The sequence below is a fragment of the Pezoporus flaviventris genome, unplaced genomic scaffold (genome assembly GCF_033815535.1).
Source record: "Pezoporus flaviventris isolate CSIRO_AGI_PZ_B2104156 unplaced genomic scaffold, CSIRO_AGI_Pfla_v1 ptg000082l, whole genome shotgun sequence".
NCBI classification, from domain to species: Eukaryota; Metazoa; Chordata; class Aves; order Psittaciformes; family Psittacidae; genus Pezoporus; species Pezoporus flaviventris.
In genome coordinates this window covers 544344-1651001 of record NW_026892630.1, presented here as the reverse complement: position 1 = coordinate 1651001, position 1106658 = coordinate 544344, and the positions used below count along the sequence as shown (strand labels likewise).

The following is a 1106658-nucleotide window of genomic DNA, read 5'->3' as shown; positions in this document are numbered from 1 at the left end:
AGCCAGAAGGGCAAGTTGTTCTGCAGTTAAGTGGGAGATGCTGTAGTTGTGTCACAATCTGCCATCTGTCATGAAAATACAGCTGAAAAGGCAGGAAGGGTGGAATTTACAGCATGATTACATCCTTGCAGTGCCTTGGTGTCCTTTTTGTCCTGCAGGAATACCACTCGGCTTCAATGAGGTAAAATTGTGGTTGGACAAAAGTGATGGATGTCTGTGAAGGTAACCGTATGGTGGTCAGTGATGGATGGTTGGCCATCTGTGTGCTAATGAATGATGCTCTTCTTGGAGTTACTCCCCAGAGGGTAGAGGGAGGGGCTCAGCCCTTCTGTGTCTGTCTGTACATGATCCTGTCATGGATCGAATGGGCAGGGTGTGAAGGGAAGGGGAAACTAAAAACCTTTATTTTTCTAAAACTAAAGTTTTCTAAAACTAAAGTTTTTTAGTTTTCCCTTCCCAAGGTAATCCTGTCAGACACAGTAATTCCTGCAAAGCCAGCCTAGCCACCAATCTGAGGAAGTGCCAAGTGTCTTGGACTTCAGAGCAGCGTAATCATAGAATCATAGACTGGTTTGGGTTGGAAAGGACCTTAAGATCATCCAGTTCCAGCCACTCTGCCATGGGCAGGGACACCTCACACTAAACCATGTCATCCACTTGAACACTGACAGGCATTTACCACTTCTTTGAGCAACCTATGCCAGCTCCTCACCACCCTCACAGTACAGAACTTCTACCTTATATCAAACCCAAACTTGCCCTGTTTCAGTTTGAGCCCATCACCGCTTGTCCTGTTGCTACAGTCCCTGATAGAGTCCTTCTCCAGCATCCCTATAGGCCCCCTTCAGATACTGGGAGGCTGCTATGAGGTCTCCACGCAGCCTTCTCTTCTCCAGGCTGAACAGCCCCAACTTCCTCAGCCTCTCTTCATACGGGAGGTGCTCCAGTCCCCTGATCATCCTCATGGCCTCCTCTGGACTTGTTCCAACAGTTCCATGTCCTTTTTATGTTGAGGACACCAGAACTCTACACAGTGCTCTTTGTTTTATCTCATACAGAGACCCTCAGATGGATCGGATCAGGAGAGTGAATTAGGTGTAAATTTTAGATACCAATAGTTATTGCTTAGAAAACCCAGAAATAGCAAACCTCTTAGAAGCCGTGTCAGAGCTAAGCTATGTCCCCTATCCTGGCAGTGAGATTCACAAAAGTGAAGAGCAGCTCCAGCATTTCCCCTGCACTGTGCCAAGACTGGGACCTGTTTTCTTTCTGGGACTTTGGGCAGTGGAAGGGATGCTCTGACCATGCCACAGACATTGAAGTTATGTGGTGTGCGCTGTTTGCACTGGGGCACACTGTGCTCTTTCTACCTGACCTTCTAAATCACCTAATACTTAAAGGTCTGTGCATGCCAACATTTTGAAGTACATTAATGTGACATACAATCACAGAATAGTTTGGGTTGGAAAGGACCTTAAGATCATCCAGTTCCAACCCCGCTGCCATAGGCAGGGACACCTCACCCTGGACCACATTGCCCAAGGCTCTGTTCTGCCTCAGTTCCTTCCCATGAGTCCCATGGAGTGCTGATCTGCATCATCAGACTCATGACTCCTTCCAAAAGTGTTGTGTGCTAATGTGTCTACCACCAGAGTGTTCTCATTTCCAGCACAGCAATAACGTTGTTTTAGCAGTTGGGCTTGCCTGCATCTTCAAGCATGAAGTCAGAAGGAACCTGGATAATGCAGTCATTTTAAATGGGCTGGTTCACTTAGGAAACCTTCTGCTAATTCCTGCTGTTTTCCAAGATGCTAAAAGAATTTAAAAGACAATAATGTATGCTGTTGTAGACAAAATAGCACAATTAATTGCATTTTTTTTAACCTCTTTCATCTTGCAAAATTGCAAGAAGGTTTAAAACCAGATGAAAGGATGTGAAAGAGAATAATTAAGAATAATAAGATGTAGGATTTGCCTCATAACAGGTTTATTACTTTAGTGAGATATATCAGACATCTCTATGTAGAAACATACATACCATTTTCTTTTTTTGCTTAGAATCATAGAATCATAGAATAGTTAGGGCTGGAAAGGAGCTTAAGATCATTCAGTTCCAACCCCCTGCCATGGGCAGGGACACCTCACACTAAACCATGTCACCAAAGACTCTGTCCAACCCAGCCTTGAACACCACCAGGGATGGAGCATTCACAACTTGCCTGGGGAACCCATTCCAGTGCCTCACCACCCTCACAGCAGAGATTTTCCTTCTTATATCCAATCTAAACTTCCCCTGTTTAAGTTTTAACCCATTACCCCTTGTCCTGTCACTACAGTCCCTAATAAAGAGTCCCTCCCCAGCATCCCTATAGGCCCCCTTCAGACAATGGAAGGCTGCTATGAGGTCTCCACGCAGCCTTCTCTTCTCCAGGCTGGACAGCCCCAACTTCCTCAGCCTGTCTTCATACAGGAGGTGCTCCAGTCCCTGATCATCCTCATGGCCTCATCTGGACTTGCTCCAACAGTTCCATGTCCTTCTTAAGGGACAGCCAGTGGGCAAAGAGGGGGTAAGAAAACAAAGTTATTCTCAACTGTACAATTTATTCTGCTTAGGACTGTTATAACATTTTCCAGGAGGGAACTGAATTTAGCATCCCAAAAAGGGATAAGGAGTTCCTCCTGCCCTTGCAAAGCATGACATGAGCTCCAGGAAATGAGATGGCACCTTCTCAAAGGAGCGTGCTCACCACCCTCATCCCTTCAATAAGCTGTTGCTAGGATGAACACCCTTGCCTGTTTTTGGCCATGTGGGCTGCAGCTCCAGCAGAACACAGCTGGAGATGGCTGTAACCAGTTTCCTGCCTGTGCACTCCTCCTCACCTCCAGCTGCACAGCTGCTTGTACGGAGTGCAGATTGTCCTGACTCTGCACGATATGGATGCTTATAGAGAGTGAACCAGCCTTGCACAAATGCATTTTGCTTCTTGGCTCAGGACCCCTGCAAGGCAGTGAAGCTGCTGATGGTCTGTGGGACTGGATATGCACAGTAGTCATTCAGCTGAGTACCTTTCAGGCACTCTCCAGTGCTGCATTTATACCAGAAGTGAATGAGTCAAATTCTAACACTTTTTGTGATTTTCTATAAATCTATAGGCACTTGGATTGCTACAGATCACTAAATAGTTTAATGTGTCCTGCTGGCAGCAGCATTCATCAGTTCCTTTTTGTTGAGCCAAACGATTTGTGCTTGACAAAAACATATTCACCTCTTCTGATGTGAAGATGTCCAGAGATGGATCCTACTCTGCTGCAAGCTGCAGTCCAAGCTGTCCCCATCCTGTGTCACCTCCTGAGCCTTCTCCTCCGGGTACAGCAGTGAGGCTGTGTTTTATACAAGTGAGCTCCAGCCATGATGTGAAGGGAAAAGCAGAATGTTGTTTCAGTTGGCCATGGCTGCCCCAGTAAATCTGTCTACAGAATGCTACCAGAAATATGCTGATGAACTTCAATTATTCAGCTAATTGGGAGATGAGTTAATTTTTGGGTCAAGTAGTGCAAACTGGTCAATGGGTTTAGAGTTACCCAATCTGATAGCGTTTTCATTTTCATTTTTTCCTCTACTCTAACAGTTAATATTATTTACTCTTTCCAGAGAGAGAAAAAACAATCTCAAGTGTTCTAAAAGCTGTGACCTGAAGCCTTTCATTTTGTTGTGAAGTCAAGGGCAAGGCTTGTATTCAGAATTGCAGAGAGGTAAACAACAATGTGGATCAACATAATGAAAATTATTCAGCTGAAAGAAAAAGCTGAAAAAGCTCCACCACAAACCTGGAGACCAAATGTTTGCTGGTAAGTGTGGTGGAACATCTATAAAGAGATGGATGTGTTCAGAGTGGCAAAGACCAAATTACCCTCCCAGCAAAGGGGCCACTAAGTGAGGTTTCTATCCCAACAGCAGCTGCTTCTTGCTGATGTTGGTGGCTTTTCTGTGAAATAATGGGGCAATTATGCCTTGTTGACCTCGGGAGTGTTTGTAGGGAACAAAAGGAGAAGTGCCACAGCAGCAGAGCATCACCCGCTGGCAGGAGCTCCAGGGTGTCTCTAGGACAGGAAACTTGAGTTGTACTTTTATATAGTTCCTTGCAAATAACATCCCTGGATGCTGGAACGTCCTTAGCCCCACACAACAGCTTTGACCCCTACAAACTGTGTGAGGATGAACTGGGGCTGATGGAGGTGGTTGTTGTCCTCTCCCTGTGCTGTGGGTGCTGTCAAATTTCCCTTTCACAGCCACAAAGGGCAGTGTGATGCGGGAGCACTGCAGTAGTGTGGATGGGCTGAGTTGTGCAAGGTAACAGAGCACTCCCCCAAATTTCCTCTCTAGTGCCTTAGCTTCTGAGGCTAATGAAGCTTTGAGGGGTAATGTGAATTGCTGCGTAAATTGATATCCTTTGCTAATTGCATCAGCATTTTGCTTTGATGAAAGCGTAGGGTAAGGTGCCAGGAAACTAATAACATGCAACATCAATAGCTACTTTACAAAAAACCAAAAGTCGATGATTGATTGAATGTCTGACGATTCATGGAGCCATGAGTCAGGTCACCAGGAGTTGTTTCTGAAGGGTTCAGTGGATGATTATTTCAACATGGTGAAGAAAAAAAATCAAAGCACAAACCTTGTCTGAACATCTTTCACGTTACTGAAAGGAAGGTCACTGTGTTCTGCTCACTCACATGGGACTCATCATCGCTCACATGGGACTCATCATCACTCACAAGTTGCTTCTATCCTCTTCTAGTTTTTTCCCTTCCTTGATGGCCAGACACTTGTCTCACTCCAATTGCAGAAAATCAGGTGGCCAGAAATGCTACTGAAGGTCTTCAGGGCCAGATCACTCACAGGCCAGGGCTGCTGTGAATTGCCTCACAAGCATTTTGGTGGCCAAACTGGGATGAGGCAGATTGCCTCTCTTTAGCTTGGGGTCTGATAGAAGGAAAAGTCCTGGTATTCTTGTATGGCACTGCCAAGCACCTCTGTGTCAGATGGTTGGTAGCAAACAGATTGTTATTACCTGGCAGTTGGCTGGAAATTGAAGCTCTTCCACTCAAATTTTCCAAGGACATTAAAAAGCCTGTTGAAGCCATGCCATTCACAGAGAGTTGGGGCCTCATTCTGCAAGGCTGTGACCATTCCTGCTGGATGCAGCAGTCTCCCTTGCTCCTCACTGCAGATTGTTACACAGATTTTGGACACTTTCATCTTGGCCTTGTGATGAGCTCCTGTTACTGCTGTGGTGCTGACAAATGCATTTGATACCTACAACTTCTTTGCTCCAGCCAGACTCCTCTCCATCACCACTATGTGAACCAGAAATGTTTGCATGGGCAGCAAGATCACGCCACGGTCTCAATGGAGACATGTAAGCCAAGGGCTGATTTCGCTTCCCCACTGAGGGGAAGCCTGATGTGTATTCAGCACCCTTATTTTCTTAGGCATAATTTGTTATACAAGCGCTTTGTGGTGGGCCATGAGAAAGCACTTGGTTCTCTGCTGGTGCCAGAGGCAGTGTGGGTGATCGCTCAGCCGGCAGCACAGGAACAAAAACAAACACCCTAACAGATGCTGCAAACACGTAACTCCCTGTTAACCACAGCCAAAATCACTGCTGCCTCTTGTAAATATTTAGCGATGCCAATGGAGCGTGAGAAAGTCTGAACGAGCAGAGTAGGAATGAGCCCAGAGGTGGAGGGATGCAGGATGGTGTCTTGGGGATGCACACGCACCCACCTGGTCGGAGCCAGTGGTTAGAACACGTCAGTGCTCCTGAAGGTCATGACTGAGGTGTATAAAAGCACTGCTCGTGTCTGAATGAAGCAAGAAGAATGCCATTGAATACACATAGGGAACCATGGAGGGTTGTCCACTATGGTTTCCCCACCCTTCAGCTCCTAGTTTCACCTGCATGACTTTTATTCCCATCTAGTCCTTCTTTCTGTCTTACAGGTACCAAGCATGTTACTGGAAAGCCTTACTGAACAAGATATAAATGTCTACACAAAAATACATTGCTAAACAGGTTTCTGAGGACAAATACTTTCAAGCCAATCTAATTTATTTCTAAGATGGAGCTGCAGCATGCATTGATCTGTCTTTATCTTCACAGCACTTTCGACACTGCGCCTGTGACATCCCTTTAAACCAGTAAAGGAAACACAAGCTAAAAAAAGAATTGCAATGAGGTGAATGTATTAAAACTGAAAGAGCATTTACAAAAAACAGTGAGTAATGGTGCAATCGCTGCAGTGATTTAGAGGCAAAGATGTGCCCAGTTCTTTTGCACATCACGAAGGAGGTGAATGGGGAGAAAGGGTTCTGGAAGAGAAACAGCAAAAATGATTCAAACTTTCTTAAAAAAACTAAAAATCCTTTATCAGAAGCTGTGGCTAGAACAGGGTTTGCTTAGTCCACAAGAGAGACAGGCGAGGAGGGATAACAAACTTTTTGTCTGAGATGTCTGGAGGTGAGAATGAGCTGACAAGGGGAGCAGAAGGGAGCAGGGGCTAATGGGGTGAGAGGTACAGGGGAAAGGCAGCTCACGGGGTCCTTGTGCCAAACCTGGTATTTGGCTTTGTAATATGAAGGATTCCTTTAATTCTTCACCTGTATGGTGCAGGTATGGTCTGCTTGAATCTGCCCTAGTGCAGGGGGTGGGAGCCCCACTGCTCTTGCTGCTCCTTCACATCCTGCATCCTTGGGACTCATAATCTCAGATCTCAATCTCTGAAAACCATCCAAGTCAAACTTCTGGGTATTCTGTGCAGCTGCTCAGGCTGTGATTGTACTGCAAGAAGTCAGTATTCTCTTGCAGAAAGTATAAGCTGGTTAAACTAAGTGTATTTGAAGTTACAATGATCTGGGCAGTAGCGTCTAAATCACACTGAGAATCACCATTAAGTTCTGGCAGCACAAAGGATCTGCACTTGCTTAACCTGACTCCACTTTTCACATTAATTCAGTTAAATGAATGCAACTCTGAATGTACCGAGAGGGTGTCTGATTTTAATGAATCTTAAACTGGTTTCACATCGAATGTAATAAGTCGGAGCAAGTCACAAAATGGATACAAGCGTGTCTGTACAGGGATTTCCTATTTAACTAAATGAGGTATAAGTCATGTTTTTATTTAAAACAATGCAACATTTATGTGAAAAGGCTTGACTGATTTAAGCAGTCTTAAAAATTTACTCTAGAATCTTGCAAATAATAATGAAAAAATAATCATAGAATAAAATAAGCAGAAGAAGCATAGCAGAGAAACCAAGGATGTTATTTCCATCATTCAGCTGGTTTATCCATTGAGTTTCTCTGTCCCTGCCAGCCCTGCAAGCTGCAGCACTGCAGAGTTGCACAACGTAGATGTGAAGGAGCTGAAACGTGGTCTTCAGCTCCTCATTTCCTCCACATGTCTGAAGCATAACGGGTTTCTTCTTGCTCTTTAGAACAGCGTGAGGAAACTACGACGTTGCATGTACTTGTATGGCCTGAATTTGGTCCAACTGTAGGGGTGACTTGGATGTAAGTGCATAACATTGATGCACCATCTGCTGGTACAGTGCCGGTGCTTTGTGCTCTAAGGGTGCAATTCCCAAGTGGGTGAATCCCAGCCCTTGTTCCCCCACAGCTAGTAATACAACTCATACTGATATTACATGTTTTGTGGATTTTTGTTAAATTGGAATCAAAGGGGGTGTGTATATATGGATGAAAATTGATAACAGCATCATTCATAACTCTTTTATGGCTTTATTCATCTTCCCATTTATGCCTCAACACTTGAGGTTACCCGTTATGCAGAGATCAATGTCAAAATGAGGTAGATTTACAATGAAGACAATGCTGTCTCTGATACTGGGGAAAAAAAAGTGAGATACTTTCACTGAGTTAATCAAAGGAATTCAAAGGGAGTTTAAATCTTTCAATTTTCTTTGGCTCATGAAGAAGATGAAAAGTGTTTGACCTCCAGTAAACCAACTGAATTCATATGGTGACTCTGTAAATAAATAACATGTCCACACAAACAGAATATTGATTACTTAGGTGCTAGTTGCTGAATTACAAATAAGACCATCAAAAGCAAGAAAGTACCAAAAAATACATCAGGGCATCCAAAGCACTGGGCTTAATGCAAATAGACAAGTTAAATAAGTGGTATTAAACTAACAAGGCTGAGAAGTAGCAAGATGCCATTGCTCTATTGGATTATTCATGGCAGCAGTAGGTCCTTTACATCAGCTGCTGCCCCAGCATCCATCAGTCACTTTGGCACTCGCTTTAGGGGCAGACTGTTAAAGGGACTGGGGCTGTCACGGAAAGTTTGGCCCCCAAATGCTTTTATTGTCTACCTGGCACGAGATACCAGGCTTTTTGCTGGGTGATTTACTAGAGAAAGAATTCCGCTTCTGTGGCCATTGCAGTTCATAGCAGACTGCTGAGGCAACCATCTCCTGGGGCTTCCGGTGATGCTGGCAACATCATAGCTTGAGGCAGAAGTTACCACAGTGGTGGCCGCTATCACTTCGTGGTGTTAACAGCATGTAGAGGGGATCCGTCACCTCTTGTTAGAGATAAGGAATAAAATGGTTTCCTTCCCCACCTCTTTCGAAGCCCTAGCCCTGGGAGAACGTATCTACCTAGTCAAAAAAAGAGACAAATCAGGGCATTTTGGGCAATGTCTGATTTCTAAGCAAAAACCTTGTGATTGTTTCTGTGAGGGGTTATCTGAGGTAGGAGCTGTGTCTCTGGGTGGGCAGGAAGAGCATATAGGATCAGTTTCCCTGCCTGGCAGGGGAATCTTTTATATGTTGAGCAGGGTGATGTGGGAAGCAAGAAAAGAGAAGAGGGGATCACAGGAAATGAGGCATGAAAGGCAGATATGCTCTTCTTTTGGGCTTCCTTAGGGAAGCAAGATCTGGCCAATCCCGCTGGGTATTATACATGTTTTAGTATCAGAGTGAACTGAAAATCTTTTGACAAAAAAGGTAATTTGAAATTTAAATGAATTTCTTAATCCTAACAGAGGAATACTTCCTAAGGAAAACTGTGAAATGAAAGATAACCTACATCAACTTCGTAACAAGTAGCAGGCTACAAAGGGACAAAGTTACAGACATATTTGCATGAAAAACATTAAAATAAGCAACCTTTGCTCTTTTTATATTTGTGCAAGAAGTAGTGACAAAATGCATGCTCTGTTTCACTTCACAAGCTGCAATTAATTCCAAGTGTAACAGCGCTGCTGGAAGAGGTTATCATAAACAAAATCCTAAGACTAGTAACCTGGAGAGTAGTATTTCTAAGTTGAGACAGTTTTGGACTTGTCATTATTGGCTAAAGTTCTGAGCCAGGCAGATTTTCTTTTGTATTAAATGAAAATAACCCTGGACTTCATTTAAAAAGCTGACTTCAGACAAGTCTGTAAAATCTGTTTTGTTTTGTTTGACTTCTCTTGGAAGACAGCAGGCTTCAAACTGAAAGAATATGTGCTGTAGGAGACCAAGAATGATGCTTTAAGCAGGCATGGGCACCTCCAGTAGTTATCACTGAGCTATGAGCACAGACATGGGATGTAACCGGGGCTGAAGGGAGGACAGACTAAGGGTTGACTATGGAAGGAATTTTGTTCAGAAAGTGACCCCTATTTACAGTAATTTGTGCCATTCAGGGCTTACGAAAGGCAAATGGTTTCACAGGGATCTGCTGAATTACTGCATGATTTAGGAAATGAGGTAATGACCTCAGTTCCTTTTGAAGGGTTTTTATGTTGCTGGGCTTTTGTGTAAGTAAGTGTTTTGGGGAGGTGAGCTTGCACAAACATCGTCTTGGTTGCAAAGGAGGGGAACAACAGGACAAGGATGAGCTGATTAAAGAAATGAGCTCAGTGGGGAATTTACCGGCCAAAAAACAACAGGCAGGCATTAGGGCTTGTGCCAGCATGAGGCCAGTGAGACTATCAAATATATCTATTTAAAAAAACCCAATAATTAGAGACCACGGATTTTAAGAAAAGGCAAAGAATTCTGCTCAATTCAATATCTAAAGATCTTAAAAGCAAGACCTCAAGTTCAACGTCTTATGGACAGACATGAGCTAGCACTCGCTCTTTAGTGTTAGAGAAGAAGGGAATCACTCAAAGCAAAGAGTGGTTTTGGCTTTGTCATGGCTATGGCATGGGGTGTGCTGCCACCATGGGAGGCTTCAGCATGTACCTGATAGGGTTTGAACATACAACTTGCTTTGTGCATCATGTCTAGCACATATCTGAGGAGGTTTTCTGCCTTTTACGCTGGCACCGGCGTAGAAGATGGGACACTGCAGTTGATCTGCAATGCTCACCAAGGCTGCAGTGGGTTCCCAAGGTCCACCGCTGCCTGCGGCTGTCTTTATGTGACTTTGTACCTGTGAGGTGAGAGATAAAGTAGAGCCTCTAGTGTAGGAGCACAATTCCTAATCTTTATCATCCGGATATGTATTGTATGGTTACAGGTTAATAATTCACCAGTGAAAGTTATTGGAAATGAATGTGTCAGCTGCACTGACCACTGGAGCCTTTTGTTTTCCTATGGCTTCACATGCTTTGGAAACAGGTATTCCCAGAAATGGCTTTGTTTGCATATGGAGCCATTTAGATCATCTCATCCCCAATCTTTCATTGTCCACTTTACTGCCCAGGTGATGCTGCTCTCCATTAGCTGCTTCTCTCTGGGCAGGATTACAAAGGAAAGGATATAACTTTAAAGCTAGCAGTGTTAGAGAATTAAATAGGGGCCTGATAAATGCGTTAACAACAGTAAGCTTTAGCCTGATGTCTAGGTGGAAAAACTTGGTCATTATGGTATTAAACTATCCTGCTATCAACAGACAAATTTAAAGTCATATCCATGTGTACAGCTGCTTGGGCTAAATACTTTCAGAGATGGCACACAGAAAAGCAGGAGTCTGGGTCACTTCCCCCCCCGCCCCCTTCTGAGCTCTGTATTCATTACAATAGGTAAATAATTGTTTATTATTAATGATTAATAATTTTCAAGTGTTCTTAATGGTCCCCGGCTGGGTACAAACCAGAAACCAAGTAAAATCGTGGTGACATCTAGTGGCTGATGGGAATTCGCAGTGATGCTAGAAGCCAGAGTACCTTTGCTCAGGAGATTTAAAAGACCATAGAATCATAGAATCGTAGAGTGGAATCCTAGAATGCTGTGTTAAAAACGGTGGTGGAAATATCAAAGCTTTCCAGACTTACACAACCTGGATTTAGAGACCTCCCCACCTTGCTCAAGGACAACATTGCTGGGATTTCTTTGAACAGCGCAGTCCCTGCCATCCCCATGCTCCTGATCATACCCAGCACAAGGGCTGCTTTGGAGAGACCAAAATTAGGTCTCTCCAAGGTGGTCTCTTGTGCCCCAGATCCTGCTTTCCTTTAGGGCAGCCTCCTGCGTCCCACCATCTCACTCTCTGTGGGTAATGTACTCATCAGCATCCACAGACTGGCTGTTTGCTGAAACACGACACAGGAAGATTGCTTTGCAGATGTCCAGTGAGAGAAATTTAGGCCAATCACAGAAATGTTTTGAAAAGCCAATTGCAAGGAAAGTGATATGGTATTAATGTGTTAATTAGCAAATGCACAAGGAGATATTCTGCAAAGCCAGAAGTTTTGGGGCAAGGTGCTAGAATAGAGGCTGATTTCACACCAAGTAGAACTGGTACTTAGACAAGAAACTTTGATGTGTTTTGAGTTTAAATGCAGCCTGCAAGAACAGGTTACTGACAATACGTATCAGAGGAATGTTGGTAAGCGTGGCTGAGGAAATGTTTGAAATGCACAAATGCAGAAAGGAAGCAACATCTGTGTATTGCAGGGCTCTTGGCAGCTGTTTCCCCCAGGGCAGGCCCAGGGAAGGGTTACCCACACCATGGCTGAGCACAGGTGCCAAGTTGGTCTTTTCCCATTGTTCTCCACTCTGTGCTTTGAATGGGTGAAAACAGTCTTTGATTTTTGTGGTGATGAACAAGTGAGACTCTATTTGGGTTCTGCTCAAGCAAATTCCAGAGTGGTGACTGATCTGGGGACAAGGCTGGCACGCATGGCAGCGCTGAGTTACTGATGATGTGCTCTCTATCCTTCAGTGTGCAACACTAACTAAAAGGTGTTTGACCTTTTTTAACTGGGTGCTGCCTCACACAGTCAGCGTTTCTCTGTATAAAACATAGAGTAAGCACACACAAGAGCTAGCATCAGTTCAATGCAATGAAATAAACAGCTGTCAGAGGTGTCTCTGCAGCCAGGTCATTCCTCCCCATGCACCATCTGCCTCTGCAGTCACACACCTCCATGTGCTCCGTGGCCATCCAGCCGGCTTGGCTGCAGGTGGCTGGCAGCAGGTCAGCAGCCCATGTGCATCCTGCACTCACAGTTTGCTGGGGCAGTTTGGAAGTGAGAACATTTGGGAAATTCTAAGGGAAAACGAAGGTTGCGATGATGCCGTTGGGGGGCTTCAGCATGGCCAGTCAGTGCAACTTGTTGTGGCCCATTGTGCATAATTCATAAGGAAATGAGAGTTGCATTTACTATGTGTTTGCACAGCAATATGACTGTAATTGCTGGGTATATTTACAACCACTACCACTCAGTGGAGAGAGAAGTGAACCCCTTCCTCCTTTCTGTCTGGGACACAGCGCTTAGAGCCACCACACACATCCTCTGGTACATCAGGACTCAGACCACCAGCATGTTCCCAGGGGGAGAAAGCAAATCACGTTCTTTTAACAAGAACCCAGGTTAAAAGTGATGATTTAGTTGTCATCAAGCATGGGAATACAGGAAGCCCATAAATCAAGAGGATGAAAGGAAATCCCTAAAAGGAGGCGGGCTGCAGAGGTGGGAATGCAGCACACCCAAGGCAGCAGCAGAAGATGTGGCTGGAAAAGGCTGTTGCCTGCCTTCCCCCATCTCTGCACTGCATGTCAAGGATAGCATCTCCCAACAGGAATTTGTCCCCTTCCTCTGCTGCAAAGCATGTGAAAATTGAAACTGCTGGAGGTGAGGGATATCCCCTCCCGTGCCCAGCATTAGTCTAGTTGGTGCAAAACACTTTGATAAGTGAGATCCTGTTTATGGGCAGCATCATTTCATTCAGGGCCACTTGCATAAACTGCTAGCCAGAATGAATTATGGAGGAAAGATCTAATCATGAATAAAGGTTTTAAGACTTGGGTTTCACTTTCATTTATAAGCACCTATGTTATTTTTGCATTTAAGTCCAATTTTCAAAATAGAGTTGAGAGCAGCTCCCTGAAAGCCCTAACCTCAGGGCTTGTCTGCATGAGGAACTTTACCAGCATTTGTCCTGTAGGCAAAGTATAAGCGAATTAAAATAAATCCAATTATGGCCACATTTTGTCTGATGGAGCACATCCACACAGGCTCACCATCTGCTTTAACTTATCTGTGCTAAGAATTCATAGCCCTGTGTTGTTCAAGTTAGTCGTTATGGGGTATTTCTGGGTAAACAAAGATTAAATCTGTTTAAAAATATGATTTGCAATAATGCTTATGGAAGGGTTTTCCACATAACTTATATCTCATTTTTAACTTTTTTAGCATGTAATAATAATCTGGTTTTTGACTGATTAAATTAAACGTACCCTAACTCTAAAGATGCAATCCCTTACTTTGGATTCACCTGTTTATGCTGGGTTTGGTTTAAAGGGTTCCTGTTTGAGTTATGTTGAAATAAGTCAATGACCTGGAGAGAGATTCTATATGTAGGGAAATGCCTATATTTAAACAGGGCTTAAAGTTGTCACACCTGTAACTGAACTGTTTCAACACTTCTTATGTATGTGCAATCAAGCTCATGGGTAATTTATAACCCTTTAAAACAAATACGAAAATTCAAGCAGTTCCTTAAGAAGAGTTTGCTGTATATACACAAACAGATCCAGGATGTCATTTTCATTTGTTAGTCACTTTAGTCTTTTGGTTTCCCTCTCTCTATTTACCTTTTTTACCAGTTATCTTGATGAAAGACCTGTTCAATGCTTGTCCCCAGCAGAGGAAGACAACGAGAGAGCTGATGTGATTGCAAATGTCCATCATGGACACTGCCCCTAAGGGCTGCGAGCTTGACAAATGAGTACCTGCAAAGTTGGGGTGCTGCACCCAACACACCCCAAAAGCCCTCCTCCTGCCCTATATTAGCTTGAACCCAGGACTAAGGGGTCTCCAATTAAGTAGGAGATCTTTCTGTCTGCTGGGCACTAATCTAACATAGATGTGATCGTACTAACAAGGTTCCCAGTAATCTTTTAGGATTAGCAGCGTAGCCCTAAAATTTGTCTAAGAAGTTCAGAGACAAAACCTTTAAGTCTCTTTATCTTCTGATTTGTTTGTTGCTGTTACTCATTAGGGAAAAGGTGGTGTGTATTGTTAGGTGAGATGTGGAGGAGAGTTTCTATGCAGAGGACTGTGTCTCTTCAACTAATCAACAGAACTCAAAGGAAATTCAGGACTTACTTTTTAGGCCATGGCTGGCTCAGAAGATGAAAGGCTTTTGACCTCATGGGAACCAACAAAGCTCCTTTGGTGGCTCCACAGAAAACTGAAATGCTTGTCCAGAAGCGTTATTGCTTATTTAGGCCCTCTTTAATGAACCCTGGATAAAAAGGCTCATCAAAAGCGAGGTGGTGTCAATACTGGAATGCAGTGTATTAGAGCAGGGGAGATGTTGGGATTAATAGAGGTGGACAGGTTATATAATTTTGATGAATGTAGCAAATCAGAAGCTGCCTTTCCTTTGGGGCATTACCCCCTCCCCAGACATCCCACCTCTTGCTGCTCCTTGCAGGAGCAGATCTCATTTCCCTACTGCAAAGCTCTCATAGATATGCCCAGGCTCTGGCATCCATCCTTTGCCATTGTCAGGACAGCTGTGGCCCTTGGTCTTTTCTTCTTGCTCACCAAAAGATGCCAGCAAAGAGCTTTAGTTCCTCAGGCTCAGCTGCCAGTGCTGCATTAGGAACCCCTGTGCTGCACACCCAATAACTGATTTGTCTTGAAAGACCTGCTTTTGGCATTTTGGCAGCAGGTCCCAGAGTTCAGAGTGAAGGCATTCTGCTGATCTCGATAATGCTGTCAGATGGAGACAAATGATTTTTAAGCATTGACCACTAATTTCAGTGTTCAATTTTTTTCCAATTAGTGAAAAAAAAAAATCCCATGTGTGGCATTGCAGGAGCGTGTTCTGTAATATTTAAATTTTCATATCCCAAAGGCTGAGTACAATGGAGAAATCAACAATTCAGGAAACAGGGGATGTGGATTTGAGTTGGCCTTGAAGAAATATATTCTGTAAAACCATTTAAGGCCAGTGAAAGAGGCAGGATACTTCTATAGAGATTTTGGGGTCCTAAAATCTCTGTGATTAACTGAAGTTATGGGATGATTGAATGAAAAAGAAGGAGTGCTCAGATTCCCATGAAGGAATTTGGGCTATGTGTTTGGGAGAGAAGTGGGATTGTTATTAAAGGACAATAATTTCCTACCACAGGAAACTCTCCATCAGGGTAGCAGCTCAGTATTCCTCTCATCACTGATAAATTCTTCAAAAGGATTTTAAAGAATCACCTTGGTTTAGCAGGGCTGGAGAGAGAGTAAAATTACAGTGACATCTAGTGATCATAAACATATCACAGTGCTGCTACCAGTGAAAAAATAAAACATTTATTGTTAGACGGTGTTTTAAATCCGAACACACAAAATTAGATCATTAACTGAGGCCAGGCAATGAGGTGGGTTACAAATGAGGGTGGATGATGTGAATTAGAGTGCTGCGGGGATGGGAGCAAAGCGCCAGCTCTAGGGAAGGGCTGTGGGTGGGTTTCTGCAGGGATCTTTGCTAGCTCTGTATTTCTCACTACTTCAGCAGAGTTTGCTGCTGGTACTAAATTGCAGCATATTCATATAAAAGAAGCTTCAACGTTTTGGGGACTGGGAATAGAACTAATAAAAAGATGTGCCGCTTCGAAAAGTACGTGCTAGTCCCCAGGGGAAAGAAAGGAAAATGAACCCTATTCCGTGGTAGGAGTATGCGGTGCTGCAGCAGCTCTGCATGAGCACAGATCAACACAGAAGGAAAAACCAAATAAAGAGGGAATACCAACTGGCCAGCAAAGCTACAAGTCAGGTTCGCATCTTGAATGAAAGTTGGATTTGGTTTTGCATTTGGCAGCAGTAGGAGCTCACAGGTTTTGTGATGTTTAGATTGAGTGTTTTCCACTACAGATTACTGGTTTTTAGCTAAAAAAAAAAAAAAAAGAAAAGAAAAAGAAAGAAAAAAGGTATTTTTCTTCTGGTTTTCAATATCAGATGGGCAGTCTGACCACAGTCATGACCACTTGGTCAAGCTGGGTTTAAATTCAGCTGTCCAGATCCTGCTGTTGCCTATTCATGTCTTCATCACTCAAAGTGATGGAAACTGAATCAGCCAGGTTAGCTGGTGTAACAACAAAGGCAGGTAGCTGATGCAGATGGTGAACTGATTTTGTGGTTTTAAAGCAGGTATCTTTGTGGTCATATAAATATGCAGTCAAATTTTCTTATGATGAAACATTCAGGAGCTGCTTCAATAAAAGTTGAGAAGGAAGCTCCCAGGCAATTTCTGAGCCCTTCCCTTGAGTCCCTAGCAGCCAGGCAGGTTTAGTCTCTCAATTATTAGCTGAAAGCAGAATATACATTCCCACTGTCTGGTTTCAGATGCCGCTAGAGAATATGCCTCAGATACATGCATAAGGGAGAGACAGATTCAGGCACATCAGATGCTCTGGCTGCCTCTGACTGTTGTGAGCAATAACAGCAGAATGGAAGTTTACTAAAAATGGGATCTCAAAATAACTATTGGGTTTCTATGATTAGGTAAGCGATTTTCTAGAAGGAAGGAATGTGTAGTGGGATTTCAGGTGCTGCATTTCAGGAAAGCTTTTGGTACAGCACTATTTGGAAAATCATTAGCTATGCCGGTCTAGGCAGGAATGGGAAGAATAATTGCAAACTGGGTAAGGACCTGGTGCAAGACAGAGGACCAGCTTTTGGTGAGGTTGCTCAGTGTTTCTACAGGTGATGAAGGGGATGGGGTTTGCTTGCTGAAGGGTTCAGAGACCTGCTCATGCCATCTTCCCTGCAGGGTTGGGGCACACCTCATGCCTTTTGTGGAAGCTGGAGATTGGAGAAAAAAGGCATTGCAGCCATTATACTGCAACGACTCCTGCTATGTCTCAGGAATTTCCCCAAGGGTTTGCATTATTTTAACAGAAAGCTATCCTGAGTCGAAGGCACTTACCTCCACTGCCTGCTGGGTCCTGTTCTGGTCCTGTTCTCCAGCTCCAGCGACACTAGATTTGTCAATATTATATGTGTCTTCATTTGCTCTGGCCAGGGGGGATCACGAGCTGCGATGAGACATGAGGTGCAGCACCCAATGCTAGGGGAGGCTTGGAGCACAACTGCCAAGAAAGCAATTAAAAATAACATTAGTGTGAATCGACAAATTTAATGTTGGGTTTCATCTCAGCGGGACTTCACAGTGTGTGGTCAAACCACAGGCTTGTTTCCATGACAGGTCTATTTATTTAACTAGGGGAGCAGTGGAGATGTCTCTCCGGCTGCTTAAAAAGCAGGTGGCTACTTTTCAAGGACTCTTTCACCAGGATTTCATACTACAGCTCCCATTAAATAAAGGCAGATCTTCCAGCATGACGGCATCCTCAGCACCTGCCTGAGAGGAGACACTGGCTGGGAAGTGACATCAATTTGTAACAGCGTCATGAGGAAAAGGAAGTACTATTGTTGTCACATGGAATTAGTTCCCTTTTACCGTATGGGGTGAAAATGGATTTGGTCTGTGTCACTTCAGTCAGGTTCATCACCCCACGGCAAAGGCCGTTCACCAGTTCAGATGGTCAAGGATCAAACTGGTCCTTGCTAGAAAAAGGATTATTACGGGTATCAGCCCTGGGGCCGCACGGCATGCATGGAACTGGATTTTGGGAAAGGGCTGCCTCTTGGCAGAGCTTGATTCTGGAAGACGATTTGATTCAGTAACTTGAAATTACTTTTAAAAGATTCACTCAGCTCCCAGATGAGTAATGCAGAAGTGGATGTGATTTTAGATCCCACCAGCTATGACAATTTACCTTGTCAGTGGAGAGTTTCTTTCCCCTCTCTGCTCTCCAGAATACAACCCACTGCACAGACTGTATCTAAAAGCTGCTTCCCAGCTTTCAGTTCATCCCTTAGCCCCGGAGGGCTGCATTCCTCCTTCCATCCCTCCTTGGGTGCAGCAGAGCACAGGGTGCCAGCTAGCAAAATCATGGGCAGTTTCTCCCAGCTCTGTTTGCTCCCCTCCTTCTCCAGATGTAAATACTTTGCTTTTCTTCTTTCCATAGACCTGTATGTGGTGTGCAGTACTTCGTGCTGTATGTACTCACTGTGGGGGCATGGAGAGGCAGAAAAATCATGTGAAAAAGGTTTCTACCTGTCCATGAATCCCTGCAGCGCCACTTAGAAGCCACAGCAATGTCCCTGTGTGTAGCAGGGAGGAAAACCAAGAGCTCCAGAGTCCGGGTTGCCACAGTAACCTTTGCTCTACCGCCTTTGGCTTTTACACTGGGAAAAGCCTTTCATTCTGTAAACACCAGCTCCATGGACATGCCTGACATTGGTAATGTTTGGGGGTGGTGGGCTATTTATTGCCAAGATTCAGTGAAGAGCCCCACACATCCATCTTCTTGCTTCTGAATCTTCCCATAACTCTCCTTGACACAGCCATAAACACCCCAATAAAGGTAAGTCTGGGGGAGCATTTTGAACCCAGTGCATTTCTCCTTTCTTTTTCTGGGATGTGTGTTAGTGCATTGTAATTAATATGTGTTTTCTGAAGATGCAGTTGCTCTTTTTTTTCCCTTTGCTGTCACTGTAACTCTTTTCTACTCTTTCACTGAGATACAAGGTTTTCCCTCAAAAAAAAAAAAAAAAAAAGAAGTAAAAAATCTAACTAACGGGAATGACAGAACTTGTGTAATTGTTCTTCTTTTTGCCTGTTTCCGGGCTGATTGCCTGAATTAGGGCTGATACAAATTCCCACAGGAATCTATGAGAGTCTTTTCACTGAAGCAACAGTTTGGTTTTGTAGGAGCAGCCTCAAAGCTAGGTGAATGGAAGCAGCATTGCTTCAAGGGTACGGTGGAATTAGGACAAGTTAACCCTGCTAAGGATGGGGCTTGGTAATTTCACTGCTCAGAAGCAGTCAGAAATGGTGTCTGCTGCTGCATTTAGGCACATGCACAAAGATATTTATAATTCAGAGCTAATATATCTGTGTATATATAAAAATATATGTTCACTAATATGAATTAGATCTCCATATGGAAAACATATGAATTATAAAGCCAAGATCTCTTCCATTTAGGAAAATAAAGGAATATTTCCTTTTGCAGTGTTCTTTCTGTTGTTTCATAACCCAGATGCAGGAAAACATCATTCACAACTGTTTCATCACTACCTCTCTGCTACCCCAAATGTGAGCTCACCTAAGGAATTCTGGAGGGCTGAGTGAATGCTCTTCTGTCCCCCATGTATTCCTACACATACATACTCCTTCAGTCAGATCACCTGCTCATTAACTGGGAATTATTTTCCTCTTCAAATATATTGCAACAATATTTTTTCTGCTATAGTATAGGTTTGGATAACCAGCCATTTATGTGCCTGATAATGACCGACAGAGATTGTTGACTTGTGGATCCTCTTCGAGCAAGCAGGTCGTACCTAAGCGGGTGGAATTACATTACCTGTGCCCAGGTCACAGGCTGCTTTATGTATTTGTTTAGCAACTGTACAGAGTTTTTGCAGATGATCAGCTAATTAAATTTAATAGGATGTCATATGCTGACTTCTGGACTAGACTAACATAACATTTTCAAATAAGGCCTTTCTGTCCCTGCACAGGAAAATTCATTGCCCTGCAATTACCAAGCAATGGTGAAAACATGGTGAAATTAAAGAGAATGATGAACTAGTCTTTAGCAACTGAGTATTTCCCCATAGACCATCTGCTTCACTTGCAGGCCCTGACGTGGATGCCCATTTTGCCTGGCTGAATCTCTGTAACAGCACTTCCCCAAATTCTTCCTGATTTCGCCATTTAGGAAACGTCCAAAGAAGGCCTTTGACAGTGTGATGGACATCTCTCATTAGAAAGCATGAAATGAAGCTGTCTCAGGGTTCAGCCAGCAATGCTGATGCCCCATTACATATTACACTGTCGTGCTTCCCTTCGGCAATGACAGCGTAACATGATGACAATTATTAACTAGTTAATCATGGGAGCATTTATCTGTACAAAAAATCAGTAAAACAGAATAGATCAAATTCCTAGATAGGGCACTGAAATGAAGAGAGAAAGATTAAAACCCTGGGTCTCCAAAGGTGCCCTGGGGGCACGCTACATACTGATTTGGGAAGCACTGGCATGTTTTTGCAGCAGTGTGTGCAATGGTCGGCCTCAGAGTGCGAGGGAGGTCATGCTGTTATTGCAGAGTTAGGCTGCAAAAGTAGAACCTCAGCCACAGGCAAATGCTGGGTGTCCGAGCTTCTTTGGGAGGCTGCTGAGAGGCAATCCCTCCCTCCCCAGTGATTACAGGAGGGAGCCAAAGCCCTGTGCCCCACGGCAGGGTGGATCCGCTCTGCCAAGCAGTGCAGGAAGCAGTGGTGCTGTGTGATAACACGGTGGTGGTTTGACCCTTCAGGAAGGGTGAAAAAGCCCCACCATTTGCTGACATCCATGCTGAGGACCAATTACACATCAACCTCCTGCTCACGGGGATGCTGCCCGTAGCTGGGGCAGCACCATGGCTGCAGGCAGAGGTACCCTGGGATGGGAATGGAGCTGCTGGCTCTGCCATTGGCCCCCAGGAAGGAGAGCTGGTTTCAGATGCTGCTGCTGCCGAGATGCATTTCATGTTTGAAACCACTTTACATGTGATGCTGCTGGGGCTGCCTTGGCTCTGGTTTGTTAAGGAGCATTTTTGGCAGCACTTGTGGGAGCTGAGAAGCGGGGAAATCAGTGCAAAAAAGAAATGCAAACTGCAGCTGTGTCTTACAGATGTGCTCCGAGCCAAACATTCAGCATGGAAAGGGTTGGGCTCTGCTGACCCTGTGCATGAGATCTCTTCTCTGCCCAGGATGGGGGCCCCCTCCATGCCCAACCATACACGTTGCAATCCCAGTGCTGCCTTATTGGTGCATCCGAGTGCTGCATGAATGAGTTTTGGGTTATTTTGCTTCCAGGACCGGTACCTGCACACCCCAGAACCCAGAGGAGACCACTGATCATTCTGTCTTGAACCGGATCTTTCTGAAGGAAAAACCGGAGGAGTCTGTCTGTGGTTATGAGGATTGTGGATGTAGCAGGTTGGCAACAGGAAGAGTAGGTGAACCCAGGTAGGACAGCATTTCTCTCATGAAGGAGCTAATGGGGATGGGGCAAAGCTGGCCAAAGAGCTGTTGAGAAAGCCTCAGTTACCCCAAATATTTGGTAGGGTTTACTGGCTGCATTAGTGAGTGGGCAAGGTGGGCAAGCAGATACAGAAAGCTGTTAAACAAGCTGCTGGCTTCTCTAGCTCCTCCTCCAGTTACCAGGATAGCTACCTTTATCTCCTTGTCTTCTTCATCCTCCTCCTCAGTGCTCTACATCACTCCTCCTCTCCAGATGCCAGCAAAGCCAAAACTATGGCTTGAAGCCTCCCCAGCCACAGACCCAGCCCTTGCAGACCTCAGCTACTGGCACGTTCAGAGAAGCCAGCACAGCTCTCTGCTTTCCAACCTGAAGGACTTTCTCCTCAGTGTTTTCATAGTTTGACAACACTGCTGGCACCTCCAGGGGAAGTGGCCCACAAGATGGAGACAGTGACAGCACAGTAAGGATGTGATTATCACTTGTGAAATGGAAGACAACTTCTCCTTCCCAATATGCACCATGAACGCTCTCAGTGGAGTGGCAGATGCGGCTATAGTGTGCCTCCATGCACTGTGACCATGCTTCAGTGAGGACCCCACTCTGACATGTCCCATCACAACTGTCACGATTCATGGGAAAGCAGCAGCCACATATATAGTCATATTTTTCAGTGAAGCAGTTATCTCATTTTTTTCTTTTCTTCAAACCCTCTATGAGATAAAGGCATTCATGTAGAAAAGCCGATTGCTCCCCTCGCAGAATCAATGATGGAATCATAGAATATTTTTTCATGTAATTAACTAACTGAATTATGACCATTTACATGTAAGAGATTTACACTGAAACCCTCAGGTCTGGAAAGCCCTACAGACCAATGTGTTCTCTCAGTCTGCATCAACCCTTGGTGTTGGCTTGTGTAAGAAACCTCATATTGGCAAGGTGAAGATAAGCAGAGGGGATTATTTTTGACACTCACCAGCCCTCAGAAAGATGCATCAGATATAGATCTGGTGTGCTCTTCACCAAAAAACCAAAAGCGACGCAACGCCCAGCACTGCTACTCCCTTCTCATGAGCAAAAGTTGCTGTAGTTGCAGGCTCCTCCTTTGGCTGGTGGAGTGGACTCCACCAAGTTGCACATGATAGATGCCACAGATACAAATCCAGGAAGATATGTAGCCACAGGTATTTGATATCTAGAATTACATAAGGTAATTAGTATAAAGCATGAGGGAGTTCTGCAGTTATGAATATGTTTATAGATCGTGAATATCTTTTACCAGTCCTGTATTGGAACAGCCTACACCTATTAAATCCCCTTTTAAATGAAAGGCTAAAGCTAGTCACTTGGCTCAGGGTGTGCATGTTTCCTTTTCCAGCAACTCTTTGCTCAGCAGGATGGGGGAATCTGACCTTGTGTAAGAATTCAAGATTTTACACTAATTCTGTTTAAAACACTAGATTGTTTAATTACTTTAAGTCTTTCTCCTCTCTAGTTATGTAGAATACCATGCAGTTTGTATGTTAAGCATCCAGCCAATATAATTAATAATATAACATGGTATAACACAATATGATAATACGATATTATATAATATAATATGATAGGATATATACTATGCTGTGCCATGCTATGCTATGGATGCTATGCTACAATATAATGTAATGTTATATAATGTAATGTAATGTAACAATGATATAATGAAATAAGAATATAATAATATATAACGTAATGTAACATAATTATATCCTTGGTTTGTTTTACAGCCCATCACAGAGGTCATTATAGAGGGGACCCTATGCTTTTATTTCCTCAGGCAAATATTTCAGCATATAATAATCTATTAATACAGGGAGGAAGGGATATTTGACACAGCTTCTTGGGAAAGTTAGGATGAGAGAATAATTTCAGTAATAAATCAAATGCTGTCCACAGTTTAAATTCATAAATACATAAAGGTGAGTGTGATTACATTGAGGATCTTCTGGATAAAGCTCAGTGAGCTTCAGTTCCTGCCAAGGTTGGGAAACTGCAGTACAACATCTGGATAGACAGCCATAGCCTTTCTAAGGACATTCCCATTTCTGCCTTCACCCTGCAGTCACGCTCCCCAAAACCCATCCTGCCCAAGCTGGACTTTGCACTTTGCTCCTTCTGGGGACAGGCACATGAGTGTCACAGCTGCATTACCCAGCAGTTGTGATTGCAGTTTATTGCCCACCAAGCCTGAGATTAGCCGCAGTGATCTGGCACAGAGCTGAAATGCTATCAGACCCCAGCAAGGCTCCTGGGTCAAGATCAGCCTTTTCTTACCTTTCGTGCTCACTGAGTGAACTTTTCCCTCTGATGGCCTTTGGCATATGTGGGTGGGGATGAGAATTTGTGGATTTAATGGCTTAAGGAGCAAAATGTGCAGGGTGGGAAAAAAATGGAAAGTGAGGAAGGAATGACATCATAGGATGGTGAGTTGGGATGACAATTTGAAAGACAGAGGAAGAAAATACTTAATATCAGAGCTGTGTTTTAGAGAGAGGAGTTGAGAAAAGCTGAATATTGAAGTATCAGGAGGAGCATGTTTTGGTTAGGAAACACTTGTGGTTTAATGAGGCCCTAAAATTAGTTAGAACAGATCTCCAACCACTTCTTATGTTTGTCCAAGGAAGAGCAGCAAGTGTCCACTTCTGGCATCATCTGTGGTCCCAAATGTCTCTGGGCAAGGAGTATGGCTAGGTCTGCTCTCACACCACACAGTGATGTGTCCATGGGCTACTTTTCAGTATGGTTTCTTTTCAGTCTTCGTTCCCACCAGGACTGCAGGTTTGCCATCTTTTGGCTTCTCTTTCTCAAAATGAAGGGCTTTAGACTGTGGGAAGAGAAGGGTTTATTCCATGTACAGAAATATCCATCCAGGAATATGAACTTTGTACTGAATTGTATTTGCCCAGAGGAATTTGATGAGGCCAGGTAATCCATTCCCTTCAGCACCTCTTGGCTTGGGCATCAGCTCTCACTTGTGGGGTCAAGCACCAGCCACTGATGGGATGACAAAGAGATAGATTTTGATATGGGAGTGGAGCTGTGTAATAGGTTACCACAGACATCTCTGTTCAGTTTGATTTATTACCTCTGCTAATTACTCTGATAAATCAGTGTTTGAATAAAAATTGCATTATTACTGTGAAAAACTGGAACTACCATTACAGAGCTAACAGGAAAGAAACTATCTGTGTGTGAGAGAGAATTAGTAAGACTTAGCTTGGCAAGATACAAGCAAAATTGGTAGATAAAAAAGCCGTATGAAGCACACCAAAAGGATGGAGCCCCCTATGTATTAGCACTCCATAGTCATTACTTTGCCAATAGCATCCTCACCACCACGATATGCTCAGGAGTTACCTGTGGGCAAAAAAAAAAACCAAATAAGACACGCTGCTGTCCCCACATATAACGAATTCTATGTGAAATTCACCATAATAAAAAATGCATGTAAATCACAGAGAGCAAATTAAGCAAAGGCAGTGCTGAAGTTCTTGCATGTGCTGGTTGAGGCAAGGGGGCTTCACGTGCAAATTGCTGTGCTGAATCTCACAGGTTTTTAGAAACAGTGCAAAAACCTCCTGCAATTGAACACGTGCAAGATTTCTTCCCCAGGTTTTAAAACAAATAGCAACCTAATACCTGGGGGAAAATACACATATATTACCTGGGTGCATTCCGCTAGCTACTGAAACAAAGAAATACAGTTTTCCTCACACCCTGAGCTAGCCCCTGCAGAAAGCATGAAATGAATGGCAATGCGAAGCGGCTTCTGCTGTAATAACAACCAGGTTTTGCATGTGTGGAGCCAGTGCTGTTGGTTTTGCTTGCTCTTTACAGCTCTCATGCTCCACCCTTCTGCTTTTCTTCTGTTTTTTTTTCCCCCAGCTTTTGCAGTCTGACAGAGGCAAGTGAAAGGGACTTGAAGGAAAAGACATTTCCCTGAAAAGGAGTTGGAGAAGAGTCCTCAAGCCCTGTCTGCACTAGGTAAAGGACAGCCGGCCACGCCACTGTAGCTTAAAACCATAGCCCTCAAGCCCCGGGAAGTACACTGGTGATTGAACCGATTCTCCAGGTAAGTCTGCTTTTTGAAACTCTGAATCTTGGTAGCTGAGTGCTCCCTAACCAGGAAGTTAAATCTGTTTGAAGACAAAGCACGGCAGAAAATGATGTAACATCAGAGTGGGGAATGCTCAGCTGCTCGGTGTAATAGATATGCTGGTTTATTTACTCAGTTATCAGCCCCAGGCAGATTGGGCATTTTTGCCATCTGACTTATTTCAGATACCACTGTTGAAAGGGCCTTATAAATACCCGCAAGAGATGGACAGACAGATAAAAACCCCACACCAACATTTTCCCTTTAAGGAAAAGTATCTGTATGTGTTTTGCCTGAAATGGCAAAGTGAAAGGATGGAAGAAAGAAAGGGAAAACCAACTCATTTGCTGGGGAAGCTGGTTTAAAGTTCACATGGCAAGAACTAGGTTTCTGCTGAGTTTTCAAAAATGAATAGAGTTGTGGAGATGTGGGGGAAAGCTTGGGAATGAGCCAAAAGCTGAAGAAATACAATCCCCTGAATAATCATCTGATAATGGATCATTTAGGCCTTCTTGTTGGGTGTCAGAGACATGGAGGTGGCCATAATGCAATAGTTACAGATTTCTGTAATGCTTCTATCCAAAAGGTTACAATCATAGATGAATTGAATGGTTTGGGTTGGAAGGGACTTAAAAGCTCATCCCTTCCAATCCCCTGCCATGAACAGGGACACCTTCCGCTAGACCAGGATGCTCCAAGCCCTGTTCAACCTGGCCTTGAACACTGCCAGGGAAGAAAAAGCCACAGGTTCCCTGTACAATAAGGACACAAGTAGCCAACCCAGGGCACCCTCTGCTTCTGCCAGGATTTTCACTGCTTTCTTTATATGTTGAAAATATCTGTCCAAAATCTCCATACAATTTGGGGTGTGTGATTTTCCATCAGATTAAGAATTTAATCCTGTTGGAGCAGTTGGGCTTTTTCATACAATTTTACCTTAAGAATCATATACAGGAACATGAGAACATTTTGGGACCTCTCAGGTCAATAACCTGAACAACATCGCTCCATATTGAGAGACGTCTGAAGATTAGCAGTGCTTGGGGAGGAATACCGAAAGTACTTGGCTATATCAGTATCCCTTTCTTGTTTCCCTATCATCACGGGGTGGGAGGGTTCGAGCTGCTTTCCACCTCCTGTGCTCATGACACACAGCCTCCCACTGAGCCCTTCTCTTGTGCTGGGAAGGGTGATGCCTGGCCCCTTACCCATGTGCAGCCACCTCTGCAGGGAAGACTATGAGTTGAAGGAGCAAATGCATCCCCAAAACATGACGTTAGAAAATGTAAAGCTCCCTGAAACTTGTAGTTTTGGCTCAGACCTTGGTTTCCTCCTGCTGCTGGTGTAGGGTTGTGATTAGCGGAGCTAGGGAGCTAAGCTGTGCTGTGGGGAGACAGCTCACAACAGATGAAGCAAAACACCTCCCTCTGTGCTGCGTTTCTGCCCTAAAAATCACCCCAACTCTGTGCTCCAGGGCACATCTGCTACTACCAGCATGGAGAGCAGGAGCAAGTGAGACCAGCTCGTGCCAGGCTGCCTAAATAATGAAGGAAATACCACTTCAGGACAGATTTATTTCAGATCTGGCTGCAGAGGAGGCTCTGGATTGCTCTGCAAGAGTGGGAGGGTTTGTTTTCTGCTTCTGCTTTGCTGAGTCAAACAGAGAGTAAGGCAGTTCAGATCTGGAGAGGCTCAGTTCCTGTCATTTCTAGTGTGGAAACAGTGCTGCTACTGTTTTTGTTCCTTCCTACAGAGATTTGTAGCTTTGCTGGGCAGGAACTGTACTGAAATGTGCTTAGCACAGCTGGAGCCTTTCATCACAGCTGTAAAAGAAACAATTAAAAATAACAGTTGTGCTCATCAGCAGTGTCCCATTGGCTTCCCTCACTGCTAATACTCACTCAGCTGCCTTTGATGGGGCCATTAGTCAAATCCCGCTCATCTTCTGAGCAGGTCACCCACAATAATGACTGCCCCATTACAAGAGATGGGGAAGATCCTTCCATCACTTCTGACACAACCTATTATTTTTTTTCCACCATTCTCTCAGCAGCAGCATGGACATCAAGGAATATTTCACCAGGATTTCTTACCAGGGCTCTTATGATAAGCCAGACCTGGCTACCTTGACTGATATATTCCAGCATCACATCCGAGCGGTCCCTTTTGAGAACCTCAGCATCCACTGCGGGGAAAGCATTGAGCTGGACCTGGAAGCGACTTACAACAAGATAGTGAGGAAAAACCGTGGGGGCTGGTGCATGGAAAACAACCACCTTTTATCTTGGGTCCTGAAAACCCTTGGCTACAATGTCACCCTCCTGGGATCAAAAGTTTATGTCCCAGAGTACGATGCATATGCAGATGAAATCGATCATCTGCTGCTAAAAGTGGTGCTTGATGAGAAACCTTTCATCGTGGATGGTGGGTTTGGGATGGCTTACCAGATGTGGCAGCCAATGGAGCTGATTTCAGGGACAGACCAGCCACAGACTCCTGGTGTCTTTCGCTTCCTGGAGGAGACTGGGGTCTGGTACCTTGAGAAGGTGAAGAGGAAGCAGTGGGTTCCCAACCAAAGCACCTCCGCTTCCCATAACATAGAAAAGGAAGTTTGCCGTCGGGTTTATCTCTTCACCCTTCAGCCGCGGGACATTGAAGAGTTCCGAGCCTGTAATGCCCACCTGCAGACAGCGCCTGACTCGCTGTTTGTGAAAAAGTCTATCTGCAGCCTGCAGACCTCGAACGGCATCAGGGCTCTGGTGGGATGGAAATTCACTGAGATAAAGTACAATTATAGGGATAATATGGATCTGGTGGAAATCAGAATCCTCACAGATGAAGAAATGGAGAAAACACTGAAAGATAAATTCAATGTAACACTAGACAAGAAATTTGTACCCATCAATACAAGCAGGTTGTCTCTATTTTAACTCACTGTCTGAATTATAATTCAACTCAATGGCATTACATGCAATCCCCCCCTGTTTCTGAGAAGCATTTAAATGTTAAGCTTTCTCTTTCCATCTACACCAGTGTAAGGCAGAACATGTTAGCACGAATCTGGAAATATATTTTTACAACTGCCCCTGCCTCTGTTTTTGGTTTGGGCACAAATAATTTCTTCCCAGCTCAATCAAATCACTCCCTTTCTGTTTGTGCTTATCTGCAAGCAGACTCTGCTCACCCCCCTATTCCTTTCATCTCGTAAAAGCTTTTCTAAATACATGCAGAGTAGCAGGGCAGAGCAATGGAGCTGTTATGTCTCTTTTTTTATTACTTTGTGCTGCCACCTGGGGAAACCATACCCACCTCTTTAAATGAATACCATATTACTTTTGGAATTTAATAGCCAGGAAAACAAAGACATCCAGTGCCAAGTCTGCTACACTTAAGCCATAAGCCAGTCCTTTTTGCTCTTGCATTCACAACACCCTCTCACACACCAGTTGGACAGTCCCATGCCTCTGCCACACTGTGTGAATACCTACGGACAGGCTGTTTATGTCCTAAAACTGATGAGAACCATGAGCAGACAATTGTCTGGTGTCAGACTTTACATGACTCCTGCTCCCTCAGCGTCATAACTGAAAAGCAGTATTTCTTTGAACTGAAAGCCACTCCCATGCGTTCTGTTTGCTGTCACCCAGCAGCAGCCTGCCGGGAGTAGATGCTCCTCTCAAAAGACTCCACTCTGAGTGTCATTGCACATTAATTATCATAGCTCAACATATTTTTCTGAATTATTTTTCCTGAATTATTTTCCTGAAACTCATCTGTTCTACTGAGGATGTGTTTGCAGTGATACCAATTATATTGATATGAGGAGAAATGATGAATCTTAATCAGATACCCAACAGCTAAGATTTTTAGCATGAGAAATCGCTCAGATGTGATCAGTGATCACTTTGACCTTTGAGAAGATGCTTGAAGTTCCTTTTAGTACAAATTGTGGAAGCGTTACAACTATGCAGTCATGATTAAGAAAATTATATAAGTAAATTACAATTAAATAAAAAAAATCAAGAATTATGTAGTAGAACTATTAAGTTGTTTTTTCCCCAAAATACAACATGTATTCCATAAAGTAAAAAATGTCATTAATCACCACAGTTGTCCTGATTATTTGTATGTGCTAATATTTTGAAGCTATGACTTTTAAAATACAGTAACTCACTGCTTCTTTTTACTTCTTATGCAATGTGTGATGCTTTCTATAACCAGCAGTTTATAGTTAATAAAAGCTGCTGCTATTCTGCATGTGCCTTGGGTGGCATGGTTTAGTGGGAGGTGTCCCTGCCCATGGCAGAGGGTTTGACCTAGATGATCTTAAGGTCCTTTCCAACCCTAATTATTCTGTGATTCTATGTCCAAAACCTACTTCATAGAGTCATGGTGAGCTCCCAAATCTCTGCCTTCCCAGAGGCAAACACATCCATGTGTGCAATAGTCCCCTATAGCAAGTGAGACTCCCCTATCCTATAGGGAAATGAAATGTTAGCTACTGACCCTGTAGTAGACTGCAGAAGAAAAGGGACTTCTTATAGTGTAGACCAGCAACTTGCAACAGATTGTTAGAGGAAACCAGGATCTGTCTTGTTTGCAATCCCCATATTAGTCAAAGAGGTAAAGGAGTTAAACTCAGTGGGTTTATCCTTGCATTAGCTTGGGGAAGAGCATCAGGAAGGAAGTAAAAGCCCAGCAGGGTCTCACAGAGGTGCAGGGCAGGAAAAAGCCTGTGCAGAACCAAAAATGTCCGTTGTTTGTGGGAACAGACATGGGAAACACCTAGAAAGGGCTGCACCCGTTCTTCTCCCTGTGCCTGGGTGTTTCTCATGCTTTGGGTTGTTTCATGGGCTCAGGGAAACGGTATAGAATCACAGAATTGTTTAGGTTGGAAAAGACCTTTAAGATCAGAGTAGGGTGTTATGTCCATCGCCCCAGATACTCAGCATGTGAAGGGCAAACAACAATGGGAAAACCCACTTTCCTTTCAGCTGGCTTATCTGGAGCCTCTGTGCCTGCTCTGGTTGCTCTGGCTGTTGCCTGCTTCATGGCACAGCTAAATGCCTCTGGCCCTCCTGCTCAGCACACCCACGGAAGCAGATTTTATTGCTGAGTAATTGAATGAAGCTCTCTGTTGGACATTAAAAACAAGAGGCTTTTCATCTCAGAGTGCAGTGGTTTGCTTTTTCCCTATCACTAACTTTGGAGACAAACACTTAAAGGCATAGGAGGCTCAGGGAGCACAGGGTTCTCCAGGAGCAGCATCCCTGCTGCCAAAGGACAGGGCCTCTCTGAACCCAAAGGAACATAGCTAAATGACTTGGCAAATCTGACCTTGTTGTTTTGGGGGTCTGGTGTCATTCACAAAGAATAGCTCAGTGCAGTGTGATTAACTCAACGGTTGCCATCTCCCACCAGTAAATCAGTGACATCCTGGCTTGGATGACTGTCTTCCTATCTAAGTCACTTCCTACAGGTTTCCAGGCCACACGAGTGTCAACAATGTAAAATCTGCATCAAAATTCGCACTATTGTTTTGCTGCTTCAGCGTGGGGTCAACCATTGAGGTGCCCCAGAGATTGACGCACCTGGTTGACCTGTGGGGTTGAGGATGGGGTTATAATTGCTTACAGAAGTTGCTGGATAGACCCATACTGTATTTCTCCTTTGCACTCCTGAAGGGCTTCAATTCTTAATCAGTAACATGGGAGGTTAAAATTTGCTCAATACTGTAAGCAATTTGGGGACTGGGTAATTTTTAGGATCTGTGTACAGCACCTAACTCAATGAATTGCATGACAGGGCTTTCTAGGCATATGCCAAAACAAATAAATCAATTAAATCATCACAATATAAACTATTAGGAAAGAAGAAACCCTTCCTCCTATTTTCCTGCTCTGCTAGAGGATAGGGCTGTCCTTGCAGGCAATAAAGGCAGCCTGGACCTTTAAAAGCAGCAGCTCCAGGAACAACTCTTCCTGGGAACTTTGGAGCAAACCAGGGCAGCAAGGCTGAGCTCGCTGGCAGAGAGGTAAGTGCTCGGGTGTCTGATCTTTAACTTTATCCTCCAGCTGCAGGTCAGCCTGTTTGGAAAAGCCCACCCCTGTGGGTCTGCATACCATGTGCTTAGCACTGGAGGCATATTAGCAAAGTATAAATTACAGCAACTCTAGGGCTGACAAGCATGCGTTGCATTATAAGGACGGTGTCCAAGTGCAAAGATCAGTTCCTGGAGACTTAAACTAACCCCTTTATGCTGAGCCACAGTGTATGAAAAACCCAGCTGCGGGCTCACAGAGTAGCTTAAAATCAGATGAATGGTATAGGCATGTGCAAGAGGATCCAACCTTGGAAGGCTCTCATGAATTTTAGCAGGGAACTGTTCCTGATATTCAGCCTAATTCTGAAAGGAAAGTACTCCCCAGCTATGCTTGCAGACAGGCAGAACCCACGCCTGAATGTTACTACCCACCAACCTGCACGAATGCTGAGTGAAGCTTGGCTGTTGCAGGAGCAAAAGCAAACAAGGCTGAGAGCCGGAATGAGGCTTAAGATATTTGGCAGCTTGGTTTTGGAATACAAACTGTCCTGAGTGAGGGCTTGCTCGCTGCTGCAGCCCTATCACTACCAAGACAGGAATGATTGTGCAGAGAGGAAAAGCTGCCTGTGGCAAGGCAAGGGAGTAAAGAGATTTATGTGAATGCTCCCCAACACCAATAGTTTTGTACTGCAGGCTTATTATACTTCAACCTCTGTTAGTATTCATTGAAATCAGAGCCCATTTTGTCAGCCACCACGAGGCTGTCTCTGCTATACAGGCTTTAAATAGATGAGGCCAGATAAGGGACAGATGGGGAAACTGAGGCATGGGCTGAGCATTTCCCAAAGTATGTTTTCCCAAAGCCTCATTGACAGTGCCCTGTGGAAGCTCTTGATGGGGAGGTTGTGATGGCTGGAAGTGGGGAGCTGGTTATTCACTGCTGGGGCGATGGGGACACTCAACCCCAGGAGACATGTTGCAGGGAAGGCATCAGGTCTTCTGCTGCTGGCCCAGAGCAGGGACAGCGTATCAGACCCACCAGGCTAACGGACTCACTTGAGCTCCTCCTGGTCAGAGGCTCAGCTTGACACTATCTCAGGGAACAGATGTTTCTATCAGGCTATTCAAAATGGCTAGAAGTGGGAATAGAAAAGAAAATGGGGACCACATGATGAGCTTGCTACTGTACATGTTTGCTGTCTGTTGGGGAGGGAATGGCTTTGTACAACCAATGTTTCCAAGGAGAGCCTGCCCTTGTAAAAAAAGTATGGAAAAAAAACATAAACTGCACTATCAAAGACATATTGTTGTTTTTCTGTGTAAACTGTTTGCGTTCTTTTGAAGAGATGATGTTTATTTCTTATTGTTTTATCAGGATTGTCTTCTATTCTGTTACTTTTTCCCATGATTTTGCATCAGCCAGTCTGAGTTCTGTACCAGTGCAGGTCTGGAGCAATACAACTAAGTCAAGTGAGTTGTGCTGATGGCATTAAAACTGGGGTTAAAGTCTAGAGGTTAGGTCATTTGATGTGCTTATCTGCTGGGTTGGAGGTATTTCCACCTATGTATTTGAGATAGGATTTTTAAGAGCTCCTGGAACTTGCTTGAGTGCTGGCATGGACATCAGGTCAAACTGCTGGTCACTCCTAGGGGAGCAGTTGGACCAAAGCTGAGAACAGTTTCTGGAAATCTCCCATCTTATCTACATCAAATGATTTTTGGAAAATCCTCCCAGGGAACGTATCACAAATTTCAAGGAGCGAGAAATCATAGAATCATAGAATGGTTTGGGTTGGAAAGCACTTTTAGTTCCACCTCCCTTGCCGTAGGCAGGGACACCTCACACTAAACCATATCACCCAAGGATCTGTCCAACCTGGCCTTGAACACTGCCAGGGATGGAGCATTCACAACTTCCTTGGGCAACCCATTCCAGCGTCTCACCACCCTTACAGTAAAGAACTTCTTCCTTATGACTAACCTAAATCTCCCCTGTTTAAGTTTAAGCCCATCACCGCTTGTCCTATCGCTACAGTCGCTGATGGAGAGTCCCTCTCTGGCACCCTTGTAGGAAGCCTGCTATGAGGTCTCAGACTTTCTGGAAATTAATACAGTCCTTAGCAAATTATGAATGATTCTGGAAAACAAATATGCTTGCATGGAAAAAAAGCAATATTAAATCTAAATTAAAGGCAAAAGAAATCCTTGCACATACCGGGTGAGTCAGAGGATTAGAAGTGTTACAGGGAACCTTTTGCATCTTGGCCTTGGAGCCTGTATGTAGCCAATGACAATCTCTTTTGGCTAATAAAAGAAAAGGGGTTCAGAGACATGAAGACATAAAACATATCTAATAAATTGAACTGAAACTAGGGGGTTTGGTTTGTAAAACATGGCAAAAGAAACCAAAAGCTGATGAATATACCTTGAATGTGTTCTTAGTAATTATCAATTCATCTGACCCCTAGGTTAGGAAAATTAACAATTCCTTCCTTTCAACAGCCAGGGTCAAAGCTCTGTCTGAACTCCACAGGGTAACTAAAGAGATTAAGAAAACAACAGTCTGCTTCACATAGAAGCCTGTCTAAAATGGTGACACACTGAGATGTTAATCCCAGCTAGCTGAAGCCATGAACGTAAAACTTCCAAACTAAATTACCTGTGGGATAAACAAAGAATTGCTTACCTATTACAGTAAAAGAAACAGCAAGAAATTGCTGTGACTTTCGTGCTGTTATGGTCCAGCAGTTTTTCTGCAAAGCTGTTTTTTATCCTTTTTATATTTTTTTTTGTCATGTGGGACCCCCATCCAGGGCCAGAGATTCTATTGTGCCATGTGCCATGTCTTCCCATAGGAAAGACATCCACCTGTGTTGAAGACAACATCTGAGAGAGAGAAAGCATTATTGTCACCTGCTCCTATGCTCATCTCTTTTTTAATACAGATGACACAGGCAGATCCAGCCTGCTTTCATCTATCAAGGGCACAGGTTTCTTTCAAATCCTCAATGAAACAGCCTAGACTGCATTTGCAGACTGGTTAACCTATGCTACGGTAATAGGAGTGAGCCCCTTGACAGCCACACAACAGTAATTGCCTATTTTTCTACTCACACAGGCAAAATGAACATTCAAGAGTATTTTGCAAGGATTTCTTACAATGAGTCCCATAAGGATGCAGACTTGCAAACCTTAACAGTCATTTTCCAGCATCACATCCGGGCAATTCCTTTCGAAAACCTCAGCATGCATTGTGGGGAGACCGTCGAACTGGATTTACAAGCTATTTACAATAAGATTGTGAGAAAGAAACGTGGTGGATGGTGCCTGGAAACCAATTACCTTTTATTCTGGGCCTTGGAAGAACTAGGGTTTGATGTCTGTATTCTCGGAGGAAATAGTTACGAACCAGCAGAGAGAGCATATACTGCTGAGATAAATCATATCCTACTGAAGGTGGTGATCAAGGGAAACTCCTACATAGTAGATGCTGGTTTTGGTGGTGCCTACCAGTCATGGCAGCCCTTGATACTGATTTCCGGGAAAGATCAGCCCCAGACCCCTGGCATCTTCCGCTTCACTGAAGACAATGGCACCTGGTACTTTGAGAAAGTCAAAAGGAAGCATTATATTCCTGAGCAAAGTGAGCCTGCCACTGGTACTCCAGAACCAGGAAATATCAGAAAAATGTATACATTCACGCTTCAGCCACGAGATATAAATGACTTTCAGGAGCTAAACACTAATCTACAAGTGTCTCTAGATAACATACTTCGGAAGAAGTCAATCTGCAGTCTCCAGACCCCTGAAGGGGTTTATGCCTTAGTTGGATGGACCTTCACTGAGGTGAAGTATAACTACATGGAGGATATGGACCTGGTGCAGATCACAACTCATACAGATGAAGAGGTTGACAAGATACTGAAAGACAAATTCAGTATAGTGCTGGAGAACAAACTCGCACCAGTAAATGTTCGTGGCTTGCCACCTAATTTAGTGGATACAATTTAATCCTAATGCTGTTCTAGATGGATCTTTATGTAGCCAATATAAAAAGTTCCAAATTAACATTAATGGCGTTTAATCTGATTCTAAAGTTGAGCTAGTCAGGTGGACACAAAGCTTGGTAAATTCAAGTATATTGCTAATTAACTGCATACACAAATCGCATGTTTTATCTTAAGCTACTCCTTTAGAAACTGAGATACCTTACTACCTCTAATTTTCCCATATGGAAATAGACTTTTGACTCCGTAACATTTTGTTCCACCTCTCTGGATTTGCTTTTATTTCAGACGTGTTTTGTGGCAAAGAAAACCGAAACGATACAGAAGGAACAGCTGTGTTACCATTTTACACAAAAGACCTCTAATCTTTTCTTGGTATTATTTCCAATCTTCTTCTCAGCAGAGTTTTAAGAATTGTTCACTTCCTTTAATAGGCTGAAATGAAACTTGAGCTGAATTTGGCTTTCAGAGACTTCATAAAAAAAAAAAAAGAAGGATTAAGACCTTCTCAAAACAAGCCACTATTAGGTGCTGATTAGCTTGTGATGAAATAAGTTGAAAGACTTGAGTCCTATTCCCTTACCAGAAATTGACTTAAAGTGAGCTGTTTATGTGAGTGCACTTAAAAAATCCCAAAAGCTCTCTAATTTTTCTGATTCTGATTTTTCTGTGTCTCTGAAACAAAATCAATAGAAGATGAGATGATTCAACAGTTCTTAAAAAACAGGCTTTTGGTAGCCAAAATGGAAATAATCAAAGTTAGATCAACCTTTGTAAACTATAATCTAAACTTCTGGGGCCTAACCTTCCTATTATGTCAAGCAGAGATGACAGCACTACAGATAAAACTCTTCATATTTATTCTAAACATCATTCTGCACAAAAGCTACCTGAATTAAGTAATACTGCAGATGAAAAACAAAACAATGGTAAGTCAGAACATGCCACTGGTGTGGTTTCACAAAAAACTTTTTACCTTTACGAGACTTGTGGCAGGTACCGTATGGGATGTATTATTGAAGAGGGTGACAGGAGAGCATCAGTCCTTGGCCAAGAAAAAGACTTTGACGCTTGTATTAGTCAACCACACAGACTCATGGGGCACCTGATGTGCCTAGATTGCTCGTGCTTTCCCAGATAAAGTCTGATGCGCTCTCTGACTTTCCGAAAGGGACCTCTGACTTCCCACCACCATCAGATGGAGAGCAGACATGTTCGACAGGAAGAGAACTAAATAAACAGCTCTGCAGCACTTTGAAGATGCAGAAGACCAAGTTTCAGAGAGGAAAGGCATTACTTTGTGCAAATTAGTATTTGCCATGGAATTTGTTACACGTGGCAGCTCCAAAATAACTCCCTGCTGCAGCTGAAGCTTTGAGCAGATAGCAAAAATTCCTTTGTGGGCAAAGAAGGGTCATTTTGTGCATCTGTGGAGCATGGGAACATGCAGCCTGCAACACCATGGCAGTGTACTTGCAAGGAAGCAGATGATTGTCCTCCACCACAATGTGCTGGCTTCTGAAACAACAATAATTTAATTTAAAAAAGTTACAGACCCATTTGCAACTATCTATTGCAGTTAGTTTACATGGAAAACAAGTTCATTCTGGTCTTCACTGGGGGAAACATAAACATCTATTAAGAGGAAAGAAACAAAGTTTAATTTGCTCATGGATCAGTGAAGTCCAAAAATGCACTTTCTCAGCATTTACGATTCAGGAGTAAGGGCCAGCGGAGCTTAGAAGAAGACAACCCTCTCAATTTGTACCCACTCCTGGCTTTACTGACTGCTGCTTCAGCAATAAACAACACAGAAGCTGAAGACCTTGATAAATAAATAAGGCTATCTTAAGAGGTAAGTTTATTTTCTTAAAGAAACCTCCAATAAAAAGAAAACCTAGTTTCTTTATGATAGTAAAGGTTGTGGGCAATAAGATAAGTAATATTCTCTTTAGGAAAAATACATAGAAATGTGTGCATATAGAGTGAAAATATTATCTGCTAAGCATGGGCTCTTAAAGAGGGTAAATCAGTTATAACGCAGTTTCAATTCCTTCATTTCTCGCTCTTCAGGAGGAGATTCATTTGACTGAGATTCTTTTGTTTAGATACAATAGTAGATACAAATTTAGAAATAGAACCTTTTGTTGGAAGTTATTATTTTAGATTTCTAACTTTTTCTAATTATTGCGCATGCAAAGGAAGCAAAAGAGCAATCTAATAGTAGATACTTTATTTGGAATAAAATCACAGTCCTCTAAAAACAACTTAAAAACAATTACAAACTGGTTGCTGTACCCCAGAAAATCCATGTGCTGATGTATTAGGATAAAGGTAGACAGATAATGTATTTTAACAGTGGAGTTGCTGATAGTGTGCATAGTACTGGTAAGGAATATTTTTACAAGAGTACCTTCATTTGCACATTTAGAAATAGTTCTTTAAAGTTCTTCTGCTGATGTTTTTCTCTGCATAAATCACAGCCACATTTGTGGGATTACCTTTTCAGTATCTAGTTTTTCATCTGCTCAAAATTCAAAAGAATAGTAGCTCTTATTTCGTACCGTCAAGATCTACAGCTGATCAATCCTATTACGGAACCACAGAGAGAAATTATAAATAAGATAAACTTGAAAACCAGCCTTATGTTGGTGTGATTTATTCAGCATTCACAATTTGAGCAGGCAGAATTGGATAGACTTGGATTCTGCAAATCAAAAGAAAAAAGTGCCATGAGTCTTACATTATGCTTAAGAAATATTACACTGAGAATATCCTCCAACAATACACTTAAGTTTCAGTGTAAGCTCAATTCCTCTCTGTAGAAAGGTTTTTGATGGGGCTTTCTATCACCTTTGTACAGCTGCTTCTATACCGTGCATATGCATATCATGAATCTGACCCTGAAAATCATCTTGAGAAATTCAAGCTTGCAGTAAACGTTCAGCAGCTCACTACTGAATTTATCCAAATACAAGTCTTCCTGAGTTGCTAATATTAAGTGTCTAAATCTCAGCTTACTTTATGCACAAAAGATTTCCAAGTAGCTTTGTGGGTTGTCTAGAAGTTAAGTATTTGTAGTAACTCTAGACTGTTGAAACACTTAGTGCCATCTTTGTGAAGGTTCAAGCCTTCAAAACTTTTTTGTGCCCAGCTCCATATCCAAGCAGACAACCCACAGTGTGTTGTACAAAGAGCATCAGGTACCTACAAAGCATCCTGCTCATAACTTTGGCCAGCAGTGATGGGCCATTGCGAAAGCCAGATGACTATATGTGACTTGCTAGGGTATTAGAAGGCAAAAAGTACTTTCTCATGCAGCGATCTTGCTCATGAGGAGTCCTATCGAGACAGTGCATTGCTGGAGGCAGGACAGACGGGATGCACTGTATGAGGCTCCGGCAATTCTCACGCCTGAAAAGGAAGGAGTTTTGAGAAAGGCCAGGGCTAGAGAGATGTAAAGCAGCTCCTGTTCATTTTCAGGACACCCTGCGAGACGCAGGGCACAGCGGAGAATAGAGATGTGCTCTTTGTCTTTTAGGTCAGTCACCTCCTTTCAGATTAATTATTCCAACACCAAAATGAGTTTGTGCAACACTCAGAGCAGAAAAGAGACTCGGTGGTCTGTGGCTTTTGTGAAGGCCAGAGGTTTTTTTCAGTTATAATTATCTGAATAAAACTCGACACTTTACAAAATGTGCAGGGAGTATCATTCTCGCTTCTTGTAATTGGAGAAAGAGTGACATGTACCGAATGAGCAATTCATTTACCATCAGTGAATCAGTGGCAGACTCATGAAAAGAACATGTGAATCCTGGCTCAAATTATCCTCCCTCCGACTGGCAGGTAACACTGCTTCCCCCATTGACACTCCTTTCACTGAACAATGGATTTAGACTGATTTTCATGAACCTTCCTGAACACTCCCTAGTGTGATCTTACCTTTCTTCTCAACCCCTCTGTTACAATGCAAATGCAGCAAATCCCCATTTTGTAGCATATCAAGCTGAAACTGCATTGGCTCCTTGCCATAGGAATGACTCAAAGACAAACAGAAAACCCTCATATGTGCTGCTTTTCTTGCTGGGGGAACCTTTTGATATGAATACTTGTTACCCTTAAAAACCGCTCCATTGAGGTTCAGTACATTAAAGCATCTTTGCTGGCAGCAGCTTGGGCAGTTTTTCACAGCATCATACGTCACTGATGTAAAGAAACAAACCCAAAAAAACAATTCCTTCTTTTACAGGTGACATGAACCTTGAAGAGTATTTTGCAAGAACTGGCTATAAAGGTTCTCTTGAAAAACAAGATTTGGAAACCTTAACCGATATATTCCAGCATCACATCCGTGCTGTTCCCTTTGAAAACCTCAGCATCCACTGTGGGGAGAAAATTACTTTGGAGTTGGAGCATGTGTATAACAAACTTGTGCGGAGGAAGAGGGGTGGCTGGTGCATGGAAAACAACCAGCTATTGGGCTGGGTCCTGAAACATCTGGGGTATGACACCAGCTTTCTGGGAGCATATGTGTTCAATCCACACCAAAACGCGTATGCCACCCTCATGACCCATCTCCTTGTAAAAGTAGTTATTGATGGCAAAGCCTATATTGTTGATGGAGGCTTCGGTGTATCCTATCAGATGTGGCAGCCGATGGAGCTGGTTTCGGGAAAAGACCAGCCCCAGGCTCCCGGCGTCTTTCGCTTCACAGAGAAAAATGCCATCTGGTACCTCGAGAAAATGAGACGGAAACAATATATCCCAAATCAAAGCTTCTCTAACTCCGATCTTCTGGAGAAAAAAGACTGTCGGAAAGTTTACATGTTCAGCCTCGAGCCACGGACAGTGGAAGATTTCCGTTTCCAGTGCACGTACCTTCAGACCTCTCCAGACTCCCTCTTTACGAAGAAGTCCATCTGCACCCTCCAGACCACTGATGGCTTTCGAGCGCTAATTGGGTGGACACTCACTGAGACCACATACAACTACAAGGAAAACATGGATCTGGTGGAATTTGTAACTCTTGAAGGTGAAGAAGTGGAAAAAACCCTCAAGGAGAAATTCAACATAACCCTCGATAGGAAACTTGTCCCAGTTAATGTCAAAGGATTTTACACAATCTAGGTGACCAGGAAAACCTACGCTAATGCTATGTATATACAATACCTCCCACTGTCTGCGCAATCACTACTGAAAATCATGGGATTCTTTGCAGGCAATTGAAGGAAAAATACATTAATATGAGATTAAAGTGAATTTTGCTCTGGGAAAAATCAGTCAGGTAGATAAAAAAATAATCTTAAATCAGGTAGATAGAATTATCTGTTGTGAGATGACTGCATTCAATTTTAGGCACAAACGTAGGATCTCATTTGAATTTGCTTATAAACTTGAGTGAGAAATATGTCTGGGGAATTTTGGAGTGCCTATAGCACATAAATAGAACTATGGATTATTAATTGTGATATGCTGCCAACACATTTTCTATGGTTATTATAGGGAGAAAAGTAATCTGTGACCATTTAGACAATGAAGTACACATTTAGAACTTCATTTTTCACAGGATGTAACCACTTGCAGTTCATCTCACTTCTCTACCTTTAATATAAGTAAAACAATGTCATCCTTGAAAGGAGCATTAGGAGCCATAATTCTTTCACCATCACCCTTAGACAAAACATAGTACAAAATGAAAATTACCATCATGTGCATTCCTTTTGCCATTACTGCAGTAAACTGCTCAAAGTAATTTTTGGTATGTATGTATTTTTCTGGTGATGAAAACTGAATATACTGCAGCATTATTGTGGCTGATGGGCTCTGAGGAGATGCCTATAAGCTCTGCTTCTGACAAGTAATCATCCTTTAAAAGGTGAACAAGGCTTAAATGTCACAACTGGCTTAGATTTACTTCTGCCTTGAAGGGTTGGAAAATTGGTATTTTTAGCATTGCAAATTATTTGTACAGTGAAAGTAGAACAATGAAGCTAACTCCACTATACTGTTAATTCTGCCCCTCTTGTGTATAAAAAACAGGGGAGTTCATACAGGTATCCTGAATGAGTACCACTTGGCACAGATGTATTCATGTCACAAGTGAGTTAATTCAGCTGTATCAAAGTGAAAAAAAAAGTCAAGACAACCAAATCTAAAGGAACTTCCTTCTTTAGAATCATTTCACAATCACGTTTCCCCATTTATAAAAACCTGTTGTTCCCCCTACCCTGCTGCTCTGCAAAAAGCCTAATCAAGGGAAACATTCTCAAATGCATCAAAAATTAGCAGAAAACCTGAAAAACACTCTTTCTCCCTAATCTACAATAATCCTTCGTATTGGTCAAATGTTAATTTGTCCTACTGATATGTTTATGCTCAAAGACATCATGTGATCATGAATCTCACAAATGCTGTAATTTCATACCTGAAAACAAATAAAGAGAAGTAAAAACATAAAGGAGTTGCTTTAAGTACAGAGTCCCTAACTGCTTGACTGCTGCACACACCTTTTGCCAAGTAAATGAGGTCTGTTCAATCATGCTATCGATCTACTGGCCAACACTTCCCACCACAAACTTCTTGAGCCAAACAGGCCAATATTGAACAAATCTGACAGTAGTGTTGGAGAAGGTAAGTTCCTACAGGTTCCTGGATAAAGAGCTCATAGGCTGAGGAAGAAGATGATCACCAAAGAGGAGGCCCAGTGGTGGGCTTGGAAACCAGCAGCTCTGGGCTTGTCATAGTGAGTGTCAGCTCTTTCCTGTTACCGGCTGTGGTGGCAGCTAATGGCCTGAGTGCTCATGTACTTGCACAGTGACAAGGATCCAAGGGCTAAGCAAGAGGTAACAGGGGACAATGAAAGCTCTCAGGTGTGAGCATAGCTTTCGTATGGAGCTAAGGACTTCAATCTATAATTTATGTTCATATTATCGTCGTACTCATACTAAGGTCCAGTTTTACCCCCTTCTAAATGATTGATCAAAACAAGGTGGCCCCTGAGATCCCAAGGAACATTACAAGCTTCAAAACACTCGCCACCTCTGTTCTAGCTGATGGCAATTCACCCAGGTAACCAAACCATACAAAATCATAGAACAGAATCATAGAGAATGGTCAGGGTTGGAAAGGACCTTAAGACCATCAAGTTGCAACCCCCCTGCCATGGGCAGGGACACCTCACACTAAACCATATCACCCAAGGCTCTGTCAAACCTGGCCTTGAACACCACCAGGGATGGAGCATTCACAGCTTCCCTGGGCAACCCATTTCAGTGCCTCACCACCCAAACAGGAAAGAATTTCTTCCTTATATCCTATCTAAACTTCCCCTGTTTAAGTTTTAACCCATTACCCCTTGTCCTGTCACTACAGTCCCTAATGAAGAGTCCCTCCCCAGCATCCCTATAACCTCCCTTCAGACATGGAAGGCTGCTCTGAGGTCTCCACGCAGCCTTCTCTTCTCCAGGCTGAACAGCCCCAACTTCCTCAGCTTGTCTTCATACGGGAGGTGCTCCAGTCCCCTGATCATCCTAGTGGCCTCCTCTGGACTTGTTCCAACAGTTCCATGTCGGATCACCTCCTTCGACCTGCTGGTCACGCTCCTTTTGATGCAGCCCAGGATACGGTTGCTTTCTGGGCTGCGAGCGGACACCGAAGCCGGCTCATGTTCATTTTCTCATCCACCCAACACCCCCAAGTCCTTCTCCGCAGGGCTGCTCTGAATCTCTTCTCTGCCCAACCTGTAGCTGTGCCTGGGATTGCTCCGACCCAGGTGTAGGACCTTGCACTTGGCATGGTTAAACTTCATGAGGTTGGCATCAGCCCACCTCACAAGTGTGTCAAGGTCCCTCTGGATGGCATTCCTTCCCTCCAGGGTATCAACCGAACCACACAGCTTGGTGTCATCGGCAAACTTGCTGAGGGCGCACTCAATCCCATGTCCATGTCACCGACAAAGATGTTGAACAAGACCGGTCCCAACCCCGATCCCTGAGGGACACCACTCGTTACTGGTCTCCAGCCGGACATTGAGCCATTGACCACAACTCTTTGTGCGCGGCCATCCAGCCAGTTCTTTATCCACCGAGTGGTCCATCCATCAAATTGATGTCTCTCCAATTTAGAGACAATATTTGTCTATGCAACAAACTGCAGTTTTCTCATGCTCCTGCCTCTTTTCATGAGGACAGCCGTGAACAGGCTGGTTATTTTGCCTCCCAACTTGCCTAAAGATGTTCCTGCTGTTGCTCCTGGGTAACTGATCAGGTTATGGTATGCAAGGGTTTCTTGGGCAGAGGTCTGTGGACTCGTATCAGCATTTTTAACTGTGCCTGCAATAATGGAGCGACTCAAGCCAGATTCCCCTCTTCTGCTATTCAGCTCTTAACTAAAGATCTACAGGGCTTCAAACCTCTCCCTGTCTCCATCTGTTTACAACTACTCTCTTGACTGGGATTTTTCCTCTTGAGATTACAATTATAAACAGGTCCTCACTGTGCAATATCAAATCTCACAAAGAAATGTCAACACATACAGCTGAGGAGTAGTTTCACAGTTTAACTAGAGCTCCCCAAAAGCTGACAAAAGCAGGTTATCTAGGTGTGAACGCCAGACCTCAAAATGCCTCAAAGGTTCATGTTGAGAAAGGCGTAAAAACAAAACCAAACAAACCCTGACGCCTCATGCTGGGGTTCCAATAGCAAGGCATTACTGTTGGAGGCAGATGCCTTCCCACCCAGAAAGAAAAGTCATGACCAAGTCCTCAAAGCATCAGCTGAGAGAAATCTGCACTTGAATGAAAAGGGGAAACATGGGATATTTGACGTCCTTCACCACCACTATGCTTTATTAACACTGAGAAAGGTTTAACAAAAGCCTAATAGATTGTGCAGTTTTAGTTGCTGTTGTTGGAATGAATGAGAACAAACGCTTAAGAGCCCCACAACCAGGACTTGTCTAATTCCAAATACAATTTAAACTTACAATATTTCAATTAACAGAAAGACAACTTCTTTTTAAGTCTGAATGCTGGATTAAATCCCAGCCCAGCTGCCCATTAGACACACATGCAATGCCCAATAGCAATGACAGCCACCCTCGACTGTAGAATTGCATAATAAGAATGTCTTACTAGAAAGCAGGACACAGAACAGAAGAAAGATAGTTCAAATTCCATGGCACCACTGAACATCTTCCCCCCTATCCAAAGAATCAAAGTTTAATCAGCTCATGCATTACTAAAGGGAGGACACAGGACGGCTCACTTCAGTTGGACTCTGGTCCTGGACTTCTCAAGATCTAATACTAAGCAAAATAAAAGCAACAAAACCAGAAACATGAGCAAGGAAGATGAAGTTGTATGATACTTCATGTTCCAAAATGAATATTTATTACAACAAACACTGTCAGCCTGTCAAAGAGAGGGACAAAATTTTACCTGAGAAGACACACACTTAAACTCAACACTGTGTGAGCTGTCACTGAGCACAAACTACAATGCACGCTTTGCTTTGTTTGCTTTAACAGGTGCCTTGGTGTAACAGGCACAAACTCTCCTGGTGTCTGGTAACTTTTTCCACTGAATTTTGCATGTAGCCATTTTAACAAAAAATGCTTACTACTTACCCAACTTGCTTTTGTTCTCAAAGAAGAAATGCTTTTAGAAACAAGTAGGAAAATTCTACAGCACAGGAAGCTGCACATGAAAATGCATCTGAGACTTTCACAGCCAAAAAAGCTTGAATTAATGTAGGTTCATGAGGAGTATTTCACTGCTAAACTTACGTCTCTGTCAAGAGTAGCTCAAGCACAGATTCTATACAGCCAAATGTTTCTACCCTGGCTAGGAAGCTACAGCCAGGCTTAAAATACATACATATACATATTTATAACATTGGAAATACAGATGGGTATTTCAGAAGATCCCATCATAAAATGAATGCTTGTAACTTTGCACACTGAAAACACATTTAAAAGTCAGGTAGAGATATTTTTAGTTTTGTCTTGCTTATAATAATGCACGATGAATGGTGCTTTTAAAGGTGCATTGAATAACTCCCTATGAATAAGATTATGCTCAGAATTAGTAGTTGTCTCACTGCAGCACTTCAAAAGCTCACCTAGCCACCAGCTAAACGTCAATGCTGAGCACCCAGATTTGAAGACAATAAACCAAAATCTGTAATTTCTTCACAGTCAGTGTTGGGCATGTTTAGGAAACAGAAGAACCACCATTTTCCCCCCAACCAAATTCAAAATCATAGATTTTCTAGGAAGCTATTTTAGAGTTCACTCACACTCTTACCATGCCATGGCACTCACACTTCCAACTCCTTTACATGACACCACTGGAACCTTCTCCAATCCACTGTCTCTCAGCCTGTGCAATTACAGTGACATGTCCTGGTTGCTGGTGGTTCACTGGAACACACTTTTACCCCCCTCAACTATAAGCTACACAGAAATTCTCTCTCCATTGAAGGCATGTGTCCAGACAGAGAGCAGTAATTTTCCTACTAACAAGCAGGAAAGAATAATAGGATACATTTTGAGTTTTTCTTGGGATGACCAACAATAAATCATTTCCGAGCTCAAGTCACATCTTCCATGGGAAGAAAAACGTTTTGCCATCATTAACTTCTTTTCAGCTAGCAATAATATTTGATGAGGTTTTAAGTAATCCAACCACTAGAGTTTAATTAGCTCTGAAATGCATCTCAGATCATGAATCACACCCTTTCCACCTGCACAAGGTCCCCTGGCTAAGTTAAACGCGTATTTCACCTTCCATGCATGATCCATCTTCAATACCTAGTAAGATGCCCTTGCTATACAGATAGTTCATGTATCACAGGCATAGAACAGCAGACACACAGTCTCCCTCTTCAGATAACTGAGTTTCATGTCTTGCTTCACAGAACTGTTAAGAAAAACACCCAAAAAGCCTCTTGTGCCCATAACAGAATGGCCACTCCTTGCTTCATCTTAAAGGATTTCTCTTTGTCCAGAGAATCAGCATTAAGTAATTCAAGGCATCTTGCTGGGGAAATGAAGTAGCAGAAGTATTTCCTGTTGAAAGGCAGGGTACAGAGAATTGCTACAATTTTAGGCAAGACCACACTGACATTTTTCAGAGCACTGACTGATCAAAGAGCAGAATGTTTCTGTACTAACATTACATCAGATGGCTTCATCACACGCTGAGCAGGAAGAGTTATGCAGTCAACTAACATTTAGGGACATCCGTGACCAGCGTAAACCAGGATCTCTTCGAATTTATTAAGCATCATTTTTTTACATCAAATTACCTAAACCACAAGCATTAAACATACACAAAAAAAACCAGTTATTATTCAGCTGTCAAATATTTCTAAGTCATTATTATGCTTTTATCACAAGATCTCAATAATTATGATTGCATATTTTTCTTTTGCTGAAAAAGAGACAAGATTAGCAAACTCTTTGCTGAAGACAGAAATTCAGACACACAATCTACTAACGTGTCAAACTGTCAATGTTGCCTAATATTTGGCTTGCTCTATATATTTATTATTAAAAAAAGTTTTAGTACAAGCCCCTCTGTTTTTAAATAAGCTTTATAAAAAATAAACAAAACTGATTTTATTTCTCTTCTTCTCCCATCTTATTTATAGCATAGTAAAAAAAAAAAAAGGAAGACACATGTTCACGTGTTTCTGAGGTCTTCTTTCAATTTGAAGACAGCAAAGGTTTCATTTTCATAATAAATAAAGCAGTGAAAACTGAACTGCCCTACTGGATTGGACATCGCTTTACTCCAAATACTTCTTTTGGATGTTACCATAAATTGTAAATAATGTTGCTCTCAATTCAATGTGACACTTATCTAGTTATGCACATTTAAAAAGAATGGTGGGACTAGTGCACAGTAGAAGCTGCTGAGTGGTAAGTATGTACGGCATCTATTAAATACACATCCACTCTGAAAAATGTTTATTCATGCAGATGGTAAAAGTTTCAGTGAGAACTGACTCAGATTCACAAATCTATCCTTTACACTAAACAGCAAGTACTTCAAACAATCTCAGTTTGTGGTACTGTATTTGGTAGAAAACGTTTTTATTGGCTCCAGTTGTGCAGCTGGTATCAGTCACGAGGTTTTAAGAACTTTTTCTTAGCTTTTTTGCTAGGCCTTATCTCAATATTCTCACAATTTTCTTCATCCATTAATACACGCTGGTCTCTTCTTCTCATGAATTTCTTCCCTATTGTCCCCACTAATGTTTCGTATCTGTGAAGTTAATAAAAAAATTACAGCTTTTACTACAAACAGACAAAATTTCAATGGAGCAAATAATAAATCTAATCACCAGCTTAAGTGGTGTAAAAAAGCTGGTCATCAGAATTTTAAGAAGCACAAGTACTACATGATCACTTACTATACTATTAATTTTGGTAACATGGTTTTGTTAGTAATTTGGAACAAGCAGGAAACTAGCACAAAATACCTGGATAACAAAGGGCAGAAAACCCCTTTTAAGATATTTTACCCCCAAATATCTTGTATGGGGTTGGAGATTCTGTGGGTGGAGATTCCACTGAATACACACCAAAATTCCTTGAAAATCAGTCCTGTAAAGTACCATATCTGCTGGTAGTTTTTCTGTTTTACTTGTTTGCTCGCTTTTTGGGTTTGTTTTCCCCACATGTAATGCAGTAATATATCATATTCCTAGCTAATATTGATTATGTCCTAAAATATAACTTACCTTCTGGCCATTTCTGCATCTGACACATCAGCCTCCATTTTATCATCCACTTCAATTTCTTCTTTCTTATTCTTACAGTTCATTTGGATCATTAACTTCTGAGAATGAAGAAAGAAATAGCTTAACCACACAAGAAATAACTTGACACAATGGCAACTATGCTGAAATTCACTGGTAGGAGAAATGAGAAATGCATTAAAGATAAGAATCAAATTTAATAACTCTTTTGTTCCCAGTCAGGCTAGAGCATACTGCTAGGAAAACTCAAGAAGAAAAGGCAGCATGTCTGCCTGTTATTCTGCTTAGCTTAGAGTCTGCCTTTGGGAAAAGGGGCAACATAGAGACAGGGTATTAAGTATACTGCACTATTCAAACGTCCTAAAGGGGATGCCAGGCATCTTTGGGAGACCAGAGAATTAGATCATAATTAATTTTTCATTGTTATGTTAGCATACAGTCCTTGGTTTTGTTAGAGAAGGAAAAATATCTGCAAGCATACACAGTAAAAACCATGCAGCAATAATATGCCAAGTTACAGTGAGAGCAAGTTCAAAGTAACTAAAAACCTCCCAGTAATTCACTTTACATAGCCTTTTGCCCATCTCAGTCTTTACACCTCCATTCTCCTGCTTCAGTCCTGTGTTAATATTTTTGTTACTACCTCAGTGTAGTTCTACCAGCATGAATTATGAGAGAAAATCTCTTGCTCAGAACTTTTACTTTGGAACTTTAAGCCCTTACTTACACAAGTAAGTGCTGAATGTTTTTAGATTAGACTCTAATTAAATAGCAGAGGGAAAAGTGATCTATTGTTATGGTGAGCAGCATGTGGGACAGCTTCCTCACTTCGGGGAAGGAAAATCTGCAGGAGCCATGCAATTACTGGCCATCAATGCAAGGAGATAAAAAGCTTTTATTTACCAGATGCTGCACTGATCAACATTTTGGTTTCAATCACGGAGTTTCTGTACACGGGATGATTTATGGAAGGGGCTAAAATGGCCAAACAGCATGCAGTCTGAAAACTCAAATCCTCATCCCCAAGAGCTTCAATCCTAATGCAAGATCACCTCAAAACATTTAAATGGTACCTCAATTTCTGGATTGAATCCGTTGAAGGACATCCTGCCATAAAGTAGTTCCTCGCATACTACAAAGCTTCGCTCTTCTACGATAAAGCTCCTGCATGAAACCCCAAACCCAGCATTTTGTCAAACAGTGCGCCTCAAAATGATCAATTTAAATAAATGTAAAAAGGCAAAAATAAAAAGCTTCCCCCAATAAACAAAAAGCTTCCCCCAATAAACAAAAAGCTTCCCCCAATAAACAAACAAACAAAAAGCTTCCCCCCAGTAAACAAAACCACAGTGTATTTTAAACCATCAGCTACTTTCTGAAGCTTAATTGCTCTGATATATCTTCCAATGCAACGATCTTGGAGTGCAAAGGAAGAGTTCTTGCCAGTAAAGCTGTGCCAGTTCCACAAGCAAAATTAACTCTCTTGACAAAAAGCACTCTTTGCTGGTATGATTCCACCTACATGAATGTTTTTGCCAGAATAAAAATACCACATAAATATCACTCTCCAGGTGGCATTACTATACCGGCAAACGCTTCTAATTAATTTTTCATTGTGATGTTAGACTTGGCATTACTGAGTCTGTCAGGATATAAAACATCAATTCTCTGTTCAGCAGAGAAAGATTTCCCCTTTCTCCATCCTTTTTTCTTCTTTTGATGAGCACAGAGTGAGAAAAGAAACATAACCCTGAGGTGTTCATAAAACACATTAGGTAAAAGTACTTCTGTGAATTTTCCTTCCTTCTTTTCCTCACACATATATGCTTCTCTTTCTTCATCCTCTTCATCTTCCATGTAAAACAAAATCCTACAGGCACAGGAAGTGAGGCTAAAGTAATCAAGCTCATTCTCCCACCTCAGGTAGGATCAGTTCAACATGTACCATGAACAGCAGAGATCCATCTAAGCTGTCCAGTGATGAAGACTCCAGTGTCTCCTATGGCAATCTACTGCAATGCCTCAACAGCCTTACTGTTAGAAAAATTCTCCCAATGTACAGCTTGAACCTTCCTTACTGCAACTGAAGCTCAAATACCTATTTTATCAATGCCCTTGTTCAACCGCAGACCCTTGGATCTGAGCTTTTTAAAAATGATGTATGCTCTCCCTCAGTGGCATTTTTGTCCTCTTCTGAATGGACAAAAATTGAGCAATTTTAAAAGTAGTTCTCTTGCTATTTAAAGCACCTTTCATAAATAGCAGGAATGGACATTTTCTTCCTTATTAGTTAAGCCTTCCTTTATTTTTTGCCATGCTCTCTTCTATTTCAAAGCAGGATTTAAAGTGAGTTGGACTAAAGAAAACAGAACTGTCCTGAATGAACCCAACCGTGGGACTAGAGCTGAATTTACTAACACAGGGGTTTCAAACTTCCTTTTGCAAATCAAGGGAAAAAGCAGCAATAAATGAGTTGCTCCTTGCCTGAAAGAAACTAATTACATGCATCTAGAAGAATGTGCAAGTGAAAAAACACAACACACACAAGAAATGAAAGTAGGTCAAACTTCCCTAGACAACCTTGAGAACGTCCCTGAAAACAGGTAATAAAAAAAGCTGTAATGCCAGTCTGCCACTATTTTTACTTCAATTAATTGGTTATTAATAATACTACTATTATAGAAAAAATACGTATATTCTATTCCTACTCCACAACAATCTAATGATAAGAACTACAAAAGGGTACAAGCTTACTCTTTTGCCTTTTTAACTGGCACATCAAGATACCAGTGCTCGTCACTAATGACCTTCTTTTCTTCTTCTTCTAGTTCTTTTTTAGTTTGTGCATCCAAACCCTTTTGCATGAACTACAAAGACAGACACAAAAACACAGTTTCAATTTTTTGCATTATGAATATGTTCAAACATCCAACAATTCCATGACAACCATTATCCACTATATTATATTTAGCAGCTGATAAAAAGTAAAGGTTTTTTGTGATTTTTCCCTGGGTTTTGTCTAAGTTTGGGCAAAGAGGTAATGGAAAAGTAAGTAACAACTAATCACAGCTATCGGCTGGAAGTCAACAGTCATCTACAGACCTTTCCTGGTTAGTTTTGATTCTACAAGCTACTGAAATTCTCTAACTTTGCTAAGAGAGAACATACTGATGTTAGTTATTGCTGCATATCAGACACCAACATCACTCATACAAACGGCACTGGAGCTCAGAGTCAGAGGTAGGTTATCCCAGCTTGCCCATTTTTGGAATCATCTGCATTTTCAACCATCCTCTTATTTTCTACAATTTAATTTAATAAACTCGCTTGTGTTTGTAGCTCTGAAGGCTGGAATGTGCCTTTGGAAGTAGAAAAAGAAACAGAGGCTATGAAATGAAGTCTTCTGCATTGAGTTGTACTAAAGGAAGATGTAACCAGCTCTTAACTTCTCACTGATGACCTACCAAAGTATGAGTCAAGCAGTTATGTGTAAGCACCTTAACTCACTGCAGAAACAGTGCCAAATTAGCTGAGACTAGTAATTTAGTTGAGTGTAAGACTGCTATTTTTGCCTAATACAAGGATATTCCTGTAAATTGCTTCCTCAGTGACAACCACTGGCAGAGGATGGAAACAGGCAGATAGCAACAGCAATCTCTCTCACAGCTGCAAGTAAAAGAGGACATCTGTCACAACCTATGTAAAATCGCTGAGTGCAAAACGACTGACCTATGTGAAACATCCCTTTTACTTCCAGTTGTCTCAAGTCAGGTGCCTGAACTGAGTGACAATTAGGTATTACCAGTGTTAACCAAATAGGATAAAAAGCGCAGAAATCTCCAGAATCGTATGGTAATAACTCCCATATTCTCACATCCCTAGGAGGCAGGGCCTCCCTTAGGGTCTATAGAAAGTGTCTAAATAACTGCATCTGTCAGAGGTGTACCTTTATACCAATGTAATTCCCAGCTAGAGGCAAATCTACCAGTACAGTTTATATGCACTCCTGCAGAAAAATTGCTTTGCGGGTATCAAAACATACCTGTATGTTCAACACTGCAGAGGAATTCTACACCAGCTAATTTCACCCCTCTCATTTAGAGCAGCACCATTTTTTGTGTTTAGATAAGCCTGAAGGCTGATACGTAATGTGCCAGTGGGGAACACAAGGCTTGGCCACAGTTTAGGTCCCAACTAAAACAGGCTTGGCTGGGGATAGATCCCAAGAAGGTGTCACAGAACACTTCCCTCCCACAAAAAAAAAAACTAATGTATTGCTGACCTTGTTTGAAATATAATGGCAATACAGATCTGTAATATATGTATTACGTATACCCCACACATCTTTTCAGTCTTTGCAAAATGCCCCAGTAAACCAAATCAAACTCAAAGGTAAAAGCCAATACAAAGCTCCTGTGATTGTGAAACAGAAAATAAATATTTTCCATTTCTATTTGCATCCAGTGTACAAGATCTTTAATGAAATAAAAATTGACTTTCGTTTTCTGAGTCAATTCAAATCCATCAAAGCTTTCCAATTAAAATTACACTATCTTCTCGGGGAAAATAAGTGAATCTATCATGTGGAAAACCACACTGCTCAAGGAAATTGGTTAGCCAGTCAGAAAACTCAACAGAAGAAATTCTGTTACAAGCACCCAATTAAATAATCGTTTCACATTACGTTTTAAAGATTATGTTCCTAAAGATTAGTACATGAATAACTAGATAAAAAATATGTGATCACATTTATCTAAAATGTAAACACACACGGATGGATTAAAAATTAGACCCATTGTGGTCTACAGAGTATGTATATCAGCAACAGAGTGGTTATTTGGATTAAGTTTCCCCAAGCAATGGCACCTGAATCAAATGGTGCAAGACCTAAAGGCAGGATCCATCTTTTCATATCAAGCAGTGAGCACACATAGCCTAGCACTTAGTGCAAATGGTCTTCACAAGGCTACCACTGACCACATATCACCTTTGGATTCCACTTCACCAGCCTGCTGAATTGTGATAATACATCTTATCAGCACCTGTGGAGGCAGCTGCTAAAGGATTAATTAAAGCATTTGTAAACAAGAAGATCTGCAGAAGGGAAGTGCTAAATACAAGATCTGTGTATGACCTTTTTCGAACCTTTTCATCTCTTCAAAGCTGGTTACTACTGCCTGGACTGTAAACCTCCAAATGTCACGGCAGCACATCCACAAGCTGATTCTCCACAGGCTTTTATAGAAGAAAATCTAAGATCTGGGCTGTGAAATCTCCAGGGGGGTTAATTAACTGGCAAACAGCAGAGGAGTGGAAATTTAATTTTAAAACAGTGTTACAAAAAAAAAAAAAAGAAAGAAAAAATAATGATGCTGCAATCCAGAACTCTTATTCTATCATACACTGATGGCTAATTAAGCTCTACATCTACTCCCTTTTGACAGTTAGGCAAGCTGTGTTCCATTCCCTCTGTGCACAAGTTTTAGCCTTTCATTAGCAGCATCTGTTAACTGGGGTAAACATTCCACCATCTTACTGTGGCAGAGTATATTTTATGTGAAATATTGAACTGAAGTCAGCTGAACTCTTTCCAGACAGTGTCTGAAACACAGTCCAGTATAAATATGTGGAGGGAAAAATGGGTGAATAAAACATCACAAGCAAGAAGCCACAAAAGCCCTGTCATACTCAGCTATAAAAAAAATTAATGGATATTAACGTTTTAAAAGAACTTAATGGCAACTCAATTTTTACTGGTTGTTTTCCAGCAATAAAGAACCACCAATCACAGCAGCATGTACTCTACTGAATTAAGGTGTTGTGGTGCACAGTGTGAAGCAGAATCCATTAGCCAGTAAGTGTGGACTGATTTCACACTGGTTTTGACACCACAGTCACAATTCCAAGGGTAACAGGCACATCACAATGTTACTAACAGCCCTCGCATTTACAGCTTGGGAAAGGCGGTTAACACTGCCATTCAGGCTGGGTATTTTATTAGCCAGCAACATACACAGTCAAAAAATGGACACTGTAAGAAAAAATAAACCTTTTATTTCCCCTCAAGATTAAAACCCCTCCCAAGCAAGGTAAACAACATTAATATTTTAATTTCAACGTGTGTGCACGGTATGGGAAGAATTCTCACAACTTCTGTATTCACAGTAAGCTCTAAATAAGCTGGGTGAAATGAAAAGTTTCTCAAATGGTGCCCTGGAGCTGGCTCTTGCAGGGCAAGAGCTTTTACGGATATCTCGAAGTTGCTTTCCTGTCTTGAGACCCTCCAGCACCATACAGTTTATAACCGAGACCTCTGCCCAGCGTTTAAGCAGCCCGGAATTACGCGACAGCCCTCTGAAACTGGCCAAGTTGGAAGGGAGCAGCCTGCACTGCAGGCCTGAGTGAGCGGGCAAGCGAAAATACCCGGGGATGTACTTTAAAGCGTGGCGATGGGAGGCACGAAACAGGCCAGGACACAGGCTCAAGATGGCTGTCGCCAGGGCCGGGGCTGGGTCCGGGCCTCCCCTCGCCGCTCACAGCACGGCTCGGGCCTGCTGCACGCACCGGGCACCGCCGCGGCCTAGGCAGACGGTGCTGCCGCCAGCCCTATCCCTGTGTCCCTGCGGCCGCCTCACGGAGCCGGGCAGCTCCCCGCAGCAGCGACCGCACACCGGGCCCGGCAGCCCTCTCCGCACTCTACACCGCGGACCAGACGCCGGAGCCCCGCCGCCGCCGCCGCCCTCCACCTCACCTTCATGCGCAGCAGGTTCCTGGATAGCTTCGTCTTCGTCTCTCCGGTCATTGCGACAGGCATTGTCACCAGGCCGCGCTGGATCCCCAAGCTCGCGTAATGCGGAGGCCTCACACACCGGAAAAGGAGCGGGAGGAGGAGGCGGTGGCGGCGGCTCGGCTCCACCCTCCGTGCCCGGCCGCAGTGACAGGCCTCTGCGCACGCCGCGGAGGAGTGGCGGGGCGGGAGGCGTGTGTGGCAACAACGTCAAAGCACCCCGAATTCCGTTTGTCGAGCCGGTTATGTGAGGAGCGGGCCCTCGAGTTTGTGAGCAGATAATTCTGACTCGGTATGAAATGGTAAATCAGTAGAGGAACCTGAGATTTATCAATGCTTGTGCGTTCTGTAGTGCTGCAGGCTTATGGTTTCATCCATAATATTATGATATTTCAAAGACAGAAGAAAAGGGAGTGTGAAATCTACCTCATATTGGTATTTGGAGGCTGCTTTACTTATTTAGCTTTCGTTTTCAAACTGGGTATTTGCAAAATAATCACAAAACGGTCAAATGTAATTATAAAGTGTATAAATTCAAATAGACTGCAAAAAGCCTCAAAGCTTTGTTAGTCCTGAACCATGATCTTTGAATCACATCTTGGCAGTGCTGTCTTTAGGCTTCCAGGCTGGGCTCTGGTAGCTGAGGAGGCAATGCTGCTACAAAATTGCCAGCTGACTCCCAGTCACAAACGGGGACCATAATTTCTGTATATATCCTCATAAATCCGATTTCTGATGCCTGTTTTGACATTCAGCACATAAACCAGGTGATAGAGCAATAAGAGTGAGGGTTCAGTGTGCAAAACTTTAATGAACTGGTGTGCTCCAAAAGACAATACAGGCATAAGAGTTCTCGCATTTGCAAGATGTAGATCAAAGCTTGAAGAACTCTGTAAAGATTTATGCTTCAATAGAGTCCACAAAAACGTACAATGAAGGGCAAAACCTGGTTATAGTGGGAAAGGACAAATTAATCCACATCCAGGCATCCTTATTACGCAGTTAAGCTCAGCGGGTTAAAATCACCACATCACAGATGTGAATGAAACATGGAGCCACAATCACTTCAAGGCGAAGTCATAACATTGCATGGGAATATTTGATTTTCATATAGGCAAGGTCCCTTCATTTCCAGGCTCCATAAATGAATTGAAGATGCTCTGAAATTCAGGGTCACAGTGAGAAAGTCTTTGTGTGAGTGCAGGAGCTCTCCTGCTTCATTTGGCTCCATCGTGTTAGCTCCTTCTCTGTTCTCTTTCTCATTAACAGCTATCAAGCCTTCCGAGCAAAAGAAGGCTGGGAAGAAATTTGCAGTTTTGGGAATACAAATGTTCATTAAAGAATGAACATGTTTGAGTCTTAGTGAAAAAACCAATAGGGGAAAGCTGTTAATTAATCGAATGGCACAGTACAGTCATAATCTGGACACTTTTTTGTGTTATTTTCTATTTATCATGCATTCTAATAATGTATTTGCTTTTTGTTGATCACTGCAGATCAGAGCCCTGTGTTTAATTGCATGGTCTTTAATGTCACTCAGGGCTTTTTCTGAGCAGTTGCAGTTCATTTACAGTCCAGGAGTGTACTTTAAATGATTCCTTCGAAATACGTTTCTGCACAGTCATCAGCACTTCTTCAGCCATTGAGTGCCTGGCTGTGCTTGGTGGCCTCTGCCAGAGCTGTTCCTGTTGCCCTGTCCTGCCTGCAGGGCAGCCCAGCTCAACACTTCTTCAGCAGGCTGCTTAGAGCCTTGTTTTGGATGCATGTATCAGCTGCCCAATACTTTTGATGTGCAGGAGTGCAATACCACCAACTCTTTAATCTTTGGGAGCTGAGTAATAATGTACAATGCCATGCAGTGTCTAACTGGGAGGGGGACAGTGCAAAGGGCTTTCAACTCGCCGTAAGGATTATTCCTGGTGCTCCCTGACGAGAAAGGGCTCTGGATCCATAGCTTGAGCCCCATTGCACCCCATGTCTTGGTACCACGCTACAGACTCACATGGAGATGCTGCCACTGTCTTGTGTGTTAGCACATCAGCTAGCAACCCACCACAATACAGGCAGGGTGAAGTGTTTTGCAGTAAAGGCAGTACAGGCTGTGTGATGTTTATTTAGAAAAGTGGAAATTGTAAAAAGGCTGCCATAGAATTTGATGTATTTTGGCAGTAAAAAAGGTCTGAAGGAGATTTTTGGATTACTTCTCCCATCACTTGAATTGGATGGGGTGGTTACAGATAGCAATCAGCTGTCTCCTGGACCAGATTATACTGTCTGGTAAATCTGAAGACACTCCACTGATTACAGGAGAAATTTTGTGTGATTTACTGGTGATAGTGGAGGTAACTCAGAGAACAATCCGGCTCTATAAATATGCCCGCTTCTAAGGCAGAGCAAGGTGGGAGAGGTGCTCTGCTTAGGAAAGAGTCGAGGGTCATTGTAAATGACAATTAGACACCTCTCCCACAGTTCTGACAGCTGTACAGCAGCTTTGCCTTCGACCTGGAAATCCATTTCTTTTTCAAAACAAAAGTGCTCAGGGAAATAACTCAGGGGAAAGGAGCTCCATTTCATCAAAGACTGTACATAAAACAGGCAGATAAAAGATTTTTTGTTCCTAGGAAATGCAGCCCCTTCTTCCTTTAGTAATTACAGAAGTCAAATCAAAGTTGTCATTAACATTATTTAAGAAATAATCTGTCTTGGAGCCACTGAAGTGACAGCTGTGAACTGATTTCATGCCAATGGGATCTAATTTGAGGGAACTTGTGGGTTACTTTTTCTGTAACTGTTTATTTATTCATATTCTTGCAGTATTGTGATTTTAGTGAAAAATGTCTCAAACCTTACACCAGCCTATCTGGTGATGTGATTTTTAATGAGCTGTCTTTGAGTTCTGAAGCAGCTTTTTACAGCTCTCAGAATACCTGAAGCCTCCTCCCCCCCTTCAAACATAAAAATTCTTATAGTGTGACAGTGAATCATTAATTTGTGTCAAAATCCGTCACTGTGTTTTAAGTGAGGGTATTATGTGTTTTTCTCTATGGATGAGGAAAAGAAAATGAGAAGTAGAGCTGCCAGAGGTCTGTTTGCAAACCTGAAAGGAAGGTGTGAAGTGCTATGTATGACTGAGTGGAATCAGAAAGGCACTTTTATACCCCGTGCTCCCTACGGAAACAGCGTGGAACTCTCAGAGTGGTAGAGATGGCACAGGTTTCAAGTGGAAGTCTTGGTTTCTATCTCTCTTGCTCCCACCAAGCTCTGAGCTGCTAATACATGCAGTGTATGGACAACTGCTATGGTTCTTGGTGACTGGGGATTTGTTGGAATATTCATTACCCTTTGATGCATGCATGTATAACCTGCTGGCCCATGTGTGCTGCTCATCCTGCTTTGTACCTAATCCATGGAGGATATGCCACAGCTCTCAGCTTCAGCGTGTGGCGTGTCAGCTCAGGCTGCACTGACTCATCCTCTTAGCTTTTGAAGTCCCCTTTCAGTTTTGGCACCGGTTTAGGTGGCAGCAGACGCATGCAGAGTGTTTTAAATCCCTGCCCCATGTTCCTTTGCTGACCCCAAGGTTTCCTGTGGATGGGGACAATATGGAAAGAATGAAGCAGAAGGCCAACTCCTGTAATTTGGGTAACACAGATCCATATGCACACTTCACCACTTCATGGCTGATACTTTCCTTTTAATAGCCTTATGTGGTTCACAATTTGTGCAATGTGAAAAGGTGTACCTCAATAAAGTGCTTGTAGCAAAACAGAATTACAAAATGTCCAGGACAACCAAGATGTGTAGTTAGAGAAAATGCCTATTGTCAGTCTAGGAGAAGACAATTTATCATCAATGCTTTTGGCTGTCTGGGTGGCAGGGTACCTTTATGGGAATAAATACAGTAAGTCCTTTTTGATTACAGAAAAAAATAGCTTCATAATGGTAGCTCCCTATCTTCTACCACCACCTCAAGTGGTGGGGGGAGCACACACCTGTCTGTCATTTTGCTGGCATACAGAGATGCCTAAAAATTTGATCCTGTGTTGCAATTATTTAATATATCCCAGTGCTAGGAGTCAGAGCAAAGAGAAGGACTGAAGAACAGTGTGGACTGTCCTTCTCTTTGCTTTCCTTTAAAAATTGAGAGGCTTTTAACTTTTGGGATTTGACGGAATCACAATTAAAAGAGAAAAAGAAAATATCACCTTCCGTTTGTTAAGTACAAAAATGCAATCCAGCAGTGCTTCTGGTGCTTTGCTATTTCCCAGGTCAATAAATGGCTCCCCTGACTTTAATAAACATTGATGCTGCAGGCTTGTTCTACAATGATTGAACCTTTTTATAGTTTCAACCACTCACATGGCATCAAAGCTTGACGATTTTTTTTTCCCCTTTCTTTTTCAGAAGGGTTTCTTCTGATTGATTAAATTGTCATTTTCTGAGTTAGTTGCTGAATTATAACTTGGTGTTTTAACTGTGGGATTTGTTTAAAGAGACAGGGTTTTGATATAGCAAACCAGCTGAGAATTTTTAAGCAGTAAAAGGGAATTTTACTGACTTTGTTCTCAGCCTTTCATCACTGCCTGACAAAAGTGCTCCTGAAAACAATGTAGAGGCAATGATATGAGAAGGTACTTAGATTCACACTCACTTCTTTATTCCATCATGGAGCTGATCTGTGTGGTATTATATTGCTTTCAATTAGTAGTGAGACACCCCGTTGTTGTTTATCTTTCCAAGAAGAAGGGAAGGAAGGGGGAATCAAAGACATAAATGTGAGTGCTACCCAAGGAGATCCTAAGAGTAACTGACAGAACTGTTCTTTGGACCAACTTATTTACCCCTTAATAGGCACAATGGATTTCTTTGCACCAAAATGATGGGCACTGAACACACCGAAGTAAAATAACTGCAATGTTTTCATCTAAATCCACACTGGGGCTGGTTCAAATGGATAAGCACCTTGTAATTCTTTAGACATGAAGAAAATCACATTGATGTGATGATGCATTAATTGTTTTGTTTAACCAGCTGCCACATTCCTTTCCTGTGGATAGCTGCTTGGTTTCAAGGTCTGACTTATTTTTTTTTTCCTTTTCTCTGTCCCCCCAATTTAAATCTGTATTTGAGACAGTAAAGCTGAAGTGAATGAGACTCATATAAAAAACATGTGTGTTCAAAATGTGTTTGGGAAGAAAGGCCAACAAAACTGTCTTGTAGCACATAACAGGGTGTCTTTTGGTTTTGATTTACAGTGCCTGTAAGGGAAACTGCATAATCTAATGGTCTGAATATGGGAGCTCTTATTTCTGTTCACTGCAGCATTACCCTGGGCAGCCTCTGAAACAGTGCTTAGCAATGGAAGTCTCCAGGTATCAGTATGAAATACTGAAGTCCAATTATACTTCTGCTTGTACACTTTCCCCTCTCTGGCCATTTCAGCTTCTGCTCTGAAATAATAACTTATGACAGCGCAAAGCTGAATTTCAGCAGTGAATTATAACCCTGGCCTCTACATTTGATTGCGTGAGACTTCAACTAACCCACTATCCATCTTGGTACCTTGAACTCTTTTTGCCTCTTTTCCTGTGTTTCTATACCATTCATTTAAGACCTTTTAAAAAAGTGCTAAATAGGTGCCCTGGAAGAAGGCGAATAGTGAAGTGAACATTTAAACTTCTTACCTGCTGTCAATTTCTGAAGGTCTTTCACTAAAGCGAGGGGAGTGGAGTTCACCAACATTGGGGTCAGGATGAAGTGCTGTAGGCTCTGGCTGTTTTTCTTGCAGTGCTGCTGGTCCTGGTTACCTGAAAAAGGGTTCAGGAGGACCCTTTGCAAGCACCGGTTTGGGTGCGATCCCATCAGCCAGGGGCTTTACAGGATGTCCATTTTCCCCCTACAGTGCCAAATGAAAGGTGACTGCTGGAAATGGAGGCGGGGTAGATGTCAGATTAATGCTCTAATTTAGCGTGGCAAATCTGGTGTTCCTAACATCTCTGTTTTAATCATCTGAAGATTTCATGGCAAGATGTTGATACATGTGCAGACTTTTAGTGGTAAAAGCAAAGAGTAAGGTGTTCTTCTGCAATGATCATAAATACAGTATGATTAACATTTTTAGGAGAGCTGCTCATGCTGATTTCAAAATCATCTTGAAGACATTTTGTAGGGTAGGAAATTAGCTATAACATGAAAAAGAGTAAAATATTCATTAAAGCTGTAATGATTTATAGCATTATGAGGTAGCACACTTTACCTCAGTACAGTTCCTCAGTGAATGTTTTTCTAATTTCCATAACTAATTGACCTCTCATTAGCAGCTCATTAGAAAAATTGAGGTCATGTGAGGAACACAGACCCACTGCAACAGAAACTCTGCATGAGAATAAATTACTGAAAACTCTAATGAATTCACAGTAAAGGACCACAAGAACCTTCCTTTCTCTGACTGAAAAAGTATTTTGTTTACATCTGTAAAGTGAAACACTTTTCTCTGTATATATACAGCTGTAGACTCAGTGGTCCTGAAATCTGTGCTTTGACTCATGGCTGATTTTCAAACACTGTGAATATTCACTACTTCTTCTTGCAAGTAGCTTAATAGGAAAAAGAACTATCCAAATAATTCCAACACATATGTAAGAACCTGTAACAACTGTAGGCACCAAAGCTGGAAAAAGTAAATACACTTTGGAATGCTAAGTACATGGCTTAATTTTTGAAGGAACTAAATATCAACTGATGCTTCTCAGTGACTCCAGTGTAGATGCACATATTTCCCAGAAAAGGTGTTTACTGCTGAATTTGTGTCCATGAGCAGTTGTTTCAGGAGGGAGTCAGCTGCCTTGTCCTTTGTATAGCCACTGTTAGCCAACACATGAATGTTAACAAGCTCACATAATAGATTTTGCACATATTGAAGTGTTAACTTGAATAACCTTATATATCTGTCTTTTTAGGGATCAATAAATCAATTTCAAGCTAGTTTTTTGTCACTGCAATGTTGTGAAAAGCGAGGTTAATATTCAGTGTAAAGTTTTGTGAGTCCTGGATGCTCCTGGATAAACCCAGAAAGAAAACCCAACTCATTTCTTTTTTAATATGTCCCTTAAAGTCCAGATGCCTATCTGAAACTTACTTGAAAGTGATAGGATTTATGGGTTCCAAGTTAGTGTTTCATTACAAAGCTACATGAGGATGAGAAAGGAAGAAAAATCCCTGTCTGAAAGTCTTGTACAGCAGAGAAGAGATGAACTGATGAACCTCCTTGACCTTTGGCAATATTGGCTAAGAAACTGCAGGGTCTAAAAGGAGGATAAAAACAATGGAGTAATAATGTAGAGCAGTGGGAAAAGCAACTGGCTTTGGGCTGCCCTGGGAAAAAGTCCAGTGAGAATCTCACTTTTCTTCATTTGGGAAGTGTACCTGTTGCCTGGTTACCCTTGTGACAAGTTGTTTTTTCAGTTTTCTTAATGAATTCTCCTTCAATGGGCCATTGCATAACACTATTTCAATATAGGTGAATATCTGTTTTGTTTTGCCAATTAAACTGTAGAAGAAAGGAAGCACGCACGTGATCATGAGGAATTTCCTGTTATGGAAGAAAAATGTAGTTTTAAAAGCTCCCTGAGGAAAATCAGGCTATTTAGCCTTTCATGACATTTGAAGATGAAAGACATTTAAAAAAGAAAAGAGGCGGTATATAAACAATGAGGTTTCATGGCATATCGATTGCATCATGCCATGGGACTATAGCAAGTGATTAGTTTTGTGACATTGCTACTGTGTCTTCTTTTCTGCATGGTTGCAGGAACCATGGTTGCATGGTTAAGCCTTGATGTTTTCAGTCCAAATGTAGAGTAAAATATACTCTCTAATTGCTTTTAGCACCAAGGAGCACCTCCTCCTAGAGCCGTGACTGAAGTGAGTTGCAAGGCCAGTTAAGAAACCAAGCATGGTACAGTCCCGGAAAGGTGAGACTATATTACCCAAGCATCTGTTCAACATCTCCTCTAGGATTTTCAGAACTGCTATAGAAACAGAGCTTATAAAGACCCCCACAACTAAGAGATCGGTGTAAACCATCAGAATCAAGTTTATTAATGAGTCTCTCTGCATAGCACTCTGCTCTTCATTAGAGCCCACCCTTTCCCACACAGTTTCACACTCCTACACTGCACTGCCAGGATGACTCATGGGCAGAATTTCTTTAGAATTTAGGAGTACATTTGGATTTCAGCGAGTTGTGGAAAATATACATACTTCCTCTTATGCCCACGCACATACTCTATATATTTCATTACATATGGGATCTGAATCAGTAATACTAAAAGCCTGAAGTTGAATGAAGAGCAAAATGCATTTATAAGCATATTCTTTGGTAAGTTTTTGTTGGATTTATTTTGCTTTTCCCTGCTTTTTTTTTTTTTTTTTTAAATTATTCAATAGTTTTGTGAAATACCTGATACATTGCAAGGTGGAAATAACACACCCCAAAAGAGGTAATTCTCCTTATACAGGTTGACCTTAAAGAAGTCATAGCACTAGGCGTAAAATTAATAATTTAACTGAATAAATTAAAAACAATTCCCCTTCTTCCCTCAAAGTAGAAGGAAAAAGCTCACTTGTTATAAATGTGTGTTTTTACAAGACTTTGGGGTTTCACCTAGTTAATGGGCGCTAGGGTTGCACTAAGACTAGCTGTGTCTTGCTTCTTTATGCCAAAAGCTGCTAATGAGAAAAATAGAGTGTTATGGTTATGGATTCAAAAACTATTTCCAAACCTGCAATATTGTACTAGTATCTAATGGGGCTAGCGAAACTGGAACCCACCAAAATAGCTAGGAAGGGGACCTTTAATGACACCATCAGAAGAAAACAGCTACTGTTTAGTTGCAGCATGCTTTTGGTTGTTGTATGCAAAATGGTTTAATATCCCCTTAATACCAACTTGCCATGTGAAAAATGACCCTGTCAACTTGATGCAGAAGTAGGATATTGAGAACTGGAACATTTTGTCTAATAGGGAAGAGGTGACATAGACAGACTGAATAATATTTAATTGGATAAAACTGACTTGATTGTAAATTCCAAACAAAATTACAAATATTGCACTAAGATTTATAGGATTTGTTTTCAGCCTTTTTTTTTTGTCTGTCAGCTGGGCTTTGGCTGTGTCATCAATATTTCAGTTTAGCAACAGCTTTATAGTCTTTATTGATAAAAGCCAAAGTCTAAATATTGCAAGACATTTAGCAATGCCAATATAAATGGGAACTCTCAGTTGTGCAAGGTGCAGTTATTGATGTTTTTATTAGCAATTCTTATATAAGAGCACAGAATGTCTTCCTTCTCACTGCCATGACATGGAAATGAGGAAAATGCCTGTTGCACTTAACTAACAGTTCTGAATGAACACATCTCTGTCCTGTGAGTAGCCACAAGCATAACGTAAATATGTTTAAGCACAGTGTCTCAGCAATGTGGCTTTTTGCATCTTTGCCTATCAATGATTCTTCTCCTGTCCTGGCTGTGGAAATGGAGCAGAACAAAATCTGATGTAAGGAAGTTATTTCTCCAGCTGCTTAAAAGAGCTCTCCAGTTCACGTACATGAACTCTGACCCTGCTGAGTTCCTTCAATATATATTATTGTATCTATTCAGGGAAAGGCTCATGAGGACACTATAGGGACATTCTTTGAGAAAATTGTTTTCTTAGAATTTTGAGTAGCCACTATAAAAAGCCTGAACTTTTATCTGTGTTATTTTTCCTCCTGCTCTGCTTTATAAACAAACATGACACTTTATTCTGCAAAGTGATTTCTTTCTGAGTTATAGAACCACACAAAAAGCATACAAAACCCACAAACCGTATTATTTTTGGATTCTTGAAACTCAAAATTGATTTAAACCAAGTTCAGACAACAATATTTCCTCTGTGTCTGAGAAACAGGTTTCTGGGTTTCAGACTAAAGTAAATTTTTATAGGCATGTTGTAATTATAAACCCTTGAGTAACGGATTTTGTAACAGGGACACTGGCACAAAACTTCACTGTAGTTACTCGCCGAGTGCTGATGCGAAGAGGCTGAAAATCCATTCTCCCAAGAAGGAGCTTATTAAAAGACTGCAGTAGTTTTAATGACATTTCTTGTGACATCAAAATTATTTTGTTTGGAGTCACAGAGCATCTCTGCTTCTACATTTTTGACGGTCCAAGGAGAAAACACTGCTGCAGCCTTAGAGCTATGAGCAGTGACTGAGGGAAGCAATCCAGAGATATAAATCTCTGCTGGTGCACATATCCTCTCATGACAGGAGATGTAAATTAATCTGTTTAATTAGAGCAGCATGTAATAATCATCACCAGGAAGGCAGGAGATGTGTTTGGAAATACCATACAGGCTTTACAAATTATCTGGGTTCAGCTTTTCCTCCTAAATTGATGAATAATAGCTGAAACGTCAGTAATAGCTGAACTCAAGATGAGGACTTTTGCCTCACATCAAGATGTATTTGGTGACTTATGTTTTTATCCAGTTCTGTAAAGGTCTGGGATTGATTTTCTTGCACTATTTCAATCCAAATGGGTATTTTCAAGCAATATCCATTTCTGATTGGACTGATCTTTGTAGTAGTTATCTCATGTAATTTGTACACATAAATTTAAATTAAATGATGGTAAAGTGCTTGGCCCAGATATATTGTACTGTCCTGTTCAGTTGATCAACCTTAAATTACACTTCTCAGCTAAACATGCATACAGATACTTTACAAAGATGGATAAATAGCTTTATCATAATTTTAGAGGTGTTCAAAGGCAAGAGTTAGCCCCAAAGCAAGTACGAGCTCAGAGGCAGAGGTCTAAACTGCAGCCTTCTCCACTGTAACACATAGTCCTCTCCTACATCCTATATCCACTGAAGCAAAATTTTCACCTACTTCAAAGCAGGATATCCAGCCTCTGTCAGCAAGTTCAACTGGTTTTCTTCTGATCCTCCTGGGTTTACTCACAGGAGGAATGGGCTAAAATCTTACATCGTCTCAAATGAGATGTATGAGACAAGTGCTGGAAACAACATACAGGGAAGGGAAGAGTGATTGGTAAAGCAGTCAGACTGTTGCAGGCTGCGGCATGTGAAATGGCACAGTTTGTATTACAGTCCTTGCTTTTTTAGGGATTGTTGGCATTTTTTATTTAATCAGACAGACAATGAAGTGGGAAATGGAAAACCACAGAAAACTCAACTTCCCCCACTGGGCCTAAGGGTAGCCAACAATAGCTGCATGAATTGAATAATGGGGCTGGACAAGTTTTCCAAAGTTTTTCAGAATCTCCAAGGAATTTTTGGCACATACTCTGAGAGAAGAACCATGTTAGCCTGCCTTGCTCTGTGCCAGTTTCCTCATACATGCACAGCTAATGCAGGTACCTTGGGACTGCACCCAGCTCCTTCTGAAATCAACAGTAAAGCTCCTACCGGCTTCAGTGGAGGCAGGATTTGTCCCTTTGTGAGATGATCATATTTAAATTCAATACCCTGCAACTCAAAAGTGGGGATTAGCAGAATTAAACTCTCCTAATTTGTATATCACAGGCTGCCAAACTGCAATTAACTTTTGTGCATTTGAATTAACAGGGAAAATTATTAAACACCCTTTCCTCATGTAATTATCATTTTACACTTCTGGAAAATTTCTTCTAAATATGAAAAGTAGCCCGCACCCCTGTGAACCTATCCCTCTTAATATCCTTTAGTTATTAGAGCAGGAAACAATTTTTCACCCCGTTGCTTTCATATGCAAGAGATGCTTGCCCAACACCACTGCTGTGCTGCACTGGTTCTCTTTGCTTTGTATTGGCCTAAGGCTGGCCACTTTTCACAGGGGAACAGGACTCAAAGCTTTAAATTCACCCAAGGATAACACCTGTGTGCACAGCCCTTGGCAAATATTACAACGAGCTTCTATTTTGTGTTGGTTTTAACCATGCAATGTGCGGGCTCAAAATTTCCCCCCCTTCTTATCCTGCACATCTAAGGAGGACACCTCTAAAAACCCAAGGTTTTCCCTGGGCACAGAGCTACAGGTTGGCATGGCAGAATAAAACCAGCATAAGGCAAACAACTTTCTGCCTTATTTTCTGCTCTTCTCTTGCATGTGCTGGCCAGACTATGCTCTTGCATAGGGCTAATGAGGGTCCAGTCAGTGCCAAAAGTTTGCAGAGCATCTGTTTTCCCATGTAAATTTTCCTTGAGCTCTAGCACACCCTCTTCACTGTATGAAGAGTGATGGCCATTTTTCCTTAAAATTTTAGTTTACTGGGAAAAATACCATCTTAAACTTCTTTTTATTTTATTGGGGGTGGGGAAAGTATGCAGGAATGGGTAGATTTTGATTTATGTATCACCCTTTTATAATAAATATGTCTATAACAACATAATGAAATTGTTGAACAAAAGTTCTTTTCCAGAAGAATAATCTTCAACTGGTGCGGAATGCCTCACTGGGATTTTGTCAGGTTTTAATTTCAGTTTGAATAAATAGTGTGAGACACCAGGCTGGGGAAGATAAAGGTGAATTTCATCTGCTTCCAGCTTGTCATAATGGAAATAATAACTACATTAGCTGAAAACAAGTTTCCAATTAGTTTCCCTAAAATAATATTATCCTCTTTTTTTTTATAGATACTGCAGCTCATTTTGGAACCTAATTTTGCTAATATATAAACATCACTAAAACAGCTATTCCCACTGAAAGAATGACAAGTACAGACTTTGGCAGCGCATTTTGGGAGCCTGCCTGTACTGAAAAGCAGTCTTTGCTTTTCTTGAATTGAATCTTAAACAATGAAAAATTAAAAATCAATTTAAAATCTTCTTTAGGGTGAAGACCTCTTTTCTGATACACTTTATTTTAAATGGCTAGATAGTGATAATAAGAAAAGACATTCTGGAATTACAAAATACATCTTTTCTGGAAAACACTTTTTTTTTTTTTTTTAAAGAAAAATTAGTGTGCTTTATGGGGAGTTCCTCAAGTCATGTGAAAGGTGAAGCAATGCTGGCTTTTAAATGAAGCTGAAATTGGCTGATCTATAGATCACATTAAATTCAGAGACCAACACTAGTATGGTGCACAAAAAAATAATCACAAGACTAGGTTAATATGCTTGAAATGATCCTTTGAAGGGATGTAACAGATCTATATTCTGTTCAATCACACCCAGTGATCTCTTCTATGGGAACTGTCATCTCACATGCCTGTACAGTGTAAAAAAAAAATAGACTGTTACTATTTAGGAAGTTGGTTTTTTACACAAGAAGAAAAAGCCAAGCTCTGGTATCCTATGCAATGCACTATACTCAGTGAAATAGTGTTCATGCAATGGCACTGCATGATCTGGCACTCTCTTCAAGCCTCTGTGGAGCCTCCAGCTGGTAAGCTAGCTGGTAAACACATCCCTGCAAAGGTCACGTTAATGCTGAACAATGCTCCATGGTTTACCCTAGATTTTGCGTGGCTGCATATGTTTCACAAAAATCCCATGCCTCTGCCCTCTGCACTGCAACTGCATTCTGTCAAAACACAGCAGAACACTGAGATGAGTTTTAAAAAGCCCCCAAAAGAAGGGCAGTTTGGTCAAATGCACAGCTGCTGTAGGGCACACCAAGGGCTTTCAGCTGCTTAAAGCCATGGGGCTTGAGGCGCATGCCGTGGCAATAGCTATTTAATTGAGCATAGCATCACAGCACAGCATTATTTTGTTAGCTGTTCTGACTAATGCAACGTCAGTGTGATTGTTTCTGTCCCCACAGTGGTTAATAACAGCAGCAGCACTTAGGGTATCATGCGCATGGCTTGAGTTCTGATCCTATGTCAAGGAAGCCAATATGTGTGGCTCCGTTGCTTTATCCCTCCCTGCTGAAGCAAACTAAAAGGGATACTATTGCGCAGAATTTCAAAGACGATGCAACAAGGCAGCGTGAAGTAAACCAGATGTTTTAAACCCCACATGTTTAATTTAAAAGCTATATTCTATAGTGTATAAACCTGTTATTATTGCACATACATATATGTGCAAAACTTTAGGCGGAAAATATCTTCTGTGAGGCACTGGTAGTTCCAGTGATGTTTTTCTAAATTTTGATGTTTTACAGCTGTAATTATGGAGCTACATGTGGAGAATAATGGGAAATTATTTCATGATGAAAGACTGGACAAATAGCTGGTATCTGCGTTTTGTGAATGTGGATCATGCTGGCTCATACTGACTCGGGTGTGAGATTCTTCTAATTCAGTATGTTGTCTCTGCCAACAGCCAACATGAAATACTGTGGATGAAAGTATAAAGATCATAAAGGAAGCAGTTGTAAAATAATTCACTCTTCACACTAGGTCTCAGCCTTCCTTTGCTTTGTAAAGTTTTGCTATCCAAATTTTATAGGAGGGAATGATTACAGCAAGTAAATCTCAGCCTTCTGGTGTGACATGGTGTTAACAAGAGACTCTTTCAACTCTTGTGATGGTACAAAAAAGTCTGTCATAAGCTGCCACATAAACTGCCTTGTCAACAACCAGGCTGGCATTTGCCTGTAGAGGCGTTCAAACAAATCTGAAGTAAAACATTTACAACTATCACGTTCTGTTTGTAGATGTAGATCTCTGAAAAAAGCCTCACCACCACACGAGTTGCAATAAATAATTATACCAGCACAGGTAGCTTTTCATGAAGAGAAAATAAGGAAACAATAGCAAAGCAGGAAGCTGTAAGTATCAGTTGCTTTTTGTATAACATGCAAAGTCTACCAGTTAACCTACAGCAAAAGCAACATTTGCATTTGCTTCATCTTGTGTTGTAAAAGATACTGTATGTGTGCTTTACAGAAGTATGGTGTGCACAAATGAAAATATGGCACTAACTTGGCAAACCTGAGCAAGGTATTTTTGCAATTAAGAAGAAAAGGTGAAGAAGACCATACTTACAGTGCATAAGATTGTGTGAAAGCTTCTCTGCAGGGCCCAGCCATTCATAGTTAAGCCAGATGTTGACCTATTTTGATTTTTACTACCTAAGTAAATGGGGATTACAGGGGAATTCTATAATGCAGTTAGCAGAAGCTGATGTGGTGTTGACAGGAGCATGCAGGGGGACTGTACTGAGGCTTTTGACACCTAATCAGCTCTTTAATCACAGTCCTGAACTTCTTCCCTGGAGATACAGTGGTACTAAACTCAGCAAGAGCAGCAGCATTCTTCAAATGGGATTAGCTCATAGACGTGCTATGTTGAAATCCCACCTTGCCCAGCAGAAAAATGAAGGTATTTTTTTACAGACCTGTGTATTACTCAGTGGAAGGTAAAAGGAGTCCTTTACTTGGGAGCTTAAATGGAATATGAAGTTTATATTCCATGAAAACTGTCTTATGAAAATGTGCATTAAATGGGTTCTTAGAAATGTGCAGCCCAATAAATAAAACTGGTAATTTTACCCATACAATAAGAGAACGAGTCAGGGATGGTGTGGAAAAATAAAGGAATGACAGGGAAGCTTCATCACCAGTATGCTGAGGGTCTTCTGTACTTTGGGCAGGGAAGGGGACCTGACATTTTGTCAAGCTTGTGAGTAGAAATCATTGGCTGGAAACCCAGTAAAACTTATGCTTGATGAAATGGAAACTTAAACCCAGCATAAACAGAGCCACTCAAGAATAATGGAATGAAGTTTTAAAAGGCTTTGGTGCATTCCAGGTTCAGCACCAGTAGCTGAATTTACATACTGCAGAAAGGCAGCTGCAGAGGTGGGAACTAAGAAAATGCTCTTAGAAATTGGAGTGCAAAGCTAAAAGGATCCCAGGAGAGTGATAGCAAATTCAGAGCTGCTGAATGTCTCCAGATAATCCTTGAGGATTTTGAGTTTCTCTCAGTACCTTCCATGCAGAAAGAAAAGAGTTAATAAATATTGTTCAGTGCCTGGGGAATTGTTCACAAGGCATCTTTTGGAAGAGTAACCTTCATATTTAGAAGTATTTTCTCATTATGGGTAATAGGATGATGAACTGAGAAATGATCTCAGCCACTTATGATTCTAAAAGCCCCTAGCCTGAATAATCTATGCTGATTTAGAGATAATAGCATCAAAGACATAACTCATTTAGCACAATATCCATTTACTTACTCTGAACACTTTTTTTACTATCCTGCACCTATTTGACGGGCACTTATAAAAAGTTGATAATGATATAAAAAGAATAATGTAATAAAAAAAATGACAAGTGTGCAATGAGAAATACTCTGTCCAGGACTGTTCTAAAGACATACCAAACCTGCTCCTAATGATGTGTGATACAGATGTTGAGAGACAAAAAAAGAGAGCATTTCCCATTGTGGTGCGTCCACCCTGCCTGGAGGCCTGGTGCCCACCAAAGGCATTCTATCACTCTCCTCCTCAGCTGGACAGGGGAGAGAAAATATAACCAAGGCTGGTGGGTCAAGATAAGGACAGGGAGACATCACTCACCGGTTACCTTCATGAGCAAAACAGACTCCATTTGAGGAAATTAGTTTAATTTATTACCAAACAAATCAGAGCAGGATAATAACAAATAAAACCAAATCTTAAAAATACCTTCCCCCTACCCCTCCTTTCTTCCTGGGAGTATCTTCACTCCCAAATTCTTGACCTCCTTCCCACCCAGTGGCAGAGGGGGACAGGGAGTGGGGGTTATGGTCACTTCATCACACGTTGTCTCTGCTGCTCCTTCCTCCTCAGGGAAGACTCCTCATACTCTTCCTCTGCTCCAGAGTGGGGTCGCTCTCATGGGCTGCAGTCCTTCAGGAACAGACTGCTCCAGTGTGGTATCACATCTCCTGCAGCATGGACTCCTCTCTTCACAGGGCCACAGGTCCTGCCAAGACCCTGCTGTAGCATGGGCTCCTCATGGAGTCACAGCTTCCTTTGGGCATCCCCCTGCTCTAGTGTGAGGTCCTGCACAGGCTGCAGGTGGATATGTGCTGCACCATGGACCTCCATGGGCTGCAGGTGGAGATTTGCTCCACTGTGGACCTCCATGGGCTGAGTGGCACAGCCTGCCTCACCATGGGCTGCACCATGGGCTGCAGGGAAACATCTAATACAGTGCCTGGAGCATCTCCTCCCTCCTTCCTCACTGACCCTGGTGTCTGCAGCGTTGTTCCTCTGACATAATCTCACTCCTCCCTACAGCTACAATTGCTCCTGTGCAGTAATAATTTTCCCTTCTTAAATATGTTATTGGAGAGGCACTGCCACTATCATTGATGGGATCGACCTTAGCCAGTGGCAGGTCCATCTTGGAGCTGGCTGACATTGGCTCTGCCAGATGCAGGGGAAGCTTCGAGCAGCTTCTCACAAAAGCCACCCCTGTATCCCCCCTGCTACCCAAACCTTCCCATGCAAACCCAGTTCCGCATTCCGCAGTCATTAAAGTAAAACAGACTAAGAGGATGGTTTTGTGTGCAAGACACTGCAGCAGCACTTAAAAGATGAGAGTTGCATACTCCCTGTGCCAATGAGAGCGCTTGCTGCTTCACTGCTGGGTTTCTCTTTGGTAAGGAAGTGATGCTAAGCCTTGATTTCACTGCTGCACCTGCTTAGACTAAGCTTTTGGAGGCAGAAGTCATCTTTTATCATGTCTCTGTTCAGGGTCTAGAAGAACTATCTCTCTACTGTGGGCTCTATGTTCTCCTATGACACATGCGGTAGCACACTAGCAGAGGCAGCTGTTCCTAATTGCTCAGGATCACAGCCAACAGTTTCCCTATTTTACTTCCAAGTTCTTATGATTGTAACATCTTATTTTCAGCTAAAGTGTTTTCCCACACAGGCTGACCTGAGGAACTCTCTTCCTGCATTTCCATTGGGCTTTTTCAAATGCCAATTAGATAATCATAAATCATCTTTCAAGTCTTTCTTTTTTTATCCACATCATAGAGATTGTGCTTCCTTGTGTCCCATTGTTTTTAGGCAGGTTTTGTATCTCCTGAGATGATCACTGCAGAGATTACTCATAAACTGCGTCATCCTGAGTGACTTGGGTTCAGGCATACGGACAATGGAATCAACACTTGCAGCACTGCAGTGACAAAGAACAAATGTTTGAATTAAGACAGGAGGGATATTAAGAAAGGAGACTGTGATTTATGTTTCTGCGTTTTTAGGACAGAGCTGATGATACAGCTGAGCCAATAGAATGCTGGTTGCCCCAAAAGGGGCAATCCTTATCCCTTCTCTTCTCCACTCCCAAATGCCCACTCCCAGTGGAATACTAAATTTTGACATCATGCTTGAAAAAATGTCTGTCTACATTCAAACTGATCCTTCCAGTGTGGAGTTTTGGCATGTTTCTTTCTTCTAACCAACTCTTCTGTGTTATGGACACAGCCTTACACACAGAGACCAAAGTTGAAGAGCAGCCTGGTGGTGCAATGCGTGTACAAGCAGCTGTCCATCTCCACCTCACTTAGTACCCTGAGGTTTTGTATTCCTCCAATTCGTTTTCTCCTGTGCAGAGGCCTTCTGCAGTGAGATCCCTGTTTGATTATGTAATAAATCCATGAATTATTAACAGTGTATAAAATATTGACAAACTGTTCTCTAAGATAGAACAGCTTTAAAGTATCGATTATGAATCCAGAGAATTATAATTAGCTTCTGCATAAGAGATAATTATTACTGTTTCTCTTTCTTCTAATATGGTGATGGATAAAAGGTATTTATACTGAACTCTATGAAATCTTATTAAAATTAAGGCAATAGGTTTATGAGCACTCAAGATAATGAGAAAATAAAGCATGATGGGGAAGCGTTTGTATTTTCAAAGAGCTCAGCTGGCAACGTCCCCTTGTGGAAATAAATCACTTCAGGTTTGCTCTGAGGAAAGTCCTGGGCACAGAGATGTGATCGACTTCATCAGAGTCAGAATCTTGTTTCAGTTTGGTTTTACCAGAAATTAAGCTAAAGCTACCGTGCTTTGTGTATTTGTTCACACTTTGAACGCAGGGGCTGACTTCAGTCAAATTTAGCTGGGGGGACAGTCTTACAGATACTTAGCTTCTACAGGTTTTATGCAAGCTTGCTGGCAAAACCATTGTACTGTTAGTTTAGCTCTCATTAGGCATTGGAAAATTCATGCCGGGGCTCAATTTCAAGCCAGCATGACACTGGTAACTAGTTTTTGTGGATTCTGCTGGTTCAAAGTGATTTGTTCATCCTTCAAGTTACATGGTTTTGCCACTAGACTGTGCCTTATGGAAATGTAATTTTATTCAGTGGGACTTCCAGCATGGACAGAGAGTTCCCAGGCAGAACCAAGCAAAAGGGACTCATCCTCCCTGATGTCTTCCAGTGTTCTGTCACAGAGCCCTTGGTTGTACTGCCCCATAGTGAACAGGGAGAACGGTTTTCTTCTCAGGTATAATTCAGCTGAGCAAGTCTGGGAAGAGACAAATCACTGTAGGCATTTAAACTTAGGGAAGGTGAATGCCATCCATGGCAAGTGATGTTGCAGTGGAGCCAGTATGAATGTCAGGTATGAGAAGCAGAGGGCTCTGCTGGAGAAGTGTCTGCCTCTCAGTTGATCCAGTTCTGCTCACCTGCCTGCTTCTACTCTCTTTGCCTTTTCTATGCTGTTTGTAAGGAAAGAACAAGATCCAGTCATGTGCAGGTTAAATCCAAGAACTGGATGAGAACAAGTATAACAGTTCCTGGAACATATTCTCGTTATTGAGAATTTTCTGGTGCTCTTTAAATACATATTACCTCCTCCTGGGAAGTCCCTTCTCAGGCTGGTGCAAGAGAAAATAGGGTAGAAAGAGAATTCAAGAAGATGACTCCTTTACTGCTGTGCACCAAGGCAGGATCACTGATGACAAAACCCTTCCTCATTAGACTGTTTGTTCCTGAGGCCCTCAGAGATCGAGTCCCCAGCCTCCCATAAATCATGAATTTCATAAGTTGTCCTTATGATTACATTTCCTAATGCAATCATTTTACAGTCAGGAACCTGAAGCAAAGAGAAATTAAGGACAAGTTAAATTCACAGGTGAATTAGTGCTACAATTTATCTTGAGAGGGTTGTATGACATACTGGGGTACCTGACACTTCACTTCGGACAAGACTTGCAAATTCTGGACCTTTTTGTACATTTTCAGATGCTTTTAATCATTTGTATTTATGAGCTACTTGGCATTTCTATATTCTTGCATAACACAGTTAGATCATACCCATCACCCAAGAAAGCCTAAAGGCAGATCTGAAGTGACTTACTTCAAGGCACAGCTTTTTCTCCAGAAACAGAAATCTCAGCAATGGGCAGACACGTGCCCTCCCCCAGGCACAGTGCTGGGTGCAGAGACTGGAACTAAAGCTTGGCTTTGGCTTCTCTGAACGGCCACTTTCCAGTGCTTCTCACCACACCAGTCTTTCCAGCTCCCTGCAGCAGCTGCCTGACCTTCCCTCCTGCTGGGCTGGAGCTCTGAACTGTGCTCAGAAAGCTGCTTTTAACAGCTCCTCGTTTCCAAGCCTTTCCCTGTGGAATCTGGTGCGGGTAAATTGCCTTGTTAGGCTTCTGTGATCCGGAAACAGATGCGCTGCTGAAGCGATGTGAGTGACAAAGGCCGTAGTAAATCCCAACAAACTGTTCAGCCACAGTGTCCATGCACATCCCATGGTGGAAATTTAATCCAAAGAAATACTGTATTAAAGAAGCTGTGAGTAGAGGCACATAAGGAATATGTTTGCAGACCTCAACAACTGTCTTCAACACCTCAGAAAATACATGAACTCTATAAGGGAATATGCCATTAGGATTTTCACTGAGTTTGTAATAACAAAATTCTTAATCCCACCCTCTAGGCCAAATCCACTCTAATTCTCTGAAAACTACCTGATAATGACAAACAAGCCTTAGACACGGGTTTTACTAATATAAGAGGAGTCTGGAGAAAGGGCTGAGCCATGCATGTGATAAACATCTCTGTTACTGTGAAATAAAGTTGAAAGTGCAGCTATCTGTCAGGAAAGGGGATGTGGTGGCGTTCCATCAGCCATTTAATAGGCATGTGCGGCTGCTTTCATTGTTTAGCATTTGTTTGAAAGTACCTCAATTTTTTCCTTTCGTGTGGAGATATGAGCATGTTCATAGAGGACACTGGTCCTGCGCAATCACTGTCTGCCTAGAGAATAGTTTAGATTTAAATGTCTCCCCACCCCTGCAGACAATATAGGGTGCCTGATTGAAAGCCATGCCATGAGTGCTTTTCCATCCCCCTACCTCCCCATCACTACATCTTCATCACATCTTTTGTCAGCTCTACATCAAATGGGCCTTTTTTTTTTCTTGCTCTGAATAAAAACAATCCCTGGCTCCCCACAGTGAGCATGAAAACCTCTTCACAGAGCATGAGCACTAAATGAGAGCTGTGCTCGTTCTGTGTACTTTGGAAGGCAGGAATATTTCAAGGGACTAAATTAATGCCTCACATTTTCAAAGTGCATGACGTGGATTTGAACTTCAGCTTCTACAGCAGTTAAAGCAAGGGAGAGGAGATGGGGTCCCTTGGGTTTAATTCCTACCAAGCCCTGGTGTGATGTGTGGCACAGGTTGGCTCTGCTGTGCTCAATACCATAGACATGGGGTGTCAGACAGCTATCCTGTAGGATCAATCCTCCTGCTACCACTTCAGGAAAAGCTTTTTCCTAATCCCCCAACTGGAAACATCTGGGCTGTTGGGAGAAAGGGTTACTAGGGGGGGAGAAAATTGTGCAATATGATGACATTTTGGGAGTGCACACTGCCTCTCGCTCCAAAATGTGCCGTGTAGGCAAAGAGTGCAGCTGTGCTGCATTGAAAACTGCCTCTTGATGCTTGCCTTTGAGCCAGAGGCATTTATGGGCTCAAAGGACTGAAGAGGCAGGGTCTGCTGTGGCTCGGGGAGAGCAGCAGCCAAGAGATAGAGACATGACCACAAAAAGCAGCTGTGTCACGGCTTTGCCAGGCAGTAGCTGCCTTTGTGGAGGATAGGAGCAAGCTGGAAAGACACTGATTCAGCAGAACAGGGCTTGCCAGGCTGCCTCTTATGCAGGTGTGCCAGCCTGGCTTCCACCCTCCTGGCCACAGGCAGAGCCAGCAGCCCTTGCCCATGGTTTGGTGCCATCTGGGTCTGTGTAGTGACTGATGGCAGTGTCCAGCTCAAACACGCAGCCCCAAGGACAATCTGTGTTGAGAGTTTCCCCCTGGCTTTGCTTTCTCTGGCAACTTTTTCTTACGTGATATTCCCTGCCCCTTCTTTCACAGCAGAGAAATGTCAAACCTCTAGCCGTGTAATTAGAGTGAGAAATTCCAGCTCCCTACTCCCAAACAGGTTGAGGGCAGCGAATCCATTGAAAATCAATGCCCTTTATCAGCAGCAAAATTGTTGTTGCAGGAAGAAAGTCACTCACATCTACTGGGTTTGATGAGTCCCTCTTTCCTGGCTGTTCACCTGCGGGGGCTCAGCTGCTCACTAAGGGGGAATGGTTTTATCTGACATGGAGGTGTGAGCACAAAGTGAGGGTTCAGAGAAGGTTACCTTGAAAAACAGAGGGAGAAACTTCTTCCTCAAAGAAAAAGAGGGAGCTTTTGATGCAATGCAAGCTTCTTACTGGGTTGTCACAACAAGCTGCTTCTAATCGAGGTTGCCCTCACAGAGTGCAGTGTCTCTCGACAGCAAAAAGGTAGAGGGATGTGCTGCTTCAGAGCAGCCGTTACTTGAAGACAACAAGTAACTACATGTTTTGATGCATTTTTCCCAGTTTGGATAGAAGTACAGTACCTTCTGCCTCTGTAGGGAGAGCAGAAAACCTTGCATCCCACAGTGCTGCACTATATATTTTACCTCATTATTAGATCCCCTACCTCTCATACTAATTACAATTGTCTAGGTGTTAATCATGAAGATGGGATCAGTAAAGATATTGATCAGTTGTGTTTTCAAATGGTTACAATGTGCAAAGGGGGGGGGGGGGTACACACACTCACTTTAATTTCAAAATTGAAATTCCGATATATCACTCACCCCTTGCACTAGAAAATAAATTGTCCCTATTGTGGAGGGGATGGACTTTGCTACATGGGAATAAACAAGGTTGTAGCCACGGTTCTTTCAGGCATTTCTTCCTATCTTCCCCTTCCTTCTCAAAGATACACAGATGCATTTGTCTTGATGCCGTAAAGCCAAAGCTCAGTTAATCATTGTGCCTAATGTATCATGTATTTTTGATGGGCTGATTCTTATTAGATTACTCACCCTGTAGAGCTTCACTGTGTCTGAATTCTTAAGAAGTGCCTCCTGTGCTCTTCCTTAAAGCAACACTTGCCACCTGCTTTTTACCACGTGGACTTTTTTCCTCTCTTCAAATGCTTGACACAACTGGGCAGAGTCGACTTTCCATTTTCTCCATGTGTGACATTGCTCAGTGGCAGCTGCTAAAAGAAAAACCCCATCGTAATCAGTGTGTTTTGCCTGTAGCATAAGGCATTTCAGAAACATTGAAAAGCTGAAAGGAAATAGAAGATAACTTGGAAATCACGAGCTGAAATGTGCACTTCCATTTTAGAGATTGAATTAGAAAAATATATTATTGTGAATTTAGAAGAGTATCATCAGCCAGCCTGACAGCTCATCTGGGCTCATGCTGGGCTGTTATTGAAGCAACTTGGGCTAGTGTCCAGCCTTTGGATCCTCATATCTCTGGTGTTCAAAGGCTGGATCAAGCTTTGGGGCAGTGCTTGGTGGGGAGCAGGAGAGGTTTCTGCTGGAGCAACCGGCTGACCGCAGCACTTTATAAACTTGGTGACAGGCCAGCATTACAATTTTAAAGTGCTGCTGATCCACCAAGAGCGAGGAGGAAAAGGAACATAATAGTGGGAAATTTGCACAGATGGAATAACTGAGATTGAATAAAACAGCCCCATGGAGCATGTAGCAGACAGGTAGTAGTAAATGAGCAATCATTTCCTGGTCATCAGGAGTACTTCATTCCCACTGCATTGGTGACACAGCTGCAGTTTCATGGGTTTAGATGACATTCAGACAATCCCCAAGTGGCAGCATATGGGAAGAAAACCAGAGGGTATCTTATCTTAGATATCTCAGCCTATGTATCCTCAAAATTAAACTAGGGATCAACCACAGATCTCCCTAGGGAACAAATGCAGCACTGCAGCAGGTTTGGACACTTCCGATCTGTGGTTCCTAGCTTTGTACCTTCCTATGGAAGACAGGGACTCTCAAAACAGCTTTGCAGAAAAGATAATGAAATTTGGGAAGCTGTGTTCCCTCACAGTGGTAGAGGTAAGGACTGAATCTGCTTCTTGCTGTCACTGCTGGCCTGTGACAGAGCAGGAATTCCTCCATGGATTATCTTTTCTACATTTTCCCTCTTTTGACCATTTTCTCCATCCATGAGACAATGGAATAGGTGAATACATTGCTGTATGATACTAAGCTCAATCCTCTTTCTGGTAAAAGCTGGAGAAAATGGAAATAGAACATTACTTGTAAGAGCCACATTAGGGAGATGTCTTCATTTCATCATCTCTAAAATATGGAAAAGGGCCTAGCCTTGACTGGTATGGTGTCTCTCCTATGGATAGCTGTTTCATTGGACCTTTGAAGGTGCCCAGTGTTCATGTGGAGAGTGAGCTGAAAGTCCTCAGGAAAAGTTCACTTATACATTGATGAAACAATCAAACTGCAAGGCTGTGCAAAGAAGGAAGACTGACCTTCAAAGGCAGTTGTAGCACCAGATCGAGAGTTCAGAAACAGTTAATTTACCACGGCTCAACAGGTTGCTGCTGTTTACCAGCACAAAGAGCTGGGCCAACCATAATCTTTGGCTACTCTATGTGCAAGGTAAAATGTGTAAGCTTAAACCTCTACATTTCTTAGTCTTTTCCTCCAAGTAGAGAATTAGCACACAGATGATATGAAAATAATTTCCAGAAGGCAAGCCAGGCCACAGAAGTGATACACAGGAAGGAGCCTGCTTCACAGCTTGCTTTGAATGAGACAGATGCTGTTCAAGATGGGTTAACAAAGAGAAGAAAAGAGAGGAGGTGTCAGCAGGCTGTGCATATGGAATAGGGTTAGCTGTCTTGAGAAAAAATAAAAATAGGTAGCTTATTGTGACAAATTTTCCTGGCCTCTGTCATAAATGGTCTCAATATCTAGCTAGGAAACCACTGGGAAGATAAACAGACTGGAGGAGCAAAGCAGCACAGATTGTGCAAACAGGATTGCTGAGTGAAGACTTTATTGAGGTTCTGAACCTATGGTACGGGTAGTGACCAGAGCCTGGTCAGAGAACAGCCAGGTCTCAGACTTGATTATTTTTTCCTTCAAATATAGTTGAAGGATGCCTTTTCTCCTCTGGTAGTATGACTTTTGGCACCGGCTCTATGGTAGAAAACTGTAAGAGAGATTTTGTTCCCATCCCAGCAGGACTATAGGTCAGCATTCTGTGGGATGGTGACATACCTCAGCAGGAGCTTAGCATCTGCAAGTTGCACAACGCTGAAAGAAGTACCAGTGCTGCAATGAGGTGTCTGCATGCAGAATGCAGGCTCACATACCAGCTCCTGGATAATAAATTGAGGTTCAGGTGTCATAGAAGAAGCAAGTGAGAATGTGAGATTCGTGTGTCATGTGAAGAAAAAGAGGCCTGCGCCTGAACGGCAATCTGCAATGTCTAAGGTCATTGCTATAGCCAGAGAAGGAAATGCATTCGTACAGACTAACCTTTCAAGAGTTCATTCTATTTTTATTTTTATTGAGGGCACAGAAACCAGTGTGAAGTCTTTCTATGATGACAGCTGCGGAAGAAGTTAGATGCTGTATTAGCAAACAGATGAATTTTGGCTTTTCACAATTAGTAGGAAAAGTCACCGAAGGTCTTTCTTTATGAAAAAAACAGGGAAGTCCAGAGAACATTCAATCAGCAGCAAGACTCCACAGAAATAACCCCTAAGAGAAGACCCTGAGTTGCCAGTTTTCAGTTGAGAGTCTGTGTTGAATGACTCCACCACTAAACATAGACTCTTCAAATCACGGAATGGTTTAGGTTGGAAAGGACCTTAAGATTGTGTAGTTCCAACCCCCTGCCATGGGCAGGGATGCCTCGAATTAGGCCATGTCACCCAAGGCTCTGTCCAAAGAGAGCTTGAAAGTTAATGGTAGACTGCTGGGACTGTGAGTTTACATCTGGAAAGTATCACTGGGTCTTGCCCATTTGCACTCTGGGACTCATACTTTTGGGCACAGTTAGTCAAGATGATGGGGGAGGTGCAGCTTAGATAAATTTTCCTCCAATGCCAAAATAAAGGCACAGTTTGCAATAATATATGCTGATGTCTGCATGTTTCCATTACATGGTTGTATACATCTGTAATTATTTCCTATGTAAATGAATGAGGGGACATTTATTTCAGAATCACAGATTGCTTGCCATCAAGACGAGTTGGCTGGAACCACCCACAGAGCCCAGAAATGAAGCATTTTCTCCTGTCAGCTGTCTCCTAAGAAAAAACAAAACAACATCTTTGGCTGAACTGATCCAAGTTGGGGGTCTGTCACTCAAAAGGGAGAAAATTAAAGCAAGTGATTGGCTATGGGCTTGATTTCACTAGTTCTATTCCTCTAGAACAAGGAAGCCTGTCTCTCTGATGGGCTGCCGAGCGAGGCAGCACGATGAGCGTGAGCAGCGCTGACACCAGCTCAGTACTGTATATACCGAGCATACAGCTCAGTCTTTCTTGCAAGGAGCTCATGTGGCATAATTACAGCTTTCATCTGATTGATTTTTGCTTTGTCCATTTTACATTTTTCCAGTAGTGCTTTTAATATTATAAAGCCCCATGGCTCTTTGACTTTCCTATTTCAGATGCATCCTGGGCTCCATTCAAGATTATGATATAATCCCCAAACCTTGAATGTAAGCCAGGCTCTCTCTTTCCCAAACTGGCAGGCTGCATGGGAAGCAATGAACACATTTTTCACAGTTATGCATCTTGCATCTGACTCAGGTTGTTGTTATTATGCAGTAAGTGTTTCCATCTCAACATTAAAGAAAAGAAAAAATGCTCAAGTCCTAAGGGGGGAATAAAATCCACTAATCCAACACAGGTTTTATTTGCTCGTTGACTAGCGACTGGTGTTGAGAACAGTGGGACTCCCAGAGCTTCAAACAAGATTAGAGAGTAGGAAATAGGACATTTATTTCAACTCAGATTCTTATTTAAGTCTTCATTCTAACTACACAGCTAGGTGTTTGGACATCTGGCAGAAACTCTTGGCCGCACACAAGCTCTGAAATTGTTGTTAATCTTTAAAATCAATATTGCATTTAGGAAATTGCTCACCTACCTGTCTGTTTGTGACTGCTAATTCATCCATATGCCATTTCATTAGTCATTAACTGCACAGGAAAAGGCATTACTTTCTCTTCATCACTCTTGGACAACTTCAACCACCCCTATATTCATTAATGTATAAAATATATTGTTACTGTTTACTCATATCAATTGGAAGACGTCAGAAAAGTGATTTCCATAGCTGTGAACCAAGTGCTGGTTAAAAAGTACTTGAATACACCTAACTGATTATATGAGAGCATGCTGGGCATCAACAGGTTGTGGTGTAGTCCCTCTGACCTCAAAAGACCAGTTGTCCCACCCTAACTGATGCTCTGAATCCCTTACTGTTAAAGTACTAAGCTGAGTCTTGCTTTGCTTGAAATAAAGGAAATAAAGCTTGAAATAGAGATTGTGGAAGGCTTGAAATAGAGACTATGGAAGTCAGACAATGGGGCAGTTGCTGTAACTTACTAAAGCTGCTGTATTTGATTTGCCTTTAACTCCGTGAAGCATCTTGGCAAACCTTTAGTTTGAAATCTGTAGAGGCTGAGCATTGCGCCCTGCTAGGCCTGCCAACAGATGGAAGAATTACTAGAGGCAAAATGTATATCTTTTGCTACTTTTTTTTTTTTCATCATTATACTAATCATGCATTGAAATTATTAGCAACCTCAGAGACTGACAGATTTATTTGCAGAAGAGGGTGCCCCTAGAAAAGCGTGGGACTAAAAGACACAGGTGGCAGGGGTTTTCCCAGCATGGGCTGATTTTTGCTGTAGGAAACTTAAAAGCTGATGGTAAACAAGAAAATCAGGTTTGTATCCCAGAGACCATAGAGTTTGGAAAATGACACAGAACATTTCATAGAATCATAGAACTGTTTGGGTTGGAAGGGACCTTAAAGATCATCTAGTTTCAATCCCCTGCTACGAGCAGGGACACGTTCCACTAGACCAGGGCTGTTCAAAGCCCTGTCCAGCCTGGCCTTGAACACTGCCAGGGGTGGGGTAACCCAAATTGGGTTGGATGAAATTGGATTTCATCCAAATACGAAAGTGTTTGGATTGCACACAGTTGTGTGCACAGCATGAGATCTGACCTGAGCTCTGTCTCTTGAGTTCACACCAGAGTGGTCAGCCCCATGTGCTGGCTGGAGAGGGCTAGGCATGGCATTTACAGGGACATCATGTACAGTCCATGCTCTTTCTGGAGGAAATCAAATGCTGTTGTCCTCATGATGATCTGACACTGAGCCCTCCAAACCTGGACCACTGTGGCAGCCCTCCTCATTCACATTATTGCACTTAGCTCCTGAAGGAGATCCTCTTGTGTGGAGACCTCATAGCAGCCTTCCAGTATCTGAAGGGGGCCTATAGGGGTGCTGGGGAGGGACTCTTCATTAGGGACTGTAGTGACAGGACAAGGGGTAATGGGTTAAAACTTAAACAGGGGAAGTTTAAATTGGTTATAAGGAGGAAGTTCTTTACTGTGAGGGTGGTGAGGCACTGGAATGGGTTGCCCAGGGAGGTTGTGAATGCTCCATCCCTGGCAGTGTTCAAGACCGGGTTGGACGAGGCCTTGGGTGATATGGTTTAGCGTGAGGTGTCCCTGCCCATGGCAGGGGGGTTGGAACTAGATGATCTTAAGGTCCTTTCTAACCCTAACGATTCTATGATTCTATGAATACACCAGGTTCAGCATAAAACCCTGATAAAACACCCTTAAATTCATTCTCCTTGCCTCCAGTGTACATGTACTGCTCAAATGAACTGCAAGGAAGTTAAATAAATAGGTCTTAGCTTGCTAACCTCTTCATTAATCTTGGAGCTAAGTGAATTACTGTGGGAGTGAGGTTGTATTATTCCTCCCCCCCTCCCAGTAATGCTGTTCATTGTTGGAGTATCCAGTGATGGCACCAGCTGAGGTTCGCTCCTGCGCTCTCAGTAAGATGTCAGGATTGCAGACCACTGACACCCCACAACAAACTTCTCTGGCTTCCCTCTTGCATAGCACCTTCCATGCATCCTCCCCAAAAGGACAATTCTCTTTACAAGCAAAGGTCTTCAACAGGAGGCACACCCTGGAGAACTCTTTTCTCCACTAGCCCTCTGTGCTGATCCTGTTTTATTTAAAAAACAAAACCAAACCAAACTGTCCAAAATAGTCTGACTAAAAAAAATTAAAAAATAAAGTGGAGGTGAACCTTAATATACAACATGGATGTGAAATGAAATCCAGCCATGCAGAAAGCATCAATGGCTTATTACGGATGAATGGGATGGGAAGTACATTTTGTCTAATCCCAAGGCATTTCAAAATATCTGTTCAGCATCTTCTTACTTGAAATGTATCATCATATTCATTTTGAGCTGACTTTTGCAGATTGACTCCGTCTGCCTATTTGGCTTTCATGCTTTCTAGTCCTCAACTGCCCAGAAAATGGTGCCACTGCCATTTTCAAAGATGTTTTCAGTGTAAGTGTTTTAAGGTGAACTAGAACAATAGCCCAGAATGAGAACAACCAAATAATAATGCCAGCCAGCTGGGAATAATGAGCACACAGCTACAGCTGAGCTCTTCTGCTATGGGATGGAAAATCTGGGTCTGTTTAAGGATTAACCACCTACACAAGCAGGAGGAAATACTTTCAATTGAAACAGGATTTTGTCAATTTTCACAGTGCAACATGGTCTGACACAAAAGAATTGTTAGGTCACTTATTACAACGATTTATCTGCCAGCTAAATTGTTCCTCCTCAGGCCTTCTGGCAACACTCAAGACTTCCTAAGATATCTTTCAGACTGCCCCCAGATTTTCTTTTATCGAGTGTATAATTCTTTGCAATGAAGAACAAGCCCCATCAGGACAAAATGCCAGGGCAGAAAAAGGGAAAAAAAAAAAAAAAAAAAGTAAAAATAGTAAAACTCTGCAGATATGGGAGTAAAATGAGAGCATATCTCACTTTCAGGACTGGAATTGCATTTCAGGGTTGGTTCACTGAATCATGAATTTGGGCTGAAAGAGTTTCTTGTCTGTGCATTTAGCAAGTCCATTTGACTGAGCATGGGGGATGGCAGGCTGGCTGTGATTTCCCTCTGCAAGTTTATGTTTAATGTAATCTTCAGTCCTGATGCATTTATGTAAGTGAGAACATTTCAGACACAGCAAAAGCGAATGCTACCTAAATACCTCACTGTATGAGAAACAGCATGGACACAGTTCAAATATACCTTGGAGAAACATAAAAGTTTGAGCATCACAGACACCTGAACTTGTACGGTGGGTACCTGGTTCATGCCTGCACTGGTGTGGGAAGCTTCTGTGACTGCATAGAGCGTCCAAGTACCATGAAAATGTGGTTGAAGAGCAGGATGCAGAAGCCCATGCTCCTTCCAGCAACCCCCTTTGCTGAGGCACTTAACTGTGTGCCTGAGGGACAATGCTCCCAGCAAAAGGCCAGATTTCCCTTTCAGTCTGAAGGGTGCAAACTGACCCCAAATGTTTGATGATCTGGAAATATCCAGAAGGGGATTTAACCCTCATAAAGCTAGGTTAGAGCAAGGTTTCCACAAAATTTAATGTGTCTGGGATTATAATTGATATTCCAGTTTTATTGTCCAATTGTATATTAGATATGCAAGGGGTTTAGATTTGTGGCTCGAATAGGCTGCAAATGCTTGGGCATAAAGACACGAGAAGTGGCAGTTCATATGCTGACAGCCACTCTGTTTCATTTGTGAGTTTTTTTTTCCTAATTAGGCAGAAAAACATTCAAAATGTCCAAATTTCTGAGTTTTCAGGAGGGCATTGTAAACTGCAAGTATGTGGGCTGGAAAGAAGACACTTCTCAGCGTAGCTGATTGTAAGGGTTTCAAAGCTGAATGAAGGACTCAACATCCAGCTACTTTGGGGTGGTATTAGTTATTTCTTTTACTCTTATTCTAGAAGTCATTATACCAGTGGAAATCTCCCCATTCATCGCACAGACGCCTTCCTCATAATGGTGTGCTATTGCACTCATATATTTCTGTGGCATCTACTCGTGACCCACACATGGTGTGCAGATGGAGCCCCTCACTCTGAGCACAGAGCTGTGTCAGCCTTCAACCCCCACTTCTGCTCTATGGATTGATGGGTAGAGGAAAACAACAGAGGTTCAGCAGCCTGGCGGGAGAGGTCAGGGGTTGGAGTGACTGTGTGGGTAAACTGATTTGGCTGACCTGGCCATCCCCTCTCATCTGTAAGCTCTCAGCAAATACCTTCAAAACAGAGGATGAGGCAGAAATGATCCTGGTGCCTGGCAAGACGAAGCAGGTGACTCTGAAAGCTTCAGCAGCAAAATCTCAAACTCAGATTCCCCTGTTCTGTCTAGCCTGAGACTTCCTTTCATCTCCGTTGGAGAGGATCCAGTGCTACCCAATAGCTCCTGTAGCTCAGCAAAACGAGCAGAACAGCATGCCAGTAATTCTGACATAACAAGAATGACACATTAATCTCACAGCTGGGCATAACTGGCAATGGCCAAAACTCTGCACAGACAGAAATCAAAGGAACACTGCACCGTTTATAGGTCGTGCTGTTCAAGGGAACCAGCGAACCAGTCCCTCAAAGGGGACTCATGGCTTTGAACTCAGTGTGGTTCGTGTGATGCAGAGATGAAAAACGGAGCATTTCTTTGGTCTAAATTGTAGCTTTGGTTTTTGAAAATTAATCATAGCAGGTTGGAGGGCCCAACACATTTTTAGAAAGATACAAAAGCATGATAATCTTTCTAAAAAAAAAAAATAAATAGTGTGTTGTAACAGTAACACTACCAGCATTACCTCTAATGTGGAACAACGGAGGCTCTGCTAAGCAGACATCACTTCACCTGAAGTATTAAGCTAATTTCCCCCCTACCATCAGAAGACAGCTTTCCTGTCATCATTTCTGTGTGCATGACAGCTTATGGCTTAACTGCTCCTATCTTGTATCATTTAACCAGATAATATCTGTTTTGACATTCATGACTGAGATACTTGGCTTGTAATTGGGAATGAGTACAACAGAGCGGAACAGAGTGATTTTCTTTCCCCAAGGGTGGTTGTTAGGGTGACGTGGCACTCTGGTGCTTTACTCACTGCACGATAGAAACCCTCCTAGTAAAGCTGCAGAGTAGGTCAAGTGAAGACTCATGCGTGATTGAAAACTCCTTGGAAGAAAGGGACATGCCCTTGAAGTGCACAAGTGGGTGCCAGTGGCCTCATCCATACTTGTGACTGGGCTCTGCATTGGCAGGATCTAGAAATTTGCATGGACCTTGCACAAAGGACATGGACCTAAGCATCAGTGAGCAGGAGCTGCATTCTCTTCTTGAACAGTGTATTACTTTGATTTTCATAATATTTAGTAGAATTTCTGGATTATAAACATATGTCATCTCCTGCCTTGGTTGTTATTTGAAGTCCTTCATTTACTTAGTGAAGTGTAATGTGCAGATATCATGATGAAATCTGCTACGGTGGTTTCTGCTTTCATCTGAAGAAGACAAGTGGCTGATGTCTGAACAAGGTGAGCCAACACTGCCCTGTTTCACACCCCCCAGACCCCAGATTTTCCCATAATTCAAATAAGACAACACAAAAAGTGATGCTGAATACTTACCATTTAGATCAGAACCAAGATGGAGAAAGAAAGGATTTTACACTTGCATGTCAAAACAGCACTATCATTCTTCCTGAAAATGTATGATGTAAGAAAACTGATAAAGCTATTGACAATACAAACCAGAAAAAAATATGAAACCAGAGGAGGAGATTGAGTTACTTGAGCTGTTTGATGTAACCATTACTGTCAGGTGAAAATCCTAATTAATGCAGGTATCTCGTTCTAATTGCATGGATCAGGCTGCTTTGTCTTTTCAATAATCTATAGAGCTGTACCTGGCATTAATCTTATTAATGGAACTATTACGCTGCTTACAAATTCATTTCCAGCATAAGATTATCTACTGGATGTACCTGTGTGCAGAGGGATTTCTTTCCGCTGAACTATAAGAATGGGAGTCCCCTTTAAATTCTCCAGAGTTGGAGGTTTACGCTTTCAAAGTTGATCCCTGATATTGAAGCTTTGAACAAAGGTTTTGAATGTCCAGATACAGGAATTGTAGTCTTGAATTTTTTCTCTTTAAAACAATGCTGCTGCTTGTATCACACAGCATGTTGTACGGGGAGCACTTGCATTGATTACAGTGCGACTATTTCAGATTAAATGAAATAATACTGCTGGGCAGGAAGGTTTTGTAGCCTGGTGCCTTCAGAGAGAAACAGCCTGTTGGGAGCACTCATTGAAGCAAAAAAAAAAAAAAAAAGGTTTTCAGTAACAAAACCCAAGAAAAGTCCAAATGGGAGTGAAAAGTTGTCATTCAACCCTGATTGATTTAGTCACTTCCATAAACAGGCTGCTTTGTACGTCTCCATGAAGTCCCCAGTTGCCAAAATTATAGAATCATAGAATCATAGAATAGTTAGGGTTGGAAAGGACCTTAAGATCATCCAGTTCCAACCCCCTGCCATGGGCAGGGACACCTCACACTAAACCGTGTCACGCAAGACTCTGCCCAACCTGGCCTTGAACACCGCAGGGATGGAGCATTCACAACCTCCCTGGGCAACCCATTCCAGTGCCTCACCACCCTAACAGGAAAGAACTTCTTCCTTATATCCAGTCTAAACTTCCCATTTAAGTTTTTTTTGTCCTATCACTACAATCCCTAATGAAGAGTCCCTCCCCAGCATCCCTATAGGCCCCCTTCAGATCCTGGAAGGCTGCTATGAGGTCTCCACGCAGCCTTCTCTTCTCCAGGCTGAACAGCCCCAACTTTCTCAGCCTGTCTTCATACAGGAGGTGCTCCAGTCCCCTGATCACCCTCGTGGCCTCCTCTGGACTTGTTCCAGCAGTTCCATGTCCTTTTTGTGTTGAGGACACCAGAACTGCACACAATGCTCCAAGTGAGGTCTCACAAGAGCAGAGTAGAGGGGCAGGATCACCTCCTTCGACCTGCTGGTCATGCAATTGTTGCCCGGGGTAAAGTTTCCCCCCTTCTCAAAAGGAGATTCTTGCAGCATAAGAGGTAAGTGACTCTACCAAGGTGCCAGGAAGCAGAAGGAGAAATCTGGAGCTGAATGTTGCAACTAGGTAGAAAAGGACACAAGAGAGTGAAATTAAGACTCTGAAGGAAAATTCAGTGAATGACTGATGATGCCTCCTTAGCATTTTGGATGCATGCACTCGGTTAATCTTTTAAAAAATGAACAAGAAAGAGTAAATTGAGTTTTACTATGTATTTATCATTGAAAAATTAAAACTGTCCTGCAGCTGTAATGTACATCCCTGTATTTTTGCAATTATGTGTTTAGATTGGCCATATCTTTTGTCAGGATTTATTAAAAAAATTTCCATATGAATGTCATATGGAAGAAATTATCTTTCTGGAGGTGATTATACTTCAGATGCTGGTTTTCTCCATATATACATTGTGCTTTGCACACTTGGTGGCATCCTGTTCTCACAGGAGTGAAGCAACCCAGACAGCAACAAAGTTCTCATCTCTCTCTCACCAGTTCCTGGAAATAAAGACTGCAATTGGCTTTCCTCGTGTAACTTGGGGAGTTAAGTTTAAGAAGACCCTTTTATTATGGATTCTGTACTCATCAGCCTGGAAGATGAATAACAAGCAGGCATTAGAATGTGTACTCCCTCAGAGGCATGCTTACTAGCTTAGCCTTGCTGACAGCAGTGGTCTTGGCTGGGATGCGCAAGGGCACACAGCTACAGTGCTGCCACAAGCTGAGTATTCACCCCTGAACAAAGTAATAATCCATCCTTCCCTCTCTGGAAATAATCTGCCCAGTGCATGGGAGGCCCTTCTCACCCAGAGAGGGACAAATGAAGTCATATAATCCAACAGCTGAGAGAAAATCCCTTCATGAAAAACAAGATTTCCAGACCTTAATATAGGCAGCTGTATTTTTTTCTGTCTCACATTGGTGGAGCATGAAAGTTAAACACCTAATCATTTAGATTTCTATTAGAAACACAAGCTAAAATTGAAGTGACAATAATATAATAGTACTATGTTTCAGCCACCATTGCCACTGATGTCTGAAGCTCGGAGCTGTCAGGAAGTCTAATAAAATAAAATTGAAGTGACAAAAAGAAACAATTCCTTGTTTAAAGCTTTAATTTCTGCATACCTCCTTGGCTGTAGCTGCTGTATGTCAAAATGAGCAGAAATGGGAAACACACCGTCCCAGCTGTGCTGAAACCCTCATGATTAGAACAACTCATGCCTCTACTTGACCAAAAGATGTTGAGCCTGGCTGCAACATAACTCCCAGAGCAAACACATACATCTCCATGCCACAAAGCAGAGGTGGACACAACCTATGTAAGTGAAAGCACTTAATTTCAGCCTGAAAGTCGCTGTGCACTGAAGACATTGATTTCCTTACTGTGCTAGTACTTTATGAGTGATTTCTTATGTAAGTGTCAGGTAAGAGACATGAATGGAGACCTAATTAAAGTGTATACAAAGTACATGCAGTAAATCTCTTTGGCAATGTCAGCCTGCTTTATAGCAGCCTGGGAGAGCAAACAAAATGGCATAAATGAAAGATAAAGAAATACTAATGATCTGCAACATTCCCAGAACAACAGCCTAGCTTGTGAGACACTAATGTGAAACAGCTCGGGATACCGATGGAGAAAAAGTGCTCAGCCCTAAAACACAAAACAATGGGATTTTTTCCTCTTATCTTAAATAACAGCCCAGTGTTCTTCCCCTGTGTCACAGCCATTATTCCATCACTGTTTTAAATTAATACTGTCTCTCCATCTGTGATCTGTCCCAGTAGATTTTTTACCCACAAGAACATTGCAGAGACAAAGAGAGTGCAGAAAATATTAGGGATGTGAAGAAAATAATTATTATTTTTGCATCAGAGATCCGTCACTGTTAGGACAATGAGCTATTGTTTGTTTTATGACAGTCCCCAGCAAAGCCAGTGCTACCATCCTTTGAGGAGGAGCGGACCCTGCTCACAATGAGCTGGGTGAGATACCAGGATCCTCACATTCAGCTTTTGGATGGGTTGAAAGGCTCATGGCTACAATGAATTAGCAGCTTTAGGGCAACATTTTCAATGGCAAAATGATTTTGGATGTGTCTATCAGGACGAATGAAAACAGATGCAAGTTTTCTCTGCCTACAGTCCTGGCTAGTTGGAAATTCTGGTGTGGAAGTTATACACAGCTGCTTTCTGCTCTTGGGAAATACCACAGCCAAGATAATAAATACTAGTGGAAATAAATACCATGGTATATTGGCTTGGGCATACCACTGCACTAACTTATCCCTACAGCTTTTTGGACTGGAGCCGGCTTGTGCTTCTACACAAAGAAGCTAAAGTCCAGGTCAAGGTATTAAACACCTGACTCTCCCAAAAGACTATCCAGAGATGAATTACAGCAGGTTTGAGATGGCTGTTTTTTCCTTAGCTTCTCCTGAAGCTAGGACTTGGGAGCCTTTCACAATGGCATTGCTTTTCTCGTATAAAAGACTTGTCCAGAATCTGCATCATATTCCCTCTAAACTCCTGCAGTGGTCCTTGGACAAGGAGAAAGCTATTCCCAACCTTTTATCTTGGCTGTGTGGCCTGGGACCTGTTTAAATTTTACTCATCCATTGTCTTCATTGAGTCTGCATTGGAGTGAAAATCTTCTCTTTTAACCTCTGGGTTTTCTTACACTGTGCCAGTGCCCCTCGTGGATGACGTGATGGAGTGCTGCACACTAAAAAAGCCTGCTCATTTGTAAAGCCAGTCATTAATAAGAAGCAAGATGGCTTTACCACAGGGATGCCAGCATTACTTGGCTGACAATGTCCCTTATGATCCTGGAGAGATTTTAATGGGTTGAACAGGTTGATGTTGTCATTTTCAATTTGCCGAACCATCTGACAGTGTTCCCAACAATTAGCACATACAAAATGTGGAAATATGTTACCTTTTACGTTAAAAAAATAATATGGGAAGCTGCTTGGTCTCTGGAGTTGTGTAACAACTTGTTATTCTGAAGTACTTGCTTTGACTTTAAATAGATTTCACTATAGCAGAGTCACCCTAACCTTGGGATAAATTTAGCTGTCGCCTGAGTCAGTAGAGGGGTTTGGGATCATTAAAAGCTGATCAGGAATTAGCATGTGCCTCCTGCGGCTGGGGCTGTGGGATGCTGTGCTTGTGCAGCTCAGCATGGGCAGCACTGGCAGGAGTGACAGGGGGATATAGGGCAATTGCTGCTGAGACCCCCATGTATAATGCCCATCGCCTCATCTCCTCCACCTCTGCAAATCCCACCCTGCTGTCACAGCAAAGCATGGCATGGAGCAAAGTGACTTACCCAGGGTCATGCAGAAGGATGGATCCAAGATCCGGTCACCTTGTCCTCTGACTCCTGTAGTGTAGCTGAGAGAGAAAACCAGAACAAATTAACACTCATGAATCAGGAGGTGCTACAAGAGAGGTTGTTCACCCTGGCTTGCTGAGATTGAAAGGTTGCTTTTGTTTCTAGACCAGACATGAGACGATGAAATGCAGCTGTCAGCTAAGGAGAAACTGAAAGCAACATCTAATGTCAAAAACATGAAGGCAGCAGACATACTTTTTAATGCAATGGCAGCTGCAGTCATTTTAGATCCTCCACATCTTACATTACAAAGAAGTCTCCTGGCTCCTGACAGTGAGGCTTGTGCTTTCATTGCCTGTGACATGGGATGACCTTCTCTGAGAGGGCAGATTGAAAGGGCATCCAAGATCTGCCACAAACCAAGGGTTTCACGTTGAATTTCTAGTGCAAAGTGACAGGAGGCTCTACTTATGAGAAGCAGGGTTCAGCCCCAGGTTTTTCCTTCCTGATCCTCAGTGGCCATCTTGCACAGCCATGTGTTGGGATGCAGTTGTGATTTCAGGCATATCCTCTCTTTCCACCCTGCTTCTTCCTTTGCCACACCAGCTGAGAAGGAGAAGGGATTTGGGGAGCAACAGGAGACTCATTCAGTTCCCACAAAAGTATTATGCAGAATGAAATCTTCCTTTATATGAAGCAGCCAGGGCAGGCTCTGTGATGGATCCCCACGTAGGACAAAGGCAGGAGTAAGACCTCTCGCAAACCCCTGTCGGCAGTGAAGTGACCCTTATTTTTCACTGTGTAACAACAGATGATGAATAATGACTTAGGTTTTGCTACCTGTGGTAAGGCAGGTCCTATAACCTGGAAGGTTGAAGCTGTGCTTGGCAGGCTGCATCTGTCTCAGCACTGAGAGCAGCATGCAGAAGCTATCACTGCTCCTAGATACACATAGCTCGCAACCAGGAGAGGGGGACTGAAAAGGCACAGGGGAGCCCCCAGACTGGTACCTGACCGCCACGGGTAGATTTAGCCATGCTCTGGCAGCATCAGCTTTCCATGCTTCAGGTTGCTTTTAACCTCTGGGGACTCATCCAAGGACTTTGGTGCAACCACCTATCACTGCTGTAGGAAAAAAGCAGCACAGCCGGAAGGGCTGTGTTGCCACAGCCAAACACTCGAGCCTTTGAGCGTCAGCCTTATGTGCATATAGGAAATAAAAATCTCCTCCTCAAGCACCTAAACCCTGAGCCAGAAGTGTAGGAAGCTTTTTGTTTCCTTGCAGGTTTTTATGCTGTTTTTCCTAGAGACAGTTTTGAGAAAGACTGTCAGAATATCTTCAACAAAATACTAGAGAAACACACTGGGAACTGTGAAAGCTCAGATTTGAATATAAATATGAACTGACAAGCTGCTTCATGTGGTATCATTAAACTTCACAGTTAGACCTTTTTTTTAAAAAAAAACCCCAACAAATTATAGTGTAAAAATATGCCTGTAATGTTAAAATTGAGATGAAAACTGCTTATTTTTGTGTTTGGTGTAATAACTAGTAGAAGGAAGAGTTCCTGTGATCTAATGTTTAAAAGGGTTTTAATTTATTTTTATATTTATAGCAGCTTAATTATGAATAATACTCACAATGCTGACAACACTTAGGGGCTATAAAACTGAGGAGAGCCAGGAGGAATTTAAGATTGTTCTATACTCTGGGGTTTAACACAAAAGCTGAGGGCACAAACTAATGTAGCTGTTAAGAGGCAGCTGAGCTTGCTTTAGGGCATCCCGAGAGAGAGGGAACAGCTCGAACCCAGTTAATCTGACCCCGATGGACAAATATCCCTACTTCTACAGAAGAAAAGGGACTTCGTTCCCGGGCAGGGCGATGTCGGAGGGACCCCACTGACCGCTGGATGTCACTGTTAAGTCGCACAAAGGCCCCAGGGCTCAGCATCAGCAAGGACTGCTCCTGGTTTAGGGGCGAGAACACTGCTCTTTTCTTGTTTCCCTTTTCTCATTATTTTTGAGTTATGCAAAGTTCTAAGTGCTGCGGCAAAGCTATTCACAGGCGGGGTGAAATTTCGGACAGCAGGAAAGCAAAGTGAGATTTGGCTTTATCCTTTCTTTTCCAATCAAATCTCCCTACCCGAATCGCTGTTGTGGAGCAATGCCTAGGATGTGGGTTTGTTTGGATATACAAGGTGTGAGGATTTGTAGGCGACTTGATTTTGCTGCTATTAATGCTGCAGGAGTGAAACAGAAAGGTGCCTTTATTCTCTGGAAGAAACAAATTGTCTTAATACTAAATCAGAGCGATGAATCCTGCTGCGACCTGGTGTAGTCCTCAGGACTTCTCTTCCCAAGTGCATGGACATGTGGGTGAGTTCCTTTCATATCTTAAACAGACACTTGATATTAAGCAGATATGTTCTTCTAAAGGAGGATAGAAATGCCTTTCTCCAGGTGTCTCCAATTTCTCTTCATTCACAGGTTTGACATGTCTGTACAAACTCTGGACAGAGTGCACTTCTCTGTATTTTTAATGCCAAACCCATGGAAAACAGGCTCGTTTTATCAGAGCCTCACTCAGGAACAGACCTGCTTGCTGGCCATTTTTACTAGAATGTGGCCTGTTTTTTCTTAATATACCATCACAGAAATCTCCTTTGAAGGAAGGCCTCTTCTTGAATTCACAATGGGCTGAGACAAACTCTGAATTTCAAACAGTTCCACATTTTGTTGCCAAAAATTTCTTGCCTTTTTTCACATGAGAAAGTCAGTGTAGATGTTTGCTCCAGCCCTGTTATAACTCCCCATTGGTTCCTGTGCTGGTCCCACAGATGCCAGCATAGGGGAGCTCCCCTGGTTCAGGGGCTTCAGCACCATACAAACAAGTTCAGCCTCCAGTCCAACACATCTTGCTTTAAAATGCCTGGTGATATCTAGGTGGCTGAGGACTGGTGTGTCATCACTGTTCTGGCTATCCATCAAGGTTAACCACTGTTGCCTTGCAGTGTTTTCCTCTTACTTAGTGCCGGATGACGATATTTAGATGTAATTTAGAGCACTAAGGGCTGGGATTGGAGCTGCTGGAAGGACAGGGGTTGCTCTTACCTTTGGACAGCACCTTTGTGACAGCTCTCTGTCCTTGTGTACTACTTAATAAAGGGGGGTAATGACTCTCTGTGAACCACAGTTGCCACTTCAGGACAAACATACAATAATTTAATCCTTTTGGGACCGAACTCATAAGTGCTCAATCTTTTGTGATGGACAAGGTTATGGTCTCTTTTTCTTTTTTTTCTCCCTAACACCGGTTTCCCATGACCCTGCCTGCATCACAAAATTACAGCTACCCAGAGGGTACCAAGCACTCCTCATGTTACAACAGCTTTGCAAAGGCTGCGGAATCCCTTGCAAAACAAGCCATTCCTCCCAAGCATCCAGAGGGACCTTGACACTCTTGTGAGGTGGCCTGATGCCAACCTCATGAAGTTTAACCATGGCAAGTGCAAGGTCTTACACCTGGGTCGGAGCAATCCCAGGCACAGCTACAGGTTGGGTAGAGAAGAGATTCAGAGCAGCCCTGCGGAGAAGGACTTGGGGGTGTTGGTTGATGAGAAAATGAACATGAGCCGGCTTCAGTGTGCGCTTGCAGCCCAGAAAGCAACCGTATCCTGGGCTGCATCAAAAGGAGCGTGACCAGCAGGTCGAAGGAGGTGATCCTGCCCCTCTGCTCTGCTTTCGTGAGACCTCACCTGGAGCATTGTGTGCAGTTCTGGTGTCCTCAACATAAAAAGGACATGGAACTGTTGGAACAAGTGCAGAGGAGGCCACGAGGATGATCAGGGGACTGGAGCACCTCCCATATGAAGACAGGCTGAGAAAGTTGGTGCTGTTCAGCCTGGAGAAGAGAAGGCTGCATGGAGACCTCATGGCAGCCTTCCAGTGTCTGAAGGGGGCCTACAGGGATGCTGGAGACGGACTCATCATTAGAGACTGTAGTGCCAGGACAAGGGGTAACGGGTTCAAACTTAAACAGGGGAAGTTTAGATTGGATATAAGGAAGAAGTTCTTTACTGTGAGGGTGGTGAGGCACTGGAATGGGTTGCCCAGGGAAGCTGTGAATGCTTCATCCCTGGTGGTGTTCAAGGCCAGGTTGGACAGAGCCTTGGGTGAGATGGTTTAGTGTGAGGTGTCCCTGCCCATGGCACGGGGGTTGGAACTGGATGATCTTAAGCTCCTTTCCAACACTAACTATTCTATGATTCTATGATTCTATGTTGATAAGATATGCCTTTTCCTGGGGCTGACTTATCCCTTCCCTTTAACTGTGAGTCCAGATTTGCTTCACTTACTTCTTTTTTTTCCATAGGTCCCAAATCAAACTTCTCACTTTTGTTATTTGCCTTCATTGGTGTCAGCTGTAATAAAACATCCTTGTGCTTCAAACTAAGGAGACTTAGCAAGGTGTCTGGGGCTAACCAAGGTGTTTTATTCTCCCCAGTGGCTGTCAGCTGAAGTAATGACAAAATAGATCTCCAGAAAGGAGAAAATACTCTGAAGCCCTGAAATATATTATGAGTGTATGTATACAAACACAAGGAATGAGGAGGGTTTATATTGCAGCTCATCTCGCTGTCATCTCACCAATTTCTTTTATTGCCAAGACTCCTTCCCACACTCCTGGCTCTGCTTCCCTGTTTGTTCCTTATTCTTCTCCCTCCCATCCCTGACATTGCCATGAATAGTTCAGCCCATTATGCTCAGGAAAAAGAAAGAAAAATTATCTTGTGCTGTTCGGGCTTTGAAAGCAGCAGAATTATGTACTTGAGAAATGGCTCATTTTTAAGTGTAGGGTATGAGTACTGGATGCAATATGTTTTCCAGATCCACGTTAGAAACTGGGGAGGCATCAGCTGCAGTAATTGTTTCTGTCTTCAGATGAATTTCACTCAATTAAACTGCACTGTATGTGAGATGAACTGGGGGGTAAGCTGAGCTAATTGCATGGTCTGGGCTGCCTTGAAAGCTGGGATGAGGTGGGAAAGCAGGGTGGTTTTCTTGGGAGACACCAGGCAGTGAGGAGGCAAAGCCCTGTGCTCCATGGTGTCAGAGGAGCAGGTAGTCACAACAGGAGAGCCAAGTGGAGGAAGCAGTTTCCTGGTAAAGAGCAGGCATACGTGGTAAGCAAGGGTGTTAAAGCTTCCCAGCAGATGAAGAGGAGATGGAAAACAGATATAGAACTGTGTTTCTAAATGGCTGGAAGCTGCATTGTGGTGAGAAAGGAGAAGACATAGGTAGTCATGGTTTAGCAGGAGATATTCAAGAGGAAGGCCAGGCTTCCTCATAGAGAGGAAATAATAGAACAGAAAAACACCACCAATGGGAACCAGGCACAGAACAAAAAATAGTCAGAATAGCCTAGTGATGGTGAAACATCAAAGAATCAAACTGAGAAAGGGCAGAAACACAAGAGCAGAAGACGTGAGAACAGCCACCCAGTCCAGCTTGCCAGAGCAATAGTTCAGTCCAAATTGCCATCACTGCAGATGATTGTGAGATCAATGTTAGGTTCAGAGGAGTCCATGCAACATAAACCCTGTACCTCCAGCTGTGAATTCCCCTTTGTAACAAATGCAGACCTGCAGTGAAAGATGAAATGACACAACTGTGAAGTACTGCAGACAGGGCAGGAAAGATCACTTGTCTGGATGCTAAAACCATGCACCATGAGAAAGAGATCGCACTGTTTTTTAAGGAGTAGGCAAGAAAATCAAACCAAATCCTGACACCCTGGTCTTTCTCTTGGTGGCAACTTTTGTCTTGGCTCTAAATCTAGAACTCAGCTTGCGTCCTGAATGCCCAAAGACACACCAGCGAGGGACCAGCTTGCCCACCACCTATACTAAAAGCAAACAGTAAGAAAGATATTCTTCAAGGCAGGATTTTGTAGATTGGTATAATTCAAAGTAAAGAGGCTACAGAGCTGACTCTGGGGTGCCAAGATGCTGTGTTAGGAACATTCAGCATGGGAAAAACATAGTAGAAAGGCAACCTAATAGTAATAATTTTTATGAAGATCACAGATTAACAGTGGAGAGGAAATCAGATGCAGGAGTCTGCATAGATGGAGACTACTCAGAGGTGATGCTGATGCTGTAAAGGTTCGGGGAGGGACTTGGTGTAGGTTTTTGCTTATTGCTCCTGAGGAGAGAAGCTGTGGCTCTTCTAAGCACTCAAATGCTTTCAGCCATGTTATGTTTGGATTAGGATCCACTTGAAGGAGCAGGGTGCGCACTTGCTGAGGTCAAACATGGCAGAGATTTGCTAGTGCTTATTATAGGGCAAAAAGGAAAGAGGAAGAGTTCTTATTGCTCAGTTATTCACAAGTAGAAGAGGAGATTCTGAATGGGGAAATGAAAAGTGTTGTTGTCTGGACAAAGGCATTCCTCCCAGAATGATAGCAATGGGGATAAGATATATAGGGTTGCAATTAGGATGTGTCAGGGGAGCAGCATATGGAAAACATGACACCCCGAGGTCAGGTGTTCCTGATGGGATGATCTAGGAGGCTCCTAGAGGTATGTGGTCCTGCTTGTTAGCAGCACATGGACTGGAGGGAGCTCCCAGCAGAGTTGCTGCATAGCTCTGATTAAGGGGCAGGAAAGATTGATTTATGATGAGTGAATGAATTAAGGAGCAAGATTAAAGGATGGCTAAATGGCAAGGAAGGGGGAAGAGCTTGTAAATATTTGGAGGGTGTTAACAGAGAGAAGGGATAAATTAAGGTGGAACAAGGGGTTTTAGCTATGAGCAACAGGATGAAATTAAAAAGGAATAGTCAGGTTTTATATCTGTGGCCTTACATAAATAAGGGGCAGCCTAGAATAGCTGCTCCTTACTTGCTCCCTGGAGGATACCTTGTGCTGCACAAAGGCTGCTTTTAGCAGTCTGGATGTAATGCTAGCCACGTGAAATATAAGGCATTTCTACAGAATTGACAGTGCCCTTCACACTCACTTCAGTTTGTTCCTCACTAGCCTCCCCGTGTAGACAACAAGTATTTATCAGTGTAGCATTCTTTTTTTAGCAGTGAGATTTAAGCCTGTGAAATAATCCCCTCATTGGACATGCAGAAGGAGCTGCAATACTTGGCAGATGTGAAAACAAGTTGGATGTTAGAGAAATGGATTTAAGTACAAGAACCTAAGGAAGGTTGGCTCCCAGATTTACCACCCTGGAGGAGGCCATACACCAAAGCAGCTTCATGGCTGGGCATGCGGCTGGGAACATGTCTGGGCACTGCCCACACAGCTGCCCATCAGGCTGGGGAGTCCCCCAGTAAAGTTTGTGGCATTTACCCCAGCATTTTTGCACCCTGGTGAGGTCTTCCCTTGAGAGGCAAATATGTTTTTGCAGAAGTCACAGAGAACATTCTTATTATGAATACACGGACTTAACTCCAACTCATCCATCTTAATAGGACTTAGATCATTTTCCTTGATGGTTCTGATTTCCTATCCCATTAATAATAAAGAAGCTTCTCTGCTTATATATATTGCAATTCAACAATAAGTCTCAAAGGAGGATCAAGATCACTTTGGCTTTCCATCAATTTGATACTGATGCCTTTCTAGTTAAATAGCTTGTGTGTGAGACAGTGAAAGAGACTGGGGATCCATCCCCAGCACACACAGCTTTGAATCTGAATTGCTCTGAAGACAACATGAACCTTACAACCAATGTCAATGGACTTTGCATCACCTCCTAAAGTGCCCATCAGGGAGATTGAGGCCTCTGTTTTCCACCCGATGCAAATCAGAATTTGGAGCAGTGAGGCTGATCTCTACTACCTGAGAACTGGGCCCAGAAGATACCACTGGAAGGGTCTGCAGTCGTTTTTCTGGTGCACATGATTCAAATTGGTGTCTGGAAAAGGGCTTGTTAGTCAGTGTTTGCTGAACAGAATACTTCATGACAGCGCTAATTAAAATAAATGAAACTTGACTTTTCAAGATGATGGATTTTTATAGCAAAGTACAGTAGTTTGAAAACATCTTTAATTTAATTGCAAAATACCTTCTCTGGTTATTTACTTAAAATTGTCTCCCGTTGCAGAGCTGCACCAGTATTTCTGGATGTACACTCTTGATTTCGACATTTTACATTATCAAGTTAATCTACCCAAATCATTAACCCCCAGCAGGAAAGATTTTTAATTATGTAGATTCACCAAGTGTTTTTCAAGAACTGTTTTGTTTCTATGAGTTCAATCGTAATGAACTCATCTCTTGGGGAGAGCAAGGGCACTGTCCTACACTTGATTTCATGAACGCTCTTGAAAGAGGCCTCTGAACATCAGCACATTTCAGCAAATATATCTTATCCACAACAGAAAACAGTCTAACACCCTTGAGAACCCCTGGCCTCCTGGAAAGGAGTACTGATGGGCGCTTCAGCAAGCAGGAATTTAATTTAGACCAAACTGAGACTGTTTTTTTCTTTATAAAATAAGCCAGTTTTATTCCAGTGTATCTCTGTTCTGATTTACATCTCAGGATGCAGTATCTGAATCAGGCTGAAGCTAAGAAAAAAGTGGTCATGACCTTATTAGAGTCATGATTAGTCCTGCTCTTACATAGGTTAGAAAACACATCAAAATTTAAAACAACATCAAAACCCATTTCTTTTGGGAAACCAAAGCTTTGGGAAGAAGATGGAGGGATGACACTGCATTAGATTTTAATAATCAGCACTATTGATAAGTGTTGATTTGAGCCTTTATCCAGTGTCTTACCTCTCCCATATGGCCTCCCATGGTGGGCAGGGCAGTGTGGGAAGCCTTGCTCAGAGTGTCAGCAGGGACTCAGCTGCTCGTTCTGGGGTTGGAGTGATTGATGCTGGTTGGAGCTTCTTCCTGGGGGACAAAAACATTGGTATCGCAAGTGCTGGAAAAATCAGTGAGTCACCACTGGCAGAGCCCTGTAGAATTGTGCTGATTTACTCATCTGAATCACCATCAAAAGCTGAGCAGCAGTTGAGAGGAAACAATTGCACAGAAGTGTGGTGTTCTGTCTGTTACTGTCATTGGTAGGGTGAGGAGCAAGGATTCATACCATTGCATGTACTGCATATACAGGATGATAAATGACACCAATAATCTGATAGGAATGGAGACATTTGAAGTGTCAGTACTCGCCCTCCAAAAAAGATGATACCAAATTCTTCTGCCTTGTGCAGCCAAGCCCCAAACGCAAAACAGAAGTGAAGCACTTCAGAAAGCTGAGTGCATTTTAATTGAATTTGGGGGACATGTCCTGTTCCTGGAGGCTCAGAACAATGAAGACATCAAAGCACAGGTGGGAGGAGCAGAGCATTTTGTGGGCAATCGACTTTGCAGCTTTGAGAGTGCCAGAGCACCGAAGTGATTCCCACTATGGGAGATCATTATGTGGAAGTCCCAGAAGTGGATTGGGAGGCATCTTAGTATTTATACAGTGAAATGTGTCATGGAAGCTTACACAAACACTTCTCAAGTTTTCTGGTACCTGCCTTATCATGTCTTATCCTGCCTTATCCTCCTTTTGTCCTTGCAGAGAGGTGCTCCTTGGGAAGGGACATGAGGAGGAGGGACAGAACAACTGATAGTTCAGAACTGAATTAAGAAGTTTAACTCTTTTTGCAGGTATGTATGGCCGGTATGGAACAGCATAGATTACAAGTCATGTCTCTGAATGCAGTGAGTACAAACCAAATCAGCCATTTTCCCTCTGAAGAGGCTTTCATGCTCTGTATTCTATAGTGTTCCAGATCCATAAACCCCCAAGTTTATTAAAAATTTATGGAAGAACTACAGCTCAGTTACTACAGTTTGTATTTCTACATTGAAGTACTGAGTGCAGTCACTGGTAGGAAACACAGAGTGTTTTTACAGGTGTTTGGAAGTTTCTTTCTTGACTATTTTTATCAAAGAAATTTAACTTCAATTTTTATTTTCTTTATTCTTTCTTGTAAAGTCAATGAAATCTGAAATCTCTAATCTGTTAACCTGCATGATGTTTTACCCAGTGTTTCTCATTGCTGTATCAAATTTAGTAGCAGCATCTCTATCTAGTGCTACAGACATGATTATTTATTTGCCCTACACTGCACTTAGAAGTCCCATGTGCAGAATTATCAGTGAGTCTGTACCTAATTTAAATGTCAGTCTAATATCAGACAAGAAACAGTACTGCCCTTATAAATATGTGCTCTCTGATCATGGGAGTGGACTTGCAACCAGCAGCCCTTCCACACATTTCTGTTTTGGTTCATATGTTTCTTGCCTTACAAATTGGCCAGGATCTTACCAAAGGCAAATTTGACACCACCAAGAAGAAACATGTTTTCCTCTTCACTTTTACCTGCCTGTTACTATCCCCAAAGCTGTGGATGTTGGTACTACCAGTGGACATACGACTATTGAAGACAGGAATGAAAGAAGGGAGACAGAAGAACAAAACACAGCTACTTCATTGCAGAACCCACTAGTGCAATGGCTGAGGACGTGTTGTCTCTGTTGGGCTGTGGCAGAGATGTGCTGCAGCATTCATAATCTTTCCTTCTGGGAGATCTCTGGAGACAGCATAGTCTAGCCATGGCGATACATCTTCATATGTCTGCATATGGGAAGACAACATCTAATTTAGAGAATACAGAAAAATGCAGTGTATATAGTGGTACAAGGGAACTTTGCATGATAGTTTGCCATGATCCTCCTGAGGCCCTTTAGGGAGATCAGTGGATGTTCTCAGGAGCTGCTGGGTGTGTGAGCTTTATAACAAGAATGGAAAGGGATCAAGACCTTAGGAAAAAAGCAGTCAAACAGTTGCTCAGCTGTGTATTGTTTGACATAAATGAGGTGAAGGGTGTGGATTTAATAGCAAAAAAAAAAAAAAGAAGAAAGAAAAATGCTTGAACCCATTATCCTTTTGCACTGGCATAAATCAGGAAAATCTTGGAAAACAGCATCCCAAAACTTCAGCTATTACCAGTCTTCCTGGGATTTAAATGAAGTTGAAAGAGCTCTGCCAGTTTACAGGGGCTGAGGAGTCGGCCTGATGGAATTACACAAGCATGAATATCTTGTAAGCCGAAAGAGAATTAGACCCATTATTTTAAAAAAAAGCAAAGCTTGATTAAGGATGTTCAGTGTAGGTTTAGAAAAAAGAACACTGTCATGCCTCACTAAACGTTGCTGTTCTGTTGAAACATGACTACTAGGGAGATATTACACTGCACTGGGATTTTCTAAAGCACCAATCAAGGAAGTGTGGTTTCAGAGAGTGAGGGGAACAGCACTTTTGTCAGTGCTAATTGCAGGCGTTAATAGGAGCCCTAGCGCAGCTCACTGCCTGGTACTCTGAGGGAGTTGGAAGCAGGAGTGTGCTTCACTTTAAAGGTGCAGACATACAGAGGTGGAGAGGCAGGATGGAGAACGGAGGGCCAGGATCTGAGCAGGATAGGAGACGCGCTGATGAGTCAGAGGGTGAAGAGCTGTGATGAATTGAGGGGGGAGTTCACAAGGCATTTCTTAAGACTTAAATGCAACTGATGTGGATGCCCACAAGGCTTGGTTCTAATATTTGTTAAATTCAGAGCCAAGGATTCATAGTTTTTAAATGTGTTGGATAAAACAGAAAGTTCTCAGCAGTGGTGCATAAGCAGGTATATAACAGTAAAACGCAATGTTGGCATTGCAAATTAGGCATGTTTTGGGTGCAGCCCTGTAAAATAACCCATTAAAACCTAAGGGCAATGTCAGCCTGCTGAGTCTCGGGTCCAGACCTGACAGCAGCCACCGCTACTACATACAGACAGGGACTCTTACTGGGATGGGCTGCATCAGATAAATTCAGTTTACTGTTAAGGTTCACTGTTAGCTCTTCGGCCACTATCAGAGAGGAGGTACCAAACATGTCTTACACCAGCCCTTTACTTTAAAAGTCTTTGAGTTATTTTCATAGTCATATCCTGCATCAGAGAGAGTCACAGAGCCACTTCACACCAACCAAAGTACCATTGTGTTATCAGAGACATTTAAGCAGTTGAAGTTGATTGCTCTTTTAGTTTCTTTGGTGTTTTGTGGTTTTTTTTTTTGTTGTTGTTGTTGTTTTGGTTTGTTTTTGGTTTTTTTTTTTTGTTTTTGTTTTTCTTTTTGTTTGAGTGAAAGTTCCAATATAAAATACTGGGCAAATGAGGCCAATATAGAATTTCACCACTAAGACTATCAAGACCTCTATTTCAATTCCCTGGTTTCAGCAGCAAAATGCAAACATGATCAAATAGTCTTTTAGATGTGGTATTTTACGTTACTTACCACATCTCCTCTTATTCTGGTTTCTATCAATTCATCTTTAATATTGAAAGATTCCCTTACAATGGAAAGTTTATTAAAGGCCAATGCCTCCTTGCATCCTTGCATCCACCTTCCCCTCTGCTGACGCAGCTCCTGCGGGTACTACGTGCTCTGTCTCCCTTCATCATTTCTAGAGATAGAAAACGCAGTCAGAATATCACAGGTCCCCATCTCTGGGAATTGAAGCAGCTGCCAGGGATTTCAGCTAACACCACAGAGCTCCTGAAAAGTCAAGTTTCTTCAGAAGACGTCTTCTGCCATTCCTACCGCAACTCACCCATGTTTTTTCTCTCTCTTCAGATTAACTGCTTCTGTCCCTCTGCATGACTTGTTCATTGAGAGGAAGCCAGGACTTAAAGGTGTTTTTACTTTCCCACTTTTTCAAAGGGAAAAAAAGAAAAGAGGCTTAATATAGACTGAGAAACAGAGACAACAGCATGGATAAGTAAGACAGCACAGGTGTAATTTCTGGACACAGTAAGAAGTCTTTTAAAAGCTCTTAAAAGAGTAGTGTGTACATGTTTACCACTACTGCAGCTGACGTATAACCACAGGAGCACTGCACTATACGGATAAAATGAGAACCTGTGGAGGGCTATTGAGCACCGGAAATTTTCACAGTGAGGCAGAACAAAATTATTTGGCACTAGGGGGGTTCTCTAATTTTGGTACCCTGTGAAAACAAAATGGTGCCTTTGTCCAGGCTAATATTTGGTCACCAATGGACAAACCCATCTGCTGCCTTTCTCAGATGTGACCCAGGATATGAAGGCTAGCATTTGTCATTTGGGTTGGTCAAAGAAATATGCAGAGATACCTATGTCTCACTAAAGGCCTGTTTGATTCTAATTTGTTTCCTTTACCTGCGTAACTTCTCTTAATTGTCCCAGGGGTTACACTTTGCCATGTATTTAAAAATGTAAACAGATTTTCAAGGCTAGCTTTGAACCTCAGTGAGTCTCCAGTATTATAAACAATTGAGTTGGTGAAACCCTTGGAATGCTTGCTGGGAAAGCAGATGAAAATGCTCCAGAGATGTGAACAGCTTCAACAGTTATTGCAAGGCCATCAAGCCTTGCAGCCCTGTTCCATTGCACTTGCTTATTTCAAAGGTGATTGTGCACCAACTTTGTAGCCAAGTACAGATTTTGTGGAGGACAAAGCCCCAGTCACTCATCCAATTGGTCCATCAGGCTAAAAGCTATGGACCTACTACATGCATTTTGCAGTGGGTTACAACTTGTGCCCGACACCTGGTAGGGTTTCACCCTACTACTGCTGAGGCTGTTGCCAGTGATACCATTGATTTGAATGGCTGCAGCAAGGTGCCTCGAAAGATGATCCCATTTTTATAGCTGAAATTAGAGTATCTACAGTTATTAAATGACTTTTTCTTCTCATTAAATTTTGATAATTTTCTCTGATAAAATACGGCTTTGGAAGATCCCCGTTCCAGGTTCCAGCTTTTGCCTTGCTCCTGACGCAAAGGTTTTAAAGGTGTGATCCTGCAAATTACTCCCTGAGTAAGGATTTTTATGCAAATGGTCCTGTTAACTTTACACAAGAAAGAGTTTGCCGGATCATGCCATTATCCCTAGGCTTACAATGGAAACACAACTGACCTTTAGCTGTAATGAGCACCAGTAAAAAAAATTAAGTGTGACAAAATTGCCTGGATCTTTGCAAGTTGATACAAGCTATGCCATGTTCTGGTAGGGGGCAGATCTCCAAACAGGCTGAAGGAGTTAAGTCGTTTCACGGTGTTAAATAACAGCTAATTGACAGCAGATATAGTACATGTTGATAATCGAGTGTGATTCGGCAGCTAAGAAAAAGCCCAAATATCCAAACCAAGCTGTATGGGAGTTATTATAGGAATGCTCCCAAAGCTTTTACAGCTGCACCCAAAAAACCCCAAAAATAAATAAACCATGATGCTGGAATGTAATACAAAAGAAAGAGGAATCAAAACAGATGGTGCAGTTGGTATGTAAGGCGCCAGTGCGATTGCACCTAAAGTGTGGCATGTTGAGTGCTGCAATCACTGTGCAATGTAAATATGCAGCAAGCTATGAGAAATGCAGCTGAGCACAAGCGCTATGACGCTGCGTTTATGAGACTACGGCAGGATGAACTAGCTGGGTGAACTTGTGTGTGTGAAAACAGAGCAGAAAAATCTCCAATATGTTATCAAATTAAATTCAGCTATCTGGTGGTGAAGGGCAGTGAGCCAAATGTCCTCCATCAGGTGAGCAGGTTACCAGCACTGAAGGTAAAAGTGCAATTTATAGGTGGGTTCTCAGACCAATGGTTCTTAGCCCAGACCTTGCCATCTCTTACCTCTTAGTGCTTTCCCACCCCTTTTAGTCCAAGTGATAAAGGCTCCGCATGGCTCAACCTGTAACACTGACCAAAGGCGTCCCTGACATCAGCTAGCCCTGGCTCCCTCTCCCCTGGTAGCCAAGCATTAGCCTTGCTAATTCAAACACTTGCCATCACTCTGCAGCTACAAGAAAAACAGGTCAGCAGCGTCACTGCCACTCCACAATTCCCTTTGTTTCATTTCCACTCCATTTCTCCTCCCTGTTTGTGCCTGCCCGTGACTCTGCTCCATCATTCACTGAGTGCTTCTTCATTTTTTTTGCACTGCTCTCATTCTGCCTTCCCTTCATCTCTTCTTTGTCCTTTGCTACCCCTTTATACAAGTGCCTTTTTTTCTTCATTTACTCCCTTTTACCTTTTCTCCCTGTCTTCTTTCTTTCCTCCCATCTGTGACAGTATTTTTTGATGCCTTCCCTTTGCCTCTCTCTTTATCGCCTGGCTACATTGTCTATTGTATTACCTACCATTATCCCCAAATATATTTTGAAATATTTTCCCCCTTTTTCCAGTCCACCTTTTTGTTCCCTTTAAGGCACCAGAAAGCAGTAAAGGTTAGAGAGGGAAACTGAAAAGCATTCCGGTAGTTTTCCATCAGCCTGTGTATAAAGCACTTCTTTTCCACTTGATGAGAAAGCAGTAATCAGTTTCCCCCTGCATCAAGCTCTTTTACACAAAGAGGTGGCTGCAAAAAGAAGCCAAATAGATTTCTAACTGGCCTCTCCCTTATCTCTGCCTCAGAGCCCCAGTGAACCCGCAGCCTTTTCGTCTGCTGCGGCTGCTGCTGCCATGTGAAGCAGACACAAGGTTGAGGGGGATGAGCAGCATCACGGCTCGTCAGTGCTGGTGCTGGCTGATCTTGGGAGGGACTCTGGCTTAGGCACTGCGATTTATTTCCCACCTGGAAAACTTCGTGTGCTATCAGGGAAAGGAGAGCTCTAACTTTGCAACATCTGAACTGGTGGGAAAAATGGAAGATAAAGGAGGAATTGCTTCAGTATAAAATTCAGCTTTGATCTTCAGAGTAAATGTGTCCCTTAGATACCCTACCTGTAGCAATGGGAATCCAAAAATGACAATATATATGGAGAAAATGGGTCCACTATAATGCAGTATGGACTGAAATGCAGTTTTCAACCTGTTAAATACAACGTCTTCCCTATTCAGCATTGCTGAAGAAATCAAAGCACCATCTGGAGACCAATTGGTGCTCCTAACATACATCCTATCAGCTCCCTTACTCTTCTGCACCAGCAGCCACAGACCCAGCTGGGGCAAATTGCCCTCAGCAGAGCTGTTCCCTGCACCCCAGAGCCACTGATTTGGAGGGGTTGAGGCTGCCAGAGCCCACCAGATTTGCTCCAGACCAGTGTATCCTACAGGTAAGAGGCCAGGGCCAGGTACCTGTCTTCCTTGAACCTGTAATAACTAGGTCAGAGCCCCAGGGCTGGCCAGCTACATGTTTCCCCTTCTCCACAAGCCATTCCATGTAGCAAGGAGGTGTGTGTCTGCTGTGGCCCCCAGCGAGCCAGGCACTGCATCGGTGCTGTAAGCGTTTCTACCAGTTTAGGTAGAGATGAAACAAAATGTAATCCAGAAATTATGCCTAATAAGGGGAAGGGAAAATGAGAACATGCAGCCAGAAGGCGAAAGACCCATTATGAAAAATTTGGTCTCCTGTTTTTCTTTAAAATATAATTTCAGTCAAATGGGTCTTATTTGCACAGTTGCAACTGTCATTTTGTCTCTTTTCTGCAGCCACACAATACTTTTATCTCTGATGAGGAAATAGTGTAACTGTCTTTGTTTCATTCTCTACCTCTGCTATGGTTCTGTGCTTTCTTCCCCAGCACCAGGAAAAAAAACCTACCAAAGCAATAAATATGAGTCCCTCATCTAAGGCCCAGTACCAGAGGTTTAGTGTTGACAGTGTGCTTTGTCACTTTGGCTCTGGAAAAGGCTTACAAAAGCTTTATTAACAGGCTCATTAGCACGGCCTGATTTACTTCTGCAGACTTTACTCTTTTACTAGTTTCCAGGAGCATCAGCATCAGTTGCAAGGCTAATGAATTCACTCAGATTTGCATGCTAATGAAACTCCCATGACTCTCTGTGCTCTCTACTTCAAATCGATCTTTGCTGTTGCTTCAGGAATATTAATAGAAATAAAAGTAAAGGGGAGCACCAGGCGTTTCAGTTGGTCTTGATGTAATCCAAGGCTGCTGTGTAATTCATATTTCATACATTACACTGTTTCAGATCTTATTTCTTTCATGCCTTATTGACTCTACTGTACAGGAGACATCACCTTTAGGAAATTCCTAGTATAGCAGCTGGCCAGAGACTCAAGGGACTACTTACCTAAATCGTACTTGAGCTCTCAATAAATAGGTCAGTCACCTAAAAGTGCTTCCTTGTACCAGTGCAGTTCCAGGTATTTTTCTCCAAACACATGAATTTCCTTTGCCTTCAGCAGAACCAGACACCTTTCGACTTCGTTTGCCTAGGCTGCCTGGCTGTACCGAGCATCATGTAAAAGTGGGGTGAGGAAGCTCCCCTAAATGAGACCTTAAACTCAGCTGGGGTAAGAGAACTGATCCAGGGGTACTCCGTCTTCAGACAGGGGCTCCCCAGCCAGGCAAGGAGCAGAGACATTTCTGGCAATGTGACAACAGGCTTCCCAGCTTGAAGCAGCAAGGGTGCCAGTGCCAAGCTTATTCCTCAGCTTCTGGAAACCATTGGAAATCATCTTCCCTAAGCTATCAATTCATTACACTGCAGCTGCCAATATATAAATCAATATATCATCCTGGATCATAATGATTGCCATTTCATAAACTGAAAAGTCAGCTTGTGCCTGAATGCGTTTTTAACAGGGGCTGCTTTGTTGTGAAAGAAAAGCAAAAAGAATTTTGAAGTGCAAGGAAAGATCCAGAGCCCCAGATCCTCTGTTCTGGTAGGTCTGTAGGATGCCTACCCCACAGGATCCAGCTAACAGGCCCAACCAAAATAAACAGATGTGATGCTCCTCTCTTAGTTGGAGGTGTTTCTCTTTCACCCCGCTTTAATTTTAGCAGTAATGACTGAAGCCCTAGAAAGAAATCCCATTGTGCGATTGTGTTTTTGCAAGAATATTTTTGGCTTCTGAAAGTGCACTTAACACATCCAAATTCATGGAAAAGAGGATTCTTCACTGAGCAGCCTCCCCTGCCTGCTTTTCTTAATTTGATACAATAGCAGGCCTACATTGAGATTAAAATGCTCTTTTGGATGCTCAATTGTAAGAAATCATTCAGCAAAAAAAAAAACAGGGCACCATTTTCACGTTATCTCTTGTGAGTGAGAATAATCAGAAAGCTCCATTTTGCTTGCTGCAAAAATAACACAATTCCTACACACTTTTTGTTCCCTCTGCCTCCTTTCTTCCTTATTATTTTATTTTTTTTTTCAAACAGAAGTAAAGAAAATTAAATAAAATGGAAAGCAAGCCATGGACTAATTATCCTTTTCTAAATGACTTCATATTGTAAAACAGCCTATTGAATGCATAATGAGCATCATTACCACCAACTGCTTGCAAGTGGAGGAAAGCAGAGCGGTCATCCTGTCATTATCAGCACTTGTTTTGTGAGTGATGCAGAGTGCCAAGATGAAGCAAAGAGCAAGCCAAGCTCAGAGCCTAAACTTTTGTTTACATTCAGTAGCACCTCAACCTTGCCTCCAACTCCAGACCCTTACTGTCCTCTAATGAGCTCAGAGGGCCTCAGATGCCGTTTGCAGCACGGACACGTGTTTTGGGGATTGGCAGCTCTTGCAGCTGGGAGCAAAGGGCTGGGCTTTATCTTCTGCTGTGGGAGGTTTGTAGGGGAAGTGTGTGTTAGGGCACTCACCAGGGTGGAGGTGAGGATTCCTACCCATGACCCTGTGAGCATTTTTTACTGTTTATAGCAGCACTCCCTGCAAAGTGGAATGATTTCCTGGGAGAGGCTGGAGGAGCATTTCTCCTCCCAGGCCCCAGCCAGGCATCTCCCACAGGCTGATACACCCCCTCCTCTGCCCCACCTCACTGCAGACCTGGAGGGTGCTGCGGACAAAATTCCCATTTCCCCTCCCTTCCCACTTTTCCAGCCAAATGGAAGCGAATGCCGAGCACAAAGTGCGCAGAATACGCTTTCGCAGAGACGAAAATATTCAGGGAGATTAAAATACCCCTCCTAAGTTAGGAATGTTCCTAAATCATATGTGCTGGATAGTTTCTCTGCTTTCAAGCATTGTAAGTCTTGTTGCGCTGCCTCGTGCGTGCTGTGCAACAGAGGTGCAATGAGAGGCCGTGAGAGATGGATGCTCCCGTTGTCTTCCCTGCAGCCTCAATTTGGCAAATATATTTCATACTTGAAGGCTAAGAGGTCATTTGGAACAGTTTGGCCTGGATCATCCTGAATGAAAACATCCAATCAAGCCCTAATTGTGACAAATGATATTAGTCTGTATTTGTGCAACTTGCATTGCAGCAACTTAATTCAGGCTGTGCTTAGGTTGTGGAAACCAGATGAGTCTAAAGAGGTCCCTTCCACAAGCAGGGAGATGTGTGTAGGAGATCTGAGCTTCCCAGCCGGCTCCATCCTGCTCCACCTCCCTGGCGTGGTCATAAGCATGCTGTTGTCCCAAAGCACTTGCATACTGTTATGTAGACACTGCCTAACAGTTCCAAAATATTACCCAGGTTAGTCCCACTTCATGTCCAACACTGACTGGAAGTCCTGAGAAGAAAGATTATCTGGCCTGTGATACAGAAAAACATTAAAATGAGGTGCAAGGAAGAGGAACGTAACGGGATTGCGTATCGTTGACCCACTGTTCCCTGTGCCTATGAGGAAGGTTCACTGGACCTTCAAATGCTTTTCCCTAGCCCAAAATGTGTCAGTGAATCTAAAAAAAAACACCCTAAAAGAGGAAAGAAATCCTAAAATTAATTTTCTTACATGGCATATTTTAAAGGGCACTGTCAATTTGCTTTATAATTACATTTCTAAATCACTGGAAGATTACACTGAAGGGTGAACTTTACAAAACTTGAATTTTTTTTTTTTTTTAAATTGAAAACCTTTTTGGGGATTTAAATACAATCCTTTGGTACTGTAAGCGCATGTAACAGCAAGAGCAAGGAAATGGCTGGAATATGCTACCCTTGTTCCTGCTCATTTGTACTTCTGATTTCCCATTGAGGCCACTTGAACCTCATGGGATTGAGTGGTTCCTTCTCTAGGAATGATGACAATGGTTAATCACAAGTGCTCAAGTCTCCCCAAAACTATGACACTGCCCTCATTCCTCAGGATAGTGAGAACAGGCTGGAAGTGTTAAAGTTTGAGGCAAGAGGTTTAATTTGCTATCTGGTTTTTGAGCCTCCCAGGTATCCCCACTTCATGCCTTCAGGCTTTTCTCTGCAAGGAGGAAAACTAGAAGTATCTTAACTGAGAGCTGAGCTTCTCACCTTATCAAATTGCTCCAGGTCTGAGAGAGAAACTGGGTGTCAAGAGACTCAGCCGAGATATCTCCAGGACTGCCTTCAGGGAAAAATTTGTTCTGGAAACTCTGAAATGAGCCAAAGGGATGAGATCCTGCATGCATGGGCACCCTCCTTGTGCCCCAAGCCTGAATTCCACCTTGTTTCCACATCCTCCGAAAACGCAGCAAATGTTGGCTAAATTTATGCCCTAGCCATTGAGGGGCCACTCAAGGACAGGTATCTGGGTTAAACAAAGGTGTGATTTAAATGCACCCTGGCTAAAACATATAAAATTTTAACATCACTTCTCTACATTGAAATCGGACTGCTTTCACTTGAGCTCCCTTTGCTGCAAGATGAAATCCAGTTTAACTAGTTAACTTTTCCATGTGAGCAAACTCACCAACTGGTCTTAACAAGGCAAAAGAGTAACAGCACAACGCAGCTTGAATTTGTAGTTGTAGGGCTTGCCAAATGCACGTAGGAAATGATGGAGCTCTCTGTGCTCATCCACTACAGGAGTCTATATTAGGTTCTTCAAAGTCTTACAAGCACAATAAGTAATGCAGTCTCTCAGTGCAGGTAAGATTTATTTCTCTCTGTCTGTAATATATATGGACCCCGATTCTCTGCTTGTATAATCCATTGGCTTACGTGGATTTACAACAGATATTGGCATTTGATCTATGACTGGTCTTGGTCTTTTTGCTCTATTTTGGGTGAAAGAATAAAGTTCAGAGGACAATTAATAGAGAAAAACCAGTTTTATGTGTATTGAAGACAAGAAAATTGCAGTCTGGTCTCAAATAGACATCTAAATACATAACCCTGAGAAAACCAATTACTTACATAGGAGGAAGCTATTGGCAGAGATGTAAGTACACTCATGCCCCATCAGACTAAAAAGCCAATATTCGTGTATAAAAAGGGTATCCAGTTACTGAAACGGTGTTTCGATTCACTGATTGCAATTAAAAAAGAACAATCATAATTTAAAATAATCCTTCAGGTGATCAAAAGCTGCCTCAATAGCACATGCTAGGAGCCAGTTGTGCTTTTGCTGCCAAAGCTACCAGGTAACACAAAGCTCTGGCTGCTGAAGATTGGAGGTGACAGTGTGATAACTGACAGGGTAGCTGTAGCCTACTGGAGCATGAGGTAATAACCTGGAGAATTTGGGGAGACAAGAAGCATCCTTCCACCTGCAACAGAGCACCTCACATAAACTATGCAAATATATATGTATAAACTATGTACGTATATATAGCACATTTAAATTAATTTATAGGCTACACTGAAAATTCAGGTTTCATGGCTCCGAACAGACAAAGAGCTTCAAATGGTTTTGCTCCTAATATGAGCGTGTTGGTGATTTTAACAGCATTTGGTCTACTGAAACAAGATGTGGCCTGTAATAATAAGCAGCAGTTCAAAGATTTATCTAAATATGTTTGGCAGTTTCCCCGCCCTTTGCCTCTCAATATGTACACAACACAATTGAGACTATACCCTGCAAATTACCACCCTCCATGGGGTTCTCATGTTAAATTATTTCAAATAAGCAAGGCCAAATGCTCTCAACTTAGCCAGAGATAATCAACTAATGTAAAGCAATTTTCAACAGTTATATTTTACTGCTTCAGGCTCTTAAAAAAAAAACCAACAAACCAACAATCAAACACACAGAAAATGGGAGTGGGAAGAAATAAGAAATGCCATCTATTGCTTGCCTGTACTGGACCAGCTATCATGTGCATTACTATGTATTAAAGTTAGCAGCGCTTGATACCAAGCCCAAGTCACCCTTTTTGATTCAACAGCAGCAAGATGGGGCTCAAAGCCCCCTTGTACTTGACATTGCTATGGAGACTACGTGGTTGAGATCTTTCTCATTAGTTGGTCAATCCATCTCCTAGTATAAAGCTGCAAGAATTAGTTTCGCTTCCAGGGATTTGTAATTATGCTCAAATACAAGTGCACCAGTCAGAGAAAGAAGTTGCATTACCTCCAAAATTTCAGTTCATGGCACTCTCTCCTTAAGGCACTGTGTTTGCTGTTTGAATTGACTTTCCATTTTCAGTAGCCATTTCCTGCTGCAGCATAACACAACAAATTTCAGTACATTCAGATACTTAGTGCAATAGAGATGAAATTTCATATTTTACATAGTCATGTTCTGAGCTGAAAGTCCTGATATTAAACATATCCCTGAAATATAATGGGGGTTTCTTTTTCCCAGTGTTTTGTAAGGTATGAGCCATCATTTTTTAAATAATAGTGTAATTCTGCTTTGCTATTACCCGTATGCCCTATTATCAGTCAAACTAATAGGGCTGGAGAGCGAAGCCCCCAAAAGAAATCCTCCAGATTAGAGAAATAAATACAGTTAATGGTTATAATTAAGTCACTGGGGATAATAGAGAGATTATCCAATTACTATCTGTAATACTTTGGCTTGCAGATAAGATAAGAATATGTAGAGCTAATCCATTCTAATAATAATAATTGAAAAAAGGAGGGGAAAAAAAAGCGCAAAAGGGCCCCAACCCAGGAATTATTAGATTTCTTCACAATTGAAGGTATTTTGCCAGATTAATTGCTTAATTTGAGTTTTTTTTAGGTCTAGAATAATTTTATAGGCAGCTGTTGCAACACGTGGCTCTGAGGAATTGGAGATACTCTGGGTCAGGACTGAATTCCCTGCTTCAGGTCCTGAGGAAACCCTATTGTCCCCTGTGCCCAAATTAAGAAGGGTGCATGTACTCGTAGCACAGGACTTAGAGTAACAACAAGTGAACTAAAACCTAAGAAGAGATGGGTTCAATCTAGAGTTGTGTTCTGAATTCTGACAAATTTAGGACAGAAGCATTACGCTAGCAGGCTGTGCTGTGCAAATAGAACCTCAAATCCCCCATGGACTGCAGTGGTATTCTTTTGTGGTGGATTGTGTAAACATTCACCACCGTGGAGCCAAGCTGTCACTGTGCCAACAAGAGGTGGCTGACCTCCTGTGACCAGACCAGGTACTAAGGGGAGGTTTTGGTCTCAAATATTTATCAGTCTGAGACAGCCTATGTCATAGTAGCTAGAGTCTCTAATTTAGCAAATGGACTAGGGACATGACCCAAACCCCAGAAGGCATTGGTTAAGTTTATGCGTCCAGGATAAGGGTAAGGCTCCTCCATTGTTGAGGAGGCCACTACAGTTTTGTTCTTACTTTTGTTATAAGTCAAACTTAGGGTCAAGTTTGACTTTTGTTATAAAGTTAAACTTAAATTTTATGGTCCTGTTTGGCACAGGTGATTTAAGGAGAGCTAAATATGGCACCCGGCAAGTCAATTAAGGATGTGTTTAATTTTAACATGTGCATAGTTCCGTTGGATCTCATCCATGGAAATCAATGGTGAGGCTGCTGGTGATTTGATTGGCTTCGGATCAGAGCCAGCAATTTTGATTGTAGAGATCGAATGCTTAAAATTAATTATATGACTAATGCTTCACTGCATTAAGGAATCAATTAATGGAAGTGGGGTGCTTGTTATAAGGTTTCCATTAACTTTCATGCAGATTTTCTTCCAAAACACAAACTGCATATTCATTGCTCTTGAATGCAACAAGGTAACTTGGAAAAAAAACGTGACAGAGTTGATACAACCAGAATCTTCTAATGAAGCCATTGTAAAGAGTATGTGATTCTGTACAGGAAATTGAATCTTTGCTTTGAAAGATCTCATGCCAAGACCTCATACCAAAAAAGAAGTACCGGAAAGCTGTTTCAATCCTATTTATGCCAAAAGCTCTTCAGAGCAATCTGGGATAGACAGAGCTGGAAGGCAATCATCTTCACAAGCAAATCAAAGGATCAGAAATGATGTGGCAAAGTGCAACCTGTTCTCCACACATCTTTTCTCATCTCTGAGTAGCTCCTGGAGAAAAAACATCCTTCAATACCTCAATTGCTCCTTAACATGGGTCTCTACAGGAGCATCCTTGCTTCCACCACTGTTTAGTCCTACCAGCCCAGTAAAACTCCAATTCATGTTCAAGGCTCCCCATGCATTCAGAAAAAAAAGCCCCAGATCAGGTGCTGGCCATCTGCTGAGGTCCAGAGGCTGCTGTAGGAAGGGATGGTTCCTAGGGCAGGTCTCAGTCTACCCAGCTACCATAGGCTTTAATGGGCTGCACTTTATAGCAGTATGGTTTTATTCCTTGACCACAAAAGCAGCTCTGGAGGAATTCCACTCTTAATGGCCCCACAACACCAGCCTTTAGCTGTGGAAGGGGAGCTGCCTTTGGCCAGCAGAGCTGGTGTGCGCGTCCATACGTGTGCAGACAACTGTAGCATCAGAGCAGCGTGTTAAGCCACAAAATGTTTCTGTAAATATTGTTTCACACTTGGGTGAGCAAAGCATGTTTTTATCCAAGAGACAGAGCAGGGTGTAAATTACATTTTAATTGAGAAATTGCAAATGCCAGCTTTGGCTTCTTTTATTTTTATTTTTTTTTCTTGGTTTTATTTTGCAACTAAAAAGGCCTGATTGTTAATGGGGATAACTCCCTGCAATGAGCCCACTCTCATTTTTGCAGACTTTCTCTCCTTCCATCTGGCTTTGCTTGCCAGGATTCACCTCCTCCTTCCTAATAAAGATGTCTCCAGGCCTGCATCATTCCGGAGCCTTGCTCACTTGCAGCTTGGCAATCTTCCCCTGCAACAGTTGCCGGATGAGAGCGGGTGGTCTGGCTCTCCCTTTGCCCTGCTGCCACTTCCCTCCATGCTGTTAGGCAAAAGACAATCTGCTGAGACCCAGCCTTGTCACCTGGGAGTGGAAATCAATAAAAGAGGCTCCATTGGGAGCCTTGGCATGAAATGTTTTATTGCTGTACAATCTCTGAGCATGATTCCCCCCTCTCCAGAGCATCTGGCAGCATTGCATCCATTATGGAGCTCACTGGAGCATCTCTCAGATTCGACACCCAACTGGTGCCATCCGTTTGGGCCATGGTGTGGTGCAGATTCTCCCCCATCCTAAAATACCATTCTTCCCAACATTCCTCCCAGCATTCCACCCAAACCTGGGAGCACAAGGAACATCTTAACATTGTGTATCTTCACAGGTCTTTGCATTATCCTAATTTCATACATGTCGCTGCTGCACCTGAAAGGACCACAATTCATCTAAGACTTGACAGGACTGTGAGGTCCTGTAAGATCTCTTTTTTTTCCCTGCCAATAGTTTGTAGCCCAAGAAGAGAGCATCCTGATTTCTGGAGTCTCAGATGTCCCCAGTTGCTGAGAAGCTTCCCTTTAGGAAGGGAGCTGAGAACAACCTCATTCCTCAGTTCATTTGATGAGCTGTCAAGCACAGGAGTTGGATGTGGCCAGACAGGAGGTAAGGGCAGGAAAAGGAGAGGACGACACAGTCAGCTGTACTGAATCACTGCTTATGGTGGGCAGGTTTTGCTGGCAGGGCTAGGCTGGAGGCGCAGAACTGTGCACCCCTGCTGGGAGGTGCAATGGGAGTATGAAGCACTTCCAGCTGGGAACTCAAAACCGCAACTGCAGATTGCACCCTTGGTGCTCAGGGGGGTGAGTCAAACCCATTAGCCAGCTAATCCTCACAACACGCTTTTGTAAGGCTACTATTCTGTTCTGGAGAGATGTATGATCTACTGATTACACAGTATCCTAACATGCCAAATGTATGCTTGAAATCAGTAAACAATAAATATTTAATTAGCCGGTCATTTTGACAATAACAACAGGCAACAATTATACTGGCTTTTGATTTCCCGTTCATTTAGTTGTCAGTCTTATACAGTTACAGTTAAAAGGCAGATCCTGCCTTAACCACAACCTTTTTCAAGATTGTGAAGAGGATATTTAGGTTTGATATGAGCTTTTGATCTATGTCTCCGATTTCTCCTGCCATTGAGCAGATTGTAAGCATGACTCAAATAGCCATTAATATAATGTGGGTTGAATTTGAAAATTAGAAGTTTATTCTTTTTAGTCTAACAGTGTCAACCAAGATTTCAGAGAGCAGTCACACTTGGTAATAGGTATGATTCAACCTGAAACTGTTGATCTACTCCATTCCCATCAGGACATTTCTCACCTCACCTGTCCAGGTATGCTCTGCTTTTCCACATTGAGCCTTCTTCCATCTTCACCTCTCTGAGTCCTCCTCTTTACTTCTCTGTTCCTGTTTGAATGCAGTCTTTCTGCTGAATCCAAAAGATGCTTGCCAATGGGGTGTCAAATTTCTAAATGGAAAATGGAAGAATTAAGCCATCTATATTATCATAGAATCTCAGACTAGTTTGAGTTGGAAAGGACCTCAAGATCATCCAGTTCCTAGCCCCCTGCCATGGGCAGGGACACCTCACACTAAAGCATGTCACCCAAGACTCTGTCCAGCCTAGCCTTGAACACTGGCAGGGATGGAGCATTCACAACTTCTTTGGGCAACCCATTCCAGTGCCTCACCACCCTCACAGTGAAGAACTTCTACCTTACAACCTTCCTTATAACCTGAACTTCCCCTGTATAAGTTTTAACCCGTTACCCCTTGTCTATCACTACATTCCCTAATGAAGAGTCCCTCTCCAGCATCGTTGTAGGCCCCATTCAGATACTGGAATTCTGCCCTGTAGATGCTGTAAGGCACCAAACTGAATTTCCATGACATCTATGTTTGCATCTACAGACTCTGTGTCCCAATTAATCTCCATTCTTTGTCTTTACGTGAATCACCAAATTTTTCAGGTGGAATGCCTTCTTGGCATGTTTACTGGAGAAGCCTAGGGCTGGAAACCAAACTATTCTTACATATCAAACCTACCCCATCCCACATTATACCCCTTAACAGAGCTGACATGTAGCGGTGTGGGGGCAGGATTAGGTGGACCTTCTCCAACTGCAGATGAAGCTCTTCCTGCCACTGACAATGATGCATCTACTCTTACAAATTAAACAGGGCTTCTCTTACACAGCTGTCTGCCAGGGAGCACAGGTATGATAAGGAAAAGAATGTGGATTTTGGCTGGTTGAATTCAGAGCACCAGACTATAAATGAGGAGACTTGGTTGTAACCACAGTTCTTCTGCTGAATGGCTGTCTGACTGCAGACAAGTTGTTTCACATCTGTTTCCCTTTCCATCATTTTCTGTGTTGCCTAAATGAAAGTGAGATCTTCACAGCACATTAATGTCTCCCTAATGTACCCCAGTGGCATTCAGCACTGTTCAGCTATCACACTGTTTGAGACACATAAGCACTATTATAAAGGATGGCATACGTACTAGACTTATAAATATTACCCCTTTTTACATATTTTCCTTTCACTACCACAATGTCACATCCTGCCTAAAGCCTTCATATAATGGTAAAGTTTTAATTCCCTTTTTACCATGTCTTTTTAGATTTTAGCAAATGTCAAAGTTTGTTCCAATTTAATTTTGCCTTTGACAAGAAATGAAAAGGGAGCCCGGAGTCCGCCCATGCAACGGAGGTAACATCCTGCGAAGTGAATGGATTGAATTGTAAGAATCAGCTTTGAATCAAATCTGTCGTTTAGACCTACTAATCAAAAAGCATTTACAGCCACGAGGAACTGATAAAACGTGTACACAGTTTTAAATATCCCATTGTAATGTATTGTAAACTTTAATTTTAAACAAGACAGCTTAAAAGCTTTATGGATTTGATTGATGATATACACTTTATATTGATGGCTGAAACCAACATACTGTTATTTCTGCTTTGTCTTGCTAACAACAAAGTTCAGAATGATAATATATCTCATAAAAAGCTTTACTATTGTGCTAGTGCAAAAGTGACATTAAATAATGATAATAGGCCTGAGCCACAACTTCACTTCGAAACAGTTCTGGAGACAACATATTTACATACCCCAGGCACAGAGGCTGCTGGCAGCACACAGAGAATGCTCCAGCTCTCTAAAATAGTAGCATGAGAACATCCCACAGAGGAAAGGATGGAATAATTTTGGAAGCTGAACTATGCAAATCCTCCTTTGCCATCAGTGCTGTGGGGCTGGTGGGGAACTTTGAGATTCAGGGGCTCCAGCTGGGCTGGTTGAGGTGAAACCCCAAGAGAGTGAACAGCCCATGGGGCACCTTTGAAAACCCTGCTAGAAATGGTGAGCCTTGTTCCCATGCAGAATTCCACTCCTACAGGGGGAAGAGCAAACCCAGCAGTTTTCTTTAATAGAGCAGCATTAGTACTTCATTTTCCCTGCTGATCCCAGCTTTGTATTGCGGATGTAACAGAGCCAGCACCCGGTAGAACGGAGCAGCAGCTTATCCACATGAGCTGCAGGATGTGCTGCATTGCCTGTCCATGAAAAGAGAGCAGGGGCTTGATAAGCACCCTTAGAGCCTTTGTTCCTTCTCTCAGTCTCATACTGGTGGCATCAGATGAGTGTGATTTGGCTGAAGTTGGAGCTGGCACTAAGTCTGAGCAGCGTGACAGCAGTGCCTGCAAGGGGATGGGAAACTGCACTTTGACACTGTGGTGTGTTAATTCCTGCACACTTGAGGCCACCTAAGCTGCTTTGAGATCATCTGAAGAAAGGTTGTCAAAACCAGGAAATCATTAGTTTCTAGCAACAAACTCTGTCCAACTCCCACAAATACATGAAACATGCACAAAGAGAAAGAGGAGAAGGGAACTTGTAGCTTCAAAGGGCAACAGCTTTCCACACTTAAGGGTCTGGCAAAGAGGTGATCATCTTCACACGTCTGATCAAGGCAGCATTTGTGTTGCCACAGTTTGGGAGCCTGATGCCTTTGTTGCACTGATAAATCAAATGCAGCCTCCTCATACAGATCATCAGTGAAAAACTTAGAATTCATAGTTACGAGCAGTCACTCCTGTGCAAAACAAAGTGGCAGTTAATCACATTCAATTAGAAATAATTATAGCAGGAGAAAAACTCACCCTGAGAAATAACCAGGTCAAACAAGAAGTTGGAACACTGACAGTAAAAAGCATTTTTACATTTAAAAAGCTGTATTATTTGTTAAAGCAGAGCTGAATGGTGAATTGCAGATTTGGATATGACACAGGTTTGCCGTTGTATAAATTCATATTATGATTCCACAAGGCAACATAGTTAAAAAGTAGACAATGATTCTTGAAACATTGTTCAAATACTTAAATTAAACAAACAAACAAAAAAATGCATCTACATTCAACAAGACTTGCTCTAAGCTTTATGTGAAATACTGTCCAACAATAAAATATTGTGTGCAGCCTCCTGAACAGCCAACAATTTTAAATTCCATTTTCAGCCTTACAGGTACAGTGGATCAAGTCCCTGACTATTATGTTATCACTGGAAAAATATGTCGCAAAAAGTACATTAAGCTCAAATTGTTAGGCAGACTTAAAAGTGGCACTTTCTAAATCTACATCTTGAGTTTGTAAGTGAAGAAAGTAATTGGTTATCTCTAAAGAGTATGTAATTAACATTTACATGTCTTTACATTTAAATTTTAAACAAGCATTTATATTCAGATTTACCTTACAAAAACCATACTTATAATACTTGGGGGTGTGAAGGAAGTAGTTGGTAGTTTTTCTGTCTGGCACATTTTCAGAAGTCAGATTTTATGATCTTATGAACTTGCACATCGTAGCCCAGATTCCCTGCTTGAAATAAAGTCAAAATGCTTCAGCACTATAAAATTACAGTTTTATCTATGCTGTTAAGGGTACGTTTTGTTGAACTTCATAATAAGATTGAGGTTGAAAGGAATCTACATTTCCTATTTCATGTACACACAGATATAAAGAAATGCAGATTTTCTTCAATATAGATTCAATATATATGCATGTATAAACAGCTGGAAGACTACCAATACAAAAAATGTATTTGTGTGCAAGGATGTAGAAGGCTTTCATTGCATGGAAACAGGTTGCTGGAGATCTCTCTCTTCCCTGTAAGAGTGAAGATGTGGGATTCAGGCAGAGGAGAGCTAAAATCTTACCTCTTTCATACAGGTGAGGGGCTGTATTACAGAAAAGCAGGTACAAATGCAGTGAAGGGAAGCAATAACAGGTGCTGAGGTGTGTTTGGACCCAGAAGAGGAGGCTCTGAGGACATTTATTGTCTCAGCAGAGAAATGATGGATTTCTGCCTCCTGTTGTGGATTTGGTGTTGGATACCTATTGGGTATTTCCAGCATCAGTAAGGTTAAAAACTGCCACCAGGGCTTCTTGTAAGGTCTTCAAGAACTGCGGATTGACGCAGATAAGACCTACTTTAGGCACAAATGTTTTTATGTCTGGAGAACATATTTCAGAAGTGTGATTATTATCATTACTGTGCTAAAAACGTGCTAGGCAGTTCATGGAACAGAAAACATGCCTCCTGTCCTGACAAGCTTGCAATCAAAGGTGCCAATCTTGCAGTTTTGTGTACACAGGCAGACTGCAGTGGGAACACAGCAGTGCCATCAGAAGGCGAGATGGGCTGCGAGACCCCAGACAAATATACAATTCAAGTGTGGGAAGAAAACTGTAGGGGTGGGAAAGACATGGCAGGACCCTTGTATGGAAATAAGCTCCCTTCAAAAACTGCTCCAAGTCAGAATAAATGATCACAATAGTCTCTTCTTGAATTAAAATCTATGAACTTGGGAGAGAGGAAAGATGAGGGAGATAAGAATTTACGATTCAGGTTTTTGATTTTACATATGCATGCAGGCTCCAGGAAAGCTGTACTGCTGCTTTTTAATTCTTCCTCAAATGGACACTAAATATTTCAGTCCCTGTAGTTCGTCATTATTTTCCATCTTAAGAGAAATGCTATTACCACTTTTTGCATAAATGTTCCTTACTGAGCCATGCAATTTGGGGAATATTTTACTTGCTCTGGTTCTTTTACTTATGAATCCTGACAGTTTTAGTTTCTGCTCCATTCCCCCAGTGTCCCTTTGGCTCCTGTGCATCTGTTGTCCCAGGACACACCACATTTAGAAAACTGATCACCAGCAAGTGTTGTTTTCCCCCTCCTTTCCTTGTGGAGAATAGAAAGTCATTTTTCAGGTAGCAGCTGACAGATCTGTAGGCACCTCTGGATCACTCCATTTTGCTAGATTCAATGAACCACTTGACAAAAGTTAATTAGAGTATTACTGTCTGGGATGGGAAGGTGCACTGAGAGATGGTGGAAGCGTCCCGTTTCTCACAGCAGTTCAGCCAGAAAGCTGCCCACCATGGCTTTTATTATTAATAAACACACCATACAATGATTATACCCTTTGAAAACAGCATGGATTTGAATCCCATGTTATTAAGCCTCTTTCATCACTCTGAAAACAAGTTGCACTGTGCCCCAAATGCTCAGGTAGTGGTATTGTATGCGTAAAATTACTACTGGTATCAATAATAACACCAGCAATAGATAGAGATGTGAATCTACTGCAAAAACTCCCTCATGCTGGGACAACCTGGTGCACTTCTACATGCACAGCTTCATAAAGCTTTAGTTGCTTAATTTGGTAAGCAAAGAGGACTGAGAGCAGAAGCAGGACTGGTTCCCCCTCTCACACATTTGGTGAATTTTCTTGTATTTACTCCTATCTTACCTACTGTTCAAATTGACCTATGAGCCAGTTGATCAGAAGAACAGAGAAATAGACTTCAGCCTATAAATCTTAACAAAACCAGTATATGAACAACTGAGAAAGGCCCAAATAAATAAACCCCTAACTCTGACATATGCTGGGTGGTCATTTTCTCTGGGGTGTTGTTTTCAGGTAATGGGAGACAGCTCCATCTCCCAGGCTGGCCTGGCATGTCATTAAACAAAGCAGAAGCAATCCTGACACCAAGTTTCTGACAAACAGTTTGTATTTGTCACTAAATAGATGCACCTTATTCTGTATGCTTTAGTCATTCATCTAGGTGAGGAGCTGCAGGTTGGATTACAGTATCTCCTGATGACAAGTGTAAGTACCACTCTGACTTTACTAATGCTTCAAAACCCTATTTGCAGCTCCCATGTGCTACCAAAGGCTTGATTAGGATTTGAAGTCTCAAGGCTTTGCCTTGCATGGGAGAAGGACAAGGTGGAGCTGCACAGTTAAAATGTCCTTTGTGCAAATGACCTACACCCTTACTCTGCCCTGGTTCCAGTTCTCTGCTTCTTTGTCATGCAAGAGGTATTCATGTTTCCATGTGAACTTCTAAACAACACGGAGAAATCCTGTCTTATTGCCATCTTGCGCAGGTAAAATCAGGGCTCTTCACTGATCCATTTCTGTCAGAGGAACAGTATTTAGCTCTGCAAGCCAGCACTCTGCTTAGCTGTAGAGTTCAAAAGGAACAGAAATAGGGCTTCAGTCCAGAGGAGAATATTTTGCAGAGGCAGCTAAAATTAGGAGCTGGCCCTGGGAGTGCGCTTGCAGACATCTGGATATGGTGCGCAGCAGCAATGCTTCTGTGGTTCAGCAGCATAATTGCAATAAATTATTCAAGAAACACCAAATGATGCTAAAAGTGAGCCCTCCAGCTATGTGACACAGCTGATCGCCTGCAGAGGGGATGCCTGCCAGGGCAGGCATCAGGCACTGGGCTGGGAGCACAGCAGGTCACCATGGGACTGACAGCGATCAAATGGGGCTGCAGATGGAGAGTCAGTCCCTCTGACAGCCTGGCTATAGCCCATAAATACGTGACTGCAGTCTTTGGGTCCCAAACGATCTCTTCCACTCCCTTAAAACCCACATTTTTCCCCAAACTGAGGAGCATCTAGAAATGCAGAGTGCTTCCTGCACCACTTCTGCTTCCAGCACCTTCTCATAAGTCCCCTGATATGTGGTCCCTAAAACATCACCAGTTATAACTCCTAGCAGTGCCTGATGCCGGTGAGGGTAAGTTGTGACATCAGAAAACGTTAAACAACTCAGCAGGATGGAATGATGTTGGTCCCTTTTTGTTTGCTTTTGTGTTTCCTCACAGCCATTTTGGATTCTGCTTTACAGCAAACACAACCTTAAAAGTGCCTATAACCAGCTCTCGTCTACCTTCTCACGTTTTACACTAGTGGGCATTTGAAATCACATGATATTATGTGAAAGTGCAGAACACTATTATGTAAACCAGCAGTGAGTGTGCTGCACTGGTTCACAGCCCGTTTAAAGTTTTGCCACAGCTGAGTTGTGCTGCCTTGGTGAACCACCTCTCCTTTCCCTTCATGCTAGATCTGTCTCATTTACAGAAGTCTACAGGGCATGAGTGGTCAATGACTGGTATCTGTGGTATGGAGCCCACAACCTCAGGAGGGACTGTTAGGTCTGATGGTGACACAAGTGACATCAGTGGTAATTACACTGGGGAGAGGGTTGTAAAGAATAAGGTGGCTTCATGACCCTACAGAATTGCACCATACTGTTAAGAACTGACTTTATGTAGCAAATTAAGCCCTATGTTCAGCTTTCTTGTGCATAGTCTGGATGGATGATTTGAAATAGCCACCTTCCAGATTCCAGGGTGAAGCCAGGTAGGAATTTTTCCTTATGCCCATTACTCTTTTCTCGGGCAATGAAGACCTTGGTCAGGATAATATGCAATAACTCACAGATGCAAGGTATAAATACAGAGGGAGTGGAGAGGAGAATTTCTCTCTGTACAGGTGACACTTCACCATACATCACAAACCCCTACACTTCAGCACCTCTAGTCTAGTAGAGGAACTCAGCTTCACTTCTACTTATAAAATAAATCTAAACACAGAGCTGTGAGTAAAAGACTCCTTTCTCTGGCAGTGCAAGACCTTCTGTCATGTAAGTGCAGCAGCCCCCAACAATTCTTCCTTGCTTAGAATTCAAACAAGTAGACATTTCTTGATTTATTTAATCAACTAAGGAAAAAAAAAAAATATATATATATATAAAAGCAGGTCAGGTGGCACTACCTTCAACCATAGCAGGAGGGGATGGGACTACCAGAATAACCATGTCCAACAAAACTCATCTGACCTTCCCACACCCAATGCAGCCACTCTCCATCTGGGAGGGCTTAAAAAATATGGTGTCTTGGAGACCCCCCTCCCCTTTTCCATCTGCTGCCCTGTGGCAGAGTAGAGCACTCATTTGTAATGAATTGAGCTGAATATACCACCCTAAACTCTGGCCTTTCTAAATGACTAGCAGATTAACATGAAGTCATTTTGTCCCACTGATGCATTACAATCTTACTTTCATAAAGTCTGTAATTGTGGCTCGTTCCTTGGAGCACTCACAGTTCTGAGTCATATTTGAATTACAGTTTCACAAAGACTCCTGACACATATAATGGGAAAAACCAAATCTGTCTCCTTCCTCCCCTGCCTCACAACCTACATGATTAAAAATCTATATACAATATGTAGCAGGTGAAGTACATTTGTGGTGAAGTGTAAATGCATTCAGAACAATGAACATGTGCAAAAGATACTTTTTTGATCCAGTACCTAAGTTTTGTGAATCTGAGTCACGCTGGCCTCACTTTCTTCACAGCTTTTTCTTCCTTTTTTATTATTACTATTAAGCAACATAACTGTGAAGAGAAGGATCTCAGTTTTACTTTGCATCCCCAGTTATCACCACAACATCATCAGCTAGCTCTTCATAATGACCTACTTCAGGAAGCAGAAAGAACGCTTGGTGTTCTCAGATCCTGAGTTGAATTTATTATGCTTCATTATGAAATATCATATTTGCCTTACGAAAGGGTATAATTCCACCCACAAACCATCGAGAGACACCAGAAACGAGAGCTCATAGTTTATAGAATGCCTTCTTCGTGCCTCAAAGAGAAAGGCAGCAGAGACATCTTGAAGGACCAGAAATTAGGATGAAATGTATTTTTTTTCCCTTATCTAGAAAAGATACTGCAGTACAAACATGTAAAACATCCAATAAACTTACTGTTAGTGGTCCTAACTTTTCTCCTCAAACTCTTTGCTCATTCCAACAGCTCTGATCTTCTCCTGATGCACTACTATGACGCTTGCTCCATGAAAACATAGAGGAGATGTAATGGCAATTTCAGCAAAGGAATCACAGAGAAGCAGCAGACAGGAATATTACCGATCAATGGCAAAAAAGATTAAAGGTAATAATATCTTTGTGGCACTCTGCCGAGCAATGAGTGAAGAAGATCAAAGGGATTATCAAGCACAAAGAGAGAGCTTGTGGCTATTAAGCTGACAAACATACAAAAAACTCCCAAACCCCACACCTATGGGAAATAGGAACAAAACTCTTAGCAAAAGATAATAATCAGGTTTTCTTGTTTCACAAAAGTGAAGATGTTGGAGGGAAAGATATCAGGAACTGAAGTCTTCTAACAGTGCCTTAAGGGCTGGTCCTTAAGGAGGAAAGAGAAGGAGATGTAAACCACAGATGAGACATCACAGGCAAGGGACAGAAAATCTTCTGCAGACACTGGACTGCAAAGGCCTCCATAAAGGACACAGATCAGGTCTGGCAAAGGAGGAGGAGAACAGCTAAGGTGCAGACAGCGTTAAGGCTGAAATCATATTTTATTCATTTGGACCTGACCTGGCTAAGAACGGGCACAATCGCCTCTACCTAAGTTTAAGCTCTTTTTGCTGTAGAGGATTTAGCAGGCTTAAAGTTCAACATATTTTAAGTTTTTTGTGGATAACTTGAAGCAGGAAGAAAGGGTGAGCTGGATTATGAATCTACTTACACCCGCATTTATAATTAACTTCACGTTTTCTTTGCTACTGGAAAGCAGTCTTGCTGTAATCTTCTAATTTATAAATGGCTTGATAAATCATGAGATCCTTTGTCCATGGAGAAACTTATACATACTGTCAGAAATATTATACTCTAAAACTAGTAGGAGACAACCCCATTATTTTTTCCTCTGTCTTCAATTATTTTTTTTTAATTTTATTTATTTATTCTTCATTTGAAAATGTTAAATGACTAAACCAGTCAAAGTATTTATGCAGCAAGTGCTGGATATAGTGCTGGTTAAAATCTGTGTGAAAAGAGGAAAAGCTCATTGACACCAAATGAAAAGCTCATTGACACCAAAGAGCTTTGGTGATCCCAAACCCTAAGTGTGATTCATCATCCAGGATGATGCAGGAGCACAGCCATATCAATGGCAGACACCCCCCTGGTGGCTGGGGAATCAGAAGGCTGCTGGAGGGCATTCCCACAGCAGGCACTATGCAGGTGCTGCTTGGGCTATATTCTATCAGAAATACAAGAAAAAGAAATCCTTATATAAAAATGTAAGCCTTGTGGTAGGGTTTTGCAATACCATGTTGCATGTAGCATCACTCTTGTCGTGGTTTAAGCTGAACTCAGAACAACTCTCAATGCAAGGGACATCCCACATCACCTGTCTGGCTGTCCCTTCATTCACATATGTTTCTGGTGAAAAGCCTGGTCCAACACGCAGAGAAGAGGGGAAAAGTGAAGGTGATGAGGGAGGGCTTTGCCCCTCATCTTGTGCTACAGGCATCCTGCTCCACCTGGGCTCGCCTCTGCCTTCTTTTTCTCCTTGGCTTTTTGATCCCTTGCTCAGTTAAACTGAAAGCTCTCTCAGATAATGGCTCTCTCCTCTCTGCTTGCAATGCTGAGGTTACTGGGACATGAAATAAAAGAGCAAGAAGTCTTGGCATGGAGCAGCAGTGACTGACAGGGACCTGGACTTTGTCATTCATTAGCCAGCTTTTCCTCTAGTCACCACCTCAAGTCCACTCTCTTCCTCCACAGCAATGTTAAAATAGACATTTGCTGCCCTGTGTTTCCTGCTACTCAACACACATAGACAAATACCTTTCACTGTTCTCTCAGGAGGGAATTGAGAATCCTTATCTTCATTCTCTGAGTGGGGATGTGAAAGCAAAGACAGACAGGGCAAGACTTCTCTGTTAAAACATGCATCCCTTATTTATTTAGGCAATGGCTGTGATGTGACAGCCCAGGGGTGCACCAGTGCATGTAAAGTAGTCCAGCACTTAGTAGCTGACATGGAAGCTAACCTGCTTGCAGTCCTTTCTCCTGCATTTCTGCTTTTGTGGCACAAGACACAGGAACCACAGCATGATGCAAAGCTCTGTGGTTTAGACCAGCTCAGAAGGATCGTAACTGCAGTAAGACCCTCAGAATGACAGCAAAGAGCAACTTCTTAGAGATGTGCTACAGGACCTCACATCTGGAGGGCTCTTAATTTCATTTAGTGATGGCCTCTGTCAGAGCAGATTTGATTGACTCTGGGCTATATTCCCATGTAGGGTTTCCTTATGTCTTACCATGCACAAAAAGAGAAGACTTTATTAATGAACTGTGCAGACTGAGCATCATATCTGTGTCTGAAAGCTGCAGCCACTGCATCTGGCTGTGACTCCTGGGGGAAGGTGGTTGCAGTGCCTGTGGGCATGGCAGGGCAGACAACACAAAGCAAAAAAACAGCCCTGTTTCTGCTATGTAAAATACAAAGTCTTTCTGAAAAGTTGTGATATTGAGAAAATGATAGCACTGCATTCAAGACAGCCCCTGAATGTCAGGGGAACATCAATCATTCTGTTTGTTTACACCAGTAAAACACATAGCTTCCTATACAAGTGTTGATAGAAAAACAGGGGGTGATGTGCAACTGCTTCTGTTTGAAATCTTAATTATTCCAGAAATCTTTCAAATACAGCTCATCAACTGGATAGAAACACTATCCTAGCTGCAAGCATGAGTGTGAAGAGGGAAGAATTCCCATTATCAAAGTAATCTGCAGTTCTGAAGACTACCATTTCCTGTACCAGCAAATTTCTAAATGTTCCTCATGACTGGTGCTGACAATAGTATAGGAAAGTGAATGAGCTCCTCATGCAGGATGTAAGGTATTCATTAAAGACCAGGTAGAACATTAATTTACCTTTTAAAACATATCAGGAGACAAATAAGGCAACGGATTCATTAGTATGCATACATTGCCTCTGCCGGATCAAGGCAGACTAGCTCAGTTGTGCCTCCTAATGCTTGCACTGCAAAACCAACTGCAAAATGCTTGGTAGTCTTAACATTTTAATAATAACTGCTATTATTTACTGTTATTAAAATGTTAAGACTATCAAGCATCAAGGCAGGACGTGATTTACTGTAAGCAGAAGTCTTGGCTTTTCTATCTAGCTGGCACACAGGTTCACACTTAACTCCTTTTGCATACTTTGGCCAGCAGCAAAACAGGTACACCAACAACAGCCTGTTGAAAGCAGCCCAGGGAGTCTTAACAAGTCGCTATTGGAAATATCCTGCACTAACCTAGAAAGCAACAAAACAGAGGTGAATAGAAAAAAAAAGGGACAAACTCTTTTGTTTGGTATAGACAATAAATAAATAAACTCTATTCTGCCCCAAATAAAAATGAGTACACTTGCTATCACTTTTATATTTTGCTGAAATCTTCTGTTCTAAGCTTTGGTCCCTCCTTCCGAGATTCCCTTTGGAGACCCTTCCCTTGGCCCCATAGTCACCCGTGGGCAGTGATAAATCACTGCTTCAAACGCTGAATTATGCTCTTTTCTGGGGTCTCCAAACAGGAGATGAGATCCTCCCTCATGTATTGGCCTGATGCAGCAGGTGCATTGACTAATGCAAGAGATGAAACAACACTTGAGCACTCTTTGATGTGGGTATTGTCATGCGGAAAGCTGTGTCCTGTGTCAGGAAAACTGCTGTGGGAAGGGCTGGGTAGCAATTACCTGAAGACACTTTAAAGTGAAGTTGCCTGCTGAGATTAAGCAAGGAAATGCAACAATATCTGCATATATTTATTCTGAAAAGAATAACCAGGAGATGCAAGGATTTTAAGAAGTGTGATCCTAGTTCACTGAGCCTGAGCGCTCAGAATATGGGTTTTCAAAGAAGCCACTTCAAAGGTAGAATTCTGGGGAACAGAAGGTAGAGGCATGAGTGTGAACTAGACACTGATGTAGGCTTGTAGAGCTAATTAATTAAGTGCACTTCTTCACCATATTTCCAATACAGCAGCTCACAATGACACAGGGCAACCCACTGCAAGACAGAGGATGGCTGCTCTCTATGGCTGGCTGCTCTTAAGCCTCTCCCCAGTCCAGCAGCCACTCTTACACATCATTAGGAGACAAGCTCCCCACAGGGAACGACACCAGTCTCATCAACATGAATAGCAGCCCCCTTGCTTTGCATCACTGAAGTCTTGAATATTCCCACATAACCTCTGTCTGAAACACCACAGCTTTTTAAGGCAGCTCTGGGATTTTCATGACTAAAATAATACATCCAGAGAGGGTCAAATCAAGGAGATCCCCGATGTTCAGGGCAGCATGGAAGCCAGGTGAAAATACAGTCTGGTCCAACAGTGCTGGTTTATCAAGGGTCTGTCATAAATGGTTGTGGGGTGCTCAGAGGGAGCCCTATAGATATGAGTTGTAATTGAAAAGGGATTGCAGGGGATATAAACCAACATAAATGTCAGGATACTGTTACTTTCCCTAAAGGTCAGAACAAGCATACTGAAACTGTGCCTGAAAATGATACCTCTGACAGTGCTGTTCCAGCCATCAGTGGTTACATAGCAATGCTCATCTATTCCAGCCTGGAAACTGGCAGGGAAGGATGGGAAAACAGTCTCATAGAGGTCTGGGGCCTGGGAAGATCTTTGCGGATGCAACTTCAGTAAAGGAGTGTTCCGATGCCTTCCAAAAGCACAGCCCAAGTTATTACAACAGCATTTGTTTGCCATTAGAGCTTGCTGGAATCAGAGGAGAAGATTTTGATTTCTACAAACAGAGTTGAAGAAAGACATAAGTGAAAAAAAAAATACATTCCATCCTTTTAAAGTCTGACCTAAAAAACCTTGCCATGTAAAATATGCACTAAAATATTTATGTCAGGTTTCCATGGTTATATGTGTGTACGTATATGATATAGAGCAGACTGAACTTTGCTCCTACTGGCCTTATGCACCATGAAAGAGTTCTTCCCAGTGGAAGGGTAAAGCCTGACTGTGGTCAAAAGAGACAGCTGCATTAGCTGTGTGGATGAGCCAAGTGGGATAGTACAGCTACCAGATCATTGCTCCCTCAGGAAGAGTTTGTTAGCATGGAAAAGAGAGCTCAGGTCACCTTTTCTGCTCCCCAGTACAACCTGGGGATGTTGGGAAGCTCTACCACAGGTTGCCTGAGCATCTGAGCTGCAGAAGCATCGGACACCAGCATCTCTTGGGACAAGGTGGTTCAGTGCATTCTCTTTCCCTACAATGACCTGTGTTTTAGAGGCCTGTGCTAACCTTATGATCTTGGTGGTAAAGGCTTAACTTGAAAATGGATGTAGGGGTTACTGGATCAGTGTTAACTCATCTCCCCAAGTCCTAATGAAAGTAGTCCCATGGACTTCCATGAGCAGCCTGTTATTCCTGCGTGCAGAGGGCCCCATGCACAGTGTGTCAAATCAGAACAGTGTTAGTGTGAAAAGGATGGATCTATTTGGTGAAACTTTAACAGAGGCGAGAAATTTTCTTTGCTTTATACCAGAAAAAAATTATCAGTCCCCTCCATCCCAGAGAAAGGATTCAAGTCTCCATAAAAACAACAAATGCTTAGTTTTGCATGGAAACAAAGGGCCAGATTCAGACCTCATCCATGGAAAAGGGAAAAAAAAAAGAAGCCAGAGTAAAGCCTCAATGTTAATGAGTTGATTCACATTTCAAGCAGCGTAACGGAGCTAAGCCTCTATATGAGTGTGCCTCTTGGTTTCTAAGGAGCCAGCTGTTATTTATGCAGTCTATTTACACGTTCTCTTGGCTTTTTACGCAGAGGAAACATTTTATAGTGTGAGCTCCCTCTCTTTTTTTGCCCCTTATATATACACAAAAGCACACACTACAAACAGAGAAGGTAGGACAAAGATGTTTAAAAGAACCACATGTAGGAATGTTTTAAAGAAAGAAGATATTTCCGGTTGTCAGTATGAAATTGTCATAGAATGTAAATTATAGTTGTCTGTGCATTTTCCCCTCCTAAGAGGATTGTGCTAATTAAATAAGAAGAGATTATCAAACTTTGTCTACAGCTGATAAAATCCAACTACAAATTAAAATGCATGTTAAAGCTAATCCATCACAAAGGGAAAATTAAGCTAGTGCATTTGTAATGTTTCTAAGCATCCTTTGTCCTTCAGACAGTGACCAAATACTAGATTTTGCTTGAGTTTAAAGTTTTGCACTTTTGTAGAGATTTAAATTGTACATTCGATACAGTTTCTAAAAGCTCATCTTTTTTCCATGTTTAAGACTATGTCAGTAATTTGCATGCTCTTTTACAAATGAAACTGTAAAAGAGGGGAAAATGTAAGCAAGCTGGATTAAAATAAACATTTACCTCCTTTCAGTGCCAATAAGTTTTGAAAAGTTTCCTCCTGTTGTTAGATACCTCTTTATGATTCACAGCAGCAGAAGTGCCAAAATGCCACCAAAGAAAGACTTTTCCTTCTTTGTTATTGGAACGAGAAGTTCTAGAATTTCAGAGGGAGACACATACTCCTTGGGTCCCAGCCCTGTTTGCACGTATGTGCCTGACTCATTTTAGCTGTGATTAACTGAATCAGAATGATGCGGGAGTTGGTCCAAAGTGGCACACCCAAAGGCAAGCACTGCTGAAATGAAACTGTAAAGCTCAGGGGTGCTAAACCAAAGCACCCAATTTTCAGATATCCATCTGGCAACTGATAACTAAAGGGCACTTTCCTCCTGGCACAAGTCCACTGCAGTCCAACATGGCGTTGGGTTTGAGTGTGACAATAGCTAAAAGGTGCAAAAACAGATCTGAAGAGAGACAATAACCAAGAGGCCGTGTAATCTGGAAGAAAAAAGCACAGCTCTCAGCCATGGGGCCCAGTGTATGTTCCTTGGTCTGCTGCTTGCTTATGGCATAACTCTGGTGCAAGTCACGTCACCATTTTCCTTCTTTTCGTGTTCTTATTGCTTGACCCTTTTAAATCCTTTTTAAGCAGGGGCTGATTCACTGGAGTTTGGTCATATTGAATACTAATCTTAGTAGAGACCTTTAGGATCTATAATGACTCAAATAGTAATAGTACTGTGAAAAAAACTTAAAAAATGTGGCTCTTTCAACATAATGATCTCGTACCTTTTGAAGTAGCTGTTAAAATGGTTTACTCATTGCTGAAGTTTTTATTATGTTAGGTTTTTTTCTGGCTTTGAAGGATATCATGACTCTGATGGAGTCAAAATTATGAAAAGCACCAGCTCCCCCTCAAAACCAGAGGACACACAGTGCAAACTCTTTGCAAAATCCACGTTTAAGAGAACAAGGAGGACATGGGTAAAATATTTTTGCCCACATTATCACCCCCTTAATTTGCCTTTTGAAATTTCAGCAATGCTTTTATATTTGCCCACCTCTCATCTTGGCTGATCTTCCCTCCTGGTGAGAAACCAGCCTGAGGTGCCTCCATTCTGCAGGTTACCTCCTGGAGACTCCTCACCTCTACTCCAAGACCTTGGACACTCCTGCGGCTTCCCAAATGCACCAGTAAATCCATGCCATCTAATAAACCTACCTATACCATGGGATCTCAGGCTGGGTTTAAGCTACTCTTACATAGAAACCATTATACACCATCACTGTTCACCTCATGTCATGGGGAATTAGGCAGTTAGGCACACAAAGGGTGCCCAACTCCCCATGCTGGCTGTGCGCCCACGTGGACTCCACGGTGACTCAGCACAGACAAGGTACAGGTTCGCACTAGCCATTAGAAGTTTTCTTTCAAAAAGTCACATCTTCAGGCCTGTTATTTGTTAAGACCTGCTCCAGCATCTTGTGTCATGTCCCCCCAGGCAGAAATCAAAATCCTCTTAATATTCGTGGAAAAGAGTAATTGCAGGTTTCTGCATTTTCTCCAGTTTAAAGTGGAGTTAATTCGTCATAGTTCCAGGAATCAGAATAACAAATTCTACGTACCTCCAAAATTGCTTTGACCTTGTACTATGATTTGTGCTGGAGCAAGGTCCATTTAGACAACAAAACACAAGGGTAGTATTTATTTAACTGATTATGCTGCATTCTTTTCTTATGAATCACTCTCTACAGATGGTACTTATGCCATGTCCTACTTTCTCACTTGACAAACAACTGCTCTAAGACTCTCTTACATTTGTTCTTGCACGAATGTAACTGCACTGAACGCAACGGATTTAGTTTTTATTGATATTGGTGTCGACAAAGTCGGACACAGGGCTTGTAAAAGTAAAGAAATGCCCCAGATACCTGTAGAATTCAATATGGCATATTCATTATTTATAAAATGATTGTTTCTGTTGCAGAACATAATTGATATTGTTATTCTGTGAGTTTTCCACATGTACAACTGGTACGTACAACTGTACATAGTCAATACCGTTTGAGATTAATAAGACTGGTAGAAGGTTTTTCAATCAATATATTCTTTCCAAAGAATATGCAACAGTGTGTATGAGGGAATTGATTCTGTTTTCACAGAGGTGTAAATAAGAAACAATTCTTAGAAGCGAAAGCAATTGTAAAAGCAGGAAACTAGAAGGCCATATGTGTAAACATTAACATGCATTTTAAATACAACTTTGCAGCACTTTAGAGACCATTTGGAGATTACAGTAATTTTATGTTCAGGAAAAAGCAGTTTTCAATTACAGAGCTGTGAGTTACTTCTAGTGAGGAAAAAAAAAATCCAGAAAAAAATTTTGTTTTATTTTGTTTTTCCTGAAAAAGGGTTCATCAACTTACTCTTGCAAATGCCTACTAAAGAGAGTCTGGTTGCATGAATAGCACCACGAGAAGAAGAAAGCAGTGAAAATGAGCTGTCTAAAGACTACATGCATGAAAACCAGCCTGCAAAGTTCAAGGAGTAATTTATTATTGCAAAAGCCCTTCCATTCTCTAAGGGAGAGGAGGTGCAACCACCCCATGACCCAGGGAAGAGATTAGAAGGGCTTTGGATCTACAGTAGGTTACTCCTGCAGGCTCTGTATGATGAAAGAAATGTGCAATGGCTGTAAAAACCTGACATTTACTGCCTTCCTTTACTTTTTTTCTTCCCCCTTTGTTGATTTCCATTACTCATCCTGTGCTGATTGCAGTTCATGGCTTCAGGACTGGTTCTTTGACTAAAGCAAGATCTCCTAACTAACCCCCAAACAGATGAGTTCCTCTGTCCCAGCATGGCCATGGGGGAAAGGAAAGCTTAGGCATCACCCATGAGACACTTCTTAAAAGTAATTAATGCATGCACAACACTACCACTTGCCTCTTTTGCCTAATCCACCCAGAGAGCATGTCTCCACTCCATGGAGCAAGTATGGATTTAAACCTCATAAGTGTTACTTGAATGTAAGGATGTCATACATCCCTCAGCCACACTTTTAAGGGCAGCTTTTGTAAGCTAATAGGTTTGGGTTTAGGCAGCTTTGGTAAAGGAGCCTGTTGAGCAAAACAGAAAGTATTGCATAAAATGGGCTGAGCAATTGCGTTGGCTATACTTGTCCTTCGATGTAGAATTAGCTGCACTGAGGGAGGTGCTGTCTCTGGAGGAGCTGTTAGATATGTGTCCTGGACACTGAAAGGAATTGACAACCTGGTGGCATTTTATACCAGATTATTTTAGGTGTCCTGGCCAAACTACAATTTGAGTAATTACATCCTGCCCACCTCTGCTGCTGTTATACTCTCAATCAGATTTAATGTTATTCACATCCTGTCCAAAACAACTGTATGCTGTAAAAATAGCTATTTCATTTTTTTTCCACAGAGTTTTCTGCTGCAGCTTAGGGCCCTTTGCAGATGCAAAAAATAAATAAATAGGACTTCCAAATAGAAACATTCTGTGCAGGCTGTATTCTCTTTTCACATCAACTGTAATACCCGAACTTCATGCATTAACCCCCAGACCTTATTATTTTCTACTAAGTGCCCAGAAATGCAGAATTACTCAGGACCTTTTCTGCTTGGCACTGTGTGAATCCATAGTGACAGTCCCAGCTGGGAAGATTTTGCAGCTTGAATACCTAAGACAGCCCAGACAAAACATAAGCCCAGGAAAACCAAAAAGGCTTGGACAAGGTCATCCATGTCTCTTTGTCTCTGTGGCAGCATGGGGACCTCGCCTGCTGTTTAGGTTCCTGCAACTTTTGAGCAAGGTTTCTGTTCAGTTACCTTTCCTCCTTGCCTGGTTTGTATGTGTATAAATTGAATTTGGTTTTGCCTTATAATGATTTTTATTTCCCTCTCGCCTTCCTCCAAGAAAACATGAAGTCACTGAAGTCTATTTTTTCACCTATTGTTGCATTTTTAAAGTGCACATTACTTGAGTCTGCTTCAGTGGCATTGCTGTTTAAAGCTGGATGCTCCAAGTCTTCTCCTGGCACCTGTCTGGAGTGAGTCCCTTTGCTAGGGGTTAAGGCTGCAGCTTGCTTAGCAGCAAACCAAAAACACTGGAAATCCCATATGAAATTTGTATCACCCCTTGCTGCAAGTGTGCCCACTGGGATGGAGCAGGGAGGGTCTCTGCTGAAAGCCCCTTCAGTGTAAGGAGACAAACATCACAAACTAGAGGCAAAATGCCCCAGGGCTCCCAAAGATGATGTGGTATATAGCTCTACCTTGTCTCCTTTCTTTTTCCTCTCCCTTTTCCTCCTCAGTCTGAAGGGGTGAATTAAAGCTGATTAGCTTTCTGGCAGCAGCATGATCCAAGAAGGGATAGATAGATAGATAGATAGATAGATAGATAGATAGATAGATAGATAGATAGATAGATAGATAGATGGATGGATGGATGGATGGATGGATGGATGGATGGATGGATGGATGGATGGATGGATGGATGGATGGATGGATGGACGGATACATAGATTGATAGATAGATAGATAGATAGATAGATAGATAGATGGATGGATGGATGGATGGATGGATGGATGGATGGATGGATGGATGGACGGATACATAGATTGATAGATAGATAGATAGATAGATAGATAGATAGATAGATAGATAGATAGATAGATAGATAGATGATAGAAGACAGAGTGGATGGTGAGCACGGCAAGATGGTGTGTTACAGTGACAGATGAGGGGGGAAAACAAAAATCCTTATGAGCAAGATCAGGAAGTTTTGACAAAGCTCCAGTGGAGCTCAGGGAGAGCTTTGCCTGACTTGAGATCTGACTCATTAAGAGTGCTAAACAGTTCACATTAAGCTTATGGCTCCATTAAAGCCTCAGACACCATCATTCAGGTTGGGATCAGATATGAGAATAAAGCATAAGCTTTATTTTTAGGCCTGAATGTAGGTTTTAAAATTTTATCCTTAATATTATTATTTTGTTTTAGTAGAAATAGTCACATGGTTATATTCAAATATATGTTACTATTTTGCAGAATCTCCTGTAAAAACAGAGGAGAGAAACCTAAAGGACCGTCAGAATCAGCAATTTAACACTGAACTGTTAACGGGAGAGCACAGTTTGTATAGCCCACAGCTCTAGAAGAGAACACTACGGGGTTGGAGGGAGGGTATTATTACAGGATTAAGGACTTGTCCCATGACCATTTTTTTATAGAGGTGCATTTCAAAGCCCTACAGATGATCTCTAGGCCATCAGAGAGGCAATATTCCCTCTGTAAAACCTGCTGGCTGCAGCACAGCCATCAACCAGTCCTAGCTCTGCTATAACCATGCTGCAATAACTGGTGTTCAAAATAAATTGTCACCTCCTTTCCCCAGCCACTATTACCATTTCTGTGCATGAAAAGTAAAAGGATGTTTCATTTCATTTGCTTCTTGTGGGATTGAAGTGCTCTTGTATGTGCCATACTCTCTGTCGGAGGAGTAATGGTAAAATACAACTTGAATTCTTAAGCTCGGTCTGTACTTTATTTTTTGCTAGCCCAGCTCTGACACAAAAGCGTGAAAAAAAAGAAAAAATCACAGCCTCTAGCTGATATAACAGCGATGTACAAAAATTGTTATATAACTTCTGCCAAATTACTTGGAAATCTAGTTTAATTTATCAGCAAAGAACTTTCTTTTTTCTTCTTTCTTGTTCAAGAAAGATTCCTTAGCTATCTTTGCTAGGGAAGATTGCTAGGGCAGCACGGGCTTGGTCAGTATGGCTGTGGAGACAAACTTAAATTCTGAAGTAGTCAGCAGCTCTTAGAGTTTCTGGACCCACATTTGCTAAATGCCAGACTGGTTTTCACCTGCATTCAGCCTGCAAAAGACCGATGTCACACAACAGCGGCTGCCGCTGAAGCGGGATGAGGACACAGCATTTCAGTGCAGCTAACAGCCATGTTTTCTTGCTAGAGAGACAAAGGCAGGAGCACAGGAGTCAGCTTCTATTAGACCAGCTGCTACAGTAAGAAGAAATGGATTCTGTACAGACACACACTCTTTGATGTTTCTTTTTTTACCTCCCAAGCCATTTATCAGTTTGCTTACTGTTGTACTGATGGCATTACAGAAACCCATGAGCCATACTCCCAGCTGTGCTACCTCCTTCTTCTATTGCTTTCCCCCAAATCCCACCTTGTCTTCCCTACATACATGCCAGCTGCAGAACCCAAAACAACGGTTTATACCATTTATATATGGATTTCTGACTACAGCTTGAGCCAAACACCCATGAAGGTGCTGTGGCCTGGGTTCCCCTGCACTGCTGCTGGGGCTTGATGGGATGTCCATGCCTTTGGGATAAAATTCAAGTTGCTCCATCTGGGCTGTGCTGAGGCAAGCATCATGTCACCCTCTGTGTCACAGTCCCTGGGACAGCCCTGTGTCAGTGCCTGGCACCACTGCTTGGGGAATGCTGGTGAGGGTTGGGTCAAAAAACTATGAAAATGGAAAAACTAGCATGATCACTGGGCAGGATAACATCTCCATATGCTTTCTTCAGAAAGTCCACATATTTTTAACACCAGCCAGGATCTATAAACAGAACAGAGCTGTTCACTGCTGCCTGAGTCCAGCTGCAGAGGCTTTGGCCGAGCACAGACGTTTAGCAAGGACCCATTGATCTGCAGTTACCACAGAAAGAGCTTTCCAAAGTACACATCAGCTCACCAGTGCACCACTGTGCTGGTACAGCTTCACTTTATGTAAAACTCCTAAAAATAACCTCTTACTATTAAGCTCAGAACATGGATATTGCTTCTGCCAACTTGTTTGCTGTGTATAAGAATCCGACCAAGAAAATGTTTCCTGCAGTCTGTGTTCTTCTGACTCGTTTTATACATAACGGTAACAACATAACACTCTAAAACAAGTGACTGGGAAACATCTGTAGCTCTTTCTTTAACTGGTCCTGCAGTGATTAGATATTATCCTTACACAGTCATATCCAGCAGAACTCATCAGTGATGGATGCACCTCTGTACGTGAATGTGGATGGGCTACTGTTATCCTTCCTTATGAGATGTGACATAAACAGTCATTTATTGCTGCTGTAATCAACTGAAACAGCATGGACCATGGATCAGGTCTGCCCTTGTAGTTTAACCATCCCCAGTGTCCATCCACTTCCACCCAGTGAGGATACTGACTTCATCCCAGAGGTGTACACTGCAGTGCGTCAGTTGGATTGCACAAGGAAGGGTGACACATGCAGCAGCAATGCTGGAAGGAGAAAGAATTGATGCCCACCTGCAGCTCACACAGAAGAAGAAACAGAAAGAAGCCTGTTTCTTTCCGTAATTTCATTTAAGTTTAACTAAATGTCAATTGTCTAGAGGGGAAATCTCCTGCTTTTAGTTTCACTGGACCAATTAACTTAATAAATAACTTCTCTCTCACAGATTCACAAAAATAGGTAAAACAGTTTGTTTGGTGAGTAGATAAAATCACAGTAAGGAAACACCAACAGCAGAGCCACACAAGAGCAACACAAACATTATCAGGGAGAAAATGATCAGACAAGGTTCCCAAAGGACTTTAAATGCTAGGCACTGCTTTGAATGCACACGTTTCACCAATAAAATGCTAACACACTCCTTCTTCACAGCATGAAGAAGCCAAAGGTCTAGTTAAATCTCTACTCAAATAGGAAGTTTAAAGATAAAGACCTACCTCTATTAAACACCCACATAAATACATATACATGCATGCCATGCACACACTGAATACTCTCCAGCCTTCCAGAGTTCTCTATTATGTTTAGGATAGCAAAACGCTAATTGAAGAGTTGATTTATAACTAGACTCTCATAAATTTTTGTCCCCTCACCATCAAAAATGTGACTTCAAGTCAGAAAAATATGTCTCTGCAGATAGTTTCTAGCTTTTTATATGTAAAAAGAGTTGAGCTTATTTGAACTTCTGCCTTTCACGTTGCATTTTATTTAAAGATGCTTTTAAGATCCTGAGAAATTTTCCTTGTGGATAGAAGAATTCTTCTGTGGGCTTTTTGAGCTGTTTTTTTTTAACCTTTCTGTTCACAAAACAAATCATAAGTTTTGCGTGCCTATTTAAGAATGGACAACTGATGGAAAATTGTCAATAAATGTTTTTTTTATTTTATTAATGACATGTATCACTAGGTATTCCTCCCTGCCAAGTTTCCTTTCTACCCTTTCCCTCTAGCCCATAAATAAAGGAACAAGATTTTCCCACTGATCTGGTGAATTATTCCTCTGTACTATGCAATCTGTGATCACATACAAGCTGGTACCAGTAAGGACATTAATTCAAGGTTTCAGATTTGTTATTATTAGTGGTGTTTGCTGGTGGACTGTGATGCTCAACATAAAATTATTTTCAAGAGGAAAAACACAAAGGCAAAACTCAAACTCTATAGCATCCAGCTTTCAGTGTAGTCAACAATAAAATTTAATTTTCCACTTTGGCAAACCATCCTGGTCCTGCCTCATTTACGGGAAGTGCTCTGAGTGATGGTGTCACGAGCCTCAAAAGTATCACAGACATCTAGGCCATCACCTCACCAAGGGAGGTGTTTCGGGATGTCACCCATGAAGCAGGAAGGATGAGGACTAGGAAAAGAGAATAGAAAGGCAGTATAAACTCCAAATAGATAGAATTTATTTTCTGTACTAAGTACTTTCAAACCCAAGGTATCATACACAAAATTTGCCCTGGGCTGATTTTCTACACCTTGCTGAATACAGAACAGACCAAAGCTTTGACCATTTCTGAACCATCTTCTGCTACCCTGGTTCTGGCCAGCCGCTAAACCCAGAAACACTGTTCCTTGTAACTTCCTTCTGCTGAGTGCAATGTAACATACAGCTTCAGATACCAGCAGACATTGATGTGTCTGCATTTTGCTTATATTAAGGGTATAACCAATCCTTCACGCAGCCACTCTAGATTCCTTCCAGTTTCCAATGCATTAAACACTTGTGTTGCCTTTAAGTATGCTTTAAAAGGCACACATTGCATGGACATTGATGGCACAGTATTATGTGTGTTTTAAAGGTAAAGTAAGTTCATGGAACATTTTTTTCCCCACAATAAAACACTTGTCAGTTGATGATCCATGTGTGTGCAGAGGTAGTAATTGTTCAAAACTAATAAAACCAAAACCCAACACTACCTAAAAACCAAAAAAAAACACTTCAAGTCTTTTCAATGTTATTTTTAAAAAACAAAATAATGCTGCTTCTTATATATGCCTTTATACAAACTTTTTTGAAGGTCAGAAGTAACAAAACCAGCCAAAGCCTAAACAAATAGATCAAATTTTGGTTTCAGATGGGTGAAAAACTATATTCTCCAAAATGATTTTTAATCAGTCTTTCTGGTGGAAGAACGTATGCTCTTTGCCTGTATAGCATGACCCTCCTCCACATTTTCAGTCTTTTCTATTTTCCAGGTAAACCTGGAAATCAAAATAAGAAAAAAAGGAATCAATTATCCAGTTTTTCCCAGTTCTGTAGCAAGGACTAGCCTTTCCTGATGAAGTACCTACAAAGCATAACCGTAAATTTTATCATGTACTACACACGCTTGGTTGATTGAGTAACAGCTACGAGCTCTTAAAAAAATCAATCCATATTTATCGCATAACCTAACCATTCTGAACAAAAAGCAGGACACATTTTCTGAACGTGTTATGAGCTGCGATGTGTGTGTGTCAGTTTGTGTACGTCGGAGAAGGTTCTGACCACAAATGTAGCTGATTATCGATATAATTATGCTGCAATCACACTAGAGGACGGTATCCAGTAAATCAAATCCAACTGTCCTCCCACTTGCAGTGAAAAGACTAAAACCTGTCAAATCAAGGAAGGAGGAACAGGTGGCCTCATTTGCAAAAAAAGGCTGCTCCTCGCACCACTGAGTGCCATACATCAGTACTCACACACACACACGTTTATTAAATAAAGAATACCACCTCTTTGTGTGCTGCACAGTAAACGTGCTTCTGGTGCAAGCACGGATATAAAATCTGACACACAGGTCTCTTCATACGCCGAGCAAATAACCTGGGACTAGCTAAGCACTGCCATAAGTTTTCACCTTTTTAATTCTGTTTTAATCACTGTTGACAGCAGCGGGCAGCCTTCTGTGGCAGAGCTGCCTGGCCTGCGTCTCTTCAACTGCAGCAGGTCCATCAGCAGGTTGGAGGAGTCTCCTGCTATGCTCATGTGGGACATTTTCTCTTCCCACCCTGGGGAATGCCTACCATGTTTGGAAACTGCTGCCAAGCTGGGGCTCCTGCATGCTGGATCTCCTGTGTTCCACTTGAGTGATAATTGCTGTTTCACCTGATTTTAGGAATTCTGAACATTGACAGCAGAAGTTTTCTTCATCTTCTCTGATGTTCTGACATGGTGGGCATCAGAAGCCGGGGCGTGAGCAGGAAGAAATGTTACACTTCTTTGAGTAGCGTGTTAAAGGGAAAAGTTAAAGGCTAAATGTAAGGAAGAAGTTCTTTACTGTGAGGGTGGTGAGATACTGGAACAAGTTGCCCAGAGAAGTGTTAGATGCTCCATCCCTGGCAGTGTTCAAGGCCAGGTTGGATATAGTCTTGAGGGACATGCTGTGGTGTAAGGCATCCTCGCCCATGGCAAGGGGGGTGCAATTAGGTGATTTTGGGAACTAGTAACAAAAAAAACCAAAACAAAATAATGATAACAATAACAACAACAAAAAAAAAAAAACAAAAAAGGAGGAAGAGGACAATTAAAAGCAAGGGGCTTCCTCCTAAATCTGATGTCCCCACCCAGAACAGCTTTGCAGTTCTACAGGGGGCTAATGAGGAAACACACACATGAACAACTGACTGATGCACTGGTAAAGATCACTACTGGTGCTGACAGGAAAAAGCAGCATGTTCTGGTAGTAGGGGACTCTACTTTGAAAGGAGCAAAGGCACCCATGTGCCAGCCTGACCCAATCTCAAGGGAGGTGTGTTGCCTAACAGGGCCACAGATCAGGGATGTTGCAAAGAGGTTGTCTGCTCTAGTAAGTCCCACTATTACCTGCTTCTAGTGATACATGCGGGTGCCAGTGATACAGACAACGGTAGCCTGAAGAACACAAAGAAGAACTACAGAGCCCTGGGAGAGGTGGCTAGGGGCTCTGGAGCTCAGGTAGTCTTTTATTCAATTCTCCAGGATAGAGAGGAGGACCTTAAAAAGGCTAGGAGGATTGGCCAGGTTAATAACTGGTTAAAAGGGTGGTGTCATAGTCAGGGGTTTGGGTATTTAGAACATGGGACTCGATTTGGGAAGCCAGGTCTACTGGAGGCTGGTGGAGCTGGTCTGAAAGGGAAGAGCTTTTTTGGTAGGAGGCTTGCCAGGCTGGTCAAGGAGGCTTTAAACTAGATGTGTTGGGGGAGAGGGGCATCATTCCATCCCAGCACACCCAGTCAGCTGCTAGCACCTATAATAAATGCTCGGAGCAATGTAGAGATATACCAGCCGCTCCAGTCTTGAGCTGGCTTCATTTGGAGCTCAGCTCAGATGCCTCAATACAAATGCCCATAGCATGGAGAACAAACGAGAGCATTTAGAGATGCTTGCATGTCTACAGGGATATGATATAATGGGTATCACAGAAACATGGTGGGATGGCTTCTATGACTGGAGCGTTGGAATGGAAGGTTACAGACTCTTTAGAAAAGACAAGCCTGGCAGATAGGGAGGGGAAATTGCTATTTATGTTAGGGATAGGCTGGAGAGTATGGAACTCCTTCCAGGGACAGGTGATTAGTTAAGAGAGAGTTTGTGGGTCAGGGTTAAAGGGAGAACAGCGATGGGGGACATTATTGTGGGGATATGTTACAGACCACCTGACCAAGAGGACTCTGGATGAAGCACTCTACAGACAGATAGGAACAGCCTCACACTTGCAGGTCCTTGTTCTCATGGGGCACTTCAACCACCCTGACATCTGTTGGAAGGATGATACCGCCCGGCACAAGCAATCCAGGAGGTTCCTCAGTTGTGTGGAAGACAACTTCCTTCTGCAAGTAATGGAGCCGACAAGGAGAGGTGCTGTGCTTGACCTCGTACTCACCAACAGGGAAGGGCTCATTGGAAATGTGACGCTCCAGGGCAGCCTTGGTTGCAGTGATCACGAGATGGTTGAATTTGAGATCCTCAGGACAGTGAGAAGAGCGTGCAGCAAGCTCATTGCCCTGGACCTCAAGAGAGCAGACTTTGGCCTCTTCAGGAACCTGCTTAGTAAGGTTCCATGGGATATAGCCCTAGAGGGAAGGGGGGGCCCAAGACTATTGGTTGAGATTCAAGGATCACCTGCTACAAGCTCAGGAATGTTGCGTCCCAACTAGAAGGAGGTGCAGCAGGAGGGCCAGGAGACCTCCTTGGATGGATAAGGAGCTCCTGAGGAAAATTCAAATGAAAAAAGAGGCTTATAAAAGGTGGAAGCAAGGAGAGGCAGCCTGGGAAGAGTACAGGGATGTTGTCTGGGAAGCTAGGGACAAGGATAGGAAAGCTGAGGCCCAGTTAGAATTAAACTTGGCTAGGGATGTTAGGGATAACAGGAAGGGATTCTATAGGTATGCAGCAAATAAAAAACAGACTAGGGACAACGTGGGTCCTCTCAGGAAGCTATCAGAAGAACTGGCTGCCCAGCATTTGGAGAAGGCTGAGGTTTTTAATGACTTATTTGCCTCAGTGGCAAAGTTTCTGACCACACCACCCAAGTCTTAGAAGGCAGACGCAGGGACTGTGAGAATGAAGATCTTGGGCCCACTGCAGGAGAGGATCTGGTTCGAGACCATCTTAAGACCCTGCACGTGCACAAGTCCATGGGACCTGATGAAATCCATCCGCGGGTCCTGAAGGAGCTGGAGAATGAAGTTGCGAAGCCACTGGCCATCATACTTGAAAAGTCATGGCAGTCAGGTGAAGTTCCTGATGACTGGAAAAAGAGTAATATAACCCCCATTTTCAAGAAGGAGAAAATGGATGACCCGGGGAATTACAGACCAGTCAGTCTCACCTCTGTGCATAGTAGGATCACGGAGCAGATTCTCCTGGAAGGCATGCTAAGGCACATGAAAAACAACAAGGTGCTTGGTGACAGCCAGCATGGCTTCACTAAGGGGAAATCCTGCCTGACCAATTTGGTGGCCTTCTATGATGGGGCTACAGAACTGATGGACAGGGGCAGAGCAGTTGATGTCATCTACCTGGACTTGTGCAAAGCGTTCGACGCTGTCCCACACGACATCCTTGTCTCTAAATTGGAGAGACATCAATTTGATGGATGGACTACTCGGTGGATAAAGAAATGGCTGGATGGCCGCACACAAAGAGTTGTGGTCAATGGCTCAATGTCCGGCTGAAGACCAGTAACGAGTGGTGTCCCTCAGGGATCGGGGTTGGGACCGGTCTTGTTCAACATCTTTGTCACTGACATGGACAGTGGGATTGAGTGCGCCCTCAGCAAGTTTGCTGATGACACCAAGCTGTGTGGTTCGGTTGATATGCTGGAGGGAAGGAATGCCATCCAGAGGGACCTCGACACACTTGTGAGGTGGGCTGATGCCAACCTCATGAAGTTTAACCATGCCAAGTGCAAGGTCCTACACTTGGGTCAGAGCAATCCCAGACACAGCTACAGGTTGGGCAGAGAAGAGATTCAGAGCAGCCCTGTGGAGAAGGACTTGGGGGTGTTGGTTGATGAGAAAATGGACATGAAGTGACTTCAGTGTGCGCTTGCAGCCCAGAAAGAAACCGTATCCTGGGCTGCATCAAAAGGAGCGTGACCAGCAGGTCAAAGGAGGTGATCCTGCCCCTCTACTCTGCTCTCGTGAGACCTCACTTGGAGTATTGTGTGCAGTTCTGGTGTTCTCAACATAAAAAGGACATGGAACTGTTGGAACAAGTGCAGAGGAGGCCACGAGGATGATGAGGGGACTGGAGCACCTCCTGTACGAAGATAGGCTGAGAAAGTTGGGGCTGTTCAGCCTGGAGAAGAGAAGGCTGCGTGGAGACCTCATAGCAGCCTTCCAGTATCTGAAGGGGGCCTACAGGGATGCTGGGAAGGGACTCTTCATTAGGGACTGTAGTGATAGGACAAGGGGTAATGAGTTAAAACTTAGAGAAAGTTTAGATTGGATATAAAGAGGAATTCTTTTACTGTAGTTGTGAGGCACTGGAATAGGTTGCCCAGGGAAGCTGTGAATGCTCCATCCCTGGCAGTGTTCAAGGCCAGGTTGAACAGAGCCTTGGGTGACATGGTTTTTAGTGTGAGGTGTCCCTGCCCCTGGCAGGGGGGTTGGAACTGGATGATCTTAAGCTCCTTTCCAACCCTAAGTATTCTATGATTCTATGGTTCTATGACGTGTGTTTGTACAGTGCTGTGGATCAGTCTATGAACAGATCTCGAAGAGTGCTTTGTGGTCTAACTATGGTTAACTATTTCCATGGTTATTGTGCAACCAACATCCAGTGAAAGAAATAAAAAACAGCCAGTGTCATAAAACAGAGGGCAATAAGAAAACACAAATTTCATAAAAGTTACCCTCAATTCAGTCCTTACATTGTAAGGAAAAGGCATGCAAGGCACAGGTCAACCAATCTATTTTGGCAGGCAGTGGCAACAGGAAAACACTGCCACGAATTGGGATGCAGGCAGCTGCATGTGAATGCCTGTTCATACAAGACTGATCTCTAAGCTGTGGATATTGTAATGACCAGACTATGAATCTTCAAACTCAAGGTTAATTCCCATTTTCAGTAATGGATGGGAAAAGCTGAAAATCCATCAAAACTACAAATAGCAGCAAAATGCCTCTGAAAGCAAATGTCTTGAGAAAGTACTAGGTATTAAAGGAACTGCAGGTATGACATATGCTGTGGGCTCTAAAGATTCAAGTATGCTCTCTTTCCACAGTTACCCAAAGGAAAAGATGAAAATAGCTGAGATGTGTTGGAAGTGAGGTTATGGCAGCTGCCCTCTAATAGGAGCTTCTAAAAGGCTTCCAGTTTTAGGGACACCTTATTGTGTATTATCTAAAGGGAGAAGATTAAAAGGATTGGATAGTACAGAATGAACAAGACTGGGATATACAGGAATTTCAGTTATGAGTATTAAATAAAACAGAATGGTGATCTGAGGAGTCATTAAGTGCTTATTTTGCTAGTTGCAGATCTTGTCTTTTCCTTTTACAAGCATAAACCAGCTGTTTTTAAGTCCTGGTACTGAGGTTGTAACCCCAGAGATCTATAGAAACTTTGCAAATCTGGTATATATGTATGTCCCTTATGCCCAGGGTTAAAAGAATACTTTCTTTCTGGTGGTGGAAGACTCTAGGAGAAAAAGCTCTATAAAGAGGTTTAAATGCCCATCTGCAGGGAAAAGAAGGCATTCACCTCAACAATGATTCATTTTTAATTGTTTTGTGCTATTTCAATGAACATAAATGGTTTAGGAGAGAGACAATTTGCCAAGTACTCTTGGTTAGTAGAAGTGTGTGCTTACAATTTAACCTGTAAACTGCTTTTCATAATATCCTGTCATGGCTTTCTGCTCTCAGTAGCATAGCGAGCAGTTGCCCATGTAAATCCCACACAGAGAGAGGTGACCCCTTTATGATCCAGCACATACAGTAGATGAGAGAGATCCTGCTTCGCTCATAAAAACAATCATTCTCCCCTAATAGTCTACAATTTGCAGCTGTCATAAAAAACACCCTAATCATATTTATCAGGCAGGGGTGCAGTTCTGAGCTTGAAGGTTAAAAACCTGCACATGTCCATCCCCATGGCTGGCCTGCTAACAGAAGTCAGTATTTCACAGCAAAATACTAGCAAAGGGCATTGAAAAATAAGAGGCCCTAATATAAGAGCAAAGACCTCCTAGAAGTTGTAAAGTTATGTGCCACTGGCCTATACAGCATTGAAGGATGTTGATAAACTTTGCAGCCAACACACTCAAGAGTAACAGTGGGAACATTTTCTTTCCACAATAGCCACTGAAGTCTTTAACGCAGAATATAACATTTTCAACAAACTCAGTATCTTGACACCTTCCTCTCCAAGGCAAACCATACTGATGACATCTTCCTTATCATCAGTAAAAATGATGTACAGCAGACTGTGGAGTTATTCAACAAGCAATTTCCAAAGATCACCTTTACTACAGCTTATAAAACAGATCTAGGACTCCCTTTCCAGGATGTCAGAATTTTATGAAGCATCAACTCTACACTTGCAGCTACCTGGTATGAAAAGAATGGTGCTTCAGATAGATATACACTGTTTTGCTTTCCTCAGCACATTCCCATGACCGTGCAAAAAGGTTGCTTGTGATGAGGCTCGTTATTAAAAGCACCATGGAGGTGATGCAAGAGATGGGAGACCATTTGAAAACACACCTAGAAAGAGCTGAAAGGATGCTGCTGTCTACCTCCTTATCTTGCCTGAGCCTAAAGACCACTCTCTATGCAAATGGCCCCACTAAGCACCATAAACAGAGATAAGCTCTGCTACTGATGAGCTTTTTCCTAATTAATGTTGTTAGAACGGCAAAAATGGCCCTAAGAATTGATTATGCAAATCCTTCAAATAGGTAGAAGGTTTTTTTTCCAATAAAATTGAGCATCTCAGAGTGATTATTTCTGCCATCAGTGAAAACATTTAAGAAGGTTACTTGTCATGATCCCAGCAGCAGTGAGGACAAGCTTGTAGCTAAGCACATGCTTAGATCTAAGCACAGATTGCTAATTTTCTGAATCAAAGACTGAAACTCTCCTAGAAGATGCAGTGTTTATTCCTCATTGTAGAAATCAGTCATGAAGAGTCAAAACACAAACTAGAAATACATTTGTTACTCTGCTGGTGTAAAGCAGAAATATTTCTGCCACCTCAGTATTTCACACCCATCTTTGCTTTTTCCTATCAGCACCTCCTCTCCTGTAGCTGTGTTTTCAGATCCAGGGACATCACCATTATTCAGGAATAGGCCATCTAGCAAAGACGAATTGAAAGCAATATTACCAGCAGAGCACTGCCCAAGTCTGTTAAATCCTACTTTACCTGAATCAAACAACCACCTTTCAGTTCTGCATCCTCCGATTTGCATCTTATTTAGAAACAGTAAAAATAAAAAGTTAGCAGAAAAAGTCAACACTCTCTTAAAAATAGGTTACCATAATAATTGTCTTCCTCATTTCAGAACTCAGGTAGTAGAATATACTGCATGGAAGAAAAGGTAAATGGGTTTGCATTTAAGTTTCATCACTTTTAAGTTCCCCAGTATCCAAGCCTCCCTGTAAAAGAGCCCAAGTGGACAATAAACTGCTAGAAAATATACAGCAAAGCAGCAGTGCCTGATAAACAGACATAAAATTAGACTGCTGTAATGTTTCAGCTGTTCAGTTCCTTTGATACAGGCAGCTGGCAACAAGATGTGTGAAAAGACAGAAGAACAAGTAACTTCTAATGGATAAATACATTTTTTTCCATACCATATATATTTTAAACATACATAAATGCACACATTCACAGACATGTACTAATAAGATAAATTTACAGGGCAAACAGAAGTGAACAGTTACCAATATAGACACAGAGCTACCATTAAGCATTTAAAATAATTACAGCTTTTAAACCACGGAAACAATTTTTAAAGAATATTTTGGTATATTTTCTTCTACAGTGAAAATTTCTCAGCCATCTCCTGCTATGTGAAATCAGAATTCACCAGTGCCATTATTTTAGAAAAGCAAAGTTTTCTGCTGAAGATCTGTGGCAAAGCTGTCCCCAAATTATGCCCCAAAATGGCCCAAGAAAACAATTTCTGCTAACACCTCTGGACACAATTAGGCTTTTTATTTTTTATTAATAATGCTTTTCCACATATTGCTTTTATGGGAAGCCATAGCAAAGCATTCTACCTTATGTAACCATGATATTAACTCACAGATATACGCTTCCAGGTCTAAGTCCCCATAAAACTTCACTCACTTCAAAAGGAAACAATTGGATGTACAGCTCTTTACAATGAATTTCTCAGTAAGATACTTGTGCAGGAATCAAAGGATATTCATTTTCCAGGAAAGCCAATTTCCCATTGTAAGTATTTCATTCAGCAGACTAAACTGACCTGTCTTTATGCAATAGTGCTCAAACAGGGAACTGCTAAGAAGTAATAAAAAAAAAAAAAAAACCACCAAAAAAATACCCTACAAAAAAAATAAATTGAAAAAGAAATCGAGTGACTTGAGTTAAATAAAAAAAAGTATTCACCATAAGCAGCCAGGAACCCATTATACTTCGTGCAAGAGATCTTTGGCCTTGCTTTGCTGTTCCCTACAGCGCTGGTGTATTACTTGGGAGCCCTGGGAGGTCCACGCAGCCTGGACCACTCCAGCTTGCACCACCATCATGACCAGGCACTGCTGGACACAAAGTTTTTGTCTGGTTCCCAGGATCCCATTTCTTCCCCAAAGGAGCAAGAAAAGGTTGGTTTTTTTTTCAGTTTGTTACTCAGCTTTGATGTGCCCTATTCTCCTTCTGTATTATGCATCTATTGTCATGAGAGTTTGCAGTACCTGCCTGCTGTGGGGCAACCTGTGCTGCATGCCAGGCAGAAATATCAGTGTTATCAGGTACCACGTGTGCCATTCCTTAACCTATACCTGGGTGCAAGCTCATCCTGAATCAACCAAAAGAGATTATCTTTTCTAGAAGAAAAAACTCATTATGTGTATTTGGCTTGAAGGCACAGTCAAATGATTTCATGAGGTTTTTTAGCATCTGGACATAAATAATACGAAAACCCTGCTTTCTCATGGATATTGTTTCTTACCCCCTCTGAAACACTGACTGTATTTTTTATGAGATGCATGCCATAAAGGTACAAACCCTTGAGTTCTTTCCTCAATTACAGCCTTTTTTATTATTTGTGCAATGAAAATGAAAATAAACAGAAAAAAATGTACATTTGCACCTTTAATATGAGCAGGTACATATTCAGAAAGATTGGAAGGCACTAATCAACACATGCTGCTGTCCCTCTGCAACAATGTGAGGCAGGAGGAGCTTATTCTGCTGTTTCATTAGCAAGCCCTGCCCTGGCACCTCCCATTTCACAGAGGCTGGAAAGGACCTCGGAGGCTTCGAGCAATGGTGATTATTGAAGTAACTGATCCTTATTAGCAGGGGTATAATATGATACTGAAATTCTAAAATGAATTTCCTCATTCCAAGATATTATGTGCCGCTTTAATGGTAGGGTGAACCTGTATCATGAGCTGAGTACACAAAAGCACACAAAATATCTACCCGTGTGTGACCCACAGTACCATGAAGAGGAGACTTTAGGACATGTAAGGTAGCCCTGGGAGCTAGCCAAGACACCAAGTGCCCTTCCACATGTTTTGATAAGGCACAGGGCAGAATTGCTGCTTCCTACAAGGAATCTGCAATACTTTATGCATTCCTCAGATGCTCTTGTAATTATTACTGCTCTCTTAATCATGTTATGCAAATAGGCTGAGGGGGAAGGAGGGGAAGGAGGCAGATACAAGAACTGAGGAGTAAAGTGTAATGTTTTTTGATGGTTACAACCGCTCTCCCTGATTGAAATTCCTGGAATTCGCAATTGTTTCTGATCAAAAGGCTTGAAAAGGAAGATTTTTTTCCCTTTAATAAAAATAAATGAAGAAAAATGGATCTCTCATTTCCAAGGGATACAATGGAGATCACCTTGTAGTCTGGCAGGAGAATTGATATGATTTGCATTACCAAGGATGACTAAATGGAGTGTTAAATTATCTCAAAAAAAAAAAAAAAAAAAGGCAATAAATTGATATTCATGACATCAACAAGGTTAGAAGGGGGAAAAAAGATAGCAAGTCTTTACATGTATTCTCGTACTATACAAGCATTAATCTTATATTCCACGGGCACTACACTACTCCAAAAGGCATCTTCTGCTTTTGCATGACACCTCTAGGAAACAACTTGCAATTATATACACTAGTGATGAAATATGAAGCTGCAGCAATCAGTGTCAGCTATAAAAACATTGATTATTTCTGATAAATTCATTCTCTGGGTGCATTCTGAACACACAAAATAAGTTTAGCAAGCTGTAAATTCGATTTTGGAATAAACACATTGCATTCTAAAGGTTTCTGATGGGAAAGGGGTAAAGGAGGAGGTGGGGGAACTGCCTGTAGTACATCAGCACTGGAATCTTTAAAAAACATTTTTAAGCAATATTTAAACTGTTTTATCATTTTAAAAATGTTTCACTGACTGTTCAGATAGATTCCATCATCATTTATGTATATGGTTGCATATTTACTTGGAATCACATTTTTAGAAAGGTAGTTCAAGTTTAATGGAAAAAGAAAGATTATTACCTCTAACTAGTGTTACTGAACCTCTTCACTCAGCTTTTGGGACTTGAGTTTGAGGCCTGTGATCATTGAAGCTTTTTTATCAAGTCTTTGCTCTGAGTGATGGGATTATAAATGATGTTGCCAATTTCTGATTTTATGACTTCACAGAAATGTGTGATTTTAATAGTTCAAACTATCTAGATGTGTATTAATTTTAAACATCATAGTTTTAAAATCTACTCTATATTATATTTAACTAGTTACAAATGCTTACGACTTACCATAAAGCATAAATTTTGCATACACAAGTCAGTGTTTCTTTTTACCGAAAGAAGCATGTATTGCTGTAGTGCTTTGCTGAAATGCTTGCAAAATCATTGAGCATTTGCTGTCCACCTTCTAGACCAATGTGTGCTTGTGACTCAGAGTTGGCAACTCTAGTCCTTGGTGGCCAAGATGCAGTGGGGATTTCACCTGGAGCACAAATCCGAGCCCACCCAAACAGCACAAACCAGTCTGAGGGTCAGGTACCTCCATGGCCTGTGTCCTGCCCCTGCTCTGTCTTTCATGGTTTGTGAGCAATTTTTCCCTCGTTGCAATCTTCCTTTTCTTATCAGTCTTCCATTCTGTCAACAGCAGACATCTGACGATATTTGAGCTTTTTTCATCTCCACTGTGCATTAATGAGAAAAATTAGGGAAGAGTGTAAGAATTAGGAAAGGGTATAAACCTGAAGTGTCAAAAACAATTAGGCAAGTAATTAGGTAAATAAAATTGCCTATTTCTTATTCTTTTTAAAAAAGATAAGTTACATTTTTTATTAATTTTTAAAAGTGAAATAAAAATTTTTGAGTGCTTGAGGATGGCAATGTTGAATCTGTCAGATGCTTCCTTCCTCATAACCAGACTTGCTGCATCTTCATTCAAATACATTAAGCCCATTAAATCTGTTGCTTACCTCTCTGCCAAGTATAAGAGGTGATTGAAAAACTTTTTTTTAATTCAGGATATCAGTGAAAAGATTTATTTCACCTTTTTATCCTCCAATATTTCTGTATAGTTGGTTATTATTATATTTTATGTAGATGCTACCTTTAGATTTGTAGATACACATTTATGAATAAAATATTTTGCAGATGAGATCATAGATTAAGGATAACAAATGCAGTAGCAATTTTTTCATTTGTAGTAACACAGTGACCTTTTTTGCATTGCAAATTTCACTATATCTGGGTTAGGGTGAGGATATGAAATATGTAACATCAAATAAGGATATATAATAAGCCAAAAGAGGTATCTGAGAAACAAGTCATCCGAAATTCCCCTTGACTTGGACTTAACAGTGTTCAGTGTTTCAGTATCACACTATCCTAATTCGGTTCTTGATCAAACCCAGGAATTTACCTTCTGACGTCCTCAGATAACCTCTACATGATGGGTTTGATGGATGCAATCTATGACATAGTTTTATACCATTCATCTCATGCTAAAAAGAACATAATTTTCTGCAAAGCCCTTTCATACTTGTGGTCATTAATGACAATCAGCCCTGAAAAGTTTTCAGCAGCATGGTGCAGTTTGCAGTGAAATGTAAAATGCCACATTTAAGAACGTGTCCATTAGCGGACCCCAGATGAAAGCTAAATTAAACACCTGCATTCAGATTCTACTAAACAGTGTTTCCAGCTTTACTGACAAATCATACCTGGTTATTTTCCCTGAAGGATATTATCTCTTTAGAGGAAATCTGTCAGAGAAAGCAGTCTGATATTCTCCCATAATGGTAAATTCGAGCTAAAGACCAAGTGCTCTTTGCAGATTTCTGAGTGTCTTTGCACATTCCTGTCCTCAAATATCACTGCTTCATGAAAGACACTGAGCCTCTAATGTCTTCTTAAACCTCAGTCATGGCAGGATACAGCAGAGATTTAGAGAAATGTAAACACTCCAAAAGATATCAGAAAAAAACAAAATTAATGCTTTGCGTCTGGGATGAGAAACGTTTGCTGTCAGTCAACCAAAATACATTCTAACTCCTGTTCGCAAATACACATCTGTATCATTTCTATGGAATAACAGATCAAAAGAGTCCACTTAGACACTGCTATATAATAACCTTATGTGCTTGTTCACTGTATTTTAAAACCTAGTACTTCTTTTTGAAGAATAGTCCTCAGCTGACCTTCATCTTAGGAAAGGACTTGAATTTCAACCTTTATTTTGTTTGGTGCTCCAAATGTTCTCCCGTTAGATCTTTCTGGTCCATGTTTAGCACTGCAGTTTTTGGAGATACCCACAGGTAACTGATGTTTAGGCAATTACCTAACCAAACATCCATACAGCCAACGTGTAGTCAATTATTTTAATATTGTCTTTTAAATGAATCATTCTAATCATTCTGGCTGCTTACCTCAGAGGCCAAATCAACTTGTCAGCTTCTTTTGTATTTTAAGGGTCAATTTTAGAATGGTCTCAGCAATGGCCCAAATCTACTCCCATTGAAATCAATGGCAAAGCTCCCGGGATCCTCACTGAAAGCAGGCTTTGGCAAGCATTATGAAAATTCCAGCTTTCAGGACAAAATGGCCTCAATATTTTAATGTCTGCCCTCCTCCATGGCATTAAAGAGACACCTACCTGTGACACACAGACCACTGAACCGCGGTGCCTTTTCTGTGCTCCTGCTATGCATGGCAACATTAATTCTCATTTTGCTTTCCACAATTGCCTGAAGTCATTACTGCTTCCCAAATCCTTTTTCCTCCTCCAAATGATTATCTACCTCTTAGATTATTTCTTTTGCAGTTGTATTAACTGCATATTATGACAACTTGAATTTTACCATGTTGACCAGCCTTCTTTCTCTCTCCCTTTTTTCCCTCTATTTATTCTTCCCCCCTTGACAAAGTGATGCAACCCTTCACAATTCAGAAGAACCCTTGCATTAACCTGCTGTTTACCCCATCTTTCAGTTCATTAAATAAAACGAGGCTTTACACCAATTCCCAAAGTACCCTAATGATTATTTCTCTCCAAATTGATACACCACTGTTTGTCCTTCAGCCAGTACAGACTCCATGTGATCACGCTTACAGCCAGCTTCCTTTGCACTTTTCCAAGCAGGATTTTGTGAGGCTCTGGAGCCAGCTTGTTATAAAACGTAGACAGATTATAAGGGCTGCCTTTTCTCTAATGACCAGTTTTGTAATTTTAATAAAGAGGCAATCAAGCTAACAATGGTTTGGCAAACCTCTTCTCTGAGGATCCAAATTTCAACCTTGGGTGCACAAGGCTGGAAGAACAGATCTACATGCAGAAATCAAAGTGTTCATTTTAGCCACCTATTACCTATTATATCTTTTGTAGCAGCAGTTAGTATCCCCAAATTGGAATATTGTGCTATGCGCCAAGACCAAGAAGGGAGATTTTCCCAATGGTAATTTTAATAAATTACTTAAAAGTCTAAATTAAATACAGGTCTAAGCAAACTAAAGGCAAGATCAGGGTTTACTCATAAAGGAAAAAGAACTTGGAATACTTACCACACAATATTACTTAGTGTGTAACCCCTTGTTGAGAAGCAGTGTTTGTTTACATAGGACAGTAAATTCAGATTATGGATGGATGCAAAGTCAAAGCAGAAAAACTGTGTGACAAGTCCTCAGCTGTGGATATTCCAAGTTTAGACTATTTTTCTTTTCTGAATCAGCTCCTGACTTTTAATTCACTGTAGAAACTTTCCATTTAAATGAAAAGGTGCTTAACACAGAAGAACTGTCCATATAGAAAGTTACTGCAGAATGAAAGCTGGTACCTTTGGAGTTGGTATCATGAGCTATTTTGCAGTCACCCTACCAAATAGTCAAGCCAAAACGTGGCAAACAGCAGAAATTCAGGCTCTGAATACAAGACTTGTAAAAACTATCCTAAGTATGACAGTTTAGGTCTTCTACTCTTTATGTGGGTTTCAATGTACTTACAAATTTTATCATCTCAGTATTTCTTATGTTACTATATCAGGGACTGAAGGCTCAGGATTGCTGGTTACTGTTACCCACTTGTTTAAAACATTATTACCTCATTTGTTCTCATACTTAACCATTCTTCATAAACTGAAATAATAGCATGAGGTGGGCAAGTCAGCCTTCAGGGAGCCTTTAGGGCAGCTTCCATCTTGAGCTGCACAAGCTGCTCTGCAGGTATGGGATCAGCAGTGTCCAGAAGCATCTTCACTACCTGCCATCGTTTCTGATGGGGTCATCCAAGGTGGCAAACGCTGCCTAAGGCAGCCCCATGACCTATGCCTTTGCCATCCCTGTTAGAGAAGGCAAAGGGAGCGGCTGCCTCTTCCCTGGCCTTGCCTCTGGAGTGAGGAGCTGCACCTTGTGGTTGTCCACCAGCTGTTTACTATGGTTAAAACTCTGGAAGATCTGGTTCTCATCCACATTAGCACCTTCAGAATGGCTTCTAGTTTTTCCTGATGAGAAACTACCAGTCATAGGTGGGGAATTACACTCATCACTTGGCAGATACCTGAGCTGGGAAATCCCCCCCTCCTACCCTCTAGAACACGGAGTCCCTTGGTTTCCAGTTTCTCTGTAGAGGTTCCATGAACATCTTGCCTTTGCACTGCTGTAAATACTAGGAAACCTACGGGGCTGTGCTGCAAAACACAGCTGACAACATTTAAATCAATGTGTCAAGCAAGCCAGAAGCATTTTGCTTTGACCAAAGAACTGGAACAACCAGGAAGAAAAGAGTAGAAATATCACATTGATTAAAAATGGATAAAGTTTCTTATAATTTTTCATTTTCATTATATTTAGTCCAGGTACGGTAATCATCCATTTAATTTCTTATTCTTTACAAAAAAAGACCACCCCCTAATACCGCACACAGAGAGAAAAGGCAGGCAATTTATTCTTTAACATATTTTTCTTGAACTGACCATGACCTCACTGGGTGTATATTTCTCTCCACTTGACATTATCACAGAGTGAAAGAGTAGTTTTACCTTGCACATAAGGCTTGAAAAGAGTAAGTCATTGATCTCGGTTTTCATTTCTGCCACAAAGGAATGCACAGGCATTTTTTCTTCCACAAATGCGGATTTGGGTGAAAGCCAGCTTTACTTCCCTGGTAATATATACCACCAGTTTGTGTGTGACTGGCAAGCGATGCTCTTCCCCATGAAACAGGAGAGCAGTGGCATTTGTCCTGGCATGCCTTTGACATTTTCCACAGCAAGGGGCAGATAATATCAAACTCTTGCTCATCCATTCAACTTCCTGGGGAGAAACAGACTTCAAAAAGTAAACCCAAGTTAAAACAGACTGTTAGACAGTTGTCCTAAATGCTGCAAGAGAAGTAAAAAACTGTATAAACCTATCAAAGCGCAGTGACAGACTTTATCTTTGATTTGCCCTTGTCAGTCCTTGTCTGTGCAATTACAGACCACCCTCTGCTAGGGCAAGGCTTGCTCCCAGAGTCCTGGTGAGGTAATAGATTTGGGTTTGGTCCTCCAACAGACACCCCCAACAAAATCTCTACACTGAAGAAATACAATATTTGAAAGCTTTAATGTATCACCTATTGGCAATAGAAACAAGCATCAGCAAAAGCAAGGCTGAGCATCCCATGGGGTCCATCTATTACTAACTCCCCATGTACCAAATCCTCTGGAAAACTCAAACAACCAGGGGGTTCACAATAACTTCAAGTGTCCCCATATCCATGGGGCAGCCTGATGATTACAAGCTGTGTAGCCCCTGTTGAGGGAAGTCTCTTGAAATAGTACTGAAGTTGAATTCCTAAAAATGCATTGATTCCGCACAAGACTGACCTTTCAGTCTGTGCTGAACTCAGGATGCTCAGATGGACAAGCGGAATTTTGTGCTAAACATTTGCAACGTTGGCCCATTTAACTAAGCAGGGGCTGCATTGCAAATCCATCCTGGAGCTACAGGTCCTGCTGCTGAGGGAAGCAAGCCAAAGGCTGGAGATGCCAGCAGCAGTGCTTGGCATGCCTTGGGTTGGGTCCGCTGATAAGGCAGGATCTGCCCGCTTCCCTCCTGATCGTTCAAATGGTATTTCATTCCTTTCTAAAACCATGACACTTCAAACCAATTATTTAGTACCAACAAGCAACAGAGATGTCTTTTATAGCTAAGGCACCATTATTTATATTAAATCTCCTACAGTTCCTTTTCTAATAAAGTATATTTTACTCTGGGTTGTTTCAGTGAATTTGTGTGCTTGCTTGACAATTCACAACAGTTGCAACATGAAGCCATAATTCAGCCATATAAACTCATATTAAAATGATAAATTTGGAGAATCTTAATCTTTGCCCTAACCTCTGTGAGTTCAGGATATATATTTTTTCATTCTCTCATTATGATCAACTCCTCCTTTCATTTACTGTATTTAGTCTCCAGGCTGCAGATCCATATGGGTTTATACCCATGCAATACTGCAAGGTTTCACTGAACTCCACAGTGTGCAATGCTAAACATGTACCTAGCATCAGTTTGTCAACTCTTTGCAACAGAATTTAATTTTCTATGTATTTGGACGCTGCTTTGTACATGTGGCTGTTGTTATCTATGGGCAAGTAAAATCGCTAAGATGTAAAAATTGCTGATAATAATCCCACATAATCATAGAATCATAGAATAGTTAGTGTTGGAAAGGAGCTTAAGATCATCCAGTTCCAACCCCCCTGCCATGGGCAGGGACACCTCACACTAAACCATGTCACCCAAGGCCTCATCCAACCTGGTCTTGAACACTGCCAGGGATGGAGCATTTACAACCTCCCTGGGCAACCCATTCCAGTGCCTCACCACCCTAACAGGAAAGAATTTCCTCCTTAGATCAAATCTAAACTTCCCCTGTTTAAGTTTGAACCTGTTACCCCTTGTCCTATCACTACAGTGTGGTTCGGTTGATACCCTGGAGGGAAGGAATGCCATCCAGAGGGACCTTGACACGCTTGTGAGGTGGGCTGATGCCAACCTCATGAAGTTTAACCATGCCAAGTGCAAGGTCCTACACCTGGGTCGGAGCAATCCCAGGCACAGCTACAGGTTGGGCAGAGAGGAGATTCAGAGCAGCCCTGCGGAGAAGGACTTGGGGGTGTTGGTTGATGAGAAAATGAACATGAGCCGGCTTCAGTGTGCGCTCGCAGCCCAGAAAGCAACCACATCCTGGGCTGCATCAAAAGGAGCGTGACCAGCAGGTCAAAGGAGGTGATCCTGCCCCTCTACTCTGCTCTCGTGAGACCTCACCTGGAGCATTGTGTGCAGTTCTGGTGTCCTCAACATAAAAAGGACATGGAACTGTTGGAACAAGTCCAGAGAAGGGCCTTATGTGGTGCATGTTCAAACACAGAATATACATGCATAATCTAGTTGCAGTTTGTAAAGTAGAGAATCCAAGATATAAACAGGATCTAGCATAAGATTACTGTCAAGAAAAGGGTGAAGCAAAAAATGACCCAGAGCTGAACCTCAATGACCTCTCATCTGTCAATAGAAGTATGAGAAGACACAATGCCAGAATTTCTGCATAACAAACACAATAAATTTGACAAGAACAGGAAAATAATCAGCTGCTAACCTGGGGTAAATCAAATTAAACCTTCACCACCTGAATGTTTTTCAATGAATGTGTTTTGCAGGTAGTTACTTTACTTAGCATTACAAATTTAAGCTAGAATATGTTGCATATAAGCACATCCATATTTCATGCACCTCTGTGTATGTTCATAGCATTATCATATAAGTGCTACAGATTTCTTACCTGTCTGTAATGTCAGTGTTTTCATTTTAATGTTCCTTAATGCTATGCAGACTACAGGAACTCACAAGATCATCACAACTTGTACCTAACAAATATCCTTACTATATTTTTTTTCCTCACTGGATGTTCTTAGTGGTTTTGCCTTGATTTTTCACATCGAGCCATGTCCCCCCAGCTAAACTATAACTCTAATATGGGCTAACTTTGTAGCATCTTTGCACAACTGAAAGATCATAAATTGCAGGTAGGTTGGATGCAGTGGGGCAGAGCACTGGGTTTCAGCTAGCCTATGCCTGGTGGCCTTCAGATAGTCAGTATCATGTGATTTACTCCTATCTGATTTTCAGATGTCTGAGTTTTCTGAGAGAGAATAGAAGGAAACTTGATTGAATGTAAATGATGTTTTCATATGATAATGTATTACTTGGCTTGGACTGAGAATACAGTGGCACTAGGTGCATTTGAGATGCAAAAGAAAACAAAAATCCTTACACTGAAGAATTTATAGCCTGAAAGAATGAGTCTTGGAGTCTCTCCAAGAAAAAAAAGAAAAAAACTCCTCTTGGGAATAAATTGCAAGATATATTTATGAGAAAGATTTTCAGGATATTATGTCTCATAACAGTAACTTTTAGGAAACTTTGGGCTCCCACCACATAATGGGAGTGCAGGGCAATGCCACTCCTGATGCTAACCTTGTGAGAGCCCTGTAGCACAGACTGTGCAGGTCAGACCGTATCAGGGGAAAACATACAGCTAACTTTAAACCACTGCTGAAACTTAGGGAATGTTGTACGTGGAAGTCAGTGCTGAAGTTTTTGGGGCTTTCTTCTCTTTAACTTCTCAGTTGGAGATGGGTCTGAGAAGAGGGCTCTGAAACACACCACACATTGGGTCGTACTCATTATTCAGTACGGATGCTTAAAGTGTTCCTAAAAGGGGAAAAAAATTTAAACCAAAAAACCTCACTCTCCTTTGTTTGCAGGTCCTCTAAATCAATGTAGTATTTGGCCTTTGTACTGCAGTCTCTTGGGTACAAACCTGTCTGCATCCATGTTCCTGAAGTAATTTGCTTCATGCTGGGCATTTGTTTTGCTCAAATGTGAAAAACAGTTGTGCTTGGAGCCTTTGCCATGCTGCTATTTGCTATGCTACTAAACGTGTGGCACTGCTGGGGCAAGCTGCCTATAGCAGAGTGGCTGCTGCAGGGTTCACACATCTGGAACTGCTGTGTCTTCATGCCTCACTCCTTCATACGGGATCCAGCAGAGTCCACCTTTGTGTTAAAATGGTAAGACCAGGAAAGAATTTGGCCACAATATCTGTAGTACTATATATAACCCATGTGGAAAACTAATCCAGCTCAGTGGAGCATGCATTATTAGTTAATGGGATATTACATCCCATCTATTTGCTTTTAGCATCTTTTAAAACAACATAATTATGCCAAATGCATAGTTAGGGTGGGATTTACAGGAATGTTCACCCTAATGTCTCCCTGCAAGCAAAATACACTGCAAGATTTAAGTAGAAACAGCAATACACAAAAATAAGGATTCCTGAAGAGGACAAGCTGTCGAAAGGATGCCCTTTTTATTGCCAACATGTTGAGCATGTGCTGTCAATGTCTTGTATGTGACTACATCGGTTTAAACAAGCAGGAGTCTGGTGGAGAGCAGAAAAGCCAGCAGAAAGAATGATTTAAAATGAACCGTCCTTCAGCAACTGCATAAGGGCTGGTTGGAGCCATAGCCTGAGTAATTGGATCACAGACTCCACCTCGAGCCCTTGCTGAGAAGAACTAGCTCTGGCCAAGCTCACAGCCAGGGAACTCAAAGACAGAAAAATATCAGCAAGGCTTAACTGGAGATACGTGGCCCTGGTAGTAGATGAGCTGGATCTGAACACAAGTGACTTATCTGAGACAGAGAGAAGGTTTTAGGTGAGACGGATGTGTATAGACTGTGTATTGCTTTGAAAGCACTTTCTAAGCTTTGCTCCTGCTGCAAAACAGAGAGTGTCTCTCTGTATTGTTTTATTGCAGATCAGCAGTGAGCTGTTGAACTACACCTTTCCATCATCCCCACTGATTTGGTTCACATTACAGTGTGGTCCCTGGGGAAGTAAACACTGGGATGAAATAGTCCTGGACGACATGCTCAGAAGTATGCAGTGTACTCCTAGCGGTAATGGAAATCAGTTAATAGGCCACATTAGAGCTATGCCGGAGCAAAATCCCTTGAAATCAGTATTGTCCCCAGCAGCAACTGTTTGCTCTGTAAATCTGCTCCAATTGGACTGCACTGTTTCCTAATGTAATCAAGCCATACTGATACTGCAAGAGTCTGCCTGGTAGTCACAGATGCCCCCACAATGGATTTGTGAAGGGAAGCAGCTCTTGTGCCCAGTCCCAGTTAGACACAGACATAAGACTGGGGCATTCGTAGTGATATAGCCCCCTCTCTAGTCTTAAGCAGAAGTGAATAACAGAGAGAGGAAACAAATGTCACCTCTTTAATCCTCTTAGTCATAATTCACCCACCAACAGGATTAACACCCCTGCTTAACTTCTTCGGAAGAAATGCACTCCCATAAAACTCAGCTCTATTCAACAGAAGATCAAGAGTGATGAAAAACATGGGGTAGGTTCTACTGTAGCTTTCTACAGTAGAAGCACTCTTGAGAGGTCACAAAAACCCAATTCTTTTCAGCAATTTAAAGTTATAGATCTCCATGATGATAATTACTTGGATTTCACAATAAACATACCCTTCTGATAGAAGCAAACATATTATTTGGTCAACAGTGAAATTGTTTAGTGGAAAACAACCAACTCCTGTAAAAGAATGCTGCCAACTCTGCCTGCCCTGTAGCACAGAAGCCAAAAAAAATTATCTAGTGCAAAGAAAGAACTCTAAGGGTGAAAATTATAAAATATAATGATATATCTCTCGTGAGCATAAAGATTATAAAAAGGGGGTACTCATAAATAACAAAAAAATGTTCTCATGCACTTTATAGTGTATGGTGTTCCACTACTTCTCACTTATACAGTTTAATTAATAATAATGCCACCTTCACTGATCCTACTATCCGATATACAGACTCAGGGTGTACCTCTAGAACAGAAGTAAAAATTCTGTTAATCAAACTGCAGGAATAATGCTACCTTGATTAGGTGTCTGCCCTTTAATAATCAACCAGAGCCAAACATGTGGCTTTACAGATGTGAACATCGTTAAGTAGGTCCAAAACGCTACTCTGGATCCAAGGAGACTCTGAGCAACATCAATAATGTTCCGATTTAAACAAACAAAAAGCTCCCCAAACCCCCCCAAAAAACCCAGCGCACTCTGCCGCAAAAGAGAGCACTGTTAATTTTTATCTTCCCTTTGTTTTCCTAATAGCAGAATTAAAGAAGGAATCACTGAACTTCGCAAGTGCCATGAGCTGACTCCATCTCTCCTTGGTCCAAGGGCAGGAGCCCAGTGCCCACCTCCGGGGATACTTTTCCAGCCTGTTATGGCCACCTCAACCCAAAGCATCAATGCACATACAGTCCAATCTGCTGTAAATCTCACCCCAAAGCCATCAGAGATCATAAAGAGGAATAAATATCAAATAATAAAACCACTCATAACACATATACATGCTACCAAGTTTGACCATGGCAGCAGGAAGGTAATATTTGAAGTTTACAGAAAGAAATTCAAGTAAGCTTTAAGTCAATCACAAGTGACTGAAAACCACCTTGGTCCAAATACATGTTCAGAAAGGTCACAGCTGGTGTAATTATCCTTTCTAGACCTAGCATGCTTTCAGCTGTGTGCTTAAGACTGCCAAGAGCTGACACTCAGAATGCCTAAGTAACTGCCACCTTATTAAAAAAAAAATAAAATTAACGTATGGGTCGTTAAAAAAATTATGATTTAATGATACTTCAGGTTAGCAAAGAGGAAATAATTTCCTTCAGAAAGCAGCTGGAAGATTTTTTCAAAACAAAACTCTCTCTTTCCTCGGCAGAAGTTCCTGCCTGCAGAGACAGCCCTGGTCAGAAATACAAACAAGATTTCACATTGAAAGGGATCATGTGTGAATGACATTCTGATGGAAAGAGAATAGAAAAACAAAGCCTTTAAAATGTTAATTATATCTCAAAGGAAGAGTAAAATCAATAAATATTATTTCTGAAAAAAACCCACAGTATCCAGCAGAACAGATATCTGATATAAAATAAATGATCCAAAGTCCTGTGTTATAAGAATGGTAATTTCAGAAGTTTGCTACTGTTGTGGGGATGGGTTCCTTTTATTTATTGTTATCGCCATGGCGGTCTTTAGCTACCTCTTTGCAGATAGCGCTTGTTACAATTGGCTCCCTTGGTTCCACCCTGTGCTAAAGACAGGCAGCCCCAGCAAACTGCAATGATGTGACCGAGCATGAGCCTAAAGCCAAAATCATAAGATTTTAATGGTGACCTACAGTACTCCTAAAGCAGGAGGTAATGAACTCAGAATCTATAGGGGTAGAGATTACTTTGGACAGAGTAAAAGGCAAGGGGAGAGGTTAGTCAGAAATGTCAGAAGTATTAGCTGCAGAGAAATATAGTAAGTGAATCAATGAGAATAGAGCTACTGGGTAAAAAGATAAAATGGCTAATAAAAGGGATATGCTACTGACCTCCAACATAGGAAGGAGCTGATAATGAGATAAGTAAAGCTTATGAAGATAATAAGGGTGTAATTATGGTTGAGTTCAAACTATTAATTGTATATTAGGAAACCCCCAAGATATATATAGATATAAAATTCTGGATAGCCAGTGGTAAATGATTACCTTTTAGTCCAAAGTGTAAGAGGCTCAAATGATACCAAAAAAATATGGCTGGATTTGAGTTTAACTTATAACCCAACAGTGGGACTGCATAAACCATTTTATTCGTAATTCTTAAGAAGCACACAAGAAGGCACAGAGAATATGCAGTGATTTATCCACTGCAATTTCTGTTGCCACCAGGCTGCACCGAGATGGGGACCATAAGTGTAGAGGTGTAATGGGATACAGCCTTTGCCTGATGAACACATACTCCAGAGACCCAAACATACTAAGGAAAAAAAGGGGAATGGGACAGGGTGAGTTTCTTGTCCAGTTCTTTCCTCAGGACCCGTAAACTAACTCACAGTGGGTATTTACTACAGGTCAACAGCATATACAGGGCTGAATGCTACAAGATCACCCGTTGGCTTCCTGCAAGCAAGTTCTGTACATCCTTAGAGTGTTACATTTTGTTTCCTCATTTTTTAATTTAATTTTTTAAAACATGAAGCAAAGGATACTGTCCACTACTGAAGATGTCAAATCAGACAGATTAGCCAGCAGTGCATGACAAATCCTGTGTTTCTTGGAGAAGTACAAGTAAGCCTCAGGGCCATATTTTTAGAGGAGCTTCATCTCAGGCTCCCACATCAATCCTGCAATCAACTGACACTGAGAATAGTAGGATTTGATTTCTTATCATCTAATCTGTGGGTGCAAACAACAGCCTTGCACTGAGAACCTCTGAGCACTTACAGTTCCCATCGATTTCACTTATACTTGCTATTTGTGCTTACAAATCAGGGAGATGCTTGATCTTTAAGTTCTATAATTTCCTCCTGCAATTGGTTGTACTCACAAAATTGCACCTGCTGTTGATTGCCAGAGCAGATTTAAGGGCTGGTTCTGAAGATGCAGGCTATGATTTCAGACTAACTTTCAAGGGATGTTGGAAGAAAAAGAAAAAACACATAGAAATGGGAGTCATGCTTTAGCAAAAACAACAGATACATTATTGAATAAAATGAAGATGACAGACAACATGCAGTCTTAATAGATGCAGTATGCAGTTCTACCTGGAAAATAAAAACAAACATAGCCCAGAGAAACACTTTTCTGAATAACCATCAATCAGAGAGTGGCAATAAAAGGAAAAGAAATAAATGCAGATCTCAAATATTAACATCTAAACTCTATTTTGTCCTAGACAGAGCATAAATAACTGTGTATTACATAGCACATGTAGCACTGTGTATGCAAGAGAGGAACTTGTATGGACAAATGCCGACTGAATTGCATAAACTGTAATTGTTTCTCCAACATTCTGTGATCAAATTAGGTATATAACCAAGTGCATGATTCTGCATTTATACTGCTAAAAAATTCCATCCTTCCATTGTTTGGTGTGGTTATAAAACACTGGGACATGTGTAACTAAAGGATTAAACAAGATTTTTTTTTTTTTTCCTCCTAAAAGCACTTCTTAGGTAACAAAAAATACAGAAATAGTGGAAAAGAGGTCGTGGTAAAACGACTTAACAAACATGAGTCATTTATTAATAGAGTACAAGTGCATGCTCTGAAAGGGACAGGCAGGAACTTACTGGGGACACAGGGCAGTGAATTATTTAAGTGAAATGCATTTTAGGACCATGAAAGCTGCAGCTGGAAAAAGGCTGTTAGACCACTTTGTCTGTACTCTGCCTCTAACCCAACAAAAAACTCTTCGTGCTGATCCAAATCATTCATTTTTAATGCTTTATTCACTGGTTTTAAATGTTCCAAATGATGATGGACTTCTTCCCACTTTAGGAGACAAGTCTACTCTCCAGGTGAAAAAAACATAATATATATATATATATTAATATAAAAATACAAATCCCCCACAGAAGTAACTGAAATCAAATCTCTTCTCCTGCCAGCATCCCATGGCTGCTCTTCTATTCCTTCTGAAATGTCACACTGCAGAGAAACCTTCAAAGGGGCATGGTGAAGAACTACAACAAACTAAGAAAGCCTTATGCCTAAGAAAACCCCTTCAGTTTATCTTCCAGTTAACTTATTTTTCCAGGTAGTGGCAAGTAGACAAGAAATGAAAGCTTGAAGGGAAAAAAGTCTTCAGAGAAGGTGAGCTAAAACTTTGCATAAAACATGAAGATAGAAGCAACACATAGGACACCAGCATTAATATGCTCAAACCTCAGTATCAGATGTGCCTTGTTTTCAACTCAAAACCAGATCTTCAGGGTCCATTTTCGATCTGAAGCTCATGTTGATTTCTTCTCCCATTTTCTCTCTTTTCACACTTACAAATAGCAAAGAAATTTTAAGTCAAATTGGGCTCACAAATCATCAATTCACCATTTTTATCAGACTCCTGCAAATTTAACTTGTTTGAGCTTGTGTGAATGAAAGTGAGCCAGTGCGTGCCTAAAGCTAAGGTCCAACAGTTACCCTGTACTCCTGCCTGGTTTCCATCGCATATCGAATGATCAGGGAACATACATTTTGTTGCTGACATGGACAAACAGAGCTCTGAGCACAAACAGAGGCTGACCTTTTGCCATGAGTTTGTCTTTCCAGAGGAAGACTGTGCCTTAAATAAGAATATCAATAATAAAAATATTTCACCATGCAATGTACTTTTGGGTAGGTAATCAATAAGTGGTTAAACTTCTAAAGGCTGTGCCATATGGGAGGTCAGACAAGTTGACCCAGTGGTCCATTTAGTTTTAGGTATCTAACGAATCCTCAAATGTTGTCCCTGTGCGTCATGCACCACGCACCACCTTGTTTCCTCAGCAAGGCCTTCTGCTACAGGGAACTTGTTGCCTCCCTGTTCAGATGTGTGTGAGACAAATTTTGCAAGCTAACTAGGTGTGGTGAAGAAACTGAGGGTTGAAAAAAATGCATGAAGAAAAGACTAAACAAACACCATAATTATCCCAGAACATTTTAATGCTTGTGATTTGAAGAAATTAATAATTAAAAGTGGCCATAAGAACTCAGATAAAAACTGTGGGTTTATTTTTTAAATCAACTCCAACGCTGAAGTAGCTCATCCAACAAAACCAGGGAAAAGGACATGGCCAAGGCTTTTCTGGGCCTTCACACCATTTACACAGGTTAGCTTGTTTATTCCAAAAGGGAAATGAGCCAGTGAGCAAAGCTCTTAACCCTGTAAGCGCTTTGCCCCAAGGTTGAGAGCAAGAAGAGTTCTCAATCACCTGATTACAAGCAGCTCATTCAAAGTCTGAACTTACATAGTCAAGCTTAGAAGCTCCTGATTTTATTGTATCAATTAAAAAAATCTGAAACCCAACAAAACCAGAGATGTGGATTTTCAATGAGACTTAAAAATGCTGTTCTTAACATCTCTTTATAGTCGCGAAAGGAGAATAACAAGCTTCTTAGTATTTATTTGTCTCCATATTTGCCTTGCACTTTTGAACACTGCACAGTAAACCCCCAGGGTTGAATTTTCTTTTGCCTGCATGATGGATCATCAGACATACAATTCCCATTATTGTTAATGGCAGCTGTGTGTCAAATTACTACACATGGCATTTAGATGCTAGTCCTCTGAGCTACCCACTTCCCTCTTGCAGTACAAGCACATAGAAAAATACACCCAGATATTGTTCCTTTTGAGGGTTGTTAGTTGGGAAGATTTGTGAGATAAAAAATTTGCTGAAAGATGTTATTACCTTAATACCAAAAAACTACACGTAATTTTCACTTTTTACTGCAGAGCCATCAATACTCTATATTGTGAAGAGGTCCAGAAAATGCCAGGAAACAAAACTTAAAGTTGATCCATAGGCCACCACCAGTGATAATTCGGGGGAACTCTGCTAGAAGTTAACACCAGTATATGAGACATAAAATGCTATTGAGACTGGGGTATTTTTCTTCCTTATTCTAGTACTATCTTCCAAAGAAATAGCCTGGCCTTGAAACTGCTGAATAGATGAATCAGGAAGTCACAGAAAGGGCAGTCATTATTAGAGACATATATGTTACTTTTGCCTTTGACATGGAATCAAAGCTGCTTGTTTGTGTATCAGAAACAACACAAGAAGACAGCTCTCCTCCTCCAGCATCACGCAGCACAAGTGGGTCCTGCAGTGCAATGCCACAGGACCAGTCCCACTGCTACAGTGGGCACACCCCAGGTGCAAGTCAGACGTAGCGGATGAGGGTTGTTATCAGCTTTTTGATTATATGCTTTTCTGCCTTTAGAGGTGAGTACAAGAAAATTGCTGTTAAACCCTTCAGGTGTCTTTTCCTCTCTTCTTCCTCTACACTACCACGTTTTCACACTCTGGCAGTCCAATTTTAGTCAACCTACTGGTGTTCAAAGGAAAATTGAAACAAACATGCATCTGCTTATAGCTGCAGCCTGTTTTGTTTAAAATATAAGTAGCCATCTGTAAGGGGAATAGACAGGTTACCGCTCTAAGCTATGAAGTATTCATAAAAAAGCCAATGCAAAGCCTCACCTTTGCCCCTTAAAATAGACAATGCTTTGATTGTGTCCCCAGAGACAAGTTCCAGTGTTAGAGAGGATAGTAAGTAGCTTACTCTGTCGTTAATATGTGATTATGTCATCTCTCTTAGCTCTCTTCTATTAAAGAGACTGAAGCCTACATATCTGAAAATTCCTATTTGAAAGGAAGTTGGGGGATTTTTTTGCCCCAGTTTGTGAAGTAGCTCAGTTGTAAGATGAACTGAATGGAGATTTTCAGGGACAAGTTTCTACGGCTCTTTTGCAGGAATCCTATTTAATAAGCTTCAGAACAGGAATTCTTCATCACATAATTTATCTTTATAGAGAACGAGGGAAGAGACCCCACTGCCACTGGTGCTTTCCTTTTGATCTGCAGAAGGACAGTTGTTTAGGAAATACTTGTTTCTAAACTCATTACATCCTTCACTGGAGCTGCACTGTCAATTGCACCTGAATAAGTCTGGAAATTTACCCTGCTGCAGCCTCAAAGCCGCAAGCCTCTTCCCTCTTGAAATGGAAGAGAAACAGATCATTTTCTTCTACAACACACTAATAAAACCTTGGCAGCATCTGTCTGCTGAGCTCAAGTCGATCCCTGTTACTACCAAGCTGAATTCCTGTTTGCAAGGATTATGTCAGATGTAAATCCCTTCTAACCTGGTTGCACAGCTAGAAATCCAGGCCAAGCCTCAGTTAGCATTTGAGACCTCTACCTTGTCAAACACAGAGGTCTTGAAAGATCTCACTGCAACAATAGTGAGATACAAAGCCTCTAAATGCTGTAGATCATGCCAACATCTCAAGAGGACTGTTGAACTCATTGTTCACTGTCCAAAAGTCCTTGGGAGTTTACGGTCTTACGCTATAATCTAAATCTTTTCATTTGAAGAGATGCTTCATGATGGATAGTGTAAATTACTTTAAAGTAACTTTTAGGCAGCCAGAATTCATGGTCTAGATAAATTTAACCAATGCCTTTTTAAGTGCCTTTATGAATTAACATTTTCATAGTTCCCTCCTGGAACCTGCAAGAAATAAAGGTCTACTGGTGATTATTTTCCTACTTTCCAATGTCCCAAGTGGACTTTTTTATTATTATTATTAAGATCCAGGGTAGAAGATATCCTGTTTATCTAGCTGGCATGTTAATTGCCACTAACTTGAGACCATTTTTCTTATTTTACAAAATAGATGTTCTGAAACCCGTCAATTCTTGTTTTAGGAAGAGAGTGAAAAAAAAAAATAATCCTTCCAAAAGGTTTTTCAGACTTAAGGAACTGTGGATTTGAGGAAGAAATGAGCAGAGGCACTTCTGTTTCAAAGTTTTGGCCTAAAAACGGCTCTCACATGAAATCATCAAGTCTGTGGCTCTGGGGTGCTTCACATAGATTTTCTTGGTCGTATTTTTCATAAGAATATTAAACATTAGCAAACCAGCACTCAAATTATTGGCCACTGTTAATCTTCTGTTTCAGATGAGTCACTTTTGACTTTTATTAGGAGGTGGGAAAATCTCTTTCATCTAATTCCCAGCATCTTCATTCATGCATGACAACTTGTCTCCATTCTCCGCCTCTGCAGTATGTGTGAAACAAGATGTCTCAGAAGTCTAATTCTAGAATCCAAGTACTGAGCCTAAAAAATTGCTGAAGTTTCTCATATATTTCTGTATCAGAGGCTAGAATTATTAATAGTGATAAAACACAGAGCCCTTTGCCCACTGCTTCTCTTTAGGTAGAGATACAGTGACTTTTACAAGAAATTGGCTTCCAAATATTCTATTTGAAGGGCTAGAGAAGAATAAGGGGTCTAATCTTTCAAGGACATACATAACTTAAGCCTTGTGCCTGCCAGCAGACTTCAGTAGGACGAGTGAAGAGGATACATTCAATTGTATGTCTGGGATGTTGCAGAATCAAGGCCTAAACTCTGGTGGTTGAAAGATGATCTAAATTGTGAGACTTCATGGAAGTGGCTAAATAGCTCTTCCCAAATGCAGCTTGACTTCTGCCTTGTAAGACGATAATGGCAGTGTCAGTTAACATTCATGTGTCTGCAAAAGAGAACTGGAAAGTAAAAGGAATGCCAGGCTGAGCAGAAAAGTCACTGTATTCTAAAGAGGCTGGTGATATGTTTCCCTACGAGGACTGCCTGCCTTGATATTTCTGACTGCCCAGGTCAACCCAAGACATCTGCCTGGGCCAGTCCTTGCAGTCCCCAAGAATAAAGGGCACTACTTAAGGACAGACCTTAAACTTCCAGAGCACAGAGGTGTACAAGTAGATCTGTTCCATTAAGGGCTGACTAAAGTTGGCTGAAGACTTTTGATGGAGTATCTTTCTGTTCAGAAACTTCAGTATGCCAAAAAGTAAACCAGCTTTTACAGCAAATTCATCAAAGTATCTGTGGGGGAAAGTTTCTAACGTCCAAGATGAAGTATTTTGAGAGAAAGAGGTAAACAGCTATTTGGGCCACTTACTTAAGAAGTGGGAAATGATCTTGGAAACATAAAGCTGTTCTACATCCTACAGGCATTTCCCTGCCACTGCCCTGGAGCAGAACTCCAGTCTCTCTTTTGGGGCTGCTCCATGTGGAGAGGCAGCTGCATGAGCACACGATAGCTCAGCCCAAGTCTGGCTTCAACTCTCATCTCCCACACCCTGGATGAGTGCCTACCATCACAGAAATGCTCCTTTACAGTCATATTCTTTCAGCTCTTATTTTGGGGAAAAATTCAAGAATACGCTTCTGTAATTCCACTAATGAAGAAAATCCATAAACTCTCGATGGACCAGAGAAACAATTTCTCACCACATCCACTGCACATACAGCTATTATCCAAACACGTGCCTTTGAACTTCTGTTCAACAACTCCTGCAGAGACCAGTTTTCCTCTGCAGAGGTCTGCCCTATGTATTCAAATTATGATCTTTTCAAACGGGTTTCCTCTTACTGGCTGTACGGGGTGTCACCGAACTCTGAATGCACTACACTCTCACCCGTCACTGCTGGTGACCTACTGTGCAGTTCCACCTACACCTGCGCTCAAACCATATTTTTGGCAAGTAATTATTTCTTCTCCTATTTCAGAGGAAGTAAACTGGTGCATGGTGAGAAATATTTCATCCTAATTTTTGCTTTCATGTATTTTTGTTTGGAGGAAGAGGGACATGCTAAAATACTGGCTTAGTTGCACACCTGAAAAATTAACAAGCTAAAATTCTTTTTTTGGTAGGCTTGATTTCAGTGAAGCCATATATCAGAAATCATTCTGACTTCACTTTCTCATTCTCCCTCACACACATGGTCTTACTTAGAAAATTTGCTTAAGTTCTAGAAAACCTCCACAGTTTTGGTAAACCCCCAGTGGATCTCCTGAGGGAAGTTTCTGTTAAATGATGTATCTTTATTCACCTCACTTAGAGTTTCTAAGAATAGGATTAATTAGTTTTAGACATCCCACTACCAAAAGGTTAAGTTCTTCTTCATTAGGAATGACCTCATCTTGTCTTCAGTCTCACACTGCTATCACCTGTAACGACACACCAGAGAGGCATCAGTCGTACCATGACTGAAAAGGCTGTTGGATGACTTGTTTATAACCAAAGCTTTAATTCATTAAATAATGGAGAAAACAACTTTTTAATGCAAGATGTGTTACGCCTTTGCAGACTGACTGCTTGTCTCATTGCTGCTATCACATTGGGGGCTAATTTAATGAATAATTAAATAATTTAGCTTTTAACTAAATTAATCATTTAGTTAATTCATTAATAATAATCCATTGCACTTCTATGGTGCCTTCCAGGCTAAAATATCAAAGTATTTCGCAAGCATTATGGGGAAGTTCACCCTTCCTCCTCCCGCACATAGCCTGGGCAAATGGATTTTGTATGATAAACTATATTAGTCAGCTTCAAAGACAGAAGGACACCAGTTTTGATTATGTGGTTGAAGGCAAGGAATGGTTCAAACAACCAGCTTGCCATTTTCAGCTGAAGTAGCCTTTCCTCTCAAAAGCCCTTTTCTCTTGCTAAAACAGCACGTGTGATGGGAAGCAGAATGGTACAGCACTGGGATATGTAGTGCAGGTTTGGGTTCTTGCTCTGCTAGAGACTTTCTGGGCAATCCATAGTCCCCAAATGCCTCAGCTGTCCACTGACACAACAGGATGGGTGCAAACAGCTCCTCAATTCAGGAAAAACACACTTAAGGCTGTGAGGATTTTGCACACTATAGTGAAGAAACCAAGCTGCAAATTTGCAAGTGCCAGCTCAAATTGATTAAGCATCATCCCCATGAATTCATGGCTCTGCATCTCATATCCTTGCATGGGGGAAAAATCGAGACAAAGGTCTGCTAAATTCAGACAGCAGGCTGGTGGCAGAACCTGGCACAAACCGAATATTTCTAGTCCTTTGTGTGCCCAGTTGATCCACACTCAACTCACATCTCAGCCAAATACCAACCCTTCCCCCTAGCTGAAGCCAAGATCTACCTGGGGGCCATTAAATTTTCAAGTCATTAGTAATATTTTCCTCATCAACACCCCATTGTTCCTCTTATTTTTCTCTCCTGGATACCTGAATAACCTGTGAAGGTAGTTTCCGTATATTTAATGCCATTTTTCAGTTTGTAATAATTTTAGTGTCTCAATCTGTTTCAACAAGGTGCTATTTTTAATACAGAACAGAAATTAATTTTTTTTCATATGCATTGAAAGAAGCTGATTACAAGGAACACTGTGGCCTGTTGTGCAGGGGCACAATTGTGAATAACTTTGCTCTTCTTTTTTTTTACTTTTTAGGCTTAAGAAATGCAAAAATTCTTAATGACCCTCCATAGTGACTATCTATCTATCTAAAGGAAAAAGAAAACATAAAATAAATCAGTATTGAGGGAGAATAAACTGACAAGAAGCCTAAGGGATCCAACTGTGTAATCCTGAAGGAGGGAGAAATAGAACAGCTTAAAAGAGCTATTGTGTTCTGAAGTGAAGACGTGGTGGTGCAGTATTTAACAAGGGAAGAATGGAGGCTGAACTGATGTGAAAATGGGGGGTAACATGGTGGCCCAGAAGGCCCTGGGAGAGATGCACAGCATAAGCCTGTTCCCACCTTCCCAAACAATGTGATGGTCGAGTACACAATTCAAGATCTCTAAGGGGATGACGGTGCAGAACAAGCACGATGAAACGCTTTTGACACCTACTTGGGAAGACAGCAGAGGAGGAGAACATCTCTGAGAAGTGGACAGTGGCAGTGCTTATTAACAGCCATAATGCTTATGAAGATACGAGTAGCATAAAAACTTCTGACACTGCAAATGCCAACTTCGAAAGTGTTGAAAACACCCTGATTTTTTCAGAGATTGAAATTTTTATATGTGTACCAAAACCTTAATCTAGGGATGCTTGAGGGTGGACAGAAGTGTTGTACAGAGCACTAGAGAAACAAGAAAAGTACCCCTAAGTTTCCTGAGCATCAGCTTGATTGAGGACAAAACAGCTCGGAGGTAGATAATGCTCATTCAGTGCGAAACATTACGTACATCTTTAGGACTGGTAAAACTGCAAATCCTAAACACACGCAGGAAACAGAAGCCTTCAGCTTCATATCTTTGCAATCTTCATGCTCCACTCTAGACTTACCTGGCGAACCACCTCTAGACTACTATTTCAAGGAAAAATAATGGGAAGGACAGGAATGGTATAAATCTTCAATGATATAGCAAAAGTTTGAAACAGAACCAATCCTGCTTTCAAGAGAAGTGTAGGAGGAGTTGGGTGATCTACAACTGGTAGCTAAGGAAATACTGACAAAGAATAATACTGGCTTGTCTCTTTTAAGGCAGGTATGTACTTAATGCAAAGCTGCTGTTACCCTGAAATTTAAGCATTTGCTTATGTGCTTTGCTGGACAGGAATGTCATTATCCTCAGGTTGAGTATATGTTGAAGTGCTTTTTCTGAAGAGAAGCAGAGCTTGCAAAAAGCTTCAACCATAGCAAACGTCTAGTCTACTTACAGAGGAGCTACAGTATATCAGCTGAGGTGTTTCCTTAAACAAAAACTGTGAATCCTATAAAATAGCTAGGTTTTACAAAAGAGTGATGCAGGAGCACTCAGAGCAAATGAAGATCTATTTCTTAGACATTCAATTGGGATTCTCACCATGCTGTTGTATTTTTGACTGCTGCATATGCAGATAATATTTAGTAATTTAACAGTAAATGTTATCCACCTAGCTGCCGTCACTTGCTCCTTCCCTGGTAATTATTATAAAGAAGGAGAAACACAGCGAAAAGAGAAAGTTAAAATTACCTTTCTGAAGACATGCCACTGTACTGCCTTGCTCAAAAGATGAGTTTGCTAATTATTTGTTACTCTGAGTGCAGTGATAAAGGCTTGCTAATATGCCATAGAAGAGCTTTTTTTTCCCATGGTCTAATTAAAGACAAAGTGAAACTCATAGAAGTCTGGCTGGTCCTATGAAACATCCCTTGTTAGTTGTATCCAACAATTGCTATGAGGACCTATGAAATTTTTGCTAATGTACACATTAATGGATTTTTAGTAGCACCATTTGCTGCTCCAAAGGTCATGTATGTTGTCTATTTAACCTTGAAAAGCCCATTGGCTAAAAGTATTTAGGAATATGAGGTGCTTTTCTGCCTAATTTGTTCTGTAAGTATCAGATGGAAGATGTGTCATTTGGAAATGCAATATAGCATAACAGCTAGACAGTCCAGCATAGGATTTTTCAAACAGCTCTGCGTATTAGCCATCTTATTTATTGACCATCCAGACCAGAAGGTAAAAAGAAAGCAAACGCAATTCTTCATTTTGAAATACTGTAAGGTTACTATTGCAATAACTTTTAAAACTACAAGTTTGAAAGGTAAGTGAATACAAAAGATCTTAACTGCTGAATTTTACACCAACATTATTTGGAACAGAATCCTTAGTCAAACCCAAATAAAAATATAAAGTGAGGCTTGCATTTGCACTATTTGGTCTTAATATACATCACTTCTTAAATTATTAATTGACTAATGTTTGCTAAACTCTTTGAAGATAAAAAGTACTCAGAGTGTTAAACACTATACTTCTCACCATTATGTATGCTAATTTTTAGCGGTTCAGCACATAGAATACTGTTTGTTCATATCTAGAGGATGCTTAAAATTGTCTCATTTATACATTTTCAGGATGCATTTAATTTAAGCAGGTTAATGATTCCTGTAGCATATTGAGGACGCTGCCTGGCAAATAAATGAGCTTGGAAGCTGACTCACGTCAAGTAAATTGAGACTTCAGGATACTGTCAATTCCCAGTGACAGTAAAAATCTCAGATTAAATCCTGCTCCTGGGATAAACTACAGCAAACCTCCCTTGGTTGCACGAACATCAGAATTCCACCCCTTTTCAGACTGGGCACCTGTGTGTTTCTTAAAGGAGCCAGCATTGCCAAAGCTGAGCTCTCTGGCATTGGAAGCCCTCTCACAGTGAGGGAGAACAAGACCTCCTGACTTCCACATCTCCTGTCCCATTCTAACAGCATTAATCACACCTGATGTTTGTGTCCTGAAGCTGATCCAGAGAATGCTTTCACGCACTCCAATCTCAATTGGATTACTTGGATTTTACTTGGATTACTCAATTACTTGGACGAGATTATACGAAGAGGGTAGATGCACAGGACCTTATTTGCTGATTTCTGTGGAGAAGGGGAAAAAGCCACATTAAAGGTGATTAAAGAGATTACCCTCCTCCCCAGAGGTTAAGAACAAGCTTGAAAAAGTGCTAAAAAGACACTTGTAAGGACAAAGAATTGCTGCAATTCCCTTTGATGGAGAAGAATCAATGCTTAAGTAGATTTACCACGATCAACACAGACATTTGCATTTGTTCATGCACAAAGCTGAGATAACATACTGGAGTTTACAACATGTAAATAAACCTGATTATATTACAGCCTGGCAAAAATGTGACCTTGTTTGGGTCAAGAATGACAAATTGGGGCTCAGCAGCTGCCCTTCACCCAGGCTAGCTCAGAGCCTGCTGTACTGGGAGCTTTCTTTGGAGATGTGGACTGGGAATTCTCAAAGGCTGAGGAAAGATACAAAAGTGGGCTTTTTCATTTCCTTCCTAGTAATCAAATATTTAGGTTACTACTAGCTGGGGCAAATCCATGATGTTGGTTAAATTTAAAAGTTTGTTAGTAGATTTGCAGCTATGCTTGTGTTAAATATGTAATACATTCCCTCCATTGAGAAAGCTTGGTTATACTACAGCAGCCTCCCACCCAATTCAGATGCAAATGGATAGTAGTGAGGAAAGGTTGGTCTCTTTATTTAGACCATTATTTTGATAACTCAGATTCACTGCAGAGTGGTGAGTGGTTGATCTTTCACAGGTACAGTGTTCTCCTCAAGAACATCCCAGGTAAAATACCACTTTCTCTAGCCCTACGTTTTCATGCTTCCACAACATTTCCTTAAGCTTCAGCCATGCATAACATGCTGACAAACTTAAACATACAATTAATTTGCAGTATACACTCTACACTGTTTAAAATTAAGTTTTGTTTCTCTTTTATTTTTTGTAACAACTGGAATCTCTGATTTTCTCACTTTTTCCCTACCTTAGCTAACTGAAAGATAAGCTTTTGCTAACACAAGTTCATGCACATCTGTGTTTCTATATCTTTAAAAGGCGTGTTTGTGGCAGCAGTGAAAACATTACCAGGCTGTATGAGGGATGTATATAGCATTTAGAAAAGTTTTAACCAGCGTAATAAAAAAAAAAAGAATGGAGAAATAATCCTTTGAAAGCCATGTTTGTGAATACAATTAACCTCTGAAATTCTATGCTTTTCGGCTTGCCTAGTTCAGCACTTCCAAGGGACCATTTATCTCAACAGGAAAGCATAAATACTCTGTAGTACTGACTCTATCAGTGTAACTTTAACTGAACATCGTCCCTAGAGTCACTTAAGGGTTAATCCTTTGCATCTCATGAAAGGTAATGGATTTTGATTAAACAGAGCACATTAGCAGCTTGCAAGTCTAAAGCAGATGCATACATTCAAGCTGTATATTTAATTTAAAACCAGCACCCTCAAAGAGGAATATAAGCCATTTACACCACCAGCAACTAATCCTAGAAATGTAAAGCAACTGACCTCAGTGAAATGGAAATTACAACCACGGCTTAGCTGTAATAATGATTTGCATAAGGTTTTAGTGGCAAGTACATTTAGAGAATAGTGAATGGATTCTTAATGAAAACAAGCCAACATTTGGGGTAAGAACCCAATGCTCTTTTCCCAGGTGTGTTTTGAGACATATATGTTCCCCAATAACCAGAAGTTTGCCTGCTTGTCTGAACTGAGGGGCAGGAATCCAACACAGCTTTCCATGGTAGCAAAGCAAGTAGTGGAGCCACAACCATTTTACTATCAACTTTGCCTACTGCCTTGATCTGGCCTTGGATCTAAGGCCAGTTCAAACTAACCGGATTAGTCTTTACTCACTTGCTGGTTGGAGGGAATGGAATTCTTCACCTTCAGCTTCTCTGCTCAGTGACTGTCCACATCACAGGAAATAAAATCAGGTTATTTCCATGTGATAGCCAGCTCCAAGCACAACAGAGACCTCCTGCACAAACTCATGGTCACTCATAGCTACTGGAGATCAAACAAAGAGGAGTGAGATAAATGCGTTGGGACAACATTGCTGGAACATGTCTGGTTTAGACAGTGACAAGCAAGTTCACACAGCTTTTCACACCAGGGTACTCCTGGGGGAATTCCTGCATGTAAAAAGCTCAACTACATGTGACATCAGCTTGTGTTGCACTGGCCTGAAAAACAACAATGGGTTGTGTCCATGTAGACAGAAAGGATTCTCATCCACAGCTCATCTGGTCCTTTCACTGAAGTTCTTCAAAAGTTCAGACAAATTATTGATAATGGCTTGGGGAGGAAAACACCCCAACCCAAACAAACAAAAGAAACATGATAAAAAGCCAACCCTAACCCCAGACTATGTCCAGAACAAAAGTCAACCACAAGAGAAGGAAATAAAATAGATGTGAATTATATGGTCTGCAAGCAAAAGGCCACCCTTGCTTTAAATTTTAATTATTAAAATTTTTCTCTTCTGACAACTGAAATGAATTTAGTCACTCATGCATGGTGTGAAAGTAGAATTGTCTGAAAATTAAATCAAAATAAAAAATGAAAACTACAAAGAGGGCTTTCACTGCTACCAACAAGGGAGCCATTCTTTAGAGGTGACATTTCACAGCAGTCCCTGAGAAATGCGATTGTTCATAGCATTAAGTAAATTATGGTCCCCGAACAGTGTGGAAATAATTGAAAATGTTTGCTGTTTTTAAGTAAATGCTATAAATCCCTGAAGGCTGTTAGAGTCTTGAAGTAGAAGAGAATAAAATGTTTCAAGCAGGAAAACATATGGGTAGAACGCCTGATGGTTTGGCTGACAATCATAAAACTTCACCCTAAATATCAGCTGGTAGTAGTTTTCCCTTTTCTGCTAACAGGCTCACTTTTAGAAAGTTTTCCTTTTCTCCCTCCTCCCCAGCAAACACTCACATGTGAAATGGCAATACTTAACTAGATGTGCCTTTTGCAGAAACAAAAATGTCATTGCATAAGCTCAAATGTAACATAAATAAAGGCCATGAACCATGTAATGCCACTTGTGTCAGAGAGGCAGAAAATATGATTCCCTGATTGCTGCCCCGTGGCCTCCAGAGCTTCTCTTTGTCACTCCAGGAGCAAGGTCTGCATTAGGGTTCCTGGTGCTTTGTTTGTAAAGAGCTTACATCTTTGGCAGCAGGATTCTGTGCAGTCCTGAGCCAGCTTTTTCTGTTTGTACATAACCTGCCGCATCTCATGGCTAATCAGTAGCTTCTGATATTCTTCTTGGAACGCTTTTCTCATCTTTATTACACTATATCTGCCATTTCTTCTAACTCCCTGATTAATGTGAATAAGGAAGCTTCTACATTTTTGTTGAAAGCATGAAAGATTGTTGCTTTGAGTACACTTGTCATTTTGTCTTATCACAACAGTGTAAGACTCCAGCCCCAACACAGATATATTTAATACATCCAGACTGTGACACATTCTTTCAGAATGAAGTCTCTAACACATCCACCCCACACCCTTCCTGACACAGCCCCGTGTTAACCAAGCTGGCTAGAAAACAACCACCACGCTCTAGTCATGTATGTAATGAACCATTCCTAGAAACCCAGGTTACCATTCCCTAGTGTCAAGCACAGGCGTGCTTCAGCAAACCCACTTGTTCCCTCTGTACATGCAACACACTTTCAGATCATGTCCAAGCAACAGCAACAGAAGAAGGAGAATTCAGCTACTTGGCTCACCAGCCATGACCCCACCTGTACAGAGCAGCTGCAAGACGTGGCATTAGCTCCTGACAAGTGGATTACTCACAGCAAGAAGACAATTCTATTACTCAGAGGAAGGAACAAAATGTGTCACCAAAAGGTTTAAGGACCATAGAGCGAATATATAAACATTGTTTAGGCATCTATTTATGCATATATGAGCCTCGTGGGATTCACAAAAGCACCTGCATAAGTTAGTCACCTAATTTGTACCAGTCATAAAGGTATTCAGAGGCTAATTGCTTAAGTGTTTTTGAAACTCCCAGTAGACGTCAAAAGACCTTTTTAAATCTGCTCTCCTGCGCAACCAGCTTTTTATGGACACTGTAAACACCAATGTATAAATATCTGTTCATGCAGTCACACAATTCTGATCTTATTTTTAAGGACTATTTGTGTTGTTAGAGGTTTATGTAGTCCTTGTATGCGGATTCAGATGAGTTCCGTCACAAATTTGTTACTAATCCACATGTAAAACTTGGCTGTGTGTTGAATCATTGCATCAACTGTTATGGTTTAAATAGAACTCTGCGAGAAAAGAAATATTATTCCATCCTTCAACTACAAATGTGGAGGCTTACCCTGAGACAGCATGACTGCTCCTGTGTACTTATATTTGAGTTTTGATTTAAAAAGCAAGCTTTCCTCTTCACTGGTTACAGCTTTTTATCCCTTACTTGAACTAAATTCCTTTACAAAAAACGTACATCTTGTATACAACTCACTGAAACAAAAAAAGAAAGAATCTCTCCTTTTTCCATTGCAAAGATTTGTGTGGATAGCCTGACTCCATTAATTTCAACTGGATAGACTCTGCACCATCTGTTTTCTGTGCAGCTGCTTTATTGTGGGGAGAGAAGACAAAAAAGCGCCCTTCTAAGCTCTACCGATGACATCCAGAAATAAGACTATAATTGGTGGGAAACCTTCTGAAGTCTGCTGTAATCATAATAGTCAAAGGGATTAGGGTGTGATCTAAAAGAAGAGATGCAGATTAGGGTTTTTTTCCAAAAGGTTTTGAAACCTACATATCAGACCCTTTCCAGACCCTCATCCCTAAGAAGCAAAATGAAATAAGCCCACCAGCATGAGAAGCAATTAAACTCAAATTTATATAAACCTGTGTTTCTCACTGTTTTACAGAACATACCAGACAGGTAATAATCCATCAAACAGTGATTACAGTGCATGTAACAAGAAGGCGGTATACTAACATAAGCCCACTGCATACAGTCATTAGAAAGAAGGGCAGTACATTAATTTTGGAACACAATCCTGGTTTGGAGTAATCTTAATCTCTGTCTATACCAGTGAACTTAATGATACATCTGCACAGAAGCAGAACAGACTGAGTTCAGCCCAACTATCTCCAGAATAGAATACAAACTCCGAATTTCAAGAGGGTGACTCATTTCCAAACAGGAGCTGGGAAACCTATCCCTCAAAACACTGCACAACTGTAGCTCAGAAGATGTGTTCAATTTATTACATGTAATATGTCACTAGCAAGACACATACGTTTTATTCTGGTTTTTATTCACGCCATTGTGCTAAATCTGTGGCAAACTACCTCTATTAAGCATACCTAGCACTAATAATAATAGTGTCTGTTTCAGGACTATACTCAGTATCAGTCATTTCATGATCTGAAACCCACTGCATCTTCATCTTAATACTTCCAGTAGCTTCAGTCACATTTGTAAATGTTTTCTTGGTCCCAGAAACAATTTATTTGTTTTATTTATTTGTGCTTTAACTTTCTATGATAAGAGCACTGCCTTTGCAGAATTAACCGATGTTACCCATCTATTTATGATTTAGGTAACCTGTTTTTCCCAGCTTTAATAAATAATGAAGTCCGGATGGTTTTGCAATTGGGTTCTCGCCCTCCTGGAGCCATGACATGAGCCGGAACAGAGTACTGATGCCAGTCAGAGGAAGAAGCTCATTCCTCTGCCAAAGTAATTCTCAGCAGAACACAACAACCACATAATGCAGACTGCTGCTATAAATATAGCAGCAGCCTGGTAAGGAGTGGTATGGGAAATGCGGGCTGCGGTTCAGCATCTCCCACATACTGAGTGTCTCTTCAGAGGCTGCTGCCTCCTCTGAGAGGCTGAGCACCCTCTGTTCCTGCCTAAAAATCAAACTGGGACCCTTAAATGAAACAAAGCTTGGTGTATAGATAACACCTCAGTAAACCAGACAGCAACAACTAAGGACGCACACTTCCCATAGAAGACACTCCGATTTGCTGCATGCCATGAAGCTGAGGATGGGTTTTGATGTTGTTAGGGAGCAATGATTACACTCTTTATCTAATACATGTTCTGAGGGAAGCAATCCTTCTGAGCAGGACAGTCATTGTGACTTATATACACAGATCAATAGAGAGGTGGAAAACATCCTCTGAGAACCTACATGTTCACAAAGACATTTTCCAAAGGGTTTTCCAGTTCCACTCTTACATTTTCTGTGCTTATTGTCTACACAACCTTGTGGTCAATAAGCTTACACTGGTGATGGTCTAACAACCGTTGCGCTCCCTCAGGACAGTCACCTGTATGGCACTGCTGGAGCTCTTTAAACGATTTTGTTTGAATTTCAGCTGCAGACACTGTTGATAAAAACCCTGAAACTTTTTTCTGAAACTTTGTCCCAGAGGTGTGTGAAGTCCTGCGCGACCCTGTCACGCTCATTCAGCGTAAAGCCTCCCTCCTCTCTGCAGACTTCAGCAGCAAACGATTAGCAGAGCAGAATACACCTCTGCCAGCACAGCCCTGTTACCTCCTATTTCAGGCTTTCACAGTTTTCAGTGTGTTTATCTCAACTTTCATCAGGAATGGTGAAGTCCTTCTGGCTGAACGGAGGCACACAGAGAATTAAAGCAGATTTTAGCAGAGCAAAGAATTCAATCTGAGTCTCCTGAGCCTCTTGCTCACACCACATCCAGCAAATACCCACCATAGCCAAGCAGCACAGCACCTGAACACAGCCCACCTGGGCATTAAGTCTCTGCAGACTTAAGCTTCTGCTTCGGGAGAAGGGAATTTTTACTTCCCCATGTTCATTTACACAGCCATTTTGTAACTGATCTCAATTCACCTGTGTTGAAAACAGCACATGTTGTGGGAGTGGGATTTAAGCTCCAAGGACTTTAGAATGCTTAAACCATAGAAATTTACATGTTATACATGGCAGAGTAATACTATATTTACCTCAAACATTAAAAACCTGAAGTGTTTCAGACACTTAAATACTTGCCTTAAAGCAAACACTATAAACACCTTGTAAAAGTAAAATTCCCAAGTGCTGGTACATAAACAAGCTGCAGGGAGAAAACAAAGAAAAGATAAAAAAAAAGAATCATTGCAGGATAACAGCAAGTAAATAAAACACAGCTGAAATTGCAGAGTAGAAATTCAGGGCTTCTTTTAATGGGTCGTGTCTTTCTAGCTTGCTTACTACAGCGGGCCATGAGCTATTCTTAATTACATCAGTATAAATCCAGAGAAACACTATTGAAAGCCTGAGCTCACAAAACCACATTTGAGAGCCAGCATAACTGCTTTTCCCATCCATCTCCTCCTTCTTCTGGTTACATATAGCATAGATATTGATAGCTCAGGCTCAAACTTTCAAAACCTTTGGGACTGCATTATTCCAGAATAAATATAAAATTAAAGTAGCAGCATAAAGAATAAAAAGGCTATGTATTTATTACAGAAAATAGACCAAAGCAGTCATTGCCATCAAAAAAAAGGAGAAAAGCCAGACCCTTGTACTACTTCCCATCCCAACACCTCTGTGGCGCCATTGTTACCTTCGAACTGCTTCACCAACATCAGCAGGGCATTGCAAGATTTTGCTCCAATAGATGGATGGGACTAGTTAGAGAGATGAAGGCTGTATGTCCTGCCTTGGTCAGAGGGAGAAAACTCACTTTTCTGTGGACTATGTGCTGGGGCAGGGGATGCCGTGGTGTGGGAAGTGGTCAGAGCCACTGTAAACATACATAAATGCATCATGTCCCTGTGTAGGCTAATAGTTTCTTATAATTGCCCTAAAGCCTTGATTCAACAGAGCTGCCAAGAAGAGGGAAAAAAATCCCGTAGCCCTGTATTGTGTATGTACACATCCTAAACAGGGGTCTGCAAACCACTATTTGAAGTTAGAGAAAAATACTTGTTGCAGTGTAGATAGGAACACCACCACAGAAGTGTTTTCCTAGTGTCACAAGGCTCCTCTGCGTCATGCAATATGGCAGCATTTACATCTAATTTCCTAACTTCTGGGAGTTCCTGAAGGAGAAAGGTTTCTGTTTGGAGCTGTCAGTGTCTGTTTTCTAACAAACTGACTTGGCCAAAACATTTGCTTAGTATGTAATAAGTAAACCACCAGCTTTGGTGGTCCTACTGTGCATATAAAAAGTTGTCTTTATTACTACAGTGGCAACAAAAACAGTGAAGAGACTTTACAAGCAAGAAGGAACACATAAAGACTGGGTGCATCTGGACTTTGAATAATGTATGAAATGCAAATTTTAAGGCTAGCTTGTAAGGCGAATGCAGTCGCCAAGAGAAACTGGAATTGTCTGATCACTCTGGCTCATTGATCTTCAAGGGATTAAGTGCAAATACTCTGGTCCAAGGTGCTTTTCTCCATCAAACCTTCTCTGATTCAATATTTAGATGAATTTCAAGCTACAGTGAGAATATCACAGGCTCCTCAGGCAGCTGTAAGTCTTTCTACACAGCTTTCAGAGAGTGAAACAAGCAAAAGTGTGAAGCCACTTCTTGGTCATGCAGCTAAGAACCAAACCTACAGTGCTCTCCCCCTCCTCCAGGCTGCCAGACTCCTGCTCCTGACTCATTGGTAGCTTACAGTTTCAGCTGATTTCACGTGGAATGCAGAAATACTCTTGGAACTGCGACATCTCACCCTTCTACCCGCCTTGGATCCTGAATGCTGAGCAAGGAGGAAGGCAGATCACTGGTTTCCAGGAGGGTTCTCCAGCTCAAGGCTATTGCACAGCAACAGTGATGCTGTCTTTATCACCTGGGTGCATTTCTGGGGGAAGGAGGGGTCTCTTCTTCCACAACTTCTCTGTGGGTACCTCTGGTGATCCTGGAGCAGATCAAGGCAGAGCTGCACCTTGGAGCTGGGATTCCACAACAGCTTTACCCTCTTTACAGGTACACTGTTGTGACCACTGTGCTGGGGTTTTAAACCAAATCCTCTTCCAAAGTTGATAAATGGATGCATCTCTACATGAGTGGTAAAAGGCTAAAAGAAAACGTGAGTATAGCAAGAGGCAAACAGCTAAAATTCAATGCTTGGAGTCTTTCCTGCAGCTCTTGTTCCACTTTGCATGTGGTGTATGATCTGTACTGTGAGCACTGGCAAACCTTTCAAATGCTGAGACTTTTCATAGTGCTGAAGCATCTGTGTCAGCGTTTTGGATTTGTGACTGTACAATTTGCTCACCACCATGCCCAGAGCGTACAACAGTGCATTTTTCTGGCACAGGTACTAAAAGGCTGCCTAGCTTACATTTGCTGATACAACTCCTATGCTGTGAATTGCATGTTCACCAGGGTTGGTCATCCTTTCTTATTCATCCTTTGGGCTTTCATAAGTGGTATTCTAAATGCTTAGATCCACACCTAAATATGAAAAATAGTAATTAATAGAAAAAAAAATCTGTGCAATTTTACTTGCAGTGGCAAAAGAATGAAGATTATAAATGTACTTTAGAATCAAGTGTTTAATATGGAGAAACTTCACAATCAGTAAATGTTAAAAGGAATCTCTTCATCCTGTAATCTGTGATGCTTATTGAATGCAAAGTACTAAATGATTACCTCAGTAATGGGCAATCAAGCCATGGTCAGGAACTAAAAACAAAACAGCAATGGACTTTGAACAGTTTGCCATAAATATAAAAATCAGAGCCCCATGGATCACCGGGGATGTGAATGGCATTGATGCATCAGAGGGTTTTAAATCCCAGAAGATTTTGCTTCTAGTGAGGGAGTAAAGTTAGTATAGTAAAGAGGGGCACATGATGGACAATACTGCTTCATTCACTTTTCCCACATCACCTGGATGAAAACAGTCATCAATTATCTTGTCTTTGCTACGACCAGCTTGTTACCAGCTGGACACTGCACATCTGAGACGGCATCTGATCCCTTTCTGGCAGATACAGTGGTTAATCTGTGTGCTCTGTGAACCTGTTATCGAGTTCCTCTCAGACATCAGGAGAAGCATCTGTGGAAAGGTTTGTCTGCAAGTCCATCCTTCTGAGCAAAGAGCTGCCATCATGCTCCAGCTGGTGATGGGATGTGACAGTTGAGAGGTGAAAGGTAGCGGGAGGGCAGCCCATGGCCAGTCTGCTGGTGGGATAAAAAGAGACATTAGTGGTGTGTGTAGGGGACCAGCTCAGCAGGATCTAGTTTCTAGGGGTTTCCTGGATGCTACATGTGCTTACATGGTGTCCTCACAGCATTTCTAATCATGCACATGGTTCTCTGAGTGGGGACAGGACCCAAGGTGCTGCTCACTGCAATGCCAGCTTCTGGACTTCAGGGGAGAAAGAGGTGGTGAGGTACAGAAGTGATGAGATTGCTTTATAAATTATTGCCTCTCTTCAGTTGACACATTTTGAGCTTCAAAAGAGGCATAGGCACTGCTCATTTAGGGTTTAGACTGTAAATCCTTTAAAAAAAATCCTTGAAAAGCAAAGGCAGACAATGGCAAAAACAAAACTTTCCTCTCTTCATTTATATTTTAAAATACTTGGGCTTGTCAGTAGGATATAATTTGTGATCCCTGCTCAGAAGATGCTCAGAACTGCCACAAAACTGCCAAATGACACCAACTTTTGCTTTATTTTGCCCTTGCTGCTCTATATTTTTAGAATGGGCCAACAATAAGCTATATTTAACATAAAGTGTTAAAGATAAAGTTCTTTCGAGGCTTAAACCCTGTACATGGACTTTCAGGTCTTCATGTTCAGGTTATAAATCAACTGTAAATTAAAACTCTGTCAAAACATAGGATAAAATGGCTCTTCTAGATGTGCTATTGTTATATATGGTATAATATACCGTGACTAGTTTCAGAATTGAATTTCCTGCAATGCTAACAAGTGTGTTTCCTATTTGTGAGTGATGCCCATTAACAGAGATACTTTTATATAACAGCTCAGGCAGACAGCTGCCCACTGCTGAGGTTTCTGTTAATCACAGTTTCATAGATCTACAGATTTTAGACCATTGTAGCTAATTTCCTCTGTACTACTCATCTTAAGAGTCATTTTACAGAATAGCTTCCTGTAGTTGTGCATTATATTTAACCCTTCCCCCCTGACTGGCTAGAAGTGCAAATGAAAATGCCAGGGAAACATCATAGTTTATCTGCTGCCAAGTGTTAAGACCCCAGTACAGTAGGAACACTAGATGTGTGATAAGTTGCCGTGTGTCTGCACATACATATTCAAGAGACGTGTTCCCTCTAGCCACTTGTTGCTTATGCTTTTGCCAAAAATATCTGGGGCCAGATTTCCATTAAAAAAATACCAAAATTCCAAGAGAAAACTTTGAGGAAAATGACATTATTTAGAAATAGTGATAGCAGATAACTACTGCTATCTCCTTTACACATCAGCGGTTACATTTTGCAAGATGGATACTTAAATTCTACCTGAAAAATATGCCTATGCAGATACGTGCAAATAGGTGTAATTACCCAGCTGCAAATATTCTCTATTCAGAAGCCAAAATGCTGAGCAAAATGCAGGTGGCCAGATTTGGCTCAGGAATTGCATATGAAAATGGCAGTCCAGAGTATTGCTGTCTACCTGGGTTCTGGGCTTCTCCCTTTGCTGTTTCTTGACATGCTGTGATGTCCTTCAGGAGACAGGGCATCCAGGACATCAAAATTAAACTCTTGGGAAGGAAAACAGCCTTTTTCTGTTTCATCTCTATAAGGCTGAGTGCATAACCTCAGCTCATATTGGTGAGTACTCAGCCAGTGAGTACTTCCACCAGTATCAGTACAAAACCATCAAAGCTGCTCATAGCGTGGACACGATAAACTGAATTACAGATGTAATTTGTTCATTTTTTGGAGAAATTTACACAGATTTTGTGCATGTGAATAGCTGCCACTTGCATATAGATATCAAAGACCATGCGCAGACATTTCCTCATACAGGTAGAGAGGCAAATTAAGCTCCCATCTTTGACGTCTGCTCCTTAAATATAATAAAATTCTTATGGACTACAGGTGCATACCGCTTACTAGAGTTAGGTAGGGAGGACTGAGATGTCCAAGCCCTGGGTTTAGAATAAACTAATTCTCTACTACCTGAAATTTTGAGCTCAAAAATTCATCAAATTTATCTCATTATCTTTCATGGCATAAGGAAATGCAGTTAAATAGCTGTCATGGTCTGGAGAAAGCACAGAGCAGCATCCCTTATCACCCCATCCTTTCTCACACTCCTCTTTTGTGCTGCAGCAGGGCACTGTTCAGAATAAATAAAATAGGGCAAGGGAAGATTTTGGTGTTTGATTTTTTTTTTTTCCCCCATTGGAAAATGTCCAAAACCTAAAAGGTTTCATTTCTCTCTGCTAGATTTTGGCTGGCTGCTGAGGTGCTGTTATGCCCAGTTTGACAGCATGGGAGCTGCTCTGTATTTGTCCAGGTATCCTGGCTCATTCACCAGCCCAGAGGCCTCATCTCCAGAAACATACCTGTAGGAAAGGCCTAAAGGAGCCTGAAATTTCAAACCCAGCCCAAATCCTGGGTGCCTTGATTCACTTCAGTGTTGTCAGACCCTGCCAGACCAGATTGCTTCCGACAGCCATGCAGCTGGCTGTTCCCAGTTGTGGTGGATCATCGAGATAACAGTTTGATTTACCAGGATTTTCTTTCTGATAGGAATTCTCATGTGTTCATTGGTTTTATTCCAACTTTGAACAAAACATTTTTGAACTGCCAGAATGGCCAAAGGAGCTGCTTTTTCAACGGCATCACACCATTTCTGACTTTGATTTTTAAAAGAACTTGTTCATGTCTCCTCACATTTATCCCAGTCAGTCTTTTGTCTTGTTGTATTCTCATTGTCTCCTTTTCCCCATTGTATCCTGTGTCTGATTATCATTTAAGTTCAGCTCAAAATTCTACTGCAAACAAAGACTTTTCTTGCCCTCTACCCTGTTCTCGTCTTCCTCCACCCCAGCTTTTCTTTTGTTTCTTCAGCTGCAAAATAGGAGCCTCGGAAATCAGCCTGAAGCTGAACTACATTTCCTTTGGATGTTTCTCCTTTTCTGATCTGGGTGCTCTTGGATTTCATAATTCCCTCTTGCTCCCAGTGTCAGATCTCCAAACTTTCTTATAAGTGTTTATTTCTTATGGTGGGAAAGAGACGAAAGTCAAGCAAAGAAGCATGCTCTGAAATAGGTCATTCTGTTAGCAGAAACTGATCGCAAGAATAAAAATAAATCACATAGCTCTGACAGTTACTCATTTTAAAAGGACTGATGGGAGACAAGCATAAGAACAAAAGCCCAAAAGCAGATTTGAACAAGAGGGCGAGCAGCATAGATCTGAAAACCTAATAAAGCCTCAGCCAAAACAATTTTAAAGAGGAGAGAGTTCCAGCAGGAGGTAGCATATGCTGGATTCAGCCTGATTAGATGAAACAAATAGAGGCACAGTCATCATTGTGAGAGAAAAACTTCCTGAGTCAGCATACACAGACCAGCCAGGAGTAAGACCATGAAAAAGAAGTACAAGACTCTCAGTAACCTTGTGTATGCCATATGCTAAATATAAGCAATCTTGTTCCAAAAAAAAAGATTCTGCCAAAACAGACAGAATCCAGAGAAATTACTTTTATTTTCCAATGGAAAAGGAAAAAGATTAAAATAATAGGTAACTTTAATAAGAGGAGGCATTCAAGATTTACTCATTTTTATAACAGGGAAATAAAAACAAGAGGAGGTTTTCTTATCGAATAAAAGAGACTACAGTGTAGCCAAGTTAAATGATCCTATTCATCATTTCCCATAACAAGATGATACTGAAAATAATGAAAAATAGTAGGACCCTTTGTATAATGTGTAATTAATCTATGTAACATAGTCTAACTGGATTTAAGGGGAAATGCGTGTGGGTATGATTCAGCACCATTACCAGGAGCTACATTCATACATTGATTTCAGTTTTACAAAAAGAGCATTCTTGTAAGTTTTCAGGCCTTTCCTTTTCTTTCTTTGTTTGCAAACAAGATCTGGATGACCATTAAGATGTTAATGAATTGCAAAATAAAACAATTAATTAGCCCAGAGAGGTAACTAAAGTACAACCCCTTCCAGTGCATGCTCAATAGGCTAACAAACCCAGAGTTTATAAAACAGGCACATCTCCCAGAACTGAAACAATGTACATTGAAGCTGGAAGAAAGGTTTCCATTGACTTAATGGATATTGGATCAGGCCTTCAGGAGGAAACATAATGATCACATTTAATGCCAAGCACCAATCGTCCAACAAGTACCAAGTGTGGGAGAGCACTCCATTCAGGTAAGCCTGCCAAATTCAATGTGCCTCGGTGTTCCCACCTCTCTGGAATCCCAAAGTGCTTACCAGAGCTGTACTTTTTCACTGCATTTAAGTCCATCAGAAGCTGTCAAATCCTAAGACAAACTGATATTATTTAACTGTAAAAAGAAATAGAAGACAAATGAGTAGTTTTGCAGGGAGCTTTTTGGACTTGAGGACATCCAGTAATGGCTCCATACAGAATAAAACTACTTGTTTTTTTGGACTTCCCAGCTGTATGCTCACAACATTCCTAATTTCTGACTTAAATCCATGTAAAACAGAATTGATTGAAGCGAGCATCAGTTTACACTGATGATATAAGCAGAAGGGCAGATTATTCTTAATTGGATGGGAGCAGCAGAGAATGGTGAATTCAACACTAGTTCTGTCTCAAGTTTGATGGACCTGGCCTGCATGGTTAAGACGTGTCTCTAGATGAGCAGTTATAAATCAGACACATTTATATGTCTTTCTAGTGTGTTGCAATTTCTCCTGGACTTTTGCTGTGGTTTAGTTAAAAAATGTTTTTGGTAGCATATAAATTTTTACATGTATTTATGTATATGATATTTAAACAATGAATGAAAAGTCATTTAAAATAAAAATTACCCTAAAAGGAATCTATAAAGAGTATAACCTATGTATACAACCAGATAAACAACATATCTAAAACTGTAGGAATCTCATCTGCAGCTAAAACACCACCTAAAGATGCAATTCTCTATTCTTTTTAAAGTCAACTTCAGCTAGCCCTTAAAGTTTCTATAAAGCACAATTCACAATTCAGGGTTTTGCTGAGATGTTAAATTATACTTTCAAAATATTTAAGATTCATTTCCTACTAAGTGCCAAACTATATTTCAGGAAAAGAGATGTAAATTCATAGTGAGAATTTAAGTAATGTATTCTGTGAGAGAACAGCAGAGTGCCACATTTCTTTTATAGTGACACATTAACCTCCTCGTATTAGTATGTTGAAAGGAAAAAAAATCCGTTCACTCAGGAAGACCAAAAGGCTTTATTTTCCCCCATTACTGTTTGTTTGCATTTTTAAGATTCCTTCAAAGAAAAAAGCTTGATGCATCCATGGGAAGGGAACTAGATAATTTCCATGCTAGCCTTGTGAGGCTACTGACAAAACAAACTGCAAGATCTGGCAATAAACAGCTCAAACCCGTACAAGACCTGTGTGACTGGAGAAAAGCAAGTAAAATATCAACAGTAGGTGTTTTTATGTAACACAGGATGGGAAATCATTGGTCATTCAGTTAAATTTGCCACTCAGAGTGATTTGGGATGCTACCAGGGAGAAAGAATTACTATGCTTAGAAAATATGTGTATTTGTATTTTTCACAGCATATCAAACTGTTCCCCATTACTGGTACAGCCTCTGCATGACGTTCAAAGTTAATCATGGTGGAAAAAAAAACAAAACATTTTGGTGAGTGAAAAACAGAAAATGTATATAAGATTTACTAAAAATATTTCATACCAAACAATGCTGATATTTTGTTTGAAAAACAAAGCTCCAAAAGCAATAGTTTAAGTAAGGAGAGGACATGCAACTGATTTTGTTTACCTCCGTGTCTATAAAGCAGCCAGTGTAAGGTGTTCTGGATGCTGGAGAAAGTATGGAGCTTTGAAGTAGCGCTGATTTGCCTGATTAAAGGTAGCCATGAGAGGGGATGGGAGATTAAAAATAATGCCTGACATGGGTCCTGCTGAACTTTCCCATGAATGATACAGACACAAGGAAGAGACGTGTGGATTTTATTCCCTAAAGACCCATGTTGGGAAGCTCTGCCAGTACAGTATATAGGGAGAGGGCTGGAGGACACGGGGCTGGAGGAGATTGAAAGAAATTCAGCCTTCTGCAAGGGCACATACATGGAAATTAATAAAAACTACAGCTAATAGCCAGGAGCTGCTGTTTTAAGTGTTTCATCCAAAGGCTTTTCTAGTGCAAGATGAGAACTTGGTAACAAGAACATGTACAGGGTGCCTGCAGCAGCTCCTCCCCACCACCTTCTTCCTCTCACCCCATCGACTTTACTCAAATGTGGCCTGAAATAAATTTTCTTCATGATCAAAGCACAGTTTCCTCTTACCTTTATACCTGCTGCATCCCTCTTTACATGACAGAGGTGAGTGAAGCATAAGGCTACATGTGCTTACAAGCAGCTAAGGCTCTTCACTCTTCACTTTGCAGGTCACTGAAGTTATCACGATGCTCATTCCTATTTCCTGCCCTTTGCCTGGTTTTTCTTCTCTGTCTCTGGCCCCATAAATCTTTGCTGTACTGTTACTCCCAAAATAGAAAGGGAAAGTGGCCCTTAAGATTCTTATGCACCCTCCTGAAAAAGGAAAAATATTCTTCTGCTTCTTCAAACCTGAGGAGGAACTCTGACACAGGCATGTGTTTTAGCTACTAAGCTGCTGTAAAAGGTGGCTGTGGTTACTGCCTCCACTTCCTGCTCCACCTGGCTTCACCTGACCTTGGCATCAACAGCAAACAGAAGTCTTGTACTCAAAGTTGACAAATTAATTCTGGAAAGGGGTAATGGGCTCTGAATCCCATTTTCACAGCATCTGCTATCTCATGGATGTGGGTCAATGCTAAACCCAGGATATATGGAGGATTTCAGTGGCAGCCCTCTCCTTAGTATTTCCTAAGGCAAGCTTAAATATTCCCTGTTTTACTGGCTGCCTGCTTTGAAACTCATTCTGAGGTACATAATCCTCTTCATTCAACCCAGAGGGAATTCTGGCATCTCATTCTCGCTCTGTGAACTCTGCCCCTGGAACAAGGCCTGCAACCACCAGGCATTGCTCCATTCCAAAATACCTACTTCCATTTATGAGGCTGAGTTTTGGGTTCTAATGGCAGTAACCATCTGAGAGGGGATGTACTAACCACTTGCATGACAGAGCTCAACCGTTGCCTTGGAACCTTGTATTCAGCTCTTAGTGCAAAACCGTGGGATAAGTACTTTTCTTTGTCATAAGTTCCTCATCAAGAAATGTAACCCAAGAGAGGTTCCTGAAAGAAGCAACATCCTTAGAGGCAGAGAAGGAACAGAAGAGCTTGTCAGGTTTTGCACTCCTGAAATGATGTGGGTTTTTTACCCCCTGAGGAGAATTTCAAGTCTAAATACTGTGTAAACAAGGGATCTCTTGTAAATAAATTTAAGGAAGGGGTAGATATTCTGCAAATGTCTGAGAGAGAATTGTCCTTCAGCAGGAAAAGGAAGTTATTCCCCTTCAGATCATTTGGATCCAGGCATGGTTTCTGAATTCAGACTGTCAAACCACAGCAACATGTAATGCAGTCAGACAAGACAGCAGTCTTGTCAATACTTAAACCAGTTCCTTCCCCAGAGGAAGGCAAATGTGTATTTTCCAAAGAGGATAAAATTTAAAGTGGAAACCCATCATCAGCTTTGGAGTGAGTCTCAGGTGACCCCATTCATTATCCAGTTGAAATATTGTTCTATATACATGGATTGCTACAGCCTGAACTTCCACGTAATCTGTTTTTTGAGACCTCGTAGCAAGTCTACCAACTGCCTTTGCCTACTCTCCAATCTTCTTCACAGCAGGTCTCAGGGCAAAGCAGGGAACTCTGAATGACAGCCAAGTCAAGCAGATAAAAACTATTGAAAAAATATAAATGGTCATGTAATAAAAGTAATCATCAGTAACATCACTGTTCTTTAAAAGTCAGCATAAAGAGTCCAGGCACAATAAACAGTTATTGCTTTTGCCCCTTCTCTGCTTCAGTTATTCTCACACTATTGCTTGTTGCATCTCGTGGACATTTGCCATCCTCACCTACCGAAGGGAATGATGTGTAAACTGAACAGCTTCAGACTCGGGAATGTTTCAGAAGAGAAAAGACACAAATCTTGAAATGCTTTAGCTGTTCATCATAACAAAGTCTACAGACTAAATTAGACCTGCTGAGCAGCATGGTTGTGACCATACAAAGTCAAATTTAGGTGGCTGGGGGGTTCTTCAGTTCTCAGCATTTTCACTCCTGATAAGGAAGCCTTCCTCTTCACATCCCTTTCAATGGGGTTTTTAAAAAATTGTTGTTGTTTGTTTTTTTTTTTTAATTACTATTTTCTCTTCTGGTATCTTCCATCTGCCATGAAGGTTTAACTGCTTAAACTTTTCCAGAGCTGCTGCTCAATAAGTACCAGGATTCACGGGACACTGGAGCTCTACCAAGTGAGAAATGGGAGCTCCCTTCTCATTGCACTGGCTTTGAGTCACAGCTGCACACCGGTGGTTTTCTGGCAGTGCCTTTGATTGTGTCTGTCATCTCATGAGCCCTAAGAACCATCCCATTTTCACAGCTTCTGAATGCTTTTATAATTAGTTCTCCACCTTCCATAACATCTCCTTGTCCCTTAGTTAAATGGGCTAAGTGTAAGTGCCAAGAGCCCAGCTGTGTGAATAGAGCAGGACTGAGACTGAACGGAGAAAATCCTGGGAGCTATTGATCCAGTTGATTTCCCAACATATTTCACCATGCAGCCCAGCCTTTTAACAACACCTAGGAACACAAGACCTGACTCTGACGGCCACTGAAATTTAGCATTTAAATTTTGAAAGAGTTTATATAAATGAATATTTCTTGGCATTTTCTTTATGTGTTATAAAAAGCCTCTCTCTTGCTTCAGTAGTTATAATGCATATATACTCTTGAACCTACAAACTCATTTTTTTCTTGTTTGGATGCCAAACAAATTTATCTCCAGCTTTCATCTATTTTGAAAAAGGCTTTTTTGTTTGCTACTGTTATGTCTGCTGTATATACCAAGACTGTAAAGGTTTATCAAGTGTTAACAGTGTTTGTCTCTAGGTTTTGCAATTGTTTTCAGATACATTTGATGTGTTTTTCTTATGTGCAGCTATATTTCATTAGGAGAATGTTATGGTTTTTATAATCTTTGAGTGCTAGTTTTAAGATAGATGTATGTGACTATCTTGTCACATTTAATTATCTCCTCCATCAAATTCAGTAAGTGGTCTATTAAGACTGAAATGACTGGTTCAAATACTCATTAGAAAAGGGAGATTCCATGGTACAACAAAGAGGAAACTGATTTTTTATTTCTGATTCTACAAGAAAGAAAGAAGAAATCACAATGCTTAAAGGATGTTTAATCTCTTGTAGGAGATAAAACAATCCAGAACATTTGCTGTATGTTACTGGCTATATGTTATGAGTTATAAATCCTGTGATCATTGGTTCAAATCCAGCTATGTAAATGGAGAATGAAAGTTATCATAATAAAACAGCTAATTGGTGGCCTGTATAAATGGGTTGTTTTCAGTTAGTTTCCCATGGATAGGTCACAAGAATCCGCTTGGGCTCACTATGCAAAGCCGGCATGATTTTACACTTACTGGAAATGGCTGAACACTATAACAAAGCACCAAAGTAACTTTTCCTTTTGCAGTAGAGTCAAGGGCAACGTTACATCGCTATCTGGACTTGACCTTGAGCCACTGAGAAAGCTATCTGGCTTTCTGCCCACTAAGAAGTTATTCTATGACTGGTATCTTTGCCCCATGAGCATAGCTCACTCTTGCCACACAGGCACAGTGTCACTGGTCATGTTGCCATTGATCCTAGCATCCTTCAGTTCACAGATGCTGAACTTTCCTGTCCAGGCTGAGCTACCCAGCCGCGGCTGTCCCTGAAGCTGATGCTGGTGGCTGTACGGACCCCCCCACCTCCTTTCATCCATCTCTCCTTGCCATACCTCTAGTTGCACATTGTCTACCTCCTCTGTAGTTAAGGTTACATAGTGTATCATAGTGATACATAAGGATACATGGTGATACATAGTGTAAGGATACAGAATAGTATAGCTCAGTGTGCGGGTCTTTTTTCTTTCTTGCACTTGCTTTGCCTCACCTCAGAATCTGTATATGTAACATGAAAACAAAGTAGGTAATGTCCTTGTGCATTTCGTAGAGGCCATAACTGAAGTTATTACTATTTGCCACTTCATGTAATCTCATCTTCAGGCCACAGTTTCTCATGACCCCAAAGAAGAATGGTGGCTTTGTCCCTCAATTATTTTTACAATTGGATACTTTTCCAGGATGCTAAGTTGCTCTGTTGTTTTCCTATACTACACTTCCTCTTATGTTTTAATTCCCTCTGGTATATTTCTGGGTATATATGGGGTTCCCCTAAAGTCCTCTCTTGCCCCTGTAAAATGGGATTCACTTGAAGGACAGACCAGGGACCAGTGGGCTGTGGAGATGGCTTTAGAATTTGTTCCAATGATGTGCCTCCCTCCTACTTCTTTCTTTACTTTTCAGACCTCTGAAATTTTAGATATAAAACTTCCATTACTGTTTGTCTGGTACCCAAAACCCCCAAATATTCCTTTCTTGTGGGAATGGGCTTTTGCAGTACATGGTGACACCTTCCCATCATTTATCCCCATGTCAGCTGTCAGAAAAAATACAACTAAAGTTGTCTTTTTTCACCCATATCCTTCTTTTACACTCTAATTTCCTTCTCTTCCTCCTGATCTCCAAGGCCTAGTTGTCTCCATCTGCCCTTCTGTTCAGTCTCTTAGCATTATACGGCAGGTATTTCCACAGGCAAATAAACTCACTTCACAATTTAGGCATCTAGGTAAAGCGGATCAAGTAGCAGTTCAGCTGCTGCAACTAGTGAATACTATTTCTCATCATCATCATCAACAGTAAAGTGCATTTTCAAGTACTAGATTTGCTTCTGTGCTTTGGAGTATTGGATTTATAACCTTAGAAAATCAGGATCTGAGGATGTACATATATTATCTACAAAGAGCATAGCTATCTGTAGTAATAAGGAGATTTTTCTACAGATGGCTTGTAGTGTGACACTAATAAAACTTTCATATAACAAAGCTATGTAAGGCTTTAAAGCCAGATTTCAATACAAGTCCTAATTTATATTTCACATTTAAATAAATGGCCAGATTTTCAGAAGTGCTAACGAAAAAGTTTGCATCTTTTGGGCTCATGAGTCAGATTCATAAGTGAGAATACAGAAGATATGCTCATTGCCTGGAATGGAGACCTTGCTTGCAGGAATAGCCCCAGAGTGTCTGCAACAGGCAAGAACAACCCAAATCCTTCCCATTTCCCTTTGCTGGTCCTTCACATTCGAAACTCCCAGTGCTTGGTTGGTGCACAAAAGGTGGAAAGGTTTAAGAAATCTGTTCCACTGTTTGCCTTATAATATTTATGAAAAAAAAATTAAAATTAAGAAAAAAAAAATCAAGCTGTCTGACATCTTTATTTTTCCTAAATAAAATTTTGTTTAAAAGAAATTAGACATAATGGCTTATAGAAAACCTACCTGCTGCTTACCCTGATAAAACAATACCTATGTGCTTGCAGGTGTTACATAATCTGCTTGGAAAATCTGTAAAACAAGCATCATGTTCTAATAAGAGAGGGAGAAGCTGCTACTTTCTTTTATTTCTTTATTGTTTGATCATTTGATTGTTTTGCAAGCCTTACACCATATGTTGCTAATTGACATACAAAGGATGTGTGCTCTGTTGTCCTCATTAATTTGCAGAAACTAAATATTTTTTCTTCCACTTAAACTCACTAAGATCCAGCCTGAAAAAATATCTATAATTAGGCTCATACTGTTTGTGAAGTGCAACAAGGGTGTCCTGGCTCTGTCAGCTGGAGAGGAGGAGGAGAAGGAAGAGAAGAATGAAATCAGATGAATGAAATCTGCAGGCAAAAGGGATACTAACATGAGCAAATTACATTTTGCAGTGTCCTTCAGACAAGTGTGTGAGGAAAAGGGAAAATCAAATAAACTGTTAATATACCTTTCCTGTAATGAATTTGTTGCTGAAAACTAATCAGCCCAGCCCACAGGAATGCAAAAGAATGGAGTTCTGGGGAGTGTTGGGACCTTCAGTTTGTGACGACTCCTTGCCTTTAGGCACTGATTTTGTACTAGGAGGACCTCACACAGCCTCACCCAACCAGAACAGCATTTGCTTCTTGGATGCGTCAGTTCTGGTAACTGTCAAAGATGGTGCTGACAGCTCCTGATGTATCATGGAGCACAGACCCTAAAACAGGAACAGTCCTATCTTCAGAGTCCCTTAGATTAATTAGAGTGAGGTTGAACAGACGTGGTTCCTTCTGCATTCTGGCTGACTATGCACAATCCCCATTGTAGTGGGGAGGTTGGCAAGTACAGCAATGTGATAGAGCCTCCAGAAGCTGCTCTTTATCTTCCCTTTATCAAGATGATTTAATAGCTAGTTTAAAAGACCACAACTCTGGACTGTCAAACTCTTACCCAAGCTCCGCTTTTGCCCTCACCACCATGACTTTATGGCACACATCTCTGGAAAGCCTGAATTCATCCTCCATAAGAAATTCAATATCACTGTTATGTTACAAAGCCCCATTAACATGAGTAAAATGCTCTCATGAAAGGCACCATAAAATGACAGAATTTTATCTTTTCCCTTTCTTACAGTGATTACTTTTCCATTCTTGTCATTCAGTGGAATGAACTTCAAATTTATTTAGAACCTGAAAATTCAGATTTACTATGCAGAAAACTCTGCAGAGTTGGTCGCTTGCTTTTCTTGTAGGTGAGCTCCAATGGATGCATGAAGGCAGTCCACCATCTTCTCCAACACAAATTTTGGGTAGTGTCCAATGCCTTTGTAAATTATTAACTTTTTTTTTGTGCCTTAAGAGCAGGAAGTAATCAGTGGTCTAAAAAAAAAAGGGAAAAATTGACAACTTATCTCACTGACTATATATCCATGAAAAGAACTGAACACAGCAAAGCAATGGCAGAAATTGATCAATCTTATGTGCTGTGGCACCCACAGATGTATCCTCCCAAAGATGAATTTTCTGTCACAAGTCCAAACCGCTAAAGCATGTGGAATAGCAGTAGCAGACACCTCTGATTATAAGAAGCAGGAGTCTCTGATAGTTATCTAAATATCTCATAAAGAATGATTATTTTCTGTCTCTAGGCTTGCCTTCCAGGTAGAAATGGAACATTGCCTCTAAACTTTATTAAGGAACAGATGGGTCTCTACTCCAGATCAGCTTTCCTTCCAACAGCAGCAATGCTCTTCATCATTGGAACATTGAGCATTTGCCTGAAACTCATGAATTACTAACCAGTGTTCTCTCAGGAAAGGGCATTGTCAGTAGATTTCCAAGAAATAAACAAAAAGCACCAAACAATGGCCCTGAAAAGACACCCAGCCAAATATTTTGACAGTAGCATGAAACTGCAGTTAGAAAGCTTACTTATTTCTCTATAGGAAAGCCAAATCAGCTCAAGTTTGTGGCAGCTAAAGGACACAGACTTAGTCAGCAGCAATAACATACAAACGAGAGCAGCAGCAACTGTTGTTGCTGGCACTTTTGCAGAAGTTTCAGCTGTGGCTCTGCAGCATGACTGGCACGTCTCTCGTATGTGCTTGCCCTGGCAGAGAAAGCAAAGGCTGGTTTTGCTTTGCATTGCCTGCAGATGGTTACATGTGGCATGCTGAAGGAGGAAATCGTGTGGGCAGGTATCCTAGACCTGGCTTGTTGTGCTGATGCAGCATAACTTGAAATGGTGCTGAGACTACTGGGTTGCATCATCGTTAACCAACACTAAAATCACAGAAAAGGTGCAGGTTCTCCGAGTTGTCCTAGATGCTGGCTATCCAAAAAAATTGTTTGGCTTCAGAAATGACTAGAGTCTTTACAGAGAAATATGGCAAATTATATCCTTCGTGATAGATGCTTTTATCCCTTCTTCAGAGAGGACTATGCAGAAGCATATTTAGCTCCGGTTCCAAAGCTTTTGGAGTTTGATGGAGAGACTCCAACTGGAATAACTAGGTGTCAGTGAGGAACACATTTTCCTCATTTTATGATCTTTCCATTAGCCCATTCTGAGACTGTAAAATGCTGAATCAGGTTTTTGTCAATTCACATAATGACTGTGATCCCTCTGTTATTAGACATATCAAGTCATTTCTCAGACACTTCTCTCAGATGATGAAGAAAAACCAGAATTTAGTCTGTAGAAACAATGTGCTGCATCTTTGGGTGTTGCTCCCACCTGCATTCTAACATTGCAGTCTTTTGTCATGGTGGCTTCTCTGACTTTCTTTCCCATTCTCTATATAAACATCAGTTTACTTTCTTTGGAGTAGAATACAGTAGAACATTTAAAATTTACTGTTTGTTTCCTGGACAGAAAAAGAAGCTTGCTTCTCAGTACTAGTGGTGCACCCTTGTTGAAAAGGAAACCTTACTCCATGGGTCATTGGGTGGGCAGGTTTTGGTCTCTCAAGGTGCCTATTCATTTAAAAGCTGTGCATTTAAAAAAAAAAAAAAAATATATATATATAATTCCTCCCCCCACGTCCCTTTATAAACATCTCTGAAATCAAAGGGTTACATTATCCCCATGCTTTGAGATTCAATTTTGAAATGAATGGGACAATTGATTTAAAGTTCAAATCAAAAGCAAAGTCTTGAAACAACTCAAAAGCCTGGCAATATTTCAGCCCAAGCCATGATGTTTTAAGGGCCTCATTCGTCCCATGGACATTTTGTGCTGGACAAACCATTATGATTTTTGCTGTTCTGTTCTTCTCATAAAAACATCAGGGTCCCTCCTTCTGTCTCTCTTTAAAAAAAGAAAAAAATCCAATTCTTCCAGTTAAGTCATTCTTTGGCACTGGGAACACATGAAGTAATTTCTCATTGCCATCTCAGAAACCATAAAGTTTGACTAGGTCAAGCCTTTAATCCTTCTTCAGCATCACCGATCACATTACCCCCATTATAGCAGCACTATATATAGGAAGAGGACAGGAAAGAAGGTGCTAACATAGTCTTTCTCTCCTGACAAGTGGCCATTGACAACTTTGCTTTCAGCTCTTCGAGCTGAATGCAACAATACACCTTTTTGTCCCTACACAGTTAAGAAATGCCTGAGAAGAAGAGTTTGGGAGAAAAAAATACAGTTTTGAAGTCCTGAGAGCAAATATTCACTGAAGGACTGTATCAGGTAAATAAATGAGCTGTAGTCTGCAGCACAGATAATTAATGCTGAAAAGTTGCAGATAATTAACATTTTGACTTTTAAGGTACATTTCAGATCAAGTAATTTCTGTAGCTCCTTCTCCAGTAACTTGGATCCCACCAGCTGAGCCTGACAGTCAGTGTTTTACACACCACAGATTTTAAATATCAAAATGACAGTTTCTCACATGTTGTTGTCCATCAGTAGGAGCCATGATTGCTGTTTGGAGAAGATGTGATTGCCAACCTGTGGCTGGCGTGATTGCTCTTTTCAATCTGCTGTTCCTGAATGCTTTTTTTGGGGAAGTGTGGGGGAAGTAAGTGGCTGGGCTGGATTGCACTTGTTTCTGTCCTGGTGTCTCACTGTAATGCTTGTGCAATTACACTCTGTGTGCATTCTGATCTATTGGTTTCTTTTAAATATTTGTGTATCCTTTTCATACCCATTGGTTAGTCTGATTGATAGGTGTTCAGGTTCTCTAAGTTTTCTATAGGCAAACAGAGAGAATAGAGGCACTCTATTAACATTCTCATTAAGATAAGGGAGACTATTAATATCCCTATTGAGGTAAGGATTACCATGTATGACTAAAGCCCAGGAATATTTTTCCTGGGATGTGAAGCTTTCTGGAGAAACAGAAGGAAAAAATCCTTTTGTACTTCATGAGAACAGTGGTAGTAAAAGAGATTTCATACAGCAGCTTTGATTTAAGACAGTTGCAAGAAGCTTCATTGATTCCACTGTGCACAGAGAGATTTGTTTCCAGACATTGTCTTGTATATTGAGTATATATGCAAACTTTTTCCACCCTCCAACATAACTATATACCTACAGTGAAAAGCACAGCCGTAATTGCTGGAAGAACACAGGATTTATTGGCTTTTTAATCTGCCTAGTCCAGAGGAAAATGATCCTAGAGAACACTCTTCTAAACCTTATTAGTAGCAGTTGACTTATGACCTATACATAGTAATTTTTACTTGATACGAATAAAATCAATTGCGTTTCTCTGTAATGTAACTATCCACTGTCACATTATTTGCATATCTAATCTGGTTTCAGATTGAATTTTGGTTTTAGTCCTCACTGATATTTCACTGTGGCTAGTGCCGCTATGGATCATGCTGTGTCTTACTTTTTTATCATTTGTGGCTTTCAGATCAACTGATTGCAATTTAATAAAGTGAGAGGGTAAATATTAGTAGTAAATGCATTTTTCGTTATCCCACTAAATTGACTTGTCTCCCTCTGTCCCTTCTATGGGTTTCTCTTGCCTTCATGTTGAAAAGTCTATTGTTTTTCTGTCTCCCCTTAAATGGAAGCTGGTCCAAACTGCTAATCACTTTTATTGCCTATATCTGCACATTGTGTCTGCTCTAAGATAGGGTGGTCAAGTTCATAAAATTTTGCAGAGGAGAGCAGGAAAGGATGTTGTTGAACTGATGTTAATGAAGAATCTCATAGGCCAGTGGTTCCAATTCAAGCTACAGTGTCTCAGCTGAAACAATGTCAGGACCTGTTTCACAACCTATTACAAAAGGAAAACCTCACAACAACAGAAGCTCATAACCCTTTGGATGTTTCCCTGAGACCCATGCTTACAGACAGGTTCTGCAGGATATTGGATGTTCCTATCTCACTGAGCAAAAATAATCTGGTGTTTTGCAGGGAGGGTTGGGCTTCTTGAGAGTTTAAGCCCCTCTCTGCTGCTGTAGAAACAATTTGAAGAGAAGGTCCAGGGCCTTGGGTAAATGCCAGGTAAATAGAATAGAAAAAGCAGAAAGAAATACAGAACTTACTGCTTCCAAGAAGTGGATTTGAGCTCATGCCAGGAAAAGAATGTCTATAGACATGTATAGAAAGGAATGTGTGCAATGTTTTATAGCAATTTAGAGCAATCATTTATGAGATGTTTTGTTTTACCACTGAAAAACTATAGATAGGCAAACAGCAAAGACCTTCGTCTTTCAAGAGAGTGAAAAAGATTCTTAATTACATTGAATTTAGGACACCTTTTGTCCATCTCGTGGAGGATCACTTGTCCAAGAAGCTGACAGGCAGGGCTGCAGTGCCACTAGCTGCTTTTCTGTGCACATTCATGTATTGATTAATGTCCAGCTTGATTTCAGAGGGCATAGGCAATGTCCTGTAACACACACTTGTACTAAGTAACTGTTGATTCATGTTGGACATATGATCAAAACCATTCAGAAGCTTCAAAGAATTTTCCTTTACATTTGTAATCTTTTTTTCCCCTCATTTTGTCCTTGGGGAAAAAAAGAAAGAGGCAACAAAGGCTTGCAAATGCAATCACACTAGCCGCAGATGATGAATATTTAAATTTCAATAGGTTGCAGCTTTTTTTCTGCTTTATGTTGACGTATATTTGTTGCCATGGGTATACTTGGGCAATGTGTAGGTGGCTTTTTTACTGCTTTGCAGCTCATCAGAAAGTCTATCTGTTTTCAGCCAACAATGATTATTGTGCTTGTCCATGTGATATTTACTCTTATGTCTTACTTTGTACACTAATTAAACCTATGTAAGAGTGAATAGGTCGACATTGTAAAAGTTAATGGCCCACTACTTCAGAACTCGACATTTTTAGGGTCATATTTATAGCATTAATTTTGAATGTCAGGCTGTTTGAACTCTGCTGAGTGCACTACTCAGGAATATGTCAAAGCAGCATCTTAACCTTGAATTTAGTACTTGAATATTTTCCTTTTGTCTAAGGAGAAAATCAACCATATAAAGCAGGGTAAGTTAGGACAGAGTTAATTCTGACTACCTATGATGCTGATGTTCTGAATTGAAATCAGTAACTGTACAATGTTAATGCTGTAATTAAATTTCATTAGATTTAAAGCTCAACCTTTTCATGGTGATTTTAAGAACACTCCTATATTGTTTTACTGATAATTGCAGTAAATTGCTTGAGAAACTAAGGCTTGAAGGCCAGGATACTCAGAAGGATATTTAAGAGCTAAAAGGGACTCTGGCAGGATTCAAGTGTTTGGGTTCAAGATTGAAGCTCCCTATCTTCTTACCTCTCTCCTCAGGTACATTGATATAGATGTGTAGGAGAGGCCAGAGAACTGCATCTCCCCACCAGCATTAACCCATGAGTGTGACCTGGAGTTACTCTGTCTTTGCAAGCCTCCTCCTCATAAAGAGTTTTGTGTGGCTGGGTTTATAGCAGGGCTTCTTGAGGACTTGAAGTGCATCTCAGGACCCCGCCAGCCCCTCTAGGATGATAGGAAATACTGTTGCATTAGTACAGAGTTGCACACAGGCTAATCTGCTCTAATTACTGGCAGCCTCTGATCTAATACATGGCTGTGTGGATTCCTGAGGGTTTCCAAAATCCAGGTTTTGTGTTAGTATTGCAATGTCTATGTCCTTTTGTCTCTTGTGCTTAGTTAACTGATATTTAGACCCTTTCTGAAGAAGCTTTCTGTTGACACCGATTGTCTCACTGACTATTAGCCTGTCTCTAACCTTTGTGCTTATTGGAAAACGACTGAGACAAAGGTAGCAAGGCAATTTGGGCATCATATAACAGGCTCTGGTCTCCATCAGCTCTTCTGGACAGAGCCAGTGTAATCCAAGTGGCGAGCAGAGGTGAGGAGTCCATACTAATCCAATTATTACGACTATCTGTACTGCCCTCAAAGGTTTGAGGTAACTTGTAGATCAGAAAGAAAGATGAGGTTGTAATCAGCCAGGTCCAAAGGCTTCTGAGGTCAAGAGAAATCTTTTCATTGAATTCAGTGAGCTGTACAACAGGGCCATTAGGGGAGCTTTGACAACTGGTCATACAGAAACTTTAGAGACTCCTCCCCGACCTTTAAATAGAGGTGGAAGGGGGAAGCTGAACACAAAATCATCATACCAGTATAGCACACGCTGTATTTACACCTGAAGAAAACAGGTATATATTCTGTATTTATTCTGAATTCATAAGCTAAATCCATGGCTCTTTCCCTTTCACTAATACCCTGCTGTACTTTGTGGGTGAATTCTCAGAAAGAAAATATTGTACTTGCAATTAATCAATCACACTGTGTTGTAATTAAATGACTATATCAAAGAGGAAGAGATTAAACCTCGATCCCTTAAAACAACTATTCAGTGATATAATTACAGCATGCCCTATGAGCAAATTAGCTTCTTCCTATGTGAGATCTGACAAACTAATAAACAGCTTGCTGTGTAAATTGAGACCAGGTATATTTTCAGACTCTTAATCACTGAAGCTTACAAAAGAGTGAAATAGCAAATAATTTTTTTTTCTCCTTTCTGACTGAAGCACTCATTCAGTGTTAGTCTTATTTTTCCACCTATCTTTGGCTAGGTCTTTCCATATGCCTTCATAATATTAACCATCCTTTCTTTTTATCATCAGGATATTTGTCCCTAGAAGGAAATGTCTAGTCTGCTTATTCACTGCTTCTTGGCAAGCAGAATATATCAATATAAAAAATAGCATTTGGCAACAGTAAGGGTTATGAACCTCTTGGCCTGTATAATCCCCTGATCAGTGCTGTTTAGAAAAGAAATACATTAAAATTTCTGTGAATGCATCAGAAATCATATTAATGATTAACAATATGCAAAAAGCAAAGAATGTTCAACAGGTAACCTGTTCTCAATATAATTGCAAATATCTCAATATATACGAATAGTCCTACTACAGAACAAATGAATTCAATAAAATGTTGGAAGTAATTATGTTAGGAAGCAAATGTGAAAAGAGAAAATCAGAGTTCAACAGATCATTTTAGTTTAGTGTCACAAGAGACATAAAGCTAACAAATGAGAAAATACCATATTTGTGTTTAAATGTGCAGTAAACATGACAGTGCATCATAAGAAATGTTCTGATATAATTCACTTAAAGCTTCCTCAAATTAATATACTAGTTGTCGAAAATGTGTAGGAGCTGTTAAGTTTATTTTAAGGAAATAGATTGGCTTAAAGGAAAGAACAGTCACTATGACAGACACTAAAACACTTCAGTGAATTAAGGAACATTACACTGAATGTATAGCAAATGAAGGCATGATATCTCTAGAAGGGTTTTACAGTTTGAGAAATCTTTAATGAGGCATTTGAACTGCATGGGATAACAGCTCTCATAGCCTTTGGAATGCGACTACAAAGAAGATATTGATCTGTAGATGTTATCCGATTGTATTCCAGATTAAAAGATGACAAAATCTTCAGGAGGTAACTGAGAAGATTAACCTGTCAAGGAGATACCCCATAATGAGATTATCCTGAAGTGAGACTTCTCACAACAAGAGAGATTATTAAGAGGGAGAACCAGTATTAAAAGGGATTTTTAGTGTGAGCTGTTTTTTGTGTATGTGCACATGGGTGCATGTGTACGTGCTTCAGTTCGACAGCTAGGGTTGAAATGCATAGAGGGAAAACACTGATCTCTGTGTCAGGGCATACTGAGATGAACCTCTGAGAATGCTTTTTTTTTTTTAAGGCTTATTACAAAGCCCACTAGTCACTCTCCCCATGACCCCAACCAAACTCCACCATCGCTGTATTAAGCAAATTACATTTTACAACTCCAGAGAGCATTTCTGACAAATAATCACCTCTGTGCATTTGTGACTAGCTGCTGCAGCTACAGGTCAGTAAACTACAACTACCACTCATACTTGACTACTCTTCCAGATTTATAGAAACTAAATAGTACACTTAATGCATTCTTATATATATATATATATATATATATATATATATATATATATACACAACTATATGTATACACTTATCAGTTTTTATGCAGGGGGGATTGGTAAGCCTGTCTCCTTGTCTATTAAACTATCAGATTATTTACATCATTTGTGATTTGCATTTACTGCACATACAGATTTTGCTCTGATTTTGCAAACCTCTGTGTAGGTATTTGGCTTGTATTAGCTTTTAGATATTTTCATACTACTACTAGATACAACAGCTCCTATCCTGCCTCTCCTGTTGTTCTTGCATGGAACAAGTACACCTGTCTAGTTACATTTTAATGTTTGCCATTAAAAATTTATCAATCACTAAATTCAGACCAAATGTTGCCTTCTGTGTTATGGTCTAGCTCTATGTCCATTTATTAATAAAGGGCAGTGAACTGATTAGGTAAGTGTGTTTTCCTAGTGTGTCAGGACATTTTGTCATCTTGACTCATTGCTTTCTAAGGATGAGGTTATAATATAGATCATTCGGCTTTCCTCATGTCTGTGTGCTGTGGTAGCTGTTCAAATGTTTATTATTGAAACAGCATGAAGGTGCTCGAGAAAGACAATGTATTCTAGCTACCAGGGCATGTCAAGGAAGTTACAACAAGGATTAATCAGATCTCTTTGCTGATTTGCTGCACTATAATGAAGCAATATAGTACTGAGTTAACTTTGAAGTTGGAATGATTTCCACTCTGTATTTGCCCTCTTGTTCCTGGCCATCATTTATACTCTCAAGGCTGAAGTCTATAATTCACATGCTAAACGATCTTGTGCTGTCTGGGGAGTCCTGACTGCTCGTAGATGGCAGTGTTTCCAAAGACACTACCGCAAAGCTAGACCTGGAGCAAATCCAGGAGAGTTTATTAATTGATTCTCTCTTTCATAAAGATTGCCACCTATCTTTGTTACAGTTTCCCCCTGTGAAAACTCAGTATGTCTTCTGGAAGTAGCTCAGAGGGCCAGATCTGATACCACCAAAGAACGAAGATGCTCCAGCTTAATTATATGGATGCAAAATACTCTGTCAGTCTCAAGAGCTACCCAAGATACCTGCCATTCTCATGTGATATCAGGCTCTTCTGGTTCAGACCTGTCAGGCAGCATGGGAAGATCATTCTTCTGTGGCATCTTGACGAATGTACAGCTAGTGCAATGATAGAATTCCTCTCAAAGTATCTTGAAAATACTCTATTTGAAAGTCTGTTTCACTTTGGAACATGTCATGTGTCATGTCTTGCTTTTTTCCATTTAATCCATCGCAGCACTGCTAAACCTCCCTTTTCCCCCTTCTCTGAATGCACAGAAAAGCAAACCCTTCCCTAAATATTTGATATTTTATTCTGGATTTTGTTTTGCTTTATTTAGTAATGAGGTGCAGTGAAGTTCTTACCATTTGCTCTCTCCAGGTGGAATTAAGGTACTGCTCCACAGGACAATCATGCTGAACACCACACATATGGCAATTCTTCCCTCAGTTCCTGTGGGGGATGTGGGTAACATTGCTGAGTACGTTGCAGAATTAGTAGACAGAGGTGAAGCAGATGATACAAGTTATGCAAATTCAAAAGCCATACCCCACAAAAGGTTAATCTACAAAATCAGTGCACATGGTAAGCAAGGAGAACTCTTCATTTGGCTCCAAAAAAGGTTTCTGGGAGACAGTGAATAAGTCATAGCAATGTTTCAAAAGGGCGAGTGAGGCCATAGTACAGGTCCCATCAAGGATGATTTAGGAACTACTATTCATATTAAATATGTAACCTTGGCAGCAGGTGTATTTTGAAAAGACCATGAATTTATTTGTATCAGGGAGGAAAGGCAACAAACTTGATGGAACAAAGCCAACAAATTAAAAATAATTTGATTACATTAATTAGGCTTATGTGCAAGCAAATGTGTGATATACTTTTCAGTTGGGAAGTGTAATGTAAGAGAGCAGGGGACAGAAGATAATTATATGGCTATTCTTTTAGGAAACGTAGATCATGGTGGGGGCATAAAGCTGATTGTTGATGATATACTAAAATACTGTGTTATTTATAAGAGTAGAGAAAGTCCAGCAATGATTTCAAAATCATATTGACTGCAATGTGAAATGTAAAAGGTGAAAAGGAAAGTAGGTTGATGCTCATTTATTAATATTGATTTGCATTATAGTAGCAACTTTATATACCAGCCAAGTTCAGGATCCCATTCTGCTAGGCACTGTATCAACACACAGTAAGAGGCATTTTATAATATAAATAGATGGGAGAAACAAAAAGATAGAAAAGAATTATAATCCCAAATGACAGACAGAGAACTGAGGCAGAGAGATGGTAAAGCTTGAGCTGCTTGGAAAATATGACCTTTTAATTAAAAATAGAGCTGAAAATTAAAAATATTTAAATTTTGTCACAATTCTCATGGGAAATCTTGAGTTGCAGCTAAAACCCTCAGTGTTTTGAGAAACAACAGAAAACAATGCAAATATTCCTGCATTTCTTTTCATTTGCTGTCCTTGTAAAAGGGCTTTTTCAAAGGAAGCAGAAGAATTAATTCATTAATATGCACATTAGTTTTCTGCAAAACAAGCTTCCAATTTAAAGAAATACTAATTTGAAAGAAAGTTTTCAACCCTCTTATGTTGATTTATTTGGTGCCTACCCAACAGGAGGTGTACGGAGTACTTAGTCACAACTCCATTCCACACTACCATAACCACAAGAAAATCTTTCTTAGAGACAAGGAAGAAGCTTCTTAAGAATATAAGACTTCTCTGCTACAGCAGGTAGAGAGCTGTTATGGGTTTTCTCTGCCCTAGTTACTACTTTCTAAAGCCCCATGCACATTTAAGTTCATGGTGCCTTACTCCACATTTAATAGTGTAAGAAGTCATCTGCTACTCAGTGTGCCCTTAAAATGTCTATGTGAGAAGAGAGGAACTATAAATTCAGATCTCACTTTACTGTGTGCTAGTTTTTTGGGGTAGACAAGCCCACAGATATTACAGTTATTTTAGCATTATGGGGAAATAAGATAGACACCATTAACATTTTATGAGCAATTTTGGTCTTTGAAGTATAGGACACTCAGCAGAGATTGAATTGGTAGAGCTGCAGCAACAACAAAAACATAAGGGTTCAAAGGTTTGTGAGATTTAAGTCAAAAGGAAAGATTAGTTAGTCATAGGGGATTATCATAGAAAAGAGGTAGATAAACTCTTGACAAAGGGGACAGATTCATGCCAATAAGTTATCTGCACTACTAAATAATTCAAGGGAAAGAGAACAGTCATTGAAGCTAAGGGAAATGATCCCACAAAAGTAGTTTCAGAACAGTCTCACACAAAACTTCAGCTGCCCAAAGTCATCAGCAGAACTGAGAGTTAGAAAATGATGCCACATAAATGGAAAAGAGACCAGATTTTTTTGTTTAACAGCTTTTCATGAGTAAGAAGCAATTTAAAAAACAGATAGGGATTTCCTCAATAATCAACTCACAACTCTTCCTGTTTATATGAAGAAAGTAACCCGTGTCATGGCACTGGATATTTCAGGCAAAGGCCATCCATTTTTTCCGTCCTATTATGTCTCAGGTATTAATTATTTCATTGCACCCCAGTGCAGTGACTTTTTCCTTCATGAAAGCTCTTCATCAATGAGAAAATACTGCAGGAAATATTTTGCTTCTTGTTTTCAGTTACAGCACTCTATTCAGGAAAAAATCCATCAAAAGCATATTATTTTTTATGAAGGGATATATCAGAAAGCAAAATCAGTGAAACTGTTGGCTGAATTATGCCTTTGCCTTTCAGAGATGTTTTAGTGGCATCTATCAGTGTCCATCAAATGCTAATAATCCTTTAAAGGAAACAACTTTAAATTGCAGCTACCCTTCAATAAACTTTTGACTTTTAGTGAATAGCTTATGAGCCTGAGAAACTCAGTACGTGATATGTTTCTATCTCTGGCTACACTGAAACCCTCATTTTTAAGGTTTTAGGACATGACAAGAAAACTATACCAAGAATAAATTGATTTCTGGTTCTTCACCTTTCTTCCTCAAATTGAAAATTCTGTTCTTTAAAAAAAAAAAACTAGTAAAAATGGTTTACAATTTGAAAACTGCAAAACTAAAATAAGCTGGAACATATATTAATTGAGGGCTCTATTTTCAATTGTAACAGGCTGAATTCTGACACAGTCCTCTCCCCATGCAAATATCAATTTCCTTAGCTCCCAACCTAGTTATTAGGTGCAGAAAGTGGGGTATAAAGAAAGAACATCTGAGAAGCAGATCTGAATTGATGAGAAGAATTATACTGAAACATTAAGAACTGCTCCAGAGTTAAATGAATATAGAAATATAAAGGCTTACATTAGCACTCATTGCGAGACACAGTAGATGTCAACACCTTCCATGAATCATCGGAACAAGGCATTGTCATGCCTGTGCATATCAAGTGCTCCCTATGAGAGCCTTACCAAGCACAGCTTTCTGTCCTGATATTCAAAGCAGTAATACCTGCAAGGCTGCTTGCTCTTCCAATTGTAAGCATGGTTAGGATTCCCAAAAACATCAATATACTGCCTAAAAGTGACAGAAAACACTATGAGGTTCACAAGTAGAGGGAACAAAGCTCTTTTGGGAATGTTATCTTGTATCTGTTTAAATATTTAAGTATCTAAAGGTGGAAGCTGATTCAGGAGGGGATTTTGAAAAGACTTCTAACAGAAAAAAAGATAAAAATGGCAGCAGAAAGAACCACTGCAGCACTGCCAGGCCTGTCTTGTACTCTGTATGTGAGGAGCAATAATTTGATGCCTGTGAATCTCTATTCCAAAATCCAAACGCTCTGGGTGCTAATATGACACTGTGAATGTGTCTTGAGGGAGGTAGGCAATATGAGGTACGGGTGCGCTGTATTCACAAGTACTCACTGTACTTTCTTCTAAAATATTACCATTTGTTAAAGACAACTAAATAATGCTCATTCTCTCATTGCAGTTGTGTAAAAAACTGCAAATCTGTGTTTCAGACCTCACTCTTAGCTTGCCAAATAAATAATACATATTTACACCTGCGTACCTATTCTCCTGTGTACTTAGCATAGGAACATGAAGGATAGGAGCACACATGGGACCAGAAAGAAGTGGTAGCCAGAATATATTCCTCCACTTGTGCCTATTGTTTTGATGCAATAAATCATCCTGAAATGGCCCTCTGTATTCAAAATGATGTTTCATGGGTCCCAGAAAAGAAGTCAAGAGCTCACCAGAGGATGGCATTACAGAACACAACCAAAGTTCTGTCTCCTTAAAAAATATTCTCCATCTGAGCAAACATTTTCTGTCTGCCTTTCTCTGCAAAAGAGGGAACAAGCACAGCCCAAAAGATTTGTGTAGCTCAGATCCTCAGAGGATGTGAGGATGTGCAAAGCTTCATTCAAACACATACACTTCTAAAGTGGTACAGAGTGTACTAAGCCACAGTCAGTTTCTGGAATTTGTATTTCAGATGGCAATCAACATGGGAGAAGCTCTGTTGCCCAAGAAATGGAAAAATCAGCAGGAAAGGCCAATCACAAGTGAAGCATTGTAAGTTTCATAGTGTGTTACAGCCAATTTGAGAAGCAGCCTGCTTATTTTTATCATCATATCGTTTACTTGGTTACAGATGGAAAGCACAACAAGGATTATTACTTCTTCTTTATTTTGATTTGGAAAGATGTTTGACATCCAGTCAATAGTTTCCTATCCCATTCTCTGTACATTTCCAATTTATATCCTCACTAAATATATAAATATACACATAGAGTAGAAGAGCAGATTGTTCACTCTTCATGAATAAATAAAAGCAGTGTATGCTATGTTATAGTAAAAGTCTTAGCTCCTGCAGGCTGCAAGTCATTGCACTACTAGGTACATATATAATAAATCAAAAGGACAAAAATTTATTCTTAACCACGGAAGACAGCTCAAAATGGTTTCTTTACAGTTTTGAGACATAGCTAAATACAAAAACTTCTGCAGCAAGATTGTCCCTTCATATGCATCCTTCAATATGACTGAATACAGAATGGAGCACCTGAAGAGACCGTTTCTAGCCAATGTAAATTCATGTGGTGCTGTCAGTGAAGAATTCATGGCACAGCACAAAATTCACGTCCAAGATGACTTGGAAGGAGAAATAGAATTCTTTTGGGATCCATGTACAGCGGAAAAATGCATTAAAGGTATCATTTGGACCCATGAGACATAAAATGACCCTGTAGCTAGTGGCTTCAGTCTCCAGTGACTTCTCAGCAGCTCCAGGACTTGCTACTTAAATTCCCACGCCTTCTCCTCTAGCTTTAGCTCTGCAGAAATTTTTGTGTTCAACCATTCCAGAGTTTTGTTAGCAAAATATAAACACAGCTGCAGTCACAGCAAGTTCAACCTTTTTCTTCAGTGCTTTTCCTGCAACTCTTTCTTGAAGTGATAACCAACTACATAGCTATGAAAGAAGCTCCTTGACTTTTTTAGTGCTTCTCCAGTGCTGTACAGAAAACCTTTCAGCCTTTCCTGTTTCAGAAGATAGACTGTCATCCAAGCATCAGCATATGGCCTAGGTGTTGTCTCTAATCACATGTACCCTCTGTGCATCATATAAAGCCTGGGTTTGAGTGTCTACAAAATTCAGCTCATAAGTTTTGCTAGGACAGCAAGAACACAAATGAAACTAAAGAATTTGGAAAATCTATTAAGCCCATTAAAGATATTTTTCCTGGTGACTGTCAGAAGAAAATATTTCTTAATTTCAGCAGTATTTATGACTGCGATATTGTCTCCCAGACACCCCACAAAACAGTGCTCTCAGATCTGCCCCTTCCAGTCAGAGGCTGCGGATTCATCTACAGGAAATGATCTTCAGCACAAACAAGTTAAAAAGAAAGCATGACATGATCCAATTGATTTGAATTGCATAGGTGCAGAATACTTGGTTGTTAAACACCAGCCAAGCGTGTTTTTCTTGGGGCTTGGGTCAATTTTGAATATTTTGTAAATGTACGAATATGCTAAGATAGGGATGGAAAATCATACAGTATTTAACTAAAACCAGATTCCCCAAGTCCTTTATGAACCACCTCTTTTCTTGTTACCACTTCATGCATTACGAAAACTGCATGCATATGGAGGTGACTGGCTTTTTAACTTAAAATAATTTCTTACTGAATCCTGTTCCTTTTTATGAAAATGTATATTCTTACTTTTCTTCCTTTTAGTAATGGATCCTGCCTTTGCAAACTGGGGGCAACAGTAAGGTTATTGGGAGTCACCAGATGGTGCTATTGTACATTGTCTGTCTGGTTCTGTTCATCTGGATATCAAGGAATCTCCTGAAATGCAAAGCATCAGCTCTGGCGCAGTTCTTGCCAAAATCACCAGTAAACTTTCACTATCTTGCCCGAACTTCTCTGATGAAGAATTATGTTCATGGGCATGAAATCCATGAGCCTTTTTAGTTTCTGTGTTAAAAGAAAAAAAGGATTCTCTGAAAACAGGTTGTCTGCATTACTCACATGCGTAATGGTCAATGCTATGAATTGACTATTTATGCTGAAGTTATAAATTGATTAAAGCAAACTCAGAAAGTAAGAATGCCTGTAGAATATGTAACTATAAATAAATAGCACCCATTCTAGTTCTCTGGTGGGGAACAAAACTATTTTTGGCTGCTAGTCCCGAATGGAGATAAAGATGCGGTGTTTAGATGCTTTATAATACTTGGATAGGTCTGTCAACTGAAGCAGCTGTGTACATATTGTAAAAGAACTGAAAAATGTATCGGCTTAAATGTGTTTTCCTGATGCTTGTTTCATAGCAAAGAGTACGGAACGAGACAACACATTGTCTCTGACAGCATCTTACTTGCTGACTGCTAAGGTCAATGTACTTCTTGGTATGGAAGAAATAGTTTGGGATAAATTCCTTACAAGCTGAATAGAGCAAGGATGTAAACTTGACTGAATGCACTGCTGCTAAAATCCATGAAACCACATGAACTCAGGCAAAAATCATGTTCAGCAGTGAGTGTTGAAAGAAGCAATATCTCATCAGGCTTCTGTGTAACCACAAAACCATAAAATAAGAGGTATGCCAAGACACAAAATCTGGCATAAATATGTGTCAGCATTGATTTCTTTAATCAATGTCCTCAGGATGTATTAGGGCTCTACCTCCTTACTCCTTTGTGGTTAATCAATAGAAACACAGTTTCCAGTTAGGCCAAGTGTCACCAGCAGGCACAGTTAGACCTCCAGGGCTTTTTCCTCAGTGTACAAGTCAGCTTCGCCTACTCTTGTTGTGTGGTTTACAGTCTGCAAGTGTTTTGCATAAAAGCAGCAGCAGGCAGGCTGAAACCAGCTTGCTTTCTGCTGCAGGTTTGGACTCTGCTGGGGAGGGATGGCCGAAGGAGATGGTGATTCTGAACACTGTCACATCAGCTTATACAGATTTGGCAGCTTATTCCTTTACTCCATCAGAAAATTGACTTCCCAAATCCCAGTATTTTAAATCTGTCCAATACACCAGCAACATTAGGTCAGAATGAAGGGTCTGGTTGAAAGAGAACGACAGTACACATTTTCCTGTTTCTGTTTTGCATCATCATCCAAGTAATGACACTGTGCAAAAGCTACAGGTTGGGCAGAGAAGAGATTCAGAGCAGCCCTGCGGAGAAGGACTTGGGGGTGTTGGTTGATGAGAAAATGAACATGAGCCGGCTTCAGTGTGCGCTCGCAGCCCAGAAAGCAACCGTATCCTGGGCTGCATCAAAAGGAGCGTGATCAGCAGGTCGAAGGAGGTGATCCTGCCCCTCTGCTCTGCTCTCGTGAGACCTCACCTGGAGCATTGTGTGCAGTTCTGGTGTCCTCAACATAAAAAGGACATGGAACTGTTGGAACAAGTCCAGAGGAGGCCACGAGGATGATCAGGGGATGGAGCACCTCCCGTATGAAGATAGGCTGAGGATGCTGGGGCTGTTAGCCTGGAGAAGAGAAGGCTGCGTGGAGACCTCATAGCAGCCTTCCAGTATCTGAAGGGGGTCTATAATGGTGCTGGGGAGGGACTCTTCATTAGGGACTGTAGTGACAGGACAAGGGGTAATGAGTTAAAACTTAAACAGAGGAAGTTTAGATTGGATATAAGGAAGAAATTCTTTCCTGTGAGGGTGGTGAGGCACTGGAATGGGTTGCCCAGGGAAGCTGTGAATGCTCCATCCCTGGCAGTGCTCAAGACCAAGTTGGACGAGGCCTTGGGTGATATGGTTTAGTGTGAGGTGTCCTTGCCTATGGTAGGGTGGTTGGAACTGGATGATCTTAAGCTCCTTTCCAACCCTAACTATTCTATGATTCTATGAATTCAGAAAGAGGTAGAGTTTTTAGAGAGCATTTACACACATATATATATATAACATTATATATATATATGTATATATATTACATATATATATAACCAATTGGAAAAACAGGCTCTAAGGAGCCTGGGTCCAGTTCTACTTTTGCTACTGCTTGGTCAGTGCATAGCTTTCTATCTTCAGCTCAAAGCTACAAAACCCTGGAGCAGCTCCCATGTTAGGTGGCTGTACATCTGCACAAAGACATCACCTATCTGAAGCTGCTTGAAAGTTACTGATCAACAAATGTCCTCCTATTCACTCCTGTTTACTAAGCAGAAAATATTGCTAGTATTTAGTTTTCCTGTATTTACGATCCAGAACAACAGGGCTCCTAGTTCAGGGTCTGACATCTTTTGAATGATGTGCAAAGCTGTAACACTGTAGCTATTCTTTGCAACTGTTTTTAAATGTTGAAACATCATTCGTCTACAGTGTTTCATTATGTTTTGTTACTTTCTCCCTGCTTTACTTGATTAACCCTATCTCTCCTTGGCTTTCCAGGCTTAAAAGCTTTTTTTAAGTTCTTCAACATCTCCTGTTTTCTACTTGAAGCCTGATGGCACCCTGTTAACATTACAACATGCTTTGAAATGGTGTTAGATATAGATATGTAACAACTTTCCCAAAGAGCATGCAATCTGAATGCTTACTTCAGAGACCAGTTTTTGTCACTTTTTACTCAACATATTGATTAAGTAAACTCCAATAGATCTTGACGTAAGTAGATAACCTGAAGATTTTTCCGCTGAGTTTACTAGTTCTTTTTGTGTCTGTTTTGACTGTTTTGACTTGGATTTAATCGTAAGTAATTTTTATTTCTTATTATTAGAGCTTGATTGCATATGATTATCCTTTAAGACACTTGGCATGTTTAATAACATTTGATTGCTGTTACATTATATCTCTGGCTTTTTGGGTTCAGTAGACTGAAAGAGTTAATTACATTTATTGCTTCCATTGAACTGCCTTTCTTATCTGAAATGCACCTCTGACCCACTGGCGATCAAACTCATCTGCACCCTTTCATTTTAGTGTATCTCACTTAACTACTAAAAGTCTGCTCTCAGACAGAGGGAAATAAGGGGAGTGCTGATTCTTGTAGCTGAGTCAGCATTTCTACAACCTCTCTTCCAAAAATAAAGCACTATTTTAGTTTGTACATTCTGGTCTGGAGTTTTATTTTAATCCCTCTTTACTTAAAGCAAAGAAATAGAAATAAGATATAAAAAGATGCAAAAAGCTTGAAAAAACTGGTTCTCCTTTGCCATGGCACAAAAACTTAGCATCTCTCTTGAGAGGGCTGCATTTCAGGCACGGAGCCAATACTTTGAGCTAAATGTTTAATATGAAATGCCCTTCTTGCAGTGCCCTGCATGTTTGGTCTTTCAGTAAGGGTGAGACTGACTTGAGAGACAGCTCACCCCCTTTACTCTCACAATAGTTTAGACCTCAGGAAGAGACTCATGGACTGTCCCCATGCTGGACCACCCAGGCCATTCCAGGACAGTTACTCAAGACACTAATGAGAGCTCTTGTTGTTTTGATGAATTCAAAGTTTCTGGGACCTGCTAAGAAGTGGAAAACTGGCACCTCTCAGCATCTTAATACCTTTGTTGTAATCCCAAAATGCGATGCAGAGGGGGTGCTTTCCCTCAAGCTGAAGCTGGGCAGCCCTGCTAAGCAGAATGTGGTGTTAGGGGGTTTAGGAGCTCATCTACGAGCTCATCATGGCCAGTTTTTAGAACCAGACATTGATTGCCATGAGGAACCTCTCAGAAAATGGTTTTGATTTCACCAGATTTAAACTGCTGTCAGAAAAAATTAAATGTTTCTTTTATTCTCTAAATGAGTAAAAACAAATGTTTCTTAGGAAACACATCTTATTGTGTAGAATACTTCCAGTATTGCAGAACAATCCTTATTTCTTGGGGAGATATTTCTTTATGAAGAAACTTTATGAAGTTCCACACTTAACACAAGAACAGCTGGACTGGCTCCGTTCATCTCACCTGCATTGCTTAGGCTAATGTCATCCTAACAAGGAGCATGGCTTTCCAGTTTGCAAGGCACAGTCCCTGCCCTGCAGCTGCACAGACCCTTTCATTTCCCCTCTGTGCAGCAATCCGCCTGTGTTGGCTGCATTGACAGGACAGGACAAAAGGACCCTTCCCCCTGATTAATATAAAAGAAAAAGAAGAAAGTGCTGACCACCAACCAGAGCAAGAAGGGTCGGCCTACCTTCCTCCTGCTCTTCTACAGGGAGGGACTATGACCTGCAAGAGCTGATCCTGCCTTCTCATCTGAGATGACAACCTCTGCCACCACCATCACAGCTATACAGGTGCCACTACATCAATTCTTTTACAGTTCTTTAGGAATGTATTTGCACTTGTGTCTCAGAGGACACCAACAGCAACAGTGGCTACAAACAGATGCCTGAGAAAGAGCAGGAACAAGCACCTCTCATATGATCTTTCCCCTGAGTGTTTTTCCAACTTCCAACTATTTGCAGCTCAGGGATTTCCTGATCTAGTGTTGTTAACTATAGCATAAGGAAAAAAGGTATTGTGGAGCTGACTGTGTCTCCTTTGATCTACTGCCTTGTCTGTGCTGGGTTCAGCTTCAAGTTGAACATGCCCAAAGTGGCTCTAATATATGCCAGTTGATTGCAGCTCCCGGGAGACCGATGACCTGCTGATACCAGCTATATGGCATGCACAACAACATGCAGCGCTAGTTTTTATCAAGCATGGCCAGTAGGGTTTCTTAGATTAGCAAAGTCCTATTTTGAATTAGAACATAGGAAAAAATAGGGTATTAAATACCCGGATGTAGGTTATTGTCACAGCATTCCATGCCTCCAAGTTAAGTGCTTTCTTCCTGCACCAACAAAAGCAAATTTCCAACCCATGCTCTTATCACATGAGTGGCTGACGAGGGACCTCAGTATAAGAGCTTTGTGATGCCCCAGAATGACCCACTGCAATCTGGTTTTACCTCCTCCAAGAGGCCCATTCAGCAAAATGCAGCTAATTTTACGGTCACAACGGCAAGATAATATGTGAATACTTTGTTCTAGCGCTAGAGGATCCAAAACCAGCACACACTTTGAGGCCAGGCCTAATAAAACACCCTAGGCTGCCTCTTCCTTGTAGTACTGCATACATTTAAAACCAAGCCTAAGAGAGATATTATAGCCAAACATGAGGCAAAGTAACCTTCTAGAATCCCAAGGGGAAAGCAGAAAGAACAGGTTTTTTTTAACTTGTGTTTACAAAGGCTTAATGAATTTTACATAAGAAAGTTACAAAATTAAAAACAAACAATGAAATACAAAGAGATCTCAAGATACATGATAAAGCAAGAATTCATGCATAATATACAATATTTCAAAGGCATGTAAAGAAGCAGTGTACAAATCTGACTCTGGTGTATACAGAGTAGTTTGAGTGGTATTCCTCTTGAAGGAGCTGAAACTTGAAGATGCAGCAGGCACAATGCACCTTCTGGATGCAGGAGGGCAGAAAGGATGCTGTAATTTAGGTTGAGTACTGTATGGATGTAGATTTTTGAGGGTAATTTCAATATGCTCACTAATAACTGCCTTTACAAATACTTACATATATTGTTACAATGGAATGTTCAGCTAATTTAGAGGTAATTAATGACCTATTGAAACTGAGCCTAGCTTCTTTTAGCAGCTCTTTGAGATGCCGCTAGCTTAGTTCTAAAGTAATTGCGTAGTAGTATTGTGCTACTTTTTATCCAATCTGATCATCAGGCCTATTTAGGTTGATTAAAGCACCAGGTTATTTTCAGACTTATAAAAACAAAACAGCTTTCTGGTTATTCAAAGAACATCCAACTTTCAAACATTATTTCTTTTTATCCCTGCATCACAGGGACTCTTTTTCTCAAGTTATGTCTAGATATGCAGAGGCAATTTTCCTCTAATGCCGCATAGTACTGACAGCTTTGTCAGAGATGGTTTGATATGTACAAAAATTCCATGAGAAAGGGAAATCCAGAACATTTCCCAGTGTAATTCCTACATTTCAAGACTGACAAAACTTGTTTTTGAAGAGGATATCATTATTTGAGTTGGCAAATCTGCCAGTGATAAGGAGATGTATCCCAAAATCATTTTTTGAAGCAGAACATGTAAGACTAATCACTTTATTTCCATGCTTAACAGGTGCTGATACCAGAGGGGAAACACTAAATAGCATATGACACCCTTGAGAAGCATGTAAGATATTTATCTGCCTAAAAGCCATGGCAGTTGAATAGAGAAAAGTTTGTGAATATGAACGGAGAAGAAAGAGTTTAGGGACTGAGAGTGAAATCTTGATGCTGCTGAATTCTATGGCATTTTGAGTTCACCCTGAGCTTGACTCCATTACAGAGCTCAGCCTGCCCAGCCTGTTCTTCCAGGTCAGGTTTTAAATGTGCTTTTTGATTTTATAAGGGACGTTTTGCTTGGGTCTCTTTTGTGACAGCTGTGTCTTCCTGCTGAAGCAGCAGTTAGGACACAACACCTGAGCATCTGACCCTGTATTTAACCCGACACAGTGTGATTGCTGCCATGGCCAGCACAGATGATACAGTCATGATTCTGGTGGAGGGGCTTTGCAACCATTTCTTCATGAAAACAGTATCTGGAATACAGAGCTGTACTGGGCAGGGCAATCACAGTAGCTGAAAATAGCATGAAACAGAGCGATGCACCACTCCCTTAACACATACAGTGCAAGTGGCTATGCCCGAAGTCGGGAGGTTTAGCAGCTCTGGGACTATGTGTCAGCTGAAGTCCTGTGAACAGAGATATTCCGAGACTGGCACATTCTCCCTCTCTCTCTCAACCATTTTATTCTCCCTAAAATATACTTATGCATCTGCTGTTTCTCTGCAAAAAGATGAAAGATTAAGCTGGCTTCTGGCTTTGTAAAAATGGTGAAATTTGCTACCCCTAAGTAAGCTGTATATTCATGATGGAATATTTTAAAAGACCCTTTTATCATAAGAAGGGATTTTTAAAAAAAATCCATAACTGTGGGAATTAAGAGTATATCTCCTACATTTGAATTCCCCAGCTGATATTTGGTTGGGCTTTAGAAACTGTCACACAATAAAGCCATTAAAATTCTGTGGTTAATTTATTCCTACAGTATTAACTTTCCCATAACTCATGATGAATATCTTGAATTTGGGTATGTCTTAGAAGAACCTCTGACAGTGATAACTTGACTTTTCTTCTATTTCTTGCAAAATGTTATTTATTTATTTTTTAATGATGTATAAAAGAGTAACTTTTCTAATAAAATTGCACAGTGAGTTTTTAAATGACTTTGACTTTGTATAGTTGCTACCAAAATAGGGAATGATAAGGTCTTTTGTGCATTTATTTGGTTAATTACTTTGATATGTATTTCTGGTCAGAATTCAGTATAACAGAGCCTTGGAAAGTACAGATCCCATTGCCAAAACAAATTTTCTCATTTCCTAGACAATAGGTGAGGTCAGAAGGGAAACAAGGAGTCATTCCTTTAATACGAGCAAACCACTAATGAGCTGCCATGCATCATATTCTGCTCCAAGGGAGCTGTAATTGCTTCCAGAACACCTGCATTTAGGCCAGAGACAATCATACATACAGGGGGAGGGCAAAGGAGTAGTGGTGTTAAAACCAGAAGGGAGAGGAACATGTGGGGAATGGAAACAGATAGCCCAGCCAATGAAGGCTTCTTACATTAAACTGCATTCAGCTTTGGTTTTGTACAATAACAGAGGAAACTCCCAGGTCCCCCAGGGAAGCTGATGGGTTCTTTCAATAGACGGAAGGACCAATGCCTAAGGTATTCAGCAAGCAGTCCAATTTTTAGCTGTGTTTGACCACCTTTATGATCTTAATCAGGTCCCTTTGCATCCTGTGCCTCAGTTTTCCTTCTGTGACACTGTAGGTATATTTCCCTCTATCCCTGTACTGTTATATATATGCTAAATTGTGTGTGGTAACTTTGTATTACTGAAAAGTGGGTAAATTGAGGGCCAATATCAAACTACCTGTGCATGGGTATGGATGTAGGATTGCAAGTGATTTAATTACTGTGGACTACCAAAAAAGTGCGTGGGAGCTTCACAGCTGGGCGAGCTCTCAGGGCAAGCTCCATTGCTATGATTCAGCTGAAAGGCAGAAGTCCATAACAGATATAGGAAAATACCTGTCACCATTCTAGAAAACAGAGGTAGATGCTGGAGGTCAGCTGAAGAGCAGGAGCTCCTTCTACACAGGGGCTCACTGGGAGAAGAGATAGAAACAAACTCAATTTCATGAAGCAGATGCTGTGGAGCATCCCACATACCATATAGCTAGGGTTTATCTCAATCTTTCCCCCACTCAGTTCAAGCAAAGGTTGAATTAAGTAGCAGCTTGCTTCTGGTCCAAGTAATGATTAGAATATTAGATATACAGCACTGTAAATGATCACTCTAGACTGCTTTACAATAGCTCAATTTTAAAAGTTGAACATGTGTTTTGTTTATGCTCAAAGGGCTCAGGGATGCCAAACCAAAAAGTGATAGGGTTTTCTGCTATAAGAATCGAAGTAATGGCTCCTGTAGTCATGGTAAACAGGGAAAGACTTGGAGACAAATGGGTGTGATGGTCTCTCAAGGGTTTTTCTAAAATATAAGACTCCTGTTTGACTCACCAACTGTTTTTAGTTCTCTTTTGACAATGAAACACACCCTATTCCTTTTCACTGAAGTATCAGCTTGTTTTCGTTGCTTGTGACTTGCCTACTAGCAAGTAAGAAAACAAACCCCATATACTACACTAGAGCTTGGGCTGGGATGTAGGGAAGAATTAGGCAAAGCATCCAGCAGTCCCACAGGTTTTAAAGAAAGCTGCACTAATGCCAAACTCTCTGCTGCCAATAAGCCCCTACTGTTAGAAATACTGGTAAGAGTTTGAAATATTATGGATGTACTAGGTTGGGTGCATAATGAAAAGCTGTGGGCTTACTTTCAAACTGCAAAACTCTTCTTTCAGTGTTTTTGTGAATCTTTCTTAAAGAAATTTCATCTGCACTAAGACTGAGAATCCCTACCCAAACCTATTTTGGCAGATACCAAGTAGAAAGCCACCGTGTCTGGAAACATTACTTAACTCTTCACCACATCAACTCTATTGCAGTCTTCTGAATCTCTGTCTTCCAGAATAAAACATTACTGCAGGCAGCTGCCTCATTTTCTCCTGCTAGAGAACCTCAGGCAGTAAGAAGGGATTTCACTCCTGCTCCACAGAGGTACACTTACTAAAAGTTCTTATCCTCAGGAAGTGGTGGTGGCTCTGCAGGCACAGCAGGAGGGTGATGGGCCAAACCTAATGGACACAGCAGGTCAGGCTTGCTTTCTTCTATTCTCTAGCTTTCTTTGGTTCTTGGGGTGAACCCAGTAGGATTTCAGGTGCATGTTTTTTTAACTAACAGGAAGGGCAATGTCAAATGCACTGCAGCTAAACTTATTCTTTGGACTGGTTTACTTGACTGCATTTCTGTTCCATTATATACTTGGCCTACCTGTCCTAGAAGAAATTCAACTATACCTGTTCTTTAGGAGCAGACGCTGATCTGATGAGGATTGAGTTGTCTTGGACTGCATTATGCTCCTAGATTGGGAGTGTGCTCTTTTTGTCCCTTAAGCTTACACATCCCCAGCTGTTGGCAGGTGCTAAAAACTCAAAGGAATCATAAACTGCAGTGTGGTGTAGCAGCCAATAGTACATAGATTACCAGTACCGTGGCAGTGGAAATTAGTCTCCCCCTCCTTCATCCAGGTTTCTTATATGACTCACTTTAATGTGAGATTAAACTTGCCTTGTTCTGATAGATTCATAGCAGCTCATCTTCAGCTTTTACAAAACAGATAGGGCAAATCTTCTAAAGGTCAAGAGGCATTTCTGGCAGCATATAGTCACTCCCTCATCTGCTAATGGGTCTATCTTTGACAATACTTTATGCGTTGCAGGCAATTAATACTCTTCCCATTAGCCTCAGCTCAGCACTGGCCTCAGTTTCCAGAGTATGTCATGGAGAGTGAGCTGAGGTGTCAAGTTGTTCAAGATATTTTAGGTGAAAATTATGGCATCTTGATTCTGAAAAGTAAAGAGCATGTTACATCCATCAGTTAACGTGAGCTAGGAAAGGTATCAGCAGGAGTTTTCTTTACTCATGAACCAAAACCCTTTGATGAAAATTACGATGTATTTTACATCAGCCTGAAACAGGCACAACTTGCCTTGAAACAAGCACAGCCTGCCCTAAAAGCAAAGGCATACAGCCTCTTCTCTAACCAGAGCATAAACCCAAGGCTGTTATTTCTGTCACTGTTGCTCCATGACCTCACAACTTCGTGTTTCATTTAGGCAGCAAAAATCTCTTCAAAGGGAGAATTAGAGAGCAGCCATTCTCCATCCCCTGGAGCCTTGCCTCCCAGCCTGCTCCTCTTTTAGAGAGTTTGAACCCTTTCCTATCACCTAACACTGAGATGGACTGCAGTGTCAACTCTTTATTTCTAATTAATAACCTACCTGCCTTTCATTAACAATCTAATTAGCAGAGAAGACTCTGCTCCTCACCACTGAAGATACCTGCAAGCTCCTCCTGAGGCTCAGCATCCCTAACTTGCAGCTGAGAACTGGAAGGCCTCAGGTCACACCACACACTACTTACCACCCCAGGGGTTGTTAATTACTCCTGCATGGAATAAATAAGAGGTGAAGAGGGACAGGTTGCGGTATGAGGATATACTGTGTGGGACTGGAGGAAAGAGGTTTGGGACTGAGGTATTTTTATAAACAATGTTCTTTTAATCATTATTAAAGGGTCATTGTGTTCTTGGAGGTAAAGGGTTGCAGTGCGTTGCTCTCTTTGGCTGTGAGGAGCTGGAGGCCTGGGGAAGCAGGTCCTACTCTTGACTTTGCTGTACTGTCTGATCCCTGTATAGTGAGGAAGGAGCCCATGGCAGCAGACATGGCCTTGCAGCTGTGAGAGCAGGGGGAAGAGCTCACACTCCTTGTTCCCCTCCTTGGTGGTGAGCTAGCTGTATGGTATGTTATGTCTTTTGCAGAAATTAACTGCTCATATTGGCTCAGTTCTCTTGCTGCAAGCATTATCTTGGAGTGAATGACTTGAATCTTTTTTTAATTTGTTCTTTGTCTTTTCCCCCCTTATTCCCCCCCTCAATGAGTCTCCTTCCTGTGAAAGAGGATGCAGATGCCTTTGTTTATTTCAGCCACCAGCTATTTCTTTTTGGTCTGGTAACTTAGCTGTTTGGCCCCAGTTTGTGGGGTTTAAAGGACTGCCCAAATCTCGGTGCTCCCATACAAAGGTGATGCATACTGTGGCACAGCTAGGGCTGCTGTTTACAGTCTATGCCCTAATGGAAACCCCATAGCCTTGCTTAGAAACTTCTGAGGTGCTTTTCTTGAGGCTGGCAGTTACACTTAGTAGACAGCTGGGACCCTGAGGAAGTGATGGTGAGATGGTTACTCACTTATTTTTAATCAAAGACAGCTCTTAAGGTTTTCTTTTTGTTGTGTGGGTTTTTTTTTTTTTATTTGTTTGTTTTTTTTTTGGTTTGGGCTTGTTTTTTTTTTTTAACCCTGTTAAGCTGGCTTTCTGCTGAAAAAAAAAATAGAAAGCAACCTACTTGCTTCTTTAATGCATCATGGTGAACCTTTTGCAGTTATATAAAGCATTATAATTGATACTAGTAATTCCTGCTGGGTTTGGTTTGAATTCTGATCCATCTCCATTTATAAATTTATACTTGCGTGATGAAGGTACTGGTGCAGAGCTGTTGCTGCATGTGAGGGCTTAGACTTGGAAGGACAGTGCTCTCCCTCACTTTTGGTCTGCGTGTAAGTAAAAGATGTGAGTTGTGAGCAGTAGACTAACAGCGGAAGCTATCAAACAACATCATTCACAGCAGGAAGCTCCTGCTGAGGAGCAAAAAGTGGTTGCCAGCTCTTTTGAATGTGTATCCCTTCGTATATCCCTTGGCAGCTGGCTGGCAGCTCCCTTGAATGCATATCAGTTTGAATGCCTATCTTTTTTTCCCCAGGTTTCTGCTTATGTCCACTGGTGCAACAGCCACCCATGGTGGGGCATAGCAAAATGTGGCAGCAGCTGGCCCTGCTGGATAAGCAAGCAAGGGAGAATCATCAGTCGTGATACCTGAGGAGACTACTGAAAATGAGGGAAGGGTACTGCTCAGTAACCCCACTGACTGCAAGAAGACAAGTCAAAAGGAGGACTGGTCTGTTGTGATAATGGAGAACAGCAAGAGGACCTGGAAATGAAGATGGGGGAATTAATTTGTGAACTTCAGTCCATCTGCCTGGGTTGCAACATCACCAATCCAGGCTCTTGAAACACCAGGTCCCCTCTTCCAAATGGAAAGTTTTTGTAATTGAAGGACATGCATCTTTGAAACTTTGTCCTACATTCAAGTTAATTGAATCAAAAGCCAGTTCTGCCATTACCTGAGCAGTTAATAAAATCTATTGCCTTATGATGGATTTTGTTTTCTGCAGGCTAGAATGGATCTGTCTTTGTTGTGATTTGTGAGATTGAGGGGAAAACACAAAACATAATCTGTGTTACTGCTGTACTGAAAAAAATTCACTGTGCTCTCCTAGGGCTTGGAAGTAACTAAAACTGCAGTGATCCTTTCTCCCTTTATTTGATTTATTGAAAATAAAGCATACCTCATTAACATTTTAATAAAGAGAATCTCTCTGCAGCGGTGCTCAGAGTTGTTCTTATTTCTCTCTGTGCAATTCCATGCTCTGAAAGGGAAAATACTATTGAGATCTGTAAGGCATGATCTGTTAGACTGAAACTAAGCACACAAATATACCAAAGCAAAATGCTCTGTAAAGGTGCTGTGTTTGAGAGAGGTGCTTGCCCAATATGTGTGATGCAAAATGGGGTTGGTTTGTGAAGAAATCATCCTTGTAAAGCCATTGGTTCTGGTCATCAGACTCTATCCAATGCTTTAGTGATGATGCTGCTGATCTATTTGGGAAGTTGGCTGGCTCTCAAGGCAGAGTCTCTCCTCAAAGGCTGTTTCACAGTGAAAATATGCTCAGTGCTGCTGAGTGCATGAATGAATAAGCCTCTGGTACCTTCTAGTCTGGCAAAATGCAGCACAAAACTCAACTTGCTCTGCCCTTTCTCCTGTCCCAGGTAAGAAATATGTGTTTGTCCTTGCTTTCTTTTATCTTGCTGCTTTTGTGCATTTGGATTTTAAAGTATTTGTAATTCAGGTCTGATTTCTGAGTAATTATACGCTGCTTGAATTACTGTTTAAAGATGCAAGATCTCTGCTACAAGCCAGTTGCTAGGAATGTAGAATCTCATAGTTCCTTGATTCATAATTACAACAAATTTGCTCTGTGATATATAACATTTCTTTTTGTTTGCCTTCAGCAAAGGTGGTAGGGGAATCTTTAAAGTATCTCGGTTGCAGCTGCAGCAGCAATATTTTCTGTCATATCAAATGCTGCAACTTTGATTTGCTTCTTTCCTCTGTGGCTTTTGCTGGGTCGTAGGTTTATAGGCAGTTATAGGCAGCTCACATTATTTATTGCTTCTTTAAAAGAAAAAGAAAAGGGGTGAATATGGAGGAAAAATAAAACCAGACCTTGCAAAAGCTTTGCTTCCCCGTACTCTCCTGATAGATGTATAATACTCTGTTAGTGACTTGCTATGTAGCCTTTCTCTTATTAAATGTAATAGATCCCCCTCTGCCAGAAAGCAGGGGAAAAAACACCCAGCTTTAAAAACACAGAGTTGCTAAAGCCCTGCTGCTGCTGCTGCTGTCTGTCAAAGCAAAAGGACTTGCCGGGCTTTGACTTCTCAATACCTTCTGGTTGCTCTTTTCCTCTTGCTGCTGTTACAGGGCTCACTTTTTGGAAGCTGTGGAGAGGTCTGAAAATCCTTTGTTGGTGTCCAGCTTAAATGCATCTTTCTCCTTTTATGTTAGGAGCTCTATAAACTCCTACATCTAGCGACAGCGGCACTGGCATCCTGTGCACCGAGAGAAAAGTTAATTCCTTTTTGACTTGCGGTTGAGAGTGTTTGTTAACCCTTAGGGAATTGGTAGAGTGTCAAACTAATGCTTGAGACACGGAGTCTGTGCACTCCTGTTTGTGTAACTGCAATCTCCAGCAGGGTTTTAATCTGTTGTTTTTTTTTTTTTTTTTAAATAGGGTGATAAAGAGAGAAATGATGGGGGGGGGGGGGGTCACTGTTGGGAGAGCTTTATTGCGAAGAAGTAAGTAGGAAACAGTAGGGTGAACTGAACGTATATATGCTGTGGATTAAGCCTGGGATATTTGGGTCCTGGCTTCACCAGATAAGGAGTAGAAGCATGAATGTGGGTGGCTGAAGTTTATAGGACAACGGGAGACTCGGTGCCTGGGGATGTGTGTGAGCAAGCACATAGGCATTTGGGTGGGTGCTTCAGGGAGTGTAACAAATGAAAGCAACTGCTTTGAGCCATAGGTATGGTGCCTGAATGCACTGGTAAAGGATGAGTTTTGAGGAGCCAGAGCGGTGTGTGTTGGTGTTATACAGTTCCTTGCCTACCAGCTTGGGCTGGTAGCAGTTTCCTCTCCCTGCTAGCCCGTGCTGAGGCTCTGTGGGCTGGATATGAAGGCTGGGCAGCTCTCCCCCTCTGCTGAGCCTGTCTGGAGCCAGTGGGCAAGCTGCCCTTAATGTGGCTCCCTGAAGGGCTGAGGATCCCGGGAAGGCTCCTGGGGAGCAGGAGTTGTCAAAGTGGGCTGAGATCCAGGCTGGGCTGACAAAGCTGGCTCCTGGGGGCACTGCCTTGGAGAGCCAAGGAGGGGGTACTGACAGTGTAAGGGTAACCTGTAGATATACTGGGCTAGTGCTCCCTGAGCATGGGCTTGAGACCTGCCATATGGACTGTAGTTTGCTTGGCTTTCTCTGTGTTTCAGTCCCTTTTTTGTCCACGTTCCCTAGCACGCCTCTGAGTTAAGCAGCTTGAGTTTGGGTTTTCTTTTTCTGTCCCTTGTAGGAAAAGCACTAAGTATATGATAGATGAGGACAGATTTCTAAGGCTTATTTAACTACATAAATGGCATTTTTTTTTTTAACCTCGGCATCTACATGAGAAACTGGCAAGGTGCAGAACACCTGATTCCAAAAATAACTGTGCACGTTATTGATAACTCTCAGCAAAACTTCAGAGTTTCTTCTCACTGGGCTGAGCTGAGTTCTAGTATACTGCAGGGCTGAGCTCGTGGTGCCTTAGCATTGTTTGGTATTCAAGTGCTCAAACTGCACATCACCTTCTTTATTAGCATATGTAGCTTTAGCTGGCAATGTCTCTACCTGGTGATTTAACACATCTCCAAGTTTACTTTGTAGGTCATGTCTAAGAGCTAATGAATTAGGGGACAAATTAGACTATAATAAGGATGTGCACATAATTCTGTCTTCAGGTATAGGTGGTTGAGTATTGCCAGGTTAAGTAAGAAAAGAAAATGATTGCGCTAAAGAAAGGAAAAGGAATTACTGAAATGCTGTTTGGCTTTTCTCGTTGACACACCACACGAACAACTTTCATGTGACAGGAAAAGTAAACAGAAGAATGTGAGAAAATGCAGCCATCTGGCTGTGTAGTAGTTGTATCATATTTTGGGATTTTTTCCATAAGTTTTCTTTTCTCTCCCTCAGCGGTAGCAATAATGCCTCATACAATGCAATATGATGCTTAGTGGAACCAGTGAAGCTCAATTTTGATAAACTGATTTCTAAGCAATGGCTATCTAATAATGCAGTACTTCTAGTGGAAGTAGGAGACAGGAATAACTTCATATCAAAGTAATGATAGCAAAGTTTACAGCATAGAAATATTTGAGGAAATTATCATGTTTGTGGAACATGAACTGAAAAAAGGCTTATTTTCTTATTCAAGATAGCTTCTAAAATTATTAACTTTGTTATTTTGTTTTCTTGGTCTGCATATAATTCAGTTGCATTTCTTAAACTTTAAAGAAAATGCCATTTTAGGTGTTAAAATGATGAGGATGGGGAATCAGTTTTTCATCTCAACAAAGCAGCCCATTAAGTATGTTGTAAAAATTGTGATTAACAGGTGGGTGATGAAGGTTTTTTTTCCTTTGAAAAGGTTTACTTTATGCTATTACCAGCCGTTTGTCCCATTTTTTACCTAGAGGGAAACTAAACATTAGCCGGAGTAGCAGAGGAAGATGTTTTGTGTAATCCTTTAATTCAGGCTTACCTTTAAAACTACAAAGCATATCTGAAATATACAGCTTTATTGATCCCAAGATGACAATAAAAACTAAGTGTACTTTAGTAGCTTGTGAAGTTCACTATACAGAGTATTGTAAGCAGTAAATGCATATGGATTTTTAAGTCTATCAGGTCAGTGTTTTGTCTTTTACTCAAAGGATATTTTCTAAGGCATATACCCAAATATTTCTTTACAACAGAAGTCGTTCAGAGACTTGCTTTTGTATGTTATGGAGTCCATGCAGACAGAGGAATGAACATAATATTTGCAAGTAAAGTTTACAAGATGAGAAATATTTTTTTTTGATAGCTTCAACTGTCATGTTCCACTGGATTGCAACTAAGTCAACTGGAGAAATTTATTGATTTTTCAATCATTAAATCATTACAATTGCCGTTATAGTGAATAGCAAAACTTAGTCCTAAAACTCCCAAAACGCATAGAACCTCACGGCTGTGTTCTTAAGCTTTTATTTTTCCAGATTTCTCCAGAAGAGGGCTCCATGCACACCTTGAAAGTCAGCACCCACGTATTAAAAGCAAAAGAAATTCATCAGCTTCAAGAAAAAAGAGAAGTCTTGTTCATGCAAAGTCTGATATAACATTAAGGATTATGCTCAAATTCCGACCAAGCATTTCCCTGTTGTATTGTGCTGCTGTAGGTCTTATTTTGTGTAAGACTGTTCATTATCTGAGAGTTCTAAAGTCCTTATCTTTTGTGTTATATCTGAGTTGTAAATATGTCAGAGAAACTCAATTGCCAGTTATTACATATAATTGCTTGTACTGATGAGCATTTTGTGAGCAGTCTACACTCCTGATTTTTTCAGGCCATCGGTTTTGGTTATATAGTCAAAAAGAGCTGCTATTTGTCAGATAGTGCACTGGAGGGAAGACTGGCCCCTGGTGAACTATTTTAAAGGTATTCTTGTATAGGATCTGGCAACACTCCCTACTGCTAAGCATGGGAGATTTATTACAATAAATGTGGAAACTGGTTGTGAAAATGCTCCTAGAGCTACAGCATTACAATTAAACCCACTTTGCTGTGTACCACTTGAGACATTTCATTTTAGATGTATCTCAGGCAATATATTGGCAGCTGGTTTCTGTTTCTGATGATAAAAAATAGAAAAAGATTATTCTAGCACATGTAACAACTTTGTGCTGTGATCCATTGAGAGTTATTGACTTGACTTTTAGTGGCTTGTCAGCTAGGAAATGACCATTGTTAAAGAAATTTCTTCACCCAAGGTATCTCATAAGCAACGTCTAGAGCTAAAGTCCAGTCAGGTAATTTGAGCTCTACAGAGACAGAAAAAGCTTGAGCTGGGTGCCTCTGAGGAAGGTGGCACTCAGAACAAAGAAATCCCTGGACCTTTATACTTCGTACAGTCTATGCACCCGTTCTTCGTACTCTCTTTGTGTGCTTTGAACATGACTCTCAATCCAATGGTGATTTTTGGTCCAGAGTTGTCTTGCTTCTGATTGTATTCTTTGTTTCCAGACAGGTCGTTAGCTGATTTTAATTTTGACGGGTTGTATCTTCTGCTCATAGTCCTGGCTTCCTTGTCTTCCAGTTTGCACTGGCCTTGGAGCCTCCTTTCAAAATCAAACTGTTTGCCAAAGCAACAGTTCAACATAAGATTGGTCGTTCACAGCTTTTGGCAGAAGGTTCCAGAAACTTTAGTTACTCATGCTGAAAGAAGCTATTCAAACACACAGTTAAAATGATTCAGCTAACAATTTCCAACAGTATTTCTGAAAGGTATCACAATAGACCAGTGCAACAGGAACTATTAGAACTATGTTGATGGCAACAGTGGTGCCTGTTCAAGAAGAACATGAAGTTCTGCCTTTCATTTTCTTCCTGTTCTATTTTGTCAGATAAATAGGCTCTTCCCATTCTATTAATATGTAAGGACATGCTAGATAACAGAGCTGTTAGTGTTATACTCTTCCTGCAACACTGCTGTAGTCACATCTCTAATCTTCAGCTGCTGGCTTGTACTGACGTGCTGTGTGTCAGAATTTTGGCCTCAGGTTTCAGAGTTCCTGTGCCAGCATAAGCCTTTTTTGGGGGGAAGAAGGGGGACAGAGGATGACTAACTCATTTGGGACATTTGAGGCAGAAATGTGAGGTTATAGGGTTTTTAATTGTTTCATTGAAATATCTTTGCTCTGTCTTTGACACATGCAAGCACTAAATTAACTTTTTTTTTGGTGTATCACTAGTATTTTAACCAACAAAGGCTCATCTGTGCAGGAAAAAAAGACAAATCTACGATGTTCAATGGGGAGGAGAGACAGAATGAGAGAGATTTATCATCCGTAGGAGATTAAGTGGGCTATAGCTCTTCCCAGTTAACTCTGGATGATATTAGTGGGTTCTTGATCATGGCTATATGGCCACGGCCATCACTGTGCCCTGCCCTAATCAGCAGATGGATGGGACCAGCCCAGATGGGAAACTGTGTTTTTCTACCACTTCATGTGTCCTGCAGCTAACACAATGTTAGTATATACAAATCAGTAGGATATTAAATGCCAAAAAGGAGTGAAAAATAAGACTTGCTTTATTAACCACAGTTTCATTATTCAAAGGGCTTGGAAATTTGCCCACTGTGTTTTTTTTTTAGTGTTGTGGACTGTGTTCTCTGTCAAATGGAAGAATCTATTCCTTTGAAAGCCTTACTGTTTTGTATTAAAGGAACTAATTCCACTACTAACTTATCCAATATTCTACTGTTTTGCACCATTAATTTTCTTGGCTATAGAAAAAAAAAAGGAATTTAAGGTTTGGTGTGATAGAGCTGGTTAAAGCTGTTCTAAGAACAGACTAAAATAAATATGAGCTATTAAAAGTCGGATTGGGTGGATCTTTTCAGCACACAGCAGTTATCAGTATCTCCAACCACTTGGAAAAGCTGATTAATGTGTTTAAATAACTTCTGATACCAATTAATATCCATGTATGGATGTCTAATTTGGTACTCTTTTGGTCCTTGTTTTTACGTATACGAACATCCACCTTCAAGCTTTTGAAGTGTTTCAAAATTGGGCACCCATATGCAGCTCAAGCAAATATGTTTTTATTGCCTCAGATTTCTCAGACTCCATTTGACAAAGGTTCTACTCCCCAAGTTTGAAAAAATTCCTAATATTAGTTTTTTATTTCAGTCTAACTCTTTTATCCTACTGTTGTGAACAGTTGATGTTTTTTTGGTAATGCAATGCATATATTTATAAAAGCTAATATTTAATTCCCAAGGACTTTGCAGTCTGATATGTAATGAAGAGCAAATAATTCTTGTGTGTATGAAGGCTGTGTTAATAGGAGTACAGAAAGAAAGTGGGTTTTTAAAAGTTTGTAGATGGTTTTGGCAAATGAGGAATCACAGCAGCTGGACCTTGTATTACTTGAGTGTAACAAGGACTCAGAATACTGAAAACCACGGGTTCTAGGCCATTAAGCTGTCATGTGTCACATGACACTATTAAAATGACTGTTAAAATGACTGCCTGCAAAGAGGTATGTACACATAAACTTGAATTTAGTATACGAGATGCCCATTTGCAAATAGATATTTGCAAATATCTATTGCTACTTCTGTGTAGAAGACAAATGCTGAAAGTTACCCCCTCTTCCTCCCCTGAACTATGTTAACTGTGAGTGCTCCTTACTTGCTTTAGGGCAAAGTTGGCAAGCTTGGCTGGAAACACAGCTATGGCTGTGTTTCTGTATTGATTCTGTGCGTTAATGGCTGTCTGCCACTAGGACAGTAACACATCTGTGGCAGAGTTAGAAAGAGGATGAATACCTTCTCATATTGCTTCAAATCAATCCATAAAACAGTTAACACATTTAGATTTGTTTGAATTACGATGGAGCAAAAAAGCATGTTACAGCATATCACACTGATAATCGGCTCATCTATTTTACAGACACTTAAACTATCTCTTTTCATTGTCTTGGGATAACTTGAAATTGCAAGAAGGACTTCTGTGCAAACTGTTTTTAAATAAGAGCCTTCGAGTCAAAGACAGAGGATTTCTAACCCATAAGAGTAAAATAAAAGCTGGCAAGTGTCCACGGAGTCACTGTATAGAGGCAGACATTCTAAGCTGCTGTAAATTCATCTGGATCCACTAGGGAGCCATACCAGCATGTGTGAATCAGGAGTATGATCCATAGCTTGTACAGGCAGCATACAAGGATGGAGGTTGGGCGGAATCATGTAAAGTTGCCCCCTTCCCTAGCCTTTTCTAGTTTTCTTCATGTAAGATGGTCTTTGAAGTGTCTGTCACATTTTAACTTTGAGCCAACTGCTGGTAACTGCTTAGGAATGGAAAAAAACCCTGGGAACAGTATTCCGAAGATCTTGTGTTTTCCCATCATCAAACTTGCTGGCTTTGAGTTCCCCTACTGCCGAATAAGGTGTGTTTATACATTCCTCTAGAGACAACCCGCTGGTTTCCCTGAGGAACACGTTTTACCCAACAACAAACAGCTATATCAAAATGTGAAAGCTGAACATAGCTTTGCACTATAGTTGACAAAGCAGGAAATCCAGAGCATCTGGCACCTTGCTCCCTAAATGAAAGGATATGGAATTATCCATTAGAATTGGATGGGCATTTCCTTCCCCATTAACCCATTGTCTCAGAGCCTTGTCAGAGAAAGCTGAGCAACTCCATTGTGATATGCAGCAGGAATGGTCATCTCAACTGCAGGTTTAAGCTGTTCAGTACCATTAGATAACTGGCCAAATTAGAAGGTGTTCATTTTGACCTTTTGCCAAGATATTTGTTGGATTTACACAGATTAGTTACCAATGCAGAAGTGCAGCATTCTGTGCAGTGAGGATATTGATTATTGCAATCTGACCTAAGTTCAGTTCTGCTCTTTAGATTATAACTTTGGACACAATGTGTTACCAGGAAAAGAGATAAGAATGCTAGGAATAAATCTTGAAACTTTTGTATCTTGTGGAAATGACTCCTGGTGTTGCACATCTCTCCACTTTAGTTTTCTGATTTGCAATACCAAAACTCTGTTGCTTGCACTAATATGGGAGCAGGTCTCCAGTGGACATGGATTGATTGCACTGTCGTGCTTTGTGTTATCTAGGTGAAGGATGTTTAGTATCGATGCTGTACGCATTTATACTGTGTGCATACTGGGAGGCTTACATGGCCTTTATTAGTATTATATCTGAGCACCCTGCAAACGGTAATGAATTTATCCTTGCTTCCCTAAAGTGACTGCTGAGTTACGACAGGAACATTATTCTGAAATGGGAGACAGCCTCCGACATCTGTCCATTTCAATGACTTTAGCTCTGTTATCTTTGTTGAGTAATGATATAGGCTGCTGTCACTTGTGCTGCTGGTGTTGATTCAGTAGTCACACTTCATTGTTCTATACAAAAATTAATTCTGATTGGAGGGAGCCCAGAATAAATTCGGTCTTAGGCCAATCAGAAGCATGTGTATGTAATACTATTTTAATAATATTGCTCAACTTTCAAGAATATAATTAGGTATAATTAGCCAGAGAACCATCTATATACAGCCAGCTTTTTGTGTATATAGGAAATCAAGGAGAAAAATATTTTAGTGAATAACTGCAGAGAGTTCTTAAGCATAGAGAAAATAGAGTGTACTTGCTCATAACTGGTGTTTAAGTGATGGCTGCTGGTAAAATGATCAGCTGAAGTAAAGGAGGAGGATGAGGCTGGCAGCACTATATATACTCACAGCATTTGAGACCAAAACAGTGTTGGATAGGACACAAGGGCATATAATATACAACCAAGTATGCTTCCAGTTCTTGGGTTGGAGGTGCTGGATATTTCCACTGCAATGTGAAACGTAAACTCAGTGGCTGAACATTTCTCCCACTGTCTGTTCACTGGTAAAAGTTCCAGTCTTCTTTCCTTTCCTCAGATTGGGGGAAGTAGGGATTCTGAACATTTGGCCTTCTCCGGTATGAAGTAAGCTGCTCTTCCACTCCCGTGTCTAGCTTTTGGAAGTGCGATGTTGCCCTCCTAAAGTGTCATTGTTAGTGAGATGCACTGAAGCATTTGAATTCCTTGTGTGTGTGTATGTGTGTGTGTGGGGGGGAATCATGTCACATGGATGGACCATTTGTTAAAAGCTCAAAATAAGAGAATCTGTGGACTTGTATAGGCTATTGAAAGCTAATCTCTGACTTTGTGGAACGGCTATCTCTTCCTATATGGTTATGTCCCTCTGAAATGAGAATTCAGTCTTACACTTGCTTCCCAAGTATACAGTTTTCAAAGTGTTTGCTCCTTCTTAAGTTAGGCGTTCAAACACAGAACCTGTTTCTTGCTGTGCATGGGAGCTAAACATGGATTGCAAGTGGCTGAAGGAGTTTCGCTAAAATAGAAACTGACTTGATTGTCTACTGTAACTTATGTTGAACCCAAACAGAATTATTTTCCCAACTTGTTCTTGGCTTCTGTTTTCTGTGTGCTCTGTGTTCGTGGGGTCTAGCTGGGATATGAAGGAAGAAAAAGCAATCATGCAGAGCATAAGTGGTTCTCCCTGCCTTACCTCCGGGCTGACTGGAAGCATCAGCATCCTTGTTATTTCCTTGTTTAAATTACTTTTTCTCTGTTCCACTTCATCTGCTCAAGAAGAGTCAGATAGTCTGAGTGCTTTTAGTTTTTCTACTAACTCTCTTCTGGAACTTATAATGTTGGGGGAAAGGGTGAATACTTTTTACTACTGTGGTTTAATTTAAGATTTGACAGGCACTTTTGGAAAGTCCATCCCTGTTCCCGGTGCTTAGATGTTTTTCTTTTGGTGACAGATGTGAAAATGATTTACCTGCAGCAAGGGGAATACCAGACGGACCTAAGGAGTCACTTTCTTTTAGCATTTTGTGTAGGTCCTGGTTATTTTCTCTGGGTAATCTGCAGATTGCTTAAAGTTAGTGCAGTGTTAAATTGTGACCTTTAGCTAATGTGGTTAGGCAACTATAAGTCTTGTACTGTTAGTACTGGTAGACCAATACTAACAGAGTACCAGATCCAAATCTTGTGTGTTTCTTCCAATGTTCATATTACCCTACTCCTTTCTCCCACAGTCCCCTAAGGCAGTCTATTTTCCTGCACATATGGGAAAGAGGATTTAATTTAGCTGCCCCATTAAAAGCTTTATGTTGGTGATCTCTTAGAGCCAGAAGTGCTGGGATAGTTAGTAATAGGCATGCTGACATAGCTGCTGAATTTCTTGTCTCCTTCCTTGGCCGACTGAGGAATACAAGAAAGATAATTACACCTTAACACACAAAAAAAGAAGGGAAAACAAAACCAATGGAGAAAACCAAAATGTTATTAACTGTCCTGCAACTTTTTGCAGTTGTTAAGATTTGAAAAGCAGCCTTTTATATTTAATAATTTATATCTATACTTATACATTAATAATTTATATTATTTATATTTATATTAGTCAACAGGTGTATACAGGAATGGAGCACAGCATCTAGTTTGATTCTTCTTGATTTCCACTTCTTCGTTTTCATTCAGTCTTACCTGCTATTTCATGCTGACACTCACATCCAGAGCTCTTGCTTGTGTCTGGATCTGAAGTTGTTAGCATCAGGAAACAGCAGTACTTTGTTTTATACACATTTGTGCGTGTATAAACAAGGTAGGTAACAAAAGGCAGGAAACTTCATCTGTATCTGTTTCCAGCATTCATTAGCTGTCTCTTCACAGAACTCTCCTCTCCCGTACGCTTTACTTTGGTGGGAGGTGTTTATTATCACTTGCTGTACACCTTAATGGACAATGTTTATCTCTGTCTGCTGCTTTGACATTGTTGTGTTCATCATCATTAAATCCATGTTACTGAAACTTTGCAAAACTGGTTACTGCGCAGATAAAATAAAACTGAGCGACATCTTTGACTAATTGACTACTGAGGTTGCAGAGGGAATGGGAAAGGGCAGAAAAGAGGGCAAACCATGCATAAGGCGTGAGGCCAAACCAGCCTTCATTGCAGGAGACCATATTGTAGTTTGTTTTGGAACTTTCTGTGCCACTTTTTAACAGCCTGAAATTATTTGATGTGTATCAGAAAGGTTGCTCCCCACGTGTCCTCTGTGTAACACAAGCATACTTTCAGACTGCATACTCATGAAAGTATGTCCCAGAGGAAATTAAAAGGCAGGAGAAGGCCAGAGAACCTGGGAGGGGAAGGACAACAGTTATGGCTTTCTAGTAATAAGCCAGGGAAATCTGTGCAATGCCTGTCTGAAATAAATATTATGGGGCAGCCGTTATGAGAGATAAATGCTCCAAAGTTTTGTCAGATATTATGTGATTTTCCCTTCCCCAGCCACGTTTTCTAACATATAACTTCACAGACTTGTCCTCTTTCTTTTATTATCTGACATCTCTTAGAGGTCAGATGAAGAACAAAGATTAAAGGAAACAGAACCTGGCTTCAGTCACATTTGCAAACTGTTACCTTTCTGCAGATTCTCCCATGCTTAAAACAGAAACAACCCTCCCCTGACAACTGAGCATACACTTCACCTACAATGGATCTGCTTCTGACACTGCATTTCTGGGGTGTTTGCACGACTCACCATTCATCTGGCAATGCTTGACTTTAAGTACTGATAAAGAGAACGCAACACAGTCCAAATACACTTGACCTTTGGAAACAAAAATAAAACAAGTTACTTTGCAGTTTTTCCTTGCACATGTCTAATGACTGAAAGCAAACCAGCATTCTTAATTGTCCTTCCATAGCATAGAGGCTTCCAGGCCTGAGATCCACTGTCTTATACCTTCTGTTGCCAGGACAGTGTGCGTGAGTTGGCTTTGATTGCTCCAATTCAGGAATGGGTCTGTAGTTCAGGTCTGCTGGATCCTCAGATCTTTTATTGTTTCATAAACTATACTTGTATGGTTGGAATGCTGGTTTTGGTTCACTTGCCTGGTGAGCAGGAGTCTGTATTTCAAGTATAAAGCATCACTGCAACTGCTACTTTAAATCAGTAATACCGATATAAAAGTAAGGCTTGTGTACCAGTGGAAAGTCTCTGCCTAAATCCTCAGCTAGCCACAACTGCAGTTAATTTGGTTGCAGCCACCTCTTAATACCATGGTGAGCAACTTGAAAAAGTGAGTAAACCCCCTTGTTTAGTTAGCACCGCAGTGGGCTTGCTGCAGGGGTCATTCTCACCCTTAGTGAACCTCTCTGTAAGGGCTGGGCTTTTAAATAGCAGCCTGGCTGAGTCAGGGACATGCCAGTCCTGTTACACTGCCACTCCCCATTTTGGGACTGCTCCTGAGGAATATGTGTAGTTCTGAATATGGCCCCAAACATCATGGGAACTGAAGATCTCCTTCCTTTCCCTCATAAAACTGTTGTTGATTTGTGAGTGCATTCCTTCAGTTTAAAACAGAGGAAGTACATGCAGTACATCTCTCCCAGCCTGCGAGCTAGATGTACATGGTGTGCAGAGCGCTGGGGATAGGGGTAGGCTTTGAATGATCAGGGCACACTTTCCTTTTAAGCCTCTTTGAAGAAAAGGAAGCCTACATAGCCCCTGATAAACTACTTTGCAGCTGGTGCACTGGAATTTGGCTGTTGTTTGGGTCTGAATCTGCTTGACTCTACACGGTAGTCCCTCCTTGATATATTTGTACTACCCTGCTGCCTGTCATAGGTTGGTCAAATCTAGTGCAGCAGGGAGGTACATTTTTCCCTTCTCATCCCACCTTCTTATTTCCTGGTTCACTGTGTAGTTGCCTCCTGTGGCAGTGGTTACGTGGATTTCATTAATAGCAGATCTTGAACAATCTGCTTAAATAATAATCAGCGTGTCTTTTAATTTGCCCTTCTTCCATACGTTTGTTGTGAATCAGTGAGCTATCTGATCAGCTAACTACCTTAGCATCTGTAAACAAATCTCTCCGGTTTTGTTCAGTGCTATTGGCAGGGCTTCTTTCTGAAGCAAGGCTCCTGGACTGGAAGGTGTCTAGTACTTGTGGAGCCTGAATAGAGAGGAAGAGGAGTAAGTGTGCAGTTTAATGGATAAAGAGCATCCTTCATGGATGGGATTCCTTGGTATTCTGTCTTGTTTAGTAGCCCTCTGCTGTAAAGTAATTAGTCCCAGGAGAAGCAGCACTAGTACCTTGAACTTGCCATGTCTCCCAGACAAGGCTTTAGCTGTTCCCTTCAAAAAAACCTGCTTTTTGCTTAGTCTCCTGGCCAAGGCATTTTATTTGTGTAACAGACTAGCTTTGGCTGGACAAAAGTAGGGCAGGTTGCTTTCTTAAGCAATAATTGTGGATCCTTGGGCTGAGGAGGCTTTTGAGCTTCATTGAGAATCTGAACAGTAAAGCAGTGCTTTTTCCCACCAGCCACATGTTTAAGGCTGACTTTTGGCATGAATACAAAGTTTGGTGTCAACCATGTTTCATTACCAAATATAGTGTAAATCTTACTGACAAGGTTTCCAGGCAGCTGTGCCTGAGGAGGATGTAGGCAGTGAATGTGTCTGAACAACAGAAGTAATTTCTGATCTCTGTACTTAGCACTGAAGCACACACACCAACAGGATCAGGAGAAAAGGGTTCCTTCTGTCTCCCTCCCTTGCCCTGTTTCCATGTGGATACCCTCCCTTGAGTTGTGGCATGCCTTACTGTGCTTGGCTAGTGCTCCTGGGGGCAAAGCCCACCTTAGCACTAGGGAATAGCTGCTGGATAACTGCACTCAGAACATTTAGAGCCTCACTTCTCTCTTAACAGCCTCATCCTTCTCGAGAGTCTTGATTTCAAGTGTCTGTTGAAGCACTGTAAACAGATTTCCTTTGGTTGTGTGGCACTGCATGCTGTGTTGCAATACATTTTGTCTACTTTAAATCTGTTAGTGATTCATTAGTTTACTGTTCCAAAAACCAATTCCAAAGGGATCGCTCATCTCCCTAGAGCAGTGAAGATATTTTCAAGTTGGCTACACAGTGTTATGGCAGTGTGTTTGAGGCTTGCCGCGAGTCTCAAATCATGTGGCAATGATACTGCCAAAGGCTGCCAATTCAATGGGGGATTGCACACAGATTCCATGGGTGGGAACTTGCAATATTATTAGGCACAGCTAATAATAGTTCCTCTTGACTTCTGAAATGTCAGAATGGACTCATGAGTAGCTGCACTTTGGAAAGTATTAACCTTCTGTTTGCCATCAGTAGTCCATAACTTGTTCAGTGCTGCCTTATGCAGTATATTGGAAACCAGGATTCTTAATACATCTGTCTGTGAATTGACTAGTGTCAAGGCCTGAGTTGCAGCATCTCTCTGGGGACTGATGACAGTCCTGCACATGTAGTATCACTAGAAAAATGTACTTTTGCTATCCAGAGAGTCCTAAGAGCTATTGAGCATGTGTTTGCCTCCTTTTCCCCATCTACAAAGGGCTTTGAAACCTAATAGTGAGAAACCTCAAGTGTACTACAAAAAAAAAAAAAAGAACAACCCAAATAAATTGCACATAAACAAGTAACTCTTTTCTTTGAGAGGGGCCAGTCACTGTCTAAGATACCAGTCCCTGAGTTTGGTCTCCAGGGTTTTTGGAGTTTCTGGGTATACCTGCCAGACCAGTTGCTCTAGAGCTTGGCCTTTAGGCAGGGAAAAATAACTGCTTTGCACAGAATGTCAAGTTTTCAATTGCTTTATGAACCAAGTGAAACAGAAAGTAAAATATTTCTGAATGCTCTGTGTTGCTAAGTTTTTTACTCTTTCCTACACTAGCCATTTATTTCTTTTTGCTGTCTAGTGCATCCAGCACGGTACGAGCCATATGTCTCTAGCTGCAGGATTTACTGGACCGCTGGAAATGAATCAGTAAGGGATTTTGACATGTTTGCTCCAGAGCTGCAGAAACTGATAAATGAAAAAAACTACAAAAACCAAGTTCTTTTAGTCCAAAGATGTTAGCATTTAGAAGACTGAGAAATTAAGCCCTGAGCTTTTGTGTCCTTTTGAGGGTATAACTAAAAGCATAGCTCCAAGGCAGAGGAGCTGAGTTTCAAGAGACACTGGACACTTGTCTCTCCATGTGATTGGACTAAAGTTGGGGCACTTGCCTCTTGCCAATACAACACTGCCTGGGAATTTCATGAAGCTAAGCCCTTAGTTGGAAAGCAACGCCTATACAAGGGAAAGACAGATAACCTGTATTCAGAGTGCCTCTTCTCAATTGCCTTTTACAGCTATTTAGTTAAGAACACCTGGTGGGTTTATCTTTCAAAGCAGAGTTTTACCACTGTCGGCTATGAGTAACCTTACAAAACGGAGGGGCCTCACTTTCTGTATGCTACTGTACCTCTTACTCTTTTTTTTTTTTCTTGATTTCTGTGAGAAGTTAGATGATAATATCACTTAAGAGCAGGAAAAAGTACAAAGCAAGAAAGTAGGTGGTGCAAAGTGCTATAGGAAGTCTTTACCAAGTAGGGTCACAGTTCAGGAGCCCCAGATTGTGCATCAGTACACATTTTCCCTGGTATTAAGCACAGAGAGGAACATGTTTTGTTGGGAGGGATCTTGGAAACAGTCTTATACTCTATTTATTGGAAACAAAACTATAATTAAAGTAACTAGTTTGTATCTTAATGGAAAAATCCATATCTCTATTTCTGCAGAGCATCTATCTGCCAGTATTTAATCCTTGCCTTAATGATACATTGCAGTCATCTTGTGACAAAGAAGATGTATTTTTAGTGTACTTGGGTAGTGCAGTGAATGGAATGACTTCACCTGAAATGGAAGCTTGACTGTTGTCATTATTGTCATTGTTCAACAATCTGAAAAACACCATTGACATCAATGCTTTTCTAAAAGTAAAATAAGATTAAGATCAATGAATATTTTCTTTTTCCCTTTCTGAGTTTCTATTTTTTTTTCCTTCAGGAAAACAAAAATGACAGAATTCTATCATTTTCTTTGGTTGGCACCTTCTGAATGTTTAAAGCAAGTTGTGTGCCTACAAATCTGAAAAGGAAAACAGGAAATATTTCTCTTGTAATAAGTTCTCTTATTCCTCCTTTATTTGCTATATCTTATCCCCTCTGCTCTCTAAGTCATGATAACCAGGTACTAGAAAACATATTTTATATGAGGATTTATGTGAGTTCTAGCAGAGGGACAATGGATTCCTTTCAGCGCCTCTTCTCCACTGCTGGATAAACCCTATCTTCACAGACTCACAGAAATCTTCACACTGTCCTTCAATTCAAGATCATCTTCCTGCATCATCCTGACAGGTATTAATGTGCAAAGACATTAATGGAGCTATGAAACTAAGTTGTAGGTATTCTTAGAGATGCAATGTCAAACAAGTCAGTAGCACATATGACAATTGCTGGATCTACGTTTCTATTGCTCTTTAGACTTGTTGAAAGAACTAGGTTCTTGTTCTGTCCTCATGATGTCTGCAGTTAGCTGTGATCAAATAAGTGGGGGTGGTCTATGAGGAATGCTTCTCAGTCTCTACGAAAGAATAGATCACTACAGTTTTCTCCTTCCCTGGAATAATGTGAAGACTGAGCTTCGAAGTAGGTAGGCAAACAACTCTTAGCAAAGTATTGGTGCAGACACCATATTCTCAAATGGCTCAAACTGCCATGTAAGTCACTGTTTCCCCTTGTGTGCAGTGTTACTATGAGATGATCTGAGGGCAACTGTGAGAAGTGTTACCTGCCCAAACCTTCCCACATAACTGAGTTAGCATATGTGTAGTATCCTGTGCAGCCCAGAAATACCATATAATATTTAGTGTCCTCAGTGAAATATTAGCTAGAAGTCTTGCATCTTACATCCAATAACTTGCAGCTGGCTACTGCAAATTAATTTTTTTCTTTTTATAGCACAATACAAACTAATGTTTAAGACTGATAACTAAGAATTATTTAAGTAGTATTTCATCAGACTCCTGTATGTGAAACACTTGGTAAGAAACACAGTAATATTGCTCAGTATGAGTAATAAAATTCAAATATGAATTTACATTTATGGTAACCATATGTTTATATTTCTTCTATGCTAGCACTTTTTTTTAGATGTCTATTTTAGCAGGCATACAGCATTTGGAATTAAAGGCTTGATTATTTTGGCTTTATGCTCGAGAGCAATGATTGTAATTGTTTCTAAAAATCCACTTTATATATCAAAGTGTCAGTAACAGTTAAATATTTTGTCTATTTTCTTGGTTTAATATTTAGGTTAGTAACAGAAAATAAAAAATCAATTTTCATTCTCTGCGGAGTCTTTAAAATTCAATTAGGCTTGGATTTTGTAAGCAAAACTATGATACAAAAGAGGATAAACTTTCCTGAGCTTCTAGTGAACGTGCATATGTCTGAATGTCCTTGCCATTCTTATATCTTTAATTGTAAGCTGTAAGCCTCTTCAAAATATTATCTAAGCACTGACAACATTTTCAGTATTAGTACAATGCATTAAAAAGTCTTTTGTGTAGTCTCTGCCTATTAAGGACAAACCACTGAACTACCTGACCTGCCTGTAACGCTGCTGTACTTCTGTTCGTTAACACACAATGGATTTCAGAGTTCAAATTTGGGATTTTGGAATCTGAACCAGAGCGAAGCATTTCATGGTAGAGAGAGGAGATGGAATGTGGAGGCATTAGTTACTGCAATCAAGAGAATGCTATTTGAAGGCATATGCTTTGTGGGGGTGTGTGTATACACAATGTGAAAGTATGGGGGAATATATACACAATGCAGATCAGGCAAAAGCAAAGGTAAGCTTTGCAGATTTTCTCATACTACAGTGTCTTTTTTACTGGAGGGTTAATACTTGGTTTGTAACTTGTAATTCTCTTAACTTGCATTCACACCTTAAGATTGAAGCTTCTGAAATTAAAAAAATATGTGACTCAATTTGGGTTTCATTTCAAATTCCTCTGAACTGAATCTGAGGATATAAAATCCAGTCAGAACAGTCCTAACTCTTGCTCTTATGTTTTGAACCTATCTGTATTTAACACACTAGAATGTGCATTACTGCTATGAAAGGAAGTGCTCACATAAGCTGTTTTGAAAAGCAAGGATGAGTGTCTTTATCTCCAAAATAACCTATCCCAGCTGTAGAGTGGACTTGAGGGTTTATGCTTGTTAAATTCTTACAATGACAGCATTGGTAAATAAACAGCAACCGTGGACCAGAAATGTGCACAGAAGTTTGAAGGACTGGTCTATTAGAAGTACAAATAAAGACTCTCCAGGTTTGACAGCTTTTCAAATGTCTGTTATCCTAAAGAGCATCGTTCAGGACCATGAGGATTCATTCCTTCCTTCCTGTACAGTTTTAGGAGGCTGGATCTGATAATTTTTAAATACAAGTGTTCCTTGCCTAAACATGCAGCCTCACAGAGGGATTTCTTATTTAGACAAGCATTAAACCACGTGAATTATGGCCAAAAAGATTTGGGGCTGTATAAGCCATAGAAGTTGTCACTTTGAGATTCTGGAAATACTTGTTCACAAGAGAATACTGATGTGATGTTCAGAAAGAGCCCGAAAGCGAAATGTCAAAATATGTGCAGACCTTAGAGATGCATTAGGTGTAACTATATGCAGAATTACTTAGAGCAGACTACAGAATGGTGTTTTTATTCTCCCTTGTGGTGCCATGTTGTAGTAGAAAATCGTGTGTAAAGGAGGCAATGGAATGTGTTTGCGTTTTCTGCTGCTTTTAAGTACAGTGACATGTTCTAATTTAGACCTAATTTTCGTTCCTGTAACATTACTTGTAATAATGTCTAACGTCCTCAGAATTAATTTGACTGGAAAAATTCCAGAAGGACTTTCAATTTTTCTCATTAAAAACATTATCGATGTCTTAATTAGGCACTGTTATTAATGGTAATATTACTCAATTTAGAACTGCACACTTAAGATGTGGTTACCTCTAGCGTGATTAGTCAGAGAAGCTCTGCTACGCAAGGATGCACACCAGAATTTTGAACAGTTAAATATTTAGAGCCAGATGCTCAGCTGTGTAAATTGTGTGTCTACTATGACCTCAGTGGAGCTAGGCTAGTATATGTTAACTGAGGGCTTGATATCTAAAGCTGTAAACAATTGTTTCTGGCTGATCTCCCTCACAGTGTCTCCTTTTCCTTTCTGTCGTTTGAGTTTTTTATCTCTAAATCATGTACTTATGATAAAGTAAGTTTATGAAATAATACTTATATATTCTTGTCTCCAGTATAAGCTGTTTAACTGCTGAAATTAAGCTGGAGTCACTCTGTACTTTCATTTCTTCTTCTCCATGTTATCCCAGGGGGGATTTCACTGACTTATGTGAACTCGCTCTTCATTTAGAACACAGTTCAAGGACCTTTTCTCAGTTCCTTCAACGCTAATGGGCTCCGCTACAAGCTTCAAGTTGTGGTAATTCACTTTACTTGATGAGGGCCTTCTGCTGCTATATATAAAGGTAGAATTAGGTGGAATATGTTATTTGCTTGCCTAGACACAGATTTATACAAACTTTTTAAGTATTCTGTGGACCGGTTAATGTGTGTGTTTTCTTGTTAGAAGACTGAAAGGAGCTATTTAGATTTACTATATTTGTGCCTGGCTTCGTTAGGAAAAAAGAACCCATGAGAGTGTTCAGAGTGTTCAGTTCTGTAATTACTGGCTGTCACTCCTGTTTGTTACTTATATTTGTTGTGATTGTGAGTGGGAAAGGCTGTTGGCCACGCTGGCTGTCGCATGCTGCTCTGTAATTTTAATTGGGGGAGCTTTTACAAAATGAAGCCTGTATTTGATTATCATAAGGGTATAAGACTTCACTTATCTTCCTCCCAGGCCCCCACAACAAATGTTTCAGCTTTTTAAATTATCTGAAATGTGAGGTATCTAAATCAAATGGAATATAACATAGCAATTTTTTTTTTTTGCATTCTGCTACTCAATCCTAAGTGTTTTCAATGTGTAAAATGTCACCTTAGCTATGTAGAAGCTCATTTGCCTGGCAGAAAAAGATAATTCTTATGTAAACTGTGTGAAACCCAGACTTGCGTCATCTTGCAGGTAGTTTAACCATGAAATGAACAGTTATCATGTGTTGAGGTTAAGGTGGACAGATGTGCATGGGGCTGTTAAAGCAAAAGGCACCTGGATATATAATTGGTATATGGGATAGTATCGAAGTCTCAAAATGGTACAGACATTTGCATCTGTTCACTGGTGTATATAATGATGAGTTATTTGGGGTAGTAGGGTGTGAAGCTTAAAAGGAGCTTAATGGCTTTTCCTCCTATAAATCATTTCACTACAGCAGTGTCATATTTTATTAGCTTGTAATTTTGTAAAAGTTAAAATTGAGCATAATGTTGCATATAATTCTAGAACATCTGGTAGCAATATCTAGTAGCAGCTGTTTAGTACCTGAAATATAAACAAAACATGATTTTATCCATAGTTGTCATAGTTAATTTTCCTGGAAGTACTAGTTTTTGAGAAGGCGCAATAGGAAATAGGTCTTGTCAGAAGGAAGAATAGGTGAAAAATGAGTTATCGCTTAAAACTTGAGCAGACAGAGCAGAGAATTGCATAAAATTTGGACTAGGAATAGTGGTATGCTTATTTTTTTTTTCTACTGAAATAAAAAAAAAGCTTTAGAAGAAATCCTAAAATGAATTATAGTTCTTAAGTACAATGTGCTATGGCACTGAAGAACATAATATTAATACAATTTTAACAGATCACAATTTTTTTACATTGTTTTTTTCAGTCCATACCCCGATGGGGGAAATTATCCAGTGCTTTGACTGTGTTGATGTACATATAATTGGATTACTGTTGCTCGAAAAATGAAAAAAACAAGCAAAAAGCAACTCCACAAACAAAAAAAACAAAGTAAAGATTATGTGATGGCAGTGTTTTTTTCCCTCCTGCAGTTCACTTATTACTTTTGCTGTCTTGTTCTAACTTGGGAGTCAAAGGAAATGTGCGGATTGCATTGTCGCATGACAGGAGAGCAAAGAGAAAATGTGCCTTTAGGCTGCTGCAACTTGTATTGCAACCTGTAATACCAGCCAGATGCCACTCTGAAGTTTCATGTTTCAGGCTCTCTCTTTCTGTCCTAGGGCGTCAAATAAATTTAATCATTGAGGGTGAGATGATGTAGCATCATCTGCGGCTCCCCTGGACATAGGGAGTTTAACTTTTTTAACACAAATCTTTGTTGTCCAGTGTATTTCACATACTGCTAGCGATAAGAATGTGGTGTGTGGTAGAACTGAATGTGCACAATCAAGCAGCTGCTCATGTGGCATGTCTCTATAAACTGTTTCTTTTAAATCGTGCCATTGTAAGAATCAGGGACATTAGACAAATAATTTGACTTCAGTGTTACTTGTAGAAGATTCTGGCCATTCTGGAGTCAGAGATGGGATTTATACAGAAGCAGATTAAGATCTCGGACTATTGCAGAGCGCCAAAAAATTGTGCATGTGGTACCAGCATCTTTTCCTTCTCCTTTGATGCCCCTTTCTTGATTCCTCTGGGGTATGAATTCTATTTGGGGCACAAATATTCTAGTAATCCATTTATCCAGTCATGTTTAAACTGCCTGTACAGAACAATATCACTTCAAGGGTAGACTAATGTTGATATGACACACAAATAGGTTTTCTCACTCTGTATTTCTGATGAGGATCCCTGTTGAGAGCAAAGAGTTAACTGTGATACCAACTGTATGTTTTTCCTTTTCACTCCCTAGTAAGGACGCAAGAGGACTTTTTAAGAACATGAGCATAATGCAGTTTATTTCTGTCTGGGGCATTGGTATTCTTTTGATGTTTGTTTATTTCCAGAAGTGATTAACAGTCACCTATCTAGCATCCTGATATGTGTCTGCTATGAGTCTGAATGTATGCGTTGCAGAACAAGTAGATCTCTGTGGCTGTGAAGGAACAATTTTTGTTTCATTCTCAGCACATTTAACTAGAAAGATTCCTTATTTTCTGTTACAGTGAAGTGACACTTCAATGAATGATTCAGGTGCTATACCTGTAAGTTTCTATTTAAAAACATTATACAGTATGGATATGCAAGTGTAAATAAATTATAATCATAGTCTTATGATGAAAGATGCTAAAGATCAGTAATTTTATATTATAATTCATTATGGATGACATTCTGGCTCCCAGTGGGCTGATTGTAAGACTCCTTTGGCCTCGGTAATGTTAGGATTTCACCATAAGCGTTACTAAAAAATAAAATGATGACATTTCATTTCTTAATCTAATTAATCTTAATTACTTGCATAATAATTGTGTGTGTCATCTTATTCTAAAGACTTGGAAGTGAACCGCAAACTGTGACCTAAATCCTGCAGGTTTTGACTCTATGAAATATGAATTCTTATATCTGCATACATATTGTATTTGTACTCATTCCTCAGTGCTTACAAGATCTTTGCTTGATTGTATGTACAGTGCAACCAGACCTTAGCTGTTGCTGTCCAGAAAGTGATGCTCTTTCAAACAGCAAATGCAGTAAATGATCACCAGCTACAGCTACTGCAGTTTGAGCAGCAGTACTAACGAATTATAATCACGGAATTGCTTAGGCTGTAAAAGACAATTAAGATCATCCCAACCATTAATGTTGCACTACCTAACCCACTGCAAGCCATTTCCCCAAGTGCCGTACATCTACACATCTTTTAACTACCTCTGGTGATGGTGACTCCACCACTTCTTGTGCAGCGTGTTCCAATGCTTGACAACACTTGCAGTGAAGAAATTTTTTCTAATGCCCAATCTAAACCTCCCCTGGTGTAACTTGAGGCCATTTTCTTTTGCCCTATCATTTTTACGTGGGAGAAGACTGACCCCACCTTTACATCCCTGTTAGAGGGAGGAAAACTTTAGGAGACTTCAAAACTCAACTGAGAAATGTAGTCTTACTTTGAAGCTTTGAGCAGGAGGTTGCACTAGCTGACCTCCAGAAGACTCTTCCCATGCGAGTAGCCTGTGACTGCGGTGATCTTGTTATTTGTAGCATCCTTCTTGCAAAATTCTCTTCTTTCAGACATATTTATCTTGAGCTGAAATTGGTTTGTTGTCTTACTGTAGCTTTAAAGATGGGAAGAATAAAACCTATATATAACCTATATATTGAAAGGGAAATGATTTCCTGGTCTTACCACAAATGAAAGTAGGCTTTAAATATCTGATAAACAAGAGGAAAAATTTCTAATGCTGTCAGTATTTCTGCTCATGACTTTCATTCTCTATAATTCACTCTGCCTTTTAAATGACGAAATGTATCAAATGCAACTTAAGTAAATTCCCAAGCGGTGTTGGTAGCTTGTATCATGATGTGACAACAAATGGCAACTTACAGTTGATAGGCTTTGAATTTGACTTTGTTCCCAGCAAGCTAATATATGCTTTCTATTTTGTTGGATCTCTGCTCCAGTAAGTGGGTTGGTATTGTGGAGAGCATTCTACTGAGTTGATATGTCAGATTTCTTTTCTGAAAGAAAACAGAGAAAGGGATCTGTTTGATCTCATTAAACAAATGTTAAACTTCTTGAAATTGGCCACATCAGGTGAATTGGACTTGGATTGTGTATGTATTCTGAAGAGGTTCAATAGCTTTGTTAAATAAAAGTTTTAATATCACTAAGGTGTGGAGATTTATAATTCCGATATTTGGTAATATTTTTGCTTGCATTGCAGTAGAATCTAGATATTCTGTATTAGAGACCAAGCATATTTCCTTTTCAAAGATGAACAAAACCAGAAAAAAAAACAAAAGGGCAAAAAAAATATAATCCCCAAACAACCCAAAACACCAGTTCTTGTATTTCTCATTGAGAGGAAAAGACAAGTTATCAATGGTGAGGGCATGTACAGTGCAAGTACTGTTAACACAGCCTTTGTAGCTTCTCAGTAGCCCTTGATAGTTCCCTGCTGCAACAAGCATAAGTGAATTATGAAGAGATTTTGATTGAACAACACTGACTTTGTACAATTTTTATATTTCAGATTTTTTAGGATGGGCATCATCAGTCTTCACTGAATACGAATATGGGCACTTTAATGGCCTTTTATAATCTCTGCCCCTGTTTATTGAAATGTCAGCAATCTCTTCTACCAGTGATGGGAGCAGTGATGCAAATATTTTTTCCCATGCTTCTACTCTGACCTAGGAGGAGCTATCTGCAAACATTTGCAAAGCTGCTTTATTGTCCCCATTCAACTGTTCTTTAAAATTCCCCTCTCTTTTAATGAATGAGTAACTGCTCTGTAGTCATTGGCAAATAACATTTATCAGTACTATCTTATGCTCCTCTCTGAATTATTTGTTGTATTATAAGATGGATGCCTGGGGCATGTGATTTTTACTTCTGAATTTGTGTGTGGACAAGCCTTGACACAGGCAACCTACCACTAATTGTATAAATAACAAACATGAATGCAAATCCCAGAACCCTTGTTGAGATATTAGATCAGTCTAAGCAAGCTTAGTATGAAACATTGATACTGACTCTGAATCTGAGTCTCTTGAACATGTTCATGATACTTCTCATGTATTAATTCACAGGCAGAGTTGCTAATGGTGTTTCCTGTTTTGTTCCCTCCTGGCACTTACCAATTAGTGACTAAAAGACAGCTTTGAGAGCAAGACAGGAAAAGGAGATGTATTCATACTATCCAGATTTAAGAACCTAAGCTAGATACCTCAGCTTTCTGATGGCAATTGAACCTTTAGTAGGCAAATGAAAGCATCTAAATTAGGAACCAGCTTCTTTCTTCTGACAGTCTCATGTAGCTGTATGCCTAATTTTGACAGGTTCTGTAGCTTGAATGATCTAAGCTACAGTCTCATTTAATTTTTAAAGCCCTGTGAGCCTTTGAAAAAAGGAGAGATTGAGCTATGACAGACCTGTGAACTCCTTCACTGGGGGGTTTAGGGTGCCCTTGTCTGCATGCAAGTTGTAAAAGGGGGGGATTCCTCTCTAGTGAAAGACCCAAGAGACTGGCTATGGCGGATGAGAATGTTGCTGGAAGCCCTCTACACTCTTTTTATTCCCTTTTTTTGTGAGAACTAGGCAAATACCTACCTGGAAAGATATAGTTAATGAACAGAAAAGAAATAAGAGTCTAGCTAATTGCTTTACAGTGCTTTGTAGGCATCTTAACTAAGAGACTAAGTATAATTACACTTTCTTCTCCTTGTAAGCATTACAAAAATAATGATTTCATTACATATACCTTTCCAATGTTTTCTTGGACCTCGTGCCATCACTTATGGCTCAGATAAACAAGCTTTTGGTATAACACTTAATCTGGTGCAAAAATGGGGGTTTTATGCCATTTGCATGTTATGCTGTGGTACTTACAAGCTTGACCCTTTATTCTGTTGTATGACATGGGATGCATCTATGGCTGATACACTGGAGGTCAGCCTGCTTTAGTGCTGTCAGCCTCCATTAACTTGTAATTTAAATGAATATAGGTCAAATGGAGATCTCATATAAATAACACTCTCAAGTGGCAAAATGACAGAATTCCACAGCTTGTCTGCTACAAGCTGCAGTTATTAACAATTAGATACAAATACGTTATTCAGAAGCAGCAATATACTTTGCAAAAAAGGAAAGTGGAGACAATTGCTTCATTGTTTGCTGGAGAGTTTTTCTTAGAAAGCAGAAGTTTGTGTCTTTGTAGGGACAATTCTGTGGGACTTCTATGAAATCTTTGAGAATATTTGGATGGTTCTCACTGGGAAACCTGTTGAAATACGTAAGTAAAATACATAAGCAAGCTATTGGTGAGCTTGTAAATGTCAGAATTTGTGGCAGCAGCTTTATTGCATGTTTGACTTGGGTCATCAGCTTCAATGTTTATCATCAGCACCATGATTGGGCTCCTTTTAGCTCTTTGCTGAGTTGCTGTACCTAAGCAGGACGCTGTTAAGCAAAATCTGTCATAGCTCTGTTTCCCACAAGCTTTAGCTCACTTGACTCTTCAAGTTCAATCTCTGGACCATCTTCTCTTGACTGCTTGGTTAGAAGAGGTTCTTGAGGAAAGCTACTTCTCAAAACTTGTCTCACTAGAAAGTACATCCTCTTTTCCCCTATAATTTCTAGTGTGAAAGAGATGAGAACATAGGAAAGAGGAATAGCAGCAAGAGGGCAGGTATGCAGTAAAAATAAGATTGATATTTGTGAAAAATGAAAAACATATAGCAAAAATGAGCTAATGTTAAAATGAATAATGATTCAGAGACAGCTCTCTGTCAAGGGTTTCTTTCAGTTCTTCCTTACAATATACAGATTAGAACCATGCAGCAGGTCTCATCCATATCTATGTGGCTTGCTACCTGGCATGCTGCACATGGAGGAAAAAGCCCTCTCTGCTTTATTTCACGCACTTACTCAAGCAGAATCGGGGCTGCTGTTCCACAGGACAAGCTCTGCGCATTGGAGGTACACCTGAATTCTTATACCAAATGCAGGATGCAATCCCATTGCAGCATAGCTGCGAGTGTGTGCCTCTGTGTGTAGTTTGCTTAGCTCTAGTGGTAACAGTATGCCATCTATTAAGAAATGTTGACAAACCACAAGCTTTGCAAATCCTGTTGCAGCTCACTTCTGATGCTCACACTAGGAGTATTTGGCTCTGCTGTGCTCTCACCAGCAAGAACTTTAATAGGCTTTTTCCCCCTGTCTAACTGCTCATTTGACAGTTTATTTCAATGGTTTCTTGGCATGTTTTGCATAGCTTACATGCCAAATCAACTAATACCTGCTCAAACTTGGCTTTTGACCTTGCTGCCATAAATTCACTACCAATGAATGGCTAATTGAATGCTGGATACCAGGTGTGAATGTCAGTGTATGCTACAGTGAGTATATGGCAGTCAAGCTGGTATAGCTTTGCTTCTCAGGGATGAATAAATAAGGAGGCCTGGCAGCTAGGGGAGGTAGGATGCTGTTTTCTGTTCTCAGGTTCTTTGGCTGAGGTGGAGCAAGATGTTGCTGATATAAGCATCAACTGGTTTAAAAACTGAAGTCTGAATGGAAAAAAAAAAAAAAGGCAGACACTATTCCCTGTTAGAGTTTTGAGATGTTTTCTTTAAAAGCTAAAGGAAAATAACATTCTTGAACTTGCTTTTAATTAGCAGTCTCATTAACCTGTCTTTAGAAGCTGATATAACCTGGTATAGGGCTTGCTCTAGGAGTTAGGGATGACTGCTTCTGGTGTTTGCAGGATCTCTTACCTTGTATTCCACATATCAAGATGTGGAAAATGGTACTAAGTTCTCTTTTAAATCACCTTAAGCTCTAGTGAGGCACTATTGAAGCTCTATATAAGAGCTAGCTATTACTGTCTTATAACCATAACTATAAAAACAAAACATCTGGGATGTTGCTGATATGAGGTTGGGTGGCAGGTAACAGTTGCTTTCAAATTAGTTGACTATTTACAGTGTTTTATAGTAAAAGGTTTCTACAAAGGGAGCTACCTGGAAACATTCAGCTATGACAACACTAAATAATGAAACAAGTCCATTAGCTTGAGGGCTTGGATCTGGTACAGAAGTAGCAATTATTCTAGCCTTCCACATGGTTCCAGAATGCTTCCACTTTTAGGATGGGTACATCCATAGGAAAATTTTTTCTGAGGGAATTTGAATATCTCTTTTTTTTTTTTTTTCTGGGTTTTACATGCAGTGCTACACATGAATGACTGATTTTGATACAGGTTCTAACATATGTGAACAGCTGGAATGAGCATAGTGCAAGATTAGTCCTTACTTTTGTCATTTAATTTTGTAAAATCTGTCACTCTAACAAGCTTACCTTCTGTTTCTTCATTGTCTCTGCGCATGACACTGATCACTTGCTGCAGTTTTCTGCACTTTTACCCTCTGTTTCTTTGTATCTAGGAGCTCTTATAATGAGAGAAAAGGAATCTGGAAAGTAGAGGAACATCAGCAGTCAGACTAACATGACTGTTGAAAAGGTTGACAGAAATGTTCTTTGATCTACTTATCTGAGAAGTTTTCTTCAGTGCTGAGCATGTTAGTCTGACACATCTGTTCCTGATTCAAGCAGTTTGTAGTCCATCCCATTATCTGACATTACTCCTTTAATAACTTCATGCTTTATAGAAGCCATAATTTATTCTTAAAATTATATATATGTATTGTCAAAGTTTCCTACAGCTTCGTAAGACATCTGTCAGGTTTTATTAACTTTCTAGTCTTAAATCTGTGCAATTCATCTGAAGTCACTCTTAGATTTCTTCTTGCTGTAATTATCTGAAATTTTAAATTGTAAACCTTTCTCCAGGAAGAGCTCCTCTACTACTGTAGTGAGCTCTAGGAGCCAGCTCCCAGTGGTAACATGAAGAACATTGTCTTTTCATCAAGCTGCCTGCATTGGGAAGGTCAAGACTTTCCTATTTGTTGACTCCTCATATCCTCATAATGAAATGTTGGTCAAACTGATCCCTCCCCACCATGGGCATACTTGTGCTGGTAAGGGAGAGCAGGGAGTAAAAATGGGAGACTGTCTTCCTTGCTGCTTGCAGTATCCCTGATGCTAGTTCCAGCAGTTTATGGTGGTTTATATTAACCATGACCAGGAAAGTTTTTGCTGCCAGTTTTCATGATACGGAATACACACATGACAAGATGAAGAAACTGATCTGGATCTAATGTTTCATGTAGGAAATATGTAAAACCAGAGATGAACATACATGACTTACCCTAAATCCTGATTCTTTTGTATTGGCAGCTTCAGGTGATGATGCTCAAGAACTGGTGAAAATGGGGAAATACACATACGCAGTATCATTCCTTTGGTCTTGAGAATGACACAGCTGCTGTTAAAAAAAAACAACTCCCAGAAAACCAACCAAACAAATATAAAAGCCACCAAAAACACCCTGATGCAGAGTTATCCAGGAAGTGTTTGTATTTTGCATTCCTAACAGGTGCCCTGTTTTAATCTTTCTTTAAGTAGCTGGTAGGAAACAAACTGCGTATTCATAAAATGGGTATTCCAGAATTCAGTATGTTTCACAAACGTCTTACTTGCAGTAGGTTAATATTCTTTTGGCTTGGCATATTGAAAGGAGATGGTCAGAATGTGCATGGATAAACTGAGCAAATAATGAAGATATATGGAACAAACAAAAGGATTATTTGACAAGTAATTCAGAAGCTAAACGTGAACAAAGTAAAGAAACTCTCTTGAAGTGAATTTCTAACCAAACAGTCCATAAGAGATCTTATGAACAGAAAAATCAAATTCCCTTGCTCTGTGCAAGCAGATGGGAGTGGCAGCTTGGGAGTTCTGAAATAGCAACTCTAGGGGAAGAACCCTAGGATTTTAGATCTGTCCTAATTAGATAAGTGAAGTGTTTAGGGAATGCTGGACCACATTTGTTCTTTGTGTAAGTCACTAGTTCCACTGATGCTGGTGGGACTTGCTGATATTTAGTGAGCTGAGGTAAAATGGTATCTGGTATTGGTAAATGGAGTTTACAGTATTTGGAACCCTTGTGATTAAGGCTGCCCAATTTTAGTTGCTTTAAGAATTTAGCAAGACCTGTGAAGATCAAAGGAGTTGAGCCTGATCATTTGAGAGACATGGAGAAATCTGGACAAAGAAACTGGGAAAAACTGGGAAACCTATAACATTCTCTTGTTGAAAGACTATCAAAAGTTGAAATCTGCCTCTGCTCCTTTTTTCTTCCTGTTATATTTTCTGTTTTACTTTCAGGGAGGACAGAGGACAAGTTGGTTTTATTTTTTTTTCTTTTCTCTGCTTATTCTCTTGTCTACGTCTATAGCTATTCTGCTATACGTAGACCATTTGGTTGTATACAGAATAAAGGCTTTCTCTCTGTCATGAAAGTAAACTTTCAACTTCTGTAAAACTACTCCAAGTACTGTTCCTGCATGTGAATTCAATACCAGTGTAACTGAAGTGAAAAAGCACCATTGATATGAAGTGACTAGGAATTTTCTCAGTGCAATTTACCCAGGCTATGGAATAGAATTAAAATAATAGTTTCCTCTTTACTCCTAAAAAAAAAAAAAAAAAGCTTGTGTCAGCTATGCAGTGTTTCTGTATCTCTTACGGAACTGAAGCATGATGAGATAGTCATATAGCAATTAAAAAATAAGGCACTTCAAACATGTTATTGCTGAGCAATACTATGAAAAGTAGTTTTTCAGAATTAGTGGGGAAACATTCAGCCTCTTCCACAGCAGGGACTGACAAACCACATCAAACCTTGCTCTGTGATAGCATTTGACTCTAAGCAATGGAATTATACAGGATACCCACAGTGTGAGTCAATTTGGTATAGAGTTTATAAAAAGACTGAATTGCTTATAGTCTTTTTTGTTGTCTTGAGTGTGGTGCATAATATTCTGTGCATAGCACTATATGGTTATGAAAGAGTTGAGGTTACACTGGACTAAACCAACTGTGAAATTTTAATTTAGCTGCACTCCCACGAATCATCAACCATGGTAAACTAACATCTATCTTTGTTATTAAAAAAAATCAAAAGGGAAACTTGTCCTGTAGTAACTTTGAAATAATTGAAAGTACGAGAGATGATTTGGAAAGGCTTTTCTGTTCATTTAATTAAAGCCCACCTTCCTCATGGAAGAAGAGTTTATTAAAGCAAGCTTGATTTAGCCAAGAATAACTTCTGGATAATACTGCTTACAATTTCTGAAGTGGTCTGACTTGTATCTTTTAATAGGTTGGGTAATGCATTGGTTTGTATATACATAAAAACTATCAGGATTAGTCTCTTTAATACTTGCTTACAACTGAAGTAGTTATCTGGTTCCTCTACTGCTGTATAGGATGATTATTGCACTAGAAAAGTTTTGTCTGCATGGTTATAAAACATGACAGATTTCACAATACACAAGTTAGGAGCAGCAGTGTTTCAGCTACAGGTGAGTCTTATGAATCCCATTCTGAAGCTCCAGGAAAATGAAATAGGAATAAATGAATGCTGAGTGAGCTACAAGATGAGTGAAAATACAGGATTTTCAGGATACTAGAGTAAAATCATACAGCCATACGTCATGCTCTATTGTAGTCTGTGTAAGGAAATGTTTTTTGAGAGATTTATTATGCAAACAAAATATCATGAGTGTTGGCACTTCAAAGGGCTGTGCGTGCTTTTGCCATATAATTGCCTGAAGATGTAGGCTGTTTTGGATGTTGAGCCTTTATTTGCATTTGGAGGATTAGCATACTGTTTATTTTACTACCCTTAAACTTTAAGTGCACTTAAGCTGTTTTTCCAACAGAGCTGAATTTATTCAGTGCAAACTTCTTGAGTGACATAGCAAGAAGAGCACGCCAACAAAATGTACAGGACCTTGCAGCAGAAAGTTCATTTGTTTGTGACCTTGTAATGTGTAATGGAACTAGTGTGTTTGAATAAATAAAAATACAGATAGTTACTGATATTAGAGATTTCCCAAAGAAAAAGACGTATATGTATGAAGATAAAGATCAGAACAGAAACAATAACATTTTTTTTCACCTGCTGGAAGTTAATTTTATCATATCTTAAAAATTTTCAACGCAAATGTTTTTCATTTTCATTATCCCTTCAGCTTAGGTGGCAGGCCCAGCTTCCATAGAAGTTAATAGAAATATGAATATTGACTTTACAAGACTTTAGATCAGGTTCTAAATGGCAAGGAATGAGCCCTAATTATTTATGTATATTTATGAACTAAATAAAAATTTGTTAATGAAATGTTCATACATGATTCATTCCAGGCTGGCTGTGCATTCATCTAAAAAAGCTTACAAGTGCCTTTCTCTAGTATTCTCTTAAATGCTGACCAAAAGTCAATAGGATTTTGCTGGAGTGAGGCATTAGGGATTTGGTCAGTATTCATGTACATAAACTTTAATATTTATTGCTAAATACTGATGCTTATGAGTTGACCAGGCATTTCATGTGTGGGATTAAAGTATGTGATTTATAGCCTGATCAAGACCATGCTCTCTGTTTCCAATCTCCCAAACTCTGACTTTGGGCCTCAACAAGAACTCAAAGATGCCATTACTGTTTCCAACATACTTATGTTTCCTATGAAACTTAAGTAAAAAAGAAGCACTTGACACTGTCAGTTTAACAACATATTGGCTTATTTACACTGATTCAAAGCTCTAGCATATGACAGTGAAGCATTTGGCAGCTGGTAGGAAAGTTAAATCCTTGCACTTTAAGAGGATGGATCTTCCAGGTTAAGCAGCTGCTGTCAGGATATATCAATCTTTGTGCCAAAATACCCTAACCTCTTGACTGTCTTTTTCAGAAAAAAAAAAAGGCTTAGGTGCGAAAAAAAGGTCTTTTCTGTGGAAAAACTAGTGTGCTTTAGCCCAAGAAAACACAGTTCCTTTGTATGATCTTAACCTGATGACAACGGAATATGAATTTTCCCCCTTCATCTCATGTGTAAACAAATGAGGTTTTTCCCTTTCTTGTCCTTCTATAGTTATTCACTGAGCATTTAATCAAATTATTTATATTGGTCTTTCCATTTTTCTGACTTTGAGGCTCTGTTTTGAATTATCCCTTGGTATAAGGATTTGATTCCACCCTTCTGTCTGGTTTTATAGTAAACACTGCAAAACTGAATGCATCCTTATTTCAGCAGATGAGAAGGCATCTTCTCACAATACCTAATTAGGGCTGGCTTGGAAGGAGGAGGTCACTGCTCAGCCTTCCTTTTGCCTGAGGTAGATTATGTACAGATTATCAGTACCTAGCTGTGGAATTCACTATAACTTCAGCAAATTACATTTAAAAATAGAGATAAGCAATTGCTCTCATACACTGCAGTTTAGTTCTCTCTGTGTGCATATTTCATCATACCTGGACCACAGTCTGATGCTATACTAATCTGAGCCCTGTTTAAAAGCCAGAAAACATGATCAATGCAATTTTGCTGAGGATTAGACTGCTGTGGTAAGGTTAAGAGTTAGAGCCATTTTGCCTTCATAGCATGGCACTCACCCAAGAGATAGTAACCATTAATTTTTCTCTTTTCAGTGTGAATTTTTATTACATTAACTTAGTTGGTTGTATATGAGTCTTTATCCTAGAGACTTCTCTCTGCCAATCTTCAATTAAATACATATTTGCTAAAAATTACAGTATTCCTTACCCTGAAGAAAAACCTCTGGGATTCAGCTTGTGAGACAGAACAGCTCTGTTTGAACAGCCATTACTGATATATGACCAAAATTGTTCTGTTTACGTTTCTTGATTGGAGTGTGAATGCTGGTGGTACTATCAGCTTGTACTTGCAGCTTTGTGCTTTCAGCATAAGGATTGGTGGGGCAGACGACCTTTCTGATAACTATAATTTAATGGATTCCCCATAGATGAAGCATCTGCTTGTTTATGTATCCAATCTGTACTTTTACCAGTCATTAAGTGTACAATTAGGACCTTGCTTTTGGGAAGACTGGTGATGTAGTTGCTTGTGCCTTTGGCAAACAACGAAAACCCCACAGCAGATGCCTATTGCCTAACGGGAGTGGATGTTTTGTTTAAATTTAAACTGAAGGTGTTGCAAGTGAAACAGACTTGAGAAATTAAACAAGTATCCTTAGCTCTCAAGCAAGCCTTTTATTACCCTGTGGTCAAGAAGGAGGGGTCTTGTGAGAGGACGACAGGTTTTATAACCTGGTATTTCCTTGTGTTATTTTGCACGAGACAGAAAGCAAGCTGTTTCTTTAGGCCCTGCACCTATTTGCCTTCAGGAGTTGTGTTTTAAGCAAGCAGAATACTGGCCCTTTGCCAGCTAGCAGATAGAGTCTTCTGGAAATCCCACTGCAATCCTGCATAAAGATGTCATGCAAAGCCAGAGGGAATGTGCCAAAAGGAGTAACACTGAAGCTATGTTTGTTATGGTTAGAGTATAGCCAGTGCATAGGAAGCTTTTCTTTATCAGCATTAGGAAATGAACATTAAGTAGGTTTCTCTTCAAAGCATGAGTATCTCACTTGGACTGAAATACCAGAATCCACTACTAACTGCAACAGCCATATCATCAGACTGTAAACGGGATCCACCTCTCTGGAAGATAATGCAGCATCCTGATTCCCATTCCAAAGGGCTGAATGCAGAAATTACTTTCATGTTTTCAACAAGTTAGGAATTGCTTTTGATCAGTCCATTATTTTCTGTGCTCTGGGCACATTATTAAAAGGTCTATTCAGCAGTTATCATATCATGACCAACAGTATATAAAGCAAAATATTTGTTGCTTTGGCAGTCTACCGAATCCCTTAAAAACAGCTTCATAGCTATCCTCAGAAAGTTATCCCTGACATTACAGCATAGAAAGCAGGACTCTGGGGCATGTTCTGTGAAATGATTAATAGATTAGTGAATAGCACCATGTGATTTATTGTGACATCTACATTATCTTGCTTGAAAATTGCCTTTTGCTGATGTAGAAGGGCAATGTTTTCCCTATGTAATTTATAGCTATTATAAACAACTTCTACCGTCATCAAATCCTGTCTCTCACCTTCTCTTCATCCCTGTTTTTAATAGATAATGTGCCACTCTTTCTGTAAACCCTAGTATGGGCTAACTTGCAAAATCCCAGGGTTCTGCAGTGAAAGCATACATCTTCTGCTGACTCATCAGTAATGACAGATACTGGAGTTTTACAGACACACAGAGTCACTTCTGCTGACTTATTCCAGTTTTAATTTAGCTGAGTTTTATTTGCTCTGGTCACTGTTATTCAGTGTGCTAATATATCTTAGGTGTGAGAGGAAATAGAGCAAGAGCAGCTTTCCAGGCTTAGCCTTATTAAAAATAACAAAGGTGAACTTCAGAGAAATGTATAGCTTTGCCTTGCCTGTACTCGGTTTAGAGCAATCGGGAATTCTTTATGCTTATGTTACCCAGTTATTTAAATTGTAATGCAGTTTGTGTTCATATCAGAGGTGTTTTTGAAAATCAAAACATACATCCACAGTCCCCTCATTTTTTTTCCTTTTGAGTATGAATGGTTTGGAAATGTTTAGAAGTCTCTTGAAAAAGATAACATAGTTGTGCTTTTTCTTTCGGTTACATTTTCACTTATTCTCATGTTTGTAGTTACCCAGCCTATTTCAAAGCTTGTCAAACAGCTGAGAAGAAAAAAGTAGTTGAGATGATACATGATGACATAAAATGTGTTTGCATCCCCTTTTGTTGTCATCATCTGCTTTTGTTCAGCAGATGCATTTGCAGTTGAGACAGGATTTGAGTTTTCTCACTGTCAACTCTCTCAAGTTTTATTCCTGCTCTCCACTTCCTAGGGTCTGCTTGCCTTTCAGAGTGAGGGGATGACTTGTGCTAATGGTAATGGGAGTTGGAATGTGCAAATTCAATTAGTGCTAATAAGAGTTAGTCCTATGAGCTTCCTGTTCATCAATACACTTTTTATACCCCTGTGCATTATAGCTTCCCCTCAGCTAAATTTCCTGGTTTCCCTTTTCATGGTGTGTTGCCTGGTTCTCTACTCTTTGTACTCCTCCAGCAGTTAAGCAAATACCTCAAGTTTACTATGAGTGGAAGAGCAAACTCTGACAATAGAACAGCTTTTGTTAAATTTATTTGATTGCTTGAAGCTAGCAATATGTGCCTTGATCACACCTAGTATACGACTAAGCTTTTGGGTGAAGGACAGGAACAAAGTAGGTTAGTTTTATATTATGGTAAATTTATCTGGGATTGCAACTGACTAAAAACTAGAAATGTGTTCTTTCTCTTTAATTGGAGAAAATTTTATACCAGTTTCATTCTTTTTAGTCAGAAATGGTTAAACTATTTTAAAAATTCGTATCCTATTTTTTAGGTCATCTGTTCTCAGCATAGATGCTATTTTGTCAACTCTCATTTTGGTAACATTTTCTACTGTATATGTGAATTCCAATTCAAGGCTTATTTTTGAGGTGCCTTTTACCATATGAGAAACCATGTTCATTCTGAAGAATTTTTTATATACTGTTGTACAAAATAATCTGTGAGGGACAGACTAATCTTGTTTTATAGAACTGCAGAAATTGATGATCATTGCTGCTGGAAGTTAAAAGATACATCACTAAGTACAAAACAGCTTTGCTTATCCTTTTCATTAAAGGTTTTTCTGACTCTTCAAAAATATCTTTTCCCAAACACTGGTTTGGATAGTTTCTTTGCAGTGCTTCCTGCGCAAGGTGTGACTCCCCCCTAGGACCAGAATTGGAGGTACCCCTGAGGATAAGTAGGCAATTGCCTGTGAAGAAGACTGTTGGTGACAAAATGACTATGGGAAGACATGATTCTGGCTGTGCTCCTGCACTGTCTGAGCTAGGGCAGATAAGAACAGGGTTCCTGAGCAATCTGAAGAGCCCAATCTGCTTTCTGTGGAGCTGCTAATGGCAGTGCCACCTCATGTTGCAGAGACTGGTTTCTTCTTTCTCCTCTTGCCCCTCTTTTCCCCTGCTTGGAGCAAGTTTTACAACTGCAGCACCACAGAGCTCTTCTCCAGGCTTTTTATTCCAGTTAGGATGACTATCCATCTTTGGGATGCCAAGATTCAGATCAACCTACACTGCTCAGAAGCTTTAAAGCAGCTCTGTGCTAAATACAGGAAAAAGATATTTGGAACACTTGCTTTCCTTTCCAGTTTGCCCCTAAGTCTCCTAAATGGCATTCTGTATGCAACTGGACTTCTGTTATGTTGCCTGAATTTGTCTTCTTTAATTTCTGTAGGTGTTCATTCTATACAATATTAATGCACCATCTATACTTGATATAGCCATAAACAGAGCTGACAACACAACATTTTTGTAAAACCAGAAATATATATTCTCTGCAGAGAATGGGAACATAGTTATAACTATTATGGCAGTGAATATTATAGTTACCAAACAGAAGTGATGGCAGGTTTAAATGGAATCCTAATCTTCAATTTCTGTGTTCATATTGTATGTTTAACCCCAAGGTCTAAATGAAACAAGCATATTTTTAAGATCTTCTCATAATGGATAGCAGTTGAAAGTGTAACTTCTCACAAGGTTCAGCAAAGAGCACTTAATCATAAATTGTAAAGCTCAGGTCAAAGTATTCTTAACATGGACTTTCATGGGAAATAATTTTCTCATGAAAATGTGTGAGATTTTAAAGGTTTTACTTTGGTATACTGTTATGGCCCCAAGTCCTTCTAAAGCTTTTTGGATTTGTTTCTTAAACAATCAATGTAGGCACTCTTAAATAGCCAAGAGGAAAAGAAAACTAGCAGAGCTTTAACTGAACTGCTCTAACCATTGATTTGTTGTCTGCCTGGGAGAGTACTTACCTGCACCTTCCAAAGATATACAGTTAAGGAATGTTTTTTTTTGACAAAACCTTAATCAAATCAGCATATTCCCACAGAAAGGTTGAGTTTTAACAGCTGTAAATCATTCAAAAGGAAATGAAAACCTTCTAGCAATTCTAATTGCATGTTATATGATAGGTGTGAATGGTTGCTTATATGAGTGCAACACAGATGTAGCATCCCTGTGACCTTTCCTGTGTCTTCACTCAACAAAAATTTTACTCAAAAATATTTCTTTCCTGAATTTATACACCCTAGAAAAATGCTAATGTTGCTTATCTCACTGAGAAATCAAAATCCACTTGAGCCAAACTTAGTCCATCATTTTTCATGTTGTAAGCCAGTCATTATGTGTCAGTAGAAACACTAATATACTTTGATTCCAGAAACATAGCTCATTAACTCATGTGCAAAGATTTAAATGCAAAAAAGAGAAGTTTAATGCTGGTACCCCAATTATGTACTTTAATTCTTGGATTGTCAGTGTTCTCTTAGATTTCAGTGTTTTACTGAATGTGAATACATACAGCTACTATGCTGGCAAATGACAGGTTGAAGTATTAAAATGTCTAATGGGAGTGGATTAAAACCTAACATAAAATGTATTCCTAGACTCAGCGTCCAGTTAATATCAATGTGATGGTATTAGCACTTAATACCTGTTATTAATTCAATTTTGGTTTTATCCCACTGCTCTTCCTTGGACAGAGACAGAGTGACTGCCTGTAGTAAAAAGCAAGTAGAGAATGTGTTTGAATCTGTCTTTTGTTAGCATCAGCTTCAAATGGAGACAATAGCTCCAGGATTCATTCAACCATTGCAAAATCTAAGTCTATGTTTAAAGGACATTGAATTTAATATTAGTGTTGAAAATGGTTTTGCTGAAGCTATTATGTTAGTCAATAGGAAAATAGTGAATGCAATGTGAGTCCAGGTGATGTCTAACATCTCACTGTCAGAAAATATCAGGTCAAGGCTAAGACTGCACAACATGAATTCTTGCATTTCTAAACAATAAGTTTCTTGGTCACATGGTTGCTTAATCTGTTTCATGGTCATGGCTGTTATGTGGGAGAAAAATCTGTGTCTCATTCTTCCCTGTAAACCTAACTGCAGCAGTACAGTGCCCAGAAGAGCAAGGGGAAGTTTGTTAAAATTTCAAGACTCCCTTTTCATATGTGTTGTTTTGAAGTTAGAGGTATTTTGGCATAGATTGCATCTAACTTAAAACAACATGAGCAAAAATAAATAAATAATGTAGCATCAGTGGGTGATGAATCTTAGACAAACTAAAGTATTTTTCTATGCTTCCTGACTTACACTGTATGAAACTTCAATATGTCAATGTAACATTTAGGCAAATTCTCTGTATTTCACAGAAGGGCAAGAGTGGCTGTGGAAACCTAAGCAATTAGTTTTCTTCTACAAGAGTTAATTTACTTTGCCCTTCAAACCTGTTCTATCAAAATGCACTATGCCCCTCACAAATCTTAGAAGAATCTCCTTGCTTTGTAGTGAGGAAATCCCGACAGTGAGTGGTGCATGTGATTTGAATGAATTAGGATGATAGTGTCTTATGCATGTCTCATGAAAGGCTGACCTTCATCTACTGCTTCCTATGGATCTATGGAGGGATCATACTCCTAGCACTTCCTTTGATCTCCTGACTGTGCTTGTCGGAATAGAACAGCTGATCGCTGCTGTGTGATATAATCTGTTCTATGTGCTAGCTTTTTCAAAGGCTTTTTATTGTCATCTCTCTTGTAATAAGATGGCTATGAATGTTTCAGAACATGAGTGAGGAGGTAGTAAAAGGGGAGAGAAAGGAATATTAGGCTCCATACAGTTTATAATTATAATCAGAGAGAGTAGTAGCTGTGAAGTAAGTAAAAAAAATACAACAAAAGCAAGCAAACAAAAAACTCCACTTGATCCTAGAAAGCACAAAAGCAGGCTGCTTCATTTGCAAGGCTATTTCACCTTATCATTTAGATGGCTTTCAATTTAAAATGACAAACAAAAATACCAAAGGAGTTCTTTCCCTGTTCTCAGGGAGAGACAAACCTTTGGTGACGATGCTCGGCACATTTGAGCTCTGTTCCATACTAAGCAGTTGTAGTTTTATACCTCACTGATATTTTATGATACTTCCAAGGGATTAACTTGGCAGGGTGAAAGCCAGCAAGATGTATATTTGAATAGATATTAAAAATACAACACAGAGTATTCCATTCTCCTGTCAACAGCTTCAAGGTGAAAAGCCCAACAACATATCAAGTCAAACACTTCTCAGCGGTTAGCATAGTGTAACTGAAAAAAGGAGGTAATGAGGAAGAGTGAAACATCCTTGGTATGCATTAGAGCACTTAGTCATGGTCTGAAAATCTATAAGGCAGAGTATTATTTTCATTATATATTAATACTGTGTGAGCAGAACACATGGTAACTACTAGGATCATGTGACTGTCACATATACACATTTTTCCACTCTGTCAAGATAAGTACAGTTAGAGTTTCACTTCCTCAGCTTGCACACAGTTAAATCCTTCAGGTCAATGATGAGATTTATACTTTTTCATAGCAGTCGAAGAGACTAAAGAAGGGCTTGTTACATCTTTCTGTTCTCCAAGCAACCTGCTGAAGCACTTTCTAATGTGGGAGACTGCTGATGAGGTGTTAGATGTGTACGTAAAGAAGTTTCTGATAACAACTGGATGGAGACAAACTTAGGAAGTTAAATGACCCTGGGAGCTCCATATTTTCATCTTGGTGTCAAGTTGCTGTCTTCTTTAGATTTTTTTTATAAAGACTTGAACCTTTATTTAAAGACCACAAGGGATGAGGTAAAATCTATCCCATCTGCCCATAGTCACCAGCCAACTGAGGGTGCTTGAAAACTCATTGGGATTTGTTGTCCTTCAGTTTTATATTATGCTGAAGCTCAAAGTAGACTAGAGTATGCTACTGAATTTGTGTTCTTTTCTTCTTTCAAGAGGTGCCTTTGCTGCTTGTAAGTGAAGATTTGTGCCTCCTACTTTTCATTGTCAAGATACATATTTTCAATAGGAATGAGAAACTTGACCTTTAAGAGAAAGACATATATTTCATGCTTTAGCACAGATATTCAGAAGTAGTTTAGTAATAATACACCAACAAAAATATTATCTGCGGGGTTATTGAAAGCCAATATTGCAGATACTACTTTTTTTTTAAAGTTCTCTTAACAGCGTTAACATTGCTATGCTGGCCAAGTTGATTTCTTCTGTAATTAAATTGTGCAGTTTCCTAACACTAATTATGGTTGCTTGAATTACATTTCAAGACCTTATCTACAGCTGCCTGCAGCACTGCTTCTGTTACAAAAGCTCTTAAAACAAGCGCTAAATCATTATCATACTCTTTTGTGAGTACATACTAGGAAGATTCTGTTTATGAAAAAAGTTTATCGACTTGACAGGTGCATTAAAGTAAAATTTGTTTGCTAAGATTGCTCATCAAAAAATGACATTATTGCTAGTCAATATGTTGACTAGCTAGAACTATGAAACTAAGAATTCATCAAATAATTTAGTAGACCACTTGCTCTACTGAAATTAGTTTAAAGTTATACTGTTTGTTGTATAAGTATTTTGAAACAATGATAAAACTAGTGACCAGAGAATGAGAATTCCTATATAGCATTTTATGAAGAATTCAGCAGAATTAGGCTGATAACAAATACAAGATGTAGGTTAATGCAGAATGACCTCTTACTTACATGCTTTAATATGCTGCTCCTTAATTTCTTGTAGGCTACCACAAAGCTTACATTCAAATGTGGGATAATAAAATATTACATTAGGTACTTAAGACTTCTACAGCACTCACAGTCATAACTCTTTTATCTTGTTTCCCCTGTCTGTAAGACAAAGTCATATTTTTGCGCTCACGGATGTAAGAACTGATTAATTCATGTTTGCAATCCACTTGAAGATTATCAAAGGGAAAGTGCTGCAGAAGAAACAATTTCATTTTTAATCTAGTCTGTTAGTGTAGCTTCTAAGCTAGCACTGTGGTGGAGGTCTGGTGCTGTTTGCTTTAAGCATAACATTTCAGAAGTCATACTGCATCAAGTTCTTCCCCTTGCAAGAGAGAGATTCATTTGTGCCCTCTTACAGGAACAGTGACAACACTAAACATTTAATGACAACACTGATTTGATTTTTTTATTCCATTGCAAACAGCTAAGAATTACAAGGGTTACAATCAACATTTTTATTTTAGTTGTGGTTTCAAGGGTTTTCAGAATAAAATGAACTATTGCAGTTGGGGCCCTCTGTGATGTGTCTGTAGATCTAAACGGCAATTTCTGTCCCAAATCTTGTGACTAAAATACAGCTTATCTAGAAAGACATTGAATATTGATTTTAAAAGACTGTGCTGAGGGTCTAGCCACTGTATGTCTTGGAAAACAGGAGAGCAACTCACTTAAACTGTGATCCCATTTCCAATCAGACATTTCTAGCTTGAAATTCTAGCACGTAGATCTTGTTAAGATTACAGATTAAGGGCTTGCACCTAAACATAGAGGAGTTTGGGGGTGTATTTCTATTGAGTCTGACAGGCATAAAATAAGACCTGTTCAGAACATGACAAATCACAGTTGTAAATCTTTGCAGATCAGTATCCATCATTCCTTATCTCTCGTGAATGTCTCCTCATTATTTCCATTGTCAAAACTTGAAGTTTTTCAATTTCAACCCTCTTGAGTTGTGTCTTGATAAAACATATGTAAATTCATTAAATCAATGTCATCTTCTGATTTCAGATAGCAAAAATAAAGATGGAGGGAAGTGAATGTTGTGCTACACAGTATGTAGTGTCAGGATGAAAAATCCCTGTAAACTCTTGTTTTTTGTACACTGTACTTTTATTTCAAGTAGAGTAAATTCTCACTATAATAGCTCTCAACATTTTATACTTGTAGGATAAAAGATGTATGCATGGTTCAGTGTGAAGTGTCCCTGCCCATGGCATGGGGTTGGAACTGGATGATCTTAAGGTCCTTTCCAACGCTAACTATTCTATGATTCTGTGATTCTGAAGAATGATTTATCTTAAAGACCAAAAGCTGTAGATGATCTGGCAGTACACTAATGCATTTGAAAGCCACTACTGTTCTGATTATACCTAAAGAAATTTTTTGTTACTCTCCAGTGACATGTTACCTGTTTGAAGCTGTCATGTGGAAGTACACAAGTATACTGACAGACTTAGGGCAGGTTCTGCTTGTTAGGTGCAAGTGAATGTAAGAAATTTCTATATGGTAATGCGTCAACTAAGAACTCCTACGGTGATGAGCTAAGCACATACACATCTCAGACTTGGAATGCACAGCCCAAAGTGTTGTTCCTGCATGTTTGTGATTACTCTGAGTGTGTTAAGCCAAAATTCTTGTCTAAAATTAACAGCCCTCCTGTATTTTATGGACTTATATCCTCATTTATCAACCCTCTTCACCTCTTTTGAAATCAGACCTGTTTCATGACTAAATAATTTTCTACTCCCTCCCTATCTCTTGAAAGATAACAGATCTAGCCTGGTAGCAAAATGTGAGCAGAAACCTGGCCTCTGGGAGGGCTCATTCTCATTTTGCCCCTCATCAATTTCTTTAGATTTCTGGATGCTTCCTAACCAATTATTTTTGTAATCTCCAAAGTTCCCTGTTCTAACAGATCATGAAGTAAAACAATGAATAAAGTTGACTAAATACATGCTAATGTCACTGGTGGTTATGTGGCAAACTATGTTGTTGGTTTAGTCTATGATAGCTGCATTCCACTAATGGTACTTTCCAGTCAACCTGTATAGACAAGAACAATGTTGAAGTCTTCCAAGTCAGAACAAAAATGCATGTGTGTCTTCTTGCTGCCTGCTAGAGTTCATCTGTTGTATAGTTTTAATAAGTACTTCTTAATTCTGTTGATCTTAACATTTGTATTTTACCCCATAAAAATAGCAAGTGTGTTCAGTGTAAATGGCCAGAAGTCCTGCAGAGACAGCTCACACTGAAATAAAATGCTTGCTTTGCTAGAGTGGCACTTAAACATTGTAGTAGGAGAGTACTGGCAACCTTCACACTGGTTACAAGTATTTTGAATAGTGTTATACATTGCTTCCGTGATGTTATCCTGTTATGTAGAACTTTCTAAGGGAAGAAAAACAATCGCTCCTCTCACTTCCAAAGTAATAAGAATGGAGCTGGGTAAAATCTTGGAATTTTTTTTCTGTTGTGTGAAATATTTTAGATGATTTTCAGCCTGGTTTGAAATTAAAATAAATCCATCTATTAATATGTATCTTAAACAATTTACATGAAACATGGAGCGTTCATGAAATGCTTCTACTGGTGTTATAGTTTGCTTCTTTTTTTTTTTTTTCACCCATCAATTCATTTCTATCCATTCAATTTCCATCCAATTAACACACTGAGACAGCGAAATAATGGAGGCCCTCATGAATTGATGCAGCAATGAAAAAAAGAAGCAAAAAGGAGCATTCCCTGCCAACTGCTTTTTGTTGATGTTCTTTCTTACACAATTTTTTTGTGTAAATTTTCTTAGTGATGCTTTCAGTAAACAGTGTAAATATGTGGATTTTCTTCTTAAAATCAGGATGTCCATAACAATAGAGATGAAACTGGTGAGACTTCAATCCCTGTTTGGCTCACAGTAGAAGATACCCAAGGTCTTGCATGCAAATAGCTAACCTTTCATAGCTGCCACATTTCTGGCTAAATGAAGGGAAAAAGTTAGTTTAGTCTAACAAAATGTCTTTCAAAAGATGAAGCACTGTCAGGCCTGAACTGTAGCTGCTTGTAATTTGTGATGTATTAGAGGGATAAGCAGCTGTTGTATGGAATGTGTGCAGCCTGGCAGGATATAGGATGACTTCCAATCCTTGTACTAATAAACATTGCCAGGGATTTGACTGTGGCTCTCCTGATGCACTGGAGTGCCAAAAAGACTAATCTATCGGACTTGCTGGTTAGTCTCTAAGTGCTGCTACAAGGGGGTTGCTATGTGGTTCTGCTGTTGTTGGGTTATATTATCACTGGATGAAGCTCTGCTATAGTTTCTGATGTTGCCATGGGCTGAGCAGTAGATATCAATTGTGAGAATTTAGGATATGCAAAAAATCCCAAGACCTGTGTTGCTGTGGCTTGTTTCATCATTTACTAAGCTAAGCAGTTTCTACAGATCTATTGTCGCAAACTGAGCCAAATAGATTATTTGAAATCTTATCTTTATGCTTTAGGTCACTTTTAATAAGGCAAGTATAGAATTAACCATGCTTTCTTTAGCTGTGTGTTAATAACCCTAGATACCTGTCTTAAGCTTAATTCCCTCATTTCAAATACGCAACCCTACTTAACCTCAATATCTTTACAAGTATATATGTCAGGTTTGCAGCTGCTGTTAAGCTGATATAGCTGTCCTACTGGTACTGTAGGACATGTACCATGTTTATTTGCAACAGTGTTTTATTCTGTCTCGCAACTCAGAGCTGAAAAAGGAAAAAAATCAGCTTTATTAGGCATCCTCTTTAATAACTATGTTAAGTAAACTTTTAAGAACTTAAAACATCTGACGGAGAAGTGTGGAAGGCTCTTGGTTTTAAGAATAAATACAGGAGGATGGAGTGGGGTTTGGTGGTTTGTTTTGGGGGGAAAAGGAAGGCAGCTACTTAAACTTCTATTGTTCAACACATAAAAATATGTCTAGCACATAGTCTCTACCTCTTCAGAAATTCAAAACTAATTACATCTTAATTTGCATCTCAAAGCAAATTACAACCTAATGAAACATTTGCCTGCCAAACACTTCTTTATCTTAATGAACAGAAAAAGAATACCTATTATATCCTGATTAAAATGTCTTTGTACTTGTCCAACAGGTTACGTTCTGTACATATAAAAATATTGTTCCACTATCTTACTGGCAATGGGAACAAAACAGTTTCTAGTTTCTAATGCATAACTTTTTACTGTTTGTGTCCATAGATACATTAACTGATGGTGAGTGAGGAGGAATATTTTGGATTTATATTAGGAGCAGATGAGAGAAACAGTTTAATTCTGAACAGATATTAATCACACTATTTGGAATCCTGCATAATAAGTGTCTAGAATCTGAGAAAATTTGTACTCTTAGTCCATATATTACTATATGCATGACTTTCCCCCCACAGAATTCAGTGAAACTTGAGAGAATGCCACATAAATCAACTAATAGTAAAAGCCAAGCCTTTAGGGAAAAAATTGCTTTAACATATGTTACAATTAAATTAGGTAATAGATGAAAGTTGATATAACTGCTTTGATTGTATTTCTATTGGGGGGAAATATGTTTTATTTACTTAAGAAGTCTACATACTGTGGATGTTTTGGGTTATTCTCACTATTCTTTAGTAATTAACCTAAACGTATATTTGTTGAGCAGGACTGTTCATAATACAAATGTTAAATGATTTTCCCCCAGTGTAATTGTACCTGAATGGATGCAACAGTAACATGAGCTATAAAAGGAGATAAAGCAGCAACATAATGTACAATTTCCCTCTGCATAATGGTAACTCTGAATAACACATGTTTCAGAAAGAAAAGTAATTTAAACTGTATTACAACAAATGTCATATTTTAAAATGGAAACTATACATCATATGTTGAAAGTGTTGGTGAACTACAGTAAGTCTAAGGAATGTACTTAAAAATTCTTTTAGGGGTCCATTAAAAATGAATTGATCGACTTAATTTCAGGACATTGTAATAAATTGTGACAATAACTTGGTGGGGAGGGAACATGCATGTGTAAAGTTAATAATCTCAAACTTAGTAGGCAGCTGTACAGAATATCAAAACTGGAAACTATTCTATACAGGATAAAGCCTTCCTTTTAGGAAATGATTAGTGCATTTATAAATCATGTTGGTAAAAATGCCTAATATTTAATTTAGATTTTCATTCCTGTGTGTGTTAAATTTATAGCTGCAAAAGAATTTTTAGGAGTGAAAGCCAAAATGTGGAAAATGGTTGTAGGAAACATACCTATCTTGGCTTTGTAGTGGTTTTCTAAAAATAGAAATCAGGAAATACACTTATTAAATCCTTTTTCACTCATAGATAATTCAAAAATATATATGTATATTTTATTGCCTTAAATGAAGACCTCTTGAAGAGTGAAAAAAACATTTTTTGTAGTCCTTTTTTCTTTAATATTGTGAGATATCACAGAGCAAGTGTTAGCTCACATCCTGCTGACATGAACTTATTGATGTACATCACCGGAGAAGGTAAGTATTTGAGATCTGCAGCGTGCACTGGGGGATATCTTACTGTGGAAGCACTGAAACTCAAGGAAATCAAAGGTATGTCCCCCCCTAAACATTGTTCCTCAGCTGAAGAAATGAGGTGGCTCCTGTCAGCACTGTGCTCCTACCATCACAGTTGTATTGTTTTTCTGGAAGGTATTTCCTATTTTGTCACGTTGCTTGAGATATTTTTAAAGTTTTAAAAATATTTAAAAATAAAAAAAATATTTAAAATAAATAAATAAATAAATAAAAATATGTAAAGTATTTTTTATTTTTAATGTTGCTTAAGAAACATACTATTTATACAACCTACTGCAACATAAGCCCATTCAAATATTTGGAAGAAAGAAGGCAAAAAATTGAGAACTGTGCTAATAATGAAGCATCTTTTTACTTCTAGAGCTTGCTAAGTGAGTATATGGTTAAATGTGTTGTGGTTTGGTTTTCTTCTTTTGGGTGGTGGTGGTGGTGATCAGCTTTCGCCTTTCCTAAGGCAGGATGTTGTTTTGTCAGTGCAAAATAGACAAATAGGCAGTGTCAAGGTTGGTTGAGGGCCTAACACTAGAAGGCTTAGGATGATGACTGCTTCTATATAGTAGATGAACAAGGGATGTTTGGAGTAACTGGCATTCATGAAACTGAGAAATTATGGAATTATGATGAAGAAGGGAGCCAGGGTTGTGTGAAGGAAGGTAAAAACTGTAGTGATTCCTGCTCTTGTATTCTCATTAGCAAAGAGCATTTGTAAAAGCAGTGTGAAGTACTGCAGAACTGCATATTTTGATCTGGAGAAGACTATAAGGAGAAATTATGTGATTTCTAAACCGTCCACAATATTTTGGCTGAAAGAAGGCCAATGTTTAATATTAATGTAATATTTCAGTGGGGTGTGAAATACTTCTGTATATTCTGTATCCTGGGAAAGCAGGAAATTGAAACCAACTGTCCCCCAAATTTTGTGGCTTAAAAACAAAATTCCAGGGCCATACCTCATGTAAAAGCAAGCTTCTCGTTCTTGAAAGTTGGAAGGAAATGGAAGCAGGTTGTTTTTTTCCTATGGGTTTTTACCTGTGTCACAAGGAATTTACTAAGCTTCCTGGAACTGCAGCTGACTTAAGTATTCATATTCAAAAAGCTGGAGGTTGTAGCTAAAACCTTCAGAGATACACCAACTCTATCCTGGACTAAAACTTGCTGTATCCCTACTGGGCCTAAGCTTTACCAAACAGTAAAGAAGCTTATTTGTTCAGATGGTTATTAGTAATGCTAATGAAAAGTATCAATGTACTATGACCCAGTAGGAAAAACCTTGCTTTTAAAACAAGGCTAAACAAAACCTGTGAAATGCAAGAGACAGGAAGAAACCACAGTTTGGATGAGATGATTTCAAGCGTATGGAATTTTGGTTTAATTTCTTTTTCCTGTGGTGAGTTTTGAGTAAGGAATATTTTTTGTTTAGAATTGAATATTGTGTCTTTGAGTATCCCATATTTTCTTGGCAGTGCCAGAGCCTCAGACTTTGCTCTTCAACTACCTGTGTGTAATACATAAGGAATAAAGATAGAATTGTCTCACATGAAAATTAAACTATATGGCTCTAAAATTATTATTTTAAAATTCATATACTGTGTAATATCTTTATACTTAAATCTGTCAGTGTCTATTAATTGCTTATAGAGTGTAGAAAAGCAGTGGAAAGTGTAGTTTATGTACAATATTACTGAGAAATCAAAGTTTCATCCTTTGTTGTTTAATGTGTTGACAGTTTGCATTGCTAGGTGTGAATTAGCAATTAAAGCATTCATACATCTGACCTCACTAGCTTATTAATTAACATCCATTATCTTCCTCTCATGTTCTCCTGGAAAGTGCATGCAGACGGGAGTGCAGTTTTGCTGTTATAATTACAGTGATAAGCAGCATTAATGTAGTGTGAATGATTTAGGAGACATGTAACCAAGTGGGAGATAGGACTAGTTCTGCGAAGACAATCTTAGTATCATTGCTACAGATTGAAGAGCTTTTTAAGGAACAGTCTACTTTGAGGTTATTGACTTGACAGCCTGAGTTTATTCAGATTGTTACTTCTGACAGAAGAAACGTATCATACCTGAAACAGACTTCGTCTGTCAGTCTGAGCAGGCTGTGAATATCTTTTTCCTTTTTCTTTTCTCTTTTAAACAAAGCATTGAACTTGCTTCCCAGACGCAATGAAGTATTATGAGAATAAATTAAAATAAGAAGACTTCCAGATTCCACAGTGGTTTAGCCTATGTAGAAAAGAAAGATCTGAATAAAAACTAAATGACACTCATAATTTCAGGCATTGTTAACAATGTTCTATCAGACAGATGATCTGGTTGGAACTAACTTTATAATGTGACTCTTGTTTCCAGCATTATTACTTTCCCTACTCATACTGATACTTAAAATACATTTTTCTAAACAAATTCGGTCCTGTTTATTGGAAAGTCTTTTTTTTTTTTTTTTTCTCCAGAGGATTACAAAATAAAGAAACTCGATCCCAAATGTAGGGATGGAAGTGAAAAATAGATATTAAAAATTCAGACCTTGAATTTTGGGAGACAAGGATAAGTGTTCATCTTGGCAAATCAAAGGAAACAGGAATGAGACTATTTACATGGAGGACTACACAGTCCAAGAAATTTGGTGCTCATGTTTCCAATACAGGGGAAATCAACATTTATTGCTTCATCAGGCAGTATTTTTCTAAGTGATTGGAAAAAAAGGTAGAACTCTTTGTAAACAGGGTTTTGTGAATCTCAAAAAAACAGAGGTGTAGCATGTGGAGATGGTGTAGCATGTGGAGATGGTGTAACACGTAGAAATGGACAAGAGCATTCGCTCCCTACATCTGATACGAAGCTACCTTTGCAAAATATGGCTCTATTGCCGTAATCCCTCTGCTTTGACAAGGTGGCGAACATCATCTTCACTCTGTGCTCCTAAGCTGAGCATCTTCCTGTTTTGATAGATTTTCTCTATATTTGTCTTTCCATAAATCAAAAACAGAAAGATTTACTTTCAAAGTTTGGGAGATAACTGTTTCATGAAAAAGAAAGTGTGACTTTATTGAAGATAGGATGGTGTGATCTCCAGGGCACTTTTGTCATACTTATGTATTTGAAGAAAAAGGTTTCATGAGCCTCATCACATAGTATAGATGAGCACAGGATGAACTGTGAGAATGAGAATTGGGGCATGTTTAAAGAACTGTTGAGCTGTCTGACAGGTAGTGCTGTTAAACAAGCCTCATCAAATAAACCATTGTATATTTCTCATAAAAGCATTCAAAATACTCCAAATGTGACTACTTCAGTGTTTGAACAATTCATATTGAGTATATTAATGGAAAAAAGGAGTATTTCATAGCACATAATGGAAGAAGACTTCTTTGCCTCAGTCTTCATTGGCAAGTGCTCTAGCCATGCCTCTCAAGCCCTGGAAGGCAGATGCAGGGACTGTGACAATGAAGACCTTAAGCCCACTGAGGAGAGGATCAGGTTCGAGATCATCTTAGGAACCTGGATAAGCACAAGTCCGTGGGACCTGATGAAATCCATCAGCAGGTCCTGAAGGAGATGGCGAATGAAGTTGTTAAACCACTGTCCATCATATCTGAAAAATTATGTCAATCAGGTGAACAGCCTGATGACTGGAAAAAAAGGAAGTATAACCCCCATTTTCAAGAAGGGGAAAATGGAAGACCCGCAAAGCTACAGACCAGTCAGTCTCACCTTTGTACATGGCAGGATTTTGGAGCAGATCCTCCTCGAAACCATGCTAAAGAGGTTTGTGACAGCCAACATGGCTTCACTAAGAGGAAATCCTGCCTGACCAAATTGGTGGCCTTCTATAATGGGGCTACGGAACTGATGGACAGGGGTAGAGCAGTTGATGTCATCTACCTGGACTTGTGTAAAGCGTTCGACACTGTCCCACACACCATCCTTGTCTCTAAATTGGAGAGACATCAATTTGATGGATGGACCACTCGGTGGATAAAGAACTGGCTGGATGGCCACACACAGAGTTGTGGTCAATGGCTCAATGTCCGGCTGGAGACCAGTAACGAGTGGTGTCCCTCAGGGATCGGTGTTGGGACCGGTCTTGTTCAACATCTTCATTGCTGACATGGAGAGTGGGATTGAGTGCGCCCTCAGCAAGTTTGCCGACGACACCAAGCTGTGTGGTTCGGTTGATACCCTGGAGGGAAGGAATGCCATCCACAGGGACCTTGACACACTTGTGAGGTGGGCTGATGTCAACCTCATGGAGTTTAACCATGATAAGTGCAAGGTCCTACAGCTGGGTCAGAGCAATCCCAGGCACAGCTACAGGTTGGGCAGAGAAGAGATTCAGAGCAGCCCTGTGCAGAAGGACTTGGGGCTGTTGGTCAATGAGAAAAGGAACATGAGCCGGCTGCAGTGTGCTTGCAGCCCAGAAACTAACCATGCCCTGGGCTGTGTGGAGACCTCATAACAGCCTTCCAATATCTGAAGGGCGCCTACAAGGATGCTGGAGGGGGATTCTTTGTCAGTGACTGTAGTGATAGGACAAGCGTTTAAGCATAATTAGAAACCATAGTAGTTTCTTGACCTTTTAATTTTTTAGGCAATAAGATATTTCCTCTTACAAAGACTGGGTCACATGTCTGTTTTTTTATTTATTTATTTATTTTTAATCCCTTCTGACCTTTCTGTTCATTTGTGCAGGAAACCTTTTTGAATTTCAATATTTCCTATTCCAGGTGCAGTATATCTTAGAGCTAATTTTGGTAGATGAAGTGATCCTGATATTATGCCTCTTTAACAGGTGGTCTTAAGGGTACTTTAGTTTATTGAGTCTGCATGTTATTAGCACAACTTCAAAGTGCTAAGCTTAAGAGGCTTCATATCTTTCTCTTGAGTTGCAAACTTCTTTGCTGAAGTGTGATATACAGCTTTACCTATTAGTCTTCAGCATAACCATGATCCTCTGAACCAGTTACTTTTAGCAAACTGGAGTAACTTCACTTCTGTGGTATTCCTGAGTGATGCTTTGTTGCTTTGACCTAGTATTTGTTTTACTTGGGGACCGGTGGATAAAATTTCATGGACCTACAGAGGAATAAACATACTTATTTTCATCATCAGTGAAAATTCAAGCATCCTGGGTGGCTGCAAGTGGTACCTGTTAAAGGTCTACGTCTACCCACTGTGACAAGTGACTAGCTTTGGAGTCCTAGATGTATTGCATTACTCTGTTTTCTAATACTTAACAGTGCTTACATAAGGTTGGGAGAAGCTGCTTCAGTACCAAAATCAGGATACATCTACTGTTTCAAGTGTCAGCAGAAATGGCCTCAAGTACTCCGACTGATTATGAAGGGCTGAAAACCGGCACAAAGTGCTTTGTTTATCAGAGGAGTCTTTTTCCGCTCATATTTACATGCACATAACCGTAAAATGTCATAATTCAAGTGGCAATTAAGGCAACTTGCAAATTGGGTGATTCTGCATGCAGCTGGCCAGTTGTGCATGCACAATTACCCAAATTATAAGTGCAATCACAGTTATTCCATGCACAAATAAGGCATATAAATGTGCCTCAGCAGTGTAAAAATCGCTTCTATTTTTCATCACAGGGTAGTTTCTGAATAAAGCTGTAATAAAGCTGAGGTTGTGTTTCTTTTGTCATCATTGGGAAGTTACTTGGTAGCGAAAGTGTCATTTAAAGTTGTAAACTACTGGTTTGTCTTGTGGTTTTTTGAACTAGAGGAGTTATGGTTATACATCAGAACTTTTCTTCTACAGGGCAGTGTATTTTGTTATCTTCATATGCAGAAATCCACTTTATTTGAATATTGGTCGTAAAGGTGGGATATGTAGTACACAAGTGAGTTATCTACTGAATTAATCTTTATCCTATTCCTTACTGATTCTCACTAGCTAGGCATGTCATTTCTGTTGCCTTCTCCTATTAATCTGGAAAGGGCCATACTCTAAATGTGGGCATCTGGTGTGATTGAATTACTACTTCAAAGTATACGAACATTAAGCTTGAGATGAGGACTGAAGCTGAATAAAGCTCCGGAACAGGGCTTTTACAACAGCCATAATATTAAAGAAATTTATATATTTGGTATTTTTTACATATTTGAGACAAGACAGATTGTTGTAATCATTTTGACTACCATTTCCTAAGTCAATATAGCATATACGTTTTTCTATATCAGCTTTGAAAGTAAAAAATTAATGTATCCCCACATGTTTCAAGTAAGTACCAAATATCAGAAAGCTAGGAAAGGGCTTTTGGGAGGTGAGATGCTTTATATAGCAGCATGCAAAGAAATCCTATGAAATCGGAGGTTCTCTAAGGCAAAAAGGTAGCCAGTGAGAGCCTTCTAGAACCAGTGTTTGACATAAGAAGTGTAACTTACAGCTAAACAGCACTGTCAAAGTAGTTGCTATAGAAGCAGTTGCTTCGCTTGCTTTTTGCAACAGAGAATAACTGAGTTGAGCTTTGTAGAATTAGAAGTTATATTTCTTTCTGGTAGTTGAATTGGCCACAATACAGCAATTTCCAGTTATGTAGAAATGAGATTTATATTCAACTTTAATGTTACAAACTATTTCTATCCCTAGTTCCCGTATAAGAACAATGGAAAAGTACATAGAACAGTAACATACAATTCTGCCTGAATAAGAACCATCTCTTTGTCTTCCAGAAAAACTCAATTTACTGACTGAAATGTTTCACATGGCTAAATAAAACACAAAATAATGAATGAGTTTTTAAATTATCCTGTCTAAGCAGCCTGATCTTGAGCTAAAAATTTATCCTTGTTGATGCAGAATGGCTGCAAGTGTTTGCTGCTGGTAGGTTAGGAGTAGCAAGGGACTAACCATAGGACAACTGTTGGTCTAGGGATGGGTGATATGATACCTTAATACTCCAAGACTCATACTAGTGCTAGTGGAGAGTAGGGGGATTGTGTGTGTGTGTGTGCAAACTAATGGAGGTTTACTCCTTGGAGCAAGCCTTTTCAGAACAAATGAATCTCTGCAGGGGAAGCACAACACAACTCACAGATGCACAACTTGAGGAATTGTCAGCTTGAGCATCTCAGCTAAAATTAATTAGCTGAAATGATCACTGCTGTGTGCACTAGTGTAGTCCCCTCTGACTATCTGGAGAGGATCACGTTGTTAATGAAGAGAGAACGCCTTGCACTTTGTAGTCAGTAGTGCATGCCTTCATGAGCTATGCTGGAGTGCCAAATGTAATCTTACAGATCTGGGATGGAGGCAAGATGTCCCTCAAGGATACAACACCCATTTTGCTGGATACATTTATATATAGGTCATCCTAACATTCAGGAAAAAGAAATCAAGCTGACTAAAGAATTATTGCTTCTTGCAGTTTTTATAATTGATTTGCATTTAGAGAAATTCTCATTTAGTTCTACCTGAGATGTCAGTCTTAATTCTCCTTGTGCCTGGGCACAGTCTAACACAGAATTTCTGCTTCAAAGCATTTCTAATCCAAATAGTCCTGATTGACTTGAAGAGTAGATTTATGTTTAAAATAATGAATAAAATATTCTATGTCAAAGACTAAGGGGGAGGAAACTAAGATATCTTTGCCTTAGGCTACGTAAGTAACTGTAGAAACATTGGCCATCAGCTCTCCTGCCTTTCAAATTTCTCTTTAGCACTCCAGCTGCACACATCAGCTTTTTCCAATAATTAAACTCTTGGTTACGTAAAGACTCCTTTCTATAGTATTCTGACATTAAAGGACTGTGGGCAAAGCCAGGGTTACTGGTGTAAACAAAGTCAGGATAACAAATAGCTTTTGGAGAAACAATCCTCACGAGAAAGTCAGGAAGTGGACCCTGATTAAGTCCAAAGTGTGGGGAAAAAAAAAACCCTGGAATGAACATAAATAAATCTGGTATCTGAAAAGATTAACTTACTCAGCAAAAGGCTGATTTGAACCCATCAGCTTGATGTGCAGAGGGACATTTCCTATCTCAGCCACAGGTATCTGAGCAAGATTTCGAGGGCTCAGTAGAGTTAAATTGATTGCCTTTAAATGTTATCTGCTGTTCGTAAAAGGAAAATTGCTCTTTCTCCTTTTTGACAGTAGATTTAACCTTGTTTCACCTAAAATATGGTCCCTTAATGCATGCCATTTTTAAGTAGTTTGGCTTAACTATGAATGTGTACCAGTGGTAAATGGGATTGTAAAAGGTTTCTGAATAGACTCCAAGTGATATTTTGTAATGGCCCGAAAATTATTCCAGCCCAAAAATCAGGAGCTGGGACTGTGCAGCTCTTGCTCCTGATACCATGCCCTGATTTGTAAGCCCTTCCTCTACCTCTGCTGTCTTTGAATGTTACAGAACCTCCCCATGCTTATTCCATCCACCCAGTTAATCCCTCTCGGTTTATTGAAATGACGGTAGTGCAGACACTGGCCTGGATCCTAGACAAACAGTTTACCTGTCTCTAGCCCTTTCACAATTGGAGATAGCTTGTATAAGAGAGGGGTGTAGTGTTGCAGATAAAGCAAACAGGCTTATACATACTGGTATGTTCATTACAGACATTCTCAATTAATTTGTCAGGTTAAAGAGCAAGCAGTTGTTGTCTCTTAATGGTTTATCAGTCTAACACAGGTGGTGTTTTAACTGACAGCAGGTTCTTTCAAGACAGCATACTGTTCTTTCTTCTTTAGTAGGTTATTCACTTTACAGCAATTTAAACATAATCTAAAAAGTAATATGACTTTGTGCCTTAAACTAGAACGTCTTCAGCAATTTTACTGAGCTGAGCAATTCTCAGTAGAATAGCTATTTTACAAAGTCTCTTGTACCACATGGGCACACAAAATTATCACATTTCTGGCAAAACATTTGCTGTTGGCCAATACTAACCCTGCTACATGCACATCATTCTGTCAGTGTTCCACATTAAATGTTAATAGTTCCTAAGTAGCTGTGAACTTGCCCATGCTCTGCCATGCTTCCAGTTCTATGCTATGGCTGATACTTCTGTCTGGGTGTGTGTCCCCTAGCAGGTTGTTATGATAGTAAAATGTTAATTGATTTACCCATCTCTGCTTAATATCCTTATGCTAAAATGATGTTGGATGATCATCAATGCCCTGAAGCCATCCCCAAAAGGAGTCTAGTTGTAGGAAATATGAAAGGAATATTTGGTCTATGAAAGTGATAAGTAAAAAAGAAAATATTTATGAATAACTAATAACGGATAAGGTTTGAGATTGGTTTTAGACTCTCATCATGGAATCACTGCAGCATCAGCTGTGAGTCTCAGCTCTGTTCTGTGAGATGTTTTTCCTCTTCTTGACAGTAAGCAGTTGCGCTGCAGAAGCCCTTTGCTAGGCCGACAACATGTCATGGGCTGCATGTATTCTGGAATGGGCTAAAATCATAGCACTCAAATGGGGTGAGATTATCTCTTCTCAAAGCAGGTTTCAGTGTATACCTGTAAGGTGAGGAATGCAGAGATGGAAAATAGAAAGGCATTAAACAACAGGCAATAGCTCCTGTACAGTGGTGATTTCTGCTTTTGTGTGTGTGTGGTGGTTTCTGTTTGCGTGTTTTAGCATCATGGCAGTGTCATGGGGGCTATAAAGAGAGAATTGAAGTTAAACGATGAGGCTAGTTTTTAGCCTTGTTGGACTAAACACTTCATTGATGTTTGAAAGCTAACCTATGACTGGCCTATTTAATACTCGAAGGAGATGACTACCTGTTTACTGCAGATGAAAGTCTGCAAATGCCAAATATAAATGTCTGAACAAACTGAATGATGGTTGAGCCTACACCCTATAGCATAATTCAACATAACTATAATGGAAAAGCTACAGTATAGACTTACAGGAGTTGCTTTCTAGCGTATGAAGCAGCATGTTCAACAACAATGGGTGAGAACCTGATGCTCTGAATTAATCAGAGGTTAGCATCAATCATCTCCTGTGTGAGTGCATAAAGGTTCTCTCTAGATGTCAAAAAAAAAATATTAGTGAAACTATGTTTCTGTAATTTTAAGTAACTGTTACAAACACAATTTCAAAGATAATTTCAGATGGCTTATTGGATTTGCTTCTGAAGCAAAGTGTGTCATTACAGAAAGAAAACAAAAATCACAGCATTATAGCTACCCTAATTGCCTATTAATGTGTGGTGATACCAAAAGCAGAAACATGATGAGAACGAAACAGGTTTTTAGAATCACAGAATAAAGTAGTATTCTTCTTAAGTAGGATTTCTTTTTTCATTAGTGTTATAATGGTTCCTTGAATTATTTGATTCTTGAATTCAGACAAAAATGTAACCCATTGAAATAATGCTTTTAGGTCTCAAGTGACCTATCATGGCACAACAAACACATCTGTTTAGAGGGGTTTTTGCCTCCCCTGATTTAGTTGGCTTCTGAAGTGACCTCTTATTCACTCATGTTTGAAATTATCTTGCAGTCTAGAAATTGGGAGTACTGCTACCTCGAAAATTGGAAATACTGTGGGATAAATGCCTATATAGTATTAATACCATTAATGACATGCAAATGAGATTATGCTAAAAAGACACAGAGAGATGATTTCTTTTTACCTGTGCCATCGAGTTTGGAAATGTGATATGAAAGAAAGATTTAAAATGCTCTTTAGAATGCACCAGCTCTGAAAATAACGTAGACAGCTTCTGGACTGTCACAGGTGTTTGAACACTGACAGAGCTAATGTCCAAAATGGATCCACGAAGAAGCTGCCGATGCAATATAGCTGTGTCCTGGTTTTATTATTACCTTATTTAAATTGCAGCTCTTTACATTTTCCTTAATACAAAATTACTGCAGCCTTCTGAAGTTTTTGTAGACTTGCAAAGTCATTTGTGGAGCAGGATCACCGCTGCTCTCGGTTGTGATCCTGTCATTATTCTGTCCCTTGTTTCTTTTGTCTCTCCAGACTTCAAACTCTTGAGGGCAGGGAGCATGTCTCCTTCGTGCTTGCTCTGCTTAAACCAGAGGAGCACAGGTGTCTATTGGTGGCATACAGATGTTAATGCCAACCTGATTTCCTTCCTTGAAGGAAGACTCTTGACTATCTATGAGTATTAATTTTTATGGTGTTTAATTAACCAGAGTGATACCAAAGGGTTTATGCTGTTTCTTATTCCAGATATAGCTTCAAAAGTGTTCCAATAACCCTTTTTAATATCTCATAATTTGATTAAGAATGTAATTAGACTTTCATGTAGTTGAATCTCATTTTTTACTACTGATAATTATTGAAATGCAACATGTGTATATTCCACACTAAATATCAGGAACCCCTTGTATTTCTATATGTCTATGTTGCTTTGATTTCTTTCATCACTTTTACAGTACAGGAACTAATAAGTAATTTTTCATCAAAGCTAATCCCTGAGATCACACAAAATTACACACACTGTGTGTCCTGCCTTGTTGGTTAGGAGTTTATTTTTGCCTTACAGAAACCAATTAAGTTTTCTTACCAGCAATTTTGTGCTTTCAATCTTATCAAATCAATACTTAACAGCTGTAGAATGATCTATTTGGCATTATTTCAGAATCTAAGGAAAGAATTTATTTTTCATAGCAACAGGAAAAAAAAACTTAATTATTTTTTAGCCCTTTATTAAAGAATTTAGCAACAGGAATTTTGCAAAACTATTGTGGTGACATGGGACAAGCCAGTAAATAAACTTCTACCAAATCCCATCTTATTAAACAGCTCTTTCATGTGCCATGCTGACCATCCAATAGGAACTTGAAGAGAGCTTTTGTGCTTCTCACTTCTACCTACAGATCTACAAGAAGATTCTATTTTAATCTATTTTTTTCTCATTAGCTCTGTGTTATGTGACATGATTGAGTCTTTTGCTTCCCCTTTTGTACTGGGGATTTGTTTTGGTAGAAGGTGGTCTTTTACTGAAGTAAGAGGAAGGAAAGCTCTTGAGCTTTTAAAATAAATATTTAATTGCACTGTGATTGTGCCTTAATCTTTCCTGAGACCCCATCATTCTAAATGTGATGCTGAGCAACGAGAACACCTCCTTATTTTTCCAAGTTAATTGCTCACAGACAGCTGTACTGGGAATTTCCTCATGGTGTCCTTGCAGAGGCATTTCAGAGGATTTCCTCTGATTTTGTGACTATGGTATGAATTTGAGGTATTTTGGAGCTTGTGGTCACTGCTCACATGTTAAAGGGTTCTCTTTGGATTTCTTTAAGAGGAAACACTGTGATCTTCCATAGGTGTTTTCCTAATAAAAATGAACCACTTTCTACGTCTCCCCTAAAAAAGATCTTTCTTCTGTTCCTCAAAAGATAGAGCTATGCTGCAAGCTCCCTGTGGCAGAGACACTCTTGCATGTTTTTATTTTAGAGTTACTGTGAATGCAAAAGTATAAATAACTTGGATAATTTATGTAAAAGCTTAAGTAATTGGATCCCCACAGAAGACAGAGCACTTGAGCAAAGTACTGAGAATGTCTTGATGAAAATATTGTCTTCTCCTTTGAAACCAGGCTGCAGCAAGGAGGAATGGATTCAACTACTAATGTTGAGTGTTGGCTTTGTTGTCTCCTATTGCAACTTCAACGCATTTAAATTTGGTGGGGTAAAGTTTTAATTTACTATTTCTGAGTGCCAAAACACAAATCAAGTGGTTTGACAATTCTGGAGTAAAGTGTGTATAATTCTAGAGACAAATAGGGATGCTACAAATGCTGAACAGCTGTGTAGGTACTTTGTTCTGATGTCTTCTGACATCACTCCTGTGTGGCCACTTCATGGCAGGCTGTACATTAAGGCATGTAAAAAAAGTTTTTCGTATGAAAGCTGCTTGGCTCAGTCCTTCAGTGATGTTAACAGTGAAACGTTTGGTTTTCAATTAGGTGGAATTATGCCCAGCTAGAGAATTATTTGAAACTGTGGCTTTTTTTAAATGAACTGTTTAGCAATCAGCAGTGCAAGATAAATATCCCCGGCTCCTTATGCTCTGGAGAAGCAGAAAGCCCCTTCTTCCCAAACATGGATTAATTCTGTTTTTTCTAACATCTTTCCTTTGTCCATCATCTATTAACATCGCTTGTTTTAGGCTGGATGTTTGTGATGGGAAAAATCTCAGACAGCTATGAGGCAGATGTCCATAAATATTGTCCTGTTATCCCTGGGACTGAACATCTTGCAGTCCTTTGGACTTCTCTTTTGCCTTCTACCTCTTCAACATCCTCTCATGCTTTTGCCTCTTCTCAACACAGGGGGAACAAACAGAGGGAGCTGAGCCTCTTCTGCTGGTGGCTCTGCTGCCTGCTGCTGTGGCGGTAATGAGATAAATGCACAAAGATGTTTCCAGGGACAAAAGCCTGTCATTTGCCATTGTGTTAGTGCTGGTGCCTTGCTGTGTGTGCTGAGCTGCTGCCCATGTCTGCCCTGAATGTACCTGTATCTGGAGCAGTGCTAAAAATGTAGTCTAGCTCTCCCCATCTGCTCTGCTGCTTTCCTTCCCTTCTCCTCCCAGTTCAGATGTTTACTTTGGATTTATCAGGGCTATTTTTTCCCCATGTCAAATGGAACATCCCCAGATCAAAACCTCTCAGTGAGATCTGAACCTGAACAGCAACAATTCATTTGTGTACACTGTGAAGGAATAAATAAAAACCTGCCTTGAGTCAACCTTTTACCAAGTCAGATCAATTCTTATTTCAGATGACACTAACCAAGTGCAATTCTAATTCTGTTTTTACATGTATGACAGTTATTTCCATAGTTCCTGCTATTGTGTGGCTCAAAGTTACTTCTCCTATTTTGCCTTCAACACATGGGATTTTGATTTGATAATCAGAGCAACAAAACTCTGTATACTTGCAGCACACGATTTGGGAACAGTAATGTTTAAAGTCACAGGTCACAGTGTAACTGGGTACAGATCTCTATCATTAGTGCTTCCAGAGGAATGGTGGCTTTTAGCCTCTGAATATACTGCAAGCATGCACTGTTTATTTTAGGCAAGACTCTATCTTTCTGAAATGAATCACTGGCATTTCTGCCCAGCCCCAGTATACTGGCAGAATTAGTTGCATTGTCTTGAATGGTAGGGGGGAAATTTTCACATTTTAAGTGATAAATGGTTATGTGTAGCAGTAATCAGTTGCTGCAAACATTATTCTAAATCAGACTGATTAATGAATACATTATGATGGGTTCTATTTGGACACAAATTTGGATGGTATCGTTTTGGCAGCTGAGCAAAGACCATGTGTTTTGACTGCTTGGTTTGGTTCAGAAATCAATGTTCTTATGATTAGTTCCTGTCAAGATCTGACTTTGCTTCTGAACTCCCTGTCATGAGTCAGAACGACGCATGTTTATAAATCCAACAGAATGAAGTGTAGGCGTTCTGGGTCAACTGGGCTGATTTCTTTTATTTTTTTAAACATTTTTGTGTTGTTCTGTTCCAGAGCTAGTGTCAGAGGAAAAGGTTAGGTTTTATTTATTTTCTTGTGTTATTTTAATTATTTATTTTTTCTTTTTTTTTTTCTTTTTTACCTTTTCAATTGTATCTTCTTCACTGCAGCTTACTGCCTTTAACTGCCAGGTGTTTGTCAAAATTTCATGCTACTCTTTAATATCTTTTCCCCTTTTATTGACCAGATGAATGACAACATAGGAGCATCCAAACAAGAAACTACAGCTTATTGTTGGCATAGCAGGGAGAGATAAAATCAGACTAAGTGATCCTTCGAAGCCATAAAATCAATGACTTCTGCAGAGCCTTTCCAACTGAGAGACTCCACTTCTGCATGTTAGAAACGCTAACACTTGCACTGCTTGAGCCTAGTTTTGCCCTGAGGCATAATGATCCTTGCTGTGACTGTTGTAGTACCCCCTAGCTAGGCAAGCCTAAGCTTAGACAGCTGGGTAATATCTGTGAGAAACACAATCTCTGAACATTCATGTTTGGTGGCATCACACAACCTCGTTGTGCGACTTCGTGATCTCAGGAGATTCTGCAAAAGTAGATGTATGTAGCTCACCCAGACTAATTTGAACCACTGCATATTCCACACTGGTGTAGAATGACCCTTCTCTGTCACTGAGGGAAACAAAGTGCTGCAGGGAATAAAAAAGAAAACCTTTCCCCTGCCTCTTTCATTGGCATTTGAGATTCCTTATCTTTTTTAAGCTCTGGTGGTGTAGGGAAGGGCCACTGGCACATGGCTGAGAGGACAGTGGAACACCAGCTCTGCACACGTGTTTGAATTGCTGTAACAGTTACCGTCTTTGTGTGGCAAATGATATGTCCTTTATTTCACATTCAGGCCTAGACTTGGGCTGATAAGAAAACCTCCCATTAAGTGTGGATTGACTTAAAAAAAAAAAAGACATTTTAATCTTATTAGAGAACGTTTGATTATAGACTAATCGGCTCTGCCATCTAAAGTATTTGGATCCATTCTGAAGAATGTGGGCTACTGTAAATTACCTCTTTCTTAAACAAAATGTTGACTTGCATCTCCCATGCACTTATGCAGTAGTTATCAATGAACACTCATTCCATCAGCTTTCCAGCAGTGAATTTATCTTGGCTATGTTGCTGTTAGAAATAAAGCATTTGAGAAATTAGTTGAGTTTCAGTATGAGTGTTTTTAGTAAATAAGGACAGATAAAAATACATATCTTTAAAAGCAGTTGAAGATAGCTTTCTGGCTCTAATAGGAACGGAGGAATTGTATTTCTCTGCAATAAAAGATGTGTTTTTATCAATTACAGGAGCAGTTGGATTAGACCAAGTGTATTTGTGCATGTAGAAAGACAAGCAGATTCTCAAAAAAGACCCTTCTTTTTGAGCTCCATCACAGACATCTTATCTTACTTAGGACTTTGTGTATGTCTGTGCTTGATTTAGTTCTCCTGGCTATTTGAATAGTCAGTGGAGATGACCAGGTATATTCTGTACCTGAGGTACAGTCCTAAAACAGGTCTGAACATCTCTCTTCCTGTGGATCAGAATTCTAACAATGGGTGACTGATATTTTTGAATGTGAGTTTGTGGACAACTCAAGGGTAATAGAGCATCAGACTGATGCTTGACATTAGTTCAGTACTGAGCTTCAGCACACAGAAAGATTAAATACTGGAAAACATGGTGCTTTACTAGAAATGCCCACACCATTTCCCACTGAATCTCTAACAAAAGAAAACAAAAATCACGTGTGCTTCATTTGTTCCAACAGGTGACTGCCAACTGTGATTATCTCATTGCAGTTCTCTAATATATTTTATTCTTCAGACATATTTCAGTTAGGTCAAATTCTCTAACGACCTATTCAGCTCTGCATGAGAGCACAGCTGTTAATCCAGAAATTTTCAGTAATTAATCAGGACAATTTCTGTATACATAAATGTGACTGTAACGTGTATCCAGCTGAATGAATCAAAGTGACCAGGATAAACTTACTTTTCAGCATTTGGTACTATGGGCAAATATATAAATATAACTTCCACTCACCTTGTATACGTGGGTAATTTCACCTTCAAAAGCAATCTCTAAATGGGCTTTTAAACATTTCTCTCAGAAAATTAGATGGTATGTGTTTGAAACAATTTAGCCCTCAACAGAAGTTATGCCTACCTGCATTAGCAAATGTATTTTTTTCACCTCTCTTTTTTAAAAAACATACACCATTATCTACTACACCAGGGAGTAAGAATAAGTTAAGTTAAGTAAAAGAAAATCATGGTTAAAATCAGAACTTAACAATTAGCTTTCACTTTGGGGGGGGAAATTTTTGAGCACAATGCAAAATACACTTTAGTGAGCAAAATAATGAGAAAAACACTTGGAAAAAATACAGTCATTTTAGAAAACCTTATATACAGTGAGTAGTAATCAGTCCTCTATAATATTAGCCAGAAGGAGCACTTAAATTTTTTGACGTCCCTAATCATGGAGCCTGGGGAGCACTACAGATCATTTGCATTAAATTACTCCTAATTTTCCAAGCCCTGTCTGCCCCTTCCCATAGGTTTTGCAGCCAGTATTTGTGAATTGGCAGAAGCCTACAGATTTCATAGCTAATGTTGTTGTCTCCTGCCTGGAATATCAGAGTAAGGTGCATTATATGCTGCATGACAATTAAGGGTTGAGGGAAATCATGCTGATTTTTCAGATGTGGCCCCCAGGTGTCATCATTTGTATGAAGTTAGAGAAATGGTGTCAAAGAAGTTACACAGGACAGCAAAGATGATGAACGTGAGTGTTTCTGCTAAGAGTTCAGGGGAGCTTTTGGGGGAAGGAGGTGAGCCTACAGATTCCACAGCTGCAGTGGCAGGCGGGATGGAGAACTTCTGCTATTGTAAGATGTGTGCAATTGCATGTGCACTGTGCTTCTTTTCATTTGATTATACGTGTGCTGCCACTTGCTACTGTCACCTTGTATTAACTTTCCAAGCGCTATTGTTTGGGCTTCCACCTTCGGAGTGATAAGTGATCTTTTTCAGAACCATTCATTCTTGGCCTGATTCCACTTTCATTTAATGTGTTGCAGATACAACAAAAGATGTGCCAGTTTAGCTATATCAGCAGAACATCTCTCTCCTGGGGCAGATACAGCCCTGTAGGATTGGACTATAACTGTGCATGCCCTTTATTGCTGATTAAAAACAACCTGATCTGCATCTAGCTTTTTTTTTAACCCATGTAACCGCGTTGAGTAGCAACCAATATAGTCAGTGTCGGAAACCCTAGTTAATTTTTGGGAATAAGCTTTAGTTGTATGAGTGGGTTTAAAGGATGGGAGCGTTTATTGGCCTACCTCATCTACAGTTGACCATAAGCGTTTCAGTGTCTTTGGAGAAATGGGGGACTGCTTTTGAAAATTGGAACTAAATATGCCTGAGAACTGTGTAGTGAAGATGATAAGTAATTCAGGTAGTGCAGGTGTGTATATTTAGAGCATCTGCGAGGCTTGTAACTTGTTTATTTTGCTGGCCACGATACTACAAGTTAAGGAACCTTCCTCTGCCTTTTGAATTAACAGAGGTATGTGTGTTTCTTCTCAGGGTTACAATTAGAGATGACACCCCTAGGAGGTAGTTGAGGTTAGAGCATCTGGGTTGGAATTTCTGAGACTGAGTGAAACAAATTTTCAGTTAAGTGGATTGGATTAGCAGTGGCTGGAAAGTGGGACTGCTTTTCTGAGGGAAAGGAAAACACTTCAGGAAAATGGCATTCTGAATTTTTCCTACTAAAAATTACTACGGAACATAAGTGCTGAAACAAATCCTCTGGAAAGATCTAAATGATGCATTTTTCTCATTATGGAATCACTGTATTTTGATTTTAAATATTAGATACTTTGGCATTATATAATTCAATATTATGATGGTCAATACATCGTTAATTTCTTTTGGCATCACCAAAATCAGGTTTGAACAGGAATACATGCCCTTGAAATGTTTTATTCTTTGCAAAACTCCCTTTCATAATAAAAAGCTATTACATTGAAAACTAACTGGTCAGCTCTGTATTTTGGCAAGGATTGTCTCATTGGTTTATTACCAGATTTCTTGCAAGCATATTCTACTACCAGACCGCTGATCTCTATTTTCTGGGTAAAAGTTATTTATTTGTTGGCATGCACGTGTTCACGCATGCTAGGTAAGAAGAAATAATAATAATAAATATTATCCACTATAGGCTCTGTTTGTTGCTTCCTCTGTTGGTATAAAGATATCAGCAACCTAATGTGGTATAGCTTTATTGTGAAAATATGCTATGTGATAAAATTTTCATATAGACTAGTTTGAATTATTGTGGGCTTTGAAGCCATGTGCCATGAGAAGCCCCTCTGGGCTGAGGCAGACAATTCTCACCTTCCAGTGACTGGGAAGAAGGTGTTAAGTCCTTAAGTAGACTATTTCAATGAGAAAACATCTTCTCATCCTTAGCATGCAGATAAGGTCATTGAACTAGAAAGAGGAATTACTGAGGGAAAACATTTGGCATTTGTTATGTAGTAGTTTGGACCTGGATAATCATTGTGTTCCTTTTTGACTTTAAAAGTCCATGTCCCCTTAAGAACTGAAGAAGATTTATAATTGCTTCTTTGGAAATATTCCCAGTGTTAGTATGGCTATTAAAAGGGATCCAAAGTAGTCTTGGAAGCCGCAAGTCATCCTATGTCATGTAGGATTTCAGTCTATTGAAGAGCCCTCTAGGTAGTAATTTTGGGGGAGGGAAATTAAAACTGCAATCTGAAACTTGGGGTTTTGGCTGTAATACTCCAGTGATTTGCCACAGTTTGCAAAACCACCAGCACTTCTAAGTGTACCACCTTTTGCAATATCTTTTTCATTATCACAGCCCTTCAAGGAGTTCCTCTTTAGTGATACCCAATTCCTACCTAACTATTATGTCTCCTTATTGTGATCATGAATCCAAAATACAGAAGAAGCACTGCTGGATGGAATTCTCTTTTGAAAGGTGGGGAAGCTGCCTCAGGAGTAAAGTTACCTGTTTGATAATTTTTTTCATCCATTTGTCTTTCTGAAGACAGAGGTAGTGCAATGGTATGCCTGCAGTGCCCAGTACGGGGCACTGAAATCTCTGCTGGCAAAGTCAATCCTTTCTTTTGAAGGATGGCTTTTGTTTGCATGTAGGTAGATTTTATATTGAAATTGGCTTCTGAAAGCGAGCTAGGAAAAGGAAGCTCTCCTGCTGTATAGCAGGGTGGCAAGGGGAGCGCCATGGATTAGTGAATAAACCTGACTAATGTATCTGGGTAACAAGACTAGTAGCGTAAAAAGGAGTGGATCAATTTGATTGCTTTTTAATGCTCACTCCATATATGTGCAGTAGATCATCGTCTCTGGTAGTGGATACAAGGGTAGGTAAGTGAAAAAAAAAACCAAAACTTTGGACTACTGGATATCTTCCTGATGTGATTCCCATGTCTACTCTGGGAGTATATTTAAGGGAGTGAGGAAATTAAGGAAGTTATCACCAAATTACATTGACACAGAACATCTTCATAATAAGGAACATTGAAAGGAATTAGAAGAAAGGAGGGATGGGTGAGAAAAAAATGTTTAGAGACTAGGTCAAGAAGATATCTGCTGGCTTTTTCTGTTTTAAGACCTCTAAATGAAAAAGTCCTATAACTTTGTTCTTTATAGCAGTGAAAAATACTGCCTGAGGAGCTGCTGGGGTTTCATTACTCACTTGAGTACAGGACCTTGCTTCAAAGACTCTTCTTGCAAATGATTATTCTCTACTTCTGACAGCCTGTCCTTGCACTTGGGGGACCCTTAATGAGCATTGCCACTTAAAAGTCAAAACCCCAGTAACTGCTGTTTTTTTGTTTGTTAGGTTGGGGTTGTTTGTTTTCTTTTTGTTGTTGTCTAAAAATACTGAATATAATAACACACATTGCTGCATCATTGCTTTATTCCCTAAATGCTGTGGTGATTTTTTCATGTAGATTACTAGCATGCTGCTAACACAAGTCAAAAAGCAGAGATTTTCACTCAAATCCTGTTTTTAAGGTTATGAAAAGAAACTGAGAATTCTGGGACAGAAGACAGCTTAAAGAACTCTTAAGAAGGAAATGGGTGGATGTGAGTGTGCTGGCAATAGGAAGAATACCCAGGGTTCTTATCTGTGCCCTGGGAACAAATGATCTGATCCAAGGAGAGATTTCCATTAATGTTACCAGACCTTGGATAAAGTCAGATACAGTCAGTGTTGTTTTAGCATAAGTGCTCTGAAAAAGAAGATAATTTTAAGGACTAATATGCCCTGGATAATCAGTGTGCCTATGCATCACCTGTGTGCAAATATACTCTAGATGTAAAAAGATCAGTAGGTCATCTACTTCTCATATTCTGCACCTGTCCTTTCTCTTGTAAAAATGTACCAACAATATTAAAACCTGTTCCAAGATGATGTAGGCATTTTGAAGCACTTACTGTTGATTTAGGGAGTAGGTAAGTAAAACATCAAAGAGGAAAAGGAAGGGCACAAACCAATGTCACTTATTCAGTGAAGTTTTCAAAGTCTCAGAAAAAGAAGACAGTAATAGTTTTATTTGGCTTTTTCCTGGAATGAAACATAAGATGGCAAAAAATATTTTCTATGCGAAATGAATGTTCATATGAGTATAAAAAATTAATGACTCTATTTAACAGTCTTTACAGGATTTAACCTATGTCTCATTTTAAGATCCTCTGCTTTTATCTGTTTATATTATTTTTCTATTTTCAGATCCTACATCATTTTCTATCAATTTATTCTTTTTTTCTTCTCCACGTAGAAGGTATCATGAATCCCTTCACTTTGTGCATAGGTGTAAAAATCAAGTAGCCAATGTTATGTATGTACTGCTGTCCCCTGGCAAACACTATGACAGACATTAGAACACTTATTACTCTCACTTCATGATCTTATAAATGTCATCTTTTTATATTATGAGGGAAAATTTTGTTGTTTGTCTGATCCAAGAGCCATTATAGTTTCTGGGCAGATTCCCACCAATTTACTGAAGTTTTGGAACAGTTCTTAAGATATTCAGTTCAAAAACACCTGGTGGTGGTGTAGAAAAAAGACTATGGGGACCTTAGCAGCTTTCTCCCCATATTCCCTCAGTGTGTCTCTCACTTTGTAGAGTCAAGTCACAGCAACCTTTGCTGCTTCTGCCATCCAGAAGTGCTTTCTATAGCTCTCTGCCTCATTGATTCTCCATCTGTTTTAGTCTGAACAGCTTTCTGGTGACCTATGTTCATATCTGGTGTAAATATGTTACTATTCAAAGAGGTTTTACTCTGTCAGTTACCATTTCAGGGAATGATTTATAGCACGATTTGTGCACTCTGCGCTGTAGAAAAGGGAGAAAATTTAGACATGGCCTCAAGGATTTCTTATGTCTTGCTTGAATGAGATTGAGAAGCATAAGGCTATGTGCTGCCAAGAGAAGTAACTGATAATCTGTCCTCTCAAATTACCGGGTAAATAAAGGAGATGTGGATCAAGCAGGCAGAGAAGGCAGCTGTTATCCACACTTCCTCGAAGTTGTGAAGGACCTGAGCCAAACCTCATCGATGTCAGTCAGAAGTCTGTCAGCCACTCTGAAAAGCATTCTGTGCCAAATGCTGGAGACTTGACCCACATTTCTAAGAGTATGTTGCCTTAATTGCAAGGAAGTCTTCCTATCCTTCTGCAGTTAAAAAAACATATAACTCATAGAGATGGAGCAGCATGCTACCTTATAAAAACAACTTATAGTCGAAGGTTGTACAGATTTTTCTTATCAATGACAAATTAACAGGGGAAGAAATTGCAAGAGAATTCATACTTGAAAAGGAATTTAAATATAGGCCAGGTGGTTAATTTGCTCACGTTAGTATGTTTAACAAAGGAGGGTACAGTCTGCAACCAAGTTTCTGGAAGAACATCTCTATTACTGTTTAGCATCTCTGCACAGTTTTGCATTTTTACCCATTTTCCTTTGAGTTATAGTCTCTTTTTTTCCAAAACACTAGTCAAAGAAATTAGGAGAAGTAGCATATCTGATCAACTACGTATATCTATTATATGAACTAGTACAGAAGAAAAGGGATGCATCATTGTGCTTTGATAAGAAGCAAATCTGTAGCAATTGCTTTTTTTCTTTCAGAGAAAAAGAAATCACTTACAGTGCTTCAAAATAAGATTTTTTTTTTTTTTCCAGTGGCCTAGAGAATAATAATCATTTTGTATGTAAGTTGAGACACTACCATTTCTTTCCATCTTCCTGAATGTGAGCCATTTGTGGTGTATGAATGCATCTCTGCAGTTAGGAAATAGATTGCTGATTTTGAATTAGATAAGCTGTGGTGTTGCCACTTCCTAAATATCATTGACTCCTTCTCCAGTTGGATCAAGTTTTGATTCTTATAACACATCCTCTATTCTTAAGGAGAAAATGAGTAGAATGGATTGTTTTCTGTAAGACTTTGGCAACTTGAAAATACACTTGTGCAGCTGTTACATAGTGACTGCTCATAGCTGAGTAATTGTATGCGGAATGAAGTTCTGGATTGTCACACTTGGTGACTGCATTACCCATATAGCAAGTGTTTTACTCACAGTTGCTCTGGGCAAAGCACAATGTGCTTGGCATGGGTGGCAGACTTGTTCTACAGCAGTGCTTATTCTCAGCCAATGTCTGAACTTACGTGAGTCCTAGACACGGAAAACAACTGAGCACCAACAGCCTGCACTGACTTTAGAGACAACTGCAAGTGCTCAGCAGTCTCGTGGAGCAGCTTAGTAGTTACATTACTTTTTTTATTTAAGAAAGAAAGCTCTTTATTTCCTAATAGAAGCTCATGTTAAAAGACCCACCCTAATATCTAGATACATCCTGCTTATACATCGCAAATCAAAGGTAGTAGGAACTAAACATGTTGCTATTGGACAATAAACAGCATGGCACGATGGAAATTTATTTTAAGAAGAAAAGACAAATCTAAATCTCAATCTGGTAAAAGCATTTCTGCATATGAACACTCTTATTCTTTCACTATTCTTTCTGTATGGGTTTATTCTCATTTATTTCCCATTTTCCAATGAGAGAAAAACTTACCCAGTTTCATGGCAAGGCTTGCTTCTTTAATACTTGTAGAGGCTGGATGAAGACAACACATTGTGTTGACTGTAAATGCTAATACATTATTAACGAAATAAACCCAGCTTATTGGTTAGCAAATATTAATACATGCACTAGGAAGAGGTAATTAATGCCTTGTTGTTAGTAGAGGTTTTCTGTGCATTTCCTTTCACTTAGCCTTACTGTATCCCATCAGGCAACAGATATGTCTGTATAAGTTGTTAGGCTGCTGCCAAAAATTAGTAGAGCCTCTTTCCAGGGCTTTTCTTTGGTTGGCTGTAGTATTCATACTGGCTTAGCTACTCTAGCTCCTTGTCTTTCTTGGTGCGCTGTTGTCCCACTGCAGAAATGTTTCTGCTGTATCTTCAGTCAGTGTAAGTACAGTTAATCTGTAACGCTGAGATTTGAGGTTTGTGCCCTGGAAGTATCAAGAGTCTGCAACTTTCTTGAAACCTTCATTCATTGATTGAATCAACCTTTTTTCATCTTTTAATATCTCAGGAGGAACTAAAGTTTACCACCTTGTTCAGTACAATTGCCCTCTTTCTGTTGCTATTATCACTGACATACAGAAGGATAGCATTACAGCGGTTTTTACTATGCCTATCAGAATTACAGGAATGAAGGAAGCTGTAAACCCTGTGCTAAGAGGAAGCTAATGATGGAAAAAGTAGTCATAATACCTGTCTTTTGGTGTCAGTCCTATAGCAGTTGTGTGCCAGACACAATAGAACACCTGGAAGCAGAGCCCTTCTATTCGGATACCTGAAATCGCATTAGCTGTTCTCATGTAAAGAACAGGATTAGAATGACTGACCTCCTCACTGAAATACTTGCTTTTGAATGATCTTGTCGAATGAAACAAGGAGTGTCATGGCAAAACTTTTCTGCTTCTGCTGTGAGGAGAGCGCCTGTTTATATTATGACAAGAGGGCTGTGTTTAATTGAGTTGAATTTTGGTGCCGTCTGCTGTAGGTAGATACAATGAAAGGGGACAAAAGGCAAGTTCAATTCATTGCTATTAGGCTGCTTCTTTCCTTTTTTTGTGGTTTCTTTTTTTTTTTTTTATTTCCCCAAAAAATAATTACTGCATCTTTAAAACAGGTGTGTTGTAGAAAGAATTCAGAGGGGAAGCAAGAAACTGCTGCAATAGCTTCACATTAATTTATGCTCAAGATAGATTCGCCACTCTTTATGGCACCATGGGGGACCCTAAATATAATGGGGAATATAAACTAAGGAGGATAATGGAGAAGTAACGCAGGCTGCAATACCCTGAGAGTTCATGTGTTATTACTATTTGCCAGAACCAGCTTTGGTGAGCTTTCACTTAAGCATAATGAAAGTGTAGCTTACAATATATATATTTAGAAACTAGGTCAGGTAAATTGAAATAGCTATTGTAGCTTTACTCACTCTTCATCTGTAGATATAAAGTTCAAATCAACAATTTTTAAGAGGATAGCTTTCATTATTGGCCATTGCCATGTGATTCAGAACGCTGAAACTCAGCACAAGTGACAATTCTGATCCTAAAGTTGCATGTAGGCAGCTTGGCTGATACTTAAGCAATAGAAATGTGGTCCTGATTGGGAAATGCCAGTCTTTACTCTTTAATTGCTGTTTTGCCTCCTAACGTTTATTACTTTGTTTTAAATAATGCTGCACGAAAATATATTACCACTCTCACAACCTTAGCTGGGGGTTGGAAAATTGTCTCCACAGCTAGGCAGTTCTTGACTGCCTTACTCAGAATGGTGTAGTTTATTCACCAGATACAAATCTGTTAGTTATGCAATTTTCCTTGTGAGCTAGTTTCATCCTCCTTCCTAAGAGAATTGTTCAGCTTGTGTTGGGATGCCTTGCTGATGTCTCTTATTGTTGCTTGGGCTGGCTTGGCATGTCTATAGAATGCTGCGCTGAACTAATATTGGTGTTAATTGCCACTATAATGATGAATCGATGAACTAAAGTGATTTTAAACAATGACAAAGGTAACTAGGAACTAGTGGTTAATGAGCCAGTGAAGTTGAGCCATACATCCAGCTCAAAACACTTTATCTGTAAATTCTTCCTGATATTTTCTAAAGAATTCTACCTTTTTTCATCCTCAATTTGAGAATAGGTAATGGGAATGTTTTAGATTGTGTCATCTCTAGTTGATGCATTTCAGTTTTAACAGATGAGGAAGCAAGAACTTTTTATTTTGTGCCAGTTTAATAATGATTTTTGTTTCCTTGGTTAGGTGTGTGACCACTAAGGCTACAGTTTAGGTGCCGTATTTGTAGACCCAATTCTTTTTTGTGTCTGAATGGCAAAAACATATCCAGAGTTGTCATTCAGATGGAGACCCTTTCACACAGGGCAATATAAGCAGAATTACTGGCTTCCAGATCATACAACAGCAATTGAAGTATAATGCTGAGCTAAAGTAAATGAAATCATCCAGTTTGGCTCTTGAACCAAAACTGAAACACTCTGATTTGGGAGTGTTTTAACTGCTCAGTTTGTTTAAAAAATGATAAACCAAAATGATAAAATTTTAAATTTGAAAAAAAAAAAAAAAATATTGTTTTTTCAGCTGTTCCAGCGTAAACAGTAATATTGCCCAGGTGAGGAGAAAAAATTTTCTGCATTTCAATTATTTGTATAGAATATTTTATTTACATTATGCATAATAAATGGCATCAACCATCATTAATATTAACAGATTTGGATAGTTTTATTTAATTTCCACTTTGTGAAGTCTTATTCATATCTTGGCTTGGATCTGGCAGTAAAATCAGTTTAATACAATTTCTGGTACTAATTTACTCTTTCCTGGTGTCAGATGGTCTCCCCCCGTCTTGTTGTAGTGCTTTAATAGTGACCCACCTCAAAGATACTGACTTTACTGTTTGCTCCCAGGGCTTTTCACAGACAGAAAGGGAGGTATCAATTATTCAGTAGAAATTTTCTCCCTGACAAAATTTTCCCTTGATATCTTAACTGAAAACAGACTTTTTAGCATTCTGATTTCTTGCTTCATTTATCCTTCACCTTAGATAATGGATGCCTACTAATGAGTTAACTAGCCTAATCATTTCTAGCTCTTCAAATCTTAATGTTACTGCACCAAGATTTAGATTGGGTTAACACTGTTGTGGAGGTAAAGGTTATAAATTGCGAACTATAATAGTCTTGTAGTCAGCTGTTCTGCAATTTTCAGTGGAAACTTAAATACAGCTATATTTAAATATGATTATGTGTGTATTTGTATGAAATCCTCTCAAGCTGCTTAACTGTAAGTGCACAGACCACCTGTGTTTCTATAGCTGGCAACTGAACACTGCTTAAAGTGAAATGGATGCTCTTGTCTTTGTCATAGCTGTGAGGGGAATTCATGCACATGTGCCCCTTTCAAATGCCCAATAATCCTGGCAGCCTCTGGGATGTAGGATAAGGGAGCAGAAAATAATGCCAAAGAAAAAAAAAAAAAGAGAAACCAAATATTAGGACATAGAAATTAGCTAATGACAGAAGAATTTTCCAAGTGAAAAGGCATGGAGTTTAAATAAAAATAAATGGGATGGGATTCTTGGTCTGGCACAGATGAGACTTCCAAGAGGGGGTAGGTTTTTCCCTTGCAGGTTGGCAGAATTCTCTATGGTCTGAGCTGACTAGAGCAAGCTATGAAAAAAGTACAATTATTTCTTCTCCTTTACCCTCTTTTGACAATCTCTGGCGAGCATGGAAACTATCTGAACTATATTAGTGAAACAAATTACATGCCAAGAAATACTGATGTGTTTATATTGGATACAGAAGCATGTAGTCTACAACTTTGCCTATGAGTGCTTTGGGGGAGCTGAATATAAAACCATCACACACAAAACACTACTAAAGCTCTACTGTGAGCTTTCAGAGCAAGCATGACATTTTTTGTGTTGTTCTGTCTATGCTGTCTGTGTCTACCCCACACCACCATTTCTCCCTCAGGTTGTCTCCATTGTGATCTGCTTCCCCTTTGAGCTTATTGATTTTTACTGAGTTATTCCCTTAGTTCTTTATCAGTTGATTTAAAAAAACACCAAAACCTAAACCCAGCAAGTGCTTTCTGATCTCACTACATGGGGAATAAATCGTAGCGCTAACTTCTTGCTTTGTAGGAACTTTTCTACTAGTAGATATCCTGTGCTGAATATACTGTGCCTATTGTTTTTTTCTGGATTTCAGTGGGATTTTTTTTATAATAAAAGTAGTAAAATGGATAGTTTCCCTGACATCTGATCAAGCACTTTCTCATTCTCCATCTGCTCCATACAGCGTTTGTTCCTGTTGCTACTTGGCATTTATTTGTGGCCAGTGGATACAATAAGGGATTGTGATGTTGTTGTTGGCAGAAGATAACATAGCTTTCTCATTTGCATTATGGATTTGTTTTTCAAAATTTCATGTCTCTTACAGTGTAGATCAGTACTCTAAATTGGAATTTTAAAATTGTCCAGTGTGGGCTTGCAACTGAGTATCACATCGAGCATAAACCTGTCGCGAGAGTTTTATTCTTCAATTTCGTATATTAACATTGATTTAATGTTAGTTACTAATGAAGCCTTTACTGTTTTCAAGGCAGTAATGAGTGCAAAAGGGAAAAGGTAACAATGAATACATGAACTTACTGGAATGACTCTTCTAATCGATGAGTTTCATTTCATCATGTATAAAAGGCAATTCTGGCAGCTGTGGATAGTATGCTCAGTTTTCTTGTTATTTCGTCAGTAATAAATAACCTCTCAGTGCTGGAAACTGCAGAACTAGAAGTTGGGCTTTGTTATAATTTCAATGGTGCTGAAAAGATTGTAATGCCTAGATATTTGTCTTGAATATCTCTACATAAATACAGCTGTTTAGCCTGACTAGAAAACAACATATAATTTGGAGTTTCAAATTTTTAAATCCTGTGTTTTGTAGATATTTCTTCCATCCTATGAAGACAGGGATGAATCTTTAGTGGTAATGAATACATAAAAGAGCAATATATACACAACCTCCTAGTGTATTATATATATAACTTTTTTTTTAAACAAGAATTCATCTAAGCTGTATCTATTTCATAACAGCTCGGGTAACAATCTGTAATTTAATGCGCTGTGTAAAAAAGTAGTTCTTCTGGATAGGACTAGTTCTACTGGAAAAGTTTACTGCTTATCAGAATCTATGTAAAATAACTTGGAAGCAGAGAGAACAGTTAGTTGGTTGATAACTTGTTTTCTTATAAGTCATTGCATTACAGATACTGCCACCAAGTAAATTTGTGGTCTTGCACAGTATTGTTGCATATCTGTATTAACTAGGGTAACTTGGAAATAATTTTTTACTGAAAAATAGCAGGATCTTACATGAAATCACGGACACTTCTTCCTGGTAGATTCTAGTCTGCTGTCTCTCAGCATTTTCCCACTGTAGAGAAATACACTTAAAGGAGAAAAAATCTAAACTGATCTTTGCAAAGGAGACTCATTGTGCAATTGGTATTGTTATTTTTGAACTGATGTGCAGACAGAGGGTATAACTAAAAAAAAGAAAAAAAGACACTAAACCAGGTTTTGATGTATTTGACATGATCCTATTTCTTGTGTGCTCAGAATGGTTACTGGTGGTGCCTCAAATAACCAGTATTTGTCATCATTTGTACTGCTTACTCAAGATTTCAGATCTTTTAAACACTTGAGTAAATCACAGAGCCTCCCTGCTATGTGTGTTAATTGTATTATTTTCATTTACAGATGGAGGAACATAGGGAGGTTAAGTGGCTTGCCCATGGTGTGTGGTCCGAGATTGTCTCTTGGATTAGAATTGTGGAAAGAAAATCCTTATCTCAGGGACTGCAAACACTGGGACTGATCAACAGATCTATGATTGCAGCCTAGAGCTTGCTTACACATTCTCTGTTAAAATGCAACAAAAAATAAGTAAAATACAGGTGAAAACACTAAAAAATTAAAACGAGGCACCTAATGACCTAATTTGGTGTGCCTTCTGGTTTGCTTTTGGCTCAGTTCCTAATCTTGTTTCTTGCAAGAGAAACTCCTACTGTGAGTAACTGCTGCTTAATAATAGAATATTACTTTACTGATTAATATTTGTTGGACACTTAGTCTAATTACGGTTTCTCACAGCTTCTTTAATTGCTATAATATGAGGCTTTACTTAAGCAAAATATTTCAGATTAGTTTAGTGGTGCTTTGCAACTTAATTCTGCACATGGAGCATAGCAGCAGACTATTGGGAGAGAGGAAAAGACAGTTCCTCATGAACCCAGCACATATGTTTTTTATTTATAAGATATGTTAGCCTTTTTGTTTCTCAATCAAAAGGTACAATACAGAGGATTTACACTAGCTAGGAACTCTGAAACCTCAGCATAGGGAATAGTTGCAGTGAACATGATTAACTGGATAAAGGGGAGCTCGATGCAGTGCAATTGAGTATGTCAGTGTTTATTTACTAATTGAAATTGGATAGGCAGAATTAAAAGCCTATGATTAGTAAGGTGTTCTGATATCTTTAAGGACTAACTACTATCTTTTCAAATGAATATGCAGAAGAACACTGGGTTGTTTATCTTGATGAGAAATTATCCTATTACTTCTACGTCATTTCTGCTAAGAAGCAGGAGATGAAATATAAAGACTAGATATTTGAAGAAATTAGTCACTAGGTTTTTTTCTTTCCAGGTTGTCACATTTTAAAATAGAGGTTCAATTGCTTTCACAGTTGTTGAATATCTCAATGGAAAGTACAAAAACAGTTACAGTTTTTGTACAGTTGGATTTTTGTTTGGTAGTAAATGTAAGCATATGGGTAGAGTATTAATGAAGGATACTAGGGAAGAATAAAGTGGAGGGTCATTAATAATGTAACTTGTCAACTGTATTTCTCAGTTCTCTGTATATCTCCGGTGCTATTTTCAGGTGTCACACCTGAATTTTCTCTACATTCATAAAGAAGTGCTTAAGAGCTTTCACCCTTGTAATCTGATTCTTATTTAGGAAATGAAAGAGTATGTAAAAAGTAAAATTCTTGTATAATTTCAAACTGTATTATAATGCACTATAGCCTCCCGGGATTCAGTCCCAAACATGAAGCATTTAAATAATTGAAAATTTTTGAATGCTGAGCATGATCAGAACCCCAATCATTTTTTTCAAATGAAAGTACTTATAAAAAATTGAAGAGGTTAAATAATTTTGAATTGCTTTATACCGTGTAAGCACAGAACCCCAATCGCTTCCACGCTGAATCACTTATTTAAAAAAAAAAAAATCTTTTAGATTTCTTATTCTTTCTGTACAACTCAAAGAGCTTTAATTTGTCAAAATGAACAAAAAAAATCTGATTATGTAAACTTCCAATATATTAAATTAACCCCTGTAGCAAATGGTAATGCGTATATCCTGGTGTAGGAATTCTTAGTACCGTCATTATTATATGTAGTTCAGACAAAATAAAATAGAACCCTGCAAATAAAATAGCATAGGCACTAAAATTATTTAGCCTGTGTCTCTGATTAAAAAAAAAAAAAAGGCATTTTCAGATTCCCCAAATTTGAATTATGTTAGGCCTTATTACCTGCTCAGTCTAGACAGATGTAAAATCATGTCCTTGTATGATTTCTGTCCAGAAATTTTAAACCTCTCTCAACCACTCTAGTGATGATATTAATATTTAGGTATAGGTTGCAAAAGCAAGATGTAAGACAGATTTAGATTATTCACAACCTTTCATGCATTTTTTGCTTGTTACTTCTGTCTGCTGCCTGTCAAATCTCATGTGGAACAGATTATAGATTTGGTAAATACAGATAATTGTAGAACTAATAAACGTACTGAAAGTGCTGCCTACAATGCTAGGGAAGCTACATAACATATTGTTTCCTAACCACCACAGAAACCTAACTTGATTTAAAATAGGGATTTCAAAAGCAAATGTTAGTATATTGTAGAGATTTCTCAATGGAGTTTGCAGGACACAACCATATTATGTCTCAAAACTGACTGAACTGTCCCTTCATGTAAGAAAAATAAGTCATGTTCTCATGGGTACAGATAACTTTGTGATGATTGTTTCTACAACCAATCAAAAATATTTAACAACCATCTTGCAGTATATTTCCCAGCATCATCATTCCTTGATGACTGAAAGAAGTAAATGAACAGTAGGTATTCAATAAGGTGTTACTAAGGCATTCTCAGTACTCATGAGATCTCATCCTCAACATGTCCTGACTTTCTTTAACTTCCAAATACATATGGGTCAATAGCTGTATCTTTTACATGAAAGATTTCACTCAGTTTTTAAATGGCAAGCAATTATGAAAAAAGAGGGCTACAGACCAAGGTCTTGCTTTCATAGTATTTATGTTCTAATTAATTTAGCAGACTGATTTCCATGCCCTCTGCCTTCCCCGCTTTGGCTGCTAAGTGTTGCTCTTTAATAGTTATCATGTTCCTAGCATTAATGGATTTTATTTCTTTGGAAAGGTCATCCTTGTAGTAATGTCAGTGTTAGCACACAGGAGCCTATAAGCTTTAGAGATTTTGCCTTATTGTGCTATGCTCAAAAATGTACAACTACATGCTGTTTTTCCCCGGGTCATGCTTTTTCTAAACTTGGGAGAGTTAGTACAGGTTCTTTTAAGCTTTTGACTCTGTTCTTGCAATTCACTGGAAATACTCCTCAAGCAGCAGCTGACACTGCCAGAAAGACCTGGGTCCTTTATTTATTTATTTTTTAATCCTTTTCTATTTATTTTTGATTGACCATAGGAGCTTGAAAATTACTTCCTGTTGTAAGTAAATGCACAAGCCTTTGGTAAAATGAGCAGTGATATAACTTGGGTCATATCAGTTAAATGAATTAAAAATATGTATGGTAACTAGCTTGCTAATAATAAAGTGCAGTCAATACTCTTCTTTAGTAAAAGGAAATAAAATCACTTGAAAACCAGCACTGAACAAGAAAACACAAAAGTGCAAATTTTAATAATTACCTTTGGAATTGAATTCTAGGCTGAAATAAGATTAAATTATGCTATAAATCCTCTGAATTTATCAAACAATCCTTGTTAAAACAGTTTAAAGATATACATATATTTAAATATGTATGTGCAATATAGAAATACATGTATGTATTCATATATCTTCATTTCATTCAAGTATATTTCTTCCCCTGTTGTAGTTATTTCAAAGTTGATCAGTTATGGTCTTTCTATTTTATTAGAACTTTGATAACTTCTTGCAGCAGCTGATCAGCCATCAAGGTTAACGAGGAATTGCGGTGCTTTATTCTGACAGGCATAAATGGGGAGGGGTGGGGAGGAGCAAAAAAGGACTTCAATGAGATTATAGAGTAATTGTATAGCTCAATGTAACATGCTGATCTATAGAATCGTACTCCTTAAGCAGGCTGACCAGGCAAGTAACAGCTGATTACTTCCATATTCCTTCCTGGAACTTGTGTTGTATGCGTTGTAAAGAAAAGGTAAAATAGGTAATATGTATAAGTGTGGTGTACTTGACCACAAAGGGTAACTGACTGCAGTGACAATTACTTCAGCCTGTACATCTAATAAAGGCTTAAATTGTGGACTATTTATTCACTATGTTTTAAGGTTTCATCCTGAAGGAAAATTTAGCATGTAGGTGAGCAGTTTCTAGTTTGTATTGTTTCATACTTTGCTGGTTTCTAAGCTCAGTTCGCCCTCCTATAGGCATGTAGTCTGTACATGATGAAACAATATTTCATCCTCTTAGCTAAAAAGAAATTTCTTTTGCATTTAGTTTACATTCTGAAATTATTTATGTCCATAAACTTTACCAACCAAAACAACAACTGGAATACACCTCTTTTTTTCCTGGAACTAGTAAATAGGACAAAGCAGAAGTACCATATATCGCAAAGAGCCACTTACATGGGGTTTGGTCTGATTTTCTGAGACTCTGTAAGCCTTATCTCTTATTGCTTGATTATGTCTTTCATAATTCCCTCTTGCAACACTTGAAACCACTGGGTAATTTTAGTTATAGTTGCTAGGCTGAGTTGTAAGTGGTAAGTTCTTTCAACGTTTCATGAAAATGGAAAGTTGATCAGAAGATAATGTGTTGAGATACCTACTGGAAGAAAGATCAAGATAATTAATGAGCCCTGTCCTTACTGAAAGAGAATCCACTTATGAGTTTGTTTTTTTTTAAGCAGAAATCTATAGGAAGCAGGACTTCAGAATTATTTATTTTAACACTGTCATACTACTATTGTTCAATATGATTTGTAGTAAAGAAAAAATAACTGTGTAATGGACAGATAACTTTGGGCAAAAAACAGTCTATAGCTTGCTCCACAGAATATCTTGTCCTGTTCTTGTTGAAGTCAAATAAAATTGGTAGACATGTCTGCAATGGGATTCTTGCCTTGTAGCAATTTCCTAGTTTTTAAGAGTCTTTGGGTGTTAGGATTGTGTTTCTCCCAATACCCTTGAGGGAACTGAGGGACTTACTTGAAAGCATTCATTTTGGAAGAAAAAAACCTTGCATTTATGACAGTGTAGGGGAAGGTCAAAAAATGTTCAACAAACGTTTTGAAGCTGAAAACCAGACATTTTCACTTGTCCTTTTATTTTTGAATACTGGGAGTTGGTTCCAGATTTTTTAATGCTTCAAGGTGATAGCACTGTGCATGTGTTTCATACTGAAACTCAAGCTATTCTGTGAAAAATTGTTTTCAGCAAGCTCATTTTCAGTTTTAGCTTACCAGTGCAGAAGACAGATGTTCAGTGTTACACTAAGTTCAGTTCTGTGGTGCAGTAATAATTGCTTTGTACTTTGTGAAATATAAAAAAAGATAGGTGGAAGGTTGCACTTTCTTTGATAATGTTCACACTTTTGGGAAATTAAACATGTATTCTATTCCTTACTGTTTCCAGCCATCCCACTATCTGTTGTAAGAAATATGATTTTAATTTTTTTCTCTAGTGTCTTTTGCCACATCAGTGTTTTCCTGTGTTAAAAAATGACTCTGCCCCATGCAACTGCATGTGAAAGGTTATAAATGTGTTTAAATAATTCTTAAATTTTTCCTTTTTTAAAAGAGAGATCCATACTTTCAGCCATTTAAATGCTTCATGAAGTCATTACAACTGGTAAATAGGATAAACCTATTTATTTCATTAGCTAATAAATAACTAAAACATTTGGTGTAAGCAGGTCTTTGAAGAGGCTATTGTTTTAATGCAGCTTATGTTTCAGAAATTCCATACCTTGCAGTATAACCAGCTCAGGACTCTGACTTCCAATGTTTCTTTTTTATGCCTCTTTCACCAGTGTGGGAGTGCTTTTGAATGGCTCATTTGCATTACTCTGTGCCCTGTAAAATGAATTTATTATGCAGCTTCTCTAAATAGGCTAACCAGTTGTAATCTCATTCCAGTGGTGAATGGGTTTCAGCAAAATATGATTACTTTTTTCATAATGTCTAAAATAAACAAAAAGCAAACTTGGAGCCCAATCTGCTCTTCTGATTGAGGAGTTGTATTTGTTAAATGGGTTACTAATCACAAATGGTAGGTATTTACTTGCTAAGTAACTGAGTAATTTAAAATATTACTTTGAGCACAAGTAACACATTTTGGTTTCTGTTATTAATCATTCAAATACTTAATGAATCAAGTTGATAGTTACTGCCTGGATTACAAAAATCTGGACAGTATTCATATATGTCTATGTAGATGAAGCAATAAGTTTCTTTTGCACTCTGAGCCATATGGGTGCAAGCCATCTTAAGCCTGGAAGCTCTCCTCTGTCGGTATACCCAGTCTCAGCTAATAAGCTCTACTGAGAGGGGAGGTTAAACTTGAGGTCCATGCTGGAAGGTGGGGTCCAGTCACTTATGAGCAGGGTTAGTTCCCATCTGGTCAGAAAGGGCATAGATTTGACAATGCATGAAGGTTTGCATCTGTGTCTGTATTTCATACAGATTAATCCTGACACTGTTTGCTAAAGCAGCTTAACATTGTTGTAGCTAAGTGGAAGTAATACCTCCATTGAAGTCAAATTTTTCAGCTCATGTTGTATGTTAGTTAATTTTGGAATGATTGTGACCCATCAGTATGACAAGACTTTAAAAAGGAAAAGTGGATTTTTAGGAAGCATTAGGCAACATATTTTGGGCTTAGGGAAATATTATTATCATTACCACACCCTGGAGAATGTTTATCTGGATTTTTTTTCTGCATTTTGCACATGTGCTAACTTAAGCAGGCACAATGAAAGGTTACTGAGATGATCAAAGAAATGTATCCTTACAGAAGGAGATTGAAAGAGCTCAGATTGTCTAGCGTAATAAGTTGAAGATTTAGAGAGGAGAAAGGTTAATTAAGTTATGAGACAAGACTTGTACTAGAATAAATGGCTGTAAATTGACCATGAACAAATTTATTCTGGAAGTTACAAAATGACCATCAGATTAAGGATCCAGAGTTGTGGAATGCAGGAAGAATTACTCATGATCAGGACCGAATGACCCAGCTGGGAGACATTAAGTTGTGCCTGCTTATGACACTAGGGGTGGGGTTTACTTTCAGGTCTGTATAAGGCTTTTATGGGTTCCCAAGTCTAGAACTCTAAGCTAGCTCAAGTTTGAATGGGTGGACGATGTATTAGATGCATTAATTAATGAACTTAATTTTATGGTAACCAGATTGCAGTGCAGACTGTGCTGGTCTTGCACCCAACCATACTTTTTGTACTATTCTGTGGGCACTGGCTTTCACACGGTGACCCAGTGACTTCATTCAGGGAGCAGACGTGGCTGGAAGAACAGGAAAAGTGATTGGTTTCCAGGGAGGTGTGTGCCTGGGGAGAGATGAATCTTCACAACTCTGGCTTCAAACAGCGGTGACAGGGAAAGGCTCCCATATTTTCCAGTACAATTATCATATTATCCTTCACCCTCAGCAGTGTGAGCTCCAGAGTCACTCTAGGCTCTGAACAGACCCTCAAGTCATTATCTTAGCAACCTGATAGTGCCTCTTCCAGAGGTCTTGAATTTCAGAAGGAAAGTAGCTGTCTGTCCAGATACTAGTGCTGGCAAATTGCTTCTTGAATAGCTTAACAGGATTTCCAGTGTCATTTTTACAGAATATGTGACAAAATTCTTATAGTAAACATACATTCACAAGGAAAGTGCTCAAAAAAAGAAAGCTCCTGTTCTAGCCTCACAAAAGATTTTGTCATATTTTGTTTCCGCTTAATGGATGCCTACCACAGTCACACCACTTAGTGACAGGAGAACTGAATTCATCTGAACCAATAAAGTTATTCTAATCTGCATTTTCATAGCCCACTCTTCAGTACTCCAAGCATGACTTTCACTTTTAGGACAAAGCTATGTGGTAAATGGATAGGTAGGCTCTTTAAAAGAATATTTATCATCCTTGAAGAATCTTAGTGCCAAATCTTAATAGCATTTCTTACAAAAATGACTGGAATTCACTATCAGATGTTGAGGAAGAGCTGTAGAGATTGTGAATACTTTTTTTCTGAGCCTCTTTCCTGATAAAAAGGAGAGAGGTTAAAACCTAAAACAGTCAAAACTTTCCATCAAATATGAAAATAATTGAATAAAAAGTCCTCAAATTGTAGTACCCTGGAAATCAAATTAATGCATTTTGTGTTTCATTTAATTTAGACATTTTGATAGATAAATAATTCAATATAACTTCATGCAATGTTAGAATACCTTAGGTGGTTATGCCAGTCAGAGGATAAGTTATTCAAGATTTGAGTTTTTTTCTGTTCCAATTGATGTTAAAGAATACAGAAGACAAGGAGAACTTCAAGTCCAGTCTGTACGTGATTTGATGAAACAATTGTCTTAGGACCTGCTGACACTGTAATTGGAGTTTGCATAATACAAAATCAGAACCTTATTTAAAGCAGTGTTCTTTTTATTCTGTTAAGTGTCCATTTGTTAATTTCATTTAAATAACTCATTTAAATCTTTAGTAAAAACCTAAAATCAGCAAATAGCTCTCACTGACTTCAGTGAAAGCAAGATTTCATCTCGTCTCTGTAAATACTTGTGATTGTGTGCTGCTTATTTCTTGTTTTTCTTCTCTGGTGGCTCCCTCCCTATATGTTTTTGTGGGTCTAGTGCTGCAACACCTGAAGATAGAAAAGTTTTAAGATTCAAAGATCTTGATCTCTGTGATAAAAATATTTTGTCATGTGCAATTAAATTGAGTGTTGGCAGTTCTCATTATTTTGATTACTTTTTTTCCTCTCAGTTCTCAGTGTTTTTTACTCACTTCCAAGTAAATGAGTTGAATAAAAAAGAAACCCCCAAACAAAAAAAAACCTACAAAACCAAACACTCTGAACAAAAAACCCCACAAAACCAAATAAACCCTTAATTTCTCAAAAAGTGACTCCCAAGTTTTGAAATTTTGAGATTATTGCTGTTACTAAAAATGAGTGTGATTTCTATTTTGACTCTTCTTTTGTGGGGTTTATGTTGGCTTGTTTACCTTTCAGATTGTTCTCCTGAAGTCACAGGTACAATGTGGTCCTACAGAATATTACCTTATGGAATGAGATCTGTTTGCACTCATTGTGTGTAAAATTCATGTCTGGGCAGCTGAATTTCGCAGGTGTTGGCACCATTTACATCTCTAATTAAATAAAGCCTTGCACAAGGATGAATTTCACACCATAAGAATGTGTGCGGAATGCAGTTAATATCCTGAAGCTTGCACTTTTGTGACAGTTGATCTCATACAGCTAGGACTAATGAAGATGTGAGGGGTTTTTACAATAAAAGGTGGGGAAATTCATTTCCAAAGTGAGGATGTGGCCAACCAAACAACCTGAATGGCATTGCTTCATGTGCAGTGACAGGACAAGTCAAAAAGGACATAGAGATTCTGGAATCGTTTGGAAAGTAACTTCAGAGGCTAACTTTCAGTCACCAGCAGAGGAGCTAGAAGAACCCTGGCTTTTGAGATGAGATAATACTCAAAGGTAGTTAAACATCATGGGATTTATGAATTTCCTCTGCAGTATGGTATAAAATGGCCAGCCTCATTTGCTTTCCAATCCATGTTCAATGTGAGCAGCTTTCAGTGTAAATGTTGAGGTCAGTCAGGGTCACCAGCATGTGTGTGCTGTTTTATTAACTAAGAAAACCCAACGGTGTTCCATAGGATTCATAATTCATCAGAAGCATAGTTCTAGCCCAGTGACCAAACTTGCAGAGACGTTAACTGAACTTGTGACATTTCCTTATAGTGACTGGCAATAAATTCTGAAAGACGAGTGGTCAGGATATTAAAAATGAGACTTTGCTCTGTACATATCTGAAAAGCAGTAGCTTATGCAAGATTTGATTCTGCTTGTCAGTGAATGTAGGATCTACAGGTCTGGGTAGTGAGGACTCCCTGCTTTTCTTTCAGACTTCCACTCATTTAGATTTTCATGAGTGAGCTAATGATTGCTGCACAATTGTCATTCTTTCAGGAACGTTTCTTTTACTAGTTGGTGAAGGATCATTTTGTACTACTTGCCGAGTACTTACCTGACCGGTGAACAATATTTATATATTCTGGATTCTACATACATGATGTTTAAACATTATTTTCAGCATATTTAGCTGATGTCTTTCTTTAGAAAGCTATTGCCCATAAACCCTTTCCTAATAGCCAAAATTATGAAATCTACATACTGCTTAAATTCAGAATGTATTCTGCTTTGAACAATGTTCTCTTTGCTTTCAACATGTATCTGCTTTTTTTTTTTTTTCAAGGTATATTAAAAGACTTTTTTTTCTCCCAAGGTGAAGAAATGAAACAAATTATTTTAATGAGATACATTTACTTCAACAGAAGTAGTTTCTTCATAAGAAAAATAAATTAAAAGAATAATTGTGCTTTTAAAAGATAATTAATTAAAAACTCTGTGTGATGACAAATTTAACATCTTGCCTGACACATTGAGAAAAAAGAAAGTGCCTGGAATTGCACAAGTAGAATAAAACGTTCCATTTCACAGCAAGGCCAAGCCTGAGTCTTGTAATTATTTCAAAGGGAGTAAAGGTCATTTTCTTTTTGCTACATCTGTATTATGTGAGGCTTCTGTATCAGGCTTACAGAAGCTAACTCATGACCTATTTAGATTGCCCAGATTTCAAAGTCAACTTGTACTGTCACAAATCTGACAAAGTAGACATATTCCCTCTTTAAGTACTCACATACATGATGTCCAAAGCAGGCTTTTTATTTATAGCTCCATAAGACTAGAGTTTGAACTTTAAGATGCCAGTAGCTGGGAGATCAGAACATGATTTGTCTCTTACTTGCTGTGTTAATCCTTTAGGGGAAGAGTTGTTTGTAATTAGATTTCAGCATCTATTTCTTGGGCTATTTTTCTGGTGGGATCTTGTTATATAACTTTGCAGCAGTTTTTGCTTGCATTTTGAGATCAGAAGAATTTTCCTTCTGCTGTGATTGTATTTTAATGCATATACATTCAGCAACACCATGAGTGAGACAGTACCTTAAAAATGCACCTGTGCACAGAAAGTGTGTGCAGAAAATGCATGTATAGCCATCTTGCTGGGCATGTGACAATTTAAATGAATATAAGGCCATATAGGCTTTTAGGCTTTTTTATGACCAGTAATCAAGCTTTATGAACAATTTTGAGGCTGGGTTCTGAATATTCACATTTGCAGATGGTTTATATTTGAAGACCAAAGGTGACATGTCCATTTTCCATCCCTTATAGAGCTCAGAACTTCCAATAAATTCAATAATTCCAATCAATAATAATTCCAATAAAGTCAATAATTCAACAAGGGATTAGGCAGTGTGCTTTTAAGCGTTTGTAAGAAAGGCAGCAGTTATGTGGCTATATTGAAGTGAATAGTAGTCAAATGTATTGTACTTCGCTTGATGTATTACTTCAAGTCTTTGTCTTCTTTCTTGCTGATCCTTCAAGGGGGCAAGCATAGAGCAGGTCAGGATGGGAGGCAGAGGTGTCTGTATGCTGAATTTAGCTACCACCGGCTTAATGAACATGAAATACTCTGCCTGTTTCTCACAGTTTGCTAGCACTTCTAGGCGAGCTCTTACGGCAAAAGTCATTGACATGAAACAAATGATCCAGCAGTTGGTTTCAATAAGAACAACTAATGCAGACCAGGTGGGGTATTGCTGGTTTTGGTTTTTATAAATGGGATCACATAAGACTCATAGTGAGTGAAGTGCATAAAAGGACAGAGCAGACAATGAATTGCTCTGATTTAGCAAATGGACTGTGAGTAGTGGTTAAGAGGAAAACATACAAATGTTAACATTTTGCAGGGTGTCTCTGTAGGATTGGGATGAGCATACCCAAATGATAATGTGGTGGAAATAGATGTGTGGGATGCTGCTATTGGGCTGGGAGAAGTGAGAGTGCGGTTTGTGAGTTGGGAAATGAGAAAGGAGCCTTCAGCGTTCACCTGTGTGGTATAGGGAAGAAACTGTCCTCACATTACAGCTGGAGAGCTTTATTTTTAAAACTGTAATTGTGTTGAGGATGTCTTGAGTAAACAGACCCATCTGTGCAGGGCCACTTGAATTTTAGAGCAAAAGTAATTTGGAACCCCTGTGTTTGACCATTTTTTTCTTGGTTGCTGTGTGTGCTTTCTCTACTTGATTTTTCTTCAGCTGTCCGACAAGAAGGGGTTCGCTATAAAGACTTTGAAATCAGAGTGTTCTGTACACCACATGAATGTCAGGATTTGGAAAACATCTTTGGAGGTTCTGAAACAAAAAGTACTTTTGGAAATGCGGTTGCACATATATAGGTTGAAAAACACAGATTTAGCTTTTCCTGCTCTTGAACTTGCCTCTTTATGCCTCTCTCTTTAACCTTTTAAACTTTGTGATTTTTTTTTCTTGCTGCTTCTTTCTTGGACGTTCTTACCCCCATGTTCTCACTTAAAAGCTGCCGAGAAAAAAAACCTTTCAGGTTGTTGTCTCTATTCAGGGACAGAGCACAAACTTTCAGAGACCGAGATTAGCATTGTACCTGTTTCCAACCAATTTTATTTTGCTTTGAATCTTCCTCCTTTGCTGCAGTGTTCCTGTGGTGGTAGGGAACTTTGATCATGTACTAACATTAACACAAACTGCATTCAACTTTAACCTTCAGATCCACCCGTACTATGATTTTTTTCCCCCACACATCTCATTTTCAGTCTTCCCTGGGTGTAAACAAGCTCATGATTCCAGGTAAAATGGGCAAACTGTGGCTCAGATAGTTAACCCAACAGTTTACATTTGTTATCAAAAAAGTTGTTTTATAGAGGAAACTACTGTGATGTGAATGAATAATTCCTTCTCTAACTTGGTGATTAACTTTCTGAAACTGTTTGCCCATTCTTACCTGTTTAAACTCAAAAGTGCTTAATTTAACATTATTAGCAACATTACATCCTATGTTTTCACTAAGATAAATAATATTCTTTATTGGTAATCTGAACTGAACCTTAAAAGATACTATTTTGCAATTTCTGTGCCAGCCCACATACATAAAAGCAAAAACCTCACAAAAATAAATGGTAAGCAAGATCTGAAGGGGAAGTTTTGTAAGGATGGAGACCAATGTTTTCTTTCATAAGCACAAAGCCTAAACCCAGTATCATTCCCAGAAGCCAACATGATGGATGAATGAGTGGATGCTGAACTCCATTTCCTTTTTCTTTTCCCCTTAGGTTCTGCTGCTTGTGTGTGCAGATTTAGAATGTGTCCCTGGATTCCAGCAAAAGGCTTTTTATATCGAAGAACCATTTCAATTCACAGAGGACCAACCAGTTCTGAAATGTAAGTTATTTTCATATGTTATTATTGTGCAGAAATAATAATTTCTTATTTATTGATATCACTCCTGCCATTTATCAGAAAGCTGGTTCTGTACATAAGATTTTGAATATTGCCACGATTCTTTCAGGGTTCACCTGCATTAATCCTATATCTCTACAGAGTTTTGTCCATGTATTAGTGGTGGCAAAATACTATATATAATGCACTAGGATAATATGAATATTGTAACAACTTAGGATCATCTACTTAAAGTAAATTTACACTGAATTTTTTTATAGTCTTTCTTTTAATGTGGAAGTCGGAGCTTTCCTATAAATATTTCACTATTAATTAATCTCTGAAACTCAGATTTAGAAACTTGTATCTTAAAAGTTTAATTCAAATCAATTGGTGCAAAACAAAGATTTTACATGAAGTTCAGAGGCTGGATGAAGCTTGTGATCATCAATGACAGCAAATTGTTACTAAATGCGTTGTACAACTATTCAGTAATATTTCCAATGACCAGGTGTCACATTATAAAATCCAATCTGGTGCTGTAAACTCAAACCATAAAACTGAAGGAGGTTTAAGATAACACCAGGACTTTTCTTTCAGTCCTGGTCTTAGCTCATTTGAATACTTTGGTGCTACAACTTGTTCTTTCAGTTCTCTTGTGTTGGGACTTGTGTTGGGACTTGTGTCAGAATAAGCTAGTACCTTATCCAATGGTCAATGACTTTGAAGACTTCGATACCAAATACTCTCATTTTTGTAACTTTCAAACACACCAGTATTTTTACACGTGATACCTGTTACTAATAGTTTCTTATGCTTGGTTACTTGGTGTTGAAGCAGAAATTCTTTAGGTATGCAGCATGAGGCAGTAATGCCTGGCTACATACAATCTGCATACAGTATTCACATTCTACCATGTGGTATCATAGCAATATCACTCAAATGCGCACATTTTCCAGTTTCAGTTCCCTCTAGGTATTACTGCTATATGTTGGTATATTCTCCCTATTACACATGTTTGGATGAAAGTATAATTTGTAACAGACTTAACTGGTCAAAACGTCAAAATTAGTTGCCAGGGTCTATTGAAATGGCTTTGTTAAAGTTGCTCAGATGCTAAAATAAACCCTGAGGATAATATTTTTAGTCTAAGCATTTTGATAAATTACTTAGTCTGAGTTGCATTTTCAGAGGAAATTTAGATCATAAGTATTCACAGAGATACAAGATTTGTTGTTCAGTTTGGAAGAGAGATTTCAAATTTCTGATCTCTTTAAGCAATTTTGTTTACTTTGAAATGTTGATTTCAAAGAGTTGATGAGCACATTTTGGCTACTTTGGAACTTTGAGGCTGTAGTGTAGACAGATCTGCTACTGATTTTTGCCTGTCCTCCCAGACACCTAAAGGATGACTTGGCTAAGCCAAAGTTGACTGGACTGCTCTCTGGTGACCCAGCAAATGGCACTGACATGAAAGTAGTGCAATAATTAAGATACCATCATTAATGTGAGGAGGAGGGAAGAGCAGATTTAGAAATGCCTGGAAACAATCTTCAGAATCAAATTATTTTAATAAGCAAACACTAGATCGTTCTAATATGTAATGTTTGACAAAGGCAGGCTGTCGATGCATGATCCTGGTTAATTCAATCACTTGTAAACAGTATGTCTTTCATGCAGCAGCATTAAATGTCTTCACAGTTTCTTCATTTTATCTGTCAACAGAATTGATATTTTTAATTGTCTGTTTGAATACACTTTGCATGCTCCTGCATCTTTTTATACCCATTACCTAAGACTGATGTAATTTAGCAGTTGCATTGCAATGTGAGACTTACCAGGGCTGTGTAAATTAACAGAGCGAATATGCAGAGCAGTCCTATAGCAGGGATTATTTTAGTAGTCTTCAATAAGCCAAGGAGCTCCTTAAGTCTGTTTTGAAGTGCAATAAAATGGTCTTTCTTCTTCAAATCTTCAATTAAATATAGTAGATTCTGTATATTTAATTGCTAGTATCTCCCTTGTAATTAAATATAGGTTATGGCTGATTCTTACGTATTTATTACTTTTACATATGCAATGTTAATTATATTTTACATTTAGTGATGGAAAGAAGAAAAGCCCAAAATGAGGTTACAAAATCTTGTTCTCATTTGTTTCACTTCTTATCAAAACCTACTTCTAAGTTTGTTACTACAATTACCTCAGTACCCAGCCTATTTTCCTATTTTTTCATTTAGTTTTTCTAAATTTGAATTTATTTTTGTTTTTTCCATCATACTCCTTTATCTCCTTATAACTTGTGTTCTCTATGACCACAAGCAAAATCAGACATTGCTTTCCTGCTTCTGGTCTCACCATGTCTTTTCCTTCGGAGCAAATTTTTTACACCAGATGTTCTCTTGATGTACTGGGAGAGAATTCAGAGTCATTCTCTGAAAATGCATGGTGATTGTTTTAACAGTGAATCATGGTACTGGATTTTTCTTCCTTATAACATTTTTGGTTTAGACCTAGGACCATCTTTACAATTAACTAGAAAGGATCATAAAGGCTGCTACATTTTTGATAAAGTGGCAGTTGACAGCATTTAATTACAGCTTTTACACCTTTCTGAAACATTTGTGGCCATGAAATGGTTCCCCATCAGAAATCTTGTCGTTGGCAAGGTGACAGCTCACTGATAGTGACAATGTTCTGTCATGCCAGGCTGATAGAAACTTCCTAATCAGACTCATCAAAAGTGGAAATGTAATTGTGTTACATTAATCATGTTTATACTTAACATACATAAGTCTTGTCTTTTGGGGGTATTTTTAATTGACAATGAATCAAATAGTGCACTTGAAAAATTGAGGCAATTAACATAAAAGCGTTAGGCAACGTGTTGTGCATGCTAAGCTGGGGAATACATTGCTAGTGATTTAAATGTCAAAACAGAGGCAGTTTTGACCCTTACTCAAAGCTTTAATTTGGATGTTAATTAATGGCTGACCTCTTCTGTCTCTTATGTGATAGATTGCATGTTTCAGAGCTCAGGCTGCTTCAAGATCAGGGCTTTGTCTGTCTGCTTTTGGATACTTTTTTATTCTGTGAATTTAACAAAGACTTTTCTATTCAAACACGTTGAAAATCTTTTTTTTTTACCCGTACGATGGGAAATATATTGGTCTGCTTATTGTTAATGTTTAAAAGTAGTTCTTCTGTTGTCTAGCCAAGCTGCAGCCTTCAACAAGCTTTCTTTTGTTCAAACTGAATAAAGCCTGTGGAACAATCAGAGAAGACCATTCCTACTATTACAATACCGTGTGTGTACATGGATCACAGCTCAAATCACACTCAAGTCAAAACATTTCCTATTGATTCTCAGATGATGTCATGGTAGATTTGGGATTTATCACATCCATGCTTTCCACTGATTACCATGCTATTGACTGTGCCAACAGCCTTTTTCTGTGACTGTTTCATGCTCTCAATATCATTGCTGTTACTCTCCTGTTTATTCTGATCCATACACTTGATTCATACACTTTTGATCTCACACACTTGGTATATCTTCCCCCCTTCACTACTTCACCTTGTGTAAAGCCAGTGTGGCAGCCACATTCACCATATTACAATATGCAAAGCCCTCTACAGAATTTTAACATGAGGTTTCACATATAAACACATATTCAGCACTGAGTCTTAGCTCTCAGTGCTGAAGAGTGCAGATTTAGGGTGATTGGAACTACAGTTGGTAGTTGCAGCTTGCAAAAGAACATGTTGAAGTGAGGTGAGGTTTTTGAATTAGTGATTTCTTGCAGGGAAAACTGTTTAAAATGACCGGATAGTAGCTAGATAGCTATGGCTTTTCACCTATTAAGGTGTACATAACTACAGCTCATCCTTGTTGAAACATAATTATGGCTTTTCAAATTAAAGTAGTCTTTAATGCATATTCAATTCTACAAACATCTTAAAATTACTTTCATTTCACATAAATCACTATGCTAAGAAATGTTCTTTGGAAAACGCTGAAAAATTACTTGGTTTCTGTGTTTGGCATGTGGTAGCAGGTTCTACAGAAATGTCTCAACTTCTCTACCCAGATAGCTGAATGCTTTTTATACTCTATATCTTAATGTGCATATACCCATGTAGAGAACTTGAATAGCAGAGCTTCAGTTCTGACACTTATATACATGATTAAGACTAGGCATCTGGGACTCTTATGCCATGTGGACAGAAATATTGGTCAGGATTTGAAGCCAGACCTTAGGGATAACTCTTAATCACATTGCTCTCATTTAAATGGCTGTAGGAAGCCAAACTCATGTTACTAAAATTCCAGGAAATACCTGGAGGCGTGCAAAATGGTTGTAAAATTTTTGAAGTAAATTTTGGAAGTGGCAGATCGGGAACTTTACATGTTCATGGAGGCAGAGTGAGAAGGATCTTCAAAGAGAAGATCCTTCTGCTCTTAAGTATTCAAGGTATTGCTTCTTAGTTGAAGTTTGATATCGAACTCTTACATAGAGGGAGAAAGTTGCTTGCTTACGTATTGCAAATGTGTTGTGACTACGTAATATGGAACATCTTATACGTGTCTCTGAACAGGTGTACGCAGATGGATGTTGCAACATAACAGAATATTATATCATCTGTTAAACTGATTTCACACATGATTAAGGGAAAACAAACCAGGAAAAATTTGTGGTTGAGTGCCAGGTGGTCAGACAGTTGCTTTCCAAACAGTGTGTGTCAGCTTATTAACAGGACCTGAGGGGAAATGAGTTAAAAATAGACTGTTTGATTTTTATGCATATGCATTTAATTAAAGTAGTTTTGGAAAAGGTAGGGCATTACAATGAACAATTGGAAAGAACTGTTTAGTCTCTGAAAAACATCTTCGGGGCTAAGTCAGAATCTCTCAGGGATGTAGTCAGCCCTTGTAGAGTAATGGAGGAAAAGCCATATGAGTTGGTGAAACCTCCTCCTGACACTATAATTCCAAGGTGGAGGAAAGAAAGACCTAAACTCTGGAAGTGCCTTGTCTCTGCTGTTAAGAAAAGCCATGTAACGCTGGTTTAAAAACAAAAAGTAGGTGAGGATATTTGGGGTGACAGTGAACGCTGTGTTAAAGGGTTAGTCTGGATTTAGGAAGACAAAAGTAGCAGAGATCTGATTTGTTTCTGGAGACTTTCCAAGAGCCATAATATTTTGCAGATAATAGGTTTTTGAAATATGTATAGGCTTTGGTTGGCTGAAGCACGCCAGCTGTTCTTCTAATAGTCTAAATCAATGACCAACTGGTCAGTATTAGTAGGATGGGCCTCTTGCTCAGTGCAGTGCAAACCCTGTATTAATGATGTCCTCAGGTGTTTCCGTGGAAAACTCTGTTTCCAGCTGGCAATTCCAAAACAAAAAATCAGATTAAGCTATTACTCCTTAACTGATTAACAACGGAGGTGAAGAAGCAGCCTCTTTCTCTGCAGGTGTATGGATATGTTGGAAGGCTGTAGGAAGATGTGTGTTGTTTAGCTTTGTCACACTCATCAAGCAAATAGTCTGACACGCTTATGGCTGACAAAATTTAATAGGGTCATCTTTCTGAGGAAACTAGGGGTAGGGGCATATGACTTCTGGTTTTAGTTTAGAGCTGGGGTCATGCTGAAGAAGCTTCAACATCAGCCCAGCCTTGTCAGGAGGAAGCTGTTGTTCATATCTGACAAACAGATGCACTACAGATTACTAAATGCTGAGATGTTAATGCATTTCTGTAGTACCTATCTTTGTATTTTCACAGACTGCTTTTCTGACAGAACTTTTAATTTGAGGATTTCAGGAAAACACTATTTGAAAGAATCATGGCTAGCTAAAGTTCTCCATTACATTTCAAAGTGCAGTGCAGACATTTAGCATGAATTAATGGGAGTATGTGAGGTTAAATCTTCCTTTAAACATAGAATCTCATTTAAGTTAATGATATCTTAAAGCATGCAAGTATTCTTGAAAATAAATGTAGATGTAGTTCATAATTAATTCCTAGCTTTTAGGTTTTCTCTCTGCTAATCCAAATCAAATTATAACTTTTCTAATGTAATTATGCTTATGCTTCAACTTGCAGATTTTCTTTCCCTTTGCTTATTTAAAGCAGTCTTCCCTGGGCAGAGCAATCTGTATGCATCAGCTATGGCATGCTTTAATGGACACATATCCTTTTTACATAGCTTTTTTGTGGCGTGTGATCTTTCAGTCTTGCTTTGGGAATAAGTAATGCCAGTAGTAAACTCATGAAGTCATTCAGAAATTTATTAGATTAGTGTTTGTTTTTTTTTCTAGCTGGAGGCTAGTGTTCCTGGTTTTGTCTTATGTCTCTGTTCAGCTCATCCATCCAAATTCTTTCCTCTAGTAAAGCTAAAGAAGAAATTTTTTATGGATTGGTTCTAAAAAGACTGGTCATTTCAGAACAACTGTGCATATTAGTATGCCTTGTACCTCCTGCTTCTTCTTGGTTAGACAAGTGTAACAGTAGATAGTGGAGGAAGTGCATGTCATGTTCTGTGATATGAATACTAACTAAAATGCTCATGTTTTTTTTAGCCCCTGAAAAAAAAAAACCAAACCTGGTGGGTAGTAGGATTTGCTGAAATAAGAAATTGCTAAACAAAGCCTGCCTGGAAGGGATTACCTTTAACAAAAATCTGAAGTTTCTGTACCAAGTAATTATTTTTAAACATCATGAAAATAAAATTGGGAGCCCTGGATAGGCCTAAAACATGATTTCTATAGCAATCTGGGATGTTGTTTTTCAGAAAGAAACTCCACTTTCAGTGCTAGCTTTGATTTGTTTCCTTTCTTTAAAGAAAAAGTTAAAAATGAAAATCAGTGCAACCTTCTCTCTCTTGGCTGTAGAGAGAACTGAAGCAGAACTGAAGGGCTATTAAAGAAGGCAGCAAAGTAGAGGCAGCACTGGAGCAGCTTACAGGTAGCTGATAGTGAAAGAGAAGCTCAGTGCTGAAGCTGTAGCTAGCATTTGAATATCTTTTGACACTTTCAAAACACTTGCTGGCAATTACCAGGACTTAAATGCAGCTTAGACTAAAGGGCAAACTGCAGATCCCTCAGCTGCAGTGTGAATGCTTTGGCTAGACCTAGGTTTATGTGTGAACTGAATCGTCCTGTCTCAGAATTTCTACCAAAATACTGAAGAGCAGGTTGTAGAAAATGGGTGCATTTTTAAGTTTATTTACACTATATAGTATAACTAGAACATATTTATATACTCTACCAGGCATTCTGATGAGAAACATTGTGTAAAATGTGTTCAGGCATGTGGGTTTTGTTTACCACCTTTTGTGTAGCTGTGAACTCATGGCAAGAGAAACTGCTCTGGTTTGCTAGAAAACCAAATTGCCTGATTGCAAATAGGATTCCTGCAGACTTTATTTCATCTGAAATTTTAATTACAGTGCCAGCTCTCAACTCCTACAATAAAACAGTAGGGAGACCAATATAATTTGACCTTTATAAAACATTAACACCAACCTATACAAAAATATAACTTCAGCTTTAAAGAACAAATACACTGGGAGGCAGAATTCAAAGAATTATGAAAATACTGTGTGTAATATTTTTACTTGTGGAGAAAATATAAAAATAGTGTGGACATCAAAGTGATGGTACGTTTGGTTCCCTGTAGCCATCTTCTCATACAAAAATGCTACACAGTGGGCAGAAGAGTCTTTTCATGGTTTTATCATGCATTGGGGAAAGTGGTCCCACTGTGAGACTTAGAATAAAGGATACCATACAAACCATATGGGAAATGTTGATTTACAAAAAATCAAAGCTTTTTTCTTTCCCTCGAAGAGCCAATTCAGGAATCTTCAGGGGTCCACTTGTTCCACCTCAATCTCTTCTTGTCTCTTCTCCCTTGCTATATTCCCTGGAGGGTGAAGTATTCATGGCTGCCAGCTGTTGAGAATTGCACCCTGGGCCAAGCGCTCCTTTCTCCGGGAGAGTCGCATAAGGAGATGGGGCTGAAGAGGAACAAGGAGAGTGTAGGACAGTCCTATGCCTGTGTTGCACAGCAGCGTCAATGCAACAGCACTATTGGAACATGAAACGGTCAATGGTATCAGCTCCCAGCCATAATAAGCACCATAAACAGTCACGAATATGAACACATTTTGGGTTAACTTTGGCTAAAACAATCTTCAAGTTGTGGTGTGGCACCTCAAAGTATTTTGTAGTTCTGTTATCATGGAAAGGTGATTAAAAGTATGCTCCAGGTCTCCATTGTCTTTTAATATTATTCAAAGCATAGTTTAATCAATTTTTCCCTTTCTTTGTAAAACTGAATTGAAGCTGTAAACAAAGGGTACTTTAAATGAATTGGGTTTTATGTCCTGTAATAGAAATCAAATTTGAAGATATTTGAATCCCAAGGTTATAAGCTGCTTTTATGTGACCTATAGCCACTTTAGTTTTCATTGCTTGTTAGACAGGTGAAGCATTAACTGCCCAAATCTGTCATTCTCTAATTGCAAGCCTGATGTCATGTTTCAGTACACATTATATTATGGGTAGCTGCTGTTAGTAAGGTGCACTTATTTCTGTGATGCATAAAGCTAAACACCAGGTATACTGGGGAAGAGAAAGACTAAGAATGTACACCAATTTCTGGAAAGGGAACATTTCAAGACTCAAACTTTCACCAACCTAATGGTTCTTAGGCCCATTTAAGGTTGCAAGTTGTCCTGAAGAGCTGTGGAGTGGTATGTCTGTACTGCTGTTGGGAACAGCATAATTCCAGTAATTGCGCTGTTTGCACTCAAGAGGCTTTCTCTGCTGTCCTTGAGGAAGGAGGGGATGAAACATCTGTGGCAAAATGGCTCCTGCATTTTGGTGTGCAATGCTCAGCCTCATCCCGGTTGACCAAAACATTTCCTTAGATCTGAAGGCCAGACAGAAGCATAAGGGAGCTTTTTGAACTCCTCTGTATGAGTCTGTGTTCAAACATGATGCTGCATGCAAACAAATGATACAAGAGGGTATGAAGGCATCTATTAAGTATCATGGTCAGGGAACTTTCCAGGGTTTCATTGTGACTGAAATAAAGTCCATGAACTTAATTGTCTATGAATCCTAAAAATCTGTGTTTGGTTGTCTAGTTACTACTGCTTTGGGGTTTCTTTCGGTGGTTTTCTTTGGGGTTGTGTGTTTGGTTTTTGGGGTTGTTTGTTTTTTTTTTTTTTTTTGTGTGTGTTTGTTGTTTGTTTGTTTTTTGTTTGTTTGTTTGTGTTTTTAAATCTTATCTCTTCTAGGCAAAAGTGGCATTCAGCTTGGCTTGTATTTGTGAAGAAACAACTCACGCCACACAAAAGAAAATGGGAAATAGTGATTTTACAATATTTTCCTTGAGGAATGAAAGCAGTACTGTGGGAGTTATATACTGTACTTTGCAGCCAGAGACCTGCTAAATTTTTAAAAGTTAGATTTGTGACACAGGAACTGGTCTAAAATTTTCTTTAATAATAGAACCAATCAGGTCATTCTTCTGATTAGTAAGAAAATGCAATGCTCCAAATGTTCTGTAAGATTGGTTGTTTCTTCTGAGAAATGTCAGATACTATGTAGGTAGGCAGAAGTTTTTGGCATAATAGAATAGCAGTTTCTATTGATTGTAAATCAAAATAAAAAACTTTATTAAAAATGACATTATTACTTCTGGCACTTTACTTTTATTCTTTGAGACACTGTCTTTAATAGCTTCTCCAATAAAGTTAGAAGACACTGAAGGATAGAAGCTTTAACACTTAAATAATAAATCTATTAATCTTAATGCTTCTGGAAATACTAGGCACTGACTACTAACTACCGTTTTTATAAGTCAGCATCATTTCCCAGAATTGTATGTTACTAGCTACAGTTAGTGCTGATAATTAATTGATATGAAATTACTAGTTCAATGAACAAGTGCTGGCCATGTTTGACTTAACTCTTTCTGGCATCATAGCTAGGCTTTAGATCCTGATTTAACAAGGTATTTAAGCAGCACCTTAATTTAAGTTCCCTCTACACTCTACATAAATTTGACTCTAATTCAGCATACCATAGGCCTAAATTCAATTAGCTTGAGCACAAGCTTTTCCATATGCAAAATGTTTCCCTTTTGGGAAAAATCTGGCAATGACAGAACTGTAAGGTAACTGTTACCTAGGCAGAAAGAAAAGGCTCACAAGTTTTCTAGCATGTGTTCTCTGTGCTGAAACAAGATGTGGAGTGATCATGCTTAAAACCATAAATACAGTAAGAAGTTCCAGTTTCCACAGATGAGTGTGATTTCTGTTGAAGTTTGTTTTTACTGCATAAATCTGTGCCAAAACTCTCACTCTTCCTAGCTGTAACTGCTACTGGATTTTAGGTAACTGAAAAAAACAAATCTAGTCTAGCTTTTTGTGTGTTCTCTTAATGACCTCTTAAATATGATGAAGCTCTGGAGAGGAATGAGTACTGAAAATAGCTAGAGGAGGCTCATGCTGCGCTCCTGCTGCCTGCAAGGATGTAGGTGAGAGCCTCAGGAAGCCAGGCTGCTGGCAGGGCTCCTGCTGAGGCAGGCTGGGGGGAACAGCCCTTGCTAGAACAGCTGGCACTGCCCCCAAGAGAACTGACAGATTTAAAAGTTTAATAAGGATATGAATATTTGCTAAGTAAGATTAAAGGCCAAGCTTAATGTGATCAGATTGGAAATGATAGGTTACAGGTAAAGGCTGTAAATTTGTTCTCTGTCTAGCTTTACTGCTTATACTGGTCTCTAATGCCAGGTCTATAATACAGTATTCCTGCTGGAGCTGGGGGTTTAGAAAACCCAGGAGCAGTCCCCACTTTCAGCTCATCCTCTGTGAAGGTATCTGCAGTTTAATAGAGCATTGTCAGTTGGGAGGGAGCCAGTTTTGCTCAACATGAAACCTTGAGTGCTTATTTCCATCAAGACAATAGAGATTGATAATGCCCACAAAGATCAGTCAAAGAGCTTACTTAGAACAAAAGAACTTTATAAGGTATCCAGGCACTGCATACTTCGCATGGCCTGCACACAGCAGCCTCCTGGGGTTGGGTAAGTGTGAGGTGCAGTAGGTGTGATGGCACACGCTGAGCCAGCTGCAGCTGAGAGTTGACTCAGTGGTTGGGTTGAGCTCTGCAGAGAATGGCACCCCCTGCCTCCCTGGGCTGTAAAATAACTCCAAACCCAACCAAACAAAGAAAACCCCAAAACAACAAACCTCTCCCAAACCCACCAAAAAACACACAAAAAAAACCCCTACAAAAAAAAATCAACCAATCCCCCATCAAAGCAAGCAAACAGAAAAACAAAAAAAAACTGAATAGAATGCTCAGAGCAAAATTCAGTTCAGGCAAATACAGCACAGTAGAGAGCAAACCTCTGCTTCTCCCTGACCTCTCACCTCTCTGTGATGGGATTTTATGTGCCATGTAGTTTTTCTCATCTAGGCTTTACTGAGGAGCATAGCTTTTACATATGCCGTATAACTAGCAGAGTGAAATCTTCTAACTGCACGCATATATGGTTTCTGCTGAAACTTTTTAACTTTAAATTTAATTACACATGGATTAAATTAGTGACTCCATAGCCTGATATGTGGAAGTTTGCCCACTTCCACATGAGTGACAATTGTTGTTTGGGTGCCCGCTCACTGGAGTGCTTATACTTCTTTAATGCTTAAAATAATAATAATAAGAATAATAATCTGAGATGCTTTAGTGATTTTAAAATCAGTTTTTTAATAGGTATTTTAAAAAGAATTCAGGCAGCTGAAATTGGGACCTGTTTGTGATGTGTGCAAGAGAGGGTTTGAATAAATGATTTCAAACTACATAAATATGTTTTAAACATCCATTTCAGCAGGAAGCAGTGGAAGCAGTGCCTTGCTCTGGATTTTCAAGCCACATGCAAACGTATCATCCCTATGATTTGCTTTTTCATTTTTCCTGCGGTGATTAATCCAATACAACTGAAATGGTTCCAACACATCTTGTAAGCTAGGAGGGTTTTCTAGGCTGTAGCGGGGATAGTAGAGGCTCTACTAGCTTTAAACAAGCAGAGCAGCTGAACTGGAGCCTTCCAGATCCTGGTGGAATACAGGAGCTACTGGGTACATGAAGAACTCATGGCTCTTCCTCCTCCCCCTTACAGCTTTGTAATCCTAGAACCTTACTTATTTTTGCTGCACCTGCTAGAAATCCGCCTTTTTCAAGAGGAATGCTTTCTGTTGCATTGAACTTTATTTTATTCTGGCAAGTAAATGTATTTTCTTTTGGATTTGATTCTGGTGGAACCCTTTCCCTCACCACCTCTGCTTGGCAGCTGAACCCAAAATAAATTATTTGCACAGCTCCAATGGCATCAGTAAATTGATTTCTGTAGAACACAAGACTGTATTTCCTCTCAGGAATGCCTGAAAGTGATCATTATTAATGATAAATGCCAATAGAAATTTTGCAGAGAAATTAATAACTTAGATGTTGTTATGAAATGAGAAAAGCAACATGGATGCCCTTGAAGGATCCTGACCATTTCTCCCTTTGTGCATCATCTGCTCCTTGTTCATGAATAGATTCTAGGAAAGCCATTCTTTGATTTATCTGCTATCTGGCTTACCCTATTAAGAGAAGTGTTATCAAAAGCAAAGGAGATTATGTAGCTGTGTTACATGGGCCTGCTGTCTTGCATGCCTGCAGGAGACATGGATGGTTAAGATTTCACTTTGGGTTTTTTTTGGAACAGAGCCTAAGACCTCAACCCAAAGTGATTATGGTTGATTTCTATGAGATCACTGGATTTAGGAAGCCCATACTTCCTCAGCTGTGCTTATTTCAGAGACTTCAGATGCAAAAACAACGGAGAAATTTTCCCTTGAAATAAGGGAATGAAACAGGGATGAACAAATTATCTTTAAAAAAGAATTTTTGAATAGCAATATCTCATTTGCTTCTAATAAATTAACCTGATCTTAAACCCCCTTTTCTGCATTGCTGAAACTAGCAGTTGTGTTTGCCAGTTGTTCTACTGTCAAAACTGAACTCTGCAGTCAGTCTGATGCTCAGTAATGAATGCAAATAGTGATGTGGGTACTTACCTCCAACTTCTGTGCTTAAAAAAAATCTAATTAGAAGGATTACAGGAATTGAAACAAAACTTGGGAAGTATATATTAACTTTTTTTTTTTCAGCTGAAGAAAGATAGAATTATAATCTACTATTTTGATCTGAAGCTTTCTAGGGTTTATTAGAAAACTCTTGTGTTACACTCAGGAAATCTTACAGGATTATAAAAAGTGCTGAACTCTGATCAGCAAATGCAATTTGTAGCTCACTTCATGCAGTTTTTCTGTTTTACCTTTTGGAAAGTAAAATCAATTTCAGATTAATTTTAACAGGGAAGGGTTGAAATGTAAGTCAGCATTTGCTCATGTTTCTACTGTGTTGCTGGGAAGACAAAGAATTGTGATAGATATTATCAATAGCAGTGCTAGACTCGAAGTAAAATTGGCAAACTCAGTTAAACACTTTCTTGCCTTGCCCTGGCAGACTTAACAAAAAACTAAATTTTAAGTTATCAGTGCACAAACCCAAAATTTATTATGAGATTTAGTAGTTTTCCCCCTACTTGTCACCATGTTGCAAAAAAGCCCAAAAACATAAGCTATTATTGCTTTTGCTGTGTTAGAGGTTCCATTTTGAAATCTGGAACAGGGTTTTTTATAGTTTGAAAATGTGTTTGCTGTAAGTCAGTACAGCATAATTGAAGCAATAAGGGATTTTGTTCTTATGCACAATCTTTGAGATATATTTAATAATCCTTTATAATAATTTTTCTGCTATGCTGAATTATATGTTGATTCTTTTTTACAGTAGCTTCATTGCAGAATTCCAGAAGGAAAACAGGCTTTTAGATGTCAACCCAAAACTCTTTACCATTTTGAATACAGTATTACGTATAATTCTGTGAAGACCTAGTCATACATCACTTGATTTCAATGGAACAGCTCTTACTGACTTTACTGAGAGCTGGCTGAGGCTCAGATTGAACTGTTGCCATGCTATCAAAAGCATAATAAGCATTTTGATTCAGTTTGAAATCTCTTTCATGGTCTTTTATTTTAGCTCAGTAGCACATACAGTCCTGCTCCACCTAGTAATATGTAAGGTACTGCAAACCCAGACTGGAGCTTTCAGGGAGACACTTTAGAATTGATTTTAAAAGTAAAAAGTAGTTAATTTTTTTTTTTTAATTGCAAATTTTGATGATGGAGCTATTGCAGATGCTGTGTTATATAGAGGGGGAGTCTGGAAGATAAGTTTATGGCTCTGGTTGCACACACTCCTTTGGCCAAAGTTGTAGAGGTTAACGGCTGTGCTGCATGCAGAAGTCTCTGATCATTGATTTTTAGTGGCTGCTGTTACAGAAAGTAAGAGTGGCATTTAAGAGTGACAAAGCACCTTATTAAAGTTAATGCCTTTGATTTGCTTCAAATCATCCACAGTCCATGTGGACCTGCCATAATTTATAACTTGCTTGGTCACAGCAATAAGTCTGAAAACTGTCATGTAATCTGCATCAATGCTTGTGCACAAGAGAAATTAGACATATTGCTTACTAAAGTTTGTATCGTGGCATTTATCTCCCTTTGCTCAGAAGGTTGCCTTCAGCTTAATTGGCGTGTCTTATTATTTATATTGCTAGGAAAAAAAAGGATTAAATACAGGAGAGAAATATAACAGAGGTTGTGCTTCATACGATAAATAAAAATCTATTTCTGTTTGTTTTTAAACATGATAGATGTGGCTAGGTTTTTCAGTCTTCCCTGCCTCACCCCCCAAAGTCTTCAGCCTCCTGAGGATAATCTTAATAGGATAAAGTGGCCTTTGAAAAGCAATTAGCAAGATTCCTATGAACTGGTCCATGCCATGTGCCATGCTCAAACCCCTCCTGATTAATGCTCATCTTAATTCCATTTCTTGGGATTTATTTACTCATTTCACATATAATGTGTTTAGTTCCTTTAACTCTGCTCTGTGATTTGAAAGCATATTGCTGTATTTCAGCTTCACGTATAGCTGTGCTTCTGCTTTTTGCTCTTGAGAGCAGATGGCAGTCTGCATGCAGGCTGGTCACTCATACACTTCTGCTGCCCTGCAGCCAGGAAGGTGAGGCCCAACAATCCAGGACTACTTTTCACTAACATGGACTAACTAATGAGCTTGATTGCTTCAAGTTCAGGGTAGTTTGAGATAGGTTTCTTAGGTAGACACAAAATGATTTCCAGCATAGGGGCAAGAGAATTGTATGGCACTCTGAATACTCAGTGTGTCTGAAGGTACTTTGAACTGGGATCCCTAGTAATCAAAACACAAAAATCGCTATTTGTATTAGATTTTTCATAAGAATCTGATGCAGCAGCAACATATAGGTTATCTAGCAATGGAAAGGGGAGCTTAGATCACACTCAATGCAATGTCTGATCAATACCAATTATTAATATTGTAACAATGTTTATGGGAAATGGGACCATTGAGGAAGACACTGGGTTTCTTAGGATGAAACTTAGCTTCTTTAGCAACCTTGTGTTGGCTCTCTTGATTATATTCTAGAGGATCATGTTTCCGAGAAGGCATACAGCTTCCATTGTAACAAGCTCTGTGGGAGGCTGCTCTTTCTTAATATGTACTGTGTGTGCTATACTCATGAAATTTTTTTTTTTAAACTTTCCTATGAAATTACAACATTTGTCTCTCATTATCCAGTCTCCATCCATGGCCAAATTTTGAGAATTCCAGGAAAAGCCAGAATCCTTTTAAGTGTCTTCCGGCAGATACTATTCAGATAGTTAAATAATAATGCTCCATTAATGTACTCATTTCACTGAACTCATTTCGTATGCTTTTGAGAACACCTTTTGTGAGCTGCACTTCTTTGTTTTATGTTTATTTTGTTCCTCAGAAATTAGTGCAATGGGATAAGCAAGGTCCCTACAACCTAACAGCTTCCTCAAATGCTTCAAGAATCAGCCCACCTACAAACCAGAAATAAGCAAACAAACAGATCTGACCAGAAGGTTTCAGCAAGCGGCATGTCTCTCTTGTTCTAAAATTAAATGTGATACAGAAGCTGTCCCAAAACAGCCTGTCTGGGGGGAACAGAGAAGGAACATCCATTACTGAAATTACATCCTATTTACACCACATACAAGCATCCTGTAGCTAGTAAATAATTCTAACTGCTTTAAGTAATATGACCTTTGAGGCAGGGAATATCTTCCTACATCTGTTTTCAGTTAGTAAGAATCTTAGTGTATCACTTCTTTAAATAAATGGGGATTTGTACATCTTCCAGGCTTTACAGTACTTTATAAAATGTTAAAAACATTAAAATAATTCAATATGTTCTTGAAAAATAAATATGGATAGGGCACTTGAGGCTTGGGAGTTTTGAGCTGGGATGTTTCCCAGGGTTGTTTGTGGCACTTTGTCCTGTGCACTGGCTGTTTCTGCCAAGCTGGGAATTTAATGCTGAAGGGACCTTTACACCCAAATGGTCACTTAGAGCCCGTTATACTAAATAGGTATGGGTCACATCTGAACTGTGCTGAGTTGTTGTCAGCATCTGCTGTCTTACTCCTTTATGGGCTCTTTCAAGATCTTTGCAGTGTTTTCTACCTGCACGTGCTTTTCTTTAGGTGGTTTCTCTGTGTATTGATCTTTAGCCATATGCCTTTGTAACCAACTATGGCCTGGGCTGCATTGTCATCAGCGTGACCAGCAGGCCAAGGGAAGGGATTCTGCTCCACTCTACACCTCTACTGCCTGAGGGGTGCTTAATGGCACTAGGGCCAGCTGGCACTGAACTGCCTGTATGCATACCATTAAATACTTACTCTCAAAACCAGGGTGGCTGCATGCAAGCTGCTTACTGTGTGTGATACTTGACTTATGCATGCTCTCAAACTAGCTCTGAGAATGTATGCCAGCAGGATGCAACAGAGAAGCGCAAACAGAAAATAAAAGGAGTGTACTAAATGGTGTTACAAGTTTGGGTGTAGCATTTACCAAATGTAGCATTTCTCTATCGAGGACTAAATAGCGAAGGAAAAATTTAATAGTAAGAACTGAAAAAAATGCATAACATGCATACTGGAAATGCATATGGTTTTATCAAATTAAGACCTTAGAAAAATCAGTGCTTTTCCTTGGCCCTGCTTATTGCACAATGTACATAAGCACTCCCAGTTAAGTCACCAGGCTGCTAGCAAACTTATGCAAGCACTCATGAGGAAAGCATATGTTTATGTGGAGTGCTGACTGGAAGTTTAGCTAATGATCTATGCAGCTCTGGGCTCCATACACAGATCATGAAACATTTATTTCCAATAATTAACTGTTTTGTAGTTTTGGAGGTTTTATTTTTTTTGTTTCTTTTTGGGTTTTTTTTTTTAATCTTGCTCAGGCATATTGACAAATATGGCTTTTTGCTCTACTTCTAGAGAAAGTTGCAGCTGCAAAGGTTCCTTGAGCCACGTCAATCATTTACAGATGTTCTTTGACAAGAAAAATTAAATAGAATTTCTTTATTCCAATAAATTACAGAAAAATGTTAGATACACTCATCTCTAAAAAATGTGTGCTGTGGTCACAATGCATCAAATACTGCTAGTAACATGATGACCTTTTAAAAGAAAACATGTTATGCTGTAGCTGTCTTAATATTATAACTGTGGAATGCTGGTGAACAAAAGTCAAGCTCTTAAACACTGGGAGAAATTGAATGAAAATAATGTGTTTTGCTTTGCCTGATATTGCTGTTCTGATAGGTACATTCTTCTATTTTTTTCCAAATTTAAGTCATGCTTTTCTTGAAATTATTAAACATAGAGATAGATCCAATACAATATAACATTTTGGAAAGTCAAATCCTACTGAGTTTTGATGATTTGGATCAAAATCCCAATGAGCAAAAGCTATTGCTCAATAGCAAAGATGAGCAGAACTGCTGGGGAAGAAATACAGGGTCATTGGACAAGTTCTTCATGGCAAGACCATCAGGAAACGATGAACACATACCAGTCTAGAGACCCAGGCATTTGGTCAGAATCAAGAAAACTTCTGTATATTCCCCAGCAGAGATACACTTCCTGTGGGAGAGTTATTTGTCACAAGATCCTCAAAAGGTGTTAAAGTATTTTTTGATGATCTGCAAGTGAGTGTTCATTATGTCCATCACATAAATGTGGAATCAGAACTTTCTTTGAAAATGTATTATGTGATTGCTTAAACTCACATTTACAAGTGATTTGGGTGCTATGATAGAAACGTTGAAGAAGAATATTAAATATTTGCAGGTGTTTAGTAGATTCCAGTCATTTTCCAGGTATTTGATGGAGAAGTAGGACTTACTTTCTAAGTCCATTGTTCTGATGCCTTTTCTACCACCTTATTCACAAGGAAAATATTTCTTCTTTCTTCTATTATTTTTTCTTTTATTCCTTTTCTTTCCAATTTCTCTTTATTCTCTGCAGAATAGCATAAAAAGCTTCTTTCAATTTGGCTACCTATGCCCTATTAGGATGGGTGCAGAGAAATGGACCTAGTCTGAAACACTTTTGAGCTATACTTAAGAGGAGAAACTACGCTACATGGTGTGGCAATGACATAACTATGGACTATTTTAATTATTTTCATTGGGGGTGGTTGGGAGAATACAGTAGGTGCTTGATGTCACTGCTTCTCTAAACATTGAGGTATGATCCCAGTGAATCTCAGCTCCAGACTGTGAGGTGATGATTATAGTAAGGAGCAGATGCATACAATTTTGTACTTGTGGAGCTGACAGTAATTTCCCATGCCTTGGTGTGTGTCTGGTGGAATGCTCTGTGCAGAGCCAGCAAGAAGGCAGCATTGCTAACAGTAAGCAGCATGTCTTCTGTTGTCACACCATTTGTGAGGGGGCTCTGAGGCAGCGTAGGTAATGCAAGATTGTGTTGTGTTTGAGTTAAATAATCATCTCATGCTGTTATAATTTTCCTGGGTTTCCCACTATATAAACAACTTTTGGGTAGCTTGTTAATCAGCTCCTACTTTGGTGTTGCTAATTACATGAAGAATAATTAAAAACTGACAAAAAATGAAGTTTCAAGGCTGATATCAGATAAGTGGAAAGGTTCTAAAATACTGTGTTTATCTCCTTGCAAGATAAAGCTTTTTTAGAGGACTTTCAAACTGGAGGATTGAAGGGGGCATTTTGTTTGTAATGTGTACCCATCACTGCATATTTGGTTTCACTTTAATTGCCATTCTTGTTGGCTATTAACAAAACCCACCAGACTCTGCAGAGGATTACACTAATTTACGTGTAATGAACAATGTTGTGTGAAACATATTGCTGAATATAATTCATGCAGTGTTTGAAGATTCAGACCAAAGTCATGCTTAGAATATTATTTGTTTCTTTCTCCCAACACAGACTAATTAACAGCAGTGTTTTGCCACTGTAGTCAGTAGGAGATGTTGAATTGTCTCCTCTGAGAACAGGGGCCTTTACTGTTGCTGCTTCCTTGAAAAGGCTCCCAATATCTCATCCAGTTTTGTCTGTCTGGAGGAGACCTAATTTGAAATTAACCTGCTCTCCAGAGCCCTTTTCAAATTAACAGCCCTCAAGCCTCTTAAGTCTCCTGAGTGAACGCTTAATTTTAAGATACAAATGAAGCATCCCAGCATCACTTAGATCTTGTTGCCCTAGTAGTTCTATGGACTTTATGGTAGCTGGTAGAGAGACCAGATTTACGACTTCTATTACCAATATTGTGCATCAAAGCTATTGTTTGTGTGCCTGGCAGTTGATTTGAGCACATATGGCAAAGCCAGCATACCCCAGGCATGTCAGGCAGGTTTCTGCTTGTGCTTTCAGCAGTCAGAAACACTACATGTTCAAGGCAGTTGATCTCTGCCTGTTGAGAATACTTTGCATGTGAGTAGTATGTGAGTAGCCTTACTGATGAACTGGTTAACTTGCCTGGGATACACGGCATGCATGGCAGGTCCTTACCTGTATAATGACTAAATTGAAATGCTCGTAGTATTGTTTTTAAACTGATCTGTATTTGTAAGGTTAAGGTTAGTTAACTGGAAATAGCTGCAGTATAGAATCAATGTAATGAATACATTAAACACTGTAATTCTTGGTCTATCAATAAACTGAATATGTTGACAAAACCCCACTAATTACAAATGGACAAAGTTTAAGTGTCTTTTCTCCTTTCATGGGTCTGTTCTTAAGTTCTCAAAAGTCAGCCTCTTTCTGGAGAATTCTCTATCCTTCCATTGCATAAATTTGGCAGGATTAGTCTCTAAACCAGTATTTAATTTGTAATCCTTGTAAATTAAAGTCATCTTCTGTGGATGACTGCATTGTTTGTATTTGTTCCTTCTTTATTAATTCATGGTGTAAAACTCTTTTACAAAAAGACTTTTAGAAATCTTACTACAAGATAAACTGCTGTTGCTGTTTTGGCTTTTTGATCAAAAAATGTGTTTGTTACCCATCTGCAAATCAACTAGTGAAGTGTTCAGATTTCTTTATTTATTTATTTAATCTCTATTGGAAGTTCAGAAGACGTTTTGGGACGTCCATTTGTTCTATAACTTCTGCCAGATGTTTGCCATCTATGTTAGTGGTGGGCATCTCTCAGTATGAAGATACAGACTCGAGGTAAGCAAAACTGAAGATGAAGATTTTGTAAGACTTTTCTCTCTAAATTGGCACTTTATTTCAAGAGATGTAGGGAAGAACTGCTGGCACTATTAGAAGTCATGGAATATGTTATAAAATTCCAAAGTCTCCAAGACTGTTTTTATCCATTTTTCTTTTATTTTGAAGACAAAGTTGTTATCTGTCAGGCTAAAGCTGAGTTCTGCTCTAAAACCTAATGTTGAGAGTGCTGGCCATTTTAAGTGAGAAAAATTAGAATAAGCAGAAGCTCATAAATGTGCTTTTAGTCCAGAGTTGTGGTATTTTTCCATCAACACTGTCTCTCTTGTCTATCTACTTAATTATGATTTATATTCATTTAAAATACCCAGTTGATTAGAGAAGTTATTACTGTATATCAGGAAATTTTATTTTTATGTATATTGTAAAACTTTCAAAATTGATTTCCTCTCTTGAAAAGTAAATTAATTTCTTCTGTCTTCCTCGTGTAATGGGATGTTGATCACACATATGAGGATTTAGAATTGTACATTTCTAAATTTCAGCTCACAATACCTGCCACCCTCCCCTCTGAGTCTGTGAATAGTAGTGTAAATGGTAGTGATTATAAAAACCTCAACTAAATAACAAACTTAACACCTTCCCTCCTCTGCTCCCAAGTCAAACATCAACATTTACAGTTTTGTTAAGAAACAATTCTATGAAGTATTCCTAAAATATTTATGATTATAGATTGTGATTATTAGCACACCTTACTGGATTTATTATAAAGGGGAAAATAAGCATAGGAACAGTTAAGGTTGCCTAAGCATTTGTGTTCAACTTAACTTAGTAGTTTTCTTAACTTCTCACATCTGAGGCATTTTTCTTCTGTTGTCTGTATTTTTTTTGAGTTTGCATTTTATTTTATCTCAAAAAACAAAGCCCAAACCAAAAGGATCAAAACACTCTTCAACTTAAAAAAGAAAACAGGTATTTTTATATGCAGCAGGAATAAAAATGCCCATTTTTTTCTGTAGAAGCTAATCTTCTATAGCTTACAGTTCAATGAGTGTAGGAGGACAGCTCAAATTCAGTAATGCAGTATTATTGTTAAGAAATGTTTTTATTTGGGTGAAAGCTGCTTTTTATTTGGCAAGGATAGAGAACTTTGTATAAATAAATAAAAATGCATAGAGTGTGTTTGTGACTTGCTTTATTGGGCAGTAAGTTCTTCCAACAAAGGTGCAAAATGCCAAAGGTAAGTTTTAATGAAAACTCAGCTTTTATACCCTGTAAAAATGTTCTGTAATTGTATAGCTGCATCCTATTTGGCAGTGGAGCTTTCTTAGTTATGTTTTCTTTTAAGACCTCAGCGAAATTAGTGGTCATGAAATTAATTTATATTTGAGATGCCTTTTAGTTGTAGGAAAAAAGTTGCCTTCATGTTCCTGTGAAATCACTGTAAATAACTGTACTAAATTGTATTGAAAAGCTCCAGGATAGAGAAGACTGAGCATAAGGACAAAGGTCATATGTAATTTCTCCTCTGCAATTCAAGTGAGGCAATTTGACATTGCACAGTCAAATAAAAGGCATCTTTTGCAACAGAATAGTTGGAAGGTCAAAACCATTGTTTTGACTGCTTATTCCAAGTCTCACTTTGAATGGTGGTTTGTCTAGAGAGTCTATGCCTCCTCTTACTGATTCACCTGGGGAGCAGAGTGAAAGCTAATAAAAGGAAACACTCCAATATGTACAAATTGAGAGGTGTACTATATCTATGAAATTGCTTTTAAAACAGGTGCTGAATGATTTGCTCCTGACTCGACAGGTAAGACATCTACTGCTCTCATACAGCTTTCTTGGTATGCCATTTGTCTATTTGTAGGTTTTCCAGCATGTGCTGAAATTTGTTGTGATGAATGCTTTGGACTTTCACTTGAGAAAGAAGGTGTGTACATACAAGTGGAGCAACCTGCAAGGGACTCCAGAAGGAAAACAGACAATGCAAGTCTATGGAAGCACAGAGAAATCAGGCCAAAATACAGTATCTCTGAGTAATTTTCTTGATAAAACATTCTGTGTCAGAAACATGGAGTCTTCTGTCTGTGCTGCATGTCAAGTGTAATGGCAGAAATCAGCCCAGCTCAACCCACTACCAAGAACGGATGGGTTGAACAACAAATAAAGCAACATGCAGAAGCAAACTAAACAAGCCACATGTTGACTTATGTATCTTTGAGGTTACTGGATAGCAAGACGACGGACAAACTGCAGAAGCAGTGGAACTACTGCTAGATCATGCATTCATCTAGACCTAGAAAAGAAAGGAGGGTGGTGCAAAGAGCATGCTCTTTCCCTTTGTCTCTGAAAGACCAGTCAAAGAATATTGCCTGTAATACCTCTATTGCCTAGAATAGATAACAGTCTGGGGTACTGTCTCAGCAATTTGGGGAACAGATAAAACCAGTGATGGTTAATTGTTCTGGTTAATTGGTTAATTAATTATATTATTATTATTATTATATATTTCACTCTGTAAGGGAGTGAAAGACGTGTGACAGATATGAGAATCCAGCCATCATGGCACAGGAGAAATTGAAATGCCCAGTTCTGGGTGAACTTGTCAGGGGTCAGGGTCTTATTTTGCCTTAGGAGGAAGAAAGACATTTATAACATGTAGTGACTGAAGGACATTTCTAGTGGAGGATATTGATAAATGCTTTGTCAATGTGTCCAAACATTCAAATGACTGTGTATCTCAATAAGGATGCCAAACTTTCAGCTGTTCTATCTGCAACAAGGCCACTGTTTGAAATACCAAACTGCTGCCAGCTGGCCTCTGGCCTGTGGTTGCACAGAGCCCAGCAGCATTTGTCTGCAGAATTATCAGGCTTGAGAAGTATGATCTCTTAAGAATGCGTGACAAAATCTTTCTAAGGACAGTGTACAGATAAAGCATAGTTATCAAAATAGCCCACGTGATTCTTCAGGGTAAGCAAAGTTGGAAAACTTCTGGGACTTACATGGGAAATGTCCTATATTGCACAGTAACAGAGGGGAGTAGTCAGCTTTCTGAAGGAAAGAGTTCAGCCTGCAGTGAATGATACATAAATATGAAGGTTCATTAAACAATAGGAAAGAGTTCAGCCTGCAGTGAATGATACATAAATATGAAGGCTCATTAAACAATATTGTTTACTGTAGTGATAGGACAAGGGGTAACAGGTTAAAACTTAAACAGGGAAAGTTTAGATTGGATATAAGAAGGAAATTCTTTACTGTGAGGGTGGTGAGGCACTGGAATGGGCTGCCCAGGGAGGTTGTAAATGCTCCATCCCTGGTGGAGTTCAAGACCAGGTTGGATGAGGCCTTGGGTGATATGGTTTAGCGTGAGGTGTCCCGGCCCATGGCAGGGGGGTTGGAACTAGATGATCTTAAGGTCCTTTCCAACCCTAACTATTCTATGATTCTATGAATATGTGATGCATACAAACCTTTACAAGAGAGGTATTTATAAAATATTGAAGGGGGGAGCAGTAGAACAGATCTGGAGAAATAATAAAATTGAGAACCAAACTCGTAAGTTTCAGATTGGCGTATCTTTGTTTTAACAGTGATTCTTACCTTGTTTTTTTATACTTAATTGCTGTTTCCAGTGTATACTTAAGACAATTATATTCAGAGATTTACTTTTTTTATCTGCAAAAAGGGTTTAAATAAACACTGTGCATATTAAACAGTCACCACTGCCAGTTTTTGTCAAAACAGATGATTATGAGCATAGTACAACATGTTCTTCAGCTCACTTGCATTGGATTAGGAGCTTACTTTCTTTTCTTTTTATGTTTATTTTAAGATTCATTCTTTAATCCCATTTTCATGGAGTTAAAAGATTTTCTTTCTTGCAGCATTTTCTGGTTTCTCTGTCTGTCACCTTTGCTGGATATCTGAGCCACACTTTTAATATTTCTGCTTAGACTGTCTCTCAATAGTTCAAAGCTAAGCTACATATTTTAAATTGATCAAGGTTTCTGAAGCAATTATAATAACTGCTTTTGGAAGACAGTTGCAGTTTTCATTTTGATACTATATGAAAGTGTAAGTTTCTTCAAAGCTGCAAATGTAAGCCAGTAAAAGGCAGTTGGTAATTATTCTCTAATAAACATAGTAGGGAGTACATGAAAAACCTTAGGGGACATATATATTGCCTGCAGAGTGATTAATAAAATCTCAGAACACTTAAAAGAAGATTCAGCCTGAAAATAAATGTGCATTTATCTATGTATTTGAGTCCACTGAAAATTAACAGGTCTGTTGTGATCGAATTTGCTTTTTGTTTACTAACTCTCCCTTGCTTGCTATCTTTCAACAGACTATTGCACTGCAGGGGGAAATTGTTATTATTTATGAAGTCTTTATTTCACTTATAAAATCCTTTAAGCTTCAAATATCTCGTTTCTTTCAATCCAAAATAATTAAAGTTTTGATATCCTAATTCTTTCTTTTAATTTGTTTTGCTTGTAAACATTTGAGCATAGGTAAAACTTAATGAATTTCCATGCAATAGCCAAACTACTCACAACTGGCAAAACCTCTATGTTTGTGACCAATTTGTACAGCATTAAGTCTCCATTTTTTTCTGCTACATTAGTATCTTTTCTGAACACCTCTTGCTGAATTGAAGGTGTTTATTGAAAGACACAAGTAGAAGAGGTAAAAGCATGACAGCTGGAATCCTTGAGAAAAGAACAGAGAAACTATTGTAGGAGAGTTATATCCATGGTTGCTACAAGCGGTTTGATTTTTCAAGGCTAAGGCCAGGTTCAAAAGAGAAGGTTAACCAAAACTGGACCCTGAGGATGGCAGAAAGGGAGAGGGAATTTACGTGAGCTAAGTAGTTTTGTTCAGGGATGGTAAAATACCTGATAAGCATGCAACGTTACAATGTCAAAGAAACTTGCACACTGCATTTAGCAGTCTTGTAAACCAGAGATGAAGGTAATTGGATTAGGAGAAATGCATTCCAAATGCTAGAAAATACTGAGCGAAAGGAAAAAAGAAATAAATAACCAAACCCCCAAATTCTGTCAGTTTTAGGTTTCTCTATGGATGGAAGAATAACAGTTTTGCTTTGAAGTATTTATTTCTGTGATATTCATAAACATAGGGTGTCGTGACTTTCTGAACACAGAATTGTTAAAAATCCTCAAATCTGGTTGTTACTGTCCAAGGACCAGACTGTGGAGTACTTGCTTAAAAGAGGTGAAAGACTAAAACTGCAGTTTTACCTTCAGCCTCTGATGAAATTGGAAGTTGTGTTTCGACATTTGAAACTGAATCATTGTGGTTTTGTCATTTAAATCCAACTTCTTCGTCTAGCAGTTTGCCATATTTTCATATGAAAGCTCTTTTATGACCTGCCCCATTGTTTGCTGTAGTCTACCTTGCCACTGAGCCTCCATGTTGTACCCTTTCGTAAGATACTACAACACCTACACTAAAATTGTGATAAATTGTGAGAGGTGGTATTTTTTTAAAGGCTGCTAAATGTCTTCCAGTTGAGACGTAAGCTTTCAGGTGCTGCTGGTTCTCTCAATTTCTGCAGCTGAAAGCATAGGTAGAGTTTAGCCATTGCTACTGAAATTAAAGCAGACAAAACACGTGCACAGATGCATAGATTCAAGCCAGCCTTCTCTAGCATTTCAGATACCCGAGTTGCACCAGGACTCTAGAAAGCAATTGTGTTATCAATGGAGATAAAACAAGTGCCATCAGAGAGTGGTTTTAACCTTCCTGAGATCCATAAAGTTGTCATCTCTGGAGGAGACACATCCATCCACTGACTGTGGAGTGACCATAAGCTGTCTCAGCCCCTGTTGGAGGTGTTTTATAAGCCTGAATTAAGTGGAAGAAGTCTATATTTTGGTGCATTTTCTTTGGTTACTTTTCTGATTCTCATTAGGAGAGTGCATTTCCCCAGCGTTTCAAGCTGGATTGCACTGGTTTCTTAAAAGAATGAACGCTGACTGAACTGTGGGTGCTTTCTTCCTGGGGAAAGAAACATTTAAGGCTGTTAAACACAGCTGGTAGAGCTAGGTATAAACTGGTGTTTGGTAATATACCATAAATCATGCTGTCCCCAAGACAGTAAAAATTGCACACCATGGCCTGCACCCAGCAAGTGTCTGCTGTTTTCCCTTTTTAATGCAGACCATCCCCTTATGAAAAACAATGTAGTTTAACATGTACTGATGCTCTTGCACCATGCCAAGTGTGCTGGTATGAAAATCAATGCAACAAGCACACCACCACCTTTCATACTCTGGTTTCTGTAGTTGCTCTGTGAGCTAGATAACCAGTTGAAAATTGCTGCACACTGTTTAGCTTTTGTGATTTTATTTTATTTTTACAAATAACTAGCATTTTAAAATAAACTGATAAAAAGCCTGCTCCTTGCTGATATGGTAGTCACATTTGTTATTGCATTGTATGTTAGGTGGGGGAGAGAGTTCTGTTACTAATGGTTTCAGTCATGACTAATGCTATGTGCCAACAACAGAGATACAGATTCAAATTTAAATAAACTACCCAGGCAGTGTTTTACAGGATGTGCTTCTTGTTGGCAATTTGTTGTTCCTGACAGCATAGGTTCCTCAGGCTGTTGTTACACCAGCCACTGGGATTAGAACACACACAGGGTGAGCTCATAAATGTTTCAAAACTGCTACAATGGAACAGCAGAATTCTAAACTATGAGATTTTTTAAAATCTAATCAGATATTCTTTCGGAAGTGTTTAATTTAAAATAAACCAGATTTGGTGGAGTTTGATTTTATTTTTAATGCAGCATTGATGTTAATACCTCAGCATACAGAATTCTAATGAGAGAGCCTTGGTGTAATGATGCAACATTATGTTACCAAGCCATTTTTCTGTGTTAGATCTGAAACATTTTATTAACCCAGGTAAACAAACCTGGGAAGCATTCTCAAAGAACTGAGCACTTTTGACTACTTTCTGGTAACAAAAGCTGTGACTTTGTCATCAGTTCAAAATAGCTCTGAAAGGCGTGTGGGTAATTAGGTCAGATTTTACATAAATAGTCGCTTTTACACACAAATTTTCTCATATAATCAGAGTCCTGCTTCAGGTAAGTTATATTGCCTACATATCTTTCAGAAAACTTATGACAAATATTATCTTATAGCCATGGCGCTCTTGGACTATTAGCAGGATGAAATTTCAATCATAGAATCATAGAATAATTAGGGTTGGAAAGGATCTGAAGATCATCTAGTTCCAATCCCCCTGCCATGGGCAGGGACACCTTACGCTAAATCATATCACCCAAGGCCTCGTCCAACCTGGTCTTGAACACTGCCAGGGATGGAGCATTCACAACCTCCCTGGGCAACCTATTCCAGTGCCTCTCTACCCTAACAGGAAAGAACTTCCTCCTTATATCCAAACTAAACTTCCCCTGTTTGAGTTTTAACCCATTACCCCTTGTCCTATCACAACAGTCCCTAATGAGGAGCCCCTCCCCAGCATCCCTATAGGCCCCCTTCAGATACTGGAAGGTTGCTATGAGGTCTCCACGCAGCCTTCTCTTCTCCAGGCTGAACAGCTCCAACTTTGTCAGCCTCTCTTCATACAAGAGGTGCTCCAGTCCTCTGATCATCCTCGTGGCCCTCCTCTGGACTTGTTCCAACAGTTCCATGTCCTTTTTATGCTGAGGACACCAGAACTGCACACAATGCTCCAGGTGAGGTCTCACAAGAACAGAGTAGAGGGGCAGGATCACCTCCTTCGACCTGCTGGTCACGCTCCTTTTGATGCGGCCCAGGATACGGTTGGCTTTCTGGGCTGCAAGCGCACACTGCCTGCCCATGTTCATTTTCTCATCGACCAACACCCCCAAGTCCTTCTCAGCAGGGCTGCTCTGAATCTCTTCTCTGCCCAACCTGTAGCTGTGCCTGGGATTGCTCCGACCCAGGTGTAGGACCTTGCACTTGGCATGGTTAAACTTCATGAGGTTGGCATCACAAGTGTGTCAAGGTCCCTCTGGATGGCATTCCTTCCCTCCAGGGCATCAACCGAACCATACAGCTTGGTGTCATCAGCAAACTTGCTGAGGGTGCACTCAATCCCACTGTCCATGTCAGCAATGAAGATGTTGAACAAGATCGATCCCAACCCCGATCCCTGAGGGACACCACTCATTACTGGTCTCCAGCCGGATATTGAGCCTTTGATCACAACAGTTTGTGTGCGGCCATCCAGACAGTTCTTTATCCACCGAGTGGTCCATCCATCAAATTGATGTCTCTCCAATTTAGAGATAAGGATGTCATGTGGGACAGTGTCAAATGCTTTACACAAGTCCAGGTAGATGACATCTACTGCTCTACCCCTGTCCATCAGTTCTGTAGCCCCATCATAGAAGGCCACCAATTTGATCAGGCAGGATTTCCCCTTAGTGAAGCCATGCTGGCTGTCACCAAGCACCTTGTTGTTTTTCATGTGCCTTAGCATGCCTCCCAGGAGAATCTGCTCCAGGATTTTGCCAGGCACAGAGGTGAGACTGACTGAGCTGTAGTTCCCTAGGTCATCCATTTTCCCCTTCTTGAAAATGGGGGTTATATTTCCCTTTTTCCAGTTGCCAGGAACTTCACCTGACTGCCATGATTTTTCAAATATGATGGAGAGTGGCTTAGCAACTTCATTTGCCATCTCCTTCAGGACCCGTGGATGGATTTCATCAGTTGACATGGACTTGCACATGTTCAGATTTTTAAGATGGTCTCGAACCAGATCCTCTCCTACAGTGGGCCCAAGGTCTTCATTCTCACAGTCCCTGCCTCTGCCTTCCAAGAGTTGGGTGGTGTGGTCAGAGCCTTTTCCAGTGAAGACCGAGGCAAAGAAGTCATTCAGAACCTCAGCCTTCTCCAAATCCTGTGTAGCCAGTTCTCCCAATAGCTTCCAGAGAGGACCCACGTTGTCCCTAGTCTGTCTTTTATTCACTACGTATCTACTGAATACCTTCTTGTTATCTTTCACATCCCTAGCCAAATTTACTTCTAACTGGGCCTTAGCTTTCCTATCCTGGTCCCTAGCTTCCAGGGCAACATCCCTGTACTCTTCCCAGGCTGCCTGTCCTTGTTTCCACCTTTTATAAGCCTCTTTTTTCAATTGAATTTTCCTCAACATCTCCTTATCCATCCAAGGAGGTCTCCTGGCCCTCCTGCTGCACTTCCTTCTAGTTGGGACCCAACACTCCTGAGCTTGTAGCAGGTGATCCTCAAATCTCACCCAACAGTCTTGGGGCCCTCCTTCCCTCTAGGGCTATATCCCATGAAACCTTACTAAGCAGGTTCCTGAAGAGGCCAAAGTCTGCTCTCTTGCGGTCCAGGGCAGTGAGCTTGCTGCACGCTCTTCTCACTGTCCTGAGGATCTCAAATTTGACCACCTCATGATCGTTGCATCCAAGGCTGCCCTGGAGCATTACATTTCCAATGAGCCCTTCCCTGTTGGTGAGTACGAGGTCAAGCACGGCACCTCTCCTTGTTGGCTCCTCTGTTGCAGAAGGAAGTTGTCTTCCACACAACTGAGGAACCTGCTGGATTGCTTGTGCCGGGCAGTACCACCCCTTCAACAGGTATCAGGGTGGTTGAAGTCCCCCATGATAACAAGGGCCTGGGAGCATGAGGCTGTTCCTGTCTGTCTATAGAGTGTTTTATCCACAGAATTCTCTTGACTAGGTGGTCTGTAATAGATCGCCACGGTAATGTCTCCCATCGCTGTTCTCCCGTTAACCCTGAGCCACAAACTCTCTGTTGACTGCTCACCTGTCCCCAGAGCTCCATACTCTCCAGCCTATCCCTAACATAAATAGTAACTCCCTGTCCCCATCTGCCAGGCCTGTCTTTTCTAAAAAGCCTGTAACCTTCCATTCCAACACTCCAGTCATAGGAGCTATCGCACCATGTTTCTGTGATGCCTATTATATCATATCCCCATAGACGTTGTCATGGTTTAAGCTTAGCCTTTTTAGGGTCTTCCTCTTTATCCTTGAGGATTGAATAAAAGACAATCTGAGGTCCAGAGCGCCTAACCACCTCTCCCAGGGCTCTGTAGTCCTTCTTCATGCTCTCCAGGCTGCTGCTGTCTGTATCACTGGCGCCCACATGTATCACTAGAAGTGGGTAATAGTCCGTGGGACTTACTAGAGCAGGCAACCTCTCTGCAACATCCCTGATCCGTGCCCCTGGTAGGCAACACACTTCCCTTGAGACTGGGTCAGGCTGGCAGACGAGTGCTTTTGTCCCTTTCAAAGCAGAGTCCCCTGCCACTACGACCCGCTGCTTTTTCCTGTCAGCACCAGTAGAGATCTTCTTCACCAGTGCACCAGCTGGTTGTTCCTCTTGCGCGTGCGTTTCCTCATCAGCCCCCTGCAGGACAGCAGAGGAGTTATGGGTGGGGACAAGGGAGTTAGGAGGGAGCCCCTTCCTCTTAATTGTCCTCTTCCTCTTTTTTATTTTTTTTTATTTTTTTGGTTGCTATTTCCCAGCTCCCTGGGTTAACGGCCTCCTTCTTTCCTACATGAACTACAATGGACTCTTGAGGCCCCTGCACAGTTTGGGCCTGGAGCAAGCAGTCCTGCTTCCTCTCAGTTTCCCTGACATCGTTTATCCTATTGACAGCATCCCGCAGCTCAGCCCCTGCTGCAGGAGGACCTCCACCCCGGAGCACCGAGTGCAGCCCTGCCCATTGTGCACCCTCCCGTCACCAGACCAGTGCAGGCACTCTCTAAACCCCGAGCTCTGCGCTGCAGCCTCCCCTCTCATCGGCTCTGGGTGCCTACGCTGCTCACCGCCGGGGCAGAGCTCCCACACCGGGCCTTAACCATGAGCCCACTCCTCACCGTCCCGCGGCCACGGCCGCGCCGCGCTCCCTGGGGCAGGTCTTTACCCCCTCAGGGCTGGTGCCGCTCCTGCTGGCTCCCTGTGAGTCCCTGCTCGCCTCAGCTGAGCTGCCGGCTCCGGGGCAGGTCCTGTGGAGGACTTGAGGCTCCCTCGGTGGCTCTTGCTGTTCTGAGTTGAAGCTCCTGGACGCTGATCTTCCCCGGCCCCCCCGCTCAGGTATTTAAGGCGTCCTCTCTCGAGCTGCTCGCCTCAGCAGTTGGCCGGCAATGGTCCAATTTTCAGGTGGAATTGTATTCTAATTAATATAATTAGAAGAAACAGATGATCTTTTGGCTTCACAAGCTAGTCTTCAGCTTTGAATCAGAGGTAGGATGATTCTTGCTCAAACAGATCTAGGAATAATTGTTTTCAGTTCGGTTTAGATTTGTTAACTTTGTAAAGTGCTGACTGATCACAAAAGTTTATCCATCTCTTGTACCACCTGTATTTATTATACCCAGGTGACCTGGATTATGATTTGGTGTGGTATGTGATAATACACAGAAATAGGCTAAAGCTTCTGTGTGCTGGATGCTATGTAAAGATAAATATAAATGCAGCTCCTGATTCAACTGTTTATAGCTGCCAGATGAGGTGTTGTTTTTCTTAGGCTGCTCCCTACACTCTATCAACTTTTCTTGTCCCCTAGAAATGAGGAAGCTAAGGCAAACCTGGAAAGCTACAGGACGAAAAGCTTTTAATGCTGCAGATCCATAAATCAGTAGATTTTGTGGGATTGTTCTCTTTGAGACAGACATGCTTAAAATGCTGCTTCACAGCATTGTTCGATTACTGTCGGCTTTCTTCAGCACACTACGGAAGCATTCATGATTTCTCACTGTATCTAACGACAAGGAAGCATGTTTTTAACTTTAGAACACTGGGTTTTATCAGTCTGACTTTATATTTTTTAACCGACATAAGTCTTCATTGCAAAATTAAGCATATGGAATGTGGCTGTTTGAAATGTACGCCTTTGGGGCCTTCACCTTTATCACACCGCTGCTTCACGAGCTCTCCTGACAGTTTCTCACAAACTCTTATAAAGTATACCCTATTTCCTTATCTTTCACTGGCAACACTTCGCAAGTGTCTGTCCACAAACTTTCAATTCCAGATCTCCAAATTAAAAACCATTCTAAGGAACATACAGGATAAACTGGTGGGGTTTTATCCCTCACATCAGCTCATGAAGTGAAATTAGGTAAAAGCTGAGTTTTTATGCAAAAATGAGGTCTTCATTTTTTATCTCTCCATTTATCTAAAATGTCAAATTTATCAGACATTAATGCTTTGTAGTAGCATAACATACAGTTTATCAATCTGGTTATGAATTCATTAAATCCTGTGATACTCCTGATGCAGCTGCTTACTTTAATGCCAAATATTATTGGTACAAAGTTTTTTCATTTACGAGTCAAATTTATGTTAGACTTGGTATTTTGGAATAGTAAAATGGTGTGTATTTGTTTCATGAGTATAGCTTTTTTTTTTCCCATTTTTTTTTTAAACCATATAATTTTTTAATTAATAATCCAGTGTCTCATGGAACTAATACATTGTTAATGTGACTACTGCAAAATACCAAAAGCTTGTGATATTTACCACCCTGTTACACTCCTTTTTTTATAGAGATTCTGTATACTCCAGTTGGCAGAAAAAACCCACCCCGCTCTTTTTCAGATGGCATAAGTGAACCATATTGCTCTGGGATGCAAACTCTTATCAGTAATTATGAAGTTATGTTCTGATGTTAATCTGCTGGTTTAAAATTACTGAAAATATTTTTTTTTCTCATTGCTGCAGAATTACTGTTTTTCAGGTATCTTTCTCAAAAGAATCTGTATTAGAATGTTTTCTTAAAATATTTTTGCTTTTTATTCAGTATTTTCACTTCTGCCCATACAAAGGTTCAGGATAGAATGAGTCACTGCTTTAATTATTGTTTCATTTTTATAGCGATGAGAACTTATTTCGTAACAAACCCATTGCACTCCCAGTTCTGCAATTTTGAGCCCCTACGAAAACATGTTTTTGTAAGGCATATCCCTAGCTATTATAAAGTGGTGGTATTACACTGACAACTGGGCTGATTTTGGAGGTCTTGGATAATTCTTACACTGGCTTTCAACAGTAATTGTATTTGTAAAACTCTAATCCTGTTCTCCTGGGAAAAAAAATGGCAAAAGTCCAGTTATTTTCTGTAAAGTCAAGAATAAGGTGACAGCTAAGAATTAGGTAACAAGAATCTCCTGGTTCTTTGTGTGGCGATTCCCTTAATGTCATGTCTTGCACAAAGTTGTCTCTGAAATGATGCACTAAAATAGGTGCAAGTTCTTGCTTTCATTGTTACTCAAATTTGTTCCAGGGCTCGTTCAGAAGATCACTAAAGGAAAAGGGATTACGTGTTTCTGTCAGAGTTAGACTTTGGTAAAAGTTTCTTACTGTACTTTGACAGCCAGCCTGCCTGAGCTGACCAGAGCCACCTCCTGCACAGCTCCGTGTCTGAGCAGCCCCCATGAAGCCAGAGGGGACAGCTGGCCTTTTGGAGAGAGCATTTCAATACACTCTGAGTTCAGAATTAACTGCCAATAAACCCAGCTTGGGAGAGATCTATTCTTAGCCTTGGTTCAGTGTGAAAGTTTTAGCTCTTCCTAAGCCAGAATTTACCACTGAACATCTCTATCATAGTGTGGAGCAGGTGTTTTTAAATGACAGTTTGAACAAAAAGCAAATTCTACACCCTAAAACAAGTACCCCAATTGTGTGCAATTTTTATGTGCAAAGTCTTTGGTCTTCTCACCTTCTGGAAACTTGGATGTAAATATCTGTGGTTCTGCAATTGTGATAAAGTATTAGACCTAGGGAGCAATTCATCACCTAGTCATGATTTAATTCATTACAATCACTAAAGCAGAGCATAATATCCTTATGAGATCTCACAGATGAAGTGACAGTCCTCACCTTTTTCCTCGAAATAGTAACAGTGGCGAGCCTGTTATAGTATTACTCTTGATCTTAGAATCATAGAATCATAGAATAATTAGGGTTAGAAAGGACCTTAAGATCATCTAGTTCCAATCCCCCTGCCATGGGCAGGGACACCTTACGCTAAATTATATCACCCAAGGCCTTGTCCAACCTGGTCTTGAACACCACCAGGGATGGAGCATTCACAACCTCCCTGGGCAACCCATTCCAGTGCCTCTCTACCCTAACAGGAAAGAATTTCCTCCTTATATCCAATCTAAACTTCCCCTGTTTAAGTTTTAACCCATTATCCCTTGTCCTGTCACTACAGTCCCTAATGAGGAGTCCCTCCCCAGCATCCCTATAGGCCCCCTTCAGATACTGGAAGGTTGCTATGAGGTCTCCACGCAGCCTTCTCTTCTCCAGGCTGAACAGCTCCAACTTTGTCAGCCTCTCTTCATACAAGAGGTGCTCCAGTCCTCTGATCATCCTCATGGCCCTTTTCTGGACTTGTTCCAACAGTTCCATGTCCTTTTTATGTTGAGGACACCAGAACTGCACACAATGCTCCAGGTGAGGTCTCACAAGAGCAGAGTAGAGGGGCAGGATCACCTCCTTCGACCTGCTGGTCACGCTGCTTTTGATGCAGCCCAGGATACGGTTGGCTTTTGGGCTGCGAGCCCACACTGCCAGATCATGTTCATTTTCTCATCAACCAACACCCCCAAGTCCTTCTGGGCAGGGTTGCTCTGAATCTCTTCTCTGCCCAACCTGTAGCTGTGCCTGGGATTGCTCCGACCCAGGTGTAGGACCTTGCACTTGGCATGGTTAAACTTCATGAGGTTGGCATCAGCCCACTTCACAAGTGTGTCAAGGTCCCTCTGGATGGCATTCCTTCCCTCCAGCATATCAACTGAACCACACAGCTTGGTGTCATCGGCAAACTTGCTGAGGGCGCACTCAATCCCACTGTCCATGTCAGCGACGAAGATGTTGAACAAGACCGGTCCCAACACCCATCCCTGAGGGACACCACTCGTTACTGGTCTTCAGCCGGACATTGAGCCATTGACCACAACTCTTTGTGTGCGGCCATCCAGACAGTTCTTTATCCACCGAGTGGTCCATCCATCAAATTGATGTCTCTCCAATTTAGAGACAAGGATGTCGTGTGGGACAGTGTTGAACGCTTTACACAAGTCCAGGTAGATGACATCAACTGCTCTACCCCTGTCCATCAGTTCTGTAGCCACCAAATTGTTCAGGCAGGATTTCCCCTTAATGAAGCCATGCTGGCTGTCACCAAGCACCTTGGTGTTTCTCATGTGCCTTAGGATGCCTTCCAGGAGAATCTGCTCCATGGTTTTGCCAGGCACAGAGGTGAGACTGACTGAGCTGTAGTTCCCTGGGTCATCCATTTTCCCCTTCTTGAAAATGGGGGTTATATTTCCCTTTTTCCAGTTATCAGGAACTTCACCTGACTGCCATGATTTTTCAAGTATGATGGAGAGTGGCTTAGCAACTTCATTTGCCATCTCCTTCAGGACCCGTGGATGGATTTCATCAGTTGACATGGACTTGCACATGTTCAGATTTTTAAGATGGTCTCGAACCAGATCCTCTCCTACAGTGGGCCCAAGATCTTCATTCTCACAGTCCCTGCCTCTGCCTTCCAAGAGTTGGGTGGTTTGGTCAGAGCCTTTTCCAGTGAAGACCGAGGCAAAGAAGTCATTAAGAACCTCAGCCTTCTCCAAATCCAGGGTAGCCAGTTCTCCTGAGAGCTTCCTGAGGGGGCCTACATTCTCCCTAGTCTGCTTTTTATTTGCTATGTACTTGTAGAATCCCTTCCTGTTATCTTTAATACCTCTAGCTAAGTTTAATTCTTACTATACAGTATCTAACACCTGCTCCTGCATAAGATATCTTTCTTTGTGGCTTTTGGTGATGAATGGCAGATTGCTATACAACATACAGACCAGAGCTTTTTTCACACACTGTTTTGAAAGTCTTATGCTTTCATGAATTTTGTTTTGTCTGGAAACAAGGTGTTACTCACTCAATTATATGGCCTAACAATACTAATGTAAGACAAAGCCAAAGTTACCTTAACTTCAGCGTGGAGCTACCTGAAATGCTTGTTTTCTTTGTGTCTCAGTGCAGACTTATGTTTTTGTGCACACTGAGTCCTAGCTGGAACAGTCACGTTAATTAATTGCTCATAACATAGAAGTTTATTAGTCAATAAACATCTTCTGCATGTAATTAAACCATAAAATGAAGTTGAGGGACTTAATAATCCCTAGATACAGGAATATTTGTGACTATACTGCAAATCATCGTTTTCTTTCCTACTGGATGATTACAAAAAGGGACATTCTGTCTCCTGCAAGGTAAAAACAATAGGGGGAAAAGCTCATTATCTCTTGCTCTGGAGCCCTTGTCTCCTGCTCACTTGTTCCACTGGTATCAATTAGGTTGGTGTCAAAAGGTCTTTATACTTAAGAAAATAAAACAATTCTCTTCTGCTCCACCCTGCAGAATCCGCAAACTTTCTGACATCTAGAAAGGGTAATAGAAAAGTTCTCTGAACTTCTCAAACATGTTTTCTTTATGCTCTCAGGTTATTTCTCAAAACTGTAAAACAAAAGTAAGGTTATCTACCTTTAGGTTTCAGAGTTGTTTTGTTTGAGGCATTTAAACACACCCGAAAGACAGGAAGCTGAGAAAAATCTTTCACCAAAGCTTTTTTTCCATACTTTTCAAAGTGCTTGTGTTAAAAGGTCTGCTATAATACCTACATTTAATAGATATTCAAGAAGAAGGAATAATCTGTAACAGATTACAAACAAAACTCCAACAAAGCTAACATAACTGTAATTTATTTTTCTGCAGGTAGTACCTTACTGTTCAGGTGTGTGCCTGAGAAAATTTATGAATCCATTTAAGGTAAAAAATGTATTTTCCCCCATCATTAGGCTCTCTTGTAAGAATGCCTTATTATAACTTTGGCAGCACAGCAGGATTTATAATATTGAATACATTGTGTCAACTCTCTTGTTTGCAGGAGGATAAAGTTCCATTATTCAGAGCTTTGCTTCAAATCCTTCCATTGTTGTACAATTAAATACAGACCATTTTTAGTACTAAACTCATACTTCAAGAAAATAAGCTTTCAAGATGAAGTGTATGGGGTTTATGTAATAGAGGTAATGTATGAGCTCATACTATGAATCACACCAAGCCAACGAGAACAGCAAGTGGCTGAGGAGTCAAGGCTGACCACAGTTTCTGTTCCTTTAGGCCCTTTATTCTTTGCCTTGGCTGAAGAGCATGTTGACTGTGTGGGAAGGGTTGGATTTTTACCCTCTTTCTGTATTTAATCATCACACTGAAAACAATGTAAGCCACATTTTATGATGTAAATAAGTGTTAGTGATGTGAGTTATTATTGCAGTATACTTGAGCTATTTACTCTAGCCTTGTGGAAATGTACATCTAATTCTGAGGGTATAGAGAAGACTTATAGGTCTTGATGTTTTCAATTTTTCTCTTTTAATTATTGAGAGCACAAATAAACATGGTATATGCCTGCAGGGCTTTTGGGTGCAGTCATGTGTCTCAGGAGGCGTGCAAGGATTTGGGTAGTGTATGAAGGAGATATGGGATTATTGATTGTACTCTTTTAAACTGGGATTAGTCACCTCAAAGGAAAATCTGTATATTCACTGATGTTTCTTCTTTGGTCTGATTTCTCTTTTTCTTCATCAGTAGATTAAGCAAGAGGATGAATCTTGAACAGGAATGGTCCATATCTCATCCAGAGCTGGAACATGTGTTTTTCCTTGCTCTCAGTTACTCAAACTCAAGTCAAACTGAAAACTCACAGTTTCATTTTGATCTATTTGAAGGTTATTCTCCTTGGACAATGGGCAGTCTACATAGTTGATGTTTTCTTGTCCATGTGGAATTTGCAGTCTTAATAACTATGACTTGGTCATGTGACATCAGAACACCAAATTTCTGGAAAACTCAAGGAATTTGAGTTTTTGTAAATATTTAAGTATTTTATTTTCCCACTGAGCTCCAGGAGCATTTTGATCACACTTTATTTCTTATGAATTGAAAATAAACAAGTTCTGAAACATTTGAGAAACTAGAAAAAGATATTCCAGCTGACAAGTTCTTTGCCTAATGTAAGTCCCAGAACTCAGGCCTAAAGCCCATCTGTCACCACATATAGTTAAAAACAAGCTTGGAAATAAGTAGACATTCACAGCACCATAATGAAGTACTGGAGTGCAGTAGGAAAAAGACAGTCTTCTGCATTGTGATTCTAGTGCTGTCTATTGTATAAGCATTGCTCATATTCAGTCCATAAAACCTTTTTCTTTTGTAGTAATTTCACGTATATAACTTAGAGATTGTATCGTGATATGAATAAGCACTGGAAAATTTACTTCATACTATTTAATACTGCCATGATTTAATAAGTTAAATTCCTCTCACAGTTTAGACATACAAAAAATCATGCTGGTTTTCTTGAAGAAGGCTATTTGGTGAACTCTTACTGTTATTGGTTTTCTTCTACTAATGTTCTTGCTGCAAGGGAATTTGGACAATTGGAAGGCTTACAGATTGCTAGTATAGTAATAAAACAGATGTTCCTATAGATTTCAAAAAGTCTCCAGATTAAACTTTTTCCGTACTAGATCCCTAATGTGTTGGAGTTTGCAATTACATACAGCCAAACCTCCACTGCAGTTACGCGCTTCCAGCCTAAAGCTTTCTAACAAGTGAAGTGTTGTTAACTAGCTTAGTGCATTATTTATAACCAGAACATCGGTTAAGATAACGACTCTACTATGCTGTGCCCTACCTAGAAGGGTTTTCAGCCTAATTATGAAGTCAAGTGGTTTTTGCAAACAAGGAGAAGGCCACAGGGCAGCTCTGTGCATGGCCCAGTTGGTTCCAAGTCAGTGATTTGTTAGCTAACACTGAGTTTTCCACTGCATTCTCTATGTGCACAAACTTCTGCTAATCAAAGAGTAGATTTGTTTTTGAAAGAAATGAGAGTGCCCCTGCCCCTTCTTTTCTCATTACTGCTTCTGATTCTTCTGTGAAAGGCTCTAAACAATTCCCTTCTCTTTGTGAAAGCTGCCCTTTTCATGTGTTTGTTCAGGTTTATCCAATCCCACCTTTTGTTTTCTCTTAGCCAAGCTTGATATGTTTGGTGCTCTCAGTCATTACCTGAGATCGATATTTCTAACCCCTTGATTATTTGTATTTCACTTCAGTGACTTGTCAATATTTTTGTGCAGGGGAGTGCAATATACCAGCTGCCATCCATTGGAGCTATAAAAAGCACGATTGCTATCTTCCTGTGTCAGGAGTGTCATACTGCTGCGTAACTATTGTTTTATCATGTAGAGTCTCCCTTTGCCATGATGTGTTTTTCCCTATGCTGGTTGAACTCCGGGCCCTGTTCTCTGGCCTCCAAAGACACTGAGCAGCTGAATTACTTTACTTGTATTTATGGTTAATCATTACAAGTGATGCCTAAACAAGATACTTTGGGAAACAAAGTGAAGACCTAGCCTAAACTGTACTTGGAGTAATGGAAGAAGTTCCCTGTAACTTCAGAGGTTTTACAGTCAGGCCCTCACCGTAACGCTTCAGATACTATTGTCAAGTAATTGTTTTGTAAATTGTTGTCTTTCTGTTGGTAGTAATAGCTCTTTCATCTTGGATTAAGATGTATATTTTGGGTCTTACTTGTTAAACCTTCAAAACCGGTATATACAGAAGTTACATCTATTCTTGACTTTTGTTTGTCTTATTGAATATAATATAATCAGAGTAAATAAATTTATACTTTATCTTTGGGGAAAAAGTATTTCTAGAAAGAACAAATCATTATGTCAGAGATCTCAAGGACCAAAGCCAGGGAAAACTGAGAAAGAGTGAAGGCAATTTTTTTTTTGTAAATCAAAGTGCAGATTTTATTTTGAAAGACAGGAATGAGAAAAAGAATTTCTATAAGGTGATATTAGGACATATCATTAAGGGAAAGTTCATTAGTGTCCTCCAGACACAGGGTTGGTATTATTTTGGTTGCGTCAAAGGTAAATTTGATACAGCATCAACTTGGTAACCAACTGTAGTGATCCTAAAGAATGCAGGATTTTAATTACAGCAGTAAATAATGTACCTATAGTGATGACCTAGTTAATATTGTTTATTATTGTGATGAAATCCAATAGAAAATTGCAAAGTAAGTAGGGTTTGTAATTGCAGAATTAAAATGGAGTAATATCTCTAATGTGGAATCATCATGTGCCAGAAGTACTACTTTTCAAATAACAGAAAATACAATATTGTTTGGGAAGTCAACAAATTATGATCCTATGCACAAGAAAAAAAAACAGCATAAATTTAACCTTCTTTTCACAGATTTGTGTCTATAAAAGATTGGGAATATAAAATTGGAAAGCTAGATACTTGGCCTGGAATGAGTGCTTAATCCATTGTTTAATTTACCAAAATAACCAAGCTAATGACTAGTTCTTTTTAGATTCTATGAGACCCCATGCATTTAATTCTAAATATATACCTGAGTGCCTCACTGGACATTAAATATTAAATGCATGGATAGATCTTTTGACTTCAGAAGAATTATTAGTATACTTATACAATGGATAGTTTTGAGCATTCTATTAAATTGGGCAAATAATGCTTGATAGATCTCATAGAGAATCAGGTCCAAATCTAGCACTTCACTTGCTAAATGTAATTTTTCCAATAAGCCTAAGTCACATCCCTCATTGCTTTATGGACAGGTTTATATTCTGGCAAGTTTTCATTTGCAGGAATAGAGCTAGCTCACTTTATGCTGGAGGATGATTTGGCTAAAATGGTTTATAATTATTTTTCCTGACTTCGTTTATGAGGAATTTTATAATGAAAAAGGGAGCTTTTTGTTTTCTAATTTATTTAAATAAATATTTTATTATTACACTTGTTATATACACAGAAATAAGCTGCAATAGTTTTGTTTTCACTTGTAGGATTCTCACTTAAGAAAGTATTGAATAAATCAGCTATTATGAAATGATATTATGTGCTCGGCTAGAGGGAATAATCTTTTTAGGGTGAGATGCTTCTCTTCTGGTTTTGTCTGTTTTGGGGGCTTTTATTTGGTTGTTTTTGTTTTATTTGTTTGATGGTGTTTGCTGTTTTTTTTTTTTGGTTTGGTTGCTTTTGGTTTTGCTTGTTTGTTTGTTGTAGGGGTTTTCTGATTACTTGGTTTTTTTTGTTTGTCTTCTAAATGATGCAGAACTGACAGCAAGTTTAAAATTGGATAACCTTTGCCTAAAGACAGGGTACTATCATTTGTGGCTTTTTCTTCTGTCTCCTCATCAGCAGCACCTCCAAACCATGTGGTTTTCAGTCTTTTTGCTCAGCTATGGACTTAAGTTTTGATATACAATAGCACAGAAGGAATAAGAGGAGACTTCTAGTTACCAGCATAATTTGTATATCACCCTAGTGGGAAGAGCACTTCTTGCATATAATATGTTTTTGATGCTGTAATTGTTGTTGTCAATATATAAAATAATTTTAGAGTGACTGAGGAGGGATGTTATGCATTAAATACACTAGGAATGTGCAGAGGATAATTATCTTATATTGTGTTATCCTTTGTTTAGCTAGATGAATGGCAAGGGATCATGGTTTTAGTGGATGGGTTCTAGAACAGCGTCATCATTTTCACTTAACTGTGTATACATTTGTGTATCTGGGGCCTCTGTTCAAACAATCAATACTTACTACTTGCATGGCAATAACATTCAGATACCAAAGCAAAAACCACACTTCATTTATGTTCCAGATAAAAGTAAAAGCAGATTTGATCCCTTCCCAGATTAATTTAAAGTCCAAGTCCCCACTCACCAATTGTTGGGACTTTATGTCAATATGTTTTAAATTATGCATGTGGCTAAATATTCTGTTAGTCTACATGCTGGATAAAGCAAAGTGTCATGGTAATAGACTGACAAAATCCAATAAAATAGCAAAACCATGAATCTTGTTAATTGCTTTTTTCCTTTCGATTTTTATCACTTTCTCTGATTCAGAAGCTGGGAAAACTTGCTATCTCAGTAAAGATCTGAATCATCTCTTTGAATTAGAATACGAAAGAAACAGATATACTTCCATTGAATAATTTAAATATAACATTGTATTGACTAGTTATTTTTAATTAAAATCTACTTTTGTATCTAAGATATGAGATTATGTTGTGTTGATAACATGTTCAAGGGTGAAAATAAGAAACAGAGATGCGAATCAATAATCAATCAGTAACACTCTCTAATTAAGTGCCAATCAGTTTTAATCATTGCATAATATACTGTAAAACTGGCCTTCAAAAGACTCTCTCTCATTCAAACTGTGACTTGTAATATCAAAAAAAAAAAAGATACTGGGATAGTTGTGAGGTTTTCCTGGAGAAGTAGAACATTAATCCTAATATTTTCTAATGCAATTAATTTTCTATTTTCTCTGTATCTTAGCTTTAATATACAGAATCTTCTGATTTAAAGTGAATTATACAAGCCTTTAATAAAAGTGTTAATATGATTTGGGAAAGATCATCATGGCTTTATTTACCCTGGCTGAAATGAGGTTTTTCTGCCACTGCCTTCATTATGAGCCCTTAGCAAGAATCTTACCCTGTACCATCTCTTAGAACTGACCTGAATATTCCATTAAATTATGAAATCAGAACACTCACTAAGTAGTTCAGTGTCAGATAGTTAATTCCAGTGAGAGTCATGTCTTCACTGTAGCAAGCAGTAAACATACAACTGGTCTTGTGTTTCTCATCTCCTGTCTTTGGGGATGATCTATGAGTTGCTAAAGAGGAGCGTATATTGTCCCCCTGAAATAGAATAGAAGACAGCTATTGCTGAAGGTCACAAAAAGAGGTGAAGTTGATACTAGAACATGCAAGGATTAGATTCTTGATTACAGATTAAAAGTTTTGTCTTCATCAATGTAGCAAAGTCTTTTTCACTTCAAAGCAGAAACCATTCATTTTGCAAGACTGGTTATGTGTCCAGTTTATCAAACTGAACAATTTGGTAATTATTCATTCTCAACATGCTAGGAATGAATGTTCATTCTTGTTGCACTGACGTGGTAGGAATTTATGGAAAGTGTATGTGTTGAGCAGACGATAAGTATCTGGCTATTATAATTCAGATTTTGGTGAAGACTCAGTGAAATACTGTTAGAGGGATGGAGCAGAGGATTGCAATGAGCTGTAGAATGTAATACTAGGAAATTTTTGTGAAAGTTCTTAAAGTGTCTTTTTGTATGAGAGATTTCTTATCAAACTTCTATCAAGTGGACCAACATTACTGTTACAGTTCTTGATGAACCATTTAATTCCTAGTTTACATTTTGCCTGGAGAGGGCATCTTTTCTTGTTATGTTGCCATACTCCTTGGAAAACAGGATAAAGTTATGTTAAAGTGGAAATGTCAGTCTTGTGTTAAACTTCCTGTTTTCTTCCCAATTGTGTTATAAATAAGGTATTTTAAAATACTGATAACATCATTGTTGTTTTAAATAAGTGTTAAGTTGGAGGAAAGAGTTGCTTTATTTAATCCTGCTTACCTCTCTTTCCTGTTTTAATGAGATTGTTATTTCTATTTCATAATTAAAAGTTTGTGTCTTTCATTGCATTGTGATTTCAACAAGTATTTCTGGTTTTACTAATTAAGATCTTACTCTGGAGGAAACTCAAAAGCCATATATCTGTAGAGGACCCCACGATCACTTCCCAGTATTCACAGATCAGGGGATTTGCCTGAATTGGTTCTTATTTGACCCTGAATATTTCTTGTTACGAGAAAAAAATAGCTAAAACAGAGGTATCGGAGAAGGCAGAAGCAATTAAGTTTCAGCCTTTGCACATAGTATCTTACTCTTTTTTTGTGTTTTAAAGGAAAGTGTACTCCCTGTATTGTTTGCTTACAGCTTGTGATCAGGTGAAGCTGTAAACATTTCAGTGGGAAACTCTCTAAGCTAAACTGATTGCTCTTCTTGAGTCTGTCACTAAAAGGCATGCCTTGCAATCCTTTAGTCATTCTTTTTGTTCTTCATTGACTACCTCATTTCATCAATATCTTTCTGGAAGTTAAAATGGTCATACAAGCAGAAAGCTAAAGTGGAGTCTGTATGGGACAGAATGAACCGAACATAATGGGAAAATATCTGTTGCAGGATTTTACTACACTGCATGACATGGATGACACAGTCACATCCTTGACTCTTTGCTATTCCCATTATTTTCCTTCAATGCACATATTCCTTTGTATTGAGATTAAACAAAGCGCTTAAGTTACACAGATATATTCTGATAATAAATATGTTTCTGATGAAAGAAGATAAAAATTAAGCTTCATTTATTCTGCTTCAGTTAAATTTTGTTAGAGGTACTTGAATCATCATTTGTTTAATCACTGTATTAGCAGCTGATAAAGTTGGAAAATAGGAAACTGAACATATGTTCCTCTGCTATTCTGATCAGACGTGTAAAATCCCATCAGATAAAATCAGCGTCTAACCAAGCAACCACAGTGACAGCTTTATGTGAAGTTTGTTGAAAAGGAAACTTTAATTTGTTGCTAATTTAGCTTACAAACCAACACTTTTCTACAGCAGTGGCTCACCTGCTGACATTGGAACAATGCAATCTCAGAATTTGTTTCTGTTCAATGTCACACTTCTGTAGCACATATGAATAGCTTCTATCAGCTTTTAAAAGCCAAATTTACAGCCAAAGAAAATCAGGATATATCTATTATAATCAGTGTTCTTCTGATTTATACCAGTTGACCCTAAATGTAGCGGGCATGCTCTAGCATTTTATTTTGAAGCAGGACTCCCCTGTTGAATTAAATGTAGATTTCTGCTAAAGAAATCAATGGCACAGCAGACCTCCCTGACATTATTTTAAAACACAAATGATTTTTAGTTCCAAATCTGGATACCAAAATAGATTTTCTTCACATTTTCCCCACTTACTCATAGCATTAGTAGTGCTGTATTTACATAAATATGTCAGAGTGCATCTCCAGCTCAGTTTGCAAGAGTTAAACTTGAAGTTTTGTACCATGTTTTTGTTGCTTCTTGATTTCTTAATAGAAGAATATGTAAAAACACGAAATAGACTGCTCAGAGTTTTGTTCAGATGTGCTGCAATGTATTGTGTTTATTCAAATTTAAGTTTAGTCTTTGTTCTTTTCAGTTATACTTAGCAAACAGTAGAATAGTTATGTATTTACACACACTACACTTATTTTGTATGTGTGATGTAGTCTGTATAAGAAAGAAGATTGTTTCTCCTGTGCAAAATTGTTTTATTTAAAATAAAGATGTATGCTAAGAAACAGATTATTTTCTGTTAATTAACCCTAAATATGGCATTCAGTGGAGCAATGGTAAAGTCACAGCCTTTTAGATGTGGTCATTGTGTCCTTCTTAAGAGAAACATTTGAAAAATGAATATTGATGTAGTCTTTTGTATGTGGAACTACTTTGAATCCATTGAATTTACAGCAGAGAAACTGCTCCAGATATTGAATTTATGACCAAAATGAAATAAGGCAGCTAGTGATGTTTTTCTTTCTCATGGATTGGTTTGATTCTGTCTAAACCAAGCAGAATCAACTAATGTATGTCATTTGTTAGGAACAAACCAGATAGATAGGATTTCATGTTTCAAAACCAGTTCTGAAATCTTGTATCAACTTCTTCATATGTTGGGTGGACTTATTTAAATTCACACTGATTTAATCAAATTGCAAATTCTAAAGGATCTTCCACACTTCTCATTGTGAGTTTGTTGTACTTAATACAATGCAGAAATTCTCTTGCATTCTGATAATTCACTTATTTTGAATTGAGAAGCAATTCATTATATTAAACAGTAGAAAAATACCCAGGGATTTTTGTAAATTGTAGGCAAATTGGAAAATTGTAAGCAGATAATTCAGTCTCTGAACTGGTCTTTTCCCCATGTAAAACTGAGCCCTACAATAGTTTAAAGCACAAAAGTGGTATTAAAAAGAAAAACCCAACCAACACAAAACCCACATTTTTTTTTGCTAGAATTATACCATAAAAGCCAGTGAGAGAAAAACACTTAAAATAGGCAGAGCTTGTACATAACATTAAGGTTAATTTAATTTCCACACTCTGTTAAAAGGTGTATTTTGAGTATCATAACAAAATATGGTAAAAAATGACATTTTCTGCAAAACTGTTTTAGTTTCTAAAATACCTAACATGACTTTTATACAGTGAAAATTTTTCATTGACTTATGTATGTTAAAAGTGCATGTTCATGTACTTTTTTTTTTTTTTGCAACTATTGTATTAGTCAAAGAAGACAATACTGCACTATCCATTAACTATATCTCAGGCATACATATTTCAGTGCAAATGCAAAATTCCAAGCTAAGTACGTGCCACTTACCTGATGCATTGTCTATATCCTGGAACACATTCTAGAATTAAGTGGTGCAAGGGAAACTGAGGACAACAGAAATTTAATTTAAAGCTATCCAGTGATGAATGAATTTTAAGCCTGTTATTTGGGAGAAGAGAAAATTTAAAAGGATCTCAGAGAAGAAAATTTTTTAAAGAGATTTGTTGCAGGGAGAAAGAGCACCTTATGCAACAGAGGAAAAGTGGTACAGGATGACAGTAGTTCCAGCTGTGGGGAAATGAGGTTTTGGAACACACAATTTAGGAAGAGGTCAGAGAGATACAGCCAGATACTGTGAAGAGAAAGCTAGAAAAGAACAAAAGCAAAGTCCATGGGATGAGATTTATATCCATGTCAATATAGAGAAGCACAAGAAAAATCTGCATGAATTCTGAATTTGATGAGACAAGAATATCATTGCATTATAGACAAAGGTACTTGCGGAGCTTAGAGACTACTGTGATGCTTCACCTTTTTCTGGCTATGCTGTCATCTGGATAGTCATTGCTAGAGGAGAAGAGCCAATTAAGAAAATTGGATCAACCAAAAGAAGTCATAAATTAGGGTGTGATTTCATCTTTTTATTATTATTTTTATTTTTAATATTTTTATTATTTTTATTATTTTTATTTTTAATATTTTTATTATTTTTATTTTTAATATTATTATTATTTTCCCCACTGCAAAATAAACCAGAACAATACATTTTGTTAAATAATACAAAGGTAATATTTTCCCTCTGTACAGAATATTCTGTTATTTATTTTGCTAATGTTTATAGTTATGGGAGATAATGCAAAAAGTGAGTAACAAAATTTGAGCTAGAAAAGCCAGCAGTTTTGTGAGGCTTTCAATATTTGAGATACGTTTTAACATCTGCCGAACAGGAGACAGTGATTGAAAGCACTTTGTAAGTTGATGTTTGCTTTGCTGTTTATTGATTCCCAGAATCACAAATTAACAGTTCCTAGAAGAGGAAACTCTCTTGAGGAGTTCAGCTGGGACAATGGATGGAAAAGGAACAAGTGCTGGCTGAAGCTCCATTTACTAGAGATGAATACCAGAAGATACTGCTTTACTTTCAGAAAACAGTATTTATTCCAGTCTCAGAATAGGGCTGTTACTAGGCATTTCCTTTAAGCCTTATATGAAATAGCTTGGGTGCATCAAAACCTTATGTTTGTATTGCATGACTGCCCAGTGTTAAAAAAGCAGCTCACTAGATGGCTTTTTTGGCTGCTACAAAATATAGCATTAACAGAGCTGACACCTAAATGGTATTCAGCACCCTCCTGTGTGTCTTTGGCTGTATATGCATTTTCATACTGCTTTAATCATGGAGCCTTAGAGAGGAATTGTTAGTCTAATTAGCTCTCTATACTTGTATAGTCTGATTAATGCCTACCAGGGCAGGTTGTTGTGTTGTAGTAAAGAAAGATCTTCGTGCTCTGGTCTCAATTGTGGTTTTTATAGTGTTCCCTAGCTAGCAATAAAATGGCCAACTGCTGAACAGTTATGTTAACCGTTGTTACTCATTAATGCTGCTTCAGCTTGAAGGGATGGAGTTGTGGCAAGCTCCTTTTGTGTCTGGGTCTTCCTTCGGGGTTACCTTAGATGAAGTCAGGTTGACGAAGCGGTTTGCCTTAGTCGATGAGGAATGGGTTAGAGATCAGTTGAGCAATCTGGACATCCATAAATCCATGGGTGCAGATGGGATGCACCCGTGGGTGCTGAGGGAACTGGCGGAAGTCATTGCTAGACCACTCGCCATCATCTTTACCAAGTCTTGGGAAACGGGAGAGGTGCCTGTGGACTGGAGGAAAGCAAATGTCACTCCGGTCTTCAAAAAGGGCAAGAAGGAGGACCCGGGTAACTATAGACCGGTCAGCCTCACCTCCATCCCTGGGAAAGTGATGGAACACCTTATCCTTGGTGCCATCTTAAGGCATATCAAGGATAAGAGGGTTATGAGGGGCAGTCAGCATGGCTTCACCAGGGGGAAATCATGTTTGACCAATCTCTTAGCCTTTTATGAGGAAATAACACGGTGGATGGATGATGGCAGAGCGGTGGATGTGGTCTACCTTGACTTCAGCAAAGCATTTGACACAGTCTCCCACAGCATCCTCACGGCTAAATTGAGGAAGTGTGGACTGGATGATCAGGTAGTGAGGTGGACTGCGAACTGGCTGAAGGAGAGAAGCCAGAGAGTTGCAGTCTATGGGGCTGAGTCTAGTTGGAGGCCTGTAACTAGTGGAGTGCCTTAAGGGTCAGTACTGGGACCGGTATTATTTATTATATTCATCAACGATTTAGATGAGGGAATTGAGTGTACTATCAGCAAGTTTGCTGATGACACTAAGCTGGGAGGAGTGGCTGACACACCAGAAGGCTGTGCTGCCATCCAGCGAGACCTGGACAGGCTGGAGAGTTGGGCAGGGAGTAACTTGATGAAATATAACAAGGGAAAGTGTAGAGTCCTGCATCTGGGCAGGAACAACCCCAGGTTCCAGTATAGGTTGGGGAACGACCTGTTAGAGAGCAGTGTAGGGGAGAGGGACCTGGGGGTCCTAGTGGACGACAGGATGACCATGAGCCAACACTGTGCCCTTGTGGCTAAGAAGGCCAATGGCATCCTGGGGTGTATTAGAAGGGCGGTGGTTAGTAGGTCGAGAGAGGTCCTCCTTCCCCTCTACTCTGCCCTGGTGAGACCCCATCTGGAATATTGTGTCCAGTTCTGGGCCCCTCAGTTCAAGAAGGACAGGGAGCTGCTGGAGAGAGTCCAGCGCAGGGCAACTAAGATGATTAAGGGAGTGGAACATCTCCCTTATGAGGAAAGACTGAGGGAGCTGGGTCTCTATAGTTTGGAGAAGAGGAGACTGAGGGGTGACCTTATAAGTGTCTATAAATATATAAAGGGGGAGTGTCACGAGGACGGAGCCAGGCTCTACTCAGTGGCAAACAATGATAGGACAAGGGGTAATGGGTACAAACTGGAACACAAGAGGTTCCACTTAAACTTGAGAAGAAACTTCTTCTCAGTGAGGGTGACGGAACACTGGAACAGGCTGCCCAGGGAGGTTGTGGAGTCTCCTTCCCTGGAGACATTCAAAACCCGCCTGGACGCATTCCTGTGTAACATTATCTAGGTGTTCCTGCTCCGGCAGGGGGATTGGACTAGATGATCTTTTGAGGTCCCTTCCAATCTCTAGCATACTGTGATACTGTGATACTGTGATACAGGAAGGTCTGTAAGTTGCGGTGGGTTCTCAGCTATGAGAGGTGCTGTTAGACATGGGTTGAGGATGCTGAAGATGCAACATTACTATAGGCAACAGTTTTCCTAATACTGTAAAGTGAGAGCTGCTCCTTGGTGAACACTCCTCGATGCGAGGTTGACAAGTATATTATTCTATAGTTACCTTGGAAGCTGTATCTAATGTATAGCTCTTTCTGTAGGAAGGTACAGGTAAAGGCCATGGGAACACCAAAGGGTTTTGAAAGTCTGACCAGAAAACAAGCAAAGTTTTTTGAAGCTTTTGCATTGCCTTTGCTCTCTTTCTTTGAAACCTGTATGGTTAAATGGTACAGATGCTGTGTAAAAGTTACAGGAAAAGTATAATGTCAGGCATCACCAAACCCCTGCTAATAGACTGCTTCTTAAGAAAATTGCTGCAACTGCAACATTTACATCACTGTGTATCTCAGGTGTTAGTCAGGCTTGAAGAAAGGGGTGAGAATGTTTCCTGATGTGTAACATATCTTTTGTCATTTGATTCCTGACCTATCTGTGGATGTAAAATCATTTAAAGCTATTAGTCTAGGCTTTTTCTTACTATGTCCATTATTTAGGACCTTCTAGGGTGAGCAGGGCAAAGAACATGCTTAATGGACCTTTGTGTGGATCATTTTGTCATCTTCTTGGAGGGTAGGTCTGTACAGAATTTCTTGTACCTATATTTTGCCTTTGAAGTTTTAAAAAGTCTTCAATTATCTGGTGAATGTATAAGCGATTGCCAGGATTTCAAAGATTAACTGCCCGGATACACTGTCTTTTAGAAGAAATACTTTGCCTCAGCAAGTGTTGCAGTTCAGGCAATTAATTTAATTTAAATATCTCTAAAACACTGAGCTAGCTGTATTTTATCTAATACAAATGTAGGAGGCTTTAAAGACTGGCCAGTGGAGCAATCTCATTTTCATAGAATACTTTCAATTCTCTTTCTACTTAGCACTGTCTGTTTTAGGATTGCAGCCCTGGGAACTGTACTTAGCAAACTACTGAATGGGGTAATGGCTGCATTCAAGTAATACAAGATGCATTCCAGCAATCTTAATGTGTGAAGGTTTTTTTTTTAAGCTACAGGATAGGATTTGCTTCTTGTTCTCAAGCATTTCAAGTAATTTCTTTGTTAGCTTTGGAGATTTTCTCCTGATCTGTGGATGAGGTTGCAGATCTGATACAGTATCTCAAGTAGCTGTGCTGCATGTGTAGCTATTACGGAATCTAGTCCTGCGCTTCCAAACCCCAGTTATTGGATATCTTTCTTCAGAAGCCTACAGGCACTAGAGCAATGTCCAACTTCAGCTGAGTGGACTTCTTTATGAAAGAGGGAGAGTGAAATCAGTCATTTTCTTTTAAATTACTTGCATTCCCTTCTTTTAACTTGGCTCTACTCTATTTTATAGGTCTGAATGGTACGTGCTTATGCTTTCTGTGCCAGAATATAAGGGGTTTTAATGAGTTTGTTTGGAATAGCTGTTCTAGAATCCAAGGTTCAGGTTTGAGAAGTGCCTCAAAACCTGGCTCTTGGCACTATCTAGTAGCCAAGCGTCAGAAGACTATGTACAGCTCCTTAAACACTGTTTTGCTCCTCAACACCAAGATTTACTGTAAATGGTGCTTTTTTTTCCCTTCTGGATGATCATATTTTTATAAATCTGCTTTCTAAGCTATTTATATTAAAGTTGTTCTTGAAATCCAAAAAAAAAAAACCAAACCCAAACAACAAACCCAACAAACAAACAAAAAACCCCACAAATCCCAATGTATTTAGGTATTTTGAAAGGAAATCTACCTTGGAATTAAATTGAATTGTTTTCATTAACTTAAAGTTTTCTTAAGAAGCAGGAGTAGAGGAAATATACCCTCATGAACAGATATATACTTGTATCTGCTCTTTATACTGAGCTAGAGAAATAAGATTTTTAGTTGCTGTAAGCCTTGTGTTATAGACCACCTTTTTTATTACTACAGATTTTCTTGCGCTGAGAAAATAACCCAATGTTTTTATATTGAGAAGTAGAATAATTTGAAGGCTTGAAAAACATCTGGACAGTTAAGGGTCAATTTTGCTCAATAAAATGAAGTATTTATGGAGAAAAAAATTGATGGAAATCATAGGGGTTTTTGGTTTTGTATTTAATCGCACATAGGCATAAAGACCTTAAAGACCTTAAGTTAATGGGAAATGCACTAGGGAAGCTGGGGAGAGTACAGCTTCTCAGATTGTTCCCTGTTGCACCTCTGTCTACAAGCTGTGTCAACAGCACCCTCTGTATCCTTCCTTTCAGTCCTTTACTTAATATGTTTCAACAGTGTTGTCCCATAGATTAAACAAACAAACCCCCACTCTCTTCTATTTCAAGTCGGTTTATCTATTTGCTGTGAATGAAGAGAGCTTTGGTAGAAAGCAGAACTACTGGCTAACATATGTGACAGAGGGTGGGAGGAAGCTTTTAGAAGTGGATCTTTATGTCTGCTTACAAAAGAAGCATATCCAATACTGTGTGATAGTGATTAACAGGGTCAAAGCTGACAACTGAATTTTCAGTGAGAGGATGATGACTTGTGCTTTTAGCCTCATGTTACAGTACATTCAAGATATGCAAAGTCTGTCTCATGTTCTTTGGTTCAGGTCTAGGAGAATACTGACTTGCCAGACTTAGAGGGGACTCACCTAACTACAAGATACCTGCTCATACATTAGTGTAAGGCTAGTTAAAAAGCTAGTGAATGAAAATTCATTTGGTCAGGCGTATCTATCAGATGAAAGAGCTGGATGGTGAGAATTCTTTGATCTGCGGGTAAAGGTAGAGCTGTGTAGTTGTGTGCAGAAGTGAATATACAAGCAACTGGCAAACGAGAAATTGATTAGATAGTGTAATGCTACAGTTGATTAAAATTTTGATCTCTTCCTGCGTGTACAAGCTGTTGACTGTACTAAAGGGGTATGCTTTTGTTAGTGAGCCAATATGGAGACTGATAACAAAGCTAATGGGAAGAGGCCAACTGATAAAATGGTACAGAAACAGGCCATTATATGTCTATAGTTTCCTTTCAAAGGTGAGTTAGTCACCAACGCAACTGTTTTCTAAAACTATAAAGCAGCTTTTCCCTACTAAAAATGCCCAAAACAGTGCATTTATGGTCTTCCTCACTACCTCCTCGTTTAATTTGGCAGCATCTTCTAGTCAGTACACTTTAAACTTAAATATCTACAGCAAAAATAATCATGCTAATAAAGGGACCAGTTAGTAGTTACATGCTCATTTATAGACGTTTTGTACTACTTTTTTTTCAGAACAACATTGACATTTTCTGCTGTTCTGCAGCAATATATTTTATGGAATAATTGCTTGGGGCAGAATGAAATTAACTGTTCAAATATTTGATTTTGTTTTCTTGTACAGCCTTGTATTCTTTCCCATCATGAATTCCTAAAGGACAGAATTGTTTTTCCTCCAAGATTATAAAAGTGGAATGCAGGGATTCATTTTCCTAGTACCATTTTACAGGCTAGAGGAAGAGAGTAGCTGAGAATGTCAACCCTCATGCCCTTGATGTTAAGAGAAGGAATTGTTTTACAAAGGGCAGGAAGATTTGACACTAACATTATTTGTCAAAGGGTAAAAGTTTATTTTATTTACTATACCTACTATTATCTGCTGTTACTTCAAAACTAGCATGCTATTTTGTAGTCTATAAGAAAAGAACAAAAAGGACCATATTCTGCAAATTGTGTAAATTGAAGCTAGCAGGGAAGTTTCTGATGGTAATGAGCCATCAAAATACATGCCAATAAGAGACAGAGGCAGCCCCTTGATATGTGGGGAGAACCTTGAAACCACTGCCATGCTTTGTAAAGCAGGATTTAAATCTTTTTTTCCACTACTTTTGCCAAGTGGATGAGTTGATGAAACAATGGGATGATATAGGGTATTTTGGCAGCTAGAGATACCCTCCTGTTTCCTTCTCTGGTCAGCTCTTTCTTTGTGGATGTGGTCTAGTGCTATGCCTGTATTCTCTGAGATTTCTGTCCCTTGCTAGAGCTGTCCAAGCCCCAGAGTTGAAAGTAGAGAAACAGGAGTGTGGTCTGAATACACATTGAGACTTAAAGGAATCAAACCTGGAGAGACCATGCCAAAAACTCTTTAGGGCCCACAGCTGGCTCTTGATACTGAGGAGGGTTTTGTGTGTGCTCAAGCCTGACTTTATGACTCCTTTTGAGCTTCTGTTCTTATTTCTTTGACTTAGTTTCTGCTTCATAATCCTTAAGTTTCTCTCTCATCCTTCTGATTCGCACCAGTTTATTCTTAAAGTTCTGTCCTCCTGTTTCTTTAAACCATTATTCACAGTGTTTATGGACTAGAAGGAAAGTTGTAATGCCTTCTGAGACATTTTTGAAAACTGCATTGAATATTTATTGTATCCAGTTGATAATATTTCAAGGGAAAAGTGGCCTTGGTGTTAGGCAGGAATTTTCCTGTACGTGTGACCTTGATAGTAACAGAATCAGTAAGATGATGCTATAATAATGTGTTCTTAACACATAAAAGATCTTGTTTCTGAGCTTGTTTCAGAACAAACTTTTTTGTTTGTGATGAACTCAGGATGTAGTATACACTGCTGAATAAAATCATGTGTGCCCTGTGCCTCTCTGCAGAAGAAATATACCTCAAAAGTCTCTTTTGTTTTACATTCTTTGGTATTTGCCAAAACATCCTTCCTTTTTGCACAGAATTTTCCCTCAGAATAAAAACAAGCATGTTAGATAGCAGTTACAAAGTCAGCCTTCAATAGCCCTCCTTTTATGTTTCAGAGAGCTGGAGGAGTAGAATGGTCTGTTAATTCACTTTCAACCATTCCTTGAAGGGTGGTCAGTGGTAAAGCTTCCTGAGCAGGGCGATCCATTTTTGTGTGTATTGAAGTGTTGCTGTCTCAGTCTCCTTGGAGATATTTGGGTGAGAGCTTTCCTTTTTGCTCCTTCTTTGCGAGCATTGCCTCTTTCTGGAAGAGCGGTGCTGTGGATGGGTGACTTGTTGCCTATATAGAGCATTAGAAGTATTTTGGTAAATGCTCCATGACAAATACATCTCTTGCAGTTCTCATCACAGTTATTGAGATACTTAGCTCTATTCCATGTGTAGCAAGCTGGTTTTGAATTCTGCAATTCTGTAATAATGCACACTACTGCTGCTAAGATCAAAAGAATTTTGCTTTTGGGGAGTATTTTCTGTAGCCACCAACCATGAGTCTTCGGTCAGCTTACTAGGTATCAGAAACACTTGAAAAAGCAAGTATTAGCTGATAAGTGTAAGCTATCAGTGAAGAACAGCCACAAAGGAAAGAAAGGTGTTAAGCAAAGATGGACTCTAATGTGCTACTCACAATAATATAAGACTATATTAAACTCAAGTTCAAGTGAACAATGTTGTGTCAAAAGCAGCTGTCAAGTTTATAGAAAATAGAGTTATGAAACTATCATTTACACCTTCTTAATGCATAACTTACAGAAAAGCTTACAATGGAAAAGCATGATAACTAATTGACACCTTAGAGGTTGGGATTTCTTGTTTTTCTTCAGTTTTGTAGAATCTATTAAATCCATAAATGTTTGCTTTTTATTGTGTGACCTGAGATAGGAATTAACACAAGATACTTTATTCCTTTGGTTATTTATTAGGTGGTTTTATATCAATCTTTTAACCTGGTCCTTAACATCCGAATTGGGTCTGTTTCCTAGGTCTTAATGACATCTGATAAATTGTTGTGTGTTACATAAATGCAGCAAGCTGGTGTGTTTTTTAACTCTCTAAATTAACATATATAACAAAAGATAAGTATCTTTCAGTCTTGACTGGAGTCCTAGTATGCAACACTGCCACAAAACTAGGATAGAGAAAAGGTCTCTTTTTCTTAAAAACAGAAAGGGCCTGGTTTTTAGAACTTCATATGCTCCTAGGTGCATGCAATTCTCAAAAGTACACAAGTAATTATGGTAAGTAAATACACAATGAACTGTTAGGTATGCAAATATACATCTGTACCTGTGACTGAGGGGAGTGCATGCCAAACATCTTCAGTATTACTTTAAAGATATTAGGGCTTTACAGAAGATCTTATCAGGTAACAAGTTTTTTTCTGTGTGCCTGAAGAACTGTGGAGAGCATGTGTATTTTGTAAAAGAGTTCAGGCTGGGGAAAGAGAGCTATCACTTTTTGCAATTGGTGATGAGAATGCATAACATGACTCATGTTTACGCATTCAGGCAGTGGTCCTTGGGTTACCAGTCATAGAAAAACTGGACAAGCAAGATGTGGCTTTGACCACAGATTCATGGGAACATCACAAACTCTTCACTCAAAATTTGTTAAATATTTAATAAACATCAGGAGATTTTCAAGCGGAGCCTACATTGTTAATTATAAACGAGATATTTGCATATTTTACATCATCTCTATTCAATGTTTTTTTTTCCTGCAAAATTATATGAGAACACATGACTATTTAGAGTTAGAACATGGAATAACTGGTGTAAGTTAGCTTAAAAAATTGTACATCTGAGTGTTTATGCCGAAGAGATTTCAAGTGATCCAAACACAAGAATACAGAAAAATATTCCGTAAACTTCTTGTGTTTATAGGTATTCACATTTGGTTGAATCATTAACATATTATTTTAGAAGTGTGCTTCACGCTCCACCAACGGATTTTCACCTACAAGTTCCAACAAACTTGAATTTAGTTTTGGAAAAAATCTTTGTCCAATAGAAAGTTGACCATTTTTCTTAAAAAAAAAGAAAACCCCCAAAACATCAACAAACTAATTACGTTTAAATCCCAACAAAAATTTAAAACTGTGAAGTAATAATGGATAAATGCTGAATTAAAAACATTGTTAACGTAGCAAACCACTTAACAGTTCTAATGACAAAATACAATTTTCGCATATTTACCAGATTCTGAATAACATCACTATTGGATAAGTTTATGAAAGCTGTATCTAGGACCACAAAGATCTTGTTGAAATGAACTGGAGTGAAAAGGAGATTGAAACAAAGCTGTGCAATAAAAAAGAGGGAAACAAACCACTCTTTCATTCTGAATTTTCAAAAGAAACACAATGTAATTTTGTGAAATGTCTGTAGTTTGATATTAAAAGAAAACAATATTATTGAATTCTGTTTTAGTTGTGAGTTTTTTGGTATTATTATTATTACTACTATTATCATTATATTACTGTGCTTTAGATAAGGCCGGTAAGGAAACAGCGGTTTACAACTGGTTTATAGAAACATACTTGCTTTACCCTGTTAAATCCAATTGTAAAATCTAAACGTGTTGATGCAAAAAAAAAAAAAAAATCATTTAGTGAAAAAAGAAAAAAAAAGGTATTATTTTCTATTACCTTTCTAGATTCTTTATTTCTGATGGAAATAATTTGTTTTCCCCAGTAAGTGTCAGGAGTCATCAATGTACTTGGAATGGGGTTCATTCTAGGACTAAAATGAATGGTGCTCTCAAATGAGAGACTGTTCAGAGGTGTGAGAAAAACAAATAATTTTAATGCTATTGAGAACAGGGCCTGACTAATCAGCGTGTTGTTTGTGGATCCTTGCTGTTTGGAGGACTGAATAGCATAATTTAATGAAATATTTGCACTACAATGGCTGTGAATTTGGGGAAATGGAATTTGGATTAAGCCAGGATTATTTTTGATCTTATCCCTCTCTGTTTGTGTTTTATTTTTATTTTTTTGGTGAATGTGAGCAGTGCTGATGTATGTGCATAAAGAAAATGGTTCCTTTTCTCTGAAGTGTTAATAACATTGTCAGGGATTTATCTAAGTAAACACACAGCAGAATGATTAAGTTGGGGTGAAGCTGAATGCATGAGATAGATAGAAATTAATTTCAGCATTGTTTATAATCTGTACACTACACAAAATACAGAATGCTTGGCACAGAGGGCAAGTCCTGAGTTATGTAAAAAATGTCAAAATGAGATATGAGAAATTAGTTGTTATGTAATGAGTTTTGGAAAGAAGCCCTGGTTTGAATCAGTAAAATCATTAGCAAAGACATTTCCTTACACTGGGATGATGTAGTCATAAAGTTTGAAGGATGGTGTTTCCAGTGCTTCACAAAGTGATGAAGAATCTGTATGACGTTGTGGCTAAGGGTGAAATGTAATCTGCTAGAGGTGCGTCCTATATGTGGCTCTGGAAAGCTCTCCATCTTCACCAGCACCTCTGGGCACTACCAATGCGTACTTGTGAAAATGAAGGAAGGTGAGAAGGAAAAGTATTCGTGAAGATGGTATGTTGGTGCAGTTACATATTAATTCAATAATATGTCTTCTAATTACAACCTAATCAAATTTTCCCAAGACCAATGCATAAACCCCTTTGACATTAGAAATCTGAACTCACGTCTACTGTCAGTGGGTAGGAAAGAACTTAAAGCAGGCAAGAATTAGTATGCTTTTCATGTGGGAAAGCAAAAGCAGAAATGTTTCAATTAATAGAGGTAAAGCCATACAAAGACCCATAAATCCTGAATCTCTCCTCTGGAGCAAACAAGTAAACAAACAAGCCAGGCTGTGTTTGTGGCAGCAAAGAGGTTCCCTAGAAAGGACATACAGAAGCTTCTAAAGTTCAGACTCAACTTGAAAAAACCTCTGATAATGTAACCTGATTAAATACATAGTAATTTCCTGTTTTATTAAATAACTAATTAATGTTTGAAACTTTAGCACATGTTGTATGGCTAATATAGGAATCCTTTTTGTATATAAGATAGCTACAACGGGTTTGATACGGCTTATCATTTAAGAGAAAATAGGTATATACAATGTAAGGATCTATTTTTAGTTTTATGTTTACACCATTTATTTAAAAACACACAGCAAAAGACAATTTACAAAAACAGAGGAGAAAAGTTAAATTACTTCTTCAAGGAGGCATCACCCTGTATTTATAGTTTGGTAAACACAACATTAATCAGCTGGAAAATGTTCAGCAAAATATAAAACCGTTATGGGCTCTAGTTCAGAGAAATATATGTAGCAAAATATATCTAGCTCTCTACTTCAAAAGGCAGTGCAAAGCTGCAGAACCTGTGGGAAAATCAATTTTCTCTGCCATCAGTGTCTTGAACAAAATTTTGCAGTGCACCATCTAGGCTTTTTTTTTATTTTATTTTTAATTTAGTTGATTTACTTCTGCTTCTTTATTTAGTATCTGGGCTGCAAAAACATCCAGGTCGATCCTTCAAGTACTGTTGAAATATTTGTTTGAAAATGAAAAATAAAAGCTGAAAGAAGCTGCATGAAGTGCACATTCCTTCCTCCATTTTGCCTTCATACATTTACAGCTGAAGCCTGCTTTCCACTAAAAATCAAGAAGCAGCGATGTGAAAATCTCTGCAGACTCCAAATGGCCCCAGTAAGGTGGCTCATTGGGTAACCCTGAAGGACATAGCATGTGCTTCTGTCTTTTTGAAGAGAGGTGACTAATTCCCCAGCCTGTATGCTGTTCTTTGTGCCAAAAGGTAATTATCAGACAGCTGCAATTTGATCAAACCTTCATTGAAAGCTATAGACAGAACCTGCCCACACACATCTGAGAGCAGCGACAAAATGTCTCACCAATACAATTTTCAAGGGTCCCTGTTCTGTGGCAGGATGACTTTTTATGAATCATCCCTGGAGAATAAGCATGTTCTATTCCCTTCTTTGAAGTGCCGCCCAGGGACTTCAAAGAAAAACTTATACAAAATACATTCTCTTAAAAAAACGCTTTGTTTATAAATCCCAGTTACCATTACTAAAGCAATTTTAGATTAACTTTTTAGATTACAATAGATTTAATTTTAGATTATATTACTCTTTCTTTGACTGTCTTTTGTCTGAACCTTTACGAAGGTGCTTTCCTTATGTGAACTTCGCTCCTTAAGTAAAAAGTCTGGATATTGTATATAATCCATCTATATTTCACGTGACGATACTTTCTTATTTGGATCTTTTCAATTGAGTGCCTTTCCCATCACTGCTGGAGCTTACTGTTTTGAGGAAAGAGGAATGTATTTCAGTAAGCAGTGTGGCTTTACTGGTTTGCAAACATTGTTCAATCTTGTGAAGCAAGATCAGGCTCTCTAATGTAAAATTCATTGCTGCTAACACTTGGAGATTCAATTATAATCTTTCTCTTCCAAGACATATCTTTTGAAAAGTGTTGTGGAAAAGTAAACTGATGAAAGTTTGAAAGAATGGTGAATTACCATTTTACAGCTTTCAGTATATTCTGTAGCTCCGCTTTTTTTGCCTGCCTCTCCTGATTTGTGTTTAACTGAATGGTAGTCAGGTCATTTGACTGTCGACATGTGCGTAAGACACGATGCATATAAAACAATGTTTCAATTATAAAGGTGACAATTTAGATTCACAGGTAGCTTTAGAGATTTTGAGATGAAAATGTGATGATCAGTAATGCTAACATTGAGGTAAAAATCTTACATTCACCCTTTTGCTTGAGTTCGAAGTAGGTACAGTACGGCACTTGGGACAAACGCCAGAAAGAAAACACAGTAAGAAGAAGAACCCTTAGGGTTCACCTTACATTAGAGGAACAGTGGTTTTGATCTGGCAGTAAACTCTCTGCATCCTTAAGTCTCACCTCCTCTTTTTTGGCAGAGATTTGCAGGGGCAGTAGTGAGGGCTTCCTGCTGTGCACATGCATGAACTCCAGGTACTGGAGAAGAGCAACAGGGGCTTCTGGCTGTGGGTGTCCTGGTTGGATGCCAGGATGCTTTATCTAGAAGTGATTAACAGCTCCGTATGGCAGAGAAATCCCTCCTAGTTGGAGGGAATCAACTGATGAGCTAAGGTCTGAACCTGCTGTCTAGAAGGCCTGCTACTTACCATTCCCTTGCCTCTCTTTGGGACTCTTGGGATGTGATCTGCTGTTAGTCCCTTAAGTACTGCATACACGGTTTAAGGGCAGTTTGAACAGCAACCAGCTGGGATTGTAAGAGTCCTAATGATGCAGGCACAGGCAGCACCTTAAGGAATAGTAGAAAACACAGAGGCTGTTAATGTAAAAAAAACTCCTTCTTTCTGTCTTATGTATTTTGGCAATGACTTTGGCACTGAAAATAACTGAAATAATGCCACTGAAATGTCCATTGACACAAGATAGAGCTGTGTCTACACTTGAGGTTTTGTCAGTATGGAAATGTCAGAAAACATTATATTCAGAGCACAAATTGCAAGTATAGAACTGACAAAGTAAATTTTGAACCGTGTAGTCAAGTGTAATGCTTGAAACATATTCCAAATTGGCAAGTTGCAACCAATCATGGAACAGAAACAGTGCTCCAAAAAACTGACAGAGCCAATGTTGAAATCTGAATAATTGCGACTACATTTTCATAGTAATTTAAATGGAAGAAGCATTGGCAGAAATTCATGAATAATTTACATGTAAGAATTTAGCAATCTGTGGTGAATAGAAAAATAAATGGCAAATCCAATAAATAAATGATTCTTCTGAATTATTTGCTCTGCTCTGATGTTTGTTAAGAAGTGTCTTTTTTGAGCTTTCTTAAAATGCTGGATTTGAGCTCCTCTTTCTCAGGTAAATGTCTTAAAGGAATAGCAGAAATGCACACATCTGCAGTGGGGAAAACCCCAGCTACAAAGACTACAGATTTATAACATAGGCTATTTTATGAGGGGTGCATGTTAAAAAGACCTTATTCACCCTGCAGCAGCTGTGACTGCAAAATCTATAGCCTTAATAAGAAAGGTTAGCTCATATATATAATGATGAGTTGTACACTGCAAGACTTTTTAATTAATTATGTATAAAGTTTTAAGATATACAGAGGAGGTAACATCTGAAAAGATGAATTCCAAATTCCCTTCTGTGCCTATGGGAATGTGATGCTATTTAATAAGTGAGAAATTAATTAGCACAGCACCAGTATTTATTTCCACATAGAATAGATATTGGGTCCATGTAAAAAAAGTAACAGAAAAATTGTTTATCATCTGGTTTGCCTCACACAGTACTTCAAACAAAATAAAGAACACAACATAGTTTTAGTAGTTGGAAGATGGTGGGGCTTTAATGGAGCATGAGTGGTTTTGTAAATCTATTTAATCTCTGTTTATCTAAAACTACTGAAGTTCTGTTTCTGATGTTACTCTCAACTAGTATTATTTTGGTATACATTAGTTTATTGGGGTAACTGCTCACAATGCACCTTACAGACCTGTGAAAGCAATTTTTAATATATCTTTTTTAAACTTATTTTGAAAATCTGAGTTTTCTTTTTTGGTGTGTGTGTTGTTGGGGTTTTTTTTGGGGTTTTGGGAGGTTTGGTTTCTTTTTTTTTTCTTTTTTTTTTTTGGTCGGTTGGTTTTGTTTTCCCTTGCTTAAATTAAAAATAAAAATCTTCTTAATATACTGATATTATTTTGTTTGACTTTCACTGAAAGATCGTGTTTGGAATAAAATAATCAAGGGTTACCTTTACCAAAGTATTGTGCTGATGTTACCTTTCCCTGTGAGCTCAGCAACAGAAGCACTCATTTTGGATGCAGTATTTCTGTAGCTTAGAATCAAGCACTCTCCATGAATGAAATCGTCACCTGCCCTATGGCCAAGGTACTAAAGAATTCACTGAAGAGGCCAGTAACACTTTCCCTTTCAATATGTGAAATCATATTCAAATTATCCCAGTGTGATTAGATTCACATTACGGACTCTAATATCTGGTTCTTCATTTTCCTGCTTATGTTATTCTATATTGTATCATTTGTATGAATTGGAGAAGAGCTGGTGTCTACCTGTTAAGAGGCTGTTCCATGTTATATAAATAATGCCTAGCTGGGAATGGTAATAGAGCTATGGTATTTGAAGCTTCTTTGGTGTGTTTTTTTCCGTTCCTAATAAAAAATAAATGCACTAGTTCAAGTTTCCAAATGTTAGTGTCTAATTATTGTCTATATTTAATATTTGGATGCTCATGTTGGTACTACTGAATTTTAAATATATAATCCTAAATGCTAATTTGAACATCCCTGTCTAACATTTTCAACACTTTATATATGGGCTTGACCTTGAGATGCACATTCTCAGGTATTTTCTGTATCTGTGCCTGATTTCTGTAGACCATAGTATGCATTTTGAACAAATGAATTTTCAATACTAGTAGCCAAAACCCATTTCAGTGCAAATAAAAAAACCTGATGGCTTCTGTACAAGGAGAAAATGAAGTAAATTTAACAATCCTCTGCCTATGGAAAGCTTTGCTGTTTCTGAGTGTCTTTGCACCACTGCCTAATGTCAAATGGTGCTCTCAGGTGGTAGTTGCCTTTCTCAGCCTATGCTAAGTGCCAGTTGACTGTCCTTGTAGTTCCAGATTTCTTCCCAAGCAAGCATTGATGCTTGTGTGAAAATTCCTGCTGTTCTTCTGGGGTGTGTGTAACTTCAAGTAGTGTGCTGATTCGACCATTATGTATGAGCACTGCCCTACAGACGTGTGTCCAGTTGACAGGTCCCTGCACTGAAGACAGCCACCTTAGTTCTTGCTCAAATGAGCAATTTACAGTTACGGAACCTGGAACTCCTAACATGTTAAGATGGGATAAAAGCTGGTTTATTTTCCACAACTATAAAGGAAGGAATTCTAGGTAGTTAAAAAAAAGAGAGAGAAATGTAGAATTTCCTCCTGGAACAGCAAGTGAATGCCATGGTAAAATAGTGTTGAATTCTTTGGTGGTTTGAAAAGCTGGAGGAGGAATGTAGAATTGCTAAACAACTCTGGAAAGGTAACCAAGTTCAGCAGTATAATTTACTGTTAGTTACTGTATAGAAGCCTTGTGTGGAAAGGTAGTGTCAGCAGAAGAGCTGATGGAAGGCAGGCCTGTAAGTTGTAAATCATGGTATGAGAAACACTTTCTTAGAGAATGGAGCACATTCATCCTTGTGCATGTTCAGCCACGTGCTCTCAAGATGTGAGCCATGAGGAGTAGCCTAGAGACAGTATACAAACAGTATAAAGGCTTGTTCTGCAAAGACAGGCAGATATGTGGGTGAAGGTAGAGAATCTGTGTTTTATTTCTTGATTTTTTGTTGTGATTGGGCAGGTAACAAAATATCACTAAGCCATGGCTTCTGGACTCTGATTCCTTCTGCTCTGTTTTGAAACACTAATAGTAGGCCCTGCCTATACAATAATATATATCATCAGTTTCAAGACAGCGGGAGTTTATAATAATAGAGTATTTATGCAAAGCAGTGAGGGGAGAGAGACAAGGGGAGGAAGAGAGTGAAGTTGTCTAGCAGGCTGAATACACAAAGTCTTTGATACTTGAAAGCTAATTTTATTTTTAGTTAATATTCATTGATGCAAGTTCTAGCCTATAGTTAAATGATTCTAGTGAATAGTTACATCAATCACTTTGAAATGTTTAAGGCAAGTGTGGAGTAGTCAAACCAATCTTTGTACTGGAATCATCACCAAAGTTGCATTGTGGAAACCATGTTGACGTTAGTTTGATCATGCTTCTTGGAGTGTGTGGGGCTCTCAGAATGTTCTTGGAACTGTTTCCCTGTGTTGCATTTACATGCATTATATAACCAGTCTGGTTTTCTTAGGAACAGAAAGAAAGTTATGGCATTTCTGTATTGTCATTTCCTCAGAATCTGTCAGCTTTTGAATGTGACCCATCTGTTGATGAGTGAATGGCAACTGTTTATTCCAGAATCAAGCCTGTGCTCAGATGCAAACATACAGCCTACAGAAGCACTGAGCTAAGTCTAATTAGCTGAGAGTTCATTTAAACTTCAAACTACCAAGTAAACTTACTAGTCAGTGGCGTTTATAATGTATTTCTTGCTAGATACTTGCTAGACAGAGGAGCTGATTATTATATTTGTTGCTAGGTGATGAATTCTGATGACCTTTATGTTCCTAAAACTGTGGCCCATATGCACTCTCTGCTATAGCATAATTCTTTATTTACATCTTAATTCTTGGATAGAACTGCTACAAAGTTGCTAAGAAGATATATAAGAAGAAGTGTATAGATATATAACACTGTAACTTGAAAATTTCTAGCCAATCAGGTTTATACATTTACCAGCTGAATTCTCAGTTTGTCATGAATGTAGCCATTAGCAAAGTGCAACACAAACATGGTATATCAGTGTTCAGAATGATTCTGCTTTATTAGTTAGAAGAGACTAATGCTTTGGAAGGGGACATGACGCGGAAAAACGCACAGATTGAGAGGTTTGGCTTTTTTTTCAATGGACTTATAACTAGAAAACAAGTAAAGATTGATGGATTGATGGATTTTCTTACCTCCTTAAACTTCATATGCATTGTAATCATTATAGTTACTCTAATGTGAAAGACATTTATTCAAACAGATATGAAAAGGTTTCTGCATTCTAACATTGCAAAAGTCAGGTGATAATGTAGGAAAGCCATATCCCTAACCCTCAGTAATAGTCCTTAAAGCATCTGCAATTAATGGTACCTATATCAAGTCTAAGGAAAGAGAAGGGAAGATAAGGAGTCATGCTTTTTGTCATCTATTCAACTTGGAAAATGAAAGTAAATATTTTAAAGACTAAATGACACGAATAGATGTAGACCTGCCACTGAATGACTGGCAAGTTTTGTGTTGGCAGCAATGATGGTACATGGAATTCATGTAGTTTTAGAGATAAGTAGTTTATTAAACCTAAGAGAGTACTTGGTAATAAAATTTTAGTTATATATTGATTACCAAGTCAGTATTGTAACTACCGTGTGGTAAGCCAGCTTCTTGTCTGATCTGCCTCCAATGTGATCACTGTATAAAAAAATATGACACTAATAAGAAATAATATAAAACTATATTACTTTAAAGAGATATTATTCACTAGGGATATTCTGGTGTCCTTAATCTCCATACTGGAGCTGTTCTGTTTACATTTTTTGTGCAATGTTTTTTTCTACAAACAGCTCCTGTTGTGGATGTTCATATCTTGGATGCTGGCTCGCATAGCTTTTCATTGCACCCTTTTGCTAGCTATAGGGTTGAATATAAGGAAAAATTCTATTACTTGGTCACAGTTTTCTACAGGAACTGTCAGTTATCAGCCTGATCCATATTCCCAAAGTTGACAAAAAGGTTTGGAATTATTAACACTGCATTGACATCACCCTTAACTTGTGCTTGTATTGAAGCAAACTATCAGCTGGTAACATTATGTACCCAGTTATAAATGAAAGAGGATGTCCACCTCTGGAAACCAGCAAGAAGCCAAGTGGCACTACCAAGCGTAGTCTGTATTTGAAGCGTAGCCTGTTTTAAGTAATTGATGTAACTTTTCATTGTCGTTTGCTTCATATGTCATGATATTGTTTAAATATGAGCATGTGTAGCAATGCCAACTGCTTAAGTAGCAAATGCCAATAGCAGTGTCACCTGACTGGTCAAATAATCACTAAAAGGCTGTACATGTTAGTTGGGTTTTGCTTTTTTCATTGTTTCTTAGTTATTAAAAAGACGCAGAATCTTCAGTAGCTAGGTGCACTTGCCTTGGTTTATCTGCGCAATCAAAGTTCAGGTTGCTTGCAAATGATCCTGACTGATGGAATATACTTTCCCTAAGGTCAGCTCTTTTGTGGAAGATGCCAAAGCCTGTCTTTCTTTAAAGTATAAAAGCCTGTGTTTGACGTGAATAGAAACTGTTTGGGGAATGACTGTGCAGAGCGAGATTACATGGTGCAATTTTAATTACATTGTTCTCAGCAGTGCTACTTGTCTGGTCTTAGTGCAAGAGTCAGATTTCAAACCAAGGTTATTTGGTTCTGTAACTGGTAGTCAAGTGCTGGTATTGTTTGAAAGAGACGAAGATATGTTTAGCAAGTTTAAAATCCAGCAGAGTTTTGAAAGGTGGCTCTCCTCATTAATCTCAGAAGTTTTGTATTGCAGCAGCCTGTAATCAAGCGGTTGATTTTTTTTCATGGTTTATAGAATAATCTGTGTGTTGGAATTGGCTTGATACTTGAGTAAAACAACAGCTTAACTACCAACTAGTTTTTCAAATTTAAATGCAATTTAAGTTTGTAAAGGTGGTTGGAAAAGCTATTCATAAACTGTGTCCAAGAGTTATATTTTAACAACCCAGTTTTTAGACCGAGGACTGAAAAGGAGTGTAGGTCTGTTATTTGTGCTTTTATCAGATATGCCTGGAAAAATCAGCTTTCTGCTGGTGACTCTTAAAAAAAGGTTGAGGGAACGCACTTGGGAACACTTGGTAAAAAGCACTAAGAGAAATTGTTATTTCTCTGTCAGGTTCATTGATGAAGAAGATAAGGCAAAAGATTTCTTCTGGAAACAGGAGGAAGTTTGTTGCAGTTTTTCAGTGGGAAAGTTGAACAATCCATTAAATAAATGGTTTGAGCAAATTTTTCAGATGTGGTGCTACTCATTCAGCAAGTGGCAAAACAGGCTGGCAACCTACAGTATCCATTTTGAGAAGACAATATTACACAGTGCATTTATTACTCACTCTCATTTCCTTTTATGTATTGTAAGTGATGCATCATTCTCTATTTCTGAAACAAGCTCCTGCCGCTGAGTGCTATTTGGAAATTAGTTGCACATGGCTTAGGCTGAAAGCTTTATTCCTGGGGATGCCTTTTAAGAAAACATTATTGTACATTAGGAAACAGTTTTATAATTACTATTATTTCAGAAGGGCAGCTGTACATAGATTTCCACGTATTTGATTGTTTGTTTGTTTGTTTTTTTTACATTTCCTAGCATGTAGTGGAAAGGATAATGGCTTTAAGCTGAAAGAGGGTAAATTTAGATTAGCTGTTAGGAAGAAGTTTTTCCCTGTGAGGGTGGTGTCTTGTGTTCAGCAGTAGCAGTAATTTTTTCTCCTTCTTAGTAGCTGGTGCATTGCTGTGCTTTTGACTTTCGGCCTGGGAATAGAGCTGATAACACCGATGTTTTTAGTTACTGCTGAAATGTTTGGTCTGGCCAAGGACGATTCTTTGTGCTAACCAATAGTTTAGCTTCTTATCAAAGTATTGAGGTTAGGAAGCAGCCTATGCAGCTCTCTGTTGAATTACAGATTAGTTGTACTTTCACACAGAAGGTGAAACCAAGACTCGAGATTGAGGCAGTGGGGGCGATACTGCCTCTGCACATTATCTTGGGTAATGTGTAAAAAGCACTTTGTATTGATAGCTTACTTAATGAAAAGCTCCTGCACTTTGACTTCTTGTCTCAATGCACTGCTAGTCTAAGAGAGAGATATCAAGCAATATTCTTTTCTCGCATCTCTGAAAAAAGTGAGTGTAGAAGTGTGTGAGTTGCTGACAGATTTCATAGAGGACAAAAGGTATATTTTTAGAACTGTAGTTTCTTTTGCCATCCCCAAATCACTGAGTTATTTGTACTTCCCACTGAAGGAGTGGACAAAGCATCCATTCCTCCATTAAGGCCAAATATTTCATTTCTGAATTTAGTGACATTTCTTACTAATGGCCCAAACTTCAGGCAAACATAGCTGTGTGCATAATTTGTGAATCTTTGGTTCATCTAACAGCGTATCATAATTTCATTTAAGACTCAAAACAAAAATGGTCTTATTTGATCATTGATGGAAGCTTGTGCCATTAAAAAAAAAAAAGAAACAAGGAGTTATGACAGATCACATTAAGAAATGACAGATCACTGTAATTATAACAAACTGACCTTGAAAACATAGAGTTTTAATTGTGAACTTGAGGGAAAAGAAATCCTCATAACCTGTGGCTAATTGTCCAGTTAACTGAAAACCCTTACTAAATAAATCTGTGGCTTTGGATACATTTTAAACAGATACTGGTGCTGTAAATAAGGTACTTTGCGTGCTGGATGCACTGTAGTTATTTCCTGTGAGTGATTGCTTGTTGTTGCATTTTGACATCTGCTGGCAGCAATTTATTTACATAGTTCAATCTCCTGGGGCACAGTTTCTTCTCCTGAATGCAACCTTAACTTATTAGTTTTCAATAAATTACATATATAAAGATATTTTGTTTTGGTAGGACTGAGGGTGACTGCTCCAACATCAACTGTGTGCTTGTGCAGAAGACAAGAAAATTCATAGTCAGTTCAATTCTGCTTTTTATGCTTTATTCAAAGGAAATTATCCATTATATCCCATTGGGAATTCTTGTACAAACTCAAATTTCTGTCCCATCTTCTACACTGAAGAATACAATTAATCTTGTATCGACAAACTTCTCAGCAATTTCCAGAGCCACAGCATATTGAATACACTTGGATGTCTTTGATTCTGTCTGCTTATGTCTCAGACTCAGCCAGTGAAGATCTTGTAAGAATCTGAAGTTAATTTCATCTTGTGTTCTCCTGGGGTTCTTAGCAAAATGTTATGTAAAACTGCTAAAATGGAATCATATAGATCATTTACATTCCAGTGGGAAAGCTTTTCACTGAGACTGACAAAGTTAAAAGGATTCTTTTCTACATATTGCTTCTGGGCTTGTGATCATTTGGACTGTCCAGAATCAGCACAGGGTTGATCATGAAATGTCATGTTCCTCTACAGATGTGGCAGTTCCTTTGAGACTGTGGCTCCACAAAAGCAGTATCAGTTTAAGCGTCCTCTGCAGTTCCAAAGGGACAACAGCTCAATTTAAACTAAACAATGTTTTGTGTTCGGAAGATCAATGACTGTGATATAACACCTAAAGTTTTGATTTTTTTATTTTTTTTTCAGTCACACTGACATAGTATTTTATTTTTTTCTTAACAGTAGTTTTTCTCTAGGGTTTAGAACACAAGATATGGTATTACCATGCCCTGTAATGCTGCCACTGACCCAAGAGATTAGTCAATAAAGTGTCTACATTGTAATGAATAAGTCAAGATAACTTCCAGCTGAGAACAACTCATTACAACTCCTTCCACTTGATTAGATTTTTGCTCTAAGTGAGACAATGTGGAGGAAAATGCTGTGTGAAGGTATCATGTAACGTGATCTGGTGAAATCTGCTGTTGGAAGGAAGGGAAGTTTTGTATGTAGTGTTTATGTTTTCCTGTAATTTCAATCAGCTAGAGACTGCTGATAGAGCCCTGTTGGTAGAATAAATTTGCTGAAGACCACAAGGTGCTACTGAGGGATCTTCCTTTCTAGGAGAAAGGAAAGAGGTGGGAAAGGCAAGAAGAGGTGACATATCTGTGATGAAAAAGGCAGGGATCCTTGAGATGGTGCTGGTGGAGTCATTTTGCTCACACAGTATTCTGTGCCCTGTGAAAATACTTGCTAGAATCCTAAACTCCACTACTGCTGGGCTAATACACTTTGCCTCAGACCTGGGCTGATAACAAGTTGTGATGCTTCTGGTTTCAGGGCAGAGTTGCTCAGCTTTAGCTCAAGGTACCTGATGCCGTACTCATATCTAACCAAGTGGTGGTATGATGTGTCAGAAGAAGAGACCCAGAGCTTGCCATGACATGAAAAGATGCCAGAGTTCAGTATTGGATATAGCAGAAGGTGAGGAGAGAGACCAAGCAGAGCGTCACTAATGTAGGTCTTCAGTGGGGATGGAGGCACTTGTCCTGAAATCACACACCGTACCCATTCCACAGTGGGAGCAGCCTGTAGTCTGGCATCACTCAGATGAACTGTACTACCTAATTTCAAGTAGTTAGCAGTTTTTTACATCTCTGCTAGGGCTATTAGTGATAGGTAACACAGGAGAGGGGAGATTCTTCCAGTGAAAGTACCATAACTTTTACCGGTGGCAGCTGGTTTCTCAGTGAAATCCCTTTCTTGATCTATGGGAAGGTTAACATTCTTGCTATGCATTTTAGCAGCACCAAAAAACCCGGTGACTATTAATAGGTAATATTCGTACTGTGGAAAGGGTATTCTCTGTGAGGGAGATATGCACGCCCTAGTGCCCGCTGGTGAGCTGTTGGTGTAATTCTTGCATTTTATTGAGTCTAGGCGCAAATCTGGTCATCACACACAAGTTGCAAGGGGAGGTTTGCCAGTTTAGCTAATCAGGTTGGTTTTGTAGGCATTAGAAGTGTGTGCAAAGAGGAAGTCTGTTGTTTAGTACTTGTTCTTCCAAAGAAGTCTAATATAGATGTGTATTTGTATTAGGCAATCCCTGTTATAGTTTGATGAACATTGTACAGTTGCTCATGTTTCCTCAGTTTTTGATTATCTGGATGCTAAATATGTCATTATAATTTATTTCAGGGCAGCATGAAGGATTTATATAGATACCAGGGAATCATAAACTTGTAGTGGGAGATAATAAACTACTATTGTTTACTGTGGTTTTTTTCTTAAATCTGTAGACATTCTGCTGGCTAGCTGGAGTTTAGCATTGTTATTTATAAACCTTCAAAAAGGATTTTAATGAAATTAATTTTGTTAATTTTCTTAAATGTTCAATAAGGTTTGTTTGTATGTGTATGTGTAAAACAATATTTTAGTCATGAATTGTAGCTGCACAAAACCACAAATCCATTATTTCTAGAGCACTGTTATGAAAAAATCATAACCTTGTATCACAAGGAACAAACTGTCTGACTTAACTGTTGGCAGTGTCTCGTCTAGACTTTAGTCTGCCTCCAAAAGTGTCATGGGGGACATAATTCATCTCCTGAAGACTCATAACACTTTGCGTTTCTATTAATTTGTGTTGGGCTGATGTGTGACACCCTGTACTAACGTCAGGCATTCAGCAGTGCGATGAATGCCATCACGTGGTGGCCTGTTACTATCCCCTTAGCTATTTGCCTGCTGTTTTCAGTCAGCTTCAATGTTTATGGCTAACAAGAGCTTTGCTAGGTCAATGGTACTTATGAATTTTTATGTACAACAGCACTCAGAAGCATTTATGATTGCTTCAACCATCATTTTTATCTCTTTGTAGTTAATGAAGCTCAGCTTTGCCAGTTTCTAACTTACCAATATTGGTAGTATCATTGAGCAAGGAGGACTTTTGAGCAGAGCTGAGGGATCCCTGCTGGGCTGGAAAGTTAAGTTGCCTTTGTGCAGCTGTAATGTGCTTTTGCATCTCTAGATTTCTCACAGCTATAGCTTCTGACTTGTGGTTTCAATATGATCTAAAGGTATTTGTTAAAAAAGATAAGAAAACATACACAGGATAATGTTTGATTGCTGCAGTAATTCCTGCTGATTTCAACAAGGCTAAGTCGAATTTACAAGAAGTATGCTAACCTTCACTGATAGAGAAATTAAGCCTCCGTGTGTGTGTTTTCAAATGTGATATTTCCTCACTGAGGAGCCATTTTGTTGCTAGCTATCATAAAAATACAAATATCTGTACATAGAAACATACAGTGTAAGGAGTTCTTTTTTGTGCTTATAGGTAAGTATGTATACTTAATGATTCAGAATGCCTCTGTAGAGATTTCATCAGAGAGAAAATTATAGATTCTGTCTTTCTGTTCAAAACAAATTAAACTTCTGAGAATTAAACTTGGGGAAAATATTACTTTAGAAGAGAAATATATCAGCTTAATACATGCTTTTGAATATAAGAAATTATTTCAGGTTGTTTTCTTTTGTATGGTTTACAAGAAATCCAACTGCTAAACTTTTGATGTTTTAAAGTGGTTTTCTTTGAAACATCTGTGGTTCATTATCATAAATATCACAGTAGAAACCTCACATATGTGGTACATCATAACAGTGAGAATGGGATGTACTGAAATGATGAATCCCAGGAACTAGAAATTTCTTGCTGAGATGTGTAGGGGGTAATATTTCCAACTACAACTTCAGTTTCCTTTCATTACAGTGACGGATTCTTGGGATATTATACAAGAACCCTTTTTCCAACAGGTCCTTTGATAGTAAGCTTGAAGTCCATGATTAAATTCTTGAATTCAGTGATTAAAGCCTTGTGGTTCCTGATGCTGAATATTGCTTGGTGGACAAAAATATTCTGTGCAATTCACATATGAATAAGTTTTGTTACAGAAAGGAGGAAATGTCTAACACAGGAGGCTGAGAAATGAACAGAGGGTGATGAGTGACATGCACGTTGTTTTTCACTGGGAGAGCCTTGGCAGTATTTTCATTTTGCTTGTATGGAGTTTTGGAGCCTGTCTCATACCATGTGGCATATTAGGCACAATAAAGATGTTCATCTGGCAGCTGGAACATGACTAAGAACATCAAAAGAGTCATATATGCAGCTATAAATGAGGAACTCTGCCTTCATGTAAATAAATATTACAACATTGTTTTAATTGCCCATTGAGTTCTTGACAATAAGACACAATCACTAGTCCTTTCTGATGCAGCATTATGAAAACTTTAGGACTATAGCTGAACAGTTACTATTATTAACCTTTTGCTTCTCCTGTTTTACTTCTGTAGCACCTTGATCACCAATCGTTTCGTTGCAAAATCAGACTCAGAGTGAGCAGGTGGTCTTTGCTCTAAGGAGCTTACAGTCTAGTTAAACTCCTTAAGCTCTAAAATAAAAAGAGCGTGCAGAAGGATGTGGGAAGTTTTAGTGTCCACTCTAATCAGGCTGCCATTTGTCCAGTCTGTTATAGTGCTGCTGGGTAGTATGAGTAACGTCAGTTATCCAGCTCATGGCTTCCTCACACGTCATCTCTGTGACAAATGCATGAACATTGTGAACATTATTGTACATCATGAGGATCATATGCCATCATGGTTGCCAAGCAGCAAAGTGTTATATATTGGGAGACTACTTTTTCAATTTAGGCAGACTGCCAGATGGTTTGGTCTCTTCTCTCCGTGGCAGACTCCTTGGAGCATATGTTATCCATCCAAATGACATAGATTTTAGTAACTGCGTTTACTTCTTTGGTATCTGGAGATTGTTTAAATACTAATCTGAAAGGATTTGATTGAAAGAATTCTTGTAATGACATGTTTTATTTCTGAAAACAGACATCCAAGCCTTCTTCTTGAAACCAGGCCCTTTTGATCATTTGGATAGCTTCTCAGTGCAACATTCTGAGCTGGGTTTTTTTTGCATGTGATTGTTCATCTTATACTCAGGAGTTCCAAATCGCATCCCCGAATTTCCTTCAGCCTTGGGAGACAGTTCAGTGTCAGGACTTCACCAGATAAGTAAGCTGTGTAGTGAGACACATTGGTTAGTTCACTGCATTTTTGTAGTTTTAATATTCTTGAACGAACTGCACATACACAGGCCTAATGTAGAACTGAAAAGACCAGGGGATTAATTGAATCTACAATTTCCACGTGTCGAAAAGACTTTAACGTACCGCTTAGTCCATCCTCGTGGTTTGTAGCAGGACCAGTTACTGAGATTGGTCTTGAGTGATAGTGGATGAAGCTGGTATTTGATTAACCTTGTGTTAAAATCCCTGCAACTGTAGGTATTCAGCATGACCTCAGCACCCTCTTTTAATAGTTAGCTGGAAGGCTTTCTTCAATATCTGTTTGAGGTTCCCATCTTTTGAGATCTGCAAAACCCTGCCTAGTTTCTTATTATACTGGTTAGTACTTGGAGTACACAAGAAGTGATTAATTAATCACTTTTTATAATTTTAACATAAAGATTTGCACACAGGCTTTGCATACAAAACAAGTTTTCTTCACTGGAGAGTAAGAACTAAAAATCATATTTGCTCATATTTAACAGGCTATGCTGTTTTGGAGCATCAGCAATGTGTAGCTTTGTTTAAGGGATAGGTGTAGTGACACAGGTGAAAAATCTGAGTAAACTGATGAAGTTGAAAATCCTAAGATCCCTCCTCAGTGCCTGTCAGGGCAGGAAAGTGTGGTCAATGCCAGGGCTGGCTTCTTGGGCTATGAAGCTGCTACTGGGGCCAGGTACAGGCAGCGCAAGTGATGATAACTTTGGGTATTGCACTGGCTCTTCTCCAGAATCTTCATGAATTTCAGGAAACAAATGATTCCCAGTGAGTGGCATTGTGAAAATGACTGGGAACACAACACAGTCTCATAAGATGTTCCCTGGTTATCCTAGTCCAGGAGATGTCATCATTCTGATTTCACATTTGCCCCTAATTTAGGCGATTTTATCTAAGGTTACAGTTCTCTTCAACTCGTCTAACAATTGGCTTCAATTTCACATCTGGCCCTTGATCAGAATAATCTTCAAAGTTCTCCATCCTTTTAACCACTTCGTCTTCTACCCACTTCTAATTTCTCTCCTACTTATCAGTACATCTCAGAATCTTTTAATTTTCTTTCCCTCTCCTTGCTCTTAACCTCATCAAATACTCTTGTTTCTGTGGTGGAATTGGGAATTGAAAGCATCAGTGCTTTTGGATGAGATATATGGTAGGAAAACAGTTTTTTACTTTCAAACAGCTCTGCTTCTGCTTTTGTTGGAGAAAGTTGCAAAGTTTCATAAAGCAAGGTCAATAGATGAGCAAAATATAAAAGGTCTACAAGTGTCAAATTCATAACTCCAAAGGAATGCAGAATATAGATCCAAGTACTTCTGATTCCATGTGTCAAATCTGCATGTGGTCTTTGATTTTCTGTAGTGTATGCAGATGGCAGCGATGCAGGAATCTCAAGGTTTGCGAATGCAGAGCAGCAAGGCGAGAGAAGTATACTCACAGCCACTTTCTCCCCACTTTCCGAACCATGATACAGTGTGGCCCCTTTTTGAATGTGACCTGTAGTATTTGGCTGGGTGATACTATTGCCCTGAAACATGACATTTGGTTTTAGGTGATTACTTTATCATAGTTTTATTAGTTTGGTTTTTTTTTTATTTTATTTTACTCTTGACATAATTAATTTCTCAGAATGATGCCAATTCTTTCCAGTTCTAAGCTTTTAATAGCAGATCAGCAGCAGCTTTCGAGAAGCATGTATTTATTCATTATAACAAGGTACCTACCAAAGAGCCCATTTCATTGTTTGGTTTTGTTAAGGCAAGAAAAGAATAAGCTAAAAGAGAATCTACCCCTAGTTCATCAAGGCTGCAAACTACACAGTGATTAGGAAAGAGAATTTCAACTTCCCACGTTTGTGGTGACAGGAAAGTTTTGTCTTTTTGGTGGGTTGATAGCTTTAGGAGATTGCAGTAAATCTGTTAAAATGCCTGTCATATCAACAACATAAATTGTGATGGGCTGTTTTGCACTAGGGAGGCCTTGCTAACAGAAAGCCTTCCATCAAATTCCTACCATGAGCACAAGACTCTTTTGGCAAATGATTCGCAGCCTCAGAGAGCAGCATGGATACCAGCACAGCCTGGTCAGTGTGAGGTTGATCTGAACTGTTGCTTCTCCCACATTCTGTGTCTTCCCCCCTGCTTCCACTGCGGTGTAAGACTTTGCAAGCAGGGGTCTGTGACATGACAGACTGAGATAGATTTGTTTGGAGGGATTGGAGTATCTGAGGGAAAAGATCTTTTGTGTCTTTTTTATTTATAATCTCGCTTGCTTTCAACAAAATTCAATGAAATGGCAAATGAGCTGATGAAATGTGGGTTGGTTATCCCACTGTGAATCCAAGGACAGCTCTTTTTGCCCTCAAGTAAAGCAGAAAAAATAGGAGCAGCTTTTATTCAAAAGATGTAAGCAAGGCTAAAACTTGATCCTTCAGGTGCCAGGGAATTTTTATGTGGTGATTATAGATTTTGGACTTTTGAGGATCGCCACGAACAGTCACAAATTAACAGGGTCACAACCGTGGTTTTTACAATCCCACCTCAGGCTCTAGAGCTGTTGTTGATGGTCAGTGTGCTGTTGCTGGGTGACACCTGCGGGTCCTTTGTGAGGGCATAGGGCTGGTTCCAGCGTTGCCCCAGCGCAGGGCACCACTGAGCCTGTCAACAGGGATGGTGGTGCCTCTGGGGAAGGGGCAAAACGCTGCTTGGGGTGAGCAGAGAGGGTGTGAGAGCGTGTGAGCCCGAGGGGAGGAGGAAGAAGAGGAGGAAAGGGAAGAATTATAAGAAGGGCTGCATGCACTGGAGCAGGACTGCTCAGAGGACCCCGCGCTGGAGCAGGTGGGTATGTCCTGAAGGAACCTGCAGCCTGTGGAGAGGGAACTCAAGCTGGACCAGAGGAAAAGTGCGAGGAGGAGGAAGGAGCTGCAGAGAGGAGCTGTTAGTTCCTGTCCATAACCCTTTGCTCGCCATCCCCCTGTGCTGCTCTGGGAGAGAAGGCAGAGGAGTTGGGAATGAAGGAGTGAAGCTCCCCTGGGGAAAAGCGGGAGGGAGAGAAGGTGTGAAGTTGTATTCACATTCTGGAACTAGCAACAGTTCTTTTTCACTGTGTTGGTTCTACTTTGGGATTCAATCCCAGTGAATGCGCAGAGAGGAAGGATCTCCAAGAGATCCCCTGGCAACCCTGTCCTCACTTTGGTATGTCTGGAAATATGCAAAATCTCATAAAGAGGATTTCTATGTAACTTTCCTGGAACGTTGAGTAGTCCTCCACTGTGAGATTCTGTCTGCACTAAGGCTGGTTATAGAGTTTGCATAGTCAAGAAAATCTTGGGTATTGGGCAGGCTGTGAGAAACCTGGGATTATGTTTTTCTTTTAAAGTCAATGACCCAATGCAAGAAGTCTATACTGTGAATTGAAACAATTATGCAAAGTGCTTTGTTCTCAGTAAAAACTCCGTTGTCTTTGATCTTCTGTAGTCTGTATCCCTGTCTGTGTTAACTTCTGAAATTGTAATGCTGTTATTAAAGATCCAGTAGAAATGAAATGTAAAATCAAAATACCAAGAGCATACAGATAAGTGAAAAATCTACAACAGCAGTAACTCAAGGAGCAGGTAGAGAATACAGAACAGATTGTCTGCAAAAAGACCCTTCTCATGCAAATATATTGTTCAGACATGTCAAAACCTGAGAAATATACTTAGCAATTACAAGTCTGTGATGAAGACCTTAATGATATAGCTGGTAGTTACATGAGTAATGTTTTCTCCGGTGTTTTGTGCAAAGTGAATCTACTGGACTCAGAAAGGAACTTGAGACAGTTTCAAACCTCTGTACTTTAGAGATATTTTTCTCTCCATGCCAGCTTTCCAAAATATTGAAGATCTTCCATGTAAAGTGAAACAAGATTATTGACAGCTAATGTTTGATTAAAAGTTCTCATAATCCTTAGCTACACTGATAGCTCAGCCACTTTATCACCATCCTGGTGCGTAGTAAGAAATGTTACATGTTGGGTTTTCTGTTTCACAGCACATTTACAGTAGACTGAGGTTGAATATTCTGTAAACAACCAGCTTAAAGTTGGGTATCTGGAACTACTTTGCCAAGAGAAAAGCCTTGAGAGATTCTGGGTTACAATGAGTGTGACAACAAGGTTTCTACTGTTGCTGCCCAATTTTTAGAAGTAGGTGTGCATTTCAAGCATGTTTTTTTAAGTGACTGCAAAATGCTCATGTCCAAAGTGCTCTATCTCCTACCTCCCCAGTTAGCATAGTCAAAATACCTTCATCCTTCTGAAAATGAATATTCATATAATTTGTCCATGAGTAATAGTCACACAAATATAAAGCTTCTTTGAAAGTTTTTCCTCGTAGGTTGCAATACATTTCTTCCTAGATCTATAGATAAACCAATAAGATGTTTGAAGTCTGTATTCCAAAGTGGATACTTATAATTGTTTGTTTATTTTTTCTTTTTTTCCCCAGTGAAATTTGATGACTGCAAGGGGAATAATAAATTGACCTTTGAAGTTTCTAACCCAGATTTTAAGGTGGAACGCGATGGAACTTTAGTTGCACTAAAGAATATGTCAGAAGCTGGCAGAACCTTTTTTGTCCACGCACAGTCTGAACATGCTGAGGATCTGGCAGAAATTTTGATTGTTGAAGAAAAGGAAAAACACAGTGCATTAAAGGTAAGACATGTACAAAAGATTAGAAGAAAGTGCCAGGAGATGCTGCTGGGTATTTACATGTGCTGTCTAGGACTGTAAGTGGTTTTAATCTGTTAGCAGATATCAAAATCAGTCTTCAATCCAGATACTGCCGTAATGTTTTAGTACTTAGTTTAATTTAAAATACAGATTTTCCAGGTTTTGAAAAATGTATTACATCTTCAGGCATAAATGCTAAGCATTCATAAAGAAATGATTCAACGCAAAGAGCCCCAAAATTGACGGGTTCTTCTGGTGTACATTAAGCCAGAGGACCACAGTTTGGCCATAACTGAAAAAGAAAATCATAGTCTAAATGTGTAATTCAGAATTTACAGAACCTTCACATTCATTCCAAGTCTTAAGTGCGTGGAATTGAATTCTGTGCTGTGGAATTTAAGTTTTTGTATAGGTCTGCTTACCTGGCATTGCCTTGTGTTAAAATACATTAACATCTGCCCTCAAATAGCAGCACATCACTTGCACCCTGCCTCTATGGGCTAGTGATTTCTGTTCCATTCTGTCCACTGAATGATGTGTCCTTTTCTTTCCACTTCTGGATTTCAGTGTAATACTAATCTCAGACTAAGGGGAGAAGTGCTTCACAAATTGGTTGTTTACTTCACCTCCATGAAAGTAAGGAAAGGAAACATAAAATAGCCTCTGCTTGTGTGTCAGGGTGTTTAGGAGACAGGCAAGCAAGGCTTACTGGACAATTAAGCCTGGTACCTTTACAAATCTACAATTTCAAGGAATTATAAAGAAGCCATGATAAAAATGACTGATCTGTTGTCTTATTTGGGTGTTTCAACTTTTAGCTACCAGCATTGTCATTGTATTTCCACAATAGCTTAGTATAACTTCCTTTTTCCATTAAGAAAACCCAGAAAAGTTACATTTAGGGGAAAGGTTGAACAACCTTCTGACAGTCCATGGCTGTGGAAAGGTTTTGGTCTGCACTTTGAGCAGCACATGATGTGAATATAGATTGCCAGCAGGAGAGAAAGTACCAGAATGCATAACTACAGAGAGCTGATCAGAACACTTAAATGAATTTAATTGTATTAATATATGCTGTTTCTTCACAAAGTAAAGTTTTAACAGAGTCATACTTAAGTGAGTCTTTTACATGGTGGAGCCATGGATTTAGCTCCTGCCAAATTCAGGGTAGGAAAGCTGCACTTGCAGGAGCTGGGCACTTGTATGTCTTGTGTCTAAAACTAGCAAGCCGTGCTCCTTCTGGTGCATTCACAAGAACATTCAAATGATTTCATTTTCACTCCAGGTTTTGAAATCTTAGGAGCAGTTTCAGAATGGAGATTCTCATTCCCCGGTTAGAAGTTGGTGAAACCACAGAGGAGTTTGAGATGTTTCTGACAGGAAGTCTGGAGTTAAACTTCAGGGAATCATTTTATGTGTGAAGATCTGACTCCCTGAGAATCATATTCTGAAGTTTTATTTTGGTTTTAGTAGGGAAGCAGCCCTTCAGTGTCTTTGAGAGGAGGTATTCCATGGAAGTTACAATCTAGGGGAATTAAGAAGTGTGTATTTACATAGACTATGACATGGCTTTGCTGGTGACCTTTTCCCTTTATGTCTTATTTGGGTTCTGGTAGTCTCCCCTCAAAACGTTCCAGCAATATTAATTAATGCCTAGTGTTGAAATCTATCACCAGACTACATTCAAAAGCCAAGTCTAATTTGGCCCCACTCCCAGATTCTGTTCCAATCACTTTGTGTTGCTTCAGAGAAAGCCAGTCTGAATCTGACATATTCTGCCACTTGCCAGTCTTTCTTTGTAGGTGACTCCTCAAAGCAGCATCACAGTGTCATCTCTATCTGCATTCATCACTTCTTTATGGACTTTGATATTCAGCTCATGACTAGAAGGTTACCCATTTTAGTGTGGTCATCCTTGGCGCCTGCAGTGCCATTGGGAGTTACATGATGTATTAATGTGTCCTAGGAAATCCTTCTAGTGAGGATCATCCCCTTATTGAGGGGAATATAAAGATCTTTGAGGCTGACTGTCCTAGTCTGGCCTCAGGCAGTACTCTGTTGCTGTTTGTCCTGGGTTCAGCAGTAGCAGTCATGTTTCTCCTCCTTGGTAGCTGGTGCAGTGCAGTGTTTTGACTTTCGGCTCGGGAACAGAGCTGATAGAGATGTTTTGGTTTGGCCAAGGACTTTGTGAGCCTCACGCTCTGCCAGGGGGGGAGGGCAAGCCAGGAGGAAGCAGAGACAGGACACCTGACCCAAACTGACCAAAGAGGTATTCCATACCACAGCACGTCATGCCCAGGATGTAACTGGGAGTTAGCCGGAAGGGCTGGGAGACTGCAGGGTTGGAGGAGGTATCGGTCAGAGCTTGGTCGGGCTTGGGGGGCGAGTTATCGGTCAGCGGGTGGTGAGGTGTTGTATTCTGTTCCCTTGTTATTTCCTTTATCATTATTATCATTGGTGGTAGCAGTAGTGATTTGTGTTATACCTTAGTTACTAAACTGTTCTTATCTCAACCCGTGGGAGTTGCATTCTTTTGATTCTCCTCTCCGTCCCTCCGAGAGCAGGGGGAGGGCAAGAAAGGGGGGGAAGTGAGCGAACGAATTACCTGACTGGGTTTAAACCACGACACTGTTAAATCAATATTTTTTTTTACCAGCCATTTCAGCTATTGTTTGCCCATTTTAAACACAACAGACAGTCTTGTCTCTGTTTGTCACACTTGAGAAGGATATAAAAAATACAGAGCCCAATCTAAAGTGATTTTATGATAAATTTGAACTTAATCCTGTACTTTTGCAATCAAAATGTGTCATCATGGAAACAGCAGAACTGCTCCATCTGTTTATGCAAGTAGTTTTGGCTAAGAAATGCTCAGATGGAGCCTTTGTAATTCAGGAGCCTTAGTAATTCAGCATAATTCTGTAGGGTTAAGATGAGTGCATGTTAGAACACTGCTTAGCATCAGTACTTAGAATACAGTAGCTTATTTAATTAGGGGATAAGTAGTTCTTAAGTATTTCCCCACTGCCAGGAAGTGCCATTTCTTTTCTGAAAGCATGTAACCTACATCTGTGAAATCCCATTGTTAATGTTTCTAAATTCAGATTCCCAACATGTTTGGAAATGACTTTCAACAATGATCTCTAATATGCTGACTGGCAGTCTGAGCCTGGGAAGATATAGCATAATTCTTAAAACTCACTGATTGCTACCAACCATACTTTAGATGAATATGGAAAATATTTAGAGGTCCAGTCTAGAGCATGCAGAAAAGCTTTTGGCATTCTAGTGATGGAGGGGTGTGGTTTGTTCCTGATGAAGATAGGCTGGCCTCACTGATCAGTCCTACATGATTAACTTCATGGCCATAGCATAATCAAGGGCTGTTAGAATAGCACTCACTGCTTTAATGTTGCTTATTGTGTCTGAAGGGCATGTTGTCTTACTCTTGTGCCAGAAGTGTATTAGATCTGCAGAGCCTGCAGCTTTCTGTCAAAGGGTGGCCATGACTACAGTATGAGAGGATAGATGGTTCCTCAACATCATCAGCCAACTTGGCTCTTGCTCTCTGATCACAGAATCTTTTGCAGGGTCAAATGACAGAAAAGCAAATTCAGCATCGCTGCTTTTCCAGAAGTCTGGATGTTTCTGCAAAATACCCTAAACCCCACGAATATCTCTACCTACAGATACGCATACATGCTATTGAGAACAAAAATCTGTACATCAGATTACAGTTAGATTGCTTTCTACAACCTGTTTTTAATGCTCCTTTCCTCCATGGTTTTGGCTAGATAAACAGCTTTCTGTCCATCTTGGCAGAGGGAAGTCTTCATATAAAAACTGCTGTGATTTTTGAGAGACATGTAAAATATGAGTGCACAGATTTGCCATGGGCCTGTGTAAGGCATAACATTACAGTGTTATCTTTGTAATAGCTGTGTGTGTATATGCTTGTACCCTCAGGCAATCAGAGTGCTCAATACAGGAAATGAAGTTCACTTGCATTCACTGGTGGCGCTGGGTGAGGCATGTACATCTGTGGTCCTGCTCTGCTTAGCCCAGTGTTTGATTCATACTTTTTCACACAGTCAGGACTTGAATGCTTAGTGATATTAAAAATAGGCAAGGAAATATTTTGATTCACCCATGATCCTAAAATGAACTTTGGGTTCATTTGGAATACTTCATAGAATTGCTAAGGTTCAGATTGCAAATGGAAAAATGAATCCCTTGCAAACCCTAGTTGGGAACAAGCTGAGCTGATAAGTGACAGTCTTTCTTTTTTTTTTTTTTCTTATGTCTTATCCAATGTTTGATCCCTGCTTTGTCTTATAGAACTAGTAAGACAACAAAAAGCTGGAAATTTCATCAGATCTGATAATTTGACCAGACATTAGTGTATTTATTTCAGTTGTCTGGTTTTGTGGAAGACAAAGTATAGCCAATTTTTTGTAGAGCCTCATAGCAGATTGTGAGTTACAAAAGGCAGCAAGCTGGGAATTGAACTGTGTCTTCCAAGGCTAAATAATGGCTGCCTACTGTTTCTCCTCCCCCTCTGTAATCTAGTGCTGGCTTTAATGAATATGCCGTTAGTACACTGGGAACTAAAAGAAAACCTTGGGAAACAATATTTCTCTGTCTTTTTTTTTGTGTATTGCCAAATGCAGCTTGCACCCCTTCCCACCAAAGGAAGAGATTTTATTTGTTACACCATCACAGACACAGGGAGGGGAGGGGCATGAGATATCAAGAGTCTGGCACCAAAGCAGGTAAGAGGGCATGAATGTACTCAGAAATTCCAGTCTGGTAGTAACTTCTCTGTGTGGTGCTCAGCAGCCTTCCATACAGAAGGATGAAATGATTAAACAGAAACTGTCAAACCCTCAGGACACTTTTCAGGCACTAGATGGAAAAAGAATAAGAGAAAGAAAAAAAGAGATAAGAGGGAGGAACACACCCAGAGACAGCATGTTGTAGACAAAGCTTAAAACCATCTTCAGCAGTAGCTCAGATTGAAGAAAATGAAGTTCCTCTAGTCCTACTACTCTGTCCAGTCCACTTCGTAATGGCTAGGGGTTAGTCAGATATACAACTTCGATTTTCCCTTTGTCAAGCCGTTGCTTGACAAAGAAGTACCGTGCTATGTTTATTATTATTATACTGGGGACCTGAGAGGCAGCCTGGCTGAAAAATTCCACAGGTGCCTTGATGACCTGAATTTTGTTTCCTGCTAAGTCACTGCTTGGATGTGTATGTTTGTGCAAGTTGCTTTATGCCTGTGCCTCCTTCCTAAAGTATCAAACAGAAATAATGAAAGTAAGCTCTTTGGATTTAAACCTTAGCATTTCTTGTTTGTATCTTACTCTCTGCTTTATCCCTGCAGGATACAGATTGCAAATTTTATTGATATGAGATAAAAAGTGCCTAGAGCCTTAAATCCTACATGTATGGTTTTCTGCCTTAAAACAGATGATAAAGGATCAATAATCTTATTACAAATCAGGATTCTCTCACAGAGAAATATTCATGCAAGGAAGTGAATAGTTGAGTTTAGTCATCTGGCAGTTCAATAATTTATTTGGAAAATAAGATCAAGAATCAGCCTCTCTGATATAACAAGCAATCGTTCCCATTAATGTATATTAGCATTTTTTCAGTTTAGAATAGAGTTCCAAATAGGCTGAAAATGACTCTGCAAAAGTCATTTTGCAGAAGACAGACTCTCATATGAGATATTGACAAACAGGCTCAAAGAGTTCCATGTTATTAGATTTTGCATATAGCAGTTGCAGCAAAGAGTGATGCGCCGCATAAATAAAACACCATGTTTTGCATTTAATTTTAAGGCACAAAATAGAGTAAGTCACAGGGGTACATCAATATCTATGATATATTTATAAGTCATTATACTGATCAAAACAGTATCTAGAATACCATTTCAGAAAAGCTGTGGCAATATTTTGTCTTAAGATATGAAGGTGTCCTTCAGGCATATAAAGATGGCTTTTCTTAAAGAGGAAACAAAAGAAAATTCATTTTCTCACTTTGGAATTCCATTTGGAAGAAAGCTTAATATGTTCTACTAGCCTTTAAAAGATTAACTTGTCATTACTTTTATTTTTGTTTGTTTTCACACTGTAAATGTCTACTGACTAGGAATTAATGCATAAAAATTTGATGTAGAAGTAATTTTAGAATGCAATACCTGTGTGTTGATGGCATTGTGGTAAATGACATTTTCCTGCTTTAATCACCTGTAAAAGGTTGAAATTTTTGTTTTTTTTCTAAAGTCTGCAGTACCACATTGCAGGTTTCACAGAATATATCTTAATTAATGCCAATGAAAGCAAGAACTTGTTCTCATCAAGGGGTCATTCTGTACAGTATCATTTAGCTGTCTGTTTGGCATATTTTTATAAAAATCATCTATGCAGACCACTTGCTGTTGGGGAAAAACCAAAGAGCTCCTTTTATGTAAGAAATCTCCTCATCCCCTGAAATAAGCCATTTTCACAGAAGTTCCAGTCGCCTACTTTCCCTTTTTATCCTTCAGCCTGATCCAGAACCTGCTGAAATAATCAGATTCCAGCAGACTTTGGGTCAAGCCATCGAGACAGGAGTTTTGTCTGGCACTGCTTTACAGACATGACTCCTATGCTTCTTTCTGGGCTGTTTCTGAGTGACCACGAGTCCCATGGCAGGGCCCAGTGCTTGTGATTTTTCATATATAGCCCTTCTCCCCGCCTTTCACTTAGCTCTGCAGCAGAGCTTCACCTCTATTGACAGGCTTGTGCTTTCCCTTAGGTCTGGGCTGAATTTATTCTTCCAACTCAGCAGATTCCCACTACCAAAGAAATGCAGGTTTCATATACACTGGCTTTGGAGTTTGCTCTGACAAAGATCCATTTGTCTGAGAATTATTATGGTGCCAAGAGATGTGGCAGTTGCCATAGCAACAGTTATATAATTGTGTTAAATACCAGACTAAATACTATAAAGAGCATGGGCCACTGGTAGTTTTCATTAATTTAATGTTCCTTTTTTTGGGGCAAAGTGCGCCTTGTAAGTTTATTCACTGTTGGTGTAAATACCTAGATCAAATGTGTGGGTTAGCTTTCCTTCCATTTCTCTCAGTATGCAACTTCAGCATGTAAATGAGAAGTACCTGGATATTTAAGGAGAGAAAAATGCTCTTATAGACTGGAAACGTGAATAATTGACTGTGAAACAAGAAGGTGTTAGCTTCTTTGGATGTTCAGTGCTTTTCTCTGTGAGTAATATGCATTCAGATTTTATGTGAACTAGGGAAGTGTTTATCCACAAAAAGGGACTTTGTGCTTTTCAGGAACAAGCAGAGCTATGACAATTGTAAAACATGTCTGACAGTAATTCAAAGGTAAAATTAGATGATTTTTGGAAACAAATGAAAACTTGTTAATTATTCCAAATTATTAACAGAATAATGAAAGATACCAGGCAAAAATATTCTAAATTAATTAATTTTATTAAAAATGTCTAAACCCATAATTTCTTTCAGCCCCGAGCTGCATTTAGACTTCTCAGTTAGTTTCACTGTTGCTTGATGGCCTTCTTGTATAAACTTCAAAGTTTTTGTGGAAGCTCAGAACTAAATGCTGTTCTGGAATGCAACCAATTTTATCATATTTTCTTTTAAATCACACTTAACTCTTAACTTTCATCCATAAGACTTAATGGAAAAGCTTCCATAAATTCAGTGAGACATATTATTCAGAGATTGCTGAAGTCTTTTATCTGAACTAAAATTCACTCTGGACAGCGTGCCAAGAAAATACCGATTTACCTTTTGGCCTTAAAATATGTTTATGAGAGTTTGAATGGTACACAAGTTGTGTGAAGACATTTTGAATTGAATTGGCTTCTTTTTATGATCTAAGGATGCTAACTCTATTTATTAAAAAAAAATCGACTAAATTTTGTGGATGAGGGATGGATCATCATGTATTGACATATAATTCTTTTTCAAGTTATTATTGTTTTGAGTCCAGCATGAAAACATTCTGATATAGACAAAACTATGCCAATCCTATGTGCTAATTTCCATAGACTGCTGGAGTTCTGCGGAAATTTGTGCCAGAGGTATGGGGAACATTTAAAAGAACCATTTGGAAAAGGTTTAAATTTAAAGTTCATTGTAGTAAATGAGCATATAAGTGGGAAAGCAACAGACTAAGCATGATTTAGTAGAACATTAAGCAAGATCATAAAGGATAAGTAGATGTCTCTTAGGATATGTAATATCTTTCATTTATAATGCAGCTTTCATTCTGTAACATCCTTAAAGTGTAACTATTAAGTACACAGAGAAAGAATATGTGTGTCCATGTCTATATACACACATCTGTAAGAAAAGGTATTTGCATAGATATCTTTATTGTCGATACTTATTTCATAATACTTTTTCACATCAGGATAGTAACAGAGTAATTTTTAAATAAGGAGTTTGTGAAAAGGAAGTGGTGATTTCTGTAAGATATTAAAATCCCCGTGACATCCTTAATGTCCTCAAATCCATAATGAACAAGAGGTGTCACAGAAACCAGAAGAGCCTGTGAGACTTCTGTCTATTTCTTCCATTGTTGTTCTCTCATCTGACATGCAGGAATGATGCAGTCAGCATATGACAACTACCCCAGTTTCACCAGAAATACCTCAGATTTATTAAGGAACTGAGACATTTCCAAGAGGAGATCAGACTAAGCTGTATTCAGAACTAAACTCAAGGTTCTTTTTTGCGTCAGAGACACAAAATATTGCTGATGTTTTCCCCAGTATAATCTTTTCCATCAGCTTCCAGATACAGGTTGGATTTGAGAGAGAGCCATAATAGAAGAAATTATTCACATGAAAAGATGATTCCCTGAGTGAGAGTTTAGTCATTTCTCTCCATCAGATACATCAATAATCATCTCTAATGATTGTCCCAATAGTTCCATGCTGGTTTTCACAAACCTGAAGGAACATTTATTATGGTTATTACAGTAACACTTATCTCAGCACACATCTTAAGCATTTAATGGAGCATCACGGGGTAAAAGTCTACATTTGTCGTCTCCCAAGAATTGATTCTGCTACTGCAGGGACAGATGGCTCCTTCCGGACCTAAAATTCCTTAGTTGTTGATCATCACAATCCTATTGCTTTTAAGAGTAGTCCTTTGCATCTTTTGTATACTTTAGAGTTAGATTTCTTAAATATCTAGAATAACTTGGCAAGTTAAAGCTTAATATAATTTGGTACCTCCATAATAAGCAACTCTGCTAACATTTATAGTTGTCTTAATGTTATTAATCATCCAGCTCCTCACTTCTCATTTCACCACCAAATCAAAAAGAATAATCTTTGCATTAAGCAGTTAATCCATTTCATAAAAAATAGTTTTACTCATTGTTTATATATTTCTCCCATTTACTAAGAGGGCACCTAAGGATGGTGACTACACATGAAGAGAGAGGAGGGGCATCAGGTCAATTTGAACTGGCAAGTATTCCTGCAATGTACAGTAATTGGCTACTGCTAATAATTTTGGTACCACTAAAATTCCGCATTGTCCTTCATTACTATGGAAAAGGTAGATTCTTGTTTAAGGCAACTGTACTAGTAAGAAAGGAGAGACTGAATTTGGCCTCTAGTTTCTTAACAAACTCACTATGACTGTTTGGTGCACAGCAGTAAACAAGAAGTTTCCTGACAAGTAAGAAGAAATTAGTTGAAATCTTTTTTAGAAAGTGTTCTGGTAACTTGTTTAAATTCTAGCAACACAAAGTCATTTGATCAGCAACTGTTCAAACTGCCCCAAAAGGGATGCAGTTTTATTTACTTACAAGTCAGCAAACGCCCTTGTGGTTGGTGATGTTCAATACTTGGACCATTTAGCATGTGTTTGAACTCAACAAGAAATTGTCTTGAACCAATTTTATCTTTTTTTTTTTCCTTTCTATCTCTAGAATTAACTTGTGGCTTTGTGATAAATGAATCATGGGTGTAGTATATGTAGCTTTTTAAGATGAGGAATAGATTACAATTCTTTCAAAATGAGCTGGATCTAGCTCTTGGTGTACTGGCCTTGTGGCTAAATTGTGTGATCTTAGTACAAGATTGTAACTTCTCTTTAAGATAGTCTCTTTAAGACAGCTTACTCTTTAAGACAGTCCTTTTTATATCATCATTCAGAAATGGGCTAAATGTTTAACTTTAAGTACATTTATCTGTATAATGGTACTAAGCACACAGGAGAACTACTGAATATTTTATGTGGCCAAGTACAAGTTCTATGGTTAATGTCAAGGCAGTGTGGATGAACTGTTGGTGGTTTTTTGGTGTTTGTTTCGGGGTCTGTGTGTGTGTATTGTTTGTTTGTGGTTTTTTGTTTGCTTGTTTTTGTTGGCTTTTCATCTGGGTGGGGTGGTTTTTTTTTTATTTTTTTTAATTTTTAAATGGTCTCTGTCAAACATGTTGTGACATGACCTGTGTATTCACAAATGGAAATTTAAAGTCTTTGTGAGTATGTGAACTTTGTCTTCACATTACTCACATGAGTATGCATGTCAATATTTTCTGGGGCTTTAAGGACCTTGTTAATAAACATCACAGTTAAGCATTTTCATATCCTCCTGATGCCCAGTGTCTTTTTCGAGTTACTAGAAGCAGCAGGCATGATACATTCATCAATTGAAGATTTATACATCTTGCAGATTTAATGATAATTTAGAAGTTATTAAAAATTAAAATATATTTTAAAAAATTCTTGTAGATCCCACTTATGCTACATGTTAATATGTTGAGTGGCTGGGGGGGGGGGGGAATGCCCTTTGGCTTTTTATACAGTGTTGAACACTGTGCTGTGTTGAATAAAGATCTGTCCTCTAATGACCTGGAGGACGGGTGATAGTAAAATGTCTTTTGGGTTCTGGAAGGCTGAACCAAAAGTTAATTTTTAGACATTGATAGATATTTTTTTGCACTGGGATTTCAAGGGTATAATTCTGTGAAGTACTGAAGTACTGGACTCTCCTAGGAGATCCTGAAGACTTTAGACATTCATTGACATTAGCGCACATTAGTACCACCCAACTTTTTTGACTACTCCTAAAAAAAAATTACTAATAAGAAATCTTCATTGCTAATAGTTTAAAAGGCTGTCTCAAAATGCAAAGGGTTTTCTTAAAGCACAGAAGTGAGTTGTTAAAACAACATGTCAGTCCCTATGAAATGGGACACTGGAATGCTCTTGCGAGGTGTGTTATTTTGATTTGGATATTGTTGAACTCTTTACCAAAAGTGCCAGTAAACTCAATATTCTTGATTGCCTGTCAATTACTACACTGTAGCTTCTTCTTTGCACAGGAAGAATATTCTCATACCTGTGACTTTTTTTCTTTTCCCTGAAGATGAAACAAAAAGTCTACTCATTAGATAGGAAATTCATGCCTGCTGAAATGAGATTTTTGTCTACTGTATGAGTAGACAAAAATCCAGGTGGGACCAGATGGGCTCAGTCATCGTGCTCTCCTGTGGTAGGACCTGGTAACAAGACCATTCAGACTAGACCTTCTGTTCTTACTGATATTCTTGCTGCAAACTATAAACCCATTCCGTAGATTAAAATGATTATTACACTGGTATTCTGTATTTTTTGTCCCAGCCTCTGCAACAGAATTGCCTGCTAGAAATAAAAAACTTGGAATGAATTCCTGATTTAGGAAATAGGCATTTCATTATTTGTTTTCATACTGGCTCAGTCAACATCCACTGGTTGTAGATTCATTCATTTACTGTCATTAATTGTACACAAAATTTAACCTCCATACTGAGAGGTCCATTGGAACTGTCCACACGTATTTAATTTCCAGCAACATCTGTAAAAGTCTTACTAATATAGTGTGGGATATCTTTCAAGAGAGACTTTAAAACATATTCTTTTCAATGCATACATTGTAGGTTTATGTTGAGAAATATAAGAATACGTATAGATTGGGTTATTTTACTAAGAAAGAGGAAAAATGCGTTTTTCAACAAAGTCACATTCTTGCTCTTTAATTAAAATTGTAATCTTAACATTGATAAAACTGATTGTTCTATCCACTCTGTTTCAAATAATGCCTGCAGTTTGATACTGAGCAGTTTATGTTAATTTACCCCTCCTTTTGGTTTTCAACAGAAATGATTTTTTTTCAGCAGCACGTTAAAAGAAAAACTGTCAACTTTTCTGTGCAATCAACTTAATATGGTACAAAATTCTACCCATTTCCTGGCTTTGGGTGTTCTATTGCCATGTGAATCATAGAATCATAGAATAGTTATGGTTGGAAAGGACCTTAAGACCATCTAGTTCCAACTCCCCCCCGCCATTGGCAGGGACACCTCACACTAGACTAAGTTGCCCAAGCCTCTGTGTAGCCTGGCCTTGAACACTGTTAGGGATGGAGCATTTACTGCTTCCTTGGGCAACCCATTCCAGTGCCTCACCACCCTCACGATAAAGAACTTGTTCCTTATATCTAACCTGAACTTCCCCTGTTTTAATTTGAAGCCATTACCCCTTGTCCTACTGCTACAGACCCTGATGAAGAGTCCCTCTCCAGCACCTTTATAGGCCTCATTCAGATATTGGAAGGTTGCTCTGAGGTCTCCACACAGCTTCTCTTCTCCAGCCTGAAATTTCTCAGCACATCTTCTTATGGGAGGTGCTGAAGCCCACTCCATATCCTTGTTGTATTGAGTATTTCTCCCGTCTCTGTCAAAAAAAGATATGTCTCCTTATTGCATATGTAGCTGTGCAAGGCAGGTTAAGTAACTTTATGACTTTATCTGAAGACAACTTTATTTTCTCTGTGCCACCATATTGTGTCGTCCTTTTGTGGTTTGCTCTCTACACCCCCACTCCCCAAAACCATCCTTTTAAAGTTTATGTGGTCATTAAAGCCAGAAGAGTCTGTTGTGCTTCATATTGACCCTCAAATCAGGAATTAAGGTAGAGGTAAGGGGAGGGAATATTAAAACTTCAGTTTAAAGATTAAAAATAGAAATTGGGGAAGATTTGACTCTGAACAGGTCACATCTGCAACAGTCAAATTCATTGTTAACAAAGTTGCGTGCATATGTGATGTAAGGCTTGAAGCTTACAGCTTACAGGGTTGATTTTAGGCATGATTATTCACAAAACCGTGTAATTAATCTCTCATAGGAAAACACAGAAAGCAGTACACCAACTGCAATCTCCATTAAGTCAACAGGAGTCATTCCTCCGATTTTAATGAGCTTTGACTCTACTCATAAATCTGCTATGAGGAGTGTCCAAATCAAAATTTATTTGAGGGTGACCTTGATGTTAATTGTTAGTACTTCCATGTTTTTTAATCACCAGAAAACCGGAATGTGTTAGTGGGACTATCATATTGTATAGCCCTTTCCATTGGATACTATCGAGTTTATATACATATAATCATAATTGTGCAAAATGTTAGTGGGCAGTCACAGTATGCTAGTTATATTTTGTGTCTATGAAATATGAAAAAAATATTTCTTTAGTTATTTTTAATGTTGATTGTGCCTTCAGCTGAATCCCTGCAAAATTAATGGGTTTTTTTTTGGTCAAGTAGCTCTTTAGAGGATCTTAGAAGTTTCACACTTATTCAGTGGCTTTTAATTCCAGATTTTATGTATTGACTATAATTACTTTAAAATTTTATCTCAAATTTGTAAATATCACAAGGCAGATTCTGTTCAGTCCTGTGATGTTTAATAAACTTAACATTGGTCAAAAAAGTTGAATCATTTGTATTCAGTTAGAAGAAAAGTATGATAAATATATTAGAAGTATAAAGGGATAGGCTTCCTTTAACATTTGGCTATTAAACAGAAAAGTATCTGGTTTATTTGAGGGACATAATTACTGTATCTTCTAGTGGTACAAAAGTACGGGATAGAGAGTTATGAGAGAGAAATTATTTTGGTTTAGTTTAATGGCTTTCCTACTTCCTCATCACTGCTGGTAATTATTGTGTCCTTTTAGTTGGCATTCAGTATATTAGGATGTATTTAGGATCATTTTATTAATTGAAAATGTGTTTCAGAGCAATGGTGAATTAGGTAAATGACTTAAGACTCAGTCTTTAAAATTATAAAATGAGAGCATGAGTTGATGGAAGTCAATCTTGTCTCTAGACAATCAGAAGATAAGACTCTGGTTTCTATTGTAAGGTTATATGTTTAGAAGAATTAAGGGAGAGCCCAAATCCCTTCAGCATTTGCATTATTTCTCTGTCATTTTATTGTAGTAGTACAGAAGCACTGTCAAGGATGGTGACTTTTGAGATCTTATACACGTAGTGAAAGACAGCATCTTTCCAAAGAGCTTTCAGACAAAACAGAGGTTGGGCGAAAGGAAAAAGTGTTATAATTTCTACAGTCTTCACTTCTATACCTCTCTGCCTCAGATTTCTGTCTGTAAAATGGAGATACTCAATAAGTATATTAAAGTTACTCAGATACTGGGCAATAGGGAACTTTTACCTTTTGCTGCTGGAGAGCTAGCTATTTTGAAATTAAGGCTATTACACTTAGTTGTTTGATTTAACTCTGCTACAAGCCATTTACTTGATAGTGTAACTCTGAGCTCACCTTCAGGGATGCATGAAGTGGCATCTTAGAGGTCTTTTTTGTAGCCTGCAGTTTACCAGGTAGAGTTTTGTGACTTTGGTTCTCTCTAGAAAGGTAATGAGAAATTCATCATGTATCAGAATATGCAAATAGCTCTTTGCCTTTACCTTATGCTTATCTCCAACAGATTTCCTTTGGCCTTTGACACCCTATTATTGTCATTTCACATGCCTAATTTGTAGTCCCTTCTGATAAGATCATGATTTACATGAGTGAAACGTATTTCCCAAGAAAATGTCTGTGAACTTGTAATGTTATACTGGGGTATATAGAATTCCTTTTAGCAGATGTCTGTCTCCCGCTATAGATCTATGGAAGCACTTTAGTTAAAGAGCATGAATTATACATTCTTGAATGCTTCTCCTGATGATTAAGCTTAATGCAATTTTGAAAGATACCTGAAAATAAAAATAGGGTTTAGAAGATTTTCTTTAGCTTCTAACATGCTGTAACTTTTAGTGTGGGATGACAACTAGCTTAATTCACTGCAGCAATTCTTTTATTTAAAAAATGGCATACTAAGCATGTTTTTCCACCGGAAAGTTTCTTTCTAATTCTCAACATTTCTTATCTGACACTGTGCTAAATGAGAACATGACTTAACAGCTGATATTGATTTGCACGTCATTTTTTCATTTCATTTTCCTATTCAAAAGGAATCAGTGGTGACAAGTTAATGAACTCCAACTCCAACTCCATAGATAAGCTAAGGGATAGGTTTAGTGGCTGCCTTGTTCTAAGTATGAAAGGGCTTAGGCGACTGTTTCATGTTCATGAAAGGGAAACCGGAATGCTCTGTTCTTATAGTAACTGTCAACAAAGCCAACTATATGAAGAAGTGAAATCATGCAGGGCTATTTATAGAAACCTTTTAGCAAGTCTAAATTAATTTATCCTGGTATATTTAAGTCTTTAATATTCACACGTGGAATACAATCACTTTAAATGAAAGTACACTGAGCCCTAGGGCTCTACATTTATTTAGTAAGGGTTCATAAAACTATGCTGCATTATATCTTCTGGTTTTAAATTAACTTCTTGTATAAATAGCTTTGGTCAGTACTAGTGAAGATCAAGACTGCAGAACCACTTCTCAGAGTATTTTTCACTAAACTTGTTTGTTAATCTTTTTGCCCCTTATATATTGCCAATGAATATATCTGGTATCTAAGAAGTTTTTTCCTTTGCGTTTTGTATATTTTTTTCGTATATAGTATTTTAATTTCAGCTTTTCTGGTTTTTAACCAGCAATTTGGTGAATCTGATGCATTTGACCTTTTGGCTGGTGTCTGCTGCTGCTGGGAGTTATGATCTGGTCCAGTAGAGATCATCATCAGAAAAAGCTGAAAATCTTACAGTCTGTTTCTTACTCTTATGGGTAGATTTTTTTTTTTTTTTATTATTTTTTTCTCTTCCTTAAGTAAACTTGAACGTTTCAGAAAGGAAACAGGAAGAACTATAAAACAGGGTAGAATTGGGCTCTACGTTAGCTCAGTGATGCCAATCTATAGTTTTTGTGCAATCCTGAAGTATTTCTTTCAGTTGTAGAGTGTGAACAGACCATGTTTCTCTTCTGTGGTTTAGATTTACTTGAAGATAAATCTGTACCAACTAGGAATTTTCTGCTACGCACTTTCTGCATTGCCAGCTGTGATAAAGACGATGGTTAATCTGATCACAGAATTTTGCCACCAAAGTCACTCATGGACCTTTGGAATGAAAGACTTGTTTTCCAGATGTCTGCATTGGGTTGTAAGACCATGCAGAAATGGAGTGATGGAAGAAAGAGAAGCTGTATATATTAACTTGTGAAGTAAATTTCTGGGGTGACCTTAAAAGGCATGGAACAGTATGTTTCACTTTCCATCATAATTTCTCTTTTCAGAACAGGGTGGAGATGTATTCAGGCATGCTGCCTGAATTCCATATCCATGCCTTGCCAGGAGTTGATCTGGCAGTGGGAATAAACAGTTGCCTCTGAGGAATACACCAATGGTATTTGACCAACCAGGCAAAGTTCTGCCTGACCAGTACTGGAAGCCTGTTCTGCTTGTTCTGCCTCCCTGTCATTCTGCTGATGCTGACAGGCAATGTCAAGGTGCACTGGATTACTGACTTTAGAGGGAGCTCTGATTTTTCAGGAGGCAGTTGGATGTGCAGCAGCAGCATATACCTTTTTCTTCCTCCTACTCCCAAACAAACAGAACCCAAACCCAACTAAAATGCGGTGGCAATAATATTATTTATCAAGGATGTCAGAATGAGAGGTTGAACAGGATATTTTGTCATTTTTCCCTCAAAATTTTTATACTAGTCTTGTAAGTGGATATGCATGGGGACAAGTCTGACACAGGATTCAGATTTTTTGTCACTTTGGTACTGTTTGTTTTTCCCAACATGAGAAAAAGGTGAAATAACAAAAAGATTGATCTTTATTTCAAGATTAAAGTTTCAAAAGCTTAAGATTTGAACTTTACTTAAATCTTTTGAAGAAGTTTGAAGAGCTATTATGTAATATATTTCATTTCAGCTATAGTTGGAAACAACACTATCAACATAGCATAAAAATACTGGTTTTATCATGCTTCTATTTGTATTGCAATACAATACAAATGTATTTGTATTGCAAAAGTAAATATCTCTCAGGACTTCTGCCTGAAATTTTCAGGCTCAGGAAGGTTGTGATTATTCAAGATAAGCTTCAGGCAAGCCTTAAAAAAACATGCTATTAGTTTTGTGCAGATGTAGACCTCATCATGTGTATTTCTTGTATTTTCTTAGCAAGTTTAAATGCAACAGTTTTGTTGCACTTTGTTGTGTAAAAGCACAGATTTAGTAAAACAGAACTAATCTAGATCCCCTCACTATTTAATACAAAAGTTTAAGTGCATGTGATAAGAGAAAAAGAAAGGGAGATGTGGGGGGGAAGAGCTGTCTGAGAGTGGTCTGGTTGTAACCCTTCTACCTGTGTAGCAAACAAAATAGTTTGAAACTGCAGGCTTCAGCTGAAGTCTCATGTGGATGTGGTGCCTGAAGAGGCACATGGCTCTCTGTCAGCTCAGTGGGATGTCACTAGACACCTGCCTACTGGTCCTGCTTCATTACCCAGATGTTCAGATCAGCATGTTTAATCTGAGCTCTTTCTTGTGCTTAACTGCTGTAAAGATTCTTAATAGTGTTGACAAACTGTGCTTTCATACTGTCCTCTGCACATCTTACTTTAGAAGGGCTGAAGTTTTGAGGTCTACCTGAGTGGCTCTTCACACTGGGTTTGCAGTCAGCTACAACGGGGTGGCTTTGAATAATCTCCCTGCTAGAAAATGCCTATCAACTCAAGGAGGTGGAAATAATTGGAAACAATGTTGTCAGAATTCACAAAAGAATAATAGGAAGGAATCCTTTTGTACAAATATTCTAGGAGAGCAACTGGGAAGACAGGTCAGGGACAGAGAGGAGGGGAGGTGGAGAGTCATAATTAGGTAGAAGTTGTGGCAGGCAGAAGGGGTCATACAGAGACCTAAAACTGTAAAGAAAAAATGGGGAAAAGGGAAGTGCGAGCTCATAAAAAAAAAGAAAAAAAGAAAAAAAAAAGGAATATCATGTAAAAGAAAAAGGCTATATCTATTCTTGCAGGCTTCCTCAAACTGTTCATGCCCCCTCCCTCTTTTTTAGTTTCTCTTTGAAGCCTGTAGCATGAGTCTCATAAGACTTTGCTAAGATTGTAATGCAGTACTTCAGCACCACTCTCTCTTGTTTACGTGTCCATTAGTTCAAAGCCATAGACAGGCAATTTATTTGGTATGAAAAATGTCACCTATGGCACCCTCATTTGCATCTGAAAATTGATTTTTGTCACACTGGGATTTTAGTACAACCTCTTTTGGCAGCCAACATTGCCACAAAGCATAATAAAAATAATTATGTGACCACAAAAGCAGGTAAGGTTCACTGTAAGTTTTAAGTCTATACAGAATTATAGTTGGCAAGGCGTTATTGATGGGACTGTGAGATTACCTGGGGTAATCCTTCTTGATGATTTGATATTGACACCTAAACTTAAAACATAGCTTGTGATTGCTAGCAAAGAGTATAACGGCATAATGGTATTTGATTATGTTTAGTCAACCATTCCAGTATGATAGCAGAATATTAGAAATGTCAGTTGGACAATGGATGAACTATTAATTAAGATTTTTAAGATGACAATTATTGGGTGATGGAATGTTTTTTAAGAAAGAACCATAAACCACCTTTTGATGATCAGTTAAAATATGTTACCTACTCAACATTTTTGCAAGTGCTGTTAGTTCATTATCCACTTTCTGATGTATTTGGCACTTGGAGTCTGCCAAGTTTTTGTCTCTTCACTGGTGAGATGGTAAATGAACATGGGAAGATGCCATTGTCCATTGTGATACTGAAATATCCTATTAATTATCAGTGTTAAGTTGCTCAAGCACTTTCATTAGTTATTATGGCAAAACAATTCCCCAGGGTGAGATATATTTATATAACAAATTCCTCTAAAGCTGAATCAACCGTAAATGGATTATGCAAACTTGTTTCCTTTCTTGTAGATAAATTGTTTTACAGAAGTGCTCATTATGAGAAAGTTCCTTGCCCACTGTAGTACTTTATCAGGACAGAATAATCTACAGCTCCAGTTTCAATAGTAAAAAGACACCATTCTTTAATATGAATGCAGCTCTTAATCTTAGCTCAAGATGTTGGTTATTTTTTTTTTCCCTGCCTTCTTTAAAAGGCAGGCAAAGGACGGCAATTTGTAAGCTTGTATTCCTTAAGCCAAATTTCTGTATGCAGCTATGAAGGGAGCGATGTGCTATTAAAAATGGATGAGCATGATCTGACTGAGGTGTGTGTTACAGAAAGGAGGGAGGAAAAAAGTGATTCTTTGTTATTTAAGAAATTGTTAAGTCTTTATGCAAACACTGAAAGTCTGCAGTGGAGAGCTTTGGTTTTACTGAAGACTTTTTTTGCTAAAATCAAAATTTATAACTTTGTTTATTAATCAAATAGATATTCACTGTTTGAATATTTCATTATTTACACTTTGACATTTGACTGAATATTGAGAGAAGTGCTCAGAGTGTGACACCAGTTCTGGCTGGTTTTGCGGAATGCCTTTACTAGGATTTATGAGATTGGCTGTTAAACTGTAAGCAAGGATTTTGCATACATATTTCACATCACTCAATGCTGTTTCTGCTAGCAGAAGGATTTGATCATAATCATGGGTTAGTCATAGTTCATCCAGAACTAAGCCTGTTTTAAACACCAGTGACACAAATATTTTGCATTGGTGTCAGGCTTTAGCTGCTAGGCACACTTGCTGTCACTTGGCAATCTCACTGGCATTAGTTTCTAGCATTGCTGCTGGCTTGCAAGGGAGTACCATGACAGTCAGAGACTTTACTTAATTAGTAGTGGGATGAGGTGTAACTGTTGACTGTTAACAACTGTCACTAGAAATCAGACCCAGAAATTTTATCTTCGAATATCACACAATTTAGCAGAAAACTCATATTTGCTTTCTTCTGTGGGAATGGTTTTACTGTCCATTAGTCCTTGCAGTCTGGGTTTAAATATTTACAGGGAAAAAAAATATGTTACTGTAATTTTCTTAGTTGCCCTCTATTGTTTTAGCACTATTTCTTCCTTCAGAGTTTGTTTGGTTTGTTTTTCATTACTTTGGCTATGTTTTTAATGTAGGCTTTATAGTTTGTAGAACTAGCGTGGATCTCATTCTGAGAGTGTGCTCAGTAACATAGTTTTACCATACATGGCTCTCTTTGACTGAAAGAAGGAGCCTCCACTAATAAAATTCTATATTTAGTTTTGAACCACTGATTTTGCTTTTATAAACTGTTGTATACAATAGAAAAATCATTCTTCTAAGTGGAGAAACAGGCAAATACAAGTAGTTCCTTTACAGAAGCCAAAAGGTGTGAACTTCTGTTTCTCCTACTGATAATATCAGCAGAAATAGCACACTACTGTATTTCTCTATAGTCTGCTATGAAATACTAGTGAATACTTTTTTCAACTTTATTGAATAATACTTGGCTCTTGCTATCAATATGAACAAGACTACTTGCTTCTCTTTCTTTACTTGCTCAAATTTCTGAAAAAGGCCAATAATTAATTACTTGACTCTCCATGACTTTTTTCTGATTTAACTACTTGTTCTTTAATCTATGAAAGTACTAATCCCTGGAAAGTACTATTGGACAGAAGAGAAAACCATTTTTACTATGTAGATAACTAGTAAAATGAATTACTGCACAGGTTCCATTTCATTCCATAGCAAGATTATCCAAGCCTCCATCTTGTATTGTCTTCATGTTTCTTCTTTTCAGACAAGTAAACTTCCTAGGCAATGCTCTCCACTGATTCCATGTGATTCCTTTTTCAAAATTTTGGTTTTTTGTTTGTTTTTTGTTTTTGCAATTTATGCCACTAGTTCTTCAAGTGACACATGCATTGCTTCCCCTGTCAAGTCATTCAGATCAGAGATAACCTTTTTTTTCATCTCATGCTGTAAATGCAATAAATCAAATCCTTGCCAAAAGCAAGTTTTGAATTTTCTATCATGAAATTTGCATTTCATGCTCTGTTGCTTATTCATAGAAGCCATCCAATCTGAAGAGAAAAATAAATCCACATGACTTGTGTAACTAATACAGACAAATGTTTCTAAGCAACTGCCTGAGCAATCTGAAGATCAAAAATTACTCATCTGAGAAACTTGCGTATAATGGTAGATAATGTATTTGTTCTCAGATTTCAGGGTCTGTTAATAAAGAGTCTGTAAACTGAAACAGGACCAAAAACATATCCAATTATAAATGCTTCAATTTATTAACCTGTCGCTATTAGATAAGTTCAACAAAATAAAGCTATTTTACTATGCTTCACTGTGAAATGGTCAGACAATAACAACCAGAACCTTAGGTGACATGCTGATAGTTTGTAGTGTTATGTTCAGATACCAAAGGGAGTGGTGCAAAGAAAGTTGAATAACACAGAGTAGAATTAATTTTCTTAGGTTCCATGGAAATACTGTACTTCGTAGAAGCAACATGCTGTGCACAATCTGATACACACAATGGGTCTTTGGTTACATTTTGAGGCAGAACATTTGTACTTGGCATGTGTGACAAGAACTGACAAATTCATCTTACAAATTCATAAAGCCATTTAAATACAGTCCAGTCTGGGGCTAGCTGCTTGATAGATAATTATAAGGAGTAGAGAGAGTCTGCTGATTTAGCTCAAGCTGTGAGAACTCAGGTTTTTTTATTCTCGAATTGTCCTGTTTAAATTCCAATATGTCAGTAAAGGCAGCAGACATCGCAGGTCTGACTTTAATGACTTCAGTGACTTTGGGAGCAAGGCAATGCGTATAGATAAAAATAAAACTTATCTGACAGAACTGAAAAAAAATGAAATATGAACAAAAAAGTGAAGTGGAAATTAAGGGTTGATATACCCTGTTTTAGGCAAAGCCCCATTTTTTGGATGCACTTGAATGTATCACTTCCTTCTGAAAAAGACATCAGATTAAAAATCAAGATATCTGAGTAGAGGTGCTTTAGATCTGTGGGATATAAGTGCTAAAATAATATGATTCATTGGAAGGTCTCTTGAAGTAATTAATAGAACAATGCTGAATCTGTCTTCTCTGCCCCTTGTGAGTGCTTTGACCGCTGACTTATTCAGTCACACCTTTGTAGTCAATAAGGAGCTATGAAGTGCTCCAACACTGCCCTGACAGTTTTGGATTATCACTTCTTTCTAATAAACTTGGAGGCTGCTTCTAAATGACTGGAAATCCAGAGCAGGAATTCCATGGCCAATGCTAGAAAGACAGTAGTAGGAGTAACAGTGGTGTTGCCAAACAGGTGGCATGCAGGCTGGGAGTCAGGATGAATCTGTTTTCTCTTGGTAAGGAAACTTCAATAAAACCTGTTTACTTGTTGTGTGCAGGGAGTGACTGTTCTCATCCCGTGAGGACACTCAGTTAAAAGTCAGCAGGTGTCAAGTAGGGAATATAAATAATTCTATGCTATTATGTCTGCATGTTGTTAGGGTCAAATGCTCAGACCCAAATGTAAATTTTAATGAGGCACAGTACTGAGCTATCAATGTCACACTTCATGTATTGTACTCCAGTTTCAGCAGCTATAATCCAGACAAAAAAAACTTAAAACCATTGTAAACTGTACCTCCTGCCATTGTAGGCTCTTTTTCCTGAAATATGTGGCAATTAATATTGTTAGCAGCTTGATGTTACAGCTCATGAATCATTGATCTCTTCCAGTATAGCAATTAATTTGCTTCTGATTCCTGACAGGTACATTCTTTGAATTTCCTGAATTAGACTTAATTGTCAGCATGTGATTAAGGAGAAATGTGAGGATCCATTGAGATCTCCAAGCCTATGTCTGAGTCTCCATCTTTCATGTTTCACTTTTCTTTTGGAAATGTTCTGCAAAAGAGCCGATCTTTGATTTCTCACCCCAAAATAGATATGGGAAAAATCAAAAACAATATTGCTATTTCTAACTAGCATATTTTACAAGTTCTGTGGAAGTTGGATCTAGAAGTAAAATTTGCGTGAATGACTGGGGTTTTTTACGTGTCTTAGTAGTCATACTTTTGAAAACTTGATTTAATGCTTGTGAATTTTTGGATACCTCTTATCTGAGTTAGAACTTCACCTGCATACTCTCCAATAATAGTATGTGGGTCATTGAGACTGTCCAGACTAAGGAAAGGTTGAGAATTTAATTGGGTCGCTACGATGGGGAATGAATAACATAGGTCATGTTCAAATCATGTATTTTATCTTTGACAAATGCAGTTGGATTTGACTACAACTCCTGTACCACACAGATAGATAGCAATAAGAACTTGTCCACAAGACACTGCAATACTGTCTCTTTATTTTTATCACAGAATAGAATTAGGCTTCAGGTATCCGACAGTTACTCTCTGTTAATTTGTTTGTATTGAAGAGTAAAAATACAGCCCTAGTTGTGAAGTGGATTAATACACTACAATTTCAGCTCTTTGGACTCAGTTAATGCCTGTTAATTAATTTGTTCTGAGTAGCTGGACAAAGTGGTGAAGTGGATTAATGCACTAACATTTCAGCTCTTTCAACCAACTTACAAATCTAGCTTGGTGAATGCAGTTTTTTTTTTGTAGCCTGGATGTAAGCGGGCATTTTGTCTTCATCACAGACTACCACTTCATTTGTCAGTCTGGCAGCTCCTGTATACGAAGGCACAATAAACCAGCTTTGTAGAGCACCACACATGCACAGTCAAGTCTAAGAGAATATACCCAGACTATTGTGCAGATCTGTAATCTAAACATAATTCATTCCTGCTTTGCTGTCCTATATAGCAAATTATTTTTGCTAGGAGTTAATACAGCCCTGATCTAATGGAGGAAGGAAGTGGTGCAGGCGCATGAGTGCCACATTACATTCCATTCATGCAAGAGTGTACCAATACTAATGGAAAGAAAAGTACTGAAACTCCCTCACAGTTAATCTGTACTTGATTACTGCAACAAGAAACAGACTTCTCAGATTCTTAATCAAAAGGGTTTTGTTTTTCAGCATGAAGCAACTGGCAACTTTTCTCTTTTTTCTTTTCTTTTTTTTTTTTTTTTTTTCTCTTTTTTTTTTTTTTACCCATGCTGAGGTCTCCTATATGCAATCTCTGCTGTGCAAAAACTATGATTCATCTTGGTACGTTCAACTGACTGCACATACACAGTGCATATTGCCAAAATGTATGGGGTAGGGTTGTAGGACACACAGTCCATGTCTGCTTAGTGATCCTCCCCACAGCCTCCCCTGGGTTTTGTGAAATCTCACACCAAAGGCTAAATTCCCGTCCCACATGAGAATTATACAGCATGGGAAAATAAGAGGTTTTTCTGGACAGTCAGGATTACTGATGTATTGTGAGATAAGGAAGAGATAATGTTTAATATGCATATCAGTCCAACAGGAAGAATTAATTCTCATTTTAAATAATGATATCTTCTTATTTAAAGTGAGAAACAATGACATGGAAGCTTTGGAACCCCTGGATCTGTTGGTAGCTTAAGGGTCTTTCTGTTGTCCTGCTTCGAGTTGCTGCCTTCACCAATGCCACTGTTTGACAGAATTTGTACATTCCTTGAATTGCCTTGGCTGGCTGCACATTGAGAAGATGGCTGGGGAGGGGAAAGCAGGGTCATGGATATGTTCTGTCGTGATTTCATCAGCTGTAGACTGATCTATTGCAGGTACAAATCTGTCTGCTGACGTATTTTGTGCATCTCATGTCAGCTTCCAATAAGAAAATCAAGGTCTAAAATATGGTATTGTGAGGAATTGCTGTTACTTTTCTTGTCTTGAATAAGTGAAGAAGCTTCACCAAAAGAGTTCCCAAATGTACCAGGATTTGAGAAATCTTGATACTGGCTTTGCTTTTTGGTAAGGGAATGGAACTGATTATCTGATAAAGATGGGTGAAATAGGGAAACTTTGGAGTGGTAATGCCAAGACAGATTTTGCTCAAAGGGGTGGGAGAGAGAAAGAATATATAAAAAGTAGGTATTTCTGGAAACAAGAATGCAAATTTGAGATGACTTCAGTTTAGGTAGAATTCTTTTAGAATTCTTAGGTAGAATTAGGTGTTCAAAAAAACCAAATTCAAAGTAAATGTTAAGGAATAATTTTTTTCAAAAAAACAAATAAGTCTTGCAGAATTACGCTGAGACCTGGAACAAGAGAAAGTGAGGTTACTTTTAAGTGCAGGAGGTGCAGAAGAATCGTGCAGTGTTTAGAAAAGAATGGCAGGGTAAATAGTGTTTGGAGTTAGAACGTACAAGGGCGTGGAGTGACAGGACAAGGGGAATGCCTTTAAATTCAAATAGGGTAGATTTAGATAAAAAGTAAGGATGTTAAATGTTCTTCACTGCGAGTGAAACACTGGCACAGGGTGCCCAGAGTAGCTGTGGCTGTCCCATCTCTTGCAGTGTTCAAGGCCAGGTCGGACAGGGCTTGGAGTAACCTGGTCTAGTGGAAGGTGTCCTTGACCATGGCAGGGGGTGGAAGTGGATGAGTTTTAAGGTCCCTTCCAAACCAAACCATTCTGTGATTCTATAAGATGAGGGTTTGTTTTGTTGAAGAAATGGAGATGATGAAGAAACTGAGAGATAACATGGAATATGTGGCAATAGAGCTTTAAAAATTTGCTGAGGAGCAGGACTGAGAAGGTTTTAATTGTAATCACAGCTGGGAGCCTTGTAAGGGGTACGAAGAAGTGTATTTTATGCATCCATTCAGAAATGGGATGAGGACTGCAGCTACTAGATCTAGTAAAAGGTACACACGATTATTATTACTTCAGGGCATCATGAAATTTCTTTTATGCATTGATACAATGCAATGGATTCCATAGCACTTGAGCAATTCTGAACACAGATCTAAAACATGTTCGTTTTCTGTATACTTATAGCTGACTGCCCTGCAGCAAGGTATAGAAAGCTTTTTTTTTTCCAAAGCAGGGCAATTTCTGCTACAAACAAGTTTTATTTTACATATGAAATGTTTTTTTACTAGACATTGCCCTTATATGCTAGCAGTAAAACATGGAACATCTTGTTCATGGCTGCTTGTGTTTTCCACACTCGGAGTTCTCAATTGCCTGCTACTGATCCATACATGTTGTGGCCTTATAACAGTTACTACCCCCCAAAAAGTTTCATCTTTGATTAATTTACTATGCCCTAAAATTGAATATGTGTTGTATGTGTTCTTTCTCATTTCCGCTCTGGAAATCAGGGTGTTTTCAACATGTGTGAAGCTTGCTGGGTGCTAAAGGGAAGCCCTCACTTTTTGAGTTCCTCCAATATGAGTGAAGAAAGGAATCCACTCAGTGGACTCAGCAGGAATATTAAGAGTAAGAAGTTAAGGCTTTGTGTCCATGCTGTGCAATGAATTTTCCATGTATCTTTGGTTAAGCCTCAAAGGGATCAGATTTGTGAAACATTTTTCTTCAGAACTCCTCTATGCATCTGGTACTATTTTCAATAGCAGTTTGGTATCTAACCCAATGGGATATACTTTTGTTTAAAGGAAAAAGAAAAAAAACCAAAAATTACCAACTGTTTTCAAGGCAATTTTTTGTTACAGGACACTTTTCTAAGTCTTGTCTGCTTTGGCAATTGCATCAGCAAGTGCTTTCCTTATTTATGCTACATTTACCTAAGGTGCTGAAGGCGGGGAGGCGTCTTTAAGAATTTTTTTTTTTTTTTTTTTTCTGGTATGCTGTAAAAGCAGCCTTTTGTTTGCAAAAGCAGTTTTTGTTTGCGTTGTGACCAGTGTAAACACACTAGAGATGAGGAGAATGATATTTTTAATGGGGATAAGTGGTGTGTTAGTGTATCCTGGTGAAGACAGAGACAGAAGGTCAACCATTGTCTTGTCTTTAAGACCATATTTACAATGCTGTTTGACAGATGCAGTCAGTCAGAGCATATTTGGCTGTGTATAAGGGATACATCATTATATTTAATGAGCAGTGTAGAACCAATATGAGATTTCCCGAAAGAAGGGATGATTCACATACGGTTCAAATGAAAAAGACACTAACTAAATGATGACAAGAAAAGTCTGAAATGTTAATTTAAAAAGGGAATAGGCGCTTGGCTGTCATTTCTGTATTATTCTCAGAACAGGTAACTCCCGTGGTTAATGTGTATGGAAGGAAAGTTAATGGCATTTAGTCCATTATCATCTTAGAAAAACTTTTCCCTGACACAAAATAAGGCAGGTGTGAAGATAAATGAAACTTGGAATAGAAACAGGACTTTTCCAACACAAAAGATGCTGCAGAGGTTCAAGGCAATAATGGAATTTATCATTTCTCAAAGCAAAAGTTCAGATTTGTCTCCAAGATACCTGACATTTTGTCATATATGCATTACAAAAGTACTTTATGATAAATTTACATTAAAATAGTAATGATTTACACATGATCAAATAATTTAAAAAAGAATAATTATTTTTTTCCTAATACGTTTTCTTGACTCCCTAAAGATAAAGGCAGCCTCCATCCTATATACTATAGCACAGCTAGATGAATTGCACAGAAGCAAAGCTGTAGTCTGTGTCTATTAAGTTAATGGGTGTATTGGTTAAGCAGTGCACGTATGTGTCTCTTTATTTGTATAACAATTATAATAGTAGGAACATCCAGCCTAATTAAAACAAGTTCCACCCACAATTTCCATTACCCAGATGTTATATCTGACTATGCTTCACAAGCCTGGAAGCTTATGTTCTCTGAAATACCTGATTCCCCTTAGCATGCTAGATTTTAGCTGGATTTGTTTTTCTAAAGTATACTTTAGGGTGACATTTACAGCATTGAGGACAGCCTACTTTTGAGCAGATGTTTGTGTGTATGCCATTGACCTTTATAATTCTTAATTCACTGAGTTAATTATTTGTTTAAACAGTTTTTCTCTAACTTACAAGTAAAGTTCCAGCACATTTCTTAGATTTTCATATCATAAACAATGTGAGAAAGTGTTTTCCTCTTTTGACACATTTTAGAAAAATCTCACTATTAGTACTTCTGATGATAACAATATTCTGGCGATAGAAACAATGTAGATAAAGCAACTGTTGCAGCACAATTGTGAAATTTCAGCTGAGAATTATATGAAAATTATTTTTTCTTAAATTGATCTACATGCTGTTTTAGTTTTTCAGTTTTATGTAGTGATGTTATGTTGTAGGAAGACCGATATACTGCTGAATATCACATCCCATGCGCTATTTCAGAGGAATATTGCTTGCAACAAGTATCCAATTAATTTTGTTTATCTTTTGGTTTTGGATCTGACTCCAGTTTATGCCAGCAAGCTTAGTATATGAAAACAACCAAATGGCATGAAACTCAACCATTTCTCTGGCCACCAGAGTAGATTATAGATTGCCACTCCAGCGAGGTTTCAAGCCCTTATTGTGACAAATCAATACCAGTATTCAGCCACCTTATTCCCATGACAAGTTCTAATGAAATTTTCTTTGCTAAGAGTAATGGTGTCTGCTACTGGGTAGTGACTAGTCCATTCATTCAGATAATCAAGTACTGTAATGCTCTCAAGAACCCCTGGTAAAAAATAAAGAAAAAAGAAAACAGGGTGGCGAGTTCTCAAGGAATCTGGGGAAATTGCAACTCACATATCAGCATAGTTTGGGCAAATTGGCATCTTTCAATAGCAGCCTAACTTAAATGCTGGGAAAAATGAAGAGGCTGTTTGTTGCTTGCTTAATGTGAATAGGGAGTCAAGGTTTATTGACAGTGAATCAGCGTATTGGGTGCTGAACTGTTGCTGTACTGATTCCACATCTAGAAAGGGAATTTAACGAAGTCAAAGATAGGGTGTAAATGCTGTTTACAAAATGGTGGTCAGTGAAATGATAGTTGGATTCTGATCACCTAACCCACTGACCACGAAAGTAGCAGCTGAAAGATGATGATCACAGATGTGATATTGAAGCAAAATAGCAAAGATAAAGAAATGATAGGATTTCTCTACAACTCTTTTGTCTTAAAAAGAAAAAAATAAATAATCAGAGATCTAGAATTCTTATTTTTGGTGCACTTTTCTGAAGAAGGCATATATTCATTATAATAGTGTCCTGAGTTCAGCAGTAGAAGTCATTTTTTCTCCTTAGTAGCTGGTGCAGTGCTATGTTTCCGACTTTCAGCCTGGGAACAATGCTGATAACACCGATGTTTTTAGTTGTTGCTAAGTAATGTTTACTCTGACGGAGGACTTTCTGAGTCTCATGGTCTGCCAGGGAGGAGGGGAGGCCAGGAGGAAGCAGAGACAGGACACCTGACCCAAACTAGCCAAAGGGGTATTCCATACCACAGCATGTCATGCCAGGGATGTAACTGAGAGTTACCCGGAAGGGCTGGGAGACTGTGGGCTTGGAGGAGGTATCGGTCGGTGCTCGGTAGGGTGGGGTGGGGTGAGTCATCGTTTGGCTGGTGCTGAGGTGTTGTTTTTTCTTCTCTTGATATTTCCCTTATCATTATTATTATTGGTGGCAGCAGCAGTGATTTGTGTTATACCTTAGTTACTAAACTGTTCTTAACCCGTGGGAGTTGCATTCTTTTCGATTCTCCTCTCTGTCCCTCTGGGAGTAAGGGGAGGGCAAGGGGGGGGGGGGGGGAGTGAGTGAATGAGCTGTCTGACTGGGTTTAAACCATGCGAAATAGATATATTTTACATTTTACATTTTGCATGTGGTTGATGATTCTGGACATGAGGTTCCTCTTATACAAAGCAGCAGGCATGAGAAAAGCCGATGGTAATCACAGCCACAGGCTGCCTGGGTGTTGGGTCAATCCCATCCATCTGAGACGTGCCATTCTAAGATCTCCAGACTCCTGGCACATAAATACTTGTCTGGAATTGTGGCTGCTACAAAGACATGGTAGGTTCTATAGCATTTGATCAGCAGATTCCAGTAAAGATAACTGAAAACTCCTTTGTGGGTTTCACTTTTGTCAAGGGGCAAAAGAAAAGTCCTGTTATAATGCTAGCCTGGTATTCTAGGGAAATTTGAAGCAAAACTACCAACTCTGTCTGGGGTAATTTAATATCCTTTGTGAGTTGCTTCTTCAAGAAATTAAATATGTGAATTCAGTAAGAATTATTATATATGCAATATATCTACCATAAATGAGAATCTTTCCAATGTTTTAACTGTTTAATCAGGTGCTAAGCACACAGAAATACAGATTCCTTGGCTTCTGTCTTATGTACTGGTTGAGGATTAAGCTGTCATTTGCAGGTGCTTGCAACTAAGTAAAACGTTCTTTTTCCCTGTTCTTTAGAAATGGGAAAATCATCATGGTAACCACAATAGCAGTGAATTATTAAATGTGTTGGTGAAGTACTCTTGACCTTGTCTTTCTTTCTCTTTACCTGCGTTCCACAGTGATGCTTTTGGCTGCTCATTTAATCAGTCATGTTGTTGTTAGACACCAGGGGATGAGGAGAAAGTGAGAAATCATAATGAAGATATCATTATTTAAAAAACAGCAGTAAGATTTGAAGAATAAACAGTGTGAAACATACTCAGAGAAGTGCTTACAGTTCTGTTCCCAGTCTGCAGAAACTTTCTGCTCCACGAAACAGACTTATTGTTTTAGAAACAAAACCAAACAAATAATACTATTTTATTTGTTCCAAAGTCGTTCTCAGAAATAAGGATTTGAAGGCCATAAGTTGTACCACCCTGCTTTTTTTAGAGCTTTACTTCTTCGTATTAATGACAATTAATGCAGAGTTGACCATGGAATATAGTTTGGTTTTTACTCCCATTTGTGGACCTTCAGAGAAAGTGTGAGGGTAACCTGTCATAAGAAAATGACGAATTAATTGCTTATGGGTCTATGACTACCAAAATTGTGAGAGGTAGATATTGAAAATCTGAAAATTCCTTTTACTCCTCAAACTAGTAAGGAAAGAAAAATGGAACATTGAAGGTCAGGTTGGATGGGGGCCTGAGGAACCTGATTTGGTAGAAAATGTCCCTACTCATTTCAGGGGCATCGGACTAGATGACCTCTAAAGGTCCATTCCAATCCAAACCACAGGGAGATGCAAATCTGAATGTCTTGCCCATTTCCAAAGAGCCCTGTATCTGGGAGCTCTTTCCATTTTCACGAGCTGAAGGGCAACCAAGAAAATAGGAGTTAGCGCAAGTGAAAATTGTAATGAGTTGAGCACTGCTGCTGCTAAGCTGAAGAACTGATAGTTCCTTTTAGACACATTGGGAGTCACTTTTACTCTCCTTAGAAATGTCATAGACACACGCCAGCCACACTGTCTGCTGTGTTTACAGTGTAAGTGATTTTGAAAGCTTACTGCTCGGTGCATTTGCCTTTGAAAATAATTCAGCTCTTTCCTTTTTATTTGACACTTCAAATGTTTTTATCTTGAACTTTTTCATGAATTTTTATTAAGGAAAATTCTTTTGGGAGAGGAATTGAAAGACAAAAATAGGGACCCAAGTGGCCCGCAGGCTGAAAGTTTAGAGAGAAGTGTCAAAGCCTTTGGGAGAGATGGGAACTCTGTTATCAGGGTGAGCCTCAAGAAGTTACGAAAATTGGCAAAATTGTGAGAAGGAATTCTCTGCATGGCTCCCACTGCTGTTTGACTTTATGATGACTAAAGCTAACTGTTGAAAACCAGAGTTTCCCTTGCTGCTGTTTGTTGTCAACTTTGAAGAGTGATGCTAAAGCTAGTAGAGCAGTGTTTTGGTGATGATAGGCTCATTAGGTGGGAGGCACCCATATTGATGGCAGCAGGGGCAGCCTGTGGATTTCTTGACTGATGGATATCCAGATTGTGGCACTAAGAAAGCTCAGTCAACTTTACAGTTTTATAAAAATACAGCCAAGGGATGCAGCTCTCCTTTTGTAATAAAGTAGCAGCTGTTAAAACAGTAATGTGGATTCCAGAACTGATTGAGAAGCTTAGGTTTTTGGAGTTTCTGCATTAAGAGAGCAGAGAAAAGTGTTACCTGTAGCATGTAACTACCTTATTGGAATTAGGCTTTTAATTTAACCTATGATTTCTTTTGTAAAACTGTCACAACAACCTGAATGAATAGTAGCGATTTAAATCTTTCAGTTTCATAATTCCCAGCACAGTACAGATTTGTTCCTGGTGTTTGCTGTGTGTGGAATTTTTTGTTTGGTTGGTTTTATTTTCCAAAAAGGTGCCTGGATCAATGGGATTGCTCTGGGAATAAGGGAGAGGCTATTTCTGACCTTGGTAGTAACTGTGGTTGGAGAAAATTGTTGCAGAGATGGGTAGGAAGAAGCAAAACGAAGAGGGTGGTATCTGAGGAAATGCAGCTCATGCAGAGAGAGCACTGAGAAGATCAGAGAGCAGACGGGGAGGGAAGGCAGAGGTGCGATGTGCAGAGTTTTCAAGGGGCCAGAGGCCAATGTGAAGAGCTTGCTACAGCTCATAAAGTGCTGAATTGACTGAAGCTCAGTTAGAGCTAAATAATCCAGAACATGCAGCAGAAAAAGGAAGGCTTGTGTATAAACCATTTCTACTCTTGTTATTTCTGATATGATAGCATGAAGTTTCCTTTAAGGAAAAAACAAAACAACAACCAACCAACCAACCATACCGAAAACAAAACAAAACAGAGCAAAACAAAACCAAACCCAAACAGCCAACTAAAAAAAAAAAAAAAGTAGAAGTTTAGTAGTTGATATTCTAACATAAACACCTTGGTTTTGGTGTCTAGTTTTCTTTTTACATTACAAGGTTTTGGTGTTTATTGGGAGTTCATTAATGGGACAGCCTCAGCAAATTCATGTCTATATTCTGTGGGATTAAAAGCCTGGTCTGAGAAGCAATCAAATATAGATGAAACCTGAGGTGTGAAAGACATTTGAAGTGTGGTTTTTTACAGGTGTCATACACGTATTTGAGGTAAACCACACCTTGCTTAGGGTTTATTATTTAAACAGTTGTCAGGTTAGGGCAGTAGCCACATTTGCTTAGGTTTAAAAGTAGTCTACAGGAACACAAAATGAGCATGATGTGTTGACTGTTACTATAATAAGTGCAGTAACCTAACCAATTTAAATAAATAGTTTGATACGTTATCACTAGTTGCTGGAAAACATATAATACAAACCTTGAAATCTGATAGTTCATGTTAATTTTGCTTAAAAATGCAGGGAATTGAAATAACAACTGAATATTATTTTGGAAGTTTTTGTAATTGGTCATTTTGTTTTTTAGGACATTCTTAAGGTAGAAAACAACCTTGGATTTCTAAGACAAAAACGGGCTATTTTGTCATCTCCGGTATTAGTTCCTGAAAATCAAAGAGGACCGTTCCCCAGATATATTGGCAAGGTAAGTCAACAAGGAACTGGACTTAATTTTGATATCAATTAATTGATCTATTTGTCTTAAAAATTTGCAATGCCTATCATGTTGGCAGTAATATCCCATAAAACAATCAGAAACGTGAAAATGAACAGAGAGGACTGTTTTTCTGTTTCTATTGCGTAGACAGATGAAAATGGCTTTGTGTTCATGCAAACATTAAAAGAATATATTGTGGTAAAAAGCAGTAATCAGAGATATATGTTTTCATTCAGCTGCTTTCTTCAGTAGGGGTTGCTACCTACCTGTGTATCTGTGTGTTAGACTGGGCTGAAGTCTAGACCAGGAATGTTATGAAGAATATCTTACTGCATAGTGTGGATTATCTTGTTTCTATTCTAGAAACAAGACCTAGAAGGAATTCATAAGGTATTATGTGTAAAAACGTCTTTATTTGATTCCTTAGATAATTTCTAGTGTCCAAAGGCAAAATAAGTCTTTGAAAATTTTTTAGTTTTATTTTTTATTGTTTGCAAATGTCTGACATAGAAGAGGAAAGCTTTTTTCTTGTGTTTGCAGGAAACCAAATGACAGTTCTATCTGCCACTTTTCCAGAACTTCAGATAAACAGCTTTATATACCAGATATCTAAACCTAAAATACCAGTTGTGTGAATGGCTATTTAGGCACCAGAAGTTATAAGCACATTAATATATTTTTCATGTTGGCAGCTTTGGAGCAGAGACCTTTATGCATTGCTCTGACTTCAGTAGGTGTATTAATGACATGACGGCCTATGCAGCTGTGGAGTCTTTTCCTGATTCCCACCTATATGATCACTAGAGCTAAATGCACAGCTTGAGGGCAGAATTTTACTCTACAATGTGTAACTTAGCCAGCTGGCACCTAAGCAGTTTTTTTAATAATAATGAAAGTTTGGTTTCCTATCAGTAAAAGGAAAGAATAAAATATAAAAATTTCATTTTCTCCCCTTTACCTGTCAAAAATTTATGCCTATCTGATAAATTTCTATAAGTTTTTCTATCTTTCTGAAGTACTTTTTTAATGTGTCCTAAACTTTTAAAAGCTATTTCTGAACTTTTCAGTTCATGTTTCAGTGTTTGAGCATTAACAATCAGTAACTAAACATGTGGTCTGGTTTAACATAAAAGTTAAGTTTCCAGTTGCACCGTGAGTGTGCTATTTTTCCCTTTCTTCAGTAAATTACCAGTGTAGTTTATTCATCTGTCCTGACTGCCTTTAGCTTTCCAACCCATGCTACATTGCCTGGAAATGCATAAGGTTGTTTGGAAGTGATTGCAGCAGCCACTACAGTTGAACTGCTTGTTAGCACTTATGTGGGAGCAGGGCACATGCAAAAATAAGGCAGCAGGGGAGAACAATTAATGCACTTTCACAATTAGAAAACAATAACGTAAACAAAAACATATGGGGATTGTGGAGGACTTTCTTCGTGAAGGTTTGGTAATATAAACCAGGAAGGACTTATTGCATGGGACAAATGAAAAAATTGTTTTGCTTTAATTGACTACAAAAATTCAAATTAGTATTTAGCTTAACAAGGAAATACATGTGTAGAGGTTGCTCTTTGTCACTGGCTTTCTGGCATACCCGTTTAGGAATTAGATTATTGTCCTGCCACTTCCACACCCTTCATTAGGGAATCTCTTAATTAAATAACTATCAATCATAGACATGCTGTGCTTGTAGGGAGAGAAATCTCACCTTTTAGCAGAACTTAAACTTTTGCATTTTTTCTTTCATTCCTGAGGGAAAACAGCAAGATTAAAATATTTTAATAAAATGTTGGTAATATGAGCCTTTGACCAGATGGCCTAGGCTACAGCTGTTGGCTATCATTGTGTTTTGCTTACCTCTTGCTGATACAGCACAGGTATGTGATACTCAATTTTTAGTCTCTATGTTACTTTTCTGGTTTGTCCACATTAAGTAAAATGAAATACAAAGCAGTGGGATGCAGGTTTATCTTGTAATTATGGTGGCAGGTTATTTGCCATTATGCTACAGAAATGTCTCCTAAGGCTAACTTGAGAGTGGTGGTTCTATGTATCTTTTTGATGACAGTCTCCAGACAGAGTTTAACTGTGGTGATAAACTGCATGATGGTACTTTTTGAAGTTTAATCCTTACACTAATGCAGAGCTAAAAGTGCAAGAAGGTAACTGCAGAGAGGGCCAACAAGTTCCAGCTCTTCTTCCAGTCATCAGGAGAGAAGGAAATCTACAAAGTGAGAATGTTTTAATATAGACTAAAAGGATTTGCTTGGATTTTATTGATGGACATATGATGAACCCAACATTTTATTATTTAATTTAAAGGAGTTGTCCTTTATAAGAAAGAATATTTTAATTGTTGACACAGAAGATCTGGAAGCCGTGAGTGGCCTAATAAAAATTGTCGGGACTTTTTATGCTCAGTGCAAGCCAGAAGAGACTTTTTTCTTTGTTACTTGGCTCTTTTGTCCTTTTGGAAGGAGGGGGTGTTTGTTCAGATGTTTTTCATCACAGAGTGTGTGTATATTCTCTGCCCCTGCTCTGGGCTCTTGGACAGCTGGCTTCCAAATGGCAATTAGGTGGCAGAACTGACCGAACAGAAGCTCAAGAGTAAAAGCGGTGCAGGATAGCAAACAAGATAGAAATCTTGAAGATCTGTGAGGAGGTAGGGTGTTTTTTCCTCCTTCAAGCATTTAAGAATTTGAGGCAAAGAGAAGACAGCTTCTGTTAATGTAGCAATATTAAAAAACCTGAGGAGAGGATAACTGAAGATAACTGGATGGAAAAACTGCTGGAAGCTTATTATTTTTGAGTGGCTATCTGATTGAGGCTATTTATATACGATGAATTATATGCTTCGCAGAAAACAACTGTTAAGGACTGAAGATGCAGCTGGAAAAAATGCCAAACTTCAGGAAAATGTTTGAAAAAAACCTGATAGAAGTATTAAGAGATGATCATGATCCACCAATGTGTGAAGAAAACCTAGAAAGAAGGATTGTACATACTAGAGGACATGTAAATGACAACAGAGCAAACAGTGAAATATAAGCTGAATTAACAAGTGCATTTGTCCTAGTGGAAAATTAAGCAGAAAATGAGGGAATGGGGAAAACAAGAAGTGGAGGAGGAAAACGACTTAGCTTATAGCTAGGATGGGTATTCAAGTCTGGAAGATAATGGTGTGCAGTAACAGAGAACAGAATGATGTGCAGACCAGAGGAGCTATACTTAAAAGCCTTTCCAACACTAAGAGAGAGATCTATGTGTCTGCTTAACCAGCTTCTCAGTTGATAAACTTCTGAATCCCAACTCTTGGCCTGAGTCTTCATGCAAGTTACTAAAAATGATGCAGAAGCATGTGAGTGTTTCTTACTTTGGAACTAGAAGCGAGCCTGAGGTCTGAATTTTTTTTTTTTTAATATTAATTTGTTTGTTTTCAAATTGTTACTACATCAGATGTAATAAGACAGTATTAATAAATAAATCTCTTTCTAACCCAGCAAGAAAGAGACTGTGATTAGAGAAAAATCAAGTTACGGTATTAGTACAGTAAAATTGGGCAGAAATATATATGAGCTCAATTTATTCAGCCTAGTACAGTGTTTTCTGTAATTCCAGAGTGAGTCTAATGATTTAAGTGAAAGGAATACACTGGAGTAATAACTAATGGATATAAATTTTGGCTTAAGATTAGAGAAAAAATTCTAGTCCCCAGAGAAGAGGAATTAATTTCCAGCAGAAGTACTGAGGAGGGAATACAAAGTTTGATAAATATATGATCACAGTTGCATAACACAGTTGTTTCTGATCCTGAAAGAACAGACACCTGGAGGTTTCCCTCTATTCCAGTGTTCTTGAAAATGTGTAATACCCTGCTGAGTCAGACCTGAATGGACCACTGGAGATGTCAGAGTTTAGCATCTGATCAGATTCATGGCTTGCAGGAAGGAATGGCACACTTCTGACCTTCATGGAAAAATACCAACCTACCTCAGCAATGAATATGATGAAATGAACAGCACTCCATTAAATTAAAAGGCTTTCAATGCAAGAACATGAATTATTAAACTACGGCATATTAATTTTCATTAAAGGGCATGTATTTGATGTCCTAACAAACCGTTAAGTGAAAACAGCACTTCAAATTTATCTCTTTTTCTGAAAGGTTTCTCTTCGCGCTTCCTTTTTTTTTTTCTTTTTTTTTGTTTAAAATATTAGTAGTCACACAAACAATTCCAACAGAATAAATTTCTTCTCTTTAACCAAACAGAATTTTAATTGAAAGCCTTGTTAAAATACTCCTGTTTACTTAGGATCTTTAAGAAGAATCTCCTGAGCATCAGATGCCTTGGAAAACTAGCAAATAATAATAATTTACCGTTATTTTTTAGTGTTTTATGTTGTTAATAAGATCAAAAGAATTTTTAAGTATTTGTGGAATAGTTTCTAATCTAGTTACTATGGTTACAAGTTTGCTGAAGATAAAGCAGTTCTATAGCAACAATGGAATTAAATTTTCTGCCCAATATTGAAATCTCCAGTACCTAATTTCCTGCTTCATAGTAAATCATGCTAATGACTTTAAGGAGAACACCAAACAGAAGAGATCTTACACTCTGAAGTTGTTCAGCAAACCGTACTACAGTTTAACTGTCACACTGTTTATGTTAACTTTGATCTCAGAAGTTGATATCTTAAACTGTGTTACAGACAAAGGTAAAGGGGAAATCAGTTTGTCCCTGCCAGTAAATTACTTATATAGAATTACTAACATGAAAAAAAAAACCTTGGCAACTTATTTTCATTGACATAGTAATTGAATTTCAGACTGAAGTTTGAGGAAAATGTTTTCATTAACTTTAGATGCAACGGCTGTTTCACCTTTTCATAATGTGTGCAGTTTGTGTTTTGTAGGTTTTGTTTTTCTGTTTTTTTTTTTAGTATTTTTTATTTTTTCTTTAACTGGTTATAGGCTTCTTTGCAAAAACAAACCCAAAGAATCTCCCCAAAACTCCATGTGTGTTCCGGCTTCCTCGTCCCAAATAAACCCCAGGCTTGTGTTTTAAGAATCACATGTAGATTGTGATTTTACCTAGTCTTACTGAGCATACTATGAATGGAGGGTGCCATCAAGAGCAGCAGCCAGAAAGCCCCTTCTAGGAATGCAGAAAAATAGTTGCTAAATTGCTCTTCCCTGCCTTCATTCTCTATGGTTTTCATGAAACTGTACTGATTTATTGTTAACTTTAATTTTTACAGTCTTCCAAGATGATTCTATATCCTGCGATGATTAATGGAAAGTGTTTTATTATCATTGTAATCAATGATCCGTTATAGAAATAAATTTTTAATTACAGAAACCCAATTTCCTTTTGTTCTTGAAAGCTAGTCTGATCACTCTACTTTCTTTAAAATCACCTCAAAAGAGAAAAATCCCTTTCTGCCTTCAAAATGTAGCTAAAGCAAATGAAAATTCAGACAACTGTATTCTGGATTAACTTGATTTCCAATGTTCTGCAATTACATTAGCAAGAGTGTTGTTTCTTGGTTTGGTCATCATATTCTTTAAATTTTCTGTGGCTGTTTATGAAGTCATGCTAATTGTTGAAAATCATGTATTTGGGATTAAAATGCAGGAATCATGCCCTTCATACTGCATTTATACACACATACATGCTTAGAGGTGTGTAACATCCATGAGATTGTGTAACATACGTGAGAACAGAATTGTACACACATTCCAGACTTTCATATGCTCTCTTCTTGGTTGATGCTGTTGACTTTTTATGTGCCTTTTCTCCCCTTTTAATCTATAAGATGCTGCTGTGAGTACATATTGCTACTGCTGGAAAGTCTCCCAGTTTCATCTCCTCTTATGTCAGCAAGTATCACTTGCATTCTTCTCCCATATCTCATTTTTCTGCCATGTTACTATCTGCCTCATATTGTTAAAGAACAGGTGAATAACATAGAATAAATATTTATACACATTCTCCCTCAAAATTGAAATTATTGTTCAAATATTTGCACAAACTTGCCAGCACAGTATTTTAGTGATTTTATTTAGCTTGAGTTGCAAGTTTAGGCTGAGATGTAATACTCCTCATCATTCAGCACTTCCATGGAGTGCAGTTTGTTTAAATACAGCCTAAGATATTTTACCACATCACTGTACAATGATGTCTGACCTTAAGCACATTGAAGCCAACAGAAATTCTGCCATCAAAGTGGGAATGGACTTTTGATAAGAACAACAATATCTGGATATTGTAGGGTGGAAAAACGGACACTTGAAGGAAACATGAACTAAGCTGATCATGTACATATCAGGTTATACTTTATTTCACTATGTTTATAGGGAAAATTATTTAAGAACACTTGGCAAATAGGATTTTAATCAAGGTTCATTTTTCTTTTTTTTTTTTTACTAATTATTTTTGCCCTGCTTCAAAGGTTTTCCTTTTCATTTCTACAATCTGTGGATGAAACTATTAAGCTTACATTTTCAATTGTGCTTGCTGGAGATGAGAATGGATTTTGATAATAGAAATCTGAACAACAATTAAGCCCAGAAATTGAAAGTAGTAGTGATCCCTATAATCCAGTAATGTGTGTCTTAATATACTTCTTTTACTTCTTAGAATTAAAAAAAAAAAAGAGAGAAAAATTGTGAATGTAGCTGAGTGTGGTGAGAACTGAGGAACTCAGTTGAGGGACTTTATTAATTTAGCAGAACTTAATGCTCAAACCTTATTTAGAATGTGCTAGAAGTATTTTCACAAGCAGTAGAAGTGGTGATGGCTGGTTTCTTGCAAATACTAGTTTTCTGCAACAAACCCAGGTCCTTATGTCTGTGATACCTCAAGCAAAATGACTCTAATTCCACGGTGCCCTCAGCACCACTGGTGTTATTCCCTACTTTCTGGCATTTCAAATTGGGATGAGAGGGAAAGTCCTGTAGATACAGGCTGACTGGGCAATGACTATACATGTGCAAAACAGAAAATCATCCTGCCTTTCTGTCTCTGCAGGTGTTAGTAAGTCTTTTTGCTTTAAATTGCTACAATTTTCATGGAGCTTCTAGGAACTTTGTTTTTTTGATTTTCGGGGGGGTGGGGGGTGGTGTGTGTGTAAAATTTGTTCAAAACTGACCAATAGAAGCAGGTGTTTAGCATAGCAGCCTTTCCTCAACTGATGCTTTTCTACCTGATAAAAAAATACCTTAAATGTTATTGAAGAATCTATGTTCCTTGTAGTGCTGGAATAATGGTTAAATCAGGCAAATTCAGAGCAATGTCTGCAGCAGGGAACTTGCAAATTATGTGAAAGAAAAATTACAAGGATCTGTAAGAATTTTATCTTAGGTAAAAATTAATGAACAATACAGAGGATGATGAAATTGTGTAAATAGGAAAACATAATAAATCAACTTCATCCATTATTACTGTGCTGTTGGGCTTTCTAATCTGAATTTGCTAAGGGTCACCAGAACATGAAAATTAATTTGAATTAATAGAATCTATTATACATGGCTTAATTTTTTAAAAAAGTCATATAGTACCATTACTGAAATTTATTAGTTTATTTTCTCATGAGAATCTTAATTATTATTTAATAAATTATCTCCTTTAAAAAGAAAAATGAACACAATCATAATATAGTCAATAATGTTTTGGAAAAAAATGTGATTATCTGTTAATGAGAAATCTTAGAAACCAGGCCTATTTTTTCCTTTAGGGGGTGACTGATGAATGGATGTTCTTTGTAAGTAGTAGAAAATTGATTGTAGTCCCCTTCTGTCCCCCCCAGATTCTACAAAGACTGGAGATTTCAAACTCTTCACATGAGCAGATACAGGTGTAGTTCACAGTCAGCTGCCATGAGCTCTGAGCATGCTACCTGCTGAATGTATAGAATCATAGAATCATAGACTAGTTAGGGTTGGAAAGGACCTTAAGATCATCAAGTTCCAACCCCCCTGCCATGGGCATGGACACCTCACACTAAACCATGTCACCCAAGGCTCTGTCCAACCTGGCCTTGAACACTGCCAGGGATGGAGCATTCACAACTTCCTTGGGCAACCCATTCCAGTGCCTCACCACCCTTACAGTAAAGAACTTCTTCCTTATGTCTAATCAGATCTTTCCCTGTTTAAGTTTGAACCTGTTACCCCTTGTCCTATCACTACAGTCCCTAATGAAGAGTCCCTCCCCAGCATCCCTGTAGGCCCCCTTCAGACACTGGAAGGCTGCTATGAGGTCTCCACGCAGCCTTCTCTTTTCCAGGCTGAGCAGCCATTTGTCAGTTGTTTTTCTTGTTTAAAAAAATATAAGCTCTCTCACATTTTATTATGTTGAAAACTTTTCCATCCTGAAATCTTTTTAATTCTCAAACAAATTAAGACCTGTTCACTGATCATAACATATGTGTGTACATATATGTGTATATTTTATAGCAGATGAAGACAGGTACAATGCATTCTGATGCAACAGAGCAGAGGGAAGAAAAAAGGTAATTTTTTTGTTCACATGTTTTTAAAAAGAACAATTTTCTAAAATTCTGATTACATTAAGTTAATTATCAGCATTTTAAATCAAGGACTAGAGGCAAAATGCAGCTAGGTTTCCAGTTTTGTGTCCTTCATTCTCTCAAGGAGGGACTCCCTGCTGCTTGTGTAATGAACCATTTGGACCCTTATGCAGTAGCTTTCAAAATAAGAAATTATTGTGTTGAAGTGCTAGGGAAATTGTCTCATTGCAAATAATTAAGTTGCAGGATCTGCCGTTGGTTTCAGTCATGAATCTACTATCAGAAGATTTTGGTTTTCATAAATCTGTATGACAAGAAAATAGCTGACAAACAGTTAACATAAACCATTTTTACTCCCACTGAAGGTTCAGAAAGACTGTAAGAGGGTTCTTCAAAGTCCCCAGCCTCCCTTAAAAAGTGAAGTTCCCTTCAAAATATAAGCTACTAGTAAAAATTTTTCAAGTATTTTGGAAACTAGCATGTTTTCTGCAGTGGTGGTTGTGTCACATTACAGATTGTTTTCCATGATAGAAGGGGATAGGCATCTGAAGAAGCATCTCAAACTGAAGTGTCAAAAGAAATGGGTGCAGAGCAAACCAGAAAAATTAATAATACGAAATAGCAGAGACCAAATATGAATAGACCTCAAACAGGGATTTGCTGAACTCGTAACTGTGGCATGTGACTATTCACAAGCCTTGGCTTAACTTGCACTGGAATGTGGGGTGTCATATACTGCTCATTCTTTCAAAAGGGACCCGAGGAAGCCTTGGCATGCATTAGGAGCTACAGCTCACTGAGCTTCACTCCCACACGAGGTTCCAGTTCTGGAATCATTGTCAATTGGTCTCTGCAAAAGTCAATCTGATCCTTAGCAGTCACTGGGTGTCAAATAGAAAGTTGAATTTTGTGTTCTTGTCATGCCATCTTTAAAAGGATGCAGTAGACATAGAGAAGTTTCAGAAAGAGGCAGTATAGACAATGAGAGACAAGAAATGAAGAGTTTAAAGAGACTAGGGCTTGTTAGAAAAGAAAGAACTAAGGATGGATATGATAGTGGTCTAAAAACCTGTTGATCACATGGAGGAAACACAGGGAAGAATCATCCATTCCTTTTCTTACTGAAGAACTAAGGAACTTCCATTGACTAGCACGTGGTGGATTGAAGGAAAAAAGATTATTTTTATCAAGAATTGTGATACTTTACGCATTGTTACAAGTTGTAGAGGCCAAAAATAAAGGGTATACATCTTGCTACTATACCTGATGGTTTGGGCTCTGAGGCTGGTAGCGGCTGGTATCAGTCATCATTACAGGCAGAATGGAAAGGCAGATGTATCCTAGGACTGACCCACCACCATCCTTGTGCAATTTGCTGGCATGTACCATTTTTGAATTGCATGTTATTTTTACTGATTCTTGCAAAGATAACAAACTGCAGAAAGATTTTAAGGTGGCTGCACAAATACTTCCTTTGCAGATCTGTATTCCCACAAACAATCCCAAATCAAAGCTTTTGCTCTTCTAATGCAATTAATATTGTGCAAATGTATCTGGAAAGCAGAGAAAGGGTGAGGAATGTCTGAGTCATTGTTTGTATTCAAATATTGCTTTATTATTTACAGAGTCATTCCGCATTTCAAAAGGGTGTAGGCAATGCTAGAAATAAAAAGCTTTTTCTGAAAGCAGTGATATTCAAGTTACCAAAGCTCACGTCTTCAAGGGAATTTAGATGCCTCATTTCCTTCAGCATGATGGTTTGTAATCCACTGTTAGAAGGGAGTTAAAGAAAGTGGAGGTTTTTTGACATTTTTGAGCATTTAGGCACCTCCAGCTCTGCTTTAATGTACAAGGAGGAGGGCCATGAGGATGATCAGGGGGCTGGAGCACTTCCCATATGAAGACAGGCTTAGAAAGCTGGGGCTGTTCAGCCTGGAGAAGAGAAGGCTGCGTGGAGACCTCATAGCAGCCTTCCAGTATCTGAAGGGGGTCTATAGGGATGCTGGGGAGGGACTCTTCATTAGGGACTGTAGTGATAGGACAAGGAGCAAGGGGTTCAAACTTAAACAGGGAAAGATCTGATTAGACATAAGGAAGAAGTTCTTTACTGTGAGGGTGGTGAGGCACTGGAATGGGTTGCCCAAGGACGCTGTGAATGCTCCACCCCTGGCAGTGTCCAAGGCCAGGTTGGACAGAGCCTTGGGTGACATGGTTTAGTGTGAGGTGTCCCTGCTCATGTCAGGGGGATTGGAACTAGATGATTTTAAGGTCCTTTCCAATCATAACTGTTCTATGAGTCTCTGATTATAATGTCTGATTATGGAAATAGGTAGAAAAATAAAGCAGTCAATAGGAGCCACTCTGCCTTGCACCAAATACAGCTCCCTGAGCAGGCCCCCAGAAGTCTCTGGAGAAGTTCTGGGTGCTTCTGAGTATGCAAGTCTTTAGTGTACTTCTTCTGGAGAAAAGTACTGGGTTTTTGTTTGTTGTTGGGTTGTTTTTTTTCATTTTTTTAAGGGTACTGTTATTTAATTTAGTTCCTTACATCTATTTACACATGGGATGCTGAGCTGATGCACAGTTTTCAAGTAAAATTGCCCTAATGTGTTAACCAGCAGAAACCATCCACGGAGGCAAGGGGCATGTAAAGCTGGGTTTTTTAATTGCGTGATTTAAGTTTTCCATTCTGCTACTTCCTCTACAGCTCACTGGAGCAGGGATAAATTTGGCAACTAAATTTTCTGATACTTATTTTCTAGATGTATAAATTTCCTGTTACTCAAGGAAGTGATAGACAAGGAGTTGCTGTGTGTTATGAGTGAGAAAACTGTAATATCTATATTTCAGTGAAATGTAGTGCTGTGATATGTAACAGAACGTAAGGGTACAGAATATGTCTGCCATCCATTAAATAGCATTATTTTTGTTAGTGTGTAGTAGACAGTCGTGTTGCACTATAAGTTGTTTATGGTTCCTTTGTTTTGGAGTGAAATATCAAAGCTGTTAACAGACAACAGTGCAATCGAATGACATATCACTCCTTAGACCGGTGGTTGTAATGGGAATATATCCCTTTCACTGGATAAATTGAGAGTTTTGTAGGTTTAAATTTTTGAACACAGTATCGTGTTTAAAATGTTGTAAAGCTCTGTAAGTGTAGTTTAAAACTGATACACTGTGCTGTCAAGTGAAACTTGTAAGATATGCCAAAGTGATGTAGAGAAGTAGATCTAATTGCCAAGAGATCTGTTTTCTTGCCTATTGATTTCTTTGGCTGAAATTGAAAGGAGCAATATGTAATTGAAAAGACTGTTCTTTCTAAATATCAATTTCAGAACTGTCTCTGCTGTTCATATTAGTTGATAATACTGGGACTGTTTTAAGACCTTCCTGTAGTCTAGGTACAAGTGTAGCCATAGAAACATACATCTTAAGTTGATTTTCATTAATAGAATTAGTAGGCATTGTTTGTGTTTTTTTTTTGTAACGCCACAATGCATTGTTGACTAATTTCAGACACATATATAGTTACTAATATCAGTATAATATTTTTAATTTTTGAGAATAGTGTTCATTTGCTTCCAGCCTTTATTTTCAGAAAAATTAAATAACCAAGGCTGGCTCTGGGGAAACCAGCTTGTTTCATTAACCTAAAGGTTTGTTTTACCTCATGATTTATCCTTACAGTTTCAAGCTTACATTTCACTTAAATTGGAAGAGAAAAATCCATGTTTTTTATGTATATCGCTGATTTTTTTATGAAGATGTGTGAGCTCTTGTGCCTTCGTCATTGTATGTGTCAGCATATTATTCAGAGGATCTTCAAACATTTTGATTCTACTTTCATGAGACTTACTAAAATTCTAGATGAGTCCAGTCCTTTTTTCCTGAAAGTGCAATACGAATGTTTCTGTATCAATATATGTGGTTAGATTAAAACGGGTTCAGTTTTACAAGTAACTTGCTTTATGTTTGTTGTCATTAGATGTTGTAGTCATTCTATAATTGCAGTTAGAGGCAGACACCAGCTAATTATATGTGTAGTAGTGGTTAACTTTCAGGTCTAAGTCATGTTATAAGCAATAATCTGAATTTACGTAAGGTAATGAAGTATGGATTGGCTTGCTTAAGAGCCCTAAATTGAAGAAATGTCTATGAAAATTAAGTCTATTTTGTACACCTATGTAATTAAAGTCAAATATGGCCATAGAATTTAGATTATGATGTAATAATGTCACTTAGTATCAGTAAAAATTGGTTAGTACAAAGTGGAAAGAACAGGGAAATTAAATGAAGTGTTCCTTTTTAGGAGCGTGTTCTCTTTCCTCTGTGTTAGCTGTAAGCCAGTGCCTTGTTATGTCCTGGCTGTAAGTCCAGGGCTTCATTCAGCCTCGCCTGTTATGAAAACATAAAACCAAGGCCCAGAATAGTTGTTGCTACTTACAGTAATTACACAGTAGAGGTGGAACAGGTACTGGTTTGATATTTATATTTTGCCATTTTAAAATGGCACAAGAGACCTATGTTTCTATTTGATTTCTGGTTTAATTCCATCATTATAGGCTAGATTACATGTTTATTGAGCATAGTAGGATAAACCCCTGATAGTAATGAATTAAGTGAACCACTAAAACCTCAAATTTTAACATTAGCTTCATGTTTCTGACTGATGGGAATCAGAAAGCCATGTGTGTGCAGATCAACATCCATATAACTGCTGGTGTGAATCAGTCTCTGAGGTCCTGTGGTGCCAGATGCTGTCAGAGCACAGCTCAGCATAGTTCATTCTGTTGGACCCTGATGTATGTCTCAGCAGAGCCAGGCTCAATCAGATGCATCCCTACTAAACAGGTTTGACCAGCTTCTTTTAAGCAGGTTTAAAATTGCTTTAATTTGTGATGGTGGATGCAACAGAACCTCCTTGACACCTAAGCTCATCTAGAAACAACACCTTATTGCTACAAGAGAGTGAATTCCTTTCTAACATTTAGAATACTTTATACAAATATCCCACTTTTTTTTTTCCTTTTTTTTTGGCTCTGGTTTATTCAGTGTAAAGACTGCTTCTTGAATGTCTTTATTTTCTCTTTTTTCCTTCAATCTCAACTGAAGTGTTAAACTGATCTTTTTTTTTTCTTTTTTTTCCACACACTAATAGCTACATTTACATTCTGAAAGATGTGGAATGCATAGCCATTATCCAGCAAACTTATGTAAAAGTGTAATAATTCAACAGCTTAAACTGTCACAAAATCTTACCATTAGTTTTAAATTGTATTTTTGACATTAAACAATGTTATGGTAAGCAATTGTATGTGACTGGAAATTTAATTTTTCAGAGTTGGAAAAGATAAGCCTGCTGTATGTAAGGAAAAACACCTTCTATGTTGTCACAAGTGGATTAAGAAAACCTGGAAATGTTTTGTTTGTTTCTTTTGGAAAAATAAGGGATATCTTAATTATATAAAAACTGTAAATAAGATTTATGTATTCATAATTAATGAATTCACAGACTGATACCAACAAGCAAGTTTATAAAATATACCATTGCCTTTAAATGAAGAATGAAGTATTGAATCTATTTCTCTTGCCTACAATTTTTTTCCTTGGTTTCAGGAAACCATTTGGCAAAATCAGACCTTTTATTAGAGGACCTTCTGTGTATTTACAGTCCATTTCATCTCCATAAATTGTAAATTTCATCCAACTTCAGAAACAGAATTTTTTTGTTTGTATTTATTAAATGGGTTGTTGAATGCTAAAGTTTTAACTGTTAATAGTAGATCAGGGGAACCTGAAAGTATAATTGTTACATTAATGAATTATGTTATGGAACACATTTTTCCCTGCAAGCTTAGATATTATGAAATAATGGGATTTTTTTTTAAGGTATATCTGTTATGAAAGCACGTAACCTGTGTATAGACAGATTAGGCTTCAAAGAAAATTGAAAAGCTTAGGTGTACATGAGATAGAGATAATTGACCAAGAAAAATATCTTTGAAGCTTAATTTTTTTGTTTTAGTATTTTTATTGGTGATGTTACACAATAACAGTAAGGCTTGTTAGGTAGCTTAGAAAGTTATTTTCTAAAAAGAATAAAGTGTAGAGAGCATATTACTGGGTTCTATCTAAAACTTCCTAAGAAAGTCAACTTAAACTTTGGGAATGTTCCATATCTAGACAAAACATTTGCAATTTAAGCCCGTCTCTAATGATTATTGGTTAAAACCTCCCAAGGGTACCGTGTGTAACCTTTAAGGACAAGAAGCTGCTATTCAAGCTTTTACTTAATTGTGTGTTTGTGGATTTAATTTTCTTGCTGTCAAAGTATTTTGCAAAAGTAGGCAATGCTGGCTATGACAATTATAGCTTTATGTTATTATATAGTAGTTTTGTTACATAGTGGAAGTTGATAGAAAGATCTTTATCAATGAACTTTGACAATTAGAAAAATATATTTAAGAATTTGTGTCACCTGGCTTAAAGACTTTTTTATTTTATTTATTGTGATGGTCAACAAGATGCTGATTTGGCTGAATTCTTGGATAAGGCTTGCAAAAGAGAGTCCATAAAACTTCAAATACAATGGAATTAATCACTCAAGAAAGTTAACATTCTGTATTTATTTCTGTGAATTATTTGTCATTTATTCTCAGAGAGATATAAACAAACATTTTTAATCTTACAGTTGTATCTTAGACCTAAAAGCAAGCAGATGTGCAGTTCTTTTCAATATCCTTGAAATCATCTATGTTTTAGATAATATTCGCAGGAGATTTTTTGAAATGTGTAGAGTTCCTTTTCTAAATGAATCATTAGATTAAATCAGGTTAGTGTTTATTTGTCAGCAGAGAAAATCAGAGGCAATTGGGATATTTAGGATAAACACTTGATAAGTACTGTAATTGTAACAGATTTCTCTATGTTAAAAGGATAGCTAATAGCACCTGTATTTTCTGTTCTAGATCTAGGCTTTTTCCACAGTGCAAAAGCTCTGGTAACCTGAGGTACACACAATTACTGCTTTGTGCTTTACTTCCTTCTTAGACCATTTGTTCCAGCAGTACTGTAAGTTTTGATAGGCAGTTTGGTTTATTGCACTCAACTGAAGAAGGGCTTCATGTAACTGCGGGTGATGAGTGTGTATTTGACTTGTTACCTGCAAGCCATTAGGCATCTGTTGTTTTTCTTCCTGACCAGTGTAGACTGAAGTGAAACTGGAAAGCATGCTAATATTTGCAAACACATTCATTAAACTGTATCTTAATATATAGATGCCAGGTTTTGTACGCACATGCATATGTTTATGCATAAGTATTTATATAAATATCTGTGACAACAGGAGGAAAGACTAAAACAAAGACACACTTGGAATGGAGACAGATTTTGGCTTGCTGAGTCAGACAATGTAGATGTTATGCACAGTTAAATTTTATGGCTCAACTTCTAGTTTTTTGAGGAAGAAAATTATAAAATTTGAATGAATGAACACTAAGAGTGACTATTTTCTGCATAAATTAAGTTTGTGTAATTGATATTGTTGCAAAATTGAATTAAATAGTTTTGCAAGTTCAGAATTATGTGCACTGAGGATTCTTGATGCAAATAAATATGAATAATATCTTATTTTCTATGGTTTTGTTGGAGAAAGCCCTTATAAAAGCTACAAACAGGTGACGATTTTTTTAGTGTGTACATGGACATAAACAAGAACCATGTGGATTTCATGATAGTGTCGTGGTTTAAGCCCAGTTGGCAACTCAGCCACACAGCCCTCGCTCACTGCCCCCCTTCCTCCCCCTGCTCCCTGAGGGATGGGGAGGAGAATCAAAAGACTGTAACTCACACGGGTTGAGATAAGAACAGTCCAGTAACTAAGGTATAACACAAAACCACTGCTGCTACCACCAATAATAATAATGATAAGGGAAATAATAAGGGAAGGGAATACAACTGCTCACCACCTGCCAACTGGTACCCAGCCCAACCCTAGCAGTGATCTAGCCCTTCCGGGTAACTGCCCCCAGTTCTACATCCTGGGCATGGCGTGCTGTGGTATGGAATACCTCTTTGGCTAGTTTGGGTCAGGTGTCCTGTCTCTGCTTCCTCCTGGCTTCCCCTGGCAGAGCATGAGGCTCAGAAAGTCCTTGGTCAGACTAAACATTACTAAGCACCAACTGAAAACATTGGTGTTATCAGCGCTGTTCCCAGGCTGAAAGTCAAAAACACAGTGCTGCGCCAGCTACTAAGAAGGAGAAAAAATGACTGCTACTGCTGAACTCAGGACAGACAGCAACCAGCAGTTTATGTTTGCACTTGATTCGTTTGCGGGTTTATGAAAAATTGGCAGTAGGTTTTTAAAGGACATTCTGAAATGTCAGCTACCTTGGAAGGAACAGACCTTCAATTTTCTGGGCTCTACAAATGTGTCAAATTACTATATGTTTAGTGTGTTTTATCTTGAGAAACAGCATACTCGTGTTGAAAACTGTTAGGTAGAAATAAAACTGCAATGGAATAAATGGCAAAACCTCCAATGAAAATGTTAGGCTCAGAGATTCATCCTTCAATTTTACTACCTACTTAAGTAATGGTTCTACTTTATGAACTGATTACTTGTTTTGTGCAAACCAAGCAAAAATCAGTCTGGTAGAGCCTTCCTTTGTGGTTTTTAATTGCTTATAGCTATTTTGAATGTTAGCATGAATAGGTTTTGTACTAATATAAAGCTTAATAAAATATTTTAAAACTACCTGATTTTAGATTTCTTAAAAAATCATTAATGCCATGCAGTCGTAACGTACTGCTTTTGTCTCAAATTAGAAGCAGTTAGATTTGTCAAGGTGTAGTTATAACTTTCTTTTCAGTATGTAACATTATCACTTGTTACTGCCACATTGTCTGTGTTAGATCTCCAAACACAACTAAGCAATTAGGACCTGAATAAACAGAAGTGACAGGAGATTTTTTATTGACTAGTAGGCTTGGAGTTGAGGGTGGTCACAGTCTGTCCTGTAATGTCAAATTTAAACTGTTGGCTGAAACTGACTTTAAACTGTACTGCAGTAATACAAAATGGATATAGGAAAGGAGACACGTGGGAAAATGACCTTAAGTGTTCATGGGTATTTGTTTCTTGAATTTAGATATTACTTTCACAGGCCTTAAGTTTTAGGACTTAGTGTTTTCTCATATGTAAATACAGCAAAAATAGCTCCTGTTATGTTTGATTGTTAAAACATTATTTTCTAACCATTGCCAAAATGGAGAGATGTTTAATAAAACTCAGTGATGCACGAGATTTTGAATGGGATATTGGACTCAACTGTACAACAGTACAGGTTTATAAATAATGGTTATTTTTCACTGTTATTTCAGAGTTGTATTTATGTTTCAATCTTAAAAGACTTGTGAAAGTCGTTTGTGCAGATCTGTGATGGTAGGACAGGTTACTTAGATGCAGTGGGTTTTTCTGGATAGCTGGCTTGCAGGTGACTGCTGCCTTTGCTGGCTTCCTGTTAGGCAGCTTTTTACAATATATGGATGTTTCTTTTTCTCTCTTTAAATCCCCCCAAAAAGAAAAAATAAATAATAATAAAAAAAAGCTATTACAGAGCCTTATACTTCTTCTTGTATTAAATCTGAGATTTCCTCTTAGTCCAAGTTTTTCAAATACAGGTCTTGGAAGGCTGTTTCAGAGATGCTATTAATTGAAAATTTAAGAACACAGCTTTTTAGCACAATGAACGGATATTAAATTTAGATAGCTTTTAATTCTGACTTCTTGAAGACAGTAGTAATGTACCTGGAAGACAATAACTGACATGCTGGGCAAGAGAGTACTCTATGTATTGAAAGCTTTTTTGTTCCACTACTCCAGCTTTTCGAAATTCAAATCCAGGTTCTAAGTCCTGCATTTTGACAATGACTAGTTTGGAAGTTGTGTGTTCTTTTCAGCTAATTTTACCTTGATTGATTCCGTAATTTCCCAGCATGATTCCGTGAAGTGATATACTATAAGACTATTGCAATTATATAGTACTCCAAAAGCTTCTTAGAAGAGTGATGTAACTTTTTCACTAATTGCAACTCTATCAAGATGTTTGCACATTGGAACCTTTACTTAGATTGCATTTCTAATTCTAGCCAAAGTCAAGCATCCAGTAGGTAAAAAACTGACCTCTTTAAAGTGAGAAAGTAAATCCAAGTTCGTGGTAGCTTTTTAACTCAAAGTGATAATATTTGTGAAATATACTGTGGATTTTGAGCCTTTGTCTTCAGGGAAAATGTAGGAAAAGAAGAGCAGACTATTTATTGAAAAGATCATAGTAGAAGACTGAAGACGTGTTTCACCATATTTTGTTGTTGACACTATTACTGACTAAACCATATTATTTCAGACCCATAAGTCTGGATAAATTCAGAATCTGAAGCTTTATTAAGGGAGGGAAAGTCACTTATGGAATTGCCAACAAACCCGCTTTCAATTAGTAAGTGTCCTCTGGGTTGGTAATCGTCTCTGTGACACCCTGTGCAATAAACTGGGTAACACCTCATTCAACAAAGGAATACCAATTTGAGACTAGGAGTTATTAAGAGATTTGAAATGCTCTCTAGTTGTAGCAACTTCACCAAGAATGTGGATTTTTCACCTCTAGCTAATGAGAATTCAGTCCATTAGAACTACAAAAACAAAGGCAATGTAGCACAATCAGTAGCGTCTGCTGAAGATAGAAAAGGAAAGATGGAGGCATTTTTGAAGGCACATTGAAAAAGAATGTGAATTTAACAGAATAAAGTAAGGAGCCAAAAGCATTTCTGAAAATCAGGTATTTTTGCATCCACTTATGTACCTCTCTAAGGAGCAAAGCAGCCCAGGTTTGTGTTATTAGTTGTGGACTTGGATCTGGATGGTTGCCTTTCCATGGAGACAAATGGAATAGGACTTGGGATAGGCCTTGGAGGTCAGCTGTTATGAGATGCTGCATGTTACTTGAGATGTACTGACAATGTAGGCTTCTCTGCCTCCCACAGACACTCTGACTTAGCTTAAATCCTTTATTTGATGTTAAGTCAGGCTGAATATTATAGTAAGTGAAGCAGGATTGCTGCCTAATTGCATGCCTTTTAAGCTGTCATTGTAGATGGGTCAGAATAGAGCTGAATAGTGATTTTGTGTTATAAATGAGGATGACAACTCTTGACAAGGCTTCCCTCTGCCACCCTTGAATTCATTCTAGTTCACCCCTGTTCAAATTATGTATTTGCATGTATCTGAGTTTCCAATAAATTATATTTTGTCTATTTTTTCAGCAATGAATTAGAGTAAAATCAGAAGCAGAGTAACAATAATTATACCTTTTTTCCCTAAGGCTTTTGCAGTTACATGCATGTAGGTAAAATTACTGATCTGGTTTGTGATGACATTGTTAACTTTAAGGGCCAGTATCAGAAACCACAAATTATATTTACCATTCATGAATTCAAGTTGAATAGCTGCTTGTCATTTCTAGCTATTTACAGCTGTTTTGAATTGACCTCTGACGGTTAACCAATTAAGGTGAAAAGTGAGGTGGACCCATTGTTAAAAATAGAAATTATTTTAAAGAACAAAAATTAAAATCCTTTATTTACATCATAAAGCACCATAGAGCATTATTGCTAGTAGAAGTATGACGTGGTTCATCAGATTAAAATGTCTAAAAATTTTAAATATCTCAGGTAGCCATCAAATATATCCACCATCTGTCCTTGATAGAAGCGCCAACATCTGCTGAGATGCAGACCTGTGACCTCTAGATAAGTTTTTATACACAAAAAATATTTGTCTTCCTACTTTGACCTCCCATGCACAAGACATGAGCCATGGATTTGTTTCCTAGGGAACTAGTGACTGAGGAAAATCTATAATTAGATCTGTGGGTTGTTTGCTACAAATGGGAATTGGGTGCTAAGCAGGTTCTTAGAGTATCCAGAAGTATTATTACTGACTTCATGTAATGGAACTGAATTAAAAAAGAAAACACCCCAAAACCCAAAACCAACCAACCAACCAACCAACCAAAAAAAAACCCAAACCCCACTAAAAAAAACAACCCTTCATCATGTTTCTTATTTAATATCTTCAATTAAAAATTAATAATGCACTTATTGCTCTAGGTTCAATATGACAAATATTTTCAAAAGTCAAGACTTGACAAGTTGTTAACGTCTTCAAATGAAACTGAATCTTAATTTTCAGGAGTGGTTTTAGATGAATCATTTTCACCAGCTCAGTTTTTCTCACTTTACTACTCCTATTCAGTTCTTCAGTTTGGCTCTGCAGCTTCCATGTTTTATTCTGCAATTCCAATTACTCTACCCATCTGGAAGTTCCCTCTTAATCCTGATCTTGATTTCTTTCTTTGCTGCATGTATGAATCTAAAGATAACATTTGTAGCTAAGTCCCATGGGCAGTAATTGTAGCTGCAGGGAAAGGAAACAACTGGGGTTTTTTATATTCTCCAGACCACCCAGGGCAAACTCCTCTGGACCTTAGCAGCAGATTGCTTTAGAGTGCGCATGGTGCAGCTGAGATGCTGCTTCCAGCCTGGTGTTAGATCAGAGTGCTTTTTCCTGCCTGAGATGCCGCAAAAGAGGCCTTGAGTAATAAATCAAGACTTTGACCTTATTTGGAATAGATAGTACTGTGAAATACCTGGAAAAAGGTACTATAAATTGGCTCTGTTCTCTTTTTCTCCCACCACTTGTATATTTAGGTACACATGTGGTGATTACATATTATGTATACTGTCCCATGTTGATAAATTCTGCAATTAGAAACCATTAAATGTAATTTATCTGCATCTCTTCCTGGTTTAGATCAGTGATAAATTTGCAATAAAACACCTCTTTAAATCTTTTTTTTTTAATTATGTTTTTTAAGGGCGTATTTGAGTTGTTCATTTAATATTGGCAATCACAGTCACATTTTCCCTAACAGCTAACCGTAGCTTCTGAGATACTCTGTACTCTGTCTGGCTATCACTCAAAAGACAGTGGTCATCAAATTCATTCAGCTAACAGGGTTTGTTGCCAATTAATAATTTAAACAGCAATTAAATTATGGTGATACATAGCTACTGAAAAGCCAAATCAGCCAGTGAAATATCCAGCCCTTCTGTGATAGGTAATACTTGTGGGGCACTTTCAGATTATGAAAAACTGTTTATAAATTCTGTGCTGTCAGTAGGAAGATACTGTTGTGTGCTGAGTCTGGAGTTTGCAGGTATGTAAGTGAAATCAACCGCTACATAAGAAAAAGGGAAGTGAAAATTTTTTCAATGAATCTTCTTCCTCTTTGTAAGTTAGGAGTATAAAGAAACGGAAGGATTACCTGTTACAAAAGATAATGCACATCTTGATGTATTCACTGAATTACTCTGATCTATGAGCAAATGATGACTCTTAGTTATTTATGTTGGTTAAATCTTCAGATCTGGTGCAATTGTAGATGAAGCTTACAGGGCCTAGAGATGCAACTGATTCTTGAAGAGGGATTGTTGCAACTGTGTCCAGCTACAATAATGAACCTCAGACTGAAGAGATCTGCCTGTGCACAGGGCTTTCACATTCACAAATTCATTTTATTACAGCTGGACACCTGTACATCCTACTACGAAATTGATCTGAATTTTGTAATGTTTATGGACAATTATTATAAGAAGCCTTTATGCTGAGATCATATTTTTTGGTTGAATATCAAATAGCTTATCTGTGTTGATTACTCAAAACATACCTCAAAAAATGGGCACTGGTGGTGAAACAGCTTGACCAGTTTTTCAAATGTGTTATTTTCATACATTAAGACATTCTGTTGATATATGTCTACAGACTTTATTAATCTTGTCAAATTTCAGATTTAGTGTTGTTTTTATTATAGTTACTATGACAATGTATTAGTTGGTACAGTAACTTCTATAGGAAGTAGAGCCCCATCCAACAAAAACCTCAAATATACCAACTGCGTCTCAAGCAATATGAGTTCTATTTCCTCCATGTACATGCAAGTTCTGAATATGAGACCTGATAAGTGTATTTATGCAGTTTTGTCTGGATTGCTTCAGGCAGGGAACATTTGTACTATTTGCAGCCCCCAATCAGTCTTGCAAACATGCATCAAAAATAAACTAAAAATGCGTCTTCTTAATATTCACAATGTTGTTCCTAAATTTGACACTTCCTAAAGTGTTTTCTGTGACAAAGCTCATAATTAAGATGGTAAAAACGAACCTGTGCACTTTTTCTTCATTTCTTTTTTTAAAATTTCAGCTCCTATGGGCTTTGGTGGGTTGTTTTTTGGTTTTGGTTTTGGTTTTGTTTCTGTTTGTTTGTGTGGCTGGTTGGTTGGTTTTTTATTTCCATGTTACATCACTAAGAATTGGTATAAAAGATTCCACATTCAAGGTATTAGTACACCCAGTACTCAATAGTTGAAAGATTTTCTACAGCTATTAAGAAGACTTCAGTTTACAGATGCACTATGGTAATAATGAATGTGTTTCAGTTTGAGGAACTTTTTTTCTGCAATAAAAATTCTGAAATAAAAAGTAATGGCTAATCTTGTAATCATAATTTTGCCCAGGGGCCGCTGATCTTTTAATGTGTATGCTGGAGAGGGACTCTTCATCAGGGACTGTAATGATAGGACAAGGGGTAATGGGTTAAAACTTAAACGGGGGAAGTTTAGATTGGATATAAGGAAGAAATTCTTTACTGTGAGGGTGGTGAGGCACTGGAATGGGTTGCCCAGGGAGGTTGTGAATGTTCCATCCCTCACAGCGTTCAAGGCCAGGTTGGACAGAATGACAGGGTGACATGGTTTAGTGTGAGGTGTCCCTGCCCATGGCAGGGGGGGTGGAACTGGATGATCTTAAGGCCCTTTCCAACCCTAATTATTCTATGATTCTATGTAAAAGTGGAAATTTCAGATACTTTGCAATCATGTGTTTTGCCCAATTAGAACTCTGTCTTCGGGATCTAGCATAGAAGGTGATAGATTTAAAATGACTGAATTACAGCTTTCTCTGCTGAGTTAAATCAAGTATTTTGTCTGTACACATTTTTCTTTGTCTGGGAAATATATATATGTGTATATAGCACACAAGCATATTCGATGCTGTATATTAACAGAATCAAGCCACATATTTGTGGTTAATGACACAGAAGCAACATCTGCTCTACTAAACATTGTTTTTCCCAGCTTTGGTTTCCTCAGAAACCAAACTCTTCACCTTGAATTTGTGTTGCTTTCCCTTGCAGGACCTTGGGTCAGGGTTGTATATTCCTGTTGCTGGTCACATGTTCCTTTTCACTCTGGGTTTGTGCTTTCTGTTCCAGTGCAAGTGAAAATACTAGCATCTGAGTGACTGATTGACTGCCTGGTTTAAGCTTTGCACTGACAGCACATGGTCTGGGAGGTTTAGACAACTTGGGCAATCTTGCCTCACACATACACTGAAGATTCAAACCTGATCTGAAAATGTTTTTAAATTTAGGACTGTGATATTGCCTACATGATTGTATTGCATAAGTAACTGCTGAAGTTCTGTTGTTTAACCAAATTTTGCAAATATTATTCATACTTGTCTCCATTAACTTAGCTTGTGTTTTGGAAAACATACTGAATGAGCATTTGTCCAGATGTGTGTTGATTGGTAAGAAAATGGAGCTAATAGCAAGTCTTATTATGTTTGTGAACAGCCATAGAATCATGGAATGATTTGAGTTAGAAGGAACATTAGAGATCATCTAGTTCCAACCCCCTGCCATGTGCAGAGGTACAGTGTCACCTAAAATATGTATTGTTATATGTAATGTGTTTGGTTTTATCCCTAATTAAGATGACCAAAGGACATAGTCACTTACAAGAGCTTTATAATTTCTGTTACTGTTAGCTATGTGAAAAAATCACCTGGATGTTCTTCATTTAACATTGTCTGTCAGAGTCAGATTTCTCTCTAATGCAATATTTCTGCTGGCCTGAGGCTGACTTCAGGCCTTTCAAACCAACTGTTCTTTTATTGGATAGAAAGGTGCACTTGTAAAAAGTGCAGCTAGAGGTATTGAGAACCAATAGATTTAATAAATTATTAAACTCAGCAAATTATATATGTTCTAATCACAGTTTTTTTATGTTTAGCTTATAGTTTCAGAAACTGAAATAGTTTCTGTTGGTTAGTGTTTTTGAATGATGATGGGAATATTTTGCATCTGTTTTGGTTGAAAGATAATTTCAGTCAGTACAGAGCAGAAGGAGCCTCTGACTGCAAAGACTGATTTTCAGCATGGCAGGACAGGAAGCGTCTGTTTAAATGCTTGTATGAGAGCTTTGCTCCTGTGTAGTAGAGTGATTAAAGGAGAAAAATAGTTCACCTCTTACTATTCCATGGATAAGTTTGCTTCTTAGGAGGCGTGCGGAGGGGTGATCACTAAAACCAGGCCCCAAAGAAACACAAGACAGAGAGTATAATGCTCTGAAATGAAGAGTAGTGGCGTATGAAGCAAATATTCCTGTCTGAGGATGGGATTTGTTTTCTAATTAAAAAGTGAAATTATTATAATGTATCTCTAATTCGAATGGTGTCAAGGACTAAGAAGTTATGGAAATTGTTGAGGCGAGCACTTCTTAAATAATGGAACTGGTAAGCTGGGATGGCACGTTTGAGGCTGGTTTTGCTGGGGATGCAGAAATGTGAAGTCTCTCTCTGGGGACATTGCGACTTCTTGTATATCTCCTCTTGAGAACACTCATTTACTTTTGTGATAAACGTGCAATGGGATCACATTGCTGAAATGAGTTTAGCTGGAAGGGATACATAATGTCAGCTGAAAAACAGCACTAGGTAAATATGTTTTAGCCATGATTCAGCAAAAAAGCAGATTCTGTCAGCTAAGTACCACTGTTTTCTTGAAAGTGTCTTTTAGTTCAACAGAATCATAGAGTTTCTGCCTTTTTTGAGGAAAAAAACCCACCAAGAAACAACAAAAAAACCCTGGTTGGTCTTGGGTTCTATACATGTTGCTCTGACAAGGCTAGCATTGATCACTTCAGTTTTCAATACATTTATTCTCCAATGTGCCCCTGACATGAAAAGTGTTATAAGGTATGGGAAAGTGAGTAATGTCTATGTCTTCATCTCATACTGTCCTTTGGATCCTGGATGAGGAAACAGCCTTCAAGAGTCTACATTGTTGTGGGTTGCCCAGCTAGCTTCTACCCCGCCTGTGACATCTGTCTATGCAAAACCAGGAGCCCTTCTGAATTGTGAGATCATAACAAGGGAAAAAATAAATAAGTATGAAGTAGGAGGCCAGATCAAGTATGCCTGATTTATCCCTATTCTCAGTAGATGGCTGCTTGGGTCTGTGCTACTAGACCATGTTCTAAGAATGAAGAGTCTTTATATGCAATACCTAGCCACTGTCATACAGTGCAGATATTTTCAATGTTATAACCCGCATTGAAATTCCTAAAGCTGAGAATAATTTCTGGAAATAAGTGTTTCTGCCTAGGCTTCAAGTAGCAATAACTGTGAGAAAGTCCTTAACATATTTTAGAAATGTGAAAGAATGACATACAAAAATAATCTGGCTTTGTTTTTTCTCAGCCAGTAAATTGGGGTACTATCATTGTGTAAATACATTGCAAGCTAGGAAATTTTCATATGAACAGTGCTGTGTTTATAGCAGTGCTCAGAATAGCAGTCTTGCCAGGGGAGGTATCTGACAATCCTCCTTTCTTGCTTGCTCTTGTTAAAGCACAAAACCATATGGCAAATTAAGTCTGATTTTTATTAAACTTTTCATTGTACTGATCTTAGTGTGAACTGGGAGATGCACTTTCTTTGAACTACGCAGCCACTATATAAGCATCCTAATTGGGAGATGTTAATGTTCTTCCTCACATTCCTGGGAGTTTGTAGCTCCCTCTTGTGGCTAATTAATCACTCTAAAGAATCTTTTCTGAAAATTACTTTCTGTGCAATCACCGCTGTTCTTGAACAGACAATGCAGTGGTACTTGGAGCATCTCTAACCTGAGCTTCTGATTACTATATCAAGCATAACTCACTGTGCAATAACTACATGCAAAGAGGGGTAAATACTTTGGAAAGCAGGATCTGCAAATGCTTGCACCATGAATGTGACAGTTTCCTGCAGTTTCAAACAGGCTGTAAGGACTCAGCAGTCAATTAGAAAAAGGCTCTGCTCTCTGGCATCTCCGTTGGTCCTATACCGTATACGCTGAAGAATGGTTTACAGCTAAAGTCTGGGTGACATATGAGACATGGGATGTGTTGTAGTTCCATGGAGCACAAATCTCTTGGGATGGCTTGCCATCAAACTCAGGGTTAAGATCTTTGTCAGATTTGTAGTTGACAAGAAATTTCCCCTCCAGTCTGCTTTGCAGGTACCCTTATTACTGTTGGTTTTATTGCACTCCTGTCTTTCTGTCTAGTGTAGAGAAAGATCTGTATGTGATTATCTGGAATTTTTCAGATAAATGCCCTTGCAAAGCCCATTATTTGTTTTGCTTTCTTTCTGTGGCTTGTTACAACAGGGGCATTGCACCTAGACAGCATCCTAAATTTTCCACAAGCAGATAATGTTTGATGGCTCTGGTGGAAATGACTGTTGCATAGACATCTCTGAATTAGTTTTTTTTGCTGGCCTGTGGCTGACTTCAGGACTTTCAAACCTGTGTTCTTACACTGGATAAAGCACACTTGTCAAAAGTCTCAGAAATCAGGGCAGAAGATGATCAATTCATCTTCTTGCTGCAAAAATGGGCAATGGTCATAACATTACAAAATAATAAGCCTAGCCTTATGTTAAGAAAAAGCATGTATTTTTAGGTTTGGTGTGAAAAATACCATATATTGGTGAAAAAAAAAATGAACTGAGCAGAATGTAACTTTTCATTAGGAACTAATAAGTTTCAGTTTCATCACAAAACTGAAGTTACAGAGTTACCTTGCCCTTTCATCACCTGAAGTGTTGTCTGCCTTGGTGTTTTGACATGATATATTCAGAAATACATGAGGAGAAAACTTCATCCATTAGTGTTTCTGACTTGGAAGCAGGAAGAAAAAAAAAGAGGTTTTTACTGTAAAATTTCTCCCTTCCCTAAAGGGTTTGAGAATTTAAACATTATCTCTGAAAATGCTGGTTTCCTATTTCATAACTTGTGGCAATTTTTTCTTCATTAAAATAAAGGAATAATGATTATGGAGTTTAGTCAAAACCTCACTGCCCAGTAATCTGCAAACCAGCATTGCTGAACCCAGCACAATAGGGCAGCAACATGTATTTCCTTAGGGACATTATTAAACACCCTGCACATTTATTATCTCAAAATGGGAGCAGGTCCAAGTTTCTAAGGGCAGTTTTTCTGTTCCTCTTCCTGAGCTGTAATTCAGACCAGCATATAAATATTTGACTTAATGTTTCTGTGGAAATATTAACGATATAAAATTGTGAGAAACAAAAGAACATGAAACGGCAGATGGAAGGAATGGCTTGGCAAGATTGTTAGCCTTAAAAGGCAAGATTAATTTATAATCCTTCTAGATTCTGGTGTACAAATAGAAATCTGCAAAGCATGTAGCTTATAACAAACGTTGTGTAGCTCTGCAAGTTTACATATGTACTGTCTCTAATGTGAGACAGCCTTGAAATTGGATTTTTAGGGATTTTTTTCTTATGGAGAAATAAGATAGTGATAGTAACAAGGAGTTTCCATACACATGTGTGTGTATATATAAACATGCATATAAATTTGGAAAGTGGAGGAATTCCAACTGCATTACTAAGCAGAGTTCTGGGCAGGATACCCAGATATTTTCATGAGGAGGATTTTTTTCTTGGTTTAGAATCCTGGGAAAGGAAGAGAGTAGAAGGGTACAGGAGGGGGAAAACCCAACATAAAAATAGTCTATTTTGTAATGACTTTACAATGGCTAATAAAAAGGACGGACTAATTGGAAAATAATGTGTGATGGCTCTCTGGTATTGCAAGCCTTTATGCCAGTAGAATATGCTCTTTTTTTTTTTTTTTTTTTTTGTCATTTTGTAGCTGTTTTATTAATTTAATTGAAAAAAAAAAGAATAAAATGCCAAATTCTAAACACAGAGTGAACGCAGCAGCAGTGGAATAATAGAACCTTTTAATAGTGAAATAGAAGACAGTAAATATAAGATAGGAACTGGCTAAGGACATGAGGAGCTTTTCCAGAGTTTAGCACAAGAATTGCACAGTGTTTTCTGAATGACTGAAACTGTATTTTATAGTTATGTGTTTATATTACTATGAACCATATTTTACAGTTATATATTACCACGAACCATAGTTTACACTAATATACTATTGGCAGGGAATATATCTTCATTTTAGGTAAAGGATCAGAATGGCTTATATGGTTTTAGAATGATTATAGAAGTTTTTATAATAGGACATGTATCTTCTTGTTTTCTGCCATGCAGGTCGTCAGTAGATCAGTGGGAGAGGGAGTAAGGTTTCGGCTCTCTGGTAAGGGAGCAGATGAAGACCCAAAAGGAATTTTTAAAATCAATGAGATCACTGGGGATATCTCTGTGACCCAAGTCCTTGATAGAGAAGCAGCTGCCAGTTATGAGGTGAGTACTCACAGCAGTAATATATCTACCTTTGTGTTGATAACGCATATTTTTGGAATGTGTATCTGCTTTTCAAGGGGCTGCAGATATTGAAGACTAAATTGTGGATACTGTCTTACAAAATTTCCAGAAAAAGTATTTGCCCTTTGGAAATGGTAAATTTGTTCATTCTTACGTGCAATTGAAACTCCATTCTGCTTTCTGCGTGTAATTCCTGTCATTTATCTTTAGTAGAAATCCTGTCTGAACATCATGTATGTGTTTGATTTGTGAATACAGAATTCTGCTTGGACAAAAGCAGATCTTTTAGTGAAGTTGCCATTAAAGTATTACGTGGTTATATTTTTTCTTTTTTTATTGTCAAGCTGTCAAAGGAATTTATCATTTAACTCCATTTTTAGTAATGGATATCTTTTAACAGAGATGAAGACTCTGTTAATGTGAAAATGTTAGCAGATATATCTCTGTCAGATGTGTGTCTCATACTAAAACTTCCTTTCTATTGAAATTCTAACAAACTATCTCCGAAATCTAAAGTAACTGCACCACAACGTCCTGAAATGCATGGTCTAAATATCATGTCAAGTCATGTTTTCTATCTATCTGTTGAAATGTGCAGTCAGATAAATTGCGTCTGGCCACTCTGATACAGATGAGCAGCAGAATGTGAAATGTGAAATGGTTAGTACATTTATGTGTTGACATTTCTGCCACAGCATGGGGGAATGACCTCTTGTGTCCTCATGCAGCAAGGAGTGCATGGTACTCCAGCCATGTAGGGCACAGGCTCCAGTGACAGTTCTGAGTGCCATCTCTGGCCTCTCTGTAATGTCTTCTGCCATGCAGTAATCAATAATTGTACTTTCAATGCTGTTTGTTTCCTCCTCTGGAAGAGTTTGCCAGTTAGATGAGTAGTCATACTTGCTCAAACAGTACTGCTAAAATTTACCATATGTTGGTTTTCAACACTTAAACATCTATTTCTTATCTGGGTCAACAGTGAAATGCATGTTTACCACTCATACAGGATTTATGGTAGTTACTGATGTCCTTCTTAAAAGAAAAACATCGCCGTTTCTCTTTTTAACACTGCTACTTGTCCTCATTTACCAGCTGCTTCTTACTTTGCTGGTGTCTTTCCACCTTAATACGTTCAGTATAAGCCTTGAATATTTTTTTACTGGAAAATCATAGTAGTTTTTTTTCAATCTAATGCATCAAACCACAAATGGCCCTCCTATCTGATCTGGCAAAGTATACACTTAAATTAAGACAAAAACATTTCCCTAGAGGAGCCTTTTTTTGAAGCAGCGTGAGTTATATACAAGCAATGTAGTAGATTATCCAGAGCAATGTGAATGTATACCCTAATAGGCTATAGTGCTTTCTAACCTGTTAAAGAGCACTCTGCTCAGCATGCTCGCTGGCATCCTGTTGTGCAAAATGTAGTTGCAAAGTTCTGTAGGAGAACCCTCGACTTGATTAGTGTGTCTGTGAATTCAGCCTTTTGTTTTTCAATAAAGATGTATCACCATGTCAAGAAAGCAGCAGGATTTTGTCCCTGATTTCCTTGGTATGCCAAAAGATGGAAATACCTGAAAGACACTTAATTTTTTCAAAAGTGTTTTTCTTTCCTGTTTTTTTGTGCCTCCCTCTTGCCTGGTGTTGTTGATGTCTTAAAAGAAAAAATTGAAAGCATAGGGCAAACAACAAAAGAATAGAGTTCCACAAAAAAATGCAAGTTTTGCTAAGTATAGAATGAGTGATGTGGCAAAGACAAAAATATGAAACCTGTCTCAAGCCTTCTAGCTACACAAGGGGCTGCTGCGCACAAGCACCGAGCACTGATTTGTTTCCTATGCTTAATGCATATAAACTCAAAGAATGAGAATTAAGAAAGTGATAATAAAGCAAAAAATAGAGCTTTGGCGATCATAGTATTCCATCAAACTTTGCAGATTTTGCCATGTGTGTACCTTAAAATGTTTTGAATTAACTAAGAATATTTAATATATTTAAAAAAATGTTTTTTCTTTCATTGAATGCTTGAAATTTTTCTTTCTTCTGCCCTTTTTCTCCTGGAGGAAAACTGAAAAAACTGTAGGGTTTTTTCTGTGTATTCATTGCAAGAGAAACATGATTAAATTAGGAGTACTGAATTCTACTCAGACATGTGTTGATTGTCTGAGTTAACTCTCACTTTCTACTGTTTATTTTTAAATATTTTACTTTTAGCAAAAGACAGAAAATTCTTTAAAATAGAGAGAAAAAAAACTGTCTGAAGTTCAGGGCCTGCCTGTCACTTTGGTGCAGACCATTTGTGTGGCAGTCATGCTTTCAGATAAGTTTAGATTTTGCTTGTTAACAGAAGAAACTCAGCTGGCAAGAGGAATGTAAAGCAGATTACATTAATGACACCCATTACCCACCAAACCCCAAACTTATTTATCCAACTGATTTATGAGTTTATTTTTCATTAAATCAGTTAAATTGCTCAAAAATAGACAAATATGCGACATTCCAACAAAATATTAATGTTGGGCTGATTAGTTGCCATAGTAATTCTGACTTAATCATCTGCATATTTGAAAATATGATGGTTTCTGTTGAGGAAATGAAACTATGCCAGAGGGGGCTGGGTGAGACAGCAGAAGCCCAAAAGCCACTATGTTGAAATTAGCCATTAGTACTTTTTTTCCTTATGTGTATGGAGCAATGCTAATGAATTGTTTGCCAATGGAAACATGCCAGATGTTTCTGGTGTGTTTCTCCATGTTATCTTTCTGGGGTGCCTCCTTAAAGGTCAGAGCATGTCAGTCATCTTCACTTCTAAGTGGAAGCTGCTCTGAAGAAGAGCAAGAGGATGTAGGGATGTTATTAAGCCCAGCAAAGACAGACTGCTTTAGAAAAGTGTGTAGTAATTCCTTTTTTTCTTCTAAAGAGGTTTGATGAAGAGCATCCTGGTAGGAATCCTCTGGGACAGAGTAAACCAGTGGGTTTACCCTGAATGGGTTTTTTTAGGGAACTTGTTTCAGCCTGTCAATAAAACTACTAAATGATGCTCTGAAGAAGGGGCTTAAGCAGAATATGGGCATATTAGAATCATAGACTCATGGAATGGTTAGGGTTGGAAAGGACCTTAAGATCATCAAGTTCCAACCTCCCTGCCATGGGACACCTCACACTAAACCATCTCATCCAAGGCTTCATCCAACCTGGTCTTGAACACTGCCAGGGATGGAACATTCACAGCCTCCCTGGGCAGCCCATTCCAGTGCCTCTCTACCCTAACAGGAAAGAATTTCCTCCTTATATCCAATCTAAACTTCCCCTGTTTAAGTTTTAACCCGTCACCCCTTGTCCTGTCACAACAGTCCCTAATGAAGAGTCCCTCCTCAGCATCCCTATAGGCCCCCTTCAGATACTGGAAGGCTGCTATGAGGTCTCCATGCAGCCTTCTCTTCTATATTGTTGAGTTGCTTCTGGGTTGGTGAGATAAGCAGATAGCCTAGAGCCCCTAATTAGTTGGAGTAAAATGTGTTCAGTTGTACAAATATGCCCCAAAATCATGTCCTTGGTTTTCTCTCAAGATTTGAATAAATAAGACTAGTTGGAAATTTCAGGAAATAACAAATCATTTATTATTTAAAAGTGCAGTTGTAGAAAAACAGATGAAGGAACTTGGTAGGGAGTCTTAAGATGGATTTTCTTGTTCAAATCACTGAATTACACACCATCCAAAAGTTGCTAGTTCTGAGTTTGCTTCAGATCCATTGTCTTTTCTGACTCCATCAGATCAGAAATATCAGTGATTTTCAGTTATATCCTCTTGAAAAAAAAAAACAACAAAAAATAAAAATCAAATGCTTCTGAAAAGAGCTGCAATAAAAGAGCTAAAGGATTGTAGTGTGGGTGAATTCTAGTTGTAGTAAGTGTTAGTAAAAGAGTAAAAGATGAATGAATTAGGAAATAGAAGTTCAAAGTCCAGATCTACAACCTCTTATGCAGCAGTGGTAAAGTGCCAGTCAATCAATGGGAGGAGTTTCAATTGGTTATCAAGATTTTAAAGGGTATTGCCATTGCCTTTTCATGACTGCTTACCAGTGAAAATACATGTAAAAGAGAAATAATCAGAAAGTGATCCATTGCAAGCATGAAATGAAGAAGCTTGATAAAACTGTTCAGTGCCAGTGTGCAAATTAGAGCTGTGACCAAATTTACCGAGGCAATATTAACTGTTAATAAAGAGTTAGTTTTAATTGTTTTTTAAGTAAAGAACTTTATTTGCTTTAGCAAATACTTAGCAAGCAGAGGTATGAAATCAGCTTTCAGCTTTTTTTATCATGACAGATCACACTTCTGTGAAGGGATGCTTTGCAACTGGTAGTGACAGACTGAGATACTTAGAAAACTTGTGTTACCAGGACTGAAAGGCAGATTAAGAGTACTCACTTTATGTAGTGTTGTTTCAATATGTTGAATAACAAGGAGACTGAGAACAGGCTAAAGAATTCAGACCAATGAACAGCAACCTAATGTCTAGTGTGAACTGCTTCAGCTGAGGTTACATGAGACTTGTTTCTGTGACCTAGCCAAACATTTAAGGTGATGCTGCAGTCCTAATGGACTCTATTTCTGCGTTTAATATGGAACAAATAATGGAAATGCTTCACAATCATGAGGAAAACTAGCTTGGTTGGGTGCCAAGGATTATTTTGTGAGAAAGATTTTTAAGTACCTGAATGCATTTTTGCAGATATTGAAAGTAAGTAAATGAATTTGTTTTCTGTGTAAGTTTGCTTTAATGCAGCCACATCCTTTTCAAAATGATGTATTATACTGAATCTCTGCTATATGTACTATGGAGATATATAAACTACACACAGAAAGCATACTTGTCTTTGAGAAGGAAAACCATGAACTTGCTTCTAACTTCAAGACTGGTCTAAACTGTATTTTAATCTTGATTATCTGCACTAGAGGAATTGTCTGAAGTGTAAGTGATCTGTGCTGTCTTGAGCTCAAAGCAGTAATGGGGCATGTCAGACCTCAGTCATCTCCCACTCATACCTTGAAAAAAATGGCAGGGCTCAGCCTACCATGGGAGGAGTGTTTGGTCTTATAGAGACCTATGTTTCAGTAAAATGTGCTTGATTTAATTAAAGCATCAGTAACACAGAGAAAACTGTGCTAAAATACTGGTGCTTTCAAACTGTATCTGTTACATCAAAAAAACTTAGAACAATGGCAAAAAAACTTTCAGCGAGGAATCCTGATTAGGAAGGAGAAAAAAAGGAAATTTCCCTGGGCGGAGAGGGCAAAGAGGCAGCTCTTGTGCAGCTCTTGGATATGAAACTTATCTATATGAATGAGCTGCAGTTAGATCAACTCACACACAGCTGAAAATTCTGCCAGTGGAGGAGATTTCTAGCTTGTTATATATGTGCATGCAAACAGTGCATGAGATTTTATATATTTTTTCTTTATATTGGTATGTTTACATATACATTCATCAAGGAGTTCACCTGTTGGGGCATTGGGTGCATTCAGAGAGTTTTACATTGATTTCATATTTTGACTGCAGAGGGAGAAATCAGCACTGACTGAGGAAATGCCATTAGGTTGTTGCCTGGCAGCATTACTTCAAATTTAGCTGTCTCTGCATGGACTTCTCAGTAAGCAAGCTGATGATAATGCCTATGCAAAAGAGGAAAATTCATCACTGTGGATGCTAAAAATAATGAATTACTAAAGGTAGAATCTCAAATAACTACGGGCAGTTTCTTGGAAAAATACTGAATTCCCTCTGCCATGGCTGCACTTGAAGGCTTCTCCTTGAGCAGGCACAGTAATCTCAACCTAATGCAGAGATTCATTTCTCAGCAGTTGCACTCCTGTCCGTAGAATAGTCATAAACTATAATTTCTATAAATCTATGTTAACACAGCATGAGGCTTTGCATCAGAAATTGGACAATTCCTAGTTGAGACTAGGTTGTACTGGTATTGTTCCATTTTAAGCATTTTCATACAGGAATAGGTCTTGATGATGCAAAATGGGGAAATTCAGTCTCCACTTGTAGTAACGTTACTCTGGGGGTAGCATCACTCTCTCATTACACTCCTTTCTGAAACATTCACTGTGTCCAAAGTTTTGGAGCAGTAAAGCTTCGCTGTTGTTGATGATGTGTTAGGTTGATGTAGTGTGCATATCCGCACAGATTCTGTTACTGATAGAAAGCCCCATCAAATCTCATCCCTCAGCAACACGTTTATTCCTGTGCACCTTTCCACCGTATCTGGGTTGAGATGCCTTGAACCAATTGAAGGTGCTCAGCATGAGGCTCTGTCTGTCTGTCTCTCATTAACAAGTGACTGTAGGTGTCTGTAATCTCAAAAAAAAAAGAATTCTGTCCATAAAATAGTGTTCTGCTACAGAGGAATCTATGAATCTTATGGAAATTTCTTCTTTGTTCTGACAATACTAGCTTGGCACTGAACTTTGTTTCTGACATGATCATGACTTAGCGCTGCTTTAACTTGTGTAGGAAAAAGGTGAAGTAAATGAATCTTTCAATCTAAAACCTCCATTTTTCATGTAGAAACTGAGAGTGATGGATTAGTAAAAACAATTGTTGCTTCTTGTTCTTTGTTTTAATAAATACAAGGCCTTCTTTAGGATGACATGGAGAAAAACAGGTATTGTTTGTTAAAAGATAATTTGTATTTCATTAATCTTTTTTCTCCCATTGAGATTACAAAATGGCAAGATTAAATATTAATAGATATGCAGAAATGCAACGGACAAACCCAGAAGAAGCAGAAGTCCGGATCCTTCAGTGAGATCTGGATGGGCAGATTCCACAGTTCATGGGGAACTTTTTGACATTGTTTCCTAGGGTCATAAGATGGCCACATTATACACACATAACAGTGTGAATAAATAAAATATTTAAGCAAACACATTTTATGTAGAGTCACATTTCTTAAAAATACAATTTAAATAATTGCTTGCACAGCCGGGATATAAATGAGATTTCCAGCTACTGGAAATATCCCTCTTTCTCCCAAGGTTGTCTTATAGGATAAAAAGAAAACCTGACAGGAAATTAAGTTAAAAATCATGTTATTTTTATGTATATTCTCCCATTTTGTCTTGGGGGAACAAGATAACTACTTTATATAAACGCTCTAATTCGTCATATCTTGTTCTTTTTTACTGTAAGTAGTCTATTCAATATATACTGTAGATCTTAATGTTATGAGATATCAGCAGGATACTGTGATTCATTTCAGAAGCCACTAGCATGCTCACGTCATTTATGTGGAAAGCATGCAAAAGTCAACTGTTAGTTTTGTTGGAGGGCATATGTTTATTCTTAGGTCTATCTGCTTGCATGGCTTTGACATTCCTGCTGTTCAACAGCACTATTGTGTCATTTATAGGATGAACAGAGTGAAGTTTCATTAAAGGGAAAAATCAGCAAAGGTTTGTTTATAACCTATAACTGTCAAGACAAGTTAGTGGGCTTGGATTTCCATGCTAAAAATACTCTAGCTCCAAACACCAGGCAAAATTAACGTTTTCTCATTCAAGAGTGGGAGGTGAAAATAAACAGAGGTAAGAAACAGAGAAAATGGAGTTTATTGAGAAAGTAACAAATGACACAAAATTTGTTTTCATTGTTGTTTTGTTTGGTTTTTATTATTATCATTTTCTAATAGAACCCCACTCTTTGAAAGAATAATGATGTGTTCAGTAAAATAAAAGGAGACTAATAATATTTTTGTCATATTATGTTGAGTCTCTGAAACTACTTTTGTTATTACATTAATTGCATTTTAAGCCATTTAAATGTTATTATGATATCTCACTCTTTAGCATTATCAGTTTGTTTCTTTTCCTTGTCTGTTTCTATGTAGCAGCTCTCAAAACACATCTCTGTGATAGCTCACTGTTTTAGGTGCAGCATAAGTACCTAGGACACTTTCTCCTTTCCCCAGACCTCATGTTTTCCTACAGTGAAAGGAAGGAGTCTTGCTTTCCAATCATAATTGTTCCCAGCCTTACACAGTGATGGACAAAGATTCACAGTGGCAGGTCTGCATGGAATAGAAGGCAAGGCTGGGTGAGTTCCTATAGCTTAGGTCAGTACTGCCTGTTGCTTTGTGTATCCCAGGTCTGCACAATGTTATGGTTTTTGTCAGCGGTGTACTTAGATATGCCTGATTTTTTCTCAGTATGCAACGGTGTAGTTTAGTTCAAGGGAGAGATAGAACATATTTTTCTTTGCTAGTTAGTGCGAGTCAGAAAACTTGTAGGAAATCTTCTTCTGCTCAAAAACTTTTCCTGGACCCATTTTGATACACTGGCATTCTCACAACTAATCACAGATTAAGTAGAATTATAGAATCATAGAACAATTAGGGTTGGAAAGGACCTTAAGATCTGCTAGTTCCAATCTCCCTGCCATGGGCAGGGACACCTCCCACTAAACGATGTCACGTAAGGCTCTATCCAACCTGGCCTTGAACACTGCCAAGGATGGAGCATTCACAGCTTCCTTCGCCAACCCATTCCAGTACTTCACCACCCTCACAGTAAAGAACTTCTTCCTTATATCTAACCTGAACTTCCCCTGTTTAAATTTGAACCTATCACCTCTTGTCCTATCACTACAGCCCCTAATGAAGAGTCCCTCCCCAGCATCCCTATAGGCCCCCTTCAGATACTGGAAGGCTGCTATGAGGTCTCCACGCAGCCTTCTCTTCTCCAGGCTGAACAGTCCCAACTTCCTCAGCCTGTCTTCATACAGGAGGTGCTCCAGTCCCCTGATCATCCTCGTGGCCTGCTCTGGACTTGTTCCAACAGTTCCATGTCCTTTTTATGCTGAGGACACCAGAACTGCACACAATGCTCCAAGTGAGGTCTCACAAGAGCAGAGTAGAGGGGCAGGATCACCTCCTTCGACCTGCTGGTCACGCTCCTTTTGATGCAGCCCAGGATACAGTTGGCTTTTGGGCTGCAAGCGCACACTGCCTGCCCATGTTCATTTTCTCATCGACCAACATCCCCAAGTCCTTCTCCGCAGGGCTGCTCTGAATCTCTTCTCTGCCCAACCTGTAGCTGTGCCTGGGATTGCTCTGCCCCGGGTGCAGGACCTTGCACTTGGCATGGTTAAACTTCATGAGGTTGGCATCAGCCCACCTCACAAGCATGTCAAGGTCCCTCTGGATGGCATTCCTTCCCTCCAGCATATCAACCGAACCACACAGCTTGGTGCCATCGGCAAACTTGCTGAGGGCGCACTCAATCCCACTGTCCATGTCAGCGACAAAGATGTTGAGCAAGACCGGTCCCAACCCCGATCCCTGAGGGACACCACTCGTTACTGGTATTCAGCTGGACATTGAGCCATTGACCACAACTCTTTGTGTGCGGCCATCCAGCCAGTTCTTTATCCACCGAGTGGTCCATCCATCAAATTGATGTCTCTCCAATTTAGAGACAAGGATGTAGTGCGGGACAGTGTCGAACGCTTTACACAAGTCCAGGTAGATGACATCAACTGCTCTACCCCTGTCCATCAGTTCTGTAGCCCCATCATAGAAGGCCACCAAATTGTTCAGGCAGGATTTCCCCTTAGTGAAGCCATGCTGGCTGTCACCAAGCACCTTGTTGTTTTTCATGTGCCTTAGCATGCCTTCCAGGAGAATCTGCTCCAAGATTTTGCCATGCACAGAGGTGAGACTGACTGCTCTGTAGTTCCCTGGGTCATCCATTTTCCCTTTCTTGAAAATGGGGGTTATATTTCCCTTTTTCCAGTCATGAGGAACTTCACCTGACTGCCATAATTTTTCACGGACAGTGGCTTAGCAACTTCTTTTGCCAGCTCCCTCAGGACCTGTGGATGGATTTTGTCAGGTCTCATGGACTTTTGCAGTAGAATCAGTCTTGTCTTTATGGATGTTGAGGAGGTTCTTATTTAATCTGTTCTTAGGTATAAATTATTTATTTAGTTTTTTTTTTTTTTCCTGGAATAAGTTCACAAGGTCTAACATTCTTGATCCCTTGCTAAGCATGCAAAAATCTTGTAGTGTGTATTTTGAAATGGAGTACCTTTCCTGTGGCTCAAGTCAAAGTAATGAACGCCTGGCTTTGTTAGCTTGCAATACTAAGGTTTTCCTGGTCCATTAGTAACATTTAGAATATAATACAGAAATTTTTGAAGTCTGGTTGCTCAAATCTCCCTATCTCTTGTTCTTCCCTGTAAAGAAAGAAGTCTGTCTTATTTAGGCCTTTGGTCAAAATTCAGAAACTTAATCTTCTAATTGCTGGAAATACCTTGATTTCTGTGGCTACTTCTTCATGTGAGAAATATGAATCCATAACAATCTACAGTCTGTTTTTTTTTGTTGTTTGTTTGTTTTTAAATGAAAACTGAGCTATGGTTTGTAATAACTTTTTTTTATTATTATTATTTTTAGAACTAAGGCAATGAAGTCATTATATTTTTTTTTTGTCCATAATTTCCTGTCTGAAGCTAGAGGACCTGAACTTTCCTTTCTGACCTCTTGTTCTTTATGTACTTTAAGAAAAACATAACCTGTCTTATCCTCTCCTGCAATCTTCTCTTCATTTTCCACCTTGTATCTTTTTCTTCTTGCACTTTAACTTATTCCATAACCTTTTTACTCCCCCTGTCTGTCTTGATGTTTTATGCGTTCACTTACACTTTTTCTACACTCTCTACATTTTCGTATTCATATTTATTGACCTGTTTTATACTTTTCATAGATGGCATTGCTAGGGGTATGAATAAACATCCCCTAAGTGTAAATTTCTTGCAAAAGCTGCACTGCCTCATCAATTCTAATCTGTTGTGCTCATAAGTAAATCCCTTCAGAAACCTGTGTTCTGGAATCCCTTGGCTTTGGATTAACTCATTACAAGGCCCTAACTTTTCTTCAACTTCTGCGAAACAGCGTAGGTAGTTAATATAGAATGCAAAGAAATTTCACTGGAAAGTTGAGGTTTGTTTCCGTTTTAATGATTTTTAGACTATACATCAGTTCCATCAAATTATGAATATTAAGTTATATACAACTGGCTGGAAATTACTAGCATTTGTTTTTTTAAAAGTCAACACTGGGATTGTGTCTGCTTAAAAGTGGCCAGGCTCAAACAAGGAGCTGTATCATAAAACCACCTGTTATAATTAGTTCTGTGACTTCAGAAGTGTGGTTTAAATACTTGATCTCTTTAAAATTATTGTAGGATAATAGGCCATAGTTTTAAAGCTGTATATGCCTCTGTGTGTGACAAAAACAAAAGATGGGTTTGTAATTTTTATGCCAAAGTGAGTTTTAATTAATGTGGAGGGTTACGATATTTTTGTAATGTATGCGAAAAAAAAATTGTATGAAATTAAGAAATAAACATGGTTCAGTGATTCAGTTTGTGTATTTGGTATTCCATTGTGCATGTTTCTCTAACATCATTAGAGGAAATTACACTACAACAAATCTCATCATGCTCCAGTTGAATGTGCAGTTAAGTTACCTTCAAAATCCAATCCTTCTGCACCTGCTCTTTCTTGCACCAAGGTTTAGGAGCCGTAATATGATGTAATTGTTTCACAGGGCCCCTACTGTGGCGTGTTCATTTTTATGCATTTTTCCACATCCGTAAGAGACTTTGAGGAAAAATGGCAGTATGAAGTCTCCATTACTGAAATTATACAAAATTTTACTGTGTGCTGTAAAAGATCTATAAAACCAAATAAAAAAAATAAAAAAAAAAAGCAAACACCCCCCAAAAGATGGGGATTCTGGATCCACATGCCCATTTTGTCTTCAAAGCTTTTTGTCTGTCCACTGCAGGTTTTACCATTTTTTCAGGTCCACAGATGTGGCAGATGACCAGTTGTGTGGGGTCAATAGTAAAATTTTATATTTAGATCTGTCAAAATGAGGTTAGACCTGGTTTTGTGTCATCTTCCCCCCTAAAATGTATCAACTGTCTTCTTGTTGAGACAGACACATTAATGGCAATTAACTGTTCTTGAGCAATGTGCCATGTATTCTTGAGTACTATAGCCAGCAACATAGCTGTCCCTTCAGCTTTATCTAAGTCAACAAATTGACTGATGCTGCATAAGGATATATAGAATCCATTTTCCTCTCATCACATCTGAATTCCATAGTGTTCACAAGAAATAAAACTAAGAAAATGAATGTTTTGTAAATATAGTTCTGATAACATTTACCAATCAAACAGTAACTGCAGTTTGTTGCATATATGTGTTCATAAAGGTTGCTTTTCTGCTATACTTTGATTACCCGCTATTACTTTAATACCTACAACTACATAATACAGAATTATGTGTCACTGCATAAGCACAAATGTATGATATCATAAACTTTAACGTATCCTAACAATTTTACATAAAGCTACTTTGCCTGTTCTGCTCAAATTTCACTTCTATTGCAGTCAAATGGAAATCTAGTTTCTATGCTTGACAACATGAAATCGTTAGTGAACTGTCATTATTCCTTAATTACAGTATTTCTAAGTTATTTGTGGAAACTTCAGACACACTGAACCTTAAGGATCCTACTTTCACCATCGGAAATGTTACTGTTCCCAAGAATTTAAAATATGTCAGAGCCCCAAAACTTGCATGGAGTTCGAGTGATGCACTGAACTTTTTTTAATTTGGCTTCTGGCATTTTATTTTCATCCACATCATCTGGCAATTATATATTTATCTCTTTAAATTGAAAATGTGACAGGACTCAATAGGTGATTTTCAAGAGAACCAGGAACTGTAATGAAACTCAAAAATGTAGGAGTTGGCAACACCACACACTGCAAGCAGAGCTGTGAGAATCTCCGTTTTCCCTTTTATTAGTTTTTATGGTGAAGGCATTTGCGGAAACAGGTGACTCACATTTTCCCTTTTAGATCTTTTTCAGTGTATAATAGAAACTGAGTAAGGTGTGGGGCACTACAGTTATAAATATGTAGGGAGCTTTGTGTGAAGGCACTTCTGATATTATGGAAATTTTACTTGGCATCATTTTGTTAACATGTAAAAGTCTTGCTGTATTTGTCCTGGTTTACTCAGGTCATTAGTAAATATTTCTTAGTTAGGTATGTTTCTGAAGCTGTATTTATGTAAATGTCTTGATTTACTTTTTTATTTTCTTGAAGCTCACAACAAGAGATGTGACTCTCAACAGTTTTTTCAACAGAATTTTTGTTCATATCAGTTAATGTAAAATACCACATGTTTAGACTCAGATGATGGACTCTCTAATTTTGAGGGCTTGGTTTGTATTCTTGTTTGCTAGAACAGGTCTCAGTAGCTTCTAGCAAAACTCATTGTGCAGGTGTGTGACCACAAGTTTTTGAGGACAGGTACATTAACTGTAATCCTGATCCTTGTGAAGTTACCCCAAAATGACATTTTTTCTCTGAGAACATTTCTATCATGTTTGATTTGTCATGCTGCTGGCAGCAGGAGCAGAGGCTGGTAAATGCTCTAAAGTCCAACACTACAATGTGGAGGATCATGAAACAGTACAGTTGGGACTGGAAAAGCACAAGAGTAAAATATTGGAGAAGATGGTATAAAGCCAGAAAACTTCTGTCTGAAATAGTTTTATACAAGAGAGGCGTGGAGAAATATTAGTTATTTTTTTTTTTAGTTTTTTTTCTTTGTTTTAGTTTTTGTCATTAACATATGTGTCATTGTGTACTCTGTTATGCAGTTGTAGTTGTCAGGTTAAATTTGCAAAAATAGAAATAGTTCATCTTCCCAGAATTCTTCCCAGCCTCTGCTTTGACATTCTTAATATTTATTTTACAGAATAGTAATTCAGGTATCTGAGTGCAATGCACTGAAAATGCCTATTATCTATTTAAGGCTCTCTTATTATATGTATTTCCTAAATGTACTGTGTATGCATAATACACAGGTGATATGAATACAAATTACAGATTTTATTTGCAGATGGGAACAAATAAAGCAATGTACTGCTGCTATATTTCCATTAGTTTTAGAAGATTTAATAAAGTTAAATAATTGTATTATGTTTTACTACTTAGGAATTACTAAGAGGAAAGAAAACCATGACAGTTTTAAAACACCAGTTTTTCTTCTTATTGAAAACAATTTGTAAAAAGTTCAATATTTTTCCTTGTTGCTAGGGAAGCGTAATGGAGAGGACAAAGAATGAGAAAAGAAATTATTCTAAAAATAATATATAATATATATATACAAAATATATAGTCCTATCACTACATATATATACGTAGTGTTAGGACAAGGGGTAACAGGGTTAAACTTAAATAGGAGAAGTTCAGGTTAGATAGAAAGAAGATGTTCTTTGTTGTGAGTGAGCTGGGGCACTGGAACAGGTTGCTGAAAGAAGTGGTGAATGCTCCATCCCTGATAGTGTTCAAGACCAGGTTGGATACAGCCTTGGTCTAGTGTGAGGCATTCCTGTCTATGGCAGGGGGGTTGGAACTGGATGGTCTTAAGGTCCTTTCTAACTGAAACCATTCTCTAATTCTGTGATTCCCTTAATGTTTTGCAGCTTTGCCATACTTCACGTTTTCTCCTTTAAAGAGGAAAAAGAACACTTTCTATGGAAGAATACCCTCCTGGCTAGCCATTTTATGAGCTTCTAGTTTCTCCATGATCAATGCAACAGCTATCCCTCACTGTATAGAGAGACCAAGTTTCTTTCAACAGTCTTGAGTTTCACAGGTCTAAAGGTTTTATTCCCAGTAACTGGAGTTTTTCTGTCAGAGAGGGCTTTCTCACTCAGAAATCTATAGCTTCCAATGGAGATTGGATTTAAAACCAGCAATTTTGGTACTTGTCAGGCCTAAGCGTTTCTAAGTTGAAATCTTGGAGTGTGAGAATTTGTGCTGTTTGCTCTGCAGGGTGTATCTAACGATACTGACCTTATTGGATCATGGATCTGCTGTACATGAAAACAGCAAATTAAAGCACAATCCACTATGTTTATGAGCTTTAAGAGATAACAAACTGATTCTCCAAATATGTAATTAGCTTGTCATTCAGCTTTGCGGAACACAGATGTGGCACTAGAGAAATAAGTGACTAGAACTGCATTCATAACCTTTAATATATTAACAATGCACCAATTTGAAAAACACCCTGCATTTTGTCAGATTTTAAATTGCAAAATTAACATTCACTATTAATTTTAAGGTACTAAGTCATCTACTGATGACAGTATTCACTTCCTGTTAAACCTGTTTGCAAGTGATATTTGCAATGTGTTTACTAAAGTAAGCACATTAAAAGAATTGAGGTGTTTGAGGATATAAATTTAGTTTCACTCAATTTCTTTATTGGCAGCTTTGATCAACGCTGGGCTTACTACCCTTACCACATGCTTTGAACTTGTAGATGCAAGCGTATAAATAATTTCCTATGTCAATTCTTCCTGATCTACCTGGGCTGAAATATGAAAAGCAAGTTGTCTCCTAAATTGTAGTGAGTGGGATTAGTAAATTGATCAGTTGAATTCTGAATTAAAATTGCAATTAAAAGCAAAGTTGTATCTCATAGAAAGGCTTCAAGTCATTTCCACAAGGTATAACATTCAGACTAGTGGCTTTTGACTAAGGTTTATGTTGGAATAAAAACTGTTTTCAATAACTTTTTCTCCCTTTCATAAATCAAACTCTTAGAATAGTAGTAATTAACACACAAAAAAAGATGTGATATGTTTTTTGCAGTTTTTCATCTTACGGAGAAAATTCTATTGATCTTTGAAAATACTGAAGATGGGATTCAGTGCAGAAAATTACAAACAAATACCATCAGTAACATATAATGATTATTTTCCGATAGATTTGTCTCAAAGTATTTAAAATGACAATGTGGGCTTTGTATAGTCAATCACAATTAGTATTTACAGCATATTGATATGCTGTAACAGTCTGAGGATATACTTAAGACACATTTTTGCATGTGAGTCTTCCCCAGAATCTTCCCCAATCACAGATGAAATGCCAAGAATTTATGGGCATATTTATTCTTAATACTGGCAGTATTTTGGTACTCTATTCTGGGGCTTTCCCCATTTGTCATTCCTTATGTTTTGCTCTGGGCTTTGTTAGAATAGCTTTATCTCCATTATTTATCCCATTCAGTCAGTACATGCAGTGGTCCAGTGTTATTGAAAATGACCACAATAACCTGACCTATTGATCTCAACACTTTTTGCACAATATACCTTTTTTTAATCACCTTATCCTAGGCCATCAAGAGCACATTCTAATCAGCAAAGTAGTTTTAGTGATTTAGTAGATGCAATTCCTCATGTAGCATCAGTAGTGACTCAAAGTTGGAGCTATGGTTGAAGGATCTTTTGCTGATGATGATTTTGTCAGTTGGATTATGTAGCAACCGAATGTGGTGATATTAGCTACTCAATTTTAATTTTTGCTATTCAGCACCATAAATTATGGTGTTTTATGACAACCTTAAAAGGTATGATTTGAACCAATTATGCATTCTACTCTGAATCCCAGAACTTAGTAGAAGCATATAATTATGGTAAGTCATATCCACCAGGTCAATTTTCTTTTATCTTTTCACAAAGAACGCTAGGACATATGTATGAAGATTATAAGCATCATTTTAAGCTAGAGATATTAAAGCTGCTTATTACTGAGAATGTTTTCCTTTTCATAACATGAAACTTGTCTTACATGAGTAGCATGGAGAATTTACCAGCTTCTGCATAGGCTCTTTTCTTTATCCTAAACAGGAAAACAATGGAGGAATTAGAATGGTAGAAGAGGAAGCCAGAGGGTCATTACAAATTAGAGATGAAAAGTATAATTTTCAAAATACAAAACCCCCAAAGCACTTAGTGTTCAAGTAACAATACTGCACATTAATTTCACTTAGTGTTAGATTTTTAGATACTGGGAATCTCTTAAAACAAGATTTAGCTCTTTAAAAGATGTAGTAGATTATCTTCCAATTTTCTGTATTTTATATAACTTTGTATATCTTTTTTCTACAGCTTTCTTAGGGTCAAATATGCAGGGAAGTAAATAACATTTATTTTCGCATATGAAGCCAGCATTTGTGTTTCACTTCTCTGTTGTGTTAGATTTGGTTGCGAATTTTTTCTAACAGTTGTTAGGAAATTTGAAGGATTTAAAAAACATTTTCTTAAAGGTGTTAGGATCAGTTTTCTTTCTTTACTTATGAGAACTGTCACCTTAATCTTACAGATTTGCTGCTTAAAGTCAGATAGTAGTGTACTTAGTAGTAAATGCTAACTTGTTTAATAAATAATGACAAGTGGTTTATGTCATGCATATGTTCAGCAGTGGTGAGGATGGAGCAGTAGGTGTTGTTATCTTAATCTCTAATCTTTGGGGTAGCATAATTGCATCAACAGTCTGATACTGAAGGCTAGCTGTTATCTAACTGCTTCTTGCTGAGATTCTAATATATTAAGCCAAACCCAAATAATTTCAGTGAGAATGTTCACAAGATGGGATTGGACTTCTAATATGAAAAAAGGCAGAAGAAATAGATCATCCAGAATAAACTCTACTAACAAGCAATGCTTTATTGTGTTAAATGTATTGCTTACTAATAGACATGATTTCTTTTTATACATTTGTTATGGGTTTTTTTGCTGTATAATAATTTTCATTGTTGACGAGCAAGTGAGTAGAAAAATGAATGTAAAATTAGGGATATAAAGAAATGGGATGTTCAAGTTTTTAAGAGCTTTTCTATGTGGGAATGAGTGCAGAATGAGCAGTGCAGTAAAGTGTTTGGCTAGTCGCATTTAAAATCAGGATAGCTCTGATAAGCACAGTTTTTCAGGAAACTCATTTCTGGCGCTATGTCTCAGATACATGCAACACTTGAGGTGCCAGGTCCAATTAGCAGTCTGATGGTGGTAAATCCATTATCCTTGGAAAGAAAGTCCACCATCAGGAGACATTAATTCAATGTGACACCAACTGGGGTGTTTATATACAGCTAATTGCAATGTCAGACATTCTGCTCAAATTGAGTTTAATTGTGGTAAAATTGGAGTTAATTAAAAGTTAATGGTATAGAGCACATCATGTTGTTATAAACTACGGGTACATGTTTCATATCCATATTATTGTTATTTGAATGGTGCTTTCAATTACTCTAGCTAATAGTGGCACTTTGGAAATGCACTGTAATTGTTTTCACATCACTGAAAGTTTTTGTTCAGAGTAGGCATGTAGAAACTTGTTTATTTTTAAAAAACTTGACAAAGTTTGGGTTGGTTCATTATAACGCAATGTGTCACAAGCGACGTTTCCATCACCTGCTAAGGAAAGGGCTGACTTTATGAGAGTTTAGTAAAATAGGAGAAGAAATTTCTAGTTCACCATAAGAGAAGGGTATTATTTTTGACACTGATCATCATACTTTGATGGTGAAATCTGATTTTCTTCATCTTTCATTAATCCATCCTTTTCTAATTGTGTCTTATCTCTCGCTGTTCTGTTAGCATTTCTTCTGACGAACCTCCTTTCTGTGGGATTTTTCCTGAGCTGTCTTCACCTTCTGGCTCTGCACCCCTTGTCTGCTCCTGTAGCTTCCAGTTATATATACACTGACTGCTTCATCTGTATTCTGATCTCTGTCATGGTGGAGTTTGATACGGAAAAACTTTGTTTGACATGTCCTCCTGGTTGCCTTACTCCCAATTCAGGAATAGTCATTACATCTCCCCCTTTTTCTGTCAGTATAGGCAACCCAAACATCCTCCTGCCAATCAGCCCAATACTGTCTTCTTGCACCGCATACACTTGCTGTGTCCAAGCCTTTCAGATCTTTCTCCATTATAACCACAAATCAATTTCCTCCTTGCATGCTACATCTCTCATTCGAGTCCTATTCTTCTCAGTCATAACACCTCTTCCAGCTTTTCTGCAGCACAAATACCTTGTATCTCCTATTCATTGCAAATGAAGCTACCATTTATGTCTGCTACCAGGTACTTGTACCGCACTGCCACAGAGTTCTACCCACCGTATTTCTTCCCATTGGATTAAATTCAAGCTATTCCTAGACTGAAATTTTGGACAAGTTGGTCTTTCCCAGCTACTACTCTCTTCTTTTTCAAGAAGCTGGTTTAGCCTGAGCTCTTAGGAGTTATTTAGCCTCACTCACCTTCTCACTTCAACACTACTTTTGGAAGCACACCAGACCTCCCACTTATGGCTCAAACACTGTGTGAGTAGTCTGAGGTGGGAAACACCATTGCTGCTTCTTTAATGCATGCAGAAGATAAAAATATACATTTGAGTCCACTGGCCTGTGTCCTGTCTTGTAATACATTTTCCAATATTTATTAAGATGAACTCGCAGATTAAATGCAAAGGTTTTAGTTCAAATAAAAACTTAGAATGTAGGTTTGTGTCATACTGCTTTTAAAACCTCTTTGCAAGATGTTAGCAATTACCAATATGTTCCTTGAGGAAGCCCAGCAAATTGTTTCAAAGAAGCCAGATGTAAATTTTGGGTTTTTTTGAGAAAAGATAATATAAATTTTGAGCTTTCACAGCTCATATATTGGATCAATACAAGCATTTTATCCTGTTGAATAACAAAGACTTTTTCAGGGTTGTTTCAAGGACAAGCACTGTGACTTTATTATTCTATTAAAGTCAATGTGATGTTACCTCAGTGAAGCCAGGGCGCAGCCACTGGCTCATGTGTTATCCTTACTGCAGAAGGGATGGGGTCAGTCTGGTACTGCGTGGTTAACAAAAATTTGAGGATTTTTGGGTCTCCATTGCTCCTGCTGCTGAACTGTTTGCAAATTCTCATTTTGTTCTTTATTACTTAGTGCATTTTTATGAAATGTGAAATACTTAAGAACATTTTAAGTCATACAGACAACTTCTAATGCAACTAATCCTCCTGTGTTGGTTTTATTTTGTCTGTTGCACTCAGATTTTCACCAATACTGTATTCTAATGTAAGACCTTCTAAACAGACTGACTACAGGGGATACTGTGGTATGGTTTCAAAACCAGGTCCCTCTTTCTTACATCCGATTTTGTGGTTACCTGCTAGCAGCCATCACACTGTTCTCCCTGGTCATGTGCAAACTCTCTCTGAGAGTAACAGGAATATCAGGTATCTAGGGAAAGATGAATGGTGTTGACCTAAGTTAGTTAACACACCAGGAGGCACATGTTTGTGATCTAGTCTCTTTTAAAGATGAAATATTTCTCTTTAGGATGTTTGGAAATTAGTCTAACCTTCCCTTTGTCCATACAGTCTGTTACAGAGTTTGTAAAGTTTGGGAACTCGACTGACACAAAATGTGAAAACCCCCTTATTTTGCACTCTGATTCAGAAAGTTTTTAAACCTGATCAAGGGCTGGTTTGAAGATAATATCCATGCTTTGATAAACATATGGAGCCATGAACATGTATTTGTGCTTAAAACACAGTATCTTTGCATTCAACAGAACAGCAGTTAGTTTGCCAAGCAATGAAGTGGCAAGTTGTCTAGCTTACTTTGTGATTAAAGAGCTTATGCTTTAGATAGAAGAATTTCTGACTTATATAAATCAAATACTAAAAATATATTCTTTCACCTTAAAAAGCATAAGGAACTTTTCATTAAAGATAATAAAAGTTGTCCCACTGTTCCATCTTCCACAAGTATTCTAGATGGTTCTTTCCAACAACATAATCAAGTGGTTGCATACATGTGGGTGTTTAAATGGGCTGGTTAGGATTTTCTTTGTTCCCTCATGTATTTTTTCCTTCACATGACTTATTTGGAACTGTCTAAATACAACAAATGCAATTACATAGAATGCTTATTTCCAAGAACTATACTTCCATTTACAAATCTGGCATCTTGATGTGACAAGGTTAATACAAGGCAGGTAAATGTCATTCTAAATAAACAGATGAGCAAATAATGTTGTATATGAAAAGGCTCCTTATGCTAAGAAAATTATGCAGTAAAATCACTGCTTTTCATCAATTTTAAATAGGTTAACACTCTCTTCCATTGTCTTTATCTATTGTGGGCCACCAGTTTCTTCAGTACTTTGTTCTGTAAAGCTAAATAGCCTGGAAGAGCCAAAGTGTTTCAGTAACAGATAGCATAGTCACTTAAAACAATTCCAATGACAGGAAATTTGGCATTGCAGCTGCCAAACAGAATTTTATCTTCTGCAGTATATTTCATTAATGTTTTTGCTAAGTAAACCGTTTTCCCTGTAGAAATCAATTAACATGGTATCAGGAGTTTCAATTTTCAGAAAACACCAGTGAGATATATTATTGTTCCTTTAGACACTGTAATAATAATTACAGGGCAATAATATAAAATAAGCAACAGAAAAAAACTGATAACGAATATTCTCTCGGATTTCCTGAAGGCTGAGAAGTCCTTCTGCTGTATAATTTTGATTAACACTAAAAAATGGACCTGCAGAAGTGGGTAAAGACTAAGATGAAAAAGCTGTCATAGTTCAAAAAATGCAATGAAGTTCTCCTTCTCCGAGTAGAAAAACTGGACACTGGGCTGCGAGTTGATCTGTGTGCAAATTTGTTTCTTTAATTTATCACAACCAGCAGAGCTGTACTTGTTTATTTTTTTTTGGTTTGATAGGTTATTTTGGTTGGTTGTTTTTTCTTTTTTTTTTTGTGTTTTTTTTTTTGTTGTTGTTATTTTTGTTTTTTTTTTTTTGTTTGTTTGGTTTTTTGCTTTTTTTTTTTTTAATTTTAAGAGAATCATTTTACTGGATCATAGGCAAATCTAATAAAAGATGGCTTTTCTCCTGGTCAAGCTTCAAGTATTTTCTGTATGCTCAATCAAAGAAAAAGTAGGGCAGCTTTTACTTCAAATCTTTGGATGATGCTGGGTCCAACATATCCAGTAATGAAACAACTGACCTTCTCTGCAGAAGGAATTGATATCTATGTGGTAATAGATACATTTTTTAAAAGACACATTTGAAAGTGAGAGGCTCAGTTTCATTCCATCTGCATTAGGCTTTGATTAGAACCCATTCTAAATTATACTTTGTTACTCTCCATGCATTTAAAATTGTGCTTTGGGTGCATGTAGAATGACTAACTTCCATAGGCCTCACCGTGTGAATTATCTGTTAGGAATAATACAGGCTTCTGGATTGTAGTCTCATCTGAGGGGCATCCTGTGAAAACTGTCTTTCCTAATATGCTTCTTGTAAAGAAATAAAGGCTTTGTGGGTAGATTCAGACCGGTATGTATGAGCAGCTAAACTGCAGTAGAGTCAAATGAGATACCATGGAAGAGGAGAGATGGAGCTTTCCACTGCATATTCTGATTTACTAGAAAATATGGATAAGACATGAGATAACTTTTGTGAAAGCCCAATAAGTAATTGAAGCTGTAATATTTTATGACTGCTGGGGGTTTGAGGGGTCATATTTTGAGAATTTAGGTAAGGAGATCAGTAGTTAGAATCTACAGGAAAAAAACACTGAAGAAAACAGAAATTTCTCTTAGTGGCAGTAAAATTAATTCTGCAAGTATCTTATGTTTCAAGCAGCAGTGGTGAAACCCAATCGTGAGTGCTGAAATGAAAATTCTGTGATCACATTAGGAAGCTTGTGGGATACCTAAGGAAAATGACACTGCTAACAGAAGAATTCTGGTGATGCTTTAAAGATCTGAAATTATAACGAGATTAATTGTACTGCACAGCTTTAACTACCAGTCTTGTGGGGAGGAATTAATTATTAATACTTTTGTTTATATACATGTGAATGGAAAAAATAGCCAAGATATTAAAGGCACAAAAAGCCAATACAATTTTGTGCTGAAGTAGGACAGTTACGAACACTATATGTTCTAGAACTTTTTCTCTAATCTAAAAATTAGGTCAGCTTTCACTTCAATAATCAATTATGGAAAATGCATGTCTTCAACAAGCCTTTTCCAGAAAAATATCAAAGAATTTGACCAGGAAGAAAGGCAAGTCCAGAGGTTCTGAGTGATGTTGAAAATAGAAGATCCCTTATTAGGTGAAGCTTTTGCTGCTTTTTTATTCATTCTAACATCTTAGAATATTAACATGAGCTTGTACAACCCTGTAAATGGAAGTAACTATCAGATATATGACATAACTCCACCAACAAAATATAACGTCATGAAATGTACCATTCTGCTTTTATTAATGAAGATGTGTAAACACTTGGTAATGCTTGAAGGGGACTCCTGCTATTCTAAACTAGCTGTGTTTGGTTTTCCTCTTTCTTCATTCACCCTCAGAAATACTTGATCAAGTATTTTTCACGTTTATAGAACAATTCTGTAATATTTTTGTATAAAATATTTAGAGGTGCAATTCTCTCTGGCTTTTGCAGTGAAATAGATACGGTCATGCTCTTCATTTCTGTATTTTCTAGAATATTAATTTATTGCATGACCCCGCTTTGGCTTCCACCCGAATGTTAGTGTTAGCAGAATAGTTTCTTGTGAGAAGGAAACAAGAATGAAAACAGATGGGATGTGAAATATACTTAGCTGCCATGGGATCAGCAAAACTTTAAAAAGTTTCATAAATTAAACCTCCAGCTCTTTGATGTTAAGATTAAACCAGGTGGTTTACAACAGGCTTGAAGTAATATCCAAGCTGCCAATAACTCCAGTATGGGATCTTCAGTGAACTTCAAGAGAATGAGTCAATTTCCTAGCTCATGACAGATGTAGCTGTGTGGTATAAGAAGCTGTTGAAAAGAAGTTCCCCTGTTTGCCATCTGCTTTCAGCAGGCACGAAGAGCTTCCATGGGGCACCATGGAGTCTTGGTGCTTTTCACTCCCCAAGCTCTCCCTTCCTTTCTCATACATTTTAGCAGAAAAAGTTCGACATGTTTAATTAGGACTTTGTTTTTTTTTCTGTGTTGTAGTGACGCATTCTTTTTAATCGGGTAGAAGGCAATGCATTATCTTATGGATCATTTATATTTTGGACTGTGAGAGAGATTAATAGTCTTAGTAATGCAGAGTGGCTCCTGCTGTGACAGCCAACCATCAGGATCCTGTGGCTTGGGAAATAGTCTTTTTGCTCTCGTGTGTCTGCTTTCTGCATTCTCATTTACTTGCAGTCTCAGCCACAGAAAACCTCTCCTCACAATGTTGTATATTATTATTCACTCAGAAGAAATACACAGCAACATGAAAACAAAACTGTCTTTTTGAAATTGATGTGGATTGTTATTTTTTTGTCCAGCCCATTCCAAGTCCTTTATAAGTTATTTAGTAATACAAATATTAATACTTGAGCTGAACTTAGCTGCCTTATTTGTCTATGGTCTCAAATGAGAAGCGATAAAAGAGAGATGAAAAAATTTTTTAGAGCATACATCATGTTGGTTTTGCACAGTCATGTCAAACCTGGAAATGGTTTCCACTAGTTTCATCTACATTCACTGGAATGGTGTAATTTATGGTTTTGGTGAGATGATCTTAAAATAAAGCTTCCTGTTAGATTTTTTTTAATACAGAAAGACTTGTATAAAAAGTGTTTGCATTGTTTTGCATTTAGCTGGAGAAGAGTCTTTCTCCTTGTTTCTTTAACTGACAGAAGAATATTATAATCCATGACTCTTAGACACTTCTACCACTTAGATTCTTCTGCCACTAGCAAAAAGTCTTTGCGCAGTCTCTCACTAAGCAAACTGATGGAGTAAACCCAGATGATGGCAACATTATTTCCCAATGCTGACAAGTTTAAAATGTTTTGGTTTTTTCTGCTTCTTTTCTGTGTGTCAGAATTTATTCAAAACATCAAATACTTTTTGGGCTCAGAGTGCCTTTGTTCTGGTCTAAACAGGCTAAGAAAATATGGTAACCTTAATGCAAACTAAGTAATTACCTTAATAATTTCCTTTAATTATCTTTCATAGATATGAAATTTGGTTTTGACTCATTTGAGTCAGAAAACAAATTTCAAACTTCCCAAATATTCTACAGAATAGAGCTGCTATTTCTGCATTGTTGTTATTTCTTTTTTTTTAATCACCTACATCTACTGCAACTGCATATTTGTGTTTTATCTTTATAGCAGAATATTGCAATGGCAAGTCTCATACTAAGGCATCGCATGTTTGTTTTGCCTGCAACCTGTTACTACAGTTGGGGATTAAAGTCCCAATGTTTCAACCACTATCGAGTTCCCAGGTTATAACTTTGTAGCTTGTGAAAACATAGATTATGATAGTAATCATCTTATTCTTTCATCTTGGGTTTTTTTTGTGTTGTTGTCTTCATGTTTTGGAAGTCCTGGTGAGCTCTTTCTGTCTTAATGTGTAATTTATTTTTTTTCATGTTGAGAATAAACCATACTGTGATATGAAATCACTTATTCATTACATGTGCTGAGATAGATCTCAGCTAGTCTTATCCTTTGTACTAAAGCTAACAGTTTAAGCTCATTAAGTAACCATTAACATGCTGAGCCTTCAGAAGCTGCACACTGGATATACCTTCTTGGAAGGGAATTTGGTTCAAACATAAATAAAGAGTGCTTAAAGAAACTTTAACATAGTGGAGAAAGGGTGATTTTACCTTAGGAAAAAGGCACCAAAATTTAAAGTGTGGGTTAAGTCATTGGCATGAGGAAATTTATAAAATAGAGATAAGAAGTTGATACAAGCAATTTATAGTATTCCTCTGAGATTGGAAGCTTCTTAATGCCCACACTTTAAAATGTGTATTTCACAATTCATATATTTTTATATATGGTAAGCTACAGAGAGATGAAAATTTATTTTGTGGTTATAAAAAACTGTAACTCTGTATGGTTTATGTTCTTAGTTGTGTTTCTACTTTATTATTAGTTTTTCCACAAACAACCTTATCTTTTTTGTTTGTGGTATCACACCCTCTCTTGATCTTTAGGGTAAACAGTTTAAATGAGCTGTTAGCACCACAGGAATTCAGTTTCAGTGGTGTTATAAACCGTGTGGATAGGTAGATGATCAGCAGAGTCATTAAAAGCATGAACAACAGAATTAGTCCTGTTAAATTTTGCCTCATCCCCAGCAGCCTTCAAGGCCAGGTTGGACAGGGGTTGGAGCAACCAGGTCTAGTGGAAAATGTCCCTTTCCATGGCAGGGGGTTGGAACTGGATGAGATTTAAGGTCCCTTTCGACCTACACCCCTCTATGATTGACTGCCAAATTTTCCAAGAAGTCCTATACATACTGTATAAAACCTGATAATTTTCTGTGGGTTCTGCTTTTTCACTTTGTGTAATATTATTTGACTAAATAAAAATTTATACAAGTGATCAAATTTTTAAAGAAGAGATCATTCAGATTTTAATCAGTAGATTCAATTGAAAGTGTTTGAATTCTCTGCCTTTTTTTTTTTTTTGAGTGGTTTTTGCTTTATAGTCTTTTGGACAGTTATCATCTTGTTGATGATACCTTTATATGCCTACATTAAACAAAAATGAATTATAAATACGTATCAACTTGTATGAACACATACATATTTTAGAATGGAAGTAAAGTATTTATTAAACAAGAATTTGCAGAATATTTTCTGTGGCCCTGTATTATATCAGCAAGGAATTGGATATACACCATAAATTAAAATGAAACCCCTTCATGTGACAGGGTAATGTTAAGTTTTCCTAAATTAAGTCAAAATTATTTTAATGACCACTTTTATTTCACATCTGATCTCAAATTGTAAAACTGCTTTAAACGGTCATTGATGCAAAGGAAAAGCAGAACCAGAGTTTCATGAGAAAAAAAAAGTAAAGAAGTTACACTCTGCATCGATCTATTTCTGTTAAATTTTGCTTATGTAAGCAGTTCCTCAATATCAAATTTCTGCTACAGTTATTGTTCGTCAGAACACTAATTTGTTCAAACTTCCATTATTTGAAGTAAGAGGATCACAGGAGATATTATATTGCGTGATGCCAATGAATATTCCTAATTTTAAAAAGCTAAATTTACACAACTCTGACCAGACAGACTCTGTTGCTACATAATATGACGTAGCCTCTATAGCAACTGAAAATTGAATTGAGCATGTTTGGTGTACAACTGCAGCACTAACACTGGGATCTTGCAGTTATCATAAAGTCAATTCATCCCTAATTAATTAAGGGTAACTTGCTAAATAACTTTCCACTGGAAAAGGCTTCTTATAAATACTGATACCTTAGAAGCAACCGTACTATGGTAAATTATGATTATTGACCTCCTAACTTTTGTTATAAGTAAGAGACAAGACATTTAATAATCAGTAAGAAGATGAATGCTCTTCCAGAAAAAATTTAGAGGGATTTAATGAAATTGAAAAGGTGGTATTCTTATTTTTCAATTTTATTTCAATGAGTGGTAATGTAATGCATTATTAAAAAGAGATTCATTTTCCGTGTCTATTTTAGATTAATTAACCCTTCCTAATGTCTATGCTTTTGACTACTATTAATGTGCTAACAAAAAATAATCTTATTAAAAGAGGAAATGCCAAACCATCTGAAAATCTTGCTGTCAAGAGAAGCACTCACTTTAAGATGTTGTGATTTTATGGTTTTATTTAGTTGCCTATTTAGACCTAGAAAAACATGTCTTTCAAGAGACCATGCTTTTACATTTTCTCTAATAGTCATCTGCAGTTATGCGTAATTTATTTATTGGTAAGGGTTAAAGGGGTCTACTTGGGTGGACAGCATTTACAGAATGTAGCCTCTACATTTTTCCTGTATAGAAGAAATAACATGACCCTGTTGAAATAATTTTCTTCAGCGATGGCAGCATCATGAATAGAAGTCTGATCCAGACCAGCAATAGCACATCTTACTGCTATCACATGGAATCATAGAATCATAGAATAGTTAGGGTCGGAAAGGACCTTAAGATCAGCTAGTTCCAATCCCCCTGACATGAGCAGGGACACCTCACACTAAACCATGTCACCTAAGGCTCTGTCCAGCCTGGCCCTGAACACCACCAGGGACGGAGCATTCACAACTTCCTTGGGTGACCCATTCCAGTGCCTCACCATCCTCACAGTAAAGAACTTCTTCCTTAGATCCAATCTAAACTTCTGTTTAAATTTGAACCGATCACCTCTTGTCCTATCACTACAGTCCCTAATGAAGAGTCCCTCCCCAGCATCCTTATAGGCCCCTATGAGGATGGGGTCATCCTTATATGCCCCTTATAGGATGAGGTCTCCACGCAGCCTTCTCTTCTCCAGGCTGAACAGTCCCAACTTCCTCAGCCTGTCTTCATACGGGAGGTGCTCCAGTCCCCTGATCATCCTCGTGGCCTCCTCTGGACTTGTTCCAACAGTTCCATGTCCTTTTTATGCTGAGGACACCAGAACTGCACACAATGCTCCAGGTGAGGTCTCACAAGAGCAGAGTAGAGGGGCAGGATCACCTCCTTCGACCTGCTGGTCATGCTCCTTTTGGTGCAGCCCAGGATATGGTTGGCTTTCTGGGCTGCGAGTGCACACTTGAAGCTGCCTCATGTTCATTTTCTCATCGACCAACACCCCCAAGTCCTTCTCCTCAGGGCTGCTCTGAATTTCTTCTCCATCCAACATGTATGTATATACAGACACAGAGACGAGATAAACATGTATCATATGCATGTATCAATTCCATGTTTTCTCAGATAATAAGGATTCACAGTTTCAGTTTCTAGCTTAATGTGAATAAGTAGTGTTCATAATAAAGGCTGAATCTAATTGGCACAATACACTTTTTAGCTGTCTTACCACACTGACAACAGCTAAACAGGCATTTCACATTTTTAAATGCATTAGTCAGGTAGCATGGTTGGCTATGGTGTCAAACACTGGAAGAAACAATGCATACTGCTCAGCCTGTTTCGGTGGCTGTCAATCTGGCAGCATATTAATGTCACAAAGAAAAGCAGCACCTTTTCATAATATATATTTCAAATATAACTAAGTACTGTTTCTTAGCAACAGGAGCTCAATAGCTGGTGATCCTGAGATGAGCCATTGAATAGGGTTGGAATGTGCGCATGTGCTTGTGAGCCATAGGGCTTCAATTAGCAGGGAGCTCACAAAGGAAACAAAGGTATTCTGATACCAAATTTCTCTCAGTAATTTTTGTAACTTTTTTACTTAGAAGAGTAAAGGAGCACTCCTCCGACCCCAGCAAAAAAATACTCCTTTTCGTCTTAGTGAATAGAATAAATCAACTTGAATTGCACATAAAAACGTATGTGGAATAAATGTGACCTGACTATGAACCTGATGATTTTTATGAGTAGAACCTCAAGAAGTAATTACAGCTTGTTTTAAGGAAACACACATTCTTTCAGTGCAAAAGGAAAATGTGTGCCTGTGTCATATAACAATGGTTTTGAGTGCTACTGATACTAAAGAACTTTAGAGTTAGTTGAACATTTTCTGACAAGTGGCTTTTTCATGGACTCCTATTTTTACTCTGTGATGTGTAAAGACAGTGTGGGGAAAAAAACTCTGGAAAAGATAAATTATCCCAGTCCTATAGCTCTCTCCCCATGTAGAATTTTCCATCATGGATCCACATTTTATTACTTTTTCTCTTTGTGAACTGTTTTTTACTGCTTGAATATATGCTTTTGAAACCAGTGACATTCATCACAGATCAGAATATGCAAAGCCTATGTAAAGAGCTTTAGGAAATTAAATATATGTCATAGAAATTGTCCTTTTATATGGGTTTTCTATGGAACAGAAGGAGATATGAAATTATGTGCAATGGCTGTTTAGGTTAATTGACTTTTGCAGGTCCAAATGACAATGGCAGAGATACTGAAATTGTCTGTTTTTTTTCCTCAAGAAATGGTTCCTGTGGCTACTTGTTCCTGTGGCAATAATATAAAACAAATTCAGCATATTGCAGGACATATTTCCATGTTTTCAGTAGAATTTAGGTTAGCAAGTAATGTAGCAGAATAACACAAAAGGAATAAGGGAGACTTCCTTTGGGTTTTATGGCCTTTGGATTATATTCTAAACATGATGAAGATGAAGAGAGATGAACCCATAGATAACTAACATTAAGAGATATTTATGTGGTCCTTAATCTTGAGTTTCATTTCCTCAATTCATGTCAAAATTGTAACAGTACAGGAAAGCAGCTTTTGATTGGAAAATTATTAAGTGTCTTTCAAGTCCATTGAAAGGGACAAGTTACCAGAATCACTAGGTGAATTACTGTTTTACTGTCCAGTTATTGGTGGCTGTTTGGGTAGACCTTTAGCTTTTCTTAAGCTTAGTTTGACAAAAATACATACATGTCTTAATTATCTATCTTGTTACTTTTAAATATTATCTAACATTTTTTGTAAATAATCGCTCTTCACTAATTGGATAATAATACTTGATGTGGTGGTTAATATTAAATAACAGAATCCATTTGTGATTCAATAACCCTAGTGAAGTGATAACACAGCGGTCAATTGCCAAGTGTTAACAAGTAGTGTGTTAGACATTTTAGATATTACAGTAGTAATTTTAATTCATATGAAATGTAATACTTTCATACCCTTATAATGTTAAAAGTATATTAATGAAAAGCATTCTTTATTGAAAAGTCATAGAATTTATGCAGACAGTATATGTCTGCTGTATAGTCTTTAAAAAAAAATAAAATCCTTACTTTCTATTCTTCAGTTCCATCTACTACACCTGTGTTAAATGTTACCACTAATTTACTGCAAGATGCTATGTAATGTGTGTTTGTTTATCTGTGCAAAACCTATAATTATAAGGGCCAATGCCATGAAATATTAAGAGCCTTGCCATCTGTTTGTGCAAAGATGTTAGTTGTGGCTGTAGTCAAGGCTGATTGCTCTGGAGTGGGAGTGAAGTTGTTATATTTACATTACATATGGTGTGAGCAAAATGTGGCAAACTGAGTATTTTCAGATTGCATACAGAAGGTGAAATCCTTCCTTTACTGCAGTCCATCCGTTACTGCTTTTGGTGAGTATACCAGTTTATTTTCCTAGCTATCCACTTTCCCTAATTTTGAAAAGACTTATCGTATTTTCATTTTAGCTGTCATCACTTTTAACAAGTTCTATGCGCTTGCAAAATCCAGCAGCTCACAACAATAGAGTAGAAATTCACGAAGACTGACAATGCAAAGAAAAACAATCAGAAGTGTATAGAGCAAAGACTGAAGAAAGAGTTACATCATTGGCTACCATGACCAAAAAGGTGTTGAAAAACTGTGTGTGCGTTTGTTGGTTTATTTTTTATTCAAATATAGCATGAATGAAACCATTTTTATTAATCAAAAAGGAAGATAAACTCACTTTGTGTTTCACTGTGTTTTAAAACCTCTCTGCCAAAAGATAAGGGAAGTACAGAAAGAGACAGAACAGAACCGGAATGCTCATAAATCTGAGGAAAGGAACTTAAAGGGGTCTTGTGCATGATGATCATTACAAATCATTGCATAAACTGATCCAGTTCCATTTTTAATCTGAATTTTCAACACTCAAATTCCCACTGAAAACCTCATCCAGACTTTCATTGCTCCAACTAGAAATGCTCTGTGTGTCCATCCTAAACGCGCTTATGTTTAATTACTTGTTCTTGCGCTTCTATCATAACTATGCCTTTAATTCTTGTTTTGCATTCCTGATGTCTGGCCACTGGTAGATTACAGTTAATCTCACATTAATCTTGTTTTTCTAGGTAAATTAACCATCATATTTTGAGTGTTGTGCTAACTTTGACTCTCTGAAACCATGGCAGAGTGATGCTGTTTCCCAGTTCTATTCAGCTCTTTCAGGAACTGATTACCTGTAAAACAGTCTGTTTTACGTGGATGGTTCACTTTGGCTAACTTGCCTTTAGTGCTTCCTATGTGGATGGTGAAATACCCAAGTAAGGATCTATCAAGATCTAGGAGAATTTATCCTTTTACAAAGGACTTAGTTGATAGTATTAAAACCTTAATATTAATTCTTCCCAAGTGCGTTCCTACAGTGTCCAGCCAGTACAGCATAGGTTGTTTCTGAAAGATTACTACAAAATTAGGCATAAAGATTGTATTTAAATAATAATGCTGTGATGTCTTCCTTACAGTCACAAGGGTGTCTTTAAGTTTAGATTTCAGCTTATTGGAGTAAGGCCTGTCTCTAACCATGGAGGTTAGTTTATATGCTGTTCATCCTAGTAAGGATCCTGATTTATTCCTGCTGTTACCATAATAGAAATAATAAGCAGCAATAAGGTGAAATAATGTGAAAATAGAGAACACATTTTAAGCAGTGGTCTTTCGAAATGTTGTCTTTCATGTTTTCAAATTCTGTGCTGACAGTTTACTGAAGGAATGAGGGAAATTTACATTTTAAAGCTTAGTTTACAAAATTGGCTTGGCTCATTAGAAAGTCATGGCTGGGTTTTCACAAATCTGTCCCTTCTCCCTGTTTATGCATCCTCTGCTCTATTCATGTTTAATCTCTATGTATATGCATAACGTTCCCATCTTCCAATAAAAGAGAAAACTGCTCTTAAACTCTTCATTATACAGGTAACTTGAAACAGCTTTATACTCCAACCTGTGGGGGAGATTTCACTGATTTCTGGACTCATTTGTTAATGTCCATTTTCAAGTAACCTGTTTGCAGCTGCAAACATATCAAATTTATACCTACTTCATTTTCAAACTGCATTACTGAGGATTCCATTTAATCAATGCATATTCCATTCTGACTTAAACATCTTCCTGAAGCTTCCATTCTCATCTTTTCCTCATATCCCTTTTTTGATTTTTTGGTGTTTTTTTTGGTGTTTTTTTTTTGTCAGCTAATGGCTGTACAGAATGCACATTTTATATGAAAAATATTCAATAATTTTTTTTTTCTTCTGGACAATTTGAGAAACAGGAAAACAAAATGAACACTAAAAGCTTGGATTCTGACTTGCATACAGATAAAGTTAAAAATTCAGATTCTTCTGTGTGCTCTTTTCTTTACAGCTTTTATGGGGAAGTAAGCCCTGTCTACATAGCAGCCTATTTTCAACTGCATTTTGATCTCTGTAAGGACAAGCAACTTTGTATGGGGTCCTGCACACCTGCTGTTCAGACAGGGTGCAAACGTTTCACAGCACAAGTTTGTCTTTTAATATGAGTAAAGGAAGTCATTGTTAGGCATCATCTGGAACTGAATTAGGTTTGAAGGTACATCTGGTGACAAGTTGCATGAGACTTTGAATCTCAAAGGTGCCAAAGCGGTGAAGTAGGTGAGACTGTGAAGTTGATCTGAGGGTGTCTCTTCATGAACTTTTAGTTTAGACTGTGAGGGAGCTCTCGAAATGAATCCTCCAGTTGGCCCCTCTTGCTGCACTTTGCTTTAAATGAAAGCAAATGGGAAGTTATGCTCAGGAGCACGTCTTTCATACTTGAGTTCATCCTCAGAGTGGTGCAAGAGGTGCAGAGTGTGGGTGTCAGATCTTCAACACTGACTTTTCTCTGTGCATCCCCTGCGGGCCTGTCCTGGAGTCTGTGATCCTGTTGCTTGGGTGCTAACACCATTTATAGCACCACTGTGAGTAATAATTCTCTCACTAAAGATACATGCTAGTTTGCTAACATGGGTTCCTTCCATATTATTGAAGAGTTCCATAAAATGAAATAAAGTTCCCTGAGGTCTGCAAAATTGTTTGTGAAAGGTGTTTCTTACAGTTATGCAGGAACTACTGAAATGGTGACCACCCGCGCAGCAATTCAGCTTTTTTTTCTGAGTATTAAATAGGGCATTCATCTCTTCTGAGTTTCAGAAGCAGCCATTTCTGAGAGAAAGATTTTTCCTCAGGTATTAAAAGGTTCATACTTTATCCAAACCAGAAATTAAACACTTAATGTATTGCTGTTTATGTTTTTTTTATGTACATGTGTATGAATATTTTTGTTGTTCTCTATAATAGAAAGTGAAGACGTTGTTTGGACATATGGGTTTCCTGTCAAATATACAAGACAAGTGATCACTAGGAAATAAGCCACAACACAGTACAAGAATGAACAAACAGCAAAATACAGGGGCTTTTTTGTTACTCAGAAACCTTGAGATGTATGAAAGTGATTTCACTCGAAGTCCAAGAGTCCTTTCCTTCCACTTGTCAATTTTTCATTTCTTTGTAACAGGCCTTGATCTAAACTAACTTAGGTGAAGGTACTGGATGAAAGTTAGGGACTGAGAAGTTGTAGAGTTTTAAGGATCTTGGTTTGACAATTTGGTTAGTTTCTTCATTTGCTGCTTAAATCAGTGAATAACAGCTGGCATTCTCCAGCTGTCAATAACTCTTTCAGGAACAGGGAGGTTGCTGGTTACAATACAGTTTGCCAGTCTTGTAATAATGGTGGCAAAGTGTAATACATGGTCCAGGTTATCCTTGATCTTTGCTGCTGTATCGTAAACTGGTAGGAGCACACACTGTGACAGAGGGGAAAACTGGTTCTTTGTGTACAGAGTTCTTCAACACTAGCAAGTCCTCAGATTAATTTTAGATTCAGATCCTCAAATGAAATGCAAATGCTCAATTGACAAAAATCAATGCATGATGTCATTGAACTTTTGGAATCTTAAACAATAAGGACAACAAGATGATGTTATTACCAATTTTATTGTCTGATGTGAATTCCCTAACTACTAATATCTATATACAGGGTCCATATCCTTTATTGAAGGATTACACATCTGTAATATTCTTCAAAAAACAGCTTTTTAAAAGCTAAGGTTAAAAATTAAAAAACTAGTAACCTTTATTAATTGTGAGTTAAAAAATAGGTATTGTTTTTTAATAGTAAGTTTTTACCGTACTGTTAGAAGTAAAGAAGCTGTATCTGGAGTTGCACATAGTGGGTGTGCTCATGGACTGTATTAAGCTTAAAGTGGTTCCATGTGATGATCAATTGTTTAAGTAGCATGCATTTCAACAGCACTTAAAACTTGTACTGACATGAGTGACACTAATGATTCTGAAGGAGACACTAGAGTCTGTCAAGTGGGTAATTTGTTTTTTTAAAGAATTGCTGGAATACTTGTTTATGCTGTAGACTGTAACAGCGGGGGAGACATTGTGATGATATAGCCAATAAATAGGATGGTTACCATTGTTTTAAGCATCTGAAATGCTTTCCAACAAAATCCAGCGTGATGGCTCTGAAATGGATGTCCGCATACCTGTAAAACTCAGTAAAGACAAAACCATGTTTTCAGTCTATCTGTCTAGATTTTTATCATCAAAATCATTAGTTTGTGGACTATTCCAGTGGGATAAGCTTCAGTAAATAGGGGATCATAGGACTATTGCTTATATTGTCTATAATGAGGTTATGTATGATATCTGTTCCATTTCATGAATGGTTACTTCTTAACAAATTGTTGTCCTGATCCAAATGTGCATGGAACTTGTGGGAATTTAAGCAAGGTAGAGTTTGTCAATACAGTTGGTAACTTTCTTATATCCACTAGTCCACTTTGGAGCTGGAACAAGCTGCATGTGGAGTAATGTAAGAAATTAGTAGTGTCCTCTGCATTTATGTTTACTTCCCGTTCCTAATCTATAGTAGCTTTCCAGGGTAGGAAACACAAGCGCTCTGGGATGGATTCCCATGGACCCACTCATGGGGCTAAATGCAGCACCCAGGACAGTGACCCACCTCAGCAGCCTCCAGCTTTTCTTTTTCTCTCAAGGCCTTCTGTGAGGATGGTGCGGATTCATTGATTGCAATTGTTGTATGGCAGTCTGTTCTGCGCGGTTAATTTTGCAAGATGCATGCATAGTAAAGTCTCTTGGTGCTAGCCAGGGCTTTATACTCTCTAGAACTGGCAGGGTTTTGCAATGCTGCTATATGTTAACAGCAGAATTCTGCTGCCAGCATGAAGTCAAAGATAGCTGTGTCTCACAGAGGTTGTAAGGTAATGCAGAAATATGGGTCTGACTTGCTTTCTTAGTATATCCTCTCTGCACTTATGGCATAAAGGTCTTCTCTTAAGTTCTCTTCATCCTTTGGACACAAAAGAGAAAGAAGAAGGTGGGTGGCTGCCACCAAACCTTGTACTTTCTTGACTTCTCTGCTTTTAAATACAGACTGGAGGATTTCAGTTCCACCTAGGACCTGTGCTAACCTTAATGAGAACTGTACACTTTTGTCAGTAAATGCTTATGACCTTTTGGAGTTTTTGCATGGGGAGTTGTATGGAATAAAGTAGAAGAACTTACATGTAGCCCTTACTTTGCATGAAGAATTGTGAACATAAACTGCAGGCTCTGCTTAATCTATTATGCATTAGAAAATCAGGTTTAACAAGATTACAACTTCAAGCATCTGATACTGGTTGAAGTTTTTCAATTTCTGAACAGTAATCTTTTGTTTAATATTCTTAGTGAGTTAAATCTCTTTGAATTCCAGAAACCTTTAATCTGTATATGTAATAATAAGGTACTACTGCTGAAGAACTAAATACTTTATTCACATACTTTTAAGTTTCAGGGATCTGTGTTGAGAGTACCAGAATGTTCTTTGTAGGAGATTATTTAGATCATAGGCTTTATTGACTGGTGAAATAGTGTTTATCTTCACAGTACGAAAATGCAGGAGCTTTAAAGCAGAATAAAGAAAACCACTGAAAAGAAGCCTCCTTCCACTCCAATCTCATTTGTTGAAAGAAAATGCATATTAATTAAAAATTTAGACACTTCATTTCTGTTGCAAGGCTCTTTGCAAAAGACAAATTATTTTATACATCTAGTATGTGTTAGAACTGACAGATGAGATTAATACGCTTCTTAAATTACCATTACCAAGGGTCAATTAATAAGTGAACTAACCTTGTGAAAGTCATACTGAAAGTCTAGTTACGGATCTGTAATGGTCCCTGTCAAATTACGTAGAATTGAGAAAATGAGAAAGCTGTCAGATAAATACGATACCTACTAATTACATTCCGCATAAGGTAAATGAGCTTTTGTGGTTGTTGGTGGAAGGAACAAGAAATAAGTCTAAGAACTGTTGCCAATACTTATACACAGATTTGGAGTAAAACTTAAGTGGGAGGACTTGTATGTACAGAAAGATGTCTTGGTAAGAGAAAAGTGAAGTTTCTTGGAAGTCGCAGAATAGGTGATGTGAAGGTTCAGTGACAATTACAGAAATAGTTCTTAGGCTATTGTATTGATTATCACCTTGATAAATGTAAATTCCCAGATTTTTTCTTTTATTCTTTGATTATAATATACTCTTTAGTTGTCCTCTTTAATCTTTGGATATTAACTTATAGCAATAAAAGTTCCATTATAATAAGAGAGAAAACAGCCCTGTATGCTGTGTGATTTGACAAAAAACAACACTGTCTCTGCGGGAAGGACTTGAAAAAATACTTAACTCCATACCTGTAGGCTGACCAAGTGTCATATGGTTCACTAATCGTGTTTCTTGTGATCAAGCTACAAAACTACATCAGATATAAAAGCAAGAACACAGAAATATAGTTTGTGTTCTTCCAGAAAATACTGAAGATTTAAGACAGTTCCAGCAAGAAAATAACTGATAAAACCAATTTTGTGTGAAAATTTGGCCTTCACAGCTGTTGGCAGCTACAAATAGGTTTTTGCACTAGAAGTTTCCATGTAAGCCCATTTCTAGGTTACTGGGTTGTGTCTGCTAAATTATCTAACTACATCTATTACTTACTATATTGTTATACTACAGATACTATAAAAAAACCAAACTATGTCAATCACGAAAAACTGCAAGTCAAACACCTACTTGTACAGCAAACACCAGCTTTGCTCTGATGGCAATAGTTCTTCATGCATCTCATTTCTAATAATATGAGTTTAAGAAATTTGGTATAGACATGGATATTTACAGATTAAAATAGTAGTCATGCTGTTGAATAGGATAATCATACTACAACGTGCTGCCATGGAGCTTCCAGAGAGAGATTACTTATTCCAGCCCTATCAATGTTTGTAAGGGAGGTTGAGTCAGAGTGTACCAGCAATGCTGTGTGACTGATCTGTCAGCATGGGCATTCAAAATACAGAGGCTGAAATGTGTTCAATTACAGCCTTTGACGATTAATTTTAAATTATAAAGATGCTTCTGAAAATGAACCTGTTCAGACAAAAGTTAAAAACCCCGAAGTTTCCATATGTTTGTTCAGCTCTGCTCTCTATGCTCTTCTGCTATGTAAAACAGAGAAGTAAACTTAATGTCACTTTTCTTGTCTGTTGTTTCATTAGTAATAGAACATTTTTCTAACATTGAAAATCCTATCTAGATCAAGATATTTTTGGTGAGCAACTTCATTTTAGTTAAACTCTTACACGATGTAATTTACCTGCTGTCAAAGCCAGTTGAAGTGACATGGTTTGGTACTAGCGTATTCCAGAACCTGTCAGCATTTGATGAACTATGAAGATTGTGTTTAGTAGTATGCATTTTTATAAGATTTTCCCATCATTCTACTAAACAGACAATAGATCCTCCTCTGAATATAATTTTTTTCTGTTGGGAAATAGTGCTGTTGTAATATTTTTGTCCCTTGCTGAACAGGCAATCCTCAGACAGGCTTATTTTTTTGACCTTTTAATGAAAAAGATCAAAGTCTGATTATTTAGAATATGTTTCTATCAGGCATGTTTTCTTGGTTAGGACTTCCCCTTTTTTGAATTGCTTAGTATGAAACACATTTATCTTCTGATGAAGAGTTATTCTTTTTAAGTGGTGTCTGTAGCAAAATTAATGCAGGTGACTAAAGTCAGTCCACCCATCTCTCTCTGTCTCCATTTAATGATGTGTATAAACTCTTTGTAGAAAAACAGAGTGACATATATTAACAGTTATGTGATCCTGCAGCTCTGGTTTCTGAAAGGTGAGACACAGCTTTATTACAAAACATGTAACATACAGAAAAATGAACAGCCTCCTACAAATTTTAGTATGTTTCCTTTAATTTTCAGTTCCTTCTTTCACATAAAATGGAACAAACAGAGAGCCTCTAAAATAATTACTCTTGGCTTACTTTACGTTTGAGGGAATATTTGGACATCTTTCTACTTCCATAAGTAGACCTAATAATTTTCAGTTTGTTTTTTTTCGGTAGATTCTGCATCCCTTGGGAAGGAGTCCTTGCAAATGATAAATGTGGCTTTATGGTAGGAGTTCATGCAACATTTTTTTTAATTAGTCTTCAGTATCTGTGTTCAATGAAAAATTTTTACATGGCAAGTGTTCGCATTGCAATGATTTATTGTTTCTTACTTCCATATTTCTTAAGATACTTTATTACTTGTAAACATGGTTGCTCTATGGTTGTAGGTGTTTTTTGTTATTCAGATGCCATAGAATTTACTTGGTGTCATGCCAATGAGCCCTTAGTTCTGCAAGAGTCTTCAGTTACAAGCAGAATAGTTTTACTCTTTCTGAAAGGCTTGGTATGCTTGATGGATTGCTACTGATTTGAGCTCAAAAATCAAACTCTTGGTATCGACTGGACTGAGTTTCTGTATGTGTTTTGCGTTGAGCTAGCAAGTTACTTAATAATGATGGATTTATAAGTAGGCTACTCCAAATAAAAGAAATTATCTCATATTTGAGCCAACACTGTATTGATGAAAATTGACCTTGCCAAGTAGGAGGAGAAGAACGTTTTCTGTTGATGTAGCAGGAATGAGTGAAGAAGAACTTTTACAAAATTTGCAACTAATAATTATTTTATTGAACAGTAAATTCAATAAATGCATGCTGTATATAACAACATAAAAAGTAGGAGGAGACAGGACCAGTGGAATGGAGATAGAACTAGACATTATCACAGGCAACACCAGAATTTAGTAAATAAATACTAGGTGCAATCTTGTCTTCCTCTTTTTAGAAAGGAACTTGTACAGTAAGGTATTATTTGTACTCATTAGAGCTACTAGTGATTACATTGTTAACAATTAAATTAATTTAATGAAAATCTTACTGTATTGTTAGAATATCTCCCTGCTTTTTAAAAAATTCAGATTTTAATAGACACAGGCCTATTATTTTATAAAATATTTGTATTATAACTTAAAGTCCATTAGTTGACATAGATATTTTCAAGGGTAGTATAATGGCGTAAAATACCACAGGATGGATTTCCCTTTTTGGTGAGGATAATGACACTTTGAGAGTAAATACATGAAGGTTGGATAGTGTCATCTATGCAAGAAATCACTGGGATACTTTGGAGCATAAACTTCAGAGGAGTTTAGGACTTCCTGTTCTAGGTCATTTAAGATTTAAAGAAACAGCTTTGCCTCAGTACATTTTATCAGGTCAAAATGATGCAAGATTTGTCCTCCTTTGCATATTTGTTTCTACTGTAATTTTGCAGTCTTATAATGGTAAACCTGTTTGAAATTGCAGTTGACTTTATTTAATTGCTATTAGTTTGCAGTAGGGCATACTTTTGGTTCTGTTATGACTTTAATTCCCTCCCGGCGTTCTGTTAAGTGATTATCTCAGTGGTTTCAAAGATACTTTTTTGGGGTTTTTTCAGTTACACTTTTGCAATAGGAGAAGAAAATTTGACTACAACAACTTGCTGTGATGAGTTCTGGAAGTTATTCCTTATGATTTTTTTATTTTGAGCATTCATAACGAAAAGTCTTGCTGATTATTGTCATAAAGGAAAACTTTTTCATTTGCAGTTTTTGGTGTAAATATCATTTAATGAATTTGTGACTATTTCCAGACTATTTTTTGCTGCAATAACTTTGACTTTCCAATTCTCTCTTTGTTGCAAAATTTGTTTTTTCTTTTTTCATGCTTTTTGTTCCAGTTGCTGAAACTAACGCAGATTGATGCAATTAAAAAATAAAGATATGCAACATAGCATATTTTTCTTGCAAAAAAAAAGTCTTAGTTATATTTTAAAAAAAGTTATATTTTTTAACTCAATTTCTAGTGAGATTTGTGAATTATCAAAGGCTTTGAAAAGGAAAAAAAAAAGACAAAAGATGATAGCTACACTGTGAGTCTTGGAATTCATAAAATTGTGCACACAGGATTCTCATGCTTTATCTCCAGAAACAAAATAGGAATAGAAATGCAGCATAAATAAAGTCCTGAATGGCATGGAATACTCAGTAAGAAGCATGTAGATTTGGTTTGAAATCTAACTGTATGAAAATGCAGCACAAGGACAGCTGCTGTTGTCTGTTGTAAAACCTCAAGTGACAGTCCAGAATTAAGGGAAATTGGTGATAGAGCATGCAATTTACTGGGGGGAAGGGGGGGGGGGGCACCTTTTCTGACACAGTGTGGTAATTTAGGGTTCAATGTTATCTAAAAAAAAAACCAAAACAAACAACCAAACACTGAGAAAGAATCCAGTGAGAACAGCTAATTATACTTTAATAGTTTTAACTATTTTGTTATGTTGTCATATGTTGTCAATGTTGTCAGCAGAGCTGAAAACTGGTGAAGTGGTGAAGAACATGAGAAATTCTTGTGCTAAATGTAAGCAGTAAAAATAAAATAACAAGGAATAAATTCTGTCTTTTAATGTGTCACTGTATAGCAGACCCCTGTTGATTCTTTGGGAACTGCCTTAGACCTGAGTACTCAGAAGGGACTATTCCTCTGTTAATTTAGCTAATTTGAGGCTCATTGACTAAATCTTTACCGATAATTAATGTAAAGAGATGGTCTGGCATGTGAAGAGCTGCAAAATTTAGTTTGAGAGAGAGAAAACAGGTAATTAGAAACAACACTTTATTTCACATCAGATTGCCTTTGGCATATCTCTCCGTCTCTGATACGTGTCTACAAACTGTTTTTCCACTAAAATCACATAGAATCCATTGAGATATTTCCTTTTTTTTTTTTTAATAGATGAAATATAAAACTTGCCCTTGTGGCAAAGGATTAAAAACTAGACTGTTACACTGGAACAGGGAAGATGCTAAATGTTTGTGACCTGGGAAGTGCTAATCTGTTCAGCTGTTGTACCAGGAAGATCAGCCGTCTGAATTATAACAGTATCTGCCATATAGATCCTCTTGGAAAAAACAACCAAGCGTAATGTGAAATTCAATATAGCTGACTGTAGAAAAATCAGCAAAACTCATTTAGTTCAGAATAACAGGGAAACATAAACAGTGCTTTGTTAGCTCCCGTGCTCATATGTCATTGTAACTGATCAGGCTCGGGAAGAATATGGGAGGGAAATGAAGACAAAGTTCTAACTGTGAATAGCCAGTCAGATGTCAAAATTCAACCTTCGTAATCAAATAGTTTAAAACCACTTATGATGATTTTGAGGAAGATTGAAAAAATCACTTTTGCTTGAGTTAGAATTAGATTTAACAGAGGAATAAAAATAAATAAATAAATCTAGATACATCAATAGGACATTTTGTACCAAACATGCTTCACAGTGAAGACTGTTGGTGGTGTTGGGTTTTCAGCTCTGCAGTTAGAATAGGTTTTATAACATGTGGCTCTTATGATTTTCAATACAGTTATCTAAATCATACAAAGCAGATACAAACAAATCTCATTTAGCTCCAGGGAAGCTGGGAATGCTCCATCCCTGGCGATGTTCAAGGCCAGGTTGGACAGGGCCTTGGGTGACATGGTTTAGTGTGAGGTGTCCCTGCCCATGGCAGGGGGTTGGAACTGGGTGGTCTTAAGGTCCTTTCCAACCCTAACTGTTCTATGATTCTATGATTTGACTTCTACAAACTAACCTTTTGAAAGGTGAAATTTAAAAAGACAGTGGAATTGCATCTTCTGAGAGTGTGGTGAATACCATATATAAAATATGCTGATATTATTTTAAATTTTGAAGAAGAGAGCAAAGTATTTACAGAATAAGCAAATTTCTCAAGAGGAGAAAGTCTGCTAGGAACACCTTGCTTTCAAATTATCAAATTTTTCTCTTCATCAACACTGAGATCTCAAGAAATCTTGCTTCCTTTTTGAATGGGGCTTTGAAGGACTCCTGACTGCAGCTCATCACTTGAAAAGTGACAGTGTAAAGAGGATGAGATGTCATGCCAGGAATGCTGACAAAGCCAGAAAGGTGGGCAGCAAGGCAGCAGTACGCTGCGTGCTTTCCAGCCCCGCTTATAATGTCCTCTATGCAAGTGCTCCTGTAATTGCAATGTTTTTTTTCTTTAAAATAAATAAACCAGCTTGGTTAAATCTGCAATGGAGTGGTATAAGCTTGAGTGATCCTTGACTTCTAAGACCTTTTCCTGCTCATCTGTAGGAACGGATATGTTAAGAAGTAATAACAAAGAAAAATATACATGTGTCTGATATATACCTGACATTTACACTGACCTTTATTTCTTATGCCTAAATAAGTCAGCTTTCTTGTCACCAATGCATTTTAGGTCTTGGATTGTTATTGTTGGTCTGATTAGTTATGGGTTCTCTCTGACCCTGTTGCTTTTTGAATCCTTCTGTGAGATGAAATTGGTTAAACTCTTGCTACTTCCTACATGCCATTTGGAATTATTTTCAAGTGGTAAGAATGGTGAGCACTGCTTGAATACTGCTAGGAGCTATTTAAAATTGCAAAGCCATTTATTTTTTTCTTCTTTTGTGTTTTTTGTCTTTGTTGTTTCTGTGGTGCAGCATAAAGCCTAAATATTGTGGCACAGCTTATGTTTTAATCCGTTATTTCAGTCCTACTTCCTCTCTCTTTGATTTTCTTTAATTCAATATTTTTGTGGTGATTAGACTCGATTGCTTTGGTGAATCCCGATATCTTCTCTCTCTTCCTTCTCTCTCCCCCCACCTTTTTAAGGGGCTCAACATGTGTTCTCTTGTGATATGGGAAGATTTTAATTAGTATTTATATGATCATCCATAATACTTTTGGTCTGTGTGAAGTACAAATCAGTTCATTTGAAAAGCTGCATTGCTCCACAGATTGGAGGGATGTCCTTCTTGTTTGTTCACTGAGGTTATTTTTGGAGTGAGCATTCTAATTTCAAAACTCCTGGATAATATTTAACAGGAAATATGCTTCAGAAATTACTTTAATTCTGGTTTTAATTCTATATAACAGACCCTTAGAAATATTCAGCTTTCTGTTGTGAGGATGCAGAAAATTATATTCGTTTCTAGTTTTGTGTCTATACAGCTGTAAAATAGTGCATAATCAGAGAAAAATGAGACATTGAGAGGACAATCAGGTTTTCAAAGCTCTTTCAAAGGTGTGTTGATTTTAATAAGATATATTATCCAGTCTTGCAAGGCATTTTGAAAAATTATACTGTGTGCATGCTGGTAGCTTAATAAGCTTTGTAAATCTAATTTTATATCGCTTGCTCAGCAAGAGGTAGAATTTAGCTATCAGTCTTATATTCAGAGATCAAAAAACCCTAGATTCAAGCTTGATTTAAGTTTGCCTGGTGTATGGCTTTGTAGAAGTCATCTCTGTTTCTTCTCCCATCTTTTGCTTATCTTATTTATGTAATTGATTTTCTTTTGAAACACTCTGCGGTATTGCATCAGTTGGTTCCATCAATTCCATCATAATTAGGATAGTTATGATCAGTTGGAATGCCTCATACCTCCTATATGTCCAACCCTAAAGGGGATGGTGTCTTTAAGCCTTCTTGAAAGTCCTTCTCCTGCTTGCAATTCAATAGTCCTTTGGGAAGCTCTGGCAGGATATCAAGAGCTTGGAGCAGCTCATGGCTACCTGCCCTCATGTGCCCTGCAGGTGGTCAAAGTTTCTTGTACCACAGAAGAGGAAATTTTGTGATATGCCAGTGTCTGCCACGGTCTGCTCCCAGTTCCATTGTTCACTATGACTTTTTCGTAACTAACCATTTAAACCCAGTTTTGTCATATGCAACCTGAGTGTGGTGTCCCCAGACAGTGATGCTCATCAGAGGGACTTTTATGAGAAGTGGATCTAGGGCATAAGATGAGCTGAAACTTTGAAAAATTGTTAGCTACTAGTGTTTGATCTTATATATAAAACTAAATATTCCGTATCAGAAGAAATCTGGCATGCACAAAGAATTACTTCTTGCAAATATTTAAATGCTAAAAATATGAAATCGTAAAATAATAGTCACAAGAACTCAGAAGAGTAAATCTTGTCAGCTCCAAGCTGCACAAAAAAATGAAAATACCATTTACTGCTTGATTACCAGATTTGTTTTTAATATTAAAAACTTACCACTAAAATAAGTGGTAAAAATTATAAGATTGCTGTCTTTGTTGTGAGTTCATTTTTCAGAAGCTTTTATTTACAGAAAGCTTCTACAAAATTGCAAATTTTTTTTAATGACCTGAAAACCTCAAAATAATTTTTGAATTTGAGTTTAGTGCTATCCTGCAGGAAAGGCAGAACTGATTTCAGTATAAGCTTTCTATGTGTATTCTCTTTTGCTTTTTTTCTCTGACACTTATGCCCTACCTCTCTATATTTTTTTCTGTTTTTCCTGTTCTGTGATTTTCTTCACAGGAAAGGCACAATTTTATACTCACAGCAGAGAAAAATTTTCAGGCCTGAAGTTCTGCAACAAAACAATGCCTTTTTAGCAATATTGAGATTCAGACACACAGCTGTGGAAGAAAATACATTCGCTGTGACACTAATAGGATTATGGTATACACATTCAATTAGATAGTGAATTCTTAATTGCTTAGTTTAGTGCTATGGAGTAATTTAATATATTAAAATAAAAATTTTAAATGTACAGTATTTTAGCTTCATTTTGCAGAAATGAGTGTATTTCACTGATGGCATCTTCCAGGTATGTTCTGTAAAGAGAACTGCAAATCAAGAGGCATGCTGATGCTAGAAGACTGAAGTACTCCCAGTACAGGATAAAGAACCTGGAAAATTCCAAGTACTGTTATCACTACTTTAATCATTCAGGATTTGTTTTCATACTCCCACTGAGGGAGATCCTTCCCCCAAGATGTGGTTGCTTTTCTGGGTTGCCAGAACCAGGTATTTCAGAGAGATGTCCGATTTCTGATATTATATCAAGTCAAGAAGGTGCAGCTGCAATGTGCTTTTGGAGGTTGGCCTTTACTGAGTATAAACTGGCAAAGACAATGCTCTTGCACTTCCCCTTTCAGGCGAAAGATGAACAGTAGGTATTGGCAATAGAGACATTTATTGCACCGGAAATTAATATGATAATTTTACAGAAAATTGTAAGTTAGTTAAGGCAACTTTCTTGACTTGAGCTGCTTTTATTTAAAGAAAAAAAAATTTGAAATAACATGGGAATCTTGTTATGACTTATAACTTTATATAGATAAATCCTTCCGCTGGCAGGTTGAGAAGCAGCTTTAGATTTGAAAAGGTAAAGGTTCTTAATAGCAAAAGGTGTATAAACTATGAAAATACAGTTTGTACTTCTGTTTCTTCTGCGCCTTTTTTTTTCTCTCAAAAAGAAAGACAAGATTTGTTAGACTTGACAGTTCTATTTAGGAATGATTTCATGCCAACTGCAGCTTGGAAAGACATGTTTGTGGGGACCAGTCAGTATTGCATTAGCTGAGCACAGATGGCTTCTGCCACCAGCAAGCTACCAGATAGCCCTCTGTTAAACAGGAATAAGTCAGGTTGGTTCTGTAGAGTTTACCTAAATTTAACTGAGCTTAGACAAGGTCCTCCTAGGAAAGGTTATTGGCATTCATCATCATTCTCTCTGTCCTCCACATTACTGTTTTTTATTACATTGCTCTCGTGGCTTATCTCTCTACTCCTCAATGCCTCTCCTAACTCAAAAAAAAGAAAAAAAAAAAAAACAAAAAACCCACAAACGCAGTTTTGCTGTTCAATGACATTTAGCTTCAAACATAAATTACAGCACAATTGACTACCTTAAACACATTTTATCTTGCTTTTCTATTGGTGTATGGTCTTGTTATGAAACATCAGACCAGTCACTTCAGTTTGTTTTGCTCTTACTTCCCCACGGTAATCTTATTATATCAGTGTGAGCACATAAATTAAACCTCCCTTTCTTCCTATTCTAGCAGGGTAAGTAAATGCATATTCATACTGTCATGCGGGTTTTTCTGCATATTTAAGCTTAAGTTCTAGGAAATTTTTAAAAAGTTAAGTCATATAAAGAGTACCAGTTAAGTATTTTTTTCTTGGCACTTGCTCAGAAGCACTTGTTATATTACACTTCACAAACCACAATATTATGACATTGACCTTACAGTCTACTTACATGACTAATGATTAAAAATAGTAACACCACTATCTTTAAAGCTTGAGTTTTTATAATACCAATTTCCTCCTCCTTTTCATAAAGCTTCTATTAATGTGTCTACAAAGCCTTATATCTGATGTGATCAAAGAAGATAAAGTGACTGTTACCTAATGAAGAATTTGTCCTTTGTCAATCTTCTGGAAGATAAAAGTCTTGGGGTTTTAATTATTTTGTTGTTGTTGGTGTTTAATTAATGCACACAGTTAAGAGGTAACTGTGCTAAGAAAATAGGGACTAGGAGATGATTCTAGGTTTGTAAGATAGGTCAGTGTAAACCTTTATTTTAGTGAATTCTTTGCTGAAACTTTTCAGTCTTTCACTTGTTTTGAATATGCAAACCAGTTTGATGGGCTGTTGCGAAGTTTATGCTGCTTTGTAGGAGAATACTGCTCATTTTATGTAACTGCATAGCTGTACTGGATCGCAATGTTGTGCTTTTCTATAAGTTACATCACTTTTCAAGTTATTTCTTTCTGAAGAAAAGCACAAGACAACTAGCATTTGGAGCTTCATTAAGATTAAGAACTAAATATGACTAATTTTGCAAATGTCCAATAAAAGAAATAGAACAGAGTTTAAGAACACCTGAGGAGAGTACTTCCTTGTGATAAGCTGATGATTACAAAGATCTAGTAAGAATTCAAAATATTCAAAATATTCAAAAATATTCAAAATTGCAATTCTAAATCTAATGGCTTTTCAGACACTGCATAGAACCTTCTTAGGACAGCAATGAACCAGAAAACCTATAGCAGTTGTATAGTATGTGCAATATTTTTACAGCTTAGGGTAAAAGAAAGGCTGCATTCAGGAAACTCTGGCAGCCTACATTTTCTTCTAGTAGTGTTTTTCCACAAAAAATATTAGAGATAAAATATGTCAAATAAAGGCAGACAACTTAAGATAAAAGCCAAGACACTGCTTCTTCGCTTCTAGTCTACATGGGTATGAAATGTGTAGAAGAATACAATGATACCTAAAATCACTAAGGTAATTCTTTATGCCTTCAAAAGTCCATGTATTGAAGATTAACTGAAAGGAGATGTTACATGTCTTCATACTGCAATGAACCTTTCAGACTGGAACTGCTTAGATTTTACTTGTGAGAGTACTGCAAAATGGCACGTTAATAAAAGGTTACATGACTGTTGCTGGATAAGGAACCAATAAAATTAGAGTAACAGATTGTATATTTTTAAGGAAAATCAGAATCTCTTTTTTCTTAAGTGGATGAGTTAGCAAGATAAAGCCTCCATAAGATGCTCATAGGAGTACTTAGTATGACTAATTAATCCCTTCCAATTTAGGCTCTAACTCTGAATGTGAGGCTAAATTCTCTCATTGTAGGTAGTGGTGCTACTTTTTTCTACCATCTAGGCAACCAGGAAAAGGGGTAATGGGTTAAAACTTAAACAGGGGAAGTTTAGATTGGATATAAGGAGGAAATTCTTCCCTGTTAGAGTGGTGAGGCACTGGAATGGGTTGCCCAGGGAGGTTGTGAATGCTCCACCCCTGGCAGTGTTCAAGACCAGCTTGGACAAATCCTCGGGTGGCATGGTTTAGTGTGAGGTGTCCCTGCCCATGGCAGGGGGGTTGGAACTGGATGATCTTAAGGTCCTTTCCAACCCTAACTATTCTATGACTCTAATTGTACATACCTATTAGAAACTGTGTATCTAGGTTTCATATACTCTCCATCCGTTTCTTCATGTATTCTTAAACCAGGGAAATTTGTCATTAATTTATGTGTCTGTGTTATTGCCTTGAGTTGTTTTAGATAATTGCACTAACTTTATTAAAACCTTTCACCATAATTTCTTTTCCACTTTTTATGACCCAGAGATGGCCAAATGTCTTTCTTACCAAAAAGTTGCCTACATGAAAGATGTGTAAGTCTGTAACCTTTCTTTTCTATCGATCCACGCTTAAAAATTGATGATAAATAAACCTAACAAGTATTCTCCATAACAATTCTAATCAAGACAGGAATAAATAAAGCCAGGAGTGGTCTGTACCAATAGATACCTCAGAATAACTGAGATTGGGGCAGGTAGTGGTATAGCAGTCTTTGTATACAAGGGTGCTCCTCTCAGATATTTGAGCATCTAGTTCCTCGGTCTTGGCTCTGTTTTACTTGTCTCTTTTCCTGCCATGGTGCATTGACCTTAAGGGGTTGGAATGCAATGAGACGAAAAGCTCACAGATCGAGATGAAGACAAAACACCCACACAGGGTTTGGCCCTTTCTTGCACATGGTTTCCCAGAGGCACCACCAGCATCACTGATGGCTGCACTGCACCCTGCAGTGGTGCTATGTGGAGCTGGCACACTGCAGCCCTGGCCTCCCCTCACAGAATTCTGTGAAGAAACATTCTTATCAGTAACAAATTGGAAATTAAAATTAGAAGGCAGTTAACAACTAAAGAACCTGTATTAGACTTTGAAGATAATTAAGTACTAAAAGATATCCCAGATTTACTTATGAAAACTTTAAACTTATAATGTAATTTTTTGTGGGCCATTGGCTGACTGGCTGAAAAATAGAAATAGACATTTATATGCAGAGAAGGAAGGTGGCTATTCAAAACCATTTCACCAAAAGTAATAAATAAATGAAAACAACCATTCTCTGAAGAGAAACCTTTGAAATTACTTTAAGTAATAGTAAGAATGAGACTGGTTATATTTTCCTGTAAATGTTGCTGACTGCAGAGTGGAAGGCAATCAAAACATATAAAACAAAGCAGAGTGCTTAAAACAGGTTTGCACAGCTTGAATAAGTTTACTATTCTGGTAATATAATTATATTTGGGGTGCTGACAAAGATCCTGGCTTCAGATATAGTGAAAAAAATTGGATGGGAAGTCAAGAAGTATCTTTTGAAAAGGGAGAGTATTGAGTGTTTACTTAGACAAATAGGCTAAAATCTGCTCCTGACTTCAGTTTTCAGTTTTATATTCCTTTTCCCTGTTTTATTGGTGTGCTTAATTTTGTCAACGTTTCTTAGTTTTACTGGATGCAGTAGCCAAGGTCTGCTTTGTAACAGTTCTCATACTCCTGATTATCTTTTGTTGTTTGTATGCATAATTTTGTCAAAAATGAAATTGGGATTTAGCCTTAAGTGTTCCTGAAAATATGACTGGATAGACTATGATGAACAGAACTTCATCATTATGAACATGATTCTATAACTTTTAAGTTGGGACATTGAAAGCATAGTCAATCTTCTCAGGTTTTCACATAATAAACAGCTGCAGAGCTCTGCAGGTTATTTTTTTTTTGTCAATTTGTTCAAATCTGTCTTTATACTTACCACTTATGTTGTTATAATCAAGTAGAAACCCAGATACTTTCTGAATGTTCAGTTGCAATCTCTTGTTATCAAAAGAATGAATGCAGTACCTTTCAAACATCAGTCAAGTTTTACATGAAAACTAGATAGACTTTCCTGCCTTTCTTTATTGAAAGACTGAAATCTCACTCCTCTGACAGTTAGGCACAATCTAATTTTCCACCCATTTTTTGTGCCAATATTGTCTTTCACTTGAATGCTTCTTTCCTTTGCATGTGTTGTTTTTTTTTTTAAACAACAGTATGTTTTTGTTGTTTTTCTTTGTTGCTTCTTTTATTGTTGTTTTTTCTGGTTTGTGAGCAGTGGGACTTTATGGATTATTTTTGTAGGATTTTTTTGGTTTTTTTTTATTATACAAGATAAGATCTAAGGCAGCTTCTTTTACAAACTAGTCATGTAAGGATAGATGGTCATAACTTTGGTGTTGCAGGCTTTTGTTTTGAAAATACAGTAGAACAGTAGTTTTAAATGCAGCTGCTGACTTAAGCTGTAATGCCTGGAAATTATTGTGCAGAGATTAATCCTTTGTCATCTTAATAAAATGAAACAGAGATCATGTATCTATTCCTATGGGCCTGTCATAGGAATAAAGACTGATTTGAACAAATTGACCGAAAAATAATGGTGATTTTTTTTTGGCCATTGGTTTCAGACACAGTGGTCTTGATAATAATAGCTGAAAATAGATGAAGAGCAAATTATCTTGAATTTGAAAATGAATTTGCTGGAATTTCACAGAGAAATATTACTATTCTTGTGTTTCCCAAAGCAATTAACATAGTTTTGACGAGTCAATATTGACTAAGATAAAGTGTTTTGCTCTAGACCTCTCAGCTCAGAAAAAACATGGACCTATTAGAGTGGTCCAGACGAGGAACACAAAAACGCTCAGAGGGCCAGAGCACCTCTCTTATTGGAGAAGGGATGAGAGGGCTGGACTTGCTTAGCCTGGAGAAAAGAAGGCTCCTGGAAGACATCCCCATGCCCCATCCCTGGGAACACTCAAGGCCGGGCTGGGTGGGGCACTGAGCTATCTGATCTAGTTGAAGGTGTCCTTGCTTACTGCAGTGGGGCTTGAACGAGATGACCTTTAAAGTTCTCTTCCAACCCAAGAATTCTGTGATTCTTTTTCTCAGCAGTTTCCAACTGTATCTAAAACTATCTAGCTTTAATATAGCTCAGTAATAAGACTGCACTTTCCTTCTTATTCCCCATCACATCATATGCAATCCAAAGAATACTACAATGACTTTAGAGTACAGAGTTGAACAAGCCCTGGATATTGAAGGGGCATGTACCCCTAAAGCTTCAGCTGTGCCAGTGCCACATGTATGAGTTGACTTCACATCAGAGTTTGCTTTTAAGCTGTTGAACTATATATCTAGTAAAAAGTAAGGCTTAGGAAAGGCTTGCAAGAACAATTGCTCAAGAAGTGAGGATAAGCAGCGAGAAGAGGTTAGAATGGACTGTGACACTATTTACAAATACTCTATATGAGTAGATAGTGTACTCTTCACAAATACTCCTATTCGCACCCGGCACATTGGATTATAAAAGTGGAATGTATTTATAAGCATAACAAAATACAGGCAGATGTGATAATAAGCTATCCATTTTAATAAGGGATTAGAATTCTGACCTAATTCTTTCCCAGTAGGCTTTATCACTAACTTATAAATAACTTACAGGTATAAGCATGGCAATGAAGAATAAATTAACAGTATAAACAGAATACTCAGAGATTTCCAGCCCTGCTGCTGCCACTTTTCTCAGGGAAAGACTGGAAGAGAGTGATATTAGCGTTTGCTCTCAGGTTCATTTTCTGTCTGGCTTAACTCCATTAAAGACTTGAGTCTGGGGATGCATAGGGTAGGTGAATATGAGAGCTGTGTCTCTGATCTGTTTATTGCTGTGTTTTACTGATTTGCTTTACTGCAGGTACAGCATGCACTTACAATCTCATTTGGCCTTTTCTATTATCTAAGACGTTTCGGCATGCTCTGCCCTAGCAGCTGATTAAGTTTTGGTACCTCACTGTGATTTTACATTGCAAGCAGATTGGAAAGTTGAGATATACAGTATAGTCTTTCTTGCCACTTTTTATTAGTAAAGGAAGTACAAACAAATCTTCAGGTGCCTATATCGGCTTTACATTCAACAAATGCTTTTGTTCATTGGGATGTGAGTGTGCATATGTGTATATGTATCTGTTTATATAAGACCGTGTTTGTTGTTGTTTCCATATCTTATTAGAAAATCTGGAGAACTGCCAAAGTTACCTAACATAGTACTTCATAACGTTATCACTGAGCAAATGTATTTAATATGTCTAATGTGTTCTAACCTTCAAACAACAACAAAAAAATGCCGTTAGCTGAGCATTAGGTGATATGTCAGTTACACCGCGATAGTTCTGTATGTGCCCACTCTAAATGTGCTTGAAAAAAGTAAAAAAAACAAAAACAAAACCCAAAACACCCAAATGGTCACATGATTAGTCTTCAATTTATAGGTGGTCTTTTTCCTCTTACACTTTAGTAATTTTTTTCTTCAGGGAATCTGGCATTTTCAAGTTGCCACAGGGTATCTTTATTTGAATGTACATCTTCCTCTTTTGCTTAGGTTGAAAATCTGCTCTGAGCTTAGTCCAAAAGAATGGGCTGAGAGTGATATCCTTGGCAAGGTTTGATTGCAGCACCTATGTTTTTTTTCCTTACTCTTTGCTCACTGTGATAGCGAACTAATGAATACACTCCTCTTTTTGTTCATACAGCTTGAAGTTGAGATCACTGATGTAAATGGGAAAATCATTGATGGTCCAGTCCGCCTAGAAGTTTTAGTTATTGATCAAAATGATAACAAGCCATTGTTTAAAGATGGACCCTACGTTGGCCATGTCATGGAGGGATCCCCCACAGGTAAGTCTATGCCAATCATATTTCTGCAAATAATGGCTGAGCAAATTCTGTATTGATAAATGCACTGTTTTCATATTGTACAACTTTTCTTGCTGATTTTGTGGCTCACTGAATCCTTCCCCCATCTAAAGAGGTGGGAGCAGCCCTTTAGAACAGCAGATAATGATTTTTGAGAAACAGTCAAGTCTCTGGAGTCAAAAAAGAAAGATAGGTTAAAAAAAAAAGTAAAGTAACACAGTTTGGAATGAAAGTTTCAATTTAGGTTTACACATCTGCAATCAAGGAAGACAGCCCCTGGGATATGATTAAGATTCAGCCCAAATAGTATTCCTATATAATAATAGGAATAAATGGAAAGCACATTATGGATATGCTAATATTGTAGGGAAAATTGAAATACTGGACAATGTTACTTGTGTAAGTGCAGATACAACAATTGCAACAAAATAAAAACACACTTTGGGAATTAATAGTGAAAGTGTTCTGATTAAATTCATTCTTGATTTTGTCTGATGATGAAATTCTGTAAGTATAAGGTATTGTTCCAAATTTCAGTTTGAGTACGACCATCCTAGCTAAACTCTCCCTGCAGATGAAGGCTGAATTAGTTTTCTTCAGCTGTTATCCTCAGCTGCTGTGCAATTTTGTGGTGAGTTATTAAACAGCTGTTGCATTCTATTGAAGTGGTACCTTCATCGCATTCATAAAAGATAATTGTATTATGTTATGGAGAATGTGGATCTTAGTGAAAGAAATCGAAACCAGTAGAAGCTCCTGTTCATATCAGTGGAGTGACAGTGATCTAATAGAGATCAGAGTTCTGGGTTATGTATTTGTAACATATATATCACTGAACACAAAGCCCTATCCTTCTTAAACAGTTGAAGCTGTGAGCGCCGACATAGGGTTTTGGTTGTATGGCTATTCTGGAATATTTTGAAATGAAAATGGAATCAAAGTATATTATGTTTTTATGAATATTTAATATTCATAGAAGCTTAATGTGGTGACATGTGCTTTGTTTACTCTGAACAAGGATAGACATTACCTTTCACTTCTTTGTATTATATATTCATAGGACTAGATGCTATTCTTTGTCATTATTTTATTATTTATGTAGTTTCTAGAAATCATGTAGCCTTTTTAGTGAGTTTCTCATTTTCACATATAGTTGCCATTGTTTGTTTGAAAAGCTGTAGGTAGGAAATGCATTATGCGCTGCTCCATCAGGTTCAAAACAATTTTCAGGTAAATGTTCATTTACTGTACTTGTGACAAGCATGCAATGAACCTATTGACAGTCTTTTAATTCAAACAAGAAATGTATTTTGTGAGTAAGGCTGCAAGTGGAACACTCTTTTCTGCTGTAGGTCTCTAGTGCATTCTTAATTTATTTCAGGTATCAATCCCTTATTCACAATTCAAAACAAACTTCTTAGATTGTCCCACTTCCCATTTCCCCTGTAACAAGAGTTCTGTAATTAACTGAGATCATATTGCTAAACAAGATGTCAGAGATTCTTTTGCACAGTTAATACTATGTAGCAGAATGTGACTATCTAATCAGATCAAGGGTCCTACTTTATGGTTTGAACTAGAGCAGCATCTTGTCATGATCACTTAGATACACATTCCTAAACTCTGAGTAGGATGGTGTAGCTTAGATTGACAGCCCCTAAATCCGGTATTTTTGTAAAGGAAGTGGTCTCAAACAACTCAAACACTGCAGTGTTTAAGCTTTACCCAAATGGTAGTATATGAACACTGTGTATGAGCTATGAGCCCCTGCAAGTCTTTCAGTGGTCTCATCTCTCTCCAAAACAAAAGTTTACACTGCTTATACATCACATGCCTTTCCCAAACAATATTTAGTCTAACATTTAGCTTTCACTGTTAATTACAGGTTATGGGACAATATTTAACCATTATCTGTTATATGTTCTTTCTTTACTTAAACTCTATACTAAGTTTCTTTTCTCTGCCTAGTTGCTTTTGTTGTTTTTTCTTTTTATTTGTTTGGTTTAAACTGGCAGTTCTTTATTTTTGTTCATCTATAAACTATCCTTGCTTTTCCTTTTTTTTTTCACTTCTTTTGCTCAAGTTTATGCTTCGGATTTAAGAGAAATGTTTCTCAGTCCAACTTCCAGTGACGACTTCTGTAATTGTTTTCATCCATTTTCATTTGGTGTACTTCAGTATTTATCCATGTCACATCTTGATTGCATTGCCTGTTAGTTAAAGTTTGAATGTATTTTTTTTCAACTTTATCTTTTCTTTTCCTCTCCCTTTTTCCCCCAGGGTTTCATCACATCAAATCCATAACCTCATTTTCCTGGTGTCAAGAGCACCACTACCTTCAAAATTATTTTGCACAAAAGTGAACCTGTAGAATCAGTGTTAGCTAGAATCTGTCACAGTTCTCTATGCAGAAGTCATCCAGTCAACCAAGGTTTCGTGTCGTTTACAGCTGTTTTCCATAGTTCTTCAAATTTTATGGCATATATCTTAAAACTGTTCACCAGGTTCTGCTCTCTTGCTGCTCCAATCAATAGCTGCACTGCACAGCTTGGTAGAAATCTTTAAGTGTGTGTGTGTTTGCGTGTATGATTCCTGATTCCTTCTTTTTTGTGTTAAAATTGTTGTGTTGCTTTTTTGAAGTTCCAAAAGGTAGCCTTTGCATACATAACCCTATTTCTTATCACAGCCACCTTCGTCTTCATTCAAGTTTTGAGTCAAACCCATTCTCTGAAAGATACTTCTGGTGAAAAAAAAAAAAATGCTTATATGGGTATCTTGGATTTGTCTTCATGATTCAAAATGTAAATGTCCATGTATTGTTATAATTCAGTGATGAGAGATGTATAATTATGTACAGAATGATATAAATATAATGGACTGTGAAACCTGCCTGAAGGATTCTGAGGCCTTGTAGAAGGGTGCAGATGATGCTGTTATCTTTCTTTATTGCTGGCTTCCTGTGTTTTCCCGTGAGGCCATAATTTTGGTAGTCAAAACCCAATGGAATTTTCTAGTGACATTCCACCTATTTATTGACTCTAAAATTGCACCTACACATTGTCTGCTACTCTTGAGAAATACCAGAAATTTACTAAGAAATAAAACTTGGAGAAAGTTAGCATCAAAAATTTAAATACATAAACCTTAATTTTAATATTCAAGAGAATGTTCATGTTGAAATTCCTTGGTGTTGCTATAAAACACACATTCCAGCTTTTTACTTTCTTCCAAAACCACTTTTTTTCCTCAACGATTGGAAGGTTTAGTTCCTTGGTTAGGGACAGACAGAGAAGTTGAAGGGAAATGCTGGGCCAAGTCCCTTGTAAGGATCCTCCTTTCTCTGCCCTTGGAGACAAGTACAACTAGAAGAAAACAAAAAGATCCCAAGGAAACAGCATGTAGTTTTTGTATTTATTTAATCTGTCAAATAATAAAAAAAAGAATTGTTTGTGCATAGTCCCAGTGAGGATGTATTTTGGTGGTGTTTCAATGCATTTTCTCTATTACTAAGGCCATTTGCTTTTTTTAGTGGGACTTTTGAACTTGGAGTGAACACCACTGCTTTTTTTGGACATGCTCAATTTGTACATTTTACTACAGACGCAAAAACCTGGGCATAATTACTGAGAAGATAAATCTGTATTTGCATTACATGAATAAACATTCATCTGAATTTCAAGCTGAGGCTCACCACAGATTCTAATTAATGACAAAAATATGTAATATGATAACGTATTTCTTTCCTGATATATCTTTCCTGGAGAAATTTCATGGCAGTTAAAGTTAATTGTTTTTTTCATGGAAAATTGCCATATTCCTAGAAATAGCCTAGAATCAAATTCTAACAAAAGCACACTCAAATGTGTACTTAAAGTATATACTTAAAGTGACCATAGCTGTTTCCAGATCTAGGAGGTGTTTTCCCAGACAAACTGCAAAACCTGAAGATATTTATTAAATAAAAAAGAAGGGGGGGGGGGGGGGAAGAGAAGCAGGGGAAGGTTAAAAAAAGAAGTAGAGAAATAGTTTGAATTTATGGAATGAATTTCTTTTGTAATTTCTTTGTGAGACTGAAATCAGCATAGATAGACCAGGAAAATAACATCTGAGCCTTATTCAGTGACACCTATGCAATTTTTCCCTAACTGTAATGGGTTTTGTGTTAACTGTACGGCTGATTTCTCACAGTGTTGTTTTCTAGGTTATGACCCACTTTATTTCCTATAGATCTTGGATGTATCCAGCTGCCAGATCTAGGGTTTAGGATGTGTCCTGCTGCAGACTTACCTCAGTACATTAGTGAGGATGACTCTAATCTTACAGATTACATAGGCAGGCAGAAACATTTGGATGTCTCACTCTTTAAAGGCTGGCAAATGAAGGCTGGTTAAATGAACTTGGCAGCCCTCTCATTTCACTTGCTGGAGGTGTTTAACAGAAATTATTTTAAACACATTTGACATTATGTGACTTGTAACAATATGTTGCAAGCCCAGTGGGTTAAAATCTTAACTGAAGTGGTTGAGAAAATTGTTTGAGAATTGCATTTTATAGAGTAACTTGTTTTCCATGATGCACAATAGCCTGAACCCACTGTGATCCAGCCAAGGAGCCCTAAACCAAGACTGATAGATGTTTATAAAAAATTACTGGAAATAAGGGAATATTTGAAGGCAGAGAGGAAACAGAAGGAATTAAGATGAATAAGATAAAGAGTTGTTCAGTATCATAAAATAGTAATTTGTAAAAATGGATAAAGGACGAGGAAGGGTCTGAAGCACTAATTGTTGATTGCCATGCATTGCGCATGGCTGAGATTTGGATAAATGAAAACTTGTTCTAAAGATGGTGCCTTCTTAATCAAAAACAAGAAGCCAGGATGTATTTTGTTTGTTTGGTTGGTTGGTTTTTTTTTTGGGGGGGAGGCATTGTGTTTTTTTGTTTCTTTGTTTATATGCTTAACCTTTTGCAACAGCAAAAAAGATTACTATTTAAATTAATATAAATGAGACTGGATGTGATAGATGAGAAAGAACCAGGAAAGGTAAACTGCAAGTAGTCTGCCTTAGGTAAGTGGCAAGGATAGATAAGGTATTTCTGATATGCACTTGTCATCTCTAAGACATTTCAGATCCTATGGTAGTATTTTCTGGGCTGTGTTGGGTTTTTTTGTTCCTCATAATTCCTGATGGCTTATGGAATAAGAAGCTGTAAAATGAATAAAATTGGGTTGAATTTGGTGAGTTTTCCAAGCCTTAATGAGGCTGTGGCCTAGGAAGGCTCTGAGATAAAGGAAGTAAAATAATACAGAAAAGTCTGTCTTTGAAAAAAAAAGAAAAAAGGCTTTTTCACAAACCTCTTCCCCAGTCCTCCACTGCTGGAGATGGAATGCTGGGCTTTGTGTGTAGCTCAGCCTAGCAGTTTTTAATTTCTGTGTACAAATATGTGTAGTTTTATACGTACTTTAAAAATTGTCAGTAACAAAGTTTCAGCAATGTTGTGATTGATCATCTTCATTTCAGCAAAAAATGTACTCTCTGCCTTGAAGGTTTTGTAATCTAGCCTGTAAATGTAAACTAGGTATGAACTAGGGAGAAACATCTGTAATGCCAATATTTCATTTCTCAAACAGAAGCCAGTTGGCTAATTATGCACAGCTGCTCAATATATCTCAGTAGGAATTTATTCTCAAATCTCTGTGGGACAAAACGTAGCTGTATAAGAATATGGTATAGTGTGTGTGTTGGTAGTATGCATATTTTCATACATATATGTGCACAAGATATGTATAAGTAACAGAAAGATGCACATATACAGCCACACAAATACTTACCTTTTAGTAGGACCTAGGGATCCTGGAACGTTCTAATTACATTATATGCATGATGAAAAGATACATATTTATTAATAGTATATCGTATTATGGCAGAGAAAGATGTACATCCAGTTTAATCTGCCCATGTTTTTCCGAAGTTGAGAGGAACAGCCCATTAAAGTATCATCCAGTAATTACCAGGTGTCCAGCCATGCAAGTGCAGTTAAACCAGCACATTTTGAGGAAATTAAAATAATCTCATGTGTAGCAATTAGCAGTTCACTCAAATTGAGTATGTGATGTGATTGGAAGCAGGAGTCTGCAATTCACTCCAGGGTTCAATTATTCTTGATTTTCAGCAGAAACAGGTTAGACTCAGGCTCCAGATCAGTTTGGGTGCACAGGTCAGAATTAGAGGCCTGTTTGGGCGGAATAGAAATGATGAGCCACTCTCTTCTTCAGCCCCATACAGAAAATTCCCTTTGATTTTGTTCTTTCTACTGCTCAGCTGATTTGTTTGCTCACTGTCCCTCCTGCTGAAATGAGCTTTCATCTGCTTTTTTGTAGTTACATGCAATGATATACCAAAAATTAGTCTTAAGGCCAGATCAGCATTAATGCCTAATGCTAAAGGCCATAAAAACATCATGGTGTCTTTACCCTGGACATTTCATGTAGTATTCACATTCCACACACAAAATAGTGGAAGCAATGATGGTTAACTTATTCAGCAATTTTTGCATTATAGCCCAGGTTCATTAAATAAAAATAAGCATCTTTCTTAATTAAAGAACAAGTGAATTTTCTAAAAAATGCTGGAGTCCTTGTTGGGTACTGAAAAACAAGGTCTGTGAAAACAAGGTTTGTGTAATTCTGTATGTAATTCTTTACCAAAGGAAATTTGTGCCTTAATAAATTTACCAGGGGCTTTATACCTGTTTTATGTATCTGCTCTGCCCTCTTAGAAAACAGAAGGGTGACCTTTAAAGACTGAAGTAGTCTGGACACATGAGACAACCTCATCTATACAATCAATAAATTGAAAGATACTGCAGAGCCAGGAAAATGTTGTCTGGAAAAAAATACATCAGTGTGAGGTGTCCTGCGGAGTGCTACTGCAGTTCACTTGATAGGTTTTGTTAGTGGAATAAAACCTCGGTTTGTGTCGATATACTTGTAAATCCCCATTCCTGGCTATTGTCTTCCCATCACACATTTGCAGGCCAGAAGCCTTGAAGGTTATATGGCCAGTTGTGCTTTAAGTCAGTAGATTGGCAGCATCAGCACCACTATATTTCGTCCATGAAAACCTTATTGCTGCAGAATGGCAGGATTATTTATTCCCTTGCAGGTTAGTCTGATTATTTTTCCCAATATAATTTGAAAGATATTATCTGATAAATAGTGTCTTTAAAAAGAGACGGAAAAGAGGTGTTATTTTTAAACTGTGGGTTCATTTTTTTCTTTCCCTTTTTCTCCCATTTCTCCCTTTATTTCATGCCCTCACATTCTTTCTTTTCCCGTCATTAAATACAGTGCTTGGGGTTTAAATTACAATCTGTAGTCCCATGAAGTCAAAGGATAGTCGTACATAACATTTGGAAAACTGAAAGCAATGACAGTAGGAAAGGAAACCTTAATGAGAGTGACTGAACAGTAAAAAGGAAATGGAAGAAATAATGATAGGTAATCTATTTTTTTATAGTATAAAGGTTTTTTTCTTGACAGAAATATTCAAAATAGCTCACTTGTCTTGGGTATGCAAAACTTCTAGAAAATGTAGCTTCTTGATCTCTTTATTCAGATACATCTTTTAAGTACAGAAAATGTCCACCTTTGCATGCATCTATTATTTGCACACATAGCTGCACTAAGTGCAAGCATATTTCTGAGCATCAGCTTTCCATGGCTGTCCACCAAAAATAGTTCAGGAATTACATTTATTCTTGGAAATCAAGTCCTGTTAACAGGCAACTCTAACATGCTTGAAGGCTTTCAAGTAAGTAAGAAAGATTTTAAAAATGGCACTTTTTGGGTATCTCAGGAATACTCTGGTAAAGTTAAAAAGCTTATTATAGGGTTTCGGGGTGGGGGGGCTGGAAGTTGCTGTCAACTGGCATGTAATATATACAAAGAATGCGTGACTGAGTTAGAATCACACATAAGAAATGAGATTGGTTTTAGGTGAAATCTCACAGTTCCCATCCATCTTCTGCTGGTGCATTTTGGAAACTGCCAGTAGAAACGTCTTTTAAATAGGAATTTGAGAAAATATTAAGAGATACATATTCGAGACAGTAATTTTTCACATTACAAATGTAGCTCATCTATATTATGTTTTAAACATACAGAAGTAAAATGTGGTTATAATTATTGTAGTTATCATCAAAAGGATATTCTACAATTTTTATGTGGTTCTAATACTATTTCATAAAATTCTAAACCTATAAGGGGAAACCAACCAAACAAAAGAAGTAGCAACAAAAAACCCTATAATGATCACTTATCTGTCAATCACTTGAGTTTAAATTCCCTTTGCTCATTTAAAAAGTGTTGTAATTTCTCCAGGGTTTAAAATATGATGACCACTGTGTCACAGAATGACACAAAGGGTTATTCTGAAGGTGTCTGATGACTGAAAATCTTAATTATATTCACCTGAAGTAGCTGAGAAGCAACTGGATAGGAGGGCCATATTCTAGTTCTGAATATATTCACTGGGGTATTAAAAATGTTTTTCATGTTTTATGTCTTTCATGTCTTATAGAAAGGTGGAAAACCATGCAAAAGATAGTGTGCTGGAATTTAGAAACCATTCACGTTTAGCAACTGCTACTGCAAAGGTGATTTTATTGAACATCAAATGTATACAATAAACAGATGCCAGAAATAACACATTTGAAGCCACTGTACATATATATTTGTTTTCTAACTATAAATGACTGGGATAACAGACAATGAAGGCCTATTTGAAAAATATTTTAAGAGTTTGAAATTTGGCTCTGTTTTTGAATTCCTGTTTAAAGCAAAATTGTCCTTGAAGGAAATTACATAAATGAGTATAAATTAATTCAGCTTTAAAGTAATATTAAAGCAATTGATAAGAAAAAGTCAAAGTGAAACAGTTTTCAGTGGTTGCCTTTTAACACTATGAGTTGTTTTTTTCTGATTTTCTCTTTCTAAAAGCTATGGAGAAATTCACCTAGTCTTTCAAAATGTTTCGCTAGTAACAGAAGTGCAACAGAACTATAAATTTTGGTACCAAAAAATCTGTAATAATTGTTCTTCACACTTTTTTCTAGGAGTTTTTATCTTGATTATTATCTCTATGTCTCTACAACACTGTAGGTCAAGTCACAGTGTAAGAAAAGCAAGAGTTGGGGAATGGTTGGTGTAGTCTTCAGATGTATTAACTTACCTGAGAGCACTGTGATACAACTGTTCCTCCCTTAAGTATTCAGCTCTTCTTTTGGGTGATCTGCTGCCATGCTTGTATTTGAATCTGATTCCTTCCCTAATTATTGACCAAAAGTATAAGTGCCCTTATTATCTGGAATTGTGTATCCCATCATAGTAAGCAAGTAAAAGACAGCGCATGATACACACTGATGCATGACTGTCAGTAAAATATTCCTCACATCTCAATTTTTCAACTAACTGGCCATATGAGTACACCAAGGTTCAGCACCCACTTTCAGAAATAGGGATCATCAGCTTCTTTTTAGTTCGTAACACTAGGTCAACTTCCAAATTCTTCTCAGAAGTGATTGTTTGTAGCCAATAAGAGTAAAAAAACCCAATCAAAACAACATGACTGATTATCTCACTTTTCTCACGTAGCTAATGAAATATTTGGAGTATAGTTATTTCGCTATCAATCACTGACGTTCATGGCTGTTTATCTAGTAAAGCCTTTATCATCATCATGACCTTAATGTAGTATCAGTACAAATGAATTGCCTGCCTGCTTCTTAGGCAGATAGCTGACAACAAAAAATGGGGAGCTAGGATTTTACGTAGTCAGGCAGGAACAAGAATATTCTTTTCATTTACTTGCAGTGCATGCATTCTCCATGGAGAAAATGGGAATACTGCCATTCACGGACAACATGATTTCTGGCTGTTTGTGGACAGGGATACTATAAGCATCTCAGTTCTCACAGCATTAGTATATGTACCTCTGACTTTCATATACTGAAGCGTCAGGGACTTGGGACTAAGACTTATGTAAATCCAGTTTGGAAAGAATTCCTTTGACTGTATTTTAGAAGTAGATGTGCTGCCCCTTTGTCTCCCAGCAACTTAGACAAAAATGAATGGCAAAGATTTTCTTCATGGTTTTCCAGAAAAATGAAAAATTAAGGGATATTGCAGTTTTTAGATGGAAATTGTATGACTTCATTTGCAGATTTTAAGTTTTGTAAAACAAATCAACACTATGAAGGCAAAATATTTTTTTATTCAAAACTAAAAAATAATTTGGTTAAAATCTTTTAGCTGATTTTTCCGCAATCCTTACTTATTATATTTACAAACTACTTGTACTTTAAAAATGGATAGTATGATGTTTATGCTAAGAATTATCATGTTGGTGAAGGTAATGTGTGTGTATTTTTGGACAGCTCTGTCTCAGCTTCAGTTTCCTCTGTGGAACACCTCAGAGGAAAGCAGAATATGACGATTATTTTAAAAGAAAGTAGTACATTCTATTTCTAATGTCTTTTCATTTTAAACATCAAAAACATTGCTATGAACCTTGTCAAGGAAATTTATTTTTAATGTGGTTTTGAAATTGAGAGATGCTCCTTAGGACAAAGCTATTTTAATTGATGAAATAATTTGTGATACACTGCAGTTTGTCCATGGGGTCATATATGCATCATGTATTATCTTCCAGCCTACCTGATGGTGTAATTTTATTAAGTACACAGGCAAACAGTGTTTCTTGTCCTCACTGCTTTAGGCTTTACAAGGTCAGATTACACTTGATCTTGAAGAGACAGGTAAAATATTTGTTTTTCACAGATTGGGGGGCCCAAAAAAAAACCCTAAACCAAACCAAAAAACACAGCAGCCCCAAAAAAGACAACTCTGCAAATTCAGTTTCTCAAAACTTGTTCCTTTTCTTAGATGAAGATATGTTTTGTTGCTCCAAGCTGTAGTTGCACACCTGTAGTGACATACAGCTCTGTTGTGCTTTGAAAATATTGCCAGTGTCTCAGTGTGTTTTTACAATCTGAATTACATGTTGCTTGATTAAGTGCTTGAACAATCTTTTGTTTTTACCATTGCCAATTATAAATGCAGTATCTTTCTTAAAGGAGTTTTTAGTTTTTTAAGATGCTGTTATTTAAAAATATTTCATCTGCTATTTCTTGCCATCAACACTGTGCTCCTGTAGTGTATCTGAGAAGTTTGGGGGAGGCATCTGAAACACTCAGGTTAAAGGGTGTTTTAATGAATGATCTCTTTGTGGTTTCCCATTAAATGACAATTCTTTGTGTCAGCTGAGATTGGCATATTGTGAAATCAATGGGGTAGGAATATCAATGAAATACATGCAGGCTTGTCATTACTAAAAACCGATGTGCTACAGATCCAAGCCTTTGGAAGCAAAATTTGCAACCGTTGTTATTTAACATAGCAAAAAAGGAGAGAAAAAAAAATCATTCTTGCTGCATCGCCACACCTTTAATTGAGAATATGGAGATAATGTAGGTCTGGTTCTGCTGATAGAATGTACACTAATTTCAGGGCATCAGCATCTCAGCTGGATTCTGTTCAGGACTTTTCTTTCAAAATTTAATTCACTACCTTAACTTTCTTTTTTATTATGTTGCCTGAACCATTAATTAATGTCAGTGATTTTGTAGTTTGAATTCTTTAGCACCTGCAGCACCTTTGCTGGGAACCTTCATAACAAAGTACTGCTACCCAAAGCACTCTAGTAAACTCTCTGATTCAGCACCTAGGTAGCATTTTTCACTCTTCAGAAAGCTCTCCTCTGGGGTAGAGCACCAATTATAAAAATGCAATCACAGCAGTTGCATGATATTAAAATAAAACTTATGCAGTAGCATATAATAGCAAATCAAACTATTAAACAATATGGTGCTCCTTTCTATATGCAAGAATAGGTTGTTACTCCCACAGGCTATGTTAAGTGCCACAGTCAGAAGAACTGTAAACGTTTGCAGGATTGGGCTGGTTTTGAGCAAGCCCTGGAATGAAGCCAGAGTGAATGTAAGATGAGTAAGCATCCTGCTGATCTGTTTCAATTGAACTTGCTTTAGATTCTTTCACCAAGAGATATCAGTTCATTGTTTTCAAACAGAAAACTGGTATCTAGGTACTTGGAATCCAGGATGTGCATTACACTCAGATATAATAATGGTAGTACCGGCAGAAACTAAGTGGTTTAAAGCTTTTGTCTCACACATTCTGCAATAGTTATATGAATAAGTATTAGAACTACTCAGACAAATCCTATGAGAAATGAAGCTCATACCCTGAAGCCACTGAGAGTTTCTGGTCATTAAACAGTGGCCAAAAGTTGAATGGGTAGTCATATAAACCAAAAAAAAAAGTCAATAACACCCAAAGAATTAGGTTAAAGGAGGTGTACTGATGTACTAAAATGTCTATGGTGTAGGTATGAGTAAATGGGTTTTTCACTGCCTATTATCACTTCTGTATAGGAGTAACTTTTGCAATGTTGACAAAACAAATTTTAGTTTAGAGAGCAAAGTTTATGACAGATTTAACAAAGATGCTATGGGCACTGTTGTCATTATGTCGACTTTTTGTGCAGATGGGGCAAGTGGTCCTAATAGCTGGTTGGGTGCAATTTGTCTTAGGAGTTCAGTTCCCAGATGCAGCAGGGAAGGGCCATTGCTATGGAAAACCAAAGCCAATAGAGGCATGTCAGCATTTATTAGCAAACAGTGTAATGGGTCATGAAATTGCATACATTATGGTTTGGATACACTTGCAAGCATTGTTTTGCACACTTTCAATTTAAACAGTTTTGCCTTCTTGATTTTAGGCTGAATTCTATCATAGTTTCTGTTATCAAAAACCTACTCAAAATAAGTATGTGACAAAAAGATAGACATGTCTCTTGGGCTTGTTGTCATCTTGCTTATTTGGCAGTTTAATTTTGGGAGGTTACACTTTCAGCAGTCTTGGTATATGCTGGAGGCTTACTAAATGAGAACTAAGGAACTGAATATTTCTACATATTTTCTTAGACATGGGAAAAAGTTAAGGGCATTTACCTTTGCTAATTCAGATAATAATTTATCTACCCTTTGGACTCTTATTTTCTTATTATTACAGCTGTACCCAAGAAGGTTGAAATTTTCAGCTTCAGGCTTCATTGCTATTGAATAAAGTTTTAACTAATTTCTCTTTTTTAATCTTTTTTCTTTTCCTTTTTTTTTTCTCCTTAAATCTGAAGAATCCTTTTAGTAGCAAGCAAGCAAGAAAGCAAATCTTTCCATTTTCCCCTTTTCTTGGTTTCCAGATTACAATTTGTCTCTCAGTTTCTTTACAGGTAGTTATTCACAACCAGAAGGTGCAGGTAAAGGACATCAAAAATTCAGAATGTTTTCCTCAGTCACTGTCTCTATTAAACCAGGAGTTGAAGTGTCATTTTAGCATACACTTCAGTCCCCTGTGAACAGATAAGCCCATGCAATGCTCAGAGAAGCCCCTGCACAGAAGTATTTAGAGATGCTGATTGCTGGGTCCTAAAATATGGGAACCATTTGCCAAGGAACCTTTGTTTTGTATGGTTTACAGCTGAATGTAGATATCTCTTTCTTAAATGGAACTAAATGAAATTTCCTGGTAAAGGCAAGGATTATTTTCCCAAGCCTTATCCAGAGAGGGATGCTGTACTGCACTGACTGTGGCAGGGAGTTTGTTCCTTCCCGCCATGGCTCTGTGTTAAATATACTGTTGCATATAAAGTGTCATGATATTTTCTCATCACTGGTACTTGTATTACACTGTGTTACTTTGGCCTGTCCTGAGGGTTTTAAACAACGTGTGCTAGAGAAAAAATGTCTTCTTTATGTGTTTCAGCATTTTCATAAGTCTGTTAGGATGGGTAGTGGTAAAGCTGCTTAAACTTACTTGGACTGCAGCACTTAAGAAGTGGAAAACATAAAGCAGTAACTGAGAGAGAACAAATGAAGTTAAGGTTTCTTTGTTACTGTAGCTGATTTCAGTACTTAAATGATGTTTTCTCTTTTAAATCTGGGATACCTTAGCTGTAGGCTAGTCCCTGACATGGTCCAGGAATAACAGCCTGTTGAATGCTAAGTAGATGGTGTGGACCAATACTAATGAGGGTCTGTAGAATAGTAGCCTTATTACTGCTAGCCAAATGGGAAAAAGAAGGGTATTTCATGATTTGTTACTCTGCCTAGGGATACCAAATTTACATATGGCCTAAAACTGCTGATCAGAGCTAATCTCCATGATCATTATAGCTTGAAGAAAGGTTTAATATTCAGGATTTTCTGAAGTTTTTCTAAATAAAAATAGGCTGCATGAAAGTGGGATGTTGGCAAGACATAAGTGTTGCTGCTGCCAGAATTTTAATGGCTTGATATTAAGACGGGAGGACTTGTGCTGCACTAAAACTTTGCAGTTGTGTTCGCAGATATTTGCTCAGTTTGTTTTCTTAAGTCTCCACTAAAGCACACTTTTATCCCAGACATATCCAACAGATCTTCCAAGTACAAGAGAGATGGGGACATGGCTGCTTGATAGAGCCTTGGTAGCAGATATGGTGGCTGTGACTGCCATTGGATGTCCTTAACGTCTCCTTAACAGTTTTCTGGCAGGATATGTCAGTTTGCAGTTGACACTGTTGTCATTTTCATTAGTGCATGGGAGAAAGGTGTACGAAGCTTTTTGGGGGTGGGGAATCCTTATTTTTCATGGCCTTTGTTTTAGACATGTGCAACTTCATTACCGGCTTGTGTGTTTCATTCTTTATTATCCTGGGCCAAAGACAGCTGTAAGATATAGGTAATGTGCCAGCTGAGAATTGTGCTTGGTTTCCAACTCTGTGTGCCATGTCCCCCAGATTCTAATTTGGAATTTGCTAGTATGTAGTAGCTAAAAATTTAACATCTTTCTCATGGATATAGTTGGTTTATATTGCAAAGCTGATGTTTTCAAGAAACTAGATTCCTGGTCAAAAAATGCAAAAGAAAAAAAATTGCCAGCTAAAACCAGAAAAGATTTTAGGAAAGAAGACTGGAAAAACATGCAATGTAATTTTTCCTGGGGGCAATAAAAAGCAAAAAACTGAGAACATAAATACTCCCCTCTACTGTCTACTCACCACAGCTGTGGGGATATTATTATTTCAATGTTTGTGATGATGAGAACTGATGGAGAAGTGATGTGGCCTCTTGTGATTGCTGTGTTTGTACCACTCAAAGCAAACTTTGTTTTGTGCCTGCTTTTTGATCCCTGTGTAGTATCTTTCCTTCCCTGTGCTGTAACAAATCTGGGATGCCTTATGCCTACCAAAGCAGCATGTTTCCTCATCTCTCTGACCCTGCATTGCTTCTTTCATAGTTCTTGTTATGAACAGTTGCAAAGTGCTTCTGAGTTATGAGACCACAGGTTTAAATGTGTACAAGTCAGGAGCTGAAACAGTTTTGCCTTACAGCACTGTTGACCTCTTTTGCATCGCATATGTTGTGTGTTTTCTTATGCGTTAGACTGCAAAAACCAGAAGATGTATTTATTTTAACTTCTTTTTTTTTTTAATTTATTTCTTAAAGGGTACAAATTTTGGCTTTTTTTTTTTGAAGTATGTGTAAGGAATTTTTTCAAGTGAGCATCTTGGATATATTAAGTGGCTTTGAAAGTCTCAGCTTTGATGTGAATTAACCTTGACAGTGCTATCTGTGACATGGGAAGAATTTTGTTGCCCATAAGCTGCCAAGCAATGTATATATGTGTTGGCAAATGGCACTTTAAGAAATACATTCTTGCTCACTTATATACATTTACAGTTGGTTTTGTGGTGAATCACCACTGGAAATGGGTCCCGGGAAAGATGGTCTGAGATACTGATTCCTAATTTTTCATGAGCATGCTGAGCATCTTTATCTTTATACATATACTTTTAAGCATATTGCTTGACCTTTCAGAACAGTCTTGGAGACCATTGGCATAGGATACAGAAGTTGTTCCTACTAATTTTGGTTTTCCAAGTTAATTTTCAAGAGCATAAACTCTTGCTTGCTAATTGATCTTGTTGCATGCTTGGAAGTGACTGCCACAGTTGGCAATTGCAAGTTTCAATGGGGATATTTTCTCCAGGCTCTAAAGGTGAATGATGATGTTTAGATGTATTCATGTACATGGAATGGGTATGTATAATTACATCTTAATTCATAAATTCCCACTGTGTTGTTGAAGTTTAATAGTTACATAAGGTGGCTTATATTTTAATTTAATTTTTTTTTAAGATTGCTTTCAGAGCTGGGACCCACAACTGCATTATCTGCATCAGTTTTTAAAATGCTTATGAAACACGAAAGTTACCACTTAGTAGGTTGCACAAATTCACTTTCTATTTGGGATGTTAACAGAGACAGTTGACAGAAAGTACCTCAGCTCTGTGTATGTCTACTAAAAAGCAGTTAGGGAAATTTGCCCTGACTGGATTTTGGAGTATATTTTCTGTTAATGAGAAACTATTGACTACTTTACAGGTACATTATACAGTGAGGTGCTATATGTTTGAGAACAAGCACTTGCTGGTGTAGATTGAAAAAACACTTAGGAAGGAGTCTGTAAGTGATGTCAAGCTGTGACATGTCATTTGGAATGAGTAACTGTAAAGGGTGGTTTACTTTATTTAGAGTCACAGAATAATGAAGGACCTCTGGAGGTTTTCCGGTCCAATCCCTCTCCCAAAGCTAGGCCAACTTTATAGTTAGATCATTGTAAAGACTGTACATGGAAAACTCCTTCAGGACATAGAAACAGTTTAAACCATATTCCCTGAATAGTTTCTAAAATGCAAATTGGCTTTAGATACAGCTTATTTAGATGGAATAAAGGCTGCACAAATGCCAGAAGGATCTTCACACTTATTATTCAAATTCTGAATGAATGTTTGATTTGACCATATTTGTGGGCTTCTTTGCTCATAAAAGTTAATGTTAACAGTTTGCTCCAGTTAATAGAGCTGGGAAGCAGATGCTTTTCATTGATGAAATCTGCCCTTCTGCCACATGTCAGCAAAGAACCTATGCACTATTTAAACTCCTGGAGCAGTTTTCTTTTAAAAGATTAAATGATCTCTGGAGTTTCTGCTTTACTGTGAGATGAAGCAACCATAACCTCCTCCCTTATTCTGTAAGATGGTTGTTATTCAGATATTATTAATTACTTCCTATTTAAGTCATCCTGTAAATTCAGTGCAGTGTCAGGAATCATGAATATTGCTACAATTTATGATAGAAAGGGGAGCTGCAAGTTGATACATATTTTTCTTATAAATTTAGTTCTAGAAGCAAAGAATAAAAACCTTAAACTCCTACAGCTTGCAGGAAAAAGCTTAAAAATACAACCCTAATTTACCCAAGAGACTAATGAACTAAATTGATTTTGATAGTCCTGCTTATTAACTCATTTTAATCACGTGGATTTGAAGTTGAACTCTGTATACACAAAGCTAAGTGTGATGAGTAACAATTTTGATGATTTCACATAATAGGCAAATCATAAAGTTAACAGTGTGTAAGGCTTACTCATGAAATTTCTTGAGTATATTCTTTATGTTGATAAGGAGACACAAGCAAACTGGTGTGAAACCTTTCAGGTGCTGCAGTTTCTCTTGGTACCTAATAGTTCACCCATCATGTGCATCGGTTTGGCAGAGGGACAGAAAAGCTGTCTCAGGGCCATGCTGGAAAGGCAAAATTCCATTAAAATGGTGGAACCATACAAGATTGGCACTAAACCCTCATTTTATTTTTGACCCCCATCACATACACTCTTTTTTTTTAGGTGGGGAGGAGTGGGGGTGAATTGTATATTTTAAAGATGAAAGAAGTCAGTGAGTTATATCAGCTTCAAATGCAGTTTTCTGTTATGAAAGACTTTAAGAACCCAATTGTGAAAAAGAAATATTTAACACTGCAGCTTTCAAGAGAATACTCCCATATCAAGCCCATGCTTTACTATTCTTATTTTTGTCTAAAAAAAGCAGTGCTCAGTATAGGAAGAAAAGAAGTGTCATCATTTCTCTGCTATTGATAATATTGCCCAATGGACAGAAGTCATAAATCCTTGGGATATATGAACCAAAACAAGTTTAGGAGAGATCTAATGAATACTCCCAAATCTTTTAACAATTAAAACCAAGGTCTATGGAAATGAGATCATTAAGGTATACTTAAGTTGTTCTAGAAGAATGTTCTCAGTTTTAAAAAGTTCATATTATATTTTATCAGCATATAACAAAAATCTCCCTAGTGTCATGCAATATGTAATTAGCTGCAATATTAGAAGTAATGAAATGCACAGTGTCCAGAATTCCCAAGTCCTAGAATGCTAAAGGCTACATGAATATTTACATTATGTAAATTATTTGTTAGATGCTGAATAAGGTTCAACCTAGTACTATATAAATTCTAATATAGAAAGCATGCAGAATTTTTTAAAAGGGTACAAGGAATTCATAATTCCCTTTAATTATTAGAAAAGATATAATACCTTATATGTAATATGAGCTACTTTTTGCTTTTTGACAAATAGTTGTCAAAACCCAAATTATCATGTTGGCACACATAATTGTTATCATAGAAGCTATATTGATATAAAAAGGCTGCTCAGAAAAGTTTGGGGTTTATTTTTCCTTAAAGATTTCTTTCACTCCAAGGTGAAACACTTTCTGGTGAATACAGTGTGAAATTTGCTGTCAAAGTCAATACTCTAAAGTTCAGTCTTAGAAATATAAAGAGTTAATGTCAAACTTCCAAGTACAGTCAATATCCACAGATGAAAAAAAAAAAAAAAAAGGCAAGAATTTAAAATGTGGCAGATCCTGGATCATGCATCAACAAACCTCTGCAACCATATTGAAAATAAGGCAGAAAACTTGACAGCTGTAAAGTGAGAATGTGTGTTTCAGCTTGGTCCTCTACTTCCCTCTAGAGTTAGTGGGGTGAAACAGGTGTCTCTGAAGGATGATTGATCCTCTACTGAGGTAGTACGATCCGTGAGAACTGCTAAATATCTAGTCGTCAATAAACTAAATGTCAACCTAAGTACCTAAACGTCTTTAAGCTGGATGTCATCAAGCTAAAAGCAGGCAACTTCTTAAGTCAAATCAACACTTGTGAAATTGGTTTTCACTATATAGAAGTCTGTCAAATCCATGTTTAGTAAGAGTAAGCATTAGGCTGGCTGTGCAGACTTTTGAATAATGTGCTACTATGTCATAGATACCTAATTCTAGTAATGATCATGTTGTGCTACAGAAACAAAGAAATGGGAAGCCGAAGTTCAAATTCTCTATTTACTCTTGATTCATCTTAGGTCTGTTCATTTATTTGCTTGTTTCACTGTTATTACTGGAAGCTGGAATCAATCATGATGCACTATCTGTGCACACAGCAAGCAGGATCTCAACTTTTCAGTTTTGGCACACTGCACCTTTGTACTTTTTTTTTTAAAGAAAATTTGAGGGCTAATTTTTACTTAAACGATGAAAAAGAGAAATATTTTCCTACTTTGAATCACAGGCTTACATTCTGAAGTAGACCTTTTAATTTATGAAATATTTTTTTAAATTTAAGACGAAAAAATGTTTGGTTCAACTATGAGGAACATTTCTATTCAATTTCTTTTAATTCTTTAAGTTTATTAAGATAATTGATCTTCTAATTTTGAATAATTTTGTTTCACCAGTGAAAAAAACATTCATAGTCACATGCATTTGACTTGATCTTTTTTCACTTACTGTAAGCTTGTGTATGTTTTCAGTTGAAGTTTGCTTTTAACAGATATTTTTCTTTTACTTTACAAAACTATGATAAAATGGCATGAAAGTTGATGCCATTAAAAAGCTACCCAATTCTGTAATGAAAATCTGAAAGTTAAAATGAAGTTTTTCTTTTTATAAAAATATGTTTAGGTATATGTCACGTGCAGTAAAACTAAATAGGTCACTTTCCTTTATTTTTTTATGATTTTTGACATTATATCCACCTGTTATGTAGGGCAAACGCAGGTGAAAGAAAGCTTAAAGAAACAGTAAATAGGACGAAAATAAGGCAGTTATATATTACATAGCATAGAGACCCTGTTTCCAGCTGAGCATGCAGCAGCGCTGTTTCCAGTGTCGGTGTTGTAAACTTCAATATGTGTATGTCTTTAGCAGAAATATTGCAGAATTACCAGCATTTTTGGAGAACAAGTCTTGAGTTCCTTCCTGTGAGATAATCATCTGTATTACTTTTGTTTTATATTTTGTGAAATTAGAAAGGTTAGGGTCTGTTCAGTTTCTTTTGCATATACTAATTAATCTAACAAAGTATTTCTGAACTAGGTCTTTTGTTTCTTGTTTTTACTATCACAGCTCAAAAGAAAAGCCAGGAAATATCATAATGAAGGTTGATTTTTTGGCATTACCTTTCTTCATTCCTTATACGCATTACTTCATTCCCTTTTCATTTCACGTAGTTGAAAACTGTGTCCTGCAGTATATATTTCATTTATTGTAAAAGGCAGGTGATGTGAAGGGAGAGGAGATGGACAGTAAATAAACCAGGGACTGAGAACAGATTAAAAAACAAAGAAGAAAAAGAAAAAAGAGAACTTTTACTGCTTAATATTAATTAATGCTTAGCATTAATGACTATAGCCCTACTAATGCGAGTGGCATGTGTTTTTCATTTGCTTTAAGTACATACATAGTTCTTGCTTTTTACATACATTTTTTTTAATGTTTTCCAAAGATGAGTTAATAGCAGACTGGGAATATAAATTCTGTTCTAACTCAAGTTGTTTTCTCTATCTACAGTACCTTTTAATAAATAACGGTCCTCTAGAGGTGGGTAACATGATAAAAACAATAAGAACTGAGTTGATAATGTATTTAATTTACATTAATTAACAAGCATCTCATGATATAGTTGATTATTCAGGAATTCTATAGACCACAACACAAACTATTCTATAAAACTAGCTGTTCACATTTCTTCCAACAAGAAAGCTCATGTAACTCTTAACATGATAATTATTAATTCATTCATTTTCATGCAGAACTATATAACCCAGTAGAACACTAAAAGCGGCTTCTTAACACACAGTGTAGTCTGTAGGTCCAGGACGCTCCAAACAGTTTCTATTTTGTATAATTCCAAGGTCATGGTGGCTGTGGTCGGATAGGCTATTAAATGTAAAAAAACAGAGAACTTACAGGGAATGGGAGAAACATCTGACTTTGTGTACAGGAGGCACGAGGCTCCCTTGGCAAAGCTTTGTGGTGTCTCCAGGCAGCACTGCTACTGCAGAGTTCTCTGGTGACACTTGGCCAAGGATGTTCATCTGCAGGAAAACAAGATAAAAGAGCTCTCCAGAAGGGCTGTCGCATCTGGATTCTCCAGATAGAAGGACTATCAGGTCTAAGAGCCTTAAAAAGAAAGATTTTCTTTCTCATATCTTTCCAGCTGAACAAGTTTTTGAGGTAGTTGTGGTAGTCTCTAATGCTAATCCAGCACTGAAAAATGGGAAATGCAATGAAAGGAAACTTAAAAGATGTTTCTTCCTTAAAGAGACCTCATTATGAATTTTTCTGTGTGAGGTTACAATTTGTGTCCCAAATAGCTTTGCAATGCTTGCAGGATTTGATACTCTAATTCTGATTGTTATTCTAAGTGTATTGCTACCACATGTTGATAGATGAAAACTGTATAGTTTAGCTAGTATAGATCATTTCACACACACACATTATTCAAGGGAAAGTGAAGATTTATCAGGTTTTGGGGTTTTTTTTGTTTGGATGGTTGGGTGGTTGGTTTGTTGTTTGAGGTTTTTTCTTTGTCTCCTTCAAAAGAGTGTGAGTAAGGAAGCAGACCTGCTAATCTCAGGTCATTCAGATGATACAGTTAGTGAAGGATTTACCAAAGACTACTCTGAATGTCAAGTAAAAAGAAAAACACAGCTATATGTCTCCATATCATACGTGCTGTATTAATTACATCTTATGAGTACTTAGCTTTCTCTTAGGAGTAATTGTAAACATGTATCCAGTTTACATAAAAAGAAATGTCCAATCTAGTCTTAAAATTTAGAAGTACTGGAATGAATATTTTTCACAGCCTGTTTTCTGTGTTAATTTGTCCTGCAGACGATTAGCTTGGCAAAAAAGTCAGCAAATGTATCTCTGGTTGATTCAACCTGAAGTTAAAATGCATAATAAAATGAATATTTGGATTTAATTATACTTTCTGCCCTGGAAATAACACTACAGGCATCTATTAAGATTATTAAGAAAGAAACCTGGTCCTTCATTTACCCATAAACTCTGTCTATTATGAATGCTGGAACATAAGCATAGCTAATATATTTCTTCAGCTGCCTCCCTAAACATTAAAGTGGCATGAAATGCTCAGTGATGTGGAACTCCTTTTCCTTGAGATCTCTGTTAACAAGAGTTTCAGCTATGGCACTGGAGAAGTTATTGGGCACTCTCTTTATGGAGTGAAATTATCAAATCTTTGATTATAGTTGATTATTTCTTGTTTCTTGGTTTTAAGATGTTAACTCATCTTGGTATTCTTCTTAAAATTAAAATACAGGGGTCCAAGTTCTTCCACTGTGTCATAGACAAAGCTCTTCTTAAAGATTGTATTGAAACCTAATGTCACTGAATACTAGCAGGGATTGATTTTGGCCCATTATTGTGAATAAGAGAGCCAGCTACTGAGAAAAACAAATTCAGGATTCCTCTTGGGAATTTAGGAGTAAGATATTTTTTTCTGAACAGAAGCTGGATTAAGCTCACAAGCCAGTTTGATGTTGGTTTTGAATAAGTATGTACTTTGAAAAACAACATTGCAGCAGCCACTCTGTAAAACATTGAGAGTTTTGAAAAAAGCTTTCATTTAATTGAATTTTTAGGACCCAGAAAAAAAAAATACAACCAAACTTTATCACCCTCTCTGTGTCCTCCTTTAACAACACTTTTATAGAAATAGTACCTTTTATAATCGCAGGCTCAGTACATGAACTTGAGGACTTCTACAAAGGGATTTTTTTCTCATTGGTTTCTCATTGCTTTGATGTGCTAATTTCTGTTAAGAATAGTTTAGGAATAATTAAAGCATCTTCTGAAATAGACCTCTAGAGAGGCTGGGAGACACCTACTAATGATTCAAGAACTACTGAAGGTGACATCATTCCAGTATATTAAATATACTGAAAAGCCCTAATGTTAAAACTCTATATGCTGTTTAATGCCTCATTTAATCTGTAAGTGAAAAAAGAAAAAAGAATAGCAAAAGAGAGGAACATTATACAGGTATGGTTATGGGATTCCCCTATAAAAACATACCCTTTTCTCAATTCCTTTGTCTTATTAACCCTTTTTTCTTGATGCTAGCTAGCAAATTGTAGGCAAGTAAAGCTTTTAATAAGGTTTTTAGCTGCTCACTTTTTCCCATATAACTTTAAATCTAGTACATTCTCTAATTTTATTTTCTGCAGTGATCTTGGATGTCACATGCATTTATTGATATAATATAGATTTGTTAAGATGATCTCATACAGTAGAAATGCTTTACCTTCTGGACTGCTGGTACAGCACTGTACATTGAATCTGGTAGATTGATGCTCTGGTGGCACATAATAACTGACCCAGGCATGCTACTTTGTTTTAGTTTTGTTCCTACCATCTTCCCCCACCTCAGAAGTATATGTTCAAAAAAGAAATGCTAATCTGGGTCGGAGCAATCCCAGGCACAGCTACAGGCTGGGCAAAGAAGAGATTCAGAGCAGCCCTGAGGAGAAGGCCTTGGGGGTGTTTGTTGACAAGAAACTGAACATGAGCCAGCTTCAGTGTGCGCTCGCAGCCCAGAAAACAACCGTATCCTGGGCTGCATCAAAAGGAGCGTGACCAGCAGGTCGAAGGAGGTGATCCTGCCCCTCTGCTCCGCTCTTGTGAGACCTCACCTGGAGCATTGTGTGCAGTTCTGGTGTCCTCAACATAAAAAGGACATGGAACTGTTGGAACAAGTGCAGAGGAGGCCACGAGGGTGATCAGGGGACTGGAGCACCTCCCGTATGAAGACGGGCTGAGAAAGTTGGAGCTGTTCAGCCTGGAGAAGAGAAGGCTGCGTGGAGACCTCAGAGCAGCCTTCCAGTGTCTGAAGGGGGCCTATAGGGATGCTGGGGAGGGACTCTTCATTAGGGACTGTAGTGATAGGACAAGGGGTAATGGGTTAAAACTTAAACAAAGGAAGTTTAGATTGGATATAAGGAAGAAGTTCTTTACTGTGAGGATGGTGAGGCACTGGAATGGGTTGCCCAGGGAAGTTGTGAATGCTCCATCCCTGGTGGTGTTCAAGGCCCAGTCGGACAGAGCCTTGGGTGGCATGGTTGAGTGCGCAGTGTCCCTGCCCATGGCAGGGGGTTTGGAACTTGATGATCTTAAGGTCCTTTCTAACCCTTATTCTGTGATTCTATGATTCCCCAAAACTCTTGCAAATTTTTCATTTTGGTCAACAAACATAAAAGGTTCATTATTTTCCCTGTTTTTCCATAATTTCTTAATGTTCCAAGTGCATAAATGACAGAGGAAACCTCTTGCTACGTGTGCAGAACAGATCCCTTACTTCACTTGCAAATGACCATCCTTTAAAAATGAAAAAAAAATGTTGCACAACTTTTAGCTAATGGAAGTCCCAAAAGATAGTGAATTCTGTATTGCAGAACAGATGTATACTGCTTCTTTTATCATAAGGAATAGCTTTGCAAGAGAAAAAAAATGCAGTAACCCTGGAAAATTCACAGCATTTCTGGCATTATTACATGGAAAAGGGCACTGTGGTAACTGAGAGTCACAAAGCCATTAAATAAAAATTAAAAAAGATACATACCAAGTTAAATGTATGACAAGGACAACTCTTGGTTGGAAAGTATGGGAACAAAATTGAAAAAGGACTAAGAGGAGGAAGTATTAAATGACAGAAAATACTGGCTGGTAGTTCCTGCAAACACATTAATTTGGGAGTAATTCAATTAAGCAATTGCCAGTTGCTACAGTAGAGAACTTATAGAAAATTTATGATAATAAGAAGTTGTTTTTTTTTCCAGAGACATCACTCATTCTGTTCTATGGCTAGAATGTCACAAGTGCCTGGAAACCACAGGCTAGGTTCATTAGAGCTAGTAGGGCGCTCCAAGTCCACACTTGGAGTCCACATTGTCTCCAGCAGCAGAACAGATCCACTGTTTTCCATTTTTGACAGAAACAAGAGATAGAACTACAGTCCTCTCCCTGATTCTGCAGCTTTGCTCAGAGCAGCAGGTATTAGGAGTCCTCTTTCCCCCAACACTGTCAGCAGACTATCCATGGAGTGACTGCTTCTGCTTGTATTCCTCCAGCACGGGAACAGCCTGTGTTTCTTCTGCAAACTACACCTGTAACAACCTGACTGCCAAGCTACAGCATGAGTTACCACTTATGTCAGGGAGAGCGCACAGGTGGGGTTTGAAGGAAACAGACCCTAGTATTTTTGCCCTTATTTCCCATCCTATGGACATGTGCCTTGGTCGGTGTTAATAACAGGTAAAAACTGAATCATCGTGCAGCTGTCACAGCCCCATACTATACTTTCCCTCCAAGACCTTGTACATAAAGGTACAACCACAGCCACCAGGTCCAGTGCTCTACTGTACTATTTTGGTGCTAATCCTAAGGACAGAGGCATTCAGAAGCACTGGGGTGTAACTGCTTCTTAATTGCTTTATACTTTGGCATGAAATTTTAGGTTGGACTTGGAATTACAGTAGGAAAATAAAGATAGATCACAAAAGCTTCTAGACTTCTGAGATAAAGAGTAATGTCAGAGCTTCTTACAGCTTTCCAGATTTAAGGATATCATTTCAGGATGTATGTTGATGTTGAAAGCTGCATTTCATCCTTTATCCATAGTGCTCAAATAATTTTGGAGCATGTTTTGTTTTTAATAGTGCAATGATAATTTTGCACGGTCTGCTTAGGATGCATGATTTGAGATGCTGAAATTACTGCTAAACTATTTCAGTTTTACAGTAATAGCATTCTTTCCAATTCATGCATAATTATGATGCTTTAAATTAATGTGGTCAAATAATAGAAATTATTTTAATAGATCTTTCTCTGTGTTAGTTTAGCAAAAGAAAAAAAACACACTGATGTCAGCTCTTATTTGAAGTCCACTTGTTGAATCCTGAACCTGTGGATTTCCATGGTCCTTTGTGTGGTCTGAGCTATGTTTTGCCCCAGATTTCACCAGCCTGTTGATCACAAGGCACCTGTCATTGACTCAGTGAACTTTTCACAATATTAGTGTCTTGCTGAAGCAATGTTGCCTAAGCAACTTACATTTTTGGGGGGGAATTGGTTGCACCGTATAATCATCAGAAGAAAACATCTCAAAGAGATGACAAACTTGCACATCACCTATATTTTAATCAAGCTCACAACAGCTTGCTGAGTGCAAACTAGTTAAAACTTTGCTGAAATGTTTGTAGCAGCTATGGTGTTGAAACTTGCCTAGGCTTCATTATACATGTTTATGGACACTCTGCTTTCTGATTATAAATTGCTTACAGATTTCCTCTTCAGGGAGAGCTGTCACTCTCTGAACTATTTTTACCATAATATTCAGAAGCTGATGTCCTAGCAAACAAGTAAAGCAATATGAATTAAGTACAGTAATAAAATATGAACAATATAGAAATGTCTTTACTGTGATCTGGGATGAATCTCTCACTGATTTTAGGGAATCTTTAGCCTTTATCTTGTTTTGGTAAGATTACTAGGCAGCGATATGAACCCCTCACTTACAGTAAGAGCTATGTTAATGTGAGAGCATAGTGCAAACCTTTAACATAATGTGTTTTCAGCAGATACAACTCACATTGTGCCATTTAACTTGTGCTACAAGAAGTCATCACAGGTATCAGTTAGTGACAGTGCTCTTCTCCCATTTTTAAAAATGGAAATGAAAAGCTTTCAAAAATCATAGTGGATAATTGTCAAAAGATTATGTCATCTTGTATTTGGAGATGCATATGTAACTTTGTGTAATAAGTAGTGTATGCAAAGGTAAATTTTAAGTGCAGGATGACTGTTTGTATAAAAAGTAGTCATTGCTTTTTTTGTCTCTCTTATGCTAAGATTGTTAGCTTCTGGTGGAGTATTTTATTTTCACCCAGAATGTCATTTGCCAAAGAGTTTGAATCTCACCTTCATTACCTGAATAGAGTCAAATATGAATGAACAGCGTTAAAGTGTAGCTCCATTTCTTTACTTACCCTTTACTTCATTTCTTTACTTCATTTCTTTACTTAGGTTCTGTGGAACAAAGAGCTGACTGTTTTTTGTAAAGTGTTTGTAACTTGTCTCATGCTGCATTTTCTTTCTCTGTAGACTGGATGTTTTTGTGCCTTTTGGCATATCACTTACACATATCAGTTATTTTTGTTATGGAACAGCCTTTGCTACTTTTCGAAGTAGTTGTGATAGATGTGAAACCAGAAAGACAGACACAGCTGAAGAACACTGCAGGAGCAGGAAGAGATCTTGTTATTCCCTTTACAGTATGGGCTAAACCTCAACTAAGACACTGGTTCTTCAATAAGTCACTCCTTTGTTCATGTGCATTCAGATCTCATTAAGGAGCAGTGTTATTTTGGAGTTTAAATTTTGCTCACAATTTCTGTGGGTTTGTCCTTAGGCTTTAGGGCAAGCAGGGAGTGTAGTTTTATTTAATTATTTTTGTCGTGTTTGTTTTGGTTTGATTTTTTTTCTCAGTTGAAACTAAAGCTCAAACTGACAAATTGCTAATGGAATTTAGCGTCTGCTTCTTTCAGGATTTGTAAAGAGACAAAGTTCACTGACGTCTAAATTATCAGCAAAGTCTAAAGCCTTGTCCTGCTGTTGAGTGACATCTTTTCATTGCTTTAGCCACTGAGGAGGCTTTATAGCCTCAATTCCCAACAATTTATTTTCCTGCAATTTTCTCATTTTCCCAGAATGTTCAGATCCTTTAAGAAGCTGAAGTGCACCCATTTTACTCTGTGGAAGGAAAGGAGCTCAGCTTTTTGCTGAGGTTGCCTTGCACCTCCCACGATTGACGTGATTGTTAAGTGAGAGAGAAACAGAGGTGATCTAGAAAGCGATTAGAAGGAATTAGGATCAAATTAAGTGAGGGCGGGTGGTGTGAAGGTCAGGCTTGCTTGGCACTATGGGTGGTGGAAACCTGACTTAGAACAAAATGATTATAACACTAGTGTCTCTGAATTCCAGCTGAATAAAAAATTAATTACTGATTGCTTTTAAACCTACTCAATTTCATCCTCAAAGAGGTTTTAGGGCAGCATATGAACTATACTACAAAAGGGACTCTTGCTATCCTTGACTTCAACAAGGGCATGGCTTATTATGTTAGATTGTATGTTTAAGTTTTCCATAGCTACAATTTGATCAGATTAATTTGGTTGTTACTAAACTGGGATGCAGCTACTGTGCAAAGCTGGGGACAAGGATCTCAGCAAGATCTTCTTTTGCCATTTCGAGATGACTGTTAGGAATATGTTGAGTTTAGGCTCGAGGCTTTGCCAGGAGATGTTTTTTTCTTGAGTTTTCCAGTGATCTTTACTCATCTTTATAGTATTTTCCAAATAAATAAGTTAAGAGCTCTGCTTCCATACAACTCCAACAGAAGGATGCATGTTTGGGGACTGATACTATACTATTTAGATCCCTTTCTGATTCATCAGCTGCTATCCATCAGCACTGACACAGAGAGCTCATTGGGTAAGTCAGTGTCTTGACACTGATGTTTCACTTGCTTTCCTAGGGCTTTCTTACTGTCACTTCAGCAACAATTTTAAGACTGGATAAACTCTTTAAGTCTCAATGTGGTTGCTGCCTCTAGTCCTCAGGAAAAAAAAAAGAAGTAATTCTCTCTTGGATATATTTTTTATTTTTAACAATATAATTTTAGATGGATATTTTGACAACTGAATTGCAGAAAGAATGAATAAATTACAGTCATTCACACCTGCCATTCAGTAAATTTCTTTTTTAATGACATATAGCCAGTAGATATGCCAATAACATAAATGATTACATGCATGCAATGCATTCAAGAATAAATTCTATGTCAGATTTAACCATCTGACAATCACATGGCTTATATGGAGAGTAATAGGGAACCATCATTTTTAGTATAATGTGCTAATCACTGATGGCAAGGGGCCATGGATGATGGTGTCAAGTTGGAAATTTTCACTATGTGTTGACCAATTGATAATTGTTCTAAAGAGGACAAAGGAGATCCTCTTACAGCAGGTTGAAAGGCTGCAGAAACACCATAAGAACTGTCACTGGTTTGAGCTACGTAACTATTCACATCTTATTTAGCAGCCCTTAAATAGGTTTCACAAGTACTTGCATCTTTCCAGAAGGAAAATGCAGATAGTACATGGCTTTTCCTCCATTTCTTAGTATGCAAGGATAAATAGAACAACTTTTCCTAATGTGATCTCCTGCAGCAACCAGTAAGTCAAAAGAATTAAGGAAGTTCCAGTCCCAAGCGTAGACTGTGTCTAGTAATGAAAGTTATGCAATTAATTCAAAACTCAGCAATACCCTGAATAAACATGAAGATGCATTAAATGCTGAGAAAGCTACCACAAAATATTTTCTCCCATAAAAATAAACATGAACCTGTATGTTCTAATGTTAGTATGTGAGAATGTGTGACATATGAAGGAGAAAACATGAAGTGAACATTTTTCCATTACTGACTTTTCTGTACAATTTTCTAACTGGAATCGCCAGCAGCAGTTAAGATTTTCTGCCCCTTTTCCAAGGCTGGCTTTCAGTGTGTTTGATGAAATTTTGGCAGTTAGAAAGTTTTAATAGGTGTTTGTTGTTTTTTTTTTTTTTTGATACAAAGTTATAACTTGTTTGTCAAGGATTTTATGATGAGAAAATTATTTTTCTCATTGCTTTACATTTTAAAAAGCTTTCTCAGCTTTTTTTTTTTTTATCTCTATAGTTCTTTGGTAAATATGTAAGGCAGGAAGATACCTCAGTTCTAAATAATTGGGATTTTATATCGTAATTTCATTTGTTTCTGAAAATATTTTAAAATTATGATTCACTGGGGATGAATTTCTACTAACCTGTTTTTTTATTATCTCATTTTCTACTACACCTTTTTAAATATACTTTAATGTGCTATTAGTCATTCAAACACTTTCTTATTTTTCCCCACTGGCTTTACAAGCTGCTTTAATCCAAAACAGCATTTCTTTCTGTGGGTTCTTTTTCGGATATCTGGGATCAGCTTGGGGGATTTGTGCCCAGGAGGAGAACACCAGAAATGAGGCATTCACTGTGCAGGTCTGAAGATAACAGAACAACATAAGTGACAGTTTTCTAGTCAGTGGACCCTAATGAAAGCTGAGAAAATATATGGCCTTTCCAGTAGGGGTTGTGTTCACTTATCTGTTCTTTGATCATGTGAGAGACACAAAGCACAAGAGTTGAACAAGCACATGGTAGGTGTTTTGAAGAGACATCTTGAGGCTTTCCTTATGTGTTTTATTATACCTGATTGATGTGGTAATTGTTCAGTGCTTATCTTAGTGATAAGAATTTATAGGAAACTGCCTAAATTAACTTAGAAAGAATAGCTAATAACCCTGAAAGGTCTAAATTTTGCCTTCAATTTTGGATGCCTTGGTGAGCACAGTCCCTGCCTCCCACCATGTTGTCTTGACTTCTCTTTAAAAAAACAGACTAAACCTGCTAAAAGGGGTATTTTCTGACATTTGGAGACTTCTGATTTTGTAAAAGAGATGTGCTGTGAGCACTTTAATGGTGACTGCATTAACAAATGCTCCTTTTCATCTACTCATTGATATTTCAAGCCACCAGTTATTGACATCTGAGGCATAGTCCTAAGCACTGAAGTGTTTCATTAAGAATGCAGCACCTGGTGGGGTTATATCACTGTACATGCCTCTTGTGGTTTTGATTTGTTAAGAAAAAGTAGCCTTAAGACAATAGTATTTTTATTGAAGTGCAAATGAAAAAATGAAGTTCAAATCCTGCTGTTGTTTTCACTAAAATTCATCATTACCTTGGTCTCTCAAGTTTCCAGCTGATCAGTAAATCATTTTGAAACCTTTGTGGTTTCTTTCATCCTGATGATAAATTATGATACCCTTAATGTGGGCTTGTTCATTGCAGTTCTTTGTCCTGCTTTAGAAGAGATAAGAGATACTCTTAAACTACATGGACATTTATTTCATTTTGGTTTTGGGCTCTTTTGGTGGAATGTTAGAGTTATCTTATGTATAAGCTAGTTATGTATAAGCTAGTTATCTTATGTATAAGCTAGTTATGTATAAGATAGTAAGTTATCCTCTTAAGTAGAGGATTTCTGTCTGCTATAGTATTTCTTACCCAGGTCTTGCTTCTGACACTTAATACAGGGTCTCACTCATGTTACAGCATCTTTATCTACCTCTGTATCTTCATAGTATTGACAGGCTTTATTTTTGGTATTTACAATAAATGTAAATATATTGATAGAATTTCTAAGTTGTGACTTTCAAATTCTGAGGGAAAAAAATAAACAACAAACTTGTAGAAATAATGTGGTTATTGAAGTATGCCACGTTAGAAACATGAGAACCACCTAAAAAAACATGATGTTAAAGGAAAACATATTCCCAACTGTTTTCATCTTTAATATAGGTTCTGTAACAGAATCCTTATTCATATCGACACATTTTTCAGGGAACCTCATTTGATGTCAGTGAAAATTCTTCCTGCAAAGTCTTCCTGTAAAGAAATAGTCCCACTGACCACCTTTGGAACCGGGCATGTTTTCAAAAGCACCAAAGCTGGGAGACACAGTACAAAGTGCTTTAGAGTTTGCCTTTCTAAGAGAAGATTTCAGTGTGGTGTGAAAATCCGTCTCTTTGAAATTAGTTCAGATAGGCCAACTTGGAAGCAAGGCATTGTTACTTCCTTCTTCTGCTTTCTTACTATTTTAAGAAAAAATCTTTCAAAAAAGTAATTCAATTATACTTGATACTATGCAGCTATGTACGGGTTTTGCCCATTCAAAGGGCAGACCAGTAGTCAGTTTTAATTTATTTACATTTAGAGTGACTATTGAAAGTATTTTTAAAAATTACTTTATTGGGTCTACACCCTGGTTTACAGTCCACCATCTGTATTGCCCTCAAGTACTGACCATATTTTACAAATGGGGAACCATAACAATAATGAAAATTATTATACTGTTTTTTGAGGTCACACTGGATGTTCAGCAGAGTTGAAAAGATCCATTTGTTCTAATTTCAATGCTATACTTACTTCAAGACTACTCTTTTTTACTTTTGTTCTGTCTTTATCAAGTAAGTACTGCTCTGATCATACTCACGATAAAGAGTACTTCACAAAAGTGTACTTTTATGGATAAAAATATAAATATATTTGGCCAAATATATTTAAATATTGTGTATCTGTTCTTAAAGACTTAAATCCTTTTTTTTTCCTTTAGCTTCTTACTTTAGGGAGTTGTCACGTTAGTGTGATAGATATTGTGTACCTTTTAATGCTAATTATTGTTGATTCATGGTAGGTATTAGTAAGTTGTAAAAGAGTATCCCTGATAATAATTAAAAACATTAAAAAGCATCATAAACTAATAAACACTTAATCAGCTGCTTTTCAATACTCCACTAAAGCTGTTATAAATTAAGACTGTGCTTGCTTGCTTTGCCAAGTTTACACTGTATTCAAAGCAGCCAGCTTTTGTGAATCCTCATGAGAAACATAATCTTGGATGAGTGCAGTAAGTCCATCCCTCATTCTGTATGTGATATCTGTGATCAAAAGCAGAATTTCTGATAGTTCAGGAAATTGATAATTTATTTGGCGTTTCACTTTTGTGATGAATTTTTTCTTTTGTTTTCATTGCATGTTTTACATGTCTTTTATCATGGTTTTGTTCCCAGTGTAGTAAATGCAGGAATGCCCTGCTCCGGCTTTAATATTGGTGGTGTTGTAAGCTGCTGATTATATCACCTGAATATTTGGCTCTTATTTTGACTGTTAAAAAGTTATACAGGAAACAGACTGCTCTAAAAGAGCATAAGCTTGCCGCGGGAAAACTTCACTCTACTTTTTTGTGTCTTTTTTCTTTTTTTACTTTTTAATGGAATAATTTAAGGAAAAGGAATAGGGGCCATTCCTGTGCTCAGCTGTCAAATGAGTAACAAAGGGAAATATTTCCCATTCACAAGTATGCATAGATTGGTTCTGATTATCACTTCTTAAATCTCTACATGTACTGCTCTGGAGTTTGATACTTCCAGTCTTTCTTCACTGTTACTGTAATTCCTCCAAAAGCAAAGGAGCAGGGCTAGTTCCAAGGCTTTGAGAATATGTGACTGCATTTTGCCTGTTCATATGTTATTCAGTGTTCTCTAGAGTTCCTCTTTTCTGAATTTAGAGGAATTTAAAAGATGCCATCATAACGTTTTTAATCACAGAGAGTCCTCTTGATTAAATGCTTTTTAAAAAGAGTCTGTTTTCAAAGGAATGTTGTTGATTGACAATCTGCGTTGTTTTTGACAGAATGATTTCACTTTCTTTCGAGCAGTTTATTATATGGCATAGAAATTATAGTACTTTTATTTTTATAAATTAACTTCTTCCTGTATGCTTTCAAGTTTGTATAGCTTCTTTAACCATAAGATACTGAGGGTAAAATATTAGCTTTTTAAATTAAACGTGAACTGAAATGCCCTCTAGCTGTTTTTGCAAGTCCTTGACAGAATCCAGGGCAAAGTACAGTACACTTAAACTGAGACAAATCTTTATTTACAAGCCACCTCCCACTGAGCCGACTTTGAGTGATTGCTGGACTACATGCATCAGGGACATGTATCACAGGTGAATATACCTCCCTCACTGGAATTTGTGAGTATTAATTGCAAATACATGACTCAGGAGACACAATACTCTGGTACAGCTGCGTCCTACAGCCCTAGCTGGATCTCATTGATCTTATTGGAAATTACCATGGGATTTGGTTAGGGTTGGATCAGAGCATGAAGGAAATGGCCACGTGCTGGGGAGAGCTGAAGTCCTTGCTGTACAGTGACAGGCTGTCTTTACTCAAATGTTGGTGTTCATGTCAATGTTGCATCATGTAAAGTATTACCCTTGTAAGAGGTAGGCACGTTTTCTTATATTTTTAGTGTATTTCCCCATAATAGTAGTCTGAGAGCGGTTGAATGTGTACTTATGGAAATGTGCTTGGCCCTAAGAGAAAAAACGGTGTCTGACACTTTGATGCAAAAATAACAAGCTGCATGAGTATTAAAAATGTGCTTTTTACTTGTTAGAAGGAAGCCAAAAGTGAGATTTTCTACTCATGAGAATTGCTCTTATTTGTAAGGAAAGGTATGCAGTGCTTCTTAAAAGTAATACCTTTCTATTTCTATTTCTTCTCTCTCTTTGCTTTTTCTTCCTTACTTTATTGATCTGATGTGCTTTTGTCCAAATTGATCCCTGAGGTTATAGATCAGCCCTTTAAGATATCTCCTTGATAAGTGTGGAAACTGAGAATACTCTACAGCAAGTATTTGGTGAATTTGTCTACTTACAAGGTGTGGAATTTGAACAGGATCTTCAAAATATCTCATTACATGATGGGATTGAGCTGGTTTTAAGAAGCCAGTAAAAGACCTACATACCTGATCCTGGGCAACTCAGACAGCAATGCACAACAGTTGCCTTTATAACTGGAACCTAAAATGCCGAAGCTTCATGTAGTAAATATTGATTACAAAACAGTATATTAATTAGAGAAATCTCTGATATTTTCTCAGTACTAGAAAACTCTTAAAATAATTCTTTTTTTTTCTTTTCCCCTAGAGAATTCAATTAGACATTTCAAAAAAGGTATACACCAAGAAAGATAATTAGAAAATAATCTTTAGTGTTGCTCAAGTGCTATGGCACATTAATATGTAATTTCTCTGCTGGTTTCCCTTAAATTAGGCTATTTTATGCATGTTTCAGATAAAGTCATTTCATCTGCCAGAGATACATTCATATTACCAAGCTGGCTGGACAGTCAGCCTTACACTGACTGAAATATCTTCTTTATTCCAACAAGCCTTTTCCTAAATAATTTATTGATTAATTCAAATAAGGGTTTGTGTGATTCACCAGCTTGCCTCACTAATGAATATTTACTGCTTTTAAGTTCTTGATGCCACACAAGGTACCTATGCTGGGAGTGGTTTGTGCTCCAGACTTGCATCTTGTTGCTTCATCTTTGCCAGAGAAGAGTGTTTTTCCAATGAGCTGCACTTAGTTTTTTGCCACAGGCAATTTCTTTCTTCAAAATGATACATAAATAAATATTTGTTCATGCTTCTCTCAGAGTGAAGCATACATAGGAAAATCTTTACTCACTTATGCAGAAAGTGATATCTGTTGAAAAGAGTAAATCCTCATTTTCATATTTAATGTAGCTGTAATCAATGGTAATGGATGAAGATTGCATTAAAGAAATCTTAATGCTCCTCTCAAGGGAAAGTAATTTTACTGGAAACAAGCTAGTTAATCAGCCTCAGAAAAACTGTATATATTTTATTTTACAGGCAGGTTTTCCAAGAACAAAATAGGAAATAAAAACATTAGTCTGTTTTCATCTTCAGAAATGTGTCACATAGGACATTATGTATCTGAAACACACAGTATTAGTTGTCTTGTTTAAGTTTACAAACCGAAAAAGCTGACATGAGTAAAATATATCTGCCCTACTCTTTGTGTGATTTTCATGCAGTTAAATTTCCCTATTGAACAGATCTTGATGAGATAGCTAAACAGGAAAAGTGTAGACAGCACTAGCCAGTCAAATATTTTCCTCAGCATGTGTTATATATTTACATCAAAATTTAACTTCAGTGGTTTTGCCCACAGAAACTTCAGAGAGGTCTATGCAGTGTGATGCTCGTGTGCATACCAAAATCTTCACTGCATGAGGGAAATGAGGATTAATATTTTGGCACAATGTGCTAGCTGGCAGAGCATTAGCTGCTCCCTTCATGCCACTGAAGGACTCAAGCTGAGAAAGAACTGCTGGGATCACAAGCTGGGTAGGAAGAGACTTGCAGATAAACACCCTTTCTTCTGTCTGGATGTGGGCTGCCAGTCCCATCTTCCCTGTGGGGCAAGCGTGCAGGTATTTGATGTGAACCAGAAACAGACAGAAAACATTTTGCTACTGATATTCCACCATAGGACTTAATGGCCGCAGATAATACATTGTGCCTGGCTTAAAGTTGAAGGACAAGAAATATTTGGCTAAAGATTTCAGTATAAACCTCTTTTGTACAGTGTATAAACCTCTTGTACAGTAGTATTCTGTGACTAAGATGGTCTAAGAGTGTAAGTACCATGTGTTTGTAAAGGAAAATAATATTTTGTATTTGTCCAACATAATTAGTAGCAGAAGACTATGTTTGAAGAAGCAAGCTCTTTTGAAATGTACCCTTGAAGTAAGACATGTGAGCTCACAAGCTTTTCTGATGTATTTGATATTGTGTAGCCAGTTAAAAAAAAAAGACTTTTTTCAATGAAAATTGATTTGTTTGCTTTGGAATTCAATGAAAATTTCAGTTCACACACCTAGAATAAAGAACCTCTTAATGCAGAGGAGTTACCTGGTCTTGGATTCAGAGTTGTTTGGTGAATTTAACAGCCAAGACACCACTCTGGAATTGGTATTACTGTTCCTATCAGTACAAGAAAAGTTTTAATGGAACAAGCAGGCAATGCAGCAGCTGTGGAATAACCACAAGAGCAATCAAGACAGTGCCTGGCTTTGTGGAGGTTGCATTTTATAAGTTTTGCATCTTTCTGTGACTGGGGAAATGCAAAGGCACATTATATTTTCATCTCCTCCAACAGTGAATGACTGCTACTATTAGCTTGATGTAGCTGAGAATGAAGTTCATTTCTTCTGCATTTGGAAGGAAAGCTGAATCAGCCTTTTCAGTTGATATGTTCAGAAGGAGCCTCATTTCTTATACACACTTCTTAGAGCAGTTTGTGTTATGTATACATAAGAATAGATTGGTTTATGGTTTTGTAATTAAAATGCAGCTGAAAATCATTGATCTGGAAAAGAACAGTCCAGGGAAAAAGAAACGTGCTTATGGTTATGGTTCAAATGAAACCGTTGCTTTTGGTTTCAAGTAGAAGCTGAGAATAAAGCACAATCTGTAGTGTTCTGGGGGACTGTCTCATTTCTAGTGTCACAGAATATAAATGCTTTACCTGCTGGTAATCACTGCTGCCTGCTGGAGAGAGGTGGAAGTAAGGAAAGGAAAACCTGGGCTTAACATCAGCAAAAAAGGTTTATTGAAATTATTTTAAAAGGAAATGTGAATGTTACCACGCACGTAACCTGGAAAGAACAAGAAAGCAATAGCATAACGACCTAGACTTGAACTTGATGATCTAATCAGTTTTCTGATGCCCTCATTTTTATGATTCATTTTAAGAAGTCTTTTCAAGCTTGTGTACCTGTGAAATAAATAGAACAAAGTGGAAATGTGGAAACTAAATAAATAATGATCTGCTCATCATGTTAATATTACTGTTGTCAGCAATAGTAATATTTCTTTAACAATTCTTCTGCACTAATATGAATATAATAAAATATAGTCCATCTTTCAAAGAACTCAGTCCTATGCCAGCAACTCTTCTAAGTCATCCTTCATTCGGAGAAAGATGTATACATAGCAAGACAAGTATCACTATCCTGGGCATACTTCTGTGTATAGTGCTTGTGGAGCAGTTTGATTGCTAATAGGGATTTAAATTTAAGACCTTAAAATTCTATGGTTAATTAATACTTAAAGAAAGTTGAAACTTGCTAATGCAATGCCCCTTCATTGTACCAAAGGGCAAGAAAGACAATGACAGTTTTGTTTTATGTTGGTCTTGTGCTGGTATATTTCAAGAGGTTTGTATTTCCTTCTAAAACCTGGGCCTCCACTCCCTGCATAAGTCATGCATAACAAAATAAACATTTTTCATTTTATGGAACTCTCCAGCAGTACAATAAGAGACCACTACCCAGTACTGCAGTGCATTAAAGTGCAGTGATTCATAAAGCAGTATGACTCTGCACACCCCTTGAATTGATCACCATCAACAGCTTTTCATTCCTTTCATTTCCATATGATGAAACAGCCTCTGAAAATTATGCAAGAATAAATAATTTTGGTTTTCAGGATCAACAGTAATTTCCTAGATTGCCTTTTTAAGTTTTCCTGCTCATATTTCTAATTAGTTTCATCTGTCTTAAGCATATTTCTGTAGTACCCTCTGAATCTAACATAGGAGAGCTTGAGTCTGAGAGCCCTTCTTGCTGCTAGCTTAACACTAACCGTGCTTGCTTTACCCTTTCTTTAAGGACAGTGCTGCAGCTGTTGAGAGTACTGAATCTCAACCACATATCTGTGTCAACATCTTCTCATGTGATGTTACCATCACAAGGATTCTTGATGAAATAGGAGGTCACTCACTTCTACCATAACTCTAGGGCCCTTCAAATAGCCCTTTTGTGCACTATTCCCTTCATTGTCAGCAAGTAAATAATATCTAGTATGGATGAGGAAAGATAACGAGCAAATCTCATGTTGTCCTTCTAGTGGCAGGTATAATGTCATACCCTGTTATGAATCATCCAAGCCTGAACATCACAGCAGTGTGCAAAAGTCTACCACTGGAGCCAGAGGGGTAAAGGTTCTTGTTAACAGCACAAGTTAGTGAAGTGGTTGCTAGGGTCATGCTCCACATCCACTGCTGCTCAGAATGAAACTAATTGTCTGCTTTTGTTTTTTCTTTGATTTCTGTTCAAAGTTCTTCTGTTTGTTCCATGAAGAACACAAGGCAGAGATTTCAAACTAGCTGCTTCAGCAGATTCAGCCAATTTAAACCACGTTCTAAGGTTGTTAGTCCTCTGTACAAGTATCCCTCTATCATGAAAACTCTCACTTGCTCTTTTACAAAGCATAAATCTGTTACTAATTATATGAATTCTGTTTAAAGGAAGGAATTAAATAGTTTTATCTTAAGGCAGGATGCTAGGGATATTTGTACAGCGAGTACTCATTTTGTAGTTTAAAAAAGCGTTTCATTACTGAGCTTGGAACTTTTTTATATTGCTGTGGGGAATTCACTGATCAGGAAAACATTCCGAAATATCATAAAGGAAAATTAGACTTGTAAGAGATTATGCAAATGAAGCTGTTTTCTTACAGAGCAAGAGGGATCTTTACATTTCCTTTTGTTTAGGATTTGTATGTTTGCCTACATGAAGCAAATTGGGGAACTCATTTTTTTTTAATTTCTTTAAAGTCTAGTGCTGGTTAGTATTCTGTAATTATTATTTCTCTGTTATTATGTCTGGGAAGTGAAACAATAAATGGAAATTTTACTTTCTAAGGTTCCTCTGAACATAAAAGTCAATATCTTACATTTTGTAATTATTTATCGCTCTTTGCCTTACATATTTGTATATTTTTCAAATAATCTAATTGAATAAACCTTGTAAAGAATCAATATAACTAGTTTTGTAGGGTAAAGTTGCAAAACATACAACCTTTTGAACAATAGATATATTTATTGTAATGTCATATTTCAGTTTCCAGAGATTGTAATCAAAGTATTTTCAGAGCAGGAAGAGAAATGATGTTTTATACCTCCTGTGAAATAATTGTAGTGTATTTCTCAACATTTATAATTTTTCATTAATGCAGATTTCTTTTGATGCATGCAGCAAAACATGAACAATATGAATGCTGTATTTCCACTGATTACTTTTAAAAACATGCACGGTTTTAATTACTATAGTTGGCTGATCAGGTATGACTTTAGGTCTTGACCACTGCCTTCAGGCAAAGATAATATTTTTACTTCAGGAAACAAAATCACAAGACCTGAATTTGTCAGAAACTTGATGGGCTATGTGATCTTTCATCTTTAAGCTCACTGGTGCAAAACCGTATTGATAGGTCAGTGTGTCAATAGTGAAAAGCTTTGATGCTATGTGAAATTATCTTTAGGTCCCAGTCTTGTTCCCAAAGCCTGCATCAGAAAGAATAAAATTTTTTAAAACTAGCAATTTGGAACTGACCTTCAGCAGAATGGGTGAGGATCATGTATGCCATGGGTGATAGTGTTATTCCAACCTGTCCAGCGCGCTATTGGCGTGCATCAAAAGTACACGAAAAGAACACTTTCAGTTTTACCTTTAATTCTGGAACTGCTTTTTCCACCACTGGACAGTTGTGTTTTCTGTTATTGATGGTAGAGTACTAAACAAAGGAGTGCCTAAAATATGAAAAACAGAAAAGGAAGTGTATTGCACTTCCTAGAAAGAATGAGCTTCAAGGTAGGTACATTCTTCTGTAGGGCTGTACGAGTTAATGAGGTCAGGCAGCTGTTGAGTATCTTGGAGCTGCACAGGAAGCAGCATATGGGAAGGATGCTAAGCTGCTTATTTCATGACAGTTTCTTTTGGTATTGTTGGAGTCATGCCAAATCAATGTAGATAATTCAGCAGATTAAAATGTCAATAAAAGAACCCAAGTTTGAAACTCATTTGCACTGATACAAACTAAAAGTAACTCCATTAAAATCTACCTATTTATTTTTCCTATACCTATGCATCTACTGTGTATGTTATACCACGTATATGTGTATATAATATATAAAATTAGCTACATTCGATTTTTAAAGTGTTATTCAAAATGAAATTATGTCAGAAAAAAAACCAACCCAAAAATACATGCGCAATTACAATTGTGCATATATTAAAATATATCTCTTTCCTTCAGAGCAGTACATTTAAATAGATTTCAGATTTAACAATGTATGTACTGTCAGGTCCTAGAGCATAATTTACTTTTATGATTCTCTGCTGCTCCTATATGATTATCCATGGTGTCATTCCAATATCACAAAGTCGAAACTTGCAAGAAATTACCCTATGTTTAGTATCACAGTGTTTCCACATGCAGTAACTAGGACAGAAGATAAAATGAAAGTACTTAATCAGAAAGTACTGGAAAACCAAAAATCATCATTTATACTCTGTTTCTATATGCCTTATAAATGCCTTATAAATGGTTAAGCAGTTTTGAATAAATCCTTCATAAATGTTTATTTGAAGGTCACTGACTTGATCTTAATTATGTCTTATAAACATCTGTAGCGTGCTTAATTTATAATCTAATTTGTAGATATGTACAGAGATCTGACTACTTTAAAAACATGCATGCAACTAGAGAACGAAAATTTTTATCAACTACTTTTTGCTTATGGCTTTCTAACTACTGTACACTTGTGCCACGTCATAGTATTTCCATTCAAATCCTGATGAAGCAATGCCTTCACAATGTCCTGCATAACACAGCTCAGAGGCATTTTTATCTGGTGCCCAGCCCTTGGTATACTGGTAAACAAAGCTTAAGTTTAAAAATAAGATTTTTGAAACAAACTGTAAGAGTACATTCAATTATGTCGAATTAGTCAGCATACAAATTTTTTTTCCTGTACAGAGGAATGCTGTTGTTTTGAAGCATCAGGAATTGTCTATATGTGGAGCTCTGCTAGTATGCATAGTAGATTCCATAACTGATATGCCAACAGCACATTTATCAATTTATCCTATACATGGAAATGATAAAAATCCTCTGAAATTACCATAACTGTGTGTTGTGGCTTAAGCCCCACCTGTAACTCAGAACCACGCAGCAGCTTGCGCACTCCCCCCCCTCTTCTTCCTCCCGTGGCTCCCAGAGGGATGGGGAGGAGAATCAAAATAATGTAACTCACAGAGGCTGAGATAAGAACAGCCCAGTGACAAACACTACTGCTACCACCAATAATAATAATGATAAGGGAAATAACAAGGGGAGGGAATGCAACCACTCACCACTCGCCAACCAATACCCAGCCCGACCTGAGCAGTGATCTAGCCCTTCCAGTTAACTCCCCCCAGTTCATATACTGGGCATGACGTGCTGTAGTATGGAATACCCCTTTGGCTAGTTTGAGTCAGGTGTCCTGTCTCTGCTTCCTCTCAGCTTCCCCTTCCCCCTGACAGAGCATGAGGCTCAGAAAATCCTTGGTCAGAGTAAACATTACTGAGCAGCAACTAAACACGTCGGTGTTATCAACACTGTTCCCAGGCTGAAAGTCAGAAACACAGCACTGCACCAGCTACTAAGGAGGAGGAAAATGACTGCTGCTGCTGAACCCAGGACACTAGGTCTTTTTGCAAGTGGGGTACAGCTGAAAATTATTAACTACTGCCAAGAGTGCTAAATTGGAATAAAATCTTCAGTGGTGCTTTTCTGCAGCTTCTACTACATACTAATCTTGCAAAAGAAAAAAAAAAGATTTTTACATGAAGTCTAAGAAGAGAGTGGCAGCACTTTCCATTTTTTCTGGTAAGAGCCCAGGTGTGAATATTGCTTTTCTACAAAGTCTCAATATGTGTTATCAACTATATTCTATTTATTTGGAATAAGTATTCATATATTTTTTGATATAGATGGAATTTTATTAACCAGGAAAAGCCTGAGTAATTCAGAAAACATAATTAAGAAATCACATGCCTGATATCTTTAGATCTTAATTTCTTTGCAGAAAGCTAGGGTATTATCACCTGCATTTATGTGCTTTTGACAGCATAACCAAGTTGTCAACAGTTGTGGATTTTAAAAGTCAATGCTTGTATGAGTACACATGACTTTTTTTTTTTTTTTTTAATTTTATAGGTATTCTGTGTCATTGCAGTGCAACTGTGAAATGTGCAAAATATGCCACCTTTTATTTGCTTTAGTAAATTATCCATTTGTTTTAATTCTTAGTTGCACTGTGACAACAGATAAAGTCACAGCAAAGAAGATCATTACCAGATCTGTTTTTTATAGGCATAGTAAGTACGATATGCTTAACAGAATCTTGCTGGGATTAGTATCAGTGGGTTATTTTATAAATGGCATACAAGTGAACAAAATTACAAACTGTTCTCTCTTTAAAGTAGTATATTTGAATAAAAAGCTAAGTGAATTCCCTGAACAAAAGAGTTTGCAGCTATCATCTAATGCATGTTTCTGGTAATGTAATAGAAATACAGAGTAACTTCATTTGACATTGGAACGTTTCACTGGAATACTTATCTCCTCTTTGACTTTCAAGATCTGTCATGAATGTATGATTTAAGCTACAATTTTTCAAATTTGACATGTAATCCATAGATACAAATCATTGTGGCTCAGATGCTGTCATAGCTATTTTTCTGTAGATAAACAGACACAAAATAGTTATAATTTAAAGATATCAAAGTTGATAAGTTTTGGGTTTGGGTTTGGTTTGTTCGTTCCTTTAGCAGTTGCTAATTTTTTGAGGTTGGTGGAAGTTACAGGTCTTGCCAGAAGTCAAGGAATTTACAATATAGCTGTAGTGGGGATTCTGTAGTCCTCTTCCATTGAGTCTGTATAAATAACATGTATAATAATAAACTGATGATCTCACCCAATTTTGAAGTGCAGGGTAGCATCAGGGAAAGATGTTAGCAGACATCTTGGAGACAAAAACTATGAATCAGAACTGACCTTGACTTTGTTGACTAGCAGAGAGATTTACACCTCGCATCCCTGACAAGTAGGATTTCATATAAGCTAGTGGGAAAACAAATGAATAAATCACAGAAATAAAATATTTTTTATTTGACTTCTCTAACTAAAGTTTTGTATGGAGGAAATTTGGTCAAACTTTCAGAGATTGTATCCTGAAGGTTGCTATAGTTTGAAATTGTCATTCTCCCATACACCTTGCATCAGGGATCTACTCAAATTTATAACAGCTGAGGCAGGGGAAAAGCTTTATTCATGTGTTTGATAAACTGTGTGCACAGATCGCTTTTAAACTTGGTGGTGTACTGCTATTGACACTTTCAACACTGGAAACTGTGAGGGCAGAAGTTGATAGGCAACCCAAGACAGTCTGCTCCCAAGTCCTACTTGCTTTTCCATATACTTCTAATGGGGAAAGATGGGTGGAATAGATATTCACCCGTTACGACTCCCTTCAGTGCGCCCTTTATACAGGTGAGACCTACCTTCTCCCCAAGAAACACTATTTCATTGAAGTCCTGAATTTGAAAAGCAAAAAGCAAATGAAAATTTCAGTTGTTATTCCTTATATGCCTGATTTCTATGTCATTGAATACAATAGGGCTGAACTACCAGTATGTGCTTGATGTCCTTGCTTGGAAAAATTGTCCTAACTTAAATCAGATTTTTGGGGGGCTGAAAATTTTTTTCTTGAGCCATCTCCACACCAAAGCCAATGTTGCCAAGTTCATAGGAAGTTCTCTGTAACATGAGAAGCTCATCTTCAAAACCAGTGAGCAATGAAAGTTAAGGCAGAAAGAGAGCTTATCAGCACTCTATAGATACGGTTTATAGCTCCTGAACTTTGTTTAGACCCTTGCCAGCCAGGTTAGAGAATGAAGGAACAAATCCACTTTTGTCCTTGGCTAGCCAAGGCATGATGGAGGGATATTAAGGAAAAGGGGCTCTGTGAATTGGGAGGTTTTAATACTTGAAATCAGCTTAATGCAAGCCATATGACCCATTTGAAATGTGTGTTCAAGTTGAGGGCTGTGTAAAAGTGCTTAGTGGAAAGGTAGAACTGTGTCGCCATTTAAAATCCATTTCTGAGTCTTCCTTCTTGACACAATATGGCACAGACTGATGCTTGTTTTCCTTGGGCCTCAGAAGGAATATGTGCATAAGGATAAATATACTTGAACAAGCCTGTGACATAATGAGACTATATTTGCACATAGCTCTGTAAATCTTTATGATCTCTAAGTATCCAATTGCTGACAGTGATATATTTTGAGCTGTTCCATGCTTAATTATTAATTTTGCATTAAGGAGTTCCACGGTCAATATTTAGATGTTTTATGACTTACAGAGCCTTTTCCATACCAATATTTTTTCTGCAGGGACATACTGTAGCTCTTTCAATACTAAATCTATTAAACACAAAGTTAAAATAACTTGATTTGTTGCTTAAGGTTCTTTCCTACCATGATGCACCAATTCTAATGAAGTAAGAACAGTGATATCATGGCCTGTGGTTAATCCTTGCAGACTTTTCAAGGGTCAGGTGTTAGTCCAGACTTTAAAGCTATCCAGCACAGTGCTGGGCAGGGCTCAATTGCACTTCCTGCAAGCATATTTTCCCTTCAGCTCTATGTAATCTTGAAGTCTTTTGAAGTGTTTGTGATACTAGAACAAAAATACAGAAGAATAATTTTATTTTAACCCTGTTTTCCACACCTGTAGAGGTAGACAGAATTAATATGATTGGTATCACCTATTTTAAGTACCTGGGAGTTTGATGTCTTTTTCTGAGTTAGATTTCCTCCAGAATTAATAATACTAAAGATGCTTCATCTCACCTTTCTTAAATTTTTAGCTTAGAATAGGATGAGCTGCATCTAAAATTGCCAGTCCCTCTCCAATGACTATTAAGAAACCTTAAAAACTAGATATCTGAGCCTAAAGGGCTTATAACTGAATGAAAGTGAGCACGCTGCCTGACTCAAAGTTGCTGAACCTCGTAGCATAATCAATAACTTAATTCAGGAAAGAATATCAAGGCCCCCACTGAAAACATATACCACACACTCCAAACTGTGTTCTTATGACGTATATGGATATAGTTTTTGAAACCTGTGATTTATAAGGCATTTTCAAAGACCTGCTTTAAAATCATAAAGCATACTCTTTTTGCATCTGAATCATTTATTCAACTCAGCTATCAGTGGCTTTAAATTATAATTTAACCAAAAAGAGGATTTTGGGTAGAGTTGCAAAGGTTCCTATATGCAGATATTTTGTTTTCAGGAAAGGGAAATGGCTTAAGAACATTCCATCTTTTATTCTTGAGAGCTATTGGGGAATGACTTGCTACTATGGACATGATTTAAAGGCTGACCTGTTCGAAGTGTAGGTTTCCAAAATAACTGAGTGTGTTTATCCTTCTTCGCTGTGGACTCCTTTACTGTAGGAAGCTGTTGTATAGGGAAATAATTAATCCTTTTTTAAGGGAAAAGATAACTTTCCAAGACACACCTTGTGATCGTCTGTAAGGATTTGTTCAATACTAAGTTTGAGAGCTAACAGTCAAATACTCCACTTCTGTTTGTAGTTTTAACAGGCATTACTGCATCTTTGGTATGATTTATCCAGAAAAGTGCAATGGACTTAATGCAATTCTCTGGATAAAGAACAGGGAAAAGTTGCCTAATTCATTTTTTTTGTTTAGCAGTGAAGAAGTTCATCATGATTTATATTCTTGGCAGGATGAATGTTAATAACTTGAACAGAGCAGATGCTGGGAGACCCAACAAAATAATTTATCCAGTAGCTCATCTGCAGGAGGGGGAAAGGAAAACAAAACTCACCTAAAAAGATCCTGTGTTAAGGCAGAAACATTTATCTCTCAGATAAAAACTTTCAGATGTTTAATAGATCAAATGGCTAGGACTTGACTATGAAATCAATACAAAGATGAAATTATACATTAGATTAAGTGTGTGCTCTGGTTCCTACAGATGAAGCTAGAAACTATATAAAAACATTCATCTCCTTATTATGAGGTCTGATTCTTCTTTCATTAGCACTACTTTTATAATATTGAAGCACCCCTGGCTTATATGAATTAATTTTGGATTGATGTAGATGATAAGAATCACAGTGACAGAATCATGGATAACAAGGATAGGTGTTTCAATTATATCCCCACTTTGTAACATGAGATTAATGCACAGTTCATATTAGCTAAAGAGGCAAAGAATAAAGATGAGGACTTCTAAGGTGCACTTACTGTTGAAGTGCATGTTGGCATATTGTCGTTATCTGATATCCTTGTGAAAAAAGTGATACTTGAATAAGTTGCTGGTAACAGGAGTGAAAAATGTCTAATATAGAAAAGGCACAAAAAAGGTGCAGATCATGCTTTTGCTTTTCCTTCCACATATTCTTAAGTGAGAAATTGGAGAGGTAGAAAGGAAATAAAGGCAATGTAATGCTGTCTATACCTAATAAAGACTTTCAAGGTCATTTCTGTCGTAGCCTCACTTAATATAAATCTTTGCTTTAGTAATGCTGGGCTGATTTAGATCAACAGAAATTCTGGCCCACTGTCTCACAAGACATTTCCAATCATTGAAGATTGATCTTACACTAACAGATCTTATTAAAATGGAACATTATTGCCTTTTAATCAGGAAGGATGCCAGTGTACCTTACTTGGACATAACAGAATAGTTTAAAGTGATTTCTGTAAAGTAATGGCGTGTCTCTTATTAAAGCCCACTACAACAGGGGAATATAATTGCTGCATGTCTTATAAGATATTTTTAAGAAGCCAGTCAATTCCTTCACAAAAGAAGGCAGTTTAAAGAATGAGGTCTTCAATCTATAATGTTTGCTTCTGGTCAAAATACTGTTGAAATATGTTGAAACATTACTTTCATAGAAAAAGCTCTCAGTGTTGTTCTTGAACAAGTCCTAATGCAGAGTATGCACACAGAGTAGGTAGCCTGAGTTTCTTATTACTCATTCCATACAGACTGTATTTTTACAGTGTTTTGAAAAAAATGAGGCACTTACTTTCAATACGCTTCATTGGGGTTTTGGGGGTTTTGTTATTAGATTTTGCTTTACTACTGATTAAAAATTCACATTTGGCACCAATGTATTTCAGTTCCATGAATTTAACTATTTTCAGCCTCCGTTATAGACAATCCCAGCTTTAAGAAGAAAATAAGGCTGACAGACATCCCTGTGCTGAAACTGCTGATGGCATGGAATTTCTCTATTTAAAACAAATAAGCAAACAAAAATCACTCCAAGACATTATCTTGTTAGTTTTCTCAGCTGAAGTACACCCCACACAGTCACGGTCTCCATAAGTTTGTGTTGGTGGACCTGTTAAAGCACACTGCTGTTTCCTCACTACCAGTGTCCCCAAGTCTCCTTTCCAGGAGACTGCTGCTTAGTTTTCAAATTCAGAGGAATTCCTGGCTCAACGGATAGACAAATGTGAGATGGATTCCCAGTGATTAACTATGTTTTGTTTAATGAGGACTAAGAAAAGAGTCTCTACTTGTTTTTGTTGACGTTCTGTAAACATTCAGAATCCTAACTCTTCTTGACAGGGCTGGATGGAGACAGGTTGAAAGTGGCTTTGATGTGAAAGATGGCCAGTTCTCTCCCAGATGTTCAGAGTACAAATAATTGACAATCCTTTATAACTTACCTAAGTGAAGTCTCTGGCACATTTATTTTCTTTTCTTCATAGTCTTGATTAAAAATTCCTCCCTGCTTACAGGCAAGAAGAAACTGGATAGTAAACTTTTTTTTTTGGGGGGGGGGGAATTATTAATTTTTTCTGTTTTACTTTCTGTCTTGAAGTTTAGGAGAAGATTTTTACGACATTCAAAAGGTAATTTCTAATGGGTATTTCTGAATACGAAATTTGCATGAGGCTTTATGTATTTGTATAACTTTAATAATTGCTGTCTATTAGCAATTTGAATTGCTCTGGGCAGAACTATACAACCCAGGTAAATAAGGAAGAAGAGAAGAATGGAAAACTATTAAAGAAAATGTAGAGAAAAGCTAAAAGAAAATATTTGTATTATATAACAGAGATAACTGCAGAATATGTATTTTTAGTAAGCTCTCTGCTTAGCTGTTATTGACTATAAGGTTTGTATCTACATTTAAACAGCTTGCATGCATCTGAAATAAAACTTGAATGATTGCAGGTAATTCAAATTTTACATGGGAACTGGGAAAACAGCATGGTGGATGACATGAGTTGGAAACATCTCTGACAAAATGTTTCAGCTGTCAAACAGGTCAGATCAAAGGGTAGACTAAATGAACAAGTCACTGAAGGTGGGAGTTGTCGACTTTCAGGCCTTTTACCTCTGGTAGCATCCTCCATCTCCACTGGTGCAATGATAGACTAGAGTTTGCCTGGCTATTTTGGGCATCTCCTCTTAGGATCTGAGGAAATTCCCAGCAAGCGTTTGCCAAACGCACTTCTCATGGTTGTAAATTACATAGGGATTGTGGAAATTTTTCTGTTGGAGATTTTCCTGCAAGAAGCCGGCATTCTTCAGTATCTTTCCAAGCATGATCCTGCATTGTTTTTAGGGGTGTGAATTTAATAATGTTTCAATATCTCATCTAGTTTCGTATTTCCTATGGTTTTTCCGACTAACTTCTAGTGCTAGCCAAACTCCAGAGAGAATGTGGGTCCTCTGAATTTTCTGACTGTGCCTAGGGCTGAATCTTACTCTCTGTATGTTGAACAGCTATTCTTTCATTCATAAATCACTGTTCTGTCATATTTGCCTGCTGTGAGATGTTCAATGCATATCATCATTTACATTAAACCATTTACTTTGAGAGAATGTGTTATATTGCTTTATGAATTATGTTGTCTGACATGTAAGATTATGTTATGAATTGGCAGTTAGAATATTAGAACAGTGGGACTTTTTATAGCTTATGGTCATGATCCAAGACGTAACTCATGCCTCTTCTTAATAGACTTAACTGGTCAAAAGAGAAGCAGATATGAGAATGCAACATTTTTATTACTGATCTAAAACTAAGAATCCTCGTTAAGGAAAAAAACCCTTTCCTGGTTTGTTTAAATCTGCAGCCTGCTCACATCTGGAGAAGGGGTATTGTATTTTTCATCTGCAGCTCTGTTTTGTAAGTCCTTTTTCACTAAATTTGCAATTTGCAGTCCACCCGAAGAGGCTGTAAGTGCACAAGTGTGATGACTTTTCCATGTCTGAGCCAGGAAGGCTTGTTTCCTGAAGGCTCGACAGTGATGTAGAGTAGAACTGGGGAAATTGTTTAGGAGAAGATGGAGTCGAAGTTGGTATAATTCGGTGAGTAGCTTCTAACAACAGCAGAGTAGTCACTATTCCTTGTCCTTGTTCCTGTTATCTGGGGATTCAGGTTCACATTAAAAAAAAGGATAAACTAGGTTCATCAGAGAACCCGTCAGAGCAGTGAATAATTTATTCTACCAAAAGAGCTGTGTTACTCATGAGGAAAAAAGTTAGGTGCTAGAATTGCTGAAGGTTGACCTGCCTGTGTATCTTTAATATTTTGTCATAATGTTTATCTAGGAATGTTCTTAATTTATATGCTTTCTGACTGCATGAAGTCTCTATAGGTAGTAGCAATTCTTAACAGTTCTTCATAGCTATTTAACATTAGTGAAGTATCTTTTGCATATCAACAGAAGTTTATTGTTCATTCTACAAATAGTTCACCAGTGCATCTCCTTACTCCTGCTGACTGCAGTTTGTTGGCATGCCTGGTGTAATGATCAGCAATGCCATCTATGCTCTAGTTTGAAAAGTAATCACATATCCTGACCTTGCCACACATCTGCATAGACAATGTGAAAAAGTCCTGCAGGGCATAAAATTATTGCCCTATACAAATATGAGATATGCTAAAAGCCTGAATACATTGATTCATACTAAATGGCTTCTCTATTGAGCAAAGTCTTCAAGTTTTTAATAACACACATAATAACTGTAGTTGCAATTCAAATGCACTTGATTGGAACCATAATAGACCTTTCTTGTTATGTTTGCTTTGCTTCCCTGGGGCTTGTTGTCTTTAAAGTGCAAAATGACCATCAAACATGTAATTAGTTATGTAGTAGTCAGGAGGGTGTCCTCCTTTGCTCCATTTTCTGGAATTTGGTGTAATTTTGTCTGTGGTAATAAATGCAATATGCTCTAGAGATGTAAGTCATTCTCTTGATTTTTTCCCTTTTCATCCCATTTTTCATTCTTTGTTCTCCTTCTTGGGTTAAAACAGCTTTTCTATTTGAAAGTATACCATTGTTCAACTGATTATTTTCAGTGTATGGAGAACTACGTCTGAGCTTGCAAAGAAGGTGGAAAAACAACTCAGCAATCCAGTCACATTAATTAGGAAACTAGACCCCTTCCTTTCTGTTGCACATCTAGGAAAAGTTTAACATACCAAACATGCAGCACGGACTCAGAAAAAGTATGAAAATAATAGGAGAAAATTCCAGAGTAAAGTTTTTTAGCATTGTAGCTCTCAAAATGGTTCAGTCCTTAATTATTTCATTGTTAGTATTCAAATACAGTCTTTTAAGGCTGTAGGCTTAAGACACATGTTCACATTTCAGCAAGCTAGAAATAGGTCTCAGTTCCACTACATTCCAGTCCTTTTTGTAAACCCAGCAGATGAATAGACTAAATAAATAAAAAGGATGGGGGTTAGTGGTAATCTCATCCATCAGCTGAATTGTTCTTGATGTTCTCTTGGCATCTTGACAGAAAAAAAAAGACACCAAAACCAAAGAGTTTTTTCCCAAGAAACCATCTGCTCCAATCACCACAGAACTGTGCAAGCAGTGTGTTTTACATCTAAATGCCTAAGGGGAGCTTTTTGCCTTTATTTCAAGCCAACATACAAGCCAAATGAGTGATCAACAGATTGATACCTGCAGCTTCTGGAGCAATGACGTGGCTGGTGGGTTATACAGCTGATCAGTGAGGAACTGTGGGAGGTACAAAAGAGGTTTTGAGTGATTATGGTAGTAGTGAAACTGCTCAGAATGTATGACAAATAAACCATGAATGCTGAAACAGAAAAGCATAACTATACCTTTACTGAGAGAGGCTGCCTCAATGACTATCTGCACATCATCAGCAGAACCATAAAGTTGCTGATTTTGCAGGCATTTCTTCCTCAGCTTGATAAGTTAATATATATTGTTTAACATGATAATGTAGCAAGCTGTTGTTTTGTGGTTTGAAAGCCAGCTGCATTTGATTGATGCCAGGAATGGAAGTATTTATAAAATGACACTGAATTAGAAGTAGTCAGTTTATAGGTCTGGGGAAATGAATCTTTTATGAAGAATAAAACTTTATGATGAAAGAGAAATGCTGAGGAAGTGTGCATCTTGAATTAAACTCTTTTGGACCGGATGTATGCTGTAAAGATTCTTAAAATAAAAAAACCTGTCTCGTTATATTTTTAGGAAAGGGATGTTTCTAAGCATTCTCTTTTGTGGTGGCCCAATCCCAAGTGTATGGTCATGTGTATTCTCTTACATGTGAAGAGGGAAGTACAATAGCTATATTTCCAGGCAAGAACTTTCCATGTACTTCCTATCTTCAACTGAGATAGAAAGTTCTTCCCCAGAAATACATAGCCATTGGACTTCCCCAAAAAGTCCCTGTAATATATTTCTGCTTCTGATTTAAAGCTGTTGTGATTTTTGAGGCATCAGGCACAAATATGAGCCCATTCTAGCTTTTTGTATGTGTGAGGATTTTTGTTTTCTTTGTCTTAATGTCATAGAATATAAAGTAGGTACCACTGTGCTTTGAAATGTATGGGCAGCCTTGAACTCCGGTTAGTGTTTAGTTTGCCAACCTGCTTGTGAAGCACAAGAGCATAAAAGGTATGTTTCTGAGAATAAGGCATTCTCACCATGGCTGCAGAAGCCTAGCATCAACTTTCAAATCAGCGCAAGGGCTTCCTTTCAGCCACATTATTCAGCAGTTCCTCTGGTTACTGTACTGATGTGGACATGTTTAATGTGGTGTAGTTTTCTGTATTGATGTTTGTGAACAGGTACAACCTTAGATTGTACAAGGGCATAATGACATCTAAAGACAACCCCAAATTTTAGCTGCATTTTTACACCTGTTATATCAACTTGTGAGACTATAACAACTTTTACTTAATCGTAAATGTCACTTTGATGGTAGTTAGAAACTAGTATCTCAAAACTTTTGACAGAAGTAACGTTAGAGAAAAATGGATCTAATTCTCTACAGCTTTCCTCATGGAGCTAGCATCTCTGTGCAAAATGAATGTAAAATTCTGCTCTTCTGAGTTGTTGGAATTTCTTATCAGCATTCACCAAGGGAATGATTTTGCAGAACAAGATAATGTCCAGTGAGTTGAAAGGTTAAAGAACTGCAGCTGGCAAATCATAATCAGATTCAGCCATTGTATTAAGCCAGTTTTATGACAGAATAGAGATTTGGGGGTTTACATCTTAAAATCTACATGTACTTTCCAGTCTTATCATAAGTATTTCAGTAGAACTGTCAAAGGACAACTGTATACATAGTATTTCTACTTCAGTATATATTTTAATCTGTTTCTAAATCTCTGCTAACATAACTCCTCTAGTGGATTAATGATGGTAGTAACCATATATTCATTTAAAATATAGTCCAATGTACTCAAGTATAGCATCTTATTCAGTTGCATTTGGCAAGAAAGAGTTGTATACCAAAACCCATTTATTCTCACTTATACTTGGGCAGTATTTAAGATCCTTTGAAGATTTGCCTTCATTCTTGTTTATTTCACTGAATCACTTGATTAGATCTTTGTGAAACACATTTCCTAATATGAACACAAATAATCTTCTCAAAATGTATTAAATATGTAAAAAGTACTACAGTGTGTTGTACTTCTGAAAAAAAGAGTGAATTTTCATTCTTAAAAATAGAAAGCCCCTTTTTTTTCTTTTGAAGAAGTCTCAAAAAAAGTAGGTGAAAATACCAGGGTTAGGATCATCTTGTAGTATTGGAAAACATGGCATGGTATGCAGTGGTAAGCTCCTTTTTGAGTTGTCTGACCTTTAATCATTGGTGAATAAAACCAACATGCTGTCAGATCTCTGTTATTTTTCTCAAGGGTGTAACACTGCCTGAAGTAGCAATGAAACAAAACCTTTGAGAGCTTATATTCAAGGTCACTACAGCAAGAGGCAAGACTTTGGGAAATACAACAAAAAGAAAAAAAAGAAGAAATGTATCTAAACAAGCTAGCTGTGCTTGTTGAACAGTGAACCAGACACTTGTTATAACAGCCTGTAAATGAAGCTAGGTTTGTTTTTACTTTTACTACAATATTTCATTTTTATTTGATATTTTAGTGATGTGTACTTCAAGATCTTCAAAAAGAATATATAAATTCACTGGTTATCATTGGACATGAATGACACATATTTCTGTTCTGCAGCCACTTCTAGTGTAATGTCCCAGGCCTTGTCTGTAGCAAAGGTTTTAATCACTTGCAATTATTTTGCCACAAAAGGCTCTGTGGATACTGAGAACAGAAGATATGATCTTACAGACCTGTTAAGGAATGCAAATCTTGTATTTGAAATGTTTTTCATCATGGCATTTTACAATAATACTTGCCCACTGAAGGTCTATGGGGGAAAAGAGTGGATTAACCACCACAGAAGAATTAATCTCCAACAAAGAATTACAACTAATTTTGACATTGTGGTTCACACATTAGATAACATGGTTTCAGTACAAAGTTATTTAAATGTAAATTGTATATTTGCGATGCAAGTTGATGGGATTTGATGAATTGTTTCAGTTGGGATTTTTAGGCTAAAGAATGGACACTTTCCTAGATTCCTTATTTGTATAACGTTTTCTAATACCTTTTGTATTAATTTGTTGATTCACCATTGAAAGTGGCTTGTTGATTTGATCATGACTTTTTTCTTAGTAGGTAGGATTTTACTCTTTCTTTAGCTCAGTATTACAAGAAATATTTTCATTTTCTTCTGATGACATATTACTTTTAGGGTTTTTGGTTTCTTTTTTCTTTTTTTATTGTTGTTAGGGGGTTTTGTTTGTTTATTTTGTTTATTTGCTTGTTTTATAATGCTTTCATTTAAACATACAAATGAACTGATTAAGAAATTGCAATGGTCTAGGTATGATTATCTCACAGGTCAACCCAGGTGTCTACTTATTTTCTTTGCTTCTCAATGTACTGTAGAAAGCAAATAAAAGTGTGACGTGACAGATTCGTGTAGATTATGTGAACCTCTAGCATGCCTGCCTAAGAGAGAGGAAAAGACTTGATCCTTTGTTCTACTACTTGCAGAACTATATGTTCCACTAGCTAAATAGAGAATTGCCAGCATCTGCATTAACTGTCATATAGAAGAGTGGGGTTTTCCCCTTAAATAATTTAGGAATCTGCGTTCGTTATCAAATACCTTACTGCACTCTATAGCAGAAGTGTGTGCTACAGGATTTTCATGTTAAGAAAACCTTTCATCACTTGAAGGTTAGCCTAGCAATAGAGGTGTTTCGGGTTTTTTTTTGTATTGAGGCTGACATAATAAGCCCATAAGTTTCCACAATTGAAATTAGAATAATGTAGGCTTTAATCATTAGAAAATTTCTTACTGACAGAAATTATAATGTCCCACCAATTCTGCAGCTGTGCAAGACTTCAAAATGAAAATAGAGACATTTCTCTCCTTTCAGCAGTCATCTTGACCATATGTATCCTGAAGACTTTCAACCTGTAGAATTTAAAGAGAAAAAAATATAATTAATTTAGTGAAATGTGATTAATAAGCATGACTATAAAGCAAACAAATACGGGGAACTTATGTTAGAGTCATATGTCAGCTGCAAACCAGAAACACTGGTCTTTTGTTAGCTCACTAGAAGGCAGAGTAACACAGATACAAGTACCAACTATCAGGTGAAACTACTTTGTTGTCTGGATGAGATAATGATGTATTGCATCCATCTGGTTCTCACATGTGAAGGCAGCATAATTTTACAATTTTTGGCTAACTCCAATCTGTTATCTGTCCATCTTTCCCTTAGGAACGACTGTGATGCGTATAACAGCAGTTGATGGTGATGATGCTAACACAGACAATGCTCTTATCCGGTATGACATCCTCAAACAGACACCTGACAAACCGTCTCCAAATATGTTCTTTATTGACCCAGAAAAGGGAGATATTGTTACAGTGGTATCATCTGCACTGTTGGATCGTGAGGTAGGTGAACATTTCCTTATAGTCAGTGTGATATTTTAATGTTTGCGCCTGTAATCTGTGATGTGAAAAGAAGTATAGAGCATTGTGGGGGTGGGGGTTCAAATGCTCAACTTTGAGGAGTCTTAAGAGTTTTGTAAAAAAATTTGTAAGAAGTTGTATGCTTAGATCAAGATTTATGAGTTCAGGAGCTCATAATTCCTGGGTGAGACATAGTGTTGGATGACAAGAGCGAAGATCTCACAAATAAGTGGAATTCAACTTAGAGTTACCAACTGAGTGCTTGGAAGGAGGAAAAAATCCCCAAACCTGATTGTGCATATAGCTTGCTATGAGGTTGTTAGAGTTTGGTGGCTTAAATCCTTTTCTAGAATTTCATCGAATGGGTTTAATGGATTGACTAACTTGGTACCCCATAGGCAATAAATAAATAAATAAAGAAAAGAAAACACAAAAAAGTATACAAAATAGTAAAGGAACAGATAGTCTGCATGTGTTTTTAAGGTGAATAATCATAGTGCCATAATATATGTTTATTATATAGTATAAATTGATAGCAAAGAAGACTTAGGTATGATCACTCCATGTTCAGAGGACAACAAAGTAATGCAAATCTGTTTAGACAAAGGTCTACTCATCAGAGTATTTGAAGTCTAGGCACTAATACAGTGATGACCCTACAGAGTTACCCTATGAATCACCATTCCCTTCCATTATGGAGCCCTGTGTGTTCTTAGTTTGCTGGAGATGACCAGGTTCTTTTCTTGCAGGCTGTTTGAGGTGTATGCTAATTTACTGAACTTGTCTTCTAAGTTGATTAGATTCACGACTGTCCGATGTTCTCAATATTCAGCACATTGTGTGCGATTTTAACCAGATGAAAATGATGCCCATATCATTTTCCATTTTAGATGAGTTTTTTTTCTGCAGGCTTTTGCAACAACAGAAATTTAATGGGTAAACCAGACACATATTCCAGGTACATAGTGTAGTAAAACAAAGGTCTAGGCCTGTAGATCTGTCTCTTAAGTTTAAAGAGATTCGAATTCTTTCATACTTGTGTGGCTGTCCACAGATTCAGGCCCAAGTTAAGATTTATGTAATCATTACCTTTTTGCCTGAAGTCTCCCTTCTAAATTCATTGTTTCAGTTCAAAAGCTTTATACTGTTTTCTGAAGTCAGTTTTGGGTATTTTTTATTCCTAATAGATAACCATTCCCCAGGTTAAACCAATTTACTCAAAATTAGAAAATCAATGGAAGGGAATGAACATGCCTGCTTTTCCTAGTATCTTTCAAAGGTCACTGGTAATTCATGAAATAATGATGCTGTCTCCATACAAGAAGCCTGGCCTCAATTGAACAGGTAGTACATCTGGCTAGTATATCCTGAAAACAAGATGTGAATTCCTCATGATTTTTAGTAATAGCTGATTCGATACCTTCATGGCAAGCTGCAGTCTTGTTGAATCTGCAAAGTAATTTTTGTTGTTCTTGCAAATGTTTTATATTTTATGAGCCAAAATGTAGGGCTGTGTAAAAAAATAACACTAAAAATGAGCATTATCTGCAGTTTAAGTCCAATCTAATATTGTCTTGTTGGGTAAGAGGCTTGGGAAGACGTTTTCTATTTCTTTACAAGATGCTTTGTCTTGTGCTCTCAGTCATCTTTGTGGGTTCAGCCTCTTTCCCCCCTTTCTGTGTACATACGTTTTGTGTAGAAATTGGTAGTCGTGCCTCCTTTTTTAGATCTGTGGAGTTAGGCATCCATGGTCAGAGATATTTATCTTCTACTTTAAAGCTTAATAGCAGCTTTTAGGAACAAGCCGCCTCGCGGTCTTAACCTGAACAATTCTGGGTACCAGCATGATCTTGATATGACATAAATAACCCTTATGTATTTCCATGTAGCTCATGAAATTGAATGTTTGTAACAGAATTGTCTGCCTCCAGTGGATAAAGACAGGAGTAACACTTGGAGGAGGAAACCTCTGTTTAGCTACTGCTTAGGGAATAAAGTATTTGCATATCACCAGGCTTGAAGGTGATGCTGGAAAAGTGGTAGGCAGGAGAGATTACTATTTGCCACTCTTTTGTGGGAGCATCAGCTGATATTATTGTTATTATATGTTCTGTGGTGAACCTTTGTAGATCTAAAGTGCTTTGGCTATTTATCACAATCTTCTAAGAAGTGCATTGTAGAAACATGGGACAAAGAAATGATCTTTCCCCTAAGAGCATTGCTAGTAGGTACATAATATTAGAGACCAGAAAGGGTAAACAGAGGCATAGAATGGTGGCTGGAAAAAGACTGAGTGTAATAGTATTTGTGAACAGGAGGCAGCAATGCTTTTACTTACCTCAGGTCTTACCCTTCTCTCGTAGCATCTCAGTAGACAATGTATTGTAGTAGACACACATAGGGAACAGTGAAATTTGTATGTAGTCCATTGCTTGGAAAAGAGAATAGATGTTAAACAACTCAGCTGATCCTTTTTGATGACTGGGATTTGATAGCTCTGTTTGCTAATAACTGGGTATAGATCATGAAGGCACACTCAGGTTATTTATCTGAGGAGGAGGAAGAGGGAAAAGTGCATTTCTGCTGGGGAATTACACAGCTGAACAGACTGAAAAAATGAGTCCTGGTGAATTTGGTTATTCATGAGAAGCAGCTTCCAGATTTTACTTAAACTTCAAATTGGGTGAATTGCCTGTGATTTTTCTGGTTTTGTTAACTCTATTTATTTTCTATTTGAGTCTAATAAGTGAGTAACAGTCAAAAATTATTAGCTGTTCCTTGTAGATGTACTGTTTAAAACTGCATTAGCCCTTATCACCAAGTAAGAAGCTAAATTAAAGTAAAAACTTCTCTAGGATGCACATGGAAAAGAGAGAAAATTACTTCTCATTTATCATATGTATATTCTGTGCACCATAGGTTGATATGAACTCTGGGTTTCTTTTAAGCATGTTAAAACATTGATTACTCATATTTTCCACTTCTTTTAATAAGTTTTGATACTGCTTGGATCTTTAAGCTTTTGTGAGATGAATTTAAGCATCATTTATTTCCTATTTGTGCATCAGAGGGAGCAGGAGACCAAGGGTATTGCCTAGGGGGAGATACTGATATGTGGAGATACAAAGCATCTGGCAGGTTTTGCACATACAGTGTATAGTCCTTATGTTTTCATGCTTCAGCATTTTCAGGGAGTTTGCTATATCATAGCCTCAGAAATTCTTGTTTCAGTACAAAGAATCAAAACACAGGTATTTACCCTAAAGAAAAATAACATTTGGTTGTCTAGGGAGCTCAAGGAGCCCAACTGAATAAATGTGTGAAATTTTAGCATGTTTAAGTAAACATCTAGGTTAATTATTTTAAGGAGATGAAATCAAATCAAACTTGTTTTGTTTTGTTTTATTTTTTTCCTGGTAATACTTCAGAATGAAAAGTAAATTCTTAGTAGACACTTTTAAAATAAAATAGAATTAAAAAAAAAAATAAATTTTTTTTCTAGTGAACATCAACTGCTCACCTGTTTTAGTCACACTGGATTAGCTCAAAATTAAGACAAGTTTGTTAAATTCCTACAACCTTTCAAAATGTCTTTTTCCATGACTGACATTTCTTGGGTCTTTTGCTAAATTGAGGGTATGGAGATGAGAATGCTCCTTGTGCGTTAGGTGGCCTCTCCTTCAAAGGCTGTTCCAAAGCTCTTTTCTGCATAAAGTAACAGAAGGAATGCATAATGGGAAAGGCACCGCTCTCTCTTTAGGGCTGTTTTCTTGCACTATCTAGAAATAAAAAGGTCATCTTAAGTCTTTTAAGTTGCCTGTCTGCTTTCAGATACCCAAATTAACAATTTTTTTTTTTTATGTTTTTAGTAATTGAATGGGTGTTTGGTTTATCATGGATGGGTGCCAGTGTCTGTTTTGGAGCTGTTTCCGTAATATAGTATCACCTACAAAAGCATGAAGCAAAAAAAGCAATTCTCTCCAGTATGCAGAAAAAGTGTATGTGGGAATCCCACAGATTGCATCCAGGAGGCTGCTGGGTGCTTTTGATTTCTATTAACATCTGCTGAGGGAAGCTGAGTGCTCCATGCCTCCAAGGAAATATTTAGCACTGTGCAGGATTTATATTTATATACCAGCATATTTTTATTTACAAATTTTTCACATTCAGATTTGTTTCCTAAAGTGCATGATCCTTGTGGTTTAAAGCAAAACTGATAATTTCAAAGAGCATTCATTTTCAGAAGGAAAGGTAAGGACATGTTTTTAAAGATTAATGTGGGTTGTTTTTTTTTACTTGTGGGAGTTAGGCATCCTTGAATGTGTCAACAATAAAGATTGAAGAGTGTTAGGGGCAAATTATACCTCCAGATATCCATTGGAGAATACATTTTGATTCATAAGTTCAGAGAAGGATGCCCTCCATCAAAGTGTATGGACTAAATGACCCAAAATAGAGAACAATTGGGGGATGGGGGTTGGTGATAAAAAAGGAGAATCAAAAAAGAAGAAAGAAACATTGAGGAAATGTCCTGAATTCTGCATTTCAGGGATGAAGTGTCCACTTCAAAGTGACACTTCTCTGCAGTGAAAGGAAAATAATGTTCTTCATGAGCATAGGAGGCGATAACACTTGTTCTCTTGTATAATCAACTCTTAAGTTTCCTTTATGGGTTGGTAATCGGTTTTTCTGCTTACCCGCAATGCTATTTTGTCTCTGTTAGACCGCTCTGCTCTGCAGGAAATCAGCTGTAAGATATTATAAATTTTATCTGACTAAAGTAATAGAAGAAGGGTGCCACCACAGTTGCTTAAGTGAAATATTTATTTCTCGCAGTTTGAGGAGTAATATGCTTTTGCTTTGTATAGGAATGTCTGCGCTTAATTTGCATTGAAGTTAGCAAATAGTTTTGAGATATCTCCTACATGCTGGACTATATGGTGTCACGTATGTCTTTAAACACCTCAACAAAACTAATTCAAGTATTCTGAGAAATCCTGGGCTGGATTCAGTCAAATTGAATGTGTTCTCCAATGAGACGGACTCTCAGTGTGCCTGTGAGTGTCACGCCGCCATTTCAGTCAGCAAGTGTTATATTCTGTAACCAATTGAACAAATCTTGGTGCATCAACCGACCATTATTTGAACCATATATCCTTTTGCTTCTCTTTGTTACTTAGAAACATGGAGCTGAAAGCCTTATGCCGTAAACAGCAAGAAACATGGTGTTACATTAGCCCATCCTGCTCATGTTTGTTGACCACTTGTAATAATGTAATAGCTGGTTGAGCCTCCTGCTTAAATGGATGGCTCTAGACTTCAAACAACAACTGCAACTAAAAGCAGTGTATAACAACTAGCAAATACCCATTTGTGTCTGTACAATGATGAATGACTGTATGGTGCCTAGCAATTTTTCAAGTCAACAGCAACCCACTGATACTTATTCACCAACACATTGCTCGCATGAAGTGAATGCTTGCCAAAATGTTCTTTAAGGTATGCAGCCCGGTCTGCTGTGATAAGTAAATCACAGTGGTTTTGTTGATAGGACTTAAGTTCTCTGAAGGGGTAGCAGAAGAAAATAGAAAAAGCTTGTCCACTTCTGCAGATGGACACTACTCTCTTAATCCATACTTTCCATTTTGGAGATAGGTGTCTTAAGCAGTGAATGTACTTATTACTTACTCAATTTAAATGCAAATGCTGAACCAACAGTACACTCTCATTTTTAATGAAAAGATATTAATCTTTTCAGAAAATGCATTCTACATTTGATCTTCATATTAACCTCTAAAATATTCGTATTTACAGTGATTGTGTGGAAAAGTATACCTTGGAGCACATCAGCTCTGACTGAGAATAATTGTATCATTTTGTCTTGTCTTCTCTGACAGAATTCCCACTTGCACACCTTTAACTTGTTTTGCAATGCACTAAATTCCATAGCTGGACCTCAATTTTTATGGTTTGGGGATTTTTAGTGACAGATACGATGATATCTCATATTTCTTTTCTGCTTAAAATACAAGATAAATAAAGCGTTCATCCCTTTCCCTGGATTAATGCATTACTCGTACTATGGTTTCTGGTGCCTGCAAATGTGAGGAGCAGTGGGTCTTCAGAGGAAAATTCATGGGTCTTTGGTCTCTTTTCAGAGATGATTCCATAGACCATTATGTCTCAAATATTAGAAAAGAATAAAAATGAGAAGAAAGTTTCCAGTTATAACGCTTGCTAGTTTATGAACAAATGGACAGAGAGGTGGAATGTGTTTGTTAGTGAGATGTGAACTCTTACTTAAAATTAAGTTCATGACAAACTTTCCAGCATTTGGGCTTAAATGTCTGCAGTGAGAAAGAATCTTATTTTAATAGATGTACCAGTAGTTCTTAGTTTGATTCCTGTTATGTTTTTGATGAGAAAGCTCACTAATCCATTCTTAAATCTTGAAAGAGGCTGTGCAAAAAAGGTAAATAAATGTAAAAATGCTATGTCAAATATCAGTAGTATCGTTCAGGTTAGGAATAATGAAGATTCCCAGTGCCAGAACATTAGGAAAAAATGTTCATTTAACAAAAAAATAAAAAAGCCTGATCTGCATAAAGCTGTAGTGGCAGAATTTCTGCAAATCTTTCATTATATTGTTATTATCTGTATCTACTTTCATTTAATTCGTGTAGCTTGATAGTCAGATTTTGTTTAAAAAAAAAACAAATTATTTGACAGTAATAAGGAACAGATTTTCTTTCCTATAAAGACCTGTGAGGAACCCTCACAAGCAGCCATTTCAGCATAATGTAGCTGACTCTGGGCAGTGAATATAATATCAAGGTCACAAAGCAGATAAATCACTGGATGGCTTTTCTTCAAAACATTAAGCACAACATGTAAGAATACTACCTCTGGGGAAAAATAAAACCATTGTGTGAGCAAACATGTTTGCTTTCTTTGTAAATGACAGGCTCTCTGGCTTAAGTTTACCTTTCTCACTCTGAACTGTGCATGACTGACTGCCTGTGAGACCCCAGGGACCACTGGAACTCCCTTGCATTCATGCACTGTCTCTGCTGTGCAGGTGGTTGAGGCCTCAGCAGATTTCCCTTTGTAGCCCTAAACTCAGGCCTGTTGACAACTTTGTAGGTAGAATCCCTAGCCATTACTGACTCCGGGTTATCCTCCTGCCAGATCTCCTGGGTAACATCTATGTGTAGCTGTCCTTTTACAATTTCATTGATACAAACTGGGGTAATTGCGATAGGTACACCTAAGCTTTTTAAAATGTAGATTGCAGGTGGAATAACCACTTAACAGGCAGAGGTTTTGCAAGTGCACGTTTCTCTCCTCTCTGTAGATGAACAACATGAAATCCCAACCAAAATATCAAAGGAATCTTTCTACTTGCTTTCTCTGTGTTCCCTCTGATACTGAGGGAAGAGGAAAAAGTGTTTCCAGCTCTTATGAGGATCTTGGAATTATTTATTAGATAAGTTACTGGCTTTTCATTTCTCTAGTATGTTATTCACCATAGTATGAAAAACAGGTGATTCTCAAATATTGATGACTTGTAAAATATATATTCCTATAATAGCTTACTTTCTGAAAAGATCCATATTTTTCAGAAGATGCGAATATGTCTTTTTTTTTTTTTTTTTTTTTTAACTTCCAGTTCTCTAGTTGCACTGAGAAATATTTATATTCTCTGTTTCATGTTTTGGGTTAGGAGTTTTGGTAACGCTAACAGGTAGTTTCCTGATCGTGTATATGCCACTCATCCAAACATCTCAAGTTTCTCTGACACTGATGTGCTGCAAAGAGATTTTAAAAATGTCATCTTCAAGACACTTACTTACTAAGATTGACACAAAGAATTATATTAGCTGCCCATGTACTTTCAATAGAGGCTGATAACTGAAAGTTATATCTTTTTTTGCCTAAAGTTTCTCTATAGAAAAACTGAAGAAATATTAGCTCTATTGTTGTTTACATGTTAAAGTCCCAGTGTGACAAGTGATTAACACTTGTACTCATAACAAAAACTTTAAGTGGCAGATTTTTTGGAGAGAGCTGATTAATTACTACATGCTGGTACATATTCTCCTAGTACAATGGGCCTGATGATCACTAAAATTGAGCTACAATGGGAGGTTATAAAAATTAGTCATTCTGCACTGGGGACACACCATTTATTTTTTAGACGTCTAAGGCAATGGTTTTGGCTCAGGAGAGAGAGGATTGTAAGGGTCAAAAGGTGATAAAAATGTGAAAGATTCTCACTGCCCATATTTTTCAATTCTTTCTTAGGGCTAAGGACTATGACTACAAAAGTAGAAGGAAGTCTCCATTGATTAATCCAAATACATCTTTTTCTTTCAAATAGCCCTAGTTTCTAAACAGGTTTTGCTGTTGGGATGAAATTAAATCCTTGCTATAGAAGTAGTAAGGAAGTATGTTTGAAAAAAAATAAACTTTTTCAGTATCAATACTTTCAGAATGCTTAGTACTTGAGAGACTAAAAAGGAAAACATTTGTTTACAAACAGCGTGACTCAGATAGAGTTAGTACTGAAAAGTAAATGGGATTACTTCAAAGTCACTATAGGAAAAATTGCTTATCTCTGAGCTGCAGCTCAGAGTACTTGGAAATCTATGAGTTACTCAGAGATGCTTCAGGAAAGAAAGTTTTGTGCACCTTAGTATCAAAATCAATCACTACTCATTCTTTTCTCGAATACAATAAAGCTTTGGAAACCAAGTGATTCACACTTCTACCTTTAGTCAATAGCAGTATCAAATGCATATTTATATACTTGTGACTGTAGTGAACACCGAACCCTATAATATTGCTGGTAATCCACCCAACATATATGTTGTGTTGGCAAGAGAGAAAATTACTCAGTGCCAGAAGTTAGGATTAGGTCAATTTCTCAAAAGAAACCCCTTAGATTAATGTTTAATAGCAAAAAGGAAAAAAAGAATATAGCTATAAAACTATGGGTTTATATCTATAATCTGGAGTCTGTAGACTCCAGATTCCTTAATTTTGGGTTTGTTTGTTTTTTTTTTTAATTTTCTTAAAATATAAAAAAAGGAATTGTCAAATATATGTGGTTAAGTTTAATGTTCTGCTAACATAATTTGGATTTCCCAGTGCCGTTATTGTGGAATAATTGCTCTAGCATCAATGGGGTGTTACTTTTTATTCCCCAAATCAAAACAAAAATATTGCATGGAGACCTCATAGCAGCCTTTCAGCATCTGAAGGGCGCCTATAAGGATGCTGGGGAGGGACTCTTCATTAGGGACTATAGTGACGGGACAAGGGGCAATGGGTTAAAACTTAAACGGGAAGTTTAGATTGCATATAGGGAGGAAGTTCTTTGCTGTGAGGGTGGTGAGGCACTGGAATGGGTTGCCCAGGGAAGCTGTGAATGCTCCATCCCTGGCGGTATTCAAGGCCAGGCTGGACAGAGCCTTGGGTGACACAGTTTAGTGTGAGGTGTCCCTGCCCATGGCAGGGGGGTTGGAACTTGATGATCTTAAGGTCCTTTCCAACCCCAACTGTTCTATCATTCTGCGAAGTGCCAGTCAGATGACGGATTCATCTTTCTCACTTTTTTTTTTTTTTTCACTTTCTGTTATCTTTCTTGTTTTCTTATGAGTTTCTATCTTTAGAAAGTAGCAAAAATTATTTAAAATATGCTGGTTTGTAGGAGATTTTCTTTTAATACCATTAACGAGAAAAAAAACGCCTAATTGTATCTGTCCTTAGTGCTGGAATATATAATTACAATTATATGAATTAAGATGATGGGGGAGAGAGAGAGAGTTTCAGGTTTTACTGTCAGTGTAATGGCATTCTTTTGGCGTTTGTGAAGCATTAGGTAGCATTTCTCTGTTCAGTTGTGCCAACATCCCATAGTCCTCAGTCTGTACTATTGCTATATAAAATTCTATTCAAGGTTAAAAAAAAAACTCTTAGTCTACAAGAATAATATTAGGTTTTACTTTTCTGTTTATATACTCAGTAACTCAATTAAAAGGCAATCTGAGAAGGCAGAGTGTGAATAATGTTGGTATATTTGAATAAATCATACATTTTAATTCTTAAAACCAATAAACACAGGTGAATGCACAGAAATGTCAGAAGAAACATCCCTTTGAAGAGATCTGGAGATGGATAAATTGTTGAATTAAGCTTGTATAAGCATAAAGAGTCTTTTTACTCAAATTCTCCTCTGCTTCTCTTTTGGACTAGAGAATCCTCTAGTGTTTCATTTGTAACAGTTGTCTGTTTTTTTATTTCTATATATTAAGTAAAGTGTGAAAATTGAAATCTTAATTAAAATATAGCTGGAACATCTAGAGAGGGGCTGGTGACAGCCTTTGAATCCATTTTTAGTTGTAAATGTTGGACATTACATCCATATTATGCGTATAAAAACATTTCAAAAGCTTAAAGTCTAAAGCATAAATGAAGTCATTCAGTCTTCTGGTTGATTAGTGTAGAATAAAAGAAGTTCAATTTATGACAGAAGGGTGAGGTTTTTCTTTATATATGCTATACAGGTTTTGGCTATGGCTATGAAAGTTCCCTAAATGATCTTTTTTTCCTTTCTGGAAGATCACTGAATTCACTGACTGATCAAAATGCTGCTGTTTATGAGTATAATTCAGTTTTGTTGATTGCTTTTTACTGTTTGCTTTTGACATCTTTAACTTGATCTGTCTCGTGTCTTGGATTTTAATTTTTTCTTTTTAAAGGAAACTCAATTTCCTTGAAAGGAAATCCATAAAGCATCATTAGAATAGAATCATAGAATGCTTAGGGTTGGAAAGGACCTTTAGATCATCTAGTTCCAACCCCCTTGCCATGGCCAGGGACACCTCACACTAAACCATCTCACTCAAGGTTTCGTCCAGCCTGGTCTTGAGCACTGCCAGGGATGGAGCATTCACAACCTCCCTGGGCAACCCATTCCAGTACCTCACCACCCTAACAGGAAAGAACTTCCTCCTTATATCCAATCTAAACTTCCCCTGTTTAAGTTTTAACCCGTTACCCCTTGTCCTATCACTGTAGTCTCTAATGAAGAGTCTCTCCCCAGCATCCCTATAGGCCCCCTTCAGATACTGGAAGGCTGCTATGAGGTCTCCACGCAGCCTTCTCTTCTCCAGGCTGAGCAGCCCCAATTTTCTCAACCTATTTTCACGTGGGAGGTGCTCCAGTCCCTTGATCATCCTCGTGGCCCTTCTCTGGACTTGTTCCAGCAGTTCCATGTCCTTTTTATGCTGAGGACACCAGAACTGCACACAATACTCCAAGTGAGGTCTCATGAGAGCAGAATAGAGGGGAAGGATCACCCCCTTCGACCTCCTTCCTTGCCAGAGAAGACTGAGGAAAAGTCATTCAGAACCTCAGCCTTCTCCAAATCCTGTGTAGCCAGTTCTCCCGAGAGCTTCCTGAGGGGGCCTACATTGTCCCTAGTCTGTTTTTTATTCGCTACGGACCTGTAGAATTCCTTCCTGTTATCTTTCACATCCCTAGCCAAGTTTAATTCTAACTGGGCCTTACCTTTCCTATCCTGGTCCCTAGCTTCCCGGACAACATCCCTGTACACTTCCCAGGCCGCCTGTCCTTGTTTCCACCTTTTATAAGCCTCTTTTTTCAATTGAATTTTCCTCAATATCTCCTTATCCATCCAAGGAGGTCTCTTGGCCCTCCTGCTGCACTTCTCGTTGGGATGCAACACTCCTGAGCTTGTAGCAGGTGATCCTTGAATATCAACAACAGTCTTGGGGCCCCCCCTTCCCTCTAGGGCTATATCCCATGGAACCTTACTAAGCAGGTTCCTGAAGAGGCCAAAGTCTGCTCTCTTGAGGTCCAGGGCAGTGAGCTTGCTGCACGCTCTCCTCGCTGTCCTGAGGATCTCAACTTCGACCATCTAATGATTGCTGCATACAAGGCTGCCCTGGAGCATCAGCTTTCCAATGAGCCCTTCATTCTTCCTCCAGAACAGGTATAGGCTGATTCCTTCAAGACCAAATATATGTATCACTCTTAAAGGAAGATACTGTTCGCTCAGAAAAGTGATTTATAAATGTTTTAAGTTTGAACCATATCATACTACCATCTTCAACTAGATACCTCCATCTAAAATATGAATTCTTCTTTGCAGGTTGATGATACCATGAAGCAGTGTTTATGAATGTTGACTTTGCTTTTTTTGACACCCAACGTATGATGTTTTCAGACTATGTTGCCTAACACTGTTCATTTAATGATTTTTAGAATACTGGTCCACAACCTGCCCTGGATGAGATGTTATTTTCAACATAAAAATTGAGCATCCTTACCATTTTAATTTTTCTTTGTAGCATGTATGTTAGGATGTTGCCTTGCATAAAGTTTGAGAGTGCATTTAGATGGACCAGGCAACGCACACTACAGATGAAATACACAGTAGGGGAGAGTTATGGTCTTTAAAATGCGGGATAATTCCACTGACAATCATGAAGATATTTCAGCTTTAAGGGACTGCAACAGAAGAGAGGGCCCAGAGTCTGGCCTTTGCTTCTGAAGAGGAGGGGAAGCAAATTTTATTCCAAATGTATTTCAATTTAATAAACATCTGTCATGTATATTTAAAACTGCCATTTCAGGATTGTAATTATATCATCTGAAAATAAGTCCTCCTCAAAAGAGATTTGAAGTGACAGGCTGAAGAAAATGAAACATGACGTTGCTCGTTCTCCTTTCGTCCTAGAACTGAAATTTAAATTAATATTCTTCTTCTTGTCAGAAAGTATTTTAATTGGAAATTATTTTTGATTGCAGTTTTCAGAGAGGATGGGATTCTGCCTATTGTGTGTGTGAACAAAAGTTGTTCATTGTCTCCATAATGTTTTACTAAATTTTTACTCAGATATTTTAAATAGTTGACAGATGTAGTGGTAATTGTAAAGAAGAGTAAAAAAATAATAAAAAAAAAAAGCCACCCCGAGATAAACGTAAAGATTTTTATTTTTTGTGTGTGTGTTCCTCAGCACCTTTGCATACAGCCCTGTTGTGTTTGTTGCATTGTGTTTGTTGCTATAGTTACCTGTTTGTTGGGAGAAATGGATTTTTTATATTACCAGTAACTAGACTGTAAAAATTAGACATGCTACTTCAGTTTAAGTCTATCAATCACAATTTTTTTTTTTTATAGCTGAGTTTCCTTTACAATGTTGAAGGAAAGTTGTGGAGCCATGCTCCTAGGGAAGGTACAAGTCTCTCCAGCTCCAGAAGTTCATTCAGACACATCCTGCAGTCCTCTGATGAACTAAAAGATGCCAGATAAATTTTCTTCCATATACTTTCATGTTCAGCTTTCAGACCTTCTGTAATAGGAGTTTCTCCTATTAATGTCTTAATTCTAATATCACAACGGGCAATAATAGTCATGCCATGTCCATCACAAATGGTGGCTTTCTGTGATGAAACACAGTGACCCAGCCTACAAGGGACCAAATGCAGGTGTTTGGCTTAATATTTCATTTCTGAATTATGTCTGGTTTGGCATATTGTTCTTTTGTAATCTAATTCAGTTGTCACCAGACAGTGCATCATATCACAGAATAGTTTTCTCCAAGGCCCCATCCAGCCTGGTCTTGGATGCTTCCAGGGATGGGAGCCACAGTTTTTCTGGGCAACCTGTGCCAGCACCTCAGCACCATCACAGGGAAGAGCTTCTTCCTGATATCTTATATAAATCTACCTTCTTTTAACTCAAAGACATTCCTCCTTGTCCTGTCACTCCATGCTCTTGTAAAAAGTCCCTCCCCAACTTTCCTGTAGGTTCTTTTAAGCACTGGAAGCCTGCTGTAAGGTCCAGAAGGACAGGAATGCTGCTTTAAATAGTGAGTCAGGTAACAGTTAGGTGGAAGATGCACATTAGAGAGGAGAACGGTCTGCACAGAATAGGAATAATATAGGGTTTTATTATCAAAATTGCAGTATTGAAGCAGTAGCTACTTTGACATTTACCTTAGCATTGGCACTTTCCTGCACGCATGAAAATCTTTGCCAGAAAGCATGACTTAAGCAAAAATGTTGCTCTGATTTGTGTTTTCATGCAATGCTATCTCACTCATGAGAAGTGACAGAAATACTGTTGGCTGCATTATGTTTCACTACTCTAACTTCTGTTGTCTTAGGAATTTCTGAATCATATCTATGTGCATTCATTAATGTACCCTTGATAAAATATAAAACTTACAGAAGAGACAAACTGAAAGCAGATCAGCTTCCCTGGGGGATTTTTGTTGTTTAAATGAATCATGAATGATTGATGCTAAGTACTGAACGAGAGTTTTTCAGGGGAATTTGTCAAAAGTGTACTTCTAGTACGTGGAATTCTAGAGATTTCCACTAACGTGATTAAATGTTTGAGAATACAAAAGAAAGACAGCAAAATCGGTGCTGATATTAATAAAAGTGTGATTTAGGTTTTCTTGATGTAACTGGAAAGTTGCCTTCGTTGATTTTTGTGGCAGACTTTGCAGCAGGTCCAAGGGAGCTCTGCCAGGGGAATTAGAGATAACAGGGCTTTTTGATGGACTCTTGACTTCTCACCATGGCCTAATTATAACATTAAAGCATCATGTTCCTGCCTTAAAGGAAGAACAATCACCCTGTTCCAGATGTTGTTGTCAGTTTTAAAAGTAGCATTTTTAGATAACAACAGGTAAAAGCACTGCTTTTAGTGATGTGGTTAAAGAAGTGACTGTAAGAAGGTCAGAGAAGCAAGCAGTATGGTTCAGTTACAAAATTCCAGCACTTCAAAATGGAATGCTTTTTTTCAAGCCTGTCCTTCTATGAAAACTGAAAAGGTCTAAGTCCAGTCAGAAAGTTTCAGAAACTGTTATGAGTTGGTTTGGTTTTGGCTGTGCTTACAGCAGGAGGTGGTGGTGAGGTTGTCTGCGTTGGTGCCTGTTACAAATGGGTAAGGTGACTTCTCTGCAGCCATTTGTCTGGTGCATTCATGTGCTTCAAGCAGAACGTTTTCCTACCCCTGTGTTTCATGTTGGATCTCTCCATACATCTGTCTAGTTTACTGACCTGGCCAGAGGCTAGCTCAGCAAAAGGAACATATGGGTTGAATCAACTCATAGAAATGCCTGGTGCCTTTCAAAACTGTCACTGGGAGGGAAGCGTGCAGCTGAGCAGAGCAGCAGAAGTGACACCTCTCTTTTTCAGCAGTGGCAAGCTATTCCTTAGCTCAGCTGCTTTGGGCAATCCCCTCCTCTAAGTTTGTGACTTACTGGAACTCTGTACATAGTTTTAGTGATATAAACTATTCCTTCTTTCAAGCATGTGTAATACCTGCAAGCTTATTTAGAAGCCCAATATAAAGATTGCACTTAAAAATGCTGTGCCGAAATTTTCCACACCCTTCCCCCTAAATAAACAACAGCCTCTTGAAAAAGATTTCAAGAATTACACTCCATTTCAACTAACAGCAGAACAGCAGATAATGCTGGCAAAACACTTTTACCTCTCTGGGTAGCAGTTGTAATGTATCAAAGATTGTACTGCCATTCTGAATTCACTGTACAGGACTCTGGCTCTGTAAAGTGCATTGATTTCCTCTCAAATAGAGAATGACACAGTTGAAGGCACTTTCCACCTTGTAAAAAATGCTCTCAGCACTATGTCATCACTGACAAAACGGCCCTTCTTCCCTAAAGAATAAGGATTTTTTTTCCTAAATAGTAGAAACTCCACTAGCTATACCCTCAAGCCTGCAGTGATTTTTCATCTTTCCTAATTTATTAAGGCATAGGTGAGTTTTTCCAAACAACTATCTCCAGGTAACAGGAATTCTTTAAAATTCAGTTCTTTGGGTACACTGATAGTGGGGAGGACTCAACATTTATAAGGTAACAGGGATCCTTGTGAACTGTTTAAGTACCTGCAGATTTATATATATGTAAATCTACCTATGTACATGTATGTTTATATACATTTTTATTGAGAGTTCTTTGAAAGGCATTTTATAACTGGCTTGCCTTTAAATGGAAAATGGGGCATGGAATTTCATCCCATTGTGTTGTGGCTGTCATATTTTAGCATGAAAAGTCAATCGCGTCACATGGAAAGGTGTAGATGCAATTAAATTAAGCTTTAACTAAAGACGTGTAAATTAACAGCTTTTTTTCAGCCATAAAGTGGGTCTTGTCTCCTTCCAGTTGGAAGGAGCGGAATAATAAGTGCCTGGGTTCAAAAAGTTTTAATAGAAACTCCTGTCTTGTTAAGCACTTTCCATTAACATCAGGTATCACCTTTTTTTTTCCCCTGTAGTTCCTATACCATATTTGGTTTACCAGATCCCATAGGAGGCAAAGAGGATTTGATTAGGTGATGTGACATGTCAGTGTTATTTTTGGGAGGCAAAGGGGTTTGATGATTTTATCTTAGTGACTTGGTAACATAGTCCTACTTGAAGAGATAGGATTTAAATTAAGCTGAGGATATTAGTTTTCAATAGATAAAGCAAGATATGTTTTTCTTCTTTCATCCTTGAAATGGTAGAAAGAAGTATGTAATTTTTGTTTCATGAAGATGGAAGACAGAAACCTGACACAGATTTTGGAATATAAATTAAGAATTTAGATGACATTTTGAGGAAATGCATAAGCAGAACATGCCTGGTGCTTTAGTTGGAGCAAAGCCTGTCTTTTCCAATCCTATCTGGGAAAGATAAATTCTATAGTATAATTCAGACTATTACTGATAAGTGTAATTGATCAAACAGAACATTCTAATTTTGAATAAATAGCAGTGAGAAAGGTAACTTTCTAAACACTTCCTTATTTTCTATATAGCCCATCTCAGCAAACAATAATATCTTTAAAAAAATCATACAATGCACTGAGGAAACATACTAGGGTGTTTTATATCATTTCAAACTTATTTTTCACTCAGTTAAAAATATTGGAGAAAACTGGAAAGGTGTGTTATAACCCTTTGCATATAAATATATTTCCTATTCATCTATAGGCATAAGATAACCACTCAAGGACACGATAGCTGATTTAAGATTTGTAAGCAAAAAGGAATGTTACAAATAAAAAAGCAAAGGCTAAGAAATAAACAGTTGCTCTTGTAAAGATTCTAGGAGAAAGTAATGAGTGAAGAAAATGAGTAGCAAACACAGTTGTTTAAGAATTTGCGGGGGGATTCACAGTACCAAATGTAGGCTTTTGAGCAAAATGTGCTCCAGTTTACTTAGTGAACAAGGGAAGTTTAGGTGTTAGGTGGGTGGTGCAGTCTATTACAAATGCTTCTTTCTCTCCACTGATATTGTAAGCCAGACTGTGCTTAAAATGCAAGATGGTATGACCCCTCTCCTCACAGATGCATGGGGTGACTACTCTCATCAACTACAGCAGAAAAGCAATATGGGGAAAGTTCGGGGAAAAAAAGACCCCAGGACAAATTCTGGTTTGCATGATCATTTCCTCTCTTTAGAATGCTGCTGTGTGGCTTTTTTATGCTTGCGCAAACATCTGGAGAGGTACAATTATGTGTATTCAAAATCTCAGTCACATTAATTCAGTTGAAAATAATTGTAGGATTTTCTTCTTCCTTCTGGCTTTTAGCTTAGTGTACATCTGAGACTGAGGAGTGCAAAGATTCTATTTTTGTGGTACATGGAATATATTATCTAATAGCAGTCTCTGTCATAGCAGAAAAGAATAACAACATCCTTACCAGATAAAAGACAATGCTTCATCTCCAAAGAGCCTCAACTAGTCACATAATTCACGGCTTTGTTTTCTGTCTACTTGTAAAAGATTCATGAACACTTCTGCTGCTGTCTGCATCCATCTGGTTCTTAAGTAACATGAGCAGTATGTCTGGTTGCTGTTCCTATTCCATTTTTCTACTGTTGAATACTCAAGTTGCTAACCTGGGACCAAGCTGATGCAGAACCATCCATTTCTGCTTTTCCAAAATTCTGCAGTATGTTGCATGCTGATGTTGGTAGAAACTGACTAAGAAAAGCACAACCAAGATTTATCTCTTTTTTCAGTCATTTCCTGCAGTAAGGAAAACCTCAAATGGCGTGTCTACACATCTACCTTTTCCTGGGTCATCCATCTCTAGAAGCAGCCTTTCATATGTGTAATTGTCTCCTTGGGAAGACCAGAGACTCCTGTGCTGGTGCCACACTGATTTATTCCTCTGCTAATCCTTTTGTGTTTGGAAACAGAATATTGTGGTAGCCGGCACATTAGAAATGTATGTCTTGAAATAATAACTGGATGGATGATGACAGAATAAAAAAGATTGGCTTTGAGCTATTCATCTTAAAGCTATTTTCTTATCTACTTCTATTTATTTTCCTTTTTCTGCTAAAGTTCTATTCTGCTAAATAATATCTTTACTGTGGTTCTCACCTTCTGATGAACTTCTAAACGAAGAATATTTTTAGGAAATAATATGTTTTTTAAAACATCAGTGAGGTTGAAGAAAAAAATAAAGAAGAGTTAGAAATTTATTACTGCAATGATAAAATATAGCTCATCTTATTCCTCTGGAATAATCAGGGGCAAAAAAAAAGTCAGAGAAGAGTAACTGGGATGGGGAAGTTTGTTTGAAGAAGAGTAACTGGGATAGGGAAGTTTGCAAAAAAATCAGAGAAGAGTAACTGGGATAGGAAAGTTTGTAGAAGGCAATGAAGTTCAGTTTTGTGTATTGTATTTATGAATAACAGAATGAGACTAGATAAAGAAAAATATACAGGAACATTTTATATCAAAGATTAAACTATGAAATTACCTTCTAAACAAATGTTCACAGGTATATTTTGAAGTAAAACAGGAAAAGATCCAACAACTTCCATGTGTGCATTTTGTTCATGAATGGCTTTTTTTGTCAATGTACCAGTCAGAAAAAAATTCAGGCTTCAAAACCTTGCATTTCCTACACTTAGATGGATTTATTAAAGATACATTTTGAAGTAAATGGACAATTTTTACAGTGTAGAAATAAAAATACTTAGGTTTGAATCTCTCATGCATAGCTTTCTGTTTAAAGTTTCAAAAACATGGAACAAGTGATCAGATAGAAATATGTATTTTAAAAGACCTATTACAATAAGTCCTTTAGGAATGTACAATATAAATCAATCAGTAGATAGCAGTGTTCCTCAGATATGTGTGAATATCAGTGGATGTAATGAAAAAATAAACAGGTGAAAAGCATCCATGCCATTTCTGAAGAACACTGATGACTTTTGTGAAGAGCATTCACTTCTGAATATCCAGATGTTCACATAATAAGGTGCTATTTAAACTTAGCCCACACTTTGTTCTATCGCTCTAGATAGCATCAGCCTTTTGAAGTGTTTTAAAAGATATAAATTAGGTGCTTCAGAAAAAAAAAGGCAAATCAACACATAGAAGCGTTGCGGAAGAATAGAAGCAAGAAAGGGTTTAAAGTGGTATTTTTTATCCATATTGTTTTAGAATTTGTGAGTCATCCAAGCTTCTTATCTACTGTAGAAAATTGCTTCAGAAATTGCTCCAGGCAGCTCACTCAAAAATCGTGTTTCCAGATTTGTCCATAGACTTACTACGCTTGTTCACATCTGCTTACTCTAAATGGACACTAACAGATACTTCAAATTTAGTCACAGACTTTGAACTTAATCAGAGCTCAAAGTTTTCTGAAATCTAAGCATAATTTTTTAATATAAGTATTTGTGAGGCCTGTGTAAAGAAATTCTCTCTGTACCTCCTTTTGTTACCAGCAAACCAGCTCCCAGTATGAAAAAAGTGATGATGAAATTACTGGAAAGTAAAAATCTTATAAGGTTGGTACCTGTATTTGCCCAGTATATGAATCCAGCCGATAAATAAGATTTCAAGCTTCTAAAAATGCATGGGACATAATGAGGATTTCAGTGGAAACAGAAACCTTTTGGCAAGTGCTTTGCTGCACACTGACCCTATTTGTTGATGAAGAGAGCACTAATGAATGTTGAGGATAATTCTCTATATCCTCAAAGAATTTCTAGTTCCAAGACACTCTGCAAAGATTTCCATTGATATTTACACTTTAAGCTTCGAGAGAAAACAGCCTTGGTGGGAAAGTCACTGACTTTTTAGGGATAATTTTTCCCACCATAGCAAAGATGAAATATGATGGATACAGTGAATATGCACTGCACCTGGGTGAGACCATGTGCAATAGCATGCTGAACATCAGAGACTGGAGGCAAAATTTCCAATCAGATATTTTCCCCCATACTTAATCATTTAAATAAACTTGATCAGAGATTCAAAAGTACAGATGTTGTCAAGAGATGGGACTGCTCAGCACCTTTGAAATTAGACTGTTTTCTACATGGTTGATGAAAGAAAGAAGGAAGAACCTCATTTTAGACAACCAGAATGTGAAATTCAATTGCACTGGCTTAATCTTAACTATCTCTTGAAAAAGAAATAGCAATAGAATGATCATATCAATATTCCAGGTGTTAGCAGATGGGAAGTAATATTTTTAAAATATGATTTGCATGAATAAGTTCCTCAAACACACATATTAGAAATACAAAGGATATGAAAGATATCAAATGAACTAATAGAAGAAAGAAGACAGCAATACATTTTGTTACATGCCCTTTAATCCATTTTCAGCTAATCAACTATTGATATGCAGAATGGTAGGTTCTCACAAGTTCAAATACGTGTCTCATCTGATGTACATCTTGTCTCATCTACATGTCTCATCTGAAGATGCCCCATTCTGTAGCTTGTGGTTCACCTGAGCTGTTCCTTTTGCAAATATGTTGGCAGATAAGGAAGTAATAGTAAGTAATTGAAAACTGTTTACCTAGAAAAAGCATAGTGAACACTTACAACAGATCACAGGCTTTCACGAATAAAATGTGTTTATTTTACTTCCAGCTGAAGTCATTTGAACCTTTGCTTCATCAACAAAATGGAAATCTGTTTAACAGAGCATAGTTTAAATCAAATGGATCCAAATGCTGGCAGATCTAGGTGACCTCGGTGAAAAACACAGAATGCTTGTCTTGAGTAAGGTTTTGCCCCATTTATACTAAAGAATTTAAACAAGTAAAATAAATAAATAAAAATTAAAAATCTCTCTTTAGTGAAACCAAAGCTTAGGTTACAGCTTTCCAGAGGAATAAAGACATTCACATTCAGTGGAGGTTTATTTTGCATTAAGTTTAAAACAGACTTGCAGTCACTGAGTCTGACTGCTGGCTCAGAGCCTCAGAGGCGGGCACTGTAGTGCTGCAGGAAGGGAGGTGACAGGATTCCCAGAGGCATTCACAACCAGGGCATGTGTAGGTAGATTGTTATATATAATGGGTTTCTCATATCTAGTGTTCTGCTGTTTCATATTTGCTATTGTACTTCTTTACAGGTTACAGTACATCCTTCATTTCTGAAATAGGTATTCTGCCTCACAGAAACAACGGCTTTTCTTATTTCATTCTGTTAATTAGATTGTCAGAAATCATAATTTTCTGAACTGAAATGTCGGAAAACAGTACTCATTTTAGGAAATATTCAACTACTATTTTTAATCCTTTTCTTTTGCCGAGACAGAATGCTGTATTCATAGTGTTTTGAAAAAAAAACAAGGCAAGTTGAGAGGAATATTTTACAAGCTTTTAAATTCTCATGAGGCTTTTCATACAAACCTTCTCCTTCTTAGAGGATGTTAGATAGGTCTGCTTATGAAGATATTTTATTTAGCTGCTTTAAAAGAGACTTTTGATATGTCCCAGATACTACTCACCTTCCAAAAACTTTTCTGCATGGCCTGGTTTTAACTGGGCCATTAGATTTCTTGTTAACTTTGGTCTGTACAACAAATGAAAGACAGGAGACAAAATCATTTTTAGAAACCATTTTAAGCATGGGAATTTTAGTTATAGGGTGAAGCATCATTAATTTTATCAGGCCATAAGAACAGAAGGAAAAATAATTCTACATAATAAAAAGGTCAAAATCATGGATATCTATAGCAGAACTTTATGGGACATTAAGAATTTATATTCCCTGGTGATACCTAGTCCTATTTTTATAATTGATAAATAAATCTAATTTTCTGGCTTACAGCCGTATTTTTTTTGTTTGTTTTCCTAGAGCTAAGCACTATACATATTGAAAATAATTTTCTCTTCTCAGGACTTTTGCACATTACAACTGAATGTGATACCTGGGTCTCTGTTTGAACCTTCATTTGTCTTGGACCTTTGATGCGGTAAAAGAGCATTTGGGAAAGCTAACATCACACTACCTTCTAGCTGCATTAGGCTCTACAGGGCTAAGAAGAAGAAATAAAGAACTTATTCTTGCAGAGCTTATTTTAGGCAGAGATGGTAGATCTGTTGAGTAAGAAGAATTTGTGTCCCATTTTCATCACAGAAATATACTGCAAGTTTTTCTACATGACCAATACTGAATACGTGTCGTCATGTGCTTGAAGACTGCAAAATGCTTGTCTATTAAAATTTGATTGCAAAATAATCTTTTGGGAAGCTGAGTGCGGCCACACAGTTGAATGCCCATGCCTGCATATGCATGGACCCTGGTAACTTGCTCCAGGGGATACTTTCCATAATTCATGTTTTCACACACACTTTAAGACTTTTAAGTCTTTTAACACCTTGTAAACTGGATTTATACTAGTGTAATGAAATAAAATCTAGCCTGTGAACAGCAAAAATCTATTCATACAAAAATATGGTCATAGCACTTGCTTTACTTACTGGTACTCATTTTATCTACTGGCATTTAGTAAATGCATGAAGCCAGTTTATTGTTTGAGGGTCTGACTTCCTATGCTATTTCAACAACAGTTTAAGCTGCTCAGTATGTTTAGCAAAGTACAGGTTTTTAGGGACAACGTGATCTTAAATTAATGCAGTTTTGTAAGATTTGTAATACAAGAATGAAATCTGAAATGTTTCAAGGTGTAGGAAAATAAGTTAAACATAGATTTTATGCTGGATGGCTGGGGATGATCATGTTTAAAATTATTGCATTCAAATACCCTTTCTGGTATGGGTTCTATTAGATTCCAAATCCAGTTGACTCTTTCCCCTGAGGTGTTTCCATTGGTGTCAGCTATAGCCATGTTGGTATTCAAAGGAGTACTTACCCCATGTTGTCCTGGTCAGTTTTGTGCTTTCTGAGCATCACTGGGTCATCCAGGGATGCCAGCTGGTAACTTTGACTTCCGGTGGGAACTGAGCTGATGAGGATGTGACAGCTGAAATGCAACCTAAATTTCAGCAGATTAAAAATATATGTTGAAACCAGGTTTGGATCTGATTGAGAAAACAAATCTGACTTTCAGATTGTTGTGAAGCAGGCAGGACAGTGACACTTTCATCAATGTCCAATGCTCTGCAACAGCACTTAATTCAAAACAGTCCCTGTTGTTTAGACCCCCCCCTCTCTAGGGACTTACACAGCCTTCTTAGCCTGGAGTGCATTGGTGTTCTCCCCTCTGCTCCAGACATGACCTCCTTAGACCTTTCATCCTGCAATCACATAGCCTGGAGTCATGCTTTCCCCTGCCCTCACCTTCACCAGGGTTTGAACTTTTCTACCTGTCTCTTCTTGAATGAGTGAGCTACTTGCAGGTTTGGCATTTTCCTTTAACCTTCCCTTGGATTTGCTTGTGGACAGATCTCTGCATGTGCTCTCCCTGCTCTCTGTTAGACACTGAAAATATAACTTCTATTGTCTTGCAATGAAAATGGCAAATAACTCTTATTACTCATTTCCAGTCCTTTGCTGCAGAAAGCCATTATGAAAGAAATTGCTATTAAAACTAACAGAAAAGGACAAAAAGAGCAACTAAGCTGAAATCACAACTACCACTCAACATTAATGACTGTCTGCTTTCAAATTATTCTGCTGTTCATGGCCCCTCTTTTTCAAGACTTCCCAGGTGCTTGCCCCATAGTGAGAATACCTTTCATTGCCTCTAAGAGCAAAACCAATTATTATCACACTAGATTCATAGATGGGGAAGATGAAGGATGAAGCATACAGAATGTCTACACCAAAATGAGGTAGGAAATTTGAATTCATAAAATTTACTTAAATCACTATTAAATGAAAAGAAAAATATTCAAGCACTGTACTTACACAGTTTTCTAAACTTGACCCTGTAAGTATTCATTTTCTCTTTTAAAATGCCTTACAGATGTTTAATTATGATTAATATGGAAAGAACTGTGTAATTTCTTGCATTATTTTATATTTTTACGGTTCAGCTTTGTACTTTGGCAATCCAGTAAGTTAACAGCAATGAAGAGCCCCATTCTTTGGAGCATATTTTCCATTTATCTGACACTAAAAATCACAAACTGCAAGTTCAGCCAACAGAGCTGAATCATTCATAGAATAGTTAGGGTTGGAAAGGACCATCTTCAAAATGAGTTTCTAATTGGGCTTCAGAACTCTCCAAAGTAAATTTTTTGTGCTCCTCTAGCTGGGTTAGAAGCGTGCCACAAATAGCTCCTTGTTCAGTAAGCATCAACATTTGCGGTTGTGTTAGGAGAGGTAATTAATATTAAACCTAATCTGTGTCACTGATGCAGACACAGATGAAGTTGTCTACTTAAATGATGTTATTGCTGTAAATGGCAGGTTACAAGTTTCGGTGTGTGTGGTACAAGGCATTTGATTCTAGGCATAGCTGCATATTTTATAGGCTTTATTTAGACATCAAAAGTAAAGAGTCTGAGTACATGTCTGTATGCCTCAAATATTTATTTGTAATCCCAACTACTGCTTAGTTGAAGCATTTGGAACTTCTCTGTCTGATCCCGTGAGATGTCCCATAAAAGAGTGTTGCCTGTGGGTATCAATATCTATATGCAAAACAGCTGTTAGACTCAGCAGCATGATAGAGTCAGCTTTTATGAACATAATGAAATGGAATTTTTAAATGTAGTAAAAACAGACATAAGACAGCACATCAAACAGAATAGAGACCGTCTGTGTTCTCCATTTCAGGAGTGCTGCACACTTCTGTAGCTTTCAGAACTAAGAACTGCTCAGAAGATTCTGCATCCTACTTTCAGCATGCTGAAACAAGGACTGCTCTGCTATGCATAAGTCAAATCAGGCTGAATTCCATATTAATCAGAGCCCCTTTAGCAATGCTTGCCACTCAGCGAGACTGTAACACTTTCATCCTTGCACAAAATGTGCTGTCATAATTGGTTTGTGTTAGGTGTTAGAAACATCTTGTGACTGAATGACCTGTAACTAATAAGAAGCAATGCTCAAATGAAATGAAGGTCCTTGTCTTCCAAGCACTATACAAATGGGTTCCATCTGGCAGTATAGTGACTTAATGTGTGATTTATGTTGGACTCTTATAAGTGTTCCAGGGTGTGAGATTTAAAGAACCTCATTGGAATGCAGAGCTTCCTATGACAGCTTTTTTGAACCTTACTGGAAGCATTAAAGACAGAAGTTTAATTAAGGAAAAAAGAAGAAATGTTGTATTAGATCTGTTAAGAAAAGTTTAATTAGACGAGGACAGAACACATGTTTCCTGTTTAGGTTTCAACAGTTATCTGAATCAGAATAAAGGTTAAGTAGAGATTGTTAAAATCATGAAAGGCAGCAGTGACGTGGCTAAAATACTCACCTGGAAAGCTTACCTTGTGCCTTTCATAGAAGTACTTGAACCTCAGTCTGCTTCTAATGAGGCCATATTGTTACATTTTCTCTTGATACATATTTCATTGAAACTGATTCCTTCTAATTAAAATCATGGTCTTGAAAAAGCAGTGTTTTCTGATCAAATGTCTGTTTAAGAGTGAACCTACAAACTGGTTGTTAGGAGAATAAAGATTGTGCCTTATACTTTCCAGGTCTGGGTAGTTTCCTATGGTAAAAATGAAAACAAGTTTATTGAAATAATGGAATAATTCTTGACCTCACATGTTCAAAGTAAATGTGATCACTACGTTAAATTTTACTTGAATAGAATTTGGAAAAAACACTGGTGGCTTCATTGCTGATCACCTTTGACACACTTTGATTTTCACCCTCACACTGACTTTTTTCCTCTTTTCTCTTGCTCTTAGTTTCTTGTTCCAGCATTTTTAAGGCTCTTCATAGTAAACCCTTGTCACAGGAGGTATTTCTGCTGTATTTTCTTAGTCTTGCGTGGGAACAGTATATGAGTTGTTAATGCAATAGGTTGGCAGCTGAGAGGGATGCTGTCTGCTTCCCTCTTTTTGTTTCTTGCACATTGTGATGCAGGGAATGTAGTATGGAGAAATGTGGCTGCAGAGGAGAGCAATGGTTTATTCTTTCTCTGGGGAGAGCAACAAAAACTTGGGAACAGAGGGAACAGGAGTGCAGGCATAAGAGCAAGGCAGCAAGCTGAGAGCGTCTGGTTCAGGAAGCAACAGGAGACAACCCAAAAAGAGGAGGGAGCAGCTCATCAGCCAGCCTCCTCCTGGGAGGTCTATGTGAGTTTCTTACAGAGAAGACAGTGAAAGTTGTTTGAGGGAGAGAAAAACTGATCCCTCCAAGAGTGCACAGTGCTCACGGGGAGAACATTTTAGTTTTTAAGGCTTTTTCTTTTAAATCCATTTCACCCACCAAAACTGAATTTTCTCTTTCAGAAATGAGGAGCCTCTCACTGCCCACTTACCACACATCCCAAACTTTGCTCTGTAGCTTCTACATTTAGTATTCTAATATGATACAGTTCACAGACTAATGATTTTGTCTCTATCTCGATGCCTGGCTGACTCTGAAGCCTGTCACATCCTTGGGTAAAAACAGTGTGCAAGGAGCATCTGCTTGTCTGAACCATGTCTGTCCCCTATCTAAATTAACTTTGATGGATTCAATTTGCTTTCCAGATTAGATTCCTGGATTTTGTTTGGTGATTTTTCCTTTTAGGGGAAAAAAAAATACAGAAAGTAGAAGCATACTTTTCCCTTTATGTCTTTTTTTTATGCTTCCCACCCAGAAGGTCTTGGTATTTTAATTCTGTCCTCAAAAAAGGGTGAAAGAACTGGAACTAGGATTTTCAAAGAAATAGTATAATAATCTTATTTTCTTGTTCTGTCTGCATCCCTAACCTATAAAAAGAAGAATGCCGTATTTATTTATTATTTTCTTTTTCCTGCTCACCATCTGCTTCCCCTTTCTCTTTGGTATAAAATTTGTAGATTAAAACCTGGGTTTGTAACTGTTTGTTGAAGATACAGCATACTACTGACCTGCAATATTGCTGTTATCATGTCTACAACTGAGACAGTTCTTTGTATATACTCCTATGTCTTTACTGAGAAATGAGTTAATTGCCCTTTTTGCTGTATTTGGGCAACAGCTGTGATTACATAAATGATCCATGTATTGCACTGCTACATTTCCAACAAAACTCCATTTTTTGCTTTTGTGATGAGGCTTTGTATAAAAGTTACTAAATTAAATAAGAGCAAGATCAGATTTAATTCATCTCTTTCTGTGTGCTATTCACCATTATTAAACTAAGAAACATTTCCAGACATACTACTGCAGGGAGCTTAGATGCTGCGTCCTAGCCAGCTGTGCTGTATTCAAATACACATTCCTAAAGGGCTCAAAACCAGCAGCAGAGCTTCATTAGTCAAGCTAATGCACCCAGCAGAGCAATAGGAGACACCTTCTTTAACTAATGGCTAGCAGAGGCAAATCATGTTGTCCAATCTAAATCTCCATTATGACTGACAGGCATATCTAACTGTTGTTTTTATTGCAGTTTTTATTTCCATGTCCTACCTGGACCTTGTCACAGGTCATTCTTCCACGTTTTCCTGTTTTACTGTTATCTCTACTAGTGTGCAAGAATGTCAGTTTTGGACCAGGCCCCCAGTTTGTCACATAACTGTATGAATACGATATGAAAACTCTTTAATATTTCCTTTAAGAAGCTATTATAAACATATAGGAGAAGCAAAGCCAATGGGAAATGCAGGTGAAACCCTCGACTTTCTCAGCATGGTGGACAGTAGTGGGAGCATCCTAGAAGATCAGATTTTGGGGGAGCCTGAAGAGGATGTTGAAAAAGGATACTGAAACATCTTCCTAGATACTCTGAGTATTGCTTCAGGTGACCAGGGGCAGCACAGAAGAAAGCATAAGGGCCTGCTCTCAATAGTGAATAAGAGTTAATAAATTGGATTATAATAGACAACAATACACCCTGATACAGAAGAAACCTCTTCTCATTTCTTAACTAGAATTATCTTGTTTTTCCTAATTTCCTAGCTTATGTTTACTAAATGTGTTCCATCTTGTTCCAAATAGTGAATTTTGGTCTGTCCTTTAGGTACCAAGATCCTCATTTCAGACTCAGAATGTGCTATGTGAACTGTTACACTCAGCATTTTTTCAGGATTATTTTATAGACAGACAGCTGTATTGTCCTGAAGGCATTTTGTCATGATGTCATCCTGTAGTAATCAGTGCTCTTCTACTTTTTTACTACTTTGAAACACTGTGGTATAACAAACTCCCCTTGCTGGTGAGTGGTTAGACACATCGTAGGGATGCGCCTAAAGTTGTTAAGATATTCTAGAAAAGGGGCTGTAGCTTTTTGAAAACCAAAGGAAAGAGCATAGTGTAATTCTTTTTGAAAACCAAAGAAAAACAGCACAGTGTGATTCTCATTCCCTGGTGGCCTGTTTTTATAATAGATTTCCAATCGCCCACCTGCCTTCTGTGCATAGCAGGGGATATAGTTTGTATGATTTGAAGTGATAATTAGAAATGATGATGGGTGGCCACAGGAGGGACTGCAGATTCAAAGCAATAAATGTGTCTCAACAATGTGGCACATTACTTTCTCATGAGATTATTTAATACTACAGTTCTTTGGAATTAAACCTGTGAGTTCCTAATCAAAGATGTTTGAAGTAAAATAGTAGAGTATTTATAATTTACTGTTAGCAAATGGTAGCATTACAAGTGCATATAAAATATTCCAAAACAGCATCAATACTAGTGTGAGAATAGGAACTGGTTTAGAAGGTGCTTTTGATATGATGATATATATTTGAAGGATTCCAATTTAAAGAAAGGATCTAGTTTTAGGAATCTGTGGCTCTTTATTTGGTGACACAGCTATTCCTTGATATACCATGGAGAAAACTCCTTTTACCATGTAATGGGCAAAGCCTGCTGAGGTGTAGTGCAGGAATGCAGAGAGTCTATAATATGCAGCCAGGCTTTTGCAGCAGTGGTCTTGTGCAGAGCTTACTTAAATCCATTTGGATGAACCTGTGAGACCTTTCTGCCTTTAATATGGGAGCATGTTATTTCAAGGTGCAACAAATGTAATCCATATGGCACCTGTTTGAATACTGCCTTGACTAGAATTTAATTTTGCTTTCTAAATTAGCATGTTTCATTACTGTCCTTTTCCAGTGTGACAAAGAAGATAATTCATTTTGGGTATTTCTGCACCACAGGAACATAAAAAATTGGCAACTGTAAATTGCTGTAGGTGTTATTAAAATTCTCCCTAAACAACCTAATACATTCCACTTTTTTTTCAGAGACACTTGTAGCTATTTTTAAACCACCTGCAGTGCCTATACATATTCAGACCATAATGGGGAGGCACTGCTGAGCAACTCAATAGAAAATCATTTAAATAGAGAGGGACACAAGAGTAAGTGATAGAAAGTTCAGTAAGTTAAAGCACTAGGTTTAAGTCTTTCTACCAGCTGTGATCTTCCATGCATGTTTTCTGCATGGCAAGGTTCAGATGTGGCTTGAGTTCCACTAAAATAATTTATGCTTAATTGCCTTCCAGCCTTACAGAATTTTCTGTGTTAGGAACCAGTACCTTGTAACACCAAGGGAAAGCTTATAGTTGGTCTTCGGAGAGATGTTAGTGATGATGGCTGCTTGTAAGGACAGAATTACAACAGCTAAACCACATGGAAGATTGTGCAGTGTTTGTCTTGTGCTTTTGATTATAGTGAGAACTCTTTTGTATATTTACAGAGTTTCTCATACCCCTCTGTAATATCTGCTTTATGATCAAATTATTCTTTATTATCCATGTTCAAGAGAGCCCTCTAGGGCTCCTTGCACTTAGTCTAAGTCATGTTCTTAAAAGACAGCTCTTAAAATCAAAGAATTAGCTCTTTTTTTCATACCAACTTCTTCCAGCTAATAGGAGGAGAAACCAAAAAAGGAGAAAAGTAGTTTTGATCACCCTTCTCTTCCTGGAGGTGTAGCAACTTCTGTCAAGTTCTGGACATTTACATATATATGGGCATCCACATCAATCAGTATTATCCTTGTAGCAAACAGTTTTTCCAGTCATACCTTATATTAGAGGGTTATGGGATTTTTTCCCCCTCTTTAAGGTGCAAAGTGATAATAAATAATAATCAAGAATGGAAGCTAATCTGACCATTGGTCATTGGTATCTGCTGGTAGGGTGGAAAAATATCAAGTGACTCCTTATTTTTCCAACTCTTTCTCCTGCCTCTTAGTTCAAGCATATTTTTATGTGTTTGAAGTATATTGCAGCAGATGACTTTTACCAACAAGAAATTCTGAATCCATGAAGCAGTAAGGTAGTGACTGACAGTTCCTGACATTAGATACTGCCCAGTGCAGCTGCAGCTAATTTGGAGAGCCACTAAAACACCTGTGATGGTAACTTGCACTTCCTAATTGATTCTCAGATATGCAGCAGGAGCAGCGGCAGAGTGGGAATAGTGTTGGATAAATGATCTAAAGCAGTAATCTGAAGTTGACTTCTGCTTGCAAGTTTAGGAAGTCAGGACAGCCTGAGATAAGATTGCATTATACAGCAGCCTCAGGAGATGAACTCCTACCCTGTGGTCTTACATGGATTTTGAGAAGCTGTTAGAGGTGCCACTTTTATTTTTCTTCAGGACATTTTTTATTTCACTTAAATCCAACTTGTTCAGTCACCTTTATAAAAACTCACTATGGCAAAATATTTAGAAGCATCGTCAGGCATCTTTGAGCTAGCAATGAGACTGGAAACAGCAAAGCTACATCGCACATTGAGCTGCTGCTAATTAGCTCTGCTGCCAGGCAGGACTGATTAGATCCTGCTGTATGAACTGCCCTAGTTCTTATAGAACACCAACCAACAGCTCTTCCTCTGCTGCCCTTTGCCATGTAATAACACACTCTGGGATCATTTTTTGTGCTGGGCTCCTTTGCTCTTAGATGCGCCTCAGGGTGTTTTGGTGAATTGGACTCATTGCTAGGTCTTAGAGCAGAAAAGCAGTTCTTTCCAAACACAATGGCACTACAGAGACAGGAACAATATTCAGGCCAGGATCTATAATCAGTGTCAGATCCTGCCTTGAATACTGCATAAGCCAATGCTGTATATTGGTACTTTGCTGTCCGGTTCTTCAGCAAAGTGTTTATAATTCAGATGGTATGTTTAGAAAAAAATATACAAATCATAATTTTTTGGTGGTCCAGAAGCTGCTGCTGTGGAAGCCTCTGGCTGTGATGGACTGTCAAACAAATTGTTTTGCCTATATGCAGCCATTACTGAAATAGAACCTCTCCCTCTTCACCTTTATATTTGTTTAATCTTAACTTCAACTTCTAACCAGAGGTTTATCATATTTAAACAATCTTTCATCATTTGGTCAGTGATGAAAAGCAGTCTGCACTGCTGGTGACTGAATTTTCATTATCCTAGGATTTGGTCTTTAGATGGCCATTATTGTTTATTGTGCCCTTTTTAAGAGTGAATAAATTAAGGGAAACCAAATCAGTGGAATTAGTTATCAGAGAAGACAGATATTACTGAGTTCAGGTAGAAGGCAAGAAAATAGGGGAAGGAGATTGATGGAATGAGGTGGCAGTGTTTTGAAATTCAGTTGCACAAATATGAAAGACAATACAATTTTTTAGGGTACTTAACTTTGATATTTTCAGTTATAATTCAGTCTATTTCATGAATCTCTTTAACTCTTTCATGCTTGACTTCCATACAAATGTGTGATTTTATTTTTTTCTGTCAAAAAGAAGAGTGTCTGTGTTACTCATTGTGTAATGATGGTGACAGAATCAAACTCTAAGAACTCTAAAACAAAATGCAGTCCAAAGCACTCACCTTTGCATGAACGGGGAACATCATCTGGCCTGGCATAAAAGTCACGGTAGACAGACTTTTCCATCAGTTTCAGTCTCCAAGATCAATATATCTGGAACCACACGTTCAGTTATTGCCAATGCCAAAGTATGAGATCACTTGTCAAAAAGACTGTTACTTGTCTAAGCCAAACAGCCCCTCGTTACCAAAGCATTCTTGAAGTAGGAACAAAAAGGAAATTCCCCCCAAAGAAGTGTCTACTTACTTTTGGATGATCTAAGTCCAAGTAGATATCCACTTACAAAGTGTCTGCCTAAAATGGACAGGTCTGTCCAGATATGTGCAGGTTACCTGCACAAAGCAGCCCATAAGAATAGGTGACCCTGTCTGATTTCTTTACTTTTCTGTGTAAGATTTTAAAGTTTCAGACATGTATCAACAGATTTTCAACTCAGACGCTTTTGTATCAAGCCGGTCTTCCCTGATAAATCCTACCTGTGTCACTTATATATTGTAGTTCTGTGTTTCCAGGCACAGCCTTCAACAGCAGTTGAAAAGGTTCCCATTGCTGGAAGAGAAATTGCCTTCTTTTTGTTTGTAGTTTCAAGTTAGTGCATGTTCGCTAGAGTAAATATATAATGGTACCTTAAAAAGCTCTTCTCCTTCTCATCCTCCTCTTCCCAAATATAAACCTAGGTGGCTAATACCCATGCCCCATTTTAATCTCCATATAGGGTAGGGTAAATATACTAGAATCATCTGCTGACACAAATTTGCTCTGTGACCTGGGGAAACATTTAAATACCTTGTGCTTTTCTTCTGCTGCTACATGAGTTTTTCAGTGTTGCTGTTTGCACCAATTGATTTATATTTTCTGTTTAATCTGGCAATATAAAATTCTAGCCTTTTAGCTACATAATGCAACTGAATGACTTTGCAATTAATTCATCAGATACTGGCCTGATATTTTTTGAATCTTTTTAATTAATATCTATCTTGTCATTACATGCCTGTTGCTTTAGAATAAATTGAAACAGCTGGAAAATATTGTTCCACTACTAATTTATATTCTGAGTTTTTCTTAATGTCAGGCTTGGTGGCATACACTTGTCTTGATGCAGGTGAATCAAAGTTTGCAGTGTCAAGTCCAATTCTGCTTCTATTTAAGATGATAATAAATCACAGACTGAGCTCTGTTGTGGCCTATACTTTGTGTTGTTACAGCTTGTTTAAATTTCTAATGAAGGCACAAGATTATGTATGCTCGTATTATGGTTTCATTATACAATGTAAAATGTCTGTAGGAAAACACACCCCTAATCAATCATCAGTTTGAGAAGTTTTCTCTCTCACTGACTAATACTCCATCACTTTGATACCTTGCAGTGTGGTTTTATATTCACCTCATGTCCTTGGTGTCTACAAAACAGCACAGAAAAATAAGCCAGTGTCCAATACTATTACAGTGTAGGCTGTTAAAGCCCATATGGTGTTAGTTTCTCAAAAATAAATCACACTGAGAACTGTTGGATACATACAGGAGCCTTTTCCAGTCCCTCTTGGAGGAAATGTTAACAAAAATATTTTAGAAGGGCATTAATGCATGCTTTATGAGAATTATGTTGAAAAAAAGTGAACTTGGGATGGATTAATATTCACAGCATTAATAGAAATTAAATTTTAATTACTATTTAGTAAAACACATTATAATTTAATAGCTAATTTAAAATCAAAATTACAGTGCTTAGAGCAAGTTTCTAGACTGAGACATTGTTGTGTGCATAGTCAGCATGTTTATGACAATGATTTAATATATGTTTTAGATAAACCTGTCACCTCTATTTTCATGCAGCGTATAGACAGGTTTCTTATAAATAAATATTTCATCTTTTGAGAAGCAGAATCATCAGCTCCAGCTCTAGAAAAACAAGTGGAAGTTCAATACCTCCACAGGGTTTTCTTAATTTTCATCAATTCTGAAATATTCCCGTGGGCTCACAGGGGTCATACAGGCAGTTGGAAGGCAAAAATGCTTTTAAAACTGCATGGTCTTTCACAAAATAAAACAAGATATCCTTTTCAGTGTCAAATAAAATAATATTTTCTTCAAAATATCAAAGCTATCATCTAGGAAGTATTTTCAAGATTCTCTGGGCTGATGCACATGAGGACACTTGTTATCTTTGAGCTGATGTGCACTTACAACTCATGGATACCCTATCTTGACAAGTTAATCTACTGGAATCTGTATTTACAGAATCAGCTGATTTTATTTTCTCTTAAGTCTGTGTTTGATGTTTCCTTTTGGCATAGCAAAACCTTCAGAAACAAGTACCAGGTAGGAAAAGGTGAAAGGACTTGGGTGAAACAAGCAGCTTGTTTATGCGCGTCACCTTTGAACTTCAGTGATAAGAATTTCCACTATTGTAAGTCTCAACAGCATCTTGTGAAATAATTCTGAGTTGTTAAATGAGTTGCCAGCATTGATTAAAGAGGAAGAAATGAGGAAAATAAGAACAAAAAGAAGCTTCCTCAAGGAAGCTTCATGAAGGAGATGAAATGAACATCATGAAGGAGATGTTCATTTCCAGCAGGGATAGCTCTGGTTTCTGAGCTTGTGTTTTAACAGGGTCATTTGAAAAGTCAGTGGTTTGTTGCATGACACTAGAGCAAAAGAACACTAAACTAAAACAGGGGAAATATTCTATAAAATACAAAATCTGACTGAATTTCATGGCCTGTCAAAGTGAAAAATGAAGCCATAGGTTTGGCCTTTAAAATATTAATGTATTTTAAAGATTAAATATAAGAGTTTGGGGAAAAAAGTAACCTAATCTTCAGGAAGAAGCAAGCAAGTCTAAATCTCTGTCACTCTTCCTAATTAACTTCCTTGCCACCCTTAGATCTAAAAAAAAAAGGATGTAATCATCAGTTCTTGCCCCCAGAAATCCCTGAAGGATTTTTGCTGCATTATTAATGATGCAGTTGTCAAATGTACTAACCAGAGCTCAAGGTGTTATGTTTTCAATGGACTTATTCATTGGTTTTCCTGAGTGATGCAGCTTCCGTTCAGTGTTGACCTACGGCACTACTTCTGAATTGCAGCCATGTTTTGTTGATAGAAGAAAATGCTAGCCATTACGCTGTATAAAAGGTAATTAGTGAATATTTGGCTAGGAAACTGTCAATATTCAGCTATATCTAATGTACATTTTTTACATACTTTCTTTAAAGTCTATATTTAATTATTTAGTTAAGTATAATTTAAGGTTTTAAAGGATCACTCTGCTTGTTTGGTGTTATTGTTTCCACGTAGCAAAATAGACTCAACTGATAAATCTATGATCTTTATTAATAATAAAATAACACCAAAAATGGATATTTATGCACAGATCTAGATATTGGTTTTGTCAAAATATATTGCAGATGTTTCTCAAAAACTATGCATCTCAATTTCCAATATTTGGGGTTTAGGATTGGCTTTATTACCTAGCCTACATCTTAAAAGCGAAAAAAGAAAACCTTCACTAACATATACTGAAGGAGATAATGAAGCAGATGTGCGTATTTGCTACTGCAGTGGACTGGTTGTTACAGAGTTTATTTACTATGGTTGTCATAAATAAGCCCTGATGCTTAAAATGGGTATAAACAACTTCACTGCCAAGTGCCTGCTCTTGTCCTCACAAAAAACAGTCTGATTGTTAGATCTGTTGCTGTTGTCAGAGCTGTTGTCCCTGCATCCTGGCAGAACAGCAGCTCCTGAAGACAGGGACAGGAGGGTTGTATCCACCTCAGATGTAGAGCACTCTTTAGTCAGTGCGTTTTGAATTTTCTAATTAATAATGCCTTCAAATTTGCCAACAGAAGCTGCTAGACAGGAGTTAGCCTGATCATAAATCAGTATTTTTAGTAGCAAAACATACATTATAATTCTGCAATTAAACATGAAAGCAATATAATATGCAATTCAACATCATTCTTTTTGAAATACCGTCTATGCCAATGAGTGTCTTTCTTATTTTGTCCAGTCATTTAGTGTTACTTTTTTTTTTTTTTGGTTGGTTTGTTTCAGTAGGTTTTTTTATTATTTTTTAATCTCACCTCCCACGTATCCCCAGTTTCTGTTATTAGGCTGCCACCTGACAATTGAAGTGAATGAGAAGCTCTTGGGTAGATACAGGAGTAAGCTGATAGCGAAGAGCACTTACAGTATAACCACTGCAAACCAAGAGAAATAGAGCCTTTAGTTTGTCTTTTGCATTCATAAATACACCTGCCATTTCTTTAAGGTTTAATTTTCCTTGCAGCTTGCTTTAATTCTTCAGCCAAGTGGAAGTTCAATACAGGAGAGCATTATAATGAATAGTTCCCATTGTTTTATTTCCTAGCACCATAACCAATGAGGCAAATAATCCATGGCCATTAAGATTTCTGTATAAAGAATTGGAAGATATGCAGAGCTTACAATAGCATGAATGACAGAGATCTTTCCTTAGGCCTTCAAAGGTTGACACATACACAATATTTTTCAAGTGTATGTGATGACCTTTTTTAAGATTAGAATTTTTTTTACTGCTTCTTCAGAAAGTGGTCATGTGCCACGTGGCCGTTGAGAAATTTAGGGCAAGTGGCTTAAGAATTACAATTTTTTTTCCCTTTTTTTTTTATTTTTAGTTTTCCAAGTACTGTGAAACTCAGTCACTATCCTCAAAGTAAAAACAACAGGTAGAAAAGAACCTGTTCCACCCATTTGAACACTTACATATTAAACTATTATTAGAGAGCTCTGTCATATCAAATAAAAGATAGCAATTAAATGGTAGAAACAAACTGCTTCCTAAAGCCTTAGAGCACTGAAATTCAGTCTCAGGAAAATAAGCATATGTATGTTGATTCCTTAGGTCTAATATGCAAGGGTATACCCAAACCAATCTAGCTATGCAGATACCCCCAAAGCTTATTGCCTTTAAAACTCTGAGGCAAATGTTCCAATTAGAGTCACTCAGGAATAAGCAGTCAGCAACTGACCTGATCTGAAACCCTGCCACAGCTATTAAACTCCTAATTTTACTGAAACGCTCAGTAAAGATTACAATATTCAGAAAGGAAAAACCACAGGAACCGTGGCCAGTAGAAACTAGGAAGACACATGTTGTTTACTTTGACCATAATGTGTTGTTTGTGGAGAACACAAACTTCCAGACTGTAGGTTCTCAGCCAGCCAGACAAGCTGGTCAATAAGTGAGGTAAAGGAGTAACATAGGCGATGTGTACATCAGCCATGTAGAGCAAGGAAATTGTGCAAGTCACTACAAAGATAGGAAGGGACTCTTAAATCTTCTTCATATATGAATAAGAGAGAAGAAGTGGTTAGAGTTACAGACTAGGAACTGGAAATCTCTATTTTTATGAGTGATTCTCAGCACAACCATTTACCATTGTTTCATTTTACCTGTCTATGGGGTGCTGCTGTATCCCATTAAAGGATGTCTGTGGTGGACATCAGGTTCGTCATGTGAAGGTGTATCATTACTTCTGGTTATTCTGCTGCATGCTGAATAGGTGGCTATGCACAATATGGATAACTTTTGCTCTCATAGGTTTTAATAATATATTGTTGAATAGCTGAATACTTACTTCAGTGCAAGGCTTGGTTAAAGATGTCATTTTATCTACCCTGTCCTACAAATAGGGCAAGACTTTAGGTCCAGGGAAATCAATGGGGTCCAAACTCATTATCCTCTGACACTCTTTTGTAGGTCGTCCTTTACAAAAGACAATTTTAACTAGCATAAGTTATGCCAGACAAAGCTGCACTTTCTTTATGCCTCCTGACTAGGCTCATCTGGAGTGATCTTCAGGCAGCAGTGTGAGTGAGCTCCCAGTATATTGTTCTCATGATCCCTATCCTGAGGCACTGGGATTGTGCAGACTGCTGACGTAACTGTTTATTAAGGAAATGTTTTCTTTTTCTAGATCTTAATAGCTGAATTCACTGCATTTCTAAGTCCCAAGAAAGTGTAATGCATCCATCCTGGGATACACTATGCTCCAGTGCACGTTCAGACCTTACAGACAGTTTTGAACATGTTACATATATCATTAGTTGAGAATCATGCATCTCATTCAGCATTTCCTCGTCAAGCCTGGAGTACTGCAGACAGTTACACTCCCATGGAGAGATAACCTTGCTTGATGTTGTCTCTCATTGTGATATTTTTCCTGACAGGAAACACAGCTGAGCATGTCAGTTCCTTATTCAGTGCCTTTGGAATGGTTTTGAAACAGAGAGAGATGCAGAGAAGGCAAAAGCTCAGGTAGAGGGAAAACAGAAAATAACAAAATTTTGCCTTGATGATCTGTTACCAACATTTGAATCCCCAGAGAGAGAAACATAACTGATGACTTAGTTATTCTGCTTTACTTTCATTTGTGTTCCATAGTTCTACTTTAGTAAGTGAACTCATATCTAACATAAATTCTATTTTACATTTTCACCACTAATTTCGTTCCTTCTTTGATAAGCCGGATCTTACGAGGCTTAAGGTGCTGAACATTTCACAGAGGCAGTAATTTTAAAAATGCCTTCTCCATCTGTTTATTAAGCTAATTGTTTTACTTGTAACCTCCCTTCCTAGCAGTTCTATTTATTGTAATGTTAACTCAGCATTTTCTACCTCTATAAATCTGTTTAACTTAAAGTGACCTAGATAGTCTTTTAAGGCATCAGAAAATTAAATTCAACTTTGCGGTTTTCTGGTGAATTTGAAATTTTTCTGTTCCTTTTCTTCCTGTCTCAATAAAGTTTATGCAAATAATATTAAAATTTATAACAAGGCTAATATTTGTTAATCTCAGTTCAAATAGTGGATTTGTATTAAATCTTAGTTTCAAACACTTCTGTTGAGAGAGAGAGACAGAAAGGGTATTGCTTTTAATACCTTCATTACTGTGCTACTCATTAAGCTTAAATTGTCATTATGATTACACACCCTAAATTTTAGTAATCAATATTAATTATATTTAAATCCTGTTAGATTTACAGTTGCCATGCCCACTTTGATTTCCTTTTTAAAAAAAATGTTTGGAAGTAGTTCCAGGACATTAACTTGCTCTTGAAACTCTGACTCGTTTGTTGTTTTCAGTAGGAGATTTGTGCATAGAAATTAATTATGTGAATAAGAATTTCTTAGATTCAGTAAAGGCTGCAGGATGTTCCAAAATGTCATGTAATCTCTGACCTGCAGAAATGTCAGGAATTAGATCTTGATGTCATTGAGGTCAGTATCAGGTGTACTGTTGATCAAACAGCTGTAGAAGGACATCCTGAAATACAGTTGCAGGTTTCTTACATTCCCTCTGTTTGCATTCTAGACACAGAAAATGATCATCTGCAGAGAACTGAAAAAGTGCCTCAGTCATTTATTTGGTGTAATGGCAAGTCTTTGAGATATCAAATGGAGATAGAAAAATTGCCTTTATCTACATGTGTCTACAACAAACTGAGCTGAAAGGGTTTTGACCCAGTATGTTTCATGCTCCTTAAAGATCTTGCCTTGCTTGTGGGCATACTTTCTATCAAAACACCACCAGGTATGAAGCATTCACAACTTCTCTGGGCAACCCATTCCAATGCCTCACCACCCTCACAGTAAAGAACTTCCTCCTTATATCCAATCTAAACTTCCCTTGTTTAAGTTTTAACCCATTACCCCTTGTCCTATCACTACAGTCCCTAATGAAGAGTCCCTCCCCAGCATCCCTGTAGGCCCCCTTCAGATACTGGAAGGCTGCTATGAGGTCTCCACGCAGCCTTCTCTTCTCCAGGCTGAGCAGCCCCAACTTTCTCAGCCTGTCTTCACACAAGATGTGCTCCAGTCCCCTGATCACCCTCGTGGCCTCCTCTGGACTTGTTCCAACAGTTCCATGTCCTTTTTGTGTTGAGGACACCAGAACTGCACACAATGCTCCAGGTGAGTTCTCCCGAGGGCAGAGCAGAGGGGCAGGATCACCTCCTTTGACCTGCTGGTCACGCTGCTTTTGATGCAGCCCAGGATACAGTTGCTTTCTGGGCTGTAAGCGCCCACTGAAGCCGACTCATGTTCATTTTCTCAGCGACCAACACCCCAAAGTCCTTCTCTGCAGGGATGCTCTGAACCTCTGAATGCTCTGAAGATGGGTGGATTTGGCAGAGATGAGATAACCAAAATCTACTGTTTAAGAGCACGCTGTAGACAATGGAGAGCAATGTGCTTCTGGTCATGCAGCAAACTAATACTTCACCCTCATACCATGAATCAAGGGGAACCGGACAGGATTTGGTTTTGAAAACTGTCCCTGTGGCACGGTTCTTCCCACAGCTAATCCGAGTGTGGAAGTGCTTCTCAGATCCACAGATACATCTACAACATAGAACTTCCTAGCTTTGAAAAGGTCTTTTAATTATGTTATGGGGGCCCCTTCTCAGGTCTTCAAGGAAGTCAAGTATCCTTTCCTACCTCTTATTTACCTGCTAGCAGTGCCTCCCATACCATTCTCTCTTTTGTTGGCTTTACTGCTTTTAGTCTATAAGAACTACCTAGAAATGGGACTCCCTCGGTCGTAGTTCCCTGACTGCTCAACCCCACACTACTCATATCCTGCCTCATATAATTACCTTCCCTCTGTCTCTCCATGGTGGTAGTTGTTATTCACTTAATGTAGTTTGTCCTTCCTTAATAGAAAACAGTGGATTTCTCTCAGTCATTAACTCTTATCTTAATTTATTTCTTAATTCTGCAAATTAGCAGTGATTATTTGTTTTTCTTTACAGGGTATTTTGGGAATTCTCCTGAAGGAAAGTTGTATAAAAAAAAAATCGCTTTGTAGAGCAACAGGCCTCCAGAAATTTCTGACAGAGTAACATAAATGAAGCATATTTTGGTACCATGCTTAGTACAAAGTACGCCATGCAGTCTTATATATAAGTGTATATATATATATAGTATATATATAAGTATATATACACTATAGAGTATATATATAGTGTGTATATATAGTATATATATACTATATATACTATATATATACTATATATATACTATATATATACTATAGTATATATATAGCAGATATATATATACTATAACTTAATTGGTACCAGTTCTATACTTTTTAATTTTACCTTATATATGATATAAAGCCATTATAGCAAGGCAATATTATAAAACATTAACTAATGTCTCATTAAAGCAAACTGTATGAGATTTCTTAGGACTTTTTCTAGTGCAATAACCTGATTAAAATGTTTAAACGATTAAAAGGAAGACTGCATCACTGAGTGTTTCTATCCGAGTAGACAGTTGTACCATCTGTGTCCCATGGGAAAGTGTCACCCAAACCTCTTGAAGCTGAGGGGAACTTTCCCATTAACTTTGATCTCATGGTGAGGATCATCGTAAGCCTGCCAGACCTGTCACGTCTCACACCTCCTGGCAGAATATTTCCTTGGACAGGAAGACCAGGACAACAGGTCCTCAGGAACCTGACATAAATATTTTAGGGTGATACTTCAAGGAGGAAAGCAGACAAAACCAGATAAATATTTACTTTTTGAAAATACTATTACTTCAGACTGATTTTTTAAGAAATGGCATGGCATTGCAATGAATAAAAATATCACGTACTTCCTATAAAGCAAAATATATTTCATTAAGATAAAGTCTTGATCAAGATTTTGGGCCAGAAAGCTACTCTGCTAAACATTTAAAAGGACATAGAGCTGCTGGACTGTACAGAAGGGAAGCTGTTTATACCTTATTATTATTTCTTATTGTTTGAGCAGTGTGTGCTATATTTCATATCAAATGCCTGCCAGGGTTCTGATGATTAGGCCTTTATTTTTTCTTTTTTCAGTGAGATTTTTCTGTATATCCAAAAGCAAGGCATGTACTTAATCGTTCAAAGTCCTTGAAAGGAAAATTACTCTGCATACATGATCTTCACACACTTAATTTTTATTTTCTATTGTCTTTCCTCTAAGTTACTACACTAAATTGAAACTATTAATAGATTGTATTGCTTATAAAACAAATTAATTGGAAATCTATTCCTTTTTTATAGTGCATGTGAAAAGCTTTTGAAGACTGATTTATAGAAAGAAGTTGTGTACAGTTCTAGTGCGCAGACATCAATTTATAAAAGGAGCAAACTCTAGCAGGTTAACTTCCCTATTGTCCACTAAAGCAACTGTACTACAGTGCAAAATCTATACAAAGCAGTGACAGAGTCTGAAAGTGAGAATAACTTAGAAATCTTAGTGTGGTTGCAAGAAATAAGGCCTGACTTTAGTGGGGTGGAGGGGAGCTGCTTCATTGGTAGATACTCTTAGAAGATATAAGTAGGATTATGAAAGTTTAAGTAAAATACAACTTATTAACCAAAGCAGAAAGTACAGGAATTCTAAAGAAGGCATTTAATTACTTTCTATCATGAAAGCAAGCTGATGAAAAGATATGTAGGATTAAGTAAGAAAAGAATAAAATAAATGGAAGAACTTTTAAATGGAAAATTCCATTGTTACATCTTTCATTAGAAAGTAAATCCTATGGAGGAGTTGGATTTTCACCCCATAGTGCTATAAGCTTTTCGGTAAAACAGCAATAGTGTAATTGAAATCCATTTTACACCATTTTCCCTTGGATGACTTAGAATTAGATCAATTTATATTCTGTGGATATAACCCAATGAGAGTATAAATGCAGCCACTAGAATTGTTTCTGTCTATGAGCAAAGCTAGTATCATTTACTGATTCATTACACTCTCAGCGGGGTCCTTTATTTCAAAAGCTACCTGGAATTATTACTAGCAATAGTACACTAAACTCTAAAAAAAGATTTGCATAAAAAATCAAGTTAAAAAAAATTATAATAGAAATTAAAAGTAACATTTGATGACTATTTTGATTAAATACCAAGTTTAAATGGTAAGTAGCTCAAATGGAAGTTTTTTTTTCCTCCAACTCCAACTTAGAATGCGCCTATTTAACCAAAATACTATGTTCCTGATAATATGCCTGAAATAATAGACAGTAATCCCATTAATATTTAACAATATAAACATCAGGCAAAGGTTATACATTTGGAATCATAGAATATGTTTTTTGCATTAGGGTGCTAATTTTAGAAATAACCTCTCTCTGCCTAGGCCTGCTGATGCATGGTTGTCATAGCAAGTCAGTAATTGAGTTTTCTGGGCATTTTGACCACTGTTACAAATTTGCAAAGCAGATTACAGAGCAGAAACGCAATTTCCATCCTCACCTTTATAACTTTGCTTTCTGTTGTGGGAATCGGTATGTTTATGGAGGGAAATATAATCTAAGTGCACCTAATTTGTGAGAATGCGATTTCTGATGTTAACCCAGTGAGCTTCATTTTGATTCATTTAATAACAGATTATGTAAAAATTTGGCATTAGGGAGGTATCATAAAACTTATTATCTTTTCTTACCTAGGCAGAGAAAATTGGTTTAGACTATTATTAATTGAAAATCAAAGAAAATGTTCATTTTCAGCTGCTGTGCAAAGTTCCTCAAGAAACCTCTTTCACAGTGATCAGTTGTAGACCTTAGTGGGCAAATGGCTTTGTTCAAATTCTTCTTTATAAGCTGGGCCCAGAAATCATGCTAAACTTTTGTAGATCCAGAGGTGCTGTTTGGGGGTAAGGATGAAGCACCTACTTGAAAATCCTCTGAAAAAGGTACTGTCAGACAGTTTATCAGGTGGTTCATCCTTGTCTTGTGACTGCCACAATCTTGTGGTGTCTCAGCTACAGTTTCTATCATTTCTATCATTCTGCATCAGTCGGGGTTCTATCATTTCTTGTCCCTGCGTTTGTCTCCTTACCTTACCTGGTCTGGGGTAAGAGGGCGCTGTCATAGTCAGATACTATAATCTCCATAGCTGTCTAGTTTATAGGGGATTGCAAGGCTATTTCACCATTAGCAGATAGAACAGATCAGTAGAAGCAGATCTGTAGAGCAAAATAGTTTATGCTGAGGACCTCGCTGCCATACTGTACACTGTAATTTTTCATTTGAGACAGCTCTAGTATGGTCCCCTCAACTGAACCACACTGGTGGCTGGAGAGAATTAGGTGATGCCCAGGACATATTTTTCAGTTGAATTTTGGAGGAAATAAATCCAGCTGCCACACTCTGAATATGCATCTAGGTTTTGATGTTTAATGAGGTGTAGAAGGGCACTGTATGGGTCTGTGATGTCTTGGAGTGATGGGGCAGATTAGTACAAGTGGTGCATTGGCATCCAAGCAGATCTCAGTGAAATAAAATTGTTTAATCTAAATTCAGCCCTGGTGAGATTATAGATGGCTTGATAGTGGCACATAATAAAACAATCAGCATTAGGTTACACTTTGTTTTCTGCAATCCATTCCTTCAAAAGTCTGTACTAAGTAGTGCAGTATGGGAGTAGAGAAGCCTACACTGTCCAGGATTTAAGCTGTGATAGAGGTTTGTTGCTTGGTTCAGAGATGATTCTGTGAGGAAAGAGGTGTTAGGAATAAGCTTAGCTTGAGCTGCTTCAGGTTTTACCTCTGCCTTGTTCAAACCCACTTCTTGGCACCTTAAGATGAAACTTTAGCTCCCCTCTGCCTCACTTTGAAGATGCCTTTTCTGGGACACACATTCCTGAAAGGCATTATTTATCGTTCAGAGCTCTTTGGTACCCTCCCCCAAAGTCTGCAGGAACCACTTCAGGACTTCTTGAGTCTGTTTCAGGCTCAAGGAAGAGCAAATTGAAGCAGTGATAAGCATGCTTGACAGAGCCTTTTTTGTCTGTCTTCCGTGAAGGATTCCCATGTTGCAGGCTGCAGGTATAATGTGTGCTTATCAATGAGATCCCTGATAACTGACATTGGCTGCTGTCCACACAATTTAGGAAAGTAATTTGTTTCCAGTAAACAGAAGGGAGTGCTGACAAGCTGCATGTTATTGCTTTTGTATGAAATATTTATACCATGGATTGATCGCCTTCCCCAATGGGTTAAATGCCTAGAACTTCTCATTAGCTTCCGGAGTCCGTGTTGCAAAAACACAGGCACAGACATCATCTTGTGATTACTGATGAGCAAGAGTTCTCTAATTCTGATGTGACTGTACCTGCAGCAAGGCAGATATTATTACTATCATCTTCCTCTTATGAGGAATTTGGGGACTCTTTTTCAAAGTGTGTTTTTTGGGACCTTTGGCTCTCATGCTTTTGCTGCCACGATGATTTGGAAAGCAACCTCTTGCACTTTGTTCTGCTTTGTTTTAAATGTGAAACATTAAAATGGGAACCTGCCAGTTTTACAAGTGACACAAGCATCTTATATTGTGGCATGAAATCATATGTGCACCTTCACACCCCAATGGAGTGTACTGATGCAGACAGTTATTTATTCTGAAACAAACCTCTTGATATGCTCTGTTAACTGTTACCTTTGTAAAAATAATACAGTATGAACTGGCAGAGTGTATAGTAGTTTCAATATTCCCTTAGAAGTGTATTAATCAGGAGATAATTCTGGGGAGAATGGTGGCTCCTACCCCCATCAGACTGTTAACATTTCTGATTGTATGTTCCAAATTTAATGAAAAAGTCCTCAGAATGTTTTTGTTATTGGCACTGTTACAGTGTTCAGTGTTCCTACGCCTCATTTCTCAGTAAGGCTTAGGAAGCGTTAAGCATCAGGGAAACTCTGTCACCCATTCCATCAGTAGTTTTATCTGAGGTTAATTAATGTGAATATCATACAGTGTTTTGTACCCAGTATCAGGAAAAAAAAGAAATATAAACACCAGTAGGTGTATAGTCAATAAGGACTAGATGTAATGTTATCATTTCAGTGGTGTTTTGGTACTCAAAAGGACCAGGTTAGCAGAATATTAGGTGTTTCATATACAAGAATGGTCAAGTGTTTCTCTTTTGTGCAAGCTCTGTGAAAGGGGAAATGCAAACATTAGGAACATGCAGCACATGGGAAGGTGTGTTAGGACAGTGTGCCACCGTGTAAGGTCAGAGCTACGAAGAATTAGGGGTAATGGAAAGGACACCCCAGCTTGGGAAGGCATCATGACCACATTATGAGTATCAACTTCAAAAGAAGCTTACAGCTGCCTTAGCCTCAAGCCCACCTCCCTCAGAGTTACATACTTCATCTCGCAGCGGGTATGTCTGTGACTGCTGGAAGGTTGTGCATGCTTGAGGCAGTGAGGTGGACCACCACATACTGGAATTTGGAGCAACTTGAGTCTAACAAGCATGAATATACATTTCCTTTAAACTCAGGACAATCCTTGGAAAGGCACAGCAGTAATGATAGTTTCAGTGACATGTAAACACAAAGGGAATGTTTGCTTATAACAGGGCCTATAGTTGCATATAGACTATAATGTAGTTCCCTTTATTCAGACCTAATAACGGGGAGTAGACACTCACTATAGCTATTGCCTGTTCTTGACAGAAGGTTTAGGTGAGATGAGTGTGGCAGTTGTATTCCTGACACCTCCAAGTATGAAATAAAAGTGGAATGATCAAATGCTTTAAAATCAGCAAGAGGAGTTACATAATAATGGATGCTTTCACACTGGAATGAAAGGTTTCAGTAGTACTGTTTAATTATGAAGAGCAACTGAATTTGAACAACTGAAAAGAAAAAAAGAAAAGGAAATTGCATGCATTGCTCTAGAAGGAAACCTGAAACACAGTTTGTGTTTTAAAAAGAAAAGAATGATTTAATGACATTTGACAGTAAGCATTTTCGTTGGGACATTGTGATTCATATTCTCCATTTCCATTCGAAATTATTAGAGTGCTTTATATTTGTAGCACAGCGGACATAGAAAATGTTTCTTTTGCCAAAGCATGAGCATCTAGTGAATAGCTGTTGCAGGTCAACATGCCACTCTGATCCACATAAATTATACTCTGGAAATATCTTGGCTGGTAAAAATTGGTATTAGGGGTACTAACATCAATGGTGGCATATCTTCTATGATAATTGAGGATTTTGTTTAGAATACAGAATATTTGTTCTCTTAGGGCTTGGTTTTGGTAGTAGCTTAAATAACAGTCATAATTTAAATGGAAATATCTCAGACTAAATGGAGCTTCAATCACTGTTCTGTCCTAGAAACTGGTGTTCTCTACCCAAGGAGAAATTCCTTATTAATAACATTCTCAATGTAAGGATGCTCCCGTAGGTGAAGCTAATGTCTGCAAAATTCTTTGGTGCTTGTATGTAACAGTCAAGATGCACATGTTTGTACAGTGAGTGAGCAGTAAAAGATAGTTTTTCACTGCAGATCTGTAATACTTCTCAAAAGAAAGCTTGTCACCCATCATGGCTGGGAACTTTCCCCAAAGTGATTTGAATTCCATAGCAAGTCTAAATCCTAATTTGCATATCAGTAAAAAATAATTTTACACAAAATATTAGAAACATGCACATACTATTCCTGTATTTCCATGTAAAAATAAACCAAACATATCCTTTTGTATCAGCCCTATAGTTATGGCATTCTGAAGAATTAAAAGTGTTGATCCTACACATCATATGCATTAAAAAGTAACAGATTTCCTCTTGATGGAAAACAGATATTTCTGGTCAGGGAAGCTATTTATATTTAGCACTTTGGAGCAGTTTATTTCCTTTTTTAACAGCAGCGTCTAAAGGAGAAGTTTAGTCTTCCTTTGAATTCCAGATATACCTATGAACTATATGTCTCCTATGGGTAGTAAATAGGTATTGATTTTCTTCATAACAGACTTACATTATTGCACTGATTAAAATTTAGACCTTCCTTTGTGATATAAAAAAATGGAAATTGGTAATCTAAAGAGGATTTACATTACAAAATTGTTTGGGCTTTTATATTCATCAAACTGTAATTCAAACTCTGAATTTAAAGCTTCTGTGTATATTACCCTTTTTATAGTGCAACAATTAGCATGTAAAATACATGCTGATATTACAATTATAAAAGCGTTATGTCTGTTAGAACTGCTAATAGCCACGTTGCTTCATTTTTTTTTATTCTATATTTGTCAAAATCCTGAGAGCATACTCTACAATAGTAGATTCAATGTTGATAGTGTTGCTCAACAAGAACATTTATTATGTCTAAATACGAGATATTCAGTAGATAATATATGCGATTATCATCTTAAGTGAACACAACCATTTATTTAGCCTCAACTGAAATTATTTAATCCTAAGAATTTTTTTGTCTGGTTGGTATTATGAAGACATTAGTAACAGCTATGATATGATAGAACACTACTGATATGGTATTATGCATGCATACATAGTTTATAAAAAGAATTATAAATAGAACTGTTGAGGCATAGTTGCATTGTTGCAGAAAATAATAATATCCACAAAATAGTAAACCCCCTCTCTACTGGTACTAAGTATAAAAATAGCCTAAAAGGATACTTCAAATCCTTACAAGAGGTTTGAACATTCTATGTAGTGTTTGCTTCCCACCTACTGTTTGCTTTGATCTTAGCAACAGAGTACCTAATGTAAAGTTGGGAATCCCTGTTCCCCTCGGTTAGTTTTAGATGAAGCACTGAAGTGTCAAATGAAGGCTTGGGTGTGCTGATGCTAATGGATGTGCAAATGGAACTGCACATCCATTGTTTTTCTGGATGTGCAGTTCATAGGTTTTTTACAGTAACTGTAGACCAGTGGATGAAGCTGTAGCTATAGGCACTTCATGGGGACACCCAGCCAGGAGGAAACACTGGAGAGATTGTTTCTGGAGTCCATCATTATCTGGTTTAATTCAGCACTACCTGAAAGTAGTCACTTTGTTTGTTCCACCTGTGTGTAGCTGCACTGAACTGTTTATTTCCCTTTGTTGTGATTAGATCCTGCTGGCTTTGTCAGGGATCTGAAAAAGTGCCTTTCTGGCTTCTCATTGCTTTACTAGTGCTGCACCAGTTATGTCAAGGCAGCAGGGGAGAGAAATCTGATAAGAATGCTAACACTGGTGAGAATGGCAGTGGGAAGTCCTTCAAGGGAAACACTTAAGGCACAGCTCACCTCCTTGGCAAACCAAACAATTTGCCAGTGTCACCCCTGCAGTGGCTAAATGACTGGAGTGAAAATTTATGGGGACAGGAATGGTTCTCCTGCTGTAATTATACAAACCCTCTCAACAGTGTTTCACTCCACAGAGTCACAGTTGATAAATAATAAGCCACAGAAGCAGTGACTTAATGTTCCTTTATTAAAATCATGTATTATCCATTTTATGTTATGTATTATCCGTTTTTTGTTGAGGGTTGTTGCAGGTTTATGTTGCTAGCATCTCACTATCTGAATGGCAGTAATCAGATTGGTTTTGCAAGAGGCGGTAGGTCACAGCTTTGAGAAGCAGGAGGCCTGGTTTTAGTGACAGGCAATATGATGGTGGGACAACATTCAGAGCAATTGTGGGGTCCCAAAATGCTACTGGTAGTGAGTTCTGCTCAATATATACATGTGTACATATTTATACATATGTGTAAATATGTATATATATTTGCATACGTATCCCTTACCCACACAGTGTAGCACGGATGGGGAAGGTGAAGGAAGGCAGTTAGTAAGGGAACTACTCTATCCACAGATCTCCACTCTCGTGCCCCAGGATTTACCAGTAGTGTGATAAATGACACAGACCCAAATTGCTGCTAGTGCCTGAATTAACTGGGCTAACATATGAGAAATGCTAAAAAACCTTCTGCCCAATCTCCTAGTGAAAACAGTATCTGATGGGAACACTCCTTTGCTCCGGGTTTGGATCTGTTAGGAGCTGCTTTCTCTAACAAAGCAAATATTTGGTGACAGAACTAGATGTAGAAAGTGTTGCTTCGCAGGAAAGTGTGAAGTATTTATAATGATATGAAATACTACTCAAAATTCAATGTTTTTCACATTCTGTTGTGAGCTTAAACATTGGACTCCTGTCACAGAAATTTCTGCTGCAGTAGACAATTTCTAGCATAAATGGACTTGCTTTCAATAGAAAATGGGACAGTTTTTAAAGGAAAAAAGGCCAATTTGTGAATAAAAATGGGCTTCTTTCTGAGCAAAGAGGCTTATAAACATGAAGTGATAAATGGCTTTGCAAGTTTTCCATACAATAATAATGAATTTTTAATCAAAATAATGAAAAAGCTGCTCCTAGGGGAGGGGGGAAAAGCTCCATTCAGGTTTTAATACATTGAATACATTTTAGAAAATAGATGTATAAAAACTGTAAATTTTGTTCTACTCTGTCATCTCAATTTGTGTCTGAGACATGTCAGTAATATTTCTTTGTGTATATTTATGATGCTATAAATCAAAATCCTGTTTGTGATTTGCTGCCTTCTGAGATTAATTTCATAGAATAATGCTGTAAAACTTAATAAAATCCATTTCTTAGGATCCCCTATGTGGCAATGGTGCCTGATTTTCTAGTAGTCCATATGTTTTTAGAACTAAGTATATCTTCTGGCTTGACTCGTGGATTATACATTCAAATGAATAACTTTGAAGTAGGTGATCTGACGAACGTGTTACACGGTTGCTTCTCTCGTGGCCTGAAACTGCTTCAGGAACCAAGTACTACGGAATTGGGATCTCCTTACCATATGTGCTCCTCTGGACCTGTTCAAGCGAGTCCTGAGGAAGGCCACAGAAGTGGTCAGAGGGCTGAAGCACCTCTCCTATAAGAAAAGGCTGAGAGAGCTGGGGCTGTTCAGCACAGAGAAGGCTCCAGGAAGACTTATTGTGGCTTTTCAGTACTTGGAGGAGACTTTAGATGGGGACAGATTGTTTAATAGAGCCTCTTGTGGTCGGGCAAAGAGTAATGGTTTTCAAGTAAAACAGGGTAGGTTCAGACTAGGTATAAGGAGGAAATTTTTTTATGATAAGAGTGGTGAGACAGTGGAACAGGTTGCCCAGAGAGTTGGTAAATAAGTCATCCAAAGGAACATTCAAGGTCAAGTTGGATGGAGCTCTGAACAACCTGGTATAGTTGAAGATGTCACTGCTCATTGCAGGGCAGGGTCAGCTAGATCACATTTAAAGGTCCCTTCCAACCCAAAACATTCTATGTTCTCTGCTAGGATAAGCCCTACTTCAGCTTCCTTGATTCTGCTTTATCTATGGGTGGTAGACAGAGATCATTGTGCTGATATATGGAGTTTCACACCAGTTTTGTTGCTGCATGTGTATTCTCTGGAAAAGCATTAGATAAAGGACAGAGAATGTGTGATGTCTAAGATGTGTAACCTTGGTTCTTATAAGCGCAGTTAGCCGGTCTGAGGTTCAATTAGCCCTCTAGCAGTGGTGCCCTAACCACCCTTTCAGGCATCACTATGTCGCTTTGCCCCTGTGATCCAGGCTTAATTTTTAAGTGTTTGAAAAAACATTCCTGAGCACACCTGACATTCTTACCATATAATTTTAAAGGTGTCTGCAGCACTTTCTTACCTGTGTCCTCCACTGATGATGCAGCATATATGGCCTTTGGGCAGATGGTTCCTTACAAGGCAGCCATACAAGTGGTGACAATATTCATTTTAATTAATTGCCCAGTCTTGTCTCCAGTGAAATCCATGTCAAAATTCTCTCTGAGTTCCGTAGGAGCAGGTTCTGATTCTGATCACAGCTCCCTTTGATGGGATGTATTACTAACCCGTTGTCCAGCTTGCAAACAGATGTGCTTTCATGCCTGATGCAAGAGGTGAATAAGAAATGCTGTCACATTCCCTTTGCAGAACAGTAGCCACAATTGTTTTTTTCCGAGTTTTAGGTGTCTTTCAGTGGAGGGAAATTAAGTATAGCTTTTACAATGGACCTGTGCTTTGTGGTTCTACATTAGGTAGGCAGTTAGATAAGTAACCATGCCATAGGAATTGGATATCATAGATGTAAATCATTACTTTTATTACACATATTTGCTTTGTACAATAACAGGCAGTCTACCCATTTTAGAAACTGCTTTCTTGTTTCTTACAGTGAAGCAAACTTAGATTACCATTCTAAATGCTAGTAAACAGAATTAATGTGATTTAATAAAATCAAGTGAATGTATATGTAGATTGTGACATTAGTATTTAACTGTATACTTATCCTAACACTGAAGAAGCAAGCTGCTAAATTTTGGTGCACGGAAGTGTAAGTTTACTTTAAGTGCAGGTATATATTAATTTCTTTCCTCTTTCATAATCTCCTTAAATAACAGGATAGATTATGTACTGTTTACCAGTATTATAGTATACCTTCATACTGTATTCCAGCTAAGGTTTCCATTGTGTCAGCTGAAGCCCATAGAAAGCTGTGTTTCTGATTTGGTAAAACACTGTGATAACCATGATCTCTTTCTATGCTATGTTTGAGCATGTAAAATTAAGTTTTAGAATATTTATTTATTATTTTAATGTATTTATTATTTAAAAGTAGATTGTAATCTGCTGTGGGTTGAGTTTTTTAACCTTTCTTTTTTTGTGTTTGTCTGTTTGGTTGGTTTGGTTTGGTTCTTTTTCAGACAATGGAAACTCCACAATATGAACTAGTTATTGAAGCTAAGGATTTGGGTGGCCATGATGTGGGACTGTCTGGTACAGCAACTGCCACTATTGTTATTGATGATAAAAATGATCATGCACCAGAATTTACCAAGAAGGAGGTAAGAGTTTACCATCTGTGTTCTACAAAATGGTGTATGTGATTCTAATTGGTTTATTTCTAAATATAAAACTATTCCTTAATGGAAGACAATACTTAAAGACATCTTTTTAGCTAGATGTGACAGACTTTCCTGGAGCTGCTCTTTTCTCTTTTTACGTTAATAAATTTCAAAGCTCCCTCTTGCCTACATTCCAGCTTAAGCCTTTTGATGGTCAGGAACATGGATGAAAGCAACATGTTTTGCCCTGGATTCAGTGGTTCACCTGTGAGACAGCTAGTCTTGTCAGTTCTGTAATGAAACTCTAGTCCTATAAGCTCTACATTTAACCTACAGGTGGAATTTGCAAGGAAAGTCTTTTCCTGTGCAAGTTGAATTCCACTGAAGAATGCTGAAAAGTCTGGAAAAAAGAAAAAGCAACTTAAACCAAAAGATATTCACTGCCTGCAGGAGAGCATAATGGTGCTATAGCAATGTTTCTGGTTTCAGGCAAAGCATCTACCAAATTTCCTGCCCTTCTCACACTGCTCTCTTGCTTCTCCTACATTTATTATTAATCTGATTTTTTTTAATTGTTTCTTTTTGCCTCTGGTATCTGGAGAGGATGAGGCAGTGTCAAGTTTTACCTAATAACAGCTAGTTTGGATTTTGCTGTAGAAGTTTCCTGAGGCTCTGCAGATTTTGAGGAATATTCCCAAAAGATGAGAAGTAAGCTTGAGGGATGCTGATTTTAAGGTAGTTTTAGAAGAAGAAAAGGAAAGCCCATTGCTGTAGAAGTTTTGAGCTTCTCCTTAAGGTATGTTTTTACCTGGTTTCATTTTTCTTTTCTAGCCTAATTTTAGCAATTTGACAACAGATAGCTTTGAAACAAATTACTGCAATTTTACCTCAATAATTATTTATTTTATAAATGCAAAGTGGATAAGCAGATTTAAAAAAGGGTTTGGGGGGCTTTTTTTTGGATTTGTTTTGGTTTTGTTTGTTTTGGATTTTTTTTGTTTAGAAAAGAAGAAACAAGAAACCATGACAATTTTTGCCAACAAGAATATTATTTTTCATTAATCATTGGTAATTACTGTGATTACTTAAGTAAATGATTTGGCAAGAACATTTCAGTTACCTAGAAAGTACCATGGAGAGCCTGATTCAAACCTTTTATGTCCCTAAGTGATAATTAAGTGGCTTTTATCAAACTATTAATTCTCTTAGAATTACCCTTTCAATCAAGCATTTAATACTCTGAAAGCTGTTTCCTGACAATCAATATTTAAAATATGCTCAAAACATTGTTTTTTCTTTTTTTTTTTTTTTTTAGCCCTCTTTTACATGTAAAAACGTAAAGGAAATGTAAATGTAAAATGTAAAATAAATGTAAAAGGAAATGTAAAATGAAATGTAAAAGGAAAACTCAGTCAGTTTAGAAATAGGAAATGATTGTATTAGCAATATTAATAGCAATTCATGTCAATCAGAGTCATGCCTACTTGAATTTCCAGACACTGAGATTTCTTCTGTAGAAGAAATATTTCTATAATAGTATGTTCTGTTTGACTTAATGGTTTGGTAATTTGGGCAAGTATGATAAAAAACTTATGGGCCTGCCTAGGCAGTATCTATTTCTGTGGAAATTCAGACAGTAAAAGGTACTCTGTACCCTTGAAAGTCTGGTGGTCTCAGTATAGAAATAAAATAGCAGGTGTGAAGAGATAGCATTATGTTGCTTTCTGGCACTTTATATCACATGCAAATTTTCCCATAGAGACATCTTTCTTCTTTTTCTTTTTTTTTAATGCATCGTGACATGTTTTTGAACTTTTCACTATTTAGAGATGTTAATGACCTCAGAAATCTTCCCTCTGCTTTGCTAAGGGATATTCTTACTCCATGAATAAGGCAGGAAAAATCTGTCTTTAGACATATGGTGCCAGGCCCCTTTAGAAACATATGCTCTATTTAAAATAAGAAGTGTAAGAGGAGGAAGAGTGTGTATTAATAGAGCTAATGCCACTTTATTTGGCTTACTGCTTTATGTATTTAGTTGTGTTAAAATACCAGTTGTATACCACATGATGCAATACTTCTGATTTGAATAAGACTTGAAAGAAAAAGACATATCCTACAAGATAACTTTTGAAGTAGAAAGCTCAAATTCATTAAATCTGAAGGTTTGGTTTCAGAGTGCAACCTCTTTTATTAATTTGAGATTGGCTGCTTTAGGATTGGGTTCTTACGCTATGGACATGTTTTCCCAGCTGTCTTTCTTCTATTTAAGGTTACTTTTTCTCAATGCATTTTTGCCTTTTATAAAACAAATGCTTACTTACTGACCTATGTTTTCTTCTGACAGCACAATTTCCACCTAAAATAGCTCTGCCTTCATTTGTCATATATTGTTGATGAAGCTTAATTAAGCCAAGTTTTCAATGTGTTCACTTCCTCTGTAAGTGCAGGGGTTAAATACATTCCTGACCTGACGCAGTGAAAGCCAGTGAAGTTATGAAAGCTGGATGTGTTCAATAGTCACGGCAGCATATGTGTGCAAGACTGGATGCCCTAGACTGTGCACTAGATGGTGATTTGTAGAATGCAGAATGCATTGCTATATGTTTCTTAATAAATACATGTATTATTTTAATAATGTTAACATAAAGGCAGAAGTTTAATGATCTTTTTCATAGCTTTTTCCAAAATTGAAATTTTTCATATTTCTATTTCCAGGAAGTTTTATATATGTTAGCAGATATTTCTTTGGTTTCTCAGTGCAAGGCAACCTCAGCCATGTGCGAGCATGGCTCTGTTGAAGATGAGTTTTATCTTTTGCCACTTGACCAATCTCTTCCTTTTTGTTTATCCAGAAACAAGCTTATAGATTTACCCCTAAGCAATGATACACTTCTGTGTACTTCCATTTACTATATTTTATTCCTGGGAGGTCAGGCCCTTACATACCTATTAAAAATGTTCATTAATGGCTTTATTTAATGTTTTCCGAGAGGTCTAAATGATCCTTTGTTGCTGTAAGAAGTTTTTCAATAGCTTCAACTGGGTTTATGTATACCTTGTTGAAAAAGGGGGCAGTTACCTAGTGAATCTATTTTTCCATCTGCTATTTTTTAACCTGCACTCTACACCCATGTCATTCGGGTGCAGTTATGGCTTTCGTGCTTAGGGAAAAATTTGTTGATGGTGTGTCAGAGCATAATCACAGAAGAAGCTGAGCAACCTGGCTGAGATCCAACAAAGCACTTCCATTAACTTCAGAGAAATAGTTTAAGCCCTTGAGGTTATAAGTACCTGTCAGGTACTTTGATGGGTTAACGTATGAGACCCTGCTTTATGGGATTCAGCCCAGTAAACTATTTTGTTCCTGTCCCATCATGCTACGCACTTTTGACTTGTTCTATTTCATGTATATATAGGACCACAGAATCATAGGGTAGTTAAGGTTGGAAAGGACCTTAAGATCATCTAGTTCCAACCTTTCCTTCCTGTTCATAATAGGCTCTGAACAGAGCAAAAATCAATTCAGATATGCAAACAGTACCCTGTTTCCTCTGGGGGTTTAAATAATTTAATCTCTAATGCCTAAAAGAGCAATATTTTAAAAGCTCCTCCAAAAATCCCAGGTAACAAGGTCTACCTTTTAAAAGGTCACAGTAGCTGGGATATCGTGCCAGATTTAAACTATAAAAAATGAAAATAGAGATACTTGTAAAGTTAGTGACCTCTATTTAAAATGTATAACCTTATTTCTATAATATAAAAGAATTTTTAAATTAATTTTGTGAATTATTACTGAATACAGCATGTATATTGTATCACAAAGAGCAACTTGACATTTCCTTTCCAGCAATTTCAAGCCTTCGGTTCAGCTTTTTTTCAGCAGCAAGGGATTACTTATGTGCAAATAACAAATGAAGCAAAGCAATGAATAGGAATTGATCATTCTAGAAAATCTGATACCTGCTTTATGTACTGCAAGATATTTAAACTGTGTGGAAACGAGTTAGAGTGAGTGAACGCTAATGGTGCAAAGTATTGTTTTTATACCTAGCACATTAAGAAACATGAGAATTACTTTCTAGTGTCACTTTAACAATCAGTGACTGACCACAGCAGTGTAGTATGACTGTAAAACAGTCATTTTAGTCTACAATTAATAGACTGTATTAACTATATAGTTGGTATTACATAGTAGTTACCGTGGTTGAAGTAACCACAGTTACTTCACTTTCACTATAGTGACACTGTAGCTGAAGTGTGATGAAAAATTAACTGTAGCATCTGCTAGAAGCCACAAGCTGGCAAGTCCTTCTCTTGTATCTGTTCCTGTAGTCATGGTTCTGCGCAGATCTTCCCTAAAACACAGTGGAGGAAAAAAACCATTGTTTCAACATAACAATGGTATGGATTTGACCCATTCTTTTCTACCCTTCCTCCTGTAAAAAATCAGTCCAGCGATTCCTTCTCCTGGTCTTACATCATTCCTGAATGTAGCGTACATGCTCAAAACTGGGAGTCCACTGAGTATATTTGTCTTCTGGCTTCTGTCCTGATTTTTTAAAGTATCTATTCCCAAGGAAGAAGCTTCCGTTGCTGCTCTATAGTAATACATTATGTTCCCTTAATATCATATATATTGTCTTTCCTTAATAAATGATTTCAGGCACTTGAGAGAAGAATGCAATGTTGTGATTTAAGGGGATGATTTTTCTACAGTCCACCTAGTTCTCACATCTGTCCTTCATCACAGATTTGGGACCACAGTACATCCCTGAAAGTAGTGGAACCCTGAAAAGTAGTGGGACATGTCAGAGTGCACTTAAGAAAGAGGGCCTTCTTTAGGCCAGAGAATAGTCTCATTCATGAGACAATTCCTCTTTTTGCCACTTCCAGTGTCACCTTCAATGTCATCCCTTTCTGGGACAAAGCAATGTAAAATAGAAAGAATTTTTTTCATATCAGTGAGAGTAAAATTAGGAAAATATTTTTCCTAGTTTAGATTTCTTTGAACATATGTTCTTAGAAATTAATTTTCCAGTTAAACAAGGAAGCTTGCCTCCTGTGAACAGAAAAAACATCAGCAGAGTTAAACCTGAGCTGTACTAGTGCGGCAAGTCTTAAGTCTAAAATATGATTTCCTCACATTTTGAATACCTCCTGTTAAATGGTTTATAAAAGAGTAATATATGACTAACATATACTTTAAGAAATGATTCATCAATTCCTATAGAGACCTAAAAGTGAATAGGTTGCTTGTCATCATGGTTTATGATGGCTTCCAGCACTGTCTTCTGATACAGTTATGTCACCCTCTGGGGTAAGACAGCCCCTGGGGTACAATATGTATCTCCATCAGCTCATGGTTCAAAGAAGATATGAGGCTTTCAGAGTACCATCTGGAGAGATTTATTTTGCAGCTCAGGTTGTGGAGAAACATGCTTGTAGCTTTGCGACTCCCTGTCTTGATTTTTGGTATTGGCTAAATCATGTTGAGGACCAAGCACTCATATAAAGCGCTTTTTAGGTTCCTCCTGGCCACCTTTGCCATAATTCTTTTACAAAAATGTCTCTCTCAGACATGATATTGTTATTTTCCATGCTAGACACCTTACCAACCAGACCAGATCTGTCCAATCAGTTTTCACATTTAAAACCAATAAATCTCACCTTCCCTTCAGTGATCTGAACATCAGCCCTGGTCCCTCTTACCTTGTCTTTCAGTGAAAATGTTGCCCTTTGGGACTCCTATTTAACTTTATTCCATTCTCTGTGGGTCTTGCCAGTGATCAGGACCCTATCTTTGGACACTAATTCTGTTAATGTCGTATGATTCTCTAGACCCTTATATCTGATTTGGGAACCATGATCCTGATTGACTTCCCTGCTGGGAGGGAAGTCACTGAGTCATCCAGACTGAATAGAGGCAAAGACAGGAGCTGCCGGTCTCACTCAGGAAGGTGGTGAGAACAACCTGAGCTGGCTTTATCCTATTTCGTGTACCATTCTCTCATGCTGGATATCAGAAGGCCAAATGACTGAGCTGAGGTACCTGAGCAGCAATCAGCAGATCTGAATAGATGAGAAGGAGCTGTTGCCAGGTTAACAGTTGAGAAATAGAGCTGCACTATGGCCTAAATGTTATGGGAGCCACTCTTAAATTCTAGCAGCCTGTTCAAATCAGAGCAAACCGTCTCCAATACTGCTTTTGTCATGAGAAAGAGTTTTGTGGGATGAATAAAACCATTTCAGCAAAATCACATGAACAAAATGCACACTGGAATTTCCATTTGGCTCCCATTTTTTTGACTGTGAGACCATTTACATGCAGAGAAAGCAGAATTCATACAGAAACTCAACAGAGCAGGGCAAAGCCTCTACAGATGTTAGTAAACTTTGGCAGCTTCAGGATGGCTGGGGATCATCAGAGATGAGCTCTTTGGTCTTCTTTACTTTTTTCTAAATCTGTAAATACAGATGGGAAGGCTCCTAAAGCATATCTTAACCTTCAGAAGCCCCCTACACTAGGTAAATATTTTCACTGACCTTTTCACTCAGGTTTACTTCCACTTCATACCCTTGCAGCAGTTCACTAACACACTTGACTTATCTGAAATTCCAGGTGCCCAAAAGCCTCTTGGAAACAAATGGAAGACATTAGCTGGTATATTTTTCACACCTGAAAGGCAGAATTTAATTTCTTTGGTCATGGAAAATAATGGAAATGTGTTCAAGTATTAGAATTCCAAATGTGTCTCTGTTGTCTTAACCTAACTACTTTCAAGTAACTTGGAAAAATGCCCGTGATCAAGAAGAATGTTTGTTAATATTTCTGAATGGTATTGTGGTGATACTAAGCTAAGGACATCTGGAAGACTTATTTAAACAATCTGGCTAATGAAATTACCTTTTTTGTTACTTTTTTTTTTCTTCAATATTGCATGTCAGTTCTTATCAGAATTAGCTGGTTTGATTTTTTTTGCGTGATGCAAAATGATCAGCATCACTCAGGTTTGAATTACCAACGACCTTAAAAACAAGCGCTTTGCTTTAGCTTCACAAGTAAAAATAGAATAACTTTAGAGCAAGGAAATAAAACAAACATGCTTATTCTGTGCACTGACTGAAATAGAGGGCTCTTCAGCAAAAAGACAGGGTTTGGAAGACCAGTGTTTCCTGTACTCATCCAGATTCGTATGGTATGCATGATAATTTGTATTCGTGTGGCTTTCAGCAAGCTATCTGCATAACCAGTGTAAGCACTTTGTTCAAGAACTTTTGCAAAATATGTTTAACACTGAGCCCATCCACTTATCACATAATTAGAGCTGGATGCACTGCATAGCAGTAGGCAGCAGACTTCTACATTTATCTTTGCTTGTGAAGGGTGAGTTCATTGCTTTGTTTCTCTCCACCAAGGTCATGAAATACATGAAGTTGTCTACTTAATCTCCAGATAAACACATTTCGGTGGTACATAAAACAGAATGCCTGCTTCATAATCAGAAAGAAACACTTGTATAAGTAAAGGAAAAGTTCTGTGAATAGAAATTATCACTCTAGTGTGAAACTGGGGAGAAACACAAAGCTACTTCACTGGTTTTCCAGATCTGATTCTTTTTTCCCAGCATTCTTGTTCTCGAAGTCAGCTCACATTGTAAACTTATATTTTTGCTGGTCCTTTTCTATTTTTTGGTTTCCAGTGTTCCTTTCCTACCTTTTATTTAGTCTCCTTGATTTGTTGTGATCAGAGCAGTCCTGATGCAGACCTCTGTGTGAGTCCTTTTGTAACCCTTAGGTTATGCTTGAAAGGTCAGCAGCAAACTCGGTGGCAATAACAGCAATTCTCACTGCAGCTGGTGAATTCTCACCACAAAACCATTCCAATGCTAACTATCCTCTGAAGACTTCTTCCATCTGCTTCTGCTAACAGCAAATATCCAAGCACTGTGAGCAACAAAAAAGCCACAAAACCCCACAATTTATTTCCCTCTTCTACAAGAAATGAAGGTTAACATGCTTCCTCAATGTGGTCTATGATGTGTGAGCTTTACGATAGATATTAAGGTCAGAATTACAAAGCAAACAATAGCAGTAAGACTTTTGACTACATCTAGCACAAATGCATGTGGGCAAGTAACTTGATAATAGAAATTAAAGAGGAAGGAAGGAAAGCTCAAACAAAGGCTCTTGAGAGAAGCACAAGCTAAACAAAGATAATGTAATGTCTCCAGATCTACTCTTGGACCACTTATTCAGGGAAGGTGGATAAACATAATTATTAGCAGTCTTTGCTAGGAATGGCAATGTGATTTTCCAGTTAAATATGTTCTCTCCAGCTGGACTTCTGCAGTTGCCTTCAAATCAAATTAGCAGTGCTTTCTAGAGATTTCAATTTTAATACAAATATTAAAATTGGAGTCTATTGCCTGAGAAATTAATTTTCTTTTCCTCTGGAAATTTACTATTTTATTCTTCTCTGAGAGTAGTTTATAGCATGTTGTACTTTGTTAACTGTCCAAGGAGTTCCACCTTCAATGTTGAGTGCAGGCAGGTGAAACGCAAACTTCAAAGAAACTTCACACAATTATTTTCAGGTCAAGATGCGATAGAATGCATCAGTCTGTTTTGTCAAATTACTTTATGGTTTCTGAATTGGGAGACCTCATTTGACTATGTAACATCCAGTTGAGTGAAATCCTAAGCTCTGTGTAGAAACACTGTGGTTTCCATGCAGGGTATTCATTGCAGAGTGGCTCCTAAATCATTGTTATTTCATTCAGCCTTACCAGTTTGTAAATTGGACGGCAGGCACTGAGGAGTAGATGACCAGGAATTACTTTTACGGTGCAACCAGCAAGTATTTTCTGTGGCTTGAAGGGACTTTTACGTACATAAAGGGTTACAGTTCCTTGCATGTGGAATGTGGAATCTTAACAGAAACACCAAGAACTCTAAATCTCCTTTTCTGACACAGCACAGATGATTTAAGGAGTAATAAATAGAGGAACTGTTAGATGTGTAGCAAAGTATCACTCTAATCCCATGAGTTAAGAAACCCACACTGTTAATATGCCGCTAGCATCTGTAGGAGTTCTATTTTTAAAGTAGGATTAAACAAGATAACACACTATAGATCTTCACATATTCAATTTGCTTCAGACAAAACCGTGTTTAATAGCAATTATACAATATGTGTGAGCTGGTATCATGGTTGCAGTTTATATGAGCAGAAGGGATTTATAAAGCTGAAGTATATTCATACAAAAATAATAGTTATACGACTGCTTAGGTCATTCCACTAAAGTGGAATGAGTTTTGTGATCAGTTTATCAATTTCTTCACTGACAAGTGAGATTTTAAGATTTTTGTCAGCAACACTAAAACTGATTTGTCTACTACAAAATTTGCTAACCATCTGTGCATACGAATCAAAATGTCAGGATTATTTAGACAAAATATCCTTTTTCCTTCTGCTCTGAAACAGTAAAATAGTGAACCGATAAAAATCACCATTCTAAAAGGAGCTTTACTTTATTCAAGCAAAATTGTTAGTAAGTATTATGAAGGAGACTCATTTGGAAAGCAATAAAATACTGTAGGGTTGATCATCTCTTGAACTTACTGGAGTAAAAACAGTGTTGAGGCATTTAAGAGAAAAAATAAACACAACAGATTAGGGGATTCATACAGAACTTTGCAGTTGCAGTCTCTTTTGAAGAAAATGGTTCAGGACTGTAATTTATACATATACTTGTACTTTCTACTTTGGCTTATTTCCAGGACTTGTTTGCCATACAGTCCCAGATGCTTGCTTTCTTAAAGGGTAGCCGTTTCTCTAGCCAGCTGTCTAACAGTCACTTAATATTTATCTGTTTTTACAAATGTTCTCCCCTGTGCTCCCAGTCCATATGTCACAACAAAAAGTATAATCCCACCACTACAGAGTCTCAATGTTATCCTCGCTTTCCCAGTCTAGACTTTGATCACTATGAAAAATCCCTGAATCCCAGTTAGTTACCTGACCACATTTGCCTCCAACACTGTTGCTGTATGGCCGGTCCTTCTTCATTTGTGTTCTAACTCCTGTTCTCCTCTTCCACATAGCTTGATGCAGCTTTTATAGAGATATATTTCTTCACTTCTCTGCATACTGTGGAAGGTTTTTCCAGCTACTTGCTTGTCTAGTCTTCTTGATACTTAATTTGCCCAGCACTGAAATATATTGTTGTCTTTTTGTGTTATCCTTCAAAATCCCTTCCTCCTGCTTCATCAACCAACCAAACAATACTCTTACACTTTGGTTTTTCTCCCTTTCAAACTTAGGAGTTAGTCAACAACTTGTAGGAACCTTCTCTGAATTTTAATAATTAACTTATTTTTAACTTATTCTCCAAAATCCTTGAGCCTGTCATTTGACTCACAGAGCCTAAACACTCAGTGTCCCTTAAATGCACCTCTGCTCTCATTTCCAGGTCCCACTTCACTGAGACTAATTTCAGCGATATATCCACTGAATCCTTTCTGCTGAGTGTGATGTCCCTTTCTCTCTGTTCTTATGTTCATCACTTTCTCCACTGTCCTTTTATATGGAAAACTCTTCTAGTTTTTCATAAAAAACTACGTTTCTGACCATTTTCATCTCATGGTTGCCTTTCTGTTCCATGTTTTCACTCCTTCAGTATTATTTCTTGTAGATCGTCCTTTTTCCATTCCTTGATGCTGTCCCCCAGTGAATTCTTCTTCATGCCCTCCACGTCTCCTTCCCTTAGGAACCACCATCCTGTTTTCATGACTTACTTAAACTGTCTGCTATGACTCGAAAAAGTCTATGAGCACTCTTTGCCTGCCTTCTATAAACCGAGTACCATTACTGTCTGCTGTCGCACATCATCTCATTTTTTTCTTTTATGCTTTATTTCCTCCTCCTCAGCTCATTTGTTTTGACCACCTTCAGTCACAGAGGCCAGCAGTGCACATACGTTATGTAGTACTGTCAGATATTCTTAGATCAATGATTTTTCTTCATTTAGAAGATGGATGGTAAGGAGAGTGCTGCTGTCCTCAACAAGTTTAAAGGGTTGAAAACAGTCTTTTAGTTAAAAAAGAAAAGTTTGAAAAATCTAAGGAGTTATGTGAGAAACTTTTCAAAAGATACATAGGAAAAATCAATCCTGCTAAATAAATCTAAATTTAAACCAACAGTTGTCTTTTGCTGAGATAATATAAAGGAAAAAGATTTATCTATAGTATTGATATTCTTAGCTGTCTCTACCCAAGATGTGGCTTCCATCCAAAGTGCTGCATGGAAATGTGTATGTAGGACTATGCTATAATGTAAATCTTATTTTATACACATTCATATCTATATGCATAGAAACACATGCACACAGGTGTTTGCCTACCTAAACTGAGGACCAGATGTTTTACTGTCTTAAAATTGCATTTTCTAATATGAATTAACACAAAATGAAATTCGATTTGATTTTACTTATCTATTTGAAAATAATACAGCTAGTACTTGAAAACAGAGGCCACTGTACCTGATTGATTCAGTGTTGAACTAAACTAAGAAAAAAATGTATGTTTGAAGACAAATGAAAGGCATGCTTTCTAAGTTAGCAGCTCTGACCTTTTCAAGTTTTCTATCTTAAATAATAATCGAAGCCATGAGTAAATAAATTCAACTTTGCCTGCAGGTGTTGAACTCTTTAATGTCCTTTTACTCTCACATAGCCACTGCCTGATATCAATGGCAGAAACAGTTTTATCGTGCCCCATGCTGGGGCTGACTGGCAGTCTCTAGGAACTGTTTTCTTTCCTCCAGCCATCTGATTAAAATGCAGTTCCAATCAATAAATCTGTACAGTTTCCATCGATGGTAAGTGTTTGCCTAGGGGTCTTCTGTGTCCCAGAGGTATTTCTTTTCTTCAGTTGTTCTGTATTCATGAGAAAACCAAATTACAATAAGTCTTGTTTACCTAGACTGCCTGTTGAGATTGTTTTTGGACTGCCTGCTGAATCTGGAGTGAGCAATACAGAGCACACAAGCACACTCACATGCTGGTAGATGTAGATATAGATGTTAGCAATAAGGTACCTCTTTTAGAAACACTGGGTTCCAGCATAGCCTCTGTGAAGTCTTTGCTTTAGGAAGATTAAATATTTAAGCAGGCAGTCATTTGGCATGTTAGCGGGAAAGAGTGTAGGGTAGATTACAAAGAAACGTCTCAGATTCTAACACCTGATTTCAACTGAACTTCACCTCTATTCAGCGATGTCAGGGTTGCCTCTTTTTTTGTTTTCTTGAATGAGGATTACCTCAGTTGATCAATGAGGTAATATGTGACCATCTAATCAGTTTTGGATTCTCTTATTCTAGCAATAATTGCTCTAATGCAATCAATTAAAAGGGAATTTTAATTATCTTACTTATTGTGCTTTAAAAGGAAACATGACAGCTATTATAGAACTCTTAATTCACTATTTCCTGTGGTGATCTGTTTGCAAATTCAAAACATAAGCTTTTAAAATGTGACATCCCCTGCATTCTCATTTATTTCTTAAATTTGTATGCCATCTTTGTAAATAACGGTCAAATAGAAACAATGAAGTGATTGTATTCAACTCACAACTTTTCTCATTTCTTGTCTTTGTGTTATGGGAGAAGCAAGAGAAAGGTAATAATCCTGCCTGAGTGCAGCAGAAGGTACAATGTGTTGCCATGCATACACACATCAAGAAAAGCATCTAGTTTGTTTCTTTAAAAAACTATTTTCAAAGGGAAGTACTAGACTGTAGTTGCCTATAAATGCAAACTCTAGGTACTAGTCAGCAGAAAAAAATGCATTCAGCTACATATTGCACATCTGAATTATTTATTCAGAAATAATAAGCATGGTCTGTGAACATTTACACAGCTAGTTATCCGTAAAGCTGTTGTAGTGTCTTTACTGGAGTTATTTGTAAGTATTCAGGAAGCATCTTACTCACTTTTAAATATCCAGAGTCCAGACCACAGGTTGAAGTTCACTGATTCCATAAACTTATTTTTCTTAAGTTCATAAAGTATGGGTGGCATTGCAAATGCTACTAATATAGGATCATAATTTAAAAATACTAGCATTCTCAAAAAAAAAAAAAAAATCAGTGTGTCGTTCCCCTGCTTTATTAAAATGAATGAACAGATGTACAATATATTTCTGCTGAACTATCATCTAAATTCATAAACTATTTCTCATGTGTCTGAATTCCATGTTGGTTTCCCGTTTTCTTTGCCTTAGAAAAAAAGAAAAATCACACTCTCACATTATCACTCTGGGGATATAAATGAGAAGTACACCCTCCACTTCATTCACTTTAGACTAATACCCTCAATACAATTTAAATCCCATCTCTTCAAGGCTATTCAGCAAAACATATGCACTGGAACACCCAGGATCCAATTGGAAATTTCCCTTGCCATCTATACTGAAGATTGGCAAGCGGGCTCTGAGGACACTGTCTGTCCTCGCTGACAGAATGAGGTGGCACACAGCTACATTCAGTCTCTTTGGTTGGCATTTATAATAATAGCAGAAGCTTAGCAACAAGTTGGGAACAAGCAAGGAAGGGATAAATAGTGACTGCTAAGTGGGAGAGATAAGGCTATGTAAGGCTATGTGTAACTAGTGAAACAAGCAGCTAGGGAACACATCAGCTGGCTCTAACCACTCGTGAAGGTATGTTTTCTTTGCCTTGTGGCAGCCTAGGAACATAGCAGGTGCTCCCTGGAAGTGGTAAACAAGCTAAACAAGACAATGCAGAGATTAGATGGAATAAAATTTGGAGCCTTAAAACCACATGAAGCAATTGTGTTTCCATAGGAAAAAATGAGTATAAAAATCCCAGACAGTGTGCGACTACTGCCAGTCTTATTTGTTGGCAATGTTTGTGGCCTATGAAAGAGTGATATTTTGCACTAATTTCATGTGAGGAACAAGTGGATAATATGCCCTAGGAGTTCTGGCATGATTTCTTCTGTAAATCCTATTTCTAAGGGTTTATATTGTAAGCAAGCCATAAAAATTTTTTATGGTTTGAAATTGACAAGAGAATTATCAGGCTCAGATTGTGTTTTTTCAGGGTTTTTTAGGGTTTGTGGTGTTTTTGGTTTTTGTTATTCTTTGGATTTATTTTTTTCCTCTTCTGTCTGATAAAAATCATTTTGGCAAAGAGAGTAGTGGAACAGAATGTGAATCAATCTGCTTTCTTTATTTCCTAGCTGCTCCAGAATTTAAATACCTCTCTGCCAGACAATTCAGGAAAATGATGAAGTAATAGTTGAGATTTGTAAAAAAGCATGATTTTCATCTGAAACCCCTGCAGTGGAAGGAGCAGTTTGTCCCTGCGGGACTTCTAAGAAAGAGCTGTTAATTCGCTAGTGAGAATGGTGGAGTTGTAACTGGAGCAGGTAATTTTTTATGGCGGCCACGTTGCAGATAGTCTCAAACCGATTAGGTTTGAGTATCTATTTCTGCTGTTCTTGTTCTGTTTTAAACCTTCCCCAAGTTGAGATAGTAATTATTTTCCTGTCCCCTTTCCTTACATTGTGTTGCCAAAAGAGAGTATGACCAGCTAGGGAAGCAAATACCAGCCACACCATTTTCATCTTTTTCTCTGCAGTAAGGAGGGCAGATGTGATTTTGCAGTTACATCCTATCAGCACCAAATCCAGTGTAATGAAGGATCTTGTATGATCAGGAGTTTGAGACTGGAATCTAAGCTAGGGAACTCTTTCCCATCTCTTGTTTTTTGGCACAGAAAACAAAATAGGGTTTGGGTATCTAGTGAACTTCAAGGCGATTAATGAGCACCATGGATCTGAAAAATGCTGGAATGCAAAATGCAAAAGCGTTTAGGTCCCCTTTCTGTTCTGTATACATCATTGGATTTGAGCTTATAATGAAATCTGCGGGGGAAGGGTTCTCCAGATGTTCTCAAGTCCCTCCTTCCTAGTTGTATAATTTCCAGTACTGCTTATTTTTGCTTCAAGAGTGTTGGAGATACAGTCCCTGTGATCTCCCAGCAATCTACTACACTACTGAAGCTATCCTGCTAGTAGCAAATTTGGCCTCATCTCGATGAGAATACTTCCCTTCACTGAAGCCTATCTCTTCTTGGCCTTGTCCACTGTGACAGTGACACATAAACAATCTTTTTGTCTTCAATAGCCCTGTGTTCATTTGTTACACAGGTTTGCTCAAGACCAGAAGCTTTAGATATCTGCTGCTCCAATAGCTCTTTGCTTTCAATGCTGTGGGTGGGAATCAGGTGCTGTAATACAGCTGGAGCTCCCCAGTGCTGAGCAGATGGAAAAATTCATGCTTCTTTCTGGCACACAGTACTACTTTTTACACATCTCAACACATTTTTGCTGGGTTTGCAACATTAAACTGCCTTTATTGTCCACAATTTTTTTTCCAGTAGCAGAGCAAGTGACAAAACTAACATCTGCTATATGTGCTTCCTTCTTCTTGCATCCTCAACACAGAAGAGTGTATATATTTTGAGCATTTTGTTCTGATGGGGTTTTGCTGCTGTTTGTTTTCTTCCACACATATGCTTTTGCATTCAATATGGAGAATTTGATTATATCATTTGGGTGTTTTCATTTGTTTGGGGTTTTTCTGTAGAACAGGCTGAGGATATTTCACTTACAAATGAGAATCTATAAGCACTGCATGGGGAGCTTTATATCCCATTTAGGCACATTGTGACCTTCTACCCATCTCTTTGTTCATACACCTAACTGCTGACCTGAAATTATCCTGCAGTTCCTACCTTGGGTTTCTCTTAAGGTAAGGGAGTCTGACAACTGTGTCAGACTTTGTGCTGTGGGCAGGAGGAGATTCATGAATGCTGGTGTTAGTACAGAGAGTTACATTAGGAGAATGTTTTACCATAATGTAGCATTTTTCATTCCAAAAGACCCCAAAAGAGCATACAAAAAATGGATCCTCTCCATGGGCAAGCAGAAGATTAAATTGCAACTTTCTGCTGCTTGCAGGAAAAGTGGAGACTTCATTTGCTCTGCTCAGGAAAGTTGTTTTAGTTTCTAAAACCAACTTCTTTTGGAAATAATGACAAACCCTAGTGTTATAACACTACACTCAAAATCTTGTTTGTGGGCAAAGGAGAAGCTCACCTTAAATATAGAGCCAAGAATTTATTGATAGCAAAATCGAAAGCTAATCCATTTTCATCCTTAATACTTGAATTATTAATCTTGATTGTATTTCTGCAGAAAAAACAATTATTCTTCTAGTCAGAAAAAAAATTCATTAGTGATAATATGATATTATAAAACTGCTGTCCACACCTGTTGTAGCTTCTACCCCTTTTCCTGCTGTTATTCTCAGCATTTCCTGGTTCCTCTGGGTTGTAAAGTTGGTGTTTTCATTCCACTGTTTGCGGTAGGGGTGTTATTGCAAGCTGTCAGCACTTTGAGTCATTTGCCAGGACAAATGTGATGCTCATGTAGGTAATTTCTTCTTCCTCCCTTTGAAATTATTTGGGCTCATTTTTATGTATTTTCTAACACACTTTTACATGCTGCTCACTTTTCATTGGTGAAAGCCCTATGTTACATCCAAATTTACTATATACTAAGTAGGCAGATGAAGGAAAATTCAGGCAGAGCAAGGCTGACAAATGTCCATCCTGAGGTTTGCAGCCTTGTAAACTTACAACATGGCATATTATTAGGAGTGGCAATACCATATTACAGAGCTACACAGTTTCTATATCATTCTGTGTTCTCCAGGCTGCAGTTAGCACTTATTTATTGGGACAGCACTTGGGTCCCATACACGGCAGAAAGAAGTGTAAGTACTATGGCTAGTGCAGACTTTGTGCAACTGTGGCTCTGGCCCTGTGCCTTGATGTGGAAAGCACTGACTGATGTGCACGGACTCATTTTGAAATGTAATGAAAGCTCTCCATCATCATTAGTCCACTGAAACTGTGATAACCATCCTGTCTCTAGGTCAGAAGTCAGCTGGTAACTGCGGAAGTAGCCTCAGGACTCGCAATAAGGAATATTTGTGTATCAGCAGACTTGGGATTGTTATATAGGATGCAAAACTAACTAGACGGGTCAAACTGAGCTGCTTGGTGTTTGTATTCATGTGAGAAATGCCTTGAGGCTTTCAGAGGTCCTCTTTTATATTTCATCCCAGGCATAGTACTTGCTGCTTCAGGTGACTGAAGTACAGTGGTGGTATCCTTAATGATCTCCCCCAGACTCCATCTGAGCACACACAGGGGTGCTGGACTGTCTGAATGTAAGCTGGTGCCATAACGCAATTGATTGAAGTCTCTGCTTGTAAGATAAAGGAAGTGATACTCAGCTAAACAATGTTAAAAATCCACCGAAAGTAAAGGAAGAGCTAAACTCTGTCAGTGACAAAAGGGTCAAATGGAGAGAACCAAGAGGACTTTTCTGAGCCACCTATTAGAGTGTGTAACCAGAAAAAACACAACTGAGGTATTAAAGAGTGTGTGCCTGTGAGAAAAGTTTATTTTACACATTAATACAGGCAGCTCTTCTTCCTCTGGCTTTCCTTCCCCCCCTCCAAGCTCAATGCCCCGGCTTTATGAGTGAAAATATCATGAGTAATTGAAGTTGTGAACCCCAGGAGAATATTAAATTAGAAATTAAGCAAAAACGCTCATCTGCTGGAGCACAAAAATCCTGGGCAAATTTTCTAATGCCGTGTTACAGCAATTGGAATATTTTATTTTTTTTTTTCCCCAGCTGCTTCACTAACTGAATTGATTGAATTAAACGTGTTCTGCGGTGCTAGCTAACCTCTGGCCCCAGTTACTCCAGATAATCATGGGGGTAATCAGCCTGCCATGATCTGAGCTCCAAAGGAACAAGAATAATGCAAGGTTCAGGGAGCCTATCCTGGCATTAATCAGATGTCATCAGGGTTTGATTATAAATCCTAAAGACCACCAAATTGATACAACATGGTCTAATTCACTAAAAATTAGGTATCTACATATTAATATCTGAATATCTGAAAGTGATTGCCTTTCTAAAAAGTGGTCAGGTGTCAACGCTTATGGAATGTGCCAGTTTAGTAATAAATATAGTGATCAGCATCAGCACAAAAATAGCATTAACCAGATTAAAGAAAAAGATTTTGTTCTAACCTCAAATAGATTTTTTTCATCCTGTTGCAATTTACAGCTCCATTGAAACTTTTCCTCATCTTTCTACTCTAATTATGAGCTTACTCAGAAGCAAGAAATAGTATATGTTTCAAGCTATCTGCAAGCGCAGCATTTTTCTGCCTTCCAAGGGGAGAAAGGGTGGCTGCTTATAGTATATCATACTGCTGTGTATAAAAATAAAATGGTATTTATTGTCCCTTAAAATGATTTCCCCTAGAACTGGCAAGCTCCGTTGAAAAATCAGTATCTGAAAATGTGTGTTAGGAAAGATCCAATTAATTGTTAGTGTACTCACTTGCTCTTCTTGGGAAGAGTTCAGTGTGGAAATTTTAAGGCAGATATATTAGTACATTATGTAGAGATTTTCTACAGAAGAGGGGGAGGAGACCTTAAGAGAGAGGTACAGCACAGTTGCTTAATAAACTAATTTTCTTCATATATGTCTTGATTTAATAAGCATTCAACCCTGTGGAAAAGTTTTTTTGGCATAAACTAATGATAATACCTAATGCTTATTTATCTAATTGATGTCACCTTGTTACCTGTATTTCCTTGGAATTACCTTTATTTGCATTAGAGAGTTGGTCTGCTTGGAATTGGAGAACTCATGCTGCAGCTCAAGATTTCCAAGCATACCACAACATTAGCTGTGAGCAGGATAAAGAGATTGTATGAATTCTGGACATCTCAGCAACACTCAGCTTGAGTGATTACTTGCTGCATAGATGAACTTTGGACTTTCGGCTTCTACCCAGACAATGGAGTACATTTGTGCTAGGTGTGGTGCTTCTCACCTTCCATCACATATTACAGTGGTGGTCTGCACAGACACAATAACCATGATGCTCCAGTGGGACTGACCACATTTGCTGTTCACATCCAGGTAACCTGCAGCTCCAACAGGGTAGGTCTGACAGGTCTGATTCACTGTATATAGGTTTGATAGTGGAGATGTACATCTTTCTGTCCAAAGCTCAAATGCAGTGCCTTGGCTGATCTTGACCTCCCTCCTAATTCTTGGTGCCCAGACCCATGAACTTAGGAGCACTGCCATCAAACTAGTCATTCATGTTGTCCAAATAGCTTGGAGAGAATTCAGTATCCAGATATATATAAATCCTTAGTTTACACTTTATCCTCCTTATTAATAAAAAGGAAAAAAATGAATACTTGCCTATTTACAGCAAAGCATATCTAACTAAAGCTGTGTCAGTTGTTATGTTCAAAGAGGCTGTGTGTACAATGATTGTATGGTTAGGAAAAGATAGATTACAGGTGGGAAAAAGAAAGGACCCTGAATGTTCCCTCTGTAGCAAGAAATAAGCATACAACAGGCACTCAGAAAAAAAAATGTTTCATTTTCTTTTATTACAAATATTTTTCTTTCAAGAAAAGATGAAATTAACATTGGCTAGAGGAGCTGGGCAGTGAGAGATGGAGACCATATGTATCCTTAAAGCAGAAAGCAATAAATCCATTTAGCATACCTGTGCTTTTTTTCCTGACCTTTTCCACACCAGTGCAATGCCAAGACATACATCTGTTGCTCCCTGCTTCAATCACTGCTCAGCACTGCAGGTCTCAATATATGCTTAAACTCATGTGTTTTCAAAGCAGGCCACCCTGGGTGCAGACTAACTCCTCCCAAACTGCCATTTGAAGCCTGCATTCACAGAGCTCTATGGGGAGGCTCAAATCACTCCCTAGTCATTAGTCAAATAGGTTGCATTTATTTCTATTATTCTTTCTCCTTGGCCTTGAGAAAAGAATTTTTCTGTGTTAATAGGTTTGGAGACACCGGGAACTCATTGTTTTCTATTAGGGTAATGAGACTTCTGTGCTTACCTGGATATTCAAGGTATGATAAAGATTTTTCTGCTGTAGGAGAGAAACAGCAAATGAAAGAAGCCAATAATCATGAAATGTCCCCTATGCCTATGATCTCTAAATTATATCTTCTTGTATCTTTGATATAACAATAATATTAATGCTCAGTGAATGTTAGGCAAATTAGATCTAGGCTAGAGAATTTGAGAAAAAAATATGTATATCCAGTAAAAGAAACTACATGTGGTAGAGTTCATTCATCACTTTGTTGCCAGACTTGGAAGACTTATTGTGTTCAGATGGATTGAAATATGGAATGATCAGCCCAAATTTTCCTGTCCCCGCCCAGTTTTCCATGTAAGTCTAGCCAAAGTTTTCATTTTTAAAATTAGATCAAATTTTGTATCACTGAAGATAATACTGCATGTAAACGTCCATCTGTACCTCCTGCCTCCACTGGAACAATGTGAAACCCTGCAGAGTTCTTATCTATCTGCTTCCAAAAGAGAGTTTTCAAACTAGGTTAACTTCAGACAGCTTGTAGCTGGAGGGGCTTGTAAATCTAGAACATGTCATCCCCATCAGTTGGCACAAACTGAAATGCTGGAAATCTGGGGAATTGATGAAAATTGTTGCTAAAATATTCCAGAGATGCAAGTTGCCTTGAATGCTTTGAATGGTGCTTCTAGGCATTCATCACCAAAGACCATGTGAAGAAGCTTAACCACCGTCAAAACATCTGGTTTTGGCATCCTGGCTTGTAATCAGCTGTAAACTGGCACCACAAATAACTATCTTCTTTGGAAGCAATGTCCTCAGGGCAGAAAAAGATAGATTTCTCATTTGGATGCATATGCTTCTTTTTATCAAAGATCGCAAGGATTGTGCCATAGAGAAAGTCTCATTTACATTGTAATTCCCACCTCTCTCCAAAGACCAGGCTTCTTAACCAGCTAAGAGTATGGCTCAGTCTCTCAATATTAAGGTAGAAAAATACACTGTTTTCACGACATTCTAAAAAGTGCATAAAGGACTTGAAAAAGGTCCATGTCAATCTGTGATTTTGTTACAGAGAAATCTTATTTAGAAATACTGCTAAATCACCCATTTAATAATCAAGTTGTATTTATCCTACCTTTTAAAAGAGATGTTGAGCTAACTGGGTTCCAAAACATCGTGACAGTCTCTGTGAAATTGGTGTCTATATAAGAGAACCATAGGCTAATTTATTATTTCCTTATTTATACGCAGTTGGGAAGTAATCATCATCATTAATTTTAGACAGAGTACAAATAACTTTTGGAGCTGATTGCTGAAAAATGTAATAATATTCTTTTCATTTTAATTCTTTAAATCCAGAATTGCTGTTTTTTCAGAAAAGTGTGCTCAACTTCAAGTTGTCATATTGACACTGGGTCACTGCAGATGACTACTCAAAATATTTAATACAGCCAACTGCATTACAGAATTCACTTACATTAGACTATGTGCATTGAAAAAAGTACATGCATTTTCTAGTTGGTGTTCATGTAGAGCAGGAGAAACACACAGAAAAATCACTCCCAGAACAGGTTATGTTTTAGGTAATGATTTCCTGAGTAGTAAAAGCATCGACGTACAGGGCTTTTTAGTTTTTCTTTTTTTCCCATCAAGGCATGTATAAACCCTTGCTTGTCAGAATGGATTTCTTGGCGTTTTATTTTTTCATCACTGTCATAGCTCATGTCAGATCTAAGGGCATGTTTGGTAAGGTATTCAGGAATACCTTATTCATTGCTAGAGTCTACAAATAAAAGAATAAGGGAGTGAACAGATTTGTGTTAATAAAAGTGTCATAAATCATGAAATTAGGATTTCACAGACCATTCATTCATAGCTGTAGTAGTTAATAGATGAACAAGACCCTTCTAGAATTATATCTAGGAATTTTTTATTCTTTCCCCTATTTAAAATTAATTTATTTTTAACTTTCTGCATTAGTTTGCTTCTGTATAGCACTAAAATACAGGTTTCAATACATGTATTTAAATAAATCCTGGGACTTACTTTCCTAAAGAGAAGTCACAAAATCCCTTCTCTACTTCCTAAATGTAAACGTGACAGTAACTTAACAATTGTCAGTAGCTTTCATGTGCTGAAGCTGTTGTCACTGCTCACCTCCCTCCCCGTCAGTACAGAGGTCACATTGCATTATTTATACCTGGGAGGAGACTAAAGACCCTGGCATAGTTTCTTCTTCAGTTCTCTAAATCTCCCAGACTTTATAGCAAATTAAGTGGTCTTTGCAGAAGCATGTTGCAGTTAATGCTATCAGAACAGTCATAGAATCATGGAACACTAGGCTGGAAGGGACCTCAAGGATCATCAGGTGAAATCATTCTTGGCAAAAGCAGAGTCTAGACTAGATGCCCCAGCACCCTGTCTAGATGAATCTTAAAATTGTTCAGCATTTGGAGAACCCATGACTTCCCTGGGGAGATTATTCCAGTGTCTGGTTGTTCTCATTGTGAAAAATTTTCCTCTTGTTTCCAATTAGAATGTCCCCAGGACGAAGTTGTGCCCATAACCTCGTCTTTTCCATATGACTCCTTTTAAAAAGGAAATCTCCATCTTCCTTCTAGCCACCCTTTAAATACTAGAGCTGCATTTCTTTTGTCATAAAATCACATTTTATCCGCCACTTCAAAGAGGAATTCATTTTCCTGTTGTTGAGGAACCTAAATGGTACATGTAGCACACCATTTGCATAAAGTTCTTGTGCTATGGGTTGATGGTTCCACACTTTATTCTTTTCATAAGGCAGTATCGATAAGCTCAACCATGTATGTTCAGATGTTATGTTCAGCATCAGAAAAGCTGTTTTTTATATGAAAATGTATCTGCTAGAAATTAAAGATGAGCTTTTAAGAAGGCCTCCTTCCCTTCCTTCATGACCATAACTAGCACAAGTGAGAACGGTGTAGATTGATGGGGGGGAAAGGCTATAAAACCTTTCTGCTCCTAAAATGTAGTGGATGAAAAAAGAAATTAAAAACAGTTAAGTCTGTTCTATTTAGAGTTCATTCTATTTGAAGAAGACAAACCAGCATCTTAGAAAAAAAGATAAGGTTAGCACTGCTCTTGATGGGAGCTGCACTGAGGGAGAAATAATGCATAGTTGGGTTGGCTGAATACAGCACAAGTGGTCTCATAAATGTGAAAAGCAGATCTATCCTTGGTCCCTAGGCAACACTGATGCTCTGACAGGTGAATAGGTGTAGTCTGTTCTATCAGGCTTGGTCAGATCATAATTTTCTAGGATGCTGTTGTTTTAAACATGTTTTATTCTGCCTGGAGGGAAGGAATTTTTGGTAGATGATAAGAAAATAACATAATTATTTCTTTGAGTTTTTCTCAAAAGTACCTTCAGTGCAGTAAATACTATCGAGACCTTTCACTTTCCTCTGTCCATCTGGAGAAAGAGTATTTGTTTTTCTATGATATGACCATCATTATAGAAGTGTCCATTGTATTTACAGGTACTTGATTCATTCTAGAAGATTGAATGCATCTTGCACTTATAGGTGGAAAAGTGAAAAAACCCAAGCAAACGAACAATGAACCTTTTCTAAATTATTTATATATTCTGAAAAAAAAACCACCAAGTATGTTTATTTCCTTCTGAATCTTCAGACAACTGTACTATACTTGATGTATACCCTGGAGGTAACTGGCTTTGAAGCAAGCATTCAACATATGATTAATGCATGTTAGAATTATCTTTCTGCCTTTACTCAGTGAGTCCAGGAATTGGGCTGAGAAAGAGTCATAATGTAAATAAGTATCTTTGACAAGATTCAAAAAAAAGTGGCTATTTTCAAGTATCCTTCACCATCGCTTATTTGCAGTCCCTGAATAGCTTTCTAAAGTCTTCTGCAAACACATAAACGAGAGGATTGGAGTATAACATCAGCTCTGAAAGAGGTTTCAGCACTGTTGCGGGAAAGAAGCAGCAAAGAAAGTTCTTTAAATTCATATGTGAATCTTATGAGGATCTTACTCTGTAGATTTTCTGTTTTCCAGGGTTCGTGATCTCTGTAAGAAGGATAGAAGGAGTTTTCACGTTGCCACTGCAGCTTTACAGGCAACTCTTGTAGCACCCAGCAGTTTGCTCATCCATCCCATTTTACCCAGTTCTGCATTCTGTTCCCGCCCTACTCAGTCCTAATACCTAGAGAGTTCTTGAAGTGGTCCCACTGAACCACAGAGATAGCTTGGCTTTATCACAATGGAAAACTGCTCACGGTGGGGCTTCCACATGGAGCGTGGGGAAACAGCCTGATTAGTGCTGTTGTATTTTGTTATTTGTTACAGTACTGGTACTCCTGAGCAGAAGTTTTCCAGTCAGACTCATGAGCAGCAAAACAAGCTAAAGTCATGTTGAAGCTTGCCTCTTTTTTTTTATCATTTGTGATTTATGTCAGTGATAGTAAGAATCTTTGTGCTTTTCAATAACAAGGCACAGATTTATAGATCCTGCAGAAATTGCAGCTGTGTTAGAGAGAGCAAAATTTAATCTTTGGCCTTCCATTTAGTTAATTAATCTTTTGGATTTATTGCTGTTGTTGCAGGCTGCAGTATACAGTGGACAAAAACATTAATTTGGTCTTTCATTGTTGAGCAGTACTTCTGTTTTGTAAAATAACTGATGTGTGCCTTGAAAGAGCACAAGGCATTTAGAATATGTAGCCTATGAAAATCATTCAAATGCAAAGAGTGACAATGCATCAAAAATTATTATGGTCAATTTCATACATTTGGAAAGATTTTTTTCTAAGCTACAACTGAATTCTTTCTTTAATTACATGAGAGAGAGGTGGAAAAAATTTTTTTATTAGAAAAATATAGAATAAGCTGGAAGAAACACTTTAGGTTAAGAAATAATATAGTGCCTACAAGGCAGCATTATGGCAGTAAGAGAATGACAATTATTGAAGGCTGTTTAGGTGACTCATAGCTTTAATTTGTGTTTTGCATCTAGTTTACACAATTAAATCCTTGTCACACTACAATAATGCTTTATATTTACATAGGGTCTTTCATCTAAATGGCTTCCAAAGACCCTCATATATTGGTTTGTGTACAGTTTATGTCAATTTAATCTATTAATACAGCTATCTCTTTAATGAATTATAGCAGCTATCATCTGTGTCCATATAGTAAAGGCAGTTTTAAGAGGGAAAATACCTTCAAAAACTAAAGGAGAGATTAGGGAGAATGTAATACCAAGTTATAATTTGCCCTGACTGCAAAACTGATAATTAAATTGCTCATGCGGAGAGATTGGTATAAACTGCAGCTGGTCATGTCCTGGTCAGCCCCTGATAGGATCACAGCACATTTGGTCATTGTGCTGAGATGAAGAATCATCATATTTACTTTGTTTAATGCACAAATGTTATGCTGCATGTTTCCACCTAGTACTTCACCTGCCTAGTTTGTGAAACCTGATGAGCTCCAGGAGCCAGATTACTTGGTTTATTGTTAGCTGTCAAAATGGGCTTTATGTCCCAGTGAATTCCACAAGAAATGTCCATTGTTGACATTTATGATTCTCATTCTTGATTGCTTGAGAATGCAGATCTTTCTGATTGCTCTGAAAATTCATTTGTCCTTGTGGATATTCCAGACACAGAGCTATGGTAAATACACTGTTTCCTTAACAAATAAATACTGGCCACTCATGTAAACACATTATGACAGTGTGCCAAGTAAAAGACACGAAGAGCAATCAGATTGCAAGAGACTGTATAGCTTGTCTTCATATCTTCAAGAAAGTAGAGAGACAAAAAATGGTTACAAAAGCAGTGGATTTATAGAATCACAGAATCATAGAGTAGTTAGGGTTGGAAAGGACCATTAAGATCATCCAGTTCCAACCCCCCTGCCATGGGCAGGGACACCTCACACTAATCCATGTCACCCATGGAGTGGGTGAAGGACAAGTACAATAATACCATTTCCCTGGGGAATTTCTGATAGAGACATGAGAATTAATATATCCCAATATTTTTCATCTCTTTTGATATATAGATGAGAAACATTATAGTAGTGCAAAATACCCTCAACTGGAATATCACCCTGACAAATGCAAATGGACATGCAGTTTTAATTTGTTTGCTCTTGATTGGGAATCACAGCATGCAGAATATTAATGAGCCATGGGGTAGCAATCACCAACCCCAGACACATTTATCTTGCATTGTGTTTGCTGATTGTGGCAGCTCTTTAATTTGGGTATAGCAGTACCCCACTCTGAGACAGTTTTTCAGTGACTTCATAAAGGTATCAAGCTTATTAGTGCATGCTCATGCTGCTGCTGGACAATAGACATTCCGGTGATTCTGATATAGTTAAGTTCATTTGCTCCTCTGCTCTGAGAAGCCAGTAAATAAAATCTCACTTATTACAGAAGCTTTAAATAAGGCTGTCAGACAAGAATCCAGTTTTCATACAGGTTAGGTACTGTTTCCAGTTTTGTTTGAGGCTGAGATGAAGTTGGTGTGTAGATGCTTGTCTCCTTGCTATCTGTTTTCTGAGTCCTTTGTTGTAAGAAATGTAAGCTGCTTTTTTCCAGCTTCAGGGACCTCCATGCCCAGTAAAACCATCTCTTTGATCTTTCACAACAATGTCCAGTGGTCAATACCTACTTCCCATCAGTTCATCATGACAGCAAACATTGCTTGCTCCTTACATTTTCAAGTCTATTTTTGCTTCCTCACAAGCTATCCTCACATTCTTGAAGGAAATCTTCATGCATAACTATATTTCCTTGATGTCTTTCATTTCCCTGGTAAAAGCCCCCTTTGCCTACAAAAACCTGATGATTAGTGTAAACTGCTGGCAGCTATCTGTCACTCATTGTTTAATTCTCAGTTGTGATCTGTTTGTTGTCTGTCTTTCCATCCTTTTACATAAGTTTTTTGGGACAGAAAAAGAGGAATCAGGTCTTTTTCTTCTTTTTTTTCCCTATATTTTTAAAACTCTAAATACAACAGAATTACTAAAATTTCTAAGCTGTGTATGTGATAAGCACAATAAATGACAGTACAGCATATCACTCCACAGAGCAAGTTAAGCTTGCATATTCAAATGCTCAGTAGTAGTAAGTGTGTAGTGTATAGAGCTCCTTCCAGCCAAATGCAACTCTGGCCCAAGGTATTTGTAAGGTTGTGTTGTTTTTTTTCAAATGGGTCCAGATAATAGCAGTTTAAATAAAGTACAGAACTCATCTATTTTATTCTTAATTTATACTGGTGCTTAGGGAATGTGAAGATATTTAAAAAGAGTAAAATCAATTAACTTGTGATCCAATTATTTATGTTAACCACTATGGGGTTTTATTTTAGAGCACTGAATCAGATTCTCCAGTTAAGCACTGTGCTTTGAGAATATAAACCTTGCATTTGGAAATATGATGAGCCTCTTGTTATCTTTTCTCTATTTCCAAATCTAATTGCTATTTTTGTCCTTTCATAGTTTTGTTTTTGAAAGGGACCCAGAATAAATATAACAGATTTTTTTTAAATACTATGAAGCTTATCCTTAATATAAAGGTAGCTGAACAAGCAAAAGAGTTCACCTTCTAGATAATATACACTGTATTTTTTTGGGCCTCTCTGTTTCACAGTAGATATTTGTCTTCTGCAATCACAAATCTGTGATTTATGACACGTTTCACATTATAAATTTAGAGCAGGTCCATGTGACAACTTCTGCTATTTGATCATTCTGCTTTTTCATCCAGTTTGAACAGATTTTCTTCTAATGTTCCAGACAGCTTCAAACACCCTCAGTGTTTATATGGTCATTTCTAAATGCAAAGAGTACTCAGAGTGTACCACTACATTTGGAATTCTTTGGCTTGGCACAGTCTTTACCTGTAGCCATAGTCATTTCCTTGATCTGCGGGTGTCACAAGCTCTGCAGTTTTATGCCCTCAGCAAGTTTATGTGCCCTTTCTACTACTAACTCACTGCAACTGAGTCTACTGAAAGCCCTTCCTAAATGAGGAAAAGGTAGGAATGTAAAGGAAAGCCTGCTCCAGCTGAGATAACCTTGATATTTTTAAAGTGACATTCAACATATTTTTTGAACTAGCTGGCACATCATGGCAACCTTTTCCATCGTAGTCTGGCACTTGTGGGGTAAGCATAATAAATTCATCTCACTGGCTTCACAATTATGTGTCAGAATAAAACAGCCAGATCTGTAAGTATTTTACTCTAACAGCTCTTACTGATCCCAAAGTGATGCAGGGAGTATTGAACATTTAATTGACTCAGACTTGTGGATTAAGGAAAAGGTCTTTCAGAAGGATCAATATGAAATAGGAGCAGATGCACAGTGAAATCTAAGGGTTCTGTTCCGTAGGTTTACATTCCTTGAAGTCTAGTCACCTTTTTACAGTTCACCTTTTGGCTGAATAGGAATTATTTGGTACTGACCACTTGTTGGGAAAAGTTCTGGCCCTTATGGTTCTGATGTCTTGTTTTGTACATCCTCAAACTGAGACAATATGAAATAATACAAAAATATCTATCATCAGGCTAATTAGCTATTTTTTATTAAAGTAAAAGGTGTCCAAGTGTTTTCCAGTGACAGCATTTTGCTGAGCAGGAAGAAATACAATCATGGTAATAATTCCGTGTTATATCCAAGAATCTTAATAAAGGATTTTCTTTTGATTTGTTTTAACGCAAATGAGAATATTGTTATACTGTCATTTAGAGTTAATTAAACTGCAAATGAGCTTAATGATCTGTCTGAAACAAAGCTCAATCACAACCTGTTACATATTAATGATCAAAATCAAAAGAATCTTTAAATTCTTTGTTAAATATACCAAAGAAGATAGAAATAGCCAGTCATTAATGTCATCCTTTTATAACATCAGGTCTGAGGCTGGAAAGCTTGAACTGAATGCATGAACTCAAATTATACATCTAAATTAAAAAAGGATTTAGAAACATAAGTCAAATCTATCGGAAAAAATGAAAACAAAGATAACTGAACACAGAAAAAGACATAGTTTTCTCCTCTGTACTTTACTATGTGGAAATCCATTTTGCCTAGTATTTGTCTAGATTGCGAAAACCATATATTAATAAAATGCTATTTTCTGGATTTAATAGTCTCACAAAATCTGTAGTGTTATGACTTCATGCAGTTTATGAGACAAAGATGTTTAGTCTATTTAGGTCCTAAAGCCACTTGGGTAATTTTTGCCCTAGAGTTGCCACTGGCAACGTGGTATTTAATCATGTACAGGAAAGACTGTTTGCACCATTAAAGTTTGTAATTTCAGAGTTTTGAAGGCCTGACCTCTAAAAGTGCGAAGATTTTCTAATGTTCTATAATGATACTGCTGGTGTTCAGCACTTTTCAGGACTAAGTATGTTACCATTCTGGTTTATCCACCTACAAAGCAGGTATTATCATTCATATACAATGCTTTTAGCGTGTCAGCCTCAAGTACTTGAGAGGGGAGGAGTATTATTAAGTCTGACCCCTAAAACCTTTTCCAATGGTTTGCTTAATATCTTTCCTGCATAAATGAGACTGATGTTGTACACTGTTTGTCTGGATAGTAAATTAGAATTTTCTCATAGGGCTTGGCTAGCTGAATAGTACAGCAGTGCAAAAAGATCATAAAAAATTCTTCCACTGAAAGAAGAAACTAACACTGACTTTAACTTATAAAGACAGAGTGGTAGCATGAGGTCCAATTACTTTGTAGCCTCTTGGAGAATCCTCTCCAAAACCAGTATGGTAACAATTTTTGTAAAAAAATGTTTTATGTATTGATAACAGTGTAGTGAAAAAATAATATGTGTGGTGTAACTTATGAAAATAATAGTCTGAAATGCAAAATTGGATTATTTGTAAATAATAGTACATTTGAGGGCAAGAATAGTCTGTATTTGTGAGTTTGTGTTCTGCTTAGCTATGTGTATATTTTCCTTTCTGTTAGCATATGCACATACGCAACACTACATATTTTCAGGGTTCACTTTTCCAGTAATTTGAGATGAACTGTTGTCTTGTGATCAGAATCTTGAAAGCTTGATTCCTGTTACATTGCTGCTTATCTCCCATCTATTTAATGGAGAGTACCTGCAATGTGCTACCTTATATTTCACAAGTGAGAATGTATTATTTAGAGCCTATAACATTCCGTTTCAGCTAAGAATTACATCTTTCTCTTGTTGTGGTAAATAATTAATGCTGGCTTGGATATTTCATGTGTGCATGTGTGGTCATTAATTGAAAACAATAACAATTTCCTCTATGTTGGTTTTCCTTTTTTCTAGTTTCTTGCTACAGTAAAGGAGGGAATCACAGGTGTAATAGTAAACTTAACCATTCGTGACCAAGATGACCCAGCAACTGGAGCATGGAGAGCTCTCTACACCATTATTAATGGAAATGCAGGACAGAGTTTTGAAATCCGTACCAATCCCCAGAATAACGAGGGAATGCTTTCAGTTGTCAAAGTAAGAACCGTTTGCTGTTCTACTATATTATTACTGGTAGGTCCACCCATTGGATTTACTGCATAGGAGAACACACAGCAAGGATTAGCTACTCAAAAACATGTAGTTGTCTACCAGCCCTTGTCCAAACAATATGTATAACCCTTCTCTCACAATAACCTTTTTTCTTTAGTCATAAAGACACGCCTGTTGCTAGCTATATTTCCATTGTGCTTAAATAACAGCTGGCTTTTAGGTGAGCATCGCAATTAATAGTGAGACTATTTTGTTTGTGACTGAGGGTATGATTAGAATTCAAGGGCCATATATTGCTCTCAGAGAACACAGATGCTAACACCAGGGAAATAAAGAGATGTGCCTTCTGACTGAGGATCTATTTTTGTTCCCTTGTTTGTAAAGTCTCATGAAAAAAAAAAATCATAATTTATTGCCTGTCTTTGTTTGAAGATAATCCTATACCTCACACTTGAAAAAAAAAAAAAAAGAAAAGAAATTAGCTGTTTGCTGCCTCTATCAGAATTTTCTCTGTTTGACTCCATATTCAGTTCTTAAGACAAATGGCATGTATTTCCATAGGGGTGCTTTTGATTTCAAGACAGGATTTGAGAAAAAAAACATAAGTTATTTAACATATGTAGCTACTAAGTATGACTAATCTGTTTGCTGAATACATATTACACCACAAATATATGAGAATTATATGTATGAGGTGTGGCAAAAAAGTATATGGTCTTGGATAGAGGGACATCTCCATCTTTCGTTGTCTATTATATCCATTACCATAAATGCACTTTAAAACTGCCATTGTGTTTAATGCTAAACTCTGACAATGTATCAGATGTAAGGAATGCTGTTGTCTTTTTCTGGCTAATTCTATCTTCTGAAAGTTTGCAATGGGGTACAAGGAAAAAGTGGTTAGTATTGTCCTAGCACCTTGCTCTCTGATTTTATTATATGTTTTACAGCCTTTAGACTACGAGATTTCGGCATTTCACAGGCTGATGATCAAAGTGGAAAATGAAGACCCACTGGTTCCAGACATAGTATATGGCCCCAGTTCCACAGCAACAGTTCAGATCACTGTTGAAGATGTGAATGAAGGCCCAATTTTCCACCCGAACCCGATGAGAGTGACAAAACTAGAAAATATCCCTATTGGCAGCAAGGTGTTAACGGTAAATGCCACTGATCCAGACACTTTGCAACATCAGACTATCAGGTGAGTGCAGTACCCTCTAATTTTCATCCATCAGAAAGTGAGTATGCCTTTTGTGCCCAAGAATTTGCCTACCGGTGCAGAATTAGAGTTGCTGTTTTACACAATACCGCAATACGAAGTGGCAATTTATCTTTTTTTCCTGCAATGGAGAGACTTAATATGGAAACAAAGGACTGCAGTAGACAGGGGGAAGTAGTTTTCTGGGCTATGAGATTGCTGCAGTAGAACAATTGAATGCCACAAGCATTAGACATAGCTTTGCATACAGTTTCGAAATTACTTTTAACCTGCTTGTTTATTCCTTTTCCTTCATGAGAGCCAGAAGAACATGTAAACATTGAAAATGTGTATAGAAATAATTATGTCTTACATATGGTTTAAGTCAATATATGATCATTTATATAATGTCCCTCAGCAAAATAATGACCATTCATCCACGTTCAAGGGCAGAGAAATTATTTCTCAGTGAAACACTGAAGCTTACAGTTTAAGCTTTTAGTAAAGTTAAAACTTGGTATTTAAGTGGCGCCATCATCTTACATTTTGATCCACCTGCTCTGGTCTTCTGGTTTTTAGATTTGTTGAAAAATGGAAGGTAAACCACTTTCTTCCCTAATACTAAATTAACTTTCCAGACAGCTTTTCTCAGCATTTGAGTGTTGCAGGTTAAGCACTATAACTAGAATCTATATCTATGTTTATTTTTTCATTCTTCTTTGTGAATCTAATTTCCCCTAGATAGAAATGTATATAAACGAGTATAAAGATCTTTGTGAGAATTATGTCAAAGCTTTACCTAAACAATGTGCGCTGTCAATCTATACCATAGATGCATGTTTCTTTACTATCACAGGGTTATTTAACAGTGATTGTGTACTTCTTAAAGAAGGTTTGATATATGTTCTATAAAAAAAAACAAATTTCTGATATTGAAGATGTTCTGTGTCAGTTACTAATGATGGTAAACATGCCATTACAAATGGCCTCACTGACAGCCTTGGATTCGAATGATGAGGTGAATTTACACAAGTGTGTTTATTACCAAGGAAAGAGGAAAAAGACAAGGCAGATAATTACAAGTTTCAATTCTCTGCATCACCTCAGAAATACCTCAGCAGCGTTACTCAGAACCCAGTTTGTGTAGGGAAAAGATATTTTTTCTCTTTGGGGTTGGGACTGAGTTTAAGAATCATAGAATCTTAGGATAGCTAGGATTGGAAAGGACCTTAAGATTATCCAGTTCAACCCCCCCCTGCCATGGGCAGGGAAAGCATACATATTAAAAAGCACACATGTTGAAGTTGTCCACAACTTTATTTTTATGGGAGATAAGAGAAGTTGTATTAATGAATGTAACAGTTGATTTTATGATGTTAAAAGAGAAAAGGAAAAAGTATAAGGATTTGGTTATCAAAAACCAACAATCCAGAAAGTGTTAGCTGAATTTTTCCCCTTGACCTCCTGATTTTGTTGAGTTTCTCATAGTTGCATTCATACTGAAATCATACCAATGACTTACTGAAAGCTCTGTTGGCTTTGAGTGTTGTTTGTAACCAGTTGAACAACATAAACACTTTCTGGAGTGCACAACATCTCACAGCTGGCTGCAAAGAAACTCTCAGATCTTGACTATAATTAGCTCATAATCTAAATGGAATTTTCCCAGAAGTTTTTCCATACCAGCATGGCCAAAACCTGGAAGGTTTTTAGCCAAAAGTAAGATTTTTCTTTTCTTACCCTCCATGTGTAGAAACAAAGAGCAGAAATAAGCTAGATTGAATTGAGAATAAAGCATGATCAAATACGGAAATGCAAATATGTAAATGGAAGTGGCTGTATAAGAGGAAAATAAGCAAATGTGATGGAAATCTGGGAAATGTGTAAAATGATTCAGGAAAGGCTAATCTGACTGCCTGTATATCTTTTTGATAAAATAACAGGAAAACATACACCGTCATTTTTAAAAGATGTTTTTAACCTTGGCAGGTATTATTGAAACATGGAGCTACTAGCAGTGAAAATGGAAACCTGTACTATGTCAGAATAGTTCCTACAAGCAGGTGTGTGGTTAGGCATACGTCCAGGACTTCTACAAAAAATTCATAACAGGCTACATGGTTCTCAAACTATGCTGATATAAATTATATCATCAGTATCACTGGTATGATTATACTGGTAAAATGAAGGCCAAGCAGGCACAATACATTCTTTTAAATGAGATATTGCAATTGCACTAAATATTGATGACCATGGATAAGTAATGTTTTGTGTCTGCAAGCAGTAACAAATACCAGATTTGATTTTGTGTGCTGTGTGAACAATGTACACCTAACCCAACAAAGTATTTATCTGTCCAAAATGTGTAGACAGATACAAACAGAAGAACAGCAGAGAGTAATATTTTTTTTTTCTTTCAAACTGTTACAACTGAGCTATGTCTAACCACAGGGATTTTTTTAATTAGTTTTCCATATAAACCTTGTAGGAGGGGCTGATGATTATTTGTAATCAGCAAATTTAGTTACTCTACTAGATAAAGCATGATAAATGCATTACAAAAGAACCATGAATAGTGCATTGTGCCATTGTCCACATCTAGATTGAATTTATTCCTTGAACATTGCATATCTGAATCAGATTCAAATGACTTATCTCTTGAAAAGCATGGCTTACTTTGTAAAAATTCTGAAGACAGCTGTACTTTTGAAGCAATTTTCTTTCTTATTCTTCAGCTTAAAGTGTTTTTTGAAGATTGAAAAAGGATTTGATTTAAAAGCTCAAACACGCTGGCCAAAATGTATTATACTGAAAAAAACAGGACTCCAATATTTATAAGACTCAAAAGCATGTACCTTGAGCCATGGCTATTTGTTTACCTACAATTAATTAGCAGTGAACTTTTGTGGTATCAGATCTTCTCTGATCTACTGATGTTAACATTCCAAAGAAACTCCAGGTAGAGGTAGGCACATCATTCTGGAAACAAGAAACACAAGCTCATATTGTCCAGCTAGATAATGTAGACATCAAATTTAATCTTACTCTCACTTATAACTGTTTAAAATTAGATTAACGTTGACTTTCACAACTATTCTCAGCTCCAAGACCTCCTATGAAAAGTCTGCAATAAGTACAGTGAGTTTTATACTATGGATGTTGTAGCAAGGAAGGGGCAAAGAGAGCCAGTGGTTTAGTCTGAACACGTGCCTTTGGATGGAAAATAGCTTGTGTTCCACTATGATCATTTGCAGAAAGTAAAGGAACCTGTTCAAGTTGGATCACTTTTCTCAGATTCATTAACCTATTTCTTTTTTTTTAAGTATTTAATTCCCTCTACAGTTTCTAACTTTTTCAGAATTAAAAAATGAAAGAAATCCAGCAGGCCCCATTTTAATTATAACCCAACAATTTATTATTAGAACAGTAATGAAGTTTCTGAAATTTGATTTCTTAATCAGGGATCATTGTTATTTTTGTGCCAGATTTAAGAGTTTAATTTTGGGTGCTTCTTCCCAACCTCTGAAATTTTAATCAGAAGTTTCAAGTGTACATGTCAATGAGAAGTTAAAGGCTAAATTTAATAACATTTTCTACCTTGGGAAATTAAAAGAAGAAACTCACTTTCTGAAATCTGTTATTAACAGCAGATCTTAATTAAACACAGTTACGGTCCTCAGTATTTGTCTGTGTGAAGAGATTGGTTTCAGTATTTTTCCCTTTTCTGGATTCAACAAGTCCAAAATATTACATCGTTAGACTTTTAACTATGTGTAAATAAGTTGTTTACTGCAATGTGTTTGTAATTTTTAATTAAAGCAACGCTGTTCTCTGGTTTCATGCTTTATCATGGCAATATATTTTTATTACCTACTGTGCTCTTGGATTTTAAATTATTTATATGAATATATTATCGTGGTATTTATTCTCAGTAAGCAATGTGACTCAATGTTCCAGAAATATCTTCACAAAAAAAAGTTTATTATAACTCTAAAATATACTTAATTCATTAAGTAGAATTAAAATGCAGTATTTGAAGCTGGAGAAGTTAGAAATAGAACCCAAACTGCAATGGGTTTCATAGGAGTATGAAATACTGCCAAAAATATCTGAAGCAATATATGTAGATAATATACATATTTGGGTATATGTGTAATTTTCATATCTGCACCTCAATCCAGCAGACCCCATGTAGTATAAGTGGCTTCTGGAAGCATAGGTACATTGAATTAGGGGTGAAGTCTCAACTGTAGAAATTTGAAGGCAAATTTTTTGCTTGGAACCTTACCATTAATTTCCAATTTCCAATTGTTTCAGATTAGTCATTTCAGATTAGAAAAGTCTGTGACAGATTCATCTACCCAGCTGCTTGCTAACCTGCAGCTTGGACATTTGGCTTCTGTAGCACTGCTGTTGGACTGGCTGTGTGCTTGATAGCTCTGCTAGTCTGGAAATATGCGCAAAGTCACACTTACTGCAATCATTTCCAAATAACAAATAGTGGTCTATCAGAAAGATGGATAGGCTCTGTTTCTCTTTACATTAAGTGCATTTTTCCATACAGCAAAGTAAGTGTATATATTAATGAGGCGTCATCCTTGAACATCAGACCAAGGGGATGATAAGGCTAAATCTAACACAATTCAAAGTGGATGATCACTTTCGTTTATTTGCACTTTTACCAAAAGCAACTGGACATCGGACTTGACATTGACCTTGGGAATGGAAACATTTACTACTAGACCACATTTTGCTTTAGATTACATCATCATAACTTTGGTGTTAGTGCCTATGGAGTTGGTGGAAGTCAGTGAAAATGTTCCAAACTTCTGTTGGTGGCAACCATGAACTGCATACTCTCTGTCAAAAATAAATACTTAAAATTTTGTAAAATAGTGCTGAAACTACACTGAAGGGGGATTTATAGCTCAATGAGTTTCTTCCAAATCTTAAATACCCAAGAAAACTAAGGAGAATTCACTTGAAAAGGCAAGTTTATTTCTATTACTTCCTTTTGCTGCTAATCACCACCCTTATACGTAATGAATATATAAACCATGAATTGCAAAGGCAGTTCAAAAAGCCTTTTTCCTGTCTCTTGCCAGGATTTTTTCAGAGATCCCAAACCTCCTCTGAACAAGGATGAGGCTTCAAACCACACTTCTGACAAACACTTAAGGGATCAATTTTGCATACTGTGTTGCACATCAAGCCTTTTCAAAGCACGTTTGTTGCAGGTGGAGGTCAATAAACTTGCTTTTTGAGATAACACTACAACCACTTACAGAAGTGCTATATAATGAGACGGAAGTCTAAGAGTGAATGCTTAAGATGTGACATACTTAGTCATCATTAAATATGTCTTCTAGAGTCTGAAGGATTTGCCTTTAATTCCTAACAATGGGAGATTTGTTTTCCTTGCGTAGACAAAAGAATAGTTCTATTATTATAAATGATTGGCTGAGCCATGCTCTCAGCATGCAGCATCAAAGTTTTTCACTGTAAGTTAGACCCAAGAGCATCTTAAGTTGGCTCTGCAGTTTTATTTATGGCCTGCCTGAACCCAGCCACTGGGAATTTGCAGTGCATGTCTAGATCTGAAGTTGCTGTATATTGGACAGTGCACACTGTTTTTCTTTTCTCTGAGTTAGACAGAAAGCCAGGTAGAGAGGGAATCTACTTGAATCTGCTCTTCTGTCTTTCCTGCAAAATTGTGAAATACAGAAGCACTACCTCTAGAGAGCTGCAATACTATGCCAGAAAAGGAGAGATTTAATCACTTCTGAAAGACAGAGTTTGGCCAATTCCCTCATGCTACAAAACTATCACCTATAATGGCAGGTACTCACTAATCAACTGTTAGCTCAACCGTACTCTACACAGTCTTTATACTGAAACTGTTTCTTGAATATGTTAATACTATTTGTGTAAGTAATCACTATGATATATTTCTGTTATTGTAATGATATTAATAACTGAAGGAAAAAAGTAACGAAAAAAGACATTGTCTTTTTTTTGCCTTGTTTTTTGACCAAACTGACTTCCACATTTTTTTTACCAAACGAAGCAGGAAACTCCTTTTTCCCCTTGCAGCAACCTCTCTAAGCCTTCATAGTGGTGGGAAAGAAGCAAAACTGTTTCTAGAATAGCAATGTACCTCCTTTATTTTCCCCTTATACCCTTGACCACTGTGATGTAACTCTAGAGGGGTGATAATGGCTTAAGAGTAAAATCAGGCCCCATTTTTCCCTGTTCAGAAGATGACTTGTAGCTGGCCAGCACTGTGCAGATACACTGAATCTGAAATAGTGTGGAGGAAGCAGCTGGTTATAAAAAAGAAATCTCTGGTAGGAACTGAGACGAAACTGAAGAGAACAAATGACTAGAGTAAAATCCCACTGCCAATAGAATTAAAAACTCTGCCAAATCTGGAAGCCAGGTCCTGTAAAAGCTGTGAACAGCATCTAACACTGACCATTCAAGAAAGCCACTTTCCACTCTGTCAGCTTCAATATTGGAGCTTTACTATTACAGGACTTTCTTTTCCTATGAGTAGTGAGCGGATGTCGATAGTCCGCCTCCCAAAGTCTGTTATTTGGTCCTCACAGGCATCCCCTGTGTTGCTTAATTTACAGCCAACCTGCCAACACCTCCCCTTCAGCATCTTGGAGAGTCCCCAGGAGTCTCTGATTCCGAAGTTGCTTCTAGTGCTTCTCCTGATGTCGGACGCCTCAAAGTCTCCCCTGTTGTTTTTGCCCTCTTACTGATATTCTCTGCCTATGTGTTGTGGCAGACTGTAGGCCTCTCCTCTCCTTGTCTGCTTTTGTATATTTTACTGCTTAAGGACAATCCCAGCTGACCAGTTGGTGCTGAGATTTGAATATTGCATTTTGCCTTACAAGGGGGTGGGGAAACTCTCATACTTTTTCTTGTCTATGTTAAAGTCTTATCTTACTGCTTGGTTCTTCCTAGCAGTTGCCAGGTTGCTATAACACCCATTTTTGTCTACTCTCTGCAGTAGAAAAGGAGGCAGAGCAGACAGCAAATTTTCACCACGACTGAATGAAGCAGTTCACCTAAGAGCACTGTCCCTTTCCTGAGGAAAAAAAAAGAGATTAATCCTTCTCTGTTAATTAGTCACCAAAATGACAGTCTGAATTAAGCTAGTAAAGGCTACCTAAAGTAGTCCCAGGAATTCTCAATCCATTTATTCATAGTTTTGCAGGAAATGCAGCTGCCTGAAGCTAGACTTTATCACTTCTGACAATACTTGTCAGAAGATCATATTCCTAAAATTTTCCATCTGCTCTACTCTGTTGGCATAAATCATACTTAATATGTTGATATTAAAACTATAGATGATAGAATTGAGAATTTGTGTTTCCATGTAATCAAATAAGCCACAGAAACAAATTTTAACTTCCCTTGATATTACCTTAAGAATCCCAAATTCTTGATTAATAAGGATGAATGTAACATTTAAGGGGAGTTTAATTAGACTCTCTGTCTTTATCCTGCATAACAATATTATGCCACATTATGATTTCAACCATGTCAGCACTCAGAATGAATGGCTGTGAACTGTGAAATTACAGGGCACATTTTTCATGTCACTGACTAAATGATATTGCAGATCTTCTTGAGAAATATAACAATAGGATAGATCAGTCACAAGTTATGCTTGCAGTGGAAGTCAGATTTTGACAATAACTTACTTTGTCATTACTGTTCTCTTCTAGTTTCAGAAAAGGCAGGATTTTTTGCCTCTGGAAGAAGTGAAGTATCTTGATTATAATAAGTTAGCTATCAAGTCTGAGGAGGCAAGTTGGCAGAGAAGAGGGTTGTATGAATGTCTGTTAATATTTTAAAGCCATAGCAATCTTAACTTCCACTCAGCCAAGTTAGATGGGGTGTGTGTGTGTCTATGTAGTTATAACTTTTGGTGGTGCATTGATAGCAATTTGTTTGGGCTGGTAATATGTAAGATTGCAGTTCCAGTGACCAGATTTATTTTATGCAAAGGCTAAACCTGGAAAACCAGGCACTCAGATAAAAGTTTTCCAGGAAGACTGTAAAGCATCTAGGCCAGAATCCTGTCTTCAAGTGAAAGTACATAGTTAAGCCATTCTTGGTCTCCTCGTGGAATTCAGCCCTTCTGTCTTTAAAGCATGAAGAGACTTCAGATGACCTAGGGCAGGTGTTGTCTGTCATTCATGTCCTGGTTAGAAAAGGAAAATACTGTAAGTAAGTCCTGTTATGAAGACATGAGGTTTTAATGTTACAGCTATTTTGCCACCTCCAGAATAAGGACAGAATAAACCATGGATACACTCAGTTCAGTGGCAAAATTCCCACTGAATCTGGGTGTAGGATTTCATCTGAGATCAGAAGCTTTCACAAATGCACAGAAATTGTGTTGTAAGTTTAGAGCCACCGCTCAACTGCAAGACACACATACTTTGTGCATTTCAAGATGTAATGAACCCCGTATTCTTTCAGACTCACAGGTGGTTATTCTTGTAGTGGAATTTAGGTTCAGTGAGTGGAATTCAAGCTCAGTGAAGAAATTGTCAGGAGGTTTAAGCAGTTTTGCTAAATGGAGCTCTGCAATGTTACTATAATAGGAAAAAGTCTTGTGGAGTTCAATTGAAATTTTTTTTTTATTAACTTAGTAATAAGGATGCCAATTTCTGTAAAATAGTTTCTGAGTAAGAGTGGAATTATGCCATTTGTTAAGCAGCAGTAAGCCTGCAGATTCATTCTTGGTTCAAATGTGAATTGCTAGGGACTGACTTTCTAATTTTGTGACAATTATGCTCTAGGTAAATATGCATGCCTTCTCTACATAGAGCTAGATAATTATTATCCATGTGATCCCTTGGGGCAGCTTCATTTGGGTAGTACTTAGCATAACATTGCCTTGGAGATTCCAACCTCTCTCACCCAGATTTCATTGCGTAGTCCAAGCCCTGGGGAATTTTTACACTTTTACCTATTTTAATGGGCCTGTCAGGGTAATGTTTCCTCTTTTTTTCTTTCAAATGGGAAATTTCCAGTAGAATTTTACCTGCCTAAAGCCCATCCTCTCTGGAGATGCAGCCCTGGTCATTGGTAGCATTTTATACACAAAAAACAAATGCAGCCACAGAGTTTATCTGGTGATGCTTCAGGGCTAAACCAAGAAATTTCTGCATTAGTAGAACACAAGGTTTGCAGCTTCAAAATGGAGCACTCAAAAGTTGCTTACGGGCCTGAAATCTTTGAAGTTATTAACCAGTGTTTAAAATACATTTTAGTGGAGAAAGAAAACAACACTGTTTCAGTTTTTCATTTCTCCATCTCAGCTGCTAATTCAGTTTGACTCATGGAAACAGTTTCCGAGTTTAGGTTTTTAAGTACAAGGAAAGAGAAAAAAGAAGAAAAAGCCCACAATAACTTTAATCATTTTATGACTGTAGCCCTTTGAATGTGTCCTTCTTTGTGCAGTTCAGTGAGTTTTTTCATTTCAGCTTCTATCATTTTAGGAAAAAATAGCAAATGCTTTTAGTTTTAAAGGTCTTGAGGTTTCCATTTTTTGTCTGTCAAGTTGAAACATTAAAATTCTTCCCATAGAAGAATGCTATGGTCATGCCTTCAGCGCTACGGACATGCGCTGAGGGCAGTTGGCAAAACATTTGGATCCCTAATGACAAGGGGAAAGTGCATGACGAAGTTTAACTGTTGGGCATCCAACCTGGATTAAATAGCATAGAGTGAGTAAAACATAATAAGAAGCTTAGGAGAGGATTAGATACCTTTGATTTACAGAGCACTATATATTGTGTGCACTGAATGTAAAACATACCAAGCAGAAAATAAAGCTATATATGACCAAATAGTGGAAAACTTTTTTGCCTCGTAGGTACTAAACTGCAGTTAGGTACCACCTTGATGTAACGTTTATCAACAGCAGTCAGTATGGTACATTAAAGTTAAACGAACAACTGTAATTCTTCCATTTTTGGTCTTTTAAGTACTTAATCATGTAACATCTAATGAAAGCTCCTTTTGTTTCATAAACAAATGCTTTCATAGAGCTTTTTGCTCTAACTTCTTCACATTTTCCATCACTGGCCAGCAGATTTCTTAAATGACACACATTTGTCATGTTGCTTAATGTACGTCTAAAAGGGGCTTGGCTATTATGATGATGAACATGATATAAAAATTGTGCTGTATAGAGTAGATTTATTGCGGGCAGTATATCAAAGAAAGCATTCAGATGTACACCACACACTTGCCCTGATAGAAAAGATGTTTTCTAATCTCCAGAGGAGCATTACCTAGAACCGTTCAGCATGAACTCACCTTTTAGCAAATTAATAATAATTTCCCCTGTAAAGAATATAGTTTAATTTTTTATTTATTTGAAAAGACACAGGGCATTTTTCATGGGTTGTATGCTACACGTTGAAAAATATATATAAAATGGCCATTATCTTAATCTGGCTGTACCCTGTGACATGCTTTTCCGAATATCTAGCAGAACTTAACTTCTGTCAGTATTCTGTATGAACATTTATATGTACAGGACCAAATTTGTTTTGCAGTAACATGACTTAGACAAGGGATACAATGTTTATCCCCTTAGTGAATATAACTGAGTGTGAAATCTGACTTTTGATGGTTTTGTTCAACAAGTGAAAAGTAGTATTTCATTTTTCTAACATCTCTTGAAGGCGCAGGCAGCAAGGGAGGAGCAGGGTCAGGGAGTAGAATTCAGTGCATCAACCTATAACACATGTAATGACCTAGAGCTGATGGCATTATAAATAAAACAGCATTATTTTAATAACTTTGTATAACCATAAGTGGTTATACAGAGTCTTGAAAAGTGACAACAGCCGAACAGTTTAAAGGGAAGTCTCGTGGGTTTGAAAGATCATTTGGACAGCTTGAATGCTGCTTCGTATCTGAATTCATAGAATCTGATTCACAGAGATTAGAAAAGGTAAATCACACTTCCCTTTTCATCTGTCATGGTCATTAAAGATAGTGAGCTAGGCAAAGAAAAGAAATTGACCTAAAATAAAGGAAAAAATGTGACACGATATCCCACATTGCTCCAACATTTAGGACAGAAAGTGGCTGCATGCTTTTTGCATAGTTGGGTGTACTCAGGCAAATAAGCCTCAGGGGATTGCCTATTATTACAAAAAGAATGAAAGAGAATTAATTAAGTTTCTTCTGTGAGAATTGCACCCATGAAGTGCATAATGTATTCAAAATCAGATAAAAAAAGAATGAAAATGTAATTTGTGTTATTATTAGCCAGGAATGAATGTTTCTTTTTCTTCAAATTATTGGATGGTAGTTTGATATTTTTTTCTTTAATATTGCATTCTTATTATCATAATGCTACTGAATTTCTCCCCCTTCTTAGTTATTGTATACTATAAGACTAAAAAGTATTTTTACTCAGTGGGTATTAATTACTTTGGGACACATAACTATACAAAAGCATCAGGCAGTCTATTTTCCTACTATAAATTGTTATTTTTAAACAAAGCAAAACTAAAGAACTAAAAGGAAGAAAACTTAATTGCTGCAATAATAGTACCAGAGTGATACCTTTTGTGGAATTAATTGAGTTCTGTTTGTATGGAAACAAAGTTATTAATTTTTTGTCTCTTTACTAATTTTTAAAACCCTTTGAGAATTTCCAGTTCTTCTGGACAAAGTCAGCCCATTAATCAAACGTTAGACATCCTTCCATATATGCTTCACGTAGACATTGATATGAAATCATCATGTTCATGAATTGTAATATGCAACTGAAAATAAGGATAAGGTTTTTTACTAGGACATCAATTTAGCACAAGTTATACCTAAGTGCCTCTATATTTTCCAAACGTAATGCCTACAAAGTGTAATTCTCACATATCTGTGTGAATATTTTCGTAGAATTTCCTTTAGAAATCCTTTTTGGATGGAATTATTTGCATGCTTGTGCGTGTATAAAGTATTTTTCATGAAGAAACACTAGGAATTTAGAGGAGATATAGGGAAATGTAGGCTACAAAAAAAAAAAAAAAACTTAATAGAAGGTTATTTAAAAAACCCACATCCTTATTTCCTGCTTTTGCACCAACCTTTAGAAAATTCAACTTTCATAATAGATGCTTGGTAGATTACATAGGCAGCAAGGAGTTGGTTGGTACCCGACCATGACCAAAATCATTCTGTCTTGATTCTGCTTCATTCTGAAATATTTTGACTGGGTTTGGAACTCCACATATCTCCTCCCTAAAGGTAGCATTGTAGGAAGCTTTGGGCTTGAGCCAGAAGAAGCCTTTCATTCTACACCTCCTCCTCCCAGTGCCATGTACCAGGAAGAACTGGAATTTCCAGAACACTGTTATTGCTTCTGTCAAGCTCCCTGCCTCAGGGATGGGCAGCAGCATTTTATTAGGTTAGAGCTGGCATCAGCGTCATGGTGGGTACAGGAGATGTGCAGATATGGGTGTGCTTGGGCCCATGTAATGGGATGCCCAGGTGGTTCAGTGGGAGACCACGGGCTGCAGCACCAACAGCAACATATGGCTGTGGGGTGGCAGGAGAGGCTGAGGGGCCATGCTGCAGAGCACTTTGGGCTCACACAGTTCTCCCTGTTGACCAGATTCTCTCCAAGAGATGTCAGGTATTAATTCAGTTGTTATTGTGAACTGGGAACGTGAAATATATTTCTGGGGACCCCCTCCATGTTCAGCAAAGGCAGTGCTCTAATGTGAGAAAAAACAAAATTTGAGCCTTTTTTTTTCGTGGATCAGGTTCAGCTCAACTCCCAGAATCAGTGTTTTGTTTTTATTTTGAAATCCAATGTGGATCTTTGCCCCTCAAGATTATGCCTGTCAAATACATGAAAACACACTCTTATAGGATTAACAATCAATATCTCACCAAAATAAGTTCCTGGAAAGGGAACATGCACCAGGTGCATGTTTTACACTAGCTGTCACATACATGCAGTTTAAACATTGCTGGGGGCAGTGCTGTGTGCCTGATGGAGAAAGGAGGAGGAGAGATCAGGAATGGAGCTGTTTTTCTTGCCAGGCCTCTCCGAGGCTTTTCAAAGTCAGCAGAACATTATTGCTGTCCTATCATATCTTGTGTTACGGCACTCGCCTTAGAAATAGCTGAATCTTAGAAATAAAATCCTGTGCAAGTTCAGCCAACTCAGGAACTCCCCAGCTCTGTCAGCACAGGAAACTACTTCGATTACTTTTCTGGCCGTATCAGCTTCTTCAGAGATTTTCTTTCTGAATTGCTACTTATTGCATAGTCAGTTTATTGTGTATTAAATTTTGTCCTTTCTTATGCTGGTACTTTTTTTTTCCGTCTTTTTTTTTCTAAGTTATGAAAATGCCAGTGAAAATATTTATGCTGTTTCATCACAGCAAATATGTATGTAATTTATTTTCTTTTTTTCTGAAATACCTGATACAGCTAGGAGAGCCCTAGTTTTCTTGAGGAAAAACCTCATGGAATTAAGGCCCAGGGCTCAAGTAACTTTTTTTTTAAGTATTTGGCCTTTATAATGACATTTTTGTGTCCCACAGGTATTTAGGAATAAGAAAACTGCCATATGATTATATGATATCTTTTCTGTGAATTGCTGGACCTGACCTTCGCTGTAGTTACATGTTAATCGTAGCAGATACTTCACATTCCTCTTAAAGGGATGAGGGTTTCCCACGTTATCTAAGACAGAGTCTCAGTCTCTTGTTCTTCATTGCTTGGAACCTTTCACTCTGTCTTTTCTGACCTTAACTTCACAGATTAAGCAGACATTTTCTTCATTGCATCTCTATTACAACTTTAACTAACTTTGATTTCAAGGTTGAGGTTTGTGAGTCTGGAACTTCCTTTCTAACAAAATGTGACCTCAACACTAAAAGGACATGGAACTGTTAGAACAAGTCCAGAGGAAGCCACGAGGATGATCAGGGGCTGAAGACAGGCTGAGAAAGTTGGGGGTTCTCATCCTGGAGAAGAGAAGCTGCGTGGAGACCTCAGATCAGCTTCCAGGGGCTGAAGGGGACTACAGGGATGCTCGAGAGTGACTCTTCATTAGCAACTGTAATGACAGGACAGGGGGTGATGGGTTTACACTGAAACAGGGGAAGTTCAGGTTAAAAATAAGGCAGAAGTTCTTTGCTGTGAGGGTGGTGAGGCCGTGGCACTGGGTGCCCAGAGAAGTGGTAAATGCTCCACCCCTGGCAGTGCTCAAGACCAGGTTGGCCAGAGCCTTGGGGAGCACGGTCTAGTGTGAGGCATCCCTGCCGACGGCAGTGGGGTTGGAACTGAATGATCTTAAGGTCCTTTCCAACCCAAACCATTCTATGATTCCGTAACACAATGTTTGTCTTGTTAGTATTTTTGCTTTCTGGGGCTATGATCCAGATATCCGTGGTAGATTTCACCAAAATGCTGCACTTTCAAGGTCTCATTAACTTCAAAGTAACTGTCCATTCAGCAATGTTTACAGTGTCTTTCAACTGTTAAAAATTCATTATATTCCTTTCTTTGGAATTGCACTGTTTTGACTAATACTTGTGTTATGACTTCTGTATGAACTACTGAAGCAGTTCATCTTTCCTATTTCCCTTCCCCCCCCCCCCCATTTTTTAAGCATATTAAAATAATAACAATAATTTTTAAAGCTATTGATGATTGATACCGGGCACATATTCCCTTGTAAAAGTTCCAGTCTTTAAAAAAAAAAGAAAAAAGAACTGACAAAATCTCCATCTTTCACCTCAGGATCAGAATTTTATCTTCCGCTAAAGGTTATTATTCTCTTTATTAATGAGCATGACAAAAACATCTCACATTTTTTGTCTTTCAAATTCCAGAGTAGAGTCCCCCACATAAATCAGGCAAGCATTTCAGTTTTAATTCATATGAAATTCATAGTTTCAGCACTCTTTCCTTGCATTTTCTCTAGCATTGAAGAAGTGATAATGACTATATGTAGTAAGGCATAAGATAGAGGAAAGTCATGCTATTAATAATTACGAATGCCTTAAAGTTAGCCAGAAGTTGTGTTCCCAGAGATCCCACATGTGGGTGTTCAGAATTAGGCACTGCTCTTTCCATTTGTGTCATTGTGCTCACTCTTTGTTTCCCAATGGACATCTGTAAATAATGGGAAAATCCGCACATGTTTAGTACCAAAGGAAGCCATTCTGCTGAATCTGAGAGACCTAATTCAAAGAATGTCCTCCTTGGCACTACTTGCTGCTCTGGCAATAGGGAGAATGGCCTATGATAGCTCTCGACTTTATTTTTAATTATTGTCAGAGTGGCAATGAGTTATTCCCCATCTCCGGGATAATCAAGTCTTGATGTCCTCTAGATTTATACAGGACTGTAATTCCCTGGAAAGACTTGATGAGAAAATGGCACAAAAGCAGCAAGTGAGTGTGAAAGAAACAGCCAAAGGAGTGCACAGGGGATGCTGGTCACACGAAGTTCTGCTTCGAGAGGCGTCTATACTGCAAAGGCCCTAGATTGGCACAGGACATAAACTGTGCTAAAATGATTATTCAGCATATTCACCAATTTGTTACACTTTCCATTTGGAAATTAATTTGCAGAAATATTAATTCTCCTCTTTCCTTATGAGACGAGTCCCAAAGTTAATGGATGTTAATAGGGTCCAAGGCTGGATCTCTTCAGTGTGTATTGCATAGGCTGAGGTTGCAAACCTGCACTGGAGCTAGGACTCATGGTCTCCCTGCCCTGCCTTTCTGGGGAGAGATTCCAGTCCAAGGGGTGTTTTCTTTGTGACTTTAGTATTAACTATGGCAAAAAGGAGTTTTCCTGGCAGCTGGTAGAAGCAATCCCTTGCTGTGACCAGCCAGCTCCTGGCAGTAGGACCTGCAATCCAGCAAGAGTTGTGTTCATCCAGGTAGACTAATGCTTCACAGTAGTGAGCCACTTCTTACCAATTTTCTGACCACCCCTTAGGAAAAAATAGCTCCTACTGAATCTGTAGAAATGTGCCATTTCATGGCTGTGTTCAATAGTGACATTTCAGTAGTGAGTCTGCTGGGCTCTTATAAAAAATATCCAATCTTTTCAAGAGCTACCGGGACCCCTGCTTGAAAGAGAACACAACGAATGGATTTGCAGCAGGAGAAGCTGCTTTAGCTGGAAGCACAGTTACAAAGAACTGGCATGTGCAGAAACTTGATAGAGTTTTACTGCCAAAAACCATCTCTAGGTAGTTTACAAAAGAACCTCCAGCTCATCTCATATTGATTAGCTTTTCAGGCACAACTGCTACAATGAAAAAACTATCGCTGATTTGCATGTGTTGACAATTATTCTAACAGTAACAACCTGATTATACTAGTGTGTTAGTCCCAGATATGGTGTATTATTCCCTAGTTTTAGGAATAATTTAGATAGTTGTAGCCTTTGGGTTCATTTAACTGTATGCCTAATCACTTCTGATTAAAAAATACATAAATGAGTTTGTGAACTTTTTTGTTACACCTCAGCTTTTAGGATTAATTTTTTGCCCTAAAGGAAAAAAAAAAAAAAACCTGAAAATTAAATCTTGGCAGCAAGAAATGTTTGAAAGACTGTACTATAACAACAAAAAAATGTTTTTTTTTCTCATAACATTTTACTTAACTGCTTAATTATTACAATTTTTGTGTTTTCATTTGATTAATTGCTGTAGGTTTTGTGGTTGGGGTTTGTTATTATTCTAGTTGCAATGACTCTTCTGTTACTTTCTTCATGTTTACCAAGGGTTTTAATCCTATTGTTTCTCCACACAAATAAGTAATTAGTCAACCATTTTCTCATCTGATATTTCTCGGTGGCAGGAGACTGGAAACTGAATTTCATCTCATTTTTCATTCTGTTTTGTTCATATCATATTAGATAGAGAGTTGCAATGAAAGTCAACCTGCTAAATCACTGATGTGACAAGCAAAATAAAGCTGAAACGATAAATCTTTTGGTGGGGTGATAAGGTGGGGTGCCTAATTTTAAAAGCGCCCTGCAGATGGAAACAAGCAAATCCTATGTGCAGTGTGGCTGCAGCCCCTGGGACAGAGGAACCACTTCCAGTGGTAAAATCTGTGCGATGAGAGCCCCAGCCTGACAAATGATTGGTCCCTAGTATCTGAGCAATGGGGCTTGCTGTCTCCTAAGTCTGATGCAGAGCAACACCAACATTTCTTTTTATAACACTAATTTCCACTGCTCCCTCTGTGCTCCCTCTGATTCAGTGAGTAGCAGAAGACAATATTGAGTATGTATCGATCTGTCAGCAGAAGAGATGAGCAGCTGAAGTCCCTGCGTTTGACTTTTTGTGCTGTCCCATCTGCCTCAGTGTGCCTGGGTTGGCAACACTTCATTTTAACTTCAGTGACACAAAATACATTTATTTCAGTGAGAGGTGTGCCGCTGATTTCTGCCCACTAGGCCGGCACTTGGCTCTGAGTGAAGCCATGAGAAAATTCCACAAATAGAGATATCTCAGCATTATCATCTCCTCCCTATAAAACAATGTTTATATTGCAGCCCAGTTAAATGCAGCTAAGATGGAAGGGCACGTGTGTTTTGCTCTTTCCATTTGTTAGCTTTGTTTTAACCAGAGTCATTCCTGCCAAGATCTGTTTCTTGTAGAAATTATGCTTTGGGGAGAGGGGAATTCAATTTTCTTTTTTTCTAGATGTATTTCTTCTTAATTATAATTTTAAATTGGAATTTTACTTTTGCAAAGTGGAAATAGAATATTCCAGTGTTTCTAAGTGTATTGGCATATCGGTGTAGGCCAAGTAGTTGTCTACAGTTTCCATTTCACTATTTTGCCTGACTTTTTAAATACGTTATTTCAAAAAAATACACTTTTGACTGTAAAAATAAAACTCCAAAGCTAACAGCTGAAAAATCTGAATTACACTTTCAGCACTTTCCTGTGACTTACTAGTATAGAAAAGACACTAGTGGAAATGCTGTAACAAAGATAATTTTTCCTCCAAAACATTGGGCAGGCTCCTTTTTTTGCCATAAATATCTAGATATTACTCATAAACTGAAAGGGTGACTGAAACGAAGTGGCTCATGTGGAAGGTTCTTCTAGAGATTATTTTGTTTTTATACAGCACAGAAGAATGTTAGTGCTGAGCTGCTTCAGAGGTATCTCAGACCTGATGCACCACAGCATTCCCACTCTGGTTCTCTGTAAAATACGCATTTTTTTAGACCAAGCTGAAATGAGTTTTTCTGGAGAGTGAATCATTGGAAAGCTGATACTAACAACAAATGTCAGACCAAAACACAAATGTTTATAAACCCGATGGCCTTAAAAAGCAATTTATCAGTCTTGTGCAGCACCGCAATACATACTTTAGCAGTATATTTATCCTGTCCGCTGTACATCCTAACTGATGTGCATGCACTTTGGAGGGGATTATTATATTATTTCATGTGCCAGGCTGGCATTGAAGCCAAAGACATATGATGCCTTTTCCGATAGGGTTAGAATAAAGTATGTGCATGCTTATGTTTACATGTAAACTCCTAGAAACTTGAGAGATGCTTCAGGATTGCTCAGGAAAAAAGGGCTGCAGTGAGTTACTACAGATTGCCTTGCCCAGCCTGCAGCACTGAGCTGGGCACTAGTGCGTAGCTAATGAATTCACCGTAGAATATGTCCCGTTTATCAAAGAGAAACATGAATTTTCAGTGACCAAAAATGCACAGAGTGACTTGTGGCACGATGCTGATGGGGATTTTAATTTTTTTTTTTTTTTAAATTGTACTCCAAGTTGACATTTGCAGCCTGTGAAAATACAGACAAGTCTGAAAGCCCATAAACCTGCTCCATGAAGCTGAAAAATGGCTGTTGCGCAAAGCTTCTATCTTCAGCAAGTTTAAACATGCATCTGACCAAATATTTTTCTCTACAGTGTTGCCAGAAAATGTGATTTATTTCAGGTTTTAGATAGTGTTAATGATATTCTTATCCTGATTAATAATAGTATATACCAATTAAGTTGGCTTTGTATGTTTAAAAAAATCTTATTTTACGGAATCTAGCCAAAGTAATTTGAGCATGTCCAAATCTCTGCAGGAGAGCACTGCAGGAGGTACTTCACAGCCTACTGCACATTTAGCATATAGCCACACTTTTAGCAACAGCACTCCAATCCAAATTCAAAACCAGACATTTTGTGTGACCATATATTTAATGGGAAAAGATGGCTAACTACGCTTAGTTTGCTGACTGTTGAATGTAAGTACGTCAAATATGGGGACTGGAAAATACAAACAGGGGACAGTTTAGATTTCTGACTTTTTAATCGCATCTCTTGAAGCTTGTTGAGCGGTTCTTAACCCTGTGTTAATATAGTGTGTTTGCAAAGGATTTGTGTACATCAGGGTTTTGGCCAGACCCAGTAAATTTAAGATTCAAAACTGTGGTGATTGTTTTGAGGAACCACATAGTTAGGTCTTTAGAATAGTTTCTGAAAGCCCCTAGGACTAGTATGAGCATGTACATTTATTATTTCTCTTGTAACCTGGATAACCTGGCCTGTTTTTTTTTTTTGAGATGAATAAATGCTTATATTTTATCTCAGTAACATCCATGGTGAAGCACTTGGGCTTCTGTTCTGCAAAGGAAATGCTTTTTCAGGTTGCATCAGCAGCACAATGGGTATGGTGGGATAGTTTGAAATTGCTTGGTAGACAAGTCTCCTGTGTACAGACTGCAGACCTGTTGCAAACAGCACATTGAGCAGTCAATATGTCTACAAACAGAGTGAAATTGCCTGCTCCATTCCCTCAGGAAGTTCAGGACCTGCACACTCAGGGACAGAGTAATGCGTTGAAAGTGATGTGGCACAGGGGATTTAGCAAGTGCTGGAGTAGCATTGCCTATCTGCTTGCCTACAGCGATGCATATATGTAGTGTTACGTACAAAACCCAGCACCGATCGGTTTTTGCCCCTCTGTTCTACTATGCAGCCACTTACTTGCTGATATGCTTTTGCTATTATTTCAAGCATTGGTATTTGAATTGGTAATAAATCAGGAAAAAAAAGCTTAGCTTTGAATTATTACTCAGTTATGCCTGCGTAACAGAACACTCTCAGCAACAGCAGAATTATGTTGAAATTTTCATTGATCCTGTGCCCATAATAGTAATTTTATAGTTGACAACACTGTCACTTTTAACTGTATGCGCTCACTTGAAAGGAGTTGCAAAAGAAGGCACCAGACTGTTAAGGCAGACCATTGCCAGCTGCAGAGGAGATGGGTGGTTGGCATTGGCATTGGACTACAGACCATCCTTGGCTCTTGAAAGAGATATGAAACAGTGTGATGCTCACATGCAGGCTCAGGTCCAGGCATTTTCAAGTGGAATGGCAAGCTGCCAGCCTCTGAGCTTACCTCACACAGAAGGATGTGAAGACATCCTGTCCTATGTATCTCAGTAGCAGTTGTAGAGTTCTTCTGGGATGATAAAGAAAGAAAAATATATTTGGGTATTCAAATGGAAAGCGCATGTGGAAGTAATATTGAAAGGAGATATGAAAAGCCCTTTGGAATAACTGATTTTTCACAGAACTGCTTACTGGTAGTATACTTGCAGCTAATGTGATGAAGCAAATACGAGTCTTACTGGCAACTTCCCTGTATCTCATTGCCAGAACTTTTTGTTAATACAGGGAATTCAATTAACCCTGCTAATTAATGCTTCCTATTGCAGGGACATGCTTTGTCACACTAAACACAAGGACTGTGGATTACATGTTTTTGACCTGTACAACATAGCACTTAGGGGTTGCAGCAGAAAATTTTGGGCAGTAGCTTTATACCTAAGTATTAAACTAAAAGCAAACCTGTATATTCACATGCATTTTGGTATTAATCCATTTTATTCATTGACATTGTTCTTCAATATCTGAAAATAAGTGAAAACGCACAACTGCTACAAAGACATTCTTCCAGTGGCTTTAATGACACAAACACTTAAAAAAAGAAAAAAAAAAGAGAAAGAAACTTGGAAGTTGCATTAAAAATATCTTTACAAAATCAAATGTTAATACAGTTACAGTAATATCTGTTAGAGAATTACTATTATTGCTTTCATTCAGGCTGGGTTAGCAATTAGCCTGCTGTGCATGGCTGTGAATATACATATAGGAGATGTAAGCTGGGCTCCCAAAGCTTATAACTTTACCAGTATGGGAGCAGGAATGCTTTTGTTATCATATAGTCAAATAGCAAAAAAATTCCAGTGTGTCATCGTTAATGAGTTTGGCGTGTACTTCTGCTGGAGAATTGCTGCGTTGCAATAAGGTTTCCTTTCTGTTCTTTCTGGTGCCATATGGTGCCCTAATTAGTGCAGGTAAAAGGCAATGATAGCATGGCAGAAAAGATAGAGCATGATGGGAAGCAGGCTGATCTCTAGAGCTCTACACTATGTCATCTGTATATAAAGCATATGAAGCCCAATGCAGTTTAAATCCAGATTTTTCATATTACTTCTATTATGGGAAGCATTTTTGCCTTTCTCTTAGAAGGACCACTGTTTGCATAGGCACATACATTTATGTTGTAATTCTCTGCTGGTCTCTTCAACTACCTGGGAATCTTTTTTCCAGAGGTAATAGCTCTTTCTTTTTCAGGTGGACTTGATATAATGAGATGAAATTCATATTGGCTTGATTTAAAGATTACATATTGTCTGTATTTAGAGATTACTTTTCGTATTCAGAGGCAAAAGGAAGTTTTCATGCTGAGCTCTTAGGCACAGGCAATACAAAATCACCTTCTCCACTGTTCATTTTACTTGAATAGTTCATGAAGAGCTCATAGAAAAATTTCAGAGACTGCCATCACTACTATAGTCCCAGCAGGAGCAAGACAGATATAGTAACTTCAATATGTTACCTAATTGTAGGTGAACTGCTATGGATTCATACATGTGGATAATGTGAATGCTTTTCATTCAAAATACAAATGTGTAGCTATATTTCTTTGGTGAAATATTGGCTCTGTTTAACCGGTATTTTTTTTTCACTTATGTCAGTGGGACTAAAATCCTTAAAAGCAGTAAATGCATGGAAACTTAATGTATGAAAAATTGTATTTCTGATACTGACTCCTTTTGGTCAGATTGAAACTATCGAAATGGATACTGTCAATATTTTAACAGTTTCAGTTTCACCCAAGACCAGTAAGCACACACACACATATGTATATTTATGTATGTATCACAGAAAACATGAATTTTTACTCATCTGGGTTTAACTCTATTTTACACATAATTTAAAACAAAGAGATGAGCACCTATGCAATTTGAAAATGCCAGTAAATATCTTTCTGCATCTTTAGAAAGTTATTCAAATTATCATTTTCTGTTCTGTCTATCTGGGTACACTTTCTGACCCTCATTGCTATACATTCTCAGACCTTTCACAATGGTTTACAGGTTTTACACTTTAAAAAGCTTTTCAGGGCAGAAATACATCCTCACCACATCAGAACAAAGCCCAACTACAGAATCAGACATATATTCATGGGGCCAGTATCACTGTACTACTTCATTGTGTCTTTCTGGCCATTGGCAGTCTCTGCACAACATGACTTGATCAGTCTCCAGATGTGCAAGGCTGAAAACCCTGCCAAGCCTGTCTAAATTGCTCACCTTTATCCCTGTCAATGCCACACATCACAGCGGTGCAGATGTATGATTCAGCACAGATTTGGCACTGCTGCATTTTGCCTTCCTTCTCTTTCTGTTAAAGCATAATGGCCAAGACCACTTGACTCCACATGGGAAAAGTCTGGCATCTCCCAAGCTCAGGAAGTCCTTGCCAAAAGCAGCATCTTACCCTGTGCCTGAATGTCCAGCTGCTCTCCTCTGGCACCCTGTGATACTGCGCTGTTGGCTGTGAAATTCCTTTTGTGGCCAGTGCAAGGTTGTGGCTCCGATTAGATTTTTGCATCCACATTATAACCACTTCTCTGTATAAGGTTCTTCTGTGCTAATCAAGCTGCTGGCCACTGGCACTACACGTCTGCTACCAACCCCAGGAAGTGTTCTCAGAATAATTTTCCTATGCTACAGGAAGGGGAAGATGCCATTTATAAATTTTAAATTATTTCCATGTATTTGCTACTTGAGTTCTTCACCAAATAGTCCAAGTGCATATTTTGATTTGTGTGTCTTCTCTGTATCTACAGCCTCTCCATCTGTGGGTCTCTATTTAAGTTGTACACTTCAACCTTACAGCAGATGCTTTCCAGTCTAAGGAAACTGGTTGTGTTCTGCTTCCTTTGCAAAAGCTGGCTTATAGATAGCACAAGGTCATGAACCTAGTGCAAGGAGGTCACGATTAATAAGTTAAACCCACTTGCCCATGCCTTGTTGCAGTATAATCCCTTGGGATCAGTAAGTTATTGGCATGGTTTAAAATGTAAAAAAAAAAAAAAAGAAAAGAAAGAAAGAAACTCCACAAAGGAATGCAAAATTTCACTATTGCTGTATAGAATAAGTCCAAACTAACCAGTAATTGGCGCACCAGAGAGCACAGTTCTTTATACACCCATACAGAGGTATTGGTGTACTTATGATGATTTTCAAAACTGCATAGCTACACGCAGGCATGTAAGTTCTTGTTTAACCACCTAGAAAAATGGTCTGATTTTCGAAACTGCTGTGCAATCAGCAGATCCCACTAAAGTTAGAAATAGGAAGTGAAACTTCTTTGTATTCTATAATTCTGTTTATTATAGTGCTTTTGTTAATGAGTCTATTCTAAACCCTTTGTGAGCAGAGCCCTCAAAAAATTGCACAAGGAACAATCATCTTAACCATACTGCAATAAACTTTTACAATAAGTAAAAACTGTGGTGGGAAAGACAAAGTACTACTTTTACAATATCCTGTGCCAAATCACAGGTTATACAATTCAGCTTTATATTTGCACAGCCAACAGTGCTTTGTAGAGCAATCAGGGAAGATAATACAATCTATTTTAAATTCTCATTACTTTAGAAGTGTTGATTCTTCTTAAATTGTTTCAGGGTTAATTGAGAATTTGCAGTTTTACAGTAGATGAGGAATTGTTCAGGCTGCCCTTGTTTCATATTTTTGTGCATACCTTCATTGTGGAGTTGTAAAAACAACAATAAAAAAAGAAACAAAGAAGTGAAGTGAAATTAAATGAAATGAAATAATGATCTGCATTGTTACTATTCTAGCAACTCATTTTTATGGGAGATTAAGTTCAGGTATTGATTAATGTTGAAATGGTTATTAAGTGGAAGGACACGTTATGTTGTAAAATGTCTCACTGTGGAATGGTGTTTGCCTTTGATTCTTTTCCACATACTCTCTAAGGGATAATTTCTGCTCATGGGGAAGCCAGTGGTGAAACTCTGAATGACTTTAGTGGAAGCACGAGCAAGCCAAGTGGTTTTACTGTTTGTCTCTGTTTCTCATAAATTCCAAAAGGTTCCGAGTTCCAAACTTGTCCTGTATTTTATTTTAATATAATAACAGCTCATAAAACAAATTTTTGATCCTGAAGCAGGCTGCCTGAACACCAGTGTGGTCTTACATACTCTGGCAAAGTGAGTTTGGCTCAGCAGCCCTGAAGAGGTCACGTTTTTCAAGCCTGAAGCAAGGTCTTGATAAAAAAACAGCAGTTGTGTGGACAGGGCTGTCTGTTAGCACCTCTGAAATTAGCCATGCTCATCTTCTGGAGGATAATATCACCCTGGAGATGCACCAAAGAAATGTTGAGGAAACTGATGATTTTTTGGTGAGAAGTGACTCCAATGTGTTAAAAGGAGGCTCTGTGCTGAAAGCAATTTCATTTTTCAATGGCAGAACTTAGAATCTTTTCTTTGGACAATCAAACTTCTTAAATAAGAGTACCTCAACAATCTTTGAAGTATAATGTCAGTCTATGGAATAGTTTATTTAAATGGACCTGTGGGCCACTTGGCAAATTCACAGGGGTTCTGGAGCCCTGTTCTTTCTAAGGCACAAATAAATTCAAGGCTTGCTCTGCCTCCAGCTAATGCAGTTATGGTGGGTACCTGATCTGTGGTCTGGGAACAAGATGTCAATGTTTCTGGCCTGTCTTTCTGCATATATTTGTACGTGCACTGCCCCATTTATGCATGAGGAAACCGGTTTGCACAGAACTTTTCCCTTTTTAACAATTGTGTTTTCTTCCTGTTGAATAGTACGGTGTCCAAGCCTAAAATTTATTATTCAAAGGCTCCAAGTCCATTCTAACCTCTCCTAACTTACGTAGGAAGAAAAAAGAAACCCCATCTTAATGACATCTTCCCATGGCATTATTTCAGATGTTGGAGGGGAATTTCGTGGTCTGAGGGGCAGATGAGGTCCATTCAGTTCATTCAATGTTCTCTAACAATGTCATCTTAATGACATTGTGCTCGTGCACAGGAAGATCTTCTGCATGAATAATGAATGATGCTGATGGCTTCTGACCGGCCGGAGCTGTGGCTCTGCCCAGCTCTTCTGAGATCCCTGCAGAAATTCAAAGTTCTCAGACTCCATCTGATGAAAATAACTGGGCAGTTCAAAAGCACAAGTTAGACGGGACTTGAGAGGTCTGACGTGAGGAGTGCGGATAAGAGGCAGCTGGATGGGACAGCTGCACATGGTGTCTTGTTAACTATGGCATTGGCCATACCTTAACGGTCTACTAGAGGGATCTAGCAATGAATCACAACTTATTTTACCTCTTTCCAGTGGCACAAGAGACCAACACAAGCCTCTGTGACAAGCATTCAGTGAGACCATGACTGTCTTTGTTGGTTGCAATTTGTTCTTTCCTATTCTAGCAACTGCCATTTTATTTCATTTTACTTACTTGGTTTTAGCCCCCTAACAATCTGTTATTTGTGATTATCCCCTCAGGAAACAGTTTCACTGACAAATTATTTTTGGCAGCATTCTCTAATGGGACACCTTTCAGATGAATGCCACTAAGAGGCTAGGCACATGCTTATTAAATAATAACAGGTTTTGTATCAATTACTTACAATTTAAAATGGCTATAGAAGATTGCATGGCTGTTTATGACCTATAAGAGTTCACTACAAAAAAGATAAACAGGTTGTCATACTAAGTATTGATTATATGTTTGGAGCTTTGGTTTTAAATATTCACACTTTTCATTGGAGAGGGAATTTGTGCCAGTTAATTCAGCTCCTTGTTGTTATACTACTTAATACATTTAACTGATTATATAATTAGGCCCTAATAATGAATATTCTTATGTTTGTTACTTCAGTCAAGCAGGGCAGTTCTCAGCGCATAAACTCTACAGTCTCTCTAAGTATTTCCAGTAACATGGTCTAAATATTTGTACTGATTAATGCAAAGAAAGCCCAACAGAGAATTTTGTATTGAGGGATCTTGACAGACAGCATTTTCAAATCCTTATTTAGACAACATGTATGTGATTGAATTATTCCAAGATTCTGAGCATCTCTTTGAATCAGTAGCAGCAGGAAATTACAGATCACAGACTGCAGAACACATGTGCAGAAGCTGGGTCTGCATACAATCAGTTTGTGTTATACCTGGTGAATCCCTAATCTAACACTCTTTCTGTTACCATACCTCACAAATTATTACATTTGTACAAAATGTAATTGCAAAAAAAAAAAGAAAAAAAAAAGGAAAAAAAAAAAAAAAGCCACTCATACAACCATAACTCCTAGTCCAGCCACAATTTTGAGTCTGGAAACAGAAGGCCTGGGAGAGTATTCATGAAGTCTGTAAATACCAGTGTTGATGCCAAGGCCAGGGCAAGTGTTCAGGTACTCAGGTGTATAACACAGCAGTAGGAAACAGACCCTACAAAATATTTTAAATATTGATTTCTGTGCTAAGCTTTTGGGGGATGTATGTGTTGAAAGAAATTGATTCAAACTGCTCTGTATCTCCGCCTGTCAGATCAGGCTAACAATACTGAACCACCTCAAAGGGAAGGCACATGTTTTAAAATGTGTATTTTAAGCATCAACCTCATGAAAGCCAGTGAGTACAAAGACATATTCTCTGTAGTAATGTAATGCTTTTATGTCTAGATACATAATCTGTTAACAACGTCTATGTTTTTATTTAGGTATTCGATTTACAAGGATCCAGCAGGCTGGCTAGAAATCAGCCCTACCAATGGTACCATTATTACCACTGCTCCTCTGGATCGGGAATCTGTCTATGTTCAAAATGACACATACACGGCTCTCTTTCTGGCAATTGACAATGGTGAGTAACTATTATGGATCATATTCATTAAAGGGCATCTCTTTTTTTTCCCCTGCTTGAAATTTTCTTTTCCGAAAGGTGCATGTGTGAAGTTCAGCACGTGCTTCAACACTTTGCTGGGTGGCCACCTAAAGGTATTAGATATCATTGTGACAAACAGAGGAATTAATTTAAAACTTCAAGCTTAGAAGAGTTTATTCCTACGCTGAGATCTTAATGCTAGATGTAAACAGTCTGTGAACATTCTCAGAAAGTCATAAATCTTCTTTATCAGAGTTAATTTCTTCATAATATTTGAACAGATAGTAAGCCTAAGGCACCTAAATACCAATAACAACTCATCCCTGATATGCTGGATTCTGTTCCATTCAATACAATGACTGTGACAATAAAGGCATGAGTAAAAACCCTTGTTAAAATGAAAAAAATTTTTACATATTGTGTGGGTTAAAGTTCCTTCTGTCAAACATAATCAAAATTAAACTATCTAGTGAAAATTCAGTGAGTGACTTTGGAGCAGAGAAAGGAAGAGAAAATCCTGAACGTTCCAAGTCTCCAGAGCTAAAGGCACAAACTAAATAAAAGATTTGCCTGTAATATAATGCTTGTTCACAGCTGCAGCTGGTTTAGCCCTAGTGATGAATTGCAAAATGTTCTTTTTAGGAGAGTAATTTTACATTTTTGTAACCACATGACTCAGGGAACATTTGCAGGGCCTGACAGGAAAAAGAAAATATCGCCTTAAGTATGAAAGAAAAAGAATTCTGCTGAGATGATGATTTACTTATATATTCATATACATATTTTTCTTAGGATATTTCCATAGAAAATGTGGCACTAAACTTATTTCTGTGTTTTACTTGCTATTGGATAAAGAGTTTTTAAATGCATCTTAAAATCTGATACACTGGGAAATGTCATTTTACAATGAAAGTAAAAATTCAGGATAACATTATTGTGGGACTATCAAAAGGGCAAGGTTGAATGCGGTTTAAAGGTGAAGTCAAGTATTCTCAAAGAGAATAGATAGAACAAGAAGCTGAATATTCCCAACTTTGGAAACTAGCCTGAACGAAAGCGGATTTGGGGGCATACCTTTTTGTTGTGCTTAGGGTGATATAATATGCATTGCTCATTTATTCTAAGCCAAGAACTTCACTGCTAAGTGACCATTCTTAATTCCCAGATTTTTTTTTTTTATTCTGGAAAAGTGAGAGATGGGAAAGGTGAAGAGCAGAGCAAAGAAGATATTACAGAAAGGAACCCTGTTCAGTTGGGGCACTGAGTCAGCATCTAATTCAGGTGGCTGTTGCTGTGTCTATTTGTATTTCTGCAGTACAATTAGTGCAGGAGGTAATCTACACCAACATTATTGATTTCTTTGAATGAAGTAATTGGAAACCACGTGTGTACATTTAGTACTGTCATGCTAAAGTGTTAGTAATGATCATTCAGGAGTATTGTACTGCTTCACTGTATGTAGCTCAGTTACATGTGGAAGAGGCAATAAATAGCAGAACCTAAATAGCTGATATTAACCTTGTGGTCTGTATCACCCTGGATTAATTATCCAGCTACTTGTGAAACACATTAAACATAGAGACAGGTTGGTAACTGGAAAAAATCTCTGCTGGTCTGTATCAATATGTAAGAGTGGGATGCGGGGACTCAAGAGGAGCAGGAACAGCTCCAGAGCCCCAGGCTCAACCATGCAGAGACACCTGCCTCTGGTCACTACTGGCCAGGAGAGTGATGCTGGGCCCTGCAGGGGATCAGTGCTGCTCCTTGGGCAGGCCTCAGAGGGACAGGCAAGCTGCAGTTCCCACACTGTTGTGGCTGGATTGCTTCTTTCACAAGCTGCTCCATGTGGTTCCACTCTGCAATCCCAGTCTATTCTGTGGCTAAGGGAAATTTTACAACTGATTTCAAGGGGTAGGTCTGTCTTGTCCCCTGAAGTTATGACTGGAACAGATAATACCCCTGGGAATGTGTTCCCCTAGTTATTTCCAGACCACTAATAATGCTAACTTGCAAAGTTGTGAAGGCCACTTCATTTTTCTACCAATCATAGCTAATGTCTGTCTTGAAAAGGGATATTACATTAGATGACAAGCCAAATTATGGTAGGATAATATGGAATGAATGCAGAATTCTGTCAGGACTTTAGGAGAAGGTTATGTTAACTTAAAAAGGAAGAAAATTAGATTGAACGTGTCTGCATGCATTTTCTTTAAACCAGCATTGTCCATGGATTGCAAGGCTCTCTGTTCAGGTTAGTCTAATACCAGCTAATATGGTCAGGAGTTTTATGTGAGAGGGGAGAAAAAGGCAGGATTAAGAATTGCCAAATGAGATAAAATGATAAAATGAACGTTCAGAGGCATTTCCAGTAAAGCAAATCATTTGCTTCAGCAAACAGGCTTGAGGTGGTAAAGAAAGAGAGGAAAGAAAAAACCATAATTAATCAGAGAAAGCATTTCCAAAAGCATTAAATGCAACTTCTTATTATTTCTTTTGCCTATCTTCTTATCTCCAGATCAAATCTGAGATGAGTGGCACATGTACTGAGGAAGTCTGAGCTGGCATTGACTTCCCTTCTCTTAACTGAGGAATATAGAAGAGCCCTGGTAGTGTCCAGTGCACAGTGCAGCAGCGTGAGCTGGTGACCAGCACAGCTCCAAGCATAACGCAGCACCTCAGTGCTTGCAAGGCTCTCAGACAAGCCAGTTCAGTTAGAGGTCTGCATGTCTGTGTGGCCACATCAACAGTGTCTCATCCCTCTTCCCCTGGTTCAGTTTCTGACAGCACTGGCACGAGTTTCAGCAGTGTTAACTTTGCTAATTGTCAGTATAAGGGACTGCAAACATGATGCTTATTGGTGGAGGGCATTTGAGCTGTGTGCTGCCTTTTAGCAGTGTTTGTAATCAGGTGAGGTTCTAAAATCGAATAAGACCTTAGGTGTTGCTAAAGGACCTTAGGCATGCACTAAAATAGTAAATAAATATATTATTTTCTATTAATATTGACAGCATATAGAGTTTATATAATTACAGAAAAAAATACCGTCGTCCTGTTATGGCCTCACATTCGTGTGCTATCTTGGGTGAAGAGTGGAGGCAGCTGAAAGCAAAACCCACAGTGATGATACTTTTTTCATCCTCTTTCCCTGATGTCAATAGAGAACCTGTCATTGGATTCAACACGCACTGGCTTTTTGTCGTTGCGCTTCAGCACAGGGGACAAGTGCCAGGGCATTTTTCCTATTTGTAAAATGTCGAAGATTTCTGTCAGATGTAAAACCAGGAGCTTCATGCTTGATAGTTTTTTACATAAATCCGTCACATCTTTATCTTTTTCTTCAGTAAATCACCAAACTGTTCTTTACCAGTAACCATGAATGGACTATAGAAAATAGTCTTTCCACCGCAGGAAGTATTTTTTTAACTTTATGGTATTATTTTTCAGCATTATCTGAAATTATCTGATTTCAGCATATCAGCTGCAGTAAAGTATGAATCATGTTATTTCTGATTTAAATGGTTCCTTTTTCTGCCTCAAACATAATTGAAACAATGTGTAAGAACATTGATGGAGACAGTATTAATTTTGTAGATAATAAATTCTGACTTATTGGGGGAAAATTCACTTAAAGGATATTTTTGAATTATTATCCTAATTTTCTCTGTACTTTTGATTTCAGTAAAGGTCACATTAGTGCTTTAAAATTTGAAACTTTTTATTAAAGACTTGTATGGACATAGAGTCTCTGGTCTATTAAAGAAGAAGTTAAACACCAGTAGGAAATATCATGAAGCAGAGTTAACACATTAAAGTGTCATAAACTGTGTTTAATCTGAGAATGAGCTCATAATGGGACAAAGTCAGGTTTATGCAAACTTGGAAAATACCAGAGATTTCACTTAATTAACAGAAGTGCCAATAATGGTAGTAATTTTATTTCCTGAATTTAGAATTCTAATCACTAAAACCAACTCAGTATAACAAGCACGCAGTGCAGTTATTGGGAATGTAACTGTAAAACACACATGTTAAATACAGTCAGGAAATCATCTGAGTTTGAGAAATCCGCTCGGAAAAGACCGCACAAATTTCCTGTGTTATATTGTCATCCATTCCACAGTGGAGTATTTGGGATGACTATCATAAAGCAGAATACCTGTTTGTTTCCTTCATAAAGTCAGTCATGTTAAGAACTCTCTAGGAATGGTCTTTTTTCCCCTATATTGTGAGAGTTTGAGTCACAATCTAGAAACAGAAAGGGAGGAGCAAAACAAAAATTTTAGCAGTGAAGCTAAAATATATCTGGGAAACCTGAAATCTAAAAAAGCTAAACTGGGTTTCTCCCTTTCCTTTAAAAAAACACATCTAGATTCACCGTAGTTATGCAATAATCACTGATGTTCTCTTGTGGACAGGCATGATACCCTAGTTAACATTTCCTTTACACAACATTTTCTATCTCTCTAAAAGAAAAGCTTTGGTTATCTTTCTTTGCCTGATACATGGTAAAACCACTTATGCTGTTCAAATATGTCAGCGGCTGGTGCCAAGTGAGGAAACGCTAATACTCAGTCTTGCTGATCTGGTTAAAAGCAGTTTTCAGCTTCACTCTCCTCATGCTATGGTGACGCAGAAAAGCCCAGCAGTAATGGGCTACCACTGAGACCCATCCCCTCAGCTAATGGAAGCGTGATGCCTTTTTCATCACCAGGGAACCACTGAGATAAAAACTGGGACTACAAGTACTCTTATTATATTAAAACATAGAGGAGGGTAAATGTCCTTAAAAATGTGACATGTCTTCCAGGTGGTAAACATGCTCAGAGGTGGAATTAAGGGTTCAAAAATTTAACTGATGTAGCTTTAAGAGCACTAAATCACAGTAAGCGCAAGTTAAGTTCTTACAGCAACTCCGCATGACTGAAAGGAGCTGTTTCCTAAAAGTGCTTTGCTCCCTATGTGACAACACCACCCGAGTGTTTGACAGGAGAAGCCCTGGCACAGCAGCCACCCGCAGGCACAGGCAGGGCTGAGCTGCTGGAAATAAGCTCCAGGAGCAGAGACTCCTGTTTAATGGAATTTGAGCAAAGTAAGGGTTGGGAGATATGGAGGCACACAAAAAGGTGTGACACCAAATTGGTGTGATTCCAGTGTTTGTCTTGGGCTACACTGGCCAGCTAAAAAAGCCACAACCTGTTATTGCTGTGTCCAGTTGCATATACAAAGCACCCAGTTGAGTGGCACTACTGCCCTTCCCCTGCAGCATGTGCAAAGCAAAACGAGGAAGAAGTGAGTCAGGGTCTTCTTTCCCTGTTTCCAAGGACCAACTGAACTACACACAAACAATTCCAAATCCCATTTATTGTGCAGGTTTCAATACTCTCCATCATTAAAAAGAAATATATCCATTTTGTACTATGTGTAATGAACAGCAACAGACAACATCTAGGAAGTGCTGGAGCAACAGAGAGATGTGTAACAATTTGCAGTTAGAACTTTTCCTTACATATATCTAACCTGTCCTCTTGCTTCATGATGTACATAATTAAATTACCACAGATTGATTCCACCTAAAACATGCTATTTTGGAAAAAAAAAAAATAAAATTGGGCAATTAGTTGCCATGGCAACCCAATTAAGCCAGTTTTATACCCCTTATCTTAATTGCTGTATTAATTGAGAAGAGAAAATAAATTGAATACTCATCCTTTTCTTGCCATTTTAAATTTCGGTAAAATATGAATTGCACGCAAAATATTGTTTTAATTTGTCATCACGGACCCATGATTAGAAAAAGAAATTAGAATGCTGAAAACGGTATTTAAGACGGATGGCATATGTCAGTAGCAATTTGATATGCTGAAAGAACTCTGCTCTTTGGAAATGTAATTACTGAAAAATAGGATCTGCATATATTATTTGAGTGACTGAATGAAAGATTGTAACTTTTAAAGTCTATTTATTTTACACATTTTGACAAATATCTATATGCAATACAGACAAGAAATGCATAGGAAATTTCAGCTCATGGGAAATCTAGGATCTCTTTAATACAAAATGTCAACATATGGCATTTATGAGACCTGTTTTCAAATATCTCACATTCTGAGCAGCACACCCAAACCTTGGTATCTTCCCACTCTACTGGATCCATTTACTGTGGTTGAACCATTAGCAGTGTCCAGCTTGAGCACAAACTGCAATGGAACATGCCTGCCTGAATGGGATTTATGCCTGTAGTGCCAAATCACCTCGGGTGCACACATTTTCTGATTAGAAAAACAACACGGGGGGGGGGGGGTGGAAATCACAAAGGAAGCAGAAATTAGTGTTTCTATTCTCATAGCCATATCATTAGAAAGCATGAAGCATTATTTCTTGAAGCCCATATTTGAAGTATAGTAATTTTAAAGAGGGAACTGTTACTCAGCCTAACCACATAGCGCACAGACTGGCTGCTCCTCAAGACAATTTGGGAATTTCTACAATGCTCTCTTCATTCTTTACTCTCCTCCTTTCTTGCTGTATTCTCCTCCAGGAAGATGTAGAGCTGAAAACAAGATAAACTGGTGAAAATCTATATCCCAGAAGAGATCCTAGGCAGTCTTACATTTTACAGGTACTTAATGGGAGTAAAATGAAAGAAATTCTGTAGGCATCATTGCAGTTCCAAGCAGCCCTCCATATCACCATGATTCAGGTGTGGTTTATAGAGATAAGGATTTATTCATGGTGGTTCAGAGGAAAGGTAGTTGTGCCAAAAATTAGCAAACCCACATTCTCAAAGGCATTTTTTTCTGCTTGAATATGATGAAAAATTGTTCTTACTGTGACTGATGACCCGTTTTGTACATGTGTAGGTTTGTTAGGCAGCAAAAAATTTGGAAGTGGGGGAAAAAAGTTGGAGCTGAGCTTCAGGGTTACATAAGTGATAGTGCAAGTGGATTAACAACTGCTGCTAGATGGTAAAGCATAAATATTCCAATAATATTTTAAATAAATGAATTTCCACTCAGCTTGAGAGGGAATCTGTATGACACCCAATGTCCCATTGCTTGCTCTAGGAATTAAATGGTCTTGTAATTTCAGCATCATGGCGTAGAAGGGCATAGATAATATGTATTAATTTGATGGTGCTAGAAGCTTAATTTAATAAGGAGAAATGAGTACAGAGGTCTTCCTACCATTCATAATGAGCATGTGAAAAGGGACAGTTCGTGCTCTGTTCTTCCTAAAAACCGTTCTGGCCTCCAGGATTGCTGTAGCGTAGGTATGTGTGTCAGCAGGATCCTCTAGAATGGTTGACTTCTTTGGAAATCTGATAACTATTGCCAGAATCCAAGGTCTCTGATGCTCTTAAAAAAAACACACAAAAAAAAGTATAATAGTTCAAATTAAATTCCTTTATATCTACATATGTATATTTGTTTCTAATTAGATTTAGAAGTCATTTATATATATATATTCCTTTGCCGTAATGACCAGGATGCAAACCATTAGAGCTCTAAGTTGAGATTTTCTGTGTTTAGCTTTTGTTACCATTAGGTGAACTTTCTAAATTCCAGTGAGAACACACAGTCTCCTTTCCTCCAAGACCTAACACTTTTTGCTTTGTGTGCCTGGCATTTTTCTTGTTAGCTGATTATTAAACTTTGTTCCTTAGCTGTGCCACTAAACAAATTATATGATTTACAAATAAAGTGATTTTCATCTGATTTATTTAAAGCTCATTTTCACATAGCATATGGAGATGTTCTTCTTTTTGTTTGATAATTCTTTTTCTCCCTTGTACAACTTATTTTATTTTAGATCAAGTCAAGTTTGGTGTCAAACTAACAAAAAAAAAAAATCAAACCAAAAATCAAACAAGAAAGGAAAATATTTCTGAGGATTTTCCCATTAGTTTTCTTGAATTAAATGAAATTTCATTTGCCCAATGAATATTATTGTTGTATCCATTTTGTTTAGTTTGTCATATCCTTTAGATTTTAAAATAAAAAATATTTTAAATAACCAATTCTAAAAGAAAAAAATACAAAAAAATACACCTCAGTTATTCTAAAGAGGGATTTAAAAATTTTAGAACTCAGAAATCTCAAAGTAGGATGGACAAACATCAGTTTAATTCCTCGATTTAGGGTGGTCTGTTGACCAAATATGATTTTATACTTAAAGCAACAATGTTCTTTAGAAACTTTCCACTAGTTTAAGGAATATGCCTCTCTCCAAGAGCTATCTAAACTCACCTTAAGTTTTTGAATGCTTGGAAAAATCTAAGGCTCATTAAGGGTCATTTAGGCTAACCTTGAGATTTGCTGCAAATCAAAAAAAGGAAAGCTGGAACAAAAGGATTAAACCTTTATGGTTTTTTTTTTCTCTTCAAGATGCATTTAAACAACAATGCTATCTTGAAACATTTCTGACTAGCTTCTCTAAGTGCACACTAACAATTTAGTGTTGATGGATGGCTGCTTTTACCTACACTCTTGCTCAGCCTCACTTCTAGAAAAGACTAGCTTGTCTAAATGTGATAACTGTTGTGATTCCAACAATGAAGTGCCTAAATGGTTTCTCCCCCTATTGCTGTTGTTTATAGAGCTCAGTTAGTAGAGAAAAACACTACTGAATGTGAAAATAGCAGGTCGACATGGCCCAGATACCTGTAGCCAGTGTTGTATTCCTCACGGCTTCCTCAGCATTAAATGCAAACATGTAGGAACTTAAAATGATCCATTAAAGTCACGCTTTGTGTTGAATGATATGAAAAAAACTTTGACATTAATAATTTGATGCTATGTATTTATTAGCATCTGCATTGACTGTTTTAAAGCTGCTGTAGATATGCCTGACCAAGACATAGCAAGACATTGAGACATTACTGCAGACTTACTCCTGCAGTGCAGATCCCTCAGTCAGTCATTTTTGATGCTAGTAGTAAGAAGGCAAGAAAGAAATGCAGGAGCATACACTGTGCTAAGAAATAAGATGCTGTATAGGCAACCCCCAGTCACACAATAAGTTTTTCTTCGGATATGCCTAAAAAAATTAGGTTCCCAGCCTTCACTGAGTTTTTAGGGGTGTTTGACTTATTGTGTGAGTCATACCAGAAAACCTCAATTCCTAACTCTGTATTTTTGCTGTCATTTCAAATAAATGAAAGCTGTTGGCATTTCAATGTGAACTGATTAAGAATGTCTTAATTCAGATTCAAAGCAGTCCAATTACTGTCTTTAATTCCACAGAGCACAGCTCAGCCATGTTAGAAATCTGTATATAACAGCATCGCATTTCTGTAGGAAAACTAGAAAGAGGAACATGAAATGGCTTTTCATGTCTATAAAAATGTTATGCTCAGATTAAATGCATCGTCAGCCATTCAACCATGTGATAGCTTGTTAGACATGCCATTTTATTCAAGTTTTGACACTTAAGAGAAATGTCATTTTGGTTCATGACCATCATTGTGCATAATTGGTATCTTTTAAGAAACTAAGTACCTGATTGGCAGTCTCCTTTGAGTAGTCTGATGTCTAAATGTCATTGTTGTTCCTACAGGAACCGTTTGGACCTCAGTTGAATGCCAGTTTTCAAATTTCTTGGCTGTGTGTTTCTACAAAGGGCTTATAATTTAATGCCTTACACTGATAATTCTGATATGATTTTGAATGTCTTTTCATTGAAATTCAGAAGTACACAAAGAAACTGTATCTATAATATTTCTTTTGAAACTATTTTTTTTCTTATCTAAAGGTAGCAACATGGTCATTTATGTTGATAGCACTAAAACCTTCTGGTAACACTCCCTTGCGTTACAGATTCTAGTCCCCAAACAATAGACCTCATCACATTCTATGGCACTTTCTAACTCGTAAGGTAGAACTACTTCTGATAGTCTGTTTTTCACTAGTTTCATCTTACAACAGCAGTGGCTATTGCCTAACTGCAGACTACTATTAGAAGCTTTGTACGCAGTCTAAAGCCAGGATATGAAGAAATCACCAGCCCTGATCCAATCCAGATAAGTATATCATGCATTTCTAACTACAGCATGTTCTAAGAATATGTGCTATTTTAGTGATCAAAAAACTTTGCTGATCGAAGTTCCAATCCTGCAGACCTTAACTAACTTTGAAGACCTTACTTGCATTTCAGTCTCATTGAAGATTACTTGTAAAGGTTCTCAGTCTTACCCTACATTATTAAACTCAGGATTCAATACCAAGGTTTCACTTTAAGTGTGAAATTAGTAGTCTCTGTTTTAGTAGCTTTTACACACTTGAGTAATGCTGTTGCATTCGTATATTTGTCCTAGAGTATTCATGGCTGCGCAGCTTGTGGGAGCCTTAGCAGAAGTTTGAAATTATCTGTGTCCCAAATGGCCCTAAAGGCACTGAAAGGTTTAAAGCATTCAGCCTTGGGAGAACTGGCCAACAGAGAAGAACTCTTTTGAAAACCTGCTCCCAAGGGTTGTTGGACAGAGTCCTTTATGTCTTAGTTTGAACATTAATTCTGCTTTCAAGGTTTTACAATACAAATTAAGAGAAGTTTTATTTCGGAATTAAAATCTTTCATTTCAAAGCCAAAGCTGTCTGCGACTTTTTAATTATTTCAAAGGCATAATACTGTCAAATTTATGAAAGTCAAATATTCCCAGTGGATCTGTTGTGACCATTTTTCCTTGACTTATTTTTTGTTGTATTTTTTTATGACATGTGTATTAACAAGCTTCAGTTTATGACCTTCACATTTGCTTATTTTTCTTTTTGAAGGTCTTCATAAATCACCAGAAGATTTTTTAAATCATTATAAATAAAAACCAACCAGAGAATAAGTCATTGAAGTGGACAGAAGCAATTTCCTTTCTCTCTATTTGTGCATAGTATTTGGCTGGCCGATAAGCTATACAAAGAAGGTGAAACATTTGCACAGCAGAGAAAATGCAGCCATATCTGTGTTTGACAAAATAGCGGTACATTCATAATGCTGTTGGCTTCTTAATTTCAAAAGGCAGATTTTAATATTACTGACTTCAGAGAAAGATAAGAAGGGCAGTGCAGAAGACATTATCAGTCCAGTGTGAAAATAATGCATTCAAAATTAAAGACAGCAGTTTAATTAAGTGCATGAAAGGCTGGCTTTTATGATCATATTTCAAACACTCGAATGTCTTTTCATCCATTCTGCCGTATGACTTTACTTAATAATATATCAAGAACAAAAAATGTATTGGAGTCTTTCTGCAAATTCAATTAGTCCAATAAAAAGTGAAAAATAGTTTCTTTTTCATTAAAAATAACTCAACCCTAGCCCTTCTGATGACAAAGTGTGAGATGAGGGGAGGGGGAGAGCTAAAGAACTATGAAAATTCTGTCTTTGTTATGCATTTATGTGTGCATGAAACAGATGAAGTGTCACCATTAGTAACGTTTGTTATTGGAAAGACTAATTGCATTCTGATGCAGTTAGTAGTTTATCAAATCCAGACCACAGGGTACTTACTTCTCTCTTAGGATGCACTCACAGTGAAGCAATAATTCCAGAGTTTATTGGGCTACTATAGGCAGGGTAATTATGCTAAAATGCACCTCTTTCATTACTAAACTTAAAACTACCATGAAACATTGCACTAGCGCTTTACAGGTTAAGTGCAACATCTTGGATCCTTTCTACCTGCTAAGGGTTTATAGCTAAGGGATGTGCAGAGATCATAGATCTTATATCTAAATCAGAAAAATGAGTAATAAAAACAACCCAGAAGTGCAGCATTTCAAATGAGGAATTAAGTGTTTATACAATGAAGAAAGTAATGTGCATTTAGAAAACTCTGACATCAGTTAAAATGGAATGGCAAAAGGATAAAAGATACCGAGCTTTTAGACTGAAAGCAGTAAGTTACTGGCTCAACCATGCAAACATCTGTAGCAGCTGAAACTTATTACCACTTGTCAGCTCCTCTCTGACCTCTGTGAAATGAGGTGCTAGTTTCAGTCCTGCTCCCAGTGGACAGATGTCTCGTTACAAAAGCTTCCAGTGCTATGGCTGCTTTGTCAGTCACAGTCTTGGTGTAAAGGCTTGTAGTGGTACCATGGTGAGTAGACAACATCCTTACTTCTGAAACGGGTTCTTTCAGGTCAGGGCTGAGGCTGGCAAATCATTTGAGAAGGACTGAAACTCCATTGCTAACACAGGGTGACTCTGGGTAAATAAAAGATACCATTTTCCAGAGCATTTTTCCTCTTACTTGTCTTGTTCTTGATTCTTTTAATACTATGCCTTCCTTCTAGGCATGTTTCTTCCTATGTTTCTCTCAGTATGTATTTATGAACAGATTCTTTTCCAGATAACTATTCATGTCCTAAACTCATTTTAACTTCAAAATATTCCTCTCCCAGAGGTTTCCTTAAAATAATTATCCATACTGTAGAGAATCAGACAGGCTGCATTCTGAAAATAAACCAATAAATTTACAATAGCTACTCATCAATTTTTTAAGCAATAATTTTGACATAACAAAGGTAAGAACTATAAAAATTACCTCCCTTCACAAGCATACAGGTACAAATAAGAGTAGTTGTTTATGGAAGTATGATTTAATAAACATATGTTTGTTTTTTCATATAGGTCACCCTCCCGCTACAGGTACAGGAACTTTATACATTACCTTGGGGGATGTCAATGACAATGTCCCATCCCTTTACCCAACACTGGCAAAAGTTTGTGATGATGGGAAAGATCTCAGGATAGTGGTACTCGGAGCAACAGACAAAGACCTTCCTCCCAACACAGATCCATTCACGTTTGAACTGAGTAAGCAAACTGGCCCAGAAAAAATGTGGAGACTCGCCACGCTTAACGGTAAGTCTATTACTTCTTTTAATTACACATTTTGTACCCCTACCCCTACATCCCAGACACTTACCCTGAGGCTGCCCGTTTTGTGAATTTACGAGCAGCTGTGTGCAAAAGTCTTGTAGGATGGACCTGTTGCTGGTGCTGTTGCTCGGACTGGCTGCCTCGTGGGACATACTAATAGTCTGTCTGCATTTTCTCTAAAACCAGACTTTTTTTCCTCCTCTTGTCATGTTGAACAAACTTTCCTCTTTCAGTTTTGCACTAAAGAAAGTCTGCTGATGACTTGTAGTTTTGTAAGGATGACCATATTTCATGGCATGGCATTTGTTTGCATGACATGCGCAATGCTTTGCATTAGGAGAGCATGAAAGTTTTGCATGGGCTTTAGCAGATTATTGTTACAATATACAATGTTACAATTGGTTATAAGTTGAAAAACTTCCTGATTTTAAGTGTTTGAACTCTTCACAAACAAAATACTCCAATGCACTGGGACCATAGGCTGCTGGTAAGAAGATCAAAGTACATGCTATGCACTTGCAGAGGGTTCATACACCAAATTGCAAACACAAAGTAGTACATTCTGTGATTTCGTTTTAATGTATATTATTTCTGTTTGTTTCCTAGCATGTAGCATCTATCCCTGTCATTATTGATTTTTTAGTGTTTTGTTTCATATTCTTCTTAGAAAAAATAAAGGTAGCTGTAGCCAGGATGTAGTCAGGATGTAGCCAGGATGTCTGTACCTGGCTTCGGGAAAAAGTGGAGGAGTCATTTTCTTTGCTGATCTCCAAACATCAAACCACCTCTTTGTTAACACTGCTAAAAGAACCAGCACGCTCATTTGGGTGCCAGCAGCTGTTATGACCCACTGTTGCTCAGGCAGAGCAGATCCATGCATTCGAAGGTGCATTTTCTCTTTGCTGCCTTCTCAGGCAAACTGGGGAAGCATTTAAACAGCTATGCCTGTACTTCCATGCAATAAGGGTTTTTTCCATTAATAAATACATATATTCTTCCCTCTTGTGTTGCCCTGGGAATGACATGCCTTAGCACTTGATTAGTGTGTTAGTTTCCACAGGTAAATTCTGCCAATAATTTGCAGACATTTAAATACTGTATTTAAAGAAAAAGAAGCTCTTAAAAATATTTCTTTCTGTGGGGTTTGGAATAAGTTTGCAATTAGCTCTCAGCCCAGGAAAGGATTTCTGTACTGCCTCTTCTTACCTTCAGTTAAATTCTTTAATCTTTTCCTTAGGCTGTGGTCATTTTCGTCTTAATTTGCAGGAGTAACTGTATCACATCTGTTTGCAAATTCTTCTTTCCTTCCAGACAACTGCTATTTGGCTAATTTTCACCTTATCCTTTGTAGATACTCATGCCCAGATCATCCTTCTTCAAAATCTGCAAAAGGCCAATTACAACATCCCAATCTCGGTGACAGATTCTGGGAATCCTCCTCTGACTAACAACACAGAATTGAAACTGCAAGTGTGTGCCTGCAGGAAATCCAAAATGGATTGCAGTGCAACCGATGCCCTTCATATCAGCATGACCCTTATCTTCCTTTCGCTCTTTAGCTTGCTTTGTAAGTCTTTTTCTGAACTGTAAGTAATGAAGTATTATTTAATGTCTCATTTACACACTGTGCAGGAACTGAGGGAGAGGTTAAATTCATACACTGATATCATAATTCAGTAAATTTTTTTTTTTTTTCTGAGGAAGTAGCTATAAGAAAGAGGGAGGGAAGGGTTTTTCATCATCAAAAATAACAACGAATGCCTAGTTGTCAAATTAAGAAATAGAAGCAGTAATTTTAAGACTCAAAGAGAATTAGAGCTAGCATATGATAAACCAAGAAGTACCAGCTGTACTAGCAGATTAGTGAGACACTTCCTTTCATCTCTCCCTACTTGAATTTAGTTTGAAAACAGAAACAGGAGATTAAAGGTGTTCTTGTAACAATAGCTGTTCTGGGTCACCATGAAAATGAGTACTGTCTTCTTCAATCTATTCCTCTGTACAAAGTGTGCAAGCAACTGGAACATGAGGAACTTATTTGAGATTCTGAGCTTAGAGCCACCCAGAATTCATAATCAAATTGCAGGTGTGGGTTGGAAGGCAGAGAGACCTGATAGGTAAAGGGAACTTCTGCTGCTTCCAAGAAAGCTTTCTAAAAAAGGGTCACGAAATTCCTTAATTGAATTGGAAGGAGTAAAAAGATCCCAGAAGGACTGCAGAGTATCTGACCTAGACTTTCTCTGGCTTGTCCTGTGACAGCTCCCAGCAAATTTTTTAATGAAATATTTTTTTGAGTTCCTTATCTGCTAAAACAGAATAGCTGTGTCCTATAACTGTGATAGTAAATCTGTTGTTCAAGGATTATTACCGTCGTCTTATGTTAGTAAAATACATTGTATGGTGAATTAATACATGAGCCTTGGTGAAAGTTCTTCTATTCTTGCTGAGATAAAATCTATCATGAGGCAGAGAGAGTTTACACATCTGAGGCTCAGTTTGCGTTTGATTACACATCTTGCCAGGTTTTTTTTCTTACAGTTTCTTACTTTTATCCCAAACAGTTAGCAGGAAGGTCATTATGAAAGAATTAGAATTATCTAATGTTTGTGGATGCTCTTTGAAGATGAGAAGGACTATATAAATGCTAAGTGCAAATTCACAACGTTTGTTCCACTCAGTGACATCTGAAGTATCTCCATTGGCTTTGGTTCAGTTATTCTGGGTTTTGACTGCTGGAACCAAATTCAGACTTCAGCTGTTAGAAGCAGTATGTTAAAAATACTCAACAGTACATGACACTATCAATCAATCACATCAGTGATATAGATTCGCAGCTCATTGATCCACATGTACTCTTGTTACCACTCCATAAATGTTGCTGGTGCTATACTAGGCATGACTTTAGTCACTGGAATTACTATTATATCTGACATGATTTGCACTTGAACTTTATTTACATTAATGCATCTGGTCAGAATACAATGAGGTAGAGAAAAATCTTTGTGGTTCTGAAAGCAGCCAAGTTGCTTTTATCTAACCCCCAAAGAAGTCTGATCATTTTCACAAATAATTTCATAATTTCCTAAAATGAAATCATGAAAAGAAGGTTTAGGTATTGGAAAGCTCTTCATGAGTTGCTTTTCTTGACTACATATCTTCTCCAGCACAGCTGTAGGCAGAATATAGGCCCCTGGCATCTGAATGGTGCATGCTGCTCTGAATGACCGGGATTTCCTCTCCTACTATAAAAGAATGAATAACACTGAACAGTCTTTTCACTATGAAGCAATACACACATACCTAGAGCCTTTCTTCAACCTTTCATTCAGAGAACTGTAATAAGTATGGGGAGAGTTGTAATTTTAAATAAAGAGTGGAGTACAATTACACACACAATCTACCAGCGATATGATGTTCTTGTCTGTGGCCTGAGCAATAAAGCCAAAGCAAAGGGAAATAGTGGGTGAGATGAGAGGAAGTGAAAAGAGAGATCTCCCTGTTAGGGTAGAGGCTGTTTTATACACAGTTGTGAGTGAGAGCGTGGATTCCACAGACAGACTTCAACAGAGAGAGAGAGACCTCATCCTCAACACAGGACCATGGTTTTGTGTTAAAATTTACTGCTAGTCAGCTGTTTGTTTTGGCTTCACCCAGTGACACACAGCGAGACTGGTATTCCATGTCTGGTACAGTGATCTGATTATGCTTATGTAAAACCAGCAAGCATAACAACTTTCATAACCATTTTCCTCAGGTGTAAATGACTATATGGAGACATAAAAGAATGAGGTCAGGAGCCAGTTAAAATAATGTGTTTCTGTATTTGAACTTCTCTAAAATATGCTGGTTTCATTGCATTCCTAATTCATTTTCACACACAGGTTTTTTTTATAACTGTGATTAGTTCCATTGCACTGTTTTGTATAGTCCAAATATTTATCAGAGTAATCAAAGATTACGATGCCATAAAAACAAAGAGAACTTTAGTGCTTATTGAACAGATGAAACATCCCATTTCTAGTGGCAAGTTATGGGTTTAATTTTTGCAAAAGCCCTTACATGGCTCACTTTGCTCCCAGTGTTTATGTTTTATGAGGCTCTTGCTCCTAGGAGGTAAATCCTTCAGTCAAATGAACTTTGTTATTCACGCCAAAGTATTTCTTTTCATATTTGACATCTGGTGTGAGGATACATAGCCCTATGAATGAGCTGTTCATGGTAAAAATGCCCTGCATGAATCTCCTCCCCATACAAAACATCTTGGTATTATCATTTAAATGGTTCAATTATTATCTATACTTAGAATATGTGGCTCCTTTGTAAATCATGAAAGAAGTCATACGTGGTAGATTTCTGAAGTATCTGGGCATAGAACAGAAAAGGCTGACTAAAACTGTAATGCATGCAGAAAACAGCAGTTTCTCCTATTCTGTAGCTACCCTACTGCGTTCGGTATATTGAGGGATAATGGGATACAGATTGCAGAGTTGCCCAGGAGCCCTTGGAAAGGTGAATACACTTGGAACAAGAAAAATTTAGTACCTGACAGCCAGAAATGGAAAGCAGAAGATACCAAAGTATATGGGCAGATTGCTAGTTTTCCACAACAAAACAGTAAGGTGTTTGGTAGAATTAAAAGACGGCAAATAGAGGGCTGATTGATTGAAAAAAAAGGTACATCTTTGCATATTTCATACTTAGCCTAACTTATTACCACTGGGGATTGCTGAAGTCAAGCTGGAAGGATGTATAGTGGACAGGTAGAGGCCTTTCCAAAGTTATAGTAGTTGATGCTAACAAATATTGGAAGGAATATTAAGTCTTAAATTACTTAGTTTAATTTCCTTGTTAGAAAAAGACAGGGCTTTAAACATTTCATGATGAAAAAAAAAAATTATATCTTAGGCGACTGTCAACCACTGATAAGAAACTACCCTTAGTGAAGCTGGCCAATGGACTGCAAACTTGTAAGTTGACTTTGAGCTTAAATAAGTAAAGAATTCCATTATTATGAGCAAAAAGTAACGTAAAAGACTGGGGGAAATACTGCTGTAAAGAAATTAAATAAGCTGGAGGTCTCTACACTGAAATTAATTTGTTAAACTGATGGTGAAAGGCCTCAGGTGTGTTGAAAAGCAGAGACTCACACAGATGTCTGTACTGTGATTGCAGAGAAGAAGCCTTAGAGATACCCTTTAATTTAACTTCTTGTTAATTTCCACTAACTTTCCCTGATTTATGCCTGCTGTCCCCCACCAGAATGTTTCTCTGATTTGAGGAATGCAGCTGCAGGGTCAATGACAAAAAGGTACTGGGTTTTTTTCCTTGAAAATGAAGTATTTGTTAATAAACCAATACAAAAATTAAAATCCTATTAAACTGTTGGATTTGAATGTACCTGAACATTGACAGAGTTAAAACTGCAGTGTTACCTTTCACCTAGTTCAGTTTTCAAAGCCACAGAAGCACATGTATCTCCTATATAACCTGTGTTATTCGTGCAGGGACATTGAATGTCTGAAGACTGAAGCAATGCATTCTTGAATGGCATAAGACTAAGGCAAATCATAGAAGGTTTCAGATGGAAAAGACCTTTAAGGTCATTGCTCTTTCCATTACAATGGCAGGTTTGTTACCTGCACATTCAGTTTTCAGCCTTTATGGTGAGTTACTTGCATTAATTTTAGACAATTGAGTAGGTGGTGGTATTTTTTCAGGGCTGAACTACTGTTTAGTTTTTGCAGAAGGAATTTTGGTTTTCCCAAGAAAAAGAGAAAAAAATTCATCCTTGTCCCTTTTAGCTCCAAGGAGGAAGCTGCAATTTTTCTGCTTTTCAGAGAAGTTTAATTTTCAAGAGTAGGAAAGTTTGCAAGATAAATTTTAGCATTTCTGAGGAGTAAAATATCCCTAGATTAGCTATAATTTCAAAAACTACCAAGATGAGGAAGAGTTTTGCTGTGAAAGGGTTTTGGGGGTAGTGGTGTGGGTTGCACTACTCTATTTTTAAGTTGCGTTCTTGCATTAGTGCGCATATAATGTTAATCCTTAAAGCAGCACTTAAATGATGCTGTCCAAGAAAGACCTGACATTTAGTGAATTTCAGTGATATAGATCTCACTTCCTAAAACCAATAACAGCAGCAATAATCACTATTACTTCAATAAATATTAATATTTATGTTACAGATCCTTTTGTCCGTATTAACATTATTATTGTTACTGCTCAATTATCAGTGAATCCAGATGGTTTCTCAGTTGCATGTATGAAAAAAATGCTACTGTTATTTGTCTCCTTAAAGATCTTGGTTGATTAGACTGTAGTAAGGAAAGGAGATTACCCCTGTAGTAAGGGGGTTAAGGGACTGCATTCAAACTGAGACAGTCTTTGTCTGGAACTTGCTTTTAACACAGACCTCTGTGTCCGGGCTTCTAATTTCTATGCAGGTGTACTCAATCCCGCAGCTTGTTGTGCAGTTGTCTTTGGGAGCCCAGCTAAAGTTAATGGTGCTTGAAATGCCACAGAAGTCCATATGTATGGATGTAATTGGAGACAGAATGTTTATATACCTAGTCATGTAGACTTGACAAATAGAAATACCCTCAAATCGTACATCAGCATATTTAAAAGGTACTTAATGACATTACATTTTATGGAGTCAATTAGGTGGGAAATGGCATTTTACACACATTTTAAACCATCCAAACATGTTCCAGAAGTATAGATGTGAAAAAATACAATACTTTAAAAGATGCATTCAGGATGCAATAGAGAAAAATGTTACTAGCAAATATAGCTCCCTCCTTAAGAGCTCTAATACTGTTCCTGATGGTCATTCTGTAGACATGAAATGAGCATTTAATGAAATTGGTTTGATAGACCATTCAGTGTTGTGAATTCAAATGAACATTTTATGCTTTTTCTTCACAGTAACTGTTGGTATATAATATTTTGTATTTCTTTTCTGAACAGCCTCTTAAAGTCATATAAATATATAACTTCAGATAGTTATCATCTAAATTGTTCTGTAATGGACTCTGACTAAAAACTAGAACTGAATAAATGGCCAGTTCAAATATTTTTTGTATTTTTTCTGTCATTAATGACCACTATACACCATGGGATTTTTGTTTCTTTTAACTGTCTCTGTCCTTGGATATTTCCCTGTTCTATAACATACAAACACCTCAAAATGTGCTCTGCATGTGGTCAGCTTGCTATTCAGCTTCAGATGTGAAATTAAAAATGAATGGGGGCGATCTGTTGCGTCTAAAGGTTAGGTGATGTTGCTTTTGCTTCTCTAGTAGACACCTGGTACTTACAATGTCCTTTAAAAGGCCGTTGATGTTTGGAGTAGCTCAGACTAGGTCTTTAAGTCTTACTTTGCCCTTGCACTTCAGTTGCAGATGTCATTGGCTAGTGCTTATGTAAGGTGTCATGGTTATGAGTCCCTCTTGACAAATTTTGAAATAGTCAGGTTAATTCCAACATATCCAAACCTGGCAATTTTCTAATTTGATTTTTCCTTTTCCAGGGCTTCTAAGCATAATACTTTCCTCTCATTTTTGTTCTTATTTACTTAATAAGATTATTATTTTAGTATTTCAAACTGGAATTAGTATATACCTGTGGATCTGAATGTGTCTGGACTATTTATGTTCATCTTCCACTTATTAAAAACTGATAATAAACTAAGCTGTAGTGCTGTCAAAGATGAGATCTGACTGCTTAAGCTGTTATACTTTGCTTTAAAGGCTGTGTAGTTTTTATGCTTGATGCATTTCATTTTCATCATAAATATGAAAAATGGCAAGACTTGTTCAATGCTACTTCAAAATAGTACTTATTCATTTCACTAACTGAATATTTTCAACTGTTCAGCTAAATTTATTAGATTAGGGCATGAGGAAATATACTTCCAAACTGCAGGCAGGCACCTCTGTAACTGTTTTGCTTTGGAAGAACTGGAAAGGAAGTGTTTTACTTCCTATTGGTCAAAGGAAGATGACATTGCTTTGGCAAAATGTCCAGCTAAAATTCATATTTATTAAAAAATGTAATAATTAGGACATTTTAGCTGCTTTGCCTTAGAACCTCCTACAAACCCCAGCCCCAGCAAGATATCTCGTGGTCCTAGTGAGCAGGAGTTGTATTAGAAGAGGAACTTTTCTCTCAGATGGTGTTTCTTATACGCCCATACATACATTTTTCACTTCATAAGAACAGCCCATTACATAGTCAGTATAAGTGGGTACATGGCAAGGAAGATATGAAGCAGAAACGAGGTTTCAACAGTGAGAAGTTAGAAGTATAAGAGCACTCTGGCATAAACCAGCAGAGTTTCAGATCTGTGAGTACAGTCTTATAATAAATGAGTTCTAACTGTGAGAAAGACTCTTGGAGACATCACCTGCTGGTGTCAGACTGATACTCTGAAAATTACTTCACCCTTGAGTAGAATTATGAGGCACTCATTTTGCAAGCACAGCACTAACACATCCTGTGTTTTTCATATTAAGAAATTTGAAAACATTTCCTCACATAAATAGGAAACAAAACGTATTATGGTGGTATAAGCTGCAAATTTTCAGGATAAACTCCTTTGCTTCTCTCTTCCTTATAAAGTTTTCCACAAGGTGTTACTGTTCAGTGAGATCACTAATTAAAGCAGTCACAAGGATGCCTACTGTTTGGAATCAAATTTCTTAACTGTGTGAATAAGGACACCTGTTATCTGTCTGGAGGTGGGTGTTTGTCTTTCAAACTCAGTGAGATTTGGGGTGAAAAGATTCCTTCATTTTTTTGAAACAGTACCAGGGCAGTCAAAACTCAATGAGCACTCGATATTGGCACTTGCAGCAAAGCCTAGGCAGTGCTTTGGAGCATAGACAAAGTCACAGAAGAGCATAGCTATTAAATGGTTATTTTACACAAAAGTGCAAAATAATATAATTTGTAGGCATATGGTACAAATATTACGACACTTTTTGGTGTCAGAAACTATCCATGACAAATGAACCAGGGATGCACATGAAACCCATTTATGACATTTCAAGTTCTATGTAAAGGCTAGACTAATAACTGTGTATCTAATTAATATCCTTTTACAGATAGTAAATCCAGGAAAGGAATACCTGGATGTTGATGAGCTGCCTAAACAGGAACTTGGTTCTGATCTTTTCTACCATTTTCACATTGCCTCTTTAACATTACTGAGGTTTCACTGAAGTCCATGATGACTTTTAATTATGCAAAGATTAATGTAATATTTCTGATGAAAGGGTAATTGAATGAAATCTGAAAGAAATGGAGCATGCATGAGTTAACTCCAAGCTCCAGCTGTGTTAACTCTCTTCTCTATGTTAAATGGGAATTAGAGGATGAATATATCTTGGGTAAAGTTCATTCCTGTATAGCAGGTCAGCATGAAACTTAAATGCCTTTAATTTTTATGATGTCTTAACTGCAATATGGGAAGCATAGTCTGTGTAATGAGGAGTGAATTTGGTCTCATAAGGAACACATCTTTCAAAGGCTTTCATTTGCTCTTTTTAGATCTGTTTCTTCAAAATAAGCAGGGAATTGAGTCACTAATATGTAAATATGTACAGAGAAAGCTAGAACTAGGGCTGCAACAGGGAAAGCTAGAGTGCTTGGAAGATGCCAGAGCATTTTCTGAAATTAGAAGTCATTTTGCAAACCAGATTGCTTATTAGCTGATTAGAATGTTTCTGCTGGAATGTGAGCTCTTGGCCACCAGAACAAGAGTGAATGAGTTTATGTGCTACCAGTTGCCTTTTTCCTAGTATGGGTCATTATGAAATCGTTGTCATAAAGTTATGTGCATTTGTTCTCCATTTACTTCTATCAATCATGTGGATCACCAAAAGAAATAAACTTTGAATTAGTGCACCGTGAAATAAACAGAGAGCTATAGTCATTTACTAAGTCAATGGTATGAATGCTTAGTCTGTATAAGGCAGCATTCTCCTTTTCCAATTCAGCATCTAAAACCCCAGGACTAGATGACCATTCAGATCTATGCTGTAGAGTTTGCTACCAACATCAAAACTCTTTTGACATTCCAATTACAGCCAACATCAATAGACTTTAGTGGAAGTAGGAAGGGGTTGGTTTTCTTTTTTTTTCCGTTTAAGATTCTACATCTTTGTCATGGTTTAAACCCAGTCAGGCAGCTCGTTCACTCACTCTCCCTCCCTTCTTTCTCTGATACGGCTGAACCCAGGACAATCATGAATCTCCTGACTCTAAACTGAACACTTAGACCTATATGCCTATAGAATTATTATACTTCATACTATTAGCACATTAGATCAGATAAACATGTACAATGTTTGTCAGTTTTCTTGACCAGCCAAAGCAAACATCATCTTCCAATGCCAAAGTACTAATGCCAACAGACACCATCTGCTTCTGATAATGAGCTGTGCTTTCTTATCTGAGACCCATTAACCAGAATAGTAATAATTCAGGCAGCTAGCACATAAAAATAACCCTGCCTATTTCACTGTTATCTCACTATTTGACTGTTATCTTAAAAGGAATGTGGCTGAATGTATCTCTCAAGTAGAGAGCAGAGGAGAGCTGCGAGATAAAAATGGTGAAGATCACATTAGAGACTTCAGAGAGAGTGATTTCTGGAGAAGGAAGTTATATATAGCTATGTTAGCTGTATGCTGCTTGTGCATTCCCCAGACACCTTCAGGGAAAGGTGGGGGTGACTGTGTGAGGACAACAATGCACACACTGCCATTGTGGCTTTCATGCTTGCAAACGTGTACAGCACATTACTTGTAGCTTGACAGAAATGACATTGAAAACAACACATGTTGTGTTACGATTCTTGAGTGCTGAGACCAGCAACGGAGACAGTATTGCTCTTAACAACCAAGAAATGAAATAATTACTAGGCATAATGATCGTTAACGTACAGATCTAAACCTGCCAGGCACAGGCTTACCGGGGTATAAAGTTCCTAAAAGAGATAGTTAGCGTGGATCAGCAAATGTGCTCCCTGCATACATTATTTGCACATTTTATGCTCACAGCATTCCTTAAATACTACTATCTTTTATGTGCTGTTGCCATCTGCAAACTTTACATCATGCATGATATAAAATGCATAACAGTGGGTTAAAAAAAATTAAATGAACAACGCAATCTCATTGAAGTCGGTGGATAAACCCTGGAAGTCAGTAATCTTTAGATTATCTCTTTAGACATGGGGTTCAAATAAGAAGCAGACCCTAATAACTTGACAGTATGTGTACATTTCTAGAACTTTCCTTTGGTCCTTCTTCATGGGGAGAATAAAGAAAAAAAAAAGGCAAGCAAGAAAATTGCTATTTCTATACAGAAAACAATAATGAACATTGGAAACCCAGTTGGGATAACAGAGAGGTTTTAAATTTGGAGATCCCCAAAGAATTTGCAACAGAGCAGTTCTGTTGATTTCAGCAGATTTGCTTAGATTCATCATTGAGTTTTCTGCGTGATTCTTTGTTTTTTTTTTGTTGATTTCTATAGATTTGGTATTCAGGGAGTTACTGCCCAGAATGTTTGTCCAGTAATGAACACATGATATCATTGTAACAGAATATTTTTAGGAGGTATATTTGTTGCTGATAGATTCCATTATTAACTACAGAAACTAAATGTAGACTAACTTCTGTAGTGGACATAAGCAATTTTGTGTGCAATGGAAAGAACAATCATGGATTTTATCTCAAGCACTCTTACTGGAACTACTAAAGATTATTACTACTGAATTTTATAGCCCATAATTTTGAATGTTGAATCTGATTTTAAAAGCCAAGAGTCACTCTTTCAGCAATCCACTTTTATAAAAGGGTCAAGTCATCATTAACAAGCAGAGCCATATATCCTATTCTTCCAAACAATGTCTGGAATAAGATAATTCTTTAAACATAACTTAAGCTGAGGCTGCTGAAAGGGCTGAGCCAAATTCATAATACTCCTGGCACCCTTTAACCATGCCAAGATTTTTGTAGATGTGTCAGCAAAGCAGATGTTAAGGAGACAGCATTTTATGGAGCTCCTATTATGTGGGAAAGCTTGGGGAAAACCCCAAACATGTCAATGAAATCTGCCATCATGGACTGTGAATGAGAGGAAAAAAGGTAACGCAGGGATAATCCAGGAAAATATGTGGAGAAGAGGCCATGAAGGAGTCACAGTAACAGAGGTGTTGTCAAAGTGGCAGAGTGGGAAAATGGCCTGTATGGCAAAAGACTGACAAGATATGAGCACACGGTAACTTGAATTTGTCAAGGGCCGTGAAAAGTAGTTGCAAAACTGCCAACTGAGGGGAGCCTGGGTAGGAGATTTAGCTGTTTGACTGGCTAGAAAAAGCCCTTTGGGACAATGTGTGAAAAAGAATCCTCTAGATCAGGACATAACCAAGATATATAGACCTAGAAAAGAGATTCCATGCCAAAAAGACTTTTCCAGTTTGTTTCTGGTTTTAGGCTCGAATGAGAAGCAGGATGATACTGTTGTTCTGAGCAGTCAAAGGAAGAACTGGAAGGCAGTGCATTAGGGGAAAGATTTAAGAGCTCAGTTTTAGCTGTGCAGAGCTGTCAGCTAAGCATCAAAAAAGTATCAGGGTTAGAGCTCAACACTTCTGGTCTAAATGGAAAAGCAGGCAGAGAAAGTAAGATCTGTCGACTATCAGCACTGAAGTGATTGATGAACATGCATGAATGGTGTCACAAATAAGGGGAAGAAATTAAAGTGGAGGGCTAAAAGGGTGTCCCCAAAAACCTGTGGTGGAGGGAATAAGACTGAAAGACATGCTGGGAAAGTGATTAGAGAAATCACAGTAAAGGAGATAGTGACAGGAGCCAAGGGAACATCAGATTTCCAGATGTGATTAAATGGGTCAAAGGCAGATGATAGGACAGAAAGGATGAAGTTGAGAAGCAATTTCAGTAGAAAAAAAGAATTTGCAGGGACTGTAGAGCTTTGAGATGAAAGGGAGAAGGAATGGGATGGTGCTTAAAGAGGCAGGTGGGGTAACAGAGAGAATGAAAATCATGCTTGTATTGTGAGAGAGAGACACTGGTCTCTAATAGACAGAAATAGAAAACTAGCATAGGACAAATCATTTTCATAATTAAACCTGAACTAACTAGTTTTAATATATAGTTTACTCAGAAAGAGCAAGGTGCATAGTGAGGTAGTAACATCCATTATATCTGTCAATATGATGTAAAATATACAAGCTTTTCTTCAGGTCTGCACATAAATCAACATATATTGCTCAGTATTTACAAGCTGTTGGTGAAGCAGTCACTAGCTTCTTGAATCCATGTGACACTTACTAATTTTGTGCTGACAGATTCCTCTGGTGAAGTTTCAGCCTATGGTTTGTACAAAATTCAGTGCTACAGCTGCTGTTCATTCATCATGTACAAGTGCCTGTCCTTAGCAGGAAGACCTCCGGGGATCTCCTAAAGATTCAGGGTAGCTTTGCCAATCCAAAGGCTGGTGTTACTTCCTTTGAGTCAGGAGTAAACAAATGCTCTCTAATGACACTAAGCTCTATTGTGATCTGGAAATGCTATTTTTTGGATGGTCTGTGAGGTCAGGGTCCTGAACTCTTGCTCTTCACTACCCCAGGAGATAAAGTTGTCAGAATTTAGTCCTAGCTGGAATCTCTAATCCAAATATATCTAAACTTTGACAAGTCATGATCATGAATTTCCTGCATGTAAGTCTGGGTCCTACTTCTGTGGCCAGACCTTTTGTTTAAACAGCATGCTAAAAATCCATGAGTCAAACAGGTCCAGATTTATCTTATTTGGAAGTTTCAGTGATACATCTCACTTCAGTGAGCCCCATTCATCACTCCCTCTGTGGATTCTTACACTTGTTTAATTTACTTTACTTACCTTTGTTTAACAGAGCTGAGGTCGTGCTGCAGAGGAAAGGACAGGCTGTTCCATGCTGTCCAGGTGCCTGCCTGGCTGTACAGCCACCTGGACAGGCCTCCAGCTGGCAGAATTTAATACTGAAGTCAATTCAAGTAATACCGAGATAATAACAAGAAAGAAGAAATAAAGTGAAATAGTCTTATTGATAATTATATTAAACTCGATTTGCCCCAAAAGAAAAGCCGATAATTAAAAACAAGGGCACAAATCAGGATCTAATAATGACCATTATTTAGTCTCCAGTAAAGACCATAACGACCAGCTGTTCGTGCTGCATGTGTCTGTGTGACAAAACTATTGATATTGCATCATTTAAATGTGCAGGTGCAATATATACTTGACAAACATTTCATGAGTGTTTGTGAGTTTTGATGTGCGTGTTTGACTTGCGTTTTGGTACTTTGACACTGGACTTGTCTCCTCTCTGGGTGGAGAGTACAAAGCCTTCAGTGCATTTTACTGGTTTATACCCAGTAGGCAGCTGAGCACCACGGTGCTGCTCATTCCCCCTTGATGGATTAGGGAAGGGAATCAGAAAGGGAAAAGTGACAAAACCCATGGGTTGAGATAAAGAAAGTTAAACAGACACAGCAGAAGCTGCACAGACAAACAAAGCAAAATAAAGACTTCATTCACCAATTCCCGTGGGCAGGCCAGTGTTCAGCCATTTGCAGGACAGCAGAGCTCCATCACACTTAGTGGTTACCTGGGAAGACAAAAACCATCACTACGATTTCCTCCCTTTTCTACCCCATTTCCCCGAGCTTTCTATGCTGAGCATGATGCCATAGGGTATGGAATATCCCTTGGATCAGCTGGTCCCTCCCAACTCCCTGTGCACCCTCAGCCTGCTTGCTGCCAGGGTGAGGAGCAGAAAATACCTTGACTCTGTGTAAGCACTGCTCAGCAGTAACTAAAACATTCCTGTGTTAACAGCACAGTTTCCATCACAAACCCAAAACACAGCCCCATACCAATTATTACGAAGGCAATTAACTGCATCCCAGCCAAAACCAGTATGACCAGTAAACCAGCACTGTAAGGTCAGAAGTTTTATTTGTTTGAGAGGATCTAGATCAAATTTAGCTATATATTTGTGAATATTCTATTCTCATATGTTTTTACGGCAAAGACAAATATTTGCAATTTACTAGTATCTAAGCAAAATTGGAGGAAAGTGACCCATTAGCTACAGCTAATGTTACATTTGCTCCTCATCTCTGCTCTTTTGATTTTCTTTACTACCTTTGTATTATTAGAGTGCCCATCTTAAATAGCTAAACTCATTCAGGTTGTGCTACCTTTGCTTTATTGAAAAAGAAAAAACGTAGACAGTGTACGTGAGATTTATATTTCTGTAGCAACATTAATATCGTATGCCACCTCTTTTATTCCCTGGTATATGCACAAAATATAAGGCACTATAAATGTGTTATTTTTTAAGATATTGTTTGTTTGCTTTCTGCTCTTCAGAGTGTGTTCACACAAGGGACTAACTCTCTGGCATTTTACTTGCACTCTTGTACTAGCGTAAGTGATCAAGGTGTCAAATGGGGAGAATCAGGTCCTGGCTTGAGATTTATGCACTACATCTTCTTGAATTGCACTACAAAGGACTCTGAATGCTCCAGGCAACATCTGGGGGGTTCTTTTGGAGATTTCCATCTTCACACATACCTGGGTAACACATATTTGATTACTGACGAATGTGTATGCACCCAATCAGTGTTTTGACATGGGGGGGGAAACCCCAAAAGTTAAAGATACTGTGATCTGTGTAGTAATACTCACATGCATTTCCCATTGCATAGGTCTGTAAGAGCTCCTGCCATTTGAAGCTGTCTACCGAGTTGCCATGACAACAAGAAAAAAGAAAGGATCAGATCTGAAGATTGCAGTTTTCACTTACTTTCTTCACTACTAGGCTTCAGTTGCTCCAAATTCAGTTTAATTTGCAGCCTCACTTACTCTGTCCAACTGTACATTGGTGTTTGACAGCCTTTACCTTACCTGCCATTTGTTAACGTTTCCATCTTGCAAGATGCAAGGCTGATGGGAATTTTCTCTGAATGTTAAAAGAATAGGATACCTAAACAGGAGTTTGGGGAAACAGAAAACACAGTGGCTTAATTTTTTCTCTATCTCTCTGTTGAGTTGTTGCTATTGAACTGTTCAGAAAATATTTTGTCTGTGGGTTAGTATTTGTATATGTATGAGTGTATGTATATACATATATATTTATATAGAGAGAAGAGTTATACCACAGGTTTAGCTTTTGTAAAATATTCATCTGGAGTGAATGAGGGATAATACAGCTACAGATGAATTGTAACTGTTCTATCGTAGCTAAACCTACTATGTTTGCTGTTTCTAGTGTGGCCGGAAGGAGAGAGCCTATTTTAATCACAGGGCTCCAACAGCCACTTTGCTGACACAGTCACATCAGGCCCAAGGCTCTGTAGTGTCACTTGTACCTCAGGGTCAGAAAGCAAGGAACACAAGCCCCCTTGGGCTTGTTTCTGTTCTGAACTGCTTTCCTTATGTCTCAGAAGGAATTTACAGTTGGGCAGGAGCGCCGCTTTGCGCTCCCCGTGTTGGTGTGAGCCGCTCTGGGAAGCCAAGGTCTGCTCTGGGAAAGCAGGACTGCACAGTCGTGATTCACAGTGGTGGGAGTGCTGGGCCTGATTCTTAAAGGGGATATAGTCAGCTTTCTTTATGCCCTTGTATTTGCCAGGGCAGGCTACAAAATGTAAGTCTTTCATCAGCTCTGCAGACATGCCTCAGGTGGATGTCTGCACATGAGAAGGTGATTAGAACAGCAAAAGCAAAGGATTGCTCAGAAGCACTGGTATTTCTCTCAGCCTCTATGCAGTTGTCCTTACATGCATAAGTGCGAGGCAGGAAACATGCCCTCATATACATATATTCACACACATACTCACAGTTTTGAATATATATATATACATACATACACATACGCACAGTTTCCAGTTAAGAGTAACAACAGAATTTCTTTGTGTGTGTAAACTTACCACACTTGTTTGAGGACATGGAGAGAAAGTGTTTGTTAGATATGAATATGAATAGTTTCTTATTCTGTGAGCATGTAAGGTAAAAAATCCCTTCTAATTGTATCAAGATGATCATCTTGTTATTAAATCGTGAAAGATCCATTAAAGCTCACACCAAATTTTTTTAAAATTAACACAAAAAATATGCTAGTGACAGACTGTGGCTTTTATTAGAGCTTTCCAGTGACTAGGGTAAGGTAAGTGTCTTAGAATATTTTACTAAACTTGCTTATTTAAAGTTTAAACAAGAAAGCTTCTTTATGCAATAGAACTTTGCAGCTGCATTCTTTAGTTAGCATTCTTACCGTAGTTATAAGTCATACTGTATGTTGTCTTTACTACAGTGAGATTATGAGCATATATTCCATAACACGTATATGTTTCAGTAGGAAAGATTTTGAGAAGTATTATGAAGTCCAAACATGCATTTAGTTTGCATAATGCTACACTAGATATTAAATGTGTGTTGGTGGATAAAATTTGCTGTATAGTAGCTTTTCTCTAACTTCCTGTATTGTACCAAATATGAAAAAGTTCCTTTTTTTTGTTTTATTTTCTGGTTTGTTTTTTTTTTGTTGTTGTTTTTTCGGTTTTTTTTGTTTATTTGTTTTTTGGGGATTATTTTTTTGTTGGTTTTTTGTTTGGTTTTCTGTTTGTTTTTTTTTTTTTTTTTTTAATCAGAAGGAGTAAAGTGACAGAGGAAAAATTAGTTTTTGTTGTGGACTTCCCTAACATCATGGATGCCTTTTGTGCGGTGGACTTTCCTAACATTGTAGATTTCTTGCTAAGACACAAGCCACCCTCAGACAGGAGCCTGTTTTTGTCTTCCAGCTTAACTCCTGCAGTCCTGACCATGCACAAGCACCCACTGGCCTTGTTTCTCTTGCAGCATGCTTTAGGTGTTTCAGTTACCAAAGGGGTACTCAGGTTGGTGGGAGGCTCTGCTGAGCAAAGCCTTCAGGAGTGGGCTGTTAGGCAGCTGCAGGCATGTCAGCAGGGAGGTAGGTGCCTGATCTCAAACGTTAACATGAGCATGCTTCTAGGTCTCTTTCTCTGCCCATGCCTTGTAATAATAATCTGCTATTTTATGTCTTAAAAAAAATATATAGTATTTTCAGGCAAATTTTTCAAAAGGAAAAAAGATCATCAAATGCATAATGTAACTGCATTTTCAAAGTGGGTATTTACTGAACACATCCAAAGGCACCCAAAGATAAACTGCGCTCTGTGCTTTGATCTACGAAACCTCTATCTTGAATAAAAGACATTATAATGCTCCCCCACCCCCAAATACTCTTTTTCTGCTTGCTTTCTTCCTCACTCGTTCTTCCTGCAAAACCCACCTCTGGGAAGTCACCCACTGACATTAGTGTCATTTCTATCAAGTTCCAGATAAAGCTACTCTTTTCTCATTTAAACCAAGGCTTACACAGCATTTGGTGGATCATGAAAAGGGCATCCAAAATGAGGAACAAAAGAAAATCCCTTCTGCCTGGAACTACACTAACAGTGGGAAGACTCTGCCCGACGAGAAGAGATCTTCCTTGGATAGCACCACAGCTTTTTGACATGTAGAGAGGTCAGCCTCATGGCTGAAACTCTGAATCAAGAGAGATATGTCGAAGCCTCCATTCACCATTATCCTGTTACTTCTACACCTATATTAAAGCCTCCAGCCTGAAGATTAAAACAAAGGGAATTGACCTGAATTTCCTACTGAGTATTGAGGAAGATTAAGTAAGAGTGGGACATTGGCTCATACACTTTTTGAGCCCTGTTCTCATCACATTTACACTGGTGTAAATCAAAGAGCAACTCCATTCCTAAAATTGTTTGCGATTCAGTTAAGCATGTTTAGATGAAATTTTTCCCCACAAATTGCTTTCACTGGTCTGTTTTGAACAGTAAAGCAGCAATATTTGTCACAGAATTGTTGAGTGCTTATATATTATCAAAAGTCTGGTTTTCGTGACATACAGAGAAACCTACAGCTTAGATGCCTCCCACAGATAATTTGCTTGCTTGAATGACCACTTCAATGTGTCTCTAAGGCACCAGCATAAATTGGTTTAATCTTTGCTTGAAATGGCTGTGGCCTGTAGTCATATAATCCATCCTAGTCTCTTACTTGTCATTTAAGTTAAGTATCACTATAATACAAACTCATTTATTAAATTGTTCACTTACAATTAGCTTGTAGGGCCCCAGCTTAAATCTTTCATCAGTACAGAAAGGCAAACATATATTAACAACTGTTACGTCACTGGTCCTTCCCTTGCAAAGACCTCCCGTCTGAAATAATGAGAAAGCTGTCAATTTTCTTCAAAATCGTTACTAACAGTCTCAGCCACTTGAAACAGCAGAAATTTGTGCACATAATTTTACAGCACTGTTTGTCTAAAGGCTAAGATTCTTTCTGGATGGATTAGTAATGTCTTGTTTAATTAAAAAAAAACCAAACACACCACAAGATAATATTAAAGCCACATCAGCTTGAGAACATCAAGTCTAAGGCAAAACTCTGATCCTATCTTCCCTTTATCACACCTCTAGAAATTCTGTTGTCTGAGGTACACTATCTGATACTAACAAAAAGATAAAAAACTAAAATACCAATTATTTTATCTGAATTAACTGTATGATCTGTAATCTTTAGAATTAACATGCAAAGTACATTAGTAATTGTCATTATTCTATTTAAAGCAGATATAGCTGACTATTTTGCTATGTAAATCACACAACCGATTAATACACTGCTCTCTTGCCTCACACTAAGGTATGCTAGTTGATTTGTATCTGTCCAAATGAAATAGATACACTCATACACTCAATGGAAAGTTACTAGTTGCACAATTGCTATGTGTGTATATATGTAAATATATAGAGATATACACATACATATATATATATATAATATATGCAGATAGAGGGAGATACAACATGAGGGTTTGGAATAAACAGTTTAATTCCATGACTTGTGGATGAATACATGAGGAAAGGAATAGCATGGGTTATATATACGCCAAACCAGCCTGATTTAAAAAGAAAAAAAAGATAAAACCCACACACTAAACCCCATGTTTATCCCAACTCTCATGTTGTATTTATGCTACCTTTAGTTGTCCCTTCCTGACACAATTATATAATTTGAAGATATACATCATTGCTTACTGACTCGTTTTTAGTTTTCTATGTGTCAGCAGGTCACCAGTAGTGGAAAGGGAAGAGTCTATAGCCAGAATTCTGCATCATTGTTCTTTCAGTAGGACAGCTGTTTGGAAAGTTTCATCCACCGTTTGAACATTACACTCCTCCTCTGCATCGGCAAATGACTGAATTTGATGACTTGGGGTTAGAATGAATGTAGCCTACAGCCAGACTGCATACATACACCCCTGTGAGAGCACAGGTGGTGGGCTGTGGTGGTAAATTCAGTGCAAGCTGGCTTGTTACTGCTCTTTCAGAAAGAGCCCTTCCATAATGTCATACTTTCCATTACAAACTCTGTCTCTTAAGCTACCACGGGGATCGTTCTTACTATGATTTTATTTTTTTTTTCTTTTTTTTTTTCCCCAGAAGGAAAATACTTCGATTTTAAAGATACGTAATGGAGCTATTTTTCAAATTAATTGTCCTTTGGGGCCCTAGTTGCTGAATTGCTTGCTGTTTTTGAGGTGTAAATAAACGTTTCAATTTATGATGTGGTTGCAAAGAAACTTGTAATTTATTTGTGAAATGCTGAAATAAAAGTTGTATGGGCTTTTACCTTCTGTCTGGGCATAGACCTTCCTGATGCAACACAGCAGGAATGGAGAAGTACAGAATGACCTTGTGCCTCTCAAAGGGCTGGAATAGCTTGCACTAAGTGCCAGAAACTCCCACGTTGCTCTAAGTAAAAGATAAATTGCAGCCTTCATCATCGCCATGCCATGGTCATAGAAGCTGGAGGTTAGAGAGGAAAATAAAGGTTTGACCATGCAAGAAAGCAGTAGCAGAATATTCAACATCCATTCAGGTAACAGCCATGATTTGTCTTCCAAAGCCCTACTTCCATTACAAAGAGTCACAGAGTTGCATTCACACAAACCTGGGTAGGGTATCCCCGGGCTGGGCTGTGTGCAGGACCTTTAATGGATCTTGTGTTGCACTTCCTTTCTGCTTCTGCTTTCACCTTCCCCACCTACCACCATCACTTCCACTTACAGACAACAAAGAGGCACAAAGAGCCAACGTTGTAAACATCACAGAAACAGGCTGATCAAATGTCAGCTACTAAGGACCACCATGGGATGCTACAGGAGCGCATCTCTGTCATGGCCAATTACAGTATGGCTTTTAACAGCCAGTACTACCATAGTCCATAGTCTTATCTGATGTGCTCCCTCCTGTGCTTAACTCCTCTTGACAATGCATATGCATATGTGATTTACTTGTGTCTGTGATTCAGAAAGTCTTCCTACAAAATTTAGAGCCCTTGCTGGCTTCAAGCACAAACCATTCTGGGCCAGGATGCCCAAAAATAGCTTGAAGTGCATTAATGCCCTTCTGTACCAGTAACTGCAGAGGTCACTGACAAGGCTTAGCACTTTAGCATGCTGTGTTTCCAGTGAGGACATGAGGTTTGTAAGACGCTATTTTCTGTTTTCACTGAGCAATTATAACCTGCAATTACAAAGGGAAAGGAAGTGGGGTGTAATCTCCTGTGCTGCCAGATGTTCCCACACATTGTAGAAGTGCCCAGTAGGTGAAATTAAATAACAACTCTGGTCCAGAATCCAGGGCAGAAAAAGGAAGGCTAGCTAGGATGAAAATCCTGTGGGAAATTTGCACTATAGCACTATGATATTATCACCTCTTTACCAGGGAGTTCTCTTTCCAGCACAAAGCTAGAGCCTGTTGGGTTTCTGAAATTCTTACCAGTTGTTTTTTTTATCTTATAGGAAGTTATCTAAATTGACAGAGACACATAAAAATAGAATATCTTTGAAAATAGCCTTTTACTACATCTGAGAATACAGGAAGCTGAGGAGGGAGGGCATCACTTGAAGGAAACGTCTGAGTACAAGGCACAGCGGCTTGCTTTCACAGAGACCCACCTTCAGGTTTTGCCTATTGCCAATGTTTTATCAGACTTTGAATCTAAAGGGGGCTTTTTAATGTGGGCTGTAATAAGTAGAAGATGAAAGAGCATACATGAAACTTGTGGTGTAATTGAGCAAAAGGTCATTATCTGAAAGCCACAGCAAAAAAATGACACCTGCTTTAGTCTCAGTTGAGATCATTGTCCTAAACCATTGCTGTGCCTTGGACCTCAAAAGAGGTGTTTGAAACAGTACAAAGTTAAATCATAAGGAAAATACTGAATGGTTTTTAGCCAGGTAGAAGTTTTTCCATTGCCCTTTCAACCTTCTCTCATCTAACAAACACCACACATTCTGGATTGCACTCTACTGTTACTCGGTAACTTTGCACAGTTCAATCTAGTTACATTTTTTTTCTCCAGCAATTGTAAACCAGAAAAGTCCCTTCTGGCTTCAGTACCACCTTTTTACCTGCAGAAACAAAGCAAAGGTCATTGCTCCTGCTGTAAAACTATTGGGATGCTCTTCCTCAAGCACCACGCCTCTGGCCAGGCTCCACTCATCTACCTCCCAGCACCTGATGACCTTCACTGCTCCTGTTGTTACAGCAGTGAGTAAGTTACTCTAGTCCAATACACTTCAGCTTTATATGACAGTACATTTTATTACTTATGACTTACACAATTTCCTGTTTAAACATGCAGTTGTGGGATACTCACCGTCATTACTGTGCCTGGATGTACTTTTTATGACTAACTGTCCAAAACAAGAAAAACTTTTAAACAAAACAACGCAAACAAACAAACACTACCAGAGTTCTGTCTTTGCAAATTGATCACATATATTTTTACAGAAGTATAGAATCATAGAATGGTTAGGATTTGAAAGGACCTTAAGATCATCTAATTCCAACACCATGGAATGTGCAGGGACACCTCACTCTAAACCACATCACTCAAGACTTCATCCTTCCTGGCCTTGAATGCTGTCAGGGATGGAGCATTCACAGCTTCCCTGGGCAACCCATTCCAGTGCCTCACCACCCTCACAGTAAAGAACTTCTTCCTTATATCCAATCTAAACTTCCTTTGTTTAAGTTTTAACCCATTACCCCTTGTCCTGTCACTACAGTCCCTAATGAAGAGTCCGTCTCCAGCATCCCTATAGGCCCCCTTCAGATACTGGAAGGCTGCTATGAGGTCTCCACGCAGCCTTCTCTTCTCCAGGCTGAACAGCCCCAACTTTCTCAGCCTGTCTTCATACGGGAGGTGCTCCAGTCCCCTGATCATCCTCGTGGCCTCCTCTGCACTTGTTCCAACAGTTCCATGTCCTTTTTATGTTGAGGACACCAGAACTGCACACAATGCTCCAGGTGAGGTCTCACAAGAGCAGAGTAGAGGGGCAGGATCACCTCCTTCGACCTGCTGGTCACGCTCCTTTTGATGCAGCCCAGGATACGGTTGCTTTCTGGGCTGTGAGCGCACACTGAAGCCGGCTCATGATCAGTTTCTCGTTGACCAACACCCCCAAGTCCTTCTCCACAGGGCTGTTCTGAATCTCTTCTCTGCCCAACCTGTAGCTGTGCCTGGGATTGCTCCGACCCAGGTGTAGGACCTTGCACTTGGCATGGTTAAACTTCATGAGGTTGGCATCAGCCCACCTCACAAGCGTGTCAAGGTCCCTCTGGATGGCATTCCTTCCCTCCAGGGTATCAACCGAACCACACAGCTTGGTGTCATCGGCAAACTTGCTGAGGGCACACTCAATCCCACTGTCCATGTCAGCAACAAAGATGTTGAACAAGATCAGTCCCAACACCAATCCCTGAGGGACACCACTGATGGAAAGTAAGTGGACAGTGCTCATGGACCGAATTAAATCCTCATATCACTACCAGGTATTTAAAATTTTACCTTTTATAGGTAAACAACACTCATGGTTTACATCTCTCATCTTGCTTCATGCCAGCAGCCACTTGGGAACAAACTTTATGCCTGATTAATTTTGCCGTTCCTGTTACCTTGCAATCTTCACTCTTGTGTGTAACTGATCTGCTGGGGACAATGGTAAGATAACGAGTCGAGCCTGCACTTAGAAATGGCAACAAATCAAATAACACCCCATTGTACACAAATAAACAAAGATACACATCAACTGTATCGTGCTCTTTGATCAGCTGCAGTAAAGCAACAGGGCTATAAGACACCTTCCAAGTAGCCACAAAACAGGGGTTATAACCTGACTTAGTGTTACATCTATTATTGACTTGGCTGGTACCAAGGGAGACAGTTAGCCTTTGGGGGGATTGGAACATGTGTTTCCTACTGGCACCACTAAAAATCCAGAATCATAAAAGCTGAAACACCCACCCCAAGAAAACATTAAAATAATTACATTTTTTTTAGTCATTATGAGACAAAATATACTGAATTTTTTCCTGTATCTCCCGGGTAACTTAATTGTGAACTGAGTGAAACATCTAGCGAAGAGGTGCCCTGGTTAACTGCTATGCAGCCTTTCATATACTAGATTGCAGAAAAGAACAAGAACAAGATCAGGGATATTTAATTCATACAGGGATCACGGAGTACATGACAGATTCCACAGATAAAGCAAAGTAGAAACAATATATTGTAGCAATTAGAATAACCCTTATGTGAGACAGCAAGTCAAAAGGAAAGATTTCAGTTTTCTTGTGCAATAAATTTCACATGTGCAAGCTGTGACTATTAGTTACATCATGTAAGAACTAGACCAGTGCTGGAAAACCCCATCACAGTGCCTGACGAGTTTTGCCACTGTTACCAGTAGCAAAAACTGCATTAATCTCTATGAAAATGGCTTGCCCTTGGATCCTGCACAAAGATGTTGAAACATTAATGGCTCTAGATGAGAAATCCTTTGAGCTGGCCAGAAACCATCTATCCTCAGGCCTGCCAAAGGCTTCATGCCGCTGTTCGCCATTATACTGGCAGAGCTGACTGCAGGGTTTTGACCCATGAGTACCCGTCAAGCTGCGCTCTCTTGTGTCTTTAGTCCCATCAGACCACAAAGTGCCCTTCTCTCACTTTGTTCAGTGACAGGGACAGACCTGCAACGGGAAGGCAACAGAGGGCACAGTTGAAAACCCTCCTGGCAGAGAGGGGACCCTCTTGGCAAACCCTCCCATCAAGTGCAGCCCCCGCAGCTCGATGGCCAAGGAGCCAGGATGCAGAGGCACCTTTTGGTTCGGTGAATGGTTTTTCCTCCCCTCTTTCTCACTCAATTAAGACAGCTCTTATCACCTGGTGTCTGTGCCATTGACATCCCCTCATCATTCTTGCACTGATACTTCAGCCTGGCACCTTATTAAAGGGCCATCAGGGGTTATTTTTTTTGTCAGATATGCAATAAACCTACTTTTAATTGTAGTTATATGTCCTCATTTACACAACTTTCTCACACTCTTAATTCCTGCTCCTTGGCACAGTGTACTTTGTTCTCTAGCAAATGAGCACTGATTACCTGAAGCTAATGAAAAGGAGTGCTGTACACAACTCTGGGGTTGAGTGGATGCAGTCCAAGGCTTTCTTTCTTCAGTTCTTTTTTCCTTCAATTTTAAACAGAAGACCTCTTGCTACTGCAGCTCTTCTTCATCTTTTGCCCTGCTTAGGCTTAATAAGGGAGGGAGGCAGTACGTGAATTTAAATGTCATTATTTAGTGAAGGTGTGACTTACTTATGGAAAAGACAGATATGTGGATTTATTGTTTAAATCAAAATATTAAAAAATGTGTGTATAAATAAATATAAGCAGCTAAGGTGCCGAGTTTCATTATCCCATATACATGATAGTCTGGTTTTTAATTGGTTATTAAACAATGAATACTCATTAAAATCTCAGTTCATTAGAAAAAAAATAGTACAATGCAATTAAACTGTACTACAGACTAATTAATAAGGGAATTGGGGAAATTCAAATACCTTTAAAGAGATGGAAGTGGGGGCAGCAGGCAGCACACACTTGTACCAGTCATCTTCATTAGCTTAGCAGATGGATTTTCTGCTATTTTAGAGTTTTGCTGAGGGTTCTGTTTTTTACATTTAGTTTCAAAGGAAATCTTGACAGTGGGAAACTTTTCTAATGTGGGTCTTCACAAGGTCTGGAAAAATGCTCTTAAAAAACATAATAGATTTATATATAACTTATCCCCATAACACAGTCAGCTCTCACTTTGTTTCTGTAGACCCACTCTCAGTACTCTGCATTTTTTACGTAAGAACACCACTGAAAAAGCCTGCTAGACCTTTTCCTTTGTTTTAAGCACTCAGTCCAAAAGCTAACCTATTTAGAAGTAGGATGTCAGATGAGTCAAGGCTAAAAACTTGCCACTCACTGCTGACACTACTAGCATCACACAGTTAAGTAGCAGAGGGCCCTGATGCAGAGATTTGCTAAAAATAGCTGTTTACACCCAAACCCAGCATGGGCTTCAGACTAAAAGCCAAATTAAAGTTTCATTGTGTTGCTGGTGCTTATGAGCTGTTCCCCTAAAAGTCTGGGTCTCACATATCTTGGTGGGAACATCACAAGCCAGCCTACTCTGATTTCTGCCCTTAGGAGCTTGGTCTTCCACTACACAACATAGCTTTACTGTTTGCTACTCTAACCAGAAGTAAATCTTAGGTCTGAGATGTTCTTAGCATCTGATGTTTAACCGACCTGTGTCCAGCTGGAAATTTAATATGCTGACTGTCTCTTGCGTTACACCTTATACGTGTTGCTGTTACCATGTATTTATTTATGCATGGGGTGCATTTACACCAAAGCATAAGACTGTAGATCAAATCAGCTTTGATTCACTAGTATTTTAATCCCAGTTTGTAGAATTGTAAATTACTCTGCAGAACGACAAGCACTGATCTGAATGTTAGATCACTGTGTTATACAGCTGTGTTATGAAGCAAAACCTGTTCATGGAGACTCATTCATTCGAGAGACATGTCACTGGCCTTACACAATGGGTTTCTCTCAAGACCTCCCTTGTATTTTATTCTGTTATTTCTCTGTTAATAAATAAATAAAATCCCCATTGGTTTATGGCTGCAAGAGATGAAAGTACTCTTTTTTTTTTCATGTCAACATTGTGTAGTGTTGATGGACTCTGGCAACAGTCAAATCCTGGCTCAGACTTCTGTTCTGTTTTCCTTATTAGCATTTCCTTGGTTGTCCCTGCCAAAGTCTTCTGGACATTTCTGAACTCTGTGAATTGTTGCAAATATTGCAATGTCCAAGTGTGAAATGAACTGCATGGAAACTCCAGGGAACCTGTTAACAGTGTATTAACAACAACCCCAAGTTCACCTAAAACAACAGGCACCTGTTCAAGGGGGAATGTGTTCTTAAATTGACAGTCAATTATCACTGCATATTTTAGCATCATTTTTTGCACCTTATCTAAGACCTACAATGAGCCTTGAAAGCCTCTGTACTAATTTAAAACCAGTCTTCACAAACCACAACAAAAATGAGACTATGAAGAACAGGAGTATACAAATAACAGCATTTTAAAAGGATTATAGCAACATTGATATTTGTTACAATTCTGGTTTACTTTAATGGGAATTGAGATGACAGCTTAGAGAAGACAGGCACTTAATCTTAATAATTACCTCTAAGGTATTATAACCATGCAAGAAAGATTTGCTTTAAAAAAAAAAATAAAAGAAAGAAATTAAGCTGAACAAATGAAACCGTAAATAATACTCCAGAAAAGCTTTCTTGTGAGACTGACATACCTTAATAATTATAGTAAACATTTTCAGACTGGAAAGCTAAAACTTAATGTCTAAAAGCATTTTAAAAATATTACATGTTCAAAATGATTCCTGCATTATAAATACATTTGTATTATCAACAGCCTACGAGAAAATTAAAAGACATCTATATTCATATAGTGGAGCAAGAATGATGTGCAGTGCTAGAAAATCCCAGCCCTTACTCATTCATAGAATATGGGAGCTCTGAAGGAACACATTTTCTGGATTGCATTAATGTAGAACAAACCCCTTTCTCACTCTGGAGACATTTCATGCACCATGGCCATGTGTCAGGAGCTGACACAAGGTCTCTTTCACAGCTCCCATACAGCCCCTGCAATCATCCTCCCTGTAAGAAGATGGTCAAGAAGATATTCTTGAACAGAAGGAATTCTGTCAGAATCCAGTGGCCTCTCCAGCCTGCTGCCATGGAGACAGTCCAACATTTGTCAGTGAATGACTCTCAGGAGGCCAGTGGAGTGTTGGGACTGCGGATAAATCTAGAGAGCAAAGTATTTATTAACACCTAAGTAAATCCATCAGCCGGAGAGCTGTTCATTCATTATAGTACATGGGTCTATCACTTGTGCAAGTCTTATCTAGCTAAGGATTAGGTTTTTCTTCCTGTCTACTTGATAGCTTTGTCACCCAAACTCAGCTGGCTTCTTCAAAGCTCATTTATACTTTTTATAAGTCCTCCAGCCTGATCCAACCTGCCTCAGAATAATGATTAATGATTAATGTGCTATTAGCCATGGTCATACTGCAGAATATTTAGCTACTTTGACAGCATGATGGTGTATTTCCATTTTATGATAATACTAGACAAATTTAACTTCTGAATTGAGTCTAGAAGCTTCAAGATTGACATGTCTTTCTAGTCACAAACAGCTGTACGTAATCTCAAATCCTATCCTTCACATCCTTTAGGATTGGCACACAAAATTATTTCAAGTAATGAGGATTTCTAAGGATGGGGAGGCGAGAGAGATAATTTGCCACCACATGATTGAGTGACAAATACTGAATGCTTGATATCTGAATTACTGTCTCTTATACGCTACACAGATTAATCTGTGTCTGAAAATATTTTCCACTTACAGGGATTGCTCAATAGCTCTTGAGAGGTATGCACATACACCCCATATATAAACGTATACTCACTAAATATGTACGGCTTATTTCAAATTAAACTTCTAAGCAACAAACAGAAAAGCCAGGTAATGGATCCAGATAATTTGCCTCATAAACAGGCAGGTTAGATTATAAATATATGTTATTCTTTATTGTGCCCCTAAAATATTACTGAAAATTACATCCAAGCTATTATTCAGGATGTTTTCTCCTGTTACAGCAGAACACTATACCATTGTCTTAACAATGCAAGAGATACTGAAACTGAAGTAAAATCTCTCTTCCATCACAACAAGGAATAGGATTTAGCAAGGAACTCTTATGGCTATCAAACATTAGGGTGGTCTAATGGTGTTAGGCCTTAAGTAAAGAAGTTACATGTACAGACATACATGTTTATATGTGAGAGAGAAGAAATCTTTTTCCTGTGCTTCTGAGAGGGAGAATTTTTTAGTAAAATATTGCTTTATCTCTGTCAGCTTACGTTTATCCATGCATAATAGTGAATGTTTGCAGTTATCATGTTCTGTATAACATGGTAAGAAATTCTGGCTGGCATGTATAATAAACCAGGAATAGTTCTAAGGACATGATTTTCATCTTGTGAGAGATGTAAGGGACTGTATTTGGGAGAGCAATTAGACCCACAGCAAAGACATCTTCAATAATGACTATTAATGTGTATTTTGGAACCTACAGGCTAAAAACACATAACTTGATCTCTAGAGTTATGTTCATAAGGGGCTTTTGCTACACTGGACACAGGGAAGATCTAGAAACACATATACCAGTAGACTGCAGGCTTTTCCTGATCCATCCCTCTTTGGTTTTTCTTCCCCTAATCTTCTTGCACTTCCCCCTCTCCCTCCACAACTGATGCTCTGATAATTCACTCCCTGCTTTCCTGTTATCATTTTGGATTCATATTCTCCCCTGTATCTGCATTCAGACAAATCACACTGACATCAACACCAGATTTATAAGGAGAAAACGTGTTCTCTTTACTGCTAATTGCTGTTAGTTGCCATTGTTTCCCATGTTAAATAACTTGTATTATAAACCCTGCCTTGCTGCATGCTTGATCTCCTACCTCTCTTATTCATCTTCTGTTAACCTCTACCTCCAATTGATTTCTGGGTTATGTATCTGATGGATCAAGGGATGATTTTTCAGCCAATGATCCAATTTACACATAAAGTAAAATATCCCCAAAATCATTCATGATTGCCTTAATTTGAAATTGCTGAATCTGTCACTTATGGATGATGTTTGCTAATGGAGCATCCCATTTTCTCCTTTCTTCTCAATTCTTTGCAGTCACACCAGTTGTAATCTAACAATGAATGAAACAGATTGATGAAATGGTTGAGTTATGCATGAAAAAGTCCCAACTGGAAAAACATTTAATGGTGGTTAAGTATTATACAGTTGTATAAAATACCTGAAAAATGAGCATGACTAATACAAGTAGCAAGAGCCCTTTGAAAATGCCTTTCTGGGCAGAATTCTGAAGGTTTACTGACATATACATTGTCATGCCAACTCTAATTAAGCCTGTCTAATTACTTCTCCTGCAAGGGTTTCAGGTTGAGCATGCAAATTCTTGAGGACATTATCTGCTGTAGGTGTATAAATGTCTTGCAGAATAGTAGGGAGGAGAAGCCTGTAGGGAAATCTAATACTTTTTGTTAGACCATATGATATAATTGGGAAAACAGACAAGCATTTGGACTCTCAGGACCTTTGCTAAGTATCCATGAATAATGATTTTACTGTACAGCTAAATGAATGTCCATTCTTTTTCCTACCTCAGTCCAATAAAAGTATTATGAACCTTTCCTGTCTCATATCCTTCTATCTTATAAAGCCATTGCTACATCTACAGCATATCCAGTAAAAGAAAGCAGGTATCTGATAAACAGGCTTCTCTTTGTTTGGGTCTGTTTGCAGTAAAGTAAAAAGAAATTAAAGGAAATTAAACAGCTTCTACTCACTTATCATATTGCCCTGGGAAATCTATAATTCTTTTCTTCAGAATGGAACAGTTCCAGCAAGCAATGTCTTCCCCAAAATTGCCATAAATTGGTGATGAGGACACACTGCTGTGAAATGCTAGACATTAGGTGCTAGATGCTTATAGAGTCCCAGGCAATACAGTGTTTATTTTCTCACTTTGAGGGCCCTGTTTGAGCTATAGATAGGCTATGAGGACACCTGCAACTCAGCTTTTGCTCAGCCTTGCCAAGAATGAAGGCCTTCCAGGCATGTTTTAAAAAACATAAAACGAAAAGTAAACAAACCCCTAAAAACCCAAACTAAAATAAAAAAATACTACCAGTGCTTGAGGAATTTTAACCTATAAAAAGGTGGCATTTACAGAGTGCAGCGGTTGAGTAGTATGTGTCTTCACTGCAAGTTTGGACTCAGGTATATAATTGCCGTGAAATTATGATATCACATTCCCTGGATCTGCACAAGATTATGGAGACTTATCCTCTAATGAACTCTACTTTTAAGTACAAGTGGTATTGAGTGTGAGGTACAAATTATCAAGATTAAGCTTTTAATCTTTTACTTGCTATTATTCACAGTAATGCTGCTACCATGCTTCCCTGTGCTTGTCACCAAGCCTAGAATTGTGATTTGCATTGATTTGATCAGTTGCAGTGGTCAAACCAGGGTTAAAAGTACAGTACTTAATGCAAGAAATGAGGGGAGGAGGAAGCAGGGTCCAAAAGAAATCCCACTTTGCAAACACACATGATAATTTAAACTGGGAGGAAAGGCCATAAATCTGTTCTCACAGGTGCAATTGGTAACAAGATTGGGCTGCAGGTAGAATTTAATTACCACATGGTTTTAAATAATTATTGCTTGAAAGGCTGGTGCCAGAATCACAGTCAGATTCCTACTTTATAATAAAAAACACCCACCTCTCCCCCCAAAAAACCAACAAGAACACAAATAAAAACCATCAAACCCCCCACACAAAGAACTACAATAACGTCTGTGAAGTGCACACGTTTAGTAGCAAATGGCTTTTGTTGTACATAGTTATTATAATTTAGGCTGCCTTATTACTTGAATGCAGCCGTTGTATCTGTTTTGATGTGGCCTTGACTTTTCTAATTTAAATACCTTTGATGGATCTTTAATTTTTTGGGGAAAAATATACTATTTGAAAAATACACAGATTTTTGACCGAACTGATAACAAAACCAAATATTTCCAAGTTCTAATCATATTTAACATTTTATTCTTTTGTTTTAAGTGTAGAAGCATCATGAAATAATTCCATAATATAAAGCCTGATGAAAGTGGCAATTAAAACGGAATCTATCCGGTACATCCTGTTCTTCACATTACCATGCTCTGTAAAATATAAATCTCTATCTCCAAAAAAGCTAAAGCTTTTGTTTCCCATCTTGATTAGGCAAATATTGACAACAATAATCATTTTTCACTAAAGTGAGCCTTTAATATAGAATAGAAAGAGTGCACTATGGATATTACATTTTGCACAGAAGACTGGCTTTCACATTAGTGTTTGCTATTAGCGTATTTCATGTCACTCCATCATACTGTCTTTCACTCAAATCCTACATTTGTTGGAGCAGATGGAAAGTTGGTTTAAATTAATTGAAAGCATGCTGTGCACAGCTTGTGGTACCAAGAACATGCAAAGAAGAAAAGAAGATACATCAATTTCTTTTCTAGCATACCTATAACTGTGAGATCTCTTAAGAAATCATCAAGGTATTATGCTTTTCTTTTTTTCTTTTTTAGAGAAAGCTCTATTGCTTTGATATTAACAAGAGGAGGAAGACACAGTGAAATTGGCTGGATATACACCATTTGAAAAGTAAATTTTGCCTGGAATGGATCATAACAAAATGACAGAGAAAGCTAGTACTTGTTTCTTTGTTTCTGTAATCTTATCTATAATTCTTAGAAACATTGACAAGTTTGAAGACTAACTAGTTTCTTGCCCATTTTGTTTCTACTACATCCTGTATATGGATCCTCAGCTTTTCTTCTGCCATTACTGAAAATCCAGTTGTCTTCTCTGTTATCTGAACCAACAGCCAAACATGTTATTAATGCCTGAATCATTTTTTTACCTGAAACCAAGATGGGGACACTCATCTACTTCTCTAGAGTGGTCAGTGCATGACTGTACTTCAGTACCTTTACAGTTAAAACCAGCTTCAAAATTATCCCAGTATAAACCATCTAATAAACAGTGGCTTTTTGATCAAGCAATAATGGAAAATTTAGTTGATTTATCAATTTGGTTCTCTTAAAAAAAAAATACAAGTATTTATTTCACAATGGTGTAAAAAGTCAGGGCAGGAGGGAGCAGATATTGGCAAGGGAAGTGTTTCTAAGATGGATAGCATCTGGTTTGCATGCTATACTCTGCTAAAAAGACTGCAGTGGGGTAGATGGCGCAGGCCAAGGTGAGACCCTCTGACACGAACAGGAGATGTTATGTCTTGTAAAACAACGGCAAATGAAAAACTCAATGAGGAAAAGCAGACTGTGGAAAGCAAAGTGGGAAAACCAGGCAGGAAACAAGAAATCTGCAAAACAAGCCTGTTGGTCTTGATAGGAAGCAGATGCAGAGTCAGAGCCTTAGAAGTGATGCAAGGAAAGCTCCATGCCCCAGAGGGGCTTAAAATGAGAACTTGTTACCAACAAGAAATGCACTGAAATTTGCTGGACTGAGAAAGGTCTCAAAGTTCCTGTACAAAAATGGTGAGCGGTCCGTCATTTTAACCTGTCTTGCTGAGTTTTCTCCATTTCAAATGTTGCCCTGTTCTAGTTTGCATTCAGATAAAAGCTGGATTTGAGTTTTAGAACCCTTTTGCTAACCTTAGTTTCTCTTTCTTACACGTCTTATCTCTTTGATGTCTCAACACTGGCCACAGATTCCTTTTCTTCTCCAAAAAGGTCAAAAGGGTAGAAAAGGGCGAAAAACACTTTTTGCGTTTGCTCTTTCAGTCTTGAAGAACTCCAAGGCTGAAATGGAACAAAACTAAACCAGTACTTTTGCCTTTAGAAAAGTAAAAAAAAAAAAGTCTGGGAAAGTTAAAAGAAACCAAATACAGCCCACATTTTTGTCTAGGTTAGTAAAGTTATTTTACATTTACCTAGGGGAGGAAAGGTTATTTTATATTGAGACATTCCTCCCCTCCCCATTCTGACTGTAAATACTGAACTGCTGTTGTTGGAGGCCTTATTTCTGCTAGTCACTGCACACATTTGACCATCCCTACTCCTTACAGGTCAAATACAACTCTAGCAACTGCAAATGAAAAAGATAAAATAATGCAAACCTTTCCCAGTCCTACCTGTCTGGTTTCATTTTCCTTCTTTCCAGAGTTTCAGACATTGCAGCTGAGTTTATCTTCATTTTGTTTCATGATATGATGACATCACATATCCTCCATAAATGTTTACTTGTTGTATTAGATATCCCTGAAATTCAATTGTATTCTTGACAGAATTTTTGACTCATTGACTTAATTTCTTCCATAGCTATCTTTATACCTCTTTGCTCCTCCCAAGACTTTAAAATTCTCCCCCTATTATTTTTTATCCATTTTCACTTTTGTCTTTTAAAATGTTGCCTGCAGAATTTTCCTTTCACTTATTTCTACAAACTCTTTGTGACCACCTGAGCCAGCATTTCTTCCTCTGTTCTCAAAAGACCTTATCCCAACAAGTCTTTCCTTGTCATGTTTAATTAACGGCAAAATTATGCTTCTCCCTGTATGCCAAACTTCTTCATTCATAAGCAAGTTGCATAAACATAATGCAAGGGAAAATTTGGCTTGGAGATCATAACTTCTCTTGAGCACAAGAAGTGTCTTAGTTCACATTAACAAAGCTCTTTGGAAATTCAAAAGATTGCACAGGTAATCACTGTTTGATTAATAATTTACAATATCAACAGGACAGAAATGAAAATTGGAGAATGACAATCTCAAACCAGCTGTATGCATGTCAGATATGTAAATTTTATACCTTCCTTCCTCTGCTCGGACACTGCTTAACCCCATGCTGAGCTGCCTCTCTAGACATAACCCCTACAACATTCACCAATAATTAGACAGTCATAAAGAAACAAAGAATAAGTGAGAATTAACTTCCCACCTCCTAATGTCACTAATTAGCAAACATACCACAAGCACAGTGCCCGAAATGTAATGAATAAGAAGGACAGAAAAGGACAAAACACCCCAAACCTTGAAACAGGAACTCCATTTCTGAATCTCTATACAAGCAAGCTTAGTGATTCTGGAAAAAAAACTACTAGATTAAATGCCTAACATGTATTTTTCCTGAAAAGTAAATGAAACCATGATGAGGCTGGGATGGAACTCTACAGCTATTTCACTGACATCGACAAGAAAAGTAGATGTCATTACATGGAACTTCTTTCTGAAGATAAAAGTATAATCTAGTTTTAAGATTACAGGGAGTTAGATAGCTGCGGGCATGTGGAGCAATTTCACTGAGTTTGCCATTTAATGCCAGCTAGAGCTTAATAGCAGCCAAGTCGTTAGTTAGTGCTAGTTATTAAGAGTAGTAAGTGAAGTCATAGATGTATCACAGAGCCAATGACATAATTAGCGCTTGAGTTCAGAGGTGATTCTTCCCCCATCAGCAGGAGAAAATTAGGCAACAAGGAAGTTCCCACATAGAAGGATTTATTCCTAAGGCTGTAAACCAGTGCTGGGCAGTAATGTCAAAGCTGCTGAGAGTTGAAAGGAAAAGAGGGTGAGCAGAATCCCGAACACTAATTAGAGTTTTATGGCTTGCCCATTTTTTAGTAGGTATTGGAGAGTAAGCCAAGACTAACAATCTCAAAGAGACTTTAGTTAAGTAGAGGTGAATGGATCAACTTTTCCCAAATCTCACCCAGGATACTTAGAAGTTAGCTGAAGTTCAAGAAACTTCTTCCTAGTGTGGGAGCCACTTCAACGAAGCAAACTGAACACAGGCCCTTTTCAAGCTCAGGGATATATAAAGAAACATCAACGTTTGTTGGTTTTTTTTCAGTGAACTCTTCCATATTAACTTCGTAAAATTACACTAAACACTCTAAAGTAGGCCAATCATTGCGATGTTAAGTACTAACGGGGAATATTTTATTTTAAACAGAGGAACCATAAAGTACATTTTCATACTAAGGTTTTGCATTTAAATTCATCTTGTCAGATCTTTTCATTAGAAACTCCTTGTAGTATTACTACTGTATTGACACAGATAACTAACGTCAACCATCCACAAAAAAGGAAACCTGGTCTTTCCTTGAACGGTTCAAGATGACAGGGAATCTAGAGTTTCCTTATGCACAGAGTTTATGTTATGTTTAAAAACTTTTATTTTAGTAGTTTTTTCCAATTTTTTTTTTCTATCAAAAGCATCTTTTTGTACCTGCTGTATTTTCCTCTCACTAAATTATTTCTACATGGTAACTTAAAGTGTTGCCAGCTATGTTTACATGCTACTTATTATCTTTATTTCTCTCGAGTCCTCAAAAATCATTTTAGAACCTCTTTTTCCTGATGTCTCCAAACTTGACATAAACCTAAAGAATCAAACACATTAGAACTAAACCACGATATTTGGTATTAATCTCAGTAGAGCTGAATTCCAAAGAGAATCCATCTGCATCTAAGGCAGAATTCCTTACTTTTAATTTTACAACAAAAATATGCAGCTATGCAAAGATGACTTTATTGTGGTTGAGCACAGCCAAGACTCCAAATTCAATAAAATTTAGAGCATGTGACCACAACAGAAGAGGATGGGGAACAGAGAACCTATGAGAGAACAAGTTTGGTATTATCACTTTAGATGTTTGCATTGATTCTATTTTTCTCTGGAGCTATTATATTAACATATAATGTCTTTAGTGCCTTTTGGTGAAATATCAGCAGCTGGAAACAGAGGGAGTGAACCATCATGTTGCAGCCAGTTGGCACTCAACAGTTCACCAGTGCTCCATGGAGAGAAATTCTGAAACCTCTTTTCTGTGCAATGGCTGTTATGTATTAGCTCTGCAGTGGTATGAGGTCTTTTTAGCAGGGAAAAGGCTATCTGATGCAATTCAACATCACAACTACAATCAGGTAAATGAGGGAAATTTATAAATGCTTTTGTCTTACCCAAACAGAGCAGAGGTTTCAAGTCCTGGCAAATTCTGCAGTTGCCATGGTAACGGGTTTGCATTTCTAATTGCCCCTGAGAGCCTGGGAGATTTTACAACATGCCATCGACTTCCACTGTGTCCCTAAACCATCTAGCTCTGGAAGCACGCAACTGGTTTCCTCTGTGAAATCAGTGGGACTTTCTGCCAAACATGGTAAGAATTTTCACGTCAAATGTCCCTGAGTAAAATTAAGAACAAATGTTCAGTTAAATAGTGCATTAAGCACTTCTCTTGGTATCACCCGTGCACAAATGATTTGCCTTTCTTTTTAGAAAAAAATATGCCATGACTTTTAGCATGCATCCCCTTTGTGTGTGGGGGCTCAAATATTACGAGATTTGATTTTATATCACGTGAATTAAATATGTCTCCTCTTTATGAAATATATCAGTCGCATCCAAGGATAGGTGCAATCAGCAATTTTAAATTTGCTTTAAAAAAAAAAGGAGGAAAAAAAGAAAAAGAGAACGACATAAAGGAGGAGACTTCTGTGAAACTGCCACTAATGAAACAAAGGTGACACTACTAGAAAGAGAAGATAACAGGAAAATATATTTACCTGCTTCTTTGAAGCTAGTTACCATTCTGTTTTTCCTCAAGAAAATTACAGCTATCAATGAGGTTGTTACATCTGAATAAGCTTGACAAAATCATGAGCACAGATAAGATTCTCCTTCTTCACAGATGAAGTTCTTTTCTGTTTTTTCTGTTATTTTTTCCATCTTTCTATTATATTTCTATGTTCAAGTCTATTACTTTTCCTTGAAGATTAATTCCATTCTATTAATTGAAGATATATTATTGAAGATATATTGAAGATACATTCCATTACAATTCTATTTTTCTCTTCCCCCCCCCCATTTTTTCCATTATTTTTCCTCAAAAAGAAATTAATCTCGAGAGAACTGAACTCTTGAAAGGGAATGTGTTGCCTTTCAAGTTCAATGTCATGCAGGTCAGCTTGTACCTGGGACTGAAAGAGATCTGGCAGTCCACAACTGTCACTCTCCAGGCCACCAAGGCCTGAGGTGGCTGCATCATCACTGGTTGTAAAGTGGCATCATGAAAAGATAAAGAAAAGACTTGCCATAAAGCCAGGAGCATTACAGATTACTCCTACATATCATTGGATTCCTGTAAATGTAGCATGTTCTTGAAGACTTTAACAAATAGTCTCCATAGACATTTTCCCTCTTTGATGAGAGTGGGCTGGAGCACCTGTCCTGTTTAGAGACACTGAGCGAGCTGGGCTTGTCAAGCAGAAGTTCTTCCCTATGAGGGTGGTGAGGCTGAGTACAGGGTGCTCAGGAAAGCTGTGGCTTCCCCATCCCTGGCAGTGTTCAAGGCAGGGTGGATGGGGCTCGGAGCACCCTGCTCTAGTAGAAGGTTTTTGCTTTGTCAGCTTTAAAAAGTACAAATAATAAAAAGGGAATAACTGTCAGAACAACGGGCACTTTACCCTGTTGGTGTAAACTAAATTTCATTTTCAAGTTGAAAATTAAAGGGTACAAATCATGACTTCCTATGAATTACCTTTAGCTATTTCGGGAGGCAAAATAACAACAGGTGATTGAGCATCTAGTCACAATAGCTTGAAACTGCAGTGCCAGATGCCTACAATATCTCACTTGTAAATGACCTGCAAATCAAAACTTCCCAGCAAAGAACAGCATCTAATAGTTCAGTATTTAAAGAGTCTAACCAGACTAAAGTCTGTCTCCAGATCTGCCACCTATAACTAACTTACATGTTCAACATTATTCTAGTTTTGTTATTAAATAGTTCCCTTTTTCATAAAAAAAATCCAACCTTAATTCAGGCACAGAGGGAGGGGAAGTAAAACAGTTTAGTGCATTATTCATTAGAATTACTCTAACAGCTTTCTATTCAGCCTAGTAGCATCTTTGCTCTAGGCAGAGATAACCCTCACCAAGTCTTTCCAAATTAGGTGCAATATAATGCCTTTTCTGATATTGTCAATACAGTCCTGTACAGTACATGCAAATGAAAATGGTGCAGTGCTACACAGGGTACTCTACAAAAATCTAACATATGGAAACAAGGCTATAGCACTTATCTTCTAGGTACAGAGATTAATCTTTTGGAAGAATTAGCCCAGGCCATTGCCGTCAGGGTGCTCTGCTGCTGAGTTACATCAGTAACAGTAATTCATTTTTTAAATGGCTGGAGACCTACACTGTAATTCTGTACTAAAGTCTATCCTAAAATTTATTAAGGAAGTTTCAGTGTGTTGGAGCTATATATCTAGACGAGATCTAATCTTCGTTAACTCTCAAGAGGTATAGCTGCAGGAGAGCATTGATGCTACACCCTCAAAGCACTGGATAGACTCACTACACATGTTCACTTACATTACTCAGGGTGCTGATCTGCCACATATGTTGGTGTCTAACTTCAGACAATTGAGGAGAGACCTCACATGCTCTGTGGACATACTCAAGCCTTTCAGGGACAAGCTCTAACCCACTCCTATCAGGAGACAGCTCATGGTTACAAATGAACCTTATAAAAAAAAAAAGAAGAAAATAATCTTCTCTACTGAGGTGCTCAGAAAAGCCTCATAAACCCTAACTACTTCTAGGTAAGATTGTGCAAGCTTATTAAAAAGAGATGGTACATGTTTGCAGTAGCAGGAGACATTAAAGAAGGATATGGGAAGGCCCTTCTAGTTGTTATATTCAAAAATTTGGCATGGCCAAAAGTAAAACCACCTCATATAAGGATGCAAGGATTTATTGCTACTTCAATTAAAATAAAGTCAAAGACATTTCTGGCCAAGCTAAAATGTCACCTGCATAACATTATAAGCTGTTCAATTAAAGGAGAAAAAATTAGTAATGCAGTTTAACTATAATACACAGAGTATGCTACCTAATATCTGTCCCTGTAATCAGAGGTTTCTCCCTTCCTTGGGGGTCATCACCCATTTTTTCTGGTGCTGCTAGCCATACATGCCTTGGGATTGAAAGATCAGGGGCAATGGTGTTGCCTTGGGGTCGGCTTATGGTAATTTTGATTTTGTTGCCCGTCAACATTTTTCTCTCCCAATAATCAGCAATTTCATATTATAGTACACTTTGTTTTGTTGACTGGAGGCTTTTTGCTAGATACGTATGTTTTGCTTTTTATGCTAGATACATAGTTTTGCTATGTATGTATGAACCAGCATTACCGGATATACTGTAGGTAGACATTAGATGACAAAATGCAGCAAAACAAGTCAAAATAACTGCAAGGATGAAGGTTAGCAAACAAGACACATCATTAAGCAATAACCATGTAACCTTTTATTTTTGCTACTAGACTTAAGCTACCTAACTGCTCTGCAGCTAAGGCAAGCAAGAGGCGTCAAGAAAATTCCCTGGGCTAAAATGAAGGCATATGATCTGTCACTAGCAGTGATAACACTATATACAATAAGATACAAGGATACGCAGCACGATGCTACCAGCCTTTTTGCTCCTTGTCTGTCTTGATCTCAAGACTACAAGGTGTAGCATCACCCTCCCTGGCTGTCCTGTACACGGGTTTGGTTTCAGCAACTGTTCTGCAAAAGACTGAAAGTCAGGGGTGTCTGTCATTACAACCTCTAACTAACAACATCACTGCAGATTGCAAGCAGCCTAATCCACCTAATTTTCTGTACAGTCTCTCATTTTTGGCATGCTAATGACAAAAACATTCTTTCCAATTTTAATAATACCATTTTGACATTCTTACCTGACTCAGATAGAGGAAGCCTAAGGATAACTTTATCACAAAGTAGCAGATGGCAGTTAATGATGGGGATCAGACTCTGGGTTCAGGGTGAATAAAATGTGAATTTCCTAGCAGTGATTAATGAGGTAAAGTGCATCTAATTTGGAGATGCGGCAAACAAGAGTGGCTAAAGTTCTAGCCTGACAGAAGGTAAGCATCACTGCAAGCACTCTAGTCCTTATTTCCAATATTATGTAAGGCCTTGTAAAAGGACCAACCATTGTGTCTGGAGGAACCAAGAAGTCTGTTTATTTATTTTTCTATTTGGCCACATAACTTCCTATCGTCCCTTAGAGTTACGCATTTACAAATGTTGATGCGTGCATTAGTCTGTTTTGAGTTGCTGAAGGATGTGTAATTGCAGGCAGAAACAGTATTTTCAGCATTTACCTGCCAGCACTGAAACACTTATGCCATAAAATCTCAACATGCTCAACATGTTAGCAGTGTTTTCTGGGGGATGTGGATAATCAAGAGAGCTGTTGTTAGAAGCTGTTCTATGCCCCTGCTCCCTTTCAGAAAAGTATCTGAGAGGCATTCAGCTCAGCTTAGTTTCAGACAAGTAAAAAAGCAAGAATTGAATCTAAACTAATTAGCTAGCCTTCCTTTGCAGTCAGTGTGAATCGTTCCATATAATTTATTTCAGGATAGGGCAAACTGCCCTTTGGAGTGGGCAATTTCTTACTGATGACTATATTAGACTAGATTATTCATATCTATAGCAAAACAACTTCAAGAAAAAAATGCATCCTACCACTGCAAAATGTTAGATTATTGCTCTCTGAATCCATTACTACCTGCTGCAACATGGGAAATCTCTTCAGCATTGTCCCGTGGAGAGATGTACCATCTAACTAGCCTCTTGTGTTAATGCTGCCATACCCTTAATGATACTAATTTGAATATTATCTACCTAGATGGGAATCAGACCCCAATTCTGTTGCAGCAGATGCTGGCTACCCTGCCATTCATCCAGCAAAGATAGAATGGCTGGAAAACCTGAGCATTATCACAGCCAAACTAGACACAATTGCATATGAAGTACCAAAATAACCACAGCTAAACTACAATTCAATGAAACAAACCAGTGCTGTAAAACCAGATTGAAAAACATCCAAAATATTTGTAAACCTTGAATCTCTTAGGCCTCGTGCTAGTTATCTCACCTAATCTCATCTGCTCAATAACATGTTTGTCGCAGTACCTCCTCACTGTTGTGTCTCCATTAAAAAAAGAAAAAGAATCACTAAATTTTACTGTCCTTCTGTCAAAGAGCAACACGATGTCTTGTGTTAGGGCAAGACTATCAGACAGATAATGCTTTTCAAGAGACTGATGTTTCAGAATAGTGCTCTGGGGTAAAGGAAAACTCTGGTCTTTTCCAAAAGTAGCAAAGGGTTACACTGCATGCTTATGCAGAGCTGACCCCAGAGTTTATCACAGCTAAGTTAATTTGTTGGGCTTTGCACTAACAACAACTTAGATAATCCAAACCAACAGTTCACACATAGAAAACTCTGTGCCTTCCATGTTTCTTTTTAATTAATTACATCACTATGCACAATTTGGATGAGAAAATAGCCTCTTTCCATTATTAAGCATTTATGTCTATTTAGGGATGCATGGTGTTTTTAAAGATAACAACTATGGTTTGTGTTTACTTTCTAGAATACTTCAGGACAAAATTATCTGTTCCTGTGTCTCTGGCTTTGAAACTGGAAATACCCAGCAAGAAACCCCATCTGCTTCAAAGCCTTTTTTGGTTTCTCAGTACCAATGCCTGCAGCTTGTGGTGGTACATGATAACGTGCTTTGGTCATAACATGGAGCGTGCCATAAAATGCTCCAGTTTCTTTGGAACTTGAAATTACTTACCATCAGAAGGTTCCAAAGATGGAAAACCAATGTCTTCATTTTATTCATCATTATGACATGGGTACTGCTTTTGCTCTTCTTACTGCAAGATGGTGCAACTGCTAAGTACACTTTTAAACCTAGCAATATTTCTTTGAATCCTCTTGCTGTCATACCTGAATGAAAGTCATACCTGAATGAATGCCATACATTTAGTTTATTCTGAATGGAATAAACACACAGCAAATACTGAGTATTTGCTGTATGTTTATTCCAGCTTCTTTATAGGATACTTGTTATGCATGACCGATTAATAGGCCCCAAGCTATACTCAACCGGTTACCCACTGTAAATTGTTCTTTCTGTTGTCTGTGTCATTTTCTTTAAAATACCAAGCTGTTTTATAATTAAAGAGTCCCTTGAAGGTCTTGTTTCAATAAACAGTCATTTCCTCCACTGTGTGAAGTTCTTGTGCTAATAAGCAATTTAGCAGCATATATTATTTTTCTTGTCTCCAGAACTAACATATTATGGAAGGCCCACTAAGGCAAAATTTGAAATGTGATGCTGACTATATGTAGAGATCCAAGACTTCAGCATGTGTTGTATAGCTCAGTACTAGATCTGTTCTTAATCTGCATACTGTGGGAGTTATAGGAGATTAATTGCTCACAGTAGTATTTAGAAGCTTTCATATGTCACCCAGAAGATGGCTGAAGAGTTACTTATCTCCAGCAGCTTTATCCTTAATTACCTTTCTCTCTGATAATTCCAAGTTTGGGATTCAATGCATGTTGAAAATCTCCAGTATTAATTAGAGATTGTAACTTTGTTATACAATGTGTTTTCTATGATAAAAGTTTTCCTTGAACACTAAAGTTTTGTGAAAATGGCAACATCTTTGATAGTTTTGCAGTACTGCCAGAAACTTTCTCCTAACTTTTAACATTGCAGAATGTAGTACTGTGACACTGGGGTTTGTGTATTAATAGTTAAGGTTGGAAAGGACCTTAAGATCACCTAGTTCCAACCCCCCTGCCATGGGGGGTTGTCCAACCTGTCTTGAACACCACCAGGGATAGAGCATTCAAAATGCCCTTGGGCAACCCATTCCAGGGCCTCACCACCCTTACAGGAAAACTTCTTCCTTATATCCAATCTAAACTTCCCCTGTTTAAGTTTTAACCCATTACCCCTTGTCCTATCACTACAGTCCCTAATGAAGAGTCCCTCCCCAGCATCCCTATAGGCCCCCTTCAGACACTGGAAGGCTGCTATGAGGTCTCCACGCAGCCTCCTCTTCTCCAGGCTGAACAGCCGCAACTTCCTCAGCCTGTCTACATACAGGAGGTGCTCCAGTCCCCTGATCATCCTCGTGGCCTCCTCTGGACTTGTTCCAACAGTTCCATGTCCTTTTTGTGTTGAGGACACCAGAACTGCACACAATGCTCCAGGTGAGGTCTCACAAGAGCAGAGCAGAGGGGCAGGATCACCTCTTTCGACCTGCTGGTCACGCTCCTTTTGATGCAGCCCAGGATACGGTTGGCTTTCTGGGCTGTGAGCACACATTGCCACATGAGTACATACATGTATTTTTTCAGACTTTCATAATAATGATTATAATTTGATTTTTATGGGGATAAAAAAGGGTAATTAAAGTAACTTTTTTCATTTTAATGTAATTTAATAAAAGTGTTTCTATAAAGTTAAAAGATAACAAAAATTTGTGCAAAATTAGGAAATCGGATAAATTTCAGATTCTGCAGCAATGCCCATGATACTGGTTTCCAATCACTGTTTTAATGAGCTATACTTTGGCAGCAAGTTTAAATTTTAAATATTTTATCATAACAGTTCTTTGATTTGAATGTGTTTGAATACCAGGATGTCTTATTTTTCTTTTCAGATGCTACCTTCAGTACAATTTCAGACAGGTTCTTTAGCTGATCTAAGATGTAATAATTCTTCTAAAACATGGCATAGCAATTCATGTTAGATAAGAATTTGCTCTAAAAACGTCAGGGTTTTTTACATTTAAGAACTTTCTCTAAGTAAAATATATTGGATATTACAATCCCCACATCACTGTTTTTTCAAATTACTTTGGATACTTACCTGTCTTCCCTATAAATGCCACACACTTCCTACTTTCTACTAGTAACTATACGCTTCGTTGGTGTGACTCTCAGTTATAAAATTTTGCACTTATTTTCTCTTTGTTCTGTTACATTGAGTAGCCTATAATCTGTGGCCTACTTCAATATAAATAAATACCTGACAAATTATAGAGTTCCATGTGTGTGCTTTCCAGATGCATCAAAGAGATAACATACAACAACATCGATGCTACTTGGTGTTGAAAAATGTCCTTCAAAGACCATAGATGAATGCTCCATCACAAGCTAGACAGTTACTGTTCATTTCTTCCTTTTCTGCCCTCAGAACTCTGTTTTTTGCAGTGCCATGTCGGCTTTCCACTTGTCCAGCATCCTTCACTTGGTACAGTTAGACAGACAGGTCGGTTTTTTAAACTGCTGATTCTACTTCAGAGTTGTCTTTTAGAATCCCAGTGGAGGAGCATCCTCATTCTTCATATCGAGAGTCACTACTTTAGAGAATCCTGACACCCCGCGTTCAAGTTAGCATATAGAGTAAAAATGTTCTCACAAACAGCCTGAAGGCTTTCTTCAATGACTCTGAAAAGAGAATTAAGAGGGTGATGAGAATTAACTTGCCAGAAGCCCCATGATAATGTTGCCTAGTGACACAGGTACAGAGCAGATCATGTCTTGATAACAGCAAATACTCCACCTGCTCCATATTTCAGTTACTTCATTTCATTCTCCCCTCATTCCAAACTCATTACACAGATATGCTGATAAATTTGCACCTAATTTCTTTAAGAGCTTATCCATTCAGTTCTCAGGCCTTCTCTATTATAGCTTCTTTTTGTTGATAATAGAGTAGTCTTTTCATGAATTCCCTAGTCTACAACCAGCATCTGAAAGCATATGCAATACTATAATATATTCATCTCTAGTATATATTTTAACAGCTGTTGAACACATCCAATATGATAATGGGGTTTTGTTTTTTCCCTCCCAGGAGATACATAATGATATTCCTCTTCTCTATACCTTCAGTGACACCCAGATTTCGATGTATTTCTGTGTAATGAGGAACTATTATCTTTTTCTTTTTTTTTTTTATGAACCAGATTACATTAGAATTTATACCCATTTTCTGTCTCCACCCAGGAGACATTATAGTACTTCTCCCCAAGGGTATAAATTGCTCCAGCAACATGAAAATCTTTGCCATGTTATTCAATAACCAGACCTCATTTCTCCAGGTATTTTTGTCTTTATGGCCATAATCTTGTAATTCATATCTGTGCCCATAGCATGACATTGTCATCATCCTTTATTTTCTCCTGTTTGATTTGCAGGTCAGGTCCCTGCCTTGTTTTTCATCAAGCAGTTTTAGCAGAATTAGATATATACAAAGAAGGGTGCCTAGTACACAGGCATGGATCTTCTCATGTACTGACAACAGTTAAATAAGGTGGGGCTCTTTGATTAGTAACATAGGATGCGTGACAGGAGCACGCAGAAGTGCCAATGGCTCAGGGAAGTTGAATGGAAAGCAATTGCTCTTCCTGAGACCCCAAGAATCACAGTGACCTCAAGCAAACTTTCTGCTCAGGCTACAAACATCACCTGCCCTGTGTGGTGAGTTCCATTGCTGCGGAAGGGCTGCTCCTGGCATGGCTGTGCAGCCAGAGCACAGCTTGCATTAGACATCATTCTCCTCTGATTCAACCCAGCAGCACATCCATCCTCTCACTTTTGTCTGTCCAGGTGACATGCTTCCACCTTTCCTTTTTGTATGTTACAGCCCTGCTCTACCTAGAAAGCAACAGCCCTTCCTGCAAAATCTAGCACAAATTCCCAGTGTGAGCCTTTGGTTTGAGGCCTCATTTATGTGACTTGTGACCTGCATTCAACTCTGCTGCTCTGCTCCATCCACCAGGTTTTGGCATGACATATCAGATTAGCCACCTTCCCTAAAAAAAACACACCATAACCACTCCTGATCTTTCAGTGGGGTTCATCCCTGCCAGCCACAAAAGGGCACGTTATTAGCATGATAAACATGTCTCTACAGATAAGCCAGAAGCACCTGCAAATGCAAGAGCAGAGTTCAGGCAACACGGGTCTCCTAAGCTCTTGTTAGGAGATGTTTGGTGCATATTTCAAAAGCGAAAGTAGGAGGATGCTCTTAAATGATCCTCTGCAATAAGTAGAGGAACAGAAACCTTGGCATAACTAAATTAACCCCTTCTACGTTCAAACAAAAATCAGTAGGAGACCACAAGTGAGCAAATAAGTGGATAATTTGTATACATTATTTCTCCTTTGAAGGTTATCCCTTTTTTTAGTAGGGATTATTGAAGATATACAGCAATTTCACTCTAAACCATAGTGAACAAGTGGCCTTCATGCAGTGTAAGTGAAAAAAAGAAGACTATCAGAGGTCTTAGAATGCTTAACAACTATTAAAAAACAAGCAAACGAAGAAAAAGCTGCTTTAGAAGAATGACTCTGTCTACTGCACCTGAATGACACAGGCTGGGAAACAGAAAACAGTGATTTACTTCACCTTTTCTAGAAAATGGGTCAATAAATGAAAAAACAAAAATCGAAACTAAGGCCATCCAAATCTGCAGTTTAGTGTTATTAGTGCAAGAACAAAGCAGAATTTCAGTGGTGAATTCACTAGAATATAATGGGTTACAAATAGACCCGTTACAGAATACTTTTCTTCCTCTGAAACACTGAGAGCTAAATCCCTTATCAGATAGTGTGAAATTGCATAAGAGATAAGTACTTAAAAACATGCCTTTTTCTGGTTTCTCGTCTGACGTTGAGTACATTGGCAGCCATCTTCCAATGAGAATATTGGAGATTTGTAACAACAAATTGCCAAGGAAGGGGTGTACCAGGTTCTAATGCTAAGTTGGTACACCCTTCCTTGGGATGTACCAGTGACTAAACCACAATTCAGGAAAACTGGGATCTTATGTGCAGTCAACTGCCACAAGCTACAGCCAATTACCCAGGTAAAGTCTGTTTCTGCATAGGCTGAAGGCTTTGCATTAACATAAGCAGCTATTAATTTTGGTGAGTGTCTGTATATATGTATTCATTTATCTGTAAAATACATGTATATACAGGCTTATGCAACACACTTTGATGTCCTGGCAGAAGCCAATCACAATTTTAGCATTTTTTAGCAACTTCATGCAGTAATTTTTTATTCTTTTTTTCCTGTTGAAGACAAAAAAAAGGAAGAGAATGACCTAAAAACATACCAATGATTTAAATAAAGAGATCCACTTCCTATTACCCTTTGACACTTCAGGACTTTTTTTCTTTCTCACCCCTCCCTTTTATTTTTCACCTTTGTTCTCAGTTTCTTTGTTCCCTTTTAATTATAAGCCTGCTAAGCCTGCACATCTCTGCCTATTCTGCTACAGTCATTCCTTGAATACTAACTAGAAAAAGAGAGCAAGCAGTTTCTTCCGTATGCACTCAAACGTTAATATCAGAGAAGTGCTGAATCAAATGCCAGTCATGCCACAGCAGTAACTGTGAGCCAAAATGGGATGATTAACTCCATTCCCATAAGCAGGCTTGGTTTCAAAGAAGAGAGGAGGCCTCAGAAGAATAAAAAGAGAAAATGTCATACCTAACATCACAAAGAGGTGAAAAGAGACACACAGGCAACTCGAGACGATCTAGTTTGACTTCAGCGACCAGAAAAATACTAGAACGAATTATTAGGGAATTAATATGTCAGTGCCTGGGGAATAAATAAGTAACAAGAAATGGCTGACATCTTTCAAGAATCTATCACATTAAATTTGTCAGGTTTCCATCTCTGGCAAGGTAACTTGTCTAATGGATAGAACAGTAGAGTCATATAGCTTAAATTTAGTAAGAGTTTTAATTAATAATTCCTACACAGCAGCATAGATTATTGAAGCTCGTTTTGGAGGGTTTATGCTGCAGGTACTGCTTGATGTGTACCTGGACTGTCTGGCATCCAGGTGCCATCTTCACCAGCAGAGCTCCTCAGGGAAGAATGTTTTAAGGAAACACAAAGAGCACCGAACTCTCCTGGTGAGCCATAAACAGCCCATGGTCTTTTTGTTATCCAGCATTCAGTTGCTGAAAGAAGGGAGACATTAGCTGAATAAACCTACTTCAAGAGCAGTTATAGGTTAAGTGAGCCACAGAGCACTTGTCTGGGCATAAACTGTTAAAATGATGCAAAGTTAGGCAGGTAACCAGTAAGCACTTTACCACAAATTTTACTTATGAATCATTTACTGATGAAAATGTCATTGCTTTGTTCCGGGGGAGGGGGGGGGGGGACAGTAATTTTGGTGCAGTATCAATAACAGGAATTCTGCATCTTAGACCTTACTTTCTCCTATTTATTGAAGCACTTCTGTAATCCCAAGAAAAAGGTGTTTTCCTTCTGCGGTAATTGAAACATCCATTATAAAGGCTTTGGGGGAACTGATTCAAAATTAATGAATGGGTTAATTAATTTGCTTAGTTAGGTATACCATGTTGAATGTTCTGCCATAAATACCACCTCAGCACTCTATTATAAGGTTTCTTGCTCTTGTTTCATAGCAGATTATAAACTACTTGGGGCAGGGCCCAACTCATGATCTTATGTTGCTGCGTCTATCACTGGAATGCTGTCCATGTCCATTAAGTCGCTACTCCAATACAAACAGGAAAATGACTATAATAATTTGTCTACCAAAATGCTCTCAGCAGTTAGAGAGAAGAGCTGATACAACACAACACTGATGAAACTAAATGAGGCATTTTTGTAATCACCTTGCTTCTAAAACTCTTACAGATTCAGCTCAGTACTGCTGTATTTAATTCTCAAAACTGAAAGGAAAAACTAAAAACCCAAACATTGCTGTCGTTGTAACAAAACAAATCACTTAATCAATCATATTAAAGTTCTTCAAACTATTCCCAGAGTTAAACTTAGCAGGGCTGTTGTGCTGAGAGGAATTTAACCCATAACAAGGTATGATGCCAGCATATTTATACATTCATTTCCAGAATGTAGCAGCTTTTGTGTTTTGTAAGCTTTTTATTCCCCATCAAGATGCAACTTAATGTGCCTCTGTAATGCTTTTCACTTAACTTACACTTTGAGGTACCTCAGCCTGACTAAAATGTTGCATAATCATTTAAATGTTCTTCTTCTATTCCTTCCACTTGCATTCTAGCAAATGATATTTTTGTTCATGTAAGTCACATTCTTCCCAACTACAGAGTCTTTTCACAAAAATCAAATTAATCTTATACAAGATCAGATTCTTAGTATGAATAAGTCCCATTTCATTGATTTTTTTATTGCTTTATGCTCGTAGGGCAAGCCAGTGAAATATAACTGAAATGAAATGTATGGCAAAGTGATTAGGAAGAAACTTTTCATATTTGTAACAGTTTAATATATTAATTACAGCACATATTGTAGAAAAAGATTAAGTGTCACCAAAGTAAATTTATTTTTAACCAGCTTTATTCCTTGCACTTCATAAATTAACCAGCAGAATATGTAATGGAGAAGAATTCAGGCACCGAGATTGCCAGAAATTATGCAAAACTCCAAAGTATACAAGGCTGCAGTATGGATAAAGGCTTTGCTTTGAAATGAGCACTTCATCAAAGAGAATTATGTTTCCTCTGAAATATACATTTTTATAGACTACTTGCAGGTATCTCTAAAATACTTAGCCACGATGATGATGCCTAAACTGATCAATATTTTAAACTCTATTTTTGTCATGCAACGTATTAAAAATGACTAAATGTTAATTCTAAGCATAATGTGAACACTCAACTGACAGTAAAAAATTGCTGAAATTGATGAAGTTGCAGTAATAACAAAGTCTACAATGTAATAATGCAACACTGAATCTTTAAACAGAACAGCATATGCCACGAAATGTTGATGGCTGCTTGGATTTCTTATTAATTTTTTAATTTATATCTATATTCAGGCTGAAAAACCCTTCAAATCAGAGTCTAAAATAATAGCTGTAATGAAGACTTTGGGAGTTTTGCCATGGATTTCAGAAAAAGTAAGGGTTTAAGCTATTTTCAGAAAGTTATATGGATTCAGTTGTCACTAGGCTCATTAGACATTTTTCCTTTACTTTCTGTGGGTTTGGAGAACATGGGATGGGAACAATTTGCAGCCCAAAGTCTGATTCTATTCAAAAGCACAGCTTTTGCACTTCTCTGTACAGCTTGTGTATTGCATCATCAAAACACAGTCTTCATCTTGACACGCTCCTTGGGGTGAATCAGTAGAAATATGGGAAATATCTCTACTTAATTTATAGAACTAGTAATGTAATTTACATTAAAAATAATGTTGTATGGTGTTTGGCTAACTCATGTTCTGGGCAACTTTCCAAATACTTTGACACATTGAGTATGACAAATAATTTCCTCCTGGTATAAAGCATTATTTTTATTACAAGAAAAGGAAAGTGATGTGCTAAATTACATGTCCACTGTCAAGAATAGTCCTATGTCAATTCACATGTATAAGCATTCAAGTTAACATAGCAACAACAAATTCCAAACTTATTAATCCATTATTGGTAATTATTCTAGTAAAGACTTTGGGCTTTAGAGGACTATTGGTAAACTTTGTGTGGAAAGCCCCTCGTTAGATGCTTGGTAAAAGATCAATTCTGCTCCACTTTGGGGATAAACCTGTAACCAAAACTTACAGGTTTGTTATCTGGAGGCATACCAAGATGATGAGATCAGACAGGAATATTATTTTACTGCTATTTGGGAATCTGTTTCGTAGCAAAACACCATAACAATCAAAATCAGTAATCTGAATTCTAAGATGCTACAGACCATTCTCTTCTCTCATATGTGAAGTAGGTACAATGTCACTAACTGTGTTAATTTTGTTTACTGTTTGCCAGATCTCTAGGGTGGATCAGGATCAGGATCTCTGTGCTGTTTTAGCTCATATAACAACACATCACAAATTTAAAAAAAAAAAAAAAGAAGATTTTTTCCCCACTTTACAAAATAAGGAAAATGAAAAGCCCAAGAGAAATTCTTCCTCACCTTGGCTGTCCCTGAGAAGGATGCAGAAAGAGATAGACACTGATGATAATTCAAGGGTTGCAATTACAATTCATTAAAGCACTGTTGGAACATCATGAAAGAGAGATGACATCTGGTTTATTATTCATTAAATTAACAGGAAAAATGTCTCAGAAACTTCAAAGATCTCTGGTTCAGGCTCTCAGAAGTCCTGCTGATGGTACTCCCTTTGGTACATCTTCTACCTATTGCTTTGCTTCTCTTCAAATAGCTTATTTGTAACGTGCTACTCTCACAAAAGATCTATATCCTCACTGGACCTCTGCAAAGCTGACAATCAAATCTGTTCTTGGCTGCTTCAGCTGCAGCCTCTGGAGTTTCAAATTGCTAAATAACTCTCAACATATCTAGAAAACCATTAAAGATCAATCCCCTTAGCTTATTGCAAGCATACCAGGTGTTACTCATTCTTAAAGTCTATAAACCTGATGGTTTTCTCAGACACACAGCTAGTCTGTACTGCACCTGTAGGAATTGAGACATATGTTGGTCATTCTCTATAGTTGGCTCTTTCATAAAGTGTTATGAGAAAATCCAAGTCACTCTATGTGCAACGTAAGTGAGGCCAAGCAGGTTGTTTAGAAGTAGGACTGCCAAATGCAGTTGGAAGAAAAACTGTTATATCTTCATTAAAACTTATTTTCAGCTTTCATTTCCAGCTCAGTCATGTGTTTAAGGAGCCTTTGACTAATTCTCCTTTCCATTGAAAGCAGTCAAAACCAACAAACAGTTGGTTTTATCCTCAAAGATTTTTAATTGAAAAGCAGGTCCCACAGCACCTCATTAGTTCATTGAATGTTGTATTAGTTTAATTTACTAAAGGTTTTGGGTTCTTTTGCACCTGCCTCACACATTTACCCCATTAAGTTTGTGCAGAATATCAGATAACTGCTCAATTAACCTAAGCTGTTGTTCAAATTGAATATTTCATTATATTAACAAGGTAGAAAGCTACTTGGCATGTATCAGCAAACATGGCTTGCTTCACCAAAACATATTTTCAGATTAAACTGTAACTCAGACACTTCAACCTGCTAAAGTCAATGGAAAAAAAAAATCTCATCAACTCTAATGGCCTTTGGATAAACTTTTAAACTGTGATGTTTCTTTAACATTACTTCTCTAAGGGGAACTTATTAAAGAATGGGTTCATGTTAACCTGGTAACCTTTGTCTTTGCCTGGTTTGCTACATCCAGTGCTCTGTACCCAAAATTCAAAGTAGAACTCATGGAAACTGAAGAGTTTTGCCCTGTTTCAATCCCTGGGTTTTGTTTGAAACTCAGCACCACTTTATAGAATCTAATGAGCCTTTTGCTTTAAAGACAAACTCAGGCTGACTCACGCATTACATGCTTCAGCTGGAATATCTCAGAAAGCACTATTCCTGACAAGGGAAGCTCATTTCCCTGCAGAGAAGTGAGAAAGTGGTAGGGAGTATAATTTCAATTGTGGTAGATTTTTTATCTTCTGACACTTAAATTCTGTCATCCTCATTCACATTGAACAGTGGATTAATTTGAACTTAGCCAAGCGATTCAATGGGGAAGGGTTTGCAAGTAAAATATTACTTTATACAATTACTGTATTGCAGCAAGGTCAGGAAGCCTCGCATCATAAACAGCTCCCCAGTGCACTAATTTCATGTCCTAGAGTTTTAAAAATAGACAATAGCTAAACAAAGAGGTCAGAAGTATGCATGTAGTCATTGCACATCATACAAGCTCACTCTGGTCCTCTTCCATGACAAACTAAGCTCGCCCACACCGGCAGCAATTCAATCAGACATCATCTAGTTATCTTACAGCTGAGTCAGAGCAAAGCACACAGTGCTGCTCAGCGTGATGGGTAGCTGTCTCTGCACACAGACTGGGAGGAAATCAGTCCTTGTGAGTATTATTTCCTCAGCTCTGCCTCACTCCTGGTTAGGCTACAAGGCTGGGTATATATAATCACCATCTAATAGAACATCCTAAACCTTGGACCCTCATTATACACTCACTTAAGCTGACATGGTTTAATCAGCTGTCTAGTTGTAAAAGGTACTTCACTAAATCAGTGCAAAAATGCTCTGTAGCCTATTACAGTTTCATGAAGTGCCATACAGCAATTATGAAATGGGAACATCTTCACATATTACCTCATATAACTTAGCACTTATTGGGGATGTAAGATACAAAGAGATACAGTAACCCACCTCATTGCAGCTCCATTTAATTTCTCAACAAAGCAAACCTGCACCCCAGCTTTTTACTTATCAGATGCTTCTGTTTGACCCAGCACAAAGCATAGTAGTGTAGAAGCAGAGGTATACAGGCTAATGAGTATACTCTAAAGAAAAGTTGAAAAGGAAAACAAAGAAAGAAAGCTTTGATAAAGCAAAACCAAAGCAGTAAATCAAATATTTGGCCAAATCCAAAAAGACATAAAACATACATAAACACTTCATCCATCATCATGCACCACATTTGACTGGAGAATTTCCTCACCAGCAGGAAGGACCCTTCTTCAGCTGCCCCTACCACTGGAGCAGAGCCTTCTTTCACATTATTTGTATTGGTTGCCAGGTGACTGGCATAACCAGATAGCTTGCAGCAGCAGATTTAAGATTCACTTGACTTGAGAGTTTTGTTGCTCTGCTGAAAATTAGTTACTAGAATTACCATATAAATTAAATATATCAAAACAGAAGTTTTCCAGGAAAATACAAGAGAAACTGCATGTACTGTACTACTGTAGTTAACTAAACAGAGTAAGGTCTGAATAGCTGTTGCTATCTTTCTTTTGGTGAAATGAAAAAAAAACCACAACCTTCCAGATTATTATCATCAGGAATCATCCAATTAAAGATAAGGAGGCTATCAGCATGGGCAAAATTAACAGGATTTGTCTCCCACATGACAGGCTGATTAAATAGCTTTCCCTTGAGGGACAGCAGTATATCTACCTATCAGCAGACCTATCAATGGGCATAACTAATTAATGAGTTGATGTAATTTAACACGGTGATGTGCTAGTTAAGACGAAGCGTGTCTCCTGCACCAACAGAACAAAACCTACAAAGCCCTTCTTCATTCAAGCATCATGACTGGGGTCTCCCCTTGACTAAATTCTCATGCAGGAACATACCTATTCTTGTGCAGAGATCTGCAACAATTCCACAGCCTCTGAGGTTATGGCTTGGGGAGCTGTCCCAGGGTCACTGCTCTGTGGCTGAATACGTTTGTTTAATGTACTGCCAGCCCAAAATTATTACACAAAACCTGCAGATTTTCCTTAGCCTCTGAAGATCCATGGCCATACTTGAAAGCAGGTAATTAAGAGTCTAAATTAGAATTTTTGTGTCCAGCAGTTAATTTCAGTTAATAAACAGCCCTTGTGAGTGAGCCAGCAGAAAATCCCTGGCTGAATTTTTGAGGACAGAATTACTGTAACTTCTGCAGAAGTCCCTGTTACAACTGCTAAAAAACAAAGAAAAAAAAAAGTCAGACTTGGCATTAATGTGCTAAAAGTGCAATTATTACTCACAAGTATGTGCCCACTCATTTCACCATTTTCACCTTAACCTTCCTCTTTATTAATCTACCTCTTATCACTTTTACTCTGCACAGTCTCCAAAACACTTATCATGTCTTTGTCCAGAATAGAACAGAGTGAAGACAAGATCTTTTTGTCATCTTCCAATAATGCAATGCAGACAGCAGAAGTAATAAGGAATAAAATTCCATCAGGAGTGACTGTGGTACACAAGTAAAGATATAGCGACATACCCCTTTCACAAAAGTTACTTAAATACAGATAACAGGGAAACCACTGGTGAATGTTATTGCAGGAGATATGTTCTATATCTAAAGAGAATAACCCTGAGGTTTTCCTTCACCATTCAAATAAAGATGATACTTTAACCCTGATAATATTAAGAACTAATTCAGACACAGCTCTGAAGCAAGGATATATTTAAAAAAAAAATCTTTTTTAAAAATGCAATATTATTATTTCAGATCACCAAAGAGAATACTATATTGAAATTCATGTACCCAAAATACATTCAAATAGTGGTGGAAAAGTATTAGTGTGGAATCCTACTTGAGTCATTCTTTTTTACTTAGAAATACCATTTTTCTCTTTGAACCCTGACTATTCCCTGACTTAATAAGTGGGTCTTGTGGGAAACAAAGCATGAAGCTGTGGCCAAGGTCCCTTCAGCTTTAGAAAAAGTAAACCCAGAAAAAGTAGAATTTACCATTGTAAAGCTCAAGATGCTTGACAATCCTACAGCCTTTTCTTTGCAAAGAAAAACAAACCCCAGAAGCCTAAGAGTTTTTAACTGATGGCAGCCAAGGAGATCTTGCAAACTTACACTCCTTGCTGCACTTCAGAAGAACAATAAAATATAGGGAAATGGACTCAAATTTCTACAGCTCAAAGGAAAAACTACCTTGACTTCATTGCAGTCAAAAGTAGAGGAGAGTGTGCAAGCAGGTTCTTTCCGGAGTAAGGATCGATACAAGGGAAATATGAAAGTAACCATAATATATGGCATTTGATGGAAGCTAGTTTATCCATTCAGTGCATCCTTCAGAACTCACTCACATAGCTCCTGCACTGGTTTTGTGGTCTGATGTCTGTGATGGTTTAGTGACTTAGGTCCCCAAATGTATTTTTCAGCCTACAATGCAAAGGCAGCCTCTAGAATCAGGTACCTGACAAGCAAGGCTAGAGAAAGTACCAAATACACAACCAGCTCAGTTTCATACTTGCATATAATCGACTTCTTTCTCAGATCTTGGCTTGTTTGGAGTTTCACTACATGTAATATAATCTGTTAACAGCTGATTAATTTTTATTATTTTTTAAGCAAAATTTTGAGCTTTAACACAAAGCTTTTCATGTCAATGATCCTAACAATTCTTTTGAAACCATTCAAGAAAGAAAGCTGTTCTAAAGGTCTTGGGAATGCCAGCATCCCAAACTCCCTGTTTACATGTTTGGTTTAAGAGAACCAAAAGAACCTCTCACCACTTGCGGATCTGCAACTCAGATCTTGTGGGTCTTTCAGAAATGGGGAACAAGGTCTGTTACTATTCAGAGTGGGCCAAATCTGGGTAAATTTTTCAATTTCACACTGTAACACCAAACTTCCCAGGGGAGTTTGGGTATCAACTTCAGGAGAGAGCAGCACAAGGCAGTTGGGTAGGTCTTACACCCAAGCACCCAACTTGTAGAGCAGAAGGCCAGGACTTACAGTAATAGCCTTACAGCTGTAAAATACATTATCACATATGGTGGGCTATGTACAAGATAAAGATAATCCATTCATAAGAACTGTTTCATAAAGCAGAGAGATGCAGTGTGAAAACCAGTAGGGACAGCCCAATGTTTTCCTTTATTTTGCATTTAACCTCACTAAGCTGGAAAGCCAAATAGCAAACTTAACTAATGAAATAACTATTTTGGAATTCAATGAAAAGAAAAACCTTGAGAGATAAATCCTATTTTCAAATGTTAAGAATTGATTTGGAGAATACATTATCCTTCCCAGTGTCTCGAAAATATGCATACGTCTGACTCTACACATACTGCTCGAGGTTCAAAATCTTCACGATGAGATAAGGATATTTTTGCACCCTTTCTTAAAAGGAGGTTCCTTTTTGAAGCTTAGGTTTCTATTAGCTTGTCAATTCCACTCTATGCTACTAGGGAAAAGTGTGGGGCAAATAGCAAAAATGCAGGATCAACACGAGAAGTCTGTTGGATGGGACTAGGAATCTCATGAAGATTCCTTCAAGGAAAGGAAGATTTCTTTGAGGGAAGGAACAAACACCAATTAAATTATTACACCATGAATAAAAATATACAGTAAGAATACTAGCAAGAATCTGTGTTTTGCACCTAAAATTACAGAGGTAGCAGGAGAAGATCACACTCTCTGCTGTGGTCTGCATGAGATACACAACTGGCCCCAAAAGATGAAACGTCTTGCAACCAGAAGGAAAAGTAGACTTTTTATTGCTGCTACTGAGATTTAAAAGGCAATGGCTGTTCCTCCTTTCTACACACTTTTCTATCATCTTTTCCCAGCTGAAACAGAAAATGCAGGGCAACATTCCTTGCAGACTGAATGTTTCAGTACATTTTAGTTCTTTCCAGTGTGCCACTCATCTTTACTACTGGGGCCTTTCCAGAGGCACATCTGGCCCAAAGCAGGCAGTAGCAAGAAATCTCATAAGAAAGCTAAGAGCTTCTTACAACTTTTCCAACCCAGTCTGGCAGATGCAGGAGTTTCTGATAATCATCAGAACAGTTGGATGCTTTCTGAAGCTTATCTGAGCCAAACAGAACCTCAGGCCTTTTTGAGGTTTGTCCTGCATTGGTTTGAATAGGCTTCAGACAGTCATTGCATTGTATTTTGAAAGTGATTTTCCTTGCTGCTCTCAGAGCAGTAGCCAACGGAGTAAGGAGACTTCTATGCCATATCACCCATGCTCATATGTTTGTTTTTTCAGCCTCTGCTGTTTGGTCCTCCACAATGGGTTCTATACAGACACAAAAACTAGATGTGGCACTGGAAAATAGGTTCAAATGAAACAGAGGCTACTAGGAAAAAAAATAATAATTATTAAAAGAGTAACAAGGATGGGATTTCTCTGCTAAGGGCTAAATAATGTTAATTTCCTAGAAACTGATCCAACCTTTATACTCGGTGGCTCAGCACTGCAGGCAGCACATCTGTTTGCTGCGTGAAGGTCCTGGGTTTGGGAAGAACTTGGCATTCTTCCTTGTGTGGTCAGCAGGGTGCCTAGAAACTGATGCTTCGCTTGATGTGGCAAACTACAGGGTTCCAAGAATAATGATATCTGAAACATTACCCAGAGAATAAACAAATAAATTTATCTCTTCTTCTCCCCTTGTGACAAAGCCTAAACTGTAAAATTCAGGGTGGCTTTTTTATGATTTATAGATTTTTGCTTGGTATCTTATCAGGGAATAAGATACAGCAGTGTTTGTACAACTTTGACTTTCTTCCATGAAACAGCTTTTAAACCTGTCCATCAAGTTGCAGTCAAATTTGATGGTGGAAATGTCCCAGAGATACAAAATTTCTGTAAAACTTATGAAAAGAAGAAGCACATAGAGGAGAAGTTATATGAGTTATTTACTAAGAAAAAGGCTGCACTGTGAGCCAGACCTTTATGGAACACTAAGTCACCCTCTCTCAAGGTTTCTCTCACCTCCAGTGAGGGAGAAACTTTGACAGAACCATTTTAAAGCACCCCAAGAATTTGCTCCATGTGGGGTCTGATGGATGATCAGGGATATGAGTACAATGTAACCTTTAAAGGGGAAAAAAAAAGGTCTTCTAGATAATTAACCATAGACCCAAACACATGGAAAGCTCCATTAACTTCTCTACCCATAGGGCTACTTATTAAAGTTATTTGGACCAAACTTTTGCAAACAGCAATTTAAGCAATAAAGTGTGGAATGTTGGCTCTGAGCCTCTGCCAGCACATCAGTTCCTGGAGTTTCTCTTCTTCTCTTAGTTTCTACTTACCTAAAGTAGCACTGAAGTTACTACTCCAAAGGACTGAGAAATGGATTAATTCCCCTTTCTCAGAAGGATGATATCATGGACAAAGTTTTGATTTCGTGCAACTTTACTAGACACATGAAAGCCACCACTGTCTCATAAGCATTTTTACACACTTCGATGTTGCCCCAATGATTGACGTTTTGTCAGCTCTGCCCTACAGATATACTCTTCCCCCATCTCAAGGTATAAATATCAAAAAAGGTATACAAAAGCATCAGTTCAGCAAAAAAAAAAAAAAAAAAAAAGAATGAACTGCAGTGCAAAAACTAGTAGTATGCAGCCGGCAGCAGCCAACAGTAACCATCAGCACATAGCACAACTAGTTGTTGCTTACAGTCCCGGACCCTGGCTGTTTTGGCTGTATGTTGCAGCTTACACTACAGAGATCATAGAATCACAGAATGGTATGGGATGGAAAGGACCTTAAGGTAATCCAGTTCCAACCCTACTGCCGTGGTCAGGGATACCTCACCCCAGACCACGTCACCCAAGGCCCCATCCAGTCTGGCCTTGAATACTGCCAGGGATGGAGCATTTACCATTTCTTTCGGCAACCTGTTCCCGTGATAAATGCTCCATCCCTGACAGTGTGTTGAAAATAGATAGCCAAAGATAGCTGTTCAGATAGCTAAAGCTGGAGGCATTCAGCCTGGTAACTTTGCCCTCTTCTCTCTCTTCTGCATTCCAGCTTGAACCCAGTCCCCTTTATTCCCTGCCTTGTACAAAACAGCCTGTCAGCCACACTAGGGAAATACTTGGTATTTCTTTAGAGCAAGCTACCCAATAGCCATAGAGCAGAAGAGGAGCATCACAGCTGATGATTTTGTCAGCTGGTTTTGGCAGTCCTATCCTTATTCTCAAATCAGACCTTCTAAAGTAGTAGTTGGAATATGGCTTTAGAGTCTGAGAAGCTGAGCACAGATCCATGCAAAGGCTGGCAAGCTATTCTGAAATCCCTCTGATCAGGGCAGACCAGCCGCCTTTAACACAGAAACCTAAATTAACACAGAAACCTAAATCAACAAGGTTTCTCTTGAAACTGAGCCAAATAACAACGCAGTGATGCAGCAGCCTCTCCTCAGTTTTTATCAATGCCAAAATAACTGATAGGGAGAGAGAAGTTACATAATGGTGAATAGAAATTGATTTTTCCTTTTTTTATTTTAATCCATGTTTTTTTTTATTAATGTTGGAAGCTGGACTCAAAGTTCAGAGGGCAAAGCTTAAATTCCTTGTGCTTCTCTCATGAATGCAGTTGGAATAATAAATATAACAGGGGAAAATGTATTCCCAGCCTGGAGTGTGGTTAGATCTTGCTCTTTCTGGTCAGCAGAATGGCCAGCACTTAGATAGGAGTGCCGATCAGCTGAAGGAAGCCAGCAGTTGTAATTAGTGACCCACACTCACCTAAAAGGGTGGCACAAAATCCAGCCCTCATTCCATTCAAGCTCTGTCCTCCTCCAGTACAGATGAGCTGCCACTGCAAAAGTGAGGGTGCGTGCATATTGAAAGAAAGCAAGTTTCTGTTATTACAAGACCTTAGAAAGCTGAGAAACAGAAGGCAAAATGATGCTCAGACAACACACAGCCAGCACCCCTATAGATATCCACCACCCCATTCCACAGCTACACTGGACCACATGAAAGAATTGGAGACTGAAAGCTTGAGATGGGATGGCATGAGAGAGGGGCTAAGTGGCAGTTTCCTTGAGAAGTTTGACTGTATAAGTACACACAGTATACTATATACACTGGCATCCCTGCTATCTTCTATTGATAAGTGGTTCCAAGGACAATGATGGTTGTAAAAGGCACAGGACCTGTCAACTGCCCGTGTAGTAAATGGTATTATTCTTCCTCATAACAGGTATCAAGTAGCCAGCAGACAACTGTTTGATAGTGGTCACTATTTACATGAGAAGTGTATGAAGTTGAAGCCAGGAGGTAACATGCTTTTCAGTTCACTGTTCATTCCCAAAGCTCAGTAAATGAAAAACAAGTTTATTTTTACCCTACCCTGATATCCAGGTCCCTAGCACAGCACATGCATTACTTTAGCAAGAAGCTGATAGGAAATTTGTACATTGGTGCATGAAATGAAAATGAAACAAGACTAAAATTCATCCAGCAAAAGAGAACTCAACTCAAGGGCTCATTGGATACACGTGAAGATGGATTTAGTGCCTTCACTCACAGCAAAACACAGATCACATGTAATTGAAATCTGCACAATTATGTTTATGCCTGTCCACCCTGAAGTATCACCATCTCTAGATTATCCAACTCTCTGAAGAGAACAAAAGATTCCCTTTGACTATGACCTACCTGGAGCAGTGGCTGTTGTGTTGAAAGTTTGTGTAGCGTTAGCTGCTGTGAAGCACATCATTGGTTTTAAAGGTATTAAGCTTGGGTATTTTTATATGAAAATTAAAGCACAACCTTACTCAGTGTGATAACCGCTACCGTCACTGAAAACATTGGGATTAGGGATCATGAATGGATGAAAAGAAACTCTACAGTTTTGGCAGAAGCTTCTGAAACCCTGCAAGGACTCACTAAGCAAATGCTGCTGGCTGCCCAGGGGACAAAAAATTGCTCTTCAGAACTGAAATGGGCCCTTCAGCAGAGAGACACTAGAGGAAAACTGAAACAGAACTCCTAGCAGCAAGTAGCATCAGGTGCTATATATAAATGAGGCTTGCAGAAGAGTCTGCTGGTGTGAAAGTTCATTTCAGACTGATAATCATGTATTTGTTACATTTGTTAAGTTCCATCATTTTAGTTTTCCTAACGTGTTAAGGGTGCTTTTACTTTTCACTCCTTCATTTGTTCTGTTTGTGGACATTTGAACAGTTGGGGTTATCAAAAGCAGTTTTGGAAAGGGGTCATGTTCAGAAATAAAGTTACAAAAAGTTTTGGAGAATGGTAGACTTTACCACCTCTGTGCCATCACCCCAGAGCAATGTATTCATCTTCCTGTCTTATCCTAGCTCCTGAAATACATGAAGCACAGCATAGAATTGCATTTTAGCAGCAGGTTGGAGTAATAGATGCTACAAGGAATAGTGACATTCCTGATGTGTGGTGTGCTGTGCACCACAGGGAGTTGAAATCTCACTTTGTATGCCTTATGGCAAGCCATAAATTCCCAATTTTATGTGCTGATGTAAAAACCTGTTTAACAAATCCATTGGAGCCGGCTGCCTGGATCAATGTTATGACAAGCACATAGAATCCCAATAGCATTCCTGTGACAAAATACCTGAACATCTTGATTCAGAGATATATATTAATTTAATATGTTCATGAGAACATATGTTAGAATGAAAGAATTTGTTTCCATCTGCAGTGACTCAGTATTGTTGTAGCCATGCAGAACCTGGACAGCTCTAAAAGGGCACATATTGTTTGCATCTCAGCTGTCCCTGAACATAGTTTGTGGGCAGCTAGTGACATGTAACAGCACTCTCCTGAAACCCATGATACTCTATATAGTTTATGTTATTTTTTGTGTTTGTCTTGCCAGATGACAGCATATTTTTAAGAGTGGAACTCATCACTGGTTTGGATGCTCAGAGAGACAAGGAGAAAGTATAGATGAAATATACCCGTAGTTTTGAGAAACAACTAAGTAGGAATCATCCTGACTCGTAACTAAGTAGTGCACTAGAATTTTACCATAAAACATACAAAGAAATACTAAGAAAATTATTCCACAATCCTGAATTTAAGCGTATGTACCACTGCGCACACCAGAGAGGGTCTTTGACATGAGGACACTCAGAAAGATAAGGGGAAATATGGAGAACAGACACACAATAAGAGCTACGCATGCTGAATATATATATAGATGTTATTGTATCACCTGGTGGATGACATTATTAAAATGTAGTTAGCTACAGCCCAAATATTCAGTCCTCATCCCATAAGTTTTACAACTGCTTTGTGTGCATAAACTTTAATTGACAGCTGATAACCTAAGGCACTCAAGGTTATTGCAAAAAACATGAGCTTTGAGATATTCAGAGGAAATGCACATAGTATTAATTATTAATCACTCAACAACCAGCCCACAGAAACATGTAGCTTACGTAAGAAGAATAAAACCTACCCAAATTAGCTCAGTTTTCCAGTGGCTGTATAAAAGTCATGGGAGTTGCAGAACAGTCCCAAATGTATGCAGTATCTGTGAATTAAATACATATGCCTTTTTGCAGTTGCTGCAGTGAAATGAATTATGGTCTTTATCTGAGCGCTCAACATTCCTCCGTTTAGACAAATCTTGAAAGCCCTGGTTTTGTGGTGGATTTAGCTCTCAGGAAAGAGGTTTGAAGAGAACTTTCATCTTTGTCGCAGATCCTGCAAAGATGTGACCTTGCCATTTATAAAGCCATGGAGCACATTAGAAGGAGATCTACCGTTCCTGTAGAAGAGGCTATAAGCATGTAACAGAATGAGCTTTGCAATGGTTAGAGTGCATGAGGTATTTGCCTCAGAATAAATAATCTTGACCAAAAGAAACGCAAAGCTAAAAGACATGACTTTCCTCAACCAAGTCATACAGGTTTTTCTGCCTGAGAGAGCATGCATGTTATTCAAGCAACTTTCAGATGGACTGCATTTACTGCCAGGAGAGTACCCATCTAAGCAAGCAATTCCTTGTTTCAGATGTCATTTGGTACAGCACGTAAAACATTAAGTGAGGCCAAGACTCAACATAGAAATTAATGTACAATCCAGAAATAATCGTGTGCTAAGGCTTGCAATGAAATCTGTTGCTAATAAAGAATATTGGTATTGTCAATGAAACAATGCTTTGCCCAGCACCGTTCAGCCATTCTCCCCAATGTCAGCCGAGCTTGTCCTTTGCCTGACAAGAATTAAACTCTTAAATTAATTGTCACAAGATTAATCCAACTCTTTGCCCAATTATGCTGTTGATGAATCATTAAGGTTCTGATGAACTGAAAAAACACATGGTGGAAGCCCAAAATTTCCCAAATGCAGGTTCTCAAACACTCCAACAGGAGAGGAAAAAAACAAGACATAAAACAACTTAGTACTGCAGCAATACTTAGCCAGCAGACACTTTCCAGAAACAAGGATAGATACCCATGATCTTGCTTTGCTGCTTCAGGTACAGGAGATGAGCCCACATGTGCAACATTTTTAATCATACCTGCCAATATACCAAACAAAATAGCCAACTTCTGTTGCTTTTATTTTGTGCTAATGTATTCCTATTTCCTTTGCAAAGCAATTTATTCAGCATGAACAATTCTTAAAAATATAGAGTACGTGTTCTGTGATACATAAGCTTTTTCATATGTAATTAATATTTTATTAAATTTTTAACACTGAATTACTTTTTATGATATAAAAGATTATATTTTCCAGTTCACAGATGCAAATCTACTTATAAATAATGTAAGCAATGTTAAAATATCAACAGATATCAGTTTACTACAAAATAAATTACTTACTTCCCTAGAGAATGTTTAATCTCAATTATTGCTCATGGAAAGCACACACCATTAACAAGCAAGCCAAGAACAATTTATTTTCAAAAAAGCCAAACTACTACACACATATTTTGATACCTAAACTGCAGTATATACTCAAGAACTTCATTCCTGCTCCTAGGAATAGGGAATTCTCACAGCTGTTCAGCTCCTTCATTTAAGCTATTTCTATGCTGCCCAAAAGGAAGACAGGTACCTAAGTGAGCATCTGAGTGAATGCTGCAAATCTTGTATTTATAGTGATTGTCAGAGCTGAGAGGCATCACAGTTTGTTTGGCACCTGACTTCTCAACTGCAGGATTTCATAGGCTCCTGTAATGTGATTGGAGGTGCTTCAAAACCCAAATAGGGGCAGGATAAGGTCATGCTGAGCTGAGAGCTATTGTGTTTACTTCTGTACATAGTGTGGGAAAAGCAACAGATAATTTTTGGATAACTGCCTTACAGATAAATCACACATCATGTCACAAAAAAAGGGAAACAGGGCTCTAGACCTTTGTCACCCAAAAGGTGATTGACTTCACCAGACCTACAGCCCAGAAGAGTTCTGTAGCCATTTGACTAACAGTCTATTTCCATCTTTTTTTTTGATGTGCTAGAAAAGGAAGAAGTGGTACAAAATGCATTTGGAATATTGGTGGCGTGTCACACACTCACAGCTGAAAAAGCACTCTGACACCGTAGCATTATGTCCAGTTGGCCAACCAAGTCCGAGGGCAACACCAGCCAAAGCACAGCCTAGGTCTCCTTGCAGAATAGGTGCTGCCATCAGCTTTGCCAGTACTCCATAGTTTATCATGGAAGAGATAAGACTTCAGGGTTGCAGTGGAACAAAGGTAGCCTGACAGTATCTGATAGCATTGGTTGCTTTATTCTACATGTTCAATAGGACAGAAAAAGAGAGCATTGCCTGTCACCAAAACAGAAAATCAATACTGACTCAGGACGAGTGCCAGGTCTATAATGACTGTACACAGATGTTACTAGAGTAAACTTGAGGAAAATATGATAAAAGCTTAACAATCAGCCATCCCCCATTGGGTGAAAATATTCAGAGTAGCTGGTTGAGTGGGAACATGTGCAAAATGAATGAATCGTGCATGGATCCCAGATGCATGAGAACATCTGTGATGATGATGCTGGCATTGAGAAGTACTTGCATATTCATGCTATCATTATCACTTTTGCTTCTGAGCAGCTCCTTATTGCACAGAAGAGCTACAACTCTCATACCTATAGTCAGCAGCTCTGAGATCATCGGGATATCCAGTTAAGAGCAGCATCCTCAGTTTTGGTGAGAGTGAAACAAATTACAAGACAAGTAGGCATCATGATTAGCAATTCCAGCATTTCATCTACACAGACCTCTTGGTGGCCATCTTGGCTGCCTTCTGTAATCATCTTTCATTCATACTACAGCAGAAAAGGCTGGCTTTTAAAAGCTTCACAAGCTGTCACTAGTTACATTTCCCCAGGAGTAAGAGAGTGCATTTCGGTGTTACATGCTGTACAAGGTCACGTTCAAAGCTCCTCTGTGCTTCTAGAGTAGTGTTAAAGGCTCCTACACATAAATAAACTATTCATCTTTGCAGTAGCAGCAAGTGAACTGAATTGGACTATGTACAGGTATCAGTATAAGACTGAGCATGTTCAGTGATGCACAAGGTCAGGCCCCTTGACTACGAACTCCAAGCAATGGGCATCTTATCCTAATGGCCTTTTAAGCCTGCATCACAAATCATAGAATCACAGAATGGTTTGCATTGGAAGGTACCTCAGAGCTCATCTAGTTTCATCCCTCCTGTCATGGGCAGGGACTCCTTCCACTAGAGCAGGTTGCTCAATTAGAAAAACAATAATAAACCACTATGGGATACAGAGAGACAGCAGATCAGGAAAACAGTTGTAGAGCTTGCCTGGAAATAAACTCACCATCTCTCATATTGTTATTACAGATGTAACTATTGTTTCCCCGATGTTTCTTGCCTCCCACTGCTTAATAATACTTATGCAAGCTGGTTAGATCTATGTCATTTGCATGAGATAAACAATAGAATGAACTCCATTCCCACTCTTTGTGTCTCTGCTATCACTTGTACTTTCTAATGTAAGCTGACATATGGTAACGAAGATGAGGAGGGGTTTCCACCTCTACCAGTTCAGCTTTTGTATGATACATGTGTCCCACAGGTATCCCCCACACATTGATATCTTGTGCTGCCTCTGACCACCATCACAATGAACTACTTCATCTTTCACATGCTCCTGTGCTCTGAAAATTATATTAGGAACTTCTGGCAAGCTCAGTGCTGCAGCAGTTTCTGCGCCTCCTAAATTAACCTTTATTTGCTCCAGCCATAACATTTTGACATATGTGACACAAAGAGGCAGCCAAGGGCAGATGCTAATAAGCTAGAAAGAAAATTAAGAACTAAATGTAACCTCTTAGTAAGTAAATAATTTATATAAAAGTAGGGGTATGATCCTCACTGTCTGATCTAGAAGAGTGAGTTGCTAAACACAGCCCATGATGGAGAACAGAACCCAGGTTGATTAATTTTCATTAAATAACCTTTTTCCCCCAAAACTCCAGAAACTAAAACATGTATTATGCAGTTGTTTCCTTTTCATTAAGACTGATCTGTAAGAATATATAGTCAGCGCATATATGAAAATGTGCATACAGGTTTGGATTTGTTACTCTGGGGTATAAACTGGAGTGTAAGCAGAACCATATCAGGTAGTTAATATGGGTATTAATGCAACTTTAAGCTGATTTACATGGTTAAAACTTTTCTGCGTTTGACATCACTTCTGAAAGACAGATCAACCCTCATTAAAACAAAAGTGCAGCATTACCACCCTTTCTCTGGGGTTTTCTTTACTGTAATGCCCCAGACAGGTTGAAAATGGCCAAGTCATTTCGGTGACATGCCGACACCGCTGTCCATCCAGCTAAACAGCACTGCTGCTCCTTCACTTTTCCCCACCATTTGCCTATGCTGATAGGCTGTTCCTTCACCTACATGCATGCTTCAAGCTTTTGAGACCAGAGATCTTCTCACACACCACCCTAGTCACTGCACGAGTAAGGGTCCTAGCAAAACCACAAAACAAGTGAGTGTATTGTGGTGCTAGTAGCTTGAAGAGCACTAATTTTAGAAGCTTCTGCTAAACGTGGGGCTCCTTTGCAGTAATTTCTGCAATACAACCTACAGCTTTTTAGATTATAACTTAAAATATTTTCATCACTATTTTAGATCCGTTACTATCCTTGTGAATTGCTGAATACCGATGCTTTTTGTTGCCTACAAAAGCAATGTTGTAGTATTTGTTTACTTCTGGGTTTCTAAAGGAAGTTTTTTCCTCTTCTTACAAAAAAGGTTGTTCTTTTATTATTTGCCACCAGAAACTTAATTAATGAAACTGTTATGTACCTAAACACGGAAGGCATCACACCTTAGAATGGCAAAACTGCAGTGCACAAGGTACAGCACTGAGGAACTCCATCCTACACTGTCAGCTTTATCAGTACCCATGCTGTATAGCCGAATTTTGCCAGGCGCTATATCATAATTCACAGGATCTATTGCTAGCCAGGAAAAAATTCACATTATGTCAGTACAGGCAGACCTGACGAATTGGAATCTCCAAAGCTTTTTTTCCCCCTCTACTTTTTCATCCCCTTGCTTCTGCAGCTTGATGCAGAGAGAGCTCCAAGCTGCCCTCATTGGCATAAGCAAACAGTATTGTCCAGGGGCCATGCCACTAGCTGGCATAGTCCGTGCTGATCCTCAGGCCAAGCACAATTCCCTTAGGGTACTTTTTCATGTCACTGAGTTATGTATGGAGAAAGAGCATAGTTTAGTAAACATTACAGTGTGCTGGGATTCGAGATAAACAGTCTCTCTATGTAGCACTGCCACCTCTCTCCAAGTGGGTTTGGGCAAGTCAGTAGGCTTTTTAGCATTTCCTCTTGAGACGTGGAGGTAGATCTATTTCACTGAAATCTACTGATGGAAAAATGCTACGAATTAGTTGCTTTAGCACCAAATTCTGATGTCTGTATTTGTTGGACTAATCTCATCTGTGCAGAGACTGCACAGAAGGGAGGGGGAAAAAGAAAACAACAAGGTGACAACACTCAATGCCTGATCAAACTAAGCTGCTCCTAATTTGGTTCAATACATCTCTCAAGCTGCAGCTTGTCAGAGTCACCTGAATAATCCTGGTATAATTCCAGTCCATATTTCTACCTAAAAAATTGAAAATCTTTAGCATGCAATTAATATAGCTGGCAATGACACAGTACATCCATCTGCCCTCTTGCACCAGATGAGGTTTAATAATCAATATACCCAAAGGGCTCAAATAATTTAGAGCCCATATTTGCTCTCAGGAGTGGCCCTTGCTGGCTAAAGGTTTCAGCACTTCCCCATAAATTTAAGGGCTGAAGCAGGGGGTGGAACAGGGGAAGAGATTTGTGGGGGAATTTCTGTGTATGTGAGTGACAATTTATAAAGATGGCTTCTCGTCAGAAGAAGTTGCTTTTGTGCAGTCATTTTGAAGTATTAAATTTTGATAACTCCTTAATCACTGCAGTTTAATGAGACAGAGGCAGCAGGTGAAGGGGGAATCCATCATGTCATTTCAAGTACCCGGCTCTCTTCCTGCCGTGAACATTTGCCATGACACAGTAGTCTGAAGCTCTCTTTTTGCAGCTGCAGTTCAGAGGGATGTTGTAGTCTTCCAAGAATGTTTGATTTTCCTGAATAAACCTCCTTGCGTAATCAAAAATCATTTTTTAATCTCCCCCCCCAAAAAAAAAACAAAAAAACATTGCTCAAAAAAGAGCAAACAAAGCACCTTTAAGCACATAATTTTTTAATCCTAAAATTGGCCAAGACAGGTTATTTTATCCTGTAGAAGTGTTTGTCGCAAGTGTCACTGCAGACCTTTGTTTGATGCAGTGCTTAGTTTTTAATTCACACTTAATACATATTAGCTAATAAAAAGCAAAGTCCCCAGAGATACTTGTGGCCTCTCAGGTATTTTTTTTTTCATGTTATGAAATTCTTCTATTTTGGAGGGCCTGTGGGACAAAATGCAAACACAAATTGCTTTCCACAGATGAAAAAGAGGTGGAGGAGCAGACAGCACTCATAGATCCCATGATCCAATCTTAAACCCTATGCACACTGTTCCTCAGTAAAGCACACTGCTCAGAAGTCTGAGGCATTGGGGCCCACTAGTGAGGAAGTGATTAACAAGACATCCTGTTTTGCAATGGCTGTTTCACTTCGTAAGCCAAAAGTACATTCCACAGTGAAAGCTGCTGCTTCCCTTTATAGAAGGATATTGCTTTGTTGTTTCTGTTCATGCTGAGATTCAGCAAACTTATTGCATGTGGAAAGCATCTGATTAGGACAATATTGGAACAGCTATAGCTTGCACCTTTCTCCAATACTGAAATTTTTCTTTAGGAGCATGAATCTGGACACAGTTTTTGGTGCTGCAAAAGTATCTTTTTTGAGACAACATCCGCACAGCCAAATATCTTCTGCCAGTTCTCAGCACCCACCCCTTCAGTCAACACTTAGATTCCTCATTTATTAATTTGATATTAGACTGTCCCAGGAATCATTTGCTGTAATCCAAGATACAGAGAAGGTATAATAAATTTTTAAAAATTGAATAATTGCCTTCCTCTTTGTCCTGTCAGACAGGATATTAGCAGTCTGTCAACCATAAATCGCAACATGACCAGATCTTCCCACTACTTAAGGAAATATAATTAAACTTAAGGTTTTGCAGTTTCCATCATCTAATAATTCTTGTTCTGTTATTAATAACCTTTGAAAAAACAGTATATATTTATAAGAACAGGGAGACAAATATTGTGACAGCTTCTACAGCAATTCCAGGACCACTGTTATTGAAGTGGTTCCATTATGAAGCCAGATTACTTTCTAAACAACTGTTCCGATATGCCAATCAAGAAATCACTCTGAAGCAACTAAATAGTGATTATCTTGCTGCACCTCCTCTCAAGCTGCTTACATTCACTACTACAGCAGGAATGGTCAGTACTGGTTTGACATGCATACTCAGAGGGAATTCAATCAATTGTTCTTTCTCTGTTATCCATTTTCTGCAGGAACTGGTGCAAAGAGCTTTACATCTCTCAACATTTGACATTGAAGAGGGAGAGCAGTCACAAGCTGACCCAGGCACACACCAGTGGGCTCACGTAGAGAGGAGCTGGGATGGGAGATCTTCCCTATAAACCTCAGCTGTACAAATGATAGATCACCCCCACATTTCAGCACACACATTTTACAAGACCAAGTCTAAGCCAATTCGCACTATATGTGACAACATTAGTGTAAATATTCCTCTTTCTCTGACACAGCAAACTCATTTGTTGCTATCTACTACATCTTTTGCACTAGGCCACGGTTGCTGCCTTCCTCCTCAAGACTTATTACAAAATTTAAAAGTTTCCAAAATATAAATCCCTTTCAGAATCAGGTTCTGAAAAACAGGAAATGGGGAAAAGGCACCCCGATTTCTTTTGAGATCTTGAAAGTACAAGATACTAACTGAATGTTGATCACTCATTCTCCTTCCAGCTGGCTATAAACCCCCATTACCATGCATAACTGCCACTGGTTGAGTGGATACAATTCCACTTGGAAGTCATTAGAAGTGCAATTTTAACCTTTTGACCATCAGCCTTCCCTTGCTTGGAACAAATATTTTGATTTCTCAGAGGCAAAACCTTTTTATTGTTTTATGTCAGCCACTCAAAAGAAAGCATTCCTTCATTTGAAGTCAAATTTACAAAGCCACTCTAAGCACAGAAATTACTGCCCTTCCTTTGTCTTTTATCTGTACCATTTCTCATTTTTTCCTCTTTTGACACAAGCAGAAAAATTCTGCTTCCTTCCCTTTATGCACAAACTTTGCAAACAATATCTCTGAAGCCAATTAGAAGTCAGGCTTGTCATTTCCAATCCACCAGCAGAAAAAGCAAGCAAGTAAGCAATCAAGCAAGAAACACCACAGAGTAACGACACCTATTTTAACACTGATGGCTTTTTTTTTGGAGAGAGGTTGAAGTGCTATTTAGAATACATATGCTTGCTTGCCTTTATTTTGCACAGAATTGGTTTTAAAATAGATAAAGCCTCTTGGGTTCTCAGAAATGAATGATTCTTCTTCTCTCTTCCCCCCGCCCCCAGCTTCTCACAAACAGCAGCCAGTTCAGTATTGTTTTCTGTGAAGTAAGTTCTGCTTAACAACAACAATCCTTTCCATCTTGCCAGCTTTCAAGGCCACCCTTCACTTTCTTTCATATATTTCTCAAAATTATAGGTCCCTCACACAATCTTCCACCTTCATAAATTGATTCCAGGCTTTCTAAAAATCTCTCCAGCTCCCACTTCAAAGATTTGGATCAACAGAAAGGTACTGAGGCAAGGTATACTTTATTCACCTTTCCACCACTGGGAATTATGGCATCTCTAATTCCCTTCTCCTCTACATAAGCTCCAGTCTTCATCAGTGCCTGAATTCAGACCTGTATTTTGGTCGTTCCTCTCCATTTTATCTCAAAGTCTTTCAAGAGAACCTGTAAGGCAGCACTATTTTCAAAACAAACTATAACCATCCCTATGAGCTGGCTGTCTCCTGGGGATGATTACAGTTGAAAATGATCCCCAGTAAGAACTAAAACCACCACCTTAGGTCAGATCATTCCTTCTGTAATGGCTATATGGAAGATGACTCTATTCCATATAACATTAAATATTAAACTTCTCTGAAGGCCACAGTGTCTTCATATCAATTGCTGCATGGACACCAACAGAGCACTTGCCAGGAGCAATATGAATAGGCCATGAAGACTAGAGGGTCTTACATTGTTTAAAACACCTGCATGAATGAGAAGATGACATTTTTACTTTCCGTTGTTTTGTTTGCATGGACGTATCAGGATTTAAAGTTCCTGGCTTCTGGTTCTTATCAGAATATATTTGCCATCAATAGCTTTTATTAAAAGTTATTATTAGGCAACTTTTCACATTTATCTCTTATCACTTTCCACTTCAGAAAGCCTTATCACTCCTTTCACTAAGTGTATGATAATTGGAGCTTTGCAATTACAGGTACAACACACAGAGATTTAATGGACCAATTTGACAAGCTGAAAGAATTCCAGTTCCCCTACCTATTTAGCATTTTAATAGCGCTTCTCCCTAATTAGTCTGTAGTTACAGTTACCAAAGTAATTGTCAATGACTATAACCATAAATAAGGCAGATCTGTCAGGGCTAGCCTGATCTTACAATGGATCAGGACCTTTTCCAGGGAGTGAATAAATGCACTACAAAGATTCAGTCAGAGCCAAACGTCTCCTGGGATTTGAGATTAAAAGTTAGATTAATAAACAACCTACGGGCAAGACCAGTGAGAAGAGTCAGGCACCATTTCAGTGTCTTTCAAACAAAAGTTAGAACAGAAAGGTAGTGCTACTCAGAAGGACTTAGTTATAGTGACGTACTAAACCAAGATCACTTCTGTAAGCATTCCTGTGTTAAGCTGCACTTTCTAGGTTAGTCACCAGATGTGCAGGCTGTATTACAGGATGTGTAGGATGTGTGTCACTCTCTTCCAGGTGTGAGGGAATAGAACGTGAACACCGCAGGACTCCACTGCTTACCCCATCCCATTTCCTCCCTGAGGTGTTGCTCCCTTTCTACACCAACACAAGCAGTGACTCAATGTTCTTTTCCCTGGCACATACACTTACAACCACTGAAAGTAGAAGGATCTTGCAAGAAATTTATACCCTGTTAAGTCTTTTGCTGCCCAACCTGGAGACACAGGATCTTTTGAGAACGCATAATAAGCTTTGACTTATTCCAAATGCAAATGCACTGAATACTACAATACATGTGAAGTAGCTGTGACTTTCTACATGCTGCACCAAACAGTTCTGTCCTAAGAAATACTAAAGATATTTCAAAGGAATCAGCTTCTCCTTTGTACCATTTTGCATGCCCATTTGTGCCTGAAGCCCTTTGCCACAGTTTAAGCCACTATGTATGAGCTCTCATGAGAGCCTGGGAAGTGTAATTTTCTTTTCTGATAGAGGTAGCTGATGGCCCTACAAAAGGTTTATCAAAGGTTAGAAAGGGAGCATAACAAGCAATGGGAAAAGAAACCACAACCTTGGAAGTTTGACCTAATGCTATAAAATAAAAAATATTTGTTCTGTTGTCCTTAAAAATCTAAACCTACAGTCACTCAAAAACCAACACAGGATTTCCCCCCCCCCCTCACAGGATACTTTTGGTTCTTAGAACGAATCAATATAATTAGGCTGTAAAATATTAGTGAAAACTTCAAGCTCAGGGCAGGGGAACAAACAAGCAGTTGTCTCCATATATATATATAGTTGGTGTATTTCATTTTTTAAATTTCTACTTTGTTATGGCTGTGAAACATCTATTTCAAGAAATAATGCAATGAACAGAATGGGGGAAAAAGGATATAGGAGATAGCAAACTTAACAGTATAGGTACATGTGTATGTCTCCTAACCAGCCTCTGGAAGCTTGATTTGATAAACCAGGGACTGACAGGGGGTGATTCTACTTCCACAGGGCAGAACAACAATTAGCTCCAATTGGTTCAAGTCCCAGTTCCAGGAAAAGACATCAGTTGCTGACTCAAGTGAACCAACATGTTTCCTTGGAGCAGACAATATCTCAGATATAGCAAGTAATGGGGCACCTCACAAACTTGTGGGAATAAAACTGTTCTTCACAGGCCCCAGGTGCTGGAACAAAAACAGAACCCTATTTTGATAACAGTGCCAGATGCCAGAATTATAAGTTAATTTCACTAACACTTGTTACTCGAGGGCAGCCAGACTTGTATATTTTGCCTGACCAAACACTTTTCTTCCCTTGCCCCATCCTTAGACTCATACCTCTGAAGTGAATGTTGCAAGAGGATCATGTATCTCACAGACACACCTTTACCCTTCTTTTTATTCATCTTTTGCAAATTGCCCAATTCTCATCATGACCTTAATACATTCAAAACCACAATTACTTATGTGAATGATTTCCAAGTTCCAACCGCGAATGACACAGGATGTGCAACTTGTTCCACAGCACATGCAGTGAAATTTAACCAGACCATCACAGACTTCAATATTAGTTGTTATTGCTTCTGCTGTACTGTCAAATGCATTATCCAAATCAGAAACCAGAGACAGAATCCTCTCATTCAACCCCAACACTTCAAGTCCTGAATGCCCACCCTGCCATCCTGTAGCCAAATTCACCGAGAGTGAGGATCTGAAAATTCAGTCGAAAAATGTCATCTCTCTCCCACAAGCAAGAAGTTCTGGTTTGAATATGGATTATCAGAAATATCCCCCTCCATCACTATCAAGAGTGGCGACTGAATTTTAATCATTTTTTCATCAGTATTTTTAGAAAATAAGACCACCTCTATATTGGCAGGGAATGAAGCTGTACTAAAATACAGAAAAATCAGGTTTCTCAGTATGCTGGGTTTGAAAGATATCTTCCAAATACTTTTCCCCAGCCTTATATAAGAATGCAAAGGAAAGCTTGTCAACTGCCTTCATGGAGATACCATCCCAGGGAACTTGTGTCTTGGCTGGCAGTCCCTATGAGGCTGAATACTTAGCAAGATCTACAACTACTTTAAGTTTCCTGTGTGAAGACCAGCAAGAACTTTCCGACAGCATACTGACTCAGCTCTCAAACTGATTTAGCTTCCTTTTAGGAAAATGTTGCCTTCATACCTACAAAGAATCTTGCCTACCCTTTTTCTGGATCTGCTTTACCACCTCTTTCTATCAGAGGAATTTTCTGTCATAATTAGGAAGTCATATACTTTCAAGCATATATTTTCCTGAAGACTTGAAGTGTAATGATCAGCAGTAATAGTCAGATTGTTAATTCTTCCTACCTTACTGCTCTACAAAGGACAATTTTGTTCTTTTTTACCTCATAGAAGATGGGCAGATCTTGGTGTTTTAAGAACAAAGCTTAAAAAAAGTATTAGAAATACACCTAAACCACACAAAACTAAACAAGCAAATCAATGCATGCCAGGAGACTAAATTTGTAATTCTCAGATAATAAAAAACTCCCCAACTTTAATGAAAATTTTCTTGCATAAGGCATGTGGGATCATGCATAGAAGAGTATAATTAAGGCCTACTGTGGACCTACATAGTGATTGAATTCCTAACTAAATATTCAATCACCCATCCATCCCTCTGCTGCCGAAACTTTTCTCCTCAATAAAATTCTTTTCCATCTAGGATTATAGGACTTGGAAAAGTCCTTGATTTTGCATATGGAAATCAAACTCTTTCCTCAGAGGACAAATGTGTATGTGAACTCTGAAGAAGAATAAAAGAAAACAAACATAAGAGGAGAGCGATAGTCATCTTTAAATATAAAAAAAGCTGGGGAGCGAAGTGTTCTATCCATGTATATGACAAAGTAATAGATTGAAAGAATGAAAAGTCACAACAAGTAATAACAAATACATTCTCAGACTAAGTGATGTATTGAGACAGCCTGGCTCTGGAGGCTGCAGAGTTTGACACATCTTGAGAGCATACATGATTTCCCTGATGGGGAAAGAGTATGGACAAGATGACCTTTTGAGATCTAGTCTATGTCTACAGTTACATAGGGTCATCCTAATTTCCCTTTTCCTTGCAGCAGCCTGAGGTCTGATGTGCACTGGTTTTGTGTCAGATTTGTACAATTCCCCAGATGTGTTCCACTATGGTCAGAGGGAAGGTTCTTCTTGCATCTTCTAATGAAGACCAAACAACTTTCCTTATATTTTCACTAGATTCTGTCACAGTTTAATCCCAGCCAGCAACCAAGTTCTCACACAGCCACTTGATCATTTCCTGCTGTCCCCAGTGGAATGGGGAAATCAGAAAAAGGTGGGTTGAGATAAGAGCAGTTTAATAACTGAAGTGAAATATAAGAATTATTGTAATGTAAGAGAGAGGGAGAGAGAACCCAAGGAAAAAAAATCCCAAGTGATGCACAACACAATTGCTCACCACCACTGAATTTTAATTCCCAGTTGCTACACTTGCATTAAAAAACTAATAATAATAAAAAAAAAAGTATTGCAGGAGCTGGCATTCAAAAGAATAAAAATTTTAAAGTATGTCAAAATAAAAAATTTCTCAATTTTTCAGAATTGTTCTCAGCCTTTTTCCTATCAAGACTGAGGAATTTTTTTACAGACTGAAGATAAATTCATTACTTGGTTTGGATGACCCAACATAAGATTAGGGCAGGAGGGGGGGAATTAAAACCTCCACAATTCAATTTCTTACATTAAAAAAAAGGTTGTAATAACTCTGTTTAAGCATTCTTTCTTTTCACCTTCTCAATCTCCCACAAGTGCTGAGTCTAGTCTGTTAAAATGGTCTCCTATCTGAGATTAACCTAGAACTGTTCATATAAGCTTTTTGGTATCAAAATTTGTACTGTACTGAATGTGTTCCTAGACCATGACCCACACTTCTGAACTCTGGAAATACGTCTCTCTCTCAAGGAACCTTGTTCTATCAAAGAGACAGAAGTTACAATCAAAAGCTAAGACGGAAGTTTCCAGCTAGCTTTCATTGTGGGTGCACTGCAACGGTAGATCTGCCATCCCATTCGTAACCCCGCTGTCTTTATTTGTTGTATCTCTGGTGTTTCCATTTTCTCTAATCTGTAGCATTCTATTTGGCAGCTTCAGTCCACGATAACTGTAATCTGAGGTCTGCTGGTGGTGAGAGATAGCTAGCCCCTGCCTTCTAGCTTGTGCTCTGCTTCCATCCCATCCTTGTGCCTGCACTAGAGTCACACGACTGCCTGGCAGGTCACAGCAGAGAGCTTTCATGGCTATTGCTCACTGTACGTGCTTTTTGTTGTCACTAGTCAGTGTTCAGCCAGATCTCTTCCATTATTTGCATGCAACTACATTGCTGATGATGGCACAAGGAAGGAAACTTTTCTCACCCCTGCTGTTGTCTAACAGTTTCTGTCTGACCTGAAAACAAACAAAGCAAAACCAGGAAAAGCTCCTCAAATTTAACTTCCCAACACTGTAACAATGACTTCTTTTGTGCTGCCCATAGAGCTAAAAGACATTAAGTACTTGAAACAGTGACAGTAAACACCTCCCCATAAGAAACGTAATTTCATGCTGCAAAGACCAACCTCACCTTTTAATGTTAGAGGTATTTCAGGAGCATGAGTTTAAGGATAGCATGAAGAGGGTAAACCTTTCTGTTTGTATGACATGCTTACATTATTCGCATTTCTGTATAGCTGAAGGCCAGTTAGAGTCTATACAGACACAAAAGAAAAAACTCTCCCATGCCAATAATCTAACACATGAGAAAACAGATGAATTTAGACAGATAAAGAAACAGAAAGGAACAGCAAGCCAGTACTAAATCCATATCATACGCCAATGGTCTGCCTCAGCAGCAGCAGTTAAGCACCCATGGGTTTTGAATGCACTTTAACAAAACAGATTTAGAAGAGAAATTTGTTTTAAAAGAGGAATTTGAAAGAGAACCAAGATGTAGCTTTTGCTGTGAGCATGAGAACCGTTTCCCAAGGATGAGGGAGATGTTTGCTCATAATATTTAGCAGCAGGGATACAGGGGCTGGCATCTGATGCTGATCAGATAAGGGAGCTGACTTTTGATCACAGCCTTGAGATAAGGGTTAAGCAAACAGAGGCTGCAAATAACTTTAAAAGTGAACCCAAGAGATTTGATTTGATGCGATAAAGAGGCAAAGAAGGAATGTAAAGTAAACAGTGACATGGTCCAAGGGGCAGGTAGGGAAAAAGATCTTTGCAAAAGAATGGATTCGAGTATAAGCACCAAGGGAAAATAAAGGGGTGGTGATGAAGCTTATATATGAACCTCCTGAGAATGTTAGCCGCAAGGATGGTTAGGAAATGCTATATTTCCAGAAACATTATGGAGAAGAAATATGAGCATTCAAGCTAAACATGAACATAAGTATTTAGGAAAAATATGAAATAAGGCTATAAACCATTCATTCTTTCACCAGTACTGTAGGTTTCCCTTACAACATGCAGCCTCTTTCTCTCCCTTTTCCATTAAGTCATAGTTAAATCTGAACCTGTAACTGTTGCCTTGGGAGAGAGTATTGTGTTCACATGAAGGAAGTTATTTGAATAAAGTCAGTTTTTCATTTCAGTTTGAAGAATAATTACATGTACACCAAAAGTGAGGCACAACAAACTCTAGGAAAAGGAGAACACTAACAAATGAAATTAGATTTTATCTGATGAATATTTGTTTACTGCACCATCAAGGAAGAAAGAATGGCAGTGGGTAACTATGTTTTTCATTCATTGCCAAAGGAAGTTCCTAATAAGGGATTTCTCAATTCCAAATAGAAGTTAAAGAGGCAGCAAGCAATGTTCCCCCCCACAGAATGGTAGTCCATGTGCACCAGAGAGAAGGGAGGAGGTTTTATTAACACAGTTTGGACAACCCAGCCAAGTCACCCCTGGGCATCCTATCACTGGCAGCGCAGTGAGGACAGCATCATGTGCTCCCTGGACTTCAGCTTTCCAAACACCCCAGGCTCTCTCTTGCAACTCCAAAAAGAACCACAGCCACAGCCAGGCACGTCAAGGATTATTCTGACATTGAAGTGCCGCATCACCCTTTGGCAGAATAAAGCAAGAACAAGAAAGCAGCAACTTACAGATACTGCTGTTATGTAGGGCTTCGGGTATTACCACACTCCCCTGCAGTCACTAATTATTTCCCTGGTGAGAATGCAAAAAGGGTTTTTTGAGGGGAAGCATTCAAGCCAGTAATGTGGTTTACCTACACAGAACCATGGGTAGCATACACATGCGCTTAGAATAAAGACAGATTTTCCCCAGTGACCACCCCCCAGGAACAGAATTTCCTTAGCCATAACACAAATCATCTTTGTCATGCAAGAGGCAGTTTGTGTAAAACAAGCACCAACAAGACACAGATAAAGCACAGCGAGGCCTCGTGCTGCACTTGGCATCTCAATGAAGCCAAAACCAAAGCACAAACCAGTGCAAAAAATAAATAAAAAGCTAAAATTCTCCCAAAACAAGGATAGAAACATTTTCATATTTCAAGTCCCCAGAATAACCATATTCTCCAAATTATCTGCTAAAATAATGGCTATACAAATTCATACTTGAAGGAACACAAATGGATTTTCCATATTTGTTTTCAGACAGGTGGAGATTAAAAGGAGTTTTAAAAGCATAATAAGAACTCAAAAAAATATCTTTTTCTTCATGCTAGAATTTCCTTTGGAAAATGAGCTTGAATTTTTCTCCACATTATCTAAAAATCAAGAACTGTAATTTCTACCTAAAAGCATTGTTTAAAATTCAAAGATAATTTCTTTGAAAGCAAAAATTAAATAAGAGCACTAAATTGGAAATGAAAAGCTGCTTGAAAAGCAAACCCACTGTATTATGAAAATCCTGCAAAAGAACACTATTGAAAAAGAACAGTTTATTAAGATTCCTAATTTATACTTCTAAATAAGATTCTCAAAATAAGTGTATAACTTAGAGAACTCTAATGTAAAAACAGCTATTGACTTCATTAAATTAATAATAAAGCTCAATTTTCATGATGTTCAAACCTGAACTTGATCATTCTCAGCACTGTTGCCAACTCAAGGTTTTCTAAGAAGCTAAGCTACAATTTATGTATCCCAAAAATGAACCAGATTTTAGAAACTCCAGATGCTTCCACAGAAACTCCACATCCAAAGTGTCCTTGCTGCGTTGATATATTCTAAATACTGTGCGACTTGGCTTCTCAGATAGGAAATGAGACCTTTTGACAACACAGCCTGAAGGAGATTTCTGCTGTACCATCTTTGAGGTGGAAAGACACATGAAGGAGGAATTTAACCCTGCTATCTATAAGAAATATTACCATCATCTTTGCTGCAAACAAACAAACCCATCAGAGAAGTGATGATTTTTATTGCATTTCCTTGAGGAAACAATTCATTTCTTCAGTTTGAAAGCCATGGTCAATGGAAATACAAAATTTATCAGGAGCTCTTGAGGAAGACATGCATTAGCTTTATGTACCATCAGTCTGTCAGAATGACATCTGGCATAATAATAATTTGCGTTTAAATAGAAAATGTAAAACGCTTTGAGCAGTAGGTCACCAAGCCAAAGCCTCAGCCTCTACTTCAGGAGGAAAAGTTGAACTAAACCCATCCAAAAAGGCTAATCACCACGCTAACAAGATATTGTGGTCTATAATTAGTGATGCCAGTACTGAACTGTATTTATCTCCAGAACAGTAAGAACAGAAGCAAATCTGAAAGAGAACAACCACTTGACGAACACCAGCTTATCTGCTCCTGAAGACAGGATATGACAGATGTCTCCAAAGCAGACAGCTTTCATGGCAGCTCATGTGCACCAGAAGAAAACAGGCAAAAACAAAGTCAGAACAAAACTTATTTCTCTTCGGTTCTACACAAAGGAAACAAAAGGATGCAGCTTGCAGAATTTTAATATCAGAGCAGAGCAAAGGCTTGAATGGTCCTTGCTGCAACAGATCAAGCAGGTCTATGCATGAGCGCTATTGTCATCCATCAAAACTGAGGGACTACTGAGCAGTGGACATTCAATATTGAATGTCTCTTCATTGTCAAAACTACAACTTGCTTTTATTTTTTCCCTACAGACCTTTTTAAGTTATTATGAAAGAAATTAAAAAAAGAAACAGACACGCAAAAAACATTACTGCCAAAAAGCAATTCTTTGTAATTGAAGTAATTTAATTGAATAATGCTTAAATGGGCAACAAGATTAAAAATAATTCAGGAAGATGTCTCCTGCCTTTTACTGCACTGTGCTTATTCCAGGGCTGCACAAATCCCAAATAGCTTCATGAGAATGGTTTGGCATAACGTTACATTATGACTAAGTGCACATTCAAGATACAAGGCCAAAACACTATCTGCAGGCACTAAAAGCAGCAAATGCTCAGCATCTGGTGACAAGGCTACAGTGTTTTCTTGATGCTCGCTATGAGTTATTTTCTCCGCTCTTCTGGTCTGTTCCTGGTAACATCGCTTGTCCTTCCAGTGGCCTTTTCATGTTCCTTTGTGTTGACAAGGAGGATGGCAATGTTAACCTTTCACAAGTAGTAAAGTAATTGTCTCACTAAGAAATGGCTTAGCTGTTTTTGTCTCCTTCTGCCCTTTCTTCATGATTTGTGGTTTAAGACACGGTTCATTCTGTGAGGGTTGAAAAGCATGTGCACATACTACTCTTCTCAGATGCACCATTGCAGCTGCTAAAATCTTCCTTTAACATGAAGTGAAATTGTAAGATTATATTTAAGTAAACTTGTAGTATGCCTGACAAGGCCTGAGAGGACTTTGAAAAGGCTTACAAAACACTACTGTTATTTCTGGAAGGGATTACTTTTTTCTTTGCATTCATCCATTGTTATTATTTTCAGAAAGCCAAGGGCTCACAGGAAGCCTATGCACATTTTCAGCACTACCAAAATTCAAAGAGGAGAAAAATAAAATGAAAGCGCTTGTTACACTGAAATAAATCAGGAAATGCAATTAAAGATTTCTATTACAAATGGAACAAATGGTATTTCCCATTCTGCTGCTGTAGGAGGCCATCCTGCCAAAACTGGCATGGAAGACTCCCTAGAGAGGTCTTGAACTGCATTTCAGACCACTTTATTAATAATTTCATCATCATCATCAAAAAAGTTCTATTTAAACTCAGTATTTAGTGGTAAAATGTTACACACTAAGGACTGAATATGCAAAGAGATCTGGTTCAGACTGTTTGTGCATGTGCAACTATCTACATGCACATTTCACTTCCAGTTTTGCTGCACTAAGCGCATGGAATAGCTTATATGCAATATAAATATTAAGGCTGAGATTAATCACTGCAGAAGACAGGGTTTCAGTCCTCTTTCTTCACATTGGAAAGTCCATTGCTGCTTAGCTGCAAAATTACAAATCAGTTCAAGTAATGTGGGACCTGACATTTATGTGCACAAAAGTCATCATGCATATCTACAGAGAATCTATTCCAAACTTCATTCAGGCTTTTACTAGCCAACATTTATGTTGTTACTGAAAAGACTGAAACATGATTTGCATTTTCTTCCTTTGGGGGTATGACACCAACAGAGAATAAGTGACTTCTTTTTCAGAGAGTACTGGAGTCAGAATGGATGAAAGACTGAGGAACTACTGTGTTATACAACCAGGCTTTGTAATGAATAAAGCTTAGATGTTACTGCTACCAAGTATGTATGTCATGAGGTCTTGCGCCTATGTGTATCCATCAGTCATTTTCAGGTAGACGCTATCACAATAGAAGCTGTGCAAGTACTTCACAACCTTTACTGTAGTTAACTTCACATCTCTGCCAACTCTCTATTATCCAGGCCAGTGAGGGAGGGGAGGGTTAGGACAAAAGGTTAGACAAAGGGAAAACACTGGCAATGCAAAAATGTGAGTAGAAAGACACATAGGGAGGACACAGTGAGGGAAAGGGAGAAGATAAAGATGGGCATCACTGTCAAATCTGGCAAAGTGCAATTCCTATATTACCACTGGCTTCAGCATCTAAGTTTATATGGCAAATAACACAGTACACATAAGAGTCTCTGTTACTTCCCAAGGAAAAGTTGATCCTAGAGAGTCAGCATTGGCATTTCTGTATGCAACCTCTGCAGTTAATCCACAGCCTGACATCCAAGTGCTATGCTCAGTTTACAGAGAAAAGTCCAAAGTGCAGCACAATGAATAATCCATCCAACATCTGTAGCTAAATAGGACCTGAATCCCGAAGCAGAGAACCTTGAGTTTCTCCACTGCAGAACCACAGCTACTGCTTCTTAAAACACTGAATTGGTTTAGTCCAAGATTTCTTCACTGATCTAAAGACTATAGGAGGAAGTCTTTCAGCCCTCTACTTAGACACGGCTCAAGAAACTGCAGACAACTTCTGCATTATGCACTTCACTTCTGCTGGAGTTTTAACACACCCTTTAGAAAGTCACCCATTCTGAAATAGGTCTGACGTTACCTACTTCTAACCCCAGTCCCTGATTTCATCATACCTTTTCCAGCAAAGATTAGTGAACTGTCTACTGTCAGATGTCTCTTCCCTAGATGTATCTTCAGAAATGAAAGAATTAGCATTAGGGCTGGAGCCCCGGAGTTGGAGGAATTTACAGAGCTCTTTTCTGAACCTTTCTTTTTTCCTTTGCATTTATCAATGCAGTCAATTTTTGAAAAATGTACTTCTTGCTATAATCTACATCTTCTTTTCAATTATTTAACAATGTCTTACTTATTGACATGTTGTTTTGCTAAGCTGTGCATTGAAGCAAAATTGGGTGCAGATTTCTCGCTTGGCCAGAGCATATTTTTGTGCTATTGCCAATTAGTGTTTCACAAACACTGCCTGCACAATGCAGTGTGTTGTTTTCGGTGGTGACTTCTACAAAGCTACAGGTTTATTCAAGACAGTTTTTCCTAAAGGTACATTGCTAATGGGTGGACGAAACATTTCTATTGGAACCTAATAAAATGTGTGGACAGTACTAGTTCACAAAGCAGACATTATGTCATGATTCAAATACCAAAACCTACAAAACAAACATCTTTGTGCAGCAAGTTCTTCTTTGCACTGCTTTTTAGCTTTCAGCAGTTCAGCATTTATTATAGAAAAGCTGCCTATAAACTTCTTTTTTCTTGATGTAAAGTAGTAATGTGAGTTGCTTTCACTTTGCCTTAGCATTGAGTTTAGAGAGTTTAAAACAAAATAAAAAAAATCCAACAAAAAACATTAAAAAAACAAACAAAATTCAAAAACTTATTTCTTTTCTGCCTATTATTCTTCTCAATAAGCATTTACAGCTGCTAACAAATGAATTGGATGAGAAATCAAAGCACTTGGAGTTCTCTCCCCCCCCCCCGAGAACTTGTGACAAGCAAGTGACATGTCACAAAAGACTGTTGACAGCAAATGAGACAGTACCATGATTTGACATAGTAGAATTAATCAGAGGGAATAGTGTAGAAAATTTGACAGAGAGCAATATAGATTCTTTAAGGCTGACAAACCCAATTCTTAAGTCAATAGCAGTTGTTACCAGTCAGTTTTATGCAGGTGCTCCACGTTATAACAAAAGAAAGTTTATGGTCATGTTTAAGGAGTCAGCGAGCAACCAGTTTAAGGAGCCTTCAGCCCTCAATGAGCTCAGTTCCTTCCCAACAGTTTCCTTCCCTGTGTCTTATGCCAACTACTCCTCCATAACTGCCATGAGCTTTCCTATCCTAAAGAATTTCAGCTAATCACACTAGTTTTCTGTATAAACAGTATTTCATTAACCCTAGAATGTGGAATTTGACAGAAAGAGCCCAGGCATTATTATCCAAATACAAATTTCCAGGATCTTTGAGGAGACAGCAAGTTCATGTCCATTAAACTCCTAGACTACATGCAATGCTCATCATGGTCAGACCCTACCTCACTTCCATAGGTAAACCTCAGTGCATTCCAAGGTGCACATTAAGAACCATAGCTCTGCATTCATATTTTCCCCAAATTACAACAACAACAACAAAAGGCAAAAAAATAAAAAGAAAAAGCAGCAAAAGGCCAAGCAAATCCTCACAGTTTGTGTGAGAGACAAGCTTGTCTTACACAGACATAGTGGCAGAATCAGCTAACTGAATGGTTTAGCGATTATACGAAAAAATGTGTTATCCCGTACTTCATTTAAAAGATATTCTAATGTTCAGTTAAATATAATTCTAAAAAGTCCATTGGCATTTGTTTGGAACTGATATAGTCTGAATTATCTCAGTAGTACCTTTGTGCTCATCAGTCTAGGAAAACAGGAGCTCCTTAGGTCTTAACTGACACCTGATGGGAAACTTGACATTTTCTGATAGATAAGACTCTGAAAATCTAAGAAGGTTCAAATATGAGCTTTTTCATGAGCTTTTGATATTAGAAGAGGAAACATATACATTTCATCTATTTTCTAGTAATTCGACATCAAGACCTGCTCATCAGGCATCATTCCAGTTATGAAGGCCATCTAATAGTTCTAAGTGGACATGAGCAATTGTATATCAAAGGAGAGGAACAATTTAATTTATAATAGTAAAATTTTAATGCAACTTACCAATTGAGCTTTCCCAATCCATTTATTCCCCAAAATCAGTAATTCGTGTACTTTATGTGACAGAAAATTACAACTACCCATCCATAGCTGATAGATTGGCCACTATTTTTTTAATGGCTGCAGCAGTATTTCAGGCAGGCAAATAATTTGAAGCGACTTTTTCAAGGCTAGGAAAGTGTTTGAATATGCTTCTGGGTGTCAACCACCTGCCAAACTTTAGCTGAATCAAGCAGTTCCAGATCATTGGAACTCTAATTATTATAAGCACAAGTGGCTTTTGGAACAGCAGTCGGCTCTACATGACAGTGTTGGCAAGCACTCTACAGGCAAATGAATTAAACTCTACTTGCTGATTCTGATTGCTAGATCATTCACTATTCTGTGATCTTTTGGTTTCACAGAAAATTAGAGTTAATGCTTAAATGTTTCTAACATGATAAAAAATGTATTTAAAAAAAAAGCCAACATATTCAAAGCATGGAAAGGCATGAGGCTCTTCTCCATTTGTGCCTATGTGATAATGAGAAACTAAGTAGATGCTCTTAAAGAAGCTGTATTTAGTCATGGTGCAGTAAGAATTTTTTATTACATATTCCTTGTCTATTACAAATGCAAAGTAGGAGACATTAGCTGAAAACACCTTTGGTAGTTATGGTCCCTTCCCTATTAACACCATTCACACTGTGTGACAAGAAAGGGATTGTAACATAAACAGCTCATTTTTTGCCTCCCCACTGTGATTAAATCTTTATTATAATGTCGGGTGTTCTCAGGCCACTCTGGTATGTTTGGTCATGACTTACTTTGCCTCTAAACAAAAGGGAATTCCCCACACATCAGCAAGATGGAAGACTTGGATCCTAGGAGAAGACGATGACTTAGAATTCTTATTAATGAGACATTTTCGGCAATTATTTTCAATTTCGTTCGAGATGGCATTAGAAATTATATACACCCAATATATCCAAAGATTTTTCAACTTGAGATGTTATTACAGCAAGACATTTGTGTTCAGCTTTTTAGTTTATGTTTCAGAGGCCATAACTTCTTTTCCCAAGGATCACTGCAAAATGATACAAGTCTGTATATAATGAACAACAAATAGCAGATTGTCGTGGTTTAAACCCAGTCAGGTAATTCATTCGCTCACTTCCCCCCCTTTCTTGCCCTCCCCCTGCTCTCGGAGGGACGGAGAGGAGAATCAAAAGAATGCAACTCCCACGGGTTGAGATAAGAACAGTTTAGTAACTAAGGTATAACACAAATCACTACTGCTACCACCAATGATAATAATGATAAAGGAAATAACAAGGGAAGAGAATACAACACCTCACCACCAGCCGACTGATAACTCGCCCCCCCAAGCCCGACCAAGCACCGACCCATACCTCCTCCAACCCTGCAGTCTCCCAGCCCTTCCGGCTAACTCCCAGTTACATCCTGGGCATGACGTGCTGTGGTATGGAATAGCTCTTTGGTCAATTTGGGTCAGGTGTCCTGTCTCTGCTTCCTCCCGGCTTCCCCTCCTCCCTGGCAGAGCATGAGGCTCACAAAGTCCTTGGCCAAACCAAAACATCCTTGTTATCAGCTCTGTTCCCGAGCTGAAAGTCAAAACACTGCACTACACTAGCTACCAAGAAGGAGAAAAAATGACTGCTACTGCTGAACCCAGGACACAGATCAAGCTCAGGATAAAGTCCATGAAACTAGACTGTCTTCTTCCATTGCAATTAGCCAATCAACATCGTAAAATCAGAATATCTCAAGTCAGAAGGGAGCCATAAGTATCATTGTGTCCAACCCTCTGCTCCTCAAGGGACCAAGTAATGTGGAAGTTTAACTCCTTTTTAATTTCTTTAAGCAAGTGAAGCACATTGCTTTTACACAGCAAAATTAGTGCTCTGTATTGACAGTGGTCACGCAGCTACAGTAGAAATTGTAAATCTTGCTGGAGTTATATTTCACTGCTAAATTAAAATGCTGCACATCAACTAGTGCGCTGCTCTGCATTTATTCATCAGAAAAGTAGTAAACAATGTTTCCTCTCTCCTGGAATTCTACTGCTATGGCAAACCTCTCTGTAACTCTCAGTTCTTAGACTTTTTATACAGTGAAGGTCATTAAGTAGATGAAATGGAATCTATTCTGGAAATAGATCTGTACTGCAAATTAAGTGTCAAAAATAACACCTTTTCTGCTCAAGCAACATTCCAGCACAATATGAGAACTGCAAAGCAAGGTTTTAAGTAGTTTCTCATTTTGGGCACCTAATTTTAAAGCATAAAGATGTTATATGCAGACAGTAAAATTACAAAATGTTTTCCTTTATATCACACTATGATTAAATAATCAGACTAAGGGCTCAGCGTTCCCTGGGAGACTTAAACCCTATGTGCTGTGTAGTAAAAAGTGATGCAGTTCTACATTCAGGCTTACAGAAAAAAGCAATGAAGTATTTTATAATCCTTGTGCAGAACAGACTCAAATAAAAAGCAAACGAACAGCAGAATTAGGAAGCTGTCAACTTCTTCTTCCTGCTGATGCAAGGAACTAACATTCAGACCAAATAGCAGAGCATATTTGTAGGTTACAGAGTATATAGAATTTTATTGTAGATTAAAAGAGGGGTTTTTTAGGTTACAGAGTATAAAGATATTTAGGTTAGACATGGGGCAGAAGTTCTTCCCTGTGAGGGTGCTGAGGCGCTGGCACAGGGTGCCCAGAGAAGCTGTGGCTGCCCCATCCCTGGCAGTGTTCAAGGCCAGGTTGGACACAGGGGCTTGGAGCAAGCTGCTCTAGTGGAAGGTGTCCCTGCCCCGGCAGGGGTTGGAACTGGGTGAGCTTTAAGGTCCCTCCATCCCAAACCAGTCTGTGACTCTATGCCAGCTCCTGAATTTCTCTTTGCTAAATTTTTGTCCTCTTATCCTTTCTGTTTTGTATGTTTTATTTGTTTCTTAGGATCTTATTTTACATAATTCAAACTCCACATTGAAGATCCAGCTGCAGGCAAACTACCACTACTGAAAACATACAAACACCCTGTAATTCATGGCATCATAAGTCAAGGGGATTTCCTTCTTATAGGAAAGCGCCATTTTTTTGTTATGCATTTGAAAATAACTTTTTATTTGTAAAATACAAGGCTACATACCTTAGAGAGTACCACTGAAAAGGAGGAAGTGATTGGGAAAATGCCAAGCTCTGTCTACATACCAGAAGTAAGAGACACTCAGGATGCTACTTTGGGTACAGATGAAAAGTCACTTTGTCTCTCACTTTGTCTCAAGTGGCTCAGGTACACTGGTCTACGACTCACTGCATCAATAAATCCCTAAGGATGTCAGCAGGAACTAGATGGAGAAACAGCAAATGCTTCCCAAGCTATCTTTAATTTTGCTTGCTCAGTGTAAAGCAACACAGGCACCCAGATTTCCCATTGAGGTATCTCTTTTGGGCTACCTAACCCAAAGCCACACTCCTATGAAATACTGCTTTTGTTGCTCAGCAGGCTAGGTGACAGAAAGTAGTGACTTTTATACAATCACTCCTCTAACTGCAATATAGACACTACTTCAGTCATCCCCAAGTGTTCCTCAAACAGTTGTGAAGTAGGAGAGAGGTGAGAAAAATCTCTATCCAGTTTTGAAGCAGAAATGATGTCATAAACCACATTTCATCTGCATAAACATGCTTTATTCATGCATCTTTCATTCTGCACTCTGGGTCTTCTGTGACAAATAGTCTGACATCCATCTGGTGAGAGATAGCTGGGCACAGTTTCACTACACTATAATAAAGTTCCACTGCACTAATCCCCCAGGAATGTAGTAATTATCTCCTACCAGACAGGTGTTAAATGCTGCCTTCCAAGAGATTATCCCATCCTGTCTCTTCTTCTGACCTAGCTGTACAAGGGACAACAGTAAATAGAATATGCTGCTATCTCAATAAGTAAAGAAGATTCATTAGCTCCTGATCCCATGACAGGGATTCTGAGTAAAGCAAGGATGAGCCAACTTCATACCAACATCATCCCTTCCTTACAGCAAGATGAAAAAGAAATGCTTTTCCATGGAAAGCTTTCAGTGTTTCAGTTTTCAAGACTTGTATTATTTTCCTTGTCCTTTATTTCTCCTCCCATGCATCAAGATGGCAGAGGGTAAAAGAGGAAACACCCACACACGCTCCAAAAAAGAAGGAAAAAGTTGCAGACAAACAATTTGTTTCCAATTTTATGACATGAGTCTCCTACTTTATAGCTGCTTAGAAAATTCATATAAACCAGGAACTTCGTTCCATTACCAGTAATGGTACAAGCTTTGGAAAAGCGGATAAGAAAATAAATTGAATCATCCTTCCTCTTGAATCATTGAAACTTTTACTGATCAGTATTTTAAGTGTCAGTTGCCTGAAGCCTGTATTTCTTGGCAAAGCCAGGGCTGCTTCTAATTGGTATTTTAAATATAATTTAACTGAAGTGGGGTTTTTTGAAAAAAAAAACAACAAAACAACAAAAAACAACCAACCAAAAGCTGAAAAACACAAGTTCTTTTTCTGTCCTCATCTTTTGTGCATTGCACTATTTTCAGTCATGTACAAGCACTCCACAGTCATCCATCGCACTAGGAGATTAAAAAGCCTTTCTACGTGCAGTCTCCCATTCAGAAGTCTATGTAAATTATCAAATTCACATTCAGTATTCTTAGCAATATTCCATGCAATAGGAGAGAGATTTGAAGCATTGTTCCCTGTCCTCTGCTTCCCACAGTTGGCCTTAGCTAACATCTCCGCAGCGGATTCTTACAGTCCTGAATACATGCAAGCAACCAAAACCCACCTTTACTTGCTCTATATCCTATTGCATACCTGTGCCCTAAGGGTTTGCACAGTTAGTATGCAATTCTGACTATGGAAAGAATTCCTTTACATGCTGTTTGACCCTACAGTTCTTCAGGAGCAGGATATACCTGTGTTAGCCTGCAACATCGACTGTATGGGAATCCACACAAAAATTTACCTGCTGCTTAATGCAAGAACAACATCATATCAGTTATAAACTTTGTGTAAAAGAAACTTCAATAGTAAAACCAAATGAGAAAACGGTTTCAACTTCAGGTTGTCACCCATAAGATTACTCTTGAAAAAAAAACAGTCCACACATGGAAATCTGCATGGAAATGCTGGTCTTTTCACAGAAAATTACTTTGGGGATTTTTAAGCCTATAACCCATGGTAAAAAAGTAAGGCAGAGATTTTCATGCAGGTGTCTTAGATGTACTTTTCTCTTAGTATTCTCAGGCTTTTTCTTTGTTTGGCTGCTTTTGTTATTTCGGGGGCAGCAGAGGGTTTTGTTTGTTTGGAAGTTTTTTGTGGGCTGCTTTAGGCTTTCTTTGTTTAAGAAAAAGGTCCAGGATTATATTTCTTTGTGATTATTCTTAAAAGTACATATTTTTCTTTTTTTCACTTTGAGAACACAATCTGTGTTGTCAGACATCAAAAGTTCTGTTTACCCAAAATGAAAAGCTGTAACATGACATTACAATACAAACATTCATATTAAAAGACCATGTTCTACTAATTCACTGTTCAACAAAATCCCTGTTTTCCACTACTAATCAGCTTCTTAAGGCAGATATGAAGGAACTGTTTATTCAGCTGTCCTTATAACTGTTCAAGCTACAACTCCTTTCCTTAAAAGTTTGTAGCTCTCTTCTTTTTAAATGAGTTCAGTCCAATTTAGATAATTCCACTCATCTCCCTGCCCCAAACATCCCATCATGCAAAAACTTAAAGAAACTTTGAGAATAATTTAGTTTGAAATGCCTTTGCTCCATTGTAGTTACCAATGTTAAATAAAGGAACTAGTAAAAAAAAAATCAATATTAATCTCAATTAATAGACAGCCCCTGCTGTAGCTTGTTAGTCACACTGTGACAAAAAGACTATGAGAGATATTCAGTCTCCAGAGCACAGTAGAACTTCGTACCAGTATGGATCTATTAATCCCAGTTCCTTGTGGCCAAGTCTCTTAACAGGGTGGCTGTTAGTCAATTGCTAGTGCTAAAGAATGATAAAGGAAAGGATTAAGGTCGTAATTGAAATCTGAGAACGTGTCATAAAAAGAAATCGTGATGTTAAAAAAAGGCTTAATGAGAAAGAAAATATCAAAATGAATATTTGAGTACTGCTGTGAAGCTAGCTGTCATTACAGCAGGGGAAAAGTTAGTGTTGGAGCAATGGTTTGTCTCCAACAAATGTGTGTTTGTAATGTTTTTATGACATTAATGTTGACTTCACCTACTCTGCGCAGCACCTTAAGCAAGGGAGCAAGAATGTTGATGTTGCCAATTTTGCTGGTCTCTAACTCAGACACAATATAATATCACTACTGAACTGCTGTTTTAATGCTCAGGGAGCCTGCAGCAATTCTAGCAGTAAAAAACAAGCATGCAGGGAGAGCAAAAACAGCACAAATAGACCTAGCCAGTTACAAACAACACTAAGAGCTCCTTTGGTGGGTTGCTGGTAAACCCACCTGTCAATTAATTAGCATCCCTGCAAGAGCCCTGTAGAGTAAGGAAGTACTTCCCCTAGAAAACCTACAAGAGCCAACATCACCTTCTGCGACACAGCCCTTGAGACCATTCATCTCAGAGTGAGTTTTGGTGAACCAAAACTTAAAGAGAGCAAAGGAAAGGTAGTTTAGGTTTATGACTATGCTTTGCCTCTAAGGAAGCTAGGGGCCAGGTGCATAATCACAGGCTATGTCTCCTGCAGTTCTTACACACTCTCCCTTTACACAGCTTTTACCCACAGACTGTAACAGGATGTTTTCATGCAAACAAGATGCAACATAAGACTGTCAAATACCCAGCAGTTATCCCACTGAGTGTCATTTGCCCGTGTGGTGCCTATGAAATATATAAAGTCAGAGTGTCATCATCATGTTTGTACTCAACTATATTTAGTGATATCTTCTTTTCTATCAGCTCAGCATGACAATTTCCTTACAAACCTCACATCTTCTTCTGGTATTTACCTTCCATTTGTATATTTTCCGAATCACATCTTCCCTGGAGATGTGTATTCAATCTTAAGCATGCATTTACTCTTTTTTGACCAAAATCTACAGCTGAATTCATGGTGGCTGTTTTTCTTGGCACTAATTGCTATTCCCAGAAGGATTCACCATGAAAGTGGCCTACCCATCTCTGCTTTGCCTCCTGGTAGATTTATGTCCCTCTCCTACTGAAAACTTCTCCTCCTTTTTATGAAGCCAATTCTATTAAAAATAAAACAAAAAAAGGATTCAATTAGCACCAATTTCACCCCTAGGCTCCCTGGACTTTCTGTCACCATGAGCACAACATTAAGAAGGATACTGGAGTATTCCTTTTTCACCTGTAGCTTTCATCTTTTAATGATCTAGAATAAATAAAATAAATAGCAGTTTTCATCAGAAAAAGATGATCACGTACTCAGAGATTAGACTGGGGGGAAAGACTAAAGCAAAAGCATATAGCTGACCTTTAAGAGGAGATCTACGGCTGTGCAAAGCATCAACATGAAAGCACAATCACACTAAATTCTCAGATGTTTCATAAGAGATAGTGCATGATGTATAAGACCCCATGAACATGAACATTTCTTGTGAGGCAAACGAGACTTGGAAAGGACAAGAAAGGTCAAACATGCACCAAATGAGGCAGCATTCACAGTAAAACAGTAAAGCTCTGCAATTCCTCAAGTTTTCTTAAAATTCTGAAATTTCAGGTAGCTACAAAGATGACTCAGTATATGGTTTTCTGTAAAAACTGTAAAAAGTTAAAGCCAGGGGAAAGTTGACAATTACCTGGTATTTTCCACCAAAATACATCAAGCTATCCATACTTGTCAGACTTTCAGATACACCTCAGGTTTAGTCATATAATTTTCAACAATTTTTCTTACAATAACAGCAGCAAGGGATTCACTGCTATTAACAACAAACGAAAACGGTAAGAGTGGCTGTCAAGAGATATTGATGTGTTGTTGGGGTTTTTTTTTCGAGTGAAACTGAATTAGTTGCCAAATACTGGTTTAGGCCAAACTCCTTTTAAATAAAGATTCTTTCCCTGCTTCCCTCACAATTCTCATGCTTCACTTTTGGATATACTGTAAATGTTTGGATATATACAGTTTCGGTTTTCCTCCTTTACCTGCCTGGTTTGACACTTGCTGAACCTGTCACTGCCACCACTGTGACTAAGCCTTTGACAAGAACCTTTGAACTTGTGACATTTATCTTCAGATGCTCTAGGACACATAATTGAATACATAGATTGGAGGTTTTTCTTCATTACTAAATGCTGGAGGGCACTGATCCTATAAGCAAGAAAGGCATTTCTGCAGGTAGGTGGAGAATCAATACAAACTGCTAGAGGGTCTTCAGAGAAAAAGACTGCTATGTAGAATTACGAAGCAAATAGGCATCCTGCCATGTCCACCTATAATCTCTTTCTGAGATTCTCTGCTGTTTGTGAATTTGAGGCATCATGCTTCTCTGCTCCCACCCTGCGCAGCTTCATCTGCATCAACTCGTCTGTCACCTCCACAAATTACCTATTGCCTTTCAATTGTCCAGGAACAAGTGCCTTTTTTTCAATACAACGACAAAAATAGGTCGGAAGCTTCATTCTTATGCAAGTAACACAGTAACAACTTTTCAGAATGCCTATTACTACATGGATTTTTCTCTCCAAGCCAGCAACTACCCCTACAGCAAGGCAATACACCTGTTTCCTTGCCAGAAGCTTCTGTGACCCAAACTAGAAATCGTACATGTTTTAATGCTTATATCCAACCCACTATCATCCAGATTTTGCTATCCCTATTCCCACTGAAGTGGGGAAACCAAGCGGTTGGACTGCTTGTGAGCAAGCACACACTCACGGTGATGTAATGCAGTGACAGAAATATGGACAGTGAAGAGACCACAAATGATCCAGAAAAAGCCTCTGGCTATTTAGGAAGAGGAAATAACATTTAAATAATAAGACAGCATATACTCACGTTATGTATTAGTCTTATTTGTCAGAGTTTAATCTTTCCTCTGCTCTAAAGGACTGCCTTGCCAATGTAAGCTAAGGCAGCAGCAGATGCAACTACTACTCAGCAAGATGAAATCAGGCACACAGCACCTTTGATCCTGTCAGAGGCTTCTTCCTTTTCCTTCACCACCAAGAGCAGAGCCAGAAGAACATTTACTCATCTACAGCAGATGCAGTTCCACGCCATCATACGCATTATTTGGCCTCAGCATGAGCCTGGGTTTATTCCATTTGGATTTAGTGGATTGTTTTTCTTGAGCTTGCCATCTACAGTTTAAACAAGCATGCTGTTCAAGGTTAACCACTGGTCACTTCCCAAGAGGTGCATCTTTGGTAGACATAGTGCAGCATAGGAAATACTAATCACAGCTAGTGTTTCAGCAACAGAACTTAATTTTCAAGTGGCACTATTAAAATAACATCACACAAAACAGCAGCAACTTCTCATTTTGCAGAAGCACGTGTAACTTTATTATCAAAAGTAGCCTGCAGTCTGCTTAGGAGGAGAAATCTCACAGGCCTTTGATCATGGCTTTGCTCAGTCTTTCTATAATTTCAGCACGATTGTTGTAAGAATAGCTGCTATTAAACTCTTTTGAGGAAAACCAGGGGAGGGAGGTAAAAAAAAGAGGGTGAAGGGGAAGAACAACAATTGAATTTCAAGAATGCTGTCAGTGATGAACTGGCTTCTGACATATCCCTGACTCAGTACATGTCAACCTCTGCTTCTTCCCTCTTAGGAGGACTGAATCCTATGAATGTCAACTTCAATTCAACACAGCTGTTGAGAAAAGGTGCTCACCAGAGACTAAAAGTATAAAGGTCTACTTACAACCTATTGTCAAATATCATACTGGAAATTTAATAACAATGTCCTTCGATCAGTAATTTCAGTTCACAAATATGGGATGACATATTGCGTTATAAATCATTTTGCTAGAATTGATTTTTAGAAACTACCTTTCCTTCTGTCCTGCCCATGACAAAAGTATATCAGGTGTACACTGAATATTTTTCAAATCATTGCTGGAAATACAAGGAGAACTTGATACAGTTTGTGTTCTGACTTATGTAGCATTTAATAACTTATTAATCAAACATAAAACCTAATGAAGCAACCAGTTCAGAATAGAGCTTGATAAAGTGCATGCTGCAGCACCAAAGCACTCAGGAAATTCAGGCAGGACAAAGCAGCCATTTTGGCCTATCAGGAATATTCAACCACCTTAACTTTCATAACAGACTCTTGAGTTTAGCTTCCTCATTTCTAGGGCCTGAAATACGGCTGATCATGGAAGCTCAGTTGCATTTCTGTCCCAGACCACAACAGGGACTTGCAGTCATCTTATACAAGAAACCGATTGCTAGTCTAGGATTCTAGGATTGCTGGTCAAGCAGAGGAAGATTGGAGAAACGTTTTCCAGATAATCCAGTAGCCCCAGATCACATTTCTAAGTGTCAGGCACTCGTCCTAAAATTAAGGTAAGGAGCTTTACAGACTTCTAAGTGAATAAATGCAGTTTCCTACTCTCAAGGATTTGCCTTCTAAAACCTTGGTCCAAAGTAGAAGCAGCTAACATAGATCCTTACAGAAACTCTGGCATCTATTCTGCAAGTACAGACTCCTGTGCAGGACAAAGATAAAACTGTAGAAATAAGGCATTAAGTTTAAGCGAATATCAGTGAGAGGAACACAACGCTCCAAGAGTGCCATATGCATAGCATACTAAGAGGGATTTTCAACATTGGTATTCCTATTAAAGACTTCAAACATCTATGATGAGAACTGTTCAAAAATCCCATCCTGTGGATGAAATGCTGGCCTCAGCAAAAAGAAAGCTTTGCATTTGTCTTCAGCTGATCAAGGATTGCATGCTGTCTGCTTGTAATAGAGAAATCCCTTATAAGTCACTTTGAATTTCTTTGTTGAATCTTTAGAGCTTTTAACAACCTGCATTAGAATACCTTTGAAGTACAGTTGAAGAATTAATTTTGCTGTAATTGACATCACTGGATGAATTGAATCAAGATCTTCCCTACAGTTTTGAGATCTTTGGAACAGCAGTATCAACCATGTAATTCAACAAGATCTGGAAACAAATAGTGGTTCAAAATGACCATGAGGCAACTATTGTCACTCAGTATTTGACAGATGCAGGTAAAAATATACAGTGAATTCTGTTATTTCAAGTACAGAGAAATTACTGTGTCATTCAACAGACAGTAAAGTACATTAAATACAGGTACCAAGACCTACCAAGAATATATGTCATGTGTGAATACACACACACACATATATGTAGGTGCTGTCCTCTCTCTAATAATTCTTTAATACTAACACCTTTAGCAGGGAATACCAGTAGTAAAGAAGTCTGAAACAGGATAAGAAAAAAACCTTCGTGTATTCCCAGATGTCATTTTAACAACAACTGATATATTACAATTGCATGCACTTTTTAACTGCAAGTAAAATAGCCATTACACTTGTAACATTTTATGTGCAATGTTATTGGAGAGAAAACGGCTTTGACAATATATATCTGAAAAATTGTTGCTCTTATTCACGATTCATGAATGCAGCCTTCCTGCAATATATCAAATCTATAGCCAGGCTTCCATCACATTACCTTTTAGGCAACAGCTGAACTGATATTCTGTGGTTTATAGAACAGAAAACCAAAGGACACCCTACAGGAGAAGGGGCGAAGGAAGAGGGGGCTCAGACAATTTTTTCTGGTGGTAAAAAGAGGGATTTAATTAAATTTTTAGCTGTTTTTCTTGAAGCCTTGAGATGTAGGGATATTGTGACTAGCCTGAACACAGTCATTGTTACAAGTCAAGCACAAAATCCAGAGAATGTGAATGCATTAACTCTAAAGAATGAAAAATATAACTGCCTATTTCCATTTTGTTCAGTTGTTTTGTCAGCCAGTTCTTTGACTGGTCAAAAAGAAATACATAAAAAATAAAAAACACAGGTTTTTAACAGAGAACAATAACCAGGGAATGCAGACCCCCACATAGATGCACAGTGGTAATGCAACTAAGTCAAAATGCAAGAAATCTTCTGCAAATGGGTAATTCTTCCACAAAAGATAATTGTTTATTGCATAGTATTTTTTTTTAAAGTCGAAATTAAGGTTAAGAAGTGGAAAACAGAGGTAAATAACCTGTTTAATAATTTCAGGTCCTCCAAATCCTTACGATGTGAGAGTTAAGAGGAGTAATAATGGACTGGTTTACACATTCATTTCTGCTTTACTGCTTGAAATCTAGCTCACATCGATTCTTTTTTGTGTATGTTCAGCAGTAAACACGAAATGAGTTTGGTAATTGGGACTCCTGCTCTGGAGCTAATAGGCTCCTCTGATTTACTGGAAGACTGCAGTCAAGCCTTATCTGTTCTGAGAAGTTCTTACAGCAAATTATTATCTAATATTCCTGTATACAGTACATACTTTAATTTTCATCTAACATTGACAAACCCTCCGATATGGCAGCTGAGCAGACAGAACAATATGGTTTATTGCTTGGTGCGTGACAGCTATCAGAGATGGACTCCAATACCCTCAACCACAAAACAAGGAGTTCCCGTAAAATCTAACTTGTAGATGATTATAGATTGATCCCTACGCACATGCTTCAGCACCAGTGACACTACTGAGGAAGTACAGCTAGGTAATATAAGGGAAAATTAACAGTATTTATCCTCTCTTATTCCAAGCGTCATTCTGCTATGCGACTGTACAGTTTACATCATTTGGGTTCTATATAAAAATTCCATGGGTTTCCCATGTTCTGTACATAGCTAACCAGGGATTTTTATGCTAGACATTAAAAAAAAATGCATTATCTCATCACCTTGTCTATTGTGGTAATCACATCAGCTTTTTTATTGTCATAGTGCATCTTTAAATCTACAAGAGCACTATGAACCTGGATATCTCCAGTGTCTACCCAAAGAATATCTCTTTTTGTATATATGTATATTTATACATACACACAAAATGTAGGTGGAATATTTGGAAAAAAATGCTTCCCATTTTAGCAATAATTTAGTTTATACTTTCTCAGTATAAACATAACATCAAACATATCCTGTGTCAGCACATCATGGAAAGAGCTGGAATATTTGAATAGAGTTGCTAAGCTCAGCTCCAGAGGAAAGGGGCACTCAGATCTGTGACCTTGGTTTAAATGTACCTCTGCACCAAGGCTTGCAGTTACTCACAGAAACCTCACTGGCATTTTCCAAATATATCCAAACCATAATACTCACATGTACCAAAGACTTTATTTCATTCTGCGCAGTTCTGGGGTCCTCAGCTTAAGAAGGACATTAAGCAAGTGGAGACCTCAGAGCAGATTCCAATATCTGAAGGGGATGTACAGGGGTGCTGGAGAGGGACTCTTTGTCAGGAATTGTAGTGATAGGGCAAGGCATGATGGCTTCTAACTGAAACAGGGGAGGCTCAGGTTAGACAGCTTCAGGTTTGGAAGAAGTTCTTTGTTGTGATGGTGGTGAGGCTCTGGCACAGGTTGCCCAAAGTGGAAAATGCTCCATCCCTGGCAGTGTTCAAGGCCAGGTTGAACAGAGCCTTGGGTGACAGGGTCTAGTGTGAGGCATCCCTGCCCATGGCAGGGGGTTGGAACTGAATGATCTTAAGGTCCTTTTCAACTCAAACCATTTTATGATTCTGCTGGCCATGTTATGTGTTTATGACAATAGTGCTGTCAGGGAAGGTTGAAGGAGAAGTGAAGTCAGATTAAATTCAAATTGAGACTTTCATGCACTGTTATTTCTAACTACACCCAAGGAAAGGTGCACACATGCTCAAACACACATCCTATTGTCACTAGCACTTGTTGTTCCACTTTCAAAAGAAGGCAAAATAAATTGTAGCTAACCTACATCAAAGCAGGTTGTGGTAGGAGCGCTTTAAAAACAACAGGGAAAAAAAGTTTCAAAATATGTGTTTGTCGTGGTTTAAACCCAGTCAGGTAATTCGTTCACTCACTTCCCCCCCTTTCTTGCCCTCCCCCTGCTCTCGGAGGGACAGAGAGGAGAATCAAAAGAATGCAACTCCCACGGGTTGAGATAAGAACAGTTTAGTAACTAAGGTATAACACAAATCACTACTGCTACCACCAATGATAATAATGATAAAGGAAATAACAAGGGAAGAGAATACAACACCTCACCACCCGCTGACCGATAACTTGCCCCCCAAGCCCAACCAAGCTCTGACCCATACCTCCTCCAACCCTGCAGTCTCCCAGCCCTTCCGGCTAACTCCCAGTTACATCCTGGGCATGACGTGCTGTGGTATGGAATACCTCTTTGGTCAATTTGGGTCAGGTGTCCTGTCTCTGCTTCCTCCCGGCTTCCCCTCCTCCCTGGCAGAGCATGAGGCTCACAAAGTCCTTGGCCAAACCAAAACATCCTTGTTATCAGCTCTGTTCCCAGGCCGAAAGTCAAAACACTGCACTGCACCAGCTACCAAGGAGGAGAAACATGACTGCTACTGCTGAACCCAGGACAGTGTTCCATAAATAAAGCATACAAGTGGAAGCTGCAAGTGCAGTATTGATCCCAGTTGTAAGTTGAGATGCACAGAACTGCAGAGCTACCATTCAGTCTTCTGAATTGACAATAAATCCCTAGTTCACCAGCACCCAAATTGCTATTCTGTACCTCTCCAGTTGGAGGAAAGTCATTAATTAGTTTGGCTTCCTTACTTAGGAGGGAAAGGTAGAATTATTCCACAATGCTCTTTATTTACAACTTGTGTGGGACCTTGTGCAAACTGATGGGTAAAATCACCTTTCAGTAGATGCAATGGAGTAATGTAACACTGCGAAATAGTCCAGTAAATTTGTGGTGCAACTGATTACCGATACTGAAAAAGTGAATGCTGCAAAGCTGTACGGTGAATGCTTTTGAAACGTACAATAAATATGAGATTGTTTTCCATTGTAGTCAAGAAGAGTTATTCAAATGTTGCACCAAGGGAACAGAGCCGCAGGTATTTTCTAGTATGCTTTCCTATGATAGGATTGTGAGGCAGGAAGTCTGACTTATGAATTCAGCTGGGAGAGAGGAAAATCTAACATTAGATCCTTTAGATATTCCTGAACAGTAGCTTGACTGATGCACATTGTGTAGTGGCAGATTGCCAACTGCTTTCCTTTCCAGAAAACCATTTTTCTTAATTTCTGTGTTGAAGACATTTATTTCTACTCAGTTACTGCATCACAGTCAAAAAAACACCTTAGGTAGCTCTGTCACGCTTTTATATTTTGCCACCACTTTGAAAACATTCTTAGATACAGCAGGTGCTGACTTGTAGGACACATTTTGCAGTTCTATCATTTTGAAAGTAAAGAAATCAACATTCAGAAGACTTTCTAATCCAACTCAGTATAAAACAAAGTTTTACAACTTTCCACAGCAGAGTTTGTTTTGTTTGCAACTTCATTTTTGACAAGCTTCTGATGTCCCAGAGAAACACCTACGGATAAGTATACAGGCAAAGGAACCAAAAATGGGGAAAACAACTAGATCTGCATAACAGTTCACCAGAGACACCACTAGATTTGCATTGTAAATTCTGGCACAGCACCTCCCACAGCAAAATTTATTTCCACTCTATCCAAATTTCCACTCAGTCCCACTAAAGCATCACCTACCCCTCATGGTGGAGAGGTAAGTCTTAAAGATAGTCATAGAATCATAGAATAGTTCAGGTTGGAAAGGACCTTAAGATCATCTATTTCCAGCCCAGCCATGGGCAGGGACACCTCACACTAAACCATGTCACCCAAGGCTCTGTCCAACCTGGCCTTGAACACTGCCAGAGATGGAGCATTCACAGCTTCCCTGGGCAACCCATTCCAGTGCCTCACCACCCTCACAGTAAAGAACTTCCTCCTTATATCCAATCTAAACTTTCCCTGCTTAAGTTTTAACCAGTTACCTTTAGTCACCACTAAACTGAATTAGCTATCCCTGTAATCAGATATTAGGCACAACTATAGTATATGTCAAGGTCACATGAAAATGCAAGCCATGTTATATTCTGATACAATGCTGTAAGAAGAGAAGTTTTATTTTCTTGGAGGTAAATTAGTACAAATTGAAGCCAAAAATTACCAAAAATGATAGACACCAGAATATATTTTTATATATTATTTATATATAAATTTATCAGCTTGCCTTTATCCTATTCTGATGTTTCTCTTGTCTAGAAAGCAAATGCAGACCTTACTTAGCCCAAGCCCTACTGAAAGAAAAAATTACCCATTAGACTGACTCTTGATGTTCTATGTGATTACTGAGGTAATTTTATAGCACAGCAATTGTGAGCACCATGGTCAATATTGACAGTTCGCTGATGGATAGCTTTTGTACACAATGTTTACATTCAGGAACAATAGGTGTTTTGGGGTTGATTTGAGGTTTGGATTTTTGTGACTGCTGCATTATTACAATCACTTGTTAATTGGCCCAAGCTGGCTACTCTAAGCCAAAGGTCAAAGCACCTTGAATCACACTTTGTCAAAAAAAGTTTAATATTGACATCTCTAATTACACAAACTGCAACTTTAAAGGTCTCATAGAAGGTCAAGGTCAGAACCTTGGTGAATCTCTCCTCAAAACAATGATGCTGACCACTCCTTCAGAAGGGTCACAAACATTAAGGACTTAAATATGAATGAACATGTTCTTCTCTCGTGTCCATTATATTTGTCTCTTTTCCATCCGTCTCCCTATCACTTCTTGTTTTTCTTTATCAGAGCCAAAAAGTCACTTTAAATGGACTTCTTCAAGGCTTCAGACTATTTTTTTGAGAGAAATGCAAGCAGAAGCAGGAAAGTAAAGAGGAGTGTGTGTGGAACAGCAACTCACATGGTTAAGTGCCAAGAGGGGGATCAGGACTGGCAGTAGATGAAAATCCATAGAACTGGCTTTCCAGAAGATGGAAAGCAAGCAAAAAAATGTTATACTCCCTTCATAAATTTCATAAGGGTTACATGGGTTGGACTGCAGACATTCTATGAACAGGAACCTCACAGCTGAAACACAAATGAGAAATAAGACAAAGCAGCTGGGCCAAAATAAATGACTACCTGGTTAACTTGCAGGGAGTGCAGTGTGTTACACAGGGAGGGGAAAGGCGTTAAATCTCAGAAATATTTGAAAGGAAGTGAAAAGCTGAAAGATTAAAAATATGCTGTGTTCTGCTGGTTTCCTATAAAAATACCACTGAATCCTTAATATTCATGAACTATTATTATAAACCCTAAAAATAAGTTGTGTATAAACAACTTACTGAGCCCTCACCTGAAAAATCTGTGCTCTTGCTCAAAGGTAATAATTTAATTCACCTGCAGGACATATAGCTCATCTTGACTACATATATTAGTTTTCTTTCAAAGACCTAGCCCATAAGACCTAGTACAAACAGGAACATCACTGAGTTTAGCTTTTACAAACCAAGATGAAAGCCTACCTAACAGCTGAAGCTGCTTAATGTAGAACATCACCTTTCCACCCCTTCAGGCAGAACCAGTAGGAAACCTCCCCACATACTGCAATACCTGCAATACAGCACAAAAGAGAAACTTCTACCAGTGCAGCCCCAACCCATACAGGGCTGTATCTTTTAAAAAGACAATTTTTCATTTAATCTGACAAACAATTATCAGTAAAGGTGAAGGTGGTACTGCTGAAACACACTGCATTGGACTAGCCAACACATTCAGCACTGGATTCAGTTCTGCCTCAAGCAGAGGATTTCCTTGTGAACCAAAATGTAGTACCATCCTCCAAACACAGATACAACCAAGAAGAGGAAAAAAGAACCCTGAGCCTCTCTATGGACTAGGTCTCCACTTGCTTAAGAAAAGTTTAAATCATTGCATAGGTTTTAATTTGTATTACACACAAAGATTTATCATTATGGAGAGGAAAAAAATAATTAAGCAAGTAAAAGCATGCAAGCTACAGGAACCAAATGCAAGGGACCCATTTATCAATTGCCATATTTCATTACTAAAGTCTCAGAAAAGCCACCAGCTCCTCATAAGCTAAAGTAACAAGTTTCCATGCTTTAGGGACAAGAAGACAGATCAGGTCACTGCCTGGCTGATTTCCTTGTGTGACAATCCTTCAGCATCAATTAGTATTGCCAGGTTGAAACACCACACGATATATTCAACATCTCCACCTCCTTGTGCTAGGTGGTTCATACAACTGTTTCTGGATATTTTTTTTCACAATTTAGAAAATGTTTTTAAGTGGATAACACCAACTTCAATCCACAAACCTATTCCAGAAGCTTTCTGATCTTGTCAAGTCTTCCACCAAGGTAGGAAAGCACTCATTCATTAGATTGCAAGGGAAAACATAACACTGTTGCTAAACGAGGATTCCAGAACTTTCTCCAGCAAGATGCAAAAGAAAACTGAAAAACACTCTATTTTTTACTGCCTAAGTCAAACTCAGTGATTTTTTTTCCCCACCTTTTCCTACTATAAACACTCTACAAACATAACTATTAAAGATAACCTACTTCAACAGATGCTAAAGACTTGCAGGATATTTACATCTTCACTGGTGTTGTAGAGCCAGATTCCTAACCAGTATAATCAAGAAAAACTCTACTGATCAGGGGAAGTGTATCCATCTTTAAAGAATCACATTAAAACTCACCTCCAGAGATTGCTGTTAGATACCAGAGCAGCTCTTCTCCCCACTAACTTCCCAATCACCAAGAGATCAAAATATTAAAAGAATAAAGCTTAAGGAATAGAAAGCAAATAAAAATCAAACTTAACTTTCAAATGTGCATCCTGAGAAAATGTCTGTGAGAAACTCCTGTTCCCCCATGTTTCCAATGAAAGATGAAGTTTAACTTTCTAATACTTGCTTAGGCATACCAGGATGCATAAGCACTAATGGAAAATAAATACAGATAATCCTGCTGCAGACCATTAATGGGATAATGAGATATCATTAACATGTAAAAAAAAAAGATAAATGCTAACACAGTTTGAGAATGATTGACAAGTGGAAGAAAAATACCTATACATTATTTGTGCATTTCATTATACTGTTTGGAAAAATCTTAAACCTTTAATCCAAATTTTCAGTCTCTAGTTCATGAATTATTCATAAGTAACTTTATCTTCTGTACTCCCAAGAAAAAAATGCTTCAGAAGAAGCTGAGAGAAATGAGAACAAGAAATGCAGACATTTGAAGGACTAATTGGTATTTTGCCCCCCACTTCCAACTTCAGCTTTCTGATTGTGGTGATCAACTACGGATCTTGAAATATATAAAGTCTGCAGGTTAGCATCTCACTCACCTCTAATGGAGAACTAGGTAATAAGTCCATACCCCAAACATCTGCTTTTCATCAGAGTCCTCCAGTAGCAGGAAAAAGAAGTGTTAAGTCCAAGAACAGCACAGATACTTCTTAGAGAAAACACATCTTTATGAGAAGAATTAAGCATCGCACTCCAGGTTTATAACACTTCCATCCTGCTACAACACCCACAACCTCCTATCATGTGCAGCCTTTTGACTACACCAGAAGCATTACCCTCCAGAAAATATTAATAGATTTCAGGTGGTTGATACATGTGTTCTCTCCTTTTATTAGGGGAAAACATTTCTTAAGAGGCCTCGATTAAGGTCTGGAAAGCACTTATACATATGGGCTGTGCTGAAGACCCTCATGAAATATGAGTCAGCAGAGCTGTTGCACGTGAGTAGCAATCCATGCACAAAAAGAACATTTTAGACAAAATAATGTTCTTATTTTCCTCAGGGGAGTTCTACATTTGGTTTATATATATAAAATAGCTAAATGCAAAACATTTACGAATAGAACCACCCTGATGGACCTTAAATAAGAACGAGCTTAAGAAGGCAGTTAAAGCATAACTAATATCTATTAAAAAAAAACCATGGAGGAAACTAGTTATATGAGACACACACTCATTAAATTAGCATTCCCTTTTTCATAAATGCAGAACTTAGCAGTTTTGCATGAAGTTATACTTTCTTGAACATACCCATGAGTTCTGATGTGTTGACTCAACACACCAGAGACATTGCCTGAAGATTTTACTGTGCTTCAGGGACCACAGCTGAGATGCAGGATAGAATAACTCCTTGCACTTACTATGAGAAATGACCCTGGTGTGAGTTCCTAGGCTGTCTCCAGGGAAGTGATTCTTTTCTATTCGAAATACTGCTTAAAGCAACCACTTCTACACACCTCACTAGATCCTCAGCCAGGGCAAGTCAGCACAGATGCTTTCATTTCAGTGTAATGACTACAGCTTACCTCCACCTGAGCTCTTGCTTAGGGTCTGCAGCTGATGGGCCCATTTAATTTGTTTGGGGATGATGTTATTTCGGGGAATAAAGGGCCTGAAAAAGAATGTAAAAGCCTGCCTATCTGCAAAAGTTCTTTTAAGAGACTTATTCTATCATCAAAGTTATTTGGGTCTGAAATGAATAAACTGAGAAGAAGACTTTCATCAAAATTATCTACAGCAAATGTTTACTCCTAGAAACTTCCTCTGCACTTAAAAGATCTTGGCCATTAATACAAAAATGCCAATGGCATTTTTTATTGTTAACTCAAAGACTCTTGGGCTCTGTGCAGTGTAACTGGCTGGCATAACTCAGAATTCACCCTCTAAACAACAGGGAGAAAACCTATACTGTAAGGCAATTCTACTGGAGAAGTCAGTTGGTGCACTTGCACAAAGTAAATTACCCTCCATCTCTGCAGCCCCCAAGAGATTTCCTTTCTCAGCTGCTGGCTGTGTGTTCATGCTTTCCCCCTTGTAGTGGTACTAACACTCACAAAACACCACCGCCACAACAGGGCTGTTTTTAAACTAGATGACATCACCATGTAAATGCACACCTAATGGGCAGAAGAGATGCACCAGGAACTCTAAGTACAAATATATCCTTTAGTGGTGCTGAGTTTTAGACTATCTTCAGCCTATAGTACTGACTATACTCTCTGCTTGCCTATCCCAAAGCCTACACTACTGCAGCCCAGCAGGCAGAACACCCTTTTTTCTGTGGTTTACTAATCAATGTAAGAACCAGATGGTTTTCTCCTCAAGAATCACCCTTGCACTCAAGTGAAGCAAATTCTCAGGAGCTCACTGTGTTTTCGAGACAGATTTCCTTTCCATTTTCATTATTCTTCCATCTCTCTGGGAGGAAGGTGTAGGAAGCATTTAAGTAAATAACTAAACCACGATGGGGGTGGAACAAGTGACATTTCTGGCTTCTCTTTGCAGTTATCTGTCAAGACTTAGGTTGCAGAAAATTAGAAAGCTTGAAGTAATAGTGGCTCAGTGTCCCTGTAAGACAGAACTTCTCACTGTGACTGGCTCGCTGTCAGTTTATAACCTGGAGCATGAAGTTTTTTAAATCCCCTGTAATTTTTCAACTGCAAAGGGATTTGGGGATCTTATCAGTGAAGAAATAATATTGTTAAGTTTTCTTTCTTGCAAGTGTTTTGGGCTTCATATTAAATCTGTGCGCTCCTCTTGTTAGTTGGATTTGTCTCATATTTTAACATTTCAAAAGTTGTAAAGTTTGTGTGCTGCCAGCACCAGGTATTTGTGAGTCATCTGGGTTGCAGCTGAGTGTGCAGACAGTTATGCATAAACATTACTACATGTGACATTACTCAACATGGTCGATAACATACTGCTTAATAACAACACTGTATAGCAACACTGCTTAGCCAGAATATCTGACAAAGGAAACTGTTGTGCAATAGCATATTCCAAGTGATCGGTTTGCTCCTCTGATGTTCTGATGAGAGCCTGTCACACCTAATATTCCAGCTCAAAAAATGGCCTCATACTCCTGACTCAGAGGTAGAAAGTGCCTCCACCTTGGCCCTCTGTTGAGACAATATTTGCTCACCTCTAATCCACTGTACCTGCAGGTTTCCTATGTAGCTGTGCTGCATGAAAGGTCATCACTTCTGCTATACAGACATTCTTGAATAATAACCTCATCTGCTGTTTAAATCCACCCATGGACAGGTGATTCCTGTGCCAATGAGTTCCCTCACCCAGTTATATGCTGTCTATAGACATACAGACATATAGGTCTATAGTACCTATAGACTATGAGCTTTCCTCTCTTGGTTGCCTCAGTATAAAGTCATAACATGACAAAGCATTTCAGCTAAATGAGCTGTATCGCTGATACAAGGCACACAAGTTAGATTAGTTGCTGTGAAATGCTACATATTGTTGTTGCAGGGAGTCTTTAATGTCTCCAAGCTAACTGTATTGACAAAAAGGGATTACTGCACAGTAACTTATAGTCATGTTTACCACATCACCACCTGACCCCATGAATAATAACCCGTGCTGCTACTATAACCATGCTGGTATAGCTGCAAATACATTTTCCTATAGCTCATCAACTAAAATAAACGTCTATAGCCATGTGGCTTGAGAAATGCAGCATTCAAACCTAACCTCAGAAATCAAACCAATAGTCCCCAAACAGATGAGAATAAAATGCTAAGCACACATCATCTCAGCCAGGAAAAAGGTTATTATTAAATGCTTTCACATATATATGAAATCATATATATATAGAAAAATATATAGATATCTGTTAAATGCAAGAATAGGTTCAAACTATTAATCAAAGCTGTATTCTGGCTCATCTCGCAGCATTGCTCGTTGCACTGATTTAATTCTGTACACATATGCAAAGAAAGCACAAAAAGTCTTTGCATTTGAAAGACTGATAAAATTTAATTTGTAAGTTTGTCTGATAAACGCTTCAAACGTATCAAAATGTAAGAAAAAGTATTAAGCTTGACAAGCAATATAGTTAAGGCACAGCAAATGAAACTCTCCCATGCAAATCAAGCCTGCCTTCTCATAAGAGATGGCATATTCCAGAAAATTCAAGTCTGATCCAGAGCACACAATGGCATTGGGAAGACTCCAATTCCTTTGAATAGTCTGGGAAGCCAATTTTCAGGCAGCAGACTAAGAAGCTGTTCAAGTTATCCTTCTGTACTAGAATCCTTGTTTCTTTTATGGTTAATGCTTTATTCAAAGGAGGAGGTGGAGGAGAGACATAACTGTCTTTTAAAAAGCAGTTTCAAACAAGTGAGTAGCTGCTGTGCTGGTGTTAAACGCTGTAATAAATTGAGAGTGATTTGATTTGACTTTCATGATATCTAAGGGAAATTAAAATAAAGTCTGAAGGAAATGTGTCAATTCCTCACACAAATCAAAATAGAGTGATTGTTTCTGCAACAATAATAAAGTTTGCCATAACCATTCCTATTGGAAAAGCATTCTTGTATTATGATCCTGCAGCAACTGGCATTAGAAAATATACATATAGCAGTAGAAATTAGTTTTATGAACTATACTGTTAAGGATATGGAAATAGTACCTGTGAGAGAGGTGGGATTTTTCTGCGTGTGAACATAGTACATGAAGCTGCACACAGACATATATTGCGGGTTAAAAAACAAACCAAAAACACCCCACAAAAAAAAAAAACAAAACAAAACAAAACCAAAACCAACCAAAAAAAAGAAATCCAGAATCAATGGGTAGGTTTTCCTGCAGAACCAGAAGGGAAACAGCGGAACAGTGAGAAAAAAGAAAGGCATTAAAAAAATCCAGTCTTTAAGGTGTTCTTTCTTGATATAGATAGAACTAGCATTTATATTCATATAAAGAAAACTAGCATTTCCCTTCATCAGCAATTTAGGTTTCCAGCCATATTCCCTGGTTTGTTTTGCTTGTCTATATAATGTGACACCTAATGAATCATATTAAAAAAAGAGATAATAAACAAAACTGTTTAGATCCTACAGTTATGGTGTAATTCTGTCAGCCTTGAAATTTTGCAGGAGCAAAAGCTGGCAAATACTTTCATATTGCACATTCCACACTGATTCACAAAGCTTCTGGTCTGAAAAGGATTTCTTTTTGCTTGTTTTAGACATATGCATGTAGTCTATACAGAAAATCAATTATTTCCCACAGAAAAGGAGACAGAAAAGGCATTAGTTTCCTGAAATAAAAAATGGATCAGCTGTTTGTCAGCTGCTGCTTGCAATTCCCAGAAACGTAAGGAGTCATCTGTATGGCCTGGAATGCCCATGAAGCAAAGGATGGGATGGGCAAGATACTGCATGAACAATTAAGTCTACCTGCCAACAAAAAGACCATTAGGGCCTTCTGCATGCCTCTTCTCTAATACTATAGCAGCCTCTGAAAGGAACAAGGAAATTCAGACACACTCAGGCACAGGGGCAGTAGTTTGAAGGATGCGGCCTTCTGGAGATGTCTTGGAGTTTGGGAAAAAGCCATAACTGATACAGGTGAGAAAATAAAATTTCATCTTTAATTGAAGCTACACAAAAACATTATTTGCGTTTATATTTTAATATCAATGGAACACCCAACAAAACAGCTGTCCTAGCACGTACTTTCCAAGGAAAAACAGAAAACCATCAGTATTCCAATATACAACAAAACCCCTTTCTAACTCAAACATTTCAGCTGGGCCTTCTAAACAAAACACACCTGGCTGTAATGAAACTATTTGGGACAGCAAAATATTTCCATTTATGGACATAGCACGTCACAGTTTAGAACAACCTATAAATCAGTAGGTGTTGAGTTCCTCAGTAGCACAACGGCACAAAGGTCAGTGTAGTGGGTAACTCAGTTCTCTCTAAATCACTCTTCCATGTTCTTAAGTTGATAGTCAAGCTGTGTTTACATGTGTCATTCACTTCAGTCTGCAGATTTTGTAATTAGCCCCAAAGTATTTGCATTGCCTAATGTGGGATATACCTAGCAGCTCTGGAGAACTGAGATGTTTGGGTCTGACATGCTTAGGACATATCCACTGATGTTTAAATTTAAGACAAAAGGCTTGCTGCATCTCTAGACAAGATATTCAGTTCAAGATACCTTAGATAAAATTCCCATGCCCTTACAGTCACCATAACTCCTGGAGTATTCCCTCAAACTAGGATTTCATCATACAACAGTAAGGAAAACCAGGATGATTTTATGATAAACTGTAAGTACTGTAACCAATTAAAAATAATATCTACTGCTCCAAAAAAAAAACTAAAAAAACAAACCAAAAAACAAAACCAGTGGGTTACGCAGCCAGAAAAAAAACATAAAAATAATAGCCTGCAATCTGTTGGATGTCCTTTTGTTCTTCTGATGTGACATAAGGTACAGGAAATGTTTTCATGAAAATCAAGAATAACTTTCCTGAGTTGGAGGTGGGTGGAGTCTTGGGTGTCATGGTTTAGTGTGAAGCATCCTTGCCCATGGCAGAAGGGCTGGATCTTAGGGTCTTTTCCAACCCAAACCATTCTATGACACTATGATTCTATGTTGTAGGCCAGTTTAGCCATGGAGAAAAGCATGATTCCAAACTGAAAGTTGTCTTTGATATTTTTGTTACTTCTAGAATTTTGTTCATGCTCAAATGAGTGAAAAATCTCCAATCCTGCTTAACTGTGCATCTCAGCAGGATCCAGCCATGCTGAGACACACAGCTAGCCTTACACTTCCCTTTACAAACCACTCAGTATGTGTTGTTAACCTCATGGTTATGAGGTTATGAGGTTATAAGGACCAGCTCATAACCTCTGCTGCCCAGGAATATGCAGCTCTTGCAAACAGCAGTAACTTCACAGAAGCCACTGAATCCATTACAGCTTCAGTGAGCTGAGAGGTTTCAATTCTGTGTTTTAGTGGTGTCTAGCTGGTAACTTTTACAGCTACAGGATTCATTAAGGCAATATGAAAGTTGCATTTAAAGAAGACAAGGCATAATGATTCTGTAATACCAGAGAGTGCCAGATGTGGCTGTAACCATCAGTAACACACCTCAATCACCGCAGTGCTATTGATCAACACTTGTGTTTAGTGATTTGAGTAATCTCCCTTGCACAGTGAAAGTACAAAACCGAACCAGCATTAGTAGAGAAGCCTAAGGTGTACAAAGCCTCAATGAGAAAACTTCATGTTTCCTTCCTAAAAGGGGAACAAGGGAATCAGAGGTTTCTAAAGATGCTGGAATAATAAACACATTCCTGAGACTTGCTGGTTTTCAGAGCCTTGCCTTCTCAAACTGTGGGCTGTGTAACTGTATTTAAGTACAGACATCTCTCCTGTTACCAAATATACTTGTTAATAACATCACATAATAATTCCATTCACCTGTTTCCAAAAAGTTTATCTCCACAGACATCCATTTTACTTTTAATGCAATCTACATTACAGCGCTTCAGGCTGAAAAAAGTAACTCTTTATTTTCTGAGGAAAAAAAGCACCATTATTTGGCTGAGACAGAACATTCATTCAAAGGAAGAAACAAACAAAAACGTGCCTGTTACCACATTTTAGCTTCAAAGTGATCAATTCCACTGTATCAATAATTCTTTGAAAATCAAAAGCTTTCCCAAATTATGAACTTCTGCTGCCTTATTCTTGGCTATTTCATGGCTGACTTACAGCCTTGAGGAAAAAGCAAAGCAGCTCATTACAGAAAAATCAGTATAGCCTCAATTCCATCAGCACAATCAGTTGCTTCAGCTATTATTCTGACCAATAATCATGTAATTATGGATGAATTGGGGCCAAAGACAGGTGGCGGGAAATGGAAAGAAAACTGTGTATATAAATATACATAACCATCAATGGGTGACAAAATAAAATATAAATGTAAGACAAATTTCTATTTTAAAGACCGCTATTAATTCCTTTTTAGTTCAGGTGGACAAATATTGATTCATATGGCTTGTACAATTCCATAGGTAGCTTTAACAGCAGGTACTCTCAGGAAACCCAGGGGAGAGACCGTTAGTACCATCTTGGATTGGTCATTTGAGAATTTCCTTTGAAATGCAACAGAAAATAGTGTACAGCTGAAAAGGATTCTCAGTGAAAAATGTTATAGAACATATATAGAGCTGTCATAAGCATATACTTTCCAATATCACTCTCTAGTGTGTGCAAAAGTCCTCCTTTGTATGCATTAGGTACTTGGGGAATGTTGACCTCGGATGAAAATACTCTGCCTTTGATCTTTTCACACTTCCAGACATCAATACATATAGCTGGATTGGGTCAAAGGGTTCAGGCTATAAAGAAAAATCCTAATCTTTTTATCACCTTATCGTGTCTAGAAAATTACTGTATCCACAAATAGTAGAATGTTTAAAAGCTGCTTACTACCTTGCTGTAAAATTGAAAATTCTCCTGGATGCTAAGCATACATATTCACTGCTTTCAAACAATTTCTGCTTTCACAGTACACATATATGCAACAAGGTCACATACTTTAACACATGGCGCTTCTATGTCTATGATATCAACAGACAAGCAGTAAACTCTGTCAACTTCCCTTCCAGAAAACAAACCACATATCACAGAAAGAGATCAGATAGTCCTCGTCCTCCTCTTCCTCATAGCAATTTTTCCAGGATGCTAACTTTCAGATTTGCCTCTCATCAGTAGCTTCAGCTGAGTTCTGACAACCCGACTCTTCTAAAAATGAGACAAACTAGAGCAACCCCTCAATTTCAAAAGGCTTGTTATAGCCACAAAAAATGCATGAGTTTGTAAGGATATCAGGATACAGTGCTGCTGCTTGTTGTAACGGCACTCTGCCTAGTTGATAAAGACCTGAAAGGAGGTTAAGTTCAATGTTTTACAGAATTCTTGGTGCAAGTGAACCCACATTGCCTGAATTCCATAGTAGCGCTTCATTTTGGACTCTTTTTGGCTTATTTCAATTTTAGAAACAGATTGTATTTCATATTCTTTTGCTATTAAGAGAAATTCTGCACCTGTCAAAAAGACAGCCAACAACCATTACTTTTTGCTAATTTTTCTTGAATAAACGTCAACCATACCACTGTGAATGCTAAAATATATGCATGTTTAGTGACTATATTTCAAAAAAAAATGCTTTATTTTTCAATTCAAAATGATTTTTCAATTACAAATGTTGATTAGTTAAGATTTTTTTATAATTACTTAGAGATAACCTAATTCATAGGAGATAAAGTGCAATGACTTTAAATTATACTTTTTCAGTTACTAAGGAAATGTCAAATTTCCTTTGACAAGGTCCTCTTAGAAGACAGCTACATTGTTCTACTTTAACAATTATCAAACTCTACATACAGAAATTCATTATTTGCGTATTTGAATTTTATTTTTTTATTAAAAAAAAAAACATTTGGAGAGCACCTGAGAAAGAATGTAGCTGGCACATTAAAACTATATTTGAAAAAGACAGACATACAAGTTTCACACATTCTGGAATTCAGACCTGATCCAAAACCTGTTTAAATAAATGGCTAATTTTAATGGCTAAAAAAGGGCTATGAAACTTATTCTTTAGTTCAACCTTTCTCTCCAATTGCCTTGTGCCTCACACTGGTAAAACAGACTTCCAGTGGCTTCTTATTTCCTTGCAAATGCTAACAATTCCCACAGTGTTCCCACAGGCTCAGGATTATCAGTGAATGAGATGCAGAAGCTCTGGTACTTCATAATTTGGTAAAAACAAAATCTAAATTGTATGGAGACACTTATATTCTGTCCCTATTCCCTTGCCCTCACTGTCCACTCCATGGGATATTGCTGTGATTTCATTCCATTTTTGAAAACTGAAAAACCCAGACTAAATAAAGGGAAAATCATGACCCCTGAAGAGAACCAGAAAGGTAGGGAAGCATTTCTCTGCAATATGGTCCCAAACAATGCAGCTTTTGGATGAGATATGTTATCACAGAGTAATCTCATCTGATGCTCTCCATTTCTTCCATGTTTCCTACTTTCCCTTACAGGTCTCTGCTTCACTAACACTTAATAGCATCAAGTTCAGAAACATCACTCATAATGAGAGAAATTCTGGGTTTTGCTCAGCCTTCTCTGAGTAACAAAACAAAGCAGTGACCCTCTGTTTCCACCCTGCTGTTACTAATGCTGGAAGTAGAACAGAGCTGGAGCTCCAGAGGACTGCTGGCTTTGGCACATTGCACGCTCCAGTCAAGCCACAGTCAGGTCTGCACATGTCTGTGTTTCTGTGTTCTCACCATGGAGATTTTCCAGCAAACAATACAGTTCAGTTAAAAACAGATTAAATCCTACCTATTTTTTTCTACTGAACTACCACTCGCATCACTATTCTTCCAAATAACTGTCAGTGTCAGTCACTACGTACATTCAGGATGAAAAACATGCTGCAGAATCAATAACAAATCCATGTTGAGTCACAAATTAAAAGCCTCTTACCCCAGAAAAATCAAGGGCTGACTCTCCCACACTCTTCTTTCAGCTCAGCCAAAGGGAATAATTCAAGGCCCAGGTGTGCAGTGCTAGGGGAGGAAAAAGAAATGTGCTTATTGTGTGAAGCAGGTGTTGAATATTGTCATAACTGAGGCCAAGTTAATAACACTCTAATTAGCAGTAATAAGGAGTCAAAAACAAGAAAAAAAAAAGGAGAAAATAATCTCTAGAGTAATCATGCTGTACTCAAAATACCTGGAAAGTGAAAGACATTGAATGGGAGAGGATGATGGTAACAGGGGGAAAGGTGTAAGCAAAGAGTATTGGAGCTTAGTCAAATTTTGTGCTGGAAAAGCATTGAAAACTGACACTTTCAAAAAGACACTAAGCTCAAAATTGTTATAAAGTAGTGAATTTCCCAATACTGGTGCTCAACGTATTTGTGATCCCCAAAGATCCTCTGATGTTAGCTGGCATAAACAAAAATAATTCGATATCCACTGTTTGTTGGTCTGTTTTGATGCTTTGTTCCAACCTAACTTACAGAACCTGAGCCCAAACAAGTGTAAAAGCACATCTTCACAATTGTGTGTCTGGAACAACGCCTACACATTGAAGATGAACAAGGTTTCATACCATTACTGTCTGTATACATTATGAAGTAGGGATTATTTGGTAAAACATCATTTACATTAATTAATTTTTATTCACCATAAAAGCAAGTAACTGTGTGCCGGTATGAAGGGCAAAAATAAACTGGGAAAGGAAGGCATTATTTGCCTGTGTTTTCCAAGTGATACTCTAAAGTACACACACAACTCAAAACTGCAAACATTCTCGCAAAAGATTATGGAGTTTCAGTAAAGATACACAGGATCTCAGTCTATCTCAGAATGAAACATTCTCTTGTAAATCCAAAGACTTGCTAAGACTTTTCCTCTTGAGAAACATCTGTGTTTCTTGGTGATAATGCACACAGAGGGTTCTGACTGGCATTTTCCAGCAGTAGGCTTTGCCCCCTGATGACACACAGGCTGAGCCAACTATACATCATTTGTGTTATCATGTCTCACATACTTGCCCTGTCTCATTGTTCTGTCACAAGCACATAGTCCACATGCCTGTAATTTTGGATGGATTTGTCTAGCACACAAACACCAAAACAGATGTTTACCCAAAAAACCTCCAATTCATAAATGCAGTGTGCTTAGAAGCTAGGTTTAAAGAATGGTCTCTGGACTTTGGTGACAGGTTTTAATACAACATTGCTATAGTCCACAAGGTAGAATGTGTGATTTGCCTCCCTTTTGTGCACCTCATGAGCAAAAGTTCAATTTGTCATTAAAGCAAATGCAAATGTAACTTGTCCACACAGGTCCCCTGTGGCGTCGGAGAATTATCTACTCTTGTGGAGCAGACAGTCATTTTCAAAGACAGCCTCATCTAAAGGCTATGAAAATCACTGGTGGCATTTAATGGATTTGAAATGATTTTGGATCATGACCTTTAAGAAAATATGTCTATTCTAAAAGTGGAAGGGAGGGAGGGAGGAGCAGAGAGGCTGTTGTGTGCCTTTGTTCATTTTGTAACTCTCATATTTATACTGCCATGAACAAATATCCTGATGTCTCAAGCTGGCAGTGAAAAACAAGCATTTTCCCCTGTAAATAAAAATTGGTCCCTCTTTCTTGCTTCAGGAAATTAGTTTTATTTGTATGTTGTCAGCACAATTTGAACAGTGTTAAAAAAAACCCTCAGCGGACTGCCTCAGTGAACGTGGCATCCATATACTGCCAAAAAGTTACATACTTCTGCAGTAATTAATGTACTTAATATTTAGCATGTATACGTTCTGAACCTTTCTCTCAGCTCTACTTTCTCCAGCAATTCCTCAGTGTATTGCTGATACTAACAACAAAGAAATTACTGCACTGATTTAATGCTCTGACTCCTGGCTACCATATAATATATTATACAATAAGACAGATTTCTCTATATGTTGTTTTAGAGTTTTTCATATCAGCTGCCTGCAAAAATGTCTAAGCTTTCTCCTATCAGACTTATGAAGTCTTGAATATATGTCTTTCTCAGAGACATCAGGGAGAATTAGAGCTGCCCAGAACTTGTGGAAATCAAAATATCTTTGACCTTTCAGTCTAATTCATTAGGTAAGCAACTGGAACCAAACTCTGCACCTTACTGCATCCCTATCACTGCACAAAGCCAGCAGTGCAATAAGAGCCTTGCCTGCCACTCCTTGAGCTGTTAGTGCACTGGCTACAGGTTTAATATTTATGTCTTCATGGAAATGACCAAATCCATATGCTATATGAGTCAGAGGGGCAGCTTTAAGTCCTTATTCTAACTCCTGTTGCTTTACTGCTTGATTTTAGCTGAAAGAATCTGAAAAGAAACCTTAAAAAGGATTCTGAGTTAGGTCAACAACTGTTTGGACAGAGAAGGCATGAAATTGCGCACACCATTTTCTTAACATTTAGGTCTTTGCCTCTATGCTGCTCAGTGAACTTTACTCTTACGTTCAAAGTGTCATTATAATGCCATTATCACTAAAACAGAATACTTTTTCATAGCAGGAGAATGATTTAGGAACTAAATAGCTTGACACAGTGTCGTATTTTAACCTATCACCTTCTGAAGATGCAAATGTACTCCAGATACTCATTTTCCAAGAAACTAGACAAAAAGTGACAGCAAATATATTTAGAGAGAAATGAACCCAACTGGAAAAAGCATTAAAAGACAGTGAAGGTAAATGTAATTGTTTTTAAACCCAATGTTTTCGTAAGATAAATTCAACATCGGACAGGCTCTTTAAAAATCAATTTGCACTTCCTTCCTCTATAAAGATTTATCCCAGAGAAAAAAAAAAAAAATCCATTAGTATTAAAGTGCTTAAAAACTTGGCAGACTATCTCCAAAGGCATCAATTTCTAGTGCTAATTAACACTAATTATTCACTCAGCAGTTGTAAGTTGCATTCAGTCCCTGAGGGTGGAAGAGAGATTTGTCTCTCTCCAGCGTAGCGTGTTTCATATATTTGTTTCAAGAGATTTTCACATTCAGACATCAAAATAGTGTGGACTTAGAGATCTGCAGAACTGTCCTGTCTGTTACCAAGAGTGGATCAAGAATTTCTTGTGTGGTACAAGGAGTCTGTATTGTCCATCAACATCCTGCAACTGGCACGAAAGGTTTTATCCATTCCATTTCTCTGCTATGCGGTAGAGATTGGACCCCACACATTCTTTCAGTGTCTTAGTGGATTTAATTTAGCAGCTTACTGATTGCTCAGGCTTGAAGGTCTAGTGTCCAACCTGGCTGTTAAACAACTGTGCATAACTAACTCAGAGCTTATTGCTCATGACCACAGTTACCAGAGAGGCCATCACATCCTCAGTCTTCAATGCTTACATTTGGACTCCTACCAGACCTTCCTCCTATCCCTTGAAACTCACACCTTCAAGCACTATGAGCAGCTAACATACTTGGACACTGCTACTGCACTGCAACACCTAGAGATGATTCAACTCTTCTTCCTCAAAGGTGAGTCAAAATGAAAACTGGAAAGAAAAACTTTTTAGGGAATTAAATGTATCTAGGGATGTTTATCGAGAAACAGCAAATTATTTCATTTTCATAATTTCAACACAGAGCAATTAAATTAGTGTTCCCTAATTTAAAGGTTTGTTTTTCTGATGCAAAATTAAACTGAAAAGGACTTTTTATTTTTCCCTCTTTCCACAAATAGTGACAGTAAATGAATCCCTGCGTTCTGGGAAAAAAATAAGGGAAAAGGGGGGTTGAACGTCAGAACTTCCCAGCTTGCTTTTTAAAATACCTTTCATATTCCTGTATTTTGTTGCACAGCCAAGCAGCAAGATTAAAGCTTCCTGATGCAAGAAGGAAAGAGAATGGGGCTGATTAAAGACTAGAAAACTGCTGAGAAAAATATTAATGCATCATGACACCCCGTCTGCCCAAGAAAAAAAGATAATGTATGTGAGAGAAAGTAGCAATAAAGGGTCAGTAATAAAAGAAATATATCACTTGTAGAATTGACTAGGCTTTACTTGAGATTTATAATCCATTCTAACTGTAGTAATTTGTGACTCCTGGAGACAGACTGCCTATTACACGTGATATTTTTGTAGGGCACCACCCAGGAATAAAACACCTGAAACATGTGAACTATCTTGCTCTTCACTTGAGTTATTTTAAATAATAATCTTTGTATCAGAATTTTTTATTTAATGCCATTTACTACCAGTCAGCAGGTGACAAAAGCAGACAGAAGGAGTTAAGTGACTTGACCCAAAATTATACAGGAAGTCAGCAGGATAATTTGCCTGAATCCTTAAGTCTCCTAATTTCTGCCTTTCTGCTTTGTATATCACAGCTTCTGGCTGTCTCTATAGCTATCTTGGATATACAGATCTGCCCAGCCCTATCTTGTGTATCACAGAATACTGTGTTTTTCGTCTCTGAGGCACTCAGGAGAGTTAGGTGTTTTTCAAAGTCTTGGTTTTGTTTCAATAGTTGATTCAGACAGCCCGTCATAGCTTATACTGCAAGGTCACAGCACACAGAGATATTTCACTATAAACTCTGAAGAGGTTAATGTAGTAGCATGGCAGGAGTTCCATTATCCATGGGATGAACAGGACTATACTTGGAGATCTCCAGGATTCAAAGCCACAGAAGATGCTTTGCAAGAACTTTATACAGCTGTCTGCTGTCAAGGTTGTGATTTCGTGACATAATGAATCAAAGCCTCAGCTGGTATAAATCGCTAGGGTACCAGTGAGCTGGGATGATTTACAGCTGCAGAAATTAGATCCACTGGTTATAGTGGAAGTACTTGCAGAGCATGGAACCCATTGACATGATTCAAGGCACATATAATACCTAAGCACGTGGCAGATTTATTAGCTTAGGCTCAGTGTTATGTTAACACAGCAACAACTTCTAGTAAGCTGAGACCAAGGCAGAGCAAGCTTGAGTCCTCTTCCAACAGAGGTCAAAGTTTTGGCTCTACAATATAGTTCACTGCTTATACATAGGCTTAAGTAGTCACACAGTCTGACTTTAATAAGAAAATGAAGAAATAAAATGTAGGTGAAAGAGCAGGGAAACTTCACAGTTTCCAGTAAATGCTAAAATTTAATTCCTCAATGTAATATTGTCCAGCAGAAATATAAGTGCTTGCAATGAAACCATTGCCTTCATGTGGGATTTGTGAAGGAAGGTTTTAAAGGATCTGATACCTGAGTTTAATGCAATTCAGGTGGGCTGTTGGGGTTTTTATCTTCCTCTCTTTACACCTCAGTTTTTCGACCAAATTTTTTAGAATAATCCTTGTTTTTCTCTTCCCCTTGGCTCAAAAGGAAGTATGTCTTCCCTTGTTACAGGGTAATTAGAATGTTCTATTAATCATTTCATTAGTAGGAAAGGACCATAAGTGACTCTTGAGGGTTTTGAAAGTCCTTATTGAAAGCAGGAAAGGTAGAATAACAATCCCCAATGAATATAGCTTCTTTTTCTGTGTTCTATGAGACTATTATTTAATTAAAGAACCCTGTACTTATGGTTCTGGTCACTGTGAATAAATTAAGGTGATTAAATTCAAAGCATCACACTAGTTGAATTGACAGTTCCACTCTGTCAAACTGAAAGCAGAAATCTGCTGAGAATTGAAATCATTCACAGGAAGTTGTTCCTTTATTGTGTTTGCAGACTCCTTTAGCAACATTTTATTTTAATAGGACTGTAATTCTTTGAAAGCCAGACATCTGCATATTGTGCCTGCTCAACAAATGAAGCTTTAATGAATAAATAATAATTGAAGAAATTATTAATTTAATTATTTTAAAAGTTTCGTTTTTTTTTAAATAGCTGCTTCCTTGCACGGTGATGTCTCCCACTCTATTGGGCAATCTAAAGAACTTCATAAAGGACCAAATTTATAAAAGCAGTGAAATCACATACAACCTCTAAGGACCTGGGTGATGAAGGTACAGTTTAACTCAGTGGTTAGGGCTGATACTGACATGACATGCAGTTATATAAAGCTTCTTGAGGACCCAATTAAAATCTATCTTAATCTCTTACAAGAGTTGTAGGAGATCATATATTTGAGATCTATAGATTTCTGGCTATTTCTGTACTAGAGGATTAAGAATGGGCTCATGAAAAGACTTAAGCACAGGAAACTCGCCTGCAGCAATTCAGCTCTGTGGCAGCTTATTAGTCTGGCTGTAACTTGGTCATAAAGTGCATAAACTGTGCTAGTCCATGTGTTGTGTGCAAACAATATGGATGTCAGATGAGTCTGGACTTGAAAATTGGTTCAGAATTGGCCTATTTGGCACAAATAATGTTGATACACACAAAGATGGATGTAATGATGATTTTTATAGCAGCTGAGGAAACAACCTTGTGTATTCAACTTGTATGTTGAACTTTGCCAGGATAATGACCATTGTAAACACTTAAATTCCCCCAAAACAAGCATTTTTGTGATTCACAGGAAACTTCCTCTAGACACTCGGATCGAAGCATGACAGGGAGCTTACAAAAAACAAGAGAAATTCAAAGCACTGAATTCATATTTTCTAATGAAATCCAGAATAAGTTTAATAAGAAATACTTTGATTAATCTGGATCTGGGCAAAAACATCAATTCATCCAAATGGATGCAGGTCCCATTCTTAAAGCCTACTGAAACGCAATTGAAAAGACATCAATTCACTTCACCAGACTTAAATGTTTGTCCCTAAATAAGCAAATGATCCACGGTTACAAAACAGTTGGATAGCAAAAACATGAATGGGAGTCCCAAAATCTGTTTCATGCTCCACTGTGCCTTGCTTCATATCAACAACAGTTGACGTTGACTTTTAGGAGCATTTCCATTGAAATATGCATAAAGAGATAGGGATGAGCCGGAGTTCAATGATGAACTCTAATGTGTGAGAAAAGTTGTTAGTAAAGGCTAGCAACTGGTAAAAACTGATCTTTAAAATATCTTTTAGTAAAGCTGACTCCAAACCATTCTTCTCCCATTTTCTCCTTCATTTTTATTACATTTCATGAATAAATAGCAACAAATGGCTCATTTTAGCTGTGTGGCAAGTGAAAGAAATTAACTGTTCATTTCTTTTCCTTGGCTATAAAATATTTCAGGAGCATATTTATGGACAAGAAAACAGCCTATCCCCAGGGAGAAAAGTATTTTCATAAAGATTACTGTAAAGAAGACGTCAAACATGAGTCCAAGGTAAACATGTGTTTATCTGTTACAGGGACTTGTTCATGCCATCAGTTTGAAAGAGGACACCCTTTGCCATCGCCAATCTACTGCTCTCATTAGACACCAAGCAGCTGCTGGCGCTGGCAGCAAACAGATGAGAATGAGAATCGGCTATTTGGCTTATTTGAGCTCATCCATATTAATACCTTGTTTCCACAGAGCAAAATTTAGGTGCTTCTTGAAAATGCCCTGGGTGATATCACCTCCTAAACCTTGCCAGGTAGTTTGCTCCAAACATTTATTACCTTCAGACAGAAAAGATGCTCCCCTGTGTCTTTATTTCAATTTAAATTCCATTTGTGCTCTTTTGTCAAATTTTCTGCATTGAGTTATGAATAATGCTGACATTAGCTCTACCATTATAGAGTTTGAGCTATTTAATTAGATTCCCTCATTCAACTTTTTTTTCTGAGGTTAAGGTTTTAAACTAGTCCTTATAACTCATTCTCTTAAAGCCGAAGGCAACAATGTCAGTACTTTACTATCACGTTCCTCTTTTTATAAGTGCCATAATATTCTTTCCAATGCACTGACTGGAACTGACTCCTTCAGTTGAGGGTTGCCCACCCATTGTGCAATGACAATCCCACACACACTATAGAATTTCCTCCATTATTAAGCCAAGTGTTTTATTTGCTCTTTTATTTGTCTCACTTTGTATATCCATACTACAATATATCCTAATTTCTGCATGCCTAAAAGCCATCTTTGATTTCATAGATTTCTGAACCTACTTTCTATTTTTCTCTGAATCCACAAGAGTTTTACAGCATGCAGAATTGAAACTCTTGGATTTGTTTTGTTCCTTTTGCTTTTCCCATCTTTTCTGTCGCTCCTACATGTAAACAGCCACCTTAAAAATCCTCATCTATGAGCAGTGCCAGGAACTATCACAGTGTTTCTGCACCTTTTAAACTGGGTAGAACCAGCTGTAGTTTGAGAAGTACCAATAAAAATGCTCCTTATGTACCTATCGCTAAATACTCTTAAGGTGTCTTGTGAAGGACTCAGTTACAAGTTCACCTTTAAAATGTGCAATATTGTTGCTGCCATCTGGCAGAGAAACTTAGTCTAGGCATTGAAGTGCTAAGGGCTAAGAAAGAGTAATATCTGAAAGTGTGACTCCCCATTTGTGAGTTCTCAGCTTTACCCACTTAAAAATAGTGCATCCGTGAAAATACAAGTCTCACTTGCTGTATCTGCAGCGCCAATACCAAGTATCTATTCATTGTTGCCATTGCTTCTGTCTTTATTCCTAGATGTGAATTTTTGAAGCTCATAAGACAAATCATTCCTGTCATGGGAAGTTCTCTCAAGGACACCTTAAGATGTAGACAGTAAGACATATTCATGTCTCGGTGTGCTGAAAGTAATGCATGAAAATCTCTTTTTATGGAGAGTAGAACCGAGTCATTTAACTAGTCTGTCCATAAGCTCCAGTAGGCAAGACATTACTCTACACTATTAACCCCCTGGTGGTTTATATCTTGGTAAGTGATGCTAAGAAGAGATAATGTCCAGCCTGTAAAAGATTTGATGATAATGATTCTAAATGGTGGGTATGAACAGCCAACTCCTTAGGCTGTTTTCTAAGTTTTAAAAAGATCTGGGAGGAGGGGAGGAGTAATAGATAAACTATAATGTCTTTTTTTTTTGACAATATCAAACTTACTGAAGAGATATGGAAGCACTGTGTAGGAAAGACGTCATAACAAAAATCAAATTGACATATATATTGTCCGTTTCAAAGTAACTTCTGAGGTGAAAATCAATTTTCTATTTCTATTAAGAGGATCCCTGACAGTCTGAGAGAAGGGGAAAACCACAGTGTAAAATGATATGCTAAATCCCCCCAAACAGGCATTAACAATAATGATAAGGGACAAGCCACAGTTCTTTGGCTGAAGCAAGGCAGCTGAAAGCATGGCATCACCCCTTCAGTGACTGCAGCCTCCAGGATGGATGTTCAAAGTGGTGACACAAACCAGAACTGGCATGTGCAGCCCTTTGGCAGCTTGAGGAGCCAGGTGGAAAAGCAGAGTCTATCTGTGTCCAGCAGTCTCAATATGTAAATCCATTTGTATTCATTATAACCTAATCCTACTTCTTACCTGCCAGGGCACATGGTAGGAAAGGAAATAAATCCATCAAGGAGAAACAAAAGCTAGCATGTGATTTCTCTCTGAGGAAACGGATAGTGGGCTAAATTCCTTTTCTGTGACAGTGAACAGAACTGTAGCAACATCTCCAGAATTGTACCCACTTCTTCAGTGCAAACCACAAGAGATATTTATTTGGAGTAACATCCTGAGCAATAATTATGAAAAGACTGAACAAAGACAGTCTGAGCTGTAATGGGGGTGTTAAACAGGAAAATTACTGTGAAGGCGCTGGGTGTTTAACTCCCCTTAGCATCCGAGAAACTCTGTTCCTATGTGTTGTTCAGTTGGGACAAAAGCATTGTCTGCCCCCTGCAATGCACCCTGGAAGAGGAAGACACAAGATGAAGACCCTTTTGATGTGGGTGTATATTCTTGTTTCATATTCTCATTGAGCTTGAGAGGGAGGTATCCTGTGCGTACACAGCTGGGATTTATACAGCTTTTTAAGAACAAAACGTGAAGTAGACCTGCCATTGAAGTTGCATCCATAAGAAAAAAAATTTATGCAGTGATTGCATGATGGAGAAAAGGAAAGCAAGTGCAGCTCCTGATCAGTAAAGGGAATGAGAGAGAGAAGGCCTTAGTAGAGGTGAAAAGGTAGGCAGAAACTGTCTTTTTTTCCAGGTACTCCTAAGCAAGTGCCACCTTTTCTGGAGCTTTACTTTAAAAACAGCATCTTCTTTCCTTGTCTCTGTCCTCCCTCCCTCCCTCTCCTCCTGATAAACTGCATCTCAATATACTCGTGACCACTCAGATGAATGTCAGTTGTTGTTCTGGAAGTGCTCTAAACCCATCATTTCCTTTTGATTGTGTAAGATGTGCACTATTGATTTGACATTGAACATTGCTTGCTGTAGACTGTGTAACGATTTGATGCATCTGCTCACAGCAACTGCTTATACTGTGTGCAATTTTCTCTTAGCGGGTTTGCGGTTGGACCACAGAAAAGAAGCCCTTGGTTTTCACTTTGTGATGGCTACTGCACACAGCGTGAGGAGAGAACTGCATCTTCTTTGAGAGGAAACCATAATGCCCAGAAAAATAATGTACAGCAGTGCAGGATGATGTGGGCAGGTAAAAAAGAGATACAGCCAGCAGGGACCCTGCAATGTATGCAGAAGATGTCTGAGAAAAGGAGAAAGGAGACTCAAAACTAGCTTGAGGTGCAGTGGAAAGGAAAAAAATCCTCAAGGTATGAAAGAAAAATGTATTGAGATTGTGGCAGCCCAGGAAGCTGCTTGAGATTGCTGTGCTGAGAACAAACCTGAAGAGAAGGGCAGCTGCTGCAGAGCCACAAGGTAGACATGTAAAGGAACGAGTTGTTTACATTGCTACTCTGCCTCACTTAGAATTCTCTTTGTTTCCTTCACAGCCCACTATTCTAAGCTCTCCTCTAACCAGACTTAGCTCTAGAATTTGTTAAGCCCTCTATTGTTCTGGGTATGTTTGCTTGAAGAGGCAAAAAGCTCCAAGGCAGAGCCTGGCCCATTATGATGAGGAAATAAACCGTCTTAAGATGTGCAACTGGTTTACTACCAGCAAGAACTTGCTTCCTGTCACAAGCTCCTTAGTAAAAGCAAACATATAGGCAAATCTGTCATAGCTGACCTGCCCTGGAAGGCACATAGATCTACCCTCAGCCATAGGCGTGTGAACCACAGCTTGGGGCTGTTCTGGAGCCTTCTGTCTGTCTCAAATTAGCACAGCACAGGTAGCTCATTCACAGCTTCTCTAATCAATCAGTTATGCACATAGTCCTTGCGTATCCAGGCACATCGTATTTGAAAGTATAATTGCCACAGCAAGACAACACAAACTAGAAACTTTAAAAAATCTTATTTTTCACATCCCCCTGCCAATTGAGAATCTGAATAATTTAGTATGGCTTGGCAGTTCTTGATTACATTTTTGCACCTTTTAAAAATTTCTAAATGAAATTTTAAGTAGTTTAAGTAGCAAGTGAAAATGACACATCTTTGTGTTCTGCTTGCATAGGAAAGAACAGTGCAAGTGATAGGTGTTAGCAGCCACAAGTCAGACTCTCCAGCATTTTTCTGCCAGGACAGTGAAATGCCTCACACTGCTCCTGGGCACAAGAAGGAAGACCAATGTTGTGAGTGAGGATTGCAGGGCTCAGTCAACACAGAAAGAAAGTAATGATAATTTAAAAACGATTGGATGTGTGTCAGTTTACTTGGTTGCTGGGTATAACAACAGCGCACAGACCAAAACTGGATGCATTTAATGGGAAGGCATGATTCAGTTTGCAGGAGCATCTATATATCACTGGATATTCAGACCTGAATCTAACCAGGGGATTAAAGAAAGTGTAATTCCTGTAACTGGCAAAACATTAAAAAGTTGCATGCAAAAAAGGCATGTAATGGGAGAAGCTGTTGCTACCTCTCATTACTAAGCTGCTTCCAACCTCGTTAGCTCCTTGTTTGGGCAGTAAGTTTATTAGCAAGGGGACCCTGTCTTTTATCTATGCAAAGTGATATGGGAGTATGTGGTATTACATAAATGAAATCTTTATAATTACTCTTTATAAAAGTTTAGGCTATGTATAAACTAGGCAAACATCTTGGGGATACTCAGCTTGACTGGAAAGCTCATAAAAAGATTTTTAAATTGTAGCTTTCTACCTTAATACCAAGAAGCAGATTTCCTGGTGGTATTTCTAATACACATTAAAGAAAAGTTAAGCTGACACTTGTTTTTTTCCTAGTTTTTTTTTTTTTCCTCTATAGGAAAGCCATTAAATACGATGAAAGAAGTTCTCGCTTTCAGCGTATAGGTGAATTTCACCTTTAAGCATCAAAAACCAAGGAATACAGAGAAAGTTGCAAGTGCTAAGCAGCTCCCAAAAATAGGTCCATTGCACTTCACAGAAGGAGGAAATAGAGGATTGTAAGGCAGTGAATGCTTGCAAGATCTTTGAGCAGTTTTAAACCTGTTCTTCCAGATTCATCTCACATTCCAGGAAGAGCCTGGTTCATATTTTATCTTCTTTGCCAGGTCACACATCCATAATACACAGTCTTGGGGATTTTTATAATCTGACTTGTCCTTTTACTTAAAAGGGAAATGCATAATGTGATCGATATTTTTTTGCCCTGCTAGAAACAGAACTGTCCAACTACAAATGAATCATCTGTATGTGACAGGCCCAGAGCAAATGAGAAAAACATTCTCGTCTACCCATTATGTCTAAAATTTACAGGTTTTAAATGAATTAATGAAAACGGAGGGTAGAGTCACTTAAGACTGCTAAAGGAACTGGAGGAATCCATAGCTACTTTGTCCTTGTCGTTACCTATCAATTAACAATGGGACAATTTTTGAGTATGAGCTGGAAAAATTAAAAATCACATAGAATCAACGCCTCCTCCAATTGCAACAACAAAAAAAAAAATTTAAATTTCAGATAGAAGAAAGCCTGGATAATTTCTGCTAGCAAAGGAATTATATATTCCAATACCTGCATAAGATGCCATTGAAAATGGAATGCTAGAATCTGGACATATAACTGAAAAAAGTACTAAGAAACTCATAAAGACTTGATTTCATCTCATTTTACTGAGGTATCAACTCTTCACAGAGTGAATTAATACCCCGTGTCAACACAGCCTTGCAAATTGCAGCTTCTTTATAATTTGCCTTCTTAGAACACCTTTCATCAAATGGTTTCAAGGACCGTTACCGAGATAAGACTGCATAGCTATGCCTATGCTGTAAGGTGGGTGAGAGTGTCTTTTTCTTGCTCCTCATTGTGATAACTAGGTTTGGTTGGGGCTCCTTGTAAAAAGGAAGAATGTGTTATTATCAGGAAGTTGCAAGTATACTCCAAAAATTAGTATATATTTTACTAACGTGCGTTCTTTTTTAAAAAGGAGAAGAAATTGCCAAAGAAATCACAAAAATAACCAAAGAAAGGAATAATAAAAAGTTAGAGAACGTTTTGAACAGCTCAAAGAGTTATTCTCACTTGGCATTATGGAAGGTCCTTCAAAACATAAATTATATACAAGATGTTAACTTTGGAAATCTAATTTAGTTATTACCTTTTTCTTATATAAAACAAATTAAAAGAAACAGAGAAGCACAAAATAAATGAATCCATCACAAACTGAAGCATGTCAGCATGAAGCACTGACATTTCAACTCAATTTTGGAAACAAAAAAAATGTTTAGAGAAGGAAAGAATTTAGGAGTGAGTGATGAAGGAAAAGAAGCATTCATTACAAATGCCATCATGCAATGCCAGATCTGGTTAAATACAGTATGCCACTTTCTCTATACTTATGTGTTATTCAGTTTAAATTGAGCTGAGTTATGACAGCCATGAGTGGAACTGTTTTATATAGTGCCGCAGCAATCTAATCAGCCTCCAGAAAACTCTCACTCATCTGCCTACAAAGCAGCACAGCAGACTAGTACACACTGAGATTTTTTGCAAGGCCACCATCATCTAAAGAACCACACTTCACAGTTCCTACAGCGTGCCCGACACATCTTGTTGAATTTAACAGAATTTGGTGGACAAAGTTGTTCACTGACACTGAATTTCAAAAGCAACATTTGGGTTTTTCCCCCAAAACACAGTCATTCAGCCTAGTGAACCATCCTCAAGACTCCCTGGACAAATACAAGTAACTTGGCACCATGAGGGACCTTCACTCTGAAACCTTGTTGTGCTCCCATTTCTGTTGTGCACATGGTGGTTGTGTCTACCATAAGCTCTGCCTTTTAAACCAAACCTTGCAGCTTGACTCATAAAGCACAGATATGCCAGAAAAATGGGAGAGAGATCACATCAGGCTAATGAATTTGTAATTGCATTGGCTGTGTCCCTCTCCTCCCAGATACATAAACTATAGAGGGCTGCTGCATGCAGATTACAAACTAGAGAGGAACTCTGAGCCCACACAGATAGTGCTCACTCACTATAATAAAAGAAAGCAATGGCTGGTATAAGCAATGCCCATTTGTGTGTTTTGTTTGCTTGGCTTTGACAGTGTTCCTGTATGCATTGCCTTTTGCCTGCAGTCCATTTTCTGAGGTGCAATGCAGAATGACATCCTTATGAATATAGGTATTATTTCTACTAAATTTCTGGTGATTCATTCCCACAAAATAGTGAGCATCATTAAACTAACTTTCAAAGTATTCCAGAACTCCTCAACGAGACCAGCACATCATATAGACCTTCTTCAAAGGACTCCCCTAGGCACTACTCAGGAATCTCCCCCATGACAGATAATTGCTGCAAACAGCAGCTGCTTTGCCTCTCCCTCTATTAGAGTGAGAAAAGTGAACGCCATGAATCAGTCTGCCTTCATGAATCCAATGATAATGAAACAAGGAGTAATTAAGGTGCCAGAAGTACCATTTGGTACATATAAATTATAAGTAATTTTTGAATACTGGTTTTCCCAGCTCCATAAAACTTCTATTCTTCCCGAGTGAAATCAGGCCAGTATCACAGCACAGAAACTGTGGAACAAGTTCTCAAAACAATTATATTTTACCCATGTTTCTGTTTTGACTTGGGAACAGCAAGGTTTCTGATGGAAGAATGAAGTTGCTTATATGTGTTTACAGATAGCTGTCTATTTGAGTGACAGACATGTGCTGGAACGGTGCTAAGTGCTGTCACTTTGGTTTATGAAACAGTTGCTTTGGAAAGGTTTCATTTCAGTGCTAAATAAATGAGATCAAACTAAAAATAGGTAGGGCAATTATAAAGCAAACATTGTTCTTCTGTCAATACTAGACCAATGTTAAAGCTAGGAGACATTGTCACACAGACCAAGATGCAAAGAGACTTTAATAACAACATCATATTTGAGTTTAGGAAGAAACGCACCCTGCTATCGGGGGAACTGTGAGTATTTGCTTATCAATTTGTTCAAATGAGAAGACTGTTGCACCTGGCAAGTCCATCTTCTGCTACATCTTGTCACCTGAAGGATGACCATCCAATATCAGTCATTTTTTGACCCATTGGTGCAAGTCCTACAGGTGATGGAGGTAACATGATGTTTGAAATGAGTGTGCATCCAGAAGTATAGAAAAAATATTTTGATAGGAAATACAGAAAATATGTAAATATTTTTGTTTGCATGGGGAGAGGGGGGCTCTGATCCTTTGTCTTTTTGCCAGTGAAAAGTGATTGACAACTGGATTCAAATATAGAAAAAGAATTGCAACTTTTAATGTTTTGCAGAAGAAATATCCACAACAAAAGCAATTAAGTGTCTCTGCAAGAGTCTTTTCCCTCTTATTAAATGTATCCAGAGAAAAACAGGGAAAGAACTCTCTGCCTGGCAAAGGAGGTTTTTTTTCTCCTTCTTAAACTGTTTTAGTCCTGGGGGTTCTCTTTTAAATTCCCAGTGCCCAGCTGACTTCAGCTCAAAGAGTAGACATATACTGAATTGACTGAAATTAGCATACCCAAAAAGTCTTTCTAAACCAGTATTGTGGAATTTTGCAAACAGGAAAAAGCCTAAGAGACAGAAGGGTTCTTTCAGCAAAATGAATTCTTGTATTTGCATTTTAGTTAGTCAGGAAGAAGAAAGAAAACAAAACCCACAAGTGCAAGGAGGGTTCAACACCAAGTGTCTGGCTTTCTACATAAATTATATTTTTCTAAGGATTTTATGCTGTAGTGAAACATGGAAATGCTTCCTAGTCATAAGGATTATTGCATAATTTCCAAGAGCATGTTCAATAGAGTCTATCAGGAAATCCAAGATCAGAAAGAATGGATATCTTTCAAGAGTTCAATGAGAACAGGCTTAGGAGATGCCTAGAATACTCAACTAAACTAGTGAAAAATACTGGAAGTGTGTAAGAGTGCAGATGTCAAGTCAGGATTCAGGAATGCCAAGTGAAATGACTCAGCAAAGACTTGTTAGTTCATCTTCAAAAATCTGAAAGGGAACTCATCTCTTTAAGCACTAAAAGGAACAATGAGTCACCATGGCTCTGCGGAAAAAGTTCTCCTAGACTAACCTAATTTCATATCCTGGGAAACATACTTGAATTCCTATAAATGCAATGTTAGGGAATTGGAATGCAAAATATTGTTTAAATTTAGTATTACACCTTTTAAAGCTAGACATAAGTCTTTTAATAACCAGCCACATGGCAGGTTTTACAAACCTATACTCAAAGAAAGTTGTCATGGGAAAATGGAATTTTAGTGCTTCACTGCCTACTGGGATTCAATCTTTTCATCAGTGATCCAGAATTAAATATAAAATCACTACTGGGAAAATTGGTGGCTGCTGTAGCTATAGCTTCAGAGAAAAATTGGTTAGAAATCGTAACAGAACCGCTTGGTAAATTGGGGGGATTCAAGCACAGGACAATTATACACAGCCAAATGCAACTGGACGTAGCTAAACAGAAGGAATGCTGGCCATGCATCTCACAAGAAGGATTTGTAGCCTGGAAGGAAATTACTCTGAAGAGATTTCCTGCTCACAGTGGCTATGGAGCTGAATGGATGAGTTTCCAGGATGACGCTACACCAAAAAGAACTAATGAAATCTTTATACAAACAGAGGCAATGTGAGTAGAAGCAGAAATGTGATTTTTATCTCCTCACCAAACACTCAAGGGTCTGATAGAGAAATTCTTGCATTCAAATAGATGCTTTACAATAAGGTGCTTAAAACCTCATTCCATTTAGCTTATCATAAAAAAGAAAAGGAGTGTTTTGAGGGTGAAGAAGAAGATACAAATGCCATGTCCTGTAGTTTTTTAATGTGGTTGAGTAAAAGACAAGAAGATAAGGGAATGGAATGAGATCCAAAAGAAATTTTATTTCTTATTTTTCAGATTCAGTCTGCATGTGTCTCACAGAAGGTGTTTAAACACTCCCCAGCAAAAGCAGCATGGGAGAAATCCAGGATCTTTCATACTAGAGATGGAAAATTTAGATCTGTATAGGCCATGTGCAGTCATAGGTCAGAACTAACCTACAAGGTGCTTCCATCCAGCCTACCATTCCCAAAGGATACAAACATAGGTTTCTGTAGGTGGTGGCACTGCATTAGCAGCAGAAGACTCTTGGTTTATACCCGAATATTTTGGATGCCTCATCTGCTTCTATAAATCAGAGGAAGAAAGGCGGTCACCCTACACTGGGATGTGCACCCATGTTCTAGACATTATACTGCATCCTCTGCAAATGCCCTGCAAATGAGTCAAAACCAGGCAACTTTTCCTCATGTCTTCTTGTAGCATGCCACTGTCCAAGGCTATGTTAACTTTCATGTACTTTTAAAACATTTGCAATATCTGTACTCAAAAGTGGACAAGGTAACGAGTGTGCTGCTTTAGAGCCATCATGCCACATTGTTCCAAGGATAAACTTTTCAGCCAAAGAAAACACCTATTTTGACATAAACATCAAATGCTGTACCTTTTTCTTCACCTTTAGACCACATAAAAGGTCTTCTGCAATTTTCTCTTCTCAGAAAAAGCTTGTTTTCCTTTTAAAGGTGTTCTTATCTGCTGCGACAAGATAGCTTCCACTTCTGCTGCGTGAAATGTTAACTGCTCTCAGGTGCTCTCTTTTGGTCTGAGTGACAGGACTAAAGTCACAGGTCCCATTCATTTTTTCTTTTCAGTTTGCTACCCGCAAAAGAGAGACAACACAACAGCTTTCTCCACTCACACTCGATCTGCTTTTCTATTTGTGCTAATGAATATAGAGGAAGTAGAACAACCAAAAATGAGATCAGACCTGAATTACACCTATCTTTATCCTCTGGGGAAAAGGCAGAGTATTTAAAACTGATTTATGCATGTTTTTATATAAATTTAAGGAAATATGTAGGTTTACTTGTACCTTGTTGTGACTAATCCACTCCTCTGTGATTTACCTTACCACGCAGCCTGGAATAAAGACACTAGATTCTATGTTGCACTTGACACCAGCCAAGTGGTCCTTATTGACACAGTCATTCTTTTAAAAGACTTGAGTATTTAAGAAGAATACTATATTCTGACAGCAGATGGTCCTTTTTAAATTAGGGCCACTGAATGAACAGATGTGCATAGGCTGATCACAGCTACTACTGCACAAAAAAGAAAGAAAAGGTGTCAACAATTCTACTGAAAAGCAATGCTCACAGTAAGAACTACAATCTATTTCTATATAAGGCTGAAAATTTAATTCTAAAGTGCTGCCATCCAGATAATGAGGTCATGGAAAAGGCTGTAGGTGCATGATGACTGCAGTGGATAGAACCATGTTGTACTGCACCTAGTGCAGTGGTATGTGTTGGAAGACCGATTTCTTATTGAATGGCATTACTTGAAGGAAATGTATTTTATTTCTACAACATTTTAACTTGACTTAGAAATTCTTTTTTTTCCTATTTACGTAACTATTATATGAGTTTATCCCTGAAAACAACTGTGGCGGTTCATTTCGAATATATCCACATGGCATGCACAGAGCCCACGAATAGGTGAGCACTGTTAGGTCTTGTTTGGGTGCTGCCAACCAAGAATGAATGTATACAATCATAGAATGGTTTGGGTTGGAAAGAAACTTAAGATCATCCAATTCCAACCCCCCTGCCAATCTCAGGGCAGGGACACCTGCCACTAGACCAGGTTGCTCAAGGCCCTATCTAACCTGGCCTTTATTTCAAGGGCTGCTTTGGGAGCTGCAGACTATCAGTTTAGATCAAAATGTCTCTTACTGGAAGTAACTTAAGGAGAAACGTGGTCCTCAGCTGTTGCCGAGAGAAGCACACTGCAGCACAGGAGGTGGTAAAGGTGACTTTAAGTTACATTTGAAATTCCCTGAACTGGTTTTGCTTTTACTAGCAGTGCACTGGGTGCATGCTACCTAGACCTGTCTGGGCAGCTGGGATCCAGGAGAATTCTGACCACAACCTATTGCTCTAAGCCACAGTTGTTGTTGAAAATGAAGTGGCAGACATTCACTGAAGTTTCGGCCTGGAGGAAGCACTTTTTGAGGTGAATTTCCCCTCCCATCATAGTCTAACATCTTTAGAAGGAAAGGGTGAAAAGTATTTTACACCAGACACACCACCTAAATTAGTCGTAAAACTAAGATATCAGATCTAAGGAGTCAGCTAGGTTTCTTATTAGTAATGTCTCAGCGCATAATCGCTCACATACAGCATCCTGGCATAGAGAAAATCTCTCCAGAAAGGAGATTCATCCTTTCACTATTAACAAAGAGACAGAAAGAAGAGAATAAGAGAGAGAGGGAAAGAGGAAGCAAGACAGAATCATACAGAAGATTCAAGCTACAGTTGTCCAACTCTTTCCTTCTGCTGAACTGTACATGAACAGCTCATAGATTTCTGACATTTTTTCAGTGCCAATAAATTTACTTGAATAGTTATCGGCTGATTGCTCATCTGTAAATATTCACTAATAATACGAATATGCACTAAAAATACGAATTGTTTCAGCTGCATATACAGAATTTGTTGTATATTTGTGTTTCCCAAAATTTAACATTTCGATCAAGGTTTCTGAAATGAACACTGACAGTTACAAATGTGCCTTGTGTTAAAATTACTCTTAGGTTGGCTGTTTTGATTAAAATTGCTTGGCGGAAGATTCAGAAGAAATGAAGTCTGAAAAAGGACTGAACTCAATTTTGATAGAAGTTCTTTTCAGAACTTAAATAAGTATTCAAGAGAGATGGTGGGGGTGGAAAATGAAAAGTATTCTACCAGGTTTCAGTCCAGTATGCAGAATAGTCAGTCATCAAAATCACACCATTTTCTTCAATGCTCTTGATCTGAAGCACAGAATGCATACTGAGAGGACAGATATTTTGCACTGCAGCTGCACTTCACTAATGAATTCTGATTAACATCCTGAAATGCATTAGCTGGGAAGAGACAGCCATTCTGTGCTTGTCACATTTCATAGATGGTTACAACCTCTGGTATGAGTACTGCTTTGGGAGGAAAGGCTGACCTGGAATCTGCAGGTATCTACCACTGTTTGTTGTTTTTTTACCTAAGCACTGGAAAAACAAGATTCCCCCTTGTGCTCAGGGACAAACCCTACAGATTGCTCAGCACAATTCCAAGATCTTTCTATTATTCATCTTTTTGCAACCAGCCCTTCTGATGCTTCAAAGTCCTCTAGAAGGATGTGTTCAGTCATTCAACAGATAATCCACTTTAGAATCTAACTCCTGATCATCCTTACTCCAGTGGCTGCTATAAAAAAGTCAGTCGTACCATGATTACCACAAAGGCTTGCCTCCAACTAAGGCTGGTGCCTTACTTAACAACCTATGGGGATTTTTATTAGAATAACATGGGCCACTTGAGTGCTGAAAATTGTGTGAATATTTCATTCCTTGCCTGAATCAAAGCTTAAGAATGCCACACTTCTTTCCCCTGCATTAAACAGTAAATCATTGTATTTTATAATCCATCATAAATGTAAGCTACCAACCAAAAAAATTTCTCATTCCACTCACTGTCTTTCTCCTATCTCACACTAAATCTATGTACCTATTGATGCAGTAATCAGTTCATTCTGTTTGATTTCTCTTCTCAAGTAGAAAAACTATGAAAATACCTTTTCCAATTTAAATCTTCATTCTAGCCTAATAAATAGAAATAGGCAATGTACCAGAAGAGTGAGAATATCCTAAGCAGCACTGCAAGCCTTTTAATGTATTTTTGTTGATATTTTGGTTCATACACGATAGGTGATGAAGAAGAAGATGAATTAATAGAACATGTATAATTTATTTGCATGTGGATAATGTATGCATGATCTCACATTCAGACTCACATCTAAGAAGCCATAATGTAAAGTCCATTTAAAATATATATAAAAGTGAGCATATGTCCTTAGTAGAAGTACAGTGAAATACTGTATGGATTATAAATAAACTAGAACCAGAAAATAAGCTCCTGCTGAGAATGGTTGCTCAAGTCATTCCAATTCTGCAGGGGGCTTGTCGTCTCTCCAAAGGATAAAAGTAAAATAGTTCTGCTTCTAATAACCTGTTCATTATTGTGTCAGGAGTGAACATTCTTTCACAAGAAGTGAATGAAGCACCACTGAGAATCACAACGGAAGTAACTTGGAAGGTATTCTAAAAAGCGGGTAAATGCATTTTTGTTTTACCATTTGGGGCACAACTCTTGGCCCTACTGGTAGCCAAAAATCCAGAAACTAACAGTTAAAATGAAGGTGGATTTTCCCAGTGGCATCTGCCGTTGATGGGTCTGCAAATTTAGATGAGCTGGAATTTAGATAGCATTGGATTGCACCCATGACAAGGAGTGACTAGCAGGAGAAGAAGATCCAAGATTCAGGCTGATAACAAAATAAGTTTCAAAGTTCATATTTTAATGATATGTTTTTTTCCCTTCAGTGAATAAAAATAATAGGGAAAGCCCCAGAGACACAGCTGAGTTCCAAATAACTGTGCTCCTTAACAATTCACAGAGGTGGATTGTTTGCTTCTCTGGTGGACAAGTGATTATTTTATGGTTCTTGTTGACAGAGTTATTTGTTAAAAGGTACCCAGCACAAAAAGCATACAGACAAATTATTTAAGGAGAATAACTATATTTCTAGAACATTTTTGAGATGGCTATAAATGTCAAAGAAACAAAGGAGGAAACAAAAGAGATTACTTAATAAAGCAGAAATCTTACAGAGATAGTCTAAAAGCCCTTGAAGGGGACATTTAAGAGACCCAAATGTCTCAGGCCTACAGAAAAGGGAGGACAAAATCATTTGCACCATATGAAGACACATTAAAAAGAGACCTGAATGTACAGGGCTAGTTCTCTCATCTCAAAAGGAATATATTAGAAAAATTTCAGGAAGTGGAAACTAGGCTGTGCAATAACTCTCCATAAAGGCAATAATAGAGTAAATTAGGACTATTCAACCTAGGAAAAGAATCATTTGGTAAGACATGATAGAAGCACACAAGAATCTGAAAGGATGGAGAGGGAGTAACTTTTTACTGGATTCATTATCTCACTCATGCAAGAGCGGAGAACATCAAGTGAAGTAAAGGGGAGGGGGGCATGTTAAGAACTACTGAAAGGAGGTAATTTCTACAACTACAAGTAGCAAATCTGAGAAATTCTTTGCAAAAAGATGTTACAGATGACAGAAATTTACAGACTCAAGGAGAAAACGGACATAAACTTGGAAATTAATTGCTTATGGCAGATTAACAACTAAATTCCTCTCTCACTATCAGTATGGTCATACTGTCAACAACTAAGTAGATACTGATTTATTTCTTTACTCTGCACAATGCAGCCTAATGTATAGCTCCAAGCAGGAGATAAGTAAGTTCTGGCACCAGGAAACTGCTAGCAAGGTATTTCACTCAGGTAGGGCAAACAGACAGGATTACTGTATTAACACAGGAATTGCACCACAAGGATGTGTCAGCAGAGGCTTTTCAAGACCTAATTTAGCATACCCACTTGGTGCTATGCTCTAATCTCTTCTTTACATTCTTCAATGTACCACTCAGGGTACCACTCTTTGCGCTATACTAGGAGTATAAACATACTATAATTACTAATTCTAATTTTATTCTTGAGCTAGTAACAGCGTGTCCATGACTGTGACTTTTGGGCAGATGTTTGACTTCACCTAATCGTGTTCATGGGGTAAGTTTTGTCAGTTAATTTACAGACAGACTGAGATGCCAGTGGTGATCTTGCTGTTTCATGACCATCCCAAGGATTTTGGGTAGCTGTCGTGGTTTAAACCCAGTCAGGCAACTTGTTCACTCACTCCCCCCTTTCTTTCCCTCCCCCTTACTCCCGGAGGGATGGAGAGCAGAATCAAAAAGAATGCAACTCCCATGGGTTGAGATGAGAACAGTTTAGTAACTAAGGTATAACACAAATCACTACTGTTACCACCAATGATAATAATGATAAAGGAAATAACAAGGGAAGAGAACACAACACCTCAGCACCAGCTGACCGATAACTCACCTCCCCAGCCCAACCAAGCTCTGACCCATACCTCCTCCAACCCCACAGTCTCCCAGCCCTTCTGGGTAACTCCCAGTTACATCCTGGGCATGACGTGCTGTGGTATGGAATACCTCTTTGGTCAGTTTGGGTCAGGTATCCTGTCTCTGCTTCCTCCTGGCCTCCCCTCCTCCCTGGCAGAACATGAGGCTCACAAAGTCCTTGGCCAAACCAAAACATCATTGTTGTCAGCTCTGTTCCCAGGCCGAAAGTCAAAACACAGCACTGCACCAGCTACCAAGGAGGAGAAAAATGACTGATACTGCGGAGCCCAGGACAGTAGCTTAACCTGATAAGGTAAACTTTTTAACAGCAGTGCAAGATTCATTGTTAAATCTATCAGACAAAAGCACATGAACTTAGTACATTAAAACACTCTTTGCTTCATGCAAATGGGGATGCCATTCAGGGCCATAAGCAATTCTGGAAGCTTCAAAGAGCCTATTGCTTGAAATGTTGACCTAATATAACCGTTTTGTATATGAACTTAATTAAGTCTACTAATGAGACAGCTTCTTTGCAAAGTAAACGTGCATGGATTGTCATATAAGGTGTAGAGAAAAGTTAAAATCAAGTTTATTTTTTAAATGGAATGCAAAAAAAGCCAGAGCAACATTGACAAGTTCAGGATGTGTCAGCATTTGCTCTGCACAATTTTTTCTCTGTAGATTAGGAGAGCTACATAGGTGGGCATGGTAGATAATTTGAGTTGAATCACACTCCGGAATATGCTTTTTGTTAGGAGGATCTGCAATAATAATTTTCATTAACCATTCAATTAGTAGCTAGTACATGAATTCCAATTACTCATCCAGTATCCAGAAAGTATATTTTCAATGAAAACTTTTAGCCCAAGAGTAGGTAAATCCTACTAACAGTTTAAGCTTCCCTCAATCACTTAAATTAATTTGGGGGCCTCTAATATTGGTGTGAGTATGCAAAGCAGATTTCCACTCACACCCCTCAATTTAATTAATTTTCTTTCCCTAGAGGCAGCTCTATTTTCCCTCTTCTACTACACCTTTATCTATTACTCACGGAAAGATCTAGCAAGGGGAAGACTCAACTATTGAATTTTCTTTTAGCCTGGAAAAATACTAAGTTGCTACCAGAGGTGCTTCATGTACAGTGCAATGATATTTGCACATGTTCATAAAAACTTATTCTCCTACTAAATGTTGTCTCTCTATATAGTGTTCCCTCGCTATTCCTCAAGTCTCTATTTATCTGCTTATTTGTTCCTAACTATTTTTGTTCCACCTGGTGCAAACAACATTAAAACTCCTTTTTAAGGGATAGGTTTAAAGTATCATTGGACTCTAATGAGGCAGAAGCACATGCTTAACTGCTTTGCTGAATTAGGGCCAAGAAAATGAGGTAACTTGCTGTCACGTCTCCATAAGCCAATTGGGGTTAGGTCTTTTATCATCATAGGTTAACAGTAGGTTTAGAATAGCTCAAGGCATCCTCAGTGGGAAAACTCTGCTTAGAGAACTGCTGTCTTGAAGGCAGCAGTCACTCTGAAAATCCTCTTCTGATTAATTTTCTTGATGATTATTCAACTCCCTCTGCTCACAAGGTCTGATATTTAGATCTGCAGCTAAGCCTTAAGAACATTTTCTGTTATTAATTGTATATTACTTTAACTGTGCACTTTGTAAATTGGCTAAACAAGGAAAAACTATTTCCAGCAACAACCATCTGCAGCTACAAAGCTTTATCTGCTAGATTTTGTATCAATATACTGAGAAATGGTACTAGCAAAACAATCCTGGTGTGCCTGTGTTACAGCCTGCAGAACAGTGTACTGACAGAGAAGCCAGCAGTAAAGAAGCTACGAGGTACTAGAAGGAGAATAGCAACAGCAGTAGAGTGATCACAGCAAGTTAGTTTCCTCCATTCCTCAGATGCACAAACCAACAAGTTCTGTGATGCACACAGGTACCTCATTAAAACAGAATTCAGGATAAAAATAAAAGTGGTGATATTTATGTAGTAAATGAAAGTGGAAGTAATTGTAACCACAACAAAAAACATCGTTAATTGTTAAATCTGCTCAACTGGTATGCAAATCCAGGCTGCAACCTGCAGAAATTTTATGTAATATAAACCAAATCCAAATGATTTAATGTAATTCTCAGTGGCAGGAATAGGAAGGAAAGAGAGGAGCAAGCAAAATAAGTAATTGGCAAACACTGTTGCAGCAACATACTGGGATCAATTCAGGGTAAATTCCAGGGTGGTATAGACAGTGCAAAAATATTCTTATATTCCTCATTAAGTAATTACTATGCTTTACTACTTAGAAAATTCCAGTGAAATACAGACAAGAGCCTTCTTATGACCAAACTGCATCCAAATTGCTTCATGCAAATAAGCCTGTTAAAAAGTAGATTCATTCAGTGCACACAAATCCAAACTGCTAGATCCAGAACTAGGCTCATCTTGTGTAAAATTATTCTTCCAAGTAGATGAGAGAATCTACAATGGCCAACATGTTTCAGAACAAATGACAATTTTTCAAGTTGGCTGGATTAGCCTTTCCTGCATACAAGTAAAATGCAATTTGCTTTCTTAAAGGGACTTCTCTCAACTGTAAAATTCACAGGACATGGCTTATGGAGAAATATTTTCTTCTGAGTTTTGATTAAAAAGTATAAACTTAATAATCCGTAAGGCTACGAACAAGCTTTGTATTCAGTCAGAAAGCTTTTCAGTTGGCTGGAGTGAGCATTTGGGTTTAGACACTTCCAGTCCATTAAACTAATTGAATAAGCAAGAGTTCATTCTTCCAGAATAACCAGTTGCTCCAGGAAGCAATGCGGACAATTAAGTAAGTGACACTCTTCCTTCTGAAGCATAAACAGCAAGTGTCCCAACAAGGAGCTCTGCAGAACTACACATATCTTAGAACAAACCATTAAATGGAGGCTCAGTCAACTTCATGAAAGTACTGTGCTCGTCCTAGTACTTTAATCACTTCCTCGATGCACGTGCCCTATGAACTTCTCTCTGACCAAAGGATATAAGTCTGCTTATTTCAACATTATTGGGCAAGGATAACAGATGGGCTGCCATCAATCTCCCCACATAGCAATGGGTGATGATATTTATCTGCAGGTGTTTCTTATTTCAAGAAAAGCAGCAGCTGATATTTAAACTAGAGATATGAGAAAGCTAAAGTGATTTATCAGGATGAACTTGAATTTAACAGGATTACTTTTTATTGTTATTAGAAAGTTATAATGTGATTCTGCTTTCTTTTTTTCCCCAGAAAGGTCATTGTAGTAACAGGAGAATTACCTGCATTCTATAGAATTTCTGCAGCAATGTTCTTGCACAGACTCACAGCGGTGTGGCATATTTAAATGGTTTCACCATTCATCATATAGAACCATTCACTACACACTCAAGCCTCTGAAAGATTTCAGAAAAATGAACTACATTTTTCAGCTCCTTGCAAATTAAGAGCACACAGAGCTCAAGCAAATCCTAAAACCAACGTCCACACACAAAAGAAGTTTAGATGAAGAAATATCTCACACAAGAGTGATTAAAAATATAATAGAAATAAAGCTGCTGCAATTTCTACTTTTCCCCCCACAGAGAAGGAGGCTGAGTTTCAAAGCACAGTACTACAATTATCGTTAGTAAATTGAATTGCTTCCTAATGAGAGATCGCCAGTCAAGGATGTCTATGTACATTAAAACACAAATTGTAGATGGCAGACAGCGGGAGGTCACAAATCATGATATACTCAGGGACCCCCAGTCAGCACTGGAGAAGGAAGACCATGGGTAGCTGGCAGAACCTGAAAGAGGTAGTGATTTCTACCAAAAATAGCCACCACCTTTCTGAGTAATCCAAGCAAAAAGATGCATTTTTTTCTATGCAGGAGACAGAAAGATAGTGGGATGATTTGTATTGAAAAGGAGCGTACATTTCTGAATATCAGAGTACTGCTCTATACAGCATGTGTGAGATGATAGAGTTATTAGTTTGTTCTTACTCTGTGGGTAACAGCCACAAATTTCATCTTGCAGGATGTTCATGGATCACTAATGATGAAGGCTGTTCGCAAACATGGGTTGGTGACACCATCTGGTTAATGCCATTCAATTCTTTACATGCCTCTTTTGCCTCCTTTGAATTGGGATTAGTGAGTATTGCTCCACTTTTTTTAATTATAATTTTTCTTTAACTGTTGTTCTCAATAAGACAACTGTGGTTATAGAACCCGACACAAAAAAGGTAAAAAGACTGCCCTTCTAGTTACTCAGTGACTCAGTTTTTAGGGGAGTTGTGCCAAGCTCAACCTCTGGAATGCTTTTGTAAACCTTTGGATGGAGCATGCTGAATAGATATCATACTTGTTACACTAAATTCCTTCAAATACCACAATAAATCCAATTCAAATCCAGCAGCACAGCTTTCCTTTCTGGTTCTGGGGAACCAAATAAAATATTCAGGCATGAGTTTTGAGAGACACAAGTTTCCCAGAAGAAAGCTCAGACCCTTGTGAGCTTCTTTAACCCATATGGAAAGCAGCCATGCTAGATCTTTTACAGCCTCATTGGTGCAGTGGTGACTTAATTTGGCTGACTCTATAATTAAGAAGATACTTAGACTTGTCAGCAACAACACAGACAGTTTGTTGTAGGTTTAAGCTCCATGACAAGGAAGATCGCAATCTTCAGGCTTCTGAGTTTAATACATTAATGCAATTATTCATGCCCTGGTGTAAATCTTTCTCTCAGTTTTATTTTCTTTTCCCCTCCTCCTTTCTTCTCTTCCATTTCTTTTTTTTCACTATCAAGACAAAACTGTATTAGAAATAGCTCTTACCATTTTAATAGTCTTTAAATTAGGTTGGCACAGCCTTAAATAAAGAGATATTTTGTGGGAGAAAAAAAAAAGAAAATAGAGAAAATGTTTGTAAAACATAACTCTTGTGCCCAAAGGGACGTATCATTTTCATATTTTAAATCTGAATGCATTTTAGTTATTTTGTGTTTTTGCAGCAATCAGTTCACATTATGAGAATAGGGTAGTATAATTATGGAAATTAAGTACAGATTTCAGTTGAATGAACTCATCAGATGGAATTACAGCCTTTCTAGATTGGTCGTCTGGCTTTATGTCAGATGATTTGCATAAAACATTTAGCTTAATGAGAAGTAAACAACAAGACTGCGGAATGTATTAACCCAAGGGGGTATGAGCTGACATGTAAGAAATATTAAGGTTGCAGCATTTTTTTATTTTAAAGACAAAAAGGAAGCCTTGAGAGCAGATTAGGGATATAAAGGTAATTCTGGCTTGGATCATAATTCTTCATGACTGGTATTTTTCACCACCTACAGTCATTCACTGTAAAGTAATTTTTCAGTTTTATTTACTTTCAGTTGCCTGTAAGCAAAATCTGACATAATCTAGTTACCCTGTCAGATAGTGTTCGTGGCTGCAAACATGTTTTTGTGTTCAGTAGCAGAATTTGCTTCTGGTAAGTGGTCTGGAACTTGCTCAGAAATGACTGACCTATCTAGTCATTTATCCATAATCTCTGCAGGCTCTAATTTTCACCAGAAACTACAAAACCAAACCATATTTTGCATCTTTAATCATTAAACTCAGAAATTCTACTATCCTAAAAACATATTGACAGCAAGTCTCCTTAATGCGCAGCATAGGAAGGGGCAGAAGTAGACATCATCTACTTCTGGGAGGGGGCTATCTAGGAGGCCTGAGCAAAGTACATGAGGGGTGTTTTGAAATCACTATTCTTCCAGCTAAGATGCTTAGCCTATAGGCTGCCTCCTAGCCTGGCACAGCTTGGCATTTCCACAATACTATTAACTCTGTGCTTCATCCTATTGTAGATCATCTCTTGGCATGTCTCCCCTTACGCTAGATTTTTAATGTGGCCATTTATAATAACCCACTGTAGTACTGGAACTAAGGATGACTAGTTCTCTGTCTACAACACATAGGTTGTAAAGTGTATGGTAGAACCAAGCAGAATTCCTTCCTTAATGTTTAAAAGACTAAGACTTAGGACTTAATTAAGCCTTCAGCACTGTACATACAAAAAGAGTAAAAACATGAAGAGATGATCACAAGAGACCAAGTTAGCTTATCTTAAGACATAACAACTCATTAGCTGAAAGTTAGCACCATCAGCAGATGGGCAGCATTGCCTGTTAATTCAATTGCTTTTGATGTTTGGCCATACCTGTAAAGCCCCTCCAAGGTCCAGTCCCTCTGATTGTAAATAAGGTGCTTGATTACTTGAAAGAAATATCCCCAATTAAAAATGTAGCATTCACCATCCTCACACAGGGAAAAATAAAAGTCTGCAACAGCAAATTAATCCCTGTTGCTCAATCTTTCATTTAACCCACACATGTGAACGTTTCAGGAGCAACCCCAATTAGCCAGTAAAGTGGTAGTTAGAATTTCTATGGCAAGTATTTTGATTAACACAGTTCTGACTTAGGGGCGTGAAATAAACTACAGTGTTTAGACAGGATCCTGGCGGTGCAAATTTTAACTTCTTTTATATTCTCAAAAAAAATATCAGCATATGAGATTGTCTGAGTAGAAGGGTATGAATAATCTTTCACATAGAAGGCAAGCCTGGGAACGAACAGTACTGAGAGAGATTGCATTTCCCCAGTTCATGATTGTCAGTGACAACATACAGAGAAACAAGTTACCAATTCATTGAGTTGAGGAACAGTATGCAGCATGTTCTGCTTAGATTTCAAAATAAAACACTGTATGGCAGTAGGAAATGGAAAAAGCCACTCTGCTTTGCTGCCACATGTGTTCTTTGTACTATTGAGCATTCCTTAATGAAAAATTGGTCCAGGCTTGAAGAAGCAGAGCAAGAAATGAGAATGGTGATATAGAAAAATACTGACCCTTGTGTCTAGTTGAATGCAGAAGCAGCATAGGTAGGGGTTCCTTAAAAGAGTATGTCTGAATCTATGAGCTTATGACTGGCTGCATTTAAGGAAACAAAGTGAAATGAGAAAACTTCAGTGTGCTGGATGAATCTGCAGATCTGATGAGAAAAGATGAGGTATAGCAAATTACAGTGTGATGGTTCAGAGGCCACACAGCCAGAGCCAGGAGAACGGGATTACTGCTCATTTCAGAAACATGTTATATAAAAAGTCTTTGAGTCTTGTTCTGTAGCAATTCAAATCAGTGAATTTTGCTTGCTGATTTGATGCTTCACTTAGAAATCAGACCATGTGCCATCACCACAAACACTCTGGAGACTCATTCTTCTAGCTTGTCTGGTGAATGTCACTCCAAAAGAAATCAGTATCAAAGCTTCAATGGTCTCTTTAGAGAAGACTGAAGAACTCTCTAACTCTTCTTTTCATAAAATGGGCCCAGTTTTACCCTTGAGTAACTCTCAGATTCAGGGCCACCTCGTCTGCCTCTGACATAGGATGGTCCTGCTCAAAATGAACAATTGCCCTCTTATGTCCTATGGGAAATTTCCTCTCCTGAAAATTATTGCCCTGCACAATCTCAGTACAGAAAGCGCTTTGGAGTGATTGGGGTGAAGAAGGCTACAGGAGACTCTGGAATGGGTATATTCTAAAGATGTGAAGAAAGCAAGTGTCCTTCCTGTGTTACCAGAGATAATGAAAATTATGTGCATTTCATACAGCTAGAATAAATCAGCAGCAAAGCCAGGCCTCTTTTTATTTGTAATTCAACTGATTGTTTCTTTCTTTTTGCCTTGGTTTATGCTGCGCTATAAAATCATACAAGACCCTTAGCTCAATCATCAACTAAATAAAGTGATACTTCATGCTTAATAAACACGTTCTACCAATTGATCACAAGACCCTTTCCAAAGGTAAATGAGCATTCGAGACATGTAGAAAAACTACATCCAATTATTGAAGATTATAAAATGAGGCTGAATCAGAATATAGGTGCCTAAGTGCAAAGCATACTCATGCTCCCTCTTCCTGCCCTTTAGGACCATCCTTCCAGAGGTAAGACAGCTTTGACTGAAAATTTCCTTGAGTATCCGAAAGTTATATTTCACAGTGCACGGTGCAGAATCATCTTTTTTAAAGAGAAATGGCTTTTTTGGTCCTAATTCAGGCTGAACAACTTACATACATGATTACAAACAGTATTCAGGCAAAAACCTGGCAAGAAGATAGCTGCTGCCTTGCAGAGAGGATGATGATACTGCTCATCACTTGATTGGTAGTAGCCTATCCCCTTGAGATACATTATGGACCAGCTCTCTGTGGAAGTTTCTAACACCATCCTTACCTATAATTTGGGAAAAAAACAAAAATATACAGTCTTGCATGTTAGCATGAAAGATATCTAACACCTGCCCTAGGAACAGCTCCCACTTGCAACCAAGCATAATCAGATACAGAAATTAGACGTCCATCAAAAATCCCTTAGATTGTTTTGAAGTGGTCTCCCCTAACCATTTGTCTCACTGATTTAGAGCAGTGAGATTTCCTAGAATGGCTACAGAAACTAGGGACTGGAAAAGGGTCTGAAAGAGGAGATTTAGGAGGAAGAATGACTGCCACAAAATGAAGACTACCCTCCAACTGTCCTCTTAAACCTGGCCCCTGTGCAAAGAGGAAGTCAAGATTTGTTAAGCCAGAAATGGAAGCACTAGGACACACAGCCTGGTGATTACGGTATTCAGCTGGAACAGTTTTGGGATGTAATTTAAAGATTGTGAACAATGTTCAAGTTGTTTGCTGCATGTGGCCCCAAGTCAGCTGTCCCATAAATCATAGTATCTGGTTTGCTACCTTTGCATCATAATTACATCCTCCCTAAAGGCAACCACTGTGCTGCAGTTTATACATCACAATGGGAAGTGACAGGGACTGCCATTCTGGGCCTAGTTTGTTTTAAAAGTTGACATTTGGGGCACTTTCCTATGATTGAAATCATGATGAATTTTTAATTCTCGCCTGCACACACATTTCTGTTTCTCATTTATTTATTTGGGGCAGGGGGTGAGGTGTACTAGAAGCACAGGCATTTGAGCAGAGAAAGTGTGATGTGGGTGTGCTTCTGAATTAACTCCTGCTTGAGGTTTCGATGAGGTTTGTAAAATGTTAAAAAAGACCTGTTGATTGCATCTGTTTGTAATTACTAGGTGTGGAGTGTGAATATGCAGCATGTATTTATTGAATTATGCTCTGAATGTGAATGCTACACTGCTGCTTCTTAATTGCCTACTCCAATAGGTGTCTGACAATGGGGCTTTTCATCTCATCCCACATTTTTAGGAAAAAATAAATACATTTTCTTTTCCCTTTCCTTATTGTTTAACATTATGCTGACATTTTGTCAGCCAGAGCACATATTTTAGGGAACATTACTTCAATACAAGTGTGGTTACTAAAGTTTAAGGAGGAGTTGGGAATGAACCAGAATTAACAGAGACAAAATTCTCAAAAGCAGATGTTATGAATAATTTTGGTGCTTCATGAAGTGTCCACGGAGGTCACTGATACTTTATGAGAACTTAAAGAAATTTTGCATCAGGTTTATGGTCTGTTTTCTTTTGTTTTCTCCAAATCAGGGTCAAATTTTCTGCCAATGCTGAGTGAGGAAGCTTCACTGAAATCTCTGGAAATGCACTATCTTATGCTAGAAGTACATGTCTGTAATAATTCTACAGAAAGACCAAACTCAAACAAAATGTGTCCATATAAAGGCTCCTCACCTGTGTCATAAAAGGAATTTTACAGTGATTATACTCATTTATCCACCTCTGCACACAAACACTGCTCATAAATCTGAAAATGGCAAAATTCTCCTTCATCTTATGGCATACCCTTGGTTCCATTCCATAATAGACATCTTAAATGTACATAAGGATGTATTTATTATATCTGCAGTTATTCACACTATTTTAAAAGGCGTTTCAGCAAAGGGCACCCTAGGTCACAGTTTAGAGGTATTGACAAATCTCTTGATTTAATGCATTACCACATCCCGCATGTGACTGTAGCAGTTCTATATCTTTGACAGTAAAGGAGACATGCAAACTAACTGAGTTCAATTTAGAAAGGATAAAGAAAAGCTAAATACACTGGAAATTCTGTATTTTACAGTAGCATTGTACCAATATTTTTAGCAGTATCTGAAACTCATTTCCACAATTCTGACTTACAAAAGAAAACACAGCCAGGGCTCCCAAGTATAATTAAATTGGTATTCATCATTCAGCAATAAAGAGTAACATAGTACTGTGAAACGAAATCTCTTGCAGGAGGTATTAGCCCTTCTGTTTCAATTTCCCTAGGTCTAAGACAGTTTGCAAGAAGATAAGCCAACATCCCTCCACAAATGGGAAATAAGAACGTATCCCTGCAAAAGACTGCATAGGCAGTAGCATAGGAATGAAAATATTGAAGTATTTACAAATACTTCAGAGGGATGCTGTAAATCTGGGGTGATGGAGACTCTGCATTTAGATGGATAAACTCCATTTCTTTTAACGAGCTAAGCCAAATCCTACTGAAATATGTACAAAGACCTGTAGTTCTGGGTATATGGATTAGATAATGTCAAACGTGATCTATTCCAGCTCTATCACCCAACTTATAGAACCATGAGGCTACTATAATCATTACAGTATTTCCATATAATTTATGGAAAAGTTTAAGTTACAGACATTTCTGTGCACCAGGAGCCCAACAGTCATTTCCCTTACACATTTAAATCACTGAAATAACCACAGAATTGTTCTTCCAAAAGAACAGTTGCAAGTAACTAAACCTTAGCAGTCTTTGAGCCCAGAAACAGACTCAGCTGACAAGGGGGTTGGCTTGTTTTTGCTATCACTGTCATCCCTAAAAGAAAAACAACCCACTCCCTCATTATAGGCAAGAGGTCTTACTTAATAGCTTCATAATGCTGCAGTTTCTTGAGCCCTGTCGCTGAACTTTAGTGATGCTGTAGACAGTGCTAATAAATGCCATGTGTACAGCATTGTCATCTGCACTGCACCAAGTCTGCATGCATTAGCAAAGCAGAAGTTTTAATCATTTATGTAAATGTATAATGTAACACTTGACGGCATATTAGTGAAGTATTGATTGCTGTTTGAGACTTGTGTTTATGCATTCTGTGCTAATGAAATTTGTACCAAAGATCAAATTGGACAGCGATGTCAATATACATAAGTATAAGCAAGGGTTCAGTCTCCACAATTATTTTAAGTAGTTTTATGGGAATCAGAGCAGTAAGCAGTAAGATAGTAAAACTATCCCCTAACAACAAATTAACACAATCCAGATTTTCTGTTTCAAAAGCTCGCTTCACAATATAAGCATCAGCCAAGCAGCCTTTCCCAAATCTTTTTGCATTGTGAAAGTGTTTTGGCTCAAAATGAATGCACAAAGGGTGGCTCCTGAGACACAGGCAAAGGCATCTGTTATGCAGCATGTTGCAACCAAAAGCCACCTGTGTGCTCATAGATAATGTGAAGCATTCATATGTCAAAATGGTTATTTTGTGGAATTTTCTGAAGTTATATCTAAATAAATTTCTTCTGCCAAGTACATTTGATGATGTTTCCAACAAAATGATAACGAGATTTGTCTGATTCCCTATTAACTTAACTGCCTATCTGCTTTGATTTGCTACTTTTTCCCTCTTACTTCAGCCAGACTTTCTTATTTTGCTGACTCTTTTGCTGTTGCACAACCTTTACTTTACAGGTCTCTCATATTTAGCTCTGAAGTGGACCACGATACGATGGAGGGGATTCTGAACTGATGCTGCCTTCGCAGTCTATATTGGCTCTTCAGTGTTCCTTGGAAGCCAATAGGACTAAAATAGCCAATACTTTGACATGGCAGATGAAACTCTAGTCACCTTTCATCAGATTTAACAACAGTATTAGAAGAGTTACAAGAACATGACTTGTAAAAATCTGAATTCAGTAACTACACTTAGGTTTCAAAAACATAACAGCAGTGAAAAAAACAAGACTTTTAGGGTGAGGCAGGCAGATTGTTTTGGTACGTGAATATGCTTATGAATCAAGCATGTATGACAAAGCTTTTTTGTTCTCTTAACATGGTAACCTCCTGCCCTCACAGTCAGTTAAGAGTTCTGACTGATGGATGAAGCAAGCAAAGGAGTACACTGATTGTTGCCTTTTTTCCCTTTGTTACTAGGCTAACAGACTTCTGAAATTCTATGTTAGATTTGAGACATCCTTCCTGTCAAAACTAGCAACCATATATCCATGAAAAGTTTTCTATTTCAACAGCACTATACTTTAGCCACAGCAAAATTCCAAGAGGTCCTGCTGACTAGATGTAAGGAAGAAATCCTTTACTGTGAGGCTGGTGAAACACTGCACAGGTAGCCCCATCCCTGGAAACATTCAAGGTCAGGCTGCCTGAGGCTCTGGGCAACCTGATCTAGTTGAAGATGTGCCTGTTCATTGCAGGGGGTTTGGACTAGATGAGTGTCCTTTGTTCAGCAGTAGCAGTCATTTTTCTCCTTCCTAGTAGCTGGTGCAGTGCTGTGTTTTTGACTTTCAGCCTGAGAACAGCACTGATAACACCGATGTTTTTAGTTACTGCTCAGTAATGTTTACTCTGACCAAGGACTTCGTGGGTTTCATGCTCTGCCAGGGGAAGCTGCGAGGAAGCAGAGACAGGACACCTGACCCAAACTGACCAAAGAGGTGTTCCATACCACAGCACATCATGCCCAGTATAGAAACTGGGGGCAGTTACTCGGAAGGGCTAGATCACTGCTTGGTCAGGCTGGGTATCGGTCAACAGGTGGCAAGCGATTGTATTCTCTTCTCTTGTTATTTCCCTTATCACTATCATTATTGGTGGTAGCAGCAGTGACCTGTGCTATACCTTAGTTACTGGACTGTTCTTATCTCAGCCCATGGGAGGTACATTCTTTCAGTTCTCCTCCCCATCCCTCTGGGAGCAGGGGGAGAAAGGGGGGCAGTGAGCAAACAGCTGCGTTGTTTCTGAGTGACAGGCTGGGCTTAAACCACGACAATGAGCTTTGAAGGTCCCTTCTAACCCAAAGTATTCTGTGACTCTATGATTCTAAGAAAATGTGTGTAACAATGCTCAGAGACAAGAGATAGGTGAGGATAGATGAAATCTGATTTAACTTGCAATTTAAATTCTGTATCCTTTCTAAGAAGGACTTCAAAATGTTTTTGCATTCAATAAATAGACCACAGTGATTTAATGAAATTTGAATCATATTCTGGGTCTCGATGTTGGACTACAAACATTAAAGGCTGAAATCCTTTTTCCTTGCTAACAAGGTACAGCCCTGTGACAAAGCTCATCCATACTGCCAGCCAGCACTCCCCAGTTCAGTGTCAAGGGCAATTTCCAGAGCCATTTGGTTTCTGTGCTGACACTATTAACAACGATGCCAATGGCAATAACACTTTCAAACAGTGGACACCTGTATGCTTGGAATAGGATAGAGAACATCAGCTCATTTCTTTTTGGCTTGCAAAAGGCTGCAGGTGGCAAAGCTATTTGCTTGCTTACAGCACAGAATGGACTCAAGTATGAAGGAAAAGGCTCTATTATTTCACAGCCCCCTCCAGTCGCTTCTATATATGCTCATTTAGGATTTAGTAAGATGCAGATGTAAGATGAAATACGTTCCTCATGAAAAATATAAGAAAAAAGTGAGTTTATACAGGTTTGTAAATACTCTCAGGCCACAGAAATCAGCATTGTGCGGCATGACTAGTATTTGTCACAGCACAGCTATGAAAGGCACTGCACTAAGTTTAACAGGAATGCTCGAAAGTGAAATCAAATGCTAAAAGCATGAACAGGATCTGAGTTCTGGTTCAGACCCACATGTGAGTCCAGAAAGAGGGTTAAACCCCTTTCAGTGATGAATTTGTTTGTTTAGTTATCAGGTTGTGTTATATCTCTTTCACAAACAACTCAGTTAAGTATGGGGAGTGGAAGGGAATCGGCATAGTGGGATTTTTATGGGCAGCTAAGAATGCTTTGGGAGTTTGAAGGATGGTGGGCAGGAGATGTGCAGCAGCACAACCAAGAACCTGATGCTCATGACAAGAATGTGAAGAACAGATAATCAGGCCACAGGAAAAAAAGGAAAAACATTTCCAGAGCCATAAGAAACTGGGTTTGCTGAAAATCAGACACTCATTGAATGAACCAAACCCAAGCTTGGAGGCAAAATATATCTGCTTGTACACAGTGGACAAAGAAGGCATCCTATTTTTCCTCTGTGTTTAAAAAGGAGACAAACCAAGTTTAACCACATATGAGTTTGAGAAAACAGTAATTTGTGAAGCACTTTCAGATTTTTCAGAAAAGAAAACGTGTATTCTAGAGAGGAAGAAAAAACAGCAAATGAAATTGAGTGGTAGGAAATCAAAAACAATACAACATTCCCATACAGTTATTTTCTACAAATGGTCTCAGACAGTATTCAAAACATGGTTAGTGAAAATCAAGATGCTTTTTTCAACCCAGGTTATTTCCCCATGCTTCATCTGAACTAACATTTTTGGAGCCGCAACCAAATGGGCCTTTTATTTTATGATGCATAGAGCAGAACCAGACAAGCAGGATAAATGTAACAGAAACTCATTTTTGTCACTAAAAGAAACAACTATGAATGGCAAGACTTCCACTAGGACAGCCACAGCTCTACCTATCAACAGCTACCCCCAATCTTGCCTTTGAAGGGCCCCTGGTTGAAGAACACGTGCTCCCCACTCTACAGTGCAGGTGGCTGCCAATTGAAGAAAAAGATTTTGGAGAGATCTCTGCAGTAAGTCCCAGGAAAGTAAAAGAAAGCAAAAAGGAGAAAACCCAGTTTGTTCCACCTTAGCTCTAGTGGGTATAGTAGCAGCTGTAAGGAAAGACTCAAGGAAGCAAAGTGACAGTGGCAGACACAGAAATCAAGCATGTGCTGAGGGAATCATCACAACACTGTCACTCAGCAGACATAGATGTCTGCCTCTACCAGAGCACTGAAGCAGGATGCAAAGACCCTGCCATCCCTAAACCAACAACTTTATGCACTGCCCTTGCAAAGCCCAGGACACAATACCACCTTCAAGTGGGATTCTGAAAGGCAGATGCCACTCTGTAGACAGGTAATGTACCTGCACTGAAATTCCTCCTTGATTTGCCTATGTCAAATAACAAGCCCTTACTTTTTTTGCCATAAAGCTGCATGTCTTTAAAATATCCTAATCTTTAAATAGGAGTCATGGTTTTTCTTTTCACTTATCATATAATAAAGCCAAATTTTCCTAGAAATTTGCCTCAATCAATAGAAAATTAAAACATTTTCTACAGAAACTGCTATGATACATGAAATAATCATTATCTCTATTATTATGTAATCTTAATCCTATTTTTTTAAGTTACTTTTACATTATAAAATGCAGAACTGTATCTTGAAATTAGGAGCATTCCCCAAGCAGGTGTCTGGGAGACAACATGTTGTAAGCAATTAGAGAATTATACGTAAATACATAATTTGAGGAAAAGAAAGCTCTTTAGTGTGATCAAGTATCACTTACAAAATTTGTGTTAAAAAAAGTAAACACCTTCCAAAATGAATGATGCAGGATTGGAAAATGTACTTCCCTGAAGGATCAGCCCAAGGAGCACATTGTGTGTCTCTGTGATCCACTGGTGAAAGTTCAGGTCTGAGTATGCCATCTCATGTCATAAAAACTTTGGTTTTTGAGGAACTGATGAAATAGAACACGATCACTTCTCCACTATCTGCTCCTTCATACACAGTTATGGCAGAAACACATACACATGCTATTTGGGATACTCTCAATGGCTCGGAATAAAGAAGGCTGTGAGAGGAAGCATGAGCAAACAGGTAATACACAAGAAAGGTGGACTGACATGTTCTGATTTATGGCTGAAAGCCTATGGATGTTAAAACTGAGTCCATGTGGAGATTTGTTTTCCAGTAGATTTTACCTGGACTTTTGTCCTCTCATAAAGGCACCCTTAACTTCATGTACCCAGAAGAGAAAGAGAGCCACAGTTTTCCAGACAGCTGCAAACACATAATACCCCCCGTGGATTTATATCTTGGCTTATAGAACCAGTGTAAAACTCTGTAGGAAATTTTTGAGGGATTTTGGAAAACTCCTGCACTTCACAGCACCCTCATGAGAGAGCAAGTGGAATTATTCTTTATTTTACAACTGGGTAAGGCACTGAGAAAGACAAAAAAGCAGCAAGCATTATCTTGCCAAAGTTTAGGTGTTCACTGCTTTCCAAAGGAAAACACCCACCTTGATGAATGTTCCATGTCAAATGAATGCATTTTAACATGAAGCACAATGATAAAGGAGTAATTTTAATTCCTATTTCTGCCACTAAGTATTGTCACTTCACGTTCTCTGTAGCGACTTGCCACTTAAACTAGACCTCTGAGGCCCCAAGTAGATGAATTCACTTATCAAGAATTGAACACCAAATAAGTTGTAAAAGCAGAATATTTTAATTCTACCCACCCCAGTGTTTATTGTTATTGCCTATTAGGCACCCTGCTGTACTTGTAGCAATCTTCTTAATAGCAGGACTAGAAACTCCTATCAGGGCTGAAGTTTCTTTCTCTCTCAAGTCAGAAATCTTTTATTCTAGAGATTGTTACAGCTAACAATAGTGACCACAGCATAACTATAATAAAGTGTGTCTACAGCATGACCATAACCATAGCAGCAGAATGCGGCTTTGCATTAAAGGACTGCCTATCCAACCAATACAACCTGCTCAACCTAAGAGAAAATTCTCCAAATCAATTTTATTTATTTTCAGGGTGTATGAAATACATCAGTTTCACCTGTCTTAGATACAGATTGCTTCTCTCATAAGACAAGGAAAAGCTAAAGCTCAAGAAGTGTAGTTTTTCCAGTGGAAAAGAATGAGTTATAATGTTAGATCTGTATTAAACATGACATTTCAAGATTCAAAGTTAAATACTTGTTTTTTTCCTTAAAGTCTATGAAAAAGAGGAAATTAGTTGGGGTTGTTGTATACTACTGCAGCTGATGTGCCTTTAGTATCTGACCTTACTGATTTGAACTTAGCGTGGGTATCTTTACCGTACTGCTCTTTGCAATACAAATATACCCTGATTTAATTACAGAGTTGATGTTCTGCAAATATATTCACTGACCCTGCTAACAACAGGAACTCCACTTGTTTGAAAAGGGCAAAAATAAACCCATGAGTATTTATTTGGCCACCTCATAAGGAAATAAAAGTAATGCAGGAGTAGTAATTCAGTAGTGAACTGGTGAACTTGGAACATCCTCTGACATTCAAACCTTCTTCCTACCAACCATCACACTGAACTTTTGTTTCTGCAATGAAGCTAGAGCAGTGCCTTGAAGAGTACATCATCATATCGTCTTAGTATTTCTGCTTGCCATGAAAACAGGCACTGGAAACTGCCATATGCATGTCTGTCAAGTAGGGGAGATGCAAGTCTGAAGAACTGGCAGCTCCAAACCTTGGCTGAAAAAGCTACTGTCTTGTTTTACTTTGGAGCCTTGATTCTGCCTTGCCTTCAGAGATTACAGTATTGCACATGATGATTGCATATAGCAAATTAATATTTAAGAATTTAGCAACAAGATGTAGTTACTCAGCTAGCACAGGCTCACATTATTGATGCTTGGCTTCTTTAGAGGGATTTTTTTTTTTTTTTTGAGTGCTTATAAACTAAATTAAGACATTTAAAACATTTCAGTATTACATATCATTAGCTTTCCTGGTCTGCATATTTTAGCAATTATTTATGTGATATAGCATAAAAAGCTGTTTTGTGCCAGTTATTTCTGGTAAAGTCTTGGACTCCATTATCTGTTTGTGATGTTTGGTAAGAAGATATCCTCCACATTGTTGCGGAGGTAAATGTGAGCAGTACCTCCTTGTAAGCATCTTTTCTAAAGGTGTATATTGAAGCACCTCCAGAGCTCTGGTTTTCCTATGACCACAGTGCTCAATTACACCTCTCTCCAGCTCTTTAGAAAACATCAGAGAAACTGTGTGATCAGTTACATATACCAAAGTACAAGGCACATTCCTGAATCAGGGGACTGTTAACATCAGCTTTAGTCAAAGACTTATTTGTCCAACTGCACCGTCTGAGGGGTCCAAACTTAATCTGGATAGGACAGGAACAGGAAGAACCCATTACTATGCTTCAGCTGATACAGAAAGCTGTACTCCTCAGCTCAGTAGTACAGTTTTGCATTAGGCATCAACCTTGTTTTCCACTTGATTTCAGAGACATAAAAGTATGGATAAGGGTTTGAAGATTCCAGGAAGCAAGACTGGAGTCTTGTTGAACTAGAAGTATCAACACAGTCAATAGTCTGTGTCCAGTATGAGGACATAAGAATGAATAACACAGTTAAGCATCATTGCTTCTCTGGCACAAAGAAGAGTTTAATAAAAAACACACCTCTTTGTATTTTGGGAGGGTTTTTTAGAAAAATGAACTGTTCTAAGAGCCAAACCTAGACATAATATCCCTTCCTCCTCCCTTCCAAAGATCTAAATAACATTAACTGTTCCAAGTCCTTCTAATTCAAGGAGTTTTGCCCTGGCTTTCTTTACTCAAAACTTGTAGAAAAATACATTATGTACCCCTTCCTTATGAGGTAAAGAAAAAATGGGATATGTTGGTCATAGAATGGCTATGAAAGGGATCCCAGAAAGTCATCCAACCCAAGCTCTTGCTTCAAGCAGTGGTGGGTCTGGAGTTGTATAAGGTTGCCAAGGTCCTGATCCAGTTGAATTGTGTAAATGCCCAAAATAGAAATGTTGGCCCCTCTCTTTTTTATTCTTTTGGCCCCTATCCCCATGCTTAAAAACCCTGATGATGATGATGATAATGCTTAAAAATGAAGAGTTTTCTCCATGTATCTAGTTGGAAATTCTCATGTTAAAATCCACAATTGTTGTGTCTTACTGTTCTGACTTGTTTATATCCCCCCTTTACATATTGGAAGGCTGGAATTCCTTCAGCCTTCTCCTCTCCAGGCTAAATAAACACAGTTCTCCCACTCCCTGCTTCTATATGATATGCTCTATCTCCCTTCTGAATTATGTGCTACTCAAAATGGATTTGGTGCCCCAGTCAGTAAAGGTGTTTTAGGAACATTATTTGTACACATGGCTACTTTCTGCGTAATTCAACAGAGGTATCAGGAGTTTAAAATCAGAATGACTCAATGGCTCCAAAAAAAATCAGGGGCCAAAGTGGAGAAACAGTGTCACATAAAGATGTTCAGGAATATAGGGGAAATCTATCAAGAACTTGCATTGTACAGGAGATTTGTACCAGTTTTTACAGAAGGCCACTGACAACTAGAAAAATGTTTGGATTTGCCTCCACACACCATTGTATGTTGAACCAAAACCACACAGACACTGGTCATAGCTAGTTGGATGAGAGAATTAGGATCCTGAGGGCCTTATGTGGAGTGGTCCTGGGACAGAGCCAGGTAGAGCTGGAATCACATTTGGATCAATGCCACAGGGCAAGAGGACCGCACAAAAATAATTATACCAACAATATTTTGCACTGTTAAGCAACAAAGCCATGCTTTTGAGTGTATAATGTCTATTCACTTGTAATTGATCCAAATGGGATCTCATTCTTCATGAAAAGGGCTTGGAGAAGGGCCTGACAAATTGTCAGCTTTGTACTCCACCTACATATGTTCCAGAGCATACAGGGGTATAATCTTAAATTAATGCATTTTATAACTCAAGCAAAACTCATCTAGTTCTGCAGTGTAGAACTGAATGACTGCACTTGGCAGGCATCCGTAAGCATTTAAGACCTCTCTTTATAGGCAAAATAACAGGACTCATCAATCCCATATTGTGCTCTTTGCAAAAAAGACAAAACAACAAAAACACTGAAATTGGAAATTCCATTTGCGAAGTAACCTTGCGTTAAGCAAAAGGCTTTAATTGGCCTTGTTAAATTTTATCTGAATAGATGTACAACCAGTAATTCAGTAGAGCTCTCCACTCTATTACAATAGCTTCTCCAGCTATCAGTCCTCTCTCAGCGCATCAGTTTACTAAGTGCAGGTTTATTCTATTAACCAGAAAAGTTATGTGGTTGTTTCTCAATTATTTAGGGAGGGGGGAGAAGAGAGGGGAAACTAGTAATAATAAAAGACACCTATGCTTGGAGTTGGGGCCCAGACAGTGGCAATGATCTTTGCCTCTGTTCCCTGTTAAAAGGCTTGCCTAAGACAAGCCTCAGGTTCACAGAGGAGCCACAGGACAGTCTGGTGTACAGTAGAGCCATCTACTGGAAAGCTGCTGCTGAGTGCTCCTCTCCACCTCACTCGCCTGCTTCCAGCCTCCTCAAAATTAACCCCTCAGCATTTACATCCATCTGTTACTTGCTCTTCCTTGTGCTGCAAGGCACAGGTGAATGCAAAATCTCCGTTGTTATTTGCCACCTATCTACTGCGGGAAAAAGAAAGAAATGTCTGTGTTCAAGCTGGTTTTATAGAGGAATAAGGTTCCCTCGCTTGTGTGAACAGTTTACTCAGGTATATGACTTGCCACTGGCCACACTCCAGTTAAGTTTAAGAAAAGGAAGTCAAAGAAATCTGTTATGTTGCAAGCGTGTTGCTTGTTTCTACAGGGAAATGGAGAAGTTTATCTTGCTTTTACAATGCACTAAAACTTCTTTTATGATGGTTTGATTCAACAGTGCTGAGAGTCATCCTTCCTGCTTTATTACAAGAAATATTGAGTAATCTCAGCTCCTACTGAAGTGTTTGGGTTTTTTCCTTATTCTTCCTTTTTTTCTGCCTTTTTTTTTTTTTTATATGTTTCTCCTCTTTTTCTTTCTGAAGCTGTTTTTCTTTCTACCCAGGCAAGTTCTTTGTCTAGGTAGCACGTGCTACTTTTTCCCCAGTACCTATTACATTTCCTGTAGCAATTTTAAATGAGGTCTTAGATTAAAAGAGTTATGATCAGCAACCACTTTAAAGATAGCCAGAATTTAATTTGCATGTGTGTTAATCAAGGTGCTTGGTAAGTGAAACAGCACTCTTAAAATGCAGATGATTGCTCTTCATGTCTGCAAAATGACTTGGATAGACAACAACAGAACAAATACTCTAATCTGCTTCAATAATATTTTTAAATTTATATCTGAACTTACCATTACATTGGTGTTCCCATGCAATAAGCCTTTATCCTACAGAGAGGAATAGTTGAAGAGGTCAGATGGTGCTGCAGTGAATCAGTGTAAGCATGCCATTATTAATGTTGCTGAAGGACTCCGTACTTCAGATAACTAAGGGAAGAGCAAAACTGTATTTTAAACACAGTCAGTTCCACATAGCTTATCAAATTCTAATTTTAATTTCATTAAATAGTACATGTAGTATGCAAATGTGTATATAATAAAAGCATTAGCTGTTCTATGATTCTATGATTCTATATTTAGCATCATATGTTATTCTTTCTTAATAATTTTATGGAACCAAATGGGACAAAGTCTTTCTTTGTGGTCAACCTAAACTCTTGCAGGTTATAAGGGCAGCTGGACCAGAATAAGGGTGAAAAAACTGCAGGGTTTGGATCAATACCAACATTAGAAAAAGAGTGGAAATTTCTACAGGTGCAACATAAATAATTATGTTGATGAGGAAGCTGCTCTTTGGACCCCACACTAATCATAAGGCCATTGCACAATCCAAAAGCCAAGCTGGCACAAACCCTGAGATTCAACTGATAATCCTGCTTTACAGCTCCAATGGTGGGTTTATCAAAATGAAGGCCCATGCGCTATCAGTAAGAAGTTAATGAGTTGTTCTTGGTTTTGAAGGTACATTTTTAGAAACACATAAATAGTCCCTTAGAATTTAATGTACAAGTCGCCTGTCAGCTAGTCATTGCCTACTGCAGGCAGTCATCAATTATCACTGTTTAATTTGCTTATTTACTCTTGAATTTGACCCTGAGTTGGCAGAGAAGCAGTGTTTTCTTACCAATCCTATACATATGATCTTCTCTGCCTGAAGAGGGTAGGCAGTACAGCCCTGCTATCAAATTTGGTCAAATGTCTTTGAGCATCCATGAGAGTTTTTAAGTGAATCGACTGGGTTGAAACTGATAACAAGGAGGATGAAATGTTAATCACAGGAGTGAAGCAAGGTTTTCTATGATGGGAGCTTGTGATGGGAGAAGTGATAGGTGTGCTTTCACAGCATTTGCAAAGGGGAGTTCACGCTGTTGCGTAGAGCTGACTATCAAACATAAAGAAATAGTAACTATAGGTTACTGTCTTTCCTCCCCTCCATTGAAGCGATGTGCCCCCCTGTCTTTTTCTTCTCTCCTAAGTTTGTTCCTCCTACAAATGATGCAGTTAGACGAAAGCTGTCAAGCTATCTTTCTAAAAGAAAAAGTGTTTCTTTCCACCATGTCATTTCATCTTCAAAAAAGCATCCTTACTTTCATTTTATTGAAGATTTTCCTTAGAGCCATTTTACAGCCATGAAGAAAAAACGCTTGATCTTTTTTTTAGCTCCCTTAAATCCTGAAATCATGATGAGCTTGTAATTAACCAGTTTTTAGGGGATTTGTGAAACTATTATGCTGTACTATAAGGACATACACTTTATCAAGGATTGAGCATGGTCTAATTAATAATGATCACATGCAGCCCATAAATTAACTCAACATGGTAATCAAACATCCATAAATACTGCTTAAATAACCTCTGGTGTACCCAAGGGCAACTCATCCACTGAAGATGTGGTATGTCATGTTGCTGCATGGAATACAACAGTGTTACTTTGAGGGTGGGCTGCCGGGGGTTAATTTGACAGACACCATGAAACAGCAAAGAAAGTACTTTTTATGCGAATTTAAGTGCCCATGAAAAATACTAAATTATCCTTAATGAAAAGTTAAAGATTTCCTGGGCAGCAACACCCGCCTACATGTCCTCTTGCTCGAATTATTACCCACCACCTCACCATCCTCCCTTCATGCCCTTGCAGAAGGGAGTAGGACGGTTCCCCAGTGATCCACATGGCAGCTCCACAAACAGCTGGTGCTGCTAAGTGGTCATCATGAATGAGAAACCATAGGTAGAAAGAACGGGGCTATTTAAGCCAGCACTGAACATTTTTCCTGCTGGAATCTAAAATCTATGCACCTATTTAGAGTGCCTCTAATGGTGTGCGGTTATACAGGTATTTCTAGAAGTTATGTTAACTCATGTGTCTCAGGAACTTAGCTTACAATGGGATGATCACCTTTGGAGAGTCTTAATTCTTTCCACTCAACTATGGACAGAACCTACATTTCTAAATTAGACCCTATTTATATTATACATGGGAAAATTAAACAGCATAAATTCCCACTTTATCATCTTCATTACAAAAAAATAATCCATTCCATGCTAATATTTAGGTCAGCAGTTTGTTGCCAAGTCCCTTGAATCTCGTTTATCCCCTTGGCATATTTCTGTTTCACTAGTGCTATATTTGGGTGAATCATGACTTACAGAAAACCTTCACATACCTGTTTTATAGGATCCCTTACACTCAGATGAAGGTCACTAGAAAGTTAGAAAAAAACAAAAATAACTGAGCTAACAGAAAAATTAATTCTGAAGCAGTTTTCCCTGCTCTGATTCAATGTACTGATATTACTAAGTAAATCAAACAGTAATAAAGCATTGTCCTCTGACATGAAATCGCCATGCTGTAATTCTGCTTCTAATCATTTGTGGTGCTAGGAGACAGTGAATGCTATCACTGCATGCTGTGATCTCATTCAGCCTTATGGAGTTTTTATACCAGGAGGGAATACTACATTTATCTATGTGACTTCCAGTATAATCCAGGTCAAATTGCATCACTTGGTAACTCCTGCATCCTCACCATGTTCTGCGGAAAGACTTGGAACAGATTTTTAGAAAGATAATAAAATGAAATAATGAAACCCCTTTAGGCCTGTACAAATTGTCCCAATATTTGGTTAGTTTCTGTGTGAAATTTTAGTACCTGGAGTCTGACCTGAATTTGTGCTGGCTCCAGTTGTCTGCCACCATGTCTCATCCTGCTGTCAGTTACTGTATTTTGGCTTAAAGTCAATAGAGGCCAGTTACTTTTCCCACTGACTTATAGAGCCAGACTTTCAATCTGAATAAGTCACTACAGTTTAAGCAAATTTAACTGGATCTTACCCTGACTTTGCTTGTTAAATTAGAGAAATGTCTGCTGTGCCTCTTATAAACTGTTCCCTCGCATAGGCTTTAATCAAACGATATCAAACCCTTTGTTTCAATCAGGTCAATACGCTGATATACTTGAGTTTTCCGTATCAGGTTCTTATATGTATATTCTGAACCTTTTCAGAAAAGTAGTGGTGGGTTGATCTTTGGCTGCACCCAGACAGAGACACAGCCATTCTCCCACTCCTCTTCCTCAACAGAACAAGGGGAGAAAATAAGATGAAGAAGCTTGTGGGTAGAGATAACGGCAGTGAGATCACTTACCAATTACAGTCACAGGCAAAGCAGATTTGGCTTGGGGAAAATTAATTAATTGCCAATTAAACCAGGTTTGGACTGAGAGACAAAGACAAAATTAAAACCACACTGTCTCTCCCTGCCACCCCCATTCCCCTCAACCTCTTTTCCCCAGGGAAGCTTCTCTCCTTCATTCCCAACTCCTCTTGATCCTCTCCCAGAGCAGCACAGGGGGATGGCGAGCAAAGGGTTATGGACAGGAACTAACAGCTCCTCTCTGCAGCTCCTTCCTCCTCCTCGCACTTTTCCTCTGGTCCAGCTTGAGTTCCCTCTCCACAGGCTGCAGGTTCCTTCAGGACATACCCACCTGCTCCAGCACGGGGTCCTCTGAGCAGTCCTGCTCCAGTGCATGCAGCCCTTCTTCTAATTCTTCCCTTTCCTCCTCTTCTTCCTCCTCCCCTCGGGCTCACACGCTCTCACACCCTCTCTGCTCACCCCAAGCAGCGTTTTGCCCCTTCCCCAGAGGCACCACCATCCCTGTTGACAGGCTCAGTGGTGCCCTGCGCCGGGGCAACGCCGGAACCAGCCCTATGCCCTCACAAAGGACCAGCAGGTGTCACCCAGCAACAGCACACAGACACCCTGCACAGAATCTTTACAAGGAGGGGGCTGTTTCCAACATGGTGCTCCTCTGCCATACGTAAAGCAATACAACTGGAATCATCACGCTTGTCTATGTAGGCACGCATCAGCTCCCTCAGTCACCACGTTACAGTAGCGGTCACAAGCAGTTGGGTACCACGATGTCCGCCTTCCAGATTAACTCACCTCTATTAGGCAACGCTTAGTGGAGAAGTGTGGCCTAAGCTATGAGCCTAGGTCCTGTTACACTGAAAGACATTGGATGACTCTGCCTTACACACAGCCCCAATTCACTACTGAAATCAGCCCGTCGCCTCATTTACAACAACAAACCTCAGCTGGGGTTTCTGTGCCCAACCTCTCATGAACTGGAAACCTCCCCTGAGAACCCAGCCCTGATTTAGAGCTTCCTGCTGCAAGCTATCACTGAGACGGTTTGGGAGCCATTTAATATGTACAACACCGATTTTGTATAGCGATAATTGTTTTTAATCAGAATGTTGTGCAGTACTAAGTCAAACACATTACAGAAGTCTAAATATATTATGTCAACACGGCTACTTTAAATTAAGCAGAGCTAGGCCCAGCCCAGGAGCTCTGTGGAAAACCATGATTCATTAGGAAGAAATGTTGATTTAGTAGTAACAATCTTCCCCCAGAAGAACTATTATCCTAACAATGTTTCCTGGGATGGACCTACTGGGAAGGAAAGAGAAGATTAAGGGACTCGGGTCCCTCTATTCACTGTGTGAAGTGAGGTACAGTCTTTCTGCCTGCAGAGGACATAACAGCCTTCCATCTGCATCATACCTAGTCAGTCCTGATGAGGCTATCACTGTTATCTTTTCAATAGCAAAGATGATGGGCATCATACCAGTTGTCTGCAGCAATTAAACACCGAGGCACCTTCTCAAGGTGTTACTGGGGAGAGGGACAATTCTAAAAGCTGTTCAGGGGTTAATTTTGTAGATATATTGCTTTTCAAAAAACGGTTCATAGAAACATTTTGTATAGACAGTAATGGACTCATTTGTCAAAGGTGCTGATCAATGGAGGCAGCGTCAGAGGAGCAGAGACAGCCCAGGCTTAAAAGACAGGGTCACCAAGGTACTGCCTCTACTGTTCCCCTGCCATGAAACAGAATTTACAGCCACTTATTATGAATAATTTAAATTGAGTATTAAGAGTTGTAGATACTCTTCAGCATGCAGAAAACAGGCATGGGATAATGAAAAGGGGACATGACATGAGTACACAGGCTCCTGCCTCCAGCCATATCCTCTTCTCAATGACCTTTGTGGTCTCATCAGGTAAAATGGGAAGAAAACTATTTGCTTCAGCTGGCAGGGACAAATTGTCTTTAAGCACCACTCTATGCCAATTAAAGCAACTAACTAACCTTAATGATCACTTTGGAAGAGACAGAAACCTTCCTTATTTTACTGCTCCTTTAATTCTAAATGGAGGAACAAGCAACACCAGCTTTCCCTCGGTTTCATCCTGTTTGCTCCGGCAATGATCTGTTTTAGCCCTCATCTCCATGCCTGCATAAGCCTGAAGCACGTATAGTCCATCAGACTCTGTTCATATTAAAGATACCATTTTGATTCCTAAGTGTTTTAAAAGCTTAATATTTCCCCCTTCACAAAACCAATACCCACCCCCAGAAAAATATATAGCACTTTTTTCAACAAAACAGAGCTAATATACATTTTCAGACCATATAAATAATAGAAATGGACAAAAGGAACATGAAACATATGACAGCTTAAAAGCAATTTCCAGATATTATTGTTATGCATTCATAAAACAAAAATCTTCTCTTAAGTTTTAGACCTGAGCCTAATGACACAGGTGTCTGAAATAGACCTACTAGAATGGGAAATTGTGTAGCTTGGCTCTCAAACAGAATTTTCACTTGCCATCATCACTAATCTAACAAAGCCAGCACCTCAAGGGGCAAGAACTCCCCCTAGCCTTCCTCATCCTTCCTACAGAGAACCTGGTGATCCAAAAGGCTAATGCAGCAATAAATCCCATGGCATCCTTCACATAATTCTCCCTTTTTCCTATGCCACATTCCCACACTGTCGTTGCTCCTTGCATGGCAGCACGAGGCAGTGAAGGACGCAAGTATGCAAGACCTTGCACACGTTGAGAATCAATCAGTGACTGCTACATAGAGATGAGAGCATTAAAGAAAGAAACTTCCTTTAAGAGCATTTCATTTGCAATGAAACCTTTCAACACCGTTGTGGTTAGGTACATTTTCATTCAACTAACTATATGTTTTCAGGAAAAAAACAATAGAGGCTCCAAGCAGCACGGAAGGAACTGGCTCTTAGTCACCTTTACTGTGAGCAGAGAGGTTCTGCATAAATAGGAGGCGAGAAAGGATGTGTATCCAGCAGAGCTGCTCTCCCAGAACGCTCCTGGATCAGCTCCTAGGTTCAGCTTTAACAACCCAGCAGGCCCCTAACTGCTGTACCACCATTAACCTTTTGCAGAGAGGACTGTGGTTCATCAGGCAGGGAGTGCTGTGAGCCCAGCATCCTTCTGTGGTCTCCTGCATGGAGCTGTGAAATCCTGCACACAAACCACGTTTCCCTCTTTGTCAGGCCTTCCAGATCAGTAAGCAAAAGAGGAGACAAGAGTTGCCTGTTGTGTGACAACTGTTCAACATGCAAAGGGCAAGCTTCAGCTGGAGCCATTAAAGAGGCAACTCACCAACCGTCAAGCTCTCCCCACCCTCTGTGATCTTTTACAGTCTCCCATATACTCATGTTTTGGACACAACCCAAGGTGCACCATGTGTGGTGAGTCTTGTGCTGTTTTGAACAGTGAAGTAGAACCACCCACCACCCTGGCTGAAATTCAGATTAATTAGGACCCCTCCAGTCTCTGCTTTCTGATGATTAAAGGCTAGAGATAGCCTGTAGAGATGACACCTGTCATCATGAGTTTTCCAGATGCATTAACCACACACTTAATGGGGGTTGTTTTGTTTTTTAACTAAAGGAATCGTTCTGTTTAACTCGAGCAGTTTTAAGTACCACCAGCACACTTCTTCAGCATGAGAAGTTATTACAAAGTTATAACCCATCTTGAAAGGGGAAGACAGCAAGGCCAAATTAAACTGGCAGATTTGGAAATTTAAATTCAGTGGCAGTTCAGGTTATACACTACATTTAGATAAAAAAAGAAAAAAAAGCCTAATTCTATTTTAAAGGCTCATTTTCCACAAATGGCTGAGCTGTTTAAGTTAAAGTGAATAAATACCTAATAAGCCATTAAAGTCTCTTAGACTGTACGGCCTGCAGGCAGTGGTACCTAGATTCAGCCAATTATAGTTCCATAAGATAAGATAAAGACATCAGTTTGTTATTGGAATATATAAAGGTTGAAGTTACTGTTAATAAGTCACTACAGGATGTGATAAAATTGTTAAAACTGCTTAATAACTCTCAGTGTGTTTTGCTAGACATTTTTTTAGTGCTAGTTTTTCTCTCCATCTCATCCTTTCTTTGCACAGCCTTGAGAATCACGCTTCGCAATATTGCATTAATACTACAAGGCGATTTGTTTCTACATTTCCATGTTTTTAGCACATACTCTGGGCGTTTTGAAATATTAATGGTGTCAATTCCTCGACCATGGCATAGAGAAAATGGGAAGGAAAAGAAAGAAATTAAGGAAATGCCAACTAAAAACAAACAAACAAACCAACAAACCAAAGCAGCCATCCAAGAGAAGAGTCATGAATAGTGAAGGTTATATTTACATTTCAGCAATACCAGCCTTAGGGAAATTATTCACACACAATATATATCTATTCTTGTATTTTTTCCAAGCTGAAGAAGTCAGCCTATTTATAACTAGAATTTTCTGGTGATAAATCTGTTTATTAATGGTTAATTATTTCCCTCCCTGCCAAGCTAAGCGTATAAGGTTTGACTACAATCCAAATACGTAATGAAAACGTGTGAAAAATCATGCTGAACACACCTGTCCTGCAAATATTTGTGGATATGCACAATTGTCATCCCACTGGTGTTAAGTTTTCCAGGGAAAACTGTCATTTGTCCTCTCACTAAAGCAACTACTCTTCAAGCACCTCTGAAACAACTTATTTATCTTCTTTTAAACCCTTCCGTAACACCAAATTTGCCAAAAGTCACGCCTGCCCACACTTTTGATTCTCAGACATCGTGGCACTTTCCATACTCTCTCTGAACCTGCTTCTCCCTATCCATCTGCTTTTTTCTTGGCTTTACCTGAAAGACTTCTGGGGCACAGACTGCCTTTTTTATTGTGTGTCTGTACAGCACTTCAGACATCCTGATCTCTCTCCAGGGTTCCTTGCTGTTACCCAGCTTAACTAACTGATATTAAAGGAGGGCATCAGGGGGGCTGTTAATGGGACAATTGACAGAGCCCAAGGTTAAGCGTATGAATAAATATGTACAGAATAAGAGGCTGCCTGATGAAGGCTGAAGCATTTCATTTGTTAGATTCACAAAGCCCATTAACATGAGAAAAATATCTCAGTACAATTTTCTTTATGGCTTTCTCTTCTATGACTTAAGTACCAGTTATTTAAAAAATTGTGATTCCATCCTAAGAACTACCATATAAAAGCCATAGACCATAGTACATTTTTACAAGCATATTACCAACCTCCTAGAATGATCAAGGTTTCTGACAGGCATGTTTACAGATATTCATTCCCCCTGCTTTCTCACAAATGTACTCGCTGTTAAAAGCACACAAGCAAAGCTTTATTTCCCAGCGGTGTAACTTGCATAAAGACTTATGTTCATGCCATGAACTAGGGAGCATCTCACCTAATCCCCGCTTGTGCCCTTAGTAGAGCTTCGGGACAGTGCTCCTGAATTACCACCTATGACTAATTCAGTTTCCCACTGTCACATTTCCATTCTGTTTCGGCTCCAAGTCACCAAAGGGGAATAACCTTCCCTGTAACTTACAGGACCAGATCCTCAGCTTGAGTAAGCTGCCATAATTCAAGTGACATCAACAGAAATAAGGCCATATTATGCCACCTTAGCGGCCAGCCTGTGGATAGTCAGGACAAACTAGCACAGTCATTGTACTAAATCATATAACAGCCTCAGTGTTGCAGCATGAGATCTTATTCTTTATTTCCCATGCATGCTCTTATCAGTTCAGCAAGAGGTGCCTACCTCCAAATATACTCAAGCTTGTAAAATCTGGAATATCATAGTACAATAGAAATTCCAGGTCCCCGTGAGAATGTTTTACTGTTCAGAGCTGTCTCTTGCCAATGAATATATGTATATTGATGCCACAGGTGAGAATTTAATGAAGCACTTCAGAAAGCATGCAGCTCTTCATGGCTGTGCAAATGAAGGTCTTGATAACACAGCCTTGGAAAATACAGTACCAATATTCTTCTTGTAAGATGGCTTCATTGATCTGAATATCCTGATTTTATACCTACCCCTCTCATTAATATCTTGTGACAGAGTCCCTGGCTTCACAGTGGTTTTCTTTACGACACTGCAGTCTTTCCTTTAATGGCAACTCACCAGCCCTGAATTTGTCATAGGTACAAAAGCAGGTTGAAAGAAGACATAGTCAATGTTACACAACAAAGTAGATAACGAATCTGACAGTGTGAAAAATGCATTCTAAAGTACAGAAATTGTATCCCAGACAGTAACAAGAGGCTGAAAGTTGGGGCATTTGACTACTTCCAAATTACTTTTGCGTGAGCCCTGCCTTTTCTGTGCGTTAAAGATTCCTCATAGCTGCAAATTAAATATTTCAGGATTATAGCTAATGGAGACTCCTAATGGCATTTGGAGCCATGACTATGTAATGCAATCTCTTTTTTATTAAGAGAAATTATTTTCTTCTTGATTATATTTCCTGGTTATTTCTTTGTCTTTTATTTACTGTTACTATTGTATATTGTAAGCACACAGGCCAACAACATAATTTAAAACCTACTTTGAACAGCCTTGTGCTGGTTGGCCTAAGACATATTGTTTTATAAGTCCCAAGGAATATTAAATATATACAGGCAACAAGAAAAAAAAGTGACCTTGTGTTTTAAAAAGAATACTGGTGGGATATGTAAATTTTTTAAGGATTATTACAAATATTCTTTGTAATGTAAAGGATAGATTACCCATAGGTTGGATACAAGAGTAAATTAGGTTCTATTATTAGTATTTCTAAAAGGGTCCGTTCTTTGTTTTGTACAAGTGGAATAACGTAAATGGCATTTAATAACAATACAGCAAAATGTATGTTCAGTTTTCCCCATTAAGAGAAAAACAGTCTTTCTTCAGTTTTCATCTATGAGGAGAAATTTAGAAATTTAAAGATTGTGAAGTATGAAAATAATCTCAAGCTGCAGAAACTACAACTGCAGTACAATTTACTGCCATTGAAATAATGTAATGCGAGAACTACCTGGAAAGGAAAATTGAGCAAGTTAGGCAAAATTTCCCATCTGGAATGGAACCCAAAGAAAAAAGAATACAACCTATACTAAACACCATGCTGAATATGAAGACCTCAAATTCTCCTGCTTAAACCATTGTTTACAGCTTTAATTGGGACCTGCTTGGATGAAGCTCCGGAATATTGTCAGTTTGGGAACAATATACTAGGGCACTAACAAGTCATCTAGATGTAGAATACCACAGCAAAACTCCTTTGTAATTTTTCAGTCTCCAGCTTTAGTAGCTGAATCCACGCTTCATGATGCTGCTTCGCTTTCAGCTCAACAACAGTGTTTTGAAGTTAGATAGCAGCTTTCATGTCAGAATCTCAGTGTACCGTCAAACTGCGCTTATGTGAGTAAGAACAGAATGCTACCCGTTTTGCAAAGGAGCCAAAAGAGACTAAATGATGTCTGAAAAATCAATCAGCAAATATTAGCCAGAAAGAATTGAGGAAACAAACACTCCCATGCCAACCTGTGCCTGCAAGCCACAGAACTCAGCACTCATCATTCTCAGGCTTATGTTCCTCAGACTACATTTCACTGCTTAATACATCTACACAATGGGAGCTCCTGTTTGCTGGGTGAAATGCCCAAGCAGTGATTCTGCATTTATAGTGATTCTGTAAAACTGAACCTTTAAGAATACCATGGAAAGAAAGATCTCCAATTATTATAAAGCAGCATAATCAAGGACTCCTGTCCTCAAACCCATTACCTCTGTTGAGCAAGCAGGTGTGTGTTTTCAAAACCCAAAGGAGTAGAAAAGAAAATGACAACATATATATTCTCTTCAGATATAAAGAGATACTGAAAAGACTTTTAAACCAACATTTTAATGTGTTATTTACTTTTTTTCCTTTCTTTTTAGAGCTCTAAGATAGGTCTCAGAGGATAATCTATATTCCTGATAACCCTGTTTTCTTTAACACAGGTAAAAATATATCTGTGTTTTGATATTTACCACACTGGGCAATGGGTAAGCCTAGATCTCAGCAGCAAGGTGGAATGGTTTGTGTGTCTAGCAGGAGGCAAAGGCCATTGACACTGACACAAAGGATCCATCTTGCACCTGAGTGCCACTTCAGTTGTCATTAAGGAAGAATTACTTTCTGTGACGGCATTGTCACACTGTCCCTTTGTCTGTTCAGGTGGACACAGACTATCTGTACAGAGCAGCTCCTAGCAAGTCTGACCCATATCATGCAGACTTCAGATTCCATAATCTCCATTTCCCACACTTAATTAATGAGACTTCTCACTTGTCAAAATAAAAGGGACCTACAGACCAAAAAGTGAACACTGTTATTTGTACCATATACACTTACACGTCATGCCTTCTAACTAAGGAATTAATGAAGAAAACAGGATTGAAGAGATGCAACTAACAAAAATGTTTGCCCTCGGATTTGCTGAATTTGACCTGATATGACTAAAAACCTACCCATCCATCCAGTTTTTCCATATCTGTTTGAAGCAGAACCATCTCACGATGACAGAAAATACTATCATTTAAGTTAGCACACATCAAATGCAATCTACTTAGAGCTGTGCAAATGTTTCACAAGTTTTAAATAGACTTATTTTTTATTTTTATATATATATATATATATATTTATATAAACCATCTTACAAAAAGGTACATTAGACATCCAGGGATTAAGACTAACAAAACACTGTAGCTCAGCTGGTCTCCTTTTTGGGGACCCCAAGAAACTACCTCTTTTCTTATGCCAGTTCAAGTTGTAGCCACTAAGTGGTTTTGCTTTACAGTCTGTTTACTAAACTGGATGTCTACAACTGGTTATTGGTAGTTGTTTAAAATAAAATGAGAACTGCTGAAGTTAATCCAGGAAGGAAGTGGGAGGTTTAAAACCTGAATCTTAGTTTCCACATCCAACATCAAAACTGATCTGGCTCCTAAAACAATACTACAAAAATCAAGATTGTTTGGAAGGCCCTCTGAGCTTAATAAAACAGATAATCTAAGGAGAAAAATGAATAGACTTAAATTAAGTATGGGAACAACAAATAAAACAACAAAGGCAATTTGTTACATGCTATGGATTTTGAAGGAAAACATTACACCCATTATTTCTTATTAATGCCTTAGGAAAGAAAATCACAGTGAAAGTACAAAAATGGAGTTAGCAATGATTTTTCTCTCATGAACCTTTCTCCAGGGATGAGTTACAAATGAAAGAGATGTCTGGAAGAAAAGAGGAAGCAAGGATTATCTATGCTTATGTATCTAGTGAGACACTTGCACCTTCACTCCCACCACTTTTCCCACTTTCTAACAGTAGGAAAACGGTTAAACAGCACTTTTACACCTTTAAAAACTTTTGTGCTGGTATATGAAAGAGTCTTTAGTCAAGTAGTATAAATTAATGTGATTATTATGGCTAGACCTGCACCAGGCTACAAGGGAGTACCCAGGATGAAGTAAGCTCTTTCCAGAGTTAGGATACACTTCTGTCATGTGTGAGCCATATATTCCTATCTGGGTTAATTATTGGAGGGGTGGCATGTGTCCTGTGTGTGACTATCTCTTCCCAGGAATTTACTGCTCCTATTCACAGTTGAAGTGATTCTATGTTGCTTATATCTTATATGGGAAAAGCTGAACACCAAGGCTCTCTAAATATCTACTGGTTCACAAACAACCAAGAACACTAACACAGATTGTTTGTGTAAAAATGGGTATAGAATAGGCTGAGGCCTCAAGGAAAAGTGAACAGATGGGAAGACAGACAGCAAAGATGAGGTGTGCCATGATAAGAACATAAATATATTTTCAAACGCAGAGTGGTAGGGATAGGGAGCACCATTAGAAAAGGTTGCATAAGTGTTGATTTTAAAAGTGGTTCAGAAATATCATAGAGTGGGAAGTTAAAAATGATGACAGTGTTTGAGGTGATAGCTGGCATTAGAGCAAAGGCAGTATTAAATGAAACATCACAAAAAATCAGCAGGTACTGAAATGCAAATAAGAAGTAAGTAGAGAAAAGGGTAGTGGAAATACAGAAAAGATGAATGTGTGGAGTGAACACACTATGCAGAGAGTGGAACAGCTGAAAACCCAACAGAAGCCAGTGCAAAATGAGGTTGCCATTTAATAAGTTTACACCAGCTGCTCTGTGAAGCATGGAGGGATTATGTCTGTTGTTTTATAAGTTCATTTGCCAAATCAAACCCTAGAATCTTTGGGTATGTTTGTCTGCTGCAAACACAGATAATAGCAAATCTTTTGCAGAGGCACTGAAATGAAGCAAAAATGTATTTCCTGCCTCTGAAGGTGGTTTGGAAAGGCATGGATCAGAAGCCTTAGACCCTACCAGTCTACAACCCTCCCAGTTTGCCAGCAGGCTAATGCTATACTAAGGCATCAGCATACATCCAGGTTTTGGAAGGGATGTGACACCCAGACTTGAGCTCACAGTGGTGCTGGTTGAGGAGACCCAGCAGAGCCCTGGGTAAGGCATTTGTCCACACACACAGAGACCCTGGCTTCATTGCTTGTCCCATCTGATCATCTCCCCTTTGCAGAGGTAAGAGAACGGCAAACGTGGATTGTCCATGTTATAGCTAGTAGGTTGTGAGCTGTCTCTGATCTGAAACTGTTCAAACACGTGAGTCTAAGCTGGTACCCAAATTAGTTCATCAACAAAATTCATGAGACTCACCCAATCATTTCATTAACATACCTGTACTCTGCCCAGCACGGAGCATAGACAACAGAGGTGGGATTTGTCTAGTAGAATTTGAGACAACCTGCAGTCCTAATTCATCAGGGTGCATCAATAATTAAGTCAAAGGAATGGGACCACTCGTAGACTTATAAGACTCTGCACACATTTACGTAGCTTGTTGTACTGGAGCGGATAAAATGAAGACTGAAAGATCCCTGGGCAGTGTGTTTAGTCTCACCTGAACCTCTTTCAGGGGCTTGTTTAGGAAATATCTCATGTTGAATTATTGATCTTGTAAATAAACAGAGATAGGAGAACTGACATACTTCCAAACTGAAAACAAAGAATGGAAAGAAAGAGAACGGTATAGAAAAGCTGAGGCATGCAGCAAAGACATTACCTATATACATTAAAGGATATCCATATTATTCTATGACAGAATAACAACATTATGCCTTCTGGCTCATGCTAATACTGTGGTTAAATCCCTTAAGAAGATTAGGAAGAATTACAGACGCAACTGGATGAAAAAACTCTACAAACAGGTAGTGTGCACGTTTTAGTATATACAGCTACCAACAAAGTACTGCCATGGTAGGGAAATAACTGGAGAAGCAGACTTACTTGGGCTCATGAGGGGGAAGGCAGTAAGAAAAATGAAGTTTGGAATTTTAAGCTTTATGTGTTCCCTTCTGATGGTTTCCATGCTCAGCAGTTCCCTGTCTCTTTGGACAAATCTCAAGATAAATTCCTTCTAAGTCAGTAACCCCAAGCCAGTTAAGGAAGGATTGCAAAAGCAATCTTCACGCTGATTTATTTCATATCTTTGTGTGCCTTACTGCGTTTTTTGCACTTACTGAATTACATCCTAGCCAGAGAAGCTGGAAAAGTCCTACTTAACCAAAATGGTAGTGCTGATTCCTCTAAAGATTCCTCTGATTTTCACTCTACAGCTGGTGCTCTTGCAAACTAAATACGTTATATTCTTCCCCACTTCTCTATTCATAAGAAAGGCTTAAAAATATAACCCAGATCACTCCTACAGTAATTTGCAGTAAACATACAAACCCTGAACAGGTACTCATGTCCTCTCCAAAATCTCAGAGATGTGGATGAGTTTACCATAAAGCATTAAATAGTTTGGGGTGGGTTTTTTTTGCTAGCATTCAAAAGCTCTGTTTTGTTGGTGCCTCTGGATATTTTCCATTTTTCCACTTCAAGCAGTGTTTATCAGACCTCTTCACGCTTCTCTAATTGGATTGTTTGCCCATTCGAAATGCACAGCAACACTCGACTCAGAGAACAATACACCCAGACAAAACACACCTTGTTTAAAAATACATAAGCAACATCTTCTTTGGGCACAGAAAAAAAAACATTTCAAATTCCTCAAGAAAAACATCAAGGACATCAGAAAACCCAAAGCAGACTGGTACTGATCCAGCAGAAGGGAGAACTGGGGTAAGTTTTGCTTTAATCCAGTTTGTCCTTCAATCACATTTTGCTTACTCTTCTTCATCAACAACTTTGTTTACATTTTGTAAGCTTCCTTAAGACCTCCTTGCTGTATCCTGAAGCTTCTGTAGTCTCCAATAAGGAGAGAAACACCTAAAGCCCAGAGCACCAAATACAACTGAAAACACACAAAACACTCTCATTATTTGGGGGGTGTACATAAATTTCATAAAATTGATTAAATCTATAGAAATGTATAGAAATATTTTTCCAGAAGATGACACTGCCTTACTATTACACAGAAAAGATTTGCTGTCTGCAGTATTGTATGAAACAGTTGCTAAAGGTAGGGGTAGGAGCAGCAATGCAGTGTTTCACGGTGCACAGCAAAAACCCTGCAGGTATGAGAGAACTGTGAAAGCTGCCATGGAGACTGCCAGCTCTGTAACAATCCATAGATTGCTGTTGAGGATTTCAACTGGATGCCCCATCCCTGGCAGTGTTCAAGGGCAGGTTGGATGGGGCTTTAGTAGAAGGTGCCCATGGCAGGGATTGGGACTGGGTGGGTTTTAAGGTTCCTTCTAACCCAAATCACTCTGCTATCCCATGATACTATAAAAACAGCTTCTTTGAGATTTGGGGTAGAACCACAGAGAATTGCAAGGGAAAGGTGAATATTGGTGTGAATGGAAAACAGATGGGAGCATCTGCATGTGGGGGCACATGGCAGGTCTCAGAACAGCCTGTGCTCATGGCACTTGGGTTAGCAGCCCATCAGGGCTCCAGGAGGATTAGGAAAAGGTATGTTCAAACCTTGCATGTAGTCATCAGTCTAAGAAGACCCCAGGAGGCATGAGGGGGACTTGACAGCTCCAGATACATTTAAAATAATAATTAAAATAATAATAATAATTGAAAAATTCAATAGAATGTTGCTGTTGTTAATCATTCACCTACTCCTGTATTCTGGCAGCGGTATTTGCTACACTGCTGATAAAATGTTCCAGCAGTATTTCCTACAGACATTATGAAAGAAGGTCTGTATCAGGACTTTAATCCTATTACTGATTATGACTATTTTCTGATTTACTTGGATTAGTCATTCTGCAGATTTCCCCCTCAAAATGTCTTGGTGACTTTTATTGCTAGAACATGTGTGACCACTCCTGGACAATCTGTCACTCACAGAACAAGCTTATGAATTTGCTTGCTGCGTGCAGATGTACCCCAGTGAGAGAAGGTAAATATCATGTTTCCTTTCTTTTTTCTCCTTAAAAAGGGCAATTCCCTGGAAGTTTGCAGTAATATGCCATAGTTTCATGTGAAGAGCTCAGCTGAGACTGTAATATAGGTGTCAGTCAATTGATTGGCAGCTTGTGTGCGCCTTTTTATGTCCTCACCTTGATGAAATTCTGATGATAGTAAATTTGTGCTTACGACGCTGGACAGTGGTAGTTAGTCCTCAATACCAAAACATTTCGAGGACAAATGTTGACTCCCCCTGTAAAGAAAACTATCGGGATCTAAACTGGATATACATCCATAACCCTCATAACTTTACAGGCCATTCCTATAGTGCAATGAGCTGCCATTAAGTGCATTACTCACAAGTTAACAGAAGTACCATGGATTGTCTGAGAAAGATCTTTCTTTATAAAAAAAAACTGTTTGGGGTTTTTGTGGAGTGGTTAAGATTATTTGCTGGAATTCTGAACTTTTGAGAACTGGGATTCAACAAAAGCATTTGAGAAGTAGACACTTTGTCCAAAAGCATGGCTCTGGCACTGAAGCATAGCTGTGAAAAATGTCCCTTTGGTAGTGGTTCCTGAGGACTTTTGGGCCACGTTTACCCAACGTACCAGCTGCCCAGTCTATGAGATGATGCTGGCATCCAGAAATCAAGCATGACTTTCTCTGCGTCTTTGTTCGGATGCTCCTAAAAGTCAGCAGACCTGTATGCACGTGTCTAAGCTGTGTATTGCTGTGTGAGGAGCTGGGTGAATATAAACCTCCGAAATGCATGTGGTCCACCAGCTGGAGGGGAATAGAAAGGACTTGGGGCCCAACAGCAATATACACCAGCAGAAATCAGTCAGGCAAGGCAAACTTGAATTTGACTCCACGCTGATGACAGCTTAGCTTCAAAAGGGTGGTGGCAGACATAGGCTGCTCTGTGTGAAGTACAGATTTGATCCTAAGGGCTTGTTCACACCACCTTTTCCTCTTCCAGTTATGCTGGATAAGGAAGTTATTGCCCATAGCACTGTGCTGCATGCTGGTAGCCTGTTGCTGGAGGAGGTACCCCATCTGACATGCCATCTGAGATGTTCTTCTCCCAAGAAACAAGTTTGGCTCAAATAGTTTGAATGCAGCAAAGTCTTCAGAGCCCTGAAATAGATTCATGAATACTCTTGGCAGCTGCTGAGGTGGAGAGCCTTAGGGAGAAGTAACTGCCTGAAGTGATGAGGAGTGAGGTGGGTGGACAGCACCTCGAAGGCAGACGGTGGGCATGGAAGTTGTTAGGGAATGTGGCATCCAGCTCCCGCAACACTTACCTTATCAGGTAATGTTTTTAGGCCCAGTTGAAACTGTCATTCTAACATGACATTCCATTGTTTTTGTTTTCAGTTTTCCTGCTCATCTATAGGATCCTGAGGCTATGTGAGAAGCAACATACAGATAGGAATAAGGGCATTAATCACTGTTAAAACAAGTGCATAAAATACAGGACTCATTGAAATTAATATCAAAGCACTTTCACCAAGGGCAGGACTTCACTTACTGGATGTACTCTGGCATAAAGCCAGTGGCAGTAGATCAGTGTCAGGGTAGCTACAAACTACTGCTCTGGCAGTGATGGAGCACAACCACTTCCCATTTTTTAGTTTCCTTAGTCCCATTAACACATGCAAATGATGTGCATTCCTGTGTCTTTTCCGCTTTAGCAACCTCAATTAAACCCCTGTTAACAGAGGTTTTTTTCAGTCATCCCCAGCAGACATTTATTTAATCTTTTTTTCTCTTTTTAGGTAGAGGGAAGACAGAGCAACAAGCAGTGATGGAGAGAGATTAAGAATGGCAGAGTAACAAAGCACAGGAATGAATACTGAAGCTGCCTTACTCTTGCATTAAGAACCTGATCAGAAGTAATGGACTGAAATGTGCTGTAAGGAAACCTTCAAATATCAGAGGTGTTTGTAAACTCTTGAATACTCTTGTCAGGTAATTCTCTACCATGTTGCATTTGTAGATGCATCCTCATAACTGTTCCAGAACAATGGCCTTTGCATATGCCATGACTATGTTTTGAACATATTTTTCAGACATATGCTATTCGGTGGTGGTTGTTAAATGCTCCATCCATAAACCATTATGTTCTTCTATATTGAGGTTTCACTGCAACAGGCAGCTGTTTGACAGAGAATAAACTCCCGGGGACAGCAGCAAATCAAATTAAATATATCTCCACAGAGCTATCATAGGGGGTTGCATGGCTTGATAGGCTGCATCAGGAGCAATAAGCACACAAAGGGAGAGCAAACCTGAGATAAATCAAGATAGCCCAAATGAGCAAGCAGACAGACAAATCACTGTTGGCTCCCTGAAAGTCATTAGGAGTTTCAATGTTGATTTCAATAGAACCAGTATTTCAGCTGTGTATCTGTGGGCAGGAAGTTTTTAATCCTATAAAAGTCAGAAAGATTACCTAATTACTGTTATTTTCTCACTTACTTTCATGAGCATGGATATGGGAAATGACATTCACTAATATGCCAATAAATAAGCTCACTGAGGAAAACAAGAAGTGGAACATGCTGATAGTTGAGACTTTGTTCACTTTCTTTTCTTTCTTTCCCTCATACAAAAACCTGTAACTACCCTGGAGTTAAGTAGGGGCTAAAGAAAGAAAACAGCTTGATTACTTCAAGGAACAGACCCAAACATGCATTCATCTCAAACATTGGTTTATTCTCATTAAGAATTTTTCTACAAGCAAGATAATATGAGTGTTTTCTTTCTTCCCCCTTTTCCATTCTGCATGCATCAAAGCCTAGCAAATACACACTGGTAGTATATACATACTTTGTATTAGGGAGAGCGGAGGAACAGCAAGAGAAGTGCCAACATAGTAAAGAAATTCCTCTTAATAAATCCCATTACATTAACAGTGCTCTTAGCATAGAAGTGTGCACTTCAGGGAACTGCAAAGTGCTCACGTGATATCTTACTTCAATACATTTTATATCAAAAACCTGCCCCTTCAATACTCCTTTTCCCAGCCACTTGTTTCAGCCTGAATATACTCAAATCCTCAGACACGTTTCCTTCTGGAAAAGAAATTATAAATCTATGCAGAAGCAAGAAAAAACTTGTTTTGTTTTAAAAGCATTCGCTCCTCCATCATTCATTCAGTTAATGCCTTTTCCCACATTACATTTCCCAGGCTCCCGATCAAACTGTAACTGGAGTCTACCACAACAGCCTTTTCTCCTGGAAGGCATGCTAAGGCACATGAAAATCAACAAGGTGCTTGGTGACAGCCAGCATGGCTTCACTAAGGGGAAATCCTGCCTGACCAATTTGGTGGCCTTCTATGATGGGGCTACGGAACTGATGGACAGGGGTGGTGCAGTTGATGTCATCTACCTGGACTTGTGTAAAGCGTTCAACACTGTCCCACACAACATCCTTGTCTCTAAATTGGAGAGACATCAATTTGATGGATGGACCACTCGGTGGATAAAGAACTGGCTGGATGGCCGCACACAAAGAGTTGTGGTCAATGGCTCAATGTCCGGCTGGAGACCAGTAACGAGTGGTGTCCCTCAGGGATCGGGGTTGGGACCGGTCTTGTTCAACATCTTTGTCGCTGACATGGACAGTGGGATTGAGTGCGCCCTCAGCAAGTTTGCCGATGACACCAAGCTGTGTGGTTCGGTTGATATGCTGGAGGGAAGGAATGCCATCCAGAGGGACCTTGACACACTTGTGAGGTGGGCTGATGCCAACCTCATGAAGTTTAACCATGCCAAGTGCAAGGTCCTACACCTGGATGGGAGCAATCCCAGGCACAGCTACAGGTTGGGCAGAGAAGAGATTCAGAGCAGCCCTGTGGAGAAGGACTTGGAGGTGTTGGTTGATGAGAAAATGAACATGGGCCGGCTTCAGTGTGCGCTCACAGCCCAGAAAGCAACCATATCCTGGGCTGCATCAAAAGGAGCGTGACCAGCAGGTCAAAGGAGGTGATCCTGCCCCTCTGCTCTGCTCTCGTGAGACCTCACCTGGAGCATTGTGTGCAGTTCTGGTGTCCTCAGCATAAAAAGGACATGGAACTGTTGGAACAAGTCCAGAGAAGGGCCATGAGGATGATCAGGGGACTGGAGCACCTCCCGTATGAAGACAGGCTGAGAAAGTTGGGGCTGTTCAGCCTGGAGAAGAGAAGGCTGCGTGGAGACCTCATAGCAGCCTTCCAGTACCTGAAGGGGGCCTATAGGGATGCTGGGGAGGGACTCTTCATTAGGGACTGTAGTGATAGGACAAGGGGTAAGGGGTTAAACAGGGGAAGTTTAGATTGGATATAAGGAGGAAATTCTTTACTGTTAGGGTGGTGAGGCACTGGAATAGGTTGCCCAAGAAGGTTGTGAATGCTCCATCCCTGGCAGTGTTCAAGGCCAGTTTGGACGAGGCCTTGGGTGATATGATTTAGCGTAAGGTGTCCCTGCCCACGGCAGGGGGGTTGGAACTGGATGATCTGAAGATCCTTTCCAACCCTAACCATTCTATGATTCTATGATCTGACAAGCATCCCTCCACAGCCTGACTGGAAAAAGGCAGGATGGAACCAGTGGACTGAAGTCCCTAATGAGGATAGCCCAGTGTTACTTTTAGAGTACTGTGTGGTCATTTGCCTGTGTCCAAGCCAAATCAGTCCATTCAGCTGGAAAGTTCCTGTGCAGCTCTTAGACCACTGTAACTGTTGGTAAATATCTTCAGCAAGGAGAGCCCTAGATGCTTCTTTCAGAACAAAGTTATAAAGAATAGGTGTCACTTTGCTCAAATGTCTGCTTCCCACTGGTTCACAGAGGGGCTTCAGCACCTTTCCACCTCCCATTCCCCAGTAGTTTGGTGATGAAACTGGGCAATCAATCACCTCATTCCTGTGAAAGATGGATTTTAAGCCTCTGAAGATCTTTGTGCTCAGGGGAACACACCAGCCAGAGAGCTGAATTCTCTGAAGCATTGAGCTGTACCCAGCAAGCTATATTGCTTGGGATTGCAGAGCAAGAATTTCCCCTACAGCTGTGTCCCTGCCACCCAGAGGAGGGTACAGCACTGGGCATTTCAACTGGGTGCAAGTGAACTGGCTCTCATGACATGAGTTCTGCTGCTGGTCCCCAAAAATAAAGGGAGTGAGCCTAACCAAAGCAAAGCGTGAAGGAGAGTGGTGCTGGAAGGGGAAGCTGAGAAGCAGAGATTTCATCTCCACCCACAGAGCTGAATTCTCCTGGGGCTTCTTCCTATATTTTCTCTAAGATCCTAAAGAACCAGCCCCAGTTCAGGCTTTCACAGGCACAGACAGGCTTTTTTTTTCCCATTGTTTTTGAGCATCAAGGAAAGAGCTGAGTCTCCATTCAAAAAGCTGTCAAGCAGTGCAGACTACAGTCAACACACAGAAACTTCACTTTGCACCAATACTGTGTTACAAAAGTACTTGCTTGAATCCAGTTGCTGTCACCTCATGTTGGGCTCCCAGAATCAGTAGGATGGTTCTATCAGGCATTACTCTGTGGTCATTACCCTGCTCCCACTGACAAACCTGCCAAGCACCGCAGGGACAAGCATCTCAGGGCAAAATCAGCCACTGTCATGCAACAGAAAGGCTTCAGTAATGTGCCATAAATAAAGCAAAGAGCTTCAGATTTTGCAGATGAGATCAAAGATCGATGGTGTAATACATATTTTGAACACAGAACTAGCTGGAGTTTGGTTAGAGCTCAAAAGACGATTATTCAAAAATCCAATTAAAACTTTATCCTTTCCCTAAAGCCATCCTCTTAACTTTAACATAACTCATTATGAGAGCTTTACTTGCAGTAACTATATGAACTTTCAAGGCCAGCTTGTCAGAAGAATATTCTTTGGGGGAAACAAAAAAAAGACCAGAACAACATTTATGTACAAAATTTAAGCAAACATAACTTAAATATTTAAACTGCATTTTAAATACTGCTCTGGAACATAAGTTCTATCTAAGTATATTCTTGGAAACGGACTGTAATAATTCAGTGATTTTTTCACTACTCAAAGTCCTTGCATCATTTCCTTTTTTTGCTATTAAGCAGAAACAACCTAGGTCATTTTAATTCAAATTCTTTCCCTTTTTCCAACACTTTTCCCAACTATCTCAAATTCCAGCTCTGGTTAAGATTCAGTAAATGATTCCAGCCTAATCCCCAGTAATTGGGTTCACGAGTTGTCTGGTTTAAAATCACATTCATGGGAGAACTCCACATATCTGTTTCAGCAAATGAGTTACCTTAATTTTCCTTTGTACTTTCTATTCTTTCAAACAAAAAAGAGATCATCAGTTTAAACTATTGTAGCAAAAATTGCTTTTCTGATTGCTATTTCTTAAAAATGGAAGTAGAATGTCTCATTTCCTCACAATCCTACTCAACCCTTCCCTGCCCACTTTATCTCTTTCAGCTACTAGTTGGAGGCGCTGCCTTTCAGAGATTACAGTTATTGATTCTACCCACAACTAAGAGATATGAAGACATGGATGTTGGTAAGGAGGCAGTGTGCACTTGCAGCCCAGAAAGCCAACCGTATCCTGGGCTGCATCAAAAGGAGCGTGACCAGCAGGTCGACGGAGCTGATCCTGCCCCTCTACTCTGCTCTTGTGAGACCTCACCTGGAGCATTGTGTGCAGTTCTGGTGTCCTCAACATAAAAAGGACATGGAACTGTTGGAACAAGTGCAGAGGAGGCCACGAGGATGATCAGGGGACTGGAGCACCTCCTGTATGAAGACAGGCTGAGAAAGTTGGGGCTGTTCAGCCTGGAGAAGAGGAGGCTGCGTGGAGACCTCATAGCAGCTTCCAGTATCTGAAAGGGGGCCTATAGGGATGGTGGGGAGGGACTCTTCATTAGGGACTGTAGTGACAGGACAAGGGGTAAGGGGTTAAAACTGAAACAGGGGAAGTTTAGGTTGGATATAAGGAAGAAGTTCTTTCCTGTAAGGGTGGTGAGGCACTGGAATGGGTTGCCCAGGGAGGCTGTGAATGCTCCATCCCTGGCAGTGCTCAAGACCAGGTTGGACAAGGCCTTGGGTGAAATGGTTTAGTGTGAGGTGTCCCTGCCCACGGCAGGGGGGTTGGAACTGGATGATCTTAAGGTCCTTTCCAACACTAACTATTCTATGATTCTAAGTACTATACATAATACAAAAATGCAATATGACCTTCTGTTTTTCAACAGGCGAGCTATTGCAGTGAGCTAATGCATCCTGCAGGGAGTTACTGCACCTCCAGTAATAACCACATGAAAAATGAATGCAACTCCTTTAAAAAAATCATTGAAATCTGTATTTGCACGTTCATTACAGCCTTGGCAGCACGCAGATCTTGGGTTTGCATTTGTCACTGTGACAAAACAATCGATACAGCCCAAATCCCACACTTCTTAAGAAAACAAATCTCCCCTTGACTTCAACAGTGGCACTTGAACAAGATGAGCAGATTCAAACCAAAAGGGTTCGAATGCAGCTTCACCTTAAGCAGTCTGCATAGAAAGCAAGCATCTGGAGTTGATACCACATTTCAGTTGATAACACAAGAAAAATTGGCTAAAATGCCAGAAGCTGCTCTTCCAGCCCTGCACCACTGAAGGGATTAGAGAACTTCAGGAAAATGGCCTAAGCTCTTTCCTCTATTAGCTTTCCTCAAGTAGTAGCTAATGATTAGGCTGGTTATCCAAGACAATGGACCATGACAACTTGAGCAGGGTTTGACATATGTTTCGTGAACTCCCCTCTACTGCAAGGCTTACTAGATGGGTAATGGCTTCCAGGCATTGCCACAACAAAGCACTGTTGAAAACAGGGACTGGAAGACAGAATCCCATGTTAAGCTGTCCTCAGGCTTTCAGCTACAGTCTGAGTATAAGGTTTAATAACTTATCCAGCACGTCAGATTTCATATTGCTCTATCTGAGCATTCTCCAAGTAGTTACCAGTCCTGGTGCAGATTTATTTTAAGACGAATGAGTACTTGTTCATTTATTAGATATAATGTGGCAGCAAATTCTTTTTTTCTGACCATTTCGGGTATCCTCAGTAAAAAAATCAAAATTTAAGTCTGACTGCAAAATGCCTTGAATCTAGCTATGGCTAGTTCCATAATTGTAAGCATCTAGCTTGCAAGTGCCACATTAAGGCAATTCAGCTTGCTTTCCTACCCTGGGCACCATGTAGTCAATACCTTAATGGAAGATTTAGGGCAGCTGCACATGGAAAAGTATCAGTCAACACACAGTAACTTGAGAAAGTGCAGGAACACATCTGAACAGGTTATGACACAGGACTTCCCTTGAGGTCCATTTATCAGTCCTCTTTTGAAGATGTGCATTAAATGGTGGCAAACATCTATACAACTTCCTAGTGGTGAGCACACTTGCTTGAGAAATATTTGGGGCTTTCAGCTCTGAGTGATACTAACATAGTTTTTATCTTCCACCTGATCTTTGTTGGGTTTGGAAATTATTACCTTCAAGATATCTGCTGTTCTATCAGATTTGTTGAAAAAGGTAATTGCTTTCAAAACTTGTAAAAAAAAAAAAAAAAAAAAGACAATAAATGTGATTGTTTATTCCTTATTTTCAAAAGAAAACAATGTTAACCCTGTGTCAACTGCTCCAGACATGCTGACCATAGCCCTAACCTCTCCCTTCCTAGGGAGTTTCCTTATCAAGAAGCTGAAGAATCAGACTACCATTACCTTATTCTACCTGATTTAATAAACTTTTGTACTTATTTCCAGGACACCACAGGAGGCACGGCTGTAGGTTGTGACAGTCAATAACTAAAATAAACGGTGATAAACATGGAAAGCTTGTCTGATTCTAGAAGCACTTACTCCTTTATTTCAGTAGGGCTTTGTGATGGCTCAGCATGTACAAATAAACTGAATGTAGTCCATTCAAGCAACATTTTGGCCTCTCATCACCCACGCAGGGCACATTAGAACACAGGTCCTGCTCAGCTCCATACAACTTGTACAAAGAGAGGCCCTACTCCTGTGACAAGAAAAATGGTGTAAGTTGATCATAAAACAAGCGTAAGTGACAAAGTAACATCATTTCTATTGATTCACATTCAAAAGCAGGATGCAGCTGTGAAACTGTGATGTTTTTACATGCTGTACCTAACAACAGCACAGCAGCTACCACTGCTTACCGAGGAAGTGTGCTACTGCAACCAGCCAGCATGTTATCCTTTGTGGGCACACAGTATAGAAGGTGTGCTGAAAAAGCCAGGGATGCAGGTTGGAAGGCCAGGGTCGATGGCAAAACCTACTGATGAAACCTGGGCTTTTAACCAGGAGATCACAGCTCTCCATTGTGAAGGAGAGTGTAGCAGGAGCTGCTGTCAGGTGTGTTCCCCTGAGGAACGAATGCCACTGTAAATCATGAATACCTTGCTTGCTACCAACTGCACTGAGTAGGGCAGCAGAGAAAATAAATGACAAGAGAAACCAAAGCAGCCCCTGACCTGAATACTGTATGCATCCTTCCAACACTTTATGGGCTGAAATAAACTCTGACTTAAGTGTCAAGTCTTACAGGCTACAGTCCTATCTAATGGTCCAGGTATTTCACATGCTGTGCTGCTGTTTATAGCCTCAGTGTTACATCATGACCTAGAGGGTCACGGTCAGTTCAGTACTGGTTAAAAACCTGCATTCAAAACCACTGCCTGTACTCAGAAACCTGCGTGTCACCCTCTTCAAATACTAGAATACAACTAGAATAGAACCGTGAATGTGATGTAAGCCCTATAAGAAAACTGTAACTTTAACAAACAATTCTGAGTCTCTACTATGCCTCATTCTAGAACCTACCAATAGAAGAAGTAAGAGATTTTAAGATATTGTCCCTTTATTAGCACCAGTTTCCCACTCATAAAACATACTTTTGGGTATTACTGTACAGCTGTTAATACCATTGCTTCTAACAGCTTAAGCCTCGATAACTACAGGGATACTTTTGCTAATGCAGCAGTTACAGAACAGTTGACTTCCAGGAGGTACGTTTAAGAAGCCTCTAATTTTCAGGACAGCAAGGGAAAAGGGCTGCACATGGCTTTGATGCACAGAAGCTGTGCCAGCTCCTGGTGTAACATACCATGGCAGCTTCAACAACGCAACAGTAAGGCCATCTGCACAACATGACCCACACATGGCTGCAAGACGTGTCAATCACTGCCAATAAACCAGTATTTGCTGAAATGAAATCACCTGGGAAGCCAGTCAGAAAAACAGGAATATATCTACGGCTTGTTATCCAAAGAACAATCCACAAAAGGGAAAATTGACTCATTATTTCAGCCCTGGCACAGTGAAACACAGCGCAGTGTTACACACCCTAAATTAATCTCAAAATACATTGTTTAAACAGACTAATACAGTAACAGGAAGCAGTAACTTCAGGAACTTTCAGTATTTCAGCTTCTTTAAAGACAGGCAGTTATCTCTTCTGTAACATTACATGCATGCCCTTCAGAACAGTGGAAGTATTTACATATGAGAGGAAAAGAAACTGGACTGCTCCCTTCTCCGTTGAGAAGACCCATTTTGATTAAGTAAGATCCCTCTCTACTGAGACAGTTATTGTCCTAGTAAGTAGTACAGATGGTGAATATTTATTCTGCTCTCTTCAGCATTGTTCATGCTCAAATCACTCTTCAGTAGCAAGCTGGAAAATCCAAGCACTGCTAGACAGTTAAGAGTCAAAGACCAATGAAAGAATACTAATAGCACTTAACAGCGGATGGCTTTTACAAGCAGACTGTCCCACCTTCATCTTCAAATGGCCCTTTTGCACCTGAATTTGTACTGTGATTCTGGTACAGAACTCACTGTGGCCTCACATTGCTAACTTATCAATATAACAGATGAAGTGACCTCAGAAAGCAAAACACAACCAATAACTAAAACTGTAACAACTGTTTGAAAGGAAATAACTCTGCAGGCACTAGGCTTGTGATGGAGAACAGATGTCATATAACAAACGTACCCATCCATAATAGCTCCAGTAAGATGCTGCCACATCCTTGTCTGTAATCTGCTTCTCAGCCCCACACCTCAAACACCTCAGAACAGCTCCTGTGGATACCAGTAAATTAAACTGGCTGTTAAAGCAGGAGAACGTGGCATATGCCTAAGGTGAGGTAGAAGAGGTGGACCTGTTCATGATGTGCAAATGAACTACACTGGCTTAATGCTGAGCAATTAGTCCTGGAACCACAGGATACGGGTCTGAATTTGTGAGAAACTCCTGATTTGACAAGCCTGAATGGCAGTACTTATATGGTGCCAATACCTACTAGATTTTAAGATTGGTAGGATGACTGCTTCCCTTAAGCAGATCCATGTACCTGTAGTGTGCATATTAGATACAAGAAGCCAGTGGTCTAGAGAAATAATTGAAGTGTTAATGAAGTGTTATCAGCCTTGCTTTTTCTTCCTCATAAGCTACCCTCACTCATGTCACTGAACCAATTCTCATATATTTGTCTGGGGCTCCAAGTGGAAAAATCTCATTATCCTTTGAGTCCAGCTGTTAAGAATATAGGATGATGCTGTATTTCCATCTGCAGCAAAGCAGGAGTGTTAGCTCTTTTTGAACTATGGCCAGGTGGATGCACATTTAATTGCCCTCAACGTTTCTGTTTCAAGATGAAAAAAATCTTTCAAAATCACTGCATTTTCAGAACTCTTTCATTTAAAGTAAGTGACCTGGTTTCCTCAAACTTGAAGAGCTTAATATAACAAGGAAAAGAGGGTTCTCTTTATCTATTCCTCCCAGCCAAGAATGGCTTGTACATATTTATACAAGCAGCTAAATTTCACCTTGAAACCTGAATTCTAAAGAAGTCCATAAAGCTTAGAAAACTCAACAGGAGAATGAAATCATCTTCTGACATGTTAAAACAGAAGCAGTGTGTCTTGTAGCAATCAATCTGCATGGTGAAAATTTTAGTACCAACACAGTTAAGTGCCTATGTTCACCCTAAGGCTCTGTACAAAAAACAGACTAGCAAAATGCACATGCTACATAGAAAAGAAAAAGCAACGTGTGAGCAGTTTGTTCAGTCTGATATTCTGGTATGGGTCTGATATTCTGAACTGTAGATAGCTACATTTTAATTGCAAATAAATCAGAAATTGAAAACCAGCATGAAATTCTGTTAAGATGGTCCTTCTGTTGTGGCGATATCATTTCTGAAGGAGGGCTCTTAAGTGAAGGAAGGTACACACCAAAATACACAAGACAGGATTTAGTGAGAAATATTGTTTTATTGGTTTGCAGGTCACAGCTACCTCTTTATAAAAAAGCTTATCAACTTAAAATATCCCCAGAGCCAAAGTATAGCATACATATTTGGACATTTCTCAACTGATCCCGAAGTATCAGTCTCTCTTATTTCTATTTGAACATTTCCTTCTTCCTTCCATTATACTTTAGCAGACAAAAGTGCAAATATAGCACTACATACCTGCTGCACTGAGAGACCAAGATTTTCCAGCAAATCAAGGATCCAATGAGATTTTTAGTGGGTTTGAAAAATACCAAGAGGTTTTACATGAGTTTTTGAGGGTGAAAAAGACAGGTATTATTGAAATAAAACTGTAGATTAGTGTTTTGCTAATATATTAGAGAAAAAAATTACCTTTATTTTGTACTTCTTTCCAGGTACTTTGGTACTAATGATCTATACCACTATTATGCCAAAAACGTGCAGCTCCTTTTAAAGATACAGTTTATACAGGTTATCAAGACTAATGGTACAGCTCAAGTATTTTCTATCCAAGTTACCACTGAGCTGTAACTGAGAGAATTTTACTCGCTTTTTAATACATACCTCATACATGCTTTTTAATACATACCTCATACATACATATTTGCACATAATAGATATCTAGAACTTGCAGTGGCTCAATCACAGTCAATCAGGCTTTGAATATATGACAAAGTAAGCAAGACTGGGAACCTAGGTAACCTTTCATTGCACTGAGCTGAGTAAATTATTACAGGTCTTTATAGGTGAGGAACACTTGTTCTTGCTTTTCATAATATTTAATTAAAGCTTGCTGTTTTGCTGGAATTGAGACACCAAGGAAAGAACCTGCTCTGAGGCTTTAATCTGTTTACTGCCCAGGTATGCTGCACTGTTGCTGGCTGTATCCTCTAAGAAGTACCTGTAGTTTACCATCATGCCACACGAAGCAGCAATGCCCCGAGGGCTTGTGTCTGCCATCCAGTTTATCCGCCACATCACAGAACCATTCTGAAGATGAAAATTTGCTACTGGATTAAGGGCATAGCCACGATGCTTCTCTCCATACAAGTACCAGGCGCAGAGCCTCATAAATGGTGAATGGAGCACTTGAACTAATTTCTCTGATCTCACCCACTCATTGTTATTTAAGATCTTCTTCAGTGTTTCAGTAGTAGTGTCTCCTGTGATCTCAGAGATTTCTTGCCATTCTGATTCCGTAAACAGTTCATTTCTTCCCAGTTCTTTTGCTTGTGAGGAGAGGAGACCAACAAGCCATTTTGTGAATCCTGGTATAGGTGAAAGAGTAGAGAAAGCTTTTATCTGAGGAAGTTCTTTCTGCAGACAACAGGAGAGAGAAAAGGAAAAAATAAACCACCAGTTTTGTTATGATTGACAATGAGAAGTTTTGAGTGAAAGAACAGCTGATACCCTTTTACCTGATGACAAGTGATGACTGGGGATTCTGAGAATTAAATGATACACGCAGACAAACACATAATAAAAGATCACCTGCCCGTAACAGGTTAGTGCTTAGAAAGCACTTGGAGAACAAAGGAGATTTTAACCTTTAACCCTGACTGAACTATATTCTATACACATCATCTGTTCAAAAGTACTTCTGCAGTACTTACCAAGGCTATGTTCTGATGCAGGATTTCACAGGCAGAAATCAACAAATGCAATCACATGCTATTAAGTTATTTGGAGGCATCAAAAATTTTAATAATAAACATACAAGTTTTCAAAACCTTTCAAATATATGTAAAACCCTTATGAAATATCATTTTTATATGTAACTACCTTTTTTAAATTAAAAGCAGTTTATTATTTCAGTCTATTTGTAAAATCAGGAAAGAAATGATTTCTAGATTTTCATGGACAGAAGTATGTCCTGAGGATTTGAAAGAGGGGCTTTTTATACACAGGCCAGCTACTTTTTATGCTATACCCAAACTACACATATAACTACAAATATAACAAGGGAAAGTGTAGAGTCCTGCATCTGGGCAGGAACAACCCCAGGTTCCAGTATAGGTTGGGAAACAACCTGTTAGAGAGCAGTGTAGGGGAGAGAGACCTGGGGGTCCTAGTGGACGACAGGATGACCATGAGCCAACACTGTGCCCTTGTGGCTAAGAAGGCCAATGGCATCCTGGGGTGTATTAGAAGGGCGGTGGTTAGTAGGTCGAGAGAGGTCCTCCTTCCCCTCTACTCTGCCCTGGTGAGACCCCATCTGGAATATTGTGTCCAGTTCTGGGCCCCTCAGTTCAAGAAGGTCAGGGAGCTCCTGGAGAGAGTCCAGCGCAGGGCAACAAAGATGATTAAGGGAGTGGAGCATCTCCCTTATGAGGAAAGACTGAGGGAGCTGGGTCTCTATAGTTTGGAGAAGAGGAGACTGAGGGGTGACCTTATAAGTGTGTATAAATATATAAAGGGGGAGTGTCACGAGGATGGAGCCAGGCTCTACTCAGTGGCAAACAATGATAGGACAAGGGGTAATGGGTACAAACTGGAACACAAGAGGTTCCACTTAAACTTGAGAAGAAACTTCTTCTCAGTGAGGGTGACGGAACACTGGAACAGGCTGCCCAGGGAGGTTGTGGAGTCTCCTGCCCTGGAGACATTCAAAACCCGCCTGGACGCATTCCTGTGTAACATTATCTAGGTGTTCCTGCTCCGGCAGGGGGATTGGACTAGATGATCTTTCGAGGTCCCTTCCAATCTCTAACATACTGTGATACACTGATAAAATAGCAAGGTTAGAAATACATACTTGCAGTAAAAAAAAAAAAAAAACAAAACATTCCCAGTTTAATACTTGTTTAACAAAATAAAACTTCACTACTCCTAGTAATTTGTGAGTAAAAACTGTTAACTATGTGATCACATAAAGCAAAACACATAATGTGTTAATTCTGGAACACACCAATGGGAAGAATAGGGAAGGTTGCTAAACTCACTGTCACTTGGAATTAACAAAAAGTACATCAGTCAACCTTGTTGAAGGAACACAGGGGCAAGAAACAGAGGGAAGATGGAGCTGAGCTGAAACAATCAGTGTTGATTTAATTACCACATCTACCTATATGAACAGTAAGAATCAAGACATTTATCAACATTACAGAAGTATCTAAATGTCAACAGAAAATTGTCTTTAAACGACTAAAAATGCATTTTTTCTACTTTGAGTGTTACAGAAATAACCATTAAAAAGTCATCATCGCTCAAATGCTACCTCACACTAGCAAATGTTAATGGAACACACGCTGCAGGGTTGTTGGAATTGCACCTGTGAGGCTGCATCCTTAGGTACCGCTGTGCCCCACACCACACCGCCATCTGCGTGCTGTGCCATGAGGATGCAGAAGCCAGGAGCACAGGCTGGAGCCATGCACCATTTGTAAATACCTTTAATAACTGAAATAACATTCAGCCAGTTATTTACAACACCTTTTTCCTTACCACACAGAGCTTCCCAAATAGCTTAATGCTGTCCTGCTGGCTTCCAGCATTACAAAATACCAGCCAGCTCAAATCTACCACCTCTGCAGTTTTGTGACTTATAATTGTATAAAGTGGCTAACCTCACTTCCTTCCCTTAGCTGAAGCTCTTTAACTATCACACAGATATGCAGGTCAAAGAGCCCTTCTTCTTCGAGACCACACAGGAACAAGAAAGATGGAACAAGTTACAAAGAAACACAGCCTCCATCATCTCCTTAGAGAACTGGACAAAGGAAAAAACAATTTTATAAAACCAATAATTTCTGTGCGTTATTGAACAAAACAACCATTTCTGTAACCAGAGCACCTAGGACATCCTGCCTGTGTCGTATTCTCAACTGCTATTGCTGCCATGGTTAGAGTACAATACTACCAAAGCTCTTCTCCTGTGACTCTTTCACTAAAGGACACGATGATATTTTATTTTTAGTTTTAAGAGTAACTCTGAAGCATAAGTCTGTAGCAAGAGTGCATATGCACTTCATAAAAGTATCATTTGTAAATCTACAGAAAGCAATGTCTGTGGAAGGCAGGTTCTGCTGGTATCTTAGCACCTCTCTGTTCAATTTTAGAGAATACAGCATCTATAAAACAAAAGTTTATCAGGGTTGTGCCCTTACTGCAGACCATGGCTACAAAAGCCATGGATATAGAAAAAATGTTTTAATTAGAAGAATGTTTCTTGGATTAGACAGTTCAGACTTTTTTAGAGACGTTTCCCCTCTGATTTTGAAAAGAGAGCAATGGCTACAGTAATTAAAAATATATATTTGAGGGCAGGAAAAGGGCACAAATGAGAACAAAAATGAGAACAGAACAAACCAACTCTATAGACTTAAAAAATCTTTCCTTTCCCAACCCCACACTCAGTACTTCCCCATGGATATAAAGTTCATTTATCCACAAATTAATTCAAAATAACTTCACATAATGTGAATACAGAATCAAATGTACCCACTATATCTTCCTTTCGTCACCTTTCATCCCCTTCCTGTAGTGTTTCTCAATCAAGAAGTCTATCTAATCATCACATCTGGAATATACTTTCCTTTAAAGCAGCAGGATCTTAATTAGTATGGCAGAGGAGAGTCATGCACAGATGCCCCCTTGTCAGCTACACTTTCCTTGATTCAATGCTAGCTCCTATTACAGAACAACACTTTGAGCCCAAAACAAGAGATCTGGAGAAAGCAGAGGGAGAAAGATGTCACAAAAGGGAACTTTTAAAGGAGACTGGAAAAATACGTCAAGATACTTGCTCCTGGAGAAAAAGCTGAATGTTCCTAGAGAAAAAGCTGATAGTTAACAAGATGGTAACAAGCAGCATCACTTGCTACCATTGTCTCTCCATCAGTGCACTAAAAGCTGACCAGTGGGGACACTGGCTGCACATGGCTGTAGCTTCGCTGCTAAGACAGTCTGCTGTTAAGTAATCTGACCTTTGGCATGTCTGCTCTCACTGCAGTTAGATAAATTTCTGACCAGAAGGGAGGGCCACAATGCCCTTCTGAAGACTCAGTGACGAAGCACCCTCCTGCTTGTCTACACAATAATGATGGATGACAAACTCAGCAACTGTCTAGGATGTGACAGACCTACAAATGAACCTTGAAGTACACAAACACAGACACGTAATCTATAATGAGAAGTACCCTTTTCACATCATCTTTCTTAAGAAGCAACAAGCTCTCCCCAAAAGAGACTGGATTTCAAACTGGGTTTCATTCTTTGTGTCTTCATTCCTGTTGTGCTTTAAAGTCCCTCTTTAGCCCGTAACACAGAGAACACAAGAGATAGGAATACATTGGGAAAAGCTTTTATATTAACCATCTATCAATAAGAAATCCTAGACAGGCTCCAGAGGGAGTACAGACATTACTATTGTGCAGCTGGGGTGAAAAAGAAGAAAAAAAGGAGAGAAAAAGGTTGTTAGAGACTATTTTTCCTCTGGGTAGGGACTGAAGGAATTCAGGATGTGTTTCTTTTCGACCCAAAGATGGGATCATATTTCCTTCAAGTTTTCCTTTTTTCCCAACTGTATTACTTGTTCTAGAAAAAATAGTGCCTTTAAGAACATATTGCTTAGGTGTCTTTCAAGAATTCTTCACAGATGTTTGTGGTTAAAACCTGAGAGGAAAGGAAGCAATGCTGAAATTTGAGAAGCAAAAACTCTTCTTTCAGGTAAAAGGAAAAACTGACTGGGCCAAAAGAAAAGGCTGGTTACCACAAAGTCAAGTCTGGAAGTTTGCAACATCACTGCTAAGAAAACATAGGGTTTGAAAATACTGTTTTGCTACTGAGCATTTCACACAGGAACTAAGCTTCTAGAGAGTAACCAACCTCATCTCCCCACTGCAAAACCCAGAGGGTACCTATGCACCACGCCCAAGGATAAAAGCAAGAATGAAGGGTTTTTTTCCCATATTTGTGGATTAATAACAACCACTGCTAAGTTCCTACTTAAGCAACTGACATTTTGCTTCCTTGGGATGTTGACTGCTCTGTGAATCATTCACTTTCAGGAGTGACATGTTCACCAAGACCAACGCAAAATATTTAACAGGAAGTTAGTTGCTCCTACTCTATCAATATACACAATGTAAAATTGTGAATAATTTTTACTTCTCAGGATAGATAAGACATGGGAAAGTGATCCCATTTTGAAGCTACAGTACAGATTACTACTTATCTGATAAATGCTCTAGTGTAGGAGCTTATCTGAGCAGGCATTTCTTGTAGAAAAATAAATAGATTCAGGGGAGTGTGCACATTTATGTTGCTGGTAAATTGATGTGCTAGTTTCTAAGACTATTGGTGGAGATCCATTAATGTTTATTTTCCTGTCAGAAACCCACACACCATTAAGAAACAGCTGCTCATTTTGTTTTGAGCTGGATTTCTGGGTTTGGTTGTCTTTTATTTATTTGGGTTTTTTTCATTACAGGAGAGTGCAGATTTCTCCTATTATCCATATCTTATCTGAAGCTGTCTTGCACTCTGAAAGCTGTAGTCCAAGGTCACATTTTTCATCAATGAAAGCAAAGTGTGTTTTGGAAATTATGATCTCCCCAGGTCACCTAGATTAAATTAAGGTAGCAATTATCAACAGCCCAACCAGAAAGCTAGAATCTGCCACCAATTGTTAAGCATTTCTATTGAGTCACACAGTAGCTATCAGTTTTCTCTCCCAAATGCCACAGGCTATAAAATTCTAAGCAGTTTTCTCAAAGGCTTCACCACAGTTATCTGTGTCTGTCATCTGCAGACTGAATTGCTATGATGTACCTTCTGCAGAGCTAGAGACCATTTAGAGTGGCTATAAACACATCCTGAATTAAATGTCTGTCTAGTGAGAAATCTGTCTACGCATTCACCAGCACCTATCAGCTCGCTAAAAAAGCACCTGCCTGCTTGTTTCCCAGTGTCCAATTTGGGGTTTGTTTGTTTTCTTGCTAGTTGTCTGAAATAGTTTCAAAATCCAATTCCTTTCCGAGAACAAAACAAGCTTAAATTAAGGACTACAAGAGATTATTTCAGTTGTCAGCTCCCTGCTTTATATACATTAATATAAACACAAGACTACACAATGGACTCATGAATTCAAGCTACTGCTTACCCAAACTAATGTAAACAGGATAAGCTCAGAAAATAATGGAAGCTTGTTTATAAAAACCTTCTGTATTATTTGTGTAGCAAGCTTTTGTTAAGCAACTACCAAAGAAAGAAAAATCTCCTAGTTACAGCAGCTCACTTTCTTCAGGATGCCCTTTGCATGCGACACAAGGTCCTATTCTGATATCCATTATACCCCTCCCCTTCACCCAATTATATTACTGTACTTGCCAAAAATGTCTAGGAGATTAAGGATTCAAACTGCTAACAGTGCACATATAAAGAGATGAAACTGAGGACCCATTTATGTGACTCAAGTTCATACGTCCTCCATCTGCTCAGATTAGTGAAAGACTCAAAAGCAGGGGCCATTAAGGTTTATGCAGTGCCTCAAACTAACAGTGCTCAACACTGAGGGTTGTAATCTTTGCCAGAGTCTCTACCACTGCAGTTTTCCTAACAGACCTAATAAAAACCCATTTGCAAGAAATATTTTCATGAGGGAATCTGTACTTGATGTTCTCTGAAGGTGAGAAGTGCCACCCTACACAAATTCATGTTCAGCAGTGATCAGCTCAGGCAAATTAGCAAGAAGAATATGCTCCATCCCTGTTCAAGGCCAGGTTGGATGGGGTTTGGAGCAATCTGGTCTAGTGGAAGGTGTCCCTGCCTATGGCAGGGGGTTGGAAGTAAATGAGTTTTAAGGTCCCTTCCAACCCAAACCAGTCTGGGATCCTATGATTTCTAAAAATAAAGCTCTATCTTAATTGTCCATGAATGAGATTTTAAGGAATCTGGTAAAACAGAACTTATAGACATAACTTCATAGTGTAGATACCTACTAGATCAATGTTTCCATACAGTTTTTAAAAACCTTGCCAAGTAAAGGCTTCAACGGTGGGAAAAGAAGAATGGCTACTAGCATATGTATAACAGTGCATGTCTTCTTCTGATCTAATAATACATTCATGACAGGTCCAATTTTGAGTTTTTGTCATGAAGAATGACAGCTGAGAATTCAGTTTTGAGGTTACAAGTTGAAGTGTCCCAGCAGGTTAAGTTAAGGCAAAGTCAGATAAAGGATTTTTAGTAGAGGATAAAAAAAGTTTAAACAGTTTGCAATCCCTTGGGAAAACACAAATGAAATAACATTCTGCAGATCAAACAGATATCCACAAAAGTTAACTCAGACAGATTTCAAGTTATAAAGGTGTATTAATCATCAGTGATTCAGATAAAATGAAAAGCAAAATTCTTGATGCCTTCAAAACAGTCTCCTCTTCCCAAAGCATTTTATTATCAGTTAAATTAAGAGTCTCAATTTATGTAACCTGGATTACTTGGTGATTTAGCAGCACTTTTAAAAAAAGATTTGTTTATTGCAAAGCCATGCAAAGGTTAGGTAAAATATCCTCTTCCTGTTTGAGACTTCAACTATGTATTTTTACAGAGTCTGCTAGAAGCTTGCTTAATGAGATGTGATTTCTGACCCAAGAATTTTTTGCTGAGGCTATATTGTTTCAGCTGCTGCCACCAAGTCAACTCAGCACTACTGCTATACCATGTCCCTTTTAAAGTAAGTGACTATAATGCTGCTCTGAAGAATTATGACCAACCTGAGCACAGACAACCTTGGAAAGTCCTTTACTTACAGCAGACCAGAGAGAAAGAAAAATACATGTGTGCAATTAATGCACTGAAGTAGGACTTCCAGAATTTTGGTAGAAAGGTAACATAGACTGCCAATAGTATTACTCATCATATGCCCTGCCTCTGGCCTGAACAATCTAACTTTGTGGAAATTTCAGAGTGAGTATTTTGAAGCCGAAATACACAGGGCTTTCTTCCACTGAAAGGTGAAGTCTGCTTAGATGGGAGTGAAAATGTTTACAACAAAAGCTGAATAACAATGAATTACTGAAGTGTATCAGATCATTCTGATAACAGTGTGATGGTGAGGGTCACTTCACGGATGTAAAATACATATTGGGATATGGCTCTTGCAGAATTCAAGACAATGAATTCAAGAACGGTATTTTGGAATGATGAGGAAGAAAACATCAATGAGTGGGAAGAAAGTGGGGAGAAGGGAAAAAAGTATTAACAACATCAAAGAGTGGAAGAAAAACTTAAGAGAACTACATCCATCATAAACACTACTGGATTATCCTTCTTGCATTTTTCCAACCCTGGAGTGGTACACCAAGGTTTATCACCAAGAAAAGGAAAGATGTAGAGGTTAATATTAAAAGGTACACATCCAATTTGCCATATAAAATCTTACTAGTAACAGCACATTTTTCATAACATCTTAAAGCAGTGTATCACATTTCAGTGGGGAGGAAGACCTCCCTCTTTGGCACTGCATGGAAAGCACTTAGCTTTCAATATCAAATACATTATTTAAGCTTGAGGCAATAATTTTATGATTAGAATGCATTTAAAGGCATCTCAGCCAAAATGTTTCCTATGATCATGTAGTTGATGAACACGGAAAAAGGGCTGGACTTTACAACACTGACATCTAGAAACTTTGCCCTAAGTGTAAATAAGAAACACATACTTCTGTTGGCCACATCAAATTTTAGAACTCTATCTTGCTTTCAAACTTACAACTTTTCTAGTGTCTTAAGTAATTAATGATGGACAAATATGTTGTCAATAGTTATTTTATGAAAGCAACTCAATTATCCAGGAATTACTTTTCAGATATGAAAGCAGAGAACAGCATGAATTTCTTCCATTTTCTCTTCAGTCAAGATCAGACAGATAACATGGCCTAATTATACCTGGATGACTGCACTTTAGACAGTTAATCTTAAAGGCATTTTGAAAGCAAAAAACAACAAAATTTAGCCAAAATATCTATATAAAACAAAACAAAATAAAATAGCAAGAAAATACTATACTTCAGGGCAGCCAGCTATGATTCAGTAGTTGCCTAAGCAATCATTTTGTAGCTGCAGCAATTTGGTGCATCCAATTTTAAGTTATTTTTGTAAGTAGAACTGAAGTTCTAAATCACAGACAATTTTCCAAACACCATTACTATGCCAGATGTTGGAAGAATGAACTTAAACACAAGAAGTGATCATTATTTTTAAGTGGTAGCTTTGTCAATAATTTAAGTAGTAAAGATCATTAAACAAAGTACTCAACACAGAAATGTGACCGTCTCTTTCACACCACTCCACAAGTAAATTAATTTTCATTCTTTTCTTCTGTTCCTTTCAAGACACTTCTACAAGAAATCCTTAATCTATTAACAATAATCCCACAGCATGCAATGATACTGCATAAGTTCACAGAACTGACTTGAATAAAGTAACTGATTCCTGTAACTTTCAAACGTTAAAGACATCTTCTCTGCTATAACTGCATGAAATTCCCAGGCAAAGAAACCTCTGTCCTTTTTTTTTGGGGGTGTGTTGTTTTTTGTTTCGTTAGGTTGGTTGTTTTGTTTTTAAATAGACATATTCAAGGTAATCATGAAAACTGTATATATAACCAGGGGCAACTCAATATAAAAAACAATAAAACTAATTAATTATTGTACAGGAAGTACTTTTCTTACTGGAGCAGTTGTTAAGATTTTGAAAAAGGAACAGCCAGGTACATTGAAAAGATCAGGGCCTGGAAGGAAGCCTGGTTGCAGGCTCCACTCACTCAACTGAGAGTCAGTAGTGAACCTTACAACACACTACATTGCAAAATACAGCTGTATGAAAGCTACCTTCAATAGAAATGTACTAAATTTTACTTCTCACCAACCTATGCACATGATTGGGCAAACACAAGCAATTCACACAGTACATACCACCTATGCAACAGTATCTACATGTGGTAGACATTTACCAATAGCAGAAGATGTTCTTCCAACCATTCTTTACCCATCTGCAAATGCTGACCTGGTAAGAAGCTGCAAGTGTTTGGGAAGACCCAGCAGTTCCTCGCCTTGAGCAATGATACAAAATGGAAACTAAAACACCAATGTGAGGGGAGCAGGCTGGCCAAACAGCACGTTAAGTACACCCTGCCACACGTACCTGCAGCTCTTTTACAACCCGCTTGATGAGGTAAGTCCCAAGTTCCACACCTTGCAGTCCCTGCTGAGTTAAACTGATTGAGTAGAAAATTGCTGTTGTAATTTTGTCTGCATCTTCTGTTTCTAAAGGTGGCACCTCTTTCACTATGGCCTGGGAAAATGAGAATGAAAAAAAAAAGTTAGTACTAGTTATTACCATCATTACGGAGAAGAGGGCCTTTCTTTTTAACTTGCAAACCTGTTAACACTTTCCCCCACTGTTTATTCATTACTCTCTGTGAGAAACAACAAAACCTATAAAAAAGTATAAAGAGCTGCTTATCCATTAGCAAGTGCAGGAAATAATTGTAATGTGGTTTAAAACTTTGAGGAATAATCATTACTGCTTTGAAGTTTTAATCTCATTTGCTCTCTTTTCTTACATATATCTTATTATTCTTGCCCTTGAGCAAACCCCCAAAATGTCAACTTACATCATACAGGAGATAGACAAAATAATCCTGTAATTTTTAAATGTCACCTCTTTCATCTCTTAAAAAAACTCAATCAAACCCAAATATTCCTAAATTATAAGGAATTATGGACTTTAAAAGAAGTACATTACAATTAGAGCACTTTCCTGTCTACTAAATGCATCAGTGACTGTACCTGGATGCTGCTGGAGATATCACTGGTTAGTGCAACATGCAAGACTATCAGTGGTTCTCCTGGGATTGCACAGTGAGAAAAAAAGTAGCATCTTCTATATGACCCAACTCGACGCTTCATATCAACCCAGTTTCTAACAGGATGCACAGCTTCAGAACTCAATGAGAAAATAAAAACAAAGTAAAATTATGTATTTTTTTTCATTTAGAAATAGGGATCAGCTGCCAGCCCTACAAGCTCAGTACTTTTCCCACTGATGTCAGTGACAAAACTCTCCAATAAAAAAAGGAGAATCAGGGCATAAGTGAAAAAAGTTAAATTCATCAGCAAACTGTGACAAAGCAGATGGTAAAGGCACACTGCACACCCACTCTCTCTAGTTTTCTTTGGGATATGCTTATCACGTATCTGAGATTTCACTTCCACTCTCTATTCACTACAGAATATTTGACTGAGATGACTAAATCCTTGTATGAATCTGAATTGCAAGGGGAAGTGGGAAAAGTAGCTGAGAAAGTCGGAAGAAAAAGCAGCAGAGTACAAGGGCAGTATGTCAGCTGAAGGATCAAATTATGGGACAAATGATCCCCTTCCCTGTTTCCTTAATTTGGTTTTAAACAGTGTTCTCTGTAGTATGTAAAATGCAACTATTTCTCATTTATACTTTGCCTTTCAGTATCTTGAAAATAGAGAATCTGTGCAGTCACAAGCATTTAATAACCTCCTCACTGAGCATTTGCAACTTTTATCACTTACTCACTAATTTTCTGTAGTACTTCACAAGGTGATTGCCAAGTAACCCTTTCCAAGTTCAGGAATCCTGTTGAGAACCACTCTGAAAGCATGTTCTTTAGAACTCCATTCATTTCCTGCAAAAAGAAGAAAGATGGACTAAAGAAGCTTTGTAGAACACAGGGATGTGAGTAAAGATAACCTTTTATTTCAAACTACAACACTGGGAAGTTCAAGGAAACTAACACGTCTGTTTGAGAATACTAACATCTGTTTGAGAGTATTAACCACATGACAGTGCAGCTTTCATCACACTGGACTGAAATGACAACGAAAACGTTAAAGACACTGCCTATAGTAAACTGCAGACAGCAAAATGGAAGATAATGCCAAACAATGTGGGTGAAAAGCAGACAAATATTTGAGCAGTCTTGACAATATGGCTGCATAGGTGCTCAGATTTAGATATTGTGAAAAAGAAAGATGGGGAATTTGATAAACATAAGGTCTTCAATTTCACTGTAATTTTCTACATTTGAATCTCTTCTGAGTATTCAGGAAGATTATTGGTACTGGCTTATTAATTTAATATTAATATCTCTACCTTAGTAAACATTTTTTCCATTGCTCTTTAGGAGAAAGATATTCTCTTTAGAAGAACAGCTATTTACTCAGTCTGCACATGATTAACACATGGCACTTTCTCCTTTTGACAACTCTCCAAAACACGTAACACTTGGAAGTCACTTGGAACACACTCACTTGGAAGTCACTGGAACACATACTGACACATTTACGCACCAGTAAACTACAAAAATGCTTCAGTCTGGACCTCAGCATGGACTGTAGAACTCATCACTGGAGTTGTACATGCCACTCAGGATATAAATTAGAAAATTAGCACCTTTCAACAGGATGAAAATAAACCCATAGGCTTTAAAGAATTCTTCTCTGGAAGGATGAAAATTTTTGAGCAAGAAAAGCAAAACCAGCAGCAGACTACAGAACTCAAAAATCAATATGACATGGAAGAGTATGATACAGAATTAAAGCCAAAGGTAATATGAAACACTTTCAGGAACATTAATAGCAATAATGAATTTTATATTCCCTACTCTTTCCCCGCTGCCTCCATTATTAAGGATTTTTCTGGCTAAAATTCTTTGAGTTTAGAAAGTATTCTTGAACTCAGCATAGCATGAATATCCCCTGAAGAGATTCTAGAGCTTATTTTTCTGTCTTACATTTGCTTTGTATACAGGGCACTGTGTGGTACCAGCACCAGTCTGCCAACAGCCTGATCAGAAGCATAGGCTTGCTTACCTGAAACTAACTTAATAACCATTTATTTAAGAACAAAACCTCCCCACTTTCTATTCAGACTTTTACTAGCCACTGCTGCACATAGAAAAAAATTATGCTACAATGTACTTTAGCTTGCTACATTTAAGTGAACAACAGAAAAAATATATAAATCTATCCAGAAAATGCTACCTAAAACATTTTTCCAAAGCTCAGATGTAGTCTCAGGACTTCCATAAAACAGCAAAAATACTTTTTATTTTTTAACAAAAATAATTTTTTAACTTTGTAACCTAACAAAGATGAAAGCTCTAGAAGCACGTGTCAAGATACAAACATCAAAGCAGGTCCCATTGGCCAGTTTTATTCTTTAATTCAACATACTATAAAAACTAAGTTTCAAACCCTGACTATGCTTGCAGCCAACTGTGATCAGACACTTCCACCTACACCAGTACACCCAAACCCAGAATTACGTTAACTTCCTCCATAAAAACTCCCGAAGTTGATGGTAATGACCACAGCCATGGAGTCTGCAAGGTAAATTCCCAACAAATCCTGGCTCTTTTCCATGCCTGGAGAGTTAAATTTTCCTTCAGCTTCCCTTTTTTCTATCTATTCCTGCACTAAGTTTTGTTAGTGAAATATACCTTTTCAGGCTTTTGTCTGTACCTATCTTTGTTTGCACAGAAACAGCTGCTACATGAATGACCTAGAAGAAAACAGCCATTCATCTGCACAGAACAGTTGTCATAAATGAAAATCTTTTATCTTTCTATATGCTTTTTCAGCAGTATCCTCCAATATAGAAGAAGAGCTTATTTACTGAAACATAAATTGACATATGCTTCACACAGTGAAAATGTCAACTGACTTATTCCAAATACAGGGAGTATCCACCAGGTCACCTCTCCCAAGATTTGTAAATTTTGATGGTCTTTCTTGGTAAAGCCCTGAGTTATATAAAAAATCTGTCCTCAAAGTCTTTGGTGAAACTGTACTACAAGGCTGAACAAAGCCTGCATGTGCCAGTAGAAACAAAAATGTTAAATGAACACAAAACTGAAATATTATAGAAAAAGGAATCACCTTAAGTACATTTATAGGGTAAATGGAAAACAGTGGAAGACACATCATGCACGGCACTGCATAAAGAGAAACCTCTGTAAAAAATACACATATGTGACTATCTGCAAGAAGTGACATTTCCCTCAGGGGAAATGAGGGATCACACTAATCAAAATCCACCCCAGGAATGGACAGGCTTCACAATGTTTCACTAATGCCTTGATTAAAATGTTCCTGCTCTCTTATCTCAAGGTTAATTCCACCCTACACAACAGTAGGTGGTGCGGGGAGTAACATAACTGATGACATTAAGGAGCAGCTACATCAGAACTTGCAACTAGGATAGTTAAGAGAGACATATGCATTATACCTTTCCTGACTAATAAGTAGACCTACTGCACATTTATAGTGAGTTGCATGATTCAAGTGGCTTACTGGAAACATAAGTTAAACCTGTGCTGTCTTACTACCTCAGAAAAGCACACAAATACTATAATATGACATTATTGGGAAAAATGCAGAATTACTGTCATCTCAGTGCACCCTGAAACTTGATGCACTCTGATAATATATCACTCAACTGCATTTAGAGTAGCTGTAACCTATGCTGGCAAAACTGCTTTTGCTGATGCTTCTGGGTCTAATGGATTAAAGAGAAAGCAGAACGTAGAACAAGCTGCACCATGAAGAGCCCTTAATTGTCTGCGTAACAGTACCTACAAAAGAGGGCTCTTTCTGGCACAGCTAAATCACACAGGGCTTGCAGCTCCTGGGCAGCACCCCTCAGTGAGTACTGGCTTGCAATCCCAACAGGGCTTTTATCAGCAACAGTTTATGCAGAAAAGCTGACTTTCAGTTCAAGTACTCTCTCATACGCAGATTGGTTTTAATAGTCTACTGTCCCAAACAAGCATATTCTGATTTTTTTTTTTTTTTCATTCTGGCTTTAAGATGCTTCCCTTGTGAATCCCTGGTTTTGCATGGCTCTGAACTTTTTAGAAAATAACCATAAATCCTTTTAGTCGAATACCCTTCAGTGTAGTGAAAGTCTCCAGGTCTTCCAGGACTCCCTGTCTGCTTTTCTTTCACAAGGGTACACTGCAAACCACAAAAAAATAAGCTAGAGTTGTCAGACCTAGGGTCAAACTTACAGGTTCCTATTGCTCTCTTGTCGTTCTTCTGCTTTTTGGAGCACCATTTCAAGCTGCAGTCTAGCAGCTAGGAGGAAAAACTGCTGATGGCTGCACTCCTGCTAGTCATTACTTTGAACATACAGCTCTGCATCTATTGGCAGTAAACAGGGCTCGGATGGCAACGAGTGACTTGGCGGAAAGCCAGTTATACTGCACAGAGACTGGTAGAAGTGGAAAACATAGGAATCATTCATTTTGCTTCTTCGAAGCACCTACAGGTTTAATAAGCATGCTCCATATGACAGAATGTAATGATGCCCAACTGCACCAAAGGCTCCTTTTCAAGATGCAGAACACATTACAGAGCCACTACAGGTCCAAGATACAGCTGTATAAAAGCAACACAATTGTAACCAAAGAAGAAAGTGAAGCAGATGTGCTTTTCGTAATGATCATGAAAGAAAGGAAAGTTTTTGATGGGGAACTACATCTCAATTCTGTCAGCTGTAAATAATAATGCTTTATAAAATAACAGGGCAGCAGGCAGGCCAAAGAATTAGAATAGTTGCAGCTGGAACGACAATGACCTTCTCACCCAACTGCACATGTTGACAACACTTCTTAATGCAGAAAGACATAAACCACTTTATACTATAAAAAATGTGTTTAATTCAAATAATCTGAGCAAAAATTGAGTTGTGATTAATATCCTAAAATATACTAAGTTTCTGAAAGGCTTGACTCCAACAATAACGGTCTTGGCTTACGTCCTCTTATTTTGTAAACTTAGTTCTGAGTAAACTCTTATTTTCATTTCAGAGGCCTAATCACAAAATTACATATCCAACATTTCATTAAAAAGAAAGCACACATTTATTATCAAGCATCCCAATTTCAAATTTGAGCAACAATACATACTCCCAGTTGTATTTAAAATTACCAGCTATACTTCAGTTTCTATTAGCTAAGCATAATAACTATGATTCCTTTTCTTTTCATCCTGTGTTCTTGCTACAAGACAGCAAGTTAGAAGCTTTTTAACTTTCACATCAGGTCCCTATTTATTGAGCAACAAATGAAACTGTTATGAAAAAAAATATTTTTATTAACAAAAACCGTCTCTCTGAAGAAGGAACTACCAATTTCCATTTAAAACTACTAAAAAAAAAATAAAACACCCCTACAATGAAAATTCATACGCAGGTATTTAACACAAATATAATATGAACCAGCAGTAATTAACACTTCCCGCATATCAGATAGCTCACTGTTAGTTCCTGGTTAGATATCCAACAGGGCTACCAGCCTCACAAGACCTAAAAAAATGCACTCATCAGCAAAGCAGGATTCAATAGTGCGACACAAATAAAAGTGACTTTTCCTGCTTTTTTACTGCTAACAGTAATTACTGCAGAGGTAATGATAGTGTTGAAAACTTCCCTGGCTCTGTGTTTTATATTGTTTGATGTCTTATTCCTAAAAAAAAAAAATTAAAATATATAATTTATCCCCCCTCGTTTCAGCTCATTTAGAAAAGTGCGCACTAGCATTTTTAAGTGACTTAATCACCTGTATACGTTATTTCACTGTAACCTGTTGAACAAACACAAAATATAAATGCTCCATCAACCAATACTTAACAGCCCAAGCTGCTTCTCTGTTGATACGTTTCGAGGAAATAGGAAAATATTTCATACTTACAACACAGCAGTGGGTAATCCTCCTTTTAACAGGCCTTTCAAAATGCAAAGTAAAAGCCAAGGACTGTATAAGAAATATTTTAGTCACTTTGGACAAAAACAAAATCCCAGCAGGCATTTTAATGCACTCCGTAATTTTCTTCCAGCATTAAGAAGATCCATTTAACTTTATTTCCATATTTCATTGTCAGTGTGGATGCAAACACACAGACGTTACAGAATTCTGGTTATGCTTTAGTCTTTATACATGTTAGAATTTAAATCAAATTTACAGTAATGAAACAGCTATGCAGGATTTTTGACAGGTAAACACCAAACTTTTTCCATAGAAGAATATCTAACTTCATTTTGTTTCTCTAGTTAAAGGCTTCTTAGATTTTTAAAGCAAACTGTGTCAATATTCAGATTCTCCGCATAGACACTGTTTCACCTGAGAGAACAAATGCTCTAATTCACTGATGAATACTCATTGATGAGACCACAGTTCTTTCAAAGATGTACAAATATCCAAAATAAATACTTCTGTGGATGGATGTAGGCAAAACAAGTATTTCCCCTCCCCCAAAAGCCATGTACAGCCTACACACAAAATATTCTCCCTTAAAGCATGTCCTACCATTGCAAATTTCTCTATTAAAATTTGAAAATATCTTCCTTGATTATACCCAGGTCAGTGTGCAAATCTGTGAGGAAGCTTTAAGAAAAGAAAATAATTCAAGGAAAAGTTCAACTTTGTGTCCCTGCTATGTTTAGGAGCAGCTGCTATGTAGGGAAAAGTACCCAAAACAATTGTGGTGTTTCTTTTTTTTCTATCAGACCAACACAAGACCAAGATCACAGATACACACCAAACACTGCTTAATTATGGAAGGTTTATTTATAAATCAGTATGACAAAAGTACTATCTTTTTCATTATCTTTTGCCAGCAACTTGAACCTTCCTCTGACTTTTTCTACAATATTTGGAAAGATGAAGTATATTTTAAAATCAATAGTTGAACTATTTGCTACCTAAAATAATAATGTGATTTTTTCAACACATATTTCAAATGCTGAAACTGAGCAAGCTAGCAAAATATAAAAAAATCTCAAGAGGAAAACGCTGGCACAGAAGAAGAAGGGAAGGGGAGCGGGTTCTGATCAGTAAGAGGAAGAACTACACTCAGGAAACAGATTTTCAGCATATTTCCCTCTGTAGATTGCAAGGGCTCATCAGAAAAAACAGCTCACTTATAAAGGCAGTGGAAAACCTGTGTGTGCTTTGGTGGAAGGAGGGAAGAACAGAACACATGGGAAGAATATCAGAGAGAAAGGAAAAAAACTCAAACAGCATCAAGAAAGAAGAATTAGGCCCAGTTTTACTGTAATTTAACTTTCAAATGTGCCAGTACTTTGTATTTTAAGTCATCTTAACATTATCCATGAGGCTTACGATAGTTAATAATTGATTCATGTATCTAACAGAAAAGAAAACCCACCTCTTGGACAGATTATGTCCTGTGGGGATTTTTGGTGGATTCTTTGGGGGAAAAAAGGCTGAATAGCTTCAAAAGTACACTTTACCACTAATTTTTTGCCATCTGATTATCAGGAATCTTGTGTCAACAGTATTCACCATCTTTCACACATTGACAGAAAGACATTTATTGTGTCATAACAACTTGTCCCTGAGAACACCTATAATTTTTCTGTCTTGCTCTTGTGATGATTCTGCCTTGTAGTAACTAACAAAATATAAACTAAACCTTATCCTCAGCATGTTCCTTCTCTTTGCAAAACCCATCATAACAAGTATTTCCAGGGCAATCTTCACGGTTTATGTTGAAGATCTACGGAATTCCTCTAGTAAGGTAGCCACTATTCTTCTCAATTTCTTGTAAGTCAGCTTTTTTAACCCAGTTTGCCTTACTCTGGGTCCTGACAGTCAGAGCACTACGACTTCAGACTTCACAGACATTGTGTCGTGGTTTAAACCCAGTCAGGTAACTTGTTCACTCACTCCCAGTGAGTGGTGCCGAGCTGACAACAATCAAGGTCCGTGTCCGTCTTCCCCCCCCCCCGCACCGGGGCTCTCCCCTTCCCCGCTCCCGGAGGAACGGGGAGGAGGATCAAGAGAGTGCAACTCCTACGGGTTGAGACAAGAACAGTCCAGCAACAAATCACCACCGCTACTATCAGCTAAAACAGTGATAAGGGAAAATAACAAGGGAAGAGAATACGATACCACCGGCCAAGAAAACGAGTTCCACCCGGAAGCTCCTGTCCTTCCGGGGTAACTCCCAGTTACCCCCCACCCCGGGCATGACGTGCTGTGGTATGGAATACCTCCCCGGCTAGCCCGGGTCAGGCGCCCCATCTCTGCTTCCTCACAGCTTCCCCTCCTCCCTGGCAGAGCATGAGCCTCACAGAATCCTTGGTCAGGGTAAACATCACTTAGCAACAACCGACAACATCGGCTTCACCAACACTGTTCTCAAACTAGAAGTCAAAACACAGCACTGCACCAGTTAACACAAAGGAAAAAACATGACTGCTACTGCTGAACCCAGGACACATTGCTAAAACAATTCAGTGACTTCAGCGCTCAGAATCTTTCACAAGTCTAATAGTGAGACATTTCGGAGTGTACTGCAGCTAGGCACAGGTCACATAGTACATAAAATCAAAGTCTGTATTTCTACGTTTTCTTCAACTTAAGAGGTGATTTATGAGAGACAACTGAAGATGTGTATACTTGAAGGTAATACTGAACCAGTTTGCAGTACATCACATCTATTTTGTTAATGATTCAGGGACAGTGAAACCAACAGAGCAACAATGATGAGGTAACTTGCATCTTCCTTTTTTAAAATAGTACCTGAAGAAATTCAGGGAGACAAGAATTCATCATATGTAATAGTAAATCCTGATGCAATAACATCCATCCCAAATTCCAGAGCTTTTCTATACCTTTTTTCATCTCTTTCGTAGGGTTAGGGAAACCAGCAAAGAACCATCCTGAAATTGCTCACTACGGGACCCCAAAATACATTTTGTATCATGAGAATAGTTCCCTACTCAAATTCCTTCTTCCTTAATACACACACACACACACACACACACTCCACCCTCAAATCTATAGCCTGAATATTCTTACATATAGTTTTCTCTGTTCTTGATATTTAGCCTCAGGTAAATAGGTAACATCTCACACCTACAGCTTAAGGTATCAAATGCACATGCCCTCACAGCACTTCTTTGCAAATCATTTGCACCAACTAGTAATCAGCTCCACTGCAGAGCCTTCAAGATGGGTACTCCCTTGTGTGCTTATGGTTATTCTGATGCTTACTTGCAATGGAAACAGATTCTTAAAGCTGAACAAGATGCTTCTTTCGGAAGCAAGACATTAGACCTTTCCCAGTCATGCTAGAAAAGAACACTGGAATAGCACATAGTTCTTGGCTGCTGTGGAAAACAAATGAGAATGACCTAAATGAAACTCCAAATTGAAAAGAAACAGTATCCAGATCAAATTCTTAGAGCTAATAGGGTCACAAATAAAAACCAATACAAACTAGTTCTAGCTTAATCTTTCCTGGCTTACGCGCTACTTATCACTAACTCTCATTCTTAGAATATATCATTTATTGAAAAATAAAATTGATCAAGTGCTAAAATGACTGTAAGAACAGATATGCATAGCTAAGCCTAACTGTATGATGAAACCAGTTATTTAAAAAAGGATTTTGAGAAAACAATATAACAGAATGCTTATAACAGCACTTTCATTGATGCTTTAGTTCTACAGACAGTATTTTTCTACTTTCTAACAGCTTTAGTGTGCTTCTGAACATACGGTATTATTTGATGCATGTACACTCAGCTGTTTTACACATTTCTATCTTGCTAATTTTGCAACTTCAGTCTGGTTGTACTTAAAATGATCCAGCTGGATGTGGAATCTTACCAGCACTGTTGCTCCTTCAGTTATATGATGATCATGGATGTTAAGAAACATCCTTTCTTGTCAAACTTAATTTGGATCTGAATTTCAACAAACAAGTTGGTCAATGCATCTGACCAACTTCCTGTCTTTCTTCATGTCTTCTGGTAAGTCCTGCCACCTCCTGCCACTATCATCTCCAATATCATTCCTTCCTCCATCCCCTTGTCACTTCACTCTATCTTGTAATCACTGGGGATCACGAAATCATAGAATTCCAGGTTGGAAGGAACCTCAAGGATCATCTGGTCCCACCTTTCTTGATAAAGCATGACATAGACTAATTGTCCCAGCATCTTGTCCAACCAAATCTCTGGTGGGAAATCTGTCACCTCCCTGGAGAGATTATTCTAATGGCTGGTTGTTCTCATTGGGAAAAAATTTCCTTCAGTGTCCAACCAGAATCTCACCAGGAGTAACTTGTAACTTAACACATTACAACCATCCTTTAAATACTGGAACATGGTGATAAAGACTCTCCTGCGCCTTCTTCTCTCCAGGCTGAGTGAGCCCAGCTCTCTCAGCCTTTGAACGTGTGGCAGACCCCCAGTCCTCTGTGGCTCTTCTCTGGATCCTCTCCAGCCTGTCCACATTATTTGTGCAGTGGACACCAAAACTGAACCAATGCTCCACCTCAACTATTTTCTACATACTACTAAGTTAAGTTGTGACGACTTTTTTCTCCCGTTGGTATTATTCATCATTAGCATTACATGGGCACTGTGTGACTTGCAGCCCTCTTACCAGACTTTAGAGTCGTGCCACTACACATCACTCTTGCAGTAAGCACCTGACACTGCTTGGCAGCCCCATCAACTGCATTATGTCATGCTGCATCATTGTGGCACTTCCTCCACCGCCCTAAGGCAGCCCAGCCTCCCACCACCACCTGACTTTGGAAATCCCACTGCTTTACATCATGGGGTGCTCCCTTCCTGAGCTATCAACAAACCCATCTCCCACTTGTGCCATGGACTACGGAAAAGGCTTCCCTCCTGACACACCACGAAGACCCCAACAGTGAATCAGGGTCTTGGGACACCTCCCAGCCGAACGTGGATGGTCCAGGAGTAGCTCCATGAGTAAGAAGCCCCAAATCACATCCCCTCCAGCCAGCCCTTCCGGGTCTCCATGTCAGATCCACCCGGCTTCAGCCCAGCCCTCACCTTGACATGCGGCCCATCCACCGCCTTGCTCGCCAGCCCCTCCACCAGGTCGCCCCTCAGCTCCACCAGGAAGCGCAGCCCACCCTCGAGGCGGCCCAGGTGCTGGAAGAGACCCCGGTACTGGGGGTTGAGGTAGTAGCGGAGCCGGTCCTCGGCCTGCAGCAGGGCGCCCAGCTCCCTCTGCTGCTCACGGGCCTGCAGCACCTTGGCGCTGAACTCCGCCACCCGCCCATGATCCACGCCGAAGTCACGGGCCAAGCGAGTGAGCAGCTCTGCGCGGGGTGGCCCGGCCTCCAGGCCGCGGTAGTACCGCACGAACTCCGCGCTGCGCAGCTCCGCGGGGGGCGGCGCCTTCTCCTTGGTCTCGTAGGGCGGCAGCGGCGGCACGGAACGGCTCAGCAGCTCCTCCATACCCGCGACGGAGGCACTGCTGGTGCCTGGCGAGCACCGGCACAGACCCGCCGCCACCGAGACGCGGCGCAGCCCCCGCAGGAGGGGCCGCGGCCACAGGGCCCAGCCCAGGTGGCTCATCCCGCACCTCGGCAGCCACGGAGCCCCCGCCTGCAGGACCAGGCCGCAGCACCGCCTTCGGGCGCGCTGATTGGCTGGCGTCACTGACTGACAGCGCTCCTCGCCAATCGGAAGCGAGAAGAGTGTGGCGGGGTTGGGGTGGTGCTGCCGCCATGTTGAGTGTGGCTCACTGTGAGTTGGTTACCTGAGGTCCTCATGGCGGCCGCGTTCACTCATCTCTCCCCGAGTGCCCTTCGCAGTACAAGCCACTGGTCCTTGTATCTTTCTCTCTTGTTGTTCCCATTTTTTCTCTACCCGTGGGTGTTTAAGTCACAGCCTGCACCAGAGGGAGAGGCCTGAGGTGAGTGTGCACTAGGACAGGCACCACCATGAGCCCATGGCCGTGACATGGTTCAGGTGGCATCAAAGGGTAGCGGTGGCATCTGAAAAGGTTTGGCCCCATAGCCATAGGAGGACAGCAGATCTGGGGTCCTGGAAGCCTGCTGGCTCTTGGTTCACGTGGCTGGGTGCTGAGGGTACTGGGGTTGCTTTACAGTTCCAGGAAGCTCAGGCCAGGCCTGCTGGCATCTGTCTGCTCCTGAAGTAAGTGCAGGTAACAGCACGCATTTGATTGTGTAATCTGAGGGCACAGACCTTGAAGCAGTGTGCGCTTTGGGCTCCAGCCATGAGCCCAAAGTCCGTTAAACCAGTACTGTTCGGGAACAAAGGTAAACATACACATGCTGGTCTCAGTTCAGTCTTAGAAAGACGTATTTGCCTCTTTTTGGCATCCCATTACTCTGTCTTACTATTGTTAAATGCCAGTGAAAGCAAGAAAAAAAAAAAAATAGGTTGGATTGGTGTTGGTGAGATCACAGTTGAGCACCAGCTATCCTGAACTTCAGAAGTGCAGGGAATTCTTGACTTTCAACATCTGAAGCAAGAATTAAGGAGGAAATCGAGCCTTCTCTACCAGTAAAGAGACAAAAAAAGGGGGGGAAATGTTAAAAGAAAATAAAACCCCAGAGCACTACCTACTCACAAATTTCCAGAACAATATATTACAGCTTCCTAAGCAAGGAAAAAGATAATAATAAAAGCTATGTGCGCAGTATAGCTGTGAGGAACAGAGGGTCATAAGATAAGCAAAGATACCCTTAAGAGCGGGAAAGCATGACTCAGAAACATTATAATGTATGAAAAATACAGGAGTTTTTTGTAAAGTATGTGGAAAAAAAGTTCATAAAGTGAATCCCACAGGCAATTAATTCAGTTTCAGAAATTGCCTTAATGATTGTACAACTGCATTTTCAGCAAAACTGAAAGCCCTCAAAAGTTGGCTGGTGAGTCCTGCTTCCCCTGTACAAGAAACAGGCTGTCAAAAGGAAGCTTCTGTCTCTCAGATTCTCAAGCTTCTGTTTTCGGAGGCAAAGGAATTGGTAGGTAAGTACTTTCACCAAATAACATGATGTTACTTATATGTGCACTGTTTATAGACATCAGTGCTGCAATTTTAAATAGCCATCCATTAGCCAGGTACAACTTTTTCTATTTGAAAACCAAACTAAAACTTTTTTCTTTTTTTTTTTTCTTTTAACAATGGTTCGTAACAAGAAGTGGACAGATGTGTTTTGCAATAAAGGGTAACGAGAAATTGGACTTCTCCATCTATATGTTTAATAGTAATCCTTAATGTGCTGTATTTGTTGTGTCATAAATATGATTATATAATAAACTTCTTTAAAACACATGATGCAGATTTGCTTAACATAAGCCTAAATATTGTGTTAAAATTCTCCATCAGTCGAGTTAATCTTTGAGTTAGTTTTGGTTAGGGCACAGCAGATTCTGAAACCATTAGGATGAAACAGCTGCTCCCTACTCATGGGCCAGAACACCTAGATGCCCTTATGCATATACATATCCGCATCCACAAGAAACCAGGTCAATGTCTCTTTAATGTCTTAAGACTAAGACTTAAGATTCCTGCAGCTCTGTGTAAAGTAATTAAAGCATTAAGGCATTTACAAAAATATTAGTAGAAAGTCTTATGCACCAGCTCAGTTTCTATATGATTCAGAGATTCTTGGAAATTACAAGGCCAAGATTGAGAAGTTGGTACAAGGAAGTGGTGATGGAAGTGGAAGTCTTCTGACCTCCCAGGAAATGGTTAGCATTGCTCAGGATCAAATCCCTTTTAAAATCCTAGAGTCACTGCTTTTCATTTTGACACCCCTCTCAGCTTGACCTTGGTTATGATTCTTACAGTAAGTATTCTCTTGCATAACCCACAGGCCATAAAAACTAGCTACCTATATTGTTCATCAACAAGAAACCATTGTGGTGTGTAAGCTCTAAGGCTTTGTAAAGTAAGACATTTCTTTTGAAATCTTCTGCTGCTTCTCTTTTCCCCCTAGGGAAAACTTACCTGCTTCAGCTGCTGCTTGAAAGATGAAAACACATCTCTTTCTGTCAGGACCTGAGGGCACTAACAGACTGAAAGCACCAACCAGCCTCACCTGGAGCCTTCTCACACCCCCTCCCATGGGCCCAGGAGACCCATTTCAGCTGATCCTGGAGGGGTTTAGTCCCTAGCTTGGCTATGCTCTAGGAGTATGGGTTTCCAGTTGAGTCAGGGTCGTGCCTGTGCCTGGCTATGGGCATGTGATCCCAGACTCACCTCCTGGCCTGACTTTAGATCTGCCTTGTCCCTAGGGACATGCCTAGCAATTACTGATTTGTGCCTGGTTCTGAGTTCTGTCATTGGACATGATCCTAATTCATATTCTTGGCTTGACCTTACACTGTGGACATGCTTGTTGATCTGGATTCTTGGATGGACCTGCCTATCTTGCTCGCCTTGCTGAGGTATGGGAGCTCTGTTATTGTTCTTAGCTCCCTGTATCAGCTCTTGCTGCTCCCTGATACTTCTTACACACCTGAGACCGCTGACCCAAAGGTATATAAGCAAGTCCTTCAGGTCCAAGAACTTGTTTTTCCTTGAAATGACAAAGACCTTGCCAAACTTCAGAAATTAATTTATTACATTCTTACAGAGTTGGGGTGTTTTTTTGGCTTTGTTGAAAACTGAATGTTATTATTAGAAACTTGGAGATTGGAAGAGACTAATTGCTCTTTAGTAATTGTAACTTTTGTCTGCAAGCAAAAAGAGAAGCGTATAAAAGATAGAAATTAAATCTGATCTTTCTTTTTTGCTCTTTAATCTCTTCAAATGTTAAGTAAAAATAAAATACGTGTCCTGAATTCTCTGCTCAATAATTCTGCTGTAATGAAGATGAACTGATTTATGCTGGATGTGAATATATTCCTTTATCTTGGGTTTGGGATTTTTGTTGTTTGAGTGGTTTTGGTTTTGTTTTCCTTAGTACTTGCACTTATTGTAGAGTGCCATTTAAGTGTAGAGTCTTAAATAAGGAACAGACTGTGCTACTATTAAAAAGAATAGCAGAGCTTCAAAGAAAACTGAACGAAGCCATGCGTTTCCAATAAAGTCTGTGGTTTTTCCCTCATGGTATTCGTCCTAGGGGGATTTATAAGGAAACGTTACTCTCCATCTATCGTAAAAATATCAGGTCTAAGATTTTACTTTTGGGTGTAATAATGGGGTATATGTACAAATTTTCTTTGTATATACAAATTTTCTTTTTCTGAGCATAGTACTCAAACTAAAGATTTTTATTCTTTTAATATCTGCTAGAAGATATTAAAAAGGCCTCTTCATTTAATTGAACAACACCTTGTTTCAAGTTGATATTGGGAAAAAGGCTGAGAGATAATAAAAGGCCTCTCCCCCTGTTTCTTCTGTCAAGGCTGGTGAATTAGCAGTGTCATAGCACAGTGGTAAGCTGTGTTGCAAGCTCTAAATGCATTTTGCAATAGCTTGGAAAGGAGTTTGTAAAATTATTTGAGATGAGAGAGCATCCTGTTTTGAAGATTTCATAAATTTCATAAGGTATTGGAAAAAGAAAACCTGCTGTAGTTACTTAGTAAAAGGAAGAATCTTTTCAGCTTTCACACTAGCTCTTCAATTATTTAGACCCTCCAGACAGACAATTCTTCAGGGCATTCTGAAGCTTGTTTTGTTGCATCTCACAAAGCTGTCAATTTAAAATTAGATAGCAATGTTTGATTGTCAGAGCTGTAGCCAGTGATTAGCTTTACTCTTAATTTTACATAAATATGATATTGTTTTATGGAATTATCTGGCTTTAAGCACACGAGGCTTGTACACAGAAGCTATAGAAATCTGTGCTCTCCACAATTTTGTTAAGGGTTCTTTTGTGACACTAGCTGCGTTCAGTGTTTTGTTCCTCGTTTGTCAGATTGTCAAGTGCTTGTTTAATTTTCCATCAGTGAGTTGCTTGCTAGGTAATGAAGTAGTGAATAGACAGGATAGGTGTCTGTCTTTGAGATCAGACCATGGTAATATTAGTTTCGAGTGATTAATCTTTCTAGATTAAGTAGTTCTCTGAAATAATGGGTATGAAGCTAAGGATTTTTACTAGAATCAGAACTTTTGTGTTAAAACTCTGGTTTATATGTCTTTTTCTGTCAGTGTTAAGAATATAACTGACATTGGACTGAGTCTATTCCTCAGATTCAAACATGGGGTTTTTTTCTTTGAGGAAAATAAGTGCTTTTGGTGACTTTAAAATTTCAGTGTATAGTTAAAATGAATGTGATACTTTTTTGGTCTCATTCATTGGTCCTAAGTACAGTGTTGGAAGTTGCTTATTTTGTGAACATTGCCTTGATTTGCTTTATTGTTTGATGCTTCATTTTGCTCTTACAGGGTTTGTTAGTAGATAGAAGTGGAATATAATATGTGGGTTTATATGCAAAAATAATTGATTACTTCACCCTTATTAGCACAGAATCCTTATAATTAGCTGGAGATTGGCAGCATACAAGCTTCAAGCTGCCCTTTTTTTAACCCACTATTTGTTGGACTCATGAGAAGCTGCAACAGAACCCTTAACTTCTGTTTTAGTATGAAAAATAAAAGCTGAATATTAATATTAGCCAAAGTTGTTCACCTCTACCATTTTAGAAATAACCCTTTCCCCTTCATATGTCTTCACTTTAAGAAGTCCCAGTTGATGATTCAGTTGCTAGATAATGCTTTTGCCAGTATTTACCCAGTTCATTCAGTTCCTTGATACTAATACTTGTGACAACTTAGATGGCGCATTAGGGGAAAATGAGGCCAAAGATTTATGCAGATACTCTCAATTATGGCAGGCTCTAATGTAAGGCGGATGGAATCCTACAGAACAGCATATGAAGCTAATCTTGTCTATGTGAAATTTTTATGCTTACAGCATAAATCATACAGTATAGTAACAAATTCTTCCTTATAATAATTATTTCTAAACTGATGTTGTAATTTTTCTCCTTGATTGCTGAGACAGATTTTTACACTTGCATGAATTTGGATGTCAAAGCAGTAAGTTCTTAATGAAATTACCTCTAGGCTGCAGAAATAAGGCTAAATGTAAGAGTAAGAAGCTATCTCCCCTTTTTCCTGCTTGCAATAAAAATTCTTAGATTTATAAGCATAATGGAAAAGAGCAAGGAGGAAGAGGAACAGAGGCTGTCAGGAAGGGGAAGTTGCATAATTCAAATATGCAGGCATTACGAAAAGTAATTTATATTTTACGTGTTTAGTCACAGGAGTTGCATGATAAATTTAATTAAAATATTTGTGATTGTTCAGGGGAGGACATAGGACTTTTCACCTGAGAGGATTCTATATGTTGGGCTGAACTCATCTATGCTCTGACATAGTATTCTCTACTGTTCACAATCCAGGTGATCTTTCTGCTTTTCATTGCTTTCTCTTTTTTTCTTCTCCATCATAAAAGATTAGATCGCAAGCTCATTACAGCCCAATGAGTCTGAGCTCTGCAGTGCTTAGGGGAATAAATGACCTGAAGCAATGACAATCCAAGTTTTTTATTGAAGCAGAGGCCTGGTTTTTTGTAACTGGATTGTGTGTAAAGTGCTAGTTGTCCACAAGTGACCTTGGCATTGTCCTGGATGAACACTGTCTTGCTGTGTGATTAGAGTGTTTTATTCCAGCCCCCTCAAATTCAGCTTCAGGTGTTTGCTGAGTTAAAGGATTTACCATATCGCATGAGGAGGAGTTTAGGATGCAACATAGTTGTTTACTGTGTAAATATTGCTTCTTTTACAATTAGGGCTTGAGTCTACAAGGATGAGTGTAGGCTGGCTGTTATAATTCTATGCAAATTTATTTAGTCTCTCTTGTGCTATAAGCATTCATTAGTTTGAATAAAATAACACAAGAATTGTGAAATTGAGAGATGTGATAATTGCTTTACACAGCATGGAACTTAATATTCAGGAAAAAAATATTTTAAAATCTTTTATGCTAGTGGTAATGGAAATAATGCTTTTACATTGTTGTCTTCAACAGGCCTGACTTGAAGTTGCTTGAGTGCCCTTGAGGAAACTATTTTTGAAAATCAACTGCTGGAAAAGTTTGGTGCTTGGACTCAGTTCTGTTGTTGTGCAATTAATTGCTCTGTGACATGGAAATCTGCACATGGTCTTATGTCATGGATTTAGCAGTCCTCTAATCACGTGTAATGCTACAGCTAGTGCACTGAAGTGTTACTGTGCTTAGTTTGTTTGCATTTAAAACCAAGATACCAAAATTACAAGGATATCTAAGAGTAGGATACCAACCTATTAGTCTGTCACCATCTCTAACAGCCTCTAAAAGCTCAATTCAGCCTGGAGAAGAGAAGCTGTGTGGTGACCTCAGAGCAGCTTTCAGTGTCTGAAGAGGGCCTACAAGGGTACTGGAGGGGGACTGTTCATCAGGGACACTAGCAATGGACAAGGGAGAATGGGTTAAAACTGAAACAGGGGAAGTTCAGGTTAGATAGAAGGAAGAAGTTCTTTCCTGTGAGGGTGGTGAGGCGCTGGCACAGGGTGCCCGAAAAAGTGGTAAATGCTCCATCCCTGGCAGTGTTCAAGGCCAGATTGGACAGAGCCTTGAGCGACATGGTCTAGGGTGAGGCATCCCTGCCCATGACAGGCTGTTGGAACTGGATGATCTTAAGGGCCTTTCCAACCCTAACCATTCTATGATTCTAGGATAGTTGCCAGTGGGGTGTCTCCATTTATTCCACACTTATGTGTGTATGAATTGCCAGTGAGGGAAAGGTGATGCTTATTTTAGTAATTTCTATTGGGTTTGTGACTTTACCATGTACTATTTATGTAGTTTCTGAAAGTTGCTATGACTGTAAAATTAAAAAAAATAAATTGATGCTTTTTTTTAGCCAGTTAATCTGGCCTTTTTAAATGATGTTTGCAAAGGAGCTATTACTGATGAGTGGGAAATACAGACAAATTAGCTTGCATTCTGCTCTTCTCACTAGGTTTACTCCCATAGCTGACGGCAAGATAGGGATTCTTCCTAGGGACAATTAAATGTGTTTGTGTCTCTCCACTGACTGTAGAGAGATCCTGGTGTTTGTAGCAAATGTTACCAAACAAACTAGCATTTATTCCCCCTATGCTTTCAGATCACAGGGAGAGACTTCGTATAACATGCATAATTATGACAAATAGGCCATAGTCATGCTTCATGGAGAGTGAGAAGAGCCTTTCCTAAGCTTCAGAGCAGTCTGTGCCAAGAAGGCAAAGTTGCTGAACTTGAGCAGCACTGGAGGTATGGACCCATCAGACAGGGCCCAGTGAGCAATGGAGTACTTGTTACCAAACTTTTAAATCTTTCTTGCTAAGTAGGTTTAGTTTCCCTGTCAAAAAATGGATCTTGTTCTAGTTTATGTACTAATAAAATGCATCTCAGATAAAAAGGGCTTTAGTGTGCTTACTTCCAAGTGTTGTAAATAACTGTACTATCAGGCTTGCTTGCTTTTTTTTCCCTCCCTCACAGAAGCTCACTTCAGCAGTTCAGAATGGCAGATGTCGGTGGTTGGTCCCTAGAACCCTTTTTGCTGCGTAGTTGCCAGAACAATTTTTACCTTAAGGCTTGTGCTCTCTGCCTTACAGTGAACAATATTTAGGACCAGTCTTGCATTTGATGACAGTGTGATGTAGGGAAAGGAGCTTGTTTTGAAACCTCTGAGGAGGCTTCATGGAAATGAACATGCTCAACGATGAAGTAATAGCACATCCATAAGCCTGAGCAAGTGTCTTACATGAGCAAATACTTGATTTTCAAATGAAACTGCTTATTGTGCTCCCGTTAAAATAGTGGTGAAAACCAGATGCTTCTGTCTCAATCAGTCCAAAGGCTAAGACTCAATGTAACATGTATTCCATGCAGGGAGCTCCTCCAGAAGTTTTGGCCATGATGAAGTCAATATTCCTAGGCCTCGATTTTTAAGCCTCGCTGCATGCAGCTGATGCAGTTACTGTATACTCCTGAGGCTTATGAGCAGAAATGGAAGTGTAAATGTCTCTGCCCAGTTTTGGAAGGAGAGGGGAATAATTTCTGAATTTTATACTGACATGTATGGAAGTGCTGTTATGTCATTACTTAGAGATCTGAATGCAGCTGGAGAATAGTTCATAGTTTTCATTTAAACTTTTATTGATTACTGACCCCAAAGAAATTGCCCACAAACTGGAACATGAAAACCTCTGCTGTGCAGAGGTGTATTTCATTAAATGTGATAGTAAATACAGCTGTACAAGAGGGAGAAGGATCTTAGGGAAACTTGTCTGATGCTGTAGATGGTGGCTGGTGAAATCTCCAAAGGGCAGAAAAACAAAAAGTCAAGGCCACAACCTCAATTTAAAGCATAACAAAATTAGAAATTGAAAGGATTTTAGGGGAATGCACATCTTGGGAGGAAACTCTGATTTTGTGTCTCTTGATGTGCTGCTATGTCCCTGCCCATGTAATTGAGCTTGGTGCTGTGGGTGTTCATTGTTTCTGGCCTTCCTCTTTACAATAGTTAGAGACTGGCACTGAGTTTTATATTGCAGTTACAGTGCGGGATTTTAAATGTCAGTGTGCACAGTGACATGCTTTTAACTGATCATATGGTAATGCTGAATGTTTATTTGATGAATTCATGATGAATTTGATGAATTCATGGTACTCTGGTACATCCAAAGGACTTGGGTGTGTACTGAGTTATCTCTTCCTGTGTATGTATTACTTGCATCTGCCTGGAATCACCTGGCTTTGAGCATGGACCAGTGTGCTCCTATGCTTTGATAATGAGTGATGGATAATACAGGAACTAGATGCTGAACCAATGAAATAAGCTGATTTTACATACTAATTGTTTTACTATTTAATGTTTTCTTCAAAGTAGAAGCTTTTATCACCAGTTTAAGTTGAATTCTTATGGATTAACAAAGATTAGTATTGGTTTAAAAAAACATGAACTGTAATACTTTGTATAATATTCATCCAGGACAAGAAAACACTTAGATTAAGTTGCAGCATAATTTTCCTTGACATTAATTATATTTTTTTTAATAAATAATAGAATTATAATTTTAATCTTCAGTACTTAATAAGTAAATGTCTGTGCTCTACGTGGGTTATAGGAAGAACAGCTGAATGTGTTACCTCCATAATATTCTGTCTGGGATCAGCACATGGAAATTTAAGATCCTTGTTAGGAAGCAGTGTATCTCTGGAATTGCTAAAATTCTTCAGAAGTGGCCTTCAAAGTGTGTAATTATTTATGTGAAACAAAAGAAGAAAGAAGGCTCAGTTTTGCCATTCTTTCATAGATGTGTTGTTACTGCTTATTGGAGGTGTTTGTTGTGTTGTTCTTCTGGTTTCCTTTCTTTTTGAATTCACTACCTGCAACTTATTCCAGGGTTATCGTGCTTTCTCAGATGCTAAGAATGAGAGATATAAGAGCAAACAAATTCATTTAATGTTGTCTGGTTGGGTCATCTGTGCAACCAACGACAATGTAGGTAGTAATAACCTCTTTTATTCTATGTGGAGGATTCCTTCTGTATACAAACTCCCTACCTTGTCTGTGCTTTCCTTAATGAAGTATTTATTTGAAACCCCTTTCCCAGTTGATTTTTTTACTTTCATCCTAACAAGATGTGACGGGGTAGCAGACTGGTAGAGCACAAAGACCTGTGAATAAAGGAGCTGTTCCATCTTATTAAATTTGTGTGAGAAAATAAAAAATAAAAAGAGAACTGTTTCATATGCTATTAGATTTTTCTTTGCAGTTGCAGATATTTTAATGACAGTTTCAGATTTAGTGTGGTTTTAATGTATCAAATATTCTTTTTGTATAGCTTTGTCATTTGCTCATTTTTAAATGAACTTAAGGTTTTTCCCTTTTCACAGATTAATATATTGTAAATGGCCTCGTTTCTATGCCTCAAATTAAGCTAGTTCTGTTTTGGCTTTTCCTCAATTATTCCTGTCATTAAGACACATAAACCCATAGCAGAGAATATAATAAGGAAGTAAAAAAAAATATTAAAAAAGGGGAGCATCTCTTTGGCTTTCTTAATCATAAATTGCTTGAAACTCTGAAACAGCCACTAAGAGGGAAATGATTAAGAAACTTGACAGTCTAGATGTAGTTTTGAAACGAACATGAAGTTTTCATACAGCAGTCTCATCAGGCATCCCAGTTGTAAACAGTCTGGAGTGTACCCACTTAATTACATGAAAACCTGGCATGGTGCTCTGGGGAAGAATTAAAAAATGCTAAACCTGCATCCTACACTGAAGTGGAATATTTAATCAAGTCAAAAGCTTCATTGCACCCTATAGCAAGCCAAGTTAAATCTAAGCTGTTAAATATTTTATTAGTGTTGATGTTCATTCTAGCCATATATCAGATCACAGTAACAACAACAGAAGGGTTTCTTTCACTTATGGAGTGTAGGACGAAGATATGTAATTTTCCTTGACACTTAAGATGGTTACTATGGAAAGTGGCCTCAAGGACAGCTATGCTTGGGAGATGGAGTGGCCCAGGCTAAAATGTGTTAAAATGGTCTGAGTGATGTACAGGAAAAAACAATCTGTAAGTGTGTACCATTCTTTACTCTTTTTATACTTCTGGGTGCCATTAAATACATGAATATAAAAAAAAAATGGGGAAGTTGTGGTAATTCAGTGACACAGACTATTTTTACTTAAACCCAAGGATGCATCTAAAGAACTGAAAAAATAAAAGAAAAACACGTTTTTTTCAAAGCAAGTTCATATAACTGAAAGTGTGAAGCATGTTAGGGGTTTTTTAACTACTTTTAGCACTTTTTCAGTGCTTCAGCAAGAAAACTTGGGACAGAAAGTAAGCTTGTGTTGTATTTTGGGTGAATACATACCTTTATTGTCTCTAAATTATTTGTTAGGTGCTTTTTGTACTTTTGAGATCTTCTAGGACATTGCTTAGGGATTAATGCATGGGTATAAGTGCCATAAAGCTAAACAATAGCTGTCATCTTCCTAAAATGTTTATTTTGAAATGCACTAAGCTCAGGTTGAAATATTTCTAGACTCTAGTGATCATTCCACACATCATTGTCTTTAGTAGCTTACTACAGATAAGCTTTAAATGGAAAATTAACAGCCCCTGTGTAAAAAACAGAACTTAGTTTACGCAGCTTGCAAGAGGCCTGTCTACTGATAATATATGTAGTTTTCTAGTGACTTTCACAGTTTTCATGCCACTGAACCCAAGTAAAAAGTGCTCTAGAAATGCCAGTTAATTGAAAGTACAAGTAAGCTATAGGTAAGTGAAAACAGTATGAACCTCAATCCCAGCTGGTATTTTACTCTATTTCCTGATTCCTGTTCCCACATGAGCACAGCACTGGGTTGGGGCCAAGAACTGAGGATTTATTCTTGTGTCCACAGTAATTTAATTTACTAAAGCAGAGTTCACCTTGCCTTCCGAAGAAGCACGTCAGTAATGTTTTATTATCATCCTGTCACTTGATGCCTGTTGAAACCACCTTCGCCTTCCAAAGCTCTGCAATAATGAAGATTCCAATGTTGCTACTTTGTACGTATGTGTAGCCTTCTTGAACTAAAAGTGACCTCTTGTTTATTATGCTGTACAGAATAAGAGCAAATACACAGTGGGCAAAAAGACTAATTGCATCATTTTGGTAATTATGAATACCACACTAAACGGCCCCCTGACTTTTCTCTTTTCAGGGATGAATTGTTCCAGTTAGTGCTACCCCTGATGCATGTCCACATGGAAAGTGGGGCTGAGTTTCCTGACTCCAGTATTGTTGGAATTTTCAGTCCAAATGATATCTAAGTATAGAGCTGGTATATCTCCCATTTCTAAAACCTTAAAGTTCACAACCTTAACTGCGTAACTTTTGCCCCTTCTGTAACTTTATATTTGTTAATTCAATAATTTGAAAATTCCATTGCACTTCTAAGTTGCTTTTTGTTGCCTTTGATATTTGATTTCTTTATTGTTTTGGTGTATTTTGTTTTCTTTTTCTTGTGTACAGTTAAATGACTGCATAAAAGAAAACTGTTGCAGAGAGTACATGTAGTGACAGTCCCAGCATTTGTATCAGTGCAGGCTGACTCCACCAAATATTACACAAGTTACTGTAATTGTACTTAAGTGATACACTTTTTATATTTATTTAATCCTTCATAGTCTGAAAAATTATTTATCTTTGGAGACATGTTCTATTGTTCAGGTATTGTGTTTGAGCCATCTAAAGTACTTGTGTTACTTCTGAATAGGATTGTGTAATACGTGTTTCTAAATAAAAGTAACATATTTCTGGAAGCTTAGATAAACAGTTTAGCTGTTAGATGGACAACTAAAACTTGCTTTCTGCATGCTATGCATTTTGTCTCCTGTTATGTATCTTCACTGAGAAGCAAACACCTTTTCACCCAAATCATTTATTTCACAGTTAAGTCTGTAGGTGTGACCTGCTGAAGAACAGGAATTGACAAAAAAACACTTTTTCTGATTGTGCTATGAAATACATAGGACTTTGTAATATGCAGGCCATGATTTTTAACAATAGTGTGTTGTGATAGGACAGCAATAAACTTAGCAGCTCTGAAAATAGGTCTTTTTCTGGCTATAAGTGTGTACTTCATGTAGGTATCTTGTGATTTTGTGATATGATGTCCTTATATTTGTTTAATTTTACCTATTTTGTTTGTGACTAAATTTGCATTTTTCCCATGTTTTGTAGTTCACATAGGCATTAGGTAATTGCTAGGTTGATACAGTCCTTTGGAGCAGTTCTTCCTCTGCCCATGAAAACAATTGACACTTAACACTGTTGTAGGTCATTGTGAGTCCTGTATACTCATTTATGCAGTGAAAAGAAGGTCCTGATAAGCAGGTTTGTACCTTTTATGAGCAAACATGTTGTTGGCTGAAATGGGAGTTTCCTGCGAAGTGTCATTTTGATCTATGATTCCTCAATGTAATGAGAGCAGAGAATAAAGCCACAAGAAACAAACTAATGAAAACAAAACTCAGCTGTAATAAGAGACCAGTAAGAACAGGATTTAGATAACTCCAGCTTCAAAAAGCTGACAGTTTAATTAAAATTCTTATTGGGAACACTAGGTAATACAGCTTCGTGTTTAATAGGAATATTTTGCAAAACAGATGTGTGACTATAATATATAAATTAATTTGTTCCTGGCCAACAGAATGACCGAGGTGAGGCCATTTGTGCCACCATCCTGCGCTGTTTGGTGTCTTGCCATGCTGGAGGCTCAATAAGATGGCGGTCTAATTTTGCATGACCAGTCTTACAAAATTGAGCTATTTCAATGTTTTGTTAAGATTTTTGGGTGCTAACGAAGCAAGGCTGAAGCAGTGCAGACTTCTTGTTAAGTCTAGAGCTGTATGTCATGACAAAAGGAAAAAAAAATTAAGGAAGACAAGATAATTAGTGGTTTTAGTCTTACTGAAACAAATCAAAGATGTGCATATTTGTCTTAAATGCTTTTAATAAAAATGGGCTGAATGTCATGTAGGATTCCTTTGGAATGTATAATGAGAACCTTTTTTAATAAGAATATTGATATTTTTCCTTCAAACCTCATAGACAGTTGTTTCCAAGCTTATCTTTGCAAAGGTCATGCAAAGCCTAGTGTATGTCTTGCTTATCTCTTGCATGTTGTAGTGCTTCAGAATACTGCATGACAATCGTCTATTTTACACCACTATGAATTAATCCAGCTTTACAGCTAGGCTGAAAGAACAGAGGCAAAGTGATTTGCTCAAGGTCATCCAGAAGATTATTGGCGGAGCTAGGATTAAAACTTACTTTTTAAATCCTAAAAGATAAGAATTTGTAACAGGGCCTGAGAGGGGGGTGAAATGGGGTGGTGGTGGCGTCTCTTACGGATTTTAGCAAATTCAGACACTTTCTTGTAAGCTTGCTTCTGTCCACAGAGTACCATGTACACATACAAGAAAAGAAACATAATTTTTCTTCTATTTCGGCTTTTCTCTTTAATTTGTGGTACTGAAGATTAAGTGTTAGAGCCAAATTCTTCAAATCTTCCTTTCTTATGCCCCTGATAGGTAGGTCCATTTGGAATTCATGTTTACATAAATGGGGAGTGCAAAAACTTGAGTCTGACTGAACAGACATATTTATGTATGCTTTATTTTTAACCTTCATATAAATTGCTAGTGTAAGAAGATTAGAGAATGCAGAAATTTGAGGGTTTTAAGAAGTGTCTGTGTATATTTCTGTTTTGATAACTTTAGCTGGTTTTCTGTCAAATACAGTTTGATTCTGCCAGTGAACTGCTTCTAAACAAAATCTGAGTAGTCCTAAAAAGATCCAAAACCTGGAAAGGGATATATACCATTAATAAGATGATTGTTCTTGTTGTGCTGCAAGGGTTAAATGCCAGTGATTCTTCACATGGTTACTGTAGTGTGTTGGTTTCTATTTATACTGTAAAGCATATTGTGGAGGATCAGGAAGCTAAATGAGGAGAGAGACTTAATTAGCACTTTTTACCCCAGTTCCTTCTGAGCAAGCATAAAGCAGTCTATTGGCTGGTTCAGAGTTCAAGCAGAACTCCTGATAAATAGAAACATAAAAGCTAAAAGAGTGAGATTGTTACACAGTTAATTGTGCCAAATATCACAGTCTATAGAATACATACATCTATGGAAACACTGGCAAAACAACAGTACTTGGCCTATTTTGTTTTAAAGTTTTATAGTGCTTATGTTAAAAAAAACATTTAAGGTTCCAGCTTTAAAACTTTTAGTGATAAATACTTCTTGAGCAAGCCTTGATATGCCCATTTAAAGGCTTTGGAAACAGACTCCTTTTCAACCTCTAGTGTTTATTCTAGTTAACTGCTACATAATGCATCTTTCCTTTTTCTCACCAAAAGAGCTCTCGAGACAGGGCTCTTCAGACACTTCATTATGATTCTGAAAGCAGAGTTCCAGTTTTGGTATGTTGTGTTACTAAACGAACTCCATGGTTCTTTTCCTGCTGTGCAACACCACAGGATTTCCCCTCTTACTTAAACCAGAGGCAACATAAATAATTCAAATATCAGCCAGAAATCAAAGGACCAGTTGATATCTCTTGCTGTTCAGAAAAAAACAGCTGTGTGAACTTTCTGACAGTATGCAGCTGTTTCTAGTAGTAGCCTTATGAAGTAGCTTGTGATTATTATTGCACATTGGAGCTAGAGTACAACCAGATATTGAGATGTCTATTTATTCATGAAATTTGTAGCTCTCAGTTGCCTTAAGGTTATGCAATAATTCAGGAACCTGAAGAATAAATATTTCTGTGCAAGTAAAAGTAGGGCTGCATGGAATATCTGTCAATTGCTTGGATTTACTGTGATCAAATACTTAAGACTTTTCACAACATGAACTCCAAGAGAAGCTATTCGTCTTCAGACTCATCCTTTGGTTATAATTTTGTGTGTATTAGTTCACAAATATAATGGGATCAGCAAAGCTTGATGATGCCAATAACTTCCCAGGGATTCCACAGTAATAATCTAATTAAAGGGGAGGTGATTTGAGGATTTGGCATTCAAATACTGGAATGCAGATTGAGCTGCATCCCTGAGTTTTTCAACAATGTGCTATTGCAATTTGATGGACTTGAGCAAAGTGCTTATTACAGCACATCTGGTACTGCATGCCTGCTTGTTACTCTCCCAATAACTTACTAAAATGGCATCTTGAGACAGCTGTGCTGTCCAGTGGGCTGAGGATGATGACAGAACAGTGTGTCTGTAATTTGGGAGGGACATTCTGGCTCTGTTCTGAAAGTACTTGGTGAGCCACAACAAATTGGGAAGTGTTATACAAGTGACCAAGTCTCTTAAATATTTATTGCATTTGTGACATTTAACCATGGGTCATAATGGGTATGTAATTGTTAAACTTCAATAGTTCAAGCCCCAGTAAAAATCAGTCTGGAGCACACCTCATCATTGCTGGAGCTAATGCATCCTCTTGAACCTTGCTTGCACTTAACATGGCAGAACTTCGCTGGTACCAAGCTTGAATGAACCAGGCTGTAGCTTTTCAGCTGCCTATGATCTGTAGAAATGGTTTCGTAGTGGAGGGATTGTTTCCTGAGGCCTGGAAACAAAATCAAACTGAGGAGCCAACAGTAAAGCCTAAATCTCAAATTCTTTAAACATATCAGTTGTCACATTCCTAGTTGGAACAGAAAACTCGTTAGGCTTAGAAAAATTTTGGTCAAAAGTAAGAAAATAAATCTACTAAAACATTCAACTGCCTCAAGACCAGCATTTATTCCATAGTTTTCTTATAATATTTACTTAAGGTACTAATTTACAAGTCTTCTTTTCCCCACCTGTTTAAGACAAACATAGCCTCTGTCCTTCTAAGTTTGTGCATACATTTACAACTTTTACCGTGTTCTTCCCAAATGTAATGGAGATCTTGACAAAGAGGAAAGAAGAAAAGGTTGAAAACAACTAAAAAAAAGGGTTCTTAAATCAGGGACCTGTCAATAGCATCATGCAAACTAAATTCAGCAGCTAATTTACTGGTGACAGAAATATAATCCGTATAACATGCATCTAGTATAATCTATCATTGGTGTTTAAGGGGGAGAGCAAGGCAGCATCTAATAAAATGTAGAAGAAAAACAAGTTTGTAAGGAGAGTGACAGAATGCTTATTACCTCAATTGTTTCCTGTGGTTTTCCTCCATTTTCAGGCAGGAACCTGAAGAGTTTGGTCCTTATGAAGTACAGAACTATTACTTTAAAGGACTTCTTTTTTTCCTCCTCTCTCTTGTCAAAACTTAAAATTGTCCCAGTTCAAAATCAATCAGAGAAGAAACAGAAGGTTTTGACTGCAACCCTGCCCAAAGAGAGCAAAGTGAAAAGAGACCAATAGGTGTTGTGGAGATGAAAGATAATGTATGAGTTAATTTAAAATCACCATGAATCTTTCCTGATCACATCCAGACTATGTATTAGATACTTAGAGGTATATAAAAGAGGTTAGTGCCTTCTGCAGTCTGTGCCAGATGAGAGGAAATCCAAAGAGGAAAGACAACTGCAATTGTGGTACTATGATATTATAGAACCATAGAATCATAGAATAATTAGGGTTGGAAAGGACAATAAGATCATTCAGTTACAACACCCCTGCCATGAGCAAGGACACCTCACACTAAACCGTCACACCCAAGGTTCTGTCCAACCTGGCCTTGAACACTGCCAGGGATGGAGCATTCACAACTTCCCTGGGCAACCCATTCCAGTGCCTCACCACCCTAACAGTAAAGAACTTCCTCCTTATATCCAATCTAAACTTCCCCTGTTGAAGTTTTAACCCGTTACCCCTTGTCCTGGCACTACAGTCCCTAATGAAGAGTCCCTCCCCACCATCCCTATAGGCCCCCTTCAGATATTGGAAGGCTGCAATGAGGTCTCCACGCAGCCTTCTCTTCTCCAGGCTGAGCAGCCCCAACTTCGTCAGCCTCTCTTCGTACAGGAGGTGCTCCAGTCCCCTGAGCATCCTCGTGGCCTCCTCTGGACTTGTTCCAACAGTTCCATGTCCTTTTTATGTTGAGGACACCAGAACTGCACACAATGCTCCAGGTGAGGTCTCACAAGAGCAGAGAAGAGGGGCAGGATCACCTCCTTCGACCTGCTGGTCACGCTCCTTTTGATGCAGCCCAGGATACGGTTGCTTTCTGGGCTGTGAGTGCACACAGAGGCCGGCTCATGTTCATTTTCTCATCAACCAACACCCCCGAGTCCTTCTCCACAGGGCTGCTCTGAATCTCTTCTCTGCCCAACCTGTAGCTGTGCCTGGGATTGCTCCGACCCAGGTGTAGGACCTTGCACTTGGCATGGTTAAACTTCATGAGGTTGGCATCAGCCCACCTCACAAGCGTGTCAAGGTCCCTCTGGATGGCATTCCTTCCCTCCAGTGTATCAACTGAACCACACAGCTTGGTGTCATCGGCAAACTTGCTGAGGGCGCACTCAATCCCACTGTCCATGTCAGCAATGAAGATGTTGAACAAGACCGGTCCCAACCCCGATCCCTGAGGGACACCACTCGTTGCTGGTCTCCAGCTGGACATTGAGCCATTGACCACAACCCTTTGTGTGCGGCCATCCAGCCAGTTCTTTATCCACCGAGTGGTCCATCCATCAAATTGATGTCTCTCCAATTTAGAGACAAGGATGTCGTGTGGGACAGTGTCGAACGCTTTACACAAGTCCAGGTAGATGACATCAACTGCTCTACCCCTGTCCATCAGTTCTGTAGCCCCATCATAGAAGGCCACCAAATTGGTCAGGCAGGATTTCCCCTTAGTGAAGCCATGCTGGCTGTCACCAAGCACCTTGTTGATTTTCATGTGCCTTAGCATGCCTTCCAGGAGGATCTGCTCCAAGATGTTGCCAGGCACAGAGGTGAGACTGACCGCTCTGTAGCTCCCTGGGTCATCCATTTTCCCCTTCTGGAAAATGTGGGTTATATTTCCCTTTTTCCAGTCATCGGGAACTTCACCTGACTGCCATGATTTTTCACATATGATGGCCAGTGGCTTAGCAACTTCATTTGCCAGCTCCTTCAGGACCTGCGGATGGATTTCACCATTTTTATTACTAAATTTTTTTTGAGTTGTGCCTGGAAATGCAAAACAGGTGTGAGAAAAGTGTAGGACATAGAAAAAAAAACTTGAATCAAAATGTATGAGAGATTATGGACTTAAATTCCTAGCGTATTTTTGCTTTTGTAAATGCCATGTGATGATAGTGATGTCAGAGTCTTAAGCTGTGGTACTGAGCAACATTCCCATCTGTTGTATAGCACAAGCTGTCATACAGTTATCACACTAATCCTAGCATCGGTCAGAGGTCTTGGAAATCAGGGTTTTGACTTCAGGGCATTGACTGTGGCCAAGAATAAGATAGATGTAAAAGTATCTGCTGTAACTGTCTTTTTGACTAACACGTTTCCTGTTGCTCTGTGATTTGGGGTTTTTGCTCTCTGTAGGTTTTTGTATGAGTGGGAGAAGGCAACATGCATCAGCCTTATAAAGCTGCTTTCTGTAGTTACAAAAGAATTTGAGACTGTTAATATCATGTCTGAGGGAAGACAGGAGTCCTCCAGTTAAGTGCATCTTAACAGTGCAAAAGAAGCTTCTTTACGCAACTGCATAAAAAGAATATTCTAAGAAATATAAATCTGGTGTAAAATCCTTCTTGCTGTGACAGGCATTATTTCCTGTGAAAAAGTTTCTATTTATTACATGTTGGCATTTGGGGGTTCAGAGATACTGTAGTACATTAAAGGCAATGTGATATTTATGTGATGTGATAAATGCATTTATCCACAGGCAGTGTTCTATTAGATTAAGAGATACTGTTGATTTTAAAATGGAAAAATGTTGTGTTTGCACAATAGGCAATGGAGCAAAAAAACTATCACCTCTGGCTTTTTGTTTATTTATGTTGTAATCTTGTGATGATATTCTTTCAAAGCAAAAGGCTAGCTCCCTTGCTAATTGAGTCTGTGGCATTTACCAACAACATATAATGAAGGCAGCATATTGTCTTTAAGCAGTTCTTAAAGACATGGAAACTCAGAATTTGCTTAGCAGTTTTTAAAGCTAATACCTCTAGTTAAGTACTCTTTTAAATTTTAAATACTTCAAACACTCAGATATTTAAGCTTGAATAAGCTGTTCCAATTTTAATCACTTTGCTTGGAATACAAGAATGAAGCTGGAGGTACTGTGTTTCAGCAAAATTATGTATGTATGTATTCCCTCATGCAGTTTTATTTCAGATGCTACTTTGGGGAAAGAACTTACTGCTCTAGATTTTCACAGCGCCTGTTTCTCTACCACCATCATAGTCTGCTTTTCTGGAGGCTCTTTTAATGCACATTCATGTAAAAGCATCACTATTGAACTGGTTTCATACCCAGCTCATTGGCCATTATTAAATGGTCACATATTTATCAGCATGGAATTTAAATTCCTCGGGGAGTTTTGGGGCTGTCCTATTACAAAAGAAAGCAGTAGCCGCTTCAGAGCCAGGAATCCAAGTGGTATTGAAGAGCAGAGGAAAAAAGTAGCATGTACAGTGCAACTGTCACTGCTTGAAACCTTTCCAACAGAACATTTTCTCACAAGAAAACAGTTTTGCCAAAATGGTGACTTTCCAGAAGTTTATACCAACTTCAGTACAATGTAGTTGTGAAAGAGAAATCAGAATGAGTCATTTCAATAAATGTCAAAACATTTCTGAAAGAGAAATTCTAGGGGGTTTCTAAGTGTGCTAATTATTATTCTGTGTATTTTAAAATATAATACTGAAATCAGATGTCTCTCAGAATGCCTGACATGTACCTGTTAGCTTTATAGGAAATGCTAAGTGGCAAATTTAGAGGAAAATTGCTATGAAAATAGGTTTCACAATGGAAGTTTTTGGTGGCTTTTATCAGGGAAAAAAACACAATAACACACACACTCATACATTCTCCTTGCCTGTTTATCCTTTTTGGGGTGAAATTCACATCTTGGATGTATACGAGGGCAAAGATATCAGAAAACAAAAAGTCAGGCAGAAAGAGGTAAGTGACATATTGCTAAACAGAATAAAGTTGAAAGGATAAGGCTAGAGTGAAAAGATGCAAGGGTGGCTGGATCAACCAGTGATGGCAGATAAAGAACACTCAGCAAATCCATCTGACATCAGTGTCAGAAAGCCATTGCTTTTCCTGTCTTTGGTCTTATCTCCATTTGGAAGGCTTTCTCACTTCTAAACCTCAAGCCTGAACATCTTATCATGATGTTTAATACGATGGACTTAAGTACTTAATATTTTAAAATCACTGAACCCAGAACTAATAGTAAACCATATCTTTTGTTGGGTTTTTTTTAAGTCTCTGCAAAGCATCTTGTTCTTGACCTAATAAAAAGGATGAGCTAATATCTTGCTGTGTCATCAGGTTAAACCTTTAAACAGCGATTTCCAGGTTTGTCATAGTCATTGCTGGTGAATGTTTAGTGTGTCTAGAGTGAATTAAGTGCTTGCAATAATAACATGGTAAGCATTGTGAAGGAAAGCCAGGCTAGGTGAAGTCAGAACTCCCCTGTGCCCTCTTTAGGTATGACTGCCAAAATTCTCTGTCTCTACTTGCTGTAATCCTTGCCATTACTGCAGTGCTAATCACACCAGCAAGGGAATAGCTCTCAGGTGGCCAAGAGTGCTAGGCACCAAAATGGCTCTAATGCTTTCAGGTTTACTTTAAATCTGAGTTTGGTTGTAGACTGTATAGGAGAATATGCATTGATCCTGATTCATCAAGATGAGTTCTTCAGATTAGGCTTCCTCAGATTTGATGAATCTATAGCATAGAAAAATACTAGTAAAAAAAAACCTTTTTATTTCAGCTATTTTCTTTTCTGTGAAGCTCTTTTTTATTGTATATAAAATAATTTGAAAAACAAAAGATAGGGAATGTTACGTGAAAATGCTACCAACTTGCTCCTGTTAGTATTTGCTGTATGCACCAGTTGAATTTCCAGTTCTTTATGTTTCTAATGTGTACTTTGGATAAAAAATAATATATATGTATTTCCCTCATGTTCAGCTGAAATGAGATCAGACTGAAGCAGAATTGCTTCTGACTGGAAAAGCACACTGTGCTAATGGAAGGGATGTTGTATCTAATTTTATCATTGGCAGTTGATTCAGCTTAAGCTGTGGCTGCACAAAAGAACAATCTCCAGTTCAAGACTTTGAGGAGAAAAGCGCACCGGAGTGAATCTCTTTAGACAAAATCATCACCAAGGGAAAAAAAAAAAAAGTATTTTTCCAATTTTTTTTTTTTAATTCTTGTTTTTTCAAATAGTCGATATCAAAGTTAACTGGTGATTTGGTTTTGAGTCAAAGGATGGTCATGCATCCAGAACTGTCACTTGAGTCTGTTTAAACTGTTGGGAACTGCTTATTTTTCAATTCTTAGATTTAATTCCTTATAGATCATCAGGGAATAATGAAGTGGTGGTAAATGATGGCTGGTCTGCTGGGATTCAGGTCAGTAATTGCTTCTGATTGGAGTCAGGGGAAGAATAATGTGGAAAGTCCATGTGAGCAAATCACAAGCTCTTCCAAGTGGAGCTTAGCTGACCTTTCCTGGGAAAAGTGACATTTTCTCAAGACAGATTTGATTCATTCATAAAATCATGTTTCCACTCCCATCTTAAATCCCATTAAGCTTTAAAATTCAAAAGGAGCCGGTACGGGAAATGTAGATAGTTAAGTTTCTTATGGAGGTTTGGAATTGGAGGTAATAAATTATCCCTTGATTGAGCATCATTAGCAATGTTCACGAGACCTTTCTCCAAAAGGGCTGGTTACTAAGAGTTTTGGAAAGCAGTTGCCTCAATGTTCTTAATGTTCACGAGATTAAAAACCAAATGAAAATAATAATATCCCTGAGAGAGCTAGGGAAGCAAAGCCAAGTGAGTTGTAAAAGGCTTGGCTCATGATTGCTCTAATTTTGTAGAAAGTGCTAAACCTAATACAAAAGCTGTCTTGTATTCCAATTTACATAAAGTGTTTTAGTACCAGGCAGAGTTATAATTTCTCCCCCTAGAGGATAGTAATCTTGCAACAAAACAAGATAGAATGGGTTGAAATAGTGGTACTAAGCTAGGAAAAAAAAACACAACTAAATAATCCACTTTTGTCATAAGCATAAAAAGAGGAGAAATAAATGTTGCAGTAATTGTACTCATATGAAAAATATAGCTACTAGTCTTATAGATTTCCTTGCTTTCCAACCAGTAAGAAGTCCAAGAGCCATATTATATTGTCTACAGTTTGTTTCCTCTGAAGAAACAGTCAGAGCTCTTCAAAAAGGAAGTTACTACTTTTACTGAAAAGTTAGAAGAGGTGGTCTTTGTAATGTATACATAAAGGTCCACTCTTACTCTTTGCAGTCAGCCTATGTGAATCTTACTAAAGTGATGATATTCTTGCTTTCTTATGATTATCTAAAAAGCAAAAGTAAGTTGTGTCTGTGCACTTCTGGCTTTTGCAAACGTATCTCAACCATCTGACCTACTAGAATGGGTCTTCCAAGCTAAGAATATGTGTTTGTTGTCTGTAGCATCCAAACTGTATATAAGTGACAACCCAGAAAATACCTCTAACTAACCCAGGTGATGCTTGGAGAAATTGCAATTTCTCAATTTTTTATATACCTCCTTATGAAATGTGCTGTCACAAAAGCTACCTAGACATCTTACAGTATCCCTTTAGAACATAAGTATCCCTTGTAATAGTGTGATGTCCGTGGACAGAAGTCTATGAAGAAATAAGCATTTTTTTTTTGTCTGATTATGCTGCTTAGAATCAATGGCATCTATTTTTAATCATCATAAAAGCAGTTCTTCATTAGCTTATAAAACCCTGCCAGTTTATTAAGTTTCTCTTGAGATGCTGTAGGACTACTAAGCAAAACTACACAGCGATAGGTGAATTCTCAAGTGATACAGTTTAGTGCATTAAAACTGGCTTTTCTGAATTCTAAACCAATGAGATAAAAAATAAGGCCAAATTATAAGACAAGTCCTGGTTTGCAGTCTGATTTAACTGGGTAAATGTGTGTAGGTTATTCTTTGTTAGTGCTTTCAGTTGTACCGTGTGACAGAATTGTGACTATGGTGTTACACTACTTATCAGTCAACTGAGACATTCTCTGCTTATTCTTTATTATACTTCCATTTAACTGTGATTTCATTTGATTTTAGTTCATAGTATAGATTTCAGAAAGGTTACTTAACCGTCTTGGTAACTTGCACCTTCTGAGTAAGAGACAATTCCTGACAATTGTCAGAACAGGTAGGAACACTTCTACTTGGTAAGAAAACACATGTCCATTGAAGTCAGTGACTGACATGGAATGGAAACCTCCTGTCATAACTGAGGCAGAGGCAGGCAAACCTTTCTTCCTAACGTAATAGCCAGAAAGAGGAGAAAAGCAGTTTTGAACTTCTGTTTGGCTTGATGAAGAATTTGTGCATTTTCCTTAATCTCTCCAAAAATCAGCCTATTCCTGATGTACTTCTTAAGGAGATTTATGAGCAGTTCCTAAGGGCAGGCATTCTGCACTTGCATTGGCTGATTGGGTTGCTGCTTCCAAGCCTCCCTCCTCCCTGAAGCAGCCACTCTTCTAAGATTAGTGGTAAAATGTGCTCCTGATCTGTCAGTAAGCCATTTTATGGCTCTTGGGTAGCGATAAGAGCCCAGGGGATTGTTGTTGGGCTTAAGAACCTCAGTGCAATTTCAAATTCTGGGTCTGCAACCTGAGATTCTAGTGTCTCAGTTGGGGAGCTCAGATTTTCAGTGCAGCTCCATGTACGAGCGTTTTAACTTCTACAATAGGAGAGGCCCAGGTTTGCTGTTTAGAAAGGTTTTTGTGTCTCAGTGCAGGAAAAAGGTGGTCATTCTTGGCTTTGATTTGTTCTTCTGCTTTTCAGAAAGGTAAGGCCCTTTCTCTGTTTTACACGGCAAACATTTCATGTTTCAGAATTCAGTAATAAAGCAGTATCTTTAAATTCGTCTTAATGTTTCAAGGCTGCAAAGAGAATAAGGTAGCAAAGATTCCACTCTTTTACGGCTCCTGTTTTTTCTTCACTGTTGCATTGTAAAGCAAAGCTGCATTTATTCTCTTTTAGAGCAATACATTTTATGGTGGTTAAGTGATAGATGACTTCAGGCAGCACAATACATTTTCCTTTCCTGAGGTTTTCTTATGCATGTATGTATGCCTGTGCTTAAAGAGAAAGTGGAATTATCTAAGACATTAAAAAAGGAAGCTAAGGGATGGGTGGAGAACAGTTCTAGTGGTGAAATTAAAGCGAGAGAAAGCAACAAAAGAAGTGGTAAGTACATACTAGAATTTACGTTCTGGTTTAACAGTAAAGCACCCAAATGAGGAAAATCTAGCCTCAGACTCTTCAGCTCCCTAGGTAAACATATGCAAACTGCCATTTAAAAGATTCAGTTGTCTTCTGTTGACAGTATAATCTCTTCTTTAATTGACAATCACAGTTACACTTAAAAAACCTATTTGAATACACTTACCTCTCTTCAAATTTATCACTGGCATAAAAGCTATCAAAACAATAGAAATAGTTATATTTAGTACTTCAACTCTAATTATTTCTACAGATTTAAATTGCTTTGTCTAACTGGAAGAAGCGGTGTTTTCTGGTTTGGTTTGGAGTTTTTTTTCCCCACTGAGCCATCCTCAATATCCCCATAACAGTAGATTTTTATCACTTTGCTTTGTAAGCAGAATCAAAACATGGTAACACCGAATCCTGAAGGTTTTGTGACAAACTTCTGAAGCTCTTTTTGCACATTTATCATTTCTTGCAAGGAGGATATTCCAATGCATTTTTATTATACTGTATGAACTAATAATGTTTTCTATCTAGGAAAACATAAACAGAAGGATCAGGATGCTAGACCAGACTAATCTTAGGCCTGAAGAGTACTGGAATTATTAGAGATGATAAGTTACAATGCTGTATGGGTTTGTTGTAGGTATCGCTTTTCAGCTCTGCTTGTAGCTAGACAGCTAAAGCTAAAGGCTCATATATATATAGTACAGAACACTGAATTTTTATTTATTAAGGAAGGAAGGGTCAAAAGTAATCTTGACTCTTGAAGCTGGTGTCTTTCATATGTTAAAGGACAGGCAAATGGAACTGTTGCACTCTGATTTGAGTATTGACCCAAATGCATAATGAAATCTAAATGATCACTCATTAAAAGAGTATCTATATGTGGCTTTATTTCTAAGTCAGTTGTTACTTCGGTTTTACATTCTTGGAAGAAAATCCTATCAATAGCAGATGAAGTTTGACAACACTGAAGAACCTATTAACTGTTCACCATAATGAGTATTTTGCTGCCTTTGTACTGATTTTGCAGGTTGGATTAGCGTTTGCTTGTTTCCACTGTCCTGATTGTTAGCATACAGATAAATGGTCACTTCCTATACCTGCAATTAGGTAAACAATTCCAAAGGTATAACAATTAGAAAATTGAAAGGTGGCTTCAGTGGCTAATGTGTAGGAACATATTTTTTGTGATTTTCATAAAAATCAAAAGATTGAGCTAAATTATTTCTTCTAAATTTGCAGTTGCAAGTTCACTGCTTAGTGCACAGAGGATGACGATAGTCTTTTACATGTAATGGTTTTTCATTAGCTTCCCTATTTATTCAAATTATGCTTTTACTGTTATAGAATGGTTGTGTTTATATTTACATTTTATAGTCTTATGTTTACTTAAGAGAATAACTTGAAAACATTCCACAGATGTAGCAACACTGAAACTTACCACAATCCAGTGAGAAAGTGCTTAGTAAATGCCATTTAATCAAAGCCATTCACAGTGTTAGGGGGGAAAGCCACACTTTGATGATAATTGCACTGGAATAAAAGATATGCTACTATTTCTTGCCTGGTATGTAATTGGAGAGTCAGTGTTCATGCTTTTCAGTAGCCTTAATGGGTGGGTCAATGTCTGCAAGTGGCTAAGGCCTCTGAAAGAATATTTTAGTTAATATAACTATAAAACCTCTTCCATCAGCTGTGACAGCAAAAAAATGACTTGGTGAAGTATTCCACCTATTGTCTGGAAAAGGGCTTTTTTGGTAGCATCATCCATAGGCTTCAGGATGGAGGAAAAACCTAAATCAGTAATGTGCAGTCCTTACTACTTCTTACCAAGTACTCAATTTCCTATTCTTATCTAGCATTCCAAGACTTGCACGGGCTGTTCTTGTCATTTTAGAAAGAAACTCTTGAATCATGGAATAGTTTGGGTTGGAAAGGACCTTTAAAGGTCAACTAGTGCAACCCCAAGACACCACATGGATTCGTCTGTCTTTAGCATGCAGAGTTTGAACTGAATGTTCAGGCTAATGAAAGTGTTAGAGGATGCTGAAATTGCTAAATTAAGATTAGCTGGGTTAAAATGTGCTAGTTTTAAACCACACAGCATAGCCTTAATGCATAGGCGCAAGGTCAATTATTACATTTTTTAACTAACATGAGGAAGTCTGAACACTGCTGATGGATTTCAGGCCAGTGACTGGGATATAAACCAGAAGCTTCAGCACTGCACTGGGGCTCAAGTCTGTACTTGAGTTACTGGGTCAAGGTTTCCAAACTTTTTCTATCCAGGACACCCAGATCTCCAGTTTTCTTCCTAGCAGAGCTTCTGAGGTCTGACAGTCTGAGCACCTCTGCATGAGGGCTGTGCTAGATATTTTAGTGCCAGTTTCTGCAGGAAGGAAATGAGCTTTGGGAACCTTACTACGTGACTTTAGCATTATGTTTCCAGTTCATGGGAGCAATGTGTCTGTTGTGATTTAAACCCAGCCAGACAGCTCGTTCACTTACTTCGCCCCCCTTCTTGCCCTCCCCTTACTCCTGGAGGGACAGAGAGGAGAATCGAAAAGAATGCAACTCCCACGGGTTGAGATGAGAACAGTTTAGTAACTAAGGTATAACACAAATCACTACTGCTACCACCAATGATAATAATGATAAAGGAAATAACAAGGGAAGAGAACACAACACCTCACCACCAGCTGACCGATAACTTGCCCCCCCCAGCCCGCCCAAGCACTGACCGATACCTCCTCCAACCCTGCAGTCTCCCAGCCCTTCCGGCTAACTCCCAGTTACATCCTGGGTGTGACGTGCTGTGGTATGGAATACCTCTTTGGTCAGTTTGGGTCAGGTGTCCTGTCTCTGCTTCCTCCCGGCCTCCCCTCCTCCCTGGCAGAGCATGAGGCTCACAAAGTCCTTGGCCAAACCAAAACATCATTGTTATCAGCTTTGTTCCCAAGCCGAAAGTCAAAACACAGCACTGCACCAGCTACCAAGGAGGAGAAAAATGACTGCTACTGCTGAACCCAGGACAGTGTCCATGGTAATTTCAGGTCAAGCCTGCTGCTCAAGGGTGTCTTTCTTCATTCAGTGAGAGGTTAAAGCAATGTATCCTCTATAAGGACTTTAAGGATTTTACCTCTGCTAAAGCAAGACAAGTAAAGATCATGCTGCATAATAAAATAATTATAAATTTAGTAATGTATCTTGCAAGTCTTCCATCTCATTCATAAGGAGGGGAAAATCTGGATGTATTAATTGTTAATTGACAGCACTTAGAAATAAATTCCAAGCTATGAATTTTGGCTGAACTACCCATTTGGAGTGTCAGACTTTTCCCTTGATTTGTTACTGAGTTCAAAAGGTCTTTGTCTTAAATTTTGGCTTTCTGAGTCTTTTTAAAGAGAAGTTTAAAAGTGCATTTTTAAACGTATTTCAAAAGGAATACCACCCTTGCAGCTTCAAGGTTCATAAATGTTTTCAGACAAGTATCTATTAGAAAATATTAAACAGACATTACAAATGTAAGTATAGAAATAATTAATTTTCAATAATTTATCAGGAAGGAATTTGCAAATCACTTCTTGCATTACTCCATTATTTGTTCTTTTTTCACTGGAGCAGACTAAAGTTTTCCTTTCCATCTACTTGCTGCTGTTATGTCTTGAAATGAACTGTTCCCCATACAGCACCCACAATCAATGCAAATATACTTTGATTTTTTCACAAAGCGATTACCCATAAATACCAGAGTTCATTGCCAGGTTAGTACACGTTGTACTGATGATTTAAAATTGGAGGACTCATTTGTAAACACTTCTTTTTGCATTACTGTTTAGTAGTTGAATGATGTGATGCTCCATTATCAGTTTATTTTCAAATGCAGTTAAATGCTTAACTCCATCACCTGAACACAAGAATCCCTTTTCCAGTTTTTCATGTGTACAAAACTTCTTTTGAAGTGTTTTGGGTTGTGAGGTCTCTCAAAAAGAATGGATTTTTTTTTTTTACTTTTTGATGAACTTGACTTAAATTCAGAAATCCTGGTAAGGCTGCTAAAAAAAAACAAATACCACTGGGGCCTGTTTTGGGCTGGACTCTAAAGTCACTACAGAAGGTGAATTTTAGAAGAGCTAACTGTGATCCAGCTATACTATGCCTAATCTGCATTTGAGAACTACTCTTTATCTTTTTGGATGACAGATTCAAACTAAAACAAAATAAGGATAGTGGAAACAGTGAAAACAAGGTCTCCCTTGTCAACCTACTGGTCTTCCACCAAGGATACAAATAAATTTGTATTTCAAAGTATAAGGGGCTCCTATTTTCCTTTCTTTTTTTTTTTTTCTTCCCCAAAGAAACTTTTAAGAGAGTTTTTAAAAGAAATTTGCACAGTGTCAGTGTCTGGGGAGATAAACTGAACTCCAAGCACTGCACTTTAGAGCCATCATTCAATGCATAGGAAGGGAAATAAGAAAACTATTTTATTATCTCAGTGGAGGATCTTGTTTTTTTTTTTAAAGTGAAAAGTTGCCTTGTTTCTATCAGCCTTCAGCTTCACTGGGACATAATAATAAGCTAATTCGAAGGCTGCTCTTCAATACAGATTTGCTATTCACAGATTTGCATCTGTTTCATGGTGGATTTTCTCCTGTGATAGTTGCAATTTATGAATTGCTTTATGAATTACTTTAAATTCTTATGCTGTAGATAACATTCCACCTGTATTTCGGGGGGGGGGGGGGGATATCTCCTTCAGATTAAGCTCATATTCAGTACTTATTAAATCCCAAGGTTTTTTTCACAGACAAGAAGCAAAGAGAGATTTTCCTGCTTGAAATCCCTTTTTTATTGTTTCAGAGTTGTAAAGGAACCGATTCTGCCACTTTTTGAATGAAATACAGGTTAGTCTACTAAATCAATATCAAACCTGATAAACATGGGATAAATGAGTTCCTGGGAACTCAATATAAAGTTCTGATCTAGCAATTTTTGGACTTTTTGCCCCAGAATTATGAGGAAATCAAAAGAATATTTTTATTCCTGCATCAGCTTCAAATTAATAGTTTTCTGAAGCTGTTTACTTACAGCAAATTTCCTGACTCCTTTGACAACATTTAAAAAGTAGTCATTAATGCTTTTTTCTGGATTCCAGCACAGTCAGCACATGGTGCTTAACCATTTTGTATTTATTTAGCAAGACTCTGAAATGTGACATAGTAGATCATTCCTACAGACTTGGTGAGGCTAGCAAGTGGCCATTTACTCACTTTTATTTACCCCTAAACTTGTCTGTTTGGTGTTGCAGGCCTGGCAGTGAACATAGCTAAAAGCTATATTGCCCAGATAAGAAGCAAACTTGGTTTAATATTTACCTTTGACTCCTCTGCTGCAAGTAACTCCTTCAATTTTAAGGAAAAGTTTCTCTCCTTGATCTCACTCCAGTTACACTTTGGAGACCTTTTCTAAGGAATATATCTCCCAGGATGTAGATGTCACTTAGATCCTGATGAAAGCTTTTCCTGTGGTTCAGATTTATATGAAACCTTGTAATTGAGGTTTGGTCCCAAAGGCTTAAGCATCCCTAATGCTGGCACTGAAAGGAGTTTGGCTTTCTTCTCCCTTTTAGAAATGCTATTTCCATCATATATAACCTTTTTTCCCCTCTTCCTTTCCAAATTTTGGGGTCTTCTTGAGAGGTGGTTTGATTATAAAAAGCCCGAGAGCCAAATACTGCGTGACTTCTTGAACAATGGAAGAAACAATAGGAGACAAAACTGACCCAACAAATCTAAGCCCCCGGTGTCCATTTCTATAGAAGAAAAGCAGCTTTGTTTTCTGCCTAGCTGTTGAACTTCCTCAGATTTAAGATGGAAGCAGTTTTCTTTGTTTTGTCCCACCTCCCCTCAAGCATGATGAAATTTTCCATCTGCCCTCACCTCAACGTGCCATTGCCTTATTTACTCCAGCAATGATTTTTGAACTGTACTGAAGCACCACTTTACATTTATTACCTCAAGGAATGGGAAAACCTTTCAAATTGCTTAGCGCCTGTGGATTATCAAGGCTTATTGTATCCCTATTCCTCCTGCCTGGTACTAAAGACCATCATATTGTACTGTACAGATGTTTAGAGCTTCACACTGCAGTATGATGAGATTTCTTGTTTGACTGCATAGTGCTACTCTGCCAGTTTAAATCTGCTTTTTCATGCACATTTTGCTTCTGTGTATTGAACTCTTTTCTGCATAAAGGAGAAAATGAGGAAATTAAACCTCACTCTCTATCTGTAAACTTCTTCCCTGATTCTGCCTTCTCTTCTCATTCAGAGGTGCCAAATCATGCTTTAGTTTAACTGTTGTTGCAAGGGGATGCATGTAGATAAATCTATGGTGAATTTATTGGCCTTTATCAAGTGAGAAAAAAAGAAGGCTGAACTTTCTGGAGTTAGCTCATGGATGACAGTCATATAAATGAATTGTAACTTCCAAATTCAATTCTGTATTTTCTGAAATAAGGTTACCATTACTTGAAATGTTAGGGTGTTGTTGGAATTACGTATGTTTAATACATAAGGCTGAATTTTATAGCTGCTTATAAATCAATATCAGCATTCCACATCCATAACTCAGGCAGAATGTCCAGTCCAGCCTAAGGATCCTATAGGATGAATGGGGTATTTTATCCTGAATGAGTTCAGTAGAAAAACACTGCCTTCTCAGTACTGCCACTGCCTCCTACTACTTTGAAGAGTCAGAGCAAGGGATTATTTAAAGGCAGATCACTTTCCCAGTGGGTCTCCAAGTCAGTGGCAAAGTCAAGACTAAACAGTGCTGAAATCGGATGGATCTTTTCTGAAGAAACTATTTAATGCTAATATGACCTCTGTCTAGAGTATTTTTCTTCCTGTTCGTGTGATTATGAGAAGTTCAACGGTAATTTCATGAACTTGCAACCAAATGACTGAATGCTTTGCATGTTCAGCCACCCGCTGTGATTTAGCATAGCAACCAGTTTAAGAACATTCTATATTGAAAAATTATTAAACATTTCCTTTATTCAGCTTCCCAGGATTTTCCAAGTCTTTTACACGTATGCAAGAAAAAGGCTTTAATAAAACAACTTTAGTGTTTTATTGAAAACAACTACAAATTTATGCTATTGTCCTAATAAATGCTTTACAGTAGGCTAATACCATAGCTAACCTTTAGCTAACCTTCTGCTATGCACATTAAAATAAATTTCAGAGGAAAACTTCTTTAATGATGGTGGTATCTGTGCTCTGCAAATTAAATTGCTGCATTACCTGAAGGAGCAATACTTATTTAGAGGGCATGTTTCTCATAGAACATTTTTCTAAGTAGTATTGCATCATTTGCCTTGTAAAAACAATAGCTGCAAAAGCATCACGTCAGTGCCAAATCACAGGCAAGTTGTCATTAATGGCATGATAGTGAATTAGATTACATTAATTCCAGGGGCTTTTATTTTGCTTTTCATAGACAGATGTTGTTTGGTGGTCTAAGCATAATCCTGGAAGTTGTTATTTTCTGCTGTAATACACATTACTGTCAGCAGCATATTGGACAGCTGATTCTCTGTGTTATTGTAGTGGCTAATAGCACAGACTAATAAATGTTTTCTCTTTTGTAGAATGAAGATACTTTCTCAATACTCCCTTAACTGAGAACTGGTATTTGGGCTTTTAGAAGAGAAAAACTTATCAGATTTTTGACTTTATGTTGCAAGATTGTGATAGTGGTGATTGTTTGTGTGGATGGAAGAGAGCAGAGGAGGAAGGTGGAATCCTGATCTTTTCATTGGAGTAACCCCCATTTATAATGATGTGGCACACACCTTATACAGAGGGAAAAATAAATAGGTTTAGTCCAAAATGTCAGAGCTTTGTCAAAATAAGTTCCAAACAGGTGCTAGTTAGTTGGCTTTTGATAGGTAAAATATAGATGTATTGGTTATGCAGGTGTCGTTATACAGAACAGTCTCCAATCTGCTGACTTCCCCCACCCATACACACACATATAATAGGCTTTGAGCATTTTTCAGATCAGGTAGTGTAATTGCCTATCCATTGAGGTTTGCATGAACTTAGCAATTGATTCAAAGTTAAAACGTAATGCATGAGGAGAGAACAAATTAAAATTTTATTAGGTTCAGCAGCATCAATCCTGATATATTTTCTACTTTACCTTCTTTTCAAACTGAATTAAAAAATGCTGGTTTTCTTGACTAATTTTATTATTTTATAACTTGCTTCAAAAATTTATGTAAACTTCAGATGTTCAGGATTTTTTGCAAATGTTGACCCACAACTGGTCAATCTAAATTGCAAAAAGGTCAGATCTACCAGCTATAATTCATACAATGAAATGCCTCATAAAGTCTGAAAAATAATGCACTAAAAAGCACAGAGGGAACATTATCTTATTCAGCTGGTGAAAAAGCAATAAAGTCTTACAGTATTTTTGTGTGTAAGAGAAGTAACAAACACCTTTCCACTCAATAAATTGACTTCATTTTAAAGAACATTCAACTTGTTTCGTTTTCTGAATGTATTATATGCATAAACACTGAACTGGGTGCCAACCTGGATAAATAATGTGGTGCCTGTTCTGATTTTTTCTGTAAAATAATCTCTGCTAGGCTTGTATTTCCGTATCTGAGTGCCAATGACAGTAAATATTGATTGGGACTAAAGTCAAAAATATGTTGTGGGAAAACAAAGGCTCCCAAAACTGCTTCGTGGTGTTTCCAGCATCACAGTAACATTTGTTTTATTAATGCCATTACACTTGAGTGGCTTTTTAGAACATGTCGGGCTCGTCTTAAACTGTTGATTTTCAAGCTGGAGCTAAAACTGTGCTTTAATATGTTTAAAAAATGTTTTAAAAACAGTTGTTTTGGGTTTTTTTGACAAAAATGGCCTGGAATTTTACTAAATTATAACTTGAGAGAATGCTGCAGGTTTTATTAATGCATTATGTGTATCAAACGCCATCTCCACTTACAGCCAGGATTCACTGGGGCTCTTCTGAATTGATGCCAGTTTAATTGAGATCAGTTGGGGTTTCTGTTGCTCCCCTGGGATAATTGCAGTTAGCTGTAAGCACATTTGTTGTGATGTGATGCCCTGCGGTTGCTATGGCCTAATCCAGACTCACACCCATCCACACAATATTGGATCATGGAATGATTTCATATATATGTATATATGTTCTAGTGTTGTTTGTGGATTGGAATTACAGATGGGTTGTGTTTTTTTAATGTGAAACCTAGGGAAGTACCAACAACCTTTTTCTGTTTGCATAGATCTTGATCTGACAAAGCACATAAGTCCCATATTGATCAGCAGGATTTAAATGTGTGTTACGCATTCTACTGAGCTTCAGCCAGCATTTTGAGAGCTCAGTGGCAGTGGGACAAAACTGTCTTTTGTAAGCTATTAAATAGGAAATTTGTGAGGAAATGTCTTTCACATTTCTTCAACACTTAGAATTATTTACATTTCAAAGTAAAATGGGTTGCTCCTCTGTAAGTGAAATGAGATTATTTTGCTTTGCTTTAGGATTGAACAGACTATCATGTAGCTCCAGAGTCTTGGACAAAGACTGAAGCTCAAGTGGGAAGAGTATAAGTGACACATTAAAGTGGTGTGTCATGAAATCTATGATAGGTTTAAAAATGGATCCATGTTAAGAAAAAAAATATGAAAGGGTAATTAACAAAAGGGCATTACTGTAATAGCAGCCACCATAGAGCTGATAGGGATAGCTAGTGGAATGATTCCATAGTTTCAGCAGAAAATGCTCCCTAACTTAACATGCCAGTTAAAATAAATATACTTTTTACAGCTTCAAAGTTTTAGGATTAAGAAAAATCAAATACTGCTAATATTGTTTAGAAACCAACTTCCAAACAGAACATCTGATATCACCAAGAAAGTCCTTTTATAAATACCAGCATTGCAGTAATTCTCTTTCTATCTGTGAAGTGTGTGGTATAGTGTTAAATGAGCAGCCTCACATGTTGCTCTTGCACCTTCCCACACCATTTTTTTATAGGACATGTACCAGTGGCATATAGTCGTGCTTTGGCTGTGTAAACCCTTCTCAGAGCTAGAAGCAATGCAGATATATCCAGAATCTGTGATCCTTGGAATCAGCAATTTATAGTTGCAGACAAACATATTGCAACAGCTGTGAAGTTGCCATTAACCTCTGGTTAGACCATCTGAAATGAGTTTGTTGGTCTTGATTCAGTTGCCTGAGGCTTATGTCCACCCATCACCGCACATACTAGCTGACGTGGTCTGCATCCAACATAGTCATGAACAGGAAAACTAGCTGTAAATATTTGTGTGAACAGTAACCTCTGGCAGTTGATTTTCTTCCTGGGCAGGAAGTGGCTTTCTTTTGCAAATAAAAATTAAGGTTGTTTGGTTCTGGTGAAAATGAGGTGTCTTCTCTTTTTTTTGAGAAAGACAGAAATCTGGATTCTCCGTAGCTCAATAGTCTGGATCTTCTATTCATATACAGGAAATAGAAGGTCTAGGTTCAGTCTGGTCCAATGTGGAATCAAATTTGTCTCCTTAAATGTGGCATTATTAGCTGGTTTGGCTGGACACTCCATTGGGGTGTTGAAGTATTCAAGATGTTGATCTTCATGAATTTAGGGTCTAACGGAAGAAAAGAATGGAAAGTTCTAGCAGCCTTGTTAAACCTCTGTTTAATGTGGACTGAGAAGAGACAGGCAGCACATAATAGATGAGTTGCTTTCAGTATTGTATTTGTTAGCGTAAACAGAGAAATGGTTTCTGCAGTTGCCGAAGCTGTACCTTTCCATGCATTGAGTTCATGAGTTGTAAAAGGTCATTTCATTTATAGTGATGTATACACAAAATCATATTAATTGCTGGAGCTGGAAAACACAAATTACAAACAATGAATCTGCTAGAGCCTGTGTGTTTAATGGTTATGGTAGTATATGAATTGGCTTTGAGGATTTGAACCTGGTTTGAATTCACTGTTGTTTGCCTATAAATAATCTCTCTGGACTAAGAAGGTAGTTGTTTATTGTTGGAAACTTTATTTAGGTATCACATAGGTTCTTGTAGTTAGAAGAACAAAACACAGCAAACTTGAATCCTGTCCAGCTGCTTCTCAGTAGTAGCTTCTGCATCTGTGGTCATCAAACTCTTTACTAGATAGTTTGAAGACACAAAGTAAACCACTTGCTCAGCTAGCCTCTCATATATATCAACTTCCTAAGGTTTTGTTCTGAAATTGTCCTTTAAGGCAGCACAGATGTTAGTGCTGTTTGCCAAGTTAGTAAATTCTGCCCATGTGTGAAATAAATACTGGGGACAATGCATGCTTCGTGTATAAATGGATCAGTGTGTGAGGAAAATGGCACAGCAAAGCATTAGTATCTCAAAAGTCTGAGGAGGATATCAGCAGTTAAGTCTTTGACATAAACAAGTTGTTCTAATTTTATCACTTTGACTTCTAGACCAATTGGAAAGATATAGTCCATTGTAAAGATGGTGGATAGATAATGTTAGTTTGATCATCACAGAAGCATGTAAGTAATAAGAGAAACAGCAAAGACAATGTTGGCTTTCTACTGACTGAAAAAAAAACCAAAAAGGTAGCCTCATAAGCTGATATAAATAGACTTTTTTGTTTATGCATTTTTATATTGCATCATCCTTCCCCAAGAAAGTGACTTGCAATGAGACTGTTAATCCAGCTAATGCCAGAATTCCTCTACCTAAAGCAGGTAAAGAACAAGACTATGGAATTTTTATGTAATTTAGGAATCCTGAAGCCAGGCGTGGCAGAGCTCTTATTTGAGGTGGCTTTAGTCAGTGCTAATGATTGTCTGATTATTTTGAATGGATGAGGTGCTAGAAACACTAGAAAAGGGAATATTACTCAGAGGGCTTGGGGAACTAAAGGATAACTCAGCCTAGCTTCAGTTCCCAGAAAGGTACTGAAAAAGTTACCAAACAATTGTGAAAGTAGAAAAGAAAAAAAGACATAACAACCAACATAGATTTGACAGAAACAAATTTGAAAACAACCTTCCTTGATAGAGGAAACACTTGTGGCTACAGGAAAAACAGTAGATAACCTGTCCTGACTTCAGCAAGGTTCTCTAAGCTCTCCTAAGTGACACTTTCAAACAAAGTCAAGAAGTATTTCATCTTTAATTCAAGGAATTTGATGCTCTCTTGCAGCTTTTTTTCCCTTCTCTGTTAGTCCTGAATGTGGGAATCAGTGTTCTAATCCACATCAGCACTGGAACACTTTTTTTCTTACTGGTAATCAAGGAACACTGTTTCTCCACAGGTGTCATGAGCTCTCTGGCTTTGCAGCCAATCATGGGAATATTCAGTCAGAAATCTGACCACAACAGGGATATTCACCGTGGAAAAATACAAAATTGAGCAATAAAACAGCCAATGGAAGAGGCAGAAACATGTCTGACAGGCTGTGACTGCGCTGAAAATTCCTAATTCAGGCTTTCTCTACAAGAGCACTTTAAAGGTGCCTTTCACTGTTCTAATGATTTTAAAAGGGTTTGAATTGTTAAGCTTTAAAAGTCACTGCAAGAATGAAGTGAGAGGTACATTTTCTCATAGTTAAATACATGGACTTGCTCACTGATTTTTATTTTTATTTTCATTAATTGTGTACCCAGCAGCTCCTGAGAGCTATTGAAGACAATGGTGTGTGTTGTGACAGATTTCTGAAAGACAGATGTTGTACTGTGACTTTAGAGCTGGGTAGTACAAGTGCAGTTAATACACAGTATTCATATGTCTATGGCTACAGCAGCCTTCCAGTACCTAAGTGAGCCAAGAAGAAACCTGGAGACGGGCTTTTACAAAGACATGTAGTGACAGGACAAGGAATAACAGCTTTATGCTCAGAGAAGGTAGATTTAGATTAGGTGTAAGAAAGAAATTCCTTATTGGGTGGGTAGGGAGACATTGGAACAGATTGCCTGGTGAAGCTGTGGCTGCCTCATCCCTGGCAGTGCTCAAGGCCAGGTTGGATGGGGCTTGGAGCACCCTGCTCTAGTGGAAGGTGTCCTTGCCCATAGCAGTGGGGTTTGAACTACATGAGCTTTTAGCCCCTGTCCAACCAAAACCATTCTGTGTGGTTGTGTTCAACATCTTCATTGCTGACACGGACAGTGGGATTGAGTGCGCCCTCAGCAAGTTTGCCGATGACACCAAGCTGTGTGGTTCGGTTGATACCCTGGAGGGAAGGAATGCCATCCAGAGGGACCTCGACACGCTTGTGAGGTGGGCTGATGCCAACCTCATGAAGTTTAACCATGCCAAGTGCAAGGTCCTACACCTGGGTCGGAGCAATCCCAGGCACAGCTACAGGTTGGGCAGAGAAGAGATTCAGAGCAGCCCTGCGGAGAAGGACTCGGGGGTGTTGGTTGATGAGAAAATGAACATGAGCTGGCTTCAGTGTGCGCTCACAGCTGTCGTGGTTTAAACCCAGTCAGGTAACTTGTTCACTCACTCCCAGTGAGTGGTGCCGAGCTGACAACAATCAAGGTCCGTGTCCGTCTCCCCCCCCCCTGCACCGGGGCTCTCCCCTTCCCCGCTCCCGGAGGAACGGGGAGGAGGATCGAGAGAGTGCAACTCCTACGGGTTGAGACAAGAACAGTCCAGCAACAAATCACCACCGCTACTATCAGCTAAAACAGTGATAAGGGAAAATAACAAGGGAAGAGAATACGATACCACCGGCCAAGAAAACGAGTTCCACCCGGAAGCTCCTGTCCTTCCGGGTAACTCCCAGTTACCCCCCACCCCGGGCATGACGTGCTGTGGTATGGAATACCTCCCCAGCTAGCCCGGGTCAGGCGCCCCGTCTCTGCTTCCTCACAGCTTCCCCTCCTCCCTGGCAGAGCATGAGCCTCACAGAGTCCTTGGTCAGGGTAAACATCACTTAGCAACAACCGACAACATCGGCTTCACCAACACTGTTCTCAAACTAGAAGTCAAAACACAGCACTGCACCAGTTAACACAAAGGAAAAGACATGACTGCTACTGCTGAACCCAGGACAGCAGCCCAGAAAGCAATCGTATCCTGGGCTGCATCAAAAGGAGTGTGACCAGCAGGTCGAAGGAGGTGATCCTGCCCCTCTACTCTGCTCTCGTGAGACCTCACCTGGAGTATTGTGTGCAGTTCCGGTGTCCTCAACATAAAAAGGACATGGAACTGTTGGAACAAGTCCAGAGGAGGCCACGAGGATGATCAGGGGCTGGAGCACCTCTTGTATGAAGACAGGCTGAGGAAGTTGGGGCTGTTCAGCCTGGAGAAGAGAAGGCTGCGTGGAGACCTCATAGCAGCCTTCCAGTATCTGAAGGGGGCCTATAGGGATGCTGGGGAGGGACTCTTCATTAGGGACTGTAGTGATAGGACAAGGGGTAAGGGGTTAAACAGGGGAAGTTTAGATTGGATATAAGGAGGAAATTCTTTACTGTTAGGGTGGTGAGGCATTGGAATGGGTTGCCTGGGGAGGTTGTGAATGCTCCATCCCTGGTGGTGTTCAAGGCCAGGTTGGACGAGGCCTTGGGTGATATGATTTAGTGTAAGGTGTCCCTGCCCATGGCAGGGGGGGTTGGAACTGGATGATCTTCATGTCCTTTCCAACCCTAACAATTCTATGATTCTATGATTCTATGATATTGATCTCTGCAGCTTTATTATTGCAGCCAATCCATCCATTCCACTCAGGCTGAAATGCCACCCCACTTCTCAGCTTTTCTTCCAGCCATCATCTAGTATGCCAGCAGCCAAACATTTCATGCAGTTCACAGGAGGGGGCATCACTGATGAGAGAAGCTAAGGCTTCGTTACTGCTAGAGCTTTAAAACTTTAAAGCAGATGACAAGAACTTTTAAGATATATTTATTTTACTTATTATCTGTATTTAAAAATAGATCTAACCACCTGATTGTGAGAAACAGGGATGGCTTCCTGGGCTTTTTATGTAGACTTGAGTGTGAAGAAATTGTTTTTTGATGGGCATGATTTTCATCAATAAACCATTGAATTCCTTTGACCCAGTTCTGATGCATTTCTAAAGGCATTACAATTTCCCAGCAAATATTTACCTCAAGCTTTTGATACCTACAGTTTTGAGATGTTGTAATGAAGTATTTATATGAGGTTAAAAGCATATGGGGATTTTTGTCTGGTATGTCAGTTTTCACCTAGATCCACATATGAGGCACTTATGTCTTTTAGGAAAGACATAAGCATTGGCCATTCTTCCCAAACTTACTTCTTTGACAGTAACAGTCACTGGTCATATGTTTCAAACATTTAATGTAATTTAGTGCCTTTAGACTTCTGTTACTTGCCTCAAAGTTGGTCTCCCGTGTTTCGTCCAAGCACTGCCTGAATACTTTGATCTTTGGCTTATCATTTGACTACTTTGTGCCTTAATGCATCTCTCTGAGAAAAAAAAATATTAAGACAGTTACTGTCTGTATCTCCTACTGAGGGTAGGAGAGGACCTGCCTTCTTTTGGACAATTATGGAGCTTTTTGAGGCTGTTTGGATGAAAACAAATGTTCTAATACCTGCTGGTTGAAATGTGGGTCTTTTTGTCAGTTATTTTCATTTTAAGCTAAAAAGGTTTTAGTAAAATTGGAGAAGTAGTGTGCTGGAACTTTTAAAAGTGCAGATAATTTGTATGTGTTCTTCCTGTTCCCATTCAAGCAATATTATTCCCAATGGGGTTTCAATTTGTGGTGATATTTTGGGGCTCTTAAGTGACCAACTGCTGATATTGTCCGTCCTGAGGCCACAAGGGAGAACAAAGGATGCCTCACGGAAAACGCCTTCTAAAATAGTATTGCATCCAGCATAAGTACCACTGCTGGGCTTGAAACAAGCCTTTAAAAGCACCAGAGGGGAGTGGGTGAGGAGCAGCAGGGATAAGGAGTATGGACAGCAATTGCATTCCCATGTAATAGCCTGCTCTGACCTCCACAACCATCAAACTTGCAGCTGGTGTTGCTCATCCTCACTCCCTTCCACTTTGTCTGTCTGCTTCCGCTGTTCACAAGGAGCTTCTTGGCAGCATCCTCTTCTACCTATGTCACCACGCTAGGAAGCAGTTCAGCTCCTTGGTTGCCTTTCACGCTGGATTGTCATGGCTCTTTGCTGAAGTGACACCCTCAGATTTCACACAGCAAATTCTGCACACTTCTGGGTGGTATCAGTCAGCCCCCAAGCCCTACAATTAGCTATCCTCCACTGACTTGCCCTATCTGCTGTTCACAGGCCAGTCCTTGTGCTGTCTGGTTTTGAGTAGCTGTAAGAACTGTCATCTCTTCTAGAAAGCTGCTACTACAAGACTTTGGCATCGCCATACAAAGTGACTGTTAGTTTCTGAGCTGCTTCCTTGTGAGCCCATTCACTCTCTAGATGGCAATAGCTCAAAGTCTGCCAGGCATTCACAGCTTTAAGGCTAATCGTTGTGACAGCACAGTTCTCCTCAACCAGGGATGCTTTTGCAGATCTTAAGGTTGCTGCCTTCCATCCATGTGAAGTGCTTTTACAGAAGTATAATGGTTTACTGAAGCATGCACACAACCATCCCAACGTATGCAGCTCTGCTCTCCCCCCAGCCATAGGTGAGAACGTAATGTTACCCATTTTGTGACATTTCATAAAGAGATAAGGATAGCGGCATTACCTACTGATGGCAGTGGTCTCTGTGCTGCCCATGTCAGTGTCCTCAGTGAGAATGTGGAAAGCCCTGTGTGTGACAGTTACCTAAAACAGGATTTTAAGGGAAAAGCAGCCTTTCAAGAGCTTGAGCTGCAATGTAACTTCTGATAGACCCTGTTTCAGGTTCTTATTTGGGGTGTGATGATGTTACTAGCCTGAGGTGCACAGATTCCTTCTGTTCCCATATATTCCTGTTTCCTCTGCTACTTATACTTTTTATTATCTTTAAGGATGCAGAAACTTCCAATGCATATTTTTCCATTACATACCACTGGAGAACTACAGCGAAGGTGAAAGAAAAGCCTATTTTTTTGTAATTAACAGAGCAGTGTCTAGTTCTGATAGTTTCAAGGATTTTTGCTATTTTTCTTAAACACTAATTAAGAAGGGTTTCAGCTCCTTCATATGCTGTTATAACTCCACAGGAAAATATGTTTTTTGTTTCAGACCCTAGTTGCAAATTAAACAGGAACTGTAGTACACAGGTAATTTTTAGACTGAAGTCTGTGTTTCTTCTTGGTGAGTGCATGCACTTTCCTTCTGGTCTTCTCCGCCCTGAGAGCTGTGTTTTCTTTCCAGGCCATTAAAGGGTACAAGAGAGAGCAAGAGTACTTATTCTGCCAAACGTGTCAGACAGACTGACACCTTCTTCTTGGTCAAATATCGTGTTCTTTTTGAAGAGAATCAAAAAATAAAGGGGGGGAGGGCATCAGCTCCTATGTGAAAACCAATCTTCCTGTCTGTTGTAGAACAGAATTTGCTTTGTAAACAGGAAGAAAAAAGCTTTCAGAACAAATACATGCTTCATTTGTGTGTTTGCTCATTGGCATCAGTGTCCTTTGACTCTTCTTTTAACACTGCATCAGATAATCAACAGACTACAACATATTAGATGTAATTAGGACCTGTAGCTACCAGGGTACTAATGGAGTTATTGCTAAGTTAGTCATTCCCATTTTGAGGAGTGATTCCAGCTTGATACTTCCCTAATTACCTGCAGGGACCATTTCCTGATGATTGTAGGCTCATACTCGTTTTGAGAGAATAATACTTGAGAGATGGAAGGTGTGTTTCTAGCTTGCTGGAACACAAGAAATCCTCTACAGGGTGTCTATTTCCATTTATTACCCTTATTAGTCTCTGTTGAAGAATATAGTATCTCCTACATCAGTAATATAAGGAATCTCATGTAACAAAGTCAGTGTTCAGCATTTCTGAGCTAGGTTCTTAATGTGAATAAATTGAAGCCCTACCAGGTTAGTTGGAGCTTCAGAAGTCTGTCTCTGTCCTGGAGTGTAGTCCCATTAATACAGCTGCTTAAAATAATTAGGCATCTCTTTTCCTGTCAGTTATGCTAGGGAACTTTTCACTAGAAGGAGACCCTCTTTCTTGTCTGTAATCCATGAGGCTTAAGTAATATGAGAATTTAGCAGGGAAAAGTTGGGAGACTGGGGAAAGGCAGAGAGATTAGTACTGCCTAATTTTAGTAAAATATATTAGAAGCTTAGAGAAGCTAATCTCCTGACATGATAAATAGAGAGCAAGACTCTGAAGTTAAGCTCATGCGCTGAACTGCCTAACATAGGAACCTACCTCTCTTCCAGGGAACTGGAATCCAGACTTGTGTACTTGGGGTCTGGGTCTCTCCCTTTCGCCCCCTTTAAGAGTGACTTACTGATTTGCTCAGGAGTTTGAAGAGAAGAGCAGTAATGCTGAGCTGGCTGTTGAACACAGGAAAACTCACTGCGTAGGTTTGACTGTCATGGGATGGATGCTCATCTATTTTTCTCCTGTAGCACTACCCAAGTGCTGCATCTGTCAACTGCTGTGGCTGATCCTCACCTCCTAAGGAGCTCTGCTGCAGGGTTTAGAATTGCTTGGCTGAATAAGGAATAAGGGGACTTAAAATCAATCAAAAAAAGGAAACAATGGCATCCACAATGCCATGCAGTTTTGATGGTCAAAATGCACCTAAGAAATTCTTGCCTGCTATGTTTCATTTGGTGCTTTTGGCATCTCTGAATCAAATTGTCTTTAGTTTGGATCTCAGCTTTGTTAGAATGCAGGTCACACAGGTAGGTGGGAAAACTGATGTTAGCAGTATGAGTTTCCTTGTAGCTGTTATATATGTAGTAAAACATAGCATATCAAACTGTAGCTTCTAGAATTGCATTTTCAGTCTTGATATTTGCAAAACCAAGTTAGCTAGATCATGAGAGATACTGTGGGTAGTATGTGTTTATAATTTTACTTAGCTTTCTTCCTGCCATTTTTCTATTCACCTGTTCTTTTGATTAAATACAGTTGATTTTGACTGTTCATTTCTGAAAAGAAGGAATTCTATAGGGCTTGAAATAACACGTCTATGCTGGGCAGTTTTTCTAAAGGAGATCAGAACAAAAACACCTCATCCCTCTCCCTCTTTTGCCCAGCTGGCTTTCCTCTAAATGTAGCATCCTTCTCGTAACCTTTAGTCCACATTTTTCAAGCTGTTGTAAAATTCCAGCGTTTCAATAATCTTTGTATTAATTTCCTAATACTGAAAATAAGTAATTACTCACATTTTTCAGAATGTGCTCCAAATTAAGAGGCTAGACTGCATCTTCTTTTACTAATTATTTCAGGAGAGCTAATCTACAACATGTGTGACCTTTTCTGAGTTTGGACCCATCTGGCATTTTCAAATGGAATTGAGTATTGATCTCAGCACTGTTAATTTATTGTTTAATTAAAAAATCATAGTGCACTGATGTGATTTGATTGCACATCCTTTTCCACATCAACCAATTAATGTGGAGAGCCATCACAAAGCTATCACTTTTTATTCTTTTTTTTCTAATGGAGCTTCCCAGAAATGTAGGTCTCCTCTCATATGCTATACTAATGGTTTGAGATGCATTTTAGCATAAGTGACCTGCAGGAACTGCTGTAGAAAGTAAATCCTCAGTTTATATTGTCTTGGTATGACCAAGGTGCTATGCTTCTTGATTGATTGTTTCTGGAATTCAGCTGCACATCTTAGGTCCCCAGTACCTAGTAATACAATGTAGAGCAGTGGTTATTGAAGACCAGCCATCTTAGTCAATGGTGGGTTTGCTGTGCTGCCCTTGCTTATTAAGGAGAAAAGGCTGTATTTTTGGCTGAGACACTACCATCCAACTTTGTACTGTCAAGTTCCCTCCCTATGGGTGAAAAATGTGAAGAGCAAGCTTGCATTGTTGTCAAACTACCTATGCTCTGTGCATCTGAAAATATGCCTTGGCAAGACTGAAGTGTGTATTCTGCAGAAAACTTATTTCCCAACTGTATTAAAAGACACTTCTTAGAAGTGAAGTCCTTATTGTTCATGCCTTGTATTTTTATGACTGAATAGCTTAAAACTGAGGTCTTATTCAAGAGTGAGGTCATCTGCCTCCTCATCCGTTACTTAATGCTTCGTCTAGAACCTTCTGTGAATGAATATTTAATTCTAGGAATCCTGGGAGAGATACTTTGCCAAGGAATTCTTTTAAATTCAGATTTTTTGAATATGTTACAGTTCTAAAATATTCTGTTTTGACCCTGAGCACACCCGTGCATGATATATCAAAACCAGGTACCTATTGGGTGTGTTCAAGTAGCAAATCTGATAATGGGAACTTAAATTACACACTAACAACTTTAAAGCAGGCATTTACTACCAAAAGGCTTGAGAAGCAAAGCAGGACTGGAGTAACCTGGCATGCAGCGATGCTTTGTTTTGTCTGGGTTGCTTTTAACTTGTCTGATGTGAGGATTCCAGAAAAGATCAAAGGCAGTTGTGAGGATTGAAAGACTGAAAATCTTGCTGTGCACGCCGGTTATCCGGGCAGCATTTCTGTGGAGATCTTAAAGGATGATTACATCGAGGTTCACAAAATATTGTCAGGAGTCATGATACATGGACCAAAATCTTAACCTCAGTTGAGATTTTTAGCCCACGAGCAGTTTAACAAGAAGGTAGGTAAAATGTGTAGATCCAGCCAGGATTGGAGAAAAGGTGTGATGGATTTTTTCCTCCTCTGCCTCCTTTTTAAAGTTTTGCATATAAGAATTGATATTTTCCCAATGTAACATTTTTAGTTTCGCATTTATGGAAGTAGTAACACTTCTGTAGTCTCCATTTCTTCTTCAATAGTTAGTTTTGAGGCAAAAATTAAGAATATTTCATATACATACAAAGTCATTGCTAACCAGAATTCAAAGTTGGCAATGATGGTGTGATTTATTTAAAATAGATATATTTTTAATCACTAAATTTTTTTTGCTAGAAATACTATGATTACATCTAGCACAAAGGCATCCAGAAATAAATTACAGTGGTGTTAAAATTAATTTGGCCTAAATCTTCAAACAAAAATCATTACCAGATAATAACTCTGGCGTCGTTATTCAAGTCATCTTTGCTTTTCGAAATCTATTCCAAAATAAACAGCATGTCAAAGCAACACATTGCTGACAGATCATCCTTCAAGATATTACAGGACTAGGGGCTCCAATTTTATGGCAGTTTTCAAATGAAGAATAAACTACATCATTTCAAGGAACATTATTTGAAAACCATCTATCACTGTGGAACAGAAATGAAGCCTCAGTGTTCTCTGCAGATGAAGGTATGTGTAAACATCAGCACAGTCTATGTAGTCAACCAACTGGAATCCAGTGAAAACAATTTATCTTTGACTTCTGAGAAGAACCTGCAGTTCTGAGTTGTTTAATATCAGAACTGTAATTGGAAATAAAAAAGGAAGGGAATCTGGAATAATCCCTTTCCATTGTATTACCCTTGGAGATTCAACTCTTAAAAACAGAAGAAGTCAACAGATTTTCTCTTCCAATTTTGATAATGTTCTTTCTTCGCAATCCAAGTGTCTCAGTTATGCCAAACTGTGGGAAAAGTACACATGGAAAAGATTAAAAACCTACTGGTTAACCAAAGTTGTCATCTAAAGCTCATTGAAATGGATAAATGGAAGTCTTCCTTTGACATTTCTGGCCCTTAGATCAGGCCCTTGGTTTATTATCGGCGAAAAGTTCTTAAGAGTCGTTTTTAGATGCAGTATAAGAGGAGGTTTTCTTTTAATAACCCATAAAGGATCGAATGTTAGAAAGCTGCAGAATGACCAGGTAAAGTAGAAAACCAAACGCTTTCTTAGCAGGTCAAAAGAAGGTCACTTGTTTTACAGTTAGAAATAAGCCCTCGATTGAGAGTGACAGTAAGACTTTTACCACTCCAGTTCAAGGGAAGTAATGGGTATCAATGTAAACTGTGTTCTGAGGTGCTTTCACTACTCTTACAGCTATGACATAAATTAGGGGAAGTGGAGAAATCAGACAGGTGAGAAACAGCGAGAAGAGCTGGTTTAAAGAGAGATAGACTGCCAGCAGCAGCAGTTATGGAGGTGCCTGTAAATGCCCAGGCTGTGTGCACAGTTGGTCAACCAGGATTACCAGCACATGCTGGAAGGAGATTGCAAATTCCCTACTTCCTTGTGATTCCTCCCATGGAGAAAATAACAGACAAGAAACTTATGGGGAAGAGTTCTTGGTTTCCTTTAGCAAATATTGTCCATACAAGTCGCCTGCTCCCCTACACACACAGTTAGACCTGTTGTGAGCAGGACCAGTTGAAATAGCTGGTTTTAGCTGTTGCCCAGTGCACTAGCCTAATGAGGGCTCTGTGTCCCCAGGTCCAGCCTGATGCTGAGCCTGTTTTCCCACTAGACATGCTCTCAAACAATGTGCATGCACTGTTGGCCACCCTGATCAACACAAGCAGCACCACTGATGAAGATGAAAGCCTGTTCATGGAAAATATATACTTATGTATGATACAGATCCCTTCAGTAGCTTAGTCTCTGCAGTAGCTAGCCGCTGGATGCTCTGATAGCTCCATTGCCCCATACAGACGCAGAAGCACACACAGATATGGTCACTAGTTACTTTTAGATGAACTGTTTTCTCCAGTACCCAGCTCAGACTTACGGCCACCCCAATACTTGGCTCTCAAGCCTCTTATGTCACTTACCTAGCTTACCTAGCTTGATGCTTGCTAAAAACCACAAACATAACATGCACACTTACACAAGGTACATATACTCTAGTCTCTCCAGTTGGTGGTATCTGAAGCACATGGATCTGTATGATCCATGGCCCCATCTTCAATGGCTAGCACTTAAAACTTCCATATGTGCACAGATCTGAGAGCCTCTCACCCAGGAAAATAAGTGGATATGGAGCTGGACAAAAACTGGGAGAGTTTGCTGTGATGAAGTACATGGCATGGCCATGCATATGTACTGACCAGATACCTGCTTACCTGCAAGAAGCTCTGGTACTGATTCACATGGTGAGTAACATGCATGGGTCACAGCCTAACTATTCTTCCGTTATAGCTCAGGGAAGAGTGTTCCCTTTGCTCTGATGAGATACTGCGGTCCTCCTGTTGTTGTTCTGCTCATTTGTGTATATGGGCAAACTCAGCAGCTCAATACAAATGTCATTCAATTACTTTACTCCTCGGTCCTTCAGAGATTTCATTCTGTTTCCTATGATCCTTCTTTGCCAGGAGATGAGCCTGGAGCCCCAGTCCTGCATGTTTTACACACAACTTTCTATAGTGAATGACATCATTAAGGTGAGCATCTAGATTAGGCTGTTCCAAAAAGGTGGTTGGCATATAGTTCAACAAGAAGAGTTGTTATACCAGATACTTGGATATTATTGTACATTGCTGGATTTACTGCATGTGAACTTGAATGATGTAGATGTTCCACAGTGTGCATTTAGAAAGCATTCAGATCATAAAAACCCACTTTTCATAACCATCTGACTATGATTAATTGTAACAATACAAGTTATTAATTAAACTTGGGAAGCAGCATAATTAGAACTAGCATTCTCAATTCACTTGAATGAATTTCAGCATTTATTCTGCAGCTATTTTAATGAAATGCTGAAATCATCTGCGTATCAATCTAGTCATTACCAAATGAGATGAATGCAACAGTCCTAAGTATTCATGGAAATATCTTCATTAGAAAAATCATGTAATTAACCTGGAGTGTTCTCTAAATAAAGCACCTAAAATGTTACATGCTTTCTTTCATAATTGCAATTTGAGAACCTTAGTTTCTCATTCCCCCTGATTATATATAAAGTAAAAATAGCATTCAGCATTATTTAAGCACTTGGTACAGAAGAATAAACTTTAGGAAAATGCTAGCAAAGTGGGCATTAACCTTTCCTATTGTGTTTGTTTTATTTGCTCCTAATAGTCATTAGCAAAGATTGCACTTTGGCAAGAATTGTTCTGGTTGTGGGTCTCATCTGTGTGCTGAAGTCTGTCTGCAGGCTCTGCTCATGCTATTGTTAGTTGAAAAGATTTATCAGCATTAAGGCCACTTCATTGCCTCCCTCATCCCCAAATACTTCAGCTAAAAGGTAAAAATTATCTCTATTCTGAAACTTGCCAAGAAATGTCACACTGAACCAAAGTGTTTGTCGGCTGTCTGTTCTTAAATGCCTTATTTTTAAGGAAACATATTTCCTTCTATAGAATTGCTGCTTTATCTGAAGTAATGTGCTTTGCATAGCATGTACTTGCCTCTCATTTCCTTTTCAGTCAGTAGGGACACAACAAAGTCCCTGCAGGGGTAATGGTGTGAAGCATTTCTGGTGCTTTAAGGCTAAAGCAGTTCTTACAAGGCAGAATATAGACGCAACCTGTTCACAGATTGTCTAGCAAAAAAGAATTTCCCAGAAATACTTGTAGGGACGCTAAAGCTCTTGCATCGTGTTGTTTTCTCCTCCTTCAAGCACGTTATATCTTTATGTTATCCATTTCCCCCTCATCTTTGTGTTTTTCCTCTGATATGGCAGGCTCCTTGAGGCTGAGGATTCTTTCATGAGGCTTCATAAACATGATGTGACTTGGTTCTAACTGAGCCTACAGTCAAACATATAGAACAGCCAGCTATGTACTGGCCTCAGCTGTGTTATGTATGCCCCTTTTTTAACTTATGGAGATGAAAGAAGAGAGTGAAAAGGGTGTGCAGCAATTTCTCCTGGATCAGTGTCAAGAAAAGGTTGATAACTTCAATGCAGAATGATCCTGGCTTATTTTGAGGACGAGGAGATAACCCAAAATAAATGATGCTAAGAAAGGACAAACAAAAAAAGCCCACAACAAAGTCAACAAAAACTAAACAAAAAAAACCAAACCCAACAAGCAGCCTGAAGATATTTTCATTACCTACCATGAGTACGTGTTAACATTGCAAGGACACCTGGTCTGACAGAGAAGAAAAGGTTATGTGAGAGGTATATGAATTCTATTTATTTTTACCTTGAGATGTGAGGATAAAAGAGAATGGTATTACTGTAACATAGAGGAACATGACAAGTACATTGCAAAATCTGACAACTTTTGGGTAGTCTGACAGTGAAGCAACACTATCAATGTTACTGCGAGTTTCATTCATCAAAGGTTAGGTATGTATTTGGCTACCAAAATTTGTAGCAACACAGTACCACTTAGATCTCATTTTAAGATCTCTGAATACATTGGAAAGGATAACTCTCCAGCTTTCCCCTCCCCTCTTAACGAAGCGTTATTTAACTGACTCTGCAACTAAGTATTAGGGTATGAGTTAATGGTATGCTTGTCTCTAGAAGTCTTCAGAGTTTTTATTGCAAGAATACAGTTTAAAACATTGATTTCTGCTTGTTCATAAGGGTGTAGCACACAAAGAGTGAATAGAGGGAGCAATGCAACTTGACTTCAAACAAATCTGTGCCTAGCTGTAACGAGTACCTCAATGTTTCTACTGTATCTGCTAGAGGATTGTGATCTCTGTTTAAACAAAAGATTTCTTCTTTTTGATCCACCTATTTATCCTTGTTTCAAGGAAAGATTCTCAGCTCATTGAATCAGAAGCTGCTCTCTAAAGATTATCTGGACACTGCAGCTTAATGTTATAACTTTGAGCAATGAGAATCCACTGCCTCAAGGAAATTGACTGAAAAGCACTTTTAAAACTACCTGTCATCATTAACAGGTGAAATGTTAAATTTCCAGAACAGGAACTTTTATTTAATGCAGCATGTTATCTCCTTTGGATCTTAATGAAACAAGATTCATGAAATCACTATCTTTTCTCTGTTCTTCTAATAACTTTTGATCCTATTAGCTATTTTCAGTGAGACTTGATAGAGATGTGATGGCAACAGTGATATTTTCTGTTAACACTTCTGCAAAAACAGGCAGTTGAGCGGGGAGAAGAAAGCCAAGTGGATGTTCTTATAGTGGAAAAGATGCAATTTCAGTTCAGCCACATTATCAGACATCAGTGAATATACGCAAGGCAGTATAGGTTTATGAAGTCTCATGAAGAAACAATTAGTGTTGATAAAGGGTATGTTTATGCAGCTACAACCAACATATCTGTTACTCTTATTATTTCTATAGATTTTCTACACTATCTTGCCAAAATGGGTTTCTGCTATTGCACTACATTTTTGAACTTATCTCTGAAGTATTTCGGTTTCCTCGGGTTGGTCATTTTTGCTTTTCTCTGAATCTGAAGCTGTCCTTTGTATAACTCCTATATGAAGTCAGGGGAATTTTGCTTCTGATTTTGGTGGGGGAAGAGACTGGATGGCAGTAAGAATCTGTACAAGCCCAACTTTGTCATGTGTCAGGCCTGTGTGGAGCCTTAGCCCACAAAGGGGAATTTAGGAAGACAAAGCAAAGTGTGGGTCGCTGGACAGAGAAATGGAGGCGATCCGGAGCCAGGATTTAAGTTTGAATTTTCTACCACGCAATTCAATGTAAGGCTTGTGAAATCAAAAGGTGCTCACAAAAAGTTACTGACTGTGCTGGTACAGAGACTTTGTGGAAGCTGCAAAAGGTGAAGACATCTTGGGAAAACTCCTGTTTAAAGATCTCAAATCCTTGAGGATCCTTGCATTTCAAAACCCACAGTTCTTGAGCTTTACAGGGTGTAAGCTTTTCAAGCCGAGAAACACAGAAGCAATTCAGAAGTTTGTTTTAACCTGAGGAGATGAGAAAAAAAATAAGGTTTTAAAGCTGCCAGTCACTTTTTTGGAGTAGATAGTTTCCCACAAACACAATTGTCTCTTTCCTCTTCATGTCCACTGGCAGAAAGTCTGTTACAGAGACCACACTGCCCACCCCCTCATTATAGAGAACATGGTGTTTTATCACTTGGTGTCTCTGCAGGGATTTCTCAGTTGGCCACAGAGAACTGACCACCCAAGCAGTGGGTTTATCTCCATCCCACTGCCTGTCGTTTTCTTTGACTCCTCTCGTACATTGGTTCTTCAAGGTTTTTCTGCCCCTCTCATACCATGCTCTGATGGCTTGGACAGTTTCCCCACTACAAATACTGAGCCTGTGAAAAAGCAGCAAGCTACTGATTTGACATTGTGAAATTTGTTGTGTTTAATGGGTATTCTGCAAGGGGGATTGTTGAAGTTTTTTTGTCTCTTGCTTTTCCTACAGTGTTGCTGAATTAAAACGCTGACAGAGCAACATTTTCAAGCCATGAGAAGCTTTTTATTTTCAGGGCTATAGATAGAGCATTCTGAGTAGCCTTAATCACACATATAAAGGTTTTAGTATCTCTTTTGTATGGTTCTTTGTTGTCAACTGCTGCACTCAGAGCCATTTCTGAGATTCAGGATCTATGACATCAATGGGTTGAGATGAGTACATCTTTATGGAAGATGCAAAGAGAACTTAAATATAAAAAATTGGGGCATTTTATTAAATGATGCACTAATGAGACACTACATTTTCAGCGTAGCACCTGTTTATACTGACAAAACTTGAGTTCGTGGATGTAGCTTTCCGTATCGAATATATGGCTTATTATTGTTATAGCCTCATTATTCCAGTGTAAATGCATCACTGCAGGTAGATTCCTTTTTATTGTAGAACAGCCATCTGTGTTTTTAAAAACTTGATGAGGCTTTGAAAAGCCAAGCAGCATCAACTACTTACAATAGCCAATTCTGATAACTCCAGAATCGGAGCACTCAGAAATAATCCTCAGCAATAAGTGAAACTGGATTGTGTAGTGTGAAGGGAGGTTGATGTTCTGGTTGACTACATGTGTTCTCCTTAAGCACCTTTTCCCTCCATTTGCCAAATTTACATATTAGGTGAGAGATTTTAAAACGATGCCTTAGGCTCCAGTTTGGTGGTCTGAATTATTTACTGCCTCCTTGCATGCAGTCTTCCCTACATAAGTAACTGCATTAACAAATTACAGTATTAAAATGTCTGTCCAAACAATTTGTAGGCACAGTCTGATATTTAGATGCTTAAAGTGCTTCTCTAAAATACGCAGTTTATTGTGCGTGCAAAATTACACTTGAAAAAGAGGAGTGTTTCTGAAAAATTGGGGTCATTTATGTGAATATATCCAGTGGTTGTACCCGAAGTAATTTACATAATTACAGAAAAGAACTGTGCTAGAATCCACAGTAACTTCATCTGAATCTGTAATACCTGTCAAATGGAGTAAGATGCATTATATAGCCTTTGCCTCTTTAAAAATACCCATGTAAGTGATGCCTCATCTTGACCTTGCCTCTTTCATGGAGGATTGAGTGTTCTCTGTAAACATTAATTTTACACCAGGCACTGCTATTGTGAGGCACTCTTATTACTTTCACTTATAGAAAATACTCGAGAAACTAACACAGCTAAGAGAAATAAAGTGACCTGCCCAGGGTGATATATACAATCAGTGACAAAAGCCAGGCAAAGAAAATGGATTTTTATTTTACCTCAATTACTCCCTTGGAAAAACAGATCTTTATGCTGTGTCAGTGTAGGGTATCCTGTGTTCAGTACGGCAGAAAAGTGTGGGCTCTATATTACCCACACCTTTTCTATATATGAAAGTGAAGTTAAGGATGGAGTCATTCAGCTAACTTTACTTGTCCTTACAAAGGTGTCATCTTTAAGTTCTCTCTGTAGCCAAATGGAAGATGGACATACCCAGAAAGTGATTATTCCATGCTAAGAGAGTGCATAACTTGCTCCCTGGAGGCCCCTTTATTTCTTGCTGTGAGGCAGTGCAGATGACTAGACACCCAACTCAGATGAGGGGAGTGAATGAGTTGAATCTCACCCTAAATAGACATTAAAGGTCTTCTACTCCTTGCAAAGTCAGTGGTGAAAAGGAGCTCCCAGTAAGTTAAATCGAGCCAGCTTTTAAGGTAGAATTCAGTTCCACTGAGCTTTCAAACAGTTCAGTTGCAAGCCCTGTTCTGGCATCCCCTCTGAGAATGCTGCAAAGCCTCCTTCGGAGGTGCATGCTGTAGGCAAAGCAGCTTAGTACCTCTCTCTTTTTATAAGCAAGTAAGACTATATGAATGCAGGCTCATAAGCATGCAGTGACTAAAAGACAGTGCTGGATGATGATGCCTTAGATGAGGGTAGGAGGGTAGATGTACATGAGCTTTTCTTGTGAGCATAAACAGAGGAAAGTGCTTTGACAAGTCTGAGCCCCATGTGACAGAAAAATCTCGTCTTGCAGCTCCACCTCTCTGCAAACCTGATCCCTAATGTGACTCTCTAAGGAGCATCCATCACTGCCCTGCTTACTGAAGGCCATGGGTCTGGGTTCAAACATGGAAGATGGTACACTTGATGGTACACGTGGAAGGTGGTACACTTGAAGTTAATTGTCTGTAGCTAGATGGTGTGAGTAACGCAGCAAGCTGATAATGCTCAGCTTTAAAAGACAGGCCCTGCGTTCCTGTTGAAAAGATGTGGTCCTCCTGTGAAAGAGGCCTTAGAGTCTCTACCTTCTCATGGTTTATACCCAGCCAGCAGCTGCTCACTCTCTGCACCTGATGGGATGGGAGAGAAAATTGGGAGAATAAAAGTGAGAAAAGCTGTGGGTTGAGACAAAAGCAGTTTAATAGGTAACGCAGAAGCTGCACACAAGAGCAAAACCAAGGAATTAATTCACCACTTCCCATGGGCAGGCTGGTGTTCAGCCACCTCCAGGAGAGCAGGGCTCCATCACACATGGCAGTGACTTGGGAAGACAAACATCATCACACAGAACACCCTCAATTCCTTCTTCCCCAAGCTTCCTATGCTGAGCATGATGCTATATGGTATGGGTCAGTTGGGGTCAGCTGTCCCAGCTCTGTCCCGCCAAGCTCCCTGTGCACCCTCTTTGCTGCTGGAGTGAGGAGCAGAAAAGACCTTGACTGTGTAAGCACTGCTCAGCAGTAACTAAAACATCCCTGTGTTATCAGCACTGTTTCCACCACAAACCCAAAACACAGCCCCATGCCAGCTGCTAGGAAGGAAATTAACTCCATCCCAGGCAAAACCAGCACAACCTGTGTAGTGACTGGAGATGTGATGTAGGGCTGAAATGTAGCCATCTTTCCGCCCCTACCAAAACCAGACCTGTTTGAAAGACCTCAGTAGCAGATCTTTCCAGCACTGTTAAAATGAGCAGCAATTACAGCTTGAAGAAACAAGAACTCGTATTTTTGGGGAAGGGGGAAGATAATTCTAGCTGACATTGTGGAGGCTTATCTTTAAATAGAACTATTTTGATACAGATCTGTGAGAAATTGGGGTCGTAAAAATCTATCAAAATGTGGAGTTTTTTTTAATCTGATTATTATACTGAACATTGACAGCTGATGTTTGCAAGCATTTGTATTGAGCCTGTCACTAATGTCCATGATGTTACACGAGGTAATAGATGCAGAAAAGACTGAGTAAAGTGCACCCCGTTCTGAATGCAGCAAAATACTCCATAAAAACACTGAGGCAGCTCAGGCAGATGCACGAAAATTCACATTACCTGTGTGGTGGCTCATAGGAGATAGTGCAGAAGAGAGATGAAAGAGGTGAAAATTGGAAGCACAGTTTTCAGCTTTCTGGTCAGACACTTGCTATCTTTCCGCTTAGTTCAGTACAAGAGGGGTAGGGTTTGTCCATCCCTTGCAGGTGAGAGATGCCCGTATAGAAATCAGGGAAGGAAAATGAGGACATGTTGCTCCATTTAGAGTAGGATGTCACCAATAAGGACTGTGTGTGTTTACAGTCCTTTAGGGAAGAGGAAATGATGCACAGCTGATACTGGTCTGTGATTCCTATTTCCAGCAAGCTGCTTTTATACTTTACACAGTTTCTCTAAGGATTTCTATCCATAGAAATGGAGAAAAGACCAGTTTAATTCCAAGTCTGTATACTAATAGTCCAGACTATATTGACATATTTATAAGTATGATATTTTAATTTTTAATATTTTAACATGTTAAAGTTTTTTAGTATTTTAATTTATTTTCTTTTTTTTAGATATTTCTTATACGGTCCCTCTTTCAGCAGAAATAGCAGGTTACCTGATAAAGTTCGTAGCTGTAGCAATTTGGGGCTTTGGCACCATGAGTTTGTCAACAACAGATTTAATCTGTTTCCTGACAGATTCTGTTGTGAAATGGATTCACAACAGCTGTGAACAAAAGAGGAAATTGCAAAGAGTAATGAGTTCACCTCTGTGGTTTAAAATTCCTGACATCATTGGGGAAGAAACTAAAACTTGTTAGTGAACCAAGTATTTCCATTAAAAAGCAAAACCTCGCTTTGCCCGTGAAAGTGACTCATGCTTTCTGAGCTTGTCATTGCTGTAGGAGCTGCAAGGCTGAATGAAAGAAGATGACACCACCCAAGGCACTTAAATGTTGTCTTTGCAGGCTATTGAAGCTGAGAAAGATAAGAGTGATCTCAAGAAGAAAGGACTGAATGAAGAGCCAAGGGGCATCACTTCATTTTTCCAGCCCTGATACAGTTTTCTTCAACTGTCTCAGGCAAATCACTTCATGTGTATGTCCATTTCTCTCCCTGTAGATTTGCAATAGTACTTTTCCATCTGATTTCGGTGGTGGTTTGATTCCTGAAGATCTTAACAGTAGCAGGATAAAGCATAAAATAATAGAAAAATATTCTAATAAATGACACTTTATCACTGAGTGTCATGATGAAGCTTTATGGCCTTAAGGGACTGTCTGGGGGGAAGAAAACAGTACTTTATTCTTCCAAACCTAAAGAATACGTTGGTAAGTTTGAAACGGAAAGATACAACTCAACTGAAATACCAAGAATTTGTTTATTCAGATTGCTTGAAAAATGAGATACTTGCGGAGTAGTGAATGAAAGATTAGGAAATACTGTGAAATTTAGATCCAAAGCACATATCACAGGAATCCTGAAATAATATGTGAGCTTGCTGAAAGTGGGTGGTGAGATCTTCGTCTAATTACCTCATAGGTGGAAGACTAAATTAGTTGGTTGATAGTGATGTGAATTCGTGTTGAAAGGAGATATGCCTTGTAGGCGGAGTAGGATTGTCCTGTGATGAAAAATAGCCTGTTTCAGCCTTTGTGTGCTTTTAGATGTCTGTAAGTCTGTGGTGTTAGTGTGAACTGCTGAAGGAGAAAACACTACGTGCTATCTGCTCTGTTTTTCTACCTTTTGCTTCTGTTGGAAGATTCCCAAATGCAAGGCTTTTAAGAATGCCTCTTGGGGAGGTGGGGGGGGAGGGCATGAGGAACAACTTATGTTTCCAAATATGCCACTTCTGTTTCTAATATAATACGCATGCACTGAATAGCCAAAATACCTTTTGATGAAATTGTGTCCAGCAAAGTTCACAGGCAGTTTTAACAAGGCTTCTGGAACTGATGGGGCTGTGAAGTTAGCCACTGTGACAGCAATTTATAAGCTGTGACTAGAACACTGTGCTGATTATATTGATTTTGAAACCTACCACCAAGGCTGCTATTCATTGACGTTCTTGTTGGCAGTGTGTCATGGAAGCTCCGTCTATGTTAAAAGTGAGATGTATTAATACTAGCCTTGTCAGATTAGTCTGGACTCAAATCCAGACAGTGCAGGCTTTGAAGTTATCATTAAGAGGATGCCCTGTGTCCTGGGAAGTTTGGACTATTGTGAGAGCTTTTTGGTTGTGGGTTTTTTTACTGAAATCTGCATGCTTCATTTAAAATATTTTCTGCCTGGGTCTTACATGGACTCTGCTAAATGCAGCTATTAGAGCAGTCATAGAGTCTAATTAGTCATTTTCTTGTCTGTGACCATCCATTTTCTCAGGTTGGCAGTTGTGTAGACTCTAGGATTGTTCTTTGCCCATGGAGGGCATGCTTAGAATGTAATGGGGACAAAACATTTGGGTTGAAGTCAGCTGTGAGCATCTGGACTGCGTTAGCACAAGTGATGGCAGCTACACTTGGGTTTGAGAAGTAGGGCACTCAGCAAGGCTCTGGGCCCCATGTACTTCCCACAGCCCACCAGAAACTGTCAGCAAAGAGACAGAAATGAAATGAATTGAAAAGCCTTGATGAAAACCTTGGGGCCCGGCACACTCCCTTGCCTCCCTGCAATAAGGAAAGTCTTTAACTTTTTTAATTGCTTCCATTTTTTTTCTCCTTGATGGTGACATTTTTCCCCCCAAGTGGCTATAATGGTAGTTCATTTATCATTTTTTCCTTTCCCGAGTCCATGTGACTTTGTTTTCCTTAATTTTATTTAATTGATTATAACTAATTGACTCTCAGCTTAGGGAGTAGAGGTTTGTGAGCTTGCTGGTCTGGTCTTAATTTATTTTTAGTGAAGTCTTTTCCTTTCAGCTTAGAATCAAGACACAAGGTTATTCCTTAAAAATAAAAGAAAAAAAAGCAACCTCCCCCCCCAAAAAAAAACCACAAACCACAACACCACAAATAAGAATAATAATTAAAGAAGAACAGATTTATTAACTTCTTTTTAGATCAATAAAGGAAGAAACTGCTTTCAGCATCTCACTGGGTGGCACAATTCTAGCAAAAAGGCAGCCTGGGCTTCCCTGCATTCCCATGCTAAGGCTGGCTGAAGAGGCTGATTGAAGTTTAGAAACAAAGGGTTTAACAAAGATGGGAGTGAGGGATCAGCTGAATGTAGGAGATTCCCTACCTTTGGCACTGCCACACATTCAGTCTCCAGCCTTGGAAGTCTCTTGAAGCTTACCTTAATACCCAGTGAGTCTTCTGTATGCTTTTGATTTCACTACCCATGAATGCAAGCACAATCAGATCTCCAGTGAATCAAGCCTATGGATATCTATCTAAATAAACATATATTTTCTTTCTTTCTGGACTGTGCGTATGTTGAAATATAGGAACAAAGCCCAGTAGCTTATTCCAGTGCATCATCTCCAGAGCACAACAACTGTTTTACTCTTTTCAAAGGGAAGGAAAACAGATTTCCTTGGCAGTGAAAATAATTCCATTTAATCTCTGCTATGTATATAACTGTATTTACTTATTTATGTAAAATACTTGGAGATCCTTGAGAGGAAATCTTGTTTATTTGATAGATGCAGTTAAAAATTAAGTGCTGGCTAAATAATACTGATTCATGAGGCTTCGTAATGCAGTTGCCTCCTTTCCTGATTCCTTGGGATTAACCGATCCTGATCTGTGGGGAATAGTCAGAAGTGGTGCTCTCTGCACACCAGAGCCCCTCAAGAGTATCCCTGGAAAGATTATGTGATGACTGAGGGAATTGCTGGACATTGTCTTCATGTTTTATCTGTTCCCCTTCCTTGAATGATTTCTGTGATGTTTTCCACCCTTATTTTTAGAGGAGGACTCAGAATAGTCCCTTTATCCTGAATAGACCTTGATCAAGCTGCTGGCAAAATTGTTTATTTCTGCTATTTTATGGTTAGTGTGGACCTACTCACTGGGGCGAGGAACATTTCTCAATGGGACAGTCTTATTTCCATTAATCTGCCTGCCTCCTTACGCCTTCTTTTCTGCTGTTTTACGATCATTACACAGGCTTCCTAGGTGGATTAAAAACAAAAGGTGCAGGAATCTTTGCTTTACCTTGAAAACCAAAGGAATCTCAAATAAACCTTTCGCATCCAGAAGTTGTGCTTTACCCAAGAGCACCATCTCCTGGATGTCGTGCCTCCGTTTCTGTGAGTACTGTGGTTGAATTCCTTGAAGGGGAAGATCGCTATGGAGAAGTGAGAGCTTGTAAGCCTGTGCCTGGTGAGGGACTCGCTGTCATTTTCCATTTAGCAAATGCAGAAGCTCTCTGTGGACCGTTTCTATTTGCTTGTGCAGCTTACTTACACAGGCATGGCCTTCTGACCTGTTCATCAGCGGCAGAGCTGGGGAGGGTCTACAGAATTCCTTGCGTTTCTGGCTGGCTTTGAGCACTTCTTTGCATGGTTCTTCTACTTACTGTATCCTTGCAGTGAGTTTCCTCTTCTGGGCTCTTGTTCAGTTGCTCTGCACTTAATTTCATTCTTCTGGGCTGCTTTCCATGTGCTTGACCAAATGGCAAGTCCCCCTGAAACACTGATCATCATCAGAAGAAATTATCTTAAGGACCTCATTTTGGTGCAATATGAGATGATATTGACCTAATATTTGGGGGAGATTTATGGATGGAATTGGTGCTGGTTCATAAGGAAGCCTTATGAATCCATTTTGAATCAATGCTGTCTTCTGCCTGTATCACAGCAAAACCAGGCAGAAACAGTCAAGTCTTTAAATGTGAAAAAGGCCCAATTAACAATCACATTAAGATAAAATTCTAATTCATTTCAGTTCATACACACACTGCTCTTACAGGCACTACTTAAACTTGTTTCTATTGTTCCATTCCAATCTGAAAGATAAAGTCACAACTGGGAAGAATTTTGTCCTGACAATCCTGTCACTTGGCTGATGTCTTAGACAAGATACAGGGACCTATCAAATACAAGTGCTGTGGCTTAAAAAAATGAATCATTGCAATGAAATGTGCAAGATGGAGACAAGAAGGTCTCTCTGACCCCATTTTGCTGTTTTGCTATTTCATGAGTCACTTAAACCAGGGGAGATTTTACTTACTGGGAGAAACTTTGGAATTGCAAGGGTGATTAAGCATGGAAGAGATTTCCTTGGGGGTGGTGAAGTCCTTATCCCTAGAGGCTTTCAAGAACAGATTAGAGAAACGTCTGTCAGGAATAGTTTGTGTAGCTGAGCGTGCCTTAGGCAGGAAGATAGACTGAATGACCTTTGAGGTTCTCTTCCAGCCCTATTTTGATGATTAATCCTCAGAGGAAGCGCATATACCCTGTGCTGCTTTTGATCTCAGCTAGGATGTAAGCACAGTGGTTGTTAGTGTGAAGCAAATACTCTGGCTGAACATTACTCATAAATTTTGCTTTGTGTGTCTCTGTTGCAAAATGGGAAGCTGGCCTTATTTGTCTAAATGGAAGACACTTAAGGGTGAGGTGGCTGAACTCGCTAGGATGCACTCTCGTAATTGGATGGTGTTAACCTCTATTGGAGGTAGGAGAATGGCCGCTCTTCGTATTTTGATTAATCATGGTAGGTTCTGCTAAACTCTCTCAGCTACATGTAACCTTGCTGTTTTGTTCAAAAAGTTGGTCAGATTGTATTCATGCCATTAAAATCTCTATTCACCCTGTGTTACCGTTTGCAATGCAGATACTGCACATGATAGTAGCAAGGCTAGATAAGACCGAGTCTTTAAGGCATGTGTCTTCCTAGGTAAATCTAAAGACTTGAGCATGGCAGGCCCTCAAGAAAGGTTTTTTGAAGTCTTTGGGCGCTGTTACAAGCACATAATATCACACAGGGAGTGATAAAATTGAGAATTCCTTTTGGAAACACTGGGAGACCTCCATTGCGGCAGTTATCACCCCATTTCTTCTGACTAACACAGCTGCAGAGACAGAGTTACAAGTGATCTTATCATATGAATCTCATTAGAAAATGCCCACTGAAGTATTTTCAAAGAGCCTTTTCAAAGCATGCTGCCTTCTTACCCACTTCCATCTCACTCCTACTAAAAACGTGTGCACCAAAGCAGCTGAATAAAGTCATCAGGTTTTTGTTTGTGGTTTCTTTTGGTAAATGAATATATCACTAGAATGAGTTTGGAAGAAGGGTGCTCAAGTTAAACACGGAAAACATTGCTCAGCAGGACTCTCTTCAAGTCTTACACACTATAAATGAGATTATATAGGCAAAAGGGATCTAAATGTTCAGGTTTACCAGATAGGATTTGTCTTATGCTTTTGACAGACAGCCTTCCAGTACCTAACAGGGGCCTACAAGAAATCTGGAGAGAGACTTTTTACAAGGGATGTAGGGACAGGCCAAGGGGAATGGCTTTAACCTGCCAGAGGGGAGACTGAGATGAGCTCTTAGGCAGAAGCTCTTCCCTGTGAGGGTGCTGAGGCGCTGGCACAGGGTGCTCAGAGAAGCTGTGGCTGCCCCATCCCTGGCAGTGTTCAAGGCCAGGTTGGACACAGGAGCAAGCTGCTCTAGTGGAAGGTGTCCATGCCCATAGAACTACATGAGCTTTAACATCCCTTCCAACACAAACCAGTCTGTGATCCTATGATTTATGCCTCATTAAAAAGATTTTCTTGCAGATTAAAGTTACAGTAACTGGTACAACCAATTTCTGGGTCTATTTTTAAGCTGCATAATGTACTGCTCAGTATCCTTTGATGATAGCACAGATTCAGATTTTGTCTGAAGAACGTGTCTGTGTGAATGTGCTGCAAGAGTTGCAAATCTATTATTTGCATGAGATACAAGGGTTTTTTTCATTGCTTTTTAAGCCAATTTGGTCTGGTCCCTCAGCTGCAGCTCAGTAACAGCGTATGGCACCATCTGGTAGCAGCTCAGTGCTGACCCTAGACCTGTGTGAAAGCCATGATCAAAGGTTTAAAATTATGATGTTTTGGTTCATTTTAGCAAATGCCCTTTTGAGACACTGAAACTGAAGAGTGAAGTTTTCTGAGAAACCTCCTAATAAACCTCTTTTAAGTGCTTAACAGCAGCTCTGAGGTCCATCCCCTATTCCACAATCTATGTAAGTGTGAAAAAAATGAAGATCACTCAAATTTGCAACACTTGGGTCTGAAGGTTGGGCACCCACCAGTAGGAGTGTCTGGGCTTAGATCATTGGAATAGTAGCATCTCAGTTTCATAATGGTTGAAATGTATTCCAGTTTGAAGAGATGGAGTGATTGTTATTTAAATTCATATTTGGAACTAAGCCTTCCGAAAGCCCCCGAGACATTTTAAGATAGATAGAGCCTACACCAGACCCCTGAAGTGTTTGAAAATTGAGGTTATTTTAACCTCTTTTATTCTCTTATTTTGAAATATCTTTCCCTGTCCCTATTTGTCTTAATTCAGGGTGGAAAAAGATTTGGAAAAATTTGGATTTACTAGTAAAAAAGAGGCATAGCAAGGATACACGCCTGAAAGTTGTGTAGCCTGGAGGTCTAAGGCGATGGAGTTGTGACAGGAAGTATTTTTCTGTCTTTTGTTGACAAGCTGTCTCTTCAGGCAGAATTACTGAGGACCATCAATGAACGTGTATGCTTACAGATCTGCTTGCTGTGGAGGTACAATGAAAGGCTGAAAATCTGTGGGGTAACTACAGGAACAGCAAGTGTAAATAAGGGGCCATTTGCAGTGATTTTGTTCCATTATGAGCAGAACTGGAGGGAGACCAACCTGCTGTGCTGCCATATCACCTTAGTGAGTCAGCACAGCAGCTTCTTTTTGTACACTGTCCAGAAAGGACCTTTCTAAATTTACATCTCTTTACAAAATGTTCTCTTCTGTGTTATCTTTGAATACGCAATTACATGGCAAGCGTACTTGTATTGCTCTTGATGAGAGTGTTTACAAGACCAGCATTTGTGATGCTTTTAAATCTGAGATTATTTAGTCTTCTAATTTTAGAGCTGGTTTTTTTCTCTCTCCTGTGCAAACCTGGCCTTACCAAGTGCGAAGTTGGCCTCAACTTCAACTTAAGGAATTAAAAACAAATTATGAGATTGATTTTTAAAACGTAAAGAAATATTCTATTCCCCTACATTATATTTCATGCACACATATTCTTCACTGTGGACTCCCACTAATAATAAGCACATTATAGATCAAAGCTCCTCACAGCATCCCAGATTCCATCTGAAGGATGTTATACAGGGAAATACAAAGGGGGCCCCCTCAAGTAAGGAAGGATTCCTTACTTGAGTTTTTGTGAGTTTTTGTGTGACTGATACCCTGTGAGAGACTCATGGCCGCAATGAGTAACAAGATTCAATGGTCTGCAGACCTCAGGCTTTGCTGCTGCCCCTCAACAGAAATGGTTGTCAGCACTGAAGGACAAGGAGCTCTCTGGTCATCCATAGGAAATAACAAGCCCTTGCTGTGTCTGTGTCCAGGCGTGGTGTGGTGGGCTGAACTCACGTGTGCAAGCTGCTGTCAGGATTCACCTGTTCTGTATCCGTACTACCTGACATGCAGAACATGGGGACATGAGGAGAGAGGTTAAAGACTCGATGGTGAATGTCAGACCTCTTCTTTGGGTTTGTCCTTTTGCCAGAACAAATTACATGCTGGAGAAAGCTGTCAGCTTTGACTGCTGGAGAAAAGCATCTTCTCCAGCTACAGCTGTTATGGAAGGATCCTCTTGCTTTTGTTCTTTCACCAGATCAGTCTCTCTCAGATCTTGTTTTTGATGTGATTTCTTCCTCCAGACAGATACCACAAAAGTTTATTGTGCTGAGCCTCTTCACACCAAATTGCACACGAATAATTCAAGGCCACCAGCATTCACTCACATGCCCACTAAGGTTGTTGCCCAACTGAATTTATTGCTAACTACCTTTTCCTCCCTGCTCTTCTCTACCTTACTCCCTCCTCAAAAAGGCACCCATCTGTAGCAGCTGCCTCTTCCATTAAGTTCCACAGGGAACACTGACTGCTGCTGTGGGTACCTTGTGTAACTGAACCACTAACAAGAAATAGGTTGTAGCTGAACACACTAGCTTTGAATTCTGCTTTAGCGCCAGAAGTGATTTCAGCAAGGGCGATTTCTTAGCAGTGTTTCATGTCCCTTGACCATAAACCTCCCAGCAGTGACCGGCTCTGGGACCTCCAATGCAGAAAACACTGGCCTCTATCAACTACCATAGAATTCTCCCTGGGAAAGGCCTACTGCTTGTGTTAGCTCTCCTCTATTCTGGAATGAGAACGTATAATATTGTAATCCTGAGCAGGGAAGCTCTGAACTTGAGAGGCTGATAATGGGAGACACGTCTTTGTTAATGGCCAATTTCTGTAGAGTTAATTGGCAGATTATTGCTTTGCTCTGCCACCATTCATTTCTTAGCAGTCTGCAGTGGTAAAAGGAAGCTAAAGCTATTCCCAAGTTTTCTGTAGGACATTTTCATTTCTGACCCGTGCCACCTTCAGTGGAAGAGAAACTTTGGCTCTGTTTCTTGTCTTTACTATCCACAATGCACCTTACTCCATGGAAAACCCATCAGCCCACACATAACTTCTTCTCATCATTAGATTACTGTCTCAGTAGGGTGCATTCTTTTGAAACAAACCTTGTGTGATTGTAAAGATATAGTGTGTATAGGAACATTAAAAATTCTGGTTTTTCTGTATAAAAATTCTGGTATAGGAACATTAAAAAACTGTTTGTGTCAGTTTATCACAAGAAAGCAAAGTCTTCCCAGCCCTCAGGCACAGGACTAGCAGTGAAGTTAGCTCTTTTGACTGTCAGTGACCTACTCAGTGACTTTACTCAGCAAGGACACCAACTGGCAGTACTTTAGTCCAATGGGATTAGCTAGAGACTGCTAAATTCATGTCATGTATGCCTCTGAAAGGCCAGCACCAGCCTGTCCTTCCTGGATTGGGTACAAATGGGCATACGAAAGGTGAACTATTCTATATTCTATTACTTATCCCCTTGGGCCGTGCAGTCTTCCCCTGTGAAGCTGAACTTTAAATATGATAGTTATTAAGGCTTGTCTGGGCTTGAGATCTAGCTCATATAAATTCTGACAGGAACAAATGACTCTAAATTGTGACCAAATCTTTCTTTCTCCCCATTCCCTTGCCCATCCAGGTCTGCTGTTCCATGAGGAAGCTGCATCAGAATAGCTCAGGAAGATAAACATCTGCTTTAAAGTAGAGTTTTCCAGTTCTCCTCCTAATGTAAAAATTTACTGCAGCATGCTGTGCTGCAGCTGAAAGCAACGTGGTTGTGACAGATACTTTTCTATTTTAAAACCAGCTCTTAGAGCAGGTAAGAAGTGAAGGGGAGTGGAGCATGTCAAGCTGCATGCAGAGCTCCGGGGAGAAGAAGACATGGTGGAATTCAGTTTTCGGGGAAAAGGTCTGCCAGATAATACAGGATAGTGCTGATGGAAAAGCAGGGGGACCAAGACAAAGCCCTCCTTCGGAACCAGCTACACGAGGGAGTTAGGACCATAGGCACTGGGCGCTCTGGGAGGTTGCTCTGACTATGCTATTGAAGGGTATGTAATTTCCCCACTTTGTCCCTGTTCTGCTCTGCCTTTTCTTCCTCCCTATTCACATGGCAAGCACCAAACAGCAGTGACGGTTGGATTAACGTAAGGTCTGACTTCAAATCAATTGATTGACTCAAACTCATGTCAGAGGGCTGCAATCTGCTCTTTCAGCTTGAGTGAAAGAGCATATTCAGAATGGTGAGTGAAGGGCAGGAGCAGGAGCCTGCTGATCTGGGGGTAGGAGGAGTCACTGACTAACAGCACAGTCCATCCCAACTCTTCTTCTGTCAGGAAGCAGCAATTGGAAGTCAGACTTCTCATGGCTCTGGCGCAGGCAAAGCTGGCAGGAAGCCCATGGCCATTTTGTTACTCACAGCAGTGTGCTGCTCAAGGCAACTGCCTGCCTTGCCTCTACCTAGAGCTGGCTGTGAAAGCACACTGCTATTAAAGACAGCCTGCATAGTGCATTTGTCAGTTCAATTAAATTAGCTTAAAAACATCTCTTACGTTAAATAGATGCAGCTTTTTTACGTATTCAAGGACTGGTTTTCAAGGACTGTGTGTACAGTATCTAGCCTGCCAGGGCTCTGATCTCACTGGGGATCTTGCAGCGGTATCGGGAGCTAACTAAATACAATTTTGCCTGAGGTTGAAGCAACATGTCCTTTGACTTAAGATAATGGTGCTCTGCGAAGCTGCGTGAGTCTGCTATTAGTCAATGGTGCCTGTAAAAACACTCAGGGATGTTGCAGTGGGAAGGAGGATAACACCAAACTGTCTTGTGCCAAGCGATAAAACCTTCTGCATATGGCTATACTACCATCCTTTGCCCTTATAATGCCTTTCACAGAAGGATCTTGAGACATTTTCCAGACGTTAGTTAATTAATCTCCATAACATCCCTGTGAATTAGGTGACTTATCTACTACTTTACAGACGGGTGAACTGAAGCGCATAGAGGTTAAGTGTCCTTCCTGAAGTTAAAGAGTGAATCAGAGGGAAATGCTGGGAGTAAAACGAAGAGCCACAATTCTGTTTAGCAGCTATGTGCTCTCAACAATACTGTGAGTACCCAAAAAAGCTACCTCCCTCTCTACACCATGTCCTGTTTAAAAGGAAAGTGGTTAAGTTCAAATATTACTGTGGGTGTTTGCGAAACATTAGCTCATTAGTGAGTATTTTCTTGTAATATAAATACATGACATGGATTCTTGGGTGTTAAGTGAAAGATTGTACCACGTAGAACAGTGATCTCTTATTTGAAGCCAATTAAACCCTTCTCACGGGGGAATAAAACTGAGTTTAAAGACACCAACTGCATGTGTACGTTTTGCCATAAAAGCACTAACACCTTGAACTGAAATGTATATTTTTGAATGGCTTCCAAGCTTGGCAATGTATAGGCTCTCTTGGACCTTAGAGAAACTGATTTGCTGCAAACGTTCAGCAGGTTTTTTCATTCATGGTGCCCCATCCCCCATCAGAAAAAGGAACTACAGAATTGTTTCATATTTAAGCAGACATTCTGGAAGCCTGAGAATACTTGTTTTCTATTTGCAACTCTGGACAACCTGGGAAAAGGAGGTAGGCATTCAATGCATAGTATAGCCTGTCCAAATCAATGAATACAACAGGAAGGGCAGCAGTCTCGTAGAGTTTTGCAGTTATAGTTGCCACCTGGTTTTTGGCAAGTACTACATTTGCTGGCATAAAGCCCACTCATCTTTGAAATGCTCCAGCTGCTGATGATCTATTCTATTTTAATAAGGTGTTTAAAAATCTCCAGCTGTTTGTGAAGAACCAGCGCAAAGGAGATGATCTATTTGACAGGCAGAACATGAGTATGGGCCTCACAAATACTCCATTGTGACTCTGGTGATTAATATTGACATGTTGAATTTGGCAGCTCTCACTGAAGCAATCTTCTGCCAGATGGTGGAAGAATGAAAGGAGGCTGGAAGGAGAGGCAGAGAGACTTTCCACCTGCTGCTACCCAGTTGGTGGTCACAGTGGCTGGCAAAACTAGGGATGAAGAGGAGGATGGAGTGTAGTACTGCTGCCTGATGGGCTGGGTGGGATGCACGTTCTGGTCCTTCATCCCATGTTTTTTCTATGACAAACCTAGGGCAGGTCATCGGTTCTTTTCCCACAAGGGATACAAGCATCTGTGGCCTCATTCCAACCCGCAACAAATTACCTTTGTTCTTCCAATTAATTTAGCCTTCTGCTTAGTGTGCAGCAAATGTATAATTAGCTCTAGAAAGACAGAAATGTTATTTCAAAAAGCGGTTTGAAATATCCCAAAGAGGCATTCCAGCAGGCTTTACCCACTGTTCCTTTATCTCCATTCCCACTTTAATTACCAATGAGCCTCCTTGTTTAATACTGTTTTATGGAGCTCTTCTTTCCTTCTCTGCTGCTATTAGAAAGTTGCTGATGTGGAAAAAAAAAGATGGAGACTGTCATGAGAAGAATCATGGCAGAATGAGTTCACTTTGAAAAATCACTCTTCAAAAGTAAAGCAGGGGCTTGCCTTTTTTTGGTCTGAAACACCAAAAAAAACCTAAGGAACGAGGATGAATTCTCTGCAGAAGGTGGCTGATTCTGCCATTCTTTCCTCTTTTTGGTTAGAGGCTAGGGGAGTAGTATAATGGGTGACGCATCATCTCTCTTCACCAAGTATTTTCTTATGAGAGTGGAACAGTGCAGGTATAATAGCACAATGTGAATTTGACTTCACTGCCACCAGAAATTGTGCTTATCCTTGGTTTGCCAAGATGCGGTTTGAAATTCAAGTGAAGATAAGGAGGAGGAAGGTTATTATTTTCATATAAAAGTGAGATAACAGTGTGATTTGTGCTTTTCATCTGTGGATTCCCTGCCTCACCATCCCTAAAGTCATGGGTCTTTAATATTCTAAGGGGAGGAGGAGGAGGAGATCAGTAATGTACCCATCCATCCCACCTCACTCATGGTGCCAGCCCTCAGGGACAAAAAGATTTATTTCCTCACACCATTCTGATTCTGCTTCATTGAAGTGAGTTGTTTCTGATTTGTGCTGGGGTAATAAAAGAAAATAGGATTTCTGCAGAGAAACACAGATATGCTGCAGGTTTTTGCATTGCTTGGAAAGAAGTTTGAAATCTATATCTATTTTTGTAGGACAAAGTGGGCCAGAATGCTGCTTCCTATTTGGTCACCAAATCAATCTCATTGCTAAGTTTTTGATCAATCTCGTTTCTCAGTCACCAAATTTAGAGTAAGTAAAATATCTTCTGCTTGTTGTACTGTTTTTGTTCAGCTTTGTAGTACCTTGCACCCCTGTTATACCCCTAAAATGCTGGACAAGCATGCCCATGTGGTTTTATCTGTAGCTGATATGCAGCCTATGTACTGGGTTGGAATACTGCTGTCAGCAGCAATTTAAGACGTGGAGTAAAGGATGCTGTTCTGCCCAGTTTTAACACCATGGGGGATTTGGTTGCAGTCTAAGGTGTTATTGCAACAAGATGTCATGTTCAAAGGTGCTACTATTGAAATGTGTCCGTCTATCTCTCTGAGACTGAGGTGAGAGAATTGCTTCCCTTAGCAAAGAAAGAGCGAAAGAAAGGGAAGCACACCATGAAGGAGGCTGGCTGTGAAAAACTGAAGGATTATGTCTTCATTTGCTTACTTATGTAACTTGTAAAGTGCCTCCCCTAAGCCTAAACAAGACATCTTGCTGTCTGAGACATCTTTTCAGAAATCACCCAGCACAGCTTGGGAAACAATCCACTGCTGCTTTGGGAAGTCACATGGAAATGACCAAGGAGTTTAGGACAGGAAATGAATGATGCCATTATGCCCAATTTCCACTTCACAGGAATTTTGGGAGGCAGATTGTCAATACCCCATCTACAACTGGGTCATTGGGCTATCAAGCCTGGAGTTGAAAAGCACCCTGGATCCTGCCATCTGTTAAGGCCCATCAGTGGCACTTACTGCCACGGTATCTGAGCATCTAATGACTGTAAGGAGTAAGGAGCTCTGCTGTACTTCTCACCCAGAACCTGAGTGTTCCTTTAGCACTGTGCTGAAACACGGCTTCATTAGAGAGGGTACAGTGCCATCTGCTGCATCAGGCTGACAATGTACTTCTGTATCCTCAAAAATGTGAAATGGTGTTGTACATTTATCGATTTATCTCTGCTGACTTCATTTAAGATAGCACTTTCTGCTCCTTTAGTTCAGCCTGAGTCCTCGTCTGTGTTCTGCAAGAGCTGAATACACTAAGGACAAATAATGGACAATAGCTTAGCATCAATAGTACACAATAGTGATACAAGCAGTTCTGAAATCACATTAATCCAAGCACTTTCCTGTATGGCTTTGTGTCATTTTGAAGATTGTTTGACAGGTTTCATGGAAAATACCTAATCTTTATCTAAATCACGTATATTTCCATCAGCTTTTAGGCTCTTTTGCAATTGTATAGCTCTTGAACTCTTAGCTGTTTGTGAATGATTATTGTATCTGCCACTTACATGAAAGCTTCCTAGTTCTATTGACAAACATATGCAGAACACAGCTGTTCTGAGAAAGGAAAAGAATATGGAATCTACTTGGTGGGCCAGAATCCTACAGTAAATGGAGATTGATACTTAAACAAATATTGAGGTTTTCTACAGCTAATGAATTAAACAATACTGTCCTGGCTGGTTTTAAAGGCTATACAAAGCTGTCATCTAAAGGGGAAAATGGATGAGATTTGCTCTTTTCATGTTATGTGGGAGGTTTGCTGTCCCACAGGCTCTAGGTTTGACAGTTATAAATGCTATAGTGCTGCTTCACTCCTTCCCTTCAGGCAATAAATCTGTTCCTGCTCTTTGGAACAGGAAAAATCAAGGGATTGTGCTGTCGTCATGAGCCTCTGACTCCAGTGTAACAACTGCAGATTTCTAGGTTGTTGAACTTTCATAGTTTGACTTTGAACCTTACCTGGCTAGGTTGGGCTGGCCTATGTGTCTGCTCACTGATGTGATCTTTTCAGAAACTAATCAATTCCAGCTATATCTGAAAAGTGTTAAAATCAAAGCAATGGCAAAAGTAGATTTATATATTTTCTATGCAAGCCAGCTTACAAGGACTCCCAAAAACCTGAACTAATTTCACACTGAAGCAAAACTCCAGCTGTAATAAGCAGCTGTAATAGAATTGTAGCACCAGTCTGAAGACATCTGCTCAGAAGCAAAACATATTTATACTACTGAACCTATAGAAATATTTCTCTGATAGCAGGATTTTTTTTTGCCACAGTTGACAATTCAGTCCTATGCACTGGAGAACAGTGGGAATCTAATTAGTTAACATTACCACAAGACTAAGAGTTAACAAACGCTCATTGCAACAAGAATGGACTGATGTTTAAATAGCAATAGATATTTGGGTGAAGATTAGAGGGGTTTAGTCATAGATCCAAATTCCTTAGTTAAGTAAAAATTCTAGTGGTATTCGTGCAATAATTCTGAGGAATTGTACTGTGTCTACTTAGTCAGTGATAAAGCTTAACCTGTAGGATCCCTTACCAAAGTACAAGAGCCTTGTTTATCATTAGGAATTTGGCCTGCTTGACCTGTGCTCAGTGTTTCTGGTCTTCCACTTCAGCATACATCATCCAAAGCCTGAAGAATTACAGGTTGAGCATCATCTTTGAGGCTGGTCCAAGAGGATGGTCAAGTAGGAGTGCTCCAGAATCACAAAACCTCACTGAAAGCTCTATCGCTGAGCATCTGTAAGACAGTTTAACTAAATCTGTCAGCCTTTGTAGCATAGTTAATGCTTTGAAGCAGACTGAGAGATAAATGACTTCTTAAAGTAATTCCTATTTTTTTTCTATGATTCTAAAGACAGAATCATAGAAAACAAAGCTAGAAAAGCCTTGATATGGCATAATTGTGGTTAGCAGTTCCAGTTTCCCATTTGACAGAAGCAGACATTTCCAAGCAGACTCGCATTGCATGGCAATTCCCATCTTTAAGGAAAATTTCCAATAACTGTGTATTTATTCTATGCTATGAGTGTGTGCTCACCCATCACCTTGGAGTTGGAGATAGTTCTCAGTACCCTGAGGTGAAGCATATATCATCTGTATCCTTGCACTGAGGGTGTGCGCCTTCGACCCTTTCCCCCTCTCTGAGAGCTGAAACTCCCTGTTTATCTCCAAATAGCAGTTTTTCCACTCGGACTCAGTTAATAAACGCTAACTTTAGTGTAAACATTTTCTCATAGATAAATTCCCTCGGGAAAACTTTCTGCTTGATTTTTGTGGAGTTACTTAGCTGTAAACATGCAGAATTCTCTGCGTTTCAAGCCGTGTGCCTCCTGCAGAGGTGTTCTGCCTGCTAATGATAGGCACTCAAGCTGTTCATTTTGTTTAGGCAAGGGCGCTTGAAGGACAGCTCTCTACTTTTGTCATCCCTCCCTGTCTTGTACAAGAGAAACTGCAGAACTTTTGCAAAGTGTCACAGTCCCTTTGCTTAGTAAACCTTCCTTGGAAAATATACAGGCGTTGCTATCAGGAAGGAGCCACTTGCTTCTTTGGTTTTTAAGATGTTGTTATAGGCGGTGATTTCCATCCTCTTCTGAGACAAGCTGTAAAACAGTAAGAAAAACACCAACTGATGCCAAAAATTAAAGCTTTCTGTCCTCAGACTGAAAATTCATTACACAAATGCCAGGCAGATCTTTAAGATTGAATTTGGAGTAGGCAGCGAAAAGAACTATTCACTCAGTACAGGCAAAGTTGTCTCCTTCAAGTTACTTGCTGCTTTTCATTGGAATCAGGCTTATTTAAGCAGGGCTTTCGAGACAGCCCTGTTGCAGACATAGAAAAGGTTGCTACAGTCTTTGCTGTGCCACTGTGAAGACTGACAGCACAGATCTGCCTTCTCCAAAGCAGGCACCAGTCTTACCAATCCCAGTTCCAGTGCAAGTCCCTCTGCCACCTGAAATGGCAACTGTCCCATAGGTTACTGCACTGAACAGTATCCACATGTTCATTTGAGGGGGTAAAGACTTGTATCTGTCCCAGCTGAGTTTCAAGACATGGATACACATGCTTTACACTGCCCCTATCTCTCTGTGACTTTCAAGGTATCAACTGCAACACTCCTCCTTTGCTGGAGGAACTTGGGGAGTATGTGAACAGTTTCCCCCCATGCCTCCTGCAAAGAGTGCATGTTAACTACTTGTCTAGCAGAATATATATGAGACGCTTGGGAATAGTAGACTATATTTATATACAGTATATCTTGAACAAGGTAATGAATCACTTTACTAGCTGTATGCATACAATTAATAAAGCATTAATAGTAAAGGGAATGGTAGCCCTTGTGTTAATGTTGCCTGCTGGCTAAATTCCTATAAATAAGCTTCTCCTCAAATTTCACTCATTTCTTTGCCGATGCTTGGCATACAAAATCATTTATCCTGCAACAGTGATTCTGTCTCCTTGTTTATCTATCTAGCATGTTGTTTCCTTTAGTAGTGACTGAACAGAACTCAGTGCAATGTTAAAGACTTCAAAACATTTGGTGGGCTTTGGTGGTCCAAATCCCTCAATATCTTCTCGTTGCAGCGCTGTATACAGTGAAACAGGGTCAGCACAAAGGATAGAGGAAAGTTTGCATAAAATGGAGTAATGCCAAGAGGAACGTGAACAAATAGTCTTTGCACCTTTGGACGTGGCTGTCTGGATCCTAAGATTTCCACGGCAAATGCTTGCTCTCCCTGCTTAGAGAGACAGACTCTTTGTCTGACTGTTCAGTTTGGGGAGATTTAGTTGATGCCTGATAGTTTCACCATTCATAGCAGTGATTGCACCTATATACTCCCTCTAGAGCTCTACATTCACAGGTTACCGATGTCAAATAACCATTCTTTTCTGGTATAAAACATGGGGTTCCAGTGGGAAAACCTGCAGGAGAAGCCAGCAAGGTGAGTACGTTTGGGTATTAAACATGGCTGAGAGATTTCATATTCTAATCATATCTTTTCCTGAAATATTTGTTCTGCCCTATCAGCTAATACAGCAATGGTGCACACATTAACGTCCTGAAATTGAAATAGAGATCAAGGGTATAGGGTATAAATTGGTTTTAGGGCATAACATTAAATAATCAGACCGTGCCGGAGCAGCCTCTGTGACAAAGTGACTTACATTTTTGGTGCTGGTTTTTAAATGCGATTATGCATTTTAATTGTTTAACTTCAGCCTGTGGAGTAGTTTCAAAGATGTTTTAAAACAACTTACGGCATGAAAAGCCCCCTAATCTTTAAATATGCCTCAGGTCCCATGAATTTGGTTTAAATTTTGTGCGATGTGTGCAACAGTGATTTTGTTCAGTGTTTTCGGGGGGGTGGAGCAGGATTTCCTAAATTGCTCTGGATCAATGGGGCTACAAACAAGTAAAAACAGTAGAAATTTCCATTTGTTTTGTTGTCATGTATCACAGGAAGAAAGCGGAGCTCCTATAAATTTCCCAGTGTTTGAAAGAACAGGACACTCCTGCAAGTCCAGGCTTTAGAAGGAGCAGCACTGGGACATGAAGGGCCTCCAAATAGAGATACAGAGCAACTGCTTTGTCTTGCTCCACACTGTCAGCCATTCATCTTGCTGTTACCTCTATGAAGCAGAACCTCATCTCCACTTCCAGATGACCCAACCAAAGCAGAACCAATTACAAACAGCACTGAATGCTCTTCAGTAGTTTCCATATCCCCTCCCATGAACATGAGGCAAGAGCGGATTGGTCTGAAAACACCTCTCATAAGCTCAATAATGCATGAAAACTGGGATTTAAATCTGCACTTTATTTGGTTTTGCTCCTTACTATTCAGACAGCAGAAAATCAGAATTTATAGTGCCAATTGTCAGCATTTGTAACCAAATCTTTGCTTAAAACACTGGAAAGATGATACTAAAACTAAATAAATGGCAGATGGTGTCATTCTGCTAAATATTGTTTACTGTTGCCTGTTGTTTTAGAAATGCTCAAAATGGAATTTTACAAGAGCCTTATTGAGCAAGCAAAAGACCTTACAAGGGCTTCAACTGACTACATTTCTTACTAATGAGTGGCACTAATAATCTAACCTGTCAATCACCTTGAATCCCAAAGAGTGTCTTCAGTGGGGATGTAGGGAGGAAGGCCTTGATCATGTCCGGAATCCCTGAGAAGCAATTAAAACATCATGGTCATTCACTTCCACAGTTGCTCAATAAAGTCTTAAACTGCTGCATGATTTTTATTTAGAAGTTGTTCTGACCTAAAAGAAAAACAACATTAATGTGAAGGCCTTGTATAAAAATAACATTAAGAGTATTTTAGATGATCTTAAGGACCTTTCCAACCCTAATTATTCTATGATTTAAAACCACATTATCAAGGGTACCTTGATCATCTCCACTGCCACCTCCAACACTCAAAGAATTAAAAAGCCTTCACTTATGGATTCTGTACTGGTTCTGAATATATTCTTTGTTCAAAAAAGTAAGAATTGGGGCTACTCATGAAAAGCACAATTCTGCACCTTCTTGTATAACAGCGTAATGCTGATAATTTGGACAAAGTATTCACCAAGAATTGCCATGGCAGTGAATCCTGTTCAACATCTATGGTTAATTGTCTTTTAAGATGCACCCAGTTCTCAGCTGCATGGTACACTTGTCAAAGTTATTAAAATGACACATCTATTTGTATCCCTCTCGGAAGAACCTGATTTAATTTTTTGCCTGAGTTGTTGGAGATCCCAGTGATGTCCTTTCTAATAAATGTCCATTGCATTTGTCATCAGTTTAACATTTGCGGTCACATTAATTTTATTAAGAAGTTTTAGTCTGATTTATGATGTTTTGAATGTCAATAGCAGGAGGGCTAAGGTTTCACTGAAAAAAACCAGCCTAAGGTTTTGGTTTTTTTTTTTCCCACTTATGTCACAATAACATTCAGTAACAATCACTCTCAGTGGCTGGAACTAGGTATTTTTTTTAAAGATAATAACATGACTGAGGCCCTGTATTGTGTCTCTCAGCATGAGTTTAGGCAAACAAGCAGGCAGGTGGTTTTATCTCTGGTGACAAGCCATTTACATCAAAAGAATTGACTGCTCTGTAAAGCCAGGAAGAAATACACATGCTTTTTTCCTAAAAGACCTGGTGATGAGCCTTGAAGTGTCGTCTTCCTGGTACTTCACAAGTGAACAAAATCCTTGAAGAATCACTCTGTTTGCAAAGATCAATATGATTTGTACTTTTGGGCCTTAGATATTTTACTATTGCAGTGCTCTTCGATTTATTCTTACTGCTTTCTAGCACTAAATAATACTTTTTAGAATGAACATGCTTTGAAGAGAGGATATCTAAGGTTTTTAAGTAGCCCTTTGCCTGTTTTCTCCATTTTGCCCAGAAGAAGATGAATTATTTTGCTGTATTTTCCACACCTGTATGGGGGCTTGCCCAAAAGGGTTGTGGGTCTTCCATCCAGACTTGCCATATGAACCTATGAATGTGAGACCTGAGGAACACTTAACCCTGTCACTTCTCCAGGTGCTATTTTGAACAGGATTTGATCTCTTGAGCAAGGATTGTATGTTCTGCAGCTTTGTAAACCGAAGATATTTTTACATATGGATCTAACTACGAGAGCTTCATAAATAAAAATGCCAAGTCTTTAGCAAAATGACATGAAAGAACACTTTCTATTAATACACATGCATTTTTCAGGCAGACAATTCGTGCTTAATCTTTCCTATCTCAGGGTGCTCGTAAGATGGAAAGTTTCTATTCCCACGCTTTATTTTCCTAATGACCTAATTTCATTAACTCTACATTGCAGTCAGAAAATAAATCTCGGCAAGCACCAGGGGTTTTCAAAGCACAGTAAGTCTCAAAGCTCAGGAAGTGGCTTGTGTATCCTGTTAACTTTCTTCCTTGTAAACAAAGCCTTAGTGTCTTGTGTAATAACCACATTTCAAACCAGCATGTGGCTCATTAAAGTCCTAACATCTGAACTTGTACGTGAAAGGCAACCAAATAATTGATCTGAGTAGTGTTCTTTCTATTAGTGAGAGTGTGCCCACTAGAAGGCACTATGTGCTAGAAAGTTATCATCCTGAGGAAAAGTGAAGAGCTTTAAGTGATTCCATGTGAATACCTGCAGAAGAACTGCTGTCTCAGGTGTAATGTTAGACAGAGGATGGACAGCGTCTCTGGCCTTGGTTACAGACGTTTCACAGCAAACCGTATGGAATCAAAATGATTTTCTTTTTGAAAACACAGTGTCAAATGTATTTACAATATGAAGGCATTGGTTTCATGTGTTTTCAGGCTTGCAGGAAGAACTGCTGAGTGACTTCAGCCTCCCCCAGCAATTGAAAGACCAGTGGGTTCAGTCCCTCACAGGTTTCAATGGTAATTTCAGGCAAACTAATTCCCTGTGGTTCATTCATCTAAGGAAAGGAACCAATGGTACCAATGGTACTTCATTGGGAGTGTTGAGAAGGTAAGGCTAGAGGAGGCCGTATAACATGAATGTGCACAAATGTTCCCCATCTCCTCTGCCAACAGCAGACTGTGAGATAAGTCCAAGTAATTTTTGGTGAGCACTACCCCAAACCAGCAGCAGAACTTGCCAGGCATCTGCGAGACCTGGCTTCAGCTCAGGGAAAGGAGGGCATAGAATCTAGCTCGTGCAGATAGCGAGTGTCATCATTTAGTGTGTCTCTCTGGCCTATAACCAGCTACATTTAGTGCATGGACCAGATGGTGTTAGCTGAAGAGCTATGTGTGTGCAGTCTTATTTACCGTATGTTGTCTTTTGGGCAGAGATTAAATGAAAAATCCTCTTAAGGATACCGTAATTCTGGGTCACTTACCAGGAGGCCTAAGTGGTTCAAAATGGACCAATAAATGGAGTTATTATAATGCTTTTCTTCTGTACTGAGACAGTATAATTCCTGCCATGAACATACGAATTAAAACAGCAGAAGAGCTAAGATACGAGTTTCAAATTTATTTCTATTACCCAGTGTAAAATACATGGGCCACAAGGCTCCTAAAGTCTTGGGCTTGCTCTGGTTCTCAGGTCTTAAGGGGAGCATTCAGGAAACAGTACTGCTATTAAGGACAGCCTGTGAAAACTGTGGCTGAAGACATGTGTGGTGTCACTCATAGTTCCCATCATAGAAAAGAACTCATTCTATTTGCTGTTCCTTCTGTAGATCTTCTCTGAACAAGCATCCATATGTAGCAGTTTCCTGAAGGCTGTTTGGAAACTGAAAAATGTTTCAGCAACAGCTGACAGGGAGCTCTGAGGAGTCAGCATGGACAAGAAGCAGGGGTTGGGGAGGATGACTTTAATAGAAACCCAGAGTAGGAGTGGTGTGAGGTGAGAGCAGAGACAATGGAGAGCTTGAGGGACTTAAAACATGAGCAGGGGGTTCTGCCTCCTCCATCCTCAGCTGTTCTTCCTTTTGAAGGACCCGTAGATACTCCACTTGTTCTTTGCAGTTCCACACCTCATGCTCTCTTGCTAAATGCTTTGTTATCCCCCTTCCTCGAGCTTGGGCTGGGATGGAGAAGAACAAATGATGTGGCACACTCTACAGTGCATTTTCCACTTATTTCACCTAATACGTATAACCTAAATAACATAAAACCTAAATACATTAGCGATAAAATCCAAGTGTCTGATACCGTGAGAACAGGGAGCAGCTTAAAGCGTTCATACAGAGTTCAGCATAAACAACCAAAAAAATGCAAATGGAAGTCTCCAAGGGCAGCCCTGATCAGAACACAGCACTCTGATTTCAATGAAATGAAAACACACAACAGCTTTCTTCATATTCTGTAAGACAGTCCTTATCCAAGAGCTTGATCCTTTTCTTCACAAGTGAGGCAGCCCAGTGGAAAGGACAAATATATTTGTCAGGTAAGATGTGAACCAGCATATTCAGTAGAAAAAAAACAAAATCACTACTATTTGGTAAAGTTTTACCAAATCCATATAAAAAAACACTTAAGAACAGTCATCACCTGCTTTGCTTTGTCTATTAAACTAACTGCACTTCAAGAAAGTGTGGCCAAAGGGACTGTGCATTGGCTTCCACGTGCTGTTTGTATGTAGCTCTGTCACAGGTTCTGAGTCATAATAAAACTTGTTTCTGCAAAATATGTCATATTGAAAGAGCTAAAGTAATAACTTCCTGTCTGAAGGGCCTGTTTGGAACTGAATTGTTACTTTTCAGGATCAGTCAAGTGTTAAATTTATGAGGGACAACTACCCCTCCTAGAAAGTGGCTAGAATCCTTCCAGTGGTGTGAAGAATCTATTTACTTCTTACAGCTGGAATAGCTTCCAGAAAGTTATTCTGACACAATAAACTGCAGAAAAGCATGGTGACTACTGCTGTGTGCAGGACAGGGGAAGCAAATTCATTCCTCCCACAGCAGGAAGGCCAGGTGAAGATTTATGGGTTGAATAAACATCATACAAAATGATTCTCTACCTTAGTATACTTTCCTGAGTTTGGTCTGTGTTGTAATTACTTAGTAAAACCCAGATTTGACAGGGCATGAATTGCCCACCCTTTTGTTATACACAACACACCCGTATTCCAGACTTATGTCCTACAAGCAGTGGCTGTGATAAAGTCATTCTATGATGTGTAACTAAACACAACCACGCTGTCCTGGGTTCAGCAATAGCAGTCATTTTTCTCCTTCTTAGCAGCTGGTGCAGTGCTGTGTTTCTGACTTTCAGCCTGGGAACAGTGCTGATAACACCAATGTTTTTAGTTGTTGCTCAGTAATGTTTACTTCAACCAAGGATTTTCGGAGCCTCACACTCTGCCAGGGAGGAGGGGAAGTCAGGAGGAAGCAGAGACAGGACACCTGACCCAAACTAGCCAAAGAGGTATTCCATACCACAGCACATCATACCTAGTATAGAAAGTGGGGGCAGTTACCCGGAAGGGCTAGATCACCGCTCCGGTCAGGCTGGGTATCGGTTGGCGGGTGGTAAGCTATTGTATTCTCTCCCCTTGTTATTTCCCTTATCACTATCATTATTGGTGGTAGCAGCAGTGGTTTGTGTTACACCTTAGTTACTGGACTGTTCTCACATCAACCCATGGGAGTTACAGTCTTTCGATTCTCCTCCCCATCCCTCCAGGAGCAGGGGGAAGAAAGGGGGGAGTGAGCGAGCGACTACACGGTTCTCAGTTACCAGCTCGGCTTAAACCACAACACACGCACATAAATGCTATATTTTGCTTTAATATATACAAGCTGACTATTTGTTACCACGATAGTTTTATTAGATTTTTAAGTGACATTACAAAGATCCCCAGGCTGGTATTACAATGTATAGCGATACATTTCCAATATTCACAAAATTCCCATTATGACCTTTTATTATAGTCCCCAGCTTTAAAAAATGACCTGTCATATTGCTTTCAGAATACATAGGTGCCAAAGTGGTGGCATTCAAAGAACAGTTATAAGTGTGGTCCACATATAACTGCTGACTGGCATCAGTGCCTTTTTAAATTTGTGTGTCAAGATGGAAGAGCATTGCAGTGATTGTCAGTTGTGTCCAACATTGGTCATTTTTCTCCACAAGTGACATAATACAAACTCTTCTAAATATTACATTGTCAAAATACTCTAATGTAACCCATTAAACTCCAGACCCATATATGTGGATGTGATTAGTAAAGTGAACATCTTTCCAAATCAAGTATTTTGAAGAACTCTAGCTAGCTGTTATTCAAAGAGAAGCAAGGATTTGCAATTCTAACTCCTTTTTTTTTTGTTACTCAGTATGTCATTGGTTTGCTAGCAAACCATTTTGTGCAACAAGCCAGGGATTTAAACTGTAAGCCCACATACAGAGATTCTCAATCCCATCCCTATTCTGCCTACTGTCCTAATGACAATTATTGTTCACAGGTGATGCTAAATGACAGAGTTTCAAAGTAGAATTTTACAGTGTTAAAAAACTTAAAATTCCACAGTGAGATTTTTTTCATAGTCAATAGTTCCTTATCTGTCTAACAAACAGACCTGAATGGCAGTGGTTGCGCAACTGCGTACACACATCTCTAGTATTAAATCTAAATTTCTGGTTCTAAAACACACAAGTAAGATAATACCAGGAATAGGAGATATGATTTGCATGTTAGTCTCACGTTTACCAAAAATCACCTTATTACATGTATGAGAAAGCAACACACAGTCCTCATCTAGTTGAGTGACTGAGGCTTAGAGCTAAGATTAATGTTAAGTTTTAGTCTTGTGCCTCACTTCACAAAGTTACACAGGACAAGTTAAGATTTCTGTTTGATGGGAGTCACTATACCTTTAGCTATCAAAAAATTAAACATCTAGAAAAAGTATAAGAAAGAGAAAAAGTGACTTCACAAAAAAATACACCCAGCAGTTGAGATCCTAAGATCTGTGTTTTAATAACACAACTAATTGATCCTCGTAACAAGAATTCAAAAAGTTAAATTACAGTACACAAATCAAAATATAAATTACCTATCCATAGCTATACAATATACATCAGGAATGCAAGCTCTGTAACAATATAAAAATGCTTTTACACACAGTAGATGCAAAAAGCTGTTCTGTAATTCCAAGGATTTCTAGAAAAAAAAAAAGAAAAAAAGTTGTCTTTCAGGATTCATCTTCAGTTATTGGCAACCTGTTGGGGAAACATAATAATAAAATAATTTGCATTTCTGTTAAAGTATTACAAAAAAACGGGTACCTTAACAAACAAGACGTGTACCTGTTGCAAACAGACATGCCCACTACACAGGCTGCATAGTACTCTAGATGTGACCTCAGAATCTCAAGCCCAAGAGAAGCTGAGACATGTCAGTTCCACTTTAAAAATAATAATAAAAAAAAACCTTAATCTAACATGATACATCTAGCATTTTAATTTACCTTTCATGGATGACAAAATTCAAGCTCTATACAAACTGAGGTGAAACCCAGCTTCTTGTGCCTCTCCTCACTGGCAGAGCAAGTGAGACTGAAAAGTCCTTGATCAGGGTAAGCATTACTTAGCAAGAACTAAAATACTGGTGTGTTATCAGCATTGTTCTCAGACTACAGCACTGCACCAGCTACTAAGAAGAAGAAAAATAACTGTTACAGCTGAACCCAGAACAATGCTGTAACCACTGTTGCACACTTGCACTGCTCCCATCTTCTGAAACACCTTTAGTGATTGCTCTAAGTGCTGTGTGTGGTGCTACCTGATTACTTGAATTTGTTTACACATTTTTGTGGTACTCCTAGCAACCTCCTAACTTACACAAATAGGAATTTACAGCTGATGGACAGTACCTCACTCTTCAGCCCCTGTGCACAGCAGCAAGTCTACAGGCTCTTGCAGCTAAAAAGAAGCTGAACAATACAGGGTGCAGAAGACGGAGAAGCAGCACCACACTCCTACCAGCTTTCCAGCTATGAAAGCTGGAGGTCATGTTGGTAATGTAGAAGAGATTATGGTCCTTTTCAGATCACTGAAATGCAGTAAGAGGAAAAATCAAGAGAACAGTTTGGTTTGTCACCAACACTTTTTCCCTCCTTTCCATGCTGCTAAAGCAGTCATTCTTTCAGATTTCACTCAAGAAAATGAATTCAGCTTCCTCAAAACTAAACAGACACAAAGAAAATAACTCTCTTCTCAATACTGATAAGGAAAACACCTTCAGTGAAGTGGCTAGTAGAAGCCTGCTGAGGAGAGCTTCTTATGGCTTCTTGTACATAATTTTATACAGTACAATTCCATATATGTAAATCTGCTCTGCATGAATTTCAGACTCCTTCACAAGTCAAAAGAAAAAGTCCATCTACTTTAAAGTCAGTAATTTCAAGTAATACGAGGATTTATTTAAATGCTAGCAAGCAACTGTCTCACTTTAACTCTTGTTAGCAGCAGGGGTCTTGTTCTCGCCTTCCAACTCTTCCACTCCTGCCTGCGTCATAAGGTCTGCAATGTTCTTCTCCAGGTCGTCTATGCGACAACTCATGTCATCAAGTTCACTGGAGTTAAGGAACAACTGCAATCCAGTACTGGTTGCATTGGTTTGTTTGGTTACAGTTTTGCTCAAACTCTTATGGTTACTTTATCTTACAAATCCCACTGTAAATATACTTTAAAATACTTACGATTCTGTAGTGTTTACCACCTGACTTTAGAAAAGGATATTTCTTCCAATTATTTGGTCGGACATGGTTTGAAATTTGTCCTGCATTTGCTGAAGCAATGTCTGCACCTAATGGAAAGGAAAGAAAGAATTCCATTTTGCTTTCTTTAAAGAAGATGTTATAGACTTAATCCCACATAATGGGGTTAGTACAATGTTTCATTGCTGAGCTCAACTCTGCAAAAAAGCTCCAGTATAATGCCATATTTAGGCATTGTATGTGTGTGTGTGTATATATATATACACACAGAAGAACTGAGCTCACAGTAAACAATTTTAAGACCCAAAAATGCCTGCTCTCCACAACCTGGACTAAACCCACCACAGCCGATTCCAGCATTCTTATCCTAACGCCTCTGGTGTTAATCACAGTGATACTTGTTCTGGTATCAGAATCAGTTTGGGTAGGAAGGGACCTTCAAAGCCCATCTAGTCCTACCCCCTGCAATGAACAGGGATGTCTTCGAGTAGATCAGGTTGCCCAGAACCACCTCCAGCCCGGCCCTGAATGCCTTCAGTGATGGCGCATCCACCTCCTCTCTGGGCAACCTGGGCCAGTGATTCAGTCCCCAAAGAATTTTTTCTCAGCCTTAATTTCCCTCTTTTAGTTTAAAACCATCACCCCTTTTCCTCTTGCAACAAGCCCCGCTAACAAGTGTCCCCCCATATTTCTTATAGGCCCCTTTTAAGGGCTGAAAGGCCACAACAAGGCCTCCCCAGAGCCTTCTCTCCTCCGGGCTGAACAACCCCAACTCTCTCAGCCTTTCCTCATAGCAGAGGTGCTCCGTCCCCCTCATTTCTGTGGCCTTTCTCTGGACTCTCTCCAGCAGATCCACGTCTTTCCCGCGTTGAGGACTACAGAACAACGGCCCTTTTTCCCTCTCTCCCAGACCGTCGCTCTCAACCACAGCCCTCCGGTAACTCCTCCTTACAGGAGGCCTCCTGCACCTCCAGGAAGCGCCTGGCTTCGTGCCGCCATGGGACGCGCCCGCAGTGGCAACGGTTTATACCAACAAAGGCTGAGGTAACCTCCCTTTACCCCCTCCCCCCCCAAGCAATCTGACGCGGGGCCCGGCAGCAGGAGGTCACGATTGGGGCGAGGCCGAAGGCTTCACGGCTCCTGAGGGGAGGGCCGCTGCAGGACCGCGCTCCGCTCGGCGCGACCCCCGGTGCCCTCACCACGGCGGTGAGGTCCTGCACGGTCTTCGGGTCGGTCTCGGCCATGGCGGGCTCTGCGGGCGCTGCTCCCGGCTCCAGGGTAGCGACAGCGCTTCCGGCCGCGCCTCGCCGCTTCCGATGCTTCCTCTCGCGAGAAGAAAGGGCCCCGGAGCACTCTGGGAGGTGTAGTCCGCGCCGGGGCCTGTCTCTGGCGGTGGGTGTGGGACTGGGTGCTGGCTCCTCTCTGCCGGTCGCGGCTCGGCGCCGCTGGCAGCGGGATGTGGAAGTAGGGAGCGGTGAGCTCCGCTCGGTGTGCCGAAAGCGCTGGCGCAGCTGTATGGGCAAGGAAGCAAGTCCAGGGGAGTCCCATAGGGATGATCAGGGGACTGGAGCACCTGAGGCAGGCTGAGGAAGTTGGGGCTGTTCAGCCTGGAGAAGAGAAGGCTGTGTGGAGACCTCAGAGCAGCCTTCCAGTGTCTGAAGGGGGCCTATAGGGATGCTGCGGAGGGACTCTTCATTAGGGACTGTAGTGCCAGGACAAGGGGTAATGGGTTAAAACTTAAACGGGAAGTTTAGACTGGATATAAGGAGAAAATTCTTTAGTGTGAGGGTGGTGAGGCACTGGAATGGGTTGCCCAAGGAAGTGGTAAATTACAGTGTTGAAGGCCAGGCTGGACAGAGCCTTGAGCAGCATGGTCTAGGGTGAGGCGTCCCTGCCCGTGGCAGGGGGCTGGAACTGAATGATCTTAAGGTCCTTTCAAACCCAAACCATTCTAGGAAAACAGATTCCTCCCTCCCCACCCCCCCCCCCCCCCCCCCGAACATTAAGCTCAATCTGAAACTGGGAATAAAAGCTTTCCTCACACAGTGATTTAATAGTTCACCCAGGTGTTTAGGAAATAAACTTTGCAGGTTGGGGGGATTACAGATGTATTTTCCTAGGCTGAGTAGCGGTGCTGTGTGAAGAGCCCATCTCCCCTTTTATCGTTTAATTTAAAAGGGAATGAGCAGTTGAGCCTGGCCGGCAAGCGTGTGCAGGTAATCTGGCTTCAGAGAGGGGCTGGCTGTGGAATGGGTGGCATTAGGGATTAGCCCTGGGAGCTGGGAATGTTACGTAAATGGATTGATGATTAAAGGGAATATATTATTGTGGCATATTGTCTTCATGAAAGAAAGTACAAATAAAGTTCATGCATTAGATTAAATTCATGTCTCCCGCAGATTAGCGACATGGGCCTTAAGATACTGTAAAGCTTTGTAGACTGGATTTTCGCAGTGGGGATGGAAGCAGAATAAGCTTTCCAAAGTGTATGTTTATAGGCTTTTCAGGTGAAAACTACTCATTTGTAGTTTTCATTTGTGACATGGGTGGGTATTTACACAGCTTGGTTACTGTATATGGACGTAAAAGATAACAAAAGCATGGAATATGAGTTTGTAAATGAAGAACATTTCCCATTAGCAGCAGATGACTCTCAAATGTCCCATTTCACCTGAAAGCCAATGCAATGCACCAACACACTCTGCCTTACCCCCTAACTAGCAACACATCTGAGATGCAGGGCATTTGAATTAATAATGTGCCTTTTGGAGCACTGCAGGAGTAATGAAAAAGCCCCTTAGTGCCATTTTGGGGAAATGTTGCCTGTTTAAAAGTAAATGTGGCTTTTGGCTTGGAAAAATGCTGAGAAATAACTCCCATTTATTTGTTTGATGTGTTTATGAAAGTTGGTGGGGTTTGTAACTGCTCTTTTCAATCAGATAAACTTATTTTAACAGGGCCTGCGTGGCCTCTGAGTGCTCATCTGAGTGTAGATGGAATCGTAGAATCAACTGGGTTGGAGAAGACCTTTAAGATTGTTAAGTCCAACCGTTACCCCAGCACTGCCAAGACCACTACTAAATCCTGTCACTACGGGCCTCTACATGTTCTTTGAATGCTTCCAGGGACAGTGACTCCACCACTGCCCTGGGCAGCCTGTTCCAGTGCCTGACCACCCTCTCTGTGAAGAAATCATGCCTAACATCCAGTCTAACCCCTCCCTGGAGCAGCTTGAGGCCGTTACCTCTTATCCTATCAACAGTTACTTGGGAGAACAGACCAACCCCATCTCACTACAGCCTCACTTCAGGCAGTTGTAGAGAGCAGTAAGGTCCCCCCGAGCCTTCTCTTCTCCATACTAACCCTTCCCCACTCCCTCAGCCATTCCCCATCACACTTGTGCTCTAGGCCCTGCACCCGCTCCATTGCCCTTCTCTGGTCCCACTCCAGCACCTCAATGTCTCTCTTATAGTGAGGGGCCCAGAACTGAACACAGCATTTGAGGATCACTTCATCAGTGTCACATACACAGGGACAGCCACTGCCCTGGCCCTGCAGGCCACACTATTGCTGATACAGGCCAGGATGCTGTTGGCTTCTTGCCTTCCTGGGCACAAGCCACTCATGTTCGGCTCTGTCAGTCAGCAGCCCCATGTCCTTTACCATGAGCAGCTTTCCAGCCACTCTTCTCCAAGCCTGGAGCATTGCATGGGGTTGCTGTGGCTCAAATGCAGGACCCAGAACTTTGCCTTGTTGGTCTTCATACCATTGGCCACAGCCCATCGATCTAGGCTTTGCAGATCCCTCTGCAAACCCTCTCTGTCCTTCAGCAGATCAACACTCCCAGCCAACTTAGTGTTGTCAGCATATTTACTGAGGGAGATCTTACATCTTCCCCAAGATCTGGTGTGTCCCATGGCAAACAGGGGTGCTCATGGGGCCAGGCAGTGGCTGCTGTCCAACTGCTCCAGACCCCACAGAATGTGGCATATCAGTGCCTGTCGGGGGACTGCATCTTCCCCAGCACGCTTCTGAGCATGAGACTGTACAGGGAGACAACACAGTGATCTCCTGTGTGCACAGTGTGTGGCTCACTTAGAGAAGCGTGACTTTCTGTATGAGCTCAGGAGGTGCAAAACAGCGGGGAGAGATGTGCAGAGTAGGAGAGGTCTGATGTGTGTGGCTTCTGGCTCTGAGCGGAGGGTGGTGGTCATTATTTTATTACATGTTCTCCTGGTAAGCTAAATTCTGATGTCCTATTATTTTCTTACTGTGCTTAGTAAGTGCAGAAAAGGGGGATCTTCCAGGAAACTGCTTGACCTGTCAAACTATTGAGGCCGTTTTCTGTCTCTTGCAGCATCCTGAGTAGGATGTCAAGGCTTTAGCCCATAGGCCAGGTGCCTAGCAGGAGAAGACATATGGTCCAAAGTCCCTGCAGCAGTCCCTCAATATTCAGCAAGTAACAATGCACATGCCTTTATTGGTTCTCTGTCATTTAACAAGGAAAAGATATGATTGGCCTGATTCTCCAGTTAGTTTCTTGAGATGGTTTTGTTGTAGCTTGACCCTGAGAATGAGACACTGCTGATGACCATACTGTTACCAGCAGTGTCAAGTTTAGATAAAGTGCTTAATAGGTTCAGCTGGTGGTCCTTCTAGCTCAAACATTCTAGCCATGTTCCATTTTAGGGAATGGATGAGGCCTAGATGGTTTTGACATACTGCTGAAAGTGTATGTCTCCTAAACTGCTGTAATGCAGGGAGTCAGATCTGATTCCTCAGGCCATTAGGGTTTTTAGTAAGTGTCAAATGGCTGCACTTTTGTTCTCATAACTTCAGGAACTGTTTTCGTGTCAGGATAAAACATTTTCATTATTCATTTGCTCCCTAGTATGGAACAGTGACTGAAAATTTACAGGGTTTTGTCTCCTTTTTGAGACTGGACTGAAAGAAAATGCTACGCAAGGAGGACTGCTAGGATTAATGATCCTTCCACAGTGATGTTCAGAGATTACTAAAATGAATGGAACTCAGGAAGGCTCAATTGTTTTGCTAGCTTTTTACTGACAAGGTCTTAATTTAAAGTATACGGAGAATAAAGAGAGAATAAGCCTGTTGTTTTCCTTAAAATCAAGGGAAATTTACAAAGATAAATTTAAAACCACCTAGTGAAACTTCTTTAAAATGTAAGGATATGAGGTTCCGTTGCAGAATGATTTGATCTCATGTAGCAGAAAGTCATGGTCAGGCTCTGTGCAAAACCAGGCACATTTTCAGTTTTCCAGAGAGCTCAAAATTAACTTTGCCCTTGTGGATACATGATAGAGATTCCTGGTACTGGTATCTTTAAATGTGATTAAGTTCCTATTTCGTTTGGTGGTGTAGAATTAGAGTTCAACAACATGAAAAAAAAGGCTGTCAATTTACAGCTTATTTATTTGTGCCAGTTAATGCCAAAATCACATTAAGTAGTTAATGCTGCAGTATTAATTGTATATTTGTTGATATACAATTAATGTTGTATATGTTAATGTTGATGTATGTTAACACTGATATCTGTCCAGTAATTGCAACAGAGGGGTTGGGAGGCAGCTAATGAAATGTAAATTTTAAAAGGCAGAATAAAATTTCCCAAAGGCAACTTTTGCAAAGACCCTGCTTTTACCAAACCCACTGCTGTTAATTGTGTAATGACCTCAAAGAGGTGGAACAGTGCTATATTTACCACTGTTTTAAATAGCAGCTCTTCCAGAGGACTTTGTTCCTGGTAGAATTCCAGCACATTAGCTCAGTGGTAACAGTTTCGAAAAGATTATATTGTTATGTCTGTGTATTTTGTGAAGCAATAAATAGCAACCATGCTTCAGTTGCTTTGACTATCTGATCTTATTTGGGCTCCCTGATGACTTTCAGATAGTTGTGGTAGTTCTGAGTATTATTCATAGAGTGGTTGTGCACTCCAACTGTTGCAGCTGCTCTTGCCTGCTCCATTTGAGTGTGAGTTGTGTATTTTAAGATAGTGTGTAAAATCAGAGATTTCTTTTTTTTTAATTCAAGCCAAAGACTTACGATGAAATCTGGAGAAATCTTTAATGTCTCAAATGCAACCCAAGTTGCTTGTGGCAGAAATTCTTGAGAAAAGATAAAAATATAACAAATATAACTCACTTATTACTTCCAGAGGAATAAAACCCCTAACAGGCTATCAAATATACAGGAGGTCAGAACATATTAAGCACAGAATTGTGCTTAAGAGAACAACTGTTATGGGAGAAGTAAATGTTCAGTATCATAACTCATGAATATTTAACTGGATAAGGCAAACCCAGGTCTGGAATAAATGTGAAAGTGATTTGAATCAAAACGGAAACAGTTGACTGCTTTTTCAGCAGCTAAACCAAATAACTTTGGTGTGAGTAGTTCTCACACAAAGTTAACTGCTATTACGAAATGCAGTTATTTTTGCGGCAGTTATTCCCCTCCAGCAATTTATCCCCTATTTTGCATTTACAGTCTTGGATTAGCTTGCTGTTGCCTGCCATATGAACTGATCAAGGAATACTCCCCTGGGTGCCTTTGGGCTATGTGAGGGAAAAGAAAGACAGGCCTGGATTCATTAGGAGTAGACCGATTTAATTTTATGAGGTTGGACCAGAGGAAAGTGATCAAGGTAAGAGCGATATTGTCATACTTCATGCATTAGCCTTTCACTGTCTCATTCCTCCTCACTCTCACACTTTGTTCTTGTACACAGACACTTCAGAATGTTACCTTAATACCTTTGTTATCAGTGGTACTAAACTTTCTGTGACTGGGAGAACAAAAACTTTTGTAATCTATACTTTCATGAAGGGAAGAGCTTGGATGATCAACAACCACGAAGCCAAAAACCCTTTCCAAAACTGTTGAGGTGCTGGAAGGAGAAGGATGTTACACTATTTTTCCTTTATATTTACTAAGCTGACAGCAACATAAAGCAATCAGAAATAATGCCAGAGTGTGACACATGGCAGTATCAGCGGCCTGATAAGACCTGCCTTGTAATTCATGGTAATTTATGGCAGTGCTTAGTGGGATCTCTAGGGCCAGGACAAGAGGAACTGTGCTCAAGAAACAACCTGTAAGAGGAGAATCATAGAATCATAGTATCAACTAGGTTGGAAAAAAACTTTAAGATCATTAAGTACAACCATAATGAAGACAATAATAACAGTGAAGAGATTATAAGATTAATGCTATCTTTGTTATCTTCAGTGGAACCGATAGTTCTGTGAGGAAAAGGATTAATGATGGGTACAACACCAGACATTTCACTAGTAGAAAAGTCAACCAACTATAGATACTCTCACTGTTAACAGGTCAGCCTTTAAAGAACCTACTAAGATATGTTTTGCTTCACACAGCCATCTGTCCTCTGGTAGATTCAGCCTTTGAAGATGTTAGTCAAAGAATGCATGACAGCACATATTACAAGCATATACACAATCTACATGATCAGCATGTGCACAGCTCAAGTGATAACAGTCTATTAAATGCACCAATTAAATTCACCAAGAGAACTCTATGATTGTACAAGAGGAAAAAAAAAAGTGTAGTAACTTTATAAAGCTATTTGAATTTTTGTATTTTGTATGTAGGGACATTTTAAATAGAGCATGAGAAAAGACCGAAAGATGGGAGAGGTACGGAGGTGTAAACCTTAAAAAAGACTTGACTTTAAAGCTGCACCTTCCAATTCTAGCTCTGCCTTGATAAAATTTTCACGAGGACCCCTGAATCCAGAATCCCATTATTTCTGACAGGCATCTGCACAGGAGAGAAAAGTCAGGCTGTGGAATTGTTTGAGTGCCAAAGGACCTGGAGGAATTCCTGCCAAGAAGTCTTCATTAGTGTAAAGTTGAGTTGCTCCTTGCCTCAGTGCTACCGCAGCTAAGGCAGTTTGAGAAGAAAAGAAGGGGCCATACTTGGCTAGCACAAAGTATTGCTGTCTCGGTCTCTTTTTGACAGTTCTAGAGATAACAGTCTCGCTGATACCCCTCTCTTTCACTGCCAATTTCAGGTCCACCCCTGCTTTATTGCCCCATAGCACCAAATACCTGCTGAAGAGACATGTGAGTCCAACTTCATTGAAAGGGAGTGAGCTCTGTGGATGCTCAGTACCTTACAGGTAAGGTGTTAACATAGAGATACAAGCCTTTCATTGCAGCTGTTTGCAGTATGGTCTGTGCACCAAAATGAAGTATTTCATTTCTGACCTGTAGTGCCTGAAGACCTTAATTTTTACAAATTTGAAGTCTATTTTCTCCTTTAATTATAAGCATTCCAGAGGGCATTTCATTGAGGTTCCCCAAAACAGCAAGCATGCCACAGATACAAGGAATAATTTTGCTGTGCTAATTAAATATAAGCGATGCTCTGTGGCAAAAGGAGATTTACATTGCAGGAAGAGAGAACTTAGAATCATAGAATCATAGAATAGTTAGGGTTGGAAAGGACCTTAAGATCATCCAGTTCCAGCCCCCTTGCCATGGGCAGGGACAGCTCACACTAAACCATCTCACCCAAGGCTTCTGTCCAACCTGGTCTTGAACACTGCCAGGGATGGAGCATTCACAACCTCCCTGGGCAACCCATTCCAGTGCCTCACCACCCTAACAGGAAAGAATTTCCTTCTTATATCCAATCTAAACATCCCCTGTTTAAGTTTTAACCCCTTACCCCTTGTCCTATCACTACAGTCCCTAATGAAGAGTCCCTCCCCAGCATCCCTATAGGCCCCCTTCAGATACTGGAAGGCTGCTATCAGGTCTCCACGCAGCCTTCTCTTCTCCAGGCTGAACAGCCCCAACTTCCTCAGCCTGTCTTCATACGGGAGGTGCTCCAGTCCCCTGATCATCCTTGTGGCCCTCCTCTGGACTTGTTCCAACTTTTTCAATAGACACTCAGTTTCTTCTCTGGATAGGGATGCCAGTGAAATCTTCTGTACTTTACTGGGTCTGGCTGTGGTACAGTGTTTTTAGTACAGGTCACTACCTCTGTTAAAGTCACTGATGTGCTGCTTTCAGAGGTTCCTGCATGACCGTGCTCATCCTAACCTAGGAATTGCAAGGCCTGGGTGAGATATGAAACTTGTGCCTGGGATCACTGGAAGTAATCTATCTTTGTCTTGAACTCTGGAATATTCCTGATCATGGATCTTCAGAGGAGAGACAGATGAGGCTGTTTTGTAGGTGGTACTGCAGGGAGAAGAACTGGCTCTTAACCACAAAGAGATATACCAGTGCATCAGGAAACATTTCAGTGCTTTATTTGCAAACATTGGGGTGTCAACATAAGCAGGACATGGAGTTGTTGGAGCAAGTCCAGAGGAGGACCATGGGGATGATAAGGGGGCTGCAGCACCTCCCATCTGAAGACAGGCCAAGAATATTGGGGCTGTTGAGCCTAGAGAAGAGAAGCTGTGTGGAGACCTCAGAGCAGCTTCCAGTATCTGAAGGGCACCAACAAGGGTGCTGGAGAGGGACTCTTCATCAGGGACTGTAGTGATGAACAAGGGGAAATGGGTTCAGACTGAAACAGGGGAAGTTCAGGTTAAATTTAAAGAAGTTTTTTACTGTGAGGGTGGCGAGGCACCGCGACAAGTTGCCTAAAGAAGTGGTAAATGCTCCATCCTTAGCAGTGTTCAAGGCCAGGTTGGACAGAGCCTCCTTGGGCGACATGGTCTAGGGTGAGGCATCCCTGCCCATGGCAGTGTGTTGGAACTGGATGATCTTAAGGTCCTTTCTAACCCAAACCTTTCCATGATACTATAATTCTATGATATTACAGCATTGCTGTTGGGTGTTCAAAAGTGGAAGTCAAACTAACATCTGACCCACTTCACTTGTTGTTGTGTTTAAGGGTGTAACCAAACCATTTTGAACTTGGCTTTGACCACGCGATGTTACTGTTCATGCTCCCAAGTTAAGCAAAGGATAGGCAGTAAGTCCTAAATAATGTATTCAGGTATTCAGTAGTTTTTCTGAGTTACAGAGTGTGCCAGACACTAATTACATGTTGGCCAGTTTCTGGTTTAAACACTGAAAGTGCTCTCAGAGATGTTTGGGCTACAAACGAGGTGATAATATTTGATCTCTGCTGGAAAGTTTGAACAGCAGAAATTAAATTGAATACAAGGTTAGAACAGCAGCCTTAAGTAAAGGACACAAATTATGTTGGTTTACTCTTGTTTAAAATCCTGTGTGGGGTGTGGGGAGAGGAGTGCTTTGGAGGTTACAGACTCCAGTGGGCTGAGGGGGAAATCTCCATCCAGTAATTGTTGAGGTTTGAGTGCTGTAAACTATATCCAAATTATGACTTATAACTACATGGTACGATGTATTTCACCATTTTTTCCTGTAAAATTATTATCACTGTTAATTGTCAGTGTTTTCTGAGAGACATCAGTGCTGTTGTTCTTGAGTCTTCTAACTCCATTTATGATAGTTGTCATTCAATTAAAAGAGCTTCGCTGCTCTAAGAATTACACATTTTTGTTTGAATTTCAGCTGTTGTCTCTTTTTAATGTATCTCCATGCGCAACTTGTTTGCTGAAGTCTTCATTTCTTTCCACAAAGATAATTTAATGATTTCGCAGTTTTAGTGTTTTATGCACAATACTGAAATATTCCTTTATTTCGTTTCTTGCCTTTTTCTGGATGAGCAGTTAAGTGTAGGTATGTCTTACTTTTTGAATGTTAACAATCTGTCCAGAATTTGCTGAAAATTTAAAGGATGACATTTTCTTGAATATCTATTAAAGAATTCGTTGGCATTTCTGGTGCTTCACATAGACAAACCTGGATGTATTTAATTGTAAATACTTCCTGTGTGGAAGAGAGTAGGTGATAATTCTTAGTGTCTGCACCACTAAGATGCTTTTTCCCTCTGTTTTTAAATTAAAAGTTTGGCAATTGATCACAAATTTACAGCTACATATCCTAGACTAAGGACAGTCAAAATATTTTCTCATTGAAGTTTAAATTAAATCCTTGCAGTTCCAACTGTATAAAGCCAGGGGAAAGATGTCATTTGTAAATGGACAGACGTGCCACCTGGAAAACAAATGGATAACCATGGAAGCCAGCAGGGAAGCCAAGCCAGAAAAGGGAGCAATTATGTGGATGTGCGGCCACTCTGAATGACAAGGTAATCATGAAGGCTTTGCAGAATGTATGAATGTGTAACACCGGACCCCTTGGGCAGTGATAGCCAATTCGTACTCTGGATGAATCTGGTGTTAAATTTCCATCAATTCCAGCGTGATCACAATGCGGTCAATGCTGAGCTCTTTTGTAAAATCCACCCACTGAGGAGTGAATAAAACCAGCATTCATTTGTTCAGTGTCATGATAGGAAAGGAAAGGTTTTATAATTGCACCATCCAGGCAGACATGGCTCTACATTTAGCTTCCCAAATTACTCATTGGAATGACTTCTTCATTTTCTGCCCAAATTGTGCGCCAGTGCTCTCATCACATGAAAACTGGCAGTTGTCTCATCTGTTGTACGTAGACTGTGATATTCCCCAGATAGATCTGCTTTATTACACACTTCTTTAAATGTCAGCAACCTTAAAAGCAATGCCTGCAGTTCCCTGTAGTTGTCCATGTGTTAAAAGGTATTCTGATGAAGGACAACAAAAAAAGAATTATTCTGTGTTCATCATCCTTTTCCTAATTTTTGGGCTATGTTGTTAGCAATTCAGGATGATGCATAAGCAGTAAATACTGTTCTGTGCCTCAGATCTAGACAGCTGGTTCCCCAGGTTTTGTGCAGAACTGTTTTACAACCTGTTTGCTTGGCATAGAGCAGTTCCCTGCTAAATTATTCATTTTGTTCTGTGGCCAGCAGACTGGATGCTTGTGACATGTCAAGTGAAATTCAATCACTACATCTCATGTAAACAAACTCTCAAGACTTGTCTCTTTGAAGGGATAGAGCTTTTATAATGTGATCATCTTCTCCCAGTCTGTTTTTCTCACTCCCATTAATAAAGTGAAGGCAAGATCCTCATCAGCTAATGGTAGTGCAGTCCCTGCCCTTAGGCCAGCTTGGATCAGGTTGGGGTGAGAATGAGCAGGAATCAGAAAAGAAGGCATTTTTCTCACAAAAATCCACACCAGAAACCACTGAAGTCAAAGGGGTCTCTGAACCTCAGTGGGCTGGGGCTCACATGGATCCTTTTCAACAGATAGTGGGGCAGAAAATTCATTTGTGGACATGAGCATCATTTGGGTTTTCTTAGAAAAACCTGTTTTGTTTGGGGACAGTCACATGGATTCTGGGGTGTGACTTAGGATTTTTGAGTTTTCAAGCTGCTGGCGCTCAACACAAACCAAATCAGTTGCCTCTGTGTAGTAGACTGATTTATTTTTTTTTAGCTTTTCAGGCATGGGCTAGAGGGTAGGGTGGAATGTAAAAGGCAGATGTATTCCTGTTGTTCCTGCTGCAGGAAGGGAAGATCAGTTTTTAAAAAATGGCAGAATGGTAGTGTTAAATGTAAACCTTGAGATTTAGATTTCCTCGAGTTTTAAATGTGGCGTGGAAGACACATTTATCATTTTTTCTACAATGCTGCAAAAGCTCATAGCACAAAAGAGATTGTATTTTTTTGTTGTTGTTCTTCTAAAACTGAGGAAAAAACATCATTTGATTTGGTTGCTTCTCTTCCTCAGGAAAGGCTTGAAATGTCTTTAGTAGAAAAAATACAGAAAATTGTCATCACAGACAAACTAGAAATGCCACTAGTTAAAAATAAATACTTCTTTAAGTATATCATATCTGGCAATATGAAGTGCTTCAAAGGAAAATAAAAAACAAACCTGCTTTAATTATAGGCAATATGTCAGCATAACATTCCTGGAGTGTGTTTATCTGCAGGAGGAATGAAAACTTGTCACCATTTTCCTGAGCCTGACTGTGACAACCCATATCCTGGGTCAGACAGTGGAGGAGGGTTTGTAGGAAATATTGCAGCTCACAGGTCTGTTCCCTTTACAGGCACTTCTTGGAGATCAAGAGCTGGCCCAGAAGCATGCACCCCTTGTTGCCATGCAACAGCCAGACAGAACCTCAGGTACCAGACACAGCTCATCCATCATTTCATGGTTTTTCAATATCCTTTCAAACGTGGCTACCAGAGCTGCACACAGACTTCCAGTCTGCCTCAGCCATGCTGTAAAATAACTTTCTTACTCCTCCTTATGAGTCCCACTCACATATACTTAAAACATGCTGTTAACTTTTTATCCTGCCACACCTCATCAGTTCATGTCTTAGTTTCAGATTATGTCAGTGCTGTTCTGTCTCTATTCATCATAATGCAACAAGGTCTCCTCATGTGAACTTAACAGCATATTGGTCCTAACACACTGGACTTAAGTCTCTGCTAAGATAAAGAAGACTCTCAGAGCAGGGAAAGTGTCATGGCTGTGAAAAGATACCCACTGATCCAAATTTCTTCTTTTCTATTTCTAAGTAAGAATTTCCTATGGGAAGCTGTGAATCCAGCTCCTCATGGATTCAGTGTGTTGTCATATCTGTGAAGCAGTGCTAGGAATATGTTTTCGGGCTTTTTCCTAACAGATATGATAAAGACTAGGTTTTAACATCTTGATCTAATTTTCCCTTGTATCAGTAATATGGGTGGCTAGTACTGGAAAGAACTAGTTCTTTGTGTTGTTATAAACTGTATAAAGATGTTCAGAGCATGTGATAAATGAGAGTTACCCTTGTCTGTGTGTGAGAGAACATGTCTCTTCTTGGGTCTCAAAACGCTGCCTGTTTTTAGACTGCATTGATAGTACATGAGTATTTTCAGTTCTTCGATGCAGAACATTTCCTTTCATATTCTATAGTGAGTGCTTATTTATGCAGTAAAATGCATAACAATATACAATATCAATCTGTAAAAGTGTATGTAGGGCTGCTGCTATAATCTTCAGTTGCATGGATGTCTTTTGTCTAGCTCTGTGCAAAAATGTGAAGCCTGTGCCAAGCAGAAGGTTTTTGAAAGGGTCACTTAGTCATAGCCCATTGGATGAAACAACCAGCAAGTTCAAGAAGAAATCAAACCACAAGAGCACTCTAATTGCATGGCAGTAGAATTCAACTCTTCTAGTTCTGCTTGCATTATCTTATAAACACTTTTACTTTATCTCAAGCTATAGAAGAAGTCCATTAGAAGCATAACCTGAAAGGGACATGAAGAGGTCATCTTTCATTTCCCTGCCTTAAGGCTATGTGGGCTGAAAAACTTCACACAGTGTATTGTTTTAAAAGTTGTCTGAGCATGCATGACTGCTAGGGGAAGAGTTAAGATTATGTACTATAAGTTTCCCACTTTCAGATGTCAAAATACATAACTTGAGTGGGGTCACATAGTCATGTAAGTAAGAGAAAGAAACTGAGAGGAGGCAGTTTTGAAAATAAATTGGAACTGGAAAACAATGTGATAAATGCTTGTGAGTCAATACTTGTCAACATGTTATTTGTGCATATTGTTATTTCATGATTCAGCTAGCCATGAATAAAACTCCATCTAAAGCTAGTGGTTATTCTCCTGCGCTTCCCATAATCAAAGACTGCTGCAATTAAGTTAGTGCAGAGTTAGTAATGTATGCTGACTGGTTTAGTTATCACTTCTGTTCAGATCTGCACCAGTAGAGTCTAGGGAATACAAACAATAGTTGAGTCAGAGTACCTGTAATTATCACTGCAATTTACTGAACTGGCCTTGCCAGAGAAAAAATGAAGCAAAAGTTCTCTTGTTAATTAATATGCTCAAATGCTCATGTAACTTGTGTATATAGTATGGAGATAGACCAGATAAAGTAAAGGCAGGACCTAAGAGATGCACTAAGGGTGGTGTCCTGGTTTAAACCCAGTCAGGTAACTCGTTCACTCACTCCCCCCCTTCTTTCCCTCCCCCTACTCCCGGAGGGACGGAAAGGAGAATTGAAAAGAATGCAACTCCCACAGGTTGAGATAAGAACAGTTTAGTAACTAAGGTATAACACAAATCACTACTGCTACCACCAATGATAATAATGATAAAGGAAATAACAAGGGAAGAGAATACAACACCTCAGCACCAGCCGACCGATAACTTGCCCCCCCCCAGCCCCGACCAAGCACCGACCGATACCTCCTCCAACCCTGCAGTCTCCCAGCCCTTCCGGCTAACTCCCAGTTACATCCTGGTCATGACGTGCTGTGGTATGGAATACCTCTTTGGTCAGTTTGGGTCAGGTGTCCTGTCTCTGCTTCCTCCTGGCTTCCCTTCCTCCTGGCAGAGCATGAGGCTCACAGAGTCCTTGGCCAAACCAAAACATCGCTATCAGTTCTGTTCCCAGGCCGAAAGTCAAAACACTGCACTGCACCAGCTACCAAGAAGGAGAAACATGACTGCTACTGCTGAACGCAGGACATTATCCACCCCTTATTCCATACCGTTCACGTCATGCTCAGATCCCACATTTTCAATATACCATCACTCTTATCTAAGTGCATGGACCAGTAGCTATAAAGCTGCTGCGTCCATCTGGTCCATGATGCCAGGCTCCATCTCTTGTAACAGTCTTTCAGAGCAGGAGAGACTGTGTGCAGTATTCACACTCGTGAATAACCTGGGCAATAGCGTCCATTGCTAAGTCCACCCCTCGATCATGAGTCCATCTCTGTGTTGCATCTCTGCTCTGATGGCCTGAAGTGCCATGGGCCCACCAGGCTCAAAATAATTCACTGTTCCCTTCAGCAGTTTCTGCAGCTTGTTGCTGGGGACTCCATACAGCTGCCTTCCATCTCCGATGCTTCCAAAGCACTGGAGGGGCCCAGTGGACTAGATACTTGCCCATACTGTCCCACACACCCTGCCACTCATGACTCTCCAGCCTTGGGGAAAATCTCTTGGTCCCCCTGAATTGTTGTCTAACCTCAGACAAGACCCAAACCTGACTCTGCTTAACTTTTGAGATCAGACAAAATGGTTGTGGGTAGAACACAGTCTGTGTGTGTGTGCCAACATGCTGATCCCCATCACATCAGCAGGCAGGTCCCAGGGATACCCAAAGGCCATTCAAAACCTTCAGAACTCTCAAACGATGCTGCTGTACTTGTCACTGGGGCTGGTGTAGCTGCTGTGCTTGCCGGCTCTCCCACCACCAGCTTCTCTTTTCCTGAGCCCAGCTCTTCCTCCTCTGCCTTGCTGGGAAGTGCTGCCTGGTCTCCTGCATCCTCCTGGGGCTCGGCGGGCGGCTTCTGGGGGATGCTCTTGGCGTCGCGGGGCTGGGCTCGGCTCCTCCGCGGGGCTCGGCTCTTCCGCGGGGCTCGGCTCTTCCGTGGGGCTCGGCTCTTCCGCGGGGCTCGGCTCCTCCGCCGCCTTCTCCCTCTGCTCGGCAGCCGCTTCCTTCTGCTCCTCGACCGCCCCGGCCTCCTCCACCGGCAGCCGTCCCCTCGCGGCCTCCGGCCCCGCTCCCGCCGCCGGTTGCCCCCCGGGGCCTCTCTCCCGGGCCGCTTCAGCAGCCGCCGGCTCCCGGGGCCTCTCCCCCTCGGCTCCCCGCAGCCTCACGAAGATGGAGAGCAGGGTGAGGGCCAGGACGGTGAAGAGCAGCTGGACGGCCAGGTACAAGTCCACGGCCACGTCCGTCCCGCCCTGCTGCTGGAGCCCGCCCGTATTACAAGCCATTGCCATAAAGCACAGTGAGACAAGAACCTTAGCCCAAGCCCCACACTTGATAAACGCCAACACAGCAAATACCGGCTCTACGTAAGTTACAGCATTCTGAAGCTGTGAGATCAACAAGAACAACTCTGAGAGCCAATAAATCGGCATTGTGACAAGTGACTATCAATCCAGTCAGATCTGTCCTTATCTCAACCCCTTCGTGCCCCACGTTGGGCGCCAAAAAGAACTGTCCTGGTTTAAACCCAGTCAGGTAACTTGTTCACTCACTCCCCCCCTTCTTTCCCTCCCCCTACTCCCGGAGGGATGGAAAGGAGAATCGAAAAGAATGCAACTCCCACGGGTTGAGATAAGAACAGTTTAGTAACTAAGGTATAACACAAATCACTACTGCTACCACCAATAATAACAATGATAAAGGAAATAACAAGGGAAGAGAATACATCATCTCACCACCAGCCGACCGATAACTTGCCCCCCTCAGCCCCGACCAAGGACCGACCGATACCTCCTCCAACCCTGCAGTCTCCCAGCCCTTCCGGCTAACTCCCAGTTACATCCTGGTCATGACGTGCTGTGGTATGGAATACCTCTTTGGTCAGTTTGGGTCAGGTGTCCTGTCTCTGCTTCCTCCTGGCCTCCCCTCCTCCCTGGCAGAGCATGAGGCTCACAAAGTCCTTGGCCAAACCAAAACATCGCTATCAGCTCTGTTCCCAGGCCGAAAGTCAAAACACTGCACTGCACCAGCTACCAAGAAGGAGAAACATGACTGCTACTGCTGAACCCAGGACAGGTGGTAAATGATGGATGGAGTACTCTCAGCAGTTTGGGCATTGCATTTTGCATGTGCTAATCTGTGGAATGCCAGTGTCTTAAGAAAAATTGTTAAAATGTTCGAAAAAGCTTAATTAATGATGGTAATTAAAAAGGAATTGTTTGTTCATTAAGGTTTGCAAGTGAAGGTTCTGCTCTAGTGGCAAGGAACTTGTGGAGTATTCTTATTTGAGATGGTTCATATTGGAATAGAGCAGATTCCCTTATTTGCCACCAGCTTGCAGATTACAACACAGATATGAAAGCAGCATCTGCAGGTAGTACCTGTCCTTCTATGGGAAGCAAACTTCCATCGCTTTGGGCCTTAGCCAACACAGAGGGACAAAAGCTTCATAAAGCAAGAGAAGAGTCACATTGTGCTTCTGACCTGCTGTTCAGTTTCTGTTCTGCTTGCAGAGTTGCTTAGCTATGCATGGCTGTTCTGCAGGACATTTTGCAAGGTACTGTGTTGATAAACTGTGAAATCAAGTTGCTGATAATCCTGGGGATGTTTAGAAATGCCAAAGATTCAAAGGATCTTCAAGTATCAGAAAAAAACGTGCTGATGCAACTTACTTATATTTTCATTGGCATTTCTTATAATCCCAGTGTGTTCAGTAATTTAATTTCTTGGGCCATAGGATGATGGATTGGGCTCTGGATGAGGCAAGTGCTGGTGGTTTGCCTGGATCCAAAAAGAAAGTAGAGGAAAAGCATCTTTTTCATCCTTTAAGCCAAAGCCAATTGCAACCACTGATTTCACCAGGAAATTACTGGTAATGTCAGGAGGAACTCTTGGGACCTTCCTTCCCAAAACCACCTTTGCATTAGAAGCAAATAATGTGTATGATGGGGATATTTTTTCATCAATGTGTAATTTCATTTCACAAAGTTTCTTGTATTTCATTTCCTGCTCTTCCTTCTTTCATTCCGAGTGGAGAACACTGAATGACTATCCCTGCTTCTCTGTACTGCAGTCGCGCTGCCCCCTTTGTCCGACTAGGAGCGTGGTAAGAAAACTTGAGCCCTGCCTGTTGCTGTCTGGAGCAGAACTGAGGCAAGGAGCTGCCCAGGTGGATGCTGAAGCTGGTTGATGCTTGCAGCAGTCTCCCTCTTGGCAGAGATTCTAGTGCTTTGTCAAACTGTCTGGCTGCATCAGTTAATTGCTTGTTATAAAGTCCTATCAGAGCCCTTAAAGTTTGCCATGCACTTGTTAATTTGATTCTTTGAATAGTTTAGGAGTCCTCAGTTGTGCTGGGGTAACACAAAAGCAATGTCGCAATGTACCTGCAGCATGCCTGCCAAAGGCAAGGATAATTTGTGTTGCCACCGCTATTGATTCTGTGTGCGACAGTTAGACTTGAAAGATAAAGAGGAAATTAAGCATAACAGAGTGATAATAGAATGATCAATGCTGCTTGCTGCAGACTTTGCATGTGCATTGACAAGGAAGATGTTTTGCCAATGCTAGCCACAGATGTGTAAATGAGGTGATAAGTCTTATCTGAAATACAAAGCTAAATAGAAGTGGCTAGTATGGTAGAATTAACATTGGTGCTTTAGTAACAAAGTGAGAAAAACAAGAAAGATGAGATGGTGTCCTAGACTTTCAGGAAAGCACAGATGGTTCTGGTCGCTGTCACGAAATTCCTTTTTCTCAGTATGTGAATCATGGTTCTGTTTTCTTTCACAAATATTGAGTGTGAAGAAGGAATTAGCAGGGAAGTCATTTTCCTCTGGCACTTGAGTAGCCTGGCTTGTAAACCAGAAACCTGTTGTCATAAAAGCTCTTTCTTCTTATTAAAAGACTGCTTTCAGTGGCAATAAAGACATCAGTTTGGGATAAAATTTTGCTTTTCAGTGGGATATTCTATAGAAGGAACCTTCATTCAATACAGCATTTGTGCTGAGTATCATGGGCCTCAGATTCATCTACTAGCAAGTCTTTTGGTCACCAGAATGTTTATGAAACACTGCTCTGGGGAGGAATAATTCTGTGCCTTGCCTTGGGAATCCTCTGCAGTCAATGGGATTGGTTTCTATAGCAGTCATGTTTGCAAAACTCTTATCTCCCATCCTTACATGTATATAAGAGTTTTAGTGTCACTCCAACTAAGCTATTTTCAGCGTTCTGACTTGCTGCAAAGACTAAGGGATGGATTTCCACATCCTGGCCTTTTTTTTTTCACAGCCAGTGATGTACTTATTCACAGCATCTAAGCCACTCTCTGAAATGTTCGTAGCTATTTCCCTTAATAACATCAGATAATCTCGATAATGGGATTGCCTTATCCCAATCACAGCTTTAAAATATCTTCTGGTGTCAAAATTTCATTATTTTAATCTTCTATTTTCCACTTTATGAACTCTTTCAATTCACTGTGGCTTTTCTACAAAATTACATTACCTACCAGTGGCTTGTGTTAAATTTTTTTTAATATCCTCCAATATTCAGTATCTCTTAATACACAATTTTGTTCTAAAATTGCTTTTCCACATAGTAAACTTTTATTTCTTGTCATTACTGTCCATTCAAATGCAGTTCCATTTACCTTTGTTTTTCATTTAATGTTAACCTCAGGTTAAAGCCATTCACGCATCAGTCACCACTTAGCTTTAAATCTGTGTAGATACATTTTATAGAACTTTTAATTGATTTAGTAGAAAGCCATAATGAATCGTAGCAGTCTTCTAACCCAGAGTGACTGCAGCAGCCTGACCACTACCTGAGCAATTCTATTAATGATTTAGATGATAATAATTACATCATTGTTGGTGCTCTGAAATTGGCAGTCTTTGTCAAAACATGTCGTTTTGAAGCAAACAGGAAGGAATTGATATTTGGGGAACCGTTTGAATATGGAGGCCAATCGCCAAAATCCAACAGTTTTCAGAGATTATTGGAGTTTCAAAAGCCTTGGATAAATAGGAATTTTTCAGAGTGCACTACAATGAATTGGGCATTCGGAGAGCATCAGTGGTAGGTAGTAAGAATCTCACCCAAAAATACAGTCTGACGATCCCATATCTTTGAAATGAGCAAAAAATAAAGTACATCAGAAATCACATTAGGTAGATGACATACTTTAACTGAACTGAGTCCTTGAAGAATTAGTCTGGTGATTATGGGAAGACTACAGCTGAGTGTCTTTTTAAATCAGGTAATTTGAAATTAAGTCTCTTTTCTTTACCTGGTTAGTAAAGTCCATTGTTCTGAGTTTATGGCTCAGGTTGCTATCTGATGTTTAAAACAGCATTTCCCAATGTGTCCTGACAAGTTTAATGTAATTTTAGACCCTTTTATTCTTGAATGCTGAAATTGCAATGAGATTAGGAAGCAGAGTGATTAAAATGAGTTTCCATTGCTAAAAAAAAGGTATTGGTAGATAATTCAGACTCAAAAGAGAAAAAAATTAGATGACTAGAAGGCTGAAAGTAATCCATATTGAGAGACTGCTCGCTGTGCAGAGCAAGCATGGAGCATGGACTCCAGCTTCATCAAGCTGCAGTTCCCTTTGCTTTCTGATGATATGCCAGATGTAACATGAATGTCTCCCAGGTCAAGTGTTGCTTGATTAAAATGAGTTAGCGAAAAGAAATGTGGCGAGGGCTTGCCATGTGCTGCTCTGTGCACCTCACCCTGCCTGCCAGGCAAACAGGGAGCAGAGCTATTATTCAAATAGCAGTGATGTGAGATTTAGGTTTTTCAGGTCCCTGCCTTTTATACTCTCATAATAGAAATCATTAAGGACCCAATGAAATATTCCATTTATCACAGTAAATTTAGGTGACTGGTGACATTAAGTGCTGTTATGGGTCTGGGTCATGATTCCTGCCAAGCAGAGTCCTGTTCTTACTGAGTGACTATGCATTAACTCAGATAGCTAGCTTACTATCTGTCATAGCTGTTGAATAAGGCCCAGTTTTTCTAGCAACAGGGTGAGTAGGAAAGTGATCAAGGGAATTTTTGGCCTCTTGCATCTGAGGATGAATTCAGGATCAAGTCTTCATGCTTTTGCTTGGGTAAATCAAAAGTGATTAAGCTAATTCAGCTTTTCCAAATTGCACTTTTCTGCTTCTACACACAGGCTGAGGCTAGCTCCTATTTATTCACGCTACCTGTGTGCCTAAGAAAAAGAAAAGAAGAGGAAGGCATCTCTGGAGCTACACAGTGATGAGGTTACAAGGAAATTACTTTTCTAACTAGAAACATGCAGAATTATCACATACCATTAAGTGATTTTCTCTTCTTTCGCAGGGTTTATGTCCAATCTGTCATGGCAGTCTTGCTCTGGAATTCTAATGAATCTCAGCCTTTCACTTCTCTCCAGACAGGTTTTTAGCCTGACAGCCAAAAATCAGGTAGCTTACAGCATAAATTCACTACCTTGAGTTCCAAGTATTGGCTTTACAAAAGAATTTTACAAATTCTTTAATCGTTTAAAATAATTAATATTTATTGACAGTAGATACAATGCTTCAATGTACAGTTTGGCTTGATGTATTTGATAGCTTGAAACTAGCTGCCTTCCAAACTTACAAGTGCTTATTCTGCTGCATGATCCTTGTGTCTATAAGCAGTAGCCTGCTCCTCTTCCAGAATGAGGCAGGTCAGTTTTAAAATCTGAGTTTAGTCCTTTTAATCTGGACTCAAATGCATGGATAGAAGTTAATTTGTTTGTTTAATTTGGTAAACCTCAGGCTTCTGTTATTATAAGACTGCTGTTCAGAAATAATAAATTCATGCATTTTTTTCCACTGAAACACTGACAAGGTATAATTATATCATGATTTATTTTGCCACCTTAAGACCGGAAACTGAGATATTTGCTGACACAAAATTAGAAACCAAGGAGAGTAATCAGTCATTCACAACTATGGAACTAATTTTTTCTGTGTCCTTTTAGTAGCCTGAGTACAGAATAACCCTGTTGTTATGACCTTTGACAAATGCAGAGAATAAAAGTCAGGTTTCTTGATTTCTGATGCCCTTTCACTCTAAGCTTTTTAATGCACCTCAGCCTGAGTAACAGTTATAAGCAGTAGTTCAGCCTTTCTAATACAAAGGATACAAGTTACGAGGGGAAATTATGATCATTTGGGACCCCAATTACTAACCTAAATGGGAGCACTGGACAAGGCATCCTCCAATTCTACCATTTCCTTCCATGTGGATATGGCACATTGGTTAGATTCATCTCCAAAAGCTACTGGTTGTGTATGACTGTGTTTGGTTTTGGGGGAGGTATGTGTTACTGGTTTTTGCCCATACTTTCCTCTTCTCCAGGCTATGCTAGGCATTCCTGGTTGACAGCTGTCCTACTGTGTGTTTTAAGATCCCAACCAGTCGTTACAACTTGGGATGTAAACTTCTCATGGCATTTAACCATATGGAAATGCAGCAATGTTTTCAGGATAAAAAACTGCCCACCCAGGAACTGTTAATGTATAGAGAAACAAGCTGATTTGAGAAAGGACAATTACTATGTCTCTGAAAATATCATCCCTATTTTCAAGCCTAAATTTTCAGGTACCTGTAAATCAGTATGTAGAAAATGATTTTTCATGACTAATTTATGTTTAGTAAGAAGATCATAAAATTCTCCAGATTCTGCATTCTTTTAATTTCCATCTGTCTCAGAGCATAACTCTGCCTTGTGTGCTTAGTTAACAGAACACTTAGCTACCTCTCTTCATAATTCTTGACATCAACAGTCAATTCCTCAGCTTCTTTATTCAAGTGAATGGTAAGTCTAGAATATAAAATACAATGGAATCAGTGTCAACCAAAAATGATTATTTAGTGAAAATTTAAGTAACCGAGCAGGCAGGAAGCCAAATCTGAATCACAGAATGCCAGCTCCTGAGAAGTAATAGACATTTCCTTAGATTTTCCGCAAGTCACTGCAAACACACATTTTGGGAATATGCATCTGTGAATGTGAATAAAAATTTCCCACTGTGTGTTTTTTGACATATGTGTGGCAGGATCTAGGCCCTACCTATCAAATATCGGCATTTTTCATTTTGTTTGCATTTTGGCCAAAACACCCTGGAAATGGTGCTGTGTCTACCTTTGATTTCAAGGTGGAATTCACTGAAATTGGAAGGATGCATGTAAGGCTGAACACATCTTCCACCTTCCAATTTTGGGTCAGTTAGGAAAGTTATTTTCCAGTGGGAGAAAAAACCCCACCAACTCTGCCATTTTATTCAGGCTACAGGAGCTATTAATCCTCCAAAATGGCTGTTTGCAAACAGTAACATCTGCTAAGTTCTTCTTCATTCCTTTTTTTCATCTGGCCTGCCCAGAACATGGGCACAGATGTGCTCATCCCTTATTCTTTTACAGATGCTGCTTTGGCAAGTGTCACTGTGGCAACGTCCATCAAAAATGTCTACTCAAGAGAAACATTTGCCAGGTCTGCCTGCCAGCATGAGCTGAATTATCTCACTGAGGATATAATATAGTTTGTCCTTGCCTCTCCCTCTCAAAGATAATCATTAGGGAGCCGTAGAAGAGCTGATAACTAGCCAGGACTGACTTGCAGCAGATGCTAAATATTGTAACACTGATAACAGTTAATTTTTAACTGCAAGATCTGAAACTGTAGAAACTTTATTAATTTCTGAGAAGTGGTTATTCTGATTTTAAGGGACTGGATAGAGGAACTTGTGGGAACAGAACAAGCCAGTAAGTGAATATATGATCTGATTGATAAACATTCTGTACTAGCTGCTAGCCTGGAGTCTTACAAGTTTAAAGCTAGCTCACACTCCCACATTTAGCAGTGCTTAACACAAGACCTGGCTGAAACTATGGATCAGTAAGAGGGCTTTTATGGGTTTACTGAACACTGATTTGGTTCATATTTCTTGAGAAGAGGTACAAGGGAACATTAAATCAGGTTCCATAAGTGGAATACACAGGAGATGGGGAGAAAAGCAAAACCTAGGAAAGGAAGAAGAGTTTTTGATCTTCTTATAATTTGCCTAATTGAGGTGAATGTTTCATGTACCTTATTTCTGGCAAGTAGTCTTAACATTTTTCTCCTGCAAGATACCACTATCTCTGTCTTGTCAATCTATGCCGAGTTTCAGTCTCAAAGGATAGCCAACTGTGCGCTGCAAGGCTGACAAGAAATATTAATTCAGGAAGTCTTAAGTTGGTTCTTTTATTTTCCAGCATAGTTCAACTGAATGGGAGGCACTGAGCAGACCTCACAACCCAGCCCTGCTGCTTCCAGTTTCTTAGCAGATCATTCCATCCACATCAGAGCATCTTTGAAGGCAAAAAGTGCCCAATACCAACTGCTGGGTCCAGACCTTGCCGCAGGAAAGGTCTGACCCCGGAGCAGATGAGCAGGAGCTTCATTTCCAGCTGTCAGGGAGCTGTTCCCTCTGAGGTGCCTTTGATCCCAAGGAGAGGCATGAACTGATGCATTACCGTTAAGAGAACTAATTTCGGCAGCTGCATCTGTTTAATTGGGTCTCTCAGCAGAACATGACTGTAAGAGGGAGCCTGGAGGGAAGTAAGAGATCACTCAGGTATGAATTGCAAATGTTTAAAAGCTTCACTCACCCCTGGATAAATCCTCCCAGGAGCTGCAGTATTTGTGCAACTGCTATTCCTGGGCAATTTACACTTGGATGGGAAGATTCTTCTAGTTCAGGAGATCATTTAATAGAAGTGTACAAGAGAGCTACTTAATACGTGACCTTTCTCTGTTGTGATACTAGATATTTTCCAGAGCTACTGAAGATATTTGGACATTTCAAAGGCTATTTTAGACCATTTTCATAATTTTCTGCATAAGTTGAGCACTAAATTCCTGGATATTTTTATTGATAGCTGTTAAAGGTCCTTTAAATACTAAAACTCTCTTTAAAATGTCTTTAAAATGTAAAAAAAACTGAAGCCACCTTTGAAAATCTTAAGTATTGTGTAGGAGGCATATCCATTGCTCTCTGTTTATGTCTTATGTTACCAAGAACTGTGTCATTGTTATCTTTTACCTGTTTATCAGAGTCCTGATTGATTGCCACTGATATTTCCAATGCAGAAGTTGGTGAGAGATGCTGCTAAAAGTGTAATAGTTAAACATAAAAGACAAACCTAATGCAGAGCAGTATTAGGAGGTTGACTCTAAATTCACCATCTTTCTCATATGAACAGTTAACATTACTTAAATGTCATGCTGAATGAAAACTCATCTATCTTTTGAAGAATGTGACATTGCTGCCTAGTCAAGGATAACCTGGATATAAACTTTTCCATCAATATGATGATAGTACATTGTTTTGACATTTATAAACAGAGTTCTAAAAGCTAAGACTTGGACACGCAGCTGCTTTGGATTAAATTTACATACCATCATGGAAGCACAAGAAGAGAATAAAGAGGCACTTCTTATAACCCCTAATAATTTGATTTCAGGTTTTTCATCCAAAACTCTAGCTGTTATTCTTTTCTGAGAATAATTGAAGGTTGGCAGCACTTGCAGTTCTGTGAAAGCAACAGTCCTTGTAGTAAGGGACTTTTGGTACAACACGATGTGTCAAACTGATCTCCTCATTCTCTTAGAATGTGTCCTACAGCTGATAAGTCTCTGATGGGAACTTAAATATGCTTTATACTGTGTATTCAGGTTAAAGTAAATGTTGATTCTGCCAGTAGTTTTCTTTAAAACGTTTTTCACAGCATTTTGTTTCTCAGTGGTTTGCTGAATACCTCTTCAAACTTAGCAGCAACCTGACATGTCAACCTTTGTGTTGACTCTGACCCGCAGTGCAATAAGAGTTGCCTGATTCATAGAAAAATTCATTATTACTAGTGCTAAGCTGTCAAAAACATGAACAACACTTTTTCCTTCCCGATCCATCATGTTTTGTAACACAGTTATTGAAAGCTGCATTCCTCTGGGACAGGTAGATGAGGAAGTATTGTGGTTGAGAAAAACTTTGTCTTACCAATTCAGAGAGGGAGAAGCCAGCTTTTGGGAACCTGCATGCTGTGAATTCTTTTTCCTGAAAGAGAAACAAAGCATTTTGTCCTACTTTTCCAGAGATTAGCTTTTGTTTAATCTTCCAGTCTTCTGGCATTCTGAATCACTGACTACTCTAATAACATGCTAGTTAATCCTTATGAAACATGTAGTGATAGTTCAGCCTAAGAAATAATTCATGTTTTACTGCTGCCAGATAAAAGCTTATGTTAAAATTTGTGCTGTTACAGGGAAAAGAAAAAGAAATGTGTGGAGGGGGTTTGTCTCCTCAATTTTATGTTTTGTTTTTTTTTCAGTGAACTTCCTAATCACAGTGTTCTCGGGTTTTTCAGGCATCCTCAGTGTTAGATAGCCAGTCCTTACTGGGTTTCATTTTATATTCTCTTAGAGTAGACCAAAGTTCCGCCCTTCCACTTCATCAGTAAACAAGTAAGAAAAGGAAACTTGTTAATTACAGGTGGTGTTTATGTTGAAAGATCTGATCTAGCTGCACATAAATCAACAATTTTAATTGTCTGGGGACAAAAAACAGCTGTATGGTAAAAACCAACCAACCAAAAATCTATAAATAGAAAAAATTTGCAAAATATCACTAGTACTTTTTGTTGATTTGAGGAAGGTATTTTTTGAAGACAGTTTGTGACAGAAATGTCATATCAGCAATTTCTCTTAAAGGCATTTCAGTAGTATTATGCTGGTTCAAGAAACGTATTCCTAATCTGCCACTTTCTACTCACTTTCTGCATTAAAAAAATTCCAGGTTCCATAGCAGTGATCACACAAACTGTCCAAAAGGTAATTTTAAGTCAGTTTAAAAACTAGTAGGCCGACACCAAATGCCTCATCAGACTGAGGTGCATACTGTAAGCTGCTGTTCTTGGACCTGCTGTGCTGCTTCATGCTTGGTATGTGATACTGAAACAGCTGAGGGGCTTTTCCAATACATTAATACGTAAAGAGCAGAGAATTAGAGAGTTGGGTCAGGACTGAGCTTTATAACGTTAAGTCAGCTGTCAGCTTTGGCTTTTAGCTGCAATTTCTGGAAGTCTTGTATGATGCTCTCCCAGAGTTTGACTTTTCACTTGTTGTCAATAATGTGATTAATGATTTTGCAATGTTCCTGAAGTTGGGAAAATTTACTTCTTAAATAGTACTAATGAACACAATGCTTCTACTGTTAACCTTACTGTATATTTACTGCTGTCAGGAGGGAGGGGAAGTAGTCACATTGTTTTGTTGGGTGCTTGCCACACAAGATGTGGCCTTGATGATGCTTCACAGGCAAGTTGGGGCAGTAGTGAAAATAAATGAGACCTGGTGATGACAAGCATTAGGGCTACAATTAAAGCCATATTTCAAAAGTGTTTTTTTGGCAATGAGACAGCTCTCCTACACTGTACGTGTTCCAGCCCAGCTCCCTGTGCATGTTAAGACTTGCCTTCTTAACCTTGTCCACTGGGCTTCATTTTTCTCTTTTTAATTTGCCTCCTTCAGCACTTCCCACTGGCTCACTTGCTAGCACATCCTGCTGAGACATTTAAAAATAGATGGCTGAAAATAAGAACATTACATAAAAATGTGAAGCTCTGAAGACACATGGAAAATGTTCATAATAAATCATTCTTCTTCCTTTACCTTATGCATTGACTGTGAACTATTTGAGCAGACATCTTAATTCTTTCTACGGGTAATACACTCAGTATACAATGTTGCTGGACCTCTAGATAACTAGTGATAAGTAGTCATCTTAGGGCTTACTGTGAAGAAAAAGTCTATAAGCCAGACCAGATGATCAAAATCATGTATTTGGGGGCTCCCAGTTCAATGGAATCATATTTATGTGTGCCTGTCAATGTAACATGGTACAGTAATAACAACTGTGTTCAAGGATAATTAAGAAATTTATGCTGTTCTTAAAATAGCATTGGATATCACACTACTCAATGTAAAACCAAGCCATTGTCAAAAATAAATTTAATGTAATACAACACAATGAACTGAAGTCTTTTAAACATGGCATTTAATCTTTTGCCAATGTAAAGGTACAAGCTCATTTTCAATATTCCCTATTTTCCTAGTGCTTTTACATTACTAACTTGAATTCTTTTGGTTTTTTTGGTTAGGTTTTTTAATCTTGTTTACTTCTGTTTAATTTCAGCTGAGCTTTATCTGCAGAGAAAAGGCTGACGTCTAAAGATCAATTCATTTTGTTATGTTTCCTTCCCACCTACCTTTCCAAGTTTCAGAGGGGTCAGGAGTAATTTGTTTGCTTTTTTTGTATGCTTGCACACACTGTATTTGCAATTGTAAATGACAAAATATTAGCATGATTTTTAATACTTCTGTAATTTGGTTCACTTCCTCTGATACATAAAAAGAAAGAAGTAATTTGTTTCACCAGGAGCTCCCAGGTAACTTTTGAGCTATTAGTTAGAGCTTTCATTCTGGAAAGGCACACACCACTAATCAAGTCTGTTTGCTTTTTTTACTGTGAATTCTTTGTGAAGGAAGGTCTGTTCTGAGAGCTTTCTGTGACTGATGCATCTGAACTGTGAAAGGGGCTGGTATAAGGTCCATGACAAAACCTGCTGCCTTTTATAATGGGAGCAAAAAAGCTGAGTTTTTTAGAGTGCATAACACTGTGTTCTTCTGCTGCGCTGTGTCATGGGAAAATCAATGTCTCATTTTTTCCTCCCTAAGGATATTATCTTCCACTTCAAGATATGTGTTTGTATATGTGCCAGCTAGAGCTTTTCCCTTTCTCTTCTTTCTTTTGGTTGCTTGCAGAACTTCACAAAGAGACATAGAACCGCAGTAAGCAAATAATTTGTTGTTAACTAATCAGGCTTGGGGCTAAAGGCAAGCTTGGATCATTATAAATGCTGAGGAACAGCAGCAGCTTGGGCCTCATGTAAGGTTCAGATGCCTGGGGCTGAGTGGTCAGCATGCTAGCAGTCAGAAGATTATCCACTGTTGGAATTGAGGCTGGAGGATGTAAGGGGGGTTTCTCTGTCAACTGGCAAAGGTAGAACTAGTTTCTCTTGTTTTATTTATTGGTTGTAGGGCTTCTTGTATCCCTTCTGAGTGCTGGAGGAAAACATTGCATACAAGTTCTCTACAAGGCATTTCTGCTGAGGTAAGCTGAGGTGTTTAATTAGGTTAGGCTTGAACATATTAGAAGTAGACGAAAAGAAGGCGTGAAGTCCAGTATGCTGGGATCTGCCATTGCCACTGTCTTTGTAGCTCATCAGAGCTTGTGTTCCTTCAAATCTTGTTTACAGCATTTCTTTCCAATAGGAACCCTGGGCTGAGCAATCTGCCTGATGCCACTTGGATAGTTGTTTGACAAGTTACTGTATTCTGGGGTCAAATCATGCTTTTGGCAATCAGGAGTTCCACTGAACTGTGTCAATCTATCTACTATGAATTAACCCCTACACGTGCAGCTAAAGGCACACATCAGAGGCAGTTGGTTTTCTTTGCGTTGCTTGTAATATATGGAATAATCATACCTGACTCTGAGTACTCATGCTGACTCCTTAAATCTTCTTTTGCCTTTTTTCTTCCCTTAACACTAGAATACATTCCTGACTTCTGGGTAAACCTAAATAAAACTTAATGTTAATTTTCAATCTTCTTGCCTTCATGCTAAGTTGCCCAAGATATCTTACTTTTAATTTCACAGTTCTCAGAACCTCAGGGCAATGCAGCACCTGTAAAGTCTCAAGCCTTTGTGTCTATATTATGTCTCGTAGTAAATTATGTCTATAGTCAGGAATGACTGCCATGGTCTGCTGAGCTTAGAAATGTTCTCAGTGTTATGTGGGTTTCTGTAACTTTGTCATGCAAAGTATCTCACAGATGTGGTTTTGCTTTCATTACTTCTGGTGGGAACAAGGCTCAGGTAAAAGGAGATTAGAGAAGGGATATATGAAGACAAAAACATTACAAAGACCTCTACGTGATTGTGGACAGGCAGGGTAAATCTGAGCATTTAGAATATGAAAGGATGGTAACTGAGAAAGGAACTAGAAAAGCTCAGGTTGTATTTGTTACAGAAGTCCCTTTGAGTCAGCTGGAAATTAGTGTAACAAGGAGCTTAGTCCGCAGAAGGAATCTGACAATTGTCATTGAGTTGTACAAGATGCATGATTGAAAGCAGGGGAGGGATAAGAGGTGCACTGAGGAGGAGTATGCAGCAGCTAAAGGCAGTTGTAAAAATCACTGCCATACTGTGTTGCCTAAGGCTAGAATAGCATCTTCAGTGTCTGCCATCCATGGCTGAATCACTTGTATACCTTGTATATGTCCTGGAGCAACCATCCATAGGGCAGCAGTGCAGGAAGACAGCAGGAATACCCCATGCTTCGTTTCCCTCTAGAGAGGAAGAGAAGCCTGGCTGCAGGAAGGAGGGGGGTCCTGCAGCACCATTGGTCTGAAGGAAGCAGCAGTGTTAGCCCTGTTATCTCACCTCAGGGGGCAGGATGCATGGAAGGTGGCAACCATAAAAAGCCACGAACAGCATTCTGGTGATGTGTTTAATGTGCAGGAATACACAGTAATTTTTTTTTTTATAGGATAGGGGTAAATAAATAAAGGATGTAAGTACATTCTCCCAGAACAACTTCCATCTCTGCAAGACGAGGACCCATCTATCTAAGCACTGCATTAGCTGCTCGTTTACCTTGCAGAGTAGTGCAGGTACCACTAGATGGCTGTCGGACTGAAGGTGTGCGTCAGAACCTTTGGAAGAGCACCCAGGGTAGACCCGGATTCAGCGCAGGGCCTTTACAAAGTGCTTTTGAGGTGGGGACTTAACTTTCAGAAAGTTTGGGGCAAGGTGGGAGACTTGGTCATGCTGAATTGGCATTGTATGATGCGAATCATCACTGATAATTATAAATGGGCTGATGTTTTAGCTTGGAAAGCAACAGGTAATGGTAGGACAAGAGGGCTTTAAACTGAAAGGAGGTAGATTTAGGTCAAATATAAGGCAGAAGTTCTTCCCTGTGAGGGTGCCGAGGCACTGGCACAGGGTGCCCAGAGAAGCTGTGGCTGCCCCATCCCTGGCAGTGTTCAAGGCCAGGTTGGACACAGGGGCTTGGAGCAAGCTGCTCTAGTGGAAGGTGTCCCTGCCTGTGGCAGGGGTTGGAACTGGGTGAGCTTTAAGGTCCCTTCCAACCCAAACCAGTCTGTGGTTTTGAGGCAGAATGCTCATTGTCTGCTGGGGGATTTAGGCTGGAAGCATCTCTATGAGCTACCAGTGTCAGGTTAATTAAACCCTGATTTGGTAGTTATATGTTGACGAGACAGAGATCCCAGAATCAATAGAGCTGAATCACTGGAGCATTTTCTTTTTTTTCAGCTTAGTGTTATAATTTGGATATCAGCATTAGAAGTGTATCGTAAAGCTGCACTGTGTTAATACAAAATGTTTCTCAGAAGGCAGTAACAAAACAGAGATGTTAAATAAGAAGGGACTCGCACAGTGGCTTGACTTTGGAAGTCCTGTTTGGCAGCTAGTCTTAGGCTCAGATCTGTCTGGAACAGAGCTGGAGCACAGCCCCTGAGGAGTTCGCACATCATCCATCCATGTGTGCTTCACTTTATTGATGGACTGGAAGAGTGGGATAAAATCCTGAACACTGATATCTTAATACTGGCTCAAGACCGAAGTGGTGTTCCTGCAGATTCAGTTAAACTCATCTGGACATTTGGTGCATATAGGGTCATAGAATGGTTTGGGTTGGAAAGAACCTTAGGATCATCTAGTTCCATCCGCCTGCCATGAGGGGCTGGTAAGATGATGCTTCAATGATTTTCTTCAGTCAGTAGAAGTACACTGAGGGACCGTGTTGGGAAGGGAGGCCAATGCAGTGTTAGAGGGGCACTTCACTGCTCACATATGTAACTGCAGGTGACAGCTGGGGAGATGTTAGCTTGAAATCTATCTGCCATGGCACAGTGAATTTACTGATCATCTCAGAGCCTGTGAATAAAAGATGGATTGGCCCATGCAGCACAAAAGGCATGAATGGAGAGAAAGAAAGCAGAAACTGTATCTGTGGCAATCAGTGAGCTGTGGTAATTGGAGTAATTTCTCACAGGGAAACCCACAGATTTGCTGAGGGAAAAGCTCCATTAGTACTTGTTCCCCTAGACCTGCTTCCCTGCTATCTCATGAGACCCAGTCATGCAAATACAGTTCCTTGGGACAATTTCCATGCATAAATTTTAGCAGAGTTAAACTCTCTTCAGAGTCCTCAGCTTTGAAGCCTCTTGACTTACCCACCACATCTTGGAAGAGAAAAACTTCCCGAATTAATACCAGCTTGATTATTCAGCAGGAAAGCAGGAGCAATGAGTGCTACTGCTGACTTGTTATGTACAGGGTGCTCCAAGGCTTTTTGGCTGGTTGATCTTGCTCTCTGAATAAAATGAGAGAGTTGCATAAATATCGTCAGTCCTCAGTGCTGCCTTTTAGTCAGGGTTGAGTAAAGAGCTGTGACAACGTCAGCTTCTCTCAAGTGAGCATGCCCTTAAGGAGCAGGTTCAGCACCTCATTGTAGTTTTAATTGGAGTGTGTTCACACACAACAGCACAACATTTGCCTAATAATGTTTTACAGGTTGGGATATTCCTTGGCATTAGAGAGCCTTTGGTGGCCCTACTGGAAATGGGATTAATCAAGAGCCACATTCCTTCTCTTCCAGTTTCCCACCCAGAATCAGCCACACTGGATGTCTCTAAGGGTCTTATGACGCTCCTTCCCTTTTGGAAATGTGGGTGTTTGGGAGTGTTTGATGTAGCTGGTTTGGAGAGTGCTTGGAATGGTCATGGCAACATCCCAAGTGTTTTTAGGAAGATCAGTGTATACATAAAACTACAGCATACAGTGATAGAAGCATAGACAAGCATGGAAATACTAAGGCTTGTGTTTGTGTCTGGGTTTGCAGTTCTTGCCAGCAGGTCACAGAGATCACAGTCCAACAAACCTGGGGATCCTGAAGTGTTGGTTACCATTGGTGATAAGAGGAAGGTTGATCTTTGTCTTCAGCTTTCTGATTGACTTTTTTACATTTCAGAATCACTTGGTGAAGGAAGAGAATGACAGTGAATGCATTGCAGCAATTTAGAAGTGCTTACAGCCTTATTCTTAACTGTGGTAAATTGAATTAAGTGTATGGATTTGAAGAGTGATACTGATTTACAACACATCTGTGCTGCTTTTTGTTTTCTTTTGCCTTTGGTATCTGAAGCTGAGGTACAGAAGCAGGCAGTGTGAAACATAGAGGTCTTTTCTAATACCAATCAGAATCTGTGTTACTTCAGTGAAATTAAAATATAGTCAAGTATAAAATTTAACTACCTTATCGTAATATTTAGTTGCACTTCTTAGAGTTTTCAGTATACTGGGTGATTCAGTCTCTCTAGACTGTCGAAAAGCCATAGGCACTTAGCAACTCACAACAAGCTGCAAAAATGGGCCCTTAATTTGCTGTTACTTCAACAAACAGTGATTAAAGACCTCCAAACCCGTGCTGCTGACATATTTTGATCTCTGGGGAGATAATCTGAAACCGATTTATCTTTTGTTCTGTGTAGTCTTCTTTACAATATTCTTGCTCTTGAAATGCATTTCTGTGGGTTTTGTTGTTTGTTGGTTTTGGGGGGTGTTTTTGTGCTGCTTGTGTAATAACTCCGACAGACCCTTGGTTACAGTTTTACTCAGAAATGCAAAATTGTGTAGACAAGACGCAGTTTTAAATTCTGGTAGAACACTTTGCAATCTCTGAATCACTTATGCCATAAATCTATTTGACCTTCAGTTTCCCTTAGGTATCTTTGTATCAGTATGAAAGTAGTTTAGTTTGTTTAAGTGTGCATGCTTACATCGTAATGAGCTGATAGCATTATTTTTATCATCTCTGGAAATGACTGTACTCCTGCAAGCACCATTCAAGGCATGAAGCTATGTATCAGACTCAGAATTACAGATAGGCAAACCTTTATGGTTTTACCGTCTTTTTCCTAAAAATATCCTGCAAAAACATAGTAATTGTGCTGTATGAGCCTATTCAAGTTTATTCAAGTTATTTGCTGAACTGTGTAATATTTTATGCTTTTAATCATGAGTAGCTCATAGCTCTTTCCTTTCTCTGAAGCTTTGAAATTTCCTGGAGTTTGTTGTCTTGTCTTTGAGCTGATTTTTGTGAAATTCTCAGCTAAGTCCCTCAGAGTTAGAGAGGCTCTAACTAATTTGGTGTGGAACTAGGCAGTTTGGACAGCTTCAGGCTAGCTGGGCAAAAAGTAAAACGTCAGACCAATGAAATATATATAATTTTGAGAAGTAGAACCTCAGGGCATAAAGTTTTTTGTTACCTGCTTTGTTGTTCTGGTGAAGATATTTCAAAAACAGTGACTTGCAAGTGAAATTTTAATTAGAAATTTTTAATGGGGTTTTTCTTAAAATACCGTGTAAGACACTAAAAAGACAGTAGAAGACCTGTTGATGGAAGGACATGAAAGCACTCCCTTTGTTTTATGAGTAGTCTCTATTCATGAGTGCGGTCCAATTATCTTCAGTATTTGTCATACAGTACCTTTAAGGTTATGAATTTCAGTAAGAAAACTCTTTAATGAGATGAATTTTTGTGTAGCAAAGCAACAGATCCTGATGTGGGGTTCAAAGTGGGCAGGCAGAAACAAAAGCTGCGATGGAACTAGGATGTACTTGGTCTCCGTCCTGTCTATGTGGGAAGCATTGTGCATCTGAATGTGGAGTTAAGGGCAAATTATTCTGCTGTTTGTCTGAAATGAAGTGAAACATCATTGGATTCTCACAGAGGCATTGTGAGAGCTTCATTGCCCTGAAAGGTCAATATAAATTGTGCCTCATCATCTGCTTTAAGTTTAAGCAGAAGAGAAATTCTGTATAACTCCATTCTGAGAACAGTCACAGTTCCCTGGGAGCTGATGAAAAGAAATTATTTTGAAGTAGCTGAGATAAAACATGTTGTCTTGTAGTTAGTGTCTAGCTGACTAATGACTGAATGCCAGAACTAGCAAGCAGGAAATTTCATAAGATATTGTGACTTTATTATATGCATGCATGGAGTTCTATACTAATACTTTAAGTCCTAATGTATTCATTTAAACACAATTGTCAGTCATGAAGCAGTAGACCTTTTCAATGGAGACTTAAAATTCTAAGTGTTTGTTTCAGGATGATTATGTTTTATTACTTAGTTATGGCACATATTGCTGATGATATAACAGACTATAACTTTCAGAAGTGAAATACCCTAAGGGTCTTCTACAGTCCTTCCCTTGTAGACGTGTTTGATTTTTACAACTGTGTAGATATGGCAGGAATTGAGTATGGAAATAATGAAATCTGAGTTGGATTTTTATCCCTCTTGCTGAATCTACTGTTATATTCTGCTAAAGTGCTCCTCAAACACTTCTTGGTGCTGACAATCCATACCCAGATCTTTACATGAGCTGCTTTGGTACTATTCCGAATGCAGATCTCAAAGTGAAGTAGCTTTGGGTTGGGCTTTTTTCTCTTCTGTGTGAGCCTTTCATGGAGCTCAGACACTGGCATAAGGAAACTACAGAAACACTAAACTTTGGAGAAAATAAGTTTTCTTGAGAACTAGCTTCTGTTGGAAGTACAATGGTAAAGATAGGAACACATGGGGAAGGAAAATGGCTTAGTTGTTTCCCTTCGTCATCTTTTCCCCATGAGTACAATTTTAGTAATCCAGAAAAAAAATACATAAAGTAACCTAGAGTATGAGCTTGCATCCTAATATTGACGCCAAGAACTGAAGCTTCTCAACAAGATCTTCAGCCTGTATGCAACAATTGGTTTGCCCAAAGTAGCTGGGGAATTCTGTAGACCTTGATGGAGCTGCATGCTGGGAAAGAAGAGCATTCAGCTCCGTCTCTGCGCTGTGCCTGCTTGGAAAATACAGTTTAATGTCCTGTGCCAGAGGCCAGCAGAGAACCCAGTGGGCATATTGAGTACATCATGTATTCACAACCTTGTTCTCTTTCTTAGGGCTTTGCCAGGTATTGTGCCATGGCTAGGACTCAGGGAACTGGTCAGAGCCTCCTTTAGCTCAGATAAGCTGTTGCTACAGAAGCAGAGTAGTTCAGAAGAAATTCAATACTTTCAGTAAAATGTGTTTCAATATCTAGATTTTACCATGCAGAAACCAGATTCCATTTAGGAAACATGAGTATTATATCAGCCTTTTATCAGTTTAACATGTGGCTAATAATTTATTACTTGTTGAAGTAAAAACTTTCTAATGCTCCTTCCGGGAGCACATCTCCTACAGGGAATGTGCTATACTTTTCAGTTCCTTGACCTTCAAGATTTGAATCATTATTTATAGATTACTGCAATGTATTAAAATAATTTTCTGAACAAAAAGAATGGGGGAAAATATCTTTCATTATAAGTAAAATCAGAGGGTAATTTCTGTCAGTACATGTGCTTAATTGTTCAAGATAACTGCAGAATGCTGTTTGGGTATGTTTGAAATAAAAATATAGACCAATGCAAGTTTTAAATACTTCTACTGTAATTTATGCAGAGGATATGTAGTCCACTTAGTGAATTTTTTTGCAGTTTTTTTTGCACCCTAGAATAGTGTACTATTGCCTCCAGTGAGCTTATATGGCTTAAAGAATAAACCTGGCAACTCTGGCAGTCTGGAGTCTGCATCCAGTCACTACTATTTATAAAAAAGTGGGATGACAAGCAAATTTTAGGTGATCTAATGGTAAGTGGAAATAATAAAATACCGAACCTGCAAAATTAATGAGAGTTCATTACTGAAATAATAATATATCCATCTTATGTAATTCTTCCCTACCAGAGAAACTGGGGAAAGTCAAAGAGGAGAAACAGCTGGAGAACAGCCGGGAGGTACAAGGGCTGCAGTGAGAATATGAAACAATCTGCAGAATCCCTATAGAAGTGAGTTAGGTCAAAGCAAAGGTCTTAGCCCGTCAGTGCAATTCCAACATCATAGGAAATTTGCATTTAGTCCTTGATCAAAACCCATTCGCTGTGTTTTGGTTCCAAGTCAGACCAGTAATTGGAAGGGTCCTGTGTTGTGTTTTCATGTGACTCTGCCACACTCTGGTGTCAGAGCAGAGTATCTATCAACTTCCCCAAATAAAGCCGCATGATGAGGGGTTTTGCGCGTCCCTTCACTATACCGTAGGAGTTGTTGCTGCATCAGAGTAGCAATTAGAAGCTTAAAAAGAGATGCAATGCATTGATGAGGGCTGAACAACATGGGTTCCCCTTGGATAATGAGTGCTGTTCCTCTGCTGCTTCTAGAATTTAGATTCAGGGAAAAGGCTTTGAACTAAATGAAGCGGGATGCCAGGCACCTACACTGCTCTTTTAATTATGTCTGGTTATGAAATGTTAAGATCTTGGCAATAACAATATCTGCTAATTGTAACTGCTTGTTCTGAATTTGTTTCTCAGTTGAATTATACAGCACTAAATGTTCCTCTCAACATATTTTTCCCTCCCTAGTAACACAATGAATCATGAAGGACATTTTCTATGAGAGCTCGTGCAGCTCAGACCCAGCTATAGGAGGAGACTGAGTTGAAAACAGAAATATGTTGAAAGTACAAGCACTCACTTCATTGTTAAACAGTGGTGATTTGTTTGTTTTACCTCCATGTAAAGAACTTACTCCATGGAAGAACTTACACAGGCTTAAATGGTGAGTCAAAGTTTGGGTTGCTGTAAATTCGGATGCATGTTATATCCACAGTCCCACCTACATCACAGAACCTGTTGGATATTAAAGTGGTCTAAGTACTTGGGCAGCAAAAGCCCCAGTATTTTTCCAGCCATCTGCATGTTTAGAACAGTAGCTGGGCTAATTTTCTGTGGGACCATGTTGAACTAGCTCCCACACTAGTAAGAAAACTGTTATTCTGAAAAAGCAGATCAGTTGCACTACCTGATTGTATTTCCAAAGTGTGTGTCAGCTGGGACAAATAGCTTTTAAAAGATATCTGTTCTACACCAGGGGCTGTTCTACATCAGGATACCTGTTCTAACAGGCACAGACAGCACTGACTTTGGCTCTGCCAGACCAGAAGGGCAGCAGTGGGCTGTGCTGACTGTTGTGGTAGTGTGAAATTGTTTTTCCTAAGGACCTGATATAACTGTGAAGAAATACAGACTCTCCCAGAGAAATGCAAGTAGCAGCACTATGCAAAGGATCCTGGAGTGGTCTGGGTCATGGTCCAGACTGGGGTTGGAATCTTGTCTATTTTACCACCTAAGTAATCTTGCTAAGTAGTCCCACCAAAGTAGTCCTGCTGTAGAGAGTTGTTGGCAAAACATAAATGCTAATTGAGGAAAAGAAAAAATAAAATCATAAAATACAGCTGGACCTATGCATAAACCAGCAGAAACCCTTTGTGTGGCAAATATGAATGCCTGTCATCTAGTGTCGACTTGTTTCAGTTGTGTTGGAACATCCCGTCTATAATCCACTACAGTTTCTGTGGCTTAAATCATAGGGTCAATAGCAAGATAAATCCAAGAGATTAATTTGAGTCACGTGCTCCAAATTGTGCCAACAACTGTGCTTTTCTGTTCTTAAGCTACGCAGTGCAGTGAGGGTAGTATCTAAAACCCAAAACTCCCAAACGCCTCCATGAAATTGCGTAACTCTGCAAGTGGCTGTGTTTGTACATCCACGTGGGAGACGGGTCACAACATTGGGAAGTACCCCTGTGCTCCAAATGGCACTGTAGCATGCAAGAGTAGTGCAGATGGTAAAGGCACATTGCACACCCACTCTCTCCAGTTTTCTTTGGGATATGCTTTATTACATATCTGAGATTTTACTTCCACTTTCTGTTCACTATAGGATATCCGACTGAGAAGACTAAATCCTTGAATGAATCTGAACACAATTGTAAAGGGAAGTGGGAAAAGTAGCTGAGAAGGTTGGAAGAAAAAACAGCAGACTACAAGGGCACTATGTGAGCTGAAGGATCAAATTATGGGGCAAATGATCCCCTTCCCTGTTTCCTTAATTTGGTTTTAAACAGTGTGCTCTGTAGAATGTAAAATGCAACTATTTCTCACTTATACTCCCACTGCCTCTATTCACCTCATTCTTTTCCCTTTTAATGCTTCTGAGCTATCATCTCATTCTCTCATCTTTCTTCCAGAGAAGCCATTCACCATTCAGTAAAAAAGATAACACCAACTCTTTTCAATATGGTCAATAAGCTTTTTTTTTTTTTTTATTCCTTGTTATTTTTATTCCTTATTATTATTTTAAATTAGTATGTGAAAAAAAGTTTGGAAACTTTTGCTTTCTAGTATGAAACATTCACAGTTTGAACGCCGCAACTGCACTTCAAGCAAATTCTCTTGCAGACACTATGTATTTCATACAATAACAGTGCAATTTGTTACTAGTAGGTTGATAGTCTGGCTACAGGCAAACTTTGAAAGCTTCCACATACAGTGCTTTTACTTTAAGCTTGTTAGTGGCTTTAGGTACAGAATTCATTTTTGTATTGAGGCTTCTTCTGTATGCTTGGTGAATGAGCATTGTACAAACACCACTGGTGCGTAGCCCTGAAAGAATGCTTTCTAGTGCTTGGCTCAATATGTTAATTGCATGAACATTAGAAGCTCAAAGGCAAATAAAACAGTAAGTGTATTTGTGCCGACAGAAGCTGTTTTGTTTGTTACTCATTCAATATTACGTATTCACCAAGATACATGACTGGCAGAGTTTATTATTAGTTATAGAGAAGAATGAATACTTATTATTGAATAGACTCTGACTTTTGACATTCTCAAAACCTCCAGCTCCATAATGATGCGTTGGAGCTAGATGTGTTGGCTTGAGTACTTCTTATACGTATGCTGGCAGAAAGTAGTGTTGTAACTGGTGGTGTTGCTTTGCTATTGTATTATATTGACATACAGATGTGTACATTTCTGCTCTTATTCTTGGGAATGCTTTACAATCAGGCTTAGTTCCCTTTGTAAATGTATTTAATTGGTGATGCCGGATCCTCTAGGATTAAGCTATCTGTCTCATTGAAGGTGTCACTTTCACCAGAGTGATTGGCGTTTTTTACTCTGTTTAGCCGAGACTGCATTCGTTCATGTTCCTTTCTCAACTCTGAGTAGGAATGGGAGAAAGTGTGGAATATTGATGTCGCAGGAAAAGACATGATGAGAATTCCACTGAGGATGCTGCTGAGAGCCACCATCTGGCCTGGGACACTTCGTGGTACCATATCCCCATACCCCACAGTGGTCATTGAAATGATGGCCCACCAGTAAGAAGCAGGTATGCTCGTAAATTCGAGCACCTTCCCAGATTCATTCTCAGCGAGATAGACCAAGGGAGAAAACAGAGTGACAGCAACACATAAGAAGAGTAAAAGTAAGCCAAATTCCCGTGTGCACCTCCGAACTGTGAGGCCCAAAGTCTGCAAGCCCAAGGAGTGTCGGGCAAGGTGCATTACATATAAGATCCTCAGGGCTCGTAAAACCCGTAGCACCAAACTAACCTTCTCCAAATATGTATTGCTGCTTGGCCTATTGTCCTCCTCATTTGAGTCATCCTCTGAGAAGATGAGGGAAATGTAATATGGTGAAATAGCCAAGAAGTCAATTATATTTAGGGGTCCTTTGAAGAACTGACATTTGCTCCTTGCCTGAATGAATCGGAGGCAGAACTCGAGGGAAAACCAAGCCACACAGATGGTCTCTATGACGAAGATGTAATAGCACTTCTGGGAACACTCACCCTGACACAAAAACAAAAAGAGAATTAAATAAAAGAACAGTCTGTGAACCAGCATCCAAAAATACTAAGGAAGAAGCAATATGTACTTGTTTGAGTCACTGGTATCAGAAACAGACAAATCCCTAGCAGGTAGTTTTATGATGGTCATTTTTCAGTGTTGTGTGGACAATAATGAGCACATGAAATACCTGAATGAATGGATATATCTACTTGCTTATTTTTTGTAGAATCATAGGGTTGGAAGTGACCTTAAAGCTCAGCCAGTTCCAGCCCTGTACCACTGGCACAGACACCTTCCACTAGACCAGGTTGCTCCAAGCCCTGTCCAACCTGGCCTTGAACACTGCCAGGGATGGCAAAGAATTTCCTTCTAATATCTGGCGGGTTAAAGACATTCCCCTTGTCCTGTCCCTACAGACCCTTGTCAAAAGCCCCTCTTCGGGTTTCTTGTTGGCCCCTTTAGGCACTGGAGCTGCTCTAAGGTCTCCCTGGAGCCTTCTCTTCTCCAGGCTGAACCAGCCCAGCTCTCTCAGCCTGGCTCCAGAGCAGAGCTGCTCCAGCCCTCACATCTGTGGCCTCCTCTGGACTCACTCCAACAGCTCCATGTCCTTCTTATATTGTTGCCCCAGAGCTGGATGTAGGATTGCAGGGCTTGTATCCCCAGAGTAAGGTAGAGGGAGAGAATCCCATCCCTCAACATGCTGCTCACGCTCCTTTTGTTGCTGCCCAGGACACAGTTGGCTTTCTGGACTGTCAGCACACACTGCTGGGATGTGTTGAGCTTCTATTCTTATTACGTTGCTTCTTCCAATCTAAATGAATGAAACTTATCTTTGTATAAAGTCGTGGCATGCAGCTTGTAAGTCCCAAATAAGTCTCACTTTCTGCTCTCAAAGGGAAATTGATTTAAACTTGACTGGTTTATAAGCCTGTACAAAAATCAGCTTCTCTTTGAAAGATTAATGTTTGAATGTCTCTGTAGACTTCTGGTGCTGTTTGATGCATGGTGCTTTCACAAATGCTGTGTGCACTGGTGCAGTTAAATGTTGTTCAGAGATACTTATTGAGTCTTTTGGATCTTTGGCTCAGTAGTGCCATATATAAATTTTGTTTCTTTATGTACATGAAAATGTTTTATTCTAAAGGAAAATAAATATCCACCTAGTAGCTGAAACTTGCATTGAAGTCTTCTCTTCCAGTTTTGAGGCCACACACTACAGGAAGCATTTCCTTGGTTCTATTACTGAAGGAATTGCTTTAATTGAGCTACCTTGAACTCGCATTCATTGTTTTCCTGAGCTACACTTAAAAAAAGAAAACTTCCTTTGGCCTATTCCAGGGAAATGAGGGGGCAAATGCAAATGAACTTGTAATTATTTGGGGAAACTTTGTCCTTTAGTGATAGGCAGCCACTAGATTGAATCCATCCAAAGAGCAAGTTAAGAGATGCACATATTGATTACAGGGACTGGGGTTTCTGCTTACTGTATTCCAACTGGCAAAGAGCAAACCAGGTCCTGCCACCATTTTTCTCCTTGTAAGAGATAAGAAACAGCAATGAGAGCAGCATCTACTGCTTAGCAGCTGGACACCTCACCCGTAAAGAAACTCATTGTTTTAAATACTGGTGTCACTGTGTCCTTACACACCCTGTCTATCCTATTGATAAACACATCCCTATACCTGTTCAGAGACTTACTTAATATATTCTTAAGAAACCTGGTCTCGTGATTGGACTAATGCTGTTTGGTTTTTTTTTGTTTTTGAGCATTGTGAGTAAGTTTATTGAAGAATTCCACCCAACAGGTGCTTGTAAGATATTTTCAGTGGTATGCAGCTGTTTACATGAAGTGGCTGCATCAGTGCAATTATTTGGTACAATTTAAGTGAACTAGAGTCTTTCATGGACTTTGGCTGACTTTGAAGCACGTTTGTGTGCACATTATCAAAACACCGGCATATGAAGTGTATGGGCTCTGAGGTTTGGTCAAGATGAGAAATCTCAGCTATAATTGGGAACCAGAGAAAGGGCTTGACCAGTATTGCAACCCTTTGAAATTCCAGGCCAGATTCAGAATATGGGTTGTCACAGCATGTTCCAGAAAAAAACAAATGTAGGAGGTGGTAATTTCATTTTAGATTTTTGAAAAATAATATTTGGCAAATAGCTGTTTCTAGCTACAGCTGAGGTACATGAGGGCTTAGCAAGTTTAAAGAGTCTTAAATTCTTGCTGAACAGTGACTTGCATCTCTGAGGTGTTCACAGCTGCAGAAGATCAAGCAGAATTAGTGATTTACACAAAAAGGACATGGAGCCATTGGAGCAAGTCTAAAGGAGGCCACAAGGATGATCAGGGGCTGGAGAACCGCCTGTATGGAGACAGGCTGAGGAAGTTGGGGCTGTTCAGCCTGGAGAAGAGAAGGCTGCGTGGAGACCTCATAGCAGCCTTCCAGTATCTGAAGGGGGCCTGTAGGGATGCTGGGGAGGGACTCTTCATTAGGGACTGTAGTGATAGGACAAGGGGTAATGGGTTAAAACTTAAACAGGGGAAGTTTAGATAGGATATAAAAAGGAAATTCTTTCCTGTGAGGGTGGTGAGGCACTGGAATGGGTTGCCCAGGGAAGCTGTGAATGCTCCATCCCTGGCAGTGTTCAAGGCCAGGTTGGACAGAGCCATAGGTGAGATGGTTTAGTGTGAGGTGTCCCTGCCCATGGCAGAGTGGTTGGAACTGGATGATCTTAAGGTCCTTGCCAACCCTAACTGTTCTATGATTCTGTGTTGAAGGATGATCCATGCAGAGAAAGGACTTCCTTTTGAGATGGCACAGTGGCCATGTCTTATTCAGGAATCACTGCAGACCCTTGGTTTGTGAAAGGCTTTTTGTATCCTCTGTAGAATAAAGTCAGGGCCTCTGTATGTGTTTTTCCTGACTGTCTGTCTGTGGAACTAAGCAATTTAGAGGAGCAGTTCCTCATGTAGTGTTATCCATTCTCACAGGAAATGTTGATTAAAAACTCCACAGGAAACACATATCCCTACTACTAATTGAACTTGTTACCAATGCTGTTATCCTCTGCATTGCAGAGTGTCTGTTGTGATAGAATTACTGCTATTCTCAGGAGTAACAGGTCTTTTTCTTCAGGCAGTGTTTATGTCATTGGCTACCTGAAGTCCCCCAGGTAAAATGGTAACATATTCCTGACATGTATGTTTTCCCTGCCTAGCTCTCAGAATGATTTAGCTCTGTAGCACCATTTGGGGATTTTTCCATTTTCTACACAGTGGACCATTGAGATCATAATTTATCTCTTAGTAAGCATTGCCAAAGGTAGTGAAGCCTTGGCCCTGCTAGAGGATCAGGTTATAGCTCCATTTGAAGTCATTGCCATGGTCATGCCTAGAATGCATTGATGTTTGCAGTCTGCTGACTTGGCTTGATGAGACTGCTTGGAATCAGCAGTTGTGTTATGCAGTGTTCACTTTCTTTGATTTGTAAATTATTTGCACAGTGCAGACTGGGGTCACTCTAGTGATGTGGTCTGGGAATTAGTCATTGTTGCTATCAAGGTTGGTTTTGTTTTGTTAATGGACTGAATGTCCAGTACATCTGTTGTTTATTTACCTTTATACATTTTCAGGTGGCATTGCTTTCAGATCATGATGTAAGTTTTGCTATTTCTTCCTTGGAAAATGCAAGAAATGAACTGGTGTCTGCTGTAGGTTTTAACCATCAACATTTCAGGTGTCTTTTGAAATGAGCATGAAGTTTCAAGGTATAGCATTGTAAGGACTGCTTGGGAGATTGTTATTCTTGCCATCCTCAGTTGCCTCAGGATTCCCCTTGAAAAATGACATACACTTCAAGAAAGCAATTTCATGCAGTCAGCTTCCTAAATGCATATATCATTTTTTCAGAAGAGTGTCCTTCACATCAAACTTTTTAGGAGTGTTACTGTGCATTTTAGTTTTCCTTGGTGCACAGTTGTGGATGTAAAGGACAGTGAGCTCTCCCCTGTTAGCACATTGTCTGTTTTGCCCTATTTCTCTCAGAGGTAATTGATTTATCCATGCAGCATGGTAGTTTTGTATGGAGGTGACTGCCTTAAGCCCTAGAAATAATGCAGCTGATCTACACTTGCAGAAAGGCCACTCACACCATTACATAGTGTAGATGTACCATGACTTATTCAGTCCATATACAACATCTGCCAGAAACTTCGTAGCCTCTTTCTCTGCCTGTCTTTATTTCTCTGTCATCAGTGTCTAGATAAAGAGTGTAAGACCCTCACTCTGTGATATTGAGAACGTGCTCATTGATTTCACAGTGGGAGATAGATTTCACCCAGTGAGCTTGCATGTGAATGTTTTATATATTAGGAATATCTGTATATATTATGGAATATACCTGATGTGGTTTATATATAATACCCCTCTCTAATATCAGTCTCTTTGAAGATTTTTGATCCTTTTGAACATCCTATTCAAAAGCAACATATATTGGAATAAGAGGGGAAAAAGAAGAAATTTTAACTACCAAAGTCAATTTCTGTATCTCTCAGTATTTCTGATGATTTTTAGACCTCAGAGTGCTTTATGTTCCCCTAACAACTGTTGTCCATAGAGCAGGCAGAATAACATGCTGACTTTAAAATACCAGGTTCATGCCAAAATACGGATGCCTGTATGCCAGTGGTAGATTTCAGATTTGCCATTGTTGCAATTCCCATTAGATGTTAGTTACTTTCAGCAACTTCTCAAATTATAGCCCAAATGGTGTGATCCATGAAAGGTTGTGTTTGTTCGGTTTTTTTGCATAAATGGCCAATAAACCATTTTCTGTGCCACAACTTCTATATATTTCCTCTTTTTGAACAAAACAATCACATTTGGGAAATTCTAGCAATCAGTGCCTGCCAACACAAAACACAGCAAACAACTCCCTTCCATAACCTCACCATTAACTAGAGCAGAATTCTCAGCTTCTATTTTCAGATCTTTGAGACAAATTTGTCACTGACCAAATTTTTCTCCTGTCTGCATTTTTGCACCCAGAATGTCCTGGTGGAGTGGAGGGAAAGCTCCAAGCCGTATGGTGTTGACTGTGAACACGAACGAAAGATGAGGTTTTATTTATCACTGACCACAACATATTTCAAATGGGCTTTTCAACATAACCCCTTGACATGTTTTAGTCCACCGTAGCATTAATCAGTACTCAAACTGATTACTCAAACAAATCAGTAATCATTGACTCTCATGGGAGAACAGATATCACAAAAGCTACTGTGAGTGAGTATCTAAGTCTTTATACTCTATTTATCATGCAGATTTACTTTTGAACAATGCAAGAATTTATCAGGATTTACAGAATTTTTCTCTAGGTGAAATCCTACGAAGTGTGATGTAAATGTAATAAAAAACCACGTGCCTGGTATTGACCATGTGTCTGAAAAGAGCATTTGGCCCAGCAACAAAGGAAACATTTTGTATGCAAAAAGATACATACTGAGCCTGATGCCTGAAATATTGAGTGATTTCTTAAATTTATAAACAGTCTCAAAGAAGCAAAGAGGCTGTTTGAAACTTCTGTATCACCAGGGATAATGAGCAATTCATTGTTGCCTTCTGCTGTATAAGTCCATGGCTTATTTTGTGTGTTCTCTTATGCACTGGAATGTTTATAGAGTTACAGTGAAATTGCTCATTTTCCAATACTTCTATTAACTTCTCTTTAGATATGAAAGAACAGGCTCACAGTAGAATGTAAGAGCAGCAGTACTGAGTCTGCTTAGCCCAATGCCTTCAGCCACAGAGGTGAGTCTACAGAAAGATTTATTTGCTATCTGAATTCGAGCTAAATGAACCTGAGATTCATGCCACTCACAAGGTAAATAAGATGAATTTCTGTCCAAGTGCTTTCTTAGTTTACCAGGAAACATTACTTAAGGTGTAATGACATCTAGGATAATAGCAAAATCAGATCTCAGAGTTATGCTGCAGTAACCTATCTTACAAGAGGTATAAATCTCATCTAGGGAAAATAATATCTTTACATGAGTCAGTAATTGTAGCAATGCCTAGGGAGAATGAATCAGAACTTCCCCCTTGGAATATGTATCTTGTCTATCCACCTTGGTTTTGAGATGCAACTCCCTTTGTTACATTTTCTAGACAAGAAAAACTTATTATGCTATGGATAGCTGGATGAGAACACCAATAAAGTACTCTTGTGCCTTCAGGGTCTGCTCTGTGCTGACCATTTGTGTCCCACTTGGTTGCACTCTGAGACACTTTATAATTAAAATATGCTCTGTAAAATTTGTTCTGAATCATTACCTGATTTGCCAATTAATTTCCTACTGCAAAGATTTAGCCCTATCCTTTTTGCAGGGGGTATTTAGTCCATTGTAAGATGTTTTTCTGTAAATGCTGAAGCAAACACAAACCAGTGTTAATCTGTATTTTACAAATCACACTCTTCAGTGTGCTTCTCTTATAAAACCCTTTGAGGATTCTAAGCATTTGAACCTGAGTCTGCTTGGCCTGTTAGCAGCTGACAGCTGTGTTGCACACTGATAGAAAAGGTGTCGTGTTTTATCTCTGGTCCCCTCACCATTATAGAATCATAGAATAGTTAGGGTTGGAAAGGACCTTAAGGCAGGGACACCTCACACTAAACCATGTCACCCAAAGCCTCATCCAACCTGGTCTTGAACACTGCCAGGGATGGAGCATTCACAACCTCCCTGGGCAACCCATTCCAGTGCCTCACCACCCTAACAGGATCAACTGGAAATACCAGAAGGAAGCATGCAAAGTTTCTCTTAATCTGATAAAAATGGGGGAAAATATCCTGCTGTTCCCATTATAATGAAAGTGCCTATATTCTGCACCTGTAGTGGGACAGGAATTGCATGGGTACCAACTTTCTGCCTTGCTGTGACTGACTCCAGGTGGAAGTTCACCGGCAGCAATCTGAACCTTTTTCCCATGGTGTATAATTTAAGATTTCACACAAACATAGAATCATTGAATGGGTTGGGTTGGAAGGGACCTTAGAGCTCATCCATTTCCAACCCCTGCCACGGGCAGCGACACCTTCAACTAGAGCAGCTTGCTTCAAGCCCCATCCAACACTGCCAGGGATGAGGCAGCCACAGCTTCTCTGGGCACTCTGTGCTAGCACCTCAGCACCCTCACAGGGGAGAATTTTTCCCAACTCTAAACCTCTACCCCCTTCTAGTTTAAAGCCATTCCCCCTTGTCCTTTCACCATGTGCCCTTGTAAAGGGCAGTCTTTTGATAGGGTGGGTCTGAGGTATAGGGCAATTTCTTGTGATCTCCTTTCTATGCTTGCCAGTTAACGCTGTTCATAATAATGTTAGTGATTTCAAGTGTTGTGGCAAGTAATCTATTTCCTACTTAAACAGTGAAAGTTGCACCAGTGCTTGTAGAACACTGCTGATATGTTCTGCTAGATCAGTATATGGATCCTTTCAGAATCATGTCACCCTTAGTGATTAATATTTTCAAATCTTCAAAGTGGAAAGCAACCTGTACATCAGCAATATGAATATGTTTTGCTTATACAGCATATTTAGGGGAGAGGCAACCAATATTATTTATGAAGCCAATTTGATGTTAAGTCCTTGAACCCAGTTAGAAGTAATGATTGAACCACAGTATGCAAACACTGTTATTCCCAGGGTACATTTGTGGAAACCAGCCGGCTCTTCATCATAAAATGTGTGTGTGATAGACAGAAAGGGTCTGAAACCTCTTCCCAGCTAGATCCACCCTAGATGCAGCAGGGTGGATCTGAGTTTAGATTCTGAGTAAAGGCTGTGTTGGTGTTCAGTTACCCATGCTAAAAAGACTCAAAGCAGGGAAGGAATTAATAAAGTAATATGCTTGACTCTTCTTGATTCGACTCCTTTTGGAGTCTTAGAGGAGAGTTTCCTTAAACATAGGATCTGGATCTGCTCAGCACTCTGCATTCGAAAGGTAAGCTGCCAAGAGCATCACCGTTCACACCAGAAGTGTGCCTGTCTCTTTGGCTCATGCAAGGTCACAGTTCACATCTGCTAAACCTACCCTGGCAGGTCCAGATTTTGTTTGGCACATTCAAGTACAGCCAGTTCCTGCTCCCTCTGATCCACACACTGGTTTATGAATAGAGGCCAGTGTTCTCTGAAGTGGCAGCAGATGGGATGAGCCTGTGTTATGGGGATCGACCTGCCTTCTGCCTGCTTGTGCTACCCAACGCTAAGTAGAGAGGCTTATCTCAGCAAGACTGCTCTTCTTGCAGTCTGGCCTTTTTGCCCACTCAGAGATGAAACATTCAGCCCTCTATGTAGAGGATTTAGGAGCAAAACTGGCAGGAACTTCCCTCTCTAAGCCCAAGGTTGGCATTTCCTGGGCAAGGTACTGTTTTCCAGCCTTTTGCGCTTCTCAAGGTTATACGTGTACAGTGCATCCTGGTTTATAGCATCTCATGGGCAGTTCTCTCTGTGGAAAAAAAACATGGGCTAACATAACAGTGAAAAAAACAATCTTTGCTTCTTGCTTTTGCCTGCCCACAAATCCAAGGTGGTGGGTTTACAGGGTGAGGCTACAAGTCTAGAGAGTGGGTAGGCAGGAGCAGAGGCAACAACATATACCTTATTAACTCTGGGCTGTTCTTATCCCAGTCCACAGCAGGAAATGAACAGATGCAGGAGAGAAATCCCTTTTGGCTGTAAAATGATGACTCGGTGAGGAAGTGTTGTGCCAGTCTGTGTACCTGGGGCCGTGGGGTCCGGCTGCAGTGCTGCAGGTAGTGCTGAATCACTGCGACCGCATTGCTGCTGCTGTTTGAAAAATTAAACCATGCTCTGCTGAATGAAGTGGTGTTTAGGGAGAACTTGAAACCCCTGAGTTGTGGATCGCTTCAGTACTTGGATTTATGGTTACAGACTGGTGCAATAAAATCAAAAGGTTTACAGCCTGCTGAGAAAGAGACTGTAACCTGATTTACAGAACGATGGGCTTGTTAAAGGAGTGCTGCGTATTCTGATCACAGAACGATCTCCCACTCACTTTGCTTTATGGGAAGGAAGCCTAGACTTATGAATGCTATTACCGTAACTAGTACAAATGAGGAAACTAGCATAATATTGGGGTTATATTAGCGTGGACATTACAAAGAACATAGAAGGAAATTATTATCTGTGTGTCCAACACATAATTATCTCCTCTGAGGCAGAAGTGTAACTGAAATAAAGTATTTCAATTAACTTTTAAACTCGGGTCCCTATTCTGCAAACACTGTGAGAATCAATCTGAAGAATCTGAGTTTGATTTAAACCAATAGGTGATCCAACAGTGTCTGTGATAGGAGAGGGATGTGAAAGAATTCCCTTCTTGTTTTTCTAGTAAGAAATTGAACAGAGTTCATTTTGTAACTGAAGAACAATATAGTTGAAATAACAAGGTATTTATCTGGGGCTTAGGAGGATGACCTTCAGTTTCCAGTTTTGCTGCTGATCAGATCTTTTGCTCTGCTACTATTTCTTCTCAGCTTCTTTACTCATTGCTTTGTAAAGTCTTTGGAGCAGAAACTACTTGTTGTTGTACCTGTGTAGCACACGGTGTACCATGGGGTCCCAAATATGGTTGAATCTGGTATAAGGGAAAAGGGTCGTGCTAATAGGAGGTGCTGGTGCTGTGGGAATACACACAGCATATGTAGTGCATAGCCCTGATGCTGCAAAGAAATTAGCAATTAGGTTTGCTCGGAATTAGAATACTGCATTGTGAGTTTGACTGCAGCAGAAGGGAGAAGAGTCCTCAAAGATTCCCATCGCATTCAAGGAGGAATTTCTAAAGCACAAATTTGGGTGGTTAGTTATTTTTAATACTTGTTGCATTATTGCTACAAACTTGGAGGGTGCATTGATTTCAGATAACGTTTTCCAAAGATAAAGTGCCTCCCTCAGAGGAAATACCCATCTTAAGGAAGGCATTTATTAAGTAATCATCTGTGCTGAGCCCCTTGAGATAAGTCATGAGGAAAGCTAACAGAGTATTTTTCTATTATAAGCATCACAAAACTGAAAGTGGCAAAAGGGTAAGAACAGCCTGACTCCCAGCAAGGAACATGTGTGCTGCCACACTGAATAACTGTGGATCGACCTCCAGCTGCAGAGCAGCTGGAACAGCTGGGTGTCCCCCCAGGATAGCATGCAAAGCCGGGAGACTTAGTGCTCTTGGGATACAGCCAAAACTGGATGAAGATAAGGCAAACTAATAACATCTAATTGTGCTTCCTGGACATTGGACTACGCACTGGCAGAGCCAGCCTTGAAAGCTGTGCAGAATCCATGTGCTCCAGACTTCCTCAAGAAAATTGTTTTCTGTGGAGTGAGGATAAACTGAGATGCAGATGTTCAGCAGTGCCCACCCCCCACTTGGGGTCATTACTTAAGTCATATTACAAACTTAAGTAATATGAACTTCATCAATGTTGTACATGTTAGATTTAATGCTGAAATATGTAACTCTGTTGGTGGAAGCTTGAAAAACAGTCACAGTGTGGAACTATGAAATCAGAGTCTCAGTGGTGCAATTTCAAGGTGGAAGCTTTTGATGTTACTGAACAGATATGCAAACCTCAAAAGATCCCATAAGGCAACAATTTCTGTATATGTCGAAGTCCCAAGCCTGAATATTGTGATTTCTCTTGTTTCATTACTTCTTATGTCATATCTTCCTTCAATTGTTATTAGTTTAGCTAATTCAATCCACAGAGCAAGTACGTTACCTGGACTCTCCTGTGTCTACTGCTACTAGACTAGAATTTCTATGTGCTTTGGTGAAGCATAATTTCCTGCTTTAAAACGCTACAATACTTTCATGGTTAGAAGAAATCAGAATGGTACTAGATGACTAGATAACTTAGGAGAGTCAAGTGTCTGCAGTAAATGTCCTCATAGGAACTCAGAAAAATGTACTGAGCAGATGCAGTAAAACCAAAGCATATCCAGCTCTGTTTTGTTCCAAGTGATATGTATATACCAGTGTATTTATAGATATGCCTGTACACATACGCCTTTATAGTCTTACACTTTTTAATGAGCATTAGATTTTCTTTCTCTTCACAATAAGACCAACAAATTGTTTTTTCCTTATAAGGTAAAATTACTCCACTTTTAAAGAAGATGAGTTTTTTCAGCAGTTTCCTCTAGTGTGCAAGCTGAATATTCTGGTTCAGTACCAAACAGTGAAAAATATAAGCCTTCAGAATAATGGTGTAAAATGAAAAAATTGAAATGCTTCTATATATATTAGGTGTTGGGTTCTTTTTGCTGTGATCATGTTTTGTGGATTCTCAGTGCAACTAGAGACTAAAACCTTGCGCTTTTAAATGGAATTAGATTTTCATATAATCAGAAGACCCCAGGAATAGGAACTTTAACAAGATGAATGGTCTAGGTTTCAAGATAAGATCATTAGATCTGGCAATACTGGTTGCAGCTTATGTCAGTTTTGCCCTTTAGGTTACATACAATACGTAAAGCAGTTACAGGCTTCTCAAGGTCAGTTAAGAGCAAATACAAAAATGAGTAGTAACAAGATCTGGCCAGTCACTGATCACCAAAAAAGAGAGGAAGAACAGAGAACAGACATTTCCTTCTCTTAAATCACACTTAAACAGCGTGATCTGTTGGGAGACATCTGCACTGGGAGAAGATTTGGTGGTTACCGGTGCTGAGGGGCAGGGAATGGAGCTCTCTGGGGTTTCTTTTTCCCCTTTCATCCCCTGGCCTTAGTTTGCTTCCCCGACTGAAAAACGACCTTGCTGTATCCTTTCTGCTGAGTTGTTTCTCCAGAGGATGCCAATTTTAGGGAGTTACTAAAAGAAATGCCCCTTACTAAGGAAAATCCCAGGAGTCCTTCAAACCAGTCTCCCTGTCTGAGCTCTTCTGCAGTGGTTTTATTCCATAGTTCTCTGTTTTAATGATGTTTCTTCCACTGGGCTGAGCAGTGACTATTTCAATTACACCTCTTGGATCCTGACTGTAACTCGTATGTGGGACTGGGACTTTCAGGAGGCTTTGATGGGGCTTTTGCCTTGTCTCTGTGGGATGATCTTAATTCCTTTGAGGGAAATGCCAGTAGATTTTGTTACTTCAGCTTTCTTATCCTATATGCATGGCTTCTGATTCAGATTTGTAGTTCTCTCAGGCTGCCCATTCAGATCAATAATAAAGTTTCTCACCTCCAAATATGCCTTTCTCTTTATATCTGCATACACACATGCCTTGATTGCTGTATCTTGGTGATACTATATTTACTTCCTTACTGAAGACAGTTTGGTCTCCATAAAGAGCAGATGCAAATATCCTGGATAAGGATGAATTGCCATTGGGGGATGTGACATTCCAGTTGTTTTATGCCCAAATAACATAATTTAACTACTGTGTCCTCTTTCCTTAGCATCATATATGATAAATCCTTTTGTATATCTGTTCCATGGTCACACACATAAACTTGCCATCACCAGAGATACACATTTACCACTCTAATATTTTCCTGAACTTTTGGCTACCTTTGCCCCAGGTCTGTTTGCTCTGGGTTAGGATTCATAGCAGGTGCTGATGTCACATGTAATTACAGGGCTGTTTGCCCATCTGTCTGTGTTTTTCTTTCATATCTCTAATGAGGAGGTTCCTAAATGTCATTTGACGTGTTCTAGAGCATGTGCACGGTACCGATTATAATAACTCGGTCTTTATTTTACTTTCAGCTGCATTCCTGTCTTTAAGCTATCCCTCCCCTCCCTTGTCTGCTGCCCATGGAGGTGGCTCCTTCCCTCCCCTCTGGTTGCTAGGGTGATTGGGCTTCCCTGATGCGGATGCTCTTGCCTTGGCTTGTTGCCATCCCTCCGTCTCCCGGAGACTGGAGTTCTCCCTTTCCCTCGGATGGTGACTCCTGTTTGCTCTTCCGCCTGCCCAGGCAGCTATTCACCCTTCTAAGCAGACCTGGTTTAGCAACTGCTAAAAGAACAAGTGATTTCCTGTGCCTGCAGGGTGGGATCAGCCGAGCCTCTGAGTGAAGTGGAAGTCACCTTGTATTATTTTTCCTTTGTTTTTCTGTCTCTGATCCTCCTCCTTGAGCTGCCCTCCAGACAGTTCTCACTCTTAATGTGGCTGTGATGATGAGGAAAAGGACCCTAGAGTGGTGCATTTGCAGCAGAGGTAAAGCCTTTTTTAATTTGTATTTCAGAATGAATAAATTCAATTTTCATGTTAGTGACGTTGGAAAACAGACCCTTGCAGTGCTTGTAAGCACATTTACTATAGAGTTTTTGCCAAGGTTTAACTCAAAAATGGCTAAACCTCAGGATAAGCGCATCTTTCACACATGTCTGAATTCAGGTGTGGAATTACAGGTTGTTCAGAAACTTTGTTGAAGGAATTTGGCTGTTTTCTCTTGCTGAGCAAACAGATAATGTGAGATCTTTATGTTCAGCCTCAAAAGCCAGAATTTCAGGTTCTGCATGCCTGTCCCAGGTTGCTGGCAAATGTGGCCCCATCTTAGAATCACTTTCAGAGTTGTCCAGTGACCGATTCTGAGTTACAAATCAATGTAGAGTTGCAGTCTGCCTGGGTATGACTCAGCCACAAACAAGCAGTAGTGGGTTTAGTCAATTAAGTTCCCTGAGTTTTTTTGCCCAGTTCTAGCTAAAATGCTCTTTTGTGACATCAATAAGAAAATTTTAGGTGTTGCTAAGAATTTAGGGATGGAAATTTAGACTTTTTTTCATCCGTAGGGATGGAAAAATTACTACTTAGCAGTTCATATTTCCTGCTTTTCCACAAAGCATGGGTGTTTTGTCTTGTATATTCCCCTATGTTTTCTCTGGCATAATTTGAAATTATTCAAATGCTAGGACTTTTACTGCTTTGTTTTATGCTTTTGGGGCACAGTGCATTAGGCTGGTGCTGCAAGTGTAAATGAAGTAATGCTTCCAAGTATTTGGATAAATGTGGTTCTTTGCTCAAGTTCATCCTTCATCCTCTCCTTCGCACTTTAAACATTCCATCTTTTGAGCTTGCTTTTTAAAGTCATAAGATCTATATGCAGAACTGGAAGTGTTAATATCTGTGTGTTGTAGGAAGTCCGGGAACAGCAGCTAAACTGTAGCTACGAGATATACAACCCTCAACATGCTTCCCTTTCTAACATATAGCTATTTTTAAAACATAGAACATATTACATTTAGCTAAGCACTGAAACATTATGTGCTTGTTCTCTTACATGAAAAGTATTTATAAAAGCTTTTTGTGCAGTGGCTGGGAAGTGAAGATAAAATGCATTGGGCTACTTCCATTAACAAAGTTAGTAGGAAGCTCTTGGTAGAGCAGAGTTTGTAATGTTTTTACATCTAGCTGTAAGAAGGATGTTCTATATTTAAAGCACTTCCTTGGAAGAAGCACTGGAACAGTGTTACAGTTTTTCCTGCCAAAAGTAATAGCTGTGGAAGTCTGCAACAGCACCAGACTTGTTACTGAAAGGTAATAGTCTTCCCATGCAAATGTAAGTTAATATTCAAGGGTTTAAATGGGACAGGGAATGATCTTAAATTTCAGCCTTCTGTGCAGTCCTTAGTTCCATTCAAAGACACCAAATATTATAACTTCTCTTCACCATGACTGTGCTGCTTTGATTTAATGCTGGAACAATAAAATATACACGAGTTTTTGTATTGTGCATGCCATGTTGGGCTATAAATATAAAAATGACTTTATTCATCGATATGTGATACTCTGAGGAGTATCTTATCTTACAGCAGTGGTTGGGACAGAGAGTTTATTTGACCTGGATTTTCTCAGCACTTTTGGAAGGGCAGTTTTCAAATGAAGTTCAGGATTCATTAAAGAGATTAGTCAAGGTTATTTGATGAATTTGAACATTACTACATCTGAAATAAGTTTGGATTTTTACTTCCTCTGTTTTATTATTAAAATAACAAATACTTAAGATGCTGAAAAAATCACAGCAGGTTATAGAGAATTCTTCATGTATGATACAGGCTTGATTGGTTTGCCCTGAATTAGTGTGGATGACTTACTTGAAAATGTTTGAAATGCAGTTAGCAGTTCAGGTAGTATTTGGCATTACTCTCACAATATGTACCTATATATGTGAGCAAATACAGAATTCTATTAGCACAGAATTATGATTTTTGGAGGGACAGCTTTTAGGTACCAGTAACTGCAAAAATGCTTAATCTGTCTCTCGTCCTTTAATCTTTATGCAGCTATTAAAATGTAACATTATAACACTATAAAAATCAATGAATATTTATTCTTCTTTAAAGATTTGACTGCTTTGTCATAAGGGAAGATACCCAGCTCTTTTGAAAGTTGCCAGAGGAAAATATTTCTTCAGCTGATGTGCCCAAAGAGAGATTGCTTCTAATTAGAAAGTAAAGTATGTTGAAGAGAAAACTCCACAATGTCAGTCTGAGAGTCTAAGTGCTAACGAGTTAATATAAGCTACCCCTGCAACAACTTCTTAAGAAGGAAAATCAGTGCTGTACCAGGGAGCTGCAATAAGTAGTCTGTCCAAAAGTTAGTGACATACTTTGTTCACATTATTCTTAATTGAATATAATTTTAAAGATGATAGAACTCATTTAAACCATTGTTGCATTTTCCGTTATAGACCATGTCATTACTAGCAACAGTTTTGAACCTCATCGTTTCTGATTTTCTGTATCTTTTTTTAATGATGTATGCCTACCAAGGCAGACAAATTTCTTTTAATTCTGTAGTTAGACCAGGTAAAAAGGACTTACTTACCCTGTCTTCTTCAGCTCTTAAATCTGGCATTGTGCTAACACAAAGGCTTACAGCTGTGGTGGCCACAAACAGAATGGAGAGACAAGCAAAGACTTTCCCTGGGAGTCCTGACTGGGGATTTTCTACCATATCTCTGAGTCTGTTCATAAACTGTCCAAATTTGGTTTTCTCATCCAAGACACATGTAGCTTCTTTGCTCTTCCGAAGTTCCTCTTCTTTGCGTACCTCGGCCAACTCCTGCAGTTTTTGAAATAGTTTTCGGAAGCAGCAGTTCTCCAGGTTGGATTCCTCAATCCCCCAGTATCTCAGCTCCTCCTGGAAAGACAAGGCACACATGTCTCTTAAAAGCATCAGCTTCCCTGCTGCTAGAAAGCTGACGATCATCCCGAAAGCATTGGGGTTCCTGTCAAAGAAGAACTCATGAGTGTCTTCATCGTAATCGTCACACAGCTGGATTATTTCTTCATAGCTGCTGCAAAACTTAAGTTTGCTCAGTCTGGTCAGGGGAAATTCATCTAAAGTGCTCCAAGGTAGCAGGTATTTGATGCCTCCAACATTTATCATAATCTCTGTCTTCAGATCGACTGCAGAGACATGTTCAGGGTGGTAAATCCTCCTGGCTCTTTGGTAATGGACCCCTTTGACAGGAGGGGTTTCAACAGAGACAGGGAAGAAGTGGCTCAAGGAATTACAAGAAGTGTAGCTAATGTTACTATAGTCTTGGTCACTGCCTTTGGAGAGAATAGGCATGTCTAAGAGTTCTCACTGGGACATCCAAAACGGCATCAGAGCAGGGTTATCTGTCAGCCAAAAGACATAAGAAGGAGAAGAAAACAGCAGAGGTTATTGCAAGAGAAAACATGTTCCAGGCTAAATCACAAAATTAACGAGTGCCTGTTTAGTAAGTGAAAGTCACCTCTGTGCTTCTTCCTAAATCTGCAGCCTGTGAATGAAATGTGCTTTGCAGCCTCATTGGTTGTCTGGCAACACACAGGCACGGAGGAGAGCTAAAGCCTCGTTCAGAGTTATCGCAAAGGACTGGATTCCTGTGACTCTAGATGTGATCAGGTCGGTTTCTTTTCCGAGCAGATCTCGGTCAGTGTTAGATCAATGTGTTTTCCAGGGGTTGTCGCTTTGCTTTCTTATTCCTATGAACCCTTAAATACACGCTAACTCAACTAAGCTGCTTAATAGTTATTAGAGCGGTCAATTATCTGTTATCAGCTGGATACAAAGTTCCTAATTGCTTTGACTTGAATGCTCAGATTGCAATTCTTCTTCCTTTCGCTGCACGCCTGTTTTGCCTGCCTCTCAGGTGTATTGCAAGGATTAGCTAGTAGATGTTTTTAATATGCCTTAAGAGGTAAAGTGCTGTATAAATCATGACTATTCCTTTCAACCTGGTCTCGTGTCACCACAAATGGCTGAGAAGATCTAAGGAACGTTTGCCCACCCTGGAGAAAACTTTATTACGCAGACAGAAAGCAATGTACTTCATCAGTCAAAAGGGAAAAGCAATTGAAAGATGCCTCCCCTTTCACTTCCCCCTTTCAGGAGCAAATCTCTGCTTTTGTTCATAATCCCTGAAGATTCAAAGGCATTTATTACCCCCAAATCAGTGAACTGCAAAAACTGCAAAGAAACTTCCCAAAGTTACTCACCACCATGCCCCGGGCTGCTGCCTGGTACCTATCTTCCCCGCAGGTGAAGTCCACATGCCACAAGCTGACCAGCAGAAAGACCTGGGGATGCTTTACAGTATGGATTGCATGAAAAATCACTATAGCACTGTGGAGATCGCAGCCTCTTTCCTCTTTCTCTTCTTCCTGCAAGGGAAAAATATTTGTATGAGTTCATGTACCATATGTTGTACTGATAGATCCTTTGCAGAAGAGACCGTGTCTGAAGTGGCAGCTCCTCTTCTGGACTCCTGGAGTGCCCTGGTGAAATATGCTGAGTGAGAGCTGGTGGATCCTGCCCTCTCCCTGTCTATCCTCTGTTTCCCTTGGGACTGTCAATGTGGTCCTGAAAGAGGAGGGGAGAGGGAAGGGGGAAGGGCTTAGAAATAATCTCTCCAGCATCCCTCCGTCTATTCAGCAGGCAGCAGGCAGCAACTGGGTAAGTACATGGAGTACAAGGACAGTCTCCGACTAATCAGTTTTAATGATAAGTAAATTCTGGCAAACGTACTTAATAAGAAATTTCAGTATCTTTTAACTCCTTCCATTGTAGTCATTCCAGAGTTGCTTGCTTTGGAGACACCAGTCAAATTCCTGAGGAGCAGCTTCCATGTCCTGTGTCCCTCCTGAAACTGGCATTTGCTCTTAAATAACCCTAGACTGAGTGGATAGTTTGTTGGGTCTAGGGATGCTGGGCCTCCGCATTCCTTTGGCTATTAGGGAAGTGGTTTCCTCCCGCGAAAGAAAGGGTCTCTGGCTTGCAAAGAAGAGGTGCTAAGTGCTCTTTTTCCAGATCTGCAGTGCTTTTCCAATAGCCAAGAACTGTCATGTTTCTTTATAGATGACGGAAAATCAAACATAATCCTTTTCTCACTTTTCTCATACATGGCTGTAGCGGAGTGAGCTTGCTGTGATGCTTTTAGGTTCTGTACTGCCAGTAGGTGCCTCAGTCTCAAGTTGGGGTAATGTGGATTTGACCTGTATTCTACTTGCTTGGCCTCAGTCAGAGGGTTCAAGGAACTACAGTTAGATCACATTGACAAGTACCTTCTGCGGTACTTCCAAATGCAGTGAGAAATGCTGAATGCTATAGCTTATGTCTGTATCCAGCGTGGCTGAAAACACTGAAGCTGCTATAACTAGAGGGGTGTGTGAATCTGTAGGATTTCCATATCCCACTCTGAGTATGAAGGTCGCATGGATAAGTGTTATGAGCTTGGATCACAGAGCTGCTTTTCTACCCTTTGGACAGTGGGTACAGGATGCAGTGATGCCATTTGCTTTCACTGGGCTACTTACCCTTGTAATGTGTATGGGACTCGGGCACTGCTGAACTGATGCTCCTCGGAAGCAGATGCTATGGGTGTTTATCAGGGCTGAGCAATGCTGTGGCACAGCCTAGGACGGGAAGTCTTTTCTAATTGGACTTTTAGGCACATCTCTCTTGGTCCACGTGGTGCCCTGAAGATTAACGTCTTATCAGGCTTCTCCACTGGGGGTTTCACTCAAGTCCTAATTATTGCATCCACACAGAAAGACCAGGCGGATGCCTGAAGGCAACTGAGTTCTGGGAGCATAGCTCAGAATCACTTAAATCCTACCACCTTTGTGCAAGATGCGGTTTGCTCTGCCTATCAGTCTTTGTTATGGATTATTTTTGCAAAGCAAAAGCAAACCTATTCTAATTAACTTTGGGTGGATTGTTACACAAAAGGATAAAACTAATTAGCATTTCCTTCTCACCTTGCAAAGCCCTTGTGTGGTGGTGGTAAATGTTCTGAAAGCAGCTGACAAGAAGATGAATAAATCCAAAACGATGAGTAAATATTGTACATAAGTAACTTGAGTGCTATTTATTAATTCATATTCAGGAAATACATCTATTTTAAAGGACTTCCCTTGCAGTACTGCATACTCCAGTATTTGCTTTATTGGGATCTGCAGCTGTATCTGTAGCTAGATCAGGACCTCATTGCCAGCTAGAAGCTTACAAGTATCTGTCAGTCAGTCCATAAGAGTCATCTGTCTTCATAAATGAGACAGAGAATGGATAGAAACATTTTTATCTGAATTTTATTAAGGGGACAGGAAGGCACCAAAAAGAAAAATACTTTATTTGGTGCCTGAGCAAGCCAGGCCCTGAACCCAGCTCTGAAGGGCTTGAACATTCAAACTCAAAGTTATCCTTCCACCCCGGCCAGTCTCTGCCTTCTGCTCTCCTGGACCCGACTCCCTTGTCTGTATGAGATCCTCCTCAGTAGTGGATTATCTCAAACTACTAATGTTGACACCACAAAACTGAAATCTCTGCCCAGGAAAGAAGGGCACATTCCTGGCTCAATTCTAACCTCTGCTGACTTGTTTGTTCACCTTTTCTATGTTTTCTTTTTCATAACTACTGCTGTAGTTTCCCTGTTAAATTCCCTTTGGATTTTCCCTATTTAATATGAAGTTCATAATCTTTATCCTCTTTTTCTGTTCTCTATTTCCCTTACAGTTTCTGGAATTGCTCTCCCTTTGCTCCTTAGCCATCTGGTCATATCAAATTCTTTTACATGCCCTTTATGCCTTAAGTGCAGTTTCCATATGCTTCATTTCTTTGTTGACACGAATGACATCCCTGTCTCTTCCCTTTTGTTCCATTGCTTTTGTTGTTTGGCCATTCTACTGTAATTTGTTTAGAGATGCCTCTCTCATCCCCTTTGTACAACAAGGGCAACATACTACTTCTGGGAGAGAAGCTGAGCAGAAGAGGTAGCTCGTACCCAGATGGTTCCAGGGACAAGGCAATTGCAAGCTGTTGTACAGCTGTCTCATCTGGACTAACCCTCGCCCTGTGTAAACCGAGGTTAAAGCCCCAATCTGATCTGTGTGATAATTGATAGTGTAACTTGCTGCATTCAAATTCAAGCACACACAGCAGAGATCTACTAGGCTGGCTTGAAACCTTGTGGGTATGACGGTGCAGATAACATCGTGTCCCTGTGATGTGCACAGGAGAATCTGGTGACAAACACCCGTTATGGTGAGCAGATTTTTCTTACACAGTTCAAGAACTAAATCATTCAGAGCTGATATTTGGGTATTGATGATAGTGAAATGCTATAGAAGATAGGAAAGCCAGTGATTTTCACTGTCACTTGCTTACCTGTGATTTCATCTCTTGTATTTTGTTCTCTGCAGTTATGCCAGAATCCTGTATCAGGCAGCACATACATACAGAATACAGATATACAGAAACAAGCACTTTTCCTCATAAACCACGTAATAAAACTGTAGAATTGATTGTCACATGATGTTGTGGTGGCCAAAGGTGTAATATATTCAGAAAAGGACTCAGCAAATATATGCAAGGATGCCCACAAGGTAGATCCAACATCTGGCATGGGAAGTCAGTAACCCGTAGGTTGCCGGGCAGCAGGGGGGTGTTTTACCACAATGTATATGATTGCCCTGTTCAGGTTTTTTCCCCCTGGATTTTGGATAGATGATTGTTGTGGTTTAAGCCCAGCCGTAACTCAGAACCACGCAGCCACTCTCTCACTCCTCCCCTCTTCGTCCCCCTGCCTGCCGGAGGGATGGGGAGGAGAATTGAAAGACTGTAACTCCTGCAGGTTGAGATAAGAACAGTCCAGTAACTAAGGTATAGCACAGGTCACTGCTGCTACCACCAATAATAATAATGATAAGGGAAATAACAAGGGGAGAGAATACAACTGTGCACCACCCGCCAACCGATACCCAGCCAGACCGAGCAGCGATCTAATCCTTCTGGGTAACTGCCCCCAGTTTCTATACTGGGCATGACGTGCTGTGGTATGGAATACCTCTTTGGCTAGTTTGGGTCAGGTGTCCTGTTTCTGCTTCCTCCTGGCTTCCCCTCCTGCCTGGCAGAGCATGAGGCTCACAAAGTCCTTGGTCAGGGTAAACATTACTGAGCAGCAACTAAGAACATCGGTGTTATGAGCACTGTTCCCAGGCTGAAAGTAAAAAACACAGCACTGCACCAGCTACTAAGAAAGGAGAAAAATGACTGCTGCTGCTGAACTCAGGTCAATGATGTACACAGGAGCTGCACAGACCTGGTGTGACCCTGTGGAAACCTGAGGAGGGTGGTCTAGGCTGTACTAGTTTGGTCATGCATTTCTGGGTTGAATGTGCGCTACTCACAGTATTTCTCTGTTAGAACAGCAAAAAAGAGCTAAAGACAAAACTGATTATATATGTAGCGCACATATATATATTCAAGACTAATGATGTCTGTATGCAATGGGAAATCACACAAAGAGGTCGACTGCACACTGAAATTGTATGTGCTTGCAGGTCTTCCAATTATTCTGCAGGGAGCAGTCATGTAATTTAATGAAGGCACTGCTGTCAATCTTCATTCCTTCCCAACTGGGCTTTTTGTAATGCTTAAATATAGCACGAAGATAGCTACCTTGCCTGGCATCTATAATGGAAGACTCATTTCCGGCTTTTAAAGTCAGAGAGAAAACAAAAGTGTAAATCAAAATAAATTTATAAGGAAATATGAATGCATTGCAAAAGAGGAACAAAATAAAAGGAAATAAAATAATTTTAAACACCTGTACTGTCTTCATTCCTTGGCTTAGAAATTAACCCGGTGCTGAACCTTCAGTTGGTGCAATTTCATTACAAAATCATTGGGTGTTTTTTCTTTTATTAACTGAGTATACAGCCTTTTGAGGCTAATTCTTTGTTAAAACTCAGTGTACAGACCTGGCCTTTCTCAGGTTCTTTGTGTTTGTGCCACATGAACTGTTATGATAAATAAAATAATTTTTCATTTCTTTGCAGAACACTTGACATGGAATTGAAAAGAGCCTTTTAACACTCAAAACTTAGTTTAAATGTTTCTATTTTCTTCACAGGTGGTTAACAGTTCTGGAAATAATTGGATTTAGGTAGCCTTGTTACACAGAATTTCAACATCTTTTCAGATCTTTGTGTTACTCACTAGACATAAAGAATAGCTTAACCTTCTTTTCTTAGTTTGATTATGACATTACACATAGCAAGGTAAACTTTCAGGATTTATGCTAACATTTTATTCAGTCCAGAAGTATTAGCTTCATGTTCCTGTTTATTTCCTCATAATTTGTCTTTATAGAGCAATAGAAATACCCTTTCTTGCCAAATGCCTAGTTTGTGTGGATAATTAAATTGACAATAAGGGGTTAGATTTACCTCTTCATTATTCAAGTCTTACCAAGTTTCAGCATTATTGATTCCAGTAGAATAATGCAGCAATCGCCCAGGAATATGTGACAAATCAGGTGATGGGTGCCCTTGATTCATTAAGCACTCTTATAATATATTGCTAGGTCATCCCAACCCTTAGAAGCCCCAGTATGCTCCAGGATCCTGTTGTGCCACAAACTGTCTTGACAAACTGAGTCACATCTTGTTGGCAGTGTTTTATTCCTTAATCCCATCCTTGGCTTTGAAAAAGTTGGTTCTTTTTTCTCTGTTGAGTTTGATGAGAATCAAAAGGGGCCACTTCTCATTAGGTGAAATGCCACTGAAGCAAATGAACTATTTAGGGCTTTTCTTTGCTATGTAAATGTAAAATAAGGTTCATGATAGATAATGAACACATTTCTGGGTCCTTTCACTCTTCTTTAGCATGAAGACCGAACCTAGGATTTCACCTCAGAGAAGTTTCCTAAAGTTTTCTGTGCTCATTTGCTCTGGAAAATCGAACCTGTTTATGGACAGTACCCGAGGAAACTGATTTCAAATGGATAATCATACCTGTGTCGATCCCAATGAATTTTGCATTAGGGTTGAATCACTTAAGTTTAAAAGGGGATTAAAATGTTGCGTGGCATAGCCAGAGGAAACAGAAAATTGAAAGCAGTGGCATAGAGCTGAGTGCTACTCTGTCTTTCCACATAGCAAGAGATGGATTAAGTAAGATATGCCCAGGTAATGTGAGATTCATGCTTTAGAGGAAAATGATCTCAAGTCTTTTGTAAGCTGATCTGGAGGATAATTCCCTCCTGATTGCAGTTCCGGTGATCAGTCTCACCCTGAGCACCACCAAAAATGGAGCATTTGAGGAAGAAGTGTTTCTAACATCTCTCTAACATCTCTGAGCACTGGTCCATTAAGAGGTGCCAAAATTTTGCATGGGAAATACAGGCAACCTTCCCTGCCTGGAGTCCAAACCAAAGGGCACATCTGTCTAACTGCATGGCCTTCATGGTCTCCATTTTTGACACCACTGAGAGCCTAGCAACTGAGGGAATTCAAGCAGCCCCTGGTGATATCAGCATGAGCCTCTGCAGGCAGATTTGGGCTGTGCATTTTGACATTTCTGTTGAAGCCGAAAACATCTTGACAATGTAAAACCTTGGGTGAGATAAAAATTGGAAACAAGATAAATATTTTTCTTACCAAGTGCTTTTCATTTCAAAATTCCAAAACACTTGTGAATCACACCATTTTCATGACAGATATTAAAAGAGTGTTTTCAGTGATCCACCTCAGGATCATTGAAATACCACAAGTACCTAATATACGGTCCAGGTTACAGGAAAAAGGGTACAACTTCTACTATTTCCAAATACTCCATAAAATCTGATGTTTTACTGCCATCTGAGTGCTGAGGTTGGGGTTTTATTATCATTTTTATGTGTTTCTACAGTCAGTAACAAGAGACATGACTAAGAAAGAAAAATCTTTGCTTCAAAGAGAAGCTGTCTGAAGCTATTGGCACATGGATAGGTAGCAGGGAAATTGTACCTGTGCCACCATGTGTTAGGGAAAATAACACACTTTTTAGAATTTGAAGAGGGAAATGGGCAGAAGAAGGTGTCACAAATTTGTTAGGAAGGAAAACTGAAGAAACACTTGACTAGATGTTCCAAGTAGCATGAACACAGTTGTTAGATGCTAAGAAGAATACTCACTTGGGGAATATATATGTCTATAAGTATCTTTGGTCCTGAAGCTCACATGGTTGTGGGTATCTGTATACAGACACACACCTGACTTATTGTGCACACCACAATGTCTTCAACTGGACAGTGCAGTATTGAAAGTGAAAAGGTAATATTGTGGTTACAATCCAGAAGTTCATTGTTAATCTCCTACCGGTGTAAAATTCTTTCTTTGTCATCCCAGGCACATCACTTAATACCTCTGTGCCTCAGTTTCCTAGTCATAAATCAAACAAATATAACTACTGTGGTTTTATAAGGAGAAACCCTATTTATAATACTAAGACATGACATCAAGCTCCCAGCCAGGGAGGAGGACAGGAGGTATTAAAGTTTGATCTTCAGCTACGCTGGAGAAGACTGGCTTTTAATAGGTGGGTAAGTTACCAGAAAGACTGATTATCTAAAGTTACCTAGCTCAATAATAAAATAAAGTAATGCTTTCAGTTTGCTGAAACAGTGTTAAAATTGCATTAGCTACTGTGACAAACAGCCAGATTAAAATGTGAATTGCTAAGCAGGTGAGGTGGGTTTGAATACCGAATGCTGTTGATTTTTTTCCCTTTTCTGTTATAATTTATTTCTTAAATAATTTAAAAGTAGCGATGGAAGGTCCGAGGTTTTTCTGCTGGTGAGATTGATTACTTGATCTTGTTTTTTCTAATACCATACTGTTCAAACGAATTACCATACAAGTCCAGCTCTTCATTGATGATGCATAGAGATCTAGAGCTAGAGATTAGAGAAAATGGTAGGCATTATTAAAACTAAGCCAAACCTGAGGGAAAATAGACTATTATGTCCACTATGGGGGACTAACCTAAAGCGAAGCAGCCAATAAATTAGGAAGAGAGATGAATGCAATGAAAAGCGAGTGTCTGGAAAGCAGAAATGCTGGTTGGTTTTATAATATGATGGGGCATAAAATTGCTCCATTCATGTAGGCCATACACCAAACTAAACCTAAAGATGTTTGTAGAGATATTTAAAATGATCATGCTGTGGAGCATGGATGAAATGGAAATAATGTTCAGCTTTCAGTTCCTGGGGCTTTGGATTTCATTGCTTGAAAAAGATTTGCAGGATTTGAAAGGAGCGGGGTTGGCAAAGTCATCTGAAGACATAAAAGTCTTGACTTATGAAAAAAAAGGAAAAAAAAAAAAAAAAAAAAGAAAAAAGGAAATTAAGTTCTCATCAGTGACTTGACAACCACCCACAGTTGTTCAATGGGTATTAACATGAAAGGAAAGGAAATGCCGCTTTGAATGGTTCAGGTGTAGACCGAAAGTTTCAGTTTGAAAGCTTGGGCTAGACAATAGAATAAGTTTTAAATAAAAAGGGGAATTTCTCCAGTGAAACTGGTCTGGATGAGGGCAAGCCCTCAGTGTAAGCAGGAGGGAATGTTGTTTGAGAGAATGAATCTTTACCATCGGGTCAAGGGCAATGATGCACTGCTGTAAACTGTAAATGGTCCTGAAAGCCTGGTGAGACAGAGAGGAGGCATTGGAAGATGCCACTATCCCCCAGTCCTTTGCTGAGTTGCCTCCTGAAGCTGAGATGGCAGAAGTAGCCTTGTAGAAGCTGGCTTCACATGAAGAGTGTTATTGGGTACTCCCTCAGTACTGGTCTTCCCCGTACTGCAGAGAGGCAGGTTGTGTGGGAACTCCAACACCCACTACTCTCTATTAGGAGTGCAAACACCAGTTAGAGCATTTTCACATTTGACTGTAGAGCCTCTTACATAGAGCTTAAATGACAGATACTCCTGTTTCTTCAGTGCTTTCTTCCTAGTCCCTTTAAATAATTCATATTCATCTACACCTCATTCCTGTGCTCCTTTTCATTGCTCCTTTGATAATTAAACAGGACATGAAAGGTATGTGAGATGCTGAGATATTACCGTGGCTCAAAATAAACCTGACATTTGAGTGAAGTAACTTAATTACCACTTGGTTTCTTATTGCTTGCTTGGGAAATAACCAGGCAGTTGTGTTACATATAAATGTATGGCACATAAACGAGAGAGAAAAGAGAATTTGGAGGCTTATTGTGGGTGTAATATTTCTTCATGTACAGAAGTCAGAATTACTGTAGTTCATCTCAACCTTTTCACATGGAAAAACACAATGAGCATGTCACCATGCACCCCTTTTCTTGAAGCAAGAAGAAATTATCATCATATTTAGTTAGTTTTTACACTTAGTAAAAAGTTTTACTTTTTTACTTAGTTTACTTAGTTTTAGTAAAAACTGATTGGGTTAGACATGGGCTCTAGAAACTGTAAGTGTAAGTCCCTGGTACTTTTATATTAGTGCACAGATTTACGTTTTACATTAACACATGCCTGTCTGTAGCTAGGCTGGAGCTAGATGATCTTTAAGGTCCCTTCCAACCCAAACCACTCTGTGCTTCTATGATTTTGTTCACAAACTGTGCCCAAGACAAATCTTGTCTCCAAGATGTGATTATTTAGAACATCCCTTTTTAACAGTGATGTAGAAGGACCTGAGTAAATGGCAGCACTTGTCGAAGATCCATCTCACTTAACTAAGGAGACTAATTCCAAATGTTTTCATTCATATTTATTCATATTTATTTGCATAGCAGAAAAGAAGAAGCTACTTAAAGGGTGATGGAGATGTCAGAAAGGCTGACTCTCTTATGTTGCTTGTCCTTCTCTACTGGGGATATAGCTGTCCAAAAGGGACTTTCAATCTTAATGAACTCAAATTGATAACTAAACTAAATGGATGAGTCCAGGCTTTGTGCACAGGCATCAATTTTCCTTTAGCAATATTTAATCTGCTGAGGGGATTAGAAATAGGAAAATATTTTGATTAGGATGAGATAACCCAATTTGTCATAAGCTCGTAAAGTGATACAGGCAGCAGAAGTATCAGAAAGCTTTCCCTGACATCATTCTTGATGGGCTCCTTCAACTCCCTGGTTCCTAATTGTATACCTACTGAGTTTTCATAGCCCTCCACACTCCTATTGCTGCTACGGCTTGTTGGTGTTGCCATTTTGTACTGCTACTGCAGTAATTGTCCTATTCAGAGGAACGTGAACCAGCCTGTTTCCTCTGAGGAGTCATCTAAGTGTATCAGTTCATGTTGATGGAATCAGGCAATATGGTGCATCATTTTATGCATGAGGTGAGACTATAGTGTATTATTGCTTGTATTCTCCTCCAAGCCCTCCTGATCACATGCTACTGCAAAAGCTTGTAAAATAAACACAGATGCTTACTACTTTCTTCTGTAAATGCACCAGCAGATAAAAACAGGGAGAATACACGAGTTGCTGTCACCTAAACACAAGGTTAATGGAGGGTATCTACTGAAAGCACAGTCTACTCTGAGCAATGACTAAGGGAAAAATTGTACTGCTTTACTCAGCATCTCTGATTCCCTGCTTGAACACAGAGACAGAAGTACTGCTTGTACTACCGACGGTGCTGCCCTCCTCCAGCTTGGGGGGAGCAATCCTGCTAGCTGAAAAGCAACCAAATCATCTTCCTTTGTGTGCATTGTCAACAGAACTAGTCACTAGCTTCAAGCAGAGTTTGCTGATGAAGGGGACCCAAGGGTACACAAGGCATAGCTTGGACTATTCATTCTTCATTACCAATGAAATGACAAGGAAAAAACTAAAGCTGACTGGAAAAAAACAGAAGTGGTATCCTGGGTTTAGGATGAGATCTTAATTTTAAGAAATAGCTCTGTGAAGATTTGTGTTACATACTTTGGCAAGCTTCAGGGCTTTGGGAGGACTTATAGATTCCATGTTCACATTTTGGTTGTGCCCATAATTACTTTAGTGTTACAGAAGTGTTGTTATTTTTATGGGAACTGATACTATAATTTATATTCCAATTCACAGGAAGAAGTGTTTCAGGGTGTTGGAATACAACAGTCTCTGTAGCACATCTACCTTGCCATGTACTTTCTTTGATGGCTTTGCTATATTATGGCTGTATGATTTCCCAATGTTTTGTTACATTAACATTATTTAGAAATCAATGCTGGCTCTCTGGTATCTGAGACAGGATTGGTTTTGCTATTACTTGTCATTAGTGGTGTTGCAGCAGAGCTGAAGAGTCCAAGGGATAGACTTGAACACCCTCTTGTTTGATAAAAACACAGGACAAACAGATGGTTGTTGTCTCAGGGAGCTCACTCTTGAAATGGATGCAATAGACTAAGCCAGGCACTGTGAGTTTCTTTGGACTTCAGTATTGTATGAAAATATTTACTGTTTTAAAGGCAAAATTGGGTCTCCAGTTTCACTGAGAAATTCTTGAGTGAATTCCTATAATTGTTAATAACTACCCAATTGCCTGATACATATAATTCCAGGGCCAAATCTTGTTTGCCTCTATCCCAGCATTATTCTGTTCCTTTCAGTCATAATGGATTCTGTGCTGTTAACTGTAAGTAAGAAATATTCCTATGGACATGATAAGCAGAATCTGTCAGCACTTGTTCAAGAAAGAAGGGCCATATGTTTTAAGGCCAAGGCCAAAGCTGAATGTATTAGACACCAGTAAATTAATGCTGAGCTGTAGATCATATGCAGAAAAGTCTGTGGAGGAGCAGCGTTAGTATCGTTCAGATCTTCAACTTTAAATTCACTTCAGGCATTAAGAGTCTTTGGCTGATATTAGCACATCTTAAGCTAATGAGTCCTTTGAATTGTAGTCTCTTCCAGAATCTATTTACAGTGGACTTCACTGGCTAATGGTTATATGTTTGAATTTCATCACTTCATAATAAATTCCAGTGATAATTCTTTGCTTTTCTGATGCTTTGTCCTGTCAGAATCACACTATGTATCTCTCCTAGGCTGTCTATAGCAAGAGCAGATTGCAGTCAAGTAGTCAGAAGCTGCACATCTTAATAAAAGATTCAGTAGTCTTCAAGATACCTTGCTTTAGAAAAAGCTTGATTTCATTACATTTACAATTCTAATACAAGGCTCTGTGCAAAACTTAGTGTTTGTTCGATAAGTGGTTTGATTTTATGTGCCAGTATATGGAAGCTGCAGTGAATTTGTTATAAGGGGCAAACTCTTCTGGTTGGAGATGCAATATGGAGATACAAGCATCCCCACATCCTTGAATTTCCAATAAATGCAAGTTTTTAAAAATCAATTTTTAATTACTGATCCAACCATGCCCAGAATACAGAATGTGGGTTTACTCATGTTACATTTAGTGTTGCTGGCATATCAAAGTGCTTGTGACCATCACACCCAGCCCCACCAGCCTGCATATTCCTGGATTCAGAAATATTATATATTATGCCCCTCACAGGACAAGGTTGTGCAGGGCATGTCAGTGTCAGCAAATGGTTTTCTTCCTTTCTCCTGATATACTTACCTACAGTTAATTTTGTTTAGGCTGACCTAAAGATGAAAATAGAACCTATCCATCATTTTGCTTTTACTACGAGTTATATCATCTTTAAATATGAACGGGGACTCTTCAAAAATACAGTCTCGTGACACAGTCCTTTAAGATTATATATTCATGAGAACTCCTACAAAAGTTGGCTTATTATTAGCATTTTCATGACATTATCCTTGAAAAAAGTCTTTTTCTATTATGTTTGGGTTTTTTTAATGCAGAATCCATAATGTCCCTAGTTAGATGCCTCACAGTTTGATACATAATTGACAAGAAACCAATTTTTTTGCTATTCCTGGTAGCATTTGTTTCAAATAATGTTTATATGTTTCAAATAAAGAAAAGAGGAAGAAAAAAAGTTGAATTCATTTGTAGGTAGATTAGCTGTGAAAATACATGAAACTGTTCCTATAGTTTCTTCATCTTAAAGCAGTTACCTGCTATCATGTTTGTTTGTCCTGTTGGGTGGGTTCAGAGAAACCTAATTTTAATCCTTCAGCGCTTAATCTATGCCACAGTTTTCCTTTATTACCTGAGGATATCAGGTAGCATGTTTGGGCTTAACAAACAGGCAGGAGGCTCCTGCTCTGCAGGCAGGGGTTTAGATGAAGATCCAACCCTTTGTGCTGTGGTTCCCTATCTGTAGACTGATGATGTTTCTTCTCTCTGTAGATTTAAAGGCTCTGGGAGATGGTCAATCTCTCAGTATGTGTCTGCACAAGACCTAGAATGTAAGTGGCTAATTCTACTGGGAAGCTCCTCAGGAAAGAAATAAGAAGAGAATTAGTTTTGGAGGAAATTCCAGCCTTGTTTCATTGTCTAAGATGCTCTTTACTTCTCTCAAATCAAACTCTTTCCATAGCGGAGTGGGGAATGCTGGGTTTACGCTAGTGCCACCAGTCTTTGTTTTTCACATTGGTGTTCACTGCTCTGGGAAGTGTGTTTGTTTTAAGGAGTCCGACCAGGGACTGAGCTCTCATCCAAACTAACTGCAGAATGACAATTAATAGTCTTCATTTTATAAAGCCAGTTTCATGGATCTCGTAAAGGTGATTTTTAAGGGTCTTGGTATTTCTTCCTTGAACTTATATTCCATATTGTTCTTCCAGGTCAATATTTGTGCTGTAAGAATGCTGAATATGGAAATGATAGGGACTAAAAATGCCTTTGATATCCTGGCTTTTAGCATTTATTTTTTTTAAGGGACATTAATGCTTTAATACCTGTATGAGCAAGGACTAAGTCCACTCTTGTATTTGAAGTTGCAGTCTGGAATGCCTGGCCCACACTGGAGGTACAACGAAGGCACATATTGAAGGATAATAAACCATGACTTTTTGCTTGAATGTTTCTGGGGTTTAGATATTCATGTGGTGGTCACTTCTGTCTGGGAGTATTTCAGATGATGTTGTCTAGTGCTGATTAACATGACCTTTAGTTTTCACCCATTTATTTGTTGCCTCATCTAGTCAGGAATACAGACACATGATTTCTGCCAGTGTCTGACTTTGTCTGACACCTTTCACAGGGCAGCAGGTTAGGTTGTGACTTTATGGAATTGTTTCTAGTTGCAACTTCATTCCAGCATCTGATTTTATCCCCTCCAAAACAAAGTTATTTGATTCCATGGGATTACACTTAACATTTGTGAATGAACCCCATCATCTGTATTTCTGCCACTAATGCCATCACTGATAGAATCTAAAGAAAATGCTATTATCAATCTAATATTTTTAATTGCTTCCTCCTTTTGCAGTTTGGTTTCACTGGTGCTAGTTTTACCATTTTTAAGGAAAATTTGTTTCTCACTTATCTGTTATTAAAGTTCATTCTGGGTCATTCTGACTTAATGACAGACACCCAGAGTGGGAAAGCTGGGCTCCTGAAGTGACCAAATACAGTGAGTTATCCAGCAGAAACAGAGTGGGAATGTTTCCAAAGCATTTGGGAAGCAATCAGCCACTGAGCTGCACCAGCTATCCACACTTGGGCTATGCTGGCAGCAGAATGGTCTCTCCTCTGAGAAGAGATGTGCCTTGTCTCTTAGGCAAGTACCTAGGGGAGGTATCAGAAATGTGAGGTCCCCCCAAATGCCTGTTAAACCATCCTGTACTGTGGATTTGTTTGGAATCAGTGGAGCTACTGTGACAGGAATAGTTTTCTTCACTGGTAAGTCTTAGTTTTGCTCAGGTTTTGGAACTGTTCTTCTCTGACATCTGATAAAGGAAAATAACTCTCTTCCCAAAGGCTGTTTATCTTCCTTTCGATATACAGTCCAGGTGCTGTCAAATACCTTATTAATGGTTTAAGAAACAGCAGTGGTTTGATTGAAGTCTTCTCTTGGGTCATGAGCAGCTAGAGATCATCATTAAAACCACTGACTCAGTCACGGAAAGAATCATTCCAGGACAGGAAGTTCAGAACCTGTCGTCAAAGAGCCCATCTCTTCAATGGTATCATGTTTGTTTTGGGATCGTTCTGTTTGCTGTTGTTTGCCCAGCAGATGAGCATGCTGTGCTGCCTTGCCCTTGTATCCATCCTGCCTGCCTTTGTGCCCCTGAAACAGGAAACTGCTGCTTCCTTCACAACCTGTCAGCACAGCAGCATGGCAAGGTGTCTGGTCACAGCCACTGGCTTTGCAGGAGAGCAGCACTGGGGTTTGGTAGCAGTCACAAAATACAGCCAAAGAAAAGAAGTACCAAAGCATTCATTCCGTAAGGATGGAAGTGTATTATTTCCTGCGTTGGCACGGATCAGTTGTTTACTAAGAGAGGACCATGGCAAACACTCATATTTACATCAGTTCAGAAGCTTTTCTTTTCATGCAGTGTACATGCAGAAGAGGATGCATAAAGAACATTTCCTCACAGCCATTTTCATATGGATCACTGTCATGCGTGTTTTATAGGGACTGTTGTTTACTTTTACTGTGTAACACTGCATAACTTTATTTCCTTAATTGCCATGATTTGTGTTGAACATATTTGTGTGTGTAAATAAATATACGTTTGCACACACAGGGTAGGATATAGCCATGTCACGAATGACGAATGACATGTCATACCTGATCTTGAGAAATTCAGGAGCAAAATCACTGCTGGCTCCTTCAAGAAACCTGTGGTCTCTCATTAGACAGGAATGGGGAGTTTTCTCTTTATCATTTCTTCTGGACTGATATGCAGTAGTTTTCTGCATATAATTCACTGTTATAATTTCCTGTAAAGAAATTTAACATGTTCAACAATATTTGCTGTTTCAACACAGCTATTTTGAGAGAACTAATGCTCTTTTATTAGCTAGAGAAATGAAGGGCAAGTTATTTAAATGGCTGATGGATTATTAAGACTGGCTTCTCTGATGCAAAAAATCACAGGGGTTGTGCTGACTGTGGACTTGGAGCTCACAAGCAGCAGGCTTCAGGCTCAGTGCTTATTTTGTCCTTTCACCTTCCACGTTCAATGAAGTGTTCAAAGTTCCTAGCAAAATTATGTCTGAACTTGAGTAGATTAGACATGCCTGCAAAACCCCAGCCACTGCAGTTGGGGAGGTTCTGGCTTATAGCTAATATTAATGTCTCATTCAGTAATTATCTTATGAAACAGGCAGATTAGGCAATCATATGGCCACACAGATGCTGAGCACTGTCATGTGGGTGACTTTGGCAGATTGCACTAGTATTTAGGATTTTGTCTAAGGAAAGGTGAGGAAAGAGAATTGTGTAACGTGGCTCCTCGCCCCTTTTGCTTTCCTGTGTGAAGTATCTCTGGGGCAGAGTGTGGGAAGTGTTTGAAAACTGTGTAGAAGGTACTAGTGAACAAGCTGGGTGTGTGAAGCTAAAGCTTGTCTTTGACAGAAAAGGAAGTAAAGAGAAAGAGCTCTCTAGGAATTACATTCTTTCAGTCTAACTTGCTTGCATGGGTCCCTTATAGAATCATAGACTAGTCAGGGTTGGAAAGGACCTTAAGATCATGAAGTTCCAACCCCCCTGCCATGGGCAGGGACACCTCACACTAAACCATCTCACCCAAGGCTCTGTCCAGCCTGGCCTTGAGCACCACCAGGGATGGAACATTCACAACCTCCCTGGTCAACCCATTCCAGTGCCTCACCACCCTTACAGTAAAGAACTTCTTCCTTATATTCAATCTAAACTTTCCCTGTTTAAGTTTTAACCAGTTACTCCTTGCCCTATCACTACATTCCCTAATGAGGAGTCTATCCCCAGCATCCTTATCACATCCATTATCACCAGTCCATTATCACAGTATCTGAGTATCTTGCCATTTTTAATGCACATACCTTTGCATTCTCAGTAGGGATAAGGAGCTCTTATCCCTATTTTTCTTATAGAGGGTAGAGGGCCAGTAATTGCATTCTTCCTTGCCTATTGGAGTGACCCCTGGTGAACTCCAGGAAACTAATCTCCTCTCTATCAAGACCATGAACCCAGTGTAGAACACATTGTACCTCCTGCACATGCAGGTTTCCTTCCTGAGGAGCCATGGCACAAGGAGGATTCCCCACATTGCCAGATCTTGCTGCAGTGTAGAATCACAGTCAGTCAGAGGGAATACCGTAGATCAAGGAGTGTGGAAGTTCTCCTGCAGTTTGCACAGTAGGTAGAGCCAGAATAGGAAAGGGATGCTATTGGTAGTGAAAATGAGACTGAGATGGGGGGAAATGAATGGTGGATGGTGGAATTACAACCCTAAAACCCCACAATCAGTTTCTATCCAGCTTTGGAGGGAGCTGCCTTCTGTAGCTACTTGAGTTCTTGAGTCTTTTTAGGATCACAGTGCTTTGCTTCTGTTTCTTCATCCCATGTCCAAGTCCAGTGGGGACCCAGAAATGAGATGCACCTTCCACATACCCCTCTGCAGCCACTCCTGGGTTCCAAACATGCATAAAACCATCAAAGAGCAACGGTGGGTATCACTTTTCCCCCTCCTCCCCGTTTTTTATATGTTGCTGTTTATGCTAACTAGCTGTGTTGAGAGACAACGCTCTACCCAATGGTTCGGGTTCCTGCCATTGTGTAAGCAGGGTCAGAGCTGAACGCGTGCATGCTTGCTGCAATCAGAGCTGCTTTTCAGGATATTACTTATCCTATTAGTTTTTCTAAAGATCAGTCTGTTGTTTGCAAAAGCTGATTTCCTGCCTACGCCAGGCTGGTCAGAGCAAAGCAGTTCCAGCAGACCAAATTAGGCAGAGAACAAAAACCTTCATGTAGGTACGAGTAGCATTCACACTGATGCAAAGGCCAGTCGTCCCTTCTTGCCCCAGCTCTTTGCTCATGCAGAGTACATGGGTACAGTGCTGCAACATAGGTGCAAATGGGAAGCAATTGGCACCCGGGGGTGGTGCAGAGGAGAAAAGAATCACCATATTCGAAGTAACTGTGTCTGTATGCAAATTACTCTATACATTTTACAATGTTGTATAAATTTGGCACTCTAAACATTTCCTAAAACACATTTGATTTAAAATTGCTGAATATTTATATTTAAAAGCTTGTTATGAAAATTTCAGGAACCATGTGTCAGGTTCAAACGAAACGATCTCTGAAATTTCATAACTTGGGTCAATTTACTCCTGGTGAATTCAAATTCAAAGAGCTCTATTTCTAAACCATTCTGGAAAATGGTTTGCTCCTGATTAATTCTTGCCTACGAGCTCTTGTTGCTGGTCACAGTGTAATGAGTGATAGTACCAGTTCTTGGTATTTCAGTAAAGTGGCCTGGTGCTATGGTTGTAGCTGTGTCAAGGTAAATAAAACCTTGACAATCTAAAGGATTAAAGTACCTCATATACCCTAGGATTATAGAGAAGAGAGTGGGAGAAAGAAATAAGGAACAGAAAATTGTATTCAAAGGCCTAACATTAGAGCAAAGCCTTTCAAATGCAACCTATGTATTAATTCAGCATCATTCATTTCCACCTATCATGGATGGAAATGAAAGCAATGCTCCAGTTGTTTTGAATGCTTTGGGTTTGCATTCGAAAGTAAAACTGTCAAGGTTAAAAGAGCCTTTTATTTGCTTGGCTTTTTTGTGTCTTTATGTTTTCAGAGTCGGATAAGCTTTATTGCTTCAGTTTTCAGCACGTATCTGGAAGATGTTTGCTCATGTGTTTTCTATATTCAGCATACCAACACTAACATTTTTTCGTGGATTTGTGGATGATTCTGGCTCACATGTTTCTGGAAAACAAAGGCAGAGCAGTAAAAATCAAGTGGGAGATGGGATTTGGTTGTCTCAGTTAATAAGTATCTAAAGAGAAGGAGTGATTTTGAACTCAGCCCAGCGGTTCTTAAAGCGTATTTCATAAAGTGTTCCCTGTTAAAAGGTCAGCCCATCAGGTCTTGATAATATCCTTTGTTGAGAGAAGGGAAGTTTTCTTCATGAGCACAAACTCCCTCATCCGAAACCTGCAAGTTCTATGAAGTCTGTTTTAATTCCTGCTCCTGGGATGTGGCCATCACCAGTGCATGGCTTTGAAATTCCCATCAAGGAGGGCTTCCCACACCTGGGCTCTCCATTAGTATCTGTTTTTAGTGCCTGGTTTCACAGCTTTCTCTCCCCTTCTACTTTCTGTGAGCAAGTTATCACAAGCAAATGGAAAACTATCCCACCTGAGGATCTGTATCTTTATATTTTCAGTAGGTCTGCCCTGCAGTCAAACACAAATGTGACTGGCCTGCTGCCTGTTTGTGAGCTTAACTAATGCCTTCCAGCCCTAGGCTTGCATATTCCAAGAGAGAAAAGTATGTGTTGTTAATAAAATGCAGCAGGCCTTTGGCATGTGACTGCATGACCCTGTGGTTTAAAGACTTCTGGAATCAAATCTGGGTCTAAGCTTTAAATCTTACTCTTTAAACCTGTAAAATTCATTGACCCTGGCCCTTAGTTCTCTGTGTGCCACTGTATAGTGAGGAAGGTAATTTCTTATTGTCATGCCTTTGTAATATATTCACCTGTATTTCATAGGGAATGCTTTATCACCATTCCACTAAAGCTTTTATTTCCCAACTACTCACCTGTGTTTGCTGAGCAAACATTTTTTTTTGTTTAGCCTCTTATATGTTTTTTGCATACGTTAGAACTCTCTTTTTTCTCACTTTTTTAGTGAATGCAGAAGTATCCAGACCAGCAGGGTTGAAGAATTTAAATATTTAGTATCATGAATTTTTTAATGTCTTCAGGATTATATCTGTGCCTGAAAAGAATGAAAAGGAACATGTACTTCTGCCCATCTCTCACACTGTCATGAGCCTGGGTCCAGCTGCTACAGACTTGCTAAGCAAAATAGTCACAACGTTTTAGAGCCTGTATTAATACCGTAAGGAGTGTTAGTCCTGCAGGCCTTAGTGTCTAAGGTGATGTGACAATGTGTGTCACATGTGAACGTGTTATGTGTATATGTATTTTTTAACACATAAGCTCAGGAAAGCCAACGGAAAACTTGTTGACTTCAGGACCACTGAGAAACTGGAGGTGCCTTTGTGGTGCTTCTTGGGTGGGTTTTCTTGACGAGGGCACAGTCTCACTTCGTAGTTGTGTTCTTGCCATTTTTCATCCCATTGACCGAGATGTGTAGAAGACAATATTTCACTTGCCAGATCACTCTCCCATCTAGCTTCATTAGGTTGATGTTATGCTTTTTGGTGTGCTCTTCCTCCTCTATCCCTACAAGGGACCTCTGTGGAGATGCCCTGAGCACGCTATGGTCAATGTGGTATGAGCCAGCACCTCCAGGACCCTGCACTGCACCCAAACAGAAAGCATGTTGAAGGATTTTTAAATATTCCCAGCGGTTTTTATTATGCAGCTTTTGTGGCTGTTTCTCTTTAAGACACAGGACTAATTGGTCATAAGTTTTAAATTTTAAAACAGATTTAATAACTTTATTAAAAATGTGTCATCTGGTATATTATCATTTTGAGGGTTAGAACCAAATTAATTGGTGTGTAGTTCACTAGAAAATCTCTGCTGATCTAAAGCTGTTGTTCAGCACAAGGACTGTAATAATGACACACTTCAGAGACAGGTTGTTGTTCCAAGCATGGATATTAGTCAAGCTGCCACCCTCTTCAGGGCGGGTTTTAAATGTTCATAGGGGAAGTAAACTTTATTGGTGCTTTTATTCTGATTTATAGTGCTTGGAGATTTGTAATGATGCTCTAGCAGTCTCAGGAACAGCAGAATGGTGAGCAAGGGAAAAGTTAATTAAATCGCTCTGTTTGACAAAGTTCAGCAAACTGTTAACAACGTATTTCTCATATTTCTCTTACAATAAGTGGCATAATGAAACCCAGCTTCTGGTCTGAATTCAGAGTTCTGAACAGCATTGCAGTCTGTTTGTGTGGTAGCTAAAATACTCAGCCTTTGCATAACCTAAGAATATGGTTTTTAGTGCTAATTTTTGTTTGAAACTGGGGAGAAGGGGTTATCTTTTTCACTGTTATTGTCTGCTTAAGAAAAGATCTGTAAAGGGAAAAGGAAAATCAGACGTCGGAGCAAACTGCAGCTATGTAAGCAGAGAACAAGACAACCAGTGCCAGCACTGTGAAGTACTAAAGCTGCTGCGTTATAGCCTGTCTTTATAGGGCAGTGAGTTGTCTTAGGTTACTGGTAAGGTCTGGTGACCATATTGTATGTGGATTGGTTTTCTGTATACCTGACACTGGAAACAGCGCTCATTAAGCAAAAGGAAACTAAACCTTACTTTTTGTCTGACACATTCTTCTGACAGTTCTCTGCCATAATTAAATAGAAAAGCATTTGCCTCAATGACAAGAAATAACAAGGGTGCCCAAGCACCTGCAGTTCAGTATGTCCGCAGCAGCACTGTTTTGAATGAAGGAATCATATGACTACAACTTACTCTAAGAAGTCTGATTACATCTGATACCTGATTATGCCACTCTTTTATCTGTCAACAGCTTCTGCAGAGCACAGTTCAGCCAACAATTTCCCTCTCAAATACAGGGTATACTTGCAGCATACTTGGAATTAAGTGCTTACAATACAGAGTATATGACTGTCTCCCAGCATTAGTACTATTCCAAGCATTCCTACTGCTCTATCCTTAATAACTCTTTAATCTGAAACACCAGCTGAGAAACGTCAGCTTGCTCCAATAAGAGAACTGTGAAATACCTGTCTCTGTACCTCTGTGTGTGCACGAATACCAGAAAGAGTTCTAGAACCAAAGCAATCTGTAGTGTTTATTCCGATCTGTGTAACAGGGTCACAAAACTCATTCCATTGGTCTTGTGTCAATCCCACTAACTTCTGGATGCCCAGAGCCTCTCAGTGGTTAGTTTTCTCACTGCTATACATCTCCAGCTGGATTTTGTTGTGTCTATTAACGTATTATATCATGATAGTGTTCTATTGTGTAGTATCATAACAGGAGTAAATAATGAAATTGTAAACTAGGTAGGGAGAAGCACGTAAATGAAGAAAGAGCATGCTGTCTGCTCCAGTGAGGTGCTCCAAATAAAAATAGCAATTTTCTCTTTCTTTTCCCCTCCTTCTTTGGATGTCTTTCTAAAACAAGTGCTGGTGCAAACCAAAACACCTAGATTATAATTCCATCCTAATGTGAGTACCTCAGAGGGACAGAACAAGCAGAATGTGATAAATATTGGGATGTCAGCACTCTGGTAACTACCCAGATCATAAGATCCACATGGGCAAAAAGTACACATGTTGCAAGAACTGTACGTGTGCTGTAGTTGTTTTCATTGGGATGGAGGAGAGTGTGGTTATGGAGGCTTATAAACAACAGGGGAGACTGAAATTATTGTAGATTGGAATAAGGAGGAGGTAAGTCTACTTGTAAAGCATTTTAATTTCAGACCGTCCCACAGACCTCTGGATGCCTCACAGTTTGCTTTTGCCACAACCATTTTTTATTAAGAAACCGAGGAAGGATGTACTTGATGCTGCCCTTTAATTACTTTTTTGAAGAACATGGGAATAGTTAACACAACCCATATATCCCCTGCAGATGGGTGAGACACTCCCTGGGGGAAATGCTGTTGCCTTTGAGCAGTCACAAAATCGTCTGTGCCTAGAGGGGCTGCAGAAATCTTCCAGCTACACTTAAATGGGGAAGGAAAGAGGTTCTAGAGGCCACATAAGCCTGATCTCAAAGCAGGCTTGAACTATCCCATTTCTAACAGATACTTGCCCAAGCTGATCCCCTTTGCTGTCCATTCCCTGTCTCTTGCCATAATGGCAAATCGAGAACATCCCATGTTGATCCAGTCCTGTGCTGCTGGTGCTGAATTCTCTCTAACAGCAGCCAGTTGTTGGTTTTTAACTTGTTTTCAAACTCCTCTCTGCAGTCCAAGCCTGCTCTTTCCTGCCCATCACCAGTGGATATGGAGAGCTACAAAGAGAAGGGCAGTCAACAAAGTCATCTTTTATAGCTTAAGGCTGTTATAACTGTCTGGACTAAACATTCCCAGTCCACTCTTTCCTTGTAAGCAATGTTTACCAGCCCTTCTCTCAGCTTTATTGCTCTCCTTTTATTTCAAGAAACATGCTCTAGTATTCTTTACACCCCTGGGCTACAGATACCAAAATAGATTGTAATGATGGGAGCTTGTGGCGTTGTGCGCAGCACCTCTCATAGTCTGATTGGGGGCCCACAGACACAAAACTAGAGCTTCATCCTTCACTTTCAGAAATAATGGAAGCTTTTGTACCAGCTGAGGAAAGGATCAAACCCTTAAGGATGCTTGTGCGGTGTTCGCAGCAGTTCAGGCAACCCAATAACGTGCTGAGTCTGCAAAGCAGGGGTTGGCTTGCGTAATGGATTATTGTGGTTAGGAACAGATGTAATAATTTTTGAATGAAGAATAGCTGGCAGGAAAACGCATGGCTTATATATGATCTTTATGAAATTAACTGACCTGGGTCCTATTGGGAATGTGTGTTGTGACTGTATCTGGAAGCGCTCCCAGGGGCACTCTTATTTCTCACTTTCCCAGCCTCAAAGACATTAACCTGCCATATTGTTGCCAAGTACCGTGTGTGGAAGTCAATATAAACCATCATTCATTCATTTCATATGTCCACACAACTTTAATGTGAGCACTGGAGGAAGATTTAGTCATTCTTTGTCGAAAAATAGCAGACCAGCTTAACTCCTAAAGCTTTTCATTTAAAGTGTACAATTTTTAGAGTGAATATGCGTTAAAGCCAGCACAAGACTTTAGAAATCAGAAACAGGAGTTTTGTGCAAATAACTTGTGTAGATGGCACTGTGCATCAAGGTGACTTAACACACATTTTAGTTTATTAGAGGAAATTGGACAACATGCCAGATAGGAACGTTAATGTGGAGTTACTGCGTCACCCTTCTGCAATACCTTATATTATCAATGCAATATATTTTTGAGGAATAAGATAGATATTATAATACTCTTGTTATTTACAGAAAAAAATATTCTTTCCACATATAAACACTGTTCTGCCTCCAGCAGTACGTGGTATGGCCAGTTCACATGCAGAATATGATGTGGTTTCCCAGAGAAAGCACATACTTCAGTGAGCTCAAGCTGTAAGTTAAGTGCAAGGTGGAAGGCAGCAATAAGGAACATCAACAACAAACACAGTCCTGCCTTGCAAAGTTCAGCCACCTCTTGAGATGGTGCTTATACTTACGTAGCTCAGCATCTTTGCAAAGGTCCCAACTGACCCCTGTTATGTGGACAGAAAGATACCAATATCACAGCAGCAACTTTTTATCTGATTCTTGTTAAGTTTAGGATACAAAAAGGATCCATATGTGGGGGATTCAAGTAATATGTCAGAGAATAGATGATTTGTGCAAACGTTGGAAATAGAGACTTTTTAATTAATAATGAAATAAACAGTGGAGCCACAATTTTCAGTTGTCTTTCTGCAGAGATTTTGAAAGGTTTTGTGAAAAACCTGCTACTGATCAGAGATGCACAAAGCTAAGGCAGGGCTCTGTTTATTTTTCAATTATTCTGTTTTCAATAATACAAAAGTTAGGAGAGGATTTGCCTTTAGGCCTATATTTAATAAGAGGTACCAAGGCACTAAAATCTTGACAGCTGGTTGCCTGTCTGCATGTTATTTCTTTATATGTATATCTATCTACAGCTTGTCATCTACACATTCAAATGTAAGAAGCCCATAATATCTGTTTATATATCATTCATTGCTGCTTGTATAATACCACTCCTTTGTATAAAACCAATTAGTTATTTTGTCATAGAGCAGAACGTGTCCACTCATCACTAATGCTGATACAAATGTCCTTCAATAATCAACTAAAAATATGTGACTCTATTGTAATCTATCTCGATCAGTGACTTTCATCCTTCTGTCATCTGCTGCATCATGACAGTTTTCACATATTTCTGCAATTTCATCTCCAGTGTAAGTATAAGCAGCAGCACACGTGGCAACCAGAAATAGCCTGACTGTCTTCCAGCAAATTGCTAGTCACCTAATAAAGCTAATAAAAGCCCAATACCTCACTTTTCTTGTGCTGCAGCTTCCAACTCACGCCATCAGGAGAATGTACACCCAAAGCTGTAGGACTGGCCATCTGTTCTGCTCACACATTGTTTGTTCTTGGGAGTACTGACTTACTCAGATGCTCTGATTTTCGTCAACATCTGGAACTGGTGGACATCTATTAAAATAAAAATGCAACAGCATAGGAAAAATGAAATTGTGCTGAGTGCCCTTCCCATGGGATCATGAGAAACTGCAGGACCAGCATCTTGTGGTACTATCTATCTGCCTAGTGATACGATAAACATGCAACATAACCATTGTGATTTTTTTTCTAACAAAGAATGCTTTTGTCCCATAGTCTCCCTCAGGGCATCTTCTCAAAACTTCAAAGAAATTAGACGTTGTATTTTATTCCAGGGAAATTGAATATAAAGACAGAGGGAATGACGTCAAAGTTACTAGGGCTTACTAGTTTGCTTTCTTGATGTCATCATAAAGCACATGATGAAGCAGCAGAAGACAATCGAGACTGGTGAGTGCAGAAAGTTGGTAAAATCAAACTGGGTAACAAGTTATATACAGAACAATGGAGCCAGGTTGTCAAAGCCTTTATATGAAAGTGCTATAAATGTATTTTATCATTACAGAATTAATTGGTACAGAGGAATCCCAAAGATGTTCTTACCATAAGACAGTTCTGTATTTCATGTATTTCACATACATAACCCGTTTCAGTTTGACTGTGTAAGCAAATAGAGCAGGGAATTTTGTTGGAGAAGTTTGGAGATAAGTTGCCTTAAAATCCAGTCTTGCTGGGAGATTTTCTGCCTGCAGCTCTTGTTTAGGAACATGGTTGCTCATGTACTTAAATGAGCCAGGCAACTGAGCCAACAGGATTTCATATGGATGGAGCAGGTGTTTAACAATAGTATTACCAAGACCTGCCATTAAATCACAAATTAAGCTTCCTAAATCGTTACTGGTTTATATAAAAATGAAGATATTCTCTTACCTTTACCATCTGTTTGGTTCCGAAAGGCATAGTTAGACTACATTTTCAATCTTTTCATTGCAACCATGAAGTCTTAGTGTTGCATTTCCTCCTTTCATTTTCTCTAATATGGGCTAAAACTGTCAGAACCACCAATTTGCTGGACCTGAAACCTAAAGGAAGAAGGGAAAACACCAAACAGCAGAAAACAAAATTCAAAATACTGGCTACATGACTTAATCTTGTGTATTGCTGCTGTGAAACCTTAAAGCATATGTACCATACAATGATGCTGCAATGAAAATGGTACTTGCAGGCCAGGCAAGTAGTTTACACATTGATATGGCAATTTTGGGCTTTTTTCTTTATTAGCAGCAATGGCTTTTTAGCTGAAAGATTTTCACACAAAGCTACCTGCTGTGAATTCAGACACCTGAGTAGTAACCTGAGAGATTTGAAGAAGTGTGATTTTATGCTTCAGAACTGGCATTTCTTCAATGACATTGCTGTGCAGAGCAAATGCATACACAGGAGCTTTTGAACCTCAGAAACAAGAAATCATCCTTTATGAGAAACAGTGTTTGTGGGGTCTGCTAGAGTAATCATATTAGAAATTCATATCCAATCTGTTCTCTGAATTCCCATAATTTTATTGCTTCAGGTTTAAATATTAACTGTTGTAAAGTAATAACCAGGCTATCTGTATCTACTGCAGGTTATTATTTCTAATAGTACAAATTAGAAGGGACTTATCACTTGATTTAATTAAGGAGGTGCTTATTCACATAAATACTAAATGTTGAGATATATCTATATGCTAAATCATCAGCTGAATTTTCTGCCTTTATTCCAGCAAAGTACCTAAATACAGGGTTCATGTACATCTGATGAGTTGTTTCTTGGGCTTTGCTGCTACTATGTGTGTTTAACCACACACATGCTTTGATGGATCCTGGCTAAGACGCTCAGTGCCTTTGAAGACTGAACCTCAGTGAGCAAGACACAGATGGCAGTTTGTGCCAGAATACATGGGTTCATTATTTAACATCTCAGATGGCTATTTAATTTGTTGCCACTTTTAGCTGGAAAACTAGCTGTTCATGTAATCAAACGCCTGCTTTCTGTCAGGCCTGAGGCATTTGTTTTCATTATGGTGATTGCCTCAAAGAAACTAGACTACGGATGTTGGCATTGCCATCTTCAGAGGTCTGTATGTCCATCTGGTGTGTCGGTTTGAAGTTGTTTCTTCATTGTGGAAACAGGGCCTGATGCGTCCTTCAGGAGGTGTTGCGAGCAGGATGCTTTTAGTCAGTGGGTAAGTTGCTTGTCTGAGGACCACAAGATTTAACTCAGATTGGGAGGATCTGATGGGAGTGAAGAGTCCAGGGGGCAATGAAATGCATTTCACAGAAATGAAAGTTTTCACTCTCAGCCACCTCAGTTCCTCTGGTTATAACTTTTAGCTGTGTTTTCAAGCTCCATTCACAGTGTGTTCATTTCTCAAGGCTGTTTTGCCTCACACTCCTCAATCCAGTTGCCCACCTCCGGCCCTTGTCTTCCCTCTTGTTCCCCATCACACAACTGCAGGATTCTCATCCCTCCTGCTCCTTTTCCTGTCTGCAGCTGCAGGGATTTGAAATACAAAAAGCAGCTAGAGGACTGGGGGTATTGCAGGGTACCTACAGCTCAAGACAAAGAAGAAAGATAAAGGAGACAGAAAATCAAAGGAAAAAGTATAAAATGAGAAAAGGAGAAAAAAAACCCTCACATGGGATAGAGAAAGATGAAGGCAATAAAAATAAAAAGGAACATTGAAAGCGTCTGAGGGATGTGATAACCTTTCTGCAACATGTTTTCCAGAAGCCACAGAGCAAGGTATAGCTGATCAGGGAACGAGAACCAAGACAAGAGAGACTAAATCTGTTAAAATATTTGTTATTTCTTCACTGAAAAGGTAGGTCAGTGACTTTATGCTAAATAAACCAGTTATAAAGTATTAAAAAATTAGCTTGGATAGAAACAAGGGCGATGTCTGCTAATGTTTGCCTAAGGCTGCAAAAGCCGACAGATATCCAGGTACACCAAGGCAGCATTACACAGTTAAAGCCAAAAAGCAGGCAGGACACAAGGGGAGAGTAAATGTTACCACAAAGTCAGTGATGGCCAGAGGACAACATTCTCAAGTTGTTTCTTGAGGGAGCAGTGTCTGTCATGTGCCAAGCATCTGCTGCACAGGCACTGACCTCCATCTGGCCTCTTGGAGGACAGTGGGAGCCCGTGATGTGTCACAAGGTATTAAGGCTCACACCTTTTCAGCACATCCCAAGCCCTTGCACTGATGATTAGGGATTTTTTCCCTTCCCTCCCATCCAAACTGGCTGGAGGCCTTGGACAGATGAAGGTGCTTTTCTCACTCAGAGCGGTAACTGTAAGACATGGATGGGCAATGTGATTGAAGCCAGTTTATCTGTAAATGTGAACAGCAGAAGTATCTGCTTATCTGTCATTTCACATACTCGTCTAGAGAAGAAGGAAAGTTACCTAGGTAAGTCCAGTCTGATGGCTCTAATGGCTAAATGCTTTACCTGTGAGAAACTCTTCTTTACAAGGATCATGGACAAATGTAATAGTCATAGACATGGAAAGCAGTGACTAGGGTGAGATTTGGCTTCATTAATCTCTTGAAAGCTTTGTTACCTATTTCAGCAAGTTCAAGACTTCAGACCTGGGATGAAATGGATTGGTCTGCCAAGATCAGCTTCACTTCTTGTACGTGTGATCAGGCAGAGGTGGCTTCTTGGGATGGGGAAACCCTGACTTTGTGGACAAGGAGGTTGAACTGCACAACGTTACCTTTCCTGTATTAAATAACCAGCATGAGACAGATGTCTTCCACGGGGTTTGGGGAGCTTTGCTAGGTAACACAGGGGCAACTCTGTGAGGTAACATTTGAAACTTATAAATGAGGTGGTCTGGGTTCCACTGTAGTTAAGAGAAAGCAGATATCCTGTTTCCACAACTTCCGTAGTATCAAGTACTATGGGAATCAAGACGCTGCAGCAGCCTTGTGGGTCCTGTGGATGTACTAATCTGTGTGCCACAGCTCAGAAAGCTGTAATGTTTGTAAACAGGCTGTGTAATAAAAAGAATCAGCCTCTGGAAACCTAGAAGGAAAGATGTCTCCCTTCCCCAACTGATCCCACTTAACTACATACATGATGAGAGACGAAACAGAGATGAAAAACATCCTTGTTGCCCCAAATCTCTCTGAAAGACTTGTTCCAGCTTTGCATTTCCTTTTAATCTGACCTCAGGGATGAAAGGTTAGACCTGGGCTGGGTAAACCACACTGTGTTAGAGCAGGGATTGATCCTTGTATTGCCCCAGTTCACAACATTATTGCTATTTGTTCTGTGTAATCTAAGAAGCCAACTGTTTTCTCTGGCAGTAAAGTCATATGGGTGTCTGGGATTTTCTGTCCTGTGCTTGATAATTTCTTCTGTCTGCACAGTAAGAGCCCAATCTGTCACTGGACTGTGTACGTTTACTTAGCAGAGAGATTTTAAGACTGAAACAACACTGTGAGAACTGCCTGCTGAAATCCTAAGGCCCTTAGATCATGAAAGTGAAATATTATTGGGGGAGTTAAATAATATCTTCTGCACAACACAGCCAATGCAGAAAAAGGCAAACAGCAAAGGCTCATTCTCTTCTCTTTCTCTGTTATGCATGTGTGCTGTTTTTAATTCAGTATATAGATAACAGGGTGGTTTAGAAGACAGTTTGGCAAGAAGTTTGTCTGGGTTGTTTTTCTTTTTACAATGCAATGTCCCTGATTACTTTTTGTGGTCTGCCACTGGCAAAAGTCACTGGGAAATGCGAACACCGGGATCCAGAATGAATGTTTGAAGATGAACTGAAATGCTGGGGAAAATCTTTGGCTAGTCAGGGCAAAGGGTCTTCCATAACCCCAATAGGTGTGAGTGCTGCTATGTGCTGCTCTAACTCATAAGTTTCACTGGGGTTGGAGACTGATGGGGAAGGTCAGGGGATATTATGCATTCTCCAAATCCATGATTGATAGTTATAACAGCATAGCTGGAAGCAGCTGCTGATGGATCTCTTACAGTTTATTTTCTGTGACAGTAGAAAAATAAGCAAGAAACTGACACGAACATACTGATATATACAGCAACTGAGGTTGCTTTTATTCCTATTTCATGGGACAGATCCACAGTCAGCCTTCTCTCATACCCCTCTTAGCTTAGGAAAGTCAATTAGCTTCCAAATATGAGCCATGTCACCATGATCCTTTGAAGGAGGAAGTGTAGCAAATAGCACAGATGTTTGTGGGATGACTCCACAGCCGGAGCTTCTCCAAGTACACTCACATGTTTATGTGGGAGTACATGGGTAGCTGTGAGTGACTGCATGGATGCTTTGACCTACCACGCAGTGTGACATCTTCCACTGAGCTCTAGTCTCAGTCCTGTTCGACCTCAAGGTCATCCTATGGATTTTCTTGTTCTTGGAGGTTATTATTAGAGGCACAGAAGATGGAAAGGGCAAGACCTCAGTAACAGATGGTGGATTCTTCATTGCGATAGACCCAGGAGTTTAGTAAAGCCAAACTGGACAGTGATGCAGCAGATGTTTATGGCTATTTCTCATTTTAAATCAGATTACAGTGATGTAGTGATTCAGTCCATTAGGGATTGTCCTCAAGTAACAAAGGATATTGTATGTGATAGCTCATTCAGACAGCACAACAGGAGTCATGGCGTCTGCTTCTAGCTCTTCCCAGGCCAGACATGTGAAGCAGGCACTGATAATCTCTTGCTGCATCTCATAATGTTTTCTTCCAGCCTGTGTTCAAATGGTATTAAATGCAACTCGTGGGGCCTTGCAAAATTAACCAAATGCTTTAAAAAATGCGTGACTTCAAACATATCTCCAACTCCGTAACGCAGACACAATCGAGGACAAAGCACAACAGCAAACTCACTGTATTTGGGGTAACTGGTACATTCATGCCATAGGTTCGAAATCCCTCACAAAAACAGGAAAATGACAAAGACTGAACCTTCAAACAGAATTTATGAAGAAGACCTAATCTTTAATTAAGCACCAAAAGAAAGTTTGAAGCTCTGGTCTATAACGTAAGGTCAAGAGCTCAAAGGTCAGTCTCTAACCCTACCACCAACCTTTGTTGTATCTTTGCCCAAACCCTATGAATTATCTGTGATATAATTTCAAAGATATGGTTAAAAATAAAGTGAGGGTTTTTTTTTCTATTTAAAGAATTAAAATAGAAAAGAAAACCCAAACTTGTCATTGAGACCAAATTAAATCTAGAGGAAGCAGTTAAATTAAATCACTGATTGAGCTACTTCCATCAAGCGATACTGCATTTTCAGGATTTTATGGTTTCCTAGGATACATGTTTTTGACATCCCCCAGCTTGCCTGTGTCCCCAGTGGGGTTATGAAGCTTTCACAGCACCTCAGGGTGGCCAGGCACATGTCAACTTCTGCAGGCTCTTCTATATGGCTGGCATCAGCAGTGTGCAGGTCACTGCAGAAATACTTGATAGGAGAGAAGGGGAAAGACTTAGGAGTAGACAAGAAATCACAGGAATGCTTTCTGTTTTCAATTACAAAAGTCATATCCAGACACATACATTTCATTACTTTTTTGTTCTTGAAATCCCTTGCTTCTTACGCTTCTATCTATTGAGTGGGTGTTTTAAAAACAATATTGTTTTAGAAAGATTGTAAAGAAAAGGTCCTACTCTTTTTCAGACTGAGGTTTTAGAGAGTAACAGGAAAAGCCAAAAATGTTACAGTCCAAATAAGGAAAGATTTTGTCTCTGTAAACTTCCAATTTCCATTAAATAAAAAAGTGCAGCAGTATTTTCCTTAATTAAACCATGAGGAATATATAGTATTTTCAGTATTCCTGGGTAGAAACATATGTCTACTTTATTAAACAGATAACACAGACAGCTGCCCTCCCCTGATCCCCATTTCCCTAGATATTGCACTGGTAATGCAATGCCAAGGTGTAATAACTTTCTCTGGCTCATATTAAAGTTTATTACTTTAATCCAAACACTATAATACAGGTAACTGAGCCCACAGACTTACTGATTCATAAAGAAATAGGCTGAGAACTGAGAAGTTCCTACATGAAAATAATAGATTTTTTCCTTTGGTAAATGACAAATTTTTAAAGGAATTCCTTGGCTTAATTTTAAATGATTTTAAAAATAATTCTCAAAATAAGAAAATTGGTGTTTTGTTAGAAGGCATTAATTTTTAATTTCAATATTTTAGGTGATACCTTCAGCTCAAAAAATGTAAATGCTTCAAATAGAAACAAAATGTTTTCAGATTGCAGGAATGAAACTTTTTGGCTGCACAGATGATGACATGAAATCTGATTTCTGTTCCCTGAAGATTTTCAGAGTGTTGATAGATTGTCCTGATGCACAACATGAAACACTTCCAAAATCTTACAGTTCTTCAGGGAACAGGAAAAATCTTCCCACTCAGTTCTTGTCACAACAGAGGTATTTCATATTGAACTTTAAAAACATTGACAGATTTCTTCCTTCAGTCAAAGGAAGGCAGAGTGAGTTTATATGTTTCAAAGAAAATTGATATTCTGGCAGACAACATCAATGTCTGCGTGTGTATCTTTCACAATGCAGTTGCCATCCGATGCAGTTGTGCTATGAATCATATCCTGAAGAGTTATATTTTGGGCAATGATTAAAATTTGGTGTTTTTTTTTCCCAAGGAAAATTGGAATCTAGTGAGAAGTTAAGTACATTCTGATTTGAGATATAATTGCAACCATTACTGAAAATCTGAAAGACCTAGAATTAGGAGCCTAGTTGTCTGAGTTTGGTATACTGTATTTATAAATGGATAAATATCAGTGTTACAGTGGGTGAGTTTAGAGAACAGCTTCTCTGGCCTGAATTTAGAAAACACTCAACTCAGATGATAAATAAGAAAGGTCCCCTTGGTTACGTAAAAAGAGGGAAGCATCTCACTGAATAATCCCAACAGATTATACAGTCCCAGTGAAAGTCCAGTATTAGCCACCAGCCAATAGCTTCACATCTGGAATCAGCAGCCGAAAGTCAGATAGTGGGTGGCGCTCATTAAAAATAGATCTGCTGGTCAGTTAAGATGATTATTGGTCCTGATTTGCAGGATTAGATGCAGGGAGCAGTCTGTCAGGCTATTTCTTCACTTGACTGCACAAAAACCTTCTCCAAGGCTTGGACAAGGACCGATTGTATGGCCAGGGATTGGAGAGCGCAGCATTTGTGAGAAGAGGAAAGGCACATTCCCTCTGCTCGTATGACTGCCTAGCATAGCAAGGTCTGAAGCCAGAGCTGAGTACATCATCAGACCTGCAGAGACTGATATAGCTTAAACACTGCAGATGTAAATTATTAACACAATCTCCCTGCCTGATGCTGTGAAATCTTTGCAACTTCTTTTATACTGAGTTGATTAAAATTGTAGGGTAACAGGGAAATTGCAGGTTCGTTTCTTTGACTGAGGGGAAGAACAATGTGGGTGCATGAGACTGAGAGTAGTAGGTGCAATTCATAGTTTGAAATTAAACTCACCAGCTGGACTACCGAGTGGCTACATGAACAGAAATAAAGTATGGGATAATCTGCTGGGAAACCCTTGTTTTGGTTATTACTGTTTCTTCTTTATTCTTATTTGCAGCAGTGTTGTATTTTTCAAGGAAATCTTAGCAAATATTATAGAAAAAGGGTAAATTACTACTCAGGAACAGAAAATTATGCTCATTTTGTGACTAAATTTACAGATTGAATAACCACAGGTATTTATTTCCTAACAATTAATTTCCTTTCATTTGCTGAGACAATGATAGAACAAAAAGAATTAAATGTGTACTCTCTGCCAAGGAGGAAAATCTTCACTCATCAAAGAAATTATTACAGGTAGTTTGTCCAGATCCTGCTAATTTCAACAGGTTCAAAGAATTTCTCACGTAACTCCTGTTGTATGTGGTTACTGATGGCAAATGGATATTCTATTGAATCATTTGTCCAATGAGCTTCCAACTGGCCATTAGTTGAACTGCTGGACAGCCAGACCTGTCCCTCAGAGACGCAGATTCAGGCAGTTTATTTGGTAGTTATTATTTCATCAGCAGGTCCTCCTGAATTACTGAACGAACCCTTTTACCAAGGGTTGTGTCATACATCCTCACAGTTCAGACTTAACCTGTCAGATTTATTGGGAATGAAAAATGTACTTTTCTAATTGGGTTTTTAATGCTCCTATCTGTGGCTTGGAAAAATTTAATGATCCTTTTCCACCTCCATTCAGATGCTCTCTCCTGACTGGTAAGTGTTGCTCAAAAGCCCCTGGGCATCAGCAACAAGCAGTTCCCCCCATAACAGAAGCAGGTAGATTGGAAGAGGATGCACATCTCAGCAGCAATAATAACAAAAAAGAAGCCCATAAACCCAGTCATTGAAGCCATTAGAGGCAACAGCACTTCCTAAGCCTAATGGCTGGACACAGTGTGTGATTTGGAGACAATCTCACTCAGTGCTCTCCCTGTAAATAATAATAAGATACAATGGATCTGTGGGAATTAAGTTCTTAGGAGGCTGTGATGTCATCTCCACAGATTCAGGGCACTATTCACTTGCTTTTGGGAAACATTTTACAGTTACGTAATTTTCCTCAATCCATGTTTTGGATCAGTTTTGTTCCATCAGGCTTTTCCCATTACTCTAATAACTTGTGGCTCCACCTTCACAAGTTTATTTCAAACATGCTAATGGATAGAAAACATTAAAAAAAACAGGGAAGCCAGCATCTTCTAAATCATGATCGTTGCTCACATGGATATAAATAATAAGGGCTGTTTAACTGAGGCCAGCTTATTTCTTATCTGCAGAAATATTAATGCCCTCCCTGTTATCTAATTCAGCATGATGTAAGAGGATTTAGTGGAGATTAAGAGAGAAAGTGGGAGAAGGATTTATATTCTTTAGGGCCATGCTTGTGCTCCCAGGAGTTTTGGCATCGCTTCCATTAGAAGAGGTGATTGCTCTCCAAGGAGTTAAAAGAATTGGAGAGAGGCACACTCTTACTCTGAGTGGAAAAGTCCTGCATTAATAAAGAAGCAATTGTTCAAGTTTCAGACTCCCTACCCTGTTGCTGGAGGGAAACATCTTTGTTCTCAGACCTGAATGCTGAGAAAAGGCTGGTACATCGACAGCACTTAATTTTTAACAGCTCTATTCATCTGCTTGGAACAGAAATATGTTCTGCAGAGATTCACTCCCTCTGGATTGTACAGCCTGGCCAGACAGTGACAGAGTACAGTTCTATCATATAATATGTTCAAATCAGTAAAATTATATATATGGCTCCTTGGGGTGCTCCAGGTTCTGGGAAAGAGGCTATATACATACAGTTATATATTCAATATTTCCCAAGTGAATGGATTAATGCTTATGAATATGTATCTGTTTTATACAGGGAGGAACTTTATATATATCTGGAGGAGCTTCCTCAAAGTATGTTTCTGTCTGTTCTTAAGAGTTTGATGCGATTTGTGGTATGCCTAAGCACCAAGTCCCCAAATATGCCATTGCAGTCAAGAACTGAAGGAGGTCTGTGTACCAGAGTGCGTTTTCCTAGTAACAACATGAAATACTAGAATAACATTTGCTTAGCTGCTCATCAGTCTCAAATCATAACGAATCACCTCATTTTCTGAAGGTTACATGTTTCCAGAGGCATTTTGGGGAATTGAGATGCATTTTTTGGTTACAAACCTACTCTTAATAAATACTTCCTAATGAGAAAAAGTCTCATGCAACGTCAGCCACTATACTGTGTTTTTACTGAGATTTCAGCTAATGCCAATAACTGACTCATGCAAACTGTGTTAAATAGCTTCCACAGTGCTAGAAGTTCTCTTTAGCATCATTGACAGCATCTCAGATTGTGTGCAAAATGCCATTCCCCATGGAGGTGACATTGGTAGATATGCACAATTATACCTTGATGCGAATCAAAACATGATACCTTCAGGGCAGAATTAAGGCACCAGGTTATTTATGACATTTGATCTTACGTTTATGCTGAATGTCATTGCTCATTTTGGTTTTAACTAAGCAAAAGCAGGTTAGAAACTCAATACTTCTTGTTCTAAGCTGTATAATGAAACTGATACCACTTTTCCACACCCCCACAGTTGCAGCAAAGGATGCTTTGAGGGCAGGAGTCTTAAAATGTGAATTTTCACTGAGGAAGACTGCCTGTACAGTCATCCTTCCGCATCCTGTGAGTGTGGAAGTCAGTGAGTGCCTGTTCGTCCTGGGACTGGCCATGGTCGGTTATCACTGTCATTCATTACCAGGGATCATGACCATTAGCTGTTTTGAAATAGGCTGGGGGGAAATCCATCCAGATCACTTGGCTTTGCAGCCTACTCATTTTTACTGCTTATTATTCTAAGCAAAACCAGTAATCCTCTGGGAAGTGAAAGAAAAAAATAGTCCTGGATAAAATAATATAGCTGCAACTATGCTGTTCACTCATTTGCATTCACAAATGGAAGCTATTGTTCTATGAAAGTGAAGGTTGTGGCCATTCTCCGGTCAGCTTAATCCAGACAATGATCTCATAATCCACATTGCCTTTACTGGCTTCGCCTTCTAATCAGTTTGGAGTCGACATGAATTCTTCCAAATGTTAGTGAAAACCACCGAGCACTTAGGAAAGGAAATGGAAATAAAACCCACATTTCCAGCCATTATTACAGATAGTGTCTGACTTTGGGTTTCGGTTCAGCTCAGCTTCCAGGGTTTGTTCTTTTCTGACCTGGAATATTAGGAGTTTGACATGACCAGAAAATTCTTGATTAGAAAATCAAAGAAAAACCTGCCTGTGGGATCCTCAAACGTAAATAAACTTGGTGTGTTCATATTTTCTTTCCAAGAAATATGAAAATCATGTGTCAGATTTCTGAGCTTTATCTGTTTATTACCCATTTTCCCTTCTCTTTGAATTTGTGCAACCTTCTTTTGGGCTTATGGCATAAAGTATCTTTCAAACTAGCCACGCCACCCCACTTTACTGCTACTTATTTCTTCCTTAGTGCATGGACATCCCTGCACAGACCTGCAGCATCTGCTTCTGGGTGTGTATTCATACATTGCTATTGCAAATCAGTGTCAAATCAGTGTCAGTGACTGAGATGCTGTTCCCTATTCAGTTTCTAATGCTAAGAGCTCTGGCAGACTCAGTAGATCAATCAAATGCGATTCAATGTTGTGATAAATGCAAGTTTATCACAATGCTGTCAGTGAGAGCTCCTATCACTGTGGAGGCTATTTAACACCACTTAATTAAGGCTCAGCTAGCCTCACTGTTAGGGCCAAGCCAGTCCATGACTTGGACTGAGCAGGCATTGATGTGGCATGGCATTCCAGAGTGTGTGTCACCACCTTGGCTTCTGTGGGTCCTGTCTTAAGACCAGAGGTGCATTTCTAGTGTACCCACAGCTAAGATTTCCTGAGACGTGCTCATTTCCCAGGAACACAAACTCATTAGACTCAGCTAAGGATGCTGTTGGCAAGAAAAATGGTCTGTGTTCATTAACCTGATGGAAGAAGTGAGGTGTTTACTTTTTGACTGATTTCCTCTTGATTTATTTTCCATTGGAAGGCATGTTCTTGGGTGACTTGTGGTTAATTCATAATCTTCTGTAAAGTACCATATGTGAAGTAATCTGACTTTCCTTGACTGAAACAGGGCCTCCATTTCAGTGGTCTGCAGCAGGTTTCTCCACCACCTTACTCCAGTCATTCCCGACTAAATTATGTGTGGAAACGCTGAGTTTAATTGTGTTATTCCTGGCAAAGGAAAGGAGGGAAAAAAGCAGAGCAAAACTAGTTCTAACAATCCAATTTGTGAATTATAACTGTACGCTCTAATCATGTTTTTCTTTCCCCAGATGTGGAGAATTTTAAGAGTGCCTCATTACCCGCCACTAATTAAATCTAACATGAAAGAAGTGCTGGATGAAATCCTGTCAACATTAAGTTTCTGGCAAAGCTCCCACTGACTTCAGTGGAACTTGGTTGTGTGTTTTGGACTCATCCAAAGATAATAATCATTTATTATCTGGTAGCACCTGGGACCTTCAGTTAAAGCTCTGGCCTTGTGGCACTGGGCAAGTAAAGAGACTATTTGGGTTTAGAGTGTTACACTCTTTGTGACAAGCAGAAGAAGCCATTGAATGAAACAGCTAGGAAAGGTGGGAAGAGATGGGGAGAGGGAGCTGGCTTTGAGACTAATAAAGTTTGTCATAGCAGTGAGTAGTCTGTTGGAAAGCACAACATTGGCTTTCCTTTCATCATGGGTAAAGTGTTCACAAATTCCTGCCTATAACCAAGGGGTTAGACAGCTTTTCTGAAGATAGAGTCTTTTAAGAATGTGTGTTTGGGTCTAGAGAAATTGCCAGTGCCAAATGAGAAAGTCTCAGTGGTTCATACAAAACATGGGCATCCCAGGGAATCCTGGCTGGAGTTACACATGGAAGAGTTATCCACACATCTGGATGCTGCGACAGGAGTAGGGGCTCATGCAAAAGTGATCCGTAGTAACATACATAGCACACTGGAGAAAGGAGTAAAGCATGTGAGGCCGGGCATGGAAGGGGTGATCTGCAGGAGCATCTGTAAGAGCTGCTGCAAGCAGGATATGTGAAAATCCATTATATTATTGTACTCAGATCAGTGCTATTTACAACTGTGCCCTGGCTTGATTGTAACTTTCCTAATTCTTTCCTAAAACTCATTTAAATTCCTCACTGGTTTGTTTTTCTCTTCCCCGTGGCACTCCTTGATCTATGTAGTTCAATTAAAAGGCAGCATGAGGGCAGTATCTACAAGAAGTTGTTTATTTCTGCACTTTGAGCGAACAGAATCTAACTGCTTCCACTTCTTTTTTATTTCTCTTTCCTCTAAGCTGCTAAAACTTTGCTTTAAAACCGCAGTGTGGATTGACAAATGTGAGCCCAAAATCCTGCCTGTTGTTATAAACTGAATTCTCCATTAGTGACAGCTCCCTTGATGTGTTAGGCTAATACAGCAGATACAAGGCATGAGAAATTTCATGTCTTCGTTTTCCACTTTGCTAATGGTAGCACTGCAATGGTGGAGAATTTTCTAGCTGTGTTTTATCTTCCTCTTTCAGTATCGCTTTTGGACTAGATACCTTCTTGTTTCGTCTGTAAGGCTGTGAATGAAAAAGTGTATAATTAAGGCACTTTCATGGCATCACAGTGTGTTTGCTGCCTTTGGTGGATTTTTGTATGCAGGTTTCAATGTGTCCCATGGTGTACTCTCGGGATGAAGGTCTTGGGCACAGTCTCCTTGCTGGCTGTGTAGGGTGATGAGGGAACCTGGGAAAAGCTGAGGAACATCAGTTTGAAGAGCAGATGTGTTGGGATAGGTGACTAACTTTAAGATATTCTTAGAAAGTCCCCACTGGCTCCAGAGCTCTTGTAAGAGGTAATTCTTTGGAGATGCTGAAGTCAGACGTCTCTCACCGGCAGGTTTCTCTAGGACTTAGTAAATATTTCGGCTTGTATGAGCTGTTTCTGAAGGCTTTTCTGGTATTTAGTGCAGATTGTGATTTGTTTCCAATTATGCTTTAAATATAACTGTGTGCTTGTTTACATCGTTAGTTGAAGGGGTATGTGTGCCCTTAACCTGCAGTGCTTAGTTTGACTAATTACAAACCTGTTCAGTAATTTCCTTTCATTTGTATCTATGTCATATCTCTGAGGAAAGACTGCTTAACATGGTGATGCTTGAAACACTCAGCTGTGGAACAGCACTGTTGATCAACAGAACAGTCCTTTCATTTCAACCGTCGTGTGTTTGCTTCATGAGGAAGGGTAATGGCTATTGCAGAAATTTATCCTACGTGGGTTTTAATGATATTGTGTTAATTCAGGAGCTGTAACTGTTATGGGCGTACTGCTTCAGGTTGTTATTTGGATAGATAGGGAGGCCGTATGAGGCCCTGTGAGAACTCCTTTGTCTTAAATGGTTCGTATATCCAGATGGTGTTAAGAGGTCTCCTAATGTCTGTGCAGTGTCTCTGTTCTCAGATGCATACCCAGGGGTAAAAATTGCAGTGCAGCAGTATCAGGTTAAGCATTTAGAAGAACCAGTATGTGACAAAGAAAAAAAAATAATCCCATTGCCTTTTCATCTGTCCCATTTTCTTCTGTACATCACACGGTTTATGTCTGTGGAGGCAAATCTGAATCAAAGGTTGTCAATGGAATGTGAAAGTCAGTGCAAGGCTCTTAGCTGACATTAATCAATGCTGTAAAAGGCAGAAAAATCAATGGTGTCCTAACTTCCTCATAGTATCTACACTAGCAAGTAGTGCAGCTAAACAGGAACCGCAGCTCCCAGTCTAGTTCTAAAGTGGGTCTGAACCCCCAGCCAGTTCCAGTCTGTAGTGTTGTGCCATGCTTTCAGAAGGCAGAGGATGCATGAATTCTGGAGCAAGGCTGTTCCTGTTGTGACACTTTCTGCACAATAAAAACACTCATCCTTCCAAGTTAAATCAACAGTTGTGGCATAATGGCTAACAGAATTACAGTCAGATCCTCAATTGCCTTTAAAAGAAGAGAAAATGCTATGACATTTGAGTATGACAGTAATAGCGTCACTGAAACAAATTAAATGAATGTTTTCTCTTTTTCTGAGTGTCTTTTAGAGTCTTTAGAATGCTTTCAGAATTGTTGCTGCTGAGCAGTATTAACAAAGTTACCAAACATCTATTTTCATGTAACTCATCTTTTGCAATATTTGACAATCCTGAAGTAAATGGTAGAGTCAGTTGTAACAGGAAATGCAAGAAATGACTGTCAGAAAAGATAGGATGCTATCAAATAAGACAGAAAACAAGTTTCTGGAGTTGGAAAATGTGAGTTTGCACCTCCCATTACCTTACTCAAACAGGTGTGATAATGCTGTGGGGTTACAACAGATTTAACCACAACTGTGAAGCTGCAAACAGCTTTTGTAAATGGGTTTGATTTCCAAACAAAATGAGGCCTCACTCAAAATGAACACTTCCCCCCATATTCATCCTCAAATGGCAAACTTCTCGAGAAAGTTTGAGCCCTTTGCTGCAGCAGTTTATGGTTTATAGTTGCACAAAACAATCCGGGTTTGAGCTTAAAGCTGGAATCTCAGAGCAGGTGGATTTCAGGGAGTTTAAGGATTTATTCTGCAGTTTGTCCAACAATATCTGGTACTCTGAAAAAAAAACAACAAAACAAAAACCCACAAAGAACAAAAATGTGTTTTGGCTTATGAAAAGGACTAAAAGATAGAGATTACATAAATCACTGGTAATTGTTTTGAGGAGAGTTCGATTCTCCAGGTGTGTTGTTCTCAATCTGCAGTGGCAGAGCACTAAACTTCAGTGATCACGTTTGACCGAGGAGGACACACAGGCTCTTGCCTTCATTTGTCACAGCATGACACCATGGAGGTGCTACAGCACCCATTGCCATCCCTGTGATGCTCTGGCCGCATCTGTGTATGTCTGGATGCGCCTTTCATGTGTTCAACAACCACACGATCAGGAGCTGGAGCAGACTCTGACGCTAGAATCCTTCCTCAGCTCACTGATCCAAACTGCAGGGCTCATTCTTGCCCCATTTTATATATGATAGTATGATGCAGCACTTTTCAGCTTTTGATGATGTCTCCAAAGTCCCTGAATGAAGTCCCAGTGAAGGACCATTTCCAGCCCTTATGACCAAGGCACAAGAGTCCCCCAGAAGAGCCTTTCTGTGGAGTCACTGCATTACAATTAGCTCAGCACAATCCTTCCATGAGGATTTACAGGACCTTATTTGTAGCATCTGTTAAAATAATTGCACCTCTCTGATTTTTATCCCTCTATTCCTTAAGTATATTCATTAATTAAATGCTCAGCTTATTTCAGCGTGGCCCTGAACAGGGCAGTACATCATACTCATTATCCTCTGTGCATATTGTTTTGAGCTCACACAAATTAAAAGCCTTTCCATCTGCTCATCCTCCTTCTTGGTGCCTTTTCTATTTCTTTGCTTATTCTTGTAATGGAGATGATACTATAAGCTGAAAGGCTGAATGTTACCTGTTGAATTGTAGGTGACAGCAAAGCACTAGTACACAAGAAGGCCAGAACTACAGGAGGGTGAGCACACAATGTGTCCAGAGGATCAGGGGATTTGAATATAGATGTAGTTCTTCTAGAGACAGAGGACTGATACAGACCAGGGTGATTAGGGAGTGTAAGTCTGCTGGTTTTGGCTGGGATGGAGTTAATTGTTTTCATAGTAGCTGTCATGGGGCCGTGTTTTGGGTTTGTGCTGGGAACAGTACTGATAACACAGGGATGTTTTAGTTACTGCTGAGCAGTGCTTACACAGAGTCAAGGTATTTTGTGCTCCACACCCCACCAGGAAAGAGGCTGGGGGTGCAAAATGGGTTGGAGGGATAGCTGACCCCAACTGACCCAAGGGATATCCCATACTCTGTGGCATTGTGCTCAGCTGGGGGAAGAAGAAGGAAGGGGTGATTTTCAGAGTGATCTTCCCAAGTCACCATGACATGTGATGGAGCCCTGCTGCCCTGGAGATGGCTGAACACGAGCCTGCCCATGGGAAGTGGTGAATGAATTCCTTGTTTGCTTTGTTTGCCTGTGCAGCTTTTACCGTGCCTATTAAACTACCTTAGTCTCAACCCACCCAGTCTCATCTCACCTTTACACTTCTTATTCCCTCCCCTATCCCACTGGTGGAGTGATGCAGCTCCATGGGGCTGAGCTGCCGACTGGGTCTAAACTACAACAGAAGGACTGAGGTACTGAGCTACTAAATGGAGGTATCAGTCTGGTAAGCAAGAAGGGATGAAGGAAGCATGGAGGGACCGTCCCTGTTGGAAGGGATGGTGTGGGGAGGGCCAGGATGGGGTGTAGGGCTGTTGACCCAGGAGATGTGGGCACACATGGCAGGACAGCGGGACCTGCAGACAGCATTTCTCTGATGCAGGTGTTCATCCTGTGCTGCTCCTCAAACACATCTGCTTAAACTGCTCAATAGGAAAAGGTAGATGAAGAAAATGGAAATCATCGCCAAAGAAACAATAATTGAGGGTTATTTTAATGCAGCAGTTTTAATGGCTTCCAATTTCCTGCTAGGGAAATGTGTAACCAATTAAGTCCGTGACGCTAATTTAACTCGAAGAATAAAAAGTGCTTCGTGTCATCAGAGGTATTTACCGAACATATATTTTCCTGACAGGGGCATGGGGGATTTTTTAAATGAAACATGGAAATATGTTTATCACCTTTCTTAATTCCAGATAAAGCCCTTGTTGACATTAATTAGGGCTAGTGACACTGATTAGTATTAGTGTTTGCAGTAGCAGGACTTCCTTGAGACTAGGAAATCGTACTTATTTCAAGGTAAGGACTCATGTTTAAAGCTAGTCAGAGGAATAAGTCTTTTATGTTCAACACCAGACATTAGACAAGTCTGTGCTTACTTGCTCTGTTGCTCATTTGTGCCTTGAAGAGAGACCTCAATGTACTGCGGGACTGGGTGGGGGGACAGCTGGGATTGCCCGGCGCTGTAAGGCAAGCAATGTTACTGGTTCCTATAGTCACATTTTACATGAGGACTGAATACAAACACAGCAAAAACATCCTACCCTCTTTATGAAACCCTGGAAGTCCCATAATAAACAGTCTCAGCTGGTAATCTGAAAATTACAGCAGAGTCCAGGATTAAGTGGGGATTGTCCCATTAAGCACTCAAACCAAGATTGCCCTGCACACCTCTGTAAACCAGCCTCAATCACAAATGCATCCCTCCCTGCGCACTGTGAGCTCTTCTCCGAAGCCCCTTTCCAGCTGGAATAACTCACAGTATCATTTCTGTGCAGAGGAGCTGCTGACTGAGCTCTTGTTTTGCCTTGAACAGGCAGAGCCTTATCTGCCACTTGTTGCCGTCTAGCACTGACATTGCCAGTGTCTTGCTAGTGCAAGGAAATTGTGACTTGGAAAGAGGTGGATGTTTTCCAGGGATCCAGCGGAAAGCCGGGCACTGCCCTTGAGACAGTCCCTGCCTTTGTACAAAGCCGAGGAATTTGCTTGGTGCCTCCTCACATTGCAAGGCAAGTGTGTGCCAAGAGCCCAACACCTACACTTCACTGCGGCCCACATCACGTACCTCCCAGCAAATCCCATCATGTTTAGTCATGCAGAGTGGCAGGGGAGCATATGTCTTGCTTAGTGTGCCTATTTAGCTTCCATGCTTGGCACTACTTGATTTATGTCTTGTTTCCCTGCAGAATCTGTTGTGTCTAATTGGAGATTATTCCAAGTGTCACAACAGAGACCAAACCTGACAGCTCAGCTGAGCACTGAAGTAATGAGTTAAATAATGCACCTTGGAAAAGTTAATCCTTAAAACTCCGTTAGGCATATCTCGTTTTCCAGGTCAAAGCAGAAACACATTTAACCTTTTAGAGGAATTCAAGAATTTGGGGATGGCGGACAAACCGAGGACAGAGCAGGTGGTTTGTGGAGTGTTCAGTCACACATCATGGTGCGAAAAAAGACTTGTTCCAACTGTGGAAAGAGCAACAAAAATTGGATTTTGTTTTACTTCTCCCGAATTTTGTCCCAGCAGATGACAGCCAGGCAGAGAAATAAAACAAAGTACCATACTGAAGTGATATTAAATCCCACTGCTAATAATTGACTTCATTTTTCTAGATATTGATTCCTGTCAACGTCCTGTCTGGGGAAGGATACAGAGTCCTGGTTTATGACAGCTCACAGAAACACTGAACTGTCACTTCCTTGCTCGGAGCACATTTCTATTCTGCCACTTAAATTCTGCCACAAGCACTGTTACCTTATTCTCTAGATCAAGTGGTATAAAGTTATACTCTATCTCCTCTGGGACAGAAGAGGAAACATCCCACTGGTCAGACCATGTCCTCTGAAGTTACACTACTGAGAGCATGTGTCTGTGGCTCCTTTATGCCAGTAACCATGCAGCACGTCACATGCCTACAGCAAAGACACTTCGAACAGATGAGAAGCCCCAGAGCCAGCCTTTTTCTTTACTCTTTGATTTCAACAGCAACCTCAGAGAGCCACACAACTTGTCACCTAATTCCCTAAACCCTTTGGATTGTCCTATGCCGTACAGATGTTGCAAATACAAAAGCCATCCCATCCTCTCCCATCTGGAATCACTTCTGCATAACCATTTCTCCCAGGAGGCTAAAATAACTCATTTTCTCCAAGGAGTTGAAAGAAATTGGAAGCAACCTACTCAGGCCAGCGGTTGTAGCAGTTTAGGGGGGTTTGTCTGAAGTAGTCACAAGACAGCAGCAAAATTCCTACATTCCCCAGTCCTAGCTACTAGTCAGCAGGCAGAGTCTCTTTACCATATGTAGGAAATCTTCCAGAGACTGGAACCCCATTCATTGTTCTTTTATATTAGTTCCATTTTTCCCCATCTATATGGAGACACGCGCTAGCCCAGCATGCAGCTTTTGCTTTGATCTGTGCACCAGAAAATCTGTAGCAAGTCAGCTGCACATTTCTAAGGAGATTAAATTTGCCCTTGTGGTTCATCAGAAGCCTGGCAGATCTCTTTTATGTGCTTTGCTGTCCAAGATCCTAACCCAGCAAAGCCCTACATCCTGTCTGTAAGTTTAAGCATGTGAGGCCCCCTTCGATGAGACTTACTCATTTAAGGTTAAATCTATGCGCACAGCCTTAGGCGAACAAAGTACTCTGATTTTATACATTTGTGAGTGACCTTCACCTAAAGATTAGTGAAATGCTTGTAATTTGTTGGTTTTTTTTAGGGGGGATACTGCTTTAGAAAACTGAAAAAGCCTACACTCTGCATGTGAACTTTAGTGTTTAGTGTGTGGTGGAGACAGAGTGATGGAGACATAGTGTGTGATGGAGACATAGGACATTAGTTCGAAAGGCAAGACAAAGGCACGGCTAAGAGTTATTGACAAAGTTGTAAGAAGTTGTGTGTGGCAGAGTATCTCTTCTGGCGCTGTGAGGTGACAGGTTCATTTTTGCTTAGGGTCAGCCCAAGTTCAAGGGAAGATATGCAGCCAAGAGAGGGAGCTGAGGTGCAGGAAAGTGCGAGGACTTGGGGTGGGATGATACCAAGGGTTGAAGTGATGTGGGACTTGTGGTTGCAAGTAAAGCAGAGTGCTATTCCCAACAGTAAATGGGGAATTGCATCAAAAGGAGTGTGACCAGCAGGTTGAAGAAGGTGATCCTGCCCCTCTACTCTGCTCTTGTGAGACCTCACCTGGAGCATTGTGTGCAGTTCTGGTGTCCTCAGCATAAAAAAGACATGGAACTGTTGGAACAAGTCCAGAGAAGGGCTACAAGGATGATCAGGGGCTGGAGCATCTCCTGTATGAAGACAGGCTGAGAGAGTTGGGGCTGTTCAGCCTGGAGAAGAGAAGGCTGTGTGGAGACCTCATAGCAGCCTTCCAGTATCTGAAGGGGGCCTATAGGGATGCTGGGGAGGGACTCTTCATTAGGGACTGTAGTGTCAGGACAAGGGGTAACGGGTTAAAACTTAAACAGGGGAAGTTTAGATTGGATATAAGGAAGAAATTCTTTCCTTTTAGGGTGGTGAGGCACTGGAATGGGTTGCCCAGGGAAGTTGTGAATGCTCCATCCCTGGCAGTGTTCAAGGTCGGGTTGGACGAAGGCTTGGGTGCCATGGTTTAGTGTGAGGTATCCCTGCCCATGGCAGGGGGGTTGGAAGTGAATGATCTTAAGGTCCTTTCCAACCCTAACTGTTCTATGATCCTATGAAGATCCATTTTGACAATATAACATCTACCTTTCAAGCTTCAGGAAGCTGCTGTACCACAAAAACAACTTTTGACAGAGGTAAAGGCTCTGAGCCAACTCTCTACCTACCAGGCTCATCTCCCTCGCATAATTAGCAGCAGAAATGCAATACCCTTTTCCGGATCTGAGCTGTTTGCCCATATGGCAAAGAAAAGAGCCAGAGAGACCGTGTAACATTACCATCCAGTGGCCAACGTAAGAATGTGTTTGTCAGCCAATTTGTCCAAATGTTTTCTTGATTGAAAACCAAAGCTGAAAGTCTGTCCTGCCTGGTGAAATTAGTGTCTTGGTGCATGCCTTTTTTGCTCTAGGTTGCTATGTTTAGTTAGTCAAGCATATCCTACAAGCTATATTGGAGTGTCATTCGCAGTGAAATATAGTCCTCTGAGGTCAGAAAGGAACCACCCTTGAAAGAATTCTTCTGGACTGTGCACAATCTCTGTCATCAATGGAAATATTTCAATTTTGGTACAAATCATTTATCTGGTGAACTGGAAATATCAAGGTAAAATATTGTGAAATGAGAGGGAGCAAGAGGAAACCGTGCCTTGTTTCTCTCTCCTTTTGGGCTGTTTTGTAGCCTTTTTGTAATCTGAAAGTTTTTCCAAAATGTGTTTGAGTAAACTGCATGTTTATTTATGGTTGCTGATGAGAATCTAAGCCACTGATAGCTTTGATTTGCATATTTATTCCTTTTTTTCCCCAGGAAAAATAAAGAGCATGCTTGTGTGAATCTGAAATCTATTACAGGCATCCCAGTTCTTGACAAAGGGTCAAGTGAAATAATTTATCTGAAAAATAAATTATTCCTTTTAATCTTTTCAACCTGACAAGAACAATAAAAGAAGAGCAAAAGTGAGATTAAAGGAAAAGCAACAAACCACTTTTTGATTCAGATGGGACTAAGGGAAATCTAAAGTGATGGGGGAAAAATCCTAACTGGTGTTATCTGTGGGATCTGCAACCTGGGAAAACTGAGGGAGATAACCTCAAAGGGACATATTTAATTTCATTCCTAAGGCTGAGGGGATAAAGGGATCTTTTCCTAACATAGAAAAGAGCAAGGATTTTATATCATTTTAATGACACTGATAAAGCCATTTTGACTTCTTGTGCCAGTGACTTTAATTGCTCGAATACGACAGCCCAAAGGGCTATGCTAACACAGCATCTTCAACCCTGATACTTCAATCCCCAGGTCTAACCTCCTCATCATCTCCCATGTCTGCACTGCCATGTTTATTCACTGCATAGAAGTAAATGGCACTGTGGCTCTGAGGAACCAGGAGATTTGTGCTTGCTGCCATCGAGACTACATTTGGTATTTAATATTCAGCACATAAAAGTTGCAGCCTGCACTTCTGAAATACGCTCACAGAAGCTGAACTGATTGATCCATCACTGCTGTGCGTAGCTAGAAAGGATGAGAGGCAAGTTGCCATGGTTTTTCAGTCCTTCCTCATAAACAGCCTTTGCTTTGATGTTTCAGATGGTCTTAACATCAATCAACAGTTACAGCCTTCTGTAGCTTATGCAGTAAGCTGATGTTTGTAAATAAAGCGGAAATTTTAATCTACTGTAGTAAAAAGCCGGTTTGAAAGGAGGAATGATCTGCACACGGATCCCATCTCGATTCTCACACAACTGGGCAGCCCCTCAGGCTGTAAACGTCACAAACTTGGTTTTTTCCACAAAAATAGAGAAAATTGAATGCAATTGGATTGTGACTTGTCGCCATGATGTCAAGGAAGCAATGGTTGGGAGGAATTCCTGGCTATTTGAGTTCTCTTTTTAGTAAAAAGTCTTTTATAAACCACTCCCACAGTCTGTATTCACAAACCTTTAACACCCTGGGAGTCTCCCTCATCCTCAGGCCATTGCTCTCGGTGACCTCCACATGGGAGCTGGCTCGTGCCCTGGAATACCGTTTCCCTCAATGATTCCTTGCCAGAGGTGGAGGTCAAGGCAGGGGTCCTGCAGGGAGAGGTGCTCTGAGCAGCTGCCTTTTCTTTCCCTGAGCCACAGGCTCTTTGCTGACAGTTTTTTAGCTTGTGTGATCTCTGGAATTCATCACTTTCAGATGATGAATTCAAATGATTCCTGCAAGCATCTGTGCAGGAAACATGTCCTTGGTAACTCAGCATCGAAAGGCTGCATACTGATAAACCACGGATAACCCTGGTAAGCAATCCAGAGCTGTCCTCCGGGTCTGGCTCTGATGATGGGAAAGGAAAATATCCCATAAATTATAGTCATGTTTTTTAAAGTTTATAACCAAACAGCCATGAATCTCCTTTGTTATTCCTAAGGTCTGTTTGAGCAGAGTGTTGGATAGCTGCTGTGTGGGACGGGCATCGTTCAAGGTCCCCCATGAGTGCCTCAGCAATGGGGCAAATGGGCTTCTCCTCAAAAATAAGCACTCTGTGGAAAAGGGAAGTGGAAAATTTTCTTAAACCAGCTGAAGAAAGAGGCCTGGAGTTTGCAAGAAGCCTTTTTGTGAGGAGGAGCGGTGAGCCTGGTGTTTTGCTGGCATATTCAGAGAGGTCTACATTGGTTTCCAAGGCAGCAGAGCCCAGCTGAAGGGCTCCCTGCATGCCAGTGGCGTGTTGGTACATCTGGCATAGCTACCAAAAGCTTTATGCTGGTTATGTTTCCTCCAGCTCTGGCCATAATGTCCTCAAAGCCCACACAACTGCTGGTGCAAGGGGTATCTAACACTACCCCGTTGTTTCTTCTTTGCGTGTCTGGGAGCAACTGTTTCACTGCTGGTTGTGAATGACAAGGAGCATCATGGAGCCATTCCCATACACTCATAGGATCATAGAATGGTTTGGGTTGGAAAGGAACTTAAGATCATCCAGTTCCAACCCCCTGCCATGGGCAGGGACACCTCACACTAAACCATGTCACCCAAGGCTCTGTCCATCCTGTCCTTGAACTCTGCCAGGGATGGAGCATTTACCACTTCTTTGGGCACCCTGTGCGAGCACCTCACCACCCTCACAGTAGAGAACTTCTTCCTTATATCTAACCTGAGACTCCTGCAAACATGTTTTAGCCATCTCCAAAGCATGGGTACTGCAGGGGCAGATCCCCACCACACTGCCCATGTGGGTGTTACAGCACATCCCTGTAGCTCTCCTCACTATCAAAGGGAAAAGTTTCCTAGCACTGGCTGCAAAGCCTATTTAAAGAAAGGAAAACAACATTATCTTAAGCAGTGGTTATTTCATTACGATGGCAAAAGAGATTGTGGCCGTTTAAAAGGCCATGATAGAGTCTGTAATATAATTAGATGATTCTGAAAAAGCAATACTGGAATTCAATCACTCTGAGCAACCCACATGCACTTCCTGAAGGTAATCAATCCCTGTGTCAAAGGAAGCCTATTGTTCTCCATCCCCCAGGGTCTCCTCCTCCTACAATGTACAAAGGTTTTTTTGTCAACACCAACAAATCTACTTCCCCAGCTTAGCTCAAGATAAGAAAACAATGTCTGGACTATCCAAACAATTTGTCTTACTTGAGGCACTTTGCTTTTCTCTTTCTAGTTTTCACTGTTTCCGTGGTTTGGCAGTTTCTGATGTACAGGGTATTGAAGGGCTATATTCACATCCCTTAAGCTCCATGGCTTATATAGAAGCAGTAAAAAGTTATTAAAAAATAAGCCAGCTTCCAAGCTCCCCCTTTGGTGACCCTAATTTAGAATTAGGCTTTTTATTGTCCCTTCCCACCTGCGTACTGTGAGACCTGATTTGTAAGCACTGGGCCAGGACTCAACATTCATTCATTAATTCTACCAAGAATGTTCTGTTTTGTAACCAGAATATCGAATTACCTCCTCTACTTAATTTTAGTGCTTTCCACTTTTTGGTTAGGAAATTGAATTATCCCAATTGGTTTTATTTTTTCCACTGTGTAATAATACACAACTCTTCTCTGTAAACGTATATACAATTTATCTCCTTCCAGCAGGTAAAATTCCACCTAATTCATACCTGTGCTAGCTTGTTGAGGTTAATAGGAGTTATGTGAGCAAAATAAACCCAGTCAGTATCTATCTTCTGTGGAAGGCCTCCAGGGCTCAGATAACTTGGGAGAAGTAAACTGAAGTGTTTGACTCGATGAAGCTGCCATTAGCTAATGGTTCTCAATTGCAATCGATGCAGTTACCCCAAAAGGAAAACTTTCCTTCAGGTTCACACCTCGCCTGCAGCAGTGAGAACCCCAGTAGCACCCTCCATAGCCACGCACTGCCGCAGCAGTCAGAACAGATTAACAGCATTTCCCCAAGGCTTCCCAGTGGAATCAATGCTTGCTAATCTTTAGAAAATTACACTAACAAGCTCCAGGCATGAGCTGCAGGAGTTCAGCACACCAGTCTCTGAAATCACGCACAGACCATTAATGCATCAAGGCTTTAATGAACCAGAAAATCTCTAAGCAGAGGCCAGAAGGATGCTTTAAGGTTCCCACCTCTCATAAGCTGCTCTTACAACAGTAACTCTAAAGGCAGAATTGCTACTTTTGGGACTGATCCAGTCTGGGGAACAGCCCAAGTACCTACCACCTAAGTACCACAGGTACTTAGTCTTTGAAGTCCATACAACTGATGATCAGCAGCTCTTGAGCAATCCTGACCTCAAAAATCCTCAAATAGCAAGTTCAGAGAAGACTGCTGTTCCGTGTGTTATAGGCGCTGCCTGTAGTTTCAGAAATAAACCTTTTTTCCCCTCTTTCAAATCACCAGGCAGAACTAGAAGGTGTAGCTGGCC

The 1106658-nt window shown here is 39.0% G+C and overlaps 8 protein-coding genes and 1 long non-coding RNA gene across 16 annotated transcripts; 5 read left to right on the top strand and 4 right to left on the bottom strand.

Annotated features, from left to right (window-relative positions):
- Window positions 1-18635: 18635 nt before the first annotated feature.
- On the top strand, window positions 18636-28789 carry LOC133280372 (arylamine N-acetyltransferase, pineal gland isozyme NAT-3). 3 transcript variants are annotated; one of them, XM_061475038.1, is made up of 4 exons: window positions 18636-18904; window positions 21408-21560; window positions 25501-25687; window positions 27765-28789. In XM_061475038.1, the coding sequence occupies exon 4, from the start codon at window positions 27769-27771 to the stop codon at window positions 28639-28641; it is 873 nt and encodes a 290-aa protein (XP_061331022.1). In that variant the 5' UTR covers window positions 18636-18904; window positions 21408-21560; window positions 25501-25687; window positions 27765-27768; the 3' UTR covers window positions 28642-28789. The 3 variants fall into 3 exon arrangements, with proteins under 3 accessions (XP_061331022.1, XP_061331020.1, XP_061331021.1); XM_061475036.1 differs by having other exon boundaries at window positions 18638-18904; window positions 27762-28789; XM_061475037.1 differs by lacking the exon at window positions 21408-21560 and having other exon boundaries at window positions 18638-18904; window positions 27762-28789.
- Window positions 28790-31613: 2824 nt separating this feature from the next.
- On the top strand, window positions 31614-36718 carry LOC133280391 (arylamine N-acetyltransferase, liver isozyme-like). Of its 2 annotated transcripts, none has more exons than XM_061475055.1 (2): window positions 31614-31749; window positions 34873-36718. In XM_061475055.1, the coding sequence occupies exon 2, from the start codon at window positions 34878-34880 to the stop codon at window positions 35763-35765; it is 888 nt and encodes a 295-aa protein (XP_061331039.1). In that variant the 5' UTR covers window positions 31614-31749; window positions 34873-34877; the 3' UTR covers window positions 35766-36718. The 2 variants fall into 2 exon arrangements, with proteins under 2 accessions (XP_061331039.1, XP_061331040.1); XM_061475056.1 differs by having other exon boundaries at window positions 31680-31745.
- A 741-nt stretch (window positions 36719-37459) lies between these two features.
- Window positions 37460-41157, top strand: NAT1 (N-acetyltransferase 1). The gene is made up of 2 exons (XM_061475057.1): window positions 37460-37616; window positions 40011-41157. Exon 2 carries the CDS (start codon window positions 40016-40018, stop codon window positions 40886-40888), a length of 873 nt encoding a protein of 290 aa, XP_061331041.1. The 5' UTR covers window positions 37460-37616; window positions 40011-40015; the 3' UTR covers window positions 40889-41157.
- A 6208-nt stretch (window positions 41158-47365) lies between these two features.
- On the bottom strand, window positions 47366-55451 carry MPHOSPH6 (M-phase phosphoprotein 6). The gene is made up of 5 exons (XM_061475070.1): window positions 55277-55451; window positions 51280-51392; window positions 49599-49689; window positions 48508-48605; window positions 47366-48029 (listed from the first exon to the last, which is right to left on the bottom strand). Exons 1-5 carry the CDS (start codon window positions 55337-55339, stop codon window positions 47885-47887), a joined length of 510 nt encoding a protein of 169 aa, XP_061331054.1. The 5' UTR covers window positions 55340-55451; the 3' UTR covers window positions 47366-47884.
- Window positions 55452-231900: 176449 nt separating this feature from the next.
- CDH13 (cadherin 13) lies at window positions 231901-1025116 on the top strand. Of its 5 annotated transcripts, none has more exons than XR_009747137.1 (15): window positions 231901-232061; window positions 321479-321587; window positions 400832-401040; window positions 434647-434763; window positions 463833-463985; window positions 517444-517588; window positions 573593-573771; window positions 626532-626672; window positions 657074-657256; window positions 658222-658475; window positions 685667-685809; window positions 698452-698685; window positions 700055-700270; window positions 703609-704398; window positions 1025101-1025116. XR_009747137.1 is itself a non-coding variant. In XM_061475028.1 (14 exons), the coding sequence occupies exons 1-14, from the start codon at window positions 232017-232019 to the stop codon at window positions 703641-703643; spliced, it is 2163 nt and encodes a 720-aa protein (XP_061331012.1). In that variant the 5' UTR covers window positions 231901-232016; the 3' UTR covers window positions 703644-705778. The 5 variants fall into 5 exon arrangements, 3 of the variants coding, with proteins under 3 accessions (XP_061331012.1, XP_061331014.1, XP_061331013.1); XR_009747138.1 differs by lacking the exons at window positions 703609-704398; window positions 1025101-1025116 and adding exons at window positions 714488-716324; window positions 946505-946520 and having other exon boundaries at window positions 231902-232061; XM_061475028.1 differs by lacking the exon at window positions 1025101-1025116 and having other exon boundaries at window positions 703609-705778.
- Window positions 889338-912170, bottom strand: MLYCD (malonyl-CoA decarboxylase). The gene is made up of 5 exons (XM_061475032.1): window positions 911625-912170; window positions 901295-901407; window positions 900539-900695; window positions 899892-900041; window positions 889338-890064 (listed from the first exon to the last, which is right to left on the bottom strand). Exons 1-5 carry the CDS (start codon window positions 912153-912155, stop codon window positions 889531-889533), a joined length of 1485 nt encoding a protein of 494 aa, XP_061331016.1. The 5' UTR covers window positions 912156-912170; the 3' UTR covers window positions 889338-889530.
- On the bottom strand, window positions 993168-997443 carry HSBP1 (heat shock factor binding protein 1). Its single transcript, XM_061475033.1, has 4 exons — window positions 997288-997443; window positions 996111-996177; window positions 995820-995939; window positions 993168-994589 (listed from the first exon to the last, which is right to left on the bottom strand). Exons 1-3 carry the CDS (start codon window positions 997330-997332, stop codon window positions 995821-995823), a joined length of 231 nt encoding a protein of 76 aa, XP_061331017.1. The 5' UTR covers window positions 997333-997443; the 3' UTR covers window positions 993168-994589; window position 995820.
- A 494-nt stretch (window positions 1025117-1025610) lies between the features above and the next one.
- LOC133280370 (uncharacterized) lies at window positions 1025611-1035954 on the top strand. Its single transcript, XR_009747139.1, has 3 exons — window positions 1025611-1025765; window positions 1034196-1034391; window positions 1035556-1035954. It is a non-coding gene; the product is annotated as an uncharacterized LOC133280370 (long non-coding RNA).
- A 395-nt stretch (window positions 1035955-1036349) lies between these two features.
- KCNG4 (potassium voltage-gated channel modifier subfamily G member 4) lies at window positions 1036350-1056079 on the bottom strand. Its single transcript, XM_061475031.1, has 3 exons — window positions 1054977-1056079; window positions 1053316-1054115; window positions 1036350-1037467 (listed from the first exon to the last, which is right to left on the bottom strand). The coding sequence occupies exons 2-3, from the start codon at window positions 1054063-1054065 to the stop codon at window positions 1036682-1036684; spliced, it is 1536 nt and encodes a 511-aa protein (XP_061331015.1). The 5' UTR covers window positions 1054066-1054115; window positions 1054977-1056079; the 3' UTR covers window positions 1036350-1036681.
- Window positions 1056080-1106658: the final 50579 nt, after the last annotated feature.

Coding starts and splice junctions, on each gene's coding strand:
- LOC133280391 (XM_061475055.1), top strand. CDS start 34,878: ATGAACATTCAAGAGTATTTTGCAAGGATTTCTTACAATGAGTCCCAT.
- KCNG4 (XM_061475031.1), bottom strand. CDS start 1,054,065: ATGCCTATTCTCTCCAAAGGCAGTGACCAAGACTATAGTAACATTAGC. Junction 1,037,468..1,053,315: donor TAAGAGCTGAAGAAGACAGG/GTAAGTAAGTCC, acceptor TTTTTGTGTCAG/GGTGAGTGTTCCCAGAAGTG.
- MPHOSPH6 (XM_061475070.1), bottom strand. CDS start 55,339: ATGCCTGTCGCAATGACCGGAGAGACGAAGACGAAGCTATCCAGGAAC. Junction 49,690..51,279: donor CCAGTTAAAAAGGCAAAAGA/GTAAGCTTGTAC, acceptor GGTTTCATGCAG/GAGCTTTATCGTAGAAGAGC. Junction 48,606..49,598: donor GATTCAATCCAGAAATTGAG/GTACCATTTAAA, acceptor CTTCATTCTCAG/AAGTTAATGATCCAAATGAA.
- MLYCD (XM_061475032.1), bottom strand. CDS start 912,155: ATGAGCCACCTGGGCTGGGCCCTGTGGCCGCGGCCCCTCCTGCGGGGG. Junction 901,408..911,624: donor TGGATGGGCCGCATGTCAAG/GTGAGGGCTGGG, acceptor TTCTTTTTGCAG/GAAATGAATGGAGTTCTAAA. Junction 890,065..899,891: donor GGGTTGTAAAAGAGCTGCAG/GTACGTGTGGCA, acceptor TGTTGTCTGCAG/AAAGAACTTCCTCAGATAAA.
- HSBP1 (XM_061475033.1), bottom strand. CDS start 997,332: ATGGCCGAGACCGACCCGAAGACCGTGCAGGACCTCACCGCCGTG. Junction 996,178..997,287: donor TGCAGGACCTCACCGCCGTG/GTGAGGGCACCG, acceptor CCTTTCCATTAG/GTGCAGACATTGCTTCAGCA. Junction 995,940..996,110: donor CGACCAAATAATTGGAAGAA/ATATCCTTTTCT, acceptor ACTCCAGTGAAC/TTGATGACATGAGTTGTCGC.
- LOC133280372 (XM_061475038.1), top strand. CDS start 27,769: ATGGACATCAAGGAATATTTCACCAGGATTTCTTACCAGGGCTCTTAT.
- NAT1 (XM_061475057.1), top strand. CDS start 40,016: ATGAACCTTGAAGAGTATTTTGCAAGAACTGGCTATAAAGGTTCTCTT.
- CDH13 (XM_061475028.1), top strand. CDS start 232,017: ATGCAGCACAAAACTCAACTTGCTCTGCCCTTTCTCCTGTCCCAG. Junction 401,041..434,646: donor AAAAACACAGTGCATTAAAG/GTAAGACATGTA, acceptor TTTGTTTTTTAG/GACATTCTTAAGGTAGAAAA. Junction 434,764..463,832: donor TCCCCAGATATATTGGCAAG/GTAAGTCAACAA, acceptor TCTGCCATGCAG/GTCGTCAGTAGATCAGTGGG.